At 43.7% G+C, this 962,208-nt stretch overlaps 3 protein-coding genes across 4 annotated transcripts; all 3 read left to right on the forward strand.

Annotated features, from left to right (window-relative positions):
• Positions 1-20,549: 20,549 nt before the first annotated feature.
• LYST (lysosomal trafficking regulator) lies at positions 20,550-757,476 on the forward strand. Of its 2 annotated transcripts, XM_040429442.1 has the most exons (52): positions 20,550-20,638; positions 51,445-51,634; positions 75,973-76,063; positions 88,701-90,657; positions 107,034-107,967; positions 108,773-108,934; positions 140,918-141,068; positions 149,960-150,171; positions 166,787-166,853; positions 176,676-176,785; positions 180,613-181,006; positions 189,478-189,619; positions 194,162-194,335; positions 205,072-205,229; positions 205,327-205,517; positions 215,389-215,634; positions 222,673-222,846; positions 238,956-239,105; positions 276,686-276,823; positions 286,806-287,004; positions 287,576-287,674; positions 328,312-328,879; positions 352,029-352,206; positions 371,373-371,542; positions 394,812-395,042; positions 408,119-408,285; positions 417,079-417,228; positions 421,375-421,566; positions 422,961-423,100; positions 441,827-442,033; positions 480,438-480,614; positions 482,710-482,786; positions 525,061-525,249; positions 539,928-540,073; positions 568,102-568,198; positions 595,513-595,574; positions 596,687-596,742; positions 619,681-619,833; positions 629,809-630,053; positions 651,245-651,311; positions 665,070-665,226; positions 679,510-679,650; positions 680,091-680,308; positions 681,201-681,431; positions 698,724-698,913; positions 707,698-707,834; positions 720,932-721,030; positions 733,021-733,160; positions 741,753-741,850; positions 741,946-742,102; positions 753,343-753,414; positions 756,689-757,476. In XM_040429442.1, the coding sequence occupies exons 2-52, from the start codon at positions 51,452-51,454 to the stop codon at positions 756,825-756,827; spliced, it is 10,983 nt and encodes a 3,660-aa protein (XP_040285376.1). In that variant the 5' UTR covers positions 20,550-20,638; positions 51,445-51,451; the 3' UTR covers positions 756,828-757,476. The 2 variants fall into 2 exon arrangements, with proteins under 2 accessions (XP_040285376.1, XP_040285377.1); XM_040429443.1 differs by lacking the exon at positions 238,956-239,105.
• A 116,138-nt stretch (positions 757,477-873,614) lies between these two features.
• On the forward strand, positions 873,615-898,087 carry LOC120997296 (protein Mis18-alpha-like). The gene is made up of 5 exons (XM_040427330.1): positions 873,615-873,796; positions 885,905-885,968; positions 887,355-887,477; positions 887,551-887,647; positions 897,824-898,087. The coding sequence occupies exons 1-5, from the start codon at positions 873,640-873,642 to the stop codon at positions 897,902-897,904; spliced, it is 522 nt and encodes a 173-aa protein (XP_040283264.1). The 5' UTR covers positions 873,615-873,639; the 3' UTR covers positions 897,905-898,087.
• A 14,235-nt stretch (positions 898,088-912,322) lies between these two features.
• Positions 912,323-941,985, forward strand: LOC120997297 (protein Mis18-alpha-like). Its single transcript, XM_040427332.1, has 5 exons — positions 912,323-912,582; positions 912,966-913,032; positions 915,787-915,909; positions 918,930-919,020; positions 941,435-941,985. Exons 1-5 carry the CDS (start codon positions 912,435-912,437, stop codon positions 941,507-941,509), a joined length of 504 nt encoding a protein of 167 aa, XP_040283266.1. The 5' UTR covers positions 912,323-912,434; the 3' UTR covers positions 941,510-941,985.
• The last annotated feature ends 20,223 nt before the right edge of the window (positions 941,986-962,208 follow it).

Raw genomic sequence — 962,208 nt, forward strand, 5'->3', positions numbered from 1 at the left:
GGAAGACATACGAATGCATATCATTTTTTTTTTTTGCAGACCCATTGACTTGAATGGAGCTACGGAACGTGATTTGTGGGCAATAATAGGACATGTTCTATCTTTCAACAGAACGGAAATACGGAAATGGAATACATACGGAGTACGTACTGTATATGGAACACAAAAAACAGCCTTTACGGAAAAAAAAAAAAACGTTTGTGTGAAAGAGGCCTTAGAGCTCGTTCACACGACCATTGGTGTCCCCTTCCCGTATTGCGGACCGCATTTGCGGATCCGCAATACACGGGCACCGCTCCCTTGTCATTCCGCATCACGGATGCTGACCCATTCATTTCAGTGGGACCACAAATCCGGAGATGTGGAACGGAAGCACGGAACGGAACACTACGGAAGCACTACGGAGTGCTTTCTGGGGTTCCGTTCTGTGCCTCTGTACCGCAAAAAAGATAGAACATGCTCTATCTTTTGGCGGAACGGATGGATTGCGGATCCATTCAAGTGAATGGGTCTGCGATCCCCATGCGCCTGCCCCACAGAAGGTGCCCGTGCATTGTGGACCGCAATTTGCGGTTCACAGCACGGGCACGGGACACCAACGGTCTGAATCACAGACACTGCTAATGAGAAGAAGGTGTGCTGAGGGGTTGGAGCACTGTGTGCGGTTCGTTAAATGTTTTACATGAATAGAGGCAGATAGTACTGTTGAGCTGCTCAAGCATCGCTATGCTCGGCACATGGCGGTACTTGGCCGAGTACCGCATGTGCTCGAGCGCCATGCTCGAGTCTCCTTCCAGCATGTTTTGCGGCTACTAAGCAGCCCATAAACGTGTAGGTAAGTACTGCCATGACTGTCTGTCCCTTCCTAAGCGCAACTCTCCCTGACTCACAATGAGCCGAACTATATAGCACCCGATGGCGCGTTCCGGCCAGCCAATCACTGTAATGCCAGTATGTTACTATGTTAATGCCAGTAGCCATGTTGGCTACTGGCATTACAGTGATTGGCTGGCCAGAACGCATCATCGGGTGCTATATAGCACCCGATGACGCGGGTTTGGCTCATTGTGAGTCAGGGAGAGCTGTGCTTAGGAAGGGACAGATAGTTTCAGGAGTGTGATCGCATTCGATAGAAAAACGTTTCAAAGACCCAAAAGTCCTTTTAAGGACTATTGAGTGTGGTGGCAGGCTGGCAGCAATATAATTTAGGCAGCGATTTTTTTTTTTAGATACTTTACAATACTTTTTCAATAGAGGGTGTCTGCAGTGACTTGTGACATCTGTGCTGCAATACCTTCTGTGTGTCAGGGGCAGATATTGGAAAACATATTACTGACAACAAATATATATTTTCCATAATTTATCCACACTTTACCTATAAACGGTGTCTGCAAAATTTTTTTACATCTGCGCTGCAAGCGCATGTGTGTGTGCAGGGGAGCACCCAGGAATTTTGTCTTGGGGGGGGGGGTCCGAAAGGCAAAATTTGTGGCACGTGTAGCGCGCTGTGGCAATTATTTTGCCCGCCCATTTTTCAAAGCCCCCTTCATATTTAAGAATGCGGCGCGCATAGCGTGCTGCACCGATTCTTTTGCCTGGCCATTTCTAAAAGCCCTCTAGGAGTTTAATTTTTCAGCCCCGCCCATTATTAAAAGCCCCTCCTACATATAATAGGCCACTCCCAACAAACACTGTACAGCTGACATTCTATAGTTGAGGCCTGTCTCTACACATCATATGGAGAGGGGAGGGTCTGTCCTGGCTGCACTGCCTGCTTCACATTATACAATAAACAGCAGGCTACAGCCAGGAAGCTCCTCCGCTCTCTTCCCTCCCCAGATCCTGCTCAAGGCCTGTGGTTCCTCCCCCCATCTGCCACCTGCCCGTGGCCTGCTGCCCCCCTTGGCGGCCCTCACCCAGCGCATTAGTGACTACAGCCTATCAAAACAACAGGGAAGGGAGACGCCTCTCCCTCCCCTGCACAGCCATCTGTATCACTGTCCTGAGGATGGCGATACAAATGAATATGGAGATGAGCGCTTCCACAAAGGAAGCGCTCATCTCCTACTGCCCCCCACAGCCGCCGCTGGCAACTAGAACCAGGGCCGCGCCGCATGTGGTGATCGGCGGTCCTGAGGAATAAAAAAAAATTATTATTCATTGGTTGTTCTAGGGGAGGTGGTCCAGACCCGCTGGACCACCCTTGTCGGTGCGCCACTGTGTGTGTGTCAGGGCCAGATATTGGGAAAAATATTACTGACAACATATATATTTTTTCTTCCATAATTTATCCACACTTTGCCTATAAACGGACCCTTAAACATACGGTCAGGTCCATAAATATTGGGACATCGACACAATTCTAAAATTTTTGGCTCTATACACCACCACAATGGATTTGAAATGAAACAAACAAGATGTGCTTTAACTCCAGACTGTCAGCTTTAATTTGAGGGTATTTACATGCAAATCAGATGAACGTTGTAGGAATTACAACTGTTTGCATATGTGCCTCCCACTTGTTAAGAAACCAAAAGTAATGGGACATAATAATAATCATAAATCAAACTTTTACTTTTTAATACTTGGTTGCAAATCCTTTGCAGTCAATTACAGCCTGAAGTCTGGAACGCATAGACATCACCAGACGCTGGGTTTCATCCCTAGTGATGCTCTGCCAGGCCTCTACTGCAACTGTCTTCAGTTCCTGCTTGTTCTAGGGGCATTTTCCCTTCAGTTTTGTCTTCAGCAAGTGAAATGCATGCTCAATCGGATTCAGGTCAGGTGATTGACTTGGCCACTGCATAACATTCCACTTCTTTCCCTTAAAAACTCTTTGGTTGCTTTAGCAGTATGCTTTGGGTCATTGTCCATCTGCACTGGGAAGCGCCGTCCAATAAGTTCTGAAGCATTTAGCTGAATATGAGCAGATAATATTGCCCGAAACACTTCAGAATTCATCCTGCTGCTTTTGTCAGCAGTCACATCATCCATAAATACAAGAGAACCAGTTCTATTGGCAGCCATACATGCCAACGCCATGACACTACCACCACCATGCTTCACTGATGAGGTGGTGTGCTTAGGATCATGAGCAGTTCCTTTCCTTCTCCATACTCTTCTCTTCCCATCACTCTGGTACAAGTTGATCTTGGTCTCATCTGTCCATAGGATGTTGTTCCAAAACTGTGAAGGCTTTTTTAGATGTTTGGCAAACTCTAATCTGGCCTTCCTGTTTTTGAGGCTCACCAATGGTTTACATCTTGTGGCTTATCGTTGACTTTGACACACATACATCTACCTCCTGGAGAGTGTTCTTGATCTGGCCAACTGTTGTGAAGGGTGTTTTCTTCACCAGGGAAACAATTCTTCGGTCATCCACCACAGTTGTTTTCTGTGGTCTTCCAGGTCTTTTGGTGTTGCTGAGCTCACCGATGCGTTCCTTCTTTTTAAGAATGTTCCAAACAGTTGTGTTGGCCACGCCTAATGTTTTTGCTATCTCTCTGATGTTTTTTTGTTTTTTTTCAGCCTAATGATGGCTTGCTTCACTGATAGTGACAGCTCTTTGGATCTCATCTTGAGAGTTGACAGCAACAGATTCCAAATGCAAATAGCACACTTGAAATGAACTCTGGACCTTTTATCTGCTCATTGTAATTGGGATAATGAGGGAATAAAACACACATGGCCATGGAACAGCTGAGAAGCCAATTCTCCCAATACTTTTAGTCCCTTAACTGTCACGACCATGGTTATGGTCGCGACTCCTGGATCCGCATGCAGTTGCCGGCGGTTTGGTTTTATTGTCAACCACATGGTGAGGGCTGCTTGTTTGTTGCCTCACGTGTGGTTGCCGTTGGAAACATGATTGTATTTGGCAGTATAGCAGCCTGAGCTGTTGCTAGGCAGCTTGCTGTCAGGTACATGCGGGTACACCTGGCAACCTCTCTTTGTATGTGTGCACTTTACCGGTTTGTTGTGCACGAGGTTGTATGTGTGCATTGTGACACTTTAGGTCACTTGCGGTTGCCCCTGGCAACGTGTGGTCTTGTGTACATGTGGTGGCAGTGTCTCGGCCTTCCTTGCTGTTTCCCAGGACATGGTTGCCACGCATGTCGTTGCCAGCGGTAACAGCTGCACTTTGATTGTTGTTTGTACACTTCCACTTTAAGTGGCAGTCTTCCCTTGCCTGGTGTAGGAAGGGTTAACTCCCTTGTGTGTGAACACTGGGTGTGTCTGTGTTGCCACTTGGGGCTATTTAGCTCCGGCTGGATGCCAGACTCTGAGGGGTACTTCAGCCATGGTTAGCTGGAGTCATCCTCCTGGTTATATACCATCTGCCAGTGAGGGCCACCCTTGTGGTCATAAGTTTATGTATGATGTTTTGAACATGTTTCTGTGGTCTCTTTGTTTATTGCAGCTATGGTTTCCTGGGTTTCTGTGTGATGTGTGGTGTGTGCTGTGTCCGTTTGTGTTGTTGTGGACAGCAGCACTTGTACATGGGTTCCAGGCTGTGTGTCTGTGGCAGGTAGGTGTTGTACTTGTTTCATTTACCTGCCATTGCCATAAGCTGTTTATGTTCCCCTTCCTTTGCAGTCTGGCCAGTGAGACTCCTGTTCGTCCGTGTCTTGGAGGAACAGGTCGTCTTACCCTGCTCCTAGTCCAGGGCCAACCTGAGGGCTAGTAGGGATTATAGGTTATAGAGTATGAGCCCTCCCACCATTAGGGTCCGCTCATACGGCTAGGAGACAGGGTCAGAATTAGGGACGTATTAGGAGGTGACCTGCTCCCTGTCCTAGCAGCGACCACCATCTTCTGTCATCGCACGGCTGAGGGTTTTTCCCATCCTCAGCCGTGACATTAACAAGTGGGAGGCACATATGCAAACTGTTATAATTCCTACACCGTTCACCTGATTTAGATGTAAATACCCTCAAATTAAAGCTGACAGTCTGCAGTTAAAGCACATCTTGTTCATTTCATTTCAAATCCATTGTGGTGGTGTATAGAGCCAAAAATGTTGGTCCGCCCCAGCCCGCAGTAACTTCCATTCCGATTTTGTAATAAAGAAGAATCTTGCTGCAATTTGGTGAGTGCCGCTATCATTATTCTTTCTTCACTTGGATCGTCTCATGTTAGAATTGTGTCAATGTCCCAATATTTATGGACCTGACTGTATAACACTTAATATGAAGAAGACTAGCATTAAAGGACGGGAAAGTGGCCGTGATGCTGATGGTGCACGCAGAGGCCGTGGCCCTGGGCGTGTTGAAACTGTGCCTGCTGCTAGAGCACAAGAAAAACAATCATCCACAATACCTAGCTTTATGTTCCAGTTTGCAGTGCGTCGCAGGACAAAACTCTTGAAGTCAGACCAGTGCGAACAGGTGGTCAGTTGGATTGCAGCAGATAATGCTTCCAGTCGGTTAAGCATCACCCTGTCTTCCACCAAGTCCAGTCTCAGTAGCCAAGAGTCTGGTCAACAGAATCCTCTCCCTGATCCTCCTTCCTCCCACATGGAGAGTCTGGCCAAACACGTGATCCCACACTCGGAAATTCCGAGGAGCTTTTTTCATCGCCATTACTTAATTTGGCCCTCTCGCCAAGCACGCTTGAAGAGGGACATGAGATCTTTTGCCCTGATTCCCAACATCTTGAGCATCCGCAGTCACAAGAACATGATGGTGGGGAACGGCAATTAGTGTTTAATGAGGTGGATGATACAGTTGCCAATAAGTCAACCGCAATTACTGTCTCAAGAGGTTGATGAAGAGGATGAGACACAGTTGTCAATCACTGAGGTTGTAGTCAGGTCAACAAATCAAGAGGATGATCAAAGTGAGGAAGTGGAAGAGGAGGTGGTGGACGAAGAGGTCACTGACCCAAACTGGGAAGGTGGAAAGCCGAGCGAGGACAGCAGTACAGAGGGGGAAGGATCTGCAGCACCGCAACAGGCTGGAAGAGGCAGTGGGGTGGCAAAAGGGAGAAGGCGGGCCACACCAAACAGGCCCACAACTATTTCAAGGAGCACCCCCTTGCGTAAATCTTCCTTGCCAAGGGGTAGGTGTTCCACAGTATGGCGCTTTTTTGAGGAAAGTGCGGATGACAAAAGAATAGTAGTTTGCAACCTGTGGCACACACCGGGGCGTGAACACTAGCAAACTCACCACCACCAGCATGATCCGCCACTTCGCATCCAAGCACCGTAATAAGTGGGACGATCGCCTGGGTCCACAATCTGTGTCTGTGAGCCACACCACTGCCTCCTCTTCCCCTATGGTACGTGCTGGCCAATCGCCTGTCAAAGTCACAGACGAGGATGCGTCCTGCCCTGCACCTGGACCTTCGCAAGCACGATCAGCGACCACATCCACTTCCCTGTCCCAGCGCAGTGTCCAAATGTCATTACCCCAGGTATTTGAACGCAAGCGCAAATATCCAACCACCCACCCACAGGCCATAGCACTAAATGCGCACCTTTCAAAATGACTGGCCCTGGAAATGTTGCCATTTAGGCTTGTGGACACTGAGGCCTTCTGCAGCCTGATGTCGGCGACCGTCCCGCGGTACTTTATCCCCAGCCGCCACTATTTTTCGATGTGTGCCGTGCCTGCCTTACACCAACATGTGTCCTGAAACGTCACACGTGCCCTGACCAACGCAGTTAGGGTGGGTTCACACTAGCGTTAGGGATTCCGTTATGGCTTTCAGTTATAACATGGTTGAGCACCTGTCATGTTGAGGTTCTACAATGGCCAGACAGTACAAACACCCCACAAATGACCCCATTTCCAAACACCCCACAAATGACTCCATGAACTCACTATGCCCATCACGAAATACCTGGGGGTGTCTTCTTTCCAAAATGGGGTCACTTGTGGGGTAGTTATATTGCCCTGGCATTTTAGGGGCCCGAATGCGTGAGAAGTAGTTTGAAATCAAAATCTGTAAAAAAATGGCCGGTGAAATCCGAAAGGTGCTCTTTGGAATGTGGGCCCCTTTGCCCACCTAGGCTGCAAAAAAGTGTCACACATCTGGTATTGCCGTACTCGGGAGAAGTTGGGCAATGTGTTTTGGGGTGTCATTTTACATATACCCATGCTGGGTGAGATAAATATCTCGGTCAAAAAAAATGGAAAAAGTTGTCTTTTGCCAAGATATTTCTCTTACCCAGCATGGGTATATGTAAAAAGACACCCCAAAACACATTGCCCAACTTCTCCTGAGTACGGTGATACCAGATGTGTGACACTTTTTTGCAGCCTAGGTGGGCAAAGGGGCCCACATTCCATGAGCACCTTTCGGATTTCACCGGCCATTTTTTACAGATTTTGATTTCAAACCACTTCTCACGCATTCGGGCCCCTAAAATGCCAGGGCAGTATAACTACCCCACAAGTGACCCCATTTTGGAAAGAAGACACCCCAAGGCATTTCGTGATGGGCATAGTGAGTTCATGGAAGTTTTTTTTTTTTGTCACAAGTTAGTGGAATATGAGACTTTGCAAGAAAAAAGAAAATCATCATTTTCCGCTAACTTGTGACAAAAAATAAAAAATTCTAGGAACTCACCATGCCCCTCACAGAATACCTTGGGGTGTCTTCTTTCCAATATGGGGTCACTTGTGGGGTAGTTATACTGCCCTGGCATTCTAGGGGCCCTAATGTGTGGTAAGTAGTTTGAAATCAAAATGTGTAAAAAATGACCTGTGAAATCCTAAAGGTGCTCTTTGGAATGTGGGCCAGTTTGCCCACCTAGGCTGCAAAAAAGTGTCACACATGTGGTATCGCCGTCCTCAGGAGAAGTTGGGCAATGTGTTTTGGGGTGTCTTTTTACATATACTCATGCTGGGTGAGAGAAATATCTCGGCAAAAGACAACTTTTCCCATTTTTTTATACAAAGTTGGCATTTGACCAAGATATTTCTCTCACCCAGCATGGGTATATGTAAAAAGACACCCCAAAACACATTGCCCAACTTCTCCTGAGTACGGCGATACCAGATGTGTGACACTTTTTTGCAGCCTAGATGCGCAAAGCGGCCCACATTCCTTTTATGAGGGCATTTTTAGACATTTGGATCCCAGACTTCTTTTCATGCTTTAGGGCCCCTAAAATGCCAGGGCAGTATAAATACCCCACATGTGACCCCATTTTGGAAAGAAGACACAAGGTATTCAATGAGGGGCATGGCGAGTTCATAGAATTTCTTTTTTTTGGCACAAGTTAGCGGAAATTGATTTTTCTTTGTTTTTTCTCACAAAGTCTCCCTTTCCGCTAACTTGGGACAAAAATTTCAATCTTTCATGGACTCAATATGCCCCTCACGGAATACCTTGGGGTGTCTTCTTTCCGAAATGGGGTTACATGTGGGGTATTTACACTGCCCTGGCATTTTAGGGGCCCTAAAGCGTGAGAAGAAGTCTGGAATATAAATGTCTAAAAAATTTTACACATTTGGATTCCATGAGTGGTATGGTGAGTTCATGTGAGATTTTATTTTTTGACACAAGTTAGTGGAATATGAGACTTTGTAAGAAAAATAAAATAAAATTTCCGCTAACTTGGGCCAAAAAAAATGTCTGAATGGAGCCTTACAGGGGGGTGATCAATGACAGGGGGGTGATCAGGGAGTCTATATGGGGTGATCACCCCCCTGTAAGGCTCCATTCAGACGTCCGTATGTTTTTTACAGATCCACGGATACATGGATCGGATCCGCAAAACACATACGGACGTCTGAATGGAGCCTTACAGGGGGGTGATCAATGACAGGGGGGTGATCAGGGAGTCTATATGGGGTGATCACCCCCCTGTCATTGATCACCCCCCTATAAGGCTCCATTCAGATGTCCGTATGTGTTTTGCGGATCCGATCCATGTATCCGTGGATCCGTAAAAAACATACGGACATCTGAATGGAGCCTTACAGGGGGGTGATCAGGGGTTAATAAGGGGTTAATAAGTGACAGGGGGGGGTGTAGTGTAGTGGTGTTTGGTGCTACTTATTACTGAGCTGCCTGTGTCCTCTGGTGGTCGATCCAAACAAAAGGGACCACCAGAGGACCAGGTAGCAGGTATATTAGACGCTGTTATCAAAACAGCGTCTAATATACCTGTTAGGGGTTAAAAAAATCGCATCTCCAGCCTGCCAGCGAACGATCGCCGCTGGCAGGCTGGAGATCCACTCGCTTACCTTCCGATCCTGTGAACGCGCGCACCTGTGTGCGCGCGTTCACAGGAAATCTCGCGTCTCGCGAGATGACACATATATGCGTGACTCTGCGCAGAGCTGCCGCCTCCGGAACGCAATCCTGCATTAGGCGGTCCGGAGGCGGTTAATCAAGTATATTTACATTAACAGATTTAACAGTGATCATTATGATGGGATAACCCCTTTAACATTATGTACCAGTCTTCATTTCAAATCCCCTCCGTTCCTTTTATGCTGTATTCAGGGCCAGTTCTAGGTGAAATGGGGCCCTGGGGCAAAAAACAATAAGGGGGGGCCCCTTCCCCCCACATGCACATTTCTCCAGTCCAACTGACTCCAAACAGAACCAGGGCCACAGGGCGGGCTAGTAGTACACTGGCACTGGTGAGATGGTGCCTGGGATGGATCCGTTCCAGTTTAATCAACCAACATACCAGACTGGGATGGATCTTGATCCAGTTTAATCAACCAACCTACCAGACTGGTAGGTTGGTTGATTAACCTGGATTGGGATCCATCCCAGGCACCATCTCACCCGTCCCAGTGCCAGTGTACTACTAGCCCGCCCCGGTTCTGTTTGGACAGTTGGACTGGAGAAATGTGCATTTGGGGGGGCAAGTTACTGGTAGTACAAGTAACTGCCCCCCACAAACTCCCCCCCCCAATGCACATTTCCCCAGTCCAACTACTGACTCCAAACAGAACCAGGGCCGCAGGGCGGGCTAGTACACTTCTGGACTAAGTGAGTGGGATTTGGGAAACTGGGAATGGATGGATCCGCTACAGTTTATTTAACAATAAGTTTAACCAACCAACCTACCAGACAGTAACTGGTCTGTAGACTGTACTTAGTTGGAAGTGGAACTTGGCTGGCTGCCAGTCTTCTGTGGGCGGCGGGCCGCGGGACTTCCCTGGCGCGGGCAAAGTCAGACTGTGGGCAGTGGCTGGCTGCCAATGGCGCTTGCTCCTTCAAGTTCTCTGCTCTGGGGGGCGGAGCCTATGGCAACGTCAGCCAGACTCGAGACTTGCCTGCCTGTGCCGTACATGCTGCTCCAGTCGTCTCAAATCTCTTAAAGAGACAGGCAGCACAGCGCAGGTAGAGCGGCGAGGGGGCCCCTCCAGTCCAGACAGTTTAATTACATTACTCAGCGCCGCCACACTGTCCTGTCCGTCCCAGTCCCACACAGAAAAGAATTATAGAATAGTAGTTGCGGGCCGGCGCTGGGGGCCCCTAAGGAGTCGGGGGCCCGGGGGCAATTGCCCCCCTTGCCTCTATGGAAGCGCCGACCCTGGCTGTATTCACTATTAATGTTGCAATACTGTAGTACTTGTCACTGACTCCTGTGGCTAAAGTTATTCAGAATAACATATTCTAACTTTTATTTTTTTGGTCAACTATGTTGAGTACTGGGTCGAGTGGCATATGAGGGAGAAGGTGGTTTCCTTGATTGATACTCACGGAGAAGATAAAGCATTGTCTATTTTTTTTTTTAAAATACAATATGATAAAAAGATTTTGGTTTGTTTGAGCAACCTTCAAATAGAGCAACCAGTCAGGATCCCCCAGTCGCCTACAGAGTTCGCGGGAGTGTGCTTGGCATTCATAGACTTGTAAATCTTGATTAAGTAGTTTAAATTAGCATTTTCTATTTGGCTTTTAATTAGTTTTTCTTTTCTTTTTTTTTTTTTCATGGTTCAAGAGGCTACAACATAGAGGATGAGGAGTTTGGAGTCCCTACCATTGATAACGAGCTCCTCATCTAACTTGTGTTGGCGCGTCAATCTTTACGGGACCACTTCGACGGCCAACACACTGATCATCATCAGAACAAGCGGCCATGGAGGGACATATGTTCTGACCTTTTTGAGACCTGGGGGGCTTTAAATGCGGCGTCTCCGAAGATATGTGGTAAGTACGGCAATTTTTTTTTTAATACATTCATATTGTTCTTAACCTTACATCATGTTTTTATGTTTTTTTTCAACTTTCAAACAGGTTACAACGCGTTGCTGATCTATCCGGGACGGCTTCAGGAGGGACTATAAGAAGGAGGTTCAGTCCCCGATTGGGTCCGGAGCAACCTCAGGGAGTACATATACAGCAGCCTTGGTTTACGGCGACGCACAATGGCACAAAGAAGGTAAATTATTATTTTTTTTTAAAAAAAGAAATGTAATTTAAGGGACTGTCTGAAACAGCAGAGCGTTTGGCTACCCTGTTTTGGTCAGCCAACTTATGGTGTAATGTAGACGTAGCATCGGACATGGATGGTGTTTTTAAAGGTCAATTTTTACTCATTTTTTTCATACAGAACTAAAGGCAGCACTCTGGAGACTGAACAACCTCCTGATGCGGAAAATTAATGGATCGCCAACGCCAGCCCTCCTGTCCCTCATGCATCTGCTCGGGAGAATCCGGGTCCCCTACAGGATCCCTCTGCTCAACAGAGGCTCTTAGGTTGACATCCAAATTTAAGAGCCCTGCTGAGCATGCAGAGATCCAGTGTGCCAAAGCAAAATGATTATGTGGACCGTGTAGAGGTTGTTTCCAACACTGTAGAAGGTTTGGACGAACATCAGAAGGAGTTTAGTGCTGCCTTGATTCGCCGCTGGGAGGGGGCAGAGTCGGCGATCCAATGCAGCCCTAACTACCATTATGGGGTAAGCATAATCAATTTGATGGACTCAATGACGCCCGAGCAGTTGCATGAGTTTAATATCATGCTAGAGAATGTGTCACAGAAATTGGCCACCGCCCCCATAACCCCATCCCACACCAGTGACCATTACCGACAGCCTTCCCATTCCCAGCCCCCGAGCATGTGTTCCCTTCTGTCTCTTATTCTACTTCTCTGTCCCACTATTTCCCCCCCACCTCTACACATGCTCGGGTACCCTCCTCCTCAGACCCTTATACAACCCGCAATTTCAACCTGCATCCTTTCCTGTGGACTGTATTTTTAGCTCAGAGAATAAAGACGACAGGGGGGCTACCATTGCCAGCTCCAGACCACCTACCCGACAGTCCAACTCCCCTCAAAATGTAAATTTTTAGTTTTTTATAGTATGTATATATAATATATATATATATATTTTTTATATGGATGTATTTTAATTTATACAAAAATAAAAAATGTATAGTTAACTTCAATGTATTTGTGTTTTCATTGGCCAGTACAGGGTAACAGTAACCTTTGGCACTACAGTTGCAGTGATATTAAAACTACCATAGGGTCACTACTAAAAAGCCCTTGGTATTTTTTTTTTACAGCATTATTGCCAAAGGTGGCTGAACCATGAACAATACCATCAATAATGAGCTATCGTTTGGCTCTTTATTGATCGTAGACCCTATGATTGGCACATGAACAGCAAATGCTTGTTCGTTGTTCAATCTTGCCCCTTTTTATATGAGCCCTTGTGGGAGTCACGGTCCATCAGCATCATCATGAATTCATTAATAAATGGTAATTTTACAGTTTGATTAATGATTTCCCTATGACGCTATGACATAACTAGTGTGATAACCACAATGGACACACAATGGACTAAATCCTGTTAAAGGGGTATTCCAATCAATGGTGGCATATCGCTTGGATATGCAACCATTGTCTGATAGGTGTGGGTACCACCGATGGGACATGCACCTATATTGAGAACGGAGCAGGTAGTACTGTGGCTGGAGGACACCAGATTTAATGAGGTCCGTCGACCACTGTTTGCTAATCCACAACTCTCACATAGAAAAGAATGGAGGGCGGCAGAGCATGCGCATTGCGCCATACTCCAGTTTCGGGGATCAGTTCTCAATATAGGTGCGGGGAACAGCACCTATAAGACAATGGGGGCATATCCAAGTGATATGCCCCTATTGTCTGAGATGAGAACCCATTTTAAGGCCTCTTTCACACGACTGTATTCCCTACAAGAGGGCCATATGTCCCGTAGTGGAATTGATCGTGCCAACAGGAGTACACACAATCATAGATTACAATGATGCTGTGCAAGTCGAGCTTCCGGTGGGACTATTGTTTAGCACTAATAGATCATATGAGTGCGGGACAATAGCCCATTGTGAGGCACAACATGAACAACATCATGATGCCATGTACTCCTGTACGCACGATCAATATGGCCCGTTAACTAACACTATACATGTTTTAGTGCATATAGTCGTGTACAAGAGTCCAAAAGGTGTGGTCCGTGATCAGAGCTGAAACCGGACATAATTGAAATTTCAAGACAGCCCCCTAGAAATTAGCAACGGAGCATTTACATGATTCAAGGCAAATGACAACCCTGGGGATCTGAATACATGAAGTGGGGTGACAGTTTGAAATCCTACTCAATCAAGAAAGGATCAGCTGAACGGAGGCAAAAATGGAAACTAACGTGACAAAATGATCCGCATTACGGATCCTCGGAATGGCTTTCGTACGTTTCCATTTAGTAATTTTATATGCAGTGTTTAGGAGATACGGTCACGGTGTAAGCAGTGTGTAGGAGATACGGTCACAGTATAAGCAGTGTTTAGGAGATACGGTCACAGTATAAGCAGTGTGTAGGAGATACGGTCACGGTGTAAGCAGTGTGTAGGAGATACTGTCACAGTATAAGCAGTGTTTAGGAGATACAGTCACAGTATAAGCAGTGTGTAGGAGATACAGTCACAGTATAAGCAGTGTGTACGAGATACGGTCACAGTATAAGCAGTGTGTACGAGATACGGTCACAGTATAAGCAGTGTTTAGGAGATACGGTCACAGTATAAGCAGTGTGTAGGAGATACGGTCACAGTATAAGCGGTGTGTAGGAGATACGGTCACAGTATAAGCGGTGTGTAGGAGATACGGTCACAGTATAAGCACTGTGTAGGAGATACGGTCACAGTATAAGCAGTGTGTAGGAGATACGGTCACAGTATAAGCAGTGTGTAGGAGATACGGTCACAGTGTAAGCGGTGTGTAGGAGATACGGTCGCGGTGTGTAGGAGATACGGTCACAGTATAAGCAGTGTTTAGTAGATACGGTCACGGTGTAAGCGGTGTGTAGGTGATACGGTCACGGTGTAAGCAGTGTGTAGGTGATACGGTCACGGTGTAAGCAGTCTGTAGGAGATAGTCACGTGTAAGCAGTCTGTAGGTGATATGGTCACGGTGTAAGCAGTGTGTAGGAGATACGGTCACAGTGTAAGCAGTGTGTAGTAGATACGGTCACGGTGTAACCAGTGTGTAGGTGATGCGGTCACGGTGTAAGCAGTCTGTAGGTGATACGGTCACGGTGTAAGTAGTGTGTAGGAGATAGTCACGTATAAGCAGTGTTAAGGAGTTACGGTCACGGTGTAAGCAGTGTTAAGGAGATACGGTCACGGTGTAAGCAGTGTGTAGGAGATACGGTCACGGTGTAAGCAGTGTGTAGGAGATACGGTCACGGTGTAAGCAGTGTGTAGGTGATACGATCACGGTGTAAGCAGTGTGTAGGAGATACGGTCACGGTGTAAGCAGTGTGTAGGAGATACGGTCACGGTGTAAGCAGTCTGTAGGAGATACGGTCACAGTGTAAGCAGTGTTTAGGAGATACGGAAGTTTAATTCTCCATCGTCACAGTATTTATAGTTACCTAATCAGTATTACAGTCATTGGTTGAATTGGCACATGGATACACATGTGAGCAGTAACGCCACGTCAAGGCTTCAACCCTTGTTACTGACCATTCACACACCATACTTTTCATTCATACGCATTTGGTATTCCAGATGTTTTGGACTACACCTCCCATAATGCTTTGCCAGCATGATGGGAGATGTAATTCACAGCATGTGGACTGCCTATGGTTGCCGACCTCTGAACTCACGGTGATCACAGTACACATGCTGAAGTAGCTGTGCAAACAGGAGCAGCTTGTCACGTGTCAGATACCCCTTCAATGCTCCAGCCAGGGCGCGGGCCTCAAACATGGGCTTCTTCATTCCACTTCAGGTACTTCGTGTTCCATAGGAGAACATGCTTGTCAGAGTTGTGACACAAAAAAAATAAATTAAAATGGTTAGAGTAAATGGCAGAACAGACGCAGTGCAGCAGACGGACGGTCCTCATATATACAGCAGACAGACACAGATTGTGGGAGACACACAGACGGAGATTACAGAATCCAGTGAGTGACGGATTTGGTGGCAGATGTGGGGCAGTCCCTCTGGCTGGGGGGCAGCTTCTCATCCTTCTCCGAGTGACAAGATGGCTGCAGTTTCGTAGCAAAAAACATGCCATGGCATAGGAGATCTAGGGAATTATTTTTTATTTTTTGTTAAACTAGGGTTGTACACATCTAACACACAGGCCACACGTGCTGCACAGCTCCACATCTAACGCACAGCCCACAAATATAATACACTGCCCCCCCCCCCCCCCCAAATATGCTGCACATCCATCACCCAATATACTGCACAAAAAACACCCCAATATATATCGGAGACAACTTCAATATACGGCGTAGATAGCCACCCATATACTGCACAGAAAGCACACCAATATACTGTGCAGACCACTCAAATATACTGCGTAGATAACACCCCATATACTGCGCAGACACTAAAAATATACTGCGTAGACCCCACAACTTCAATATACTGGGCGGACACCACCCAATATACTGCAAAGACAGACCCCCATATACTGTGCAGACAGACCCCCATATACTGTGCAGACAGACCCCCATTTACTGCGCAGACACCCCCAATATAATGTGCAGACACCACCCCCATATACTGCACAGACCTCCCTATATAATGCACAGACATCCCCCATATACTGTGTAGACAGCCCCAGAATATACTGCGGAGACACCCCCCAATAGAATGTGCAAACACCCACATATACTGCGCAGACCCCCCGCAATAGAATGTGCAGACACCCCGAATATACTGCACAGACAGCAGCCCCATATACTGCGCAGACCCCCTACATAATGCGCAGACAGACCCCCTATATAATGCGCAGACAGACCCCCATATACTGCGCAGACAGACCCCCGTATAATGCGCAGACCCCCAATATACTGCGCAGACCCCCCGTATACTGTGCAGACAGACCCCCCGTATACTGCGCAAACAGACCCCCCTTATACTGCGCATACAGACCCCCCTTATACTGTGCAGACAGACCCCCGTATAATGCGCAGACATCCCCCCGTATACTGCGCAGACAGACCCCAATATACTGCGCAGACAGACCCCCTATATAATGCACATACAGACCCCCTATATAATGCTCAGACAGACCCCCATATACTGCGCAGACAGACCTCCATATACTACGCAGACACCCCCCCGGTATACTGCGCAGACAGACCCCCCCATATACTGCGCAGACAGACCCCCGTATACTGCGCAGACAGACCCCAATATACTGCGCAGACAGACCCCCTATATAATGCGCATACAGACCCCCTATATAATGCGCACACAGACCCCCATATACTGCGCAAACAGACCCCCATATACTGCGCAGACACCCCACCTATATACTGCGCAGACATACCCCCGTATACTGCGCAGACAGACCCCCGTATACTGTGCAGACAGAACTCAATATACTGCCCAGACAGACCCCCTATATAATGCGCATACAGACCCCCATATACTGCGCAGACAGACCCCCATATACTGCGCAGATAGACCCCAATATACTGCGCAGACACCCCCCCTATATACTGCGCAGACATACCCCCGTATACTGCGCAGACACCCCCGTATACTGCGCAGACCACCGTATACTGTGCAGACAGACCCCCATATACTGCGCAGACAGACCCCCATATACTGTGCAGACAGACCCGCTATATAATTCGCAGACAGACCCCCTATATAATGCGCAGGCAGATCCCCTATATAATGCGCAGACAGACCCCCATATACTGCGCAGACAGACCCCTATATACTGCGCAGACAGACCCCAATATACTGCGCAGACACCCCCCCTATATACTGCGCAGACATCCCCCTATATACTGCGCAGACAGACCACCGTATACTGCGCAGACAGACCACCGTATACTGCGCAGACAGACCACCGTATACTGCGCAGACAGACCCCCATATAATGCACAGACATCCCCCATATACTGCGCAGACAGACCCCCGTATACTGCGCAGACAGATCCTCGTATACTGCGCAGACAGATCCTCGTATACTGCGCAGACAGACCCCCGTATACTGCGCAGACAGACCCCCGTATAATGCGCAGACATCCCCCCCATATACTGTGCAGACAGACCCCAATATACTGCGCAGACAGACCCCCTATATAATGTGCAGACAGACCCCCGTATACTGCGCAGACAGACCCCCGTATAATGCGGAGACATCCCCCCCATATACTGCACAGACAGACCCCCTATATAATAGAACCTATATATAAGAGAACAATCAATCAAGAACCAATATGAGAATAGCTCCTGCAAAGGGTTAAAAGCGCTTTTGAAATGGATATTTATACTTACCCTCGGCGCTTGCGCACTGGGACGTAATTTTTCCCTACCCCCACACTGCGCAGGCGCGTATATCGGGTGGATTTTAATGAGTTAACCACGCTTGCGCACTGGGCTGTAATACTTCCCTACCTCGGCTCCCCGACGCATGCGCAGTGTCCCGGTGTGCTGCTGAACTCGGCAGTGAGATTTTCCCTAGACTGCCCTTTTGCGCATGCGCAAATAGTCAAAACTAAGGCACGCCTCCATACGTCATCTCCGATGCGACAGGAAGTCAGGAGGTAGGGAAATCTCACGAAGTAGGGTAATGTAACGCTACACCGAGCCTGGCTTTGACCTGCTTTCTGACTATGCAGTTTTTTTTTTTGCAGAGCACAACAGAGTTGCCTACTATTGTGTTCGGCAATAAAAGATGTAGAATGATGGAAACCAGGCCAGAGTCCAAGGTTTATAGGGTTTGTCAAGGTCTTAACGGAGAATTCCGATCTGGGACATTGACGATATATTACTAGGTTATGCCATCAATATCAGATAGATGCAGGTCCCCCTTAATCCAGAACAAGGCCCCCCAAAGTGAAGCAGAGCACAACACAAATATGCAGCTTGCTTTTCATCCACTGCAACTTAGAAGCCCTTCAAATGCACTTAGCTATTTTCAGAGGTTCCATAGTGGTGAATGGAGAGCAAGCTGTGTAAAACACGGCCACCTCTCTATTCACCACTAAGGGACTGCTGGAAATAGTCTAGCCAGTGCTCAGTTACTTTCGGAGAGTGGCCATGATGGCGCCGCTGCTCTCCTATCCATTTAGATGCCCTGTTCCGGGATAGTTACAGATCCCAAAGGTGCCATCAACACAGTGGCGTGCCCGGAGGGGGGGGGGGGTGTCAGAGCCTAGAAGCAATAGATGGACATATAGATGGAAGCGTTCATTGCTGGAGCACAGGGAGCTGTGGTCCTGTCACTCAGCTCCCTGCGCTCTGTCTCTCCCGCACTGAATGGCTAAGCAGGAAGACTTCTCCCCGCTCCACCATTCAGCCTGCAAGCATGGATCGCTCTGCCGGCCTGTGTGGGCGGAACCTGCAGCCCTGAAATCTGCATAAGCTCCACCCACACAGTGCTGCAGAGAGGACTGTGAGCTTCAAGAACTGGAAAAGGCGAGTAGGTACTGTGCTTCTTTTTTTAACAGAGGGCATGGTGGGGGCACAGAGGACATTTCTACCATGGAGGGGCCACACAGGGCAAAATTACTACAAAGGGGGCACAGAGGGCATTACTACTACAAAGGGGGCACAGAGGGCATTATTACTACTACAAAGGGGCACAGAGGGCATTATTACTACTACAAAGGGGGCACAAAGGGCATTACTACTACAAAGGGGCACAGAGGGCAATACTACTACAAAGGGGGCACAGAGGGCAATACTACTACAAAGAGCATTACTAGTATTAGGGGGCACAATGGACATTACTACTATAAATGGGATACAATGGGCATTGTAACTATGAAGTGGGCACAATGGGCATTACTACTGTGAAGGAGGCACAGTGAGCATTATTACTATGAAGGGGGCACAATGGGCATTACTACTATGAAGGGAGCACAGATTGCATTACTACTGTGAAGGGGGCACAGAGAGCATTACTCTTGTAAAGTGGGTGGGCATAAATTATGGGGCACTGAGTGGGCATTATTACTATGAAGGGGTACAGAGGGCATTATTACTGTTATGGGGGCACAGTGCGGGCATAACTACTCTGAAGGTGCACAGAGAGGGCATTACAACTGTGAAGGGGGCACAGATAGGGCATTACTACTTTGAAATGGGCACAGAGAGGGCATAACTACTGTGAGGGAGACACAAAGATGGCATTACAACTGTGAAGGGGGCACAATGAAGGGATAAGTACTTTAAACGGGTACAATGTGGGTATAACTACTGTGAAAGTTGTACAGTGAAGGCAAAGCTTAGCTACCTTGAAGGGGCACAATATGGGCATAACTACCATGAGAGGGCACATATCTGGACAAATCTACTGTGAAGGTTGTACAATGAGGGCAATACTACTGTAAAGGGGTTCAATTTTTTTTAAAGTATTGGTGGGGCGTGCCAGAAAAAGGACCCGCCTCGGGTGCCAAACACCCTAGGCACGCCACTGCATCAACATCCCAGATGGGAACACCCATTTAAATACTAATGACCTCAGCATAGAAAGCACTATCAGATGGCCTCTTCATAGTACACCAAGCACAATGTCGTACATCGTATAGCTGCTCTGATTGGTCCTGCAAGACAATCCCAACAACATGAATGGGACTGCGCTATAAAAATGCATAGTTGCCAAGTGTCCCGAATTTGGAGGGATATTCCTGATTTGGGCTGTCCAGGTCGAAAAAGTGATGGGGCTAACGTAAAGCCGGCCCATAGGCAGGTGGTCCTAGGCTTAGATGCCCTGATTTTACCAACAAAAGGTTGGTAAGTATAAATACCATGACCAGTGAATGTGACAATACAGGCTTCTGGGTTTTCTCTACGACTTTTAGGTTGACAGACTGAGGACCCTTAGGAATACCTTTCTCCGTCATTCAACTGGTAGAAAGCAGCATATGAATGGCCCTTTACCCAGTTTTAGCTCTAGTTTTTTCTGCCCTGTTAGAATAGGCCAATAATTTTGCCATGTAGGAGTAGGCCTTCCAGTGACATTAGTTAAATCCAACTAGAAAGAGAAACACGTTCTTCATGCTGAGACTGAGGCGACGAAGTTCTTTTGCGCGTGCGCAGTAGATGATCTCACCGCTCTCGGCCTCTGTTGATTACGCCTGGGCTCTGTCTTCGCGCACAGTCTCGCGGCTTTTTGCAGCAGAGGTGGACGAGTCCGCGGCGCGTGACTGTCAGGCTGAACTATAGCAGCTGTTACTACCCGCGGATGTGTGTGTTGGTAAGTCGGCCATTTGTTTTGTTTTGTTTTTTATTCTTGGTAATATTGTAAACGCGTTGTGAGGGTGGACGTCACATATGTGTTTTCTGACTACTGATGGAACTTGTGAGGGTTCCAGCCGGTTGTCAGGCCTGTTGGAAGACGTGTCTGTCTGGTGTCGGCATCATCCCAGTGCACCACCTATGTCCAGTGCTCTGAAGTGTTTGGAGCCATTGACATCTGTAGGCTTCTGTCTTACGGCAGTATGTAGAATCGAATGGACTATTGACTTTTGCATTTATTGCAGAATTCCATTGGGTGCACCACTATTGCATTTGTCGCGACATAGTCAGTCTGTGATGTTTTACATAATTTGCTGCTTTCCTGGGGGCATGCTAAAAGGAATGACAGAGTGGAATGCGCAGCCTATTGCATTAAGGTGTGCACCCTAAAGCACAAACACACACGCCGCACACGTATACACTCTGCATGCATGCATACATACAGACCCGCACTATCTTGTACAGTCTGCTGTGTGGGCGCGCATAGTGTGAGGTCACAGCGCGGCCTCACACTGTGCGCAGCCTTCACAGTGGCGCGCCGAAGACCAGGAAGGAAGAGGGGAGTATAGCGCTTCCCAGCCCTGACAGAACCTCGAGTCGGCTTGATTAGGGTGTACCCAGGCACACCCTGTGCGCACGCCTATGATGCCCATAGACTTTAACAGAAAAGTGGAATGCCCATAGAGAATAATGGAAATGTAATATTTGAATTAGAGACAAAACAATTTTGACATATTAAATTATTTAGCAGACATACTCTCCAAATTCAGTGGGATTATTTAATGACATGTTCAGATTAAGTGGAAATATCACTGTTTTCTGCAGAATGACGAGGATGAATGACACAATGGAATGCCCATAGACTGTAATGGGAAGTAAAATAGGAGTTTATTTGCAGGTAAATCTGTGTTATGTAGGAAATTAACCTTTACCGTAAGTGTTCCCTGGGTGGAGTGGCATATTGTAAAATGAAAATTACCTTGGATTATAACTGTTTTCTATAGAATGCAAAGGTGAATGACATAATGGAATGCCCATAGACTATATGGGGAAGCAAAATTTGATTTGGAGTCTGAACCATTTAACATATCAAGTAAATCTTTAGCAGGCTTAGGCCCCTTGCAGACGAGCGTGTCCGGATGCGTTGCGGCAAACCCGCGCGAGTAGGTACGTATTGCAGTCAGTTTTGACTGTGTTCCATTGTTCAGGTTTTTATCGCGCGGGTGCAATGTGTTTTGCACGCACGTGATAAAAAACTTAATGTGGTACCCAGACCCGAACTTCTTAACAGAAGTTCAGGTTTGTGTTGAAGGTTGTGTAGATTGTATTATTTCCCCTTATAATATGGTTATAAGGGAAAATAATAGCATTCTGAATACAGAATGCATAGTACAAAAAAGGGCTGGAGGGGTTAAAAAAATAAATAAAAAATAATTTAACTCGCCTTAATCCACTTGTTCGCGCAGCCCGGCATCTCTTCTGTCTTCTTCTTTGAGGAATAGGACCTTTGATGACGTCACTGCGCTCATCACATGGTCCGTCACATGATCCATCACCATGGTAAAAGATCATGTGATGAGCGCAGTGACGTCATCAAAGGTCCTATTCCTCAAAGAAGAAGACAGAAGAGATGCCGGGCTGCGCGAACAAGTGGATTAAGGCGAGTTAAATTATTTTTTATTTATTTTTTTAACCCCTCCAGCCCTTTTTTGTACTATGCATTCTGTATTCAGAATGCTATTATTTTCCCTTATAACCATGTTATAAGGGAAAATAATAATGATCGGGTCTCCATCCCAATCGTCTCCTAGCAACCGTGCGTGAAAATCTCACCTCATCCGCACTTGCTTGCGGATGCTTGCGATTCTCACGCAGCCCCATTCAATTCTATGGGGCGTGTGTTGAATGAAAAACGCAGAATATAGAACATGCTGTGATTTTCACGCAACACACAAGTAATGCGTGAAAATCACCGCTCATGTGCACAGCCCCATAGAAATGAATAGGTCCGGATTCAGTGTGGGTGCAATGCGTTCACGTCACGCATTGCACCCGCGCGGAAAACTCGCTCGTGTGAAAGGGGCCTTACTCTTCAAATTCAGTGGGATTATTTAAAATTGAGATTAAGTGGGATTATCATATCGTCCGCCATGTTCTTTTACATTGTGAAGAATTTTGACGCATGACACATCCATCAGGTGGTACCGGACAGCCAATTGAGACGTTCCAGCACATGGACTCACCCCCTACCTTTATAAATAGACCCGATCTGACCGCCATTTTACATTGTCTTTTGTCAGTGTAGGGAGAGGTTGCTGTGTGGAGCAGGGACAGACTGTTAGGGACAAAAACGCTATCAAATAGGTCCACAAAAGTCCTTTTAACCTCTTCAGGTCATAGGGCGTACAGGTACGCCCTTCTGACCTGGTACTTAAGGACACAGGGCGTACCTGTACGCCCTGTGTATTTCTGATCACCGCCACGCAGCAGGCTGTAATCGGAAGCCGGTGCCTGCTCAAATCATTGAGCAGGCACCTCGGCTAAATGCGCGGGGGGGGGGGGGTCCCGTGACCCATGTCGGCGATCGCAACAAACCGCAGGTCAATTCAGACCTGCGGTTTGCTGCGCTTTCTGCAGTTTCTGATCCCCGCGGTCCCTGACCGCGGGTATCAGAAACTTTAGTATTCCTAAAATATATGTTTCACCCCCCCTGCACCCCTGAATGATATTATGGCGGCAGGTGGTGCAGGGGGGGTGTTGCGGGCGGTCCGGGAGGCGGGCGGTGCCTCCTCTTGAATAATCGTTGGTGGCCAGTGGGTATACCAGGGTGTCCGTACGGACCGCTTTATGGAAAAGGTTAACAGCTCAGGGAGCTCCCTCCCTCTCCCATCGGGGGGCTGCTGTGCCTTTGCAGCCCCCCGATGGAGAGAGCCCCCAGACAGCCCCCCTCCTTACCCTTCCCAGTCTGCGCAGTTCTGGCCACTACTGAGCAGACAGGGAAGGTTCCCATGGCAACAGGACGCCTTCTCAGGCATCCTGCTGTCCATGGTGCTGAACAGATCTGTGCTAAAGGCATAGATCTGTTCAGACAAAGTGTAAGTAAAATACAGTACAAAACACTATATACTGTACTGTATTATACAGACATCAGACCCACTGGATCTTCAAGAACCAAGTGGGTCTGGGTCAAAAAAAAGTGAAAAAAAAAGTAAAAATCAAAAAACACATTTATCACTGATTAAAAATGAAATTCCCTACACATGTTTGGTATCGCCGCGTCCGTAACGACCTGATCTATAAAACGGTCATGTTACTTTCCCCGCACGGTGAACGCCATAAAAATAAAAAATAAAAAACTGATGAAATTTAAATTTTGCCCACCTTACTTCCCAAAAAAGGTAATAAAAGTGATCCAAAAAGTCGCATGTACGCCAAAATTGTAACAATCAAACCGTAATCTCATCCCGCAAAAATCATACCCTACCCAAGATAATCGCCCAAAAACTGAAAAAACTATGGCTCTTAGACTATGGAAACACTAAAACATGATTTTTTTTTTGTTTCAAAAATGAAATCATTGTGTAAAACTTACATAAATAAAAAAAAAAGTATACATATTAGGTATCGCCGAGTCCGTATCGACCGGCTCTATAAAAATATCACATGACCTAACCCCTCAGATGACCACCGTAAAAAAATAAAAATAAAAACGGTGTAAAAAAAGCCATTTTTTTGTCATCTTACGTCACAAAAAGTGTAATAGCAAGCAATAAAAAAAATCATGTGCACCCCAACATAGTGCCAATCAAACCGTCATCTCATCCCGCAAAAAAATGAGACCCTACTTAAGATAATCGCCCAAAAACTGAAAAAACTATGGCTCTTAGACTATAGAGACACTAAAACTTTTTTTTTGTCTTAAAAATGAAATCATTGTGTAAAACTTACATAAATAAAAAAAATTGTATACATATTAGGTATCGCCGCATCCGTGACAACCTGCTCTATAAAATTACCACATGATCTAACCTGTCAGATGAATTTTGTAAATAACAAAAAAATAAATAAAAATGGTGCCAAAAAAGCTATTTCTTGTTACCTTGCCGCACAAAAAGTGTAATATAGAGCAACCAAAACTCATATGTACCCTAAACTAGTACCAACAAAACTGACACCCTATCCCGTAGTTTCTAAAATGGGGTCACTTTTTTGGAGTTTCTACTCTAGGGGTGCATCAGGGGGGCTTCAAATGGGACATGGTGTAAGAAAAACAGTCCAGCAAAATCTGCCTTCCAAAAACCGTATGGCATTCCTTTCCTTCTGCGCCCTGCCGTGTGCCCGTACAGCAGTTTACGACCACATATGGGGTGTTTCTGTAAACTACAGAATCAGGGCCATAAATAATGAGTTTTGTTTGGATGTTAACCCTTGCTTTGTAACTGGAAAAAAAATATTAAAATGGAAAATCTGCCAAAAAAGTGAAATTTTTAAATTGTATCTCTATTTTCCATTAAATCTTGTGCAACACCTAAAGGGTTAACAAAGTTTGTAAAACCAGTTTTGAATACCTTGAAGGGTGTAGTTTCTTAGATGGGGTCACTTTTATGGAGTGTCTACTCTAGGGGTGCATCAGGGGGGCTTCAAATGGGACATGGTGTAAAAAGAACAGTCCAGCAAAACCTGCCTTCCAAAATCCAAACGGCGCACCTTTCACTCTACGCCCCGCTGTGTGGCCGTACAGTAGTTTACAGCCACATTTGGGATGTTTCTGTAAACGGCAGAGTCAGGGCAATAATGATACAGTCTTGTTTGGCTGTTAACCCTTGCTTTGTTAGTGGAATAAATGGGTTAAAATTGAAAATTAGGCAAAAAAATGAAATTCTCAAATTTCATCCCCATTTTCCAATAACTCTTGTGCAACACCTAAACGGTTAACAAAGTTTGTAAAATCAGTTTTGAATACCTTGAGGGGTGTAGTTTATAGAATGGGGTCATTTTTGGGTGGTTTCTATTATGTAAGCCTCGCAAAGTGACTTCAGAGCTGTAGTGGTCTCTAAAAAGTGGGTTTTTGTAAATTTCTGAAAAATTTCAAGATTTGCTTCTAAACTTCTAAGCCTTGTAACATCCCCAAAAAATAAAATATCATTCCCAAAATAATTCAAACATGAAGTAGACATATGGGGAATGTAAAGTCATCACAATTTTTAGGGGTATTACAGAAGTAGAGAAACTGAAACTTTGAAATTTGAAAAAAAATTCGACTTCATTTTACCAGTGTCATGAAGTACAATATGTGACGAAAAAACTATCTCAGAACGGCCTGGATAAGTAAAAGCGTTTTAAAGTTATCACCACTTAGGCTCAGTTCAGACCTGAGCGTTCTGAAAGGAGCGCTCTGTATGCGCGATTGTACGGGCGTTTACAATCGCGCATACAGAGACAAGCGTACACACAGTGTCGCGCGTTCCCGAAAGTCTATGTACGGGAACGCGCGACAAGCGCCCAAAAAAACGCTCCTGTACTTGTTTGAGCGTCGGGCGTTTTACAGCGCGATCGTACGTGCTGTAAAACGCCCAGATGAGAACCATTCCCATAGGGAAGCATTGGTTTCTCCTTGTTGAGCGTTTTACAGCGCGTAGGAACGCGCTGTAAAACGCTCAGGTCTGAACTGAGCCTTAAAGTGACACTGGTCAGATTTGCAAAAAATGTCCTGGTCCTTAAGGTGAAATAAGGCTGTGTCCCTAAGGGGTTAAGGACTGGTAAAGGTGTACTATTGATAGGTGTGTAATACACTTATAATATACTAAACATAGAAAGCATATTATAGTGGATTTGTATTGTGCAGCAGTGGTGAGCGGTTCTGCAGCGATACTGCAGCTACACAGTGACAAACGCAATTAGAAAAAATAATTATAACTGGTGTGATATACTAGTCTCCCCCCCCCCCCCCAAAAAAGAATACTGATAGAAGCGGAGTGTTATATACCAATAATATACTTTCTATAGAGTGCATTTGGGTACAGCAGCATTTGTTTCCGGTTTTGCTGCATTCCCTCTGCTACACACAGTGACAAACTGTATTAGAAAAAATAATTATAACTGGTGTGATATACCAGTCGCCCCCCCAAAAAAATATTTTGCGCGTAAGCGAAAATTATATTGCCGATATTTCGCATTGAAAAAAATTATGAATGGAGATCGCAAATTCGAATAATACATCTGGTATGTCACTGTCTATGTTATGGGACTATTTGTGCACTTCTAGTAATTATTTCTTGGCTGCAAATATGAGCTGAAGGTTTTTCAGGTTTGCCTGCCATTAAAATGAATGGGACCTGCCGCGAACTTGCGGTTCGTGAACATTTGATCGCGTTCGCGAACCGTCCCGGCAGATGTTCCTCCATCACTAGTCTGAACCATTTAACATATCAAGTAAATCATTAGCAGGCTTACTCTTCAAGTTCAGTGTGATTATTTCAAATGGAGGTTATCAGTGGTGGAGAAAATTAGAAGTAAGGCGGCACTGCCGGACGTCACAAAAAATATATATATATATATGTGTGTACCCGATCCTCAACTACCTGTCCCTTTTAAACGCATACGGCGATGCACAGCCTCGGCAGCAGGTAATATCACCAAGTGGAGAAAAATAGAAAAGGCAGCACTCACCAGCGTGGATAATACGATCCTTTATTGTTGCAAAAAGGTAAAATCTTCGGGCTGGAGCATGCGATGCGTGATGAACTCGGATGGAATCGGCGGCGACGTCCGTTTTGTCCTAACTTGCGCTTCGTGAGCGCAATTATGTCATTGTCCCAACACGCGCATTTTATACACGTCACTGCGTCACGTTGTCAACGAAACCAAGACGCTAACCTTCCTTGTAACCACCCATCCGCTCCAACGTCGCTGAATATAGTAACTTCCATGTAAGGCCTAATGCACATGACCGTTGTTTGGGTCCGCGTCCGAGCCGCCGTTTTGGCGGCTTGGATACGGACCCATTCACTTCAATAGGGCCGCAAAAGATGTGGACAGCACTCCGTGTGCTGTCCGCATCCGTGGCTCCGCTAAAAAAATATAACCTGTCCTATTCTTGTCCTATTCTTGTCTTGACCTATACCTATCAAACATTAGGGGCACATCTTGGCAATATGTCTGAGGTGAGACAACCCCTTTTAAAAGCAGAGAAATTCAAATTTTTAAAATTTTTACACATTTTCTGTAAACTTTGAATTATTTTTGATTTTTTTTGATAAATAAAGGCTCAACATGTTGACTCAAGTTTACCACTATCGTGAAGTACAATGTGTCATATATATTTTTGGTCCTCATCCTATCTGCATTTTTTGCTGGTTGGATGCAGACCCATTCAGTTCATTGGGGCTGCAAAAGATGCGGACAGCACACTTGTGTCTGTTCTGCAGCCCCACAAAAAAATAGACCGTGCCCTATTCTTGTCTGTTTTACAGACAAGGATAGGACAGTTCTATTAGGGGCAGGACGTTCTTTTCCCCAAAATGCCGAATACACATGGCCAGTATCAGTGTTTTGCGAATCCACAATTTGTGGACCGCAAAACAGCCAACGGTTGTGTACATGAGAGAGAAGTTTAGATCTGTAAACATACACAGGTTTGCTGGGAAATGAACATAATGGCAAACATGGAATGGATTGCAGTATTGTTTCAGTATAAATATACATATGTGTAGTGTCTAAATCGCTGAACATACAAAAAGGTTATTACAGTAGAACATCTAGATTAATGTGGTATACTAATAAATAAAGTTTAAAGGCTATGTACACCTTTTTGGAGTAAATTTTTTTTATTTTTTTTATTTTTATGATTGCATTTACTCGTAACTTAGTTTTGGCTAAGGGTACTTTCACACTTGCGTTGCTGGATGCCGTCAGGCAGTTCCATCACTGGAACTGCCTGCAAGATCCGGCAATCTGTAGGCAAACGAAAACAATTTGTAGACGAATCCGTCTCACAAATGCATTGCAATACCGGATCCGTCTCTCCGGTTGTCATCCGGAAAAACGGATCTGATATGTATCTTTTTCACATTTTTAAAGGTCTGTGCTTGCGCCGACCGCAAAAAAACTGATCAGTTTTTCCGGAATACTTGGGGCCGTATCTGGCATTAATGTAAAAAAATGTCCCGGAATTTTGGACGGAGAAAATACTGCAGCATGCTGAGGTATTATCTCCGTCCAAAAACCATACAGTGACTGAACTGAAGACATCCTTATGCATAATTTGGAATGCATTAGGATAAAACTGATCAGTTTTTCTTTTCCCTGGTATTGAGCCGCTAGGACGGAACTCAATACCGGAAAAGTTTCACGCAAGTGTGAAGGTACCCTAAAAATCGTAACTGTGTGACTAGTACTTTCACTTTGACTTTGTGCCGGTCATCTAATTACCCTTATTTCTGAACTACTAAGAGATCATAAACACTTATTTAAAGGGGTTTTCTCATCATGAACAATGGGGGCATATTGCTAGGATATGCCCCCATTGTCTTATAGGTGTGGGTCCCACCACTGGGACCCACACCTATATCAAGAACAGAGCCCCGCAAGTGAAAGAGGGCGCTCTCCATTCATTTTCTATGGGGCCAGCGAAAATAGCCGAGCAATGGCTCAGCTATATCCGTCGGCCCTATAGAAATGAATGGGAGCGGGGGCCACGCATGCGAGGTACACTCCTATTCACTTCTATGGGGAGCTGGCTTGGTGGTGGCCGGATCGGAGTCCTCCAGCCACCACCTTGCGGGGCTCTGTTCTCGATATAGGTGCTGGGTCCCAGCGGTGGAACCCGCACCTGTAAGACAATGGGGGCATATCCTAGCAATATGCCTCCATTGTCCATGACGAGACATCCCTTTTAAGCCACATTCTTATCAGCAAGATAAGGATTGAGCTTTAATGAGTGTTTTGTGTTGTGAGAGAGCACAGATAGGATGTCAGTCTGCTTCTCAGATGACGTAAAGGACAAAAAATCCACAGGCAGCTAGTAGAGCATGTCAGCTCTGTACAGAAAAAAGGATTCCATATTGTTATTAAACACCATTTGAAAAAATGATTTTTAGCTCAAAATAAGTACAATGCAATAATAAAAAAATAATTGCCCCCAAAGGTGTACATAGCTTTTAAGCCATCAGGATACCGACTGAAGAGAGCCCTCCTCCAGTCGCCTTTCCATCTGGGCTGATTCACCTTTTCTGTTGCTTTAGGGTCCATTCACATGCCTGTATAAATGGGTCCACATCTGTTTCACAATTTTGCTGAACAGTTACGGACTTGTTTATTTCAATGGGGCTGCAAAATATCTGCAGTTCTGTTCCGTGGCCCTGCAAAAAGAAAGCGCATGTCCTATTCTTGTCCGCAGCCACGGACAAGAATAGACATTTCTATCATAGGCCTGGCCATGGGTGGTCTGCAAAATGCAGAACGCACATGGCCGGTGTCCGTGTTTTGTGGATCTGAAATTTGCAGACCGCAAAACACTTGTGGACTTGTGAATGGACCCTTATTAAGCGGTTGCTGGAGGGGCTTGCCTTAAATGTCATTGGTACTAAATAATTTTTTTTCTTATTGTTAGAGAATACATGCATTACTATTATGTATGGTCTCCGTAAAATACATAAACAGGATGCCCATCCTTTTTTCTACTGTCCAGATAATTAATAAAGAAGTTTTATATTCCAAGAGTGCTGGACCTTCAATATAATCTTCTATCTGTCATAGTGGCTCAATACCGGAAAATAACTGATGAGTTTCATCCCCATGCATTCTGAATCGAGAGAAATCCGTTCAGGATGCATCAGGATGTCTTCAGTTCAGTCACTGAATGGCGTTTTAGTGCCGTCATAAAAAATACTGCAATGCCGGATCCGTCCTTCCAGTCTGCGCATGCGCAGACCGGTCAAAATATGAAAAAAATATATAACGGATCCGTTTCTCCGGATGACATACGTAGAGACGGATCCGTTCTTGCAATGCATTTGTAAGATGGATCCGCATCCAGATCCGTCTACAAATGCTGTCCATTTGCATGCAGATTGCCGGATCAGAACTGCTTGCCTGATCACTCTGCCGCAAGTGTGAAAGTAGCCTAAGGCTGGGTTCACACTTGAGCGTTTTACAGCGCGTTCAAACGCGCTGTAAAACGCTCAACACATGAAAACCAATGCTTCCCTATGGCCCTGGTTCTCACTTGAGCGGTTTACAGCGCGTTTGAACGCGCTGAAAAACGCCCTACGCTCAAACAAGTTCTTGAGCTTCTTTGGGGCGTTTTGACGCGCGTTTGTGGCCATAGGACACTGCAGTCAATCAGACAAACGCGCGTCAAACGCGCGTTTACTACTGCAAAAAACGCGCGACAAAAACGCGCGTTAAACGCGCATATCAAATACGCTTAGGTCTGAACCCAGCCTAAGTCTAATTCCTATTTTTTGAGTTGTTACTTTTCCTGCGGTGCTGTCATGGAGGACACCTTGGAAAGTAGGAATTATTCCCACCCAGTAATTTCTTTTTCCAGGAGTCCGGCATGATAGTACCTGGTATTTCCCCCCCTATGTCGTTGCTACCCAAACAATTTGGGTACATCAATCCCGCTGTGGTAATTGAAAAACACTGGCAGGTGGGAGGTAATGCAGGGGTGGAAATTAAAGAGGAGGGTGGGGAAAGGGAGGTAATACAAAAGTGATGTATATACCAGTATCTGTATCTGTCACCACTTAGAGCTTATACAAAGTAGACTTGTTGTCTCATAAATGGGATATAGCCCAGGAAGAAGTCGAGGTCAGAGGTAAACATCTCCTCAAAGAAAACAGTTGCTAAGGCCCCCAGAAATGCTTAAAGGGCTTCTGTCACCCCACTAAACATTTTTTATTTATTTTTTGGTTACTTATAATCCCTATAATGCGATTTATGCATACATACTGTAATTAATCATTTTCGTTCAGCAGATTCTGTTAAAAACTTACTTTTAAAATATGCAAATTACCTTGCTACCAGCAAGTAGGGCGGCTACTTGCTGGTAGCAGCCGCATCCTCCTATCCTAAAGACGCCCCCTCCGCATGCTGATTGACAGGGCCAGCGGACGGGATCTTTCTCTGCTGGCCCTGTTTGCATTCAAAATCTGGCGCCTGCGCCGTACCTGTCTTCAGTCGGCGCAGGCACACTGAGAGGAGGACGGTCGCTCCTTCCTCAATGCGCCTGCGCCGGGTGTAGATGTGACGTAAGTTTTTAACAGAATCTGCTGAACGAAAATGATTAATTACAGTTTGTATGGATAAATCGCATTATAGGGATTATAAGTAATTAATGGGGTTGTGTCTGCCAGTTAGTCAATTCCTTTAGGCGGTAAATCTGCTTTATCTTCTTTATCCATATGGCAATTGAATGCAGATTTTTCTGGGAGATGTATAATTATTTTTTAAAGAGTTAAAGGTAATGCTCAGGAGACCTATTGTTATCGTCTCCGCTGATAAAGCAAAGTTAGGGGTACAGGTAGGTGTCTTTCTAAAATGAGGTCATGAGCTTGCAGTGCCACCATATATGGGACAAAGACCCCACCTCCCAACCACATCGCTAGCATAACTGACTGTGGAAGTGCTTAACCTACAGTAGACAGGGAGACATCTTCCATGTTGTGCTGTCATGGAGGAAGTTGTCGAAAATGCTTTAGGTTAAAAAAATAAAAATAAAATAACATTTCGCATCAGAAACTATAATTATATTTAACCTCCAATGTAAATACTGTAAAAAAAAACCAAAAAAAAAACCTGAAGAATTCCTGGTTCCTCCGTCCTCGTCAACAAATGAATAAACATCAATAAAAAAAGTTTCATGTAGCCCAAAAAGAGCTCTCACACAGCTTTGTGGATAGAAAAAGAAAAAAAGTTATGGTTATCAGAATATTGCATCACAAAAACTGATGATTATCACATGAATCACACGCTTGTTTGTCGCTGAGCTTAATGTTTTTAGCAATCGCGTTCCCTTTGTTGAAGCATATGACAGTCAGCTGTCTACATTGTATGAAATTCATAAGAATCTTAATGTAATTGAGGCTCTTATCACACATAGGCTCCTTTTCAGACGAGCGAGTGTTGCGCTTCGGACTCGCAGCGTGAGTATGTAACGTCTCACATCCTGACTGCCCAGCACTGCTGGGGTTGCTTAGCATTATAAATCAATAGAATGCTATGTGACCCCGATAGTGCTCCGGAGTTCAGGACGGATGCTCTCCCTGACACGCGCTGCAAGTCTGATGTGTGGGACTCCTGTGAAAGGGGCCTTAAGGTTTTTTTTTTTCGTCTTCTGCTTTCTGCTATGCATCTTGTATAGAGTGAAGCGACTTCGGATGCCACATCCTTATGATACTGTACGGACATTCGTTTCCGTACAGTATTAGAATGTATGGGCTCCAATGAGCCAAAGCAAGTTATTCACAAAGTCGTGTGCGAGTTCGATGTAGCATCCGTAGCTCGCTTTGTACATCTCTAATCTCATATCCTGAGTGACAGCAGTTAATAGCCTAGTACACTGTAGCACTACACCCTGCACAAAAAGACACCTGACAAAATGACAAAAACACAATTGACCCGTTGACTCATCGGGCTGCCGTGGCAGCGTCCTGATGGTTACCATGGCAACCGGACACCTTCACAGGCATCCGGCTTGCCATGGTATATCTAAGGCCAGTCTAAGGCCTCTTTCACACGGGCGTTGCGGGAAAATGTGCGGGTGCGTTGCGGGAAAACGCGCGATTGCAAAACATTGTAATGCGTTTTGCACTCGCGTGAGAAAAATCGCGCATGTTTGGTACCCAAACCCGAACTTCTTCGCAGAAGTTCGGGCTTGGGATCGGTGTTCTGTAGATTGTATTATTTTCCCTTTATAACATGGTTATAAGGGAAAATAATAGCATTCTGAATACAGAATGCATCGTAAAATAGCGCTGGAGGGGTTAAAAAAAATAATAATAATTTAACTCACCTTAATCCACTTGATCGCGGAGCCGGCATCTCCTTCTTTTTTCATCTTAGCTGTGTGGAGCAACAGGACCTGTGGTGACGTCACTCCGGTCATCACATGGTCCATCACATGATCTTTTACCATGGTGATGGATCATGTGATCGTCTCCTAGCAACCGTGCATTTAAATCGCACCGCATCCGCACTTGCTTGCGGATGCTTGCGATTTTCACGCAACCCCATTCACTTCTATGGGGCCTGCGTTGCGTGAGAAACACAGAATATAGAGCATGCTGCGATTTTCACGCAACGCACAAGTGATGCGTGAAAATCACCACTCATGTGAACAGCCCCATAGAAATGAATGGGTCGGGATTCAGTGCGGGTGCAATGCGTTCAACTCGCGCATCGCATCCGCGCGGAATACTCGCCCGTGTGAAAGGGGCCTAAGTGTGAGTCCAATACACTGTACAGTGTATTGTCGAGGCATCAGACCCACTGGCTCTTCAAGAACTAAGTGGGTCTGGGTCAAAATAGTGTAAAAAAATAAACAAAAATTTTAATTAAAAATTTAAGCTTTTTCCTATATCCGCACATTTATAATTGGTTTAAAAAAAATGTTTGGTATTGCCACGTCCGTAACGACCTAATCTATAAAGTGATCACATTACTTATCCGTGCAGTGTGCGACATAAAAAAAAGAAACAATGACACAATTTTTGCCCATCTCTCTTCCTAAAAAATGGTATTAAAAGTGATCCAAAATGTCTTAAGTACCCCAAAATGGTACCAATCAAACAGTCATCTCATCCTGCAAAAAATGAGCCCCTGCTTAAGACAATCACCCAAAAAAATAAAAAAGATATGGCTCTCAGAAAATGGCAACACAAAAACAAGATTTTATGCTATTCAAAAAATAATTTGTCCTTTCTTTTGCCATATTTTGTGCATGGTGGACTCAATTAAAACAATGTGTCCATACCCCGATATGAAGTTCACACTGCTGCTGCCCATGTTTTGAGGACCACTATTTGCGGTCTGCAACATGGGCAAGGTGACCATATGGTCGTGTGTAAAGTAAGTTTATGCTCTTTCAGTCTGGTTGCCTATTGCTAAGTGTGTATCAGACACGCAGGTGAAACTCAAAAAATTAGGATAGTAACATAGTTTATAAGACCGAAAAAAGACATCTGTCCATCCAGTTCGGCCTGTTATCCTATCCTATATTATACAGGCTGTATATGAGCTACACAGTTCTCTTTGCACACTTTTTATGCTACAAACGGTTGGATACACACTCATCTCTGCTATCCCTCAGTGAATCACAGTAAGGCCTCTTTCACACTTGCGTTGTTGGGATCCGCCATGCACTTCCGTTGCCGGAGGTGCCCGCCGGATCCGGAAAAACGCAAGTGTACTGAAAGCATTTGAAGACGGAACCGTCTTCCAAATGCTTTCAGTGTTACTATGGCACCCAGGACGCTATTAAAGTCCTGGTTGCCATAGTAGGAGCGGAGAGCGGGGGAGCAGTGTACTTACAGTCCGTGCGGCTCCCGGGGCGCTCCAGAATGACGTCAGAGCGCCCCATGCGCATGGATGACGTGATCCATGTGATCACGTAATCCATGCGCTTGGGGCGCCCTGACGTCACTCTGGAGCGCCCGGGGAGCCGCACGGACGGTAAGTACACTGCTCCCCCGCTCCCCACTACACTTACCATGGCTGTCAGGACTTTAGCGTCCCGGCAGCCATGGTAACCACTCTGAAAAAGCTAAATGTCGGCTCCGGCAATGCGCCGAAACGACGTTTAGCTTAAGGCCTGATCCGGATCAATGCCTTCCAATGGGCATTAATTCCGGATCCGGCCTTGCGGCAAGTGTTCCGGATTTTTGGCCGGAGCAAAAAGCGCAGCATGCTGCGGTATTTTCTCCGGCCAACAAACGTTCCGTACCGGAACTGAAGACATCCTGATGCATCCTGAACGGATTACTCTCCATTCAGAATGCATTAGGATAATCCTGATCAGGATTCTTCCGGCATAGAGCCCCGACGACGGAACTCTATGCCGGAAGACAATAACGCAGGTGTGAAAGAGCCCTAAGCAAAGTGATCTAATGCACATTAGACTGTGCTATCATATTGTATATCACTTTTTATTGATATCACAAAAGTCAGATACACACTTGTCTCAGGTATAACAGTGTTTTCCCCAGCTATACAGGGGAAACAAAAAAAAAATTAGAATATCATGCAAAAGTTCAATTATTTCAGTAATGCAACTTAAAAGGTGAAACTAAAATATGAGATAGACTCATTACAAAAGCAAGATATTTAAAGGGAACCTGTCACCAGGATTTTGTGTATAGAGCTGAGGACATGGGCCGCTAGCACATCCGCAATACCCAGTCCCCATAGCTCTGTGTGCTTTTATTGTGTAAAAAAGCAGATTTTGATACATATGCAAATTAACCTGAGATCATTAAGTTCATGAGATTTATGGAGATGGTGACTTCATTTTCCAGCAGGACTTGGCACCTGCCCACACTGCCAAAAGTACCAAAACCTGGTTCATTTACCATGGGATTACGGTGCTTGATTGGCCAGCAAACTCGCCTGACCTGAACCCCATACAGAATCGATGGGGTGTTGCCAAGAGAAAGATGAGACATGAGACTGAACAATGCAGAAGATCTGAAGGCTGCTATTGAAGCATCCTGGTCTTGAATAACAGCTCAGTAGTGCCATAGGATGATAGTAGGGCTGCAGCAAACCATTATTTTAGTAATCGAGTATTTTACCGATTTTATTTTTACGATAAATCGATTACTCTAATAAGAAAAGCCTTCTTAAAATAACGTATTGCTTTATAAAAACAATATTTTTATTTATTACATGGTATAGCAAATAATTGCACACAAGGCTTCTTTCACAGCTGCAATATTCTTTGTCAGAAGAACAGCCGGCCGGAATGTACCATATCGGGTATAGCTGGATTATCTGCCGGCTGCTGCAGTGATTGACTGTAATGGGGTCCCTCCTTGTTAAAGCATTCAAGCTGGGTTTTGGCCGGACAAAAATAAAAAAAGCTTTGGATGATATGCAGCATGTATGTCGGAACATGGCCAGGTGGCCTTTGGACCACATTATAGTCAATGAGAGCATATAGCTGGTTGTATCTGGCTATACCCAATACGGTATACTCCAGCAGACTGTTCTTCTGCCAGAATGTGTATCTAAGGCTACTTTCACACTTGCGGCAGTGTGATCCGGCGGGCAGTTCCGTCGTCGGAACTGGCCGCCAGATCAGCCGATCTGCTGCTGACTGAAACCATTTGTGAGACGGATCCGGATCCGTCTCACAAATGCATTGCAAGGACGGATCCGTCTCTCCGCTGGTCATGCCGACAGAGGATCCGTCTTGTATCACATTTTTTACCGGTCTGCGCATGCGCAGGCCGGAAGGACGTATCCGGCATTCCGGTATTTTGAATGCCGGGTCCGGCACTAATACATTCCTATGGGAAAAAATGCCGGCATTCAGGCATGTCTTCAGTTTTTTTTGGCCGGAGATAAAACTGTAGCATGCTACGGTTTTATCTTTTGCCTGATCAGTCAAAAAGACTGAACTGAAGACATCCTGATGCATCCTGAACAGATTACTCTCCATTCAGAATGCATGGGGATATGCCTGATCAGTTCTTTTCAGGTATATAGAGCCCATGTGACGGAACTCTATGCCGGAAAAGAAAAACGCTAGTGTGAAAGTACTCTAAGGTTATGTTGTGAACTCTGTCAGTCCGTTTCGGTGGAGGCACCACTATGCAGGGAAACACTGTGATGGGGGCAGCATGAATCATCGTTGCAGCCCCTTCAGCTCCTCTGATCACAAGATTGGGGTGGGGGGTTAGACCCCCAAAATGAATATAGCGCTGGTCAAGCATGCACACTGCAGCTCCATTTATCTTTATGGGACTGTCAGATATAGTCGGGCGTGGTACTTGGCAATCTCGGACAGTCCCATAGAAAATTAAAGGTGTGACGGTGTGCATGCTTGACCAGCCCTCCATTCATTCCAGGGTATGGGGGCCCCCATTCTTGTGATCAGTGTGGTCCCCAGCACTCAGACTCACTCTGATCTCATAGTAATGCCCTGTCCTGTGGATAGGGATTAACTTCTTACCAGAATACCCTATTAAAGGGGTCCTCCTCTCGGATCATCCTCTGTCCATAAGACATGGATGTCACAGAGAGGAAGACCCCATTAAAGTGGAGAGCTCTGATACCTATATCAGAGACATAGGGGGGGGGGTATTAGGTCAGACCACCATATGGAGCCCATACAGTAAGTAATAGAGGATGGGGAGGCAGCAGAGGACGCTGGGACAGAAGTACATGTGCCTAGCACACAGCGGCCATGCTGAATGCCGGTCCCGCAGGATAAAACCTTCACTCGCCTCTCCACCGGCTCTGGTTTCAGGAGAAATACACTGGACCGGAAACCAGAAAAAGCGTTAATGGTTGCAATAGGAACTGCCGGAAGTGTATGAGCCGGGCTCCATGGCGACTCATAGGGGTCAGATGACGCGCTGGCTCCGCCCACAGTCTGCTGTTCAGTAAGGTTTGGCGGGACGGTGGCGGCCATTTTCGTTTATCTCAGCGGCCTCTGAAGTAGTTATAGGACCCGTTGTTCAGTGCAATGCGGTGCTGAGTTAGGGAGGCCATGGAGCGGTGAGTGAGAGGCTTCTCTTCACTCACGCTCCTTGGTCATGTGATTTAAACGAACTGCATCGAGGATTTTTTTGCCTCGATTAAATCGATTCAGCCCTAGCTGATAGCATCCATACCATGCCACATTGAGGCAGTAATTTGATGCAAAAGGGGCCCAAACCAAGTACTGAGTACATATGTATGATTATACTTTTCAGAGGTTCTACATTTTTCTATTTAACCCCTTAAGGACTCAGCCCTATTTCACCTTAAGGACTTGGCCATTTTTTGCAAATCTGACCAGTGTCACTTTAAGTGCTCATAACTTTAAAACGCATTGACTTATCCAGGCCGTTCTGAGATTGTTTTTTCGTCACATATTGTACTTCATGACACTGCTAAAATTGGGTCAAAAAAGTTAATTTTTTTTGCATAAAAAAATACCATATTTACCAAAAATTTAGAAAAATTAGCAAATTTCAAACTTTCAGTTTCTCTACTTCAGTAATACATAGTAATACCCCCAAAAATTGTGATTACTTTACATTCCCCATATGTCTACTTCATGTTTGTAGCATTTTGGGATTGATATTTTATTTTTTGGGGATGTTATAAGGCTTAGAAGTTTAGAAGCAAATCTTGAAATTTTTCAGAAATTTACAAAAACCCAATTTTTAGGGACCACTACAGGTCTGAAGTCACTTTGCGAGGCTTACATAATAGAAACCGCCCAAAAATGACCCCATTCTATAAACTACACCCCTCAAGGTATTCAAAACTGATTTTACAAACTTCGTTAACACTTTAGGTGTTGCACAAGAGTTATTGGCAAATGGGGATGAAATTTGCAAATTTCTTTTTTTTGCCTAATTTTCCATTTTAACCCATTTTTTCCACTAACAAAGCAAGGGTTAACAGCCAAACAAGACTGTATCTTTATTGCCCTGACTCTGCCGTTTACAGAAACACCCCATATGTGACCGTAAACTACTGTACGGGCACACAGCGGGGCGCAGAGTGAAAGGTGCGCCGTATGGTTTTTGGAAGCCAGATTTTGCTGGACTGTTTTTTTGACACCATGTCCCATTTGAAGCCCCCCTGATGCACCCCTAGAGTAGAAACTCCATAAAAGTGACCCCATCTAAGAAACTACACCCCTCAAGGTATTCAAAACAGATTTTACAAACTTTGTTAACCCTTTAGGTGTTGCACAAGATTTAATGGAAAATAGAGATACAATTTCAAAATTTCACTTTTTTGGCAGATTTTCCATTTTAATATTTTTTTTCCAGTTACAAAGCAAGGGTTAACAGCCAAACAAAACTCATTATTTATGGCCCTGATTCTGTAGTTTACAGAAACACCCCATATGTGGCCGTAAACTACTGTACGGGCACACAGTAGGGCGCAAACTACTGTACGGGCACACAGCGGGGCGCAGAGTGAAAGGTGCGCCGTATGGTTTTTGGAAGCCAGATTTTGCTGGACTGTTTTTTTGACACCATGTCCCATTTGAAGCCCCCCCGATGCACCCCTAGAGTAGAAACTCCATAAAAGTGACCCCATCTAAGAAACTACACCCCTCAAGGTATTCAAAACTGATTTTACAAACTTTGTTAACCCTTTAGGTGTTGCACAAGATTTAATGGAAAATAGAGATACAATTTCAAAATTTCACTTTTTTGGCAGATTTTCCATTTTAATATTTTTTTTCCAGTTACAAAGCAAGGGTTAACAGCCAAACAAAACTCATTATTTATGGCCCTGATTCTGTAGTTTACAGAAACACCCCATATGTGGCCGTAAACTACTGTACGGGCACACAGTAGGGCGCAGAGTGAAAGGTGCGCCGTATGGTTTTTGGAAGCCAGATTTTTCTGGACTGGTTTTTTGACACCATGTCCCATTTGAAGCCCCCCTGATGCACCCCTAGAGTAGAAACTCCATAAAAGTGACCCCATCTAAGAAACTACACCCCTCAAGGTATTCAAAACAGATTTTACAAACTTTGTTAACCCTTTAGGTGTTGCACAAGATTTAATGGAAAATAGAGATACAATTTCAAAATTTCACTTTTTTGGCAGATTTTCCATTTTAATATTTTTTTTCCAGTTACAAAGCAAGGGTTAACAGCCAAACAAAACTCATTATTTATGGCCCTGATTCTGTAGTTTACAGAAACACCCCATATGTGGTCGTAAACCGCTGTACGGGCACACGGCAGGGTGCAGAAGGAAAGGAATGCCATACGGTTTTTGGAAGGCAGATTTTGCTGGACTGGTTTTTTTGACACCATGTCCCATTTGAAGCCCCCCTGATGCACCCCTAGAGTAGAAACTCCAAAAAAGTGACCCCATTTTAGAAACTACGGGATAGGGTGGCAGTTTTGTTGGTACTAGTTTAGGGTACATATGATTTTTGGTTGCTCTATATTACACTTTTTTGTGCGGCAAGGTAACAAGAAATAGATTTTTTGGCACGTTTTTTTTTTTGTTATTTACAACATTCATCTGACAGGTTAGATCATGTGGTAATTTTATAGAGCAGGTTGTCACGGACGCGGCGATACCTAATATGTATACAATTTTTTTTATTTATGTAAGTTTTACACAATGATTTCATTTTTAAAACAAAAAAAATGTTTTAGTGTCTCCATAGTCTAAGAGCCATAGTTTTTTCAGTTTTTGGGCGATTATCTTAAGTAGGGTCTCATTTTTTGCGGGATGAGATGACGGTTTGAGTGGCACTATTTTGGGGTGCATATGATTTTTTGATCACTTGCTATTACACTTTTTGTGACGTAAGATGACAAAAAATAGCTTTTTTTACACCGTTTTTATTTTTATTTTTTTACGGTGGTCACCTGAGGGGTTAGGTCATGTGATATTTTTATAGAGCCGGTCGATACGGACGCGGCAATACCTAATATGTATACTTTTTATTTATTTATTTAAGTTTTACACAATGATTTCATTTTTGAAACCAAAAGAATCATGTTTTAGTGTTTCCATAGTCTAAGAGCCATAGTTTTTTCAGTTTTTGGGCGATTATCTTGGGTAGGGTATGATTTTTGCGGGATGAGATGACGGTTTGATTGGTACTATTTTGGCGTACATGCGACTTTTTTGATCACTTTTATCACCTTTTTTGGGAAGTAAGGTGGGCAAAATTTCAATTTCCTAATAGTTTTTATTTTTTTATTTTTATGGCGTTCACCGTGCGGGGAAAGTAACATGACCGTTTTATAGATCAGGTCGTTACGGACGCGGCGATACCAAACATGTGTAGGGAATTTTATTTTTTTCATTTTTAATCAGTGATAAATGTGTTTTTGGATTTTTACTTTTTTTTCACTTTTTTTCACTTTTTTTTTGACCCAGACCCACTTGGTTCTTGAAGATCCAGTGGGTCTGATGTCTGTATAATACAGTACAGAACAATATATATTGTACAGTACTGTATTTTACTTACACTTTGTCTGAACAGATCTCTGCCTTTAGCACAGATCTGTTCAGCACCATGGACAGCAGGATGCCTGAGAGGCGTCCTGTTGCCATGGGAACCTTCCCCGTCTGCTCAGAACTTCGCAGACGGGGAAGGGTAAGGAGGGGATCTCTCGGGGGGCTGTCTGGGGGCTCTCTCCCTCTCCATCGGGGGGCTGCAAAGGCACAGCAGCCCCCCGATGGGAGAGGGAGGGAGCTCCCTCTTACTGTTAACTTTTTCCATACAGCGGTCTGTACGGACCGCTGTATGGAAAGGGTTAAACGGCTGACATCGCATCATCGATGTCAGCCGTTTATACCAGGGTGCCAGCAATGTGCTGGCACCCTGGTATACCCACTAGAGACCAACGATTATACAAAGGGAGGCGGGCGGGGGATCGCGATCCCGCCTGCCGCACCGCCCGCCTCCCGCACCGCCCCCACCGCCCACAACTCCCCCCCTGCACCACCCGCCGGCAAAAAATCATGCAGGGGTGCAGGGGGGGGTGTAAAATATATATTTTAGGGACACTAAAGCTTCTGATCCCCGCGGTCAGGGCCCGCGGGGATCAGAAACTGCACAAAGCGCAGCAAACCGCAGGTCTGAATTGACCTGCGGTTTTCTGCGATCGCCGATGCGGGGGGGTCAAATGACCCCCCCCTGCATTGTTACGGGATGCCGGCTGAATGATTTCAGCCGAAATCCCGTTCCGATTAACCCCTCGGGCGCCGGAATACAGATTTCAAGTTATGACGTACCGGTACGTCATGGGTCCTTAAGGACTCGGGATCCATGCCGTACCGATACGTCCTAAGTCCTTAAGGGGTTAAGGGTACTTTCACACTAGCGGTTTTCTTTTCCGGTACGGAGTTCCATCATAGGGGCTCAATACCGGAAAAGAACTGATCAGTTTCATCCCCATCCCTTTTTTTTTTTTTTTTTTTTTTTATTGATTTCATGTAATATTCTAATTTTCTGAGATTGAGAATTTGGGGTTTTCATAAGATGTAAACCATAATCGTCCAAAGTCTATCTCATTAGTTTCACCTTTTAAGTTGCATTACTGAAATAAATGAACTTTTGCATGATATTCAAATTTTTTTTGTTTCCCCTGTATAGCCGGGGAAAACACTGTTATACCTGAGACAAGTGTGTATCTGACTTTTGTGATATCCATAAAAAGTGATATACAATATGATAGCACAGTCTAATGTGCATTAGATCACTTTGCTTACTGTGATTCACTGAGGGATAGCAGAGATGAGTGTGTATCCAACCGTTTGTAGCATAAAAAGTGTGCAAAGAGAACTGTGTAGCTCATATACAGCCTGTATAATAGATGTGCTTATATAATTTACTTTATAACTATATCAGTATGCATTGCTGGGATCTAAAGCCTTACTAGTGAAAATGGTAATCATGATTATGTTAGCAGATATTTCCTATATCTGTGATTGGAATAGTGCTCTGTGTAGCTGTGGAGGAGGTAAAAAACACAGGGCCAGATTTATCATTAGCTGAAGTCAAAATAATGGAGTGAAAAAGTCGCAAATTTTTGCGCAATCGCTAAAACTGCACAAAAATTTGCAACTTTTATTGGCTCAGCACTATGCTCGCCAGTTTTCTGAAAGTGGGCGTGTTTTTTAATGTAAATTAATCTCTAGACAGATTTACTAAAAAGTAGCAAAAAAATAAGCATTTTCACTCCAGTGAGGACCATGCTTATCTTATGAGACTTTTTAATAGAACATGCGACTTTTTCGAAAAGACGTGCGACTTTTGTAAAGCTGCTTACTGACGGATAAACTGCTACCGTCAAACCACATTTATCACAGTATTAAAGGGCCGATCATAAATCTGACTTGGCTAAAACTGACTTTAGCCATATGTGAAAGTGGAGTGAGCTGTCAGAGTAATGATAAATCTGGCCCACAGAGTATTGGCAATAAGGAAGCATACTATCTAGTACATGGAAACAAACTGAGCATGCTCCCTGGAGTACTGGGCTCTGAATGATGATGTAATGGGTGTAGCTATTAGGATGAGCTGGAGTAGTAGGCGGGGAGGAACAAGAGAAAGGGGCAGGATACAGAGAAGAGTGGTGGCCGTGGAGCAGCACTGCCGGCAGGGGGAGGATACAGAGAAGAGTGGTGGCCGTGGAGCAGCACTGCCGGCAGGGGGAGGATACAGAGAAGAGTGGTGGGCGTGGAGCAGCACTGCCGGGAGCTGCAGGGGGAGGATACAGAGAAGAGTGGTGGGTGTGGAGCAGCACTGCCCGAAGCTGCAGGGGGAGGATGATACAGAGAAGAGTGGTGGGTGTGGAGCAGTACTGCCGGGAGCTGCAGGGGGAGGATACAGAGAAGAGTGGTGGGTGTGGAGCAGCACTGCCCGGAGCTGCAGGGGGAGGATGATACAGAGAAGAGTGGTGGGTGTGGAGCAGTACTGCCGGGAGCTGCAGGGAGAGGATACAGAGAAGAGTGGTGGGTGTGGAGCAGTACTGCCGGGAGCGGCAGGGGGAGGATACAGAGAAGAATGGTGGGTGTGGAGCAGCACTGCCGGGAGCGGCAGGGGGAGGATACAGAGAACATCTGCTTTTTTGCTGCTGACACTCCTGCAACCAGGAAGTACAGAAGCAGAAAATGCTGGCTGCATGGCAGAAATGAGAAAAGCACAGCTTGATCGGAACATGTTTCAAGGTACTCGGGTAAATCTCTGGAAAGGGGCTCAAGAGCTTTAGCGAGCGCTTTATCCAGGGACTTCTGTAGGAAGGAACGAGAAATAGGAAGGGAGTCCTGGCTGAGTGGAACATCAGTATTACTGTCAGACTCTGCTCCAGTATCTGCATGAGCACTAAGAAGGGCATCTTTAGGTGGAACAGTTATCTTCTGGTGAGCAGAGTTAGGGTCCATTCACACGTCCGCATCCGTTCGACAATATCGGGAACGGGTGCGGACCCATTTATTCTCAATGGGGCAGGAATAGATGCGGAGAGCACACTATGTGTTCTCCGCATCCGTATTTCCGCAACTTCCGGGCCGCGGCTCAGCAAAAAAAATAGAGCATGTCTATAAAATAGGCAGTTCTATGGGGGGTGCCAGCCGGGTGTATTGTGGATCTGCAATTTGCGGATCAGGAATACACTGCAGATGTGTGAATGGACCCTTACTGCTTTTTTTTTTTGTCATGTATTTGTCCATCTCCACCTGTGAGGAGGCGTTTTTTTGTGAATTATTGGAAAGTTTAGCAGCAACGTTACCTATTTTCACCATTTTAATTCAGCAAGGAGGCTAAAGTTGGTATTGGGTCTTTTGGGAGCCTGTTTTAGGATCACATCTGGAGTTTGGGAGCACAAAGCTGATGATAAGAGTAGTAGCAGAGGAGTGCCACTGGAAAAATTAGGACTAGATCCTGGAATTGGGGATGATGTCACTCTGAGGTATAGGCAGTAGATTGAGTATTACTTCAATCTGCAAAAATTTGAGCTGTGCTCCCACAGTTAGTAGGAGGTGAGGGGGTGGAAAGCGAGATTCAAAAGTCTCCCCCTAAGTGAGTATCAAGCCGGGAGGCAATCACTATGACATCGTGAATAGGCAGATGACGTACTTTTACCTTCACAGACCTGATTCTCCAGAAATCTGAATCCCCAGGAGATGTGGAGACAGCTAGGAAGCACCCACAGCGGTGTCGGCAGGAAAGATATGCAGCGATGATGTCTCCAACCGCAGCAGGCGTGAGCTTGAGTAGACCGGGGCCCAGTCACGTGGGGATCCTCCTTTCGGCCCGTCTGGTGGTCTGCAGTGGTCCTTATTGCGGTCGGGGTAGGACGTGCTTCAGGAGGTATAAACGCACAGTGGCTTCACCTTGCAGGGATTCTGGGTGGCCATGTGCGACCGCGATGCCACGTCTGACCGTCGTGTCCCTCCGAGGCAGAGTGTCCCCTCGTCGACAGGCAGGGACAGCAGGGCCACACCTCGCCAAGGGCAGACCGTCTGTGAGCCTCTCGGGGTACTCCAAGTCACGGTCTCTCGTGCACGCTAGGCCCAAGCTGCAACTCCGGGCCGGGTGGACCGATCCGCTAAATATCGGGGTCAAAATGTAGCTGACGGTAGGGAGAGATGGCTTGCGGCGTTTGAGTCACCAGAGCTGGTCTAGAGGATAGATGGCGATGGATATAATTCTCCAGTCAAAGCACTGTGAAAATCCAGCCGCTCTCGTCGAATGCCAGTCACGCCCCCCCCCCCCCCCCCCCAGATGGAGGGCCGATTCTGCTCATCACATTATTCAGGGTTCCTGGAACCAGTCCACGATACAATTTTCTTCAAACGTAAAAGACCTAATAGCTGTCCTGAATGCTCTAAAACAGTGGTGCCCAACCATTTTTCATCTGAGGTCCGCACTAGACATGGTATAAATTTCATGGGCCAGAACCAGGTAGCTTTGCCAGAAAGAAATGCAAACACTGTGAGGGGATATGTGTGAGCATTACTAAAATACATAATACCTAGGCCTTAAAATCTGCGTTTGGAGCCTCTGATGCAGATTCTGTTGAAAGACCAGACAAAAAAAGCATTGTATGCAGCACTTTTGTGTCCGGTAAAAAGACAGGATCCCAAATGGAAACTGAACAGATCCCATCATAGTCAGTGGAGTCTGTTCAGCTTCTTCCCTGTGGGGTGACAGGAGGAAGGGGGAGCAGGGTCACTAGTGGGGTGACAGGAGGAGGGGGGAGCAGGGTCACTAGTGGGGTGACAGGAGGAGGGGGGAAGCAGGGTCACTAGTGGGGTGACAGGAGGAGGGGGGAAGCAGGGTCACTAGTGGGGTGACAGGAGGAGGGGGGAAGCAGGGTCACTATTGGGGTGACAGGAGGAGGGGGGAGCAGGGTCACTAGTGGGGTGACAGGAGGAGGGGGGAGCAGGGTCACTAGTGGGGTGACAGGAGGAGGGGGGAGCAGGGTCACTAGTGGGGTGACAGGAGGAGGGGGGAGCAGGGTCACTAGTGGGGTGACAGGAGGAGGGGGGAGCAGGGTCACTAGTGAGGTGACAGGAGCAGGGCGCAGCAGGCTCACTAGAGAGGTGACAGGAGGCGGGGAGAGCAGGGTCATCGGGGACCAGTCACATGAGTCCACGCTCCTTACCTCTCCAGCGGCCCTGTCATGTTGCCCAAAGTCCTCGGGCAGCATGCTTCGCTCTCCTTACTACAGCCACCACGGGAGCCGCCCCTCCTCCTCCCAGTTCCAGCCGGCTTCCCCTGCCTGAACCAGCTTTGTATTGCTCTGTCTCGCTCATACCAACCAATAACAAAGCTCCTTGCTGTTACGGAGCTTTGTTATTGGTTATTACAGGCACCATCGCTGTGCTGCCGTTCACAGCGCTCACTGCACTGATGAATGGGGGGAAAAACTTTTTCCAGGGAGTTGCACGGGCTGCATGACAAAGCTATGCGGGCCAGATTTGGCCACAGGCCGTAGGTTGGGCATCACTGCTCTTAAAAGGGTTCCTCCCAAAAATTCTAAATTGCAATGTAAAACTCCTGTTGGACAATGTTACTATAGTCGCATATGTCAACAAACAGGGAGGAACTGCCATGTACAGTACATATTTCTTTTTCTTGATTATGCTGATTCGATTGGGCATTTGTTAGTATGTGCCATGTCCTCTGATACCATCTGGCAGTTTGTAATGCCTTTGTACTTTTTAATTCTTTTGCTACCAGCGCCGTACATGCTGTAGTGATAGGCAAACATGCAGCGGCCGTCATGGCTGGCAGACCTCTGCTGTTTCAAACAGCAGAGACCCGCTGCTAATTAGCGCAACTGGCAATAATGACGATTGCGGTAATTAAAGCCTTTAGATGCTGTGATCAAGTGAGATCATGGAATCTAAAGGGTCAAAAACCTTACCAGCATCCTCTGAAGCCAATGGGGATGCCAGTAATTGATTTCAATGCCTTGCTGAAGAGGCTGAGGGCTTTAAAGCTGCAATTCTTATTTTGGCCACCAGGTGGCAGGCCAACATAAGAAATGAGCAATAGTCCGTAATGGATTTTAAAAATCCCTCATTGTTCAAAATGACAAATAAAAAAGATTTTATAGGCTCATATAGGAGCTTCAAAATCATTACAAAAAATAAAAAAAAAGTTTAAATATGTAAAAAATTAAAAAATATAAAAGTTTAAATCCTCCCCTTTCGGTATAATAAAAAAATAAATACCTAAATAACCAAAAATATAAAAACATCATGGGTATCACCGTGACCGAAAACGCCCATACTATTAAAATATATATATAAAAAAAAAAAAAAAAGGCTTACAATGGCCAATTTGCCATTTTTCATTGCTTCTCTTACCCCAATTTTTTTAAATAAAATGTGATCAAAAAGTCACACACTCTCCAAAATGGTATCAATAAAAACGACAGATTGTCCCACAAAAAAATTTGTCCCCACACAGTTATGTAGAGCAACAGGTCGTCTGCAAAGGCAGCACATTTGTATTCCTGACCTCCTGTGCAAATATCTGAGATATCAGGATTGGCACGTATTGTAGACAGTAGATGTTCCATGACCAGAACGTATAACAAGGGAGTTAGCGGGCAGCCGCGTGCCATTATATATAAGGAAGGAAGGAGAGAGAGTCCCATTAATTTTGATCCTCGCAGATGGCGTCTGGTAGAGACTGAGAATTTTGGACATGAACCAGGGGCCTAGACCTATGTGAGCTAGGGTGGTGTGTATGGAGGGCCATGAGATACGATCAAAGGCCCTTCTCTGCATCGAGAGATAGGACCATGAGGGGGATATGGTGGGTCTTGGCATAGTGAATAATATCCAGTGTCTTCAGAGTGTTGTCCCTTGCTTTCCTACCCGGCACGAACCCCACCTGGTCTGAGTGGATGAGAGAAGGCAAGAAAACCTTTGGTTTGGCATATATTTTAAGGTTTACATTTAGAAGGGAAATTGGGCGGTAACTCGCACACATCTGAGGATCTTTGTCGGGTTTAGGAATGACCACTATATGTGCTTCATTGGACTGTGCCGGGAAGGGGAGCCCAGACAACACCACGTTAAAGACCCGAAGTAGGAAAGAGGCCACTCTATCCTGTGGCTTTTGCCTCCTGGAAGGGATTTAAGTACTTCTTGAAGCTCTCAATCAGTGAAAGGCTAGCAGACTACTCCACCTAGGGTCGGACAGGGCTGGCAAGTCATACAAAGTCGAGTAGAAAGTATGGAATGTAGATGCAATATCTGGAGTTGTGTGCACTGGTGGTCCATTTGGAGTTTTAATGACTGGGATATGTGAAGAAGCTAATTGACCCCTAAGAGCTCTGGCCAGTAAGCGCCCACTCTTATTGCTAAAATTTGCTGCAGCAAGTTTGGATCATTCGTTGATAAGAAAGCCCTAATAGGCGCTTGACTTCCAAGCGAGCATCCTGGAGATCTCGCAGGATAGACTGAGTGAGTGCGCGCTTATGGGCCAATTGCAGGGAGGCTACCATCTGTAGGGCAATAGAAAGGGTATGAGCCTTCTTCCTCTTGATAAGAGTCCTCTATAAGAGTGAATAGGATTCTAACATGCTCCCTACTGAGCTGTTCTTCGTGCACGGCTTAGCAGGAATCTTACTATGATAGGCCTAGGAAGCTGTAGAATTTTCCAGGCTGCAATGGTAACCTATCAGAGCCCCACAATTTCACTGCTGGGGCTCCGATTGGAAGGCAGAGGGAGCTGCATCCCTCTACCTTAAGTCACAGATGCTGTGATCACTGTTGATCTGAGGGCTTCAATGATGGGGTTGGGCATAATCGCCGTTCCTTGTCATTGTGGCCAGGTGCTTAGTGTATTACAGCAGCCCACTCCATACCTTACCTCAGCCACTGTGATGTAAGGGGTCACGGTGGCTGAAGCGGTTAAAAAGTCTCCCTTGAGCTGCAGCCTTTCACGTGCAATGAAGCTGCCTAATTTTATTTTAGTGTTGTGTTGTAACAGATAAATGTATTGCAAAGAGTGTACATTGTGGGCCAGATTTATCATTAGCTCAAGTCAGAATAATGGAGTGACTAAGTCGCAAATTTTTGCGCAATCGCTAAAACTGCGCACAAATTTGCAACTTTTTTCTGCTCTGCACTAGACAGTAGGGATCGACCGATATTGATTTTTTAGGGCCGATACCGATAATTTGTGAACTTTCAGGCCGATAGCCGATAATTTATACCGATATTCTGGGAATTTTCATTTTTGAGAAAAAAAAAAAATTCCTACACAAATCTGCTGAAAATTAATATGTTTATTGTTAATGTGTATTTTTTTTGTTTATTGTTAATGTGTATTTTTTTTATAAATCTTTTTCATTTATACTTAATATTTTTGTGTTTTTTTTTTTTACTAACTTTTAGCCCCCTTAGGGACTAGAACCCTTGTCCTATTACCCCTGATAGATCTCTATCAGGGTGAATAGGAGCTCACACTGTCCCTGCTGCTCTGTGCATAGTGCACACAGCAGCATGGAGCTTACCATGGCAGCCAGGGCTTCAATAGCGTCCTGGCTGCCATGGTAACCGATCGGAGCCCCAGGCTTACACAGCTGGGGCTCCGATCGGAGGAGCAGGGGAGAGGGGACCCTGTGGCCACTGCCACCAATGAGTAATACTGGGTGGGGGGGGGGGGCGCACTGCGCCACCAATGTTTTTACTATTGGCCGGGATTGGGATGGGGGTGGGGGGCGCACTGCGCCACCAATGATTAATACTGGGGAGCTTGGGGGGGCGCACTGCACCACTAATGAAGATAAGTCTCTCAATCATTCATATACAGGAGGCGGGAGCTGGCTGCAGAATCACATAGCCGACTCCCGACCTCTATGAGCGGTAGCTCCGATCCGCGGCACCTGAGGAGTTAACTACCGCGGATCGCAGCTATCGCTCATAGAGGTCGGGAGCCGGCTATGTGATTCTGCAGCCAGCTCCCGCCTCCTGACCTGTATATGAATTAATGAAAGACTTATCTTCATTGGTGGCGCAGTGGCCACAGCCCCGCCCCTCCCCTTGTCCTCTCTCCTCTCACTGGCGGCAGCGGCAGCACAGGGGGAGGGAGACACGGCTTCCTTCTCCCCTGTGCTGCGGAGGGAACACAGAGAGCGCTGAGAGCAGCGCGTTCTGTGTTCCCAATATGTTATCGGTATATCGGCAAAATAAATGCCGATACCGATAACGTTCAAAATCCTCAATATCGGCCGATAATATCGGCCAAACCGATAATCGGTCGATCCCTACTAGACAGATTTACTATTGGGACTATTTAAAAAGTCGCAAAAAAATGCGCAGTTTCCCTCTAGTGAGGACCATGCTTATCTTATGAGACTTTTTAATAGAACATGCGACTTTTTCGTAAGACGTGCGACTTTTGTAAAGCTGCTTACTGACGGATAAACTGCTACCGTCAAACCACATTTATTACAGTCTTAAAGGGCCGATCACAAATCTCACTTGGCTAAAACTGACTTTAGCCATATGTGAAAGTGGAGTGAGCTGTCAGAGTAATGATAAATCTGGCCCAGTGTTTTTAAGTCATTTTTATTTTTATTTTTTTCAGATTCATCATGGATTTTCATTGCAATGACATTGCTAGAGAATTTTTGTCTGATGTTAATAAACTTTGTAGTGCCGATGGAGAGATTAGAGATGAAGAAGAGGAAGAAAGTCATATGGCAGTTCTTGCGGAATACTTACTGAAAGGAAGAGGACACTTACTACTTACCACACTCAGTAAGACTGTCGATCAGGTATGTTTTATGAGATACAAAAACATTTCTAGCGTGCTTTATTTCTTTTTGGTGCTTTATTTTCTTCCTTGCCTCTGTATAGAATAATGCCGCAGACTACACTATTTTTTTTATGTTTTGGTAAATAAGTTATGCAAATGAGCTCTTAGCAAGCTCTGCCTCTGCTCCCAGATGTAAGGCACCTATGTGGTGGCTTCAGAGGCAGAGTTTGCTAAGAGCTCATTTGCATACCTCCTTCCCAGTAGGATAATGTATGGCCTGTAAACCCCTTTGTGAATGGGCCAAAATAGTTAAGTTTGATGTTTATGATGGGTGCTTTCCTGGTATATACACCAAACAGACACTTTAAAAAAATATATAGATTTAATATAATTTTAATTTTATATAATTTTATTTTTAAATAAGGGGTTGCTAGTATTTGCCTCCAATGTCAAATAGGTGCTGGTCGCACATCTAGGACCTGCACCTATCTCTAGAACGGGGCCTCCAAAGCGCACAAGGATGCACCATGAAAGAGCGGCCACCCTCTATGCACTTCTATGGGAGTTCCGAAAATAGCCAACCACTGGCTCAGGTGTTTGCAGAAATCCCATGCATGTGAATTATCCATTCATGGTAGGCATGCATGCATGGTGTGCTCTCCATTCTCTTCTATGGGAGTTCTGGAAATAGCCTAGCATGCTCACTCGGCTATTTTCAGAACCTCCATGCAAGTGAATGGACTTCACGTTGCCCATTCACGGTGCGCTTTCCTTTATTTTGGGGGTCCTGTTTTTGCAATAGGTATGGGGATTGGAGCTAACTCCAGTCTTGGCTGTTGTAGCAGAATTTTCGCTGCACATCGCATGGACTTAGCTCCTAAGCAAATGTCACACCAAATTTACCTTGCACTTTAAAGATGGTGTCAGTGGAGCGAAAGCCATAATGGCTGGATTTCTGCTGTTTCATAGCTGTTATTAATTTCACCCCTCAGATGTCATGGTCATTTGTGACCACTTTATTTGAGGTGGCTTTCCCCAGGAGCGCTGTGCTCCCGGGGCCGGAATGGACGGAATTCTAACTATCCCCCTTTCTCCTTAATAAAAATTAACAAAAAAATAAACGTAGTAGGCATTGCCGTGTCTAAAATGCCTAAACTAATAAAGTATAAACGTTCCATTTCATCCCCGTGACGGCATACAAGGACATTGACCTCTGTAGGGACAAGAAGAAATTAAATTGTACCCTCCCACAAGTGTTTCCTGTCCCTACAGTGGTCAGGGCAAAGAGGGAAGAAGAAGGTGAAGAATATATACCTTATTTTTTTTGTTCAGGCTGAAAAAAGACATACGTTTATGTAGTTCAGCCTGTTATTCTGCAAGTTGATCTAGCGGAAGGCAATAAAACCCATGTGAGGTAGAAGCCAGTTTTCCTCATTTTAGGGGAAAAAAATATTTCCTGACTCTAATCAGACCCTTCTCCAGAAATCTAGTAACTATAACGTGTAGTATTATACATTCCAGATGTACATCCCTCTTGAACTCTTTTAGTGAATTAAACATCACCACCTCCTCGGGCAGAGAGTTTTGTAGTCTCACTGCTCTTACTGTAAAGAATCCTCTTCTATGTTTGTGTAGAAACCTTCTTTCCTCCAGACGTAGAGGATGTCCCCTTTTCCCAGTCCTGTTAATACATGATCTTGTGAGAGATCTCTGTACTGATGTACCGTATTTTTCGCCCTATAAGACACACTTTTACCCCCCAAAAGTGGGTGGAAATGGCAGTGCGTCTTATGGGGCAAATGCTGCCGTTTACACTGATACACCGCCGACCGCATGCTGCACAGCACGGTCAGATGTGTATCAGTGAGGAAGGAGGAGGGGTTGGGGGCCGGCATCTAGTTTTGTAATGGCAGCGGGGCCCGGTGCAGTCATTGTATTCTATTGCATCGGGCCCCGCTCACTGTACTAATCGAATCTCACTGCAGGCAATGTTTAACTATAGAATATCTTCAATCCAGCAGCTTTTACTTACGTCTGTAGCAGGCAGGGCGAGTGGGCAGGCACTGGCAGTGCAACTGGCTACGTCACGCGCCTGCTCCGCCCTCTTTATGAATGAAGCAGGCGGCACGGGCACGTGACTAGTGAGTTACGTTGCCAGTGCCCGCCCAGTCTCCTACTTCCTACCTGCTATGGACGGAAGTACAAGCTGCTGGATTGAAGATATTCTATAGTTAAACATTGCCTGCATTTAGATACGATTAGTACAGTGAGCGGGGCCCGGTGCAATAGAATATAATCACTGCACTGGGCCCCGCTGCCATTATAAAACTAGTGTAGATGCCAGCCCCCACCCCCTGTATTGGGGGTCGTTCACAATACACAGGGACACTGTTATGGGGGGGGGGATCTGTGGATGACACATAGCATAAGATGCTATTTATCTGTAATCCACAGATTCCCCCCCCCCCACATAGCAGTGTCATGCCATCCACAGATGCACCCTTAATAGTGCCATCCACAGACGCCCATAACCGTGCCATTCACAGGCTCCCATTAGTTCAAAGCCCACCAAAAGCACATCTTTAGGTTCAAAATATTTTTTTTCTTATTTTCCTCCTCAAAAACCTAGGTGCGTCTTATGGGCCGGTGCGTCTTATAGGGCGAAAAATACGGTATTTATACATAGGTATAAGTTACTCTCTGTAGTCTAAACTGAATAACCCTAATTTTGACAACCTTTCTGTGTACTGTAGTCCAAACATTCCAATTATTACTTTAGTTGCATTTCTGTGAACCCTCTTGAACTTTGCTATGTCTATCTTGTTCACAGGAGCCCAGAACTGTACACACTACTCCATGATTGATGATTTGTAAAGTGGCAGGACTATGTTCTCATCATGTGCATTTGTGCATCTTTTGATGTATCCTACAATCATATTGGCCTTGGCAGCAGCTGCCTGACACTGGTTTATACAGTGAAGTTTGATATTCACAAAGTCCTTTTCCATGTCAGTGTTACCCAATGTTTTACCATTTAGTATGTACGTGTGAATTACATCCTTTCCATGTGCATGACCTTACATTTGTCATTGTTGGGGCTCATTCACACGACCGTGGTTTGTTTCCGCATCCGAGCCGCATTTTTTTTGGTGCGGACCCATTCACTTCAGTGGAGCAGCTCTCCGCATCCATTGCTCCGTTCCATGGCCCCGCAAAAATTATAGATCATGTCCTATTCTTGTCCATTTTGCGGACAAGAATAGGCATTTCTATAATGGGCCAACTGTTCCGTAAATTGCGGAAGGCACACGGACGGCATCCGTGTTTTACGGATCCGCAATTTGCGGACCGCAAAACACTGCACGGTCCTGTGAATGAGCCCTTAAACCTCATCTGCCACTTCTCTGTCCGAGCCCCCAATCTATCCAGATCAATCTGTAGTAGTATAGTGTCCTATAGTGGTTTTAATTACTTTACACAGTTTAGTGTCATCTGCAAAAATTGATGTTTTACTGTGCAAGCCTTTTACAAGATTATTAATAAAAATATGGAAAAGGGCCTAATTCTGACCCCTGAGGTGCCCCACTGGTGGTCATGACCCAGTCTGGGTATGTACTGTTGTGACCCAATCGGAGTATGTACTGTTAATAACCACCCTCTGTTTTCTATCACTGAGCCAGTTACTTGTACATATACAAACATTTTCTCCCAGTCCAAGCATTTTCATTTTATATGCTAACCTTTTATTTGGGACAGTATCAAATGCTTTGGAGAAGTCGAGATATGAAATCCATTAACTCGCCCTGGTCAAGTCTACAATTTTATCTCTTCATAGAAACAGATTTACGTTAGTTTGTCATTACGGATCACCCATGCTGGCGTTGACCTGATTTTCTCATTAGGATACTCTTAGAAAACCTTCAAATAGTTTACCCATGACAGATGTTAGACTTACCGGCCTATAGTTTCAGGGCTCTATTTTTGACCCCTTCTTTGAATATTGACACCACATTTGCTAAGCGCAGGGGTCTGTGTATGACAATAGTTAATTTTCTTAGGATACAGGGTGTATGCCATCTGGTTCCGATGATTTGTCTATTTAAATATATATATATATATATTTTTTTTTAATCAGATCTTCTTTATTAAAGTTTTATATCCACCATATAATCGTATTCAAATGCCAATATCCATTAAAATAGGATCCCGCTACGTGCAGGAGCATATAACATTTAGATAATAGCAACTTCGGTTACATAAAGGTTTGTTATTATGTACTAAACAATTGAGATCAACCAGAAACCTTCTGATGGAGGTAGCGGTTTTATCCAATGCGTAGCAATGGCTTTACGAGCAATATATAGCAATTTGGTGACCGCCAGTTTGATTAGTAGACATGGAGAAATCTTCCACATACCTGAGATAACCCACCAGAGGAACCTTCTGCAAGGTGATGTCATAACTGTCTTCAATTTATTTATATACTACACTCCAGAAATGATTCAGTTCCGGACAGGACCAAAATGTATGGATCCGGTCTGTCTCCGGGGAAGCACACCTAGGGCATTTTTAGTCTGCACACAGACCTATTGTAAACATTAGCCGTGGCGTCTTGTATACACGATGCAATAGGAACAGTTGTGATCTTCTATGTGCGATGCTCATAGAAATTTTGGGTACTGCCCCCAAAACATCCCTCCACGTTTTATCTGTCAGGGCTCCCACATCCTTTTCCCCTCACCCATGACGGCACCCCATGCGACCAGGGACCTCCCATCCGGGACAGGAAACCTGAGAAGATAAAAGGTTCACACCCCCACCAAGCACCAGTTCAGGTTTCCTGTCCTCCGGATAGGAAGTCCTTGGGAAGCTTCACGTTGGTTCTCACCTGCAGCCGGGGGGAGGCCCAGGTTCTTATCCGGTGGGTGGCCTCCCCGAGGTGGCGTTATGCTCTTCGGGGCTGCTGCCTTTAGTCTGGGCTTCTTCCCCCACATCCTGGCGCTGGCCTGAGGGAGCCGCTGTGGCCGTGTTCAGGCGGCTTCCCTCCTTGCTCCCGGGTTGCCGTCTTCCTGTCGGCGTCGGAAGGGGCGTCTGCACATGCGCGGTCCCAGATGCGGGGGGGGGGGGCTTGACCCGGAAGTCGGGTTAAGCGCCGATGTGTGCCCTGGCGCGTCTTTTAAAATATAAATGGGGCAGAGGGGGGGAACCCAGCCGGCTGATGTGGCACACAGTGTGGTGCTGAAGAGGCTCTTTGTTTTCAGCAAGATGTCAGAGCCGGCAGACGGACGCGCCGAACCCCTGGAACCCTCAAGACCCGCGAGTCCGGTACCAGTCCTGAGGAGTGGGGGCTAAAAAAAGGTGGTGAGATATATCCTTTTTATTAATGGGGTGTTATCTGCTTGATTTGTGTAGGTGGCAAAGCCCCCCAAAAAAGCGGCCTCTAAAACGAAGCATAAGGAGTGTGCAGGATGTAAGACCCCCCTAGCTTCCTCCTATTCTAAGCCGTTATGCACCCCATGTATCGATAAGGTGGTGGCGGAGGAGTCACGGAGCCTTTCCAGGAATATGCGATCTTTAATAAGATCTGAAGTGAAAGCCTCCTTAAAATCCTTAAGTACGAATCGCCCGCGGTCTCCGGGAAAATCTCCGGATATTAGGGATTCGGATATAGACCATTCTGACGTGGAGGAAAGAGAAGCAGGCCAGTTACTCTCTAATGACACTACTTCGTCAGCAGAAGAAGAAACAGGGGGTTCCTACTTCTCGCCCGAAGATACCCAAAACCTCCTTAAAGCGGTCAGAGCAACTATGCAGTTAGAAGAGGTGAAACAGGCTAAGTCGACAGCAGACGTTGCCTTTCAGGGGTTAGGTCCCAGGAAGCAGAGGGTTTTCACCATTCATGAGAATGTGCAGGCATTAATTAAAAAGGAATGGAAGAATCCTGATAGGAAGTTTTTTATTCCAAGCTCTGTTAAAAGGAAATATCCCTTTGATGAGAAGGTAGCAGCCTGTTGGGACAAGGCCCCTACTGTTGACGCTCCGGTGGCGAAGATTGCCAAAAAGTCTGCTCTACCGTTTGATGACCTGGGCAGCCTGTCTGATCCTCTGGATAAAAAAGCGGATTTTTATTTGAAGAAGGCCTGGGAATCATCCTCTACCTGCTTGAGGCCAGCGGTTGCTGCGTCATGGGTCTCTAGGTCACTACATATCTGGCTGGAACAGTTAGAACAGCATCTCAGTGAGAAGAAGCCAAGAGAAGAAGTTTTGGCCTCTCTTCCCACCTTTTTTAAGGCTGTTGATTTTTTAGCCGATACCTCTACAGATATAGTTAGGTTCTCAGCCAGATCATCCGCCTTGTCCAATGCAGTTAGAAGAGCTATTTGGCTGAAGTCCTGGAAGGCTGATCAGGGTTCTAAGGCTAGGTTATGCTCTATCCCCTGTGAGGGTGACAGGCTCTTTGGATCTTCCCTCGATGATATACTTGAAAAGGCCTCAGACAAGAAGAAGGGTTTTCCAGCACCTCAGCGCCCCCCCTTTTTTCGTAGATACCAAGGCAAAAGGCAAAAGGGTAGCAGTATGATAGAAGGGAAAAGGATAGATTTCCTAAGAAATCCGGAGGTTTTCTTTTTAAACCCCAAGATCAAAGACCCAAAGATAAGCAATGACGCCGAATCCCAGGTAGGGGGAAGATTATCTCTCTTTCTCCCAGCCTGGAAGAACATAACCAAGAACGGCTGGATCCTGGGAGGGATTGGAGAGGGGTTCCGGCTGGAGCTTCTGACCCGTCCCCGGGACTCGTTCAGGCTGACAGATTACCCCAAGGATCTAGTCAAGAGACAGGCCTTAGAGTCAGAGGTCCTGCTGCTTCTGCGAAAAGGGGTGGTTGTCCCGGTTCCGCAGGCAGAGAGGGGCAGGGGTTTTTACTCTCCTCTTTTTTTAGTAAAAAAAAAAACAATGGCTCCTTCCGGGTAATCCTAAACCTGAAGAAATTAAACAGATTCCTCAGCTACAAAAAATTTCGCATGGAGACCATAAGGTCGGCCATAGATCTCCTATCAAAGAATTGCTGGATGGCGACTCTGGACTTAGAGGACGCGTACTACCACGTGCCAATGCATGTGTCCTCCCAAAAATATTTGAGGACAGCAGTCTGGGTTCAGGGGGAATGTCTACACCTGCAATACAGAGCCCTCCCCTTTGGGGTTTCTCAAGCCCCCAGAATCTTCACAAAGGTGATTGCGGAAGTAGCCTCCTTCCTAAGGTTGTCAGGGGTTCCGTTGCTGCCATACTTGGACGACTTCCTGTTTATTTCCCAGACCAAGGAAGGCTTGATTCAAAACATCGAGGTTTCCTGCGCCCTGTTAAAGAGCCTGGGCTGGAAAATAAATTGGAAAAAGTCTTGCCTAACACCATCCCAGAGTTGTGTATTTTTAGGCATCCTTTTAGACTCCCGAGTAGAAAAGTCCTTCCTCCCGTCCGCCAAGATATTCTCCATCAGGGAGCATGTTTTGGATCTTTTCAGATCCTACCTCTGCTCGTTTAGGAGGGCAATGGCAGTGCTGGGCCACCTGACAGCAACCTTTCCAGCGGTCCTATATGCACAGGCTCATACAAGGAAGCTACAGTCATGCATCCTGCGCCAGTGGGACGGCTGCAAGCAGTCGTTGGACCGGCTTTTCCACTTGTCTGCAGAGGCGAGAGTGTCTCTTCTTTGGTGGACTGTGACAGAGAATCTCTCAGCAGGAGTACCATGGGCCTTTCAGGATCCGATAGTAATAACAACGGACGCCAGCCCGTGGGGTTGGGGGGCCCACTCGGAGAACAAGGGTTGGCAAGGGAGGTGGGATTTGAATACCAGGAAAGCCACCTCGAACTTCAAAGAACTGAAAGCAGTAGAAATGGCCTTAAAAGCGATAGCTCCAGACATATCCTTCAGAAACATAGTTCTATACTCAGACAACTTGACTACAGTGGCATACATCAACCATCAAGGCGGAACAAGAGTACCTTCTCTGGCAATACTCTGTCACCAGATCTTTCAGCTAGCAGAACAGAAACATCTATCCCTGTCGGCAGTCCACATAAAGGGGAAAGACAACATAGTAGCCGATTTTCTGAGTCGCACCCAGCTAAAGCAGGGGGACTGGTGCCTAAACTCAGAGGTCTTCTCCCAGTTAACGCAGAAATTTGGCCTCCCTACGGTCGACCTATTTGCCTCCAGAAAGAACAGGAAAGTGGAAAGGTTCTTCTCCATAAATCGTCTGGACGATCCAACAGCTTTAGACGGATTAGCACAGAACTGGACTCAGGAGGAGGGTTATGCCTTCCCTCCGTTTTCCCTAATTCCGCAGGTCCTGAAAAAAGTCCAGAGGGGGAAAGCCACGATTACCCTAGTGGCCCCAGTGTGGCCGAAAAGGTCCTGGTACTCCTGCCTCCTAGACCTAGCAATAGCCCCCCCTTGGATTCTGCCCCCTCGGGAGGATCTATTATATCAAGGCCCAATCCTGCATCCCAATCCAGGAATTTTGCATCTGGCAGTATGGAGGCTGAGAGGGAGATTTGGTTAGGTCGGGGTCTGTCCCAATCTGTAGTTTCCACCATTTTGGGAAGTAGGAAAGCCACCACGGCCAGAAAATATAATAAAATCTGGGAAGTCTTTTCCTCCTTTTTAGGGATCAGTCCTGACCCCTTCTCTTCTCCAAATGTCTCTAGGGTCCTAGGTTTTTTACAAGCTGGTTTGGATAAGGGGCTTAGGGCTTCCACCCTAAGAGTACATGTGGCAGCCTTGAGTTACTTCTTCGATTCCCAGCTGGCCCTGCATCCTTGGGTTAAAAGGTTTCTGTCAGCAGCCTCCAGGATCCGCCCTTCGATAAGACCCTTGTCCCCTCCTTGGGACCTAAACACGGTCTTGACGGCCCTGTCACAGAAACCTTTTGAGCCCTTGTCAGACATGCCCATAGATATGCTCTCTTTCAAGATGTCATTTTTACTGGCCATTACTTCAGCTAGGAGGATCTCAGAGATTCAGGCTTTCTCGGCTTTTCCTCCTTATACCCAGGTCTTGGACGACAAAGTTATTATTAGGCCTCTCCCGTCCTTCCAGCCAAAGGTGGTTTCGGACTTCCATAGAAGTCAGGATGTTGTCCTTCCATCTTTTTGCCCTAATCCCTCTAATAGTTTAGAAAGGGAGTATCATTGCCTGGACGTCAAAAGATGTCTGCTTGCTTATTTAGAGTCTACCTCGGCCTGGAGGTTGGAAGAAAACCCTCCTTATTCAGTTTTGGGGTAGAAATAAGGGGCGGAAAGTGTCCACGGCGGTTATTGCTAGATGGGTTAAAAGGGCCATTTCCGAAGCCTATTTAGCGCAGGGTCTCTCGCCCCCTTCAGGGTTTGGAGCCCACTCCACCCGAGCGGTAGCTACGTCCTGGGCCGAGAAGGTGGATGCCTCCCTGGCCCAGATTTGTAGAGCAGCAACTTGAAGCTCTCAACATACCTTTTTAAAACATTACAGGCTCCAACTTCACGCGGATTCCGCCTTTGGTAGGAAGGTGCTTCAGGCGGTTGTCCCCCCCTAGTTTCTCATTAATAGTCTATCTCGCATGGGGTGCCGTCATGGGTGAGGGGAAAACAACATTGCTTACCGGTAATTGTTTTTCTCGATACCCATGACGGCACCCCCAAAATTTTCCCTTCCCTAATATAAAAAAATAAAAAAAAAATAAAAAGCTTTTAGTTGTCCTTTATTAGGTTATATGCGGAGTAGCCCGCCACTTCCTTATAGGTTTCTGAGAGTTTCTCTCTTAAGTATTGAAGAGATATAATGTACCGTATTGGATCTCTCTCTCTCTCTTTTTCTTACGTGTATTCACCTCCGGAGTACTGTTTATTACTATCACTGGTGCTTGGTGGGGGTGTGAACCTTTTTATTTTCTCAGGTTTCCTGTCCCGGATGGGAGGTCCCTGGTCGCATGGGGTGCCGTCATGGGTATCGAGAAAAACAATTACCGGTAAGCAATGTTGTTTTCCCATTTACTCTTAAGTCCAGAGAGTGGATCTTTTAATTATTTGTCTAGTAGGTTAGCGTATGTCTTGGAGATTATTTTGCGCGCAATTCTGGCTTGCACCACCAACTCTAACACTGGCATAGATTGTATAATTAGCAGAGCTTCACGTTGTTGACTTTGTACAGCGTGCCTCAATTGTAGGTATTGATAGAACACCTGATTTGGAAGTTGAAAGTCTGCCTGTAATTGATGAAAGGATTTAAAATTCCCTTCTATATATAATTGTGGTATTTTATTGACCCCCGCTCTTTCCCAGTTATCAAATCCTTCTCATTTGAAAATCTCCCACAGCTGTGGATTTCTCCAAATAGGAGTATGTTTCGTACACCCAGTTATCCTTAGTAGTTCTTTTACTTTTCCCCATAAGTAGTAGTGTGGGCAAACCTGGAGATTGCAATTGGAATTTTTGTGCCTCTAGTGCCCCCATAAAAGATTTTTCAGTAGTCAGGGATTGTACACTGCTCAAAAAAATAAAGGGAACACTTAAACAACACAATGTAACTCCAAGTCAATCACACTTCTGTGAAATCAAACTGTCCACTTAGGAAGCAACACTGAGTGACAATCAATTCCACATGCTGTTGTGCAAATGGGATGGACAACAGGTGGAAATTATAGGCAATTAGCAAGACACCCCCAATAAAGGAGTGGTTCTGCAGGTGGGAACCACAGACCACTTCTCAGTTCCTATGCTTCCTGGCTGATGTTTTGATCACTTTTGAATGCTGGCGGTGCTTTCACTCTAGTGGGAGCATGAGACGGAGTCTACAACCCACACAAGTGGCTCAGGTAGTGCAGCTTATCCAGGATGGCACATCAATGCGAGCTGTGGCAAGAAGGTTTGCTGTGTCTGTCAGCGTAGTGTCCAGAGCATGGAGGCGCTACCAGGAGACAGGCCAGTACATCAGGAGATGTGGAGGAGGCCGTAGGAGGGCAACAATCCAGCAGCAGGACCGCTACCTCCGCCTTTGTGCAAGGAGGAACAGGAGGAGCACTGCCAGAGCCCTGCAAAATGACCTCTAGCAGGCCACAAATGTGCATGTGTCTGCTCAAACGGTCAGAAACAGACTCCATGAGGGTGATATGAGGGCCCGACGTCCACAGGTGGGGGTTGTGCTTACAGCCCAACACCGTGCAGGACGTTTGGCATTTGCCAGAGAACACCAAGATTGGCAAATTCGCCACTGGCGCCCTGTGCTCTTCACAGATGAAAGCAGGTTCACACTGAGCACATGTGACAGACGTGACAGAGTCTTGAGACGCCGTGGAGAACGTTCTGCTGCCTGCAACATCCTCCAGCATGACCGATTTGGCATTGGGTCAGTAATGGTGTGGGGTGGCATTTCTTTGGAGGGCCGCACAGCCCTCCATGTGCTCGCCAGAGGTAGCCTGACTGCCATTAGGTACCGAGATGAGATCCTCAGACCCCTTGTGAGACCATATGCTGGTGCGGTTGGCCCTGGGTTCCTCCTAATGCAAGACAATGCTAGACCTCATGTGGCTGGAGTGTGTCAGCAGTTCCTGCAAGACGAAGGCATTGATGCTATGGACTGGCCCGCCCGTTCCCCAGACCTGAATCCAATTGAGCACATCTCGGACATAATGTCTCGCTCTATCCTCCAACGTCACGTTGCACCACAGACTGTCCAGGAGTTGGCAGATGCTTTAGTCCAGGTCTGGGAGGAGATCCCTCAGGAGACTGTCCGCCACCTTATCAGGAGCATGCACAGGCGTTGTAGGGAGGTCATACAGGCACGTGGAGGCCACACACACTACTGAGCCTCATTTTGACTTGTTTTAAGGACATTACATCAAAGTTGGATCAGCCTGTAGTGTGTTTTTCCACTTTAATTTTGAGTGTGACTCCAAATCCAGACCTCCATGGGTTGAAAAATTTGATTTCCATTTTTTTATTTGTGTGATTTTGTTGTCAGCACATTCAACTATGTAAAGAACAAAGTATTTCAGAAAAATATTTTATTAACTCAGATCTAGGATGTGTTATTTTTGTGTTCCCTTTATTTTTTTGAGCAGTGTATAATCAATCTTTTGGAGTCCGAAGCTATGCTGCCATCCTCTACCCCCCCCCATCCCTGCATATGTTGCAGCTGAGCTGATAAAAAATTGACCCATACATTTCACGGGTTGGACAATGCTATCCCTCCCTCTGTCTTAGACAAATGTAATTTTGCAATTCTACGGTTCTGTTTTTTCCCCAATATACAGTCTATTCCAGGGCTGTGGAGTCGGAGGCAATTTTGGGTACCTGGAGTTGCAGTCAGCAAAAATGAACCGAAAAAAAAAGCAAGTTTAAATGTCCCAATTCACAAAAAGTTATAATTAAAGGGAATCTGTCACCTGCTTATAGCATTTTAAGCTTTCAACATTGCCATGTTCACTAAAGTACCTTATTTCCTGCAGTGGTCTTCTTACTTTATTTCATTTTGCCATTTTGATAAAAATAGCTCTTTATCTGATATGCTCTTATTTTGGCTTTAGGGGCTACGTATAGTAATCTAATCCATGATACAAATACAGGTCCAAATCCCATCGGTCTTCCTCCACTCAACACTATCGAACGCTTTGGCAGCGTCTAGCGACATCACTGCTTTTCCAAGTGAGCCCCATTGAATGCTTGCATGTTAAGCCTTAAGTTAATGGCTGTGGACTTAGATCGTATGAACCCTGTTTGGTCCGGGTGTATCTGCAGATAGGAGGAGATGGGGAGGAGGAGATGATTTCACAAGGTGGGGGGAGAGAGCTGCTGGCACAAGGTGGGGGGAGAGAGCTTCTGGCACAAGGTGGGGGGAGATCTGCTGCAACAAGGGGGAGAGCTGAAGGCACTGGTGCAGTGGAGCTGATGGCACTTGGTTGGGGGAGAGCTAAAGGCACTGGGGGAACGGAACTGATGGCACAAGGGGATAGTGAACCCGATGGCACTGGGGGGAACTGAAGCACTTGGGCTGATCACACCGGGGGGAACAAAGGGTGTTGGGGACTGATGGCAGGGGGTCTGATGAGTTTTTATAAAGGGAAAAGTCTATTAATAAACTTTTTTCTTATTAGAATATTCAATTATTTGTAAAAATAATCAAGATAATACTGCAGCCCTAGAGCCAACCTACATGTGTATATATACAGTTGTGTTCGAAATAATAGCAGTCAGACATCACTAACTTGATCAATCACTGTTTTTGGTAGAGATTATATTTCTACATGGCAAATAATTTACTAGCAGGTGTAGTAGAGTAATAGAAATCCAACAAACCCAACAGTCATAACATGCATGCTGCTGATTATGTGTAATTGAATCACTAATTGAAAGGGGCATGTTCAAAATACTAGCAGTGTGGAGTTCAATTAGTGAGATAATTTATTCTTTGAAAAACAGGTGGCAATTATTGCCCTTATTTAAGGAAGGAAGGTAGCAAATGTTGTACATGCTGGTTACAGTGCATTTCTCTCTGAAATTCTGAGGAAAATGGGTCTTTCCAGACATTGTTCAGAAGAACAGCGTACCTTGATTAAAAAGTTGATTGGAGAGGGGAAAACATATAAAGAAGTGCAGAAAATTGATAGGCTGCTCAGCTAAAATGATCGCAAATGCTTTAAAATGGCAACCAAAACCTGAAAGACGTGGAAGAAAGCGAAAAACTACCATTCGAATGGATAGAAGAATAGCCAAAATGGCAATAACTCAGCCAACAATCAGCTCCAGGAAGATCAAAGAAGTTCTAAAGTTACCTGTGAGTACTGTTACAATTAGCTTGGCTTCACATAAGCCTCTTCTATCTGCAAGAAGCCCCTGCAAAGTCCCGCTGTTGAAAAAAAGACATGTGCTGAAGAGGTTACAATTTGCCAAAGAGCACATCGACTGGCCTAAAGAGACATTTTGTGGACTGAAGAAAGTAAGATTGTTCTTTTTGGATCTAGTGGCAGGAGACAGTTTGTCAGATGACCCCTAAACACTGAATTCAAGCCACAGTACACTGTGAAGATAGTGAAGCATGGTGGTGCAAGCATCATGATATGGGGATGTTTCTCATACTACGGTGTTGGGCCTATTTATCGCATACCAGGGATCATGGATCAGTTTGAATACATCAGAATACTTGAAGAGGTCATGCTGCCTTATGCTACAGAGGAAATGTCCTTGAAATGGGTGTTCCAACAAGACAACGACTTCAACCTCACTAGTAAACGTGCAACATCTTGGTTCCAGACCAACCAGATTGACATTATAGAGTGGCCAACCCAATACCCGGATCTTAATCCAATAGAAAACTTGTGGGGTGACCTAAAAATTTCAGTTTCTGAGGCAAAACCAAGAAATAGAGAAGAACTGTGGAATGTAGTCCAATCATCCTGGGCTGGAATACGAAGAAGTTGGTTGGCTCCATGCAACACAGATGTACAGCAGTTCTCAGAAACAGTGGTTATACAACTAAATATTAGTTAACCCCTTGACGACCCAGGACGAGAATGCTCGTCCTCAAACGCCGGCACTTAGCGCTCGAGGATGAGTGCTCTCGTCCTGCAGTCGTTCCTCCCGCTGCGTGCGGTCCCCCTGGTCAGCAGCAGAGATCCGGCAGTTACTGACAGCCGGATCCCTGCTGCATCCACCAGCATCAGCGATAACGCAGATGCCGGTGGATTTACCCCTCATACGCCGGGGTCAGCGTTGACCGTGGCATATGGGAGGTTTGCGCGCTCTCACCTCATGCATCGAGTCCCCGCGCTGCTGTGGCGGGGACTCGATGGTTGCCATGGCAGCCCCAAGCCATTCCAAGGCTTGGGGCCTGTCATGTACGGAAGCCTAAGAGGCCCAGCCCCCAGGCTGGGTCTCCTAGGCAACTGTTAGCATCTTACAGTGTAAGACACTAACTGTTCAATACAGCACAATACAGATGTATTGTGCTGTATTGAAACAAGGATCAGACCCTGTCCCATAGTAGGACAAAAAATTAAGTTAATAAAATTAAAGTTTTTACAAAAAAATTAAGTTTCAAGTAAATAAAAAAAGCATCCTTTTTCCAAAAATAAAGTAAAAAAAAATAGGGAAAAGACATATAGACATATCCGGTATCGTCGCGTCTGTGTCGACCAGCTCTATAAACATATCACATGACCTAACCCCTCAGATGAACACCGTAAAAAATAAAAAATAAAAACTGTGCTAAATAAACCATTTTTTTGTCACCTTACATCATAAAAAGTAAAACAGCAAGCGATCAAAAAGGCGTACGCCCACCAAAATAGTACCAATCTAACAGTCACCTCATCCTGCAAAAAATGAGACCCTACCTGAGACAATCGCCCAAAAAATAAAAAAAACTATGGCTCAGAAAATGGAGACACTAAAACATCATTTTTTTTGTTTTAAAAAAGCTGTTATTGTGTAAAACTTACATAAATAAAAAAAGTATACATATTGGGTATCGCCGCGTCCGTATCGACTGGCTCTATAAAAATATCACATGACCTAACCCCTTAGATGAACACTGTAAAAAATCAAAAATAAAAACTGCAAAATAAACCATTTTTGGTCACCTTACATCACAAAAAGTGTAATAGCAAGCGATCAAAAAGTCATATGCACCCCAAAATAGTGCCAATCAGTCATCTCATCCCACAAAAAATGAGACCCTACCTAAGATAATCGCCCAAAAACTGAAATAACTATGGCTCTCAGACTATGGAGACTCAAAAATTAAATCATTGTGTAAAACTTACATAAATAAAAAAAATTGTATACATATTAGGTATCGCCGCGTCCGTGACAACCTGCTCTATAAAAATACCACATGATCTAACCTGTCAGATGAATGTTGTAAATAACAAAAAAAAAAAACAACGGTGCCAAAAAGCTATTTCTTGTTACCTTCACAAAAAGTGTAATATAGAGCAACCAAAAATCATATGTACTCTAAACTAGTACCAACAAAACTTCCACCCTATCTCGTAGTTTTTAAAATGGGGTCACTTTTTTGGAGTTTCTACTCTAGGGGTGCATCAAGGGGGCTTCAAATGGGTCCAAAAAAACAGTCTAGCAAAATCTGCCTTCCAAAAACCGTATGGCATTCCTTTCCTTCTGCGCCCTGCCGTGTGCCCGTACAGCAGTTTACGACCACATATGGGGTGTTTCTGTAAATACTGAATCAGGGCCATAAATAATGAGTTTTGTTTGGCTGTTAACCCTTGCTTTGTAACTGGAAAAAAAATATTAAAATGGAAAATCTGCCAAAAAAGTGAAATTTTTAAATTGTATCTCTATTTTCCACTAATTCTTGTGGAACACCTAAGGGGTTAACAACGTTTGTAAAATCAGTTTTGAATACCTTGAGGGGTTTAGTTTCTAGAATGGGGTCATTTTTGGGTGGTTTCTATCATGTAAGCTTCACAAAGTGACTTCAAACCTGAACTGGTCCTTTAAAAAGTTTGGTTTTTGAAAATTTCTGAGGAATTTTAAGATTTACTTCTAAACTTTTAAGCCTTGTAACGTCCCCCAAAAATAAAATGTCATTCCCAAAATGATCCTAACATGAAGAAGACATATGGGAAATGTAAAGTAATAACTATTTTCGTAGGTATTTAATATGTATTATAGAAGTAGAGAAATTGAAACTTGGAAATTTGCTAATTTTTCAATGAATTTTTTTGACTCCATTTTGCCAGTGTCATGAAGTACAATATGTGACGAAAAAACTATCTCAGAATGGCCTGGATAAGTCAAAGCGTTTTTAAAGTTATCACCACATAAAGTGACACTGGTCAGATTTGCGAAAAAGGCCTGGTCCTGAAGGTGAAAATGAGCCCGGTCCTTAAGGGGTTAAGTGATTCAAAGGAAAGCAAAATCTTCAAACATTTTTCAGTTTATATAGTGAATGTTTGAGTTTGTAAAGAAAAATACAAATACTGCTATTTTTTTGAACCGTCTAATATTAACTTTTCTTCAATTTCTTTTAGAGGAACAACCCAAATTTGATATATTTTTCTTCATGTTTTGATTTGGAATAGAATGTGTAGTGTTCCCAATGCATTTGTGTGTATGGAAATAAATGCTCTAATAGCTTTTAAGCTTTTAAGCTTTAAGCAGGATTTTAAGCTTTATTTACTTTTTTTTTAAACACACTGCTATTATTTTGAACACAACTGTATATATTATTTTTTTACGGGACACCTTAGAACTTTCTTTTCTGCCATTAGATATACTATTAAATATATATTTAAGGAAAAACTGAAAATTATTTAAATTGTATTTTTTACTAACTATTACAAACGGTTTATAATAATGAAATTTATCTTCTGGCTGTCGTAACACTTCAAAAGACTGGAGTGTATTTTGGATTTTGGCAGCCTATTTTTATATTGCAGGTTCTATGGCACTGTACTACTAGAAAACTGTTGTGCAGTGCCAAAACTTTACAAGCCCAATCGTCCATTTTCTGCCATGAAGTCTACAATCAATGGCTTTTCATTGACTAAAATGGAAAAAGTCACCATGTGCACACACTGTGTGTGTTTTTTTTTTTTTTTCTTGCCGCCAAATTGAGATCTTCTTTTAAACCTCTTATAATAGTCCTCTAAATACTCTTCCAAATCCTCAACCAAGTACTCTAAGGGTACTTTCACACTTGCGGCAGAGGATTCTGGCAGGCAGTTCCGTCGCCGGAACTGACTGCCGGATTCCGCAATCAGGACACAAACTGATGGCATTTGTCAGACTGATCCGGATGACAAAGGCATTACAATACCGGATCTGTCTCTGCTGTGTCATCTGGAAAAACTGATCCGGTATTTATAAAAAAAATATTTTATTTTTTTGCATTTTTTAAGGTCTGTGCATGCGCAGACTGAAAAGCCGGATCCGTTTCGCCGGAAAACTTAATGCCGAATCCGGCACTAATACACTTCAATGTAAGTTTTTTTTTTTTTTTTGGCAGGAGATAAAACCGCAGTATGCTGCGGTATTTTCTCTGTCCAAAAAAACGTAAAAGGGACTTTTTAGTAGTAATCTGCTACTGATTTTTCTCCCAGGCATTTTGCGGTGTGAACTTAGCCTGATGTTTTTATACCTGCTCAGTTTCATACCTCACCTACCACCAGATGCTGTACACAGGGCACGCCCCCTGAGTTGCTTGAAATCAATCTGGCAGAGTAATTAGAGAAATTAATGGGGATGTCTCTGGATCAATGTGAGGTACAGATTGGTTCTAATTGTGTTAGAGATTGTCTTGTACTATATGATGCCTGGTTTGAATTTTTTACATTAATCATGGGATAATCCCTTTAACCCCTTCCCGACATATGACGTAATAGTACGTCATGGTGGCAAGTGACTTGACGCATTTTGACGTACTATTACGTAATGGTGATCGGGCGGTCATTGGAGTGGTGCACGACCGATGACTGCAGCGGCCCGTAAGTCCCTGATAGACAGGCCCCTACTGTATCTGCCAGCATCGCTGTAAAAGCCTATGCTGGTGGATTAACCCCTTCTATGCCGCGGTCAGCGCCGACCGCAACATAGAAGGGGTTTGCGGCGGGTGAGGGAGCCCATCGGGTCCCCACGCTGCTGTAGTGGGGATCCGATGGGTGACAAGGCTGCCCGATGCCATGCACAGGCTGCCCAAAGCCTTGCACGGCATCGGGACCTGACTTCTACAGGGGCCGAGGAGATCCAGTGCCAGGCTGGGTCTCCTAGGCAACCTGTTAGTGTATTACGCTGTGTAATACACTAACAGGCAATGCATTACAATACAGATGTATTATAATGCATTGCAGAGGGGATCAGACCCTCAAAAGTTGAAGTCCCAAAGTGGGACAGAAATAAAGTTAAAAGAAAAAAGTGTCTTTAAAGTGTCTAACTTTTAGCCCCCCCTTGTCCTATTGCGGCACCTGAGGGGATAACTACCACTGATCGCAGCTACCTGTCATAGAGGTCGGGAGCCGGCTATGTGATTCTGCAGCCAGCTCCCACCTCCTTTTGAATGAATGAGTGAGTCAACATCATTGGTGGCGCAGTGGCCACAGCCCCTCCCCTCCTCCTTCTCCTCTCATTGGTGGCAGCAGCGGCACTGGCGAGGGAGACACTGCTTCCTTCTCCCCTGTGCTGCTAAGGGAACACGGATCGCGCTGACAGCAGCGCGATCCTTTTCTCTGATTTCGTTATCGGCATATCAGCAAAATAGATGCCAATACCGATAACATTAAAAATCCTGAATATCGGCCGATTAATATCGGTAAAACCGATAATCGGTCTATTAGGTATCACCGCGTCCATAACGACCGGCACTATAAATATATCACATGATCCACCCCGTCCGATAAACCCCATAAAAATAAAACTGTAAAAAAAAAAGCCATTTTTGTCACCTTACATCACAAAAAGTATACTACCAAGCGATAAAAAAGGAGTCTGTCCCACAAAATGGTACCAGTAAAACAGCCGTCTCATCCCGCAAAAAATTAGCCCCTACATTAGAAAATTGCTCAAAAAGAAAAATAACTATAGCTCTCAGAACATGGAGACACTAAAACATCATTTTTTTTTCACCTCATTGTCAAATATGCTATTATTGTGTTAAAGTGAAATAAAAATTATACATATTATGTATCGCCGCATCCGTAACAACCAGCTCTATATAAATATCACATGACCTCACCCCTCAGCTGAACACCATAATTAAAATAATAAAAACAGTGCCAAAAAAGCTATTTTTTGTCACCTTACATCATATAAAGTGCAACACCAAGCGATCAAAAATGCCTGTGCCCCCCAAATTAGTACCAATCAAACAGTCACCTCATCCCGCAAAAAATGAGACCCTACCTAGGACGATAAGTCTATGGAGACACTAAAACATAATTTTTTTTTGGTTTCAAAAATGCTATTATTGTGTAAAACTTAAATAAGAAAAAGTATACATATTAGGTATTGCCACGTTTGTAACTATCTGCTCTATAAAAAGTCACATGATCTAACCCCTCAAGTGAACGCTATAAAAATTAATTAAAACTGTGGCAAAACAACCAATTTTTTGGTCACCTTGCCCCATAAAGTGTAATAATGAATGATCAAAAAATCATATGTAACCAAAATTGGTACCAATAAAGACGTCAACTCTTCCTGCAAAAATTGAGCCCCTGCACAAGACGATTGGCAGATAAATAAATAAAAATAGGCGTTAAGAAAATAGACACAAAAACAAGATTTTTTTTTTCAAAAATGCTTTATTATGTAAAACTGAAACAAAGAAAGTAGACCTATTTGATATCATTGCGTCCGTAACAACCTGTTCTATAAAAATAGCACATGATCTGCCCTTGTCAGATGAATGTTGTAAAAAATAAATACGGTGCCAAAACAGCAATTTTTTTGGTTACCTTGCCTCACAAAAAACTAATATAGAGCAATTAAAAATTATATGTACTCTAAAATAGTACCAATAAAACTAGCACCTTATCCCCTGGTTTCCAAAATGGGGTAACTTTTTGGGAGTTTCTACTGTAAGGGTACATCTGAGGGGCTTCAAATGGTACATGGCATCTAAAAACCAGTCCAGCAAAATCTGCCTTACAAAAACCATATGGCGCTCCTTTTTCTTTTGCGCCCTGCCGTGTACCTTTACATCAGTTTACGACCACATGTGTGATGTTTCTGTAAACCTCCAGAATCAGGGTAATAAATATTGAGTTTTGTTTGGCTGTTAACCCTCGATGTGTTAAAGAAAATAATCAATTAAAATGGAAAATCTGCCAAAAAAGTGAAATTGGAATTTAATCTCCATTTTCCTTTAATTCTTGTGGAACACCTAAAGGGTTAATTAAGTTTGTAAAATGAGTTTTGAGTTACTTGAGGAGTATAGTTTCTACAATGGGGTCATTTATGGGTGGTTTTCGACTATGTAAGCCCTACAAAATGACTTCAGACCTGAACTGGTCCTTTAAAAAGTGAGTTTTGGAAATTTTCTCAAAAAGTTTTTAAGAATTGCTTCAAAATTTCAAAGCCTTCTAACGACCTAAAAAAATAACTTAACATTCCCCATATGTTTACTTTACTTTATGTTGGCATCATTTTTCAAGTAATAAATATCACTTTCTGTTTTAAAAGCAGAGAAATAGAAATTTTTAAATTTTTTTTTGTAAATTTGGGATTCTTTCATAAATAAAAGTGAAATATATTGACTCAAATTTATGACTGCCATGAAGTACAATGTGTCACAAGAAAACGATCTCAGAATGGCTTGGATAAATAAGTGTTCCAAAGATTTTACCACATAAAATGATGTATGTCAGATTTGCAAAAAATGGCGTGGGCAGAAGGGCCAAAACTGGCCCGAGGTAGAAGGGGTTAATATTGAGTTTTAAAAAAGTACCCTTTTCTGTTGGAAGTGTCTCTTAAAGTTCTGACCTCTCTGCTGACATGCCTGTTTAATAGCTACATGCATTTCCCATGTAATAACCATTCTGGAGCATCTATTCTTATGGCTAAGGCTACTTTCACACTCACGTTTGGTGCGGATTCGTCATGGATCTGCACAAACACATCTGTTCAGATAATACAACCGCATTCATCCATTCTGAATGGATCCGTTTGTATTATCTTTAACATAGCCAAATTGTGTCAGTGAAAACGGATCTGTCCCCATTGACTTACATTGTGTGTCAGGACGGATCCGTTTGGCTCAGTTTCGTCAAACTGACACCAAAACGCTGCAAGCAACATTTTGGTGTCCGCCTCTAAAGAGGAATGGAGGCGGAACGGGGCCAAACTGATGCATTCTGAGCAGATCTTTATCCATTCAGATTGCATTAAGGGCAACACTGATCCGTTTTGGACCGCTTGTGAGATCCCTGAACGGATTTCACAAATGGAAACCAAAACGCCAGTGTAAAAAGTAGCCAAACTGTGCCATTCCTTTATTATTTTTGCTACAAATAGTAAGGGTAAAGATGGATGTTAACCAGTTGGGGGTTTGTAGCTGCGCAGTCTTACTATGGCAGCACTGACTGGATACAGTGAGACTGGGCAGGGACACCTCCCCAACTGGTTAACACCCCTCTGTACCCTTACTGCAGACTGCTAGCAATTTGTTTATAACTTGTAGTAGAAATAATAAAGGGATGGCACATCATAGGGTCATAGGAATAGATGCTCCAGAATTGTTATTACACTGGGAATTTATCTAGATATTAAAACACAGCTCCTCTTTAACCCTTGCACTTCCAGGTTTCTTACCGGCATCCTCTGCGGCCAATGAGGATGCCGGTATTTGATTTCAATGCGCTGGGTCTCTCAGGTGGCAGGCCAACATAAGAAATGAGCATTTCAGTACAAATAATGGGTCTAGAAAACCCATTATAGTTCAGAATTTAAAAATTTATGGATTTTGTAGGCTCATACGAGCTTCGAAATCATTAAAAAATAAAGTTAAAAAAAACATTTTTTAATGCTTTATATATTTAAGTTTAAATAATCCCCTTATCTGTAGAATAAAAAAATAAATACATAAATAAATAACAAAAAATCACGGGCATCTCTGCGTCCGAAAACGGCTGTACTATTAAAATATAAAATCATTTTTCCAATACGGCCAATGGCGTAACGGGGAAAAAAGGGGTCAAAATGACCAAATTGCTATTTTTTCATTGCTTCTCTTACCCCAAAAAAGTGACAAAATTTGATCAAAAAGTCACATACACACTCAGAAATGGTATCAATAAAAACTGCAGATTGTCCCGCAAAACAGCCCAGTAGATATAACTTTGAAAAAGTTATGGGGGTCAGAACATGGTGATGTAAAAAAAAAAAAAAAATTTTGTTCATTTCTTTTTAGACTACTTAGACATAAAAAAAACTATACATAAGTGGTATCATTGTAATTGTACTGACCCAGAGAATGAAGGGCACAAGTTATTTTTGCAGCAAGGGGAACGCAGTGGGAACAAAACCCGTAAAATGGTGGAGGAATTATATATATATATATATATATACGGAAAATGCAAATGTGATCGCACACTACATCCAGCACTCTGCCCTCCATGCTGGGTGAGACATTGGTTTATATTTTGGCCAAAGCATAGTAAGCCACTCACCGCGTCAAGGTCATCTCATGAGTGGTCCCTAACTCTTGTTCCTACCTGTTCATGGGCCATGACAGCCACATAAAATCCAGGGAATGCAGGTCAGCATGCAAGCCAAGTACACTTTGCTTGTAACCCCGCCCGGTGCCATTACAGCTTTCATCGGATCCAGGGATGCAAGTACCAACATGCATGCTGAACCCACCATACACTTCTCCTGGAGCCAGATGGCTAATGGTAGGTTCTATACAAGCAGACTCAGTTTTATACTGACTTTAAAACCAGCCTCAAGGACAGATTAACTGGTCAGGTGTGCAATGACTCCAAGGAGATCGCCACGCCTCCAATATATACTACAAAGAACCAGTTAATCTGTCCTTGAGGCTGGTTTTAAAGTCAGTATAAAACTGAGTCTGCTTGTATAGAACCTACCATTAGCCATCTGGCTCCAGGAGAAGTGTATGGTGGGTTCAGCATGCATGTTGGTACTTGCATCCCTGGATCCGATGAAAGCTGTAATGGCACCGGACGGGGTTACAAGCAAAGTGTACTTGGCTTGCATGCTGACCTGCATTCCCTGGATTTTATGTGGCTGTCATGGCCCATGAACAGGTAGGAACAAGAGTTAGGGACCACTCATGAGACGACCTTGACGCGGTGAGTGGCTTACTATGCTTTGGCCAAAATATAAACCAATGTCTCACCCAGCATGGAGGGCAGAGTGCTGGATGTAGTGTGCGATCACATTTGCATTTTCCGTTTATATATGTATTTCGCCATAGTGATCTGCACCTACAGGCAGGTTGTGCTGACCCAACCCCTTATTTTTTTCTTTGTAGTATATATATATATATATATATATATATATATATATATATATATAATATATATTTTTTTTTTTTTATTCCACCCCATTTGGAAGATTTTTTTTATTTATTTTTTCCCCTCTTCCCTCTACATTGTATGCCATACTAAATGGTGGCATTAGAAAGTACAACTTGTCTCACAAAAAATAAGCCCTCATACAGTTATGTGAACAGAAAAATAAAGTTATGGCTCAAGGAAGATAGGGAGGAAAAATGAAAACACCTCCGGTATCCTAAGGGTCAGACAGTGTATTTCTTTTTAATTCTTGAAATCACAGGTGTTCACATTGCTATTTAATTCAATGCTTTTATACAAATATTGTGTTTTCTATTTAATACAGAGGTTGACATGTCGAGAAGAACTTATGACTTTAATTTTGTCTCTGTTACCTCTGGTTTGGAAGATTCCTGTGGATGAAGACAAGGCAAGAGGTAAATGTACAAAACTTATATTTTAGAACATTGTGTAAATCTCCTGAAAAGTTAGTAAAGAAACTTCTTGACTATTTCATCTAACCTCAGTACTCATTTAAAGGAATATTGTGGATGTTTCTGCCAATACAGTAAATATAGATTACATGCTGTCATACAAACTGCCACACTGTAAGGGAACATAACCAGCTGTCCACCCAATCTAATCACACCCCCACACTTTCTGATACACCAATCCTCAACCCCAAAACAGACTCAGCTCACTAACAATACATCAGTCAAATTTGATATTGCAAAGGAAGTTCTTATTTTTGTTTCTTCTATTTTCATCAAATCTTGTCAAACTTATACAGGCATTGCCTGTTCATGTATAATACAGTCCTGATCAAAAGTTTAAGACGACTTGAAAAATGGCAAAAAATCATATTTTATATTGTTGGATCTTAACAAGGTTCCAAGTAGAGCTTCAATATGCAACAAGAAGAAATGAGAGTGAGACAAAACATTTTTTGAGCATTCAATTAATTGAAAATAACGATTAAACTGAAACAGGCTGTTTTTCAGCTGATCCAAATTTTAGGACCACATGCCTTTAAAAGGCCAAATCTGTGCAAAGATGTGGATTTATTGTCATTTTCTGTCAGGTAGTCACACCTTGTGATGGCAAAGGCAAAAAAAACGCCCTTTTTGAACGTGGTCGGGTTGTTGAACTGCATAGGCAGGGTCTCTCACAGCTCGCCATCGCTGCTGAGGTGGGACGCAGTAACAGTCATTTGGAATTTCTTAAATGATCCTGAGGGTTATGGAACAAAAAAAGTCAAGTGGAAGACCAAAAAAAAATTCATCAGCACTGAGCCGGAGGATCCAATTGGCTGTCCGTCAAGACACTGGACGATCCTCGACCCAAATTAAGGCCCTTACTGGTGCTGACTGCAGCCCCATAACCATCAGACGGCATCTGAGACTGAAGGGCTTCAAAAACAAAAAACGTCTTCAAAGACCTCGTCTCCTTGAACGCCACAGAACTGCTCGTTTGGACTTTGCAAGAGAGCACCAAAACATAGGACATTCAAAGGTGGAAGGGGGCGCCACAGTGGAGGGGGCGCCATAAGGGTCTGGGGTGCTTTTTCCTTCAGTGGAACAATGGAGCTTCAGGAAGTGCAGGGGCGTCAAACGGCCGCTGGCTATGTCCAGATGTTGCAGAGAGCATTCCTCATGACTGAGGGCCCTCATCTGTGTGGTAACGACTGGGTTTTTCAACAGGACAACGCTACAGTACACAATGCTCGCAGTTCAAGGGACTTCTTCCAGGAGAATAACATCACTCTTTTGGCCCATCCTGCGTTTTCCCCTGATCTAAATCCAATTGAGAACCTTTGGGGATGGATGGCAAGGGAAGTTTACAAAAATTTACAACAGTTCCAGATAGTAGATGGCCTTCGTGCGCCATCTTCACCACTTGGAGAAATGTTCCCACTCACCTCATGGAAACGCTTGCATCAAGCATGCCGACACAAATTTTTGAAGTGATAAACAATAACGGCGGAGCTACTCATTACTGAGTTCATGTTTGGAAGTTGGATTTCTGTTTTGGGGGGTTTAGTTTTTTTTGGGAGGTGGGGTCCTAAACTTTTGATCAGCTGAAAAACAGCCTGTTTCAGTTTATTTGTTGTTTTCATTAAATTGAATGCTCAAAAAATGTTTTGTCTCACTCCCATTTCTTCTTGTTGCATGTTGAAGCACTACTTGGAACCTTGTTAAGATCCAGCCATGCTAAATATGATTTTTTGCCATTTTTCAAGTGGTCTTAAACTTTTGATCAGGACTGTATCTTGAGGATGGTGATGTATTTATTAATCAGTTGAATCCATGTGCAACCACAGGAGTGTCTTCCAGGCCACAATTAACACATTTTTTGAACAGAAGAACAAGTATTTAACAAACTCTTTATCAGAAAAGTAAGCACAGTGGCATCTACTCAGCTGTACTTTTCTGTCTCCGGTACTCTGTTCGACTTGCCTTTTTGTTTTTTTCAGGGGTCCCTGAGAGGTATTTGTGATAGGTGGGTGCCTTAGGCTACATTCACACGACCGTATAAATGACAGTGTGGACCCATTAATTTCAATGGGGCCGCAAAAGATGCGGAAAGCACACTGTGTGCTGTCCACATTCGTAGTTCCGGTCTGTGGCCCCACAAAAGAAATAGAGCATGTCCTATTTTTGTCCACAATTGCTGACAAGAATATGCATTTTGTTTGGTAGAGGTGGCAATGTGCGGACCTCTTTTTTGTCTGGGTCATCAGCCCTACCATGCTATATGCCTGGTAGGGTAGGCTTGAACCGGGTGACAGAGCCTCTTTTTAAAATTCACAATGTATTTGCTTTTTAGGACATTAGAAGGCTTAACATTTTAGAAGCAGTTTTTAAAAGAAAATTCCAAAAACTGGCAGGTTTTAGAAACTGCGCCCCTTGAATTAGTCAAAACTGATTTTACAAACTTTAACCCTAAGGCCTCTTTCACACTGGCGTTGCAGGAAAAGGTGTGGTTACAAAACAGGTGCGGGTACAAAACAGGCTTTTATGTGAAGCAATGTAAGTGCTGTACATGAGTGACAGCATAGCGATCAGCCACAGAGGCTGATCGTTATGCTGTGGAGGTCATTGGGGAGCTGTGGATGGCACATGGGGGGCACTGTGGATGGCACATGGGGGGCACTGTGGATGGCACATGGGGCCCACTGTGGATGGCACATGGGGCCCACTGTGGATGGCACATGGGGCCCACTGTGGATGGCACATGGGGCCCACTGTGGATGGCACATGGGGCCCACTGTGGATGGCACATGGGGCCCACTGTGGATGTGACTGTTATGGGAGCACTGTGGACATTACTCTTACAGGGGTGCTCTAGATGTCACTGTTATGGGGACACACTGGATGTAGCGGTTATGGGGGCACTGTGGATGACACTGTTATGGCAGCTCAGTATGAGTGATAGGAATCATGCAAACTACTGTGATCGGCCCAGAAATCCATGTCTCAGTCCATGTGTCAGACACAATTTCCAGGCCAACCTCGGCTAACCTGACCAGTTAGGAGACTGGCTTTATCATACATTACTGTCATATCGTCAGTTCGGTCAGGAGAGTGCAGTCTGCCTGGAAGATGCGGCGACACACGGACCGTGTTTCCGAAGCTGAAAAAAATGTCCTATACTGGTCCTCAGACCTGAAATCCATACAAATCAATAGGACTGCAAAAAAATTCGGGTCGCACACTGACAGTATCCTTATTTAGCAGATCTGCATCTCGCGGACCGTAGAATGGATACAGTTGTGTGTTGGGGCATACTAAAAGAAATGACAGAGTGGAATGCCCATAGAGAATAATGGAAATGTAATATTTGAATTAGAGACAAAACAATTTGACATATCTAATAATTATTTAATGTTCAGATTAAGTGGAATTATTACTGTTTTCTGCAGAATGATGAGGGTGAATGACACAATGGAATGCAGATAGACTATAATGGGAACTAAAATATGAGTTTATTTGCAGGTAAATCTTTGTTCGTTAGGAAATTAACCTTTATTGCAAGTGTTCCCTGGGCAGAGTAGCATATTGTAAAATGAAAATTACCTTGGATTATAACCGTTTTCTATAGAATGCAAAGGTGAATGACGTAATGGAATGCCCATAGACTATAATGGTTAGCAAAATTTCATTTGGAGTCTGAACCATTTAACATATCAAGTAAATCTTTAGCAGGTTTACTCTTATAGTCTATGGGCATTCCATTGTGTCATTACCCTTGTAATTTCATAGAAACCAATGATAATCCAACCTAATCTCAATTTTAAATAATCCCACTGAATTTGAAGAGTAAGCCTGCTAAAGATTTACTTGATATGTTGAATGTTCAGACACCAAGTCACATTTTACTTCCCATTATAGTCTTTGGGCATAATATTGCTAAATAACGCAGATTAATCTACAAATAAAATCATATTTTACTTCCCATTATAGTCTATGGCCATTCTTTGTATCATACACACTTAAATAATGGAATAGAAAATAATGATAATCCCTCCTAATCTCAATTTAGATCAATGCTACTGTGCTTGAAGAGTATGCCTGCTAAAGATTTATTTGATGTGTCATATGGTTCTCGTCTCCACGGCCCATCTTTCTTCCCATTATACTCTATGGGCATTCCATTGTGCTATTCACCGGTCATTCTATAGAAAACAAGAAAAATCCAAAGTTATTTCAATTGTAAAAGATGTTACTATACACGGGGAAGATCTGTGGTAAAGGATAAATTGATATTTTTTTTCAGATTTGCCTACAAATTATCTGATAGTTTGCTTCTCAATATACTCTATGGGCATTATTTGGGCTTCATTATAGTCTATGGGCATTCTTGGTGTCATTCACACTTGTCATTCCGTAGAAAATAATGATAATCCCACCTAATCTCAATTTAGATCAATGCTACTGTGCTTGGAGAGTATGCCTGCTAAAGATTTATTTGATGTGTCTTCATTATAGTCTATGGGCATTTTCTTCCCCTGTCAAAGTCTATGGGCATTCTATTCTGTCATTCCTTTTAGTATGCCCCTGTGTGTTTAAGAGTATAGATACACAGCTCAGCAGGCAGTTTCACACAGGATAGGATTAGATACAGATGTGTTTGGATGTGCTTGCTGCTTCCAGCTGTTTATCACACTGTGAAGTTGGTGAAGGAAGAGCCTGTGGATGGTCAGTGATGGGATTTAGACATTGAGTGAGAAGTAGACTTATGTCTGGCTGTAGAAACATGGCCATAGGAGTTATAGAGGCAGTATCTCCTGCAGACAGAGCAGTGTGGGGGGCGTGTCCAGCCTGTGACTCATCTCTGTGCAGTGCAGCCAGACTTGTGTATCAATAAAGTTATGTACTCAACAAAACAAGGAGAGAAAGTAAACAGATCTGCCAGGATAATGTGAGGTCTTCCAGGGGGAAAGGAAAGCTCTGACATGAAAAACGGGTACTGTGGGCATATGTATTTATGGTGAGGGGTGTCAGGAGCACATAAAAAGAATTTTGATTTTGTGACCGGACAACCTCTTTAACCACCTCAGCCCCCCTAGCTTAAATACCCTTAATGACCAGACCACTTTTTACACTAATGACCTACACTACTTTCACCGTTTATTGCTCGGTCATGCAACTTACCACCCAAATGAATTTTACCTCCTTTTCTTCTCACTAAGGCTACTTTCACACTTGCGTTCGGGCTCCGCTTGTGAGCTCCGTTTGAAGGCTCTCACAAGCGGCCCCGAACGGATCCGTCCAGCCCTAATGCATTCTGAGTGGATGCGGATCCGCTCAGAATGCATCAGTTTGGCACCGTTTGTCCTCCGCTCCGCTCAGCAGGTGGACCCCTGAACGCAGCTTGCAGCGTTCGGGTGTCCGCCTGGCCGTGCGGAGGCAAACGGATCCGTCCAGACTTACAATGTAAGTCAATGGGGACGGATCCGTTTGAAGTTGACACAATATGGCTCAATTTTCAAACGGATCCGTCCCCCATTGACTTTCAATGTAAAGTCAAAATGGATCCGTTTGCATTATCATGAACAAAAAAAAATAAAATTTTTTTTTTTTTTTTTTTGTTCATGGTAATGCAAACGGATCCGTTCTGAACGGATCTAAGCGTTTGCATTATAGGTGCGGATCCGTCTGTGCAGATACCAGACGGATCCGCACCTAACGCAGGTGTGAAAGTAGCCTAATAGAGCTTTAATTTGGTGGTATTTCTTTGCTGCTGACATTTCTACTTTTTTTGTTATTAATCGAAATTTAACAAAAATTTTGCAAAAAAATGACATTTTTCACTTTCAGTTGTAATTTTTTTTTTTTTTAAAACGATATCCATATATAAATTTTTCTCTAAATGTATTGTTCTACATGTCTTTGATAAAAAAAAAAATGTTTGGGTAAAAAAAAAAATGGTTTGGGTAAAAGTTATAGCGTTTACAAACCATGGTACAAAAATGTGAATTTCCGCTTTTTGAAGCAGCTCTGACTTTCTGAGCACCTGTCATGTTTCCTGAGGTTCTACAATGGCCAGACAGTACAAACACCCCACAAATGACCCCATTTCGGAAAGTAGACACCCTAAGGTATTCGCTGATGGGCATAGTGAGTTCATAGAACTTTTAATTTTTTGTCACAAGTTAGCGGAAAATGATGATTTTTTTATTTTATTTTTTTCCTTACAAAGATTCATATTCCACTAACTTGTGACAAAAAATAAAAAATTCTATGAACTCGCCATGCCCCTCACGGAATACCTTGGGGTGTCTTCTTTCCAAAATGGGGTCACTTGTGGGGTAGTTATACTGCCCTGGCAATTTAGGGGCCCTAATGTGTGGGAAGTATTTTGAAATAAAAATGTGTAAAAAAAATGACCTGTGAAATCCTAAAGGTGCTCTTTGGAATGTGGGCCCCTTTGCCCACCTAGGCTGCAAAAAAGTGTCACACATCTGGTATCGCCGTACTCAGGAGAAGTTGGGCAATGTGTTTTGGGGTGTCATTTTACATATACCCGTGCTGGGTGAGAGAAATATCTCGGTCAAATGCCAACTTTGTATAAAAAAATTGGAAAAGTTGTCTTTTGCCGAGATATTTATCTCACCCAGCATGGGTATATGTAAAATGACACCCCAAAACACATTGCCCAACTTCTCCTGAGTACGGAGATACCACATGTGTGACACTTTTTTGCAGCCTAGATGCGCAAAGGGGCCCACATTCCTTTTATGAGGGCATTTTTAGACATTTGGATCCCAGACTTCTTCTAATGCTTTAGGGCCCCTAAAATGCCAGGGCAGTATAAATACCCCACATGTGACCCCATTTTGGAAAGAAGACACCCCAAGGTATTCAATGAGGGGCATGGCGAGTTCATAGACATTTTTTATTTTTTTGGCACAAGTTAGCGGAAATTTTTTTATTAATTTTTTTCTCACAAAGTCTCCCTTTCCGCTAACTTGGGGCAAAAATTTCAATCTTTCATGGACTCAATATGCCCTTCACGGAATACCTTGGGGTGTCTTCTTTCCGAAATGGGGTCACATGTGGGGTATTTATACTGCACTGGCATTTTAGGGGCCCTAAAGCATGAGAAGAAGTCTGGAATATAAATGTCTAAAAAATTTTACGCATTTGGATTCCATGAGGGGTACGGGGAGTTCATGTGAGATTTTATTTTTTGACACAAGTAATAGTGGAATATGAGACTTTGTAAGAAAAAAATAAAAATTAAAAATAAATAAATAAAAATTTCCGCTAACTTGGGCCAAACATTTTTCTGAATGGAGCCTTACAGGGGGGTGATCAGGGAGTGTATATGAGGTTATCACCTCCCTGTCATTGATCACCCACCTGTAAGGCTCCATTCAGACGTCCGTATGTGTTTTGCGGATCCGCGGTGTCCGTGTTTTGCGGATCCACGGACGTCCGTATGTGTTTTGCGGATCCGATCCATGTATCTGTGGATCCGTAAAAAAAACATACGGACGTCTGAATGGAGCCTTACAAGGGGGTGATCAATGACAGGGGGGTGATCAAGGGTTAGTAAGGGGTTAATAAGTGACAAGGGGGGGGTGTAGTGTAGTGGTGTTTGGTCTTACTTATTACTGAGCTGCCTGTGTCCTCTGGTCATCGATCCAAGCAAAAGGGACCACCAGAGGACCAGGTAGCAGGTATATTAGACGCGGTTATCAAAACAGCATCTAATATACCTGTTAGGGGTTAAAAAAATCGCATCTCCAGCCTGCCAGCGAATGATCGCCGCTGGCAGGCTGGAGATCCACTCGCTTACCTTCCGATCCTGTGATCGTGCGCGCGTTCACAGGAAATCTCGCGTCTCGCGAGATGACGCGTATATGCGTGACTCTGCCTGCAGCTGCCGCCTCTGGAACGCGATCCTGCGTTAGGCGGTCCGGAGGCGTTTAACCTGTTCCGGACACATGACTTACCAGTACGGCATATTGTCCCGGTACTTAAGGACACATGACGTACCGGGGACAATGCGCCCGGGGATCCTGTGACCCCCCCAATGTCGGCGGACGCAGCAAACCGCAGGTCAATTCAGACCTGCTGTTTGCTGCGTTGCCGGGTTATTCGGGTCTCTGGGGACCCGATAACTCGGAACAGGATAATACACCACCAATCACCATCCTGCGATCCTGAGAGGTGATGGTGACATCACCTCTCAGAATCGGCTCTCATTGGTCGGCTGGGCGGGCGGGCAGTTCAAATTACAGCAGCGTTCCTTCTCCTTTTGAGTCTGGGAGCCGAGGAGAGAGGGCTGCACGTCGATCTCCAGAGTCAGCACCCCCATCTGTGCAGGGATCATCAGCCAGCACCCCCATCTGTGCCCCCGCACCCCCAGCACCACCAAGGTATTTGGGTTAGGTTAGGCAGGGATATTCAGGGAAAGTTAGTGAGAAAAACAAAACCTTTTTTGTTGCTTCACCCTAAATCGGGTGTCTGGGGTCCACAGCACAGCTGTGTGACCCTAGACCCCCCCAGGGGTGCTGCAGATTGCCCCCCTGCTCATCCTCCCCACAACTTTTTTTGGAGCGCAAGCAGTTTTGTTTTTGCGTACGCTGACTGTGGCCGGCACTCTTAGCATCCGGCTACTGTTGGCGCATCGCACACCCCACCGCTGATCAACTTCGAACGGTTGATCAGCGAGTTTGAATTTCTTTTTATTTTTTTTCCACATTTTTTGTCCTTTTTTTTTTCCTGTTAGTTTTAGGGTAAGTTCGTGAACACCCGTGCCCCCACAAACGCGCACACCAAATAAAGTTTAACGCACACACACACACACACACACACACACACACACATACACACACACATACACACACACACTCTCCCCTATGGCCTGCCGGATGTTCTTGGCCGAGGAGGCATACGCCCAGCTTGCCTCAGAGTCTGAGAGCCCCAGTGAGGACGAGAATTGACCGCACTTTCCTTTTGTCATCCGCGTCCTCCTCATCATCTAGCGATGGTGATGAGCCCCCAAGGCGGCGAAGACACCGCCAGGCTGAGCAAGGGGACCGCCACGCTAGGGACCCTGTGGCCAACACTAGTATGAGCAGCTCTGGTGCTCGTACTAGTTTTCCGGCTCACCAGTTAAGTCCATCTGATCCCCCTGCCGGTGAACTTGTCTGGTGTACCCCAGAGCATTTTGAGCCCGCGATTCCTGATTTTGTAGGCTAACCAGGAATCCAGATTTACACAGTGGGCTTCACTGAATATGACTATTTTAATCTTTTTTTCAGTGACCACTTTGTAAATCTGATGGTGGAGCAACCTGTACCCCCAACAGTTCGTTGCTCAACACCCGGGCTCCTTTTTGGCTAGTACCGGTGGCTGGACTCCGGGCAGTGCAGCCGAGATTAGGACGTTTTGGGGCCTCGTGCTGCTCATGGGCCTAGTCAAAAACCCTAGTGTCAGGCATTACTAAAGTGGGGACGTCCTCTACCAGACCCCACTTTACAGTACGGCCATGACACGCTCCCGGTTTGAGGCCATCCGGAAATGCCTGCATTATGCAGATAATGCAGCATGTCCCCCCTTTCCCCCCATAGGCAGGTGATCCGGTCATCGATCACTTTGGGGCCAAATTTGTGCAGGCCTATGTACCTAGAAGGGAGGTCGCGGTTGATGAGTCTCTCATTGCTTTCAAGGGGAGACTCCTTTTCCGCCAGTATGTTCCCTCTAAGCGGGACGAGGTATGGCGTGAAGCTATACAAACTTTGTGAGAGTACCTCAGGGTACACTTACAAGTTTCGTGTGTACAAGGGGCGAGATTCCCGTATTTAACCCCCAGAATTTCCCCCTACTCTGGGTGTCAGTGGGAAACTTGTGTGGGACCTTATGCACCCACTGCTAGATAAGGGTTACCACCTGTACGTGGATACATTTTATACCAGTATCCCCTTGTTCCAGTCCCTCGTCGCCAGATCCACGTCCGCTTGTGGGACCGTGCGGAAAAATCAACGCGGCCTCCCTACTCACCCCCTCCAGATACCTATCCCCAGTGGAAACCTGTTGCTGGTCAGATATAAGAGGGATGTCCTTGTACTGTCCACAATTCACGGTAATGGCTTCACCCCTGTCCCTGTGCGAGGTGCCGCGGCAACGGTCCTCAAGCCCGATTGTATCGTGGACTACAATCGGTATATGGGAGGAGTTGATCTCTCTGATCAAGTCCTCAAGCCATATAATGCCATGTGCAAAATCCGGGCATCGTACAAAAAAGTTGCGGTCTACTTGGTGCAGGTTGCCTTGTACAACTCTTTTGTGCTGTCCCGGAGTGCTGGCAACACAGGGAAATTCCTTCAGTTCTATGAGGCAGTTCTCAAGGACCTGATCTTTTCTGACCGGGAAAGAGCAGGCCGGAATACCTTGGGAACTGGAGGCGCCCGGATCGTCCCTGGCCAACACTTTCCAGGTGTGGTCACAGGAGGGGGATACGGAAGGACACTACTACTCAGTGTGACACGTGCCCCGATCATCCAGGCCTCTGCATTATTGGTTGCTTCAGGAAGTACCACACTTCCATGGAGTACTAAATTTATATTCCCCTTCACCAATTTAGCCACTGACAATCGGATAAAAAACTATTGTTCTCAGCATTGAGACACTAAAACTAAAAAATATTAGTAAAAATAATAGTAAAACTAAAATAAATTTAAAAAGTGGACATATTAGGTATCGCCACGTCCGTAAGAATCTGCTCTATAAAAATAACCCATGACCTAACCCCTCAGATGAACACGGTCAAAAAAATAAAATAAAAACGGTGCAAAAAAAGGTATTTTTTGGTCACCTTACAAAACAAAAATTGTAATAGCAAGCGATCAAAAAGTCATATGCCCCCCCCAAAATAGTGCAGATAAAACAGTCATCTCATCCCGCAAAAAATGAGCCCCTACCTAATAAAATTGCCAGAAAACAAAAAAAAAAAAACTGACTCTGGAGATGCCAAAATGTTTTTTTTTTTTTTTTATAAAAATATAATATAGTGTAAAACATAAATAAATTTAAAAAAAAAAAAGACATTTTGTTGGCAAATTTTCCATTTTAATCAGTTTTTTTCCAGTAACAAAGCAAGGGTTAACAGCCAAACAAAACTTAATATTTATTGCCCTGATTCTGCAGTTTACAGAAACACCCCATATGTGGTGGTGAACCTCTGTATGACCAAACGGCAGGGCGCAGAATGAAAAAAAAGCTGTATGGTTTCTGGAAGGCAGATTTTGATGGCCCTTTTTTTTTGGGCACCATGTCCCATTTGAAGCCCCCCTGATGCACCCCTAGAGTGGAAACTCCATAAAAGCGACCCCATCTCAGAAACTACACCCCTCAAGGTATTCAAAACTGATTTTACAAACTTTATTAACCCTTTAGGTGTTCCTCTACAGTTTATGGCAAATGGAGATGAAATGTTTGAATTAATATTTTTGGTAACCTTGCCTCACAAGAATGTAATATAGAGATAAACCAAAAATCATATGTACCCTAAAAATAGTTCCACGAAAACTGCCACCTTATCCAGTAGTTTCCAAAATGGGGTCATTTTTATGGAGTTTCTACTCTAGGGGTGCATCAGGGGAGCTTCAAATGGAACATGGTGTAAATAAACCAGTCCATCAAAATCTGCCATCTAAGAACCACACGGCGCACCTTTCCCTCTACGCCCTGCCGTGTGCCTGTACAGTAGTTTACGACCACATATGGGGTGTTAATGCAAACTACAGAATCTGGGCAATAAATATTGCGTTTTGTTTGGCTGTTAACCCTTGCTTTGTTACTGGAATTTTTTTTATTAAAATGGAAAATTTTCCCAAAAATCTAAATTCAGAAATTTTAACTCTTGTGGAAGACCTAAAGGGTTAACGACGTTTGTAAAATCAGTTTTGAATACCTTGAGGGGTGTAGTTTCTAGAATGGTGTCATTTTGGGGTGGTTTCTATTATGTAAGCCTCGCAAAGTGACTTCAGACCTGAACTGGTCCCTAAAAAAAATGTTTTTTTTTGAAAATTTCTGAAAAATTTCAAGATTTGCTTCTAAACTTCTAAGCCTTGTAACGTCCCCAAAAACTAAAATGTCATTCCCAAAATTATCCAAGCATGAAGTAGACCTATGTGGAATGTAAAGTAATAACTATTTTTGTAGGTATTACTATGTATTATAGAAGTAGTGAAGTTGAAACTTGGAAATTTGCTAATTTTTCAAATCTTTTTGTAAATTTGGGTATTTTTATATAAATAAAAATGATTTTTTTTTACTTCATTTTACCAGTGTCATGAAGTACAATATGTGACGAATAAACATTCTCAGAATGGCCTGGATAAGTCAAAGCGTTTTAAAGTTATCACCACCTAAAGTGACACTGATCGGTTTTGCAAAATATGGCCTTAAGGGGTTAAGGTGAAATATGGTCTTGATCTTGAAAGGGTTAAACATTTGTCCAGCCCAAAAACTTTTTTAAAACAGTAGGTCATTTTCTGATGCTGCGTTTTTTCTTGGCTTAGTCACATATTAATTTAAATTTTATATTTGTATTTTTCAGTGTTTTACCCATTTTCTAATGGAATGGAAACAGTTGCTACTAGTGAAATGTTGCATGCTCCTCATAAAAGGACAGATACTGATGAAACATTCCACTCAAGCTTTCTGCATAGCTCAAATACTGTGCCACAACATAAACCAAGACGTCAGCCCAGTCGTTATTCACTGAAGGAGGACCAAAGAACATTTTCTTCATCAGATTCGGAGACTTCTGCACAAGAACAGTCATTGATAAAGCAGAGAAAACTATTTAGAAAACATTCACCTGCAAATATCAGAGATACCATAATAGCTGAAGAAAATTCACAACAAAAGGGGGACTGCAAACCAGACTTAGAAACCACATTTTCTGAAATAAATCAAACAGCCTCCTTTTCAAATACAGAATCTTCACCTTTTAGTCTTTGCCAGATCCTATTATCTTTGCTTGAAAAAGTTTGCAAATTCGATATGATGCTGAATCCTGGTTCTGTGCTTTCCATTTGCATCATTCCAGCTTTAACAGAATTCATATCAGAAATTGGTGATTATTATGCCCCTGGAAAGGGAACACTGGTAAACGGTTGGACTAAGGAACCTGTGGCATTAGTTCAGAGAATGCTATTACATACATTATTAAGTGTTCTGTCTGTAGACATTAGGGAAAAGGATTTTATGCCTGACAGTCTTAGAAATAGTCTTATTGACTTGTTGCGAACATCTTTGAAACTAAAATCTTACCTAAATAATATGCTAGACTCAAACCAAGGGCTGTTACAAGACACTATGGGCAACATACCTTTGTGTAGCCTTCAACACCAAGCTTTTTTTTTTCCAGATCTCCTTGAAGGTGTTTTTCAAATTATGCTGTCATGTCTTAAATGTTCAGCACCAAACCCTCTCTATTTTAGTCAATGTATAGAAATTTTGCATGACTTTATTCAATACAATGGCTTTAATCTTTTTGAAAAAGCAATTCTTCAGATGGAATCTTTAGGTCTGCAATATGAAACTCTACATTCCGAGGCTTCTGATCATGTGCTAATTCTTATTAGTAGTGTATTAAAAATAGTCAGTTTAGTAAAAAAGGTAAAATCTGAACAGCTTCATCAATCAGTATGTACAAGGAAAAGGCATCGCAGATGTGAGTTCTCTTACTTCTTGCACCACCACAGAGACCTATCGGGTCTTCCTATTTCACTGTTCAAGAATGAAAACATTGATGAAGGTATGTCTGAAGAAATCCATTATCCTGAGAGAAGTTGTTGCATAGCGGTATGCTCACTTCACTGCTTGCGTTTACTTCAAAGAGTATCAGTGACCACAACACAACTACAAATTCTCATAGGAATTCAGAATGCTGGTATTTGTTGTTGCATGGATCCATTATCAGTTGTCACCCCACTCCTTCATGCTTTTAAAGTGCCAGCCTTAAAGAATGTGCAGCACCAAATAATAAGTATCCTTGAATTTTTTTTACTAAATCAACTGGGTGGAAGCGAAATATCCAGTGTTCAGAAACAAGCTTCTTGTAACGTGTGTGTGATGGACAATGATCATTTAATAGAGTTAAAGGATACATTTCAGTCGAAAGCTGATACAACTCTTGTAACAGCTCAGTGCAGTATGCCATACAGATTACAAGGGGTTTTACCGTGCGGAGGATCTGAGGATATGATGTGGAAATGGGATTCTTTAGAAGCTTATCAGGAACTTGTGTTTAGCAATGACTTCCAACTAAGCTTTCATATTTCTAGCCATATTTGCTACTTACTTCAAGAAGGAAATGCATTTATTCAGCGGAAATTGTATACTCTTATTTTTAATGGAATTCTTCAAAAAGGTGTGGACATGGTTCATTACTTCCAACAGTCTGGCACTTCTGCATTGTGTAGCCAGCCTGACTCCAACCAGAATGCATGTTTCCTGGAAGTGCTTAAAGTTTATTTAAAACGCTTACCAGAGTTGCTAAAATCAAGGTTAGTGACTATTTTTGTTTTTACTATTATGTTCTTTACAAATCTTCACTTTTGGCACAATGTATGAACTGTATTGGTGAGTAGTTGTTTTTGATATTTTTAAGGTACAGAGAAGTGCCTATATTTGTCTCATTGCTCACCATATTATAGTAATTTTTAATTTTCATAATCTTGGCTAGCTCTTTGCAGCAAAGGCTTACCAGTATGAAGGAGTACAGGTTCTACTCTTCCCTCAAAGACATTAGGGGAGGTTTATGAAAAGTGGTGCAAAGAAAAACTGACTTGGGTGCCCATGGCAACCAATCATATTGATCCTTTAATTTTCAGGAGCTCTGAAAAGATAGAATCTGAGTGGTTTAAATGGCCAACTAAGCCAGTGTTCCTTTGCTCAACTTTTAATAAATCTTCCAAATTGTGTTTGTCTATAGCTACCTGTGCCCCCTTTTTTTTTTTTTTTTTTTCAAGGTGTAAGATAAGACTGTAAGTCCTTCTTAACAAACGATACAGATCCCCTTGTAGGCCTATACTACATACAGTTAGGTCCAGAAATATCACAACAGTGACACAATCATCATGATTTGAGCTCTGCATGCCACCATATTGGATTTAAAATGAATCAACTGAGATGCAATTGAATTGTAGACTTTCAGGTTTAAATCAAGGTGTTGAACAAAAATATCCTGTGAAAAGTCTAGGAATTGCAACTATTTTTCCAGAAAGCGTCATCATTTCATGGGCTAAAAAGTAATTGAATAAATGAACATTGCTCTAAATTAAATGTCAACTTTTAATGCTCTGTACAAAATCCTTTGTAGGCAATGGCTGCCTGAAGTTTGTACATTACCAAATGCTGAGTTACCTCATTTGCGATGCTTTGTCGGGCCTTTACTGCATATGTCCTTAGTTGTTGCTTGTTTGTGGGTCTTTCTCTCTGAATCTTTATCTTAAGCAAGTGAACTGCATGCTGCGAGTTGAGATCCGGTGATTGACTCGACCATTGCAGAATATTCCACATCTTAAACTCCTGGGTTGCGTTCGCAGTATGTTTTGGGTCATTGTCCATCAGTACTGTGAAGTGCCGTCCAATCAGCCTTACTGCATTTGGTTCAGTCTGAACACAAAGTCTATCCCTGTACACTTCAAACCTCTTCAGTCTTCAGTCACATAATGAATAAACACTAGTGACCCATTGCCATTGGAAGCCATGCATGCCCATGATCTTGCACCCGGATCGATAAGATACCGGGAATTTCTATTTTCCGATACTAGACTGCTCTATTGTGCAGCCTAGTATCTTTTAGAGAACATGGTGTGCGCTGCCCTTGGCACGCACCATTGCCACTGCCACCAATAAAATAACACTGAGGAGAGTGGTGGGGAGGCCACTGCTCCACCAATTATAATTAACACCTTAATACAAATGTAGGCGGCGGGTTCTGGCTGTGTGATACAATGACAGGGCACGGCGATCCCGCAAACCCCATCAATTAACCCCTCAGGTGACACACCTAACATGGTTCAGCGGGTTCCCTGTCATTGAGGCCGGTTGCTGGCTGTGTGATATGGTCGGCACCTGCATTTGTATTAGGGGGTTAATTATATTCATTGGCACAGTGGTCACACATTAGTGGCGTAGTGGCCTCCATAAATCACTGCAAATAATGCACCAAAATGATACGCAACTGACAATACTAGCTAATTCCTCAGGCCGATGTTAAAAGCTGAGAACTTTGCCAATATCTTCCAGTCAGGAACATATCTGAGCCCCTCATGCACCACGTCACGGTGTCTCAGCAGGCATGGGGTCCTACCACTCAACTGCCCGTGGTGTGTGAACAGGGTCTGAATCAGTGCTAGAAATCAACTCCCAGCCAGGCTCTCGCATGCCTCCATAGTGGTATTACCAATGGACAGTGAGGGTAGGATAAAGCTGTGAGCCGCACCCACAACAGACCATGTGACACAGAAGCTACCAGGTGCAAAAGAATGTTACCAACAAATTAAAGTGGCACATTTCATACACATAGACAAAAAACTCACTGAAAAAAGTGGCCTAAACGGGTGAAAATGCTTCTATCCCAGACACTGTAGCGTGTCTATAACCGGGTGAGCGTAGTGGCCTCCACCCCAAAGTATTATCTTCATTGGTGGTGGCAGTGGCAGCTTCTGATCCGAGCCCCAGCAGTGAAATCGCAGGGCGCTGATCAGTTACCATAGAAGCCAGGACGCTACTAAAGCCTTCCATGGTAACCTCCCTGTTGCTGTCTGCACAAAGCACAGGGCAGTAGGGACAAGGTGAAATCCTATTCACCCTAATAGATCTCTATTAGGGTGAATAGGATTTCACCCTGTCCTTACTGCCCTGTGCTTTGATCTCTATTAGGGTGAATAGGATAAGGGTTCTAGCCCCCTAAGGTGGCTAATAGTTATTAAGGCTGCAACGATTAATTAACGTTATCGATAATATTCGATAACGGGATTCGTTGTCAACGAATCCTGTTATCGAATAATCGGCCGATTCGTTGCTATGCGGGTGGGAGCGGGCTTTCAGGCGCTATGCCTGCGGGTCCTTGAACTTTAGATCACCGCATCTTTATTACCTTAAAATGAAGCTCCAGTAACAGGCAGAGCGGGCGGCGGAGGCGTAACGTCACTTATTCACGTGACGCGCATGCTCCGCCTGCTTTAGAAATAAAGTAGGTGGAGCAGGTGCGTCACGTGAGTAAGTGACGTTAGGCCGCCGCCCGCTCTGCCTGTTACTGGAGCTTCATTGTAAGGTAAAAGAAGATGCAGTGATTTAAAGTAAGTTACTGCCGGTTAAGTAATACTGCTGTGAGCAGCGGGGCCAGGCCTTTTATGGGGAGGGGGATCTGTATATGGCACGGTTATGGGGAGGGGGATCTGTGTATGGCGCTGTTATGGGGGATCTGTGTATGGCACTGTTATGGGGGATCTGTGGATGCCAATGTTATGGGGAGGGGGATCTGTGGATGACACTGTTATGGGGAGGGGGGATCTGTGGATGACACTGTGGATAACAGAGGCATCCGCAGATCCCCCCCCCCCCCATAACAGTCATCCACAGACCCCCCCCCATAACAGTGTCATTCACAATTTGTTTTAATATGGCCTTTGAACATAATCGATGAAATTATCGACAACTAATAGATTATTCAAATAATCGTTAGCTGCAGCCCTAATAGTTATTAAATAAAAAGTAAAAAAACACCAAAATATTGAAAGGTTAAATCACCCGCTTTTCCAATTTTACACGATATGTTGGAGCCCAGCCGCGCCCATCGATCCGAAGCCCAGCACCGCCTACCACTTAATTTATTCACTCCACTATCCCTGACATCAGTTCTTCTCAGTGCCGTAATCTCACGCAGGCGCAGTGGACAGTGTAGTCTGCGCCCGTGCGGACTACCGGCTTCGACGAGTCAACTGCGCATGCGCCGGCTCCCTCTGTGCGATATTACGGCACTGAGAAGAACTGACGTCTCGGATAGTGGAGTGAATAAATTAAGTGGTAGGCGCTGCTAGGCTCCGGATCGATTGGCGGGGCTCTAGCATATCGTGGGACAACCCCTTGGGCTCCTGACAGAGGTAATTTACATATCAATAAGATAGATTCTTATAAAAAACTAACACACACAGAGCATAAACAGTGGGATCATTTTAAACACTGCATGGAGACTAATGGGCACATATAAATATCGCTATATTTTTAATCCTGGTGACAGAACCCCTTTAAAGCTGAGAGTCTGCACTTTATACCCATATTGATTATATTACTGTATCTTTAATATGTATTGGTAAACAATTAAAATGCCAAAACGTGTCCAAATACTTCTGGACCTAACTGTATATAACTGTATAAATCAGAACTTTACAGTACAACTAAATTAGGGTTTCAAAATCTTTCATGTGTAGTAAAAAAAAGTGGATATTTGGATTTCACAATTTGCTACACACTTGCTTTAGTTTTTTTTTAATTAACAGTGCATTAGACTGGCAGCACTAGCAGCCCTTGCAGGGGTCTCCCATTGTGGGATTTAATGTAGGCTTTCAACAAAATCTCAAGTATATGGTTACGTTTTGGGATCGATGTTGTAAAAAGGATATAGGAGATTTCATGGCTGGCAAAGAAATTATTTGGATGTGATGTCTCTTTTAAAGTAGGAGGCTCTAAGGCCTATTCAACTGGGGAAAAAAGATGCCCCTGAGCCTGCACTATAAGGCCCCTTTCACACGGGCGAGTATTCCGCGCGGATGCGATGCGTGAGTTGAACGCATTGCACCCACACTGAATACCGACCCATTCATTTCTATGGGGCTGTTCACATGAGCGGTGATTTTCACGCATCACTTGTGCGTTGCGTGAAAATCGCAAGCAAGTGCGCATGCGGTGTGATTTTCATGCACGGTTGCTAGGAGACGATCGGGATGGAGACCCGATCATTATTATTTTCCCTTGTAACATGGTTATAAGGGAAAATAATAGCATTCTTAATACAGAATGCATAGTAAAATGGCGCTGGAGGGGTTAAAAATAAAAAATAATTGAACTCACCTTAATCCACTTGCTCGCGCAGCCCGGCATCTCCTTCTGTCTTATTTGCTGAACAGGACCTGTGGTGCATTCATTCCAGGACCTGTGGTGACGTCACTCCGGTCATCACATGATTCATCACATGATCTTTTACCATGGTGATGGGTCATGTGATGGATCCTTTGATGACCGGAGTGACGTCACCACAGGTCCTGGTATGAATGCTCACCACAGGTCCTGTTCAGCAAAGAAAGAGACACGAGATGCCGGCGGCGCCAGCAAGTGGATTAAGGTGAGTTAAATTATTATTATTTTTTTTTAACCCCTCCAGCGCTATTTTACTATGCATTCTGTATTCAGAATGCTATTATTTTCCCTTATAACCATGTTATAAGGGAAAATAATACAATCTACAGAACACCGATCCCAAGCCCGAACTTCTGCGAAGAAGTTTGGGTTTGGGTACCAAACATGCGCGATTTTTCTCACAGGAGTGCAAAACGCATTACAATGTTTTGCACTCGTGCGGAAAAATCGCGCATGTTCCCGCAACGCACCTGCACCTTTTCCCGCAACGCCCGTGTGAAACCAGCCTAACACTCAACATCTTTCAGCAACCATCAGTGAAAAATGCATTGCTTCTGGATGCCTTCTGTTTTTTACGCAGCCCCTTCTTTTCTATGGTGCAAAGGCTGAGTGAGAAACGGACAATGTAGAACGTGCTGTGACTTTTCGTGAAAGCAAAGATGGCCAGTGAAAAGGAGTGCACATGTGCATATACCTATTGATTCAGTTCCGATGTTGCACTTTTGCAGAATGAATCACATCCAGATCTCGTTTGTGTAAAGGCCTTACAGGACATGGAAAAAAAGAAAATTTCTGCATGAAATTGCATTTTCCTGTGTAGACTGTTCAGCAATGTAGCCCTTCGTTATTTTGCAAATGTAAAAAAATAAAAAAGCAACTTACTAATATACTTGTGGCTTGATCTTCTAAGTGGCATTTCTCCTTTGATATTCTGACAGCCTCAAGTGGCAGAGGGCATACCTAGTCCCTGCATATCATATAAATGAGCTAGCGGTTTGTCTTAGTTATTTAGTTAGGTCAACCCGCTTCTGTCTTTGCCTAAGCTGTGACAGACTGACAGCCAGCCCCTCCAAACGTGGCTCTAACACCTACAGGGAAAGGAATGAGATTTAAGGCTGCGTCAGAAATCCTTATGGGACCACATGGTAAAGAGTAAAATCCTTGCAGTTCTGAAAGCTAATACTAGTAAGTTTAATTATTTTATATTTGCAGAACAATGACCATTTTTCTGCTTTAGGAATCCCCTCTGAGAGTTTGTATAACTAGAGGCTGTTGCAGCCGTCTTCCTTAAAGGAGTTATGTCAAGTTTATAAGTTATACTCTATTAACAGGAAAGGCGATAACTAGCTAATCCCATTGGTTACGAGAAGAGGGTTCCAGTTCTCCCATTCTGATGGATCGGCAGGTTTTGTGTTCGCACGGCTGCTCCATGTATACTCTGTGGAAGCGCTGAAGATAGCTGAGCATTGTACTTGGCTAATTCTTGCTCTCGCACAGGGAAGGAATGCAGCATTATCCCTCCATGCGACCAGGGTAACAGGACTCCTACTCGCGGAATCAGTGGGGTTCCCAGGAGTCGGACTCCCACCTATGAGCTAGTGATCCCCTATCCTGTGGATTCATTTTTCCATCACTTTCCATCATTGTATACTGCTCATTTCCATGGTTACGACCACTCTACAATCCAGTACCGGTGGCCATGCTTGCACACTATCGAAAAAAAGCACCAGCTTATATGAGCAACCACAGTCCCGGCCACCAGAGATGCCGGCACTTTTTCCTATAGTGAGCAAGCACCGCCACCACTGATGGATTGCAGGGTGGTCGTAATCATGGAAATGAGCGGTATATAATGTGATCAAAGAATGAATCCAGCTAGCAAAGGAAGCAATATTGATTAATAACAATACATTAGTAAGTGGCTTGTATTAACTTTCTCTACATAAATGCCACTTGCTGAAGTGAGACAACCCCTTTGAGGTGTAAATGTCAGTTTAGATTTAATATAATCTAGGGACAGGGATGTTAAACATTTTTTTAAATATACTTTATTAAAGAGAGATTTCCCCAGTCATCTCCACAACGGCACCCCTGAGTTGGCCCCGCCCTGCCAGGGGGCAGGAAAAACACGCAGAGAGGTTAAAACCCCTCTTCACTCCCACCACCTTCAGTGTTTTTCCTGTCGCTGTGCAGGACAGATGTTCAGATGGGATCAGAGGTCTTCCTTTCAAGACCTCAAGGATATGGGATCTAAAGCAGTAGGACTGGCACAGCCAGCAGCTCCCTGCCTTTGCTTTTCTTTTTCGTACCTGCTTATGTCGGCAATACTCGGTGTGGGTAAGCCCTCAGATCCTTTATTGGATGGCATTATTGCAGTCTGTGGCAGGTATGTCTCTCAGGCTGTTGGGTTGAAGCATGCCCTAGATTTGTGTAGGTCGCGGGAGCAAGCAAGTTTTCAGCAGACTCGTCACTTCTGGTGACGTATAGGCAGGTACCGAGCCAGGAGGTGGAAGCCAGTGCCTGTAGAGCACAAAGCTCCGTTCCGGCCACCATGCTTCTTGCAGGATGAGTCACTTATGTTTTTGGTGTCTGATGATCTGGCCATTTCTGGGAGGAGCATGCTTAGTGTGGCTAGCGCAGGATATTTAAATCCGTCTGGGGCAGGGGGAGAATGCGCTTTTCGGCATGCTCTGCTAACTCTCTCCATGGGCCTCCAGACTATGGAAGACAGCTCCGCCAAGCAAACCTTGCCATCTTCGGGTACTGTAGGTTTATCCTTTTCTCTCCCCTTCTTTGGGGTTTTCGAATTGATTTAAATGGTTATGGCCCTCCTTTTTTTCTATTATATTGTAGTCTGAAATGGGTCCAAAGTGTAAGCTTGCTGCTGCCTGTAAATGTGCTATGTGTGAGGAAACACTATGTATTTTACAATAAACCACTTTTCCCTGCCTGTACTCTTAACCACTTCCCATCTGGGCCCTTTGCCCCCTTCCTGACCAGGCCAAATTTTGCAAAACTGACATATCTCAATTTATGTGGTAATAACTTTGGAACACCTTTATTTATCCAAGTCATTCAGAGATTGTTTTCTCGTGACACATTGTACTTCATGATAGTCATAAATTTGAGTCAAAATATTTCACCTTTATTTATGAAAAAATCCCAAATTTACCCAAAAATTTGAAAAATTCGCAATTTTCTAAATTTCAATTTCTCTGCTTTCAAAACAGAAAGTGATACCTCATAAAATAGTTATTATTTAACATTTCCCATATGTCTACTTTATGTTGGCATCATTTTGGAAATGTCATTTTATTTTTTTAGGACGTTTAGAAGGCTTAGAAGTTTAGAAGCAATTCTTCAAATTTGTAAGAAAATTGCCAAAACCCACTTTATAAGGACCAGTTCAGGTCTGAAGTCACTTTGTGGGGCCTACATAGTGGATACCCCCATAAATGACCCCATTGTAGAAACTACACCCCTCAAGGTATTCAAAACCGATTTTACAAACTTTGTTAACCCTTTAGGCGTTCCACAAGAATTAAAGGAAAATGGAGATCAAATTTTTAAATTTCACTTTTTTGGCAGATTTTCCATTTTAATCAATTTTTTTCTTTAACACATCGATGGTTAACAGCAAAACAAAACTCAATATTTATTACCCAGATTCTGCGGTTTACAGAAACACCCCACATGTGGTCGTAGACTGCTGTATGGGCACACGGCAGGGCGCAGAAGGAAAGGAACTCCACATGGTTTTTAGATGCCATGTCCCATTTGAAGCCCCCCTGATGCACCCTTACAGTAGAAACTCCCAAGAAGTGACCCCATTTTGGAAACTAGGGGATAAGGTGCCAGTTTTATTAGTACTATTTTTGGGTACATATGATTTTTTGATCATTCATTATAACACTTTATGGGGCAAGGTGACCAAAAAATTGGTTGTTTTAGCACAGTTTCTATTTATTTATTTTTACAGCGTTCACCTGAGGGGTTCAGTCAAGTGACATTTTTATAGAGCAGATTGTTACGGACGTGGCGATACCTAATATGTATACTTTTTCTCATTTATTAAAGTTTTACACAATAATAGCATTTTTGAAACCAAAAAATTATGTTTTAATGTGTCCATGTTCTGAGAGCTATAGTTTTTTTTTTTTTGAGAGATTTTCTTATGTAGGGGCTCATTTTTTGCGGGATGAGGTGACGGTTTTATTGGTACTATTTTGTGGGACATACGCGTTTTTGATCACTTGGTGTTGCACCTTTTGTGATGCAAGGTGACAAAAATTGCTTGTTTTGACACAGTTTTTTTTATTTATTTTTTACGGTGTTCACCCGAGGGGTTAGGTCATGTGATATTTTTATAGAGCTGGTTTTTACGGACGCGGCAATACTAAATATGTCTATTTTATTTTATTTTTTCAATTTTTTTTATTTTTTTTTATTCCTTACTTGGGTTTTTTTTTTTTTTACATGTGAACCTTTTTTTTTATTTATTTTTTTCAACACTTTATTTTATTTTTATTTTATTTTACACTTTTCGTCCCGCATAAGGTCATACAAGACCTCTGGGGGACATTTACTTCACTTTTTTTTTTATTTTTTCACTGTTGATTTCTCCTGTAACTGGGGCTGACATAGTAGCCCCAGTTACAGTGGAAATGCACCCCTATAGAGGCTGTACAGCAGCAATCCTGCGCTGTACAGCCTCAGTGCAGGGCTGATCGAGGTCTCTGAGAGACCTCACACAGCCCCTGCACTCTCCGGTCCCTGTGTCTGCAGCGCTTCCTGCTCTGCAGACACAGCGCTCGGTGAGCGCTGTGTCTGCAGCGATCGTGAAGGCAGGGACACCTGGGCACTGTCCCTGCCTTATCTCTGGGTTGCCCTGCTGTCACTGACAGCGGGCAACCCGATCAGCAGCTGCACGATTAGCGTGCAGCTGCTATTTCTGACAGGACGTTTTAAAACGTGCTGTCAGAAATAGACGTCCACCCATAGGACGTTTATATCCTATGGGCGGACGTGAGGCGGTTAAAGTGTTACAGGATAAAACGCCTATATTCATGAATGACAAGACTCTTGTTAAAGATGAGATTGTCGACTATCTGCATCTTTTAGCTCCTTAAAATCAGCAAGAAAAGATCTAGAGAATATACACTGCTCAAAAAAATAAAGGGAACACTTAAACAACACAATGTAACTCCAAGTCAATCACACTTCTGTGAAATCAAACTGTCCACTTAGGAAGCAACACTGAGTGACAATCAATTTCACATGCTGTTGTGCAAATGGAGTAGACAACAGGTGGAAATTATAGGCAATTAGCAAGACACCCCCAATAAAGGAGTGGTTCTGCAGCTGGTGACCACAGATCACTTCTCAGTTCCTATGCTTCCTGATGTTTTGATCACTTTTGAATGCTGGCGGTGCTTTCACTCTAGTGGTAGCATGAGACGGAGTCTACAACCCACACAAGTGGCTCAGGTAGTGCAGCTTATCCAGGATGGCACATCAATGCGAGCTGTGGCAAGAAGGTTTGCTGTGTCTGTCAGCGTAGTGTCCAGAGCATGGAGGCGCTACCAGGAGACAGGCCAGTACATCAGGAGACATGGAGGAGGCCGTAGGAGGGCAACAACCCAGCAGCAGGACCGCTACCTCCGCCTTTGTGCAAGGTGGAACAGGAGGAGCACTGCCAGAGCCCTGCAAAATGACCTCCAGCAGGCCACAAATGTGCATGTGTCTGCTCAAACGGTCAGAAACAAACTCTATGAGGGTGATATGAGGGCCCGACGTCCACAGGTGGGGGTTGTGCTTACAGCCCAACACCGTGCAGGACGTTTGGCATTTGCCAGAGAATACCAATATTGGCAAATTCGCCACTGGCGCCCTGTGCTCTTCACAGATGAAAGCAGGTTCACACTGAGCACATGTGACAGACGTGACAGAGTCTTGAGACGCCGTGGAGAACGTTCTGCTGCCTTGCAACATCCTCCAGCATGACCGATTTGGCATTGGGTCAGTAATGGTGTGGGGTGGCATTTCTTTGGAGGGCCGCACAGCCCTCCATGTGCTCGCCAGAGGTAGCCTGACTGCCATTAGGTACCGAGATGAGATCCTCAGACCCCTTGTGAGACCATATGCTGGTGCGGTTGGCCCTGGGTTCCTCCTAATGCAAGACAATGCTAGACCTCATGTGGCTGGAGTGTGTCAGCAGTTCCTGCAAGACGAAGGCATTGATGCTATGGACTGGCCTGCCAGTTCCCCAGACCTGAATCCAATTGAGCACATCTGGGACATCATGTCTCGCTCTATCCACCAACGTCACGTTGCACCACAGACTGTCCAGGAGTTGGCAGATGCTTTAGTCCAGGTCTGGGAGGAGATCCCTCAGGAGACCGTCCGCCACCTCATCAGGAGCATGCACAGGCGTTGTAGGGAGGTCATACAGGCACGTGGAGGCTACACACACTACTGAGCCTCATTTTGACTTGTTTTAAGGACATTACATCAAAGTTGGATCAGCCTGTAGTGTGTTTTTCCACTTTAATTTTGAGGGTGACTCCAAATCCAGACCTCCATGGGTTGAAAAATTTGATTTCCATTTTTTTATTTTTGTGTGATTTTGTTGTCAGCACATAAAACTATGTAAAGAACAAAGTATTTCAGAAGAATATTTAATTAATTCAGATCTAGGATGTGTTATTTTTGTGTTCCCTTTATTTTTTTTGAGCAGTGTATTATTTCTGACTCCACGTTATCCTCTGATTCTGATTGCTAGGAAGAGGGCCAACAGGAGGATTCCGGTTCTGAGGGGAAAGAAAATATGTATTTTTTCTCTTCTGATGATAAAGAACATTTACTTCATGCAGTACACAGCTTTATGGAAATTGAAGATGTTAAAAAACCCAGGTTTTGTTTATCTCCCAATCCTCCAAACATAGTATATGTTTGGAGGATTGGGAGAAAAACAAGTGTTTCCAGTTATAGAAAATATTCATAAAATAATACAGAATGAATTGAATATGTCTGAAAAGAGCACCTTTCTTCCTAGAGATTTAAAAAGAAGATATCTTTTTAATGAATCTGATGTGGAAAAATGGGACGCTGTTCCCATGATTGATGCAGCTGTGGCGAAATTAATTTAAAGTACTTGTATCCCTTTTGAAGATTCCTCTTAACTTAAAGACCAGACGGATAGAAAGGCTGAGGGAATAATGAAAAGACATGGGAGTCGTCTGCTATGCTCCGTCCAGCAGTCTCCTCCACGTCGGGGTTGCCAACCGTCCTGAAATTTCTGGACAGTCTATAAAAATAGTTGACACTTTCTCTGGCCATTTTTTTGAGGCTGGTGGTACTTGAGGAGGGGAGGGGACCCTGTGGCCACTGCCACCAATGACTTTAATACTAGGCCGGTTGGAGGGGGCGCACTACGCCACAAATGGTTTTAATACTGGGCAGGGCTCACTGCGCCACCAATGATGATTAACGTTTAATACAGGAGGCAGGTGTGTCGGCGCCGAATCACATAGCAGTCACCCTGCCTTTGACAGGGAGCTGCGATCAGCAGCAGCAGTTAACCCCTCAGGTGCTGCACCTAAGGGGTTAACTGCCGCTGATCGCAGCTTACTGTCATATAGGCTGGCCACCGCCTCCTGTATTTGTATTAGACTTTAATTATTATTGGTGGCGCAGTGCGCCCGCCCGTCCACCTCCCATCTCTCTCCTCATTGGCAGCGTGGCACAAGGGGGTGTGGGGGGCTGAGAGTGACTCCTTCTCACATGTGCTGCTGAGGGAACATGAGCATGTTCTGTGATACAAGGTTAATGCCGATACAGATAACTTTAAAAATCATGAATATTGGCCGATAATATCAGTAACTCCGATAATCGGTCGATCCCTAATCTAGAAAAAGGAGTAGATTGGATTCTGGAACCTGCACAGTCATTGACCACGGATGCAGGTGCCCTAGGTTGGTGTGTTCATGTAGCTCACCATTCTTTTCAGGGTACATTAAGTCAGGAAATCCTCAAATCTAAGAGAACTAACTGCGGTATTAGGAGCATTGAAGGCAGCAAAACAGTTAATAAAGAAATCCCATGTGAAAATGTATTCATTCAACTTTCAATGGCTTTTATTCAACAACAGGCAGTAACAAGAGGCCGTCTTTTTTTCAACAGACGTAAGCCGGGATATGTCAGTGGGCAGATTTGTTATCCTCTTAAGTGGTCATCAGAACCAGTGGGCAGATTTTTTGAGCAGGAAAAAGATAGCTCCAGAAGAATGGACTCTAGCTCAAGATAGTGGGATAGCTGTGAAAAGTGGGAGATAAGGTTGTAATCAGAAAGTGGGAGAGGAGTGTTGGTGAAGTTGGAAACTAAGCAAAAGGACCAGGTCAAATATGTTACAGTCTGTGTGTCTGAGAGTCTGAAAGTTGTAAAAGTCCAAGAGAGGAGGATAGAGAGAGAAGCTGGGAAGGGAAAGAAGTACACCTACTCCACCACAATATCTGTTGTCAGGTCTGGAGTTATGTGAAAAATGTAGGCCACCTTAAAGGGAACCTGTCACCTGGATTTTGGGTATAGAGCTGAGGACATGGGTTGCTAGATGGCCTCTAGCACATCCACAATACCCAGTCCCTATAGCTCTGTGTGCTTTTATTGTGTAAAAAAACCCGATTTGATACATATGCAAATTACCCTGAGATGAGCCAGAGCTTGAAAATATGACTCTTCTCTGGTCACACAAGTAAGATATGACTCTTTTATGTTAATTTGCATATGTATCAAATCGTTTTTTTTACACAATAAAAGCACACAGAGCCATGGGGACTGGATATTGTGGATGTGCTAGCGGCCATCTAGCAGCCCATGTCCTCAGCTCTATACCCAAAATCCCGTTGACAGGTTCCCTTTAACAGTGAGCAGCAGGAGAAACAGTGTCACATTGCTGAATCTCAGTGGGGGCCAGCAGGTTAAGAGAATTAGTCAGAAAGAAGTGAGTGTTTGCTGGTGTGTTGCCCACCGACTGTTGATTGTAGAGCGCACAGTTAAAAAAGGGAAGAGAGGATGCACAATAAATATTTGAGATGAGCAGGGTTTCTATGAAAGATCGGGAAGGTGTTGAAAATAGAAAAAGGTAGGCCAGGGTTAGGAGAGATTTCCCCTTAAGATAGCGGCAAAAGTAGGAAGAGAAAGAGCATGTGGCTGTGTGATTTGTAAAAGCGTTTGTTGTGCTGCACCCTGGGACATTATGGGTTCAGACTCAGCATAGTGAATAAAGCATGGGAGTCGTACATGGGGGAAAGAAGGAGAGAGGTTCTGATGTGGGAAGTGAAATGGAGGTTTAACAGGGTGGTGAATGTAGAGGAAAAGGGCATAGTAATATGGACAGATATAATGAAGAAGAAAAAAATGGTGTCTTGCATGACATAGCTGTCTCCTGCCTTGTTTAACTGCTAGACACTTAGAGAAGATGACTTTTAGTCTAATGATCAAGTGGGCTACAACACCAGAGCAGGAAGAGAGAATCAAAAATAAACATACACATTGGCTGTCTCATGCAATGCACTAAGGATCAAACAATCTAACCAGTTAAGAAGATATCCTACTCATACTAACACGGTGCAAATATACCTTAGAGATGTGATATTATGCAGTAATAAAGTGGGCAAGCAGAGTTGAGCCTCATTCACATGCCCGTGCTTAAATCCGTAAAAAGGTGGTCAGTGATGCATCCATGAAGGATCAGTGTTGTGGTCCGTTGCTGTCCGTGTTTCATTGACACTGCACAGCTGAAAAATAATTTCAAAGCATCTTTAATGATCAATGAAACACAGATGGCATCCATGTTTCATCTGTGGTTTTCACAGACCAATAGACTGTAATGGGGGTGATGGATCCGTGAACACGGCAAAAATAGAGCATGCATCTGTGCTAAAAACATGATTTGTGAATACACACATTAAAATGAATGGGTACTTTTGCTGTCCGTGGAGAACACGAACAGCACTCGTACGTGGAACACTGACATGTGGATGAGGCTTTATTAATATGGTTCCAGGTACATATATAACTGTATGAAGAGAAGAGAGATGGCCGTTAGATGCATGTCATGTTTAACTGCTAGACACTTGTAGAAGATGACACTTTAAGATGACCCGTGCTCAAACCTCGATACCTGTAGCAGTTTGCAGATATCCTTGCAGAAAACGCTATAGGCTAACTTTGCGGGCTTTTTTTTTTTCTTTGTTTTTTCTTTTTAGGATTTAGTCCTTCTTTACAGAACTAAGCTCAGCTATTTTTGTACCATTGTTCATAATAATTTGATATTCTTTAATGACTGGCATCATGTCAGCAGACCAGTGAAGGCAAATGTGATATCCATTTTGAAAAAGGGCTTTGTCTTCCCCAGGTAATTAGAAACCAGTTAATTTTAAAATCTTTTGTGGGTAAAAAACACACTTGGAAAATTGGTGGTATATCATTAGGATATGCCACAATGTCAGGTGTGATTCCCACCCGCACCTATATCTAAACGAAGCTGAAGAGAACAAGAGCGCACCGCAAGTGTACAGCTGCCCTCCACTCATGACTATGTCTGATGGTTTTATGAAAAGCGGAGTAGAAGCCTGGAAAAGAGGGGTTGACGTTAATATAGTGGTTTTGTTGGCAATGTGCTCCATATCCCTATGGGTAAAATAAGGTCTATTGTTTTAGACAGTGTAATTTTATAATTGGTTTGTAAACGACTGTGTCCAGCGAGTTGTAGTCTGTTATTTGATTGTAAGTTTTTTTTTTTTTTTGTTTTTAACTGAACTAACTTTGTAACTATGTATTGCAGTTGCAACAGCATATTAATTTATTTCCATTTAAATTTAGATTATTTTTTATTAAATTTTGAGCCGATTTTTTTAAAATAAAGCTTTTGGACAGTCACTAGGATGACATACAACTCCTAAAAAGTCTTACTTAAATGAATCCCAGCATTTGGGATCCCCCACAGAATTCCATTAGGCTGCAGCTGAACCCTGTCTTGTGCTTGACAAGTTTGCCACTGAGCAGTACTGATATAGGCGACTTGGCTGACCACAAAAGAAATGCTGTAAGGATATGTTAAAAACAGAATTATCATGCAGCTTTTGTCACATATCTCAATGGGTAACCAACACCATAATTAACATGCTCATACATTTTTCTGTAGCTCATCTTTATTGCTGAAAAAAATTGAGATGTAAGTTCTTGCCAGGGGTACGGCTACATGGCGACAACAGCTGCAGCCTTGATCGCAGGGGCATTGCAGTGTAGCAGTGATCCAATAGAAATGAATGGGTTGCAGTGTGAGTCCTACATGTGCCAAGAGTGATCCCAACTCTACTGGATTATTTGCAATTTAGGGATAGCAGTCACAGAACATATGTGACTCGCGTTGCGACCCTATTGATTTCTATGCAATTACTGCTACTCTGATACCTCTGCTATCCTGACCTTGTTGAGCAACCAGTGTCGCTGTGTAGCCATACTCTAACTGTCCACTACTGTGGTTGGCAATGCAGCATGCCTGTTGTGCGATTCCAGTGCTGCTTGTTGGTTGTCGAAGAAAAGTTAGACTCATCTGAAGAAATCTATGTGTTATGACATTTTTTAGGTGCATCTTTTAATTTCTTTTATGTAAATAGTTGGTGTTATAGTTGGAATTAAGTAAGTTTAACAAACTTTTTTGTATTTTTCTTCTTAGGGTAGTACGAGAAACTTTCTTAAATTTAAACGGATTAAATCAAGTTACTGAACTTACCTATTTGGATCCATTGAGGTGTTTTTGTTTGAAAGTTTTTGAGACACTTATTTGCTTTGAAGAGCAGCAAACTGATCTTTTAGCTCCTCCTGCAGATATTAGTGGCGACGATTCTTGCACACTTGCTTCAGTATTTTCTGTCCAACTTTTAAAGCCTCAGGAATGTATAAATGTTTCACAGAGTTTGAGTAAAGTCTACAATGTTCTCAAAGATTCATGTTCAAATAAAAGAAAGGATATCGATCAGAAGATCAACACAATAAATCTATTTCTTTGTTTGACGTTTTTGAGTGTGAGCAAAGATGCAGAGTCAGATCTTGAATTGATCAATGAATCCGAAGACACATCAGGTTATGACAGCACTGCAAGTGAACCGCAAAATATTTTACCAAAGCTAAATGCTGAAAGCTTGTTTTTGCCTCCAGTAGAACAGATACACTGTGCTGCCGACATTTGGTCTATGTGTTACTGGCTTTACATGCAAAATTCAATGTTCCAGAAGCAATTTCTCAAAATTGGTGGCTTTGATTTGTGTTATAAGCTTGTTCAGATGATGATTAATAACTTTCCTAGTTTTGAAGATCTTACTACTGTCACACATTCAGAGTCTTTAAAACGATTTCCAGATGAAAGCTCTGACATCGAATCCCATGAGAAAGGGCAACGTTTAATCTCCAACCAAGATTCCACTCGTGATGTGTGCCATTTGTTGCAACCTCTTAATTGTTCAGATGACAAATCAAATTTGTTGTCTTCTGGCAAAAATAATGCTCAAATCTGGTCATCTGGTGCTGGAAGACTATTTGAAGCTTTGTTATCCATTTGTCTTCATAGTGCACGAAACTGCCAATTAAAATCCGATTTGGAAACTTCTCAGGTAAAGTATTATTGTTTTTTTTTTATTACTGCCATATAAGTTTATTGACAATTTTTTTTTATTTTTTATTTTTATACAAATAGGGTATGGTAGTAACACGCAGTGTAGTTGCACCGTGGACATACTATGATTGAGTACTTTGCTGTCACATACTGCAGCACGTGCCATTAAATAAGACCGCACTGTTTAGTCAGTCTGCATTGTTAAAGGCCCTGTGGGCTCTGCAATACCATGTGGCAATTACCAATGCAAACTGACTAAACAGTGTGTAATTAGTTACTCTGAGCCTTATTTGGATCTTATTGGCTGCATGGTACTCCAATGTAACCATGGCTTGGCCATACCATGTGATTACAGCCTAAAACGTTTCTAGGTATATTATCTTAAGGAGACTGTTATGAGTCAAATCTGTTCGAGAAGAATAAGATGGATTGCCCATGGATAACAAAGACAAACATGTTCATTATGTCATTTGACAGATCTATTGGACTTATTAAAATCCCCTCAACATTTATTTAATGTATACGGACAGCACACAGACCCACTGACTCAGTGGTACAACTAGTATGACCCTTTTTTTTTTTCCTGTACTGTAATATTTTGCAGAACACAGACTTAAAGACCCATGGTCACAATGGCCTCCAGTAGTTGTCAAGTTAGTGTGCTAGCAGCAGGACAATTATTAATACGGACGTGTGACTAATTTACAATACATATCAGATTTGTTTGTTTTTTTACATAATACAAATGTTATTCAAAAGTACCTGTTGGTTAATTTGTTTAATCAAAGTTCATTTCCTTTTAGAATCTTCCTGTCCAGCATGTCATCCTTGAAATACAAGAGCTACTTGCACATTCAAAAATACTGGAGACTAATCTTTCACCACATATTTTTGATTGTCTTCTTCGTGTGGCTGTGTTAAATTTCCCTTTACTCTGTAATCCTTATGAGGAACAAAGTGAAAAGGTAAGTGAAAGCAAAGGATTACAGCAGAGTTGTTCGAGCTGTGACAATTTATAGCTATAACTTATTTTTTTGTTTTTTTTTAACCAATTATTTTGTTAAACAACCATTTCTTGCTTTTTAAAAGCATTTTTAGGTATACACAGTAGTGTGAAAAAAAAATTGTATTTGTTTTATATTCTAGTTATTTTTATTCATATAAATAAAAACCTGCACTAATCGCTCTGTGTATCCGCTTTTTCTATGACTGTCGTGTTCCAGGCCACTTCCAGTCCCCAAAAGACCAGGAGGCGGCTTGATCCCATGAATGCTGTGGCCAGTCACAAGCCTCAGTTGTCACATTTGCTTGTATGACACGTGACTGTTGTGATGTGCTTTTTAAGCAATTGTGACTAGACTGGAACGATGCAGCCGCACAGGACCACAGACAATTGTGTGTGGGTGTGGGTGTGTGTGTGTGTGTGTGGGTGTGTGTATTATTTTTTTTTAAAATATGGTGCACATGGGGTTTTCGGCTCTGATGTCCCCTTCAAACATGTGCCATACGTATACATTTATCTCCTTAAATAAACATTCACGGGAATGTCTGGTCCCTAAAGGTATATTCCAATGGGTGGGCAAAGTTAACAGGCTGCAACAGGAATGTAAACTGCCTAAAACAAGTATGCCTGCACCATTTTTATTTAAACTTATCCTTTAATTGCTGTAGACAAATTTGCACGAAGTTCATTTTTTATTTTGCATTAGCTTCCTAAATGCAACATTAAAGGGGTTGTCCAGGTTCAGAGCTGAAACTGGACATACCCAGAATTTCACCCAGGCAGCCCCCCGGATGTTAGCATTGGAACATTTAATTTAATTTAATTTAATTTAATTTACAATAACACACTGCTAGGCGAAGGCTTCCGGCCCAAAGTTTGTTCGTTGACGTTGGCTGCTCTGATGGGCCGGCTTTAGCGCTGCCCTAGCCGGTCTACAGGCTAAGACAGCACAAAAGCCCGCCAAGCAGTGCTAGTGACGTCACTGGTCTTGCTGCTGGGCGTAAACCTCAGCTCGGCAGCCCTTTGGATAGCCCGGTACGTCACCGAATCTCCTGAAAATGCCTTTGCCCTGCGTTATTCAGCACAGGGCAAAGGAGGGTATCGGAGCATGAATTGCTCTGAACCCAACATCAGGGGGGCTGCCTGGTTGAAAATATGGATATGTCTGAGTTCAGCTCTGAACCCGGACAACCCCTTTAAGCGACTTTCTACTTAAAGCAAACCTTTCACCTGGATTTCACTTAATAAACTATCAAAAGTACCTTATAGATCATACTCATTGTGTTATCATACAGTCTTGTCCTGCTTTTCTGCCATGTATATGCATGGAAAAATCGCTTTATAAAGTACTCTTCTCCAGCTCCACAAGTCACGGTAGAAGTCAAGGGGGTAGCCCTTCCCTCACTGCAGGCTGTAACTCCCCTGCCCTAACCCCGCCTCTATGCAGTCTAATTGACAACAGCTCAGTCGCCGGGACCGCGCTTGTACAGGCGGCGAATGCGCCGTCGGACTCAAGCGCGATCCTGTAACTGAATCGCGCATGCGCCGTCTCCGATGCCTGCCTGTCTTCTCTTCCTCACGCGCGATTCAGTTACAGGATCTCGCTGGAGTCCGACGGCGCATGCGCCGCCTGTACAAGCGCTGTCCCGGCGACTGAGCCGGGTGTCAATTAGACTGCATAGAGGCGGGGTTAGGGCAGGGGAGTTACAGCCTGGAGTGAGGGAAGGGCTACCCCCTTGACTTATGATTTGGATAGAGTGAGTCTGTGCAGGTACAAACCCCCAACTTGTTACCTCCCCTTTGTACCCTTACTGAAGGCTAATAGCTAGTGTTGAGTGAACGCGAACTGCAAAGTTCGGGTCCGTACCGAACCTTGTGAGTTCGGGTACCTTGACACGAACCCGAACTTTGCAGCAAAAGTTGAAGTTCGGTGTTCGGGCATTTAATTAAGCTTGTTGAAAGGCTGCAGGGCAGCCAATCAACAAGCTTTTAAGCTGTGTTCTGTGGGCACTAGTAATGGCAAAAATATAATAGTTAATCTGTCTGTTAGTTCGGTGGGTGACATATACCCATTTCTGGTGTGAGGTACACCAGCACTGCATACATGACAGGAAAATTAATATAGTTAGGCTACATGCACACGACCGTGCTGTTTTTTGCGGTCCGCAAACCGCGGATCCGCAAAAAACGGAAGCCGCCTGTGTGCTTAACGCAATTTGCGGAACGGAGCGGGTGGCCCATTGTAGACATGCCTATTCTTGTCCGCAAAACGGACAAGAATAGGACATGCTATATTTTTTTTGCAGGGCCACGGAACGGTGCAACGGGGAGTGCTGTCCGCATTTTTGCGGCTCCATTGAAGTGAATGGGTCCGCATCTGAGCTGCAAAAACGGCGGCTCGGATGCGGACCAAAACAACGGTCGTGTGCATGAGGCCTTAAGCTGTCTGTTCAAGTAGGTGACCTTAAAGAATGAGGAGAGCCTCAAATAAGGGACGTAGCCTTGGTCATGGTGCTGCTGGTGTTGGTGGAGCTCCTGTTGCAGGGAGAGTATGTGGTCGATCTGTGGCAGCTACACGCCCAAATGAAACACCTTCCTCAGGTGCAGGTAGGCTACAGAACGTTCAGTGTTATTTTGTATGCCCGAATACCGGTGTATGAATGGTGAGGCGGTAGTAGATTGGGTGGCTGACTGCCTCCAGTTCCTTCACTTTGTCTCCCACCCCCATCCCCTGCTGAAAGCGCAGCCCATTGGCATCTTTCACCTCACCCCCTTGCAAATTAGCCAAGCAGTCTGAGCCCCAAGTCATGCAGCAGTCTCTTATGCTTTTTGATGACTCTGCTGGCAGGGTTTCCGTGGGCCATCCACCTAGCCCTGTCCCAGAAGTGGAAGAGATTGAGTGCACTGATGCCCAACCACTTATATTTCAGGATTTGGAGGACCACCGCAGCATGTCTCTTATGATGACGAAACACAGGTGCCAACTACTGCGGCTTTCTGCAGTGTGCAGATTGGCAAGGAGGGCAGGGGTAAAGAGTGGGTGGAAGATGATTTGGAGGGTCATGAGGTCCTAGACCCCACTTGGAATCAAGGTCATGCGAGTGACGTGTGCATTTTGGAGTATGAGGTTGTGGTCACATAGCGCCTGCCGCACAGCAAAAGAGGGAGTAGGAAGCATAAGTAGAGTGGCCATCCCCTAGCCAGTACGCCTGCTACTGCCCACCGTTCCTATGGACTGAGCACACCAAAGCCAGCTCCAAAGAGTTCCCTGGCATGGCAGTTCTTCAGACAATGTGCTGACGACAAGACGCGAGTGGTTTGCACGCTGTGCAATCAGAGCCTGAAGCGAGGCATAAATGTTCTAAACCTGAGCACCACCTGCATGACCAGGCATCTAAATGCAAAGCACGTGCTGCAGTGGAGTACACACCTCAAAAACCACGAAAGATCTCGGTCTCCTACTGCTCCCACTTCTGATGCTGTCTCGGCCTCTTCCTCCCCCTCTGGAGTGACAGTGGCACCTGCCACCCTTCAAACAGAGGATGTGACAGCAACACCACCACCGTCCCCAAGCATCTCCACACTGTCTCATGGAAGCATTCAGCTGTCCATCCCCCAAACACTGGAGAGGAAGTACCCCTCTACCCACCAGTGATCCCTGGCCCTGAATGCCAGCATTTCAAAATGTATGGCCTTTGAAATGCTGTCATTCCGTCTGGTGGAGACGGAGACTTTTGAAAATGTTATGGAGATGGCTGTCCCACAGTAAGTCGTTCCCGGCCGCCACTACTTTTCCAGGCGAGCCATCCCTGCCCTGCACAACCGAGTGGTGGACAAAATCAGGTGTGCACTGCGCAACGCCATCTGTGGCAATGTCCACATAACCACCGATACGTGGACTACAGGTACGGGCAGGGATGTTATAAACAAAAATTTTTATTATGATCTGGCATTTGGCAATTGTGTACAAGCATTCATATACAATGGTTAGTACAATGCATCTAAGTAGAGTTCAAAAAAGCAATAAAATGACAATTTAACATAACGCAATGCATGTTGAAGAAGAATATGCCTAGATCACTTTTTTTTATTTTTAAAACCCTCACCCCCCCCTCCCCTCAGAAACAGTCAAGTCAAGATCTGTAACGTCCTGCAAATGTTGGAATCTCTCTAATGTAATTCTAAAAGATCTCAAGCATAAAGACAAGTGGCTTTATTGTACTTGACTTCCATTTTCCCGTTCCCATTAAACAGTATAACCCTTAGCATTACAAATAAGCTAACACACCTCAGATTAGATCAGTAGATCTCCCAAGCTACCTGCTACTCTAGCTTTCATGTACCATGATGTGTCTACAAATGGTCTCATAACCTCCTTTTTCTCATATAAGGTGAGTGACCTATCAATAAATGGTCTCCATTTACTAATAAAGGACTGTATGGATGATTCCTTGTTGCGCTCCGCCTCCAATCTATCCATGTACATGAGTACTTTTACTGTACCTATGACTTCATCCAAAGTGGGCAACTGGGGTTGTAGCCATTTCCTCAATATGCATTTTTTTGCCGCCAGCAATACCACATGTGGCCCCTTGGTGCCCACTATGGGTGAGTCAACGTCTTCCTGAACCCTAGGAATGAATTGGAACACACATTGTTGGGGAACATCTTTAACTTCAATCTTCCAAGTATCTTTAACATATGAACAAATTTGTTCCCAGTACGATCTCAGCTTACTACATCCCCAAATCCCGTGTAAAAGATCAGCTTTAAACATGTCACATTTGGGGCAATGTCTCAAGTAATGTGCAGGCGCATTGTCATAGGACAGGTTATAGGCATAAGTTGCCTTGTGTATAATTCTGAAGTGTGTTTCTCTCCAATGCTCGCTGCTAATGGCACACCTTACTTTATCCATCCCCTCACGTATTTTAAATGTAAGTTTGTCGTCGGTTACCTGTTTCTCCCATTCTTTAAAGACAGTCTGCGCAACCCCTTCCAATTTAACGTTCATTAGCTTCCTATATAGTATAGAAATAGAGTCAACGTTGCTCGCCTGGTTCATCAGATAGGCAAATCTAGTTATAGCTGCCTCCGTACCCAGTGTATTTGATTGGGCTGTGCAGAATGTCCTTATCTGTAAAAACTGCAAGTATTGGTTTGCGGATATAGAGTATTTGGACTGTATTTCGTCCCAAGATAGCAGCTTTAATCCATTAACAGTCAACAAATCTCCCAGGGTCTTAACATTTTTCCTACGCCAGTTTTGAAACAGACTATTAGATCTCCCCTGGGGGAAGGATGGAAGGGACCACAACGGCATATAAGCTGATATATAGATAGGTAATCTATATAATTTTCTAACATGTTTCCAAGCCGCTATTGTGTCCCTGATTATCAGGGCTTGTTTGGCCCTCTCTGGAAGTAGCAGAGTTTTGGTATGTAGCAGAGCATGTAGGTCAAAGGGCGCCATTAATTCTTGTTCTAACGCCCTATCAGCATAATGTGATGTTCCCCATACCCAATCTCGGATGTATCGCCATAATGCTGCCAAGTTGTAGCCCCATATATCTGGCAATTGTAGGCCCATCTCCCATTTTAGTAGGCAGAGTTTCCTATATGCTATACGCGGTCTCTTTTTCTTCCACAAGAAAGCTACAAATGCTGACTGCAGCTTATTAATGTCTGTGTGTTTCAATAGCAGCGGTATCGTTTGCAGCGGATAGAAGAGCCTGGCAAAACTTGACATTTTAATGAGGCTTGCCCTTCCTAATAGGGTCAGCGGGAGTTCCTGCCATCTCTGCAATTCTTGAATAATTTTAGCTATGAGCGGGTCATAGTTCAACTTATACATCATAGCCGGGGATTTACTTATTTTAATTCCTAGATATTTTATATAATCTCGTGCCACCGTGATCAGACCTTCCTCCTGCCTTTCTCTTAAACCCTTCCCCACCTGCAGCAACTGACATTTTGTTACATTGATCTTATACCCCGTAAAAGTATGCTTTTTGTTTAGGGTATCGAGGACTTTTGACAAATCCTTAGTAGGGTCACGCAAAAACAACAACATATCGTCCGCGAAACACGTCAGTTTAATTTCCCTATTCCCCACCTTTATTCCTTCATAAACATCCGAACTTATCAGGTACCTAGCAAGTGGTTCAAGAGCTATGTTGAATAAAAGTGGGGAAAGAGGGCATCCTTGTCTCGTGCCCTTCTGGAGTTGGAATTTTTCTGACAAGAAACCCGGAAGACAAATCCTAGCTTGCGGGGCGGTATAAATTGCCTTGACAAACACTCTAAAAGGGCCTTGAATTCCTATCTTGTCCAGGACTAGATCTAGCCATTGCCAGTTAACGTTGTCGAAGGCCTTTTCAGCATCTAAGGCCAAAAGGGCCTCTCTTCCCGCCTCATCCGTCTGCCGCCTCCTGAGGAGCCAATCTTGAACCGCCAAGACTATTCGTATGTTGATTGTGGCTGAACGGCCTTTCACAAATCCAACTTGGTGAGAGCCAATGAATTTGGGGAGGATACTAGCAAGTCTGTTGGCCATTATCTTTGCTAGAATTTTTAGATCCTGATTTATCAAAGATATTGGTCTATAAGACCCCGGAAGGGTAGGATCCTTCTCCTGTTTGGGTATCAGTTTAATATGTGCCAGGTTACCTGAGGGCATTACCGTATGTGTTTGGATAATGGACTGAAATAACAATAGCAGACTAGGAACCACCTCTGGGCCCAGGGATTTATAAAATTCCGCTGGGAAACCATCGGGTCCCGGGGCCTTCCCATTTTGCAAAGACTTTATCACCAAGTGTATTTCTTGCTCCGTAATAGGGGCATTGAGCATTGACAGATCAGGCTCCTCAATAGACGGCAAAGGGACCGAGTCCAGGAAGGAACGACCCTCAGTAATGTCGCAAGGGTCCTGGGTATATAGCTGTTCGTAGTAGCGTTTAAATATCTCTAGTGTGACCTTTGGATCACTAGACAATTCTCCCTCACCTGTTTGGAGTCTAGGAGGTGGCAATTGTGTTATTTTCCCTTGTGCAAGTCTAGCCAGTAACCTACCCGATTTGTTCCCAAATTTGAAAAAGTATGCTGAGGAGTGGTCTGCATGGATCCTTTCTAATTTTTCTGAATAGTGGTCATAATTATGTTTAGCCGTAACCCATTTTATTTTATGGGCCTCTGTGGGGTTCTGTTGGAACTCTGTGTATAGCACCCTAAGGTTATTAGTAGCTTCTAAAAATTTGGACCGTATGTCTTTTTTTTGAGCTATCGTGTAGGAGATGATTTTTCCTCTTATCACAGCTTTTGCTGTATCCCAAAAAAGAGAGGGGTTGTCCTGGTGCTGCCCATTTTTATCTTTGTATTCCCACCACCATCCTAACAGCTTAGATTTAAAGGTTTCATCCATAGCTAAGTATCCTGAGAGTCGCCAAATAATATCCTGGCCCTTTGCGGTGACTTCTCTCAATCTCAATGATACCGGTGAATGGTCAGAAATCACCATCTCCTCTATCTTTACCTTGCTTACTTTGGTGGACAATAAGCTGGACCCCAAAAAATAGTCTATCCTAGACCAAGCACATTGAGAGTGAGAGAAGTGTGTATATTCCCGTTCCATGGGGTTACAATGTCGCCAGATATCCGTTAACTTGGTCGCGTCCATCATACTAGGAAGCATGGACGTGACCTTTTGCTTGTCTGCTTTGTTAACCCTAGTCCGTTTTCTATCTTCTAGGACTGAATGTACCATATTAAGATCTCCTCCAAGTAACACTAGGTCATTGGGATCTTGCAAGATTCTCCTTTCTAGATTCCCAATGAAGGGACCTTCTTGTACATTTGGTGCATAGACATTATAAATTGATAACGTCCCAGCCGGGGTTTCAATGGTAAAGGTTATCAATCTCCCATTGTCATCTGCTTCTGTTGTCAGTAACTTGTAATTTAGTTTTTTATGCAGCAATACTAATACCCCTGCCTTTTTCCCATCAGATGAGGACCCTATTACTTCTCCCACCCATAACTTCTGCATTCTTTTAAATTCCGCCTCTTCTAGATGTGTTTCTTGTAACAAGGCGATATCCACATGTAATTTTTTCAGGTGACGTAAGACCATCATTCTCTTGTGAGGAGAGCGTAGCCCTTTGACATTCCAGGTCACTATATTGACCATCTTATTACTGTACTAATTTCTATCACAAGGTACAGATAGAATATCTGCAATGCTATAAAAAATACTTTTCCCCTCCCTTCCCAACTTGTAAAACAAAACAACCCCTTTATCCCCTAGGGTGATGGCGAACTTGTAACTTTCTGACTTCACTTTTTTCTCGTCTATCTAGAGACTTCGCTATCCCTAGTTCTCTTGTGTTCAATTCCAACAACAGGTATACCGTCTCTAACCGTTATCCGTAAGAACCTTTGCTCAGTATACATAACAAACTCTCTGAGATTATGTAATTTCCCGACTATGCAGGCGATCAATATACGGTTCCATGTCAAACATCTGGCGGCGGTTTAACAGGGTAGCCTAATACCATCCACCAATGAGGGCCATGGAAGTCGTCAGTACCATAGAAAAAACAACAGGTAGACCATTTGCCATAAATGTGATAACTCACTAACATGACTACCATTTACAGGTACGATCAATTCTTCTCAGAACAGGTGCCTATCACTTTAGTCCCTTCTGGAACGACGGTTTTCAAAGTTCCGATTTCCTCGTCGGCGTGGTGATCTCGGCCTTTGTGATGTTGGCCTGTCTCGCTGTGACGATGGTGGTCTTCCAGATGGTGTAAGCGAGTCAGGAGTCCATTCTGCTGCATCTTCTAGCGTAGGTAAATTTACACTTTTCTCGGCCTCCTCTGGTGTCATGAAAGTTTCCGTGGAGCCATCATCCGTAAATACCTTCAAGATCGCCGGGTATAGTAAGGCGAACTTTCTCTTTTGCCTTGCCAGGCTTGAGCAGATAACTGAGAAAGCCCTTCTTCTTTTGGAAACCTCTGCACTGTAATCACCAAACAGTAAGACTTTGTACCCTCTAACATCAATCGGTTTCCCTCTCTAATTGAAATGTCCCAAAATGTCGGCTTTTTCTGCGTAGTTCAGATATTTGACAATAGTGGGACGATGTCGTACAATGTTAGCCCCGTCATTGCGATCGCCATTTTGATCTGAACGCATCGGGCCTACACGATGTGCCCTTTCCACAACACATGGGCTGCGGATGCCGAGGGCCTTTGGTATGTCCACCGCACATATCGACGCAAGCTGGCCGGAAGGTATCGACTCTGGTAAGCCAATGATTCTTATATTGCTGCGTCGTGACCGATTTTCCAGGTCTTCTAATTTTTCCCGGAGGCCCGAGGTGGACTGTAGTACCTCCTGTAGTTGCTTCTGGGACTGGCCCAGGTCATTTACCAGCGAGCTGACCCTGTCTTCCAGCTCAGAAATCTGGGATGTGTGTCTAGATACGTCGGTCTGGAGCTGCGTCAGCGTGGCTTCCACTGCAGCTTCAAGCGCAGCTTTAATGTCTGGGGCTAAAAGCTTTGCAACTTCCACTGCCAAAGCTTTACATCCTACCCCTAGTCCTTGCAATACCTCGGTCTCCTGGTCGGATTTCTCCACGTCCCCCTCCGTTTCGATGACCCTCACGGTGATGGGGGGAGGCTGGGATGAGGATCTGGCTGAACGCATGAGGCGATCTGCAGCGCCCGCCATCTTGTCTTCCCCTGCTTCGCCCTTCGTGTGCTTGCGGTATGCCGGGCTTCCCACACTGGCACCACTTCTGGTCAGGTATTTCTCCATCCACTTCGTAGGAGATCTAAAGCAAGTGAGCGGGGTTTGCACCCCTTTGATAGGTGTTAGTGGCTTTGTAGTCGGTTCTCCGGCACGGAGCTCTCTTCACCTGCTGCTTCACATACGAGCGCCGGAACCGGAAGTCGGGCAGGGATGTTATATCTCACTAACAGTACACTGAGTGAATGTGTGGCGGCTGGGCCTGAGGAGGATAGCAGTTTGGCGCATGACCTTCCGCCATCGAGGATTGTAGGACGTTTCTCGTTTCTTCCTGTTGCATCTTCCTACTCCGCTTCCTTATCCGTCTGCACCACCAACTTCAGCACAGCCAGAGGGAAATGACAGCAGGTTGTTTTGAAACTCATCTGCTTGGGGGAAAATGGAACAACAATCCGATGAGTGGTTGGTGCCACTGAGTTTCAAGCCCGGCCTGGTGTGCGATAACTGTGTCAAAATCTCGCAGCAGCTCTGAGCCTAGCCAGTTTGATGCACATCCCTTGCCTGACGCATGTGCTGAATTTGGTGGTGCAGAGGTTCCTGAAAAATTACCCTATGTCAGAGCTGCTGCAGAAAGTGCAGGCCGTCTGTGCGTGCTTTCGGTGTTCTCACCCTTCTGCTGCTTTCCTGTCTGCGCTGCAGCTTAACTTCGGCCTTCCCGCTCACCGCCTCATATGCAACGCACCCACAAGGTGGAACACCACCTTGCACATGCTGGAGAGAGACTGCGAGCAGCAGCAGGCGATAGAGGAGTTTCAGCTGCAGCACGTACGGGTGAGTCGCTCTACAGAACAGCACCACTTTACCACCAACGAGTGGGCCTCCATGCAGGACGCGTGTGCTGTGTTGCGCTGTTTTGAGTACTCCACCAACATGGCTAGTGCTGATGACTCCCTCCTCAGCTTTACTATCCCACTTCTATGTCTTCTTGAAAAAAATACTTCGGTCGATGATGGAAGAGGATGTGGCACAGGAGGAAGAGGGATCATTTCCACGTTTATCAGGCCAGTCATTCACAAGTGGCCCGGAAGGTGGGTTCCTGCACCAACAGAGGCCAGGTACACAACTGTCCAGCCAGGACACAGTTCTGGAGGAGGAGGAACCATGTTCACAGCAGGGTGGCACCCAAAGCAGTTCATTGGCATCACTGCAGAGTGGCTGGGGGCATACAGAGGACACAGACAATACACCTCCCACAGAGGACAGCTTGTCGTTGCCTCTGGGCAGCCTGGCACACATGAGCGACTACATGCTGCAGTGCCTGCGCAATGGCCGCTGAGTTGCCCACATTCTAACCAGTGCTGATTAGTGGGTGGCCACCCTGTTGGAACCCCGTTACAAGGACAACGTTCCGTCCTTAATTCAGTCACTAGAGCGTGATCGAAGATGCACGAGTACCAGTGCACGCTGGTAGACTCGCTGCTAATGGCGTTCCCACCTGACAGCGGGGACTCGGTGTAAGCACAAGGCGAAGGCAGAGGAGGAGGAAGAGGTCGCCAACGCAGCTGGGGCACCGCCGGCACCGCCTGCACCTCAAAAGGGAATCTTAGCATGGCCGAAATAGGGAAAAACTTTGTCAGAACGCCACAGCAACCAGCACCACCAGCTGATACGGAACGTCTTGGCAGGAGGCAGCATTTCTGCAACTTGGTGGAACAGTAAGTGTGCACACGCCTACACGTACTGACTGATGGGTCTGCCCCATTCAACTTCTGGGTCTCCAGTGGCCAGTGTATGAATGTGTTCGAACGTGTGTTTAGCACTTTCTCTTTGCGTTCTCTTTTCCCAATGTTTTGGGGCCTTCCCAAATTTATAAAAAATAAATAAATAAAGGAAAAAGAAAAAACAAAAACAGTCTTGGCTATCTTTTCCTCCTCCATCGCTGTTTCCACCTACACTGCTACATCTACTAATAAAAACGAGACAGAGTGGATATGATAGAAACTTTTAAATACATAATGGGAATCAACAAGGTAAAAGAGGAAAGAATATTTAAAAGAAGAAAAACTGCTACAAGAGGACATAGTTTTAAATTAGAGGGGCAAAGGTTTAAAAGTAATATCAGGAAGTATTACTTTACTGAAAGAGTAGTGGATGCATGGAATAGCCTTCCTGCAGAAGTGGTAGCTGCAAATACAGTGAAGGAGTTTAAGCATGCATGGGATAGGCATAAGGCCATCCTTAATATAAGATAGGGCCAAGGGCTATTCATAGTATTCAGTATATTGGGCAGACTAGATGGGCCAAATGGTTCTTATCTGCCGACACATTCTATGTTTCCTCAACCTCCTACTCCACTGTCTGCTGCCTCCTAGTTCAAGATAATTTTTTTATTTTTTCCTATTCTATGTTATTTTAACAGATGGTAACAAGGTTTAGTTTAAGTTAGTTGTGAGGGGCACATGGAGCGATATTATTGTATCCAGTGATTGCAACACAGGTGGAGCGGAATAGCTGCATTATACTGTGTGTCAGAGCAGTGTGAGTTTAGAATATATACGGTACTTATTCCCCACCGCGACCCTCACTAATGATAAAAGTATGGAACAGGGGCAGCATTAGGAGACACATTGCCAGCTTTAAAGAGGTATTTGTCCTGGCACATCTTTTGTGTCCTATCTGTATCTGTTCCTGTCCACAATATCGTAGAAAACAAAGGGATTCATACTGTAGTAATAGAAGCTTCTCTTGCCTAGTGTTTTACATTTTATTTTTATTTTTTTATCTTTTAATTAATAGTATTACCATACAAAGTAAAACATCCAAATTATTATTTCCATTTCTTAACCCCTTAGGACCCAGGACGTACCGGTACGTCCTAACTTTAAAACGCGATTGCGGCGCGGCGGGGGTTAATCGGAACAGGATGTCCGCTGAAATCATTCTGCAGGCATCCGGTCACAATGCCGGGGGGGGGGGGTCATGTGACCCCCCTGCATCGGCGATCGCAGCAAACCGCAGGTCAATTCGGTACTGGCCGTGGTGCTGATGGCTGCTGTCCATGGTGCTGATTGGTCCTGGAGAGAGGCGGGAGATTCAAACTCCCGACCCTCCTCTCTCCCCTCCTCTAACTGTTGCTGCACCTGCACCAAATTTGCGCAGGCCTATGTACCTGGAAGGGAGGTCGCAATTGATAAGTCTCTCGTTGCGTTCAAGGGGAGACTCAGTTTCCGCCAATACATTCCCACTAATCGGGCGAGGTATGGCGTGAAAAGGTACAAAATTTGTGAGAGTACCTCAGGGTACACTTACAAATTTCGTGTGTACGAGGGGCGAGATTCCCGTATTGAACCCCCAGAATGTCCCCCCACTCTGGGTGTTAGCGGGAAACCCGTGTGGGACCTTATGTACCCACTGCTAGATAAGGGTTACCACTTGTACGTGGATAACTTTTATACTAGCATTCCCTTGTTCAGGTCCCTTGCCGCCAGATCCACGTCCGCTTGTGGGACCGTGTGGAAAAATCAACGTGGCCTCCCTACCTACCCCCTCCAGGTACCTATCCCCAGGGGTGAAACCCGTGCCCTTACCAGTGGAAACCTGTTGCTGGTCAGGTATAAGGACAAGAGGGATGTCCTTATACTGTCCACAATCCACGGTAACAGCATCACCCCTGTCCCTGTGCGAGGTACCGCGGCAACGGTCCTCAAGCCCGATTGTATCGTTGACTACAATCGATATATGGGAGTAGTTGATCTCTCTGATCAAGTCCTCAAGCCATATAATGCCATGCGCAAAACCCGGGCATGGTACAAAAAGGTTGCGGTCTACTTGGTACAGGTTGTCTTCCCGAAGCGCTGGCAGCACAGGGACATTCCTCAAGGACCTGATCTTTTCAGATCGGGAAAGAGCAGGCCGGAGTACCTCGGGAATTGGAGGCGCCCGGATTGTTCCTGGCCAACATTTTCCAGGTGTGGTCCCCCATACTGGAAAGAAGGGACGAACCCAAAAAAAGTGTGTCACAGGAGGGGGATACGGAAGGACACCACCACTCAATGTGACACTTGCCCTGATCATCCGGGCCTCTGCGTTATCGATTGCTTCAGGGAGTATCACACTTCCATGGAGTACAACATTTTTATAATCCCCAACAGTCCCCTAGAGAACATAAAAAACTATGGCTCTCAGACTTTGGAGACACAGAAACAAATTTTTTCCCCAAAAATATTAGATTTAGTGCAGGCATCCTCAAACTGCGGCCCTCCAGATGTTGTAAAACTATAGCTCCCAACATGCCTAGACAACCTACAGCTATCAGAAGGGCATGGTGGGAATTGTAGTTTTACAATATCTGGAAGGCCGCAGTTTGAGGATGCCGGCTTAGTGTCTCCAAAGTCTGAGAGCCATACATATTGGGCATCGCCGCGTCTGTAAAAAAATCTTCTCTATAAAAATAACATTTTACCCAACATGCCCCTCCCCCCCCAGTTGAACAGCGTTAAAAAAAAAAAAAAAGCCATTTTTTTGTCACCTAACATCACAAAAAGTGTAATAGCGAGCGATCAAAATGTCATATGCACCCCCAATTAGTGCCAATAAAACCGCCATCTCCACCCGCAAAAAATGAGCCACTACATTAGATAGTCGCCCAACAAATTATTTTAGTATCTCCATAGCCTGTAGCTCCCAGCCTTTGGAGATACTAAAATAATTTTTTTTGGTTCCTAAAATGATAATATAGTGTAAAATCTAAATAAATTTTAAAATGTAGTCATATTGGGTATCGCAGCGTCCGTAAGAATCTGCCCTATAAAAATAACATTTGACCAAACCCCTCGGATGAACAGCGTTAAAAATATAAAATAAAAACTGTGCCAAAACACCAATTTTTGGGCAAAATTTTCATTTTAATCCTTTTTTTCCCGGTAATAAAGCAAGGGTTAACAGCCAACAAAACTAAATATTTATTGCCCTGATTCTGTAGTTTGCAGAAAAACCCCATATGTGGTCGTAAATGGCTATATAGCCACACGGCAGGGCATAGAACGAAGGGAATGCCATATGGTTTCTGGAATGCAGATTTTGATGGACTGGTTTATTTACACCATGTCCCATTTGAAGCCCCCCCTGATGTAGCCTAGACTAGAAACTCCAAAAAAGTGACCCCATCTAAGAAACTACACCCTCAAGGTATTCAAAAGTTACTTTACAAACTTTGTTAACCCTTTAGGTGTTCCACAAAGCTTAATAGCGGATGTAGAAACAATTTTAGAAGTAAAATTTTTTGTTACCTTGCCTCAAAAAAGTGTAATATAGAGCAACCAAAAATCATATTTACCCTAAAATAGTCCCAAAACAACAACCATCTTATCCTGTAGTTTCCTAGATGGGGTCACTTTTATGCAGTTTCTATTCTAGGGTGCATCAGGGGGCTTGAAAGGGTACATGGTGTAAATAAACCAGTCCAGCAAAATCTGCCTTCCAAAAACCATATGGCGTTCCCCTTCTTCTATGTCCTGCCGTTTAGCCAAATAGTCGTTTACGACCATATATGGGGTGTTTCTGCAAACTACAGAATCAGGGCAACCCATATTGAGTTTTGTTTGGCTGTTAACCCATTTTTTCCAGTAATAAAGTAAGGGTTAAAATGGAAAATTTTCCAAAAAATAGAAATTCCAAAATTGTTTCTCCATCTGCCATTAACTCTTGTGGAACACCTAAAGGGTTAACTAAGTTTGTAAACCCAGTTTTGAATACCTTGAGGGGTGTACTTTCTTAGATGGAGTCACTTTTTTGCAATTTCTATTCTAAGGGTGCAACGGGGAAGGCTTGAAATGTGACATGGTATAAACAAAACCAGTCCTGCAAAATCTGCCTTGCAAAAACCTGCCGTTTAGCCAAATAGTATTTTACGACCACATATGGGGTGTTTCTGCAAACTACAGAATCAAGGCAACCCAAATTGAATTTTGTTTGGCAGTTAACCCCTTGCTTTGTTCCTGGAAAAAATTATTTTGGAAAATTATCCCAAAAAATCGGAATTCTAAAATTTTATGTCTATTTGCCATGAAGTCTTGTGGAAGATCTAAAGGGTTAACAACCTTTGAATACCCTGAGGGGTGTAGTTTCTAAAATGGGGTCATTTTTGGTTGGTTTCTATTACGCAAGCCTCACAAATTGACTTCAGACCTGGACTGGTCCATAAAAAGTGGGATTTGGAAAATTTCTGAAAAATTTCAAAATTTGCTTCTAAGCTATGTAACATCCCCAAAAAATAAAATGGCATTCCCAAAATAATACAAACATGAAGTAGACATATGGGGAATGTAAAGTCATCCAAATTTCTGGGGGTATTACTATGTATTACAGAAGTAGAGAAACTGAAACTTTGAAATTTGATAATTTTTCCAAATATTTGGTAAATTTGGTATTTTTTGTGCAAAAAAATTTACTTTTTTGACCCAATTTTAGCAGTGTCATGAAGTACAATATGTGACGAAAAAACAATCTCAGAACGGCCTGGGTAAGTCAAAGCGTTTTAAAGTTATCAGCACTTAAAGGGACACTGGTCAGATTTGCAAAAAATGGCCAAGTCCTTAAGGTGAAATAGGGCTGAGTCCTTAAGGGGTTAAACCTTACCCCCAGTTCCCTCCCAAACTCCCACCCCTTTGCGATGAGTCTCCCATCCCGTCCTTAAAAAAAACAAAAAAAAAACGAAGCTGGGATAATGGGGGGGAGGCAGGCAAATTAAAAAATTCCATTCTCCCCATATCTTAAGCCATTTATCCTCAGAGTTTCTTTGTTTTTATAGAACATAGTCATACCTTTTGATCTTGTTATCGAGATTTTACCATGTTTTTATACTTTGAGTATTAGCTGAAAACCAAACCCGTGCAATCGGAAGCCTTGCCAAAAACATCCTTTTATATTTATGGCACCCAACCTTGGAAAGAGCACTCAAAATCCAACAGTCCACTGCAAGTCCAAAACATATGTAAATAATATGCATCAGGTGACTCACACCGTGGGAGCAAACAGAATTACAAAAAAGAAAATGGCTGCACACCATTATATATACAAACAATAGAGCTAAGAAATGGGGGTCATTCTAGATAAGTGGTACAATGCCGACTATAAATGAGTAATGGAAGCTCTCAGCGCACATACGTGTCGGGCCCATCTACCAGGCGTCAAGGTGGCTTCGGCAGATGGGTCCCTAACACTAAATATACTGCCTCACTTTGGACTTACTTAAGCCTACAATATTTAGGGCAGTGTAGGAACCAGCTACAAACGTACTCTGCTCAGAAGTCCCAGGTAGATGGGCGTCTTCAGTCTAAAAGAGCTGCTGCCCTCAATATATTGCAAGAAAATTTATGGTTCAATAAGATTTTATTATTATTATCAATTACAATCATAAGAGAACATCCCAAATTGCAGTATACATACCGCATACAAAGATACATTGCGACATGCAATCATGAACAGCAGTACAGCATAAAGGACAAGGTATAAGCATGTATCTGTATCTGTATAACAAACAGTCAGCGGAAACAAAGGCCCTAAAGGGCTTAATAAAGCCTCAAACAAATGATGTATAGGCCAATAATTCTAGACAAACTTGACATAAAAGGGGGGAAGACAGGGGGACACACAAGAGGAGGGGAGGGGAGGGGGGGGGGGAGAAATCATAGGTCATATCTAGAGAATAGCTAGGTACTATTAAGGAGGAGAATCAGGGAGAACCCCAGATGCCAACCAAACCGAAAACGACATAGATGATCTAAACCTGGACCATGGCTCCCAACTCCTAAGAAACGCCGGAATCTTGTTGTGATCAGAGGCATACATCTCTTCCCTGTGTAACAGCTCATCCAGTGCAGAGGCCCAAGTGATCCTTTTCAAACTCTCGGTTGACTTCCAATTGGGATAATTTGCCTCATGGCCAGCATAAAGAGCCGCAATGAACCTTTCTTAACATGTGAGATCCGCCCCGGGAAAATAGAAAGCAGAGCGATGGAAGGGGAAAATGCTATGGAGGCCCGGAATAGAAAATTATAAAGCTTGAAGACATCTTTCCATAATGGGTTAAGCCTCGGACAATCCCACCATATATGGGTCATAGTCCCCCTAGCACCATGGCATCGCCAGCATAGTTCAGAAACCGAGGGGTAGAACCGATGCAGTTTCTCCGGTGTCCGATACCATCTGGTAAGTATTTTATAATTGAGTTCTTGTAAATTACACGATATAGAGATCTTATGCGTGAAAAGCAAAGAGCGTTTCCATTGATCCCCAGTAAAAGTATCACCTAATTCCGTCTCCCAATCAAGCATAAACTTGAGTTTGGGGTAGGAATCTCCAGATTGGCTGCCCTCAGTCACCTCGGTGTTCAGCATGATATAAAGCAAGGAAATAGCATGGCCAGGGGCAGCCTGAGCAACACATAGCTTTTCAAAATCCGTTAGAGATGTATGGGACCACAAACCAGGCATCAGAGATCCAACAAATCCCCTGAGTTGAAAATAGAGGAACCATCTTCCAGGAGATGATGGGAGTATGTGCGATAGGTCCTCAAGAGGGCGTATCCCAGTAGAAGAACAGACGTCTCTCAGTCTGACAGTAGATGTGTGGGTAGTTCGGAAGGCGGGCACCTGTCTCAGACCCATAGGTAAATCTGGATGATCAGTGAGCATTGAGAGGGGACCTGGGATCTTAACCAAATTCAGTTTAGGTGCAAACTTTATCCATGAGGCTGCTAAAGTAGGGAGGAGCATATCAGATTGGGCATGCGGGAGGTTGCATAGGGAGTTAGGGGACAGCCAAAATATACCTGTTGCAAGGTGGGGATTCGTAACATGCTCTATTTCTACCCATATCTTAGTATTCTTATTATGAAAAAGATCTAAGACGCAGTTCAAGACTGCAGCCCTGTAATAAGTCAAAAAATTAGGTAAACCTGTCCCTCCCTTTAATTTAGGGCGAGTCAAAAGACTATGGCCAAGCCGAGCTCTGGATTGATTCCACACGAATTGAGAAGCCAAGCGCCGGAGGCGAGTAAAGTAGATCAGGGGGATTTTACATGGAATTGTTTGAAATAGATAAAGCAGGCGCGGTAATATGTCCATTTTAAGGGTATTAATTTTACCAAACCAAGAGATTCGTAGGGGCAACCATTTTTGAAGGCTCTCTGTAATAGATTTGAGGAGAGGAGTATAATTCAGTTTAAATAGATGTGAGGGATTGGCAGGTATGTGAACTCCCAAATATTTGATAGAGTCTTCCGTCCATTTAAAAGAGAATTTACTAGAACCTTCAGAATCACAGGTGCATATCCATGCTTGTTAAAGGGTTTCTACCACCAGAAATACTGTTATGTAGCTGACTGACATTAGCGATGCGCTAATGTCAGCACTACATAACAGTATGTTTTTTACATTTCTCCCTGCAGCCGTTCTGATCTAATGAGCACTTTTCTAATATGCTAATGAGCCTCTAGGTGCTATGTGGGCGTAAAATCAGCACCTAGAGGCTCTGTCTACTCACCCTTTATCCCGGCCCAGGTCCCCTGTTCTGCCCTCCCCGCTCCTCTTGATTGATGTCACGGTTCGCAGCATCGCTCACAAAATCCCGCGCCTGCGCCGTTCACCTCTGTATTTGGCGCAGGCGCAGTGAGTGAATGATGCGCTTCTGGTGCCAGATTCCTCACTGCGCCTGCGCCGACTACGTCACAGTAAGGAAGCCGGCATCAGGAGAGCGGCCTTCACTCACTGCGCCTGCGCCGAATACAAAAGTGAACGGAGCAGGCGTGGGATTTCATGAGTGATGCTGCGAACCGTGACATCAATCAAGAGGAGCGGGGCAGGCAGAACAGGGGGATCTGGGCGAGATAAAGGGTGAGTGGACAGAGCCTCTAGGTGCTGATTTTACGCCCACATAGCACCTAGAGGCTCATTAGCATATTATAAAAGTGCTTATTTTATCAGAACGGCTGCAGGGAGAAATGTAAAAAACATACTGCTATGTACTGCTGACATTAGATCATCACTGATGTCAGTCAGCTACATAACAGTATTTCTGGTGGTAGAAACGCTTTAAGCCATAAAGTTATAACATAAATTCTGTGTAAAATAAGCCATAAAGTTATAACATAAATTCGGCTGACTGCTTCCATGCTGAGGAAGAAAGACTGCCGTATGGGAAGAACCACAGGCCCCAGCTTGAGCAGGGACGAGGGTCCTTGTTGCCCCCGCTGTCCAGCCTTAGCCCCTGCTGCGGGAGGAAAGCGGGAGATAACGGTAACTTTCCCCTCTCTTCACCTCCCAACAGGGAGGACTCTCTCCATGTGTTAACCCCCGTAGGGGCAGGAAAACACTGAGGGGGTAAGCGGTAGATTTAAACTCTCTCTGCGTGTTCCTGCCCCTAACGAGGTCAAGGGTCATCTCTCATTGTGGCAGTCATGGTGGATGAAATGGAAAAGAATCGCTTTTTGATATAGACACTTCCACATTTTTGCACCACTTGATAGTAAACACAACAAAGAGTTAAAATTTCGCAATGTTATAAAATATTTAATTAACACACGATTTATGAATATATATTCCACTGGGCAAAATGCCTGGAGAAGGGATTGCCCAATGATTCAATCGGATGATTGGGACAATATATTGGTGAATGTGGGATTAGTTTCTCATAATTTCGGATTTCACAGGTCATTTTTTACAGAATTTGATTTCAAACTCCTTACCACACATTTGGGCCCCTAGAATGCCAGGGCAGTATAACTACCCCACAAGTGACCCCATTTTGGAAAGAAGACACCCCAAGGTATTCCGTGAGGGGCATGGCGAGTTCCTAGAATTTTTTATTTTTTGTCACAAGTTAGTGGAAAATGATGATTTTTTTTTTTTTTTCATACAAAGTCTCATATTCCACTAACTTGTGACAAAAAATAAAAACTTCCATGAACTCACTATGCCCATCAGCGAATACCTTGGGGTCTCTTCTTTCCAAAATGGGGTCACTTGTGGGGTAGTTATACTGCCCTGGCATTCTAGGGGCCCAAATGTGTGGTAAGGAGTTTGAAATCAAATTCAGTAAAAAATGACCTGTGAAATCCGAAAGGTGCTCTTTGGAATATGGGCCCCTTTGCCCACCTAGGCTGCAAAAAAGTGTCACACATCTGGTATCTCTGTATTCAGGAGAAGTTGAGGAATGTGTTTTGGGGTGTCTTTTTACATATACCCATGCTGGGTGAGATAAATATCTTGGTCAAATGCCAACTTTGTATAAAAAAATGGGAAAAGTTGTCTTTTGCCAAGATATTTCTCTCAGCCAGCATGGGTATATGTAAAATGACACCCCAAAACACATTCCCCACCTTCTTCTGAGTACGGAGATACCAGATGTGTGACACTTTTTTTGCAGCCTAGGTGGGCAAAGGGGCCCACATTCCAAAGAGCACCTTTCGGATTTCACAGGTCATTTACCTACTTACCACACATTAGGGCCCCTGGAAAATGCCAGGGCAGTATAACTACCCCACAAGTGACCCCATTTTGGAAAGAAGACACCCCAAGGTATTCCGTGAGGGGCATGGTGAGTTCCTAGAAATTTTTATTTTTTGTCACAAGTTAGTGGAAAATGATGATTTTTTTTTTTTTTTCATACAAAGTCTCATATTCCACTAACTTGTGACAAAAAATAAAAACTTCCATGAACTCACTATGCCCATCAGCGAATACCTTGGGGTCTCTTCTTTCCAAAATGGGGTCACTTGTGGGGTAGTTATACTGCCCTGGCATTCTAGGGGCCCAAATGTGTGGTAAGGAGTTTGAAATCAAATTCAGTAAAAAATGACCTGTGAAATCCGAAAGGTGCTCTTTGGAATATGGGCCCCTTTGCCCACCTAGGCTGCAAAAAAGTGTCACACATCTGGTATCTCTGTATTCAGGAGAAGTTGAGGAATGTGTTTTGGGGTGTCTTTTTACATATACCCATGCTGGGTGAGATAAATATCTTGGTCAAATGCCAACTTTGTATAAAAAAATGGGAAAAGTTGTCTTTTGCCAAGATATTTCTCTCAGCCAGCATGGGTATATATAAAATGACACCCCAAAACACATTCCCCACCTTCTCCTGAGTACGGAGATACCAGATGTGTGACACTTTTTTGCAGCCTAGGTGGGCAAAGGGGCCCATATTCCAAAGAGCACCTTTCGGATTTCACAGGTCATTTTTTACAGAATTTGATTTCAAACTCCTTACCACACATTTGGGCCCCTAGAATGCCAGGGCAGTATAACTACCCCACAAGTGACCCCATTTTGGAAAGAAGAGACCCCAAGGTATTCGCTGATGGGCATAGTGAGTTCATGGAAGTTTTTATTTTTTGTCACAAGTTAGTGGAATATGAGACTTTGTATGAAAAAAAAAAAAAAATCATCATTTTCCACTAACTTGTGACAAAAAATAAAAAATTCTAGGAACTCACCATGCCCCTCACGGAATACCTTGGGGTGTCTTCTTTCCAAAATGGGGTCACTTGTGGGGTAGTTATACTGCCCTGGCATTTTCCAGGGGCCCTAATGTGTGGTAAGTAGGTAAATGACCTGTGAAATCCGAAAGGTGCTCTTTGGAATGTGGGCCCCTTTGCCCACCTAGGCTGCAAAAAAAGTGTCACACATCTGGTATCTCCGTACTCAGAAGAAGGTGGGGAATGTGTTTTGGGGTGTCATTTTACATATACCCATGCTGGGTGAGAGAAATATCTTGGCAAAAGACAACTTTTCCCATTTTTTTTATACAAAGTTGGCATTTGACCAAGATATTTATCTCACCCAGCATGGGTATATGTAAAAAGACACCCCAAAACACATTCCTCAACTTCTCCTGAATACAGAGATACCAGATGTGTGACACTTTTTTGCAGCCTAGGTGGGCAAAGGGGCCCAAATTCCATTTTTAGACATTTGGATACCAGACTTCTTCTCACGCTTTGGGCCCCCTAAAATGCCAGGGCAGTATAAATACCCCACATGTGACCCCATTTTGGAAAGAAGACACCCCAAGGTATTCAATGAGGGGCATGGCGAGTTCATTGAAAAAAATAAATTTTGGCACAAGTTAGCGGAAATTGATTTTTTTGATTTTGTTCTCACAAAGTCTCCCTTTCCACTAACTTGGGACAAAAATTTCAATCTTTCATGGACTCAATATGCCCCTCAGCGAATACCTTGGGGTGTCTTCTTTCCAAAATGGTGTTATTTGTGGGGTGTTTGTACTGCTCTGGCATTTGAGGGTCTCCGCAATCATTACATGTATGCCCAGCATTAGGAGTTTCTGCTATTCTCCTTATATTGAGCATACGGGTAATGAGATTTATTTTTTCCGTTCAGCCTCTGGGCTGAAAGAAAAATATGAACGGCACAGATTTCTTTATTCGCATCGATCAATGTGGATGAAAAAATCTCTGCCAAAAAAAGAAAAAGGAGGGGAAAGGCGTCTGCCAGGACATAGGAGCTCCGCCCAACATCCATACCCACTTCAGCTCGTATGCCCTGGCAAACCAAATTTCTCCATTCACATCAATCGATGTGGATGAATAAATCATTGCCGGGATTTTTTTTTTATATATACAAAGTGTTTGCCAAAGTATATGAACACCGCCACCTCCTCAGCTCATATGCCTCGGCAAACATATCTTCTACTGCAGAGGAGAAATCTCGTCTTGCAGCGCCGCATACACCGACTTGCGTGTAATCTGACAGCAGCGCAATGCTTCTGTCCGAATGCACATCAGTGCTGCAGCTGGTCGATCGGTTGGTGCACCTGGAAGGTAAAAAAAACAAAACAAAAAAGAAAAAACCAGGCCGCAAAGCAATAACTTTATTAACTTTAGAACAGAACATATTAACTTTTTTTAACTTTTTAAACTTTTTTACTTACCGGTAATTTATTTTTTTTGTTTAGTTTTTTTTACCTTTATAGAACAAACCTCTCCTTCCCCATGGGACAATGTGCAAAGCGCAAATCGCCCAAAGATGTGGCGAAGTACGTTATGCACTTTATCCCAGGTGAAAGGAGAGGTTTGCAGCAGCTGAGAGTAAAAGGGCCCTAATAGCCCTGTGTGCCTGTCCTGTGAGATGCAATCCCTATGCTAGGTGTACCTGTGTGTGGTACTTCCGGAAACACTCACCAAAGCATAGGGCAGGGTGGTCAGGACAGTCAGGACAGAAATAGCGGGTGTCACGCCTTATTCCACTCCTGCTACAGACACGACATCTTTTTCGGGGTGACGGTTGGGTTGAGGTACCAGGAACGACACTGGGGAAATGTCGCTCGTGTAGACGGCTAACTACACTGGTGGATGGGGCCACAGAACCTCCTGGGTAAAGGAGGTTCTCGATGATCTCTTCCTGGAATTTGAGGAAAGATCGTGTTCTCCCAGCCTTACTGTAGAGAACAAAACTATTGTACAGCGCCAATTGAATTAAATATACAGACACCTTCTTATACCAGCGTCTGGTTCTGCGGGAAACTAAATACGGAGACAACATCTGGTCATTGAAGTCCACCCCTCCCATGAGCGCATTATAGTCGTGGACACAGAGGGGCTTTTCAATGACACGGGTTGCTCGCTCAATTTGGATTGTCGTGTCTGCGTGAATGGAGGAGAGCATGTAAACGTCACGCTTGTCTCTCCATTTCACCGCGAGCAGTTCTTCGTTACACAAGGCAGCCCTCTCCCCCCTTGCAAGACGGGTGGTTACAAGCCGTTGGGGGAAGCCCACGCGACTAGTTCGCGCGGTGCCACAGGCGCAAATCCGTTCTAGAAACAAATGCCTAAAGAGGGCCACACTTGTGTAAAAATTGTCCACATAAAGATGGTACCCCTTGCCGAATAAGGGTGACACCAAGTCCCAGACTGTCTTCCCACTGCTCCCCAGGTAGTCAGGGCAACCGACCGGCTCCAGGGTCTGATCTTTTCCCTCATAGATCCGAAATTTGTGGGTATAGCCTGTGGCCCTTTCACAGAGCTTATACAATTTGACCCCATACCGGGCACGCTTGCTTGGGATGTACTGTTTGAAGCCAAGGCGCCCGGTAAAATGTATTAGGGACTCGTCTACGCAGATGTTTTGCTCGGGGGTATACAAATCTGCAAATTTCTGGTTGAAATGGTCTATGAGTGGCCGAATTTTGTGGAGGCGGTCAAAAGCTGGGTGGCCTCTGGGACGGGAGGTGGTGTTGTCGCTAAAATGCAGGAAACGGAGGATGGCCTCAAATCGTGCCCTGGACATAGCAGCAGAGAACATGGGCATGTGATGAATCGGGTGCGTTGACCAATATGACCGCAATTCATGCTTTTTTGTCAGGCCCATGTTGAGGAGAAGGCCCAAAAAAATTTTAAGTTCGGAAACTTGGACTGGTTTCCACCGGAAAGGCTGGGCATAAAAGCTTCCCGGGTTGGCGGATATAAATTGTGTGGCATACTGGTTGGTCTCTGCCACGACTAAGTCCAAGAGCTCCGCAGTCAAGAACAGCTCAAAAAATCCCAGGGCCGAACCGATTTGAGCAGTCTCAACCCGAACTCCAGACTGGGCGGTGAAAGGGGGAACTACAGGTGCGGCTGAAGTTGGTGACTGCCAATCAGGGTTTGCCAGCACCTCAGGGATTCTAAGGGCTCTACGGGCCTGTCTGTGCGGTGGCTGCGACGGGGTAACTAGTGCACGTGCCACCGTACCAGCTTCAACTGCCCTTCTGGTGCTCGCCACGTCACCATGTTGTACGGCAGTGCTGGTACTAGGTCCAGGGAGGGCTGCGCTGCTGGTGTATGCCTCACCACGTGATCCGGCAGCGACAGCCCCACTCTGCTGCTCTTGAAGCGGATCCTGCATAACCTGTGGTCTAGCGACACGGGGCCGGGTACGCCTGGTGCTGCCAGGGACCTCCACCTCCTCGTCCGAACTTTGGGTCAGAGAGCCACTGCTTTCCACCGGTTCATATTCTGACCCGCTAGATTCATCAGATGAGGGTTCCCACTCCTCATCCGACTGGGTCAGAATCCTGTAGGCCTCTTCAGAAGAATACCCCCTGTTTGACATTTTGGACTACTAAATTTAGGGGTATTCCCTGAGACTACCCAAGAAAAAAAGCAAGCCTGTCTTACAAAGGGGAGGCTAGCGAAGTACCGGAGGCCGCTGCGGTTGATAAAAAATATCAAAACTGATTTTTTTTATCGCCGCAGTGCGTGTAAAATGAATGTGCAGTGACCAAAAAATATATATTTTTTGTCACTGCGGTGGGGCGGGCGTGGGTGAACGCACGTGTGGGCGACCGATCAGGCCTGATCGGGCAAACACTGCGTTTTGGGTGGAGGGCGAACTAAAGTGACACTAATACTATTATAGATCTGACCGTGATCAGTTTTGATCACTTACAGATACTATAAAAGTACAAATGCTGATTAGCGATACGCTATTCAGCGAATAAAAGTGACTGCGGTGGGGTGGGCGCTAACTGACGCTAACTACCTAACCAAGGGGCCTAAACTATCCCTAAAACCTAACAGCCAATACCAGTGAAAAAAAAAAAGTGACAGTTTACACTGATCACTTTTTTTCCTTTCACTAGGGATTGACAGGGGCGATCAAAGGGGTGATCAAAGGGTTAATTGGGGTGCAGGGGGGTGATCAGGGGCTAAGGTGTAGTGTTGGTGTACTCACAGTTCAGTCTGCTTCTCTGCTGGATCCAACCGACGAAAAGGACCAGCAGAGAAGCAGAGAAGCCATATAACAGATCATATTTACTAATATGATCTGTTATATGACTTTTGATTGGATTTTTTGAAAATCGCCAGCCTGCCAGCCAATGATCGTTGCTGGCAGGCTGGTGACGAACTTCTTCTTTGAATTTTGCCGGCCCGCGATGCGCATGCGCGGGCCGGCTTTGAGCGAAATCTCGCGTCTCGCGAGATGACGCGTATATGCGTGGTTGTGCGCAGCGCTGCCACCTCCGGAGCGCGAATCTGCGTACAGCGGTCCGGAGGTGGTTAAAGAGGACCTTTCAGTTGTAAAAACGATGTGAACTAAGTATGCTGCCATGGAGAGTGGCGCCCGGGGATCTCACTGCACTTACTATTATCCCCGGGCGCCGCTCCGTTCTCCCGTTATGCTCTCCAGTACCTTTGCTCCTTAAGTTATAGTAGGTTGGTCTTCCCTTGTCCTGTGGGCGTCTCCTTCTCCTAGGCTGCAGCGCTGGGCAATCGCAGCGCACAGCTCACAGCCTGGGAGGTTTTTTTCTCCCAGGCTGTGAGCTGTGCGCTGCGATTGGCCAGCGCTACAGCCTAGGAGAAGGAGACGCCCACAGGACAACGGAAGACCCGCCTACTATAACTTAAGGAGCAAAAGTACCGGAGCCTATAACGGGAGAACGGAGCTGCGCCCGGGGATAATAGTAAGTGCAGTGAGATCCCTGGGCGCCGCTCTACATGGCAGCATACTTAGTGCACATAGTTTTTACAACTGAAAGGTCCTCTTTAACACATGTGGAATTATATACATAACAAACAAGTGTGAAACAACTGAAAATGTCATATTCTAGATTCTTCAACGTAGCCACCTTTTGCTTTGATTACTACTTTGCACACTGTTGGCATTCTCTTGATGAGCTTCAAGAGGTAGTCCCCTGAAATGGTTTTCACTTCACAGGTGTGCCCTGTCAGGTTTAATAAGTGGGATTTCTTGCCTTATAAATGGGGTTGGGACCATCAGTTGCGTTGAGGAGAAGTCAGGTGAATACACAGCTGATAGTCCTACTGAATAGACTGTTAGCTGCTTTTTTCTTGCCATAATACAAATTCTAAGTAAAGAAAAACGAGTGGCCATCATTACTTTAAGAAATGAAGGTTAGTCAGTCAGCCGAAAAGTTTGAAAGTAAGGGCTATTTGACTATGGAGAGTGATGGGGTGCTGCGCCAGATGACATGGCCTCCACAGTCACCGGACCTGAACCCAATCGAGATGGTTTGGGGTGAGCTGCACCGCAGAGTGAAGGCAAAAGGGCCAACAAGTGCTAAGCATCTCTGGGAACTCCTTCAAGACTGTTGGAAGACCATTTCAGGTGACTACCTCTTGAAGCTCATCAAGAGAATGCCAAGAGTGTGCAAAGCAGTAATCAAAGCAAAAGGTGGCTACTTTGAACAACCTAGAATATGACATATAATCAGTTGTTTTACACTTGTTTGTTATGTATATAATTCCACATGTTAATTCATAGTTTTGATGCCTTCATAGTCATGAAAATAAAGAAAACTCTTTGAATGAGGTGTGTCCAAACTTTTGGTCTGTACTGTGTGTGTATATGTGTATATATATATATATATATATATATATATATATATGTATGTGTGTGTATATATATATATATATATATATATATATATAATACATATACACACACACACACACACAGTACAGACCAAAAGTTTGGACACAACTCATTCAAAGAGTTTTCTTTAAATATAAATATATATAGCAGCAACTTCGGTTGCTAGAGCTATTTACATCTGGTTAGCAGAGCTAGAGGATCATCTAAAAAAATAAGACGCCTAGAGAAGATATTATAAATTCTGTACCATTACTCAGATCAGCAACTGCTTTTCTGGCGCATGCCTCTGCTGAGTCGATAAGGTTTTCTGCTAAGGATGCAGCCCTCTCTAACACAGCATGCAGAGCCTTATGGATGAAGGCTTGGTCGGGAGATAAGGGTCAGAAGCTAAACTATGCTCCATCCCTTTTTCAGGAGAATTTGTGTTTGGACCTACATAGGATAAGATACTAGAAAAAGCAGCCGATTAGAAAAATGGATTCCCAGAGGAAAAAGAAGCAAAGAAGAAGCCCTTTCGTCAGTTTCAATCTCAACCTAGATCATATAGGGGAAATTGGGCCGGTGGAGCTATCCCAAAGGGGGTAGAAGCAGAGGATTTATTTTTAATCCCCAGAATAGACAAGGAAACAAGCAATTACGCCAGAGTGGGAGGCAGATTGCAGAGTTTGCTTGTTCAGTGGAGCCAGATTACATCAAACCCCTGGGCATTAGGCTTCATTGCTCAAGGCTACAAGATAGAATTCTCTTCAATGCCTCCAGAAAGATTTCTGATACCTTCCCAAAACGAGTGAGTTATAACAAAAATCTGGTAAGGGGTTCAGGAATTACTCAGGTCAGGTGTAGTCCAGAAGGTTCCAGATTCAGAGAAGTGGAGAGGTTTTTACTCAAACCTTTTTCTAGTAAAAAAAAAAAATAGGATAACAACACCTTCCGTACTATAATAAATCTGAAACATTTAAACAGATTAATTACATACAGGAGATTCAAGATGGAGTTAATTGTCTCTAAAATGCCGTTAATCCAAGAGGGGACGTTTGACATCAATAGACTTGAAGAATGCCTATTACCACGTTCCAATCCACCAGGTATCCCAGAAATTTCTAAGATTCGCGGTAAAATATCAAAAAGGAATCCTTCATCACTTCCAGTATATAGCCCTCCCATTCGGCATCTCATTGGCATCAAGAATATTAACAAAATTAGTAGTAGAGATGGTTGCATCGCATAAAAAAGGAGTAAACAACAGTAATCTTAGGGACCCACTTTGGGCAAAAATAAGTTGGTTCTCCACTCTAAAACAATTAGCATTGGAGGAACCTTGGGAGATCCCGTTAATATAAATATTAAATAATCATTCATTCATTTATCCAGCTAAACTGCTGATAATATAGTATTTGAGATTATCCGCAGTTTAGCCGGATAAATGAATGAATATTATTCTTTTCACAAAGTTGTCTCTTAACCTCGGTATAAGAACGTCTCTTCTCTTGAATATCCTTAGAAAAATCAGGAAAAAAGGACAATCTATTTCCATTATATAGAATAGGGGGGCACTCCCTTGCCCTTCTCAATATCATGTCCCTATCTCGTGAAGCAAGTATCTTCACAAGAAGAATCTGTTGGTACCTTCCAGGAGTTATATTACCCCTGGAGCCCTTTCCACAAAAAATAATGGAGAAAAGTAATCCTCTCCAAAATTAAGTTCTGAATCATATCGCCAGGATTATCTCTTTCCATGCCTAGTGGTAGTCCCACAATTTTCACTTTTCATCGCCTTGACCTGTCTTCCAGATCCACCATCTTTTTTTCTTAAAGTATTCGCCTCAGATCTCAACATGAGGATTTCCGTTTTAAACATTTTAACTTCCTTCTCCAGGACCTCCACAGTTTTTTCTTTGGTCGTTACGCTGTCCCCTATTTTAGAGACATCATCTCTTATAAAAAGCACATCAGTCTGAATTACCCCAAGTTGAGTTGAAATATCTTTTATTAGCTCTCCATTTTTTTTTTAACCGCACTCAGGATTTTATTTAGTGGTGAGGTTTCATCTTTGGACAAGGCATTTAAATCATCTCTCTCTGCCCCCACCTCCTGAATATAATGATCCAATACTTCTTCCATTCTAGATCCGCCCTTTTTTTTTTATATGTCCGAATAGTGCACCCCTTTTTGTCCCGCTCTTGTAGTTACAACCTTTGGGGATTTCAAAAATTAAAATTTTTTGGCCATTTCTGGCAATTTCTGACCATTTTTGGCAGATGTATCCTCAGCAGAATGCCTATTTTGCTTAGGGGCCTTTTTTTTCTCTTTTCCTTTTTCTTTCCCTCTTCCCCTCTTTCCTCTCATTCCTTTAGCTTTTTTTTTTCCTCTTTCTTTTATTCTCTTCCCTTCCTTTTCTCCTTTTTCCTTCTTATATTGATTACCACTGAGGAAGATAGTATAAACAATTCTAATCAAGACTTTCCATGATAAAAAAATGAAAGAAAAAGAAGAAACCAAAAAAACTAAAAGGGACAAAAACAGTTCATCATAGTAGTTCTTCCAATATGCAGCCAGTACCCATCCAGTAGTATAATCAGAAAATAGAGCAAACTTTTTGGTGTAACAAGGCAAACACAGAAGGATTGAAGGGTATACACCGAAGACAAAAGGAGCGATGGATCAAACATATGGACCAGAGAGGACGCAGAGCAACATCTCATCCAACCTCAATCCCAAGCTGGCTGGAAGCAAGGAGCACGGAAGCGGAGGGTCAAGCAGCGGAGAGGTAGGCGAAAGCAGGCGGAGACTGGAGACCATCCATGAGCGCCAGGTGGAAACAGGTAGCCACGACACGGGTCTGTAAAGAGGAGCAAGCGTGCACCAGAAGCAGTGACCGTCCATGAACAACAGGCGGGAGCAGGCAATCACGGCAGGGAAACAGGCCAAGGTGCTGAGGAGGTCCAAGTCTCAGAGGCAGCAATACCCATTGATCAGTCAGGGTAGAACATAGTTTGCACGGCGAGGTGGAGCGGGAGGAAGGAGGTGCAACGTAGCTTGACTACGTCATCACATCCCCTCACCCTCTATTCTATTAAAAGTATTTTATTAAAATTAGTTTACTATTATAAGTAGTTTATTACAATAAAGTTTGTTTTTTGTTTTATTTTTAGCGTCCTTGAATTAAATTTTGAGCCACAAAAAGTGTCAAAAGCCCAATTTTGCAACTTTTTGATTCCAGAATTCTGGCATAATAAATCAGCGCTATTGTGTTTAAGTAAGGAATTGGAGGATTGATTTTTGTTCAAATTCTCAAAATTATTTACCAGCAAAGCAACTTCATATGGCCAAAATTTGTGAATGTCAAAGTACAGGGGCCCATACACAGTTCTTTTTTTTTCATAACCCCTTTTCCCCTTCCTCAAATTTGCTCGTAATACATTGTCTGGACTGCTGAATGTCGCACATATAAAGGAGTGGACCACCTGAGTGCAAGTTTCAGCAGTTCGGACAATGTTCAGTGGGAGCTTTGAGGGTGCAGAGTGGGGCAATGGGAGTGATCTGATTTAGGGCTAATTTCAGGACAGATTATCTTTAAACATGGCCCTCAGTTGTCAGTGTCCTTCCCTGAAATGAATAAAATTTTAAACAAACAGTTAATACCAAATATAACCTAGCACTTCACTTCCTCTTTGGTAGGTTCCTGGGTATCTATGACAGTGGGTTCCATTGGTGTCCTCATCTTGTACTTCAGAGTGCTGAAACAGTATTGAGCATGTTCATGCCAAGTATTGGAGACTAACTTTAATATTGGTCTATTCTGGTAGGTACAGATGTCTGAAGAGTTTGTTCTCGATCATGGAAAAATTCCTGAACATCCAGATGAAAGCCACGGTTGCAAGTTAAGCATTTTTGGAGAGGAAGGAGGATATGAAGCAGACAGTGAAAGTAACCCAGAAGATGCATCTGAAGATGATGGTACTTTTTTAAACATTTATTAGTAAATACTTTCGTATTCGAAAACAAATATGATGGTATATACAGGATGTTGAATGCTTGAAAAAAGTATACAACTAGACATAAATTGTTGTGATGAAATAAAAGCATCAAGGTGAGAGAGTTTGACACTGCGTAATAATACAATGAAAGACTGCAGCACTCTTCCAGTTCTTTGTAGTTTATTCAATCATGTGCATCAAACATGGCATGTTTGATGCACATGATTTAATAAACTACAAAGAACTGGAAGAGTGCTGCAGCCTTTCTTCATTTTAGCATTAGTGGTCCCAAGCCAGGATCCTAGGCTGTGTGCAGCGCTTCTTTTATCGACCCATTCCGGAGTTGGTAAGATGTTCTGCTGCTGTCCTGTTGGTTTTTCCACTGCCTAATAATAAAATATATGATTTGTGGGACAAACTTCCACTAAGCTAACCTTTAATTTACTAAAAGACTGAGGAGATAAGAAGGGCATTACGAGAAAAAGACATGGAGTGGGGCTAGGCAGTTGATGAAGTAGAATCATATTAGGTTTACTGCCTTTGGACAAGATATGTCAAACTAATGTTTATTGTTAACGTGTATTTTTTTTTTTTGTAAATCTTTCTTATTCCTTTTTCATTTATAATTAATATTTTGGTGTGTTTTTTTTTTTTTTTACACTATTAGCCCCCTTGGGGACTAGAACCTTTGTCCTATTCACCCTGATAGATCTCTATCAGGGTGAATAGGACCTCACACTGTCCCTGCTGCTCTGTGCTTTGTGCACACAGAAGTAAGGGAGCTTCAATAGCGTCCTGGCTGCCATGGTAACCGATCGGAGCCCCAGGCTTACACTGCTGGGCTCCGATCGGAACTTCCACTGAGGAGGAGGGGAGAGGGGACCCTGTGGCCACCGCCACTAATTATTAATACTGGGTCTGGGGGGAGTGCCCTGCGCCACCAATGATTAATACTGGGACTGGCGGGGGGGCGCACTGTGCCACCAATGATTAATACTGGGGTTGGGGGGAGGGGGCGCACTGTGCCACCAATGAAGATAACTTATTAATTCATATACAGGAGGCGGGAGCTGGCTGCAGAATTACATAGCCGGGTCCCGACCTCCTATGAGCGTTAGCTGCGATCCGCGGCAGTTAACCCCTTAGGTGTGGCACCTAACTACCGCAGATCGCAGCTACCTGTCATAGAGGTCGGGAGCCGGCTATGTGATTCTGCAGCCAGCTCCCGCCTCCTGTATATGAATTAATGAGAGTTATCTTCATTGGTGGCGCATTGGCCACAGCCCCTCCTCTTGTCCTCCCTCCTCTCATTGGTGGCAGCAGCAGCACAGGGGGGGAGGGAGACACTGCTTCCTTCTCCCCTGTGCTGCTGAGCGCGATCCGTATTCCCTATACGTTATCGGAATATCAGTAAAATAGATGCCGATAACTTTCAAAATCCTGAATATCAGCTGATAATATCGGTAAAACCGATAATCTGTTGATACCTATCCTATACCACCAGTTCCTGTTTCCTTTCCTATGGATAGGACAATTTTGTGGAGAGCAAAGGATTAGGCTGTAGGTCCCCGGAATACTCTGAATGGGAGTTACCTGGTTCGGCGTAAGTCTCCTCTAGGAGCCGCCTGATAAGTCTGGATTCTGCCTTCAGGATCCTGGAATTATTTTTCCGGCTGGAGTTCCTGGGCAGTCCCGACAGCACTAGGAGGTGTGGCCGGCACGTCGGAGCTTCCTGGCGGTGCTCCAGACGTCCGGGGCCTCCCTCTCCGGCTTTCCTGCCTGGGCGCATTTCGCAGTGGGGAACAGAGAGAGGCGAAATCTCGCGTGTGCGGGCAAGAACCGAAAGTGCGTGGTGCAACTTGTGGTATTTGGAACGCACGCAGAGTTCATTCCGGAAGTGGGGGAGGAGTTCTCCTACTAATGCACGGGAGCACCAGCAGGGACCCGACCTAGCGATTCAATGGTCCCTTAAGCGTGCGGTCAGAAGCAGACCAGCCAGCCTACAGGAAGAGTTAAACCTCTAATGAAAAACGCTCTCTCCTTGCCTTCTATCATGGAGGATGACAGCAGTCAGCGCGCCGACCCGCAGGAGTGTCATGAAGTTAGACCAGTACTCCTGGTGGGGTAAGGGGGATCTTTCCCCAGCCTTTTATTTCATTAATAGTTTTTAAAGGGGGTGTTTTTTTCTTGTCTCTATTTTTAGACAATTAAGGAGGGCCCTTAAAAGGCTACCTCAAAGACCAGAGGGAAAGAATGTGCGGTTTGCAAGAGGAAGCTTGCCCCTTTCTGGTCAAAGATGTTATGTCAGCATTGTCTTGACAAAGTTGTGGAAGGGGAGTCACCATCTCTACTCCAAAGCATTAAGGATATTGTGAAATCTGAAGTGTCTGATTTGATGAAAATGTTTAAAAAGTGCCTCCCTTCCTCAGCCTCTGGCAAGCAAGGCCTCTCTACCATGGTTTCAGATTCTTCAGACGAAAACGAGCTGGGAGAAATCCTAGATAGTTTAGACTCGTCTTCGGATGAAGAAACCACAGGTAGACCCCTATTTTTCCCAGATGATACGAAATCTTTAATAAAGGCTATCCATGCTACTATGAAAGTAGATGAATCCAGAGGTAAAAGTCTATTCAGGATATTATATTGGATGACTTGGGACATAGAAAATCCAGGGTTTTTCCAGTAAATGAAAATATAACGTTTCTGATCCAAAAGGAATGGAAGAAACCTGATAAAAAAATTCTTTGTTCCAAAAAATATAAATAGGAAATATCCCTTTGATGAGGCTGATTCTGCTAGTTGGCATAGGCCTCCTAAACTGGATGCCCCCATTGACAAAATTTCGAAGAGGTCTGCCTTACCATTTGAAGACCTTGGCACCCTAAAGGACCCAAATTTTTTCAGACAACGCCACTGTCGTATCCTATATAAACCGACAAGGAGGGACCAGTTCAGAGGGACTTATGTCCTTGGCTGCAGACATTTTTTCCCTAATCATACCTTGCGTTCCATTTATCAAGGCGGTACATCTAAAGGGAACAGAAACAAATTTGCAGACTACTTAAGCAAAAATATTTTGGACCAGGGAGAATGGTGTCTAAATCTAGAAACCTTCAACCGAATAACTCCCCTCTGGGGCTGACTGGACTGGACTGGACTGGACCTATTTGCAACCAGGGAGAACAGGAAATGCAAACTATTATTTTCCCTAAAGTCAAAAGACTCATCAACAGGGATAGATGCCTCCTCCCTCCCTTGGCCAGATCAACTCCTGTACGCCCCCTCCTGCTGAGACTTTTTCCAAGAGTTCTAAAAAAGCTGAGACAGGAGAAGGACGAGGGTCATCCTGATTGCTCCCTTTTGGCCTCGAAGAACCTGGTTCACCTGTTTGAGGAAACTCTCCCTAGCAGACCCTTGGATTCTCCCGGACAGACGAGACCTGTTGTTTCAAGGCCCTATCTTCCACCCGAATGTGAGACAACTACATCGAACAGCATGGTACTTGAAGGGGAGAGCCTAGAACGCAGAGGCCTTTCCAAGAAAGTGGTATCTACCTTACTATCCTGTAGGAAAAAAGTTCCTGTTACCTGTCCTGGATGGAGGCGGTCTCAAGGGTGCTGTCATGGGCTCATGGAAAAGTGATTACCGGTGAGTGTAATCTTACATTTCCATCAGTTATTGTAAGCCAAAACCAGTAGTGAAGGCTACTTAGAGATAAGTTATAATGGAAAGATATGCACTTGTTTTTTGTTTTTGACCCGCACCTATTTTTGGCTTACAATAAGGTTCCATTAACATGTCCGTAAGTGTTTTTCGGATCCGCAAAACATGGACGCCTGCAATGTGCGATCCGCAATTTGCGGACCGCACATCACAGACACTAAAATAGAAAATGCCTTTTCTGGTCCGCAATTGCGGCCAAGAATAGGACATGTTCTATTTTTTTCAGGAACGGAATTGCGGATCCCGAAAAAACTGATCCTGAAGATGCAGATCCGTTTCAGCCACATTGAAAGTGAATAGGTCCGCAAATTGCGGAACGAATGCGGACCCAAATTACGGACGTGTGAATGAACCCTCACTGATCAAAATAACTGATCACATAACTGAAGTGCGAACCCAGCCTGACTGCCTCATATAAGTCTATATCATGTTTAGGCTGAACCGACATCCTGACTCAGTGATCACTGCACCAGCAATGCTGTGGCTGAGCATCTAAGCCTCTGAATGTTCTTCTTACCCTTGATAGTGCTTAGCTGCTGAGCCAGAGAATGCTTCCAGTCAGAGCAGCAGTGTGTAATGTGATTGTAGTAAAAGCCAGGCTCAGAGACCCGAAAGAGGCAGAGCAATTGGCGGACTCTGGCAGCCGAGGGCCTTGAGGCAATGAATGGAGAACACAGGAGAGTTTAGCAGTGATTTTGTGGGTGCAAAGCTGTACTTCATTATACCTCTCTGGGTCTTGATGGAATCTGACCTTTTTGTCTGACAGTCACCTCTGATGTGATGTTGGCATCTGGCTCCACAGTCAGAAGAATGCAGCAGCACTGCATTCTAAGTGATTCCTCTACCCCAGTCCACCACTCATCAGATTGCCTCCAGATGTCAGTTGGGCTCCTCATAGGCTGCTCCCCCGTCCCCCATGGGTCTTTCTTTGGCCAGCCTTTTCTTAGCCTATGCAGTCAGAGACTTACTCTAGTGCGGGGATGGTGCAGCAGTGCGTTGAAATTGGCCAATGAGCAGCCGCCCTCCCTAAAAACAAAGCTTTTAACTTGTCACCTAACCTAGACCTGAGTATGGAGCTTTGCTTTTGGATGTTTTGGGCACTGGCAATATTGCTGTAATGCTCATGAGATTCACAGCATGCAGTGCACTAGTTAAGTACATGAAAAGCATTAATGTGTATTCATGCGCATTAGCTTTTTTTCAAAGTGATAATTGCCTGTACAGGCGTTGATGACTCTTTTATAGAAGTTGTTGTGAATGGTCGCAATTCACGGTTATATTGATAGGTACTTGAACGTCCCACAATCAAAAGAAATTCACTGCTAGTGTGGGATAACGTTTAAAACAAAATAATAATTCCTTGTTGAAATATAATTAAAAGTAGGTAGGAACAAAACACAAAAGAAAAAGTACAGATGTAAACGGCAGGAGAGCTGCCAGCACCATTATCAACTACATCACTCAACCGGGGAAGTAGGCGTAAGTACCACGTAAGTGTGACCCTGGTGAGGAGGTATGGGGAACCAGAAATAGCCTCACTAGTGTCCACCCTGCGGGTCAATCACACGTGGAGCCCACCTGGCCACATATGGCTCAGTCTAACGCCCTCGACCCTAATAGTGGTTAATTAGTGGGTGGTTCCCCTAATTCCTAAAAGCTACAGCTGTGTGAGGATAGGCTGGCCATTGTTTGATGGAGCTAACTAATACTACACTGTAAGACAGGAACGATATCCCTCTCACTTATCAAATAGTTGCTCCTATAGGCTTTACCCATGCCTGTCCACAGCACGATCCCCCTGCCTGTTCCCTAGCTCTATGCGTTTCTGCTTATAGTTGCTCATCAAGAGCCGAACAGAAGCATACACAGAGGATGATAAGAGGACTGGCTACACACACGCTGTTGGTGTGAAGCCTCTGGCAATGGTATGGACGCATGCACAGCTGACTTAAAAGAACAAGTCCCCTCATTTATAGGGTGGTGCTGATCGGGCCGGTATCCAATCGGAAGAAGGAGGGTGGAGAGGACAACCAGAAGGTGCCACTCCCCCGTCCGCCCCCCACATACCTCATTGGCCGGATCGCTGAGGTGTCGCCACAGGGAGACAAAGTGGTCAATATCAGCTGCTGGAATATGGAGACGACAGCAGCAGTGTATAAGAGATCAAAGGAGTCACACACCACATAGCCCACAGCAAAACCTCGCCACTGAAATCACTAGGGCTATTTGGATAATAAGATTGTCTACGTTAATCGACACCCAGATTCTACTCATACAAAGATCAATAAATAATTATTATAGATAGGCTCTCTTCATTTGGTACAACCCAGAAACATTAGTGTCTATTGAAATATTTAATATTATACGTTCCTAAAAAAAATACACTTGTAACTTAAAATGATAAAAATAAAATACAATAGATTGTGCTAGATTTAAAGGGATTCTGTCATGACATTTGAGGCCTATAACCTAAACATATGGCCAGGTCCGTACTAATAACCTGAATCCAAAACTGTCCTTATTAAATGTGCCTGTGGCTCTATTAGCACATAAAACAGGTTTTTATAACTGGTCATTCACCTACCTAAGGTGCCCAAGGGGACGTCGCTTCATACAGGGTGCCCGGCTGCAGCCATCTCCGCCTGGTGCCCAGCGCCGCCTTCCCACTATAGAGTCGCCTTTCAATAGAGTCGCCGTCCTCACCTCAGCACTGCCTCCGAAATCGTCCGCTCCCTCAGCCAGATCCCGTGCGGCTGTGAGAGGATGGCTGCAATAGGGCGGTAAAGGCATGTTTGAGCGAAGTGCGCCGGACTGCGCATGCGCACTTCGCTCAGCGAGGCCGCTGCCAGGAGTCCGCACGGGCGCAACAGGTTATACCTAGTGCGCACGCGCGGGATCTGGCTGAGGGAGCGGACTATTTCGGAGGCGGCGCTGAGGAGAGGAAGGCGATTTCTAGTGGGAAGGCGGCGCTGGGCACCAGACTGAGATGGCTGCAGCCGGGCACCCTGTATGAAGCGACGTCCCCTTGGGCACCTTAGGTAGGTGAATGACAGGTTATAAAAACCTGTTTTATGTGCTAATAGAGCCACAGGCACATTTAATAAGGACAGTTTCGGATTCAGGTTATTAGTAGGGACCTGGCCATATGTTTTGGTTATAGGCCTCAAATGTCATGACAGAATCCCTTTAACAAATTTAGTGCAAAGGAAAACTGGTTTAGTCGCCCATAGCAACCAATCAGATTCCTTCTTTCATCTTCCAAAGGAGCTGTGAAAAATAAAAGGTGGAATCTGATTGATTGCTATGGACAACTAAGCCAGTTCTATTTTATACCAGTTAGAAAAATGACTATATACAGTCAGGTCCATAAATATTGGGACATCGACACAATTCTGACATTTTTGTCTCTATACACCACCACAATGGATTTGGAATGAAACAAACAAGATGTGCTTTAACTCCAGACTGTCAGCTTTAATTTGAGGGTATTTACATCCAAATCAGGTGAACGGTATAGGAGTTACAACAGTTTGCATATGTGCCTCCCACTTGTTAAGGGACCAAAAGTAATGGGACAGAATAATAATCATAAATCAAACTTTCACTTTTTAATACTTGGTTGCAAATCCTTTGCAGTCAATTACAGCCTGAAGTCTGGAACGCATAGACATCACCAGACGCTGGGTTTCATCCCTGGTGATGCTCTGCCAGGCCTCTACTGCAACTGTATTCAGTAACTGCTTGTTCCTGGGGCATTTTCACTTCAGTTTTGTCTTCAGCAAGTGAAATGCATGCTCAATCGGATTCAGGTCAGGTGATTGACTTGGCCATTGCATAACATTCCACTTCTTTCCCTTAAAAACTCTCTGGTTGCTTTTGCAGTATGCTTTGGGTCATTGTCCATCTGCACTGTAAAGCGCCGTCCAATGAGTTCTGAAGCATTTGGCCGAATATGAGCAGATAATATTGCCCGCAACACTTCAGAATTCATCCTGCTGCTTTTGTCAGCAGTCACATCATCAATAAATACAAGAGAACCAGTTCCATTGGCAGCCATACATGCCCACGCCATGACACTACCACCACCATGCTTCACTGATGAGGTGGTATGCTTAGGCCAAATATGGCAAGGACTCAGCCAACAATTAGCTCCAAGAAGATCAAAGAAGTTTTAAATTTACCTGTGAGTACTATTAGACACCTATGTGAAGCCAAGCTATCTGCAAGAAGCCCCCGCAAAGTCCCACTGTGGAAAAAAAGACATGTACTGAAGAGGTTACAATTTGCCAAAGAGCACTTAATTATTTTAGAGGAACAACACAAATTTTATATATTTTTCCTAATATTTTTATTTGGAATAGAATGTGTAGTGTTCCCAATGCATTTGTGTGTATGGAAATATAAGCTATTAGAAGGATTTTGAGCTTTATTCACTTTTTTAAACACACTGCTTAATTTTGAACACAACTGTACATCTGTATTGCTTTTTCATTTTATTGGTAAATTTTGTTGTTTGCACTTTTCAATACATTGGGATTGTGCAAAAGAAAAGAGATTCACCAGATTTTTCGAATATGAGTGCTAAGCAAGTGCCCCCAACATAGTGTTCACAAAACCTCATGTACATATAATCAGTCTTTCTTCTGTTTGTTAGGTTTTATTGTATTAAAGAGAACCTTTCACCAGAGGAAAGCCTCTAAACTAACTATACAGAAGTGTAGAGCGGCGCCCAGGGATCCCGCTGCACTTACTGTTATCCCCGGGCGCCGCTCCGTTCTCCCGGTATAGCCTCCGGTATGTAAGTAGTTAGGCTCCACCCACTTGATCCTGCCGGCGTCTTCTTCTCCTATGCTGTAGCGCTGGCCAATCACAGCGCTCAGCTCATAGCCAGGCTATGAGCTGAGCGCTGTGATTGGCCAGCGCTACAGCATAGGAGAAGAAGACGCCGGCAGGATCAAGTGGGTGGAGCCTAACTACTCACATACCGGAGGCTATACCGGGAGAACGGAGCGGCGCCCGGGGATAACAGTAAGTGCAGGGGGATCCCTGGGCGCCGCTCTACACTTCTGTATAGTTAGTTTAGAGGCTTTCCTCTGGTGAAAGGCCCTCTTTAACTCCTCTTTGTTTAATCCTTTTGTACTTTTGCAGAAGTCAAAACAAAACTTGAAGAATTGTTAAGCACAAATGATGAACTAGAGATGTGTACCAGCGGAGAACTTTTGTATCCTGAAATCTGTGCTTTAGTGCTAAATTTACTTTCTGGATATCACGCAAACACAAGCTTAGTCAACAGAGTTTTCCACACCATTTTAAAAATATTGAGGATGCGGAAAAAGAACATTTTGCTTCTAGTTCAGCAGGTACGTTAATCAGTAGTTTTAAAGCGGGGTTGCACAACCTTTTGTGGTTGAGGGCCACATTGTCAGACTGAAGTAATCCCAAGGGCCGAAAATAAAAGTTAAAGGAGTATTACCAACTGAAATGCTGTATTAATAGCATATTGTACCTATAGTATATGATATAGATATCTGGTTACACCTCCAGGATTCCCATCTAATGGGAGAAATACATGAAAAATACTTGTGAGCAGCCACAAGACATTGACATACATGTCTGGTACCAAATGGTTGGGGGCCGCACAGAAATATATCGATGGCCGCATGTGGCCCCCCGGCCGTAGGTTGTGCACCCCTATTTTAAAGACTACCAAGAATGAATGTGGAATAATGAACATGGAAGATTAGCTAGATGTTTGAATTCCAGAAATTGTATAAAACATAAATTTATTGGTAGAATTTTAAAGGCTGTGTACACCTTTTGTTAGGACCGTACTTAGGTTAGTTGTGGCCCTGTGCAGAAAACTCAATGGTGAATACCTCTTTTTTTTCACAGATATGAAAAAGGGAGGTTTCAAAAAAGTGTATTTGTCTCTCGTCTCCTAGACCTCCAGAAATATCGATATTTCACAACATTTTAACCTCTTAATTACCAGTGTAATTACCCTTTCTTTTCAGGCCAATTTTTCAGTTTTAGCAATGGGCCTACCTAATGGCCCATTAATTTCTGAACAGACTTGCATGTATTTGATATTTTTCACGGGACACCTTAGACCTTTCTTTTGTGCGATTAGTTGACATATAATATATATATTTTTTTTAATATTTAAGGAAAACTGTTAATTATAACAATGAGTCATTAGATTGCTATTATCCTAAACTCCAATGCACTGCTCAGGAGCGGGCACCATCTTTAAAAACTCAACATGTGACGTAATAGTACGTAACATGTCGGGAAAGGGTTAAAGGACTAAAAAGCATTTTGGATTTTGGTGGCCTATTTATCTGTTGCTGGTTCTATGGCACCATACTGCCAGTACAGTTAATGTACAGTGCTAAAACATTACAAGCCCCTTCAAAGTGACATTTTATGTTGTCCCTCTATGGCATTCATTTTGGAGAAAGAAGGATATTTTAAGTATTTGGATTTTTATTTTATTTTTATAATGTAAAAAAATATGTATGTTTGTATATTTTATGCAGGGAAAAGAACCTGCTGTGCTGAATATAGCTAAAACTACGAATACCTAGATTTTTTTATTAAAAAGTAAAAAGTGTGCTTTCATAGAGTGCAGGCTCACAACAAAGATAAGAACAAGTTTTAGGCTGCAGACCCAGTCCCCAATTCCATAGTGTCAGTATCACAACCAATTTTCTAAATGCATATTCCGTTATAGAGTGTAATAATTTACTGGGGTTAACACTGCACTCACTCGACAGAGGGAATCTCGAGTCCGCAGAACGCAGTGTGCCAGAATGCCAAGGAGAATACAGCAACCTCCTTCGTCCCGGCACATAAATCTGCTGAATGATGTAATGCCAAGATTACTGGAGTCAGTGCTTGACTCTCAGCCTTTATGCGCTTGCATATTTACAAAGGTCTTTTTATTATGACACCTAAACAAAATAAATAAGTAAGCGCAAAAAAACATGCAGAATGCCAGTACCCAGAGTAAATAGTGCAAAAACATGCCAGCGATGTGCAAAAATATTATACGGCAGAAATATACGATAATTCATATATGAAAAAATTCTTATTCTAGTATAAAAATACAATTTTCAAGAAAAAGTATATGAACCCTTTGGATTTCTGCATAAATTGGTCATAAAATGTGATCTGATCATCTAAGTCACAACAATAGACAATCACAGTCTGCTTAAACTAATAACACACAAAGAATTAAATGTTACCATGTTTTTATTGAACACACCATGTAAATATTCACAGTGCAGGTGGAAAAAGTATGTGAACCCTTGGATTTAATAACTGGTTGAACCTCCTTTGGCAGCAATAACTTCAACCTGTAGTTGCAGATCAGACGTACACAACGGTTAGGAGTAATTCTTGACCATTCCTCTTTACAGAACGGTTTCAGTTCAGCAATATTCTTGGGATGTCTGGTGTGAATCGCTTTCTTGAGGTCATGCCACAGCATCTCAATCGGATTGAGGTCAGGACTCTGACTGGGCCACTCCAGAAGGCGTATTTTCTAATGTTTAAGCCTTTCTGTTTTTTTATTTACTTCTGTGCTTTGGGTCGTTGTCCTGTTGCAACATCCATCTTCTGTTGAGCTTCAGCTGGTGGACAGATGGCCTTAAGTTCCCCTGCAAAATGTCTTGATAAACTTGGGAATTAATTTTTCCTTCGATGATAGCAATCTGTCCAGGCCCTGACGCAGCAAAGCAGCCCCAAACCATGATGCCCCCACCACCATACTTCACAGTTGGGATGAGGTTTTCATGTTGCTGTGCCTCTTTTTCTCCACACATAGTGTTGTGTGTTTTTTCCAAACAACTCCACTTTGGTTTCATCTGTCCACAGAATATTTTGCCTGTACTTCTGTGGAACATCCAGGTGCTCTTGTGCAAACTGTAAACTTGCAGCAATGTGTTTTTTTGGACAGCAATGGCTTCCTCTGTGGTATCCTCCCATGAAATCCATTCTTGTTTAGTGTTTTACATATCGTAGATTTGCTAACAGGGATGTTAGCATATGCCAGAGACTTTTGTAAGTCTTTAGCTGACATGCTAGGATTCTTCTTCACCTCATTGAGCAGTCTGCGCTGTGTTCTTGCAGTCATCTTTACAGGACGGCCACTCCTAGGGAGAGTAGCAGCAGTGCTGAACTTTCTCCATTTATAGACAATATGTCTTACTGTGGACTGATGAACAGCAAGGCTTTTGGAGATACTTTTATAACCCTTTCCAGCTTTATGCAAGTCAACAATTCTTAATCGTAGGTCTTATGAGAGCTCTTTTGTGTGAGGCATCATTCACATCAGGCAATGCTTCTTGTGAAAAGCAAACCCAGAACTGGTGTGTTTTTTTTATAGGGCAGGGCAGCTGTAACCAACACCTCCAATCTTATCTCATTGATTTGGACTCCAGTCGGCTGACACCTCACTCCAATTAGCTCTTGGAGATGTCATTAGTCTAGGGGTTCGCATACTTTTTCCACCGCCACTGTGAATGTTTACATAGTGTGTTCAATACAAACATGGTAACATTAAATTTTTTGTGTGTTATTAGTTTAAGCACACTGTGATTGTCTATTGTTGTGACTTAGATGAAGATCAGATCACATTTTATGACCAATTTGTGCTAAAATCCATATTATTCCAAAGGGTTCACATACTTTTTCTTCCAACTGTATATACTCCAATTTTGATGTGCTTCTGCAATTATACATATAAGGCTACTTTCACACTCATGTTTGGTGAAGATGCATTAGGGCACAACTGATCCGTTTTTTAACTGCTTGTGAGAGCCCTGAACGGATCTCACAAACGGAAACCCAAAACACCAGTGTGAAATTATACTAAATGCCGATAAATAATTAAAGAATTTGATAAACAAACCTAATAATACGTAAAACATTAATCGCATAAATTGTGCATTTAAAACCGCTGCTGAAGTCCATCTCTGTAATCAACTGTATTTAAAAATTCTAAATCGAACATTCTTCCAGTGATGAGCACTCTGCTGCCTATTAAAGGCCATCCAAGAATTTGTATCCTTGAATTAGAACATCTCACAAAAAATATAGAAAAAAAAAAAAAAAAACAACATAATAAAAGCAAAGAACAGTTGTGGAGCCTGAGAAGAGGAAACACAATTTTGAATAGACCCCTATAACTGTAATAGCATGTTAGAACCCCACCCACACCATGAGATATGATGAAAATAATAGATATCCCAAAAGAAAATAAATTCACAAAAACAGGAAATAGCTAATCACCTCATCTAATCCTTTCAGAGCCACCATAACCATTGTATAGATCTCTTTGCTTTCTTTTTGGCCCAATAAGTTTTTCCCCTAGTCGTCTCCTCGACTGCACCCATGAGCTTAGCCCCGCCCTATCAGGGACAGGAAAAACACTTAGAGAGATTAAATTGCCGCTTCCTACCTAACTTCTCAGTGTTTTTCCTGTCCCTGTTTGGGAGAAGACATGTGGAGAGGGTGGGTGGTAATTGCCTGTGAAAGTTCTCTATTGTGAGGGCGGCATTTACAGGAAGGCAAAGCCCGCAGCTCCCTACCTTCGTGGCCGGAGAATGACTGACTGTTGTTGGGGCCGATACACGAGGTGTAAAGCCCAACGCTTGCTCCCTATAATTTGTGACCAGTAGCGCTGGAAGAAGGAAGATGGCGTCCGGCGCCATTTTGGATGTTGGCACTTTCGGTGCGAGCGTTGCAGCTTTTCGGCGGGCCGTCGGTAAGTAATTTCCTGACGCAGGAGGACGAGATTTGCAGGAGGCGAACCAATAATGAGGCCAGAATTAAGAAAAAAAAAATTCTGAAAATACTTACATTTACAGTATAATAAATTAATATATATTTCAATACCTTTAATTAGCTATGACTTGTTTTGTCTAGGAAGCAATCATTAGGAGAAATAAAATGGCTGCCGTCCTATTAGTACACACAAACGCTGTCCTAATTATACAGGATGACAAGTGACTTCACAACACTGAGCTAAAGTGCTGCCTCCTCCTCCTCTACTGGTCAGGGATTATGGTCCTGAATACAGCTGATAAGATCTTCAGCTGAATATCTGTAGGAATGGAGTCCATGAGGAGACATGAAGTACAGAGAGGAGGATGGGGGCAATAAGCAGCAGCTCTTGTATCCAGCCTCCATTGCCACAGTCTGGCCAGTCCATCCTCTCTGTACATGATGTCTTCTCATGGATTCCTTTCCTTCAGAAAGTCAGCTGAAGATCTTATCAGCTGTATTCAGGATGATATTTTCTGACAAGCAGAGCAGATAGGAGGATGAGGCAGCTCTTTAGCTCAGTGTCCTCCTGTGTGATTAGGACAGGTTTTTTATGTACTAATAGGACGGTGGCCATTTTATTTCTCCTGATGACTGCGCCCCAGACAAAACGAGCCATTTTAACTAATGAAAGGAATTTGGGAATATATTTATAATAAAGTAATATTTAAGTATTTTAATTTTCTTAATTCCCAGAACACCCCTTGAAGAAAGATTGCCCTCAGTTTGCCCTTTACTGTCCTGCGTCCCATCGAAAGTGACGACGATAGTGTCACTTCCGGTTTCAGCGTGCCTGCGTCCCACATGGCCTGCTCTTATATAATGGCAGTGGCTGCTGTGGACAGTAGCCGGGAGATTGCAGATCTTCTTTCTGGGGTAAACATGGATCGCAGTCCAGCTAATACAGATCCAGCATCTTTTCAGCCCTTGAGTAACCAGGATCTGGGACCTTTTTATTCCATTGCTTATATGCTGGTTCTTATCACAGCTTATATCTTTTTATTGCTAGAGAGAAAAGGAAGCTGTTTTAAAACAAAAGTATATGACTGATAAATGTGCCATTTGCAACAAAAAGCAGAATCCAGCATATAAAAAAAAAACTGTCATCAAAAATTGTGCAGGATGAATCTCCTGTTTTGATGAATGATATAAGATCTATGGTTAAAGAGGACCTTTCACTAGTTTAAAAACTAAAAACTAACTATATCAGTGGGCAGAGCGGCGCTCAGGGGTCCCCCTGCACTTACTAGTATGTCTGGAGTCCCAGGCTATGAGCTGTGCACCTCGATTGCCCAGCGCTGCAGCAAGGGACAACCCTAATACAAAAACTCCGCCCAGTACAACAGAGGGAGCTGCAGATACCGGAGCCTATACCGGGCGAACGGAGCGGCGCCCAGACATACTATTAAGTGCAGGGGGACCCCTGGGCGCCGCTCTGCCCACTGATATAGTTAGTTTTTAAACTAGTGAAAGCTCCTCTTTAAGTAGGAAATACAATCCGCTATGTCTGGATTATCTGCATCATTATCTAAGAAGAAATCTAGTAAAAGGATTAGAGAGCGTCCGTCTTCTGATGCATATTTATTTCAGATAGAGAGGAACGTTAACAATTAAATCCATCTTCTGAGGAGGAAGACAAAGTTTTTCTTTTCCTCTGAAGATTTAGACCCATTAATCAGAGCTATATGTAATACCATGGAAATTGAAAAAGTAAAGAAGGCAAAATCAATTCAGGATACTATGTTCAGAGATCTTGGCGATAAGCAAAAAATAGTTTTTACAATACATTAAAATATTCATAGCCTAATAAATAAGAGATGGAATACTCCAGACAAAGGTCCATATTTCCTAGGGGTCTCAGAAGAAAATACCCTTTTAATGAAACAGAGATAGAAAATTTTGGCTCTTGACCCGATGATAGATGCTAACTTATAAAAAATAAATACTTCAATACCCTTTGAAGATGCAGCACAACCTTAAGACCCTATTGATAAACAAAAGCAGAAGGGTTGATCAAGACAACATGGGAAAAGGCAAATTCCTTGTTCCGTCGAAATGTGTCAGCACCCTGTGTCGCTAGAGTGCTCTGTATCTAGTTAGATCAGTTAGAATTTCACATAAAAGGGAAAAAAAACTAGAGATCGGATACTATCTTCTATTCCAAATCTCAAAATGGCTGCAGGGTGTTTATCAGATTCTTCAGCTGGAGCTGTTTCTATGGCAGCAAGAACTTCAGTTTTAGCCATCTCAGTTAGGAGAGTTTTGTGGTTGAGATCGTGGAAGGGGCATGTAACATCTAAAAATTAAAATGACATATTATTAAATATGTGTCCGGCCCGATCTGGATAAAATAATAGAGAAGGCATCCGATAAGAAGAAAGGTTTCCCTGAAGATTATACATGTCGCAATGACAGACCCTATAAAAGACGTACTTTTCAAAACCAGAACAGGTCGGAAAAAAGGAAATCTGGAAGATGGCGTTACAGGAAGGGAGGAAAAATAGATCTTTCCTTTTTGACTCCAAATAGCTGCCCTCTGGCGTTTTCCATCAAATGGACTCAGAATCTCTGATATTCCTATCCTCTGATAAACATACTGCCCAGGGTGCTTCAAAAGATAAAAAGAGAGGATGCCAAAGTAATACTGATTGCTCAATTCTGGCCCAGAAGAGAGTGGTTCTCGCTCATAGCAGAAATGAGTGTACTTCCTCCTCTCCAGCTTTCACATTTTCCCAATCTGGTTATGCAGGGTCCAGTTTCACACCCAAGACTAAAAAATCCAGATTTAAGAGCCTGGATGTTGAATGGGTCAGCCTAGAAAACAGAGGTTTTTCATCTAGAGTGGTAGAAACATTACTGCAGAGTATAAAGGTCACCACTAAAAACAGTTACAGTAAAGTTTGGGGAAGATTTTCCTCTTGGTGCACAAGCAAAAATATAGATTTTTCTTTTCTTAGTGTCCCTACAATTATGTAATTTTTTCAGGATGGACTGAGTCTTGGACTTAAATCTAGTACTATTAGAGTTCAGGCTGAGTGTCTTTTATGATTGCAGATTATCTAAAAACAAACAAACAAATTCATTTCTAGATTTATTTTAGCCACAGAACATTTCCGTCCCACCATCCATAACGTGGTCCCTCCATGGAATCTAAATCTGGTCCTGAATGCTTTAATGGGCCTCTCCCTTTGAGCCCATTGATGAAATTTCGTTAAGATTTTTGACTCTTAAAACTATATTTTTGGTGGCCATTACCTCTGCCAGAAGGGTATGTGAATTACATGCACTTTCTACTGTTTTCCCATATTTCCAATCCTTTAAAGCGAGGCTTATTTTCAAGTAAGAACCCTCCTTTCTCCCAAAGGTAGTGTCATCTTTTCATAGATCCCATGACATTATTATTCCCTCTTTTCCCGACGCCTCCCCAACGGCACTCAACAAGAGGGTGTCACCACCCCCCGGACAGGAAACAACACGGAAGCTGAAGTTTAAAAGGCCTCCTCTCCTTACCTAGGTCAGTGTTGTTTCCTGTCCCCCGAGTCGCGCAGAAGCTCCTCCTGTTGAGTTCCAGTAATTTTTTTCGTCGGTGCACGGTCTGGTCTCTACCCCAGATTCTGCGAGGGGCGTGCACAGGATAGGGGACCTCGGGGATGCACTGCCTCCCTTTTCCATCCTCCGGCGTAAGTCCTTTATTATAAGGCAGCCCCGGGCTCAAGTCGCTTGCTCCCTGTAGCCGGAGCAAGGAATGGTCTTGCCGGCGTCTCTGTGGGCGGAAAATCCCCATGTCAGAGCGGGGAAAGTCTCCTATTGGCTAGAGCGGCGCTTGCGTGATGACTTCTTCACTGCATCACGTGTGGACGTGCGCAGTGATGTCACGCTGTATGCCGGCATTTGAAAAGAGCCGGGAACGCTGGAATCCCTGCGGTGTATTCGGCTCTGGTTATGTCAGCTCCTGTTGATTTGGATGCTGCCCGCAAGCCTATGGATTCAGCCTCAATCGCCCTTAGCCCGGTAAGCCTCCTCTCTGTATCTAGGTTATACACCTTTCTTCACCCTCGGTGCCTGGTGCTGGGGGAATCTCTCATATTAAACTTAGTTCCATTTAATCCTTTCTTGTGATTACTCTTATGGCAGAGAGACCTCCATTGCCAAGGCACAAGGGGCTGAATCAAGCCGCAAAAACTTTTTCTATTTGTCGGAAATCTTTTCTCCCTAAGGGCAAGAAATCTTTATGTACAAAATGTACGGAAAAAATTGTGTCCGAAGAATCCCCCTCTATTTTGGATTCTCTGTGCAATATAATTAAAGAAGAAGTGAATGCAGCAGTGGAATCCAGGCTGCTGCCTTCAACTCCCCAGGCCTCTACTTCCCATAGATCTCAGGGCTCCCTGTCATATGGGCTGGAGTTAGATGAAGGAGAAATTACCTTCCTGTAACAATTCTGACTCCTCAGAAGATAAGTCGGGCAGACCGTTATTTCTCCCAGAAGACACCCAAGGTCTCTTGAAAACTATAAGAGCCACTATGAACCTGAAAGATACCAAGGAAGGCGTATCCTTACCTGACCATATGTTCCAGGGTCTGGGGGAGAGGAAAAGGTGGGTATTCCCAATCCACAATAATATAAAATCACTCCTATCCAGAGAGTGGAAGGATCCTGAAAAACGTCCACCTATTTCAGGTTCCTTCAAAAGAAAATGCCCGTTTGTAGAGTCCGATTCTGGCCTTTGGGACAAAAAACCCCAAAGATTGATGCCCCAGTGGCTCGCATTTCAAAAAAAGTCCTGACTCCCGTTTGAAGACACAGACCTACATCGGGATCCGATGGATAAGAAGAGCGAGAGCCTGTTGAAAAGAGCCTGGGAGACTAACACAGCCATGTTCAGGCCTAGTATTTCAGCTACCTGCACCGCAAGATCATTATCTGTGTGGTTATCTCAGCTCGTAGGTCATTTGGCGGTAGGTACTCCCAGAGAAGAGATCCTGGCATCCCTTTCGGTACTTAAACAAGCTTCAAATTTTTTGGCGGATGCCTCAGCAGACTTGGTGAAGCTTTCTGCAAGTTCCGCAGCTATATCAAATGCCACCCGCAGAGCTGTGTGACTTCGATCCTGGTCAGGGGATACGGGTTCGAAGAACCGCCTTTGCTCGATCCCTTGCAAAGGGGATAGACTTTTTGGCTCAGTCTTGGACGACATATTAGAAAAAGCATCCGATAAGAAAAAAGGTTTCCCATCGGGAGCCAAAATAGTTTCACCAGAGACGGTCCTTTCGTTCCTAAAACAAGTCCAGAGGAGACCTGAAGAAGAGAGAATCCTCAGGAAGATGGCAGGCTTCGAAAGGCAGAGGAAAAGGTTTCCTTTTCAATCCAGATAAGTCATCAAAATCCTCCCAATGACACCAGAGGTCAGGTGGGGGCAAGACTAAAAAATTTCGCTCCAAGCTGGAAGAAAATGGGAACCTCTCCTTGGATACTGGCCGCCATTCAAGAAGGATTCAAGCTAGAATTCGCTTCTTACCCACCACATCATTACGTTATAAACAAGCCATTACCCAGAAAGGAAGAACTGTGTCTGGAATCCGAAAAAAATGAGTCTGATCCAAAAAGAAGTCTTGCTTCCTGTTCCGGAGCACCAACCTCAACAGGGATTTCAGGGGCGTAGCTAAAGGCTCATGGGCCCTGGTGCAAGAGTTCAGCTTGGGCCCCCCTTCCCTTGTTGGCAAGGGGCAGGGGAGCACATGGCTTTCCTGCTGCCAGAAGCAAACTTTGAAAGGGCACCCCCTCAATCTAAATTCTTGACCTAACCCCTTCCCTCCAGCCAGAGGTGTAAATTGACCACCATGCACTTTCTATAATGCCAGTGTCTTATGTGGCACAAGGGTTTTTGGGCCCCCCTCAGGTTCCTGGGCCTGGTAGCGACTGCTACCTCTGGACCCCCTATAGCTACGCCCCTGAGGGATTTTATTCCCCAGTATTTCTAGTCCAGAAACCTGGAGGCTCCTTCAGACTAATCATAAATCTAAAACAATTAAACAGATCCTTGACCTACAAGAGGTTCAAAATGGAAACCATCAGAGCTACACAAAATCTTCTGCCTCAGTTTTGTTACATGGTGACTATGGACTTGCAAGATGCCTACTATCATGTGCCCACATCAAGAGACCATCAGAAATTCCTCAGAATTGCAGTCTTCTTAATCATGAAAGGTCTTTTTAGGAGTCCTCCTCGACTCCCGCTCATTAATATCCTTTCTCCCTGAAGACAAGCAGATAACCGTTTATCAAAAAGTAAGTAGTTTCTGAAAGTTAAGAACCACGACCATCTGGAATGTTGTGACCATATTAGGATCACTAACAGCAATAATTCCCACAGTCAGGTGGCCACAAAGCCACACCAGAATTCTACAGGCTTTTCTTCTGGATTCCTGGGACGGCGACAAAAGGACCTTAGACAAAAAAGTAGTTATTCCACCGCAAGTGAAATACTCTCTGGCCTGGTGGAAGGAAAATAAAAATCGTCAGGAAGATCAGCTCGGGGTTACTACAGACGCCAGCAGTCGAGGCTGGGGAGGTCACACCAAAGACTTAGTGGTTCAAGGTATCTGGGACCAATCCATGTCAGACGCCTCTTAAAATTTGAGAGCTCACGGCGGTTCACAAGGTCCTTCTAGCACTTCAAGCAAAAAGGCCTCTTGGTCACATAAGGGTCCTCTAGGACAATACTACCACCGTGGCCTACCTAAACAGACAGGGAGGTACCTGAAACAAAGCCCTGGCATCTGTGGCAAAAGGAATATTTCTGTGGGCAGAAGACTACCTGCTGTCTCTTACGGCAGTTCACCTGAAAGGGAGCAACAATTTAATAGCAGACAAACTCTGAATGAAGGCGAGTGGTCTTTGAACACCAAGGTATTAAATCAAATCACGGAAAAATGGGGCATGCCTATCATGGATCTATTCGCAAACAAAGCCAACAGAAAAGTGGCACAGTTTTGTTCCCTATCTCCTCAGGATCATCCGGATATCTTAGACGCTCTGTTTTGCCTTGGCCTCAGGGGCTCTTGTACGCATTACCCCCCTTCAGCCTGATCCCGAAGACCTTGATGAAGGTGGCAGAAGAGAAGGCGCAAATAAATATGATTGCTCCTTACTGGCCCAGAGGGGCCTGGTTTCTGCTACTTCTAAGTCTGTCGTCTGGAATATCCTGGACTCTTCCTGTGAGTCCAGGTCTCTTACATCAAGGTCTGGTACCTCATCCAGAGGTCTCTCATCTGAGATTGATGGCCTGGAAATTGAGCGGCTAAGTTTGAAGAAGAAAGGGCTCTCTGACGCTGTAATATCCACCTTACTGAAAAGCAGGAAGAAAATAATTTCCAGAATATACCTCAGAGCGTGGAAGGCTTTTTTGCTTTTTGTTGGAAATGAAGTTCACCAGGAACCTTAAAGAATATCCCCAAAATCCTAGATTTTCTACAGTCGGGCCTGGAAAAAGGTCTCAAGCCCTCCACCCTTAAAGTTCAGATTACGGCTCTAGTGGTCTTCTTAGATACTAAACTATCAGAACACCCCTTAATCAAACATTTTATTAAAGGGGCTATCAGAGACTCCCCTACCATCCTCCCTGGGACTTAAATTTAGTCCTCTCGGTCTTGATGACTCCTCCTTCTGAGCCCATTGAGAAAATATCTCTGAAAGTTTTAACTCTGAAGACCACCTTCCTTCTCGCCATCACTACAGCCAGAAGAGTTGGGGAAATCCAGGCTTTCTCCTGCCGTTCTCCTTATCCCCAGATTTTTGATGATCGCATCATACTGAAGCACTGCTTGTCATTTCTCCTGAAAGTGGTATCTAGTTTCCACTGTAACCTAGATATTGACTTACTATCATTTTGCCCCAATCCATCACATCAAGAGAGAGGTTTCATAACTTAGATGTAAGGCGGCGCGTGCTGGCCAATCTAAAATATTCTGAGACGTTCAGTACTTCAGACCATCTCTTTGTCCAGTTCCAGGGGCTTAATAAAGGTAAAGCAGCCAGTAAAGCTTCAATCGCCAGATGGATCAGAGACACTATCACTTTGTTATAATCAGCGGAATCAGGATCCCCCAGCAGGCCTTAAAGCCCACTCGACAAGAGCCGTGTCAGCTTCCTGGGCTGAATCTGCCTCCGTCTCTATTGAACAGATTTGTAGAGCAGCAGCATGGACAAAGCCGATGACTTTTTTATAGACTTTATAGATTGGACATGGTCCATAACCAGGACCTCTCTTTTGGACGCAGAATCCTTTCTGCAGTGGTGTCTTCCCCCCCCCCCCCCCCTAAGTTTATTTCTATGTAAATCCTCCTGTTGAGTGCCTTTGGGGAGGCGCCGGGAAACGGGTTAATTACTCTTACCGGTAATTGGATTTTCCAATAGCCTCCCCAACGGCACTGGGATTTCCCTCCCTTATACAAAACCTTCTCTGAAGTTTCAGTCTCTTTATTTTTTCGTATGAGTTAATATAAAACATTTTTTGTTTGGCATCTCTGCCGTGTACTTTATTTACTGACCTAGGTAAGGAGAGGAGGCCTTTTAAACTTCAACTTCCGTGTTGTTTCTTGTCCGGGGGGCGGGGGACACCCTCCTGTTGAGTGCCGTTGGGGAGGCTATTGGAAAATCCAATTACCGGTAAGAGTAATTAACCCTTTTCGTGATAAACCCAGTAATGAGAAAGAGGTAAATGTCATAAGTTAGATGTCAGAAGAGCTGTTCTCCTTTATCTACAAACAGAATCGTGGAGGAAAGATAGAAATCTTCAATTTTCAGGTCCTAACAAGGTTAAAAAGGCAACAGCCAGTTTCATTTCTTCATGGATTAGACAAACTATAGCTGAGGCTTACAGAGTCTCAGGTAAGCCTTCTCCTATGACAGGGATGCCCAACCTGCGGCCCTCCAGCTGTTGTAAAACTACAACTCCCACAATGCCCTGCTGTAGACTGATAGCTGTAGGCTGTCATGGCATGCTGGGAGTTGTAGTTTTGCAACAGCTGGAGGGCCGCAAGTTGGGCATCCCTGTCCTATAAGTATTAAAGCCCATTCTACCAGAAGCATGTTTGCCTCATGGGTTCAAACAGCCTCAGCTTCTCTTTAAAGCATTTGTAAGGCTGCTACCTGGAAATCTGTTCACACCTTTACTCATCATTATAAGGTAGATGTTTTTTCCTCAAAAGATCTGGCTTTTGGACGTAAAGTCCTCCAGGCAGCTCCCTTACATTTTCATCTCTGTTCTATCTCATGGGTGCTGTTGTGGAGACAACTAGGGGAAACAGTAATTACACTTACCGATAATTGTATTTCCTGAAAGTGTCCACGACGGCACCCCGGATAGTCCTCCATACAATAAAAATATGGGACTTAAGGGGACTTCTATTATCTATTTGAATATGAAGTTGTTAAGGAAAAAAAATAAAAACATTTTTCTTTTGCTTCTCCGATGGAGTTCTTTTTGATATACTGAGGAGTAAGGTAAGGAGGGGCAATTTAATCTCTCTACGTGTTTTTCCTGTCCCTGATAGGGCGGGGGCTAAGCTCATGGGTGCCGTCGTGGAGACTTCCAGGAAATACAATTACCGGTAAGTGTAATTACCGTTTCCAATCTCCCCCTCTGGATAACAACAGTACCCTATCAATGCCTTTTACGTTGGAGCAATGATGCATCACAGCCATGCCCATCTTAAAGGGGTTGTCCGAACCCGGACATACCCTGATTTTCACCCAGACAGCCCCCCTGAGGCTAGCATCGGAGAATCTCATGCTCCGATGCGCTTTCTTGCCCTGCGCTAAATTGCGCAGGGCAAGGGCTCTTTTGTTTTCAATAACACACTGCCGGGCTGAAACTTCCGCCCGGCAGTGTGTTCGGTGACGTCACCGGCTCTGAGGGGCTGGCTTTAGCTCTGCCCTAGCCGTTTTACTGGCAGGGTTCATAGAAACATAGTAAAATACTCAGACTCCTATGCCAATGCATTGGAGTCTATGAAAATAGCAATTATCAGATTGCTTCTTATAGTTTGGGAACTATAAAAAAAAGTGTGTGGGGGGGGAAATAATAATAAAAAAAAATGTAATATGTAAAAATTCTAATCACGCCCACTTTTCCCCAAAATGAAAATTAAATAGACATTTTGGGCATTGCCCGTGTGCCCATACTATTAAAATTTAAAAATATGTATTCCATACAGCAAATGCCAAAGTGGAAAATTAGCTGATTCACAGTTTTTTTGGTCTTTTCACCTCCCACAAAAAATTCTATAAAAAGTGATCAAAAAGCCTTACATCAACGAAAAGTACAGATTTGCCTCGCAAAAAACGAGCTCTCACACAGCTCCATGCACATACTGTAAGTATCTAAAAAGTTATTAGGGGTCAGAATATAGTGATGAAAATAAAACATTTTTTTCAAGGTTTTTAATTCAGTATTGAAACGCAAGATAACTATACATATGCGGTAACGCGTAATCAAACTGATGTGGAAAATCAAAGTAACAGGCCTAGGGAAAGCCGTAAAAACAAAACCCATAAGACTGTTGTAACAGCATTTAGGCAACCTCAGGGGGCACAGGCAGGAGGAACATGTGTTCTCCTGCCTGTACACCGTTTGCTGCGGCCCCATCGATACTCCATACACCGCTGACAAGTCAGTGATGTGTGAGAATAGTGAATTTAAAGCACGGTTGAAATCGGGACTTTCTTGATTAAAAAGTCGAAGTAATTTAATAAAGTATATTTAAAAAATTTATTCTTGGGGTATTTGGGCCATTTTTAAAAGAAGTTGAATAAAAGTTTAGTTACTCTTTAAGCTACCTTGATGTCATCCCAATATAAATAACACAGAAAATATATGCAAAATATATGACGCCCATTGCAGTATTGGTTATGGTGTGGTTAATCACTAAAAACTGAGCACTGTCTATGTTCAACCCCTTTTTAAAAGGAAGATGGTCACTGATCTAAGGATTTGTTCTGTGGTTCAATATAGCAGGATTATAGGTTGGACTTGATGGACTATTGTCTTTTTCCAACCTTAACTATGTAACTATGTTTCTACATCCTAATCATTTGCCAAAGGCCCCATCGGGCTCCATTAATCTTTCTGAGGGTCCTTTCACACGTCAGTATTTTTCTTTTCCAGATTTTCGTTCTGTTTTTTTGCGGATCTGCGTTTCCTTAAAAACCTTCAGTTTTTACCAATTGTACATCCGCACCCATTTTTTCCGCAAAAAACCCCCCAAAAAACGGAAGGAGGAATATATGTTGGTAGGGTACTAAAAAAAAAAAATCTATTTCCTGGAAATGGATCCGCAATGGCCGATGACATATTGATACATTCCGCATGTCATCCGCATTTTTGTGGACACATTGACTACAATGGGACCACGGACCACATTTTGTGAACAATAATAGGACAAGTTATATTTTTTTTTTGCGGATCCGCATAATGGAACCAAACAACGGATGCGGACAGCACACTGAGTGCTATCCACATTTTTTGCAGGGCCGTTGAAATGAACAGGTCCTCTATTCGGATGCGGATTACAAAATACTGACGTGTGAATGGACCCTAATTGGTAGTTAAATTTTGCAGTCTAACTACAAAGTTAGTCTAGTCCTGAGCCCTGTATTTGTGCGCACTGACACTCCCTCTGGGAAATAATAGCATAGTTAGCACACTCCTATGGCCATCCCTGACCTATGGGGGCCTTTTTTAAATTAATATTTTGGTTTACTCATTTTGGACTAAACTTGATTTTTATTTTATTTTTTATTGTTCTTTACTAAACATTTTAATATATTTCCCTCCACAACTTTCACTTTACCTTTCTATGCTTGTCTGTTAGGGAGCTGCTGTGACAGCTTGATCTGACCCTTTTCTCTGAACTCCCGACAGCTCATAAACACTCGGTGTAGCTAAATGCTTTAATAAGTCAATCACTTATCTCTTGATCAGTTTGTTTTTTACAGGATTAGTCATGATCTGTGTTTAATTATTTTATTACAGTTTGTTGATTCGGTTGAAAACTCATGCAGACCGATTTTAGTTTATCCTATCTGAGATGGTAGCCTTGTATAGATAATATTATATACAGTTAAAATGTATTCTTCTGTCTTTAGGGAACAACCACATCCTTACTAAATGGATTTCATCAGATTTTCTCAAGCACTGCTTCCGGGGTGCAAGGTTAGTAATGTGTTTGTAACGTAACTTTTTTGAACAATAATTTTTAACCCCTTAAGTTACCGGGCCCATTTTTGGTTTTGCATTTTACTTTTTTCCTCCCCACGTTCCAATAGCTATGACTTTTTAAAATTTCCGTTCATATAGCCATATGGGGCTTATTTTTTGCAGGATATGTTGTATTTTTTAAGGGCACTATTTAATTTACCATGTCTTATTGGAAAATGGGGAAAAATTCTTTGTGGAGTTACATTGAAGAAAAAAGTGTTCCTTTCTGACAAATGCTTATTCGTCATTGCAGGAGAAAACTGCATTTACATTCAGCAATTTATCAGCAACTGATGCCATCTTTCTTACCTATACAGAATGATTGTTTTCCGGTAGCAGAGTGCTGTTTAGACAGCACGATCTGCTGGTCAGCAAGTCATGATTTTGGTGTCCACACAAACAGTTCTATAACTCGATGAATGAGCGTTTCACTAGTTCATTGGCGTCTCTTTATGCAGGCAGATTATCTCTAACGAGCGTTCATATTAATGCTCATTAGCGATAATCTTCCCGAACAACAAGCAGTGTAAAGGTACCTTAATAACTCAGCGATGTGTGCAAGACATCCTTCAACGACATGTCTTGTATCTTATTGTAGGGGTTGCAATGCTGTTTTTTTTTTTTTTTTGTTTTTTTTGTGTGGTTTTTTTGTTTTTGTTTTTTATAGCAGGAATATCTCTGCCAAATTGCAACACTTCCTTGGCCTGCCCAATCACAAAATTTATTGCCAATCGAGCATTTATGGGACCATCTGGGATGCCAACTTCTGCAGCCCACGATCTTCAGGCCCAGTTGCAACATTTGTGAGCGAATGAATGTACAGTCGTGGCCAAAAGTTTTGAGAATTACATAAATATTGGAAATTGGAAAAGTTGCTGCTTAAGTTTTTATAATAGCAATTTGCATATACTCCAGAATGTTATGAAGAGTGATCAGATGAATTGCATAGTCCTTCTTTGCCATGAAAATTAACTTAATCCCAAAAAAAACTTTCAACTGCATTTCATTGCTGTCATTAAAGGACCTGCTGAGATCATTTCAGTAATCGTCTTGTTAACTCAGGTGAGAATGTTGACGAGCACAAGGCTGGAGATCATTATGTCAGGCTGATTGGGTTAAAATGGCAGACTTGACATGTTAAAAGGAGGGTGATGCTTGAAATCATTGTTCTTCCATTGTTAACCATGGTGACCTGCAAAGAAACGCGAGAAATGCGTTACATAAGAATGGCTTCACAGGCAAGGATATTGTGGCTACTAAGATTGCACCTCAATCAACAATTTATAGGATCATCAAGAACTTCAAGGAAAGAGGTTCAATTCTTGTTAAGAAGGCTTCAGGGCGTCTAAGGCTACTTTCACACTAGCGTTCGGGGCTCCGCTTGTGAGTTCCGTTTGAAGGCTCTCACAAGCGGCCCCGAACGGATCCGTACTGCCCCAATGCATTCTGAGTGGATGCGGATCCGCTCAGAATGCATCAGTTTGGCACCGTTTGGCCTCCGCTCCGCTCAGCAGGCGGACACCCGAACGCAGCTTGCAGCGTTTTCGTGTCCGCCTGGCCGTGCGGAGCCAAACGGATCCGTCCAGACTTACAATGCAAGTCAATGGGGACGGATCCGTTTGACATTGACACAATATGGTGCAATTTCAAACGGATCCGTCCCCCATTGACTTTCAATGTAAAGTCAGGATTATACCATCAGATCGGAGTTTTCTCCAATCCGATGGTATATTTTAACTTGAAGCGTCCCCATCACCATGGGAACGCCTCTATGTTAGAATATACCATCGGATTTGAGTTACATCGTGAAACTCAAATCCGACAGTATATTCTAACACAGAGGCGTTCCCATGGTGATGGGGACGCTTCAAGTTAGAATATAATGAGAACTGTGTACATGACTGCCCCCTGCTGCCTGGCAGGTGCTTCCAGGCAGCAGGGGGCAGACCCCCCCCCCCTCCTGTATTTAACTTATTGGTGGCCAGTGGGGCCCCCCCTCCCTCCCCAGTATTAATTGTAAGCAGTGCGGCCCCCCTCCCTCTATATTCATCGGTGGCCAGTGCGGATATTAAATATGAGCAGTGCGGTCTCCCCCTCCCTCCCTAGTATTAAATATGAGCAGTGCGGTCTCCCCCTCCCTCCCTCCCCAGTATTAAATATGAGCAGTGCGGTCTCCCCCTCCCTCCCTCCCCAGTATTAAATATGAGCAGTGTGGTCTCCCCCTCCCTCCCTCCCCAGTATTAAATATGAGCAGTGCGGTCTCCCCCTCCCTCTATTCATTGGTGGCCAGTGCGGATTCAAAGTATTGTGATCAGTGCGGCCTCTCCTCTCGACCCCCCCCCCCCCCATCATTGGTGGCAGCGGAGAGTACCGATCGGAGTCCCAGTTTAAATCGCTGGGGCTCCGATCGGTTACCATGGCAGCCAAGACGCTATTGCAGTCTTGGCTGCCATGGTTACTTAGCAACAAATAGCAGCATTATACTTACCTGAAGAGCTGCGATCTATGTGACCGGCCGGGAGCTCCTCCTACTGGTAAGTGACAGGTCTATAGGCAATGCGCCGCACAGACCTGTCACTTTACCAGTAGGAGGAGCTCCCGGCCGGTCACATAGATCGCAGCTCTTCAGGTAAGTATAATGCTGCTATTTGTTGCTAAGTAACCATGGCAGCCAAGACTGCAATAGCGTCTTGGCTGCCATGGTAACCGATCGGAGCCCCAGCGATTTAAACTGGGTCTCCGATCGGTACTCTCCGCTGCCACCAATGATGGGGGGGGGGGGGGGGGGTCGAGAGGAGAGGCCGCACTGATCACAATACTTTGAATCCGCACTGGCCACCAATGAATAGAGGGAGGGGGGAGACCGCACTGCTCATATTTAATACTGGGGAGGGAGGGAGGGGGAGACCGCACTGCTCATATTTAATACTGGGGAGGGAGGGAGGGAGGGAGGGGGAGACCGCACTGCTCATATTTAATATCCGCACTGGCCACCGATGAATATAGAGGGAGGGGGGCCGCACTGCTTACAATTAATACTGGGGAGGGAGGGGGGGGCCGCACTGGCCACCAATAAGTTAAATACAGGAGGGGGGGGGGGGGGTCTGCCCCCTGCTGCCTGGAAGCACCTGCCAGGCAGCAGGGGGCAGTCATGTACACAGTTCTCAGTATATTCTAACTTGAAGCGTCCCCATCACCATGGGAACGCTTCTGTGTTTAGAATATACTGTCGGATCTGAGTTTTCCGAAGTGAAAAATCAGATCTGAAATAAACTGTTATGCAAACGGATCCGTTCTGAACGGATGCAAGCGTTTGCATTATAGGAGCGGATCCGTCTGATGAAACATCAGACGGATCCGCTCCGAACGCTAGTGTGAAAGTAGCCTAAGAAAGTCCAGCAAGCGCCAGGATCGTCTCCTAAAGAGGATTCAGCTGCGGGATCGGAGTGCCACCAGTGCAGAGCTTGCTCAGGAATGGCAGCAGGCAGGTGTGAGCGCATCTGCACGCACAGTGAGGCGAAGACTTTTGGAAGATGGCCTGGTGTCAAGAAGGGCAGCAAAGAAGCCACTTCTCTCCAAAAAAAACATCAGGGACAGATTGATCTTCTGCAGAAAGTATGGTGAATAGACTGCTGAGGACTGGGGCAAAGTCATATTCTCCGATGAAGCCTCTTTCCGATTGTTTGGGGCATCTGGAAAAAGGCTTGTCCGGAGAAGAAAAGGTGAGCGCTACCATCAGTCCTGTGTCATGCCAACAGTAAAGCATCCTGAGACCATTCATGTGTGGTGTTGCTTCTCATCCAAGGGAGTGGGCTCACTCACAATTTTGCCCAAAAACACAGCCATGAATAAAGAATGGTACCAAAACACCCTCCAACAGCAACTTCTTCCAACAATCCAACAACAGTTTGGTGAAGAACAATGCATTTTCCAGCATGATGGAGCACCGTGCCATAAGGCAAAAGTTCTTAATAAGTGGCTCGGGGACCAAAACGTGGACATTTTGGGTCCATGGCCTGGAAACTCCCCAGATCTTAATCCCATTGAGAACTGGTGGTCAATCCTCAAGAGGCGTGTGGACAAAAAAAAACCCCACTAATTCTGACAAACTCCAAGAAGTGATTATGAAAGAATGGGTTGCTATCAGTCAGGAGTTGGCCCAGAAGTTGATTGAGAGCATGCCCAGTCGAATTGCAGAGGTCCTGAAAAAGAAGGGCCAACACTGCAAATACTGACTCTTTGATAAAAGCCTTTGAAACGTATGAAGTGCGTGTAATTATATTTTACTACATCACAGAAACAACTGAAACAAAGATCTAAAAGCAGTTTAGCAGCAAACTCTGTGAAAACTAATATTTGTGTCATTCTCAAAACTTTTGGCCACGACTGTACAAAGGGGAGGGGGGTAGATTCAGTCAGTCTAGAAGTTGTGTTGTATTTATGGTGCATTTTCCATTTTTGTTTAGTTACAGAAAAAAAGGCATGATACAGACATCAAAAGCACCAAGTGCACAACCATTAAAGGGGTTATCCAATTTCTGAAACAGCCCACCCATGTGCCGGGCCCCTCACAGGTAATATACTTATCCCGCTCCCGGCGCCGCTGCTGCTTCGCCCTGTACATGGATGAAAACATCCTGTGTGGGGGGGGGGGGGGGGGGGGGGGGGGGGGGGGGGGGGGGGGGGGAGGGGTGCAGCCAATGGCAGACGGGGACGAGTCTTCCTAGTGTCGTGGAGGATGCTAGGGAAGCTTGTGCCCATCGCCGCCTGCCATTGGCTGCTCTACCGACCCCCCAGCCCCCCCCCCGCCACCGGATATTTTCATCCAGGTACAGGGAGAAGCCGTTCAGGGTCCAGGAGCAGGATAAGAATATTACCTGTGAGGGGCATGGCACATGGGGGGGCTGTTTCAGAAATGAAATAACCCATTTAACTATTTGAGATTATGTCAAAAAAGATTTGTGCAGGTATCCAGCTTCCATACAGGGACAGCCTTTTATTGTTAAAATACAGTAGAACGACAGTGGATTCACATCTACGTGTTTTTAGGATAGATTACTTCTGATCCTTCCTCATGACCAAAGTGAACAGTTGTCCTCTGGTTTAAGTAGACGCAGCTACTGAGCACAATTAACCTAGAACACACCCCAGTTCCATTCAATAATCCATTGTTAGAATACAAGACCAAAGTAAAAAAAATACATATAAAATGTATGATATAAAAAAGTGCAATTTATATAAAGATAGAATATTTAACATATAAATAAAAAATCAATAGTGCAGGATCAGATCATGCCTGCGATTTAACCCTTGCGGAGCCGAGGTACCCATAGAAAAAATCCTAAAGACTTCCCTATACAAAAGCTTGCGTTTATGATCCCCTTCCCTGGCAGTGGGTAACCCTTTCCAGACCTTGCACTTGAGAACCTGCTACGTTGCCCTGGTGTACCGCAGCATAGTGGAGACTGACAGCTGAGACATTTCTGGTTCTAGTAAAAGGTATGTCTGCTAAATGCCTCCGAATTCTTGTCTTCAAGCTGTTGTGCAATTTCAAATAAGTGTTTTCATCCTTTAACATGGATAAATGTTGTTTTTTATATATGTATCGATCCCTCACGACCACAGACCCCCCTTGTCAGCCTGTTTAATGACAACATCCTTCAAATTCTCCAGTTCATTTATAGCCTTGCGCTCACAGTGTGTGAAATTATCACATATCTTTTTATTTTTATTAGATATATACATTGTGTCAGGCAAGGCAAAAAGGTCTTTCTCAATTCTTGATAGCGGTCTAAAGCAATAGATCTAGATTGTATGGGGTAGAAATCAGGATAGGAAGTTTGAAAATCATGAGAAAAGTCACTCACAGGACTTTTGTTGCATATAGGATATATTAGCTAACTCTTCAAAAGATAGTGTAACAATATTTTGTGGAACTGAAGACGCATCATGAGAAGCCGGTGCAATGTCCTCAGTCATTTTTGAGTCTGCAAAATGTCTCTACAGAGTAAGGTTGCGTGCTAGCCTGTTCACATCAAGAATGGTCTTATAAATATCAAAATTACACGTTGGAGCAAATGACAGGCCTTTTGATAACACATTAATTTGGGCCTGGGAAAGTATACTAGATGATATGTTAACAACCTGGGTGTCTGCCTCTTGCTGCGGGAGGGCTAGCGATTCTGTCCGGGCGTGTTCCGCCCTGCTCTGCGTTTTTGACAACTTCCTTGAAGCTCTCACGTGACCCTCTGACACGCCACCAGGTACATCTGAAACATCATTCGCTGAACCGGCTTGCAGAATTTCAGTTGCCAAATCAGATGAATCAGGTTCCGTAGAGCTAAACACCACTTTTGGAGCCCGTGTTTTCTTACCTCGGGACATCCTTTCATAATAGATTGTGGTGTATTAGCTCTCAATTCGGACCAAGTACAGTTGCAAGAAAAAATATGTGAACCCTTTGGAATGATATGGATTTCTGCACAAATTGGTCACAAAATGTGATCTGATCTTCATCTAAGTCACGACAATAGACAATCACAGTCTGCTTAAACTAATAACACACAAATAATTAAATGTTACCATGTTTTTATTGAACACACCATGTAAACATTCACAGTGCAGGTGGAAAAAGTATGTGAACCTCTAGACTAATGACATCTCCAAGAGCTAATTGGAGTGAGGTGTCAGCCAACTGGAGTCCAATCAATGAGATGAGATTGGAGATGTTGGTTACAGCTGCCCTGCCCTATAAAAAATGCACACCAGTTCTGGGTTTGCTTTTCACAAGAAGCATTGCCTGATGTGAATGATGCCTCGCACAAAAGAGCTTTCAGAAGACCTACGATTAAGAATTGTTGACTTGCATAAAGCTGGAAAGGGTTATAAAAGTATCTCGAAAAGCCTTGCTGTTCATCAGTCCTGGTAAGACAAATTGTCTATAAATGGAGAAAGTTCAGCACTGCTGCTACTCACCCTAGGAGTGGCTGTCCTGTAAAGATGACTGCAAGAGCACAGCGCAGACTGCTCAATGAGGTGAAGAAGAATCCTAGAGTGTCAGCTAAAGACTTACAAAAGTCTCTGGCGTATGCTAACATCCCTGTTAGCAAATCTACAATACGTAAAACACTAAACAAGAATGGATTTCATGGGAGGATACAACAGAGGAAGCCACTGCTGTCCAAAAAAAACATTGCTGCACATTTACAGTTTGCACAAGAGCACCTGGATGTTCCACAGCAGTACTGGCAAAATATTCTGTGGACAGATGAAACCAAAGTTGAGTTGTTTGGAAGAAACACACAACACTATGTGTGGAGAAAAAGAGGCACAGCACACCAACATCAAAACCTCCTCCCAACTGTGAAGTATGTTGGTGGGTGCATCATGGTTTGGGGCTGCTTTGCTGCGCCAGGGCCTGGACAGATTGCTATCATTGAAGGAAAAATGAATTCCCAAGTTTATCAAGACATTTTGCAGGAGAACTTAAGGCCATCTGTCCACCAGCTGAAGCTCAACAGAAGATGGGTGTTGCAACAGGGCCACGACCCAAAGCATAAAAGTAAATCAACAACATAATGGCAGAGTCCTGACCTCAACCTGATTTGAGATGCTGTGGCATGACCTCAAGAAATCGATTCACACCAGACATCCCAAGAATATTGCTGAACTGAAACGGTTCTGTAAAGAGGAATGGTCAAGAATTACGTGACCGTTGGGCACGTTTGATCTGCAACTACAGGAAACGTTTGGTTATAGTTATTGCTGCCAAAGTTATTAAATCCAAGGGTTCACATATTTTCCACCTTCACTGTGAATGTTTACATGGTGTGTTCAATAGAAAACATGGTAACATTTAATTCTTTGTGTGTTATTAGTTTAAGCAGACTGTGATTGTCTATTCTTGTGACTAAGATGAAGATCAGATCACATTTTATGACCAATGTGTGCAGAAATCCATATCATTCCAAAGGGTTCACATACTTTTTCTTGCAACTGTATATACGGCATTGCTTTTATAATCTTGCAGGTCATGATTAAATTTGTCCTGTTTGATTTCAACAAGTCGGTCTTCCATTTTGCTCAAGTTTTCTTGTAATTTATTGTCCATATCTTTAAACACATCCAGATCGATATACGGCGTGATCACTTTAATTTCATCTCTTAGGTTGACTAGCATTTCCTCCTCCTTTTGTGTTATAATAAGCTTCATTAATTTAAGAGAGCATTCTGATAGAGTATCTTGCCAATGTGCAACAAGTGTCCGAATAGACCATGGTAGGTTTTTTCCGGAGACTTAATCCTCACGGGACCATTTTTTTTCTCCACATATCTTTGGAGCTACGTTAAATCCCACCAGGTTCTTATCTCTTTGGTGAGTAGCTTTTCCAGTGAAGACATGTGAATCTTGAGCTCCAGGGTATCTTGGGAATCTTTATTACATGTGTTGAAAATCGCATCCATTCTTTTGAGTCGATCTTGACACACTGATGGCAAAAAGGAGAACATTGTATCTTTTGTTACAATTGCAGAATGGTAAAAAAAAAAACTTGCGGTTTAAACTTTTGATGAACAATGGACTGGTATAGCCCAACTTGGCATCAAGTGTATTGCACGTCGCGCACCCATTTTGGCTCCGAAAATTAGTCCTAGTTTATACACTGAGAGAGAAAAACGCAACGCATCTACCTGGCTGAAATATAAGGGCACATACAGGTGTGGTCATCACATTTGTACATTTTAGCTACATTCAAGTTGGTTTCTCTCTTTTCTTTTTCCATGCAACATTCTTTTGTGTCTAAACAATATATTAATTGTAATACCAGCTACGTTGTATATTGCATTACATGCTCTGTGTGTCTTCTGCAGTATGTTGGTTGCACAACTAACAGCTTGCAGAGAAGACTTTGGAGGCATTTAGCAGACATACCTTTTACTAGAACCAGAAATGTCTCAGCTGTCAGTCTCCACTATGCTGCGGTACACCAGGGCAACGTAGCAGGTTTTCAAGTGCAACGTCTGGAAAGGGTTAATCCCCCTGCCAGGGGAGGGGATCATAAACGCAAGCTTTTGAATAGGGAAGTCTTTTGGATTTTTTCTATGGGTACCTCGGCTCCTCAAGGTTTAAGTCACAGGCATGATCTGATCCTGCACTATTGATTTTTTACTTATATGTTAAATATTGTATCTTTATATAAATTGCACTTTTTTATATCATACATTTTATATGTATTTTTTAGTCTTTGGTCTTGTATTATAACAATGGATTATTGAATGGAAGTGGGGGTGTGTTCTAGGTTAATTGTGTTCACCTGGCAATCAGTAGCTGTGTCTTCTTAAACCAGAGGACAACTGTTCACTTTTGTCATGAGGAAGGATCAGAAGTAATTGATCCGAAACCCGTAGATGTGAATCCACTGTCGTTCTACTGTATTTTAAGAATAAAGGCTGTCACTGTATGGAAGCTGGATACCTGCACAAATCTTTTTTGCCATAGTCTGGAATCTGCGCTTGGTTCCCAGCGCAATCCGTGCTTTCCGTGTGAAACAGGTCTGGTGAGCGCCACAACCTCTTTTTTGTCTCCCTTTAACTGTTTGGGTTTGTTGGGTTTGGTCATTCTGCTGGACAAAATATCTATGGTCCTCATTTTAGTCAGTAAGTTTCATTGGGTAACTAAGTCTGTTTTTTTTTTTTTTGTCATCCGAGGATGGAAAAAAATATGGAATGCCTCACGCATGTGAACACAAGCTAACAAATAAATATATTTCTTTATTTCAGAATGTGGTGAAATATTAATCAACATATTGGTTACATTGATGAGTCACAGTATAAATTCATGCGAATTAGCTTTCTTGTTGCATTGTTTTCTGGAAAATACTTTGCCTAATGTAAGTATTCAGTAAATTTAATGTAATATTAAATTCCTCTTAATTTTAAAACATTTTTGGATATATTGTTGCCATCTCTTTAGAGCTGGGGTGCACAACCCACAAAGACAAGATTTGCGGCCCCCATCTTCCAGGACAGAAACATAGCTGATCGTGTGATCAGTTGTGTTTCTGTCAGGAGCGCCGTGTGATGCTGAATTAACCCTTTCCCTAAATGTGAAGTAATAGTACGTCACATGTCAGGTATTTAATGTCTGACCATGGCATCTGAGAGCCTGCATTACCATAAGGCTACTTTCACACTTGCGGCAGAGAGATCCGGCAAGCAGTTCCGTCGCCGGAACTGCCTGCCGGATCAGGCAAAATGTATGCTAACTGATGGCATTAGTAAGACTGATCAGGATCCTCATCAGTCTTAAAAATGCCTGATCAGTCGAAAAAAATGCATTGAAATGCCGGATCCGTCTTTCCGGTGTCACCCGGCAAAAACGGATCCGGCATTTATTTTTTCACCTTTTTTTCAGTCTGCGCATGCGCATACCGGAAGGACGGATCCGGCATTCCGGTATTCTGAATGCCGGATCCGGCACTAATACATTCCTATGGGAAAAAATGCCTGATCCGGCATTCAGGCAAGTCTTCAGTTTTTTTAGCCGGAGATAAAACCGTAGCATGCTACGGTTTTCTCTTTTGCCTGATCAGTCAAAACGACTGAACTGAAGACATACTGATGCAAACTGAACGGATTACTCTCCATTCAGAATGCATGGGGACATACCTGATCAGTTCTTTTCCGGTATAGAGCCCCTGTGACGGAACTCTATGCCGGAAAAGAACAACGCAAGTGTGAAAGTAGCCTAAGCGCGGTCTTCCGGTAATGGTCTGGCTCCCCCATGTGGTAATTGGAGGAGCAAGAGCTTGTATGCAGTAGCCCCTGTCATAGATAATGACAGAAGGCTGCTGCACAGTGTTTCCTATTGAGACCCTGCCTGTATCAGGGCTCCATAGGAAACTGCTACATTTCTCATAGACTCCAATGCTAATGCATATGAGCATAGCAATCTAATGATCTAATAAAAATATATAAAAATTCAAATCACCCGCTTTCTCCAAAATGTGAATAAAAAAGTACATTTAAAACAAAAATACACATCATGGGTATTGCTGCATGCGAAAACACCCATACTATCAACATATAAAAGTATTTATCCCATACAGAAAAAGGTAAAATGAAAAAGTATTAAAAATGGCTCATTTGCTGTTTTTTGGTTGCTTCTCCTCCCACAAAAAAATGAAATAAAAAGAAAAGTCATCAAAAAGTCATACACACCCCAGAATGGTATCAATAAAAAAAATGAGCCCTAATACAACTCTTCACATGTAAGTACAAAAAAGTTATGGAAGTCAGAAAATCACAACAACAACAAAAAAAAAAAAATAAGTTCTTCTTTTTCAGTATCATAACGCAAAAAAATAATAATATGCATACATGTGGTATTGCAGGATTTGTACTGACCTGGAGAATGAAGATTACAAGTCAGTTTTACCGCATAGTGAATGACCTAAAAAAATATATATATTTAAACTGTGGAAAAATTTGCTTTTTTCCTAATTCCACCCCATTTGGATTTTTTTGCCCACTACATCCTACACAATATTAAATGGCGGCATTAAAAAGTACAACTTTTCCTGAAAAAAACAAGTCCTTATACAGCTATGTGAACATACAAATAAGAAAGTTATGGCTCTGGGAAGGCAGTAAGTGCAAAACGCAAAGGCAAAAAAACCTCAGGGGAAGAAGGGGTTAAAGGTCCTACTCCTGCTGTAGGTCGGCTCCCCAACTTGGCAGTGACAGTGGGGAAGCCGAGGAGAAGACAGTGGTTTATTAGAGCTTCTGCCTTCTCCTCAGATAGGTTGAGTGCAATGCAGTTTTGAGCCATCGATCACATGATGTCCATGTGTCTATGGGGCAAAATGAGGGAGAACTGCAGGGTCAATAGACCTTGATCAGCTCTGCCTTGTACAAAGCCCACACAGGAGGCTGGTTTTCCCTGTAACTAGGACTCCTTTGGATGCTCCAGTTACAGTGGAAATAATGCAATATTAAAAAAGTCTTAACTACGAAAGGTATTTCAGTGACCTCTTTTGGGACAAGTTATGTGGCAAAAAGTATATAAATAAGTTAAAATTATAAAAATAAAAAAAATTGAAAACACAATAAAATATATAATAAAGTGAAAAGAAAAAAGGAAAAAGTGCAAAATAAGTGTTCACTGTCCTCTTAGGGGACATATTATGTGGCAAAAATATATAAAAAAAATAATAAAATACATAAAAAACCCACCCACAAGAACCAAAACAGTCGCCATTATCATCCCATTCATGTGAAACTATACATATTATATAACCAAATGACTGACACTAAATACTTGGTGCGTTATCACATCTAGTTAACGTGTTATGACTATGATTGTTTACTCTACTACATCTGTAGTTGTGGGTCTCACCTCAGGGACCCCCACAAAGTACTGGAGAGCTCACTGCGCATGAGCTGCCACCCTCCATTCATTCTTACAGCAAAACCGAAAATAGCCCACCACTGGTTCGGCTATTTCCATAAGCCCATAGAATTGAATGGAGCTGTGGCTGGGCCTCTTCTGGCTTTATTCTAAATATAAGTGCGATTCCCTGAGGTGGGACCCACACCTATCAGACATTGAGAATATATCCTAGCCCCCAATGTCCAACATGGGCCATTCCCTTTAAGGCCTTTTCAGGCCTGGTCAGTAAAGGTTTAACCTATAAAAGCTCTCCTCACTAATAAGGCAAAGTGCTTACTGGTTATTTGCAGGGCGCCTACTGGTTGTTGCTGGGCAGCGATAACTGGGAGCAGGAGGTGGTAATAACTAGTGACCGTTGTCCTCTGTAGTGAAGGAAAGCGCTAATTTATGAATAGGAGGCGGGATGCAAGTAAATGCCACCACTTAGAGATTTTCTGGTAAAAATATTTTTTTAACAAGCAGCATGGCCCCTGAAACAGACATTCGCACTTTCCTGCTCTACACCGCTGTCTTCATCTTCTGGTCCCAGCAATGTTTACATTTGGCTGGCTGTGGACATGGTCACATGCACTGCTCCAGCAAATGACTGACTTCAGCTGTAAAATGCTTCTTGTGGCCACAGCACTGCTGAAGCCAGTCATTGGATGGAGTGGTGGATGTGATTATACCCATAGCCAGCTGGATGTAAATAGTGCAGGGAATGGAAGATGGAGGCAGTGGAGCAGCAACGATCAGGTAAGTATAAATCTGCTGTTACAGGGCCTATGCTGCAGGAACTTGTTAAAAAATACTTTTCACTGGAAACTTCTTTAAGCCCCTGTTACACTGCATGATATAGAACAAGTGTCCAGGAGGATGAAAGATGTACGATAATTGTCAGCACATCTTCTAGTGTAATAAGGGATGGGCTACCAATAATCCATAGAACTAAAAGGAGGAATGACTGTGATGGCGATCATTCCTCCCCATTCACTTTGCATCGACCTGTGTACTAGGTTGATACAAATAAGCGCCGATCAACAATTTGTTTTTCTTTGCGGTCCCTTAAAATAATGCGATGTGACAATGCAACCCTCAGATGAAAAAAAGCTTGTGCACCCCTGCTTTACAGTATACTAGCAACAGTCACATAGACATTTGAGTAATTATTACTTTCATATATATATTTGTTGCTTATATATGATGAGCATTTGTACATGTAATAAATTGATGTATTGGTAATATGAAATTAGTAAATAATGCATAAAAAATATTTTACTGTTTTAGGAAATGCTCATAAATGGAATTCTCAAGATCACTGAGGCCAGCAATGGCATTATACCTCTAAAACATCTGACTTTCCCTCTGCAACAGAACTTAGTTGTAACAAGCGGTGTTGCACAGAAATCTCCTGGTTCTACTGGTGCAAAAACAGCAGGATTCTGTCGAAGAACAAAAATATGGCAAAATAAAGATGTCAGTTGTGATAATTTGCTTTCTCCGTGGCACATTGCACCTATTCATATACCTTTGGTTGGCCAGAACTGTTGGCCACATATGTCTGATGGATTCAGTTTTACTCTGTGGTTAAAACTTGAGTGCAATCAGGAATTAGACAGCGCCATAAGAGGAAAACAAACAAAGAAGAAAAAAAAAATTCCTTTTCAAGTGCAAAGTACAGGTATCTATCTGACATTTTAGCATTTCTTTTCTAATTTGAAAGTATATATTGCATTTGATCTCCTTTACACAGTGTGACATGCTGTTTACCCTTTCACGGCCACCATAGTGGATACACCTTTTGTCTATTCCACATGCTCTTGGCAGATAAATAGATGTCAGCAAGATTTGAAGGGTTCTGACCTGTACATCTTGATGTCTCCACTTTCTCTCTGCTTTCTCTGGTGTCCTTCACATCTCCTCCTTCTATGTAGAGAGTACCGAGATAATAATGGTTTTTAAACTGTTGGCTGCTATGGCTCTCTAGCACATATGCCACGCCACTACCATCAAGGGTCAATTGACCCTGAGTGGCAATGATGTCTAATGCATGATATATTAATCTATTGCAGGTTAGCACCCTGCACCCGAAAGGTAACCGATTGATGCTTTGTGTGCCTAAACTCTGTGACGTGTCCATATATGTCCTCAGGAACTCCTATGTATTTGTTTTCATCCCTTTTTATTATTAGTCTTCTTCACTATGTAAGACCATATTTTTGAAAAATATTCAATAAAAACCTATTGAAGCTATAAGAATGATTTCTGGGCATACACTATTGTCCGATCATGGTGGTCATAGAAAAGTTTGTTTTCAAAACATAATTTTCCCATTGCTCCGATATCTAACGTATTTTGGGCAAGGATTTTGTTTAAGATTTTGTGCCAAAAATCCTTCAAAAACTCAAGCAGAGTTTGAGCAATGGGGAATCTGCATGTTAATCCACACAGAGCTGTATTTTTCAGCATGTAAAAATCGCACTGTGTAAAAATTTTTAGATGGCCAGGAATGAATATTCGCACATCAGGTTTTTTCCATCATCTAAAATAGGTGCTAGAGAGCCATAGCAGCCAATGTGAACCTAGCCTAAGCTGTCTCCTAACAGTGATAGCTGCCTTAAAACAAGAAGAAAAATGAAATCTGAGTTAAAAATACACATTATCTATCTATCTATCTATCTATCTATCTATCTATCTATCTATCTATCTATCTATCTATCTATCTATCTATCTATCTATCAGTATAAATTCCATGGTACCACCTTTAAAAATGTGAATAATCAAAAGTAGTGTTCTTTAATCACCAATGCTACAATTCAATCCTCTTACTGGGACTTTTCTCAAGTAATTTACTGATTGAGTTCCAGGAGGAGGACTGAAACGTCACATTGGTGATTAAAGAACACTACTTTTGATTCACATTTTTGGTAGTGCCGTGGAATTTCTACTTTTATTTAATTTGGATGTTGGATCCTTCACACAGTTAATTTTGTGGGTGGCACAGCAGAAAAAGTATCTATCTATCTCAAATTGTAACTGTATAAAAATAATTGTAAAAATGCTTTCCTTTTTTAAAAGTGAATATAAGGCGTTAATGTCTAAATCGCTGGCAACAAAAGTGAGTACACCCCTAAGTAAAAATGGCCAAATTGTGTCCAAAGTGTCAATATCTTGTGTGGCCACCATTATTTTCCAGCGCTTCCTTAACTCTCCTGACCATGGAGTTCACTAGAGCTTCACAGGTTGCCACTGGAATCCTCTTCCACTCCTCCATGATGACATCACGAAGCTGGTAGATGTTAGAGACCTTGCTCTCCTCCACCTTCTATTTGAGGATGCCTCACAGATGCTCAATAGGGTTTTGGTCTGGATACATGCTTGGCCAGTCCAGTACCTTTACCCTCAGTTTCTTAAGCAAGGCAATGGTCATCTTGGAGTTATGTTTGGGGTCATTATCATGTTTGGGATCATGCTCTGCTTCAGTATGTCACAGTACATGTTGGCATTCATGGTTCCCTCAATCAACTGTTGCTTCCCACAGCCGGCAGGGCTCATGCAGCCCCAAACCATGACACTCCCACCACCATGCTTGACTGTAGGCAAGACACACTTGTCTTTGTACGCCTCACCTGGTTGCTGCCACACACGCTTGACACCATCTGAACCAAATACGTTTATCTTGGTCTCATCAGATCACAGGACATGGTTCTAGTAATCCATGGCCTTAGTTTGCTTGTCTTTAGCAAACTGTTTGCGGGCTTTCTTGTGCATCATCTTTAGAAGAAGCTTCTTTCTGGGAGGACAGCCATGTAGACCAATTTGATGCAGTGTGCGGCGTATGGTCTGAGCACCGACAGACTGAGTTCCCCACCCTTTTAACCTGCAGCAATACTAGCAGCACTGAAAGCACTATTTTGAAGACGACCTCTGGATATGACGCTGAGCATGTGCACTCAACTTCTTTGGTTGACCATGGCGAGCCCTGTTCTGAGTGGAACCTGTCTTGTTAAACCGCTGTTTGGTCTTGGCTGTCGTTCTGCAGCTCAGTTTCAGGGTGTTTGCAATCTTGGTGTAACTTAGGCCATCTTCATGTAGAGCAACAATTCTTTTTTTTCAGAACCTCAAAGTTATTTGCCATGGTGTGCCATGTAGAACTTCCAGTGATCAGTATGAGAGTGTGTGAGCAATAACACCAAATTTAACACACATGCCTCCCATTCACACCTAAAGATGTAACACTAACAAGTTACATGACACCGGGGAGGGAAAATGGCTAATTGGGCACAATGTTTAGACATCAATGGCTGTGTTGAGTTATTTTGAGGGCACACCAAATTTACACTGTTATACAAGCTGTACACTGACTACTTTACATCAAAGTGTTATCCCATGAAAAGATATTATAAAATATTTACAAAAATGTAAGGGGTGTACTCACTTTTGTGAGATAACGTAATTGATATTGCTTTTTCTGTAAGGACCAAAATGATCACATTGTGAACATCATAAAAAATAAGTAATCACTGTTTTTGCTCAAAACAGAATATAGTGTTCTAATATACATATGTACCCCAAATTAGACAAATTAAAATGTCAACTTGTCCCACAAAAACAAACTCACACAGCTCTGTCAACAGAAATATAAAAGGTTATGGCTCTCAGAATATGACAATGTGAAAAGAAATTGTTTATGTGCAAAAGTGATAAAATATTAAAAGCTGTGTACATTGGTCCCTCAATATACAGTGTCCTCAGGATACAATATTTTCAACATGCAATGGTCTTTTCTGACCCATCATAAGTTTAAACCGGACATATAATGCCTCAGACTGAAATCCAACCAATCAAAACCAGTACTCTGGTAAAATAGCTGTATTAGTTGCAAGTTAGCAGCTATTCCTGACTGTTAGATGTAAGGACTTGTTTTATCTGTCTTAGGTATCTGTTTATTTTTCTTACATCTTGATCTTCTTTTATCTCAAGTTACAATGGTTTCAACATACAGTGGTCGTCCTGGAACCAATTAATATTTTAACTTAAGGGACCACTGTATATGTAGTATCACCATAATCTTACTGACCTGCCGTGCAAAGTCCACATCCTATTCATGCTGCCTGGTGAACGACGCAGAATTTTAAATGCAAAAATCCCCCACAAAAAGAGGGTTTTCAGAAATTTTTGTACTAATGCCCTATCCTCAGGGTTGATCATAACTATCTGAGCGGTGGTGGGCCGACACCCGGAATCCCCGGCAATCAGCTGTTCTGAGAAGGCATCAGTGCTCCTGTGAGAGCCCCTGCCTTCTCACAGCTTACCACATCAAAAAAAAATCAATTTTAGCATATGTTACTGCTGCAGCAGCATTATGCATAAAGCAATCTTTATTTTCTTCTCATACCACTGTTTTCCTTGAGCTTTTCCTTTTAGTTACGGCTGTTTTAAACATTTACAATATGAGGACCTTATCAAGATGGCTCCTCTGCCAGTTTTCTGAGGCCAAAACTGCTTTCCCTCATTTCCCATACACACTTGTTGTAGCCAGCAGCTCCCTGCCAGCCAATCGGATTGGATTACTGAGACACACGCCTCCTCACTCTGAAGCCTAATGCAGGCACGCAGTGTGAAGAACCGCCCCTCTGTTTATCTGTCGTTTTAGCCGGAGACAGACAAGCCATAACAACTGTCTTTTAAAGGAGCAGTGGAAAGGGACAGAGGACATTAATGAAAGCTGTTATTATAAAGTAATTACAGCTCTTTTGACAATCATTGACAGACTAACTCAGGTATACATGCCTAGCTGTAATAAACTAGCAAAAAAAAAAAAATGACAGTTACCCTTCAAATTTTGACTTTCATAGGAGTCAAGATATCTTTTTGCTTTTTTTTTATCCAAATCCAGCGAGGCAGATGGAAGAAAAGTTTCACTGCATCAAAGTTAGGATATTTGTTAATCCATTAAGAGTCAATAGCAGAATGGAGAATAGATAAGACTCTCTTGTTGCAGTAACAAGGTAGATACAGGGGTTGTAAAGCTTATATAGCATCCATTGCATCCATATTTATCATCTTTCCCCCATCTTGTTCAACCCCCCCAACAGACCTGTCTATCACGATCAATGGCGGCACACTCTCCCCGGTCAACCAAGTCCGCTGCTTTGGAGTGACCTTGGATTCTGCCTTCGCATTCAGACCGCACATTCAAGCCTTTTCCACCACCTGCCGCCTCCAACTCAAAAACATCTTCCCCATCCTCGCATTCCTCAACCATGAGTCTTCAAAAATGCTTGTACATACTGTGAGACAGTGACAGGTCTCACACAGGTTAAAGGCAAGAAAGAGGTTGATAGTGCGGTCCACACCCCTATTCCACCACAGGTGAGACCAGCTGGAGGTACTCAGGCTGACATAAAGCACCTCCCAGGGTGTCAGCAAGGGGGGTAGTGTGTTACCTGTGGACAGAGGCCTGGAGGCTCTGTCAGTGTGGTCTCAGCTGGACAAGGCTGAGGGAACACAAGGCTGGGAGATAGCCTGGAGTTGGGTGATAAAGCGACGCCTGGGAGGGTCGCAGGGCCATAGTCAGTCAGACTACTGAGCCCCAATCCCCCACAAGAGACACTGGACTGGAGACAGTGGGTGTGCTGTGCTCTGTACAGCCAGGAGGCTGTGGGACACTGGCTGAGAAAGCTGCATGTGATCACAGGGTGTAAACGGTGACTTAGGTGAGTCAGGAATATTGTGTTAGAGCCTGGACGGGCGAGTGTTTATTATTTTGTTTTTTGCTGGTGTGCCACAATAAATGTACTGTTTGGACCAGAAACCTGGTGTCCTGAAGCTGTATCTGTGAGGATGATCCCCCGAAATTATTTTTTTCTTTTCTGTGGTGCAAACTGTGCAGGATTTAGAGGGCCAGAAGCCAGTGAGAGAGACTGACCTGTGGAAGTTTTTTTTTTTTTTTTTGTCAAAATCGACCTGGGTGAAAGATGGTCCGGTGTGGTGGAAAGTTCTCATACCGGAGGTGATGTCCTCTGGGGGAAGTGGCCCGTTTGTCAGAAAACGAAGGCCACAGAGAAAGTAATGAAGCAGCTGGTGCAGGAAACAAATTCCTTGTTGAGGAAGCAGAGTGCTGCGCTTGGAGAGGCTGCTCTGAACTTGCCGGAAAATGGAGTGCTGGAGGAAAATATGTATGCCGTTGCCAAGAGCCAACCGACGGGAAGAGAGTGAGATGGAGAGCAGTGCGACTCTCAGAAGTTCTGGTATTCCCTGTCAGTGGGTACAGAGTCCTAAAGTGTGCGGCTGGAGTGACCGTCCGGAAGGAGACTAGAGTCTAAGTGTTTCCGATGGCAACAACTGCACTGAGGAGCCTGTGTGTGTTCAGGTGACCAGGGACCAAGGGCTGGAGGTTCCCAACATCCCGGAGAAGGAAGATGACTGCTGTGGAGACGTGCGTACAGCACTTGGGAGCGCCAAACCCGTGATGGCTGTGGGTAAGAGCGTTCCAGTTATTTCATACACAGCACTTAAAGTGACAGAGAGCATGGCTCTGGAGGTTGGGCATGTTGCTGACCAGTGCCCTAATGCCTCAGAAGCCCTGTGCTGTGATATAAGCCAGCAGCAGTTGCTATCTGCCGAGCCAGTCGGTGTAAAAACACCAGGACTATAGACTGCTACACAAATGTGTGACCTTGTGGAGAAGGGCAGTTGAGTCCAGGTGTTCGACGCAGAGAGCCAGGTGATCCTGGTACCTGCCAGCCGGGTGGCTGAGAACTATGTGCGGGACTTTCATGGGGATAGCCTGAACTATCCAGTGGCTCTCCCTGAGTGTGAGACTCCAGTGCGATATGGGACTTGTGAACTTCGTGATGCAGTTTCACGTATACATAATGTGTTATTGGGCTGTGATATCGTTTTGTTGCTGTGGGGTAAGGTAGACACTTCTGCAGAATCTGTACCTGTTCCTTTAAGTGAAGGTCTAAGGGAACTGCACATTGACCTCTCTGGGGAAAGAATATTGACCATTGAAAACAATGGTGCTGGTAAAGTGCAAAGTGATGGTGCCAAAAATGCGGAAATGCATAATGAAAATATGATGTCATATGAAATATGTGGTGACAGTGATATACTTTTTCCGTTGCAGGATTTGGTCAGGGGAGAAGCACCCCCTAGTGGTAAAAATGTAAATAATGAAGCTTTATTTTCTAAATCTGCTATTTTTCTTGAAGATCTATATGACTTGATCAAAAGATTTGAAGAAATGCATATAAGTAGTTTGCATCAATATTTAACTCTTTAGTGACAGCTTTTTTAGGAGGATAGTAAGGAGCAACAGGCTGGGCCGCTTCTAATGGTCCAGACCGGCATACCGCTGATTTGGGCTGTTTAGCCTGTTACATTCCACTGGCAATAGCGCCTGTTTAAGTGGTTAAAGAGGGAGTGGTCTCCCTGTGTCTTTCATTGGCACCCCTCAAATGATGTCTTGGGTTGCCACTATCAGGGCTAAAAAAAAAAAAGCAAGATAAACATTATATTAAATACATTCCAAGTAAAAATGCACCTTTTTACAAGGCAAAAATTAAGCCTCACACAACTCGGTAAAGTGAAATATCAAAAATGATGGGTCTTGGGATGCGCAATGCAAAAAACATTTTCTTCTTTTAAAAGGGTTTTTATGGTGCAAAAGTAGTAAAACGTAAAAATAAAAATATTTTTTGAATCAGTAATTAGGCTTGAGCGAATCAAGCTTCAGATCACAGATCTGAAGTCAATTTGTTGAAACACTTCGATTTTAATGCTGTCCGGAGACCCAGAAATGAATAGTGAATTAATTCACCAAAATCTTGCTCGACTTCGGATAAAACAGAGTTTGGCTTCACAAAGCCAAAACATTTTCATGCTATAGGGAGACAACATTAAAATTAAAGTGTTTGACCGAATCGACCTTGGATCTGTGATCTGAAGCGCGATTCGCTCGACACTAACTGTAATCATACCCAGAGAATAAAGTTATTTGTGCTGAAAAATGAATGCAGCAAAATTTGTGACGTAAAAACTCCTTAGTTGCAGTATCTAACTGTTGCGCTGCCATCTGCGCCTGAAATGCCTGATATAGGCGTATTTCAGAATAACATATGACCCCCTTAGTGATCAGCCTGTTTTGGGCCTTAGTGACCAAGCGTTTTTCTTCCTTTTTTCATCGTCACCAAGAGCTATCACTTTTTTTTTTTTCAGTCTATGTAGCTGCGTGAGGGCTTGTTTTTGACGGACACGTAGTTTTTAATGGTATCATTTTTGGGTACACTTATCTTGGAACTTTAATCACTACACCCGCCAACATTGTTATATTGCAAAATAGACGTATCTTTTATTTATTTTTTTCTGTAGTGTAGCTAATATGTATGCAAAGGACTTTTAAAGATGTTATCCAGTGTATCTTTTTAAAGATATTATCCTGATACTATCTAACAGTTCATGTCAGAATTGTAATCTGGACACACCGTATCAATGCTCCTTGGTCATGAAAGGATTAATGACATAACATGAACTATACTATTAATGCAAACTGATTTAATACTACGTCACAGTAATGGTTCAGGTTAAAAAGACTTCACCATCATCCCAATCTTATTTTTATAATCTGTGATGACTGCTATGCTCACGTCCGTGATGAGCCCGGGAAACACTGTCTTTCTGTCTGTCCTCCTGTGCCGTCTGTGGCTACCCTGAACTTACTGTATCAGTGTTTTATGGTGCAGTCAGTTCATATAGGATTGTGTTTCTCTTGTACTGAACTGATAGTTATGTGCATGACACTAATCCTTCTGGTTTAACCCCTCTTACATGGTGTACGATCGCTGTGCACATTTACAGTGCAGTGATCAGGAACACGTTTGTTTGGCTAATCATCAGTTTGTGCAAAAAGGTATTTTACTGTGGGTTTTCTGACATTGTATGGTAAACTGATAAATGTACCATGGTAATTTGAAATTGTAATAACACAAACAAAATATTGCCACTTAATATTGCCACTTTCACAAAAAAGCACATGTGGAACTGATGCATCAAGTAACATGTTTTTAGTACTTGCTGGCTATTTTAAAAGTTATTTACATTTCTCTGTACTTTACTTTTATTTCTTTTTATTTCTTTTAATTTCAGTAGCAGACAAGACTTCTGGGGCACATTTTTCCACTTGTGAGAGACTTATAGATGATGGCTGTATACATGTGCTTTCCCTGGGCTCTAAGGTGCTCATGATGCAGATCTGGTTGAATGTGGCATTGGGTCGTTTTACGTTTAGGTAATTATTTTTTCCTGTGAAATTTTCCATATTGTTCTTGTTTTTGCACTTTGAACTGCAGTAATTTTATTGGATTTCCTATATGAATCTGTTTTAGAAAACCTTCAATAGTGAGGCACTGTATTCAAGTGAATTATTGTGTAATCAAATGTTCAGAGCAATTCAAATACATAAAATTCATATTTAAATACACATTATTGCCACATCTTTGGTGAACATCTAGTTTTGAAGTGATTCCTGCAGCCTCTATTCTTATGTCCCTGCGTTGTGCTGTTCCTTTATTATTTCAACTAGAAGTTAAGAATGAATTGTTAGCAGTCTGCAGTAAGGTACAGAGGGGTGTTAACCAGTTGGGGAGGTGTCCCCGTCCAGTCTCACTGTATCCAGTTAGTGCTGCCATTGTAAAGACAATGCAGTTACACCCCCCCCCCCCCCCCCCCCACATAGAGCCATAAGCCTAGATGCTCCATAATTGTTGTTACTTTGGGAATGCATCTAGCTATTAAAACTGGCACAGTAGGAGAGGTGACAGGTCCTCTTTAAAACTACATTATATCATTTCAAAACATTGCTATTAGGCTTCCAATGGTTTCAAAATAACCTAAGTATTCCTGTAATTTCAAATGCTCATCTACCCACTGGATAGGAGATAAGATAGCTAGGTCACTGAGACACTACCAATCACGATAACGAGTTTGTTGTTCCCTGCAGGCCTCCCAATGTTAACAGAATAACATTACAGTGTTTGTTTTGTACCATGTTTACAAATTTGCATAAATCTGCTTAAAGGGATTCTGTCACCTGGATTTTGCCTATAGAGCTGCGGAGATGCGCTGCTAGATAGCCGCTAGCACGTCCGCAATATACATTCCCCATAGCTCAGTGCTTTTATTGTGTCAAATAAATGATTTTATATATATGTAAATGAGGCAAGTAAGGTGCCCAAGGGGCTGTTACTAACCTTTCTGGTGCTCAGCCACACCCACTGTGAAGAAGCCCAGCACCGCCCGCATCCTCTGAATCTCCTCCTGGCTCCCTGACGTCACAAAGTTAGAACGCCGTAATCACGCGCATGCGCGAGTACACCGCGTGTCAGTGCCGGCATAGACTTCCTTCGCTGTGCTGGCATCAGACTCGGGGAATGAACTGCGCATGCGCTAGCTGCGAGATTACGGCGCTCTAACTTTGTGACGTCGGGGAGCAAGGAGGAGATTCGGAGGATGCGGGCCGTGCTGAGCTCCTTCACAGTGGGCATGGCTGGGCACCAGAAACGTTAGTAACAGCCCCTTGGGCACCTTACTTGCCTCGTTTACATATATATAAAATCATTTATTTGACACAATAAAAGCACTGAGAGCTATGGGGAATGTATATTGCGGACGTGCTAGCGGCGATCTAATAGCGCATGTCTGCAGCTCTATAGGTAAAATCCAGGTGACAGAATCCCTTTGTCTACTACAGAGCTACAAAGTGCCTCTCCCATTAATCTCAGTGGGAGCAGCAATATAGTAACATGCTTACTTCACTACAAGGTTAGTGAAGCTGTGTAGTTCCAGTACTGGAGCTACACCCAAACAGTTGACCCCTTTAACATAGTCTCACGTTGTTATTCTTTGGACTGGCCCTCCAGAGTACCAGAAGATCCTCCGTTGGGCCCAAGCTCTGACATTAATGGATTCCTAATAAAATAGGGCCCTTATGATCCTAGGGGTGGTCCACAGGGTGGGCCCTCAGAATCATTTCCTCTGGTGGGCTCAAGGGACTTTAGTCTGACCACAAGGTCAGACTAAAGTCCCTTGAGCCCACCATTGGAAATGATTTTGAGGGCCCACCCTGTGGACCACCCCTAGGATCATACGTCGTACTGCATACGTTCTATACATACTTTCATACTACATACATTCTACTGTGTTGTTTTCCCTGAAAAATATACTTAAAGGCCCTTTACATTGACAGATGTATTGCTTGTAATCATCATCTCGATGCATGAAGTCTATCCATGCTCACTTAATTGAAATTTCACTTGGCAATTATCGTAACCTGTTTGAATAAATGAAAGATTGTTCGTTCTAAACCAGGGATGCTCAACCTGCGTCCCTCCAACTGTTGTAAAACTACAACTCCCGTCATGCCCTCCTGTAGGCTTTCTGGGCATGCTGAAAGATGTAGTTTTGCAACAGCTGGAGGGCCACAGGTTGGACATCCCTGTTCTAAACCATGCTCTCATAGACTACATTGTTTGTGAGAAAAGATGTAAAAATCAACAATTGTTTGCTGGGCATGTTTATATGGGATAATGAGAAACAAACATTTGAGCAAATGTTTGGCTGATCAACAGCTTATATGAAAGGACCTTTAGAAACTAAAGGGGTAGTTCTGCCATATTTCTGATGCCTGGCCTGCTCCCATCAGCTGTTTAAAGAGGAGGCAGTGCTACTTGTGGGCACCGCTTCCTGTTCATTATACTGCATTTTGTTTTGGAAGTGCAGTGTAATGACAAGTACTTAATCCATTTATTTCAATTGAGTAAGTTCTTGTAATTACACTAAGCCGCTGCTCCAGAGGAGACAACTCATAGGCCCCTTGCAGACTAGCGTGTCCGTATGCGTCCCGGTGCATTGCGGCAAACCCACGCGAGTAGGTACGCAATTGCAGTCAGTTTTGACTGCGATTGCGCTCCATTGTTCAGTTTTTATCGCGCAGGTGCAATGCGTTTTGCACGCGCGTGATAAAAACCTGAATGTGGTACCCAGACCCGAACTTCTAAACAGAAGTTCAGGTTTGGGTTAGTTGTAGTGTAGATTGTATTATTTCCCCTTATAACATGGTTATAAGGGAAAATAATAGCATTCTGAATACAGAATGCATAGTACAATAGGGCTGGAGGGGTTAAAAAAAATAAAAACTAATTTAACTCGCCTTAATCCACTTGTTCGCGCAGCCGGCATCTCTTCTGTCTTCTTTTGTGAGGAATAGGACCTTTGATGACGTCACTACGCTCATCACATGGTCCGTCACATGATCCATCACCATGGTGATGTATCATGTGACGGACCATGTGATGAACGTAGTGACGTCATCAAAGGTCTTTTTCCTCACAGGTGAAGACAGAAGAGATGCCGGCTGTGCGAACAAGTGGATTAAGGTGAGTTAAAAAAAATTTTTAACCCCTCCAGCCCTGTTTTACTATGCATTCTGTATTCAGAATGCTATTATTTTCCCTTATAACCATGTTATAAGGGAAAATAATAATGATCGGGTCCCCATCCCGATCATTGCCTAGCAATCGCACCGCATCCGCACTTGTTTGCGGATGCTTGCGATTTTCACGCAACCCCATTCATTTCTATGGGGCCTGCGTTACGTGAAAAACGCACAAAGAGGAGCATGCTGTGATTTTCACGCAACGCATAAGTGATGCGTGAAAATCACCGCTCATGTGCACAGCCCCATAGAAATGAATGGGTCCGGATTCAGTGCGGGTGCAATGCGTTCACCTCACTCATTGCACCCGCGCGGAAATCTTGCCCGTGTGAAAGGGGCCATAGTGTAGTGAAGAGGAAGCAGCACTCGCATGGATCGCTGCCTCCTCTTAAACAGCTTATTGGCAGAGACCCCCTACTGATCAGATATCGACGATTTATCCTGATGATAGAACATCATGTCTTGATGCGCAGGAAATTCCTGCCCAGCTTATCACTGGCTTAGGCGACTCAGTGTTGCAGCCAGTGATTGGATGAGTGCGAAGACAAGTACGATATTATTAATATTATTTTTCTTTTTTTAATGCCACTCTGAGCCCTTAAAGAAATGTGTGTGTAATATATATTGGATTTTTTTTTCGGGAATAAGCTGTAGGTGGGTTTAAAAATATTGTGCTATAAACCATGTAAACCAGCTCCTCCAAAATAATAAAGTACCTCAAATGAGCCTTCTCCAAAAGGAAGGGACACTTATCTGAAGACAACTATTTCAGGGTTCTTGTCCCGCTTTACCTATTGTTAGAGCTAAATATGCTTAAATGTGTTTTCTAGGACTGGGATATTGATTAACTTTCTGAGACTTAGATATTGATAACCTTTTTATTTATTTATTGTATGCACTTATATAGCGCTGCTATATCCCGCAGCGCTTTACAGACATTAGCATCCAACTGTCCCCAATGGGGCTAACAATCTTTCCTGAGGATAGGTCATCAATATCAGATTGGTGGGGGTCCTACATCTGACACACTACCAATCTGCTGTTTGCTGCTGGCTCCTGAAGCTTTACAGTAGATGGAGTCAGATGCAGATGGCTTCATCCACTTTGTAGTTTCCAGCACCAACGTACTGCAGCTCAGCTTCTATTTACTTGAATGGGAGCTCTGTCCAATGTATAGGCGCTGCCACGAACAGCTGATTAGTGGGGATGCCTGCTTTTGGACCCCCCTCCAATCTGATATTGATATTCCCAAGTCCCAGATAGGTCATCAATTTTCAAGTCTAGGTAAACTTCCTTAAAGTAAATTGACTTTTTGAAAGATTATTTATATATTTTTAGACTATGCTCAAGTACCAGTGATGAATATAAATGGACCCCCTTGGCACAAGTTGAAATGCAAGAGAGCATTTTATATCCTGGACATTGGCAACACTTGGCTTTTACATGTAAAGATGTTTTTGAAACTAAGAACAAAGTGTGCAGTAAAATAATGTTATGGATCTCTGGACAGAGGTATGTTTGTTTAATTTCCTTTGCTGATTGTAAAAGATAAAATCTATAGTCATAGTACTTAATTAATGATAACATGGTTTTCTGATCACAGTTTGCATATGAGTAGAACCGTTTTTGTCTTTCTTCTTGTGTTTTGTGATTTCAGAAAGATAAAAATGCTCAAATTGATTATTTTCATATCACATCCTATGTCTGTGAAGGTTCTCATTTATCCAGGTCATGGTATATCTGTAAAGAATAAATCAAGGCAACTGGACGTACTGTAGATTTCTTGAAAACGTTTCACTCGTTCTTCCAACAAGCTTTCTCTATTCTGAGTGACTGTACAATAATTCTCTGGGAATAAATATTTAACTGAATCAACATCTGGTAATTATACCCAGCATGGGGTCAGAGGTCATTATACCCAGCATGGGGTCAAAGGTGTTGATTCCATTATCCTAATTGGAGTCAGTAGGTGATAATGACCTCCCAGAAAAAGGTTTCAGGACAGCATTGTAGCCAAGCTTGAATAGAGGCAGGGGGGTTAGACATCTATTGTCTGCCACATACAATGCTGTCTTGACACCTTTTTCTGGGAGGTCATTATCACCTACTGACTCCAATTAGGATAATGGAATCAACACCTTTGACCCCATGCTGGGTATAATGACCTCTGACCCCATGCTGGGTATAATTACCAGATGTTGATTCAGTTACCACGCAAATAAAAATTCCCTCCCCCTGGTATTGTTGAGTACTGATGCAGAAAAGGCATTCGATAGGGTGAACTGGGACTTTTTATGTACCATATCCTGGTCAAATTCAACCTTCCAGAATCTTTCATTAATGCCACATTTGCTATGTACTCCAATGCCTCGGCAGCAGTACTGGTGAATGACAATATATCTCCCTCATTTGGGATTCGAAATGGTACCAGACAAGGATTCCCGCTGTTCCCCCTGCTGTTTGTGATGATAATAGAACCACTTCTCCAAGCCATCAGGCAGGAGGACAAAATAGAAAGAATTAAATTAGGCAAATGAGCATAAAGCAGCTGCCTTTGCCGATAATTTACTGATAATGACAACAAACCCAACTACCTCGCTGCCTCATATATACAATCTATTGGAACAATTTAGCCCTCTATCCAATTTCAAGATTAACATAAAAAAATCTCAAATCCTGAGTGTGACCTTAAAAGCTACTCTCCCTTTAATTGGGATGCACCATATATCACGTACTTAGGGATAAAAATTGGTCCAGATCCAAGCAATCTCTTCAAGCTGAACTACAGCCCACTACTCCAATCTATACTTGTCAAATCTATTTTTATTGGAATAAAAAGATTCACAGAACAAGATAATGCAAAATCAGACCTGTACAGGGGTCTGTCAGATTAAGACATGAAACTGATGTTCACACATTGACAATATTATACATAAATTAGGCTTCCAGGGCACTAGCCTGACATCACAGGCAGTGGTGAGTACAGTTTCCCTAAAAGGAAGGCCTGTCTGTCTTCGATTAAGTATGAAAATAAACAATAAACTAAAAACATAAATGCCATTTGTCCCTCTTTGATATGTCACTTCAGCTATGGCTGAATAGCTAAATGATCACCCTTGAGGAACAAGCACAACTGGTCACATGGGCTAGATCCAATCTATACTTGAACAGCTGACCCAACTAGATCTCCCGACATTGTCCTGGTTTGGATGTAAAAACGTAGCTACCTCACTAATCATCCCTAGACTTAACTATCTACAACGGGTATTACCTATTCCTATTCCAATGGACTTCAACACAACTCTTATAAGGCAGATACGCAGATTTATATGGAGGCTGAAAAGTCCAAGATTAGCCACATCAACCCTTCAGAGACCTAGAGCCGTGGGGGGCATAGGTTTACCCAATCCTCTACTATATAACGGGGCTATTCATCTGTCAAGAGTCTTGGACTGGTTTCGTAGACCAGCGAATAAATCTTGGGTAGAGATGGAATCCTGGAACTTCCAGTCATCCTATAGAATACTACTCATAGGGACACAGAAAATCCCCCTAACAATACAGGACCTAATCCGGTAGTTAAAGCCACACTCAATGTGTGGAAATGGTTCCAAAATTCAGTATGGGGTTTTTCACTCCCCCCCCCCCCTCCCCCACTCATTCCAGTTAGAGATTTGATAGAACTAGCCCCAGTGGAGTTAAGACAAAGTCTTCCACCCTTGCTAAGAACGTCCCAACTCCCCATCCTATCCTTCTTTAATTTAAAGAAGAGGGGGAACTAATAAATAGAGAGAACATTGCTTCTTTACTACTTCTTTCCAATACATTTACTTCTCTAGCCTCTTTCCTTCACTCTTTTATATATCCAAACACATCCCTCACCAGGCTCTACTTATACCTATTACATGGTTTGAAGGATGGATATGTAGTCATACCCCTCAAAAAAAATAAATATAATCTCGCAACTATACACAAAACTTAAAGGGGTTGTCCGAGTTATGAAAAAAAAATATATAGCACTGAAAATCTGATAGGCAGCAATATATAACTAAGCTAAGAAAGTTTTATGCAAAAAAAAAAAAAAAAATATATATATATATATATATATATTTACTCATTTTCCCTAACGCCTCCACAACGGCACTTATTGGAGTGTCCCCGCCTCGGACAGGAAACAACGATGTAGAAGCAGAAGATTTAAGAACCTCCTCCCCTTTTACCTAGCCAGTCGTTGTTTCCTGTCCGACGGAAGACGTGGAAGCCGCTCCTGTAGCAGGAGTAACTTTTCTTCCGCCCAGCCTCACCTCGATCCTGGGGTTCTCCCCACTTCATGTGGGAGGGCTGGAGCAGGGAACGGGCCCGCGGGGACGCATTGCCTCCCTTCCTGTTCCTTGGAGTAAGTCCTGGTTGCAGGCGTCCCCGGGCGCGTGTGCGGTAGTTGCCAGAACTATCGCGGGATCCGACGTCCGGCGTGTGACGTCAGCGGGTGAGATTCTCCTTGGGCAAGAGAATCTCGCGAGAAGGCGGAGCTCCAGCGGCGCGGATTTTAAAAAGATTTCCTCAAACACAGCGTCCTCGTGCTACGAGGACGATGCAAAGCCCTGGAGATATGGACACCGCCAGAAAACCCGTGGATCCTTCAGCCTCTGCCCTCAGCCCGGTAAGCCTCCTCCCAGAGGAGAGATATGCTTAATAGCGTGTGTTTCTGTTCTTACCTAGAAGAGAGTATGTACACACTTGGTGCTTGTTGCTTCCACCACCGGTGAAGGGTCTGGCCTCTTAAATAATTTCTAAAAGCCACTGGTCTCTAAGTATGCCCCATTCTTTGTGTAATTGATCTTAGGCCAGAGAGACCGCGACCCTGAAGCCGCCTGGTGGAGATTTGGCACGGAAGAAATGTGGCATTTGTCGCAAAGCACTCTCCTCCAAGTCAAAAAAACCTCTGTGCCCCAAGTGCACAGAAAAAATTGTCTCAGAGGAATCCCCTTCCCTGCTCGAGTCCATGAGGTCAATAATTAAGGAAGAAGTGAATGCGTTAGTAGACCTTAGAATGCCGTCATCCCCAAGACCATCCACCTCTCAAAGATCCCTAGCCTCTGACGCCGGGTTTGAATGGGATGAAGGGGAAGTCTTTTCTGAGGTAGTCTCCTCCTCTGAAGACGACTCAGGTAAACCCCTCTTTCTGCCGGAAGAGACAGATGGATTCTTAAAAATCATCCGAGCAACTATGAACATCGAGGATGTGAAGGAGGCTCACTCTGTACAAGACCGGATGTACCAGGGGTTAGGGGAAAGGAAGAAAAGAACCTTCCCCATTCACAATAATGTCAAGTCCCTCATTGCTAGGGAATGGAAAGATCCAGAAAAAAGGGTGGCTATATCGGGTGCCTTTAAACGCAAATACCCCTTTGATGATGCTGATTCTAACCTGTGGGAAAAAAACCCAAAGGTAGATGCACCAGTAGCCCGGATCTCTAAAAGAACCTCGCTACCCTTTGAGGATACTGGCCTCCTCAGAGACCCCATGGACAAAAAGTGTGAGAGCCTCCTAAAGAAATCATGGGAGACTAACACAGCTATGCTGCGACCAAGTATAGCTTCCACCTGTACTGCAAGAACACTCTCAGTATGGCTGAACCAGCTAGAGGATCATCTGGCGGCGGGTACCCCGCGGGAAGAAATCCTAGCTTCCCTACCAGCCCTAAAGAAGGCGTCTAATTTTCTTGCCGATGCATCTGCAGACTTAGTAAAGCTTTCTGCCCGGTCAGCGGCCTTATCGAATGCCACAAGAAGAGCTGTCTGGCTCCGCACCTGGTCAGGGGACGCGAGCTCAAAGAATCGCCTATGCTCTATCCCGTGTGAAGGCGATAGACTATTTGGGTCCACCTTGGATGATATTCTGGATCAGGCGGCGGACAGGAAGAAGGGCTTCCCTATAGAGAACCGCTATTTCCATCAGAGGCGTTCCTTTCGGAATCAAAGAAAGCCCAAAGGAGATCCTAAGAAAAAAGAGGGTTCAAAGAGGTGGCAGCCCTCCAGAGGTAGGGGTAGAGGGTTTCTCTTTAACCCCGAGAATGCTTCATCCTCAAAACAATGAAGCTATACATCAAGTGGGGGGCAGACTAATCTACTTTGCTGCCGTCTGGGAAAATATAGGAGCATCTCCCTGGGTAGTGGACACCCTAAGTCATGGCCTAAAGTTAGAGTTTCTGTCAATACCCACAGATCATTTCATGATCAACAAAATCCTACCTCATCAAGAAAAACAATCCTGCCTAGAGTCAGAAATTACATCACTCATTCAGAAAGGAGTAATCTGTCAGGTTCCTGCGGAAGAACAGGGAAAAGGGTTTTACTCCCCTGTCTTCTTAATCCAAAAACCCAACAAGACCTATCGACTAATAATTAACTTAAAAGGTTTAAACAAGTTTATCATTTACAAACGCTTCAAGATGGAGTCAGTGAGATCCACCATAAATGTCCTGCCCCAAGACTGCTTCATGGCGACCATGGACCTTCAGGACGCCTATTACCACGTCCCGATTGCTGTGGCCCATCAAAAGTTTTTGAGAATCGCTATTTATATAAATAACCGACTCTGTCATTTTCAGTTCATAGCCCTTCCCTTTGGGCTTTCCTCAGCCCCAAGGGTGTTTTCAAAAGTTATGTCTGATGTCGTCAAAGCCCTTCACCTAAGAGGCATCCAAATTATACCGTACCTGGACGACTTTCTGGTAGTTGCTCCCTGTGAAGAGACCCTTCTGTCGCACCTAGCAGATGTTCAGAAATTTTTTACCACCCTAGGGTGGATAATAAATTTCAAAAAGTCAGACTTAAATCCAGCACAAAGCAAAACCTTTTTAGGGGTAACATTAGATTCCCATCGATTAATGTCTTTTCTTCCACAGATCAAACAGATCGAGCTCCAGGAAAAAGTCTCGCTTTTCTGCAGCCAAAAATCCACAACAATAAGGAACCTCATGACCATTCTAGGTATCCTTACGTCCACGATCCAGTCAGTAAGGTGGGCCCAACACCACACAAGACCACTTCAGGCGTTCCTCCTATCTTCCTGGGATGGCACCTCCTCGGCCCTAGAAAAGCGAGTATTGATTCCGAAATCGGTAAAAACATCTCTTCTGTGGTGGAGAATCAGAAAACACCTTCAGACGGGTGTTTCCTGGAGACAAGGAGATCAAATGATCATAACCACAGACGCCAGCAGCATCGGCTGGGGGGGGTCACTCAGGCGGGAAAGTGGTCCAAGGCACTTGGGGAGCGGATCTACTACAAGCCTCCTCCAACTTAAAAGAACTCTCAGCGGTATACAAAGTCATAGTCGCTCTCTTTACGCCTACATCACCAAAAAATATAAAAGTCTTCTCAGACAATACTACCGCGGTCGCCTATTTAAACAAACAGGGAGGAACCAGGAGTCGCTCCCTAGCAGCCGTAAGCGAAAAAAATCTTCTCCTGGGCAGAGAGCAACCTGATTTCCCTTACAGCCTTACATGTCAGAGGAGAAGAGAATACTTTAGCCGACTTCCTCAGCCGTCAAACTCTGAAAGAGGGAGAGTGGTCCCTAAATCCACAAATATTTCACCAATTGTGTCTCAAGTGGGGGACTCCAGAAATAGATCTGTTTGCAACAAAGTCCAACAAACAGACCAAACAGTTCTGTTCCCTCTCCCAAAAGGACCAGCCATTATGGATAGATGCCCTATCCCGACCATGGCCAAACTGCCTTCTCTATGCCTTTCCTCCCTTCAGCCTAATACCGAAGTCTCTGATAAAGGTACAGGAAGAGAAGGCCAAGGTAATCTTTATAGCCCCTCACTGGCCGAGAAGATCCTGGTTCCCCTTACTACTTCACCTTTCAGCAGGGGAATCCTGGGTCCTCCCATCCATTCCGAATCTCCTTCATCAAGGCCCAGTAGATCACCCAAGCGTCAAAAACTTGAACCTGAGGGCCTGGAGACTGAACGCAACACTTTAAGAAAAAAGGGACTCTCGGATTCAGTTATTTCTACTCTTATGCTCAGCCGGAAACCCATAACATCCAGAATTTATATGCGGACCTGGAAAGCCTTTCAGAAATTCGCGGGTGACGCGAGTTTGCCCAACATTCCTCAAATTCTGCAGTTCCTTCAAGCCGGACTTGACAAAGGCCTCAGGCCAGCAACCCTTAGAGTACAGGTATCAGCCCTTAGTGTGTTTTTGGACGTCAAGTTGTCAGAATCCTCTTTAATAAAGCGTTTTCTCAAGGGCGCAACGAGAAAGACTCCTGTAGCCCGTCCTACCATTGCTCCCTGGGATCTTAATTTAGTACTGTCTGTACTAATGTCTCCCTCGTTCGAACCTATAGAAGATATATCCCTGAAACTTCTGACGTTGAAGACAGTATTCCTTACGGCCATTACAACGGCTAGAAGAGTCGGGGAGATCCAAGCCTTTTCATATAAACCTCCTTATCTGACAATCTTCGATGATCGCATAATTCTGAAACATTGCCCAGCCTTCCTACCTAAGGTAGTGTCTAGATTTCACTGCGAACAAGAAATATCACTGCCCTCGTTCTGTCCTTCACCAACCTCGGAAAAGGAGAAGAATTACCACAACTTGGATGTAAGAAGGGTGGTAATCTGCTACCTCAACAGAACTTCATCGTTCAGGCACTCAGACCAGCTGTTCTTACAGTACCAAGGGCCCAACAAAGGTCACGGGGCAAGCAAACCTACGATATCAAGATGGATAAAAAATATGATCCAGTTAGCTTACCTGCAGAAAGACCTCCAACCCCTGGTTGGAATAAGGGCTCACTCCACCAGAGCGGTATCATCCTCATGGGCGGAGGCAACATCTGTATCATTAGAACAGATATGTAGAGCCGCAACCTGGGCCAATCCTATGACTTTTTTCAATCACTATAGGCTGGATATCCTTAAGAACCAGGACTTATCATTTGGGCGCAGGGTACTTTCTGCTGCTGTCCCTCCCTAGATCCTATTACTCTGTTAATCCTCCAATAAGTGCCGTTGTGGAGGCGTTAGGGAAAATAAATAATTACTCTTACCGGTAATTGGTTTTTCCAATAGCCTCCACAACGGCACTGGGATTCCCTCCCTAAAATATTATTACATGGGTCTAAGTTTGTAAAGACTTATTGTTTTCCTTCTAATGATGTAATTGTCCTTGGTTATTAATACAAAATTTATCTTGGCATCACTTCCGTGTCCTCTCTTATTGACTGACTAGGTAAAGGGGAGGAGGTTCTTAAATCTTCTGCTTCTACGTCGTTGTTTCCTGTCCGAGGCGGGGACACTCCAATAAGTGCCGTTGTGGAGGCTATTGGAAAAACCAATTACCGGTAAGAGTAATTATTTATTTCCCTGGTTCTTTTCTGGCCCTTTGTTTTTATTGCATGTAAACAATCTCTGCCCCTCCCCGGGCACTGCTAAGGGAGTAAATAAAAGAGCTGCCCTGAGTGACATGTCTGCCTGCTGGGAGACTCAGCAGCATGTTGTATGTGTAGGACTACAAGTCCCAGCTGTATAATGACACTGCTAAGGGAGTGAATACAAGAGCTGCCCTGAGTGACATGTCTGCCTGCTGGGAGACTCAGCAGCATGTTGTATGTGTAGGACTACAAGTCCCAGCTGTATAATGACACTGCTAAGGGAGTGAATACAAGAGCTGCCCTGAGTGACATGTCTGCCTGCTGGGAGACTCAGCAGCATGTTGTATGTGTAGGACTACAAGTCCCAGCTGTATAATGACACTGCTAAGGGAGTGAATACAAGAGCTGCCCTGAGTGACATGTCTGCCTGCTGGGAGACTCAGCAGCATGTTGTATGTGTAGGACTACAAGTCCCAGCTGTATAATGACACTGCTAAGGGAGTGAATACAAGAGCTGCCCTAAGTGACATGTCTGCCTGCTGGGAGACTCTGCAGCATGTTGTAAGTGTAGAACTACAAGTCCCAGCTGTATAATGACACTGCTAATACACACAGGATCTTCCCCCTACCTTCTTGTGCAATGCTCTCTCTAGTCCTTCAGCTCCTGTGCCCAGAATTGTCTCCTCACTGCCTGCTGCAGCTAGCCAGTCTGTGCAGCTGAAGGGGTTAAGAATCCTAGGAAAGAGCACACAGCCTGCAGTGAAGGGGGGCGTGGCCAGCACAGTGACATCTCGTTTACAGGCTTGTAAACTAAGTTTATCAGAGCAGGGAGAGAAGCTGACATCACAGGTCATGTGACCCTCAGTGAAATCTGAGAAACCAGCCACCGGAGATAAAGTGAGTTAATTGGAAAGCTGTTATATTTGCCCAGTTAGGAACATAGAACAAAAAAATAACTCGGACAACCCCTTTAATAATCCTATTCTTATGCCAAAACCCGCCTTCATTGGTTTCTGGGAAAGAGATCTTAAGACATCCCTGTCTTTATCTGAGCAGTCCAAACTTTTTAAGCTTCCACATATTTCATCACGGTGTGTGATCATCCAGGGGAATGAATATAAAATTCTGACGAGATGGTACAAAACAACAGATAGTACATATAGATATAATAGCTCAAACTCTGATATTTGTTGGTGGAAAGGAGAACGGCACTTTATTTCATATATGGTGGTCCTGCCTACCCATCCTAAGCTGGTGGGAAGATTTGTTCAGAAAAAGTACCAAAATATGCAACACATCTATCCACCCCTCCCACCAACTAGCTCTGTTAGGCCTGCGTCCCTCAAACATAATTTCCAATATTCCACCCTTATTTCATAATCTCCTCAAGGCAGCTCGCCTTCTTATAGCATGCTTTTGGTTAACAGCAGAACTCCCCTCACATGATCTTTGAATAGGGAAGATAGATGCAATATATAGATTTGAGGAAATAACTGCAGCAGAGGCTTCCAGAACTTTTAGATTCAAGACTAAGTGGAGGGTCTGGGAGGCCCACAGAGGCTTTAATCCCCAGTAATACAGAACTATTTAAATGCCAACTGTTCTTACCATGAAACCAGATTATCAAGTTTTTGATGACATTACTGCTATACTCTCAGCTTGATATGCATATGTAGTTGTTCATACCACTTATTCAACTTATGTCAATGATACCTACTCTGTTTATGTACTTTTTTCAAGTACTGTTTAGTGTTGTTGCTACTGTACGATATGCTTACAAATATATGTATCACACCATTTACTTTCAATAAAGTATTGATTGCATTATCATCAAGAAATCGTTGCCCAAGCAGAAATTATTTCAAGTTCCAAAAGAGAAAGTAATCACTGGGAGCCAGGTCTGGACAGTAGGGTGGATGGTTAAGCTGCATGAAGCTACATTCCCTGTGATTTGTAAGACTTGTGAGCTGCGCATTGTTGTAAAGCAGCAACACACCTGCAGACAACATCCCACTGTGTTTTTCTTTGATTGCCTCATCTAATGCCTACATTGTTGAAGCATAGGTATCTCTAGTAATTTTTGTCTTGTGTGGCATGAATTCTTGTAATAAAGCGCCTTCTGTATCCCAAAAAACTGGTGACATGATCTTTCCAGCTGACTGCTGCACACAAAATTTCCTTGATGTTGGTCACTACTTTTGCTTCCCTTTGTATGGAATCTTGTTGGTCTCGGGATCATAGTGGTTAGACCCCTGTTTTATCACTTGTAATAATTTGAGAATAGAAGTCTCCTGGCACCCACCAGGAACTGACCCTTGACATCATCAAAACATCATGAATTATACTGGAAACTGTGCTCTCTGAAGACTCTTCAACATGTCACCCTGGACGGAAGTAATCTTCAGTTGATTCCCTACCCCATTTAAACTCCTTGGCCCAAAACTTTACTTGGTAGTACAAAGGTGCATCATCATCATCGTATACAGCGATCTTCCTTTCATGGATTTATTTAGGCTTCTTTTCTTCCTTTGTAAGGAATTTAATCATGGAACAAAGCTCCGCATCCCTTTCTTTGTAGACCCGCACTGTGCTGCCCTTGCCATCCTGTCAGTCAACTTTCTTTGCTTTTGTCAGACTGAACTGCTTCTGTGTGTTGCATATCTAGACCTATCTCAACCTGTACAGACAAGCTCAGCTCTTTTACACTGACAGAATATGCTTGGATATCTACCCCACTTATTGGATAACCCTTATAATAATGCTTATTTTGTACTACATGTGTTGCTTTTTACTCACTTTTTAATGTTTTTAATAAAAATAAAAAATAAAATTTATGTTTTTATTTTTTAAGGGTAACAGAGGTTACTCTTGAGTATAATCCTCCTAGAAAAGGAAGCCTTTCATCTGACTCCAATCGAACAGTTTGTATGATTGGTCATGTGTCATCTCAAGAAGACAATATTCTTTCAGGAAGACAGTTGTGTCTAGGAAACCTTCTACTCTTTAATGGTAAGATTTAATATAGAAAAAAATGAAAATAGCTTTGTTTTGTTTTTTTCAATTGGAATGATTTATGGTTTTTATAATTTTTTTTATTTTTATTAAGGTCCTATTCTTGGCATAGAAGAAGCATTTCTTTTATATTGTCGAGGCCCAGATTTTACTTCATTAATGACTTGTAAACATGGAAATGTTATTATTGATCATTGCAAATATATCTCAAAAGAAATCCTGCAAAATGAAAAAATTCTCAGTTTTCTTATTAAAAACAAAGGAGTTGACCTAGCCTCTTTAGCTGTAAGTATACAGTAGATACCAAATGTGTTTTTTTTTTAACATATGTTAAATTGAGTCTGTTCAGCTGTTTTACTGCATAGTTAAGACTATATATAACTTTGTTGTGATAACTGTTATAAAAAAGATCCTGCAGCACATTGTGGCTTCTGTTAAATACATAAACCACATTGGTAGTGTGAATTGAGTATTATATACATAGAGAAGAGTGCAACCCTGATTGCTTGGTAACCTTTTCCTTGCTACAATTCTGTAGGTAAAACAAACCCATGTCATGTTAGTACTTGGTACTCCCATCAGAGAGATCCATTTGAAATTAGGTTCCACGGTCTAAAATATGTAAAACTGAAGTATCATTAATCTATCATGATAGAGTAACCACTTGACCCTTTTACTCTTGAAAAACTCCTATTACACCCCTATATCATGGAACCTTGGTGATGGGGGGGGGGGGGGGGGGCAAACATTCCATATGCATTCGATTTCTAAATAGCCTTCCCCTATTTCAAGCAGCTTTGTACGGTCTGAAGTCACTTTGCCTACCTTACTGTACTTGTACATCTGTATTCTGGACAACTAATTTAATCAGTTTCTATGAGGCGGTAAGTTCTAGACTTGACAGCGGCGAATCAATGGATGTCGTATATCTGGACTTCTCCAAAGCATTTGACACTGTACCACACAAAAGGTTAGTATATAAAATGAGAATGCTCGGACTGGGAGAAAATGTCTGTATGTGGGTAAGTAACTGGCTCAGTGATAGAAAAAAAGAGGGTGGTTATTAACGATACATACTCAGATTGGGTCACTGTCACCAGTGGGGTACCTCAGGGGTCAGTATTGGGTCCTATTCTCTTCAATATATTTATTAATGATCTTGTAGAAGGCTTGCATAATAAAGTATAAATTTTCGTAGATGACACTAAACTGTGTAAAGTAATTAACACTGAAGAGGACAGTATACTACTACAGAGGCATCTGGATAGATTGGAGGCTTGGGCAGATAAGTGGCAGATGAGGTTTAACACTGACAAATGTAAAGTTATGCACATGGGAAGGAATAATGCAAGTCACCCGTACATACTAAATGGTAAAACACTCGGTAACACTGACATGGAAAAGGATCTAGGAATTTTAATAAACGGCAAACTAAGCTGCAAAAAACAGTGTCAGGCAGCTGCTGCCAAGGCCAATAAGATAATGGGTTGCATCAAATGGGGCATAGATGCCCATGATAAGAACATATTCCTACTACTTTACAAATCATTAGTCAGACCACACATGGAGTACTGTGTACAGTTCTGGGCTCCTGTGAACAAGGCAGACATAGCAGAGCTGGAGAGGGTCCAGATGAGGGCAACTAAAGTAATAACTGGAATGGGGCAACTACAGTACCCCGAAAGATTATCAAAATTAGGGTTATTCACTTTAGAAAAAAGACTGAGGGGAGATCTAATTACTATGTATAAATATATCAGGGGTCAGTACAGAGATCTATCCCATCATCTATTTATCCCCAGGACTGTGACTGTGACGAGGGGACATCCTCTGCGTCTGGAGGTAAGAAGGTTTGTACACAAACCTAGAAAAGGATTCTTTACGGTAAGAGCAGTGAGACTATGGAACTCTCTGCCTGAGGAGGTGGTGATGTTGAGTACAATAAAGGAATTTAAGAGGGGCCTGGATGTATTTCTGGAGCGTAATAATATTACAGGCTATAGCTGCTAGAGAGGGGTCGTTGATCCATGGAGTTATTCTGATTGTCTGATTGGAGTCGGGAAGAAATTTTTTACTCCCCAAGTGGGGAAAATTGACTTCTACCTCAGTTTTTTTTTGCCTTCCTCTGGATCAACTTGCAGGATGACAGGCCGAACTGGATGGACAAATGTCTTTTGAACACTAAGGGTGCAAAGAACTAAGGGATAGTTTTGAAGGGGAAACAGGGAGGTCATATGCCAATAGGACACCTTGCTCTTACGACTAGCCGTCTGCGTCCTCACCAAGTTGCAGTTAAGTGGAGGCATGTAGCCTATGTCTAGCACATCACACATTTGTTTTATGGGATGTTCTCAAACAGGTTTGTTCACCCTCTACTTGATGCCCTTCCACAAAAAAAAAAAAAAAATTCTGCAACTGTCAATGGTTTGACTGCCCCCTTTCTTATTATAGTCTAGTATAGAAGAGTGACTTCTGAAACTTCATCATGTAGACTGTGTTCATAACCACTTAGTCATGGTCCGATCTTCTATTTTTTGTTACCTAAACTTGTGTATTGAAAACAGTCTTCTTTTTTTTGACCAATCATATGTCAAAATGACAAACAAAAAAAGCATTAGGCTGATGGAGGGAGTTTCTGTTGTCTTGTTGGCTTAAGCAATGAAGGCTGTACCCAGTGCCATGGGCCTAAAGAAGGGACAGTCTTTTTACAAGATTTAGAGCCAATGATCACCACATATTGGAAGATGGTGTAGCTGTTTAGGGATAGTTTATCTAAGGTTTATAGAGAAAGGGATAATACTCAGAGGGTAAGCTGGGCAGTCTAAAGACCACTGAGTGCTCAACTCAAATGATAGACACTTCACTGAGAAGAGACAAAAGAGCTGTAATAAAATCGCTATGGCATATTAAAGGTTTTCTTAAAGTACAGTGCCACTTTAAGGACTGTTTCATGCCACATGTTTTGTTTCTATTAAATTGACCAGTATTAATTTAAAAAAAATATCATTTTAAAGGGGCTTGCCACCTTCTGGCTACTGTTAATCAATGTATATGTAAGAAAACTGTTACTTACTAATATAGCCTTTGATTGTATTCTACGTAATTTTTTGTATTTCATAATGTATGTCTCCTTGTTGAACAACTGTTTTCTGATGTCCACACGTAGGTCCTGTCCATGAAATGGCTGCGAATGGAGGGTCACGTGACCAGGAAAATCACTTGGTCTCCTCTATCAAATTCACTGCTCCTGTACTAAACGTCTAAGGGTGCTGTCACACAGCTCAGTTGGGTTGCAGTTGTGACACAGTTGCTACATCAGCAAACATGCATTCACAACACAGTTTTTGATTGGAGCCATAGATTGTAGCTAAATTGAAAACTGCGTTGTAAACACATGCTTTTTGATGCAGAAGGTGCATGCAGTCATTTGCAAGCATTTCCTGCACCTTAACTACAGATAGCATGTGCAGTATTTCAGTATATTGAACCTACTATTATAGCCTTTGCTGATATTTTGTGCATTTTGCTATATTTCATAAGCCATATCCATTTGTTCCCCAGCACTTTTGGGCTGTCCACACTTAGCTCCTGTGCATGAAATGGCCGCTGATTTAGGGTAATCTGCACTGTTTAGAGCAGGTGCAGTGTATTTGCTGGAGGAGATTGAGTCAAGTATATAGGAATGGAATGAAATTAATGAATAGAATTGAAATGAATGGGACGGCTTGGGTGTAATTACATCTGCTCACTGCTGCGGATGCGATGGCGAGCAGGTAAACAATAAAGAGGAGGCAGCGCTGGCACGGCGTGCGCCGCCTTTTCAGCTGATTGGCGGGGGAGCCGGGTGTCAGACCCCCGCCGATCTGATATTGATGACCTATCCTTAGGATAAGTCATCAATAAAAATAACTTGGACAACCCCTTTAAATTGATTACATACAATAACATTAGTTTTTTTTTAGCGATTTTTTTTCTTTTTCTTTTTTTTAAACCATGAAAAAAACTTCATGACTGTCTTTCCATTTACACTCCCTGAAAAATTCTACCAGCCGTAGGACAATTGCTTTGTTTCCAGGTAGAAATTGTAAAACTGGATCTGGATTTAATAAAAAAAAATAATAAAATGCCAATTTAAATACAAATTTACCATCAGTTTATGGAACATATCCAGTTTCTCTAAAAATGGATTCTGTTCCTGGAACAAAAAGCATGATGTGAAAGAGGTCTAATTGGATATAGCCCCTATTGACAATAGTCTGCATTGTGGGTGTTGTCTTTTAACAGTATGATTAGTTTTTATATGGTTAGACCTGCCAGGATCGGTTAACCAACCCTGGTGACCTGCAGGTAAAGTATCCTGGTGGCAGTAAAGGTTCACCATTTTCACATTTGAGTATATAGAGAGGACATCAGACTGCAGCATTATGCTGGACTCTGAGTGACACCTTGCTTAAAGTGTAACTGCCATTTCACTGCCAAAAATGAAATTCCTAACGTGATGCTGAAGGGAAGATATTCATGAAGCTTTATTTTTCAGTTAATTTTACCTTTCTGATGTCTGTATTCAGCCCTTAGCACCCATTTTTCTCTGAACCTCTATTTCAGCATCTTCCTAAGATGGCCTCTGCTGCACTTCCTGTGGTGATCTTTGCCATGTCCTTGAGGCCATCCTGTATTTCTCTTACTTCCCATAACCCCTTGCTCTCCTCAAATGAATTAGCGGACCAATCAGAATGCAGATAACTTCCCCCACTACCCCAGAGCAGTGTGTATCCTCTCACATACAGCTAACAAGAGACAAGCCTTGCATTACATGAAATCAGTAAGCATTTGTTTTAGCCTCTTAATAGTTAAATTAAAAGGTTTTTAGAAAACATTTTCGGAGATATATATATTAACTTAGTATTTTATTTTTAGGGGTTAAAGATAAAAAAAAAGCAATTTTTACATTGTTTTGTGAATTTTTTTTACGGCGTTCACTGTGTGGTAAAAATAACGTAATTTTATTATTTTGGACACTACACTGATGATGATGTCACATTTCTATATATTTTTCTTATTTTTTTCTCTCCTCTTGTCAGCTCTGCAGCTGCTCCCTCATTCTCCTCCACACTGACAGGAAGGGGGGTGCTGCTTTAGCTGCTCATATCTCTGGTTTGGTACCAGCTATAGATATGGGTTTGCATTGTTTGAAAGTTCAGTATAAGGGAAGATATCACTGAGAGAAATCGGGATACTGTAAATGCAGCTGAAAGTGAAAGTAAAAGCAGGTTTTACCCGCTATTATTCCCAACATGATTTCTAACAGTGATTTCTTCTCTGTTGCTTGGACTTTAGCTGTCATTCTGGTCTTGTATGAAAGTCTGGAATGCCAGCTTTCAAACAAGACCAGTGCATGTTTCTAGCTGCTACCATTCAGGAGAAAGCAGCATCTAATGCAGCCCTCCCCCCTCCACTTTATGCCCGAGCCCAGGCACTCAGGGCTGTGCTCCTTCTCCCAGTGCTCTCCCCTGCACATGACAACGCTGTGAGAAGAGGCCTGCTCAATGTGAAAGTGACACGCATTTCTGGGTGTTTTTATGAGGTGAAAGTGCAAAAGATTAAATTATAAAGCACAAAAGCATTTATACATCAGGGTGTACTATACTTTTAGGGTATAAAATAATTTAACTGCAGTTACACTTTAATAGCAAATATAATGAATTAGAGACACTGGTAGCTGAAGCTGGGTGAACAAATACAGAAAAACTAAGTGTTCACCTCATAGGGAATAGAAGGGTGAAATTGCACTCCTGTTTCACTTGTAATAGCTTGTTAAAGTGAAAGAATCATGATAAATAGGGCACAGTAGTATGAAGTATAACGCGTATATACTGCTGTAGAACTTCTCCTGGGACATGAAGTGTGGTGGACAACCGCATAGAAGATAGAAAGTGGTCGCTACACAGTAAAAATAGGGGTGAAATTATAATCCTAACTTGCCTATAACCACATGTTAATGTGAAATATTAATGACATACAAAGTTTAGTGGTATTAAAGAGGTTTTCTGAGAGCTTAATACTGATGACTAGAGATGAGCGAAGCGAGCTTTAGATGCTACATCTGAAGCCGCTTTGCTAAAAAAAAAAAAAAAGTTATAATGCTGTACGGAGATTCGCTGAAGTTGCGCGAGACTTAGTTGATTAACTTCGGTAATTGATTATTACAGTGAAAAAACTTGGAACCGAACTCTGCTTCGGTTCTGAGTGGATGACTCAAGTAGCCTGGCTCAAGTGCTAGCTCAAGTAGTCTATATTTGATTTCCTCATGAGTGTCCAATACTGGCTTGTATAGGAAAGTTGGCTTATGCCGTCTTTAAAGAGGACCTTTCACCGATTATGACAATGTGAACTAAGTATACAGACATGGAGAGCGGCGCCCGGGGATATCACTGTACTTTATATTATCCCTGGGCGCCGCTCCGTTCTCCCACTATGCCCTCCGGTATCTTCGGTCACTAAGTTATGGTAGGCGGAGTCTGCCCTTGTTCTGCTGTAGCGCAGGCCAATCGCATTGCAGAGCTCACAGCCCGGGAGAAAATAACCTCCCAGGCTGTGAGCTCTGCGCTGCAATTGGCCAGCGCTACAGCAGAACAAGGGCAGATTCCGCCTACCATAACTTAGTGACTGAAATCTCCGTCTACCATAACTTACTGAGCGAAGATACCGGAGGGCATAACGGGAGAACGGAGCTGCGCCCAGGAATAATAGTAAGTGCAGTGAGATCCCCGGGCGCCGCTCTACATGTCTGTATACTTAGTTCACATTGTCATAATCGGTGAAAGGTCCTCTTTAACCGCCTCCGGACCGCCTAACGCAGGATCGCGTTCCAGAGGCGGCAGCCCTGCGCACAGTCACGCATATATGAGTCATCTCGCGAGACGCGAGATTTCGCTCAAAGCCGGCCCGCGCATGCGCATCGCGGGCCGGCAAAAGTTAGAAGAGTATTTCGTCACCAGCCTGCCAGCCAATGATCGTGGCTGGCAGGCTGGCGATTTTCAAAAAATCAAATCACAAGCCAGATAACACATTATATTTGTAAATATGATGTGTTAAATGGCTTGTCTGCTCCTCTGCTGGTCCTTTTCATCGGTTGGTTCCAGCAGAGGAGCAGAGATCACTGTGAGTACCCACCAACACTACACTTAGCCCCAGATCACCCCCCATCACCCGAATTAACCCCTTGATCGCCCCTGTCAATCACCTAGTGAAAGGAAAAAAGTGATCAGTGTAAACTGTCACTTTTTTTTTTCACTGGTATTGACTGATAGGTTTTAGTATAGTTTAGGCCCCTTGGTTAGGTAGTTTAGCGTCAGTTAGCGCCCAGCCCACCGCACCGCAGTCACTGATTCGCTGATTAGCGTATCACTAATCAGCATTTGTACTTTTATAGTATCTGTAAGTGATCAAAACTGATCACAGTCAGATCTATAATAGTATTAGTGTCACCTTAGTTCGCCCTCCACCCAAAATGCAGTGTTTGCCCGATCAGGCCTGATCGGTCGCCCACACGTGCGTTCACCCACGCCCGCCCCGCCGCAGTGACAAAAAATGATATATTTTTTTGATCACTGCACAATCACTTTCCAAGCACTGCGGCGATAAAAAAAAATCAGTTTTGATATTTTTTATCAATCGCAGCGGCCTTCGGTACTTCGCTAGCCTCCCCTTTGTAAGACAGGCTTGCTTTTTTTCTTGGGTAGTCTCAGGGAATACCCCTAAATTTAGTAGTCCAAATGTCAAACGGGGTATTCTTCTGAAGAGGCCTACAGGATTCTGACCCAGTCGGATGAGGAATGGGAACCCTCATCTGACGAATCTAGCGGGTCAGAATATGAACCTGTAGAAAGCAGTGGCACTCTGACCCAAAGTTCGGATGAGGAGGTTGAGGTCCCTGATAGAACCAGGCGTACCCGGCCCCTTGTCGCTAGACCACAGGTTGCGCAGGATCCGCTTCAAGAGCAGCAGAGTGGGGCTGGCTCTGTCGGATCACGTGGTGAGGCATACACCAGCAGCGCAGCCCTCCCTGGACCTAGTACCAGCACTGCCGTACAACATGGTGAAGTGGCGAGCACCAGAAGGGCAGTTGAAGCTGGTACGGTGGCACGTGCAGTAGTTACCCCGTCGCAGCCACCGCATAGACAGGCCCGTAGACCCCCTAGAGTCCCTAAGGTGCTGGCAAATCCTGATTGGCAGTCCCCAACTTCAGCCGCACCTGTAGTTCCCCCTTTCACCGCCCAGTCTGGAGTTCGGGTTGAGACAGCTCAGATCGGTTCGGCCCTGGGATTTTTTGAGCTGTTCTTGACTGCGGAGCTCTTGGACCTAGTCGTGGCAGAAACAAATCGGTATGCCACTCAATTTATATCCGCCAACCCGGGAAGCTTTTATGCCCAGCCTTTCCGAAATTAAAATTTTTCTGGGCCTTCTCCTCAACATGGGTCTAACCAAAAAGCATGAATTGCGGTCATATTGGTCCACGAACCCGATTCATCACATGCCCATGTTCTCTGCTGCTATGTCCAGGGCACGATTTGAGGCCATCCTGCATTTCCTGCACTTTAGCGACAACACCACCTCCCGTCCCAGAGGCCACCCAGCTTTTGACCGGCTCCACAAAATTCGGCCCCTCATAGACCACTTCAACCAGAAATTTGCAGATTTGTATACCCCAGAGCAAAACATCTGCGTAGACGAGTCCCTAATACATTTTACCGGGCGCATTGGCTTCAAGCAATACATCCCAAGCAAGCGCGCCCGGTATGGGGTCAAATTGTATAAGCTCTGTGAAAGGGCCACAGGCTATACCCACAAATTTCGGAACTATGAGGGAAAAGATCAGACCCTGGAGCCGGTCGGTTGCCCTGACTACCTGGGGAGCAGTGGGAAGACAGTCTGGGACTTGGTGTCACCCTTATTTGGCAAGGGGTACCATCTTTATGTGGACAATTTCTACACAAGTGTGGCCCTCTTCAGGCATTTGTTCCTAGAACAGATTGGCTGCTGTGGCACCGCGCGAACTAGTCGCGTGGACTTCCCCCAACGGCTCGTTACCACCCGTCTTGCAAGGGGGGAGAGGGCTGCCTTGTGTAACGAAGAACTGCTCGCGGTGAAATTGAGAGACAAGCGTGACGTTTACATGCTCTCCTCCATTCACGCAGACACGACAATACAAATTGAGCGAGCAACCCGTGTCATTGAAAAGCCCCTCTGTGTCCACCACTATAATTTGCTCATGGGAGGGGTGGACTTCAATGACCAGATGTTGTCTCCATATTTAGATTCCCGATGCACCAGACGCTGGTATAAGAAGGTGTCTGTATATTTAATTCAATTGGCTGCATATAATAGTTTTGTTCTCTACAGTAAGGTTGGGAGAACACGATCCTTCCTCAAATTTCAGGAAGAGATCATCGAGAACCTCCTGTATCCAGAAGGTTCCGTGGCCCCATCCACCAGTGTAGTTAGCCGTCTACACGAGCGACATTTCCCCAGTGTCGTTCCTGGTACCTCAACCCAACCGTCACCCCGAAAAAGATGATGTGTCTGTAGCAGGAGTGGAATAAGGCGTGACCTCTTAATTTTTAAGAAAATTTATTGGTGGTGCAGTGACCTCAGCCCCTCCCCTCCTACTAAGTGCTATTTTCATGGGTGGCAGTGGCAGCTTCACAGCCCCCTCCCCTCTCTTTTCATTGGTGGCATTGGCGGCCGTGTCACAGTAGGAAGTTAGGGATTCAGAAAACTGCTATAAAAAGGTATTCACTGGTATCCTAAGGATAAAGGATAAGTCATCAGTATACAAGATCGAACAACCCCTTTTAATTGTTCTAGGTACACTTGGAATTGGGGCTCTGTGGAGGCTATATAATCACATCCAGGGGTCTTTTGTTTTCCTTACATTGAAGATAGCCTGCTGCAGAATAAATTTTATGTCAAACTATTGACACTTCTATTTTTAGAGGTGTAATATTTTATTCTATTTTTAATATAAACTGTCAAATTTTCCACACCTGCCTAAAAATGTTGCTGGTTTGTGTATGTACATATATCTTTGCAACACATTTCTTAACATTGCCTTTATTGTGACATACTGTTAGTGTAGTAATTCTTGTTGCCTTAGGAAAATCTTGCCGTCGTGTATGATATGGAAAACCCATCAATTTACACAATTTACGAACCAGTAATCAGGATGAGAGGAAGCTTGAAAGCCACGTCATCCCAAAGACCATTTAGTACAAAGGAAGTTATAAGCAAATGCTTGGATTCCCAGTCACTAAAAATGTTAAATCCATGTTATGAAAAAAACATTCACAGTGTTCTGCATGAGATTGGTGGAATTGGAGCAATGGTGTTTCTCTTTGCAAGGGTAAGTTGTTTTTGCTTTAATTGTCTACTGCAAATAGATAAAAAAATTATTGAATCTAATAGTCAACCCCTCCTGACACACCCATTTTCACCTTCCCAACTGAGTTTATTTTTGCTAATCTGACATGGCAGTTTATGTGGTAATAACATTGGAATGTTTTTACATATCCAACCGTCTCTGACTGTTTTCTCGTGACACATTGTACTTTTTGCCAATAGTAAATTTGAGTTGATATTTTACCTTTATAAAAACAAAAATCCCAAGATTATGAAAAAAGTGGAAAAATGCACAGATTTAAAAATTAGAATTTCACTGCTCTTAAGGCTACATGCACACGACAGTATGTGTTTTGCGGTCTGCAAATTGCGGATCCGCCAAAAAAAAAAAACGGATGACAATGCCTAAAATGGACAAGAATAGGACATGTTCTATTTTTTTTGGCGGGGCTACAGAACAAACATACTGATGCGGACAGCACAGGGTGTGCTGTCTGCATTTTTAGCGGACCCATTGAAATGAAAAAGTCCACATCCTACCTGCAAAAGAAACCGGAACAGACACGGAAACAAACAACGTTCGTGTGCATGTAGCCTATGACTGATAATGACACTTCATAAATAGTTATAATTTAACATTCACCATATGTCTACTTTATGTTGGCATCATTTTGTAAATGTCTTGTGAATGTTAAAAGACTAAGAATTTTTAAAGCAATTTTTAATTTTCTTGAAAACATTTGAAGTCACTTTGGGTGGCTTGCGTATTTTTTAAATTTTTGCAGATTTTCCATTTTAATCCATTCATTCTTGTAACACAGCAAGGGCTAACAGCAAAACAAAACTAAATGTTTTTTTACCCTGATTCCACAGTTTACAGAAACACCCCACTGTTGTATGTACACACTGCAGGGCTAAGAAGGGAAGGAGCGCCATATGGTTTTTGGAGGGCAGATTTTTCTGGAATGGTTTTTGGGTGCCATTTCAAATTTGTAGGGAACATACCTATACCAAAAAAGTGGAGTCTAAAATGGCTCAAAAATAATAATCTTTATTAAATAAATATATATATATATAAAACATGGTAAAAATAGAGACGAAATACATAAAAAATAAAAGTGCGGGTTACACCTGAGGGACAATATGGTAGGGCTCTCAATGCAGAGGGGACTACAATAGCTATACATACTTAACCATCAAATGGTAGTCAATGGAAACAAATAAGGTATATAAAAGCGTCAAGACCTGTGTCTATATAATCAAATGCATTTAACCCCTCTCTCAAAAAGACAACAAACAAGATGTATAACCAGTCCTTAAATACCCATGAGTGGAACAATCACCTCAGGAGAACTGCACACCCCGACACGCGTTTTGGCAACACCTTTAATCTGGGAGCCCTTGCTCTATGTTGAGTTGGCTTCCTTTTGGGGGGATTTGATGTTGCCTACTACATTTCTTGGGCCATTAATTGCCTTTGTGTTGCGTAACCTGTATACGTATATTAACCATATTTGTAGGGACCCTGAGATACCTCTACAGTGGAAGAAGTCACTTCGTTTTGGAAACTAGACACCTCAAGGAATTTGAGGTGTTTACTGAGCACTTTGATTCTGCAGGTGTTTCATGTATTCCTGGACTCTGCTACCAGTTAGATCCCTGCCTGCTTGCCTTGACTCTCCTGTTGCCGACTCGCATTGCCTGACCTGTACCTGTGCCACCTTCCCTGACCTTTTGCCTGTCCGACTTTGCCTCTACCTCATCCTTCGTTCCTGCACTATTGCTCCTGGTTACGACTCAGCCTGCTGACAAGGCCTGCACCTCTGGTACCTTTCTCAGGTACCTCCTGATCCGCCTGGACCAGCTGCCTCGTGTGCCTATCCTTCTCACGAGGTAGCGACCTGGTGTTCTCCTTGGGAAAGTCTATCTCCACCTTCCGGGGCTACTGTGAAAACCGAGGGGTTCGAGCCGTTAGACAACGCCCTTAGAGGAGGTATAACACGTGGCAAAGTGGGTTCACACCCGCTGGTTCGTGACACATTAATTCCTATAAAATGTTGTTTTAGCATCAGATTTTTCATGTCAACAAGGGAAAACATTAGAAAAGTCACCCCACAATTTAAGTATTTTCTCCCGAATAGGACAGCACCACATTCATAACTCACAAAAAGTTAGGGATAATTGGCTTGTGGGTGACATTTCAGGATAACCGAAAAAGGCACTCTAACTTTTACAGGTGAACTTAATGTGACCTTCTCTAAACTTTTAAATGCACAAGTCCAACTGTTCAGTGTTTCAATACTTTTTGCAAAACTTGCTGTTTTCTATCAATGAGCTTAACAGCAAAATTCACAACAGGTGTTTGATCTATAAATTGCCCAATCAATTTCCTGGTTCAATTAGAATTAGTATTTGAACTCTTTGACATCATGAGACCAAAACAACCCCGAACAATTGATCAACAGTACCTCGCCATTGCGAAGCTTCAAGCAGGATGTTCTCAGACGGAAGTGCCACTGAACTTATATTGTGGCGGTGTCAGCAGGTTGCGACAGAGAGACTGTAAGAGTCAAAGAAAGGCATAGAAGTGTACCACCTTTGGCCACATCCCACACTGATGACCGCTTCATTGTGAACAATGCCCTGCAGAGCCGGATCATGAATGCCTCTCAACTCCAGGCACATTTAAGGGAGCCGAGAAGCACTCAAGTGTCACGTCAGACCATTCGAAACAGTTTACATCAGCGTGGTCTGTGTGCTAGATGACCTGCAAGGATACATGACCACATCACCAGTCACAGGCGTCAATCGTCTTACATGGGCCACAGAGCATTTACGCTGGACGACGGACCAGTAGGCCTCAGTGCTGATCGTTGATGAAAGTCGATTAATGCTGAGTAGAAATGATGGCCGCCAACGATTTTGGAGATGTCAAGGTGAATGCTATGCATCAGCCACTGTTGTCACCAGACGAGCCTTTGGTGGTTTTTAGTGTGGGCAGGTGTATCTAGTCAATACACTTTGTGAATGGTACAGTGACAAGCCCATACAACTTGAATAACATTATTAACCCAGTCATTGTGCCTTTGCTTGAACAACACAGGTCTAATTTCATCTTAATGGTTGACAATACGCCAGCTCATCTAGGTTGCATCATTAGGGAGCTGCTGCTGGAGACTGGTGTATTCAAATGGAATGGCTTACACTTTACCAGACCTAAATCCTTTTGGAAATCAGCTGAAGATCAGCTGAGTCGCAGTGTAGAGGCTCGTAACTCTGTACCCCAGAAACTCAATAACCTGAGGGCCGACATTCAAGAAGAGTGGGATGCCATGCCTCAGCAGACCTTGTTGACATGCGAACAACATTGACAAGCTGTAATTGATGCTCAAGGCCACATGACAAGTTATTGAGACATTGCAATTTTTTGTGGGGTTATATTCACCATTGTTGTTGGCTTTTGTTTCAATAAATTGTTTGAGATGAGGAAATCACCATTGCATGCTTCTACTTAAATGATTTACTTTTGATATATCACTGTAACATGAACATCTTACGATTTCCATAAATTACACCTGAATGCCAAATATCCCTAACTTTTTGTGAGTAATGTATATATCAAAATTACAAGTATAGTATCTGTATCATTATCTCAGTATTGGTATCCTAAATATCGGGATAGTACTAATAGTAGTGTGCTTCTTTTATATGTATATATACACTGCTCAAAAAAATAAAGGGAACACTTAAACAACACAATGTAACTCCAAGTCAATCACACTTCTGTGAAATCAGACTGTCCACTTAGGAAGCAACACTGAGTGATAATCAATTTCACATGCTGTTGTGCAAATGGGATAGACAACAGGTGGAAATTATAGGCAATTAGCAAGACACCCCCAATAAAGGAGTGGTTCTGCAGGTGGTGACCACAGACCACTTCTCAGTTCCTATGCTTCCTGGCTGATGTTTTGGTCACTTTTGAATGCTGGCGGTGCTTTCACTCTAGTGGTAGCATGAGACGGAGTCTACAACCCACACAAGTGGCTCAGGTAGTGCAGCTTATCCAGGATGGCACATCAATGCGAGCTGTGGCAAGGTTTGCTGTGTCTGTGAGCATAGTGTCCAGAGCATGGAGGCGCTACCAGGAGAAAGGCCAGTACATCAGGAGACGTGGAGGAGGCCGTAGGAGGGCAACAACCCAGCAGCAGGACCGCTACCTCCGCCTTTGTGCAAGGAGGAACAGTAGGAGCACTGCCAGAGCCCTGCAAAATGACCTCCAGCAGGCCACAAATGTGCATGTGTCTGCTCAAACGGTCAGAAACAGACTCCATGAGGGTGATATGAGGGCCCGACGTCCACAGGTGGGGGTTGTGCTTACAGCTCAACACCGTGCAGGACGTTTGGCATTTGCCAGAGAACACAAAGATTGGCAAATTCGCCACTGGCGCCCTGTGCTTTTCACAGATGAAAGCAGGTTCACACTGAGCACATGTGACAGACGTGACAGTCTGGAGACGCCGTGGAGAACGTTCTGCTGCCTGCAACATCCTCCAGCATGACCGGTTTGGCATTGGGTCAGTAATGGTGTGGGGTGGCATTTCTTTGGAGGGCCGCACAGCCCTCCATGTGCTCGCCAGAGGTAGCCTGAGTGCGATTAGGTACCGAGATGAGATCCTCAGACCCCTTGTGAGACCATATGCTGGTGCGGTTGGCCCTGGGTTCCTCCTAATGCAAGACAATGCTAGACCTCATGTGGCTGGAGTGTGTCAGCAGTTCCTGCAAGACGAAGGCATTGATGCTATGCACTGGCCCGCCCGTTCCCCAGACCTGAATCCAATTGAGCACATCTGGGACATCATGTCTCGCTCTATCCACCAACGTCACGTTGCACCACAGACTGTCCAGGAGTTGGCAGATGCTTTAGTCCAGGTCTGGGAGGAGATCCCTCAGGAGACCGTCCGCCACCTCATTAGGAGCATGCACAGGCGTTGTAGTGAGGTCATACAGGCACGTGGAGGCCACACACACTACTGAGCCTCATTTTGACTTGTTTTAAGGACATTACATCAAAGTTGGTTCAGCCTGTAGTGTGTTTTTCCACTTTAATTTTGAGTGTGACTCCAAATCCAGACCTCCATGGGTTGAAAAATTTGTAAAGAACAAAGTATTTAAGAAGAATATTTAATTCAGATCTAGGATGTGTTATTTTTGTGTTCCCTTTATTTTTTTGAGCAGTGTATGTATGTATGTGTGTATATATATATATATATATATATATATATATATATATATATATATCTCAAGAATAGATAACAAGGTGGATTTTTATTAAGCCCAATTAAACGTTTCAGCTCATCTCTACGGAGCCTTTGTCAAGCAGTGCTCTGCTTGACAAAGGCTCCATAGAGATGAGCTGAAACGTTGCATTGGGCTTAATAAAAATCCACCTTTTTTACTAAAGACCGGAGTGCTGCCTTGTTATCTATTCTTGTATGCTGCTTGTCCGGAATTTTACAAGTATTTTTGCACCTGGCATCCCTTGAGTGGTGTTATTACTTCTTTGGTTTTATATTACTCATAATATAGATATTTAGGATACTGGTGCTATCTCCTTTATACAGAATAAACAAACACACACAATTACTTACAGGTTCTCAGTTCTTCTGCTTCTCCCCTGTCCTCTTTTGCAGGCTAAAGGACCTGCGAGAATGTTAAATGATGACATTATGAAAGGTCCTTTAGCCTACCATTACTGTATTTTAAAGGTCCTTCTTACTTTGGTATGTTAATCTATGCCTAGTAGTCATCGTACATCACGGTTTTGTTGTGGTTTTGTTGCATTTTTTTGCTGCAAATTGTGTGAAAAAGCACAGTAAAGCCATGATTTATAATAATCCCAAATACACAGTCACAAAGATGTCTGCAGGACTAGAGGCTAAATTCTTTCCCCCTTCTGTCCCAGCACAGCCCCTCCTGAGGCCACCACCTCACATTGCCCAATAATTGATGCTCCCCTGGCTGCCAAGGGACTTTGCGATTGGGCTCTTGGTGATGTGTCCAGTCGTTATTCTGTTGTTATATTGTTATTTTTTGCCTTCTTACCTATTGAAGTTGTGATTGGCTAGTCCAGGGATTAGCAACCTCTGGCTCTCCAGCTGTTCTGAAACTACTACTCCAAGAATCCTCCTTTCACTTCTATGGGAGTTACAAAATCAGCCAAGTAAATGTGCATGCTTGGCGTTGTATTTTCATAACAGCTGGAGCGCCCAAGGTTGCTGATCATTTGGCGCATTAGTAATTGATTGACTAGTCACATTCATTACAGATGAGGGATTGGGGCGATGGCTCTATTAGTGATTAACAAATATAAGCTGTTGTTGAGAACAGTATGCATCATTATGTGATATGATAGTTTGTCGTGGGATGTAAAATTGTTAATTCATTTTGAATGCAAACAGGGCCAGCAGAGAAAGATCCCGTTCGCTGGCCCTGTCAATCAACATGCGGAGGGGGCGTCATTATGATAGGAGGATGCGGCTGCTACCCGCAAGTAGCGGCCCTACTTGCTGGTAGACAGGTAATTTACATATTATAAAAGTACGTTTTTAGCAGAATCTACTGAACCAAAATGATTAATCACATTATGTATGGATAAATCGCAGTATAGGGATTAAAGGTACACACAAAAAAAAAACAGTTTAGTGGGTGACAGAAGCCCTTTAAAGAGTTGTTCCTGCTTTTAAGTCAGTTTGCAATTTGGCCTGTAGAGCACTGATTCTAGTCATTGGCCAATGCAATGTCGTGACCCATTAGTGGCATGCAGTTTAGGGACATGTCTCCACTGAGGCCAATGATTGACATGTGACCCCCTCTTGAAGTTTAGAAGCTCTTGCCCTCCTCCTACACACACTTTAAGAAATTGTTGTGTTATTAATGAATTGTATATTTGCTAGCATTTTTAAGGAATAAATATTTTTGCACAGTATTTTATGTTGTTTAAGTGATATAATATTTTAAACATAAATAATGTTTGTTTCAGATTGTGGAGATCAGTAGTTGTGAAAAAGCACAATCATCAGGATTACAGATTATATTGTCTTTAATAAAATATAACCAGCACAGAATACAGGAAAGTGAAAACTGTGATATATATCCAATGATACACAAAGTTTTAATTCAACCGAAATGTATTATGGGATTTCATATGCTAAAGGTATGTATGAAGACAACTGTTTTGGGGCTTCCTCTTAAACTCCTTAGTGATTAAAGGAGCCTTTGTGACTAGACCATTCAACTATTGTATATGCAAGATGTTTACTATATGCAGTACTTAATCTTTATGTTATTAGTGTTTACATTTAATATAGTACATGTATCTTAGAATTTGTAAACAGGGTTTCTACCTTTTTTTTACTTGTTTGTATTATGTAAACAGTACAAATTATTTATTACATTGTGCAATTCAAAATGTAGTACATGTAATTAACATGCAAGATGAACATTTGTTCAAGCAAATCCTGTAACACAACCAAACATGTGATAATCCATTATTTGTTTACATAATGCTAAAACAGTAACATACAGGCAGACCATACCATCTATACCACAGTTAGTTGTGCTGCTATCTGCGACTTTGCTCCTGCTCACACCGGGTCTAAAATTGTGGGTGGGGACAGGTTTGCAGGCTAGTTTCATTTACCATTTTCTACGCTTTACACCAGTTTGATAAATTTCCCCCTTTGTGCTTCCGGAAGACCCAATAAACAAATATCCAGACAATAGTGCTGATAGAAAGTCTATTATCAAGGCCTTAAAAATGTACACTAGGAAAGTCTGTGTCGTATGCCAGAACTCTACACTATTCTCCACTTGGTTGATGTGGTTATGCATTCCCCAAGTAGGCACACTTAAATGGCATGTCCTAGAAAAGGGGTAGGCAACCTTCGGCACTCCAGGTGTTGTGAAAATACAACTCCCAGCATGCACACTTGCTCTGCTTTTCTCATGACTCCCATAGAAATGAATGTAGCATGATGGAAATCGTAGTTTCACAACAGTTGGACTGCCAAATGTTTCTGACCCATGTCCTAAAGTAATAAAGGATTGTCACTTGAAGGGAATCATGTTATTTGCTTAGAGTTTGATAATGTCTTCTCTATCCCCCATGCACATCCAGTAATATTGGATTTCCTGCCTTATTGTGATCACAGGTCCCTCAATACCTAAACCAAACAGGAATGCGGAAAGGGGACAGCCCTGTCGGCTTTCTAATTGAATCTTTTAAATAGAATCTATTACCTCCTCAAAGTCCTTTTAAGTGCAGTACTACACGAATAGCTGATCTGTAAGTTGTATGTACATGCTTACCTGTGTTCCCATGCTCTGTGTCTGCAAATCAGCACTGAAATAGACTGAGAGGACTCATCCTTGAGTCATCTCCATTATGTGCATATGTCGATGAGTTATTTTAATGTATTCCCGCACCTATTTGCAGGCACACAGCAGGGGAAGAGTGGTCAGTATGGACATATAGTGATCTGGAGTCATTATTCAAGTAGGACTCGGGGGGGGGGGGGGGGGGGGGGGGGGGGTAGCAGATTACTTTTGATTCCCCGTATATCAAGAGTCTACTCTTAAAGGTAGCTTACAACATTTGCACCCATTGTTGAAAGTCTGGACCAAACTCTAATTTCCTGAACAGCCTAACAGAAATTGCCATTCCACAGAGTTAGAGGCAGGGGCGTATTTAGTGTGTTATAGGATGTTTTCCCAACTTGGGCCCCCCTACCCCCATTTTCCCCTAGCAATCCCCCCTTCTGTGTTCTTCCTCAGTTATTTTTTTTTCATACAGCTACATCATAACTGTTTATTCATGAGTTTGACACATGACCAGCGTTTGGGAAATACGGACTGAATAAACTCATTTGAAACTGACAATTAATTCAAAGTTACTTTTTGCACATTTAGACCCAGATTACTTTTTCCACAGTATTTAATGGGAATTGTGCTTAGAGACCTAATTGAAGCACTTTATCATTTGGGGCCTTGCACATCTGCGTTAAGCTTATCTTTTCTACCGCCATAAATAGTGTGTACACAATGGAATTTACACTAACTGACCATAACAGATGCTCTAAAGCACACTTTCAAACAAATGGGGCATAAAATAGATGCTTTTTCAGTTTTTCTGTTCTGACTGATTAAAAGAACAGAAAGCACAACATATATGTGAACAAGGACTAACATGGTATTTTTCTATTTTGTCTGTCATATTGCTGAATCCTAAACAAATTATGTATGCTGTTTGCAGGCTCTAATGTCCACAGATCTTGTCTGTGGAGATCAGAGCCTGCAATAATTTAATGCTCTGCCTCCCCTGTGTCCCCAAGTGTGCTTTCTGTACCCACCTTCTATGCCCCCCCCCCTTCATACACATATTAACCACCTGCCATCTGGGCCATTTGCCCCCTTCCTGACCAGGCCAAATTTAGCAAAACTGACATATCTCACTTTATGTGGTAATAACTTTGGAACGCCTTTATTTATCCAAGTCATTCAGAGATTGTTTTCTCGTGACACATTGTACTTCATGATAGTCATAAATTTGAGTCAAAATATTTCACCTTTATTTATGAAAAAATCCCAAATTTACCCAAAAATTTGAAAAATTCGCAATTTTCTAAATTTCAATTTCTCTGCTTTTAAAACAGAAAGTGATACCTCATAAAATATTTATTATTTAACATTCCCCATATGTCTACTTTATGTTGGCATCATTTTGGAAATGTAATTTTATTTTTTTAGGACGTTAGAAGGCTTAGAAGTTTATTAGCAATTCTTCAAATTTTTAAGAAAATTGCCAAAACCCACTTTTTAAGGACCAGTTCAGGTCTGAAGTCACTTTGTGGGGCCTACATAGTGGATACCCCCATAAATGACCCCATTGTAGAAACTACACCCCTCAAGGTATTCAAAACCGATTTTACAAACTTTGTTAACCCTTTAGGCGTTCCACAAGAATTAAAGGAAAATGGAGATCAAATTTTTAAATTTCACTTTTTTGGCAGATTTTCCATTTTAATCAATTTTTTTCTTTAACACATCGATGGTTAACAGCCAAACAAAACTCAATATTTATTACCCAGATTCTGCGGTTTACAGAAACACCCCACGTGGTCATAAACTGCTGTATGGGCACACGGCAGGGCGCAGAAGAAAAGGAACTCCACATGGTTTTTAGATGCCATGTCCCATTTGAAGCCCCCTGATGCACCCTTACAGTAGAAACTCCCAAGAAGTGACCCCATTTTGGAAACTAGGGGATAAGGTGCCAGTTTTATTAGTACTATTTTTGGGTACATATGATTTTTTTATCATTCATTATAACACTTTATGGGGCAAGGTGACCAAAAAATTGGTTGTTTTAGCACAGTTTCTATTTATTTTTACAGCGTTCACCTGAGGGGTTTGGTCAAGTGACATTTTTATAGAGCAGATTGTTACGGACGTGGCGATACCTAATATGTATACTTTTTCTCATTTATTAAAGTTTTACACAATAATAGCATTTTTTAAACCAAAAAATTATGTTTTAATGTGTCCATGTTCTGAGAGCTATAGTTTTTTTATTTTTTGAGAGATTTTCCTATGTAGGGGCTCTTTTTTTGCGGGATGTCCATTTCAGGTTGACCCCATGACTAAGTGACCCAAGCTTGGTGAGTTTAACTTCAAAGCTGTACGAGTGGCAAAAGTTTACAATTTTCCAAAGAAAGTCTATGACAAAAAGTGGGGTCTTCCGGGGGGCCGCCCCAGGGGCCTGGAGGGTGGGATCGGTTAACAAAGCACAAGCAACCTATTCGGGTATGTGCCGAACAAGTGTGCAAAGTTTGGAAATTGTACTCTCAAAACTGTGGGAGGAGTAGCGCATAGAAAATAGCTAAATTTTCATTGGCCGTTGCTAGCTCCGGACACTTTGGGTGTCCCCTCAAAATTGACCCTTTTTATTTGGGTTGACACCAACAATATGTGGTCCGAGTTTGCGGAGTGTAGCTTCAAAACTGTGCGAGTGGGAGCGATTTGAAAATTTTCCCTGTCAAAGTCAACGGCAAAAAAGGGGTCTTCGGCGGTCCGCCGCAGGGGCCCAGAGCGTGGGATCGCTTATTAAAGCACAAGCAACTTAACTCACTATAGTTCGAAGGACTGCCGGGCCCCTGCAGTGATCGCGCATGCACCGCTCCGGTGCCTACCCCATCACCATTACGTACTATTACGTCAAATTGCGGGAACTCAGTGGCTTCCATGACGTAATAGTACGCCGTGTGTCTGGAAGGTGTTAAAACGCATTGCACCCGAGCGATAAAAACTGAATCCGATTGCAGAAAAAACGGAAGGACTTTGTTTGCGAAATTGCTTATTTTTCACTGAACACATTCGTAACGCATCCGGACCTAATCCGCACATGCTCGTCTGCAAGGGGCCTTTAGAGTATCGATATCCAAAGTGACAGCCCTAATTAATGTGTCCAGTGCTGGTATATTTATCTGTGTTGTGAAATCACTCTTAGGCTGCATGCACACGAACGTTGTTTGTTTCCGTGTCAGTTCAAAAGATCCACATCTACAAGCCCCAATGCATATGGCCCAATTCTCTAAGTTGCCCTGCTCCCTCACACTGTAACACTGAAGGCATATTTTCCTTGCTGCGTGAACACTACCAAACATACAAGACTGGACAGCACCACATACCTATTACATTCAGTGCCTCACAGTTGATGTCTTCTCTGATGTAGATGTTCTCGTTCATTATTGATCATCTTTTACATTCGGCCCAGACAACTTCTTTCAGCCACGTCTTGTCTCTGCAGAGTTTGACACACAGACGTCTTGGGTTACTCAATTTTCTTATCTCTCTGGCTCTGATGCCACAACAGTGTCATTCTGCTGCTATTCCAATGCTGTGCTCCCCAATGCCCCCAATTACTATACTGCAGAAATTATTTTTCTCCCACTAGCTTCCCAAACACACACAAATACCTCATGCCCTCTCTTATTCTCACCTATTAACACGTTCTCTGCTTATTCTTATTGCTGGTGATAACTCTCCAAATCCAGCCCCCCCTCAGCAAATCCCCACTATCACCTCCATGTCCCACTACAAATCTCCTTCTACAAATTTCTAAAACCCCTTAAACCTAATAACCATTCCTCTGACCCCTGCTCCTTTGGTTCCTCTTGCAGGAGCATTATGGAACTCATGCTCTGTCTGTAACAAACTGTCCTACATTCATGAACTTTTTATCTTAAAAAAAACTTTCATTTCTGGGTCTCACAGAAACATGGCTGACACCCTCTGACACCTCCTCCCCTGCTGCACTCTCATATAGTGGATTTCAATTCACTCACATCTCCAGCCCCGGCTGCAAACATGGTGAAGGAGTTGGTCTTCTCCTATCAGACACCTGCTCCTACAGCCCAACTCCACTGCCACCCCCCATTACGCCTCATTTGAAGTACACTCTGTTCGCATCTACTCTCCCTCCAACCTTCAAGTAGCTGTCATTCACTGCCCCCCAGGCCCAGCCACGATCTTTCTTGACCACTTTAACACCTGGCTACTACACTTTTTCTGCCGACACCCCCACGATCATCATGGGTGACTTTAACATCCCTATTGACACCTTCCATTCGGCCGCCTCTAAACTCCTGTCACTCTCTTCCTCCTTTGGCCTATCACAGTGGTCTTCAGCTCCCACCTACAGAGATGGTCACACTCTGGATCTTATCTTTACCCGCCTCTGCTCCCTATCTAAGCTTTCTAATTCGCCTCTCCCCCTATCCGACCACAACCTACTCACCTTCTCCTCATTGCTCTCTTCTGCAGCTCCCCCTGTCCACACACTAGCACACCCCCGCAGGAACCTTAAACATCTCAACTTTTGCTTGCTTTCTGACTCTCTTCTCCCACTCTCTACCATCTGTTCCCTCCAAGGCCCAGATGCTGCCACCATCCTTTATAACACCACAATAAGTACAGCTCTGGACACTGTTGCCCCCCCCCCCCCCCCCTCACACACAACAAAACCCGAAAAATTAACAGACAACCCTGGCACACCAACCTGACCAAGAAACTCAGACAAGCTTCCAGGGCTGCTGAGCGGCGATGGAAGTAAACCCATTCTAAAGATCATTTCACCGCATACAAGCAATCCCTCCTCATATTCAAATCCTCACTCACTGATGCAAAACAGTCCTACTTCTCATCTCTCACATCTTCCCTGGCTCACAGCCCTAAACAACTTTTTAACACTTTTAACTCCCTTCTCCTTCCCCCAGCGCCCCCACCCTCTCCTCTCATCTTAGCTGAGGACTTTGCCAAATATTTTAAACTTATAAAATATAACCTTCATATGATATACATTAAAATATACACCTGAAGATGCATCACAATACAAAACATATAGTCAAGGGGTTCTGGGTGGATACCCCACTGCTGGTAGAGAAAAAAGACAAAACTTAGCACTGATACGCATAGGTGAATGCTAACAGTGTAACCCAACCAACACAAGTATAACATGTATTGGGGTTCCAGGACGGATACCCCACTTCTGGTAGGACAAGAATATTAGATGTAACTGCTGCGCCGGTGTGGACACAGACAGTCTTACCTGACCGACCAGATGACTAGGATCAGCGTGGTAGGGGAGTCAGGCCTGACGGAAGGGAGTGTAGACAAGAAATACAGTCATGAGAGTATGGATACTGTGCCCTATATCACCCTATATACTTGGTAGGATTGGGGCCTGCTCCCATGCTGCCTGTCTACACAGATCACTCGCCCTGAAAAGAGCGACCCCGTCCGGATACCTGTCCCTAGTTATGGACCTGAACCCTAGTCTAGTAAACAGACATATAAAAAACACAAAGCGACTACAGGCCTCCCGACGTGGCACGTTTCTGTCGTGTCGACTCCTCAGGGGGATAAAATGCATGTAGAGACAAAACGAAAAGTATACCGTCTATGACCGCAAGTAGCAGTCAAACATATGCTGCAGTTGGACGGTTACATGAAAGACTAGACCCAAGGTTCAGAGTCAAAGTCTAGGGGCAGGCATCCATGGTGCAGGATTGCCATGCTACAGAGGAATAAATGCTTCTCTGCTCCTTGGTGTGTAAGGATCTGGTGGTCCTCACTAAAGGTAGTATCCCTAATGTTAAGGGGGTTCATCAACCTATACCAGCCACACTGACACATACCTTCATGGTGTTTAAATAGATCCCCAGCGCGCCTCTTCCAGGGAGACCGCCCTGTCAGCATCGGCGTCGGCGTGTGACGTCACGCGCATGCGCCGTGACGCACCAGACGCCGACGCCGATACCACATGATTACGGCGACCAATCGGATCAGGAGGCGGAGGGAGAGAGCGGTTACCACGGAGAACATGTCAACACAAGGTAACCTCACAGTACGTCCCACGATGGAGGCGTCCGTGACAACGCTACAAAGCAAGATCGTAGCAAATTGAAACTGACATTTCTTGCAGATTCCCAGCAACAAGAACTAGATAGAAAGAGCTGGACACAATACCAGGTTGTTTTGGAAAATTATGAATTAGTAGTATGTCTCCTATATGTGCATCCCTTCCAGAGGAATAGGATGCCACCATAGGATTGAGCATTACTATTGTTGAGGAGTAAGCTTAACCAATATCTATATAAAGCACCCATAGTCCAGCCTTTCATTCAGGCCCAGGGGTGCAGATGTTTTAAGGTGGAATATCCATCGGGATTCTTGCTGAAGCAGACATTTGTCCCAGTTGCCCCCTCTCACAGGCGGTTTGACCACATCAAAACCGAGGAACTTCAGAGAGGCTCTACCATTGTGCACAGTATGGACGTGTTTAGAGATTGGGGTATCTCTTTTGTGTGAGATGTCCCCCAAGTGCTCCCCTATCCGCCTCCTGAATTCCCGTATCGTTTTGCCAACATATTCAATCCCACATTCACACTGGATCCGATATATGACCCCTCTGGATTTACAGTTAATGAAATGCGGGATTGAATATGTCTTGCCTGTAACATTGCTCACAAATGACTTGCTAACCTGTATGCGTTTGCACGCTATACAATTTCCACATCTATAACAACCCACAGTTCTGCATCGCAACCAGGTGGTCTTGGTGCGATCGGGTGCATAGTGACTATGCACTAGCTTATCACGTATGTTCGGCCCCCTACGATAGGTTATTTGTGGTTGGTCACCTAACACGTCTTTTAAGTCAGGGTCCATTTTGAGGACTTGCCAATGGCGCCCTAAAGTGAGTCAACACCCCAATAGGGGCAGGTACAGGAAGGGTAAAGGTCGTGGCTCATACAGAGGCCAGGATAACCGTTTTTTAGGCCAGTTCAATCAAACTATGGAATATCCGCTACGCAGTCGCACACAGAAACCTCCGAATTAGTTTTGGGACCACAAGTCTTAAACCTTTCATCACGTGTCCTCAGTATCGATGAGACTAAAGCCCTAGAACTAGGCCTGACGTTTGTACCCACCCCAAAATTTGACAGATTTGCATCTGTCAAAGATATTAATTTGTTTATTCGCAAGTTAAGGTGGCATAAACACTTTAGATTAATGGACCGTCGCCAATGTCTTGAATTGGGGATTCCTACTGACTTACTTAAGGATGTACAACTACTACAGTCCTTGAACTCCAATGAGGACACTACCAAGGGTAACGGTCCATTTACTAATCTAAAAGTGAAAAGTACCAAGATGCCACCCACTGCGAACGAAGTGTCATGTATAGATGTATTCCTAAACATGGTCACCAGGGATCTAGAGGACCTCAGAGTGTCCACGCATCATTCCAACTGCGCCGAGTCCGTGACCACTGCTATTTCTTCATTAGCTGATGACCACCACATAGTCATCAAACCCGCTGACAAGGGGGGGAATGTCGTGGTCATGGACGCGGCGCAATATGAGAATATGTGTAGGAATATACTATCAGACACAGGGACGTATGAAGTTCTGTATAATGACCCCACCGAGGGATATAGGCGTGAACTTAAAATTATTTTGGATGAAGCGAAAGCTACCAATATCATTAATGCTGAGGAATTTGCTTTTCTCTTTCCCCTGCATCCCCGTAAATCTACATTTTACAGTCTCCCCAAAGTGCATAAGGGGGTTAGTCCTCTGAAGGGGAGACCCATTGTTTCGGGGGGGGACAATCTCAACCAGAATCTGGGTATTTACATCGACCGGATATTGGCACCGTTTGTTACGGCTCTCCCCTCCCATGTCAGAGATACCACCGACCTCCTTAAGCGTTTGGAGGGTCTGACATTGGAGGAGACCTGTCTCCTTTCTAGTATTGACGTTGAGGCCCTTTATTCCTCGATACCACATAATTTGGGCCTTAGGGCAGTAGAACATTTCCTTCGGTCACGGGGATGTCAGTATCGCGCCCACAGCCAATTTGTCCTGCGTCTTCTTGAGTTTACGTTAACACGTAATTTCTTCGCCTTTGATGGGAGGACCTACCACCAGCTCAGGGGTACTGCGATGGGGAGGCCCTGCGCCCCATCGTACGCTAATCTATTCCTGGGCTGGTGGGAGGAGACCATCGTTTTTAAGGAAGACGAGGCTCTTGACGCTTATGAAATTGGCTTGTGGGCGCGATACATCGATGACATCTTCATACTCTGGAATGGAGATCAGGGGACCTTTGAAGCCTTCGTCCAGCATCTCAATCAGAACAATATTGGCATGCACTTCACTTGTGAGTCGCACCCCACGACCTTGCCATTCCTGGATATTAAAATCTCCAGGAACGCGAAGGGTGAACTGGACACGTCGATCTATAGGAAGGCCACCTCTACGAATTCCCTCCTGAGGTGGGAGAGTAACCATCCTCTCCCACTCAGGAGTGGAATTCCTAGAGGTCAGTACTTCCGTCTGAGACGCAACTGCTCAGACAAGCATGATTTTATTCGCCAAGCAGCTGATCTGAGGATGAGATTTTTGTCCAGGGGATACCCCGACTTTGTGTTGAGATCGGCATTCCAGAAAGCCCTGTCCCGACCAAGATGCTCACTGCTCACTTCCAATCAACTATCCACTCCGCCCACTAAGGTCATGAGAATCATCACCAATTTCGATAGGGGGTCTAAACAAGTCAGGCAGATTTTGGGGCGCCATTGGCAAGTCCTCAAAATGGACCCTGACTTAAAAGACGTGTTAGGTGACCAACCACAAATAACCTATCGTAGGGGGCCGAACATACGTGATAAGCTAGTGCATAGTCACTATGCACCCGATCGCACCAAGACCACCTGGTTGCGATGCAGAACTGTGGGTTGTTATAGATGTGGAAATTGTATAGCGTGCAAACGCATACAGGTTAGCAAGTCATTTGTGAGCAATGTTACAGGCAAGACATATTCAATCCCGCATTTCATTAACTGTAAATCCAGAGGGGTCATATATCGGATCCAGTGTGAATGTGGGATTGAATATGTTGGCAAAACGATACGGGAATTCAGGAGGCGGATAGGGGAGCACTTGGGGGACATCTCACACAAAAGAGATACCCCAATCTCTAAACACGTCCATACTGTGCACAATGGTAGAGCCTCTCTGAAGTTCCTCGGTTTTGATGTGGTCAAACCGCCTGTGAGAGGGGGCAACTGGGACAAATGTCTGCTTCAGCAAGAATCCCGATGGATATTCCACCTTAAAACATCTGCACCCCTGGGCCTGAATGAAAGGCTGGACTATGGGTGCTTTATATAGATATTGGTTAAGCTTACTCCTCAACAATAGTAATGCTCAATCCTATGGTGGCATCCTATTCCTCTGGAAGGGATGCACATATAGGAGACATACTACTAATTCATAATTTTCCAAAACAACCTGGTATTGTGTCCAGCTCTTTCTATCTAGTTCTTGTTGCTGGGAATCTGCAAGAAATGTCAGTTTCAATTTGCTACGATCTTGCTTTGTAGCGTTGTCACGGACGCCTCCATCGTGGGACGTACTGTGAGGTTACCTTGTGTTGACATGTTCTCCGTGGTAACCGCTCTCTCCCTCCGCCTCCTGATCCGATTGGTCGCCGTAATCATGTGGTATCGGCGTCGGCGTCTGGTGCGTCACGGCGCATGCGCGTGACGTCACACGCCGACGCCGATGCTGACAGGGCGGTCTCCCTGGAAGAGGCGCGCTGGGGATCTATTTAAACACCATGAAGGTATGTGTCAGTGTGGCTGGTATAGGTTGATGAACCCCCTTAACATTAGGGATACTACCTTTAGTGAGGACCACCAGATCCTTACACACCAAGGAGCAGAGAAGCATTTATTCCTCTGTAGCATGGCAATCCTGCACCATGGATGCCTGCCCCTAGACTTTGACTCTGAACCTTGGGTCTAGTCTTTCATGTAACCGTCCAACTGCAGCATATGTTTGACTGCTACTTGCGGTCATAGACGGTATACTTTTCGTTTTGTCTCTACATGCATTTTATCCCCCTGAGGAGTCGACACGACAGAAACGTGCCACGTCGGGAGGCCTGTAGTCGCTTTGTGTTTTTTATATGTCTGTTTACTAGACTAGGGTTCAGGTCCATAACTAGGGACAGGTATCCGGACGGGGTCGCTCTTTTCAGGGCGAGTGCTCTGTGTAGACAGGCAGCATGGGAGCAGGCCCCAATCCTACCAAGTATATAGGGTGATATAGGGCACAGTATCCATACTCTCATGACTGTATTTCTTGTCTACACTCCCTTCCGTCAGGCCTGACTCCCCTACCACGCTGATCCTAGTCATCTGGTCGGTCAGGTAAGACTGTCTGTGTCCACACCGGCGCAGCAGTTACATCTAATATTCTTGTCCTACCAGAAGTGGGGTATCCGTCCTGGAACCCCAATACATGTTATACTTGTGTTGGTTGGGTTACACTGTTAGCATTCACCTATGCGTATCAGTGCTAAGTTTTGTCTTTTTTCTCTACCAGCAGTGGGGTATCCACCCAGAACCCCTTGACTATATGTTTTGTATTGTGATGCATCTTCAGGTGTATATTTTAATGTATATCATATAAAGGTTATATTTTATAAGGATATTTCCCCACACTCTTTCATTGTGGGCCACTCACAGCTTTGAAATCTTGAAATATCAATGGGATTGTTGTCACAAATAGTCTCAATCAGATATCAAATATTTTAAACAGAAGATAGTCAACATCAGAGAAAGCTTCAGTACAGAGTCCCCACGGACCCTCTACACAACTGCTCGGTCCTCATCTCCCAAAACCTGCTTCTCCACCATTACAGAAGAAAAACTCTCCACTCTACTCTCCAAATCTCATCTGACCACCTGTGCACTTGACCCAATGCCATTCCACCTCATCCCTAACCTCACCACAGTGCTTATCCCAGCCCTAACTCATCTCTTCAACCTATCACTAACCTCTGGTGTCTTCCCCTCTGCTTTTAAACATGCTACCCTTACACCCATCCTCAAAAAGCCTTCACTTGACCCATCTGCTTTGTTTAGTTATCGCCCCATATCACTTCTTCTGTGTGCCTCAAAGCTACTTGAACAACATGTCCATTCAGAACTGTCCTCTCACCTCTCCTCCTGCTCCCTCTTTGATCGCCTACAATCTGGCTTCTGACCCCACCACTCGACTGAGACTGCCCTTACCAAAGTCACTAATGACCTACTAACAGCCAAAACCAAGAAACAATACTCTGTCCTCCTTCTCTTTGACCTGTCCTCTGCCTTCAACACTGTTGACCACTCCCTTCTGTTGCAAACTCTCTCATCTCTTGGCATCACTGACCTGGCCCTCTCCTGGATCACATCATTCCTCACAGAACGGACATTTAGCGTCTCCCACTCTCACACCACCTCCTCGTCTCATTCCCTCTCTGTTGGTGTCCCGCAAGGCTCTGTTCTAGTACCCCTGCTCTTCTCTATCTACACTTTTGGCCTGGGACAGCTCATAGAGTTCCATGGCTTTCAGTATCACTCTTATGCTGACAACACACAAATCTTACCTCTCTGGTCCAGACATCACCACCTTACTATCAAGAATCCCACAATGTCTATCTTCTATATCATCCCTCTTCGCCTTTCGCTTTCTAAAACTTAACATGGATAAAACCAATTTCATCATCTTTCCCCTATCTTGCTCCCCCCCCCCCCCCCCCAACAGACCTATCTATCACGATCAATGGCTGCACACTATCCCCGGTCAACCAAGTCCGCCGCCTTGGAGTGACCTTGGATTCTGCCCTTTCCTTCCAACCACACATCCAAGCCCTTTCCACCACCTTCCGCCTCCAACTCAAAAACATCTCCCGCATCCGCGCTTTCCTTAACTTTGAATCTGTGAAAATGCTTGTACATGCCCTCATCATCTCCCGCCTAGACTACTGCAACACTCTCCTCTGTGGCCTTCCATCTAGCACTCTCGCACCCCTTCAATCTATCCTCAACTCTGCTGCCCGACTAATTCACCTCTTACCCTATTACTCCTCTGCCTCTCTCCTCTGCCAATCCCTTCACTGGCTCCCCATTGCCCAGCGAATTCACTTTAAAGTACTAACAAATACTTACAAGGCCGTCCATAACCTGTTCCCTCCCTACATCTCTGAGCTACTTTCCCGATGCATCCCCACATGCACTCTCCGATCCTCACAAGACCTCCTTCTCTCCTCTTATCACCTCTTCCCACAATCGCCTCCAAGATTTCTCCCGCGCATCCCCCATACTCTGGAACTCGCTACCCCTACATATCAGACTCTCACCTACAGTGGAATACTTCAAAAGAAACCTGAAACCCCTTGTTTTGTTTATGATTAGTGAAATTGTCTGTATTATGTATGTATACCTCTTATATGTACAGCGTTATGGAATGAATGGTGCTTTAATAAATAATAATAGTGCCATAATTATAGTCCCCCTATAGTAATATGAAGGTACCACCAATCATAATAATTCTGTCCCAGAGTGCCCTTATTAGTGAGTGTCTCTAGTAATGATGATATTGGAGGCATTAGAAGTGATAATATGCACATTAGCAGTGCTCCTATATCAGGTGAAATAATAATGCCCACCATAGTGCACCCAATAGTAATAAGGCATCTATATAGCTCCCTTTCGTATTAATAAGGCACCCTTATAGAGCTCCTAGTAGTATTACGTCCACTTGATAATGCTCTCAGTAGTTATATTCTCCCCTATAATTCCCTACTAGTTATAATGCCCCAGCAATTTAATGCCCATTAGTTAAATTTCCCCCTATAATGTCCCCGGACCTTATAGTTCCCCCATACTTTTTAGTACCCTTCTGTAGCGTCCCTAGTCTTTAAACTGCTCCAATAGTTCTCCTAGACCTTACAATGTCTCCCCCAAGGACACACATACACCTTCCCATCAGAGGCCCTTGAACCTCCATCCACGGATGCCAAGTCCAGGCAGTGCAGCCGCTGTAGTAACTTCTATGCCATATAAACCTTGGCCCTGGTCTTGCAGTCCTATGCACAACCTCTTTGGAGGTTAAGAAGTAGGTATCATTGTGCTGAAAAGCGCAAGCAACAGGGGTAAAAGCAAAAAAGGTATCAAAGTATAAGGGTATAAAGTTATCAGGCATTGGGAACTGCTGAGTGCGACGTGCAGCATCTTGGCGCCATCTTGTTGGAGATGCGGTTTTGTCGTAGATCTCACCCTTTATTGGAAATGAGTGAAATCTGCAGCTAAAACCACAAACATAATTGACGTGCTTCGGATTTGGAAATCAAATCTGCGCTGTAGCTCAATTTCTGCACAGAAAATAGCAGCAAAGTGTACATGAGATTTGTGTAATCTCATACCCTTTGCTGGTTCTGTACTATGCTGCCTTTTTTTCCTGCACGGAAAATCTGCGTAAAAAAAGGTATTACACAACTTGTTGGTCATAATGTACATAAGACAGGCCTGTAGAATAAGGCCTCTTAAAAAGGTGCATTGGTCATTAAAGTGTTACTTTGTACCATAGTGTTCTAAATAAATTTCTAGTTAACCCCTTAATACGCCTTTTTATGGCGGTCACTAAGGGACCTTAGGCTGGGTCCCATGCAGCGGGGAGTGGGGGCTTGGTTCTCACATGAGATATGTACTCCTGATCTAACAGCCTGGACCTGCAGGAGTTCCAATCAGGTATGTTTAACCCCTTAAATACCATAGGCAATGATGCCTACCGCATGTAAGCTGTGACAGAGGGAGTTGCTTTCCTCTGTCTCCCATCGGCACCCCGCAAATGCGATCGTAGGGTGCCGATGTGTGTAATGGCTGGCCCCAAGTTTGCCCCAAGTTTTCCAGCAGACTGGTGGTCAATGTCAGTATAGCACTGACATTAAAATGCAATGCAGTGCACTTTATTTTTAAAGCAATCCAAATATTGCCTGTTATTGTCCCCTTGTGAGGCTATTAAGTGGGGGGAAAAAAACAACATTTATTAAATTTAAAAAAGTTCCGATAAAAAATAAAATCTCCCTCACGTGTTTGGTATTGCCACGTCCCACACTACACAAATATCATGTAAATTTTCCTATATTGAGAACGCTGTAAAAAAAAAAGGGCAGAATTGCAAATTTCTTAATCAACACCAAAAAAAACTTAACAATCGATCAAAAAGCGTAATTTACCCCAAAATGATACCAATGAAAACTACAAGTTGTCCCGCAAAAATCAAGCCCTCGCACTACTCTATAGAAATAAAAATAAAGAAGCTGGGTTTTGGGAAGCGGCGATGCAAAAAGATTTTCTTCCTTTTGTTTTTTTAAAAAAAGGCTGTTTTTTTGCACAAAAGTATCGTAATAAAATGTGAAATAAAAAAAGATTTATTTTGTATCGTGGTTATCGTACTGACCCAGAGAATAAAGATCTTGTTATTTATACCGAAAAATGAATGCCACAAAATGTATAATGTAAAAACCCAGTGGCAGTATTGCTTTTTACCTCCCAGAAAGAGTTAATAAAAGTTAATCAGAATGGTATATGTGTACCCCAAAATGACACCATTAAAAACTACAACTTGTCCTGTAAAAAATAAGCCCTCATACAGCTACATACTGTAGACGGAAAAATAAGTTCTAGGTCTTTTGAAAAAATTTTAAACGCTATTTTTTTTTTTATTACTTTGGCAAATTTCACTTGCAGCGATTTACTTTTTTTTGTTTGTACATTTCTTTTTCTGTTTCAATGTACTTTTATATCAATGGATGTTTTTCAAAGAATGAGTCTTTGTGTAAATTGTTATCTGTTTATACTTCAGACCATTATGAAAGGATGCACTGGTGATTGGTTACTCAGTACAAATGAGAGTGAAAATGTTTGCCTAAATTATGAAACTACTGCTGTGATTCAAGACGTTGATCTATTAGAACACCTACTCTTAGACTGGAAAATTTGGTCAAAAGCAGAGGTATGAATTTTTCTTTTAAATATTGCAATATGTTATTATGCTTTGTTGAAGAAATGCTTGTTTTTTCAGTGTCAGCGTTTTTAGCAGATGTTGATTCTTAATGAAAACAACTTTCCAGTTAGATGTTCTGGAGTTGTCTATGGGGGTTTTGTCCCTCTATATTTAGTCTCTTAGATGCTTGGGCTTCTCTAGACCTGACGATCATGTTATCTTCCATTGAATCTGAAGAAACTTGAGGTCCTAGTTTACAATTTTTCTTATTTGAGTCATTAAATTTGTATATTGTATGTGTTATGAGTAATGGGGTTGTCCAGCCTTTACTAAGTGATGGCCTATCATTAAGATAAGCTATCACTTGATCTTCGACAGGGGTCAGGCACCCTGCATCCTCACAGATCAGCTGTTTGGGTGTTGCTCTGTTGCCAGGACTACACAATATCATCAATCTTGTAGTGGAGTGAGCTTGTTACTAAAATGACTCGTGATTTTAATTAGAGCAGCGCTGTAGCAATGAGCTCCCCCTACTACAAAGTTCAGAGATGTGTAGTTCCAGTACTGACTTCCGGCAACTTGAAGTGGTGCAGGGTGCCAGACCCCTGTCGATCAGCTACTGATGGCCTGTCTTGAGGTGGGCCATCACTTAGTAAAAGCTAGACAACCCCTTGAATTTTTACGTTGTAAGCAATGTCAGAATTTAGTCTTAATAGGTTTAGCTACTACGGTATATTGTCGTAGTGTCCAATCACCATGTCTACTGGAATAGGGATCTCATTGTCTCAGCTTTCTCACTATGAAGGTCACTAAGTAATATAAGTCTTAAAGCTCTTTCACATGATCAATGCGTGTTGCAAATGCATAGCATCTGGACTAAATACTGACCCATTCATTTTAATGAGTATTTATACAGTACTAGCAGAAGGACCCGGCTTTGCACGGGTATATTTAATCTATTTCATTTCATGTTTCCGTGTGTCATAAAAAAATATCGACAGTATCCCCCATAACAGTTACCTCTACAGTACCCGCCCCTTTAACAGTGACCTCTACAGTACCCACCCCTTTAACAGTTACCTCCTCAGTGCCCGCCCCTTTAACAGTGACCTCCACAGTGGCTGCCCCTTTAACATTGACCTCCACAGTGGCTGCCTCTTTAACCGTGACTTCCACAGTGCCCGCCGCTTTAACATTGACCACTCCTTTAACAGTGACCTTTATAGTGGCCATCCCTTTAACAAAGACCTCCACAGTACCCGCCCCTATAACAGTGACTTTCACAGTGCCTACCTCTTTAACAGTGACCTCCGCAGTGCCTGCCACTTTAATAGTGAACTCCACAGCGCCCGTCCGTTTAATAGTGGCCCCTTCCCCCCCCCCATGCATGTAGCAGTGTAGTTGTGCCGTCATACGTCATATGACTGAATATTTAAGGACCTGCGAACTGCTAAAACCTGTGATCAGTTGTTATGGCAACCTGGAGTAGGACCTGCGAGCTTCTATTGGCTAATAAGGGACATGTGACCTTGTAAATGGCAGTTTGAATTTAAGTGAAAGGCTTGCTGGCTTCTATTGGATAACGAAGGTCATTTTTTGGGAATATCTCAGGAACGGTAAGTCCTAGAAAGCTGAGACCCGGTTTAAAACCTTCCCGAACATCTGATGTACCTGTGTGCCAAATTTGGTGAAGATGGGTCCAGTTGTTTGGTCGCGCATAAAGAACGTCCAGACAGACAGACGTCTAGACAGACAGACACTACTACTACTACTACTACTATAGACAGACAAAAACTCATTTTTATGTATATGAGATATGAGCATCAGTTTTCATGCATTATCTCATTGTTCAGTAAAAATCACAGCATGTTGTAAATTGTGTGTTTTTTTTTTTACTCATCTCTGGCTTCATAGAAGTGAATGGGTCTTGTGTGAAAAACAGAAGGCATCTGGATGCAATGTGTTTTTTAATGATCGTTGCTAGGAGATGTAGATTGTTATTCTTCAGTTTTACTTTACACACCTGAAAAACCCATGCAATCTGGATACAAAAAAGCTGATTAAACTTGCATGCAAAACTATCAGTTTTTGCCTAATCAGATTCTGACACTATCTGTAGCGCTTGTGTGAAAGAGACCTTAAAGGGGTTTTCTGAGATTTTTTTTTAATAGATTTTTTTTTTAAATTCAATTTGGTCGCTTTGCAGATTTTTTTTTTAAATTCAATTTGGTTGCTTTGCAGATTTTTTTCAAAACAATTCAGTTTGATCCAAATTAATTTATCACAATGCATGTTAAATCAGGTCTATCCCAGCCTACAGTTAATCTTTAGGTAGAATGCATCATGGTGTACATCACTGTGCAGTGTATCAACATGCATAGCTAGTTCTCTCTGGTAGAGAAACAGTTACTGTGCGTCAGAATGACAGGCAGGTCACATATATAGACGTGGGCATAATCTTGCAGGCCACCAACATTCCTGGCTAATCACCAGCTAAACAAAACAAAAAAAAAAAACATACGCCATCTTTTAGTAAAGCAAAAAAACAAACAAACAAAAAAAAACTGTTCTTAGTGGAAAAAAATGGAGATGGAGGCAGCTCCTTTAATGTAGTTCTGTTACATGTAGAATGACTGTGTATCACTACTAGGCTCAGTTCACACTTCACTTATTTATTTATATCGGATCATTTTTTATTTAAATTCACTTTTCCATACACAAAATGTGATTTTAAAGTATTCCAATACAGTCCTGGAATGTATTAGATGAAACTAACAGCATTATGTCAGTGTTATCCTATACATTCCAGAACTGTAAAGCTGAGTTCACACGAGCGAGATTTCCGCGCGGGTGCAATGCGGGAGGTGAACGCATTGCACCCGCACTGAATCCGGACCCATTCATTTCTATGGGGCTTTGCACATGAGCTGTGATTTTCACGCATCACTTATGCGTTGCGTGAAAATCGCAGCATGCTCTATATTCAGTGTTTTTCACGCAACGCAGGCCCCATAGAAGTGAAAATCGCAAGCATCCGCAAGCAAGTGCGGATGCGGTGCGATTTTCACACACTGTTGCTAGGAGACTATCGGGATGGAGACCCGATCATGATTATTTTCCCTTATAATATGGTTATAAGGGAAAATAATAGCATACTTAATACAGAATGCATAGTACAATAGCGCTGGAGGGGTTAAAAATAAATAAATAATAATTTAACTCACCTCAATCCACTTGCTCGCACAGCCGGCATCTCTTCTGTCGTCTTCTTTGCTGTGTACAGGGAAAGGACCTGTGGTGACGTCACTCCGGTCATCACATGGTCCATCACATGATCTTTTACCATGGTGATGGATCATGTGATGGACCATGTGATGACCGGAGTGACGTCACCACAGGTCATTTTCCTGTACACAGCAAAGAAGAAGACAGAAGAGATGCCAGGTGCGCGAGCAAGTGGATTAAGGTGAGTTAAATTGTTTTTTATTTATTTTTTAACCCCTCCAGCGCTATTGTACTATGCATTCTGTATTAAGAATGCTATTATTTTCCCTTATAACCATGTTATAAGGGAAAATAATACAATCTACACAACCCCGATCCCAAACCCGAACTTCTGTGAAGAAGTTCGGGTTTGGGTACCAAACATGCCGATTTTTCTCACGCGCGTGCAAAACGCATTACAATGTTTTGCAATCGCGCGGAAAAATCGCGCATGTTCCCGCAACGCACCCGCACCTTTTCCTGCACCGCACATGTGAACCCAGCCTAAGGGTTACATAGCATCAGAAATCAATATAATGCTATGTGACCCCTGTCAGTGACAAACGCTCGTCTGCAAGGGGCCTTACTGCTTTTAGCTTCCAACTCTTGATCAAATCCCGATGCAAATTAATGACCGTGTGATAGAGGCCTCCTAATCAATTTGCATGAGTTTTGGCCATTTACCTCTAAAATCTGTTTTATTCAGAATGGAAATGTCCTGCATGGCCTCTATCACATGGCCTAATGGCCTCTATCACAATGTCAGTATTTGGTCAGTTTTTTTTTATCAGTATTTTATCAGTATTGGTAAGGCAAAAACAAGATTGGGTTCGAAACAGATAACATGTGATGGATATATTTGCATGTTTTCTGTGTTTTGGACCCACTCCTGCTTTTGGCCTCCAAATCATCATGATCAAATCCTGATGCAAAATTCTGACCGTGAGATAGAGGCCTTACGGATGCTCAAATGACAAAGTCAGAAAAACTTTAATTTTTTTAGTGTTTTTCTGACTTGACAGATAACAGGCTTAACTGGATGGAAAGATTTCTTTTTTTTTTCAGCCTTATAAACTTTTACTTTTATCGATGGATCAGAAGAACGGAAAAATACAGTCGTGTCAACACAGCCAAACAGGGACACTACTGGCCCCATAACAGACTGGTGAGGGTGGCAACAGCATTAAGAGTCACAATAGTGGCCCTGGAACAGAGTGGGAAGGGGGGCAACAACATGAAGTTTAACTATAGTGGCCTCGGAACATAGTAGGAAGGTGGGGCAACAGCAGTGGCAGTAATAGCACAAGATGTTGGCAAATCACAGTAGGGGCAGATGGCAGTAGAGGCAGCAGGAGTGTGGCATCAGGCAGGTGGCAGCATCAGAATAGTGGCAGCAGCACAATGTTCTGGGGTGGCAGCACACTGCAGTCAGATCATTACTGCCAGAATGATCTAGTCTGTTTAATCAGGTACCGGTGTCTGGAAATCCTGGTTGATACAAGCCCGATTCCTCTTTATAAGGCCTCAAGCTTACGAATGTTGTGTGTCCGTGGCCGTATTGCGGCCCACATACGGCGGGTTCACTTGAATGGGTTTGCAATCATGGAAATGCAGTGCGGAACGGAAACACGGATAGAAAGCACTACGGAGTGCTTCCATGGGGTTTCTGGCCGTGCCTCCGCACCTCAAAAAAATAGTTAATGTTTGACCCTTTCAATAGGCTTTGAGAAATTGAAACACTCATGTTTTAAGACCTATTTAACCCCTTCCCGCCCAGCACCATAATAGTACGACACAGCGGGACATGACTTGCCGCCCAGCGCTGTACTATTGCGGCGCGACGAATCCTGGCCCCCGGGCATAATCGCTCGTGACCTGGGGATGCTATGGCTGTTCGGGCGAGCAGGCAGCCATGTTAGCTAAGGGATGGGGGAGGTATTTCTGTCCCCCTGCAGCCGCGATTTCTGCTACTGGCCGGATTCCTTAGACATGCGTATCGCAGCGCCGGCTGCGAAACGGAGCTGCAGGGAAGGGCGGGCGGTGTCATGTGTAGGTGACCGGTGCTGAACAAGTGAGCACCTGTAAACTCCTAGGTCAGTCAGCGGACACCAGTGTTTTGGGTCCCCCGCCAGCTCTGCTAGTGGCTGGAACAAAGCTCCAGCCAATGGCAGTGCTATAGCTGCATAGGAAGGGCTGAACTTCCCTGCATGCAGCCATTCTTGCTGGTGACTGCATGCATAGAGGTTCTGTGCTGCTTGTGGCTTGCTGGGACCACTGTGATTTTAACCCCTTTCCCGCCGAAAAGAAGAATAACATCTGGAATTGCTGCACAGATTTTTATTTTTTTCCCCACTTTCAGCTGTTCCAGATCCCTAAACCCCCCTCCTCCCTCCTTATTCCGCCCCCCCCCCCCTCCCGTTTTTTTTACGGATGCCATTTGGCCGGTGCACTTTTTTGGTCTTTTGATTTATTTTTTTTTTTTACTATTTTCCAGCTCTGCACCACTTTTTCTGCGTGCGAGCTGTGACCGCCAAGTGCTGTTTAGTGCATACCTGCCTGATCAGCACCTGGAGATTATCCTTTAAAGAGGACCTTTCATCACAATAAAAAAATCTAAACTCAGTATACAGACATGGAGAGCGGCGCCCAGGGATCTCCCTGCACTTACTATTATCCCTGGGCGCCTCTCCGTTCTCCCGGTATAGGCTCCGGTATCTTCAGATTTTCGGCTCAACTGGGAGGAGCCTGGTCTTGTTCTCCTGGGCGTCTCCTCCTGTGGGGAGAAAAAAAACTCTCAGGCTATGAGCTGAGTGTTGCGATTGGCCAGAACGGGAGAACAGAGCGGCGCCCAGGGATAATAGTAAGTGCAGGGAGATCACTAGGCACCGCTCTCCATGTCTATATACTTAGTTTAGATTTTTTATTCTCGTGCGTCACCTAAATGGTTAACAAAGTTTGTAAAATATGTTTTGAATAGCTTGAGGGGTATAGTTTCTAAAATGGGGTGATTTATGGGTGTTTTCTAATATGTAAGCCTCAGAAAGTGACTTAATAACTGAACTGGTCCTGAAAAAATTGGGTTTTGGAAATGTTCTTTAAAATTTTAAGATTTGCTTCTAAATTTTTAAGCCGTCCCAAAAAAATTTAATGTTTTCAAAATGATGCAAACGTGAAGTAGACATATGGGGAATGTAAAGTAATAACTATTTTTGGAGATGATACTATCTATTATAAAAGTACAGAAATTGAAATTTGAAAATTTGCTAATTTTTCCAAATTATTTGTAATTTTTATTTTATTTTTTTAAATTAAAAATTTAATTTTTTACTCAATTTTACAACTGTTATTAAGTACAATATGTGATGAGAAAACAGTCTCAGAATGGCCTGGATAAGTAAAATCGCTTTGAAGTTATTACCATATAATGTGACACATGTCAGATTTGCAAAAAAGGGCCCGGGGTTAAAGGGTCAATCATTGACTTATAGCAGGGATCAGCAACCTTTAGCACTACAGCTGTGGTGAAACGACTACTCCCAGTATTCACACTTGATCAGCTGTTTTCAGAGCATGCTGGGAGTTGTATTTTTACCAGATCTGGAGTGCCTAAGGTTGCTGACCACTGACTTACAGGATAGCTGCTTTACATCTGGTAGCATAGGCAGATTTTGTTACTAGCTCATTTGCATCCCTTTCTTCCTAGAATTCCAGAGGAGCATGTATGGCCTATAAGTCTCCTCACGCCGACTAAGGCGCTGTGTCCCCAAGGAGAGAGTATCCCTAAAATCCTGGTTTAGGCTCCTAACCCAGTTAAGCCAGTACTCTCTGCTATGCACTGATGAGGGGCAATCACCTGAAACAGCAGTCTGTAGATGAGGTGCTGGCTTATTTAACATCCGAGTCCTGTCTCAAGGCCTATTTTACCCTTAGGATACTGGAACTTTTTTTTCCAGGACGTCCTCCATGACAGCACCCATGGAGGATGTCCTTACTGGTTTCTGTTGGGACAGGAAGAGAGAGACAGTTTAAAGGGCCCCTCCCCACCCCCTTGCTCCAGTGTTCTTCCTGTCCCAACAGGGATAGGAGGAGTTAGGCAGCTCTCTCCTAGTAAGTTAGGTAGGGAACGGGGGCGAGTCTGGTCGGGGGGTTCCTACCTCTCCTCTTCAGACTCCGACAGGCCCCCGAACCAGCACCACTCTGGGAAGCGGTCCCCTGGTTAAGTCCCCGATTCTCTCTTTGGCCGGCCGTATGAATCGGGGACGCTGTTGCCGCTTCTCCACATCGGAGCTCTGAGCTCGGCTTCGGCTCCTGCCTCCTCTGACGTCAGTTCCTGGCCGCGCTCACGTGACCGGAAGCCGGAAGTAATTACGACGCGATGCGAGTAACAAGCAGCATGCTGGAGACACGCCGATCCGGTGGTCTCGCATGTCCTGGGGGTTGACTCTTCCCCGGAATGAGTCCCCCTGGGAAAGAGCAAGTGGAGGCGGAGTCAGGCGGCGACGGGCGGACCGGTAAGTCACCTGAATCTTATTTAAGACGCCAGATGGCAGCCTGCTAGGTTGCATCATGGAGGTCCAGGCGTCCAGCAAGCTTGAAACTTGTTCAGACTCCCCCGTCCAGGCCCCTGTAAGTAGTCACTTGCATACTTTGTACAGGGATAGGTCTTTGGCTCAGCAGTTCCCTAAATGGCCTTATCCTCCCTTTTCTCTTAGACTTCTAAGGAACCAGGGCACAGGCCTCATGGGGATCCCAAAAAGAAGGGCAGGAAATGCCCGACCTGCCAAACAAAGCTGCTAGAGTCCTATAAGAAACAGCTATGCCCAGAATGTATCTCCAAAATTATGAGGGACGAACGGGCATCCTTGCTTTCAGATCTACGGGATATTGTAAGAGAGGAGGTGCAGGCGGCAACCTCTAGCCAAACACCCCCTCCTCCTTCCCCCCCCCTCCTCCAAAAAAGCCAGGATCCAGTCAGGCTCTGACTCAGAGGAAGAAGGGTTGTGTGTCTCAGACAATGACGACATGGAGTCCCTCCATCAGAATGAGCAGAGGAGATACTTCTTTTCATCTGAGGACTTAGATTCCCTGCTTACCGCCATTAGACAGACGATGGCTATTGAGGAGGAGGAACAGACTCGTTCGGTGGAGGACGAAATGTTTGGGGGTCTTAAAGTCAGGAGAAAGAAGGTCTTCCCAGTGAATGAAAATCTTAAAGATCTCATCACAGAGGAATGGGCTGACGGCGAAAGGAAGCTCTTTATTCCCAGGGATTTTAAAAATCGTCTGCGGTTTGACCCAAAGGACACTAACCTCTGGGACGAGGTTCCCAAAGTAGATATCCAGGTGGCCAAGGTCGTGAAAAAACCTCAATACCCTTTGAGGATTCGTCACAGCTAAGGGACCCCATGGATAGGAAGCTAGACGGCCTGTTGAAAAAATCCTGGGAGTCAGGGGCAACCGCAATTAATACCAACATTGCAGCTACTTCGGTTTCCAGAGCCTTAATCTTATGGATTAATCAACTGGAGAGTCACCTTAGGGCAAGAACATCCAGGGAAGAAATCCTAGAGTCTCTCCCGCTTCTAAAGATGGCCTCTAGTTTCCTGGCGGATGCCTCAGCGGAGACCATTAGATTCGCAGCCAAATCCCAGTCTCAGACTAACGCCGCTAGACGGGCCCTCTGGCTCAAGTCCTGGTCTGGGGACGTAGCGTCAAAGAACAGACTCTGCTCCATTCCGTTCTCTGGCTCGTTTATGTTCGGCCCAGTTCTGGACTCTATTCTCCAGAATGCGTCAGATAACAAGAAGGGGTTCCCTGAGGAGAAACCTAAAAAACCCCAGCCCTTTCGGAGACCCTCGGGCCAAAATCAGGCCAGGGCCTATAGAGGAAAAGGAAAATCGGGCCGCTGGAGCTACCCCAAGGGTAGAGGTAGGAGTTTCCTCTTCAACCCCAACACCAATACAGGGAAACCATGACGCCAGACCAGTGGGAGGGAGACTTCGTCACTTTTGGGAAAGATGGAAGAGAGTTACCTGCAATCAATGGATCCTGGACTCCATCAGGGACGGCTTCAGGATAGATTTCAGAACTCCTCCTCCCCAGGTGTTCCAGGTGACCTATTTCGAATCTCCTCTCCTCCAACAGCAACTAAGGTCACATATTCAAGACCTCCTGTCTCTGGGAGCTATCACCCAGGTTCCTCCTCCCCAGCAGTTCACAGGCCATTACTCAAGACTTTTCTTTGTGAAGAAGCCAGACGGGTCGATGAGGACAATCATCAACTTGAAGCTTCTGAACAGGTGGGTGACTTACTACAGGTTCAAGATGGAGTCAATAAAATCCTCCACTCCTCTGATCCCTCCAGGTGCTCACCTTTGCACATTGGACCTCAAGGATGCGTACTACCACATCCCCATACATCCCCAACACCAACAGTACTTAAGGTTTGCGGTCAGGTACGGAAAGGAGACCTCTCACTACCAGTTCCAGTGCCTGCCGTTCGGTATCTCATCTGCCCCCCGCCTATTCACAAAGGTAGTATCCGAAATGATGGCCTTCCTTCGCCAGAATACAGTCACAATCGTGCCCTACCTGGACGACTTCTTGCTGATAGCAGACTCGGTTCAAAAATTGCTGGGGGACATCCATCAAACCTTAGCCCTATTCAAGGACTTGGGGTGGATCGTGAACTACCCAAAATCCGACTTGATACCGGACACAAGAAAGGAATTCCTAGGCACTCTCCTGGATACAAGAATACAACACTCTTTTCTTCCAGAGAGAAAACAGACCAATCTGAAACAAAAGATAGAGTTGTTCAAAAAGAGGAAAACACACTCAATCAGGGAAGCCATGCAGATCCTGGGACTGATGACCTCCTGCATCTCAATAGTACCCTGGGCCCAATTCCACTCCAGGACCCTCCAGAATGCAGTTTTGACAGCTTGGAACAGAGATCACCGTTCTCTGAACTCCAGGATGAAAATATCGGGAAAAGTGATAAAATCCCTGTCCTGGTGGACAGAACCAGGGAATCTGGAGAAAGGAGTCCCGTGGAATTTGACTCCAGCCATAACCGTCACCACGGACGCAAGTCTGAATGGCTGGGGGGGGCACGTGGACCAGCATCTCTTCCAGGTTTCCTGGGTCCTTCAAGACAAGATAAGATCCTCAAACTACCGGGAACTGAAGGCAGTGCTGAAGACTCTGAGAGCAGCCAAACATCTCCTCAAGGATCAGCATGTCAGGATCCTATCCGACAACATTACTACGGTATGTTATCTAAAAAGACAGGGCGGTACCAGATGCCCGCTCCTTCAGGATCTTGCAGATCAAATCTTCATATGGGCAGAAAAGGAAGTTCGGTCCATTTCAGCAACCCATCTAAAGGGGTCTCAGAACTCGAGAGCCGACTTCCTAAGCCGTCATAGGATCGACGCGGGAGAATGGAATCTGAACAAACAGGTTTTCAGACAGGTCTGCCAGCTATGGGGTTATCCAGAAATAGACCTCTTCGCATCCAGGGGGAATTCTCAACTGGACTGTTTTTACTCACTAAACCCCAGCGAAAACCCAGTGGCAGTAGACGCCTTAGCCCAGAATTGGGACATGAAACTGGCCTACGCCTTTCCTCCCTTTCCCCTAATCCCGGCAGTCCTAAAGAAGATGAGGACCAGTACCACCACTCTGATCCTGGTCGCACCAGACTGGCCCAAGAGAGCTTAGTATCCCATCTTGAGGGAGATGTCGATCAAAGACCCGTACCCCCTTCCAGACAGGAAAGATCTGTTAACGCAGGGACCTCTGGAGCATCCCAATCTCAACAAGCTGAGACTGACTGCTTGGATCCTGAGAGGCAAACCCTGAGGAAAAAGGGTCTCTCCGATCAGGTAATATCAACACTGCAGCAATGCCGTAAACCTGTGACTTCAGCCATATATCTCAAAATATGGAAGAAATTCTCATCTTGGCTAGTTCAGAATCATCCAGAGTCTAGTAATCCATCCATAGGCAATATACTAGATTTTCTTCAGAAAGGGTTCGATATAGGTCTAAAACCAAGTACCCTCAAGGTACAGATCTCAGCCTTAAGTTGCTGCTTAGATATACCATTAGCAGAACATAGGTGGGTCAAGAGATTTGTCAGAGCAGTCTCCAGAATACGACCCACCCTGAGACAAACAGTTCCTGAGTGGGATCTAAATATAGTTCTAAATGGCCTATGTGATGCTCCCTTCGAACCTGTTGAGGATATTCCCATCAAACTTCTATCCCTCAAGGCGGTGTTTTTAATAGCTATCACTACTGCTCGTAGGATAGGCGAAATTCAGGCCCTGTCAGTTAGGGACCCCTTTTTGAAAGTCCTAGACGATAGGATAGTTCTTAGGCTGGATCATTCCTTTCTTCCCAAGGTTGTCTCAACGTTCCACAGAGAACAGGAGATAATTCTCCCTTCGTTTTGTACCTCCCCCAAAAACATACAGGAGGAGCGGTTCCACTGTCTTGATGTGAGAAGAACGGTCCTCGCCTACATCAAGCGGACAAAATCCTGGAGAAAGTCGTCAAACCTCTTCATCCAATTCGGTGGTAGGAACAAGGGAAGCAAAGCCTCTAAAACCTCTTTAGCCCGCTGGATCAAGGAGACTATCAGTGAATGTTATAGACTGCAGAGTTCATCCTGCCCCATAACGTTGAGGGCTCATTCTACCAGAGCCATGTCTGCAACCTGGGCGGAGAAGGCTGGAGCTTCCATCGACCAGATCTGCAGAGCGGCAACCTGGTCCTCCTCCACTACCTTTGTCAGACACTACAGACTGGACTCTATGGCCAATCAGGACTTAGCTTTTGGCCGTAAGGTCCTACAAGCAGTGGTCCCCCCCTAATATGGCGTTCTAAGTTGTTAGTTCTCCATGGGTGCTGTCATGGAGGACGTCCTGGAAACATATGTTTAGTTTACCGGTAAACTGCTTTCCAGGAGTCCGGAATGACAGCACCCAATACTACCCCCCCATTTTTTGTTCCTTCCGGGACACTTTTTTGGTTTGTATATTTGTACTGCTACTGTATACAGTGTGAAGTAACACTTGTTCTTGAAATAAAGATGTGGCAGCCTATCCGGTGTAGTAAGTTATAAACACTGGAGCAAGGGGGTGGGGAGGGGCCCTTTAAACTGTCTCTCTCTTCCTGTCCCAACAGAAACCAGTAAGGACATCCTCCATGGGTGCTGTCATTCCGGACTCCTGGAAAGCAGTTTACCGGTAAACTAAACATATGTTTTTTTTTCGTTTTTGCGTTTTCATTTTTCTTCCGTGAGCCATAAATTTTTTATTTTTTTTCCTCATTGTTCACATAGCTGTATGAGGGCTGATTTTTATTGTGGGCCGATGGTTTCTAATGCTACTATGTAATATGCCATACAATGTAGTGGGAAGGAGGAAAAAAATTCCAAATGGGGTGGAATGGGAAAAAAAAAACCCTCAAAATTCTATCAGTTTTATGGATTTTGTTCCAACGGCTTTCCGTTTGCTCAAAACTGACCTGTGCTCTTCATTCTCTGGGTCAGTACGATTACACAATAACACATATGTAAAGGTTTTTATGTCTAAATGGTGTAAAAATAAATGTAAACTTTGAGAAATTTTTTTTTTGCATCACCATATTTTGACCCCCATAGGTTTTTATAGTTTTATCTACTGAGCTGTGTGAGGGCAATTTTTTGGCCGGACAATCTGTACTTTTTATTGATACCATTTTGGAGTGTGTGTGTGTAACTTTCTGATCAAATTTTTTTACATTTTTTGGGGTAAGACAAGAGATCAAAAAATGGCAAATTGGCCATTGTGACCCTTTTTTCCGTTATGGCATTCACCATATTGGAAAAATATTTTTATATTTTAATAGTATGGGCGTTTTTTTGGTTGCTGTGATACCCATGATGTTTATATTTTTTATGTATTTTTTTTATCCTACCGAAAGGGGGCGAATTAAACTTTTTTAAATTTTATTCTTTTTTTTTTTAATGATTTTGAAGATTGCATTTGAGCTTACAAAGTCCAATTATTATTATTATTATTTTTTTTATTCTGAGCAATTATGGATTTTTTTATCTTGTTCAGGATTGCTCATTTCTTATGTTGGCCTGCCACCTGTTGGCCAAAATAAGAATTGCAGCTTTAATGCCCTGGGTCTCTTCAGCGAGAACCAGCATAATTAAAATCAATTACTAGCATCATTGGCTGCAGAGGATGCAGGAAAGCCTGGAAGCGCGAGCTTCTTGGTTTTTCACCCTTTAGATGCCGTGATATCACTTGATCACGGCATCTAAAGGCTTTAATGACTGCGATCGGTATTATTGCTGGTTGCTGTGTTAGCCACTGGTCTCTGCTGTATGAAACAGTGGAGACCTGCAGGCTATAAAGCCCGCTCGCATGTGTTTGCACATTGCTCCAGTGCCATACATGTACGGCGATGGTAGTAAATGGGTTAAAGGGTTGAACATTGACTTATTTAGCTGCCTTACATTTGGTGGCATTAGAGGCAGAGCTTGTTAAAAGCTTTTTTGCATCCCTTTTTTCCCAGAATTCCAGACGAGCACGTATGGCCTATAAGTCTCCTCACGCCGACTAAGGCACTCCCTCCCCATGGAGACATTCGGGGGAGGGGCTAGTAACATTTTGTGTTGAAAGGCAAGTACTCTTTGGGGTATCTATGCCACCCGCTGCACTAAACACCCGCTCTGATGCTACACTACTGGCAGGGCAGGAATGCTAGGGTCATCTGTCTTGTCCTCATCGTCGCCCTCTAGCTCTTCATGCTCATTCTCCTCCTCCTCTCCTGTTGCTTGGGCAGGTAACTCGCCTAGTTCTGTATAGAATTCCTGGACGTTTATGTCCTCCTCCTCGTCTCCTGTGCCAGTTCAGCCTCCATAGGGTGCAGTTGGCTGTGAGATGTAGGTGCCATTTCTTCTGTCCCCTAGCCAGTCAGATTTATCAACATCCCTTCCAGGACATGAAGGCGTGGAATGACATAATTCATTCCGAAGTCCTGACAACTGACAAAGTGGCCTCCTCAAACGGCCTGAGCAAACAGCAGATGTCACGCATGAGCTTCCACTGTCTAACGTCAAAGTTACTCCAGGGAGTAATCCTGTTCATCTGCATCATCATGAAATTGGTCATGAGTTACCTATGCTCGTACAGTTGGCCCAACACGTTCCAATGTGTGATAATGTTGCATATGAGGCGATGTAGGGGAACACCATTCTGCCTATGCAGCTCAAGGAGGGTGGTTTTTTCAAGGTTAGAGTGGCTGATGTGCATGAACAGTTTCCTTCACATTCTCAAGATGTTTTGCAGTTGAATGGAAGACTTCAGGAACCGGGTGACAAACAGATTGAAGAAGTGCACCATGCACACAGAATATTCTTTCCATTATCGATGATCATGTTTTCTATGTCCAGTTGGTGAGGAGACAACAAGGATCTGATTTCTTGCTTGGTGACGCAGAACAGTTTCTCCCCAGTGTGACTCGGTTTACCCAGTGACTCCGTTTACCCAGGCTGAACAGGTGCAGAACCTCGTGACAACTTCATGGTTTGCATAGGTAGTATGCTGGAGGACCAGTCTGAACTGTGCCTACAGTGGAAGCTGAGGAGGACATTGGGGCAGAAATCCAACGATTACAACGCGGAGGTGGCATTGCCATCACCTGGCCAATTTGTTGTGTGCCTGGGCCAGAACCACATTTTCCCAGTAGGCTGCAAAGGACATATATTGTCTTTGACCATAGTTACACCGCTAGCATGAACTGCACCAGGCAGACACGCTCAAGGACTGTTCCACCTTCTGCTCAACATACATGTGTAGGGCTGGTACAGCTTTTTTAGAAAAATAATGGCGGCTTGGGACTCTCCAGCTTGAGTGGGCACAAGCCATCTTTTCTCTGAAATGTTCAGAGTCCACCATATGTAAAGGGAGGGACTGTAGTTCCAGCAACTTGGCCAGGTGCACGTTCAGCTTTTCTGCCATTGGATGAGTGAATGCATACTGTTGTCTCTTTGTAATTACCTCGGTGATCGATGACTGGCTAAACATGTGTTGATGCAGTGCTGTGTTGCCAACATTATAACCTACAAAGATATACGAGTCTACATATAAAGAAATATATCAGCACCGTATGCGTATCAAAAAAACATTTTATTAGTATGCGTATCAAAAAAACATTTTATTAGTATGCGTATCAAAAAAACATTTTATTAGTATAATCAATTCATAATATCTATTCACATGATTGACAATACACAACAATTAAAATCAAAGTTAAAGCAAAAGTGACTGGTGGTGCATAACTGTACACAGGATAATAAAGTGCTAGTGCAAATTTATCACGGTCAGTTGATAAGCTGCTCAGTACAAATTTATATAGCTAGCTCTAAAAGTGCTGTATGATTATAATATCTACTGCCAAATTTAATGCCTGATAAGAGCCCAGGTTAAATACATAGATAATGAAGAGATAAATCACACCAGTGAGCAATTAATAGATACCAAAGCTGAATACATAAATAACATGTAATTAAATCACAACGGGGGCTATATATACTAGCCAAAAGGAATTCACCAAACTGAATACATAAACAATATGTGAATAAGTCGCAGCAATAAACTAAGGATACGTTTTAAAATAGAGTTCCTGACTAGCATGTAAGTCAGTCATAACCATGAGCAATATACTGACCCAAGAAAGGATTCCCACCCCAAAGATGCACCACCAGTCCACACCCCGACATGCGTTTTGCGTACTGCTTCCTCAAGGGGTGACCAACATTAGTACCCTGACCGTGCTTCAACTTCGGCCCACATATTCTGCATACCGCCACGCTAATATCCTCCAGCAACTTGATGATAAATTCCCACGCTGCCGAGTATGGCATTTTACCCCCAACACTCCGTAATGACTGAATGCCTTTATGAACCCGTGCACTGCTAGTTTCTTCCTGACAGGTTGGCTCCTGAGTTGCAATCGGTCTACCCCAGACGCATTTTTCTCTAGATCTCCCACTGCTTTCATCCTGCTGGCTCATTGGCATGCTGCAACCCTCAACCCTGATGATGCCCCCTCTTCATCCGGCTCCCACGTGCGATTGGCTACATCTTCATCCACTAATGTCTGTCACTTATGTCACACTCACTAGTCTCATGGCCACATCCCTGACCGCTCGTAACATGTGCTTCCACCCAACTGTCGTCATCGAATGTTGCACGCCTAAGGGAGGACGCAGCAGACCTCTCCTCCAAGCCTTTGCTGGCCTGTAGCTGCTTACTGTCTTCAATATGCTCCTCTTGGTTAAAATAACTGGAGCAGAGCCGGCAGCATGCATTACTTCCCGAGCAAAAGGAGCAGCAACAGAAATAAATAGTTGCAGGACCGGTGAGTGCACAGAGGTTTAACCTGTTGGGGACACAGGGTGCACCTGTACACCCTAATGTCCCGGTACTTAAGGTCACAGGGCGTACAGGTACGTCTTGTGTAGTTCCGATCACCGGCGGCTGGTGATCGGAACTGGGTGCCTGCTGAATTCAATTGCGTGGTATCCTTTTGTAGCTTTCTTTACCCCTCTCCCACGACAGCACCACGAGAGAGGATGGATCCGCCCAAAGACAGGAAACCTGCGGCACAAAAAGGCGGAGACTCCTCTCTGCCCTCAGTATGGTTTCCTGTCTTTGAGGGGAAGCCTGTGGTTCGTCCTCTTCCCCCTAGGCTGCCCTGTTACCTGCGGCTCCCGTTTTATGCGGCACACTGTGCGCAGTGGGGCTTGCAGAGGTGCGATGGCTTGGCGTTCCTGAGCGCTGGAGGGGCATGATGCTTCGGTGCGATAACGAGCACCAGTAAGCATCCGTCGGCGCAGGAGATTCGGCCAGGGGGAGGAGTCTTAGGAGACGCTCCGCTCACATGACCGCCACTTCCGGGTTGATAGTGAGGCATGGAGCGCACGGAATGGAGTCACGTGCAGGGGGGGGGGGGTGTGGTTTAAAGCGCCAATGGAACCCGGAAATGGCTGCAGGCAGTCGTGATTGCAGAGACAGCGTCTGGGCTCAGGAGCTGCAATATGGAAGAAGAAAGAAAGGAAAATATGGAGGACCCAGCGGTGAACCCGACCTCTGTACCAGGGAGGGGTGAGAGGCTTGTGTAGCCACTGATTTTATAACTATCTTTTGATGTATGAATGTATATGTGTCTTGCAGGAAAAACCTAAAAAAGTGGTTTCTAGAAGACGTCACAAAGAATCTGCCTTGTGCAAATGTTCTCTGGCTGTTGAATATAGCAAGAGGTCATGCCAGCAATGTATAGATAAAACAGTGGCTGAGGAGACTCCATCTTTTTATAGCTGTCTTCAGAATTTCGTAAGAGCTGAGATTAACGCTTCCTTATCCTCCCTCCAAAAAGCCTGATAGTTCCAGAGAGGCTAAATCAAGAAAAAAGGAAAAGGAGTCTCAGGCGGTTTCTTTGGAGTCAGATGAGGTGGAGGAGGTCCAGTCTTTCGATTTGGACTCGGACGCTTCATCCCTCTCCTCGGATTCCGATAATAACGAAATTAAGAGAGCTTTCTTTCCCGTGGAGGATGTGGATAAACTCTTGAAAGCGATCAAAGCAACTATGGGTATAGAAGACGTTAAGGAGACTAGGTCAGTGCAGGACATTCTGTTTGGGTTGGGGGGGTGCTGCAGACAAAACTGTCTAGGTCCTTCTCTTTGCATAAGAATGTATCAGCCTTAATTAATGAGGAATGGAGTAAACCAAACAAAAGAGTTTTCATTTAAAAAAATTTAAAGAGGAAATATCCTTTTTCTGAGGACGTAGCCGCTGTCTGGAATAAGATGCCAAAGGTTGACGTGGCCATCTCTAAAGAAGCTAAGAAATCGGCTCTAACGTTCGAGGACATGGGGTCTTTAAAAGACCCCTTAGATAACAAAGCTCAGGGGTTCTTAAAAGGAGCTTGGGAAGCCTCGACGTCTTCATTCAGACCTTCTATTGCTTCAACCTGTACTGCCAGATCCCTTATTATGTGGTTGTCTGACATAGAGGAACAAATAAAGAACAAGAGCCCTAGAGAGGACGTTTTAATTAGTCTCCCTACTATTAAAAAAAGCGGTAGATTTTTTAGCGGACGCTATTAAATTGTCCTCCCACGCGGCAGGACTGGCTAACTCCGCTCGCAAGGCTCTTTGGATGAAAAATTGGAAGGGAGACTTACAGTCTAAGAAAAGACTATGTGCAGTAACTTGTAAGGGAGAGTATCTCTTCGGATCAGCTCTGGATGACCTGCTAGATAAGGCTGCTGACAAGAAGAAAAAATTTCCTACACAGACCGCCTTTTTTTCGAAGGAAAGATCCAACCAATCCTTTCGCACCTTCCGTTCCTTTCGGAGTAACAGAGAAAATACAAAGGAAGATAAGTCTTACAAACCAAGATCCCGAAGAGAAGGAGCAAAAGACTATTTCTTCAACAAACAGACCAGAGGAGAGAAAAAGTCTGAACAGCAATGACTCCAGGGACCATGTAGGAGGAAGGTTAAAACACTTTCTTCCTGCATGGACCCAGATTTCCAGCAGCCTTTGGATTCTGGACACTTTAAAAGAGGGGTTAAAGCTGAAATTCCATTTAAGTCCTCCTTCAAGGTTCATGATTACGGAAGCAGCGCAAAAAGATGGAGGGTCAATCACGTCAGAAGTGCAGTCTTTAGCAGAAAAGAAGGTCTTAGTAGCAGTCCCGAAGCATCAGGAAGGAGAGGGGTTTTATACCTCTCTATTTTTGGTGAAAAAGCTTGATGGTTCTTACAGAACCATAATCGATTTAAAGAGACTGAACCATTTTCTTTTAGAGAAAAAGTTCAGAAGGGAGACAATCAACTCAACGATAAATCTACTCTTCCGAGGTTGCTTCATGGCGGTTCTGGACTTGAAGGACGCCTAGCTCCATGTTCCGATTCATCGGGACTATCAGAAATACCTGAGATTTGCGGTCCAGATGGAATGGGAATTAAAACACTGGAAGTTTCAGGCACTCCCATTCGGCTTAGCAATGTCCCCCAGGGTCTTCACCAAGGTGATAGCAGAAATGTCAGCTCACATTCGGGAAAAGGACATATTATTCATACCTTATCTCAACGATTTTTTGATTGTGGCAGAAACAGAAAGCCTGTGAGTTGGCGGTCTTGGAAGTAATCCGCATCTTGAGGAAGCTGGGGTGGATTCTCAACGACAGGAAGTCAAAACAAACACCTATTCAACGTTCGCTGTTCCTGGGCCTAATCTTGGACTCCAGGCTCCAGAGGTGTTTTTTGACAGAAGAGAAGATATTCGGTATATGACAGAAAATTCAAAATTTTATAGATCATCGCCGGATTACTCTAAGAAAAGGTATGTCGATCTTGGGGAGCTTGAATTCCTGCATCCCAGATGTCACTTGGGCACAGTTCCATACAAGAGAGCTGCAGTGGGAGATTCTAGAGACTTGGCAGAAAGGAAGTTTTCCTCTAAATATGAAATTCACAATATCCTCCCAGACCTTACTCAACTTAAGATGGTGGCTCAAGACAGACAATTTAAATCAAGGTCTTCCTTGGCTAAAGAATAACATTGTTTGTCTGACAACAGACACAAGTCCGTGGGGCTGGGAGGCCCACATCCAGAAGTTAGCCTTTCAGGGAAGTTGGAACGGGAGCCTAATGAAGGCTTCCTCCAACATGAAGGAGCTCATGGCGGTGAAGGAAGCAATTCAGGAGGCTCTTCCTCTATGTGTAAGCAAGGATCTAAGAATTATGTCCGACAATACAACAGTTGTCTCCTACATAAACAAGCAGGGGGGACCAGGAGTCAGGACCTAATGCTAGTTCTAAGTTGCATCCTCCAGATGGTAGAGGGAAAATGCAGGTCTCTCAGCAGTCCCTATCAGGAGGAAGGATAATATTCAGGCGGAGTTTGAGTCGCCATCAGATTTCCCAGGGAGAGTGTTGTCTGGACCAGAACGTGTTCTTTCAGATTTCGAAAAACTGGGGTCTCCCGCATATAGACCTGTTTGCCTCGGCCCAGAACAAAAAGGTGGAGAAGTTTTTTTTTTTCCCCTGTCTCCAGAAGGATCCCCCTGTGGGCTGGATGCTTTCCTCCACAGGTGGGATTTTCCTCTGGCCTATGCCTTCCCTGCTTTCCCTCTGATTCCCCGAGTGCTGAGAAAAATAAGGGAAGACCAGGCAAGGGTAAGTCTAATCGCCCCATTTTGGCCGAGGAGACCATGGTTTACATGGCTGAGAAAGCTTTCGATCTCAGATCCTTGGGTGCTCCCGGCAACTCAGGATCTACTTTTTCAGGGTCCGATTTTCCATCCGCAGGTGGACAACCTCCACCTGACTGCGTGGAACTTGAGAGGCAGTTGTTAAGTAGTAAGGGATTTTCTGTCAACCTAACCAACACCCTTTTAGGTAGCAGAAAAAAAATAACTATGACTATTTATGCCAGAACCTGGCGAAAGTTTTTATCTTTTGCAGGCCTTCAGTTTAAAAATCTTCCAGGCTCTCCTTCCTTAAATAAGGTTTTAGAGTTCCTTCAGAAGGGGCTAGAAATGAGCCTGTCTCCAAGCACCTTGAAGGTTCAGGTGTCTGCCCTGTCGGCCCTCTTTAACGACCGTTTAGCATCTAATCCTTGGATTATGCGTTTCTTTAAAGCAGTTTCCAGGTCTTCCCTTAACGTCTCCCAGAGAATAGCTACTTGGGACCTAAATTTGGTTCTGGAGTCCCTTACAGCCCCTCCTTTTGAGCCTATCCTTCAAATTAACATAAAACTTCTTTCTCTAAAACTATGTTTGTTTACTAGTGGCATTGACTTCTCCATAACATTTGATGCTGTGCCATAAAAAAAAGGTTAGTACATAAAATGTAAAACATAATATTATTCCGCAGCGCTTTACAAATTCATAGGGTTCTTGTACGAAACAAAAGTAACTGGCTAATATGCAACTGAAACACTAGGAGTCAGGGCCCTGCTCGCAAGAGCTTACAATCTATGAGAAATTGGAGGTGACACATAAGGTAGTTGAATGTGATAAGTAGGATTTGAGCCATTATTGAACTGACAGGAGTGGTGCCGGCCGATCTACTTTGGGTTTGGGACTACTAGAGGATCGAGTTTAGGCCATAGAAGTTGATTGGGAAAAGGTTTAATCTGTGGAAAGTCATTTTAGGTGGCTTGATAAGCCTGCCTGAAAAGATGTGTTTTTATAGCACGTTTGAGTGAGAGGTACGAATTATGGAAGTTATTAATCTTAGGTCGCTAACAGAACGGAGAGCACGAGTAGGGTTAGATGGAGATGAGGGAGGAGATGTATGGAGGTGCAGCACTGTGGAGAGCTTTGTGGGTGAGGGTGAGAAGTTTGAACTGTATTCTGTGGTGGATGGGCAACCAGTGAAGTGACTGGCACAGACTAGTAGCATCAGTGTAGCGGTTGGATGCATAGATGAGCCTGGCTGCAGCATTGTGGACAGACTGAAGGGGGGAGAGTTTAGAGAGAGGGAGACCGATTAGTAATGCGTTGCAGTAGTCAAGACTAGAATGAATCAAGGCAACAACAAGAGTTTTTGCCGTTTCCACCGTAAGAAAAGGGTGGATTCTGGCAAAATTCTTGAGGTGCAGACGACAAGAGCGTGTAAGTGATTGAATATGGGGAACAAAGGAAGATCAGAGTCAAATGTGGCCCCAAGACAGCGGGCATGTTGCACAGAAGTTATGATAGTGCTGCAGACCGAAATTGAAATATCAAGTTTAGTTTAGTTAGTAGATGGGGGAAAGACAAGAAGTTCAGTTTTTGAGAGGTTTAATATACAGAGAGGACATGATGTTAGAGACAGCTGCCAGACAATTACTTTTGGAGTAAAGCAGGGGTGATGTCAGGGGATGAAGTGTATAGTTGGGTGTCGTCAGCATAGAGATGGTATCGAAAGCCAAATCTACTGATAGTCCGATGGGGGCTGTATAGAGGGAGAAGAGTAGATGACCTAGTACTGATCCCTGAGGAAAGCCGACATCAAGAGGAAGAGGAGGAGAAGAAGAGCCAGCGAATGATGCACTAAAGGAGCGGCCAGAGAGATATGAATAGAACCAAGAGAGAGCGGTGTCCTTAAGGCCAATTGAGTGGAGCATGGTGAGGAGGAGTTTATGGTCTACGGTATCAAACGCTGCAGAGAGATCCAGCAGAATCAATAGCGAATAGTCACCATTTCTTTTTGCTGATAGGAGATCGTTAGACACTTTAGTAAGGGCAGTTTTTGTAGAGTGAAGAGGGCGAAATGCAGATTTTAAGGGGTCAAGAAGAGAGTTTGCAGAGAGATAGCTTATTAAGCGAGAGTAGACAAGACATTCAAGGAGTTTAGAGATGAAGCGGAGGTTAGAAACAGGTCTGTAGTTAGCAGCACAGGTCGGGTCAAGAGATGGTTTCTTTAGTAGTGGAGTGATAATAGAGTGTTTGAAAGAGGAGGGACAGATACCAGAAGAGAGAGGGGTTAAAGATTGTAGTTAGGTAAGTGATGACAGCCGGGGAGAGGGACTGGAGGTGGTGTGATGGAATAGGATCACTGCTACAGGTTGTGGGTCGAGAAGAAGAGCGAAGCCTGGAGACTTCTTCCTCTGTTATAGGGTCAAAAGAGGAGAGAGAGCATGTGGAGGAATTGGAGGGAGGAGGATTGAAATTACTTGGGGACTGGGAGATTATTTCCTGCCGGATACTGCCAATCTTTTCTCTGAAGTAAGTGGCCATGCCATCAGCGCAGATGTCAGTGACAAGTTCTGGAACTTTAGGGCTTATAAGGGAATGAAAAGTGTCAGTCATTTTGGGTTATTTGAGAGTGTGGAGATGAGAGAGGTGAAGTACTTTTGTTTGGCAATGTTGAGAGCCAAATTATATGTTTTGAGCATAAATGTATAATGGAGGAAGTCTGCTGATATTCGCGATTTTCTCCATAAGCGTTCTGCACATCTCGAGCAGGGCTGTAGTAAACGTGTTTCAGGTGTATGCCAGGGTTGCCGTGTTCTGTGTCGAGAGGGACAGATTGATATTGGAGCAATTTCATCTAGGGTGGTTTTGAGGGTCTGTAGGACTACATACTAAATAGGAAAACACTAGGTAACACTGACATGGAAAAGGACTTAGGAATGTTAGTTGACAGCAAACTTAACTGTACAAATCAATGTGGGGCAGCTGCTGCCAAGGCCAATATGATTATGGGTTGCATCAAAAGGGGCCTAGATGCCGTGATGAGAACATAGTCTTGCCATTTTACAAATCACTAGTCAGACCACGCATGGAGTGTTGTGTACAGTTCTGGGCTCCTGTGAACAAGGTAGACATAGCAGAGCTGGAGAGGGTTCAGAGGAAGGCAACTAAAGTAATAACTGGAATGAGTGGAATACAGTACCCAGCAGGATTGTTTAAATTTGGGTTATTTAGTTTAGAAAAAAGATGACTATGTATAAATATATCAGAGGTCAGTACGGAGATCTCTCTTGTGGCGAAACCAACCTCGCCACTGGGTTTTGGAGAGGCCTGTTTATCAGCCTCTTGCCTCAGGATTATGGCCCATACTAACTTTTAAACCATACCTCCCTGTGGGCGGACCTGTATTTGCAAACAACTGTAATAAAATCCAGGCTGGGTGTGCCAGCACCTCAGACCACTGCTTGACCCTCAACACGGAGCCTTGTCTCGTTATTGGGGGGATCCGCTGTATGCTGTTAGAGACTGATTGCCAGGAGTGTAAGCATATTCCTGTTCGTCTGCTAGCAGCTATTCGTGAGGTTCCAGTTTGGAGTGCTATTTTGTATCCAGTTCGGGAGTTTGGTGTTCTGCAGTAGCTGTGCCTGTCTCTCAGAAAGGGGCATATCGCCTAAACGGATTTTAACCCCTTGTCTGCTAAAACGGTCCGTTACATTGGTGGCAGCAGTGGGATCGTTCCTACAGCCAGAAGGACAGCTACAGGAGACACCATTTCTTTGGATTTTTCAACTTAAGGGCAACGCATGTCTCAGTACAGCGACCCTAAAAGCACCATGATGGAACCAGCAGTGGAGTACAGATACTCTGTGGAGGAATTTGACCGTATGATGTGGTTGCAGCTGAACTTCTTCGGACCCAATCCAGCTGAGAAATACGTGAAGTTCGTGAGGAGTCTAGTGTTCAAGACCCTACTATACCGGGCAGAAGGTGACTGTCAGCTGCCACGTTGGGTGGACCTCCACCGGAAGTTACAGTTGCGGGACAGAGAGAGCTCAGTCTCCCCTCCCCAGCGGCAGAGTGTCCAGCAGGGAATCGGGAGCCCAGTCTCCATTCCCCAGCGGCAGTGTGAATTGCAGGGAATTGGGAGCCCAGTCTCCATTCCCCAGCGGCAGTGTGAAGTGCAGGGAGAGGAGAGCAGCGTCCTCCCTCCCCAGCGGCAGGCTGAGTTACAGGGGGCAGAGGTAGTTGTTCCTGCCCCCCAGCAGCAGAGTGATATGCCGGGAAGGCAGTGTGAAATGCAGGGAGAGGAGAGCAGCGTCCTCCCTCCCCAGCGGCAGGCTGAGTTACAGGGGGCAGAGGTAGTTGTTCCTGCCCCCCAGCAGCAGAGTGATTTTTTGGGAATTGGGAGCCCAGTCTCCATTCCCCAGCGGCAGAGTGTCTAGCAGGGAACAGAGAGCCCAGTCTCCTTTCCCCAGCAGCAGGACACTGTATTGGGAGCGGAGACGGTCGGTCGCCCTCCCCAGCGGCTGGAAGTATGTATGGGAGAGGAGTTCGTTACCCCCTCTCCCCAGCGGCAGCTTAACGCACCAGGGGGAGACAGTAACCCCCACAACAGTGCAGATGGCACTGTGGTCTCTGCACCTACAGCACAGGGGGTAGAGACAGTCGGTCTCCCCCTCCAACAACCAGACTCTAAGCCAGGGAGCAACACAGAGACCGGGAGTACCAGCTTCCAACATAACCTTGGTGGACTCACTGGACAGAGACAGGCTACCAAATGCAACAGGTCCAGTATTGAGTTGTGGGTGGGCTGCCAGACTAACTCGGGTACCGACCGGCGTGAGGTCAGGTATCTGGTTAGTCTTCCCTGGGGGGGGGAGATGTGTGGCAAAACCAACCTCGCCACTGGGTTTTGGAGAGGCCTGTTTATCGGCCACTTGCCTCAGGATTATGGCCCATACTAACTTTTAAACCCCTGAACCTATTCAAGTGAATTTTGGATAGGTTTGTCCTCAAGTTATACTGTTTAAATTGATTTAAGTTATATGTATGGCCAATGTAAACTCACAAAGTTGTAACAATTTATAATAAGTGTAACTTGTCAGCTTGGGAGGAATATGCTGGGTGTGTTTCTATTGTGCCATTGTCCCATTGTGTGTTTAAATGGTGATGTCTGTCCTGTTATATCCACATGTGTATTGGTGATTTCTCTTTGTCTTGAGAGATAATTGGATTACGCCTCGGGTGTCTCCAGGGCAGAGAGGAGCAAACCATGATGCATTGTGGGGATGTATTGTCTCTGTGTATCCTACAGTGCTGCATATCTGTCCTATGTCACAGTCTTCATTCTGGTCCCCTAGGGGCGTGTACACCAGATGGGCTTGGTTGTTTTATACCTCCCTGTGGGCGGACCTGTATTTGCAAACAACTGTAATAAAAACCAGGCTGGGTGTGCCAGCACCTCAGACCACTGCTTGACCCTCAACACGGAGCCTTGTCTCGTTATTGGGGGGATCCGCTGTATGCTGTTAGAGACTGATTGCCAGGAGTGTAAGCTGATTCCTGTTCGTCTGATAGCAGCTATTCGTGAGGTTCCAGTTTGGAGTGCTATTTTGTATCCAGTTCGGGAGGTTGGTGTCCTGCAGTAGCTGTGCCTGTCTCTCAGAAAGGGGTACATCGCCTAAACGGATTTTAACCCCTTGTCTGCTGAAACGTTCCGTTACATCTTTCATCATCTATTTATTCCCAGAACTGTGATGAGGAGCAGTGGCGTAGCGTGGGGAAGGGGGGGCAGGGGGGGCCGTTGCCCCGGGCACCAAATTGTAGGGGGCGCCAGGCAGTATAATGAGAGTGATGGAAGCCTATGGCTCCCATCCCCTCCGTTCTGCCTCATAAGCTTCAGGCCAGGCCTGAAGCCTATGAAGCAGTAGAATGTCGTGGGAGATCGCGATTATATCACCGTGATCTCCTGTGCCGGGTCTCGCGAGATGACATGATGAGGGCCCGGAGATGTGTAACTGACCGCCTGCGCCGGGACGCCCGAGCAAAGGCTACAAGAGGCGATGAAGAGAGGTGAGTATTTAATTTTATTTTTTTATGTAAGTACTGGGGGCACTATGGAGGTGGGCAGAAGAGATACAAAGGAGGCCGGTATATTTAGAAATAATGGGCACCGTTTTATATTATACAGAGGGGCCATTATATATTAAACAGGGGGGTCATTATATCTTATAGCTATACAGAGGGACCATAATAAATAATTATACAAAGGGGCCATTATATACTGTATAATAATTATACAGGGGGGCCATTATATATTATACAGAGGTGCCATTATATATTAGTATTTTACAGAGGGCCCATTATTAATTGCCTCTCTGTATAATTATAATCTATAATGGCTCCTCTGTATATTATAAAATGTCACCCCTGAATAATATATAATGGTCCCTCTGTATAATATATAATGGCCCCTCTGTATAATATATAATGGCCCCTCTGTATAATATATAATGGACCCCCTGTATAATATATAATGGGCCCCTTGTATAATTATTATGTATTATGGCCCCCTTGTATAATTATTATATATTATGGCCCCTCTGTTTAACGATAATAATGCCCCCCTGTATAATTATTATATATAATGGCCCCCTGTATAATTATTATATATAATGACCCCTCTGTATAATTATTATATATATGTAATATTTGGATATATAATGGCCCCTCTGTATAATTACTAGATATAATGACCCCCCCTGTATTATAATATATAATGGCCCCCTCTGTATTATTAGGATAAATAATGGCCCATTATATATCCTAATACTACAGAGGGGCCATTATATATTATACAGAGGGGGCCATTATATATAATAACAACTAATAATAAAACTCTGCAGAGATGAGACGCAGCTGAAAGAAGGTGTCATGGCGGTTTTATCTCCGAATGAAGACGTTAAGGAAAGTCTACATCACAGGAGATGTCACTGGATGGATTAGGTATGTGGTGCTGTATTGTACTGTATATAATAATGTCCATCCACATATTTGTTTCACGTTCGGGTTGGGGGGTGGATTGAGAATATGGCCCATCCTGCCGCATCCTGGCCCCATATTCTGAATTCTAGGGCCTCACACCCATCTATTACATTATCTGTACTCAGAGTTATCACTGTGTTATCTGTGGTGTTACATAGGACTACTACATTATCTGTAAAAAGGGGCGTGTCCACAGATTGGGTGGGGGGGGGGGCGCAATACATGGCTTGCCCCGGGTGCCGTACAAAAAATCAACCGTGCCAAAATAGCAATTTTTTGGTCACCTTACCTCACAAAAAGTGTAATATTGAGTGAGCAGAATGTACACTGCTCAAAAAAATAAAGGGAACACTTAAACAACACAATGTAACTCCAAGTCAATCACACTTCTGTGAAATCAAACGGTCCACTTAGGAAGCAACACTGAGTGACAATCAATTTCACATGCTGTTGTGCAAATGGGATAGACAACAGGTGGAAATTGCAGGTGGTGACCACAGATCACTTCTCAGTTCCTATCCTTTTTGGCTGATGTTTTGGTCACTTTTGAATGCTGGCGGTGATTTCACTCTAGTGGTAGCATGAGACGGAGTCTACAACCCACACAAGTGGCTCAGGTAGTGCAGCTTATCCAGGATGGCACATCAATGCGAGCTGTGGCAAGAAGGTTTGCTGTGTCTGTGAGCGTAGTGTCCAGAGCATGGAGGCGCTACCAGGAGACAGGCCAGTACATCAGGAGACGTGGAGGAGGCCGTAGGAGAGCAACAACCCAGCAGCAGGACCGCTACCTCCGCCTTTGTGCAAGGAGGAACAGGAGGAGCACTGCCAGAGCCCTGCAAAATGACCTCCAGCAGGCCACAAATGAGCATGTGTCTGCTCAAATGGTCAGAAACAGACTCCCTGAGGGTGATATGAGGGCCCGACGTCCACAGGTGGGGGTTGTGCTTACAGCCCAACACCGTGCAGGACGTTTGGCATTTGCCAGAGAACACCAAGATTGGCAAATTCGTCACCGGCGCCCTGTGCTCTTCACAGATGAAAGCGGGTTCACACTGAGCACATGTGACAGACGTGACAGAGTCTGGAGACGCCGTGGAGAACGTTCTGCTGCCTGCAACATCCTCCAGCATGACCGGTTTGGCATTGGGTCAGTAATGGTGTGGGGTGGCATTTTTTTGGAGGGCCGCACAGCCCTCCATGTGCTCGCCAGAGGTAGCCTGACTGCCATTAGGTACCGAGATGAGATCCTCAGACCCCTTGTGAGACCATATGCTGGTGCGGTTGGCCCTGGGTTCCTCCTAATGCAAGACAATGCTAGACCTCATGTGGCTGGAGTGTGTCAGCAGTTCCTGCAAGACGAAGGCATTGATGCTATGGACTGGCCCACCCGTTCCCCAGACCTGAATCCAATTGAGCACATCTGGGACATCATGTCTCACTCTATCCACCAACGTCACGTTGCACCACAGACTGTCCAGGAGTTGGCAGATGCTTTAGTCCATGTCTGGGAGGAGATCCCTCAGGAGACAGTCCGCCACCTCATCAGGAGCATGCACAGGCATTGTAGGGAGGTCATACAGGCACGTGGAGGCCACACACACTACTGAGCCTCATTTTGACTTGTTTTAAGGACATTACATCAAAGTTGGATCAGCCTGTAGTGTGTTTTTCCACTTTAATTTTGAGTGTGACTCCAAATCCAGACCTCCATGGGTTGAAAAATTTGATTTCCATTTTTTTATTTTTGTGTGATTTTGTTGTCAGCACATTCAACTATGTAAAGAACAAAGTATTTCAGAAGAATATTTAATTAATTCAGATCTAGGATGTGTTTTTTTTTGTTTCCTTTATTTTTTTGAGCAGTGTATTATGTACCCCAAAATGGTACCAATAAAACGACAACTCATCTTGCCGAGCGATCAAAAAGTCGTATCTACCCCAAAATAGTAACAATAAGAATGTTTCCTAATCCTGCATAAAACAAGCCCTCACACAAGACCATTGCAGTAAATATTTTTTGAAAATGTAGAGTCTCCTCAAATATGACATGGCACTCAAACACCATTCCACAAAATCTTCTCTCCATAAACCATATTGCGCTTCTTCCCTTCTGAGCTTTGTGGTATGCTCATACATCAGTTTATGACCTCATATAGGGTGTTTCTGTAAACTGTAGAATCAGGGTAATAAATATTGTGGTTTGTTTTGCTGTTAACTCTTGATGTGTTTGTAACAGCTGCTGCTGTACACCGCTGTTCTCCCGCTTACCTCCTTGGACCTGGGCGCCGTGCTATGTAGTGATCCTTCTGTCCACCACTGCAGTCTTGAGTTCTGTCGCTGTACGTGCTGTGTTGCTGAGGATTCCGCTCCACAGGTTCCACTCAGCCCTGGCCACAGCATGCTTGCTGCTAGTTTCGTATTACACTGCCCTAGGGTCGGCGCGCATCACTCCATGGGCTGCATAGGTTGGGTCATGTGACCTTGCTAACCAACCCAGGCTCTCCTACAGGTACTTAAGTGGCTCAGCCCCTTCCCAGATGCCTCAGTCTCAAGGTCCTTGTGTTTGCTAAGCTCCTGATACTCACGTGTGCTCCTGATTTATACCTTGTTCCTGGATTCTGCTACTCGTCTAATCCTTGCCTGCTTGCCTTGACTCTCCTGTACCTGGCCCTGAATTGCCTGACCTGTTCCTGTGCTGCCTGCCCTGACCTTTTGCCTGTCTGACTACGCCTCTGCCTCATCTTTTGGTCCTACACTGTTGCTTCTGGTAATGACCCCGCCTGCCTGACTTTGCTTGTAACTCTGGCACCTACACCCGCTGGTTGGTGACAGTGTTACAGGAAAATATCGATTAAAATGGAAAATCTGCAAAAAAACAAACAAAAAACTTTTACATTTCATTTAAATTTTCCTTTAATTATTCTGGAATATCTAAAGAGTTAACAAACTTTGTAAAATTAGTTTTGAATAATTTGAGGAATGGAATTTCTAAAATGTAAATTAAGTCATTTGAGTGATTTCTATAATGTAAGCCACTCAAAGTGACTTGAAAACTGAATTGGTTCTTCAGTTTTGGAAATCTTTTGGCACATCACATTTTTGCCATCCATTTAAGGGGAGTCTGTCACCTCATTTTTACCAATACAACTAAAAACACTGCCCCATAGAAGATTGCAAACACTTTCCAAGCATACCTGTGTGTACTATGTGTCTGTATTCCATGTCCAGGAAAAGCACTTTTAGGCTACATGCGCACGACTGTTGTGTGTTTTGCGGTCCGCAAAACACAGATGGCGTCTGTATGCGTTCTTCAATTTGCGGAACGGCACGGACAGCCATTAATATAACAGCCTATTCTTGTCCGCAAAACGGACAAGAATAAGACAGGTTATTTTTTATTTTTTTTGCGGACCACGGAACAGAGAAACGGATGCGGACACGGGATTCATTAAAGTGAATGGGTCTGCATCCAAGCCGCAAAAACTTCGGCTCGGATGCGGACCAAAACAACTGTCGTGTGCATGTAGCCTTATTCTGCTGAAAAACAGCTCCCAAGTGTCCAGCTTAAAGTAAAAACAGCTTTCACTCCTGACTCAATTTCTAACAGCTATATCTTCTGATATAATGGATATAATGCTGTGGTTCCACAACAGTTTGAAAGATTGGAATGCCAGGTTTCCAACAAGGTCAGGCTGGTACCAATCCTAAGATATAAGCAGCTAAAGCAGCCCTACCCAGTTTAGTCTGGTATGCTTTGGGCAATTGGAGCAGCAGAGCTGGGCACATAACCCCTTAAAGACTCGGCCCTATTTCACCTTACGGACTTGGCCATTTTTTGCAAATCTGACCAGTGTCACTTTAAGGGCTGATAACTTTAAAACGCTATGACTTATCCAAGCCATTCTGAGATTGTTTTTTCGTCACATATTATACTTCATGAAACTTGTAAAATGAAGTAAAAAAAAATCTTTTTTATTTATAAAAAAAGACCAAATTTACCAAAAATGAAGTAAAAAATGGAAAATTTCCAAGTTTCAATTTCTCTACTTCTATAATACATAGTAATACCTCCAAAAATAGTTATTACTTTACATTCCCCATATGTCTACTTTATGTTTGGATCATTTTGGGAATGATATTTTATTTTTTGGGGAGGTTAAAAGGCTTAGAAGTTTAGAAGCAAATCTTGAAATTTTTCTGACATTTTCAAAAACCCAATTTTTAGGGACCAGTTCAGGTCTAAAGTCACTTTGCGAGGCTTACATAATGGAAACCACCCAAAAATGACCCCATTCTATAAACTACACCCCTCAAGGTATTTAAAACTGATTTTACAAACTTTGTTAACCCTTTAGGATTTCCACAAGAATTAATAGAAAATAGAGATACAATTTCAAAATTTCACGTTTTTGGCAGATTTTCCATTTTAATAATTTTTTTCCAGTTACAAAGCAAGGGTTAACAGCCAAACCAAACTCAATATTTATGGCCCTCAATCTATAGTTTACAGAAACACCCCATATGTGGTCGTAAACGACTGTACGGGCACACGGCAGGGCGCAGAAGGAAAGGAATGCCATACGGTTTTTGGAAGGCAGATTTTACTGGACTGTTTTTTTTTACACCATGCCCCATTTGAAGCCCCCCCTGATGCACCCCTCGAGTAGAAACTCCATAAAAGTGACCCCCATCTAAGAAACTGCACCCTTCAAGGTATTAAAAATTGATTTTACAAATGTCTTTAACCCTTTAGGTGTTCCACAAGAATTAATGGAAAATAGAGATACAATTTCAAAATTTCACTTTTTTGGCAGATTTTCCATTTTAATAATTTTTTTCCAGTTACAAAGCAAGGGTTAACAGCCAAACAAAACTCATTATTTATAGCCCTGATTCTGTAGTTTACAGAAACACCCCATATGTGGTAGTAAACAGCTGTACGGGCACACGGCAGGGCGCAGAAGGAAAGGAATGCCATACGGTTTTTGGAAGGCAGATTTTGCTGGACTGTTTGTTTTTTTTGACACCATGTCCCATTTGAAGCCCCCCTGATGCACCCCTAGAGTAGAAACTCCAAAAAAGTGGCCCCATTTTAGAAACTACGGGATAGGGTGCCAGTAATGTTGGTACTAGTTTAGGGTATGATTTTTGGTTGCTCTATATTACACTTTTTGTGAGGCAAGAAAACAAGAAATAGCTGTTTTGGCACCGTTTTTATTTTGTGTTATTTACAACATTCATCTGACAGGTTAGATCATGTGATATTTTTATAGACCAGGTTGTCACGGATGCGGTGATACCTAATATGTATACTTTTTTTTTATTTATGTAAGTTTTTCACAATGATTTCTTTTTTGAAGCAAAAAAAATCATGTTTTAGTGTTTCTATAGTCTGAGAGCCAGTTTTTTCAGTTTTTGGGTGATTATCTTAGGTAGGGTCTCATTTTTTGCGGGATGAGATGACCGTTTGGCACTATTTTGGGGTGCATATGACTTTTTGATTGCTTGCTATTACACTTTTTGTGATGTAAGGTGACAACATTTTTTTTTTTTTTTTTTACAGTGTTCATCTGAGGGGTTAGGTCATGTGATCTTTTTATAGAGCCGGTCGATACGAACGCGGCGATACCAAAGATGTATATTTTTTATTTATTTATGTAAGTTTTACACAATAACAGCTTTTTAAAAGGAAAAAAATTATTATATTTTAGTGTCTCCATATTCTGAGCCATAGTTTTTTTTTGGTTTTTTTTTGGGCGATTGTCTCAGGTAGGGGCTCATTTTTTGCAGGATGAGGTGACGGTTAGATTGGTACTATTTTGGAGGGGAAAAACGCCTTTTTGATCGCTTGCTGTTGTACTTTTTGTGATGTAAGGTGACAAAAAAATGGTTTATTTAGCACAGTTTTTATTTTTTACGGTGTTCATCTGAGCGGTTAGGTCATGTGATATGTTTATAGAGCTGGTCGATACGGACGCGGCGATACCTAATATCTATACTTTTTATTTTTCCCCTATTTTTTACCAATTTTTTTTAACTTTATTTGGGGAAAATGACGTTTTTTGTTTTTTTTTTGCTTGAAACTTTAAATCTTTGGGGGGGGAAACTTAATATTTTCAACATTTTTTTTTTTTCACTTTTTTTTTTTCACTTTTTTTTTTGTCCCACTTTGGGACTTGAACTTTTGGGGGTCTAATCCTTTACAATGCATTCCAATACTTCTGTATTGGAATGCATTGGCTGTATGAGTAATTCTGTGTGTATTACTCATACAGCTTCCGGCCTGTGAGATCCAGGGGGCTGGATCTCACAGGCTCTTTACCGGAAGGCTTTCCATGCCATTGGGTCCCCCCCAGAGCCCCATGGGGACCCGATGGCACCGCCGACCACCGCCGCCGCACCAGGTAAAAGCCGCAAACCACAGGTCTTAGTTGATCTGCGGTTTGCGGCGATCGCCGACACGGGGAGGGTCACGGGACCCCCCGCGCATTTAGCCGATTGTATTATGTCTTCTATAGCCATGACATTTTCTATTGGGCCAGATTGTGTCAGAGAAAACTGATCCGTCCCCATTGACTTGCATTGTGTGCCAGGACGGATCCGCAGGCAGCGTTTTGGTGTCTGCCTCCAGAGCGGAATGGTGACTGAACGGAGGCAAACTAATGCATTCTGAGCGGATCCTTTTCCATTCAGAATGCATTAGGGCAAAACGGATCAGTTTTAGACCGCTTTTGAGAGCCCTGAATGCATCTCCCAAACGGAAACCCAAATCGCTAGTGTGAAAGTAGCCTAAAACTATACCACATAAGTATATATATTTTTTTTTTTTCTGAGTAGTGTAAAAATAAATTAAATCTTTGAAAAAATGTTTTTATTTATTTTACATCACCATGTTCTGACCCCTATAACTTTTTATAGCTATGTCTACTGAGCTGTGTCGAGGTACATTATTTCCAGGACTATCTGTAGTTTTTATTCATACCATTTTGGAGTGTATGTGACTTTTTGATCACATTTTATAAAAAAAATTTGGGTAAGAGAAGCGATGAAAAAATTGTCTATCGGCGATTATGATCTTTCTTTCCATTACACCATTCGCCATATTGGAAAATTATTTTTATATTTTTAATAGTACTAGCGTTTCCAGACACTTTGATGTCCATGATGTTTATATTTTTGTCATTTATGTATTTATTTTTTATTCTACAGGAAGGGCAGCAATATACAATTTTATATATTTTTTTAAATATTTTGTATACATTAGGTTTTTTTATTTAGCTTTTTTATGGTATTGTAGGTCATATTTGAGGCTACAAAACTCATTATTTGTTTATTTATTTTTTATTCTGAACCATCGTGGTTCTTATAGATCCATGATGAGAGGAGAATTGCTCATTTCTTATGTTGGCCTGCCACCTCCGGATTTCTGAGCTTTTAGATGCCGTGATCGGACTTTATCACAGAATCTAAAGGCTTTAATGACCGTGATCAGCATTATTGCAGGTCTCTGTTGTTTAAAACAGCGGAGACCCGCCAGCTTTAGTGCTTGCTGCTTTTGTGAGCCTGCGTCATGTTTACCCATCACTCCAGCGCCGTTTATGTACGGCGCTGGTAACTAAAGGGTTAAAGTTTATTGTAAATTTCAAGTCAATATTGCTAGGGACATATCTGGGTGGGGATTTGCCCCTGGCATATTTAGGTAGGGTGGTAAAGAGGATGCAGTATGAGTGTCTAAAATTACTGCAGCCGTGACTTGATTTAGGCAGCAGCTCTGTAGAGAGTCTGCAGAGAGGCTCTGTTCTCTCCTTGCCACAAATGCGTGACTGACAGCTCTGCAGGTGAGGAAAGTATGTGTATAAATGTTTGTGTCACATATATGAAGGGATGTGGTTTGTGTTTAACATGTGTGAAGGTAGGTGTGTTTGTGTAACGTCTATGATGGTGTGTGTGTAATGGGTTTGAAGATCTTGTGTTATGTGCGTTTCGGCTATCTATGTGTGTCTACATCAGGGGTACACAACCTTTTTGGTCTGAGGGCTGCATTGTCACATTGCTCTATTTCAAGGGTCTGTGATTGGCACTAATTTGCATAGGCCTTTTACACACGCCTATGCAAAGTGAATAGTGAGAATTGATCACTACTGAAGTCATTACAGTCATTCCTCCCTCATTCAGTCCTATTGACTATCAGTAACCAGGGTCGTAACTACCATAGCGGCAGACCATGACGCTGCTATGGGGCCCAGTTGGCATCATCTCCTCTTATACTGGGGGTGAAAACTTGGTCAGGGCTCTATCCTCTAAAGAATCAACTTTTAGCAAATGAGGCAGTGGGGAAATGGCCCAAGTGTCATTGTAAGGGGTTTAGGTGAAAACCCTTCTGTCCTGTATGGGGGGGGGGGGGGGGGGGGCTGGTATGATCCTTGCTATGTGTCCCTTACTTCTCTATGTATGCCAGTGTCAGTAGCACATCCGTTATTACACAGGGAGATGTGCAGATGATAATCATACATCTTTCATCTTCATAAAATATGCAAATAAGCCGATAAACGAGTTATTGCTCGTTTGTCATCTGATCAGCGGTTCGATTATACAGGTTAGATATCAGGAATGAGCATTCCTAATAATGTGTAGCACTTCAGCCAGTCCACACCAGGAGCTCTGCTTAACCCAGCACTGGCAGTCGTTCAAACATGCTGCAGACTTGTGTGTTCTTTTTACCTCATTGTGCCAATTTGGTATGTGAGTGAGCAATAGAAGTCATACTCATAAGTTGCTGTTACAAAACCTTTAGTTTCTTAAAATAAATTCTGGCACAATGAGGTAAAAAGAACACACAAGTCTGCATGTTTGAAATACATTCCTAATGATCACCTGTTTCTGGTGAATGGCTGAATATGGTGCACTCTAATAGGGGCTTAAAGGGATAGCCAGGTAAAAATTATAATTTTTTTAACAAGTGCCTGCCGCGTAGTCCTGAAACAGAAAATGTATACTTCCCTGCCACCGTCTACCAACGCTCCAGTTCTTTGCTCTGCCCCCGCTATATCTACCTTCTGGTCCCTGCACTGTGTACATCTGACTGGCTGCGGGCATGGTCACATGCACCACTCCAGCCAATAACTGGCTTCGGTATGGAAATACTGCTTGTGGCTACATCAACGCTGATGCCAGTCATTGGCTGTAGCAGTACATATGACTATGTCTACAGCCAGCCAGATTTAAACAGTGTGGGGACGGGAAGGTGGCCTTCTGTTTCAGGGGTATGTTGCAGGCATTGTTCCTATTTCTAAATTAGTGCCTTCCTTTACTACAGTATAGTAAAACCATAGAGAGAGTACTTACCCGCAACAACTTTTTGTTTGAAGAGACCTACCGTATACAACAATGCGGGACTGTGATAGGGTTGAATGTGGTCCTGACGTATACTAATATCTTTATGAGAAGAATTGAGGAGGTATATGTATATACATCCAGTTTCTACTGTTACACCGGAGGCTGGATGAGATATATTGATTATATATTCTTTGTCTGGACTGAAACAATTGAACGACTGTATAAGTTTCAGTATTTCATCAACAGCATCTACAATGAACTCCATTTTACCTTGGTATCCACAGCCTTGCAGTTCTCGGACACCATTGTCTACATGGAAAATGTTTGTATGTGTACAGATTTATACTCTAAACCCACAGACAGTAACAACATACTCAGATTTAACAGTGCACACCCCAAAAACATTAAGGAGTCATTCCCCTATAGCCAACTACTCGGGTTTAGACAGATTGTGACAGATGATACAAGACTGTACGGCAGACTAGAGGACATGTGCAGCAGGTTCCGTGAACATAGTACTGCTTTAATCTACACAAGGGAAAACTATGTGTGCAGTTTCAGGTGGATGGATGTGTGTTTAATTTTTTATTTTTTTTTGGGGTGGAATGTTTGCCTCAATAAAAATATTCCAAGGTACTGTACAACTTTGAAATAGATTCATTATTTTTTTGTCCTTTTATTGTAGGTTGGAGTTTGGCAAACTTTAATGACCACTCTGGAAATGTTAATCAGAGATACCCATCCGTACAAAGTGTTTAATATAAAGCAGTTATTAAAAGCCAGAGTCGTGCATCACTTCCTGCTTGGTTGCCAGGTGCTACAGGTATGTGATATTATAAACTAAGCTGGTTATTTTTTGATGTTATATTGATTATTTTTTTATATTTTAATCTTTTTTTTGCTGGAATCCAGCCTCAAAATATAGTTTGGATGGTGTTGTCTACTATACTTAAAAGAAAATTCCAGCCAAATAATATTGTTGACACTCCTTTAAAGAGGACCTTTCACCGATTTTGACCCTATGAACTAACTATACAGACATGTGGAGCGGCGCCCGGGGATCTCACTGCACTTACTATTATCCCCGGGCGCCGCTCCGTTCTGCCGCTATGCCCTCCGGTATCTCCGCTCACTAAGTTATAGTAGGCGGAGATACCAGTCCCTAAGTTATGGTAGGCGGAGTCTGCCCTAGCGCTGGCCAATCGCAGCGCAGAGCTCACAGCCTGGGAGGTTATTTTCTCCCAGGCTGTGAGCTCTGCAATGCGATTGGCCAGCGTTAGGGCAGACTCCGCCTACCATAACTTAGGGAACGGAGATACCGGAGGACATAGCAGGAGAACGGAGCGGCGCCCGGGGATGATAGTAAGTGCAGTGAGATCCCCGGGTGCCGCTCCACATGTCTGTATAGTTAGTTCATAGGGTCAAAATCGGTGAAAGGTCCTCTTTAAGTATTTCTTAAGCAATAAATTTGATATTTTTTCCCACAGGACTCAATAGTGACTCCTGTGGTACTCCACTAGTAACTGCGACCCAATATGAATATTAACCGTTGATAGCCCCCTTCTGTTTGCGCTCACTGAGGTTTTTACTCAATCCAAGTGTTCACAAATGAGAATCCAATCTTATGCTACAGTATCCAAAGCTTTGGGAAAATTAATGCTGATACTCAATTTTGAGTTTATATTTAGGGATGAGCGCTTCCTGATCTGTATACACAGCGCTCGGTGAACGCTGTGTATACAGCGTTCTAGAAGGCCTGGGAACTGTCCCTGCCTTCTCTCTGTGTTGCCCTGCTGTCACTGACAGTGGGCAACCTGCCCTGCAGCTGCACAATTAGCGTGCAGCTGCCATCTCTGAATAGATGTTAAGAAACGTCCATTCAGAGAGAGAGATCCACCTCCCGGACTTTTATAGTCAACGGCCGGAATGTGTTACTTTATGTGGTGATAACTTTAAAACACTTTTACCTATCCAGGCCATTCTGAGACAGTTTTCTCGTCACATATTGTACTTAATGAAAGTGGTAAAATGGAGTTAAGAAATTTCATTTTTATTTATAAAAAAATACAAAATTTGGTAAAATTAGCAAATTTCTGAATTTCAGTTTCTCTACTTTTCTAATAGATAGTAATACCTCCAAAAATGGTTATTACTTTACATTCCCCATATATCTAATTCATATTTGGATCAGTTTGAAAATGGCTATTTTTTTGGGACATTAGAAGGCTTAGAAGTTTAGAAGCAAATCTTAAAATCTTTAAGAACATTTCCAAACCCCAATTTTTTTCAGGACCAGTTCAGTTATGAAGTCACTTTCAGGGGCTTACGTATTAGGAACCACCAATAAATCACCCCATTTTAGAAACGACACCCCTCAAGCTATTCAAAACTGATTTTTGCAAACTTTGTTAACCCTTTAGGTGCCCCACAAGAATTTAAATAAAAATGGTTATGAAATTTCACAATTTTACATTTTTTTAGCATATTTAATATTTTTTTTACTATAAGTTTTTATTATTTCAAGAAAAAGAAAAGCAGGCATATGTATGGTCATATATCATGTAACAAGTCAGTACACTTACATAGCCCGAATTGGCGGTACAGACGAGATTCTTATGCACAATATGTAGAAAAGAAAAGGAGACCATAAACAGGTCTAATTACAGAAATTAAAGTCATAAAATGAAAACAGGGGGTACATGAAGGGGTAAAAAAAAAAGTTTCTCTCTAGGGTAAAACAGTACCATGTGGCTAGTTCTCCAGTTGGTCTTATGATTCTGTGGTCAAGCTAACTGTATTGCTAGTTTAGAATTGATCCAGGCACTCCACCTCTTTGTAAATTTAGAAAAGGAGTGCACGGCTGACGCTAAGATCCGCTCATAGATGAAAGTAGTATTCCTTTTTAAGAGAATTTCTGATATCGAAGGTATTTCTGTGCTCCTCCATTTTTCAGTGATAGCTAGTTTGGTGGATAAGAAAAGGTGTGCAATTACTAGCCTATGGCTGTAAGGGATTGCATCCAACTATATTAATAATAAAGCCAAAGAAGGTGAAGGGATTAAATTAAACCCCAGCAAAACCGAGGCTAGAGCAAAAATCCCTTGCCATATTCCTTGAAGGAGTGGACAGGACCAGAGTATATGGAGGAGTGTGCCTCTTTGACCGCATCCTCTCCAACAAAGATGTGGAATCCCCGGGAAGATGTGGCACAACCTATCCGGTGTGTAATACCATCTTAGAGTGGTTTTCATCAGGGATTCATACTGGAGGACACATTTCAAATGTTTAGCAGTGAATGAGAGCTTTCCTCCACTGTCCTCAGAGAAGTAAAGACCCAGCTCCCTCTCCCAAGACCTGAAGGGTGTAGATTTATGCGAGTACTTAGCGGGGAGGAAAGTGAACATAATTTGAATATGTCCGGGTTTGGCGGAAAATTGGAGGAGGTTATTCACCCTGGAGAGATGTCTTATTTGGAGGTATTTGTAGAATTCCGTATTTGGAATTTGGAAAGTGCTATGTAGGTGTTCAAAGGTGATTAGTTGGCCCTCTTCAAATAGGTCAGATAGATTTCTTATTCTGCACTTTCTCCAGGGCCAAACATCCAAGTCAGGGATTAGGTATTCCAATATTGTCAAGGGAATTCGATAAGCAATGGATATTGGGGAATTGGGGCAATTTTTATGGAATTGGCTCCAATGTGATAGAGCTGTGGAAACTAGATGGGGCAGTTGAGGCTTTATGAACGAGGGGTACAGGGATGAGATCAGAAGCGCTTTTAGGCTGTGAGGGGGGTTAATTTGGATTCTATGTGAACCCAGTGCTTGGAGGGATCCTCCAACCACCAGTCTCTGAGTTGCACCACTTGCGACGCTAGAAAATAATCGTGTATATTAGGAAGTCCCAAACCTCCATAGGCTTTTTGCATTAATGTAGACGATATCCGTGGTCTTTTCTGTCCCCAGACAAACTTATTCAGGTGTTTCGTGCATATATTGAAGAAGGAAGCCGGAGGGGTAATGGGCAGTGTTTTGAATAGATTTAAAAGTTTGGGGAGCGTAAACATTTTAAAAGCAGCGATGCGGCCTACCCAGGAAATTTCGTTTTTAGTTACATTGAGTAGGTCTTTTTCCAAAGTGGCTAGAAAGGGGTGATAGTTGGTTTTACAAAGTTGTGAGATGTGGGGTGTCAGTTTTATTCCTAGATATTCAATCTGGGTAGTCTGCCAATCTAATTTGAATAAGGTGGATAGGGATTTGAGCTGCTGGAAGGGAACATTAAGGGGGAGGGCTTGGTATTTAGTGGCATTGAGTTTATAATATGACAATAATCCAAATTTGGATATGATTTCCATCGCAGCTTCTAGGGATTCCTGGGGGGTAGTCTATGAAAAAAGAATGTCATCGGCATACAGGGTAATTTTGTGGCATCTGCCTCCTATTGTAACTCCCTTAATTCTGTTATCTTGTCTTATCGTCTGGGCTATGGGCTCTATTGATAATATAAAAATCAAGGGTGATAGAGGGCATCCTTGTCGGGTGCCATTGGTGATGTTAAAAGTCTCTGAAAGTGCACCATTAACCCAGACTTTAGCAAAGGGGCTGGTGTATAAAGCCTTGATGGCTGATAGGATGGCCCCGGAAAAGTCCATGTGGGACAGGACGGGGAATGCAAAAGACCAGTTAATGCGGTCAAATGCCTTCTCCGCGTCTAAAGTCACCAGAATAGCAGGGATCTTTCCCTTCTGAAGAAAGTCAATGACGTTTAGGACTCTCCTGGAGTTTTCCTGAATTTAATAAAGGCGATATTTATTTGGATAATCAGAGGGCTTATCCGATTTAGGGATAGTCACGATAGTTGCCTTGAGCAGCTCTTTCGGAATATCTCCTAAGTCCATTGACTGTTGGAATATTTGGAGCATATGTGGGATGAGTTCTTTTTGAAATGTTTTGTAATAGGAATTCAGTATGATCTCTCACCTCTAAGTCTTGTACTAACGGGGCCTGGGATCTAGGTCTCTGCTTCGTGGGACTGCCAGCGGGAGATGGCATAGCAAAGCTGGTCTGATGTCCTGCGCATGAAGTTGAGGAGTGTGGGCTTTCCCGCGGTCGTCTTTGAGGTGGAGAAGGGGTATGAAGCAGAGATGGTGGTTTTGAAGTCTCCTCCGATTGCGATCCACGAGGCGTGCCTGGCGCTTCTGGGGAGCATGAGCCCAGGGAGCGTGAGGTGGCTGGCAGACAAGCACCATCTTCATCCTTACCGCGTTCCAGGAAAAAGTCCAGCTTCCCCTGTTTCTTCATGGATCTTTTACCTCTTGTCATCATCTGGGGTGCAGCGTCACTCAGAGGAGAGGAGTTGTGTAGTTTCTAACCCGCTTGCTGTCTCGTCGTCGCTAACGTGGCGCTGGAGCTCAATACTCACACAGCCATCTTACTCGGCCGGCAGACCATGCCCCTCAGCAGATTTTAAGTTTTAATTGATTTTTTTTCTGCAACACATGAAGGGTTAACATCCAAACAAAACTCAAAATCTCTTACCCTGAATCAGGAGTTTACAGAAACACCCCCCATGTGTGCTCAAAAGATGATGTATGGGCGCACAGCATGCTTCAGAGTGGAAGGAGCACCATATGGCTTTTGGAGAGCGGATTTAGCTGGAATGGTAATTGGGAGCTATGTCTCATGTGAAGACGCCCTGAGGTGGCCCTAGAGTGGAAACCCCCAAAAAGTGATCCCATTCCGAAAACTACACCCCTCAAGGAATATTTCAAGGAGGGTAATATGCAGTTTGACCCATCAGGTGTTTCACAGAATTAGGAAACGCTTGGCGGTGAAAATGAAAAATAATAGAAAATTTCCAGTAAAAGTTGCTTTACACCCCACATTTTGTTCCCCATTTCCCCCCGAATACACCAACAATCCCATATATGCTCAAAAAATGATGTATAGATTTATGGCAGGGTTCAAAAGGGAAGTAGTGCCATAGGGCTTTTGGACAGACTTTGCAGGATTGTCTTTTGGGAGCTAAGTCACATATGAAGACACCCTGAGGTACCCCTAGAGTGGAAACCCCCCAAAATTTACTCCATTCTGGAAACGACACCACTCAAGGAATACTTCAAAATGTGTAGTGATAACTTTGTCCTCAAAGGTGATTCATGGAATTGGCTGTGAAAATTAAAAATGAAAAAATAAAAATCTTGAAACATTGACTTTAGGCCCAAATTTTTCACTTTCAAGGGGCACCTGGTGAAAATCCAGTCCCTAATGTATTGCCCATTTTCTCCTGATTACAGCAATACCCCATATGTGCTTGTATACTGCTATATGCGTGTACCACAGGGGTCAGGAGGAAAGGTGCACCAAATGGCTTCTGGAAGGCAGATTTCACCAGAATAATTGACAGGTGTCATCTTGCAATTGAACACACCCTGAGGTGGCCCTACAGTGGAAACCCCCAAAAATGCAGCACAAGTCCCCAAAACTTCATCATCTCTGCTGCATCTACTGGGCTCCAACCTAACATATGGCGAAGTAGGGTTCAGATCAATAAATTGTTGGGCGTATAAATTGGTTTGGGCCACCATTAAATTTACAAATTTTTCAGAGAAGATTTTGAAAAAAATCTAGCTCAATGAAATGCCCACACAATCTATCTGAATTCCTGAGTTGCCCACAAACTCAGGAATTTGGGGTTGATAATAGTCAGGGGGTGGGGTCCATTTGGGCTCACTCTGGGGGGCTACCTCCGCTGCTACCCTGGGGCGCCTTCTAGAGAGTCCCTCATCAGCGGAGGAGAGGTTAGAGGAAAGTGACACGCTCTTCTCCCTCTCTTGCAGACTCCGTATCTGAGGCAAGGATGGCGTATGCCTCTTAAGCTGAGTATACTCCTTGGGATGCAAAAACTGTAGTACAAAAATTTACTACAATGCTCTGTAAAATGCACGCACGCAGATGGTGCGTTAGTGCAAAAACCTGAACTCACACTAGCTGAAATATATATAACTTACTACCACTAACTGCAGCTCTTTTTTCACATCAAAAAAAATGTGCTATATAGAGCACTGATCGGTGCTCTGTAGCACGCACACACACAGATCATGCGTGCAAAAACTGTAGTATAAAAATACACTACAGTGAACACTGGCTAAAAATTTAACATATATATATATATATATATATATATATATATATATAACTCTCTATTTATTTATATAAAGCCCTCACTTCTTTTTTCTTATTTTTTTAACCCAAAAAAAAGAAAATCGGCACAAATAATCCTCAGGTGCTGATCAGGCAGGTAAGCAAGCACTGAGCAGCACTTGGTCACAGCTCGCACGCAGAAAAAGTGGTACAGAGCTGGAAAATGGTAAAAAAAAAATATTAATTGAAAAGACCAACAAAAATGCACGGCCCAAAAAAGTTTGGGGGGCTGAGAGGGGAGCGAAGGGGGGGGGGGGGGCAGGAAGGGGCAGGGATGGAGGGTGGTTTAGGGATCCGGAACAGCTGCAAATGGGGAAAAAAAAATAAAAATCTGTGCAGCAATTCCAGATGTTCTTCTTCTTTTCTTCTTTCTTCTTTTCAGCAGGAAAGGGATTAAATGTGCAGTGGTGTGCACTACAAGTCCCTAGCCACAAGCAGCACAGAACTTGTCTGCATGCAGTCATCAGCTAGAATGACTGCATGCAGGGAAGTTCAGCCTCTTCTGCAGCTATAGCGCTGCCATCGGTGTCTCCTGCCTCACCTCAGAGGTGACCGGTGCTGACTTTTCAGCACCTGCCACCTCCTCCCGACTCTCCCCGATGCCTCTGACAGCTTCCTGCTCTGCGATGTACCAGTCTCATTGATCGGCCAATCACAGCGCTTGGAGCAGCAGGGATTACGGTGCAGGACCATGCTGCCTCCAGGTAAGAGCAGCCATGGTGCCTCGATTCACCCCCGATCGTTCCCCAAAGCTCCGCTGACCTTGCGCCGTACATGTACTTTTTTTTTTTGTCTGTATGCAAATCAGACGCACATGTATCTGTATTTTTATTCATATCTACTTAAGCATGTTGGAGCACCAGTGGGCAGGGCTGAATCCACAGAGAGCCCTTTTTGTAACTCCCCCTGTGCTCTGCACACCTTCCCCTCCCTTTGATTGACCAGTCTAGACATCAGCATAGTGAGGGCATTTATACAGTACATATAAACACACACACACACACTGAGGTGGCAGGTAGGTCAGTACACATACTCAGCAGATCTTTGCCCCTTATCTCTTCCTGATGAGCTCCAGACCCAAGTCATATCTCTGCACAGCATTACCTCCGCTATACACACACATTGCCTAATGGCAGATTCGGCCCTGTATACAGGTGCATCTCAATAAATTAGAATATAAAAAAAAAAAAAAATTTTAGGGTGAAGCTAGCCACTGAGTGAGACAGACATGGTTGTGAGGAGCTCCTCTCTCATTCATCTAAATTCCCTGCCATACACTAACCTGCTGTTGTTCTGATCCACCTTTGCCCTCAGATACACACCTTGCGGTAATAAAAGCCTTAAGATTCAGTGATCAAGTGAGATTATGGCATCTAAAGTGTGAAAAACCCGGAAGCTCGCGCTTGGCATACTCTGTGGCCAATGAGGATGCCGGTAATTGATTTAAATCAGTGATGGCGAACCTATGACACGGGTGCCAGAGGCGGCACTCAGAGCCGTCTCTGTGGGCATCCGCACCCTGGAAAAAGTCTGGTGTACCAATAAGCCTTAGACTTTTCCTGTCATTCATCAGCGAAGGGCGTGCTATGAACGGCACAGTGAGAGCACTGAATGTAGGCAGTTATTATAGCTAAATGATAAAGTACATGGAAGATAAACTATATTGGTATTCAGGTTAAATTGCCGTGTTGGCACTTTGTGATAAATAAGTGGGTTTAAGTTGCAGTTTGGGCACTCAGTTTCTAAAAGGTTTGCCATCACTGATTTAAATGCTCTCAGCCTCGCAAAAGAGGCTGACATCATTCATGCTTCAATTTTTATTTTGGCCACTAGGTCGCAGGCCAACATAAGAAATTATCAATAGTCAGTAATAAATGTATTTTAAAAATCCACGATTGTTCAAAATAAAAAAATAAGTGTATTTTGTACGCTCATATACGAGCTCCAAAATCATTACAAAAAAAGTTAAAAATAACTTAAAATATATAAAACATTTTTTAATTTTTTTTAATTACACCCCTTTCTGTATAATAAAAAATTTTATTACCAACTTACAAAAAATATAAACATCATGGGTATCACTGCTTCCAATTCCACTCCATTTGGTATTTTTTTACTGCTTCCCACTGGATTGTGTAGCATTAGAAAGTACAACTTGTCCCGCAAAAAATAAGCACTCATACAGCTATGTGAACGGAAATATAAAAATGTTATGGCTCAAGGAAGATAAACGAAAAAAAAAACTCTGGTATCCTAAGGGTTAAAGAGTTAACTTCAAAACTGATGTAGACCAAAATGGAAACAAAGTTGGAACACTAGAAACAACCCAAGAAGACCTATCTTGATAATGTGAGAGTTCTCAAGAATATAGAACAAAACATACAATGCTACAGCTCTCTGCAAACCAAATAAAGTACAAAAATGCCTAATAATTGCTAGTGCTATGCTTATAAATTTGAGATGCTGGGCAAATACATTTTGTACAAAATGATTTGAGCCCGTCTGCCACACGTCAAGGCAATCTCTGTAAGATGGGAACCTAACACTAAATTCTACCTGTTATGTGCCATGACGGCTACCATACAATTCAGATAGTGTAGGTTCCACATGCATGCTGGGCCCACCTTAATTTTTATTATCTTTGGTGCCAAAATGGCCTCCATTATATCCAGGGAATGCAGGTACCAACATGCATGCCGAGCCCACTCCACACCTCTCCTGGTGCCAAATGGCCACCAATGAATGCAATGAGATTCCACCCTATACCTCTCCTGGTGCCAAATGGCTTCCAGTGAGTGAGGGAGAGCAGGCTCGGCTTTATACTCATACTAATTAAAATCAGCCTATGGGGCAGACAGGCTGGTCAGGAGTACACGACTGAAGTGTCAGCCACACCTCCAGTACAAACTGCAAAGAAAGTAATGGGGTCAGTCAGCACATCCGAATGTGCAGGTGCACGTTGCTATGGCTGAAAACACATCATAGAACAAAAAATACAATGCAACAGCACTCTGCAAACTAAATAAAGTACATAAATGCATAATAATTGCTAATGCTATGCTTATAAATTAGAGATGCTTGGCAAATACACCTGCAATCTCTCATTAGGTATGTGTACCATATATTAGGGCATTATTATTTATTGAATTATAGGCACATGTTTAGTCACACATTAGAGCGGCATTAGGTGAGCACTCGGCAAACTTGTGAGTGCTGGGCGCACTACATTGCCGGGTGGGGGGTTATGCTCAGTTCATTATTTATCTGTGGTACGGCCTATATATTTCTCTTTTCTTTTGTGTTGGGGGAGGTACAGAGGTGGTGTGTGGTTGTTGTTCCCTGCCATAACGTTATATTATGTAATGTCATGATTAATACTTTTTAATATTGTCTTATATAAAATTTTATTTTTAATGATTTAGGTGTCTTTGCACTCCATTTTTTGTGGGGTTTTGATGATTGTATGGCTGTATGATCTCTCTCTTTTTCAGACTTCTGCTTTATATTTGTGTACTAGTTTTACTTGTATTGTGTATTATTGTGTTATTGATTTTTCTGTTGAAAATTTATTTATTTATTTTTTATTATTATTTTTTTTATACTCAGGAGCACAAGGAGGGCCATATAGCATCCATCCCTCAAGAGGTTTGTGGATCGTATATAAAAATCATTGAAGAAGTACTTGGATCACCTCCGGAGTTGGACCTTCTGAAGTTAATCTTCAGTTTCCTATTGGCAGTCCACCCACCTACAAACACTTTTGTTTGTCATAATCCCAATAGTTTTTTCTTTTCTTTACACATTGGTGAGATGCTCTTTTTTTCTAGGTAGATTTAATATTGTGTTAGATGACAAATTGCTTAACCAGTTCAAAACCAGGCACTTTACCTCATTGACCAAATGCATTTTCCATATTTTATTTTTGGAAATGTGACTTTTACTTACATTTGATTATTTGATTTTTATTTGGGAATATGTAAAAAGAAAAAAAATATGTTTAATAGGTTTTCAGTTTTTTTCAGTAGCACAAAGTGAGACTAAAATGTTTTCATTTTGTCCCATTTAGTCATTTTCTATAGGGAATCTAAAGTTTACAGCCAATGTGGGTGGGACTAGAAGTTCTGTGAGCTAGTGGTGGTGTTTGCTTTATTTTGTTTTGGCATTTTACGTTGATTTTATTATAATATTATTATTATTATTATTATTACTACAGATTTTTCCTGTAACAGAGCTTTCTTATGTTTTACCATTTTTTTTTTTTCAATTTGCTTTATGTTGCCATTTTGGTAACTACAGTACAAAATGTGTTGACATGGAATGTTGGCTGTCCTCATTTGTTAGTCTATTTTTTGTTTGACATGACTATCTTTCTTTAGATGATAAGATATTTCAAGAGAAACTTAAATCAGTAATAAATCAAAGACATTCTTCAATTGGAGGCCATTCTGCAGCCAGTCCTGTGTTTTCAAGCAAAGGTTAGTTAGAATTTTCATACAGTATATACTATAAGGCCTGTATCTGATGACCTAAATCTCCATCCGTGTGCTATCCAGGCTGCATTTGCATAGCATACGGGCATATTTAGTTCACTTTCAGTTGCAGCATTCTGTATTCTTGCCTGTTAATGGATTTGAAGCATGGAAATGGATACACACAGCCCTGTTTTGCAAAGAGAAATTATAACTTTTGTCTAAATGTCCTAAAAATATTAATAGGTAACTAAACCTTTACTGAAACTACAACAATGCAGTAGTGCGTCTCAGAGTGTCCATGGAAAGCATATTGTTATATACACGATCTGCCTGCTGGAGCATCAGGAAAGTCTAAGGTGCAGAGTGCTGTGGAAAGTGCTTCTGCACCATCCTGGTTTCTTTATAGATTTATTTACCCTTATTTTATATATTAAAATGCAATAATTTAGAGTTAATTACACTTTTTTTAAAATTTTGATAAGTTATAGGTAGAGTTGAGCGAACACCTGGATGTTCGGGTTCGAGAAGTTCGGCCAAACTTCCCGGAAATGTTCGGGTTCGGGATCCGAACCCGACCCGAACTTCGTCCCGAACCCGAACCCGAACCCCATTGAAGTCAATGGGGACCCAAACTTTTCGGCACTAAAAAGGCTGTAAAACAGCCCAGGAAAGGGCTAGAGGGCTGCAAAAGGCAGCAAATTGTAGTTAAATCTCCTGCAAACAAATGTGCATAGGGAAATGAATAAAAATAAAAATAAAATAAATAAAAATTAACCAATATCAATTGGAGAGAGGTCCCATAGCAGAGAATCAGTCTTCATGTCATAGCAGAGAATCAGGCTTCACGTCACCCACCACTGGAACAGTCCATTGTCACATATTTAGGCCCAGGCACACAGGCAGAGGAGAGAGGTCCCATAGCAGAGAATCTGGCTTCATGTCAGCAGAGAATCAGTCTTCATGTCATAGCAGAGAATCAGGCTTCATGTCACCCACCACTGGAACAGGCCACTGTCAGATATCTTTAGGCCCCGGCACCCAGACAGAGGAGAGAGGTCCCATAACAGAGATTCAGGCTTCATGTCAGCAGAGAATCAGTCTTCATGTCATAGCAGAGAATCAGGCTTCATGTCACCCACCACTGGAACAGGCCACTGTCAGATATTTTTAGGCCCCGGCACCCAGACAGAGGAGAGAGGTCCCATAACAGAGATTCAGGCTTCATGTCAGCAGAGAATCAGTCTTCATGTCATAGCAGAGAATCAGGCTTCATGTCACCCACCACTGGAACAGGCCACTGTCAGATATTTTTAGGCCCCGGCACCCAGACAGAGGAGAGAGGTCCCTTAACAGAGAATCAGTCTTCATATCATAGCAGAGAATCAGGCTTCATGTCACCCACCACTGGAACAGGCCACTGTCAAATATTTTTAGGCCCCGGCACCCAGACAGAGGAGAGAGGTCCCATAACAGAGATTCAGGCTTCATGTCAGCAGAGAATCAGTCTTCATGTCATAGCAGAGAATCAGGCTTTATGTCACCCACCACTGGAACAGGCCACTGTCAGATATTTTTAGGCCCCGTCACCCAGACAGAGGAGAGGTTCATTCAACTTTGGTTTGCCCCGCAATATAATGGTAAAATAAAAATAAAAATAGGATTGAATGAGGAAGTGCCCTGGAGTACAATAATATATGGTTAAGGGGAGGTAGTTAATGTCTAATCTGCACAAGGGATGGACAGGTCCTGTGGGATCCATGCCTGGTTCATTTTTATGAACGTCAGCTTGTCCACATTGGCTGTAGACAGGCGGCTGCGTTTGTCTGTAATGACGCCCCCTGCCGTGCTGAATACACGTTCAGACAAAACGCTGGCCGCCGGGCAGGCCAGCACCTACAAGGCATAAGATGCTAGCTCTGGCCACGTGGACAATTTGGAGACCCAGAAGTTGAATGGGGCCGAACTATCAGTCAGTACGTGGAGGGGTGTGCACAGGTACTGTTCCACCATGCTAGTGAAATGTTGCCTCCTGCTAACACGTTCCGTATCAGGTGGTGGTGCAGTTAGCTGTGGTGACAAAACTTTTCCACATCTCTGCCATGCTAACCCTGCCCTCAGAGGAGCTGGCCGTGACACAGCTGTCCTCTGTGGGAGGCGTATAGTCAACGTCCTGCGTTTCCCCCCAGCCACGCACCAGTGATGGGCCCGAGCTGCGTTGGGTGCCACCCCGCTGTGAACATGCTTCATCCTCATCCTCCTCGTCCTCCTCGTCCTCCAGTAGTGGGCCCTGTCTGGCCACATTTGTACCTGGCCTCTGCTGTTGCAAAAAACCTCCCTCTGAGTCACTTCAAAGAGACTGGCCTGAAAGTGCTAAAAATGACCCCTCTTCCTCCTCCTCCTCCTGGGCCACCTCCTCTTCCATCATCGCCCTAAGTGTTTTCTCACGGAGACATAGAAGTGGTATTGTAACGCTGATAACGGCGTCATCGCCACTGGCCATGTTGGTGGAGTACTCGAAACAGCGCAACAGGGCACACAGGTCTCGCATGGAGGCCCAGTCATTGGTGGTGAAGTGGTGCTGTTCCGCAGTGCGACTGACCCGTGCGTGCTGCAGCTGAAACTCCACTATGGCCTGCTGCTGCTCGCACAGTCTGTCCAGCATGTGCAAGGTGGAGTTCCACCTGGTGGGCACGTCGCATATGAGGCTGTGAGCGGGAAGGCCGAAGTTACGCTGTAGCGCAGACAGGCGAGCAGCGGCAGGATGTGAACGCCGGAAGCGCGAACAGACGGCCCGCACTTTATGCAGCAGCTCTGACATGTCGGGGTAGTTGCGAATGAACTTCTGCACCACCAAATTCAGCACATGCGCCAGGCAAGGGATGTGCGTCAAATCGGCTAGTCCCAGAGCTGCAACGAGATTTCGCCCATTATCGCACACCACCAGGCCGGGCTTGAGGCTCACCGGCAGCAACCACTCGTCGGTCTGTTGTTCTATACCCCGCCACAACTCCTGTGCGGTGTGGGGCCTGTCCCCCAAACATATGAGTTTCAGAATGGCCTGCTGACGTTTACCCCGGGCTGTGCTGAAGTTGGTGGTGAAGGTGTGTGGCTGACTGGATGAGCAGGTGGAAGAAGAGGAGGAGGAAGCTGAGTAGGAGGAGACAGGAGGCAAAGAATGTTGCCCTGCGATCCTTGGCGGCGGAAGGACGTGCGCCAAACAGCTCTCCGCCTGGGGCCCAGCCGCCACTACATTTACCCAGTGTGCAGTTAGGGAGATATAGCGTCCCTGGCCGTGCTTACTGGTCCACGTATCTGTGGTTAGGTGGACCTTGCCACAGATGGCGTTGCGCAGTGCACACTTGATTTTATTGGATACTTGGTTGTGCAGGGAAGGCACGGCTCTCTTGGAGAAGTAGTGCCGACTGGGAACAACATACTGTAGGACAGCAAGCGACATGAGCTGTTTGAAGCTGTCTGTGTCCACCAGCCTAAATGACAGCATTTCATACGCCAGTAGTTTAGAAATGCTGGCATTCAGGGCCAGGGATCGAGGGTGGCTTGGTGGGAATTTACACTTTCTCTCAAATGTTTGTGAGATGGAGAGCTGAACGCTGCCGTGTGACATGGTTGAGATGCTTGGTGACGCAGGTGGTGGTGTTGGTGGTACATCCCATGTTTGCTGGGCGGCAGGTGCCAACGTTCCTCCAGAGGCGGAGGAAGAGGCCGAGGCGGCAGCAGCAGAAGAGGTAGCAGGGGGAGCCTGAGTGACTTCCTTGTTTTTAAGGTGTTTACTCCACTGCATTTCATGCTTTGCATGCAGGTGCCTGGTCATGCAGGTTGTGCTAAGGTTCAGAACGTTAATGCCTCGCTTCAGGCTCTGATGGCACAGCGTGCAAACCACTCGGGTCTTGTCGTCAGCACATTGTTTGAAGAAGTGCCATGCCAGGGAACTCCTTGAAGCTGCCTTTGGGGTGCTCGGTCCCAGATGGCGGCGGTCAGTAGCAGGCGGAGTCTCTTGGCGGCGGGTGTTCTGCTTTTGCCCACTGCTCCCTCTTTGTCTTTTGCTACGCTGTTGGCTCGGTCTCACCACTGCCTCTTCCTCCGAACTGTGAAAGTCAGTGGCGCGACCTTCATTCCATGTGGGGTCTAGGACCTCATCGTCCCCTGCATCGTCTTCTTCCCTGACCTCCTGTTCAGTCTGCACACTGCAGAAAGACGCAGCAGTTGGAACCTGTGTTTCGTTATCATCAGAGACGTGCTGAGGTGGTATTCCCATGTCCTCATCATCAGAAAACATAAGTGGTTGTGCGTTAGTGCATTCTATGTCTTCTAGGTCTAGGTGGATGCCCTTGGGAAACCCTGCCAGCAGAGTCTTCAAACAGCATAAGAGACTGCTGCATAACTTGAGGCTCAGACAGTTTCCCTGATATGCATGGGGGTGATGTGACAGACTGATGGGCTTGGTTTTCATGCGCCATCTGTGCGCTTTCTGCAGAAGACTGGGTGGGAGATAATGTGAACGTGCTGGATCCACTGTCGGCCACCCAATTGACTAATGCCTGTACCTGCTCAGTCCTTACCATCCTTAGAACGGCATTGGGCCCCACCAAATATCCCTGTAAATTCTGGCGGTTACTGGGACCTGAGGTAGTTGGTACACTAGGACGTGTGGCTGTGGCAGAACGGCCACGTCCTCTCCCAGCACCAGAGGGTCCACTAACACCACCACGACCATGTCCGCGTCCCTTACTAGATGTTTTCCTCATTGTTACCGTTCACCACAATAAGAAAAATATTATTCGGGCCAATGTATTGAATTCAAATTCAGGCCTTTTTTTACAGACACCTAACACTATCTGGCTATCTATTTAGGTACCGTATTACACTAATACAGGCACACCAGTAATGGCAGATTTAGCTGAATATAAATTTGAGGCCTATTATTTAGGCGCTGGGTGACAGGTATACGTTTACGGACAGAATTAGACTTGGATCTGCACAGTAGCGTGTGTGTGAAGTTATTGAGAATTACCCTATCAGCACCTTGAATCTAATATACCCTTTTAGGGATAGATTTAAAGTAGGCCTGATACAGCAGAAACCACTAATTTAGAGAATTGCAAAATTGGGAATTGTATTTCAACCCAGAACAAAAACTGTGCTTTGACGGACACTAAATAACTTGACCAGCTAAAGCAATAATGACAGATTTGGATGAATATAAATGTGAGGCCTATTTTTTAGGCGCTGGGTGACAGGTATACATTTACGGACAGAATTAGACTTGGATCTGCACAGTAGCGTGTGTGTGAAGTTATTGAGAATTACCCTTTTCCCCGGTGCCTCCACAACGGCACTCCAGGAGGGTGTCTCCGCCTCCCCAGGACAGGAAACAACGTAGAAGCTTAAGTTTAAAAGGCCCCCTCCCCTTCTTCAGTTTGTTGTTTCCTGTCCTCGGGATCGCGTGGAATCCGCTCCTGCTACGGCGGGGGGTAAAACGCACGGCCTAGAGGATTCCCCTGTCTGGGAGGGCCGTGCAGAGGTGGGGGTATCGGACTGCCCTGCACCTTAGGCGTAAGTCCGTCTATGAAGGCAGCCACGGGCCTCCGTTCCTTCTGTTTGTTAAGGAACGAGGGATCAAGCGCGCATGCGCACGCACAGGCGGAAGTGAGCTCGCCAGTCCTCTACGTCACTTCCGGTGGCGTGTGACGTCAGAGGACTGGCGGATATAGAGCGAGGAAGCGAGGAGTCGGCGTCCTGCTTCACTTGCTGTCATGTCGACTCCCGTGGAAGCTCCTGAGACTCGCAAACCTGTGGATCCTGCCGCCCAGAGCCCGGTAAGCCTCCTTCCCTTATGTTTTAATCTGGAGGGGGGGTGGATTATTACACACGATTTCCCACGTTCCCTCACTAGTGGTGCTGGTGGTAGTGTAGCTATTACGGACATGCCCTAAAATAGATTCAATTACCTTTCAGGGCCACAATACCAGCACCAGAAGATCTGGGGACTCTTTGTCTAAAAAGAGATGTGCTGTGTGTAAAAAATCCCTACCCTCCAAAACAAAAAAAATCACTATGTCCTAAGTGTACGGACAAGATAGTGTCGGATGAATCGCCCTCTCTTCTGGAATCCATCCGGGGTATGATTAAAGAGGAGGTGAATTCAGCAATTGTTGCTAGACTCCCTCCATGCTCTCCTCAGCCCTCTACCTCGCAAAAATCCTGGGTGTCGCATCAGCCTGAGCCTGACTCTGAAGAGGGAGAGGTAGCGTCTCTTGAGGAATCCGGATCCTCTGAGGAGGAATCAGGGAAACCCCTCTGTAGCCCTGAAGAGACCGAGAGGTTATTAAGGACCATTAGGGCCACAATGAAAATTGAAGAGAACAAGGAGTCTCAGTCCGTGCAGGACAAGATGTTCCAGGGACTGGGAGAAAAAAAGAGGAAAGTTTTTCCCGTCCATAATAACATCAAAACATTAATTAAAAAGGAATGGAAAGATCCGGAGAAAAAGAATTTTAATACCGGTCTCCTTTAAGAGAAATACCCATTCCTGGAAGAGGATTCAGTTCTATGGGATAAAACACCTAGAATTGATGCGCTGGTCGCCAGAATTTCCAATAAGACGTGTCTCCCCTTTGAGGACATGGGCCTGCTCAAGGACCCCATGGATAAAAAGTGTGAAGGGCTTTTGAAACGTACCTGGGAGACAAACACAGCCATGCTCAGGCCCAGTATAGCAGCTACCTGCACATCAAGATCCCTGTCTATATGGCTAGACCAATTGGAAGAACACCTGGCTGTGGGAACTTCTAGGGAAGAAATCCTAGCCTCAATTCCTACCCTTAAGCAGGCATGTAATTTTCTGTCAGACGCGTCAGCGGATCTGGTGAAACTATCAGCTAGATCCGCGGCCCTCTCCAATTCCACAAGAAGAGCTGTGTGGCTTAGATCTTGGACGGGGAACGGTAGCTCTAAAAGTAGGCTATGCGCCATTCCGTGTGAGGGGGATAAGCTTTTTGGTTCTGTTCTGGAGGACATTTTAGAGAAAGCGTCTGACAAAAAGAAAGGATTTCCAGCAGAATCAAAATTCTACCAACAACGTCGGTCCTTTCGTAGCCAAAGGAGCAATAAAACAGACCAAAAGAGAAGAGGAAACACTAATAGATGGCAATCCTCCAGGGGGAGAGGTAGAGGGTTTCTCTTTAACCCCGAGTCCACCTCTAAGGCCAGTCAATGACGCCAGGCATCAAGTAGGGGGCAGGTTAAGGAGGTTTACCTCAGCTTGGGAGAAGATCTCGTCCGCCCCTTGAATTATAAACACCATATCCATGGGGTACAAGCTAGAATTCAATTCCCCCCCCCCCCCCCCCCAGAGCATTTCTTCATCAACAAGCCAGTAAAAAAAACAGAAAGCCAACAAGCCTTAGAGTCGGAGATATCATCTCTCTTACAAAAAGAAGTCATTGTACCAGTCCCAGAAGGTCAGGAGAGGCAGGGGTTTTATTCCCCCATATTCCTTATTCAAAAGCCCAACAAGTCCTTCAGGTTGATAATCAATTTAAAAAAACTGAACAAACATATGACCTACAAAAAATTCAGAATGGAGTCGATCAGATCCACAATAAATCTCCTACCCAAAGATTGTTACATGGTAACTATAGACCTTGCGGACGCATACTACCATGTGCCCATACACAGAGCCTACCAAAAATATCTCAGAATAGCCCTCCTTCTAGGAGATCGGGAGTTTCACTTCCAGTTTCAGGCCCTGCCCTTTGGGATATCATCCGCCCCAAGAATTTTCTCAAAAATCATGGCCGAAGTGACAGGGTTCCTACACCTTCAAGGTATCCTGGTAGTCCCATACCTAGACGACCTCCTAATAGCGGGCTCATCTCTTTAGGTTCTCCGGGATCATTTACAGCTGGTGCAGGAGAAACTGACCGAGCTAGGCTGGCTAATAAATATTCAAAAATCCGACTTAGTTCCCAGTCAACTAAAAAAATTTCTAGGGATACTGTTAGACTCTCACAATCTCATGTCCTTCCTACCTCTAGAAAAACAGATAAATATAGGTCAAAAAGTCTCCAATATTTGCAAAGCAAAAAAAGTAACCATAAGAGACATCATGAGTCTGTTAGGTCATCTAACATCCACTATTCCCGCAGTACGATGGGCACAACATCACACCAGAATCTTGCAAATGTTCCTCCTAGAAACCTGGGACGGAGAACAAGGCTCTCTAAACAGGAAGGTAGAAATTCACTAAAAGTAAAAATATCTCTCCTATGGTGGAAAATAAAAAGGAACCTCCAAAAAGGAGTCTTTTGGCGACCGATAAACCAAATCATTATAACTACCGACGCCAGCAGCCGAGGCTGGGGTGCCCATACAGGGAATCATCTAATCCAAGGCTCCTGGAGTCCAGAGATGTCAGCAGCCTCTTCAAACGTAAGAGAACTGTCGGCAGTATGGGAGGCGCTAACACATCTTCCAGGCGTAAAAACCCGTCATATAAAGATACTGTCCGACAATGCTACTACCGTAGCCTACCTGAACCGACAAGGGGGTACCAGAAGCAAAAAGCTACAGGAATTGACATGAGAAATTTTTAGCTGGGCAGAGAAGAATATAAATTCCCTGGTAGCAGTCCATCTAAAAGGAGAGGAAAACGAAATAGCAGACTATCTCAGCAGAGAAGTTCTCAAAGGGGGAGAGTGGTCTCTAGATCCCAACATGTTCAGGCAAATAACACTCAAATGGGGACAACCAAAAGTAGATCTCTTCGCAAACCAGAGAAACAGACAACTCGAGTTATTCGGTTCCCTCTCCAACAGGGACCACCCACTGATGGTGGACGCCCTGTCTTGTCCATGGCCAAAAGATCTCCTGTACGCTTTTCCCCCATACAACATAATTTCAAAAGTGCTAATGAAAATAATAGAAGAGAAAGCACAACTAATATTTATCGCTCCTTTTTGGCCCAAAAGGTCCTGGTTTCTCCTCCTCTACAATCTGTCGGCAGGTCAATACTGGTCTCTCCCATCATATCTGGGGCTACTACGGCAGGGGCCGGTACTTCATCCAGAGGTAGCAAACCTCCACTTAACAGCATGGAAAGTGAACGGGTCCACTTACAGCAAAGGGGTCTATCAGATTCTGTAATATCTACCTTACTATGCAGTAAAAAGGCCTCTACCTCTCAAATCTATAAGAGAACTTGGGAAACCTTCCTAAAGTTTGCAGGAGATAGAATATACTACAATCAGGAGACAAATATTCCACTCATACTGGACTTTTTACAAGCAGGCCTGGATAAGGGCCTCAGACCCAACACCATAAAAGTACAAGTCTCAGCATTAAGTAGCTTCCTTGATGTAAAATTGGCAGACCTTCCATTAATATAGAGGTTCATAAAGGGAGCATTCAGAAAATGCCCATTCATTCATTCAACCATTCCCCCATGGGATTTGAACCTGGTGCTAGAAGTCCTAATGGAGGCCCCCTTTGAGCCGTTGGAAGAGATCTCACTTAAACTTCTGTCCTTAAAGACTGCCTTTCTGTTGGCCATAACATCAGCCAAGAGAGTAGGTGAGATCCAGGCATTCTCCTGTAAAGCACCTTATCTTACAATCCTAGAAGACCGAATTATTCTTAAACATACCCCAATGTTTCTACCTAAAGTGGCCTCAAGGTTCCACCGCCAACAGCAGGTGTCACTTCCATCCTTTTGTGAGAATCCAACCTCAGACCTGGAAAGGAAATTCCATAACCTGGATGTCAGGATATGTCTACTAATGTACCTGGAAATCTCAGCGACATTCAGGAAATCGGACCATCTCCTCCTTCAATATCAAGGGCAGTGCAAAGGATCAGCAGCAAGCAAAAGAACTATATCCAGATGGATCCGGAACACCATCGAATTTTGCTATCTACAGAGGAACTTGACCCCTCCTGAGGGGATAAAAGCACACTCTACCAGAGCTGTGTCGGCCTCATGGGCGGAAAACGCCTCGGCCTCAGTAGACCAAATATGTACAGCAGCTACATGGAAAAATCCAAATACTTTCTTTAAACATTATAAGTTAGTTATACTCAGAAGTCATGAGTTATCATATGGCAGAAAAGTTTTATCTGCAGTAGTCCCACCCTAGAGTTCATTTCTCTATTAATCCTCCTGGAGTGCCGTTGTGGAGGCGCCGGGGAAAAGAGACGATTACTCTTACCGGTAATTGGTTTTTCCAATAGCCTCCACAACGGCACTGGATTCCCTACCCAAGTGGTATAATTTATGTGGAATGTTATGTTACTCATGTTATGTTGTCATTGTATCAATACAGTTTTGAACCAACTAACTAACCGAGTCCTATCTCATTAACTGAAGCAGGTAAGGGGAGGGGGCCTTTTAAACTTAAGCTTCTATGTTGTTTCCTGTCCTGGGGAGGCGGGGACACCCTCCTGGAGTGCCGTTGTGGAGGCTATTGGAAAAACCAATTACCGGTAAGAGTAATCGTCTCTATCAGCACCTTGAATCTAATATACCCTTTTAGGGATAGATTTAAAGTAGGCCTGATACAGCAGAAACCACTAATTTAGAGAATTGCAAAATTGGGAATTGTATTGCAACCCAGAACAAAAACTGTGCTTTGACGGACACTAAATAACTTGACCAGCTAAAGCAATAATGACAGATTTGGATGAATATAAATTTGAGGCCTATTTTTTAGGCGCTGGCTGACAGGTATACGTTTACACACAGAATTAGACTTGGAATTGAACAGTAGCGTGTGTGTGAAGTTATTGAGAATAACTTGGTGACAGGCTCAGCTTGACCCTGATGTAGGATATAGCCAAAAACTAACCACACTATTGATGGTTAAATGCACTTAGTGACAGGCTCAGCTTGCCCCTGATGTAGTATATGGCCAAAAAATAACCACACTATTGACGGTTAAATCCACTTGATGACAGCTTGACCCTGATGTAGGATATAGCCAAAAAATAACCACACTATTGATGGTTAAATGCACTTTGTGACAGGCTCAGCTTGCCCCTGATGTAGTATATGGCCAAAATATAACCACACTATTGATGGTTAAATGCACTTTGTGACAGGCTCAGCTTGACCCTGATGTAGGATATAGCCAAAAAATAACCACACTATTGATGGTTAAATGCACTTTGTGACAGGCTCAGCTTGACCCTGATGTAGGATATAGCCAAAAAATAACCACACTATTGATGGTTAAATAGACTTGGTGGCAGCTTGTGCTGGCGCACCACAAGCCACAAAATGGCCGCCGATCACCCCAGAAAAAAGTGACAGAAAAACGTTCTGGGCAGCCTAAAAACAGTGAGCAATTGAATAGCAGCAGTTCAATGATCCACAGCTGTAGATCGATCACTGTCTTAAGTGTTTTGGAGGAGTTAATCACTGCCTAATCTCGCCCTAACGTCGCAGCTGCAACCTCTCCCTACACTTGTAACAGCAGAGTGACGTGCAGCGCTACGTGACCCAAGCTTAGAGGCTGGGTCACATGCTGCACTGGCCAATCACAGCCATGCCAATAGTAGGCATGGCTGTGATGGCCTCTTGGGGCAAGTAGTATGACGCTTGTTGATTGGCTGCTTTGCAGCCTTTCAAAAAGCGCCAAGAAAGCACCGAACCCGGACTTTTACGAAAATGTTCGGGTTCGGGTCAGTGTCACGGACACCCCAAAATTCGGTACGAACCCGAACTATACAGTTCGCGTTCACTCATCCCTAGTTATAGGGACATATCAAAAGTATTGATCGACAGGGTTCCCAGCTTGTAGCCCTCCACCAATTTATAGAACAAAGACTGAAAGACACTCCGCTGACTCCTGCTTCTCCTCGCTGAGTGTGAGATTGTAGACCAGGTGTTGGGAACCATTTTGCTGCCGAGGGCCATTTGGATGTTTGTCACATGATTTGCACTCCATACAAACTAAACTTTAAAATTGGACTGCTATATTTGTTAGGGGTAAATTACAGAAATTGCGCTTTTAATTAAAATAAAAATCCAGAGTGCTGTATTTTTGCAGCACAAAATGGCGCCTGCACAATGTATCTATATATATATATATATATATATATATATATATATATATATATATATATGAGTTTCTAGACGTCTGTCTGGACGTTCTTTATGCGCGACCAAACGACTGGACCAATCTTCACCATATTTGGCACAAAGGTACATCAGGTGTCCGGGAAGGTTTTAGACCGGGTCTCTGCTCTCTAGGACATACCGTTCCTGAGATATTACCAAAAAATCACCCACATTAGCCAATACAAGCCTGCAAGTCTTTCTCTTCAAATCCCAACTGCCATAAACACAGTTTTACTACAGGTTTCCATAACAACCCAGCCATTTTTCTTTACTGTTTGAAGGGGCGGGCACAGTGGAGGTCACTATTTTTAAAGGGGCAGGCGCTATGAAGGTCCCTGTTAAAGTGGCGGGCACTGTGAAGTCACTGTTAAAAGGGCGGTTGCTGTTAAAGGTGCGGTCACTGTGAAAGTCACTGTTAAAGGGGCGATCACTGTGAAAGTCACTGTTAAAGGGGCGGTCACTGTTAAAGGGGTGGTCAATGCTAAAGGGGTGGTCACTTTGGACGTCACTGTTAAAGGGGCAGGCAGTGTTAAAGGAGCAGGCACTGTGAAAGTCATTGTTAAAGGGGCGGGGCACTGTGGTGGTCATGTGGTCATTGTTAAAGGGGCGGGTACTGTAGAGGTCACTGTTATGGGGGAAACTATCTTTTTACGACGCATGGAAACATAAAATTAAATAGATGAAATATACCCGTGCGAAGCCGGGTCCTTCTGCTAGTCATATATATATATATATATATATATATATATATATATATATATATATATATATATATATATAGTAACAAACAAGTGTGAAACTGAAAATATTTCATATTCTAGGTTCTTCAAAGTAGTCACCTTTTGCTTTGATTACTGCTTTGCACGCTCTTGGCATTCTCTTGATGAGCTTCAAGAGGTAGTCCCCTGAAATGGTTTTCCAACAGTCTTGAAGGAGTTCCCAGAGATGCTTAGCACTTGTTGGCCCTTTTGCCTTCACTCTGTGGTCCAGCTCACCCCAAACCATCTCGATTGGGTTCAGGTCCGGTGACTGTGGAGGCCAGGTCATCTGGCGCAGCACCCCATCACTCTCCTTCATGGTCAAATAGCCCTTACTTTCAAAGTTTTTCCAATTTTTCGGCTGACTGACTGACCTTCATTTCTTAAAGTAATGATGGCCATTCGTTTTTCTTTACTTAGCTGCTTTTTTCTTGCCATAATACAAATTCTAACAGTCTATTCAGTAGGACTATCAGCTGTGTATCCACCTGACTTCTCCTCAACGCCACTGATGGTCCCAACCCCATTTATAAGGCAAGAAATCCCACTTATTAAACCTGACAGGGCACACCTGTGAAGTGAAAACCATTTCAGGGGACTACCTCTTGAAGCTCATCAAGAGAATGCCAAGAGTGTGCAAAGCAGTAATCAAAGCAAAAAGTGGCTACTTTGAAGAACCTAGAATATGACATATTTTCAGTTGTTTCACACTTGTTTGTTATGTATATTATTCCACATGTGTTAATTCATAGTTTTGATGCCTTCAGTGTGAATCTACAATTTTCATAGTCATGAAAATAAAGAAAACTCTTTGAATGAGAAGGTGTATCCAAACTTTTAGTCTGTACTGTGTGTAGTTATATATATATATATATATATATATATATATATATATATATATATATATATATAAATGAGTTTCTGTCAGGACGTTCTTTATGCGCAACCAAACGACTGGACCTATCTTCACCAAATTTGGTACACAGGTACAGCAGGTGTCCGGGAAGGTTGTAGACCGGGTCTCAGCTCTCTGGGACATACCGTTCCTGAGATATTATTTGTATATCCCTCTGGTGTCCAGTGGTTACTCACCTTCTCAGTATATAACGCTGTTTGCTGCTCTAATCTTTGGTGCACAACTTGGTTGGCTTAAGCTCAATCAAGGGATCCTGCTACAACCAGGAATAAGTGTGAGGTCATTAACACGCAGAGGGACAGTCTTAGACTTGTAAGAAGTAACTGCATACGCAGAATATATACACAATATACACATGTAAAGTGTGTATATATATATATATATCATACACACATACAGTATACAAACATATACAGACACACATATAGACAGCATCCACACACCATCATTTACGATATTCACTTCTTGAATCAGGGAGATTCCAGTGCACAGAATATGTTGGGTAGTGCACTACATCATCCATTTACATATACACCAAACATTGCTAACTTAAAGGGGTTATCCCATGACTAATGTAAAGAATGAAAATCAGACATCATATAGTAAATGACAACCTCTTTCTAACAAAGCTAGAGCCAACCCTGTACCTCACATGAATCCAGAGGTCTCCCCATTCATTGCTCTGCTAGATTTATATCAAGCTTAAGTGAGTTTCTTTTCTGCTGCAGCTAAGGAGCGTGTCTTAGCTCGCCCTTTCACATCTCAGGAGGAAGTTGAAGGATAAAACTGAGCATGTGCGGCCTTCTCAGTGATCAGGTCAAAGAAATAAGAAAAAAACAAAGCAGGTGGCACTATACAGATAGATGTTATTCAATAACTCAGTGGCTATGCTAAATTTTTATTTAGAACAAAAGAATTGTGGGTGGGCACTCAAACTATGGACTAGGCAGAAAGCAATTTATTATGAGGTATATAAAATATAAAATGTTACAATAAAATACAAACATAAACAGTCCTAGTATTGATGGGCAAATAGCATGTATATTACATACGATAGTTTGCAGTGTTTGTTTCAGCTATATTGCCGCTCCAGCTGGAATATTTCCTCAAACAAATTCAATCGACTGTGTACCTTTTGGTAATTCCTACAGCATATATTTCTACGCGTGGCTACTGAGGAAGAAACTAGTTGTTTCGAAACGCGTTTGGCTTGGAAATATATGCTGTAGGAATTACCAAGCTGTACACAGTCAATGGAATTTGTTTGAGGAAATTTTCCAGTTGGAGCTGCAATATAGCCAAAACCAACACTGCAAACTATCGTGAGACTGGTGCATGAAAATGGACCAGCTGAACAGTGATTGCAGTCTGCTCCCCCGCCACCACTGACAAGTGAAACTTCTGAACTTTCGGCGGAGAGGAGGGTAGCTTCCAATATCGAATACATGGACATAGAGGTGAGTCCATTGTACCGCTGATGCAGGACGCCGCACAGGAAGATATCGGTACGTAAGTTGTTACACTCCCTCTTATATCTACCTACATATATACTGGCTATTTGATCCATACGGGATTTCATCCAGAAGGAATTCCTTTAATGGCTGTTTAGCCTTGCACATATTACCAGAGACATTGGGTCATAATATACCACTGCTGAACTCTATGACTAGAGACATTGGGATAGCATTCACTAAGACTTGTCCTCACTGACTGTTTGGATGTCTCAAGCAACTTAATCTTCACATTGCTGCAAGTTTCAGTCCCATTGCTATACTGTTGCAGGTCCTAGTACACACATTGCAATCTGCATTGCCTGCAACTTTAGGATTGTACATGTTGCAGGTCTCGATATACATTTTGCATTGCCTAGCATACTAGGATTTTATATGTAATATACACTCACATAAAGAATTATTAGGAACACCATACTAATACGGTGTTGGACCCCCTTTTGCCTACAGAACTGCCTTAATTCTACGTGGCATTGATTCAACAAGGAGCTGATAGCATACTTTAGAAATGTTGGCCCATATCGATAGGATAGCATCTTGCAGTTGATGGAGATTTAAGGGATGCAAATCCAGGGCACGAAGCTCCCGTTCCACCACATCCCAAAGATGCTCTATTGGGTTGAGATCTGGTGACTGTGGGGGCCATTTTAGTACAGTGAACTCATTGTCATGTTCAAGAAACCAATTTGAAATGATTCAAGCTTTGTGACATGATGCATTATCATGCTGGAAGTAGCCATCAGAGGATGGATACATGTTCTCATTCTGTTTACGCCAAATTCGGACTCCACCATTTGAATGTCTCAACAGAAATCGAGACTCATCAGACCAGGCAACATTTTTCCAGTCTTCAACAGTCCAATTTTGGTGAGCTCGTGCAAATTGTAGCCTCTTTTTCCTATTTGTAGTGGAGATGAGTGGTACCCGGTGGGGTCTTCTGCTGTTGTAGCCCATCCATCTCAAGGTTGTGCGTGTTGTGGCTTCACAAATGCTTTGCTGCATACCTCGGTTGTAATGAGTGGTTATTTCAGTCAACGTTGCTCTTCTATCAGCTTGAATCAGTCGGCCCATTCTCCTCTGACCTCTAGCATCCACAAGGCATTTTTGCCCATAGGATTGCCGCATACTGGATGTTTTTCTCTTTTCACACAATTCTTTGTAAACCCTAGAAATGGTTGTGCGTGAAAATCCCAGTAACTGAGCAGATTGTGAAATACTCAGACCGGCCCGTCTGGCACCAACAACCATGCCACGCTCAAAATTGCTTAAATCACCTTTCTTTCCCATTCTGACATTCAGTTTGGAGTTCGGGAGATTGTCTTGACCAGGACCACACCCCTAAATGCATTGAAGCAACTGCCATGTGATTGCTAGACTAGATAATTGCATTAATGATAAATAGAACAGGTGTTCCTAATAATTCTTTAGGTGAGTGTACATGCTATTTGCCCATCAATACTAGGACTGTTTGTTTGTATTTTATTGTAACATTTTATATTTTATATACCTCATAATAAATTGCTTTCTGCCTAGTCCATAGTTTGAGTGCCCACCCACAATTCTTTTGTTCTCAATTCTATTTATACTGGCAGGGTGAGCCAGGTCGGTTGGTTGCACCTACATCCATATATTGTCAGACCTTGAGCCGTCCCTTTTTTCCAACAGTCTTGAAGGAGTTCCCAGAGATGCTTAGCACTTGTTGGCCCTTTTGCCTTCACTCTGTGGTCCAGCTCACCCCAAACCATCTCGATTGGGTTCAGGTCCGGTGACTGTGGAGGCCAGGTCATCTGGCGCAGCACCCCATCACTCTCCTTCATGGTCAAATAGCCCTTACTTTCAAAGTTTTTCCAATTTTTCGGCTGACTGACTGACCTTCATTTCTTAAAGTAATGATGGCCATTCGTTTTTCTTTACTTAGCTGCTTTTTTCTTGCCATAATACAAATTCTAACAGTCTATTCAGTAGGACTATCAGCTGTGTATCCACCTGACTTCTCCTCAACGCCACTGATGGTCCCAACCCCATTTATAAGGCAAGAAATCCCACTTATTAAACCTGACAGGGCACACCTGTGAAGTGAAAACCATTTCAGGGGACTACCTCTTGAAGCTCATCAAGAGAATGCCAAGAGTGTGCAAAGCAGTAATCAAAGCAAAAAGTGGCTACTTTGAAGAACCTAGAATATGACATATTTTCAGTTGTTTCACACTTGTTTGTTATGTATATTATTCCACATGTGTTAATTCATAGTTTTGATGCCTTCAGTGTGAATCTACAATTTTCATAGTCATGAAAATAAAGAAAACTCTTTGAATGAGAAGGTGTATCCAAACTTTTAGTCTGTACTGTGTGTAGTTATATATATATATATATATATATATATATATATATATATATATATATATATAAATGAGTTTCTGTCAGGACGTTCTTTATGCGCAACCAAACGACTGGACCTATCTTCACCAAATTTGGTACACAGGTACAGCAGGTGTCCGGGAAGGTTGTAGACCGGGTCTCAGCTCTCTGGGACATACCGTTCCTGAGATATTATTTGTATATCCCTCTGGTGTCCAGTGGTTACTCACCTTCTCAGTATATAACGCTGTTTGCTGCTCTAATCTTTGGTGCACAACTTGGTTGGCTTAAGCTCAATCAAGGGATCCTGCTACAACCAGGAATAAGTGTGAGGTCATTAACACGCAGAGGGACAGTCTTAGACTTGTAAGAAGTAACTGCATACGCAGAATATATACACAATATACACATGTAAAGTGTGTATATATATATATATATCATACACACATACAGTATACAAACATATACAGACACACATATAGACAGCATCCACACACCATCATTTACGATATTCACTTCTTGAATCAGGGAGATTCCAGTGCACAGAATATGTTGGGTAGTGCACTACATCATCCATTTACATATACACCAAACATTGCTAACTTAAAGGGGTTATCCCATGACTAATGTAAAGAATGAAAATCAGACATCATATAGTAAATGACAACCTCTTTCTAACAAAGCTAGAGCCAACCCTGTACCTCACATGAATCCAGAGGTCTCCCCATTCATTGCTCTGCTAGATTTATATCAAGCTTAAGTGAGTTTCTTTTCTGCTGCAGCTAAGGAGCGTGTCTTAGCTCGCCCTTTCACATCTCAGGAGGAAGTTGAAGGATAAAACTGAGCATGTGCGGCCTTCTCAGTGATCAGGTCAAAGAAATAAGAAAAAAACAAAGCAGGTGGCACTATACAGATAGATGTTATTCAATAACTCAGTGGCTATGCTAAATTTTTATTTAGAACAAAAGAATTGTGGGTGGGCACTCAAACTATGGACTAGGCAGAAAGCAATTTATTATGAGGTATATAAAATATAAAATGTTACAATAAAATACAAACATAAACAGTCCTAGTATTGATGGGCAAATAGCATGTATATTACATACGATAGTTTGCAGTGTTTGTTTCAGCTATATTGCCGCTCCAGCTGGAATATTTCCTCAAACAAATTCAATCGACTGTGTACCTTTTGGTAATTCCTACAGCATATATTTCTACGCGTGGCTACTGAGGAAGAAACTAGTTGTTTCGAAACGCGTTTGGCTTGGAAATATATGCTGTAGGAATTACCAAGCTGTACACAGTCAATGGAATTTGTTTGAGGAAATTTTCCAGTTGGAGCTGCAATATAGCCAAAACCAACACTGCAAACTATCGTGAGACTGGTGCATGAAAATGGACCAGCTGAACAGTGATTGCAGTCTGCTCCCCCGCCACCACTGACAAGTGAAACTTCTGAACTTTCGGCGGAGAGGAGGGTAGCTTCCAATATCGAATACATGGACATAGAGGTGAGTCCATTGTACCGCTGATGCAGGACGCCGCACAGGAAGATATCGGTACGTAAGTTGTTACACTCCCTCTTATATCTACCTACATATATACTGGCTATTTGATCCATACGGGATTTCATCCAGAAGGAATTCCTTTAATGGCTGTTTAGCCTTGCACATATTACCAGAGACATTGGGTCATAATATACCACTGCTGAACTCTATGACTAGAGACATTGGGATAGCATTCACTAAGACTTGTCCTCACTGACTGTTTGGATGTCTCAAGCAACTTAATCTTCACATTGCTGCAAGTTTCAGTCCCATTGCTATACTGTTGCAGGTCCTAGTACACACATTGCAATCTGCATTGCCTGCAACTTTAGGATTGTACATGTTGCAGGTCTCGATATACATTTTGCATTGCCTAGCATACTAGGATTTTATATGTAATATACACTCACATAAAGAATTATTAGGAACACCATACTAATACGGTGTTGGACCCCCTTTTGCCTACAGAACTGCCTTAATTCTACGTGGCATTGATTCAACAAGGAGCTGATAGCATACTTTAGAAATGTTGGCCCATATCGATAGGATAGCATCTTGCAGTTGATGGAGATTTAAGGGATGCAAATCCAGGGCACGAAGCTCCCGTTCCACCACATCCCAAAGATGCTCTATTGGGTTGAGATCTGGTGACTGTGGGGGCCATTTTAGTACAGTGAACTCATTGTCATGTTCAAGAAACCAATTTGAAATGATTCAAGCTTTGTGACATGATGCATTATCATGCTGGAAGTAGCCATCAGAGGATGGATACATGTTCTCATTCTGTTTACGCCAAATTCGGACTCCACCATTTGAATGTCTCAACAGAAATCGAGACTCATCAGACCAGGCAACATTTTTCCAGTCTTCAACAGTCCAATTTTGGTGAGCTCGTGCAAATTGTAGCCTCTTTTTCCTATTTGTAGTGGAGATGAGTGGTACCCGGTGGGGTCTTCTGCTGTTGTAGCCCATCCATCTCAAGGTTGTGCGTGTTGTGGCTTCACAAATGCTTTGCTGCATACCTCGGTTGTAATGAGTGGTTATTTCAGTCAACGTTGCTCTTCTATCAGCTTGAATCAGTCGGCCCATTCTCCTCTGACCTCTAGCATCCACAAGGCATTTTTGCCCATAGGATTGCCGCATACTGGATGTTTTTCTCTTTTCACACAATTCTTTGTAAACCCTAGAAATGGTTGTGCGTGAAAATCCCAGTAACTGAGCAGATTGTGAAATACTCAGACCGGCCCGTCTGGCACCAACAACCATGCCACGCTCAAAATTGCTTAAATCACCTTTCTTTCCCATTCTGACATTCAGTTTGGAGTTCAGGAGATTGTCTTGACCAGGACCACACCCCTAAATGCATTGAAGCAACTGCCATGTGATTGCTAGACTAGATAATTGCATTAATGATAAATAGAACAGGTGTTCCTAATAATTCTTTAGGTGAGTGTACATGCTATTTGCCCATCAATACTAGGACTGTTTGTTTGTATTTTATTGTAACATTTTATATTTTATATACCTCATAATAAATTGCTTTCTGCCTAGTCCATAGTTTGAGTGCCCACCCACAATTCTTTTGTTCTCAATTCTATTTATACTGGCAGGGTGAGCCAGGTCGGTTGGTTGCACCTACATCCATATATTGTCAGACCTTGAGCCGTCCCTTTTTTGGATCCATTAAATTTTAATTTACTTGCAGTTACAAAAGTTTTTAGATTCAGGTGCTGGCTTGAAAACCGTAGAATATTTTTTGTGGGACAACCCCTTTAATCAGAAGTATTGATCACAACTACAACACCCCAAATTGAATTTAGACTCTGACCTCATAGGTTATTCATACACAAATCCCAGAGTCAATATAGACCTCAGACCCCAAAACAAATACAAACACTAAAGCAAATACCGACCAGACCCCAGTCCAGGGTTAACATCCTGATAATTCTTTTCAGGTCAACTGAACCAAAAATCATGGATGACCCATATTTTTTGCAGAAATAAAACCTGACCTATTTTAAAGACAGTGACCCCATATCACCCTCTCGACATGGCCTTTGCCTGTATATTGTGGAACTGCTGTTTGCAGTCCACAATATGGGCATGGACTGGTTAGTGTGGGGAAATAGATGGGTAATAGAACTCTCGGTGTGAACGGAGTGTGCTGGATGCCAAAATGTTAAGATGTATGATGAACAATGATGGTCAGTTCGCAGTGTTCATCAGCAAACACATGCAGGCTGCCATCTTTAGTGAGGTAGACTCACCCGTCCAGTGATGCACAGGTAAGCCCTTACCTGTGCCGGGAGCCAGTCTGAAATCAAATGCAGTCACCGGGAGCAGGCAGTCCGAGAACAGCCGCCTGGGGCCTTCATCGGGCTGTTCTCGGAACTGCCTGCTTCCGGTGACTACATTTGATTTCCGACTGGCTCCCGACACAGGTAAGGGCTTACCTGTGCATCGCCGCACGGGTGAGTCTACCTTACTAAAGATGGCAGCCTGCATGTGTTCGCTGGTGAACACTGCGAACTGACCATCACTGATGATGAATTTCCTAAATGTCAGATTAGGTTCATTTGGTAAAATCTCTTTTAAGATAGGTATCGCCCAGAAGTAAATGCAAGTGACACTGGAGAATGTTCCTGATTTCTCTAACTGGTCTTTGTTAAATGTAATGAAATTATGCTTATGTAACTGCAGGCCTCGATGTTTGCTGCAGAAAATCACATTGTGTCAAGACAGAGGCCTTAGTAAATGTATTTTTATTAAGACTCTTTGGATAGTGCTTGTCACTAAACCTCTTTATTAAGATCTCAGCCTGTTCCAATAAAACAAAAATACAAAAAAATGGTTGTCACTACAATTCTTCCTTATATTCTTAAATTTTCCAAATTTAATGTGCACATGCATATGATATTCAGACCATATGGGTCAAGCTGACTTGTGCCCTGACAAAAACAACTCCACCAGCCCATTACAGTTAGATCAACTGTGAGGGCATTCAGCTATTTTTGGCCTCCTCTCTTTTCACCTCTACGGAACTGTCGGAAATAGCTCAGCTATCTCTTGGCTATTTTAGAAACTCTCATAAGGTGTCGTCTGCCAATCTGTTACTCGATCATGTATAATAATAATCTTTATATTGAGCCAACATAGTACATAACATAGTACATAAGGCCGAAAAAATACATTTGTCCATCCAATTCGGCCTGTCATCCTGCAGGTTGATCCAGAGGAAGGCAAAAAAAAAAAACTGTGAGGTAGAAGCCAATTTTCCCCACTTTAGGGGAATAAAAAATTCTTTCCCGACTCCAATCAGACAATCAGAATAACTCCCTGGATCAACGACCCCTCTCTAGCAGCTATAGCCTGTAATATTATTATGCTCCAGAAATACATCCAGGCCCCTCTTGAATTCCTTTATTGTACTCACCATCACCACCTCCTCAGGCAGAGAGTTCCATAGTCTCACTGCTCTTACCGTAAAGAATCCTTTTCTAGGTTTGTGTACAAACCTTCTTTCCTCCAGACGCAGAGGATATCCCCTCGTCACAGTCACAGTCCTGGGGATAAATAGATGATGGGATTGATCGCTGTACTGACCCCTGATATATTTATACATAGTAATTAGATCTCCCCTCCGTTGTCTTTTTTCTAAAGTGAATAACCCTAATTTTGATAATCTTTCAGGATACTGTAGTTGCCCCATTCCAGTTATTACTTTAGTTGCCCTCCTCTGGACCCTCTCCAGCTCTGCTATGTCTGCCTTGTTTACAGGAGCCCAGAACTGTTCACAGTACTCCATGTGTGTAAAGTGGTAGGACTATGTTCTTATCACGAGCATCTATGCCCCTTTTGATGCAGCCCATTATCTTATTGGCCTTGGCAGCAGCTGCCTGACACTGGTTTTTGAAGCTTAGTTTGCTGTTTTTTAAAATTCCTAGATCCTTTTCCATGTCAGTGTTACCGAGTCTTTTACCATTTAGTATGTACGGGTGACTTGCATTATTCCTTCCCATGTGCATAACTTTACATTTGTCAGTGTTAAACCTCATCTGCCACTTATCTGCCCAAGCATCCAATCTATCCAGATCCCTCTGTAGTAGTATACTGTCATCTTCAGTGTTAATTACTTAACACAGTTTAGTGTCATCTGCAAAAATTTATACTTTACTATGCAAGCCTTCTACAAGATGATTAATAAATATATTGAAGAGAGTAGGGCCCAATACTGACCCCTGAGGTACCCCACTAGTGACAGTGACCCAATCTGAGTGTGTAACGTTAATAACCACCCTCTGTTTTCTATCATTGAGCCAGTTACTTACTCACATACAGACGTTTTCTCCCAGTCCGAGCATTCTCATTTTATATACTAACCATTTATGGGGTACAGGGTCAAATGCTTTGGATAAGTCCAGATATACGACATCCATTGATTCGCCGCTCTCAAATCTAGAACTTACCTCCTCATAGAAACGAATTAAATTAGTTTGGCATGACCGATCCCTCATGAAGCCATGCTGATATGCCGTTATTTGCTTATTTCCGTTGAGATGCTCTAAGATAGCATCTCTTAGAAAACCTTCAAACAATTTACCTACAACAGATGTTAAACTTACCGGCCTATAGTTTCCAGGCTCTGTTTTTGGACCCTTTTTGAATATTGGCACCACATTTGCCATGTGCCAATCCTGTGGGAAATTCCCTGTCAGTATAGAGTCCGCAAATATTAGAAATAAGGGTCTGGCTATGACATTACTTAATTCCCTTAGTATATGGGGGTGTATGCCATCCGCTCCTGGCGATTTGTCTATTTTAATCTTTTTAAGTCGCTGATGTACTTCTTCCTGGGTCAGACAGGACACTTTTAATGGGGAATTTATTTTTACATTCTGCAAGTCATCTGACAGTTTATTTTCCTCAGTGAATACATTTGAGAAAAAAATATTTAACAGCTTTGCTTTCTCCTCGTCGCTCTCTGCGACTCCCCCCTCATTACTCTTTAAATGGCCGACACCTTCAGATTTATACTTTTTAACATTTATATAATTGAAGAACATTTTAGGGTTAGTTTTACTCTCTTTGGCAATTAATCTCTCTTTTTTTACATGTTTTATTTTTTTCCTTAGTTTTTCATTGCTTCCGTTCGACCCTCCTGTTTTAGTGATTTATATGCTTTCTTTTGGCCATTTATTGCTTTCTTTACAGTTCTAGTTATCCACATTGGTTTCTTTTTGTTCCTTAACCTTTTATTCCCATACGGTATGTACCTCTCACAATGAGATTTTAGGATGCTTTTAAAGATATCCCATTTTGTGGCTGTATTTTTATTTTTGAGGACTTTGTCCCAGTTAGTTAGGCCTATGGCCTCTCTTAGTTGGCTAAATTTAGCTTTTTTGAAGTTTGGTATTTTTGTTCCTCCCTGTAGAAACGTTCTTTTAAATGATAATTGGAAGGTTATTACTTTATGGTCACTAGTTCCCAGGTGTCCCCCAACCTGCACATCTGTTATTCTGTCAGGCCTATTGGTTAATACTAAGTCCAGTATGGCCGTCCCTCTAGTCAGGTCCTGAACCAGTTGGGAGAGGTACCATTGTCTTTGGTTATTGCCAAGAACCTGTTTGCTTTATGAGATATACAAGTTTCAGTTTCCAAGTCTATATCTGGGTAGTTGAAGTCCCCCATAATAACCACCTCATTATGATTTGCCGCTTTGTCTATCTCGTTTAGTAGTAGCTTTTCTGTGGACTCTGGTTTATTGGGTGGTTTATAGTAAACTCCTATTAGTAATTTATTGTTGTTTTTAGCTCCATGTATCTACCCACAGTGACTCCACATGTTCATGTCCCTCACTTATATCTTCACGAAGTGTTGGCTTTAGACAAGACTTTACATAAAGGCAAACCCCTCCCCCTCTCCGGTTTTGACGATCCTTTCAAAACACACTGTAACCTTGTACATTAACTGCCCAGTCATAGCTATCATCCAGCCATGTCTCAGTTATTCCCATTATGTCATAGTTCTCCTCACATCACTAATTCCAGTTCCCCAGTTTTATTAGTCAGGCTTCTGGCATTAGTATACATACATTTGAGAGGTTTATGTATATTTTTTACCCTACACCTTTCCTTCTGAACTGTTCTAGTCCCTCCTATAATGTAATTTCCCTCCCCCCCAGTCCCTAGTTTAAACACTCCTCCAACCTTCTAGCCATCTTTCTCCCCAACACAGCTGCCCCTTTCCCCATTGAGGTGCAGCCCGTCCCTACGATAGAGCCTGTAGCCGATAGGTAAGTCGGCCCAGTTCTCCAGGAACCCAAACCCCTCCTTTCTACACCAGTTCTTGAGCCACTTGTTAACCTCCCTAGTCTCCCGCTGCCTTTCTTGTGTGGCCTGTGGTACAGGCAGTATTTCGGAAAATACTACCTTTGAGGTCCTTGCCCTAAGCTTTTGACCTAAATCCCTGAAATCATTTTTAAGGACTCTACACCTACCTCACACTTTGTCATTTGTTCCGATATGGACCATGACCGCTGGATCTTCTCCAGCCCCTCCCAGTAATCTATCAATCCGATCCGCGATGTGTCGAACACTAGCGCCAGGAAGACCGCACACTGTTCGGCGATCACGGTCTTTGTGACAGATTGCCCTCTCTGTTCCCCTAATAATGGAGTCTCCCACTACCAGCACCTGTCTGGCCTGCCCTGCTGTCCTGGTTCCCTGCTTACTGGAGCTGACATTCCCCTGACTGGCAGAGGAAGTGTCCGGCTGCAGCAGTGCTGTCCCTGGACTGACATCCCTCTCTTCTGCCAAACGTGCAAACTTGTTGGGGTGTGTCAGATCAGGGCTAGCCTCCCTGGCACTCTTCCCTCTATCCCACTTTCTAACTGTTACCCAGCTAGCTACTTCACTTTCCTCAGCCTCCTCTCTGTCACCCTCCCCCTCATCTACCCCAAAGAGTGCTTGCTCGGTGAGAAAACTTTACAATCGGGGTTTCATTTACAAAGTCAGAAGTTACATAGCAACAAACATGTCAACAATTAAAACAAGAGGAGTGAGGGCCATGCTCACAAGAGCAAGATTTTGGTTTATTCTAGACCAGGGGTGGCAAACACGCTGCCCACAGGTTGCATGTGTCACCTCAAGGAATTATATCCAGCTCGCGACCTGCCTCTAAGGTATTTCAGTAGTTTACAAAGGGCCCTGGGAGCATATGGCTGCTTCCCCTGCCGTTCAATCTTATAAGCTGCAGTCCACTCGGCCTGAAGCCTGTGAAGCAGTAGAATGGCACAGGAGGTTGCAGTTATGTCACTGTGAGAACATTACTAAGGTACTATTTTTTTATATCCTATGTTGGCACTGTGGTGGGCATTATAATGCAGTTTCTCACTACAGTGGGGCATTATAATACAGAGAGCACAACGGGGTGGTTGGGTTATAACTGTAGGAGGGCATTAGAGCTACAGGAGGGCTATTATAACTACAGGGGCCACTGTAGGGAGGTGTTAAAAATACTGGGTGCACTACAGGAGGCTTTATAAATACTGGGGCTAGAACAGGGTACATTATAGCTAGAGATGTGTGAATTTCCGATTATGAAATTCGTTTACAATTCGTTTACTGGTAAAAGGTGAATTGCATTATGGATTCCGTTACCACGAACCATAATTCAATTTTATGACGGAATGGATAACGGAATGCCTTTAGAGGCATTCAGTTATTCATTCCGTCATAATAGTAGTCTGTGGGCTGCATAAGAGATGAGGACCCCATTGCATAATAGAAACGGGACGGATCAGTTATGCAGCCCATAGACTTCTATTATGACGGAATAAATAACCGAATGCCTCTAAAGGCAATCCATTATGTATTCCGTCATAGAATTGCGTTACGGTCCGTGGTAACAGAATCCATAACGCAATTCACCTTTTACCAGTAAACGAAGCGTGAACAAATTTAAAAATATGAAATTCGCTCATCTCTAATTATAACTACTAGAGCTTCTACATTGGGTATAATAAATACTGAGGCCTCTTAAGGGTCTTTATTACTACTGTGGGCTCTATAGGGGTGCTTTATAGATCAGTCTTAATACCACTGGGGGCTCTAAAGGGTGCATTATAGAGTGGCCTTTTTAATGTTGGGGCCACTATAGGGGGGCTTATTTCTACTTGGGGCACTATGATGGCATTACTACTAATGGGGGCACACTTGATGAACATTATTTCTATTTGGGGTAGTGTAGAAGGTACTATTACTATTGAGAGCTGGGAGCACTATAACTAAGGGTGGGGGGCTATCTGTATGGCACTATTATTTTTGTAGTATAGAGTTTGTGGTAATAGGGGGGCATAGCAAGCTTAATATTGAGTGTATCAGCAAGATGACAATTAGGGATGAGCGAATAGTCTTCAGATGAAACATTCAAAGTCGAGTCGCATAAAACTTTGTTCCAATACTGTACAGAGCAGGAGCTCTGTACAGTATTAGAATGTATTGGCTTCGATGAGCCGAAGTTATTGCTTTGCGAAGTCTCGCAAAACTTTGCGTAATAACTTCATAAATTAATTTGTACTGTAAAAATACATTTCTCGTACCACTTGGAACCGAACCAGAGTTCAGGAAATGTTTATTTACAGTACAAATTATTTACTAAGTTATTACGAGCCTTCGCGAAGCAATAACTTCGGCTCATTGGAGCCAATACATTCTAATACCTTACGGATCTTCTGCTCCATACAGTATTGGAATGAAGTTTTATGCAAATCGACTTTGGAAGCTTCATTCGAATTAGATTCCCTCATCCCTAATGATAATTTTAGGGAACCAAGAGGGAGAGATGATGGAAAAGTGAGAAATCTAAGGGCTCTTTCACACCTGCGTTATTGTCTTCCGGCATAGAGTTCCGTCGTCGGGACTCTATGCCGGAAGAATACTGATCAGGATTATCCTAATGCATTCTGAATGGAGTGAAATCCGTTCAGGATGCATCAGGATGTCTTCAGTTCCGGTACGGAACGTTTTTTGGCCGGAGAAAATACCGCAGCATGCTGCGCTTTTTGCTCCGGCCAAAAATCCTGAAGACTTGCCGCAAGGCCGGATCCGGGATCAATGCCCATTGAAAGGCATTGATCCGGATCCGGCTTTAAGCTAAACGTCGTTTCGGCGCATTGCCGGAGCCGACATTTAGCTTTTTCAGAGTGGTTACCATGGCTGCCGGGACGCTAAAGTCCTGACAGCCATGGTAAGTGTAGCGGGGAGCAGGGGAGCAGTGTACTTACCGTCCGTGCGGCTCCCCGGGCGCTCCAGAGTGACGTCAGGGCGCCCCAAGCTCATGGATCATGTGATCACATGGATCACGTCATCCATGCGCATGGGGCGCTCTGACGTCACTCTGGAGCGCCCCGGGAGCCGCACGGACTGTAAGTATACCGCTCCCCCGCTCCCCGCTCCTACTATGGCAACCAGGACTTTAATAGCGTCCTGGCTGCCATAGTAACACTGAAAGCATTTGGAAGACGGTTCCGTCTTCAAATGCTTTCAGTACACTTGCGTTGTTACGGATCCGGCAGGCACCTCCGGCAACGGAAGTGCATGCCGGATCCCAACAACGCAAGTGTGAAAGAGGCCTTAGATGTGTGTGTGCCAAATACAAGATGTGGCTGAAAGAAGTTAAGGTAGTCTGGTCTGAATGGAGAAGATCAGGAAAGAACATTTACAGCAGCCTAGACATCACTGAAAGTAATAGGTATTTGGTGCTATATTCTATTAACAATAATTTTGTATTGTATCCTATTTGAAATAAATTCAGCCATGAACTGGAAATATTTTCTATGTGTTGCCCATATACAGTATCAAACAAATGTGAGTACACCCCTCACATTTTTGTGAACATTTTATTATATCTTTTCATGGGACAGTACTGAAGATGACACTCAACACACAGCCATTAATGCCTAAACCGCCGCCAACAAAAGTGAGTACACCCCTAAATGAAAATGGCCAAATTGTGCCCAAAGTTTTAATATTTTGTGTGGCCACCATTATTTTCCAGCACTGCCATAACTCTATTGGGCATGGAGATCACTAGAACTTCAGAGGTTGCCACTAGAATCCTCTTCCAATCCTCAATGACGACATCACGGAGCTGGTGGATGTTAGAAACTTTGCGCTGCTCCACCTCCCGTTCGAGGATGCCCCACAAATGGTCAATAGGGTTTAGGTCTGGAGACATGCTTGGCCAGTCCAGCACCTTTACCCTCAGTTTCTTTAGCAAGGCAGTGGTCGTCTTGGAGGTGTGTTTGGGGTCGGTATCATGTTGGAATAAGGCCCTGCAGCCCAGTTTCCGAAGGAAGGGGATCATGGTCTGCTTCAGTACATGTTGACATTCATGTTTCCCTCAATGAACTGTAGCTCCCCACCGCAGGCAGCACTCATGCATCCCCAAATCATGACACCACCACCACCATGCTTGATTGTAGGCAAGACACGCTTGTCTTTCTACTCCTCGCCTGGTTGCCGCCACACACTTGTTCATCATCTTTAGAAGAGGCTTTCTTCTGGGACGACAGCCATGCAGACTAATTTGATGTAGTGTGCAGCGTATGATCTGAGCACAGACAGGCTAACCCCCCATCCCTTTAACCTCTGCAGCAATGCTGGCAGCACTCATACATCTAATTTGAAAATGCAACCTCTGGATATGACGCTGAGCACGTGCACTCAACTTCTTTTGTCGACCATGGCGAGGCCTGTTCGGAGTGGAACCTGTCTTGTTAAACCGCTGTATGGTCTCGGCCACCATGCTGCAGCTCAGTTTCAGGGTTTTGGGAATCATCTTATAGCCTAGGCCATCTTTATGTAGAGCAATAATTCTTTTTTTCAGATCCTCAGAGAGTTATTTGCCATGGAGTGCCATGTTGAACTTGCAATGAGAGCGTGTGAGGGAACACCAAATTTACACAGTTAAACAAGCTGTACACTGACTACTTTACATTGTATGAAAGTGTCATATCTTCAGTGTTGTTCCCTGAAATGCTAGACTTTAGTTGGTAATCATGCTTACCTAATCCATGCCACTAGGTTCCAGCTCCGCCCCTGCCCCACCTGCATTGCAGGTCACTGATCTCCTTGTGTCAACATCCGGTTTGATGCTGGGTCGCATTATTGCTGCAGCCAATGACTGGCCAAAGTTATGACGTGCTTGTGTCAAGTGACCCAGTGATGTGACACATCACTGCTGTGGCTGGTAATTGGCTGGGGGTCTTGTGACCCAGCTTTAACCTGAATGTTGACACAGGAAGACCATGGACTTGCAGAGCCAAAGGGCAAGTGATAGAGCCAGAACCTAGAAGCAGGGACCAGATAAGTATCACAGCAATGCTGTGGGGTCTGTAGGAAAGGTCAAAACCCTTTTAATAATAATAAGTATGGTTTACCTTTTATCCATCAACAGTCATATGAGGCAATTGAATTTCTCGATTTAGTTATTTTTAAGAAAGCTGAACAAAACCCACTTTAAAACCGTGGATGTCAACTGCTGCCTAGATTACAGTAGCAAACATTATGACCTATGGCTTGAAAATATTACCTTTGACCAATTTAATAGTATAGGGAAATATTGTACTGACAACCAGGTTTTCTGGAACATGCTGAGATCTTAACCAGTAGATTAAGTGATGAGCACTAACCAAAGAGCCTTATTAAATGGGCCTTTACTGAGGCCACTGGCTTGAAGCAATCTGGTTTGCTTGTAGCCAACATTTAGGAGATCCATCAAACTACATAGCAGACTCAAAAGCCCTAGTCTGTTATTACTACTCTATTTCCACACATCAAAGGGGCTCTTTGATTTTGCTATATTGGTGACCTATCCTCAGCATAGGTAATTAATATCAGATAGGTGGGCCCCAACCCCCACCAATCAGCTGTTTGAAGAGAACACAACACTCGTACAAGCGTTGTCTTCTCTTCTCTGTTTACCTGTTCACCTTCGATATTGCCGCTGAATGGACTAAATGACATTGTGGGATCCTCTTTCTAGTTTAAGGGGTTAATTGCGGTTGATTACCATAGGGTAGTTTGTCATGGACAGCCTTTTTTGTTTGTGTTTTAATTTACTTTGGGTCATTATTTTATTTAACAGCTTGTACTGCTTTGATTCTATTCCAATTTAATTTAATACTTTTGACTCATGATTGTAATTTTAAGGCTATTAGTTTTTTATCACCGAAGTTATGTAGAGGTGCTGACTTCCTAAAACAGGTGTTGAAAATGATAAAGAGGACAGGCCTTTGGCCTGCCCCCTTTTCTTCCCACACAACTTTTTAGACTTGGTGTCAGCGGGGAAAAGTTGCAGAGGTTATTTGCGCTGCAATCTGTGACAGATGTACTCCATGGAGTTTGTAAATGACCCCCAATATATAATTGAATTCCGCAGCACATCCAGAAAAAAAAACGTGAGTTTATTCACCAAAGATACAGCAACGTTTCAATCCTCTCAATGGGATCTTTCTCAAGCAATAGTTTTTTTGCTTGAGAAAGATCCCATTGAGAGGATTGAAACGTTGCTGTATCTTTGGTGAATAAACTCACGTTTTTTTTCTGGATGTGCTGCAGAATTCAGTATTTTATGTAAGTCAGGTGGGTGGATCGCCCCCATAGCCGCTGGCACCCAGTGACTTTTTTTCATATTTTGGCTGTGCTGCCCTTGTTTTTTGTATATATGTGTGTGTGTGTGTATGTATGTATGTGTATGTGTGTGTGTGTATATATATATATATATATATATATTTATGCTTAATTTTATTTGACAAATACTAGCAGAAAATTAAAACATCTGGAAAGCCTGATTAAATTTTTATAGAGCTGAGAATGACAGAGTGTAAACTGCTACAGTAGTAGTGCTTAGTCAAACATCACACAATCAAGGTGATGCACTCTTTATTTTAGGCTCTTCAGCAGGGTATATATTGGGTTAGGGTCACATTAAAGAGGTATTCCGTAACATCAGTATCTGATCGGTAGGGATTCCCAACAATCAGCAGTCTGAGAAGGTAGTTGTGCTCCTGTGTGCGCCGCAGCCTTCTCACAGCTATTCCTAAGCCATTGACAACACGTTCACCGATCACTTCGCCTAGTAGCAACTCTGCCCCATTCAAGTGAATGGGGCTGAGCACGATACCAAGCACGCTATACAAAGTACATCATTGCACTTGGTAAGCTGCATGAAGGCAGCAGCACTCTCAGGAGTGCCAGTGCGTTCTCAAACAGCTGATGGGTGGGGGGGTCTCAGGTGTTGGACCCTCACCAATCAGACACTGATGACCTATCCTGAGGGTAGGTCCTCAGTATAAAAATCTAAAAAAAGCACTTTTAACATTGAATGGAATTCCCCTTTGCTGCGATTCAGGCTCCTCTCCGGCATAATAACGGTCATATAGATGCTTCATATTTTGCTGTTCACACATGGACAAAATTGTTGGTACACTTCCGTTAAAGAAACAAAAAAACACAATGGTCAGTGAAATAACTTGAAACTAACAAAAGTAATAATTAATACAAATTTACTGAAAATTGGCTAATGAAAATCAGACATTGCTCTTACATTGTGGTTCACCTGAATAATTTATAAAACAAACTAATAAAACTGTTCTGGTCAAAAATGATAGTATCTTTGACTTAATATTTTGTTGCACAACCTTTTGAGGCAATTCCTGCATTCGATATCTGTAAACTCTGCATGAGACTAATGCACCGCAAGTGTGTCTCATTATGTCTCCTAAATAAATAAAAATAAAAAAATGCGGTAATTCTGATTCCATGATGTACTAAAGGCTGGTCAGTGTTCCCTCCATTAATTCCATATGGAAACAGGCATGGTATCTAATGGCTCCCCAAACCATGACACCTGGTGTTGGTCCTATGTGTCTCTTCACTATGCATAAACGGCAGTTAGTGCTTTCCAGCCCTGCTGTTAATTTCTGATGCGGCCATAGTTAGTACGAAGGCAGCACCTGCCTTCATCATTGAACACTTGTCATTCTTGCGTCTAGTGAGCTCTCTCACGGCACTAGTGCAGGTTCTCTTGCCAGTGATGAGAGGGCAATGTCAAAAAAGCTAGTGGATTGTGTGAAAACTACTGCTTTTTAAGTAGTTGGCTTCTTATGGTTTAGGTAGTAACTGCAGGGGATACAGCATAACCAATTTATGATGCCATGGCTGTCATTCAAGATATAGCACCTCTTATTATATGGCGATAGTGGCATGCATCTGTCTGTCCTCACTACCTAGAACCCTTTCTACATATGTGAGTGCCCTCCTTACCACTGTCCACACCAGTAAGGCAATACAGAAGCTTCCTGTCCAACTCTTTCCAAGATTTCACAGATAGACCATTCAGCTTCTTGAACTTCCACTTTTTAGCCCTTTGTAAAGTACGCTAATTGCTCAAGTGGTGCACACCTTCCTATAGCATGCATAGTGAACACTTCAACAATGCCCAATTAAAAATCCTGTATGAGAAAAGATGAAAAACAATTATGTCAGAGAAAACAAAAGTGATGCCTGACAAAAAAAGGAGGAGCATCTAAATGTGAAATAAGGATCTTGGAACTTTGATAACTTCATGTGACACCCCCCAGCATTGCCATATTGTAAAATAGTCTTTTAATCTTCACTCCTTCGAGGTGTTCTTTTTTTTTTATTTTCTGGTTTATATACTGTATATGTTTTATCTAATTTCTATTGTCTTGTTGGCAACTTTCAGTTAAAGTGGGGAGAAAGCGGCTATTGCAGAGAAACCGGAGCCTCTAGACGTAACTGCAAAGCCCTCATTGCTTCTAGAGGCTCATTTGCATATATTAAAACTTCTTCATTTAACTCAGCAATGCAGGGTCATATGAACATGGGACCAACACAGATGCTTTCAGCGGCTAAGTGCACATGCAACAGGGCAGCCAGTTTCATAGGCACAAATCTGCTGACAAGTGCCCTATACATAATATACTTGACTGACCCTTATTTAAAGGGCATCTTGTCATCACTTATCAGTAGGTGAAACTTTGAGCTGCTGTAGTTTGGTGCTTGTCTGCAGAGTCTGATGATACTTCTGGTATCTCCATAGCCAACAATCTGTAGAAAAATAGATTTTTATTCTAATGCAAATTACCCCCTTGGTGCAACAAATGCAGTGCTGTTGCACCGAGAGTCTCCACTCCCTGTCTGCTATGTTGCGCTCCCACCGCTGTGACATTTAGGCCAGGCAGTGAAAACATTTTCATACCCTTTAATGGGCCTCAGTTATAATGAAAGATTTTTAAAAAATTACATTTATTTATGCTTGAGAAGAGACTTCTGAGGGAGAACTTGAGTAATTTATATAAACCATAAAAATGGCCCACACAAATTAAGCCAGTTTCTGATGAACAGATTAAGTCCAGGAAACATGCTCTGTGTGGGATCGGAATATTCCGGACTGAACACCGCTCCTCTGAATTGAACTTGCAGCTTTATAATCATCCCTTATACTGTGTATTGGTAGTAGGATTACCCCTTTTAACTTATTAACATGTTTTTAAAGAAATATTCCCATCTAATACATCAATGGCATATCATTCGGATATGCCATGTCAAATAATTGTGGATCCTACCCTTGGTACCTATTCCTATCTTCAGAACGGACCCCCCAAAGTGGAGGAGAATGCACTATTCCACAGACATGGCTTGATAGGAACTTTGTGGGACTGAATGCTTTGGAGCCTTCAGACAACTCAAGGCTGCCATAGCAACTGAACGCCTCCCACAAGCCATTCAGTCACCTGAAGTGCCACACTTCCTGGAAATGACCACTCGGAAGCCGTGGTTGCAATTGACCATAGCATCTGATTGGTTTAAAGTCTGAGATCATCGGCGTTGTGTGTAAGAGAGGGCGCTCATCAGCTATGGCACAGGCGGCATCTTTAACCACTTAAGGACCACAGGTTTATACCCCCCTAGTGACCAGGCCCTTTTTTTTACAAATCGGCACTTCACAACTTTAAAGGTTTATTGCTCGGTCATGCAACTTGGGACCCAAATGAATTTTACCTCCTTTTCTTCTCACAAATACAGCTTTCTTTTGGTGGTATTTGATTGCTGCTGACATTTTTCGTTTTTCTGATATTAATCAAAATAGACCGCAATTTTCTCAAAATAAGTGTATTTTTAACTTTCTCTGGTTAAATTGTTGAAATATAATTACATTTCTATACAAGTTTGTGTCAGAATTTATTGTGCTACATGTCTTTGGTAAAAAAAAATCCAATAAGTGTATATTTATTGGTTTGCACAAAAGTTATAGCGTTTACAAACTATGGTACAAAAATGGGAATTTCCGCATTTTGAAACAGCTCTGACTTTCTGAGCACCTGTCATGTTTCCTGAGGTGCGAGAATGCCAGGATAGTATAATTACCCCCCAAATGACCCCATTTTAGAAGGAAGACACCCCAAAGTATTTTTTCGCAAGTTAGCGGAAAATGACACTTTCTGAGAAAAAATAAATAAAATAAAGTTTCCATTTCTGCAAACTTATGGCAAAAAATAAATAAAATATCCCACGGACTCACTATGCCCCTCAGTGAATACTTTGGGGTGTCTACTTTCCGAAATGGGGTCATTTGTGGGGTGTGTTTACTGTTCTGGCATTTTGGGCGGGGCTAAATTATGAGCAACCCTGTAAAGCCTAAAGGTACTCGTTGGACTTTCGGCCCCTTTACGCACCTAGGCTGCAAAAAAGTGTCACATGTGGTATCGTCGTACTCAGAAGAAGTAGGGCAATGTGTTTTGGGGTGTATTTTTACATATACCCATGCTGGGTGAGAGAAATATCTCTGTAAATGACAACTTTTTATATTTTTTTTTATACAAAGTTGTCAATTTACAGAGATATTGCTCTCACCCAGCATGGGTATATGTAAAAATACACCCCAAAACACATTGCCCTACTTCTTCTGAGTACGGCGATACCACATGTGTGACACTTTGTTGCAGCCTAGATGCGCAAAGGGGCCCAAATTCCAATGAGTACCTTTTAGGAGGGCATTTTTTAGACATTTGGATTCCAGACTTCTTCTCACGCTTTAGGACCCCTAAAATGCCAGGGCAGTATAAATACCCCACATGTGACCCTATTTTGGAAAGAAGACACCCCAAGGTATTCCGTGAGGGGCATGGCGAGTTCATCGTTTTTTTTTTTTTTTTTTTTTGGGCATAAGTTAGCAGAAATAGATTTTATTTATTTTTTTCTCACAAAGTCTCCCTTTCCGCTAACTTGTGACAAAAAGTTAAATCTTTCATGGACTCGATATGCCCCTCAGCGAATACCTTGGGGTGTCTTTCCAAAATGGGGTCATTTGTGGGGTGTTTGTGCTGCACTGGCATTTGAGGGTCTCCACAATCATTACATGTATGGCCAGCATTAGGAGTTTCTGCTATTCTCCTTATATTGAGCATACGGGTAATGAGATTTTTTTTTTCCGTTCAGCCTCTGGGCTAAAAGAAAAAATGAACGGCACAGATTTCTTCATTCGCATCGATCAATGTGGATGGAAAAATCTCTGCCAAAAAATGTGCAAAAAAACCCCAAAACATCCAAACCCACTTTAGCTCGTATGCCCTGGCAAACCCGATTTCTCCATTCACATCAATCGATGTGGATGAATAAATCATTGGCAGAATTTTTTTTTAATAAAAAATGTTTGCCAAAGCATATGAACACTGCCCCTCAGCTCATAAGCCTCGGCAAACGTATCTATTTTACTGCAGAGGAGAAAACTCGTCTTGCAGCGCCGCATACACCGACTTTGTGTAATCTGACAGCAGCGCAATGCTTCTGTCAAAATGCACATCAGTGCTGCAGCTGGTTGATCGCTTGGTCCACCTAGAAGGTAAAAAAAAAAAAAAACACAGGCTGCAACGCAATAAATTTATTAACATCAACTTTTATAAACTTTATATAACATTTGAAACAGAACATTAACTTTTTTGCTTACCTGTGATTTTTTATTTTTTTTTACTTTAGAGGACAAACCTCTCCTTCCCCATGGGACAATGTGCAAAGCGCAAATCGCCCAGAGATGTGGCGAAGTACATTATGCACTTTGTCCCAGGTGAAAGGAGAGGTTTGTAGCAGCTCTGTGTGAAAGGGCCCTAAGACCCCTGTGTGCCTGTCCTGTGTCATGCGATTCCTACACTAATAGTGTACCTGTGTGTGGTACTTGCGGAAACACTCCCCTATGCATAGGGCAGGCTGGTCAGGACAAAAAACGGTGGTGTCACGCCTTATTCCAGCCCTGCTACAGACACAACATCTTTTTCTTGGGGAACGCTGAGTTGGGGTACCAGGATAGACACTCGGGAAGTGTCTGCCATGTAGCCGGCTAACTACATCAGGGACTTGGGGCACGGACCCTCCTGGATACAGGAGTTCCGAAATGATCTCTTCCTGGAATTTTAGGAAGGATCCCGTTCTCCCAGCCTTACTGTAGAGAACAAAACTATTATATACAGCCAATTTAATTAAATAAACGACACCTTCTTATACCAGCGTCTGGTGCGGGGGGACACTAAATAGGGAGCCAACATCTGGTCATTGAAGTCCACCCCTTCCATGTGAAGGTTATAGTCGTGGACAGAGAGGGGTTTCTCAATGACTCCAGTTGCCCTTTCAATTTGTACTGTCGTGTCTGCGTGAATGGTGGACAGAAGGTAAACGTCCCTCTTGTCCCTCCACTTCACCGCGAGCAGTTCTTGGTCACACAAGGCAGCCCTCTCCCCCGTGCAAGTCGGGTATTAACGAGCCGTTGGGGGAAGCCCCAGCGACTAGGTCGCGCGGTGCCACAGCATTGAATTCCGACTAGATGTAAGTGCCGAAAGAGGGCCACGCTTGAGTAAAAATTGTCCACGTATAAGTGGTACTCCTTGTGGAGTAAGGGTGACACCAAGTCCCAGACAATCTTGCCACTGTTCCCCAGGTAGTCAGGACATCCGACCGGCTCCAGTTTTGAGTCTTTTCCCTCATAGACCCTAAAATGATATGTATAGCCTGTGGCCCTTTCACAGAGCTTATACAGTTTGACCCCATACCGGGCGCGCTTGCTGGGGATGTACTGTTTAATGCCAAGTCGCCCGGTAAAATGTACAAGGGACTCGTCTATGCAGATTTTCAGATTAGGGGTATACACATTTGCAAACCTGGATGACAAACGGTCTATGAGGGGCCGAATTTTGTGGAGCCGGTCATAAGCAGGGTGGCCTCTTGGATGACAGGTTTTATTGTCAGTAAAATGCATAAAGCGCATAATGCCCTCAAAACGTGCCCTGGACATAGCAGCAGAGAACATCGGCATGTAATGTATTGGGTCTTTAGACCAATAGGACCGCAATACATTTTTTTTAGTTAGACCCATGCTGAGGAGAAGGCCGAAAAATATTTTAAATTCAGAAACTGTGACTGGTTTCCACCGGAAAGGCTGGGCATAGAAGCTTTCCGGATTGGCGGTTATATACTGTGTGGCATAGTGGTTGGTTTCTGCCACAACTAAGTCATAGAGATCCGCGGTGAAGAACAGCTCAAAAAACTCGAGGGCTGATCCTAAATGAGCTGTCTCCACGCGAACTCCAGACTGGGCGGTGAAAGGGGGCAATACGGGTGCGGCGGATGCAGGGGAGTACCAATTTGGGTTTGCCAGCACCTCTGGGAGACTAAGGGTTCTACGGGCCTGTGAACGTGGTGGCTGCGATGGGGGAGTTACTGCACGTGCCACCGTGCCAGCTTGAACTGCCCTTCTGGTGCTCGCCACTTCACCAGGGAATACGGCAGTGCTGGTAGAAGGTCCAGGATGTGCTGCGCTACTGGTGTATGCCGCACCATAAAAAAGATCAGCGCTAGCACCACTCTGCTGCAAATGAGGCTCATCACGCGGGGTAAGCAGAACACTGACATGGGATCGGGTACGCCTGACCATAGCAGGGACCTCAACCTCGTCATCTTCACTAGCGGTTAGAGTGCCACTGCTGTCTACAGGTTCATATTCTGAACCACTGGATTCAGCGGGTGAGGCGTCTCCATCGCTTTCATCCATCAGGGCCAGAATCCTGTAGGCCTCTTCAGCGGAATACCCCTTTGACATTTTGGGCTAACTAAATTTAGGGGGCATTCCTCTGAGACTACCCAGGAAAAAGAGCACACCTGCCTAGTAAATAGGAGTGCTTGCTAAGTAAAGCTGCGATCGCTAATAAAGATCCAGAAAGCTCAAAAGTGATCTTTATAGCGCCGCAGCGATTTTACGGTGTTTTTGCAGTGATCAGAAAAAATAATTTCTGTCACTGCGGTGGGGTGGACTGAACGCAAGTGTGCGCACAAGATCAGGCCTGATCGGGCGAACACTGCGTTTTTTGTAGAGCCTAAGGTGACCCTAATGTACTGATATAGATCTGATTGCGATCAGTCTTGATCACTTACAGATACTATATAGTACTAGTGCTGATTAGCGACAGCGAGGACACTAATCAGCGACTAATCAGTGACTGCGGTGGGCTGGGCGCTAACTACCTAACAAGTAGCTAAGTAACTGGCGGTGATAAGGGACCCTTACAGGGGGGTGATCAATGACAGGGGGGTGACAGGGGGTCTAATATGGTGTGATCAGGGGTTAATAAGGGGTTAATAAGTGACAGGGGGGGTGTAATGTGTGTGTGTGGTGATTGGTGCTACTTACAGAGCTGCCTGTGTCCTCTGGTGGTCGATCCAAGCAAAAGGGACCACCAGAGGAGCAGGTATATCAGACGCTATTTACAAAATAGCGTCTGACATACCCATTTCATTGGTTATTTTAAAAATCTACAGCCTGCCAGCCAATGATCGCTGCTGGCAGGCTGTAGTTGAACTTGTGAACTGCGCAATCCTGTGAGTGCGCGTTCACAGGAAATCTCGGGTCTCACGAGATAACGCCAATAGGTGTCGCTGAGCCCTGAGAGCGCTGCCGCCCACAGCGCCTATCGGCGTTACGTGTGTGGCAAGCCGTTAAAGACCTGACATCCTCCGTACATATATGGTGGATGTTTGAAAGGGGTTCAAGTTGGCTTTCTTTGTACAAGTGTTTCTCTTGCTTTATGGTCACTGCTGATGTAATTGTGGAAACTAGAATAAGTGCAAAAAGTGCTCACAAATTTTTTTAAGTTAAATTGTTATTAAAAATTACTGTACTATATTTTTTTTCTTTCGCTGTATTAGATGTTCGTTCAGCTGCAGTTTTATCTTTCAATAAATAGTATAAATTATTAGTAGTGGTTACTGAAGTGCAACAAAATTATTTGGTTTTGCTGAATAAACAGGGCAGATTTTAAAATGTGTTTTATTTTCCTTAATGTAGGAGCTGAAAGTTTTGTATTTTCATCAACGCAGCATGTTCAGCTTCCTGTGGTTGAGAGGTCTCGTTCCAAGAGTTTGCCAGTATCCCCTTCTTGTTCGCCCAGAGTGCAGCCAAAAAGGTTAGAAGGAAGCTTTAGTAAGAGTATCGTTGATTTGACAGACAACAAGCAACCGAAGGAAAATGCTGTGTGTAAATATGACCACAAATTAGACGTTTTGATAAAAGAGTCAGCCCAGACAGTATGTGAATGGGGTAATCGTCCCGACTGTATCACAATTACAGAGCCACCTAAAGAAGATTCGGACAATTTCACTCTAAACGATGAGTCAAGCATACTTAAATCTCAAGAAAGCACTTGCGAGGACACAGTTTTGAGGAGGCCTGATAAACTTAAAGGAATTTACTCGCCTAAAGGACAAGGCAGTATTGCAAGCATTAGTCTTGATTTTCCTTCAGTTGCATCTTTTCCCAGTGCAAGTTGGGCAGATGATCCTGAGAAGAAAAAAATGGAAGATTGGGGGAACTTTTCCTTCTCCCCGGTAGTTGGTCCAGTCAATATGGAAGAGAGGTACTGTATGCTTTTTATGACAAATTAACACACTTTCAGAATACAAAATGTACATAGATTAGTTCTTTAAAGCAACCCTCCGATTCAAGGATATATATTCACATTAACTGGGTAATGAACAAAACGCTTACACGTGACCTGCTTTTCAGCTTTTCTGGGCAACTCTTCTGTCATTCAAGATGATCACACAACTTCTCAGACTTCCTGATTCACACTTAATTTTTTTTTGTCTAAAACACTTCCTGCTTGTCTGTTCCTACCTTGGGGTTGGCCAGCACTGCACATGTGAGCAATGCTGGTGAATCTGAGGGCATCAGCAAGTGTCTTGGACTAACTACTGCACAATATGCATCTTGGATGACAGAAGAAGAGTCTGGGAATTGGCAGACCTTCAGCTGAAAAGATGAAAAAGAGGACACCGGGTAATGCCCTGTTTGTTCCCCAGTTAATGGAAATGTTTCACAGAAAATTAACTATTGTTTAAATCACATTTTTATGTTTAACCTATAATAAGAATTTTTGATGTTATTTTAATTTTTCATGTTTGTATCTTTATTAAAAAACAAACATAACATCCTGCAGATTTTACACTGGCTACTAAGCCTTATAATCAGTGCCACTTGGTTTCTACATGTCACTTTACTGCAGTTGTATATTATTCTAAACTTGCTTGTAATGCTAAGGAGATGTCACCTCTGTGTACAAATAAGACAGGATCCACCATTCACAATAGGTGATTGTCAAACCTTATATATTCTTTAGGCCTCATGCACACGGCCGTGAGCGGTCCGTGGTATCCCGGCATGGCATCCTGCTGAGAGCAGGAGCTCACGGCATCACTAGTTGCTATGACGCAGTGCGCTTCATGCCTCTGCTGTACTACAGTAATACACTCGTATGATCTATTTGAGTGTATTACTGTAGTACCGCGGCGGCTTGAAGCGCATGCCGTCATAGCAACCAATGACGCCGTGCGCTCCTGCTCTCAGTATGATGCCAGGCTGGGATACCACGAACCGCTCACGGCCGTGTGCATGAGGCCTTACTTGTACAAATTACCTCTGCACAGGTCACAGAGCATACCTAGAAAACGCTCTCAGATGTCAATGAGGTCCCCTCCTGACCATTGTGTTTATGGCCCATGTGGCTGCCATAAAGCAATTTTATAAATGCTGTTAAAACAGTTTAGGCAAGATGGCAGCCTCCATAATGTTCAGTAAAGAAAATAAAAAAACTCAGCAAAATAAAGAGAGATTACAAAACAAGGATGTATGTTACTAGGATAAAAGAGAAAAGCAATCCAGCACTCCAGTCATTTTTGAGCCGTCGGTTCCTTTATTGCGGTGATAAAAATTCGTACAGTGGTACAACCTCCATTAGTGTCATTCGCAGTCTACGCGTTTCAAACTAAACAGTTCTTATTCAAAACTCCATGTGGAACTTGGATCCATGTAAAATATATATAGACTCCTGAGGAAAAAGGGTTCCTCCTCTGTAGGGGAGGAGGCCACTCAGGTGTCTTAATTATCAAGCTGGATCTGTGGTCCACATGGTGACTGAAAACCTTTTCACATGTGATCAATCAAAACTGTGATTCCCAACAGGGAGAACATAAAATAAAGGAAAACACAAAAAAAAGTGAAAGAAATTTAATATATATATTCACAAATAAAATAGTCGGAGAGCTGAATCTAAGCCATATGCTTGTCCAGTGGTCCGAAAATCTGTGTCATGTACACTGAATTTGATGTAAGGCAATCAAAAATTACATGACATAAAGCAGGAAACAGGGAAAAAAACAACAACTGAAGATAATGACATCAATTTAATCCTGTAGTACCAGAGAAAAAGAAGGGGAAAAAAAGGGGAGGGGGGGGGGGATGGGAGAGAACTCAATAGAAGTGCATTAGTTCCTTCTTGTAATTCAGGCCTTTGGGATATCTGGTTTCTAATCCGAATTTCCAATATGCCTCTCTCTGTAGTAGTATTATTTTAATGCTACCACCTCTTAAAGGAGACACTTTTTCTATTCCAAAGGCACTGAAGGTGTGTGCACTTCTATTATGTCTCTCTACAAAATGTTTGGCAGCTCCTGAAAAGTGTTCACATAGGATGCGTTACTTATATAATTAAGATGCTCCAGTATTCTGTTTTTCAATTTGCGGGTGGTGCTTCCCACATATAAAAGATCACACTGTGTACATCTGATGACATAAATAACATTTGAACTGTTAGAATTAATATAAGATTTTATCGCTAAATCTGAATGGTGTTCTGAATCACTGAAGATTTTTGTGGGTGTCGTGTACCTACATGTCTTACATGGATGTCCTCCACAGCGTGCAATACCTATGTATCGCAACCAAGTGTGAACATTGGCCTTGGAGCTGGAGGAAAAGAAAGAAGGTGACAAAATAGAAGCTACCGTGGAGGAGCGTCTTGGGACTACTCTGCAGCCCCCTACAAGGACACCGTACAGGGCATCATCCTCATAAAGGATAGAAATACTGCCCTGGACAATCCTCTTGATGGCCTCAAATTGCCTACTATATGTTAGTATTGGCGTAGGCACGACTGTATTGTCTGTAGGTTTTTTGTATTTCTAACCAAACAATAAATACTTGCGATCTTTGCAGCGGGTGATATTATTACCTCTAGTAATCATCCATTGATGATAGCCACTTTCCCAGGTCGTCAGATTAGGCAATCTGTCATCCAAACCGAGGGTCACCAACACTGGCGCCCCTCAGGGATGTGTACTATCGCCGTTCCTGTTCTCTCTGTACACGAACGAGTGCAAATCGGCTGAGGCCTCGGTTAATGTCATCAAGTTCGCAGATGACACCACACTCGTGGGCCTGATTAGCGACAACGATGAGCAGGCCTACCGTAAGGAAATCGACACGGTCAGCAACTGGTGCGGCGCGCACAATCTGGTCCTAAACACCACAAAGACGGTCGAGCTGGTCATCGACTTCAGAAAGAGAAGGGCAAATCCGCCCCCGACCTACATTGACGGATCTGAATTCGCAAGGGTACCCAGCGCCCGCCTCCTAGGCACGACATTCTCTGTGGACCTATCCTGGCGTCCCAACATCTCGTCTATCATAAAGAAGGCTCACCAGCGGCTCTTCTTCCTTCGTCAACTGAAGAAGTTCGGCATGGCACAGAACCTACTGAAGTCCTTCTACTCCTGCACCATCGAGTCGGTCCTGTGCTCGTCTCTCCTGGTTTGGTATGCCGGCTCATCAGCCAGTGACAAGCGCAAACTACAAAGGGTCATCAGCTCGGCGGAGAGAACTACCCCTTAATTCTATCTTCTCCGACAGACTGCGCTCCAGGGCTCTGAAAATATCCAATGGCCACTCCCATCCGGGCCATCATCTCTTCAGACGTCTAAAGTCCGGCCGCAAGTATCAGGCCATCCCTGCAAGGACATTGAGGAGGCTGAACACTTTCTTCCCAACGGCCGTCAGACTGCTGAACTCACCACCCCCCATCACCCGCTCATAATCCCTCGCCCCTGCTGTGCCCATCGCAGAACCTTACACCCCCCCCCTCTTGTCAACCACTAGTACTATGCCTGTACCTGTGCCTAACCCAATTCCGGGCACGATCGATTGTGTCGTGTTTGGCGAATAAAGCTGATTCTGATGAATTTTCTTGATCCTACTCTCTTAGGTATACCATATCAGGAAATTATCACTTCTACCTATCGTAAGCCGGTTTCAGGAAATACCATGTTAAGAGCCAAAAGCCACCATCCAATACACATGATTAAATCGGTACCGGTGGGAGAATTTTTAGGGCCAGAAGAAACTGTAACAGTGAAGTAGCTTATAATCAGGAATGTGAAACAATAACCAAGCGACTTTTGGAACGTGGCTATCCTCAATGGATGATTACTAGAGGTAATAATATTGCTTGCTGCAAAGATCGCAAGGATTTATTGTTTGGAAAGAAAAACAAGCTACAGACAATACAGTCGTGCCTATGCTAACACTAACAATAAGCAGTCAATTTGAGGCCATCAATAGGATTGTCCAGGGCAATATTTTTATCCTTTATAGGGGTGATGCCCTGTACGGTCTCCTTGTAGCTTGTAGGGGGCTGCAGAGTAGTCCCAAGACGCTCCTCCACAGTAGCTTCTATTTTGTCACCTTCTTTCTTTTCCTCCAGCTCCAAGGCCAATGTTCACACTTGGTTGAGATGCATGGGTTTTGCACGCTGTGGAGGACATCCATGTAAGACATGTAGGTACACCACACCCACAAAAACCTTCAGTGATTCAGAACACCGTTCAGATTTCGCGATAAAATCTTAAATTAATTCTAACAGTTCAAATGTTATTTATGTCTTCAGATGTACCCAGTGTGATCTTTTATATGTGGGAAGCACCACCCGCAAATTGAAAAACAGAATACTGGAGCATCTTAATTATATAAGTAACGCATCCTATGTGAACATTTCAGGAGCTGCCAAACATTTTGTAGAGAGACATAATAGAAGTGCACACACCTTCAGTGCCTTTGGAATAGAAAAAGTGTCGTCTCCTTTAACCTCTTTCGGACACATGACATACCGTTACGGCATGTGTATTTCCGATCGCCGCCGCTCGGCGGGCGGTGATCGGAACCCGGTGCCTGCTCAAATCGTTGAGCAGGCACCTTGGCTAAATGTGCGGGGGGGAAAGGGGTCCTGCAATCTCCGCAAACCGCAGGTCAATTCAGACCTACGGTTTGCGGCTTTTACCTTATGCGGCGGCGATCGGCAGTGCCATCGAGTCCCCATGCGGCTGTAGGGGGGACCCGATGGCATGGAAGGCAGCGCGATGCTTTCCTTAGGCATCTGCGCTGCCTTCTGGTGACGAGCCTGTGAGATCCAGCCCCCTGGATCTCACAGGCCAGAAGCTATATGAGTAATACACACAATATTACTCATACAGCCAATGCATTCCAATACAGAAGTATTGGAATGCATTGTAAAAGGGATTAGACCCCCAAAAGTTGAAGTCCCAAAGTGGGACAAAAAAGTTGAAAAAATAAAGTTTCCCCCCCAAAAAATTCAGTTTCAAGTAAAAAATAAACAAAAACGTCATTTTCCCCAAATAAAGTAAAATAAAATTGGTATCACCGCCGACATTTTAGGTATCGCCGCCTCCGTATCGAACGGCTCTATTAACATATCACATGACCTAACCCCTCAGATGAACACCATAAAAAATACAAAATAAAAACGGTGCTAAATGAACAATTTCTTTGTCACCTTACATCACAAAAAGTACAACAGTAAGCGATCAAAAAGGCGTATGCCCACCAAAATAGTACCAATGTAACCGTCACCTCATCCCGCAAAAAATGAGCCCCTATCTAAGACAATCGTCCAAAAAATAAAAAAAAACTATGGCTCAGAATATGGAAACACTAAAACATAATTTTTTTTGTTTTAAAAAAGCTGTTATTGTGTAAAACTTATGTATACTCTTTTTTATTTACTTATTAGGTATCGCCGCGTCCGTATCGACCGGCTCTATAAAAATATCACATGACCTAATCCCTCAGGTGAACACTGTAAAAAAAAATCATATAAAAACTGTGTAAAAAAAAAGCCATTTTTTGTCATCTTACATTACAAAAAGTGTAATAGCAAGTGATCAAAAAGTCATATGCACCCCAAAATAGTGCCAATCAAACCATCATCTCATCCCGCTAAAAAGAGACCCTACCTTAGATGATCGCCAAAAACCTGAAAAAACTATGGCTCTCAGACTATGGAGACACTAAAACATTTTTTTTTTGTTTCAAAAATGAAATCATTGTGTAAAACTTACATAAATAAAAAAAATTGTATACATATTGGGTATCGCCACGTCCGTGACAACCTGGTCTATAAAAATACCACATGATCTAACCTGTCAGATGAATGTTGTAAATAACAAAAAAAAAAAAAACACGGTGCCAAAACAGCTATTTCTTGTTACCTTGCCTCACAAAAAGTGTAATATAGAGCAACCAAAAATCATATGTACCCTAAACTAGTACAAACAAAACTTCCACCCTATCCCGTAGTTTCTAAAATGGGGTCACTTTTTTGGAGTTTGTATTCTAGGGGTGCATCAGGGACATGGTGTCGAAAAACCAGACCAGCAAAATCTGCATTCCAAAAACCGTATGGCATTCCTTTCCTTCTGTGCCCTGTCGTGTGCCCGTACAGCAGTTTACTACCACATATGGGGTTTTTCTGTAAATACAGAATAAGGGCCATAAATATTGAGTTTTGTTTGGCTGTTAACCCTTGCTTTGTAACAGAAAAAATATATATTAAAATGGAAAATCTGCCAAAAAAGTGAAATTATGAAATTGTATCTCTATTTTCCATTAATTCTTGTGGAACACCTAAAGGGTTAACGACGTTTGTAAAATCAGTTTTGAATACCTTGAGGGGTGTAGTTTCTTAGATGGGGTCACTTTTGGGTGGTTTCTATTATGTAAGCCTCACAAAGTGACTTCAGACCTGAACTGGTCCTTAAAAAGTTGGTTTTTAAAAATTTCGGAGAAATTTCAAGATTTACTTCTAAATTCTAAACCTTGTAACGTCCCCAAAAATAAAATCTTAATTCCCAAAATGATCCTAACATGAAGTAGACATATGGGGAATGTAAAGTAATTACTATTTTTGTAGGTATTACTATATATTCTAGAAGTAGAGAAATTGAAACTTGGAAATCTTGCAAATTTTTCCAAATTTTTGGCAATTTATTTTTTATAAATAAAGATTTATTTTTTATTTTTTTCCTTCTTCTTGTTCTCCTCCTCCTCCTCCTCCGATACTACAGGATTAAATCGGTCATTATCTTCAGTTGTTTTTTTCCCTGTTTCCTGCTTTGTCATGCAATTTCGATTGCCTTACATCAAATTTAGTGTACATGACACAGATTTTCAGACCACTGGACAAGCATATGGCTTGGATTCAGCTATTATACTTGTGAAAAAAAACTATATATATATATATATATATATTTAAATATCTTTCACTTTTTTTTTTTTTGTGTTTTGTGGTCTCACTGTTGGGAAGCACAGTTTTGATTGATCACATGTGAAAAGGTTTTCAGTCACCATGTGGACCACAGATCCAGCTTGATAATTAAGACACCTGAGTGGCCTCCTCCCCTACAGTGGAGGAACCCTTTTTCCTTAGGAGTCTATATATATTTTACATGGATCTAAGTTCCACATGGAGTTTTGAATAAGAACTGTTTAGTTTGAAACACGTAGACTGCAAATGACACTAATGGAGGTTGTACCACTGTAAAAAAATTTATCACCGCAATAAAGAAACCGACGGCTCAAAAATGACTGGCATGCCGGGTTGCTTTTCTCTTTTATCCTTGTCTCAAGAGGTCTCACCATGGTTTCCTGTGCACCCAAGGACTGCGATACATGTGGCAGGTGAGCTGGTTTACCCTAGAAGATGTATTTTACTATCTGGTTTTATTGTATTTTTGTAATAGTTTTTTTTTAGAGAATTATGGAAATTTGAAAGGGAGCCTCTGCTCTCTTTGCCCTGTCCACTGCCTCTACAAGTGTCTATAGTGTATTTTACTGCAGCACTTCTCATAGTTAAATTTTTACAAAATTGGTAAGTTTTCATGAGCTGTCAAGAATTTAAACATAAGGGCTACACATGAGCCATCAGGGCTTCTATCTGAAAGCCTGCTACTCTGTAAATACACAAAAATTAACATCTGAACAGAGAAAGGGGCTGAAAATGTTAAGTTAAGACCAATTGAAAAAAATTTTGTATCACTAAATATGGCCTCATGCACACGACCATTCAGTTTTTTGCGGTCCGCAGATCCGCAAAAAACTGAAGCCGCCCGTGTTGCCTTCCTCAATTTGCGAAACGTGCGCCGGCAATATAAATGCCTATTCTTGTCCGCAAAGCGCGGACAAGTATAGGACATGTTATATTTTTTTAGCGGGGCTGCGGAACGGAGCCACTGATGCGGACCCAAACAACGGTTGTGTGCATGAGGCCTAAATAGAATGCAATACTAAAAATATTCCTCTAAATGTGTTCTTATCTTTTAACCTCCTTAGCAGTAATCCCGAGTGTGGCTCGGGGTCACATTACACTGCAAGCAGCGGTAACCCCGCGCCACACTGTGGACCGCCATGAGTTGATTTGAACGGCACAGGGATGGATGCAAACAGCACACAGTGTGCTGTCCGCATCCGCTCTTCCGGAGCGTGGCTCGAGCTACCGGCCGCAGCTCCGGAAGTTTGTACCGCTCCGGGTTCAAAATTAATGAAGATATCATACCGCCAGGGAGGTTAAAGGGATTCTGTCACCTCGTTTTCGGTTATAGAGCTGTGGACATGCACGGCTAGATCGCCGTTAGCATGTCCGCGATATACCGGTCCTATAGGGCTGTGTGCTTTTATTTTGTTTAAAAAATGATTTTTGAGACATGTAAATGAGCCTTGTAAGGTGCCCAAGGGGCTGTACGAACCTCCCTGGTGCTCAGCCACTCCCCCCTGTGAAGGAGCCCAGCACTGCCTATGTCCTCCGAATCTCCTCCTTTCGTCACAGTTAGATTGCCGTAATCTTGTGATGCGCGAGCTCGTGCATGCACAGTGCCGGTATAGTGTTCCTTCCCTGTGCTGGCATCAGCCTCAGGGAAGGAACTGCGCATGCACAAGCTCGCACATCGCAAGATTACATCTAACTGTCCATCCACTTCAGCCTGTACAGAGAGAACTTCAACTTTAAACAAAACAAAAGCACACAGCCCTATAGGACCAGTATATTGTGGACATGCATGCGGCAATCTAGCCGTGCATGTCCGCAGCTCTATAACCGAAAACGAAGTGACAAAATCCCTTTAAAGTTGAAGTTCTCTCTGTACAGGCTGAAGTGGATGGACAGATGTCTTTTTTCAGCCTTATAAACTATGTTACTACTATTTTACAATGTATATGGGAATCTAGCAGAATGTTGTATTTAATATTGTGTCTGAAGAGAAGGCTACTTTCACACTAGCGGCACACACCTCCGGCAGGCTGTTCCGTCTGGTGAACAGTCTGTCGGATCCGTCCTGCTGCTAGTGACCGCGTGCCCCTGGACTGCCGCTCTGTCCCCATTCACTATAATGGGTGTGGTGCGGAGTTCTGGCGGAGGCACTGCAGCGCACGGCGAGAGGCTGCCGGAATAAATGTCAGACATGTCGTCGTTTTATTCCGGCAGTCTCTTGCCATGCCTCCACCGGAACTCCAAAGGAGGTTTTTTTCTGGGAAAAGGAATGCCCAGGGTAAAACAGGGCAGACTCCGCCTAGTCTAACCAATTCAGTGAAGATACCGGAGGACACAGCGGGCGAACGGAGCGGCACTCAAGGATAATAGTAAGTGCAGTGAGATCCCTGGGCGCCGCTCTATGTAGCCTGATAATTATCTTGCAATGTTTGTACCGATGAAAGGTCCTCTTTAAAATGTCAGGTTTCTGTGATGTAAAAAAATGAGACAAAGATAAATCAATTCAGAACTTTTTCCACCTTTAATGTGACCTATAAATTGTACAACTTAATTAAAAAACAAACTAAAATCTTTTAGGTAGAGGGAAGAAAAAATATAAAAATAAAATAATATGGTTGCATAAGTGTGCACACCCTTAAACTAATACTTTGTTGAGGCACCTTTTGATTTTATTACAGCACTCAGTCTTTTTGGGTATAAGTCTATCAGCATGGCACATTTTGACTTGGCAAGATTTGCCCACTCTTTGCAAAAACACCCCAAATCTGTCAGATTGCGAGGGCATCTCCTGTGCACAGCCCTCTTCAGATCACCCCACAGATTTTCAATCAGATTCAGGTCTGGGCTCTGGCTGAGCCATTCCAAAACTTTAATCTTCTTCTGGTGAAGCCATTCCTTTGTTGATTTGGATGTATGATTTGGGTTGTTGTCATGCTGAAAGATGAAGTTCCTCTTCATGTTCAGCTTTCTAGCAGAGGCCTGAAGGTTTTGTGCCAATATTGACTTGTATTTTCAACTGTTCATATTTCCCTCTAACTTAACTAAGGCCCCAGTTCTAGCTGAAGAAAAACAGCCCCAAAGCATGATTCTGCCACCACCATGCTTCACTGTGGGTATGGTAAGCCCAGACATATGAAGAATACGGGAGATTGTTATCACATGTACCACACAGCCAATACTTGCCAGATATTCCTGCAGCTCCTTTAATGTTGCTGTAGGCCTCTTGGTAGCCTCCCAGACCAGTTTTCTTCTCGTCTTTTCATCAATTTTGGAGGGATGTCCAGTTCTAGGTAATGTCACTGTTGTGCCATATTTTCTCCACTTGATGATGACTGTCTTCACTGTGTTCCATGGTATATCTAATGCCTTGGAAATTATTGTGTACCCTTCTCCTGACTGATAACTTTTAACAATGAGATCCGTCTGATGCTTTGGAAGTTCTCTGTGGACCATGGCTTTTGCTGTGGGATTCGACTAAGAAAATTTCAGTAAAGACCAACTAGAGCAGCTGAACTTTATTTGGGGTTAATCAGAGGCACTTTAAATAAGGGCAGGTGTATGCTGACTCCTATCTAACATGATTTTGAATGTGATTGCTTAATTCTGAACACAGCTACATCCCCAGTTATAAGAGGGGATGTAGCTGTGCAACCACATTATTTTAGTTTTTTTTTCTTTTTTTTTTCTTTCCTCCACCTAAAAGATTTCAGTTTGTTTTTCAATTGAGTGGTACAGTTTATAGGTCACATTAAAAGGTGAAAAAAGTTCTAAATTGATTTATCTTTGTCTAATTTTTTTACATCACAGAAACCTGACATTTTATTAGGGGTGTGTAGACTTTTTATATCATATACAGTACAGACCAAAAGTTTGGACACCCCTTCTCATTCAAAGAGTTTTCTTTATTTTCATTACTATGAAAATTGTAGATTCACACTGAAGGCATCAAAACTATGAATTAACACATGTGGAATTATATACATAACAAACAAGTGTGAAACAACTGAAAATATGTCATATTCTAGGTTCTTCAAAGTAGCCACCTTTTGCTTTGATTACTGCTTTGCACACTCTTGGCATTCTCTTGATGAGCTTCAAGAGGTAGTCCCTTGAAATGGTTTTCACTTCACAGGTGTGCCCTGTCAGGTTTAATAAGTGGGATTTCTTGCCTTATAAATGGGGTTGGGACCATCAGTTGCGTTGAGGAGAAGTCAGGTGGATACACAGCTGATAGTCCTACTGAATAGACTGTTAGAATTTGTATTATGGCAAGAAAAAAGCAGCTAAGTAAAGAAAAACGAGTGGCCATCATTACTTTAAGAAATGAAGGTCAGTCAGTCAGCTGAAAAATTGGGAAAAATTTGAAAGTAAGGGCTATTTGACCATGAAGGAGAGTGATGGGGTGCTGCGCCAGATGACCTGGCCTCCACAGTCACCGGACCTGAACCCAATCGAGATGGTTTGGGGTGAACTGGACCGCAGAGTGAAGACAAAAGGGCCAACAAGTGCTAAGCATCTCTGGGAACTCCTTCAAGACTGTTGGAAGACCATTTCAGGGGACTACCTCTTGAAGCTCATCAAGAGAATGCCAAGAGTGTGCAAAGCAGTAATCAAAGCAAAAGGTGGCTACTTTGAAGAACCTAGAATATGACATATTTTCAGTTGTTTCACACTTGTTTGTTATGTATATAATTCCACATGTGTTAATTCAAAGTTTTGATGCCTTCCTAGTCATGAAAATAAAGAAAACTCTTTGAATGAGAAGGTGTGTCCAAACTTTTGGTCTGTACTGTACATATATATATGTATATGCCTTGGGCTCCTATGACCAGTTTTAAAGAACTGCAGGGACACAGCAAAGTCTCCATCACGGTTAGAGATGAGCGACCTGCATAACGGAAACAGTACGAATCCGTTTTGCATCCCATAGACTTCTATTATGACGGAATGCATAAAGGAATGCCTTTAGAATTGTGTTATGGTCCGTAATAACCGAATCCATAACGCAATTCACCTTTTACCAACAAACGAAGTGTGAATGAATTTCGAAATATGAAATTCGCTAATCTCTAAAGACGGTTTATTGCTTGTTTCAGCTAACTTACAGTTCAGTACAGCCGGATCCTAGCCAGGTCAGGTAATCAGTCCATAGACCAGTGTTTGCTTCACACGTGCCTTGCAGTGTGTGATCTACAGCTTCTCACTCAACAGACACACCCTGCTTCCTGCTGCTCACTTTTAAAACACAATCGTGGACATGTGCCACATATAATCCCCGGAGTGCATCGTGGGGAGTAAACACCCACCCAGCTCTTTGCTTACTCCCAGTAAAAGCCAGGCCCGGATTAGCTTATACCAGCTATACTAGATAGCAACAGTGGCCGATATTTATCTTAGTGGACACTCTAGCTAGTGGCTTCCACTCCACCAAGGCCGAGTACCTTCCTTCATATATGAGACCTGTAACTGCCTCACTATTTATATACATATATACAGTTGCAAGAAAAAGTATGTGAACCCTTTAAAATAATATGGATTTCTGCACAAATTGTTCATAAAATGTCATCTGATCTTCATCTAAGTCACAACAATAGACAATCACAGTTTGCTTAAACTAATAACACACAAAGAATTAAACGTTGCCATGTTTTTATTGAACGTATGAAAGTATGTGAACCCTTGGATTTAATAACTGGTTGAACCTCCTTTGGCAGCAATAACTTCAACCAATCGTTTCCTGTAGTTGCAGATCAGATGTGCACAACGGTCAGGAATATTTCTTGACCATTCCTCTTTACAGAAATGATTAGGTTCAGCAATATTCTTGGGATGTCTGGTGTGAATCGCTTTCTTGAGGTCATGCCACAGCATCTCAATCGGGTTAAGGTCAGGACTGGGCCACTCCAGAAGGTGTATTTTCTTCTGTTTAAAGCGAACCTTTCACCGGGATTTTGTGTATAGATCTGAGGACATGGGTTGCTAGATAGCCGCTAGCACATCTACAATCCAGTCCCCATAGCTCTGTGTGCTTTTATTGTGTAAAAAAAACGATTTGATACATATGCAAATTAACCTGAGAGGAGTCCTGTATGTGAGATGAGTCAGGGACAGGACTCATCTCAGGTTAATTTGCATATGTATCAAATCGTTTTTTTTATACAATTAAAGCACACAGAGCTATGGGGACTGGATATTGCAGATGTGCTAGCGGCCATCTAGCAGCCCACGTCCTCAGCTCTATACACAAAATCCTGGTGACAGGTTCCCTTTAAGCCATTCTGTTGTTGATTTACTTCTATGCTTTGGGTTGTTGTCCTGTTGCAACATCTGTTGCGTTTCAGCTGGTGGACAGATGGCCTTAAATTCTCCTGTAAAATGTCTTGATAAACTTGCTAATTCATTTTTCCTTCGATGATGGCAATCCGTCAAGGCCCTGACACAACAAAGCAGCCCCAAACCATGATTCCCCCACCACTATACTTCACAGTTGGGATGAGGCTTTGATGTTGGTGTGCTGTGCCTCTTTTTCTCCACACATAGTGTTGTGTGTTTCTTCCAAACAACTCAACTTTGGTTTCACCTGTCCCCAGAATATTTTGCCAGTACTGCTGTGGAACATCCAGGTGCTCTTGTGCAAACTGTAAACATGCAGCAATGTTTTTTTTGGACAGCAGTGGCTTCCTCTGTGGTATCCTCCCATGAAATCCATTCTTGTTTAGTGTTTTACGTATCATAGATTCGCTAACAGGGATGTTAGCATATGCCAGAGACTTTTGTAAGTCTTTAGCTGACTCTAGGATTCTCCTTCACCTCATTGAGCTATCTGCGCTGTGCTCTTGCAGTCATCTTTACAGGACGGCCACTTCTAGGGAGAGTAGCAGCAGTGCTGATCTTTCTCCATTTATAGACAATTTGTCTTACCGTGGACTGATGAACAGCAAGGCTTTTGGAGATACTTTTATAACCCTTTCCAGCTTTATGCAAGTCAACAATTCTTAATCGTAGGTCTTCTGAGAGCTCTTTTGTGTGAGGCATCATTCACATCAGGCAATGCTTCTTGTGAAAAGCAAACCCAGAACTGGTGCGTGTTTTTTTTATAGGGCAGGGCAGTTGTAACCAACACCTTCAATCTAATCTCATTGATTGGTCTCATTTGGCTGACACCTCACTCCAATTAGCTCTTGGAGATGTTATTAGTCTAGGGTTTCACATACTTTTTCCATGGTGTGTTCAATAAAAACATGGTAACGTTTAATACTTTGTGTGTTATTAGTTTAAGCAGACTGTGATTGTCTATTGTTGTGACTTAGATTAAGATCAGATCACATTTTATGACCGATTTGTGCAGAAATCCATATCATTCCAAAGGGTTCACATACTTTTTTTTGCAACTGTATATATGTGTGTATATATATATATTTCCCCAGACGTCTCCATGACAGCACAAACTGAGATTGCCTTCCTCTGATAGGACAGGAAAAAGCACACCGAGAGGTTAAAAACCCCACCCCCACCCCTCATCGCCAGTGTTTTTTCCTGTCCTGTCAAGGAAGGAATGCCAGAGAGGTGCTGGGAGCTCTTCTGGGTTCCCTAGTCCTTTTTTCGTTTTTTTACCTTTTTTTCTTCGCACCCTGCTACGGCGGGGTGTCATCTGTTAGACCGGAGGTCGATTCCGGGGTCCGGCTCTTCCCTCCTCCAGGTGCGGTCTATGCCCGGGTCACCCCTCATTCATGGTGATCCCGGCGAAGTTTCCTCTGCGGCGGCGCAGGCGGGCTTGAAGCAGTGCGGTAGGGCGGCTGGAGTGACGCTATGACGCGCTTCCCTCCAGTCGCCAGGTGATGACGTGGCCAGCGTCGTGACGTCACGGAGGCCGTGGCCGGTGCCAAATTCAAAAAGGGACGCCGATTCGGACCGCTCTGAGGCCTCCACGATTCACCCTACCTGCTGACAGCAACGCAAGTGGACGGGAGCTGAGAAGATGAGTGCCCCTACCACTACTGGCTCGGGTCCTGAGCCCCCTACCACTCTGGGCGGTGTGAGTAGCCTGCTGGCACCTTTTCATATTGCATATTTTCCCTACAGTGGTTGACCCTTTCCTCCCTTGTGTGTTGCAGGGAGAAAACGAGTCTACCTCCTCTGTTAAATCCAGATCCAGGAAGTGCGGCGTCTGTTCTAAGCACCTTTCTTCCTCAGGGTCCAAGTTACTGTGTAAGGACTGCACCTCTACCGTGGTGAAGGCGGAGTCCTCTAGTTTTATGGAGGAGATCAATACTCTGGTCAGAACGGAGGTCCAATCAGCGTTGGCCGCTAGGGACCCCCTGCCTCCCCTATACCCCAGCCCTGTCAGGGCCACAGACCACCCTCCTCCAGAGGCCTTGACTACTCTGGGAGTGACCTGGACTCGGCCGACTCTGTTTTGTCAGATGTGGGGACTTCTACTAGATCTCAGGAATTGGAGGAAAGTAGTGAGTACAGGAGATGCCTCTTTAACCCAGAGGATATCGAAGAATTGATCCGAACCATCAGAGCCACTATTAAGATGGAGGTCCCTAAGAGGTCCAAGTCAGTCCAGGAGGAGATTTTTGGGGGTTTAGGGGAGAGGCACAAATCGGTGGTCCCGGTCCCGGACAAGGTCCAGAAGATGTTACGGGCAGAATGGGAGAAGCCGGAGAAGGGTTCCTTTATCCCACAGGGCCTCAAAAGGAGATACCCCTTCGACGTAGCGGACTTTGCCGACTGGGAGGCCATTCCCAGGGTGGACGCTCCCGTTGCTAAGGTAGCGAAACGAACGATCCTTCCGTTTGAGGACGCATCGCAGCTCAAGGACCCTCTAGATAGGAAAGCCGAGAGTCTGCTCAAGAGAACCTGGGAAGCTACAGCAGCTCTCCTAAAACCGGGGGTAGCAGCGACGTGTGTGGCTCGTACACTCGCAGTGTGGCTTGAACAACTAGAGCACCATATACAGGGCTCCAGATGGCGACCAAAATGGTCGCCAATGCGCCTTAAAATTTGCAGATGGCGACAAGACTTTTTAGTCTTGTCGCCATTTGCGACTGTACCGCCGCGATCCTGCGCAGCCTAAGTTCTCTTCAGTAGCACAGTGGAGAAGGAAGGAGTCCCTCCCTCTCCACTGTGACGCGGCTGCCACTACCACCAATGGGGAGATAGGAGGGGAGGAGCTGTCGCCACTGCGCCACCATTGAATGTAAAACATAAGTGTCGGCAGCGGTATCACAGACCCGGCACCCGGCCTCAATAACAGGGCATGCGTTCCGCGGCAATTAACCCCTTAGGTGCCACAGATCGCATGCCCTGTTATTGAGGCCGGGTGCCGGGTCTGTTATACCGCTGCAGACAATTGTATAAAGGAGTTAAAGAGGACCTTTCATGGGTCCAATGAATATGAACTTAGTAGCAGGCTGCATAGAGCGGCGCCCAGGGATCTAAGTGCACTTACTATTATTCCTGGGCGCTGCTCCGTTCACCCTCTGTGGCCCCCAGTATTTTCAACATTCAGAGCAAGGAGGAGTAGACTCCAGTATCTCTCAGTCTCCATGACAGCAGCGCTGTCCAATCAGAGCGCAGAGCGAGGGAGGTTTTTTTTCTCCCTGGCTCTGAGCTCTGCGCTGTGATTGGACAGCGCTGCTGTCGGGGAGAAGGAGAGACACTGGAGTCTACTCCTCCTTGCTCTGAATGTTGAAATTACCGGGGGACACAGCGGGTGAACGGAGCGGCGCCCAGGAATAATAGTAAGTGCACTTAGATCCCTGGGCGCCGCACTATGCAGCCTGCTACTAAGTTCATATTCATTGGACCCACGAAAGGTCCTCTTTATTTACATTCATTGGTGGTGCGCCCCCCCAAAGCCTCCCCCCCCCCATTATCACTGGCCACAAGTCGTCGTCGTCCCCCCATTGTTATATGGTGGCCACAGGGTCCCATCCCCTTCATTGGTGGCAGTGGCAGATTACACTGCTGGGGCTCACATCATTACCATGGCAGCCAGGACGCTACTGAAGCCCTGGCTGCCATGTTCAGCTCCCTGCTGCTGTGTGCACAGGGCAGCAGGGAGATGTGTGAGATCCTATTCACCCTGATAGAGATCTATCAGGGTGAATAGCACAAGGGATGAAAAGATCCAGGTTCTAGTCCCTAAGGGAAGAAATGGTTATTAAATAAAAAGTAAAGAAAAAACAAAAAAAACACCAAAATACTAAAAGTTTAAATGGCCCCCTTCCCAGTTTTACATATAAAATTTACAAATAATAAAGAATAAACATATTACATATCGCCACGTCCCAAAAAGTGTGAGCTATTAAAATATTTAAAAATATGTCCGCTCGGTGAAGGCCGTAACAGAAAAAAAACCTCTAAGGCCCCTTTCACACGAGCGAGTTTTCCGCGCGGATGCGTTGCGGGAGGTGAACGCATTGCATCCGCACGGAATCCTGACCCATTAATTTCTATGGGGCTGTTCACATGAGCGGTGATTTTCACGCATCACTCGTGCGTTGCGTGAAAATCGCAGCATGCTCCTCTTTGTGCGTTTTTCACGTAACGCAAGCCCCATAGAAATGAATGGGGTTGCGTGAAAATCGCAAGCAAGTGCGGATGCGGTGCGATTTTCACGCATGGTTTCTAGGAGACGATCCGGATGGAGACCCGATCATTATTATTTTCCCTTATAACATGGTTTTAAGGGAAAATAATAGCATTCTGAATACAGAATGCATAGTAAAACAGCGCTGGAGGGGTAAAAAAAAAAATTAAAATCATTTAACTCACCTTAATCCACTTGATCGCGTAGCCCGGTATCACTTCTGTCCCCTTTACTGAATAGGACCTGTGGTGAGCATTAATTATAGGTCAAGGACCTTTGATGACGTCACTCCGGTCATCACATGGTACGTCACATGATCTTTTACCATGGTGAATCACCATGGTAAAAGATCATTTGACGTACCATGTGATGACCGGAATGACGTCACCATAGGTCCTGTTGCTGCACAGAGATCAGATGAAGCCAGAAGGAGATGCCGGGCCGCGAACAAGTGGAGTAAGGTGAGCTAAAAATTTTTTTTAATTTTTTTTAACTCCTCCAGCGATGTTTTACTATGCATTCTGTATTCAGAATGCTATTATTTTCCCTTATAACCATGTTATAAGGGAAAATAATACTATTTACAGAACACCGATCCCAAGCCCGAACTTCTGTGAAGAAGTTCGGGTTTGGGTACCAAACACGCGCGATTTTTCTCACGCGAGTGCAAAACGCATTATAATGTTTTGCACTCGTGCGGAAAAATCGCGGGTGTTCCCGCAACGCACCCGCACATTTTCCCGCAACGCCCGTGTGAAAGAGGCCTAAACCACGCAATTCGACATTTTTAGTCACCTTGTCCCACAGAAGATGTCCCTGGATGTGAGAGGTATGTGGTGCTGTTTTCTCCTATATGTAGAGCTGGCTCACTACTGTGACCTGTGTCTCATCTTTTCAAAGTCCTTTTTTTTTTTAATATATGCATTTTAAATTTGGCGACTAAAAAAATGTAATTTGGCTCCTAAATTTTTTTGTTTAGGAGCCAATGGCTCCTGGTCATTTTTTTTTGTCTGGAGCACTGATATAGCGAATAAGGCCCATCGGAAGGAGATCCTGCACAGTATTCCTCTTCTGAAGAAGGCCACTTTCTTCCTTGCCGATGCCGCTGCAGAATCGGTTAGGCTATCTGCCCACACGGCGGTCCTGTCCAATACCATCAGACGGGTACTGTGGCTTAAGGCCTGGTCGGGCGACACCGTATCAAAAAACAGGCTGATATCTCTACCCTTACACTGTCAATACGTGTTCGGGTTTGACCTGGACAAGATCCTTGAGAACGCCACGGACCGTAAGATGAGCTTTCCAGAGGACAAATCCAAGTCAAGGAGACAGTTTTTTCGGAGGCCCCAGCAGGAACCCGGGGCCTATAGGAGGAGTCGCGAGGGTCGCGGATTTACAAGAGGCGGGAGAGGAAAGTTTTTTCCTTAATCCCAACAGGGGAGATTCCTCTTCATCAAAACAATGACATCATTCCGGTCGGAGGGAGGCTCAGCTCCTTTCTAGGGGTTTGGGAACAAACCATCACGGATCCGTATATATTAGGCATCGTAGAACATGGCTACACTATAGAACTGGATTCCCTTCCTCCGCAGAGGTTCGTCCTGACCAAGCTCACCAGGGGCCTTGAGTCTCCCTTATCCGAGGGCGTAAGAAACTTATTACGCCTGGGGGCAGTAGAAAGGGTCCCTGCCGGAGAATTGGGGATGGGTCACTATTCCCCCTTATTCCTGGTCCGGAAATCGAATGGCAATTTTCGGACCATCATAAATTTAAAACCCCTGAACAAACACATCACCTACCACAAGTTCAGGATAGAGACCGTCAAGTCAGCGGTGAAGCTTATCAAAAGACGGTCTATGATGGCTACAATAGACCTCTCCGACGCATACTTCCATATCCCAATACAGGTCCGTTCCTGAAGATATCTGAGGTTCGCGGTGGAGCAAGGCGGGACAGTTTGCCACTATCAGTTCAAGTGCCTCCCGTTCGGCATATCATCGGCACCCCGCATATTCACCAAGGTTATGGCGGAGGTCGTAGCCTCCCTAAGCAAGGAGGGGATAATAATCGTCCCTTACCTAGACGACCTGCTAATAGTAGCGGAAACCTCAGATCTACTTCACAGACACATCCAAGGGGTTCTCTTGCGCCTCCAGAGCTTGGGCTGGTTTGCAACCGGGAGAAATCCGACATGTTCCCAGACCATCGGAAGGTATTCCTGGGTATTCTCTTGGATTCAGCTCTTGAAAAATCCTTTCTCCCTCCGCTAAAGGTACAGAAGCCGAAGTCAAGGGTCCTCCACTTCACCAAGCAGTCCCGTTGCTCAATAAGGCAGGGCATGGAAATGCTGGGCCATCTCACCTCCTGCATCCCTGCGGTAGCCTGGGCCCAATTCCATATGAGACCCTTACAGAAGCTGGTTCTAAAACAATGGAACAGGTATCGATCATCCCTGGACCAAGAGTTGTCAGTGTCCCGGGAGGTAAAGGCTTCACTGGGCTGGTGGCTCAAGACCAAGAACCTGGAAACGGGAGTTCCATGGAGGCAGGAGGGTGTGCTTTCCCTCACAACGGACGCCAGCTCTTGGGGCTGGGGGGCCCTCACGGCTTCAGAGACTTTTCAAGGGTTTTGGTCTGAGGATCAGAGAAGGATGTCCTCCAACTACAGAGAACTCCGTGCGGTTTGTTAAGGCCTCAGGCCCATCCAAATACAGGCCAAAAATCGCCACGTACTGGTCATTCGGACAATTCCACAGTGGTGGCATTTATCCAGCACCAGGGAGGAACAAGACACGGTCACCTCCAGAGGCTCTCAGACCGAATCTTCTTTTGGGCAGAAAAGAATCTACAATCCCTTGCGGCAGTACATCTGAAGGGATCCCTGAATCTCCAGGCGGATTACCTCAGTCGGCAAAGTCTGAATCCAGGCGAATGGTCTTTGTCCCAGACCACCTTCCAACAGATTCAGGATCGTTTGGGGAATCTTACCCTAGACCTGTTCGCATCAGCAAAGAATCGCAAGGTTCAGAATTTCTTCTCCCTTAATCGAAGAGACCCATGTGTGGCAATAGACGCTTTTACCCAGAGCTGGACGACGGGCCTAGTCTACGCCTTTCCCTCGATACCAGTAATCCCAAGAGTGCTCCAAAAGTTTCAGTCCGAAAGGTGCAGACTGATTCTGGTGGTCCCATTCTGGCCCAGGAGAAGCTGGTTCGGGCTCCTCAGCCCGGAAGATCCCATCCGTTTCCTGCCGGAGGAGGGTCTTCTAACCCAGGGTCCCATACCGCACCCCAATACCAACCTCCTCAAGCTGTCCGCCTGGATTCTGAAAATCCCTCTTGCTAGGTCTAGGGCTCTCTGAAAGAGTAGTTAAGACCCTCTTACTCAGTAGGAAGTCCAACACCTCCAAAGCGTACCTCAAGGTTTGGAGAAAGTCAGGTTCATCCAGTCCACCCCTAATATCCCTCTTATCCTGGAATTCCTCCAGGATGGGCTGGATTTGGGTCTTGCTCCTAACACATTGCGAGTGTCAGGTGTCGGCCTTGGGGGCCCTCTATAATACCAGCCTTTGAGGTCCCCTGGGTAGCAAGATTCCTGAAAGCGGCAGATCGACTAAATCCCCGAGTCAGGAATATGGTCGCACCATGGAACCTCAACACAGTCCTTTTGGGGCTGTCTGATGTTCCGTTTGAGCCTCTTCTCTCCCTATCTATTAAGTGGCTCACTCTGAAAACCATCTTCCTAGTGGCCATATCTTCCGCAAGGAGGGTTTGCGAGCTCCAGGCTCTGTCTATACAGGAACCCTTCCTCAAGGTGCTAGATGACCAGATCGTTTTCAAATTAGACCCCTGTTTTCTCCCCAAAGTGGTCTCCTCCTTTCATAGGTCGCAAGATATAGTTATCCCGTCTTTCTTTCCTAACCCTAAAGACGAGCAGGAATCTAGATTCCACAATTTAGACGTTAGGCGTTCAGTTCTTCATTATTTACACGCCACAGAGGAGTGGCGTATCGATAAAAAAAATTTTATCCAATTTGCAGGTCCAAATAGGGGTAAGGAGGCAGCTAAGAGCTCTATATCCTGCTGGATTAGATGCACCATCTCCGAGGCCTATAAAGCCTCTGGCAAGGAGGCTCCTACATCCCTTAGAGCCCACTCGGTTAGATCGGTCTCCACTTCTTGGGCTGAAAGAGCCTCTGCTTTGTTAGAACAGATCTGCAGGGCAGCTACCTGGAAGAGGGCCCACACCTTCACCAAGCATTATAGGGTGGATGTGTTTGCTGACGAGGACTTGGCCTTTGGACGTAAAGTCCTAGGTGCTGTAGACCTCCCCCCCCCCCCCCCCCCCCTAGACTATTTGGCTAGTTTTATGTTCTACCCCTTGTCCTAGTCCTGTTATAATACACTGGCGATGAGGGGTGGGGGTGGGGTTTTTAACCTCCTTTCCTGTCCTATCAGAGGAAGGCAATCTCAGTTTGTGCTGTCATGGAGACTTCCAGGAAACCGGATTACCGGTGAGTGTAATACTCACATATATATGCCAGTTTTAGGGAAAAAATGTTTACTCATTTCCCTAGTTCTGTTGTTTCTTTGTTGACCTGCAGTTGCAAAACTGTGTGGCATATACCAACAATCTCTGAGATTTTCCTCATGAATATTAGTGGGTATAAACAAATACTGCCTTTCTCCTCTCCCCGCTCTGCAAAGGGAGTGAATAAAATTGCAGCCATGCCAGCATTCTGTGACTGCTGGGATACTCAGCAGCATGTTGTATGTGTGGGACTACAAGTCCCAGCTTTACATTACAATGAAATTGCTGATAAACACAGAATCTACCTCTTACTCCTTACATGTTCTTGTGCAATGCTCTGCAGACGCTTATTTACGGCCTTCATAAGAGCACAGAGGAGCTAACTCCTTTGGTCCTTGTCAACTTTGTGTTTCAGGTTTGAGGAGGTAGGATCCTGTGCACCGCATTGTAGGAACCAGTGCCTGGTTAAATCTTCTGTCACCCTTCTTTTGTAGGGAGAAGAGGAAGCCTTGCAGCTGCTGAGTACAGAGCCTCCAACCCTGACTTTGTTCTGTTTGTGGTAGAATCCAGTAGGACAGGACATACAGGGCAGACGGCTAAGTCAGCAGATCAGACATTGCAAGGGGCATGTCGTGTTGCTCCAACCAGCACAGCCTACAGTGATGCTCAGTGCACAAAGCAGACCTGCTCTTTCTTGCAGGCCAGGCTTGTGCACGGAACGTCATCAGAGCAGAGATCATGTGATGCTTGGCTAACTAGAAGAATAGGGCCACTGTAGATGAAGTCAGTGAATTAACAATCCTTTAAATTTCTTTAGTTAGAAACATACAAAGGGAAAAAAGTTCTTTAAAGACTCCTTTAATACTGGGTTAGGATATTTTTCTTGTTTACAGGCTTTGCAATTTTGACAGTTGTTTTTATGATGTACTAAACAAATGTACTTATGAAATGTTATATAAGAAATCTTGATATTATTTTTTTCTTTTAGACCATTGGATGAATGTATGCACCTTGTGTGCTGCGGGCTTTATAACCTTTTATGTGGAGTGGTAATCACTATGCCCGATATCATGGTAGCTGATGTTTTGAAAAAAATTATACAAGCCGATGTCCTCATAGTGTTAGTCAATCATCCATCTACACTTATTCAACAAGGAGTCCTGAAAGTAAGATTTTATCTTTCTTAATTGTTAGTTTATCCCTCTTATTGTGCATGTCTTAAAGAACCTGTGACCATGAAATCCAGTGCTATATGCAGTTATCATGTTCTAGAGAAGCAGAATCTAAATATTCAACAAAACGTAATCAATACCTCTGCTTTCTGAGTTCATTTTAACACAAGTGCCGTCTTATCAATGACTGACCGCAATCTCTGTTTACACACTTAGGCTACATGTACACAAACGTTCCGTTTTTTGTGGTCCGCAAACCGCGGATCCGCAAAAACGGAAGCCGCCCGTGTGCCTTCCGCAATTTGCGTAACGGAACAGGTGTCCTATTGTAGAAATGCCTATTTTTGTGCGCAAAACAGACAAGAATAGGACATGCTATATATTTTTTGCGGTGCCACGGAACGGAGCAAAGGATGCAGACAGCACACGGAGTGCTGTCCGCATATTTTGAGGCCCCATTGAAGTGAAAAACTGCGGCTCGGATGCGGACATGAAAAATGGTCGTGTGCATGAGGCCCTATGCAGATAATGCTATCAATTACTTAAGACCATCAATATGGCGATTGAGCTCAGAAAGAGCAAAGATGTAAATGACTTAATTACAAGTTAAAATTAATTAATCCCCACAAAACTATGTATCAATCTGCTCAGTTCTTCCTGCTTTATGACATGCTATCTGCAGATTGCACTACATTTCATTGTTTATAGCTTTCTTTAAATCTCTGCTTTCTAAATTCTTATAAGTGACGAGGGGTGGACTGGGAAGTTAGTGGCCTTGGGGGGGAAAAAAACCTAAAAGTAGCCCCTTGTTGTAGGTGGGTCCAAACTGACAGAAAGTGGGGCATCATATTTAGGCATGGACAATAGAAGGAGACAGGGCTGCCCCAGCACAACCAAATACTAAAGTGCAGCACAAAATACTGCCTCTGCAAAACCAAATACCATAGTGCAGCACAAAACACAAAATATTACTGTATAAACTCTTACACCTAGAAGTTTATTTATCACTGAAAATGTCATTGTGTATAGCTAAGCAAAGAACAGAGATTTAAATGTATAACTAACAAGCTTTGTTATAATATATTCGAGATAGTTTTGGTGTCGGCACTAGTGCCTCTTTATGGGCTATGTATGGAGTTTCATGCGCCTGTCGTGTGATTCATAGGCGGTTATCAGCAGTATAGACCAAGTTCACATGTAGTATGAAAGAATAATTAACTTGAGGCACTCACTAAGTTCCTTTTCAGCTTTTTTATTCAGATTTAAAACATGGTGGCTGATGCGTGCACTCACTCAGCTACAGACGACGGCCATTTCATGCTGACTACGCTCTCTGGCCTTCCACGTGGTGGCGGCACGCATGTCTCTTTATGCAGGATATGAAGTCATCACCATGGCAACAATATACAAATATTTATTTAAAAACAAAGCACCATTGCACATATTACTAAATGAAAACTGCTACGTCATTCTTTTCATTAAAGCCTAGAGGCCCCATTGCATTTGTCTTAATTATCCAAGAGGCTTCTTTTTGAAGTAGTGCTTTCCCACATGGGCAAAATATACCATAAACCAAATACTGTGTTTTACATGATATAAACTGTCTCACAGTATATTTTACTCCTCCTATATTTAGATACTATCTAAATTTGGACCGGCCTAGAAAATGGGGCCACAGTTTTTCTTTTTTCAAGGGACACTTTAAGTTCCCATTCTGCCTCTGTCGTATTCTATAAGATGCTGCCTTCAGATTGCTATGTGACAGGTTTAAAGCCTGTGACAAGTCGATCAAACATGCCAAATTTAGTGGGTCCATCTTACGTGTGTTACAGGCACTATTGTGGATAGAATGAATTGGGCATGTTGAATTTAAATGCCAGATTTTTTTGTTCTTCGATAAGATGCTGCCAGAAGTGGCATGCCCTGGCTTAGTCCCCTCTTCCAGCTGAAAACACATTCTTGTGTATGGGGTAGTTGAAAGGGATAGCAGTTCAGTAGAGCTATTATGGGCAACTTTATTTTTCTTAAGGTTTTTAATAATTTTGAAACATATATTTTTGCACAAAATATTTTTATATTTTTCCACAGGATGGGCTATAACAGTCTGATCAACAGGACTCCCTGATACCTTGCACCCCTGTCAATCAGCTGTTCTACATTAGCCCCAGCACCAAAAGTTGGCGCCAGATCTGCAAAGCTCTGTCCGTTGTACAATGAACGAAGCTTGTTTTTGCAGTGCCACTCCCACTGAGGTGACGGTGTGCAGTGGTGCATCAGCAACATCCACTGCACAACAAATGGAGCTTGGAAGTTCTGATGTAGACTTCGGGCACAGAAACTGAAGAACAGCTATTTGACGGAGTGTGGGAGGTTGGATCCCCACTGAACAGGTAGTGAAGGTCTATCCTGAGGATAGGTCTTCACTTGTAAAGAGTTGGACAACCCCTTTAAGGGTCTAGCAGATGGTACAGAAACGATTCTAGTGAAATGAAAATTCCTTGCAGTTTCTGCTAAACGTTGGGCCCACATAGCACATCCTTTCTAAATCTCTCATAGCTGGTGTGTTGACTTAAAGGGAGTCTGTCACTAACTTCAGTCATGTCAAGCTGTTAATACCACATTGTAGGTCACACACACAGAAAACACATGGTACCACGACACCTACTGTGGGCAGCGACATACATCAGTCTAATGTGCATGCGCCACTTACTGGCATCCATTGTACAAGCAGGAGACCGTACCGCTGCCGACAGTGGTTATCCTCTGGAGCATTCATGGGCCGGCACTGGTGTTCGTGATAGGCACATAAAATAGATACTGGACAGGCGAACTGCGATGAGGGGGAGGAGTTTTCACAGAGTAACACTGAGGCACCTGGGCACTTTGAGCAGCAAACACCGTCCCTGGGCACTTGCAAACCCCATTTGCGTGTAAACTTCATTTTTAGAACATTGCAGTTACAGAAGTGGCAAAAAAATTACCATGTGTTATCTTTGTGTGTGACCCACAACGTGGTATTAACAGCTTCACATGACTGAAGTTGGTGACAGACTCCCTTTAACCTCTTTAGGACACATGATGTACCAATACGGCATGTTGTCCTGGTACTTAAGGACACATGACGTACCGATACGTCATGTGTATTTCTGATCATCGCCGCCCGGTGGGCAGTAATCGGAACAAGGTGCCTGCTCAAATTGTTGAGCAGGCACCTTGGCTAAATGCGCACCTGTGACCCCCCCCCCCCCCCCCACCCCCGTTTCGGCAATCGCCGCAAACCGCAGGTCAATTCAGACCTGCGGTTTGCAGCTTTTTATGGTGTAGCGGGCGGTGATGCCATCGGGTCCCCATGGCGCTGTAGGTGGGACACGATGGCATGAAAGGCAGCGCGATGCCTTCCTGAGGCATCGCCGCTGCCTTCATGTGACGTGCCTGTGAGATCCAGCCCCCTGAATCTCACAGGCTGGAAGCTGTATGAGTAATACACACAGTATTACTCATACAGCCAATGCATTCCAATACAGAAGTATTGGAATGCATTGTAAAGGATTAGACCCCCAAAAGTTGAAGTCCCAAAGTGGGACAAAAAATAAAGTGAAAAAAAAAAGTTTCCCCCCCCAAAAATTAAGTTTCAAGTAAAAATAAACAAAAACGTCATTTTCCTCAAGTAAAGTAAAAAAAAATTGGTAAAAAATGGGGGGGGGGGGGAGTTGACATATTAGGTATCGCCGCGTCCGTATCGACCGGCTCTATAAAAATATCACATGACCTAACCCCTCAGATGAACACCTGAACAAATAAAAAAAATAAAAACTGTTCTAAATAAACCATTTTTTTGTCACCTTACATCACAAAAAGTAAAACAGCAAGCGATCAAAAAGGCTTATGCCCACAAAAATAGTACCAATCCAACCATCACCTCATCCCGCAAAAAATTAGCCCCTACCTAAAAAAAATCTGGCTCAGAATATAGAGACACTAAAACACCTTTTTATTGTTTTAAAAAAGCTGTTATTGTGTAAAACTTACATTAAAAAAAAGTATACATATTAGGTATCGCCACGTCCGTATCGACCGGCTCTATAAAAATATCACATGACCTAACCCCTCAGATGAACACCATAAAAAATAAAAACTATGCTAAATAAACCATTTTTTGTCACTTTACATCACAAAAAGTGTAATAGCAAGCGATCAAAAAGTCATATGCACCCTAAAATAGTGCCACTCAAACCGTCATCTCATGCTGCAAAAATCATACCCTACCCAAGATAATCGCCCAAAAAATGGAAAAAACTATAGCTCTCACACTATGGAAACACTAAAACATGATTTTTTTTTTGTTTAAAAAATGAAATCATTGTGTAAAACTTACATAAATAAAAAAAAAAGTATACATATTAGGTATCGTCACGTCCATGACAACCTGCTCTATAAAAGTACCACATGATCTAACCTGTCAGATGAATGTTGTCAATAACAAAAAATAAAAACTGTGCCAAAACAGCTATTTCTTGTTACCTTTCCTCACAAAAAGTGTAATATAGAGCAACCAAAAATCATATGTACCCTAAACTACTACCAACAATACTGCCACCCTATCCCGTAGTTTCTAAAATGGGGTCACTTTTTTGGAGTTTCTACTCTAGGGGTGCATCAGGGGGGCTTCAAATGGGACATGGTGTCAAAAACACAGTCCAGCAAAATCTGCCTTCCAAAAACCGTACGGCATTCCTTTCCTTCTGCGCCCTGCCGTGTGCCCGTACAGCGGTTTACGACCACATATGGGGTGTTTATGTAAACTACAGAATCGGAGCCATAAATATTGAGTTTTGTTTAGCTGTTGACCCTTGCTTTGTAACTGGAAAAAAATTATTAAAATGGAAAATCTGCCAAAAAAGTAAAATTTTGAAATTGTATCTCTATTTTCCATTAATTCTTGTGGAACACCTAAAGGGTTAACAAAGTTTGTAAAATCAGTTTTGAATACCTTGAGGGGTATACTTTCTAGAATGGGGTCATTTTTGGGTGGTTTCTATTATGTAAGCCTAACAAAGTGACTTCAGACCTGAACTGGTCCTTGAAAAGTGGGTTTTTGAAAATTTCAGAAAAATTTCAAGGTTTGCTTCTAAACTTCTAAGCCTTGTAACATCCCCATAAAATAAAATTTCATTCCCAAAATGATCCAAACATGAAGTAGACATATGGGGAATGTAAAGTAATTACTATTTTTGTAAGTATTACTATGTATTATAGAAGTAGAGAAATTGAAACTTGGAAATTTGCAATTATTTACATATTTTTTGTAAATTTGGTATTTTTTTTATAAATAAAAATTATAAATTTTTTACTTCATTTTACCAATGTCGTGAAGTACAATATTTGACGAAAAAACTATCTTAGAATGGCCTGAATAAGTCAAAGTGTTTTAAAGTTATCACCACTTAAAGTGACACTGGTCAGATTTGCAAAAAATGGCTTGGTCCTTAAGGTGAAAATGAGCCCGGTCCCTAAGGGGTTAAATTCATTGTCAGTCAGTATATACTGTGTCATTATGGCCATACTGTCATTAACCCCTTCAAGACCAGGCTAGTTTTTACCTTCAGCACCAGGCCATTTTTAGAAAATCAGACGTCACTTTATAAGGTAATACCTTTAAAACCCTTTTACTTATCCAGGCCATTCTGAGATTTTCTCGTCACATATTGTACTATTTGACAGTGGTAAAATTGAGTTAAAAAAAAAATACAAAATTTACCAAAAATTTGAAAAAACTTCCAAATTTTAATTTCTCTACTTTTATAATAGACAGTAATACCTCCAAAAATGGTTGTTACTTTACATTCCCCATATGTCTACTTCATGTTTGAATCATTTTGTAAATGACATTTTATTTTTTGGGAGCGTTAAAAGGATTAGAAGTTTAGAAGCAAATCTTGAAATTTTTAAGAAAATTTCCAAAACCCACTTTTTAAGGACCAGTTCAGGTCTGAAGTCACTTTGTGAGGCTTACATAATAGAAACCAACCAAAAATGACCCCATTTTAGAAACTACACCCCTCAAGGTATTTAAATCAGATTTTACAAACTTTGTTAACCTTTAGGTGTTCCATAAGAATTAAAGGAATATGGAGATGAAATTTCACTTTTTTGGCAGTTTTTTCCCAGTAACAAAGCAATTCTGTATATTACAGAAACACCCAATTTGTGATGGTAAACTGCTGTACGGGCACACGGCAGGACGCAGAAGGAATGGAACGCCATATGGTTTTGGAGGGCCATGTCACATTTGAAGACCCCCTGATGCACCCCTAGAGTAGAAACTCCAAAATAATGACCCCATTTTGGAAACCACGGGATAAGGTGGCAGTTTTGTTGGTACTATTTTAGGGTACATACACTGCTCAAAAAAATAAAGGGAACACAAAAATAAAACATCCTAGATCTGAGTTAATTAAATATTCTTCTGAAATACTTTGTTCTTTACATAGTTAAATGTGCTGACAACAAAATCACACAAAAATTAAAAAATGGAAATCTAATTTTTCAACCCATGGAGGTTTGGATTTGGAGTCACACTCAAAATTAAAGTGGAAAAACACACTACAGGCGGATCCAACTTAATGTCCTTAAAACAAGTCAAAATGAGGCTCAGTAGTGTGTGTGGCCTCCACGTGCCTGTTTGACCTCACTACAACGCCTGTGCATGCTCCTGATGAGGTGGTGGACGGTCTCCTGAGGGATCTCCTCCCAGACCTGGACTAAAGCATCTGCCAACTCCTGGACAGTCTGTGGTGCAACGTGACGTTGGTGGATAGAGCGAGACATGATGTCCCAGATGTGCTCAATTGGATTCAGGTCTGGGGAACGGGCGGGCCAGTCCATAGCATCAATGCCTTCGTCTTGCAGGAACTGCTGACACACTCCAGCCACACGAGGTCTAGCATTGTCTTGCATTAGGAGGAACCCAGGGCCAACCGCACCAGCATATGGTCTCGCAAGGGGTCTGAGGATCTCATCTCGGTACCTAATGGCAGTCAGGCTACCTCTGGCGAGCACATGGAGAGCTGTGCGGCCCTCCAAAGAAATGCCACCCCACACCATTACTGACCCAATGCCAAAACGGTCATGCTGGAGGATGTTGCAGGCAGCAGAACGTTCTCCACGGCGTCTCCAGACTCTGTCACGTCTGTCACATGTGCTCAGTGTGAACCTGCTTTCATCTGTGAAGAGCACAGGGCGCCAGTGGCGAATTTGCCAAACTTGGTGTTCTCTGGCAAATGCCAAACGTCCTGCACAGTGTTGGGCTGTAAGCACAACCCCCACCTGTGGACGTCGGGCCCTCATATCACCCTCATGGAGTCTGTTTCTGACCGTTTGAGCAGACATATGCACATTTGTGGCCTGCAGGAGGTCATTTTGCAGGGCTCTGGCAGTGCTCCTCCTGTTCCTCCTTGCACAAAGGCGGAGGTAGCGGTCCTGCTGCTGGGTTGTTGCCCTCCTACGGCCTCCTCCACGTCTCCTGATGTACTGGCCTGTCTCCTGGTAGCGCCTCCATGCTCTGGACACTACGCTGACAGACACAGCAAACCTTCTTGCCACAGCTCGCATTGATGTGCCATCCTGGATAAGCTGCACTACCTGAGCCACTTGTGTGGGTTGTAGACTCCGTCTCATGCTACCACTAGAGTGAAAGCACTGCCAGCATTCAAAAGTGACCAAAACATCAGTCAGGAAGCATAGGAACTGAGAAGTAGTCTGTGGTCATCACCTGCAGAACCACTCCTGGGGTTGTCTTGCTAATTGCCTATAATTTCCACCTGTTGTCTATCCTGTTTGCACAACAGCATGTGAAATTGATAGTCACTCAGTGTTGTTTTCTAAGTGGACAGTTTGATTTCACAGAAGTGTGATTGACTTGGAGTTACATTGTGTTGTTTAAGTGTTCCCTTTATTTTTTTGAGCAGTGTATGATTTTTGGTTGCTCTATATTACACTTTTTAGGAGGCAAGGTAACAAAAAATAGCAAACAGTTATGGCACCATTTTTTTTTTTGTTATTTACAATGTTTATCTAAGAGGTTAGACCATGAGCTATTTTTATAGAGCAGGTTGTTACAGATGCGACAATACCAAATATGACTATAATATTACATAATAAAGCATTTTTGAAAAAAATATATTTTTTTAGTGTCTCCATATTCTGAAAGCCATATTTTTTTTTTTTTTTTTGGGCGACTGTCTCAAATAGGGTCTCATTTCTTGCGGGATGAGAGGATGGTTTAATTGGTATGACTTTTTGATAGCTTGGTATTACACTGTTTATGTAAGGTAACAAAAAAGGCTTTTTTAAACCCTTTTTTTTTTCTTTAAATTTCCTCATGGGCTTCCGTAGGCTGGCAGGTCCAATGCTTGTGTAAGGCATCGGTGCTGCCATGGCAACCATCGACCCCCTTCTAGCGCGGCGAGGGGTGGCGATGGAGTCAGAGGTAGCCCCCTCCCTCTGTATTCCCCACATGTGCCGCCATCATTGCTGACTGCCGCACGTGAAAGGGTTAATCCGCGGGTATCACCGCACACAGCGATGCCGGCGGACGCAGCAGGGGCCCGGCTATCATTAACAGCCGGGCCTGTGCTGCGGATCGGGCGGGTGCAGCTCCTTCACCCGCCCGATCCAATCACTTACATGCACGTGAGGATGCGGCAAGGAGCCACATTCGCTCACGTACATGTACGTGAGGATGCGGTCATGTGATCGTCAGGGCCGGGTGAGTGCAGGAGCTGTCAGGTCTTCCACAGATCTCGATCAGCCCTGCACTGAGGCTGTACAGTCTCTTTGGGGGGTGTAATTTCCCTTGTACTGGGGCTACTATGTCAGCCCCAGTTACAAGAGAAAGCAATAGTGAAAAAAAAAAAGAAAAGTTAAATGTCCCCCAGAGGTCTAAAAAAAAATAAAGGTTTTATAAAAATAAAAGTTTCACATTTAAAAAAAAAAATAACATCCCCAATTAACATAGTAACATAGTACATAAGGCCGAAAAAAGACACTTGTCCATCCAGTTCGGCCTGCCATCCTGCAAGTTGATCCAGAGGAAGGCAAAAAAAAAAAAAAAAAACCCTGTGAGGTAGAAGCTAATTTTCCCCCACTTTAGGGGAATAAAATATTCCTTCCCGACTCCAATCAGGCAATCAGAATAACTCCCTGGATCAACGACCCCTTTCTAGTAGCTATAGCCTGTAATATTATTACGCTCCAGAAACACATCCAAGCCCCTCTTGAATTCCTTTATTGTACTCCCCATCACCACCTCCTCAGGCAGAGAGTTCCATAGTCTCACTGCTCTTACCGTAAAGAATCCTTTCCTATGTTTGTGTACAAACCTTCTTTCCTCCAGACGCAGAGGATTTCCCCTCGTCACAGTCCTGGGGATAAATAGATGATGGGATAGATCTCTGTACTGACCCCTGATATATTTATACATATTAATTAGATCTCCCCTCAGTCGTCTTTTTTCTAAAGTGAATAACCCTAATTTTGATAATCTTTCAGGGTACTGTAGTTGCCCCATTCCAGTTATTACTTTAGTTGCCCTCCTCTGGACCTTCTCCAGCTCTGCTGTGTCTGCCTTGTTTACAGGAGCCCTGAACTGTACACAGTACTCCATGTGTGGTCTGACTAGCGATTTGTAAAGTGGTAGGACTATGTTCTTATCACGGGCATCTATGCCCCTTCTGATGCAACCCATTATCTTATTGGCCTTGGCAGCAGCTGCCTGACACTGTTTTTTGCAGCTTAGTTTGCTGTTTATTAAAATTCGTAGATCCTTTTCCATGTCAGTGTTACAGTGTTTTACCATTTAGTATGTACGGGTGACTTGCATTATTCCTTCCCATGTGCATAACTTTACATTTGTCAGTGTTAAACCTCATCTGCCACTTATCTGCCCAAGCCTCATGTCTATCCAGATCCCTCTGTAGTAGTATACTGTCCTCTTCAGTGTTAATTACTTTACACAGTTTAGTGTCATCTGCGAAAATTGATACTTTACTATGCAAGCCTTCTACAAGATCATTAATAAATATATTGAAGAGAATAGGGCCCAATACTGACCCCTCAGGTACCCCACTAGTGACAGTGACCCAATCTGAGTGTGTACCGTTAATAACCACCCTCTGTTTTCTATCATTGAGCCAGGTACTTACCCACATACAGATGTTTTCACACAGTCCGAGCATTCTCATTTTATATACTAACCTTTTATGTGGTACAGTGTCAAATGCTTTGGAGAAGTCCAGATATACGACATCCATTGATTCGCCGCTGTCAAGTCTAGAACTTACCTCCTCATAGAAACTGATTAATCACCTCATCTCCCCTAGCTTAAACACCATTAATGACCAGGCCACTTTTTACACTTCTGTACTACACTACTTTCACCGTTTATTGCTCGGTCATGCAACTTACCACCTAAATGAATTTTACCTCCTTTTCTTCTCACTAATAGAGCTTTCATTTGGTGGTATTTCATTGCTGCTGACATTTTTACTTTTTTTTGTTATTAATCGAAATTTTAATTTTTTTTTTTAAAAATTACATTTTTCACTTTCAGTTGTAAAATTTTTCAATCTAAACGACATCCATATATAAATTTTTCTATAAATTTATTGTTCTACATGTCTTTGATTTAAAAAAAATTGGGTAAAAAAAAAATGGTTTGGGTAAAAGTTATAGCGTTTACAAACTATGGTACAAAAATTTGAATTTCCGCTTTTTGAAGCAGCTCTGACTTTATGAGCACCTGTCATGTTTCCTGAGGTTCTACAATGCCCAGACAGTAGAAAAACCCCACAAATGACCGCATTTCGGAAAGTAGACACCCTAGGGTATTCGCTGATGGGCATAGTGAGTTCATAGAACTTTTTATTTTTTGTCACAAGTTAGCGGAAAATGATAATTTTTTTTTTTTTCCTTACAAAGTCTCATATTCCACTAACTTGTGACAAAAAATAAAAACTTCCATGAACTCACTATGCCCATCACGAAATACCTTGGGGTGTCTTCTTTCCAAAATGGGGTCACTTGTGGGGTAATTATACTGCCCTGGCATTTTAGGGGCCCTAATGCGTGAGAAGTAGTTTGAAATCAAAATGTGTACAAAATGCCCTGTGAAATCCTAAAGGTGCTCTTTGGAATGTGGGCCCATTTGCCCACCTAGGCTGCAAAATAGTGTCACACATCTGGTATCGCCGTACTCAGGAGAAGTTGGGCAATGTGTTTTGGGGTGTCATTTTACATATACCCATGCTGGGTGAGAGAAATATCTCGGTCAAATGCCAACTTAGTATAAAAAAAAATAGGAAAAGTTGTGTTTTGCCGAGATATTTCTCTCACCCAGCATGGGTATATGTAAAAAGACACCCCAAAACACATTGCCCAACTTCTCCTGAGTACGGCGATACCAGATGTGTGACACTTTTTTGCAGCCTAGATGCGCAAAGGGGCCCAAATTCCTTTTAGGAGGGCATTTTTAGACATTTGGATCCCAGACTTCTTCTCACGCTTTAGGGCCCCTAAAATGCCAGGGCAGTATAAATACCCCACATGTGACCCCATTTTGGAAAGAAGACACCCCAAGGTATTCAATGAGGGGCATGGCGAGTTCATAGAATTTCTTTTTTTTGCCACAAGTTAGCAGAAATTGATTTTCTTTGTTTTTTCTCACAAAGTCTCCCTTTCCGCTAACTTGGGACAAAAATTTTAATCTTTCATTGACTCAATATGCCCCTCAGCAAATACCTTGGGGTGTCTTCTTTCCAAAATGGGGTAATTTGTGGGTGTTTGTACTGCCCTGGCATTTGAGGGTCTCTGCAATCATTACATGTATGGCCAGCATTAGGAGTTTCTGCTATTCTCCTTATATTGAGCATACGGGTAATGTTTTTTTTTTTTTTTTTTCGTTCAGCCTCTGGGCTGAAAGAAAAAATTAACGGCATAGATTTCTTCATTCGCATCGATCAATGTGGATGAAAAAATATCTGCCAAAAAAAAAAGAGGGGAAAGGCGTCTGACAGGACATAGGAGCTCCGCCCAACATCCATACCCACTTAGCCCGTATCCCCTGGCAAACCCGATTTCTCCATTCACATCAATCGATGTGGATGAATAAATCATTGCCGGGATTTATTTTTATTTTTTTATATACAAAGTGTTTGCCAAAGCATATGAACACCGCCGCCCCCTCAGCTCATATGCCTTGGCAAACGTATCTTTTACTGCAGAGGAGAAAACTCGTCTTGCAGCGCCGCATACACCGACTTTGGTGTAATCTGACAGCAGCGCAATGCTTCTGTCAGAATGCACATCAGTGCTGCAGCTAGTCGATCGGTTGGTCCACCTGGAAGGTAAAAAAAAGAAAAAACCAGGCCGCAACGCAATAAATTTATTAACTTTATAATAACATTTGAACGGAACATATAAACGTTATTTAACTTTTTGAACAGAATGTTAACTTTTTTGCTTACCAGTGTTTTTTTTTTTTTTTTTAACCTTTATAGGACAAACCTCTCCTTCCCCATGGGACAATGTGCAAAGCGCAAATCGCCCAAAGATTTGGCGAAGTACATTATGCACTTTGTCCCTGGTGAAAGCAGAGGTTTGCAGCAGCTGTGAGTGAAAGGGCCCTAATATCCCTGTGTGCCTGTCCTGTGAGATGCAATCCCTATGCTAAGTGTACCTGTGTGTGGTACTTCCGGAAACACTCCCCAAAGCATAGGGCAGGGTGGTCAGGGCAGTCAGGACAGAAATAGCGGGTGTCACACCTTATTCCACTCCTGCTACAGACACAACATCTTTTTTGGGGTGACGGTTGGGTTGACGTACCAGCAACGACATTGGGGAAATGTTGCTCGTGTAGACGACTCACTACACTGGTGGTTGGGGCCACGGAACCTCCTGGATACATTTGTGGTTATAGCCTGTGGCCCTTTCACAGAGCTTATACAATTTGACCCCATACTGGGCGCGCTTGCTTGGGATGTATTGTTTGAAGCCAAGGCGCCCGGTAAAATGTATAAGGGACTCGTCTACGCAGATGTTTTACTCAGGGGTATACAAATCTGCAAATTTGTTGTTGAAGTGGTCTATGAGGGGTCGAATTTTGTGGAGCCGGTCAAAAGCTGGCTGGCCTCTGGGACGGGAGGTGGTGTTGTCGCTAAAGTGCAGGAAACACCGGATAGCCTCAAATCGTGCCCTGGACATAGCAGCAGAGAACATGGGCATGTGATGAATTGGGTTCGTGGACCAATATGACCGCAATTCATGCTTTTTGGTTAGACCCATGTTGAGGAGAAGGCCCAGAAATTATTTTAATTCGGAAACTTGGACTGGTTTCCACCGGAAAGGCTGGGCATAATAGCTTCCCGGGTTGGCGGCTATAAATTGAGTGGCATACCGATTTGTTTCTGCCACAACTAAGTCCAAGAGCTCCGCAGTCAAGAACAGCTCAAAAAATCCCAGTGCCGAACCGATCTGAGCTGTCTCAACCCGAACTCCAGACTGGGCGGTGAAAGGGGGAACTACAGGTGCAGCTGAAGTTGGGGACTGCCAATCAGGGTTTGCCAGCACCTCAGGGACTCTAGGGGCTCTACGGGCCTGTCTGTGCGGTGGCTGCGACGGGGTAACTATTGCACGTGCCACCGTACCAGCTTCAACTGCCCTTCTGGTGCTCGCCACTTCACCATGTTGTATGGCAGTGCTGGTACTAGGTCCAGGGAGGGCTGCGCTGCTGGTGTATGCCTCACCACGTAATCAGACAGCGCCAGCCCCACTCTCTGCCCTTGAAGCGGATCCTGCGCAACCTGTGGTCTAGCAACAAGGGGCCGGGTACGCCTGGTGCTATCAGGGACCTCAACCTCCTCGTCCGAACTTTGTGTCAGACTGCCACTGCTTTCTACAGGTTCATATTCTGACCCGCTAGATTTGTCAGATGAGGGTTCCCATTCCTCATCCGACTGGGTCAGAATCCTGTAGGCCTCTTCAGAAGAATACCCCCTGTTTGACATTTGGACTACTAAATTTAGGGGTATTCCCTGAGGCTACCTAAGAAAAAAAGCAAGCTTACAAATGGGAGGCTAGCGAAGTATCGGAGGCCGCTGCGATTGATAAAAAATATCAAAACTGATTTTTTTTTTTATCGCCACAGCGCTTGTAAAGTTATTGTGCAGTGATTAAAAAAAATATATATATTTTTGTCACTGCGGCGGGGCGGGCGTGGGTGAACGCACACGTGTAGGCTACCGATTAGGCCTGATCGGGCAAACACTGCGTTTTGGGTGGAGGGCGAGCTAAGGTGACACTAATACTATTATAGATCTGACTGTGATCAGTTTTGATCACTTACAGATACTATAAAAGTACAAATGCTAATCAGCGAATCAGTGACTGCGGTGCTGTGGACTGGGCGCTAAACGATCGCTAACTACCTAACCAAGGGGCCTAAACTATCCTAAAACCTAACAGTCAATACCAGTGGGAAAAAAAGGGACAGTTTACACTGATCACTTTTTTCCCTTTCACTAGTGATTGACAGGGGTTAATTGGGGTGATGGGGGGTGATCTGGGGGCTAAGTGTGCTGTTTGGTTTACTCACTGTGATGTCTGCTCCTCTGCTGGAACCAACCGACCAAAAGGACCAGCAGAGGAGCAGAGAAGCCATTTAACACCTTATATTTATAAATATAAGGTGTTAGATGGCTTGTGATTCGTTTTTTTTTAAATAATCAACCTGCCAGCCACGATAATTGGCTGTCAGGTTGATGACGAACTTGTCCTGTAACTTTTGCCGGCCCGCGATGCGCATGCGCGGGCCGGCTTTGAGCGAAATCTCGCGTCTCGCGAGATGACGCGTATATGCGTGACTCTGCCTGGAGCTGCTGCCTCCGGAACGCGATCCTGCGTTAAGCGGTCCGGAGGCGGTTAAATTAGTTTGACCGATCCCTCACGAAGCCATACTGATATGGCGTTATTTGCTTATTTCCGTTGAGATGCTCTAAGATAGCATCTCTCAGAAAATCTTCATACAGTTTACCCACAACAGATGTTAAACTTACCGGCCTATAGTTTCCAGGCTCTTTTTTTGGACCCTTTTTGAATATTGGCACCACATTTGCCATGCGCCAATCTTGTGGGACATTCCCTGTCAGTATAGAGTCTGCAAATATCAGAAATAAGGGTCTGGCTATGACATTATTTAATTCCCTTAGGATACGGGGGTGTATGCCACCCGGTCCTGGCGATTTGTTTATTTTAATCTTTTTAAGTCGCTGATGTACAGTACAGACCAAAAGTTTGGACACACCTTCTCATTCAAAGAGTTTTCTTTATTTTTATGACTATGAAGGCATCAAAACTATGAATTAACACATGTGGAATTATATACATAACAAACAAGTGTGAAACAACTGAAAATATGTCATATTCTAGGTTCTTCAAAGTAGCCACCTTTTGCTTTGATTACTGCTTTGCACACTCTTGGCATTCTCTTGATGAGCTTCAAGAGGTAGTCCCCTGAAATAGTCTTACAACAGTCTTGAAGGAGTTCCCAGAGATGCTTAGCACTTGTTAGCCCTTTTGCCTTCACTCTGCGGTCCAGCTCACCCCAAACCATCTCGATTGGGTTCAGGTCCGGTGACAGTGGATGCCAGGTCATCTGGCGCAGCACCCCATCACTCTCCATGGTCAAATAGCCCTTACTTTCAAAGTTTTCCCAATTTTTCGGCTGACTGACTGACCTTCATTTCTAGACCACCTCAGCTCCCCTAGCTTAAACACCCTTAATGACCAGACCACTTTTTACAATTCTGCACTACACTACTTTCACGGTTTATTGCTCGGTCATGCAACTTACCACCCAAATGAATTTTACCTCCTTTTCTTCTCACTAATAGAGCTTTCATTTGGTGGTATTTCATTGCTGCTGACATTTTTACTTTTTTTGTTATTAATCGAAATTTAACGAAATCTTTGCAAAAAAATGACATTTTTCACTTTCAGTTGCAATTTTTTTTTTTTAAAAACTACATTTCTATATAAATTTTTCTCTAAATTTATTGATCTACATGTCTTTGATAAGAAAAAAATGTTTGGGTAAGAAAAAAAATGGTTTGGGTAAAAGTTATAGCGTTTACATACTATGGTACAAAAATGAGAATTTCCGCTTTTTGAAGCAGCTCTGACTTTCTGAGCACCTGTCATGTTTCCTGAGGTTCTACAATGGCCAGACAGTACAAACACCCCACAAATGACCCCATTTCGGAAAGTAGACACCCTAAGGTATTAACTGATGGGCATAGTGAGTTCATAGAACTTTTTATTTTTTGTCACAAGTTAGCGGAAAATGATGTTTTTTATATATATATTTTTTTCCTTACAAAGTCTCATATTCCGCTAACTTGTGACAAAAAATAAAAAATTCTAGGAACGCACAATGCCCCTCACGGAATACCTTGGGGTGTCTTCTTTCCAAAATGGGGTCACTTGTGGGGTATTTATACTGCCCTGGTATTTTAGGGGACCTAATGCGTGAGAAGTAGTTTGAAATCAAAATGTGTAAAAAATGCCCTGTGAAATCCTAAAGGTGCTCTTTGGAGTGTGGGCCCCTTTGCCCACCTATGCTGCAAAAAAGTGTCACACATGTGGTATCGCCGTACTCAGGAGAAGTTGGGCAAGCAGGGTGAGAGAAATATCTCACTAAAAGACATCTTTTACCATTTTTTTTATACAAAGTTGGCATTTGACCAAGATATTTATTTCACCCAGCATGGGTATATGTAAAATGACACCCCAAAACACATTGACCAACTCCTCCTGAGTACGGCGATATGACATGTGTGACACTTTTTTGCAGCCTAGATGCGCAAAGGGGCCCAAATTCCTTTTAGGAGGGCATTTTTAGACATTTGGATCCCAGACTTCTTCTCAGGGCCCCTAAAGTGTCAGGGCAGTATAAATACCCCACATGTGACCCCATTTTGGAAAGAAGACACCCCAAGGTATTCAATGAGGGGCATGGCGAGTTCATAGAAGATTTTTTTTTTTTGGCACAAGTTAGCGGAAATTTATTATTATTATTTTTTCTCACAAAGTCCCTTTTCCGCTAACTTGGAACAAAAAGTTCAATCTTTCATGGATTCAATATGCCCCTCAGCGAATACCTTGGGGTGTCTTCTTTCCGAAATGGGGTCACATGTGGGGTATTTATACTGCCCTGGCATTTTAGGGGCCCTAAAGCGTGAGAAGAAGTCTGGAATATAAATGTCTAAAAAAATTTACGCATTTGGATTCCGTGAGGGGTATGGGGAGTTCATGTGAAATTTAATTTTTTGTCACAAGTTAGTGGAATATGAGACTTTGTAAGGAAAAAAATTAAAAATAGAAATCAATTTCCGCTAATTTGTGCCCAAAAAATGTCTGAATGGAGCCTGACAGGGGGGTGATCAGGGAGTCTATATGGGGTGATCACCCCCCCGTCATTGATCACCCCCCTGTAAGGCTCCATTCAGATGTCTGTATGTGTTCTGCGGATCCGCGGTGTCCGTGTTTTGCGGATCCACGGATCCGCAAAACACATACGGACGTTTGAATGGAGCCTTACAGGGGGGTGATCAATGACAGGGGGGTGATCAGGGAGTCTATGTGGGGCGAGCACCCCCCTGTAACGTTCCATTCAGACGTCCGTATGTGTTTTGCGGATCCGCGGTGTCCGTATGTGTTTTGCGGATCCGATCCGTGGATCCGTAAAACACATACGGACGTCTGAATGGAGCCTTACAGGGGGGTGTTCAATGACAGGGGGGTGATCAATGACAGGGGGGTGATCAGGGAGTCTATATGGGGTGATCACCCCCCTGTCATTGATCACCCCCCTGTAAGGCTCCATTCAGACGTCCGTATGTGTTTTGCGGATCCGATCCGTGGATCTGTAAAACACATACGGACGTCTGAATGGAGTCTTACAGGGGGTTATCAATTACCGGGGGGTGATCAATGACAGGGGGATGATCAGGGAGTCTATATGGGGTGATCAGGGGTTAATAAAGGGGTTAATAAGTGACAGGGGGGGTGTAGTGTAGTGTGGTGCTTGGTGCTACTTATTACAGAGCTGCCTGTGTCCTCTGGTGATCGATCCAAGCAAAAGAGACCACCAGAGGACCAGGTAGCAGGTATATTAGATGCTGTTATCAAAACAGCGTCTAATATACCTATTAGGGGTTAAAAAAAATCACATCTACAGCCTGCCAGCGAACGATCGCCGCTGGCAGGCTGTAGATCCATTCGCTTACCTGCAGTTCCTGTGTGCGCGCGTTCACAGGAAATCTCGCGTCTCGCGAGATGACGCGTATATGCGTCCAGGAGGATTGAATCGACCGCCGTTGGAACGCAATCCTTCGCTAGGCGGTCGGGAAGCAGTTAAAGTAATGATGGCCACTCGTTTTTCTTTACTTAGCTGCTTTTTTCTTGCCATAATACAAATTCTAACAGTCTATTCAGTAGGACTATCAGCTGTGTATCCACCTAACTTCTCCTCAACGCAACTGATGGTCCCAACCCCATTTATAAGGCAAGAAATCCCACTTATTAAACCTGACAGGGCACACCTGTGAAGTGAAAACCATTTCAGGGGACTACCTCTTGAAGCTCATCAAGAGAATGCCAAGAGTGTGCAAAGAAGTAATCAAAGCAAAAGGTGGCTACTTTGAAGAACCTAGAATATGACATATTTTCAGTTGTTTCACACTTGTTTGTTATGTATATAATTCCACATGTGTTAATTCATAGTTTTGATGCCTTTAGTGTGAATCTACAATTTTCATAGTCATGAAAATAAAGAAAACTCTTTGAATGAGAAGGTGTGTCCAAACTTTTGGTCTGTACTGTATATATAGATAGATATATATATAGAGAGAGAGATACATTAAAATGGTGCCATTAAAACATGTACCACAAAAATCAACTCTCATATGGATTTATGGATGTGAAAAAAATACAGCTGTTGGGATGCCAAGATAAAAAAATAAAATAAAAAAATAAAATAAAAATTGCTTGGTCACTTAGGTGCACAATGCATACATGAGAAGGAATTACAGTTGTTGTTTATTTTTTAGTTACTGAATGCATATTTTCATCGAGCATCTAAAGAAGAAAAGGAGGCTTTTCTAAAGAAAAGTGGTTTCTGTCTGCTTGCCAACCAGTTGTATCTCCATCAGGGAAGTCACGAGGTTTTAGAATGCTTATTGGAAATATTCTTTGGACGACGTATTGGACTGGATGAGGAGTAAGTATTGATAATGTTTATTATTTATTTTTATGTTTTAACTATTGTATTTTACATAGTCTGCTGCTTAGTGATGGACGAACATCGGCCGGGACGATTCGCTAACACGATCAAATGTTCACGATCCGCAAGTTTGCGGTGGGCCCCATTCACTTTAATTTGCTGGCGAATCTGAAAAACCTTCAGGTCATATTTTCAGCCACCAAATATTTACTAGATGTGCACAAATCGTCCCACAACATACAGTGACATACCAGAGGGGGATCAAAGGCAAAAATTCCCACAAAAATATGTATTTTAATCAGGGGCCATTTTTATGCGACTTAAAGGGAAACTCTAAAAAATGTGCCCTGCTGGAGCCTAGAAAAGTTTTATTTTAGGCCACTCGAGTTAATGCTCCAAACATTAGCCATTTACCGGACAGAAAACATCAAGTGATTATGTGGCTGGAGGTATATTAGATGGTCATTGGATATCAATTTTATTGCAGGCCAGTGGACTACAGGCCCCAAAAATTATTTATTCACCATACAGAAAAGATCATTATGTTGCTGGAGGTACATTAGGCGATCACCATATAACAATTTTACTGTTGGCCAGTTAGATTACAGGACCCAAAAATTATGCATTCACCGTACAGAAAAGATCAAGTCATTATATGGCTGGACGTACATTAGGCGGTCACCGTATAACAATTTTACTGTTGGCCAGTTAGATAACAGGCCCCAAAAATTATGCATTCACCTTACAGAAAAGATAAAGTAATTTTGTGGCTGAAGGTATATTAGACGGTCATTTGATATCAATTTTACTGCAGGCCAGTACAAATACTTGTCAAATACATATGTTTAAAATAGCCATGTTTTTAATCCAATTTTATATTTTTAGTTAACGAAATTCCCCCTCTTGAAAAAAACCCCCAATGGTAATAGGTGAAATTCAATTAAACATGGTTGTCACAGGTGTTGAATTCCTCCGATATCCATGCCTCATTCATTTTTAGAAATGTGAGGTAGTCCACACTGTTGTGGGCTAGGCGAGTGCGCTTATCGGTCACGATCCTCCCTGCTGCGCTGAACGTCCTTTCGGACAGGACACTCGACGAGTGGCAATCCAAGAGTTCCAAGTAAAATTGTGCCAGGTCTGGCCACAAGTCAAGCCTGCACACCCAGTAGTCAAGGGGTTCCTCACTTCTCTGAGCGTCAACATCGGCCAATAACCTGATGTAGTTTGACACCTGTCGGTCTAGGCGTTCCCTGAGGCTGGATCCGGAGGGCGGCTGTCGATGGGTTGGCTGCAAGAATGATCTCATATCCGAAGTGACCAACACATCTTCAAACCGCCCTCTTCTTGCATGTGCTGAAGGATTGGCACCCGCAACTGTTTCTCTGTGGGTGGAAATTCCTCGGCCAGCGCCCGCAACAGCAGAATGCAGCATCTCTCGAAGCAAGGCCTGGAAATGCTGCATTCTGACAGCCCTCTGTGATACTGGTAACATGTCTGCCATTTTGTGTTTGTACCAGGGGTCTAAGTACGTTGCCACCCAGTACTGGTCCTTGCCCTTTGTGATTCTTATACGGGGGTCCCTCTTCAAACACTGGAGATTGAAGGCCCCCATTTGCACTAAATTAGACGCGGTGTAGCTGCCTCTCTCCTGCTCATCGCAAGGAAAATGTTGTCCTCGGTCTCCTCCCCCCATCCATGGACAACACTAATGATCCCAGAAAAGTTTAAAGCCTGCGCTAACTGCCGACATGGCCGCACGTGTCTGAGAGCTGCTCCGGCTCCATAACTCCATCCGGAGTAATCCTGAGCTGGTAACAAAGCTATTCTCACTCTAACCTGAGCCAATGAACCCCCAGAGACCGTACATCCTGGTCATGGGTCCCAGCAAGGCACAACAAGCGGCGGATCGCCTGAAGGAATTTGCCCACCAGGAGTCACAACATGGCGCCGCCGTTACCTCCTCTCCTCGTGCACCGATAACCAGGGGAGAAGCTGGACAAGCCCCAGCGACGGAGACGGAGGAGGAACCCGAACTTACCCTGCAGACTTCCCACAGTCAGCTGATGGCAGCTATCATGGAATGCCAGTCGTCACTTACAGGCAAGATAGAGGAGGTCAGAGTGGACCTGGGCCTCTTGCGCCATAACGTTCAGCAATTGAGGGAGCGGGTTCGGCTCACAGAGGAAAGGGTGTCAGAGCTGGAGGACTCGACCAGACCCTTGGCAGCTAGGGTGTCTGCTGTAGAGGGAGCCGTTGAAATGTGGCGTCAGAAATGCGATGACTTAGAAAACCGCTCGAGAAGAAATAACATACGCATATTGGGAATGCCTGAGAGGTTTGAGGGATCCGATCCTGCTTCATTTTTAGAGGGATGGTTCAGATCAACGTTCCCGGACGCATCATTCTCGGCAGCCTATGCAGTGGAGAGGGCTCACCGGGTCCCTGGTCGGATGCCCCCACCTGGGGCTCCTTCAAGACCGCTCCTTGCCCGCATGCTTAATTAGCGGGATCGCCACCTCATTCTTTCCAAGGCAAGAATCAAGCAAACCATCATCCTCGGATCTGCTAACATCTCCTTATATCCGGATTTCTCAGCAGAGCTACAGAAGAAGAGGGCTACGTTTATATCTATAAAGAAACGTTTGCGTAATCTCGATTTGCAATATTCAATGGCCTATCCGGCCCGTTTGAGAGACCTAGATGGCGGGAAATCGCATTTCTTTAACAACCCTAGGGAGGCCGAGGACTGGCTCCTAGTGAGACCCCGGAATGCGCCCCTTGAGATGAGGTGACACTTCAGTAGAAGTAATAATATATGTTCTGGATCCGGGTCGGGACTTGCTCATCATATGTTTCTTCTTATTATGAGCGTTGGGGGTTCTATTGGACTACCATATGAACATTACATCTGTCAGCAAACGGGTGTGAGAGACCCGTGGGTATGTCTGACATATGTCTCAGGTTATGTTTAAGATGCAATAAGCTACTGACCATGCTTATAATTAATATTGGGAGCCAGCTCTTTCACCTGCACTTGTTTATATCATCTCTACACTGTGCAGGTCCCCCACTATCATGGTCACAAATGTTCCATGCTTCAAATATTTTTATTGCCCGGTTCGCTGGGATTTAATGTTTAGTTTTCAGTTTAACTGTTTATATGTCAATTGGTGCATCATCTATTGCTATAGTATACACTACTGTGGTAGGCTTACTGCATGTGAATATGGGTTTTCTGGCCTATTTTATTCAATGATATCTACACAGAACACATGGCATCTGTAACATGTATGTCCTGGAATGTGCGTGGTTTAGGAGGTCCCATGAAGCGTATGGCGGTATTCGCACAAGTCCGTATATATAATCCACACATACTATGCCTCCAGGAAACCCATATTACAGCCGAAACAGAGGGCAGATTGCATAAACCATGGGTACAATGGGCAAGAAGTGCATATGATACATCATATTCTAGTGGCGTGTCCTTACTGGTTCACCGATCAGTCAGGTGGGAGATACAACAGGAGGTGATAGATCCTGAAGGCCAGTATGTCTTTGTATTTGCACATTTGAATGGCGTGCCCTATGTTATACTAGGTGTGTATATACCTCCTCCTGCTAGCCTCTCTGTCCTACAGGCTGCGGCGGGCTTTGCAGCTCAGTTCCCATTCGCCGGGGTATTGTGCATGGGGGACCTTAATTTGGTAGGAGACAAGACATTAGATAGGTTTCAGGCCAATCCCTGTGCGGATGGCATACAATCGGGTGATTCGCGACTTAAACGCTTCATATCGGAGCTGGGGTGGCTAGATGTGTGGAGGGAAAGAAACATGTCTAATAGAGAGTTCTCTTGCTTCACGCCCTCTAAGGGGGCGCTATCCCGCATAGGTTATCTGTTAAGTGATGTGCAAGCTTATCTCACAATCTCTGATGTGAAGTATGTACCTCAGGGACCGTCTGACCATACGCCTATTGTGGGGACGCTGCTCCCATCTGATGGGGGGTCGCGTGGCCACGGTCTCCGCATTCACCCATTCTGGCTGTCCCTGATTAACATAAATGACCGTATACCTGACCAGTTGAGAGTTTTCCTAGATCTTAACACAGAGGGAGATAGCGATGTTCTTATACTATGGAATACCCTGAAAGCTTTTATGAGAGGATGCGTCAAATCATCCATATCTTATATTAAGAAGACCGCGATGCTTAAGGAAGAGGAGCTGTGTGCAATATGTAAAACAGCAGAGAATGCATACGTTTCTGACCCCTCTGAAGAGAATAGACTAGATTGGATGCAGAAAGGCAGGCATTATGTTATGCTTGCAAGAAAAGAGCGACCACAAGCTCTTCTTCATTAAACAACAAGCTTTTGAGCAAGGTAGTAAAACAGGGAAGGTCCTAGCACAGGTTGTCAGACGCAACACTATGGCTCCTCCGATTATTCGCATCCAGAATGAGGATGGAACCGTAATGGAGGACCCTGGTGGAATATTAAACAGATTTTGAGAATTCTATAGTGAACTATACTCCTCAAGAACTCAGTATACATTGTATGATCTACGAACGTACTTAGAGGAGGTGGCTCATCCTCAATTATCCCCCTTGGATAGGGGGCTTCTTGACGAAGAGATTACGCTAGAGGAGGTAACTGCTGCGAATAAAGGTTTAAACTTGGGAAAGTCCCCAGGCCCAGACGGCATTCCCTTGGAGGTATATTCTAAATATGAGGATATCTTTGGACCTCAGCTGCGCAAGATGTATGCTTCTCCGGACAGTGGCAAGTTACCAAATACACTATATGACGCCTCTATCTAGATTACAAAATCTTGACTAAGATTTTTGCAAATAGATTGAATAGAGTGATTGCCTCAATTGTCCATGAGGATCAATCTGGGTTCATACCAATATCAGGAGCATAGCAATATCAGGAGAGCCCAGGTGGTGGCGCAGGTGGGATGTATGGACGGCAGACAGTGGGCCTTGGCATCCCTAGATACAGCCAAGGCATTTGATTCAATTGAGTCGGCGTTCCTATTGCATGTCATGGAATGTTTCGGCTTTGGTCCCACTTTTATCAAATGGATAAGGGTACTCTATCACCGGCCTACATCCAATATTATGGTCAATGGTTCCTTGTCCTCTACCTTTCCTCTGAACAGGGAAACCCGGCAGGGATGCCCCCTATCTCCACTGCTCTTTGCAGTGGCAATTGAACATTTAGCCATTAGAATACGCCAAGACAACATCTTTAAAGGGGTGTCAACAGGAGGCAGGGAGGATAGACTGGGGTTGTATGCAGACGATCTTATTCTGTTCATGGACTCAGTAGATTTATCCCTACCAAGGGCAATTGATCTGATCGATAGATTTGGTAATTTTTCTGGCCTACGCATTAATTGGTCCAAATCGGCCCTCATGCCATTATGGTCCCCGAGCTGGCCTCCTGTATATCACAATCTTATGGTGGTGGAACATTTTAAATATCTGGGTGTCATTATCACCAAGGACCCAGCAATGTCACACCAGCTTAACATTGTCCCTATTGAATCTTATGCTGTAGACAAATTCAAGTCCTGGACCACATTGCCTTTATCCATAATGGGCAGATTGAACCTTATCAAAGCATTATATCTATTAGGACATGCATGCACCCCAGTTCCGAGGAGTTTCTTTATAAGCCTACACTCTGCTATAGTGAGATTTGTGTGGGGAAAGGAGAGAAGGTAGCTGGCCTTTGACAACTTGCAGAGGGGTTGGCAGCAGGGAGGAGCGGCCATGCCAAATTTTTTTCTTTATTTCCTGGCAGGACAGCTTAGATTTTTGACCACTTGGGTTTCGCAGACTCCCTTGCCAAATTCAGAATTTTATCTGAAATGTCATTTGGGTCTGTCAACCTTGTGGCCGGTTCTGGAAAACTTACAAACAATAGAAGGCCGAATACTACCCATACACAGGTTAGCTCATCAGGTTTGGGGAGCTGCTAAGCTTCAGCAATACCAAGACCTTCCTGAAGATATAGTATTATGGAATAATCCTATGTTTCCACACTTGCAGCACTGTGAAGGGAGATCTATCTGGGAAAACTATGGCGTGCTCACATTGAGGGATCTGTATGAGAAGGGCGTTCTATATTCATTCTCTCAGTTACAGGAGAAGTTTGGAGTTTTGCGGCCTCACTTCTACAGATTTCTGCAGTTACGACATGCTCTTCAGTCTCAATTCCATGGGATAACAAGAAGTATTTCCAAATACCCATTAATAGGCATACTCAAGACACAGGGTCCAAGGGGGATGATCTCGAATCTTTACACACACCTTCTTGATCTCAAAGTACGATCCAAACCTTTGTTGGTGGAAGCTAGGTGGAAGGAGAAGGTGACACAGATCACTGATGAGGAATGGGCTGAAGCTTTGAGTGCACCATCAACTGTCGCCTTCCCTCAACAACAGGCTTATTCAATTATTCATTCTCCACAGGAGTTACCTGACACCCACCAGGTTACACAAGATGGGCAGATTAGACCACACGAGATGCCACAGATGCGCTGAAAACAATGCGGATTTTTGGCATCTTATCTGGGACTGTCGATACGTACAACCCTTTTGGATAAAGGTAGTGGATACTTTATCCACTTTAGTCAAAGAGGTGATCCCATGTTGTCCTAAAATTTGCCTTCTGGGGGTAGTGGATAGTGATACCCGTTCCCTGTATGTTTGCATCTTTTTAAGAGAAACTCTATTCCTAGCCAGGAAAGCTATAGCTTTACTTTGGAAGGCGGATAGACCGCCGACCATAGGTCACTGGAAAGCACTGGTAAGCCAGATATTGCCCTATGAAAAAATAATGTATAGCAATAGAAAATGTCCTCAGAAATTTTAAAAGATTCAGGGTTCTTGGTGTTCTTCATCAGCTACTGCAATGCCATCCCTTATGCTCTCGGTGCAAAACGCATAATATTACCTACCTCAGTACTTCATTGTTTGTGTGGGGGAGAGGGGGTGGGGTGGGAGGGGACTGTACTTCATTTAGAGATACCACTGGTTGTACTCCTTTTTTTTTTTTCTCTATGTCGCTTTCAAATGTCCTAATTGAGGAAATGTACCTCATATAGATTGTACCAGGAGACTCCACTTTTGAGTATGTATATTCACGTGTATGTAATATGATATTGTCACATATGTAATTCTACCAATTTTCATTTGTTATTCTCAATAAAACGAGTTAAAAAAAAAAAAAAAAAAAAAAGCCTGCCCCCAGGCACCATCTGCCTCTGACTTCTCGACTTCTCTTCAGACTCCTGCTGACTTGTCTCCGATGGAGTAGCCCCCCCTTGGGAATTCATTCAGCATTGTGAGTTCTTCATCTTTCTGCTCCTCGATGGATTGATCAATGGTACGATCCAATGCACACCCGAGAAAGAAGGTGTAATGTACGATGTCACTGATGGCGCCCTGGCGGTGACTGACCTGATGGCCGCAGAAGTGCGCATGCGATGCGCATGCGCATCCACTGGCACGATGAAAAAAAAACAAGCTCCCAGAACCTGTCCTGCCACAGAGTTCGTACGGGTAGTCGTTAACGGCGCGTTTCTACCAGTAGCCTATCAAGCATATACAAGGTGGAGTTCCAGCGCGTCGGACAATCACAAATCAGACGTCTGACGGGCAAGTGGTGTTGCCGCTGAACGTCAGCAAGGTGAGCCAAGGCCGTGTAAGTTCTTCTAAAATGGCCAGATTTTCCTGGCCTGCCGCAAGACTTTCTTGACCTCGGGTTATTTGGCAACCAATCGCTGCACGACTAAGTTCAGGACGTGTGCCCTGCACGGCACTTGTGTCATTTTGCCCTGTTTCAGCGCGCTCAGCAGATTGGCACTGTTGTCACACACTACTTTACTTTACCAACTGTCAAATTGAGCGGGGTTAGCCACTGATTGTCCTGTTACCGCAGAGATGAAAGGAGTGCAGGACCATTGTGGCTCTTGGCTTCCAGGCACAACAGACGCAGCACAGCATGGCAACGTCTCACCTGGCACGTTGAATAGGTTTTGGGGAGCTGGGGCGTACAGCGTAAGAGGTAGTAGCAGTGGAAAAGGAGGAGTCAACCGAGGAGGAGTTGAAGGATGGAGGAGGAGAAGAAGAGGCAGGCCTGCATGCAATCCTTGGCGGTAACACCAAATCCACACGGGTGCCAGGGGTTGCATGCTTGACAGACGTCAGAATGTTCACCCAGTGGACAGTAAAAGTTATGTACCTTCCCTGCCCGTGTTTGCTAGACCACGTGTCTGAGGTCAGATGTATCTGGGTACCAACACTGTGTGCCAGAGATACATTCACTTGCCGCTGAACATGGCCATTTAGCTCTGGGATGCCCTCCTGGGAGAAATATTTTTTTTACGGAGACCTTCCATTGCGGTGTGCCAATGGCCACAAATTTTCTGAAGGCCTCTGAGTCCACCAGTTTATATGGCAGTAGTTGGCGGTCTAGCAGTTCCAACAAGCCAGCGGTCAGCCGGTTGAGCAAGAGGGTTATACGGCGCCATCAACTTTTTACGTTCGAACATTTGGGTCACAGAAGCCTGCCTTTTGCCAGATGAACGCGACAACGGCACAGTGGAAGGTGGAGTGGAGGACAAATGGGAGGAGAAGGAGAAGAGGCAGGACGTGGAGCGCCGGGAGTGTGGCTTTGTGGATTCTGACGGTGTTGCTCCTATTGGGCTCGGTGATGGGAGGCCAAGTGCCTTCTTAAGTCGGTCGTCCCTAGGTGAGTGTTGGGCTTAACGCGACTTATGCGTTGACAGCACAGGCTGCAGATGGCAACACTATTGTCAACAGTCGACACGTTAAAAAAAGCCCACACTGCAGAGCCATGTGTCGGCGTCCTGGGAGCACCAGATTTGACTGTGCATGGTGGATGGCTCGCTTCAGATACATTTGCAGTCTGCTTTTTGCCTCCTGTGCACTGCGAGCTCTGCCTGCTTCTCCTACTTCTACCCCCTATCTGCTGCTCTGTCTCTCCCTCTGAACTCCCCTCCTCTTCCTCTCTTATTGGCATCCACGTGACATCCATCGACACATCATCATCGTCACCTTCACCACCACTGATATTAGAGATCTCGGAATAGGCAGCAACAGCAGGGACCTCCGTCCTTGGGCTGATCTGGGTACTGACGTCAGATCGCTGCGTGGCGGCTGTTGCTACCTCCTCTTCCTCATCCGATGCCAAGAATGGCTGCACAACGGTAAGATCTGGGAATGGATGGGAAAATTATTCCTCTGACTAGAGTGGAGGGGCTATGGTGGTGGTGGTGTCTTTGGGGGTGCACACAGCAGAAAGTGAGAGGAGGGTGCAGATACAGATGATGAGGAGGGTGCAGAATCGGAAGGCTGAGTGAGCCACTCAACCAACTCTGGTGTGTACTTTGACGTAATCGCACGCACCTTCTCCAACTTCCAACTTAGGCTCCGGCCTGGTGTACCTGCCCGACCCCTACCACCCCTGCAGAATGGCCTGCCTCTTCCTCTACCTGTCATTTTCAAAATGACCATTTGACAAAGTCCCTATTGAAGAGCAGTATTTGTGGAAGCAGGTATATTAAACCCCTTAATCACTTTTTTGGGGGGGCAACAGGTATATCACACCAGTTGCAATTAGTTGTTCCAATAGCGTTTGTCCTTCTGTATAGCTGCGGTGTCGCTGCAGAACCACACACAACTGCTGCACAATACAAATGCACTATATAGAAATTATATTATAGGTATATCACACCCCTTCCTAAATCAGTTTTTTTCGGGGGAACTGGTATATTACACCAGTTGCAATTAGTTATTCCAATAGCGTTTGTCCCTCTGTATAGCTGCAGTACCGCACACAACTGCTGCACTATAATATACTTTCTATGTTAGAAAGTATATTATAAGTATATCACACCCCTCTGTATGTTACACCTATCGATAGCACACCTATACCAGTCCTTAAAATAACTTTTGTGGCCCTATTAGCTTTGGTGTCCCTAACAGTCTGTTCCTGCTCCACACAGCAACCTCTCACTACACTGGCAAAAGACTGAATGTAATATAGCTGCCAGATCGGGTATATTTATAGGGTAGGGGGTGTGTCCATGTGCTGAAACGTCTCAATTGGTTGTCCTGTCCCACCTGATGGATGTGTCATAGGTCAAAGTTCTGCACAATACAAAAGAATATGGCGCCGGCGGACATTGCCATATGTTTGCCTGTTAATCGAATCGTGATCTAGCAAAGTCTGCTGCGAAACGACCGCCGGGCGAACCGCAAGGCCATCTCTACGGAGGACGACTCGTGTGAAATACAGTATATGGGCCTATTGCTCCTAATAGTGATTCATATCATTTGGTCATCTGACCATAAGGCGTCCCTTTACACGTGCTGTTAATTTAAAACTTAGCTTTTATTTTGATTCTCATTAAATTGTCTACACATACAAAACGTGACCTGCAAAACACTGAGAGACTGTTTAAAAATCTCAGTAGTTAGTAGGCAGATACCCTTCATTCTATTTAGAATCTAATCTACGTGAAGAGTCACTATTTGTTTCCTTCACAGTGATACTCTGCTATTTTGTAAAAATGTAACACTGCAATAATCAGTCAGTGCGCGCTATGACCAGCTACATATCATTTCTTCTGTATCCACTACTTCCCACTCATTGCCTTTGAAGGGTACACTGCCTCCTACCGTACTAAAACACACATACACTGCCACCCGACATGTTTCGCCGACAAACCGGGCTCCTCAGGGGATCGAGCATGGTCAATATGTCCGGCCGCATGATTTGAGCACTGCGGACTTTATGCAGCTACAACCACTAATCCTGCTGACATCCTGCATTCCCTGACTGGGAACTGAGCCTTCGTCTCCCTGGGAAAATCTTTTGATGACTCTAAGCCTCATTGTTTCCACATTTTGGTGGACCTTAATGCTGATCTGGAGCTCCTGGGAGTGCTCACCTATGCCATTTTCCCGCTGCCTCTCTGCCCCATGTGCTGCTTCCGTGAGGCGGTATTCACTGTTGGCCCTCTGCTACTTGTGGATTTACTTCAAGACATCCATACAATCTGCTGCAGCCCCAGGAGGACCAATCACCATTGGTAGCACCTAACACTCTGGCACAATAGGCCACGTGTGGTAGAAGCTGCTCTCTCTCATGCATGGACAAAGGGGTTAAGAGGGACCTCTTAGCGGAGCATATTCCATCTCTGAATAGTCTGTGTCTGTACTTTGAGCTAAGAAATCATTCTGTGAGGGGCTTTTTCAACTCGTTCATCATTACCTCCATACCTAGGCGACAGAAAAGCTGTGCCTAAGAAGCAGTAAGGAGCTGCACAAGACAGGCTACCTCAAGGGAATATGCCAAGGAGGACTCCCAACCTGGGAGAGTCCTAATAGACCTAAAACACCTAATAGAGTGTCTCAGGGAGACACCAACAGCAGGGAGAACCGAGGGAAAACATGCTAACCCTGAAACATGTCTCTGCTGCCATACAAACCTCTACAGGCTCTCTTTCTTGTAAAATAGACAATTTTAAAGTCGATGTTGGCCTTCTCAGGAAAGACCTTCAGAATCTTAGAGGCCGAGTCACCCATGCTGAAGAGCATATTTCACTCTAAAGGACCGCACGGCCCCCAAGTTAGCCATGCTGCAAGATATGACCCCCAAGACTGAGTCGCAGCACCAAAAGGCCGCTCCTGAAAAAATAATTTGTGTATTATTGGTCTGCCTGAGAGGTCCAAAGGCCAGAATAATTATTTTCCAGAGCCTTTATTTGTGGCAAAACCTCCTACCCCTGGGGCACATCCCATACTCTTCTTGGCTTGTTGACTCAACTACAGAGACCGAGACACTGAGCTCCTGTCAACCAACAGGCTTGTTGAAATTAAATTTGAAAACTCCTCGGTATACTTAGAGAATTATAGAAACCATTGGGCTACTTTCATCAGTGTCAACCATCGATTTGAAGGAGCTACAGATTCCCTACTTGATGGTCTACCCGGCAAGTTTGAGAGTTGTTAAGGTCTGTTTCTTTACTACTCCAGCTGAAGCAGATTCATGGTTGTCTATTCATTGTCTCCCTATTATATGTTTTTGATGATTTTGATGATTATTTAAATAGCTATTTTTTAAAGGGATATAATTTTACTCACCGTTTTTTGTTGGTATTACTATGTAACTATGTTACTATTACACCTCTTATAGTGTTATGCGTGAATATTCGAATTGCGATTTAGAATCGCAACTATCGCCACTTTGAGAATTTGCGAATATTTAGAATATAGTGCTATATATTTGTATACATGAATATTTTAATCACAATTATTTTTTGAGAATTTATCGCGAATATCGATACTTATCAACATCCCTAGCAACTCCCAAATGCCCCTAAATACATCACTTAAAAAAGTGCCATACAGAGAGTCTCCGAAGTGCTCCCAAATGTCCTACCAATAGTAATAATTCTGTCAGAGACTGACCTTATTAAAAATAGTGCCCCTTACAGTGCTCCCAATAGTATTAATGTTCTCCAAGAGTGCAATGCCGTCTTTATTGTGCACAATAATAATGCCCCCCACAGTACCTCCAGTAGTACTAATGCATTTATTTTGCCCCCTTTTAGTGCCCCTGTATTATTATAATGTCCCCCAGTAGTGACCCCCTTATTTATAATGTTCTCCCCTCTGTATTGTCCCAGTAGTGACCCCTGTATTATGCCCCCCAGCAGTTCTTTGTATTACTAACTGCCTATTCTTGTCCGCAAAATGGACAAGGATAGAACAGGTTATATTTTTTTGGCGGACCACGGAACGGAGCAACGGATGTGGACAGCACCTCATCAGGAGCATGCACAGGCGTTGTAGGGAGGTCATACTGGCACGTGGAGGCCACACACACTACTCATTTTGACTTGTTTTAAGGACATTACATCAAAGTTGGATCAGCCTGTAGTGTGTTTTTCCACTTTAATTTTGAAGGTGACTCCAAATCCAGACCTCCATGGGTTAAAAAATTTGATTTCCATTTTTTTTTTTTGTGTGATTTTGTTGTCAGCACATTCAACTATGTAAAGAACAAAGTATTTCAGAAGAATATTTAATTATTTCAGATATAGGATGTGTTATTTTTGTGTTCCCTTTATTTTTTTGAGCAGTGTATAAAATTCGTATGGAAGTCCGTCTGAACCGGGGGTAGAATTGGCCGAGCATGCTTTCATTGCCCCTTCGAGCTCCTGAATCGGCAAATCAGCCTCAAGTGGGTTCTTTTGGACTGCAGTGATAGTAGGAAAGGCAATATTATCTAGATAAGAGTCCATCCTTTCCTCCGTGATCCTACCATCGGCTCTATAAATGTCCGAAAAGTAGTCCTGGACAGCCCTCCTCTATGGAATCTTGATCAGTCACGGTCCTTCCGTTGGCCAATCGTATATTGTCTATATTCTTTTTAGGGTCCTGGCTCGTGATCACTCTGGAGAGGAGTTTCCCTGGTCGCCCTGACTCTGTGAAATATTTTTGGCCATTAAAGAATAGTCTCTGTTGGGCCTTTTCCAGCAGGAAGTTAGAATATGCTTGTGTGGTCTCCTGCATTATTTCCCTATTTTCCTCTGAGCGATTTATATAGAAGGTTTGTGTTGCTAAAGAGGCTTGTTTTTTTAGATTGTCCTCACTTTCCCCATATTCCTTTCTTAGGTTTGCGATGCTACTAACCATTATTCCCCTCATATATGCCTTGAAAGTATCCCATACTACCTGAATCTTGGTTAACCCATAATTGGCATCCCAAAATTGATCGATTTCCCCCTGTATTACATCGTGGTTCTTCAATATTGACTACCAATAGGGATTCAATCTAAAGGGAAGCCTCACCATTTGTTTATCCTGGGTCAAGCAAAACTCGAAAGGAGCAATGGTAAATGGTCCGAAAATGACCTAGTTTCATACTTCAGTCGTTTTACATAACGTAGATATTTCTTATTGATCAGGGCATGATCTATTCTGGACATGGATTTCCCTCGTTTACTAATACATGAGAAGACCCTTTCCCACCAACCCAGGGTTCCCCAGATATCTTCAAACCCAGCCTCCGATCAAAACCGTGCCAGGGGGGACCCCTCAACGGTGGTCTCTCATTCGACACCCATAGACACCCTATCTGTTGTGGGATTCATTACACAATTAAAATCCCCCATGATCAGTGTAGGGCATTCTGACCATTTGTCCATATACTAACCGGGAATTAAGTACTGAGAAGGAAAAAGGGGGTGGAATATAGACAAATGCCAGAATACACATCTTCCCCGCGAGCCTACAATATAGGAATACAAATCTCCCCTGTTGGTCAACAGATGATGCCTCGCACAAAAAGTCGATCGCTCTGTGAACAAAGACTGTCCCTCCCCTGGAGTGGCTAGAAAAAGTAGAATGATACGTGTGCGCAGCCCATCCCCTGGTGGCCAACCTGGAGGTCTCCCTAGTAAGATGTGTTTCAGTCAAGCATACAATTGCTGGGAGATGTTTACGTATCCAGTCAAAAACCGCTTGTCTCTTTCTTTTATCTCCCAGACCCCTAACATTCCAAGTAGTGATTCTGATAGACATTACACATAAAGGTTAGAAGAAGAGAAAAAATAAAAATAAAAAATCACCCTTCCCCCACTAGACGCATCGCAGCCCATCCCCCCCAATCCCTCCCGCATCCCCCCCACCCCAATCCCTCCCGCATCCCCCCCACCCCAATCCCTCCCGCATCCCCCCCACCCCAATCCCTGCCGCATCCCCCCACCCCTAAGCCAAATAATCCACCGCAAAGCAGCAGATCTCTTACCTATGACCCTCCCTCCCCCCCACCCCGCCCGCTCGACACTCCCCGCTATATGACCAAAAGAAGACAAAAGTACATAACAGCAAGAAAAAAAAAATCATCTGCAGGCTCTTTTTTTCCTCAAAGGCCTAACCAGTTAGATTTCCATATTATTTTGTTCAAGCCAGTCGGCAGCTCTATCCGGTGTATCAAAAAAGAGAGTTGAATCCTTAAAGATAATCCTTAATTTGGCCGGAAAAATGAGTGAATATTTGATCCCCCTTTCTCTTAGGGTCTTTTTCACAGTAGTAAACAAACGTCTCTTTTCTTGAACTTCTTTTGAAAAGTCTGCGAAAAAGCCAGTCTGTTTCCATCGTATAACACAGGGGAACATTCCCTCGCCCTTCTTAGTACCATATCTCTATCTGTTGAAATAAGCATTTTAGCAAGAAATGTCCGTGGTTGTCTCCCCGGGATGATTTTACCAACTGGAACCCGATGTGCTCTTTCTTCTAAGAATTGGGACGAGAAGTGTTCCCTCCCAAAGTTTCCAACAATCAACGTTTGTATAAATTAAACAGGGTTATTATCTTCCGCACCCTCTGGAATCCCCAGAATTCTTAAATTATATCTCCGTGATCTATCCTCCAAATCCAGCATCTTTCTTTTTAGGAGATTAAAATCTAACTTCATAGTGGACATCTCTTGGTTCATTTTTTGGGAATCATTCTGTATAGTAACCATCGAGCTTTCCACCTTATCGACTCTTTCTCGAATTTTAGACAGATTATCTCTGATCAGACTCACATCCATTTGAATTACCCCAAGTTGAACTGCGATGGCCTGTATTAGGTCCCTATTTTGTTTGACCACCATTAATATCTCTTTTAGTGGGGAGGGGTTAATGTCAAGCACATCCTCTTTCTCTACTCCCTCGTCCCCTTTGTCATATATCTTCTATATGAAAGAATCTTCATATAAAAGAGAGGTTAAAAAAATATATAAAAATTATATTATCCTTCAGGCGGACATAAAAAACGCCTCTAAGTTCTTTATCGAGTATCTTAATTTGATTTGTGCAAGCAGTAAAACAAAGGGACAATTGTATATGCAAAATATATAATCGTTTATTATAAAAACAAAGAATATAAAAACAATACAACTGCAAAACAAATGATGAAATTACAAAGTAACACCCAAAATGTACCACACGGTGGTGTTAACACACCCCTATCTGATCAGCACAGTATGATTTAGTGATTTATGACAACCAGTGTCATACTTTTAACAGACTCATATAGCAAGAGAAACTTAGGATCTTCTGTTATCAAACAGGCTATAACAATAAAACACGAATATACAGGAAATTAAGTGTTATCCCTTGACTCTGTTTTCCTATGACCAATCAAAAATATATGATATTAATATGATAAAATATTCAGCTCGGCAATCAGACTATGGAAAATAACTTTCCAAGGGTTTAGTCCTCTTTTCAAATAATGTCAGATCTTCCATTAACAATATGCATCTTTGCTAAGAGAATAATCAGCATTATGGAGGCGCCTAACACTATATATTCCCACACCATGGGAACTCTTGGCTATATACCGAGAGAAATATCTTATTAATATCATGAGTAGTAAACAAAAAATACATTACCGGGTCAAAGGTAGACAGAGTTCAGATGGGACCAGTTCTGAAGAACTTTCCTAGTAATCCAAAAAGAATAATCCAAGTTTCTTCTGATAAAGTTTTTCTTTTTGATTGAATGGATGGATGGATCAATGGATTTATGGATCTTTATGGCTTTTTTAAAATCTTTTAATCTCTAGATCTCTCGTGCTACTCCGCACACGAGTAATTATTCCCCCCCTTATCTAAGAATCATCCCCTTTAGATTAGGGATTCCTAATCAGGTAAGGTGGGTGTATTCGCATGCTAATAACATCGTGATGTCATATCAACTCCTAATATGGTATAGAACAAATAATGAAATAATATAATATTGTCCATCTGCCTCCAGATGGCACTGCGGTATCGTAGATGAACATCACAACTTTTAAGCATTAAAATTAAATATCTAATAATACGTTCTCAGGACCTCGTTTACCTTTTTTAATATAAATCATTGAGGAAGGTCTTTTCCTGACACTTTTAATTACCTATATCCTGGACTTGTTGGAGTTGACTGTCTTCTCCTATCTTTTTGAAATATAGGTTGACTTGATGAAAATTTTATATAGCGGCTTTGATGCTTGGCATCGGAACTTGTACATTTCACTTATCTACATCCATGAATAACTATTGTTTTGAAATAACAGCTAAATAACGGACTGCCACAATTGGTGTCGGATGCGGGCAACGACACCTCAGAAAAGCTGAATGCTGCAGTGCTGTGTGGGAACTTAAAGGGCCAGAAGCCCGTTTGCTCAGTGGAACAGGTGCTGCTGAATACTTAAAAAAAAAAAAACTGTGTGGAGTTAAAGGGGGCTTGCTGCTGGAAATTTTTCTGGTCCTTGAACAGCTGGTTGCTAAGGGTAACGCCTGAATACAAATTGTTTATGGTCTTGGACAGGTATATGTCCTGGGTAAAACCTGCTACATTGCTGCAGAGAAAGACTCCTGACATGGAGGATATGTTAAAGGCTTTGCTGCAAGCCACTGCAGCCCAGCAACATGCAAACAAAGTGCAGCAAGAAGCTAATCGGCAGACAGAGGATCTGGCGCGGTCTATGGCAATGCAACTTACCACTCTAACCGAGATGCAAAACAAAGATCGTGTTGCTTTGACTGAGGTGGTGCAGCGCTTTGCAGACCAGACCCCTTGGTCGACTGAAATTGGTCCCATGGGGAAGAAGGACATATGTGCTGGGAACTACTTACAAAAGATGGCTGCCACGGATGATGTGGAGGCTTATTTGATGACCTTTGAGCGCACCGCTGAGCGTGAAAGATGGCCACTAGATCAGTGGGCGGGGTTGATAGCCCCCTTTCTGAGTGGAGAGGCTCAGAAGTCTTATTATGATTTGGATCCTGCCGACGCTCAGGATTACTGTAAGCTGAAAGCGGAGATTTTGGCCCGTCTGGGAGTTACTTTGTCGGTTCAGGCCCAAAGAGTGCACCATTGGGGTTTTCAGGCAGACAAACCAGCTCGCTCCCAAATGTACGACCTGGTACACTTAACCAAGAAGTGGTTACAACCAGATGTTCTATCGGCTCCAGAGGTTGTCCCAACGTGTGGTAATGGACAGATATCTTAGAGCCCTTCCACCTGAAATATGCAAGTGGGTTACCCACGGTGACCCTAACAGCGCAGATGAGTTGGTCTCTCTGGTGGAAAGATATGCTGCGGCAAAGGACCTGTTACAAAAGCCCCGCCTAACCCAGGAAAGTACCCGGCAGGGGGGTACTCCTTCGAGGGGTGGAGCCCCTAACAGGGACACAAAGGCCAAAGCTGAACTCTGGCCGGAACGATCCGAAAGGTCCAAGTCTGACTTTCTGAGACCAGAACCTATCAAATGCTTCCGTTGTAGGGGACCAGGACATATTGCTGCTAACTGTCCGTTAAACTCAGAGCCCATGCAGTGTGATATGAGTGCTATGCCAAATACGAAATCGATGTTTGCCCAAGGGGTTTGTTCTATTGGGACCCCTGAAAGGGTCGATAAACATCTGTGTCCTGTTTCAGTAGAGGGGAGAGAGGTGCAGGCTCTCCTGGATACTGGCAGTATGATCACATTAGTCAAAGCCAGTTTGGTAAACTCCGATAGCTTACAGACCCAGTCAGTAGGGGTCACCTGTATTCATGGGGAAACTCGCGAGTATAATACGGCACGTGTTACCATAGGAACTGTGCTCAACCAGGTAACCTGTCAGGTAGCGATAATACCCACTCTCATGTATGATGTAATACTGGGAGGGATTTTCCTTTTTTCTGGGAATTGTGGGAAAAAAGGGTTAAAGAGCCAACAGTGGTTACGATCTCTGGAGAAAGGGCAACAGGAGTCACAGAACCTGAGCTTCTTCACGAGGTTCTGTCATCTCCTGATAAGGCCGTGTTTCCTTTTGATGTAATGTCAGGGGACACCGAAACCACTGATGTAAGTGGGGAGCCAGAGGAGAGGGTTGAAAATGTCTTAGCGGATATAAAGGTTTCACGCGACAATTTTGCCACAGCGCAGCTGAATGACCCTACTTTGGTTCGGGCCCGGGAAAATGTAAAAATAATAAATGGTGTTCTGGTTTACCCAGATGTCACGCTTGCTTATCCCCATATCGCAATGCAAAATAACTTACTGTATCAGGTAGACAAGCAAGGTGAAGACATCGTAGAACAACTGATAGTTCCCAAGCCATTTTGGAAGATGGTCTTGGATCTAGCACATGGTCATTTGTTGGGGGGACATCTGGGGATGGAAAAGACAAAAGAACGAATTTTAATGCGTTTCTTTTTGCCAGGGCTAGTAGCAGAGGTACGAGATTACTGTGCATCTTGTCCCGAGTGCCAATATACATCTCCGTCCCCTAACTTAAGAAGCCCATTGGTACCCTTACCCATTGTGGAAGTGCCATTCGAACGAATAGCTATGGATCTGGTAGGCCCTATAGTGAAATCAGCTCGCGGACATCAGTACATACTGGTGATCGTAGACTACGCCACCAGATATCCAGAAGCTATTCTATTAAGAAATATGATGGCAAAGACCATAGCCAAGGAGTTGGTCCTGGTGTTCAGTAGGGTTGGGATCCCTAAAGAGATCTTAACGGATCAGGGCACCCCATTTATGTCCAGGGTGACCAAAGAATTATGTCGGCTATTCAGGGTGAAGCATATCCGAACCTCAGTCTACCATCCGCAAACGGATGGATTGGTGGAAAGATTCAATAAAACCCTGAAAAACATGTTAAGAAAGGTGATTGCCAAGGATGGTACGGATTGGGATTGCCTACTTCCCTATTTACTGTTTGCCATACGAGAAGTACCGCAATCGTCTACGGGGTTTTCACCCTTTGAACTTCTGTATGGCAGGCAGCCCCGAGGGCTACTCGACATAGCTAAAGAGATGTGGGAGCACGAATCTACCCCGTACCGCAGTATAATTGAGCATGTGTCACAGATGCAGGACCGGATCAAGGCAGTCATGCCCTTGGTTCGAGAACATATGCAGCAAGCCCAACAGGCCCAAAGTAGAATATATAACCGGGGTGCGAAACTGCGTCATTTTAGTCCAGGGGACCAGGTGCTTGTATTAATACCCACAGTAGAGAGCAAATTCTTAGCAAAATGGCAAGGGCCCTTCACAATTGTTAAAAAGATAAGCGAGGTGAACTATCTAGTTCATCAGCCCGGGAAGAGAAAACCCGAACAGAACTATCATATTAACTTGAAAAAGCCCTGGAAAGATAGGGAAACTCTGGTGGTAAACTCAGTACCACGAAGCTACACCGTACCTGAGGTTAGAATTGCTGAGTCCCTGTTTCCCCATCAGAAACAGGAATCACAGGAATTCGTTATGAGAAATAACGATTTCTTCTCAGAACTCCCAGGCCTCACTCATGTGATAAAACACGATATTGTCACAGAACCCAGTGTTAAGGTGAAGATTAAGCCCTACCGGGTCCCCGAAGCGAGGCGCGAGGTCATTACCCAAGAGATTAACAAGATGTTAGACCTAGGGGTAATAGAAGAGTCCGTAAGTGAGTGGTCTAGTCCCATCGTTTTAATTCCCAAACCTGATGGGTCCATAAGGTTCTGTAATGACTATCGCCAGTTAAACTTGGTCTCAAAGTTTGACGCCTACCCAATGGCGAGAGTAGACGAACTAATAGACAAGCTGGGTAGTGCTCGGTACTTAACAACATTGGACTTAACTAAAGGGTACTGGCAAATTCCGCTAACTGAAAGGGCCAAGGAAAAGACGGCTTTTTCTGCACCCAGTGGTCATTTCCAATACACTAGGTTGCCATTTGGCCTCCATGGGGCCCCGGCGACTTTTCAGCGTATGATGGATAGGATCCTAAGGCCACATATTGGTTATACATCAGCATATCTGGATGATGTAATAATTTACAGTAGCGACTGGGAGTCTCACCTACAAAAAGTGCAGGCGGTCGTGGATTCACTAAGACAGGCTGGTCTCACCGCAAACCCTAAAAAGTGTGCCATCGGCTTGGAAGAAGCCAAGTATTTGGGATACACCATTGGGCGAGGTCTGATCAAACCACAGCTAAACAAAATAGACTCAATACAAAACTGGCCTAGAACCCTTAAACAAGAAGCAAGTGAGGTCGTTTTTGGGAATTGCAGGGTATAACAGAAGGTTTATCCCTAATTTTGCATCTATGGCAGTTCCCTTAACTGATCTTACAAAAGGAAAAAATTTGGTGATGATAAAATGGACCCCAGAGGCCGAGAGGGCGTTCCAATCCTTGAAACAAGCCCTGTGCTCCCAGCCGGTACTGGTATGTCCGGATTTTCATAAACCCTTCTCACTGCAAACCGATGCTTCGGAGGCTGGGTTAGGAGCAGTGTTAACACAAATAATTGATGGGGAAGAACACCCTGTCTTATACATAAGTCGGAAGCTGAATGACCATGAAAAGAGGTATGCCACTGTAGAGAAAGAGGCTTTGGCCATTAAATGGGCCCTGGACGCTCTCAAATACTACCTACTGGGCAGAGAATTCACCCTCATCACAGACCATGCACCCCTAAAGTGGATGCAGAATAACAAGGAAAAGAATAGTAGGGTTACCAGGTGGTTTCTGTCCCTCCAGCCTTTTAGGTTTACAGTACAGCACCGAGCAGGCAGCCTCCAGGGAAATGTAGATGGTTTGTCTCGTACTTACTGTTTGTCAAGCCAGGGTGCCCCAACCCATAGGTTAGTGCAAAAGGGGGGGAAATGTGGTGTCTCACAGGGTGAAGTAATTGAGGGTATATATGTGTCTCCCAGGTTCTTAGCATATGCTGAAGAAAGTTATTTAGGAAAGGGTTAAAAAACCTAAGCCTGGGTCCTGATGAGCTGCACCTGGGGAGTTGCTAGATAACTGGGCTGACAACACACTTGCTCAGAACTTCCTGCGAGTGAGAGAAGCCACATCTCACTGAGGGACCCTGAAGGTCCAGAGCCTGCAAACTGCAAGTATCACAGGTTGCTGTTCAGACAGCGTGCTTATTTTGGGTGGACTGAGGATTTCTCATCCACGTCCTAGAGAGGGACCTATTGTTTAGTTAGAGCCTGGACAAGGCTAGGTGTTCCGTTTATGTTTTTGTGTTTTAATGCAACCTGTGAAATAAAGCTAGCAGGACGCCAGTTGAAATGCACTTCTGTCTCCTGAGGTCTCCTTCTGCGAAATAATCTGACTAATCCCCCTACCTTTTCACCTCTGGAAAGGTGAGCTAAATAACGGACTGCCACAATATATATAATAATTATGAATATATAAAGTGAACCTCATACAGCAGGTGTGCCTCAAGGATATGCATCCTTATCAAGTAACCTTGTTCCCTCCAGACAGACATGTCTTAGGAAGTTGGTTTACTCCTCTAGATAGTCCCATATCTTTAGTAATAACTTTTAAATACAATGTCTGTTTATGTTCACAATTATTTTTATATAAACTGAACTTGCCATGAACTCATCTTGGCTTCCTCAGCCACATAATAGAACTTTGGTTCAGGCTGATTTTATTCTTAAAGGCAATGAGATGAGCATTCGTTTTGATCATAATGTCATTAGATAATATTGTATACGTATGAAAATGCACAACACCTTGATGGCACCGCAAGACTTTTTGTAGGTCCAGTTCGGACACTTCAGGATTATCAGGCTTTTTGGAGGCGGTACTTAGCTCCTTTTGTGTGCCTCTCGTGTTAACTCTTGGGGACCTCAAAAATTGGTCTATTTTTGGTCCCCGAAAATACAGAAATAGAACTTTTTAATATATGCAAATGAGCCTCTAGCAGAGAAGCTCTATTCTCCCTGCTGCTGCTCCTCCTGCATGTTGATTGACAGGGCCAGGCATTGCAAATGTCATCATGCCTGGCCCTAACTTCTCCTAGTCTCGTGCCTTTGCCATGCGCTTCAGTACTCTGCTCAGTACAGATAAGAACTGCTGGATAGCCTCTCTACTGTACTGCTTACATGGCTGCAGTGGTGGCACGCCAGTATACCCCATATAATTGCTGCAAGGAATCAGTTGCATTATTAGTATACAACAAAAGACCGCTGAGGCCCATGATTGGCTGCGGCGGTCATGTCAAAGTTGCAAATGGTGACATGAATATGACACTGGAAGTGACAGTGGATTAAATTGGTGAGTATAGCCTCTTTTGTTTTCACAATTGCATGCACTGGGAAAATGTCTAAATAACTCTGAAAACCCGTTTAAATTTTTTTCATGGATTATATTTTGTATCATTTTCTTCCCATACAGGTTTGATGTTGATGAAATCAAAGCTGCAAATGCCTTCAAAAAGTGGTCCATCATTCCAGTTCTTGGGTTGATTGAGAATTCTTTACATGATGCCAGCCTGTTGCATACTTTGTTTTGTTTTTTGCTTCAAATCATTAATTCCTGCTCAAAAGTTGCAGATATGCTGCTTGATAGTGGTTTGCTATATGCTTTGTGTAATACATTAGCAACCCTATGTGGTATTGAAACGAGGTAAGTTTTTTTTATTTAATTTTTTATTTATTTTTATTCTGTGATATTTAGGGGAGCCACACAGAAAATTGCACCACAATCATACACAATTATAATCAGCCAGTGAAATATTGTTATTGATAAACTACAATGTACTTTCTAAATCAAAATAAAACACACCCATTGTTGATTAAAAAAAACAACAACCATGATCTCTGCTTTGTCAGTGGTAGATGTATGCTAGATATTGTGGAGCCTAACATCAGATGGCTAACTATTAGGGTGCATTCACATGACTATAAGTGTTTTGCGGTTCGCGAATTGCGTATGCGCAAAACACTTATACCGGCCATGTGCATTCTGCAATTGTGGACAAAAATAGGACATGTTCTATATTTTTTGGGGGCCGTGGAACAGATGCGGACCCAGAATTATGGTCGTGTGAATGCACCCTTACATATATTATAATCTGCTTCTGATTTATACCAAGAAAGGGTATGCTTTGTTTGGAGCTAGATTTATATCTTCATTGCAATTAGTGTTATGGTTGCTTCTTCCATGTCAGCTCTCCATATACTGGTAAACACTGGTGGTTAGATTATGACTTCCCAATATATTAAAGGGGTTCTCTGACCCCAAGCGAAAATGAATTAAGGGCCAGAATGCATTTTAAATGATAAAAAAGAAAGCCATTCCCCAGTGTTCCATTCCAGCAGTAAGGGTCCTGTTTCTGCTGCTTCTGGTTTTCTGTAGATCAGAAGTGTGACGTCCCCTGTGAATGGCTGCTGCAGTGCATGTGATGACGGACAGGACTAAACACCTCCGATCTACAGGGAATCGGAAGCAGTGGGAACAGGACCCTTAGTGCAGGAACCGAATCCCAGTGAACAGTTGAGTCATTTATTTTTTATGTTAAACACGCTCCAGACCTTAAAGGAGTTGTTCAACGATTCATATTGATGACCTCTCCCTAGGACAGGTCATCAATATCAGATTGGTGAGGGTCCGACACCTGGCACGCCCACCAATCAGCTGTTTAAAGATGAGGTAGTGCTCCATGTGAGCACCACATCCTGTTCATCACGCGTTGTCTCCTGTGGAGTGAGTTAATGGCATGAGTACCTGTCATTACACTGCACTTCCAAGAAGTGTAGTGTAATGAACAGGAAGTGGCCCTCACGTGGAGCGCTGCTTCGTCTGCAAACAGCTGATTGGTGGTGGTGCTGGGTGTCGGACCTTCGCAAATCAGATATTGATGACCTATCCTGAGCATAGGTCATCAATATAAATTTGTGCACAACCCCTTTAATTAATTTTAGCTCCTTTACTTTTGAAAATGTCATTCCTGTATGATTTTATTTAAAAAAAAAAAAAACACAAAGGAAGACAACAATGGATTCAACTGGTCATAACAAAATTTTTACTTCTACTAGAAAGTGTCATCTACAAGTATGTAATTGTAAGATATCTCAACATTGTTACACAAAGGAGCAGCAAGATGGCCAATCTTACCTGCATTCAGTGATGGCCAGTTCGGCGTGTTCGCCTTACCTGTGCCTGTGCGCAAGCCGGTCTGAAACAAATGCGGTCACCGGGAGCAGGCAGTTCCGAGAACAGCCCGATGAAGGCCCCTGGCGGCTATTCTCGGAACTGCCTGCTCCCGTTGACCGCATTTGTTTCAGACCGGCTCGCGCACAGGCACAGGTAAGGACTTACCTGTGCATTGCCGGACTTGTGAGTTAAGACGGCAGCCCGCATATGTTCGCCGGCGAACTGGCCATCACTGCCTGCATTCATAGAACCAAGAATAGCAAATAATAAGAATAATGTTTAAATTGCATAGTTATTTAACAACCCAACAGCTTTATTTGTTAAATGTAGAAACCACCATATGTAATCAGTAAACACCAATATTTAGCATTTAGTTGTATGTATTGTGACATTGTTGTGGATACAGTAAAGTGCAGTTTTGGCATTTCTTGGACCTCCATCACATTTCTAAGCTCTGCCATGTCAGCCTGGTAAGCTCTACTATCAGCTTAAGACCTGATTCACACGACCATGATCGGCCCAGGAAACATGGTCCATGTGTTGGCCCCATCTTCCCGGCTGACTGTGACTCTCCTGACCCAAACTGTCTGTATAATAGTAATTTATTATAGTCAGTTTGTATGTGATCACAGAACTATTGCGGTGTGCTCACATGATGATGTGAGTACACAGCAATGGCCCCGTGATTGGATGTAGACTATCATAAATTACTATGATACAGTCAATTCGGGTTAGGAGATCCATGGTCTGCCTGGGAGATGACTGACACACCATGTTTCCCAGGCTGATCACAGACGTTTGCATGAGGCCTATTATTGCAGCCAGGGCATTTCTACTACTGCTCTACAGCTGGGAATGGCCCCTCTCCCTCCTGGGCACCTTTTAGTCATTTTGTTGCAGCCACCCCTTCTTGGCTAGCAGTGGGGCCTCAAGCAATTTGCCTGGTTTGTGTGGTGCACAATACTTATCAAAATGTGTGCCAGATTAAACACCAAAAAGTAAAACTACAGGTGCTGGAAAAGTATTACCACTTATAAGAGATACCTAAAGTACACTGTGACCACCTATATACTAAATATTTAAAAATGTAATCTTTATTAGAATTTAAAATTTACATAATAAAACACATAAATAAATTGGCACTGACAAACTCACACCACAGGAGTATGCTACAAATGAGTCAAAGAATAAAAAGAGAAGCAAGAAGTACAATCTATTGGAGGAATGGTTAAGGCCTCTTTCACACTTGCGTCGTTGGGATCCGGCATGCACTTCCGTTGCCGGAGGTGCCCGCCGGATCCGGAAAAACGCAAGTGTACTGAAAGCATTTGAAGACGGAACCGTCTTCCAAATGCTTTCAGTGTTACTATGGCACCCAGGACGCTATTAAAGTCCTGGTTGCCATAGTAGGAGCGGGGGAGCGGTATACTTACAGTCCGTGCGGCTCCCGGGGCGCTCCAGAATGACGTCAGAGCGCCCCATGCGCATGGATGACGTGATCCATGCGATCACGTGATCCATGCGCTTGGGGCGCCCTGACGTCACTCTGGAGCGCCCGGGGAGCCGCACGGACGGTAAGTATACTGCTCCCCCGCTCCCCACTGCACTTTACCATGGCTGCCAGGACTTTAGCGTCCCGGCAGCCATGGTAACCATTCAGAAAAAGCTAAATGTCGGCTCCGGCAATGCGCCGAAACGACGTTTAGCTTAAGGCCGGATCCGGATCAATGCCTTCCAAAGGGCATTAATTCCGGATCCGGCCTTGCGGCAAGTGTTCCGGATTTTTGGCCGGAGCAAAAAGCGCAGCATGCTGCGGTATTTTCTCCGGCCAAAAAACGTTCCGTTCCGGAACTGAAGACATCCTGATGCATCCTGAACGGATTTCTCTCCATTCAGAATGCATTAGGATAATCCTGATCAGGATTCTTCTGGCATAGAGCCCCGACGACGGAACTCTATGCCGGAAGACAATAACGCAGGTGTGAAAGAGCCCTAAACCAGGAGAAACCGTTTGCCGATTGGCATCCCCACTCAAATTACAAAAATGTTAGCAATTCAAAACATGTCAAATACAGAACCAAAATGGCACCACCAAAACACCCCTCTCTGGTTTTTGTGGTGGTTGTATATCATGTATTCACTTTTACAATATGAATTTTAGTACCAGATTTCAGTTATTTTTGCCTGAGTTAATTGTTTCTCTCTAGGATTCATGTTTAACCCCTTAGGAACCGGGCTCATTTTCACCTTAGGCCTCATGCACACGGCCGTGTTCCGCGGCCGAGAGCGGTCCGTGGTAACACGGCCTGGATTCCTGTTGAGAGCAGGAGCGCACAGCGTCATTGGTTGCTATGACACCGTGCGCTCCATGCCGTCGCTGCACTACAGTAATACACTCGTATAGTAAAATGAAGTAAAAAAAAATCTTTATAAAAAAAAAATACCTAATTTACCAAAATATTTGAAAAATTTGCAAATTTCCAAGGTTCAATTTCTCTACTTCTATAATACATAGTAATACCTCCAAAAATAGTTATTACTTTACATTCCCCATATGTCTACTTCATGATTGGATCATTTTGGGAATTCCATTTTAGTTTTTGGGGACGTTACAAGGCTTAGAAGTTTAGAAGCAAATCTTTAAATTTTTCAGAAATTTTCAAAAACCCAATTTTTAAGGACCAGTTCAGGTGTGAAGTCACTTTGTGAGGCTTACATGATAGAAACCACCCAAAAATGACCCTATTCTAGAAACTACACCCCTCAAGGTATTCAAAACTGATTTTATAAACGTCGTTAACCCTTTAGGTGTTCCACAAGAGTTAATGGCAAATGGAGATAAAATTTCAGAATTTAGATTTTTGGGCAAATTTTTCATTTTAATCCATTTTTTCCAGTTACAAAGCAAGGGTTAACAGCCAAACAAAAAGGTATATTTATTGCCCTGATTCTGTAGTTTGCAGAAACACCCCATTTGTGGCAGTAAACTACTGTACGGGCACGTGGTAGGGCGTAGAGGGAAAGGTGCGCCGTGTGGTTTTTGGAAGGCAGATTTTTCTGGACTGGTTTATTTACACCATGTCCCATTTGAAGCCCCCCTGATGCACCCCTAGAGTAGAAACTCCATAAAAGTGACCCCATTCTGGAAACTACGGCATAAGGTGGCAGTTTTGTTGGGACTATTTTTAGGGTACATATGATTTTTGGTTTATCTATATTACATTTTTGTGAGGCAAGGTTATATAGCCATTTGCCATAAACTGTTGAGGAACACCTAAAGGGTTAATAAAGTTTGTAAAATCAGCTTTGAATACCTTAAAGGGTGTAGTTTCTTAGATGGGGTCGCTTTTATGAAGTTTCTACTCTAGGGGTGCATCGGTGGGCTTCAAATGGGACATGGTGCCTAAAAAAAAAAGGCCTTCAAAATCTGCCTTCCAGAAACCATACGGCGTTCCTTTCCTTATGCGCCCTGCCGTTTGGTCATAAAGCAGTTTACGACCACTAGGGTTGTCCCGATACCACTTTTTTAGGACCGAGTACAAGTACCGATACTTTTTTTCAAGTAGTCACCGATACCGAATACCGATACTTTTTTAAAATGTCATGTGACCGTTTTGGGGGATCTGTGGATCTGTGGATGACGCACTGTCATGTGGGGGATCTGTGGATGGCACTGTTATGGGGGACCTGTGGATGGCACTGTTATGGGGGATCTGTGGATGGCACTGTTATGGGGGATCTGTGGATGGCACTGTTATGGGGGATCTGTGGATGGCACTGTTATGGGGGATCTGTGGATGGCACTGTTATGGGGGATCTGTGGATGGCACTGTTATGGGGGATCTGTGGATGGCACTGTTATGGGGGATCTGTGGATGGCACTGTTATGGGGATCTGTGGATGGTGCTGTTATGGGGGATCTGTGGATGGCACTGTTATGGGGATCTGTGGATGGTGCTGTTATGGGGGATCTGTGGATGGCACTGTTATGGGGGATCTGTGGATGGCACTGTTATGGGGGATCTGTGGATGGCACTGTTATGGGGATCTGTGGATGGCACTGTTATGGGGGATCTGTGGATGGCACTGTTATGGGGATCTGTGGATGGCACTGTTATGGGGATTTGTGGATGGCACTGTTATGGGGATCTGTGGATGGTACTGCTATGGGGTGGGATATCTGTGGATGGCATTGTTATGGGGTGGGGGGATCTGAGGATGGCATTGTTATTTGGTGGGGGATCTGTGGATGGTGCTGTTATAGGGGATCTGTGGATGGAACTGTTATGGGGAGGATCTGTGGATGACACTGCTATATGTCATCCACAGATCCCCCTCATAACAGTGTCCCCCAATACACCGGGCCCCGCCGCTCACCGAAGTATTTTTTTATAAACGTGAATCCTTATCCAGTTATTAAGTTGAACTAACGCTGCCCTCTCCCATGTTCCCCTGTATCCCCACAGCACTTACTTAAGCTTCCATAGCAGGCAGAGCAGACGGCAGCAGTAACGTCACTCACTGACGTTGCGCGTCTGCTCCGCCTGCTTCACTCATAAAGTGGGCGGAGCAGGCGCTCTACGTCAGTGAGTGACGTTACTGCTGCCGTCTGCTCTGCCTGCTATGGAAGCTTAAGTAAGTGCTATGGGGATACAGGGGGGACATGGGAACATGGGAGAGGGCAGCGTTAGTTCAAAAAAGTATTCTATTTATGTATCGGGGCGGGGTATCGGCGGCTGAGTACCGCCGAGAAAACTCGGAATCGGTCCCGATACCGATACTAGTATCGGTATCGGGACAACCCTAACGACCACATATGGAGTGTTTCTGTAAACTGCAGAATCAGGCTAATAAATATTAAGTTTTGTTTGGCTGTTAACCCTTGCTTTGTTACTGGAAAAAAAAACAGATTAAAATGGAAAATTTTCCCAAAAATTGCTTTTTTGGCACCGTTTTTATTTAATATTTTTCACTGTGTTCATCTAAGGGGTTAGGTAATGGGGTATTTTTATAGATCAGATTCTTTCGGACGCTGCGATACCTAATATGTCTACTTTTTATTATTTATTTATGTTTTACACTATATTATCTTTATAAACAAAAAAAATACATTTTAGTATCTCCATAGTCTGAGTCAGTTTTTTTTTTTTTTAGTTTTTAGCCGATTATCTTAGGTAGGGGCTCATTTTTTGCGGGATGAGAGGATGGTTTTATTGGCACTATTTTGGGGGGCATATGACTTTTTGATCGCTTGCTATTACACTTTTTGTACTGATTTTAATTTATTTTTTGACAGTGTTCATCTGAGGGGTTAGATCATGGGGTATTTGTATAGAGCAGATTCCTACGGATGTGGCGATACCGAATATGTCTACTTTTTTTTATTTATTTTAGTTTTACTAAATAATATTTTTTTGAAAAAAAAACAAAAAACGTTTTAGTGTCTCAAGTCTGAGAACCATAGTTTTTTATCCAATTGTCAGTGGCTAAATTGGGGAAGGGGAATATAAGTGTGGTACTTCCTGAAGCAACCAATAATGCAGAGGCCCGGATGATCGGGGCACGTGTCACACTGAGTGGTGGTGTCCTTCCGTATCCCCCTCCTGTGACACACTCTGCACCTTTTTTGGTACCGTCCCTTCTTTCCAGTATGGGGGACCACACCTGGAAAATGTTGGCCAGGGACGACTCGGTCGCCTCCAGTTCCCGAGGTACTCCGGCCTGCTCTTTCCCGGTCAGAAAAGATCAGGTCCTTGAGGACTGCCTCATAGAACTGAAGGAATTTCCCTCCGGGACAGCACAAAAGAGTTGAACAAGGCAACCTGCCCTAAGTAGACCGCAACTTTTTTGTACCATGCCCGGGTTTTGCACATGGCATTATATGGCTTGAGGAATTGATCAGAGAGATCAACTCCTCCCATATACCGATTGTAGTCGACAATACAATCGGGCTTGAGGACCGTTGCCACGGTACCTTGCACAGGGACAGGGGTGATGCCGTTACTGTGAATTGTGGACAGTACAAGGACATCCCTCTTGTCCTTATATCTGACCAGCAACAGGTTTCCACTGGTAAGGGCACAGGTCTCACCCCTGGGGATAGGTACCTGGAGTGGGTGGGTAGGGAGGCCGCGTTGATTTTTCCTCACGGTCCCACAAGCGGACGTGGATCTGGCGGCGAGGGACTGGAACAAGGGTATACTAGTATAAAAGTTATCCACGTACAGGTGGTAACCCTTATCTAGCAATGGGTGCATAAGGTCCCACACAAGTTTCCCACTAACACCCAGAGTGAGGTGACATTCTGGGGGTTGAATACGGGAATCTCGCCCCTCGTACACACAAAATTTGTAAGTGTACCCTGAGGTACTCTCACAAAGTTTGTACAGCTTCACGCCATACTTCGCCCGCTTAGAGGGAACATACTGGCAGAAAAGGAGTCTCCCCTTGAAAGCAATGAGAGACTCATCAACCTCGACCTCCCTTCCAGGTACATGGGTCTGCACAAGTTTGGCCCCAAAGTGATCGATGACATGCCTGATTTACTACAGGTGGTTAAAGGCAGGATCACCTTTGTGGGGACATGCTGCATTATCTGCATAATGCATGCATTTCCGGATGTCCTCAAACCGGGAGCGTCAGTTACATTTTCAGTTGAAATTCAACAATTTTTGGGTGTGAAGTTAAACTGCTATACCTAGTAGACAGGTTAAAAAAATAAAAAAATAGTCAGTTACATTTTCTGGTGAAATTCACCAATTTTTGGGTGTGATGTACCACTGCTATACCGAGTAGACAGTTAAAAAAAAAAAAATTGTCTCTTACATTTTTGGGTGTAATATACCCCTCCTCTACCTAGTTGACAGCTCAATAAATTTCAATAATTTTTCTTTAACATTTTTGGGTGACAATAAACAATCTTTTTCTGTCGTAGATCCCTGCTCTACCAAGTAGACAGGTTAATAAATTTCACTTATTTTTCCTTTACATTCTTGGGTTGACATTATACAATTTTAGACGTGAATAAACCCCTGTTTTGCATAGGTGACAGGTAATAACATTTCTGAAATTCTTCTTTAATTGCCACCTCCTTTGATTTAATGCTTAAACTTTAACAAGTTGTACCACATTTGCGCTTCAATAATTTGTCCCACATTTCCGCTTTACTCTTTTGGCTAACATTTGCGCTTCAATACTTTGTCCCACATTTCCTTTTTACTCTTTTGGTCCACATTTGGTCTTCTGTAATTTGTACCACATTTGCGCCTCAATAACTTTTCCCATAATTCCGATTTACTCTTCTGGCCCACATTTGGGCTTCTGTAATTTGTCCCACATTTGCACTCGATCCCGAATTTGTTTTATAAATTTATCTCCCTTAAATTTGGTCTGTTTTTCTCACGCTCCCTCTCCGGCGTGGAACCCTGCTTCGCCGATAACCGTGATCAACATCGTAGGCTCAGAAAAGAACATCGAAAGTTGATAAAGAAGATATCGAAATGGATGGTGGATGTCACTGGGGCACCTCTACATAGGTGACAGGAACATGAATAAAAAAAAATCGTCAATAACATTGTCAGGTGAAATTTTTCAACTTTTGAAACACCTGCTATGCATAGTTGACAGGGAATAAAATTTAATAAATTCTTCATTAATTAATGCGCGGCACATCCTTTCATTCAATGCTTAAACTTTAAAAAGTTGTCCCACTTTTACGCTTTAACAATTTGTCCCATAATTCCACTCTATAATTTTAAATTTGAAAAAATTAATCCTCCCTTGGATGTGATCTCTTTCTCTCACGCTCCCTCTCCGGCGTGGAACCTTCATTCCCGTGATCACCATGGTAGGCGCAGAAAAGAACATCGAAAGTTGATAGAGTAGATATTAAATTGGATCGTGAACATCACAGGGACGTGCAACATGGTGGGGCAGTAAGTGTGCACACGCCTACACGAACTGACTGACAGGGGTCAGCCCCTGCAACTTCTGGGTCTCCAAATTGGGCACATGGCCTGAGCTTGCCCTTTCCCTCTTGGAGGTGCTGGCCTGCCCTGCAGCCAGTGTATTGTCTGAACGTGTGTTTAGCACGACTGCAGGGGGTTATCACAGGTTATTTTCCCAATGTTTTGGGGTGTACCCTAATTTAATAAAATAAAAATAAATTTAAAACCAAAAAGCAGTGTAGGCTACCTCCTCCACCGCCGCTTCCACCTACACCGCCACATCCACCGCCTCCTCAACCTCCTACTCCATATGGACCTCGTCCTCCTAGATCAAGATTATTATTTTTTATTTTTACGTATTTTATGTTAAAGTAATTTCCCTATCCACATTTGTTTGCAGAGCGCTTGCCATGCTCTTAACCACATTTTTATGCCATTTGCAGCCCTCTTGCCCTTTCCATGAAATTTTTACAGCCATTTTAGTGCTCAAAAGTTCAGGTCCCCATTGACTTCAATGGGGTTCGGGGTCAAGTTCGGGTCCCGAATTCGAACTTTTTTCAGAAGTTCGGTTGAACCCGAACATCCAGGTGTCCGCTCAACTCTACTTATGGGGTGATGGTGGTAAGTTGTTAGAGTCAGTAAACTTTTGGATTTTATAGAATGTCAAAGCGATTTATCTGGTATATAGTCTGTAGTTGTTATCTTAAGGGAGTGGGTTTGTCTTTCTGGCATGGTTGCACAATGTCTTGACACAGTTTTAAATATAGTCATTGGACATTGTCTATGTTGGTTTGCCCGACAATCTAATAATCAGGATTAGATCTGATGGTCCGCCATGTTGTCTTATTCAGACATCTTATATTCCTACCACCTTAAAGCTTAGCTAAAGAGTCACCTTGAATACTGATATACTGTTGCTAAGAAAATAGAGGTTGTTAGGTGATCAATTAAAACATATATTTTCTATTTAGGTAGAGCTAGTTATGGGATCATGGAGTCTTAGTGACATGTTTATGTACTCCATAGCTTCTTTCAGATACCTAGATACTGCACTTGATTACTGGACACTTGTCACCTTCTTTATTTTATGGCAAACAAACACTTTCAAGGATAATGGAATCAGAGGACGATAGATAAAAAGTTAAGAATGCATTAGATATTCATTCTCATATGTGTTAGTATAAAGAGGCGTATGTCTTCCTTATTATTATTGCTGTTGGAGGTGCAACTTAGATACGTCAATGGTTATGAATAGTAAAGCATTTGTGAGGTCACGTTATACAACTGATAAAAGCCCTGTGTGCCTGCGCTGTGTCCATGCGCGTGTGCTGATAATTACAGTGCATATGCACGTCAATCGGCGCTCCACACGCTGCCAACATGATGTCCCCCAGCTCCATCCTGTCACCTGCACGTTACACGTATACTGAGAGTCATCCAGCAACTTCACGGTGCACACACACGGTAGATCCAGACTGTGGTTGGCTCATTAGGCGACTTAACGTCATCCCAAAACCAGGCACACAACGTGTACACACCTGTTCCGGGTCACAGTGCGCCCGTCCTGCTGTGCTGCAGACACAGCTCGCCTCTACAATCTAGCTGACCAATCAAAAAAGCTGAAAATGTGATTGATGGCTAAGGAGCCAATAGGAGAACAAAATCGGGAGAGAAAGAAGCACTCTCCGCTAATTGGTGAAAGAGGCGGTAAGGGGGCGTGGTTTTGAATCCCCATCATCGCAAGGGGGTTACCTGGAGCAGAGACCACCTCAGCAGGGGCACAACAGAGGTGGAGGTGGCATGACCACAAGCACCAGAGGTAGCAAGGGCATCTGGAGCAGGGGCACTAATGAGGGGAGGCAACTGAAGGAGGGGCACTAAGGGGGCATCTGGAACTAAAGGGGAGGCACTTGGAGCAGGGGTACTCGGGGAGGGGAGGTCCTGGATGCAGGGAGAGTACGGGCTCTGGGGAACACCTGCAGCAGAAAGGGGGAAGCTGGAGCGGACAGCAGAGCACCTGGAGCAGGGGCAACTGATGGGGGTTACCTGGAAGGACACTAGAGCAGGAGTATTACTACTAGAGGCAGCCCCCTGCATTCAGCACCTGATGCCGCTGCCTCTATACACATAACATCCTCCTCCGAACTCGGGCGGCCTCACGCGGAAGCTCCCGGGCTCTCGAAGAGGAGGGAGCAGCGTGCAGGTCGCAGAGACTGGGATCCGGTGATGGCGCCGCTGCAGGTGCTTAAGCTGTACAGCGACTTTGGAGACATGCACTGCGGCCTGTCAGGTAACGGGAGCCCCGACCCTCCATGCGGACACCTGATGCGGGTTACAGCTGTGTAATAAGTGGCGTTTGGAGCTCCATGTGCTGATTGGTCGGCGTGCCACGCATGCACAGTTTTTCAGCGCACACACGGAGCACGCACACAGGGCTTTTATTATACATTGTGTTTGAGGGAATCAATGGTAAGCAATGAAAAGTGAGACATGCATTTGTATTCAGCCTCCAGTATTCTGATATCCCTAAATAAAATTGCCTTCCGAAGTCATCTCAATAGTAAATAGAGTCCACCTGTGTGTAATTTGTTTTCAGTATAACTACATATGTTCTGTGAAGGCCATGGAGGTTTGTTAGAGAACATTAGTGATTGAATAGCATCATAAAAACAAAGGAACGCACCAGACAGGTCAGGGATAAAGTTGTGGAGAAGTGTAAAGCAGGGTTAGGTTATACAAAAAGAAAATATTCTAAGCTCTGAACATCTCACAGAGCACTGTTCAGTCCATCATCTGAAAACAGAAGGAGTATGGCACAACTGCAAACCTACCAAGACATGGCTGTCAACCTAAACTGAAAGCCCAGGCAAAGAGAGCACTAATTAGAGAAGCAGCCAGAGGCCCATGGTGACTTTGGAGCAGCTGCAGAGCTCCAAAACTCACAATTAGTCATGTACTCCACAAATCTTGCTTTTATGGAAGAATGGCAATTGCGTAATTTGCTAAATCACATCACAGGTTTCCATCAGTGTTCTCCCAGCAATCCTCTGTATACAGATCACTGCTAACAATTAGATCACTGTAGCAGGTAGATTACTGTTATTTTTTTATAAGTATTCAGAAGAATGCTGGGGAAAGGGTGCCATTACAATGCAATTTTTTCGATGGGACAAGCATTGATAAATGCATCAATTGGTGCCCATTTGTATCAGCATATTACAATGGCTGATGCAAAGTATATGGCGAGGAATGATTGCTACCGCAGTTGTTCCTCCCATATTCAGTTGTATTGATTATCGAACACAGTCCCTAAAGGTTGCAGCAGGTTGTTTGCATGTTCTCTTTTAAGATGGGGGTGTGGGGTTTAACCTCTAGAATTCTAGCTTATTTCTCATTTTTTTCTTTTTAACTTTTTCATTTCAAGTCAAATGTACATGCTATTGTAGGTAGATGTCGTTCTTCCAATGTTATAGTTTCATGTTATATGTATGTGTATCTATGTGTATATTTATCCATATGTGTGTGTATATATATATATATATATATATATATACACACATTTTATTAGCCATCTAAACATTTTATAATTCTATCTTCCAGTGTTTCCAAGAGTGAATATATTTTGCTTGCTTGTGACTTGCAGCAACTGCTGATAGCTGTCACCATACACTCGTGCAGTTCATCTGGATCCCAGTATTTTCGCATTGTTGAAGATTTGATAGTGATACTTGGATATTTGAATGAAAGCAAAAACAAAAAATTGCAAAGTAAGAATTTCCAAATAAATGTGTTTAAAGCCTCCTTCACACACGTTATTTCAACATTTTAAGATATTTGTGGAAACTGTATACATTTCGAGTGTTTTTAGTGGCATTTTTATGGTATATTTTATAGCATATTTAGCATCTGGCTGTATATTTCTTGTTAAAAAAAACTAAAAAAAAACAAAACAAAAAACAGCTTGTCCCCCCATTCAAGGGAATTTTTGACTAGTTGACAAATAGGTTTGCAAGGTAATATAAAAAAAAAAAAAATTATTAATACTTTTAAAGGGTCACTGCAGAAAAGTAACTAACTAAAATTTCACTCTTGGGCCAAGGTCATGGAACTATACATATTCCGAAAGTTTCATTTACCTGAACATTGAGGGAATGCACGGCTAAAATCTGCCACTAATCTGCTGCTAAATCCACATTCAAAACTCGCCAACAATTTTCCCATTGACTTTTATGTTCAAAACGCCACCTTGTGTACACAGTGTAATATAGTAGAGGTTTTTCCAATATCTAATATGAAAAATGCTTTAAAATCTGCCACCGATAAAGAATCTGTTTTCAGCTACTAATCTGCTACTGATTTTTCTACACTGATTTTTGCCATGTGAACTTTGCCTCATGTTACAGAAGTCCTCTGCTGTCCCTATAGACCAATGGTTTCCTAACCTACTTCCAAGTAAGAAATATACCCTGCTCAAAGAAATGAAGAGGACACTTAAACAACACAATGTAGCCACAAGTCAATCACACTTCTGTGAAATCAACCTATCCATTTGTGAAGCAACACTGATTGTGAATCAATTTCTCCTGCTGTTGTGCAAATTGAACAGACAACAGGTAGAAATTATCAATTAGCAAGACAACCGCTATAAATGAGTGGGTCTGCAAGTGGTGACCACAGACTATTTCTCTGTTCTCATCCTTTTTGGCTGTTGTTTTGGTTACTTTTGTATTTTGTCACTGTTCTCACCCCTAGAGGTAGCAGGAGGTAGTGTCTACAACCCACAGAAGTAGATCAGGTAGTGCAGTTCATCCAGGATGGCACATAAATGCGAGCTGTGGCAAGAAGGTTAGCTGTGTCTGTCAGCACAGTGTCCAGAGCATGGAGCAGATACCAGGAGACAGGCCAACAACCCAGCAGCAGGACTGCAACCTCCTCCTTTGTGCAAGGAGGAACAGGACGAACAGTGCCGGAGCCCTGCAAAATGACCTCCAGCAGGCCACTAATATCTATGCATCTGCTCAAACTGTCAGAAACAGACTCCATGAGGGTGGTGTGAGGGCTTGACGTCCACAAGTCGGTGTTGTGCTTATAGCCCAACACCGTGCAGGGCAATTGGCATTTGCCAGAGAACACCAAGATTGGTAGATTCGACATTGGCGCCCTATGCTCTTAACGGATGAGAGCAGGTTCGCGCTGAGCACTTGTGATAGACGTGACAGAGTCCAGAGACGCTGTGGAGAACGTTCTACTGCCTGCAACATCCTCCAGCATGACCAGTTTGGCAGTGGGCCAGTATTTGTGTGGGGAGACATTTCTTTGGATAGCCGCACAGCCCTCCATGTGCTGGCCAGAGGTACCCTGACTGCCATTAGTTACCGGGATAAGATCCTCAGACCCATTGTGAGACCATATGCAGGTGCAGTGGGCCCTGGGTTCGTTATGATGCTTGATAATGCTAGGCCTCATGTGGCTGAAGTGTGTCAGTCATTTCTGCGTGATGAACGCATTGATGCTATGGACTGCCCGTTCCCCAGGCCTAAATCCAATCGATCACATTTGGGACATAATGTCTTGTTCTATCCACCAATGCCACATTGCACCACAGACTGTCCAGAAGTTGACTGATGCTTTAATCCAGGTCTAGGAGGAAATTCCTCATCTACCGCCTCATCAGGAGCATGCCCATGCGTTGTAGGGAGGTCATACAGGCACATGGAGGCCACACACACTACTGAGCCTTATTTCCTTGTCTTGAGGCATTTACACTGAAGTTGGGTCAGCCTGAAATTTGATTTTCCACTTTGATTTTGAGTATCATTGCAAATCCAGACCTCCAATCCAGATATTCATTTTGATTTACATTGATCATTTTTATGTTTTATTTTGTCTCAACGCATTGCAAATATGTAATGAATAAAATTTGCAACTGGAATATTTCATTCATTGAGATCTAGGAAGTGGTATTTTAGTGTTCCCTTGAATTTTTTTTAGCAGTGTTTTTAAACAGCATCACATAATGTTGCAAACATATTTGGCACTTAGCAGGACACCTTTTATGGCCATTGCACCATCTGCTAATACATTTCTGGAGTTTCTACCATTACAACTGGTTGGTTCCCTGCACCGTGGGATGTTCCTCTGCTGAACCTTTTATGATGAGGCTTGGATAAAGTTAGGGTTTATAACATACTTTAATAACATTCTTTAAGTAAAAATCAAGCCTTTTAAGCCTTACCTCTTGGATCACACAAGAAAACTCCCAAAATTCTAAGGAATGTCTACTTACAGATGATGTTGCATGAGCCACACCCCTTTAGTGGCTCAATTTTTGTGATTGTCTAGTCAAATATTGTATGATGACCTTATTTTTTGGTCACCATGATACACCATTCTGCTAGTTTTAGATTTTCACCACGGTGGGAGGGGAATTGTTATGTGCACTTGTGTGTATGTGGTTAACTCAGTGCTTCTCAATTCTTTGCTGTCATGCCCCCCCCTAGGAAGAAGAAAACATTTTGCGCCCCCCGCGCAACTGTAAATAGTATCATTTGTCTATAAAATTGTTATAAGTACACCTCTGCATAACACTGTATCCTTATTAACGTATAAGAGAATAAAAAAAGAAAGAAATGTGTATCGGACACACTTATGGGGGGATCTGTGGATGACGGACACTTATGGGGGGATCTGTGGATGACGGACACTTATGGGGGGATCTGTGGATGACGGACACTTATGGGGGGATCTGTGGATGACGGACACTTATGGGGGGATCTGTGGATGACGGACACTTATGGGGGGATCTGTGGATGACGGACACTTATGGGGGGGATCTGTGGATGACGGACACTTATGGGGGGGATCTGTGGCTGGCACTGTTGCAGGCGGATCTGTGGCTGGCACTGTTATATAACAGTGCCATCCACAGTGCCCCCCCAGCCCATAACTGTGCCATCCACAGATTCCGTGTGCCCGCCGCCGCAGTTTAAAGTTATTAAACATGCCCTCCTCACTCCTAATGGTACCGTATATCCGAATTTCTTCTGTATAATGCCGGCAGGCGGGCCGGGCGCGTCCCTCAGTGACGTCACTTGTCTGCGCCGCCTGCTTCATTCATAAAGCAGGCGGCGCAGGCATGTGACATCACTGAGGGACGCGCCGGCCGCCCGGCCTGCCTGCCGGCATTATACAGAAGAAATTCGCACACCCCAAAGGCCGGCCCTGAACGAGCCCCCCATTACGGAGCCTGGCGCCCCCCCTGGGGGGCGCGCCCCACTATTTGAGAAGCACTGGGTTAACTGGATTAATGAAAGAAAACAGAGGGTGGTTATTAACATTACATACTTTGCTTGGGTCATCGTCTCTAGTAGAGTGCCTCAGGAGTCAGCATTGTGACCTATTCTATTCAATATATAAATGATCTTGTAGAAGGGCAGCACAGTAAAATATACATTTTTTAGGCAATATTAAACCGTGTAAAGTAATTAACACAAAAGAGAACAGTATAATGCTACAGAAAGATAGATCTGTATAGGTCAAAGGTTTGGGCAGAAAAGAGGCAAATTAGGTTTAACACTGATAAATGTTTGGTTATGGAAAGGGGAAATACATGTCACCAGCGCATGCTAAATGCTATGACACTGGCATGGAAAAGGACTTAGAAATTTTATTTGACCATGAACTTAACTGTGCCAACCTGTGTCAGGTAGCCCCTGTCAAGGCCAATAAAATTATGGGTTGCATCAAAAGGAGATAGATGCACATGATATGAACATACACTCACCTAAAGAATTATTAGGAACACCTGTTCTATTTCTCATTAATGCAATTATCTAGTCAACCAATCACATGGCAGTTGCTTCAATGCATTTAGGGGTGTGGTCCTGGTCAAGACAATCTCCTGAACTCCAAACTGAATGTCAGAATGGGAAAGAAAGGTGATTTAAGCAATTTTGAGCTTGGCATGGTTGTTGGTGCCAGACGGGCCGGTCTGAGTATTTCACAATCTGCTCAGTTACTGGGATTTTCACGCACAACCATTTCTAGGGTTTACAAAGAATGGTGTGAAAAGGGAAAAACATCCAGTATGCGGCAGTCCTGTGGGCAAAAATGCCTTGTGGATGCTAGAGGTCAGAGGAGAATGGGCCAACTGATTCAAGCTGATAGAAGAGCAACGTTGACTGAAATAACCACTCGTTACAACCGAGGTATGCAGCAAAGCATTTGTGAAGCCACAACACGCACAACCTTGAGGCGGATGGGCTACAACAGCAGAAGACCCCACCGGGTACCACTCATCTCCACTACAAATAGGAAAAAGAGGCTACAATTTGCACCAGCTCACCAAAATTGGACTGTTGAAGACTGGAAAAATGTTGCCTGGTCTAATGAGTCTCGATTTCTGTTGAGACATTCAAATGGTAGAGTCCGAATTTGCGTAAACTGAATGAGAACATGTATCCATCCTCTGATGGCTACTTCCAGCAGGATAATGCACCATGTCACAAAGCTCTAATCATTTCAAATTGGTTTCTTGAACATGACAATGAGTTCACTGTACTAAAATGGCCCCCACAGTCACCAGATCTCAACCCAATAGAGCATCTTTGGGATGTGGCGGAACGGGAGCTTTGTGCCCTGGATGTGCATCCCTCAAATCTCCATCAACTGCAAGATGCTATCCTATCAATATGGGCCAACATTTTTAAAGAATGCTATAAGCACCTTGTTGAATCAATGCCACGTAGAATTAAGGCAGTTCTGAAGGCAAAAGGGGGTCCAACACCGTATTAGTATGGTGTTCCTAATAATTCTTTAGGTGAGTGTAGTTCTGCCACTTTACAAATCATTGGTCAGACCGCATATGGATTATTGTGTACAATTCTGCACTCCTGTGCACAAGACAGACCTAGCAGAGCTAGAGAGGTTTCAGAGGAGGGTAACTAAAATAATGGGTGGACTACAGTACCCCCAAGGATTATGAAAATAAAGGTTATTTAGTTAAGAAAAAAAGATGACTAATAGTTATGTACAGGGCCGTCTTTAACAAGGGGCAAAAGGGGCAGCTTCCCCGGGCCCAGTTGCTCCTGGGGGCCCAAGGCAGCTGCCTCTTGAGCCCTGCTAGCCACTGCCCCGGGTGTCAGGCTGTCAGCTACACAGGGGGTGCTGCCATGCCATGTCATGCCTGCCGGCACTCCAGGCAGTGTACTGTGAGAGCTGTGATTCTCTAGGACCTTAGATGACATCATCACCATGTGACCAGTAACCTAGAAATATTTCTGGTCACATGGCTATGAAGTCATCAAGGTCCTACCAGCAGTGTTGCTGTAGAAGTTTGCCTTAACTGTGGAGCTTTTTTTGTGAAGATTACATCAGAAAAAGGTGACGGGGGCTGTTATGCTAATATACTGTAAACTACTGAATACTGTGGGAGTCTGTATACTGTGGGGGCCTGTATACTGTGGGGGCCTGTATAGTGTGGGGGGCTGTACTGCTGTACTGTATAGTGTGGGGGGCTGTATACTGTGGGTGCTGTATATTGTGGAGTGCTATACTGCTGTACTGTATTCTGTGGGGGGCTGTGTACTGTATACTGTGGGTGCTGTATATTGTGGAGTGCTATACTGCTGTACTGTATACTGTGGGGGACTGTATACCGTGGGTGCTGTATATTGTGGAGTTCTATACTGCTGTACTGTATAGTGTGGGGGCTGTATAGTGTGGGGTGCTGTATCGTGTATAGTTTGGGGTGCTGTATACGGTGAGGTGCTATACTGCTCTACTGTATACTGTGAAGTGTTGTATACTGTGGGGTGCTGTATACTGTGGGCTGCTATACTGCTCTACTGTATACTGTAGGGTACTGTATAGTGTGGGATGTTATACTGCCTACTGTGGGTTGCTGTATACTATAGGGTGCTATACTGCATACTGTGGGGTGCTGGGGTGCACTGTAACGCTAGAGTGAGCCGAGCCCCGGTCTCCTTCCTGCAGAGCGGTGCCCACTTCCAGCCTGAGCCCAGAGCACTGATCCTGAGCCGCTGGAGTCATTCACTGTACTCTACCAGATGTGTGGATTTTTTGTGTGTGTGTTGTGGTGGAGGGCGTGATTGCCTGCTAAGGTGTGGGAAGGCGGGATCTAGGGGGCCCAAGTAAATTTTTGCCCAGGTTCCAATCAATATTAAAGACTGCCCTGGTTATGTACAAATATATCAGGGGTCAGTACAGAGATCTCTAACCTTGATGTATATACCCAGGATTGTGACCGTGACAAAGGGACATCCACTACGACTAGAGGAAAGAAGGTTTCTACACAAACAGAAGATAATTTTACTAAAAGAGCAGTGAGACTGTGGAACTCCCTGCCTGAGGAGATGGTGATGGTGAACTTGGTAAAAAATTTCAAGAGATACCTAGATGTATTTCTAGAATACATTTCTACAGTATTTGTGAAAATGCTAAGTTTGTTTAAATGCTGCTCTGGTGATCGTGTATCATGAGTGGACAAATGGCACCATTGTGAATAAGTTACATGTAAACTATGGAGCACCATGTGCCATTAATGTGAGGGGCTACATAGGTGTGAGAGAGCGGAACAACATGCTACAGTACAACAGCTCGCCACCAAAATGAACTGAAGGGCTATTAGACATGTGTCTAAAACAGTTCAGCTAACCCTACTGTGTACGGGGCTCTGAAGCAGACAGAGGGTCACTTCACCACTGCTAACGAGGTTACATCAGCAGAAAAAAAAAAATGTATATTTTTTTTGCAGTATTGGAATTAGATCTCAGCTGCTTGGCAAAGGTTTGCCTTCTCTGAGGGGTCACATTTACTGCTTCATTGAATGGTTAGATGTTGGTGTGTCAGGCGAGAAAACAAATGCCCTGTATCCACTAGCTGGTGTTTGGCAGTGTTATGATCTGGGGAATTTATTTATGGCATTCTTTGGGCCCAGTAATCCATGCTGAAGGCATTCAACTGATTTGGGTATTAATCCTTCCTTGGTCAAACTTCAAAGATTTGGCAATAAAAAAACAGGGGGAGGAAGGGAAGAGGAGGGGAACATGGAAGTTATATACAATAAAGTTGCTTACTGTGGGACTAATGGATGTGGAAGGAATTCAGCAATAGAAAATGCAATACATTTTAAAATAAAAAGCCACATTTTGCATTAAAAAGTTGATGCAAGAAACAAAACATATTCCATAGGACCATACTCCAAGTAAAATTAGAAAATATATCAAATATATAAATCCATTTTATCTACAAAGTATTCAACGTTATAGGAATAAATAAATAAATAATAGGGGCATATTCTTTAACAATTTAATTAAAATTAAATCACAACTAATATTATAGTACCCTAGATCAGTGGTCCCCAACCTTTTTTGCACCAAGGACCAGTTTCATGCAAGACAATTTTCCCAGGGACCGGGTGGGGTGGGAATGGGGCGGGGCTTAGGGGGTAGGTACTAGATAATGACTATATAAACTGACTATGGTCTCTGCTGCACTGTAACGTATTTTTCACCCTATAAGATGCACCTAGGTTTTAGAGGAGAACAATAATAATAAAAAAAAAAATTCATTACACCTTAGGTCAGACCCCCAATGTTAATCAGACCTCAGATCAGACCCCCAATGGCTCAGATCAACCCCCAAACCTTTAGCCATCTATCAGCTCCTTATGTCAGCCATAAGCCCCCCATGTCAGCCATAAGCCCCCCATGTCAGCCATAAGCCCCCCATGTCAGCCATAAGCCCCCCATGTCAGCCATAAGCTCCCCATGTCAGCCATAAGCCCCCCCCATGTCAGCCCCCAGATCAACCACCAGCCCCTCATGTCAGCCATAAGTCAGCCATAAGCCCCCCATGTCAGCCCCCAGGTCAGCCATCAGCCCCCAGTGCAAATAAAAAAAACACTTACCTCTCCTGCTCCTGGTCACCATAGCGATCCTCTTTATTCTGCTGTCGGCTGTGTATAGTGGCGCACAGTGTGAGGTCACAGAGCGACCTCACGCTGTGCGCAGCCCTGCACAGCCGATAGCCGAGCCGTGGACCAGGAAGCGGTGAGTACAGATCCTTCACCGCTTCCTGATCCTTCTGTACTAATGAAGCGCTTCCATAAAGACTGCCCTGATCACCGCGGCCCGGCAAACCATCTTCCAGGGCCCGGTCCTGGGCCGCGACCCGGCGGTTGGGAACCACTGCCCTAGATTGTCCAGACTACACAACTTTCCCTGCAACGGATGCTTAATGAATAAATTTCAATGTGGTGGTAAAAAGAGACGAACACTGACATATATGAATGCTATGAAAGATGATAAAAAATAAAAATATATATATATATATATTTTTTTTTTTTACCTCCAATCCCTTCTTATTGGTTTAGTGGTAAGAGGACTATAGATAGCTCTTAGTCAATTTTAGGATATGTTTAAATTGTTCTTTACTATCATTTTCCTGCTATAAAGTTCTCTTTTAAACATGTGGTGTTTATGCAAAATAAAGTTGCAGTTTTTTTTCTTATTTTTCTATGTATATATTTATTTTTCCAGATATGGCTGTTGTAATGCAGTTCAAAATATTATACTCTGCTGTTGAGTTCATAAAAACAACTTCAAACCAAGACACTCAAGCTGTTTATACCACTTATCATTCCCATCAGTCTTCTTATGCAAAATACCCTAAAAGAAAAAATACTGCAGGTAAGTAGTAACCAGTCATTGGTTAAAAACAATAAATATTATTACATATAATATTTTTTTTTTTGGCCTAATCATTAAAGTGAATCTGTCACTGGTTACAATTCACTTTAATATTAAAGGGGTTTTGCCATCTCAGACAATGGGGGCATATCGCTAGGATATGCCCCCATTGTCTGATAGGTGCTGGTCCCACATCTGGAACCCGCACCTACGAGAACGGAGTGGGGAAACGAAAGGAGGGCGCACTACGCATGCGCAGCCGCCCTCCATTTATTTCTATAGCGCTGGATCGGCTATTTCCGTATGCCCTATAGAAATCAATGGGAGCAGGGGTCGTGCGTGCGCGGTGCACTCCCATCCACTTGGATGGAAGCGGCGGGGCGCAGCACAGCACTTGGTGGTGGACGGACCCGGGGAAACCCGGGGTCCTCCAGCCACAGCTCTCCCCGCTCCATTATCCTTGTAGGTGCAGGTCCCAGAGGTGGACCCACACCTATCAGACAATGGAGGCATATCCTAGCGATATGCCCCCATTGAATGTGATGGGAATACCCCTTTAAGGCCTCAGTGGGTAGTTTTTCTGCTGCAAATTTAAATTTCATTTGTTTAAACCCTTCCCCCCACAGTCATTATTCATTCAGCATTCTAATCTTTTTTTTACTCCCTACCTGTTTTATTTTTCACTTAGTTGTATGACGGCTTATAGTTTTTCAGGATGAGTTGGACTTTCTAATATTCTACAATGCATTGGGAAGCTGGAAAAGAATATATTAATAGAGTGGTAAAAACACAATTTTGCCATTTGTTTAAAAATTTTGTTTTTATGGCTTTCTCTCTATGGTAAAAATGGCACATTACCTTTGTTTTACAGGTCAGTGCCATTGCAGGGATACTAATTTTATATACTTTTCTCTTATAATGTAGTACTTAATAGGACATACCGTATGTGTGTGTGTGTGTATATATATATATATATATATATATATATACATATAGAGTTTGGAAAACGAGGAAGCAGCACACTGTAGAAGCGTGGGGTGCACGTCCGGCCAGTGAGGACCACCACCTAGGTCCAATGAACTAGAGATAAAAAATCAGCCAGCAGCACTCCAATATTGCAAGGAAAATCGTGTGGTTTATTGACCCAAAATCAAGCGACGTTTCGACAGGCTTGATAAAGACAGCAACAAGCTGTCGAAACGTCGCTTGATTTTGGGTCAATAAACCACACGATTTTCCTTGCAATATTGGAGTGCTGCTGGCTGATTTTTTATCTCTCTCTCTATATATATATATATATATATATATATATATATATATATATACTCAAAGAATTATTAGGAACACCTGTTCTATTTCTCATTAATGAAATTATCTAGTCAACCGATCACATGGCAGTTGCTTCAATGCATTTAGGGGTGTGGTCCTGGTCAAGACAATCTCCTGAACTCCAAATTGAATGTCAGAATGGGAAAGAAAGGTGATTTAAGCAATTTTGAGCGTGGCATGGTTGTTGGTGCCAGACGGGCCGGTCTGAGTATTTCACAATCTGCTCAGTTACTGGGATTTTCACGCACAACCATTTCTAGGGTTTACAAAGAATGGTGTGAAAAGGGAAAAACATCCAGTATGCGGCAGTCCTGTGGGCAAAAATGCCTTGTGGATGCTAGAGGTCAGAGGAGAATGGGCCAACTGATTCAAGCTGATAGAAGAGCAACGTTGACTGAAATAACCACTCGTTACAACCGAGGTATGCAGCAAAGCATTTGTGAAGCCACAACACGCACAACCTTGAGGCGGATGGGCTACAACAGCAGAAGACCCCACCGGGTACCACTCATCTCCACTACAAATGGGAAAAAGAGGCTACAATTTGCACGAGCTCACCAAAATTGGACTGTTGAAGACTGGAAAAATGTTGCCTGGTCTGATGAGTCTCGATTTCTGTTGAGACATTCAAATGGTAGAGTCTGAATTTGGCGTAAACAGAATGAGAACATGTATCCATCCTCTGATGGCTACTTCCAGCAGGATAATGCACCATGTCACAAAGCTCGAATCATTTCAAATTGGTTTCTTGAACATGACAATGAGTTCACTGTACTAAAATGGCCCCCACAGTCACCAGATCTCAACCCAATAGAGCATCTTTGGGATGTGGTGGAACGGGAGCTTCGTGCCCTGGATGTGCATCTCCCAAATCTCCATCAACTGCAAGATGCTATCCTATCAATATGGGCCAACATTTCTAAAGAATGCCATCAGCACCTTGTTGAATCAATGCAACGTAGAATTAAGGCAGTTCTGAAGGCAAAAGGGGGGCCAACACCGTATTAGTATGGTGTTCCTAATAATTCTTAAGGTGAGTATATATATATTACGTGTGTGTGTATATATTACGTGTGTGTGTATATATATATATATATATATATATAATGTGTGTGTGTGTGTGTATATATATATATATATATATATATATATATTTATATGTGTGTGTGTGTATATATATATATATATATATATATATATATATATATATAGAGACAACGGAAGTTCAGGGCAGCACACCTAGTAGTAGATGATTGGGTGCCAGCGATGAAAACACCTTACCAAGGTGTATAATACAAAAAGAATAAAGACACCGCAGCACATCCGTTGGTGAAAAAGAAAGTGTGAACCTTTATTCACCCTTGCGACGTTTCAGTCCACTTGCTGGGACTTTTCTCAATATATATATATCTGTGTGTATATATATATATATATATATATATATATATATATAAAATATATATGTGTTTGTGAGAGGTAAGAGGTGTGCAGTGTGTACAGACATATGGTAAGAAAGGGATACAAGTGAGCTCTTAACAAGCTCTGCCTTTAAGGAGAAGAAAAAGAAGTATCTAATATATAAAGCTGAGTGTATGTGTGTGTGTGTGTCCGCTAAAGGAATCCGCACCGTTGCATTGGCAATCTCAAAATTTGACACATAGGTACATTAGGTGTCCGGGGAGGTTTTAAACCAGGTCTCGGCTCTCTAGGATTTACCGTTCACGAGATATTCCCCAAAAAAATGCATTAGCCAATAGAAGTTTGGTCACATGACCCTTATCAGCCAGTAGAAGCTCACAGGTCCTCCAGCCTCCACATACACAGTTTTACTCCAGGTTTCCATAACAACCCAGCCATTTATCTACACTGCTGTAGGAGAGCTTTAAAGGAAATCTGTCACCAGGATAATCGGTATTGAAGTAAAGCCATGGCCTAATAGCACTTAGTACCTTATTTCAAGATGTGCCTTTGTTCCAGCAATAGATGTTTTTATCCTCTGAAAATCCAGTTTATTTGGTATGCAAATGAGCCAGTAAGGTGCCCAGAGGGGTGTCCTTCTTGCAGGAAGGAGCCCAGACACGCCCCCTGCCACAATGTGTCCACACTCAAAAGACTTAAAACCCTGCCCCAAGGTCCCGCTAAGCCACGCCCCCGATGTAGTTAGGCCACGCCCCATCAATTTCCTGAACCGACGGGGATTGAAAAAATAAAGGTAAAAATCAACTTCTGTTCCTGCTAAGCCACGCCCCGATATGGTTAGGCCATGCCCCCTCCACTCCTCAGCCGACAGGGCTTGAAAAAATAAAGGTAAAAATCACCTTCTGTCGGCTGCAGAGTGAGGGTGACTTTCTGCCTACAGTTCACAGTGAGCTGTTCAAAAGGACACACCTCTGATCCAGTAAAGGACACTGTTAATGGGCGGGCCCCTGTGGAGGTCACTGTCAAGGGGGTGGTATGCTGTGAAAGTCACTGTTAAAGGGAAGGCTGCTGTAAAGGTCAAAGTTAAGGGACGGGGCACTGAGGTGAGGTGGGGGGCTGTGGAGGTCACTGTTTTGGGGGTGGGGTGCTGTAGATGTCACTGTTAGTGGATAGTGTTGATATCTTTTAACGACACACACAAACATTAAACATTAATTGAAATAGATTAAATAGTATCTTTATATAACTAGAAGTTCTGGAAGTTTTATTTAGACTATCCAGTAATTTTAAGCAACATGTATACTAGGATACCTTGTCTGTTTTATTTATTAGATAAACTATAAATATTCAATAAATAATTTAAATATTAGTTATTTAGTTTTACAATTTTCTTTCTAGGTGCACAAAAGTTATCAATTGCACAGTCAGATCCTCTCTTGATTACTATGCGTTCATTTGCAACCAGTGAGCTTACAGAACTGATGCACAGAAGAATGAGTCAAGAAAATCCAATAAGAGCTACTGAATCAGAGTTTGTGCAGAGACTACAGAGGCTGACAGTCCTTTCTGTCAACAGACTTATTTATCAAGGTATACAGGATTTTTTATTGTATGATTTTCAAAAATTTCATTATTGGCCAGTCAAAACATTTTTAAATGGACATTGGGCCTCATTTATTATACATTTTATACATTTTATTAATATTTTGTACTAATGACATTTATTAGTATAGTTGGTAAGAATTGGGCTGCATTTGTATTCAGGCGGTACTGTATCACCTTATGGACAACGCCTAATCAGCATAATAAATCTTATAGGCCATGCACTGCTCCTCTGGAATTCTAGGAAGAGGGTATACAAATAAGCTCTTAGCAAGCTCTGGCTCTAATGCCATCAGATTAATTATTATCCAAGTCATGTTTCAAGGCCTGTTTAAAAGGTTGAACATTGACTACTTGTAGGATAGCTACCTTACATCTGGTTGCATTAGAGGCAACAACATGCAGCTATTTTTATATCTCAGCAAATACATGAAGGATGGCAACCTAGATTATTTTAAGTAAAAGTGGTTGTTCAAGGTAAAAGAAAAATAAGACCCCCCCCCCCTTCCCCCCAAGATTTGTATACAAGGTATCAGCATTGATATAGTTGATTTGGAACGTCATCAGACCCTTTAACTTTTTCACATTTTTTTCACATGTTGTGACCTTGTGAAAAAAAAGAAAACAAAAAAGTTCCCCCCTTCCCCCATCATTCTGCACTATACCTCATAAAGAGAAAGTGAAAACAAAATGTTTGACATTTTTGCTTATTTGATATTGAAATGGAAAAACAATAATATTGCATTAACATAACTATTCAGTTTCAGACCCTTTATTCAATACTTGAAGAACCCATGGCAGCAATTATAACCTCCAGCCTTCTTGGAATAATGCAACAAGGTTTGCACATCTGCTTTTGGGTATTTTCGGCCATTCTTTTCTGCAGATCCTCTTAAAGGGATTCTGTCACCAGGTTTTGGGCTATAGAGATGCGGACATAAAGAAATTAAAACCACACAGCCCTATAGGACCGATATATTGCGGACATGCTAGCGGTGTAGAGAGTGTAAAACCCTCAATACTAACAGACCAGTTGTGTGAAGAGTCCTGCTATGTCTCAGCCACCCTACATTGTAGACTCCAGCTCTCCCATGACTCTTCACATGACTATTTGACTCAGAATTAGCAGAGATTTATATTACTAAATCATTTTCCCACAGAACTATATGTGAATCTTTTCAACTCCTCCTTCTCTATAACATGTTGCCTGTAGATTGGACTACATTTTCATTGTAAAGGTTCCCTTTAGTGGGTACTTACAGATGGCATCGATTTTACGGGTCCATTTAGTAGATGTGCCAGAAAATAGACCAAAAAATTATGTATAAAAAAAACACCAGGGACATTTTATAAACATGCTAATTTTCATATGTTTCTTTTAGATATTGTCGAAGAGAAGGGGGATCCAGAGTTGTGTTTACAAGATACTGAAGATGAGTTACAGTTGAATGTTTTCCATGTTAAAAATGAATTTCAAAGTGAATTATTGAGAGTCATGATTGATGGGATTATGCTCTTATTGGTATGAATATTTTTTATTTCAAATAATGATATATTTAATTTTTGATATTTGGATATGCCTCTTCTTAACATTTTTTGTATGAACTATATTTGCTCATCCCATCTTTGTATAAGCATCTGTCTAGGTCATGAATGTTAATATTAGCTGCATTATGGATGCATTTCACTTTCAAGGGAGACAGCACATCTGCCCACAATAGTAGTTTGTAGATACAGTTACTAGACATATTGCATTTCAAGATGACTGAATCTTTATTCAGCTAGTGAATAACGGACATAAAAACATAGAACATGTTCTTTCTAGTAGGTTTTCACTGACTGACAGCCCCCTTACAATTGAATGGGACCGATTTTAGCACCCGTTTCTCAGAAAGGCATCAGTGGACAGTTTATCCATTTGTAACCAACTTTTTTTTCACGGTTGTGTGCCAATGTTCTAATGTATTAATTGGGAGGGAGGCTGCATTATTTGGTAACACTCCATGTTGAATTCATCTCAGATTTTTCTAAAGGAAAGGGGGTCATGTGATATATCAGTCTTGGCTAGAATTTACTTTTAAATAAGCTGGAAGTGTCAGTTTAGATCTATGTTTACATGTTTAGGAGTTAAATGAGGTCAGAGTTTCCTAAAGTGCTTTATAGGGGGTGTGGCCTGCACGCTAATGGCGCTGTTTGCTTAACTCGCTAGCTCCGCACAAGACACCCAGAAAGCGTCTCATATCGGCTATCCAAACATAGATTCAGTGTATCCCAGAGCAAGCAGAAGTGTCCCGCAGGATGGGGCAACATAGAAAAAGGTAGGCTCTGAAAAAACTCACCGATTTTTTTTGCCAAACCAACGGCTGCAAGTCCACACCTAACCAGGTCATCTTGGACAGCACACTCTGCTGTGGCCTCCTCGTCTGGAACCTCTCCTGGCACGGAGGAGACAATGCTCTCAGGGTTGCCTTCTTACCCGCTAACAGAGGGCACCATGCAATCCATGCTAGAAAGCCTACACTTCCCCCTCAAAGAAGACATGATGGGCCTCAGGGAGCACACTTCACATTTAGAAGGGAAAATGGCATAGTTTGCCACTTCCCATAACTCCTTGATGGACGCTCACGAAGCACTGGAGGAAGATCTGGCTAACTTTAAGAGCAAGGTGCAAGATATGGAGGACCACCACCACTGCTATATTTATGAATTAATGCTATTTCAGGGAGCTTAATTAAATACTTCTCAATTAATTCTCATTTCTGACTACATATTTTGAGTGCCTGGTCTATATATTTTTTTATTCATTGATTGTTTCTCTGTGGCTGGGTGGGTCACAAAGATCAAGAGCACCTGATCCAAATTATGTAGCTGTAGCGATCCACAGACACTTTGTTTGTATCTACTCTTAAAGATACCTCATTTCACAACATCTGGCGATACCACCATGCCTGTGAGTGTGACTATACTTATATTTCATCAGCCCATTCATCACAGTCTCGTATTTACTTCTTTCTAGTCTTGAGAGATCTAATACACAAGGTAGTCAAGTCGGACATTGGGTACGCTACTTGGTCTGCCCATGCGCCTATTAGCCAACTATACACTTCTTGTCGTGTGCACCTTAAGAATATCTCCAGAATCTGCCCTTTTCTACCGGTGGAAACCGCAAAAACTCTCTTGTTGTTGGGGGCGGAGCTAGCGCCTACAGTGAATGGCTGCCTGAGATTGCTGCTCCGTGTACAAAATCACCATAACAGCTTGTACATACTGCCTGAGGATCCAGCTATGGTGAAAATCGGAGGATCCAAATCTGAGACACCTCAGAACAACAGAGGTCGGCGATTAGCAGACGAGACATGGATAAATTCATTTAAAAAAGCAGCCTCCGCTTATGCAGCCCGAGACAACAAGATGGCGCCGGTCTCACCACGCGCAGCGGGCCGCTCGCAAAGAGAACTGTAGGATGCAGCTCAAGGAGGTGAGGATGAAATTGATGGTCTCCCGATCCTACTTAAAAGAAACGCTGGCCTCCTCTCTAGCCTCAGTGCTCGAACCCCTAAGCACTGACCTTGCAGCGATTAAGCAAGATGTCCGGCAAATCAGAAAGAGGATAGAATCTCTTGAAGACTTCCAAACGGCCATAGTTAGGCATCAATTGACGGTCTCTCAACATATAAGCTCTATCCAGAGCAATCTGAACTCTCTATTGTACTATAGCAGACCAAGAAAATTGCAGGCGGCGCAACAACTTGCGCTTCCGCTGCGTTCCAGAATCTATCGTCGCAAACGATATCCCGCACACCATAATTCAGATTTGCTTGTCCCTTCTGGGGCCCGACTCAGCCCACGAAGTAATCCTGGAGAGGTCACACAGGACTCTGCAACCCATACTGGCAACCTCTGCCCCACCAAGAGACATAGTATGCAAATTTTTGAGTTTTCTGGTGGAAGAGGCCATTCTGTATAAAGCTCGTATGGCCAGAGAAATGATATGGGAAGGCCATAACATTTGTATTTTCCAAGATCTGGCTGAAACAACCTTGAAAAAGAGGAGAGCCCTAAAGCCCTTGACTGACTGGCTCAGATCACATAACACACCGTATAGATGGAGCTTTCCTTTCGGTCTCTCATTCTTCTATGAAGGCCGCAGAATAACCGTATCAACATTCGCAGACTTGGATCAAGCCTATGAGCACCTAAACATCAGTCCGTTGGATATACAGAACTGGAATCCCGTCCAGGGGCTTAACATCTCTCCTAGACTTACCAGCACTTGTCCAATGGGAAAGGCAACATACTCCAAAATCCAACAAGAACGAGAGAGATGTCTCGATCTCTACCCCCAGAAGACTACCCATGGGAGAGTGAGAATGACTTTCGTGTATGTTCCTCTATATACGACACTCTCAGAGTCAGCTAAGGCTACTTTCACACTAGCGTTCTGGTGTCCGCTTGTGAGCTCCGTTTGAAGGCTCTCACAAGCGGCCCCGAACGGATCCATCCAGTCCTAATGCATTCTGAGTGGAGGCGGATCCGCTCAGAATGCATCAGTCTGGCAGCGTTTGTCCTCCGCTCCGCTCAGCAGACGGACACCTGAACGCTGCTTGCAGCGTTCGGGTGTCCGCCTGGCCGTGCGGAGGCAAACGGATCCGTCGAGACTTACAATGTAAGTCAATGGGGACGGATCCGTTTGAAGTTGACACAGTATGGCTCAATTTTCAAACGGATCCGTTTGCAAAACGGATCCGTTTGCATTATCATGAACAAAAAATAAAATAAAAAATTATTATTATTATTTTTTTTTTTGTTCATGGTAATGCAAACGGATCCGTTCTGAACGGATCTAAGCGTTTGCATTATAGGAGCGGATCCGTCTGTGCAGATACCAGACGGACCCGCTCTGAACGCAAGTGTGAAAGTAGCCTTAGATATACCTATGTCTCCTAACTCCCTATTCGTTCTATTCTATACTTTTGATATAATTTTCTTGTGCTATATGTTGATATATATCCTACATTTACTAATCCTCCTTATTGCCTTACCTGGATCAATGTCCTGCCATAGGGTGATGTATACATAGCACTAACATTCCCCTGTCACTCACTTCCTCAAAGTATTGCACACTTGCGCATTTGTTATTTCCTATACCTATGTCAACCTGTTATCTATGTTTATTTTTTGTTTGTATTGCAAAACACTTATGTAGATGTCCTCCTAGAATCTCATACATACCCCTTTTGGTAGAGGATCTAATGCTCACCTTTTGGGAAATGTCTTGTGCATATAATTGTATACCTTCTCAGATGCATAACTCAGATCTTTTGACACTAACCATGGCTGGCCCACTGGTCAAACTGAAGCAAGATGACAGATCTGGTAGTAGCCTCTTTTTAATGTCAAGAGCTTCAATGCCCCCTCCAAAAGGTGCCAAACTTTTTCCTTCTTAAAAAAGAAAAAAACTTTACTATTCTCTTCTTACAGGAAACACACTTTAAGTTTAACCGCTCTCTCTCGCTCCAATTTCCCTAAGTGGTTCCACTGCGGATCAAATTCCTCTGCTTCTAGAGGGGTTAGTATAGGATTTAGCAGAAATACTTCATTTCAATATTGCTCTCATATTCAAAATGCTGAAGAAAGATATATATTGTTAAAAGGCTCTATAGCCAACCATATGTATACATTTATTAACATATATGCTCCCAATGTCAACCAAGTCACGTGGTTTTGCAATCTTTTTCCGATCATTGAATCCTTCAGAGGGAATCGTCATTATGGGCGGTGACTTTAATGTTACACTGGACCTTCTTTTGTACTCGTCTTCCCAAAATTCTGCTCTGTCACGGAGAGCCCTTTGCTCCCTTCGTAAAGGGATTTGTAATCTACACTTGGTTGATATTTGGAGAATCGTAAACACCTCCGAAAGGGACTATACCTGCTTCTCAAATGTCCACGGTTCATACCAGAGACTAGATTATTTGCTAATATCTAGAGAACATCTCCAGTTATGCTCTAGACCATGTATTGACTCCATTCACCTGTCAGATCACTGCCCAATATTTATATCTATCGCCACACCCCTAGTATTCCCCAAAGTCTTCAAATGGAGACTCAACAAGCAACTCTTCTCCTCAACTGAAAGCAGGGCTAAAGTTCAAAAAACCCTTGATGATTTATTTTCTCTAAACTCTCTCCCAGACACCTCCCCTTACATCCTATGGGATTCCCACAAGGCATACATGTGTAACCAATTTATTAGCCTCGGGTCTCACCTTAAAAAACTGAAATTGGCCCGGATTGATGCTCTCCTGTCAGAAATAGAGAAACTAGAAGCCCTACATAAAAAATCCCTCTCGGAACAGCACCTTTCCAAGCTCAATATACAGTCGTGGCCAAAAGTTGAGAATGACACAAATATTAGTTTTCACAAAGTTTGCTGCTAAACTGCTTTTAGATCTTTTGTTTCAGTTGTTATTGTGATGTAGTGAAATATAATTACACGCACTTCATAAGTTTCAAAGGCTTTTATCGACAATTACATGACATTTATGCACCAGGCCATCTTCCAAAAGTCTTCGCCTCACTGTGCGTGCAGATGCGCTCACACCTGCCTGCTGCCATTCCTGAGCAAGCTCTGCACTGGTGGCACTCCGATCCCACAGCTGAATCCTCTTTAGGAGACGATCCTGGCGATTGCTGGACTTTCTTGGATGCCCTGAAGCCTTCTTAACAAGAATTGAACCTCTTTCCTTGAAGTTCTTCATGATCCTATAAATTGTTGATTGAGGTGCAATCTTAGTAGCCACAATATCCTTGCCTGTGAAGCCATTTTTATGCAACGCAATGATGGCTGCACGTGTTTCTTTGCAGGTCACCATGGTTAACAATGGAAGAACAATGATTTCAAGCATCACCCTCCTTTTAACATGTCAAGTCTGCCATTTTAACCCAATCAGCCTGACATAATGATCTCCAGCCTTGTGCTCGTCAACATTCTCACCTGGGTTAACAAGACGATTACTGAAATGATCTCAGCAGGTCCTTTAATGACAGTAATGAAATGCAGTGGAAAGGTTTTTTTGGGATTAAGTTAATTTTCATGGCAAAGAAGGACTATGCAATTCATCTGATCACTCTTCATAACATTCTGGAGTATATGCAAATTGTTATTATAAAAACTTAAGCAGCAACTTTTCCAATTTCCAATATTTATGTAATTCTCAAAACCTTTGGCCACGACTACTACGTGCTGCACTGAAAATCCTCTTGAACACATCCACGGCTGAATATTTCCTCAATTCACAATATAAATATTTTGCCCATGGGGACAAAACCTTAAATTATAATGAATAGGATTAGACAAAGGAAGGCACAAAATCATATCTGCAAAATCTATAAAAAATGGAGGTGACATAGCTATAACACAGCAATTCAGTTTCAGGAATTCTACCAATCGCTATATAACATTCCCACGACAACACCGAAAGAAGGTGCCCCTTCTAATTTAGAAGCCTTAAACTTATTTCTTCAATCAGTAACACTCCCCAAACTAGATCAATCCCAAAGTGACTTTCTAAGGGCCCCTTTTACACCTGATGAATTAAATGAAGCTATCAAACAACTTCCTAATGGTAAGGCGCCGGGCCCAGATGGCCTCCCAGCCCAATTCTACTGTGCATTCAGTAAATCCCTTCTCCCCCATCTACTAGCTGTTTTTAACTAATCTCTCCAAGGTTGTTCCCTAACCCTCGACATGACGAAAGCACATATATCCATCATCCCTAAAGAGGGAAAGGATCCGGCTCACTGTGCAAACTACCGCCCTATTTCCTTATTGAATTTGGACGAAGCTTCTGGCTAAAATGCTGGCCAACAGTCTCTCCCCATTCTTACCTTCATTGATTCATGGAGACCAGACTGGATTCATTGTGGGCAGAGAAGGTAAAGATAACTCAGCAAGGATTCTCAATGCCATATACCACGCTAAAAAACATTCACATCCCTTGATCCTTCTCAGCACCAATGCCGAAAAAGCCTTTGATAGGATTAGCTGGGACTTCTTATGTCTTACCCTAGTAAAATTTGGCCTTCCTGACCCCTTTATCCAAGCTATTTTTTCCATGTATATAAATTCTTCGGCATCCGTGCTTGTGAACGAGTTCCTATTAGGAACGGAACTCGCAAGGTGCCCCACTTTCCCCTCTGGTCTTTGTGATGATTATGGAACCACTTCTCCAATCCATCCGTCTGGACAATAAAATTGAAGGTATTAAATTAGGGAATCACGAGCACAATGTCGCTGCATTCGCCGACGACCACCTAATACTAAATACTAACCCGTTAATCTCCTTACCTCACATTTACGACTAGATGGAAAGATTTAGCCCACTTTCTAACTTTAAAATTAATATGAAAAAATCACATCTCTTGAGCATGAGGTTAGGGCATCAATTAGAGTTGATCTAGCAGCACACTCCCCCTTTAATTTGGATACGCCATACATAACCTACCTGGGAATCAAATTTTGTACCGATCTTCAAAAAATATTCCTCCTCAACTACATCCCATTATTACAGTCCATGCAAAACCAACTGACTAACCTTCAACTGCCAACACTCTCTTGGTTTGGCCGTAAAATCCTGTTTACCTCTTTAGTTCTTGCCAGATTAAATTACTTAAAAGTTTTACCCCTCCCCATCCCCAACTCATATTTCCAAGCCCTCCAAAAGCAAATCAGAGCCTTCATATCGAACAGGAATAAAGCCCGCATAGCCTTTTCTGTACTTCAAAGACCAAAGTCTTTTGGTGGTATAAACCTCCCAGACCCATCAATTTATAATAAAGCCACTCTACTAACTAGGGTCATAGACTGGTTCAGAGAGACGCCACATAAGTCATGGATAGGAATGGAGACCTCTCTATCCCAATCATCCTTTTGAGTATATCTGGTCAACTCTCAGAACAATCACATTAATAGTAAAAATATTAGCCCAAACATTAAAGCTACCCTTGAAGCCTGGAAGAAATTCCATAACTCGGCATGGGGTACTCCTCTACCCTCCCCCTTATTCAAGCAAGGGACCTAATTGACCTTGCCTTGGTGGTACTGAAACAGGGTCTCCCCTCCTCAATTCGCAACTCTAGGGTTCCAGTCCTCTCCCTATTCAATGATGGGGGTGAAATAGGTAGCAGAGACTTCATTTATTCTTTGTTTCCTGAAGTTAAACCCTTCCCATTCTTATTCTCATTCCTCCATTCTTATATATCTAAGATATCTTATCTATCTATCTATTCCATACCATACTTTACTCAGACCTTTCACTTGGTTTGAAAGCCTGATTTGCTCACAATCCTCCCCAAAACAACTAATCTCTCAACTATACAAGAGACTCAATTCTCCTATTCTTGGGCCAAAATTAGCTTTTGTTGGCTCTTGGGAGAAAGATCTAGGAGTCTCTCTCTCTCTAGAAGACCAACTACAACTCTTCAGAGAGCCACACACTTCCTCCAGGTGTGTCAGAATTCAGGAGAATGGGTAAAAAATTCTCACAAGATGGTACAAAACCCCTGATGTTACCTGTGGGTTTGACGTAACGAGGTCGGATACCTGCTGGCAGTGCCGGAAGGGGAGAGGTAACTTTTTCCACAAGTGGTGGACGGAGATTTTTAGATACAGCAATCTGGTATGCAAAACATTGTTTTTACCCTCTCTCTAAAATGACTTTTCCCAGACTAAGGCTCCATTCACACGTCCGCAAAATGGGTCCGCATCCTTTCCGCAATTTTGCGGAATGGGTGCGGACCCATTCATTCTCTATGGGGATGGAATGGATGCGGACAGCACACAGTGTGCTGTCTGCAGCCGCAATTGCGGAGCGCGGCCCCCATTTTGGGTCCGCAGCTCCGCAAAAAGATAGAGCATGTCCTATTCTTGTCCGCAGCTTGCGGACAAGAATAGGCATTTCTGTGGGGGTTACGGGCTGGTGTGTTGCGGACCCGCAATACACCACGGACGTGTGAATGTAGCCTAAACCTCTCCCCCCACCAACTCCTCTGGCCTAAACTTGATCCTCTAGTACTCCTAAACCCAAAGCAGATCGACTGGCACCACTCCTGTCAGTTCAATAATGGCTCAAATCCTACTTATCACAATCAACTACCTTAGGTGTCACACCCAATTACTCAAAGATTGTAAGCTCTTGCGAGCAGGGCCCTTAGTCCAAGTGTTTCAGTTGCATATTAGCCAGTTACGTTTGTTTTGTACATGAACCCTATGAATTTGTAAAGTGCTGCAGAATATGGTGGTGTTATATACATAAATTTTATTTATTATTATTATTATTTTTAGTATTATTATTAGTACTCATACATGTCATCTGCTTGAGTCTGACTGGCGTAATATACCATCTAGTGGTAAGTTTGAATTAGTTTTTTTGTAGCTTCCTGCATCGTGAAATGCCATGCGTTAGTCTGTATATTTGTTTTATCTCGGGTTCTGTCCAGGACGTATTAAGATCCCTGCTTCAGGCCTCAATGTATTCTCTCTCTGAGGGATGTTTTATTTGTTGGAGGATCCCGTATAGTTGTGATAGCAGGTATGCGGGGGGTGTCTGAACCGCCATCCGCTTTTCAAACTGTGTGTGGTCTCTTTGTGCGTTGGGGAGTATGAGGTAAGGGGTTAGGAGACATCTGATGTGGGCTATCTGTATGGAGTGTAATGTGGTGGATGCCAGATGGGCCTATTAAGTCTAGGATATGTATAGATCTCTATTTGGATATTTTGATGTGAGTGTTTGTATATTGTGGGAGGTATAATAAGCCTGGGAGGTCGCTCACTAACATAAGTGAAGAAGTAGGGGGACTTAGTTTGTCTCTGAGGGAGTTCCAGATTTGTAGTTATGCTTTTGTGATCCGGTTTTGGATTAGAAGATGGTGTGGTTATGCCGATATCCCATAGCAAAGAGCGTAGTGGGCTGGGGGCCAATTGCTCTTCTAGTGATACCCAAAGTTCATTGTTGTTCGGTCTAGTCCATTGTATTATTCTGGACAGGTGTACAGTCGTGGCCAAAAGTTTTGAGAATTACATAAATATTGTAAATTGGAAAAGTTGCTGCTTAAGTTTTTATAATAGCAATTTGCATATACTCCAGAATGTTATGAAGAGTGATCAGATGAATTGCATAGTCCTTCTTTGCCATGAAAATTAACTTAATCCCCCAAAAAACTTTCCACTGCATTTCATTGCTGTCATTAAAGGACCTGCTGAGATCATTTCAGTAATCGTCTTGTTAACTCAGTTGAGAATGTTGACTAGCACAAGGCTACAGATCATTATGTCAGGCTGATTGGGTTAAAATGGCAGACTTGACATGTTAAAAGGAGGGTGATGCTTGAAATCATTGTTCTTCCATTGTTAACCATGGTGACCTGCAAAGAAACACGTGCAGCCATCATTGCGTTGCATAGAAATGGCTTCTCAGGCAAGGATATTGTGGCTACTTAGATTGCACCTCAATCAACAATTTATAGGATCATGAAGAACTTCAAGGAAAGAGGTTCAATTCTTGTTAAGAAGGCTTCAGGGCGTCCAACAAAGTCCAGCAAGCGACAGGATCGTCTCCTAAAGAGGATTCAGCTGCAGGATCGGAGTGCCACGAGTGTAGAGCTTGCTCAGGAATGGCAGCAGGCAGGTGTGAGCGCATCTGCACGCACAGTGAGGCGAAGACTTTTGGAAGATGGCCTGGTGTCAAGAAGGGCAGCAAAGAAGCCACTTCTCTCCAAAAAAATCACCAGGGACAGATTGATCGTCTGCAGAAAGTATGGTGAATGGACTGCTGAGGACTGGGGCAAAGTCATATTCTCAGATGAAGCCTCCTTTCCGATTGTTTGGGGCATCTGGAAAAAGGCTTGTCCGGAGAAGAAAAGGTGAGCGCTACCATCAGTCCTGTGTCATGCCAACAGTAAAGCATCCTGAGACCATTCATGTGTGGGGTTGCTTCTCATCCAAGGGAGTGGGCTCACTCACAATTTTGCCCAAAAACACAGCCATGAATAAAGAATGGTACCAAAACACCCTCCAACAGCAACTTCTTCCAACAATCCAACAACAGTTTGGTTAAGAACAATGCATTTTCCAGCACGATTGAGCACGATAAGGCAAAAGTGATAACTAAGTGGCTCGGGGACCAAAACGTTGACATTTTGGGTCCATGGCCTGGAAACTCCCCAGATCTTAATCCCATTGAGAACTTGTGGTCAATCCTCAAGAGGCGGGTGGACAAACAAAAACCCACTAATTCTGACAAACTCCAAGAAGTGATTATGAAAGAATGGGTTGCTATCAGTCAGGAATTGGCCCAGAAGTTGATTGAGAGCATGCCCAGTCGAATTGCAGAGGTCCTGAAAAAGAAGGGCCAACACTGCAAATATTGACTCTTTGCATAAATGGCATGTAATTGTCGATAAAAGCCTTTGAAACGTATGAAGTGCATGTAATTATATTTCACTACATCACAGAAACAACTGAAACAAAGATCTAAAAGCAGTTTGGCAGCAAACTTTGTGAAAACTAATATTTGTGTCATTCTCAAAACTTTTGGCCACGACTGTACTGTGTCATAATATAATTTTCAGTCTGGGAGTCCCATCCCTCATCGGGTTTTATGTTTTATGTGTGAGTAATGCATGGTTTAATCTGGGTCTCTTATTCTGCCAGAGATATTTGCTAATTAGTTTCCTGATTGACGAGAAGGAGGATATCGGTAAGGGGATCGGAAGGGTCTGGAACAAGTATAGGAGCTTGGCTAGCAGGATGGCCTTGATTAGATTTTTCCTACCCATCCTGGATAAGAAAGGCAATGACCATGACTCTAATGTGGATTGGAATAGGCGTGGGGTATGGGCGGAATTGAGGGCAAATAGATTGTTCCAGGAGTTGCTTATTTTAATTCCCAGGTAGGTAATGTATGTGGGTGCCCTTGGGAAGGGGTGTAGTGCTTGGAGGTTTTTCTTTTCTGTTTCATCAATGTTTATTCCTAGAGCTTCGGACTTTGTGGTATTTATTTTGAAATTGGATATCAGGCCATAGTCTGATAATGTGGATTGTATCACCGGGAATGCTGTTGTGAAATTTGTTATGGTTATTAAGATATCATCAGCAAATGCAGCTAAGGCGTAGGTGTATTGGCCGTCATGGTATCCGTGGATGTCCGGGTGTCTCTGATCTTTTTGAGAAGCAGTTCAAGGGCTAGTACAAACAGGATGGGGGACAGGGGGCATCCTTGTCTCGTGCCGTTGTTGATCTTAAAGGGGGAGAATAAGGAGTGGTTGATACGCAATCTGGCTGTGGGGGATGTGTACATCCCGAATATGGCTTCTACGAATGGTGTGGGGAAACCAAAGTGAAGTAGCACTTGAAGCATATAGGACCAATTCACCCTGTCGAAAACTTTCTCCGCATCTGTCCCATGTAGTACCAGAGGCAGTTTTTTTTCCATTTGGCGATTTGGAGAAGTGAAAGTATGTCCATGGTGTTGTCCTTCCCCTTTCTGCCCTCCAGAAACCCTACCTGTTCTGGAGAGATTAAGGAGGGAATACAAATTCTCATTCTGTTTGCAAGCAGGCTGGTATAAAGCTTTAAATCAGTGTTTAGTAAATAAATTGTCCTGTAACAAAGCATGGGTTCCGTTCCCTCTTTGTGGATCAGTGTAATATAGGCCTCTAGCGATTGTTTTGGAATAGATTTGCCTTTTTAGATATTCGTTGAAGGTTTCTACAAGTTGGGATAGCAGGGTGGAAGAGAAGGACGTATAGTAGGAGCTGGGTAGGCTATATGGGCCTGGTGCTTTTATTTTTCACGCATTTCAATATGATGGATCAAACCTCTTCTATTGTGAAGGGTTTGAGCAGTACCGTGTGAGCCTCTTCTGTAAGAGCGGGCAGAGTGATACTAGAGAGGAACTTCTCCGTATGGGATGTGCGGTCTTGGGAATTTTCGGGTGGACTTGAGGCGTCTATTTGATATAAGGAGGAGTAGAATTTGAGAAACTTTCTCGATCTCGTCAGGGTCAGATGTGGGTGGGCCGCTTGAGGATCATATTTCTGAGATATGTGTGCGTGGTTTGTGACGTTTAATGAGGTACATCATTAGTCTCGAAGCCTTATCTCCATGAGCGTAGAAGGCATGCTTAGTGGACATGTATACGTTGGCTGAATTTCTGTTGAGTATGTCTCGCAGCTGTATCCTGGCGGTAGTGAATTGGTGTAAATGTGAGGAGGCTAGCGATTATTTGTGTAATTTTTCTAAGTTGCTTATTTCCGCTTGTAGGTCTTTTATCTTGGAATCTCAGTTTTTTTCTGGAATGTGCCTGCATATATATCAAATCACCTCTAATTGTGGCTTTGTGAGCTTCCCAGATCAGTGGGGTATGGGCGTCTTTATTTAGGTTATCCTGAAAGAAGTAATCTAAACTCTTTTGTATTTTTGATCGGACAGTGGTGGATTCGTTGGTGAGTGGTAATCGAACCATTGGTTGAAGTGATGTTTATAGAAGGTGGGGATCTTTGCTTCTAAGAAGTGTGTTTTTTGAAGGAGGAGTACATCTGTATTGTTTTTTTTAAATGGTGGAGAATTTGGCTACATTTAACCGCTTGATTGAGGCCTCTGGCATTGAAAGAAACTAGCTTAGTATTATTCATTTTTAGTGTGTGGGTGGGAGGCACTTAGCCTCTTCAGAAGGAGAAGAGTGGAGATAGGTGTGGGTTGGTACTGTATTAGTTTTGGAGGCCCAAATAATGTGTGGGTGGGAGATGAATAAAGGTCACAATCAAGAAACATAACATAAACTATGAACATATAGCACAATACAACTATTGTGTACCACATTGTGTCAGTACCATGGTGAGCCAGCCATGGGGCTGATAGGTTAGTTGATGAACATTTATGTAGGTGTGGGGAAGATCGGCCCGACCGACGCCACTCCAAAAGCTGATGTCGCGCGAGCCAAGGCGCCCCATTATGTACAGATCTTGGTCGCACCGCACAACATCCCGCCCCTCGTAAAACCAGAGGGGGAGTTTTGGTCTTAGGGCCACCTTGTCTAAAGTTTTGGGCAGATGGCTGGTTGTGGGTAAGAGGAGGTCGTGATGCCCACGGCACAAGCGAGATCCAACATTATGAATAAAAGGTATTAGTGGCTACACTTGGTGAGTGGATATATATATATATATATATATATATAGGTGCTCACTCCACAACCCACCCCAGGTTGTAGCAAGAAAAATAAATTGTGTATAGATGGAGGGCACACAAAATATCTGGGGCAATGTGGACTAAACAATAAATATTTATTAATATATATATATAAAACCTGTTTATACATGGATAGATAAAAAGTCAGCAATCCATACCATAAGGAATAAATAGTAAATCCAGAGTCGTATATCTGCAGAATAAATATGATACTTCAATAGTTGGTCAATGTCAAATAATTGCACTTGGTTATAAATGAACAGATCGTTCATATGAAGCAGCGTATCTGTAAAGAAATTGTCCTGCTCAGCAGATCCACACCTCTTCAAGATCTCAAATGAAAACACCTGTTTTCCTCACAATTTTAACAGCACTCCCTGGTTCACTTTTCACACCCAAACTTGTTATAATGTGGACACATACACACAGATATTTTTTGTGTAAATTACCGGTCCGGTGGGTGTTGTGGCTGCACAATTGGAGTTTCACTGCGGGACTGAGGAGTCGGCGTTGGATTTTTCAGCGTGGAGTCACGTTATGCTCGCACTACGTGGCGTCCCACGTGTGTTAAAGTGAATCACGTGACTCAGTCCATCAGCTGTGTAATGATGCTAGTACTAGTAATCTCTGTAAAAGCTGGTGCCGGAAGAGAAGAAAATGGACAAAATGTAACTTGTAAACGGTGAATCCTTATTGTATATCTTTGATAAGATGGCTCCCTGTTGGTCCTTGCTGTGTACCAAACGCGTTTCGGAACAACGCTGTTCCTCCTTCAGTGGTCAACAGCAAATGACTGATATGGAGGTCTTTTTATAGGGTGTCTGCCCCAATTGATTCTATTTTAGCTGTGTCTAAATCAAAACCTTGGTCGGATCTGAATCCTCCAATATATGACTCATAACAGACCGTATGTATCAAATGTGGTCAGTACAAAGACTTTGCATAAAACACATGAGATAAAATTACATCCAAATGTTTATATACTATTAATATGCTTAAATTAATAAATAAAATAAAAATAATAAAACGCATATATTGAAGTATCATATTTATTCTGCAGATATGACTCTGGATTTACTACAGGGAGTGCAGAATTATTAGGCAAGTTGTATTTTTGAGGATTAATTTTATTATTGAACAACAACCATGTTCTCAATGAACCCAAAAAACTCATTAATATCAAAGCTGAATATTTTTGGAAGTAGTTTTTAGTTTGTTTTTAGTTTTAGCTATTTTAGGGGGATATCTGTGTGTGCAGGTGACTATTACTGTGCATAATTATTAGGCAACTTAACAAAAAGCAAATATATACCCATTTCAATTATTTATTTTTACCAGTGAAACCAATATAACATCTCAACATTCACAAATATACATTTCTGACATTCAAAAACAAAACAAAAACAAATCAGTGACCAATATAGCCACCTTTCTTTGCAAGGACACTCAAAAACCTGCCATCCATAGATTCTGTCAGTGTTTTGATCTGTTCACCATCAACATTGCGTGCAGCAGCAACCACAGCCTCCCAGACACTGTTCAGAGAGGTGTACTGTTTTCCCTCCTTGTAAATCTCACATTTGATGATGGACCACAGGTTCTCAATGGGGTTCAGATCAGGTGAACAAGGAGGCCATGTCATTAGATTTTCTTCTTTTATACCCTTTCTTGCCAGCCACGCTGTGGAGTACTTGGACGCGTGTGATGGAGCATTGTCCTGCATGAAAATCATGTTTTTCTTGAAGGATGCAGACTTCTTCCTGTACCACTGCTTGAAGAAGGTGTCTTCCAGAAACTGGCAGTAGGACTGGGAGTTGAGCTTGACTCCATCCTCAACTCGAAAAAGGCCCCACAAGCTCATCTTTGATGATACCAGCCCAAACCAGTACTCCACCTACACCTTGCTGGCGTCTGAGTCGGACTGGAGCTCTCTGCCCTTTACCAATCCAGCCACGGGCCCATCCATCTGGCCCATCAAGACTCACTCTCATTTCATCAGTCCATAAAACCTTAGAAAAATCAGTCTTGAGATATTTCTTGGCCCAGTCTTGACGTTTCAGCTTGTGTGTCTTGTTCAGTGGTGGTCGTCTTTCAGCCTTTCTTACCTTGGCCATGTCTCTGAGTATTGCACACCTTGTGCTTTTGGGCACTCCAGTGATGTTGCAGCTCTGAAATATGGCCAAACTGGTGGCAAGTGGCATCTTGGCAGCTGCACGCTTGACTTTTCTCAGTTCATGGGCAGTTATTTTGCGCCTTGGTTTTTCCACACGCTTCTTGCGACCCTGGTGACTATTTTGAATGAAACGCTTGATTGTTCGATGATCACGCTTCAGAAGCTTTGCAATTTTAAGAGTGCTGCATCCCTCTGCAAGATATCTCACTATTTTTGACTTTTCTGAGCCTGTCAAGTCCTTCTTTTGACCCATTTTGCCAAAGGAAATGAAGTTGCCTAATAATTATGCACACCTAATATAGGGTGTTGATGTCATTAGACCACACCCCTTCTCATTACAGAGATGCACATCACCTAATATGCTTAATTGGTAGTAGGCTTTCGAGCCTATACAGCTTGGAGTAAGACAACATGCATAAAGAGGATGATGTGGTCAAAATACTCATTTGCCTAATAATTCTGCACGCAGTGTATTTATTCCTTATGGTATTGATTGCTGACTTTTTATATATCTATGTATAAATAGGTTTTATAGAGATCCGACATTACCAACTGGAAAGTTGTCTCTCTGAAACAATCAAGCATGACTTATTACATGTGGATCAAGTAGATTTCAGGTAGGGTCGAAATCGATCCTTCTTGGAATGAGTCTTCCTTGTCTTCTGCGGTTCTTAACTCGTTTCTCCGTGCCCACTGTTTCCTTCGGTGTGGGGGGTGGTATGGATGGTAAAGAAATCAGGTCCTGGATGGGGGCCCAGTCAGGGATGTCCAGATCTGTGATCTTCAGTATTCAGAGCAGTTCTGGTAACTCTGAGTGGTCTCTCAGGTTGAACTTCTTTCCATCTGTTGAAAAGGAGAGACCGAAGGGGAAGAGCCATCTATAAGGTGTGTTCCGGTATCTCAGGACTTCAGTTACTGGACTTAAGATCACCGGTTCAATAGCTAGGGCTTTACCTAGAAAAGACCTGGAGATAGGTAGGCTTCTGTCGTCCTGTACGTCTCCTCCCTCACTTTCCATATCTTGTGAATTATGTGGGGATGGGTCTCTGTCAGATTCCCTTTCTGGCAGTGACTGGCGTGGATGGATGTGTCTTGTTGAGTTAGGCTACTTTCACACTAGCGTTCGGGTGTCCGCTCGTGCGCTCCGTTTGAAGGGGCTCACGAGCGGCCCCGAGCGCATCCGTCTGGCCCCAATGCATTCTCAGTGGAGGCGGATCCACTGAGAATGCATCCGCCTGCCAGCGCTCAGCCTCCGCTCCGCTCAGTGAGCGGACACCTGAACGCTGCTTGCAGCGTTCGGGTGTCCGCCTGGCCGTGCGGAGGCGAGCGGATCCGTCCAGACTTACAATGTAAGTCAATGGGGACGGATCCGCTTGAAGATGACACCATATGGCTCAATCTTCAAGCGGATCCGTTCCCCATTGACTTTCAATGTAAAGTCTGAACAGATCCGCTCAGACAACTTTCACACTTAGAAAATTTTCTAAGTTTTAATGCAGACGCATCCGTTCTGAACAGATGCGAACGTCTGCATTATCGGAGCGGATCCGTCTGATGAAACATCAGACGGATCCGCTCCGAACGCTAGTGTGAAAGTAGCCTTAGCTGGTTGACACTTTTGTACAAAAGAGTCCAGTGAGCCCGTCTGGCTTGAGGTGGACATATTTCTGGATTTGTGCGGGCCTATCTTCACTATCACTGGTGGAGTTGGTCTGGACACTTGTGTTGATAGCTATCTGTAGTTTGATTGGTGTTCAATTGCTTCAGATATATAGCCCCAAGGAGCTGGCTCTTTGCTTTTAGTGCGACATTGACAAGTGTCTTATCTTGTGCTTGAGATTAAATTAAATGTTAAGTGTCTTGGTGGCCGACAGAAAGTGGGCCTAAGGTTTTCAGTTGATTTTATGTGGGTCCCCAATGTATAGATCGAGGGCCAGAAAAATTAGTCTGAGCCTTGCACGGGAAGCCTTATTGAAGTAAGTAGGTTTGGGGTACGTGGCCAAATGAGGAAGGGTGGGTGCGGCGGTTGTTATCTGCCGAGCCTGGGGGGACCTGTTGGGTGACTTCTAGGAGAAGTGGGTCACCCCATCTGGGTGAGCTTATTGGCCGCTGATTATAGTTGGGTATGCTGATCTGTGGGGTGGCCCTCTGGGTCAGTTGGGGGATCTGTACCTCCGGTCTCGCAGGCTGTCACCCACTCTGTGCTGGCAAGCAGGAGACACAGCGCCCAGTAGAGCGGCACGATGCAGGAACCCTCGGTGTATCACTTGAAGTGGCGGTTTGGCCCTCAGGGTAGCGCCGGGTGCTGTTGTGTGTCCTTCCGCTTGCTGTCGGGAACTGCTGCGCGCTTCAGTGAGTTGAGGGTGACTGTCCCTCCTCAGAGTGTGTCTTGGTTGTGTGAGCCGACACCGATCTCTGGGTGGTGTGGCGGCGCGGCAACTTGAGGACAGGGATTTGTCCATATGGGTAGGCCGCAACGGTATCTTGAGTCTCGCTGGCTCTGCCAGCTTGAAATTAGGCTTGTGTGCTCGGTGTGATGAACCTTTATGGAGGTATTTTGAGTGGATTAGCAGCGAAATAAAGGCGGATGTCTCCTGCTATCTTTGTGGCTGCAGAGAGCTGCTGAGAAAGACGTCCCCTCGACTTGACTGCAGGCCACGCCCCCTATCAGCGACGCATTTTTCAAAATACCTTTTTCTTGCTATGTAATTGTTGTTGCTATTCTGTAAACAGATTATATTGTTTTAAAATACCATGTAACACATGACCTTACAGTGACTTCATGAGATTTATTTGCCGAAAATGTTATAATTTTGCTTCTTCTGCAGGGCCCAGGTAGAGCAAGCTCTCCCAAGCACCAGTGGAAAACTACACTTAACCAGTGTTCTGACACATTTCGTGTTCAGCTTGGGAGACTTTTGGCTCATCTTTTGTCGCCTTCACAAACAATTGAAAATCGAAGAAAAATTCTTCAAATAGTCAATGAACCAAGATATCAGGATATTTTAACAGAATGTTTAAGTCCTGGTTTGCAAGTAAGCAGTACTTTTTATATATCTAAAATGTAATCAATGTTTAATATTTTACTTACAACAATTTTATTACAGTATGTTTGTTTTTTATTTTTATATATTTTTTAAACTGAGAAATCCAGCACATGCACTACGGTTAAAATCCAATCTCTTTATTATGATCCTTTAACCACTTCCCATCTGGGCCCTTTGCCCCCTTCCTGACCAGGCCAAATTTTGCAAAACTGACATATCTCACTTTATGTGGTAATAACTTTGGAACACCTTTATTTATCCAAGTTATTCAGAGATTGTTTTCTCGTGACACATTGTACTTCATGATAGTCATAAATTTGAGTCAAAATATTTCACCTTTATTTATGAAAAAATCACAAATTTACCCAAAAATTTGAAAAATTCGCAATTTTCTAAATTTCAATTTCTCTGCTTTTAAAACAGAAAGTGATACCTCATAAAATATTTATTATTTAACATTCCCCATATGTCTACTTTATGTTGGCATCATTTTGGAAATGTCATTTTATTTTTTTAGGACGTTAGAAGGCTTAGAAGTTTAGAAGCAATTCTTACAATATTTAAGAAAATTGGCAAAACCCACTTTATAAGGACCAGTTCAGGTCTGAAGTCACTTTGTGGGGCCTACATAGTGGATACCCCCATAAATGACCCCATTGTAGAAACTACACCCCTCAAGGTATTCAAAACCGATTTTACAAACTTTGTTAACCCTTTAGGCGTTCCACAAGAATTAAAGGAAAATGGAGATCAAATTTTTAAATTTCACTTTTTTGGCAGATTTTCCATTTTAATCAATTTTTTTCTTTAACACATCGATGGTTAACAGCCAAACAAAACTCAATATTTATTACCCAGATTCTGCGGTTTACAGAAACACCCCACATGTGGTTGTAAACTGCTGTATGGGCAGACGGCAGGGCACAGAAGAAAAGGAACTCCACATGGTTTTTAGATGCCATGTCCCATTTGAAGCCCCCTGATGCACCCTTATAGTAGAAACTCCCAAGAAGTGACCCCATTTTGGAAACTAGGGGATAAGGTGCCAGTTTTATTAGTACTATTTTTGGGTACATATGATTTTTTAATCATTCATTATAACACTTTATGGGGCAAGGTGACCAAAAAATTGGTTGTTTTAGCACAGTTTCTATTTATTTATTTTTACAGCGTTCACCTGAGGGGTTCAGTCAAGTGACATTTTTATAGAGCAGATTGTTACGGACGTGGCGATACCTAATATGTATACTTTTTCTCATTTATTAAAGTTTTACACAATAATAGCATTTTTGAAACCAAAAAATTATGTTTTAATGTGTCCATGTTCTGAGAGCTATAGTTTTTTTATTTTTTGAGAGATTTTCTTATGTAGGGGCTCATTTTTTGCGGGATGAGGTGACGGTTTTATTGGTACTATTTTGTGGGACATACGTGTTTTTGATCACTTGGTGCGGCAATACTAAATATGTCTATTTTATTTTATTTTTTCTATTTTTTTTTTTTTTTTTTATTCCTTACTTGGGATTTTTTTTTTTTTTTTACATGTGAAACTTTTTTTTATTTTATTTTTTCAACCCTTTATTTTATTTTTATTTTATTTTACACTTTTCGTCCCCCATAAGGTCATACAAGACCTCTGGGGGACATTTACTTCACTTTTTATTTTTTTTTACACTGTTGATTTCTCCTGTAACTGGGGCTGACATAGTAGCCCCAGTTACAGGACAAATGCACCCCTATAGAGGCTGTACAGCAGCAATCCTGCGCTGTACAGCCTCACAGCAGGGCTGATCGAGGTCTCTGAGAGACCTCACACAGCCCCTGCACTCTCCGGTCCCGGCGGTCACATGACCGCCGGGCCGGAACAGGAAGCGCACAGCGCTTCCTGCTCTGCAGACACAGCGCTCGGTGAGCGCTGTGTCTGCAGCGATCGTGAAGGCAGGGACACCTGGGCACTGTCCCTGCCTTGTCTTAGGGTTGCCCTGCTGTCACTGACAGCGGGCAACCCGATCAGCAGCTGCACGATTAGCGTGCAGCTGCTATTTCTGACAGGACGTTTTAAAACGTGCTGTCAGAAATAGACGTCCACCCATAGGACGTTTATATACTATGGGCGGACGTGAGGCGGTTAAAATTCCATGTGCTGGTCAGAAAGCTTTACGGTCTACGTGTTTCAACAATCGGACTTAATCATGACCATACTGTGTAGCCAAATTTCCTGGTTTAAAAAAAACCTTCACTCACCTCAGACACGCCGCCATTACCATGTGTGAATAATCACCAAATTGGAATCGGGGTTATGTCTGGTGGCATCATAAAATACAAAACTACTTGCAAAAACAAGCTTCTACAAAAGGAAAAAAAATAATTTGTCAATCACATACAATACATTTTTTTTTTAACCCTTTCAATATCAATGACGTCAAGATCTGCTGTGTTACCTCCATGTACGTCTCTAAAATGTTGAGACAACATGGAAATGTTTACTACCTTCAAATTTGAGATGTCTGAAAGATGTTTCCTTACTCTGGTTTTCAAACAGTTTGAAGTGCAACCCCCATATTGAACGTTACAGCTGTTGCAGGTGGCTAAATAAATCACATTACTTGTGTTACATTTCATATATGATTTAATTTTAAATTCTTCTCCTGTATCAATAGATTGCTTGCTTATTTTAATAAATTGACAGGTTTTACATACCGTACATTATGTCCGCATCTGTAGCAGCCAGTAACGTTCAACCAGGTATTACTTATAGACCCTGATTTCTCCAAAAATAAACTCTGACACAGTACTGTTGATATAGTTGGAGCTCTTTTTGCTCACAACTTTAATTCCTGATTCCAATATCTGTCGTAAATTATCCTGATTCAGAATCAGTAAATACCTAGTAATGATGTTCCGTACCTCATTAAGCGGTCTGCTATAAGTGGTTATCACTCTCACCTTTTTCTCTTGTGATTCTATTTTATTATTCCTACTTTCCTGGGAGAATAGGTTTCTTCTGTCCAAAAGATTCACCTTTTCTACAGTCTGTTTTAGCAAGTTCTCACTATATCCCCTTGCATTGAGTCTTCTATTTAAAGCTGCACTTTCCTTTTTATAAGTGGAGTCCTCTGTGCAATTACGGCAGATTCTTATAATCTCACTGTGGGGGATACCATTGATGACATGTTTGGGGTGACAGAAGGACGTTAGTAGTAAAGTATTCCTACTTGTATCTTTTCTGTAGTTGCAACTGACTACCTCATTCCCTTTATTGGAAAGCTTGACATCCAAGAAAGGAATGCCACTCACTGCTATTGTATAAGTGAATTGAAGGTTCATTGCAATTTTATTCATGTATTTCACGCAATTCATGAAGTCCTCTTCCTTGGAGTTCCACACCAGGATAATATCATCAATAAATCTTCCATACCATTCGATCGAGGACAAAAAAACATTGTCCTCGATCATAAGGTATTGTTCCTCCCAATGGGACATATAAATATTTGCATACGAGGGGGAGAATTTTGCACCCATTGGTGCTCCCCTCGTCTGCAAATAATAGGTCCCATTAAAGGAGAAATAATTATGTCCTAGCAGGAACTCCATAGACAAATAGAGGAATTCCTTCAAAGCAGCACTATATCCACTACACAAATCTAAATGTCTCTTAAGGCTTGCCAAACCCAAATGGTGCGGAATCGAGGAGTAAAGTGCGGCGACATCACATGTCGGTAATCTGTACCCCTCTTCCCACACAGAGTTACCAGTCAATTCCAATACATGTTTTGTATATCGTAGGTAGCTTGGGATACACTGTACAAGGGGTTGCAGATAAAATTTACCCATGCTCCCAGGCGTTCTCCCAAGCTGCCTATACCAGACACAAAAGGTTGTAACGGAGGAGGGAAAGTATTTTTATGTACCTTAGGGAGTGAGTGTAAAATTGGGATTACTGGTTTATTCACAAACAAATAGTCTCTAAGTTTCATATCCAAAATACCTGGTGAAACACCAAAAAGATATTTAGATGCTGAGACAAATTCTGTAGTGGGATCTGCCCTCAACTTTCTATATGTGGATGTATCCCCTAGCAACTCCTCATTGCATTTTCAAATACAGACCTGCATCCATCACCACTATACTCCCACCTTAATCAGATTTTTTTTAAATAACCAAATCACTGTTGTACCGTAAATTGAGTGCTTTCCTCTCTTGTCTAGTGAGATTTTCTCTCCGTACCCCATTTCTTTTTAATTTTTTCACTTTCTGGTCTAATGCCTCAAGGTCCATCTCAACTAGCTCCTGAAATTTATCTAAAGCTGGCACCCTAGAATTCACGGGGTAAAAGTCTGGGTTAGGGACCCTAAAGCCCTTCCCCCGTCATCTACAATAGGCCCAGATTCACATTGTAAGGTGGATGAGGTCCGGTTACAGAGTTGTTCTGACAAATTAAATGGTATCACATTAATAACATTATCGTTCACTTTCTGCGGTCCATTGCAATTTAATTTACGACCTTGATAAATCCAAATGCCTACTGACATTAAGATTCTGTGCGAACCTATTCACATCAAGTATAGTGCAAAACAAATCCAAGTCATGCATTGGTGAGAACGATAACACCTTTCTCAAGAGGCTTAATTCATTATCTGTTAAGATATAACTCGATAAATTAATGACTTAATCTACTATTTCTGCCTCTTATCTGTCGTCCTCAGATGTCTTATATTTTGGTCTATGCTTTTTCCCTGCTCTCCTTGTTCATTTTTTGGCTTATTCTCCAGTTGTATCAATGGATCCTGAGGCTGAACAAGACTACAATTTTTGATTCATAAGACACTGTTCAGACTCCTAGTGTTTCACCTGATGTGAAACTACAAATGTGGGAACTTGAATCCTTGTTAGCAAAGAAGATGAGAATCTGGTGGGATGCGAAAAACTTTGAAGTCCTGTTTGAAAAAATCTATGATTCCTAGAGGCTTGTGATTGAAGAAATATCCAACATATACATACTCTTCAGAATTCATGCATAATTGGAATACTGCTTTATCAGAATGTTCTTTGAAACTTATGATTGTGGAACAATAAGACACTTTGTTGGAAACCACACGTGCACAAATTAAGGCAATACAAGAATCTCTGTTACCAGTCAAAGAGAGAGAGGAATTTAAAATACTGTACAATGCTGTGAAAGAAAAAGGATTGTTCTACAGGAAAAAATAATACAGACGAAGGAAACAAAATTTAAAAGATAGCTTATGGACTATTCTCTTGATCAGGTATATACATGGAAGCAAAATACTTTGGATACATTAAATCAATTTTGAGAAACAAAAATCGGAGAATAAATTCTCAACATAGAGTGAGCATTACCAGTGCGGAACACTATTTTGAATCCATGGTCTCTATACAAGAAGGAGATTCATCAGGAAATACGAAATCACAAAATAATTATATAATAATATAAGATATCCAAGGAGGACAGTAAAGAGACAGAAATAGAAGATGGTCATTAATTTATCGAGTTATATCTTGAATTAAGCCTCTTGAGAAAGGGGCTATCATTCTCACCAATGCATGATTTTGATTTGTTTCGCACTATACTTGATGTGAATAGGTTCACACGGAATCTTACTGTCAGGAGGCATTTTGATTTGTCAAGGTCGTAAATTTGTATAGTGGATATAGTGCTGCTTTGAAGGAATTCCTCCATTGGTCTGTGGAGTTTCTGTTAGGACATTATTTCTCCTTTAATGGGACCTATTATTTGCAGACGAGATGCTGGGAAATGTAGTTTTGCAACAGCTGCAGGGCCGCAGGTTGAGCATCCCTGACTTATACAATAGCAGTGAGTGACATTCCTTTCTTGAATGTCAAGCTTTTCAATAAAGGGAATGAGGTAGTCAGTAGCAACTAAAGAAAAGTTACAAGTAGGAATACTTTACTACTGGCATCCTCCTGTCACCCCAAACATGTCATCAATGGTATCCGCTACAGTGAGATTATAAGAATCCACCGTAATTGCACAGAGGACTCCACTTATAAAAAGGAAAGTGCAGCTTTATATAGAAGACTCAAAGCAAGGGGATATAGTGAGAACTTGCTAAAACAGACTGTAGAAAATGTGAATCTTTTGGACAGAAGAAACCTAATCTCCCAGGAAACAAGTAGGAATAATGAAATATAATCACAAGAGAAAAAGGTGAGTGTGAAAACCACTTATAGCAGACAGCTTTAATGAGGTACGGAACATCATTACTAGGTATTTACTGATTCTGAATCGGGATAATTTACGACAGATATTGGAATCAGGAATTCAAGTTGTGAGCAAAAGAGCTCCAACTATATCAACAGTACTGTCTCCGAGTTTATTTTTGGAGAAATCAGGGTCTATAAGTAATACCTGGTTGAACGTTACTGGCTGCTACAGATGCGGACATAATGTACGGTATGTAAAACCTGTCAATTTATTAAAATAAGCAATAGTTTTAAATCTAGTGCTACAGGAGAAGAATTTAAAATTAAATCATATATGAAATGTAACACAAGTAATATGATTTATTTAGCGACCTGTAGCAGTTGTAACGTTCAATATGTGGGTTTCACTTCAAACAGTTTGAAAACCAGAGTAAGGAAACATCTCAAATTTGAAGGTGGTAAACATTTCCATGTTGCCTCAACATTTTAGAGATGTACATGGAAGTAACACAGCAGATCATCTTGAAGTCACTGGTATTAAAAGGGTTAAAAAAAAAAACATTGCAAGGAGGTGATTGTTGATTCTTTTTTTCCTTTTGTAGAAGCTTGTTTTTTGCAAGTAGTTTTGTATTTTATGATGTCACCAGACACCCCCACACCCCCGATTCCAATTTGGTGTTTATTCACACATGGTCTGAGGTGGGTGAAGGGTTTTTTAAACCAGGAAACTTGGCTACACAGTATGGTCATGTATAAGGCAGATTGTCGAAATGCGTAGACCTTAAAGCTTTCTGACCAGCACATGGAATTTTAAAGGATCATAATAAAGAGATTGGATTTTATCTGTAGTGCATGTGCTGGAGTTTTCCGATTTTTTTTTCACGAAAGTGTTTGCCTGACGGGGTTCCTTGCACGCATATAGAGTGGAGCAGGTGAGCTGGAAATATTTTGCTATAGTACATGTTTTTGTGACATTTTGTTCTATGGTTTCATAGCGGAAGAGTTTAATGAATGAAAATAGTAAAGTTGTTTTCAGAAAATTTAATTTACAATGTAGAGAAAGTTTATACAAGACACTTACTGTGATTGTCCATATCGCCTCCCTTGCTGGCTACATTAATTCTTCCACCACATTATACACTGCTCGTTTCCATGGTTGCCACGGTTTTATTTACTTTGTTTAAAAAAGAGAATAAAAGATGATTCTCTTTTCTGCGCTGGTTGTTTATGGTCTTTTGCGCCATAAAAGGTGGAACTAATCTGAAGCTGTACCTGTCCTTTTGTGAGTCTAGGCACCTCAGCCTCAAGGATATTCACCTCGGCAGCATACCCGACAACCAGGATCTGCATCAAAACAAGCTGACAATAGTGTTGTGCCTATTTCCAGCACAACTACACAAGGTGATCCCCCATATTGGAGTAATTCTTTGTACACTTGGACGTAAGCCTATGGTACGCCTTTTGTCTCTGTAAATACAGTGACCCTCAGCCTACATTGGATACATTTCCATGCTAACGACCACTCTGTAATCCAGCAGCAGTGGCCATGCTTGCAGAATAAAGGAAAAAGTGCAGGCCTGTCTGGTGGCCGGGACTGTGGAAGTGTTTATAGTACTGCATTTTTTCCTATAATATGCAAGCATGTCTACCACTTCTGGATTGCAGGGTGGTCGTAACCATGGAAACAAGCAGTGCATAATGTGATTTAAAAATGAATCTAGCCAGCAAAGGAAACAATAGGGACAATCATAATACATTAGTTAAGTAAGTGCCTTGTATTAACTTTGTCTACATGATAAATGCCATTTGTTGGAGTGAGACAACCTCTTTAAAGCAACAAAAAGTGAAAGAAAGCAATTTAATGGAGCTTCCCAGAGGTCAGATCCCACTGATCTAACATTTATCAACTGTCCTCTGGTTAATTATCGGGATATCTGCTAAGAACATATTCTTCAGTTTATAAATTAACATAATATACAAGGCTACATGCAAATACCTCCCCATTCTGATCTTGTACTGTACATGAATGTCTGCAGGTTCAGGAGCTAAGACCGTGCCAGCAGAAATAGGTGTAACATACACATAACACTAATCACCCTTTCAGTGGCTTAGACGCCATTGGTACCCACATTAGCAAAATGGGTTAAAAAATATCATTGCTCACCTCACTTATTCTCCCAACCCCATTCCCTGCCCTTCCGTTGCGAACAGGGACCACACTGATTTGCACTTCCTGTTTTTGGAGACGAGTCACCTCTAATACCTTTCATATTGCTATGTTTCAACCATCTATTATCCATTCCTGGCTGTGGTATCAAAACCTGCATAAAAAAACTGAAAATAGAAACCCAGCCTTAATATTACAGGTGTAGCTCAAATGTAAATGCTTATTACAAGTGAACTAATGGATAAAAAATGTTTATCCTGATCTAAAAGTATTAAAATAATTTCACATAATAAATGAGTCCAGATAAATTGAAGTTGGGTAATATGAGACCTTTAATGCCAGTCATAATAATCCAATATTGCTTGCAATATTCAGAGTTGATCAACCATAACTATTTTTATTTTCTCGACACATGGTGATTGTCTTCTGGGTGGAGAAACAAGATTTTGAGGATAGGTTGTTAAGGATCCTTTCTTTAATAAGATGAATAAGTTAAGCAGATTAGTCCACACTATGCTTTCTTTATTTATTTGGTGATCACCAGTTTAACTGTGGCAACCCATTAACAGAGAATGTTGTTTTTACGTTAAACATTTGTTTAGACTTTACACGTAATTATTAATCTCCCCTCAATCTTATATATAACCCTAATTTTGATAATCTTTGAGTACTGTAGTCCACCCATTTCATTTATTACTTTAGTTGCTTTCCTGTCTAGCTCTGCTGTCTATATTGTTCACAGGAGCCCAGAATTATGCACAATACTCTAATGATTTGTAAAGTGGCAGAACTATGTTAGCTTCACATGCTTCTATGACCATTTTGATGCAACCCAGAATCCTATTGGCCTTGGCAGCAGCCACCTGTCCGTTTTACCCATTGTTTTGCCATTCCCATGTGCATAACCTTACATTTTTCAGTGTTAAACCTCATTTGCATCATGTAGGTGTAAGCTTTTGTATTACTTTACACAGTTAAGTATCCTGAGCAAATTTGCAGTTTTACTGTGCAGCCCTCATTAAGAACTACATTGAATAGGGCCCAATACTAACTACTGAGGTACCCCACTAGTGATGGTGACCAGTGGTGTATCTTGGTTTTGTGCTGCCCTGGGCGAGACTAAACTCGGGCACCCCCCTAATATAAATTTGACCCACCCCTTCCTTGTTAAAAAACAATGTGCAGCTAGAGATAGTACAGTGTTAACCCCTCCCTAATTCTCCCGCCTGTCCCAACCCCCTTACCCAATAAAACAACTAATGAAAACAACTAGTGAATTACTGTAATTTAAGTACTTACAGTTTTTGAAGACAGCAGGCTCAGGGATCAGTGCATTGGTGGCCGGGGCCTGGCCTCAGTGTTCACGGTGACCGTGTGCAGGATCCGTTCTGCACTTGGAGGAGATAAGGCTCACCCTTGCGTTGCTGGCCCGTGACTCCACCTCCGTGTGACGTCACGACGGCAACGCGCGGACGCAAAAGGCAGGGGAGGTCAGGAGGAAGTCAGGAGGAGGAGGAAGTAAGTCTTTCAACTCCTTCACTATGCGGCGCCGGCAATGCTGCTCGCATAGTGAAGGATCGGATCGGACAAGGGGCAAAAAAATATTTAGCATATTGTGTAACTATCACTAAGCAAACAAGGCATTTTGCCGCCCCATTGGCAAGTGCCGCCCTAGGCAAATGCCTTGTTTGCCTCGTGATAGATACAAACCCTGATGGTGACCCAATCTAACTATGTATCATTAATAACCGCCCTTTGTTTACATTCAGTGACCTAGTTACCACATACACACATTTCCTCCAGTGACAAGCAATCTCATTTTGTGCTTGTGACACAATGTCAAATGCTTTGGAGTATTGATAGCCTCATGGGATTCACTCCTCTCCTAATGTGTGTATATATATATATATATATATATATATATATATATCAGACTATCTATCTAGGCTGTGCACTTGCTGGCTAAAACACACTGATATCACTCTCTGCCCCCCGACATGTTTCGCCAAACACTTGGCGTCTTCAGGGGTTTGGGCAGTGGAGTGTGTTGGGTCCCGCCCCCAACACACACCACTGCCAAAACCCCTGAAGACGCCAAGTGTTTGGCGAAACATGTCGGGGGGCAGAGAGTGATAGTGTGTTTTAGCCAGCAAGTGCACAGCCTAGATAAATAGTCTGAGATATATATATATATATATATATATATATATATATACATTAGGAGAGTAGTGAATCCCACGAGGCTATCTGATACCAGCAGGCAGCGAGCTGTGAAATCAACAGAACTCACTGCATTGAATACAGATGACACTATGTAAAATAAAGAGAGCTAGATAGCTACAAGTTAAGAGTGCCCTCTAGTGGATTCACCTATACTCAGACTATCCAAACTACCAATATTTACAGGCAGGCATAGCTGATAATTTTAACCTGTCAGTTCTAGATATTTTAAGGGTAAATAATAAATGTTAAATTTTAACACTCAATAACACGTGTCAATCTAGGGACAACAAATGGTCCTAGTGACCAACTGTAAATAATTTGAATTTATGGTCCCAACACGTGTTAGGGGGTTCAATGTAAATTAAGGAAGTAGATACAGTGTTCTACACTTATATTCATTGAGATAATCCAGGAATCAGGATTGCATCTCTTGAAAAACTTTGAAATAGTTTATTCACTACAGATGTTAGACTTACTGACCTATATTTTTCTTGCTCTGTTTTTAACCACCTCAGCCCCCATAGCTTAAACACCCTTAAAGACCAGGCCACTTTTTACACTTCTGACCTACCCTACTTTCACCGTTTATTGCTCGGTCATACAACTTACCACCCAAATGAATTTTACCTCCTTTTCTTCTCACTAATAGAGCTTTCATTTGGTGGTATTTCATTGCTGCTGACATTTTTACTTTTTTTGTTATTAATCGAAATTTAATGATTTTTTTGAAAAAAATGACATTTTTCACTTTCAGTTGTAAAATTTTGCAAAAAAAACGACATCCATATACAAATTTTGCTCTAAATTTATTGTTCTACATGTCTTTGATAAAAAAAAAATGTTTGGGTAAAAAAAAAATGGTTTGGGTAAAAGTTATAGCGTTTACAAACTATGGTACAAAAATGTGAATTTCCGCTTTTTGAAGCAGCTCTGACTTTCTGAGCACCTGTCATGTTTCCTGAGGTTCTACAATGGCCAGACAGTACAAACACCCCACAAATGACCGCATTTCGGAAACTAGACACCCTAAGGTATTCGCTGATGGGCATAGTGAGTTCATAGAACTTTTTTTATTTTTTGTCACAAGTTAGCGGAAAATTATGATTTTTTATTTTATTTTTTCTTACAAAGTCTCATATTCCACTAACTTGTGACAAAAAATTAAAAGTTCTATGAACTCACTATGCCCATCAGCGAATACCTTTGGGTGTCTTCTTTCCAAAATGGGGTCACTTGTGGGGTAGTTATACTGCCCTGGCATTCTAGGGGCCCAAATGTGTGGTAAGGAGTTTGAAATCAAATTCTGTAAAAAATGGCCGGTGAAATCCGAAAGGTGCTCTTTGGAATGTGGGCCCCTTTGCCCACCTAGGCTGTAAAAAAGTGTCACACATGTGGTATCATCGTACTCAGAAGAAGTTGGGGAATGTGTTTTGGGGTGTCATTTTACATATACCCATGCTGGGTGAGATAAATATCTTGGTCAAATGCCAACTTTGTATAAAAAAATGGGAAAAGTTGTCTTTTGCCAAGATATTTCTCTCACCCAGCATGGGTATATGTAAAATGACACCCCAAAACACATTCCCCAACTTCTCCTGAATACGGAGATACCACATGTGTGACACTTTTTTGCAGCCTAGGTGGGCAAAGGGGCCCACATTCCAAAGAGCACCTTTCGGATTTCACCGGCCATTTTTTACAGAATTTGATTTCAAACTCCTTACCACACATTTGGGCCCCTAGAATGCCAGGGCAGTATAACTACCCCACAAGTGACCCCATTTTGGAAAGAAGACACCCCAAGGTATTCGCTGATTGGCATAGTGAGTTCATGGAAGTTTTTATTTTTTGTCACAAGTTAGTGGAATATGAGACTTTGTAAGAAAAAAAAAAAAACTTGTGACAAAAAATAAAAAATTCTAGGAACTCGCCATGCCCCTCACGGAATACCTTGGGGTGTCTTCTTTCCAAAATGGGGTCACTTGTGGGGTAGTTATACTGCCCTGGCATTCTAGGGGCCCAAATGTGTGGTAAGGAGTTTGAAATCAAATTCTGTAAAAAATGGCCGGTGAAATCCGAAAGGTGCTCTTTGGAATGTGGGCCCCTTTGCCCACCTAGGCTGCAAAAAAGTGTCACACATGTGGTATCTCAGTATTCAGGAGAAATTGGGGAATGTGTTTTGGGGTGTCATTTTACATATACCCATGCTGGGTGAGAGAAATATCTTTGCAAAAGACAACTTTTCCCATTTTTTTATACAAAGTTGGCATTTGACCAAGATATTTATCTCACCCAGCATGGGTATATGTAAAATGACACCCCAAAACACATTCCCCAACTTCTCCTGAGTACGGCGATACCACATGTGTGACACTTTTTTGCAGCCTAGATGCGCAAAGGTGCCCAAATTCCTTTTAGGAGGGCATTTTTAGACATTTGGATACCAGACTTCTTCTCATGCTTTGGGGCCCCTAAAATGCCAGGGCAGTATAAATACCCCACATATGACCCCATTTTGGAAAGAAGACACCCCAAGGTATTCAATGAGGGGCATGGCGAGTTCATAGAAAAAAATTTTTTTGGCACAAGTTAGCGGAAATTGATTTTTTTGATTTTTTTCTCACAAAGTCTCCCTTTCCGCTAACTTGGGACAAAAATTTCAATCTTTCATGGACTCAATATGCCCCTCAGCGAATACCTTGGGGTGTCTTCTTTCCAAAATGGTGTTATTTGTGGGGTGTTTGTACTGCCCTGGCATTTGAGGGTCTCCGCAATCATTACATGTATGCCCAGCATTAGGAGTTTCTGCTATTCTCCTTATATTGAGCATACGGGTAATGAGATTTTTTTTTTCCGTTCAGCCTGTGGGCTGAAAGAAAAAAATGAACGGCACAGATTTCTTCATTCGCATCGATCAATGTGGATGAAAAAATCTCTGCCAAAAAAAGAAAAAGGAGGGGAAAGGCGTCTGCCAGGACATAGGAGCTCCGCCCAACATCCATATCCACTTAGCTTGTATGCCCTGGCAAACCAGATTTCTCCATTCACATCAATCGATGTGAATGAATAAATCCTTGCCGGGATTTTTTTTTTTATATATACAAAGTGTTTGCCAAAGTATATGAACACCGCCACCACCTCAGCTCATATGCCTCGGCAAACGTATCTTTTACTGCAGAGGAGAAATCTCGTCTTGCAGCGCCGCATACACCGACTTGCGTGTAATCTGACAGCAGCGCAATGCTTCTGTCAGAATACACATCAGTGTTGCAGCTAGTCGATCGGTTGGTCCAACTGGAAGGTTAAAAAAAAAAAAAAAACAGGCCGCAACGCAATAAATTTATTAACTTTTGAACAGAACATATAAACTTTTTTTAACTGAACGTTAACTTTTTTACTTACCGGTAATTTTTTTTTGTTTACTTTTTTTTACCTTTATAGAACAAACCTCTCCTTCCCCATGGGACAATGTGCAAAGCGCAAATCGCCCAAAGATGTGGCGAAGTACGTTATGCACTTTATCCCAGGTGAAAGGAGAGGTTTGCAGCAGCTGTGAGTAAAAGGGCCCTAATAGCCCTGTGTGCCTGTCCTGTGAGATGCAATCCCTATGCTAAGTGTACCTGGGTGTGGTACTTCCAGAAACACTCTCCAAAGCATAGGGCAGGGTGGTCAGGACAGTCAGGACAGAAATAGCGGGTGTCACGCCTTATTCCACTCCTGCTACAGACACGACATCTTTTTCGGGGTGACGGTTGGGTTGAGGTACCAGGAACGACACTGGGGAAATGTCGCTCGTGTAGACGGCTAACTACACTGGTGGATGGGGCCACGGAACCTTCTGGATACAGGAGGTTCTCGATGATCTCTTCCTGGAATTTGAGGAAGGATCCTGTTCTCCCATCCTTACTGTAGAGAACAAAACTATTGTACAGAGCCAATTGAATCAAATATACAGACACCTTCTTATACCAGCGTCTGGTGCGTCGGGAAACTAAATACGGAGACAACATCTGGTCATTGAAGTCCACCCCTCCCATGAGCAAATTATAGTTGTGGACTGAGAGGGGCTTTTCAATGACACGGGTTGCTCGCTCAATTTGTATTGTCGTGTCTGCGTGAATGGAGGAGAGCATGTAAACGTCACGCTTGTCTCTCCATTTCACCGCGAGCAGTTCTTCGTTACACAAGGCAGCCCTCTCCCCCCTTGCAAGACGGGTGGTAACGAGCCGTTGGGGGAAGCCCACGCGACTAGTTCGCGCGGTGCCACAGGCGCAAATCTGTTCTAGAAACAAATGCCTAAAGAGGGCCACACTTGTGTAGAAATTGTCCACATAAAGATGGTACCCCTTGCCAAATAAGGGTGACACCAAGTCCCAGACTGTCTTCCCACTGCTCCCCAGGTAGTCAGGGCAACCGACCGGCTCCAGGGTCTGATCTTTTCCCTCATAGATCCGAAATTTGTGGGTATAGCCTGTGGCCCTTTCACAGAGCTTATACAATTTGACCCCATACCGGGCACGCTTGCTTGGGATGTATTGTTTGAAGCCAAGGCGCCCGGTAAAATGTATTAGGGACTCGTCTACGCAGATGTTTTGCTCGGGGGTATACAAATCTTCAAATTTCTGGTTGAAGTGGTCTATGAGGGGCCGAATTTTGTGGAGCCGGTCAAAAGCTGGGTGGCCTCTGGGACGGGAGGTGGTGTTGTCGCTAAAATGCAGGAAACGGAGGATGGCCTCAAATCGTGCCCTGGACATAGCAGCAGAGAACATGGGCATGTGATGAATCGGGTTCGTGGACCAATATGACCGCAATTCATGCTTTTTAGTTAGACCCATGTTGAGGAGAAGGCCCAGAAAAATTTAAATTTCGGAAACTTGGACTGGTTTCCACCGGAAAGGCTGGGCATAATAGCTTCCCGGGTTGGCGGATATAAATTGTGTGGCATACCGGTTTGTCTCTGCCACGACTAAGTCCAAGAGCTCCGCAGTCAAGAACAGCTCAAAAAATCCCAGGGCCGAACCGATATGAGCCGTCTCAACCCGAACTCCAGACTTGGCGGTGAAAGGGGGAACTAATGGTGCGGCTGAAGTTGGTGACTGCCAATCAGGGTTTGCCAGCACCTCAGGGATTCTAGGGGCTCTACGGGCCTGTCTGTGCGGTGGCTGCGACGGGCTAACTACTGCACGTGCCACCGTACCAGCTTCAACTGCCCTGTTGCTGCTCGCCACTTCACCAGGTTGTACGGCAGTGCTGGTACTAGGTCCAGGGAGGGCTGCGCTGCTGGTGTATGCCTCACCACGTGATCCGACAGCGCCAGCCCCACTCTGCTGCTCTTGAAGCGGATCCTGCGCAACCTGTGGTCTAGCGACACGGGGCCGGGTACGCCTGGTTCTATCAGGGACCTCCACCTCCTCGTCCGAACTTTGGGTCAGAGAGCCACTGCTTTCCACAGGTTCATATTCTGACCCGCTAGATTCGTCAGATGAGGGTTCCCATTCCTCATCCGACTGGGTCAGAATCCTGTAGGCCTCTTCAGAAGAATACCCCCTGTTTGACATTTTGGACTACTAAATTTAGGGGTATTCCCTGAGACTACCCAAGAAAAAAAGCAAGCCTGTCTTACAAAGGGGAGGATAGCGAAGTACCGGAGGCCGCTGCGGTTGATAAAAAATATCAAAACTGATTTTTTTATCGCCGCAGAGCGTGTAAAGTGAATGTGCAGTGATCGAAAAAATAAATAATTTTGTCACTGCGGTGGGGCGGGCGTGGGTGAACGCACGTGTGGGCGACCGATCAGGCCTGATCGGGCAAACACTGCGTTTTGGGTGGAGGGCGAACTAAAGTGACACTAATACTATTATAGATCTGACCGTGATCAGTTTTGATCACTTACAGATACTATAAAAGTACAAATGCTGATTAGCGATACGCTAATCAGCGAATCAGTGACTGCGGTGCGGTGGGCTGGGCGCTAACCGATCGCTAACTACCTAACCAAGGGGCCTAAACTATCCTAAAACATAACAGCCAATACTAGTGAAAAAAAGTGACAGTTTACACTGATCACTTTTTGTCTTTCACTAAGTGATTGACAGGGGCGATCAAAGGGGTGATCAAAGGGTTAATTGGGGTGCAGGGGGTGATCTGGGGCTAAAGTGTGGTGTTCGTGCTACTCACTGTGAAGTCTGCTCCTCTGCTGGATCCAACCGACGAAAAGGACCAGCAGAGGAGCAGACAAGCCACATAACAGATCATATTTACTAATATGATCTGTTATATGGCTTGTGATTCGTTTTTTTGAAAATCGCCAGCCTGCCAGCCAATGATCGTTGCTGGCAGGCTGGTGACGAAATTGTTCTTTAACTTTTGCCGGCCCGCGATGCGCATGCGTGGGCCGGCTTTGAGCGAAATCTTGTGTCTCCCGAGATGACGCGTATATGCGTGACTCTGCGCAGCGCTGCCGCCTCCGGAACGCGATCCTGCGTTAGGCGGTCCGGAGGCGGTTAACCCATTTTTGTATATTGGCACTACATCTGCTAAGCTCCTATTCTGTGGAACAGACCCTGTTATTCTAGAGCCCTTAGATATCAGAAATAATGGTATATCTATTACATTACTTAGCTTACACCCCATTAACCTAAGAGTGCTATCTGGTGGGGATTTCTCTATATTAATCTTTTTAGGACACTCAGCACATTTTCTTGGACCAGACATACCACATTTAATGCAGAATTTACTTTTATCCTGTGCATTTTATCTGACATTTAATATTCCTCAGTGAATACGCTATAGAAAAAATGTTTAGTACATTTTCTTTCTTTATATATCTAAAACTCCTCATTCATCACTCTTTAAATGGCCAACACTTTCTGGTTTAACCTTTTTGCCATTAATGTACAGTTGCAAGAAAAAGTATGTGAACCCTTTGGAATGATATGGATTTCTGCACAAATTGGTCATAAAATGTGATCTGATCTTCATCTAAGTCACAACAATAGACAATCACAGTCTGCTTAAACTAATAACACACAAATATTTAAATGCTACCTTGTTTTTTATTAAACACACCATGTAAACATTCACAGTGCAGGTGGAAAAAGTATGTGAACCCCTAGACTAATGACATCTCCAAGAGCTAATTGGAGTGAGGTGTCAGCCAACTGGAGTCCAATCAATGAGATGAGATTGGAGGTGTTGGTTACAGCTGCCCTGCCCTATTAAAAACACACACCAGTAATGGGTTTGCTTTTCACAAGAAGCATTGCCTGATGTAAATGATGCCTCGCACAAAAGAGCTCTCAGAAGATCTACAATTAAGAATTTGTTGACCTGCATAAAGCTGGAAAGGGTTATAAAAGTATCTCCAAAAGCCTTGCTGTTCATCAGTCCACAGTAAGACAAATTGTCTATAAATGGAGAAAGTTCAGCACTGCTGCTACTCTCCCTAGAAGTGGTCGTCCTGTAAAGATGACTGCAAGAGCACAGCGCAGACTGCTCAATGAGGTGAAGTAGAATCCTAGAGTGTCAGCTAAAGACTTATAAACATCTCTGGCATATGCTAACATCCCTGTTAGCGAATCTACGATACGTAAAACACTAAACAAGAATGGATTTCATGGGAGGATACCACAAAGGAAGCCACTGCTGTCCAAAAAAAACATTGCTGCACGTTTACAGTTTGCACGAGAGCACCTGGATGTTCCACAGCAGTACTGGTAAAATATTCTGTGGACAGATGAAACCAAAGTTGAGTTGTTTGGAAGAAACACACAACACTATGTGTGGAGAAAAAGAGGCACAGCACACCAACATCAAAGCCTCATCCCAACTGTGAAGTATAGTGGTGGGGGCATCATGGTTTGGGGCTGCTTTGCTGCGTCAGGGCCTAGACGGATTGCTATCATCGATGGAAAAATGAATTCCCAAGTTTATCAAGACATTTTGCAGGAGAACTTAAGGCAATCTGTCCACCAGCTGAAGCTCAACAGAAGATGGATGTTGCAACAGGACAAGGACCCAAAGCATAGAAGTAAACCAACAACAGAATGGCTTAAACAGAAGAAAATACGCCTTCTGGAGTGGCCCAATCAGAGTCCTGACCTCAACCCGATTGAGATGCTGTGGCATGACCTCAAGAAAGCAATTCACACCAGACATCCCAAGAATATTGCTGAACTGAAACAGTTCTGTAAAGAGGAATGGTCAAGAATTACTCCTGACCGTTGTGCACGTCTGATCTGCAACTACAGGAAACGTTTGGTTGAAGTTATTGCTGCCAAAGGAGGTTCAACCAGTTATTAAATCCAAGGGTTCACATACTTTTTCCACCTGCACTGTGAATGTTTACATGGTGTGTTCAATAAAAACATGGTAACATTTAATTATTTGTTATTAGTTTAAGCAGACTGTGATTGTCTATTGTTGTGACTTAGATGAAGATCAGATCACATTTTATGACCAATTTGTGCAGAAATCCATATAATTCCAAAGGGTTCACCCACTTTTTCTTGCAACTGTATTTGAAGAACATTTTAGGGTTAGTTTTACGGTCTCCAGTTTGACTCCCTTTCTCTGCCTTTTATAAATTCTATCGTTCATTATTGTTTTTTAATGCTTCTTCGGGACCTTTCTTGTAATTTAAATGCTTTCTTTTTGTTATGAATTGCCCTCTTTACATTTATGTTTATCCACATTGTTTTTTTTCTTGTTCCTGACGCTTTTATTCCCTTAAAGGAAACTTCTCACAAAATGTTTTTCTGCCAATTAAAACCAGATAGTAATACTTAACATTTTTATCTACCATATTTTTCGCTTTATAAGACGCACTTTCACCCTCCCCCAAAAGGGGGGAAATTGCAGTGCGTCTTATAAAGCAAATAGTGAAATTTTTACATGGCTGACACTGATACATTGCAAGACGCGCTGTGCGGCATAGCGGCCTGTGATGTACCAGTTCTAGTTAAGCTCTATCACGCTTTTTGGGAGGAGGGGCTGGAGGTCAGCAACTGCTGTTAGCTTGCAGCGGGGCCTGGTGAGGTCACTGTACACTGTGCTTTGTTAAACTACTGTAATCCCCTGTAGTAGTACTCACTATTAAAGCAGCAGGCTTTAATTAATGAAGCTGGCGGAGCAGGAGCATGACTGAGTGACGTGACGCTGCCAGCCTGCCCGCTGCTTTGATAGTGAGTACTACTACAGGCGATTACGGTAGTTTAACAAAGCAGCGCCACTGCTTGAGTATTAAATGAATAGACTTTACATGTGAAGACTGCTGTGAGTAGGGCCCAGTGTAATGGGGTCACTATTCACACAGGGATATAAGGGGAAACATAAATAACTTAATACTGTGACACCTAAGGCCATGAGGGGACCAGCATAAGGTGCCATATGTGTGTCATTCACAGATCTCCCATAACAGTGTCATTCACAGATCCCCCATAAGTGTCATCCACAGATCCCCCATAAGTGTCATCCACAGATCCCCCATAAGTGTCATCCACAGATCCCCCATAAGTGTCATCCACAGATCCCCCATAAGTGTCCTCCACAGATCCCCCATAAGTGTCTCCTCCACAGATCCCCCATAAGTGTCTCCTCCACAGATCCCCCATAAGTGTCTCCTCCACAGATCCCCCATAAGTGTCTCCTCCACAGATCCCCCATAGCAGTGTGTCCTCCACAGATCCCCCATAGCAGTGTGTCCTCCACAGATCCCCCATAGCAGTGTGTCCTCCACAGATCCCCCATAGCAGTGTTTCCTCCACAGATCCCCCATAGCAGTGTGTCCTCCAAAACCCACCCAAAGCACACCTTTTGTTTCTTAATATTTCTGTTTTTCTTAATTTCCTCTTCAAAAACCTAGGTGTGTCTTATCACGTGTGTCTTATAAAGTGAAAAATATGGTAATATCTTTTCATTTTCTGATTACAGTTGTTTTTTTTTATTCTATTTCGTGAACATGATTATGGAGGCTGCCATCTTGAAAGCATAAAAAAAAAATCTTATGGCAGCCTCATGGTCCATAGACACAATGGACTGAAGGTGACCTCATTTACTTCTATGTTTTCTAGGCATGCTCTGTGACCTGTTCAGAGGTCATTGTAGAAGGAAAAATTAGATAGGCTTTGACCAGGGCTGGCCTTAGGTTACATGGCACCCTGTGCGAGAAGTCTTTTTGGTGCCCCCCCCCTCCAAACATACCACCACAGGCATGCACGACCACCCCTCAATTCACCGTTATGGGACTTTCAAAAATAGCTGAGAAATGGTTATTTTCAAAAGTTCCATAGCAGTGAATGAAGAGGACACTGTGTATGCACAGAAGTAGTGGTGCCATACCAAGGTTATCACATGAATACAGAACCAAGCTCATTACATGAATTCAGAACCAGAACCAAGCTCATCAAATGAATATAGCACCAGAACCAAGCTCATCACATGAATACAGCTCCAGAACCAATTTCATTACATAAATACGGCACCAGAACCAAGTGCATTACCTGAATATAGTACCAGAACCAAGCTCATTTCACAAAAACAGCACCAGAACCAAGCTTACCACATAAATACAGCACCAGAACCAATTTCATCACATAAATACAGCACCAAAACCAAGTGCATTACATGAATACAGCACCAGAACCAAGTTCATTACATAAATACAGCACCAGGACCAAGCAAACAACTTAAAGCACTAAACCAAGATCATTTCATAATAACAGAACCAGAACCAAACATGAAACATAAATACAGCACCACAACCAAGCTCCTTACATAACTTCAGCACGAGAACTAATACAGTGTATATACATAGACAGTACCCGCTCAAAAACAGCTCAATAAAGATATAATTTGCATATTCAGGTTAGCCCTTGACATATAGGTATGTGAAACTACAGGTCCCAGCATAGCCTGGCCATGTGTAAAGGTATGCTGAGAGTGGTTGATTGACAAAAGAAAATGCTACCACCCATCATCATGTTGTAGACTATACAAGTGACTACAGCACTGATCAGACCCAGTCAGTGGCGGAATAAACATTTACATTTAGTGACTTACAGAGTTCTTCTCTTTCCTCATTTTTCCATCCAGTTCAGACACCCTGATGACTTCTCTGGGTCATAACTTGGCTCTGCAGAGTTTGCCACCGAGATGTCTTCAGCTTCTTGCTTTACCAACATTGGCAGCCTATATACTAATACAAAATCATCTTAGTGGCACATATTGTAACCTCAATATAATAGCAGCATACTTTGTGCCCCCAAATACAGTCATGTCACATGCTATGTCCCCTGAAAATAAAGCACCACACACAGTGCTCTTAATGGTAGTGCCACACACTCTGTGTGCCATGTATATATAGCCTCATGCTTCGTGTCCCCTGTATATAGTGCCACATGTGTTGTGTCAACTGTATATAGTGTCCCCTGTATATAATGCCAGTATCTATGCCCCCTTTATATAGTGCCTCGTCCTCTTTTGTACCTCATGTTCTGCACCCTCCATTAGTGTGCCTCAAGTTCTGTGCCCCCTATAGTGTGCCTCATGCTATAAAAACTTCTGCAAAGGCCTGATCTGCGGAACGTTACCACCGGCATCAGCAAAAAAGGCTCCAAATAGTGCAGCAGGAAACTGCTTGTTACCTGCCTCACCATTTGGCACTTTTTTGTGATGTAAGGGCTGTTTCACAAGACCTGATGCCGACTGCAGAAGCACGGAGCATTAACATGACTGATAATGCTCCGTGCCTCTCTGTGATCTCTTTACTACGAAATCACAGTGACAACTTTATCTCACTGTGATTTCATGTCACGCACGGCATCCGCTCGTGTGAAACAGCCATAAGTGGTGCAAAAATATTGCGCCACCTTCAACGTTCTGCAGATTCAAGCCCGTCCAGAAGAGGCCTTTCCAACATCTGCAGAATGTGTCAGCTGCAGCATATGCCCCCCATAGTAAGAATGCAATGTTAGTGCCCTCACACAATAGAATGCCCCTTAAGTGGCTCCACACAGTATTTACACACCCTTAGTGTCCACACACCGTAATTATGCCCACATAGGGCCCCCATGCACTAGTTATGTCCTCATAGTGTCGCCTCATAGTAGTTATGCCCCATTAGTGCACTCATATAGTAGTTAAGCCCTTTAAGTGTCCCCAAACAGTAAAATGCCTCCTTAGTGTCCCTCTTGGTGCCTTCGAGTAGTGATGCCAACTTGGTGCTCCCATCTGATAAATCTGTGCCACCTATCTAGTAGTTTTGCCCCTTTGCGCCCCCATCCAGTAGTGCTGCCCTTAAGTGCCCCCATCCAATAGTTCCGCCCCTTTAGTGTCCTATCCAGTAGTTCTCCCCCCCTTAGTGCCCCTTCCAGTAATGCTTACCCATAGTGCCACATCCAGTAATGCTGACCCTTAGTGCCCCATCCAGTAATTATACCCCCTTAGTGCCCCATCCAGTAATTATACCCCCTTAGTGCCCCCATCTAGTAGTCCTGCCCCTTTAGTCCCCCATCCAATAGTTTTGCCCCTTTTTTGCCCCCACTCCAGTAATGCTGAACCTTAGTGTCTCATCCAGTAGTTTTTCCCCCTTAGTTCCCCCAATCCAGTAATGCTGACCCTTAGTGCCCCCAATCCAGTAATGCTGACCCTTAGTGCCCCCAATCCAGTAACGCTGACCCTTAGTGCCCCATCCTGTAGTTTTGCTCCCTCTGCCCTCAATCCAGTAATGCTGACCCTTAGTGTCCCCATCCAGTAGTTATGCCCCCTTAGTTCCCCCAGTCCAGTAATGCTGACCGTTAGTGCCACATCCAGTAGTGTTGACGCCTTAGTGCCCCTATCCAGTAGTTTTGCCCCATTAGTGCCCCATCCAATAGTTTTTCCTCCTTAGTGCCCCATCCAATAGTTTTGCCCCCTTAGTGCCCCATCCAGTAATTGCAGCCTCCTTTCCCCTGTGAGAACACCTTGCTCTGTCCAGCAGCAGGAACGGTGTGATGACATCATCATGCCTGCTGAGCTGGAGAGCGCACAGGCAGATTCCCGTCATGTACGCACTTTGCACAGAGCTCAGCAGGCGCAATGTGTCACTATATCGTGCCTGCTGCTGGAGAGCACAGGCTGCTTCATAGTGAAGCAAGGAGTTGACAGCTCCCTGCTTCACTACGGCATTCAGCTAGGGCACCTGGAAGCTGGATGAATCGGCGGCCCTATCAGTGATTGACAGCTATCTCTATATGCATAGTCCTAGAGGGAAGGCTGTCAGTCACTGATAGAACTGCCTCCTTGACTTCAAATCCCAGAATGAGCAGGAATTTAAATGTATAAATGACCAGCATTACTGAATCTTTTCCCATAAAACTATATATCAAGCCTGCAGCTCAGACACATAGAAACATAGAATGTGTCGGCAGATAAGAACCATTTGGCCCATCTAGTCTGCCCACCATGTTCAACGTCACAGGTGCCCTTTAAAGGGAACCTGTCACCTGGATTATAGGTATTGAGCTGAGGACATGGGCTGCTAGATCGCCGCTAGCACATCCGCAATATCGATTCCCCATAGCTCTCTGTGCTTTTATTGTGTCAAAAAAACGATTTTATGTATATGTAAATGAGGCTATTAATGTTTCCGGAGCCCAGCCACGCCCAGTGTGAAGGAGCCTAGCACCGCCCCACACACTCCAAATCTCCTCCTTGCTCCCCGACGTCACAAAGCTAGAGCGCTGTAATCCCGTGATGCACGACCTAGCGCATGCGCAGTGTATGCTGGTATCATCCTCAGGGAATGAACTGTGCATGCGCTAGCTCGTGCATCGCGAGATTACGGCGCTCTAGCTTTGTGACGTCGGATGAGATTCGGAGAATGCCGGGCGGTGCTGGGCTCCTTCACAGTGGGAGTGGCTGGGCTCGGAGTCAGAGAACGCTGGACTCATCTCTCAAGCATGCAGGAGACAGGACTCATCTAAGGTTCATTTACATATCTATCAAATCTTTTTTTTTTACACAATAAAAGCACAGAGAGCTATGGGGACTGGATATTGCGATGTGCTAGCGGCGATCTAGCAGCCCATGTCCTCAGCTCTATACCCCAAATCCAGGTGACAGGTTCCCTTTAAGCGTTTTTCTGCCTCCCTGAAAAAACACGGTCTTGAGTGACAAGTGGAAGTTTATTTTATTACGGTATTAGTCACTATTTCCCAGTTGTCCCCCAACTTGCAAGCCTATTTTTCTGTCAGGTCTGAGTACTGATTAATAGTAAGTCCTGTATGGCAGTCCCTCTAGTTGAATCCTGTACAAATTGGAAAAGGCATTGCCAAAACTCTGTTTCCTTTATGAGATCCATAAGGTTCAGTTTCCCAGTTTATATCTGAATAGTTGTAGTCCCCAATAATCACAACTACATTATGTTTTGATGCTTCGTCTGCTTCCCTTAGGGTTCATTCACACGTCCGCAATTCTGTTCCGCATTTTACGGAACGGAATTGCGGACCCCTTCATTTCTATGGGGCCACACCATGTGCTGTCCAGATCCGCATTTCCGTTCCCGACAAAAATAGAACATGTCCTATTCTTGTCTGCAATTGCTCACTTATCTTCCCAGACGTCAATTAACTGTACATGGGCGTGCCAAAGGGTGAGAAGATGGAGCCTCTAGGTGCTGCAGCAACGCCCCAATAGCACCTAGAGGCTCATTAGCATATTATAAAAGTCTTTATTTTGAGGAAAACGACGGCAGGCAGGGAGTTATAAATCATACTTGTAATGACCGGCGTCACGCAAATGGAGGGAAATGGGAAGGCCCTGTCCAAGGGAGAGGGAAAGATGGTGACCCCTGACTCACCTTGCGGCTGGCACCTGACTGCCCTGACGTCCCTAGACGGGTTCCTCATCCGTACGCCGATCACGTGCCTAAACCCTGGCTTTCCCTAAGATGAGCCCTATGTAGTGAACAGGGCGGTGGGATCACTAGTCCGCACCACTGACACTAAGAGGAAAACACCAAGGAGAGGACAGACAATACAGACAAACATATAATCCCAGGTGGGTGACAACAGCAGACCACCAAGGCCCAACAGGGATCCGGAGGGTAACGTTCTGGAACAACAACCAGGGAACACAGCTACACAGCTCCAGTGGGTCAGTATAGAAGTCCAGGCAGGAAGCTCTATATCTGGCAACCAGAGAAGTGAGAGATGGGAATATAAGGAGGTTGGGATTGCTGGACAAGAAACAGCTGAGGATGAGAAGCTACGGATCCCTGAGTGAGCCAAAAAGGATTGCAAGGCAAACCCAGAAAGCTACCATTAATAAACAGCACTGTCTTTAGACATAGAGCGCGCAGCCACCCGCTGCGACTTCCTGACCCCGGGTATAACTGAGTCAGGCGTGGCTCTTGACACCCTCGTGACAATACTGTTATGTACTGCTGACATTAGCACATTGCTAATGTCAGTCAGCTTTATAACGATTTTTCTCATGACAGAAACCCTTTAACGCTAGTTTGAAAGTAGCATTAGACAGGACTTTACATAAAGTCAAACCTACCCCCTTTTCTGTTTTTTATGATCCTTTCTGTAATCCTGTAGGTTAGCCATCCTATCACAGCGGTCATCCAGCCACGTCCAAATTATTCCCACTATGTCATATTCCTTCTCAGACATTACTAATTCCAGTTCACCAATGTTATACATTCAAATGGCTTGGGGATATTTTTTTACCCTACATCTTTCCTTAAAAACTGTTCTAGTCCCTCACCCCCAGTTCCATTACTTAGCCCTAGGTCACTGTCTACACTTACCTTTCCCTTTTATAAGATTGTCACCCCCAGTCCCTAGTTTAAACCCTTCTTCACCCCTAGCCATCCTGTACTCGAAAATAGCTTCACCTTCCCTATTGAGGTGTAGCCCATCCCTCCAATAGACCATACAGCCAACAGAGAAGTTGGCTCAGTTGTCCAGAAACCCAAACCCCTCCTTCCTACACCACTTATTTACCTCCTTAATATCCCACTGCCTTTCTAGTGTGGCTTGTGGTACATGTAGAATTTCAGAAAATATTAACTTTGAGGTCCTTTTCCTAAACTTGCGGCCCAAGTCCCTGAAATCCTTTTTATGGATCCTCCACCTACCTTTAACTTTGTCATTATTGCCAATGTACCCACATACCACTGGGTCTTCACCAGTAGTCTATGAACCCAATCCCCGATATGCCGAACTCGAGCGTCAAAAAGACAACACACAGTTTGTCAGTCTTGATCTTTGTGACAGGTCGCCCTAGATCTCTATTAGGGTTAAAGGGACAAAGGATGAAAAGCTCCCAGGTTCTAACCCCCTAAGGGGGTTAAAGGCATTGTCCACTTTTTACTTTTGATGACTTATCAGCAGGATAGGTCATCAATATCAGATCGGTGAGAGTCTGATTCCAGCTGTTTGAAAAGAAGGCAGCACTGGTACAAGGCTCCCTTCTCAGCTCAGTTTACCTGCTTGCTGCAGCAGTTGCAGTGGTGAGCAGGTGTAATTACAAATGCGGTGTCATCATTCACATCTTTGGGACGGCTCTGTCTGTTCAAGTGGATACTACAGAGCCATCCTATAGAAGTAAATGGTGATGTCATACTTGTGATTACACCTTCTCACCACTATAATTGCTGCGGCGAGCATTTAAACAGAGCAGAGAATCCAGCTCTCTTCAAACAGCCGATTGGTGGAGGTGCCAGGAGCCGGACCCTTCTGACCTTATTCTCTATTACCTCCACCAGTCTCTTTCCCCAGCTGTCACTACTCATCTAACTAAAATCTTGAACCTCTCTCTTTCCTCTGATATCTTCCCATTATCCTTCAAACATAACCTCATTATTAAAATAAAATCCTTCTCTTGTTTCATCCAGGTCAACTACTGTATTTTTGTACTTTAAGATACACCTAGGATTTGGAGGAAGAAAATAAAATAAAAAAATATTTTTCTTCAGATCCCCATTCTTCATCAGACCCTTATCAGACCCCCAAGTTCCATCAGCCTCAGATCAGACCTCTTAATCTCTAAAAGCATCAGTTCTCACAGCCTCCATTAGCCTCAGATCAGAGCCCCCATCAGACTCAGATCAGACTGCCAATTGGCCTCAGCTCAGATCCAATCAACCTCAAATTGGACACCCAGCCCCCCAATCAGACTTGGATCAGACCCACAATCAGCCTCAGGTTGCATCCCCCAGCCCCAATCAGCCGCAGATTGGTCCACGCAGACCCCATTAGACCTCAGATCAGACGTTACAAGGAAAGTAAATATATAAATGGTGCCGCATATCCAGGACACACTGCTTCATCGCTTCTTCCGGGTCCCACTGTGTGCTATGATCTGACCACGCACAGCGGCAGGACATGTAGGTGCGCACTATGACCTGATGCTGTGCGTGGTCAGAACACCACAGCGGGACCTGGAGGAAGACCATGGAAGGTGAGTATAAGCAGTGCAGCGCTGCCCTCACCTCCCTGTGCCTCCTGCATGCTGATGACCACATCTATAGTGGAAGCAGTCATTAAAATTCAGACTATAACATACACTGCCACTTTTCCCCATTTTTGGGAGAAAAAAGTTTGTCTTATTGTCCGAAAAATTTGGTAACAACATACCTGTCTCTAATCTCTCCTTCATCTCTAAACTCTTGGAGCACCTGGGCTTCTCTCGCCTCATTCACTACCTCTGTTACCTTTCTCCTTGCCCCCTTGTAATCTTTTTTCCGCCCCATTCTACAGAAACTGCCCTCACCAAAGTGACAAATGGCCTCCTGACGGCTATATGCAATGGTGACTACTCTCTACTCATTCTCTTCATTTTATCTTCTGCATTTAACATTGTAGACCACAATATCCTCCTAGCCATGCTCCAATCTGTTGGCCTTGAGGACAATGCTCTCTATTGGTTTTCCTCTTATCTGTCTGGCCCCTTTTTCAGTGTACCATTCGCTTGCTCTACTACTTCTCATCCCCCTCTTGCTGTTGGGGTCCTTCAGGGTTCAGTCCTAGGTCCTCTACTCTTTTCTCTCTACACAGCACCTATTGGACAGTAGATTTGGTTTTCAGTACCACCTCTATGCTGATGACACTCAACTATAAACTTCTTCCTGTGACTTCAGTCCTTCAGAACACCAGTGACTGTATGCCTGCTGTCTCTAACATCATGTCCTCGCTAGAGATGGCCTTGCGGTTTGCCCGGCGGTCGTTTCGCGGCGAACTTTGCATGTTCGCGATTCGTCGAACATGCGAACATATGACGATATTCGCACCCGCCATATTCTTTTACATTGTGAAGAACTTTGACCCATGACACATCCATCAGGTGGTACAGGACAGCCAACTGAGATGTTTCAGCACATAGACATACCCCCTACCTTACAAATAAACCTGATCTGGCCGCCATTTTACATTCAGTCTTTTGCCAGTGTAGGGAGAGGTTGCTGTGTGGAGCAGGGACAGGCTGTTAGGGACACCAAACGCTAGCTAGTAGGGCCACAAAAGTCCTTTTAAGGACTGGTATAGGTGTGCTATCAATAGGTGTGATACACAGAGGGGTGCAATATACTTACCGTATATGCCGGCGTATAAGACGACTGGGCGTATAAGATGACCCCCAACTTTTACACTGAAAATATAGAGTTTGGGTTATACTCGCCGTATAAGACTACCCCTTTTTCAACACACAGCAGTACATTACTGCATCCCACCACCATCCCTGGGTACCTCTGCCATCCCTGAATCCCACCACCATCCCTGGGTACCACTGCCATCCCTGCATCCCACCACCATCCCTAGATACCACTGCCATCCCTGCATCCCACCACCATCCCTAGGTAACACCGCCATCCCATGGTATCACCACCATCCCTGCATCCCACCACCTTCCTTGTCCTCCCTCCCTGCCTCCCAGACCCTAAACATGTGCCACCTATACCCTGAACATGTTTTTGTTATGTTATTCTTCATATTCACATTCACAAATGCACATCTGCGCCGCACTTAGATACGCCGCACGGAGATCTCGCACATGCGCAGGAGCGAGATGCGAGCGGCCGTGAGGATCCCGTGTATCCACGCTCGCCCCATGAAATCTCGCACATGCGTAGGAGCGAGATGCGACCGGCCGGGAGGATGGCGGTACAAGGAGCATACAAGGTACAGAGCAGGGGGAGGCATACAAGGTACAGAGCAGGGGGCGGTATACAAGGTACAGCGCGGGGGGGCATATGCCGTGGGTTACATCGCAGCTCTCAGCTGCTGGGGATACAAGGCAATAGCCCGGGCTCTCTCTGTTGATAATTCGGGCGTCCCGGCGCTGCAGCGCCCGCCATACCCGGCGTATAAGATGACCCCCGACTTTTGAGAAGATTTTCATGTGTTAAAAAGTAGTCTTATACGCAGGAATATACAGTATATACTTTTATAATGAGTCAAAAACACATAGATCTATATAGTGATCACCAGGGGCTAGGGGCTTACTAGGGCCATTTTTATATAGGGTAAGGTTCCGGACGGGGTCGCTGTTATCAGGGCGGGTGCTCTGTGGTTAGGCTATCAGGGCCAGAATAGCACCCCCTTGTAGGGCAATATCAGGGACAATTCTTTGCCCACCCTGTCCTTTAATACCACATCATCATCTAGCCCAGGGATAAATGTTTTTTTGCTTTCCTTTCGGGATTCATCGATGTGCACTGGAACCCCCCAGATTGTGGTAGGACATATGGTTTCTGATTTGGTGCCGCCGAGCACCTGATTTAGTGCCGCTGAGCACTTTTTATTGCCTACTATGATTTTTGCTTAACTTTAAGGGTCCATTCACACGTCTGCAATTTTGCGGAATGGGTGCAGACCCATTTATTTTCAATCGGGCTGGAATGTGCTTTTCGCATTTGCGGATCCGCACTAACGCATCCATGCTTCCGTTTCCGCCAAAAAATAGAACATGTCCTATTCTTGTCCCCAATTGCGGACAAGATTAGGCATTTTTTATTATAGTGCCGGTGATGTGCGGTCCGTAAATTGCAGAATGCACATTGCCAGTGTCTGTGTTTTGTGGATCCTCAATTTGCGGATCCACAAAACACTTAAGGACGTGTGAATGGACCCTAATAATTAAATTTATTTTCATTTTGAGGGATATCTTTTAGGGCTCATTCAGACGGCCGTATGCTGTCCGCAAAAATGCGGATCAGTTTTTTTGCAGACAGTTCAGCATGTCCATAAAAAACGGATAGCATTCAGTATTTTTCCGGACCCATAGACTTCAATGGGGCCATGTCCTGATTTTCCACGGGCAAGTATAGGACATGTTTCATTTGTTTTGCGGAACCGTGGAATAGAAAAGTGCCCCATAGAAGTGAATGGGTCAGCATCTAATCCGCAAAAAACGGATCCGAATTTTTAGCGGATAGCATACAGCCATCTGAATGAGCCCTTAATAGTAACATTATTAAAGGTTACGTTTTATCTTTATGTATATTCTAATGGATTGCCTTCCTTGTACAATGTTATAATATAGTACAAAGTATATTATAGTACATTTGTATTGTGCGGCAGTTGTGTGCGGTTCTGCTGCGATACCGCAGGTGTATAGAGGGACAACCGTTATTGGAACAAATAATTTCTACTGGTATGATATACCAGTTCCCCCCCCCCAAAAAAAGTGATTGAAGCAGGGGTGGTATATACCAATAATATACTTTCTATATAGTCCATTTAGGTAGTGCAACAGGGCACATTTAAGAGAATTTCCCTTTAAGACGCATAAAAATGTCCCCTGATTAAGACACATATTTTTTGTTAAAATTTTTGTCATTGATCCCCCTCTAGTATGTCACTGTCCATGTTTTGGGACTATTTGTGCACTTCTACTAAATATTTGGTGGCTGCAAATATGAGCTGAAGGTTTTTCAGGTTCGCCTGCCATTAAAGTGACTGGACATATCGACTTTGAGAGTAGACAACAGAGGATTACAATCAAATAACTAGTGCTTGAAATTAGGATATGGGAGGGAGTTTGTGGGATTAGACATCCTGGAAGTTGGGAAGGGGGGGGCTAGGGAGGGAGGGGGGAGTTTTGTCAATGTTTTGTCAATGTTATTGTCATTACTTTATTGGATTGTTTTCTGATATACTTATAACAGGAAAAAGTGATTATCTACATACTTATGTGACATGATGAGATAATGACATGTAAAGATGATACATTTCAAATAAAAAATATGTTTAAAAAAAAAAGTGACTGGAGCCGCCGCAAACTTGCGATTCGCGAACACTTGATCGCGTTCGCAAACCGTCCCGGCCGATGTTGGTCCATCACTTGTCCTTGCTACCTGAAACTGAATCTCACAAAAACTGAACTACTTACTTTTTCTAACCTGCCTGAACCTGATATCTCCATCTCAGTGTGTGGCAGTACCGTAAAACCTAGGCAGCATGCTTGACTTTGATCTGTCATTCACCTCCTATATTCACTTTGTTTTCCTGTTCATGTCGCCTGCACCTCAAAAATGTCTCTAGAATTTGGCCCTTTCTTACTATGGAAACCACAAAAAACTCTCATTGTTGCCTTGATCCATTCTTGTCTTGATTACTGTACCTCATTACAAATTTTTCTACCCCTCACTAAACTCTCCCTTCTATACTTTTCTCTAGAACCACCCCATGGGAACTGGTAGATGTTGAGACAGATGATAATGGAAGATTTCTGTTTGTGAAGGGTCGACTAGCCGGACATCTTTATACTGTACCCTAGCCAACGTGTATTGCCTAATACCAATGAATTTACTGCCTTAGCGGGATTGTTGTCTAGACTTGATAGTTTTTCTGAGGGTAGGGTACCTAAATCTTGCCATAGATCCGTTGGCGGATGTTTTGAGATAAGCCTCTCATATGGCCTTCTGTTATCTCCATAGGCTCAAGTGCCTGCTTCACTCCCATCAGTTGGTTGATGTGTGGAGGGCGGTCAATCCACACACCCACGACTATACTTACTATTCTCCGGCATGGGATGTGTACTCTCGGCTGGATTATTTTCTCATACTGTGTTATGCGGTACCCCTTCTTGTCTCCTCCACCATCGATCCTATGACCTATTCAGATCATGCTATGCTCCATGTTTCATTGAAATCCCCTCTTCCTGATCCTAAGTCCTGGCAATGGCGATTAGATGAGTCCCTGATGCAGGATCTCGAAATCGCTCAACATGTCCATATGGTTCTCTCGGGTTACTTTGAGAAAAACCAGGTGGAATATACTTCTCTCCTTACAGTATGGGCTGCTCACAAGTGTGTGGTTAGAGGTGTGCTCATTAAACATGGAGCCAGATGCAAAAAAAAGAAAGACCAGCGGAAATCTCTCAGCACTTAGCTGTGGTTGCCCTACTCGCAAACTCACATAAGCACTCTCATGCTCTTGCCACCCATTCTGCCTTGCAACTGGCTCTCAAAAAACTCAAGGAGAAACTTGATATACGCACTAAAACACTAGTGACCAAAGGCAGATGCCACTTCTTTGAGTTTAGTAACAAATGTAGTTGGATGCTAGCTCGGTCATTAAGGGAACAAAGAGCGAGAACCTATGTACCATTTATTTCCACTGCCCAGGGCTCCAACCTCAATGACCCAAATAAGATAGATGCCTTTGCTCACTACTATCAGGCTCTATATAGCCTACCCTTTTCAAACACCAATATCCCATCCTTAAATCTGGCTATATGTAACTACCTGTCTGATTTGGGTCTTCCAAAAATCCCCCAGGAGGCTCTCCCTAGCTCAGCTAGACCTATCACGGAGGAGGAACTAACTGAGCTATTACAATCTATGCAACCCACTAAATCCCCTTGTCCGGACAGACTACCAGCTTCCTTTTTACAAAAAATATCTACCTCTGTTAAGGGCCCCACTCACTAAGGTGTTGAACTCGGTAGCGACAGGGAGTCCACTTCCTCGGGACATGACGCATGCACATATCACTATTATTCATAAAGAGGAAAAGGATCCAGCTACATGTGCAAGTTCCCACCCTATTCAACTGCTAAATGTAGACCTAAAGCGGTTTGCTGAAATTCTAGATACGTAACTTGTCCCTCTCCTATCAGGTCTTAACCATACTGATCAAGTGAGCTTCATCCCATCTAGAGAGGCTATACTATTAAAGTACTGAACCTGATCCACCATGACAAATTGCAGCACTCCTCTTCTTTTCTCCTGTCCACTGATGCCGAAAAGGCATTTGACAGAGTGAGTTGGCCTTGGCTTTTTGCAGTCCTGAAGCATGTAGGCATGCAGGCATTGGTGACTCCATGCTGGCTTGGATCCGTTCCCTCTATACCTAGACGAAGGTTAATAGTGTCTTGTCGTCTGCTTTCAACACAGGAAATGGGACTCGCCAGGGTTGTCCACTCCCTCCTGATCTTTGTCCTAACCTTGGAGCCCTTGCTCTGTACAGTGCGGATGAATCCTAACATTGCAGGCCTCTCTTTAGGCGCCAGGAGTTTAAGATTGCATATGCGGATGACCTGATGTTCTCATTCATTAGGCCCCTATTAACCTCTCTCCCGAACCTGATCACAGAGTTTCATAAATTCAGTACTTTAGCCAATCTGAAAGTCAGTTTCCAGAAATCAGATGCTTTGAATATATCATTTTCAGGCTCACTGGAATTCACATTGGCCACCTCCCTTCCATTTAAATGGGCAGTTGAAGCTGTCAAATACTTGGGGACTTGCATTCAACGGGATCTGAGAGAGGTGTACTGCAGGAATTATGCCCCCCTTCTATGTTGGATTAGAGAGGACCTCAATAGATGGTCTAAGGGACTATACACATGGTTTGGCTGCTGTGCCATATTTAAGAGGGATGTTCCTTGTCTACTATACCTCTTTCAAACCCTTCCTATAAAGTTACCCTCAAGTTTCTTTGCTACTGCCCACCGAGATCTCTTTAAGTTTATCTGGGCGGGTAAGAGGCCAAGACTTTCTCATACCTTACTTCATAGCCCTAGGGGAGCAGGGGGGCCTGGGGATAACAGATCTGTGCAAATACTATGCAGCTACTGTGCTCCAGTGGGTCATGGACTGGTGCCTTCACGCTCCCTTTAAACAATGGGTTACCATTAAACATCTGTGTTCCCGGACCCCCCTATTGCTCTTTTACCTTGGGCAATGTCAAAGATCCCTAATTCACTTTCTACCCATCCTACTATAGGCCCTACCCTGCTTCTCTTTTGCAAAAACGCTAGCCTGACTATGATTTTGTCAGCGCCATCCCCACTGTTTCCAGTTCTAGCACACGCAGATTTCCTAGGCAGCTGCTCTTCTGGCCCATTTACGACCTGGCACCTAGGGGGGTAAGTGTTGAGCCCCCTACTTTAGAACATCAGGAAGGTGGTTTACATAACTTGAACTAATGAATCTCTCTGACCCCTGTGCGTTGGGGCCTTGGAGAATTAGGCAGCTGTCTCATTTCCTATCTACTATTCCCACGACCCCAGGATTTGATAGGCCTTTCACTCCTTTCGAAAAGGTGTGTATTGGCTCGGGTGTATACCAACATTCCCTATCTGAATTCTATAAGGTTTTGGTGTTGCCACCATTGTGTTATCACCCTCCTTACATCGACCAATGGGCCTCTGATCTGGAAACGTACATCTCCTCTGACCAATGTCCGAAACTGTTTGATTTACACACAAATCCTCTATAGCTAGGCAAATTTCAGGAAGCAGGTTACAAATTACCGTCTAGATGGTGGCGATGTGAATCAGCTCAACGCTCTTTTATTCATATGTTATGGCATTGTAGCAAGGTCAGACAGTTCTGGGAAATGGTGCACAAGACCTTCTCTTCAATTTTTCTGTTCTCCATACCTAACACCCCTGGATTCTTTTTGCTATTCCTTTTGGATTTACCAACACTTATCTTCAGTTAGTCAATCTTAGGACATTTGGTAAGTGCTGCTCTGGCACGCATGCTGGCCAGGTGGAAGTCTCCCTCCCCACCTTCTGTAGATCTTTGGGTTCACAAGGTGGAAGACCTCAGGAGAATGGAGGAACTGACAGTGACTGCTCTTCTGAGATATACCCATGAGGCTTTCATTACCTCTTGGACCTCGTGGTTTGTGTTCCAGAGCTCGCTGGAATATCAGGCCTTATTGGCCTAGTGGAAACTTATGGATTGTTAATAGTTGGGATTCTTTCTTTTTCTTTCTTTTCCTCTTAATCCATCTGTCTTCCCCTCCTTTCCTCCATCTCCCCTCCTTTCCTCCATCTCCCCTCCCATGTCCATATGTTCTTGTCTGTGTCTCCCCTCTGTCCATTGACAGCTTTTTGTTACCAATATTTCTCCATAGTCTTTTTGCCTATTTGGCATCTATGTTATATGAAGACTTGTCATGCGATGATGGATAAGATATACCATTTTGTTTTCCTTTGCCTTTCTGGTATTTTTATTGCTATTTGAAGACTTGACATTCTTTGTTGGATAAGATACAATGTTCTGTCAATGTTATTCAAGTGGACTCTCAGTTTATCTATATTGCGCCCACTATCTATCTTTAAATATTGAGTTTAGTTTGGCTGTTAATCCTTGCTTTGTTAGCGGGAAAAAAATGATAAAAGGGCTTCTGTCACCCCCCTAAAGTAATATTTTTTTTTTTTGGCTCCTTAAAATCCTTATGCTGCGATTTATCAATATATAGGGCTCTTACTCATTTTCGTTCAGTAGTTTCTTCAAAAAATTGACTTCCATTTTTTGAAGAAACTACTGAACGAAAATGAGTAAGAGTCCTATATATTGATATATTGCATTATAAGGAATTTAAGGAGCCAAAAAACAAATAAATGACTTTAGGGGGGTGACAGAAGCCCTTTAAAATGGAAAATCTGCCCAAAAAAGTGAAATTCTGAAATTGCATATCCATTTTCAATTAATTCTTGTGGAACACCTAAAGTTTGTAACATCAGTTTTGAATACCTTGAGGGGAGTTGTTTCTAAAATGGGGTCACTTTTTTGGAGTTTCAACTCTAGGGGTGCATCAGGGGGGCTTCAAATGGGACACAGTGTCAAAAAACCAGTCCATCAAAATCTGCCTTCCAAAAACCATATGGTGTTCCTTTCCTTCTGCACTCTGCCGTGTGGCCATACAGCACTTTACGACCACATATGGGGTGTTTCTGTAAACTACAGAATCAGGGCAATAAATATTGAGTTTTGTTTGGCTGTTAACGCTTGCTTTGTTATCGGAAAAAAATTAATAAAATGGAAAATCTGCCAAAAAAGTGAAATTCTGAAATTTCATCTACAATTTCCATTAATTCTTGTGGAACACCTAAAGGGTTAACAATGTTTGTAAAATCAGTTTTGAATACCTTGAGGTGTGTAGTTTCTAGAATGGGGTCATTTTTGGGTGGTTTCTATTATGTAAGCCTCACAAATTGACTTCAGACCTGAACTGGTCCTTAAAAAGTGGGTTTTGGAAATGTTCTGAAAAATTTCAAGATTTGCTTCTAAACTTCTAAGCCTTCTAACTTCCCCAAAAAATAAAATGGCATTCACAAAATTATCCAAACATGTAGTAGATGTATGGGAAATGTAAAGTAATAACTATTATATGAGGTATCACTATCTGTTTTAAAAGCAAGTTTGGAAAGTTGCAATTTTTTCCAAATTGTTGGTAAATTTACCACTGTCATGAAGTACAATATGTGAGGAGAAAATAGTCTCAGAATGGCTTGGGTAAGTAAAGTGTTTTAAAGTTATCACAGCATAAAGTGACACATGTCAGATTTGCAAAAATCTGTCTGGTCCTTAAGGTGAAAAATGGCCCGGTCCTTAAGGGGTTAAATAAAGAATTAAAAATAAACAAACTCTCCCTTCTCTAATCCATCCTAAACGCAGCAACCAGGCTCATCTGTCCAACAGTTATTCTGATGCCTCCACCCTGTGTCAGTCATGCCCATACAGTCTAGGATACAGTTCTGCACCCCTACATCTCCTCCCTCATTTCTTTCTACCACCCTACCTGTGCTCTACACTTTGCAAATGATTTACAACTAACATCCACCATAATCCGAACCTCTCACTTCTATCTCCAAGATTTCTTCCGAGCTGCACCTGTTCTCTGGAACATCCTACCCCAAGCAATTAGGTTAACAACCTTCACATTAAAACACATCTTTTTAGGATGGCATATCACATCTCCTAATCTAACTCTACTCCATTCACCTCTTCAACATCATTCTTCTGAACCTGATCCATCATCAGTCACTATCCACCACACCCCAGAAATTCTGAAGCGCTACCGGTATCAGCTGGTCACTGACCAATGGCGTGGTGTGCTGGCTGGTGACGGTCAATTGCCTGGTGTGCTGGGTGGTAAAGACTGCCATTGAGTGCAGGGAGTGCTCTAAGTACACCAGCCCATCTGGTCACCCACTCGCACCTTATTGTCATCTCATTGTTTGAAATCACGTGGCTCTAATTTCACCTACAAATTATCTTCCAATCCTAAAGGTTTACATACTTTTGCCACTCAGACATGTGATACTGGATCATTTTCCTGAGCAAGTAAATGTTAAGTTTAATATTTTTGACTTGTTTGTTTGATTTGGTTATATTTATCTACTTGTAGGACTTAATTAAAAATCTGATGTAGTTTTAGGACAAATGTATTCATTAATATAGAAAATTCACACTTCAGCACTACTGTAGCACTACTATAAGTATGTGCATATGCAAATATTAAAATGCCGATTTAGCTTTTTTTTGTCTCTTATGGAATTTGGAATTAGTAAGAACTTTTCACTCTTTCAGCATGGACCTAAGATGGCTCTGTATTTGTTTGAATTGATGTACAATCACAAGGAAGATTTGACCAAAGAAGACCAAACCATGGGAACCTTACTTATGAGTGCTTTAAAGAAATCCGGTTATAAATGTATTCCTCCAAACGCTCCACTAAAGATGGATCTACTTAAGACTTCCAAAGAGGTCTGAGAACTTAACATTTTTAGTTAGCTGTATGGCTTTGTTACCTTTTTCATTTTGATCAGTAGTACATGTGGTTATATAAAAAGTATAAGTTATGTATTATCTTTTTCACCTTCCTGTACCGAACCATCCATCAATCTCCAGTTGTCACCACACAACCACAACCATGGTTGGTTGTCTGTTTTGGGACCTATATATATGTAAAAAAGAAAATAAAATAAATGAATTGCACATCCAGCTGCTGTGCTTTGATCTCATCCCTGCTACTTTTGCAGAAAACAGCACTTAGTAGTGCATGTGTACTGCCTCCTATGCTACATGCTAAATGAGGCATTAGTGTACATTTTGATCCAAAGGCATAAGCCCTGTGCTATTTTTCTGGCGGGTTGGTGGGGCCCAGTGCTAGGTTTGGCATAGTCAGGCAGCAGGGGTGCTGTTGGCTGCTGGGTCCCGCCGCCTGCCAGATTAATCCCACAGCATTGGTGGTCGCCGTGCAGCGTTGTGCCAATTTTAGAGTAGGACCTTATGCCTTTTGATCAAAATGTACACGAATGCCTCATTTAGCAGGTAGCATAGGAGGCGGTACACATGCGCTATTTAGCGCTGTTTTCTGCAAAAGTAGCAGAGATAAGATCAAAGCATAGCAGCTGGATGTGCGATTCATTTCTTTTCTTTACTTTTTTAATATGTTTTGGGACCTATGTTTCTAGGGACTTGCTTTTTTGACCCAACCTTTTTAATAACATTTTGCCAGTCAGCTGGGGAATCTTAGGCTACTTTCACACTAGCGTTACTATTTTCCGGTATTGAGATCGGTCATAGGGTCTCAATACCGGTTAAAAACGCTTCCATCTTGTCCCCATTCATTGTCAATGGGGACAAAACGTAACTGAACAGAACGGAATGCTCCAAAATGCATTCTGTTCTGATACTGCAGAGCAAACCACAGCATGCACACTGCCATGGCAAAGACCTAGAGGAAAAAAAGACAATGCAGCAGCACCCTGCAAATCAGATAAAGTACAACAATGCCATAGTCACAAAAATTATAGTGCTAATGCTACGCTTATTTATAAAGTGAGATGCTTTTTCCTCTAGGTCTTTGCCATGGCAGCGTGCACCTGCGCACTGAGAGGTGCTGACTAACCCCCTTTTTTTTGCAGATTTACAATGCTGGAGGTGTGGCACTCCGGCTAGTCGCGCACTCCTGATTAGCCTGTCTGCCCCATAGGCTGATTTTAATTACTTTCAGTATAAAGCTGTGGCCTGCTTTCACTACATTCATTGGAAGCCGTCTGGCACAAATAAAAGGTATGGATGGGCTCAGCATGCATGTTGGTACCTGCATCCCTTGTAATGAAGGCCATTATGGCACCAAAAATGATAAAAGGCAGAGTGGATCCAGCATGCATGTGGATCCAACACTCCCTGAATTTTATGGCGGCCATTATGGTGCATAACAGGTAGTATTTAGTGTTAGGATCCGTCTAACAGAGATCGCCTTGATGTCCGGCAGACGGGCTCAGATAGTTTTGTACAAAATGCATTTGCCAGGCATCTCACTTTATCGATAAGCGTAGAATTAGCACTATAATTTTTGTGACTATGGCATTGTTGTACTTTATCTGATTTGCTTTCCATCCTGGGATGTGGAGCAAAACGGATCCGTCATGACCCACGATGCAAATCAATAGGGATGGATCCGTTTTCTATGACACAATCTGACACAATAGAGAACTCCCCCCCCCCCCCCCCCCCCCCCCCATTGACTTTCAATGAAGTTCATGACGGATCCGTCTTGGGTATGTTAAAGTCAACCGGATGCAGCTGGTTGTATTCTCAGTAACAAAAGCGTTTTTGCTGGACCCTGCCGGATCCAGCAAAAACGCTAGTGTGAAAGTAGCCTTAAAGCTGTTTTGTTGTAAATTTGAGAAATGCATTGATATAATTATTACGTAGCAGTTTTACTTATTGCTATTGCTTTGATTTCAAGGATATGTTGTCCTAGCATTCACCATGATTAAAATAAAAATAAAAAAAATTTACCAAATAAAATTTAAATCAGTTTGGATCTAAAACTTAAACTCTCTTCCAGGAACAGAGAAAATGTGAGAAGGAAGAACTTGCAAATAAAGCAGCTTGGAAGAAAACTATTGTAAACAATCAGCAAAAGTAAGAAAATATATATTTATTGAGATGTGTTTTATTTGTCAATCATCTTGTTACTAATTGCTTCTTTACTATGAAATCTAACATTTTGTATTGATTTGAAATCTTTTAGGTTGGATCTGCACAAAGTGTTACATGTCAAAAGTCTGAATGTAGCACCAGTTTAAACATTTGCCGGGGGGAATTTATTATGAATTCTACGCCACATTTTGGTGTATTAATGTCGCACATTTTGTTGCAATGTTTTGTTTTGTTTTGTTTTTCAACAAAATCTGCGACTTTTTGCTGCTCACACCACTTTTACAGAGTGCCGAGAAAAGGGGTCTTTTTCTACGCCAGTTTTTGGTGTGGAAAATTACTTAAATCTATGCCAGCAAGGGAGCTGGCGTAGATTTTAGTATGTTGCACGGCCTGCTGGAGGAAATGCCAACGTTATGTAGAGGCCTGTGCCTCCAGAGCAGCACAGAGGGACTAAGACCAGTGTCTAAATCACTGGTCTTAATAAATATCCTCCTAGTTTCTCATATTACAGTAAAGATGTAAATGACCTGCCTGTTTTAGGCCTTACTGACGAAGCAGTTGTCTTGTTTTTTTCATCATAGACTTGTTTTTTGACAAGTTATAGTTTTTAGTAGTGCCATTTTTAGGTACACATAACTTTCTGATTAACGTTGATTAACTCATTCTGGGAGAGAGATGGTAACAAACAACAGACTGCCACTGAGTTTTTAAGTTTGGCATAACTAACATAATCTTTTTTCTCTCTGTCAGTATGATTACAGCGATAACAAATACAAATAGTTTATATTTTTATGTTTTACTACTTTTGTGCAATAAAATTCCTTTAAAAATAAAAATAAAAAATTATTTTTGTATCACTGCATCCTAAGACGCATGACTTTTTTTCCCCTTTCTATGGAACTGTTTAAATTGATTGCTTGTTGTTAAGTTTTTTTCAGTGGCGACTAAGAATAAATTAGCAATTTTCTTTTTTACGATGTTCACCGTATTGGATAATCTACATGATATTTGTGTAGTGTGGGTTGTTATGGACGTAGCAATACCAAACATAAAGGGGAGATTTTATTTTTTTAATTGAAAAGCATATTTTTTTTACTTTGTTTAACCACTTCATAGTCCCACAAGGGGCCTATAACAAGCAATCTTTTGAGTGCTTCTAAAATACAGCGCACTATCCCTATAGTGCATTGCATTTTAATGTCAGGTGCTGGGGTACACTCAAGGCGGACTCGAGGCTTACACCAGGTCCCAGCCTGCCTATATACACATCGGCACCCCGTAATCGCATTTGCGGGGTGCCAATGGGAGACAGAGGGAGTCCACTCCCTCTGTCACTGCTTACATGAAGCAGGCGTCATTGCCTGTGACATGTAAGCGGTTAAACAGCCTATATTGACACTTTTAGAGTAGGAGCGCAGCTCTCATGTGAGTGCTGAGTCCCTGCACTCTGCTGCATGCAGCCTAAGGCCCCTTAGTAACTGCCATAAAAAGACGTATATATCAGAAATATAGAAAGCAATATATTATTTGTGACTGAAGATTTGAAGCATGTCTTCACTACGCCTCCTCACAGTCCTGTGACAAACTTTAAGACTGTAAAATCCCATCTGCTCAGTCAGTCTTTGGCTGAAGATAGATCAGATCAGCAGATGATTAACCCTTTAATGTCCAGGCCTGAAAAGGCCGTAAGGGGGTTACTAACCACTGTGGGCCTTTCAGGCAGATCACCCCTGCACATCAGACCAGCAAAGGAACTTGTACTTACCTACTACCCATTTCTGGGTTCTGATTTTGCACTCTCCCACTGCCGGTGAAGATATCTGGTCTCCTCGCGTCGGCTTCCATTTTGACATGGATCATGTGGCCAATCCAGATAATGACTGGCTGCAGCCGTGATTTGTCCACCATGCCTCATGTCACTGGGTCTCATGATGACTATCTAGATGTTGATGCAGCGATACCGGAGATCTGCAACCATGGCGTGGGGAGCAAAGGAATCGGAAACCCAGCAGCAGAGATCAGGTAAGTATGATTCCCTCTGCACGACCAGCCACGCTGATGGGGTCTGCAAGAAATGTCCCCAAGGGTGAACATCTCCTTTAATGACCAGACACAGTTTTGTGACTTAGCGCATGTAGTGTTTTAACTGTTGTAAAGAACCAATCAAATCCCTCCTGGCAGCTCTCAGACCTAGCCCATCCCCACCATGTTCCTCTGTATATCCCTGTATTCTGTTGAAGATATAATGTCTCCTCTAAAGGACCAGGAGTGCAGATATATAGAAGGCCACTCCTCCTGAAGAAGCTAACGCGAAACGCGTGTAGAGGGGCACGCCAGCTAGCGATTGCTTATCCTGTTTGACACATACCTGGGCCATCGGGTAAGAGAGGATTAGATTGTGATACCATATTCCTTGGATATGAGTCCAGATACTTGTCATTACTGACTAGTATGAACCTGTTGTGTTCTTTTCACGTACTTGGATTGGTATTAGATAGTATGTATTGTATTATGTGATTCCCGGCTGCATGCGAGGTATGCACCACATTTGGCTGTTAGGACAGTCTGAGAGGATATAGATATATGTTCATATGGTCACGCTTTTCAGATGTTAGTCCATGTCATACATTATATTGCGGTCTCTCAGGATATATGCGAGCTGTTGCTTTTTTGCACTCTATTTTGTTTCACATGTCTGTATGTGTGTACGTTTTTAATGTGAATATAATAAACTTTGATATTTTGGGTATTATGGTACTTGATCATTGTGTTGATAACAGATATATAGAAGGTGATTATATAAACCTTCCATCTCACACTGCCTGTCTGTTCTATCTGTGTGTGCTGACTCAATAGTTTGTTTCTTTGAAATATTCCTGCATGTAAGAGCTAACAGGGGGGAGTGATGACAGAACAGAGAGGGCAGACTGACTCAAGCAGCATTATATAGAATAAGAAGGAATCAAATGGGAAGACAAACCACAAAGTGCACATCAAATTAAACCTGTATATGCAAGCCATATACAGGACACTCTATCTTATTCTTTAATAATGGCCTATCCTGCACTACATATCCAAAAAAAAAAAAATGTTGGACGACCAAAATAATGTCAGGACATGCAGAGCTTTTTTAATAATGTTTTTTAATCAATTTTTTTTATTTCTTTTTAGTTTTATTTGGGGAAACTGCAAAAAAATAAGTCATTTTTCCAAACTGTAGTAACTTATTTTTTAAAGGATAACTGTCGTATATTTTTCGGGAGTATTGGATTGTGGTGATTAATATCACTTTGGTGGCCCTATTTCAACTTTTCACTGTGTATTCAATTACCCCTTAATTCCACATTTTTGTTCCCTGTACTGCCTATTTTTACCTGTGCATAAAATAGGGTTCCTAGGCATGGTCCGTCGATCTGTTGAAGGACTATCTGTTGAAGGACGGAGCACGCAGAAGCAGGCTGCGTGCAAGGTCACATTACTGACAGCCAGGGACTGTAAGTAAATGATTAAAAATGCAATTAAGGTATGGTGGCTCACTCTGTACACAGCTGTGGAAGTGGGTGCTACTAAGTCTGCTATGACTCACCCAGTCATAAAGGGGATTTAAGGTATATGTAAGTAGAAAGACTGAGCACTCGCCAGCTGGACCAAGTGAAGACCAAGAACAAATATATGTAATGTAAGAATAATTTATTAGTGGAAAATTAATAAATAGCCCTGAACTTATAGCAATAAAATATAAAATACAATGCTAATATAAAATGATGTAGTACCCAAATAACGAATTAGAATGTAATAATAACACCTGCATAAATACAATAATATAACATAGACAATGCTAAAAAGAGATAAAAAAGGGCAAATATGGTAATATAAATGATATAAAAAACAATATAAAATGTAGAAGTGGTTTATATATTCGATATGTATTCAGTATATATTCGATGAACCACTACACAGTCCAGTGAAGAAATATGCCAGGTATAATGTCCGATGATAAAAGCGGATAAATGTCCCTGTATTTAAAGAGATAGATTCGCTTGTATAGGAACAAATCAACGTACAGTCTAGGAATAGGAATGCACCTGTTATATGCCGTCTGTTGTGAGTATAACCGTGGCGTCCCACGAGGCTCACTGAATCAGATTAGGCAATACCTGGGTCTAGTCGCTTGCTCAAGGTGATCATGTAGCTCTCAGCATGAGAGATCTCTTGGTAGCTTTTCACCGATCTTGCAAGCCTGGACCTAGTTGGTAATTATCAAGGCGTCTTACTTTGTTCGTATTTGCGCGGTGTCACTGTTCCGGCAAAGTTAGGATCCAATTGTCGGGATGTTGGGGTCTCATAAATGTTCATCAGCTGATGTCCAAAGTGTACAGAAACCAAACGCGTTTCGGGGTCCTTTCCTGGCCCCTTCCTCAGTGGTGGTCTGTAAGAGGGGTTTAATCCTCCTTTTATACCCAACATCCCTTAAAGTAAGATGGAGCGAAAATATGGTAGTGGATCTGGTCATACATAAATCCTGGCATGGAGCAGTCCAGATAATTGTTCTTTTTATACAGAAAAGTGTTGTTTTTGCCATCATTCTAAGTAATCATGTTGTCTGGCATAACTCAACTATAGTCATCACATTGTCTGGCATATTTCGATTTTCAACTCTAATTTCAGCAAATCATGTTGTCTAGCATTTCTCAAGTTTATTATACAATATTTTCATGTGCGTTAGCAATGCGGTTTCTTGCTTTACAAAACGCAGATGCGGTTTTTCCCAATGCATATGCGTTTTGTTGTCCTTTATATATAGGAGTATAAATTATATTATTTTTCGTTTGTTTTACATCATAACATACTATTTGACTAAAAATAAGAATAAAAAATAAAAAGAATATACAATTATAATATACATTTTTATAAAAGATATAAGATATAAAATTTAAAATATAAAATATGTGTTAAAATATGTATATCATTATCTATGAAATATACATATGTGAAGGCACAGACATACATTTTAAATATAATATCACAAACATTTTATTATATTATAAGAAAAAATTTATATATAAAATATGACAATATTTAAGAAGTATTTGAAAAGATTAATACGGACTATCTTAAAACGGTGTTGAAAGCTGTATTTCATGATCCCTATTTATAGCCAATTTGTAACTTGATTGTAGAGTCATCGGAGGGGAGAGTGAAAGAATGGTGGCCGCCCACCAGAGGCCGACCAGAGTGGGTATTGATTCCACCTCTGGGCCACATCGGGAGGGGGGCCACCACCCCCACGGGAATGTGTTATAGAAAGCCGAACAGTTCAGATTCGGCATTCAAGCCCATGGGTATAATTGAGTCGAAATGATATATAAACCGTGTCTCGACGCGGGACATGTGTTTAATGTTGTCCCCTCCTCTCCAATGAGGTCTAACTTTTTCAATACCAGCAAAAGAAAGACAGCTTGGGTCTTGGTCATGGTGCAATTTAAAATGTCTCGACACTGTATGCTTGTCTGATCCACCCCTAATTTTGTAAAAGTGTTCAGAAATTCTTTCTTTTAAAGTTCTTTTTGTGCGTCCTATGTACTGTTTGTTACACGGGCACTGAAGAATATAAATTACATTTTTACTATTACATGTTAAAAAGTCTTGTATTTCATGTTTAAAACCATTGGAGGTGGATATGACATTCGTTGTTTTTTTATTAAAACGTGTCTTTTTACAGTTTGGACAAGTGTTACATCTGAAAAAACCTTTTAAATGGAGCCATCCCTGTAGTGAAGGGTCCGAAATAGGGATGCTAGATTTTACCGTAGGGGCAATTTTTAAACCCAAGTTCGGAGCCTTTGTGTAGATTATAGTTGGTTTACTTGGTAATAATGCTCCAATTGTCTTGTCTTTCTGAATAAAGTGCCAGTGTTTATTTAGAATTTTTTAAATTTTTTTATATTGTGTGTTGAAAGGGAGAACTATGTTTGTGCGTTCTAATCCTGGCATTTTTTCTTTTTCTGTCAGATTATCTTTAGGGGTTTTGTCAAAGAACGTCTGTCTGTCCAATCTTTTGATTTTGTTTAATGATTCTTCAATACATTTTATTGGGTATTTTTTGTCTACAAACTGTGATTTTAAAATCTCTGCTTCTTGTTCAAAGGTTTCATTATGAGTACAGTTCCTTTTTAGACGTCTAAATTGACTACTAGGAATGTTGAGTAGCCACCTAGGTAAATGACAGCTAGAATACAGAATAAAACTGTTTCTAGCTGTCGGTTTTTGGTATGTGGAACACAGTAATCTGTTCTGTTCGACTTTAATGTTGAGATCCAAAAATTCTAGATGCGTCTTACTAATATTGGAGGAGAAGCGAAGATTCAGTTCATTTGTATTAATTTGGTCCAAAAAGGAATTCAATGTGGTTTCACTTCCCCTCCAAATAAAAATCACGTCCTCGATATAGCGATACCATAGCACCAGGTCCGACCCCAGCTTCTGGTCTATATTTAATGTTTCCCACTCAGCCATAAATAAGTTGGCATAGCTGGGGGCGAACCTGGTGCCCATCGCTGTTCCGGTGATTTGTAGGTAGTAGTCCGTATCAAAGAAAAAATAATTGTGTTTTAAAATTAATTCTTCTCCCTCCGCTATAAACTCAATTTGTTCATTATGGAACATTTTACTATTTTTAAGTTGATTTTTCATTGCTAATACCCCTTGTGCATGGTCAATTGATGTATATAGTGTCTGTACATCTAGGGTACCTAGGATCCATTGAGGGTCATATTTTAATTTTTCAATAATATTTACAATTTGTGTTGTATCCTTGATGTAAGACCTAGTATTTTTCACAACCGGTTGAAGTAGGTTGTCTATATACTGAGAGAGGTTTGCCGTTAAGGAGCCAATGCCCGAAATAATAGGGCGGCCCGGTGGGTTAATTAGGTTTTTGTGCACTTTAGGTAAGCAATAAAAAACTGGGAGTCTACATTGTGTATCTAAAATGAATTTAGTTTCGTGATCTGATAGGATTTTATTGTCTGTGCCTTTATTACAGTAATTTTTTTTAATATTTTTAAAATCATCTATGGGGTCTGCATTTAATTTGATGTAGGTCTTCGTATCCGTTAACTGTCTCCTACATTCATTAGTATATGCTTCAGTGTTCATAATTACAATAGCCCCGCCTTTATCGGCGGGGCGTATTGTGATATTTTCCATCGATTGTAGATTTTTTATTGCTTGGACTTCCAAGTTGGAAAGATTAGGTCTCATATTTTTTATTTTTAGTGACCTTAATTCCTGTTCTACATTTTTTCTGAATGTGTTCATTTCAATACTAATTTCTTGTCTAGGGTATTTTAGAGACTTTGGTCTTAAATCTGTATGCCTATATCTCAGGTTGTCCTCTAGGTTTGGGGCAATCGGATTTTTAAGAAAATATTTTTTAAGACATAATTTTCGAATATATTTTTCAATCCCTATATAAATATCAAATTTATTTATTTTTGGGGTAGGGGCAAATTTAAGACCTTTATTCAGAAGTTTAATCTAAGAATCGGTTAGTTTGACATTGCTTAAATTAATTATGGCATCTTGCTCTAATTGTGTTTCCTGTTGTGATTGTGCTCCCTTTCGTTGACTTCTCCGTGTTTTCCTCTTCCTGTTTGATATGTGTGTTTTTTGTGTGTTTTCTGTTGTTGTTTCTCTGGTGACCAATTGTGTTCTTGATATTCGTTGTGTCTCTGGGGTGATGTGTCTCGGTGAATTCTGTGGTCCCAAATTGTGTTCTCCTGTCGGTTCCTCAAATTGTATGGATGTGAACTGGGTGGGGGGGAGTACTGTGACCTGTTCGGTGAGTGTCTGGTGTCTTTGTGATGGTGTCTCTTCCGTGCTCTGTGATGTGGTGGTGTACGGTCTAAAAAATGATCATTCATTAGAGCCTCATATCTATTAGAAGTGGGGATATTAGGCTTCACTTTTATAGTGTCCTGTGTGTGGTGATTTACATTGGTGTTAGTTAATTTTAGATCTTTTGTGTTGGAGTGCGTATCTGGGGATGATACGTTTCTTACAAATTGGGTTTGTGGATGGTAAGTTTTTTTTCTGTCATAATTAATAAATTTATTAAATTTTTTATCTATAATGTCATGTTCTAATTTGTCCATACTTTTGCACAGTCTTTCTTGCCAGACATTATATTCCTCATTGATTGGGAATTTATCTATAATGTCTTTTACTCTAGTAATGTTAATCATAGTTTCCTCCAGTATTTGGGTTCTTGCTGAAATTAGAGTTGAAAATCGAAATATGCCAGACAATGTGATGACTATAGTTGAGTTATGCCAGACAACATGATTACTTAGAATGATGGCAAAAACAACACTTTTCTGTATAAAAAGAACAATTATCTGGACTGCTCCATGCCAGGATTTATGTATGACCAGATCCACTACCATATTTTCGCTCCATCTTACTTTAAGGGATGTTGGGTATAAAAGGAGGATTAAACCTCTCTTACAGACCACCACTGAGGAAGGGGCCAGGAAAGGACCCCGAAACGCGTTTGGTTTCTGTATACTTTGGACATCAGCTGATGAACATTTATGAGACCCCAACATCCCGACAATTGGATCCTAACTTTGCCGGAACAGTGACACCGCGCAAATACGAACAAAGTAAGACGCCTTGATAATTACCAACTAGGTCCAGGCTTGCAAGATCGGTGAAAAGCTACCAAGAGATCTCTCATGCTGAGAGCTACATGATCACCTTGAGCAAGCGACTAGACCCAGGTATTGCCTAATCTGATTCAGTGAGCCTCGTGGGACGCCACGGTTATACTCACAACAGACGGCATATAACAGGTGCATTCCTATTCCTAGACTGTACGTTGATTTGTTCCTATACAAGCGAATCTATCTCTTTAAATACAGGGACATTTATCCGCTTTTATCATCGGACATTATACCTGGCATATTTCTTCACTGGACTGTGTAGTGGTTCATCGAATATATACTGAATACATATCGAATATATAAACCACTTCTACATTTTATATTGTTTTTTATATCATTTATATTACCATATTTGCCCTTTTTTATCTCTTTTTAGCATTGTCTATGTTATATTATTGTATTTATGCAGGTGTTATTATTACATTCTAATTCGTTATTTGGGTACTACATCATTTTATATTAGCATTGTATTTTATATTTTATTGCTATAAGTTCAGGGCTATTTATTAATTTTCCACTAATAAATTATTCTTACATTACATATATTTGTTCTTGGTCTTCACTTGGTCCAGCTGGCGAGTGCTCAGTCTTTCTACTTACATATACAGTAAATGATTAAAGCCAGGTCCTCCCCAGCAGCTGATAACAGTGCCTGGGCTGTGTGCACTTCTCCCTGTCCCTGCGCTTGGCAGACGCTCCCTCACTCAGCAGAGCTGGAGAAGGCAGAGTTCAATCAGCGCAGACCAGGGAAGGGAGATCTGCCATCTGCTCAGTGTATAAATGAAAGCAACATGTGGTAAGAGGACCCCTTTGTGCTGCACGAGATTAACCCGCTTTGATCGGATTGAGTTCCTCTAGAGCGCTATATAAGGACTTAGTAACATAACATAACATAACCCTTTAGGGTGGAGGGCTCTGGTTACTGACATCTTTTGGGGGGCTATTGTTACTGGCTAGTGAGGGCAGGTGGGATTAGCCTTAGGGTGAGGGCAGTGGCAGCCATCTTAACTGAATAGTGAAATTGCAGTTTTATGCAGACTGGTTACTACGGGCTGAATCTTATTAAATATGGGTTAAGTCAGTCTAATAGTAACTGATTCTGGAATATCATGTTATTAGTAACTACATACAGTACAGACCAAAAGTTTGGACACACCTTCTCATTCAAAGAGTTTTCTTTATTTTCATGACTATGAAAATTGTAGATTCACACTGACGGCATCAAAACTATGAATTAACACATGTGGAATTATATACATAACAAATAAGTGTGAAACAACTGAAAATATGCAATATTCTAGGTTCTTCAAAGTAGCCACCTTTTGCTTTGATTACTGCTTTGCACACTCTTGTCATTCCCTTGATGAGCTTCAAGAGGTAGTCCCCTGAAATGGTTTTCACTTCACAGGTGTGCCCTGTCAGGTTTAATAAGTGGGATTTCTTGCCTTATAAATGGGGTTGGGACCATCAGTGGCGTTGAGAAGTCAGGTGGATACACAGCTGATAGTCCTACTGAATAGACTGTTAGAATTTGTATTATGGCAAGAAAAAAGCAGCTAAGTAAAGAAAAACGAGTGGCCATCATTACTTTAAGAAATGAAGGTCAGTCAGTCAGCCAAAATTTGGGAAAACTTTGAAAGTAAGGGCTATTTGACCGTAAAGGAGAGTGATGGGGTGCTGGCCTGGCCTCCACAGTCACCGGACCTGAACCCAATCGAGATGGTTTGGGGTGAGCTGGACCGCAGAGTGAAGGTAAAAGGGTCAACAAGTGCTAAGCATCTCTGGGAACTCCTTCAAGACTGTTGGAAGACCATTTCAGGGGACTACCTCTTGAAGCTCATCAAGAGAATGCCAAGGGTGTGCAAAGCAGTAATCAAAGCAAAAGGTGGCTACTTTGAAGAACCTAGAATATGACATATTTTCAGTTGTTTCACACTTATTTGTTATGTATATAATTCCACATGTGTTAATTCATAGTTTTGATGCTAGTCATGAAAATAACGAAAACTCTTTGAATGAGAAGGTGTGTCCAAACTTTTGGTCTGTACTGTATATGAAAATTTAAATTAGGGTCTAAATGTGACAGTTATCCTTTAAATATGCAAACTGAACTAAAATAAATTATTAAAGAATTTCTGTCACCTGAAAAATGGGTATTAATTAATCTGGCTAACATTAGTGATGTGCTAATGTCAGCTGAACGTAACTATATTAGTGCCATCTCACTGCCTGCCGCAGTTACTGAGAAAAACAAACTTTTATATTATGTTAATTAGCCTCTAGGAGCGGGGGGGGGGTTGCCCCTGCTCCTGCTCCTAGAGGCTCCGTTCTCCCACCTCTGGCCACACCCTGCTACACTAGATGACAGGGGCAGGCATCGTTGGTCTCCTACCACTGGCCCTGTCTGCAGTTTAAATCTTGCGCCGTTCAGTATTCGGCACAGGCGCAGTGAGGAAGCTGGCAACCGGCGAGCGCCCTTCACTCACTGCGCCTGCGCCGAATACTGAACGGCGCGATATTTACACTGCAGACAGGGCCGGAGGTAGGAGACCAACGATGCCTGCCCCGTCGATCTAGTGTAGCAGGTCGTGGCCAGAGGTGGGAGAACAGGGCCCCTGCTCCTAGAGGCTAATTAACATATTATAAGTTTGTTTTTCTCAATAACGGTGGCAGGCAGTGAGATGGCACTAATATAGGTATTAAATCACATGCGGTCTCTAACAATGGAGGTACACTCCCTCAATACATGAAACTACACAACAAATGGAGTGCAACCACACTATTTTCCAATAAAAAGATCAATTTTATTCATATCTAAATTAAAACAATGACATATTATACACAGTATGGGTATAAATTAGCAGGGACATAACACAGTCATACATCACCCTGTCAGCACACCCATCTGAATGATGCTCAATAGTATACCCCCTTAATCTGTAATCATGGAACAAAATTTCCTAGTATATAATCAAAGATAGGGGTATGCAATATGGAAACCTATCTCAATTGCAGGTATGCCTCCCTTGCAACTGATGGCCGCACAAAGGGCACAAACCACATAGGTCAAAAAACCGAAAGGTGCATGAAATGAAGGTGAGACATACCAATGTAGCGGGGGCTGCTGGCAGGGTGAAGGCGCTCCTCAACACACGTTTCGCGTACAATTTGCTTCCTCAGGAGGAGTTGATAATCGATTATCAACTCCTCCTGAGGAAGCAAATTGTACGCGAAACGCGCGTTGAGGAGCGCCAACCCCCGCTACATTGGTATGTCTCACCTTCATTTCATGCACCTTTCGGTTTTTTGACCTATGTGGTTTGTGCCCCTTGTGCGGCCATCAGTTGCAAGGGAGGCATACCTGCAATTGAGATAGGTTTCCATATTGCATACCCCTATCTTTGATTATATACTAGGAAATTTTGTTCCATGATTACAGATTAAGGGGGTATACTATTGAGCATCATTCAGATGGGTGTGCTGACAGGGTGATGTATGACTGTATTATGTCCCTGCTAATTTATACCCATACTGTGTATAATATGTCATTGTTTTAATTTAGATATGAATAAAATTGATCTTTTTATTGGAAAATAGTGTGGTTGCACTCCATTTGTTGTGTAGTTACTAATATAGTTATGTTCAGTTGACATTAGCACTTCGCTAATATCAGCCAGCTTAATACCCATTTTTCAGGTGACAGAAACCCTTTAAAATAAATAACTTATTTTGTGTTGGTTATTTTAATATGAAATATGTATGGTTCCACGTGCATGGGGCGACTATGACAATGTTTTTGGTTACGAATAGTCGGGCGGCACTGCGTGAAGGTATGGGTGCGCGGTTAGCGGACGTCACTCCGGATGCTTAAATGAAGGAAGAGACCAGCACTCCTTGGTACTGCAATTATATTGGGTTTATTCGCCACTCATAGCTGCTGCTCACATTGCTTTGATAAAGGCACTTGCATGTGTCGAAACGCGCTGAAAGGTTAGTTTAGGGAGGGATATTCAGGGAAATTTTAGTGGAAATAAAAAATAAAAAAAAGGTTTTGTGTTGCATCACCCTAAATTGGGTGTCTGGGGTCCACAGCTCTAGACCCCCCCTAGGGGTGCTGCAGCTTGCCCCCCCACACAATTTTTTGGGGGGCGCAAGCAGTTTTTTTTTTGTTTTTTTTTTCTGCATACGCTGATTGTGGCCGGCACTCTTAGCGTCCTGCCACTGTTAGCGCATCGCACACCCCACCGCTGATCAGCTTTTCTGTTAGGTTTATTCGCCACTCATAGCTGCTGCTCACATTGCTTTGATAAAGGCACTTGCATGTGTCGAAACGCGCTGAAAGGTTAGTTTAGGGAGGGATATTCAGGGAAATTTTAGTGGAAATAAAAAATAAAAAAAAGGTTTTGTGTTGCATCACCCTAAATTGGGTGTCTGGGGTCCACAGCTCTAGACCCCCCCTAGGGGTGCTGCAGCTTGCCCCCCCACACAATTTTTTGGGGGGCGCAAGCAGTTTTTTTTTTGTTTTTTTTTTCTGCATACGCTGATTGTGGCCGGCACTCTTAGCGTCCTGCCACTGTTAGCGCATCGCACACCCCACCGCTGATCAGCTTCGGACGGCTGATCAGCGAGTTTGAATATTTTTTTTTTTCACCTTTTTTTCACCTTTTTTTTATTTAGTTATTTTTTTTTCTGTTAGGTTCAGGGTAAGTACGTGAACATCCGTGCCCCCACACACACGCACACCAAATAAAGATTTACACACACACACTGCCCTATGGCCCGCCAGATTTTTTGGGCTGAGGAGGCATACGCCCAGCTTGCCTCCGACTCAGAGAGTCCCAGTGAGGAGGATGACCCCACTTATCTTTTGTCATCAGTGTCCTCATCATCTAGCGATGATGATGAGCCCCCAAGGTGGCAGAGACGCCTCCAGGCGGAGCAAGGGGCCCGCCATGCTAGGGACCCTGGGGCCCACACTAGTACGAGAAGCTCTGGGGCTCGTACTAGTTTTCCGGCCCACCAGTTAAGTCCACCGGAGCCCCCTACTGGTGAACTTGCATGGTGTGCCCCAGATCATTTTGAGCCTGCGATTCCTGATTTTGTTGGCCAAGCAGGAATCCAGATTCCCACAGTGGGCTTTACTGAATATTACTATTTTAGTCTTTTTTTCAGTGACCACTTTGTAAATCTGATGGTGGAGCAAACAAACCTGTTCGCCCAACTGTTCATTGCTCAACACCCGGGCTCCTTTTTGGCTAGGGCCGGTGGCTGGACTCTGGTCAGTGCAGCCGAGATGAGGACGTTTTGGGGCCTCGTGCTGCACATGGCCTAGTCCAAAAAAAACTGTGTCAGGCATTACTGGAGTGGGGACGTCCTCTACCAGACCCCACTTTTTTTATTTTATTCGTTTTAGTGAATCATTGTCATTGGGTACATTGCATTGTATCTGTATGTGATATTGTGATACATAACAAAAACTAAAAAAATACAGCACTGTTTCAATGCATTGTATCAATGACAATAAAGTTGTTACAAACATGTCATAATGGTGTCTTGTTTATCATTTTACTCAGTACATTACGTATTCCTAGCAAGCTCTGTATGTAGAGCATCCATTAGCTGCTGAATAGAATATGATGTTTGTGTAGAAGAGCACCATATACCCCATACTTTTTGGAATTTAGGTGCACATTTTCTATTTTTATATACAGTCATGGCCAAAAGTTTTGAGAATGACACAAATATTAGTTTTCACAAAGTCTGCTGCTAAACTGCTTTTAGATCTTTGTTTCAGTTGTTTCTGTGATGTAGTGAAATATAATTACACGCACTTCATACGTTTCAAAGGCTTTTATCGACAATTACATGACATTTATGCAAAGAGTCAGTATTTGCAGTGTTGGCCCTTCTTTTTCAGGACCTCTGCAATTCGACTGGGCATGCGCTCAATCAACTTCTGGGCCAATTCCTGACTGATAGCAACCCATTCTTTCATAATCACTTCTTGGAGTTTGTCAGAATTAGTGGGTTTTTGTTTGTCCACCCGCCTCTTGAGGATTGACCACAAGTTCTCAATGAGATTAAGATCTGGGGAGTTTCCAGGCCATGGACCCAAAATGTCAACGTTTTGGTCCCCGAGCCACTTAGTTATCACTTTTGCCTTATGGCACGGTGCTCCATCGTGCTGGAAAATGCATTGTTCTTCACCAAACTGTTGTTGGATTGTTGGAAGAAGTTGCTGTTGGAGGGTGTTTTGGTTCCATTATTTATTCATGGCTGTGTTTTAGGGCAAAATTGTGAGTGAGTCCACTCCCTTGGATGAGAAGCAACCCCACACATGAATGGTCTCAGGATGCTTTACTGTTGGCATGACACAGGACTGATGGTAGCGCTCACCCTTTCTTCTCCGGACAAGCCTTTTTCCAGATGCCCCAAACAATCGGAAAGAGGCTTCATCAGAGAATATGACTTTGCCCCAGTCCTCAGCAGTCCATTCACCATACTTTCTGCAGAAGATCAATCTGTCCCTGATGGGTTTTTTTGGAGAGAAGTGGCTTCTTTGCTGCCCTTCTTGACACCAGGCCATCTTCCAAAAGTCTTCGCCTCACTGTGCGTGCAGATGCGCTCACACCTGCCTGCTGCCATTCCTGAGCAAGCTCTGCACTGGTGGCACTCCGATCCGCAGCTGAATCCTGTTTAGGAGACGATCCTGGCGCATGCTGGACTTTCTTGGACACCCTGAAGCCTTCTTAACAAGAATTGAACCTCTTTCCTTGAAGTTCTTGATGATCCTATAAATTGTTGATTGAGGTGCAATCTTAGTAGCCACAATATCCTTGCTTGTGAAGCCATTTTTATGCAACGCAATGATGGCTGCACGCGTTTCTTTGCAGGTCACCATGGTTAACAATGGAAGAACAATGATTTCAAGCATCACCCTCCTTTTAACATGTCAATTCTGCCATTTTAACCCAATCAGCCTGACATAATGATCTCTAGCCTTGTGCTCGTCAACATTCTCACCTGAGTTAACAAGACGATTACTGAAATGATCTCAGCAGGTCCTTTAATGAAAGAAATGAAATGCAGTGGAAAGTTTTTTTTGGGATTAAGTTAATTTTCATGGCAAAGAAGGACTATGCAATTTATCTGATCACTCTTAATAACATTCTGGAGTATATGCAAATTGCTATTATAAAAACTTAAGCAGCAACTTTTCCAATTTCCAATATTTATGTAATTCTCAAAACTTTTTGCCACGACTGTACTGTACTATGTTCTCATATGTTATAATAGTAATTAACTAGTAATCTCCATTGTGACAAAGAGGGTGGCCTATCTCCCATCCATCTGATGGCTATTGCTTTACTTGCTAAAAATAATGTTTCTCTTAAGAATATTCTAGTATGATGAGAAAATAATTCCTCATCAACAATGCCAAAAAGGCATACCTTTGGGTGAAGTGAGAGTGTACAGTTTAATAAGATTGAAAGCAAGGCTATTACATCTTTCCAGAATTTCTGTACATAGGAGCATGCCCAAACGAAATGCCAGAAATCAGCATTGTCCATCGCACATCTATGGCATCTAGACTGAATTAGCCTGCCCATTTTATATAATCTAACTGGAGATAGGTAGCTCTGATGTATCATACATAATTCTATACATTTGTTGTTTATAGCAGGGGATACTAAGAGATTCTAAGACATCCTCAATGTCATCTTCTCATCCGGGATCAAGGTCTGCCATCTGGTTATTGCTAAGATCGTAATTCCCTTCAACTTGGTACTCAAAAGATGGGTATAAAGTGCAGAAATAAAGCCTCTTGGGCCCTGTGAGCGAATAACTCCTATCATAAGAAAATTTCTAATAAGAACCGGGGTATTGCGAAAGTGGGTTTGCACAGCATGGCGGAGTTGTAGGAATTTATAAAACGCCGTTCAAGGCAGTTCATGTCTGCGATTCATAGAATCAAAATCATTGAAAATGCTATTATTATATAGATCCCCTAAAATGATGACCCCATGATTTTTCCAAAATACACTATCTGGCAGAGACAGTAGGGAGGAAAACATAGGGTTATCCCATAAGGGGGTCTCGATAATATTATTTTGCACCTCGTGCATATGCTTACATGCTGACCAAACCTGTATAGCTACTCTATGGATAGGTAGTAATTTCCAGGGGAATAACTTTGGTTGTTCCAGAACCGGCCATAATGTGTTAAGGTTTAGATATGTGGCAAGATGTCTCTCTTGTCTGGTTAGATGATTGTCAGGAGAGATCCATGAGTGTATATTCCTCACTTGTCCTGCCAAGTAATATAAGTAAACATCCGGTAAAGACATCCCCCCTGCATTTCTGGCCCGATTTAAAGTAGTGACAGATAGTTTTGGTCTGTTAGTACCCCATATAAATGGTGACATTAAGGAAGTAAGTTTCTGATAAAACATCTTAGGTACCACATAGGGTGCATGTTGTAATACATATAAGCACTTGGGTAAAACAATCAGTTTTATCAGATTGATTCGTCCTGATACCGTGAGTGGTAACCCACTCCATGCTTTATTTTTATCCTTACAGTATTCTAGTAAGGGTTGAGTATTTAGAGTATAAAAAGACTCAGCATCTTTAGTAATATAAATACCCAAGTACTTATAGCTAGAAACAATGGGTAATTCTCCATGAGGCAAATCTATATCTGGCGAATAAAGGGGGCAAAGTGTTGATTTGGACCAGTTAATCCGAAGGCCAGAATATTGTCCAAATGTCTCAATCAAAGATATAGCTCTGGGGAGTGTGGTCTCTACTTTTGACATGAATAACACCATGTCATCAGCATATAAGCCGATTCTATCTTCTAGTTCTCCTATGCACACACCTTTAAACTGCGTATCTTCCCTAATGCGTATAGCTAAGGGCTCTATGGCAAGTGAGAAGAGCAATGGGGACAAAGGGCACCCCTGGCGAGTTCCCCGTCCTAAGTCAAAACCTCCGGACACCATCCCGTTCACCAGTATATTAGCCCTAGGTGGTTTGTACAATATGGAAATCCATTTCATAAATTTGGGACCAAATCCATAGTATCATCAATAGATACGGCCACTCTACAGAATCAAACGCTTTTGCGGTATCGAGGAATGCCAATGCCCATCTTTCATCCCTCTTAATCCCTATCTGAGTCCCCACCTGTACCCTCCTGATGTTATCCGTGGTAGATCTGCCAGGCAAGAATCCAAACTGATCGGGGTGGATCAACATACTGACAACTCTTCCTAGTCTTACTGCCAGAATTTTTGCTAGAATCTTAGTCAATATTTAACAAGGATATTGGTCTATACGATCCACAGTCAGCTGGATCCTTGCCCGGCTTAAGCAGTACTACAATTTTGGCATCATATAGGGACAAAGGCAAGGACCCCCTAATAAAAGCATCTTCATACATATGGAGTAATAATGGGTTTATATGCTCAGCATATTTAATATATACTTCCAGAGCTAATCCATCAGGTCCAGGGGATTTCCCTTTGGCTAATTGTGTTATTGCTTCTGTTAGCTCCAAAGTTGATATAGGGGCATCTAGAAGATCCACCGCTTCTTGCGTCAGTTTGGGGAAGTCTATCTCATCAAGATAATCAATTGCGTCTTCAATCCTATAATCTATTTTGGATTCATATAGATCCTTATAAAATTCCTGAAATCTTCTAGTTATAGTTTCTGGCTCCAACAACATTTGATTATCTGAGTCTTTAATACGCAGGACTGTGGGAGACATCTGATTTTGCCTTACTATATAAGCAAGTAATTTGCTGGATTGGTTTCCTAATTCAAAGTGAGATAGTTTTGTGAAAAACATCTTACATTGGGCTTTCTCTTTAAGAAGTGTAAGATATTGTCTACCTTTTAACAGACAATCTTCTCTATTCTGATTATTAGGGTTTTCTATATAAACTCTCTCTAAACTGGAGCATTCCATTGCCAGTTCCTCTTCTTGTCTAGCTGCAGATCTTTTAATAAAAGAGATGGAGGATCTCAGGCATCCCCTTAAATACGCTTAGTGAGTATATTAGTGAGTATTCTTCATTATTAATATGGTTTGTCATGAATTCCAATAACTGATCAGGGATATGATCCATAGGCTCAAACAAATATAACCAAAAGGGATGAATTCTCATAGAATGTCTGTTCCCACTCCTATTTGCCTGTAATTCTAACTGAAAGGGCGAATGATCTGAGATTCCCCTCGGACCATATTCAATACTGAAAGTTACCGAACACATAATTGTGTAATCTATACGAGATAGAGTATTATGGCTAGTTGAATGACACGAATATTGTCTAGCGTCCGGGTGTTTTAGACGCCATAAATCTACCCATCCCACTTCCTCCATTAATGTCGCCAGGTGCGTCATGGGAGTTATGCGCCTATCTACAACTTTGTTAGGCAAAAATTATCCCCATCGACATCCATCATCATGTTATAGTCCCCCAGATATATTGTTTTAGCTTGAGCGTAAGATGCTGCGAAGCTATATGCTTGATGAATAATTTGAAGGGATGAGGGAGGTGGTATATACACTCCTAGGAGCACATACAGAATGCAATTTGTGTATGCTGCCACGAACACAAATCTCCCAGAAGGGTCCACCTGATATGTTTCTACTTCCCGCCTGAGTGACTTATATATCAGTAAAGTTACTCCCCTGGACATATTAGTATAGCATGAGTGCTGTGCCCATTGGACCCACAGTTTCTGCAACCTTCTCATGGTGTCTGTGGTCAGATGCGTTTCTTGTAAACACAGTATGTGGGGATTATATTGTTTGACTGCAGAGAAAACCATGGTACGTTTCTTATTGCTCCCACAGCCTCTTCTGTTCCAAGATATGCGTATCTCTGCCATATTCTTTTATCAAGACTATTGTGTTGATTCTAGCCTCATGCCCAGCAGTTCCCGCCAATCTATTAGTACTGAGTATTGTTTTCGATGTTCCATTGTAGTTCTGATCTCATGACCACAGTGCATAACATAAAACAGTTGAACCTTAAAACATAACAAGTCGTAGTTATTACACAACTTTACGGAGTCATTAGTAAGACTTCCAATATTTCCGTACTGTCTGCGGTGCGAACACAATGATACATGTGGCACTTGTGAATACGGGGTGTGTGATTGGTAAATTCACCAGTTGCACTTAGTAGGTTTAACGTATATAGGGTGGAAAAGAATAAAGGGAAATAGGGTCGTAGCCCTAACCTCTCACATCCAGAACCTTAACTCCAACATAGCGGTTCACATAAGTGTACGATTCACTTTCCTCATCTCATCAGTATAAGATCTGAAATTAAAAGACCCTCCTATGTTATATCTGAGACAGTTACACTATCCCTTTATCAGTATCTCTAAACCTTCAGGTTTATATCAAATATACTTATTCCCAATTTACTCATTAGATTAATACTTTGTAATCTATGGGAGATATACGTATTGTAAAGGAAAGGAAAAATTAAAAGGGAAAACAAATAAGTGAAGTAGACTCAGTCTGACAACTGAGTGATGAAAACAAATAAGACAAATCACACCATTATGATTACTCAGTCAAGGTGAGCATCGGTCGAGGTCTGCATGTCTTATGGCAGGTTGTTCCTTTACTTCAGTCACTTGTGTGTCATCAAGGGTTAGCTTCTCTCTGACGTCTTGCTTGCCTATTCTTGCTGTCCAGCCAGCTGATGGCATTCTCCGGGGTGTTAAAGAAGCGGCTGGTGTCTCCATCTACTACCCTCAGTCTAGCCGGATATGCCATGGAATAGGGTAAATGAATTTCTCTCAATCTTTTTTTCGCCATAGTGAAGGTGGCCCTGCGTTTCTGTAACTCGGCTGAGAAATCCGGAAAGATCATGACGGTAGCGTTGTCAAATCGCAGCTCTTGTTTGTTGCGCGCCAACTGTAGCACATGATCCCTGTCAGTGGAATTCAGCAGTCTAACCAGTAATGGCCTAGGAGGTGCCCCTGGTGGGAGAGGCCTAGCTGGAACACGATGTGCACGTTCAATAATAAAGGCTGATGAGAACGTGGCCTCCGTGAATGTGTTTCTGAGGCAGGTAGTGATGAACGCGCAAGGGTTATTACCTTCAGATCTTTCTGGTAGCCCAATAATGCGCAAGTTATTTCTTCTTGTACAGTTCTCGTAATCATCACACTTTTGTTACCAAAATGTGACCACCTTCTCCAGCTCTTGAATCTTTTCTGGAAGAGGTGTTACGCAGTCTTCCACAGCCAAGATTCTGGTTTCGGTCTCTTTGATGCGTTCCCGCATGACGCAGTAAGCCAATGTCGACCTTCTCCTCCTCCAGCTTGCCCACCATAGAAGAACGGCAGATGGCAATTGCCTGTAATAGTTGGTCGGTGACCTGTTTTAGCGATGGCTCAGTCTCCGATGTCCCCTCTTCGCTATGATCAGGATCACTCTCAGCGGTTGGGGTTGGAGGGCGGGAACATGAGCCGGTGCCATCTTGGTTTTCAGAACGAGCAAATTCCCGTAGTTTTTCTGCCGCAGTCAGCGGTCTGTTTCGGGACATATTCCTTCCTCGGGGTCTTCCCGATCTTCAGCTCATCCTGGATGAAATGTTTGCAATCGGTAAGTCTCAGGATTATTCAGAAGTTAGGACTCGGGTCCAGAGCTCAGCTAAACGCATCCAATCATACCAGCTTCCGGCCACGCCCCCCACCAGACCCCACTTTACAGTACGGCCATGACACGTACCCAGTTTAAACGTATTGAGCCCCCAGAATGTCCCCCCACTCTGGGTGTTAGCTGGAAACTTGTGTGGGACCTTATGCACCCACTGCTAGATAAAGGTTACCACCTGTACATGGATAACTTTCATACTAGTATCCCCTTGTTCCAGTCCCTCGCCGCCAGATCCACATCTGCTTGTGGGACCGTGTGGAAAAATCAACGCGGCCTCCCTACCCACCCCCTCCAGATACCTATCCCCAGGGGTGAGACCCGTGCCCTTACCAGTGGAAACCTGTTGCTGGTCAGATATAAGGACAAGAGGGATGTCCTTGTACTGTCCACAATTCACGGTAATGGCATCACCTCTGTCCCTGTGCGAGGTACCGCAGCAACGGTCCTCAAGCCCGATTGTATTATCAACTACAATCGATATATGGGAGGAATTGATCTCTCTGATCAAGTCCTCATGCCATATAATGCCGTGCGCAAAACCCAGGCATGGTACAAAAAAGTTGCGGTCTACTTGGTACAGGTTTCCTTGTACAACTCTTTTGTGCTGTCTCAGAGCGCTGGCAACACAGGGAAATTCCTGCAGTTTTATGAGGCAGTCCTCAAGGCCCGGATCGTCCCGCCAACACTTTCCAGGTGTGGTCCCCCATACTGGAAAGAAGGGACGGACCCCAAAAAAGTGCAGTGTGTGTCACAGGAGGAGGATACGGAAGGACACCACCACTCAGTGGGACACGTGCCCCGATCATCCGGGCCTCTGCATTGACGGTTTCTTCAGGGAGTACCACACTTCCATGGAGTACTAAATTTATAATCCCCTTCCCCAATTTTAATTCTATTTAGCCACTGACAGTCGGAAAAAAGCTGTTTCTCAGACTTGAGACACTAAAACAAAAAATAAATAATTTTCAAAAATATTATTTTGTAAAACTAAAATAAATAAAAAAAAGTAGACATATTAGGTATCGCCACATCTGTAAGAATCTGCTCTATAAAAATACTCCATGACCTAACCCCTCAGATGAACACTGTCAAAAAAATAAAATAAAAACGGTGCAAAAATTGTAATAGCAAGTGATCAAAAAGTCATATGCCCCCCAAAATAGTGCCAATAAAACCGTCCTCTCATCCCGCAAAAAATGAGCCCCTACCTAAGATAATCGGCAAAAAAAAAAAAAAAAAAGACTCTTAGACTATGGAGATATTAAAAAATGGTGGCAAAACAGCTATTTTTGGGCAAATTTTCCATTTTAATCAGTTTTTTCCCAGTAACAAAGCAAGGATTAACAGCCAAACAAAACTTAATATTTATTACCCTGATTCTGCAGTTTACAGAAACACCCCATATGTGGTCGTAAACTGCTGTATGACCAAACGGCAGGGCGCAGAAGGAAAGGAACGCCGTATGGTTTCTGGAAGGGAGATTTTGATGGCTTTTTTTTTTTTTGGCACCATGTCCCATTTGAAGCCCCCCTGATGCACCCCTAGAGTAGAAACTCTATAAAAGCGACCCCATCTCAGAAACTACACCTCTCAAGGTATTAAAAACGGATTTTACAAACTTTATTAACCCTTTAGGTATTCCTCAACAGTTTATGGCAAATGGAGATGAAATTTCAGAATTTCTATTTTTGGTAACCTTGCCTCAAACAAATGTAATATAGAGCAACCAAAAATCATATGTACCCTAAAAATAGTCACAACAAAACTGACACCTTATTCCGTAGTTTCCAAAATGGGGTCACTTTTATGGAGTTTCTACTCTAGGGGGACTTCGAATGGGACATGGTGTAAATAAACCAGTCCAGCAAAATCTGCCTTTAAAAAAAACCACACGGCGCACCTTTCCCTCTACGCCCTACCGTGTGCCCGTACAGTAGTTTACGGCCACATATGGGGTGTTTCTGTAAAGTACAGAATCATGTCAATAAATATAGTGTTTTGTTTGGCTGTTAACCCTTGCTTTGTTACTGAATTTTTTTTTGTAAAATGGAAAATTTGCCCAAAAATTTAAATTCTCAAATTTTATCTCCATTTGCCAATAACTCTTGTGGAACACTTAAAGGGTTAACAACGTTTGTAAAATCAGTTTTGAATACCTTGAGGGGTGTAGTTTCTAGAATGGGGTAATTTATGGGTAGTTTCTATTATGTAAGCCTCACAAAGTGACTTCAGACCTGAACTGGTCCTTAAAAAGTGTGTTTTTGAAAATTATAACAAATAAAATGTCATTCCCAAAATGATCGAAACATGAAGTAGACATATGGGGAATGTAAAGTAATAACTATTTTTGTAGATATTGCTATGTATTATAGAAGTAGAGAAATCGAAACTTGGAAATTTGCTAATTTTTTACTCCTTTTTACCAGTGTCATGAAGTACAATATGTGACGAAAAAACAATCTCAGATCTCGGATAAGTCAAAGCGTTTTAAATTTATCACCACATAAAGTGACACTGGTCAGATTAGCAAAAAATGGCCTGGTCCTTAAGGTGAAATATATGTGTCCTTAAGGGGTTAAGGAATGGAAAAGGTGGAACAAGTAATAAACCATCAGTGACAGCCAGGGCCTTGTTCTGCTCCTGCTAGATAGCTAGCAGGAGCAGGATCTTTAACTACTTCCAGACTGGGCCATTTGCCCCCTTCCTCACCAGGCCTAAATTTGAAATTCTGACGTGTCACTTCATAATTGTATGTAACTTTTTAATAACTTGGTAAGCTTTTACTTATCCAAGCCGTTCAGAGGTTGTTTTCTCATGGCACATTGTACATCATGTTAATGGTGAACTTGAGTCAATATGTTTTACCTTTATTTATAAAGAAAAAAATCCAAAAGTTAACAAAAACTTTTAAAAATTCCCTGTTTTCTAAATTTGAATATCTCTGTTTTTAACACAGATAGTGATACCTCATAAAATACTCATTAATTGCCATTCACCATATGTCTTCTTTATGTTGGCATCATTTTCGTAATGTAATTTTTTTTTTTTAGGACGTTAGAAGGTTTATAATTTTAGAAGCAATTTTTTACATTTTTAAGAAAATTTCCAAAATCAAGCTTTAAGGTTCAGTTCTGAAGTCACTTTGAGGAACTCGCATAATAGAAACCACCCATAAATCACCCCATTTTAGAAACTATACCCCTCAACCAACTGGTTTTAGAAATGGTGTTAACCCTGTAGGTATTCCACAGGAATTAAAGCAAAATAGATTTGAAATCTAAAAATTTCAATTTTTTTGCTTATTTTCCATTTTAATAAATTTTTTCCTGTAACACATCAAGGGTTAACAACAAAAGAAACCTCAATATTTATTTTCCTGATTTTGCAGTTTGCAGAAACACCCCACATATGGTTGTATACCGCTGTATGGGCACACGGCAGGGGACAGAAGGCAAGCAGCTCCATATGGTTTTTGGAGGGCAGATTTTGCTGGAATGGTCTTAGGGCGCCATGTTGTATTTGACGAGACCCTGAGGTGTCCCCACAGTGAAACCCAAAAAAAAAGAGACCACAATTTTAAGGGGTGTAGTTAGCACTTTTACCCAACAGGAATTTCATAGAACTTATAAAACTTGGCTGTGAAAATTAAAAATGACTATTTTTTTTTTACAAGAAAATTGTGCTTTAGGCTCAAACTTTATTTTTCACAAACGATAACAGGAGAATATCCCCCCCAAAATTTTCTACCCATTTTCTCCTGAATACAGTCACACCCCAATTGTGGTCATAAACTGTTATTTGTGGATACGCCAGGGCTCAGAAGGAAAGGAGAGGCATCTGGATTTTCTAACATGGAGATTTCTGTCATGGCTTTTAAGGGTGCTAACTTTTAGATTATTTTTTTCTTGACTGAGCTACGTGAGGGCTTATTTTGTGCTGTAGTTTTTATTGGCACTATTTTGGGGTACATTTGGCTTTCTGGTCGCTTTTTATCTAATTTTTTGGAAGATGAAGTCATAAAAAAACTGTATTCTATTTTTTTTTACACTGTTTACTTAAAGGGGTAGATCATGTGATATTATTTTAGATCTGGTCGTTACGGACGCAACGATAACAAATATCTAGTTGTTTTTTTTTAACGTTTTACACAATAAGAGCATTTTTTGAAAAAAAACAAACATGTTTTTGTGTTGCAATTTTCTTAGTCATATATATATATATATATATATATATATATATATTATTTATTTATTTATTTTATTTATTTTTTAAATATGAAACTTGTTTTGTATAAAACTTTTTAACAATTTATTTTTATTTTACACTTTGTAAAGACCTCTAGGGAACATATAACTTCACTTATTTTATTTTATTTTTTTCTATTGATTTCTCCTGTTACTGGGGCTGGCATAGTAGCCCCAGTTACTGTGGAAATACACCCCCAGAGAGACTGTACAGAAGTATGCTATGTTGTACAGCCTCAGTGCAGGGGAAGACCCAGCAGCTCCTGCACTGCCCCAGCCGCGGCGGTCACATGACCACTGGGCCAGGACAGGAAGCAACACATCGCTTCCTGATCTGTATACACAGCACTCATTCAGCGGGTGCCCTGCTGTCACTGATAGCGGGTCCCTCGCTTGGCAGCTGCACGATTAGCGTGCAGCTGCAATCTCTGAAAAGACATTTCAAAACGTCCAATCAGAGATAAACCCAACCACCCAGTACATTTATAGTCAATGAGCGGTCGGGAAGTGTTTAATCTTTGTCATCCATATTTGGGATCTGCAAAAAAAAATAAAATTTTGCCTCCATTTTGCTTTAATTCCTGTAGAAAACCTAAAAAGTTAACAATGTTTCTAAAATCAGTTTTGAATAGTTTGAGGGTGTAGTTTATAAAATGGGGTCATTTGTTGAGTGGTTTCTATCATGTAAGCCTCTCAAAGTGAGAACTAAATTTGTTCTTAAAAAAGTCGGTATTGGAAATGTGCTTGAAATTTAAAAAAATTGCTTTTCAAATTCTAATACTTCTTTTTTTTAATCAGATCTTTTTTATTAAACATTTTACAGTGTAAATACACATTTTAACACATTTTAAACAAGGATGACATAGAAATATACTGTCCATAAGGCTAATAACAAAAAGGATATCAGCCTATGTGTAGTAATTAAGTACCCAACCGACCCCCCCCCCCTCCCTCCCTCTCTAACCTGCAAAGTACAAAGGCACATTTTTAAACATTTCCATTCAGACGTCGAAAAAGTATTACTTTTACAAAATGGCAACATAAAGTACACATATGGGGAATGTTAAAGAGGACCTGTCACCACTCCTAACATGCCTGCTATTTGCGGATCCGCAAAACACTTACGGTGTGACGTGTGAATGGACCCTTAGGATACTTTCACAACAGAGTTTTCAATTACTGCTATTGAGATCCATCATAGGATCTCAATAGCAGAGGAAAACGCTTCATTTTTGTCCCCATTCATTGTCAATGGGGACAAAACTGAACGAAACGGAATGTACCAAAATGCATTCTGTTCTGTTTGGTTTCGTTCCCATGACACACACAAAAGAGCAGCAAGCAGTGTTTGAGTGTGTCCTGGGATGCGGAGCAAGACAGATGCAATAGAAAATGGATCTGTCCCCCATTGATTTTCAATGTTGTTCATGACTAATCTGTCATGGCTATTTTTTAGATAATACAACCGTATCGGTTCATAACGGATACAGACTGTTTTATTATCATGGCGGAAGCATTTTTGCTGATCAATGACTGATCCAGCAAAAACGGTGGTGTGACCTTAAATACAATGAAAATCTGACACAGACACCTCGCTTGCCATTTGTTACCAACCAAAGTTAGAACTATAACTTTAAACACTGTAGCATAATATCCAGATCTTATTATGAAATAGAAGAACTGAAAAAGCCCCACATGATTTGTTAGAGGGAGGTCTGAAAATATCAGAGATAAAATAATAAGAGCAGATATAGTGAGGAATTAAGTTGGTTTTATCTATTTGCAGAAGAGGTACCTATCCCTGCTTGAATTGCATCAATTGCTCCAGTGTTATTGAAGGAGAATATTTCTTACACCCACGTATGGGGAATAGATTCCCATTACAAGGTTTTTTCACCTGTGACAGCAACTATCTGATATATACTTTTTAAATGCCCCTGTGGCTTATTTTAATTACGGGAAACATCAGCTCGTATGAAAGACAGATTATCTAAAAATAAGTCCACAATACCCACAGGCAATCTACCTTCCGATTTCCCATCACCACCGCAACCACTTAGAGTGGGTGACAGGCACAAGCTGTTACTTCAGCGTGAAGTCTATTGGATACATAGACTAAATACACTAGAACCATGGGGACTTCATCGTGATTATGAACTGAATAGCTTTTTGTAATTTTCCTTATATTATAGACTATTATATTCTTTTCACAGAAAACGTGATCATCTCTGAATTTTTTAATGAAATCTTGATAATTGGACATTGATTACATCTATTTTTGAGTTTACCATGTTGCTTCAGTTATTGCGTTTAGTCGTCAGTGGGTTTCCGGGGCGGGCTATTTAAACCTTTGTTTCACGGGTGTTTGTAAATGTCTGAGGAAGGCTGTAAAAGCCGAAATGCATCACATGATGCTATAATATGACAATAAATCACCACTATGAGTGCCAGTCTTATTTTCTACAAGTTTCTCAAAAAGAGTCAGTATTTGTGGCTCCTTCACGTTGAACTGGCACCTGTATTTTGCCTGTATCTTATAAAAGTCTTCTATTACAATTTCTTACATGTACTGCCACATTTGCGAGGAACTTTAAAAAGGACCAGGGTAAAGGGTGATTTTGACATAATAGGAAAGGGTTCTTTACAGTTAAAGTTGTCAAGCTATAGGATGTCCTACTCAAAGAGGTGTTAATTGCTGACACTAACTCATCATTTAAAAATGAGCTTGCTAGATTCCCCTTGTTTGGCGCTCCAGACAGCCACATGGGACATTCCCTGCCGCAAGGTGATCCTTCTTGCTGGGGGCAGCAGGGGTGATGACCGGTAGACCCCGAATTCATTACGGGACACGGCCTCTCCCCCACACCAGTCGCAGGGGCCCCTCTGCCTCCCGCCCCACTCTCCTGGGCCATCCCTGCCGGCATCCCCGCACTGGTCCACGGGCTCCTCATGGGACCGATCCCATCCACGCCAAAGTGGCACAGCTTCACCGGGCACACAGACCCCAGCCGCCTCTGCAGCTACAGCCCTCCGGGGAGCTCCACAACCCTTTCAGAGGCCCCCATCCCCTGCTCCTCTGTTTGTTGAAGACTCTCGGCCACCCACTATGGCGGACTTACGCAACCTGATATGTTCGCTACCTTCCAAGGCGGACCTCTCCAGCTTTGCCGGTAACATCTTACAATAATGTAAAAGAGAATTTACTCAAGTACGCTCGGAGATGGCCCTGATTGATACAAAGGTGGACTCCGTTAAACAGGACCATACATCCTTGTCTGCAGATGTTCAAACCTTGAAAGACATAGTACAGTCCCATGACGCACAACTGCGCACCTTACAATGCCACCTAGATGATGTTGAAAATAGAAGCCGTCGCAATAATATTCGAATTAGGGGCCTCCCTGAGTCAATAACACAGGCGGTTCTTCTACCCACAATTGTGAAAATCTTCAATGATCTCCTGGGACGTCCGCCAAGCTCCAACATCGAAATTGACAGGGCTCACAGGGCTCTGAGGCTCCCCAACCCTGATCCCTTGAAGCCAAGGGTCGTCATTTGCAGAGTCTACTTCTACACTATCAAGGAACAGATCCTGCTCAAAGCTCGACAGATATCCTCTCTGTCCTATGAAGGTGCCCCTTTTATTCTACTACAGGACCTTTCCTGTCACACCCTGACCCAGCGTGCTACCCTGCGTCTGCTCTTGAACCTCCTCAAAGAGCGCGGCATTCCTTACCGTTGGGGTTTCCCTTTTGCTCTAGTTGCGGGTCCCAAGGAACAAGTTGCCACCCTCCGGGACCCTACAGATCTTCCCCACTTTCTACAACAGCTGGACTTGCCACCGGTGGACTTGGGGCCCTGGCCATCTCTCCTTCCACCTGTTCCTGTGTTGTCGGGACGACCTCGTCCATCACCTGCTGACGGCGCTTCTAGATCCTCTGCACCGACCTCAAGAGGACGACGTCAGAAAAAAACAAGCAGCCTGAGACGCAGATCCCCACCTCATCACCTGAGGAGCTTCCTGTGATACCTGCCTGGGACTACTAAGGCCTCTACACACTAATCTCTCCATGTTGATCCTCGAATACCTGCCTATCCTATATCTGTTTTCTTGCTCTCAAACAGCTAGTGATCTTAATTTCCTATCTGTACCTGCCGGAGCTGTGGTAGGTCGGCTCTTGTCTGGTTGCCACTTTTCCACAAAATAATCGGAGACTCTCCCGAGTGATAGCCTCTTTAGACCTTTTGGTCATTCAAACCACCTTATCTCTCTTTCTCTGTTTTTCTCTTTTCCTTTATTCCTCTTACTCTTAATTGTCGCCTTTCTTTTTATTTTTGTCGGTCGTCTCTCTCCTCCCTCCTTGTGTTTTTTCCTCTCCCCACAGTAATGGCGACATTGAAGATCGCATCATTCAACGCGAAAGGTCTCAATACTCCCGAAAAAAGGGCCCAGGTACTCCCCCACTTTAGTCGCCAAAAGGTACATGTTTGCTTTCAGGAAACACACTTTAGGGAGGGTAGCGCCCCCGAGTATACGACATAGTCACTACACAACCTGGCACTTTGCAAACAATTCGGTGAACAAGACAAAAGGAGTCGCCATAGCGATCACAAGTCCTTACCTCACCAAGTGCTGGAATGTACTGTCGATCTGGATGCAAGATACCTGGTCCTTGCACTACTTATTGGGGGACAAGAACTCACCTTCCTTAACGTGTACGCTCCCAACCAAAATCAAGCGCCCTTTATTATAGACCTAATTGACAAAATCACTCCGTTGATCCGGGGGACTATCATACTATGTGGTGACCTTAACCTGACTCTTGCCCCTTTGCTTGACAATTTAACTGGGCGCGCATCCCTCACATATTCCACTATTAAGAGGGTCAAGCGGGCATTGCTTCAGCTACAATTGCGAGACCCCTGGCGTCTCCAACACCCAGCTGACAAAGATTACACCTTCTATTCTGCCCCCCATAACTCCTATAGCTGTATTGACCACATCCTTGTTCAGCAACCGGCCTTATCCTGGCTTGATTCCACACAAATAGGGAACATTCTGTGGTCAGACCACGCCCTCATATACTGCTCCCTGAATCTGCCCTTTCTTACCAGACAGGAATAGACTTGGCGGCTGAATGAAAATCTCCTTCTTGACACGGGATGTGCTGCTGACCTTACATGCAGTATAACAAACTTCTTGTCGGATCACAAAGAGGATTCTACCCCGCTCCCGATCCAGTGGGAGGCCTTGAAATGTGTTCTTCGAGGTGTTCTCATTAAACATGGCTCCCGTCTCAAGAAGGAGAAGGCTCATTCCCTTAAACTTGCTCTGCAAAAAGTTACCTCCCTGGAATTTGCCCACAAACGAGCACTTAACCTGCAAACTCTCCATGACCTCCAGAATGCGCGCATGGAAGCTAAATGCCTCTTGGAGGCATCCTATAAACGTATGATAAAAATATGCAGGAGTAAATTCTATGAATATGGAAACAAAAGTGGGCGTATGTTGGCAAGGGCTCTAAGGGGAAGACTGGCATCCTCCCACATTCCCGCTGTCAAAAACTCTCAAGACCGTTTGGTACACACCACCACGGACATTGCGGCCGCCTTTCACTCCTTTTACTCGAAGCTCTACGACCTACCCCAATCATTTTTACAAAAAGTAGGTAACCCCCCTGCTCCTCCCCTCCTACTTCCCAAATTATCCACACTTGACTCTTCCACTCTGGAGACCCCATTCACAGACACTGAACTCAAAAAAGTTCTTAAATCTCTCCCGGGTGGTAAGTCCTGGCCCCGATGGGTTCACAGCTAGATTCTACAAGGCTTTCACTTCCAACCTTTCCCCTATTCTGCTCCAGGTCTTCAATGGGGTGTCTCCTGGGCTCCCCTTCCCGGCGCAGGCCACTGAGGCTCATATCACTGTTATCCCGAAATCGGGAAAGGACCCGCACCTATGTGCCAGCTATCGTCCTGTCTCTCTTTTGAATGTAGATCTTAAGATTTTTGCCAAATTGTTGGCAAATAGATTGAATACTTAACTACCTTCATTGATCTGCAATGACCAGGTTGGGTTTGTGCCGGGAAGGGAGGCCCGGGATAACACTCTCAAAACCCTAGATATCATCCACTATGCTAAATCAAAGAAGATCCCCCTCATGATACTTTCCTTAGATGCAGAAAAGGCCTTTGACTGGATATCTTGGCATGCCATCCAGGAGGTTCTCTTACACATAGGCCTGGGCCCGATATTCCTGTCAAAGATCCTGACACTATACCAACGACCCACAGCTAGAGTTAAAGTAAATGCAGCCCTTTCCCCCCCTTCCCAATCCATAATGGGACACGACAAGGATGCCCACTATCCCCCTTGCTGTACGTCCTGGTCATGGAGCACCTTCTGGCCTCCATTCGTGCCAATTAGATATCTCGGGAATAAAGATTGGATCGCAAGAATATAAATGTGCGGTGTTTGCCGATGATCTCCTTCTCTACATAACCAATCCACGCATTTCTTTGCCATCTTTGCTTCGGGAGATATCTCTTTGGTGCTTGGTCCAATTTCAAAATTAACATGTCCAAATCAGAGGCCCTTAATGTCTCTTTGCCAAACAGCCTGACCCCCTCCCTTAAGGCCTCTTTTCCTTTTGCTTGGCCACCAAATGGTATAACATACCTGGGGATAAAAATGACCGCGGATCTCTCACGGCTCCACAAATTGAACTTCATACCTCTTCTCCAACAGTTCCGAAAAGACCTAGATGGGTGGCGCAAACGAGATTTCTCCTGGTTTGTTAGGATCAGTATATTAAAGATGACCCTTTTACCAAAACTACTGTACCTTTTACAAACCATCCCCCTTCGCATCCCATCCACATTCTGGTCCCAACTTCGCAGATGTTTCACGCAATTTGTGTGGGCGGCCGGCCACGATTAAAATGGGAGATAATGACTCGCACCAAGGAAACTGGAGGGGTGGGTCTCCCAGACTGTCGACTATGCTACCACTCTACAGCCTATGCCCGATTGCTGGACATGACGCGCACTGACACATCCAAATCATGGGTGCAAATCGCGTGGGACTCCTCACCTTGTTTTGTAATAGCCCTCCCATGGTTGGTGGGCACTCCACGCCATACATTATCACAACTGTCCTTCTCAGCCTATCACACCCTTGCAATCTTAGCATCCATAGGTCGACTCACTTAATTGATTGACCCGAAAGGCCCTCTGGTACCGGTAACTTACCACCCCAGATTCCCTCCAGGACACTCATCCCGACCCTTTCTTCAGGGCACGAGAGCCCGCCCGATCAGGTTCTGGCATGTCCTCTCCGGCCCCACGCTGAAACCTCTGTCCCAAATATTCGAAACCCCATTAGCTTGTAACTCCTTTGAGAATCTGCAGCTTCAGCATTTCTACCTCTCTTTAAGCAAGACTCACACCCTAGCCCGAAAACTCACTGAGTTTGAGCAGATGTGTGTTTCTCCCTCAGCGGTCCTACATCCCATATCCTCTGTGAACAGGCTGCTGATACGCCGACAATGCTCATGCGTTCCTCCATATTGTCAGGTCTGGGAGCGGGATCTGGGTAATCACTATACCCCAGCCCAATGGAACAAATGCTTCCTCCTATCGCACAAATCAACAATTTCTGCCAAAGCTCAAGAAACGAGCTACAAAATTGTATCTAGATGGTATAGAGTACCAGCGTTACTCCTCAAATGGTTCCCGACAGTGTCAGATCGTTGCTGGAGGTGTCTCATGGAGGAAGGCACGATGATCCACGTGTGGTGGAATTGTAGCAGCCTACGCCCTTTCTGGAACTTTGTTCACAAAACAATCAAGGAAGTCACATTCTCTAGAAGCCCTACTGCTGTTCGACTGTGTCCTGAATGTCCCAACATATAAGAAATCCCTCCTAAAATATATGGTAAAGGCGGCGAAAGCGGTGATTCCCAGGCATTGGAAATCCACCTCTCCTCCCTCACCCGAGAAATGGTTTGATGAAATCGCCCTGTATCAGAGACTGGAGGACCTCATCAGTATGACGCCTGCAGACACCTCACGATATGTGAAGACGTGGAGCCCCTGGGAAGCCTTTCGCTCCTCGAACTCATTTAGGGATGCACAGGTCTAATCTCTTCAAGGGAAACTGCAGCCTCTTTCCCATTTCCCTCCTTTCCTCCCCCCTGCCCCTTTGTCTAATGTCTTATCTGTATGTCTCCTGCCGTAACTTTATGTCCACTTGGGCATTTAACCCCATATTGTTTCATGGTTCATATTGTTTGATAACGGGTTATATATACCCTTTACAGTTATATAAACACCATCCTTGAAATGTTCATGTCACATGACTCTGTAACGGTTTTACTGTGTTATATAAAACCTAAATGAGAAAATAAAAATGAGCTTGATGCATATCTAATAGCAAATGACTGAGGTTTATAATTAAAGGGGTTGCCCCATGAAAAATTTTCTACATGTTTCAAATCAGCACCTTTAACTGGATACTTTTGTAATTTTAATTAGTATTGTCAGGGAGATATTCAATAAAATGGATGTGTATAGTGCCCTTCCTGTCGCAGCCCCCCCCCCCCCCCCCTTCTCATTTCATTGTCCGGCTCACTGAGATGGCTGCACATGCTCAGTTTCAGCCTTCAACTTCCTCAAGAGTTATGATAGGGAGAGCATGGACATGTCCCCTTAGCTGCAGCAGAAAAGGCACTCTCCTTGAGCTGTCAGCTTGATATAAATCTAGCAGAGCACTGAATGGTGATATCTCTGGATCCATGTGAGGTACAGGGCTTTTTCTAGCTTTGTGAGGAACAGATTGTCATATAGTATACCTGTATAGTATACCATGGGATAACCTCTTTAAAGTATCCCTGTACTAAAAAATGAAAAAAAAAATACAAATTAAATGCAGTAAGGAGAGCTCTTTGCATTCGGGTTCGACGTGTTCGGCCGAACTTCACAAAAAAGTTCGAGTTCGGAACCCAAACTTGACCCCGAACCCCATTGAAGTCAATAGAGACCCGAACTTTGGAGCACTAAAATGGCTCTAAAAAAGTCATAGAAAGGGCTAGAGGGCTGCAAATGGCAGCAAAATGTGGATAAGAGCATGGCAAGTGGCTATGGAAATGACTTAAAATAAATTAAAATACGTAAAAATGAAAAAATAATAATCTTGATCTTGGAGGATGAGGTCCATATGGAGTAGGAGGTTGAGGAGGTGGTGGATGTGGCGGTGTAGGTGGAAGCGGCGGTGGAGGTGGCAGCCTACACTGCTTTTTGGTTTTATTTTTTCAATTTTTTATTTATTTTTTGTTTAAATTAGGGTACACCCAAAAACATTGAGAAATATAACCTGTGATAACCCCCTCCATCCGTGCTATACACATGTTCAGACAATACACTGGCTGCAGGGCAGGCCAGCACCTCCAAGGCATAAAGGGCAAGCTCAGGCCATGTGCCCAATATGGAGACCCAGAAGTTGAAGGGGGCAGACCCATCATTCAGTACATGTAGGCGTGTGCACACATACTGCTCCACCATGTTGCTGAAATGCTGCCTCCTGCTAAGACATTCCATATCAGCTGGTGGTGCTGGTTGTTGTGGCATGCTGACAAAGCTTTTCCACATTTCGGTCATGCTAACCCTGCCTTCTGAGGTGGTGGTGGTGCCACGGCTGCGTTGGCGACCTCCTCTCCTCTTCCTTCGCCTTGTGCTTCCACTGTGCCCCTGCTGTCAGGTGGGAATGCCACCAGCAGCGCGTCTACCAGCATGCACTTGTACTCGTGCATCTTACGATCACGCTCCAGTGACGGAATTAAGGACGGTAAGTTGCCCTTGTAACGGGTATCTAGCAGCGTGGCCACCCAGTAATTACCACAAGTTAGAATGTGGGCAACTCGGCGGTCGTTGCAGAGACACTGCAGCATGTAATCTCTCGTGTGCCAGGCTGCCCAGAGGCAACAAAAAGCTGTCATTTGTGGGAGGTGTATTGTCTGTGTCCTCTGTATCCCCCCAGCCAAGCACCAGTGATGGCCATGAGCTGGTTTGGGTGCCACCCTGCTGTGAACACGGTTCCTCATCCTCCACCTCGTCATCCTCCAGAACTGTGCCCTGGCTGGACAATTGTGTACCTGGAGCCACTTGTGAATGACTGGCCTATGAAATAATTCCTCCTCCCCCTCCTCCTCCTCCTGTGCCACATCCTCTTCCATCATCGCCCGAAGCGTTTTTCAAGGAGGCATAGAAGTGGGATAGCAACACTGAGTACGGCTTCATCGGCACTGGCCTTGTTGGTGGAGTACTCCAAACAGTGCAACAAGGAACACAGGTCTCGCATGGAGGCCCAGTCATTGGTGTTGAAGTGGTGCTGCAGCTGAAACTCCACTATTGCCTGCTGCTGCTCGCACAGTCTGGCTAGCATGTGCAAGGTGGAGTTCCATCTTGTGGGCACGTCGCATATGAGGTGGTGAGCAGGAATGCCGAAGTGACGCTGCAGCGCTGACAGGCGAGCAGCAGCAGGGTGAGAACGCCGAAAGCGCGCACAGACGGACCGCACATTCTGCAGCAGCTCTGACCTCTGCTCCACCAAATTCAACACATGCGCCGGGGAAGTTATGTGCGTCAAACCGGCTAGTCCCAGAGCTTCTACGAGATTTTGCCACTTATCGCACACCACCAGGCCGGGCTTGAGGCTCACTGGCACCAACCACTCATCGGTCTGTAGTTCAATGCCCGTCCACAGCTCCTGCGCGGTGTGAGGTTTGTCCCCCAAACAGATACGTTTTAAATCTGCATGCTGCTGTTTACTCTCTCTGTGCTGAAGTTGGTGGTGAAGGTGTCACGCTGACCGGATGAGGAGGGGGTAGAGGATGCGCATGAGGAAGCGGAGTAGGAGGAGGAAGCAACAGGAGGCAAACTGAAGCGCCCTGCAATCCTCGGTGGTGGAAGGACATGCGCCAAACTGCTATCCACCTCAGGCCCAGCCGCCACTGCATTTACCCAGTGTGCTGTTAGGGATATATAACGTCCCTGACCGTGCTTACTGGTCCACGTATCCGTAGTTAGGTGGACGTTGCCACAGATGGCGTTACGCAGTGCACACCTGATTTTGTTCCCCACTTAGTTGTGCAGGGAAGGGGTGGCTCGCCTGGAAAAGTAGTGGTGGCTGGGCACGACGTACTATGGGACAGCCACCGCCATAAGGCTTTTAAAACACTCCATCTCCACCAGACGGAATGACAGCATTTCAAAAGCCAGTAATTTTGAAATGCTGGCATTTAGGGCCAGGGATTTCGGGTGGGTAGGGGGGTACTTCCTCTTCTGCTCCACTGTTTGGGAGATAGAGAGCTGAACGCTTCCATGTGACATTGTGGAGATGCTTGGTGACCCAGGTGGTGGTGTTGCTGGCAGATCCCCTGTTTGCCGGGTGGCAGGTGCTCCAGAGGTGGATGAAGAGGCCGAGGCTGCAGCAGAAGAGGAAGCAGGAGGAGCCAGAGACCTTTCTTGGTTTTTGAGTTGTCTACTCCACTGCAGCTTGTGCTTTGCACTTAGATGCCTGGTCATGCAGGTTGTGCTCAGGTTGAGAACGTTTATACCTCGCTTCAGGCTTTGATTGCACAGCGTGCAAACCACTCGTGTCTTGTCGTCAGCACATTGTCTGAAGAACTGCCACTCCAGGGAACTCCTTGGAGCTGGCTTTGGTGTGCTCGGTCTCTTGGTGCGGTGGGCAGTAGCAGGCATACTGTCTAGGGAACGGCTGCTCCGCTTTTGCACCCTGCTGCCTCTTCTGCTGTGCTGGTGGCTCTGTGCGACCACCGCCTCTTCATCCGAACTACACAGGTCACTCGCATGACCTTGATTCCATCAAGGACCTCATCGTCCTCCACATCATCTTCCACATAGTCTTCACCCCTGCCCTCCTTGTCGGTCTGCACACTGCAGAAAGCCACAGCAGTTGGTGTTTCGTCATCATCCGAGACGTGCTGCGGTGGTCCTCCCATGTACTCATCTTGTAACATAAGTGGTTGTGCATCGGTGCACTCAATCTCTTCCACTTCTGGGGAAGGGCTATGTGGATGGCCCTTGAAAACTCTGCTAGCAGAGTCCTCAAAAAGCAGAAGAGACTGCTGCATGACTTGGGGCTCAGACTGCTTGGCTGATTTGCAAGAGGGTGAGGGGAAAGACTGATGGACATCGGCTGCAGGTGCCAACTCTTATCTTTCAGCAGTAGCCTGGGTGGGAGACAATGTGAAGGAACTGGAGGCACTGTCAGCAACCCAATCTACTATCGCCTGTACTTGTTCTGGACTCACCATTCGTAGAGCCGCATTAGGCCTGATCAAATAACGCTGAAGCTTCTGTCGCCTACTCGCACTTGAGGAAGGTGTTTCACTTGTGTGTGTAGCTGCCACAGATCGACCACATCCTCTCTGCAACAGGAGCTCCACCAGCAGCACCACGATCTGGGCCACGTCCTTTATTTGACGCTCTACTCATTCTCCGCAAATTTAGGATCTTGTCCAAAATGGGTGTTTTTTTAAAATAACAGAATATAACAGCAGTATTTAACGCTTGTATTTCACACTGACAGATGCGCAAAGTCAGCAAATTTCGTATTTTGCCCAAAATGGGTGTTTTTTTAAACCCAGAATATTATTGCAGTATTTCAATCTTGTATTTCACACTGACACATGCAGCAAAGCCCCAGATGTAGGGTATTGCCAAAAATGGGTGTTTTTTTTTTAACCCAGAATATTATTGCAATATTTCAAGCTTGTATTTCCCATTGATAGATGCAGCAAAGGCCCCAGATGTAGGGTATTGCCAAAAATTGGTGTGTTTTTTTAAACCCAGAATATTATGGCTGTATTTCACACTGACAAATGCTGCAAAGGCCCCAGATGTAGGGTATTGCAAAAAACGGGTGTTTTTTTTTAACCCAGAATATTATTGCAGTATTTCAAGCTTGTATTTCACATTGATAGATGCAGCAAAGGCCCCAGATGTAGGGTATTGCCAAAAATGGGTGTTTTTTTTAATCCCAGAATATTATAGCAGTATTTCAAACTTGTACTTCACACAGACAGATGCAGCAAAGGCTGCAAATTATGTATTTTGCCTAAAATGGGTGTTTTTTCAATAACAGAATATTATTGCGGTATTTCAAGCTTGTATTTCACACTGACAAATGAGGCAAAGGCCCCAGATGTAGGGTATTGCCAAAAATTTGTGTTTTTTTAACCCAGAATATTATGGCAGTATTTTAAGCTTGTTTTTCACACTGACAAATGCAGCAAAGCCCCAGATGTAGGGTATTGCCCAAAATGGGTGTTTTTTAAACCCAGAATATTATTGCAGTAGTTCAAGCTTGTATTTCACAATTAAAAATGCAACAAAGGCCCCAGATGTGTAGGGTATTGCCAAAAATGGGTGTTTTTTTTTTAAACCCAGAATATTATGGCAGTATTCCAAGCTTTTATTTGACTGTCACAAAAGCACCAACGCCCACCTAACTAACAGACGGATAAAAGTACTTTTTCAGTGTCACTGGGCTCAGGGCAGGGTAAAAATATTGTGCACTGCACCCACAAAACAAAATCGCTGTAGATCGCTGAGTTAAACAAGCACTTCTGATGAAATATTATTTTCTATTCTCTCCCTCACAGCAGCAGCATCCTATCCCCACACTAATCAGAGCAGAGTGACGTGCAGCGCTATGTGACTCCAGCTTATATAGAGGCTGGGTCACATGCTGCACTGGCCAATCACAGCCATGCCATTAGTAGGCATGGTGGTGATGGCTTCTAAGGGCACATGAGTTAAATGCTTGTTGATTGGCTGCTCTGCAGACTTTCAAAAAGTGCCATTAACACGCCGTACACCGAACCCGAACTTTTGCTGAAAAGTTTGGGTCTGTGTTCCAAAAATCCTAAAGTTCAGTACGATCTTGAACTTTACAGTTCGGGTTCACTCAATCCTACTACTGATCAAAACCTTTGATAGATTTCCTTGACATATCAAACTTGTTTTCTTTTTTTTCCCCAAGTAACAGGGTACAGGTATAACCAGTCAGAACTTCAACCTGCACCTTGTCATATATCTTCTATATGAAAAAGAATCTTCATATGAAAGAGAGGATAAAAAATAAAAAAAATAAAAAAATTATATTATTTTTCAGGCGTACATAAAAAACGCCTCTAAGTTCTTTATCGAGTATCTTAATTTGATTTGTGCAAGCAGTGAAACAAAGGGACAATTGTATATGCAAAATATATAATCGTTTATTATAAAAACAAAGAATATAAAAACAATACAACTGCAAAACAAATGATGAAGTTACAACGTAAAACCCAAAATGTACCACACGGTGGTGTTAACACACCCCTATCTGATCAGCACAGTATGATTTAATGATTTATGACAACCAGTGTCATATTTTTAACAAACGGACTCATATACCAAGAGAAACTTAGGATCTTCTGTTATCAAAACAGGCTATAACAATAAAACACGGATTTACAGGAAAATAACTGTTATCCCTTGACTCTGTTTTCCTATGACCAATCAAAAATATATGATATTAATATGATAAAATATTCAGCTCGGCAATCAGACTAAGGAAAATAACTTTCCAAGGGTTTTAGTCCTCTTTTCAAATAATGTCAGATCTTCCATTAACAATATGCATCTTTGCTAAGAGAATAATCAGCATTATGGAGGCACCTAACACTATATATTCCCACAATATGGGAACTCTTGGCTATATACCGAGAGAAATATCTTATTAATATCATGAGTAGTAAACAAAATATACGTTACCGGGTCAAAGGTAGACAGGGTTCAGATGGGACCAGTTCTGAAGAACTTTCCTAGTAATCCAAAAAGAATAATCCAAGTTTCTTCTGGTAAAGTTTTTCTTTTTGATTGAATGAATAGATGGATCAATGGATATATGGATTTTCTGGATCTTTTTCTCTCTCCTTTCATGCTACTCCGCACACGAGTAATTATTCCCCCCCTTATCTAAGAATCATCCCCTTTAGATTAGGGATTCCCAATCAGGTAAGGTGGGTGTATTCGCATGCTAATAACATCATGATGTCATATCAACTCCTAATATGGTATAGAACAAATAATGAAATAATATAATATTGTCCATCTGCCTCCAGATGGCACTGCGGTACTGTAGATGAACATCACAACTTTTAAGCATTAAAATTTAATATCTAATAATATGTTCTCATGACTTTGTTGACCTTTTTATATAAATCATTGAGGAAGGTCTTTTCCTGACACTTTTAATTACCTATATCCTGGACTTGTTGGAGTTGACTGTCTTCTTCTATCTTTTTGAGATATAGGTTGACTTGACGAAAATTTTATATAGCGGCTTTGATGCTTGGCATCGGAACTTGTACATTTCACTTATCTACATCCATGAATAACTATTGTTTTGAAATAGCATTTTTATATCCCAGAAATCCAATTAACATAAACTCACTTGTTTCTGTACCTTCTACAATACCTTCTAAATGGTAAATATATGGTATGACATATATATAAATCGATACATTGTTACACATAGATAACACATTATATGAATTATTGATTAACATATGTTGTAAACTAAATATACCATGCAGAGATATATATATAATATAATTGTGAATATATAAATTGAACCTCATACAACAGGTGTGCCTCAAGGATATGAGTCCTTATCAAGTAACCTTGTTCCCTCCAGACAGACATGTCTTAGGGAGTTGACTTACTCCTTACAGATGGTCCCATATCTTTAGCAATAACTTTTAAATACAATGTCCGTTTATGTTCACAATAATTTTTTTTATATAAACTGAACTTGCCATGAACTCATCTTGGCTTTTTCAACCACATAATAGAACTTTGGTTCAGGCTGATCTTATTCTTAAAGGCAATGAGATGAGCATTCATTTTGATTATAATGTCATTTGATAATATTGTATACGTATGAAAATGCACAACAACCTTCAAAGGTCAGCTGATCACTGGGTCAGCTTGTAATAGTCACTTTTGAAAGCTAAGAATTTAAGCCACAATTTTATACCAAAATCTAAGTTCAACTTTATATTCTATCTGCTGCAAGACTTTAAAGGGAACCTGTCACCTGGATTTTGGGTATAGAGCTGAGGACATGGGTTTCTAGATGGCCGCTAGCACATCCGCAATACCCAGTCCCCATAGCTCTGTGTGCTTTTATTGTGTAAAAAAAAACGATTTGATACATATGCAAATTAACCTGAGATGAGTCAGAGCTTGGAAATATGACTTCTCTGGTCACACAAGTAAGATATGACTCTTTTATGTTAATTTTCATAAAAGGCGGGAAGTACAAAAATGCATAATACTTATTGAATTCGTCTGCAAATGAAATTAAAAGTGTAATTTATATGTTTAGGGTAACGCAATGAACATTTAGAAACGCTCAGTGAGGGTAGCATAGTAGAGGTGACAGGTTCCATGATGTATTAACATATGTTCTTGTCAGTTAAAGAGTTAATGGTATTTTTATGTTTTTTTTTATCTTTATTGGCAGACTTTTCCAACGTCTAGAATCAAAATTGAAAGAAATTTCCAAAATAGCTGGCGATATAACTCAGAGTGTTTCTTTGTCTCAAGGAATGGAAAGAAAGACTGTTATACAACACATTCGCAATATGTACAAAGTTGAATTAAGTGCAAGTAGGCATTGGCATGAACTTGTCCAGCAAATGACTCATGACAGGTAAGTAATGGCTAATGATTAGATGTTCACTCTCACTGTTGAGTGGCCTGTACTGGCTCTAATTAAACTAATGAGATCAGACTGTTGAGTGGGTCATAATTTTTAATGGATGCATGACACTTTCAATACTGCATGGCCATTACCAATAAAGACTTGGCGGCTTCTGTTTGGTCGTACTTTTAGGAGCCATTCACACAGCAGGTTTGACCGCAGAATTTGGTCGCAGACAGCTGTGCTGAAATTTAGCCAAAATTTCACAGACAGCCATGTCCTTTCTGCCTCCCATTCATTTCAATGGCTTAAAGCTGCTACTGCACCAAGAATGGACTTGTCCCTTCTCAGCACAGCTATGGCTTTAAGCCTCTGCTCTGTGATCCTCAGTGCTGCCTATTATTGGGAGGCATTAAGGGTGCAGCTGCTGGTGGGTGTTTGGCGAAATTCTGGGGTAAAACCTGCCGTGTGAGAGACCTTTTATAGTGCTAGCCATCAGTTTCTGTTATCTCGTTAATCTTTCCTCATATGTTCTGTAATAAGCTGAAAATTCCTCAATTAAAAGACTATCCTTTGTCCCCCACAAAGCACTTTAGCTGCTTCGATTTGGTAAAGGACCTTACCTATTCACCAGGAAACTGAGATGGGGGGAAAAAAACAATAACATTTGCACTGAGTAAAAGTAGAAAATGTAGGGAATTAAAAGATGGAACTGAGTGACCTTGATTATTATAATGATTTGTTGGAACTAGAGAGAGAATGTAACAAAGAGCCACATATGGACCTGTTTACAAATCCTAAAAAAAAAAAACACACTACTGCCACTATAGGGTGATGACAACAACATAGATATTTTCCAACAATCTGTAGTTAAAAACTTGAAGGGATCCAGGACTCTCCTGGCAGTGGTTATTATAGTTATTCAAAGGAAGAGATGGAGGCCTTAACTCAAGCCCTCTAACGGGTTGAAATGTGGTGGTGCTTGATGACCTAATGTTTAAGGTTATGAGTTTGAATGTATTGCAAGACAGAGTAAACTATGCCATTTTAAAGACTAGCCCCACAGTAGAATTTCAGAATGAACTAGGGGGTATGCTGAGGTCTGCATTTAAGCTGAAACTCATTAAAAATTTAATTGAGATTTTATTGCTTATTCCATGTTATTTTTAGTGTGGTGTAGGCGGAACTTATCAGTAGCATGCGCCAAGATGAGCACTAATGTGCCAACATAGGTGCAACTGTGAATAGAGCCACACACCAACACATCTGAGACCTAAATGCTGACCACCTGGGCATTCCATGTGATCCCACCTTTTCTTTACAGTCTATTGAAGCTTTATCTGTTGGAAGTACTTATGATAGTTTGGCATCAATAATAGATGGGCTTCCCTCATTATCTTCTAGATGTAAGGATTTATATATTAGTACAGTGATGTGCAATGGCAATTGATATTGCCACATCACACCTCGGCGCACTGGCAATTTATAGCATTACATCACACCTGCGACTGAGTTATAACCTATACACATCTGATGGTACTGCAGTCCTCACTCTTTGGATAGCCTACAGCCCCTTCTCATATTACCCTTTGGCCTCATGCACACGACCTTTGTTTGGGTCCGCATCCGAGCTGCCGTTTTGGCGGCTCGGATGCGGACCCATTCACTTCAATGGGGCCGCAAAAGATGCGGACAGCACTCCGTGTGCTGTCCGCATCCGTGGCTCCGTTCCGCTGCCCCCCTGAAAAAATATAACATGTCCTATTCTTGTCCGCGCTTTGCGGACAAGAATAGGCATTTATATTGCCGGCGCCTGTTCAGTTCCGCAAAGGCAACATGGGCGGCTTCCGTTTTTTTTGCGGACCGCAAAAAACTGCACGGTCGTGTGCATGAGGCCTTTCTCTGACTGAGGAGTTTCTTTGAATATTTGAATATATTGTGGTGTTTCTGGTACTGTACACACAAACTAGTCACCATCATATACAGAGTGGGGGTAGAACTGCCAATCTATAATGTCACTGAATACCTAGCCACTAACATCAGCCATTCTATACCCCATGTTACCATCTAGGTTCAGCCTGTATTGAACAATTCTTTAGATTACAATTGACCTCTAATATTTTTGAGTCCCCTGATGAACCCTAGATATAATACATCTGGCGGGAAACACATTGAAAAAGTCTCATTGGTTATTAGTCAACCATTAGTTAAAAATTCATTGTGAAGTTCATCAGTACTCTACCAGGTCTGTAACCTTTAATATGCTGTTATAGTGTGGAGTTTTTTTCTTCACTCCAATGTGTTGTGGAGCTCTCCCATTAGGAAATTCCTATTCTCGAGCACAGGGATCAGCAACCTATGGCACTCCAGCTGCTGTGAAACTACAACTCCCAGCATGCACACTTTCTTGGTTGTTCATTGAACTCTCATTGAAGTGAAAGGAGAATTCTGGGAGTTGTAGTTTCAGAACAGCTGGAGTGTTGGAGGTTGCTGATCCCTGGTCTTGCACAAGATCTTGTGGTTGAACTATCATTTAATCAAGACAACTCTTGGTTAGATATGGGTGATCCCACTTCTATCAGCCTCCTACCCTAATCAGGGCCGGTTTTAGACAAAATGTGACCCTGGGCAAAATCAAAAGCGGGGCCCCAAATCTTGTAATAATGTGCTAAAAACACAGTCCGACGTCCGACACCCTGCACCCCCGCCAATCAGCTGTTTGAGGAGACGGTGAGTGCTGTTCACTGCTGCTGTCCCATAGACATAAAGCAGAAGTGCAGGAAGAGAGAAGGGAGACTGCACATGTGCACAGCGCGTCATCTCCTCATATAGCTGATCATCAGGGGTGCCAGGTGACGGACCCCCACCGATCTGATATTGATGACCTATCCTGATGACTAGCCTCGCCTATCCATCGTCCCGGCCCTAATTCAGAGCACATTACCGCAGGAGATATAACAGGACAGGACTATAACTACCAGCATGTCTAGGCCATTATTATTTAATATCAGAGCACATTACAGGGGACGTATAAGAGGATGGGACTACAACTCCGATCATGTCCGAGCCATTATTATGTAATATCAGAGTTCATTATAAGAGGAGAGGACTACAATTTCCAACATATCCATGGTGTTGTAATGTACCCTGATATTACATAATAATGGCCTGGTAATGTTGAGAGTTGTAGTCCTCTCCCATTATACAATCTCTTGTAATTTACTCTGGTATTCCATAATAAGCTGTACATACCGGGAGTTGTAGTCCTCTCCTCATACCTCGTCTTGTAATGTATTCTGTTATTACATAACAGGAGGTATAAAAGGAGAGTACTACAACTCCCAGCATTTCCCCGGAACTTACATTAAATCCATCCTTCTTCACATGCATCACTGGTCTTCTATTTAATTACTTTACTGCACTGCTATGCTCTGCCTCCTGTTCTGGTCACATGATGGTGAGGTCATCACAGGTCCTTCGTCCCCTCTTCTCTGATGAGCTCCGCTTCCTGCACCTGACATCATTGCAGGTCCTACGGCTCCAGTAGAAGAGTGCTGCTGGTGTCCGGAGCGGTCAGCACTAGGGTAATGATTTCTCTTATATGTACAGCGAGGGGACCTTACATTGTTGCATTGTAAAGTGCAGCTGTTCAGCTATCTGCCCGTTTGCTTCCACTGACGTTCAGCTGAATAGCAGCACTGAAGCAGGGGGCCCTAGATAATTGCTCAGTTTGCCCCCCCCTAACGCCGCCCCTAACCCTAATGAGCTCAGGGTTGTGGAGAGTGAGAAAAGTAGACAGTGGGATCCGGGTGGTTATTCTGCTTTTGGTAGGGAAAGTTAGAGAAGAGAAGTTTTTGGGCTTTTGTAGTTTTGCTGGTATTTTTAAGTTTTTAATGGATTAATAAAGATTATATTTTAGGGAGGGGTTTTTGTAGTTTTTTTCTGGTTGCTGTGAGTATCTGTTGCCAGCTGTATATTACAGCTGACCTTCTACTTTAACCTCTTCAGTACTGAGCCACTTTTCACCTTGAGTCCCAGGCTAATTTTTGTCTCTATGTGGTAATAACTCTGGAATGCTTTTACATATCCAACCGATTCTGAGATTGTTTTCTCGGGACACATTCTATTTCATGTTAGTGAAAAATTTGAGTCAATATGTTTCACTTTGTAGTTATTAAAAAAATCCCAAAATTTAGAAAAATTTGCAATTTTTGAAAGTTGAATTTCTCAGATTTTAAGGTAGAAAGTGATACCTCATAAATTAGTTGATACTTTACATTTCCCATATAGTAGCATAGTTTATAAGGCTGCAAAAAAAAAGATATCTGTCCATTTAGTTCAGCCTGTTATCCTACAAGGTAGATCTCCCCTTAGTCGTGGTTTTTTCTAAAGTGAATAACCCTAATTTTGATAATCTTTCTGGGTACTGTAGTCCAACCATTCTAGTTATTACTTTAGTTGCCCTTCTCTGAACCCTCTCCAGCTCTGCTATGTCTGCCTTATTCATAGGAGCCCAGAACTGTGCACAGTACTCCATGTGTGGTCTGACTAGTGATTTATAAAGTGGCAGGACTATGTTCTTATCACGGTTATCTATGCCCCTTTTAATTTAACCCATTATCTTATTGGCCTTGGCAGCAGCTGCCTGTCACTGGTTTCTACAGTTTAGTTTGCTGTCCGCTAAAATTCCTAAGTCCTTATCCATGTCAGTGTTACCCAGTTTTTTACCATTTAGTATGTACTGATGACATGTATTTTTTTGTCGGTGTTAAACCCCATCAGACACTTTTCTGCCCAAGCCTCCATTCTATCCAGATACATCTGTAGTATTATACTGTCCTCTTCTTGCTAATGACTTTACACAGTTTTGTGTCATCTGCAATAATTTATATTTTACTGTGCAAGCCTTCTACAAGATCATTAATAAATTTATGTCTACTTTATGTTGTCACCATTTTGTAAATGTCATTTTATTTTTTAGGACGTTAGAAGGCTTAGAATTTTAGAATCAATTCTTAAAATTTTTAAGGAAATTTTCAAAACCCCCCTTTTTTAATGACCAATTCGGTTATCAAGTCACTTTGTTGGGCTTACATAGTAGGCACCACCCATAAATGACGCCATTTTACAAACTATACCCATTCAAGTTATTCAAAACTGATTTTAAAAACTTTGTTAACCCTTTAGGTGTTCCACAAGAATTAAAGGAAAACTCAATATTTATTACCCTGATTCTGTAGTTTTCATAAACAGCCCATATGTGGTTGTAAACTGCTGTATGGTCACATGGCAGGGTACAGAAGAGAAGGAGCAACATATGGATTTTGGAGAGCAGATGTCATTGGGCTAATTTTAATTTGCAATGTCGCTTTAGAATACCCCTTTATAAACACCTACAGTAGAAACTGCCAAAACATAACTCTGTTTTGGAAGAAACAGGATAAGGTGACAGTTTTATTGGTACTATTTTGGGGTAAATATTATTTTTGATCGCTCAATATTACGCTTTTTGTGAGACAAGGTAACCAAAAATGGGTGTTCTGGCACAATTTTTATTTTATTTTTTACAGGGTTCACTTGACAGGATATGTCATGTGTTATTTTTATGGAACAGGTTGTTGCAGACGTGCCAATACCAAATATCTGTATTTTTTATTTATTTTTGTTTGATTTACATAATAAAGCATTTTTGAAAAGAAATCATGATTTTGTGTGTCTATTTTCTGAAAGTCCTATTTAAAAAAAATAAATAAAAATCTGTTGATTGTCTTTTTTAGGGGCTTTATTTTTTGCGGGATGAGATGACGGTTTGATTGGTACCATTTTGGGATACATATGACTTTGTGGTCAATTGGTAATATATTTTTTGAGGCATGGTGACAAAAAATTGCTTTTTATCACAGTTTTTATAGTTTTTTATGTCATTCACCTGAGAGGGTAGATCATGTGATATTTTTTATTAGAGCAGGTTGTTACGGATGTGGCAATACCTAATTCTTCTGCTTTTTGTTTTTTTTATACTTATTTATTATGGGAAAGGGGTCTTTTTTTTGTTTGTTTACATGATACTTGTTTTTTTTTATTATGCAGTACACTTTTTTTTTTTTTTATGGGACTTCAACTTTTCAGGGTTTTATCCCTGTTTCAATGCAGTACAATACATGCTGTGTTGTACTGCATTAAACTATCAGTGTAGTACACTGACAGTTGCCTAGGAGACCCAGCCTGGGGGCTGCCTTCTCAGACATCGGGTCCCATCGTCGCAGCGCAGGGTCCCACAGGAGATGTGGAGGGAGCTCTTATCCTCCTCAAGCCCCGGGTATGCGGTAGTAACCCACCCGATTAGCGTGCCGTACCTGTATGGTGCTGGGACTGAACTCGCATTCTGCAGCGCCATACATAACCTTTAAACAGTAGGGTTCTATAAATCAGATAACTCCATCCTGGCCCAACTGTTAAACATCTTAGATGTTATAGTTGTGAACGTGGCTGTCTAGTACACACATAAACTCTGTTGTTGAGGAGGCATGGGTTTTGTTCAATAAGATTCATATTCTTTATTGGGAAATACAGGACACTATGCTGTACACAAAGATTAGCCCAAGGGCTCATTCAAACGACCATATGTGTTATGAGGTCTGCTGATTGCGGATCCACAAAACACGGATACCAGCGTTGTGCGTTCCGCAAAATGATAGCCCTATAATAGAAATTCCTATTGTCCACAACTGCAAAATTCTAAATACCACCATGCAATAACTAAACATTACCATAGAACAAAGGTTGGTTCTGTTGCTCTCTCCTGTACAGTTATGGCCAAAAGTTTTGAGAATGACACAAATATTAGTTTTCACAAAGTTTGCTGCTAAACTGCATTTAGATCTTTGTTTCAGTTGTTTCTGTGATGTAGTGAAATATAATTACACGCACTTCATACGTTTCAAAGGCTTTTATCGACAATTACATGACATTTATGCAAAGAGTCAGTATTTGCAGTGTTGGCCCTTCTTTTTCAGGACCTCTGCAATTCGACTGGGCATGCTCTCAATCAACTTCTGGGCCAATTCCTGACTGATAGCAACCCATTCTTTCATAATCACTTCTTCGAGTTTGTCAGAAATAGTGGGTTTTTGTTTGTCCACCCGCCTCTTGAGGATTGACCACAAGTTCTCAATGGGATTAAGATCTGGGTAGTTTCCAGGCCATGGACCCAAAATGTCAACGTTTTGGTCCCCGAGCCACTTAATTATCACTTTTGCCTTATGGCACGGTGCTCCATCGTGCTGGAAAATGCATTGTTCTTCACCAAACTGTTGTTGGATTGTTGGAAGAAGTTGCTGTTGGAGGGTGTTTTGGTACCATTCTTTATTCATGGCTGTGTTTTTGGGCAAAATTGTGAGTGAGCCCACTCCCTTGGATGAGAAGCAACCCCACACATGAATGGTCTCAGGATGCTTTACTGTTGGCATGACACAGGACTGATGGTAGCGCTCACCTTTTCTTCTCCAGACAAGCCTTTTTCCAGATGCCCCAAACATTCGGAAAGAGGCTTCATCGGAGAATATGACTTTGCCCCAGTCCTCAGCAGTCCATTCACCAAACTTTCTGCAGAAGATCAATCTGTCCCTGATGGTTTTTTTTGGAGAGAAGTGGCTTCTTTGCTGCCCTTCTTGACACCAGGCCATCTTCCAAAAGTCTTCGCCTCACTGTGCGTGCAGATGCGCTCACACCTGCCTGCTGCCATTCCTGAGCAAGTACTGCACTGGTGGCACTCCGATCCCGCAGCTGAATCCTCTTTAGGAGATGATCCTGGCGCTTGCTGGACTTTGTTGGACACCCTGAAGCCTTCTTAACAAGAATTGAACCTCTTTACTTGAAGTTCTTGATGATCCTAAAAATTGTTGATTGAGGTGCAATCTTAGTAGCCACAATATCCTTGCCTGTGAAGCCATTTTTATGCAATGCAATGGTGGCTGCACGCGTTTCTTTGCAGGTCACCATGGTTAACAATGGAAGAACAATGATTTCAAGCATCACCCTCCTTTTAACATGTCAAGTCTGCCATTTTAACCCAATCAGCCTGACATAATGATCTCCAGCCTTGTGCTCGTCAACATTCTCACCTGGGTTAACAAGACGATTGCTGAAATGATGTCAGCAGGTCCTTTAATGACAGCAATGAAATGCAGTGGAAAGGTTTTTTTGGGATTAAGTTAATTTTCATGGCAAAGAAGGACTATGCAATTCATCTGATCACTCTTCATAACATTCTGGAGTATATGCAAATTGCTATTATAAAAACTTAAGCAGCAACTTTTCCAATTTCCAATATTTATGTAATTCTCAAAACTTTTGCCCACGACTGTATATAGTGAATAAATGGAGCAGCAAGGAGCATGTTTGACCTGTCACTTAATGAGCACAGATGAACAGGACCCCTGTTCTTGGGAATAGCAGGGGTCTCATCTGTCAGACACCCAATAAAAATCTCTTATGCACTGGCTTCAAAACCGGGCACAACCCCTTTAAGGACCAAGACTTTTTTTTTTTTTTTTATTATTGTTGCATTCTAGTTAGCCGTACTGTGTTTATATCTTCATGTGTATAGCTGTATGAGGGCTTATTTTTTGCTGGATGAGTTACAGTAGGTTTTTCAATTACCCTATTTGCTGTTTACAGTATGGTAAAATTGCAAGGTAACTTTAGTCTATTGGTTTGTTAAAATATGGGGCTACTAATATATTTTCTTATTTTTTTCTTTCTTTTTTTTTTAAACATTTTTGTATGTTTTCGTAGCCATACCTATTTTATGGGAACAATAATAATTTTGTGGGGAGATTTCCTAATCAAAATGCACCAGAATTATGGTACAATATGTGTCAAAAACTGGTGTGCATGCTTTGCACCACATTTATTAGCCTGTTTTAGACACATTTCTATCCTGTTTACAGCTTGTTTCACAAGGCGGCATATTGTCTTTGCAAAGTTGGCATGACTTAAAGGGAGTCTGTCACCAACTTCAGTCGTGTCAAGCTGTTAATACCACGTTGTAGGTCACACACACAGATGCCACTTCTGTAGCTGCTATGTTCCAAAAATGAAGTTTACACGATATGCAAATGGGGTTTTCAAGTGCCCAGGGGCGGTGTTTGCTGCTCAAAGTGCCTAGGCCCCCCCAGCGTTACTCGTCGAAAACTCCTTTACCTTATCGCAGTTTGCCTTCCCAGTATCCACGTGATGTGCCTATCTTCAGTATGTGCCTGCGAACACCAGCCCCAGCCCGTGCATGCGCTGCACAACACCCACTCTGGGCAGCAGCATACGTCAATCTAATGTGCATGCACCACTTACTGGCCTCAATTATACAAGCAGGTGACCGTACCGCTGCCGACAGTGGGTATCCTGCGGCGCATGCACGGGCCGGCGCTGGTGTTTGTGATAGGCACATAAAATAGATACTGGGCAGGCGAACTGCGATGAGGGAGGAGGAGTTTTCCCTTAGTAACTCGAGGAAGGTGGGGTGCTGGGCACTTTGAGCAACAAACACCACCCCTGGGCACTTGCATATGGTGTAAACTTCATTTTTGGAACATTGCAGTTACAGAAGTGGCAAAAAAGGTACCATGTGTTATCTGTGTGTGTGACCTACAACATGGTATTAACAGCTTGACATGACTGAAGTTGGTGACAGACTCCCTTTAAAAGTGTTAACCAAGGGTTTAATACAGAAGACCTCAGGATAGGTCAGCATTATGTGATTAGTTGGGGTCCAACCCCCAACATCCCCCTCCAGTCAGTTATTTGAAGAGGCTGAGGGTCTCCAATGAGTGCTGCAGCCTAGCTTGCCCAGCATAGTGGCTGTACTTGCTATTGCAGCTGAGTCACATTAGTTTGAATAGGACTGAGCTGTGACTAGGCCATGTGGCCGATGATTGTGACGTCACTGGCCTACGAAGAGGCTGTGGCACTCACAGAGTGCGTCCAGTGGGAGTGCCGTAAGTCTGATTCCCTACCGATAAGATCATCATAGTTAAATACAGTAGTTAATACGGTTGAAAAAAATACATGTCAAGTTCAACCAAGGGATAGGTGGGGACGTGAATCCCAGAAGGGAGTGAGACTCAGATGAAATCTTAAAAGTAAATGGCATTATGAAATGTGATCTAAGTCTACTTTCACACTCGCATTTTGGCTTTCCTTTTGTGAGATTTGTTCAGGGTTCTCACAAACGGTCCCGAAAAGGATCCGCTCAGAATGCATCAGTTCAGTTCCGCTTTGGAGTTGGACACCAAAACGCTGCTTGAAACTAAGCCAAACGGACCTGTCTTGGCACACAATGTAAGTCACTGACACAATCTGGCACAACAGAAAACTGATCTATTTTCAATTGACTTTCAATGGTGTTCAAGACGGATCCGTCTGGCTATGTTAAAGATAATACAAACGGATCCATTCTGAACGGATGCAGACGGTTGTATGATCTGAACGGATCCGTCCATGACTGATCTGCACAAAACGCGAGTTTGAAAGTAGCCTAAGCCTTTTTGAAAACTGTCCACTGTTCCTGCTGTAACCACTTCCGGAGGTACTCAGTTCCACAACTTCACATTTCTTACTGTAAAGAAGCTTTGATTCTTCTGCAGACTGCACTTTTTCTTCTCCAGTTGGAGTCACTGCCCACTTGTCTTTTGAGGGCATTTTACATGGAATAGTTTTTCAACATATTTTTTGTATGGCCTATTTATATATTGGTATAGGTTAATCATGTCCCCCCTTAGATGTCTCTTCGCAAAACTCAATAAATTTTATTATTTTAATCTTTCTTCCTAACGAAGACTCTCCATGCCCCTTATCAGTTTAGTCACTCTCCTTTGTACTTTTACCAGTTCCAAAGCATCCTTTCTTTGGACTAATGCTTATAACTGAACTGCATATTCCAGATGTGGCCACACCAACACTTTGTAAAGTGGTAGTGTTACATCCCTGCCCCTCGAGTCCATGCCTCGTTTAATGCATGACAATATCCTGGTGGCCTTAGAAGCAGCTGATTGATATTGTATGCTGTTATTCAATCTATGATCTACAAGGACAACCAAATCCTTCTTTTCAAGTGACTCCCCCAGTGTTATATCCCCTAGGACAGTGATGGCGAACCTTTTAGAGACAGAGTGCCCAAACTGCAACCCAAAACCCACTTATTTATCGCAAAGTGCCAACACGGCAATTTACCCTGAATACCAATACAGTATATCTTCCATGTACTTTATCATTTAGCTATAATAGCTAATATTAGTGCGGGTGCCCACAGAGAGGGCTCGGAGTGCCGCCTCTGGCACCCGTGCCATAGGTTCGCCACCACTGCCCTAGGACATATGAAGCACAGAGATTATTACTACCAAGATGCATAACTTTACATTTAACCACATTGAGCCTTATTTGCCAAGTTGATGCCGAATTACTCGGTGTTCAAGTCAGCTAGTAGTTTATGAACATCATCCATAGACTGTACAGTACTACACAGCTTAGTGTCATCTGCAAAAATAGAAATGGTGCTTTTAATTATGTCCTCGATATCATTAATAAATAAATTAAATATTAGAGGACCCAGCACTGAACCTTGGGGTACACCACTTATAATTTGGGACCATTCTGAATAGGAATCGTTGAACTCAACTCTCTGGACACGGTCCTTTAGCGAGTTTTCAATCCAATTACAGACAATACTTTCCAAGCCTATAGACCTTACTTTACCTATTAAACGTTTATGAGGGACAGTATCAAAAGCATTTGCAGAATCCAGAAACACTGCATCCACAGCTGCCCCTCTGTCCAGGCTACTGCTCACCTCCTCATAAAAACAAATCAGGTTAGTCTGACAACTTCTGTACTTTGTAAACCCATGCTGATTATCACTTATAATATTACTTACAGTCTCATACTCCTGTATATAGAAACATAGAATGTGTCGGCAGATAAGAACCATTTGGCCCATCTAGTCTGCCCAATATACTGAGTACTATGGATAGCCCCTGGCCCTATCTTATATGAAGGATGGCCTTATGCCTATCCCATGCATGCTTAAACTCCTTCACTGTATTTGCAGCTACCACTTCTGCAGAAAGGCTATTCCATGCATCCACTACTCTCTCAGTAAAGTAATACTTCCTGATATTACTTTTAAACCTTTGCCCCTCTAATTTAAAACTATGTCCTCTTGTAGCAGTTTTTCTTCTTTTAATATAGTCCCTTAAGAGTCCTTCAAACATTTTTTCCCACAACAGAACTTAAATGAACTGGTCTGTAATTACCTGTGGAGGACCTAGATCCTTATTTTAAATATGGCCACCACATTTCCCTTGTGCCAATCACTTGGCACTGTACCAGTACCTAGAGAATCTTTAAAAATTATAAACAGTGGCACATCGATGATTGAACTGAGCTCTTTAAGAACTTTTGGGTGTAATCCATCTGGACCCAGAGCCTTGTTCACATTTACCTTATTTAACTTCTCTTGGACCATATCTACAGTTAGCCAATTGAGTATATTACTGGATGTACTAACAGCCCCAGCACCACAGATATCCGTTCATTTTTCTTCTTTTGTATATACAGCGCTAAAAAACATTTAGTTACTCTGCCTTTTCCTTATCTTCAATGACTAACCCTCCTTTACCATTATTTAGGGTACCTACCTGCTCAGACCTTGTTTTTATTTTAGCATTTATATATTTAAAGAATGTTTTGGGATTTATTTTGCTCTCTTTTGCCACCTCATGTTTGTTTTCTATTTTTGCTAATTTTATCTCCTTTTTACAGATTTTATTAAGCCCTTTGTAAACTTCAATCCCTACAGCTAACCCCTCAGATTTGTATTTTTTAAATGCCCTTTTTTGTCTTTTATTGCCCTTTTTACAGTAGCTGTAAGCCATTAGGGGTTTAATTTTAGCCTTTAATACTTGTTACCTAAAGGAATACATTTTTTTGTACAATTACTCAATGTGGATTTAAAGCTCTCCCATTTATCTTTAGTATTATTATGTGACAGTAGCTGCTCCCAGTCTATGCCCTGAAATGCTGCCCTCAGCCCAGAGAAATTAGCCTTTTTAAAATTCAGTGTCTTTGCTCTGCCTGACAGAATTGGCTTCTTATAGTTTAGGGGGAATATGATTATATTGTGGTCACTATTACCTAGTGTTTCTCGAAAAGTAACATTTTCAACAATCTCTGCATCATTAGAAATTACTAGATCCAACAGAGTATTGCCCCTAGTGGGAGCTTCTACAAACTGGCCCTGCAGCAAGTTGAGGAATCTTCTCCCCTTTGCGGTTGAGGCAGAATCATGACCCCTGTCAATATCTGGGAAGTTAAAATCTCCCATTATGACCACTGTAATTATATACCAGCCTGTGCAGCCCACTCTATTTGGTTATACAGTTGCATTTCTATCTCCTCTGTGATGTTAGGGGGTCTATAGATTACACCAAGTATTATTTTTTTCAGTGTTTATATTCCTTTGAAATTCCACCCATAAGGTTTCCACATCCTCACCCACAATTGCCTCTTTCACACTTGTCTTCAGATCACTCCTCACATACAGGCACACGCCACCACCCTTTCTATTGACCCTGTCTTTCCTAAATAGTGTAAAATCCTCAATATTAACAGCCCAGTCATGAGAAGAATCCAACCATGTCTCAGCCACACCAACTATACCTATGTGTTATTCTAGTACCATAGCCTCCAGCTCTTCCATTTTTCTAGCTAGACTTCTGGCATTTGTGAAAATACATTTTAAATTACTATTACGCATAAAGTCAATATCTGGGATTTTTGGGTTACCTTGGTCGATGTTTTTATGTAACAGATTCTTGTTACCAGCAGTTCTATTTTTCATTGGTGCATAGTTCTGCCCAGTCTTCTCCCTACTTTCCTCACTAACCCCAACCCCCACTAAATCCCCACTGTCTCTTCCTATATCCCACTCTCTATCTACACTATCTACCCCCTTATTAGTATGACCCCCCCCCCCCCCCCCCCCCCCCCCAGATCCTAGTTTAAAAGCTCCTCCAGCCGTCTAACCATTTTTTCCCCCCAGGGCCGTTGCACCCTCCCCATTAAGGTGCAGCCCATCCCTACTGTAGAGCCTGTAAGCGACCGAAAAGTCTGACTAGTTCTCCATGAACCCAAACCCTTCCTTCCTGCACCAGCTTCTGAGCCACTTATTTAACTCCCTATGATACAATGTTATGTGGTAAAGTTTGCTAAAGGCCTATAACACTATACATGAAACATTGCTGCATATGGCAGTACTACAAAGTCCATTGAACTTGCGTCGGAGAGCAAAGCCTCAACATCGATGTACATCCTTTTGTGTGGTGTGGGGGCCATGGTGATGCTCCAGACTCTTGATAAAAGATGGCCACTCTTACCAAAATGTAAATGAATGCAACAGAAACCTCATTTAACTCCATATTCTGTGCTCATGCAGTTCAGCAGCTCAGATTTTAGGTCTTACTGTAGTGCATGTTGTCATCTGTTTTATACTGATATGTACATTTCAAAGGTGTATTATAAGTTTTTAAGAAAAATCTTTATTTCATGTTGTATACATTGTGTTGCTGTTTTACTTTATACTTTGTGTAACTTTTTAATAAAAAATATAACTTTTTATGCTTATTATTCTAAAGGGCTGTTTGGTATGACCCAACATCATATCCAACCTCTTTTCAGCTTGATCCAACAGAGGGTCCGAATAGAGAAAGAAGGCGCTTACAAAAATGCTACTTAACAATTCCAAACAAGTACATTCTCAGGGACAGACAAAGACAAGAAGGCAAGTTGTTTTATGTTTACTTTAAGGCCCCTTTCACACAGGCGTTGCGGAAGAAGTACGGATGCGTTGCGGGAAACCCGCGCGAGTGCGCATGCAATTTCAGTCAGTTTTGCCTGCGATTGCGTTGCGTTGTTTAGTTTTTTTCAGCACAAGTGCAAAGCGTTTTAATGTGTTTTGCACGCGCATGATAAAAAACGGAATGTTCGTACCCAGACCCGGACTTCTTCACTGAAGTTCGGGTTTGGGTTCGGTGTTCTGTAGATTTTATTATAACATGGATATAATGGAAAATATTAGCATTCTTTAATACAGAATGCTAAGTAAAATGACCATTGAGGGTTAAAAAATAATAAAAAAAAATTCCTCACCTCATCCATTTGATCGCACAGCTCATATTGTCTTTTTTCTTCTTCTTGAAGGACCTGCAAAAGGACCTGCGCTGACGTCATCACGCTCACCATGTGGTGAGCGCGGTGACGTCAGTGCAGGTCCTGCTAAATGAAGATGGAAGGTTCTTCCATCTTCATTCAGCAGGACTTGCACTGACGTCACCGCGCTCACCACGTGATGAGCGTGATGATGTCAGCGCAGGTCCTTTTGCAGGTCCTGCAAGAAGAAGAAAGAAGACAATAACGGCTGCGCGATCAAGTGGATGAGGTGAGTAATTTTTTTTAAACCTCAATGGTCATTTAAATTAGCATTCTGTTTTAAAGAATGCTATTATTTTCCATTATAACCATGTTATAATGGAAAATAATAATGTAAATTGACTTTAATGGGGTCCCGGGCTCATCCCTATTTATTCACATCATCTCCTTAGCAACCATCTGTGAAAATTGCATTGCATCTGCACTTGCTTGCGGATGCATTGCGATTTTCATGCAGCCTCATTCAGTTATATGGGTCCTGCGTTGTGTGAAAAATACAGAATATACAGTCAGGTCCATAAATATTGGGACATTTACACAATTCTGCGATTTCTGGCTCTATACACCACCACAATGGATTTGAAATGAAACGAGCAAGATGTGCTTTAACTGCAGACTGTCCGCTTTAATTTGAGAGTATTTACATACAAATCAGGTGAATGGTGTAGGAATTACAACAGTTTGCATATGTGCCTCCCCCTTGTTAAGGGACCAAAAGTAATGGGACAATTGGCTTCTCAGCTGTTCCATGGCCAGGTGTCTGTTATTCCCTCATTACCCAATTACAATGAGCAGATAAAAGGTCCAGAGTTCATTTCAAGTGTGCTATTTGCATTTGGAATCTGTTGCTGTCAACTCTCAAGATGAGATCCAAAGAGCTGTCACTATCAGTGAAGCAAGCCATCATTAGGCTGGAAAAAAAAAAACAACAAACCCATCAGAGAGATAGCAAAACATTAGGCGTGGCCAAAACAACTGTTTGGAACATTATTAAAAAGAAGGAATGCACCAGTGAGCTCAGCAACACCAAAAGACCCGGAAGACCAAGGAAAACATCTGTGGTGGATGACCGAATAATTCTTTCCCTGGTGAAGAAAACACCCTTCACAACAGTTGGCCAGATCAAGAACACTCTCCAGGAGGTAGGTGTATGTGTGTCAAAGTCAACAATCAAGAGAAGATTGCACCAGAATGAATACAGAGGGTTCACCACAAGATGTAAACCATTGGTTAGCGTCCAAAACAGGAAGGCCAGATTAGAGTTTGCCAAACGACATCTAAAAAAGCCTTCACAGTTCTGGAACAACATCCTATGGACAGATGAGACCAAGATCAACTTGTACTAGAGTGTTGGGAAGAGAAGAGTATGGAGAAGGAAAGGAACTGCTCATGATCCTAAGCATACCACCTCATTAGTGAAGCATGGTGGTGGTAGTGTCATGGCGTGGGCATGTATGGCTGCCAATAGTACTGGTTCTCTTGTATTTATTGATGTGACTGCTGACAAAAGCAGCAGGATGAATTATGAAGTGTTTCAGGCAATATTATCTGCTCATATTCGGCCAAATGCTTCAGAACTCATTGGACGGTGCTTCACAGTGCAGATGGACAATGACCCAAAGCATACTGCAAAAGCAACCAAATAGTTGAAAGAAGTGGAATGTTATGCAATGGCCAAGTCAATCACCTGACCTGAATCCGATTGAGCATGCATTTCACTTGCTGAAGACAAAACTGAAGGGAAAATGCCCCAAGAAAAAGCATGAACTGAAGACAGTTGCAGTAGAGGCCTGGCAGAGCATCACCAGGGATAAAACCCAGCGTCTGGTGATGTCTATGCGTTCCAGACTTCAGGCTGTAATTGACTGCAAAGGATTTTCAATCAAGTATTAAAAAGTGAAAGTTTGATTTATGATTTTTATTCTGTCCCATTACTTTTGGCCCCTTAACAAGTGGAAGGCACATATGCAAACTGTTGTAATTCCTACACTGTTCACCTGATTGGGATGTAAATACCCTCAAATAAAGTTCACAGTCTGCAGTTAAAGCACATCTAGTTTGTTTCATTTCAAATCCATTGTGGTGGTGTATAGGACCAAAAATCTTAGAATTGTGTCGCTGTCCCAATATTTATGGACCTGACTGTAGAACATGCTGTGATTTTGATGCAAACAGAAGTGATGCGTGAAAAACATCGCTCATGTACACAGCCCGATTGAAGTGAATTGGTCAGGATTCAGTGCGGGTGCAATGTGTTCACGTCACGTATTGCACCCGTGTGGAAAACTCACCCGTGTGAAAGGGGTCTAACACTCTTACTGCTACAAATGTAGGTACTGTAGTTGTACATTTGCTTGGACAGTTTTTACTGTTCTTTTATTCATTGGTTTAATAATAATTTCAACAAACAGCAGATTTGTAAATATGTAATATTTTGCTTAAAGATGTTTAAAAAGTAACTAAACATTTAGGCAACTTTATTTAAAAGTGTTCTAAATGCTCTAAAATATTTTTGTAATATATTTTATTAATGTATTTTACTATTTTACTAAAGAAATATGCACCCAAAGTAACAGATTCAGTATACTTGTACACTGCTGACATGTCAAACGCTGTATGGGCAGGAGCATACAATGATAAATCCTAGCATAGAACCTTGGTACCCTAGGCCAAGCATAGGGGCCACAGGAAGGAACAAAGATGTGTTCTTCTGCCTGTATAACATTTACTGCAGCCCAACAACTCACGCTGTACATCAGTACACTGCTAACAATGCACGATAGACTAAAATTGTATTTTGCCTCATATTACAATTAAAAGTGATGAATATGTAACTATATATGTCCTTCATATACCATTATCAGCCATGTCCCCTCCTCTTTACCCGTCTCACGGACCTCCACATGGGCAGCCGCACAGAGACGTACATTTCTATGTTCAGATGGTAGGGCTGCACAGAATGGCATCCCAGGCAGCGTGTACGCCTGTAGGCCCCAAGGCTGCAGGTTGTGCAACTCTGTCCTAAGAGAACTAAATAAAATATGTTTTTAAGAATATACAAACTGATAAATTAAACATTCAAATCACTCACTTCCTCAATCTTATATATAAAGCTGAGTGTATGTATGTGTGTATGTTTGCCAAATGAATCCGCACCGTTGCATTTACAATAACGAAAGGTACATCAGATGTCCGGGAAGGTTTTAGACTGGGTCTCAGCTCTCTAGCACATACTGTTCCTGAGATATTCCCAAAAAATGCAAATATGGCACCTTCAGAGGACTTACATTAGCCAAAAAAAGCCTGCAGGTCTTTCTCCTCATATCCCAACTGCCATACACATGGTCACATGACCCTTATCAGCCAATAGAAGCTCGCAGGCACTTAGTCTCCACATACACACAGTTTTACAACAGGTTTCCATAACAACCCAGCCATTTTTCTTCACTGCTTTAGGGCAGCTTTAAAGGGGCAGGGTGCTGTGGATGACACAGTTAAGGGGATGGTCCACTATGGAGGTCAGTGTTAAGGGGCAGATTGCTCTAGAAGATCGCCAAGAGGAGGCGACTTTGACAGGCGTTTATTACAAAAAGAGACACAGTGGATCTACCGCCTGTATGCACTCCAACCTTATGGATTGAATGAGTATAACTCTTTCACATGTTTTCTCTAGATTTTTTTCTAGAGAGTGTAACAGGTAAAATATTTCTTCCTAAAGAGTGCAACAGGTGGAACATCAGGAGTAATATTATCTCTCCGTGATGTATGTGCCTCATAAATACGGATCACTAGACATTATTGTCAGGAGGCCATCAGTAATGTGATTCTTAGAGCGCTTAATAGGGCCACAATGATAGCAGGGGTATGGGAGTGTATTTATTAAGTACAGGTTGTACACACCATATTATATCCCAACCTAATTTTAGCAGGGCTCACCATCACATTACGTATTGACCTGATCGCTGTGATATCGCCCATGATGAGAAATGCTACAGGGTCTTTTCCATGACCCTGCAGCGATACTCTGACCACAACTGAATGACGTCTTTTACATAATATACCTGAGACCGCTTTACAATCCTTGTTCCTACGGCTGCTATACCATGCTGCCGGATTACCAAGTCGCCGTATGTATCAACTTTGTCTTTAGTGTATGAATGTTGTGACATTCATCTGGGCCCGCCTCACAGAGGGGGCGGAACAATGGGGGTGGGATGGATGATGCGGCGGTGCCGCGCCTCCTACCTTCTCATTGGCCGTCCTGAAGGCGTGACTCAGCACAGGGGAGGAGGACTCTCCTTATATATCGTGCACTTGAGCGGCCGCGTTCGGCCACCTCGTACTGACAGCTGCAGCCTCTGTCATGGAGGCTTAGCAGCTCTGATTGTTTGTCCAAATACCCACAGAACTATGCTCCTGACGAGCCGAGTATGGCGAAACGCGTCGAGTGTGTTGTGGGGATGAACTAATGTCTATAGTGCCTGTAACGCGCTCACATTGCAGTTGAGGTCTGTGGAATCCAGCCCTCTGCAGCTGATGAGTACATGCAATCAGGCCGTTCTGCTCTATCCAGCTTAGTTTAGGTCCCTTCATTCGTGCCTGCAGGGCTGACACTCAGACATCTGATTCTACCTGAACGGATGCTTTCAGTGAGGTCGGCTTCTGCAGGTAGATGTTTATCAACGGATTAGTCCTAACTGATTAAACTTTAGCCTAGGGCCACACTAGCTGGCAATGGTTCAGAGCACCTTGACCGCGCCACAGTGCATACTTCTGGTGGAGTGGATCTAGTACGGCCTCATGGCCTTATGATTCAGCCTTTAGTATAGCACTAGCTGCGGCATTTCCAGTGACCCCATCCACAGTTATATGCACCGCATGCGGTCTCATATGGTCCATTCCATCGAATTTATACTGGTTAGATGGTGTCCTAGAATTTTAATATAGGTAGTTTCCCTTTCCCCCCTTTTTTTGAATTAATAAAATATTAGTTTTAGCAGTAAAATAGCGTTCCAAACGACAGTGATATAATTTAATAGGTGGAACGTATACCGTGTACCAAATTATTCCAGTGAAATTTTGCAGATTGCTCTAGAGCAGTGTTTCCCAACCAGTGTGCCTCCAGCTGTTGCAAAACTACAACTCCCAGAATGCCTGGACAGCCTTTGGCTGTGCGGGCATGCTGGGAGTTGTAGTTTTGCAACAGCTGGAGGCACACTGGTTGGGAAACACTGCTCTAGAGGCTATTGTTAAGGGGGCGAGGTGTTGTGGAAATCACTGTTAAGGAGATGGGGTACAGTGGAGGTCACTGTTAAAGGGGTAGGATGCTGTAGAGGTCACTGTTAAGAAGGGCGAGATGCTGTGCAGGTCACTGTTAAAGGGGTGGGCACTGTGGAGGTCTCTGTTAAGGAGGCAGGGAACAGTGGAGGTCACAGTTAAGGGGACGATCCACTATGGAGGTCAGTGTTAAGGAGACTGGGTGCTGTAAAGGTTACTGTTAAAGGGGAGGGCGCTGTGGAAGTTACTTTTAAGGGGGCAGTCTGCTTTGGAGGTTACTGTTAAACGGACGGGCACTGTGGTGGTCACTAGTAAGGGAGGAGGGGACTGTGGAGGCCACTATTAAAGGGGCAGCGGGGTACTGTGAGGTCACTATTAAGGCAGCGGGGTACTGTGAGGTCACTGGTAAGGGAGAGGGGTACAGTGGAGGTCACTGTTAAGGAAGCGAGGTACTGTGGCAGTCACTATTAAAGGGGCAGTCGCTGTGGAGGTCTCTGTTAATGGGGCAGGCAATGGTGGAGGTCACAGTTAAGGAGACTATAACTGGTCTTCTTATAAACTGGTCCAAGACCAGTTTGATGCCTATAGACCCGTTACCTCAGAAGGAGGCTCTTGTGACTAAGTTAGATATCGTTGATACTTTCCAATACTTGGGCTTGACTATATCACCCAGGGTTGAAAATTTTGTCCAACTTAATTTGATCCCCTTAATAACGAAAACTAGAGCAAAAATGGGGACTTAGTTGAGACTTCCCCTATCCAGAGCTGATCGAGTTTCACTGGTCAAAATGGTGATATTACCACAATTTCTTTACGTGCTTAGGAATACACCCACCTGGATAGAAGATAAATACTTTAAACTCATGAAGTTAATAATTAATGTTTTAGTGTGGGGAAGAAAATGAGTTTGGATAAAATTGGAACATCTATATAAACCATTGGAGTGTGGGGGTCTAAATCTCCCCTATCTTAAAGGATATTTTATTGCTGCTCAGTTGCTGATGTGTTATGAATCAAAAAATAGTGCACTTTTAGGGAGCTTAGTAGGGAGTTATGTACATAATAATATATTTACCCTTTTAGAATCTGGGTTACGGAGTAGCCAAGAGCGGGGTTATAGAGAGACTTTCAAGAGTGTGGGCTACTACTAGAACATAATTGAAGATAAAGGGTTCACTCACATTCACGCCTCTTTGGCATAATGTACACTTGCAGATGTTAGATGGTATTGCAGTAGACACATTTTGGCAAAAGAATAGGATTTTTTATATTTCACAAGTAGTTAAATAGAGAGATTAAGCCATTCACAGAGTTATCACATAATGTAGAAAACCTTTCATGGTTTAGGCACTTTCAGCTGCGTTCAGCATTATTTAGTCTGGACGATAAATTGGTGCTGGATATAGATAGTTCATCCTTTTGGAATGATTGGATAGGGAGGACACCTTCAAGAATGAAGATTTCAAATATATATAAACTATAAACGGTTTTGTGATACACAGTCACCAGGGCAAAGAGCCTGGGAGGTGGACTGTCCGAATATACAATCAGAAGGATGGGGGAATATCTTTGCGAATTTAGGATCACTATCCCAGAACTTCAACCATGTTTTAGTACATTTTAATATTTGTCATAGATTATATGTTACCCCTACATGGCTAAATAAATGCGGGCTAAGAGATACATCTAAGTGCCCTAGATGTGACACCTCAGGTGCGGACTACCTTCATATGATCTGGACCTGCCCAGAACTTACAAAATACTGGAATAGTATTAACAACTTTCTTCTCTATAAACTTAAAATACGAATACCCTTTGAACCACAAGTGTTCTTGCTTAATGAGTTTTCCCACAATAAGCAGCCATAAGTACCAAAAGATTTTCCTAGGCAGGATATTGCTGCTAGCTCGAATTTTGGTTAGTCGGAACTAGGGATCGACCGATTATCGGTTTTACCGATATTATCAGCCGATATTCAGTATTTTGACCGTTATCGGTATCTGCATCTATTTTGCCGATATTCCGATGTGTAATCCTGGGGCTCCGATCGGTTACCATGGCAGCCAGGACGCTATTGAAGCCCTGGCTGCCATGTTCAGCTCCCTGCTGCACAAAGCACAGAGCAGCAGGGACAGTGTGAGCTCCTATTCACTCAGAGATCTATCAGGGTGAATAGGACAAGGGTTCTAGAACCTAAGGGGGCTAAAAGTTAGTAAAAAAAATAAAAAAAATATTAAGTATAAATGAAAAAGAAAGATTTACAAAAAAAAAAAATACACGTTAACAATAAACATATTAATTTTCAACAGATTTGTGTAGGAATTTATTTTATTTTTTTAAATGAAAATTCACAGAATATCGATATAAATTATCGGCTATCGGCCTGAAAGTTCACAAATTATCGGTATCGGCCCTAAAAAATCAATATCGGTCGATCCCTAGTCGGAACTGGTTTGCTCGGCATACTCCAGAATTAAGATAAGATAAGATGCCTTTATTGTCACTGTACAATACAATGTAATACAATGTACAATACAATGAAATGTTGTTTGGAGCAATCCTAGATGCCATGGACAGAGGAACAAGAACTGACATTTACACTAAAGTATTACACTAGAAAAACAAAACATTGCACTAGAAAGCATTACTATTCACAGTTCACAGCATATATATAGCAAGAGCAAAGTAGGAAGTGCTTATGAGTATATATACACACTGATCAGACACCACTGTAGACAAGAGATCATCATCATGGGTTCATGAATGCAGCAGTCACTTTCAGTCTGTTGTAGTTTCTATCCTTGGAAGGGGCAATAGTCTCTGAGCATTTAGGAGACTGATTGTTTTGGAGTAAAAGCTGTTCTTCAGCCTAGTGGTGTGGGCATGTAGGGCTCTAAGACGCCTACCAGAGGGTAGGGGAATGAAAAGGCTGTGGCCGAGGTGAGTTGGATCTAGAATTGAATACATGGATAAATTTAGTTAACAAGATAAAAAACTACGAGCAAATTTTGTACAGGCAGAGAGATGGGGTTGAGAAGTGGAATAGGATATGGGGCGGTTGGAAGACTTGATTGGTTGTAATAATTTATAAAACTTTTTGAAGAAGTTCCCCCCCTTTTTTTATCTTTCTTTTTTTTTCTGTTTTTCTTTCCTCTCCCCTCCCCCCCTGTCTCTGCCCCCCATTTTTTTTTCTTGGGGGGGGGGGGCAGTGGGGGAGGGGAGGGTGGACGCATCACAGGTTTGGGGTGGGGGTTGGTTTGGGGGAATAGGCATAAGGGGAAAATATATTGAATATGTGGAGTGTTTATTTAATTCTTCTGTTTATTGTGACTGGTTTTGGTATATTAATAAAGATAATTAATAAAAAAAAAAAAAAAAAAAGGAGACTATAACCTATGTTCAGTGTTAAGGGGCTGATGCTGTAGAGGTCACTGTTAAGGTGGCGGGCACCTGTGGAGGTCACTGTCAAGGGGGTGGGGTGCTGTGGATGTTCCATTTTAAGGTGGTGGTGCACTGTGGTAGAGTCAGTGTTAAGGGGTGGGGGGCTGTGGAGGTCACTGTTAAGGGGGCAGGGTACTGTAGATGTCACTATTATAGGGGATACTGTTGATACTTTTTAACGACACAAACAAAATGAAATAGATGAAATATACCCTTGTGAAGCCGGGTCCTTCTGCTAGTTTCACGTATATTTTGTTGGTATCATGTCTCTTGATGAGGACATAACCTTTGCGTGTATTGAACCATTACACCGTCCCTGAAACCGTTTATTGTTGGCACATTCCTCTGAGACACTGTGGCTGCCCTTGGCTTGGCAGTTGTTGCTCTCACAGTGCAGCTCTGGAAGGCAACTCTGCCCACCGACAGCACCATGCTTACACACACAATGGTGGCCTTTGAATATCCTTTGACATAACAGTTCCTTCCTTGAGGTTAGCCAGTTTATCTATGAAGCGGACAAGAAAAGTCATTATTTCTTCAAGAAATTTGTATCTTCTCTGCACTTGAGAACTCACCAGACTATCTTGGGGTGCCTCTGTGGCTTCTCCTTTCCTCCAAGGTACTTTCTGAACCCACTCCTTTTTGCTGTACTCAATTGCCTCTGCGGGTAACTTTTAAAAAAAGTAAAATCTGGGAGAAACTTAATTTGTCTCCTCAAAAACTGTTTTAAAGGAATACACTTTAGTCCCAAAATAAATTGGCCACACAGTAGCTCATGAACAGGCCTAAGACTAATGGTATTCTTCTGCAAGCTCTGCATTAACTCCTGCAGTGTGAGCGCAAACTGCAGTGAAGTTTCTCCATTATGCTGACACCTGGTGAAGAATTTCCTCCCCAGTAAGGGGCAAATGAGGGGTCTCTCTATAAGCAGTCTAAATTATCCACCACATCACTCAGGCTTTTATCAATTTCTTCAGGAGCCAGCAGCACAGGTCTCCGGGCTTCTCCTTCCAAGAACACTATGGTCAGATCCACTTCATTAGCCTGTGTGACACCATAGAAAGGAGCTGCACATTTTAGTATATCTGCCCATTTTTCAGTGTCATGTTTGAGCCATTGTATATAGGTACACTTCCTGTACATGGCATGATGGTAGTAACATCGTAGGTATGTATGGTTTGCCACCATATTTGCATGTAGTTGCTGTATGTCCTGTTTGTGATGCCAAAATGTAAGGGTGGCCCAAGCAGTGTAGTATACCAGCACAGGAACCAGGCAGGTGGCAGGTTTTACACAACTTTACTTCAATAATGAAAAATATAACTCTCGGTTATACAGTGACATAAGATGAGTCTGTGCAGATCTCCACAAACCACTGACACCGGTTTCTCTTCGGCTTCCAACTGTTTCTCTCAGTGGTAACAGTCCCAGACGCTCTCCTGTGTTGTTAAGATGAATGATGAAGTAGAATGATGATGGCAGCAATCATTGGTTCTTTTCCAGAGATGAAGCTTTATTCTGATTATCAGGCCCAGATACAGCAAGGTTTACAGCTGTTACGAGGAATGAACCAGAATGATGTTATCTCAGTTAATTCATGTCCGTTCATTCACCCCAGTTCATTCACCTGAGTCCATTCACTCATAACCTTACCTTTTTTTACCCATTGACTAACATGTGGAGGACATCTAATTGGCTAATACATTTCAAACCTAAACATACGTCTATTGGCCATATTCTGATAGGTTGATTGTCTAATACTGTTAAAATGTGTAGGAAAAATTCTTGTCAGGGCGTTTCTGTGTAGACCTAGGTGATATACAATATTTGTTTTTACTGTAAACAGTAAATACAATGGACCAAAAACGTTATCCATTGTTCTAACAGTCAAGGAGTCTCTGCTGGCCTAGAAAACCCTGAGGTCTACATTTTTACATTTGATTTAAACAAAAGGATCTTCATATTTTCAATCTCACCTCTAGACATCAACTAGGAGTAGTAAATAATTTCCATAACTATGATTTTATACCTCCCAAGTTTAGGAAAATAGCCACAGCAATTTTTTTCCACACTAGGCCACACCTCTAACTCTTCCCAAAACATAACTAAACACCTGATCCCACCCAATCCCCTAAATGCCCCCACATAGTAATTATTCCCCATTTATGCCACCACACAGTAGTTATGCCAGCATTGTGCCCCCTTCACAGATTATGCCCATGTTTCTCCTTCATATTAGGAAAAGGGATGCAAAGGAGCTCTTAACAAGCTCTGCCTCTAATGCCACCAGATGTAAGGCAGCTATCCTATCCAAAGCTATCCTATAAGTCAACAGCTGTCTGCAAATTAGGTGCTGGCTTATTTAATTTCCCAGTCAGGTCCCAAGGCTTATTTTAAGATAACTTATAGGATAGCTACCTTACATGTGGTGGCATTAGAGGCAGGGCTTGTTAAGAGCTCATTTGCATCCCTTCCCTCCCAGAATTCCAGAGTAGCATGTATGGCCTATCCTCACACTGATTATGGTGCTCTCTCCCTAAGGAGAGTTACTTCCCCCCCTTACTTGGACACAGGCTTCTCACCCAGTTAAGCCAGTACTCTCTGCTCTGCACTGATGAGGGGCAATCACCCCGAAAGGCTTATTTTAAGAGCTGAACATTGACTTATAGGATAGCTGCCTTACATATGGTGGCATTAGAGGCAGAGCTTGTTAAGAGCTCATTTGCATCCCTTCCCTCTCAGAATTCCAGAGGAGCATGTATGGCCTATAAGTCTCCTCACACTGATAAAGGTGCTCTCTTCCTTCATAGTAGTTATGCCCAGATATGAGCCCCCTCACAGTAATATGCCCAGTTGTGCCCCCTCACAGTAAGGGTCTATTCACACGTCCGCAACTTGGGTCCGGATCCATTCCACAATTTTGCGGAATTGATGCGGACCCATTCATTTTTAATGGGGACAGAATGGATGCGGACAGCACACTATGTGCTGTCCACATCCACGTTTTCGCATCCGCACACTCGTGTCCGCAATTCCATTCCCTCAAAAAAATAGAACATGTACGATTCTTGTTCGCAACTGCGGACAAGAAAAGGCATTTTCTATTATAGTGCCGTCGATGGTGCCATGTTTTGCAATTTTCAGACCGCAAAACACCTACAGGAATGTGAATGGACCCTAATATGCCCAGCTGTACCCCCTCTCAGTAATATGTCCAGTTGTGCCCCTTCACAGTAATATACAAACCTGTGCCCCCTTACAGTAATATGCCCAGTTGTGCCCCCTCAATAGTAATATGCCCAGTTATGCCCCCTCACGGTAATATGCCCAGCTGTGCCCACTCATGGTAGTATGCCCAGTAAAATGCCCCCCTTCCTAGATCGTAAAAAAACTCCACATACCTCATTCCCCAGCAGCAGAACATATGGAACTGCTGGCTGGCCCGGCCTCCTACCCATACCAGCAGTGTGGAGCGCAGACAGGGGGGAGGAATGATGGAGCAGGGAGCTGACGGACAGCTCCTACTTCATCATTACAGACAACTGTTTCTGCTTTTATGGAAGCAGGGACCGATGCCAGAGAGCGGGAAGTACCTCCCCCGTACTGGAACTGTCCCGCCGGATCTGGGACGGTTGGGAGGTATGTGATTACTATCTGATTAAATGTACTTCAGTGTTAGATCAATGGAATGGCCATGTGTGAATATCATGTATAATACCTATATATAATATAGTATACCAATATCCTGTAGCTGTGTTGTCTCTACCCAGCCCTGGTCTCAGTCTTATCTCTCTCTATATGCAGCTCTCCTTGATGACTCTTTTCTCAAGGATCTCTCTGCAATCTTTCACCACTCTCTTCTCATAACTCTCCATAACAGTTCCTCACATCCCTACATCCTGTCAGCACCAAGCTCTGCCCGCTCCTCTCTAGCACTTTCTATAATGTCTGACACAGGCTGTCTGATCATTCTCGGTACACTCAGTCACATTTAGTAATATATTCACTCTACGTAGACAGACTTATAACTTTTAAAGGGGTTGTCCAGGCTTTTACTATTGATGACCAATCCTTATGATAGGTCATCAATATCAGATCCGCTGTTTGAGGACACGGCGCGCAGTGCACATGTGCCATCTCCTTTCTTTCTTCCTGCTCTGCTGCTGTCTATGGCAAAGACAGATGCAGTCCATGTACAGTCGTGGCCAAAAGTTTTGAGAATTACATAAATATTGGAAATTGGAAAAGTTGCTGCTTAAGTTTTTATAATAGCAATTTGCATATACTCCATCATGTTATGAAGAGTGATCAGATGAATTGCATAGTCCTTCTTTGCCATGAAAATTAACTTAATCCCAAAAAAACCTTTCCACTGCATTTCAATGCTGTCATTAAAGGACCTGCTGAGATCATTTCAGTAATCGTTTTGTTAACTCAGGTGAGAATGTTGACGAGCACAAGGCTGGAGATCATTATGTCAGGCTGATTGGGTTAAAATGGCAGACTTGACATGTTAAAAGGAGGGTGATGCTTGAAATCTTTGTTCTTCCATTGTTAACCATGGTGACCTACAAAGAAACGCGTGCAGCCATCATTGCATTGCATAAAAATGGCTTCACAGGCAAGGATATTGTGGCTACTAAGATTGCACCTCAATCAACAATTTATAGGATCATCAAGAACTTCAAGGAAAGAGGTTCATTTCTTGTTAAGAAAGCTTCAGGGCGACCAAGAAAGTCCAGCAAGCGACAGGATCGTCTCCTAAAGAGGATTCAGCTGCGGGATCGGAGTGCCACCAGTGCAGAGCTTGCTCAGGAAGGGCAGCAGGCAGGTGTGAGCGCATCTGCACGCACAGTGAGGCGAAGACTTTTGGAAGATGGCCTGGTGTCAAGAAGGGCAGCAAAGAAGCCACTTCTCTCCAAAAAAAACCCATCAGGGACAGATTGATCTTCTGCAGAAAGTATGGTGAATGGACTGCTGAGGACTAGGGCAAAGTCATATTCTCCGATGAAGCCTCTTTCCGATTGTTTGGGGCATCTGGAAAAAGGCTGTCAGAGACAGAAAAGGTGAGCGCTACCATCAGTCCTGTGTCATGCCAACAGTAAAGCATCCTGAGACCATTCATGTGTGGGGTTGCTTCTCATCCAAGGGAGTGGGCTCACTCACAATTTTGCCCAAAAACACAGCCATGAATAAAGAATGGTACCAAAACACCCTCCAACAGCAACTTCTTCCAACAATCCAACAACAGTTTGGTGAAGAACAATGCATTTTCCAGCACGATGGAGCACCGTGCCATAAGGCATAAGTGATAACAAAGTGGCTCGGGGACCAAAACGTTGACATTTTGGGTCCAAGGCCTGGAAACTCCCCATATCTTAATCCCATTGAGAACTTGTGGTCAATCCTCAAGAGGCGGGTGGACAAACAAAAACCCACTAATTCTGACAAACTCCAAGAAGTGATTATGAAAGAATGGGTTGCTATCAGTCAGGAATTGGCCCAGAAGTTGATTGAGAGCATGCCCAGTCGAATTGCAGAGGTCCTGAAAAAGAAGGGCCAACACTGCAAATACTGACTCTTTGCATAAAAGTCATGTAATTGTCGATAAAAGCCTTTGAAACGTATGAAGTGCGTGTAATTATATTTCACTACATCACAGAAACAACTGAAACAAAGATCTAAAACTAGTTTAGCAGCAAACTTTGTGTAAACTAATATTTGTGTTATTCTCAAAACTTTTGGCCATGACTGTACATCTAAAACCTTTCAGTAGCCTCATGAAAAAAATGCCTAAAATGCATGAAAAACGGAAAGCTTCCGGATGCAATGTGCTTTTTACTAACGGTTCCCAGGAGATGTAGATTGTTAGGCCACTTTCACAGGAGCGATACAGAATGCGTTCAGGGACTCACAGGAGGGTGTCCCCGCCCCCAGGACAGGAAACAATGCAGAAGCATAGGATTTTAAAAGGCCTCCTTCCCTTACCTAATTCAGTCATTGTTTCCAGTCCTCGGGTGCACGTGGAAGCTCCTCCTGGAGTCCAGGAATCATGGATAGCATGTCCGCACGGCGTATCTTTTTTCCCCACGATGTGGGAGGGTCGTTGCCGGGAATGGGCTCGCGATATCCCCAGAATCTAGAGTATCCCACAGGATCCAACGAGCATGTGTTAGACGGGTGAGATTCCCTTTGGGCACGGGATTCTCGTTCTCAGTACGGCGAATCACTTCCGGGGCCTGGTCTTTAGGTTTGGCAAAAGAAACAGGACGCCGTAGACTATTTTGGGCGGGAAGTTCAAATTCACTTCCGCCCATTCACTGTGTTCTGTGGAAGATGCTTGCTCCTGTAGACACCGCTGAGCCTGCCTGCACTGCTACTGTTGCCCTCAGCCTGGTAAACCACCTCTCCTTCCTAATGGAGATTGCTACATGCCTTTTAACTCTCCCTGTGGTGATTGGTTAGGGTCTAACCACTGGTGTAGCTGCTGGTCTCTGTTATTTTATTTAGCACTACAAAATTTTATTTTAATATTCCAGGGCAGAGAGAGCATCACTTCTAAACCAGTTGGGGGAGAAACGAGACGCAACAAATGCTCCATATGCAGAAAATCTGTCTCTTCAAAGCTCGAAAAAACTTTATGTCCCAAATGCACAGAGTAGTCACAGCCAATGTAGTTGCAGAGGAATCTCATTCCTTCCTTGATATTATGAGATGTATTATTAAGGAAGAGGTCAGCGTGGCAGTGGATTCTAGATTAACTCCACTCTCCTCGCGGCTACTGCTCAAAAATCTCTTAATTCTGATTTCGGATTTGAATTGGATGAAGGGGAAGTGATATAAGTAATTGACTCTGATTCCTCAGTTGACGGTTCAGGAAAACCACTTTTTCTCCCCGATGAAACAGAAAGCCTATTAAAAACAGGGCAACTATGGATATACAGTATCTCACAAAAGTGAGTACACCCCTCACATTTATGTAAATATTTTTTTATATCTTTTAATAGGGCAGCACTGAAGATATGATACTTTGATGCAATGTAAAATAGTTTGTGTACAGCTTGTATAACACTGTAAATTTAGTGTGCCCTCAAAATAACTCAACACACAGACATTAAATGTCTAAATAGCTGTGAGTACACAAATGAAAATGACCAAATTGTATCCAATTAGCCATTTTCCCTCCCTCTTGTCATGTGACTCGTTAGTCTTACACGGTCTCAGGTGTGAATGGGGAGCATGTGTGTTAAATTTGGTTTTCTTGTTCTCTCACACTCTCATACTGATCACTGGAATTTCAACATGGCACCTCATGGTAAAGAACTCTCTGAGGATCTGAAAAAAAAAAGAATAGTTGTTCTACATAACTGCCTAGGCTATAAGAAGATTGCAAGCAGCCTGAAACTGAGCTGCAGCACGGCCAAGACCATCCAGCGGTTTAACAAGACAGGTTCCACTCAGAACAGGCCTCGCCATGGTCGACCAAAGAAGTATAGTGTACGTGCTCAGCGTCTTTTCCAGAGGTTGTCTTTTCAAAATAGACGTATGAGTGCTGCCAGGGCATTGCTGCAGAGGTTAAAGGGATGCACACTGCATCAAATTGGTCTGCATGGCTGTTGTCCCAAACTGAAGCCTCTTCTGAAGATGATGCACAAGAAAGCCGGCAAACAGATTGCTGAAGACAAGCAGACTATGGAAATGGATTACTGGAACCATGCCCTATGGTCTGATGAGACCAAGATAAACTTATTTGGTTCAGATGGTGTCAAGCGTGTGGGGCGGCAACCAGGTGAGGAGAACAAAGACAAGTGTGCCTTGACTACAGTCAAGCATGGTGGTGGGAGTGTCATGGTTTGGGGCTGCATGAGTGTGGGGAGCTACATTTCATTGAGGGAACCATGATTGCTAACATGTTCTCTGAATTACTGAAGCAGAGCATGAATCCCCTCCCTTCAGAAACAGGGCCACAGGGCAGTATTCCATCATAACGACCCCAAACACACCTCCAAGACGACCACTGCCTTGCTAAAGAAACTGAGGGTAAAGGTACTGGACTGACCAACCCTATTGAGTATCTGTGTGGCATCCTCAAACGGAAGGTGGAGGAGTGCAAGGTCTATAACATCCAACAGCTCTGTGATGTCATGGAGGAATGGAAGAGGATTCCAGTGGCAACCTGTGAAGCTCTAGTTAACGCCATGCCCAAGAGAGTTAAGGCAGTGCTGGAAAGTAATGGTGGTAACACAAAATATTGACACTTTGGGGAAAATTTGGCCATTTTCACTTTTATTGCCAGCGGTATAGACCTTAATGGCACACCAAATTTACATTTTTAGTTATACAAGCTGTACACTGACTACCTTACATTGTATCAAAGTGTCAGAACTTCAGTGTTGTCTCAGGAAAAGATAGTAGAAAATATTTACAAAAATGTGAGGGGTGGACTCACTTTTGTGAGATACTGTAGAAGATATTAACACATTCCATCCAAGATCAAATGTTTTAGGGATTGAGGAGATGAAGAGAAGGGTTTTTCCTATACATAATATTGCAACATTAATTTCCACAGAGTGGAGGGATCCAGAAAAAAAGAACCGCTACAACAAACTCCTTTAAGAGGAAATATCCCTTTTCAGAATTGGAATCTAATTTATGGGATAAATTGCCAAAAATTTTCACCCCAGTTGCTTGCTTTTCAAAAAAGACCTCACTTCCATTTGAGGATATGGGTCTCTTTCTTGTCCCAATGGACAAGAAATGCGGGAGTCTGCTAAAGAAAGCTTGGGAGACAAATATGGCCATGTTATGGCCTAGTATTGTATCCACCTGTACAGCCAGAACATTATTGGTTTGGTTAAATCAGTTGGAGAAACATTTAGCAGCGGGAACCCCAGGGAGGAAATATTAGCTTCCCTTCCAATATTAAAAAAGCATCACATTTTTTGGCAGATGCTTCAGCGGATTTAGCCAAGTTATCTGCCAGATCTGCTGCCATTTCAAATGCTACCTGCTGGGCGATTTGGCTTCGTTCTTGGTCAGGGGATACAAGCTCCAAAAACCGCTCTATTCCTTGTGAAGGAGAAAGGTTGTTTGGTTCGGTTCTAGATGACATACTCAATAAAGTCTCTGACAAAATGAAAGGCTTTCCTTCTGAGAGTAGAATTTTCCATCAGAGATGTTCCTTTTGGAATCTAAAGAAAGCAAGAAAATACACAATGACACCATATTTCAAGTAGGGGGCAGGTTGTGAGCGTTTGCCCCAGCCTTGGATAAAATGGGAGCCCCCCCCCTGGGTGTTAGCTAACATAAAAGAAGGCATCAAACTAGAATTTATATCTCTGCCTCCAGACCATTTTTATTATAAACAAATTTCTTCCCCAAAAAATAAAACAAAGCAATCTGGAAATTTAAATATCTACACTAATACGGATACATGTTCTGTTTCCGGTTCCAAAAAAATCAACTTTGCCAGGGATATTATTCTCCAGTATTCCTAGTTCAGAAACCTAATGGGTCTTACTGACGTATGCATTCCGGGCGGCCGAAAGGAACCTATTATCTCTAATGGCAGTTCAAATGAAGGGAGTAGACAATGTAGTGGCTGATTACCTAAGCAGAAAAACATTGAAATAGAGAGAATGGTCTCTAAATAAAGGCAAATATTCAAGCAAATTTCCGACAGATGGGGATTGCCCATTATACACCTGTTTTCAACCAAGAGCAACAGACAAGCCTACAGTAGTGGATGCTTTGTCTCAGCCATGGCCAGAGGTCCTTCTTTATGCCTTTCCTCCATTCAAACTGATCCCAAGGACCCTCATGAAGGTGGTGGAAGAGAAGGCTTCATTACCCCGTTTTGTCCAAGAAGATATGTGTTTCCTCTTCTGCTCAGACAATCTGCAAGGAATTTTAGGACACTTCCAACAGTCCCAAACCTTCTTTATCAGGGTCCTGTATTCCATCCCATAGTAGCTCAGCTCCATCCGATGGCCTGGAGGTTGAATGTCTTGCCTTAAGACAAAAAGGATTGTCAGTAAACCATGCTACTAAGCCGAAAATCCATTACATCTAAGATTTATTTAAGAACCTGGAAAGCCTTCCTTTCTTTTTCATGCAATTGACTTTGACCAGACATTCCGTTAATTCTAAATTTTTTACAGTCAGGCCTAGACAAGGGTCTCCTATTCTCCACTAATCAAACGGTTTTTGAAAGGGAGCTATAAGGCGCTTTTCTACTTGGAGTTCTATAATTCCACTTTGGGACTTAAGTTTAGTTTTCTCAGTCCTGATGGAACCCCTGTTTTAACCGAAATTTCGCTAAAATTTCTCACCTTTTAAGACTTCCTTTCTCCTGACTATTAAAACTGCCAAAAGGATTTCAGGCTTTTTCTTGTAAATCTCCCTATCTCACAATTCTAGAAGACCGCATAGTCCTCAGACATTGTCCTTCTTTTCTCATTTTCATTCCGATAACAGGAAGTATCTTTGCCCTTCTTCTGCGTTTCTCCTTCTACGGACAAAAAGAAGAAAATTAACAATTTAGATTTAAGGAGAGATATGTTATGACAGCTAAAAACCATGGGTAATTTCAGAAAAGTGGATCATCTTCTTCTTTAATACCAAGGTTCTAATAAAGGTCTAGCTGCCAGCAAATAGACTATTGCCAGATGGTTCAGAGTTCAGAGATACTATATCTGTTTCATATATACTGAAAGATCTGCAACCCTCTATTGGAATAAAAGCCCACTCTACCCGCGCTGTGTCTGCCTCCTGGGCAGACCCTGCTTCTGTTTCCCTAGACCAGATTTGCAGGGCAGCTACATGGGCAAACCCAATGACTTTCTTCAACCATTATAAGCTGGACGTTCTCTATAAGCAGGACTTGTCCTTTGGTCGTAGAATATTGTCAGATGTTGTCCCACCCTAGAGTCCTTCCTTTGTGAATCCTCCTGAGTGCCGTTGTGGAGGCGCCGGGGAAAAGAGTTAATTACCCTTACTGGTAATTGGATTTTCCAATAGCCTCCACAACAACACAGGTTTTTTTTCACCTCCTTATAATTTTGACAACTTTAATTTGGAAAATGCTGTTATTTGTTTGTTTTAATATATTTTTTTGCATCACTTCAGTGTCCTTTCTTATTGACTGAATTAGGTAAGGGGAGGAGGCCTTTTAAAATCATATGCTTCTGCGATGTTTCCTTTAATGAGGGCAGGGACACACTCCGGTGAGTGCCGTTGTGGAGACTATTGGAAAAACCAACCCTTTTGCATGCACGTTCAATCAGTTTTGGCTGTCATTGCGTTCAGTTTAGGCTTGCCACCCGGCTTGTAACTCGCCTGCCAAGCCAGTAATTTAATGTCCCTGCCTTTGCTGGTAATTTTTTTTCTACCGGCAATAATAATTGCTGGTATTTATATATGGACTGTTACCAATGAGCGCTTCCATTGTGGAGCACTTTTGTTAAGGGGAAAAAAAAAACATCCATTTGATGGCTCCAGAGTCAGGACCTACATTCCAGCATGACGTTTCACAGCATTGACTTGAAGAAGCAGGACCTGCAAAATGTTATCACGCTGGAGTGCACCATCAAATGGATCAGGTGATTTTTTTATATATAATTTTTTTTTTGCACATGCAGAAAAGGGAGCATTATTAATATTGGGGGACACTAATGGGGACATTAGTAATTCTGGTGGGCACAAATGGGGCATTTGTAATTCTGGGGGGCACTAATGGGGCACTACTATTAATGGGGGCCTTAATATTACTGGGGGCTCTAATGGGTACATTATTAATTCTGGGGGGCACTAATGGGGGCATTAGTAATTCTGGGGGGCACTAATGGGGGCATTAGTAATTCTGGGGGGCACTAATGGGGTATTACTATTACTGGGGGAACTATTAACTCTGGGGCGCATTATTAATACTGGGGGGCACTAATTGGGGCATTAATATTACAAGGGAGCACTAATGGGGGCATTATTAATTCTGGGGGCACTGATGCGAGCATTACTATTACTGGGGGACCTAATGGGGGTATTAATTCTGGGTACGCTAATGGGAACATTAATATTACTGGGGGGCACTACTGGGGGCATTATTCATTTTGAGGGGCACTATAGGAGGCATTACTATTACTGGGCGCACTAATGTGTTGCATTATCAATTTTGGGAGGCAGTAATAGAGGCATTAATATTACTGGGGGGCACTAACGAGAGCATGATTAATACTGGGAGCCACATAGTGACTTAATTCCCTGTGTTAAGGCACGCCCCCACAGCCACACACCCTAGCAACCATCCGTGAAAAACACATTGGGGTAGATTTATCAAAACTGGTGTTGAGGAAAACTGGCCTAGTTGCCAAAAGCAACCTATCAGATTCCACCTTTCATTTTTAAGAGCTCCTTTTGGTTGTTATGGATAACTAAGCCAGTTTTCCTTTACACCAGGTTGATAAATCTCTCCCGCTCATGGATGCCTTCTGTTTCTCTTACTGTCGGGGTCACGATGCTATGTAACTCTTACAGTTCCAGAATGTATTGGATAATACTGACAGCATTATATAATACATAAATGTGTTATATACAATACATTCCAGAACTGTAAGGGTTACATAGCATCATAAATTAATATAATGCTATGTGACTATGGCAGTGCTGGGAGTTTAGGACGGGAGCGGTCTTATACTCGTGCTTTACACTCCAGAGATACATCCAGATCCCTCTTGAACTCTTGTAGTGAACTCACCATCACCACCTCCCCAGTCAGAGAGTTCCATAGTCTCATTGCTCTTACTAGTAAAGAATCATCTTCTATGTTTGTGTAGAAAACTTCTTTCCTCTAGACGCAGAGTATGTCCCCTTGTCACAGTCCTGGGTATATATCGATCATGGGAGAAATCTCTTTACTGACCCTCATGTATTGATATATTGTTATTACATCTCCCCTCAAATGTCTTTTTTCTAAACTAAATAAACCTAATCTTTATGGGTACTGTATGCCACCCATTCCAATTATTACTTTAGTTGCCCTCCTCTGACCCCTATCTAGCTCTGCTATGTCTGTCCCATTCATAGGAGCCCAGAATTGTGCACAATATTCCATGTGTGGTCTGACTAGTGATTTGTAAAGTGGCAGGACTATGTCCTCTTCACGTGCATCTATGCCCCTTTTGATGCAACCCATAATCTTATTGGCCTTGGCAGCAGCTGCCTGACACTGATTTCTACAGCTTAGTTTGCTGTCCACTAAAGTCATTTTCCATGTCAGTGTTACCCAGTGTTTTCCCATTTTGTATGTACTGGTGACATGTATTTTCCCTTCCCATGTGCATAACATTAACCCCTTCATGATGTATGGCAGATGTAGTGTCTTTAAAGATGGTGCCCGCTCTGGAATGGAGCGAGAACCATTGTTGCCAGCTGCCTGTTTAATACAGCAGACAGCTGCCACTAATGTCAACGATTAGACACTTGGGGGACCTAAAAAAAAAAGTTTTGAAAAAATATATAAAAATTTAAATAACTCCCTTTCCTGAAAATAAAATAAAATGAGCAATAAAAAAATGACATCATGGGTCGTGTTCAAAAATGCCCGTACTATTAAAATATAAAAGAAATACCATACCTAATCAGGAAAGAAAAAATTTTAGGGCTAATTTGCTGTTTTTTTCATCACTTTAATTGCCAAAAATGTAATAAAAAGTGATCAAAAAGTCATACACACCCCAAAATAGTATTAGAAAACTACAGATCTTCCCACAAAAAAAATGAGCCCTCACGCATCTCAGTAAACATAACTATAAAAAAAAAAGTTATGGTGGTCAGAATACAGCGATGAGAAGAAAAAAATATTTTTTTTCAAAACTTTACATTTTTTTTTACTATTAAAACACCCAAAAAACTATATATGCGTGATATTGTCCCAATCGTACTGACCTGGAGAATAAAGAGCACAAGTCAGTTTTACAGCATAGTGAACGCTTTTGGAATTTATTTCCTGCTTCCCACTACATTGTATGCAATATAAAATGGTGGTATTAGAAGGTACATCTTTCAAAAAATGTGAACAGAAACTAAAAAGTAATGGCTCCAGGAAAGCAGTGAGCGAAAAAAGAAAACGCAAAAATGGAAAATAGCTGCATCAGGAAAGGGATAAATGTATCAGTGTTAAACCCCATTTGCCACTTCTCTCCCGAAGCCTCCAATCAATCCAGATTAATCTGTAGCAGTATACTGTCCTCTTCCAACTTTACACAGTTTAGTGTAATCGGCAAAATTGATATTTTACTGTGCAGCCCCAATAAAAAATAGTAAATATATTGAAGAGAATAGGACCCAATACAGACCCCTGTGGTACTGGCTGGGGTTTAAAAATATGTGAAATTTTGATTGCTCTTGTAATGTATTTTGTTTGTAGTTGCTATGAAAAAAATAAAGTATTTAAAGAGGTTGTCCGGGTTCAGGGCTGAACCTGGGTATCACCTCTTCTGTATTCCCTTACTATGTGCCCACCTCTAAAACTGCCTAGGGCAGCGTTATACACCCCCATTTGTGCCAGTGACGTCACTGGGCTATGCGGAAGTCTTCACCTAGCATAGTGTTGTGAAGCTCGGTACGTCACCAAATCACAACAAACAGTCACTCGCGCTGCGCATTTCAGCGAGGCAAAGGGGAGCATCGGAGCAAGGAAATTCTCTGATGCTCCTCTCGTACATAATAAGGGAATACAGAAGAGGTGATATCTGGGTTCACCCAATAGTACTCTTGGTACTATTAAAAAATAAAATAAAAAAATGTGAAGACCATACTTTCCTTTTGTTTTTTTCATATCTGTAAAGAATAAATCAAGGCAACTAGACTTACTGTAGATTTCTTGAAAACGTTTCAATCGTTGTTCCAACGAGCTTTTTCAATTCTGAGTGACTGTACAAGAATTCTCTGAGAATAAATATGTAACGGAATCAACATCTGGTAATTATACCCAGCATGGGTATTCAGATGTTGATTCAGTTACATATTCATTCCCAGAGAATTCTTGTACAGTCACTCAGAATTGAGAAAGCTCGTTGGAAGAACGAGTGAAACGTTTTCAAGAAATCTACAGTAAGTTCAGTTGCCTTGATCTATTCTTTACAGATATACCATGACCTGGATAAATGAGAACCTTCACAGACATATTGTTTTTCTCTTGTAAAAAAAAAAATTAAAAAAGACAGATTGCAATAAAAAAAAGCCCCATGTATCACCGAAAAAAGTAGCAAAAATGATTTACATAATTTAACAGAAAGAGGATGAAAAACAAAACAGAAAACGCACCTGGTCAGGAAGGTGGGTAAGTAGCCCAGTCTTGAACAAATTAAAGGGGTTTTCCAAGAGACACTTCGGACCCCCGCAAATCAACTGTTTGAGAACGCAGCAGCGCATGCAATAGCACCACAGCCTTCTCTCTGTTTACCAAGCACAGCGCCGTACATTGTATAGCGGCTCATCCTTATTCACTTCAGTGGGAATGAACTGCGCCTAGTCCTTGTGACTGATAAACATGATGTAACATGTCCAAGGAAAATCTGGAGGAGACCATGGAGCTACTGCGAGCGCCGCTACATTCTTAATCCGCAAGGGTCTGAGTTTCGGACCCCACTGATCACATACTGACCTCAGTAAAAAAAAAAAAAAAAAACTATGTTGGAAAACCCTTTTAATGTAACGTGTATTTTGGAACATAGTGGCCAGACACTTTTTAACAACTTTTTCATAGGTAGCCTTGTTACATTACAGCTTTCCTCAGGATTATGTGATTGCTAGGGGAAGAATATGCCAGAGGTAGGAATAACAAAGGTAGAAATGGTAGAGGGAAATCCAAATCAGCAGTCTACCTTCACACAGCCATTATATGGGTTATCTTTTTGTAATTTACATGGTTGTGAAGAATCCTTCTTAAGAATCTATACTAATAAAAGCCCTCTGTGCCTGCGCCATGTCCGTACGCGTGTGCCGATGATGAGCGGCGTCCAATCAGGACACATCGCTCCACACTGACACCGCGCTCCATAGAAGTTTGAAATGAAGAGAAAACACAACAGCACACGGTGCGGTGGGAGGAGCCAAGGAAGGACGCTTACTGGCTTCAGTGTGTTCCGTATGTCCATGAAGATCTGGGACCTGATCACACAGCAAGCTACTTCCTTGAAGGAGGAGGTGGCCACCTCCCACACACAACAGCTGTGCCCTCTGTCCCCAGGAATAGCCCTTGGCAGACGTGGGCCAATTGAATGAAAGACAGAGGATGTGGCACGGTGCAGAGACACGAGGGCATGGGTGCAGAAAGATATGGGCCCAATAATGAGGGGGTGAGATTACAGAGCAAGGGTGGAAGAGGAGAGAGAGAGGAGAAACAGAGAGAATATATGCACACAGAGGAGGAGAAAACAAAGAGACAAAAGTGAAGAGGACAGAGACAGCAGAGGTGAAGAAGACCGAGACAGCAGAGGTGAAGAAGACCGAGACAGCAGAGGTGAAGAAGACCGAGACAGCAGAGGTGAAGAAGACCGAGACAGCAGAGGTGAAGAAGACCGAGACAGCAGGGGTGAAGAAGACCGAGACAGCAGAGGTGAAGAAGACCGAGACAGCAGAGGTGAAGAAGACCGAGACAGCAGAGGTGAAGAAGACCGAGACAGCAGAGGTGAAGAAGACCGAGACAGCAGAGGTGAAGAAGACCGAGACAGCAGAGGTGAAGAAGACCGAGACAGCAGAGGTGAAGAAGACCGAGACAGCAGAGGTGAAGAAGACCGAGACAGCAGAGGTGAAGAAGACCGAGACAGCAGAGGTGAAGAAGACCGAGACAGCAGAGGTGAAGAAGACCGAGACAGCAGAGGTGAAGAAGACCGAGACAGCAGAGGTGAAGAAGACCGAGACAGCAGAGGTGAAGAGAACAGAGACAGCAGAGACAGAGTTGAAGAAGACAGAGATAGCAGAGACAGAGGTGAAGAAGACAGAGATAGCAGAGACAGAGGTGAAGAAGACAGACAGCAGCGCTGAAGAGGACAGAAATAGTAGAGGCAGAGATGAAGAGGACAGAGACATCAGAGGCAAAGAGGTTAGATAGCAGAGGCAAAGAACACAAATAAATTTAAAGCTAAGGAGAAGAGACAGGAGAGTCAGAGAGGACACAGACATTGAATTAACTTACTAAGGAGCAGAGATACAGTAGGTAGACAGTAAGCAAAGATAGGAGAAACAGAAGTGAAGAGGTTAGATATAGAGACAGAGGTGCAGATGATACAATGACTATCCTAGCCAAGGAGCAGAGACAGGAGAGGCAGAGAGAATCCTACATAATAAAATCCGTGTGTGAGTGTGCTGTGTCAATGTGTGTGTACCCAGTTTTGCACTGGGCATGCTCAGCGGGGCGCCCAATCAGGACACAGCCCTTTACAAGGACACAGCGCTACACACAAGTTTCCCTGCAGGGTGTCAGCAGCCTGACTGCCCAAAGATACCTCCGAGACCCTATAGGCAGTCCACAGCTCCCCCGCCGCCGTCTGAGATGTGCAAATGCGCAGTACTAAAGCTCGCCTGCACTGCCTACATGCCATTTAGTGCACTGTGTTTGTGCATACACTCTGCATGCGTGGACACATTGCTCCACACACCGCCCACACACAAGCACACCGGCAAGTAGGATATGGCGCTGAAGAAGCCGCCTGTACCGCCCACACACCATTCAGTTTGTCTGCACTGTCCACAGACGGCACCTGCACCGTGCGCTGGTAAGCAGGTCGGACTGCCACTATAACCCATATAGAGAGGAGCCCGTCAGCAGTCTGACCTACCAGTCGCTACCAGCAGTCTCAGCACCAGCAGTCAGTGCCAGTCGTCCAGCCACAGCCACCAGTTACAGTGCCAGCCGTGTTAGCCACCAGTCAGTGCCAGCCGTGTCAGCCACCAGTCTCACCCACCAGTCAGTGTCAGCAGTCACAGTGCCAGCAGTCTCAGCCACAGCCACCAGTCTCACCCACCAGTCAGTGCCAGCATTTAATATAGACTGTTCCTACTAATGTTTATGCACTAATGTTCTAGCCCCCATTATTGTAACGGGCTTAATGTCTAGTATATTATTAAAACTCTGGCACTACAACTACTGCCCATCTTTCAGGCTATTTTGCCCACCTACAGCTAGCTCCTTGTTTTAATACTTTATTTTCATTAGTGTTGAGCGAATCGTGTTTGGATTGCTGTATCCAAACCTGATTTGTTTGAATACTTGGTTAGCAATATATCCTCCGTCCTACCATAAAATGTATGGGCTCCACAGAGGTCTTTGCTAACTTTCGGCAAATATCGCACAACTAGCTTCATCTCGCGTCTATGACTTGACCGTTTATTCGCATAAATTACATTGTCAGAATCCGAAGCTGAACTTTGCTTTGTTAATGAGGCAAGAAGCTGAATTCTGCTTTTGATTTTGACACTGTAATTTATACGAATAAACAAAGTGTTAGGTCATAGACGCGAGATGAAGCTAGTCAAGCGATATTTGCCGTAAGTTAGCAAAGACCTCAGTGGAGCGCATACATTTTTTGGTAGGACGGAGGATATATTGTTAACCAAGTTTTCTATCAAATTTGGTTCGGATACAGCAATCCAAACCCGATTTGTTCAACACTTATTTTCATACATTAACAGGTTTTAAGCTGATGCACATATTTGAAAATATAAAAACATTCTCGGGTGTATATGCAGACACATGGCTATTTATCTATATTTTCCTGTCACATGCATTGTAGCTCCTGCTGTTGTCACTACTATATTTATTTCTGTATTTTTTCTTATACAGACATGATTTTGTTGTCTTAAATTATTTTTGTCATTTTGCAGAATCTATTAAGCCACCTCTGTCTTACTTTTTTGAGGACAAAACACATTCTTCTTTATCTTCTACTGTAAAAGAGAAAGCAGCAAGTGAACTTATAAGGTAAACATTCTCAATTGGTTGTAAAGCAATTATATTTTTTTACTGATTTTAACTTTTTTCTATTTATATACCATAGAGTATACAGACAAAAAAATGCTGCAGCAGTGCATAAAGCATGTCATTGTACAGCACAGTGCAAAAGCTGTGGAAAAATGTTTTTTTATTTTTTTTAGAACATGTTTAACCCTTTTTACACTGGAATTTTCCCCTACTCGTCTCCACGACAGCACCCCTGAGCTCAGCTCTTTTTCTATCAGGAACAGGAAAAACACATAGAGAGATTAAATAGCCCCTCCCTACCTATCTCCTCAGTGTTTTTCCTGTCCCTGTCCAGGAGAAAGACATGTGATATTGTTCTGTACCCTGGGAGCTGCAGAAAAGGAAGGCAAGGCCCGTAGCTCCCTATCTTCCTTGCTGATAGTTGTCTGCGCTGGGAACGATAGACGCAGTGATAAGGTCTCATCACATGGCTCCCCGTCGGGGATGGACGTGGCGGTGCTGATGGCGTCTCCGCCATCTTGTATTTGGGCACTTCCAGTCCAGCAGGTTTTAACAGCCTTCCGGCGGGCCTTGGGTAAGTGGGGCAAGCAAGCTGACTCTGGCGTTCCCCTGTGTATATGTTTAGGGAAGTTGGTGGCATGTGTGTCACATAAGCCTGCATATGAAGTGTTGGCACTTCCGGCCCTTACTTATTTGGGAGTTCTGGAGGCTGTGGATAGTGATGCCACTTCCGGTTTCCGGCCTCTATACGCCAGCGTTTCTCTGCACTATTCCTTATAAGGGGGCAGGTCTTCTCAAAGTTTGCAGCTGGTATTCCTAACTCTGCGACAGGCATCTCTGCAGACCGTGAGTAAAAGAGACCTGGTCTTTTTTTCCAAAAATACTTTACTTATATGCTGGTTCTCACTGCAGCATTTTTTCTCACTTTTCTAGAGTGAGAAAAAGATGCTATTCCTAAACAAAAGGCTGTTCCTGCTAAATGTGCATTTTGCAACAAAAAGCAGGACCCAGCATATAAGAAACCTGTATGCTCTTCTTGTACATCAAAAATAGTTCAGCAAGAATCTCCTCTCTGGATTATCTGCATCCTTATAAAAACGGAAGTCTAAGAAGAGGATTAGAGAACCTCCGTCTTCTGATTCAGAAGATTCTTCAGATGTAATTTTTTTCTGATAGAGAGGAGGGAGAGCCATATGTAATACCATGGAGATCTAGCAGGTGAAAAAAGGTAAATCTATTCAGGATACTATGTTTGGTGGTCTTGGTGAAAGGCCTAAAAGCGTTTTTCCGATCCATGAGAATATTCATAACATTATAACTAAGGAATGTAATACACCTGAAAAGAGATCTAAATGTCCTAAAGGCCTTAAATGTAGTGTAACAGCGGCTACTGTACGCCGCTCTTCCCCCGCTCATCGCCGTGGTCCAGGGCGCCGCGCTCAGCAGTGACCTGTGGTCGGTGCTTCCCATTTCACGACTGCGGTCCTGGGGGCAGTTTCTGTAGGAGGTGGTATTGCTTTTGAGGATTCCGCTCCACAGCTTCCACTCAGCCCTGGACACAGCATGAGTTCAGCTGGTTCATGTTACACTGCTCTAAGGGTGGAGCGCATCACTCCCTGGGCTGTGTGGGTTAGGTCAGGTGACCTCGCTGACCAAGCCTGGCTCTCCTGCAGGTATTTAAGTGGCTCAGCCCTCTTCTCAGATCCCTTAGTGTCAAGGTCCTTGAGTTTGCGTGTTCCTGATACTCTTGTGTGCTCTTGATTTATACTTCGTTCCTGGACTCTGCTTATCGTCTGATCCCTGCCTGCTTGCCTTGTCTCTCCTGTTGCCGACCGATATTGCCTTACCTGTGCCGCCTGCCCTAACATTTTTCCTGTCTGAATACGCCTCTGCCTCATACTTCGGAACTGCACTGTTGCTCCTGGTAACGACCCCGCCTGCCTGACTATGCATGTACTTCTGGTACCTACCCAGGTATCTCCTGGTCCGCCTGGACCAGCTGCCACTGACTCGGGAATTGCTCTGGAGTAGCCCCTGGCAACTACCCTAACGGCTCAAGTCTATCCCCACCATCTGAGACTCTAGTGAAAAACAGGTAGTTGCTTAGACACGCCCCTCCAGAGTATAGCCAGTCAGTGGCACAGTGTGTTCACACCCGCTGATTCGTGACACGTAGGTACTCGTTTAATGAATCTGAAGTAAATCTAAATGAGACTTAGTACCTATGATAGATGCCTCAGTTGCTAAATTAATTAAGAACACCCTTAATTCCTTTTGAGGACGCAGCACAACAGACCCCATGGATAAAAAAGTGGAAAGTCTGATTAAAAAAACCTGGGAGATGGCTACCTCTATGTTTAGGCCTAATGTGTCTTCATCCTGTGTCACCAGAGCGCTCTGCATCTGGCTTGATCAGCTTGAATTTTACCTGAAAGAGAAAACACCTAGGGATCAGTTCTTAGCCTTCTTTTCCGTTATTAAAAATGGCGGCAGGTTTCCTGGCGGATTCTTCTGTAGAATTTGTTTCTATGGCGGCTAGAACGTCTATTCTGGCAAATTCAGTTAGGAGCGTTTTATGGTTGAGATCCTGGAAAGGAGAGGTAACGTCCAAAAATAAGTTGTGTTCTATTCCCATTGATGGTAGATATGTGTTTGGACCAGATCTTGATAAAATCTTAGAAAAAAGCATGTGATAAGAAAGAAGTTTTCCAGAGGAGTATAGTTATCTTAATGGCAGACCCTATAAAAGACGTCGTTTTCAAGGCCAAAACAAAAATGATAAAAGCAAAGCAGGACGGTGGAACTACAGGAAAGGATGGAAAGGCAGATATTTTTCATTTGAATTTAAACAGCTGCCTTCCAGTTCCAAATGACAACAGGAAAGCCGATTTTGTTCACCAGTGGGAACTGTATACCAATAACTCTTGGGTTCTTCAGATTTTGTCAGACGGCTACAAAATAGAATTTTTCGGATTTCCCCCCTCAAAAATGTTGTCAGGAAGGATGCTCAAGATGGACTCTTTAAAAACGGCAGTGCCGTTAATTTCCAAGAATGCGAGAATGGTGACCATAGACCTGAAGGATGCTCATTTCCATATTCCGATACACAGAGATCATCAAAGGTTTCCCAGGTTTGCAATACCGAGGAAAGGAAAAGCGGTACACTACCAGTTCAGTTGCCTCCCTTTCGGAATATTCTCTGCACCCAGATTATTTACAAAAATAATGGCCAAGGTAGTCGCTTACCTAAGAATCAAAGGGGTTCCTATTTTGACTTATTTGAACGATCTTTTGATAATAGAATCCCAGAATCACAATTTTCAGTCCCTAATCCAATTTGTAATAAAAACACTACAGAACTTGGGGTGGATCATGAATTGGAAGAAATCAGACTTGTCAATCTCCCAAAGGATAAGGTTCTTGGGAATGATATTAGATTCAAAGGAACAAAAAACATTTCTCCCTCAAGACAAAATGGAGAACCTGGTACAGATGATCAAACATTTCAGGAGTCAGAAAAGGTTTTCTATATGACAAGCTATGAAGATTCTAGGACATATGACGTCCTGCATCCTGGCTGTTCCATGGGCCCAACACTATTCCAGAACACTTCAGGATCTGACTCTGAAAGTATGGAACAGGAATCTGCTGCACTTAGACCACATTTTCAGTCTCTCCTTGATGGTAAAGAGATCCCTAGGTTGGTGGCAAATCAAGTCATCTTTCAGCAGGTATACAGTGGATCCTAGAACTCTCTTATGTAATGACGACAGATGCAAGCTGCAAAGGTTGGGGGGGCTCATGTGCAACAGTTTTCCTTTCAGGGCCTCTGGAACAATCAATGAGGGAGGCACCCTCAAACCATCGAGAGCTGAGAGCAGTCTGGGAGGCAATGAAGGTGTCAAAAAGGATAATATTCAGGTCCCATTTAGTTATCTACTCGGACAACACAACTTCAGTGGCTTTTCTCAGACCTTAAGGAGGAACGAGGGGTCGTCTTTTAAAAAAATTTACAAAGAGGTTCTTTCAGTGGGAAGAGGAAAATTTAGCACACCATTGTTTTTCGTGTGAAATTCCCAAGAAGTTTGATGTGTCACATAATCCTCTTCTTATTGAAAAAGCAAAAGTTGGATTTAAAATGGCCGACTTCAAAATGGCCGCCATGGTCACCACCCATCTTGAAAAGTTTCCCCCCTCACATATACTAATGTGCCACAAACAGGAAGTTAATATCACCAACCATTCCCATTTTATTAAGGTTCATCCATATAAATGGCTTACCCTGTACTTTACGCCTTTCCTCCTGTGTGCAATCTACTCAAGGTGTTGCACATGATAAGGAGAGAGGAAGCCAAAGTAATACTTGTTGCTCCCTGTTGGCCCAGGAGGGCTTTGTTCTCTCTCATAGCAGAGGGAGTTTTCTTCCCCCTCTCCAGCTTTCACATTTTCCCAATCTTGTAATGCAAAGTCCGGTTCTATACCCAAATCTAAAAAAAAATTGATATAAGAGCCTGGATATTTCCTAAAAGTCTCCACGACAGCATCCAGAAGTTCTCCCCCTAAAGCATGTATAATTTTTTAATATGAGTTTAATATTAAAAAAAATAATAATATATATATATATATATATATATATGTATGTACAGACCAAAAGTTTGGACACACCTTCTCACCTTATTTTCGTGACTATGAAGGCATCAAAACTATGAATTAACACATGTGGAATTATATACATAACAAACAAGTGTGAAACAACTGAAAATATGTCATATTCTAGGTTCTTCAAAGTAGCTACCTTTTGCTTTAATTACTGCTTTGCACACTCTTGGCATTCTCTTGATGAGCTTCAAGAGGTAGTCCCCTGAAATGGTCTTCCAACAGTCTTGAAGGAGTTCCCAGAGATGCTTAGCACTTGTTGGCCCTTTTGCCTTCACTCTGCGGTCCAGCTCACCCCAAACCATCTCGATTGGGTTCAGGTCCGGTGACTGTGGAGGCCAGGTCATCTGGCGCAGCACCCCATCACTCTCCTTCATGGTCAAATAGCCCTTACTTTCAAAGTTTTCCCAATTTTTCGGCTGACTGACTGACCTTCATTTCTTAAAGTAATGATGGCCACTCGTTTTTCTTTACTTAGCTGCTTTTTTCTTGCCATAATACAAATTCTAACAGTCTATTCAGTAGGACTATCAGCTGTGTATCCACCTGACTTCTCGTCAACGCAACTGATAACCCCATTTATAAGGCAAGAAATCCCACTTATTAAACCTGGCAGGGCACACCTGTGAAGTGAAAACCATTTCAGGGGACTACCTCTTGAAGCTCATCAAGAGAATGCCAAGAGTGTGCAAAGCAGTAATCAATGCAAAAGGTGGCTACTTTGAAGAACCTAGAATATGACATATTTTCAGTTGTTTCACACTTGTTTGTTATGTATATAATTCCACATGTGTTAATTCATAGTTTTGATGCCTTCAGTGTGAATCTACAATTTTCATAGTCATGAAAATAAAGAAAACTCTTTGAATGAGAAGGTGTGTCCAAACTTTTGGTCTGTACTGTATATATTTATATATTAGTTAAAAAAAGAAAAAAAAAGAAAATAAGGTTGTAAATATTTGTCTCCAGTAAAGTTTCTTTTTAATCTACAGAGGAGATACAGTAGGTAGGGAGGGGCTATTTAATCTCTCTACGTTTTTTTCCTGTCCCTGATAAAGGAGTGTAATTACCAGTTTTTGTTTTTGTTTTCCACTCCCTGCCTTCCCAGAGCCATAACTTTTTTTTATTTTTCCGTTCACATAGCTGTATGAGGGCTTGTTTTTTGCAGGACAAGTTGTACTTTTCCACACTACAATTTAATGTTGCATATGATTTAGTGGGAAGCAGGAAATAAATTCCTAATCGGACGCCACGGTTTTATTTTTAATTTAAATTTTTTTTTAATTTAAGATGTTTGATGTGCGATAATACTGAACAGTAACTTTCATTCTACAGCTCAGTACGAATATGGCGATACCTTTATATGTATATCTTTTTTGCGTTTTTTTCTGTTTCGCCGTTTGTCGTATGGGGTAAATATTTTTATAGTATGGGCATATTCACACGCAGGGATACCCATAATGTGTATATTTTTTTTTTTCATTTTGGGGAAAGGGTTGATTAGAATTTTTATATATACACTGACCAAAAATATAAATGCAACACTTTCTGTTTTGCTCCAATTTTGCATGAGCTGAACTCAAAGATCTGAAACATTTTATACATACACAAAAGAACCATTACTCTCAAATATTGTTCACAAATCTGTCTAAATCTGTGTTAGTGAGCACTTCTCCTTTGCCGAGATAATCCATCCCCCCTCACAGGTGTGGCATATCAAGGTGCTGATTAGACAGCATGAATATTGCACAGGTGTGCCTTAGACTGCCCAAGATAAAAGTCCACTCTGAAATGTGCAATTTGATCACACAGCACAATGCCACAGATGTTGCAGCGTTTGAGGGAGCGTGCAATTGGCATGCTGACTGCAGGAATGTCTACCAGAGCTGTTGCCCCGTGCAATGAATGTTCAGTTCTCTACTATAAGCCGTCTCCAAAGGCGTTTCAGAGAATTTGACAGTACACCCAACCGGCCTCACAACCGCAGACCACATGTAACCACACCAGCCTAGGACCTCTACATCCAGCATGTTCACCTATGTGATCGCCTGAGATCAGCCACCCGAACAACAAAAATTTCCAAGGCATAGATATACCATTGTTACATACAGAATTATTAAATGAGCTGCAGGAATTTCTGGCAAATACTAGTTGTGTACTGCATGTGAAAACAGTCTCCCGTATTCTTCATATGTCTTCACTGTGGGGCAGGGTGGTAAGATGGAAGCAGCCCTTTTTTTATAAACCTAAAACATCCAAGCCTTCATATGTTTTGCCAAAACCTACATCAAGTCTGCCAAACGCATGTGAAAAAACATGTTATGGTCTGATAAGACCAAGGTTGAAATTTTTGGGCATAATTCCAAAAGGTATATTTGGCACAAAACCAACTCTGTGCGTCACCACAGCATGGTGGAAGCAGCATTATGCTTTGGGGCTGTATCTCTGCAAGGCAAGGTGGAGGTGGAGGTGGGTTAAGGTGGAGGGAATTATGAACACTTCCAAGTATCAGTCAATTTTGGTGCATAATCTTCAGGCCTCTGCTAAAATCTGAAGAGGAATTGCATCAGCACGACAATGACCCAAAGCATACCTCCACATCAACAAAAGAATGGTTTTGCCAGAAGAAGAGCAAAGTTTTGGAATGGCTCAGCAGAGTACAGACTTTTGAATCCAACTGAAAATCTGTGGGTTGCCCTGAAGAGATTGCAAAATTGGCAAGTCTAGATGTGCCATGCTGATATCCTACCTAGAAAGACTGAATGCTGTCATAAATTCAAGGATTTGGTGGGCGGGGGGAGGGAGGCAGCATAGCTAGCAGGCATAAGAGCAGGACACAGGTTTTGGGAGCTCCATGTTTACGGAATATATCCTTACCCATCCAGGCTATAATCATTTTTGTGGTGCTCCCTCTTGGTATCCTGCCATCCAAGGACGTCGGTCAGCCCATTTTTTACCATCTGTGCCCTGTTTCAGGGTGTTGATCCAGAGGGGCTGGTCGTCTGCAGTGGCACCGCAGCTCCCACTTGATACAGGCCGCCCTGAGCTGCATCAAGATCAGCCTTTACCTTCTACTTGTGGATTCATTACCTGCCCTATCTACCCCCTTTGGAAAGGAGGGCATGGTATAGGAAGAGTGGTGCCCAGGCAAACATCTGCTACCAGGCCTGCACGCTAACACGTGCACATTGGCACCATTATTAAGGCTGCACTGCCGTGCTATCCAAAGCCCCTAGAGAAAGTCTATCAGCATCACCTTATACCTAGGGGTGGGCTTGGATGAAAAGAAAGACCACCCTGGTGCTATGACCTGCCTAGCCCTTTCTGTACTTGGTGGGCCAAGGGTTCCCTCCACAGTGCAAAGGTATACTTTATTTTTTACTTTTTCTCGCTGCTCCTGCTACATGAGGGTACTTGGAATAATGTTTCTTCCTGGGTGGGGAAATATTTAGGGGAGATTTCAGTTTAATCCCCTACTATTTGCTCGCTAGTTTACTAGTGGTACCCACATCTCTACCTTCATTTTTATTATTGCTGCTTGACTGCCATTATTTCTCCTATTTTCTAGACTTAGAGCTTCATACTCTGCAGTATTGGGAATTCTCTACATTACCCTGGCACATATATTACTATGGCTCTGTGGTGTCTCACAGGGTGAAGTAATTGAGGGTATATATGTGTCTCCCAGGTTCTTAGCATATGCTGAAGAAAGTTATTTAGGAAAGGGTTAAAAACCTAAGCCTGGGTCCTGATGAGCTGCACCTGGGGAGTTGCTAGAAAACTGGGCTGACAACACACTTGCTCAGAACTTCCTGGGAGTGAGAGAAGCCACATCTCACTGAGGGACCCTGAAGGTCCAGAGCCTGCAAACTGCAAGTATCACAGGTTGCTGTTCAGACAGCGTGCTTATTTTGGGTGGACTGAGGATAGCTCATCCACGTCCTAGAGAGGGACCTATTGTTTAGTTAGAGCCTGGACACGGCTAGGTGTTCTGTTTATGTTTTTGTATTTTAATGCAACCTGTGAAATAAAGCTTAGGAAGCCAGTTGAAATGCACTTCTGTCTCCTGAGGTCTCCTTCTGTGAAATACTCTGACTAATCCCCCTACCTTTTCACCTCTGGAAAGGTGAGCTAAATAACGGACTGCCACAATTGGTGTCGGATGCGGGCAACGACACCTCAGAAAAGCTGAATGCTGCAGTGCTGTGTGGGAACTTAAAGGGCCAGAAGCCCGTTTGCTCAGTGGAACAGGTGCTGCTGAATACTTAAAAAAAAAAAACTGTGTGGAGTTAAAGGGGGCTTGCTGCTGGAAATTTTTCTGGTCCTTGAACAGCTGGTTGCTAAGGGTAACGCCTGAATACAAATTGTTTATGGACTTGGACAGGTATATGTCCTGGGTAAAACCTGCTACATTGCTGCAGAGAAAGACTCCTGACATGGAGGATATGTTAAAGGCTTTGCTGCAAGCCACTGCAGCCCAGCAACATGCAAACAAAGTGCAGCAAGAAGCTAATCGGCAGACAGAGGATCTGGCGCGGTCTATGGCAATGCAACTTACCACTCTAACCGAGATGCAAAACAAAGATCGTGTTGCTTTGACTGAGGTGGTGCAGCGCTTTGCAGACCAGACCCCTTGGTCGACTGAAATTGGTCCCATGGGGAAGAAGGACATATGTGCTGGGAACTACCTACAAAAGATGGCTGCCACGGATGATGTGGAGGCTTATTTGATGACCTTTGAGCGCACCGCTGCGCGTGAAAGATGGCCACTAGATCAGTGGGCGGGGTTGATAGCCCCCTTTCTGAGTGGAGAGGCTCAGAAGTCTTCTTATGATTTGGATCCTGCCGACGCTCAGGATTACTGTAAGCTGAAAGCGGAGATTTTGGCCCGTCTGGGAGTTACTTTGTCGGTTCGGGCCCAAAGAGTGCACCATTGGGGTTTTCAGGCAGACAAACCAGTTGGCTCCCAAATGTACGACCTGGTACACTTAACCAAGAAGTGGTTACAACCAGATGTTCTATCGGCTCCAGAGGTTGTCCAACGTGTGGTAGTGGACAGATATCTTAGAGCCCTTCCACCTGAAATATGCAAGTGGGTTACCCACGGTGACCCTAACAGCGCAGATGAGTTGGTCTCTCTGGTGGAAAGATATGCTGCGGCAAAGGACCTGTTACAAAAGCCCCGCCTAACCCAGGAAAGTACCCGGCAGGGGGGTACTCCTGCGAGGGGTGGGGCCCCTAACAGGGACACAAGGTCCAAAGCTGAACTCTGGCCGGAACGCTCCGAAAGGTCCAAGTCTGACTTTCTGAGACCAGAACCTATCAAATGCTTCCGTTGTAGGGGACCAGGACATATTGCTGCTAACTGTCCGTTAAACTCAGAGCCCATGCAGTGTGATATGAGTGCTATGCCGAATACGAAATCTATGTTTGCCCAAGGGGTTTGTTCTATTGGGACCCCTGAAAAGGTCGATAAACATCTGTGTCCTGTTTCAGTAGAGGGGAGAGAGGTGCAGGCTCTCCTGGATACTGGCAGTATGATCACGTTGGTCAAAGCCAGTTTGGTAAACTCCGATAGCTTCCAGACCCAGTCAGTAGGGGTCACCTGTATTCATGGGGAAACTCGCGAGTATAATACGGCACGTGTTACCATAGGAACTGTGCTCAACCAGGTAACCTGTCAGGTAGCGATAATACCCACTCTCATGTATGACGTAATACTGGGGAGGGATTTTCCTTTTTTCTGGGAATTGTGGGAAAAAAGGGTTAAAGAGCCAACAGTGGTTGCGATCTCTGGAGAAAGGGCAACAGGAGTCACAGAGCCTGAGCTTCTTCATGAGGTTCTGTCATCTCCTGATAAGGCCGTGTTTCCTTTTGATGTAATGTCAGGGGACACCGAAACCACTGATGTAAGTGGGGAGCCAGAGGAGAGGGTTGAAAATGTCTTAGCGGATATAAAGGTTTCACGCGACAATTTTGCCACAGCGCAGCTGAATGACCCTACTTTGGTTCGGGCCCAGGAAAATGTAAAAATAATAAATGGTGTTCTGATTTACCCAGATGTCACGCTTGCTTATCCCCATATCGCGATGCAAAATAACTTACTGTATCAGGTAGACAAGCAAGGTGAAGACATCGTAGAACAACTGATAGTTCCCAAGCCATTTAGGAAGATGGTCTTGGATCTAGCACATGGTCATTTGTTGGGGGGACATCTGGGGATGGAAAAGACAAAAGAACGAATTTTAATGCGTTTCTTTTGGCCAGGGCTAGTAGCAGAGGTACGAGATTACTGTGCATCTTGCCCCGAGTGCCAATATACATCTCCGTTTCCTAACTTTAGAAGCCCATTGGTACCCTTACCCATTGTGGAAGTGCCATTCGAACGAATAGCTATGGATCTGGTAGGCCCTATAGTGAAATCAGCTCGCGGACATCAGTACATACTGGTGATTCTAGACTACGCCACCAGATATCCAGAAGCTATTCCATTAAGAAATATGACGGCAAAGACCATAGCCAAGGAGTTGGTCCTGGTGTTCAGTAGGGTTGGGATCCCTAAAGAGATCTTAACGGATCAGGGCACCCCATTTATGTCCAGGGTGACTAAAGAATTATGTCGGCTATTCAGGGTGAAGCATATCCGAACCTCAGTCTACCATCCGCAAACGGATGGATTGGTGGAAAGATTCAATAAAACCCTGAAAAACATGTTAAGAAAGGTGATTGCCAAGGATGGTAGGGATTGGGATTGCCTACTTCCCTATTTACTGTTTGCCATACGAGAAGTACCGCAATCGTCTACGGGGTTTTCACCCTTTGAACTTCTGTATGGCAGGCAGCCCAGAGGGCTACTCGACATAGCTAAAGAGACGTGAGAGCACGAAACTACCCCGTACCGCAGTATAATTGAGCATGTGTCACAGATGCAGGACCGGATCAAGGCAGTCATGCCCTTGGTTCGAGAACATATGCAGCAAGCCCAACAGGCCCAAAGTAGAATATATAACCGGGGTGCGAAACTGCGTCATTTTAGTCCAGGGGACCGGGTGCTTGTATTAATACCCACAGTAGAGAGCAAATTCTTAGCAAAATGGCAAGGGCCCTTCACAATTGTTAAAAAGATAAGCGAGGTGAACTATCTAGTTCATCAGCCCGGGAAGAGAAAACCCGAACAGAACTATCATATTAACTTGATAAAGCCCTGGAAAGATAGGGAAGCTCTGGTGGTAAACTCAGCACCACGAAGCTACACCGTACCTGAGGTTAGAATTGCTGAGTCCCTGTTTCCCCATCAGAAACAGGAATCACAGGAATTCGTTATGAGAAATAACGATTTCTTCTCAGAACTCCCAGGCCTCACTCATGTGATAAAACACGATATTGTCACAGAACCCAGTGTTAAGGTGAAGATTAAGCCCTACCGGGTCCCCGAAGCGAGGCGCGAGGTCATTACCCAAGAGATTAACAAGATGTTAGACATAGGGGTAATAGAAGAGTCCGTAAGTGAGTGGTCTAGTCCCATCGTTTTAATTCCCAAACCTGATGGGTCCATAAGGTTCTGTAATGACTATCGCCAGTTAAACTTGGTCTCAAAGTTTGACGCCTACCCAATGGCGAGAGTAGACGAACTAATAGACAAGCTGGGTAGTGCTCGGTACTTAACAACATTGGACTTAACTAAAGGGTACTGGCAAATTCCGCTAACTGAAAGGGCCAAGGAAAAGACGGCTTTTTCTGCACCCAGTGGTCATTTCCAATACACTAGGTTGCCATTTGGCCTCCATGGGGCCCCGGCGACTTTTCAGCGTATGATGGATAGGATCCTAAGGCCACATATTGGTTATACATCAGCATATCTGGATGATGTAATAATTTACAGTAGCGACTGGGAGTCTCACCTACAAAAAGTGCAGGCGGTCGTGGATTCACTAAGACAGGCGGGTCTCACCGCAAACCCTAAAAAGTGTGCCATCGGCTTGGAAGAAGCCAAGTATTTGGGATACACCATTGGGCGGGGTCTGATCAAACCCCAGCTAAACAAAATAGACTCAATACAAAACTGGCCTAGACCCCTAAACAAGAAGCAAGTGAGGTCGTTTTTGGGAATTGCAGGGTATTACAGAAGGTTTATCTCTAATTTTGCATCTATGGCGGTTCCCTTAACTGATCTTACAAAAGGAAAAAATTCGGTGATGATAAAATGGACCCCAGAGGCCGAGAGGGCGTTCCAATCCTTGAAACAAGCCCTGTGCTCCCAGCCGGTACTGGTATGTCCGGATTTTCATAAACCCTTCTCACTGCAAACCGATGCTTCGGAGGCTGGGTTAGGAGCAGTGTTATCACAAATAATTGATGGGGAAGAATACCCTGTCTTATACATAAGTCGGAAGCTGAATGACCATGAAAAGAGGTATGCCACTGTAGAGAAAGAGGCTTTGGCCATTAAATGGGCCCTGGACGCTCTCAAATACTACCTACTGGGCAGAGAATTCACCCTCATCACAGACCATGCACCCCTAAAGTGGATGCAGAATAACAAGGAAAAGAATAGTAGGGTTACCAGGTGGTTTCTGTCCCTCCAGCCTTTTAGGTTCACAGTACAGCACCGAGCAGGCAGCCTCCAGGGAAATGTAGATGGTTTGTCTCGTACTTACTATTTGTCAAGCCAGGGTGCCCCAACCCATAGGTTAGTGCAAAAGGGGGGGAGAAATGTGGTGTCTCACAGGGTGAAGTAATTGAGGGTATATATGTGTCTCCCAGGTTCTTAGCATATGCTGAAGAAAGTTATTTAGGAAAGGGTTAAAAACCTAAGCCTGGGTCCTGATGAGCTGCACCTGGGGAGTTGCTAGAAAACTGGGCTGACAACACACTTGCTCAGAACTTCCTGGGAGTGAGAGAAGCCACATCTCACTGAGGGACCCTGAAGGTCCAGAGCCTGCAAACTGCAAGTATCACAGGTTGCTGTCCAGACAGCGTGCTTATTTTGGGTGGACTGAGGATAGCTCATCCATGTCCTAGAGAGGGACCTATTGTTTAGTTAGAGCCTGGACAAGGCTAGGTGTTCTGTTTATGTTTTTGTATTTTAATGCAACCTGTGAAATAAAGCTTAGGAAGCCAGTTGAAATGCACTTCTGTCTCCTGAGGTCTCCTTCTGTGAAATACTCTGACTAATCCCCCTACCTTTTCACCTCTGGAAAGGTGAGCTAAATAACGGACTGCCACAGCTCCTTCTTTTTGTGGATATTTTCCTTACTAGAATTGCTATGGGAATTAACCCTTGCTTACATGTGCTGCCGCGTCCACCACATGATGTTCTCTATTTTCATCACCTTGGCTTAAATAAATACCTACTCTAATCTCCCGAGTGAAACATATCTACAAAGTCACAAAAATAGAAACCACAGGGACAATCTTCCTTGTGGCAAACTCTCCCTGAGCTTCTCCACACACCACAACCGCCTGACATGGAGTGTCCTGACTTCCCAATGGGCAGTACCAGCTGGCTTCTGCCTTCTGAACCTGAGCCAGTTGCAGATTCTCCAGTACCAGATTTTGATCCTTCTGAACTTTATGCAAACATCAAGACTCTTTTTACAGTGGGACTGTCCAAGGCAGGGGCAAATTCAAAAACTGGGTACTCGAGTATCTGACTTGGAAGAAAAAGTAAATGAGATGGTGGATGCCATGGAGGTGGATAACTCCCGCCTGAACGACCATGTACATAGATTGGAGGCACTTGAATATAAATTGAAAGACTTGGAAAAGCGTAATAGTAGAGCTAATCACCGGATTAGAGATATGCCTGAGTCAGTTAAAACACTACAGCCTTCAGTCCTCAATCTTTTCCATGCATTACTGCCCCAAGTGGACTCTACTCTGTTTAAAATGGGATCCAGATAGGGGACACTTGGCACCCGCCATGTTTCTTTACCTAGCATGACTTGTTTCATTCAACTTTGCTTTGTTGTTTTGTATGTAGTTTCCCTGGGGGAGCTGTGTGCAAAACCTCCTTTCTTCACTCTCTTAAACCCCCACCCCGGCTTTTCCTCCCTATCATACCTTTTTATGATTGTTTCTTCTAATGATTGCTGCTGATCTGGATTACATGACCCCCCCCCCCCCACACACACACACACACACACACACACACACACTTTAGGCATATCAGGACACCTTGTTGACATATTTTGTTTGATGATTGTTTCCTGACTGTTAATGTTTTTTTTTTTTTTTTTTTTTTCTGTTCTTGCGAGTTACTGACTCCTTTTCTTATGAAGATTATTTGTGGTTCTCTCTCGACTCTACTGACCCTTTTCTTTATGCCTTTCTCTTTTTAATATGCTCTGGCTGTGACTCACTGTATAAGGGTTCATATGCTGACATTTCACTTATTAGTCATGGGTAGAATCATATCCCATAATGTCGGGGGGGGGGGGAGGGTTAATTCACCACAAAAGGAGTGCCTCCACCAATATGTTTGGCTTAAGCCTGATATCATTTGCATTTGGGAATCTCATTCTATCCCGACCTCTTGTCCCAGGTATTTACATAACCGTTATACTCTCTTGTCTCATGCGCCGTTCCCCACTAAAAGCAGAGGTGTTGGTATTTTTTTTAAAAACTCCTTGCCTTTCCAGATTGAGTCCACTATTATAGACCCTGATGGCTGCTATATTATTGTGGTAGGCTCACTATTAAAATAACTCTTTATGCTTATTTAACTCCTATGCCCCTAACAGTCAGTCATTCTCTTTATTAGAGCAGTATCATTCCTCGACACTAATCTGTATGGTGATTTGAACATGACATTCAATGCCCGACTAGATAGATAATTCCCTGTAGTAGATAAATTGTCCTCCAAGTCTAAGAATTGTATTTTTGTAGTCTAAGAATTTGTAATTCTAAGAATATATAAGAATAATCTAAGAATATAGTCTAAGAATTTGTAATTCTATCCTAGTACAATGTTGGTGCACTGGGGAAAAGAAAATGTAGGCATGTTGTGAACCATTAATCAGCAAAGTCTAATGCTCGCATATCCTGTCATATGCGAGCATTAGACTTTGCTGATTAATGGTTCACAACATTCCTACATTTTCTTTTCCCCAGTGCACCAACATTGTACTAGGATAGACTGGGTACTAGCCTCAACACAACGTCTCTTATATATCCTATATGTCAGACATGTTCCTTGCGCCTGGTCTGATCATAATATTGTCCTAACAAAATTTAACCAGGAGAAATCTTCTAGATGGCCCTATACATAGACATTGAATAAATGCTTTCTCACCGATCACTCTATAAGAAAAGGTGTTTCTACTGCGCTTAAGGAGTTCTTCAGATTCAGTGTTCCTTCCTGATACCTCCCCTGCTGTTAATTGGGCCTAACATAAATTGTTTAAACTAGGGATCATCATGGATGAAGCTTCTAAAATGAAGAAGGATCGTTCTAAAGTACCATGAGACGTTGGGTATAAATTGTTCCATTTAGAATTATCTATTCAGAGAAAACCTTCTTTATATCTCATTAAAGCTATTAAAGACAAAAAGATTCAGCTTTATGCAACCCTTTTGCACCGCACTGATAGAGCCTACAAATTTTTCAATAAGCCGGATAAAATACTTGCTGCCAAATTGCGTGCCCGGCAGCATCTTAACGCTGTATGGGATACCTCCAAGCATGCTAAAATTTATCAACAATTCCAGGCTTTATATCAGAAACTATAGTCCCCGCCCTCCTGTTGCTGACTTAACGTCTATTCTTGTGACCTTACCCATTCCGGCTTTATCATCCTCTGATGTAAAATTTCTTAACCCCTTCCGTCAAAATCACATACATGTACGTCGGGGAATGTGGTGCCTTACCGCATTCCCACGTGCATGTATGTGATGTGAGCCGCATTAACAACCGGGCCCCTGCTGCATCCACCATCATCACTGTATGCGGCGATGCCAGCGGATTGACCCTTTCACATGCCGCAGTCAGTGCTGTTCGCAGCATGTGCGGGGTTTACAGAGGAAGGCGGCTCCCTCTGATTCCATCGGCCCACTGCTCTTACAGGGGGCCGATGGTTGCCATGGCAGCCCTGATGCTTTACACAGGCATCGGAGCCTGCCAGCTACGGAAGCCCAGGAGATCCAGCCTGAGGGCTGGATCTCCTAGGCCAGTGGTCGGCAAAGTGCGGCTCTTTTGATCCTTGAATGCGTCTCTTTGGTTCGGGCTGGCGGGTGGACGGCCGCGCAGCCATATCGCGCCGCTCAAACTGCTTGCAAAATGTCCGTCATGCGCCTCCTGCCCCGTCTGTCTGCTCTTTCCATTTTATGAATGAAGCAGGCAGGCGGGGCAGGAGGCGCATGACGGAGGGTGAGATGTCACGCTGCGCACAGCAGCAGAAGGGCGGGCAGCGGCGGACTTTCAGCAGAACACCGGCCATGTGAAGGGTGGTGAAGAGGCCGCCGCTCAGGAGGAGCGAAATGTCCTGCAGCAGAAAGGTAGGAGCTGCCCCCGGTGTGTGCACAGCGCCGGGCACTGCATCGGCCCCGCCGCAAGTGTCCCTGCCTCCTCCCTTCCCCCCACTAATACATTACTTTAGTTACTGGAGGGCACTTATGGGGGATATCTGTGGATGACGCACTTATGGGGGATATCTGTGGAGGGCACATATATAGCATCTTATGCTATATATGTGTCATCCACAGATATCCCCCATAAGTGCGTCATCCACAGATATCCCCCATAAGTGCGTCATCCACAGATATCCCCCATAAGTGCGTCATCCACAGATATCCCCCATAAGTGCGTCATCCACAGATATCCCCCATAAGTGCGTCATCCACAGATATCCCCCATAAGTGCGTCATCCACAGATATCCCCCATAAGTGAATGGGTCCATGATGCGGCCTGCACACGGCCAGTGCCCGTGTATTGCGGACCCGCCGTATGCGGCCAGCAATATGGCAACGGCGGGCACACGGTCGTGTGCATGAGCCCTAATAGTCCTCACTGGTACTGTTGACGCAATATTTTAGGTTTTAAAAATGTGGCTCTCGAAAGAAATTTCAGTCGTGGTTTTGGCGATATTTGGCTCAGTTGACAAAAAAGTTTGCCCACCACTGTCCTAGGCAACTGTCTGCGTCTTACTATGTAAGACACTGACAGTTCAATTAATGTATTGTACTGAATTGAAACAGGGATCAAACCCTGAAAAGGTGAAGTCCCACAGTGGGACAAATATAAAAAGTAAAAAAAAGTGAAAAAAGTGTTTTTTATTATACTAAAAAAAATTAAGTTTCAAGTAAAAAAAGTGTCATTTTCCCAAAATAAAGTAAAAAAAAATTTGTAAAAAATAGGGAAAATAAGAAAAGCAGTCATATTAGGTATTGCTGCGCCCGTATCGACTGGCTCTATAAAAATATAACATGACCTAACCCCTCAGGTGAACACCTTCAAAAAATGAAATAAAAACTTCTAAAAAAAAGTTTTTTTTTGTCACCTTACATCACCAAGTGATTAAAAAGGTGTATGCCCCCCAGAATAGCACCAATCTAACCGTCACCTCATCCCGCAAGAAATGAGCCCCTACCTAAGACAATCGCCCAAAAAATAAAAAAAACTATGGCTCTCTGACTATGGAGACACTAAAACATGTTTTTTATTGTTTCAAAAATGCTTTTATTGTGTTAAATGTAAAAAAATAAAAAGTTGACATATTAGGTATCACCGCATCTGTAACAACCTGCTCTATAAAAATACCACATGACCTAACCCCTAAGGTGAACACGTAAAAAAAACAAAAAAAAAATTGTGTCAAAAAAGCCATTTTTGGTCACCTTACATCACAAAAAGTGTAATAGCAAGTGATCAAAAAGTCATATGCACCCCAAAATCGTACCAATAAAACCTTCATCTCATCCTGCAAAACATGAGACCCTACCTAGGACAATCGCCCAAAAAAAAATAAAAAATCTGACTCTCAGAATATGGAGACACTAAAAAATTTTTTGGGGTTTAAAAAATGTTATTGTGTAAAACTTCAATAAAAAAGTTTACATATTAGGTATCTACACATCTGTAAGAACCTGCTGTATAAAAATATCACATGACCTAACCCCTCAGATGAACACCGTGAAAAAAATAAAATAAAAATGGTGTTAAAAAAGCCATTTTATGTCATCTTACATCACAAAAAGTGTAATACCAAGCGATCAAAAAGTCATATGCACCCTAAGATAGTACTATAAAACCATCATCTCTTACAAAAAATAATTAGCCCCTACATAAGACAGTCACCCATAAAAAAAAATATGGCTTTCAGAATATGGAGACACTAAAAAGTCATTTTGTTTTTTTCAAAAGTGCTTTATTATGTAAAACTGACACAAAGTAGTCATATTTGGTATTATCGCATCTGTTAAAACCTGCTCTATAAAAATACCACATGATCTAACCTGTCAGATGAACATTGTAAATAAAAAATAAAAACGGTGCCAAAACAGCTAATTTTTGTTACCTTACCTCATAAAAAGTGTAATATAGAGCAACCAAAAATCACATATACCCTAAAATAGTACCAACAAAACTGCCACCTCATCCCATAGTTTCCAAAATGGGGTATTTTTTTGGAGTTTCTACTCTACGGGTGCATCTTCAAATGTGACATGGCGACTTAAAATTATCCCAGTAAAATCTGCCCTCCAAAAACCATATGGCGTTCCTTTCCTTCTGCACCCTGCCATGTGCCCGTACAGCAGTTTACAACAACATATTGGGTGTTTCTGTAAACTACAGAATCAGGGCAATAAATATTGACTTTTGTTTGGCTGTTAACACTTGCTTTGTACTGGAAAAAATGGATTAAAAAGAAAAATATACCAAGAAAGTGAAATTCTAAAATTTCATCTACATTTTAGTTTAATTCTTAATAAGCCTCACAAAGTGACTTCAGACCTAAATTGGTCCTTAAAAAGTGGGTTTTGGAAATTTTCTGAAAAATTTCAAGATTTGCTTCTAAACTTTAGGCCTTCTCACGTCCCAAAGAACGAAAATGTCATTTACAAAATGATCCAAACAGGAAGTAGACATATGGGAAATGTAAAGTAATAACTATTTTAGGAGGTATCACTATCTCTTTTAAAAGCAAAGAAATAGAAATTCTGAAAATTGCTAATTTTTCCAAATTTTTGTAAATTTGGTATTTTTTTTATAAATAAAAATGAAATATGTTGACTCAATTTTACCACTTGAATAGAAGAAAGAACCGGCACTCCTTACGATGTGATTGTCAATATTTTATTCGCCACTCATGGATAGAAGTGACGCGCGTTTCGGCACATGCAAGTGCCTTTGTCAAACTAAAGCAGACAGCAAGTGGCAATGAAATGAACATCAACATATGTTTAAATAGCCCGCCCCTCATCACATGATAGAAGCCTTCAAGTCATGTGATTCTGACATCATGTTGGCAAGGCAACCAAGGTATGTTTACTAACATCCAGAAAAGAGAAAATAAATGCGATCCTTCTGTATCATCGAAGATCGCTGAATATCAGTTACACTGTAGAAACACATAAAGAGTATAAAAACGAAAATGATTACCTAGATCGAGCATAAGTGAATGGTTATACACAATAGTCAGCTCCTACATATTATCATAGAAAACTACTCACCGCATTCTCCCGATTCAACCCCTTGGGTGTCATCGTTTGTAGGCGGTGAATCCAATAGGCTTCACGCTTCAGTAATAACTCCACTCTATTACCTCCCCTGCGAGGGGGCAGTACCTCCTCGATAATTTCAAATCGAAGTTGGGACACATTATGTTTTTGTTGAAAAAAATGCAAAGGAATCAGCAATAGCAGATTTTCATTGCGGATGGTTGATTTGTGTTTAGCAAATCGAACCTTCATCCGCATTGTAGTCTCCCCTACATAGCAGAGTCCACATTTCAGCAGGTATATAATACAGGAACTATTGCACGTAAAGTGACCCTTTACTGGAATTTGTTCCCCACTATGTGGGTGTGAGATATAAGAACCTTTTATTATACTAGAGCAGTGAATGCAACTTAAACAAGAAAAGGTGCCCTTCCTGACAGAAGAAAATGTCATTTGTCGGGGGCCCTTCTTAACAGTGCCTATATCTGCCCTAATAATTTTGTCCCTTAAATTACTTGCCCGCTTGTAGCATAACATCGGAGGGCTTTGAAATTCTGCAATCTGGGGATAAGACCTGGTTATAATGTTCCAATGCTTATTAATAACTGCCCTTATACGGTTAATCCACGGGTGGTACTTTATAACTAGGGGGAGTTTTCTTTTTTCTGTAATGTCTTACTCTGCTCTATTGGAGATATTTCACATTTGCTACGCTGATGTGTGAGTAACCATTCCGGGTAACCCCTTTGCCTAAACTTATTGGTCATCTCTTGAAGACGGACAGTACGGGTAGAAGGGTCACTAACAATTTTATTGACCCTCTGGAATTGTGAATAAGGTATAGACCTTTTAGTAGCAGGTGGGTGATTACTTTCGTAGCTAAGCAGGCTATTACGATCTGTATTTTTCATATATAAATCTGTTTGACATTCACCATCCTGACCTTTTATGACCCAGGTGTCTAAGAAAGGTATTTTAGAAAAATCAGTATGTGCTGTAAATTTTAATTCGGGCCATATGCTATTAATAAAAACAAAAAATTCTTGAAGGGTCACAATGTCGCACCGCCATATGCAAAACACCATGTCTATAAAACGCTTCCAAAAAATGCAATGCTCTTGAAAAAGTGGATGAGAATATATAAATTCCTGTTCGAACTGAGCCATATAGCAATTTGCATACGGCGGTGCGACATTGGACCCCATCGCAGTCCCGCGGCACTGCTGATAGTAAGTATCTTGAAAAAGAAAATAATTTCGTGTCAGAACTGTGGTCAAAAGGGCAAGAAAAAAATCTTTCTGATGTGGTGTGTATTCACTACAATCCAACATATTCCGCACTGTGGTTAATCCTTTATTATGGGTTATAGAGGTATATAAGCTACACACATCTAGAGTCATTAGTATACAATCCGTGTCTATCTTAATTTTTCTAAGCTCCTCTAAAAAATGGTGAGTATCCCTTAAATACGAAGGGGCAGTTTGTGTTAAGGGTGTGAGAATTTTTTCAAGGAGGATAGCTGGAGGGGTCAATATTGAATAAGTTGCTGCGACTATTGGTCGTCCTGGCGGACGTTCCATACATTTATGCACCTTGGGGAGGGTGTAAAATACAGGGGTGATAGGATATTGTTTAATAAGAAATTCTGCTAATTTCCGATCTATGGTTGCATTCGCTTCATATTGTTTGATTATATTCTCAAGCTCACGCTTGATATCAAATATCGGATCCCTTGGTAAAATTATATACGTGTCATTATCGGATAATTGGCCGAGAATTTCTTGCACATAGTAATCTTTATTAAGTATCACCAGGGCTCCCCCTTTGTCTGCAGGTTTAAATATAAGCGTATCATCATCTAATAGATGACGAATAGTCTGTCTCTCCAAAGTCGAGAGATTCTGATGTAAATAACACTCTCCCCCTTGTTTTAGCTGAGTTAATAGCTTATCAATATCCTTCTTAACTAGCCCTATATATGTTTCTACAGGGTGTTCACTCTTAGGAGGCATATAATAGCTTTTCAGCCGTAAACCAAATTGCTTCAAAGTCAATGAACCAGTAATTTCATCAGAATGTCCAATGTTCCCTAATGCGGACTCCCTCTCTTTAGAGAAATGAGCTTTTAACCGCATAGACCGGAAAAAACGTTGGAGATCCATGTCCAAATTAAAGGTGTCGAGAGGTGCAGTGGGGCTAAATGATAAACCCCTCTGTAGTAGCTGTATTTGAGCTAAATTCAAGGTCTTAGAAGACAGATTTAAAACTAAAGAATCGGGTATACCTGTGAATGAGTCACTCGTGGGGCGTCTACTTCTCCAATGATGGCGGCCTGCTCTCCTTGTGTTGGCTTTCTTGGCCGGCGTCGTCTCCCTAAAAAAAAGTTGTTGGCCAGTAGTAGATTCGCTCCCAGATCCTGAAGATGTGTAACCTGCCCTGCGGCCTGGGCGTCTGGTGTTCTGGATAGCCGTGCCAGACTTGTCTTGCCACCGGTATACACGATTGGTTGAATAATCCTCGGAGTCCCGAATATATTTGGTTCTTTTGGTAGCTTGAATTTGCATCCTTAAATCTGTACATTGTTTATCAACCTTTGTTTTTAGTGTTTGTAAATCCTCTATCTTAAGACAGTCCTTTAGTTGGGTCTCAATGGAATCGATAGCCTGCTTGCTATCAGAAATAGCTTGAGTAAGATGTTCAATGGTTAATGTGATCAAATCCAGAGAGCACTTGTTTAGAATACTGGCAAATCGAGTACAGTAATCAAGATTATCACCAAACAGTGTAGGTCTAAGGTTCACACGAAGACCTCGTGGTATGCGTTGTGTACGATAATACTCAGCAAGTGTGGCCGCGTGTAACTCAAGAGAAATTAAATGTTTTGATTCTCTTTCCAAGTCACGGCTTCTAAACTCACTGGATGGAACTTTCAAAAATTCAACAGATGAATCGACTTGCGCTACTATCCGGCGTGCTTGGTCGTCATCATAGCTGAAGGTGTTCATTTGTGATGCTGCAGCTGATTGCATGATGTGCGTCATGAAGTACAATATGTGACGAGAAAACAATCTCAGAATGGCCTGGATAAGTAAAAGCATTTTAAAGTTATTACCACATAAAGTGACACATGTCAGATTTGCAAAATTAGGCCTGGTTAATCGTGATATTAGATATTTCAGATGAGTAAATAGACTTGGTGATAACGTGATAAAAAGGTAAATAGCCAGGACCAGATTTTTGGCGTTGTATTTTAAAAAGTTTAAGGATGTTTTAGCAAACTAACAAAGATAGCGTGGTGTTAAACAGGCAGGAAGTGCTCAAACCCATATGCAGTTGTGCATATATATACCAGGGAGCAAATCCTGCACTTGTGGCCCGTTGCTAATGGTGATCCCCAGCAAAGATGCATACAGTGGAGGATGCACGCAGCAGACCACAAGTACCACAAACAACATCCTACACAAGATAGCAGTTATGTGGATGTGATAACCAATATAACAATCTAATAACAGCAAGGACAGGTGCTGTCCTTGTTGTTATTAGGATGTTTTAGCAACCCAAATTTAAAAGTTTGTGCTAATATGTTATTCTTCATGGGGGCTCTTTGCCTTCCGATATGCTTACTGTTTTAATTCCAGTAATTCCTAAGCCTGATGAGGATCACACTAGTCCTGCGAATTAACGTCCCATCTCCCTCCTTAAACTTTTTACATCCATACTGGTGGAACGCCTTATTCATTACCTCCTCGCTTTAATACATCCAAACTAAGTGGGGTTCATTCCAAGTTGGCAAGCACTGGATAATGTGTGGAAGGTGTGCAATATTATTCAATGGGCTAATACAAAATCCCAGCCTATTTCTCTATTGGCCTTGGACCTTGATCACTGCAGCAATTTCAGACATTTCCTCTTTCAAAGGAGACGCACAGAAAGAACAGTGGTTGTGCAACCCAAGTTTTAGCAAGCCAATGTACAGCACAGAGGGGCACAGAACCTCTCTGCATGCAGTCACAAGCTATAATGGATGCCTGCAGAGGGCTTCATCCACTTCCCTCTGATTCTTTATCACTGCCATGGTCTGCACAGGAAAACCTCCTGTGGTCCTTAGCTAAGATGGCTGACCGCCAGGCAGAGCAGCTATCTTACCCTGGTCACGGTGTGAATTGGCACGGTTACCATTTTAGTAGCGCTGTACATGTACAGAGCTTTGCGCAATGCTGTACATGTACAGAGTTCATCCTCTACAGGTTGTGTATATAAAAGATGTGTATATTTTTTATATCCACAGAACTTAGGCAGGTGAGGTTTCTTAGTACTGCAAACAGTAATGGTGTCCCTCCTTAGTACCACATTCAGTAAGGTTCCACACAACACAATAATTAATAAAACTAATACTCTCCTACACCCATCACAATGAAAGACCTTTAATCCATGAGAAATCTGGGATGGGATCCCCTCTGCGGCTTTGTGTGATGCATAGATGTCATCGTGCCCCCCCCATGTGACAAGCTGACAATGGGCAGACAATGACATCACTGCCTTGCAATGGTCTGTATAGCAATCCCACCCCCATGTCTAATAGCATGCATGTCTAAAGTGGCCTGTAGTATATAGAATTGAATGGCGGACCAGGGAGATAACAGCTCCCTGCCCCAGTATTGAACTATATCTGTCCAGATGATTTAAAGTGGTCGTCGATTAGAGATCTGAAACACCAGGACCATGTATGCAATGCCACAATGAGTCTCCAAACCAACTACATAAAAGATATCCATGAGTATCCAATCCACTGACAATACTGACAAAAAAGTCTATAGAGACCCCCAAAATTTGGTTCACATTTGCTAGTGTAAAATGTCTCTCCTGTTGAAGTGTCCTTGCCCAACAATTAAAACCTATGGACATCTTTATTTCTATTTTTGGGTTTAAATGGAATCTGTCACCAACAACCTCCCTATCCAACTGTTTGCATATGGGGGTTTCTATCTCTCCTTAGGGAGAGAGCGCCTTAGTTGTCGTGGGGAGACTTATAGACCATACATCCTCCTCTAGAATTCTTGGAAGAAAAGGGATGCAAATCCTCTGGGATTCTGGGAAGAAAAGGGAACCCTTTGCATCTATTTTCTTGCCAGAATTCCAGAGGCTTCTCACTCAGTTAAGCCAGTACTCTGAGGTGCTGGCTTATTTAATATCCAAGTCATGTCTCAAGGCCTATTTAAAGGGTCAAACATTGACTTATTGGATAGCTGCCTTACATCTGGTGGCATTAGAGGCAGAGCTTGTTAAGAGCTCATTTGCATCCCTTTTCCTCTCTGTTTGCATAGACACTAGGGATGAGCGAATCGACTTCGGATGAAACATCCGAAGTCAATTCGCATAAAACTTCGATTGAATACTGTACGGAGTGAGCGCGCCGTATAGTTTTAGAATGTATTGGCTCAGATGAGCCGAAGGTATTGCTTTGCAAAGTCTCGTGAGACTTCAGGTAATAACTTTGAAAATTAATTTCTAGGTACCACTTGGAACAGAAACAGAGTTCAGGAAAAGGTTTTAAACAGTAGAAATACATTTTTGAAGTTATTACCCGAAGTCTCACGAGACTTCGCGAAGTAATAACTTCGGCTCATCTGGGCCAATACATTTTAACACTGTACGGAGTGCTCGCTCCGTACAGTATTGAAAGTTTTATGCAAATCGACTTTCCTTCCTAACAATTGCCTGTTCGTTTGTGGAGATGCACTGAATGGGAATGGCTATTGCATTTGCTTGTCCTAATACAAATTCATTGTTTCTGGGCAGCATATTGCTGTTTATACAGCACAAGTTTCAAAGTTATAATAAAATATAAAATGGGGCAGGCATATTGACACTTAAAGGGGAATTCCTGTTATAACAAGTTATCCCCTCCACAGGATAGGGTATAGCTGCTTCTGGGACCCCCACCAATCACGAGAACGAGTACGTACCCCGTTGGAGCCTCCCCCCTTCAAATGGTTGGAGTCACTATTTGGAAATGTGCGCCATCGCTCCATTACTCTATGGGAGCGCAGGAGAAGCAGTGTTCAACCAAATACCTATTTAACGTAACATACACTGTGTTAAGTATCAAGTTACCATTTTCAACATCTGTACATGCAGAGGTGCACCACCAATGAGGCCAGGTGAGGTGATCGCCTCAGGCAGCACCAGGAAGGGGCAAGAGGGGGGCAGCAGAAGGGCCATGCACAATGAGTGCTTTCATTGAGGCAAAGGGGTTAGGTTAAGAAATTTGCATGGGGGGGCGCCGTTTCAGTTTTCACCTTAGGCAGCAGAAAGGCTAGGTGCACCCCTATGTACATGTATGCTCTGCTCTAACTATCGGCCACCGTGCCATATATGTATGCCATGTTAGGGAGTTAATTGCATGCATTTTATAAAGCAGAGCAAGCAGGCTGAACGGGGCCAGCAGCAAGAGCTTAATCACTTGAATGTGTCCTTGCTGCAGTTCTCTGCACAGCTGGTTGCATTGCCTCTTCATTGTCAGGATTAGGGCTCATTTTGTCAGCCGTATGTTATTTGTGGTATGGAAATATCTGGGTCAGTTGTTCAGCAAAATCTTCTGCATGCCCGCCAAAAAACAGAGTGTATGTTTCCATATGTCTTCCATATTTTGCGGATCCACAAAAAAATGTAAGGTATCATTTTAATAAAGATTCAAAAGTGACATGACAGGGCATTAAAGTTTGCAGAGACGGATCTGCAAAATACGGATTGCATACGGAACACATTCCATGTGCAATCCGCATTTTCTTGGAGCCATAAACTTAAATGGGGCACGGACTGCATTTTGCGGATAACTATATGTTCTGTCTTTTATGCGGACATATGGAAGTGGATAGCACACGGTGTGCTATCCGTGGATTTTGCACTCCCATAGAAATGCAGAAAGGTTGGCACAAGCCGATTAATTCTTCGATAGTTAATAAATCAAAGTTAAATTTTTATTCTTTTTGTTTTTTAGGGTAAATCGCAGGTGTATCAGTGTTGCACCATCACGAGAAAACATTGGAGAACTCTTATTAGGTTGGTAATCATAAAACAATACTGTGCTTCAGTTGAATATCAATTTTTTTTTTCATTTTTAAGTCCAGATTCGCACAGGACAGTGATAGCACTATACTTATGCAATCAAAATTCTTAAAGGGGTTTCAGTGGATCAGGATATTGATGGTCTGTCCTCAGGATGGGTGATTTCAGATCTGTGGAGGCCTGACACCCAACACCCCCACTGATTAGGTGTTACTTGTAGTCTTTGGCACCAATTGTACCAAGAGCAGCAAACACAACTCATTATTAAGTGTAGGGGCTGTGCAAGGTTACTACAGCTCAGCCCCCACTCAGTTGAATGGGAGCTTAATTGCCGTAAGCCAGGGAAAGGTCATCAATATTGTTAGCCCAGAAAAAGGGGTATTCTGGTTTTTAAAAGTTATCCCCTATCCACAGGGCAAGGGATAACTATTAGATTGGTGAGACTGGGACCTTCACTGGTCATGGAAATGGATACTCCATACACCTCTGAGCATATCGAAATGAACTCAAGCATGTGCACTGCCTCTCCATTCCTCTCTAGTACAGTGCTCGGCTATTTTCAGAACCTATATAGACATGAATGCAGTGGGAGTTAGCAGCCCTACCTGGCACTCCATTCATTTCAGGACACTCTGAAGGGTATGGAATTCCCGTTCTCTTGATCGGTGGGAGTCCCAGTGGTAGGACTCCTACCAATGTAATAGTTTATTATTTTCTTATTTATATAGCACTGACCTATTCCACAGTGCTTTACAGACATTAGCATCACCCTGTCCCCAATGGGGCTCACAATCTAAGTTCCCTATCAGTATGGAGAATATATAAACCCCATACAAATGTTGTCCTTGGTCAAATTTGAGCCTAGCACCAGTGCTAACCACTGTGACACTGTGCTTAGGGGATTACTTTTAACAATGGGAAAACCACCTTTAATCTATTTATTTTATTATTTCACCTTTTGACCTATTTTCTTAAGTGACTTTTCTGGATGTAAACCTTCATACATTTTTATGCACAAGTACTTTTTAAAGATTATTTTGACATTTAATACATTTAATAGTGCTTACCATTTATTAACTATTTAACTATTTTCATTGCGGTTTTAGGGCAAACTGGCATGTATTTTGTTGAGGACTCTTCAAGTGATACAATAGAATCTAATGTAAGTATGGTGCTGATGCATTTATGCTTTTAGTCATAATACTGATTTCAGTCAAATGGAATGTAGGAGTCAATATCATGAGGCAATTGTTTACCACTAGTATCTTATCTCTTGCATGTGTTGTGGGTTACATTGAGATGAAAGTAGATATTTCTCCATTTTTTGTCATCTGATAATTATAAGCATTCCTTTTGAACTTTCGCAGTGATTTGTTTTGTTTCTTAACATTTATGTACTGAAACAACTTTTTAACCCTTAGAGGACCCTGCGATTTTCCATTTTTGTGTTTTCTTTTTTTCACTCTCCGCCTTTCCATAGTCCTAACTTTTTTTTATTTTTCCATTCACAAAGCCTTATTTTTTGGGGGGCAAGTTGTACTTTCTAATGACGCCATTCACAGTTGTATACAATGTAGTGGGAAGCGGAAAAAAAAATTCCAAATGGGGTAGAATTGGGAAAAAATGCAATTTTGACAAAGGATTTTATTTTATTTTTTTTACACCGTACATTATGCGGTAAAATTGACCTGTTATCTTCATTCTCCAGGTCAGTACTGTTACAACGATCCCACACTTTTGAGAGAAAATAAATAAATAAGTTATCACTATATTTTGACCCCTATAACTTTTTTGTAGTTATGTTTACGGGGCTGTCTATGGGCAGGGCGATCTGTACTTTTCAGTTATACCAATTTGAAGTGTGTGCGACTTTTAGAAGACTTTTTATTTAAAAAAATTATTGGGGAGTTGAAGTGACAAAAAATGCCGAATTGGCATTTTTTAAAAAAATTTTTTTCCTGTTACGCCATTTGCCGTATGCCAATAATATTGTTATTTTTTAATTGTATGGGCCTTTTCGCACGGGACGATGCTCATGATGTTTATTTTTTTATTGGTTAAGTATTTTTATTTTAAGGAAAGGGGGTGATTTTAACTTAATTTTTTTTATTTTTTAGATTTGTAAAAACTTTTTTATTTTTTTTTACTTGTTTTACTTTTTTTTAAAGTCACCGTGGGTGTCAATAACTGACAATCATAAGATTGCCAGTGGTGTTCATTGATGGCTATTTAGCCTTCATTGAATACTTAATTTTCAGTATAACAATACAGTGCTGCCACCTAGTGGCCTGTATTGGTATATTCCTCTAATAGACTCCGAAGCCTGTTTGAGGATACAGCCTATTATAATACTGTAACAGGTTCCCCGAACTCAGCCAGGTAACGCTGTGCGGCTTCCGCTTCCTGACTGCTCAGATGCCGTGGTCACATTTAACCACCGCATCCAGTGGCGTCGCTAAGGGGGGGCAATTGCCCCACCCTTAGTTATTCTTGCCCCCCTGCGGGCCCCCCCCCCCTCGCTGATTCCTGGCCGTACCGCTGCCTTTTCCTTTAAAACGTAAGGCCCCGATCCGAATCTTCAGTGATGCGCAGCGGCAGAACGCACAGACGTAACGTCAGACGCACGCCGCCTTTAGATTCGCGCTCCGCCGCCCGCCAGTCAATTCTGGTTTGCAGGCGGGGCATTAGCCAGGAGTCCAGACTAGGAGGAACCAGACATACCAGTCAAGTGAGTCAACCAGGACCAGAGTACACAGGAGCGCAGTGCCAGCACGACAGCTGCGCTGAGGAGGAGGTAATTTGATAATTTAAGTTGAGGACTGAGGACGGAGAATCTCCTCTATCAAGTTTAAAACGTTTTTATGCATTCTATTAAAGTGGGATAGATGGGGTTTGATCCCTTGGGCTGGGAATAAAGAGGGGGGTGTCGCAAAGCCTTGGCGTCTCTACAGAGGGGCAATTATATATCTCCTCAGGAGTATATTGATATAGTATATTATATAGTATATATAATTCTCTAATTTATCTATATGACCGCAGACAGCCTGATTGCAGCTTGCAGCCCATAGACTTGTATTATGACGGAATGCAAAACGGAAGGCTTTAAAAGGCATTCAGTTAGCTTTCTGTCATAATAGAAGTCTATGGGAATCAAAACGGATCCGTCTGGTTCCCTTTATGCAAGACGGAAAACAGAATTTGTTTTCCGTCTTGTGTAACGTGACCCAGACGGATTGGTTATGTTTTCCCATAGACTTCTATTAGGACAGAGAAAAACAGAATGCCTCTTAAAGGCTTACGTTTTGCATTCCATCTGGCCATTCCGTTATATTCCGTTTGAATACACCGTTATATTCAGTTTGACCTCAACCCTGATACCCCTATAACTTAGGGGTATCTATCAGGGTACATTATACAGGGGTAATATAAATAAGCACCCCTGTATAATGTCCCCTGATAACACGGAGTCCTCCTCAGTTATATTACCCTTGTATAATGTACCCTAATACCCCTTAGTTATAATATTACCCATAATGTCCCCTGATACCCCCTATAACTGAGGGTAATCAGGGTACATTAAACAGGGGGTAATATAACCAAGGGGTATCAGGGTACATTATACAGGGGGTAATATAACTTATATTACCACCGGATAATGCCTGATAGGCCTCCTGAGTAACTTATATTACACTTGTATAATTATGTACCCGGATACCCCTTATTTATATGATCCCGGCGGGGTCATATAACTAAGGGGTATCAGGGTATATTATTATACAGGGGTAATATAACTCAGGAGGCCTATCGAGCATTATACGGTGGTAATATAGCTTACATTACCCCTGTATAATGTCCCATGATAGCCCTCCTCAGTTATATTACCACTGTGTAATGTACCCTGATATCCCTTAGTTATATAATATAACTAAGGGGTATCAGGGTGCATTATACAGGGATAACATAACTGAGGAGTGCTATCCTATCAGGGACGTAATACAGGGGTAATGTAAGGTATATTACCCCTTTATAATGTCTGATAGCCCTCCTCAGTTATATTATACCCAATGTACCCTGATACCCCTTAGGCTACTTTCACACCAGCGTTCGGGGCTCCGCTTGTGAGCTCCGTTTGAAGGGGCTCACAAGCGGCCCCGAACGCATCCGTACTGCCCTAATGCATTCTGAGTGGATGCGGATCCGCTCAGAATGCATCAGTCTGGCAGCGTTCAGCCTCCGCTCAGCAAGCGGACACAGCGTTCGGGTGTCCGCCTGGCCGTGCAGAGGCAAACGGATCCGTCCAGACTTACAACGTAAGTCAATGGGGACGGATCTGTTTGAAGATGACACAATATGGCTCAATTTTCAAACGGATCCGTCCCCATTGACTTTCAATGTAAAGTCTGGACGGATCCGTCTGAACTACTTTCACACTTAGAATTTTTTCTAAACTATAATGCAGACGGATCCGTTCTGAACGGATCCAAACGTCTGCATTATAGGAGAGGATCCATCTGTGCAGACACCAGACGAATCCTCTCTGAACGCTAGTGTGAAAGTAGCCTTAATTATATTACCCCGGCGCCAGGGGCGTAGCTGCAGGGGAAGCTGCTGCTTTGGGGCCCTGACCTAGAAGGGGCCCATCCAGGAGGAGGAGGACTAAAAGATTTTGTCAGGGCCTCCTCAACAGTATTAGGCCTCATGTACACGACCATATTTTTTCACGGTCCGCAAAACGGGGTTCCGTTGGTCCGTGATCCGTGACCGTTTTTTCGTCCGTGGGTCTTCCTTTATTTTTGGAGGATTCATGGACATGAAAAAAAAAGTTGTTTTGGTGTCCGCCTGACCGTGTGGAGCCAAACGGATCCGTCCTGAATTACAATGCAAGTCAATGGGGACGGATCCGTTTGACGTTGACACAATATGGTGCAATTTCAAACGGATCCGTCCCCCATTGACTTTCAATGTAAAGTCAGGAGTCCCTATTATACCATCGGATCGGAGTTTTCTCCAATCCGATGGTATATTTTAACTTGAAGCGTCCCCATCACCATGGGAACGCCTCTATGTTAGAATATACTGTCGGATATGAGTTAGATCGTGAAACTCATATCCGACAGTATATTCTAACACAGAGGCGTTCACATAGTGATGGGGACGCTTCTAGTTAGAATATACTACGAACTGTGTACATGACTGCCCCCTGCTGCCTGGCAGCACCCGATCTCTTACAGGGGGCTGTGATCAGCACAATTAACCCCTCAGGTGCTGCACCTGAGGGGTTAATTGTGCATATCATAGCCCCCTGTAAGAGATCAGCATCTGCCAGGCAGCAGGGGGCAGACCCCCCTCCCTCCCCAGTTTGAATATCATTGGTGGCCAGTGTGCGTCCCCCCCGCCCCCCCCTCTCTCCCTCTATTATATTATCATTGGTGGCCAGTGTGCGGCCCCCCCTCCCTCCCTCTATTGTATTATCATTGGTGGCCAGTGTGCGGCCTCCCCCGGCCCCCGCTCCCTCCCTCTATTGTAATATCATTGGTGGCCAGTGTGCGGCCTCCCCCGGCCCCCCCTCCCTCCCTTTATTGTATTATCATTGGTGGCCAGTGTGCGGCCCCCCCTCCCTCTATTGTAATATCATTGGTGGCCAGTGTGCGGCCTCCCCTCTCCCCCTCCCCCCTTCCGATCATTGGTGGCAGCGGAGAGTTCCGATCGGAGTCCCAGTTTAATCGCTGGGGCTCCGATCCGTAACCATGGCAACCAGGACGCTACTGCAGGCCTGGTTGCCATGGTTACTTAGCAATATTACAATATTAGAAGCATCATACTTACCTGCTGCGCTGTCTGTGACCGGCCGGGAGCTCCTCCTACTGGTAAGAGACAGGTCTGTGCGGCGCATTGCTTAATGATCTGTCACTTACCAGTAGGAGGAGCTCCCGGCCAGTTACAGACAGCGCAGCAGGTAAGTATGATGCTTCTAATATTGTAATATTGCTAAGTAACCATGGCAACCAGGCCTGCAGTAGCGTCCTGGTTGCCATGGTTACCGATCGGAGCCCCAGAGCGATTAAACTGGGACTCCGATCGGAATCTCCGCTGCCACCAATGATCGGGGGGGAGAGAGGGGAGGCCGCACACTGGCCACCAATGATATTAATACAATAGAGGGGGGGCCGGGGGGGCCGCACACTGGCCACCAATGATAATATAATAGAGGGAGGGAGGGGTGGCCGGGGGAGGCCACACACTGGCCACCAATGATAATACAATAGAGGGAGGGAGGGGTCGCACACTGGCCACCAATGATAATACAATAGAGAGAGGGGGGCCGGGGGAGGCCGCACACTGGCCATCAATGATAATACAATAGAGGGAGGGAGGGGGGGCCGGGGGAGGCCGCACACTGGCCACCAATGATATTACAATAGAGGGAGGGGGGGCCGCACTGGCCACCAATGAAATTAAAACTGGGGAGGGAGGGGGGTCTGCCCCCTGCTGCCTGGCAGCCCCTGATCTCTTATAGGGGGCTATGATATGCACAATTAACCCCTCAGGTGCAGCACCTGAGGGGTTAATTGTGTGGATCACAGCCCCCTGTAAGAGATCGGGTGCTGCCAGGCAGCAGGGGGCAGTCATGTACACAGTTCTCAGTATATTCTAAATAGAAGCGTCCCCATCACTATGGGAACGCCTCTGTGTTAAAATATACTGTCGGATATGAGTTTTCACGAAGTTAAAACTCATCTCTGAAAAAGCTTTTATGCAGACGGATCTTCGGATCCATCTGTATGAAAGTAACCTACGGATCACGGACGCGGATGCCAATCTTGTGTGCATCTGTGTTCTTTCAGTGGGCGCCATGTATAAAGACTGGATATGTACGGCGGATGTCCTGAAGGGGTTAATTCATTTTAATTTGGATATCTATTTGCTTTTCCATGGTCAGCTTTACAAAAAAAAAAACTTTTTCAGTTAATGTCCTTGGACTTGAATGTATTTTCAGTAACTTCTCCTTCAGTACTTTAAAGGATATGCAGTGCTATCTGCAGGCAGCATGTTATACAGCAGAAGGAGCTGAGCAGATTGATATATAGTTTTGTGAGTAAAGTTTAAGTAAAACTTTTATTTCATTCATTGAAATTCCTGATCATTCTAGGCTTTGAAGTCAAGGAGGCTGTCCTATCAGTGATTGACTGTGTATACAGAGACAGCTGTCAATCACTTACAGCACCGCCTCCTTAACTTCAAAGCCCAGAATGAGCAAGAATTTCAGTGAACCATCTCTGGGATGCTCTGTGGACACACTCTCTGCTGCCGTCCCTGCCTCCTCCATCTTGCGGCACTGTGTCCTGGCTGGAAGAGGAGTAGGTCAGAGGAGCAGCACTTCAAAAAAGAGGAGGGTGCACCAGCTTTGGGCAGCACAAACTGTAGTTATAAGCTACGCACATTATCTGTACCCAGAGAGTTATCACTGTGCTATGTGGGATGTTATATACGTAGGACTGCAGGGAACATCTAGTACATTTACTCAGAGAGCTATCACTGTGTTCTGTCTTCATGCACGTTCACACAGTGTGCAGTCTGACATTCAGTATAAACCATTCCTGTTTTCCAAATAAGAGGACTGTTTTCTGTAGTCTAACTTGTTTATTGGCAAAACAGGAGTATTTGATATGTTCAATCAATTGTGTGGTAAAACAGATATGCTTGCAAAAGGATGGTGGAGTTTTAGAAGAAGATATGCAGAAGTTGAGCTCTGCTGGTGTGTCCTTGATGACTGTAGACTGAGACTGGGCTTCTCTTTCCCAGAATGCATTACACTCCCACAATGCCTTGCACGACCTACAAATATAATAATCTTTATAACCAGAAAAACAAGGTGCAATACATTTTTACCACTGCTAGATGGTGCTATGACCTAGTAAATACAGAAATACAGGAATTGCAGCAGAATGAATTAGAGAAGAAATAGATGTGATCTGAAATGATTCTTTAACTCTGGCAAATGAACGAAGATAATTTTGTAGCCCTGCTGGGCAGAACACTCCCCGTCTGGCATCAATAGATGCCACTACTGGGTCCTTCTCTCTTAGCAACCCATTTTTGTCAATGGTGGGATCAAGCTTTTTCAAAGTGCTACCTTTGGAGACTGTTTGTCTATTTCCTTTGCATGACATTCACATTGTATCCTGCAAATTATTATGTTCTTGTACCTTTCCAGATTAGGAGAGGTAAAGGCATGTTTGCAGTGATGCCAACCTTTGCAGGGCTTCTGGCTCACAGGTAATGTCTGAGCTGTATGGACTATACAGGCTATAGCACAAAAGAGCAACATCCAGATGGAGAACCTGTTGAAACAATATGATTTGCGTTGGTGGTTCAAAGTCACAAATCAGAAAATTTATATTAATAAATGATCACTCGCATGAATCATAAGAAGTAGTGAATAGTGATCTCGATTAATCAAGAATTAACTTTTACTTTTGATATAATATAAAATAAATTGAGATATATCCCTCAAAATATACTAAAGGCTGAGTAGACAATAGAATTTTCCACAGTCCCACACTCGGGGGGGCTCTTTTGGAAACAAAGACAGCTGTGTCTACACTTGTACAATCAGTGTCGGACACTAAGAGGTAACAAAGGCTGATATGCACTAGCACCTTAGGTGCACAAAAACAAAGTAACAGCAATCAATGTATACTGGCACCCTGTGTGCACAATTCAAGCAATAATGCAGAAAAGAGCATATAGCAGTGTATACATAATGCACAGCGACATACAGAAAAACAACAGAAAACATACAATGATTAGGTGTAAAAGAAAAATCTGTGCAACAAACATGCACAGCTACACCTATATCATAAGGTGCACAGCGGCACCATTGAAACCCAGTGTCCTACCCTACAGATGGTGGGTTCTCCAGACACCTCCGTTCCGATGTTTCTTGTTAGGGTGGTCCGGTTTGACAGAAGAGTCAGTACCATGCGGGGGGATCACAGGAATATGTTCCTTTTTATCCCTAGACGACCCTCTGGACCCTACAATAGTTTAAGGTAGATATATGCAGAAGGACAGATCTGCTGGTGTGTCCTTGATGACTGTAGACTGAGACTGGACTTCTATTTCCCAGAATACATTACACTCCCTCAATGCCTTGCACCACCCACAAATACAATAATCTTTTTAACAGAAAAACAAGGTGCAATACATTTTTACCACCGCTAGATTGTGCTGTAACCTAACTAATAACTACAGAAATACAGGAATTGTAGCAGAATGAATTAGAAAAGAAATAGATGTGATCTGAAATGATTCTTAAACTTTGGCAAATGAACTAAGATCATTTTCTAGCCCTGCTGGGCAGAACACACTGTGTTATCTGTAGTGTTACATCGGACTACAGGTGTTATCTACATTATTTGTACTCAGAGACTTGCTGCTCCTAGGACATGTGACATTACATGGCCTAGGAAGAGGAGAGCCACAGTCTCATTTTCATGCAGAAAAAGAAATAACTATTTGGTGGCACACAGAAGGGGGAATGTCAGAGGAAAATGGAGGGAAGGGGCCCAAGTTGGGTATACAGTCCAGGACCCATCATAAACTTAATCTGCCCCTGACTGTAGCTTCACCATGCTGAAATCTGCTTAGAAAGCGAATCTACGTATTACTACTGTATTCACAGGCAGAATATATGATCACACAGACACTGGTAATATGTGTTGGCTTATAAGTATAGAAAGACCATATGCATCTCTATGTGGTCATGCTATAGCTTAGAGTTTAAGCTATTGGTCTCGCATCTAGAGATCCCAGGTTTGAATCTTAGGAGAGACTTTGAAGTTTTTTTCTTCAGGTATTTTTTTTTTCTTCTTTCCTTATCATTTTGAGAAGACAGTCTTTTTCTGTTTTAGAAAGCTAATAAATATTATTGGTTTCTTTATAATTATATTTTGTGGCTGTGAATAAACAGGTAATAGGTTTTAGCGGAAAAAAAACTCACACACTTCTCAATATAGTAAGGCTTTATTATTATTATTATTATCATTACTATTATTATTATTATTATTATTATTATTATTATATGATTATTTATTATAGTATAGCCTTTTAAAAAAAAAAAAAAGATAACATATGTCTCTCCTGGGACTTGAACCGGGAATATCTACATACAGGATAGACCACTATACCACCAAGCTAGAGATGGATGTTTTTTCTATGCTTATAAACTACATAGTATTAGTATCTGTATAATCATATATTGTACCTGTGAATAAAGCAGTAATATGTAGATTAGCTTTCTGAGCAGATCTCAGTTTGGTGAAGCTATAGTACAGAGTGTGTATAATACACGGAGCTGGGCCCCTATCCTCTGTGGGGGCCCCTACTATACATCAGGATGTGGGATTCCCCAGCTTAGAAGCTCTGCTCTGACTACATATATGGCTTGGGAGTCCCTGCTCTATGTCCATATATGGAGTCAGTGCTTCTGGAAGTCCCTGCTCTAACTCCATATATGGATGTGTCCATTTATGGAGTCAGTGCTACGAACGTGAAGGGGGTATCCCAAAGCATTGTCAGTATGTCAGGGGACACCCTGTGTATTTGTCCTATTTAGCCTCTGTTTTTGAAATGTTTCTGCCAGGATTCAAACTCACGAACATCTACGTTAAAGGGAAGAAATTTAACCACTGAGCTATAGAGCTCATTGTTAGTGATGTAGAAAAACCTCATAGTAGTTTAGGTACTCATACAGCAGAAGTATCATTTTATATGTTTTTGATTAATTGTTAAAAAAAATGTATGGGGCACAAAATAAATATGTAATTACAAAAAAAAATAAGATACTTCTGATATATATGAATGCATAATACATGATAAACTACTACTGATTTTCAACAATTTAACATGGAGCTCTATAGCTCAGTGGTTAAGTTTCTTGCCTTTAATGTACTGTAGATGGTTGTGAGTTCAAATCCTGGCAGAAACATCTAAAAGAAAATAGAGGTTAAATAAAACTTAAAGACACAGTGTAAAGTTTGATTTTATTGGAAAAAATGGAGCAAAATTTAAAATATGAACAAATAACATCTGTGTTAATCCACGGCAACATTTTTAACTTGTGTTGGCCAGTTATTTTTTTTTTTAAAGGTGGCAACCCTAACAGAACCCCCGCTCAAGAATGTAGGCCTCAGTCAGTGCCATGAATGTCAGGACTCACTTTGGATTATTTTTATTTTTTTTACCTCCATAAATTTAATAGTTATGTCTGGGGGCAAATTTTTTTTGTCGGACAAGCTGTAGTTTTTGACAATACTATTTTGGGGTGTGTATGACTTGATCACTTTTTATTCAATTTTATTGGGAGATAAAGCCGAATCGTCCTTCTTAATTTTTTCTATTACGTCAGTCACCATATTAGCTAACTTTTTTTTAATATTGTAATAGTATGGGCGTTTTCGCATGCGGTGATGCCCATAATGTTATTTTTTGGTCTTTTTTGTGGGGAAAGGGGTATGATTTGAATTTTTTTTTAACAACGGTAAATATACACTGCTCAAAAAAATAAAGGGAACACTTAAGCAACACAATGTAACTCCAAGTCAATCACACTTCTGTGAAATCAAACTGTCCACTTAGGAAGCAACACTGAGTGACAATCAATTTCACATGCTGTTTTGCAAATGGGATAGACAACAGGTGGAAATTATAGGCAATTAGCAAGACACCCCCAATAAAGGAGTGGTTCTGCAGGTGGTGACCACAGACCACTTCTCAGTTCCTATGCTTCCTGGCTGATGTTTTGATCACTTTTGAATGCTGGCGGTGCTTTCACTCTAGTGGTAGCATGAGACTGAGTCTACAACCCACACAAGTGGCTCAGGTAGTGCAGCTTATCCAGGATGGCACATCAATGCGAGCTGTGGCAAGAAGGTTTGCTGTGTCTGTCAGCGTAGTGTCCAGAGCATGGAGGCGCTACCAGGAGACAGGCCAGTACATCAGGAGACGTGGAGGAGGCCGTAGGAGGGCAACAACCCAGCAGCAGGACAGCTACCTCCTCCTTTGTGCAAGGAGGAACAGGAGGAGCACTGCCAGAGCCCTGCAAAATGACCTCCAGCAGGCCACAAATGTGCATGTGTCTGCTCAAACGGTCAGAAACAGACTCCATGAGGGTGATATGAGGGCCCGACGTCCACAGGTGGGGGTTGTGCTTACAGCCCAACACCGTGCAGGACATTTGGCATTTGCCAGAGAACACCAAGATTGGCAAATTCGCCACTGGCGCTCCCGGGGCTCCTCACAGATGAAAGCAGGTTCACACTGAGCACATGTGACAGACGTGACAGAGTCTGGAGATGCCGTGGAGAACGTTCTGCTGCCTGCAACATCCTCCAGCATGACCGGTTTGGCATTGGGTCAGTAATGGTGTGGGGTGGCATTTCTTTGGAGGGCCGCACAGCCCTCCATGTGCTTGCCAGAGGTAGCCTGACTGCCATTAGGTACCGAGATGAGATCCTCAGACCCCTTGTGAGACCATATGCTGGTGCGGTTGGCCCTGGGTTCCTCCTAATGCAAGACAATGCTAGACCTCATGTGGCTGGAGTGTGTCAGCAGTTCCTGCAAGACGAAGGCATTGATGCTATGGACTAGCCCGCCCGTTCCCCAGACCTGAATCCAATTGAGCACATCTGGGACATCATGTCTCGCTCTATCCACCAACGTCACGTTGCACCACAGACTGTCCAGGAGTTGGCAGATGCTTTAGTCCAGGTCTGGGAGGAGATCCCTAGGGAGACCATCCGCCACCTCATCAGGAGCATGCACAGGCGTTGTAGGGAGGTCATACAGGCACGTGGAGGCCACACACACTACTGAGCATCATTTTGACTTGTTTTAAGGACATTACATCAAAGTTGGATCAGCCTGTAGTGTGTTTTTCCACTTAAATTTTGAGTGTGACTCCAAATCCAGACCTCCATGGGTTGAAAAATTAGATTTCCATTTTTTCATTTTTGTGGGATTTTGTTGTCAGCACATTCAACTATGTAAAGAACAAAGTATTTCAGAAGAATATTTAATTAATTCAGATCTAGGATGTGTTATTTTTGTGTTCCCTTTATTTTTTTGAGCAGTGTATATCCTAGGTTATAGATTCCTGGACAATACTTCCCCTATAAAAGCAAGAGGCATCCAGAATAATATGTAGATGGAGTGGGGATTCACCTTTGATCCCCCTCATGCCGTCTGTACGACATGGGGTGATTGATATTGAATCTGACCACTCCTTTTTATAATGTACGCCCCCTGATGCTGGATGCCTCTTGCTTTTATAAGGGAAGTATTGTCCAGGAATTGGATGGGGGATCGGGGTCGCACAACGGCGATACCTGTATTCCCCTATCCTAATGGGGCATCGTGCACTCTGCCAGGTTGAACCCTGGGGGGGACACTGGGCCCCCCGGTCCTCCGTACTGACCCCTATATTTTAATTGTATATCTTTGGCAGCTTTGCTGCAAGTGCCTGATGAGGGTGCTATTGATGGGTATGTTTGAGGGTGGGCAACGGCGGTGGTCTGCTTTTTGCCCTCTCTCTGTATTTAGCCCATCATTATATATTGCGGTGTGTTGGACAAGGGCCGCGGCGATCACTTGTTGCGGTCAGGTGATGTGCAGAGGCGTCCGCATCTTAGTTGGGGTGAGTCTGCGCAGTTGATTTCTCTGCTTATTTGGCCATGTTTGATATGGTTTCCCATGCCAGTAAAACAGCCAGTATATCTCGCGATAATAGGAGTAATTGACGCTTGCGCAGTGCGATTTCCACAACGCCGACCAGGTCCTGCAGTCTCCGGCTCCATGTGAGATCAAGCTATTTGTTTTTATCTTTTTAATTACGGGGATCATGTACACCTGCTGTTTGGTTTATAGTAATTATGCTTGGTTTACCATATTCACCATATGGAATACACTTATTTATGAATTATTGCACGTGTTGGACTTTATGTAAGATGACACATTTAATCATGTTGGTTTAATTGAAATATTTTTTATATATATTGTACTTTGACACCATTTTGGAATATATTGATTGATGTAATCAATTATTTTAATCATGTATGCTATAAAAACACGCTTGTTTGCACATGTCACTATGGCTTGACAAAGGCTCCATAGAGAGAGCTGAAACGTTGCTATCACATGGGTTAATAAATCACCCGTTTTTCTTCATGAACTTCTGGAGTGCTGCCTTCCTTTTTTACCTAGGATAATTAATAAGACCTTGGTCGTCAGTCTTCTGGAGGATTCTTTGCACCCACATCTGCTGTCTGTGTGCTGCTCTTCACTCTTTTTGTTTTTGTTTTGTTATATATATATATATATATAATATATTTATTTTTTATCTTTAATTTTTTTTTACAATGGAATTCCATTGTGAACGGATGCCACTGTATGGCAGTTTAAGGCATCCGTTTAACTTATATGTGTTTACATTAAATGGATGGGAAAATTGTGATGTGATCCCATCCTAAGTGGACCACAACTTGCAATCATCAGATTGCAACTTATACAGAATAATGGAAATTGCTTCATTATTCTGTATAGAAATCACTATACCAGAGCTGTCACCTAGTGGCTTGAACTGGGATATATTAATGATGAGCCTGGAAGCCTTGTACAGGCTGCGGCTCATTTTTAGAACAGGGTGCTTTCCCTAATATCTGCCGGGGGAAAGCTCGCCAGAACAGGAAGCCCACGATTCCGTTTTTTAATGCTCTCAGATGCCGTGGTGACATTTGACCACGGCATCTGAGTGGTTGAATGTCTAGGTCAGCATTACTGCAGATCGTGGACATTGGCCTCATACAGCAGGCCACTGCCACAGAGGCCCCCTAGAAATGCCACTGCCACATAGGCCCCCTTGAAATGGAAGATGGGTTACTGCAGGTTCTGGTAGACTTACGCCTCTTTCACACGGGCGTTGCGGGAAAAGGTGCGGGTGCGTTGCGGGAACATGCACGATTTTTCCGCGCGAGTGCAAAACATTGTAATGCGTTTTGCAGTCGCGTGAGAAAAATCGGCATGTTTGATACCCAAACCCGAACTTCTTCACAGAAGTTTGGGTTAGGTGCTGGGTAGATTGTATTATTTTCCCTTATAACATGGTTATAAGGGAAAATAATAGCATTCTTAATACAGAATCAGTGGCGTACCTACCATATAGGCAGACCACGCAGCTGCTATGGGGCCCGTGAGGAAGAGGGCCCGCAGTGGAGGAGAGGCCCCACCCCCTAATTGCTCCTGTCTATCTTTCTAAAGCTAAAGGACCTTTGAAGATGTCATCACAGGTCCTGTAAGGGAACTGCACAGTGTAAAGTGTAGTTCCCAGGTTAGAACAGTACATCTGCCAGGACCTGTGATGACATAATCTTCAGCATCACAGGTTCTGCAGGATCTAGCAAAGGAACTGCACCAAAAATGGTGTAGTTCCTAGGTTTGAAAGGTTTATCTGCCAGGACCTGTGATGACATCATCACAGGTCCTTCAACCCCTAACAGTAAGTATTAGAAGTTCACAATCAGCTCTGCATTGATCCATACAGACTGGAATGGAGTGGTAAGAGGAGGTCCTCCACTTCTTGTCATTTACGCCCCATGCCCTGTTTTTACTGATTGCACACTCATGTATAATACTTCAGACAGGTACAGTGACCACTACCTCATGTACCTCCCACACAGTGACCATAATGCATAACTGACCACATATTTCTATAAACAATGCATCTACAGTATTATACCTTGTATGCCTCACATCTATATATATATATACATACACACACACTGCATATATTAAACAGTATTATAGATGCAATATGTACAGATATATAATATATATTGATGTGTACTGATATGTGAGGTACGAGGTATAATATATGCAGTGGGTATAGATATATTGTATATACAGCAGTGTACTGATATGTTAGGTACGAGGTATAATAGATGAAGTGTGTACAGGTATATTGTATATACAGTATTGGATTGATATGTGAGGTACGAGCTGTAATTTATACCTCACATATCAGTACACTGCTATATTTACTATATACCTGTACACACCGCATCTATTATAACTAGTACCTCACATATCAGTACACTGCTATATATACAATATACCTGTACACACTGCATCTATTATACTTCGTACCTCACATTACACTACTGTATATGCTATATATCTGTACAGACTGCATATAATATACCCTGTACTGCACATATCAATACACTGCTGTATATACTATATACCTGTACACACTGCATATATTATACCATATCAACTTGCAGGATAACAGGCCGAACTGGATGGACAAATGTCTTTTTTCGGCCTTATGTACTATGTTACTATTTTCCTCACATATCAGTACACTGCTGTATATACTATATACCTGTACACACTGCATATATTATACCCTGTACCTCATATATCAGTACACTGCTGTATATATTCTATACATCTGTACACACTGCATCAATTATACCTCTTTTGTCTGCCAGGCCTGTTTTGTAATCCCAATCCGGCCCTGGTGCATAAATTATAAAACGCAGCAGCAAACATAGTTCATGGAACAAAGAGAGAGGCCTGGAATGGGTAGTGGGAGGGGCTATAAAAGGGGAATGGGGGCCTAATTTAGATTCTTGCTATGGGGCCCAGTGATTTCTATGTACGCCCCTGTACAGAATGCATAGTAAAATAATAATGATCGGGTCCCCATCCCGATCGTCACCTAGCAACCGTGCTTGCTTGCGGATGCATGCGATTTTCACGCAACCCCATTCATTTCTATGGGGCCTGCGTTACGTGAAAAACGCACAAAGAGGAGCATGCTACGTTTTTCACGCAACGCACAAGTGATGCGTGAAAATCACCGCCCGTGTGCACAGCCCCATAGAAATGAATGGGTCAGGATTCAGTGCAGGTGCAATGCGTTCAACTCGCACATCGCATCCGCGCGGAATACTCGCCCGTGTGAAAGGGGCCTAAGAGTTGTTGATAGAAGACATGTCCCACAGTCTGTGGTTCCCCATAATTCATTTGCAGCACTTTCAGAGTGCAAGAGCAACATGGAGGATGGCTCAGGCACAGTGGGTGAGGAACAATCATCTCCTATGCCTAAGGTATGCAAGACTGCAGCCAAAGACAAAAATGATAAGGTGAGGACTGATAGTAAGCAGCTGTTGGTGGGCAATTCTATCATAAGAGGTGTGAAGTTTGAGGAAAATGGTTTTGTGAGATGTCTCCCTGGTGCTACTGCTAGTAGGGACAGGTCACGTATCCTTAATATTGTTAAGCAAGCAAAGCAGGAAAGGGAGGTGGATGTTATTGTCCATCTTGGGACAAATGATCTGGCTTGTAATGAGGTTTCAAAGGTGAAGAAAGCTTTTCACACACTTGGTAATGATATACGGGAGGTTGCATCGACTGTTTCATTCTCTGCAGTTTTGCCTGTGCATAACCTTCAGCATGACAGGCAAATGCGCATTAAGGAATTCAATGTATGGCTTGGTGAATGGTGTCTGAACCCAAGTATTTGCTAAGGAGCATTTAAACTAGGAAAGGGGGGCAAAAGAGTGATAAGATAAAAATAGCTTAAAATCAAATCTAATACAAGTTAGTGAGACCATTTTAGAGTCAATTTAGGTTACGTTGCAGCTTGATAATCATAAGGTAACTTGTGTAGGTGTGATATATAGACCACCTAGCCAAGTCAAAGCATTAAATGATCTACTAGTTGAGGAAATAACTAAAATGACATTGAAAGGTGAAGTTATCATTATGGGAGACTTTAATCTTCCTGATGTAAACTGGAAAACCAAAATAGCTAGTTCTGCCAGAAGTACAGATATTCTAAATTCCCTACTGGGATTATCTCTACAGCAAGTAGTTGAGGAGCCAACCCGGAAGGAGGCCATTTTAGATTTAGTATTCACAAATTGGAATTTGGTACCTGATATTACTGTAGGGGAAAGCTTGGGATCTAGTGATCACCAGTCAGTGTGGTTTACTATAAGTACAGTGACTGAGTCACAGCACACAAAAACAAAAGTTTTAGATTTTAGAAAAACTGACTTTTCTAAAATTAGATTAGTGGTATACGAGTCCCTCTAAGACTGGAACAGTTTCAATGGAGTCCAGGAGAAATGGGACTACTTAAAAGTGGCACTATTGAAGGCAACAGATAATTGCATTAGGCTTGTCAGTAAATGCAAAAAAGGAAGAGACCACTATGGTACTCAGCAGAAGTGGCCAAGCAAGTTATAGGAGCTTCTAAAGCACAGGCAGAAGAGAAATTTGCTCAGTCAGTGAAAAAAAGGTAATAAGACATTCTTCAGATACATAAATGAAAAAAAGAAAATTAAAACGAGGAATTACAAAATTAAAAACAAAAGAAGGGAAGGTACAGTACAGACCAAAAGTTTGGACACACCTTCTGATTCAAAGAGTTTTCTTTATTTTCATGACTATGAAAATTGTAGATTCACACTGAAGGCATCAAAACTATGAATTAACACATGTGGAATTATATACAGTTGCAAGAAAAAGTATGTGAACCCTTTGGAATGATATGGATTTCGGCACAAATTGGTCATAAAATGTGATCTGATCTTCATCTAAGTCACAACAATAGACAATCACAGTCTGCTTAAACTAATAAGACACAAAGAATTAAATGTTACCCTGTTTTTATTGAACACACCATGTAAACATTCACAGTCCAGGTGGAAAAAGTATGTGAACCCCTAGACTAATGACATCTCCAAGAGCTAATTGGAGTGAGGTGTCAGCCAACTGGAGTCCAATCAATGAGATTAGATTGGAGGTGTTGGTTACAGCTGCCCTGCCCTATAAAAAACACACACCAGTTCTGGGTTTGCTTTTAGAAGAAGCATTGCCTGATGTGAATGATGCCTCGCACAAAAGAGCTCTTAGAAGACCTACAATTAAGAATTGTTGACTTGCATAAAGTTGGAAAGGGTTATAAAAGTATCTCCAAAAGCCTTGCTGTTCATCAGTCCACGGTATGACAAATTGTCTATAAATGGAGAAAGTTCAGCACTGCTGCTACTCTCCCTACGAGTGGCTGTCCTGTAAAGATGACTGCAATGAGGTGAAGAAGAATCCTAGAGTGTCAGCTAAAAACTTGCAAAAGTCTCTGGCATATGCTAACATCCCTGTTAGCGAATCTACGATACATAAAACACAAAAAATGGATTTCATGGGAGGATACCACAGAGGAAGCCACAGCTGTTTAAAAAAAAAACATTGCTGCACATTACAGTTTGCACAAGAGCACCTGGATGTTCCACAGCAGTACTGGCAAAATATTCTGTGGACAGATGAAACCAAAGTTTAGTAGTTTGGAAGAAACACGCAACACTATGTGTGGAGAAAAAGAGGCACAGCACACCAACATCAAAACCTCATCCCAACTGTGAAGTATGGTGGTGGGGGCATCATGGTTTGAGGCTGCTTTGCTGCGTCAGGGCCTGGACGGATTGCTATCATCGAAGGAAAAATGAATTCCCAAGTTTATCAAGTTATTTTGCAGGAGAACTTAAGTCCATCTGTCCACCAGTTGAAGCTCAACAGAAGATAGGTGTTGCAACAGTACAACGACCCAAAGCATAGAAGTAAATCAACAACAGAATGACTTAAACAGAAGAAAATCCGCCTTCTGGAGTGGCCCAGTCAGAGTCCTGACCTCAACCCGATTGAGATGCTGTGGCATGATCTCAAGAAAGCGATTCACACCAAACATCCCAAGAATATTGCTGAACTGAAACAGTTCTGTAAAGAGGAATGGTCAAGAATTACTCCTGACCGTTGTGCACGTCTGATCTGCAACTACAGGAAACGTTTGGTTGAAGTTATTGCTGCCAAAGGAGGTTCAACCAGTTATTAAATCCAAGGGTTCACATACTTTTTCCACCTGCACTGTGAATGTTTACATGGTGTGTTCAATAAAAACATGGTAACATTTAATTCTTTGTGTGTTATTAGTTTAAGCAGACTGTGATTGTCTATTGTTGTGACTTAGATGAAGATCAGATCACATTTTATGACCAATTTGTGCAGAAATCCATATCATTCCAAAGGGTTCACATACTTTTTCTTGGAACTGTACATAACAAAAAAGTGTGAAACAACTGAAAATATGTAATATTCTAGGTTCTTCAAAGTAGCCACCTTTTGCTTTGATTACTGCTTTGCACACTCTTGGCATTCTCTTGATGAGCTTCAAGAGGTAGTCACCTGAAATGGTCTTCCAACAGTCTTGAAGGAGTTCCCAGAGATGCTTAGCACTTGTTGTCCCTTTTGCCTTTACTCTGCGGTCCAGCTCACCCCAAACCATCTCGATTGGGTTCAGGTCCGGTGACTGTGGAGGCCAGGTCATCTGGCGCAGCACCCCATCACTCTCCTTCATGGTCAAATAGCCCATACACAGCCTGGAGGTGTGTTTGGGGTCATTGTCCTGTTGAAAAATAAATGATGGTCCAACTAAACGCAAACCGGATGGAATAGCATGCCGCTGCAAGATGCTGTGGTAGCCATGCTGGTTCAGTATGCCTTCAGTTTTGAATAAAACCCCAACAGTGTCACCAGCAAAGCACCCCCACATCATCACACCTCCTCCTCCATGCTTCACGGTGGGAACCAGGCATGTAGAGTCCATCCGTTCACCTTTTATGCGTCTCACAAAGACACGGTGGTTCGAACCAAAGATTTCAAATTTGGACTCATCAGACCAAAGCACAGATTTCCACTGGTCTAATGTCCATTCCTTGTGTTCTTTAGCCCAAACAAGTCTCTTCTGCTTGTTTCCTGTCCTTAGCAGTGGTTTCCTAGCAGATATTCTACCATGAAGGCCTGATTCACACAGTCTCCTCTTAACAGTTGTTCTAGAGATGTGTCTGCTGCTAGAACTCTGTGTGGCATTGACCTGGTCTGTAATCTGAGCTGCTGTTAACCTGCGATTTCTGAGGCTGGTGACTCGGATGAACTTATCCTCCACAGCAGAGGTGACTCTTGGTCTTCCTTTCCTGGGGCAGTCCGCATGTGAGCCAGTTTCTTTGTAGCGCTTGATGGTTTTTGTGACTGCACTTGGGGACACTTTCAAAGTTTTCCCAATTTTTCAGACTGACTGACCGTCATTTCTTAAACTAATGATGGCCACTCGTTTTTCTTTACTTAGCTGCTTTTTTCTTGCCATAATACAAATTCTAACAGTCTATTCAGTAGGACTATCAGCTGTGTATCCACCTGACTTCTCCACAACGCAACTGATGGTCCCAACCCCATTTATAAGGCAATAAATCCCACTTATTAAACCTGACAGGGCACACCTGTGAAGTGAAAACCATTTCGGGCGACTACCTCTGGAAGCTCATCAAGAGAATGCCAAGAGTGTGCAAAGCAGTAATCAAAGCAAAAGGTGGCTACTTTGAAGAACCTAGAATATGACATATTTTCAGTTTTTTCACACTTTTTTGTTATGTATATAATTCCACATGTGTTAATTCATAGTTTTGATGCCTTCAGTGTGAATCTACAATTTTCATAGTCATGAAAATAAAGAAAACTCTTTGAATGAGAAGGTGTGTCCAAATTTTTGGTCTGTACTGTATATGGAAGAAGATAAAGAACTAGCTGACTGCCCTAATGAATACTTATGTTCAGTTTTTACAAAGGAAAATGAAGGAAAAGGACCTCAGTTAGGGAGGAAGACTAATGAATCTTTTGATGCATGTGTCTTTACAGAGGAAGAAGTTCTAAGTCATCTGTCTAAAATGAATACAAATAAATCACAGGGGCCTGATGGGATACACCCAAAGCTATTAAAAGAGCTTAGCGGTGTACTAGCAAAACCATTAACAGATTTATTTAACCAATCACTGGTAACAGGAGTCGTCCCAGAAGATTGGAAATTTGCAAATGTTGTGCCCATTCACAAGAAAGATAGTAGTGAGGAATCTGGTAACTATAGGCCAGTAAGCCTGACATCAGTAGAGGGGAAATTAATGGAAACCATACTTAAGGAGAGGATTGTGGAACATCTAAAATCCCATGGATTGAAAGATGAAAAACAGCATGGGTTTACTTCAGGGAGATCATGTCAAACTAATCTTATTGATTTTTTTTGATTGGATGACTAAAATAATAGATGGCGGAGGTGCAGTAGACATCACTTATCTAGACTTCAGTAATGCTTTTGATACTGTCCCACATAGAAGGCTTATCAATAAATTGCAGTCTTTGAGCTTGGACTCCCATATTGTTGAATGGATAAGGCAGTAGCTGAGGGACAGACAACAGAGGGTTGTAGTCAATGGAGTATATTCAGATCATGATCTTGTTACCAGTGGGGTTCCTCAGGGATCTGTTCTGGGACCCATATTGTTTAATATATTTATCAGCAAAATTGTAGAAGTCCTCGATGGTAAAGTGTGTCTTTTTGCTGATGACACAAAGATTTGTAACAGGGTTGATGTTCCTGGAGGGATACAACAAATGGAAAAGGATTTTGGAAAACTAGAGGAATAGTCAAAAATCTGGCAACTAAAATGTAATGTTGATAAGTGCAGTAAATGCTAGCAGAATGCTTGGGTGTATAGGGAGAGGCATTAACAGTAGAAAGAGGGAGGTGCTCATGCTGCTCTACAGAGCACTAGTGAGACCTCATTTGGAGTATTGTGCGGCAGTACTGGAGACCATATGTCCAGAAGGATATTGATACTTTGTAGAGAGTTCAGTGAAGAGCTACTAAACTAGTATATGGATTGCAGGATAAAACTTACCAGGAAAGATTAAAGGACCTTAACACGTATAGCTTGGAAGAAAGACGAGACAAAGGGGATATGATAGAAACTTTTAAATACATAAAGGGAATCAACAAAATATTTAAAAGAAGAAAAACTGCTACAAGAAGACATAGTTTTAAATTAGAGGGGCAAAGGTTTAAAAGTAATATCAGGAAGTATTACTTTACTGAGAGAGTAGTGGATACATGAAATAGCCTTCCTGCAGAAGTGGTAGCTGCAAATACAGTGAAGGAGTTTAAGCATGCATGGGATAGGCATAAGGCCATCCTTAATATAAGATAGGGCCAGGGGCTATTCATAGTATTCAGTATATTGGGCAGACTAGATGGGCCAAATGGTTCTTATCTGCCGACACATTCTATGTTTGTACAGCAGACACCCGGTTGCAATGGCACCCGCTCTGCTCCAGAGCGGGCACCATCTTTAAAGACCCCACATGCGCCATTAATTTATGGCGGATGGCCAAATGTGTATAGGACAGATGTTTGTTTCTGCAAGGACACTGGAGCTCGTGGAGGTACTTTGGGAGAGAGGGGTTATGTATGCCTCCAAGCGGGCGGGTGAGAGAGGGTCTAGTGGGGTGCAGTGCAGTCCTGGGGTACATGTTGTATAACGACCCACTCTGTTGTTGTAGATTTTTGTGAGGGAGATGAACTCATTCCTGTGAGGGAGGGGGCATGTGGCGTATTTTGAGGCCATGAGGGTGCAGATCTGTGTATGTGTGGCTTTGAGGTGTAAATCTGTGAGGAACGCCCGGAATCTACAGAATGTAACTGTGTTGTTTGAGCATTATTACAAGATTTGGGGCCCCACTTTTGATTTTTCCCAGGGCCATATTTTATCTGAATACGGCACTGATAATACACATATATACAGTAGATATGTATAAGCCACGACACAGCTCTGCCTTCAGCATGATATCTTGCTCTCTCAATCTAGGGGAGTGTGCAGAGCACAGGGGGTCTTACATAGCAGTGCTCAGATGATTCAGCCCCGCCTCTTGGTGCTCCAGTTGCTCATTTGCATATGAATAAAACACAGATTTCTCTGTAGCTGTTTAACATACAGACAAAAGAAAGGTACAGTTTTAATCAGCATGATGAGCCCAACCAGGCAGTATGTTCGGTTTAATAGGATTGATCCTGGTGACAGAGCCTCTTTAATGTGACAGGTCCACTTTACTTTCTCTGTTAAAGTATACAAACCACTGAAGTTTGTACTTTTTGCAGGCACTCCTTGGGGAATCAGAACCTGCATCGTTTTCCTGGACTTACGAAGAAATAAAAGAAGTACACAAGCGCTGGTGGCAGTTATGTGATAATGCTGTCGAAATTTTTCTGACAAATGGGAGAACCTTGTTGCTGGCTTTTGTCAATACAAAGGTAATAGCATTGTATTAATTACACTGTATTTGTTAATTAGAAAATAAATGAGAAAAAATTACAGTTCCAGGGAAATACATGAATGTTTGTAGTTCCTTGTACAGTTTCAGTAAGTAATCATTCCACACGATCTGCAAAACGGACAAGAATAGGACACGTTATATTCACTTTGCTTAATGGGGCCATGTATGATAACATTTTCACTGTGAATTAAAGTGGATAGGACATCAATATCAGATAGTTTGGGGTCTGACTCCCGGGACCCCTGGCTATATGGCACCACCGTACATCAGTCACATTGCCTAGTTGCAGCTCAGCTCCATTCAATCCAATGGGTCTGAGCTGCAATACCAAGCACAGCCACAATAGAGTGTAGGGTGCTGTGCTTGGTAAGCTGCCAGGATCCTGCAGCACTGACCAGAGCTCCATTGATTGCTACGGCTTCCTTGAAATAGTTGATCAGCGGGGCCCCGACCCCCACCAGTGTGACAATGATGACTTATATAAACGATAGTTCATCACTATCAATTCCTGGATAACCTTTTGCAATACATCTTTACTTATGAACTGTTCTAGTCCCTCCCTCCATTCCACCCCCAGTTCCATTACTTATGGAACTATCTTCTCCTCCTATAGTGTAATTACCCCCCTCCCCTCAAGTTTAAATGCTCCTTCAACCTTCTAGTCGCCTTCTCCCCCAAAACAGCTGCACCTTTCCCACTGAGGTGCAGCACATCCCTATTATAGTGCTTGTAGACAACTGAGAAGTCAGTCCAGTTCTCCAGGAACCCAAACCCCTTCTTTGTACACTAGTTCCTGAACCACCTGTTTGACCCACTATAACCCCATAATATCCTATTGCTTTTCTGGTGTGGCTTGTGGTATGTCTAACTTAGTCATTTGTGCTAATGTGCACCATGACCACTTCATCTTAATCAGCTCCTTCGGTAATCTAACCCGATCCATGAAATGTTGAGCTTGAGTTCCAGGAAGACAATAAACTTTTTTGATGATCCCATTTTTTGTCACAGATCACCCTATCTCCTAAAAGCAGCTGTCTGGTCTGCCCTACTCTCCTTTTCCCCTCCTTACTGGATCTGACATTCCTGGCAGAGAAAGTGTCTTGCTGCAGCAGTGCTATCCCTGCCAGTGGTGTAGCGTGGGGGGCCGTTGCCTCGGGCGCAAAAGTCCAGGGGGCACCAGGGAGCAGGAATTTCAATGTGGGCCTATGGCTCCCGTCCCCTCAGTTCAGCCTCATAGGCTTCAGGCTAGTGACCTGAAGCCTATGAAGCAGTAGAGCGGCACAGGAGATAGCAATTACCTCCCCGTGACCTCCTGCGCCGGGTCTCGTGAGAAGATGTGATGACCTGGCGCAGGAGGGCACGGTGATGTCTTCCTGACCGCCTGTGCTGGGACGCTTGAAGACAGTCCACAAGCGATCACTGAGTGTAAGCAATCTAGTCTGCAGGTCCTCATTCTGGCCACTGTGCCCGAGGAGCCAATTCTTTCCACCGCCATCCCCCGCTGAGACGATTGGGTGTCATAGCCGGTGTCACCGTCATAATGATCATCTGCTTTCTCCTCCGACTTCTCTTCCACCTCCTCAAGTGGCAGCACCTCTTTCCCCTCCTCCATGAAAGTTTCTCATTGTAGGTCCCAAACAGCTACAGGGCGGACAGCAAGATGCGTTAGCTGTTCTTCCTCCACCTGTTGCATGAGTGTCTGTGTTTCTTAAAAAATACCTGTGAGAGGTATGAGGGACAACTGCAACATGAACGCCATGAGCTGCCTCTGCTCGACCTGCAAACAACACATGCTCCCTGCTGAGGCGGTCTGGTGCATGGCCAAATCATTCATGTCTTTCCGCTGCTCATACAGACGCTTGAACATGTGAAATGTTGAATTCCAGCGAGTTGGAACATTGCAGATTAAGCGGTGTAGCCGCAGTGCACTGCAGACACTGCGAGTCCAAGAGAGCTTTCCTCACCAAGTGAGAATAGCTGAAAAGAGGGTCAGTTTCCTGGAAGCCAGCCCCTTGCACAAGCCAGTGCATTCCTAGCATACAGATATACACCACCACCTTTTGTGGTTAGCCCTGTCATTTCTAAACGGTGTAAAATCTTGAAGATTTACAGCCCAATTATAAGAAGAGTTCAGCCATGTCTCAGCAACTCCAACTACATCTATATGTTTCTCCATTACCAAGGCCTCAAGCTCTCCCATGTTAATCAGACCTCAGCTGACAGCCCCAATCAGACCCCCAATGTTAATAAGACGCCAATAAGACTTCAAATCAGACCCCCAATCAGTCGTCAGCTCAGACCCCTATGTAAATGACCCCCAATCAGACCTCAGGTAAGAGCCCCATGCCTCTCATTCACCCCCATATCAAACCTTCTGCCTCATTAGCCCCCATTATCAGCCCTTCTGCCTCATTAGCCCCCATTATCAGCCCTTCTGCCTCATTAGCCCCCATTATCAGCCCTTCTGCCTCATTAGCCCCCATTATCAGCCCTTCTGCCTCATTAGCCCCCATTATCAGCCCTTCTGCCTCATTAGCCCCCATTATCAGCCCTTATGTCTCATTAGCCCCCATTATCAGCCCTTATGCCTCATTAGCCCCTATTATGCCTCTCATTAGCCCCCATTATCAGCCCTTATGCCTCATTAGCCCCTATTATGCCTCTCATTACGCCCCCAGCAGCCATTAGGCCCTCATTATGCATCTCATTAGGCCCCCAGCAGCCATTAGCCCCCATTATGCCTCTCATTAGCCCCCAGCAGCCATTATGCCCCATTATTCCTCTCATTAGCCCCCATCAGCCATTATGCCCCCAGAAGCCTGTTTAATAAAATAAAAAAAGACTTATCTCTCCTGCTCCTGGACGCCGCCGCTCCTCACCGCCTGCGCTCGGTCATCCTCCTCTTCCATCTGCTGCGCTGTGAGCTGGTGCGCACAGTGTGAGGTCACAGTGCGCCTTCACGCTGTGCGCAGCCCTGCACAGCCGACAGCCGAGGACCAGGAAGCAATGAGTACAGATCTTTCACCGCTTCCCGGTCCTCCGGTAGTAATGAGCGCTTCATTAGTATTCGCCCCATAATTTTATTTTTTAACCGCTTCCCGACCGGCGGTCGATTCATTCCTCCTGAACGCATCCGTGCGTCATCTCGCGAGACGCGAGATTTCCTGTGAACGCGCGCACGTTCACAGGAACTGCAGGTAAGCAAGTGGATCTACAGCCTGCCAGCGGCGATCATTCGCTGGCAGGCTGTAGATGCGATTTTTTAACCCCTAACAGGTATATTAGGCGCTGTTTTGATAACAGCGTCTAATATACCTGCTACCTGGTCCTCTGGTGGTCCCTTTTGCTTGGCTCGACCACCAGAGGACACAGGCAGCTCTGTAATAAGTAGCACCACACTACACTACACCCCCCCTGTCACTTATTAACCCCTGATCACCCCATATAGACTCCCTGATCACCCCCCTTTCATTGATCACCCCCCTGTAAGGCTCCATTCAGACGTCCGTATGTGTTTTGCGGATCCGCAAAACACGGACACCGCGGATCCGCAAAACACATACGGACGTCTGAATGGAGCCTTACAGGGGGGTGATCAATGAGGGGGGTGATCACCCCTGATCACCCCCCTGTCATTGATCACCCCCCTGTAAGGCTCCATTCAGACATTTTTTGGGCACAAGTTAGCGGAAATTGATTTTTTTTTTTTTTTTTTTGTTTTTTATTACAGTCTCATATTCCACTAACTTGTGACAAAAAATAAAATCTCACATGAATTCCCCATACCCCTCACAGAATTCAAATGCGTAACATTTTTAAGACATTTATATTCCAGACTTCTTCTCACGCTTTAGGGCCCCTAAAATGCCAGGGCAGTATAAATACCCCACATGTGACCCCATTTCGGAAAGAAGACACCCCAAGGTATTCGCTGAGGGGCATATTGAGTCCATGAAAGATTGAACTTTTTGTCCCAAGTTAGCGGAAAGGGAGACTTTGTGAGAAAAAAATAAATAAATCAATTTCTGCTAACTTGTGCCAAAAAAAGAAAATTTCTATGAACTCGCCATGCCCCTCATTGAATACCTTGGGGTGTCTTCTTTCCAAAATGGGGTCACATGTGGGGTATTTATACTGCCCTGGCATTTTAGGGGCCCTAAAGCGTGAGAAGAAGTCTGGGATCCAAATGTCTAAAAATGCCCTCCTAAAAGGAATTTGGGCCCCTTTGCGCATCTAGGCTGCAAGAAAGTGTCACACATGTGGTATCGCCGTACTCAGGAGAAGTTGGGGAATGTGTTTTGGGGTGTCATTTTACATATACCCATGCTGGGTGAGATAAATATCTTGGTCAAATGCCAACTTTGTATAAAAAAATGGAAAAGTATAACTACCCCACAAGTGACCCTATTTTGGAAAGAAGACACCCCAAGGTATTCCGTGAGGGGCATGGCGAGTTCCTAGAATTTTTTCTTTTTTGTCACAAGTTAGCGGAAAATGATGATTTTTTTTATTACAAAGTCTCATATTCCACTAACTTGTGACAAAAAATGGGGTAGTTATACTGCCCTGGCATTTTAGGGGCCCTAATGTGTGAGAAGTAGTTTGAAATCAAAATGTGTAATAAATGCTCTGTGAAATCCGAAAGGTGCTCTTTGGAATTTGGGCCCCTTTGCCCACCTAGGCTGCAAAAAAGTGTCACACATGTGGTATCGCCGTACTCTTGAGAAGTTGGGCAATGTGTTTTGGGGTGTCATTTTAAATATACCCATGCTGGGTGAGAGAAATATCTCGGAAAAAGACAACTTTTCCCATTTTTTTATACAAAGTTGCCATTTGACCGAGATATTTATCTCACCCAGCATGGGTATATGTAAAATGACACCCCAAAACACATTGCCCAATTTCTCCTGAGTACGGCGATACCACATGTGTGACACTTTTTTGCAGCCTAGGTGGGCAAAGGGGCCCACATTCCAAAGAGCACCTTTCGGATTTCACAGGGCATTTTTTACACATTTTGATTTCAAACTACTTCCCACACATTAGGGCCCCTAAAATGCCAGGGCAGTATAACTACCCCACAAGTGACCCCATTTTGGAAAGAAGACACCCCAAGGTATTTTGTGATGGGCATAGTGAGTTCATGGAAGTTTTTATTTTTTGTCACAAGTTAGTGGAATATGAGACTTTGTAAGGAAAAAATAAAAATAAAAAAAATCATTATTTTCCGCTAACTTGTGACAAAAAATTAAAAGTTCTATGAACTCACTATGCCCATCAGCGAATACCTTAGGGTGTCTACTTTCCGAAATGGGGTTATTTGTGGGGGTTTTCTACTGTCTGGGCATTGTAGAACCTCAGAAAACATGACAGGTGCTCAGAAAGTCAGAGCTGTGGTACCTTACCCCCAAGCAACTATTTCTCAGTGGTTTGAGCGATCATGATAAGTGTTGGAGGTGTGGAGAGGAGAGTGGCACTCTTCTACACATTTTTTGGTCATGCTCCAAAATAAGAGGATATTGGGATGACATCTCACGGGCCATTAATAAAATTCTAAACACTAACCTGACATTAACTCCAATGTTGGTTCTTTTATGGCTTCCAACAAAAGAATTGTCGCCATCAAGGAACAAACTGGTCACACACTTGATTCAGGCTGCACGTCTACTTATCCCCCAAAAGGGGCTGAGTAAAGAACCCCCCACCACCTCTCAGTGGTTAAGCAAACTAGATCATGTGCATCGTATGGAAGAGCTTGCGGGCTGGGAACTTAGGGCACACGAGAAGCACAAGAAGTTATGGGCCCCCTGGATTGCATATAGATACGCGATCGATACACCAACGTCTTAGTAATTTTCAATTGACAGACAACCTTGAGAATGTCCCTCAGATAGGACTGACACATTAGTGAGTACAGAGGGTGCTTAGCCTTCTCTCTCCCTTTGGAATCATCAAAAGACACCAAAAGATATCTTAACAACCTCCGACCGTATCTGTCCAGTTCTAAGGACACATTCATCCCTCCCCCTTCTCACCTACCCCCCCCCTCTCCTTATATGTTCATTTGACCTACCTACCTTAGGTCACATGTCAAATGTCAATTCAGCTGGTTCTAGATGACTTTGCCTTGAAGATTTGCACTTTATATGTCCTATGTATCCTATGCATTATACTGTCAAATATGCTCTGGACATGTTTGTACTCATCCTGAAATGTGCATAAATGTATGTTTACATTTCTTCTGATTTGCTGTTTAATAAAAATAAAATTGACAAAGAAAGTCAGAGCTGCTTCAAAAAGCGGAAATTCACATTTTTGTTCCAGTTTGTAAACGCTATAACTTTTACCCAAACCATTTTTTTTTAATCAAAGACAGGTAGAACAATAAATTTAGAGAAAAATGTATATACAGTGGCGGAAATAATTATTTGACCCCTCACTGATTTTGTAAGTTTGTCCAATGACAAAGAAATGAAAAGTCTCAGAACAGTATCATTTCAATGGTAGGTTTATTGTAACAGTGGCAGATAGCACATCAAAAGGAAAATCGAAAAAATAACTTTAAATAAAAGATAGCAACTGATTTGCATTTCATTGAGTGAAATAAGTATTTGAACCCTCTAACAAAAAAAGACTTAATACTTGGTGGAAAAACCCTTGTTTGCAAGCACAGAGGTCAAACGTTTCTTGTAATTGATGACCAAGTTTGCGCACATTTAGGAGGAATGTTGGTCCACTCCTCTTTGCAGATCATCTCTAAATCCCTAAGGTTTCGAGGCTGTCTCTGTGCAACTCTGAGCTTGAGCTCCCTCCATAGGTTTTCGATTGGATTAAGGTCCGGAGACTGACTAGGCCACTCCATGACCTTAATGTGCTTCTTCTTGAGCCACTCCTTTGTTGCCTTTGCTGTATGTTTTGGGTCATTGTCGTGCTGGAACACCCATCCACGACCCATTTTCAGTTTCCTGGCAGAGGGAAGGAGGTTGTCGCTCAGGATTTCACGATACATGGCTCCGTCCATTTTCCCGTTTATGCGAATAAGTTGTCCTGTGCCCTTAGCAGAAAAACACCCCCAAAGCAAAATGTTTCCACCCCCATGCTTGACGGTGGGGACGGTGTTTTGGGGGTCATAGGCAGCATTTTTCTTCCTCCAAACACAGCGAGTTGAGTTAATGCCAAAGAGCTCTATTTTGGTCTCATCAGACCACAGCTTCTCTCAGTCACTCTCTGAATCATTCAGGTGTTCATTGGCAAACTTCAGACGGGCCTGCACATGTGCCTTCCTGAGCAGGGGGACCTTGGGAGCCCTGCAGGATTTTAATCCATTGCGGTGTAATGTGTTTCCAATGGTTTTCTTGGTGACTGTGGTCCCTGCTAATTTGAGGTCATTAACTAACTCCTCCCGTGTAGTTCTAGGATGCTTTTTCACCTTTCTCAGAACCATTGACACCCCACGAGGTGAGATCTTGCGTGGAGCCCCAGAGCGAGGTCGATTGATGGTCATTTTGTGCTCCTTCCATTTTCGAACAATCGCACCAACAGTTGTCACCTTCTCTCCCAGCTTCTTGCTAATGGTTTTGTAGCCCATTCCAGCCTTGTGCAGGTCTACAATTTTGTCTCTGACATCCTTGGACAGCTCTTTGGTCTTTCCCATGTTGGAGAGTTTGGAGTCTGCTTGATTGATTGATTCTGTGGACAGGTGTCTTTTATACAGGTGACTAGTTAAGACAGGTGTCCTTAATGAGGGTGACTAATTGAGTAGAAGTGTCTAACCACTCTGTGGGAGCCAGAACTCTTAATGGTTGGTAGGGGTTCAAATACTTATTTCACTCAATGAAATGCAAATCAGTTGCTATCTTTTATTTAAAGTAATTTTTTTGATTTTCCTTTTGATGTGCTATCTGCCACTGTTACAATAAACCTACCATTGAAATGATACTGTTCTGAGACTTTTCATTTCTTTGTCATTGGACAAACTTACAAAATCAGTGAGGGGTCAAATAATTATTTCCGCCACTGTATAGATGTCTTTTTTTAAAAAAAAATTACAACTGAAAGTGAAAAATGTAATTTTTTTGCAAAAATTTCGTTAAATTTCGATTAATAACAAAAAAAAGTAAAAATGTCAGCAGCAATGAAATACCACCAAATGAAAGCTCTATTAGTGAGAAGAAAAGGAGGTAAAATTCATTTGGGTGGTAAGTTGCATGACCGAGCAATAAACTGTGAAAGTAGTGTAGTGCAGAAGTGTAAAAAGTGGTCTGGTCATTAAGGGTGTTTAAGCTAGGGGAGCTGAGGTGGGTAATTTATATAAACTTTTATTTTTTTACACTTTTTTTTTTTATCAAGAACCAATTGGATCTTGAAGAACCAGTGGGCCTGATGGCTATATAGTGCATTGCAATAGTCCTCTATTGCAATGCACTGTATTGTCAGTTTTACACTTACACCACAACTGATCAGACCCTCAGGGTCTGATCAGGCTTGGCTACATGGCAGCCCGGACTCTTTTGTAAGGCGTCCGGTTGCCATGGTAACCATCTGGCCGCTGCAATCACAGCAGCGGCGGCCCGATAGAAGAGAGAAGGAGCTCCTCCCCTCTCAACCACATGGATGCCGTGAGCGCCTGCTGACTGTAAGTTACAGCTGACACTCAATGCTGATGGCAAAGGCTCTGTTCCTGAGCCGCTGCCATCACAGCCGTCAAAAAGAAAACGCTGCAGTGGGACATTGGGGACAATCTGTTGGACAATGGGGGCATATGGGGGGCCAGTAGTCATCAGGGGCAAGGGGGCATAGTGGGGGTCTCCAGCGTGGAGATAACAGCCTGAAACCGGCATTTTCTTACTAAAGTGCTCTGATTGGTTAGTCTGCAGACCACTCTGATTGGTCACTTGCCGGCTTCTCCGGTGTCTCTGCCCCCAGGGAGAGTGGAAACTCCAGGGCTGTGACTCTTTATGGTGTTTCAGCCCCGGTATGCAGTTTCGGAGTGACTGTATGTCAAAATGCACTAAGTTACTTGTGATTTAGTTGTAAAGTTACATCCTAATGCATGAATGGGTTAATTCCACTTATACACAAGCCACTTATTGTAGCAAGCTCAGTAAGAGCAAGCACCTTCAGTTGCTTTTCAATGGCTTTTGTTACAGGATATCACGATGAGTTAAAAGTTTGAGTGTTATCTCTATTACATCTGTACCTAACTGATTGTTCTCTGGTGCACCACCATTCCTTGTATTCCTCTTTGCATATTGACATGTTATCCACATGACTGTGACAGCTCAAATCTGTCAACGCAGTAGAGACATTACCATACTCAGGGTTATATCATCCAGTCACCCAGTGATTGCTCACTGTGCTGATGTTATTTGTTGTTCCTGGGGGCAACACATTATCACACAGAAATATACACAAACAGAGAAGAAGAATATTGGGATGAGGTTCAAGGGCTGGACAGTGAAAATGGAGAAATGGAAACATTCAGATAAATATATTGATAGGTTCCTTTGGGTGCAACAAAAGTCTCCCTTTATCATTAGTTATTGTAAAAATAATCAGTCGGCACTCTGGAAGAAGGTGGTGGTGCTCGTATCCTGGGTTGCAGCTCCATACATCCAAGTAGAAGAAGTGGATCAGCACTCGCCCTTTGATGCTAATAATTCTTCACTTTATTGCCATAAATAGAATACAGGCAATGTGACGCTTTTTGCCTAAACAGCCTTTTTTCAAACAAGCATGCTGCTTGTTTGTAAAATTCTGTTTAGCCGAAACGCGTCACATTGCCTGTATTCTATTTATGGCAATAAAGTGAAGAATTATTATCATCAAAGGGCAAGTGCTGATCCACTTCTTTTATTCATTACTTATTGCACAGTTTTTTTTTCATGTTTGCACATGTTGAAATGTTTAAATAACTTTCTAAAATATTAACAATTTTTTTTTCTCTTTTAAGGTTCGAGATGATGTGTATCAGAACATATTGACCAATTATCTTCCTAATCTGTTGGAATATGGAAACATTACGGCTTTAACACAACTCTGGTGTTCTGGGCAGATAACCAACTTTGAATATCTAACTCACTTGAATAAACATGCTGGACGATCATTCAATGACTTAATGCAGTATCCTGTTTTTCCATTCATACTCAGTGATTACACCAGTGAAACACTTGACCTTAACAGCACCTTAATATACAGGTATTTACTTGTGTTGTAAATATATTTTTGGCTTTTTGTGTAGAAATGAATTATCCAACATACACATGCAATATTTAAAGTGGCTTTGTCAGGTCTCCTATGATACTCTATATGAACAGCATAGGATAGAGTGGTAGATGCTGAGGTTAGGGATATATATAGTTTTCAATGATTTGCATGTAGACATGCTGCCTGGACTTTTTTCTGTTGATTTGCCCCAGTCTACACAAGAAAGCTGAAATGAGGATGTGGAATACTGCAGAAAAGTATTTTTCACAGAATATAGTTGTGGTGTTGGTTTTCACAAAGTTTGCTGCTTCAGTTTTTATGGTGGCAATTTGTATTCACTCTATATTGTTATGAAGAGTGACAAGATGAATTGCAATTAGAGTTGAGCGGACACCTGGATGTTCGGGTTCACCGGGTTCGTCCGAACTTCGCAAAAAAGTTTGAGTTCGGGACACGAACTTGACCCCGAACCCCATTGAAGTCAATGGGGACCCGAACTTTTGGGCACTAAAATAACAGCACACTGGGTAAATGTAGTGGCGGCTGGGCCTGAGGCGGATAGCAGTTTGGTGCATGTCCTTCCGCCCCTGAAGATTGCAGGGCATTTCTCTTTGCCTCCTGTTGCCTCCTACTTCGCTTCCTCCTCCTCTACCACCTCCTCATCCGCTCAGCGTAACCCTTCACCACCAACTTCAGCACAGCCAGGGGGAAACGACAGCAGGCTGTTTTGAAACACATCTGTTTGGGGGAGAAACCCCACACCATGCAGACCGATGAGTGGTTGGTGCCACTGAGCCTCAAGCCCAGCCTGGTGGTGTGCGATAATGAGCGAAATCTCGTAGCAGCTCTGGGACTAGCCGGTTTGACGCACATCTCTTGCCTGATGCATGTGCTGAATTTGGTGGTGCAGAAATTCCTGAACACCTGACAGTGAAAATCAATTCAGTAAATCCAGCTCTTAGATTGTGGGGGGACAAATTCACTTTTATTGGCGATCAAGGACCCCTGCGGCCTGAGCTGCAAATCATTTTCTTAAATTTGTCGGTTAGATTGTTGGGTAACATTTCCACGATTATCAGGAATTTTTAGGCCTCATGCACACGACCGTTTTTTTTTTGCGGTCCGTAAAACGGATTTCCGTTGTTTCGTGATCTGTGACCGTTTTTTCTTCCGTGGGTCTTCCTTGATTTTTGGAGGATCCACGGACATGAAAAGTGAAAAAAAAAACTAAGTCAAGTTTGCATTGAAAATGATAGGAAAAACGGACACGGATCCCATTGACTTGAATGGGTCCGTGAACCGTTGTCCGTGAAAAAAATAGGACAGGTCATATTTTTTTCACGGACTGGAAAAACTGATCACGGACGCAGAAGCCAAACGGTGCATTTTCCAATTTTTCCACGGACCCATTGAAAGTCAATGGGTCCGCGAAAAAAAACGGGAAATGGAACAACGGTCGCGGATGCACACAACGGTCGTGTGCATGAGGCCTTATTATAAATCGTAAAATAAACCATACAAGGAACATTTCCACAAGAGAAAATTAACCCGACCAACCTTCCACCCTACACCCCCCTCCCTTTCACTCAAACCACTCATTCATACCCATTCACACACTATTTGCAAATTTACTTATAAACATATTTACATAACTATATGGCAGATAAACTAAATAAACAAACAAAACTATATACATGACTTACCCTTAACTTCTAAGGCCAGTCATATACAAGTGGCTCGGAGGGTGGGTTCCTGCACCAACATAGGCCAGGTACACAATTGTCCAGCCAGGGCACAGTTCTGGAGGAGGAGGAGGAGCCGTGTTCATAGCAGCGTGGCACCCAAAGTAGCTCATGAGCATCACTGGAGCGTGACTGGGGGGATACAGAGGACACAGACGATACACCTCCCACAGAGGACAGCTTGTCATTGCCTCTGGGCAGCCTGGCACACATGAGTGACTACATGCTGCAGTGCCTGCGCAACGACTGCTGAGTAGACGCGAACGCTGGTAGACGCACTGCTGATGGCATTCACACCTGACACTGGGGGCTCAGTGGAAGCACAAGGCGAAGGCAGAGGAGGAGGAGGAAGAAGTCGCTAACGCAGCTGGGTCACCGCCAGAACCTCAGAAGGCAGGGTTAGCATGGCCGAAATGTGGAAAAGCTTTGTCAGCATGCCACAACAACCAGCACCACCAACTGATATGGAACGTCTTAGCAGGAGGCAGCATTTCAGCAACATGGTGGAACCGTATGTGTGCACACGCCTACACGTACTGACTGATGGGTCTGCCCAGGGGCGTAGCTGCAGGGGAAGCGGCTGCCTTGGGGCCTTGACCCAGAAGGGGCCCATCCAGGAGGAGGAGGACTAAAAGACTTTGTCAGGGCCCTCTTAACAATATTACACAATGAAATTATATACAGTGGCAGTATAGACAGTGTAGAAAACATACACTGCGTGCAGAATTATTAGGCAAATGAGTATTTTGACCACATCATCCTCTTTATGCATGTTGTCTTACTCCAAGCTGTATAGGCTCGAAAGCCTACTACCAATTAAGCATATTAGGTGATGTGCATCTCTGTGATGAGAAGGGGTGTGGTCTAATGACATCAACACCCTATATTAGGTGTGCATAATTATTAGGCAACTTCCTTTCCTTTGGCAAAATGGGTCAAAAGAAGGACTTGACAGGCTCAGAAAAGTCAAAAATAGTGAGATATCTTGCAGAGGGATGCAGCACTCTTAAAATTGCAAAGCTTCTGAAGCGTGATCATCGAACAATCAAGCGTTTCATTCAAAATAGTCAACAGGGTCGCAAGAAGCGTGTGGAAAAACCAAGGCGCAAAATAACTGCCCATGAACTGAGAAAAGTCAAGCGTGCAGCTGCCAAGATGCCACTTGCCACCAGTTTGGCCATATTTCAGAGCTGCAACATCACTGGAGTGCCCAAAAGCACAAGGTGTGCAATACTCAGAGACATGGCCAAGGTAAGAAAGGCTGAAAGACGACCACCACTGAACAAGACACACAAGCTGAAACGTCAAGACTGGGCCAAGAAATATCTCAAGACTGATTTTTCTAAGGTTTTATGGACTGATGAAATGAGAGTGAGTCTTGATGGGCCAGATGGATGGGCCCGTGGCTGGATTGGTAAAGGGCAGAGAGCTCCAGTCCGACTCAGACGCCAGCAAGGTGGAGGTGGAGTACTGGTTTGGGCTGGTATCATCAAAGATGAGCTTGTGGGGCCTTTTCAGGTTGAGGATGGAGTCAAGCTCAACTCCCAGTCCTACTGCCAGTTTCTGGAAGACACCTTCTTCAAGCAGTGGTACAGGAAGAAGTCTGCATCCTTCAAGAAAAACATGATTTTCATGCAGGACAATGCTCCATCACACGCGTCCAAGTACTCCACAGCGTGGCTGGCAAGAAAGGGTATAAAAGAAGAAAATCTAATGACATGGCCTCCTTGTTCACCTGATCTGAACCCCATTGAGAACCTGTGGTCCATCATCAAATGTGAGATTTACAAGGAGGGAAAACAGTACACCTCTCTGAACAGTGTCTGGGAGGCTGTGGTTGCTGCTGCACGCAATGTTGATGATGAACAGATCAAAACACTGACAGAATCCATGGATGGAAGGCTTTTGAGTGTCCTTGCAAAGAAAGGTGGCTATATTGGTCACTGATTTGTTTTTGTTTTGTTTTTGAATGTCAGAAATGTATATTTGTGAATGTTGAGATGTTATATTGGTTTCACTGGTAAAAATAAATAATTGAAATGGGTATATATTTGTTTTTTGTTAAGTTGCCTAATAATTATGCACAGTAATAGTCACCTGCACACACAGATATCCCCCTAAAATAGCTAAAACTAAAAACAAACTAAAAACTACTTCCAAAAATATTCAGCTTTGATATTAATGAGTTTTTTGGGTTCATTGAGAACATGGTTGTTGTTCAATAATAAAATTAATCCTCAAAAATACAACTTGCCTAATAATTCTGCACTCCCTGTATGGAACAGCTGGTCTGAGAGACCGATCTTTAGTAGCCACAGGAATGGGGGTGGCATGAAAGGAAGGGGTTGCAAAAAGAAATTTCTGGGGGAGGGGGGCCCCATTCAAAAATTTGCTGCGGGCCCAGTCATTTCTAGCTACACCACTGGGTCTGCCCCCTTCAACTTCTGGGTCTCCAAATTGGGCACATGGCCTGAGCTTGCCTTTTACGCCTTGGAGGTGCTGGCCTGCCCTACAGCCAGTGTATTGTCTGAACGTGTGTTTAGCACGGCAGGGGGCGTTATCACAGACAAGCACAGCCGCCTGTCCACAGCCAACTTGGACAAGCTAATGTTCATTAAAAAGAACCAGGCATGGATCCCACAGGACTTGCCCGTACCTTGTGCAGAATAGACATGTATATCGGCCTCACCCAACCATTGTTATACTCCAGTGCACTTATTCTTTGTTTTCTTTTTTATATTTCCCAATGTTTTGGGGTCTACCCCAGATTATTATTTTAAAAAACATAATAAAAATGTGTTGTTGGCGACTGCCTTTGGCTTCACAGCCAAAAAAGGCTTTGTCAGGCAACAATGTAACCGCCAATTTCAATTAATTAAGTTCCCTTTCAGTTATGCAGTGCAGGGGTAATTGACAGCAAGAAATGGGTTTATTTCATCCAACAATGTAACAGATGAATGTTGTGCTGGAACACACCCTCCAAGCCATTTGTGAATGACTGGCCTGATAACCGTGGAAATGTCCCCCCCACAATCTAACAGCTGTATTTACTGGTTTTATTTGACTGTCAGCAATGCAGCGCAGGCCGCCAAATGTATTTTCTAGCACAAAAAGTGTGTTTTTTTTCAACCAACAATGTAACAGCAGTATTTAACAGTTTTATTGGACTGTCAGAAATGCAGAGCAGGTTGCAAATGTACTGTCTAGCAGACAAAATTAGAATTTGTCATCCAACAATGTAACGGCAGTATTTACTGGTTTTATTGGACTGTCAGATATGCAGTGCAATGTCAGAAAGAGAAAAAATCGCTTTAGGTCACACAAATATGTGACAAACTAATTAAGTCACATACGGATTATCTATATTATTTTCCATTCCCCTGGCACATATGCAGTGCAGGTGTCCTTAAAAAATGCCTAGATGTCGCCCACTGAGCTACCAGAACAGGATTAAAGTAATGTCCCTGGCACACATGCAGTTGCAAGTGCACTGCACTTGCAAAAATGGTCCCCGACGCCCACCTAACAAACAGACTGATTAAAGCTTATTTCTCTGTGGCACTGGGCTCAGGGGTACAAAAATGTAGCATAGCACCCACAAAAATAATCGCTGTAGTTTGCAGATTTAACACCAAGAACACCAAAATTGTTTCCTAATCTCTCCCTCCCAGCTGCAGCATCCTATCCCTACACTAGTAAGAGCTGAGTGACGTGCGGCGCTAAGTGACTCCAGCTTATATAGAGGCTGGGTCACATGCTGCACTGGCCAATCACAGCCATGCCATTAGTAGGCATGGCTGTGATGGCTTCTAAGGGCACACGAGTTAAACGCTTGTTGTTTGGCTGCCCTGCAGCTTTTCAACATGTGCCATTAAATCACCGAACTTGAACCCAAACTTTTACTGAAATGTTCGGTTTGGGTCCAAATTTTCACAATGTTCACAAGGGGTAACATGAGGGGAAAAAAAGCACCCCATAATTTGTTACCCATTTTCTCCTGAATACGGCAACACCCCATATGTGGTGGTAAACTGCTATGGGGGCACATGGCAGGACTCAGAACGGAAGAAGCGTGATATGGCTTTTGCAGCGCAGATTTTGATGGATTGGTTTACGAGTGCCATTGGTTTTTATTTTTTAAATGATTGTGTTATGTGGCGGCTCATTTTTTGCAGGATGAGGCGATGTTTTCAGTGGTACCATTTTGGGGTACATAAGACCTTTTGATTGCTTGGTATTACACTTTTTGTGAGGCAAGGTGAAAAAAAATGGCTGTTTTGGCATAGTGTTTTTTAATTATTTTTACAGCATTTACCTGAGGGGGCATATATCGTGATATTTTTATAGAGCAGGTTGTTACGGACGTGGAGATACATAATATATTTATAATTTTAAATTTTGTTAAGTTTTACACAGTGAAAGCCTTTTTGAACATAATAAAACCATTTTCTGAGAGCCCTACTTTTTTGGATTTTTTGGGTGATTTTCTTAGGGTCTCATTTTTTTGCAGGATGAGATAACAGTTTTATTAGTATCATTTTGGGGTCCATAAGACTTTTTGATCGCTTAGTGTTACACTTTTTGTGAGACAAGGTGACAAAAAATTGCATATTTCATATGATATTTTTATAGAGCAGGTTGTTACTGATGCAGCGAAACCCAATGCGTCTACTATTTTTATTTTTGTTAAGTTTCACACAGTGAAGGCCTTTTTGAACCGAATAAAATCTTGTTTTTGTGTTGCCATTTTCTGACAGACATTTTTTATTTATTTTTGCCAAGTGTCTTAGGTAGGGTCTAATTTTTTGCTGGATGAGATGACGGTTTGATTGGTACCATTTTGGGCTAAATACGCCATTTTGATCTCTTGGTATTACACTTTTTGTGAGGCAAGGTGACCAGAAAATGGCAGTTTTGGCACTGATTTTATTTTTATTTTTTTACGGCGTCACCTACGGGTGGATCATGTGATATTTTTATAGAGCCGGTATATACGGACGTGAAGATACCTAATATATTTACTTTTCACCGATGCTGCCGCATACAACAGGGGTCGGGCTTTTAGTGAGTGCTGGACCCCCATAGCTGTACGGCACTGGGATTTCTGACCCATTTCCCAGCGCCGTACATATACAGCGCTGGTATCCTATGGGTTAAAGAATAATTTGGAATTTGTTTTGCTCTCTTTGCTCACCTGCCGTTCATTTTGTATTTTTGCAGATTTTATTTCCTTTTTTTTTTTTTTATTGAGCCTTTTCTAAATATTAAAAGCTATTGCTAACCCCTCAGATTTTTTAAATGCCTTTTTTTTTATTTATTGCCCTTTTTTCATTACCTGTAAGCCATGTGGGGCCATGTTTATTTGTTATCTGCCGGGATAAATTTTACAGTGTAATTACCCCTTTATCCATGGTATTATTCTGTGACAATAGCTTCTCCCAGTCTACCCTTAACTGAAATGTTGCTTTAAAACTGAAGAAAGTGGTGTTTTAAAAATAAGTGTTTTTGCCCTCCCAACCAGTGTTCGTTAAAGTTTACGGGGAATATAATTATACTGTCATCATTTTTACTAGTGTTGAGCGAATCAAGCTTCAGATTAGAGATTATTATTATTTATGATTAAAGCGCCATTCATTCTATGGCGCTGTACAAACAAGACAAGTTACAAACTGGTACAGCTGGAGAGAGGGCCCTGCCCGCGCGGGCTTACAATCTACGAGATCTGAAGTTGATTTGTTCAAAAACTTCAGCTTTAATGCTCTCTCCGTGTACAGCATTAAAATGTATTGCCTCCGTGTAGGCAAAATTTATTTCAGCCAATCTGAGACAGCATTAAAATCGACATTAATTATTATCAACTGTTTCCTTTACTGTGATATTCCCACTGCTTTGTTAGAAGTTACCAGAGCCAACAGAGCAAATCTTATACAAACTGGCCCATAAAGTTGTCCTGCAGAAAATTTAAGAATTTTCTATTTCTCCCTTTTGGATTTGAGACAGAGCCATGACAACAATCAGTATCTGGGAAGTTAAAATATCCCATTTTGACCACTTTACCCGACTGTGCAGATCTATCTCTCTATCTATCTACAGATTAACGTATATATCTTCTTTGTGATGTTGGTGGCTGTCTAGATTACACCAAGTATTATTTTCTGTGTTTATTTCCCTTTGTAATTCCAACAATAAAGTTTCAACATTCACACCATCTTCATTCACAATTGCTTCCTTCACACTCGCCGTCATATCACTCCTAACATACAGACACACTCCACCTCTTTTTTTATTTGCCCTGTCTTTTCTAAAGAGTGTAAAATCCTTAAGATTAACAGCCCAGTCATGTGAAGCATCAAGCCTATCCCTAGATACCCTGATAAACCCTGCAGGTACGAGAGAATTTAAACAGAATACATTTCATTAAAGAAGATAAGGTAGTATGCTGCCGTCAATTTTATATATATATATATATATTTTTTATTTTTTTTGCTGTAACAAGCAGTCGTCACAATTCTAGCTCCAACACTTTCTCCCCTATAAGGGTTCATAAGGGGGCCAATATAGAGCCAGCAGGAATTATGTAGAAAAAGTAAGCAGCAAAAGTAAACGATAGATTAAAAAAAAAAATTGAGGGTAATGTAAAGTTTTGATGGCAAGGATAACAAACAAAAATGCTGGTAGTACAATGAGCACACCGGCAAGGAATTTAAAATCCATGATTTTTTTCATTGTAGCTCTGCTGGTATATCTCGCACAATGTCCTTGCCCATTAGACTATGTAGTTCAGAACAAACATGAGCTTTTTTGTCGCATGAGAGATCATAATGACATTGTAAGTAAGAGAGATACCCCCAATTACTAAGCATATGTGGCATACATATAAGGGAATCCAAACCTGATCCGTTTTATTGAGAAAAAATTGGTCCCTAAAAGTAGCAAAGGGGAAAGGGGGGGGGGGGCGCTAATGGGATCACACTACAGAAGAAATGTTATTGGGCACATAGACTGCAATGAGTTGCCCTTAAAGGGTTAAATGTGATTTTGTGCTCTCAATGCTCTGTTTTTATGATCTGGATTTATAGTGAGTAATATTTCGTGGTAATTTGATAAATGAAAAGTCCATGTAACTGCTCCTTTCACATCAGTAATATCCATCTTCTCTCTAACGTCACTGACAGGAGGTTGATCCCACCTCCAGAAATAAAAAACACAGTAAACAGTAGTAACATAAATAGTAACATCAGCTGAATAACAAGCAAGCATCATATGAAACATGCATTTGTATAGTAGCTTAAAATCTTCTGAAAGCTCATATTTCCGTTTTGAGTTTACTCTAAAATACATGGAACAAAATGTGACCGAACATTCCCTTTGCTGATACTCTAATGGTGATTTATACCAAACCTAAAAAGTTTCCCTTTTTTAATTTCCCTAAAGTGCCTTTGAGGTCTTCTAACAAATACCACTCCGTAAGTCTAAAGGGATCTACCAGCTGTTCCCTCTCCCTTTCCTCAAAATAATATATAATAAAAAATAATTTCCATTTAAAAAAAAAAATGTTTTGTCTGATTTTCTTTATCTTTGGTTGCTAACAGTTGTTCCATCCACAATATAATTTTTTTTTTGTGGTTAGTATTACCTGGTTAGTATTCGGAAGTTGTGGAAGTATCCAATTACTCAGTATGCATTTCTTTGACGCCATGAGAATGATATGTGCTATGGGGGGGTAGATGTGAGGCATTGCCTGTTGTAGCATTTGTACTATCCCTGCAAGAGTGAAACAACACCATTTTACAATTAAGGGGACCCTTATTTTTGCTTGACCTTTTAATTATGGTGTAAGTATCGTCCCAGGAGGTTTTCAGCAATTTGCAACTCCATAGCCCATGGTACAAATCAGATTTTGGTTCGCAACATTTTGGACATTGCGTTTGTCTGTTTGGCATCAAGGCTGATGGCGGCAAAACAAATGCATATATTGCCCTATGCATAATTTTCAATTGAGTTTCCCTCCAATTTTCAGACAGAGTGTTTTCTGAAATCCATCCATCTGCTATCTCTCCTCCCACCTCCTTTTCACCCAATTGCTTTGCCCAACCCTTGTAAATGGAGTGGATGTTCCCTGTGAGTATTTTGGATCTTAGCAAAGCAAATCTGATATAGAGTGTCTGGAATTTGAGCTAAGGAGAGTATTGAAAGCGTACGAGGGGGTCTCTCTGGCAATATCAGATATCTTTGTCCTACAATAATGCATTATTTGCTGGTAGGGGAAATGTTGGGAGCCCTGTAGGTAATGCTTTTCACACAATTCTTCCAGTGTTCCTTGTCATGAATCAAATGCTCTACTCTATTTATGCCCTTTTCATTCAAATTTTTGAATAAGCAACTCCGTTTTCCCTCCTGGAACTCCGGCGAGCCCCACAAGGGAAGATGTTTTTAACATTGATAAGAAAGGTCATATAGTTTATGCGTTATTTTCCATGTAATAAGTGTATCTTTGAGAAGGATAGAGCGTTTTATCTCTGGCGGGATCTTAGAAAATGGAGAATGTGCTAGAGCCATCAAGTCCCATGGATTCCCCATGTCCCTTTCTAACGGAAGATTGGAATAATGGCTAGTGTGCCTCTTCCAATCCAGAATGTGACGCAGTAAACAGGCTAGATTATATCCTCTCACATTAGGGAAATTGACTCCACCCTACGCTTTAGTTCTCATAAGTTTGTCCAGAGCTATTCTAGTCCTCCGTTCCGCCCAAATAAATGAAATGAAATGTGAGTTTAATGCATTAACATCTTTGTGTTGTAGCAGGACTGTGGTTGTTTGTAGGGGGATAGAGAAGTCTGGCAAAGCATGACATTTTGATTAAGTGACATCTCTCCACCAAGTTGAGTGGGAGGTTGGCCCACTTTTTCAAGTCAGAGAATATCTGTGACAATGACTAGGATTAAGGTCATCTAGAAATAAGTGAAGACATCAGTCTGTTAGAAGAAGGGGGAGTATAGTATCCAAATTGGCTACAGGAAAAAGGGAGTTTTTACGTTATTGTTTAAAACTATTTCATGACCATTATGAAATGTGTTTTGTGATCCTGTGTTCTTGAAATGCCAAGAAATGTGGATATTGATGAGCCAGATGGCTGGGATGTGTCCAAGCCAATAGTGGGAATCTGACCTTTAAATCCGATGTTTGTCAGTTTGCTTTATTACCCAGTTATATAACTGTTCTTATTGCCAATATGTATCACGTGGAATTATGTAATTTGTATTGTCCAATCATAGTACTGTAACCATCCTGAATTATCTTGTAACTCCTATAATGAGAAGTGTATAAAATAAAGACCTTAGGGGTGGTCTAACCAGATCTCTTCAGACATATCATTTCTCGGCCGATTTAATTAATCAATCTCTGCCTAAAAGAACCACTCTGACAGTATTTAATATGGTCACTTGGGGGTGCTATACCATAAAATGTGTGCAGTAAATTGCTTCTGCCCAAGCTGCCCCATAAATCCAACAGTTCACATTTGGATAGGTTTACTTTATACCCCGAGTATGTACCAAATTCTTTTAGTGCAGAGAATATTTTAGGAATGTGTGTGGTTGGGTCATCCAGAAATAAAATGACGTCATCCGCAAACATTGCCAATCTGACTTCCTGATCTCTCCCCTTAATGCTTCTGTAGAGGTCTGAGGTCTGAAGATATCTGGATAAGGGTTCTATGGCTAAGTTGAATAGCAAGGGTGATAGGGGACACCCCTGTTTGGTACCCTTTTGTAGGTCGAATGGCCGAGACAAATATCCCCCTGAATGGATCCTTGCTTGGGGGCGTCTGTAAATATGGCTAAGTAGCTGTCGGAAAGGACCCTCAAAACCCATTCTGTCCAGCACTGCCCCCAGCCAGTTCCATCTGACATTATCAAAGGCTTTTTCCGCATCCAATGTCATCAAAGCTGGTGTCTTCCCCTGGCGGGGCCAGTGCTGAACCCCATCTAAAACTGGCAGAACCGTTCGGATATTTGTTACGGCTGCCCTTCCCTGTGTAAATCCTCGATAGGACCCTGGATGCAACTCATTTTTGCCCGGTTTGATCGGGAGTTTTATGTACGCCAATGAGGATGATTGCGGGAGACCTCCCTCTCCCAAGGCAGAATTAAATACTGTAGTTAAGGTATTCCCTATTTGCTCTTTTAAGATTTTATAAAACTCCCCCGTTAACCCATCTGGGCCTGGTGCCTTGCATGTTTTCAGTATCCCAATGGCTCCCAACACCTCCCCCTCCCTCATCGAGGAATTCAGAAAAGCTTATTGTTCAGACGTAACCTTAGGGAGAATTATCTGGTCTAGTATTGTAGTTTGTGGTATGGGTTCAATCGTATCTGCGTATAGGTTCTTATAGAAATCACCTAATATTCTATTTATATTTTGGGGATCAGTATGTCTCCCTTTTCATCAGCTAAGGCCCCTATGTGGGTAACTGGAGGCCTGTCCTTAGCAAGACTTGCTAGTAGTCTTCACGATTTATTGCCGTATCTGTATAGAGTGGCCTGCCTTTCTTTTCTATAAAAACATTCTTTATCTGTTGCCCATCGATTAAAGGCTTGTTGGGCCTCTTTCCAATCTTGAAGGTGGGTTGGTGTAGGGGACCTAACGTAATTGGCATATGCACAACCCAGCTTCTGACTAGTCTGTTTATATCTACTTCACATTTCCTTTTTCCTTCCTGTTACATAAGATATGATTCTGCCCCTCAGGACGGCCTTTGCAGTATCCCACAACAGGCAGATATCATCTCTGTAGCCCATATTATGCACGTCATATTCCCCCCTCCATCCTCTCAAGAGTGAAGCAAAGTTCTCATCCCTGGCTAGATAGGTTGGAAACCGCCATAGTATATCACTGCCTTTTCTTTGAGTTTCTGCCATTGTCAACAGCAATGGAGCATGGTCAGATATTACTATATCTTCCATTTCTGCCGAAACGACTCTAAACAACAAGGGGCTTTGGACCAGCACATAATTGATCCTGGACCATGAGGCGTGTGGATGTGAGTGAAACGAGTACTCCCGTCCCTCCGGATGTAGGTATCTCCATATGTCTATCAATCCTGTTGAGTCTAGAAAGGAGCCCAGCGTCGTTTCTCGCCTTGTTTTACATGGTTGGTCATGTTACAGTGAATCTCTGCTCTGGTCAATGTCAGGATCTACTACCGAATGGAAATCACCTCCAACCAACTTTACTCCAGTCGTCTTGCTGGCTACTCGAGTTTCTAAGTTGAGAAAGAAATCTTTATTGTCGCTATTCGGGCCATAGACATTGAACACCTCTAGTGGGCCGTTTGGCATGTCAATGGTCATGTGTAGTATACGGCCTTCATCATCTGGCGCTACAGATAAAACCTTATGTGGCAGAGATTTGTGAATTAAAGTGATCACTCCAGCAGATCTACCCTGGGCTGGTGAGCCATACACCGATCCCACCCAGAGCTTACGCATATATTTCCATTCTCCTTCCCCTAGGTGAGTTTCCTGCAACAATGCCACGTCTGCCGTTAATCTTTTTAAATGGCGCAGGACCATCATCCTCTTCTCTGGAGAGCGGAGCCTCTTAACGTTCCAAGCGACTATACGCATTATTAGGTGCAGAGATTAAGACATGTATACGCGTGTAATCCACCCACATATAATAATGCCCCCTTACGTTGTCTCTAAAGAGCACTTCCTTTCTAGCTCTATATTCCTTTGAGTTAGTAATCAAATACATACAGCAGGGAAGTAGATGTTCGGTCGCAGAATCTACAAACAAATGCAACAACAAAAACACGAACATTAACAATTTTCCTTTTCTTTTCCTTAACTGAAAGGGTCTCCCTATAACTCGAACCCTTTCTACTACTCTCCTTTTGTCTTCCTCCAATCTATCTCTAGACTTTACTTTTTTCTGTAATGAAAGCCCTAAAAATTCTCCACCTTTCCTCCTCCCAAATTGCCCCTTCTTATTCTAGCACAACCCTTATTCCAAGGAGTAGGTATCATAACTAGTGACATTTGCATCTATCTCCCTAAGTATATTAATAGTCCCCCAATACTTATCAGTCCGCCTTTAAGGTCTCGAAGCGATTTGATCTTTGGGATCTTTGTCTCTTTGGAATCTTTGTCTCTTTGGAAATGCTCTGACTTCAGCGCCCTGTGGTTCTTTCTCCGGGATTCTCCTCCAGCCACTCCATCTTTGCCCCGAAACGGTGTCATACTGTATTGTGCTGTGAGCCGTCTCTGGCGCTTTCCTGTCTCAGAATTGGCGAGGATCTCTTGTTGGTCTGGTCGAATTCTTTTTCAGATGTCCATCCTTGGGCTTCAGCGAATTTCCTCACTTCCACTATTGATTTAAAGATTCATGGAGCTTCACCTGCCAGTTGAAACCGCAACGTCGCCGGATACTGTAGTTGGAATTTAATTTTCTTTGCGTATAGTGTAGAGCAGTGATGCCCAACCTACGGCCCGCGAGCCAAATCTGGCCCGCGAAGCTGTGTCATGCGGCCCGTGCAGTGCCGCCGGCATCAGGCAGAGAACTATGTGTGAGCGCTCATCTCGGCCGGCCATTGCCATTCAGTGAATCATTAACTGAATGGCTCAGGCGGGATGAGCGCAGCCAGCAGTGACAGACAGAGGAGGGGAGGTCACGGGGGCAGGGCCGCAGCAGGGGGATCAGCCTATGAAGTAGCGTGCGTGCTCTGAGTCAGGAAGTGTGCGCGCACCTATCTCACTCACTTCTGTGCTTGCCGCAGCTCACCCTCCTTCAGGTAGGAAAAAAAAAAAAAACACCCACTGTGGTGTGTGTGTGTCACGGCATATTACTGTGAAGGGGGCACAGAGGGCATTATTACTATTAAGGGGGCACAATGGGCATTATTACTATTAAGGAGGCACAATGGGCATTATTAGTATGGAGGGGGCATAATGGGCATTATTACTTTGAAGGGGCACAGAGGACATTACTACTGTGAAGGGGCACAGAGGACATTACTACTGTGAAGGGGGCACAGAGGGCATTACTACTACAAAATGCCCAGATGTGCTCCCTTTCACAGTGGTTATGCCCAGATGTGCCCCTTTTCACAGTGGTTATGCCCATATGTGCACCCTTTCACAGTGGTAATGCCCAGATGTGCCCCCTTTCACAGATAAAATGCCCATATATTTGCCCCCTTTCACAAATAAAATGCCCAGATATTTGCCTCTTTACAATAGTAATGCTCATATGTGCCCCCTCACAGTGTTTGCATTTCTTTCTGGCAAAGCTACCTGGTTCTGGCCCGCGAAATTTATACCATGTCTAGTGTGGCCCTCAGACGAAAAATGGTTGGGCACCACTGGTGAAGAGCATAACATGCTGTATTCTCTTCTTCGTCTTGCCACTTCTGTGGAATAGTCTGCAAAGATTAGCAGTTTTTCCCCTCGCACTTCCAAGGGGGATTTTCTGGAACGGAATGCGCTCAAGATTTCCTCTTTATGGTTAAAATCCAGAGATTTTACAATGACTTGTCGGGGTCTATTCCCCTGCATTGAAGACTTGTTCGGCTGGTTTGATATTGCAGACTGTGCAGAGCTTATGCGATGAGCTTTTTCCGCCCTCTTTAAGCCTGTCAGTCCCAGGGCCTGTGGGATTTTTGCCTCATAGAATTCCTGCAATTGTGACAGTTTCATAGATTCAGGAACCCCCAAAATGCGTAGATTGTTCCTATGTGACCTGTTTTCCAGGTCCTCCATGTGGTCCCGTAGTTTACTGTTTTCCTGTGAGATCTTTTTAACTTTATTATAGGACCCTGTGGCTTCTTCCTCTAGATCTAGTATTCTTTGCTCCATTTCATCTGATCTAGAGGAGTGTGATTCTACATCAGCACACAGTTCTTGAAGTGATGCTGACACCGCTGTAATAAGTCCTTTAGGTCTGTAGCAAGATGCTTGGCTACCTCAATAGCTAATTTCTTATAATCAAGCAGGCTCCCCAGGTTTTCAGGGGTTGACACATCCTGTTCTTTTACAAACAAGTCTTGCGAGTGGGCGTCAAATGCGCTTTCATTCTCCCGCTCCTCATGCTTGTCAGGCCCATCTCTCTGAGCGTGCTTGCGCTCTTCCTGGGCCAGATTGCCTTCCCCTCTGTCCTGACTCCCCTGCATATGCGCCGGCTTACCGCTGCTCCAGAGCAGGTATCTTCTCTTCATGAAAGGACCTCTAGGGTGAGTAGGGGATGTAGCGCTGCTTGCTACCCCTTGTCGGCGATTCTGTTTGCAGCTATGTGCTGTTCTGGGGATAGGTTGAAGCGGAGCTCCTCACTTCACCAGCCTACATGCCAGCGCCGGAACCGGAAGTCCTCTTCTGGTTTTCATCCAAATCACCACTCAGCCTGCGCTTTGCTTCCCCTTGTTGGGAGGGCTGAGTAGGAAGCAGAGGGTCCAGGAGGGGGCGAGAGCTCCCCTCCTCTGCTTCTAAGCATAAGCCTTCTTGTTGAAGCAGCTGGGTAGTGTGTCAATCGAGACAAGTGGAATCGGATGTGCGGCACATTCTTGGCAGACAGGAATCCTATGTGGGCAGGAGGATTCCTCTTCCAGTTTCTGGATACGCACTTCCAGTGGTGCACGGAAGGTGAGCCAAAAAGAGAGCTTGGCCACTGCTTCAAAACGGGACCAGGAAAAAAGTCAGCGGGTATCGTGACTACCGATGCGTCTTCCCAGCATGTCAAACCCAGGAGACAGATGTGAGACCCCATGCAGGTCTGCGGCTCCCACCAAGGCCAGCAGCCTGGTAAGAGATGTCCTCCTCCTCCAGCTATTTGGTGCATTTATAAAAAAAAAAATATATGGATACTCTAAAATATCATTATTTCGTTTTCAAAAATGCTATTGTTAAACTAAAATAAATAAGAAAAAGTAGACATATTAGGTATTGCCACTTCCGTAACAATCTGCTCTATAAAAAAAGTCACATGATCTAATCCCTCAGTAAAACGCTGTAAAAATAAATAAATAAAAACTGCACCAAAACAACAAATTTTTTGGTCACCTTGCCCCATAAAGTGTAATAATGAATGATCAAAAAATCATATGTACCCAAAACTGGTACCATTAAAAACTTCAACACTTCCTGCCAAAAAACAAGCTCATGCACAAGACAATCGGCAGAAAAATTAAAAAAATAGGGCGTTTCCACTTATTTAATTTTCCACATTCATTTCCCAGAATGTGAATTCTTGAGATGTTGTTGGCATCTAGGTTTGTGATATGTGGTTCTCCCTTATCCACTGACCCCCCCCCCCCCCCCCCACATCATCGATTTCTCCACCCACCAATATTTTCTATCTCCTCTCTATCCTATCATGCATTGTTGAGCATAGCGCGATGCCAGCTAGTACTGTTCTCTAGCTGGCATCACGTGGCATCCACGGGCTGCTGAATCATGGGGGTAGAGTGGGTGGCCTTCTTTTATTGATTGTGTGGGAATGGCAGGATGAACAAGGGGCAGGGAGCGGACCCCCTATGTGACTGCACTGTATGTGAAGGGGGGAGAGGGGTTGTCCAGGAGCACTGACATATAGCAGGCCAGAGTGCTGTCATTATCATACAATGGGTATGCTAATGACAGCACTGGCCTGGGATGTGTTTTACAGCCCCTAATGGACATGGCAAAGTGGCGACGCCTGGGATGTGTATTGGGATCTGTAAAACACATCGCACGTTGGGGCTGTCATTAGCAGGGAGAAAGAGACTGTGACAGATGACGGATTCTCTGTAAATCTACAGAGAGCAGCCTGCTGTGCATAGGAAGCACAGCAGGCTGTAGAAGACAAACGAAAAAGGAAATATAAACACAACCAATTGGAGAAATGATTTTCTACACAAAATAAATAAATTAGTGTATTTTTAATTTTTTAAAACTTATGACAAGCCTATAATTGTGCTCCAGTATACCACAGAAACATCTGACAAAAAAAGGTCTAAAAACAGCTAAGCAGCAACCTTTATGAAAAACAAATTTGTTTCAGGCTCAAACCTTTTGACAACAGCTGTTCTCCATATCCTATCCATACATTCACACACACATGATTTGTTTCAGCTAAAGCAATCTTAAATATCTGAAAGTAAACTCACACACACATAGTTATTTTAATTTTTTTATTTGCTATGGATTTAAGCCGTTAAAATACAAAAGAGTTCCCTGACAGAGTATTCTACATATTTACACTTTAGAAACATGTGTGTGAAGGGTGATTTCTGTTCCTCAGGTCATTTGTGAGGGGAAATGGTGCAGGTTTTGAAGGTAGCAGAAATTCAGAACACGCTAATGTTTTTTTGTCTATGCAGTATAGGTAACATATATTTAAAGAGGTTGTCCCACCAACTTGTCTGAAATTACTTATCTTCTTGGACCCCCACAATCACGAGAACGGGGTTCTTGAGTCTCTGGAATAAAAGATGCAATAGTCATGTAAGTGCGCTTCAGCTCCATTCTTCTCTACAGGACTGCTGGATATAACATGGTTCTGTACTTTGCTTCTCTTTGGCAGTTTCATATAGGTGAATGCAGCGGCACTTGTGATTTTGGGGGTCCCAGTGGATGGACCTTAGTGTTCAGAAACATTACCTATGCTTTTTATAATGTTAGTATGGTGGAACAACCTGATACATGATGTAGATGTTCAGCGCTGCAGGAAGTGAGTTCCCGACACTCACCGTACATGCACAGCATGCTGATCGGGCGGGCACAGGAGCGATGGTTGCCTGATCAGGAAAAGCACCTGGCAGCTACTTAAAGCCCTGCCTCTGCTGTATCTCTTGTCATCGCTGAAAACTCAGATACGGGCGGATTAACATCTTAGATGCTGTGGTCAATGCTGACTGCTGTATCTAGGGGGTTTTACAGAGGGAGAGGCTTCCTCTTTCAACCCATTGGCTTCAGGCTCTCAGAATATGGCAACACAAAACATGACTTTTTTTTAAATTGCTTTTATTGTGTAAAATTAAAAAATATAAAAAAACACGTATTTGGTATTGACACAACCTGTAACAACCTACTCTATAAAATATCACATAAGAAATATATATATATATATATATATATATATATATCATGCCAGAACAGACATTTTTTTTTTACTCGCCAGTAACAAAGCCAATTTCGGATTTCTATTTTAAATGTTTGTAAATATGAATATAGAAATACTGAAGTCATTTACCGTAGTCTTGCACTACTTTGGCCGAGACAAAGTTTTCCACAACGAAGCACATTCATTTTAATACTGTGATGGAAACGGCATTACAAACAAAGTTTTTTCACAAGTCGACTTTAGATCTATTATCCGAAGCTTGATTCGCAAAACCCTAGTATTGGTACCCAAGAGGCTGATCGAAAGGAGCATGACACCTGTAAACCAATTCATCAAAAATCTATTCTGCAAAAGCCCAAAAAATGTTCTTTCCCTTCTGAACCCTGCAGCATACCCAAACGGTAGGTAACATCCACATTTATGGCATTTTCTGAACCCGGTAGAACCCACCTAACAATTCAAGGGGTGTGGTGTGTCTGATAGCACAAGCTGGGAACAGAATATTGGGGACGGAAATACCATATTTGTGTAAAACATTATGGCCTTTCCATAATAAGTGTTATGTGAGTCTTGGATTGCACCAGCTGGATGCATATTTCATTTTGCACAGTCCCCGTGCATTAATTCCTTTAAAATATCTATAGTGTCAAACTTTGATGGGTGGAGTTTCCAAAATGGGGTCACTACTTAGGGATTCCATTTATTATTTCACCCCAGAGCCTCTACAGTTGTTAGTAAAAGCTGATTAAGGCTACTTTCACACTTGCGTTTTTGCTGAATCTGGCAGGGCTCGGCAAAAAACCGCTTCTGTTACTGATAATACAACAGTCTGCATCTGTTATGAATGGATCTGGTCGTATTATCTTTAACATAGCCAAGATTATTGTGTCAGAGTTAAACTGATCCGTCCCCATTGTCTTGCATTGTGGGTCATGACAGATCCGTTTTGCTCCACATCCCAGGACTGAAAGGAAACCACAGCTTGCTGCGGTTTGTTCTCCGGTATGGGAACGCAACCAAATGCAACAGAATGCTTTTTGGAGTATTACTTTCTGTTCAGTTATGTTTTGTCCCCATTGACAATGAATGGGGACAAAACGGAAGCGCTTTTCTCTAGTATTGAGATCATATGACAGATCTAAATACCGGAAAATAGAAATGCTAGTGTGAAAGTAGCCTAAATCACAACATTGACCCTCAAATGCAGCTAGTGCTCTTTTACACCTAAGCCCTGTTATATATCCAAGCAAAATATTAGGGCCACATGTAGGTTATTTCTAAAAACAGGCAACACGGCATAATAATAAGAGGACTTACTTTGAAAAAATTTAACTGGTGGGAAGTGAGTCTTGGATAGCACCAGCTGGGCACGGCATATTGGGAACTGAAAGGGCATATCTGTAGAAATATTGCAGTTTTCATTTTGCAAAGTCCTCTGCACATTAATTCCTGCAAAATACATGTGGCATCAAACTACACCACCCTTTAATACCTTGAGGGGTGGAGTTTCCAAAATGGGGTCACTTCTCAGGGATTCCATGTATTTTACCCAGAGCCCCTACAGTTAGAATAAGCTGCATAAATCACCACCTTGGCCCTCAAATGAACATACTGTATTGCTCTTTTACACTTTAAGCCCTGTTGTATATCCAGGCAAAAGATGTGGGCCCACCTGTAGGATATTTCTAAAACCAGGAAGCACAGCATAATGATCCTCCTATTATTTACTTAGTATACAGTAATTAATACTCTTATTATTCACTCTGGAAAAAAAAAATGCTTCTGAAATTCTTCTTCTAAAGTATTCTAACATTCTATAAAAAATAAAATGACATTTACAGAATGCCGACATAAAGTAGACATACCGTATTGGGAATGTTAATTAACTATTTTGAGGCGTCTTAAAAATAGAGAAATTCTAATTTTGAAAATGTTTTTTTTTTTCACATTTTCTGTACATTTTAGATTTTCTTTTAATAAATAAAAGTAAAATATATCATCCCAAATTTTCCACTAACATGAAGTACAATTGGGGTCATTTATCAAAATGGTTTAAAGTAGAACTGGCTTAGTTGCCCTTAGCAATCAATCAGATTCCACCTTTAATTTTTCACAGCTCCTTTAGAAAATGAAAGGTGGAATCTGTTTGGTTGCTATGGGCAACTCAGCCAGTTCTATTTTACACCAGTTTGATCAATGACCCCAAAGGTGTTCCAAAAGAACAATTTCGGAATCACCTGGATAAGTAAAAGCATTCCAGAATTATTTAAAGTCAGTGGCATCTATAGTGTATATACATCACTTATTTGGCATCTTCATGATGAGCTTTTTGTTTTTTTTCTTAAGGAATCTTGTGAAACCTATTGCTGTTCAATCAAAAGACAAAGAAGACCGATATATAGATAATTACAAGGTATGTAGTACAAATTGTAAAGTTTCTATTATTTAAGCATATCTCCAGTCAAAAATTGGTTGTTGTGCAGTTGATATCAATTCCCCCTTCCCAGTGTCATATTTAAAGAAGCGCTCTAGCAAACAGTTTTTTGACCTGTATGGTAGGATGGGGCCCAAAATTAAAATAAATAAGAAATAAGATTGTAAGTCTTTTAGTCATTTAAAACAAGTACAGCTAAATGTGTCATACACACTGTAACGGATCTTCTGACACCCCGACTGGGTACCTCCGTTGATGGATGCTCCCAGTGCCTCCCGAGGACTCCAAGCAATCCACTCGACACCGATACCACAACAGGAACAGCTCTTACAAGAGCTAGGAGTAATAGCCAGGGGAGTATACACATATAGCAATCCCCACACACATGAGACGAGGCTCTATGTTGAATGTAAAACAGGAACTCTTTAATGGGTTATTTTTCAGCCTTTTATGCAGGTCTCCTAGCAAGGGACACTCCCCCTGGGGACCTTGTAGTAGACTGTGACAGTTTATATTTTAGCCAATCACATGCATTTACAGTATTGAAACCTTCCCAGCAATTGTACACAAAACCCCCTTCCTTCTGTCTGTAACGCAATCAACAAAATACAATGAGCATGGTCTTTGACGCAATCAACAAAATACAATTACCAAAACACATTGGGCTTTGCCTGTGATACAATTACCAAACATAATGGGCTAACTTAATCACTCACAGACAGAAAACACACATGTTTCACAAAACACAGAATACACCTCAAAACTCCACATATCCCCATAATGTATACATACATGGATAGCTCTGATCTGGGTGAACAACATATCCAAAAATCACCCAGATCCGAGCAGGGGTTCCCGAATTCCATGGAAGTCACATTTGGCCGACCGCAAGCATGACTTTCCTGCCCAAAACAGTTCCACAGATTTAAACTGTGCGGCCGGTCTGTCTTCTCCTTCAAAGTTAGTATGGGCCATAATCCTGAGGCAAGAGGCTAGCAAACAGGCCCCTCCAAAACCCAGTGGCGAGGTTATTTTCGCCACACATCTTCCCCTCCCAGGGAAGACTAACCAGACACCTGACCTCACGCCGGTCGGTACCTGAGTTAGTCTGGCAGTCCACCCACAACCAAATACTGGACCTGTTGAATTTGGTAGCCTGTCTCTGTCCAGTGAGTCCACCAAGGTTATGTTGGTAACTGGTACTCCCGGTCTCTGTGTTGCTCCCTGGCTTGGGGTGGAGGTTGCTTTGTGGGCAGGGATCAGCGGTACACTGCCCTGGTGCCAGCGCTACCACGGAAGAAGCCTGGTTGGAGCCTAGTTGTTGGAGGAGGAGACCGACTGTCTCCCCTTTGGATACCCAGCTCTGCTGCTGGAGGGGGAGACCGACTGTCTCCCCTTTGGCTAAACAGCCCTGTTGCTGGGGGACAGGACCGACTGTCCCTACCCCCTGTGCTGTAAGTGCAAAGACCACGATCCCATCTGCACTGTTGTGGGGCTTACTGTCTCCCCCTGGTGCGTTAAGCTGCCGCTGGGGAGAGGGGGTAACGAGCTCCTCTCCCATACATACTTCCAGCCGCTGGGGAGGGCGATCGACCGTCTCCGCTCCCAATACAGTGTCCTGCTGCTGGGGAAAGGAGACTGGGCTCTCTATTCCCTGCTCGACACTCTGCCGCTGGGGGACAGGACCGACTGTCTCTGCCCCCTGTAACTCAGCCTGCTGCTGGGGAATGGAGACTGTGCTCCCAATTCCCTGCAGGACCGGTGGAGAGACCTCGGTCCCATCTCCACCGGCCCCCTGGGGTTCTTCCCAGTAAACCTCCACAATATCTTCCCAGCTGAAGAGGTCTGGCTCTGGGTCTTTCACTCTGCTCTTCTGCTGAGCCTTCTCACTGGAGTGGAACAGCTGCTGGTAGCCCTGTTCCAGCTCCATCTCCCAGGTCACCAGGTGCACCAGGTCCTGCTCAATCTCATGAGTGTCGTCCCAGTCATACCTGCTCTCCCTCCATTCCAAGAGATCACGGAACCGGGCTTGTGTAGGGCTCCCAAACTCCAGCTCTGAAAAAGTCTCACATAACAAGCCAGGACCATCAAACGCCTCTCCCTCTGGCTTGTCATGCTCAGCTGTCCTGGGTAGGTACTGTGCCCCATACCACTAGAGCGCCTGGTAGGCATCTTCCAGCCAAAGCTCCTGCCATGCTAGGTGTTCCAATTTCTTTACCCATTCCTCCCGGGGCTGCTCTCCCAGGAAGGGCATCCGCAGGGCTACTCGCTTCTGCAACCGCTGGTCTTCCGTGGGGAGTCTCTCGTCCCGCATATACTCCACAGTACCCAGTGCCTGGTACCAGATACCTTTGCGGACTGCATCTCGGTCATCCATGACACCCTCATGGTAATCCATTGCTGTTTCCATTCTGGTGCTGACAGGGTCGCTGTACTAGGACATGCGTTGCCCTCAAATTGTAAAATCCATGGAATGGTGTCTCCTGTAGCTGTCCTTCTGGCTGTGGGAACGATCCCGCCGCTTGCCACCAATGTAACGGATCTCCTGACACCCCGACTGGGTACCTCCGTTGATGGATGCTCCCAGTGCCTCCCGAGGACTCCAAGCACTCCACTCGACACCGATACCACCACAGGAACAGGAACAGCTCTTACAAGAGCTAGGAGTAATAGCTAGGGGAGTATACACGTATAGCAATCCCCACACACATGAGACAAGGCTCTATGTTGAATATAAAACAGGAACTCTTTAATGGGTTATTTTTCTGCCTTTTATGCAGGTCTCCTAGCAAGGGACCCTCCCCCTGGGGACCTTGTAGAAAACTGTTTTATATTTTAGCCAATCACATGCATTTACAGTATTGAAACCTTCCCAGCAATTGTACACAAAGCCCCCTTCCCTCTGTCTGTAACGCAATCAACAAAATACAATGAGCATTGTCTTTGACGCAATCAACAAAATACAATTACCAAAACACATTGGGCTTTGCCTGTGATACAATTACCAAACATAATGGGCTAACTTAATCACTCACCGACAGAAAACACACATTTTTCCCAAAACACAGAAAACACCTCAAAACCCCACATATCCCCATAATGTATACATTCATGGATAGCACTGATCTGGGTGAACAACATATCCAAAAATCACCCAGATCCGAGCAGGGGTTCCCGAATTCCATGGAAGTCACATTTGGCCGACCGCAAGCATGGCTTTCCTGCCCAAAACAGTTCCACAGATTTAAGCTGTGCGGCCCGTCTGTCTTCTCCTTCAAAGTTAGTATGGGCCATAATCCTGAGGCAAGAGGCTAGCAAACAGGCCCCTCCAAAACCCAGTGGCGAGGTTATTTTTGCCACACACACACACCAATAGTAAGAAATAGACAGCAGTCATTTCACAACAGAAAAGTGTTACAAAAGTAAAACTCTGACGTACCATGGACAATGCAATTGGGCTATAGTTACGGCGTCATTATGTTGCCCTTCCCCTCTCTTCACTGCTCCTTCTCTCCAGCTACAATGGCCTGCTTCAGTGTACCCATAGTCTTTTCACTTTCCGTGTCCAGCTTCTCAACTAACATATAACATAACATATAAGATGCGTAAGTTCTTCAACTGTAGGTAGGACACTCAGGGACAACCAGTGTTGTAGGAGAGCCTGCTTCTCTGGCAGCAAAAAAAATTGGTCTAAAGGTGACATATATGGTCACCTTAGATAATATACCAACTAGTATCTTGGGATGTGAAGTGGTGTATCCTACAGATATATGAACATATATTGTTAGTAAAATTTACTTGGCTGGCAGTGTATAATTCATATAGATGAACATACGTGCTGAAGGAATGCTACCTCTAAATATTTCACTTTAATATTAAGTTTCAGTGTAGATTATTTAACTGACAGAAGCCAAGGCAATCTGTATAAGAAACACTGGGAAACAAATGTCGCTATGAATTAGCACTTAGGATGACCTGGCTTCACACTGGTACAGTACATTTCGATAATTTCATTTAATGTTTGTGTGTCATGTTAAAAGATATCCACAGTCTTCCCCATAACAGTGACCCCCACAGTGCCCCACCCTATTAACTATGACCTCCACAGCCCCCACCCCCACTCTCCATAGTGGACCGTCCCCTCGAACACTGACCCTCCACAACACCCTGCTCCTTAACATTGACCTCAACAGCAGCCCATCCCCTTACCTTTGATGTTCCCAACAGCCCACCCCTTTACAGTGACATCCACAGCACCATGTCCCCTTAACAGTGACCTCCATAGAACCTCACCCCCTTAACTGTGACCTCCACAGTGCCTTGCCCCCTTTACACTGACCTACACAGCGGTCCGCTCTTTAAAAGTGACCTCTGCAATGCCCTGCCTCCTTAGTGACCTGCACAGTGGCCCACCCCCTTAACCGTGACCTTCACTGAGCCCGCCCCCTTAACACTGACCTTCACAGTGGCCCGCAACCTTTACAGTGACCCTCCACAGCGATCGACCCCTTAACAGTGACCTCCACATGGCGTGGCCCATTAACAGTAACACCGACCACAACGGCCTGCCCCCTTAACAGTTACCTCCACAGTATTCTGCCCCCTGAACAGTGACCTCCACAGCGGCCCGCCCCCTTAACATTGACCTCCACAGCGGCCCGCCCCCTTAACATTGACCTCCACAGGCCTCCCTCCTCTCTAAAAGTGACTTCCCCACTGTGCCATGCCCCCTTAATATAAGACCTCCACAGCACCTAGTCCCCTTAATATAAGACTTCCACAGCACCCTGCCCCCATAAAATGTGACTTCCACAGCACCCTGCCCCCATAAAATGTGACCTCCACAGCACCACTCCCCCTTAACAGTGACCTCTAACAGTGAAGAAAAATGGCTGAGTTGTTATGTAACCCGGGTGTGACTGTGTATGTCATGACTGAAGGCCCTGCAAGTTTATTTTGGATAATAAGGGTCATGTGACTGTGTGAAAGGCATCTTTTAATGCTGAGACCCGGCCCAAAACCTTTCTGAACACCTGATGTACCTATGTGCCAAATTTGGTGCAGTCCAGTCGTTTGCAGTCCAGTCTGCAGACAGACAGACAGAAATGTATTTTTATATACACTCACCTAAATAATTATTAGGAACACCTGTTCTATTTCTCATTAATGCTATTATCTAGTCAACCAATCACATGGCAGTTGCTTCAATGCATTTAGGGGGGTGGTCCTGGTCAAGACAATCTCCTGAACTCCAAACTGAATGTCAGAATGGGAAAGAAAGGTGATTTAAGCAATTTTGAGCGTGGCATGGTTGTTGGTGTCAGACGGGCCGGTCTGAGTATTTCACAATCTGCTCAGTTACTGGAATTTTCACGCACAACCATTTCTAGGGTTTACAAAGAATGGTGTGAAAAGGGAAAAACATCCAGTATGCAGCAGTCCTGTGGGCAAAAATGCCTTGTGGATGCTAGAGGTCAGAGGAGAATGGGCCGACTGATTCAAGCTGAAAGAAGAGCAACATTGACTGAAATAACCACTCGTTACAACCGAGGTATGCAGCAAAGCATTTGTGAAGCCACAACACGCACAACCTTGAGGCGGATGGGCTACAACAGCAGAAGACCCCACCGGGTACGACTCATCTCCACTACAAATAGGAAAAAGAGGCTACAATTTGCACGAGCTCACCAAAATTGGACTGTTGAAGACTGGAAAAATGTTGCCTGGTCTGATGAGTCTCGATTTCTGTTGAGACATTCAAATGGTAAAGTCCGAATTTGGCGTAAACAGAATGAGAACATGTATCCATCCTCTGATGGCTACTTCCAGCAGGATAATGCACCATGTCACAAAGCTCGAATCATTTCAAATTGGTTTCTTGAACATGACAATGAGTTCACTGTACTAAAATGGCCCCCACAGTCACCAGATCTCAACCCAATAGAGCATCTTTGGGATGTGGTGGAACGGGAGCTTCGTGCCCTGGATGTGCATCCCTCAAATCTCCATCAACTGCAAGATGGTATCCTATCAATATGGGCCAACATTTCTAAAGAATGCTATCAGCACCTTGTTGAATCAATGCCACGTAGAATTAAGGCAGTTCTGAAGGCAAAAGGGGGTCCAACACCGTATTAGTATGGTGTTCCTAATAATTCTTTAGGTGAGTGTATATTTTATTTTACGATTTTAAAGTTAAGTTTTTATGTACCAGGTCACAAACAGGATTCATATAGCTCTCAGCTATTTAGTCTTTTTTCCTTTTTAATATATCCTAGGCTAAATTTTGGGTCTATTATTTGTAACACTATGAAGTATATTAGCATTTGTTATTCTGTATTCATTCCAGGCCCTTGTTAAACTTTGTATTGCATTTTATGATTCAATATTGGCTAGCATACAGGGTGTCAGGATAATGACTACTGTCACACACAAACAGGGATAGTGCAGCCCTAAACTGCCTAGCTCCACTATCCCTATCTACTCGCACGATCACCCTAGGCAGTGACCCACGACTGGACGACAGTCCTTATACTGCAATATGTGAAGGGTGACACACAAACACAATAAGAGTAGTTGCATGGAAAAAGAGTCATAAGTCAGTTGGTCAATACAGTACAAGTTACACCTGAGGCAAAGAATCAAAACACTCCAAAGAGTCAGAATCAGGATATCAAATACGGTACCAAAAACCAGAAGCTGAAAACTTTGTCACAAAGTCAAATCCAGAAGGTTACAGCCAGGGGAGTCTTTAAAAATTGCTAGGAACGGTAGGGGAAGCCAGATCACAAGAAATTCACCTTTACACTGTAGGTTCTGGCCTTTTTACTCAGAGATCCCCAGCGCACTTCCTCTTTGTCCCGGGGCTCCAATGTTAGTGAGGGCCGGGCCGCACTCCTGGTTCCCCTGGCAACTGGATGCTGCTGCCATACGGAGGCAGCAGACTATATGCAAGGAGAATTATGTCTATTAACTATGATCAGAATAGGTTTTATAAATATGAAGCTCAATGGTACGACTTTGGCTGTGTGCGGGGCAAATAATGCGTATCTGATGGTTAGTTGGTGTAAATATTGATGTTATTCGGCTGTATGTGCAAAGTGCCTGATGCTTATTCGCCAGCCAAATTACTGATTAACTGCCTTGACAGTCAATGTGGGACAATTGTCCAAGTTATCTATCACTGAGAGAGTGGCTATGTTTAAAAACACTGGCCACGCTCTCCTGACATGAACAGCTAACACATCTTGCTGCTCTCCTTGTAGCTGTTGGGGACCCGCAAAGAGAAACTCCCATGGAGTTGGAGGAGGTTGCGGAGCTGCCACAAGAGAGGGTGAAGGAACAGAAGGACGATGATGACACTGGCCATGACAACCAATAATCTCACTGGGGGTCAGAGCCAGAAAGAACTGGCTCCTCATGCACGCTGGACACGATAGCAAGCTCTATACTACCTTGATTACTTACTGACAGGCGTAGCAAAGCAAAATGGGGAAATGTTTTCCTCCTGCCGAAAGTGAGACCAAATTACCTTATTACCAGGAAACATTGAGCATGCAGCTTGCCGCAGATGTCGGCGGCCAGTGTATCTGCCTGCAGAGTTACCCGCCTCCCACTGTGTCTGCTGCCACAAGCAGCAGATGCCCCACTAGCAGCAGCCAGTTCAGTCTTCTCAACGTGATGGAACATTTTTTTTACGTGCCATGTCAGGCTGAAGCAAATCAGCAAACGGTGACTTAACGCCTCATAACCTAGATTCAGTCCTACCTGGACTCTGGTCTTTTCTGGCTCATGCCCTGTTCCCTGACCCCATGGTCTTCTGGGCAGGCAGACAAGAACAGTGGCCCGAACTGGCCCAGTATGCTCTGTTCTCTCTTGCCTAGCCTACAGTGTCATTTTGTAGAGGTATTTCAGTGCAACAGTGGGCCTGGTGACATCGAAATGGATCAAGTTGTCCTCCTTCAGTTTCTAAAACATCACTTATGTCACAATGAACCTGGATCCAGGTGGATTTTTACACTCCTCCAGTTGAGCCCAATGATTAGATCTGTCCTTGCTAACAGTGACCCATCTTGCTGCTGTCTGCCTGGCTGCCTACCATCATGTTCCATATGGCTGTTGCTGCTATCATGCCACTGCCGCTGTCTGCCAACATGTACGATATGGCTGCTGCCCCTGCCACCAGGGTGTGCTAATTCTCTCCTTCCATCACTATTAATGCTACACATCCTCCACTAGCATTACTACTACCAGGGGCGGAGTGGGAATTAAAAGTGGCCCTGGAAAAAAAAAACTAAAATTGGCCCAATGTTGTGTGCGAATCCAGAATGAGAGAAGGTGGGGCCAACACGAGTAGGCAGGGCCAGAATAGAGGGAGCAGTATATTATGCCGCAATTTTTTATTTGGTTCAGTGAAGAACAATATACTGCTCCAGATAAACCAAAAACCTCTCTAGAAGCTGCCGCTCTGTGGTGGCCAGTGCCAACTGCCATGTTCTGTCCTTCTCCTCCACTTGTCTCTAATTAGGATATGGTGAAAGGGGATGAAAAGTTAAAACACAGGCAACAGCACAGAGCCAGCCGTACCTTCAGCATTCTGACTGGTCTTTCAGCATTATCATACATACAGGGGAATGCAGCATCACATACCTCTCACATCCAGTGACCTTTCCTCTGATGTAGACATTCTCTTTCCTCATCTTCTCCGTTAGTAGCGGACAACACATGATGACATCTTCTAGCCGTGTTCCATCTCTACAGAGTTTGACACACAGTCATCTTAGGGCTCTTTCACGCAGGCGGATGCCGTGTGGGTAATCAGCTGCGTGAAAGACTCCCAAGCCCCGCTCCGGACAGCAGAGACACGGAGTATTAACATGATTGATAATGCTCTGTGCCTCTCTGATCTTTTTACTACAAAATCACGCTGACAACTTTATCTAATTATCAATCATGTTAATTATCCGTGTCTCTGCTGTCCAGAGCAGGGTTTCGCACTTTCACGCAGCAGATTACCCGCAAGACATCCGCTCGTGTGAAAGAGCCATTAGAGTCCTCAAATTTCCATCAGCATGGAATTCCTCCCCAGCATGGTGCCCCAACATTGTCATCCTGGTGCTACCCCAATACTGAGCCTGCTGTGCTCCCCAATGTCCCCAAATAATATACTGTAAAAATAATAATGCCCCCTATAGTATCCCCAGTGACATAAGATGTATTATAATGCATGCAGAAGGGATCAGACCCCCAGAAGTTGAAGTCCCAGAGTGGGACTAAAATAAAAAGTAAAAAAATAAATAAATAAATTGTTTTTCATAATAATAAAGTTTTAAGTGAGAAAAAGCCCATTTACAAAAAGTGTAATACTAAATGATCAAATAGTCATATGTACCCAAAAATAGTACCAATCAAACCGTCATTTCATCCTGCAAAAAATGAGCCCCTACATTAGACAATCGCCCAAAAAATAAAAATAAAACATGGCTTTCAGAATATGGAGACACAAAAACATGATTTTTTATATTTTTTTTTTTAAATGTAACACCGAAATAAAAAAAAAACATATTAGGTATCGCCACGTCCATAACAACCTGCTCTATAAAAATATTAAATGATCCACCCAGTCACCTGAACGCTGTAAAAAAAAAAAAAAAGCTAATTTTTTTTTGTCACCTTACATCACAAAAAGTGTTATACCAAAAATCATATATTCCTCCTCTTCTGCACCCTGCCGTGTGCCCATACAGCAGTTTGTGATCACAAATGGGGTGTTTCTGTAAAGTACCGAATCAGGGTAATAAATATTGAGCTTTGTTTGGCTGTTAACCCTTGCTGTGTTACAGGACAAAAATGAATTAAAATGGCAAATCTGCCAATAAAGTGAAATTCTGAAACTTCACCTACATTTGCTTTTAATTCCTGTAGAACACCTAAAGGATTAAAGTTAATAAAATCAGTTTTGAATAACCTGAAGGGTGTAGTTTCTAAAATGGGGTCATTTATCAGTGGTTTCTACTATGTAATACCAACCTTCATAAGTGAGTTTTGGATTAAAAAAAAAAAAAATTAAGATTTGCTTCTAAAATTCTAAGCTTTTAACGTCCCAAAAAAATAAAAAGCGGGGCGGAGCTTAACCGCTGATCAGGACAGAGGCTTGAGAAAGAGCTCTCTCCTCCTAGGCCCGTGCTCCAAGCTCCAAGATGGGCAAAATTGGCAGAGATAGACCCAGAGATGCCCCTGAGACCCCCAGACTGAAGAAAAGTCAGACGGACATCGACAGATTCCTGAATAAGAAAGCGGCGCTATCCCCGGTTCCCTCATCCAAGATACTGAGCGCCCATTGCAGTGATGTCCACAGTGCTCCCATTACAGTGATGTCCACGGTGCTCCCATAACAGTGACATCCTCAGTGCTCCCATAACAGTGACATCCTCAGTGCTCCCATAACAGTGACATCCACAGAGCTCCCATAACAGTGACCTCTACAGTGCTCCATAAGTGACATCTAGAGTGCCCCATAACAGTGACATCCACAGTGCGCCCATGTGCCACCCAGTGCCCCCCAGTGACATCCAGTGCCATCTACAGTGCTCCCATTGCCGTCCACAGTGCCCCATGTGCCATCCACAGTGCTCCCATTGCCCCCATGTGCCAGTTAGTGCCCCCAGTGATATCCACAGCATAGCAATCAGCCACTTTGCTGCTTACATTGCACTTTGCAGGAGTCAGTAACAGTGACATCTACAGTACTCCATAACAGTGACATCCACAGTACTCCATAACAGTGACATCCACAATGCCCCCATAACAATGACATCTAGAGTGCCCCATAACAGTGACATCCACAGTGCCCAGTGTGCCATCCACAGTGCTCCCATGTGACACCCAGTGTGCCATCCACAGTGCCCCCGTATGACATCCACAGTGCCCCATGTGCCATCCAGTGCCCCCACATTCTACCTGCAGTGCTCCCATTGCCATCCACAGTGCCCCCATGTGCCGTCCACAGTGCTGCAGTGACATCCATTGCCCCATGTGCTATCCATTGCCCCATGTGCCATCCACAGTGCTTCCATTGCCCCCATGTGCCATCCACAGTGCCCCCCATGTGCCCGTCAGTGCCCCCAGTGAGATCAACACATAGCAATTAGCCACTATGGCTGATCGCTATGCTGTCACTCCTGCACAGCGCTTACATCGCGCTTTGCAGGAGTCAGTACAGGCTTCACATAAAAGCCTGTACACTGCAGAGAGCGGCCGGCAACCCAGCGCATGCGCACTAGCATTCAGCATAGTGCGCTTGCGTGGTGAGTGAGGCCGGTGTAACGTTACATTATCCTACTTCGTGAGATTTCCCTACCTCCTAACTTCCGGTCGCACCGCTAATGACGTGAGGAGGCGTTCCTGAGTTTTGACGATCTGCGCATGCACAAACGGTCAATTTATGGAAAATCTCAGCGGAGTTCATCTGCACACCGGGACACTGCGCATGCGCCGGAGAGCCTCAGTAGGGAAATATTAGGGCCCAGTGCGCAAGCGCGGCTAACTCCAGAAGATCCATCCGATCTCCGCGCATGCTCAGTGTGGGGGTAGGGAGATCTCATGGCCATATTTTCTTTTAAATAAATATTTATTTAACAGAAAATATGGCCATGAGATCTGTCGTACTGAAAAAGCCTGCCTCCTGGTGCTCGGAATTGCCTGCCAGCAAAGAAATAAAAGTCAGATTTTTATCAACAACCATGGCGCCGACAGCGATGAGAATGGTATCATTTTAAACTCAAGTATCACCCCTACCAGGCTATGTGTTTGGTTTAATAGGGGTGATCTGAGTGACAGAGCCTCTTTAATAAATGTTCTAAACACATTGCCTTATATCTCTAAAACATCTAAACCACGAATGCCTTTAATTTATAAATCATAGTTGTCATTGATCTCATAATGTTCAGAGGGCAACATATCCTCACAGATTGCATGTTTACTAATTAAAGGGATTCTGTCACCACCCTAGAGTGTTATTAACTGTTTGTATGATACACTCGTTCTGCTATATTTATTTCTAAATATACCTTTATGTCCAAATCCAATTAATGTATTCCCCCCAAAAAACTAAACTTATAAATATGCTAATTAGGCTGAAAAGAGAAAAAGGCCCATCAGAAGGGAGCCCTTCTCCTTATCTCTCCACCTCCTCAGCACAGCCATATGTACACAGTACTGACAGGATGATTGTGGCCCTGCCCTCCCCCATTGGAATAACACAATGATTTGGCCATATGTTTAGTTTATCAATCCAATATGTTTACAATATGATTACCTAGTAAAATCCCACCATGCTTGCCCATAGGGTTAATTGATATATTATGCTTACAGCAATATATCTCCTATACCTGTCCAGTAGTCAATAATTATATAATACATGAAATAGCAATGGGCTAAATATTGGATGCAATTGCATTGTAACCATAATTTTAACATCTGATGTACAACCTCTATAAGGCTAGTGGTATGTTCAAGCATCGCTATGTACCGTATAAGAAATGTGATCTCATATGTTTGGTTATCAAAGACAGCAAATATAAAGCAGATCTGCCACTGTATGGGAACATGCATGCGCCGTGATGTTGCAGTGGTCCTGGGAAGGGGAGGTATGGGATTCCCTCACACAGCATACTTCATGCAGAACAACCTCCTAAGTGTGCATGTGCTGATTGCTCTTGTACCTGGGAGACCTCCCGTGGCGGAGAACGCTCATGGGGCGTGCACAGGGAGTGATGCGATACACGTCAGCATTGACATAGGTACCGTAATATTGCTTGCTGCACTATTGGTGGGTGGAGAGGTCGGCTTACTGTGTTTATTTTCAGACAGCCTGGAGAAGGGAGCAAAAACATTATATAATGTTTTGGGACCCACGTCCGCTGACACTTAGCCGGCAACACATATGGGGAGGGTTAGGCTTTTAGGCAGTGAACTGCAATATAATGGCAATAAGTCAATTCTGCACCTAGATAGGAAAAGAATAATAAATGTAGGCTGAGTGACATGTAGGGGAGAGTACATTCAATTACTGCTAGGGAGACTTATTAGGGCTACCACGTGCAGAAGAGGTCTCTCTCTGTAACTGGTCATACGGAACTATAGTAATCTAATGAGGCAACATAGTGCTGCTTACAATAACATACCGTGCAGGCTTTACAATATAACAGCCTCCCTAGTAAGATAACCATTAAAACCAGGTTGAAACATTTAGTTAGAGAATTTCCACCCTTAAGAAAGTGATCTAGGGTTATTTATACATCATATACTGTAACTGTTGGGAACTGTGGTGCTGTGTACACATTACGAACCAACGTTTGAGGAGCTGTAATTAGCAAGACAATACAAGTACTGTTTCCAGCAATATGTGTTATAACTCTTTCTAATAGATTGATCTGCACCTGCATAGGTAGCTTTGTCACCTGTTGCATACTTTTAATCTAATTGCTGCAGTGATATGATAGTTTTATCTAGTATATGGGATTATTTTATTTTACATCAATAAAGGTTACGTTTTATTTTTAAAAAAAATTGGGGGGTGCCTAATAAAGGGATTTAATGGCCTATGCCGTACTACTACTGCAAGTTCTTATGTTTGAAATGTGGATTAGTGAAGATTAGTCTTTTTACTTTTTCATTTGAAGTATATATGAGTTTATTGACCTGAATTTGAACCTAACACATTTTTCTTATCTACAGTATTTAGAGGATGAGTATTGCAAAGCAGATAGAGAAGATGACCCAATGCCTCCAGTGCAGCCATATCATTATGGATCACACTACTCAAACAGTGGTACCGTGCTTCACTTTTTAGTCAGATTACCTCCTTTCACCAAAATGTTCCTAGCATATCAAGGTAAGTTTATCAACCCATTGTACAGGTAGTCATATGTGAGTTTTGCTGTTTCTTCCATTCTCATGCTATTTGAAAAGGAACACATCCCCTGGAAAAATTATGGATTCAATGCAGAAGCTTTTCACACAGCCTTTTTTCATTGTAGTAAATTCACTAATCACAAATAGGACCCAAAACATTATTTGGCAGTGGAACATTGCTTCATGATACATACCTCAAAAAAATGAAAATAAATTATTTTAAAGTGCCCCTGTAATTTAAAAAAATGACATAACATATTTAGGGGTAATTTGGTTTCTGCCATATCAGTATTATTTGTAATTAATAAAAGCCCTGATAAAAGCCATAGAAGAGACATCCTGGGGGAAAATGCTTTTTGAAATATAATAAGTTTAGTATCAGAAATGTATATATGGAGTGGAGAGCAGTTTACCTAGTGTACATTGACTTTACTCCTATTAGGAATATCCCTTGTGTTCCTATTTTGTCTGACAACCTTGCAATTAGGGCTCACAGAATAACCACTGTTTAAAACAGAACCTTTAATTCTTGAATGATAAAACCAAGTCAACCACAATATACAATAAAGAGAAAATTAATAAAAAAAATGTTCAAAAGAAAAAATATAGCAGAAGACTATTCCGGTGAAATGTCATTGTAGGAAGGTATAGTGGACATACCATAAGCATAGGGTAAAGTGCACTGTCCCTATTGATGTCCCTATTTCTGCCACTCTACCTACAAACGGAATAGCCGCCCGATAGGGGCGATCCCGTGTCTCGTGCCTCCTAGTGGCCCTTGGAAGCCCTGGCATGGGGAATTATTCCAACAATGTGGAATGCTGGTCCTCTATGTAGACCTGGACTAATCTAAGTTACCAAAAATAAAAAAGAATACAGATACCCCTGGCGGGGTGACTAGAACCACCCAATTGCGTACAATAGAGAAAATGGTGATAAAGTAAAAGCAAATTGAAGAAATAACCCTAAAAAATGTCCTTAACCGTTCCTATGCGTTTCGCCTAGTTTATTTCAGGCTCCTCAGGGGACATTTAAACACCAAATTTACCTGTCACCTTAAAGCTTATCGCTTAAACTAAAAAGAGAGAGAAAAATTGTGTCAGATAGCAGGGGCACCGTAACCGTTATTGAGATGATAACGGACAGCTAGATAGCTGATAGCTAAATCAAAGAGTCAATTTGTGCTCTATCTACTGATGACAAGAAATACATATATGCCCAATATCCAATACTATACCACAGATCACCTCAATTTCTAAATGATATTCCACCTATAGATGCACTCTATCAGCAGATAGATACTTGCGTGCCCATGATTTGAGGGGGGACGGCTGGTGTCGGATGTTTGTGAGTCCCACCGAAAGTAGAAGAGATGATCTAGATGCCCGCAGATGAAGAGCAGCCAGAAGCTCCCTCCGCTCTCGCTTTTTAAATCCTACTTCCGGGTTGCGCCTGATGTCATCTGATTATGACGTGACTCAGCGCTCGGTCATGTGATATTAGAGCGGGGCTAGACTAGGCGATAAGGTGACATGGGGGCTTGATTATCTGAGTAGAATATATTTAAAACGCTCTAGATAGATTTGGTAATAAACCTCCAACACCATTTCTGGTTATAAGTGACTTCACTTATTAATCACCTGACCTAATTTTAGGTCACCTGACCGGCTTGACCTACAACTAGCCTTGGTTAATTGATCAGTACGAAGTTAGATGGTATATAACTGCAACTGCAAGGGAAAAGGAGGAGAAAATATATTTGATACATTTATTTCTCAGGTATAGAAGATATTTAAAGGGCAACATGAGCAATATTCATAGATCTGTAAATAGAATGGCCATGTCATCTTTTTGGGGGTGATATGGTGAGTTACATTGAGGACATGTAGGGAAGATTAAGACCCTCACAGCATTGCATTATGATAATCAAAATAAACCGATAAATTAATCCCCACTTAATAAAATTAGGTTGGCCTGTAGTTTATTTATAGAAAGCAGGCAAATTCAATACACTCATTTAGCCCAGAGGGTGCAACGGTGTTAAGTGCAAATATCCATCTGGACTCTTTCTGTTTTAGAAGTTTATCCATTTCACCACCTCTGATGGATGGTCTGAGCACCTCTATCATAGAGAATTGAATCACTTTTGGGTTCCTGGCATGACTTGCCCATACATGTCTAGAGATAGGTTTTGCCTACATATCAGTCAGGGTCTGTTTTAATCAGAGACCAATAACGATTTAGGATTTCTCGGACCTGCTGAGACTCTGTATCAAAAGTGCCAATTATCCTAATTGGTTCCCGTAGACTCGTTTTCTTCACTAATGGTTGTAGTAAAGAAGAACGGTCTTTGGAGTTGCCACAATTCCACGCTTCATATAGACATGGGCTCGGGTATCCTCTTTGTTTGAAGCGATGAAATAGTTTAGATTTCTCTTTTGTAAAATTATCTCTTTTTTAGAGGCTTGGGATGGAAACTCTCCCATCGCAAGAGACTATTGGTCGACGTCTCTTCGGAAAAGGGTGGTTTTTATGTAGTTGTTTTCGTCTCTTTCTAGACGTGTGTCTAGAAAAGTAATTGAGTTGCGGTGGGTTTCAGATGTAAAGAACAGCCCCATGTGATTGGAATTTAAGGTGTCCATGGATTGTTAAAAATCTGTTATGGTGCCTGACCATAAGAGTAATACATCATCTATGAATTTGGACCAAAGCGATATATGCGTAGTCCAGTGTGTCATATATTCGGAAAAAAACAGTGTCCTCCCACCAGCCCAGGAGCAAATTTGCATAAGTTGATGCACAAGGGATACCCATAGCTTTGCCCCTGAGCTGGTGGTAGAAACGGTTCTCAAAAATAAAGTAATTGTGTGTCAGAACAAAGTTAAGCAATTGCAGAACAAATAGGTTGTGTTGATATACATCCCTTGACCTGGAGTCTAGAAAATATTTGACTGCTTCTAGACCCTTATTGTGAGGGATTGAAGTGTAGAGTGCCTCTACATCGATGGAGGCAAACCAACTATCTGGTTCTATAGTAATCCCTTCAAGTCGTTTCGGTAAATCCGTCGTATCCTGTAGATACGAAGGTAAGGCCATGATAAAGGGGCGGAGTACCTGATCGATATAGGTAACTGCATGATGGGTTAAGCTGTGTATCCCTGAAACAATGGGGCGTCCTTTTAGGGCATTGGTCCCTTTGTGGATTTTCGGGAGCCCGTAAAATGTTGCTGTTTTAGGGGCCGTTGGTAATAAAACTCAAACTCCTTACGATCAATGCATTTATTTTCTAAACCCTCACGTAATAACTGAGAAAGATCAGCCGAATATTTGATTGTCGGGTCTGCTTTCAACACTTCATAGCTTTTTCTCTCTGATAACAAAGAGAGACACATCTCCCTATATTGTTGGAGGGAGAGGGTAACAATATTGCCTCCTTTGTCGGAAGGCTTCACTATAATATTTCTGTTTTTACTGAACTCCTGTAGTGCCACCATTTCTGCTCGAGTGTAGTTCTTATTTGGACAGGTATATGTTATTTTCTCTAAGTCCCGTGTAACTGATCTCAAAAATATATCAATATTTGCCTCATTCAATGTTTTTGGTGGCATTTTAACACTTTTATTTCTCAGAGTCCTAAACAGGCCCTGTCCAGTGGGTCGTATCCCTTCATCTAGTAGATGTATTAAGTTGTCAAAACCTTCCAAATCACCTACTTCTAGGCCCAGCTCTGAACATCTCTTTTTATACGACGTGGCAATAAAGAGATGTATAACTTTTATCCATTCAAAGCAGTTAAATCATGTGGTTAGCACAAAGGTAAGCCCCTTTCTCAATAACGACAGTTCGTCATTTGACAAAGACGTCCCAGACAGGTTTATTATAAGGGCATCGTCAACGACTGATCTGGTCATTTTTTGTTGTTGTGCTGTTGGGGTTGTTGTCGGTCCCTCAACGCATAAGTGTTTGGTGGGGGTTGGTCTAAAAAAGTTTCGGGGTTTGGAGTGGGCAGTAAAGATGAGGACGAGCCAGAGGGTCCAAGTGAACAACCACCCTGGTCCAGTTGTTCCTGTGTTTTGAGTCATCCCATTATTAGTTTCCGCAGGAGTAGGACTGTAGGGGATGCCATTGTTATCCCTGTCCTGTGGATAACTGGCTGGGCAGGAGTGCCCCTAAAGGGAATTACGCATGTGGACACTGTTCTATGTGCGATCATGTGTATAAACATAGATATTTACAGATAGGAAGTGTGGGGCATGTTGTCAAACAATTCATACATTGCAAAACACAATACGTGGTATATGTGATTTTTTGCCCATGTGGGAGATATTATATCGGAAAAACGCATAGATGCCTATGTCCACCACCTTTTTGTTACCATGAAATAAAACTGCAATTCAAGATTGATGGTGAGTGCCACGGTACTTTTTTCTACTCTTATATACAATCTCAGAATGGCCTGGATAAGTCAAAGCGTTTTAAAGTTATCACCACTTAAAGTGACACTGGTCAGATTTGCAAAAAATGTCCTGGTCCTTAAGGTGAAATAAGGCTGTGTCCTTAAGGAGTTAAAATTAAAATATTTAATCAATAAAAAAAATAAACATCATGGGCATTGCCATGTGCGAAAATGCCCATACAATTAAAACATAACAATATTAACCCCTTAGGGACCGGGCTCATTTTCACCTTAAGGACCAGGCCATTTTTTGCAAATCTGACCAGTGTCACTTTGTGGTGATAACTTTAAAACGCTTTGACTTATCCAGGCCATTCGGAGATTGTTTTTTTCGTCATATATTGTACTTCATGTCAGCTGCTCTTCTTCTCCCCCTACCAATGCATCCTTTTTATGAACTTCTTCATCAGCTGAACCTCATGTTTCAGATTAAGCAGCATTTAATGCAGCTGACTGTTTTAAGCCTCATTTACACATTAGTGTTTTGGTCAGTGATTGTGAGCCAAAACCAGGATTGGAGCCTGCACAAATATAAGGTATAAGGGGAAGATCTGCACCTGTTCTGTGTTTAGAGCCGCACCTGGTTTTGGCTCACAATTATTGATAGAAATCACTGACCAAAACATTGATGTGTGAATGAGTCATTAACCAACTGACTACAAGTAAGCCAGATCCTTCTATACAAGTGAGTCTGTTTTACTCTCTCTAGGATAGGGGTACCAGGGCTCCAGATGGCGACCAAAATGGTTGCCAATGCGACCTAGAATTTACAAATAACGACAAGACTTTTTAGTCTTGTCGCCATTTGCGACTAGACCCGCCGCCACAGCTCTGCAGTTGAATACAGCGGCGGGGCACAGGAGATGATAGTTCTCTGCCCCGCCGCCGATTTTCTATTCAGCAGCGCAGTGGAGGAGTCTCTCCCTCCCCCTGTGCTGCCGCCGCCACCAATAATAAGAGAGACGGGAGGAGGAGAGGAGGGGCTGTGGCCACTGCGCCACCAATGAAGATAACTGACCTGTTAATACAAATAAAGGAGGCAGGAGCCGGAATCAAATAGCCGGCACCCGACCTCTATGACAACGAGCTGCGATCCGCTGCAGTTAACCCCTCAGGTGCGGTACCTGAGGGGTTAACTGCAGCGGATCGCAGCTCCCTGTCATAGAGATCGGGTGCCGGCTATTTGATTCCGGCACCCGCCTCCTGTATTTGTATTAACAGGTCAGCTATCTTAATTGGTGGCGCAGTGCGCCCCCCCCCACAGCACCCCAGTATAATAAACATTGGTGGCGCAGTGCGCCCCCCCAACACCCCAGTATAATAAACATTGGTGCGCCCCCCCCCAACACCCCAGTATAATAAACATTGGTGGCGCAGTGCGCCCCCCCTCCCCGCAACACCCTAGTATAATAAACAATGAGGGTTAAAAAATAAAAAAATAAATGAACTCACCTCCTTCAATTGATCGCGTAGCTGCCAGTCTCCTGTTCTTTCTAAAGGACCTGTGGTGATGTCCCTGAGCTTATCACATGGTCCATTACCATGGTGATGGATCATGTGATGAGCACAGTGATGTCACCACAGGTCCTTTGACAGGTCCTGAAGAAAACAGGAGAACGGCATCTACGCGATCAATTGGAGGAGGTGAGTTAATTTTTTATTTTTTTTTAACCCTCAATTGACCTTCTACTAAGCATTCTGTATTAAAGAATGCTATTATTTTCCCTTATAACCATGTTATAAGGGAAAATAATACAGTGAAAAGACTTTCATCCTACTAACCATGCGTGAAAATCGCACCGCATCCGCACTTGCTTGCGATTTTCACGCAGCCCCATTAACTTCTATGGGGCCTGCGTTGCGTGAAAAACGCACAATATAGAGCTTGCTGCGATTTTAACGCAACACACAAGTGATGCGTGAAAATCACCGCTCATGTGCACAGCCCCATAGAAATGAATGGGTCCAGATTTAGTGTGGGTGCAATGCGTTCACCTTACGCATTGCACCCGCGCGGAAATCTCGCCCGTGTAAAAGGGGCCTAAGGGTGAAAAGGACAAGGGTTCAAGCCCCTAAGGGGGCTAATAGTAAGTAAAAAAAAAAAACACAGAAGGACGGATCCGGAATTCCGGTATTTTGAATGCCGGATCCGGCACTAATACATTCCTATAGGGGAAAAATGTCGGATCCGGCATTCAGGCAAGTCTTCCATTTTTTTGCACCGGAGATAAAACTGTAGCATGCTACGGTTTTATCTTTTGCCTGATCAGTCAAAACGACTGAACTGAAGACATCCTGATGCATCCTGAACGGATTACTCTCCATTCAGAATGCATGGGGATATACCTGATCAGATCTTTTCCGGTATAGAGCCCCTAGGACGGAACTCTAAAATATTAAGTTTAAATCCCCCCTTTCCCAATTTTACATATAAAATATATAAACAATAAATAAATAAAAATATTACATAGCGCTGCGTCCAAACTATTAAAAAATATCTTCTATGCGGTGAGCGCCGTAACAGAAATTAATAAAAAACATGCGATTCACCATTTTTTTGTCATCTTGTCACCCCAAAAAATTAAATAGGACTGTTCTATTATGGGCCGAACGTTTCATAAAATGCACGCAGCTTTTTTCTGTTGTTTTTTTTTGTGTGGTATTGAGTATCACAATCGGCGTAGCGTTGTCACGATACCAAAATTTTGATTCAATTTTGATTTGGCGACTAAAAATTTTATTTGGCTCCTAAATTTTTCAGTTCAGGAGCCAATGGCTACTAGGTATTTTTTTTAGTCTGGAGCACTGGGTACTCACGTTCCTTTTGTAAAGGTCCACATATCTGGGTCTGCCATCGAGTGAAGGTTCCACCTGTATGGAGGGAGAACACCAGTGATATGCTGCACACTGCATCAATATGTGTTTATTTTATTTTTATTTTTTTTAACAACAATCCATGCCTCTAATCCAGTCCAATCCCTTTCGGGCCCCCGCAAAGTAATGGTGCACCAAAATAGTAAGACTGTCTCTATAATGCCACCTGACAATTGCCGTGCCCTCCTACACTTTAATGATATCCTTTAGTATCACTTAGTAATATTGGCACTTAGTGACCCCCAGACAGTAATGTTGTTCATTAGTGCTTCACCATTTAATATGATGGCCCCTCAGTATCCCCCAAAGCAGTATGATGCCCTTAAGGGCCCCTTCACAGTAGGATGCCTCTTTCATAGCAGGATGATTCCTTGGTGCCCCTTACACTGTATGATATCCCTTTAAGTGGCCACCACAGAGATTGATGCCCCTTATGTGCCCTCACGCAATATGATGTCCCTTTAAGTGGTCCCCTATACACAAAATGAGTCCCTTTTAAGTGACCTTTACACAGTATGGTATCCCCTTAAGTGCCCCCCCCCCCCCACACACACACACACAGTAATGTCTCTTTTAGTGCCTCTACAGAGTGATGCCTCCAATTTGAATAATCATCTACTCCACGTTTCCCTGACAAACAGGGTGGGGTATGTCTGCTTTGGTCTGTGTCTTGTCTGTCATTTGCTCAGTGCAGCATGCACAATGATATAATGGTAAGGTGCCTGCCAATGCTGAAACATTGATGGCAGGGGTATGGTGAAATAGGGATCGCACAGTTCCCTGCTTCACCATTGTATTCAACTGTATCTGCATCCACTGTTTCCCAGTTGATTACCATTGTCCAAGGACATATGATGTGCACAGAGGTATAACTTTACAACTATCCCCATTGAATCTCAGTTGGTGTTGGCAGCCTGTAATTTATGAACATTTACCATAGACTAAACTATTACGCGTGTATAGCTTGGTGTCATCTGCAAAAAAAGAATTTTTAATTGTAGACAAAAATGCTGCTTGTGCTGCAAAAATATAAAACACCGGACTTCAAAATTGATATCGGGCAAAACCAGGGAACTATGTACATGAATGATCATCTAATATGTCAAACAAGCTACGTACTTTATTTTTCTCTTTTCGGACTGGTGTGCAGAATAGAATTCTTTAGGCAAAGTCCCTTGGAGGTTAAAGGGTATCTGTCATGTAAAAAATGCCTCCCTAACCGCTAGCATTACCTTAAATTAGCCAGCAGCATGTTTCTAAAGATCCTTTTCTTCCTCCGGTCAGATTCGCCAAAATCTTGAAAAACAAACTTTAATCCCCTGTATGTGAAGTCAAGGGGGCAGCGGCCTCCTTGCTTCAAGTCAAGATTACCATGCCTCCTTTCCTTGCCGCTTCGCCTCTAATTGACAGCCAATAGTTATCGACTGTAGATTTTGGGAGACAGGTTCCCTTAAAATGTACATTATTATATCTGTTTAAAAAAATTTTTTTTACTATCAGTGTATCTTGGTATCCTCCATTAGTCAAATAGTTTGGTACTGTGTCAGCCAAATGAAAGAAAATGTATTGTTCTCGGGGCATAGCACTTGTTTGATTTCAGGTTGGGCAACATCAATTACTTACTTGGATCTATTTATGTGTGTGTAAGATAGGAAAGATCATAAAAGAGTGCACTCACTTGTAGTGAAAAATTCCGCAAGAAAGTCTGCAGGTGCAGATTTTTTACAAAGTGGATTTTTGGGTTATGAATTCTGGTGCAAATTTCCTGTATGAGAAACTGATTCTGGAGTGGAAAAAAAACAGTGTAAAAATCTGCATAGATCTTTCCGCAGCGATTTATTTTTTTTGCAGCATTTTCCACTGTGGAATCAGTTTCCCACTGGATGGAATGGAGAGGTTTTTATACAGGAAAGCCGCAACACAACATTATTTACACTGAGGAATACAATGCAGGGATAGACAATTTTCAGCCACAATGGAAAACCTGGGGAAAGTCATAACCCTTTCTACCCCGGGCCAGTTTTCACCTTCCTGCCCAGGCCATTATTTGCAAATTTCTCTACTTTTAAGACAGATAGTAATGCCTCATTAAATAGTTACCAGTCATCATTCCCCATATGTCTGCTTCATGTTGGCATCATTTTGTAAATGTCATTTTATTTTTTTTAGGACCTTAGGAGGCTTAGAAGTATAGATGCAATTTTTAAAATTTTCAACAAAAATTCCCAAAAAAAATTTAAGCACCAATTCAGATATAAAGTGATTTTTAAGGGGGCTTACATAATGGAAACCACCCATAAATGACCCCATTTTAGAAACTAAACCCCACAAATTATTCAAAACTGGTGTTACAAACTTTGTTAACCCTTTTGGTGGTCCACAAGAATTAAAGGGAAATGGAGGCGAAATTTTAAAATTTCATTTTTATCCCTTTTTCTCATGTTAATCAATTTTTTCTTGCAACACAGCAAGGATTAACAGCAAACTAAACCTCAATATATATTACTATAATTCTGCAGTTTACAGAAATACTCCATATGTGGTAGTAAAGCGCTGTCGGGGCACGTGGCAGTGGTCAGAAGGCAAGGAGCGCCATATGGTTTTTGGAGACAGATTTTGCTAGAATGGTTTTTGGGCACCATTTTGTATTTGAAGAGACCCTGACGTACCCCTACAGTGGAAACTAGGGATCAACCGATATTGATTTTTTAGGGCCGATACCGATAATCTGTGAACTTTCAGGCCGATAGCCGATAATTTATGCCGATATTCTGTGAATTTTCATTTTTGAAACTAAATAAAAATTCCTACACAAATCTGCTGAAAATGAATGTTTATTGTTAACATGTAGTTTTTTTTTTGTAAATCTTTATTTTTTATTTAGAATTAATATTTTGGTGTGGTTTTTTTTACTTTTTTTTTTTTTTTTTTTTTACTAACTATTAGCCCCCTTAGGAACTAGAAGCCTTGTCCTATTCACCCTGATAGATCTCCATCAGGGTGAATAGGACCTCACACTGTCCCTGCTGCACTGTGCTTTGTGCACACAGCAGCAGGGAGCCAACTATGGCAGCCAGAGCTTCAATAGCGTCCTGGCTGCCATGGTAACCGATCGGAGCCCCAGGCTTACACTGCTGGGGCTCCGATCGGAACTTCCACTCAGGAGGAGGGGGGAGGGGACCCTGTGGCCACTGCCACCAATGATTAATATTGGGGGGCTTGGTTGGGGGGGCGCACTGCGCCACCAATGATTAATACTGGGGTCGGGGAGGCGCACTGCGCCACCAATGAAGATAACTCTCTCATTAATTAATATACAGGAGGCGGGAGCTGGCTGCAGAATCACATAGCCTGCTCCCGACCTCTATGAGCGGTAGCTGCGATCTGCGGTAGTTAACCCTGCACCTGAGGGGTTAACTACCGCAGATCGCAGCTAACGCTCATAGAGGTCAGAAGCCGGCTATGTGATTCTGCAGCCAGCTCCCGCATCCTGTATATGAATTAATGAGAGAGTTATCTTCATTGGTGGCACAGTGGCCACAGCCCCTCCCCTCAATTTTCTGACTGTCCTAATTTTTATTTATTTTTTAGACGATTGTCAGGTAGGGTCTCATTTTTTGCGGGATGAGATGATTGGTACCATTGTGAGGTACATACGCCTTTTTGATCGCTTGGTATTACACTTTTTGTGAGGGAAAAGGGGACTGTTTTTTTTTTTTTTTTTTACTACATTCACTTGACATATTGGATCGTGTGATATCTTTATTACTTAATTATGGAAAAAGAAGTTGTTATTTTTTTTTTTTTTACTTGAAACTTATTTTTTTTATTATGCAAAACTTTATTTTAACTTTTCCTTTAACTTTTTTTTTCCCCTCAACTTTTGGGGGTCTGATCCCCTGTACAATGCATTACAATACATCTGTATTGTAATGCATTGACTGTAAGTGTATTACCAGTGTAATACACTTACAGCTTCCTGCCTGTGAGATCCAGGGGGCTGGATCTCACAGGCTAACAGGGAAGGCAGCCACGATGCCTAAGGAAGGCATCGGGCTGCCGTCCCAGCCATCGGGTCCCGTCACACACAACCCCGCACATGCCGCGGTCAGCGCTGACCGCGGCATAGTGAGAGTTAATGCGCCGGCATACATCAGGGGTCCGGCTGACGTGAACAGCCGGTCCCCTGCAGCTGTTCGAGCTGCCGAAGCTCCTGCACCCACCCAATCAGCGCGCCGTAGTACTTTGGTGCTGGTCGGTAAGGGTTTAATGTTGCAGATTTTCTGGCAGAATTTTCCACAACATGTGAGTGTACTTTAAGACTCGCACAGATGGTCTTATGCATAAAAAAACGTACTAAGGGCCCGTTTACATGGCGAATTTGTCTTTGGAATTTTGGTGCAAACCGGCAGTTTAATCCCTTTAATGCCATGTCATTGTTTTGATCAGTGATTTTGAGCCAAAACCAGGGGTTGCTGTAAACACAGAATAGGTGCAGATCTTTCCCTTTTACCTCATGTCTGTGGAGGCTTGAATCCTCGCTTTGGCTCACAATCACTGATGGAAATCACTGACCAAAACACTGACGTGTGAATGAGGCTCAAGGCCTCATGCACAAGAACATGTGCCGGCTGTTCCGTGCATTGGGGACCGCAATTTGCACCATCTGTGTGGTTGATGCAGACCCATTAAACTTGAATAGGTTGTGATCTGTCCGCACCGCAAAAAAATGTTCTATTATTTTTTATTTATATTTTTCCAGTGCGGAGGCACAGAGATAGAGCCCACGGAAGCACTCCATAATGCTTCCATGGGGTTCCTGGACTCCATTCCGCACTGCTCCTTCCAGATTGCAGACCCATTCAAGTGAATGGATCCACATCTGTGATACAGTGTTTGCAGGTCGCAATACGGGCACGGCCAGACAATGGACGTGTGCATGAGCCCTAAAGCTGTGACCGCACAAAGAAGGGACATGTCTAATGACCACTTGAAGCCACTGCAGGTATCCATCTCGACATCCTATGTGTGCAGCCTCAGCAGACAGCATCAAAATCTTCTATGTAAACATAATCTAATGGTCCACACAACAGATGCTATGTGAATCAGCTAGCAAAGCAGTGGTCACTTGGAGCAATAACGGACGGAAATGGAGCTCATTATTTTACAATATAGCAACTAAATAAGGGATGAAAGCAATGAAGTTGATTGATTGCATTGATCCCCTATTTAGTATTCAGACTGTGACAGCAATAAAAGAAACAAAAACAAAGAAGTGCATCTCTAAGTTGGGCCCCTTTCACACGGGCGAGTTTTCCGCGCGGGTGCAATGTGTGAGGTGAACGCATTGCACCCGCACTGAATCCGGACCCATTCACTTCAATGGGGCTGTGCAGATGAGCGGTGATATTCACGCATCACTTGGGCTTTGCGTGAAAATTGCAGCATGTTCTATATTCTCTGTTTTTCATGCAACGCAGGCCCCATAGAAATGAATGAGCCTGCGTGAATATCGCAAGCAAGTGCGGATGCGGTGCGATTTTCACGCATGGTTGCTAGGAGATGATAGGGATGAGCAACTCCGGACCCCATTAAAGTAAATTCACTGTATTATTTTCCCTTATAACATGGTTATAAGGGAAAATAATAGCATTCTTAATTCAGAATGCTTACTAAAATGTCAATTGAAACATAGAAACATAGAATGTGTCGGCAGATGAGAACCATTTGGCCCATCTAGTCTGCCCAATATATCTGAATCCTATTAATAGTCCCTGGCCCTATCTTATATGAAGGATAGCCTTATGCCTATCCCATGCATGCTTAAACCCCTTCACTGTATTTGCAGCTACCACTTCTGCAGGAAGGCTATTCCATGCATCCACTACTCTCTCAGTAAAGTAATACTTCCTTATATTACTTTTAAACCTTTGCCCCTCTAATTTAAAATTGAGGGGTTAAAAATAATAAAAACATAATTCACCTTATCCACTTGGTCGCGCAGCCGGCATTGTCTTCTTTCAGGACCTGCAACAGGACCTTTGATGACGTAATAGAGCTCACCACGTGGTGAGCTTAGTGATGTCAGTGCAGGTCCTGCTGAATGAAGATAGAAGGATCTTCTATCTTCATTCAGCAGGACCTGCGCTGACGTCACCACGCTCACCACGTGGTGAGCGTGATTACGTCATCAAAGGTCCTTTTTCAGATCCTGAAAGAAGAGAATCCCGGCTGCACGATCAGGTGGATGAGGTGAGTTATGTTTTTATTATTTTTTAACCTTCAATTAACATTATACTAAGCATTCTGTATTAAAGAATGCTATTATTTTCCATTATAACCATGTTATAATGAAAAATTATAAAATCTACAGAACACCAAACCCCAACCCGAACTTCAGTAAAGAAGTTCGGGTTCGGGCATGGGTACCACATTCAGTTTTTTCTTACACGCATGCAAAACGCATTGCACTCGGGCGGAAAAAACTGAACATCGGAACGCAATCGCAGACAAAACTGACTGCAATTGCGTGCCTACTCGCGCGGGTTTCCCGCAATGCACCCTGAACGCATCCGACCCTCACCCGCGACGCCCGTGTGAAGGGGGCCTTAAGGTCTGTGTGCTGTAAAAGACTGATAGGTCTAGGGTGAGTTTGCGTTAATTGAGGAGTGTCTAAGCACTTGATGTGCTCAAGACTGCCCCAAGGAGCACTTGCGGAGTCATTTGCATGTTGTGCTAAACTGCATTTTCTATGCCTTAACAACTATTTAAGTCCTCCATATGGCACTGGTGGTACTTCCATAGGCTATATAGCGTTAAAATTGTCCCTTTAACTAGTTATTTAAAATGTATTTATAAAATACAGCACAAACATTTTTTTTATCTTTAAAAGTGACTGTTATGGTTTTCATCCTTGCATTGCTTCCATTTCAGATCAAAGCTTTGATATCCCTGACAGAACCTTCCATTCTATGAATACAACGTGGCGATTGTCTTCTTATGAATCAATGACAGATGTAAAAGAGTTGATTCCAGAATTTTTCTACTTACCAGAATTTTTAGTAAACAGAGAAGGTATGTAATTACTGTTTATTACAAAAGGGATCTCTAATGCACTTAAATGGCTCTCCTTATCATGACAAACATTTAACACGTGCCATATTAGGAAAATGGACATCATTAAGAGGGGTCTGTTGCTTGGCATGACCTTCAGTGAGCCAGGGGAGAGAACCATTAACTTAAAGCAGCCTCTGGTATTGTAGACTATGCAAGTCCATATTTTACATGGATAGCCAGTTATCCATCCTAATACAAGGGGGGGGGGGATGTGTGACATATGTGCTAATAGTAATTAAGACCTGTTTTTATGCAATGCCCACATTAAACAGCGTGATATAGTATTCTGACAGATTAAATGTAAGCATTATTTACATAAAACTAGAAAAGTCCATTAACGTCAGGATTGGCATAGGTCTTTTATGTTTTTTTTATACATGTGTATTTAAATTACACAGGCTTTGATTTTGGAATGCGTCAAAACGGAGAACGTGTAAATCATGTAAATCTTCCACCTTGGGCACGGAATGATCCTCGACTTTTCATCCTGATTCATCGACAAGCTCTTGAGTCAGACTATGTTTCTCAAACCATGTGTCACTGGATTGATTTGGTATTTGGCTATAAACAGAAAGGACGTGCTGCTGTTCAAGCTATCAATGTTTTCCATCCAGCTGTAAGTCTAATTATTAAAAAAATAATCTATTCTACATTATCAATATTGAGATGTTCAGTTTCTACCCAAAACCTTAAAATGGCATTATATTAACAATTCAGACATTGGAGTGTTTGCCAACTTTCATTATTATTATTATATTTAGTACTTATAGATATAGTAGAGTTTTTATTTTGTCTTTTTGCCAACAGTTGACTATCTTGTTGGTATCTCCAGTCTTGTTTCAAGGTTGTTTGATGTATTGGAGGTTAGAAGGCCATTCACATTAGATAAATGTCAGCCAAACTCTCGACCATCTAATGTGTATAGGAGCCTCCTTGCTGTCCCCCAATGGCAGATATTGGATTTCAAATATAAATACTTTTGTTCTTGCAGAGATAAGCCGATCCCAGAGGTGGCTGGAAGTGGCTTTCTCCAATTCACGACTCTTATTTGCTTAGCTGGACATTTAGGGTAGTTACTTATATGTGGCACTAGAGACAGTTTTCTTCCTTTTGTTTGCATGTCAAGAGTATCGACAGGCTTCACTGCCATATTAAATTAGTCTTTCACTTTCTCAGAGTAAAATAAAACTTGGTTGTCATTTACTGAGAAGCAATTACAACTCCATATAGAGGCACATCAGAAAAAATGTGCATCCACTTCTAGTTGGTGGCACCTATACTTGTGTATTGAGTTTTTTGCTCACCGTGGTCCCCACCAGTTCTCAGAATTCCATGTTTTTGTAGCAGTTGGTAGAGGGGGGTGATTGTGGTCAACAGACCCAAATTGACTGGATATTGATGGCACCTTCCAGAAATATGCCATCTATGTTTGTGCTGAGACAACCTATTTAATAATGCATACACATGGAACTCATGTCATTAGAATTATGATTTGTTTTTCCCTCTAGACTTATTTTGGAATGGATGTTTCAGCAGTTGAAGATCCCGTACAGAGGCGGGCTATAGAAACTATGATAAAAACATATGGGCAAACTCCACGCCAACTTTTCCACTCAGCCCATGTGAGTCGCTCAGGATCAAAGCTTTTAATGGAAGGAGAACTCCCTGCAGCTATGGGATTGCTAGTTCAATTTGCTTTTCGGGACAACAAAGAGAACACCAAAGAATCTACATATCCTGTATGTAAAAATCTATTTACAATAATTTAAGTTATTAATAACGCACAACATACATAGAAAATAATAAGGCTCTGTAGCAAGCTAGAATGACAAAATTATTCCTAAAAACTGTTACTATAACTGTTTAGTTATTTAAATAGCATCTTAAAGAGGACCTGTCACCTCTCCTGTGCTACTTGCATTCCCCATGCAATAACAGTTATGGAGAAGAGTTTCTTATGACTCTATATTGTGCCTTTCTTCTCTTATTCCTGCTAAAAGTTTATGAATAAAAGTATAGATGGATGTTACCAGTTAAGGGTGTATGTCCGCACAGTTTGCCACTGACAGAGCTGATTAAGCACTGCTAGACTGTGCAGGGGCTCCCCCCCCCCCCCAACAGGTAACACCCATCTGTACCTTTATCAATAAACATCTAACAAGAAGAAAAGAAAAATGGCAAAACATAAAGCCATAAGAAGAAATGTTCCATAACTGTCATTTCATGTGGAATGCAGTTATGTACTAAAACAGACATCTGTAGAGATGACAGGTCGTCTTTAAAGAGGTTGCAAGGCGGCATATATTGATGACCTATCCTCAGGATCAGTGATGGCCAGTTTGCATTGTTCGCCCGCGAACATATGCGGGCTGCCATCTTTTTTTAAGCCCTTACCCTTGCCTGTTCGCGAGCCAGTCTGAAAACAAGTGCAGTCAGCGGGAGAAGGCAGTTCCAAGAACAGCCACCGGGGGCCTTCATCGGGCTGTTCTCGGAACTGCCTCCTCCCGGTGACCGCGTTTGTTTTCAGACCGGCTCGCGGCACAGGTAAGGGCTTACCTGTGCCTCGCCGGACTTGTGAAAAAAGATGGCAGCCCGCATATGTTCACATGCGAACTGGCCATCACTGCTCAGGATAGGTCATGAATATCTGGTAGGTGGGGACTAGAAATTTCTTAAAAATTCGATTTGGTCGTTTTGTCGAATTTTCCCCCAAAAATCTATTTGATCCGAATTTATTTGTGACGAATCGCGTTAATAAACAGCTATTTCCTGGCTGTAGAGAGCCTGTATAATTATGTAGAACACTGTGTCTTGCAGAAACATGAATAGGGAGTCTGCTGTGGTAGTGAAACAGTACTGTCAGTCAGTATGACACGCAGATGACAGGTGTCACTCTTAGAATCACTTCACACTGCAGTCATTTGGTTAGTTACAGGGCCAAATCTGACCAAATAATTCAAGTGTGACCTCAACCTTACAGGTCAATGTGAGTCAGGTATGAAGAACTATGCAGTAGCCCAAGATTGTAATATAGAGTGAAAGAGAGCACTCCTTTTACACTGTCAGCTGATTCCAGACATATTTCTGCAGAACCTGTTCTGTTAAATGCTGATACAAGTTGAGCCCCCTGACAGAGTGTAGAGGGTGTCAGCAGTAACTTTGTGTTCACGTCACTTATTATTTTGCCCTTTTTCTGATCCAAAAAACTGATCATGTCTGTTGAGCATCCGCCTTCACTCAGTCAGTAATTCATCAGTATTGCTAAGGACAAAAAAAAAACAGGAGTGGCTCCAAAACAGAGATGACACTTGAATGAAATATTTGCATGTCTTCTATGTTTTGTACCGACTTCTACTTTTGGCTACCAAATCATGAGCATAGCCTAATGCAAAATAGTGACCATGTCATACAGGCCTTATGGCTGCTCCAAAGACAGGATCAGTCCCCTGGCCAGCCAGATTTATCAGCATCTGTTACAGGACATGAAGCAGTGGTATGATGTTGTTCATCCCGTAGTCCTGGCTACTGACAAATAAAGTGGCCTCCTCAAAGGGCCTGAGCAAACGGCAGGTGTCACGCATGAGCTGCCAATGGCTAACATCGAAGTTGCACAGGGGAGTACCTCTGTTTGCCTGTATCATCAAGAAATCGTTTATGGCCTTTCTCTATTCATATAGTCGGTCCAACATATGGAGGGTGGAGTTCAAACGGGTGGAAACATTGCATATCAGCTGATGTTGGGGAATGCTATTCTGCTTTTGCAGCTCAAGGAGGGTGTGCTTTGCAGTGTAAGAGTGGCTGAAGTGCATGCACAGTTTCCTGGCTATTTTCAGGGTGTCTTGCAGATGGGTGGAAAACTTCAGGAACCTCTTTACAGTCAGATTAAACACGTGCTCTATGCAGCGGACATGGCTCAGCCCTCCTTGATGCAGCACTGACACCATGTTCTTCCCATGGTCGGTGACCATGGTTCAGATTTTAAATTGTCGTGGAGAAGGCCAGGATTCGATTTCTTGATGGAGGACTCCGTTCACCCAGGCAAACTAGATGCGTGATACCGCTGTGCTCTGCACATGTGGTATGCTGGAGGAGCACTCTGAATTGTCCCTGCAGTGGAGGCTGAGGACACGATGGAGGATGAGGAGGCAGAGGCGGACATTGGCATAGGACCCACAGCTTGAGAACATGGAGGTGCCAGTGGCCTCACCTGGCCAAGTTGCTGGTGTGGCTGGGCAGGAACCACATTTACCCAGTGGGCCGTAAAGGACATATATTGTCCTTGACCGTAGTTACAGCTCCACACGTTGGCGCTGCCATAAACTTTAACGGACACTGACAGGCTCAAGGACTGGCCCACTTTCTGTTCAACATATGTGTGCAGCTGCCTTTTTTCACAAAGTAATGATGGCTTGGGACTCTCCACCTTGGCTTGGCACAAACCATCAGTTCTCTGAAAGGTGCAGAGTCTACAACTTGGAAAGGGAGGGACTGCAGTGCCAGCAACTTGACCTGGAGCACCTTCAGCTTCTGTGCCATTGGATGAGTACACGCATACTGCTGTCTTTTTTGCAATCGCTTCGGTGATTGATTGCTGATGAAATGACTGACGAGGAGTAGGAGGAGAAGGAGAAGGAGCAGGAACATCAGGACCAGTAGATGATGAGAAGGAAAGACAGCTCCCTTCGGCTGAGGTGGTTGAGTCTTAACTGCATGAAAAGGGGTGCGGGTCACTGGGAGATGCAGCGGTTGCTGCAGTAAGCTGGACCACTACAACGAAGCCACGGTTCTCCCAGGCCACTCTATGGTGATGCTGCATGTGTTCACACAGGGCCGTGGTGCCAACATTGGCATCCTTGCCACGCTTCACTTTCTGCCCACAGATTTGGCAAATGCCCATGTTCACCTCCTCCGGCGGCTTGATGAAGAGCTGCCACACCATTGAGTATGGCATTTACCCCCCCCCCCAACACTCCGCACTAACTGCCTGCTACCTCTGTGTCCGTTAACGCCTGCACCGCTACTTTCCGGGCAGGTAGGCTCCTGTGAAGCAGGTGGTCTAACCCGGGCACGTTTGTCTCCCAACCTCGCACTGCTGCCACCCTGCTGACTTACTGCCATGCTACCGCCATGCTGGCTCAGCTGCTGCCTCACGTGAAAGCTGCCACCCTCTTCTCCTGATGAAGCCCCTTCTTCACCCAGCTCCCAAGTGTGATCGGCTCTATCATCATCCACTACTGTCTGCACATCACTGATGTCCCCCTCAATGGTCTCAGGGACAGGAACCTGACTGCTTACAACACTAGCTCCCATGTGACTCTTATCATCACTACTTCACCGCCAATTGGAGTAAGCGGCGGTTCTCTCCTCCAGATCTTGGCTGGGCAGTAGCTGCTGACTGTCTTCTAGAAGCTCGTCCTTGCTGAAAAGTGAGCGGAGCCTATGGCATATAATACTTCTTGAGCTGAGGGAACTGAAAATGACAGAGGAAGGTTCAGGACAGGTGGGGGCTGGACAAGACATGACCACTAGATGACATGGGGAGCTCAGGCCTGTTGCTGCGAATCCTGCTGCCACCCCCTTTTTCTGCTGCTACTTCTGCCTGCGCCAAAAACATTTTGGCCACTGCCCATTCCCTTTGAAGGGCCTGTCACTTGTCTGTCTGACATACTGTAAAATAGAAGAATTAATTTAAACGTAAAGCACAAAAATGTCTGTATCACAATGTAAATTCACAGCAGAACGGCTAGTAAGACGTACTTGTATTTCCTATAAATACACCCCAAAAACGGCTGTGTCACAATATCAATTCACTGCAGAAAGGCTTGTATTTCCTATAAATGCACCCCAAAAAAGACTTTGTCACAATCTAAATTTACAGCGGAACGGCTAATAAGACGTACTTATATTTTCTATAAATCAACCCCAAAAATATCTGTATAACAATGTAAGTTCACCGCAGAACGGCCAATAAGACGTAGTTAGATTTCCTTTAAATACACCCCAAAAATGGCTGTTTCACAATGTAAATTCACTGCAGAGCGGCTAATAAGACATGCTTAAATGTCCGATTAATACACCCCAAAAATGGCTGTATCGCAATGTACTTTCACCGCAGAACGGCTAATAAGATGTATTTCCTATTAACCCCTTAGTGACTACTAATACGCCTTTTTACTGACATAAACCAAGGTTTTTTTTTAGCTAAACAGCTTGCTTTAATCAATCATTACATGTACTTAAAGCGGTGCATTAAAAACTATAACTTGCCCTGCAAAAAATAAGACCTCATACAAGTACAGTGATGAAAAAACAAAAAAGTTCTAGCTCTTGGAATGCAATAAAAAAAAAAAATGTGTGTGGTCCCTAAGGGGTTAATACACCACAAAACTGGCTGTATCACACAGAACTTTCACCCCAAAAACAAGCAAGGTTTGCTGGAATTAATGAGCTATCATATAGTGAAAACAACATAATAGCAGTAGTATAACTGCAATTTGTATCCCCAAATTAGGGCAGCAAGGTGTAATAGTAATAGCTCCTATTACCTAGGCTTTACACTTCCCTATTGGACCCTGCTCTCTGCCTATAGTCCTATAGTGTGGATAATGCCTCCCTATCCTTTCCCTACACTATGAATGATCTTTCCCTGAACTGCTAAATCGTTTTTTGTTTTTTGCTAAATAAAGTCTTTCCTAACACTGTCCTTTGCGCCTGTCACATCTCTCCCTGCACTAAGTACACTGGAAAATGGAAGCAACCAAGATGGCTGAAGCTATCAAGTCGATCAGCTGTTTGAAAAGGAGGCAGCACTCCATGCGAGTGCTCCTTTTTCCTTATTACATTGCACGTCTTCTCCCTTGCAGTGGCGGTGTAGAGTAATTACAAGTACTCACTCTATTCAAGTGAATGGAGCAAGTATTTGTAATTACACTGCATCGGCGAGACAATGGGCAGTGTAATCAAGAGGAAGTAGCTCTAGCGTGGAGCACAGCTGATTGTCTAGGGTGCCAGGTTTCGAACCTCGCCAATCAGATATTGATGACCTATCCTGAGGTGAAAAATATGCCTGCTCAACCCCTTTAAATGGTCAGAAATGTTTCTCCGTTCTTGCAGTAAGACAATCCATATCTTAACATGAGGTATGTTGTCGTACTGTGCTGCCCTGTTTAAGGGTAAAGGTTGGGGAGCACTTTCCTCATTAGTTTAACTATGATTTCTTTGTTTCCTTTATTTAATGCTATCTGCAGACAGCAGGTTGTATAGCAGGAGAAGCTGAGCAGATTAATGTATAGTTTTATGAGAAAAGTTTCAGTAAAACTAGTAATTTATACATTTAAAGGGAATGTGTCATCAGAAAATGACCTGCTGATTCAATCACTTTTTCAGTTATTTTAAAATAATTTTTTATTGTTATTTTTAATTTTCAATGTCCGTTTTTATATTTAAAACCAAAAATCCTGCAGTTTTTGCAGTGGCCACTATGTCTGATAATTGGCACCACTTATTGGTCTGTACAGATTACTTTACTGCAGTTAACTCATTCTAATCCTGTCTGTAATTATATGATCTTTGTGTATAGATAAAACAGAATCCACCATTCACCAGCTTATTTATTCTTCCCTTGTACAATGACCTCCTCACAAGTCAAAGAGCATGCCTAGAAAAATCTCCTATAGAAGACAATAGGGTCCCTCCTGACCACTGTGTCTATGGCCCATGGAGCTGCCATAAAGCAATTTTTTTAAGGCTTTGTAAATACTGTTAAGAGCAGCTCAGCCACCCCCATAATAATGTTCAGGAAGTAAAATAAAAAGAAATCTACAATCAGAAAATAAAAACAGATTAGAAAAAAAGGAGACTACTGTTGCGATCTGGTTTTAACTGGCAAATACAATGTTTGGTGACACATTTATGTGTGTTGATGCCTCATGCGGGTGCCACCAGGGGCGTAGCTGAAGGCTCATGGGCCCTGGTGCAAGAGTTAGGCTTGGGCCCCCCTTTTCTCAGTGCTTTGTGTGTCTTCTTATGCAGCACAAGGGTCTTTGGGCCCCCTCAGGCTCCTGGGCCCGGTAGCGACTGCTACCTCTGCACCCCCTATAGCTACGCCCCTGGGTGCCACCTTCCCCACTCTGTGACTGGGCCACTATGTTCACTCCTCATGCGGTTTCCACCTCATCACTCTCTGACTGGGCCACTATGTTCACTCCTCAGGTGCCCCTCCCCAGTCTGTGATACACTAGCGTCCTTGTTTGGCCTTGTTCCCCAGACAGGTTTCCAGACTGAGCGGCAGTGTATAGACTTTGTTACTCTATAAATCAGTGCCGTATTATGCAAAGAATATATTACACACACTCACAACCCTCATTACCAAAAAAGATATGCTATGGGGTATGCGGAGGAACTCTAGTAATACTGCTAAAGACATGGCACTATATTCATATGACGGGTTTTAGGACATTGCATTATATTTATAGGACAGATAATATACTCTATATGACTGGCCATCTATATTTCATTGGGACATATTACATGCTCCTAAACCACACAACAGATGATCTTTGCTACCAGAAAGCCATCCATTATTACATAAACTTTTTTGTTTTTCTTAAATCCTCTAGTTTCTACAGTTCAAAGGCTTATTGCCAGCACACCAAAAGCATTTTTGCTGCAAACAGAAAGTAATGACCCTTTTTTTTTTTTTTAACTATTCTATTCATTTGCATGTTAAACCCGTTGCATTATAGCAAACACATTTTACGGCAATTAATAATGCCATTTCTATACTCATCTTATTAAACGTGTTGCATTATAGCAAAAGCGTTTTACGGCAAACAATAATGCCATTATTATACCGGTGTTAAACTCTTTGCATATTACTGCAAAATAATGTTCCATTATGGCAAAATAATTTTATGGTAATAACTCCATTTTTATACCTTCATTATTGAACACACAGTTCTAAGCCATTTTACTGCAAAAATTGCATTGTGATACCCATTTATTGAACGCATTATTGCATCAGACCATGTAGTTAAAAGACATTTCACTACATAAATTGCACACATTGCATTATTACCAGCGTGTAGTGTTTTTGTAGAAGGATAGGGACATTTAATTGCTTCTCTGTCTTTAACCCCTTAGTGACCACCCATACGTGTTTTTACTGACGTAAACAAAGGGGGTTTTAGCTAAACGGCTGGCTTTAATCAATCATTACATGTACTTAAAATGGTGTATTAAAAACTATAACTTGTCCTGCAAAAAATAAGACCTCCTACAAGTACATTTATGAAAAAACAAAAAAGTTCTAGCTCTTGGAATGCAATTTTTAAAAAATGTGCTTGGTCACTAAGGGGTTAAATTACAGAAAACTGACTTGCAATTTTGCTTGTACCATTTAATAACCTGTGTACCAAATCTGTGACTTTTCATTTATAGAAAACATGTGACTTTCCATTTGTAGGCCTCATAATAAAATGTCTGGAAAATGGAAGAGTCCAAAACGAAATGTCTAGGGCTCATTATCCAATAGTCAGACTTTAGGTAGTAGCAGCACCAGTTATCCAGCTGGTAGTAGTAGGCCAGAGTTCTCCCTCACACCACATTATTATTGAGTACAAAGAAGATGAGATTTTAGACTGGATTGCTAACTCCTCCTCTCGGGCACAGCAGGATTATGTGGAGGTCAGCTCTTGGTTTGACACCATGCCTTCAAACTTTTCAGTGACATCCTCTCTGCCTTCACTGCCTCTCCTAGTTAGGCGCCGTCTTTTTCCCTAAGGAGAGACAACAAAACACCATGTACTCTTGAAGATACTCAAGGTAGTCTCCCTGTTGATTACTTGTGTGATAACAGTGTTTGGACTGCCATGAGGAGGTGGTTCAGTCAGAGGTGGGTGGACCCTGTGCATAACTTTGTTAGTGGTGGCAGCAACAGTGGCACTCAAAGCAAATACATATAAGGGATTTGGGGGGGGGGGGCAAGGAGCCCACAATAACATATCACAGTCTGATAATAGTGGTGTGAAGGGTAAGGATGACAATGCTGATGATTGTGTGTTTTATACAAGACTTAGGAGCTGGATCAGGGTGCTGAGGAGGAAGTAACATCGTAGGTGCAAGGTGCTGGCCATTGCAATAAAGAGCAGAGGCAAGGTACTGCCATGGCTGCTTGTATTATGGCAAGATTGGGAACTGGTGATACTGGGCGTGCAGGGTCAAAACATGCCAGGGCTAAGCTAAGTTAGGCTGCCACTAGATCTGTGCGGATTGTACGAGTATCTCCCGTCTTTCCCCAGTGCTGGAAGACAAAAGCATTGCCGTGAGAAAGATCTGCAAGAATAAAATAAGCTAAGCTAAAAGATCATTCTCTAGCTGATCTTTTCACGTTAAATAAAACCCCGTCACAGGCAGAACTACTAAGGTTGCTTAACACCTCACATATAAACGCCCTCCACTTGGCGCATTTCCGCACGGTAACAGAGAGATTCCTTGCTGCTTTTTCGATTATTAGGCAGCTCACTTCATTTGAAACTCTCCTGAAAGCAAACCAAGCTTCATCGAGGAAAGTGGGAAACTTGTACGCTCAAATTAGCTCCCCGAAATCAGATGTAAAGCCAGCCTTTCTATCTGAGTGGGAAAAGGAATTAAATATTACACTTTCAGACACTGAAACAAAAACCATTCTAGCTACATCACAAGGTTTCTCCCAATGTGTTAGGTTGCAAGAAAACCATTACAAGATATTGACCAGATGGTACAGGACGCCGGAGTTCCTTTTTAAACATAATCTTTCCCAAACTAACGCTTGTTGGAGATGTGAAACTGGTGAAGGCTCGCTCTCTCACATTTGGTATACATGTCCGGCAATCGCCACCTACTGGTCCCAAATAGAACAAACAATTAACAAAGTCAGTACAACACCTTTAACACTGAAGATAGAACACATAGTGTTAGCAAATGCATCAACCTCATATAGACCGTCTAAACTTAACCTAGCCACCCATTTAATCGCAGCAGCTAAGGCATTAGTCCCAGTCCATTGGCTTAGCAGGGACCCACCTACTCATCATGAATGGACCCAGAAAGTTGATCAAATCTGCAAATTCGAGGAGATCTCTAGCTATAACAATAGAACTAGAGACAAGTTTCTTAAGATTTGGAACCCATGGCGAGACTTCCAAGCATTAAGATAAGACGTGTCTTTTTGTAACCACGGCGACTAAACGACTTTCCCAAAAAGGACCCTTTGCATTGAGAAAAAGTTGAGAAATGTTGCTGCGGCTGCTTTGCTTTATTTAACAATGATACATAGACGAAAGATGCGTTAATGAAATGATGCACAAATGATAAATAGATAAAGGACGGGCAATATGTGGTCAAAGAAGCTGGTACCCCCTCCCCCTCTCTCCTCCCTCTTCCCTGTAACCCAAAACCCTTGTTTATTATTATTTATTTTAAAGTTCGGGTAACGGATTGCTCCCCACTGTCGACTTGATGTCATAGTTGCGCATGGTAGCAACCGTCCACTCGTAATGTTCTGTAGAGTTGACACATCTCATGAGACACAGTAAGATGGACTTGACGCTATTGTAAACATAATGTCCAGTATGTCCTCTTTTTCAGGTATTATTCCAATTACTGTCCTGTAATTTCCGGCACCATGTACCTATGCAATATCTCTGTGATGTGTCTGTTATGATATTTTATTGTACGTTGATAAAATATGAAAATAAAGAATTATAAAAAAAAAAAAAAAAAAGAATAAAATAAGCTGATAGCATTCAAGCACAAACTTAGTCTCCAAAGCTCTATTAAAGCACATGATGCGGCGTCACCAGCTACTGTAGGAAAATAGAAGTGGCAGCCAGTGTCCTCTTTCTTCCGGTCTCCTTTGTAGCAGCCAGGCCACATCCATGTGAAGTACAGTGTCATTATCATCGTTCTCATCAGTTACTGTTTCACACACTCAGACTAATCCTCCTCCTAATACTCCTCCGCACCATCTTCAACCATTGATAACAGTATGTGTGGTCAGGAAACAACTCTACAGCAATCTGCTGGTGTGCAAGCTTAACTCCCACCTTGCCTAGTTGCTGGAGGTGCAGTGGCTGCCTTACCACTTAGTGGACTCTACTGTCTTTAGGGAGCTAATAGCATGCTTGAGCCTTGATGGAAGATGGCCAGTATTATTTTTTTTAAAGGGGACATGTCACCAAAAATGCAATGCAATCTGACAGCACCATGTTGTTGAGCAGGAGAAGCTGAGCAGATGTATATTTTGTGGGAAAAGATTAAGTAAAGCATGTGTACTTAGTATCTATGCTCTTTTTTACCTCCTGTGAACAGCTATTGGTACAGGAGGGAGGGGTTATCAGTGATTGATATCACTGTGTGTATAAGTGTGCATAAGAGAGAGCTGTCAGTCATTGATAAAACCTCCCTCCTGTATCGATAGCTCTTCACAGGGCTGCAGATTCAAATGTAAAAATTAAAAGTTTTACTGAATCTTTCCCCACAAAAGCACCTTCGTCACTGGGAGTTGGAGAGGCCTGCTTGCCAGCCTCTTGCCCTGTGACTATGGCCCCTGGGACACTATTTGGGCATATTGGATTTCAAAGTCTCTGTTTCTGCCCTGTGGACTTTTTACTGGAACTATTTGGGGCATGTGACCATGTGCACGTTGGGGCAAAAATACGACTTCCAGGAAATTCCTGAACCCCTGAACCAATCTGGGTGATTTTTGGATTGGTTTGTTCACCCAGATCAAGGCTATCAGGGGATGTAATTTTTATGGGTATATGTGGTGTTTTGGGGTATGTGTATTTTATGCCTGTGAGTAATTAAGTCCATTGTGTTTGTTAAATATATCACAGGCAGAGGCCATTGTGTTGTTAATTGCGTCACAGACAATGCCTATTCTGTTATTGATTGCGTCCCAGGCAATGCCATTGTGTTTGTTGAATGTATAGTTTTTGTGTTTAAACGGTAAAACTGTAAATGATTGGCTGCTATGTTATGTCCTCAGTTCCCAACCAGGTCCACGGGGGTGGTACTCTTGTTGGAAAATGTGTATAAAAGTCAATGCGTGTGTGGTCAATAAAGAGTTCCTGTTTTGGCCTTCAACATAGAGCCTCTTCTCATGTGTGTGGGGATTGCTATACGCTGTATACTCCCCTGGCTATAACCCCTAGCTCTTGTAAGAGCTGTTCCTGTACCTTGTTCTTGTGGTGGTTACGGTGTCGAGCGGAGTGCTTGGAGTCCTCGGGAAACAGTAGGAGCATCCATCAACGGAGATACCCAGTCGGGGTGCCAGGAGATCCGTTACATTGGTGGCAGCAGTGGGATGGTGTCCTAGTGAGAGGAGAAATTCCAAACAAGACAGCTCACGACCTTTTCAATGTCTGCACGGGAAAGGAGCAATCCCCATAAGATTCATAAGAAATAATCCCAGCAGACGTACTTGCTCTTCAGAATGTGCTTTATTAACGGTTCACAGCAGAACGCGTTGCAGCATGTCAGCCTTCCTCAACAGCAGTTGAGGAAGGCTGACATGCCGCAACGCGTTCTGCTGTGAACTGTTAATAAAGCACATTCTGAAGAGCAAGTACGTCTTCTAGTGAGAGGAGAAGCCGCTCGGAGACACCGTTCGTGGATTTACAAAATTGAGGGCAATGCTAGTATCCGTACAGCGCCCCGGGATACAGCAGGATGGAATCAACTAGTCTTTGGACAGCGTTCCATGACGAGGAGGAGGAGGCAGCCGCGGACTACAGGGATGCAGAGAGAAAGGAAGTCTGGTATGATGCCCTGGAAAATGCCCAGCAGCGGCGGCGAGATGAGTGTCTCCCCAGTTATGAGCAGCGGCCACAGAAGTGTGTGGCGATGCGGATGGGTCTCTTGGGAGAGCAGCCCCTGGATGAGTGGGCAACAGAGCTCCAGAGCCTGGTATGTAAGGAGCTTTGGCTAGAGGACGCTTACCGGGCCCTAAGGTAGCATGTCATTCAACATTCCCCCTGGATGGCCGAGAACGACTTACCTGGAGGGAAGGATTATGATGGACCTGGGTTACTATGGGAGGCCTTGGAGGAGGACATTGATCTCAGCAGCATGGAGGAGTCTAGGTTTTGGGACATCTACGACTACCGGATGGGCGTGCATGTTTAATCTGACGAATGGGAGGTGAGCAAAGACATGACCCACCTGGTAAAAAAGAGAGTGGGAGCTGGAGCAGACCTACCAACACCTGCTCAGCTCCGTTCATCCCCAACCTACCTGACAAGCAGAGCCACATCTGCCCTCCTACAACGGGGAAGACTTGGCAGCGATACCCCCTGCTTCCCTACCAACTCCCAAAGTAGGGAACTTCTTCGACTGGTTCTGGGAAGACCTCCCGATGGCAGGTAGAGATGGGAACGAAGTCTCTCCATCGGCCCTACAGGGATGCTGGGCAGCCGGCCCAGATCCCCAACTACAGCCAGCGTTACCTGGAGTCCAGACAGTCGGTCTGACTCCCCATTGGCAGCTTACCTTACAGGGAGAGATGACAACCGGTCTCTCTTCCCAGCGGCAGGCAGGATCACAGGGAGAGGAGATGGTCGGTCCCCCGTCCCTGCAGCAACCAACATCACTGGGAGGGGAGATGGTCGCACCCACTAACCAGCACCAGGCAGCGTTACCGAGAGTCGAGACAGTCAGTCTTACTCCCCAGCGGCAGTGTGTCCTACAGGGAGTGGAGACTGCCGGTTACATGCCCCAGCAGCTGTGTACATTACAGAGAGAGGATATAACCGGTGCCCCTCTCCAGCAGCAGCTGCTCAACCGAGTCCTGGGGGTAGTGGAGGAGACGTTTTTATACCCACTGACCCCCTTCCAGCAGAAGAGCTGGCATCTGGGCAGAGCGCTGCTAGCCTCTGCCCAACCCTTTCCTATGATCCAGAGCCTGACTGCTTACAGGTTGTCCTAGCAGAAGTGCTGGCACCAGGGAAGAGCGCAGTTGGCCTCTGCCCACCACGTACTTACAGCTCCATGCCTGGGGACACAAAGAAGATCAGGGACAGCAGACGTTCCCTCTGCAGCCTAGGACAGACCGAAAAAAGCTGGACACACAAGAACTACAGGTGCAGTACTTGGTTGTGGGTGGACTTCTCGACTAACTCTGGTACTGACCGACAGGAGGTCAGGTACCTGGTTAGTCTTCCCCTGGGAGGGAAGATGTGTGACGAAAGCTCCTTGGTCACTGGGAGTTGGAAAGGCCTGCTTGCCCTGTGACTATTGCCCCAGGGACACTATTTGGGCATATTGGATTTCAAAGGCTCCGTTTCTGTCCCGTGGACTTTTTACTGAAACTGGGGCATGTGACCATGTGCACGGTGGGGCAAAAATAAGACTTCCAGGAAATTCCTGAACCCCTGAACCAATCTGGGTGATTTTTGGATAGGTTGTTCACCCAGATCGAGGCTATCAGGGGATGTAACTTTTATAGTGATATGTGGTGTTTTGGGGTATGTGTATTTTATGCCTGTGAGTAATTAAGTCCATTGTGTTTGTTAAATATATCACAGGCAGAGGCCATTGTGTTGTTAATTGCGTCACAGACAATGCCTATTCTGTTATTGATTGCGTCCCAGGCAATGCCATTGTGTTTGTTGAATGTATAGTTTTTGTGTTTAAACGGTAAAACTGTAAATGATTGGCTGCTATGTTATGTCCTCAGTTCCCAACCAGGTCCACAGGGGTGGTACCCTTGTTGGAAAATGTGTATAAAAGTCAATGCGTGTGTGGTCAATAAAGAGTTCCTGTTTTGGCCTTCAACATAGAGCCTCGTCTCATGTGTGTGGGGATTGCTATACGCTGTATACTCCTCTGGCTATAACCCCTAACTCTTGAAAGAGCTGTTAAATTTAATAGGTAATTCCTTGCTTCTTTAAACATACCCACAGCATCTGAGTACCGCTTTGCTGTGTTTCCATTGAAGGTCAGTGCGCTAGAGGTTTTCCTTATGCTGGAATGCAGTGAGCGTGTTCCTGTGAGTGCTATGTGTCGGCCATACTGATGGATGGTGGCAGTGTTGAGTGGACGTGTTTGGGGGTTCCTTCACTCCTTGGTATCCTAGTGTATTAATGGGAGTGCAAGCAGAGTTCCCCCTTACAGTCACATACAAGCATACAGGTGGAATGAATGCCAGTGTGCCCCTCGTGGCGTGTGTGTGATCATGACATGCAAGCCATCTTTTCCTCATCTAAACAAAGCACACACACTCAGCTATCCATATGATGTAACAGGAAGCATGACTCATCAGACCAGACCGGTTACTTCAATTGTTTTATGGTCTACTTCTGACAGTTGTACTGTAGATGTTTTTTGCAGTGAATAAATGTCTGCATGGGGAATCTGATCAGTTTTACTGGAATGCACGGAGTGGTCTTTCACTTTTCTGTCATAGGTAGCATTAACTTGTTCAGCAATTAGTTGTTCAGCAGTTCATTTACATCAAACCCAAAAGGCTAGCCGTTGTCTCTATGTGCATCCCCATGCCTTGGGCCACCCATCACCGCTATTTCACTGGTGGTTCTTGCTTAGACGACTTGGTAGGTGCTAACCATTGCATCTCTTAAGATCTGCTGACCCACATCACAATTTGGTCCTTGTCAAAGTTGCTATGATCCTTACGTTTGCCGATTTTATTTTTTGTATTATTATTTTTATCTTCTTCCAACAACATTGCTTTTAAGGGAATTTATCACCTTCGGCAAGCCATAATAAGTGCAGTAATTCCCCCGTTGTGAGTCCGCAAACCAACCATAGAATGCATTGAGAGGACTTCTGGGTATGCACACATAATGGAATGGATTTCAGGAGAAGTCCTCTATCTGCATTCCACGTCCAGTTTCTGAGCGTATTGCAGGGGAATAAGAGTTAGTATCAGCATAGAAATTATTGATCTGGAGTCAGCTGCAGGTTTCCTTTTATACATGTATTATTGTACATAATTGGGCTTGCCGGAGGTGACATTCCTCCCCTTTAAGAATTGACTGATCACTTGCCTGATATTAATTACCTCTAAGGGTGTAATATATTGTTCACTTCACCTGTTGATGGTTTCAATGTTATGGCTAATAGAGATATATACCATATATTTATTATTTCTTTTACTTGTGTGGTATAATTTTTCCCCACTCACCTTCTGCCTGAAGCACAATTAAAGGGATTCTGTCACCTGGATTTTGCCTATAGAGCTGCGGACATGCGCTGCTAGATAGCTGCTAGCACATCCGCAATATACATTCCCGATAGCTCTCAGTGCTTTTATTGTGTCCAAAAAACAATTGTATATATATATATATATATATATACACTCACCTAAAAAATTATTAGGAACACCATACTAATACGGTGTTGGACCCCCTTTTGCCTTCAGGACTGCCTTAATTCTACATGGCATTGATTCAACAAGGTGCTGATAGCATTCTTTAGAAATGTTGGCCCATATTGATAGGATAGCATCTTGCAGTTGATGGAGATTTGAGGGATACACATCCAGGGCACGAAACTCCCGTTCCACCACATCCCAAAGATGCTCTATTGGGTTGAGATCTGGTGACTGTGGGGGCCATTTTAGTACAGTGAACTCATTGTCATGTTCAAGAAACCAATTTGAAATGATTCGAGCTTTGTGACATGGTGCATTATCCTGCTGGAAGTAGCCATCAGAGGATGGATACATGTTCTCATTCTGTTTACGCCAAATTCGGACTCTACCATTTGAATGTCTCAACAGAAATCGAGACTCATCAGACCAGGCAACATTTTTCCAGTCTTCAACAGTCCAATTTTGGTGAGCTCGTGCAAATTGTAGCCTCTTTTTCCTATTTGTAGTGGAGATGAGTGGTACCCGGTTGGGTCTTCTGCTGTTGTAGCCCATCCGCCTCAAGGTTGTGCGTGTTGTGGCTTCACAAATGCTTTGCTGCATACCTCGGTTGTAACGAGTGGTTATTTCAGTCAACGTTGCTCTTCTTTCAGCTTGAATCAGTCGGCCCATTCTCCTCTGACCTCTAGCATCCACAAGGCATTTTTGCCCACAGGACTGCCGCATACTGGATGTTTTTCCCTTTTCACACCATTCTTTGTAAACCCTAGAAATGGTTGTGCGTGAAAATGCCAGTAACTGAGCAGATTGTGAAATACTCAGACCGGCCCGTCTGGCACCAACAACCATGCCACGCTCAAAATTGCTTAAATCACCTTTCTTTCCCATTGTGACATTCAGTTTGGAGTTCAGGAGATTGTCTTGACCAGGACCACACCCCTAAATGCATTGAAGCAACTGCCATGTGATTGGTTGACTAGATAATTGCATTAATGAGAAATAGAACAGGTGTTCCTAATAATTCTTTAGGTGAGTGTATATATATGTAAATGAGGCAAGTAAGGTGCCCAAGGGGCTGTTACTAACGTTTCTGGAGCCCAGCCACGCCCACTGTGAAGGAGCCCAGCACCGACCCGCATCCTCCGAATCTCCTCCTGGCTCCCCGACGTCACAACATTAGAGTGCCGTAATCTCGCAGTTAGCGCATGCGCAGTTCATAGGAACACTATGTCGGCATTGACATGCGGCGTACTCGCGGTTGTGCAAGATTATGGCGCTCAAACTTTGTGACGTTGGGAAGCCAGGAGGAGATTCAGAGGATGCAGGCGGTGCTGGGCTCCTTCACGAAGGGCTTGGCTGGGTACCAGAAACGTTAGTAACAGCCCTTTGGGCACCTTACTTGCCTCATTTACATATATATAAAATCATTTCTTTGACACAATAAAAGCACTTAGAGCTATGGGGAATGTATATTGGCGATTTAGCAGCGCATGTCCGCAGCTCTATAGGCAAAATCCAGGTGACAGAATCCCTTTAAATGAAGAAAAAATAGTACTTTGTGGTAAGTGATACTTTTATGGTAGAGATTTACAATTGTCGTTTTTATATCACATGTAACATAGCTTTAAACAGTGTACTAATGCACAATTTGTTGCAATGATAGAGCCCACTACCTTGGATACGAGGACTAAAATGGGGGGAATATGTTGGATCACCAAGTGCTCCAGATCCCACTGTCTGCTTCAGTCAGCCTCATGGAGAAAAATTTGGATGTTTACAGGCATTACCTACTAGAGCGATATGTGGATTATCAAGAAAATTCTGCTTAATGATGAGTTACAGTAAGGAACAAGGTAATTCTCATGTCTTGTTTTGTTCTTGATAAAGTAAGCAGTTTACATATCTCTTATATATATAAATGAGTTTCTGTCTGTCTGTCTGTCTAGACGTCTGTCTGGACGTTCTTTATGCACAACCAAACGACTTGACCAATCTTCAACAAATTTGGCACACAGGTACATCAGGTGTCCGGGAAGGTTTTAGACTGGGTCTCAGCTCTCTAGGACGTAACGTTCCTGAGATATTCCCCAAAAATGACCCAATACAAGCCTGCAAGTCTTTATCTTCAAATCTCAAATGCTATAAACACAGTTTTGCTACAGGTTTCCATAACAACCCAGCCATTTTTCTTTACTGTTTGAAGGGGCGGGCACAGTGGAGGTCACTATTTTTAAAGGGGCGGGCGCTATGAAGGTCCCCGTTAAAGGGGCAGGCACTGTGAAAGTGACTGTTAAAGGGGCGGTCACTGTGAAAGTCACTGTTAAAAGGGCGGTTGCTGTGAAAGTCACTTTTAAAGGGGCAGGAGCTATCAAGGTCCCTGTTAAAGGGGCAGTCACTGTGAAAGTCACTGTTAAAGGGGCGGTCACTGTGAAAGTCCCTGTTAAAATGGCGGTCACTGTTAAAGGGGCGGGCACTGTGAATGTCACTGTTAAAGGGGCGGGCACTGTGAATGTCACTGTTAAAGGGGCGGCCACTGTGAAGGTCACTGTTAAAGGGGTGGTCAATGCTAAAGGGGTGGGCACTTTGGAGGTCACTGTTAAAAGGGCAGGCAGTGTTAAAGGAGCTGGCACTGTGAAGGTCATTGTTAAAGGGGCGGGCACTGTGGAGGTCAATGTTAAAGGGGCGGGCAGAGGCTGTGGGCTCCAGTGACGGTGCATGTTGCTCCTGATGAAGTGCACCCCTGTGCATGGAAACGCATTGAGCATAGACCACATAGGACTGTGTCAGATGAGTCGGTGCTTTTGACACACCAGTCAAACTCAACGGCTCCTATTATTTTTGCCTCAGTCCCGCACTTTATTTTGTTCAGTGCAGTGGATGTTATGCGCGCTGACATCCACTGTTAATAAGGCGATATCTTGCGCTATAATTGGTACCAGGTATCCAGTTGTACAGTACCCCACTTAGGTTCAGACATAGGACCTTGTGGTGGTATGCCCCCCAGTCTTGGTGGGTTTAGTTTGTGGGAACCACTGATCATACTGCTTACATATATATATACCCCTCTACTAGTGGTGTTATGAGGGTGGTTGGTCCCACAAATTAGTGACGCCTGATTTTTCATTCAGCTGCTTATTGCAGTGTGGGTAGACACCCCCTTTATTTTATTTGAACATCATAATAAAGTATTTGTTATTTTGTTTTAGCGTCCTTTTGAAACATATATTTATCTAGTGCTAATAAGGACGCATAACCATTACACCCCATTCATTTTGTTATAAAAAAAAGAAAAGTAGACATATTAGGTATCACCGCGTCCGTATCGACCAGCTCTATAAAAATATCACATGACCTAACCCCTCAGGTGAACACCGTCAAAAAACTAAAATAAAACTGTGCTAAAGAAGCAATTTTTTGTCACCTTACATCACTAAAAGTGTAACACCAAGCAATCAAAAAGGCCTATGCCCCCCAAAATAGTACCAATCTAACCGTCACCTCATCCCGCAAAAAATGAGCCACTACCTAAGACAATCGCCTAAAAAATAAAAAAAAACATGGCTCTGACTATGGAGACACTAAAACATGATTTTTTTGGTTTAAAAAATGCTTTAATTGTGTTAAATGTAAAAAAATAAAAAATAAAGTTGTAGACATATTAGGTATCACTGCATCTGTAACAACCTGCTCTATAAAAAATATCACATGATTTAACCCTTCAGATGAACACCGTAAAAAAACAAACGAAAAAAAACTGGTGTCAAAAGCCATTTTTTGTCACCTTACATGACCCCTTTCACACGAGCAAGTTTTCCGCACGGGTGCAATGCGTGATGTGAACGCATTGCACCCGCGCTAAATCCGGACCTATTCATTTCTATGGGGCTGTGCACACGAGCGGTGATTTTCACGCATCACTTGTGTGTTGCGTGAAAATCGCAGCATGTTCTATATTCTGCGTTTTTCACGCAACGCAGGCCCCATAGAAGTGAATAGGGCTGCGTGAAAATCGCAAGCATCCGCAAGCAAGTGCGGATGCGGTGCGATTTTCACGCACAGTTGCTAGGAGACGATCGGGATGGGGACCCGATCATTATTATTTTCCCTTATAACATGGTTATAAGGGAAAATAATAGCATTCTTAATACAGAATGCATAGTACAATAGGGCTGGAGGGGTTAAAAAAAAATATATAACTCAACTTAATCCACTTGATCACGCAGCCCGGCTTCTCTTCTTTCTTTTTCTTTGCTGTGCACAGGAAAAGGACCTGTGGTGACGTCACTACACTCATCACATGGTCCGTCACATGATCCACCACTATGGTAAACGATCATGTGATGGACCATGTGATGAGCGCAGTGACGTCATCAAAGGTCCTATTCCTGTGCACAACAAAGAAGAAGACAGAAGAGGAGCTGGGCTGCGCGATCAAGTGGATTAAGGTGAGTTATATTATTATTTATTTATTTTTTAACCCCTCCAGCCCTATTGTACTATGCATTCTGTATAAAGAATGCTATTATTTTCCCTTATAACCATGTTATAAAGGAAAATAATAAAATCTACACAACACCTAACCCAAGAAGTCTGGGTACCAAACATGCCGATTTTTCTCACGCGCGTGCAAAACGCATTACAATGTTTTGCACCCGCGCGGCAAGAACGCAAACATGGAACGCAAACGCAATGAAAACTGACTTGTTTTAGTGTCATAATCGCACCATTTTCCCTGAACGCCCCCTGAACGCATCCGGCCCCAATCCGCAACGCCCGTGTGAAAGGGGCCTTATAGCAAGCGGTCAAAAAGTCATATGCACCCTAAAATAGTACCAATCAAACCGTCATCTCATACTGAAAAAAATTAGCCCCTACATAAGACAGTCGCCCAAAATTTTAAAAAAAACTATGGCTTTCATAATATGAGACACTAAAAATATTATTTTTAGTCATGTTTGGTATTGTCGCATCCGTAACAACCTGCTCTATAAAAATACCACATGATCTAAACTGTTAGAGGAACACTGTAAATAACAAAAAATGGTGCCAAAACAGCTATTTTTTGTAATATAGTGCAACTAAAAATCATATGTACCCTAGAATAGTACCAACAAAACTGCCACCTTATCCCATAGTTTCCAAAATGTGGTTTTCAAATGTGACACGGCAGTTTAAAATTATTCCAGTAAAATCTACCTTCCAAGAAAAAATTTAAATGATGCCAAACAGCTATTTTTTGCTACCTTGCCTTGCATAAAAAGTGTAATAAAGAGCAACCAAAAATCACATGTACCCTAAAATAGTTCCAACAAAACTTCCACCTTATCCCGTAGTTTCCAAAATGGGGTCTTTTTTTGGAGTTTCTACTCTAGGGGTGCATCTTCAAATGTGACACGGCAGTTTAAAATTATTCCTGTGAAATCTGCCTTCCAAGAACCATATGGCGTTCTTTTCCTTCTGCGCCCTGCCATGTGCCCGTACAGCAGTTTACGACCACATATATGGGGTGTTTCTGTAAACTAAAGAATCAGGGTAATATTGAGTTTTGTTTGGCTGTTAACCCTTGCTTTGTTAGCAGAAAAAAAATGGATTAAAATGGAAAATCGGTGCGATTTTCACGCACGGTTGCTAGGTGACGATCGGGATGGGGACCCGATCATTATTATTTCCCCTATAACATGGTTATAAGGGAAAATAATAGCATTCTGAATACAGAATGCATAGTACAATAGGGCTGGAGGGGTTAAAAAAAAATAAAAACAATTTTAACTCACCTTAATCCACTTGTTCGCGCAGCCGGCATCTCTTCTGTCTTTATCTGTGAGCAATAGGACCTTTGATGACGTCACTACGCTCATCACATGATCCATCAGCATGGTGATGGATCATGTGATGAACGCAGTGACGTCATCAAAGGTCCTATTGCTCACAGATAAAGACAGAAGAGATGCCGGCTGCGCGAACAAGTGGATTAAGGTGAGTTAAAAAAAAATTCTTAACCCCTCCAGCCCTATTGTACTATGCATTCTGTATTCAGAATGCTATTATTTTCCCTTATAACCATGTTATAAGGGGAAATAATACAATCTACACTACAACTAACCCAAACCTGAACTTCTGTAAAGAAGTACAGGTCTGGGTACCACAGTTGGTTTTTTATCACGCGCGTGCAAAACACATTGCACCCGCGCGATAAAAACATCAAAACTGACTGCAATTGCGTTCCTACTCGTGCGGGTTTGCCGCAATGCATCGGGACGCATCCGGACCTAATCCGGACACACCCGTGTGAAAGAGGCCTAAGGGGTGTAGTTTCTAAAATGGGGTTATTTTTGGGTGGTTTCTATTATGTAAGCCTCACAGAGTGACTTCAGACCACAACTGGTCCTTAAAAAGTGGGTTCGTTTCCGTTGTTCCGTTCCGCATGTCCGAAAAAATATAAAACATGTCCTATTCTTTTCCGCAAAAATCGGATCCTGGACCAATACAAACTCAATGGATCCGCAAAAAACGGAAGACATTCGTATGTCATTACGTATGTCATCCGTTTTATGCGGATTCCGTTCTTGGAAATTAGGCTTCCTCCCCAGTATTAAATGTGACCAGTGCGGCCCCCCTCCCTCTATATTCATTGGTGGCCAGTGCGGCAGTGCGGATTCCCAGTAAGTTTTCTACAGATCAGATTTTTCACTTCGTGAAAAACTCAGATCCGACAGTATATTCTAACACAGAGGCGTTCCCATGGTGATGGGGACGCTTCTAGTTAGAATATACTGAGAACGGTGTACATGACTGCCCCCTGCTGCCTGGCAGCACCCGATCTCTTACAGGGGGCTGTGATCTGCACAATTAACCCCTCAGGTGCTGCGCCTGAGGGGTTAATTGTGCATATCATAGCCCCCTATAAGAGATCAGGGGCTGCCAGGCAGCAGGGGGCAGACCCCCTCCCTCCCCAGTATTAAATGTGACCAGTGCGGCCTCACCTCTCCCCCCCCCCCCCCATCATTGGTGGCCAGTGCGGATTCCCAGTATTAATAAATGTGACCAGTGCGGCCTCACCTCTCCCCCCCCCCCCCCATCATTGGTGCCCAGTGCGGATTCCCAGTATTAATAAATGTGTCCAGTGCGGCCTCACCTCTTCCCCCCCCCCCCCCCCATCATTGGTCGCTGGTGCGGATTCCCAGTATTAATAAATGCGACCAGTGCGGCCTCACCTCTTCCCCCCCCCCCCCATCATTGGTGGCAGCGGAGAGTTCCGATCGGAGTCCCAGTTTAAATCGCTGGGGCTCCGATCGGTTACCATGGCAGCCAAGACGCTATTGCAGTCTTGGCTGCCATGGTTACTTAGCAATAAATACAAGCATTATACTTACCTGCGACTGCGAGCAGCGATGTGTGTCCGGCCGGGAGCTCCTCCTACTGGTAAGTGACAGGTCTGTGCTAAAAGCAATGCGCCGCACAGACCTGTCACTTACCAGTAGGAGGAGCTACCGGCCGGACACACATCGCAGCTCGCAGTCGCAGGTAAGTATAATGCTTGTATTTATTGCTAAGTAACCATGGCAGCCAAGACTGCAATAGCGTCTTGGCTGCCATGGTAACCGATCGGAGCCCCAGCGATTTAAACTGGGACTCCGAACGGAATTCTCCGCTGCCACCAATGATGGGGGGGTGGGGGGAAGGGAAGAGGTGAGGCCGCACTGGTCACATTTATTAATACTGGGAATCCGCACCAACCACCAATGATGGGGGGGGGGGGGAAGAGGTGAGGCCGCACTGGTCACATTTATTAATACTGGGAATCCGCACCAGCCACCAATGATGGGGGGGGGGGGGGAGAGGTGAGGCCGCACTGGTCACATCCGCACTGGCCACCAATGAATATAGAGGGGGGGGGCCGCACTGGTCACATTTAATACAGGGGAGGGAGGGGGTCTGCCCCCTCCTGCCTGGCAGCACCTGATCTCTCACAGGGGGCTATGATTCGCACAATAATTGTGCGGATCACAGCCCCCTGTAAGAGATCGGGTGCTGCCAGGCAGCAGGGGGCAGTTATGTACACAGTTCTCAGTATATTCTAACTAGAAGCGTCCCCATCACCATGGGAACGCCTCTGTGTTAGAATATACTGTCGGATTTGAGTTTTCACATGTTTCCGTTTTTTGCGGATCCGCAAAAAACGGATGACATACGGAAACATTTTCAGGAACAACGGATCCGCAAAAAACGGACCGAAAATCGGGATGTAGAAAAATACTGACGTGTGAATGTAGCCTAAATCCAACTACACACTTGATGACTTTTAAACTACTTTTACATCAGCTTTTTTGCCAGATCCACCACGCTTCTGTTAGGATACTACATCCGGCTGCATCCGTTATGAACTGATCCGGTTATATTTTCTCTCAAATAGCCATGACAGATCCAAGAAAATGGATCTGGCACCATTGAGTTACATTCTGTTTCATGCTGAATCCATCTTGCTTCACATCCCATGAAGCACTCAAAAACGCTACTTGCAGCGTTTTTCTTTCAGGCATGGGAACTCAACTAAATGGAACAGAATGCATTTTGTGCGTTCCATTTAATTCAGTTTTGTCCCCATTGACAGTAAATGGGGACTAAACTGAAGCATTTCTTATGACAGATCTCAATACCTTAAAGGAAAAATGCTGATGTGAAAGTAGCCCTAATCAGTACATAAAGCCAGACCGTGACTGTAACGAAATCCGAGGTAAATAGACAGATATATAGATAGATATCATATTCTCCTAGGCTTGCATTATCAATAGCTGATTGTATGTCAATGTCTTTGCTCTATTAAGGACTTAGGCAGATTGTGCCTGTGGGTGCCAACCTGTCTGCAAAATGTGAGACACTCCACATTCTCAGAGGAAACTTCATTTAGCGCTGGCCTGTGACTGATAAGCCATATGGGCATACTAATGAAGACCTGGAAGGGGCCACTTAAAATGCAGAACAAACTCCAGACATGGTGACTGCTGACCCAGCAGGTGGTCTAAGCCATTCAGTAGGTGGATGAAATATCAGAAGCCATAACTCCGACCTCATAACACCCACATCCTCAGAACCCTGGTAATTGTGTTCAGCCTGACATGGGCTTTGGGGAGAATCCAGACACCCCGTACTGGACTTGAGGCATTTCTCGGTATTCAGGATCTGGCCTTCTGGAAATCATAACTCAATCATGTTTGGTGTCTGTATGACCGGGACGAAGCGACTCAGATTATGGGATCATACCTGTACCCGCAGTCCCTGTCTACAGCGAGGAATTGCCGTGTTTCATATTGCCACCTCAGTCACTCTTCTGGGAAAGTGGGGCAGAAACCTGAATAATATCAGACGTCCCAGAAGGCCGGACCGAAAGGAGGGAGGTTCCCTCGCAGCCCACCCCTCAGCTGAGGGGGGATAAAAATTGGTGTATGGGAACAGGTAATTGTCAGCCATTTTGGGGATCCACATCGTTTGGAGTGACTGCCCATATCTTCAGCTGTCCCCACAGCCGGAATTTAACTGCTGCATCTCAGTAAGCCAATATTCCGTATTTTACCCCTTTTATTTTCTGTTTTACTGCATTGTTATTGTATGTATATTTTGTTTTTATCTTTTATCTGACACTTTCTTTTTGTATTGCACTGCACTATAGTGTATTAAATTTAAACATTAATAAGTCCCTTCCTTGTGGTCTTATAGAACTTGCTCTTTCGGAGGGAATAACGTTACCAGTAGTGGTTCAGAGGATTTTAGGTCCATATAGATAACCTGTGTTACTGTGTTAAATTTGGGTTGAGAGAATATCTGAGTATAGGCCCATATTGCCTTATAGTATAGGTGGTGGCAGCTATTGTGATAGAAAATATTGGGGTGTTAGAATCTAGGGGAGTAAGTTAGCATAATTCCGCCATCTAGAATAGGTGGGTGGGAATTTATGTGGTAACTTGATGAGCTCACTAGTATAATTCACCCCAGTGACGTGACCTATTGAGTAGGGATCGTGACAGTGACCAATAAAACAAAAATAAACTAATTACAGTGGTAGAGCATATCTTCAATAGCTTTCCAACAGCTTTCTAATTTTGCTACCTTCTAAAATATCAAGATATGTGTTGCTCCTGGAAGGCACTTACTCTTAGGGCTCATACACACGACCTTATTTTATTTCCGTGTCTGTTCCGTTTTTCTTGCGGACGTATGAGGAACCATTCATTTCAATGAATCCGCAAAAAAAAAAAAAGTTACTCCGTGCGCATTCTGTTTCCGTATGTCCGTATTTCCGTTTACGAAAAAAAATAGAACATGTCCTATTATTGTCCGCATTACGGACAAGGATAGTACTGTTCTATTAGGGGCCAGCTGTTCCATTCCGCAAAATACAGAATGCACACGGACGTCATCTGTATTTTTTGTGTATCTGTTTTTTGCAGATCGCAAAATACATACGGTCGTGTGCATGAGCCCTTAGGGACCATTCTGGTGCTGTTTGTGAACAAGTTTAACACAGGATGAAACACAACGGAGAATTATTACTTTGTATTTCATATATCATATCCCATTTTTTACTCATGATCTCACAAGCAAAGATGATCAAACATGACAAATATTTCTCTTTTCTTTAGGTGTTCGAAGTATGCACAGCACCGATATTCAGTGGTCTGCAATACTGAGCTGGGGCTATCCTGATAATATTCTGAGACTGAAAAGCAAACAGAGTGAGCCTCCTGTAAATTACATTCATTGTTCAGAATTGCATCAGGTACATTTTTTTTTAATGAAGTCTTTGCTCTTTAATTTCATTTTTCACTATTCAATAATTATGTCTATACAAAAATTGGATAACTTTAAAAAGGACAGGATAAGGTAGTGATCCAGCGCTGTCTCTCATATGTCAGTATATCTATTTGCTATTTCATTTTCAACATGTGTGCAGAATTTATGCCAAAAATAAATTGGGTAATTTATCAAACTGGTGTAAAGTAGAACTGACTTTGTTGCCCATAACAACCAGATTCCACCTTTTCATTTTCCAAAGGAGCTGTAAAAAATGAAAGGTGGAATCTGTAGCCAGTTCTACTTTACACTAATTTGATAAATGACCCAAAAAGCACCAGTCATCATTACTTAATTCGGTGGGAGCTCTAGCTTTTTCTATCCTTCAGTGTGGGTACTGAATGCTGGGAATAAGAAAGCTATTTCATTACCTCTTTCCATGCAAGCTTGTTGAGCTAAGTCTGCAGGGCTTCAAACTGTGATCTGGTGGTTGCAGATTTAGACTCCTTGTGTGGTGTGTTATTTTTTTTTTCCTTTTCCTACTTTATTAATAATTGTTTGCACCACACTATTTTCACAAATTATTCTCTCAGAATTGAGAAAAGCAAAAAAAATCATAGCAACAGCCCGACCAGGGTCTTACTCTGTACCACCCATAGCCAGCAATGTGCTGCTAGAAGCGTCTGGAGCTCAGTGATAAAGTAAAGTGTTGTCTTGCCTCGTTCCATGTCTATTCTCTGCCGTGCTGCCGCTTGTCCTTTTGGTAGCTGGCAGCTTTGTATCTTCCCCTCTCCTCATGCTGCCTGATCACTCACGTCCTCCCCAGCCAGCTGGTATGTTAGTCCTGTGCGAGCTCCAGCTCCTCCTATTCCTCACCTGCCCGCCCCAAGGGATGTGACCGGTGGCCCCACCTTCATCCTCTGCCTCCTGAACCTCACTGGCTGCTTCCTTCCCATGTTATATCTCTGGACTATGGGTACTGAATGCTGGGAATAAGAAAGCGATTTCACCCCACCTTTTCAAGTGAGCTTGCCTAGCTCACTGTGTATGGCTTCCGACTGTGATCTCGGGGTCGTGGGTTTGGGGCCCCCCTCTGTGATATATATTTTTAAAAAAATCTTTTATAATACATTTTCCTACTTAATTAACAAATTTATAAAGAAGGAAAATGTTTTATCAGAGAAAAAAAAATTGAAGGGGACGAACCCATGATCCCCAGATGGCAGTCTGAAGGTTACACCGGACTGGTGAAAGATAGTAGGAGATGGAGCCCCCACAGAATTAAGTGATGACTCGTGCTGTTGAACTTGTTGTGGAGAGCGCCCCTTATTGGATTTGCAGTCATGCTATTGAACTTGTTGTGCAGAACGCACTGTATTGGAATTACACCCCTACTATTGAACTTGCTGAGCAGAGCACCCTCTATTAGAATGAAATGAATGAATGAAGTCATTAACATATTTTTACATGTTGACTCATGTGCTAGTCATGCCTTCTGTCAATTTGGACCCGCATATGGCATGGGGACACTTTTCATTTTTTTCCAGGGTGATTTTATGTTCCCAGTCCGCCCCTCCTTCCTGCCAATGATTGACAACATTTTATCTATTACTGTGAATACAGAGGAGGGGTGGGCAAAATTATCCTTGCAGCTCATCATTCTCAAGACTACTTGCTCAGGGTTCCAGTGCTGCTGCTGTTGAAGTGGACATATCACCTCTCCTGACATGTTTGTTGTACCGATGGAGTAGAGTTAACACTCATGCTTTCTGAGATTTGAGTTGTGTTATCTAATATAAGCAAACACCTTCAATTGCATTTCAATGGATTTTGTTTAGAGCTAACGATGATTTAAGAAATTTGAGTTAAGAGTTTGAGTGCTAACCCTGCTACATCTGTAGTAACTACTTGTTTTATAAGGCTGAAAAAAGACATCTGTCCATCCAGTTCAGCCTGTTATCCTGCAAGTTGATCCACAGGAAGGCAAAAAAAAAACTGTGAAATAGAAGTCAATTTTCCTCACTTTAGGGGAAAAAAATTCCTTCCCGACTCCAATCAGGCAATCAGAATATCTCCCTGGATCAACGACCCCTCTCTAGTAGCTATAGCCTGTAATATTATTACCCTCCAGAAATACATCCAGGCCCCTCTTGAACTCTTTTAGTGAACTCACCATCACCACCTCCTCAGGCAGAGAGTTCCATAGTCTCACTGCTCTTACCGTAAAGAATCCTCTTCTATCCTCCAGACGCAGAGGATGTCCCCTTGTCACAGTCCTGGGGATAAATAGATGATGGGATAGATCTCTGTACTGACCCCTGATATATTTATACATAGTTATTAGATCGCACCTTAGTCGTATTTTTTCTAAAGTGAATAACCCTAATTTTGATAATATTTCGGGGTACTGTAGTTGCCCCATTCCAGTTATTACTTTAGTTTCCCTCCTCTGGACCTTCTCCAGCTCTGCTATGTCTGCCTTGTTCACAGGAGCCCAGAACTGTACACAGTACTCCATGTGTGGTCTGACTAATGATTTGTAAAGTGGCAGGACTATGTTCTTATCACGGGCATTTATGCCCCTTTTGATGCATTCCCTTTTCTTATTGGCCTTGGCAGCAGCTGCCTGACACTGGTTTCTGCCGCTTAGTTTGCTGTTCACTAAAATTCCTAAGTCCTTTTCCATGTCAGTCTTAGGCCTCTTTCCCAAGAGCCGTATTGTGGACCGCAAAAATGTCATCTGCAAAAATGTATATTGTACTGTGCAAGCCTTCTACAAGATCATTGATACGGTAAATATATTGAAGAGAATAGGGCCCAATACTGACCCCTGAGGTACTCCACTAGTGACAGTGACCCTATCTGAGTGTGTACCATTAATAACCACCCTCTGTTTTCTATCACTGAGCCAGTTACTTACCCACATACAGATGTTTTCTCCCAGTCCAAGCATTAATTTTTATGGTACAGTATCAAATGCTTTAGAGAAGCCAAGATATATGACATCCATTGATTCGCCGCAGTCAAGTCTAGAAGTTATCTCCTCATAGAAACTGATTAAATTAGCTTGACATGACCGATCCCTCATGAAGCCATGCTGATAGGGCCTTATTTGCTTATTTTTATTGCTGTACACCAAGATAGCATCTCTTAGAAAACCTTCAGTTTACATACAACAGATGATAAACTTACCGGCCTATAGTTTCCTGGCTCTGTGTTTGGACCCTTTTTGAAAATTGGCACCACATTTGCTATGCACCAATCCTGTGGGACATTCCCTGTCAGTATAGATTCCTATGGAATTACTTAATTCTCTTAAGATACGGGGGTGCATGCTATGCTATCTGGTCCCGGCGATTAGTGTATTTTCATCTTTTTAAGACACAGCGCCACTTCTTCCAGGGCACTTTTAATGTATTCCCAATTAAATAATTTTAGTTTACCATACTAATTGAAGTGGGTGTGGCACATGCTTTTTTATGTAAATTAGACTCATTTGAAAGAGTCGCCTCCCCACAGCTTCACAGGAAACTCCTGGCATGCAATGGCTGTGACGTCATTCCCTCCCCACGTTAAACTGTACATTGAAGTTTGGTGCAGGATCGAAAGATAACTGATATACAGAGCGGCTGTCAGACTAGTAATTCACTCACCCAGTGATCCTGCTATAAGCTTCACTATACAACGCAGTATGAAAGTAAAATCACCAGATACTTTCACTTTCTTCCCCTACACTGTCTACACCTACTATATTTTTCACTTTATAAGACCCACTTTTTCGCCCCCAAAGTGGGGGGGGGGGGAGTCAGTGCATCTTATAAAGCGAAGGTGCTTAAAATCAAGATGGCTGATACTATTGCAGGTTAGCAGGTGCCAAAAAAAATAAATTTGAGGAACTCGCTATGCCCCTCACGGAATACCTTGGGGTGTCTTCTTTCCAAAATGTGGTCACATGTGGGGTATTTATACTGCCCTGGCATTTTAGGGGCCCTAAAGCGTGAGAAGAAGTCTGGAATCCAAATGCCCTCCTAAAAGATTCTCATTGGAATTTGGGACCCTTTGCGCACCTAGGCTGCAAAAAAGTGTCACACATGTGGTATCGCCGGACTCAGGAGAAGTAGGGCAATGTGTTTTGGGGTGTCTTTTTACATATACCCATGCTGGGTGAGAGAAATATCTCTGTAAAATGACAACTTTGTATAAAAAAATGGGAAAAGTTGTCTTTTACAGAGATATTTATCTCACACAGTATGGGTATATGTCAAAACACATTGCACTACTTCTCCTGAGTACGGTGATACCACGTGTGACACTTTTTTGCAGCCTAGGTGCGCAAAGGGGCCCAAATTCTAAAGAGCACCTTTAGGATTTCACAGGGCATTTTTTTTACGCATTTGGATTCCAAATTACTTCTCACGCTTTAGGGCCCCTAAAATGCCAGGGCAGTATAAATACCCCACAAGTGACCCCATTTTGGAAAGAAGACACCCCAAGGTATTCCGTGAGGGGTATGGTGAGTTCATGTAAAATTTTATTTTTTGTCACAAGTTAGTGGAATATGAGACTTTGTAAGAAAAAAATATATATATATCTTTTTCCCGCTAACTTGTGCCAAAAAAATAAAAAATTCTAGGAACTCGCTATGCCCCTCTCGGAATACCTTGGGGTGTCTTCTTTCCAAAATGGGGTCACTTGTGGGGTATTTATACTGCCCTGGCATTTTAGTTTAGTTTGTAAAATATTTTATTGTTAATAAAATAGAGAATGTCATCATCTTGAACATTTGAGATACATCAAAATGTGTTCACACACAGAGCATCTTCGAGTCAGACAGTTACATAGATACATTGCATTCATTTTATAAGGCATTAAATAACATTAACGTCAACAAGCGACAGATAGTGAATTTCCTTCAAATATATTGCATACCCTCTTTATTAACCTTCTATGGTAATGTCATAAGGAGGTGAGCTAATTAACTCATTTAGTGAATCAAATTGTGAATGGTGTTGTGAATGGTTTTGTAAATGGTATTGTAAATGACGATCACATACAAATTGCAAGGCCATCCTCTTTTAAGTAAAATCATGGAATTTCTTCCAGGACCCCCAAACTTTTTCAAATAAAGGAGTATTATTAATCTCCCAATACGCTATTTGTTCCAACCGATACACCTGGTCGCAGCGAGCTATCCATTGAGGGACGTTAGGCATTGTTCTCGACTTCCAGTTTGAGGCTATGAGAAGTCTAGCTACTGCCAAAAGGTGTTGTTGTAGGCGGTTAGCATGCGGAGAGAGGCAACTCAGTGGTTTCAGGCCTATTAGGCAGAATTGTGGCATGAGTGGGAGATCACTGTTTTGCAGTTTGGAAATAATATCACACACTCCTATCCAGAAGGGTTTTACTAGATGGCAATCCCACCATATGTGTATGAATGTGCCTTCAGTATCTAAGCATCTCCAACACTTCGATGAGGAAGAAGGGAACATCTTGTGCAGCATAGTGGGAGTGTAGTACCATCTGGTTACCAATTTATAGTAATTCTCTTGCAGGCGTACACATCTAGATATTTTGTTCGTTTGTGATAGCATTATTTTAATTTCATCAGGGGAGAATTTGATATCTAGGTCTCTCTCCCAGCTCCTAATAAAAGGAGGTGTAACTGTTTGGGGAGTCTCAAGGAGGGAGACATAGATTTTGGAGATTTTCTTACTGGGTTCATTTTTCCCCAAGGTCATTTGCTCGAATTGAGTGGGGGTACTCTGGTTCTGTGACAGCTTCCCTGTAGTAGCCTTTAAGATGTGTGCATACTGAAAGTGGGATAGATTCCCTAATTGAGGGTGCTCAAGAGCTACATCATTATCTCCTCCGTGATGGCTACAAAAAATATCAAGTATCGGGGTGGAATTTGCTTTAGGCCCTTCGCCCAACGTGGACCTAAACTCGGGGATGGAATCCCACAATACATCTCTAACCTGCTGTAGTGGTGAGGTTTGTTCTGTTATCAGTTTCCCCGCCACTCCTGCGAACCATACCTTGAGGGTATTACGTGTAAGGGGATTGGTTATTTGCTTCATGGTCTCCTGTCTATGACTCGTGAGCAAAGCTAAGGAGCGCAGAGGAAGTCCCGCTAGATCTTGTTCCAATACCACATCAAGTCTCCCCGGCGGATTACGTAACCATTCTAAGACCCTTAGACCTTGAATTGATTTATAATAAAGAAGAAAGTCTGGCACCCCCCAAACCTCCCAACTTCTGAGGTTTAATCACTTGGCTATAAGGCAGTCTAGACCTGGCACTACTCCAGAGGAAGCGCATCAGTATCCCTTTTAGCTGTAGAAAGAATGCTCTAGGTATGCAGATTGGCAATGCTTGCAGATAGTACAATACCTTCGGGAGGACCATCGATTTAATTAAGGTTCTGCGGCCGAACCAGGAGGTAAAAGGTAAATCCCATAATGCCATATGATCATTAATTTTGCGCGGTATGTTTTTAAAATTCTCCTCATACAGTTTTGAGTAATGGGAGGTGATATTCACACCTAGGAAAGGGATACTACTATTGGACCATGAGAAAGGAGTGTTTAGTTCTAAAAGGGCTTAAGTTTGCGTGTCTAATGATACGTTTAAGACTTGTGACTTGGTGAGGTTGACCTTAAAGTTAGAGAGGGATCCAAAGTACTCTAGCAAAGTATGAATCGCTGGGAAGGCTTTCACAGGGTTCATGATAATGAGGAGGAGGTCGTCTGCGAATGCAGCAAGTGAGTGGGTTTTCCCTTTTATGGTCAATCCCTGAATCTTTTGATCCCGCCGTACAGCCTGTAATAATGGCTCTACCGACAGGATGAAAAGGAGCGGGGAAAGGGGGCAGCCCTGCATGGTGCCATTGCTAATTGTGAAAGGGGGGGAGAGTGTGTTGTTTACCAGGACTCTAGCGCTAGGGTTACTGTACATTGCCATTACCACCTCAATAAAGCTATCTGGTATGCCAAAGGCTTTCAGCGCTGCACACATAAAAGACCAATCCACTCTGTCAAAAGCCTTCTCGGCATCTGGGCCGAGGAGAACTAATGGCGTGGATGTAGATTGGGCATGGTGTATAATGTTGATCAGGCGACTAATATTCATTCTCCCCTCACGTCCTCCGACAAAGCCCACTTGCTTTGTCGGAGACAGGAAGAAGGACGTGGGGAGGGGGCGGAACCGTTTGCCGGGGCTGTGGGAGGTTATTTCAGGATCAGGAGGCGTTCTTGGGATTCAAATTAAGGCGGGCTGGGCACTGCAGGGGGGCGTCACTGGGCATCGGAGAGGGAAAAAAAACGCCCCTCTGGGCACCTTGGAGCCTCATTAGCATATCATAAAAAGGGCTTTTTTTAATCAAAATGACTAAACGAAATAAAGTAAGAAGACGACTGCAGGAAATAAGGTACTTTAGTGAACATGGCGATGGTGACAGCTTAAAACGCTAAAAGCAGGTGAAAGATTCCCTTTACCATTTACCTCCACAGAAACCTGCCTCCTTTACAGAGACCCCCCTCCCCCACAGCAGCCCCCTACAGTGACCTCAACAGCAGCCCATCCCCTTAACATTGACCTGCACAAGGCCCTTCCCCAGTGACCGCCACCTACTGCACCATGCCCCCTTAATATAAGAATACGTAGGTCGGCAGAGTATCTCAGGATTCCTGATAATACCCAGGGGGCGCCACAGGGAGAAGTCTGTGTTTGTATAACTTTGTTTGATGTGATATCCAATATTCAATAAATAATCTCCAATATTCAATAGATAATAAATGATATCTATAGTAGGTAGTAACAGAGTATCACAATGCATCGGGGAGGATCGTATAGGATAAAGCTCAAGACACCTATACCTTCACCTCCCCCGCCGAGATTGCCTTGCAAGATGCACCAAAGGCTTCCTGGTCCCCAAAGAGATGACACCGGGGCTCCAAGATGAAGTGGAAGTCTTTATTAATTCAGCTCGACGCATTTCGGGATAATTCCCTTTTTCAAGCTATGTATAACAGACCTGGTCATACCTTTATATGTGTGTAACAGGCCTGGTTTAACTTTTTAAATATGTGTATTAAAGGTAGGGGCAGACATTTTAGGCATATATAAAGATATGACTCGGCATATTGCACATACAGTTGCAAGAAAAGGTATGTGAACCCTTTGGAATTATATGGATTTCTGCACAAATTGGTCATAAAATGTGATCTAATCTTCATCTAACTCACAACAATAGACAATCACAGTCTGCTTAAACTAATAACACACAAATAATTAAATGTTACCATGTTTTTATTGAACACACCATATAAACATTCACAGTGCAGGTGGAAAAAGTATGTGAACCCTTGGATTTAATAACTGGTTGAACCTCCTTTGGCAGCAATAACTTAAACCAAACGTTTCCTGTAGTTGCAGATTAGACGTGCACAACGGTCAGGAGTCATTCTTGACCATTCATCTTTACAGAACTATTTCAGTTCAGCAATATTCTTGGGATGTCTGGTGTGAATCGCTTTCTTGAGGTCATGCCACAGCATCTCAATCGGGTTGAGGTCAGGACTCTGACTGGGCCACTCCAGAAGGCGTATTTTCTTCTGTTTAAGCCATTCTGTTGTTGATTTACTTCTATGCTTTGGGTCGTTGTCCTGTTGCAACACCCATCTTCTGTTGAGCTTCAGCTGGTGGACAGATGGCCTTAAAGAGGACCTTTCACCAGAATAAAACATTTAAACTAACTATACAGACATGTAGAGCGGCGCCCAGGGATCCCCCTGCACTTACTGTTATACCTGGGCGCCGCTCCGTTCAACCGGTATAGCCTCCGGTATCTTCATAGTTAGGCTCCACCCAGGGGAACCTGCCGGCGTCTCATTCTCCCATGCTGTAGCGCTGGCCAATCGCAGCGCTCAGCTCATAGCCTGAGAGAGAAAAAAAACTCTCAGGCTATGAGCTGAGCGCTGCGATTGGCCAGCGCTACAGCATAGGAGAAAGAGACGCCGTCAGGTTCCCCTGGGTGGAGCCTAACTATGAAGATACCGGAGGCTATACCGGGCGAACGGAGCTGCGCCCAGCTATAACAGTAAGTGCAGGGGGATCCCTGGGCGCCGCTCTACATGTCTGTATAGTTAGTTTAGATGTTTTATTCTGGTGAAAGGTCCTCTTTAAGTTCTCCTGCAAAATGTCTTGATAAACTTGGGAATTCATTTTTTCTTCAATGATAGCAATCCGTCCAGGACCTGATGTAGCAAAGCAGCCCCAAACCATGATGCCCCCACCACCATACTTCACAGTTGGGATGAGGTTTTAATGTTGGTGTGCTGTGCCTCTTTTTCTCCACACATAGTGTTGTGTGTTTCTTCCAAACAACTCAACTTTGGTTTCATCTGTCCACAAAATATTTTGCCAGTACTGCTGTGGAACATCCAGGTGCTCTTGTGCAAACTGTAAACGTGCAGCAATGTTTTTTTTGGACAGCAGTGGCTTCCTCTGTGGTATCCTCCCATGAAATCCATTCTTGTTTAGTGTTTTACGTATCGTAGATTCGCTAACAGGGATGTTATTATATGCCAGAGACTTTTGCATGTCTTTAGTTGACACTCTAGGATTCTTCTTCACCTCATTGAGCAGTCTGCGCTGTGCTCTTGCTGTCATCTTTACAGGACGGACACTCCTAGGGAGAGTAGCAGCAGTGCTGAACGTTCTCCATTTATAGACAATTTGTGGACTGATGAACAGCAAGGCTTTTGGAGATACATTTATAACCCTTTCCAGCTTAATGCAAGTCAACAATTCTTAATCGTAGGTCTTCTGAGAGCTCTCTTGTGCGAGGCATCATTCACATCAGGCAATGCTTCTTGTGAAAAGCAAACCCAGAACTGGTGTGTGTTTTTTATAGGGCAGGGCAGCTGTAACCAACACCTCCAATCTCATCTCATTGATTGGACTCCAGTTGGCTTACACCTCACTCCAATTAGCTCTTGGAGATGTCATTAGTCTAGGGATTCACATACTTTTTCCACCTGCACTGTGAATGTTTACATGGTGTGTTGAATAAAAACATAGTAACATTTAATTATTTGTGTGTTATTACTTTAAAAGGCTTCTGTCACCCCACTAAACAGTTTTTTTTTTTCTTGGTTAGTTATAATCCCTATACTGCGATTTTTTCATACATACTGTAATTAATCATTTCGGTTCAGTAGATTATGTTAAAAACGTATTTTTTAAATATGCAAATTACCTTGCTACCAGCAAGTAGGGCGGCTACTTGCTGGTAGCAGCCGCATCCTCCTATCCTAAAGACGCCCCCTCCGCATGTTGATTGACAGGGCCAACGGACGGAATCGTCCTCTGGCTGGTCCTATCTGCTATCAAGATCTCGCGCCTGCGCCGTAACGGTATTCAGTCGGCGCAGGCGCACTGAGAGGACGACGCTCGCTCGGCCGCTCCATCCTCAATGCGCCTGCGCCGATGACGTCATCAAGTACACCCGGAAGAGATTTATTATTAATAATCGTTGTTGGTATAGTGTTAATAACTGTCATTTTTATAAAATTATTTATTCCCATTTCGTTGGTGGTTTTTGTGGCAGCATGCTTATTACGTACATACTTACCTGATTCGAGCATCCAGCGACGTCACCAGACTCTCCGCCTCCTTCCAGCGATGCCGGCGTCTTCTCTTCCGGGTGTCTTCTCTTCCGTCATCGGCGCAGGCGCATTGAGGATGTAGCGGCCGAGCGAGCGTCCTCCTCTCAGTGCACCTGCGCCGACTGAATAGCGTTACGGCACAGGCGCGAGATCTTGATAGCAGACAGGACCAGCCAGAGGACGATCCTTCCGTTGGCCCTGTCAATCAACATGCGGAGGGGGCGTCTTTAGGATAGGAGGATGCGGCTGCTACCAGCAAGTAGCCGCCCTACTTGCTGGTAGCAAGGTAATTTGCATATTTTAAAAATAAGTTTTTAACATAATCTACTGAAACGAAATGATTAATTACAGTATGTATGAAAAAATCGCAGTATAGGGATTATAACTAACCAAAAAAAAAAAAAAACTGTTTAGTGGGGTGACAGAAGCCCTTTAAGCAGACTGTGATTGTCTATTGTTGTGACTTAGATGAAGACCAGATCACATTTTATGACCAATTTGTGCAGAAATCCATATCATTCCAAAGGGTTCACATACTTTTTCTTGCAACTGTATAGTGACATGCACAGCAGAAATACTCACAGGCCTCTCCTACCCTGCCACACAGGACATACACCCATCCCCCACTCTCAACACACACGACTCCCATCCCCCACTCAAAACACACAGGGCTCCCACCCTCCAGTTCATGCATTTTTCGCTACCTTCCATGAAGGGCATTTTCCGTAAGACAGGTTACACTGCCATGGAACTAGCAATAATAGAAATAAGAGCAACTAAACTGATAAGCGGGCATGGAGGGTCTTAGTTTTGAGAAACTGTTAAAATAATTACATTTATTTATTCTTGAGAAGAGGCATCTAAGAAGGTACCTGTCAGGAATCATCCTGCTATGTCTGTTTAGTTCAGATTGTCTTGCCCTCAGGTTCTCCCTCAGTTAAGATGGTGGATTGTGTCTCAGCTTGGTGCTATCTTACTTCCTGTTTCACATTTGAACCTCTCAAGCCTGTTACTAATTGCTTGAGTATTGTGTTTTAGCTTCTGCTTGTGCAGTCCTCTTGCTTGGAACTAGCTCTCTGGTTTGTTCCTCTTCCTTCCGGTTTACCCTGCTACTCTGTGACATCCTGCTACCTCCTGTTGCCGACCCGGATTGCTTGACTACGTTCCTGTGCCGCCTGCCCTGACCCATTGCTCGTCTAGCCTCTGCTCTACTGCATCCTTCGGTCCTGCACCATTGCTACCGGTAACGGCTCCGCTTGCCTGGCCCTGCTGCATCCTCGGTCCTGCACTGTTGCTACCGGTAACGGCTCAGTCTGTCTGGCTCTGCCGCATCCTTCGGTTCTGCACCGTTGCTACCGGTTAAGGCTCGGCCTGCTTGGCTCTGCTTCATCCTTCAGTTTCAACCTCCTATTCAAGACTCCGGTGCTTCCTGTGTACAGGCCTTGTCCCTGTCATTGGGTTCCAGAAGTATTTCACTAGTATCGTGACAGGACCTGATTAAAGTATATATAAAATATAAATCTGTTCAACATAAAATCCCCTTGAAAGAATGAAGGGACACTGCCTCCTTTTGGAGTAGGAAAAAGTTCAGGCTATGAAACTGTGGAATAGTCTACCTCAGGTGGTGTTCACAGCAGGAACTGTTGGTGGTTTTATAAAGGGATTACATGATTTCTTAGAGAAAAGTAAGATAAATGTTTAAGTAAATGTGTAGAATTTTGGTTTTCCACTCCCCTAAATTCATATCCTCTACATTCCCTTGGATTAACTTGATGGACATATGTCTTTTTTCAGTTACTATGTAACTAACCATGTAATAGACATGTCAGAAGTGGTGAAATGTCCTCTTTTAAGAGGTTTTCTCAGATTCTGATATTTATTACCTTTCCTCAGCATCAGTATGAGATTGGCCAGGGTAAGCTCTGCCATTGAAAGCGTAAAAAAAAAAAAAAATCTAACTCTGCAGCAGGAAAAGCTATTATTGGGTTAATTAGTCCTCATCTGTATGTTGTTCAAACTCTCTCCTTTCTAGAGCGCACAGCTTAGAGGCGACACTGCTGAGAACCCAGCTGTTTTAGTAGACTTCAGTGGTCCTCATGGCCTCCTTATAAACCAGTGATATTACGTTTTTCAGTCATGTCATTGAAGGAATGGGGCGGAGGTACAATACAAAGCATAGTTATCCAATGAACGTTTCTGTACTTGATAAGCTGCAAACAGGCCGCGGAGCTTACTGGGGTGCCATAACCTCTTCAAACAGCCATTCATGGGGGTCCCTGGTATCACACTTGCAATCAAAGATGAAATGGGATGTAGAATGTAATGTATAGCCCTCCCATGTGTCAACAGTGGCATTTGTGGCCTGAATAACATGACTTATGACCACCACTTACTAATATTTTTATTTCTTACACAGGTAACAAGTTGTGCTTGGGTCCCAGACAGCTGTCAGCTTTACACTGGCAGCAAATGTGGTGTCATCACCGCATACTTAAATCGTTTCACTAATTCCACGGTATGTTCATTTTTATGTTTTATTTAATGCATATGCTGTAATACAGTTAAAATTGAAGTAGCACTTCCACAAACATTTTTATTCTCCGGCCCATCAGAAAGGTCTAAACTTTGTAGCAAAGGTGATCTATTTTTTATGCCTGGTTCTAGTTGTGAGTTATCCACCACATACTGATCCTCAGCTGTGTCATGTCACCAGCATTCTGATTCTCCAAATGACACAGCATCTTATGTGTGAATAGGAACTCAGTTTCGGCATTCATTCCTATGAGATCAAGGCTTCCATAAAAATTACTAGAGAAATTTACTTTCTGTCTACACTTAAGACTCTGTGTAAGTTAGGCTACTTTCACACTAGTGTTGTTTTAATCCGGCGTTCAATTCCGACACCGGAACTGCCCGCCGGATCCGGAAAAACGTGTGAAAACGGATTACATTTAAATCCTGATCAGGATTTTGATCACAATGAAAAAATGCATTGGAAAAAGCGGATCCGCCATTTATGGACTTTAACTTTTTTTTCCCATTTTTCGGGTTTAACATGCAAAAGCCGGATCCGGTTTGACTGAACACACAGCGCCAGATCCGGCGTTAATGCAAGTCAATGGGAAAAAGACCGGATCCGGCGTTCAGTCAAAGTGTTCAGGATTTTTGGCCGGAGGTAAAAATACAGCATGCTACGTTTTTCTGAAAAGCCTGATCAGTCAAAAAGACTGAACTGAAGACATCCTGATGCATCCTGAAGGACGAACTCTGCATTCAGAATGCATGGGGATAAAACTGATCAGTTCTTTTCCGGATTTGAGCCCCTAGGACGGAACTCAGCGCCGGAAAAGAAAAACGCTAGTGTGAGAGTACCCTTAGTGAGTCACATGAAAAACTGAGGACCAGAACAAAGTGGATAACTCAGAATTAGAGCTACCGGTAAAATGATTGTGCATGCAGTGGGTGCCATAATCAGTGGGTCTCTGCATCTCATGTCTGCAACCGGCAGTAATGCAGATCGCAGGTATTTAAATGCTGAAAAACCCGTGTGGCTATCAGGGAAGCCGGTCATTCATTCTGATACTCTCCAAATTATTTCTAATTAATTCTAAGTCTCTAAGCTGACAGGCCAACATAGGATAGCAACAACTGAAGCTTTTACTGTAGTTCTATGGAAATACAGTATAAGCTGTATAAGAAATCTGAGTACTGCATATTGTAGCCTCCTAGACAGGCTACAAAAAAAGTAAAAAAAATAAAATAAAATTTAATCACCCCCCTTTCCCTAGAATAAAAAATACCCATAAACAATAAAAAATATAAACATCATCGACATCGCTACAACCAGAAACACCCGTACTATTAAAGTATAAAAATATTTTTCCCATACTGCGAATGGCATAATGGAAAAATATATCAAAATGGCTGATTTGTCATTTTTTCATTGCTCCTCTTTCACAAAGAAAATTGAATAAAATGTGATAAAATAATAATAAATAAATGAATAAAATGTCACACACACTCCAAAATTGTATCAATAAAAACTACAAATCGTCCCACAAAAAATTAACCCCCATAGCTCAGTAGACATAACTATAAAAGCTTATGGGAGGTCACAATATTGTTTTCATTATTAAAATGAAATAAAAATTATACAAATGCGGTCTCGCTGGATTCGTACTGACCTGGAAAATAAAGAGCATCAGTCAGTTTTACCCATTAGTGAACGCCGTAAAAAAAAAAACGTTTAACTTTGTCGGAATTGCGTTTTTTTCCAATTCCATTTTTCCAAATCCATTCCATAATTTGGATTTTTTTCCCTGCTTCCCACTATATCCTATGCATTATTAAATGGTAGCATTAGAAAGTACAACTTGTCCTGCAAAAAGCAAGCCCTCATACAACTATTCAAATGCAAAAGTAAAACAGGACTCCGGGAAGACGGAATAAAAATGAAAACGCAGAAACAAAGACTCCAGTATCCAAGAAATTAACATAAATGTAAGAAAAAGTTAAAGGTATTTCTACCTTTTTAGATGCGGTTGACTCATCCCATGGATAGTCGTCTGTGTTAGATCGGTTGGAGTCTGACACCAGGCACCTCCAGAGTTCAGCAGTTTGTGACGACCGCCATTGACAGAAATGGAGCCTGAGGGCTCTTCTTTTGCGTGGCAAAATATCTTTTCATTCCATTATGATTCAAATTTATTTGGGGAGGACAAGCGACCAAAAAACAACTATTTGAGCATTTTGATATTTTTTTTTTTCTATTACCTTGCAGTGTCGCAGCAGAGAGATCAGTATACAACTTCACCATATTGTAAGGTGGCGGCAGTGTTTTACGCCATCTGGCTGTTATCATCAAGGTCTCTTTGATATGGAAGAAATTAATTCTTGCCAATGTGTCTTAGGGTACCTCTCCACCCAGGTGTTTTGGCTTGGGGACCCTTTGCACCCTGTCAATTAACAGGTCTTGTGGGGCCAGATTTGGGATAAGCAGTGTAAGCAGCTTGAGTAAGATTTTAGCTCAACTGCCGTGATGTCCTCTGGAATGCCCCTAAACTTTGTTGTTGCGACGGTAGTGGTCTTCAAATACCACCATTTTTTATTTTATTGTCTCCAACTCATCTGGCGTGTCATTATGGGCATCTTTAACATTATTTTGTAAGGTTGAAAAATTCCTCCATTTTTGCCTCAATATGGTGGACTTCTCGGCAGAAATAGAGTTGATAAGGCCAGCCATGTCGCTATTTAGAGATGTTCTCAAAGCTAGCAGCATGTTTTTTAAAGTATCTAATGATGTTGGTTTGTCTGAGGTAGGAAAGTCAATAAAGGAGTCAGTCTCCAGGGAGTTGTGATGGTTGCTAGTAATAGAGGCACTGACCTGGTGTTAAGTGGCCCGTTCAAGCCTTGGTCTTTGCTTCATAGGGCTGCACGATGGAGAGTTTTTAGTGGAGGGCGAACCTTTGGCATTTTGTTTTTCCTGACGCCTCAAGCTCGGCATGCACCCTTCCTCCGGGTTTGCTGGCATTGAAGGCACCGGAGAGTCCAGTATTGGTGGAGGATCGTGATCCGGGAGAGGAGAGCTGGGTACCGGTGTGTCTGCTGGAGAAATGCTCTGTCCGTAGGTTGGAGAGGATGTATTACTTTGTTTCGGCGCCATCTTTTCTCTGGTCTGGTACTTCTCAAATTAATGTTACAAGTTGTTGTTCAGCTTGGGAAGTTGTCCTTTTGTTTTCCCCATGACTCCAGGACAATTACTTGCCAGATTGGGTTGGAAATAGCCCAAAAGAGAAAAAGGAATGCTGCTTTCTAGTCGCGTGGTGCAGCAGCTCACTATGCAGCCATCTTCCTCAGCAGCCTAACTACACCCCACAGGGACAGATATTCTAACTCAGACCATCACAGCATGTAACCATTACACATACAGGCACTGACACACATACACACAATTTACACACTCACATGCACACAGCATTGCAGACAAGGGTATCTGTTACCTAAGAAAAAGCTGTGGAGGTTTGCATCTATCATACTATAGAAACATATAACTATTAAAGTGATAGAGCTAAAAATAAAAAACATGCTGTTTATCAGCGGAGAGGTGTGGATGGATGTGCGAATCAAGTGTGCCCTATATTTTTGCGCCCTTATTTTAGTGGGAACTATAAATTACAAAAAGTGCATACTACTGATATATACCCAAAAGAAATAAAGGGGGTTAAAAGGTGTGATGGTCATGTGGTTCCCCACTACTTGATAAAGAGACAGACAGACAGTTTAAACTGACATTTTAATCAGTGTTTTTAAATAAAGTTTTTTGTTTTTATTTTATTTTTAGCTCTATCACTTTAATATTTATATGTTTCTAGTTGCTAATATCAGAGTTCCTCTGTGATCGTCCCTCTGGACAGCTGTTGGGATCCGAGTGCCCCCTCCAAAACTGCTATGGTAATTTTTCTTACGATTCCTAAAATTGGAATCTAAACGATTGTTGTGATGCTCCAAATTATAATGTTCCCTCCAGGGGTAAGGCTACTTTCACATCTGCGCTTTCCCTTTCCTCTATTGAGATCCGTCATAGGATCTCAATAGTGGGGGAAAATGCTTCAGTTTTGTTCCCATTTATTGTCAATGGGGGCGAAACTGAACTGAAGAGAACGGAGTGCATCAAAATGCATTCCATTCCGTTTCATTGTGTTCCCATGACGCACACAAAAGGGCTGCACTCTGCGTTTTTAAGTGCGTCATGGGATACTGATCAAGATGGATCTGACATTAAACACAATGTAAGTCAATGGTGTCGGATCTGGCGCCCATTGACTTACAATAGATTTAGTGACAGATCCATCTTGTTAATTTGGGATATAATCTGAACGGATGCAGCTGGTTTCATTATCGTGACAGAAGCATTTTTGCTGATCCATGTGGGATGCAGCAAAAACGCAGATGTGAAAGTAGCCTAAGAGTGTATGACCAGTCATGAAAAAGAATCACACATAGGCAGGACATGTGGAATACCTCTTCTGGTTTCCCTCCAGAAAGTTATTTCATTTATAGGAAAAGCCCTGGGTGTTTACATTTTACAACAGGGGTTTCAAATGAATCAGATTATTCCAACTGTTGTAACCAGAACCTACATGTCTCCATAGTATAACATCTGGAATCAATCAAGATAGCACTTAGGCGGGTATCCAGTGAATTCCTTTGTCCGGACACATCCAGTTGGTTTCACAAGCACAATACAATTTTTAAAATAAATGTATTGTGAGACATACAGAGGATTCTTGAGCAAGGCACAAATGCAAAGTATTCATTATAGAGTAAGTAAACTTTTAATCAAGTTTTTTTTTTTTTATGTCCCAAATGCCCTAAAAATAATTTTTCTAATATACTTTATTGATTTTACATTTTTATTGAAGATATTCCCTCCTAAAGCCCTGATTTCCAGCCTGCTTTAAATTCATCATTCTCCACACGCTGACTTGTCAGCGATGTACAGAGTATGGACTGTGCACTCTATCAATGGGGCTGCAGAGAACGGAGTACGGGCATGAGCACACATTGCTGCTCCTGCCCGTGCCCCCCGAGGTTTACTAAATGCTAGCATAGCACATAGGTACCCTGTAACAATGTGCTATGCCAGGATTAGCTGAACGTAGCGGGCTCCTGCCTGTGCCTGCTTCGCTAAGCTAAAAGCTTACATTATTGTGGATATATTCATGGATACTACACACAGGCTAGTGGATATACAGTATATTAAATCAGTGTCTCTGCAACAGCTGGGACAACACAAAAGGTACAGTAACAACAGTTTATTTTGCTGTGTTGCAAGAAAAATATGGATTAACACAAAGGGTAAAACGGGGGCCCTGTCCCCTCTGCTGCCCTGACTAAAAAGAATGAAAGAATGTAGCATCCAGTTGCACATGCATCCGGCCGCAACATTAATTTATAATGGAGTTTTGAAAAATTGGTGAGCGTTGAATTTGGCTATTTCTAGACCTCTCATAGAAAGGAATAAAGCGGCCACGCGCATGTATGACTTGCCACTCTATAATTTTCAGGGGGTAAGGGGGCCCCCATCCCCATAAATTCATTGGGGACCCACTGGTAGGACCTATACAAAGCTAACACTGTGGATAGTGGAACCTTGTTAACTTGTTTTTATCTTTTACACAAAAGTTTTTTTTTGTACATAGCACATGAAAATGAAGGAGTACACCCCAAAATATATCCCCCCTTTTCTCCTGACTTCAGAAATATCCCTATTGCGGCCCTAATTTTATATCTGGATATACAGCAGTAGCTTTTAGAACACCAAATTCGCTTGAAGATTTTTGCCCCTACAGCAGTTTACAACCACACATGGGTAGTGTTGAGCGAACTTGTTTCTTAAGTTCGGCGTCTAAAGTTCGGGTTCGGGTTTTCGAAGAATCCCGTTATGGATCCATAATGGGATACTTCGATAACCCGAACCTGAACTTTAGACGCCGAACTTAAAAAAAACCAAGTTCGCTTAACACTACACATGGGATATTGCCGTATTCAGGAGAAAATGGGTAACAAATTATTGGTTGCTTTTTCTTCTCTTACACCTTGTGAAAATGAAAAAGTTGGGGCTAAACCAACAATTTTTTGGAAGAAGCCCAAAAACCATTTCAACAAAATCTGCCTTCCAAAAACCATATGGCGCTCCTTCCCTTCTGACCACGGCCATGTACCCATAGAGCAGTTTACCACCACATATGGGGTGTTTCTGTAACCTGCAGAATTAGCGTAATAAATGTTGAGGTTTATTTTGCTGTGTTGCAGGAAAAAATGAACATAAAAATCAGCAAATTTTTGATCCACCAATAAGCCACTTTTTCTCTATTTTTAATCCCATATCACTGTGTGTGTGTTTTAACACCATCTGCCCCTCATAAGGGACAATTTTTGGAAGCTTTAGAATGACGCCATCAAACGTGCGTTTACCCATAGCTATTTACAGTATGTCAGTGTCACTCAGACATGATTTAATATTGCTGTAATTGCATTCAAGAGATTGGTGAGAGGGAAATGAAAAAGCAAAAACTTTTAAAACATGAACAAATAGAGATAACATGGGACAATCCGGGCGCCTGCAGTTCCTGAGGTACTCCTGCCTGCTCTTTCCCGTTCAGAAAAGATCAGGGCCTTGAGGACTGCCTCATAGAACTGCAGGAATTTCCCTGTGTTGCCAGCCCTCCGGGACAGCACAAAAGAGTTGTACAAGGCAACCTGTACCAAGTAGACCGCAACTTTTTTGTACCATGCCCGGGTTTTGCGCATGGCATTATATGGCTTCAGGACTTGATCAGAGAGATCAACTCCTCCCATATACCGATTGTAGTTGACAATACAATCGGGCTTGAGGACCGTTGCCGCGGTACCTCGCACAGGGACAGGGGTGATGCCGTTATCGTGAATTGTGGACAGTACAAGGACATCCCTCTTGTCCTTATATCTGATTAGCAACAGGTTTTCACTGGTAAGGGCACGGGTCTCACCCCTAGGGGGGGATAGGCACCTGGAGGGGGTGGGTAGGGAGGCCGCGTAGATTTTTCTGCACGGTCCCACAAGCGGACGTGGATCTGGCATCGAGGGACTGAAACAAGGTGATACTAGTATAAAAGTTATCCACGTACAGGTGGTAACCCTTATCTAGCAGTGGGTGCATAAGGTCCCACACAAGTTTCCCGCTAATACCCAGAGTGGGGGGACATTCTGGGGGTTGAATACAGGAATCTCGCCCCTCGTACACACGAAACTTGTAAGTGTACCCTGAGGTACTCTCACAAAGTTTGTACAGCTTCACGCCATACCTCGCCCGCTTAGAGGGAACATACTGGTGAAAAATGAGTCTCCCCTTGAAAGCAATGAGAGACTCATCAACCGCGACCTCTCTTCCAGGTACATAGGCCTCCAAAAATTTGGCTCCAAAGTGATCGATGACCGGCCTGATTTTGTACAGGCGGTCATAGGCAGGATCACCTTGGGGGGGGGGACATGCTGCATTATCTACATAATGCAGGCATTTCCGGATGGTACGTGTCATGGCCGTACTGTAAAGTGGGGTCTGGTAGAGGACGTCCCCACTCCAGTAATGCCTGACACTGGGTTTTTTGACTAGGCCCATGTGCAGCACGAGGCCCCAAAACGTCCTCATCTCTGCTGCACTGACCGGAGTCCAGCCACCGGCCCTAGCCAAAAAGGAGCCTGGGTGTTGAGCAATGAACTGTTGGGTGTACAGGTTCGTTTGCTCCACCATCAGATTCACAAAGTGGTCACTGAAAAAAAGATTAAAATAGTCATATTCAGTGAAGCCCACTGTGGGAATGTGGATTCCTGGTTGGCCAACAAAATCAGGAATCACAGGCTCAAAATGCTCTGGGGTACACCATGCAAGTTCACCGGTAGGGGGCTCCGGTGAACTTAACTGGTGGGCCGGAAAACTAGTACGAGCCCCAGAGCTGCTCATACTAGTGTGGGCCACAGGGTCCCTGGCATGGCGGTCTCCTTTCTTCGCCGCCTACGGGGCTCATCATCATCGCTAGATGATGAGGAGGAAGTGGATGACAAAGGAAAGTGGGGTCATCCTCATCCTCACTAGGGCTCCCGGAGTCGGAGGCAAGCTGGGCGTATGCCTTCTCTGCCGAGAACATCCGGCGGGCCATAGGGGAGTGCGTGCGTGCGTGTGTGTAAATCTTTATTTAGTGTGCGTGTGTGTGGGGGCATGGGTGTTCACGTACTTATCCCTAAAACAAACATAAAAAAAATAAAAAAAAAGCCCCAGTGAGGGCGATGCGCTAACAGTGGCCGGACGCTAAGAGTGCCGGCCACTGTCAGCGTACGCAAAAAAAATAAAATATAAATTGCTTGCGCCCCAAAAAATGTGGGGGGGGGGGCAAGCTGCAGCACCCCTGGGGGGTCTAGGGTCACACAGCTGTGCTGTGGACCCCAGACACCCGATTAGGGTTATGCAACAATCAAAGTTTTTTTTTTTTCCACTAAACTTTCCCTGAATATCCCTGCCTAACCTAACCTAACCTTTCCCTAAGTACCTTTTAGTGCCAGATGGCACTGTGGAGGGTCAGAAGGGGGGTGCTGGGCAGATATAGGGGTTGCTGGGCACAGATCCGACGCTGCTCCTCTCTCCACGGGCTCCGGACACAGAAAGGGAGAGGAGGCAGAGCCGCAGGAAGTTTAACGCTGGGTTCACACCTGAGCGTTTTACAGCGCGTTCCTAGGCGCTGTAAAATGCTCAACAGGCAAGAACCAATGATTCCCTATGGTCATGGTTCTCACATGAGCGTTTTACAGTGCGTACGAACACGCTGTAAAACGCCCTACGCCCCAAGAAGTACAGGAGCTTTTTTGGGTCGTAGTGTCGCGCGTTCCCGTACATAGACTACCGGGAACGGGCGACAATGGGCGTTTGCTTGTTTGCCAGCCGCGTAAGTAAACGCCCGAAATAATCGCGCATACAGAGCGCTCGTTCAGTACGCTTAGGTGTGAACCCAGCGTTAACCTCCCGCCCACCCTGCAGCCAATCAGAAGCGATCCTGAGAGGTGATGTCACCATCACCTCTCAGGATCGCAGTATGGTGATTGGTGGTGTATTATCACACCACCGATCACCATCCTGTTCCAGGTTATCGGGTCACCAGAGACCCGAATAACCCGGAAACGCAGCAAACTGCACGTCTGAATTGACCTGCAGTTTGCGATCGCCGATACGTGGGGTTCACAGCGCATTGTCCCAGGGTGCCTGCGGATTGATTTCCGCAGGCACCCAGTTCCGATCATCGCCCGCCGGTGATCGGAAATACACATGACGTACCGGTACGTCATATGTCCTCAAGTACCGGGACATCATGACGTACCGGTACATCATGTGTCCCCAACAGGTTAAACTTTGCTCATCTTTAGTTGTGGCTCATATTAATCACCTAAGCAGGACAACAAACCAACTGTCTTTTATCCTTTCATGCACAATTATCCAGCAAATACAGATAGATGGTCTGGACAATCGGGCAGACACCAAGACCCAGTCCGCAATATCCTGAGCTGGAACCTGTAGTTTTACGGCTCTGTACCAGGCTCTACCCACTGTCTCCCAACGTTTTAGGTTGGCCCACTGCTTTAGTATCAGCAGCCGGTATATTTTGCAGTTACAGTCGATGCTTATTGAGACCATGGACACAACAACCAAAGCACATAGATCCAACTACAACCAGCAACACCCCATCATCCCCTAGTCAGTGTCCTAAGTACCCCAGTGGCACCTCCAGGTTTTAGCTCGTTCCCCTGGGCACACCTCACCCAATGTGCATTGGTGGATGTATTTCCCGGAGGCCAAGCTGCTCACCTGAGACTACGCGTGAGACCTGTGGGGATGGCACCACTGGGTCTACCTGTTAGCATGCACATAATGGGAGTAGTGGCTGGGAGAACAATTGCTTAATTGAGTCCCCAGAGACACTAATTAGGCTAATGGAATGATTGTTTTACTCTAATTAGCAATCTTGTGCCTGGCCTTATGTGGACATAAGATCCAGCCAGCACATCACACCTCATGGCTCTGGGGTCTGGATGAGCAGTGCATATGTATGTGTGGATTGTGCCTCCAACAGTGCCTCTCCTGATCTATTAACAAAGTTTATGTGCACTTTAAAATACCGGAAAAGGATTTCCACCTGATGAACCACAACAATAAAACACAACATAACCGGCGCTCCATGCTAGAAACCGTTCTTATCGCTTAGAACTGTGGATTCCGCTATAGTCCATTGTTCCAGTAATCTTTAGTCCAAAGCTAGTTCCTCACAATATCCCACCCTAAAGTAACCCTTTTTTTTTTTTTTTTTTTAAAGAGATGTATAAAGTAAATGTTCAGTCACAATGTGATGGACAATAACAGATGTCTACTGACCGACAGTAATTGCCTGACTAACGGACGACTGGTTACTGATACCGACTGACCAACAGTAACGGACATCTAATAACAGATGCCCACTGAGTGACAGGAATGGACAATAACAGATGCCGACTGGCTGACAGTAACAGATGGACTGTAATGGACGCCCACTGACCGATTGTAACGGACTCCCAGTAATGGTCGCCCAATGTCCGACAGTAATGGATTGACTGTAAGGGATGCCTATTTACCAAAAGTTATGGTCAGACAGTTTATGAATTGTTTTGCATATTTTATTTTATTTTTAACAGTAAAGCTCACAACCAGGATAGGCATCTGATCTATCTTTTATTCCAGAGCAACTACACTGAGTCCTGGCTGTGTTTAGTAAAAATACTTTGTGATCCCCCTGATAGGGTTATCATGGACATCACATGATCAGGGACCAAAAGTAATTGTGCTGCAGCTGTAGACAAAGCTTGGGCACAGTAAAGTTTTTTTTGTTTTTTTTTGGGGGGTGGGGGCTGCAGCTTTCCCTGATTGGGATGCTGGTGGACCCGATCGGGGCATAAGAGGCTTCTCTCTCCTCTCTTCTCTGCGAGATGAGAGTACAATCTTATTGCCAGCAGCTCCACTGCCAGCATTCTCATTGCGCACCTGATCCTCTTAGGCTACTTTCACACTCAAGTTTTGGCTTTCCGCTTGTGAGATCCGTCATGGGCTCTCACAAGCAGTCCAAAACAGATCAACAGATACGTTGGTTCCAGAAAACCATCTTTATTTTTCCAATGCCGCTAAAATAAATAAAATAAAAATTAAGCAACTTTACTAACACCTAAAAAAGGTCCAAAAATGTTGTATCTACATCTTGTGTGGCCAGTTTTTTTGTCTTTTACTCTAGTTTTCTCCCTACTTTTAGTAAACATTTGCTAGTTAAGCAAATAGAAGTAGACAGAAGAAATGGAGTATGACTACAAGATCAGAAAACGCAGGGTTAGGGCTCATGCACACGACCATTGTTGTTTTGCGGTCCGTTTCTCACAGATCTATTGTTCCGTATCTGAGGTTTTTTTTCTCTGATTTAAGTCCTTTTCCGTTCCATTATTGCACAAAACATATCCGTATGGTTTCCATTAGCGATCCGTTTTTGCGGATCAGAAACGGAAACTGTAACTTATTTATCACCAAACACATGAGCAATATGTGCATTTCTCCAGTACGGATCCGCAAAATATTGATGACATACCGATGTGTTCCGTGTGCGTTCTGTATTTTTTGCGGACCCATTGACTTGAATGGGGCCTCGGACCATGATTTGCGGACAATAATAGGACATGCACTACTTTTTTGCAGAATGGAAATACGGAAACAGAATGTACACTGATCGGAAGCGGAAAGAAAATACGTTTGTGTGCATGAGCCCTTAGTTTGTAGCCTGGAACCATGGACACATAGGTCTTCATAAAAGCTGTAAACACAAAACTATACAGAATTGAATAAAGTATTTTTTTTTTGGTTTGTTAATTTATTGTGTACTTTACTTATATTTTTATTCTTTCATGCAGCCTGTGGACATTGAAGTGCAGTCACAGATAGAACTTTATGGTCACTCTGGAGAAATTACCAGCCTGTTTGTTTGTAAACCATACAGTATACTGATAAGTGTCAGCATGGATGGAACTTGTATTATATGGGATTTAAACAGGTATGCTGTAGTTGTTTTGAAATCACATGAGTTATCATTCCAGCTGTACTGTTTATGTAATTGTACCCCATGTTTAGAAAAATTTGATATTTACTTAAATATAATTAAATTTAACTAGGCATAAGGGTCCATTCACAGGACCGTGTGCACCCTGCATTGTGGTGTGGACCGAATGATTTTAATGGATCCATGATCCGTAAGATGTGGCCAAAGATATGACATGTCCTATCTTTTGCGGTACAACCACATGGACCCGGAAGTAAATGGATTGTCCATATTTCCTCCTTTACTGGCTTGATTAATTTTTCAGTATCATTACACACTGCTCATTTCCAGGGGTTATGGCCACAGCTGCACTCCAACTTGCACACTATAGGAAAAAGTGCTGGTCTTTCTGGTGGCTGGTACATTGGGAGTGCACATAGGCACAGAAGCTTCCGTCCTGGCCACCTTATATCTATGCTGCCATAATCCCTGGAAGCAAGCAGTGTATAATGCGATGGAAAAATGAATCAAGCCAGCAACGGTGGCATTATGGATAATGACTGTAAATCAGCAAGTGCCTTGTAGTAACTTTGCATGGTAATTGCCATTTGCTGAAGGGGCTTTAATGGGGTTTTCTGAGATTTTAATATTGATGCCCTATCCTCAGGATAGGTCGTCAGTATCAGAACAGCGGGGATCCGACACCAGGCACCCTTGCCAATCAGCTGGTTGAAGAGAAGGCTGCGCTCCGTGCGAGCGCAGACTTTCCTTCATAGTTTACCTGCTAATCGTCGACTTTGCAGCAGTCAGCAGGTGTAATTATAAGCCGTCCTATCCACTTCTATGTGACTGCTTCTTCCTATACACTTGAATAGGAGCGAGCTGTCCCATAGAAGTGAATGGGACAGCATCTTGTAATTATACCTGCTGTCCGACACCCGGCACCCCCGGCAATATTGATGAACTATAAGATCAGAAAGAGCAAAGGTTTAAATGTAGAAATTACACGTTTTGTTGAATAATTTTCTACAAAACCATATCAAACTGCTCAGCTACTCCTGCTCTATAACAAGCTGCCTTAAGACTGGACTGCATTTCGTGGTGACATGTTCTCTTTTATGCCCCTTTACTTGGGCTAACTATTGGGGCAGTTATCGGGAAGAAGCATTTCTAGGAAAACTCTTTTCCGATTGCCCTGTGTAAAGCAAATGCTCTTTCATCGGGTGAAAGCATAGTTGATGCAGATACCTAAATAATTTCTGAACAGCACTAGTAAATAGGGATGAGCAAACCCGGAGCGCCCTGTTCGGGTCCATACCAAACATTATGGTGTCCAGGTACCCGGACCGAACACGAACATTCGCACACGAACAAAGTCTGTGTTTGTTGTTCAGAGTTAAAATAAAGTTTGTGAAAATCTGCAGAGCAGCCAATCAACAACCGTTTAAGCTGTGAGCACTTGAAAGCCATCAGTCATGCCTAGTTTTGGCATGGCTGTGATTGGCCGGCGCACAATGTGACCCTGCATGCATGAATGCTGGATCACTTGGTGCACCGCTATTCTGCTCTGACTAGTGTAGGGACAGGACGCTTCTGCACTGAGGGACAGTGTTAGGCTTTTATTATTTTAGATAACTCTGTGGGTGACCTATAGGCATTTATGTGGGTGCAATCCAACACCTTTGGACCAGTGACACAGAAATAGAATACTTAATCAGGCTGTTCAATCTGTTGGTGTCCACAAGTCTACACGTAGTGACTGATGGGTCTGCTCCATTTAATTTATGGGTTTCCAAATTGGGCACATGGCCTGAGCTTGCCCTTTACGCCTTGGAGGTGCTGGGCTGCCCTGCAGAAAGTGTAATGTCCGAATGTGTGTTTAGCACGGAAGGGGATGTGATCACGGACAGGCGCATCCACCTGTCCACAGCTAACGTGGACAAGATCACGTTCATTAAAATGACCCAGGCATGGATCCCACAGGACTTGTCCTTACCTTGGACAGAGTAGAGAGGTATACCGGCCGCACCCAGCCATTGTTATACTCGAGCGCACTTTGTGCGTTCTCTTTGCCATTTCCCAATTTTTTGGGGCCTCCACAAACAAAAAAAACAACAAAAAAAAAAGTTGTTGACTTCCTCCGCCTCTTCCATCTCTTATTTCTGCACTGCGATGTCCGCCTCCTCTGCCTCTTCCGCCTGCACTGCCACGTCCGCCTGCACCACTACGTCCTCCATCTCCACTCGATCCTCTGCCTCCTGGCTAAAGATTATTATGTCTTATAATAATAGAGTAGAAAAGTATACTGGCCGCACACAGCCACTGTTATAATCCTGTGCAATTGTGTGTTCTATTTCCTATTTCCCAATGTATTGGGGCCTCCACAAACCAAAAAAGAGAGAAAAAAATACAAAAAATAAAAGTATAAATAAAAAAATAAAAAATAAAAAAGTTGGTTGCCTCTTCCTCTTGCACCACCACATCCACCTCTTCTGCCACGTCCTACTCCTCCGCCTGCACCGCCATGTCTTCCTCCTCCACCTGAACCGAAACATCCGCCTCCTCCTCCGCTTTGACCTCCGCCTTCTGGGTCAAGATTATGTCTTGTATTGGCAGAGTAGACAAATATACCGCCTGCACCCAGCCATTGTTATACTCCAGTGCCGTTTGTGCATTCTCTTTTGCTATGACAGCCAGGGAGTGAGAAGTGAGGAGCTGAGGCTGGCTGCGCTTCCTAGCAGAACTGAAGCAGCTGCAAAACTCAAAAGCCACTACCTACAAGAACTTTTTATTTTTTTCCCATTTTCACAGAAATCCTTTTTGGGGGGGGGCGCTGAAATAAGCGAAAACTGTACATGTATTCCACCTTCAATCTATGATAGCATATAGAATACTAGTGATAACTCTGTGTCTGGTCATCTCATATATATAATGAATTTTTTTTCTGTTTTAGTTTGAAAAATTGCATTTATCAGTGATTGAGAACGAAATATTAGGGCTAAATCCGTTTATTATCACAAAACACACATAGATTCAATTATTATATATATTTTTTTTTTGGTGGGCAGGTGGATCATGTAATGTAATGTTCTCATTTCACTTCACCAACTTAGACTATTGTGTTCTGATCTATCACATAAAATTATTAAAATAAGATTAACAAAACATTGAACTTAAGGCTGTAATGTAACAAAACACTAAAAAAGTCAAGGTGGGTGAATACTTTTGCAAGGCACTGTAGGTGCCACTACTACCACCACGATCAACACAGGAATGCATGGGGTCAAAATCCCAACCTCCTCCTCAGGGAAATATATAAATAAAACTATTGTTTAGAAATAGAAAACAGAAAATTATCATGTGCGTATGTATTTAGCCCCTTTGTTAGGAAGCCCTTAAAAAGCTCCGGTGCAACCAGTTACCTTCAGAAGTCATAGTTAGTGAAATGATGTCCACCTGTGTGCAATCTAAGTGTCACATGATCTGTCATTACATATACACACCTTTTTTGAAAGGCCCCAGAGGCTGCAACACCTAAGCAAGAGGCGTCACTAACCAAACACTGCCATGAAGACCACCTAGGTTATAAAAAATATCTAAATTTTTGATGATCCCCAGGAGCACCATCAAATCTTTCATAACCAAATGGAAAGAACATGGCACAACAGCAAACCTGCCAAGAGACGACCGCCCACCAAAACTCATGGGCCAGGCAAGGAGGGCATTAATCAGAGAGGCAGCAAAAAGACCTAAAGTAACCCTTGAGGAGCTTCAGAATTCCATAGCAGAGACTGGAGTATCTGTACCTAGGATGACAATAAGGTGTACGCTCCATAGAGTTGGGCTTTATGGCAGAGTGGCCAGAAGAACGCCATTTCTTTCAGCAAAAAACAAAATAGGCACGTTGTGAGTTTGCGAAAATGCATGTGGGAGACTCCCAAAATGTATGGATGAAGGTGCTCTGGTCTGATGAGGCTAAAATTTTACATTTTGTCCATCAAAGAAAACGCTATGTCTGGCGGAAACCCAACACATCCCATCACCTAAGGAACACCATCCCCACAGTGAAACATGGTGGTGGTAGCATCATGCTGTGGGATGTTTTTCAGCAGCCGGGACTGGGAAACTGGTCAGAGTTTACGGAATACAGGGATATTCTTGAGCAAAACCAGGCAGGACTTCTCCCGGTTGAGAAGGAAACCTAGTCGCGAGAGGAGGTCTGCTGTCCATTAAAGATGGGACAGTAACATCTCTCGGCTCTGGGCCATGAGAAGGATGTCGTCCAGGTAGATGATAAGACGGACACCCCTGCCCCGGAGCCATGACACTACTCGGCGCATGAGCTTGGTGAAACACCAAGGAGCCGAAGAGAGGCCAAAGGGTAGACAGGCAAAACGCCAGATCTCCTTGTTCCAGAGAAACCTGAGAAGGTCTCTGGATGGATCCGCAACCGCACCGTAAGATATGCGTCTTGGAGGTCTAACTTTACCATCCAATCCTCGGGAAGAAGCAGGTCTCGCAGGAGATGAATGCCCTCCATTTTGAAGTGCCGGTAGCGCACTAGAGCATTTAGAGCGCGGAGGTTGATGACCGGACGCATCTGACCTCCTCTTTTCTCTACCAGAAAAATGTTGCTTAATACCCCCAGCGAAGTGGAGGGAGCCCGCTCTATGGCCCCTTTTCGGCACAGGGCGGTAAGCTCCTCCTGGACCAAAGCGCGGTCCGCAGAGGAAAGAACTATCGGGTGGGGGTGCGGAATGCGGTCTGGGGAATCTATCGGGTCTATCTGAAAACCCCTGACCGTGGAGAGGACCCAACTGTCTGAGGTGATGATCTGCCAGGCAGGGAAAAAATGCCGGAGTCTGCCCCCTACAGGTGGATTGAAAGAAACATAAGGAAGCGGCATTCTTACCATACGGGCGTCTAGATCCGGGAGTGCCTCTGAAACCTCGGGAACGCCATGGTCTTCCACGGGAAGGGAAGAACGGGTTCTGCTGGCGTGACTCCCGGAAGGAGGATCCCTGGAAGCCAGACGACTGAGAAAAGGAGCCTCGGCCCCCGGTACAGGCCTGGTTGGATGACCGGCCGGACAGACGGACCCTGACACTGCCGGCCCTGTTAGAGACCCGGCCCTGAAAAACTCTTCTCATGGAAGATTGTGCCTTGTCCAGGGCCGTGAAGGCCCCTACGTAGCGACCTAGGTCTTTAATAAAAGAGTCTCCAAACAAGAGACCCTGGGCATCCTTGCCCGGCTCAGTGAGGGCGACATTTACCAGTTTGGGCTCTATTTTAAACAGGATGGCTTTACGCCTTTCAATTGACAGAGAAGTGTTGACACTCCCAGCCATACAAATTGCCCGTTGCACCCAACCACTGAGTTCCTCCAGGTTGACCTGTTTATTTTCCGCTCTGGCGGATTCAGCTAGGTCAAACAATTTCGCCAGCGGGCCGAAAATATCTAGCAGCTTGTCCTGGCAAGCTTTTAACGCGGACTCCAGTCCCTTACGGGGGTTCCAACCTAGTTTGGCTAAGAATTGCGTCATCTTAGGGTCCACCGTACGGGTATCGCAAACCTTATTGGGGACAATAGGCCTAGGACATTCCGCTTTAAGTTTATTACGGGCCGCCTTACTAAGCGGGCGGCGGACCCAGGATTCTAGGTAACTGGACACGTGGTCTGCAGGGAGCCATTCAGCGGACCTAGGATGGTGTAAGGCATCCGCGGAGCATTCAATGGGTGTGCTAGAAGGTAGAACCCTTTGTGTTGGTGGATTAGAAGGACCGGGGTCCTCCATCTCCATGGCGTCCTCAGAATCATGCACATACTCATCCTCAGCCTCCTCACTAGACCCGATTTCTGAGTCGGAGTCGCTCTCATGTTGTGCTCTAGCACATTTCCACTGTCGCGCCCGTTCTGCCTGGCGTGGTAAGGCTCTTTTGCGTGGACGAGGCACGCTATCCTGTGGGTGAGACACGTCACCAATCATAAGAGTTCTGGAGGCCTGAGTGTCATGATGGGATACATCTACTGCAGGGGGTTCAGCATGCCCCGAGCCTGACCTCTGTGCTGCGCACTGAGCACCAGAGGAGTGTGCCAGGAATGCTTGTGACAGCGTGTGGGAGATGGTGGCCGAGACCGAACCCATGGCAGAGGCAATGGCGTCAGCCACTGCCTTCTGGAAAACTGATGGGTCCCCAGAGGTGTCTAAGCTGGGGATGGATGGGGTACTGATTGTCCCAGACTGAGGGACAGTAAGGGCCTAGGGAGAAACGCATTCCCCAGGAGGGGGGAGAGGAGTGGACGGATCAGACATGATACAAAATGGGAGAAACTAGGGATCTAACCTGAATAAAATCGCTAAGAGCACAGAGAAGTAGCAACGCAATGCAGGGAGCGATGTCCACAGGGCACGGCAGGCAGAGCGACTGGCAAGATGGATGCCGAAGTCCCGCGCGACTTCCGGCCTCCTGGGCGCGCGCTCTGCCTTGATCTCGCGAGACTTCCGGCGGTACAGCCGGAGCCATGGCGAGAGAAGCAGAGGGAACGCAGCCAAAGCGGGGAGAGAAGCACCGAATACAGAAGCACACGGCGCAGGCACAAGTAGGCTGTCAATCTAGAGGAGAGGGGCGGGCTGGAGCGCGCTGGGCGGCAGAAATGGTGAGTGGACGGAGCCTCTAGGTGCTGAAAAGACGCCCCCATAGCACCTAGAGGCTCATTTGCATACCAATAAAACTACGTTTCTTAGGGTAACCGCTGCAGAGAAAGGAATTACAATAGCATGGATAGGTAGAGCAGACACTAGCAGATCGCTAGTGTCTGACAGCTAATTAGGTCAAATTGTGGTGGTAGAAACCCTTTAAGTACATCAAGCATCAAACAACCTTCTGGCTGTCACCCTGCCGACTCCAACTGGGCAAGGTGGTCAACGACAATGCGCAGAACATCCTGCCTGTCCTGAACCTCGAGTAAATAACACGTGCTCCCTGCATGGCCTTTTAAAAAATGCAGTTGCTTGCACAGGATGCAGACAATGTCCAGGAGACTGTCCCTCTTTTCAGCTATTCTCACTTGGTGAGGAATGTTCTTCTGGACTTGCAGCATCTGCAGTGCACTGCAGCTACACTGCTTAAACCCCGGCTTTGCAACTCGCTGGAATTCAACATTGCACATGCTCGAGCAGTGAAAAGCTGTGAACGATTTGGTCATGCACCAGACTGCCTCAGCAGGAAGCATGTATTGTTTCTAGGTTGGACAGTTGCACCTCATGCCATTCCTGCTGCAGTTGTACCTCATCCCCTCATATGCATTTTTGAAGAAATGCTGACAGGTGTCAACGAAGGAGGAGGAGGAAGACAAGCTAACGTATCTTGTTTTCCGCCCTGTAGCTGTTGGGGACCCACAATTAGGGAAGGAAGAGTTGGAGATGGCGTACAAAGAGGATGATGGTGACACCGGCCACGGCACCCAATCATCTCAGTGTGGGGCAGAGGTGGACAGAACTGGCTCCTGGGGCACTCTGACAAGAATGGCCACCTGCAGACTCACTTGTTTATGCAGTGACAGGTGGTTCAGTGACATCAAGCAGTCTGATAATTACTGGATAGCCATGCTTTTAGACCCTCGCTATCAAAAAACACCTGAAATAGCGACACCACGCAGTATATTCAAATGATTAAAAAAACATAATCTTTATTGTAACAAATCCAGATTAAAAATATTCCATGATTAAAACAGAAGTTTCTTCCATACCAAAACATAACCAGGAGCTACAATGTGGCACACACTTGATTAGGACAAAGCATCAGCATAAGAACCATTAAACATAACCCAAAAAGGGGGAATATGAGTAGAAATGAAAAAGTGTAAAGTCCAAGGATTAACATCATTCATACTACAGCAGCACCCAAGGCCCCAACACCGTTTCGCTTCCTCCAGGCGGATTCCATGACACTACATGTTGTGGCCTTCAGCACACAATACCCCATAGTGACAAAGGGAAAAGAGAAGGTTCTAAATCTTTGCTAATAAGGGGTCATTTATCAAACTGGCGTAAATTAGAACTGGCTTAGTTGCCCATAGCAACCATTCACTTTCCACCTTTCATTTTGGACATCTCCTTTGGAAAATTAAAGGAGCAATCTGGTTGCTATGGGAAACTAAGCCAGTTGTACTTTACACCAGTTTGATAAATGACCCCCTAAGACCATTTACTCGGTAGTTAGTTGAAGCTCCTTTGGGTACTGCCACACTTTCAGGTTTTTTGATGGATGCAAAAAAGGAGAAGATGTTTCTGTGTGTAGATTGATGGGGAAAACTTTATTTTTTTTATTTTTTTTTAGCACAAGGCCACAACAAAACAAAAAGTGAAAGGGTCTGAAGACTTTCCAAATGCATTGTATATGTCTTTACTTCCACATCCTTTGTCATCCCTTGGTTTAATTTACTCAGGATATGTCTGTTTTTCAACTGTACTGTGTGTGATTGTTTGGCTAAGCAGATTACTTTTTGTATCCTGATATGTACCAAATTTCAAAATATGTTTAATGACTAAAGAAGTCAAGATTGTGTTTTTAATGTATTTAATAATTGCTTCTTTTTTTTATTAGATTATGCTATGTTCAAAGTCTCACCGGCCACAAAAATCCTGTAACAGCAGTTTCTGCTAGTGAGACAACAGGAGACATTGCAACAGTCTGTGATTCTGGTAAGTTATTTGTGGGAAGCATGTGTGCCACGTAAACAGCAAATTTATCTCTGGATTTATGCATTAAACAGGGTTTATTTTCTTCATCTTCCTAGTTGGAGGTGGCAGTGATCTAAGACTTTGGACTGTAAATGGTGATCTTATTGGGCATGTACATTGCAGAGAGATCATTTCCTGTGTTGCATTTTCAAACCAACCAGAGGGAATATCTGTTAATGTAGTTGCTGGAGGACTGGAAAATGGCATTGTACGGTAAGGTCATAAATAGATTTTCTTAAAATGTAAAGTATATTTTCCGAGGGAGAACAACCACTGTTGTCTTGCAGGACAATATTTTGATATGAGACCAACTACCCCATTTTCTCTGATATTTGCAACTGTGTCAGAAATGGTGGACAGAGCTTCTGAGTCACTTAACATTCTCCGCCCGGGGATTAAAAGCAAACTTTTCATTTTTTTGTTTTGCTACATGCATACTGCAGAACACATAAAAAATCATTTGGCGTATCATGCTCAGTATCTTTTTACACCTTCCTCCCTTTCTGCTTTTTTTTTTTTTTTTATACACTAATGACTGGAGAGTTTGCAGGCAGGAAAAGGAGAAGTGCATACTACTGGAAGGTGGAAATGGAACGTTTCCTCAATACTTTTATTATTGTAATGGGGTATTTTAGGCTTCCTGAGGAAATTAATTTAGCCCCTTAGTAACCAGCCTGTTTTGGGCTTTACTGACCAAGTGTTTTTCTTCCTTTTTTCATCGTCACCTTCTAAGAGCTATAACTTTTTTTTTTACATCTATGTACCTGTATGAGGGCTTGTTTTTTACAAGTCAAGTTGTAGTTGTGTCATTTTGGGGTACACATAACTTTCTGATTTTTTAACTCTTTATGGGAGGGAGATGGGAAAAACAGCAATACTGTAACAGAGCTTTTATGTTATAAATTTACGGCGTTCATTTTTCGGTATAAATAACATAATTTCCCAAATGCCTCCACAACTGCACTACTTGGAGGATGATCCCGCCTCCTGGGACAGGAAACAACGCAGAATCCTAAATAAAAAGACAACTCCTCCTTCCTGCTTTAGTTGTTGTTTCCTGTCCCTCAGGACGCGTGGAAGCCTCTACCAGTGTTCTGGCTAGATTTTCACTGAGCCTCTACTATTTCCTTTCTTGGGAGGGCTGAGCAGGGAACAGAGGCTCCGGATGGAGCGTGGGATCTCCTTTTCTGTCCCTGGGAGTAAGTCCTGCTTTAAAGCATCGCCGGGCTGTGTGCCATGCAGGCACCGGGTTATTGGTGCTGCCAACTCCCGGCAGATGGGAATCCTCTGTGGGCTGGAGGATTCCCGAAACATGCTGCGCTCCGCCACTTCCGCAACTTCACGTGGGAAGCGTGCGTCAGCCGGCTGCATGGTAGTGGAGTGCATCCAGTGGAAGCCTGACATGCATGCATGGGGGCAGAGCCAGAAATGCGCGACGCTGCAGAACATTTGAAATGGACACTGCAGCTTCAGGATGTCGTAGTCTTCTCTACTTGCAGCAATATATCCTCCGCTGACCCTAGAGATGTTCCTTTATGGAGACTCTTAGCACCCTTATTAGGGACAAAGTAAATTCTGCACTTGACCAGTTCATGACACCAGCTGCTCCTGATCCTTCAACTTCAAAATCTTTAGATTTATCTCCAAATGCAATCGATTTTGATGGAGAGCTGTTTTCAGATGGTTACTCTGATTCCTCTGACGACTGGTCTGGTCGTCCATTATGTTTACCTCTTGAAAACTGTACGTGCCAAGGTGAAGGTAGAGGATATTAAAAGAGCCTCAAACAATTTAGGACCTAATGTTTCAGGGTCTAGGGGAAAAGAGAAAAAGAGTTTTCCCTATACATGATAATTGAAAGAGACAGATTGCTAGGGGGGGTCAGCTATGTTTAGTGCTGAAATAGCGGCAGCCTGCACGGCTACATCCTTATCTGTGTGGATTAGTCATCTTACGATTCATTTAACAGCTGGGACCCTCTGTGAGGAAATTGTATCCTCTCCTAGTTTTAAAGCAGGCCTCTGACTTCCTTGCGGGTGCCTCGGATGGCCTGGTAAGGCTTTCATCCAGATCTATGGCTCTCTCAAATACCACTCGTAGAGCTGTCTGGTTGAGGTCTTGGTCAGGGGATGTGAGCTCAAGGAGCCTTCTCTGCTGCTGTGAGTGAGACAGGCTCTTTGGGTCGGCTGTAGAGGATATATTGGATAAGGCATCGGACAAGAAAAAAGGTTTCCATCTGAGTCTCGTTACTTTCCGCAAAGGAGAAATTTTCTTTCTCAAAACAACAAATATGCAGGATTAGAGAAAAAATAAGTTTTCTGGGAGATGCAGTCTTCCAAATGTAGAGGGAGAGGGTTTTTGTTTAACCAAACTCCTCTTCCAAAAAATCATAATGACGCCATATAGGTATTGTGGGGGGCAGACTTTGAAAATTTTATCAGGCTTGAGATTCTATAGGAGCCTCCCCCTGGGTATTAGACCAGGGATGCCCAACCTTCGGCCCTCCATCTGTTGCTAAACTACAACTCCCAGCATGCCCAGACAGCCTACAGCCATCATCCTACAGCAGGGCATGATGGTAGTTGTAGTTTTACAACAGCTGGAAGGCCGCAGGTTGAGCATCCCTGTATTAGACCAAATCATCTCAAGTCACAAAATAGAATTCCGTTCTCCTTCCCCAGAAAGGTGTATGATAAACAGAATCATGTCACATTCCCTCAAGCAGATAGCGCTAGAGTCAGAGGTAACGGCCCTGCTAGAGAAGGGAGTCGTTATAAAAGTCCGGCAGACCAGATACAAAGGGGGATTTACTCTCCTCTATTCTTGATAAAAAGAACCATCTTTAATCTAAAGTATCTGAACCGCTTTATCCATTACAAAAAGTTTGAGATGGAATCAATAATTTCTACAATAAATCTTCTCAGCCAGGACTACTATATGGTAACACTCGATATGGTAGATGCCTATTCCCATGTTCCAATTCACAGGGAGAGTCAGAAATTCCAGATGTTTGCCATTTACATGATGGGTGAGCTATGCCATTTCCAATACCAGGCTTTGCTGTTTGTCCTGTCCAGTGCACCTCAAATTTTTTTTTAAAAATCAGGGGTGACATAGTTGTTGTTTTTTCACCCAAAGGGGATTCTTGTGAACCCTTATCTGGACAATCTACTGTTTGCCACAGACTCATATCAACACCTCTTAGTTCATCTGAAAATGGTGGCGGACACTCTATTCTTGCTGGGTAATCAATCACAGAAAATAGAGTCTAGTTCCCAGTCAACAAAAACTCTTTTTGGGAATTCTCCTGGATTCTCACCGTCTATCCTCTTTTCTTCCCCAAGAAAACAGGAAGCATCGGTAGACTCCGTGACTGCATTTTGTTTCAAGAAGACTGCCTTGGTAAGGGAGATCATGCGGTTGCTGGGCCTTCTAACATCGACAATACATAGTAACATAGTACATAAGGCCGAAAAAAGACATTTGTCCATCCAGCTCGGCCTGTCATCCTGCAAGTTGATCCAGAGGAAGGCAAAAAAAAACTGTGAGGTAGAAGCCAATTTTCCTCACTTTAGGGGAATAAAAAATTCCTTCCCGACTCCAATCAGGAAGGAATTTTTTATTCCCCTAAAGTGAGGAAAATTACAATACCCTTAGTAAATTGGGCTCAGGCTCACTTGAGAATATTGCAGTCCTTCCTTCTCTTGTCTCAGCAGGCAAACCCTCCGGTAAGGAGAGTGGTCTCTGAACGCAGAAGTCTTCAATCAAATTTCCAATCCTGCATCTCTTTGCCTGCGGACAGAAGTGGAAGGTGGAAAATTTATATTCCATCTGTCTCCAGGTCTGAATCAAAGAGGTGCCCTCTCATTCACATGGCCCAAGGGTCGTCTCTCTGCTTTCCCTCCATTCTCTCTCTATTATCCAAATAACTCTGAAGAAGATAAAGGAGAGACTTCACAGGAATACCATAAATTCTAAAACATAACTTTTAATAAGTCATTAATAAAAGCCAATGGACCCTTATAGTACAAAAAATAAATGTAAATCAAGAAAGAAATAAAAAAAACTAATTGTGGAAATAATATTCCACTAGCCTACGTTCGCAGGAAGGCAAGCAAGTGTTTAATAGGCTGTTTGGGCAATATCCCTGATTCTAGCCCTATTATTGTTGCCCTGCCTACAAACGGAATAGCCGCCCCGACAGGGGTGATTCCGTGTCTTGTGCCTCCTGTTGATCCCTAGAAGACCCTAGCACGGGGAATAGATACAGCAATAAGGATGCTGGCCCTATAGTAAGACCTAGGCTTGTCTAGATACCAAGAAAATAACTAAAGGTGCATAGATAATCCCCCGGTGAGGTGGCGAGAGTCCACCCAATAACAAATAGTACAGAAAATGACAAGTGATGTAGCAAGTATACAGGTCATGTGTCGGAATGACACTCCTGACCGTCCCTACGCGTTTCGCCTAGTTGGTTACAGGCTCCTCAGGGGACAAGACATATAATATAACGACAGGGTGTCCAACACCAGAAATCTATCACCAGAGTATAGAGAGGCCAAGATATTGCTTCTCTTATATATATCAGTGGTTATTACTATAAAAAAGCCACTATTTTATATATAGCTATATAGCTTCTTAGAGCAGGTTCAAAACCTAGTCAAGAGTGATGGCCGAGTCGTCATAATTAAAGACCACTATGTTGGCAATATCCAGATAATACTTCAGTGCAGCCAGGGATGGAGTAATGATAGTGAGGGGCACTAGTCATAGCCCCTATTTGTGTATTTCAATGTCCATTCTCTCGATATAGTTTAAACACTGCATTCCTTATTGAGCATCTTATTTGATGTATGAGTTCAGATAGAGACATATATATAAGGGCAAGTAACTATCACATACAATGTCAATAAGGAAAGTATGCATCAATGCTGTGACATATATGGTAGTCAATCATCATAATCTCCTTGATGTGGAGATAAGCTGGTGAAACCAGCAGTACTTGCGTATCCATAGAGTGTACACAGCAGTATCTCGTGTGGCTGGGCCCATTAGACGTCCATAGGTGAGGAAGATGAGGCGGTGTGCAGATGCTGACACATGCTGACCTGGAGTCGCTAGGGTGAAAGTTTGATAGAGGCAGCAAGCAGTGAATCCCGCTTGCGCTATTTAAACCCTGCTTCCGGGTATGACGTGGGTCGCCACCTGATTCCACTAGCGATCTTTGATGGCAAAAAAGCTTTTTTTTTTGGAATTTTTTATTTTATAAATTTTTTTAACTTTTTTTTAACCACTTAATATATTGACTATAACAGACAATATTCTGATTGCTTTTAACCCCTTCTACCACGGGCCAGTTTTCGCTCTTCTGCCCAGACCTGTTTTTGACATTCGTTTCATATTCGCGAATATTCGTATTCGAGATTATTTTCGCGATTGCGATTAATCTAGTAACATAGTACATAAGGCCGAAAAAATACATTTGTCCATCCAGTTCGGCCTGTTATCCTGCAAGTTGATCCAGAGGAAGGCACTTTAGGGAAATAAAAAATTCCTTCCCGACTCCAATCATGCAATCAGACTAACTCCCTGGATCAACGACCCCTCTCTAGTAGCTATAGCCTGTAATATTATTACACACCAGAAATACATCCAGGCCCCTCTTGAATTCCTTTATTGTACTCACCATCACCACCTCCTCAGGCAGAGAGTTCCATAGTCTCACTGCTCTTACCGTAAAGAATCCTTTTCTATGATTGTGTGCAAACCTTCTTCCCTCGAGACGCAGAGGATGTCCCCTCGTCACAGTCCTGGGGATAAATAGATGATGGGATAGATCTCTGTACTGACCCCTGATATATTTATACATATTAATTAGATCTCCCCTCCGTCGTCTTTTTTCTAAAGTGAATAACCCTAATTTTGATAATCTTTCAGGGTACTGTAGTTGCCCCATTCCAGTTATTACTTTAGTTGCCCTCCTCTGGACCCTCTCCAGCTCTGCTATGTCTGCCTTGTTTACAGATGCCCCGAACTGTACACAGTACTCCATGTGTGGTCTGACTAGCGATTTGTAAAGTGGTAGGACTATGTTTGCATCCAAATCAGGTGAACGGTGTAGGAATTACAACAGTTTGCATATGTGCCTCCCACTTGTTAAGGGGCCAAAAGTAATGGGACATAATAATAATCATAAATCAAACTTTCACTTTTTAATACTTAGTTGCAAATCCTTTGCAGTCAATTACAGCCTGAAGTCTGGAACGCATAGACCTCACCAGACCCTGGGTTTCATCCCTGGTGATGCTCTGCCAGGCCTCTACTGCAACTGTCTTCAGTTCCTGCTTGTTCTTGGGGCATTTTCCCTTCAGCAAGTGAAATGCATGCTCAATCGGATTCAGGTCAGGTGATTGACTTGGCCATTGCATTACATTCCACTTCTTTCCCTTAAAAATCTCTTTGGTTGCTTTTGCAGTATGCTTTGGGTCATTGTCCAGCTGCACTGTGAAGCGCCGTCCAATGAGTTCTGAAGCATTTGGCTGAATATGAGCAGATAATATTGCCCGAAACACTTCAGAATTCATCCTGCTGCTTTTGTCAGCAGTCACATCATCAATAAATACAAGAGAACCAGTTCCATTGGCAGCCATACATGCCCACGCCATAACACTACCACCACCATGCTTCACTGATGAGGTGGTATGCTTAGGATCATGATGAGCAGTTCCTTTCCTTCTCCATACTCTTCTCTTCCCATCACTCTGGTACAAGTTGATCTTGGTCTCATCTGTCCATAGGATGTTGTTCCAAAACTGTGAAGGCTTTTTTGGATGTCGTTTGGCAAACTCTAATCTGGCCTTCCTGTTTTTGAGGCTCACCAATGGTTTACATCTTGTGGTGAACCCTCTGTATTCACTCTGGTGAAGTCTTCTCTTGATTGTTGACTTTGACACACATACACCTACCTCCTGGAGAGTGTTCTTGATCTGTACAACTGTTGTGAAGGGTGTTTTCTTCACCAGGGAAAGAATTCTTCGATCATCCACCGCAGTTGTTTTCCGTGGTCTTCTGGGTCTTTTGATGTTGCTGAGCTCACCGGTGCGTTCCTTCTTTTTAAGAATGTTCCAAACGCCTAATGTTTTTGCTATCTCTCTGATGGGTTTGTTTTGTTTTTTCAGCCTAATGATGGCTTGCTTCACTGATAGTGACAGCTCTTTGGATCTCATCTTGAGAGTTGACAGCAACAGATTCCAAACGCAAATAGCACACTTGAAATGAACTCTGGACCTTTTATCTGCTCATTGTAATTGAGCAGATATGGAACAGCTGAGAAGCCAATTGTCCCATTACTTTTGGTCCCTTAACAAGTGGGAGGCACATATGCAAACTGTTGTAATTCCTACACCGTTCACCCGATTTGGATGTAAATACCCTCAAATTAAAGCTGACAGTCTGCAGTTAAAGCACATCTTGTTCATCTAATTTCAAATCCATTGTGGTGGTGTATAGAGCCAAAAATGTTAGAATTGTGTTGATGTCCCAATATTTATGGACCTTACTGTATACCCCTTTTCATATGTACAGCGCTATGGAATGAATGGCACTTTAATAATAAATAATAATAATAATAATCTACCAGTAATTAATTTGTGAAAGTCTCTAGAGGCCCGAAGCTGGCCTGGATGGGTTGAATGACCAGGCAAAGCAAGTCCATCTATGGAGTCAGAAAATGTGACATTAAAATCCCCCCCCCCCTCCCCAGAAGAACCAGTGATTCATAACCTCGAAAGACCTTTCGGAACACTCTTTTCAGAAAATTTATCTGGAAAGTGTTAGGTGCATATAAGTTACATAGGGTGATGGGTTGTCCCACCTGGAAACCCCATAAAATAACATATCTTCCCTGGGGGTCTAATTCGGAGGAATCTAACTTGATAGGACATGAAGTGGTAAGCCATATCACTACCCCATCCTTGTGACGGGAGTGCGTGGCCGAATAGACTGTGGGGTAATGTCAAACTGCAAATCGGAAGGAGCCATCGTCATCAAAGTACCTTATTTTTCGCTGTGTGTGGGGGGGGGGGTAAATGGCAGTGCGTCTTATAAAGCGAATGGTGCACTGACAGTGATACATCGCCGGCCGCTATGCAGCGCGGCCTGCGATGTATCAGCGGGGACGAAGGAGGGGTTGGAGGCCGGCTAATGATGTTGCGATCGCGGCGGGGCCCTGTGCACTCACTGTACTCTATTACATCGGGCCCCGCACACAGCAGCCTTCATATGTAAAGTGTAGGCATTTAATCCTTAACCAGTGGGTTAGCTTTGTTAAAGTAGCGCAATCCTCTGTTGTAGTACTCACTATCAAACTACCGTAGCAGGCCGTCAGCGTAACGTCACTCGCTCCATCACTCGCCTGCTTCATTAATAAAGTGGGAGGAGCATGCACGTGACGGAGTAAGTGACGTTACGCTGCCGGCCGGCCGGCCGGCCTGCTACGGTAGTTTGATATTGAGTACTACTACAGACCATTACGCTACTTTAACAAAGCTAACCAAGAGGTTAAGCATCACATGACAACAGTTTAGATATAAAGACTGCTGTGAGCGGGGCCAGGTGTATTGGGGGTCACTATTTACACAGGTGCACTGTTATGGGTTGATCTGTGGATGACACATATATAGCATAAGATGCTATATATGTGTCATCTACAGATCCCGCCATAACAGTATCATCCACAGATATCCCCATAACAGTGCGTCATCCACAGATGCCCATAACAGTGTCATCCCCAGATCCCCAAAAAACAGTGTGTCACCTACAGATCCCCATACCAGTGTCATCCACAGATGCCCCCATAACAGTGCGTCATCCACAGGGTCTGCTGGCCTGTCCCTTTCCCGCCCACGGCACTCTTCCCGCCCACTCCACTGTTTTAGACCTGGCGTGAGTGGAGAGAAGTCGCAGATTGCGCCGCAATCTGCACCTGAAATACACCTAATATAGGCGTATTTAAGCTTACTAAATGACCTCCATAGTGCAACTGGGGATAAGAGTAAATCAAACTATTTAAACAACCCCTTAAACCTTCCAGCTTAAAGATCAATCATAAGAGATGACTCCTAGATAATGAAGAATGCTGCGTGTTCAATAAAGAGGGTGACCAATTGTGGCTTCCTGTTTGGGTAAAGAAGAGATGGGGCCTCTGGGGTAGAGGGCAGGGTACCTGACCCACGCAGTTGGTGTTTGGATGGGAAGTTGCTGTGTCGCCAAGACACTTGAGTCCTGGGCAGGTGTCGCTGATGACCAGAATGCTTCTGCTGCACGGGAGAGTTGGCTGCTACCTGCAGATGGAGGAACCTCGGTCCCTGTTGGTTGCGCAGATGGAGGGTTTTCAGGATCTACTCCTGATGTCTGCTGAAGCGGAGCTGCAGCCCCGAGGCAAGTGCTATGGCAGGTGGGCGGTGCTGAGCTGTGGATGAGAAGCCTGTCCTGCTGGTGTAGATGGTCTGGGGGCCCTACTCCAGCACTCCTCAAGCTTCTGTGATGTTGAGCCTGATTGCTGGGGAGAAGCTAGTCTCCGGGGTAGCATTTTTTTCCCCATGAGGAAGTATGCTGGCCAGTAAACTAGCGGTGCAGACAGGAGCGACGCACCTAAACATCAATTTGTCCTTGATGCCTGGACATGCTCTCAGAGTGTGCACCATTTTTAAAGCACTGACTTTTGCCATACATTTGCTGTGGATGTTGGGAAACATAACATACTTAGTTTATGGTAGTAGAAAGATTAATGGCAAAATTTTTGGTAGTTTAGAATGGTAAAGAGGACATATCTGGTGTTCCAGCTGTAATGATAAAGAGGGTTATGATAAAGCGGTCAATGTACACTACTCACAAAAAGTTAGGGACATTTGGCTTTCAGGTGAAATTTACGGAAAATGTAAAAAGTTCACGCTACAGTGATATTATATCATGAAAGAAGGGCATTTAAGTAGAAGCATGCAATAATGATTTCCTCATCTGAAACTATTTATTGAAACAAAGGCCAACAACAGTGGTGGTTTTACCCCTACTAAAAATGTCAATGTCTCAATAACTTGTCATGTGGCCTAGAGCATCAATTACAGCTTGACAACGCTTGTCTATTGCAAGTCGACTTATTGTCTGCTGAGGTACGGCATCCCATTGTTCCTGGAGGGCGGCTCTCAGGTCATTGAGGTTGTGTGGTACAGAGTTATGACCCTCTACATGGCGACCCAGCTGATCCCATAGGTTTTCAATGGGATCCAGCAGCCGTTCCCTAATGATACAACATCGATGAGCTGGAGGATTATTATCCATGAAGATGAAATTAGGCCTGTGTTGTTTATGCAAAGGTACAATGACTGAATTAATGATGTAATTCAAGTAGTATGGACTTGTCACTGTACCAAAGTGTAAGACAGTTCTGTATTGACTAAACACACCTGCCCACACTGTAACATCACTACCACCACCAAAGGCTCGCATGGTGACAATAGTTAGTGCTCTCCTTGACATCTCCAACATCATTGGCGGCCATCATTTCTGCCCAGTGTGAATTGACTTTCATCAGTGAACAGCACTGAGACCCACTGGTCCCTCGTCCGGCGTAGATGCTCCCTGTTGACGCCTGTGCCTGGTGGTGTGGTCAGGTATCATTGCAGGTCATCTAGCACTCAGACTACTCTGATTTAAACAGTTTCAAATGGTCTGATGTGACACTTGGGTGCCTTTCACCTCCCTTAAATGTGCCTGGAGTTGTGTGGCTCTCATCACCCAGTTCTGCAGGGCGTTGTTCACAATGAAGCTGTCATCAGTGTGGGATGTGGCCAAAGGATCTCCATTTCTATGCCTTTATGTGACTCCACTCTCTGTATCTCTGGTGCAGCCTACTGATGACACTCTAACATTTCAAGCTCAGTGGCCACTTCCGTCTGAGAACATCCTGCTTGAATCCTCGCAATAGCGAGGTACTGTTGATCAATTGTTAAGTGAACAGCATGATGGGGAGGACTGTTTAAATACCAATTCTAATTAAACCAGGAAATTTATTGGGTGATTCATGGATCAAACACCTGTTGTGAATCTTGCTGTTAAGCTCCTTGTTAGAGAACAGCAAGTTGTGCAAAAAGTACTGAAACATTGAACAGTTGGAGATGTGCATTCAAAAGCTTAGAGAAGAAGGTCACATTAAGTTCACCTGTAAAGATTATAGTGCATTTTAGGTTCATCCTGAAATTTCCTCCACAAACCAAATATCCCTAACTTTTTGTGAGTAGTGGACTTGTGTAGACTGAGTGTTCTGATGTAGTAAAGATCTTTGTCGTAACATATTTGGTGGTCTAGGGTCAAGTGATTTACTATTGTTTTCATGATTCAGCACTGTGGCCCTTATGTTTCTATTCTAATGGAATGATAAATATTTATTTTCACAGGTTATGGAGTACATGGGATTTGAAGCCAGTTCGTGAAATAACCTTTCCAAAGTCAAATAAGCCAATAGTAAGGTAAATTGAGCACTTTCTATGTTGATATGGGGCCAAATTTATGGTTGTACTGATTTGTCTGGAAAATGATTGAAAGGGAAGCTGTAACCGTAGTAGGCTGGCTGTCACTGATACACTGACAGGCATAGTGCATTGCAAAACTGAAGTATTTCCAGTGTATTTAGGAGCAATCAAAGGACTGAACCTTCAAGTCTTCTACTGGGACTTAAAAAATGTAAAAGAAACCCAAAACTTAAAAAACTGTGGATTAGGACATCGGCTGTATACAGCCTAAGGCACAAATAGACACATAGTCAGCTGTATATGCCATACCAATCTAGTGCTGATAGGGTCCCTTATTCACCCAGGCTCTCTTTACATTGCTACAAGGTGTACTCCAAATTTCAGTGCTTAATTTTTTTCCAGCACTCCCTGCTCTGCAGTATGCCAGCATGGCCGCTACACAATAGATGAAGCCTTCTGCTTACAACTCTATACACTGTTATGTTTCTGGCACCTGCAGTCAACACCTAATCAATGGATGTGTGAAGCAGTGGCTTGCCCAGGGTGTTTGGCACCCGAGACTGGTCCTTTCTCTCTCACCCCCCAATACTTAAAAAAAATATATATGGTACCCCCTCACAGTAGTATTGCCCTCATTGTACAACCTTCACAGTAGTTTTGTACAGATGTGTGCCCCTTCACAGTAATAATCCCCATAGTGCCCCCTTAGTAGTAATGCCCACTGTGCTAGTAATGCCCTCTCTGCCCCCTCCATAGTAGAAATCCCCATTGTGCCCCCTTCACAGTAGTAATGCCCACTGTGCCCTCTTCACAGTAATAATGCCCTCTGTGCCCCCTTCATTGTAGTAATGCCCTCTGGCTCTGTGCCCCCTCCATAGTATAAATGCCCATTGTGCCCCCTTCACATTAGTAATGCCCTCTGTGCCCCATCCATAGTAGTAATGCCCTCTGTGCCCCATCCATAGTAGTAATGCCCTCTGTGCCCCATCCATAGTAATATAGTACTCTGTGCGCCCTCCATAATATTACAGTCCCCTGTGCCTCCTCTATAGTAATAAAGCCCTCTATGTCCCCTCTGTATTAAAATAAAACACAGTAACTACTCACCTTGTCCCGTTCCTGAAGCTCACATACCTCTCTTCCTTGCAAGCACAGATCGCTCTGCAGCATTGTGTGGGCGGAGCTTATGCAAATTTCTGGGTTGCAGGCTCCATCCACACAGGCTGAGAGCGTGACCTGTGTCTGCAGGCTGAATGTTGGAGTGGAGAGAAGTTTTCCTGCTTCACCATTCTGTGCACTGCCAACCTGAAGGAGGGGAGGAGAACTGGGAGCTGAGCAGTGAGTGACAGGACTGCTGCTCCCAGCGCTCCAGTGATGAGCGCTTCCATCTGTATTGATGGAAGCGCTCATTGCTTCTGGCACCCCCCTGGGAGCCGGCACCCGGGCCGGACCACCCCCAGGCCCCCTCTTAGTACACCACTGGTGTGAATTAAAGACCGGCACTCACTTAGAGTGCCTCTCCTAGACGCGCACCGCTATCCACCACAACTGGAGTGCCGACTTATAATTATAACAACTAGTTGGTGGATATATCAGACCTGCACCGATCTGTCATTAATCCCTTCCCTACCAGTGCCGTTTAAAACAGCAAGCACCCAAGACTAATGTCCGCCACCAGCGATACTGCTGATGGTGGACTTTTAACCCTTAAGATGCCATGGTCAAACGAGACCACAGCATCTGTACTAGTAAAAACCTGGAAGTGCTCCGGCTCCCCCGGGGAGGATCGGGGGAGCCTGTAGCAGGACTACATACTAAATACAGTGTATTTTTGATACTCTCCAAATGCTAATGCATTGGAGTATATGAGAGCAGCATCTTGAATTATTTTTTTTTATATATAAAAATTCAAATCGGCCCCCTTTCCCCAAAATGAAAATAAAAATACTTAAACAAAAAAAATACAAATCATGGACATTGCAACATGCGAAAACACCCGTACTAAAATATATATAAATACTTATCTCGTACGGTAAACAACGAAACGGATGAAAAAAGGCAAAATGGCTAATTCACAATTTTTTGGTCATTTCGCCCCACACAAAAAAATTCAATAAAAAGTGATCAGAAAGTCACACACCCCAGTGGTATCAATAAAAAGTACAGATCACCCGGCAACAAACTAGCTCCCGCACAGATCCATACACATAACTACAAGCAAGTTATAGGGGTCAGAAAATGGCGACCAAAAAAATAATAATATGGGAAGGCAGGGAGTAAATAACAAAAATGCAAACATGAACAGACCTCTGAGGTTGAAAGGGTTAAAGCAGTTGATCAGGCTTTTAATATTGATGACCTATCCTAAAGATAGCAAATGAAGAGAGGTAGCGGCAGCATCTCCAGTGAATCATTTATTGATTCACTGGAGATTAGTGAATCATTTATTGATTCACTGGAGATGCTGCCGCTACCTCTCTTCATTTGCTATATGGTCGACTGCTGAGGATCTGCAGTCGTGCCTTGGCTGTTGCATTACTGGTGTGGCCATTTATGTCCGTGGGTGCTGCTCTACAAACAATTTTGTCTACTATCCTTTAGGTCATCAATATCCGATCTGCGGCGGTCTGACATCTAGCACCCCTGCCAATCAGCTGTATGGGGAGACCGAGCGCGCAGTGCGCATGTAAAATCTCTCGTCTCTCATCCGGTTCACTGCTGGTGTCTATGGCAAGGCAGAGGTGAAAAGAAAAAGGGACGGGAGATAGCACGTGCGCACCCTGCGCCGTCTCCTCATACAACTGATTGGTGGGGGTGCCTGGAGTTGGACCTCTGCCGATCTGATATTGATAACCTATCCTGAGGATAGGTAATCAATATTAAAAGCCCGGACAACCCCTTTAATGACCTACCCAAGGAGGATATGTGATCAATATCTAAAAGCTGGGAAACCCCTTTAACCTATAGGTACAGTTATCAGAGTCGTGTGTCAAAATCTGGTGTTAGAGTAAGAAAGTTGCCTCCAACGTACATTTAAGTGATGTTTGACATTTGAAGATGTCCTAATAAGGACAGTTTTAACATTACTCATAGTTCAGTTATCACCGCTTAACGCTTTTTCTAAACTAACAGTTTTTAGCAACCTCAATATATTTCAATTACTACCAGCCATTTTTCAATTTCTTTATTTTAGTTTTGTGAAAAGTTGTTGCATTATGATCTTCTGGCATCCAATACGTAATAATATGGACCAATTTTTTTCTGCTTTCAGCCTTACTTTTTCCTGCGATGGCCATCATCTTTACACAGCAAACAGTGAGGGTACAGTGATTGGCTGGTGTCGCAAGGACCAACAACGTCTGAAATTACCCATGTTTTACTCATTCCTCAGCAACTATGCAGCTTGTTAAGTTATAAACACATAGGGCCCATTCACACGACCGTATTTTTCTGTCCACATCTATTCTGCAATTTTGTGGATTGGATGCGGACCCATTAATTTCAGTGGGGCTGCAAAAGATATGCATGTCCATTCTGTGGCTCCACAAAAAAGACAGAACATGTCCTGTTCTTGGTCGTTTATGCGGACAAGAATAGGCATTTCTATCATAGGGAAGGACTATCCGATCTGCAAAATGCAAAATGCAAAATGCACAATGCCGGTATCTGTATGTTGTGGATCCGCAATTTGTGCTGTGTAAAAACAGACAAAAGTTTACTCTATTCCAGTATTGGTAACATTTTAAAATATCTGTGCTTTACATGTATTTTAATATATATAAAGCCCAATATATATTTTGTCAAGAAAATGGGAATAATTACAGTATGCTTTCTGAATTTTTTAGCTGTATTCGTTAAAGCATTTTTGTGTGGATATTGCATAATACTGACCTTAAAGTGTAACTGCCATTCTATTTTTATTTTTGTAATGTGTAGGGGCAACTAACCATTTTTGTATTATACCGTATTTTGTGCTTTATAAGATGCACTTTTTCCCCCAAGTGGGGGGGGGGTCATTGTTTATTTTAGCCTGGACCTTGAAGTGTGGGGCGGGCGGTGACATTGAAGCGCAGGTGGATGCATTGAAGCAGTCAGTAAAACTGAATGCCACCAGTCTGCCTGTTGTCTCTCCATAGCCGAAGAGAGAGGAGAAGAGCTATTTTCCTTTTCCTCTGCTGCCCGCCCCTTCCCCGCTTATCCCCGGAGAAATCAATACAGAAAACTTCCAGCCCCGGGTGTGCTCCACCGCTCCTGTCCCCACATTTCCCAGCCGTTACAAGACGAGCTGTGCTAGGATCCTAACGGAGTGGCCGGGGGAGACTGAAGGGTTAATCAGTCCCGGAGCTGCAGGAGCTAAGAAATAACGCACAAGTCTATGGGGAGAAGAGCCGGAGAAGGGGCAGCTGCAGCCCATCCTGACAAGAAGCCAGCAGGAACTACTGCTCCGATGCCTCCATCAGCTTACTAACCCCTAGCGTGCACCGCTGCTAAAAGAAGGAAGGCAGTAAAGTGAATGACACTGGCTCTCAATGGACTGTCTACCGTCGTTTCTTGGTGAGTGAAAACCTGGACATGAAGGGGAACATGAAACGGAGCTCAGGGGCATTAAATGGCTATAAATCCCCTCATGCAGTACATGGTTGTATTCTTAGGCATGTGGGTGGTTATAGTCACATTTAATATAAACAGGTTATACTGTAATTGGACTGTGTTTATATTAAATGTGACTATAACCCCTCATTATCCTTAAGGATACATCTCTGTACTACAGAACTTGGGTGCATTCCTATGGATGAGGGGGTTATAGTCATATTTAAAATAACACTTATAAACACTTCAACAATTACAGTACAGTGCCTGGACAGAGTTTATATTAAATGTGACTATAACCCCTCTCATCATTAAGAATGTATTTATGTACTGCAGGGCCTTGATGCATTCTTATTGATTAGTGGGTTTATAGTCAAATAACATAACTTTGCATCATCTGCAGATCTCCCATAGCAGTGTGTCATCCCTAGGTCCCCATTGGTACAAAACCTACCAAAGCACACCTTTTGGTTCACAATATTTTTTTATTTTTTTTTTCCTCTAAAACCTAGCTGCGTCTTATCATCAAGTGCGTCTTATAAAGCGAAAAATACGGTACTTTAATTACTGAAATCATACATTTCTATTAGAAAAATAGCTCTAAAGTAGCCAATTTTGAGCCTTAGCAATGCTCCCCTTCTTCTATTTACATAACAGTGGAGACTTGCTGAACATTCAATGTGTTATGTAAACAGGAGACGAAATGGGCCACTTTAGAGCTATTTTTCTAATACAAATGAATGATTTCAGTAATTAAAGTATATTATAAAATTGGTCAGACAAAATAGAATGGCAGTTACACTTTAAAAGCCTTTTGTTAGATGATATTAGTTGATCATTGGTAAACAGTGCAAAGAGCACGGTCACCATGGTCAAAGAGAACCTGTCACCATGAAAATGCAGTGCAATCTGCAGGCAGCATGTTATAGAGCTGAGCAGGTTGACATAATATTGTTGGAAAAGATTAATAAAATTTGTCATATATTCATTCTAGTCTTTGCTTTTTTTGTAATTGTGTTTTATTAAACATTTTGCTTTATTTATGTTCAGCAGGCTGCTCAGTCTCTTTCAGGATGAAATCAGATGGCTCGGTTTGTAGCCCCATTCTCAGACCTTCTAATCACAAGTCTAAGCTGACATCTTACAATAAAATAAACTTGACTCAAAGGATGTCAGCTTAGGCTACTTTCACACTGGCGTTTTGGCTTTCCATTTGTCAGATCCGTTCAGGGCTCCCACAAGCGGTCCAAAACGGATCAGTTTTGCCCTAATGCATTCTGAATGGAAAAGTATTCGCTCAGAATGCATCAGTTTGCTTCCGTTCCGTCTCCATTCCGCTTTGGAGGCGGACACCAAAACACTGCTTGCAGCGTTTGGTGTCCATCTGACGAAACTGAGCCAAACGGATCTGTTCTGACACACAATGTAAGTCAATAGGGACGGATCTGTTTTCTAAGACACAATCTGGCACAATAGAAAACTGATCCGTCCCCCATTGACTTTCAATGGTGTTCAAGACGGATCCATTTTGGCTATGTTAAAGATAATACAAACGGATCCGTTCTGAACGGAAGCAGACTGTTGTATTATCTGAACGGATCCGTCTGTGCAGATCCATGATGGATCCGCACCAAACGCGAGTGTGAAAGTAGCCTTAATAGTCCCCCTTTAATTAAAACCCCTTTAAGACTGCCTTTACTCAATGGGAACAGAGAATCCCAGTACAAAACGGAAGGCAAATATTCCCAAAAACTTCCTTTCATGTACAACGATCTATTCTTATCTTTGAGTCAGGAAGTGTGGGAAGCAAATCTCCTAAACAAATCTTAGTGCAGTTTGGAACCCCTCTCTAAACACTTTCAGGATGTTTTGCTATTTTCAGGCAATGATTTTCATGCACTTGAATTGCATTATTGTGAATTAATGTTTCACTGTAAGAAACTGACAATCATAGTGCAACAATGAGCTAGTAATAGGTTTTGATTCATTATTTCTTACCATTCCAGTAATTACATAAATTGAGAAGTCTGTCACTTTATAGCTTAAACTATATACCATTGCTCTTGTTTTATGTAACAATATTATGTTGAAATATATAAAACATGTTTGCTCAGTTGTGTCATAATTTGTGAACGGTTTTGTATCTCATCTTCACCATTGTGTATATGACATATTGATTTAATGGTGCATCCTAGAGATGAACGCATCAATTCCAAACACATCAGATTTGTTACACAACTTCACAAAAATTAATGCCAATGTCACATGACAGTGCGATTAAGTGTGGGGGAGGGCCTACCCTGATTGGTTCAGAGGCTGAAAAAAAGCCTCTTTAGCCAAATGGGGTGCAGTAGGCAGAGAGAACCTTATGCTAAACAATAAGAAGCGCCATACTATATTCAGCTTCTGATCTGGAAGGAATGTGTCTGCAGTGTCTGATAAAAAAAATAAAAATAATTGCAGTAACTCTAATTTTGTGTGTTAGGGACACTATGTCTCCCACATTACTGCATCAGACTGTGTTTCAAAAACATTTTATTACAATAATTTGTTGAACCAGTGATATTGAACACACAGTTCAAACACATTTCACAGCAAACGCGGCATTCATGTTAGCGGACTCCTTATTGCATCAGACTGTGTTTTATAGACATTTTTTCATTTTTATTTTTTTAAATCAATACATCTTTATAGTTTTTTCATTATATCATCAGTTATACAAATTCCTACTGGAAAATTACCATAAGGAACAAACAATACTGTAACGGATTGCGTTTGGCTACAATGGATGTTTTTTAACTGGACTGTTGATTGGATTTGCATTGTTTAATTCCCTATGGTTCATTACTTGTAAGACAAAAAGTAATCAGTAACCTGCTGAGCATTTGTCTGGTTGTGCGGTAGAAACACAATGGCAACAATGTATGTCTCAATTGGACTGTTGATTGAATTACTTCTCAGGCTGAGGGGATGTGTGGGCTGTAACCAGTCTGTGATTGAAGAATGGATCAATTTCTGTAGGTGTCTCCCTTGCATGGGAGAGTGGCATAAAAGTAGGGTATGTGGCATGAAACAGTGTCCTGCTCCTGATACTGTGTTTCGTCCAGTTATTGGGAAGAGTGATGGGATATTTGTGCATGGTTTTATTTACTACTGATGCAGTGCTTCCTGTGCTAATAACCTGATCCTGAAGTAACCCTTGGAATACCGTTGGAAAAACTGCTCTGCTACATTTGGTTGGCAGCAACGGGAACCAGAACTCACAAGGGAACAAGTAACAGGGAAGGCAGCAGTACCAATGGATTGCGGATGGAGATCGACTATTCTTCACTTAAGCTGTCCATGTTAAAGGATCTCCTGGAAGCAAGGGGTATTCCGGCCAGCAACAAGAAAAAAGCTGTTCTTGTTACAGAAGTGAGGGCGGGATATCGAATGGAGGGAGGTTCGGCTAACGAAGAGGAACAATCTGAGTTCCAAAGGGAGCTACAATTCAGGCTGTCGTTTTATGGCGAAAACCCACCAATGGATATAATCTTCTGAACCATGACAGAATTTCAGGAGTTTGTACTGAGACAGAGAAACCAGCAAACCCCAGAAAGAGACCAAACAGTGACAATGATACAGGAGGGTAAACCTAACATACCTTACCAGGCTTTTAAAACATATGTAGAGGCAGAAGAATATATAGATGAATTCCTCCAGGATTTTGAGAGACTGTGTGCCCTACATAAAATAAATACGGAAGATTGGGTCCCCATCCTAGCAGGTCAGCTGTCAGGGAGAGCAGCGGAGGCGTACCGCACAGTCCCCGACGAGGAAATCCGGAACTACAGCCGGGTAAAGGAAGTAATACTTGCACGGTATGCCATAACACCAGAGGCGGTTCAGAGAGCTTAAAAAGACAGAGAAGGATTCTCACGCTGAATTGGCCTGCTGACTACACCGAGTGGCCCTGGGATGGGTACAAGCCCACAAAGCGCGGTCCATGGAGGACCTGCTACAGATGCTGCTGGAACAATTCTATGATAATAGTGGGTAAGGGACTGCAACTCTACATCCCTCCCCGAAGTGGCCAGGCAAACAGACAAATATATGGATGCCCGTAGGCAATGGAAACCTGTACCAGCTAGGACAGTAGTAAGACCCATCGTGGGGACTACCTACCCCACCGGCCCAGCAGCACCACCTCGGCAGCTTCCACCCCCAGCTATCCCACAACAGCTGTTCCGGCAACCCAACCCCAGACAGTGCCACCAGTGCCAGAAACGATGGCACTGCAAGAGAGACTGCCCGCAACTCTGAGACCGACCGCCATGCATCCGGCCAGGCCCACCACCACCCCGAGCAGCAGCACACTATTACCAGACCGAGACACCAGCCCCAACCGTAGAACAGTGGGAAGTGCTACATGAAGCCAATCCACTCCAGGCAGAGGCAGATAATCGCCAACACCATCAGCAGACAGTCTATTTGGAGGGAAAAGCAGTACAAGGGCTTCACGACTCGGGAGCCACCATAACACTGGTAAAGAGCCACCTAGTGCCAAACCACACCAGAACCAACAAAACCGTGGCTGTAAGGGTAGCTGGGGGAGCAGTATACCGGCTACCTACAGCAAGGGTACATTTGCATTGGGGAGCGGGGTCTGGAAATGTGGAAGTGGGGTTAATGCCGCAACTACCGGCAGAGGTTTTGTTGGGGAACGATCTGGGGAAGCTCACCTCTGCTTTTGGGCCCCAGACCACCGCCATTGGAGAAGCACACCCAGTTGTCACCTGGCAACAGGCCCGCACCCAGGACCACAACTCACACCCGGAGGTTCAGGTCAGAGATCCTTCCCCTTCTTTAGAGTGTGTCCAATGGGCTCCCCCTAGTGAATGAGGCAGAGGTGATCACTGACCCCACGTTACAAGTATATAGAGATAAGGTCACCTCTGACCAACCCGGGGCTGAGGGGGAGAGATTTGTGTGGGACAAGAAATTGTTATACAGGGAGTCTGAGAATATAGTAGGCGGGTCAGACCTGATTATCATTAGGCAGCTGGTGGTACCGCAGCGGTACTGATCAGAGTTGCTCCGGATAGCACATGATATTCCGCTATCTGGACATTTAGGGGTCAGTCACACCCAGTATCGATTGACCCAGAGTTTCTTCCTGCCAGGAATCAGTCAAGAAGTCAGGAAGTACTGCAATACCTGTAACACATGCCAGAGAGTGGGTAAGAGGGGGGACCACCAGAAAGCCAAGTTACACCCCCTTACCCATAGTTGAGGAACGGTTCAGCCGAGTAGCGGTGGATATAGTGGGTCCCTTAACCAAGCCTAGCCCCTTTGGCAAGAGATTTATCTTGACAGTGGTGGACTACGCTACCAGATATCCAGAGGCGGTGGCTGTAACTAATAGCCACGCTGAAACGGTAGCAGAGGCTCTCATGAGGATTTTCTCCAGGATGGAGTTACCCAAGAAGATAATCACGGATCGGGGTACTCTGTTCACAGCGAAAGTGACCCAGCACCGCTAGAAATTCTGTTGCATTAAGCCAATAGTTAATGACCCCTACCACCCCCCAGACCAATGACCTATGCAAAAGATTTAACGTAACGCTGAAACAGATACTTCGAAGCTTCGCCGAGACCCACCGGGACTGGGAGCGATTCCTGCCCCATCTCCTCTTTGCATACGGAGGGGTGCCGCAGGAATCCATAAGGTTCCCCCCGTTTGAGTTGTTATTTGGGAGTCGGGTGCTAGGTCCCCTGGATCTTATCAAGGAACATTGGGAGGAAGGCCATAGCACAGACGGTACCCCCATCATACCATATGTGCTGGAGTTCCAGGACCGACTGGAGGAATTAACCAGGTCAGTATGGGAAAACCTTCAGGCGGGCCAGACTCGTCAGCACACATGGTATGATCGGGGAGCCAGGGACCATAGCTTTCAGGTCGGGCAGAAAGTTTTAGTCTTAAAACCTGTCCGATGTGACAGGCTGCCTGTCAAGGTTCTTATAAAGTGTTGGAACAGAGATGTGACACCACCTATCGGTCCATGTGCAGGTTCAGGGAGCGACGCATGCTCCATGTGAACATGATGAAGCCCTACCAGGAGCGCTCCGAGGAGGTGACTGCTATATGCGCACCCACATCAGAGGAGTTTGACAGCCTTCCCCTTTCAGACCTCCTGGGGGACAGAAGTTTGTCTAGTGACATAGAGGAGGTCAACCTAGGAGATCGGTTGAGCCCACAGGAGCGTATTGAGGTATTAACAACTGTTGAGAGAAGCAAGCCACCTTCTCTAATGCACCTGGCTACACTCCTCTGGCCACTCACAGAGTAGAGACACCAGGTCAACCCCCACTGCGGCAGACCCCCTACCGCATTCCTGAGGCGGTACGGGAGAACATACGTAAGGAGATCAACGAGATGCTCCAACTGGGGGTGATTTAGCCATTGGACAGCCCCTGGGCCTCCTCGGTAGTCCTCGTTCCCGTGTCCGACGCCTACCCTATGCCGAGGATAGAAGAACTGCTAGATCGGATGGCCAGGGGCCAATATCTCACTACCATTGATCTCTGTAAGGGGTATTGGCAGATCCCCTTGGCCCCAGACGCCATCCATAAGTCCGCCTTTGTCACCCCATTCAGTTTATACCAATTTAACGTAATGCCGTTTGGAATTAAAAACGCTCCGGCTACCTTCCAAAGGATGGTGGACCGGCTCCTAGATGGGTTCCAGAGCTACAACTGCGCCTACTTAGATGACATCGCCATCTTTAGCAATACCTGGCAGGAGCCGCTGGCCCATATAGGAGCGGTTCTAGACAGGATTAGGGAAGCAGGCTTAACGCTGAATCCTGACAAATGCAACATAGGAACGGCCGAGGTCCAGTACCTCGGGCATTTAGTAGGCTGTGGGAAGCAGAAGCCTGAGCCCGCTAAAGTAGAGGTTGTAGCCCAGTGGCCAACCCCCAGAACCAAGACACAGGTTTTAGATTTTCTAGGGACGGCCAGGTATTATAGAAAGTTTGTTCCAAACTATAGCGCCCTGGCCAAACCCCTTACTGATCTTTCCCAGAAAAACCTTCCCCGCCAAGTAACCTGGACCCTGGAGTGTGAGCAGGCGTTCCAACAATTGAAAAATGCACTTATAAATGTCGCTTTCTTGGCAGCTCCCGATCCAACCAAACATTTTCTTGTTCACACAGACCCTTCTATTGGATTGGGGGCAGTACTGAGCCAAGTCGGGGCTGATGGCGGAGAACATCCCGTGGCCATAAATCAGAAGCTGTTACCTAGAGAAGTAAGCTACACCTCCATCGAGAAGGAGTGCCTGGCTGTGTTGTGGGCCCTGAAAAAGTTACAACCCTACTTGTATGGACAGCCCCTTTCTTTACTCACAGTTTACAACCCGCTGGTCGGGCTAAATCGGGTGTCTGGGGACAATGCCTGGCTGCTGCTCTGGAGTTTGGCGCTGCAGCCATTTGATTTCAACATCCAGTACCGCTGGGGGAAAAAAATGATCCGTGAGCAACCCTGTGTATGCCCTAGCCAATCCGTGATGGATCAGACTGTATATGCCGGCTTGTGGGCAAGGGGGAGCAGTGTAGCGGACTGCGTTTGGCTACAATGGATGTTTAGTGTAGCGCATTGCGTTTGGCTACAATGGACGTTTCAACTGGACTGTTGATTGGATTTGCAATGTTATGTTTAATTCCCTATGGTTCATTACTTGTAAGACAAAAAGTAATCCGTAACCTGTTGAGCATTCGTCTGGTTGTGCAGTAGAAACACAATGGCAACAATGTATGTCTCAACTGGACTGCTGATTGAATTACTTCTCAGGCTGAGGGGAGGGGATGTGTGGGCTGTAACCAGTCTGTGATTGAAGAATGGATAATTTTCTGTAGGTGTCTCCCTTGCATGGGAGAGTGGCATAAAAGTAGGGTATGTAGCATTAAACACTGTCCTGCTCCTGATACTGTGTGTCGTCCAGTTATTGGGAAGAGTGATGTGATATTCGTGGATGGTTTTATTTACTACTGATGCTGTGCTAATAACCTGATCCTGAAGTAACCCTTGGAATACCGGCGGAGAAAGCCTATGTCGCACTAGCACTCCGCTACAAATAAAATAAACATAAGAACATAAAAGGTTACCACACTTAAAAACATCAGATAAATGTAAGAATGTGTATCCAGTAAGTAGTAAAAAGCAATTTGAAATAAACACACTTTACTGTGCAGAGAAAAAGTCTTTTGACTTTGCCTATACATTCCACAGCCCCACGGAGCCCCTGGAGGATTTATGAATGTAAGATAAGACTTGTTCATACGTTAAAGTGGTATTCAGCCTTTTATGATTTCTATAGTTTGGGTATCATTCATACAGTTCTTAATGATGGCTGGTTTAGTGCCCAGAAATAGATGTTCTATTACTACTGTTATTTTAAGGCACCTATCAGTTCTGAAGCAATTTGGAAGGTTACTCACCAAAGTTGATTTTGTAAGGGACATGACCAAAGAATGTGGAAGAACGTGCTTTAATCTCCACAGTCTCTTGAATAGAGATGTGAAATCCCGGAAAAAACTTAACATAATCTATCAGGTGTGTGGTACCATCGTAGAGTGGTTTTCATCAGAGATTCATAAACAGTGGTACATTTAGGTATTTAGCAGCAAATCCTTGGACCTCCAACCATTGTGCTGCATTGAAAGGTCCATTTTTCAGGACAGGAATGGAGTAGATTTCACAAAGGTCTCCTTGTTCCCCAGCATGATATATATATATAGGTAATAATTGTCTGGCTCTTCATCAACAATGTACTAACATTTAATCACAAGCATATAAATCTATAACATATATATATCCCAAATAAAACACAACTAAAATCTGTTAAAAATAGACTCTATATATACTGTTATTTATCATACTATAAAATATAGTCACGGTCCCCTGTTTATTGACAGTGTGGAGCTCTCACTTTGTCAGAAAGTATTTGTGTTACACAGCAATAATTGCAAATATTAGCAAGGTATCCTGTTAGTGTTCATTTATTGAAGATCACATTCACATTCGATTGGCCATGATCTTATTGTGGCTGTTTTAAAACTTACAAAGTCACCAATTGTCATATAAAGCACGTAGTTGTTATTATAAGTTCCTATTGTTGTTGTTAATTGGCACAGTACCATAACTGGTGTAGATGATAATATATGATAATTTGATAGGTAGCGATATTGTTCACTTATCAAGATTCCCAGATTTTTGTTGATTTCAATTGTACTTTATACATACATAGCTTTATTTGTGTAAATCGCTCTGTAATTCAAGTCGCTTGTATTCGCGCTCTGTGTGCACGTTGGAGCCGGTACCCGATAGCTGGCGCTTGCGCATTGGAAGTCTTGAGAAGCTGATCGTGTTTCGTGGACGCTGGTTTTTAATTATTAATACAGGACCTTGCGTTCTTTAATCTTTGCCGTGTTTTGCTCTTTTACAGACGCATTTCGAAACTGATACAGGTTTCTTCCTCAGTGGGCAAAAAAGTAATAAAGATCGGGGACAAACTTGCGATTTATATAGAGATGACATTCATCTTTAACACCTGAGCCGACCTAGATGTTATTATCAAACTCTGGACCGGACTATGAAATGTTTGTTACTCATTAAGCTTAGTTTAGATATTGCGATTTTCCTAAACAGACTCTGTTTAGCAATTTAGCACATCATGCTCATATATATATATATACAGTACAGACCAAAAGTTTGGACACGCCTTCTCATCCAAAGAGTTTTCTTTATTTTCATGACTACGAAGGAATCAAAACTATGAATTAACACATGTGGAATTATATACATAACAAACAAGTGTGAAACAACTGAAAATATGTCATATTCTAGGTTCTTCAAAGTAGCCACCTTTTGCTTTGATTACTGCTTTGCACACTTGGCATTCTCTTGATGAGCTTCAAGAGGTAGTCCCCTGAAATGGTCTTCCAACAGTCTTGAAGGAGTTCCCAGAGATGCTTAGCACTTGTTGGCCCTTTTGCCTTCACTCTGCGGTCCAGCTCACCCCAAACCATCTCGATTGGGTTCAGGTCCGGTGACTGTGGAGGCCAGGTCATCTGGCGCAGCACCCCATCACTCTCCTTCATGGTCAAATAGCCCTTACTTTCAAAGTTTTCCCAAGTTTTCGGCTGACTGACTGACCATTTCTTAAAGTAATGATGGCCACTCGTTTTTCTTTACTTAGCTGCTTTTTTCTTGCCATAATATAAATTCTAACAGTCTATTCAGTAGGGCTATCAGCTGTGTATCCACCTGACTTCTCCTCAACGCAACTGATGATCCCAACCCCATTTATAAGGCAAGAAATCCCACTTATTACACCTGACAGGGCACACCTGTGAACTGAAAACCATTTCAGGGGACTACCTCTTGAAGCTCATCAAGAGAATGCCAAGAGTGTGCAAAGCAGTAATCAAAGCAAAAGGTGGCTACTTTAAAGAACCTAGAATATGACATATTTTCAGTTATTTCACACTTGTTTGTTATGTATATAATTCCACATGTGTTAATTCATAGTTTTGATGCCTTCAGTGTGAATCTACAATTTTCATAGTCATGAAAATAAAGAAAACTCTTTGAGAAGGTGTGTCCAAACTTTTGGTCTGTACTGTATATATAAATAAAATAGAAAAAACGGGCAGCACTCCAAGAAATACAAAAAATAAAACCTTTTATTCACCCACGTGGTACAGCAATGTTTCGGCTCAACAATAGATCCTTTCTCATATTTCCTTTGTGTACCATCAACTTGTTTTCTTATGTTACATGTTACCTAGTTCAAAATAAACTACGACTTCTTTGAAGTTAATAATTCCCCCGAGATCCCCATATTTATCTATATAGACATATAGTGCTATGTTTTATATTCTAAGGTCCCAATCCACTTAGTTGCAATGGCCTTTGTCCTGTTCAGACTTTGAGGTTAATGAACAAAAAAACTAAGCAAAAATGTCTTTATTTTATTTTTATCCTGTAGCTATTTTATATAACTTCCACCTCCGTATACAGTTGCAAGAAAAAGTATGTGAACCCTTTGGAATGATATGGATTTCTGCACAAATTGGTCATAAAATGTGATCTGATCTTCATCTAAGTCACAACAAAAGACAATCACAGTCTGCTTAAACAAATAACACACAAAGAATTAAATGTTATCATGTTTTTATTGAACACACCATGTAAACATTCACAGTGCAGGTGGAAAAAGTATGTGAACCCCTAGACTAATGACATCTCCAAGAGCTAATTGGAGTGAGGTGTCAGCCAACTGGAGTCCAATCAATGAGATGAGATTGGAGGTGTTGGTTACAGCTGCCCTGCCCTATAAAAAACACACACCAGTTCTGGGTTTGCTTTTCACAAGAAGCATTGCCTGATGTGAATGATGCCTCGCACAAAAGAGCTCTCAGAAGACCTACGATTAAGAATTGTTGACTTGCATTAAGCTGGAAAGGGTTATAAAAGTATATCCAAAAGCCTTTGCTGTTCATCAGTCCACGGGTAAGACCAATTGTATAAATGGAGAAAGTTCAGCACTGCTGCTAATCTCCCTAGTAGTGGCCGTCCTGTAAAGATGACTGCAAGAGCACAGCGCAGACTGCTCAATGAGGTGAAGAAGAATCCTAGAGTGTCAGCTAAAGACTTACAAAAGTCTCTGGCATATGCTAACATCCCTGTTAGCGAATCTACGATACGTAAAACACTAAACAAGAATGAATTTCATGGGAGGATACCACAGAGGAAGCCACTGCTGTCCAAAAAAAACATTGCTGCACGTTTACAGTTTGCACAAGAGCACCTGGATGTTCCACAGCAGTACTGGCAAAATATTCTGTGGACAGATGAAACCAAAGTTGAGTTGTTTGGAAGAAACACACAACACTATGTGTGGAGAAAAAGAGGCACAGCACACCAACATCAAAACCTCATCCCAACTGTGAAGTATGGTGGTGGGGGCATCATGGTTTGGGGCTGCTTTGCTGCGTCAGGGCCTGGAAGGATTGCTATCATCGAAGGAAAAATGAATTCCCAAGTTTATCAAGACATTTTGCTGGAGAACTTAAGGCCATCTGTCCACCAGCTGAAGCTCAACAAAAGATGGATGTTGCAACAGGACAACGACCCAAAGCATAGAAGTAAATCAATATTATAAAATACGCCTTCTAGAGTGGCCCAGTCAGAGTCCTGACCTCAACCTGATTGAGATGCTGTGGCATGACCTCAAGAAAGCGATTCACACTAGACATCCCAAGAATATTGCTGAACTGAAACAGTTCTGTAAAGAGGAATGGTCAAGAATTACTCCTGACGTTGTGCACGTCTGATCTGCAACTACAGGAAACGTCTGGTTGAAGTTATTGCTGCCAAAGGAGGTTCAACCATATATTAAATCCAAGGGTTCACATACTTTTTCCACCTGCATTGTGAATGTTTACATGGTGTGTTCAGTAAAAACATGGTAACATTTAATTCTTTGTGTTATTAGTTTAAGCAGACTGTGATTGTCTATTGTTGTGACTTAGATGAAAATCAGATCACATTTTATGACTAATTTGTGTAGAAATCCATATCATTCCAAAGGGTTCACATACTTTTTCTTGCAACTATATATTATGGATAGAGGACTTCATCACATTGAGTATGTCCTTTTGGCGTTCTATTCCACATTGTATAGTACACGGATATATCATTCCCCTGTTTTATTATCTATATTTCGTTCAAACATTGGGGTTTCCATGGCAAATAAGAATAAAAATGAAAACAATATAAAATAAAAAATATCTCTATATTTGTCCCCGATCTTTATTACTTTTTTGCCCACTGAGGAAGAAACCTGTACCGGTTTCGAAAAGCGTCTGGGAAAGAGCAAAACACAGCGAAGATTAAAGAACCCAAGGTCCTGTATTAATAATCAAACCAGTGTCCACGAAAAACGATCAGCTTTTCAAGACTTCCAACGCGCAAGTGCCAGCTATCGGGTGCCGGCTCCAACGCTCACACAGAGTGCGAATACAAGAGACTTGAATTACAGAGTGATTTACACAAATAAAGCCAAGTATGTATAAAGTACTATTGAAATCCACAAAAATCTGTGAATCTCGGTAAGTGAACAATATCACTACCTTTCAAATTATCATATATCATCTACACCAGTTATGGAACTGTACCAATGAACAACATTAGGAACTTATAATAACAACTACGTAAATTATATGACAATTGCTGTCTTTGCAAGTTTTAAAACAGCCACAATAAGATCGTGGCCAATCGAATGTGAATGTGAACTCCAATAAATGAATAACAGGATACTTTGCTAATATTTGCGATTATTGCTATGTAACACACAATGAACAGGGGACCTTGACTATATTTTATAGTATGATAAATAACAGTATATATAGAGTCTATTTCTAACAGATTTTTGTTATGTGTTTTATTTGGGGTATATATATTTTATATATTTATATACTTGTATCTGGTTTGCCACGTAGTAATAATACAAGTGACATAGACTTAGACCACCATATGCTTTCTATTTATGCAGCACAACTAGCTATAGACCTGTCTCTAATCTCGCCTTCATCTCTTAACTCCTGTAGTATCTGGTCTACTCCTGCCTCATCCACTATCTCTCCTCTTAGGCCTCTTTCACATGGGCGTCAGGTATGCAATTACAGTCAGTTTTGTCTGCGATTGCGTTCCGTTGTTCAGTTTTTATCGCGCGGGTGCAATGTGTTTTGCACACGCGTGATAAAAAACTGAATGTGGTACCCAGACTCGAACTTCTTCACTGAAGTTCAGGTTTGGGTTCTGCAGTACGCAGCCCTGCAGGGTGAGCGATGGTGAGGTCACTGTTGGTAGGCAAAGCGAGTGTTGCTCTTAGTTACTCACAGTTTATGGAGTTTATGAAGACCCTGGGTAGGCGTACAGCAGTGATGGAGAGGCTGGCACTTGAATCCTCTGGGGCACTCTCTGTATATAGGGACCAGGCCAGGTGGTAGGTGAGGTGCCCTAGGTGTTGTAGGTTTAATGTGCCTGTGGCAAGATCCCTTAAAGTTCGTGACGCCAGTGACGGTAACGGTGACACACCGATTTATTGTGGTAATAAGTTAGGAACACAAGTTGCAGTGAACCAAAACTTTTGTTTACTGAAACAGTTAACTATTTACAGTCTTTTGGTCAAAGTTCCATATGTAAGCAGTAACATGCAGGCTTTATAGCAATTGGCAGGTACAATGTTCTTGCAAGATACGCAGAGGGTTAAACACTTACAGATCAGGCTGCACTTTTCCTCAGAATCCTGTCTGTCTTTATCTCAAGGCCCGTATGCCCTATTGCTGGCTTTATCCTTGGTTAGGGAAACTTCTGCTCTGTACTCTTATAGGAACTTCAGGTTTCTCAGGAGGCAAAACCCTCTCCTGGTGGCAAACTTCTGAGCTTGCTTTGCTCAGGAACCTCAGGCAGGCTAGACTGCACTTACTAGCCTCCTGGACTACTATATCCTCCCCTTTCCTGTCTGGACCTAACTATATACAGTTGTGTTCAAAATTATTCAACCCCCACTGAAATTGAGTGTTTTGGCCAGTTTGACATTGATTTTGATCATTTCAGTCATCTTGTTTACAATTAAATCAAAGAGGCACTTGTAAGTCAGACAAATATAACATAACATTTATAATGAAATAACCACAAATGTATTTTCTGTGCTCACATCATTATCAGTTTTATTCAACCCCCAAGTGACATTCAATCTTAGTACTTAGTACAACATCCTTTTCCAGTTATAACAGCTTTTAAACGTGAAGAATAGCTTGACACAAGTGTCTTGCAGCGATCTACGGATAGCTTCGCCCATTCTTCATGGGCAAAAGCCTCCAGTTCAGTCACATTCTTAGGCTTGCGCGCTGCATCTGCTTTCTTTAAGTCCCACCAGAGGTTCTCAATCGGATTTAAGTCTGGTGACTGCGATGGCCACTTCAAAATGTTCCAGGCTTTAATCTGCAACCATGCTCTAGTGGACTTGGAGGTATGCTTGGGATCATTGTCCTGTTGAAATGTCCAACGTCTCCCAAGCCTCAGGTTTGTGACGGACTGCATCACATTTTCATCCAATATCTCCTGGTACTGAAGAGAATTCATGGTACCTTGCACACGCTGAAGCTTCCCTGTACCTGTAGAAGCAAAACAGCCCCAAAGCATGATTGACCCCCCGCCATGCTTCACAGTAGGCAAGGTGTTCTTTTCTTCATAGGCCTTGTTCTTCCTCTTCCAAACATAGCGTTGATCCATGGGCCCAAACAGTTCTAATTTTGTTTAATCAGTCCACAGAACACTATCCCAAAACTTTTGTGGTTTGTCCACATGACTTTTGGCATACTGTTGTCGACTCTTCTTATTCTTTGGAGACAGCAAGGGGGTGCGCCTGGGAGTTCTGGCATGGAGGCCTTCATTACGCAGTGTGCGCCTTATTGTCTGAGCTGAAATTTAGCTGAACAGTACCCATATCTGACAAATCTTTTTTCAGTTCCTCAGCAGTCACACAGGGACTTTTCTCCACTTTGCGCTTCAGGTAGCGCACAGTAGTCGAAGTCAGCATCTTCTTTCTGCCACGACCAGGTAGCGTTTCAACAGTGCCCTTTGCCTTGAATTTGCGAATTATGCTTCCTATGGTGTCTCTTGGTATGTTTAACATCTTTGCAATCTTCTTATAGCCATTGCCCTTCCTGTGAAGAGAAATCACCTCTTCTCTTGTCTTCCTGGACCATTCTCTTGACTTCACCATGTTTGTAAAAACACCAGTAAATGTCTAGAAGGAGCTGAGTATCACAGTCCTTTTAAATCTGCCTAATTGGTGCTTATTATGCTTGATTGCTGATCCTTGACATCCACAGGTGTTTTCAATACCTGATCGAAAACACTTGAATGAACCTCTGTTCTTAAGAGTGGTAGTCTTTAAGGGGTTGAATAATTGTGTCAATGAAGAAATCACAAAAAAAAGAATTAATACTGTATTACAAAAACAATTGATGTCATTTTAGTTGCATTTGGTTCTTTAAAAACTCCTTGTAATATTTCATTCTGAACACAATTAAAAAAATCTACACTAAATTTCCTAAAACCCTTTACAGCATTGGGGGTTGAATAATTTTGAACACAACTGTATACTAGGGGTTCCCTAGCTCCCTCTACTGTCTAGGAGGAGGAACTACCCCTAACAGGCCTGATACAGGAAATACACAGGGAAAATCACATGAAACATCATATAAAGTACAATGTAACGTGGCCATATTGACCCTTGTGTAGTGCCCACCTTTACCTAGTGGGACACTACATACCCCGTTGCTTTGGCGTTGCCCGTCCTCGGCTCAACACAAGGGGCCCACCCAGCTGGAAACTGCGACCTGAAAGACAAAAATTGGAAAGCAGGCATATACAATAATCACTACTTTTGCAGTATCAATATATCAGGCAGCTCCGCTGGCAAAAAAACAAGTGCGGTGAAAAGGGGCGTCGTTCTCTTCACTCAGGATAGTATAGGGAACAGGGGCGCTGACCTGGTACAGCGTATCAGGATTAACCAGGATAGTCCATAATAATAAAATGCAACAATAACACAAGTTCCTGGAGGCTCAACAAACAAAATGAGTCCGTACCCGGGTCTTGTAGACAATTAAACAGGGGTTTCCCGAGAGGAGCTACTCTGATCCACAATGTAGTCTCCGAATCTCACAGGTGGGTGCCCCTTAGTAGGCCGCATGAACCTTCTTACTGGCAGAGGCTCTTCCTGCCTTGGTTCAGGAGGGCCAGAGGAGTCCCCAGGCTCTGGAGCTTTTTCAGGTACACTCTGGGACAGGTCATCCTGGGGTTGAGGACTAGCAGGAACTGGAGCTGGTACCACCAAGTTCAACCAGGGTGTGAGGAACCAATGAAGTGGCTCTTTGTCATGTATCAGGTTATCAACAGCCTGCATAGGATCAGCAGGTTGGACTGGCAATTCGGGCTCAGGAGACTCCGGCTCAATATCCCCTGCTCCAATTTCTTCTTCTATGCAGCGTTTTAAACGATTCCTATGTACAATTTGGGAGCCTTTATCTTCTCTGGAAATCTGATAAATGTGGGCCTTAGCATTAGGGATAGCAGAAATGACGTAGGGAGTCCTTTCCCACTTACTGTCCAGTTTACTGGTTCGGTGGTTATTTTTCAGCCACACCATGTCTTCTAAAGCTAGAGGTTCCGCATGAGCAGCCAGGTCATAGTCTCTCTGCTGTCACTCTCGGGCACTTTCCATGCGTTCTTGAACAATCTCCTAAGCATTAAGGAGACGCCTTTGATGCTCCACCACCCAATCAGTCTTTGGTAGTGGGTTGATGACATCAGGCACTTTTACATCCAAGGAGTGGTCGGCAGGCAGCCTCCCCTGACGGCCGAACATCAAATAGAAGGGCGTGTACCCGGTGGAGCAGTGGATGGTATTGGTATGTGTATACATGAGTTGTGGCAGCAGAGTAGGCCAATTACCCCTTGCCTCAGGGGGTACTGCTCTGAACATTTCAATGAGAGTTTGATTAATCTTTTCACAGAGTCCGTTACCTTGCGGATGATAGGCTGTGGTACGGACCTTCTGGCAATTATGTAGCAGGCACATCTCTTGGTACAACTGTGATTCAAACGCAGACCCCTGGTCGGTGAGGATCCTCTCTGGGCAGCCATAGGGCAGGAGGAAATGCTTCCAGAACGCCTCCGCCGCAGTCTTGGCTGTCAGGTCTTTCACAGGCACTGCTACGACAAACTTAGTGAAGGGATCAATAATGGTCATGGCATAAGTATACCCTGAGCGACTTGGCTCCAACTTCACATGATCAATGGCAACCAGTTCTAAGGGAGTTTTACTCACGATAGGATGAAGAGGCGCTCTCTGGTCATGGCGTTCACTTCTCCCGACGGCACAGGCAGTACATTCCCGGCACCATTTTTCAATGTCTTCTCTCATCCCGATCCAATAGAACCTCCTGCGAATGGGGGCCTCAGTTTTCTGCATGCCAAAGTGTCCGGACTGGTTATGATACATCTCTAACACCAGACTGGCGTCTCAACATGGTATGAGGATCTGGTACACCCTATCGCAGGACACTGGATCCAGGCTCCTTTTAAGCAACAGGCCTTTTTGAAGGAAGAGTTGGTGGCGATGTCTCAATAGTTCTGGGTCTGCACTCTTCCTGCGGACTCTCTCAGGAGTTCTCCCACTAGTAAGGAAGTCGAGCAGTTCACCGAGGACTCTACTTTTTGACTGGAGCTTAATCCACCTTTCTTGTTCGCCCCTGGACTCAGGAATATTTGATGAAGAGGGATCAGCAGCTGAGTGATTTTCAGTGCGAACATTATCCTGCTGAGCAAATTTGTTGTAAAACGCCGGCATCTCCACCTCTTCCCAGGCATCCTTAGGTTCATCTGGTGCTTCCGTAGTGGGGAGCCGAGACAGGGCATCAGCATTATCATTAGAGCGGCCTGCCCGGTATTTCACAGTGAAGTCATAGTTGGCAAGGCGGCAGGCCCATCTTTGCTCCAGAGCTCCCAACTTGGCTGTATTCAGGTGTGCCAGGGGATTATTGTCCGTGAAGGCGAAAAAACGGAGGGGCAGCAAGGTAGTCCTTGAACTTTTCAGTCACAGCCCACACTAAGGCAAGGAACTCCAGCTTGAAGGAACTATAATTCTGATCTGTTTTTCTCAGCCGTTGCTAGCAATGATATCCAGCCAGGATTCTGGTGGCTGGGTGAGGAGACTTGAATCCCAGAATTTGTTAAAGGCGGGTCGTTGGATGGTGGTGACCTGAGACCCAGTATCCAGTAGGGCTTCAAAAGGTATCCCGTTGATGTTTATGTTAATCTTTGGACGAGATCCTACGTATCTAGGCATCCAACTTGGATCCTTTGGACCTATTGTTCTACCTCCCGAGGGGCGGTCCTCGGGGGTGGCCGGTTTAACTGCCAACACGTTGATTCCGTATGTCCATGTAGTGGCAGACGGGCTGCTTGCGACTCTTAGACTGGTAACTCGGTCGTCCATCCGGTTCTTTGGGGTATACCTCTTTATATGCAGGTGGGAGGAGCCTTTGAGGTAGCGGGCTCTCGTCCTCCAATAACAATGGTCTTTCCCATTCCTCTATTTTCCTGCACACTTTTTCTAGGCTCTTAGTGAGATGGTTAACTTGCTCCATTAATGCCGCCACCACATCTGTTACTGGAGCCTGGATGGCTTGACTGGCTCCGGACGGCCGCACATTTATAGTTTTTGACTGGCATGCCTGAGGTTTAAGGGGGGCCACTGCCCCCGTGGGCGGGTTTTGGCCTAGGATACTGATGGCCAGCTCTTTAAAGTCCAAAAACGCACAATTGAGGTGTTGGGCCGACAGCATCCTCAGCTGGCCCTTTAAGTGCTCAGTGTTTACACCCGCAATGAACTGCTCTCTTAGAGTCCGGTCCTGGTCCTCAGCCTCCCGGGGGTCCACCTGGACCACAGCCCTCAGGGTCTTTTGCAGGGACAAAGCAAAATCACAGAGTGACTCACCAGGCTGTTGCTTCCTGCTGAAAAATCGCATCTTCTGGCCACCGTTCTGGCCTCAAACGTGGTGCCAAGGCGATCAAAGATCTGTTCCAGGCTATTCTTTTCGTAACGGGGCCATGACATGACCTCCCTGCGGGCGGCCCCTTCTAACTGTGTTAAGAGGATCTCCATTTGTTGCTCAGCGGAGCTAGGGTAGAGCCGGAATAAGGCCAGGATCTGGTCTCTAAAGTCCTTCAATTTATGGGCTTCCCCGGAATATCACGGCAACCAGGGGGCCCCAAAATAATATGGCATGGTCAGTGGCATCAGGCTAGATGTTGCCGCAGCGGCAGGCACCCTGTTATCAGCTGCGTGCACTTCAGAAGGTATATCGGGGGCCACCTGCCCCGCTTCTTCAGGTGCGGACATGGCGTGGTCTCTGGAGGTAGCTTCTTTAGGCAGACACACGCTGGGTTTCGCTGGCTCAAGCGTTGCTAAGGGGAACTATGGAGTGAGTATGGCCCTTTAAGGAGCAGCGGAGCAGGCCAAGATCTGAATGGGATGTGTTCTCCCCTGGATTAAGTCTCTTGTTGCTAAGGAGGGACCTCCCCTCAGCTTTCCAGCAAGATTGGAATTCACTCGATGCTCAAATATAAAGGAATCAGTTCGTACCGAAAGTTTACTTACTCCGGTGATGCGCAGTCCAGGTCTGGCGAGGCACGGGATTACGTCGTGCGGAGGTCCCACGCGCAGCGTCAGGAGATAGGCACGGCCTCTCTGAGCTCCGGGATTCAAGGTAGGCGGTATCTTCCTTACAGGCAGGGTGGTACCTTTCTTTCGCAGGCTGGGCGGTACCTTCTCTTTTCTTTTTCGCGCCAAACAGACACAACAAGGCGCACCGATAGTTCAGTCAGCTTAGGCGGCCATCTTTAAGTATAACGCTGTCCATTCACTGACAGCAAGCAGTGACTTAAGAAGCGGCAAACAGTCCACCACAATACAATTTTCTTTATCACTTTATGGGCAATAACGGCACACAGTTTAAATTCCACAATGGCGTAGGAATAATCCGTAAATCCTGTTTGTGACGCCAAAATATGCAGTACGCAGCCCTGCAGGGTGAGCGATGGTGAGGTCACGGTTAGTAGGCAAAGCGAGGGTTGCTCTTGGTTACTCACAGTTTATGGAAGACCTTGGGCAGGCGTACAGCAGTGATGGAGAGGCTGGCACTTGAATCCTCTGGGGCACTCTCTGTATATAGGGACCAGGCCAGGTGGTAGGGGAGGTGCCCTAGGTGTTGTAGGTTTAATGTGCCTGTGGCAAGATCCCTTAAAGTTCGTGACGCCAGTGCCGGTAATGGTGGCACACCGATTTATTGTGGTAATAAGTGAGGAACACAAGTTGCAGTGAGCCAAAACTTTTGTTTACTGAAACAGTTAACTATTTACAGTCTTTTGGTCAAAGTTGACCCTTGTGTAGTGCCCACCTTTACCTAGTGGGACACTACAGTTCAAGGTTGTGTAGATGTAATTATTTCCCCTTATAACATGGTTTTAAGGGAAAAATAATAGCATTCTTAATACAGAATGCTTAGTAAATTAGTGCTGGAGGGGTTAAAAAAATAGAAAATAATTTAACTCCACTTGTTCGCGCAGCCCGGCTTCTCTTCGGTCTTCTTTCTTCAGGACCTGTGGTGACGTCACTGCGCTCATCACATGGTCTATCACATGACCCATCACCATGGTGATGGACCATGTGACGGACCATGTGATGAGTGCAGTGACGTCACCACAGGTCATTTTCCTCCTGCACAGCAAAGAAAAAGACAGAAGAGAAGCCGGGCTGCGCAAACAAGCAGAGTTAAATTATTATAATTTTTTTAACCCCTCCAGCCCTATTTTAACCGCTTCCCGACCGCCTAACGAAGGGATGCGTCCTGCGGGCGGTTTGTTCCTCCTTGACGCATCGGCGCGTCATCTCGCGAGACGCGAGATTTCGAGCATAGCCGGCCCGCACATGTGCAATGTGGGCCGGGAAAAGTCGCAGGAGAAGTTCGTCACCAGCCTGCCAGCCAATGATCAGCGCTGGCAGGTTGGTGACTTTTAAAAAATCGAATCAGAAGCCATTTAACACATTATATTTATAAATATAATGTGTTAAATGGCTTCTGTGCTCTCTGCTGGGTCCTTTTCGTTGGTTGGTCCCAGCAGAGAGCACACATCACTGTGAGTACACCAAACACTACACATTTAGCCCCAGATCACCCCCCCATCACCCCCAATTAACCCCTTGATCACCCCTGTCAATCACTAGTGAAAGGGAAAAAAGTGATTAGTGTAAACTGTCACTTTTTTTTCCCCACCAGTATTGACTGTTAGGTTTAGGATAGTTTAGGCCCCTTTGGTAGGTAGTTAGCTTCAGTTAGCGCCCAGCCCACCGCACCGCAGTCACTGATTCGCTGATTAGCGTATCGCTAATCAGCATTGGTACTTTTATAGTATCTGTAAGTGATCAGAACTGATCACAGTCAGATCTATGATAGTATTAGTGTCACCTTAGCTTGCCCTCTACCCAAAACGCAGTGTTTGCCCGATCAGGCCTGTTCGGTCGCCCACACGTGCGTTCACCCACGCCCGCCCCGCCGCAGTGACAAATTTTTTTTAATTTTTTTTAGCACTGCACAATCACTACACAAGCGCTGCGGCGATAAAAAAAATCAGTTTTGATATTTTTTATCAATCGCAGCGGCTTCCTGTACTTCGCTAGCCTCCCATTTGTAAGACAGGCTTGCTTTTTTTCTTGGGTAGTCTCAGGGAATACCCCCTAAATTTAGTTGACCAAATGGCAAGTAAGGGGTATTCTTCTGAAGAGGCCTACAGGCTTCTGACCCAGTCGGATGAGGAATGGGAACCCTCATCTGACGAATCCAGCGGGTCAGAATACGAACCTGTAGAAAGCAGTGGCAGTCTGACCCAAAGTTCGGATGATGAGGTTGAGGTCCCTGATACCACCAGGCGTACCTGGCCCCGTGTTGCTAGACTACAGGTTGTGCAGGATCCGCTTCAAGGGCAGCAGAGTGGGGCTGGCGTTGTCGGATTACGTGGTGAGGCATACACCAGCAGCGCAGTCCATCCTTGACCTAGTACCAGCACTGCCGTAGAACATGGTGACGTGGCGAGCACCAGAAGGGCAGTTGAAGCTGGTACGGTGGCACGTGCAGTAGTTCCCCGTCGCAGCCACCGCACAGACAGGCCCGTAGAGCCCCTAGAGTCCCTGAGGTGCTGGCAAACCCTGATTGGCAGCTCCGAACTTCAGCCGCACCAGTAGTTCCCCCTTTCACCGCCCAGTTTGGAGTTCGGGTTGAGACACCTCAGATCGGATCGGCACTGGGGTTTTTTGAGCTGTTCTTCACTGCGGAGCTCTTGGACTTAGTCGTTACAGAAACAAACCGGTATGCCACTCAATTTATAGCCACCAACCTGGGAAGCTTTTATGCCCAGTCTTTCCGGTGGAAACCCGTCCAAATTTCCGAATTTAAAACTTTTCTGGGCCTTCTCCTCAACATGGGCCTGACAAAAAAGCATGAATTGCGGTCATATTGGTCCACGAACCCAATTCATCACATGCCCATGTTCTCTGCTGCCATGTCCAGGACACGATTTGAGACCATCCTGCGTTTCCTGCACTTTAGTGATAATAGCACCTCTGGTCCCAGAAGCCATCCAGCTTTTGACCGGCTCCACAAAATTCGGCCCCTCATAGACCACCTTAACACCAAATTTGCAGATTTGTATACCCCTGAGCAAAACATCTGCGTAGACAAGTCCCTGATACATTTTACCGGGCGCCTTGGCTTCAAACAATACATCCTAAGCAAGCGTGCCCGGTATGGGGTCAAATTGTATAAGCTCTGTGAAAGGGCCACAGGCTATACGCACAAATTTCTGTCCTGACTGCCCTGACCACCCTGCCCTATGCTTAGGGGAGTGTTTCCGGAAGTACCACACACAGGTACACTTAGTATAGGGATTGCGTGACACAGGACAGGCACTCAGGGGTCTTAGGGCCCTTTCACTCACAGCTGCTGCAAACCTCTCCTTTCGCCTGGGACAAAGTGCATAATGTACTTCGCCACATCTCTGGGCGATTTGCGCTTTGCACATTGTCCCATGGGGAAGGAGAGGTTTGTCCTATAAAGGTAAAAAAAATAATAATAATAATCACAGGTAAGCAAAAAAGTTAATGTTCCAAAAGTTCAATAAAGTTTATAAAAGTTAATGTTTTGTTTCAAATGTTATATAAAGTTAATGTTAATAAATTTATTGCGTTGCGGCCTGTTTTTTTTTGTTTTTGCTTTGTTTTTTTACCTTCTAGGTGGACCAACCTATCAACCAGCTGCAGCATTGCGCTGCTGTCAGATTACACAAAAGTCGGTGTATGCGGCGCTGCAAGACGAGATTTCTCCTCTGCAGTAAAAAAGATACGTTTGCCGAGTCTTATGAGCTGAGGGGCGGTGTTCATATGCTTTGGCAAACATTTTTTATTAAAAAAATAATAATTCCGGCAATGATTTATTCATCCACATCGATTGATGTGAATGGAGAAACCGGGTTTGCCAGGGACGCCTTTCCCCTCCTTTTTTTTTTTTGCACATTTTTTGGCAGAGATTTTTTCATCCACATTGATTGATGCGAATGAAGAAATCTGTGCCGTTCATTTTTTCTTTCAGCCCAGAGGCTTAACGGAAAAAAAAAATCTCATTACCCGTATGCTCAATATAAGGAGAATAGCATAAACTCCTAATGCTGGCCATACATGTAATGATTGCGGAGATCCTCAAATGCCAGGGCAGTACAAACACCCCACAAATGACCCCATTTTGGAAAGAAGACACCCCAAGGTATTCGCTGAGGGGCATGGCGAGTTCATGTAAAATTTTATTTTTTGTCACAAGTTAGTGGAATATGAGACTTTGTATTTTCCGCTAACTTGTGCCAAAAAAAAAAAATCCTAAGAACTCGCCATGCCCCTAATGGAATACCTTGGGGTGTCTTCTTTCCAAAATGGGGTATTTATACTGCCCTGGCATTTTAGGGGACCTAAAGCGTGAGAAGTAATTTGGAATCCAAATGCGTAAAAAATGCCCTGTGAAATCCTAAAGGTGCTCTTTAGAATTTGGGCCCCTTTGCGCACCTAGGCTGCAAAAAAGTGTCATACATGTGGTATCGCCGTACTCAGGAGAAGTTGGCCAATGTGTTTTGGGGTGTCTTTTTACATATACTATGCTGGGTGAGAGAAATATCTCTCTAAAATGACAACTTTGTATAAAGAAATGGGAAAAGTTGAATTTACAGAGATATTTATCTCACCCAGCATGGGTATATGTATAAATACACCCCAAAACACATTGCCCTACTTCTTCTGAGTACGGCGATACCACATGTGTGACACTTTTTTGCAGCCTAGGTGCGCAAAGGGGCCCAAATTCTAAAGAGCACCTTTAGGATTTCACAGGGCATTTTTTACTCATTTGGATTCCAAACTACTTCTCACGCTTTAGGTCCCCTAAAATGCCAGGGCAGTATAAATACCCCACAAGTGACCCCATTTTGGAAAGAAGACACCCCAAGGTATTTCGTGAGGGGCATGGCGAGTTCATATAAAATTTTATTTTTTGTCACAAGTTAGTGGAATATGAGACTTTGTAAGAAAAAATAAAAATAAAAAAATAATAATAATTTTCCGCTAACTTGTGCCAAAAAAAACAACAACTTCCATGAACTCTCTATGCCCATCAGCGAATACCTTAGGGTGTCTACTTTCCGAAATGGGGTCATTTGTGGGGTGTTTCTACTGTCTGGGCATTGTAGAACCTCAGGAAACATGACAGGTGCTCAAAGTCAGAGCTGCTTCAAAATGCGGAAATTCACATTTTTGTACCATAGTTTGTAAACGCTATAACTTTTGCGCAAACCAATAAATATACACTTATTGCATTTTTTTTTATCAAAGACATGTAGAACAATAAATTTAGAGAAAAATTTATGTAGAAATGTAGTTTTATTTGAAAAATTTTACAACTGAAAGTGAAAAATTTCATTTTTTTGCTAAATTTTTGGTCAATTTCGATTAATAACAAAAAAAGTAAAAATGTCAGCAGCAATGAAATACCACCAAATGAAAGCTTTATTAGTGAGAAGAAAAGGAGGTAAAATTCATTTGAGTGGTAAGTTGTATGACCGAGCAATAAGCCGTGAAAGTAGTGTAGTGCAGAATTGTAAAAAGTGGTCTGGTCATTAAGTGGGTTTAAGCTAGGGGGGCTGAAGTGGTTAATAAGCATTCTGTATTAAGAATGCTATTATTTTCCCTTAAAACCATGTTATAAGGGAAAATAATAATGATCGGGTCCCCATCCCAATCATCTCCTAGCAACCATGCGTGAAAATCTCACTGCATCCGCACTTTCTTGCGGATGCTTGCGATTTTCCCGCATCCCCATTCATTTCTATGGGGCCTGCGTTGCGTGAAAAACGCACAAAATAGAGCTTGCTGCGATTTAACGCACAAGTGATGCATGAAAATCACCGCTCATCTGCACAGCCCCATAGAAATGAATGGGTCCTGATTCAGAGCGGGTGCAATTCGTTCACCTCACGCATTACACCCACGCAGAAATCTCGCCCATGTGAAAGAGGCCTTACTCATACATTACAATCTGGTTTTCCATTTCACTACCATGATGGCATACAAATGGAAAGAATGACGCCTGACCTCTGTATGGGAATGAACTGAGAAAGGTTAAATTGCCCCCTCCCACCAACATCCCTTCAGCGGTCCGAGCAGAAAAAAGACCTCTGCCTCTCAGGGAGGTGAAGATTAAAGATGTGCGAAGTTTTTAAAAATTCTAATCGGATGCTTCACCTAATTTTCCCCAAAATTTGGATTCGATACAAAATTATTTGTGATGAAAAGTGTTAAAAATCTGCTATTTCCCGGCTGCATAAAGCCTGTATATTGGTGTAAAACACTGCATTGCAGAAGCATGCATAGGTAGTTCGCTGTGGTAATGAAACCGTTACTGTGCATCAGCATGACAGGCATTTGACAGGAGTCACTCTTAGAATCACTTCACACTTCATTTATTCGGTCAGTTAGGGGGCCAAAACTGACGAAAGTGTCTTACAGGTCAATGTTAAAGTCAGGTATAAAGAACCATGCAGTGGCCCAAGATTCTACTATAGAGTAAAAGAGCACACCCCTTTTACACTGTCAGCTGTTTCCACATAGATTTCTACAGAACCTGTTCTGTTACATGCTAATACAAGTAGTGGCCCCATGAAAGAGTGGAGCTGTAGGAAGGGTCTAACATGGTGGAGAGCCAGTAGTCATCCCTCTGCCAAATGGTGATAATACATATACAAGCAACTAAGTATGCATCTGGCCATTTGCACAAGGGACTCGTAGGGACTTCCTGTCCACATCTCCACTGCATACTGCCACAGTGTTTTCTGGTCATCTGCCTGATCTTTCTCATCATCCTCTAGCTCCTCCTGCTCCTCTGCTGTCAATTGTGCAGAATAACCACCCATTTCTGTATACATTGCTTTTGCATGAATGTCCTCCTCCTGCAGTTCAGACCCCACAGGGCTTAGGTGGCCATGAGATGTAGGTGCCACTTCTCATGTCCCCTGGCCAGCAAGATTTATCAGCATCTTCTCCAGGACATGAAGGAGTGATATGACGTTGTTGATCCTGTAGTCCTGGCAAATGACAAAGTGGCCTCAACAAATAGCAGGTGTCTCGCATAACATCGAAGTTACACAGGGGAGTGCTCCCGTCCACCTGCATCATCAAGAAATCGTTCACGACCTTCCTATGCTCATACAGTCGGTCCAACATGAGGAAGGTGGAGTTCCAACGGGTGGAAATGTTGCATATAAGGCAATGTTGGGGAATGCTATTCTACCTTTTGCAGCTCAAGAAGGGTGTGTTTTGTGCTTTACAACCAGATTAAATATGTGGGCCATGCAGGGCGCATGGGTCAGCCCTCCTTAACGCAGCACCTACACAATGTTCTTCCCTTTGTTGCTGACCATGGTTCCGCTTTTCAGTTGGCAAGGATTGGATTTCCTCTTGAAGGATGAGGAGCACTTCCTCCCTGTTGTGACTCCGTTTGCTTAGGCAAACTAGGTGCAGAACAGCGTGACACCACCGTGCTCTGCATAGGTGGTATGTTGGAGGAGCATTCCAAATTGTGCCTGCAGTGGAGGCTGAGGACAAAGTTGAAGATGAGGAGGACATTGGCGCAGGACTCACAGCTTGAGAACTATGATTGAATTACCGTATTTCTAGCCCCATAAGACGCACTTCTTCCCCCCAAAAAATGGGGGGGAAATGCCCCTGCGTCTTATGGGGCGAATGCTGATATTTTTACATCGCAGGCTGCGATGTATAAGCGAGCAGGGAGGAGCTGGGGACCGGCAATTGCGGCGGGGCCGGTGCTGTCACTGTACTATAGCCCCGCCGCTCCAGTGCTGCACTATACAAATATAAAATGTCTCATTCAATTAAAAGTGATTAAAGGGATTCTGTCACCAGTTTTCAACCCTGTCAGCTAAACATATGCTGCTGATCAGGGCCTCACCACGATTCCTAATGTGTGCTTATAAATGTCATCTGTGTGCTTATTTAGCTAAAAAACAGGTTTTACTAACCTGTCAGTCAAACAAATAAGGTGCCCAAGGGGATGTGAAGCCATGCCAGGTGCCGGCCGCACCCGCCGCCGTTCGTGCCCAGCGCCGCCTTTCCGGACTTCTGCGCCGCCTCCTAATCCTCTGTGCCGCCTCTCGCTCTCCCTCCCTCCCCCCTCCTCCTGCTGTAAGATCTCGCGCGTGCGCACAGGCCTCTGCCTGATGCGCCCATGCGGACTTCTCCATTTGGCTTCTTCCAGCGAAGTGCGCATGCGCCGGCACATCGCTCAACCCCTGTATGCGCGAGGAGAGTGGATGTCTGAGGAAAAATCTGCACTTCAGCAGCCAATGCGGAGAGTTATCTAAACTCCAGAGAAATTTCCATGTACCAGCCCATAGAAGGGAAAGATTACAAAACATCCAGGCAACCCAGAGAGGGAGTGAGAATATTGGCAACGGAAGGTAATTGTCATTTATCAGGCTTTAGCTTCCTCTGCAGTTGGTGGAGAGATTCAAAACTTCCATACTGGCACATGGGGAGGTGGGTGGGAAGGAGAGAGGCACTTGATACTGGCACATTGGGGGGGGATGGCTCTATGATACTGGGACATGGGGGGAGGAGAGAGGCATTTGATACTGGCACATGGGGGGGGGGTTGGCACTATGATACTGGGACATGTGGGGGGAGGAGAGAGGCACTTGATACTGGCACATGATGGGGGGCATCTATGGGGACACTTACTGGCACATTATTGGGGGGCATTATGGGGGCCCCTTTTTTTTTACTGGCACATTATAAGGCCCTTAATCATACCCAGTGTCACCCATAGCCAGTCTCCTGCCCCCCTTAATCATACCCTGCCACCTTTACCCAGTCCCCTGCCCTTCTTAATCATACCCAGTGTCACCCTTACCCAGTCCCCTGCCCCCTCAATTAGACCCTGTCCCCTTAATCATACCCAGTGTCACCCTTATCCAGTCCCCTGCCCCCTTAATCATACCCAGTGTCTGTCACCCTTAATTTAAGAGGGGCAGGGGACTGGGTAAGGGTGACACTGGGTATGATTAAGAAGGGCAGGGGACTGGGTAAAGTGACATGGTATGATTAAGGGGGGCGGCGGCCATTTTATGCTAGCTCAGTGCACCAGCACTGCATCTGAGCTTTTGTGACATTCTAATCCAAGCTTGAAAAACTGCACTGATAATCTGGTTGTAAAAAATCACCCTTTTTTGGCAATATACAACATCTGGTGCATTTGCAGGATTAGTCAGTGTGCAATTTTAGCTAGAAATACAGGCATAATTTTCTGGGTTTTTGAAAACACCCTTTTTGTGCAAAATACACTATTTTACATCCCTAGCTGCATCTGGATGTGTGAAATTCAAATGTTATATACAGCTTTCATACTCTGTTAGTAAAAACCCCACTTTTTTGGCAATATACAACATCTGGATTAGTCAGTGTGTCATTTAAGCTAGAAATACAGCCATCATTTTCTGGGTTTTTAAAAACACACTTTTTGGCCAAAATACACCTTTTTACAGCCTTTGCAGCATCAGCATTCCAGGGTTATATACTAATGTCATATTCACTTATCAAACAAACACCCGTTAATGCAAAATATATATATTTGGCAGCCTTTGCTGCATATGTCATTGTGAGATACACCCTTTATATATTTGGGTTATATTCAGATATTTGAAATACCGCCATTTTTGTGCACAAACCTTTAATTGTGGCCTAGTATGGGTCAAGGCGTGTGAGATACACCCTTTATATACAGGGGTTATATTGTTCTATTAATAAAACACCCTTTTTTGGGCAAAATACACAATTGTTGCGCCCTTGCAGTATCAAGACATTTGAAATTCCAGGGTTATATACTGCTGTCATATTCAGTTATTAAACAAACACCCGTTTGGGCAAAAAAAAATTATTTGGCAGCCTTTGCTGCAGATGTCATTGTGAGATACATCCTTTAAATACAGGGGTTCTATTCAGATATTTGAAATACCGCCATTTTGTGCACAAATCTTTAATTGCGGCCTAGTGTGGGTCAGGCCGTGTGAGATACACCCTGTATATACAGGGCTTATATTCTTCTATTAATAAAAACCCTTTTTTGGGCAAAATACACAGTTTTTCAGGCCTTGCAGCATCAAGACGTTTGAAATTCCAGGGTTATATACTGCTGTCATATTCAGTTATTAAATTAACACCCGTTTGGGCAAAAATAAAATTAGCTGGCAGCCTTTGCTGCAGATGTCATTGTGAGATACACACAAATAGTGGTCGTTCAGGAGGGGCAGTCAGAGCCTCCCTGATGTACTGCTCAGGAAATACAAAAAGAAACTAAAGGGGCAGTAGACTAAATAAAACTTTGCTTTTAATAAATAGGAGATAAAATGGCCCCTACTACACAAACAACGAATAAGATGTGCCCTCTCATAAGGTTGGGCAAAAAAGACATAACATACAGACAATATCACTAGGGAGATAGGTCAGGGAAAAAGTATTAGGTCGATATAGGGGTGGGGGCTGTAGTGTGTACTACCCACTGGCCCTAATACCTCCCTGCTTGTCCTATAGCACCCTATAAACGATTACATCGTCCGCATCTGTGGCAACCCGTCACAGATCTATCCAGCCACGTCCGTGGCTTAGCTGCGGAGGTAAAGTGGCTGTGCACCAGTCTGTCCCTCAGATTGTTACCCCTCCTGAATGTGAGGGAGACCGAGGGATCCAGAACCTCAGCCAGGTCTGGGTCCATAAGCAAAATGTCCCAATGGCGCGTCAAAATCCTCCTCACCTGTGACGCAGCCGCGTCAAAGGTGCCTACCACCCGGACAGTACTCTGAGATCCACGTTCCCTAGTATTTGTGGGATGAAGAAGTTCAGTTCGTGTACGTGCCTTGGTTCTCTCATAGGCCAGTCTGAGGGTCCTGTCTGGATATCCCCTCTCCTGGAATCTAGACCTAAGGTCACGTGCTTGGTACTTAAAATCTTTGTCTTCAGAACAATTACGTTTAAGTCTCAGGTACTGTCCGGTGGGTATCCCTCTCTTAAGAGGGACAGGATGACAACTGTCCCACCTAAGAAGGGAGTTAGTGGAGGTGGGTTTTCTGTAAATGGATGTATTCAAACCACCTTTGTCATCCCTGATGATAACCACATCCAAGAAGGGGAGGCGGTCCCTCACGATGACCGAAGTGAACCTAAGGCCAAAGTTATTAACGCTAAGTTCAGCGATCAGTTTGTCAAAATCGCTCTCTGGTCCGCTCCACAACAAAAAAATATCGTCAATGTAACGTGACCAGAGAGCGATATGATCCACGAACCACCGTGGCGGGTCCCCAAACACCACTGATTCCTTAAGAGAGGGATACCCACCGGACAGTACCTGAGACTTAAACGTAATTGTTCTGAAGACAAAGATTTTAAGTACCAAGCACGTGACCTTAGGTCTAGATTCCAGGAGAGGGGATATCCAGACAGGACCCTCAGACTGGCCTATGAGAGAACCAAGGCACGTACACGAACTGAACTTCTTCATCCCACAAATACTAGGGAACGTGGATCTCAGAGTACTGTCCGGGTGGTAGGCACCTTTGACGCGGCTGCGTCACAGGTGAGGAGGATTTTGACGCGCCATTGGGACATTTTGCTTATGGACCCAGACCTGGCTGAGGTTCTGGATCCCTCGGTCTCCCTCACATTCAGGAGGGGTAACAATCTGAGGGACAGACTGGTGCACAGCCACTTTACCTCCGCAGCTAAGCCACGGACGTGGCTGGATAGATCTGTGACGGGTTGCCACAGATGCGGACGATGTAGCTTCTGTGGCAGCCTGTCACAGGGCAAGACGTTTATCGGTGAGCCCAGGAATACTACCTAACATATTAAAGGTTTCCTGAATTGCCGCAGTACAGGCGTGATCTATTTGATTACGTGTGTGTGTGGCCTGCGTTACGTAGGCAAAACATTCAGGGAATTACGGAAACGTATGGGGGAACATCATGGCGATATCCGCAATAATAGGGATACTCCCGTTGCGCGTCATGTACAGACGGTCCATGAGGGACGCTTGACATCCATCAGTTTTATGGGGATTGAACAGGTCCCTAAGCCCATCCGTGGGGGGGACTGGAATAAATCCATCCTACAAAGGGAATGTTGGTGGACATTCACACTGAATACGGTTGTCCCCAACGGGCTTAATGAACATCTGAACTTCAGCTGTTTCCTCTGACTACCTATCTTTCTTGTTTGGGCCCTGTGGCCACTCTCCCCACTGTAAACCCCTCTCTATTTTTGGTCTTAGATGCGGGATGTTCGGCACATACTGTCATATCCCTGCGAGGAGGTGGAGGAGGCACAGGGGGGTTAGGGGTCCTGAACGGACCAGTGAGCAGTATGTCTCCCCCTCTGATCGCTCCCTCCTTCCACCCCAAACTTGTGATGGTTGCGAATCTCCCATATGTGGCAGAATGGGAAGCAATCCATTCATAAACATATAAATTCAGTACCCTGCCGAGTGCAGGAGAGGCTGAGGCAGGATACTTTGTTTATCCCATCGAATGGCCGGGTAACAGATGTGTGTTATTATATACCCCTCAGTGTGGCCATCAGGGATACCACTGCGCCTGTGCGGCCGATGCCGGGCCTCGGTCATGTGACCGCGTGTGTGATGCATCTGCATCTCATAAGGCGCGGCCGGATGACGTTGGGGCAAGGCGCCGGCCGTGCGTTCCACCCTTAGCCCCATTGAACGCATGGGACAGGGATCTGAGGCGCAGGCGCGGACACGTGACTTCCGGATACTCCGCTCACGTGACCGCGGCCTCGGACGCCCTGTAGGAGCGTCATCAATAGGCGCACAGCCGGAAGTCCATTGACTCCGAAAGATGCGCCTCAACTGGCCCTCTAACCTTTATAATGTGGCGGACTTCGCCTCACTAGCTGCCACACTGGGTCCTGCTGTGCAGTGTGCCTACAGCCACCCCTGACCGCAGCCAAAAAATGAGTAAGTCAATACCTTTCCATGACCCTATACTGGGTGATTGATGGGGAGGTTTCTTTTCCTTTGACTATTTTCTTGTGACGTATTACTATACATGCATTTTATTGTTCATAGGCTTAGTCACAAATTGATTACAGCGAACACCTAGCCCCGTGTCCCCTGAAGAATCTGGGGGCTCTAACCGAAGAAACGCGTCGGGACACTTGAGCATGCCCCCACCTTGATCTCTATAGGATGTCTAGGTGGTGTTATACCCCTTTTTGTTGTGTTCATTTTTTAGTATTGTATTCCTAAGTGTGTACTTTGTTTCCTTGTCAATTACCTTGACCAGGGCCTCACTAGGGCTACTTACTAGGATCAGAGTTCCAGTCTGGGCCACCCCTTGCGGGGATTTTTGGACCCCGTCCTTTGGATACTTTATAGGGTGCTATAGGACAAGCAGGGAGGTATTAGGGCCAGTGGGTAGTACACAATACAGCCCCCGCCCCTATATCGACCTAATACTTTTTTCCTGACCTATCTCCCTAGTGATATTGTCTGTATGTTGTGTCTTTTTTGCCCAACCGTATGAGAGGGCACATCTTATTCGTTGTTTGTGTAGTAGGAGCCATTTTATCTCCTATTTATTAAAAGCGAAGTTTTATTTAGTCTACTGCCCCTTTAGTTTCTCATTGTGAGATACACCCTTTAAATACAGGGGTTCTATTCAGGTATTTGAAATACAGCCATTTTGTAAACAAATCTTTAATTGCGGCCTAGTGTGGGTCAGGCCGCGTGAGATACACCCTGTATATACAGGGCTTATATTCTTCTATTAATAAAACATCCTTTTTGGGGCAAAATACACAATTGTTCCGCCCTTACATCATCAAGACGTTTGAAATTCCCTTTAAATACAGGGGTTTTATTCAGGTATTTGAAATACAGCCATTTTTGCAAACAAATTTAATTGAGGCCTAGTCTGGTTCAGGGCGTGTGAGATACACCCTGTACATACTGTCATTCTATTCTACTATTAATTAAACACCTATCTAGGGCAAGATCCTAAATTCAAGAAATATGAGGAGAGCGTCAAATAAGGGACGTGGTCCAGGTTGTGGTGCTGCTGGTGGAGCTCCTGTTGCAGGGAGAGGACGTGGTCGATCTGTTCCAGCTACACGCACAAGTGAAACCCCTTCCTCAGGTGCGAGTGGGCGACAGAACCTGCAGCGGTATTTGGTCGGGCCTAATGCGGCTCTACGAATGGTGAGGCCAGAACAAGTACAGGCGATAGTAGATTGGGTTGCTGACAGTGGCTCCAGTTCCTTCACATTGTCTCCCACCCAGTCTCATGCTAAAAGACCACAGTTGGCAGCCGATGTCCATCAGTCTTTAACCTCACCCCCTTGCAAATCAGCCAAGCAGTCTGAGCCCCAAGTTATGCAGCAGTCTCTTCTGCTTTTTGATGACTCTGTTAGCAGGGTTTCCCAGGGCCATCCACTTAGCCCTGCCCCAGAAGTGGAAGAGTTTGATTGCACCGATGCCCAACCACTTATCTTTCAAGATGAGTACATGGGAGGACCATAGCAGCACATCTCAGATGATGATGAAACACAGGTGCCAACTGCTGGGGCTTTCGAAAGTGTGCAGACCAGCAAGGAGGGCAGGGGTGAAGACTGGATATAAGATGATGTGGAGGACGATGAGGTCCTTGATCTCACATGGAATCAAGGTCATGCAAGTGACCTATGTAGTTCGGAGGAAGAGGCGGTGGTCGCACAGAGCCACCAGCACAGCAAAAGAGGGAGCAGGGTGCAAAAGCGGAGCGGCCGTCCTCTAGACAGTACTCCTGCTACTGCCCACTGCAGCAAGGGACTGAGCACACCAAACCCAGCTCCAAGGAATTCCCTGGCGTGGCAGTTCTTCAGACAATGTGCTGACGACAAGACACAAGTGGTTTGCACGCTGTGCAATCAGAGCCTGAAGCGAGGCATAAACGTTCTCAACCTTAGCACAACCTGCATAACCAGGCATTTAAGTGCAAAGCATGAGCTGCAGTAGAGTAGACACTTCAAAAACCAAGAAAGGTTTCTGGCTCCTCCTGCTTCCTCTTCTGATGCAGTCTCGGCCTCTTCATCCACCTCTGGAGTGACAGTGCCACCTGCCACCCCGCAAACAGAGGATCTGTCAGCAACACCACCACCTGGGTCACCAAGCATCTCTACAATTTCCCACAGAAGCGTTCAGCTCTCCATCTCCCAAACGCTGGAGTGGAAGAGGAAGTACTCCCCTACCCACTCGCGATCACTACCCCTGAATGCCAGCATTTCTAAATTACTGGCCTTTGAAATGCTGTCATTCCATCTGGTGGAGACGGATAGTTTTAAAGCTTTATGGCGGTGGCTGTCCCACAGTACGTCGTGCCCAGCCACCACTACTTTTCCAGGCCAGCCATCCCTTCGCTGCTCAACCAAGTAGGGGACAAAATTAGGTGTGCACTGCGCAACGCCATCTGTGGCAAGGTGCACCTCACTACGGATACGTGGACCAGTAAGCACGGTCAAGGACGTTATATCTTCATAACAGCACACTGGGTAAATGCAGTGGCGGCTGGGCCTGAGGCGGAGAGAAGTTTGGCGCATGTCCTTCCACCATTGAGGATTGCCGGGTGCTTCAGTTTGCCTCCTATTGCTTCCTCCTCCTACTCTGATTCCTTATCCTCTACCCCCTCCTCATCCGGTCAGCCTAACACCTTCACCACCAACTTCAGCACAGCCAGGGGTGAACGACAGCAGGCAGTTTTAAAACTTCTGTTTGAGGGACAAACCCCACACCGCACAGGAGCTGTGGACGGACCTTGAACAACAGACCGATGAGTGGTTGATGCCAGTGAGCCTCAAGCCCGGCCTGGTGGTGTGCGATAATGGGCGAAATCTCGTAGCAGCTCTGGGACTAGCCGGTTTGACGCACATCCCTTGTCTGGCGCATGTGCTGAATTTGGTGGTGCAGAGGTTTCTTAAAAATTACCCCGATATGTCAGAGCTGCTGCATAAAGTGCGGGCCGTCTGTGCGCGCTTTTGACGTTCTCACCCTGCTGCTGCTCGCCTGTCAGCGCTGCAGCGTAACTTCGGCCTTCCCGCTCACCGCCTCATATGCGACCTGCCCACAAGGTGGAACTGCACTTTGCACATGCTGGCCAGACTGTGCGAGCAGCAGCAGTCGATAGGGGAGTTTCAGCTGCAGCACGCACGGGTGAGTCGCTCAGCGGAACAGCACCACTTCACCATCAATGACTGGGCCTCCATGCGAGACCTGTGTTCCTTGTTGTGCTGTTTCGAGTACTCCACCAACATGGCCAGTGCCAATAACGCCATTCTCAGCGTAACTATCCCACTTCTATGCCTCCTTGACAAAACGCTGCTGGCGATGATGGAAGAGGATGTGGCACAGGAGGAGGAGGAAGAGGGATAATTTCGTAGGGTTTCCAGCCAGTCATTCCCAAGTGGCTCCAAGGGCGGGTTCTTGCACCCACAAACCCAAGGTACACAATTGTCCAGCCAGGGCACAGTTCTGGAGGATGACTAGGTGGAGGAGGAGGAGATGGAGGAGGAAGAGGAACCATGTTCACAGCAGGGTGGCACCCAGACCAGCTCATGGCCATCACTGGTGCGTGGCTGGGGGGATACAGAGGACACAGACGATACACCTCCCACGGAGGACAGCTTTTCGTTGCCTCTGGGCAGCCTGGCACACATGAGCGATTACATGCTGCAGTGTCTCCGCAACGACCACCGAGTTGCCCACATTCTAACTTGTGCTGATTACTGGGTGACCACGCTGCTGGATACCCGTACCATCCTTAATTCCATCACTGGAGCGTGATCGCAAGATGCGCGAGTACAAACGCACGCTGGTAGACGCGATGCTGGTGGCATTCCCACCTGACAGCGGGGGCACAGTGGAAGCACAAGGCGAAGGCAGAGGACGAGGAAGAGGTCGCCAACGCAGCTGGGGCACCGCCAGCACCTCAGAAGGCAGGGTTAGCATGGCCGAAATGTGGAAAAGCTTTGTCAGCATGCCACAACAACCAGCACCACCAGCTGATATGGAACGTCTTATCAGGAGGCAGCATTTCACCAACATGGTGGAGCAGTATGTGTGCACACGCCTACACGTACTGGATGACGGGTCTGCCCCTTTCAACTTCTGGGTCTCCAAATTGGGCACATGGCCTGAGCTTGCCCTTTACGCCTTGGAGGTGCTGGCCTGCCCTGCAGCCAGTGTATTATCTGAACATGTGTTTAGCACGGCAGGGGGCGTCATCACAGACAAGCGCAGCTGCCTGTCCACAGCCAATGTGGACAAGCTCACGTTGATTAAAATGAACCAGGCATGGATCCCTCAGGACTTGTCCGTACCTTGTGCAGAATAGACATGTATACCGGCACTAAGCAGCCATTGTTATACTGCAGCGCAATTGCTCATGTTTGTATTTTGGATATTTTACACTCTTTTGGAGTGTACCTTAATTTTACAAAATTAAATTAAAACCAAAAACCTGTGTTGGCTATCTCGTCCTTCTCCACCGCCGCTTCCACCTACTCCGCTCCGTCCACCGCCTCCTCAAACTCCTACTCCATATGGAACTCCACCTCATAAATCCATTTATTTTTTTTTGTACATGTTTTATTTTATATTATTTCACTACTTTGTCATTTACATTTTCTGGTGGAATTCACCAATTTTTGGGTGTATAGTACCACTGCTCTACCTAGTAGGCCGGTTAACAGAAAAAATATATTTGTCAGTTATATTTGCAGTTGAAATTCAACACTTTTTGGGTGTGAAGTACCACTGCTATACCTAGTAGACAGGTTAAACAATAAAAAAAAAATTGGTCTCTTACATTTTATGGTGAAATTCACAAATTTTTGGGTGTGATGTAACACTGCTCTACCTAGTATGATGGTTAAAAAAAAATATAAAAAATTGTCATTAACATTTTCGGGTGAAATTTACCAATTTTTGAGTGTATAGTACCACTGCTATACCTAGTAGACGGGTTAAACAATAAAAAAAAGTGTCTCTTACATTTTATGGTGAAATTCACAAATTTTTGGGTGTGATGTACCACTGCTATACCTAGTAGGCTGGTTAACAAAAAAAATAATAATTTGTCAGTTACATTTTCTGGTGAAATTCAGCAATTTTTTGGTGTGAAGTACCACTGCTATACCTAGTAGACCGGTAAAAAAATAAAAATTGGCAGTTACATTTTATAATGAAATTCAGCTATTTTTTGGTGTGATGTACCACTGCTATACCTATTAGACCGGTAAAAAAAAAATAATAACATTTGTCAGTTACATTTTAGGGTCAAATTCACCAATTTTTGGGTGTAATATACCCCTCCTCTACCTAGTTGACAGCTTAATAAATTTCAAAAATTTTTATTTTACATTTTCGGGTGACAATAAACAATTGTTTTCTGACATAGACCACTGCTCTATACAATTTTAGACGTTATTAAACCCCTGCTCTGCATAGGTGACAGGGAATAAAATTTCTGAAATTCTTCTTTAATTGATGCGCGCCACCTCCTTTGATTCAATGCTTAAACTTAAGCAAGTTGTACCACATTTAAGCTTCAATACTTTGTCCCACATTTCCACTATACTCTTTTGGCCAACATTTGCGCCTCAATAGCTTTTCCCACAATTCCGCTTGACTCTTTTGGCCCACCTTTGGGCTTCTGTAATTTGTCCCACATTTTTTAACTCAATAACTTTTCCCACATTTCTTCTTGATCCCAATTTTTTAAAATAAATTTATCTCCCTTAAATTTAGTCTCTTTTTCTCACGCTCCCTCTCCGGCCTGGAACCCTGATTCCCCGGCACCCGTAATCACCATGGTAGGCGCATAAAAGAACATCGAAAGTTGATATCAAATTGGATCGTGAACATCACGGGGACGCGTGACATGGTGGGTGGGGCAGTAAGTATGCACACGCCTACACAAACTAACTGACAGGGGTCAGCCCCTGCAACTTCTGGGTCTCTAAATTGGGCACATGGCCTGAGCTTGCCCTTTACGCCTTGGAGGTGCTGGCCTGTCTGAACGTGTGTTTAGCACGACTGGACGGTTATATTTCCCAATGTTTTGGGGTGTACCCTAATTTAAAAAAAATATATATACATTTAAAACAAAAAAGCAGTGTAGGCTACCTCCTCCTCCTCCACCGCCACTTCCACCTACACCGCCACATCCACCGCCTCCTCAACCTCCTTCTCCATATGGACCTGGTCCTCCTAGATCAAGATTATTATTTTTTATTTTTACGTATTTTATGTTATTTAGTCATTTCCCTATCCACATTTGTTTGCAGAGCACTTGCCATGCTCTTAACCACATTTTGACGCCATTTGCAGCCCTCTAGCCCTTTCCATGACAATTTTACAGCCATTTTAGTGCTCAAAAGTTCGGGTCCCCATTGACTTAAATGGGGTTCGGGGTCGAGTTCGGGTCCCGAACTCTAACTTTTTTCCGAAGTTCAGCCGAACCCGTCGAACCCGAACATCCAGGTGTCCGCTCAACTCTAATCATGATGTGTTCACATTTCTTTTCAAATGCAGACTCTTCACAGGAAACTCTTCTTGCCCTAACAAATTCCCCCATGTGTGGGTTTTTGTGGGTCTACAAAAGCCTCTAATATGAACACGTCACTAGACAGGCCCTTATCAATTGGGCATTTAAAAGATGACTAGCAATCGGAAGTTGGTGAGTATTTCTACAGAATTGGGATGTAATATGTATAATAATTCCCTCAGGCCTTATTAAAGGCATAAATGAATAATAGGATAATGAATGCTACACCTGGCCAGTCTAATACACTGAGAGGCTGATGAAAAAGATCCTGGTTCTCTTTGGAATGATTGGGTGCAGTCGGAGAAAGCATGCATGTCAGTCCACTTGGTATATCTGATGTGCCTGTAGAGCAAAAGCACCTGGGTGAGCACAACTGGCTGATGTAAATGTGGCATGGGGATGGGAAAAGGTGGATTGTGCAGAATGACAGATTTTACTGTCATTACTGGTGAACTTCCCGGGGTGGAGATGAAGCCCCAGGAAGGAAGATTGAGCTTCTAGAAGGATTATGAAGCCTGCTGTGGGGTAACTAAGCCCACCACCGAGTCCTTGAGGGCCAGGCAGAAAGTTGGGTATCTCGGCCAATGGTCTTCAAATTAATTGACATGGAAAGCTTACTAAATGTTTGCAAGACCCATTTAAACACAGTTTTGAACCTCTGGCCCAGGATGTATGGCCACTGCTGGGATGGATCGGCAGTCTACCGCCTGCTTTTTCCTTCCGCAAACTCTAGGAGTTTGGAAGCCGAGGCTGCAAAACTCTGCCCTACACACAGCGTCTGCTGATGCTCCATAAGGGAGCAATTTCAGATTTCCTCCTCCGATGGCAAATTAGAACCTTACCTCTTTCAGCTTGGTTTAAAAATCAACATGTGCCCTGCTATGAGGAGACGGTTCCCAAGCACCGTCCCCCTCCATGGTCCAATCCCCACCCGTTCGGGGTCACTGGGGGAAAAAATGGCACTGGTTCCCGGAGACAAGGAACTCTGGTGTGGGCTCAGCGACTGCTAGGGTCCCATTACATTTCCAGGAGAAGATTACAGGGTTTGTGCAGAAGGAATATATTGATGACCTATCCTCAGGACAGGTCATCAATATCTGATGGGCGGGGGTATGACAACCCAGCTGATCAGCGGTTTGAAGAGGTGACGCTCCATGCGAGAGCTGCTTCCTCTTCATTACACTCAGCGGCGACTCCTTTGCAGTGGTGGTATTCAAGTGAATAGAGCGAGTACTTGTGATTACACTTCACTTCCGAGACCACGGGCAGTGGAGCACTGTCTCCTCTTCAAACAGCTGATCGGTCGGGGTGACTGGTGTCGGACCCCCACCGCTCAGATATTGATGACCTATTCTGTGGATAGCTCATCAATGTATAGCACCTACACAAACCCTTTAAGCCCCAGGGAGGAAGATGAAGCTGACTGACCTCTATTGAGTTGGAGCTAGCATCCTTTCACACCCCCAGTACCTGAGGTCTACGCAACAAGAGAATGGGAGGTCGGTACCAGGGGCCATGGAACTATGGTCAGGACACAATGAGCGGCCATGCCCGTTCAACTACCAGGGTTGAAGATTATGCACTTAGCTGGAAAATTAAGCCACATGCTCACAGTGTCAGGCACCTTGAGGACCACAGCCACCCTCACTGCCTCAGTCACCGCTCATACCCTCTCCTCTCTCCTCACCTAGTGCCTTTTCTATGAGCCAGGGCGCTGCACATCAACTTTATCATGACACGAGTTCCTTATTGATAAATTTCTCATCACTGAAAAGCTTGTCATCTCTGCTCCATCCTCCTGCTGCACAGGTTTAAAAACTCACCACTGGATATCTGGCTTTGTCGCTATGCAATATTTAATGAATGCTCACTCCGAAGCAATACCACCCAAACCAAAGATTACGAAAGAAGTTCACAAAACACTTAAATTGGGTGTAAAATAGAGAGAATTTATTTAACATCAAATTACTATTTTTATTCAGTGCCTCAAATTTATTCTCAGGCCAATCGCTATGAATAGGGCACTGAACATGGCACACCCCCAACTCACGAAGAGTCACCCCCCCTGCACTCAGGAGAGGAAAAACCCCTGTGGGGGAAACCTCTAGGAACCATGGCTGGAGGGTTGCCCTTCCCTTGGGCTTAGAAGGTTAATGCCAAAATGGAACAAGATATTTTATCAGAAGGTGTACATTTTCAATGAGACATGATAGAAATTCAAGATATGACAGAAAGGACATCAAATAGTCATACATGTTAAAGAAACAGATTAGTAAGCAGTTACACAATATTAAACACTCTGTGCCAGCCTCTTACGGAGATAGCCAAATTCGACCACTCCTGGCCTTACACGTAAATTTTCAGCAGCTGGCGCTGGATGTGAGGGAGATCTGGCTGCAGCATCTGTCAACCCATTGATGGCTAGGGCTAATTTGGATGATATGGCTGGCTAGGCGGATAGGGCTGATGTGACTGGCTAGGTGGATTGGAATGATCTGGCTGGCTTGGCGATAGGGCTGATCTGGCTGGCTAGGCGGGCGTCCCCTTCCTCCCTCTACAGATGGTGAAGCTCCAGGTCTCCAGACACATCAAGCATGGCTCTGCAAATGGCCGTTTGTCCTTCTGTTATGGAACCTTCATCTGTGGGTACTTTATGTCATAGACTTATGCATCTATGACATCAGCAGCGCAATTGCCATAGTTACTACAGGGGCTTATTATTGATACCTACCTCATGCACTTTAACTATGAAGTCAGCCACAGTGGTCCCAAGTATTAACCCTTTCTTGACTGACTGGAGACTCTACAATGTACTTGTCACTAGAAAGGCCCCTAATCACTATGGCATTTAAATGCTGCCCTAACAATAGTAAGTTAGGGAGTGTAATGACAGATTTGAGGTGTAATATGCACATCCATGCCCTCAAGTCCATTTGCTACATCTGAATTTACACATATTCCAGTGGACTTTTCTTTTGGTGCCAATAAGTAGCGATCTACCAAACTATCACATTATCAAGATTTTAGTATAACCAGTTTCTTATACATTGTCTTTGAAATGACAAATACCTCATCTAAAAAAAATCAGCATGGAAGCTTCCACAAAGAGTACACATTCAAAACGAATAGGAATCATGATTGGTACAGAGAAGAATTAAGGGGGTCATTTATCAAACTGGTGTAAAGTAGAACTGGCTTAGTTGCCCATAGCAACCAACCAGATTCCTCATTTCATTTTCCAAAGGAGCTGTCCAAAATAAAAGATGGAATCTGATTGGTTTAATTTATGCTACAGATTTCCACTGTATATTTCACTGTTTGCAATGCGTAAAGTTAGATCTTTGGTAAATCCGCACCGAAATCCACTGTGGAATGTCAGCAAAATCTGCAGTAAAATTTCCATGTTGGGCAATCTTCCCCATGTGGCCATGCCATAGCAGCCAGAACTGGTAGTGTACGTGCGTATGTCCTACCAGCCCTACAACATAATAAAGGTGACATTCCAGGATCTGCTTAGAGGGTGCTGTGTCCTCTGTTATTAAAGGGCTTGTTCTATCTGGAAATGTATGGCACATTCCCAGGTTACAGTGTCTAGGTTCCTACCTCTTACACCTGCTGCTGTCTCAAGAACGGGACCCTGTCACACACGGCCAGGAAAGGGGGAAGTGGCCGACGTTGTGCTGCTCTCTCCTTTCACTTTACTGGGGCTTAAGAAAATAGCCAAGTAGGCGAGCTCCGCTATTTTCGAATGTGACATTTTATATATGGATATGAAGTTAATGGGCAGATATTTTACCCCGCAGCGCAGGTTTTGTCTATCAATCTGAAACAGTTGGTTTCCAACCACATAGTTACTATGCTTTTCTGTGCTTCTATAGGAACTCGACTTTATGGATTAAACACACAGCAGTCATAGCATCACCAAAATTTATGATGCAGCGACCAAGCAGGTTTAATCACCAATCACACAGAGACGGTTACAACAGTCTTCCTATCTGCGTGGCATGCCGGTGAACACCAGGCTGATAGTTAAGACAAGAGGCTTTGAGGCTATAAGCCCCAGACCAGCGTCCCAGATGGAGAAACCAAGAGTCAGCAGAGATCACAACAGTCTTTGTCTCCGTGTGCACATCCAACATGGACGTTAGATGGGCACATTTCAATATATTTCAATCCTTCACAATAGGTAAGTGAGATATACAGGTAAGTAGACCCCAACCAGGTGGAATTATCAATGGCCTTTTCTCAGGGTCAAGAAGGATTTTTTTCCCTGTGACACAAACTGACCAAATGTGTCTAGGTTTTTGTCTTCTTCTGGATCACAATTTTTCTCTGCAGGGATTTTGTTTTAATAAATGATTTTGAAATGGATAACCGTGTCTTATGTTTATTTCTCTATGTGATAAGGAGCTCAAATAAAAGTGTCCTGCTGTTTTCCCCTATGACCACTTACACCGAAGTAAGCTATGACTTTCATTTTAAAACAAAACTGGTTAAGTGTCATCAAAGAATTTTCAGGACAGTTGGAGGACTTTGAATTCGGGTTGAGTTTATTCATCCAGTATGGAATTTTCTGACCAGTTAGGTAGAATCGGACCTGCGATAGATAGACGGCCTATCTTGTAGCGTGTATTATATATCTTATTGTGTGAGTTGTATCCCATATTGTTCTGATCCTTCTGTATTTGATAAAGGATGACTTTCGGCTCCGCTGAATCTGGGAGGCTGTGTGGTGATAGGAACATCTATTGTTTCATCCAATTCAATTATGCTAATACCAGATGTTGGGTCAACTGGGCCCGTGTGGTATTGTTTAATAAGATAAGCACCAATCTTCACACAAGAAAATCACTCAATCCCAAGGAAATGTATGGAGGTCTAGAGATAAAGTCTCTACTCACAGCATGAGGTGGACAGGCTGTAGGACTACATAAGAATATGAGTAAATATACATATTAGGTCTCATGTACACGGTCGTAAGTGTTTTATTGTCTGTAAATGGCGGATCCGCAAAAGACAGATCCCAGCCGAGTGCATGCCACCATTTATTTTTTTAACTTCTGTGGAAATGTCCAATCCTTATCCACAAAACAGACAAGAATAGGACATGTTCTACCATTCTACAGTTATTGGAGTGACTGTAAACACATTTGTGTGATCCTCTGAGGTGGAAGCAGGTAGACACTGACCCTGTTTTATGCTTAAAGGGGTTATCCCATGACTAATGTAAAAAATGTAAATCACACATCATATAGTACATGACAACATCTTTCTAACAAAGCTAGAACCAGTCCTGTACCTCACATGGATCCAGAAATCTCCCCATTCAATGCTCTGCTGAAATGTGTACTAATGGGAAATTTGTCACATGTAGAGGCACATCTATCTTGAGATGATCTTCTTGTTGTGTACACGGGTTCTTCAAGCAGCAGCCCTTTCTTTGGCCCCACTTAAATGATTGACATTATACCCGCGGTTGCTCAATCTGATTATGATGTGTTCACATGTCCTTTCAAATGCAAACTCTTCACTGGAAACTCTTCTTGCCCTTACAAATTCATACATGTGTGGGTTTTTGTGGGTCTACAAAAGCCTCTAATATGAACACGTCACTAGACAGGCCCTTATCAATTGGGCATTTAAAAGATGACTAGCAATCGGAAGTTGGTGAGTATTTCTACAGAATTGGGATGTAATATGTATAATAATGCCCTCAGGCATTATTAAAGGCATAAAAGAGTAATAGGATAATGAGTGCTACACCTGGCCAGTCGAATACGCTGAGAGGCTGATGAAAAAGATCATTGTTCTCTTTGGAATGATTGGGTGCAGTCGGGGAAAGCCTGCATGTCAGTCCACTTGGTATCTGATGGAGGTCTAAAAATAAAGTCTCTACTCACAGCATGAGGTGGACAGGCTGTAGGACTACATAAGAATATGAGTAAATATACATATTAGGTCTCATGTACACGTTCGGAAGTGTTTTATTGTCTGTAAATGGCGTATCCGCAAAAGCCGGGTCCCTGCCGAGTGCATGCCACCATTTATTTTCCATTCGTCTTGCTCTGCATCTTAGGACGCACTCAAAAGCTCTGCTTGCAGTGTTTTTGTGTGCGTCATTGGAACACAATGAAATGGAACGAGATGCATTTTGGTGCACTTTGTTCCCTTCAGTTCAGTTTTGTCCCCATTGACTATGAATGGGGACAAAACTGAAGCGTTTTCCCCACTTTTGAGATCCTATGACGGATCTCAATAGCTGAAAGTGAAAGCGCATATGTGAAAGCATGCTAACTCTGCAAGGACACTCAGAAATGTCCTTGTGGAGTTAAATGCAACACCCCCCCCCCAGATGTATATAAATGGGCAGTCAACAACTGGTTAATGTTGCCCACTTTAATGAAGACAATTAACGCGATCATCTAGTTCAAGAAGAATTGCCTCTCCACTCATTTTAAGGGTCCCCGCAGGGGATTACAATAAAGTAATATGACAATATATTGTAATATGACAATATAGTCACATACAGCATGCAAAGAGCATGTAGTATTGAACTTGGTAAACAACTAATTAGAATGCGAGCAGTCATATTCCAGAGATATGTGTCCTTGTCTTCTGTCTTCTTGGAATGTGGGGGTGTTGATGGTAGGCTCGACGGGTCCTCAAGATATGAGGTCTTCTTGTTAAAAAAGTTTTTATGCGTATATAAGTATAATTTTCTCAAGCACAACAGAATATATTATTAATATGAATGAAATTAGATTACAGGCAGGCAGGGTATCAGAAATAATTTATTTCTTTAACGTTTTTCACCATTTTGATCATTACATTATCACACATATGTATTTCTCATCGATTTCTTAGCTAACTATCTATCCTACCTGTCTAGAAAAGGCCCCTTAGACTGCCTGTACTGCATGAAGTATACAGATAAGCTGCATAGATCATGGGATGTTAGACATCCATTCCTGGCCGCCTCATAGTAGCCATTTCATCTGAACATTCACACATCTTTATGGAGTTGTTGACAACACACACACATATAATTATCTAACTAAAAAGATGACGACAGCCAGCCATAGGTGCATCCCAACACAAGGACCACCCCGGAGTAATCCCCGGTGAAATCACGCTTTTAGGGCATTGACTCTTCTTGTAGGAGTGGTGCTCAAACTGCTAGGGTGCATCTGTGGGACCCTCTTTCAGAGATGATGTCCTCCACCCAACTCTCAAAAAGCTGAGGGGTCTTCAGGAAAGGTGGGCAGTCGAGCTGGGCTATCAGACGGTCAACTCTGTAGCTGTGATGTCATCCTTCCTACAAAATGAACATGTCCACGCCCTTAACTAGGAATATACCATATTAATAATTTCCAGGTAATTATTGAATGTTATATCAATAGAGGAGAAGCAGGAAAGTGGAAAGAAACCAGACATGAGCCAAAACCCTGATAATGATTGATACAAGAAATCAGAGTTATTTCTTTCCTTTTACATTTTCTCCTCTTTTGATCATTACATTATCACTCATATATGCATTTCTCATTGATTTGTAAGCTAACTATCTGTCCTAGCTGTCTAGAAAAGGCCCCTTAAATTGCATGAACTGCATGAAGTATCTAGATAAGCTGTATACATCATGGGATGTTAGATATCCATTCCTGACCACCTCATAATTGCCATTTCATCTGAACATTCCGGCTTTTTTATGGGGTTATTGACAGCACTCACTTCATTATCTACCTAAAAGGATGACGACAGCCAGCCAGAGGTGCATCCCAACACAAGAACCACCCTGGAGTAATCCCCGGTGAAATCACGCTTTTAGGGCATTGACTCTTCTTGTAAGAGTGGTGCTCAAACTGCTAGGGTGCATCTGTGGGACCCTCTTTCAGAGATGATGTCCTCCACCCAACTCTCAAAAAGCTGAGGGGTCTTCAGGAGAGGTGGGCAGTCGAGCTGGGCTATCAGACGGTCAACTCTGTAGCTGTGATGTCATCCTTCCTACAAAATGGACATATCCACGCCCTCAACTAGGAATATAACATATTAATCATTTCCAGGCAATAATTGAATGTTATATCAATAGAGGAGAAGCAGGAAAGTGGAAAGAGACAAGACATGAACCAAAACCCTGATGATGATTGATACAAGAAATCAGAGTTACTTCTTTCCTTTCACATTTTCTCCTCTTTTGATCATTACATTATCACTCATATATGCATTTCTCATTGATTTGTTAGCTAACTATCTGTCCTAGCTGTCTAAAAAAAGGTCCCTTAAACTGCATGTACTGCATGAAGTATTTAGGTAAGCTTTATACATCATGGGATGTTAGATATCCCTTCCTGACCACCTCATAGAAGCCATTTCATCTGAACATTCCGCTTCTTTATGGGGTTATTGACAACACACACTTCATTATCTACCTAAAAGGATGATGACAGCCAGCCAGAGGTGCACCCCAACACAAGGACCACCCTGGAGTAATCCCCGGTGAAATCACGCTTTTAGGGCATTGACTCTTCTTGTAAGAGTGGTGCTCAAACTGCTAGGGTGCATCTGTGGGACCCTCTTTCAGAGATGATGTCCTCCACCCAACTCTCAAAAAGCTGAGGGGTCTTCAGGAGAGGTGGGCAGTCGAGCTGGGCTATCAGACGGTCAACTCTGTAGCTGTGATGTCATCCTTCCTACAAAATGGACATATCCACGCCCTCAACTAGGAATATAACATATTAATCATTTCCAGGCAATAATTGAATGTTATATCAATAGAGGAGAAGCAGGAAAGTGGAAAGAGACAAGACATGAACCAAAACCCTGATGATGATTGATACAAGAAATCAGAGTTACTTCTTTCCTTTCACATTTTCTCCTCTTTTGATCATTACATTATCACTCATATATGCATTTCTCATTGATTTGTTAGCTAACTATCTGTCCTAGCTGTCTAAAAAAAGGTCCCTTAAACTGCATGTACTGCATGAAGTATTTAGGTAAGCTTTATACATCATGGGATGTTAGATATCCCTTCCTGACCACCTCATAGAAGCCATTTCATCTGAACATTCCGCTTCTTTATGGGGTTATTGACAACACACACTTCATTATCTACCTAAAAGGATGATGACAGCCAGCCAGAGGTGCACCCCAACACAAGGACCACCCTGGAGTAATCCCCGGTGAAATCACGCTTTTAGGGCATTGACTCTTCTTGTAAGAGTGGTGCTCAAACTGCTAGGGTGCATCTGTGGGACCCTCTTTCAGAGATGATGTCCTCCACCCAACTCTCAAAAAGCTGAGGGGTCTTCAGGAGAGGTGGGCAGTCGAGCTGGGCTATCAGACGGTCAACTCTGTAGCTGTGATGTCATCCTTCCTACAAAATGGACATATCCACGCCCTCAACTAGGAATATAACATATTAATCATTTCCAGGCAATAATTGAATGTTATATCAATAGAGGAGAAGCAGGAAAGTGGAAAGAAACCAGACATGAACCAAAACTCTGATAATGATTGATACAAGAAATCAGAGTTAATTCTTTGCTGCCACATTTTCTCCTCTTTTGATCATTACATTATCACTCATATATGCATTTCTCATTTGTTAGCTAACTATCTTTCCTACCTGTCCATAAATGGCCACTTAGACTTCCCGTACTTCATGAAGTATCCAGATAAGCTGCATAGATCATGGAATGTTAGACATCCATTCCTGGTTGTCTGATAGTAGCCATTTCATCTAAACATTCACAAATCTGTATGGGGTTATTGACAGCACACACCTACATCATTATCTTATAGAATAATGATCGTCAACCAGAGGTGCATCCCAACACAAGTACCACCCTGGAGTAATTCCCCAGTGAAATCACTCAGGGCATGGACTCTTGTCGGAGTGGTGCTCAAACTGCTAGGATGCATCTCTGGGACCCTCTTTCAGAGATAATGTCCTCCACTTGACTGAGGGGTCTTCAGGAGAGGTGGGCAGTCGAGCTAGGCTATCAGACGGTCAACTCTGTAGCTGTGATGTCATCCTTCCTTCAAAATGGACATGTGCACACCTGCAAGGAAGAATACAACATATAAATCATTTTCAGGCAATAGAGGAGAAATATAAAATTTGATGTAAACTAGAAATTAACCAAAACCCTGATAACGATTGAAGCAAGAAATTATTTCAACTTCTAGAAAAATGGTCTCCAACCTCTGGCTCAGCAGGTGCTGCTGTAGAAATACAACTCCCATCATCCCATAATAGCCAGCAACTCTCAGAATATGTTTGGAGCTGTTTTCCACTCACCAAACATCTCAGGGGAAATTTATCAACAGCAGGGGGGATGCATTTAATTTATCATGAAGTTCATGCCTGGTTAAAAATTAAGTGCATCCTCTGTCTATGCGCCCTGAATTAATTCTTGGCCAGCTCACAGCTGCCATAGATTTCGGTCATCATTTACAGCAGAAAACTGGCATACATTAAGTAAATCTTCTGGGGCTGATGTCCAAGCCCAGCCATTTCAAAAAATGGAGAGGCTGGCAGTAAAACGCCATCTACAAATATTTTAACCCCTTAGTGACCAAGCCTGTTTGGGCCTTTATGACCAAGCGTTTTTCTTCCTTTTTTCATGGTCTCGTTCCAAGAGCTATAACTTTTTTATTTTTTCGTCTATATAGCTTTATGAGGGCTTGTTTTTCACGGGACAAGTTGTAGTTTTTAATGGCGCCATTTTGGGGTACACATAACTTTCTGATTAACTTTTATTAACTCTTTCTGGGAGGGAGATGGGGAAAAATAGCAATACTGCCACTGCGTTTTTACATTATAAATTTTTAGTATCAATGACTTTATTTCTTTTGATATGGATATATGCATATTATTTTTCAAAAATGTAAAGAAATGTTTTCATTTATTCATTTGGAGTGATGTAACTCCACAGTATATATTTTTGAAATACCTTTAAAATAAAAAAAGTTTACATATAAATTTTATGGCGTTCATTTTTCAGTACAAATAACATAATATCTTTATTCTCTGGGCCAGTACGATTACAGTGATACTAAATACTTTACGTTGTTTTTTTTTTTTTGTTAAATCTTTATTTTATTGTTTTAAAAATAGATTTACAATAATAAAGACAAAAACCATAATACTCCAAATACAAACAATGGTCTTCAAAGCATATTATACAGTATTAAAATGCAGGGTATCGACATGTCAATATATATAGGCGTCAGATTTACATAGTGCATCATTCAGTTATTGTGGTATCGCACACTTTGCTCCGTATCTTAAATCAAAGCCAGTCATTGGACCAGGTAAGTAACATTTTTTATTTAACTCTCTCATTTATTTCCTAACCTCAATATGATGAGTCTCTGAGGTGCCTGCATCATTTCCCTCTATTCATTGTGCTTCTTATACCAATCCACCCATCTAACCCAGGTTAGCAAAAACTTGTCATGTGACAACGATTCCCAACTTGTCAGCTCTTCTAGTTGGCATATCTCCTGGACTTTATTTATCCACTCCTGAAGACTAGGGGCGTCTTTAGATAACCAATACTTTGGAATGAGCAGTTTCGCTGCAGCTATAAGTTGTGCTGACAGAGAATGTTTGGCAAGTTTATAGTTGCTGTCGGGCAAATTCAGGAGAGCTACAGTTGGAGTGATAGGGAAACTTACTAGGCAAATTTCTTGTACTATTTTGGATATCTTATCCCAATATCCTGTGATAAGTGGGCAAGACCACCATATATGATACATGGTACCTATGCTCCCGCCACACCTCCAGCAATCCGCAGGATTTGTGAGTGAGATAGAGTGTAGTTTTGCAGGAGTTTTATACCATCTGGTTATTATCTTATAGGAATTTTCTTGAAGCTTAATACATCTCGAGTAACCGTGTGAATGGGATAGTATTTGGTTCGTAGTTTCCTCATCCAAGGGTTGTCCTATCTCCTTCTCCCACTGGTCAATAAACCAAGGTCTATCACCCGAGTCAATTTCCAAAATTTTCCTGTAAATGAGAGAAATCGTGCCTTTTTTACCCACAGATTGATTCCAAACCCCATCGTACCATGTAGGAGTGTAATTACTTGGTGAAGAGGATAACTATAGCTTGCAGTATCTATTTAGCTGTGAGTACTGTGATATAGTCCAGGGGATATGACTGAATCGAATCTTCAAGTCAGACACATCAGGGACTAAACGATTAGTGAGGAAGTCTCCAATAGCCATATCGCCTAAAGCCGCCCACAGACCCATATCGTCATGGAAGTCTTCATTAAAGAAGTAAGGCACATGTCTAATAGGTGTGAGAGGCGACAAGGATTTGGAAACGCCTAAGCAACCCGACAATTTATGCCAACAATCTAACACTCCTCTCAATGATATAGGTATTTTAGAAATATGTTGTAGAGACCCACCTGGATCCCATAACTTCACAAGAGCCTTTGGCCCTAGTACCCTCCTGGCAATTTGGCAACCAAGTTTGTTCACTTTAGGATTAATTATCTCTGAGTGTAATCTCATTTGTATAGCCTTATAGTAGCTACTTATGTCTGGTAAGCTAAGGCCTCCTTTGGATCTAGGAAGAATCAATCTCTTATAGGCTAGCCTAGGTCGAGCCTGGTTCCATATAAACGCTGAGAACGTTTTCCTGACCTGTGTCAAAAAGTGATGGGGTATTTGCACTGGTAGAGCCTGCATTAAGTATAGCAACTTGGGAAGTAAGTAAGTTTTTAAAACGTTTTTCCTCCCCAACCAGGTCAAAAAAGGTATCTTCAGCTCTTTCAACTGAAGTCTAATGTCTGCTAATAATTTTGGGTAGTTTTGGGAAAAAATTTTGTCTGGATCTCTAGTAATTTTGACCCCTAAATAATTGACGTTGTCGTTTTCCCAATGAAAGGGATAATTCTTTTTTAGATGGGCTATGGTCGTTTGCGGGATATTAATTCCTAGGGCTACACATTTGGCCAAATTTATTTTGAAGTTGGACACATATCCAAACTTGTCAAATTGCAGTAACAGAGCTGGAAATGCCACTCTAGGGTTTGATAGTAAAAGGAGCATATCGTCAGCGAATGCAGCTATAGTGTGCGACTGAGGGCCAATATGTATTCCTTGTATATCTTTGTCTTGTCTAATAGCTTGTAAGAGTGTTTCTAAGCAAAGTATGAAGAGGGTAGGAGAGAGCGGGCAGCCCTGTCGGGTCCCATTTTGTATTTCAAAGTGAGGCGTGAGAGCGCCATTTATGCTAATTCTTGCGGTGGGGCAGGAGTACAGGGACAGCACAGCGGTCACAAATTGAGGTGGAAACCCAAACTTATGTAAGGTGGCCTCCATGTAATGCCAGTCGACTCTATCGAATGCCTTTTCGGCGTCTGTGCTTAATAGGGTAATTTTCTGACCATGAGTTAGAGCATATTGCTGTGCCTGTAAAACTCAAAATGTGCTGTCCCTGCACTCCCTGCCGCTCACGAACCCCGACTGCTCCAATGAGACCAGATCACCCAAGAATACAGCGATACGATATGCCAAGATTTTTGCCCATAGCTTGATATCTGCGTTAAGCAAAGAAATTGGGCGGTAACTAGATGGGAGGTTTAAGTCTTTACCAGGTTTAGGCAAGACTGTGATGTGGGCCTCTAGTGACTGCTTGGGGAGTGTAGTGCCATTCATTAAAGAGTTGAACAGGGATACTAAATGGGGGCCTAATGTGGTGAAGAATTTTTTGTAATAGGCGACCGTCAGACCATCCGGTCCTGGGCTCTTGCCTTTGGGGGTCGATTTTAAGGCTTTCTTGACTTCTTCCAGAGTCACCGGGGCCACTAGTGCTTCTTTATTGGTGTCAGATAGGACTGGCAAATTAAGGTTGTGCAAATAGGAAGATGTCTTATCCTGACGGTCCTTAAGTACTTCGTTAGAATCAACTTTCCTTATATTATATAAGTCGTGATAATACGTGGTGAATACCTGAGATATGACCTTGGCATCTGTGGAAAGAGTACTTTCTGGTGTCTTCATCTGTCTAATGTAAGATTGTTCTGCCCTCTTCTTTATTAGCGCCGTCATGACCTTACTGCCCCTGTTGCCATGTATGTAATGTTTTTGCTTAACCCTCATGTATGCTTTGGCTGCCCTAACGTTGAGAACTGACTTGAGTTCTTGCCTGAGCGATACAAGCTTTTCGAACTCTTGCTCTGCTAGGGACCTTTTGTGCATTCTTTCTAATTGGGAAATACTGGTTAAAAGTTCTGAAATACGTTTTGTCCTCTCCTTTTTAATGTGCGAACCTAATGAAATGAATTCTCCTCGAATTACCGCCTTATGCGCCTCCCAAGAGACAGCTGGAGAAGTAACGGTATTAGTATTTAGTTCGAAATAGTCTTGCAGCTTCTTTGTGATCAACTCGACATGAGCTTGAGTGTCTAGCAATGTGTAATTGAGTCTCCAAGACCACTCACTTTTAACTAAGTCAGGGAGTTGAATGGCACAAGACACCATAGCATGGTCTGATACTGTTATGCTGTCAATATTAGCAGAATTCACTAGAGGCAAGACATTTTCTGGGAACATGAGATAATCTAATCTTTGATATGTCCTATGTGGATTAGAGTAGAAAGTGTAGTCCCTTCTATCTCCATGTACAGACCGCCAAACATCAACCAGGTGTAGTGCCTTTAATCGCACTTGTAATGATTTCAGGGCCCTAAATGAAATAGCTGAACGCTGAGTTGAAGAGTCTAACATGGGGTTTAAGGTTAAGTTAAAATCCCCCCCTAATAAGATCTTACCAAATGCAAAAGCAGAGATTTTGTCTAATGACTCTAGTAACCACTGGACCGTTTTAACGTTCGGAGCATATAAGTTGCATATTGTAAATTTTGTATGTCCTAATTCACAATTCACTAACAAGTAGCGACCCTCTGGGTCGATCAACTGGGAGTGTAAAGTAAAAGGGACATGTTTCTTTATCCCAATGCTAACCCCTTTGGACGCAGTTTTATCAGAGCATGAGTGGAACCAATAGTGGAAAGCAGAGTTACCTAAATTGGGGACATGACTAGCTGAGAAATGTGTCTCCTGCAGCATAATAATGTCCACTGATGTTATCTTAATGGAACGGAAAATACGGCTTCGTTTCACTGGGCCTTTACAACCATGAACATTAAAAGTTGCGATATTGAGAACTAGTTCATTCTTTTTATAAAAGAATGAATATTGAGAACTAGTTCATTCTTTTTATAAAAAGGTCTCCCTGCATATACCTATTAAGACCAATTATGGAGTATAAACCATGAACTATTTCAAGAAAAACACAAAGCAAACAATGCAAAATACAAGTAATAATACTCATGAGCCAGATTCCTAGATAGGACTCTGTGCCTTGGGGGGTGATTATTTGTATCATGAACATATCCTGATCGGCCTAGATCCTTTCTATATACCCGACCATTCAGGTTCGAATCCCAACAGTGGTAATACCCACTTTTACATATGACTTCAACAATATAATGCAAATATCAGCAATATGAAAGAATAAGGCACCATATAGCGCCAGTGCGCACCTAATTCACTCACTTGAAAAGAAAACGGGTGCTATAAGGATATGGAAAAAGGGGTTAAACAGAGTGAAAGAATAATACTTCTCTGATGAGCGCTTAAAATAAAAGGAACCAACCCTTTTATAGGTATGATTATGCGCTATGGCTAATTATGAGGGGTCAGATGTCCATATCTCTGCTGGTGGCTTTTCTGTGACGCCTGCTTTTCTGATGGTTCGGCTTCATCCATGGAGATATTGTTGGCAAAGGCGGTAATTCTTCTTCCGAAGGGACCGGTAGCCATGAGGGAATCTCCACAGGGGCAATGTCCACCATTTCCCAGAAGGGGACTAGATCTGCAGGAGCTCTCACGGTAAAACGGCGGTTTCCAGCTGTTATCATTATCCCAAACGGGAACAACCACCGATATGGGAACTTCGAGGTGCGTAGAAGATCCGTTAATGGTTTCAATAATCTCCTCTTTTGAAGAGTAGATGCTGCCAGGTCTTGAAATATTTGGACATTTCTGCCCTGCAGCGACACTTCTTTCAGTTCCCTTGCTTTTTGTAAAAGTTCCTCAGTATCCCTGAAGCTCAATAAGCCGCATATAATATCTCTAGGGTTCTCTGATGTGTTTGGCTTGGGTCTCAGTGCACGATGAACCCTTTCTACTACGATATTCTGGGCTCTCACTTGGCCCAACAGAGATGTGAACAATAAGTCCATTGTCTTCATCAGGTCTTCCTTGTCATCTGCTTCAGGTAAGCCCCTTATCCTGATGTTACAAAGGCGACTTCTATTTTCTTGATCCTCCATTTGTAACAACAGGCTGTTCATGGCTCTAGTGTGGGAACCTAAGGAGCTCTTGACTGCCGTATTAAAAGAGAGCATAGCGTCCTGTACTTGCTCCAAGGACTCAACCCTATCTCCGATATGGCGGACATCCGTCTTTATGGCGGCTAAATCTGCTGCGATAGGTGCTAGGGCTCTTTGTAATGCCTGCTCTATGAAGTCTCTAGTGAGCGTTTCTGCTTGTGACCCGCTCACCTCGTTTGCGTCTTCATGAGTAACTTCAGGACTCGAGGCTTCACCGAGGTCTCCTGTTCCTTGCCGCTTCAGCGCCATCTTAGGTGTGCGAGCGGGAATCTGAGGAGCTGATTTCTGGAAGAACTTCTCCATGTCAGATTGATGCGGTGAGTCCTTCTTTTGTTCCGAGGCGAGTCTAGTCTATTCCTTAGACTGGATCTTCATACCTGTGGTTCGGGTAATGCTATTACCAGGCTTATTTAGGATCTAGTGGCGGGAGCTCCGCTCTCAAGCAGCCGCCATCAAGCTCGGTCAGGCCACGCCCCCCAATACTTTACGTTTTACTACTTTTTTTTTGCAATAAAACCCCTTTTATTAACCAAAAAAATTATTTTGCATTGCCACTTCACAAGACCCATAACATTTTTTTATTTTTTTTATATGGAATTGTGTGAGGGCCTGATTTTTGAAAGACGACTTGTATTTTTCATTGGTATGATTTTGGAGTAAATGCCGCTTTTTGATCGCTTGTTATTACGTTTTTCTCGGTGGAAACTAAGAATAAATTAGAAATTCTGTCTTTTTATTTTATTTTATTTTTACGGCGTTCATCATAGGGGATAATTTATGTAATATTTATGTAGTCCCGGTCGTTACGGACGCGGCAATACCAAACATATGGGGGATATTTTCTTTTTGCAATTTTTTTCATTGAAAAGCGTATTTTCAATGGAAAAAAAAGCATATTTTTTATTTTATGTCATTTTTTTTATTTAATAAATGTGTATTTTTTTTCTATTTTTTTTACTACTTAATAGTCCCACAAGGGGACTATAATATACAGTATTTTGATTGCTTTTAAAATGTAATGCATTATCTCTATAATGCATTGCATTTCAATAGCAATGCTATTCAAACATTGACCAGCAGGCTGCGCCAGAGAGGCACAGCCTGCTGGAGATAACTGAAGACAGGCTTAGGGGCCTCGTTCCAAGAGCTATAACTTTTTTATTTTTTCGTCTATATAGCTTTATGAGGGCTTGTTTTTTACGGGACAAGTTGTAGTTTTTAATGGCGCCATTTTGTGGTACACATAACTTTCTGATTAACTTTTATTAACTCTTTCTGGGAGGGAGATGGGGAAAAATAGCAATACTGCCACTGCGTTTTTACATTATAAATTTTATGGCGTTCATTTTTTGGTACAAATAACATAAAATCTTTATTCTCTGGGTCAGTACGATTACAGTGATATTAAATACTTATAATTTTGTTTACGTTTTACTACTTTTTTTGCAATAAAACCCCTTTTATTAACAAAAAAATTATTTTGCATTGCCACTTTACAAGACCCATAACTTATTTTTTTTTTTTTATATGGAATTGTGTGAGGGCCTGATTTTTTAAAGACGACTTGTATTTTTCATTGGTATGATTTTGGAGTAAATGCCGCTTTTTGATCGCTTGTTATTACGTTTTTCTCGGTGGAAACTAAGAATAAATTAGAAATTCTGTCTTTTTTTTTATTTTATTTTTACGGCGTTCATCATAGGGGATAATTTATGTAATATTTTTGTAGTCCCGGTCGTTACGGATGCGGCAATACCAAACATATGGGGGATATTTTCTTTTTGCAATTTTTTTCATTGAACAGCGTATTTTCAATGGAAAAAAAAGCATATTTTTTTATTTTATGGAATTTTTTAAATTTAATAAATGTGTATTTTTTTTTACTACTTAATAGTCCCACAAGGGGACTATAGTTTACAGTATTTTGATTGCTTTTAAAATGTAATGCATTATCTCTATAATGCATTGCATTTCAATAGCAATGCTATTCAAACATTGACCAGCAGGCTGCGCCAGAGAGGCACAGCCTGCTGGAGATAACTGAAGACAGGCTCAGGGCCCTGATCGGAAGCAAGGTAAGCTTCCCAACACATCAGCACCCCGCAATCGCATTTTCGGGGTGCTGATGGGAGACAGAGGGAGTCCGCTCCCTCTGTCACCACTTTACATGCAGCGGGCGCCATTGCGCCTGGCATGTAAAGGGTTAAACAGCCCGGATCAGCACTCCTGCCGGTTCGGGCTGTTAGAGCAGGGCCCCGGCTCTCATGTGAGAGCCAGGTCCGCGCTCCCCACTGCACGGGGGAGCCATGCAGCGCTTAGACTGGGCCGCCGTAAAAACGCGGTGGCCCAGCCTAAGGCCCCTTAGTGACCGCTGTAAAAACACGTATGGGTGGTCACTAACGGGTTAAACAGAATTTGCAACTTTTGTTTATCAGTTTTCTGGTGTACAAGAATGATAAATCTCTCCTTGTGCTGTGGACTACCAAAAGCAGTGGACACAATAATTAGGCTACTTTCACAGTAATTAGGCTACTTTCACAGTAATTAGGCTACTTTCATAGTAATTAGGCTACTCGCGTTTGGTGCGGATCCGTCATGGATCTGCACAATGGATCCGTTCAGTTAATACAACCGTCTGCATCCGTTCTGAACGGATCAGTTTGTATTATCTTTAACATAGCCATGACGGATCCGTCTTGAACACCATTGAAAGTCAATGGAGGACGGATCCGTTTTCTATTGTGCCAGATTGTGTCATAGAAAACGGATCCGTCCCCATTGACTTACATTGTGGCTCAGTTTCGTCAGACGGACACCAAAGCGGAATGGAGACGGAACGAAGGCAAACTGAGGCATACTGATGCATTCTGATGGGATCCTTTTCCATTCAGAATGCATTAGGGCAAAACTGATCAGTTTTGGACCGCTTGTGAGAGCCCTGAACGGATCTCACAAACGGAAAGCCAAAACGCCAGTTTGAAAGTAGCCTTAATCATCGCCTCTCCTTATCTTGGTGTTATCATGGTTGCTGTTGTTTGTGTGACCAGTGACAGTAACCAGTGAAATAGGGGGGACATTGGCCAGTAAGATAGAGCAGCATCCAGGAAGATAGGGGAGATAGTAAGCAGTAAGATAGGACAGAGACCAGTAAGATAGGATGAATAATAACCAGTATGATAGGGTAATGACCAGTAAGACAGGACAGTGGAAATGTCAGACTATTAAGACCACTGATACATACGATAATGGGCGATACAGTAATTAATAATGGGTAAGTTGTGAGAGTCACCCACAATAAATATCATCCATAACCCCAATTGTAGTATCAAAAAACGGATTTTACTGATTCATGACCATACCCAAAAACAGGACATTGAGATAACCCATAATTCCCAACATATCTTCTTTGGTGTTCTATATCATCAATCTCAGTGAATTGAAGATAGGGCAGTTAGCAGTAAAATAGGGCGATAGAGACCAGTAAGGTAGGGTAATAACCAGTAAGTTAGGACAGTGACCAGTAATATATGGAAGTGAATTGTAAGATAAGGCAGTGATCTGTAAATTAGGGTGGGAAGTGACCAGTACGATGAAGGGGGCAGTGAATAGATAAACCAAAGGCACTGGAGCCTTATTGGCTGCTATGAACAGCTCCACTCGTCTTATGCAGAGGTTTAGATGAACCTCTTCATCCACATAAATCATCCCATACAGTTCACTGGTCCAGTAATGTCTGACTGAGAACTTACCATGATCTAAAGAGGGGTCGCAGACTTCACTACAAACACACGGATGCTTATCTCTTGCAGACAGAGGGGGTGATGCAGCAAAGCTGGGAGACATCTTCCTCCTCCTGCAGCCGGCAACCAGGAATGACAGTTTGTAACAGCAATTATCAGTCATGTTTCTGAGGGGAAGTGCTGATTGGTTGATCAGATTCTAATCCACCAATCAGCAGCTCTCTGTTCTCTACAGCCTGGGACTGGAGGAGCACACAACAGCCCGAGCCCTGAGTGCAGCACAACCGATGTGTGCGACTGCGAGGTGGACTGCATTTTCTTGATTCAAGGACCAATTATTGCCCCCATAGCAAAGTGTTGGTAGGGTTGATGCAAATTACATTTCCCATTAGTGTCCATACTTTTGCTCTTTTTCCCCTGAAATACCTCAACTTTTTTGTTTATAGCAAGGTACATATGGTTAAAGGAAAACATTTTTTTTTATTTCACTCTGCCGTAAATAAGCATTATTATTAATCCCACTAGATGGATTTTATCCTGTTCCTGTTATTTTTCACCTTCCTGACAGAGCCTAGTTTTAAAAATCTGTAACTTTGGGATGCTTTAATTATCCAAGCCATTAAGAGACTCTTTTTCTAAATTTTCTAAATTTTTATTTTTCTGCTTTTGTATTTAACTTGTTTTGCGATATGTTTAATTTAATTCTGTATTTGGGATAAAAAGAAAAAAGAAAAGAAAAAAGAAGAATATTCAGGAGGCTCCTGAAAAATGGAGAGATCTATTGCATGAGTTGGCAAATCTCCTGGGAATCACGGAAGCATTCTGGCACTTCCCGTACTACAGTCCTCCATGAACCTGTGTGTGGGATCAGATGCAGCTCTGGCACCCAAATGTACACCGAGGGGGCAGTGCCATGTCATGAAAAGGATGTGTGGCCTATTAGAATTGTGCATGGTCTGCAGAAAGGGGCTGTGCATTGTGCCTGTGTATACTATGAAAGGGAAATGGCAGACTCCAAGAAATCAAGCACTGATGGCCTAACCTAAGGAAAGGGCATCAGAATTAAAGTTGCAATGAAAACTTGCTCTGCTATATGGCTGCCCAACTGCGGGGCACAGTACATTACACACCGATCAGCCATAACATTGTAACCACATACCATAGGTGAACTGAATAACATTATATTGTGTCAATATCAATTGTGGATTATACATATAAGGTGACAAGTGAACATTCAGTTCTGAAGTTGATGTACTGGAAGCAGGAAAAAGGAGTCAGAGCACACTGTGCATTACAGCTTGTTGTATATGTAATTGAGACCCCAGACCTGACCCAAACCAAGGCAAAAAATGTATTCTAACCTCTGACCAGAACCCTAAATTATTTCAGACCTCGTAGCAAACCCCTAAGTTAAAGGAGCTGTCACTCCTTCACTGAAAATGTGGCCGCTGGAGTCATCAGCTGATGTTCTCTCAACATCTCCAGAAAACAGCTGATTTTGCTGGGGGACGCCTCAACCATCCACATCCAGCCAGGTATTTAATTTCAGATGAATGGCTGTCCCTGTAATAGAAGGGAGTCAGGGATGCTCATACAAAGCAGCTCTCAGTTTTAGCTCTTAGAGGGGAGTCCCAAGCCCTAATACAATGTCCTGATGCCACGTTTCCTTGCTACTCCAGAAGAACGGGAATTCCAGGCCCAAATACAACGTTCTGATGCCAACGTTCTTTGCTAGTCAGGAAGAACGAACTGCAGCGTGTAACACCCATCAGTTGTGAGACACTGAGTAAGAGGATGGAATGCTGGCAGGGAGTGGGCCCCTGTGTTAGGTGCCAAGGTTGGGTCCCATCAAGCCTGGGAATTTAGGTACTGGGCTATGCAGTGAACTGAATCTTTGTGAAGGAAAGCCTAACTATGATTCTGGAGTCTTGGATGAGGGCGACAGGGCAGACACGCATCTCTAGGCATGTTACTACACAAATCAGCATTGAAAACTATTGGTAGAACGATGGTTTTGCTGTCCTGTGGCTAAATGTGCTTGAAGTTTATAGTCAGGAAACAGCTCCTTCTGCTTATAGAGAAATGCCATTTTTTAATCTTCTCTAAGTAAATGACAATAATTATTGACTAATTCAAGACCCCCCCCCCCCCCCCCTCCTAACAGACACATCTTCCAATTATTTAGTAAATGTGTCTTTAAATGCCATAACTTTTCTTTTCCTATTTGGTCATTTAGATGATGTCTGTGTTTTTTTAATGTTTTTTTGTCATACGTGAGACATTTTATGTCATTTTTATCATTTTTTGTGTTTGGGAAAAAGAAGAAATAAAAAAATAGGCTGTTTTCATATTTTCTTAAGTGTTTCTGTAAGTATTCCCACGGTCCCAACCACCAGAGAGACTGACACATTTCTTTGTTTGACTCCTGGGTCCCACTCAAAGAGGCGACCTTGGTGTGGTGAGTGGGCTTATGCTTTTTGATCAAAATGTACACTAATGCCTCTTGTACAGCATGTATTATGGGGGCTGTACACTTCAATATGGTGCTGAGTAGCGAGTTTATTTAGATCAAAGCATAGCATTGTGGATGTGCGATCCACTTCTGTTTTCTCCCCCTGATATATTTATTATTTTTGTTTTAGGGAAAATGAAAAAAGAAAAAATAGTCTGTTTTCATATTTTCTTAAGTGTTTCTGTAAGTATTCCCACGGTCCCAACCACCAGAGAGGCTGACACTTTTTCCTATGGTGTGCAAGCACGACCACCGCTGATGAATTGCAGGGTGGTCATGACGCCTGGATATGAGCCTTGAATCAAGCCAGCAAAGGAAGCAATATAGACAATCACAATACATTAGTAAGTGCCTTTCATTAATTTTGTTTACGTGATATATGAAATTTGTCATATTGAATTAAAAAACTTGTAAACAGACTATTTTTTCTTTTTCCCCCTTTAACCCCTTATGGACTGGGCTCATTTTGACCTTAAGGACCAGGCCATTTTTTGCAAATCTGACCAGTGTCACTTTATGCGTGAATAACTTTAAAACGCTTTTACTTATCCAGGCCATTCTGAGATTGTTTTTTCATCACATATTGTACTTCATGACACTGGTAAAATGCAGTGAAAAAAAAAATATTTATACAAATAATCCAAATTTACCAAAAATTTCTCTACTTCTATAATACATAGTAATACCTCCAAAATAGTTATTAATTTACAATCCCCATATGTCTACTTTATGTTTGGATCATTTTGGGAATGCCATTTTATTGTTTGGGGACGTTACAACGCTTAGAAGTTTAGAAGCAAATCTTGAAATTTTTCAGAAAATTTCTAAAACCCACTTTTTCAGGAACAGTTCAGGTCTGAAGTCACTTTGTGAGGCTTACATAATAAATAAACCACCCAAAAATGACCCCATTTTACAAACTACACCCCTCAAGGTTGCAAAACTGATTTTACAAACTTTGTTAACCCTTTAGGTGTTCCACAAGAATTAATGGAAAACAGAGAAGAAATTTAAAAATTTCACTTTTTTGGCAGATTTTCCATTTGAATCCATTTTTTCCAGTTACAAAGCAAGGGTTAACAGCCAAATAAAACTCAATATTTATGGCCCTGATTCTTTAGTTTACAGAAACACCCCATATGTGGTCGTAAACTGTTGTACGGGCCCACGGCAGGGCGCAGAAGGAAAGGAATGACATATGGTTTTTGGAAGGCAGATTTTGCTGGACTGTTTTTTTGACACCATGTCCCATTTGAAGCCCCCTGATGCACCCCTAGAGTAGAAACTCCAAAAAAGTGACCCTATTTTGGAAACTACGGAATAGGGTGGCAGTTATGTTGGTTCTATTTTAGGGTAAATATGATTTTTGGTTGCTCTATATTACACTTTTTGTGAGGCAAGGTAACAAGAAATAGCTGTTTTGGCACGGTTTTTATTTTTTGTTATTTACAACATTCATCTGACAGGTTAGATCATGTGGCATTTTTATAGAACAGGTTATTACGGACGCGGCAATACCTAATATGTCTACTTTTTTTATTTATATACGTTTTACACAATTATTTCATTTTTGAAACAAAAAAAATCATGTTTTAGTGTCTCCATAGTCCGAAAGCCATATATTTTTCAGTTTTTGGGGGATAATCTTGAGTAGGGTATGATTTTTGCGGGATGAGATGACGGTTTTATTGGCACTATTTTGGGGTGCGTATGACTTTTTGATCGCTTGCTATTACACTTTTTGTGATGTAAGGTGACAAAAAATGGAATTTTTACACACTTTATTTTTTTTTTTATGGAATTCACCTGAGGGGTTAGGTCATGTGATATTTTTATAGAGCAGGGTATTACGGACGCGGCAATACCTAATATGTGTAGTGCATTTTATTTTTTTCATTTTTAATCAGTGATAAAATTGTTTTTTATTTTTACTTTTTTTCACTTTTTATTTTACCCAGACCCACTTGGTTCTTGAAGATCCAGTGGGTCTGATGTCTGTATAATACAGTACATTACACTATATAGTGTACTGTACTGTACTTTCACTTTACACTTAGTCTGATCAGACTTCTGCCTTTAGCAGAAGTCTGATCAGCACCATGGAAAGCCAGAAGCCTTTGAAGGCATCCGGTTGTATTGGTAATCATCACCCACTGCCACAACAGAGCAGCGGGTGATGGGGAGGGAGGGGGCCCCCTCCCTCTGTGATCCCGTCAAGAACCGGGGGCTGAAGTGGCACAGCAGCCCTTGATGGGAGAGGGAGCTCCCTCCCTGTTAACCCCATTTTATACAGCGGTCCCTACGGACCGCAACATGGAAGGGGTTAAACGGCTGACATCACAGCACAGATGTCAGCCGTTTCAAGCAGAGTGTCAGAGTGTCGCTCGGCCATCCTGGAATATCAAAAATTTTGATCATTTTGAAGTTTCTGACCACGGGGATCAGAAACTTCCGAAAGCGCTGCAAACCGCAGGTCTGTATTGACCTGCGGTTTGCATCGATCGCCGATATGGGGGGGGGGGTCACAGAACCCCCCTTGGCATTGTGCCAGGGTGCCTGCTGATTTATTTCAGCAGGCATCCAGTTCCGATCACCGCCCGCCGCGCGGCAGTGATCGGAAATACACAGGGCGTACAGGTACGCCCTGTGTCCATAAGAGGTTAAGTCCCATTTCAATTTCAGACATTTTTATATAGGGGATACACAGTGGCGTTGTGAGGAGGGTGCGGGCCGCACCGGGTGACACCAGTCTGATGGGGTGTCACCCGGCGGACCCAAGTTCCCAACACCACTAGCACCCGCCCCCTTGTACTTGTGTCGCTGATCTGATCCTCTACTTGCCGGCTGCACGGGCATGAGTTCAGTCACTATGGCGCGCAATCCCGCGAGACCCGTAACCTCCCGCGGTGGGTCTCACGGGATCACGCGCCGCAGGACAGGATTGCGCGCCGAGGACACTGAACTTAACTGAACTCATGCTCGCGATGCCAGCAAGTACAGACTGTACAGGATCAGCGACACAAGTACGGGGGGGACGGACGACTACATAATGGAGGGCAGTCTGGGGGCAAATTTACTTAGTGTGGGGCAAATTACTTAGTGGGGAGCAGAGTGGCGGGCAAACTACATAATGGAGGGCAGTGTGGGGGCAAATTACTTAGTGGGGGGCATTTTACATAATAGAGGGCAGTGTGGTAGGCAAATAACATAATGTGGGGGGCAAATCACTTAATGTGAGGCAGTGTGGGGGCAAATTACTTAATGTGGGGCAGTGTAGGGTCAAATTACATAATGTGAGTCAGTGTGGAGGGCAAATTACTTAATGTGGGGCAGGGTGGGGGGGAATTACATAATGTTGGGTAGGGTGGGGGGGCAAATTGCATAATGTGAGGCAGTGTGGGGGGAAATTACATAATGTGAGGCAGTGTGGGGGCAAATTGCTTAATGTGGGGCACTGTGGTGGGCAAATTACTTGATGTGGGGCAGTGTGGGGGGGAAAATAATATAATGTGGGGCAGTGTGTTGGCAAATTGCATAATGTGAGGCAGTGTGGGGGGAAAATTACATGATGTGGGGCAGTGTGGGGGGGCAAATTACATAATGTAAAGCAGTGTGGGGGAAAATTACATAATGTGGGGCAGTGTGGGGGCATATTACTTAATGTGGGGCAGTGTAGGGGGGCATATTACTTAATGTGGGGCAGTATTACTAATGAGGGCATTCTAGAAGGGAATTACTATTGGTGGGACAAGGAGGAGCACTATTACTATGGGGCACTATTATTTCTTCTTGTGGAATTGGGGCCGAGGCACAGTGAGCAGCAGGATAACACTGTGGGGACTCCAGGTTGGGGGATGATGATAGAAAAGTGAGGACACTAAGATGTCTGTGTGTCACACTCTGCAGAGACGAAATTGAAAATATTTGCGAAACTGGGTGCGAATTTCTCTGCAGAGACGAGGAGCGGCTGAAAGAAGTGTCTGGACCAAATGGAGAAGGTGATGACAGAGAAGATCTACATTGGAGGAGACGTTACCTGGGAGGCCCTGGATGTGAGAGGTACGTGCTGCTGTATATCAAGTATATCAAGTACAGCAAAATGCGGGGGGAGGGGGGGGACTTAGAGAATTGGGCCATATTCATTGGGGCTGTATATATAGTGTATTTATGTATGTGTACCATGTATATGATGTGTATGTGTGTTGGATATATATGGTGTATGTGTCGTGACGCTGAACGTCTGCCGTTGAGTAGGGAACCTGTTCTTAAAATTTTTAATCCCACCCCTGACCCCCTCCCCCCGTCGGCGATCTGTCTGCTTACCCCCCCTCCACATCAGCGGTCTGTTTACTATCCAAACTCCCCCCCCCCCCCCCCCCCAGGTTAACTCTTGGGTCAGTCGGCAAGCTCAGTGAAGGGACGTCGCGGCGGCAGGGCGGAGCTTGATGGACGTCCCCTACGTGACTCATCCCGAGGGGGGGTGACACCATTTTCTACCGCATCGGATGATATCAGCCGTAGCAACGCCACTGGGGATACATAGGCGTCAGTAAGTAAAAACATTCAGGGCCTCGGCCTTTGTCCTAGGCCCGAATCTACAGCCTGCTGGACCCATATGACTGTACAATTAAATCCCTGCACTGCAGCGCTACCATACTGAATGATTTGCATCGGCCCCTTGCTCATCTGGTCCACAGATAGTGAAAATACAGGGTGGACTACTGACCAGGATGCACTGCAGGAGCTGAAAGCAGGGCCGGCCTTAGGGTTGTGCAACCAGTGTAGCAAAACATGGTGCATTGCCCTGCATTCCTGAAGGGGGCGCCAAAGCAACTTTCCAAAAGGCAATGAAGCTATTCATTTTCACCTTGCTCCATCCCTCCTTCCCCGTCATCAGCTCTTACCGAACAACTGTGATGGCCCCTGAGTTTTCTGTGAGCTGTGAAGTCTCTTGAGATGGAAAGCAACAACTGCTTCCTCCCACATGCTGTTTTGTTAGGAGCAGTTTGTGTGGTGCACTGTGCACCTCGTCCGGACACCCCACAGAGATGAGAAAAATAAAAGAAGACTTGAGCTGCTAAACAACCAATTATGAAAAAATACTTTATTGTTACATAATAAATGTTACATATATTGCCGTTAAAAAGGGGAGAAGGGACAGAAAAAACACCATCCCGGCATACAACAGACCACTAAACACCAATAAAATACATGTATAATCGAAAATTCATCAATCAGATGTATGCCATCTTTATAAATTCTGGGGTGAGTCCTCAGCACTAATGGCATAAAGGGGGACAGGGGTGGACCAACAGGTACAAAGGTCCTCATATAAAATATAGAATATATTGTAGATAGAGTGTATACCGACCTATCCACAGTTAAACATAGCCTAGTGTCATAACAAACAGACAAACAGTCTGGGCGATGTACTCCACACACATGGACTCACCTGACAGTGATAGGGTCTATAAGCTGGGGTGGCATTACTTGTTTTCTAACCCCACAGAGATGACCTGCTGGTGCTGTCCCTGACATGCTTCACTAAGTTACTACAAAGGCTTCAAGTGGTGTCTATATCTACCTCTTTCTATCGATCTATCTATCTACATAATCAAAGAATGAACCAGCACCTCCAGGGTTAATAGCAGGTGCAAGCTACCATGCTATGCTAGCGAGCTATGTATATACAGATAAAGTAGCAGCACACCACTAAAAGCACTAAGATACAAGTAAGATATCTATCTATCTATCTATCTATCTATCTATCTATCATCATACTGCAACTATTTATCTCTCATATCTATCCATCCATACCTTTATGTCAGTCTGTCTATCTATCTATCTGCAACGGGCACCTCTCCCCAGGGCCATCCTATAACGCGTCTCAGATGTAGGAAATGCCGAGTGGAGTAGTGCGGCCTAAATGTCTCTTTATGTGTCATGGTGCTACTACATGGATACTGCTGGACCCCAGGCTTTGGCTCTGAAGCAATGAAAAGGGGAAACAATTAAGGGATTGGAAAGACCTTCAGATGAAGTTTAATTGCAGCTTTACTTTGAATAAACGTTTCTTGAAATAGTTCACAGGCTTTGTCTTGGTTCCAGCAGGATTTAGCATTAAACTGGCAGGCAAACTCAACTCTGCTTTATCCTTCTCTCACTATGCTGTACTGACAAGCTGACTGGATAACTTGGCTTCTTCTTTATGCTGCACTTCACTTTTTAGTCGTTCTTATCGTCAGCCAAGAAACTATACTCCTGGCTCCTGAGGCTTTAGGCTTCTACCTCCATGGCCAGCAGAGCTTAAGGTGCTCTGGCTGGCGTGGGCACGTCCAGCAAAGACATGCCCCTTCACACCCTTCCTCTTGCAGGGGGTAAACTAAACTCGAACTCTAATTGGCCCCCACCCTTTTTGCAGGAAGTAGGACTAGCCCACTTCTCTCCAGAGGGGGGGGGGGGAATGGAATGGTAAGTTCCATTCTATCTAAGATAGCTCTGCCAGAAATGCAAGCACATGAAATGAACAGTTACATAACATTATTATAAATGCACAATGTTGAGGGACCTGGAAATAAATATATAGGTGACATACAGGTTAGACCATAAAATATAAAAGCAAGGTGCAGAAGTGGTAACATCACTCTGGGGTATTACATATCCTCATACTGTAACTATTTATCTCTCATATCTATCCATGCATCCTTCTATGTCAGTCTGTCTATATGTCTGTCTGTCTATCTATCTATCTATATATCTCATATCTATCATTCTCATACTGTATCTATTTATCTCATATATCTGTATCCCTCTATGTCTATCAATCAATCATTCTCATGTCTATAATATCTACAATCTCAAATGTACCTATTTTATTTCTATGTACTGTGGGGATTCGCTCTGGTAAACAAAATAAGCGGACGCAGTATAGAGGCACCAACCAGTTTGTAAACCAAAAGATCAGTGTTTATTCACACGTTAGAAAGTTCACAGAACAAAAAAACACTTTCAAGCAAAAATTTCACCTTGCAGGATTGGTGTCAGTTCACACCATGCGGCATGTTCTGCCAACAAGAGTCCATCAGCAGGCTTTAGTCAGCCTGTTTCCCCTCACATAGGGTCTCAGCCCTCCTCCCCGGCACAAGCCTCAGATCCTAATACAGAGATCCCTCTGCATGAACCCAGCTGTCTTTTAAAGGCAGCTAGGTGTTAACAAAAACCTGGACCTGCACCTGCAATCCAGTCCAGTGTTTGACCTTACCTGACTGCTAATTAGTCCAGCAGCACACACTGGGAGGAAAATACCTGCCTCCACATACAATTCCCTTTACTGTGTCACATACCCCCCCCTTGTTCAACCTTGAGGGGGTGAACACATGCATAAACAGTGCACCCGGGACCATGCCTCCGTGTTTCCCTGCAACCAGCCTGCTCTGTGCTCCACCGTGAACTCAAAGTTCTGCAGTGACCAGAGCCATCTGGTGACCCGGGACTTTCTCTCTTTGTCCAGGTGGTGACAGGCCGTGGCTAACTCCGTATCGCTCCTTCAGAGGTGGCTTGCCGCCGAGCCACGGGCATCCGGTACGGCTTTAACCAGACTTTTGCCTGGGGCTCAGTGACAATATCACGGTGGGTTACGGAAGGGCGTTCAGGGAGGTCAGAAGACACATCTGTGTTCCAACTAACGAACTCCCTGGCCCACTGAGTCTGTTTAGCAGAAAAGGCTGTCAGTAATCTTTTCTGTGGCAGCAGCTTCCCCTGTAGCAGAGGGACCGGAATCTCTTCTTCCTAGAACTGCCGTGGGCTGTTCTCAGTACAGGTCTCCCTAACCTTCCAAGGTTTTAGTAAATTGACATGGTAGACCTGCCTCGGCTTTTGCCGACCTGGCTGGCGTACCTTGTAATTTGTGTCTCCAACTTTCTCAGATGTTTTGTAGGGCCCCTGCCACCTAGCGAGGAACTTACTGTACAGGAGGCCCAAAAACCATAACCGTATCTCCCTGACAACAGTTACGGACCCCAGATGCTCGACCCCAGATGCTCGATTATAGGACCGATTCTGGGCTGGCTGAGCCATCTTCCTATGCTCCCTACCTATCCTATTCAGTGGGATTGTCTCCCCCTCACCCACTGGACCTACCGTGGACCCCTCCGCCTTGGGTTTCTGGTGTTCTAACACCACAATTGGGCCAGGCCTCACTACTAGAGCTTTCCCTATCTCCCGGCGATCAGTATGTACAACGGCCGGCCACAAGGCTGGGAACAATGGAAAGTCTCTTCCTAGTATCACTTTATAGTGCATGCTGGTGGTTACGGCCACCTCATGGATGTGCCTGCTGGCACACGTGATTAGTTACACCAGAGCAGTGGGGTACTCTTGTAAATCCCCATGTATACTGAGCACCCCGACTTTCCATCCTGTAAACTCGGTGGGTTGCACCAGGGAAGCCCTCACAAGGGTCACCCGACTCCCTGAGTCCAGCAGAGCCACCACAGGAGTGACTCCCACCTCCACCTGACACAAAGGTTTGACCTTACCTGACTGCTAATTAGTCCAGCAGCACACACTGGGAGGAAAATACCTGCCTCCACATACAATTCCCTTTACTGTGTCACAGTACCTACGTAGATACCCCCACCATAATAGATTTGGATTTTTGTATTCCTTTTATTTGGTGTTGGGATATGATCCCTGTCCATATGACTTATTGCTCAATACAATCTTCATGTAGGTGGACACACTGTTCAAGAGAACCAAATCCGCAATAAAAACCTGGCATAATTATGTGTTTCATGCAAATTTGCCATGGATTTCACCCTATACATTACAAATTCCACACTAAAACCAGCACACATAATTGACGCTGTACATTTCAAAATGGGAAAGGCAGATCATTTTCTGCTTGGAAAAAATATGCAAAATGTACATGAGATGTGTCAGATTTCATTCACTTTGCTGGCAGTGTATTATGCTGTGTTTTTTCCACAGAAACATCCATGTGGAAAAACTGCACATAATCCGCAAAGTGTGCAGGTGAACGTACAGAATATCCACACAAATTTATGTCTTTAAACCCAAACCCCACCAAAAACTACAAGTGTTAATTCCGGGTTTCAGTGTGTATTAGGTCAGTTTTGCCACAGATCTTACCCTTCCTTTGAAAAGAGTGAAATCCACACCAAAGTCACAAATATAGCCGACATGCTGCAGATTTCTAAATCCACACGGCAAAGTGTACATGAGGGTTGTGCAATTTCATACACCTTGCTGTACATTTAGGCCAGCTGCACACTGTGCAAATTTGTGTGCAGAAAATCCGCATGGATTCCTCACCAAAGCCGCACAGTGTGGTTATGTGGTTTTTGGTGTGGATTTCCCGCAGATCTCATCCTTCCATTGAAAAAAGTGAAATCCACAAAAAAAAAATGTAGCAACACCTGACATGCCGCAGATTTCAAAATTCACATATCAGGTCAATTTCTGCACTTAAGGTAAAAAGAACGTGTAGATGAGATTTGTCTAATTTCATACACTTTGCTGGTACTCTATTACGCTGCGGTTTTTCCACATGAAAATCTGCACCATGTGCAGGCATCCTAAACGTAACCTCCATGGTAAAAATACAAAAAAATCTGCATTTCAGGTCAAATTCTGTGCTGAAAATGTCCGCTTTATGTAGATGTGGTTTGTTAAAATATCATTAGGACTTTTTAGGAAATCAGTCCTTTCTTTTGTTTTTTAACCCCTTATGGACTGAGCTCATTTTCACCTTAAGGACCAGGCCATTTTTTGGAAATCTGACCAGTGTCACTTTATGTGTGAATAACTTTAAAACGCTTTTACTTATCCAGACCATTCTGAGATTGTTTTTTGTCACATATTGTACTTTATGACACTGGCAAAATAGAGTCAAAAAAATTCATTTTTATTTATAAAAAAAAATACCAAATTTACCAAAAATGTTGAAAAATTTTTACATTTCCAAATGTCAATTTCTCTACTTCTATAATACATAGTAATACCTCCAAAATAGTTATTACTTTACATTCCACATATGTCTACTTCATGTTTGGATCATTTTGGGAATGAGATTTTATTTTTTGGCGATGTTACAAGGCTTAGAAGTTTAGAAGCAAATCTTGAAATTTTTCTGAAATTTTCAAAAACCCACTTTTTAAGGACCAGTTCAGGTCTGAAGTCACTTTGTGAGGCTTACATAATAGAAACCACCCATTTTAGAAACTACACCCCTCAAGGTATTCAAAACTGATTTTACAAACGTCATTAACCCTTTAGGTGTTCCACAAGAGTTAATGGCAAATGGAGATAAAATTTCAGAATTTCTATTTATTGGAAAAATTTCCATTTTAATCCATTTTTTCCAGTAACAAAGCAATATTTACTGCCCTTGCAGCGTCCCACTACGTGTGTGTGGGCACTGCTTAAAAGCACTTTTTATATTATTAAGAGCACTAGGTTGTCATGTATAACTTTGCATTTGTGTATCTGCAAAATCCATGTTACCAGGCCTATTAGGTGCAATTTATACATCCAACCACTAGATGGGGATAAAGTTCAGGTCTTTTATATATACCTAGGTCAGGCCAAGTTAGTCAGTTGAGACCAGGAGGGAGATGATGATGAGTGTGGAGTAAAAATGTAGTTCAGAAGAGAGCAGATCTGAGGTAGTCGGATCAAATTAGTGGGAGGAAAGATAGAGTGAAGACTTCATGACACAGATTAGTGAGTGGAGCCAACTTCGCTAATAGGTGATACTCAGATGTGAGGCGCAGAAGAGCGTTTTCCTTCTGTAGCCGGACTATAGACTTGCATCCCTGACCAGTAGGAGAAGAGTTTGCCTCCCTAGAAAAGAAACAAGCATTCCTAGGAATTCATCGGTGATAAGAGCCATTATTGAGGGCCACAGACACCTTTGCATGGTGGAGGTTTTATAGCTTCAGGCAGCCACACCAAACTTCTGAGAGACGGTTGAGTTTTCCTGTCTAAAATATTCAGCTTGTAGGGAAAGTCAAGGAATAGGATCCAGCACATCTAAAGGAACCAGGTACACCTAACCCACTGCTCCAAAACTAAGAAACCTAAACAGCCTAGAAACAGTGGATTTGCAGAATTAACTCTGTACCATCTAGAGACTGCATATTTGTACCGCTGCAACCAAAAGACATCCAAAGTAAAAGTTGTGAGTTGCATCTTACCACTGTCTACCTCATTATTGCTACCTATGGTTGTACCACCATTAACGGTACTGGCATCACGACAAAAACCATCAAGGGACTCAGCCGCAACAAGCACCCTAAGCACCCTTAACATCAAGGGCACCTCAACCACCATCTTGGCTAATGCTTACTACCACCGAGCGTGCCCCGGAGGATTTTGTGCTGTCCACCTCAACACTGTGCTGCCAGCCCAGGGAGGCTTTCTGCTAACCGTGAGTAAACTGATGAACTGTGTGTTATATTATTTGGCCGCTCATCGGTCCACCGTGCACCTCACGTGTTGCCCCTGCTACTGGCTGGCTGCACCCTGATTCTGTAGTTTATAGAAACACCCCATATGTGGTTGTAAACTACTGTACAGGCACACGGCAGGGCGTAGAGGGAAAGGAGCGCCGTGTGCTTTTTGGAAGGCAGATTTTGCTGGACTGGTTTATTTACACCATGTCCCATTTGAAGCCCCCCTGATGCACCCCTAGAGTAGAAACTCCATAAAAGTGAACCCATCTAAGAAACGACACCCCTCAAGGTATTTAAAACTGATTTTACAAACTTTGTCAACCGTTTAGGTGTTCCACAAGAGTTATTGGCAAATGGAGATGAAATTTACGAATTTCAATTTTTGGGCAAATTTTCCATTTTAATCCATTTTTTCCAGTAACAAAGCAAGGGTTAACAGCCAAACAAAACTCAATATTTATTGCCCTGATTCTGTAGTTTGCAGAAACACCCCATATGTGGTCGTAAACTACTGTACGGGCACACGGCAGGGCGTAGAGGGAAAGGAGCGCCGTGTGCTTTTTGGAAGGCAGATTTTGCTGGACTGGTTTATTTACACCATGTCCCATTTGAAGCCCCCCTGATGCACCGCTAAAGTAGAAACTCCATAAAAGTTACCCCATTTTGAAAACTTACGGGATAAGGTGGCAGTTTTTTTGGGACTATTATTAGGGTACATATGATTTTTGGTTGCTCTATATTACATTTCTGTGAGGCAAGGATACTAAAAATAGAAATTCAGAAATTTCATCTCCATTTGCCATACCTAAAGGGTTAATAAAGTTTGTGAAATCAGGTTTGAATACCTTGAGGGGTGTAGTTTCTTAGATGGGGTCACTTTTATGGAGTTTCTACTCTAGGGGTGCATCAGGTTTTTTTTTAACTGGGACATGGTGCCAAAAAAAAAAGACCATCAAAATCTGCCTTCCAGAAATCATATGGCATTCCTTTCCTTCTGCGCCCTGCCGTTTGGTCATACAGCAGTTTACCACCACATATGGGGTGTTTCTGTAAACTGCAGAATCAGGGTAATATTACGTTTTGTTTGGCTGTTAACCCTTGCTTTGTTACTGGAAAAAATTGATTAAAATGGAAAATTTGCCAAAAAATTGCTGTTTTTATTTTATTTTTTTGACCGTGTTCATCTGAGGGGTTAGGTCATGGGGTATTTTTATAGAGCAGATTCTTTCAGACGCGGCAATACCTAATATGTCTACTTTTTAAAATTTATTTAGGTTTTACACTATATTATCCTTTTTTAAACAAAAATAAATACATTTTAGTATCTCCATAGTCTGAGTCAGTTTTATTTTGTTTTTAGGCCAATTGTCTTAGTTAGGGGCTCATTTTATGCGGGATGAGAGGACGGTTTAATTGGCACTTTTTTTGGGGCATAGGACTTTTTGATCGCTTGCTAATACACTTTTTGTGATGTAAGGTGACAAAAAAATACCTTTTTTTTGCACGTTTTTTTTTTTTTTTGACTGTGTTCATCTGAGGCTTTAAGTCATGGGGTATTTTTATAGAGCAGATTCTTACAGACGCGGCGATACCTAATACCCTATGTCTACTTTTCTATTTATTTTAGTTTTACAAAATATAAATTTTTTTAAAAACATTTTTTTTTTGGGTGTCTCAAGTCTGAGAACCAGAGTTTTTTTTAAATTGTCAGTGGCTAAATGGAATTAAAATTGGGGAAGGGATTTATAAATTTAGTACTCCATGGAAGTGTGATACTCCCTGAAGCAACCAATAATGCAGAGGCCCGGATGATCGGGGCACGTGTCACACTGAGTGGTGGTGTCCTTCCGTATCCCCCTCATGTGACACACTCTACACCTTTTTTGGGTCCGTCCCTTCTTTCCAGTATGGGGGACCACACCTGTTGGCTAGGGACGATCCGGGCGCCTCCAGTTCCCGAGGTACTCTGGCCTGCTCTTTCCTGGTCAGAAAAGATCAGGGCCTTGAGCACTGCCTCATAGAACTGAAGGAATGTCCCTGTGTTGCCAGCGCTCCGGGACAGCACAAAAGAGTTGTACAAGGGAACCTGTACCAAGTAGACCGCAACTTTTTTGTACAATGCCCGGGTTTTGAGCATGGCGTTATATGGCTTGAGTACTTGATCAGAGAGATCAACTCCTCCCATATACCGATTGTAGTCGACGATACAATCGGGCTTGAGGACCATTGCCGCGATACCTCGCACAGGGACAGGGGTGATGCCGTTACCATGAATTGTGGACAGTACAAGGACATCCCTCTTGTCCTTATATCTGACCAGCAACAGGTTTCCACTGGTAAGGGCACGGGTCGCACCCCTGGGGATAGGTACCTGGAGGGGGTAGGTAGGGAGGCCGCGTTGATTTTTCCGCACGGTCCCACAAGCGGACGTGGATCTGGCGGCAAGGGACCTGAACAAGGGAATGCTAGTATAAAAAAGTTATCCACGTACAAGTGGTAACCCTTATCTCTGCACCGTTTTGGGGTCCGTCCCTTCTTTCCAGTATGGGGGACCACACCTGGAAAGTGTTGGCCAGGGACGATCCGGGCGCCTCCAGTTCCCGAGGTACTCTGGCCTGCTCTTTTCCAGTCAGAAAAGATCAGGGCCTTGAGGACTGCATCATAGAACTGGAGGAATTTCCCTGTGTTGCCAGCGCTCCGGGACAGCACAAAAGAGTTGTACAAAGCAACCTGTACCAAGTAGACCACAACTTTTTTGTACCATGACCGGGTTTTGCGCATGGCGTTATATGGCTTGAGGACTTTATCAGAGAGATCAACACCTCCTATATACCGATTGTAGTCGACGATACAATCGGGCTTGAGGACCATTGCCGCAGTATCATGCATTGTCCTTATGAAAATTGGCAGCTCAAAGGGAGTCTCTTTTCTGTTGCAGCTAAGGGGGAATGTGCATGCTCTCACTATCACAGCTCAGGAGCCAGTTGAAGAATGAAACTGAGCATGTGCGGCCATCTCAGTGAGCAAGAAATAAGAAAAAATAAACAGCAGGTGGCGCTACACAGATACATTTTATTGAATAACTCTGTGGCTATGCAAAATTTTTCATTACATATAAATACAAAAGTATTCAGACCCAGGTGCTGGTTTGAAAACTGTAGAATAATTTCTTGAGGGACAACCCCTTTAAATGCTGTGGGGGGGGGAAAAGGTTTCCCTCTGTAACAGCTCTTTTTTATATAAACTTAACTTTCTTTTGTAAAATGAAACGTAGGTCAGCATCCTTACACAGGACAAGTATGGATTTGCAAATGATTGCCACAATATCCTTACAGATATGGCTGAAATGTGTACTAATGGTAAATTTGTCACATGTAGAGGCACATCTATCTTTAGATGATCTTCTTGTTGTGTACACGGGTTCTTCAAGCAGCTGCCCTTTCTTTGGTTCCACTTATATGATTGACATTATACCCGTGGTTGCTCAATCTGATCATGATGTGTTCACATTTCTTTTCAAATGCAGACTCTTCACAGGAAACTCTTCTTGCCCTTACAAATTCAAACATGTGTGGGTTTTTGTGGGTCTACAAAAGCCTCTAATATGAACACGTCACTAGACAGGCCCTTATCAATTGGGGATTTAAAAGGATGACTAGATGTCGGAAGTTGGTGAGTATTTCTACAGAATTGGGATGTAATACGTATAATAATGCCCTCAGGCCTTATTAAAGGCATAAATGAATAATAGGATAATGAGTGCTACACCTGGCCAGTCGAATACGCTGAGAGGCTGATGAAAAAGATTCTGGTTCTCTTTGGAATGATTGGGTGCATTCGGAGAAAGCCTGCATGTCAGTCCACTTGGTATATCTGATGTGCCTGTAGAGCAAAAGCACCTGGGTTAGCACAACTGGCTGATGTAAATGTGGCATGGGGATGGGGAAAGATGGATTGTGCAGAATGACAGATTATACTGTCATTACTGGTGAACTTCCCGGGGTGGAGATGAAGCCCCAGGAAGGAAGATTGAGCTTCTGGGAGGAATATGAAGCCCGCTGTGGGGTAACTAGGCCCACCACCGTGTCCTTGAGGACCAGGCAGAAAGTTGGGTATCTCGGCCAATGGTCTTCAAATTAATTGACATGGTAAGCTTACTAAATGTTTGCAAGACCCATTTAAACACAGTTTTAAACCTCTGGCCCAGGATGTATGGCCCCTGCTGGGATGGATTGGCAGTCGACCGCCTGCTTTTTCCTTCCGCAAACTCTAGGAGCCAAGATCCAGGCATTGGTAAAACCTCAGTTGGAACCCGAGGCTGCAAAACTCTGCCCTAGACACAGCGTCTGCTGATGCTCCATAAGGGAGCAATTTCAGATTTCCTCCTCCGATGGCAAATTAGAACCTTACCTCTTTCAGCTTGCTTTAAAAAAATCAACATATGCCCTGCTATGAGGAGACAGTTCCCAAGCACCGTCCCCCTCCATGGTCCAATCCCCACCCGTTCAGGGTCACTGGGGGGAAAAACGCCACTGGTTCCTGGAGACAAGGAACTCTGGTGTGGGCTCAGCGACTGCTAGTGTCCCATTACATTTCCAGGAAAAGATTACAGGGTTTGTGCAGAAGGAAAATATTGATGACCTATCCTCAGGACAGGTCATCAATATCTGATGGGCGCGGGTCTGACAACCCGGCTGATCAGCGGTTTGAAGAGGTGACGCTCCATGCGAGAGCTGCTTCCTCTTCATTACACTCGGCGACTCCTTTGCAGTGGTGGCATTCAAGTGAATAGAGCGAGTACTTGTGATTACACTTCACTTCCGAGACCACGGGCAGTGGAGCACTGTCTCCTCTTCAAACAGCTGATAGGTCGGGGTACCTGGTGTCGGACCCCCACCGCTCAGCTATTGATGACCTATTCTGTGGATAGCTCATCAATGTATAGCACCTACACAAACCCTTTAAGCCCCAGAGAGGAAGATGAAGCAGTCCTCTCGGCATGACTGACCTCTATTGAGTTGAAGCTAGCATCCTTTCACACCACCAGTACCTGAGGTCCACGCAACAAGAGAATGGGAGGTCGGTACCAGGGGGCATGGAACTGTGGTCAGGACACAATGAGCGGCCATGTCCGTTCAACAACCAGGGTTGAAGATTATGCACTTAGCTGGAAAATTAAGCCACAGGCTCACAGTGTCAGGCACCTTGAGGACCACAGCCACCCTCACTGCCTCAGTCACCGCTCCTACCCTCTCCTCTCTCCTCACCTAGTCGTGGCCAAAAGTTTTCAGAATGACACAAATATTAGTTTTTACAAAGTTTGCTGCTAAAATGCTTTTAAATCTTTGTTTCAGTTGTTTCTGTGATGTAGTGAAATATAATTACACGCACTTTATACGTTTCAAAGGCTTTTATCAACAATTACATGACATTTATGCAAAGAGTCAGTATTTGCAGTGTTGGCCCTTCTTTTTCAGGACCTCTGCAATTCGACTGGGCATGCTCTCAATCAACTTCTGGGCCAATTCCTGACTGATAGCAACCCATTCTTTCATAATCACTTCTTGGAGTTTGTCAGAATTAGTGGGTTTTTGTTTGTCCACCCGCCTCTTGAGGATTGACCACAAGTTCTCAATGGGATTAAGATCTGGGGAGTTTCCAGGCCATGGACCCAAAATGTCAACGTTTTGGTCCCCGAGCCACTTAGTTATCACTCTTGCCTTATGGCACGGTGCTCCATCGTGCTGGAAAATGCATTGTTGTTCACCAAACTGTTGTTGGATTGTTGGAAGAAGTTGCTGTTGGAGGGTGTTTTGGTACCATTCTTTATTCATGGCTGTGTGTTTAGGCAAAATTGTGAGTGAGCCCACTCCCTTGGATGAGAAACAACCCCACACATGAATGGTCTCGGGATGCTTTACTGTTGGCATGACACAGGACTGATGGTAGCGCTCACCGTTTCTTCTCCGGACAAGCCTTTTTCCAGATGCCCCAAACAATCGGAAATAGGCTTCATCGGAGAATATGACTTTGCCCCAGTCCTCAGCAGTCCATTCACCATACAGGGAGTGCAGAATTATTAGGCAAGTTGTATTTTTGAGGATTAATTTTATTATTGAACAACAACCATGTTCTCAATGAACCCAAAAAACTCATTAATATCAAAGCTGAATATTTTTGGAAGTAGTTTTTAGTTTGTTTTTAGTTTTAGCTATTTTAGGGGGATATCTGTGTGTGCAGGTGACTATTACTGTGCATAATTATTAGGCAACTTAACAAAAAACAAATATATACCCATTTCAATTATTTATTTTTACCAGTGAAACCAATATAACATCTTAACATTCACAAATATACATTTCTGACATTCAAAAACAAAACAAAAACAAATCAGTGACCAATATAGCCACCTTTCTTTGCAAGGACACTCAAAAGCCTGCCATCCATGGATTCTGTCAGTGTTTTGATCTGTTCACCATCAACATTGCGTGCAGCAGCAACCACAGCCTCCCAGACACTGTTCAGAGAGGTGTACTGTTTTCCCTCCTTGTAAATCTCACATTTGATGATGGACCACAGGTTCTCAATGGGGTTCAGATCAGGTGAACAAGGAGGCCATGTCATTAGATTTTCTTCTTTTATACCCTTTCTTGCCAGCCACGCTGTGGAGTACTTGGACGCGTGTGATGGAGCATTGTCCTGCATGAAAATCATGTTTTTCTTGAAGGATGCAGACTTCTTCCTGTACCACTGCTTGAAGAAGGTGTCTTCCAGAAACTGGCAGTAGGACTGGGAGTTGAGCTTGACTCCATCCTCAACCCGAAAAGGCCCCACAAGCTCATCTTTGATGATACCAGCCCAAACCAGTACTCCACCTCCACCTTGCTGGCGTCTGAGTCGGACTGGAGCTCTCTGCCCTTTACCAATCCAGCCACGGGCCCATCCATCTGGCCCATCAAGACTCACTCTCATTTCATCAGTCCATAAAACCTTAGAAAAATCAGTCTTGAGATATTTCTTGGCCCAGTCTTGACGTTTCAGCTTGTGTGTCTTGTTCAGTGGTGGTCGTCTTTCAGCCTTTCTTACCTTGGCCATGTCTCTGAGTATTGCACACCTTGTGCTTTTGGGCACTCCAGTGATGTTGCAGCTCTGAAATATGGCCAAACTGGTGGCAAGTGGCATCTTGGCAGCTGCACGCTTGACTTTTCTCAGTTCATGGGCAGTTATTTTGCGCCTTGGTTTTTCCACACGCTTCTTGCGACCCTGTTGACTATTTTGAATGAAACGCTTGATTGTTCGATGATCACGCTTCAGAAGCTTTGCAATTTTAAGAGTGCTGCATCCCTCTGCAAGATATCTCACTATTTTTGACTTTTCTGAGCCTGTCAAGTCCTTCTTTTGACCCATTTTGCCAAAGGAAAGGAAGTTGCCTAATAATTATGCACACCTAATATAGGGTGTTGATGTCATTAGACCACACCCCTTCTCATTACAGAGATGCACATCACCTAATATGCTTAATTGGTAGTAGGCTTTCGAGCCTATACAGCTTGGAGTAAGACAACATGCATAAAGAGGATGATGTGGTCAAAATACTCATTTACCTAATAATTCTGCACTCCCTGTACTTTCTGCAGAAGATCAATCTGTCCCTGATGTTTTTTTTGGAGAGAAGTGGCTTCTTTGCTGCACTTCTTGACACCAGGCCATCTTCCAAAAGTCTTCGCCTCACTGTGCGTGCAGATGCGCTCACACCTGCCTGCTGCCATTCCTGAGCAAGCTCTGCACTGGTGGCACTCCGATCCCGCAGCTGAATCCTCTTTAGGAGACGATCCTGGCGCTTGCTGGACTTTTTTGGACGCCCTGAAGCCTTCTTAACAAGAATTGAACCTCTTTCCTTGAAGTTCTTGATGATCCTATAAATTGTTGATTGAGGTGCAATCTTAGTAGCCACAATATCCTTGCCTGTGAAGCCATTTTTATGCAACGCAATGATGGTTGCACGCGTTTCTTTGCAGGTCACCATGGTTAACAATGGAAGAACAATGATTTCAAGCATCACCCTCCTTTTAACATGTCAAGTCTGCCATTTTAACCCAATCAGCCTGACATAATGATATCTAGCCTTGTGCTCGTCAACATTCTCACCTGAGTTTGCCTGGCAAACCTTTATCCAGCATACAGATAACATGACCACTGATGAAGGTCCACCGTGACCGAAACGTCTGGTCAGATATAATCTGTTATTCCTTATTTTTCACGGGCACATGGATGATGCAGAAAACATGAAAAAATAATAATAAAAAAATCATTTGAATTGCAAAACTTACGGACTGAGTGCCTCAAATTTTTATCATATAGCAGCAACCAATGACGCCGTGCGCTCCTGCTCTCAGCAGGATGTCAGGCCGGGATACCACGGACCGCTCACGGCCTAAAGCACAATATAAACTCCTATAAGAACTCATGAAATCAATTATACAGTTTATTGGCAAAAATTCATAAGAGGAAATTTTCCTCTTATGAATTTTTGCCAATAAAGTGTATTATTGATTATTATTTTCTTATAGGAGTTTATGTTTTAGGCCTCATGCACACGGCCATTGTGTGCCCATGGCTGTATTGCGGCCCGCATACGGCAGGTCCGCAACGCAATACACGGGCACCGGCTAATGTGCACTCCGCATCACAGATGCGGACCCATTCACTTGAATGGGTCCGCAATCACAGAGATGCAGAACGAACGCATGGATCGGAACCGCACAGAAGCACTATGGAGTGCTTCCATGGTGTTTCTGGCTGTGCCTCCGCACCCCAATAAAATAGAACTTATTCAATTTTTTTGCGGGGGCGGACGGTTAACGGACCCATTCAAGTTGATCGCAACGGATACATAACAGCCGTGTGCATGAGGCCTAAGGGCTCTTTCATACGAGCGGGTGCCGTTCGGGTAATCCCCTGTGTGAAAGACAGCCAAGCCCCGCTCCGGACAGCAGAGACACGGAGCAGTAACATGACTGATAATGCGCCGTGCCTCTCTGTGACCTTTTTACTACAAAATCACAGTGAGATACAGTTGTCATCGTGATTTTGTAGTAAAATGATCGCAGAGAGGCAAAGAGCCTTATCAATAATGTTAATGCTCCGTGTCTTGGGGCTTGGCTCTCTTTCACGCAGCGGATTACCCGCACGGCTTCCGCTCATATGAAAGAGCCCTTAAACCCCTTGCAGACTAGCGTTCCTCCGGAAGCGAGTCCACATCGCAGCACCTGGCCTGACTTCCCAGCGCTGCCAGAGGTCACATAGCATTATATTGATTTATGATTAGAGTTGAGCGAACACCTGGATGTTCGGGTTCGAGAAGTTCGGCCGAACTTCCCGTAAATGTTCGGGTTCGGGATCCGAACCCGATCCGAACTTCGTCCCGAACCCGAACCCCATTGAAGTCAATGGGGACCCGAACTTTTGGGCACTAAAAAGGCTGTAAAACAGCCCAGGAAAGAGCTAGAGGGCTGCAAAAGGCAGCAACATGTAGGTAAATCCCCTGCAAACAAATGTGGATAGGGAAATGAATTAAAATTAAAATTAAAAAAATAAAAATGAACCAATATCAATTGGACAGAGGTCCCATAGCAGAGAATCTGGCTTCACGTCAGCAGAGAATCAGTCTCTTCATGCCATAGCAAAGAATCTGGCTTCATGTCAGCAGAGAATCAGTCTCTTCATGCCATAGCAGAGAATCTGGCTTCATGTCAGCGCAGAATCAGTCTTCATGTCATAGCAGAGAATCAGGCTTCACGTCACCCACCACTGGAACAGGCCACTGTCACACATTTAGGCCCAGGCACCCAGGCAGAGGAGAGATCCCGTAACAGAGAATCTGGCCTTATGTCAGCGCAGAATCTGTCTTCATGTCATAGCAGAGAATCAGGCTTCACGTCACCCACCACTGGAACAGGCCACTGTCACACATTTAGGCCCCGGCACCCAGACAGAGGAGAGCGGTCCCGTAACAGAGAATCTGGCCTTACGTCAGCGCAGAATCTGTCTTCATGTCATAGCAGAGAATCAGGCTTCACGTCACCCACCACTGGAACAGGCCACTGTCACACATTTAGGCCCAGGCACCCAGGCAGAGGAGAGCGGTCCCGTAACAGAGAATCTGGCCTTATGTCAGCGCAGAATCTGTCTTCATGTCATAGCAGAGAATCAGGCTTCACGTCACCCACCACTGGAACAGGCCACTGTCACACATTTATGCCCCGGCACCCAGGCAGAGGAGAGAGGTCCCGTAACAGAGAATCTGGCCTTATGTCAGCGCAGAATCTGTCTTCATGTCATAGCAGAGAATCAGGCTTCACGTCACCCACCACTGGAACAGGCCACTGTCACACATTTAGGCCCCGGCACCCAGGCAGAGGAGAGAGGTCCCGTAACAGAGAATCTGGCCTTATGTCAGCGCAGAATCTGTATTCATGTCATAGCAGAGAATCAGGCTTCACGTCACCCACCACTGGAACAGGCCACTGTCACACATTTAGGCCCCGGCACCCAGACAGAGGAGAGCGGTCCCGTAACAGAGAATCTGGCCTTATGTCAGCGCAGAATCTGTCTTCATGTCATAGCAGAGAATCAGGCTTCACGTCACCCACCACTGGAACAGGCCACTGTCACACATTTAGAACCAGGCACCCAGGCAGAGGAGAGAGGTCCCGTAACAGAGAATCTGGCCTTATGTCAGCGCAGAATCTGTCTTCATGTCATAGCAGAGAATCAGGCTTCACGTCACCCACCACTGGAACAGGCCACTGTCACACATTTAGAACCAGGCACCCAGGCAGAGGAGAGAGGTCCCGTAACAGAGAATCTGGCCTTATGTCAGCGCAGAATCTGTATTCATGTCATAGCAGAGAATCAGGCTTCACGTCACCCACCACTGGAACAGGCCACTGTCACACATTTAGGCCCCGGCACCCAGACAGAGGAGAGCGGTCCCGTAACAGAGAATCTGGCCTTATGTCAGCGCAGAATCTGTCTTCATGTCATAGCAGAGAATCAGGCTTCACGTCACCCACCACTGGAACAGGCCACTGTCACACCATTAGGCCCAGGCACCCATGCAGAGGAGAGAGGTCCCGTAACAGAGAATCTGGCCTTATGTCAGCGCAGAATCTGTATTCATGTCATAGCAGAGAATCAGGCTTCACGTCACCCACCACTGGAACAGGCCACTGTCACACATTTAGACCCAGGCAGAGGAGAGAGGTCCCGTAACAGAGAATCTGGCCTTATGTCAGCGCAGAATCTGTATTCATGTCATAGCAGAGAATCGGGCTTCACGTCACCCACCACTGGAACAGGCCACTGTCACACATTTAGGCCCCGGCACCCAGACAGAGGAGAGGTTCATTCAACTTTGGGTTGCCCCGCAATATAATGGTAAAATGAAATTAAAAATAGTATTGAATGAGGAAGTGCCCTGGAGTAGAATAATATATTGTTAAGGGGAGGTAGTTAATATCTAATCTGCACAAGGGATGGACAGGTCCTGTGGGATCCATGCCTGGTTCATTTTTATGAACGTCAGCTTGTCCACATTGGCTGTAGACAGGCGGCTGCGTTTGTCTGTAATGACGCCCCCTGCCGTGCTGAATACACGTTCAGACAAAACGCTGGCCACCGGGCAGGCCAGCACCTCCAAGGCATAAAAGGCTAGCTCTGGCCACGTGGACAATTTGGAGACCCAGAAATTGAATGGGGCCGAACCATCAGTCAGTACGTGGAGGGGTGTGCACAGGTACTGTTCCACCATGTTAGTGAAATGTTGCCTCCTGCTAACACGTTCCGTATCAGGTGGTGGTGCACTTAGCTGTGGCGTGTTGACAAAACTTTTCCACATCTCTGCCATGCTAACCCTGCCCTCAGAAGAGCTGGGCGTGACACAGCTGCGTTGGCGACCTCTTGCTCCTCCTCTGCCTTCGCCTTGGGCTTCCACTGGTTCCCCTGTGACATTTGGGAATGCTCTCAGTAGCGCGTCTACCAACGTGCGCTTGTACTCGCGCATCTTCCTATCACGCTCCAGTGTAGGAAGTAAGGTGGGCACATTGTCTTTGTACCGGGGATCCAGCAGGGTGGCAACCCAGTAGTCCGCACACGTTAAAATGTGGGCAACTCTGCTGTCGTTGCGCAGGCACTGCAGCATGTAGTCGCTCATGTGTGCCAGGCTGCCCAGAGGTAAGGACAAGCTGTCCTCTGTGGGAGGCGTATCGTCATCGTCCTGTGTTTCCCCCCAGCCACGCACCAGTGATGGGCCCGAGCTGCTTTGGGTGCCACCCCGCTGTGAACATGCTTCATCCTCATCCTCCTCCACCTCCTCCTCATCCTCGTCCTCCTCGTCCTCCAGTAGTGGGCCCTGTGTGGCCACATTTGTACCTGGCCTCTGGTGTTGCAAAAAACCTCCCTCTGAGTCACTTCGAAGAGACTGGCCTGAAAGTGCTAAAAATGACCCCTCTTCCTCCTCTTCCTCCTGGGCCACCTCCTCTTCCATCATCGCCCTAAGTGTTTTCTCAAGGAGACATAGAAGTGGTATTGTAACGCTGATAACGGCGTCATCGCCACTGGCCATGTTGGTGGAGTACTCGAAACAGCGCAACAGGGCACACAGGTCTCGCATGGAGGCCCAGTCATTGGTGGTGAAGTGGGTCTGATCCACAGTGCGACTGACCCGTGCGTGCTGCAGCTGAAACTCCACTATGGCCTGCTGCTGCTCGCACAGTCTGTCCAGCATATGCAAGGTGGAGTTCCACCTGGTGGGCACGTCGCATATGAGGCGGTGAGCGGGAAGGCCGAAGTTACGCTGTAGCGCAGACAGGCGAGCAGCGGCAGGGTGTGAACGCCGGAAGCGCGAACAGACGGCCCGCACTTTATGCAGCAGCTCTGACATATCGGGGTAGTTGCGAATGAACTTCTGCACCACCAAATTCAGCACATGCGCCAGGCAAGGGATGTGCGTCAAACCGGCTAGTCCCAGAGCTGCAACGAGATTTCGCCCATTATTGCACACCACCAGGCCGGGCTTGAGGCTCACCGGCAGCAACCACTCGTCGGTCTGTTGTTCTATACCCCGCCACAACTCCTGTGCGGTGTGGGGCCTGTCCCCCAAACATATGAGTTTCAGAATGGCCTGCTGACGTTTACCCCGTGCTGTGCTGAAGTTGGTGGTGAAGGTGTGTGGCTGACTGGATGAGCAGGTGGAAGAAGAGGAGGAGGAAGCTGAGTAGGAGGAGGAGGAGACAGGAGGCAAAGAATGTTGCCCTGCGATCCTTGGCGGCGGAAGGACGTGCGCCAAACAGCTCTCCGCCTGGGGCCCAGCTGCCACTACATTTACCCAGTGTGCAGTTAGGGAGATATAGCGTCCCTGGCCGTGCTTACTGGTCCACGTATCTGTGGTTAGGTGGACCTTGCCACAGATGGCGTTGCGCAGTGCACACTTCATTTTATCGGACACTTGTTTGTGCAGGGAAGGCACGGCTCTCTTGGAGAAGTAGTGGCGGCTGGGAACAACATACTGTGGGACAGCAAGCGACATGAGCTGTTTGAATCTGTGTGTGTCCACCAGCCTAAATGACAGCATTTCATAGGCCAGTAGTTTATAAATGCTGGCATTCAGGGCCAGGGATCGAGGGTGGCTAGGTGGGAATTTACGCTTTCTCTCAAATGTTTGTGAGATGGAGAGCTGAACGCTGCCGTGTGACATGGTTGAGATGCTTGGTGACGCAGGTGGTGGTGTTGGTGGTACATCCCATGTTTGCTGGGCGGCAGGTGCCAACGTTCCTCCAGAGGCGGAGGAAGAGGCCGAGGCGGCGGCAGCAGCAGCAGAAGAGGCCGAGGCGGCGGCAGCAGCAGAAGAGGCCGAGGAGGCAGCAGCAGAAGAGGTAGCAGGGGGAGCCTGAGTGACTTCCTTGTTTTTAAGGTGTTTACTCCACTGCAGTTCATGCTTTGCATGCAGGTGCCTGGTCATGCAGGTTGTGCTAAGGTTCAGAACGTTAATGCCTCGCTTCAGGCTCTGATGGCACAGCGTGCAAACCACTCGGGTCTTGTCGTCAGCACATTGTTTGAAGAAGTGCCATGCCAGGGAACTCCTTGAAGCTGCCTTTGGGGTGCTCGGTCCCAGATGGCGGCGGTCAGTAGCAGGCGGAGTCTCTTGGCGGCGGGTGTTCTGATTTTGCCCACTGCTCCCTCTTTTGCTACGCTGTTGGCTCGGTCTCACCACTGCCTCTTCCTCCGAACTGTGAAAGTCAGTGGCACGACCTTCATTCCATGTGGGGTCTAGGACCTCATCGTCCCCTGCATCGTCTTCCACCCAGTCTTGATCCCTGACCTCCTGTTCAGTCTGCACACTGCAGAAAGACGCAGCAGTTGGCACCTGTGTTTCGTCATCATCAGAGACGTGCTGAGGTGGTATTCCCATGTCCTCATCATCAGGAAAAATAAGTGGTTGTGCGTTAGTGCATTCTATCTCTTCCACCCCTGGGGAAGGGCTAGGTGGATGCCCTTGGGAAACCCTGGCAGCAGAGTCTTCAAACAGCATAAGAGACTGCTGCATAACTTGAGGCTCAGACAGTTTCCCTGATATGCATGGGGGTGATGTGACAGACCGATGGGCTTGGTTTTCATGCGCCATCTGTGCGCTTTCTGCAGAAGACTGGGTGGGAGATAATGTGAACGTGCTGGATCCACTGTCGGCCACCCAATTGACTAATGCCTGTACCTGCTCAGGCCTTACCATCCTTAGAACGGCATTGGGCCCCACCAAATATCGCTGTAAATTCTGCTGGCTACTGGGACCTGAAGTAGTTGGTTCACTAGGACGTGTGGCTGTGGCAGAACGGCCACGTCCTCTCCCAGCACCAGAGGGTCCACTAACACCACCACGACCATGTCCACGTCCGCGTCCCTTATTAGATGTTTTCCTCATTGTTCCCGTTGACCACAATTTTGAGAATGGCAAATTTGGGAATGCTTTTTCAACCCAGAACAAAAAGTCTGCTTTTACGGTCACTACAAATAACTTGACCAGCTAAAACAGTGCAGATTTGGTTGAATAGAGATGTGAGACCTGTTTTTTTTTGCGCTGTGTGACAGGTATAGGTTTAATCACAGAATCACACTTCTATCAGCACGCTAGCGTGTGTCTTAGGTTTTTCTGAATGACACTATCAATACTTTCAATGTAAGATTTTCTTTTTGGGATAGATTTCAAGTAGGCCTCAAATACCAGAAACTAGTTATTTTGAGAATGGCAAATTTGGGAATGCTTTTTCAACCCAGAAAAAAAAGTGTGCTTTTACGGTCACTACAAATAACTTGACCAGCTAAAACAGTGCAGATTTGGTTGAATAGAGATGTGAGACCTGTTTTTTTTTGCGCTGTGTGACAGGTATAGGTTTTATTTACAGAATCACACTTCTATCAGCACGCTAGCGTGTGTCTTAGGTTTTTCTGAATGACACTATCAATACCTTCAATGTAAGATTTTCTTTTTGGGATAGATTTCAAGTAGGCCTCAAATACCAGAAACTAGTTATTTTGAGAATGGCAAATTTGGGAATGCTTTTTCAACCCAGAACAAAAAGTCTGCTTTTACGGTCACTACAAATAACTTGACCAGCTAAAACAGTGCAGATTTGGTTGAATAGAGATGTGAGACCTGTTTTTTTTTTGCGCTGTGTGACAGGTATAGGTTTAATCACAGAATCACACTTCTATCAGCACGCTAGCGTGTGTCTTAGGTTTTTCTGAATGACACTATCAATACCTTCAATGTAAGATTTTCTTTTTGGGATAGATTTCAAGTAGGCCTCAAATACCAGAAACTAGTTATTTTGAGAATGGCAAATTTGGGAATGCTTTTTCAACCCAGAACAAAAAGTGTGCTTTTACGGTCAATACAAATAACTTGACCAGCTAAAACAGTACAGATTTGGTTGAATAGAAATGTCAGGTCTATTTTTTAGGCGCTGGGTGACAGGCTCAACTTGCCCCTGATGTAATATATGGCCAAAAAATAACCACACTGTTGATGGTTAAATGCACTTGGGTGACACAGGCTCAGCCTGCACCAGATGTAGTATATGGCCAAAAAATAATCAGACTATTGATGGTTAAATGCACTTGGGTGACACAGGCTCAGCCTGCACCAGATGTAGTATATGGCCAAAAAATAATCAGACTGTTGATGGTTAAATGCACTTGGGTGACACAGGCTCAGCCTGCAGCTGATGTAGGATATAGCACAAAATAACCACACTATCGATGGTTAAATACACTTGGGTGACACAGGCTCAGCCTGCAGCTGATGTAGTATATGGCCAAAAAAATAATCAGACTGTTGATGGTTAAATGCACTTGGGTGACACAGGCTCAGCCTGCAGCTGATGTAGTATATGGCCAAAAAATAACCAGACTGTTGATGGTTAAATGCACTTGGATGACACAGGCTCAGCCTGCAGCTGATGTAGGATATAGCACAAAATAACCACACTATCGATGGTTAAATACACTTGGTGATAGCTCGTGCTGGCGCACCACAAGTCACAAAATGGCCGCCGATCACCCCAGAAAAAAAGTGATCTAAAAACGCTCTGGGCAGCCTCAAAAAAGTGAGCAAGTCAATAATAGCACTTCAATGATCCACAGCTGCAGATCGATCACAGAATGAAGTCTTTTGGAGGAGTTAATCTGCCTAATCTCGCCCTAACGTCGCAGCTGCAACCTCTCCCTATACTGATCATAGCAGAGTGACGTGCGGCGCTACGTGACTCCAGCTTAAATAGAGGCTGGGTCACATGGTGCACTGGCCAATCACAGCCATGCCAATAGTAGGCATGGCTGTGATGGCCTCTTGGGCCAAGTAGTATGACGCTTGTTGATTGGCTGCTTTGCAGCCTTTCAAAAAGCGCCAAGAAAGCGCCGAACACCGAACCCAGACTTTTACGAAAATGTTCGGGTTCGGGTCCGTGTCACGGACACCCCAAAATTCGGTACGAACCCGAACTATACAGTTCGGGTTCGCTCATCCCTATTTATGATCTAACCGTTAAAGTAGTTCTCTCAGAGACCTGTCTACAAGGCTCAGCATGTCCAGTCTGTTATTGCTGATTACCAGAGGATAGTACAGGGAAGGAGTGTAAGACGGGCAAAGAACTATAAGTCCCCTTTCACAGGAGCGTGTTGTCCGCGCAGCTGCAATGTGTGACATGAACGCATAGCACCCGCACTGAATCCTGACCCATTCATTTCAATGGGTCTGTGTACATGAGCATTGTTTTTCACACATCACTTCTGCATTGTGTGAAAATCGCAGCATGTTCTATATTCATTTTTTTTTTACGCAGCTCTGGCCCCATAAAAGTGAATGGTGCTTCAGTGAAAAACGCATTGCATCCGGAAGCAACTGTGGATGCAATGCGTTTTTCACTGATGGTTGCTAAGAGATGTTGTTTGTAAACCTTCAGTTTTTTATCATGTGCGTGAAAAACGTATGAAAACACATTGCACCTGCGCGGAAAAAAACTGAACGCATTCGCAAACAATACTAACTGGACTTGCTTGCAAAATGGTGCGAGTTTTACTGAAAGCACCCTGAACGCATCCGGAGCCAATCCGTCACGCTCGTGTGAAAGAGGCCTAAGGCTCAGCATGTCCACTTCAGCCTTTGTCATAGTAGTCTGCTGCAGCCTGCCCTGCTGTGCCTCAAATTAAAATATCATCATATTGATATTTATTGGGCATTGGGGGCACAGGGGCAGGCCGCAGCATAGTGCTATTAGCATTCATATTGATATTTATTGGGTCACATCACATCACATATGTACAGCTGATATATACTTAGTTTTTTTATATGTGAAGTGAAAAATTTACCAATTTTCTTATATATGGTGACACAGATCAATGTTATACTGGTAGGGAACAGCTTCCCAGGGTTGACCTTTTTAGGTGATTACCGTGGAAGGGACTGAATAGGTGATATTGGTAGGGGCAGTTTATCTACATTGTGTTTACTTCAAATACCTCCAGGTACTGATGCACACAAGCTTACAGATACCAAGTCATCTGAACTCACCATCTGAAGCTCACCATTTTTGCGTGATAACAACGTGTCACCACAGTCACAGAAACCTATATTTCTTATCTGGGACCTACGATCTATACGTGGATTGGTGAGTGACCTATGGTTATGTCTGGCATTATTTGCTAAATGATGACATTGTTGTTTACTCATTTTGCGCGTACCACGGAGGAGAAAAAAAAACAACACAGCTGCCACCCGTATGCGTCCATGTGCTGTCCAAGGTTTCCTTAGACTGCGCATTGACACACCTATTCTGATCCGTAAAATACAGATCACAATAGGACAGGCGGTGAGTTTTTTCACAGGGACTTGAATTCAATGGGGCCGTATGCCATCCGTAAAATATGGCCTGAACAACGGCTGTATTTCACGTTAGCGTGAGCCCTTACTAAGTGAACAGTAGGGTTGTCATTCTGTCATTCCAATCTTATACATAATACTATCCTATGTGAAGTATGGGCCTCCTAACCTTCCCTTCATGATGTTGGGGAGAAGTAAGATAAATTATTTTGAATTTGGTCATGCTATCTTCGCCTTTGTCTGACAGCATCTTACACTCCTTTCCACTGTTAAAACACACGTATGCTCAGCAGAGCATGCATGAGCATGCTGGAGTCAGGAGGCGTTTGGCTGAACAAGTGTTCGGTTGACAAGTATTTATGGTGTTGAGCACCTTCTTTAATCCATTTGTGCTGATTTCAAAGAAGTACATTACATTTTTAATTGTAAAATACTGCCAAATCAAAAAGAACACATATTGGAGGGTTAATTAAGCTATGTGTTGTCAAATGGCATTATGAATTGTCTCACACATGAAGCAGGGACTTTACTAGAAGTTATATCTGCTACCAAAACAAATTGACAAAAGCATGAATACATAGAAACATAGAATGTGTCGGCAGATAAGAACCATTTGGCCCATCTAGTCTGCCCAATATACTGAATACTATGAATAGCCCCTGGCCCTATCTTATATGATGGATGGCCTTATGCCTATCCCATGCATGCTTAAACTCCTTCACTGTATTTGCAGCTACCACTTCTGCAGGAAGGCTATTCCATGCATCCACTACTCTCTCAGTAAAGTAATACTTCCTGATATTACTTTTAAACCTTTGCCCCTCTAATTTAAAACTATGTCCTCTTGTAGCAGTTTTTCTTCTTTTAAATATTCTCTCCCCTTTTACCTTGTTGATTCCCTTTATGTATTTAAAAGTTTCTATCATATCCCCTCTGTCTCGTCTTTCTTCCAAGCTATACATGTTAAGGTCCTTTAATCTTTCCTGGTAAGTTTTATCCTGCAATCCATGTACTAGTTTAGTAGCTCTTCTCTGAACTCTCTCCAAAGTATCAATATCCTTCTGGAGATATTGTCTCCAGTACTGAGCACAATACTCCAAATGAGGTCTCACTAGTGCTCTGTAGAGCGGCATGAGCACCTCCCTCTTTCTACTGGTAATGCCTCTCCCTATACACCCAAGCATTCTGCTAGCATTTCCTGCTGCTCTATGACATTGTCTGCCTACCTTTAAGTCTTCTGAAATAATGACCCCTAAATCCCTTTCCTCGGATACTGAGGTTAGGACTGTATCACTGATTTTATATTCTGCTCTTGGATTTTTACGCCCCAGGTGCATTATCTTGCACTTATCAACATTAAATTTTAGTTGCCAGATTTTTGACCATTCCTCTAGTTTTCCTAAATCCTTTTCCATTTGGTGTATCCCTCCAGGAACATCAACCCTGTTACAAATCTTTGTGTCATCAGCAAAAAGACACACCTTACTGAAAGGATTTGGACCTTTCTGGACCTCTACGACAACCTTGGTTTGAGACACTGACGTCAGGAGAGATGTTTCTCAGTTGGCAATAATAGACACACACATCACTAAGAAACCCTCTAATTTTATTATGCTATAGCTTGGCCTTATATAGGCAGTAGAAAAGTTAGCATAAAAACAGCATTAAACCAATCATAAATGATAAACATTGGTGCTCATACAGATACTACCGGAACATCCTTTTATGGGTATGCAATACGTCACATATAACAATGTACGCAGTTGTGCCGAATGACCCTGAAGGAGACAAAACATTTGTTCTAGTTCTGGGAGATTCCCAGAATCTGTCCTGAGACAGATAAGTGAACCTAACTCACAGCGGGGAAGATGTGAAGTGCGTGGGTGAGATATTATAACAATTCTGTACATCTTAGAGAAGACAAGATGGAGTCACTTTTCCCTTCAATCCCCTCTTAGAACCAAATTTCTTAGATAATATGGTTCTTACCCTTGTCCTTTTCCCTGTATACCGCCAGATATTTTCTATATCCTTCATGTGAGTTGTCTTCAGGATTAGGCAGCAGAGTCTCATAAAATGACATATTTGATACTCCTTTCATTATCAGTTTCCGTACACATGGTATGATACATGTTGCAACTATTGCTATTACTATAATAATTATCAGGATAATGATTCCCAACTGTACAAGTGCCTTTTTCCAGTTAGTGAACCAGCCAAAATACTGATCCCAAGGGTTATCGATACCTGAGTTTCTTTTGAGCTCGATTGATAAATCCTCGAGTTTCTTTATTGCCAGTGTGACCTTACCATTAGGGCCGGTGTTTTTGGGTATGAACGTGCAGCATGATGAGGGGTCTGTCAATACCTTACAGACACCACCTCTTTCTGCAAGTATCATATCGAGTACCATGCGGTTTTGAAATGTCATAATGGAATCTGCCTGTAACTGTTCTGCTACACCCTGTAACGTATCCCTGGTGTCGTTTACAAACCTTTGTTGATTATAGTAAATATATTTGATCCAGTCTACATTTTTGTTGATTGTTATGTGGGGAATTATGGATTCAAATCCTGCTGCCACCTGACCTCTGGCCTTGAATTCATCAGGGACCCCTCTTGCATCAGTATACACGTGTGGGTCGAAGCTACCTTTTGGGAGGGCACGACAGTTGCGTATATGTGTGTTGGTGTCTTTCATTTTCAGTGAAGATGTGTATGTACATGATGGCTTTAGCAAGGGCACATTCACCTTTCCAGGAACCCTCTAGTCTAGATCTTATCTTTCCATCCCCACAGATCCAATATACATCTCCAATCGAGTATACTTGATTCTGTGTGAGGGAGGTATCTGTTTCACTGTAAGTTGCACAGTATCCTTCAGTGAAATTACCCAGGGATCTTTCTTGATCTCCCCCTCTGTGGCAGGTATAGTTACCAGGATAGATATGTATACCTGCACCAGGGCGGGGAGTCTTTATGAGGAGTGGGTATTTTTGCTTCCATTCTTCACATGCAGACTGGTTACTAGATGAATTTGAGAATCATTGCAAAAAACATTCCTCAACACTAGAGGGCAATATTAAGGGCACAGTACCTAGGTGAGGCTTAGCTGTCCCACATATATAACAATTACTTTTATTTACTGAAGCTTCACTGTACTTCATCCATTCTAACCATAGGTTGGCATCAGAGAACCAAGTTTCTGCTGCCAGGGTATCCTCATATGTTGGGTCAGATATTGCTCTCATATTGTTCAAAGTTAAGATACAGGGTTTGAGGGGGTTTGTTTGTTTCTGAGGGTATGTCCATTCTTATAGTGGTTGCCGCATCTCGTGGAAGGACTGCACTTCATTATGCTGCATAAACAGAAAGAGTAAGTTGCAACGTGAGTACTGGAGGAATTGTACCAGAAGGCAGTGATTCCACCTTTCTGCGTTATAGCAACTTCAGCTTTGTTATCCTCCGGCAGAGTCATTAGGATGGTCAGTAATCCCACAGTCCAAGTGGACCGTCTGTGCCATCTTCCAGAATTGAGGGAGTGCATCCTGGTGGAGGTCAGAGCTGTCTTCTCCCGTTAGTACCTCACTTTGTCCTTTTTCAAGGTCAGGACTGTCTGTCCCCATTATTACCTCCTTTTGGGGTGCCTCCTTTACCAGTTTCACTCTGGTGGCGTGGATCCAAGTAGGTGCTTCTTCCGTGAGTACTGCTGTGCGGGTCACAGCTACCACTGTAGTCGGTGGTCCGTAGGTGAAGTCTCGTGCAAATTTTCCTTTCTTTAATTTATCAGCACGATATCTCCCACTTGGAATGGGTGAGTTGGTTCCTGTGGAAGACAAGGAGACTTACAAGCAACTTTTTCCCTCAATTTCACTTAGGGCTTTAATCAATCTGGTTACATTGGTGTTTGGGTTGTTCCTCAAACATGTGATACACCTTCCCACATAATCTGACACTAGCTGTTTAATGCATGTAATATAAAAATTCTGTGCTAGCAGCATGTGTGTTGTTTGAATGCTGTTGTGTCCTACTCCATGAAAATGTGCAATGAACAGAGGGGAGCTGTGCTGTTGTATGCATGTTTTCCCCTCCTTGCAGATTAATCCTGTCCTAGGATTCTTCTGCAAGATTGGATAACACCAATCGGCCATTTCATCGTCAGTAGCTGAGGACTGGAGATCCACAAGCATCTGAGTTAACTCAAGTGAAGGAGGTACTAATTTCACCATTTGCAATGTGGCCGGGGCCATCAGTGCAGCCTTCTTGGCCTCCGCATCTGCCAGGGCATTGCCTTGGGACACATGATCTTTACCACCAGTATGCGCCCTGCAGTGGGCAATTGCAATCTGTCAGGGAAATATTATGGCTTCTAAAAGTTGTATGACAAGTTGTGAATGTGAGATGTGCTTACCATCAGCTGCAATGAATCCTCTCCTTTGCCAAATGACCCCATGGTCCCAGACCACTCCATGTGCGTACCTGCTGTCAGTGTAAATGGTGACTGGCTTGCCTTCATGTAGTATGCATGCTCTTGTGAGTGCAATTAATTCTGCTGCTTGTGCAGATTGGTATGTGATGGTTCTGGCTTCCAGAGCAATATGTGTGTCATGTTGTATGGCGTGTATACAATCATGTGCCTCTGTCAAGTGATCCTCAGTTCCTTTAAGTCCTAATAGGGCATTCAAGATAGGTGCTGGACCTGAGGTGTGTGTTGCATATTTGATTTGGAGGGAGGGATTGCTGAGGAGTAGAATCTCATATCCAGATAGTCTTTGTGCGGACATGTGCTGTGTGTGTATGCCTTTGAGAAGGCCTAACTACATCATGTGTGGTGTACATGATAGTCTCATGTCCCATTGTGAGTGGCGTTGCAAGCTCAACCATCATAGCACAGGCTGCAAGAGATCTCAGACAGGCCGGCATTCCTTAGACTGATGCCGGAACCACCTTTGAGTAAAAGGCACAAGGACGTAACTTGCCTCCGTGATATTGTGTCAGCACACCCGCCATGGTTTTACAATTTTGTCGAACATATATGTGGAATGTGAGTTTCTAGTCAGGGAGGCCCAAACCTGGACTTGTCATTAAAGAACATTTCAAATAATCAAATGCATTAAACATTTCCTCAGACCACCTTATGAGATCTGGCATGTCTGCCAGAGTGGCTTGTCTCATTACATTGTCATAGTAGGAGCAATCAGGAATCCATTGTCTGCAGTACTTTATCATACCAAGGAAAGATAACATTTCTTTCTTGGTGTGCGGGGTGACCAGGCCCGCAACAGACTGGACTCTTTCTGTGCTGATTCTCCTTTCTCCCTTTGTGAGAACAAAGCCCAAGTATTCAACTTGCTTTTTACACCATTGCATTTTCTTGCATGACACCTTGTGTCCACATTCAGACAACCATTTCAACAAAGATAAACCATTTGTTACATTGGCCTCCTCTGACACACTTCACAATAACAAATAATCCATGTATTGCAAGAGCACAGAACCCTGGGGGGAAGGGGGGTGCCATGGTTTTAAACTGGCTTGGAGGACAATGCTATACACTACAGGTGAATCAGCATATCCCTGGGGCATCCTGCATCAGGTGAGTTAACGACCCTCAAAGGAAAACGCAAAAAGAGTCTGGTCTGCTTGTCAACCGGGATAGAGAAGAAAGCATTTTTCAAGTCTATCACGCTGAAACAGACAGCATCTGCAGTAAATGGCTGAGAGCAACTGAGAAATGTGTCGGCTGTCTGTTTACTCACGGTTTTGGCTCCTGAACTTTTGTAACTATGTGTGGGGGTCTGTATCTTCCTGATCTTAAAGCATCCCGCTGCCTCCTTCTCATATAAATGTTTTTCAAAGTCTTGTATTTTGTCTGAGGTCCATGAGAAAACACTCTGCTTTACAGTCAGCATGAGATTGGGAAGGAGAACTAGGCTGTCACTATTTGCAGCCTTCAGTCCCTGGTTGGGAGGGGGAAACTCACACTTAGATTTTCCTCCACCCACAGTAAGAAAATTCATCAAATGACAGAGTGATAATATTACAGTGAGATATGTTCTTACACTTACCACCAGAACAATAGCTCTCACACAAACAGATTAATCTTAACACTCTATGTATCTTATACTCTAAATATAGGTATGCGTCAAACGAAGGTAGGTCAGCCTCCCTGAGACTGTTCTCTTACATGTACCCCATGTACTAAAAAAATCTCTGTCGACAGTTAGATAAAGTAAATAGATCTCCCGGAGATCCCTATGGTGTGTCCCTGACACAAACCAACTTACGGATAGACCTCCCTGAGACTATATCCCGTCATGGCACTCCAAGTGCCGGCCTTATTCATGAAAGTACTCCATGTACTTATAAACTCCCGGAGTCTATTTTTAAGGCTTAACAATGTATCCCGGATACATAATGAAAACTGACGGGTAGAGATGTGTCCAGTGCCCTCGGACCCAGCAGTGGACAAAAGGGATGTCTCTCTTACCGGACACAAGGATGGCCTTCTCTATCCCGGACGGAGCCCCCAAACTGAAAGGATTTGGACCTTTCTGGACCTCTACGACAACCTTGGTTTGAGACACTGACGTCAGGAGAGATGTTTCTCAGTTGGCAATAATAGACACACACATCACTAAGAAACCCTCTAATTTTATTATGCTATAGCTTGGCCTTATATAGGCAGTAGAAAAGTTAGCATAAAAACAGCATTAAACCAATCATAAATGATAAACATTGGTGCTCATACAGATACTACCGGAACATCCTTTTATGGGTATGCAATACGTCACATATAACAATGTACGCAGTTGTGCCGAATGACCCTGAAGGAGACAAAACATTTGTTCTAGTTCTGGGAGATTCCCAGAATCTGTCCTGAGACAGATAAGTGAACCTAACTCATAGCGGGGGGGATGTGAAGTGCGTGGGGGACTCCTGTTGCCAGTGATTGGTTAAATAAATCTGTTAATGGTTTTGCTAGTTCACCGCTGAGCTCTTTTAATAGCTTTGGGTGTATCCCATCAGGCCCCTGTGACTTATTTGTATTAATTTTAGACAGCTGACTTAGAACCTCTTCCTCTGTAAAGACACATGCATCAAAAGATTCATTAGTCTTCTTTCCTAACTGAGGTCCTTTTCCTTCATTTTCCTTTGTAAAAACTGAACAGAAGTATTCATTGAGGCAGTCAGCTAGTTCTTTATCTTCTTCCATATACCTTCCTTCTTTTGTTTTTAATTTGGTAATTCCTTGTTTTAGTTTACTTTTTTCATTTATGTATCTGAAGAATGCCTTATCGCCTTTTTCCCCTGACGGAGCTAATTTCTCTTTTGCCTGTGCTTTAGAAGCTCTTATAACTTGTTTGGCCTCTATCTGCCTAATCTTATAAATTTGCCTGTCATCCTCGTTTTGTTTGTTTTTTATAATTCCTAAATGCTATCTTTTAGTTTTTAATGATTTTGGCCACTTCTGCTGAGTACCACAGTGGTCTCTTCCTTTTTTGCTTTTACTGACAAGCCTAATGCAATTTTCTGTTGCCTTCAATAGTGCCACTTTTAAGTAGTCCCATTTCTCCTGGACTCCAATGAAACTGTTCCAATCTGATAGGGACTTGTATACCACTAATCTAATTTTTGAAAAGTCAGTTTTTCGAAAATCTAAAACTTTTGTTTTTGTGTGGTGTGACTCAGTCACTGTACTTGTAGTAAACCACACTGACTGGTGATCACTAGATCCCAAGCTTTCCCCTACAGTAATATCATATACAAAATTACCATTTGTGAATAATAAATCTAAAATGGCCTCCTTCCGGGTTGGCTCCTCAACTACTTGCTGTAGAGATAATCCCAGTAGGGAATTTAGAATATCTGTACTCCTGGCAGAACTAGCTATTTTGGTTTTCCAGTTTACATCAGGAAGATTGAAGTCTCCCATAATGATAACTTCCCCCTTCAATGTCATTTTAGCTATTTCCTCAACTAGTAGATCATCTAATTCTTTGACTTGGCTAGGTGGTCTATATATCACAATCCCCAAGGCAGAGACCACAACACATATCCCTCAAGGAATCAGAGGGATTCACGGAAGAATTATCACCAAGACTACACAGAGGCATGGAAAAAAACAGAAGAAGTTCTAGAAAGAACAAGATATCACAGGAGACACTAACAAATAAAAACACTACAATAATTAATTTAAGTTCAACTAATCTCACTAATTCACAAATTAAGTTATTAGAAAAAGGTCTGAAATTTGCGCCAACCGAAAAATTGGATACATTTTCTGCCTATATAGGGATCCAAAAATACATAAGAAATATATGTTTAAAAAAGCACTTCCTAAAAAATCCAATAATGAGGAATATACCCACAGACCCGGGCAAACCCATATTGAAAAATAAATCCACATTCTTCCCTAGGAATGAAATCAGTGCAGAAATGGCTACCTTCCAGAGAAATGTGGAAGAGGATATACGTAAATTGAAAGTAGGATCTACGTGCCAGGATAATCTGATGAGACAAGAACATCATGCTATTAGACAGCTACAAAAAAATGAAGCCATCACGATACGACCCGCAGATAAAGGGGGGGCAGTGGTAGTTCTAAACACAGTAGATTATAATGAAGAATGTCTACGTCAATTAACAGATATTGAGACATATATCCAGTTAAAAAACGATCCATTAGATGGCTTTGAGCAAGACCTGAAACTATTATGTATGAAAGGTTCTGAACTCACAATAATTTCTAAACAAGAACACGATTTCATTTTGGGGACACAGAGGAGACTACCAGTCTTCTACTGTCTCCCCAAAGTGCACAAAAGCCTGGACAAACCACCGGGTCGACCGATAGTTTCGGGAATTGGCTCAATATCATCTAATTTGTCGAAATACATAGATGTACAGATACAACCAGTAGTGAAGAGAACAGCTTCCTATATCAAGGACACAACCCACATTATCAAAATACTGGAAGAAATGCGAACTGAGTCAGGGTGGATTATGGTCACTCTTGATGTTCAATCACTGTACACAGTGATTGACCATCAACAAGACATATCAGCAGTAGGGGAACAATTAAGAAGAGATGGAACAATGGATGAAGCATGCATTGAATTCATTTTAGAGGGTATAAACTACATTTTGACCCACAATTATTTTTATTTCGAAGGTAACTTCTACCTGCAGAAGTGCGGGACCGCCATGGGAACCAGATTCGCCCCCAGCTATGCCAATTTGTTTTTGGCAGAATGGGAACATAACATCATTAAGCCCAGGCTGGGGGTGGATCTGGTCCTATGGCGGAGATTTATAGATGATGTCATCTTTATCTGGAATAAAAGTAGAGAGGAATTGGATTCTTTCCTGGAAGAAATTAATCAAAACCAGCTAAATTTGAGATTTACTGTAAGTATTGCAGAGGAGACAGAATTTCTGGATCTAAAAATAAAAATCAGTAGAACAAAGGTATATATGTAATACATTCTCGAAGCCTACCTCAAAAAACAGTTTCATACAGTTTTCTAGCTGCCACTTACCGACCTGGCTGATAAATGTGCCATACGGCCAGTTTCGCAGAATAAAAAGAAACTGCACACAAGATGAGGACTTTGAGGTAGAAGCGGTCAAGATAAAAGATCAATTTATGGAGAGACAATATCCCGAAAAGGTGATTAATCTAGCTTTAGAAAAAACTAGAAAATTAGATAGAGGTACCTTCTTCACGAATAAGACAGGTAGGACTGAGGAAACACAAGATAGTGAGGCTATTAACAATAAAATCATTTTTCCATTCAATAATAGCCACAAGCGGCTACAGAAAATTATCAAAACCCACTGGCATCACATTTTAAGTGATAAAAAGATAGGCCATCTATTATCAACTACCCCGGCATTAATATTTACCAAGGCACCTAATCTAGGTTTAAAAATAGCCCCATCAATTAAAACATCTAAAACAATGAAAAAGGAGAATACAATCTTGGGCTCCTGGATGAATTAAAAAAATGTTTTTTTCAAGTGTGGGAAGTGTATGGCATGCAAGGTCAATCCCACATTTAGAAAAACTACTACTATCTCCTCAACACAAAATAAATATATATGGGAGATTAAGGATTGCCTAACTTGTAATACGTCAGGAGTCATCTACCTCATTCAGTGCCCTTGTAGGAGACAGTACATAGGGAGAACCAAACGTCCCTTGAAAACCAGGCTGGCTGAACACATAGCCAATATAAGGAAGGGTTATGATAAGCATTGTCTATCTAAACACTATAAAGACATACAGTCGTGGCCAAAAGTTTTGAGAATTACATAAATATTGGAAGTTGGAAAAGTTGCTGCTTAAGTTTTTATAATAGCAATTTGCATATACTCTAGAATGTTATGAAGAGTGATCAGATGAATTGCATAGTCCTTCTTTGCCATGAAAATTAACTTAATCCCAAAAAAACCTTTCCACTGCATTTCATTGCTGTCATTAAAGGACATGCTGAGATCATTTCAGTAATCGTCTTGTTAACTCAGGTGAGAATGTTGACGAGCACAAGGCTGGAGATCATTATGTCAGGCTGATTGGATTAAAATGGCAGACTTGACATGTTAAAAGGAGGGTGATGCTTGAAATCATTGTTCTTCCATTGTTAACCATGGTGACCTGCAAAGAAACGCGTGCAGCCATCATTGCATTGCATAAAAATGGCTTCACAGGCAAGGATATTGTGGCAACTAAGATTGCACCTCAATCAACAATTTATAGGATCATCAAGAACTTCAAGGAAAGAGGTTCAATTCTTGTTAAGAAGGCTTCAGGGTGTCCAAGAATGTCCAGCAAGCGCCAGGATCGTCTCCTAAAGAGGATTCAGCTGTGGGATCGGAGTGCCACCAGTGCAGAGCTTGCTCAGGAATGGCAGCAGGCAGGTGTGAGCGCATCTGCACGCACAGTGAGGCGAAGACTTTTGGACGATGGCCTGGTGTCAAGAAGGGCAGCAAAGAAGCCACTTCTCTCCAAAAAAAACATCAGGGACAGATTGATCTTCTGCAGAAAGTATGGTGAATGGACTGCTGAGGACTGGGGCAAAGTCATATTCTCCGATGAAGCCTCTTTCCGATTGTTTGGGGCATCTGAAAAAAGTCTTGTCTGGAGAAGAAATGGTGAGCGCTACCATCAGTCCTGTGTCATGCCAACAGTAAAGCATCCTGAGACCATTCATGTGTGGGGTTGCTTCTCATCCAAGGGAGTGGGCTCACTCACAATTTTGCCCAAAAACACAGCCATGAATAAAGAATGGTACCAAAACACCCTTCAACAGCAACTTCTTCCAACAATCCAACAACAGTTTGGTGAAGAACAATGCATTTTCCAGCACGATGGAGCACCGTGCCATAAGGCAAAAGTGACAACTAAGTGGCTCGGGTACCAAAACGTTGACATTTTGGGTCCATGGCCTGGAAACTCCCCAGTTCTTAATCCCATTGAGAACTTGTGGTCAATCCTCAAGAGGCGGGTGGACAAACAAAAACCCACTAATTCTGACAAACTCCAAGAAGTGATTATGAAAGAATGGGTTGCTATCAGTCAGGAATTGGCCCAGAAGTTGATTGAGAGCATGCCCAGTCCAATTGCAGAGGTCCTGAAAAAGAAGGGCCAACACTACAAATACTGATTCTTTGCATAAATGTCATGTAATTGTCGATAAAAGCCTTTGAAACGTATGAAGTGCGTGTAATTATATTTCACTACATCACAGAAACAACTGAAACAAAAGATCTAAAAGCAGTTTAGCAGCAAACTTTGTGAAAACTAATATTTGTGTCATTCTCAAAACTTTTGGCCACGTCTGTACATAATGAAGATCCCTCCGGCCTGGTATTCACGGCACTGGAAAAGGTAGACAGACACTGGCGAGGTGGAAATTACATCAAACAGATGTCTAGGACAGAATCCAAACACATATATCAGTTTGGATCTTTGTTGCCAGTGGGTTTAAATGCTGAATTGGAGATTTTTGTAGACTGGGTGCCCCCATTCCGACTCTTGCGACTCAGTCAGGCCGTTTATCGACACTGAGTCGTAGACTCGGTTGTGGGCCCCCAGTCTCATACATCACTAGCCAATTATATACAGTCCGAACCCTAGTATCTGTACATCTGGAATCCAACCTGAATGAGCATTTTTCAAAATTTTTAATCCTCTCTCTCAACCATTACATTTTATATTTTATCAATTTTAAGCAATTTTTATCCATTAGATATTGCACCATTCAGGTCATTCAAGGCATTAATGGTATATATTTATATTTATTTCTGCATAGTATAAGCAATGCCTTTTATTGGTAGCTATATTGATATTTATTTATCATTTTATATTTGTATTTTTAAATTCATATTTGTATTTTTGCATCATATAGGAATGGAGACCATAATGGCACATTCAGTGTTAAAATATGGTGGAACATAGTCTATCTGTATCAACCTATGTTGCAGTTTTAGTAAAATGACATTATTGCATGACTTTGTGCTATTTACCCAGAAAAATGAGTATAATTTATTTATGCAATGTGTAATCATAAATTGGACTTCTGTAGGACATATAGAATGTCAAAAGGAATTTATAGCATGAAAAAACGCATGTGTGTAAAATAACCGCATCGAAAACGCATGAAAAAACGCATGCGATTTCTTTTAGCTGAAAGCTAATCCAGTGATCCAGGATTTGGGGCAAGTTGCGGATATAAAAGGCGGAGTAAGACAGGTGTTGCTGTACCACTGACGAAGGGAAAGAGTTCCCAAAACGCGTCTGGTCCGCACACCTGTGACAGAAGTATCTCCGCACCCTATGCATGGCCATGCAAATACTACTATAATTGGAAGAATTTGGATTTCTAGGACGCCGAGTACAGAATCTGTAAAGTAGTGCTTTGTGTCGTCCAGGATACACACCACTTCCTAAATCCCGCGAGATCCGGGACAGCGAACTACAGGAGCTACTATCCAGACCCCGGAACTATTCCTTGCCGCTTATCCACCGCACACGTCCATAGAGACGTCCTCGAGATTTATTAAGAGGAAGGTAGGAACATTACATTTGTAAACCGTATGCGATCAGGCATACTATTTGAATGTGTACGGCAACTTGATTGAATTACCGGTATCTAAGGACACTGAGGCACGTGTTCGTACAACAGCAGGAATTGTTTGACTCACCTGCTTAATTGCTATAATAACACTGGAGCAGCGCACACAAGCCAGCAAAACCTATTGACTATTTAATGTGCGCACGGGACAGTGAAGCGCATTGTTGCTAACAACCTTCCAGGTTGACTACATTTATACCAGTTGTTCTGACTATAAGTGTCCGTCACTATTCAATCATCCCTATATGTGGTATTTGATATTATGTATTTTATCTCTAGATTTTAGTTTTTATGGTTGAAACATACACGTGTTATATATTGTGATTTAATAAATATTTAATTCATCACTTCCTTGGTCCAAGTGTTGAGTGCTCGCCCTGACCTTGATTTTAGCTATATTTATTACTAGAGGAGGGGTGTTCCTCTATATTGGGCTAGAAGCACCTTATCCAGAACCCCGCCTGAGGTGAGCCACCATTTTTGAGTCTCTAGGTCTATATATCACACCTACACGAGTTACCTTATGATTATCAAGCTGCAAGGTAACCCAAACTGACTCTAAATTGTTCTCGCTAACTTGTATCAAATTAGATTTTATGCTATCTTTCACATACAGGGCCACCCCTCCCCCCTTCTTGCCTTCTCTGTCTTTCCTGTATAGAGAGAACCCTGGTATTGTTATATCCCAGTTGTGGCGAAACCAACCTCGCCACTGGGTTTTGGAGAGGCCTGTTTATCAGCCTCTTGCCTCAGGATTATGGCCCATACTAACTTTAAAGGAGCAGACAGACCGGCCGCATAGCTTAAATCTGTCTTTGCAATTGTATTTTGTTATGTGAGGGTACCCAGATAGCTAATTGTATTGTATTTGTGTATTCTGAGTGCCATTCACCTAATGATATGCACTCAGACTTGAGCTATCTGGGAATATGTTAAATGTCTGTGTTTGCTGTGGGGGTGTGACATTGTGTATGGGTGGTGATTTCTGTCCGGTTGTCCCCACATGTGTATTGGCGATTTCCCTTTGTCTTGAGAGATAATTGGATTACTCCTCGGGTGTCTCCAGGGCAGAGAGGAGGAAACCATGATGCATTGTGGGGATGTGTTGTGTCTGTGTATCCTGAGTTGCTGCATATCTGTCCTGTGTCGCAGTCTTCCCTCTGGTCCACTAGGGGCGTGTCCACCAGATGGGGACCTGCATAAATACGGGCGGGTAGCCCTCAATAAAGAGTTCCTGTTTTATACCTTCATGAAGTCTTAGCTCATGTTTGGGGGATGGAATAACTACACTCTTGGGGATTGCTATATCACAATACTCCCCTGAGTATAAGCTCTTGTAAGAGCTTGCTCCTGGTTCCGGTCTCTGGATTTAGGAGAGGTTCACCCACTGGAGCCTTGTCGTAGGTCCAGGGTGGGTAGGAGACGGCGGGACCTCCACCAAGCTTCGGCGGTTCGTGGGGTCTGCAGTGCTGACAGTGTCAAGTGGAGTGCTTGGAGTCCTCTGGAAGCACTAGGAGCATCTATCGATGGAGGTACCCGGTCGGGGTGCTAGGCGTTCCGTTACACCAGTCATTACTCCCCTTGAGTAATACATCATTAAGAAGCTTGAAGAACCAAGCAGAAGACACAAGTTTGAGAGAAACAGAATGACTGCAATAAATATTGCATGGACACAGCTACAGAAGAGAATGGCCTTCATTTTATTCATTTTTTTTGGCCAAAATGAATAGGGATCAAGACCAAGAATTGGCAGGTCAACAAGCACCTCCCACCAAGAAGCACAAGTCTGGAAGCCAAAAAAGAAAAGAGAAGCAGATACTGGAAGACAAAATCAAGAAGCTAGCTTCTTCAGGAAAAGTACACCTAAGGAGAAAGAAGAGTCCTCCAATTGCACTACATCAGATATTTAACCAAGTGTCACTACCTCTCAAGAAGCATGTTCAAGCATTGAAGAAGTCAGTGAACTAGTTGTAGACCCTCCAGACCAGCAAACCGTGTCCTGTAATTCTGGACCTCTTCCAGAGCTTAGTGATGATCCAGCAGAATGGCCGCATGTAATCACCGATCTACCGAGATGCCAAACTATCAAAAGGGGCCCTAAGCAAGTGAAGCTGGAAGATTTTCCACTTACAGATTTTCCAGATGGTACAAAAAGAAGATTCTCATCTGGTCATTAATACAGATTGCTGGGTAGTGGGAAAAAGGTTCCCACGAGATTGGCTCATTTACTCAGTGCTTGGAGATTCCATATATTGATTTTGTTGCAGGCTATTTGACAATGAAGCTAAATCAAATTTCTCAAGCCCATATGGATTTAAAGACTGGAAGCATGTCAGTGGTAAGGGATCCTTGCATTCCCATGAAATATCTAGCAGCCACCTGTCTAATTATGCTAAATGGAAAGATCTGGAATCTAGCATAAAAAAAGAAACTACCACTGACACAGATTTGCGTCGACAACTCCATTTGGAAGAACAAAGATGGCGCAAAGTATTGTTGCGTTTACTGCAAGTAATTTGCTGGATGGCAAAAAACAATCTGCCATTCAAAGGATCATCAGATACTGTGTTCACAGAACATAATGGTATTTTTCTCCAATTACTGGAGCTGATCTCTGAATTTGATCTGGTTCTGAAGGAACACTTGCAACGTGCCAAAGAAGGAACCAATGCGCATTATCTGAGCAAGGATATGCAAAAATAATTTCTGCGTTTAATCGCCGATGCAGTAATTGAAATAATCATAAAAAAGGTGAGACAAGCTAAATATTTTAGCATCATTGTAGACTGCACACCAGACATTTCCAAACAAGAGCAGTTGTCACTTGTGCTGCGATATGTGGACATTGATGATGTTAGCAAAACAGTGGAAGTCAAGGAAAGCTTTCTGGAATTTCTGGCTGTCACAGATACAACTGGAAACGGTCTTGCAAGTGTTGTTTTGGAAAGACTGACATAACAACATTGACTGTGCGTGTCAAACATTTGAGGTCAGTGCTATGACAATGGTGCTAATATGAGGGGACAATACAAAGGAGTTCAGGCAATTTTTTTAGAAAAAAATCCTCATGCCTTCTTTGTACCATGTTCTCCACATAACTGGAATCTCGTAATAGTGCACGCTGCAGAGAGCTCAAGCCGAGGAAAACATTTTTATGATCTGTTGAATCGCATTTATGTGTTCTTCTCCGGAGCAACTAAGAGGTGGGAAGTGGCTTCAGAGCATTTGTCACATCTGACACAAAGCTCTGTCTCAGACACGATGGTGTGCTCGCCTTGAATCAGTGAAAGCTATTTTGTTACAGTTTCCCCAACTTGTTGATGCTTTAGAAGTTTTACATGGTACCCAATATTCCAGTGACACATACAATGAAGCAAAGATTCTATTGGATTCCATATGCATATACCCCTTTGTTGTCTCTTTATGTGTATGGTATGACATTCTCCTCCAAGTCAACCAAATTAGCCTGGCTGTACAAACAAAAACCATTAATGTTTCAAGCGTTGTTGCCCTTGTAAAATCTATTACCACAGCTTTTAAAGAATACAAGGTGTCAGGTTTCAAACAAGCTGAATGTAATGCATCAGGTATTTGCAAAAAGCTGGATATACCTACTGAATACCCGACATTCAGGGTTAGAAAGAAAACTCGGCAATGTAGTGACAAAAACTGCCAAGAGCCAGCATGCCAGCAGGCAAGTGGAACATAGTTTTTAGATGCAAGGCAAGAATTTGAAGAAATATTCTTCAAGCCTCTGCTTGAAACTGTCCTTGGTGAAATTGAAATAAGGTTCAATTTTTTGCAAACATTTACAGACAAGTTTGGATTTCTATATGACATTAAGAAAGAAGTCGCTGACTCGTCTAACTTACAGCTCCAGTGTTTAAAATTCTCTGACCCAACAGTTGATGGAGAAATTATGCTCGAGGAGATCAAGACACTGGCTAGGATGTTACCTGAACATCTGTGCCGACAGGAGACCTTAAAGTATATATTCTCCCACTCACTTAACCTCTTCAGGACACAGGGCGTACAGGTACGCCCTTATGTCCTGGTACTTAAGGACACAGGGCGTACCTGTACGCCCTGTGTATTTCCGATCACCGCCGCGCGGCGGGCGGTGATCGGAACCCCGTGCCTGCTCAAATCTTTGAGCAGGCACCTCGGCTAAATGCGCGGGGGGGTCCTGTGACGCCCCCCATGTTGGCGATCGCCGCAAACCGCAGGTCAATTTAGACCTGCTGTTTGCGGCTTTTTATTGTGCGGGCGGCGGTGGTGCCATCGGGACCCCGTGGGGCTGTAGGGGGGAGCCGATGGCTTGGAAGGCAGCGCAATGCCTTCCTGAGGCATCTGCGCTGCCTTCCCGTGACGAGCCTGTGAGATCCAGCCCCCTGGATCTCACAGCCAGGAAGCTGTATGAGTAATACACACAGTATTACTCATACAGCCAATGCATTCCAATACAGAAGTATTGGAATGCATTGTAAAGGATCAGACCCCCAAAAGTTCAAGTCCCAAAGTGGGACAAAAAATAGAGTTTTAAAAAAAAAAGTTTTAAAAATAAAGTTTTTCCCCCCAAAAATTTTAAGTTTCAAGTAAAAATAAACAAAAACGTCATTGTCCCCAAATAAAGTTAAAAAAAATTTGAGAAAATAGGGGGGAAAAAAATAGACATATTAGGCATCGCCGCGTGTGTATCGATCGGCTCTATAAACATATCACATGATCTAACCCCTCAGATGAACACTGTAAAAAATAAAAACTGCGCTAAATAAACAATTTTTTTGTCACCTTACATCACAAAAAGTACAACAGCAAGCGATCAAAAAGGCGTACGCCCACCAAAATAGTACCAATCTAACCGTAACCTCATTCCGCAAAAAATGAGCCCCTACCTGAGACAATCGCCCAAAAAATAAAAAAACTATGGCTCAGAATATGGAGACACTAAAACATCAATTTTTATTGTTTTAAAAAAGCTGTTATTGTGTAAAACTTACATAAATAAATAAAAAAGTATACATATTAGGTATCGCCGCGTCCGTATCGACCGGCTCTATAAAAATATCACATGACCTAACCCCTCAGGTGAACACCGTAAAAAATAAAAAATAAAAACTGTGCTAAATAAACCATTTTTTGTCACCTTACATCACAAAAAGTGTAATAGCAAGCGATCAAAAAGTCATATGCACCCCAAAATAGTGCCAATCAAACAGTCATCTCATCTCGCAAAAAATGAGACCCTACGTAAGATAATCGCACAAAAACTGAAAAAAACTATGGCTCTTAGAATATGGAGACACTAAAACATGTTTTTTTTTGTTTAAAAAATGAAATCATTGTGTAAAACTTACATAAATAAAAAAAATTGTATACATATTAGGTATCGCCGCGTCGTGACAACCTGCTCTATAAAAATACCACATGATCTAACCTGTCAGATGAATGTTGTAAATAACAAAAAAAAAACTGTGCCAAAACAGCTATTTCTTGTTACCTTGCCGCACAAAAAGTGTAATATAGAGCAACCAAAAATCATATGTACCTTAAACTAGTACGAACAAAACTGCCACCTTATCCCGTTGTTTTCAAAATGGGGTATTTTTTGGGGAGTTTCTATTCTAGGGGTGCATCAGGGGGGCTTCAAATGGCACATGGTGTCAAAAAAAACAGTCCAGCAAAATCTGCCTTCCAAAAACTGTATGGCATTCCTTTCCTTCTGCGCCCTGCCGTGTGCCCGTACAGCAGTTTACGACCACATATGGGGTGTTTCTGTAAACTACAGAATCAGGGCCATAAATATTGAGTTTTGTTTGGCTGTTAACCCTTGCTTTGTAACTGGAAAAAAAATATTAAAATGGAAAATCTGCCAAAAAAGTGACATTTTGAAATTGTATCTCTATTTTCCATGAATTCTTGTGGAACACCTAAAAGGTTAACAACGTTTGTAAAATCAGTTTTGAATACCTTGAGGGGTGTAGTTTCTAGAATGGGGTCATTTTTGGGTGGTTTCTATTATGTAAGCCTCACAAAGTGACTTAAAACCTGAACTGGTCCTTAAAAAGTTTTTTTTTGAAAATTTCTGAGAAATTTCAAGATTTACTTCTAAACTTCTAAGCCTTGTAACGTCCCCCAAAAATAAAATGTCATTCCCAAAATGATCCTAACATAAAAGTAGACATATGGGGAATGTAAAGTAATAACTATTTTTGGAGGTATTACTATGTATTATAGAAGTAGAGAAATTGAAACTTGGAAATTTGCTAATTTTTCAAAATTTTGGGCAAATTTTGTATTTTTTTTTATAAATAATTTATTTTATTTTTTTTACACCATTTTACTACTGTCATGGAGTACAATATGTGACGAAAAAACAATCTCAGAATGGCCTGGATAAGTCAAAGCGTTTTAAAGTTATCACCACTTAAAGAGGACCTTTCACCAGAAGAAAGCCTCTTAATTGACTATACAGAAGTGTAGAGTGGCGCCCAGGGATCCCGCTGCACTTACTGTTATCCCCGGGCGCCGCTCCATTCTCCGGTTATAGCCTCCGGTATGTAAGTAGTTAGGCTCCACCCACTTGATCCTGCCGGCGTCTTCTTCTCCTATGCTGTAGCGCTAGCCAATCGCAGCGCTCAGCTCATAGCCAGGCTAGGAAGGGGAGTGCGATTAATTTATTTTTAGATGTGATATCTCCTGACCACGCTTTAAGCCATAGTGCCCTTCTCGCTGTATTTGAGAGAACAGCTGTACGGGCGGACAGTTTAACTGATTCAGCAGCTGCGTCTGCTAGAAAGGAGGTTGCCATCTTTAATAGAGGCAAGCTCTCTAGAATTTGATCCCGTGGTGTCTTATTGACCAGATGTATCTCCAGCTGGTCTAGCCAAAGGTTCAGTGTTCTGGCCACACATGTGGAGGCAACGCCCGGTTTGAGAAGGGCCGCCGTAGTCTCCCAGGTCTTTCGCAAGAGACTCTCCGCTTTCCTGTCTAGAGGATCTTTCAATTGTGCTGAGTCTTCAAACGGTAGGGCCGTATGTTTTGCTACCTTGGCCACTGGCGCGTCTACTTTGGGAATGGTCTCCCAATCCGTACAGTCCTCTTGGCTAAAGGGGTAGCGCCTCTTAATTCCTCTTGGGATAAAGGATCCTTTATCCGGTTTTTTCCCATTCTGACCGAATTAATTTTTGGACACTATCAGGGACTGGAAAAACGGCCTTCTTCCTTTCACCTAGACCCCTAAAAATTTCTTGCTGGGTAAACCTAGGGGTTTTAGGCATCTCCATCTGAATGGTGGCCCTGATGGCCCTGATAAGTTCATCAATATCTTCAGGATTGAACAGGAAGCGCTTATATTCGCCCTCTTCATCTGAAGATGCCGGGTGTTTTTGGACAGATTCAGAGTCTGAGACCGCCAGCCCCTCAGAGTCGGAATCCAGGATAAGTGATTTAACACTACGGGCGTCCTGAGTGGGGGGAACTTTGGGGGGAGTAGGTTCTCTGGTAGTTAAGGCTAGCTGAACCTCTTCTTTTACCACTTTTCTAATGTCTTCAATTAGACTAGAAGACTCAGCCTTGATGACACTGGCGGTACATTCTTTACACAGGGGCTTGGATCCAGTGTTAGACAATCTTTTGCAGCAAATACCACATTTTCTGTTTTTTTTGGCTGCAGAAGCCGAATCCTTTTCTCCCTGAAATGGTAAGGGAGGAAAGGATGAGCAGACTGAACCCACCATACAAAGCATGTACCTGAGAACAGGTTACTCACTGTCCCAGGGTTTGATGCAGGCTCGGTTCCAGAGCCCGGCGTGAGGGGGGTGCTCATCTTGACTCCCGACCGCTTCAGAGATTCTTCACCAAATGTGAGAGCCGCGCTATGCAGGGCGCCGTTACACAGGTCCTGAGCGTTTTTATAGCGTCCCATGTGCTTTCTCGTGCTGCAGGACCTGTGGCGCATGTTGATGACGTCAGCGCGCTTAGCTCTGCCCCGGCGTCTGACGTCATCCGCCTGCCGGCCGGAAGGGACACATCACAGTGCCGATCCGCCGTGTTCCTCCTTCCCTCTGCATCAAGCCCTCCGGGACCGCCGCAGAGGGAATCTTCGCAGGGACACTACCTATGTGCCCGAGCCCAGGCCTAACCAAACGGAGGAGGGAGAGCTGCACTGCAGATCCGACCTCGGCCCAGATGAAAAAAATAACTCCAGGTGAGCCCAAACAAGCTCCGTGCACCTCTCCTGCTTCCTATCCTGATGGGACAGGAAAAACACTGGTGATGTGAGGAGGGGGTGGGGGTTTTAACCTCTCTGTGTTTTTCCTGTCCAATCAGAAGGAAGTCAATCTCCGGACTTGGTGTCATGGAGACGACTGGGGAAAAACGTAATACTGTGAGTAGACCTGAGGGATTAAAACACTGGGTAGATAAAAATTAAGTTGGGACATAAGGATTCATTCACATATATTCACGCTGTAGCATGTTCTGTCTATTGCATTTGGCACCATATATAATACATGCAGTTTTATTGCCACGTGTTATGCAAAATACCACAGGGGGGGCTCACTGAGGCTTTATCGCCCAAGGGCCCACATGAACCTGGAGCCGGCCCTGCTTTCTTCCATGACAGACCCAGCTTCTGCCTTTTTTTTTTTTTTTTTACCCTAGGCCCCCAAGCAATCCCTGCTATTAGTTTTGGCCCCTGTGAGGCCTCATGCACACGGCCGTTGTTTGGGTCCACATCCGAGCCGCCGTTTTTGCGGCTCGGATGCGGACCCATTCACTTCAATGGGACCACAAAAGATGCGGACAGCACTCCGTGTGCTGTCCGCATCCATTGCGCTGTTCCGTAGTCCCGCAAAAAAAATATAACATGTCCTTTTCTTGTCCGTTTTGCGGACAAGAATAGGCATTTCTACAATGGGCCACCAATTCCGTTCCGCAAATTGCGGAAGGCACACGGACGGCTTGTTTTTTGCGGACCGCAAAAAAATGGAACGGTCGTGTGCATGAGGCCTTATGCTATTGTGACTATGGATTGTTCAGGTGGCTGGGATTCTCAATGGAAAGTGAACCAGAGCTCTCATGTGAACAGCGTCAGAGCTCTGGTTCACCCTCTGTTGAGAATTATGCTCCTATAGCCTGAATATCATATCAGGAACCAAAACTAATGCCACCAATTACTTGGGAATGGAGAGGGGGCTTGGAGAAAAAAATCTGTGCAGCTACACTAGGTAAAGGCGGCAGCCATTATTAGGATTTTTTCTTGGCCCTTTGGGGCCCGCTCTAGCTTCAGAAACTTGGCCCACACTGGAGGATTCACAGTTCGGGCTCATGCACCCACCGTGGGGCCGCCGCATGCGTATTGCAGACCTTTTCACTTGAATAGGGTTTGCGATCCGCATCCGACGGTCCCCACCGGAAAAAAATAGTGCATGCACTTTTTTGCGGCGCAGACAGAAAGCCCACAGAAGCACTACATAGTGCTTCCGTGGGGTTCCTTGCCTACGTTCCGCACCGACCTTCTAGATTGCGGACCCATTCAAGTGCGGTGCCAGAACAGCGGGAGCCGTATTTTACTGCTAATACGGGCCCGGCCGGCATACTGTTGTGTGCATGAGCCCTTACCCTGGTGACTGTTGCCAGCCTGAACATTAACATTGTAGTCGGTAATGTTATAGATATTTATAGATAGATATATAAAATATGCCCCTTTCTAGGTTTCAAAAACTCTCCTTATAATATATTCCTACAGAAAGTGAGCGTGGCCATTGCTTTGCAATCCCTCTGTCACAGCCCAGCTCAACCACGCTTATCAGGGCTCAGTGAGTCATGTGACCTGTGCAGCCTCGGCGCTCAGTGACGTCACGGTTACACGGTCATGTGACCTGTGCAGCCTCGGCGCTCAGTGACGTCACGGTTACACGGTCATGTGACCTGTGCGACTTTAGCGGGAATCGTGAAGCTTCTGCTGTGGAGAGATGGCGGCCGCCCACGGATTCACTTTTAAGCTGAGCAGCCTTTATCGCAGAGATGATGGCGGGGTCGTGTATTTGTGCGCCAACTGCCAGGTGCCTCTAGGAGACACAAACGACTGGAACGGCAAACTGCAGGCAGATAGTGTGGTCCTGCTGAAGGGTAGGGATGACAGAGCTGAGCTGGGTGTGGTGTTCTGGGGCCCCGGGGAGGGGCCACAGCGCTAGACTGAGCCGTATGTAACATTGCTAAGATAGCACTTCCCTCCTGGTGAGAGAAGGCGTCACCATCAATGTCAACACGATGTACTACCTCTGCTAGCAGCCATTGAAAGTGACCATTCCTTTTGTACTCCCAGAGAAGTGAAGCCTGCCCTGACTGTATAAGATACAGGCGCTGTATTCAGTGAACTCACCTTCCACTATTGTAGTTATGGCCCCGATCTGATATGTATAAAGAAGAGCACTTACCTACTCGCTTTTGTTCCGGCACCTGCTGCATCCGATCTGTCCTTAAGTGCACCTCTGCAGTGGTGACAGCTGAGGCCAGTAAACGGCTGCAGAGGTGCAAATGATGACAAACTGCACTTCTGGTCCCCAAATGACTGTCCTCGGCACTAGACCATATGGTGACACGGCCTATCTTTAGGCAGAGGATATAGATCTGTCCGATCCTGTGGTGGACGCAGATTACAAGGCACGCGAACGCACCAGTATCCAATTAACTCATTAGAGACTGATTGTGTATTCAGTTGGAACTGCCCGCCGGATCCGGCATTCCGGACGCAAACTGATGACATTTGTCAGACGGATCCGGATCCGTTTGACACATGCATTGGAGTACTGGATCAGTCTCTCCGGTGTCTTCTGGAAAAACTGATCCGGTATGAATTATTTTATTTTTTTGCATTTTTAAAGGAACGAAAGGCTGGATCCGTTTTGCCGGAACACTTAATGACGGATTCAGCAAGTGTTCAGGATTTTTGGCCGGTGAGAAAACTGCAGCATGCTGCAGTATTTTCTCAGTCCAAAAAACGTAAGAGGAACTGAACTGATGCATCCTGAACAGAATGCTCTCCATTCAGAATGCACGGGGATAAAGCTGATCAGTTCTTTTCATCAGGTATTGTGCCCCTAGGACGGAACTCATTACCGGAAAAGAAAAACGCTAGTGTGAAAGTACCCTACTCACGCTTTCCCTTTCCGCTATTGAGATACGTCATAGGATCTCAATAGCAGAGGAAAACGCTTCCATTTTGCCCCCATTCATTGTCAATGGGGGCGACACAGAATTGAACGGAGCTCACCAGAATGCATTGTGTTCCCATGACGCACACAAAACCGCAGCAGGCAGTGTTTGAGTGCGTTCTGGGATGCGGAGCAAGACAGATCCGTAAGTCAATGGGGACGGATCAGTTTTCTCGGACACTAAAGAAAACAGAGCCGTCACCCATTGACTTGCAGTGGTTTTAGAGACTGATCCGTCAGAGCTATTTTAGACATAACGGGAGGTTGTATTATCATGGCGGATCCCGCAAAAACGCTGGTGTGAAAATAGCCTTAGGCCTCATGCACACTGCCGTTGTTTTGGTCTGCATCCGAGCCGCCGTTTTGGCGGCTCGGATGCGGACCCATTCACTTCAATGGGGCCACAAAAGATGCGGACAGCACTCCGTGTGCTGTCCGCATCCTTTGCTCCGTTCCGTGGCCCCGCTAAAAAAAATACAATCTGTCCTATTCTTGTCCGTGCTTTGCAGACAAGAATAGGCATTTATATTGAAGGCTGTCCGTGCCGTTCCCCAAATTGCGGAACGCGCACGGACACAATCTGTTTTTTGCGGACCGCAAAACACACCTCGGTCGTGTGCATGAGGACTTAGTTGTAGAGTGGATTCAGCTTAGGCTCTTCATTGTGGTTTGTGTCAGAAACAGAAGGCAATGATGGGTCAGTCACACGACGTCCACCAACAGCATCCAGGTAAGGCAGTCAAGACTTTAAATATGATGCCTGCCCGCACCGCAGCGGGCACCTGGGGCTAGTGTCTGCGGTTGATGATAAAGTTGATTATATGCATTAGGCCCCTTTCACACGAGCGAGTTTTCCGTGTGGTTGCAATGTGTGACGTGAACGCATAGCACCAGCACTGAATCCTGACCCATTCATTTCAATGGGTCTGTGCTCATGAGCGTTTTTTTTCACGCATCAGTTCTGCGTTGCGTGAGAATCGCTGCATGTTCTATATTCTGCGTTTTTCACGCAGCCCTGGCCTAGGGTTGGGCGATATACCGGTATCACGATATACCGCGGTATTAAAAAAACGGCGATATGGCGATATCGCCCTTTCCTAAATACCGCGGTATTTCGTGACGTCATAGAAGCGGTCATGTGCGCTGACCGCTTCTAAATCTGCGGCCGCCCGCCCCAGCATGAACCGATACGGGACATTTGCAGAGTACTTGTACTCGTGCAAATGTCCCCGATACCTGCTGACCGCTTGCGGCAGCGCTCTTAGCAGTTCGGCCGGCGTGGGGGAGGGAAGGAATTCTGTGACTCGCATTCCCGGCACCCGACCTCTGAGAGGACGCGCAATTAACCCCTCAGGTGATCACAGCGTCCTCTCAGAGGTCGGGTGCCGGGAAAGTTCTTAAGTCCCTGCATTGGTGGCAGTGGGCCCCCCTCCTCCCTCCCTCACCAGTATTAATCATTGGAGGCCACAGGGTCCCCCTCCCCCCATCATTGGTGGCAGTTTGCAGTTCCGATCGGAGTCCCAGCAGTGTAATGCTGGGGCTCCGATCGGTTACCATGGTAGCCAGGACGCTACTGAAGCCCTGGCTGCCATGGTATGTTAGTGAGCAGCATTATACTCACGTGAGTCGTGGCCGCCGGGCGCTCCTTCTTCTCATAGGTCTGTGCGGCGCATTGCTAATGCTATAATGCATATGCATATGCCGCACAGACAGAAGAAGGAGCGCCCGGCGGCCACGACACACGTGAATATAATGCTGCTCACTAACATACCATGGCAGCCAGGGCTTCAGTAGCGTCCTGGCTACCATGGTAACCGATCGGAGCCCCAGCATTACACTGCTGGGACTCCGATCGGAACTGCAAACTGCCACCAATGATGGGGGGGAGGGGGACCCTGTGGCCTCCAATGATTAATACTGGGGAGGGAGGAGGGGGGCCCACTGCCACCAATGATGGGGGGTCGACCCTGTGGCCTCCAATGATTAATACTGGGGAGGGAGGAGGGGGGCCCACTGCCAACAATGATGGGGGGACGACCCTGTGGCCTCCAATGATTAATACTGGGGAGGGGGGGGGGCCCACTGCCACCAATGATGGGGGGACGACCCTGTGGCCTCCAATGATTAATACTGGGGAGGGGGGGGCCCACTGCCACCAATGATGGGAGGGGGACCCTGTGGCCACTGCCACCAATGATTAATACTAGGGGGTGGTGGTGGAGTTACCAGAGGGGGCTGATAAGAGGGAGAGGCTGGGAGGCACATGAGGGGCTGATCAGAGGCTGGGGGCTGTTTTTTGGACTTTTGGTCAGTGGTCACAAAATAAATGTGTTATTTATTTAATTGTTATAATTGGTATCAGTGAGTACTTAAATAAGAGTATCGGTACTCGGTCTAAAAAAAAATTGTATCGGGACATCCCTACTATAAACCACTCGTTCTGGTACAGAATTAACCCTGTAATGTTTTTGTTACTAGAAGTCAATTGACTAGTTACAGATACCCTAAATGGTGAAAAATGACATATAAAAGTATAACAATTAACGTCTCCTTGTGGCTGCCCCCATACAGTATACGGTAACGTCTCCTTGTGGCTGCCTGGCTGCCCCCATACAGTATAACGTCTCCTTGTGGCTGCCCCCATACAGTGTAATGTCTCCTTGTGGCTGCCCCCATACAGTATAACGTCTCCTTGTGGCTGCCCGGCTGCCACCATACAGTATAACGTCTCCTTGTGGCTGCCCCGGCTGCCCCCATACAGTGTAACGTCTCCTTGTGGCTGCCCCATACAGTATAACGTCTCCTTGTGGCTGCCCCATACAGTATAACGTCTCCTTGTGGCTGCCCCATACAGTATAACGGCTCCCTGTGGCTGCCCCATACAGTATAACGGCTCCCTGTGGCTGCCCCATACAGTATAACGGCTCCCTGTGGCTGCCCCATACAGTATAACGGCTCCCTGTGGCTGCCCCATACAGTATAACGGCTCCCTGTGGCTGCCCCATACAGTATAACGGCTCCCTGTGGCTGCCCCATACAGTATAACGGCTCCCTGTGGCTGCCCCATACAGTATAACGGCTCCCTGTGGCTGCCCCATACAGTATAACGGCTCCTTGTGGCCGCCCCATACAGTATAACGTCTCCTTGTGGCCGCCCCATACAGTATAACGTCTCCTTGTGGCCGCCCCATACAGTATAACGGCTCCTTGTGGCCGCCCCATACAGTGTAACGGCTCCTTGTGGCCCCCCATACAGTGTAACGTCTCCTTGTGGCTGCCCCCATACAGTATAACGTCTCCTTGTGGCTGCCCCCATACAGTGTAACGGCTCCTTGTGGCTGCCCCCATACAGTGTAACGTCTCCTTGTGGCTGCCCCCATACAGTATAACGTCTCCTTGTGGCTGCCCCCATACAGTATAACGGCTCCTTGTGGCTGCCCCCATACAGTATAACGGCTCCTTGTGGCCCCCCATACAGTGTAACGTCTCCTTGTGGCTGCCCCCATACAGTATAACGTCTCCTTGTGGCTGCCCCCATACAGTATAACGTCTCCTTGTGGCTGCCCCATACAGTATAACGTCTCCTTGTGGCTGCCCCCATACAGTATAACGTCTCCTTGTGGCTGCCCCCATACAGTATAACGGCTCCTTGTGGCTGCCCCCATACAGTATAACGTCTCCTTGTGGCTGCCCCCATACAGTGTAACGTCTCCTTGTGGCTGCCCCCATACAGTATAACGTCTCCTTGTGGCTGCCCCCATACAGTATAACGGCTCCTTGTGGCTGCCCCCATACAGTGTAACGTCTCCTTGTGGCTGCCCCCATACAGTATAACGGCTCCTTGTGGCTGCCCCCCATACAGTATAACGGCTCCTTGTGGCTGCCCCCATACAGTATAACGTCTCCTTATGGCTGCCCCCATACAGTGTAACGTCTCCTTGTGGCTGCCCCCATACAGTGTAACGGCTCCTTGTGGCTGCCCCCATACAGTGTAACGTCTCCTTGTGGCTGCCCCCATACAGTATAACGGCTCCTTGTGGCTGCCCCCATACAGTATAACGGCTCCTTGTGGCTGCCCCCCATACAGTATAACGTCTCCTTGTGGCCCCAAGTGTTTTTTTCTTCTAAATGGGCATTTATCGCGATATATATCGTTATCGCGATAAATTTCTTAATATCGTTATCGTGGGAATATTTTTGATATCGTCCAACCCTACCCTGGCCCCATAGAAGTGAATGGGGCTTCAGTAAAAAAACGCATTACATCTGGAAGCAAGTGCAGATGCAATGCGTTTTTCACTGATGGTAGCTAGGAGATGTTTGTAAACCTTTAATTTTTTTTTATCATGCGAGTGAAAAACGCATCAAAACGCATTGCACCCGCGCGGAAAAAACTGAACGCAATTATAGACAAAACTGACTGAACTTGCTTGCAAAAGGCCTCTTGCAGACGAGCGCGAGCGGATTAGGTCCGGGTGCGTTTAGTGAAAAATGCGCAATTTCGCAAGCAAGTTTAGTCAGTTTTGCCTGCAATTTCGTTCAGTTTTTATCACACGGGTGCAATGCGATTTAATGTGTTTTTCACGAGATAAAAAAACGAAATGTTTACAAACAACATCTCTTAGCAACCATCCGTTAAAAAACACATCGCATCTGCAATTGATTTTCACACAGCTCCATTCACTTCTATGCGGCCAGGGCTGCGTGAAAATCGCAGAATATAGAACATGCTGCGATTTTCACACAACACACAAGTGATGTGTGAAATCCAACGCACATGTGCACATCCCCATAGAAATGAATTGGTCTGGATTCAGTGCGGGTGCAATGCGTTTACCTCACGCATTGCACCCGCGCTGAATACTAGCTCGTGTAAAGGGGCCAAATGGATGGAGTTTTACTGAACGCATCCGGACCTAATCTGTCACGCTCGTGTGAAAGAGGCCTTAAAGTTTAAGTTAAAGACCAGGAGCACGCGCTCCCAGCCGTATCCGGTCTCCCCCGGCAAGGATCAGGGCAGCCAGAAGCAGTGTGCGACAGCCCCTGTATTCAGGATTGGTACTGGGATGCCGCACACAAGTTCCCCATAGGAACATAGGGGTTCATTTATTATCAGATATACATTACGTTTTGGCGTATATCTGGCGCAGATTGCAGTGCATAGGTTAATTGCACCACAATCTGCGACTTTAACCCCGCTCATGCAAGGTCTAAAAAAAAAACGGAGGGCGCAGTCTGTTTTATGCATAGAAAATGATCTTAATCTACGCCAGGAAGGGAGCTGTCTTATATTTGGACAGGCGGTGGATACCCCAAAGTTATGTAGAGGCCGGAGCCTCTACATGAGGGGAATTGAGACGGCATCTAAAAAGCCGGTCTTAATAAATTACCCCTATAGTGCATTTCTAATAGTAAAAAAAAAAGTAACATCATGGGCATTACCGCGTGTGAAAACGCCCATATTATTAAAAATATAAAAATATTTATCCCATCAGGGTACTTTCACACTTGCGGCAGAGGATTCCGGGAAACTGATGGCATTTGTCAGATGGATCCGTCTGACAAATACATTGAAATGCCGGATCTGTCTTTCCGGTGTCATCCAGAAAAACGGATCTGGTCAATTTTTTTTTGCATTGCGCAGACCGGAATGCTGGATCCGTTTTGCCGGAACACTTAATGACAGATCCGGCACTAATACACTTCGATGGAAATTAATGCCGGTTCCAGCAAGTGATCCGTTTTTTTGGCCGGAGATAAAACCGTAGCATGTGTCCTGAACAGTCAAAAAGACTGAACTGATGACATCCTGATGCATCCTGACCGGATTGCTCTCCATTCAGAATGCATGGGGATAAAACTGATCAGTTCTTTTCCGGTATTGAGCCCCTATAACGGAACTCAATGCTGGAAAGGAAGAACGCTAATGTGAAAGTACCCTAAGGCGAAATGGAAAAAAAGTCAAAATAGCCGATTCACTGTTCTTGGTTGCTTCACCTGCCACAAAAAAATTAAATAAAAAGTGATCAAAAAGCCTTGCACACACAAAAGTACAGACTGTCCCGCAAAAATGAGCTCCCACACAGCTCAGTACACATAAAACTAAACTAATGGGGGGTCAGAATATGGCAATACAAAGAAAAAAAAATTCCCTTACCAAAGTTTTAATATTTAAAAAAAACAACAACATACATATGTGGTATTGTTGTAATTGTCCCGCTTCAAACTACATTGTTTGCCATAATAAATGGTGCCATTATAAAGTGCAACTTTTCCCACAAAAAACAAGCCCTAATACGGCTATGTGTTTGGGAAAAAAAAAAAAAAAATATGGCTTTGGGAGGACTGGGAGTAAAAAATGAAAACCCAAAAAACGGAAAATGACCTGATCTTGAAAGGGTTAATGGCACATGTAATGGTATTGGAAGTATGTCAGTCACAGGAAATTCTCTGCTAACCTGCTGCTATTAGAGGCTGTTGTGTAGAATCTCTTAGGCTACTTTCACACTAGCGTTCGGAGCGGGTCCGTCTGATGTTTCATCAGACGGATCCGCTCCTATAATGCAAACGCTTGCATCCGTTCAGAACGGATCCGTTTGCATAACAGTTTATTTCAGATCTGATTTTTCACTTTGGAAAACTCTGATCCGACAGTATATTCTAAACACAGAAGCGTTCCCATTTAGAATATACTGAGAACTGTGTACATGACTGCTGCCTGGCAGATGCTGCCAGGCAGCAGGGGGCAGACCCCCCCCTCCTGTATTTAACTTATTGGTGGCCAGTGCGGCCCCCCCTCCCTCCCCAGTATTAATTGTAACCAGTGCGGCCCCCCTCCCTCTATATTCATCGGTGGCCAGTGCGGATATTAAATATGAGCAGTGCGGTCTCCCCCTCCCTCCCCAGTATTAAATATGAGCAGTGCGGTCTCCCCCTCCCTCCCCAGTATTAAATATGAGCAGTGCGGTCTCCCCCTCCCTCCCTCCCCAGTATTAAATATGAGCAGTGCGGTCTCCCCCCTCCCTCCCTCCCCAGTATTAAATATGAGCAGTGCGGCCTCCCCCTCCCTCTATTCATTGGTGGCCAGTGCGGATTCAAAGTATTGTGATCAGTGCGGCCTCTCCTCTCTCCCCCCCCCCCCCCCTTCCCATCATTGGTGGCAGCGGAGAGTACCAATTGGAGTCCCAGTTTAAATCGCTGGGGCTCCGATCGGTTACCATGGCAGCCAAGACGCTATTGCAGTCTTGGCTGCCATGGTTACTTAGCAACAAATAGAATCATTATACTTACCTGAAGAGCTGCGATCTATGTGACCGGCCGGGAGCTCCTCCTACTGGTAAGTGAAAGGTCTGTGCGGCGCATTGCCTATAGACCTGTCACTTACCAGTAGGAGGAGCTCCCGGCCGGTCACATAGATCGCAGCTCTTCAGGTAAGTATAATGCTGCTATTTGTTGCTAAGTAACCATGGCAGCCAAGACTGCAATAGCGTCTTGGCTGCCATGGTAACCGATCTGAGCCCCAGCGATTTAAACTGGGACTCCGATCGGTACTCTCCGCTGCCACCAATGATGGGGGGGGGGGGGGGGAGAGGCCGCACTGATCACAATACTTTGAATCCGCACTGGCCACCAATGAATAGAGGGAGGGGGAGGCCGCACTGCTCATATTTAATACTGGGGAGGGAGGGAGGGGGAGACCGCACTGCTCATATTTAATACTGGGGAGGGAGGGAGGGGGAGACCGCACTGCTCATATTTAATATCCGCACTGGCCACCGATGAATATAGAGGGAGGGGGGCCGCACTGGTTACAATTAATACTGGGGAGGGAGGGGGGGCCCGCACTGGCCACCAATAAGTTAAATACAGGAGGGGGGGGGGGTCTGCCCCCCTGCTGCCTGGCAGCACCTGCCAGGCAGCAGGGGGCAGTCATGTACACAGTTCTCAGTATATTCTAACTTGAAGCGTCCCCATCACCATGGGAACGCCTCTGTGTTAGAATATACTGTCGGATTTGAGTTTCACGATGTAACTCAAATCCGATGGTATATTCTAACATAGAGGCGTTCCCATGGTGATGGGGACGCTTCAAGTTAAAATATACCATCGGATTGGAGAAAACTCCGATCTGATGGTATAATCCTGACTTTACATTGAAAGTCAATGGGGGACGTATCCGTTTGAAATTGCACCATATTGTGTCAATGTCAAACGGATCCGTCCCCATTGACTTGCATTGTAAGTCTGGACGGATCCGTTTGGCTCCGCACGGCCAGGCGGACACGAAAACGCTGCAAGCTGCGTTCGGGTGTCCGCCTGCTGAGCGGAGCGGAGGCCAAACGGTGCCAAACTGATGCATTCTGAGCGGATCCGCATCCACTCAGAATGCATTGGGGCAGTACGGATCCGTTCGGGGCCGCTTGTGAGAGCCTTCAAACGGAACTCACAAGCGGAGCCCCGAACGCTAGTGTGAAAGTAGCCTTAGGCTACATGCAGGTGAATAGCGGCCGTCAGAAAAAGGAAGTGTCTTATTTTTAGCCGTGAAAACGGCCAGATGGACCCCATTGAAAACAATGGGACCATTTTTAACGGCCGCTTAGACAGTAGTACACCCGTCTAACAATCGTTAAAGACGGATACACTAGGACAGTGTGGTCTTTTAGGGGTTAAAAATAAATACTTGCCTCATCCACTTGCACATTGATACAAAGGACCTGCGCTCAGCATGATGTCACCACGCTATCATGCTGGGAGCACGCGGTGACGTCATCAAGCTGAGCGCTGGCCCTGTTCAATGAAGAGGGGAGCGGCTGCCTCTGTGCGCAAATGGGGGAAAATGAAACCTTACATCTGGGGGCATTATTCCAGGTGGGGGCCACTATGGGGACCACTGTACTGAGGGCACTGCAGGGATTGGGATTTTTATATATATATATATATTAGGGCTGCACGATATGGGAATTTTTTGCGATTAGGGCCCTAAAAATTGCGATAACGATATGCGATGCGATATTTTAAGGGAATTGTGCTAGAGGTCTATTTGCTTGGATTTTCCCATATGAGCCGCTGACGCGGCTGGGTATGACATAGTTATGGGGGATCTGTGGATGACGCTGTGTTGTGGGGGATCTGTGGATGACGCTGTGTTGTGGGGGATCTGTGGATGACGCTGTGTTGTGGGGGATCTGTGGATGACGCTGTGTTGTGGGGGATCTGTGGATGACGCTGTGTTGTGGGGGATCTGTGGATGACGCTGTGTTGTGGGGGATCTGTGGATGACGCTGTGTTGTGGGGGATCTGTGGATGACGCTGTGTTGTGGGGGATCTGTGGATGACGCTGTGTTGTGGGGGATCTGTGGATGACGCTGTGTTGTGGGGGATCTGTGGATGACGCTGTGTTGTGGGGGATCTGTGGATGACGCTGTGTTGTGGGGGATCTGTGGATGACGCTGTGTTGTGGGGGATCTGTGGATGACGCTGTGTTGTGGGGGATCTGTGGATGACGCTGTGTTGTGGGGGATCTGTGGATGACGCTGTGTTGTGGGGGATCTGTGGATGACGCTGTGTTGTGGGGGATCTGTGGATGACGCTGTGTTGTGGGGGATCTGTGGATGACGCTGTGTTGTGGGGGATCTGTGGATGACGCTGTGTTGTGGGGGATGTGTGCTATAACACATAGGGCCATGAGGGGGGGGGGGCAGCATAAGACATATAGCATCTTATGCTGGTCCCCCTCATGGCCCTATGTGTCCCCTCATTTGTCCTAAACTGCGCACATAACTGGCTTTGTGTTAAGTATTTTACTAGTGTGTGAAACAATCTCTCTCCTATTGATAACATGGCCAGCCTCTGTACTCACTGTCACTATGAATGCACTGCAGCGAACGGCAGCGAGCTGGCCGGTGCGTGACTGACGTCACTTAGTAACGCTTCTCCCACTTCACGAAGCAGGAGCGTTACTAAGTGACGTCAGTCACCGGCCGGCCCGCTCGCTGCCGTTCGCTGCAGTGCATTGTATTCATCGTGACAGTGAGTACAGAGGCGGCCATGTTATCAAAAGGAGAGAGATTGTTTCACACGCTAGTAAAATACTTTACACGCAAAGCCAGTTATGTGCGCGGGGCCCCTTCATATATAATCGCGGCATTTTCGGGTCGGCCAAATCGCCATATCGCATTTGCCGATTATTGCGATTCGATTATTTTTTCGATTTATCGTGCAGCCCTAATATATATATATATATATATATATATGTGTAAGCCAATGAATGTGTAAGCCAATGAAATTCACCAGCCATGAAAAACGTATGCAAAATTAAAAACTGATAGACGGACAGAAAATGGATGCAAAAATGGCTATGAAAAACTGACAGTAAGTAGCCTTAGGATCTTCCTTGTAATAAAGCAAGTGTCTATGAGAGAAGGCCCATGTGACTTGATGTGGCATTTTCCCTGAACAGGTCGCTGTATCGCTGCGCACACATTAGACCCTAAAAAATCTCGATCAAGCCCTCCAGCGTCGCTGTTCTGGTCCTCCTGCCACTGACTATAGGCTTGAGCGAACCGAGCTTCGGATCATAGATCTAAAGTCGATTTGTACGGAATCATAGATCTAAAGTCGATTTGTACGGAAACGGCATTAATAATAAAGTTTTTTGAATGTTTGGGATCGATGTTCTCGAGCCTAGTTAACAACCTGGAGCGGTGACGTGTCGGTATACAGGGATGGGCTGCAGTGGTCATGTACCGTACACCAGCACAGAAAGGGGTGAATAGAACACCAATTTAACTATCGGTACAGGGCTAACTGCCGGCAGGGATCTCTTGTTCTAGTGGTTGGACCAGTGACCATCACATTTCGATGGTAAATCCTTGTGACTTCCCATATGGAAGACCGCACAAAGCAAGCACCCCATTCATTTGATACGTGCATTTTGGGTGACTCCTCTGTTGTGCCCGCTTTGTAATGACCCTCTGGCATAGCCCACCAGTTTACATGCCCTCGTTTGTCTGTTTCTCCACAGCTGTTTCAGAGTTTGTAAAATGTGACAAAATGACGAGATCCAGTGATCCCGACCATGCCGGCAGGTATGTCTCTCTGCAGGTACTTTTTTCTCCGTTATGCTGCAGAAAGGGTACTCTTTACACCACTTGACAACACTTGACTCCCGTCTGTGCTGGAGTGAAGAGTGGGCACAAGAAGCATTTCTCTTAGGCCCCTTTGACACGAGCGAGTATTCCGCACGGATGCGATGCGTGAGTTGAACGCATTGCACCCGCACTGAATACCGACCCATTAATTTCTATGGGGCTGTTCACATGAGCGGTGATCACTTGTGCGTTGCGTGAAAATCGCAGCATGCTCCTCTTTGTGCGTTTTTTCACGTAACGCAGGCCCCATAGAAATGAATGGGGTTGCGTGAAAATCGTGAAAAAGTGAAAGTGCGGATGCGGTGCGATTTTCACGCACGGTTGCTAGGAGACCCGATCATTATTATTTTCCCTATAACATGGTTATAAGGGAAAATAATAGCATTCTGAATACAGAATGCATAGTAAAACATTGCTGGAGGGGTTAAAAAAATAATAATAATAATTTAACTCACCTTAGTCCACTTGATCGCGGCCCGGCATCTCCTTCTGTCTCCTTTGCTGAACAGCACCTGTGGTGACGTCACTCCGGTCATCACATGATCTTTTACCATGGTGATGGATCATGTGATGACCGGAATGACGTCACCAAAGGTCCTGTTGCTGCACAGAGATCAGATGAAGACAGAAGGAGATGCCGTCATCGCGATCAAGTGGATTAAGGTGTTAAATTATTATTATTATTTTTTTTAACCCCTCCAGCGATGTTTTACTATGCATTCCGTATTCATAATGCTATTATTTTCCCTTATAACCATGTTATAAGGGAAAATAATAAAATCTACAGAACACCGATCCCAAGCCCGAACTTCTGTGAAGAAGTTTGGGTACCAAACATGCGCGATTTTTCTCACGTGAGTGCAAAACGCATTACAATGTTTTGCACTCGTGCGGAAAAATTGCGGGTGTTCCCGCAACGCACCCGCACATTTTCCCGCAACGCCCGTGTGAAAGAGGCCTTAGAGGATCTGTCCAGCATTACACAGAGCACTGATTTATGAATGGGCAGTGTGTAATGTTTTTAAAGGGGTCTTCCTGATCCTAACATACTTTAGGATAGGTCATCAATAGGAGATTGTGGGGAGGAGCTGGGACACCAGCATTGCTCAGTCTCCAGCGCTATGCTGTTCTAGCTCAATACGCTGCTTACATCTAAGCTGATCTCAGGAGGGTATCCCCAGGGCGACATTTGTGATCTACTTATTGTCAAGGGAACTGTCTGACAAGTAACAATTGACCAAAGCACAGAACCCCTTTAATTCCCCCCCCCCCCCCTGCTTCGCATAGAACGCTAAAATGACTTTTCTTCCTTTCCCATTGTAGCAAGTATCATCCCCTGTACTGCAGTAACTGTGACAGCCCACTTGGCAGGTTTTACTTTGATACACCACCACATCTGATCAACAAGCTGAATCTCTACAACATTGACAGCACTGCGGTTAAAGAGTAAGCTCTAAGTCACATTGGACTGAGAGATCCCTAGATGGTCCACAATGTAACAGTGTCTTCTTTCTTCTAGATACACATTGGGAGAGGATCTTCATGCCATGATCCCTGCCTCTGAAGCCCCACTCACCCTCGAGACATGTCAGTATTTTGATGAAGAATTTAAAAAGGTGGTTATTAACTTACTAGTTTGATATCAAACCTTTCCCTCAAAGGTCCCCACACAGATAGTCAGTGTGTTGTGCCCGACCTCTCTCCATGACTGGCTGTTCTAATATCTGGGGGCACCTGAATGGAAACTACAGACTCCAGCGCTTGTGGATCAGACTTGCTTTATTAGTTACAAAGCAGAAGACATTTCGGGGACACAGACCCTTCTTCAGACTCATGTGGAAATCAGATTTGATCCACCACTGGATGAGCGATGGAGTCCACTGTGGTACTCTGAGGTTCCCCCAGATATTGCTGTATACAGGTTCCCACATCTGGATTCACACAGTGATGGCAACTGGACACCTACTGCTGGTCATCGTCCAGAAACTGATTGTTTAGTGATTGTGGCTTCTCACAACCTGAGAAGGTGAGAGCAATACTTTAAAGCTATATGCCACCACTGTCTGATAGCTGCGGGTCCCACCTCTGGGACACGCAGCGATTTCTAAAATGGAGTTCACAATGTGAAGGAGGGCAGACCACGCATTGCTATGGTGTGCTGTAAATAGCCGAGCAGTGCACTCAACTGTTTTCAGAGGTCCCATAGAAATGAATGGACTTCTATGGGACCGACGGAAATGGCCAAGTGAACGCTCAGCTATTTTCAGCAGTCTGATAGGAATAAATGGAGAGCAGACATTTTAGAGATGGCTATGGGACCCGCAGCTATTAGACATTGGTGTCATATCCTAGTGACACAAGCTCCAAGTGTTCTGATTCTGTTGGCATAACCCCACTATACTGCATGTAGCGCCCAGTGCTGTATTTTATCCTCTTTCTAGTATCAAGAGCGATTCTAATGGTGAAGAAGTTGTGCACGGCACACTGACTGTGCTTTGGCTTCCCTTTTCATGGGACAACCCTATATAAAACCAGAATTCCCACATAGGTTAAATGAAAACGGGCCTTCTATGCTAAATAACCCTCTAAACATGTCCCTACATCTGTGGAGTTGTGTACACAGTCTCATATTAGTAATATACTAATTAGGCTTGAGCGAATCAAGCTTCGGATCATAGATCCTAATGCCGTTTCTGTACAGCATTAAAATGTATTGGTTCTGTGAAGCCAAACTTCATATCGCCTGAAGTCACGTGAGACTTCGGTGAACGACTTTGGTGGATTACTACAGTATTCCTATCTGCCTATTTAAGAACTATTTAAAATAGGAATCCCAAGTGGGCTTTGGTACCAAGGTACCAGCCAATACCAAAGCCCACTTCGGATTCCTATTTTAAATAGTTTTTAACCCTTTCTACCCCGGAGGTTTTTTGTTTTTGCGTTTTCGTTTCGCGCTCCCTGCCTTCCCAGAGCCATAACTTTATTTGTCTGTTCACATGACCATATGAGGGCTTGTTTTTTACAAGTTGTACTTTCCAACACTACCATTTAATATTGCATGTGATGTAGTGGGAAGCGGGAACAAAAATTCCAAATGGGGTGAAATTGCAAATAAAAACACAATTCCACCACAGTTTTACGTTTTTTTTTCCAGGACGTCCTCCATGACAGCACCCATGGAGGATGTCCTATTGGCTTCTGTTGGGACAGAAAGAGAGACAGTTTAAAAGGCCCCTCCCCCCTCTCCAGTGTTCTTCCTGTCCCTACTGGGATAGGGGGAGTGAGACAGACTCCCGCCTATTGAGTTAGGTAGGGAATGGGGCGAGTCTGGTCGGGGGGTGCTTACCTCTCCTCTTCAGACTCATGCAGCCCCTTAACCAGCACCCCTCTGGGAAGTGGTCCCCTGGTTTAGTCCCCGGTACCTTCTCATGGCCGCAGGGATCGGGGACGCCGTTGCCGCTTCTCCTTTCAGTGAGCTCTGGGCTCGGCAGCGGCTCCTGCGCTCCCCTGCCTGCGCTAGGCCTGGATTGCCGAGCGCTCCCACGTGACCGGAAGCCTACTCGCGTCACCGGAAGCATGAAGGCGGCGCGCATCGGCATGCTTAAGACCTCTGCATCAGGAGGTCTCTCATGTCTAGGGGGTTGACTCTTCCTTGGAATGAGTCCCCCCGTGAAGATCAGGAGGAGGCGGAGCCAGGCGGTGACGGGCGGACCGGTAAGTATGACCCTATTTAAATGTCTGATGGCAACCTGGTGAGGTTGCATCATGGAGGTCCAGGCGTATAACAAGCAGGAGACTTGCTCAGACTCCCCCGTCCAGGCCCCTGTAAGTAGCTCCTTTATAGGCTTAGGCAGGGGTTTATGGGAAACTACGACACTAAAAACAGTCTCTACTCCGTTTCCCCCTAGACCACAAAGGAGTCAGGGCACAAATCTCATGGAGACCCAAAAAAGAAGGGAAGAAAGTGTGCGACCTGCCAAACAAGGCTTCTGGAGCCATATAAAAAAACCTTTATGTCCAGAATGCCTTTCCAAAATTCTTAAGGACGAACGGTCATCTCTACTCTCTGATTTGAGAGCTATTCTAAGAGAGGATGTACAGGCGGCAACCTCAGACAAGAACCCAGACCCAGTACCACCCCCCCCCCCTCCAAAAGAACCAGGATCCAGTTTGACTCTGATTCAGAGGAAGAGGGATTATGTGGTTCAGATGAAATGGAAGATGAGGGCTCAGTGTCCTATCCTCAGGAAGAACAGAGAAGATATTTCTTTTCGTCCGAGGATCTAGACCCCCTACTCACCGCTATAAGACAAACCATGGCTATTGAGGAGGAGGAACAGGCGCGCTTCCTTGAGGACGAGATGTTTGGCGGCCTAAAAGTCAGGAAAAGAAAGGTCTTCCATAGGGCTGCACGATATGGGAATTTTGTGCGATTGCGATTAGGGCCCTAAAAATTGCGATAACGATGTGCGTTGCGATATTTTAAGGGAATTGTGCTAGAGGTCTATTTGCTTGGATTTTCCCATATGAGCCGCTGACGCGGCTGGGTATGACATAGTTATGGGGGATCTGTGGATGACGCTGTGTTGTGGGGGATCTGTGGATGACGCTGTGTTGTGGGGGATCTGTGGATGACGCTGTGTTGTGGGGGATCTGTGGATGACGCTGTGTTGTGGGGGATCTGTGGATGACGCTGTGTTGTGGGGGATCTGTGGATGACGCTGTGTTGTGGGGGATCTGTGGATGACGCTGTGTTGTGGGGGATCTGTGGAGGACGCTGTGTTGTGGGGGATGTGTGCTATAACACATAGGGCCATGAAGGGGGGGGGGCAGCATAAGACATATAGCATCTTATGCTGGTCCCCCTCATGGCCCTATGTGTCCCCTCATGTGTCCTAAACTGCGCACATAACTGGCTTTGTGTTAAGTATTTTACTAGTGTGTGAAACAAGCTCTCTCCTATTGATAACAGGTCCAGCCTCTGTACTCACTGTCACTATGAATGCACTGCAGCGAGCTGGCCGGCGCGTGACCACTTAGTAACGCTCCTCCCACTTCAGGAAGCAGGAGCGTTACTAAGTGACGTCAGTCACGCGCCGGCCGGGCCGCTCGCTGCAGTGCATTCATCGTGACAGTGAGTACAGAGGCTGGACCTGTTATCAAAAGGAGAGAGATTGTTTCACACACTAGTAAAATACTTAACACAAAGCCAGTGGATGTTAAGTATTTTACACTAGTAAAATACTTAACACAAAGCCAGTTATGTGCGCGGGGCCCCTTCATATATAATCGCGGCATTTTCGGGTCGGCCAAATCGCCATATCGCATTTGCCGATTATCGCGATTCGATTATTTTTTCGATTTATCGTGCAGCCCTAGTCTTCCCTGTAAATAAAAACTTAAAGGACCTCATTACAGAAGAATGGGCAGATGGAGAAAAGAAACTCTTCATTCACAAAGAATTTAAAAACAGGCTGCGCTTTGATCCGACGGACACTAAACTCTGGGACAAGGTCCCGAAAGTAGATGTCCAAGTGGCCAAAGTAGTGAAGAAGACCTCAATTCCGTTTGAGGATTCGTCGCAGCTAATGGATCCCATGGATAGGAAGTTGGATGGTTTACTGGGGCGGCTGCAATTAATACTAACATCGCTGCCACTTCAGCCTCCAGAGCCTTAGTCCTATGGATAAATCAGCTGGAGAATCACCTCAGGGCTAAGACATCCAGGGAAGAGATCCTAGAGTCACTCCCTTTGCTAAAGATGGCCTCAAGCTTTCTGGCTGACGCCTCAGCGGAATCTATTAGATTCGCAGCTAAGTCGCAGTCACAGACTAACGCTGCTAGATGTGCCCTCTGGCTTAAGTCCTGGTCTGGAGATGTGGCGTCTAAAAACAGACTCTGCTCTATACCCTTCTCTGGCTCCTTTATGTTCGGCCCAGTCTTGGACTCCATCCTCCAAAATGCGGCTGATAACAAAAAAGGTTTTCCTGAAGAAAAATAAAAAAAAACGCAGCCCTTTCGTAGAGCCTCTAGCCAGGGCCAGACTAAGTCTTATAGAGGGAAAGGTAAATCAGGTCGTTGGAGCTACCCCAAAGGGGGTAGGGGGAGGGAATTCCTCTTCAACCCCAATACCAGCACTGGGAAACAATGACGCCAGACCGGTAGGGGGGAGACTTCGTCACTTTTGGGAAAATTGGAAGCAAGTCACCCACAATCAGTGGTTTCTGGACTCCATCAGGGACAGCTTCAGGATAGATTTCCGAAGTCCTCCCCCACAAACCTTCCAGTTGACTCACTTCGAATCTCCTCTCCTTCAACAACAACTTTTGTCGGACGTACAAAAACTTCTGGTTCTTGGAGCCATCACCCAGGTCCCTCTTCCCCAGCAATTCACAGGGCACTACTGAAGACTATTTTTTGTGAAAAAAACCGGACGGGTCGGCAAGGACTATCATCAATTTAAAATCTCTAAACAAGTGGGCGACCTACTACACGTTCAAGAAGGACTCAATAAGGTCCACTTCTCCATTGATCCCGCCAGGTGCTCTCCTTTGCACATTGGGTCTCAAGGATGCGTACTTCCATATCCCCATACATCTACAACATCAGCAGTACCTAAGATTTGCGGTCAAGTGCAAGGAGGAGATTCGTCATTACCAATTCCAGTGCCTGCCGTTCGGAATTTCATCTGCTTCCCCCGTCTCTTTACAAAGATAGTTTCAGAGATTATGGCCTATCTTCGCCAGAGTCTGATTACAATTGTGCCCTAATTGGACGATTTTCTGCTGATAGCAGACTCAGTACAAAAGCTGGATGGGGACATCCATCAGACTTTGTCCCTATTCAAAGACCTGGGGTGGATTATAAATTATCAGAAATCGGACCTAGTACCGGACACGAGGAAAGAATTCCTGGGGACTCTCCTGGACATGAGGACACAGCACTCCTTTCTGCCGGTGAGGAAACAGATCAATATAAGAGAAAGGATGGAGTTGTTCAAAAGAAAGAGAACCCACTCACTAAGAGAGGCAATGCAGATACTGGGGCTAATGACCTCCTGTATTTCAATTATACCTTGGGCCCAGTTTCACTCCAGGACCCTCCAGGAGGCAGTTTTGACATCCTGGGACAGAGACCACTGCTCTCTCAACTCTAAGATTAAGCTGCCAAACAGAGTTCTGAACTCTCTGTCCTGGTGGCTAGAACCCGAGAATTTGGAGAAGGGGGTCCCGTGGAATATGACCAGCCATAACCGTTACCACGGACGCAAGTCTCAGTGGCTGGGGGGGGTCATGTAAGCCAACATCTCTTCCAGGGTTTGTGGGTCCTTCAGGACAGAATAAAGTTCTCAAATTACCTGGAACTGAAGGCAGTGCTGAGGACACAGAGAGCAGCCAAGCACCTTCTCCAAGGTCAGCATGTCAGAATACTATCAGACAATATAACGACGGTATGTTATCTGAAAAGACAGGGCGGAACCAGATGCCCGCTCCTTCAAGGTCTAGCGGGTCAAATCTTCACATGGGCAGAGATGTAAGTTCTGTCCATTTCAGCGACCCATTTGAAAGGATCTCAAAACTCCAGAGCCGACTTCCTAAGACGGCACAGAATTGACGCGGGGGAATGGAGCCTGAACAAACAAGTTTTCCAACAGATCTGCCAGGTATGGGGCCAACCAGGGATAGATCTCTTCGCGTCCAGAGAAAACTCACAGCTGGACTGTTTCTACTCGCTAAGCCCCAGTGGCAGTAGACGCCCTAGCCCAGAATTGGGATATGAAGCTGGCATACGCCTTTCCTCCATTGCCTCTAATCCCGGCAGTCTTAAAGAAGATGAGGACCAGCTCTACCACTCTGATCCTGATAGAGCCAGACTGGCCCAAGAGAGCCTGGTACCCTATCTTAAAGGAGATGTCAATCGGAGATCCGTTTCCCCTTCCATACAGGAGAGACCTGTTGACGCAGGGGCCGCTGGAGCATCCCAATCTCAACAAACTGAGACTGGCTGCCTGTATCCTGAGAGGCAGACCCTGAGGAAGAAGGGTCTATCTGATCAGGACATATCAACCCTGCAACAGAGCCGTAAACCAGTAACTTCGGCCATATATTTTAAAATATGGAAAAGGTTCTCATCTTGGCTAGCCCAAAATCACCCAGGGACTGAAAATCTGTCCATAGGCTACATACTAGATTTCCTCCAGAGAGGGTTTGATCTAGGTTTAAAACCCAGCACACTCAAGGTGCAGATCTCGGCCTTAAGTAGTTGCTTAGACTTTCCCTTAGCAGAACACAGGTGGGTTAAGAGGTTTATCAGGGCAGTTTCCAGAATGCAGCCCACCTTAAGACAGACTGTTCCCACATGGGACTTAAAGGGAACCTGTCACCATGATTTTGCGCATAGAGCTGGGGACATGGGCGGCTAGATGGCCGCTAGCACATCTGCAGTACCCAGGTCCCACAGCTCTCTGCGCTTTTGTTGTGTTAAAAAACTGTTTTGAGTGATATGCAAATTACGTGATATGAGTCCTGTAGCCGGAGATGAGTCAAGCCGGAAAGGAGCCCAGCACCGCCCCGCGTCCTCCGATTCTCCTCCTTGCCGGCTGACGTCACAGAGCTGGAGCGCCGAAATCTCGCGATGAGCTAGCGCATGCGTAGTTCGTTCCCTGTGCTGATGCCAGCACAGGGAATGAACATGATGCCGACACTGCGCATGCGCTAGCTCGCGCATCGCGAGATTTCGGCGCTCCAGCTCTGTGACGTCAGCCAGCAAGGAGGAGAATCGGAGGACGCGGGGCGGTGCGGGGCTCCTTTCCGCTTGACTCATCTCCGGCTACAGGACTCATATCACGTAATTTGCATATTGATCAAAACTGTTTTTTAACACAATAAAAGCGCAGAGAGCTGTGGGACCTGGGTACTGCAGATGTGCTAGTGGCCATCTAGCAGCCCATGTCCCCAGCTCTATGCCAAAATCATGGTGACAGGTTCCCTTTAAATGTAGTACTGAACAGCTTATGTAATTCTCCCTTTGAACCCGTTGAGAATATATCTGACAAATTTCTATCCTTCAAGACAGTATTTCTAATAGCTATTACTACCGCCCGTAGGATAGGCGAGATACAGGCCCTGTCATTTAGGGAACCCTTTTTGAAGGTCCTAGCTGATGGGATAGTTCTTAAATTGGATCATTCCTTTTTACCCAAGGTTGTTTCAGTGTTTCACAGAGAACAGGAGATAATACTTCCTTCATTTTGTACCGCTCCCAAAAACATACAGGAGGAACGGTTCCACTGTCTGGATGTGAGAAGAGCAGTTCTCGCCTACATCGAGCGGACGAAACCTTGGAGAAAATCACCAAACCTCTTCATCCAATTCGGTGGTAGAAACAAAGGATGCAAAGCCTCAAAAACCTCCTTAGCCCGCTGGATCAAGGAGACCATCAGGGAATGTTATAGACTACAGGACTTGTCTTGCCCCATATCTTTGAGGGCTCATTCTACCAGAGCCATGGCTACAATCTGGGCAGAAAAAGCAGGAGCGTCCATTGATCAGATCTGCAAAGCCGCAACCTGGTCTTCCTCCACTACTTTTGTCAGACATTACAGACTAGACTCAGTGGCCAATCAGGACTTCGCTTTTGGCCGTAAAGTCCTGCAGGCAGTGGTCCCCTCCCCCTAAGATTACGTTCTAAGTTGTTAGTTCTCCATGGGTGCTGTCATGGAGGACGTCCTGGAAACATATATTTAGTTTACCAGTAAATTGGTTTCCAGGAGTCCGGAATGACAGCACCCAGTATTGCCCCCCCTTTTTTTTTCTTGTACGGTATTGCTTGTACTGCTACTGTATACAGTGTGAATTAACATTGTTCTCAGAATAAAGATGTGGCATCCTATCCGGTGTAATAAGTTATAAGAACACTGGAGAGAGGGGGTGGGGATGGGCCTTTTAAACTGTCTCTCTTCCTGTCCCAACAGAAGCCAATAGGACATCCTCCATGGGTGCTGTCATTCCGGACTCCTGGAAAGCAATTTACCGGTAAACTAAATATATGTTTTATTTACGTTTGATTTGCGATAAAATTGACCACTTACTTCTACATTACAGGTCAGTACGAATCCGGCGATACCTTATATGTATAGTTTTTCTTGCGTTAATAATAAAGTGGGATTTTTTATTTATTTTTTCGTTGCCATATTTTTACCCCTATAACTTTTTTGTAATTATGTGTACGGAGCTGTATGGGGGCTCATTTTTTGCGGGGCGATATGAACTTTTCATTGATACCATGTGTGTGTGTGTGACTTTTTGATCACTTTTAAAAATTTTTGTAGAAAATGAAGCGACCAAAAACGGCGACTCGTTTTGCTATTTGCCGTATGGTGAATATATCTTTATACTATGGGCGTTTTTGCACATCGCGACACCCATGATGTGTATTTTTTTTTTTTTATTTCTTTTTAGTTCTTTTAGGGTACTTTCACATTAGCGGCAGGACGGATCCGACAGGCTGTTCACCTTGTCGGATCCGTCCTGCCGCTATTTTGCTGTGCCGCCGCTCCGTCCCCATTGACTATAATGGGGACGGGGGTGGAGCTCCTGCGCGGTGAAAGGCCGCCGGACTAAAAAGTCGGACATGCAGTACTTTTAGTCCGGCGGCCTCTCGCCGTGCTGCGCCAGAGCCCCGCCCCATCCCCATTATAGTCAATGGGGACGGACCGACAGTCCGGCGGCACGAAGAAATAGCAGGAAGGATCCGACAGGGTGAACAGCCTGTTGAATCCGTCCTGCCGCTAGTGTGAAAGTACCCTTATTTTTATGTTGGGAAAAGGAGGCAAGGGCTGCTGCACACAAGCTCCGGATCCTCCGATCGCTGCACAGGGGGTGCCCGAGCATCACAGGAAGCGCGCGCTTCTGGTGTTTCACGTGCTCAGATGCTGTGGTCAGGATTAAAAGGGGTTAAATGTCAGCGATCTGCATTACTGCCGGTTGCGGACATTAGCCACGGGTGTCACCCGCCGCTATGGCACCCACTCCGCTCAGGAGCGGGTGCCATCTTTAAATACCCAGCCAGCGCCGTACTAGTACGGCGCTGGTTGAGAAAGGGTTAAATACGCAGATATGAATACAGTAGTAATTCACCGAAATCTTGTGCGACTTCGGCTGAGACGAAGTTTGACTTCATGGCGCCCCATACATTTTAATGCTTTAACAGTATTAAAACTGAAGTTTTTGAACGAATCGACTTCGGGTCTATGATCCGAAGCTCGATTCGCTCAAGATTATTAGTAATACACAACTAACACCTACTGTATATTAAATACTTTTTAAGTATATTATTTTCATGTCTGTCTCACTTCAGCAAGTGGTATTTATCATGTAGAGAAAGTTAAAACAAGGCACTTACTAATGTATTGTGATTGTCCATATCCATATGTTCATTTTTCCATCACATTATACATTACTTGTTTCCTAGGGTTACCACCACCCTGTAATCCAGCAGCGGCGGTCAAGCTTGCACACTATAGGAAAAAACAGTGTTGCCTCTGGTGCCCAATACCGTGGGAGCGTACATAGACACGCCTGTGCAGCATCTCCTGTCCCAGCCACTTTGTATCTGCTCTGCAGCAGTGGCCGTAACCCCTGGATACGAGCCGTGTATAATGTGATGGAAAAATGATCCAAGCCATCAAAGGGAGCAATATGGACAATCACAATACATTAGTAAGTTTAATGTTATTTATTTTGTCTGGTTAATGAATACTATTCTGTTTTTCTCTTTTGTCTTATATTCAGCAACATGTACTTCTAGAAATGTTACAGGAGAAATTGTGCAAGCTGGGAAATAGAGTTTTGTCTCCTGAGCTGGATTCCTGAGAGTACAAGATGACCCCTTGGGCACCATATAGAAGCCCTGCCGTTTCAGTGGCAGCACGCTGGCATACTTCCATGGGTAAGGCCTCATGCACATGACCGTTTTTCGGGTCCGCATCCGAGCCGCAGTGTTTGCGGCTCGGGTGAGGACCCATTCGCTTCAATGGGGCCGCAAAAGATGCAGACAGCACTCAGTGTGCTGTCCGCATCCTTTGCTCCGTTCCGTGGCCCCGCAAAATTTTTTTAACATGTCCTATTTTTGTCCATTTTGCAGACAAGAATAGGAATTTCTACAATGGGCCGCCCGTTCCGCAAATTGCGGAAGGCACACGGGCGGCTTCCGTTTTTTGCGGACTGCAAAAAAACAGAACGGTTGAGTGCATGTAGCCTAATTAGTGACCTGATATAGGCTGATGATCTCAGACTGTTATCCTGCCTGCGCTTCAGCAGTGCGGATAGCCTCCCATTTTTGTATGTTATATTCTTTATAAGAATGAAAATTTGAGCCGTATGTTCCGAATGTGACTGCATGTGAAATAAACATTCATGCCTCACAGCGACTGATTCAGGTATTGTCATTTCTTTTATTTCTTAAAGTCCCCTAAACTTTAACGGGGGTTCTGCATTCAAGTTAACGGGGCTTAGCTGCACCCAGGCCAGTGATAATAGTGGTGACGTCACTGGGCCTGCGGGAAACGGTGAGAAGGCCACCGTGCTACTGCTAGCGTCGCTGTCTTCTCAAACAGCTGAATGGCGGGGGTCATGGATTTCGGTCCTCCGCTGATCAGATGCTGAAGAGCTATCCAGCGGATAGATCATCAGTTAAAAAAAAAAAAAAAAAAGCTGTAGAACCCGTTTAGGGCTCTTTCACACTTGCGTTGTCCGGATCCGTCCTGCACTCCATTTGCCGGAGGTGCCCGCCGGATCCGTAACAACGCAAGTGAACTGAAAGCATTTGAAGATGGATTCGTCTTCAAAATGCGTTCAGTGTTACTATGGCACCCAGGACGCTATTAAAGTCCTGGTTGCCATAGTAGGAGCGGGGAGCGGGGGAGCAGTATACTTACAGTCCGTGCGGCTCCCGGGGCACTCCAGAATGACGTCAGAGCGCCCCATGCGCATGGATGACGTGATCCATGTGATCACGTCACCCATGCGCGTGGGGCGCCCTGACGTCACTCTGAAGCGCCCTGGGAGCCGCACGGACGGTAAGTATACTGCTCCCCCGCTCCCCACTACACTTACCATGGCAAACAGGACTTTAGTGTCCTGGGAGCCATAGTAACCATTCAGAAAAAGCTAAACGATCCGGTAATGCGCCGCAACGACGTTTAGCTTAAGGCCGGATCCGGATTAATGCTTTTCAATGGGCATTAATTCCGGATCCGGCCTTGCGGCAAGTGTTCAGGATTTTTGACCGGAGCAAAAAGCGCAGCATGCTGCGGTATTTTCTCCGGCCAAAAAACGTTCCGTTCCGGAACTGAAGACATCCTGATGCATCCTGAACGGATTTCTCTCCATTCAGAATGCATTAGGATAAAACTGATCAGGATTCTTCCGGCATAGAGCCCCGACGACGGAACTCTATGCCGGAAGACAAGAACGCAGGTGTGAAAGAGCCCTTACATGGTAACCTAGTTTTATAAGGCTGAAAAAAAAGACATCTGTCCATCTAGCTCAGCCGGTTATCCTGCAAGGTTACCATTTGTATGCAGCGTCATCACATAGGCCAGTGACCACAGCCATTTCTCCTGACCACCAGAAAAATGCTCACCAATTACTAGTAAACTGCCGCCTGCTGGGGAAATAGAGGATGAGGAGTCGGGGTGCCTCCATACACATAAGGCAATCTTAGATTACATCCATGAAGACATGGGGGGAATTTATCATCCCCCTAGTTTTGTGACTTTAGTCACAACCGCCATTATTATGCCGTCAGGTGTCCGAAAAGAGCGAGGGGCCGGAGGCCCTGGCACATTTATCAATATTTACGCCGGAAACGTAATCTACTGTAGCTCCAAGTTCCAGCCATTTTGATACTTTCCCCGTTACAGCGTTCACCATTCAGGATAAATATGTTTATATTATAACAGGATGGGTTTTGAGATGCAGGGGTGCAAATGATCTTTTTTATTATTATTATTATTATTATTATCAGGGCTGTGGAGTCGGAGGCAATTTTGGGTACCTGGAGTCAGCAAAAAATGAACCAACTCCGACTATATTTAAATTGGAATTAAAAAAAAGCAAGTTTAAATGTCCCAATTCACAAAAAGTTATAATTAATTACCGTATTTATCGCCCATAAGACGCACCTAGGTTTTTGAGGAGGAAAATAAGAAAAAAAAAATTTTTTAACCAAAAGGTGTGCTTTTGGTGGGCTTTGAACTAATTGTGGTCTGTGGATGGCACTGTTATGGGGGCATCTGTGGATGGCACTGTTATGGGGGCATCTGTGGATGGCACTGTTATGGGGGCATCTGTGGATGGCACTGTTATGGGGGCATCTGTGGATGGCACTGTTATGGGGGCATCTGTGGATGGCACATATACAGCATCTTATCTTATGTGTCATCCACAGATCCCCCCCATAATAGTGTCCCTGTGTAGTGAATGGGGGCCGGCATCTGTTTCTGTAATGGCAGCGGGGCCCTGTGCCTGCTTCATTCATAAAGTGGGTGGAGCAGGCGCGTGACGTAGTGAGCTACTCTACGAGCGCCCACCCGGCCTCCTGACTGCCAAGAAGTTAGTAGTAAGTAGTACAGCGCTAGATTTAAGATGATTGGAATACTTTAACAATACCCACAAGTTAGATATGATTACCGTATACTACAGTGAGCGGGGCCCGGTGTAGTAGAATACAGTGACTGCACCGGGCCCCGCTGCCATTACAGAAACAGATGCCGGCCCCCAGCCCCTCCTCCCTCTCAGCCTATTCACCGGACGGTCGCAGCAGTCGCTCCATAAGACGCACTGCTATTTTTCCCCCACTTTTGTGAAAAATACGGTACTTTTCTACTGTAAGAATAAAGGCCAATGCATGCAGTGCGTCACGTTACCACAAAACGAACACGTTAAGTGACCGTAAAGAAGCATGCTTTTCATATGCTTCACTATATGGCACGCAACGCACAGTTAAGGAGCGGCAATACTTATACTTTCCATTGTGTTGTGTTCCGCTGTTGCGCCCATGGTTAACCTAGCCTCTCACTGATAACTGATTAAGGCTACTTTCACACTTGCGTTCAGAGAGGATCCGTCTGGTGTCTGCACAGACGGATCCTCTCCTATAATGCAGACGTTTGGATCCGTTCAGAACGGATCCGTCTGCATTATAGTTTAGAAAAAATTCTAAGTCTGAAAGTTGTTCAGACGGATCCGTCCAGACTTTACATTGAAAGTCAATGGGAGACGGATCCGTTTGAAAATTGAGCCATACTGTGTCAACTTCAAACGGATCCGTCCCCATTGACTTACATTGTAAGTCTGGACGGATCCATTTGCCTCCGCACGGCCAGGCGGACACCCGAACGCTGCAAGCAGCGTTCGGGTGTCCGCCTGCTGAGCGGAGCGGAGGCTGAATGCCAGACTGATGCATTCTGAGCGGATCCGCATCCACTCAGAATGCATTGGTAGCTGGACGGATGCGTTCGGGGCCGCTTGTGAGCCCCTTCAAACGGAGCTCACAAGCGGAGCCCCGACGCTAGTGTGAAAGTAGCCTTAGTAAATATGTTTTTTGCAGGACTAGAGACACTTGTGTAAGTGAAGGGAATGGATAGTCAATAGCTCAAGACTGAAGCTGTAAACCATTTGAAAAACTGCTGTCATTCAGCTAAGGCTATAAAACCTTGTAAACTCAGATTGTTAGCTTAAACTTTAAACATGACTATGGGATTCTACTAGGGAAATCGGGTTTCACAATAAATGCCCCTTCCCCTATCCTCCCACTGCCCGATCTTCAGCAGAAGATCAGCTCACAAAGGAGAAGGCAGCAGCTTCCTAGCCAGTAGTTCTGTGGTAATGACATGTATGTTGCCTTTCTTTCCTTCAAGGAATGTATAAAATACATTTGCATATTAAATACAGAGGAGTCGGAAGTACCAAAAACTGAGGAGTCGGAGCATTTATCTACCGACTCCACAGCCCTGATTATTATTGAGAGAGGGGGCGATTTGAATTTTTCTCTCTCATTTTTTTTTTAACACTTTCATTAAGCCCGCTTCTGCCACGATAATACAACCATCTGAATCCGTTATGAACGGATCCGGTTGTATTATCTTTAAAATAGCAATGACGGATCTGTCATGAACACCATTGAAAGTCAATGGGGGACAGATCCGTTTTCTATTGTGTCCGAGAAAACTGATCCATCACCATTGACTTACATTGTGAGTCATGTCGCTTGCAGCGTTATTCTGTCAGCGATGGGGAAGCAAACAAAGGGAACGGAATGCATTTTGGAGCATTCTGTTTCGTTCAGTTTTGTCCCCATTGACAATGAATGGGGACAAAACGGAAGCGTTTTCCCCCGCTATTGAGATCCTATGACGGATCTCAGTAGTGGAAAGGGAAAACGCAGGTGTGAAAGTAGACTTATGGGCCTTTGACATGTGTGTTTCTTATGGATTACTGCCACCTGCTGGGCTCAATAGGAACTACAGCTCTTAGCCTAGAACGCTTTGGTTAGATCAAGCCCAATAGACAGAATGAACAGCTTTCCCGATCTCCGCTTGGGGAAACTGTTCAGGCTCTTGGAGTGCAGTGCTCCCAGGAAAAGCTGGCTCAGATGACATGATCACAAATAACCACAGCATCTGAGGGGTTAAAAGGGTTTTCTGAGTTTTTGTTTTTTACTGATCTCCTCAGCATTGGTCATCAGTATCTGTACCACTCAGCTGTTTTGAGAAGGCAGTGGCGCAGTGGACATTATATAGCGGCTGTGCTTGATATTGTGCTCAGCGGCCCTAACGGAGAACAATGGAAATTACTAGTGGTGATGTGAACTCTGTGTAACCCACGGTGCCACCACTTAGGGTGCTGCCACACGTTCATTTTTTTTTTTTTTATGCCGTTTTTTAAGCTGATTTGACTACACAGGTAAGAAAGTGGGGTAGATTTATCAAAACTGGTGTAAAGTAAAACTGGCTTAGTTGCCCATAGCAACCAATAAAATTCCACCTTTCATTTTTCACAGCTCCTTTGGAAAAAAAGATGGAAACTGGTTGGTTGCTATGGGCAACTAAGCCAGTTTTCATTTACATCGGTTGATAATTCTTCAGTATCTATCCTTTATTCTTTCCCTCCTTTTATGATCCACACTTGATTTTGGCTTCAAAAAGCCTGAATATGTGGCAGCACCCTTAGGCCCCTTTCACACGGGCGAGTATTCCGCGCGGATGCGATGCGGGAGGTGAACGCATTGCACCCGCACTGAATCCCGACCCATTCATTTCTATGGGGCTGTTAACATGAGCGCTGATTTTCACGCATCACTTGTGCGTTGCGTGAAAATCGCAGCATGCTCTATTTTGTGCATTTTTCACGTAACGCAGGCCCATAGAAATGAATGGGGCTGCGTGAAAATCGCAAGCATCCGCAAGCAATTGCGGATGCGGTTTTCACGCACGATTGCTAGGAGACGATCAGGATGGAGACCCGATCATTATTATTTTCCCTTATAACATGGTTATAAGGGAAAATAATAGCACTCTGAATACAGAATGCATAGTAAAATAGCGCTGGAGGGGTTAAATTATTATTTTTTTAACTCGCCTTAATCCACTTGATCGCGCAGCCAGCATCTCTTTCTGTCCTCATCTAAGGCTTCGTTCACATCACCGTTCTGGCTTTCCGTTCTCGTGCTCAGTCTAGGAGCAGGAGAACGGAAAGGACGGAAAAGGCACATAACTGACGCCAAACGGAGCCCTTTGGACCCCATACATTATAATGGGGTCCGTTATGTTTCCGCTCAGAAGATGATTTTTAAGCGGAGACAAAAGTCCTGCATGCAGGACTTTTGTCTCCGCTTAAAAATCATCTTCTGAGCGGAAACATAACGGACCCCATTATAATCTATGGGGTCCTAAGGGCTCCGTTTGACTCAGTTTGGCGTCAGTTATGTGCCTTTTCCGTCCTTTCCGTTCTCCTGCTCCTAGACTGAGCAGGAGAACGGAAAGCCAGAACGGTGATGTGAACGAAGCCTTAGCTGTGTGGAGGAACAGGACCTGTGGTGACGTCACTCCGGTCATCACATGATCTTTTACCATGGTGATGGATCATGTGATGACCGGAGTGACATCACCACAGGTCCTGTTCCTCCACACAGCAAAGAAAGAAGACAGAAGCGATGCCGGGCTGCGCGATCAAGTGGATTAAGGTGAGTTAAATTATTTTATTATTTATTTTTTTAACCCCTCCAGCGCTATTTTACTATGCATTCTGTATTGAGTGCTATTATTTTCCCTTATAACCATGTTATAAGGGAAAATAATACAATCTACAGCACACTGATCCCAAGCCCGAACTTCTGTGAAGAAGTTCGGGTTTGGGTACCAAACATTGCGCGATTTTTCTCACGCGTGTGCAAAACGCATTACAATGTTTTGCACTCGCGCGGAAAAATCGCGCATGTTCCCGCAACGTACCCGCACCTTTTCCCGCAACGCCCGTCTGAAAGAGGCCTTAGGGCTCATGCACTCGATCGTGCCAGATGCCGACCATGTGCGTTCTACAATTTTGAGGAACAGAACGGGCAGCACATGATAGAGCAACAGATGTGAACAGCACACGGTGTGCTGTCTGCGTCCCCGCTGAGGTGAATGGGACCACAGCCGTCACAGAAAACGCAGCTCGGATGCAGACTTAAACAAGTCGTGTGCATGAGCCCTTGGGCTGGGTTCACATGTGACTGATTAGCTGGGAATTTTCTGCAGGATTTTTGCTTCTTATCTGTAGCACTAGACGCTGTGGATTTTGGTGCGGAGTAGCTGTAGATTACGCTACTGTCACACTTGCGGATCTCAATACAGAAATTAAACTGATCCGCTTTGATTTTACACATCAGGATGCATCCGTTCCATTAGGATGTGTGAAATAAAAACGGATCCATCACTAAATACATTGAAAGTCAATAGGTGACAGATCAGTTTTTTTTTAGGTTCTTAACCACCTCAGCTCCCCTAGCTTAAAGGGATTCTGTCACCGGTTTTTTACCCCCCCATTTAAAAATATGGTTATGTTCATGGAGCACTAGCGATTCATAATGTGGTCTTATAACCGAAATCTGTAGGCTCATTTTGTCTAAAAAACGTTATAACTAACCTGTCATTCATCTCACAAAGGTGCCCAAGGGGATGCTCATGTCTTCCAGATGCCGCCCGCACCCGCCGCCGTTCGTGCCCAGCTCCTCCTTTGCTGTCATAAGCGCCGCCTCAGAATCCTTTGCTACGCCTCCGGCTCTCCCTCACTCCCCCCTCCTTCTTCTCTAACATCCCGCGTGCGCACAGGCCTCTGACAGGCTGGCGCCATTGTTCAGGTCATCGGGAGGTTGAGCGAAGTGCCGGCGCATGCGCACTTCGCTCCATGAAGCCGAACGGAGAAGTCTGCACGTGCGCATCAGGCACAGGCCTGTGCGCACGCGCGGGATGTTAGAGAAGAAGGAGGGGGGAGTGAGGGAGAGCCGGAGGCGTAGCAAAGGATTCTGAGGCGGCGCTGATGACAGCAAAGGAGGAGCTGGGCACGAACGGCGGCGGGTGCGGGCGGCATCTGGAAGACATAAGCATCCCCTTGGGCACCTTTGTGAGATGAATGACAGGTTAGTTATAACGTTTTTTAGACAAAATGAGCCTACAGATTTCGGTTATAAGACCACATTAGGAATCGCTAGAGCTCCATGAACATAACCATATTTTTAAATAGGGGGGTAAAAAACTGGTGACAGAATCCCTTTAAGCCCCCTTAATGACAAGACCACTTTTTACAATTCTGCACTACACTACTTTCACGGTTTATTGCTCGGTCATGCAACTTACCACCCAAATGAATTTTACCTCCTTTTCTTCTCACTAATAGAGCTTTCATTTGGTGGTATTTCATTGCTGCTAACATTTTTACTTTTTTTGTTATTAATCGAAATTGACCGAAATTTTTGCATAAAAATGACATTTTTCACTTTCAGTTGTAAAATTTTTCAAATAAAACTACATTTCTATATAAATTTTTCTCTAAATTTATTGTTCTACATGTCTTTGATAAAAAAAATTCAATAAGTGTATATTTATTGGTTTGCGCAAAAGTTATAGCGTTTACAAACTATGGTGCAAAAATGTGAATTTCCGCTTTTTGAAGCAGCTCTGACTTTCTGAGCACCTGTCATGTTTTCTGAGGTTCTACAATGGCCAGACAGTACAAACACCCCACAAATGACCCCATTTCGGAAAGTAGACACCCTAAGGTATTCGCTGATGGGCATAGTGAGTTCATAGAACTTTTTATTTTTTGTCACAAGTTAGCGGAAAATGATGATTTTTTTTTCTTACAAAGTCTCATATTCCACTAACTTGGGACAAAAAATAAAAACTTCCATGAACTCACTATGCCCATCAGCGAATACCTTGGGGTGTCTTCTTTCCAAAATGGGGTCACTTGTGGGGTAGTTATACTGCCCTGGCATTTTAGGGGCCCTAATGCGTGAGTAGTTTGAAATCCAAATGTGTTAAAAATGCCCTGTGAAATCCTAAGGCTAGGTTCACACGGGCATTGCGGGAAAATGTGCGGGTGCGTTGCGGGAACACCCGTGATTTTTCCGCGCGAGTGCAAAACATTGTAATGCGTTTTGCACTCGCGTGAGAAAAATCACGCATGTTTGGTACCCAAACCCGAACTTCTTCACAGAAGTTCGGGCTTGGGATCGGTGTTCTGTAGACTGTATTATTTCCCCTTATAACATAGTTATAAGGGAAAATAGTAGCATTCTGAATACAGAATGCATAGTAAACTAGCGCTGGAGGGGTTAAAAAAATTAAATTTAACTCACCTTAGTCCACTTGATCGCGGCCTGGCATCTCCTTCTGTCTTCTTTGTTGAATAGGACCTGTGGTGAGCATTATTTACAGGAACAGGACCTTTGATGACGTCACTCCGGTCATCACATGGTACGTCACCATGGTAAAAGATCATGTGACGTACCATGTGATGACCGGAGTGACGTCATCAAAGGTCCTGTTCCTGTAATTAGTGCTCACCACAGGTCCTATTCAACATAGGAGACAGAAGAGATGCCGGGCCGCGATCAAGTGGACTAAGGTGAGTTTAAAAATTTTTTAACCCCTCCAGCGCTGTTTTACTATGCATTCTGTATTCAGAATGCTATTATTTTCCCTTATAACCATGTTATAAGGGAAAATAATAATGATCGGGTCTCCATCCCGATTGTCTCCTAGCAACCGTGCGTGAAAATCGCACCGCATCCGCACTTGCTTGTGGATGCTTGCGATTTTCACGCAACCCCATTCACTTCTATGGGGCCTGCGTTGCGTGAAAAACACAGAATATAGAGCATGCTGCGATTTTCACGCAACGCACAAGTGATGCATGAAAATCACCGCTCATGTGAACAGCCCCATAGAAATGAATGGGTCGGTATTCAGTGCGGGTGCAATGTGTTCAACTCACGCATCGCATCCGCGCGGAATACTCACCCGTGTGAAAGGAGCCTAAAGGTGCTCTTTAGAATTTGGGCCCTTTTGCCCACCTAGGCTGCAAAAAAGTGTCACACATGTGGTATCGCCGTACTCAGGAGAGGTAGGGCAATGTGTTTTGGGGTGTCTTTTTACATATACCCATGCTGGGTGAGAGAAATATCTCTCTAAGGCCTCATGCACACGACCGTTGTGTGCACCCGTGGCCGTTGTTCCGTGATTTTCTGCGGACCCATTGACTTTCAATGGGTTCGTTGAAAACTCGGAAAATTCCCCGTTTGTCATCCGCCTCCGTGTATCCTGTCCGTCAAAAAAATATGACCTGTCCTATTTTTTGGACGGACAACGGTTCACGGACCCATTCAAGTCAATGGGTCCGTGAAAAAACACGGATGCACACAAGATTGGCATCCGTGATCTGTAGGCTATTTTCATGCAGACGGATCCGAAGATCCGTCTGCATAAAAGCTTTTTCAGAACTGAGTTTTCACTTCGTGAAAACTCAAATCCGACAGTATATTCTAACACAGAGGCGTTCCCATGGTGATGAGGACGCTTCAAGTTAGAATATAATTGGGCCCCCCCCTCCCTCTATTGTAATATCATTGGTGGCCAGTGTGTGGCCCCCCCCTCCCTCTATTGTATTATCATTGGTGGCCAGTGTGCGGCCCCCCTCTATTGTATTAATATCATTGGTGGCCAGTGTGCGGCCTCCCCTCTCCCCCCCGATCATTGGTGGCAGCGGAGAGTTCCGATCGGAGTCCCAGTTTAATCGCTGGGGCTCCGATCGGTAACCATGGCAACCAGGACGCTACTGTCACTGCGGTGGGGCGGACTGAACGCAAGATCAGGCCTGATCGGGCGAACACTGCGTTTTTTGTAGAGCCTATAGAACATGTCCTATTCTTGTCCGCAAATGCGGATAAGAAAAGGCATTTTCTATATAGTTCTGGAAAATGTGCGGATCCGTCTGAATGGAGCCTGACAGGGGGGTGATCAGGGAGTCTATATGGGGTGATCAGGGGTTAATAAATGACGGGGGGGTGTAGTGTAGTGGTGTTTGGTGCTACTTACAGAGCTGCTTGTCCTCTGGTGGTCGTTCCAAGCAAAAGGGACCACCAGAGGACCATGTAGCAGGTATATTAGACGCTGTTAACAAAATGGCGTCTAATATACCCTTCAGGGGTTAAAAAAAATCGGATCTACAGCCTGCCAGCGAATGATCGCCGCTGGCAGACTGTAGATCCACTAGTTTACCTGCCGATCGAAATCTCGCCTCTCGCGAGATGACGCATCGGCGCGTGAAGGAGGAATGAATCAGCCGCCTCTGGAACGCGATCCTACGTTAGGCGGTCCGGAGGCGGTTAAAAAACTGATCCGTCACCATTGACTTACATTGCTTTCAGTGCCGGATCCGTTTTTATGACCCGACACAAAGCCGCAGCTTGTAGCGGTTAGGTATCCTGTCACAGGAAGACAGAACAGAAGACATCCTGATCTCTTTCCATTCAGAATGCATGAGGACTAAACGGAAACGTTTATTTCCTGGTATGGAGATCCTCTGCCGGATCCTAATCCCGGACAATAACGGAAGTGTGAAAGTAGTCTTAGACGCAGTTGCATTCTTTGCATTGTAAGGGGTGAAATCCGCAGTATAAATTGATATGCTGCACATTTCAAATCCACACCGCAGGTCCGTTTCTCCTGACGATTGCTAAAACTCATCCACTTGCTTGTGCTGTACAGTGCTGCAGATCTGGTGCATGAAAATCTGCAACAGCAAATCGGTCACATGTGAACCCAGCCTTAGGACTCATGCCCACGAATGTGAGGGAGCCCTGCACGATAATACATATTCATTCACTGGAATGGGTCCGTGATCTGCAAAATACAGCAAAGGACGTCTTATGTTTTGTGGTGCAGAGGCGTGCGCCCGAAAGCCCATGGAAGCGCTTCTGAATGTTTCAACGTCCTATCTTTTGCCGTATCTTGCGGCTCATGGGCCCATTCAAGTCAACGGGAGATATTTATCAAACTGGTGTAAAGTAGAACTGGCTTAGTTGCCCATAGCAACCAACAGATTCCTGATTTCATTTTCCAAGGGAGATGTGAAAAATGAAAGGTGGGATCTGATTGGTTGCTTTGGGCAACTAAGCCAGTTTACCTTTGCACCAGTTTTGATAAATCTACCCAAATGAATCGGCATCCGCAATATGGGCATGGAGCCTTTACGGATGTGGGCATAAGCCCCTAGTCCAGGGTATGTTCTGTTAAGCTCGGATTCAAAATCCGCTCAAATCTGCACTGAGACCACTTCCCATGGTCTTTATTTAATAGGAGGCCATGCTGCTAGGGTGGCCAGACGTCCGGTTTTAGGCCGGACCGTCCGGTTTTTAGACTCCTGGTCCTCCGTCCGGCCGCAGGCCAGGACGGACGGCCAGAAGTCCTCCTTTTCTGAGGTTATTGGCAGAGTGGCAGACGGCAGGTACTGGCACTTTAAGTAACCCTACAAAAAAAAATCGGCCTGCACTCACATTTCAACTTGTCACATCCCACACTGACGTCACACGCTGCCTGCTTCGCGCCACTTAGAAGTCACTCTCACGCAGCAGCACACAACAGGTTAAGGCTACTTTCACACTAGCGTTCGGGTGTCCGCTCGTGCGCACCGTTTGAAGGGGCTCACGAGCGGCCCCGAACGCATCCGTCTGGCCCCAATGCATTCTCAGTGGAGGCGGATCCACTGAGAATGCATCCGCCTGCCAGCGCTCAGCCTCCGCTCCGCTCAGTGAGCGGACACCTGAACGCTGCTTGCAGCGTTCGGGTGTCCGCCTGGCCGTGCGGAGGCGAGCGGATCCGTCCAGACTTACAATGTAAGTCAATGGGGGCGGATCCGCTTGAAGATGACACCATATGGCTCAATCTTCAAGCGGATCCGTTCCCCATTGACTTACAATGTAAAGTCTGAACGGATCCGCTCAGACAACTTTCACACTTAGAAAATTTTCTAAGTTTTAATGCAGACGCATCCGTTCTGAACGGATGCGAACGTCTGCATTATCGGAGCGGATCCGTCTGATGAAACATCAGACGGATCCGCTCCGAACGCTAGTGTGAAAGTAGCCTAAAGCAGCTTGTCGGAACTCCAATCTCTGTCACCTCCCCTCATGTTGTCTAGACTAGTCTTGTGTTGAGCCGCCTGCCGCCCGGAGGTGAATTTTATTATAGTCCTGTGAGTAACTCCTTCCTGTCCTTCTCCTGCAGTCAAACAGCTCCTCAGGTTGGAGCTTCTTCACTTGTGTACTGCGGTTGTGTCATTCATATAAATGCAGGAGGAGCTGCTGGTGGTGACTCTCAAATTCTCAATCAACACCTGGTTGGTTGCTCACCTGGTTGCTATGCAATAATGCATCGTTTGATTCGTTTAGACCCTCAGCATCTTCCTCAGACAAGTAGCTGCGTTTAACACAGGTAATTGTCTCAGGAAGATGCTGAGGGTCTAAATGACGCATTATTGCATAGCAACCAGGTGTTAACGCAGCAGCTACTTGTCTCAGGAAGATGCTGAGGGTCTAAACAAATCAAACAATGCATTATTGCATAGCAGCCAGGTGCTGATTGAGAGTCTATCTAAGGCTGCATGCACGTGACAGTGACTAATGGCCGTGTGTAACGCCCGTCACACGGCCATTTTTAGCACCAATGAAAGTGTATGGGGCTATTCACATGGCCACTCTTTTTAACGGCCAGTGAATAGCGTCCGTCCAAAAATAGGACATGTCCTATTTTTGTCTGTTTCCACGGCCATGCGGACCCCATTGAAATCAATGGGACCGTTTTTTTACGATAGACAGGAGTGCACCCGTCTAACAGCCGTTAAAAACAGGTACACTTTAATTAGGAGTTAACAAAATTGTCCCCCATTGTTTAAATAATGCCCCCATAGTGTCCAGCAGCAAAAAAATATATAAAACTCATCTCATCCACTTGCTTGTGGTGCAGCAGTCTCTTTCTTCATTGAGCAGGACCTGCGATGTGCATGGTGACGTAACCACATGGGAGCGCGCAGTGACATCATTGCGCACATTTGCAGATCCTGTTCAGTGAAGATAGAAGAGACTGCTGCAGCGCGAGCAAGTGGATGATGTGATTTTTTTTTTTTGTAAAATCAACGAAACAAAAACAGCGGTGGGCCATTATGGGGGCATTAAAAAATAATTACTACATTGGGGGCATTATTAAAGAAGATGTATAACTTATACCAGCTGTACATATATTATTATATACAGGAGATACCCAGGTTATACCCGCATGCTCCATATCACTGTATACAAGAAGATGTATAACTTATACCAGCTGTACATATATTATTATATACAGGAGATACCCAGGTTATACCCGCATGCTCCATATCACTGTATACAAGAAGATGTATAACTTATACCAGCTGTATAATGTAGTATCTTGCATGGTGTAATATTGAACTATTGTGTGCCACTGTCCCCGGTACGATGTCCTCCTTTTTGGGGTTCTGCAAGTGGCCACCCTACATGCTGCAGGGCAAGGGTTTTTGCCGCACAATTTTGTAAACCGCGCTAATGTACAGGTCCGCAGGTTTCTGCCGTGGGATGCCCTTGCAGTCCGCTCACATCCTCCAGGTTCTCGGTGGGCAGCCGGCTGCGCTCTACGGCACCTGAAGCCATCAACCTGTCCGGACTCCCCAGCCGCCTATATATAGAGGAAGCGGGTCACGTGGGCTGGTGGCGTCACCGGGCCGGTGGAGCTTAGACAGAGCTCTGGTAGTTCGGCGCGCGCTTTCTTGAAAACTGGCAGACATGGCAGAAACTAGCCACGAAGAAAGCGCAAGCCTTGACGGGGTGGACTGCCCTGCTCTGTACTTGTGCAAAGTCTGTAGGATGCCGCTGGCTGAGTCCGAGGACCTCTCGTCGCGATTAGAAGGCGATAAAGCCGTCCTGCTGAAAGGTGAGGGGGACGTCTGACGACAGATGCCTATGCTGCCCCCTCTTGTCCTCCTGTGCAGAGGGCAGACTTGGGCGGGAATACTCCATCGCCGCTCATTCCACACTGGGGGAGAATTAGCAAACGTGCTGTTACTCACAACAACCAATCAGATTCCACCTTTCATTTCCCACAGCTCCTTTTGAAAATGAAAGGTATAATCTGATTGGTTGCTATGTGCAGCTAACCCTTCACACCACTTTTGATCTCCCTCATTGCCTCCACAGTCCCAGTGACCTAGGCATTAGCAAATATGTCAATAAAGTTGCCTTCACAGTGATGGAAATAATTTTCACCCGGCCATCAAAAAGAACGCGTGTGTATATAATTTTTTATTTTTTTGCCAGCTGTCACAGAACATGTGTGGATTGACGAGAACAAAGCAGTTTCCACCTATGAAGTGGACCTTTTCAGGTATGCATTACATATTGTGCTCATCGGGCGCCGTGTTTCCTCCAGAACTTTAAAATCACTAAAAGGCTGCACCATTTAATAGTGATTCCTCCTAAGTACACACTGGGGCAGATTTAGCAAAGGGTTAATGCCACATGTCATGTTTGCAAAAAAAAAATATTTGTGTGCTTTTTTAGAAATTTTCGAAAGTGGGGAAAAAAACATGGATTAGGCCCCATTCACACGTCTGCAATTTCGTTCCGCATTCATTTCTATGGGGCCGCACAATGTGCGGCCCGGCTTCTGAAATGCGGACCTGCACTCCCGGGTCCGCATTTCCGTTCCCGAAAAAAATAGAACATGTCCTATTCTTGTCCGCAAGTGCGGGCAAGAATAGGCATATTCTATTAGTGCCGGCGATGTGCCGTCCGCAAAATGCGGAACACACATTGCCCTGTCTGTGTTTTGCGTATCCGTGGATACGCAAAACACGCTACGGACGTGTGAATGGAGCCTATGTCTTTAGATTAGCCCTCCTCCTGCGAATGGAAGGATTTACTATAATTTACACCCAAAACTGATGTAAGTTATAGTTACAATTTATCGTAGCTGATGCAAGGTTTAGTTTTTGCCCCACAGACACCAAAAAGTTGCACCAGTTTTATTTAAAGGGTTGTGGCAAGTTTTCAAGTTATCTGTTATCCACAGGATGGGGGGATAACTAACTGATCACGGGATCCTACTGCTGGACCCCCACCCATCCCAAGAACAAGGATCCTATTCCCCCCCCCCCCGTCCTGATGGAGCGACAGGCAGCATGTGTGCCCTTCCTCTCAATTCATTCTCTGTGACACCGCCAGAAATGGGCAGAGCACTGTACTCTGTTATCTCCGGCATTCCCATAGAACATTAATGGCGCGGAACGGCGTGTGTCCAGCCTGGCACTCTATCTGGACAGATAAACACGCCCCCTGTCTCTGGAATCGTGGGGGTCTCAGCAGTCACATCCTTGGCTATCCTCTGGATAGGGGACAACTTGGCACAACCCCTATAAAAAAGAAAAATCACAAAGACATGCAACACTTTGGTCCGTGAAGCGAACCAAACACACCCATTAAAGTCTGGCATCCGTGTTGGGTCCGGTTTTCACTGACCACTGATGTTTTTGAAATTAATTTTAAATTGAGCAGTGTCCATGGAATACGGATTACACACGGGGGGACTGTGAGGGTATACACAGAGTGGGGGGGCGACGACTGTGAGAGTATACGCCGAGTAGGGGTGATGGGGGGGCCTGTGAGGGTATACAGTATACGCAGAGCCAAGGTGATGGGGGACTGTAAGGGTATACAGTATATGCAGAGCGGAGGTAATGGGGGGACTGTGAGGGTCAGGGGCCTTCTAGGAACTAAAAGTGGCCCCATGTTGTACACAAGTCCAAATTGACAGAAGGCGGGACAACAAGTAGGCAGGGCCAGCAATACCATAGTACAGCACAAAATACTGCCTAGGGTCTATGGCCAGTCTGCCCCGGTGGGGGTATACAGAATGGAGGAGAATACATAGGGTAGACAGTGAGGCTTGCTCATTATACTGTATAGAGAACATCGTACAGTATTGAGGGAGGGGGCTAGAAATTCCTGTCGGCACACGGCACGGATGTACTGCGCTGCTTGCTTTCTGTTTGCTCACTGAAAGTGACATTTTACACAAGTCTGTGTGTAAGATGTGACTGTTCAGTGATCAGATAACACAGGCATTAAAAGGGTTATCTGATTTTCTGCCATTGAGGACCTATCCTCAGGGCAGCACATCAATATCAGATCTGCAGGGGTGTGGGGAGTCGGATCAGCTGTTTGATGGAATTGCAGCACTCGTGTGAGTGCTGCTCTCCGTTAGTGTTTAGTTGTCCACAAATTAATGGGGCGGAACTGTACTAATTCCCCTGCACCACATTGCAATGTCGATGGCTTGCCAGTAAGCCTAGACGTGAAAGCAGCACTCGCATAGCTGATAGACTGGGATGTTAAAGGTGTTATCCCATCATAATGATCACTGTCAGGTTCCATTCACACGTCCGCAACGTGTTTTACGGATCCGCAAAACATGGACAGCGGCAATGTGCGTTCCGCATTTTGCGGACCGCACATTGCCGGCACTAATAGAATATGCCTGTTCTTGTCCGCAATTGCGGACAAGAATAGGACCTGTTCTATATTATTTTTTTGGGAACAGAATTGCGGACCCGGAAGTGCGGGTCCGCAATTCCTTGTCCGGGCAGCACATCGTGCTTCCCCCGCAAAATGCGGAACGAAATTGCGGACGTGTGAATGGACCCTTAAATCTGTTAATGATTTGACAGTGATCATTTTTGTAAATATATTTGATTAACAAATTCCCACTGTTTAGGATAAAATTTAGACCTATGTCCATCCGCTTCAGCCTATCATCCTGCAAAGTTCATCCAGAATTAAAAAATTCTGAGGTAGAAGCTCCTTTTCCTCATGAAGAAAAAATATTCTTCCTAATGCTAAATCTCCAGAGAAGTATAACTTGTAATATTGTTACTCTCAGGCCTGTCTTGAACTCTTGTGGTGAGATCCCCATGTCCTCTACCAGAGAGTTCCATACTCTGACTGCTCTTACAGGATGGTAGCTGGGATCTGGTTTACTAGTCTTTCTGAAATGCTGAGGGATTGCATTACAGTTCTAAAAAAAAAAAATAACTACCGGTAATCCTAATTGTCACACATTTTCTTGGCTTTCCTTCAGTAGCACTGTGCAGGTTCTGTACTGTAAAGGCTGTTCCGCAGTTGTTGGAACATTGTATGTAGCTACACCGGTACTCCTAGACTTCAAGCGGGACTTGTTCCAGTTAAATACAAGTGCTGTTACTTGGTAAGAAAAAAATCTGTCTGTCTATCAAATGTGTCTATCAACTATATCTGAAATTGTTAAAGTTTGGGCAGGGTTTTGGGGTTCCCCCTATGATTTTTCCTGAGGGACTTAGGAAGGGGATACTATTATAATAATTGCTCAAGTAAGGGATGTATCTGGTACTGATATGGAAGAATGCTGGAGGTGGAACTTCCTTTCTACATTTACATTAGATTCATCTCCTACTGCGGACGATGCTCTGTGTGTGTGTGTGTGTGTGTGTGTGTGTGTGTGTGTGATGTAAAATATATATATGTGTTTTGCTATTGTTTCTACTACTGATTTTATTCATAAATTTCAATAAATTTGAAATAAAAAATAAATCTATCTATATACACTGCTCAAAAAAATAAAGGGAACACCTAAACAACACAATGTAACTCCAAGTCAATCACACTTCTGTGAAATCAAACTGTCCACTTAGGAAGCAACACTTAGTGACAATCAATTTCACATGCTGTTGTGCAAATGGGATAGACAACAGGTGGAAATTATAGGCAATTAGTAAGACACCCCCCAATAAAGGAGTGGTTCTGCAGGTGGTGACCACAGACCACTTCTCAGTTCCTATGCTTCCTGGCTGATGTTTTGGTCACTTTTGAATGCTGGCGGTGCTTTCACTCTAGTGGTAGCATGAGACGGAGTCTACAACCCACACAAGTGGCTCAGGTAGTGCAGCTTATCCAGGATGGCACATCAATGCGAGCTGTGGCAAGAAGGTTTGCTGTGTCTGTCAGCGTAGTGTCCAGAGCATGGAGGCGCTACCAGGAGACAGGCCAGTACATCAGGAGACGTGGAGGAGGCCGTAGGAGGGCAACAACCCAGCAGCAGGACCTCTACCTCCGCCTTTGTGCAAGGAGGAACAGGAGGAGCACTGCCAGAGCCCTGCAAAATGACCTCCAGCAGGCCACAAATGTGCATGTCTGCTCAAACGGTCAGAAACAGACTCCATGAGGGTGATATGAGGGCCCGACGTCCACAGGTGGAGGTTGTGCTTACAGCCCAACACCGTGCAGGACGTTTGGCATTTGCCAGAGAACACCAAGATTGGCAAATTCGCCACTGGCGCCCTGTGCTCTTCCCTGATGAAAGCAGGTTCACACTGAGCACATGTGACAGAGTCTGGAGACGCCATGGAGAACGTTCTGCTGCCTGCAACATCCTCCAGCATGACCGGTTTGGCATTGGGTCAGTAATGGTGTGGGGTGGCATTTCTTTGGAGGGCCGCACAGCCCTCCATGTGCTCGCCAGAGGTAGCCTGACTGCCATGAGGTACCGAGATGAGATCCTCAGACCCCTTGTGAGACCATATGCTGGAGCGGTTGGCCCTGGGTTCCTCCTAATGCAAGACAATGCTAGACCTCATGTGGCTGGAGTGTGTCAGCAGTTCCTGCAAGACGAAGGCATTGATGCTATGGACTGGCCCGCCCGTTCCCCAGACCTGAATCCAATTGAGCACATCTGGGACATCATGTCTCGCTCTATCCACCAACGTCGCGTTGCACCACAGACTGTCCAGGAGTTGGCAGATGCTTTAGTCCAGGTCTGGGAGGAGATCCCTCAGAAGACTGTCCGCCACCTCATCAGGAGCATGCACAGGCGTTGTAGGGAGGTCATACAGGCACGTGGAGGCCACACACACTACTGAGCCTCATTTTGATTTGTTTTAAGGACATTACATCAAAGTTGGATCAGCCTGTAGTGTGTTTTTCCACTTTAATTTTGAGTGTGACTCCAAATCCAGATCTCCATGGGTTGAAAAATTTGATTTCCATTTTTTTATTTTTGTTGTCAGCACATTCAACTATGTAAAGAACAAAGTATTTCAGAAGAATATTTAATTAACTCAGATGTAGGATGTGTTATTTTTGTGTTCCCTTTATTTTTTTGAGCAGTGTGTGTGTGTGTGTGTGTATGTGTATATATATAATATATTATACACACACACACACCCAAGGATCTGTTGCCAACATTTCAGGAGCCCAGCACCGCCCTGTATCCTCCAAATCCCCTCCTTGCTCCCCGACGTCACACAGTTGAAGCGCCATAATCTTGCACATGCATGAGTATGCCGCATGTCAGTGCTAGCTAGCATGGTTTTCCTTCCCTGTGCTGGCATCACCCTGTCATGTGCGAGATTACGGCGCAGGGGGGGGGGGGGTTCTGGGGGCATTATAGATCTTTGATAACATGATTTTACAGCCACTGTATTGAGAATTCTGCAGCTGTGGGTGGGGGAGGGGTACTTGGACACAGTGCTGAAACAGTACTTTATAAACTGAGGAAGTGACACCCTTACCACTTGTAATCGTGGTGAACACATAATTTTGGATGCTCAGGTGACATAGCTGATGGATCGAGCTAAGCAAAACCAGCGGTTTGTGAAAATTGTTAAATTACCCATACCCCACTGATATGGTTGCATCAGAGTGAAGTGTGTATCGCCAATAGTAGAGTCCAGTCCACTCATTTTGATAAATCGGCCCTAAACCCACTTTCCTAGTAGTCACAACACCTCCCCCTACTAGTCACTGCAGCACCCAGCCTTTTTTGCCAGAATGTTTATTTGTATTATTTTGGATAAGTTGAATAGCTAAGGTTTTATTTTTTCCGATCATAAGCATATGTGATCCAATGCAAAACAGATCTGTGATTTCTGCAGTGGATCCTGAAAAATGGAGCTTTAATGTCTTCCCACAATTTGTATGCTATTAGAGGGATGGAATTCCTGTAAAATATTGTACATGAAGCTGATTATGGGGGGATTTGACTGACTGAGCTGGGCTCCTGCGTTAATGCCTGGGATCAAAGGTAACTCCCATCCTGACTGTTTAACTCCTTAGATGCCGCAGTCAGTGCTGACCGCAGCATCTAAGTTGCTTGTGGAGCATGAGGGCTCATCACCCTATCAAGCAAATATTTCAATAAAGCCAGTTGGCTTTTGCAGAGAAGGTCTGTTAACAATCTTTTCTTTATTTCAGTTATTGCCTTAATAACCCTCAAAAACAAAGAATGGTTCGAGTGTCCGAGGAACTGACAACTGTTCCCTATATGGAGACACAACTGAAGAAGGTACAAGACTGTAGCATAGCTATCAATGACATTCCTGGAGTTGCTGTATATGTATGCAGGAGTGATTCAGTAGTGAAGATGAAGGGATACAAAAATTTCAGTAGCTCTACCCCTGTTTGCACATCCGACAATCTGCTTGAAGTATCTGAGAAGACTCTTGGTCAGATATGAACTGACTGTATCATAAAACACTATACTGCAATGGGTTCAGGTCATGGGAGCCGTTGCTGACAAACCAGCCATGTTTCCCAGACTGAGCGCTCGTGTGAATAGGCCCTACAGAGATAAATACTAATTTTCAGCAGTTGGGCGTGTGAGCAGGAGATCGTGAATACCTCTGAATCTTATTATTCTAGCAGATGTAGCTCTTTTCCAGGCCCAGGCTGTGATGGTTATACTGCTGTTTTTCAGCAGCCACTTTAAGGGCTCATTCAGACGAATGCATGGCCGCCGTGCCTGTTTTGCAGATCGCAAATAGCGGTCCACAAAACACTGGCACCGTCTGCATGAACTCTGTGCGGACCCACTGACTTGAGTGGGTCTGCCCTCTGCAACACATGGCAAAAGATAGGACATGTATGTTTTGCAGTGTGGAGGCACGGACCTGGAAGCCCACAGATGGCCTTCCAAGTGTTTCCATGGTCTTCTGATCCGTGCCTCCGCTCCACAAAAGATAGGACCTAACTTTTAATGTTAAAGATTAAGATCCCTGTAATGGGAGAAAGGACCCCTTACGGACATACAATACAGACAACAACAGGAAACCTGGTGTACCAGGTCGCCTTTGGTCGAGTCCACAATGCCGCCCCTGAACAGGGTGGGAGTGGGACTGATAGACCAATAGACGTAAATAAAGATAAGACCACGGCGGTGTGCCTAAAGGTCTGTAGACATGCCAATAGGCAAAGAAAAGGGTAGGTCTTTCCGGTGGAGGACAAACTGGACCCACTCACGTGGTGCGCAAACAGAGGTAGTTCTTAAGGTTGAACGAATCCTCAGGTGGATGGTTACTCTGTGATGGAGGGCCACAGGGAGAATCTATTCCTGTTTATGCCCTACTTGGCCTGTTGTGCCCTAAAGTAAGCCTCCTAACACGGGGTCCTATCCCGCAAGGGGTGGCCCTGTCCGGAACCTGACCGTAAACTAATAACCCTACGAGTGTAATTGCAGGAGCCTATATAGTTTAACTAATAGCTCCTCCTAGCTCCAGCTACTTTACACTGACAGCCCGTGCTGCGCTTTGCCCCGATGACGCCCTTACGTCGTGACGTCGGTGAAGCTGCGCTCTGTCTGGGCTGCCCTTCAAGCTGGTGCGCATGAGCTAATTTATACGGAGCGTGACGTATGCATAGTCACGTGGACAACGTCTACGCGCCTGCGCAGACCAACGTCCTCCCTCCCCTTCCATTTAAATCACACAGCGCGTTTAGTCGCGCTGGCAGACCAGCAGCATACTTCTCCGCTCTGCTGCACTCCCTGGTAAAGGCCATACGCGCTCCAAGGAAACAGTAAGTAATTGTCCTGACATGCTACTAGAATGTGTCACAGCCAGTCCTTCACCCTGATTGGATTCCTTTTTGATGTTTTCCACTCTACAGGTGCCTAGGTTGAATCCAAAGACTGCGCCACTATAATCCCCCCCCCCTCTGCCTAACCATATAGTTGCTGTAGGAGCGGGGGTACTCCCTCTATTTAAGACCCTTGTCCCCTGATGAGCTATGGGGTCTTCCACAGTTAGAGGTCTTCTCCTTTAGATGCAGATATATTCCCATATGAAACGCGTAGGGACATCGAGTATATCACTACATAAGCTTTCACCACCTTTACCTTTTGATACACCCCGGGTCCATTTTCCCTGCCCCTGACAGGGCCATTTTCCCTGTCCCTGACAGGGCCACCTAGGGTTATTAGTTTAGCGCATGCGCACCAGCTTGTAGGGCAGCCCAGACGACTTAAGGGCATCATCGCGGCAAAGCGCAGCACGGGCTGTCAGTGTAAAGTAGCTGGAGCTAGGAGGAGCTATTAGTTAAACTACACTGCTCAAAAAAATAAAGGGAACACTTAAACAACACAATGTAACTCCAAGTCAATCACACTTCTGTGAAATCAAACTGTCCACTTAGGAAGCAACACTGAGTGACAATCAATTTCACATGCTGTTGTGAAAATGGGATAGACAACAGGTTGAAATTATAGGCAATTAGCAAGACACCCCCAATAAAGAAGTGGTTCTGCAGGTGGTGATCACAGACCACTTCTCAGTTCCTATGCTTCCTGGCTGATGTTTTGGTCACTTTTGAATGCTGGCGGTGCTTTCACTCTAGTGGTAGCATGAGACTGAGTCTACAACCCACACAAGTGGCTCAGGTAGTGCAGCTTATTCAGGATGGCACATCAATGCGAGCTGTGGCAAGAAGGTTTGCTGTGTCTGTCAGCGTAGTGTCCAGAGCATGGAGGCGCTACCAGGAGACAGGCCAGTACATCAGGAGACGTGGAGGAGGCCGTAGGAGGGCAACAACCCAGCAGCAGGACCGCTACCTCGGCCTTTGTGAAAGGAGGAACAGGAGGAGCACTGCCAGAGCCCTGCAAAATCACCTCCAGCAGGCCACAAATGTGCATGTGTCTGCTCAAACGGTCAGAAACAGACACTATGAGGGTGATATGAGGGCCCGACGTCCACAGGTGGGGGTTGTGCTGACAGCCCAACACCGTGCAGGACGTTTGGCATTTGCCAGAGAACACCAAGATTGGCAAATTCGCCACTGGCGCCCTGTGCTCTTCACAGATGAAAGCAGGTTCACACTGAGCACATGTGACAGAGTCTGGAGACGCAGTGGAGAACGTTCTGCTGCCTGCAACATCCTCCAGCATGACCGGTTTGGCATTGGGTCAGTAATGGTGTGGGGTGGCATTTCTTTGGAGGGCCGCACAGCCCTCCATGTGCTCGCCAGAGGTAGTCTGACTGCCATTAGGTACCGAGATGAGATCCTCAGACCCCTTGTGAGACCATATGCTGGTGCAGTTGGCCCTGGGTGCCTCCTAATGCAAGACAATGCTAGACCTCATGTGGCTGAAGTGTGTCAGCAGTTCCTGCAAGACGAAGGCATTGATGCTATGGACTGGCCCGCCCGTTCCCCAGACCTGAATCCAATTGAGCACATCTGGGACATCATGTCTCGCTCTATCCACCAACGTCACGTTGCACCACAGACTGTCCAGGAGTTGGCAGATGCTTTAGTCCAGGTCTGGGAGGAGATCCCTCAGGAGACCGTCCGCCACCTCATCAGGAGCATGCACAGGCGTTGTAGGGAGGTCATACAGGCACGTGGAGGCCACACACACTACTGAGCCTCATTTTGACTTGTTTTAAGGACATTACATCAAAGTTGGATCAGCCTGTAGTGTGTTTTTCCACTTTAATTTTGAGTGTGACTCCAAATCCAGACCTCCATGGGTTGAAAAATTTGATTTAAATTTTTGTGTGATTTTGTTGTCAGCACATTCAACTATGTAAAGAACAAAGTATTTCAAAAGAATATTTAATTAATTCAGATCTAGGATGTGTTATTTTTGTGTTCCCTTTATTTTTTTGAGCAGTGTATATAGGCTCATGCAACTACACTCGTAGGGTTATTAGTTTAGGGTCAGGTTCCGGACAGGGCCACCCCTTACGGGGATAGGACCCCGTGTTAGGAGGCTTACTTTAGGGCACAACAGGACAAGTAGGGCATAAACAGGGATAGATTCTCCCTGTGGCCCTCCATCACAGAGTAACCATCCACCTGAGGATTCGTTCAATCTTAAGAACTACCTCTGTTTCAGCACCGCGTGAGTGGGTCCAGTTTGTCCTCCACCGGTAAGACCTACCCTTTTCTTTGCCTATTGGCATGTCTACAGACCTTTAGGCACACCGCCGTGGTCTTATCTTTATTTATGTCTATTGGTCTATCAGTCCCACTCCCACGCTGTTCAGGGGCTGCATTGTGGACTCGATCAAAGGCGACCTGGTACACCAGGTTTCCTGTTGTTGTCTGTATTGTATGTCCGTAAGGGGTCCTTTCTCCCATTACAGGGATCTTAATCTTTAACATTAAAAGTTAGGTTTTAACACGTTGCTGCCCCCTTGATTTCACACAACTTTTTATTGCCTACCCAAGGTCCACAAGGGCACATTGCCCCTCAAGGATCGGCCGATTGTCTCAGGGGTAGGGAGTCTGCCTCAGAACAGCGGAATCTACGTAGACCGGATATTGGGGCCGTTTGTACAATCCCTACCCTCTTATGTGAGAGACACGGGTGATTTACTCTCCAAACTTGATAACCTCTGCCTAGAACCCAGCTGGTTCATGGCATCAATCGATGTCGAGGCTCTGTATTCTTCCATCCCCCACGATAAGGGTCTTCTAGCTACAGCACATTTTTAGAGAGCCAGGGGCCGGCAGTTCTCCGCACACAACGAGTTAGTCCTCGATCTTCTGAACTTTGTGCTGTCTAGCAACTGTTTTCTCTTCGAAGGTCGGATATACCACCAGCTCAGGGGCACCGCTATGGGCAGCTCATGCGCACCGTCTTATGCGAATCTGCTCCTGGGCTGGTGGGAAGAGACCATCGTATTTGGTGATACACCTAGTTGGTATGCTGAATATATCGTCCTCTGGGCCCGCTACATAGATGATATTTTCATTCTGTGGAGCGGGTCAGAGGAGGACTTTAAGAGGTTGGTGGAGGAGCTCAATCACAACAACATTAACCTCAGGTTCACCTCGCTAATTGTACATAACAATCTCCCCTTCCTGGACATATCTATATCCAGGGACACTAAGGGGGGTTTGCAGACCACGATCTATCGGAAAGAGACATCTACGAATTCACTGCTTAGATGGGACAGCTGCCATCCTATCCCACTAAAACGGGGGATCCCCGTGGGTCAATATTTAAGGCTGAAACGTAATTGCTCGGAACAACGGGAGTTTAAACGTCAAGCAAATGAGCTGAGAAGACATAGCCCACCGAAAAAACGGACATGGCTGGACAAACGAGTCAATGGATGCTTTAAGTGTGGCCATTGTAGCTTTTGCAAATTTGTTACCCAGGGCAAATCACTGGTATTGGACTCCACGGGCTATACCCATTACATACGTGATTTCATCAACTGTCGCACCGCAGGAGTTATTTATCTCCTTACTGCGAGTGCGGAATAGGATATGTTGGCAAAACCCAAAGGGAATTACGGGTACGTATGGGCGAGCACATTGGCGATATACGCAACAACAGGGATACCCCGGTGGCGAGACACGTTCACTCCGCTCACTGCGGACGGACGTCAGCCATCACATTCTTAGGCATTGAATTAATCAGGAAGCCACCACGAGGGGGGGATTGGGATAAACTGATCCCCCAGAGAGAATGTTGGTGGATATTCAAACTTAAAACCACCAACCCTCAAGGTCTGAACGACCAGCTACAATTTGGCTCTTTCCGGTGATCCGTAACGATGCCTTCTACCCAATTACTTACTCCTTGGAGCGTGTATGGCCTTTACCAGGGAGTATATTTGTCCTATCTTTTGCCATATCTTGTGGGTGGCAGACCCATTCAAGTCGATGGGTCCACATCCATGATGCGGAGTTTACACAGCCAGTTCTGTGTACTGCTGTTTGCGGTCCACAAAAGGGGCACGACAGCCGTACGGTCGTGTGACTGAGCCCAACCACTGAAATCAGCATGGCTGTCACTACTTTAGTGAGGGCAGCCTAAAGTTGAAGAAAGTTTCCTATGTGTATTTATAGCATGATGCAATAATATAATTAATATAATTGTACCTGTGCTGATGTCTAAAGAATATATGTGCATACATGTTCTATTCTTTCCTGATATACTGCAGTGGTGATTTATTCAGTAGTCTTGTTTTGTATCACCTGTTCGTCAAAGCAGAGTTCACTAATTAACCACCTCAGCCCCCAGTGCTTAAACACCCTGAAAGACCAGGCCACTTTTTACACTTCTGACCTACACTACTTTCACCATTTATTGCTCGGTCATGCAACTTACCACCCAAATGAATTTTACCTCCTTTTCTTCTCACTAATAGAGCTTTCATTTGGTGGTATTTCATTGCTGCTGACATTTTTACTTTTTTTGTTATTAATCGAAATTTAACGATTTTTTTTGCAAAAAAATGACATTTTTCACTTTCAGTTGTAAAATTTTGCAAAAAAAACGACATCCATATAGAAATTTTGCTCTAAATTTATAGTTCTACATGTCTTTGATAAAAAAAAAATGTTTGGGTAAAAAAAAAATGGTTTGGGTAAAAGTTATAGCGTTTACAAACTATGGTACAAAAATGTGAATTTCCGCTTTTTGAAGCAGCTCTGATTTTCTGAGCACCTGTCATGTTTCCTGAGGTTCTATAATGCCCAGACAGTACAAACACCCCACAAATGACCCCATTTCTGAAAGTACACACACTAAGGTATTCACTGATGGGCATAGTGAGTTCATAGAACTTTTTATTTTTTGTCACAAGTTAGCGGAAAATTATGATTTTTTTTTTTTTTTTTTTTTTTTCTTACAAAGTCTCATATTCCACTAACTTGTGACAAAAAATAAAAAGTTCTATGAACTCACTATGCCCATCAGCGAATACCTTGGGGTCTCTTCTTTCCAAAATGGGGTCACTTGTGGGGAAGTTATACTGCCCTGGCATTCTAGGGGCCCAAATGTGTGGTAAGGAGTTTGAAATCAAATTCTGTAAAAAATGACCAGTGAAATCCGAAAGGTGCTCTTTGGAATATGGGCCCCTTTGCCCACCTAGGCTGCAAAAAAGTGTCACACATCTGGTATCTCCGTACTCAGGAGAAGGTGGGGAATGTGTTTTGGGGTGTCATTTTATATATACCCATGCTGGGTGAGAGAAATATCTTGGCAAAAGACAACTTTTCCCATTTTTTTATACAAAGTTGTCATTTGACCAAGATATTTATCTCACCCAGCATGGGTATATGTAAAAAGACACCCCAAAACACATTCCTCAACTTCTCCTGAGTACGGGGATACCAGATGTGTGACACTTTTTTGCAGCCTAGGTGGGCAAAGGGGCCCATATTCCAAAGAGCACCTTTCGGATTTCACTCCTCATTTTTTCCTGAATTTGATTTCAAACTCCTTACCACACATTTGGGCCCCTAGAATACCAGGGCAGTATAACTACCCCACAAGTGACCCCATTTTGGAAAGAAGACACCCCAAGGTATTCCGTGAGGGGCATGGCGAGTTCCTAGAATTTTTTATTTTTTGTCACAAGTTAGTGGAAAATGATGATTTTTTTTTTTATTTTTTTTTTTCATACAAAGTCTCATATTCCACAAACTTGTGACAAAAAATAAAAACTTCCATGAACTCACTATGCCCATCAGCGAATACCTTGGGGTCTCTTCTTTCCAAAATGGGGTCACTTGTGGGGTAGTTATACTGCCCTGGCATTCTAGGGGCCCAAATGTGTGGTAAGTAGGTAAATGACCTGTGAAATCCGAAAGGTGCTCTTTGGAATGTGGGCCCCTTTGCCCACCTAGGCTGCAAAAAAGTGTCACACATCTGGTATCTCTGTATTCAGGAGAAGTTGAGGAATGTGTTTTGGGGTGTCTTTTTACATATACCCATGCTGGGTGAGATAAATATCTTGGTCAAATGCCAACTTTGTATAAAAAAATGGGAAAAGTTGTCTTTTGCCAAGATATTTCTCTCACCCAGCATGGGTATATGTAAAATGACACCCCAAAACACATTCCCCAACTTCTCCCGATTACGGAGATACCAGATGTGTGACACTTTTTTGCAGCCTAGGTGGGCAAAGGGGCCCATATTCAAAAGAGCACCTTTCGGATTTCACAGGTCATTTTTTACAGAATTTGATTTCAAACTCCTTACCACACATTTGGGCCCCTAGAATGCCAGGGCAGTATAACTACCCCACAAGTGACCCCATTTTGGAAAGAAGAGACCCCAAGGTATTCGCTGATGGGCATAGTGAGTTCATGGAACTTTTTATTTTTTGTCACAAGTTAGTGGAATATGAGACTTTGTATGAAAAAAAAAAAAAAAAAAAATCATCATTTTCCACTAACTTGTGACAAAAAATAAAAAATTCTAGGAACTCGCCATGCCCCTCACGGAATACCTTGGGGTGTCTTCTTTCCAAAATGGGGTCACTTGTGGGGTAGTTATACTGCCCTGGCATTTTCCAGGGGCCCTAATGTGTGGTAAGTAGGTAAATGACCTGTGAAATCCTAAAGGTGCTCTTTGGAATATGGGCCCCTTTGCCCACCTAGGCTGCAAAAAAGTGTCACACATGTGGTATCGCCGTATTCAGGAGAAGTTGGGGAATGTGTTTTGGGGTGTCATTTTACATATACCCATGCTGGGTGAGAGAAATATCTTGGCAAAAGACAACTTTTCCCATTTTTTTATACAAAGTTGGCATTTGACCAAGATATTTCTCTCACCCAGCATGGGTATATGTAAAATGACACCCCAAAACACATTCCCCAACTTCTCCTGAGTACGGCGATACCAGATGTGTGACACTTTTTTGCAGCCTAGATGCGCAAAGGTGCCCAAATTCCTTTTAGGAGGGCATTTTTAGACATTTGGATACCAGACTTCTTCTCACGCTTTGGGGCCCCTAGAATGCCAGAGCAGTATAAATACCCCACATGTGACCCCATTTTGGAAAGAAGACACCCCAAGGTATTCAATGAGGGGCATGGCGAGTTCATAGAAAATTTTTTTTTTTGGCACAAGTTAGCGGAAATTGATATTTTTAATTTTTTTCTCACAAAGTCTCCCGTTCCGCTAACTTGGGACAAAAATTTCAATCTTTCATGGACTCAATATGCCCCTCACGGAATACCTGGGGGTGTCTTCTTTCCGAAATGGGGTCACATGTGGGGTATTTATACTGCCCTGGCATTCTAGGGGCCCTAAAGCGTGAGAAGAAGTCTGGAATATAAATGTCTAAAAAATTTTACGCATTTGGATTCCGTGAGGGGTATGGTGAGTTCATGTGAGATTTTATTTTTTGACACAAGTTAGTGGAATATGAGACTTTGTAAGAAAAAAAAAAAAAATTCTGCTAACTTGGGCCAAAAAAATATCTGAATGGAGCCTTACAGAGGGGTGATCAATGACAGGGGGGTGATCAATGACAGGGGGGGTGATCAATGACAGGGGGGGTGATCAATGACAGGGGGGTTGATCAATGACAGGGGGGTGATCAGGGAGTCTATATGGGGTGATCACCACAGTCATTGATCACGCCCCTGTAAGGCTTCATTCAGACGTCCGGATGCGTTTTGCGGATCCGATCCATCTATCAGTGCATCCGTAAAAATCATGCGGACATCTGAATGGAGCTTTACAGGGGGGTAATCAATGACAGGGGGGTGATCAGGGAGTCTATATGGGGTGATCACCACAGTCATTGATCACTCCCCTGTAAGGCTTCATTCAGACGTCCGGATGCGTTTTGCGGATCCGATCCATCTATCAGTGGATCCGTAAAAATCATGCGGACATCTGAATGGAGCTTTACAGGGGGGTGATCAATGACAGGGGGGTGATCAGGGAGTCTATATGGGGTGATCACCACAGTCATTGATCATGCCCCTGTAAGGCTTCATTCAGACGTCCGGATGCGTTTTGCGGATCGGATCCATCTATCAGTGCATCCGTAAAAATCATGCGGACATCTGAATGGAGCTTTACAGGGGGGTGATCAATGACAGGGGGGTGATCAGGGAGTCTATATGGGGTGATCACCACAGTCATTGATCACGCCCCTGTAAGGCTTCATTCAGACGTCCGGATGCGTTTTGCGGATCGGATCCATCTATCAGTGCATCCGTAAAAATCATGCGGACATCTGAATGGAGCTTTACAGGGGGGTGATCAGGGAGTCTATATGGGGTGATCACCACAGTCATTGATCACGCCCCTGTAAGGCTTCATTCAGACGTCCGGATGCGTTTTGCGGATCGGATCCATCTATCAGTGCATCCGTAAAAATCATGCGGACATCTGAATGGAGCTTTACAGGGGGTTGATCAATGACAGGGGTGTAATCAATGACAGGGGGGGTGATCAGGGAGTCTATATGGGGTGATAACCACAGTCATTGATCACGCCCCTGTAAGGCTTCATTCAGACGTCCGGATGCGTTTTGCGGATCCGATCCATCTATCAGTGGATCCGTAAAAATCATGCGGACATCTGAATGGAGCTTTACAGGGGGGTAATCAATGACAGGGGGGTGATCAATGACAGGGGGGTGATCAGGGAGTCTATATGGGGTGATCAGGGGTGATCAGGGGCTAATAAGGGGTTAATAAGTGACGGGGGGGGGGTGTAGTGTAGTGTAGTGGTGCTTGGTGGGACTTTACTGAGCTACCTGTGTCCTCTGGTGGTCGATCCAAACAAAGGGGACCACCAGAGGACCAGGTAGCAGGTATATTAGACGCTGTTATCAAAACAGCGTCTAATATACCTGTTAGGGGTTAAAAAAAACACATCTCCAGCCTGCCAGCGAACGATCGCCGCTGGCAGGCTGGAGATCAACTCTCTTACCTTCCGTTCCTGTGAGCGCGCGCGCCTGTGTGCGCGCGTTCACAGGAAATCTCGCCCATCGCGAGATGACGCATATATGCGTGACTCTGCGCAGGGCTGCCACCTCCGGAACGCGATCCTGCGTTAGGCGGTCCGGAGGTGGTTAAAGGGGTATTCCGGTTATGTAATGTTATTCCCTATGCACAGGATAGAGATAATTATTAGATTGGTGGGGGTCCTACTGCTTGGACAACCACCATTCACAAGAATAGGGACCCTAAGGAGGCTCACTAAATGAACGGAGTGGCCTATCAGCATGCATGCATCCGCTCCATCAATTTCTATAGGAGTTCCTGAGATGGCTAAGTACTGTGCTTGGCTGTCTCCAGGACTCCCATAGACATGGAAATGCCTGCTCCGTTTATTTTGGGGGAGGCTCCACAGGGTATAGGGTCCCCGTTCACATGATTGTGGTGGTCCCAGAGGTAAGACCCCCACCGATCTAATAGTTATCCCTTTACATAACTGGAATACAGCTTTGTCTATTGGGGGTAGAGCAGATTTTTTAATTGAGCAGTATTTTCTGATAACTGGAAATATTAAGAGAAGTACAGTCCCTTGAAAAGGTGTTCTTACCCCTTGAACATTTCCACAATTTTTCACTTTACACCCACAAGCGTAAATGTATTTTATTGGGCTTTTATGTGATGGATCAATGCAAAGCAACAGGTATGTGTGAAGTGAAAAGAAAATGATAGATGGTTTTCAAAATGTTTAATAAATACAAATCTGGAAAGTGTTATATGCATTTGTATTCAGCCCCCAGAGTCAATACGTTGTAGGACCTCCTTTGCTGCAATTACAGCTGCAAGTCTTTTGGGGTTATGTCTGTACCAGTTTTGCACATCTAGAGGCTGAAGTTTTTGACACAGATTCTAAATAGGATTTAGGTCTGGACTTTGACCAGTGTCAATAACTTCAGCCTCTAGATGTGCATGAATATGCTTTGATGTAAACCATTCCATTGTAGCTCTGTGCGCTATGTTTAGAGTCATTGTCCTGCTAGGTGAACCTCTGCCCCTGTCTCAAGTCTGTTGCAGCCTCTACCAGGTTTTTCTCCAGGATTTCCCTGTATTTAGCTCCATCCATCTTCCCATCAACTCTGACCAGCTTCCCTGTCCCTGCTGAAGAACACACAATGATGCCTCCACCACCATGTTTCAAGGTGTGTTTAGGGTGATATGCAGTGTTAGGCTCCATTTACACGTCCATAATAATGGGTCTGCATCCGTTCTGCAAATTGCGGAACGGGTGCCGACCCATTCATTCTCTATGGGGACGGAATGGATGCGGACAGCACACAGTGTGCTGTCCGCCTCCGCATTTCCGGAGCGTGCCACCGATCTTCCGGTCCGCGGCTCCGGTAAAAAATAGAACATGTCCTATTCTTGTCCGCAATTGCGGACAAGAATAGGCATTTCTATGGGGGTGCCAGCCGGGTGTATTGCGGATCCGCAATACACTACGGACGTGTGAATGGACCCTAAATCTACTTTCACACTCGCGTTTTGGCTTTCCGTTTGGGAGATCCGTTCAGGGCTCTGACAAGCGGTCCAAAACGGATCAGTTTGCATTCTAATGCATTCTGAATGGAAAAGGATCCCCTCAGAATGCATCAGTTCAGTCACCATTCCGCTTTAGAGACTGACCACAAAACGCTGCTTGCAGCATCTTGGTGTCCGTCTGATGAAACTGAGCCAAACAGAAATAGAAAACGGATCCGTCCTCCATTGACTTTCAATGGTGTTCAAGATGGATCCTGCGTTAAGCTGCCGCTGGGGAGAGGGGGTAACGAGCTCCTCTCCCATACATACTTCCAGCCGCTGGGGAGGGCGACCGACCATCTCCGCTCCCAATACAGTGTCCTGCTGCTGGGGAAAGGAGACTGGGCTCTCTATTCCCTGCTGGACACTCTGCCGCTGGGGGACAGGACCGACTGTCTCTGCCCCCTGTAACTCCGCCTGCCGCTGGGGAATGGAGACTGGGCTCCCAATTCTCTGTACATCACTCGACCGCTGGGGAATGGAGACTGGGCTCCCAATTCCCCAAAAATCATGCTGCTGCTGGGGGGCAGGAACAACTACCTCTGCCCCCTGTAACTTAGCCTGCCGCTGGGGAGGGAGGACGCTGCTCTCCTCTCCCTGCATTTCACACTGCCTTCCCGGCATATCACCCTGCTGCTGGGGGGCAGGAACAACTACATCTGCCCCCTTTAACTCAGCCTGCCGCTGGGAGGGAGGACGCTGCACTTCACACTGCCGCTGGGGAATGGAGACTGGGCTCCCAATTCCCTGCAGGACCGGTGGAGAGACCTCGGTCCCATCTCTAACGGCCACCTGGGGTCCTTCCCAGTAACACTCTACAATATCTGCCCAGCTGAATGGGTCTGGATCTGGGTCTGTCACCTTACTGTCCTGCTGAGCCTTCCCAATGGAGTGGAAGAGATCTCGGTAGTCCTGCTCCAGTTCCCACTCCAGGGTTGCTAGGTGAGCCAGGTCTTGCTCTACCTCATGGGGGTCATCCCAATCCTGCCTAGCCTCCCTCTCATAGAAAATGTCCTGAAGTCTGGACTGTGCAGGGCTCCCGAAGTCAGGCTCTGCAAAGGACTCCCATAACAAGCCAGGACCATCAAACTCCTCTCCCTCTGGCTTGTCATGTTCGGCTGTCCAGGGTATATACTGTGCCATATACCACCAAAGTGCCTGGTAGGCATCCTCCAGCCATAGCTCCTGCCATACCCGGTGCTCTAGTTCCTTCACCCATTCCTCCAGGGGCTGCTCTCCCAGGAAGGCCATCCGCAGGGCCACTTGCTTCTGCAACCGCTGCTCTTCACTGGGGAGACTCTCACCCCGCTGGTATTGTACATTATCCAGGGCCTGGTACCAGATGCCTTTCCTTAATGCATCCCGGCCATCCAGGTCCTCCTCCTCGTATAACACTGCTGGTTCCATCCTGTTGCTTTTAGGGTCGCTGTACTGGGACATGCGTTGCCCTTAAATTGTAGAATCCACAGAAATGGTGTCTCCTGTAGCTGTCCTTCTGGCTGTAGGAACGATCCCGCCGCTTGCCACCAATGTAACGGACCGTTTCAGCAGACAAGGGGTTAAAATCCGTTTAGGCGATATGCCCCTTTCTGAGAGACAGGCACAGCTACTGCAGAACACCAAACTCCCGAACTGGATACAAAATAGCACTCCAAACTGGGACCTCACGAATAGCTGCTAGCAGACGAACAGGAATCAGCTTACACTCCTGGCAATCAGTCTCTAACAGCATACAGTGGATCCCCCCCAATAACGAGACAAGGCTCCGTGTTGAGGGTCAAGCAGTGGTCTGAGGTGCTGGCACACCCAGGCTGGTTTTTATTACAGTTGTTGCAAATACAGGTCCGCCCACAGGGAGGTATAAAACAACCAAGCCCATCTGGTGTACACGCCCCTAGGGGACCAGAAGGAAGACTGGGACACAGGACAGATATGCAGCACTGCAAGATACACAGAGACAATACATCCCCACAATGCATCATGGTTTCCTCCTCTCTGCCCTGGAGACACCCGAGGAGTAATCCAATTATCTCTCAAGACAAAGAGAAATCACCAATACACATGTGGGGACAACAGAACAGAAATCACCATTTAAACATACAATGTCACAACCCTTTTCAATACACAGACATTTAACATCCCAAAATGGTACGAATTAGACCAGGAGTTCAAGTTAGTTCAAGTCCTTTGTGAACAAATGAGGCCTGGCTGATGAGAGGGCCCATAATCCTGGGGCAAGAGGCCAGCAGCCAGGCCCCTCCAAAACCCAGTGGCGAGGTTGGTTTCGCCACAGATCCGTCTTGGCTATGTTAAGGTTCAATTCACACATCCGTGTGTTTTGCGTATCCGCAAAATACAAACACCGGCGATGTGCGTTCTGCATTGTGCGGACCGCACATTGCCAGCATTTAATAGAAAATGCCTAATCTCGTCCGCGGACAAGAATAGGACATGTTCTATTTTTTTCGGGATCGGAAGTGCGGGTCTGCATTTCCGGATCCGAGCAGCACCTCGTGCGGTCCCATGGAAATTAATGGGTCCGCAATTCCGTTCCGCAAAATGTGGAACAGAATTGCGGACGTGTGAATGGACCCTAAAGACAATACAAACTGATCCGTTCTGAACGGATGCAGGCGGTTGTATTATCTGAACGTTTTTGCATTTCGGCCAAAAGGTTTTTGGTCTCATCTGAGCAGAGCACCTTCTTCCAACATGCTGTGTCCCCTACATGACTTGTGCCAAACTGAAAATTTTTAATGGCATGTTTTCAAAAATGTCTTTCTTCTTGTCATTTTTCCTTAAAGGCCAGACTTGTGGATTACACATCTAATAGTTCTATGGACAGATTCTGCCATCTGAGCTGTGGACCTCTTCAGCTTCTCCAGAGTGATCACTGGCCTCTTGGCTGCTTCTCTAGTTAGTGCTTTCCTTACGTGGGCTGTCAGTTTAGGTAAATTTTGAAAACCATGTATCATTTCCTTTTCACTTCACACATACTTGCTACTTTGTGTTGGTCTATTATAAAATCCCAAAAAAGTACATTAAGTTTGTGAGTGTAACGTGAAAAAATGGTCAAGGGGTATGACTAAATCTTCAAGGCACTGTAATAGATCTAGGGCAAGGGCTGATGGAATAAGATATCTGTAACAGTGGCTGCTGTGTGCCGCTGTTCCCCTGCTTACCGCCGCGGTCCCGGTGCTTGTTTCCTGCAGCACTTCCTTAACCACCTCAGGACCACCTTACGCAGGATTGCGTCCTGGCGGCGGCCCTGTTATTCCTCCTGGACGCGCCGGTGCGTCCTCTCGCGAGAGGCGAGATTTTCTGTGAACGCACGCACACAGGAGCGCGCGTTCACAGGAACCGGAGGTAAACGAGTACATCTACAGCCTGCCAGCGGCGATCATTCGCTGGCAGGCTGTAGATGCAATTTTTTTAACCCCAAAAAGGTATATTAGCCGCTGTTTTGATAACAGTGTCTAATATACCTGCTACCTGGTCCTCTGGTGGTCCCTTTTGCTTGGATCGACCACCAGAAGACACAGGCAGCTCTGTAAAGTAGCACCAAACACCACTACACTACACCCCCCGCCCCTGTCACTTATTAACCCCTGATCACCCCCCTGTAAGGCTCCATTCAGACTTCCGTATGTGTTCCGCGGATCCGCAAAACACATACGGACATCTGAATGGAGCCTTACAGGGGGGTGATCAATGACAGGGGGGTGATCACCCCATATAGACTCCCTGATCACCCCCCTGTAAGGCTCCATTCAGACGTCCGTATGTGTTTTGCGGATCCACGGAGAAAAATAGGACATGTTTTATAGGCTCTACAAAAAACGCAGTGTTCGCCCGATCAGGCCTGATCTTGTGCGCACACTTACGTTCAGTCCGCCCCACCGCAGTGACAGATTTTTTTTTTTTCTGATCACTGCAAAAACACCGTAAAATCGCTGCGGCGCTATAAAGATCACTTTTGAGGGACATGGCAAGTTCATAGAAGATTTTTTTTGTCACAAGTTAGCGGAAATAGTTTTTTTGTTTTTTCTTACAAAGTCTCATATTCCACTAACTTGTGACAAAAAAGAAAATCTCACATGAACTCGCCATACCCCTCACGGAATCCAAATGTGTAAAAATTTTTAGACATTTATATTCCAGACTTCTTCTGACGCTTTAGGGCCCCTAAAATGCCAGGGCAGTATAAATACCCCACATGTGACCCCATTTTGGAAAGAAGACACCCCAAGGTATTTCGTGAGGGGCATGGCAAGTTCATGTAAAATGTAATTTTTTGTCACAAGTTAGTGGAATATGAGACTTTGTAAGAGAAAAAAAAAAAGAAAAATCATTTTCCGCTAACTTGTGGCAAAAAAAAAATATTCTAGGAACTCGCCATGCCCCTCACGGAATACCTTGGGGTGTCTTCTTTCCAAAATGGGGTCACTTGTGGAGTATTTATACTGCCCTGGCATTTTAGGGGACCTAAAGCGTGAGAAGTAGTTTGGAATCCAAATGCGTAAAAAATGCCCTGTGAAATCGTAAAGATTCTTATTGGAATTTGGGCCCCTTTGCGCACCTAGGCTGCAAAAAAGTGTCACACATGTGGTATCGCTGTACTCAGGAGAAGTAGGGCAATGTGTTTTGGGGTGTATTTTTACATATACCCATACTGTGTGTGAGAAATATCTCTGTAAATGACAACTTTTTAAATTTTTTAATACAAAGTTGTCAATTTACAGAGATATTCCTCTCACCCAGCATGGGTATATGTAAAAATACACCCCAAAACACATTTTCCTACTTCTCCTGAGTACGGCGATACCACATGTGTGACACTTTTTTGCAGCCTAGGTGCGTAAAGAGGCCGAAAGTCCAACGAGTACCTTTAGGCTTTATAGGGTTGCTCACAATTTAGCCCCCCCCAAAATGCCAGAACAGTAAACACACCCCACAAATGACCCCATTTCGGAAAATAGACACCCCAAGGTATTCGCTGAGGGGCTTATTGAGTCCATGAAAGATTGAACTTTTTGTCACAAGTTAGCGGAAAGGGAGACTTTGTGAGGAAAAAAATAAATAAAATCTATTTCTGCTAACTTGTGCCAAAAAAAAAAAACTTCTATGAACTCGCCATGCCCCTCACGGAATACCTTGGGATGTCTTTCCAAAATGGGGTCACATGTGGGGTATTTATACTGCCCTGGCATTTTAGGGGCCCTAAAGCGTGAGAAGAAGTCTGGAATCCAAATGCCTAAAAATGCCCTCATAAAAAATACTCATTAGAATTTGGGCCCCTTTGCGCACCTAGGCTGCAAAAAAGTGTCACATATGTGGTATCGGCGTACTCGGGAGAAGTAGGGCAATGTGTTTTGGCGTGTCTTTTTACATATACCCATGCTGGGTGAGAGAAATATCTCTCTAAAATGACAACTTTGTATAAAAAAATGGGAAAAGTTGACTTTTAGAGAGATATTTCTCTCACCCAGCATGGGTATATGTAAAAATACACCCCAAAACACATTGCCCTACTTCTTCTGAGTACGGCGATACCACATGTGTGACACTTTTTTTCAGCCTAGGTGCCCAAAGGGGCCCAAATTCTAAAGAGCACCTTTAGGATTTCGCAGGGCATTTTTTAGGCATTTTCTTCTCACGCTTTAGGTCCCCTAAAATGCCAGGGCAGTATAAATACCCCACAAGTGACCCCATTTTGGAAAGAAGACACCCCAAGGTATTTCGTGATGGGCATAGTGAGTTCATGGAAGTTTTTATTTTTTGTCACAAGTTAGTGGAATATGAGACTTTGTAAGAATAAAATAAAATAAAAATCCTCATTTTCCGCTAACTTGTGACAAAAAATAAAAACTTCTATGAACTCACTAGAACAATAAATTTAGAGAAAATTTTATATAGAAATGTAGTTTTATTTGAAAAATTTTACCACTGAAAGTGAAAAATGTCAATGTCGGTCAATTTCGATTAATAACAAAAAAAGTAAAAATGTAAGCAGCAATGAAATACCACCAAATGAAAGCTCTATTAGTGAGAAGAAAAGGAGGTAAAATTAATTTGGGTGATAAGTTGTATGACCGAGCAATAAACCGTGAAAGTAGTGTAGTGCAGAATTGTAAAAAGTGGTCTGGTCATTAAAGGGAGTCTGTCAGCACATTTACCCCTTTTTAACAGTTCCCATAGCGCTGTAGCCGCAACACAGATGATTAAAACGGTACCTTTATATGCTTTTGTGGACTTGTAAAACTGCCAAAAATGAACTTTGATGCATATGTGAATGAGGGCTCGCAAGTGCCCAGGGGCGGCGTCCACCGCGTTGGTGCCCTATTGGCGGGCAGAGGCTGGGCAGGGATAAGAGCTGAAGAGGCAGAGATGCCTGGGCACCAACGCTGTGGACGCCGCCCCTGGGCACTTGCGAGCCCTTATTTACATATGCTTTAAAGTTCGTTTTTGGCAGTTTTACAAGTCCACAAAAGCATATAAAGGTACCGTTTTAATCATCTGTGTTGCGGCTACAGCGCTATGGGAACTGTTAAAAAGGGGAAAATGTGCTGACAGACTCCCTTTAAGGGTGTTTAAGCTAGGGGAGCTGAGGTGGTTAAGGGCCGGTGCACAGCACTTCCTGTGCTTTATGGGTTGGATTATGTGACCTCGCTGACCAATCCTAGGCCTCCTGCACATATATGTGGCTCATGCCCCTTCTCAGATGTCTCAGTGTCAAGGTCCTTGTATCCTGGTAAGGTTCCTGATATCTGCTTGTGTTCCTGACTCGTACTTGTATTCCTGGACTCTGCTACCTGTTTGATGCCTGCCTGCTTGCCTTGACTTTCCTGTTGCCGATCCGGATTGCCTTACCTGTTGCCTGTTTGACTTGGCCTCTGCCTCATCCTTCGGTCCTGCACTGTTGCTCCAGGTTACGATTTAGCCTGCTGACAACGTGTGTATCTCTGGTACCTTGCTCAGGTACCTCCTAGTCCACCTCATGCATGTCCTCCTAAAGAGGTAGACAACGCCCTTAGAGGAGGTATGACACGTGGCACAGTGGATTTACACCTGGTTCGTGACGAGATCCATCTAGCAACAGACCACTTGCTTTGATTCACCTTCCTGACCTACTCACACCTTGCCACTGTGACTTGATGCCGCCAAAGCATTTGACTCGTTTGAATGGCTGTATCTACTTAGTACCCTCCAATGCTTTGGGTTTGGCCCCTCCTTTATGAAATGGGTATCCATTTTATATTAGAACCCAAGATCTAATGTTTTTGTGTAATGGGATTTGCTCTTTCTTCTTTGAGCTGGGAAAGGGTATACGGCAGTTCTGTTTTCTCTCTCTCTCCCCTGCTGTTCGCATTAGCCATAGAACCCCTGGCATACCATCTTCTTCAGGACCAGTTGTATTACGGCATACGAGCTAGAGATAGGGAGTGGGGTTATATGCAGACAACGTTATCTTATGTCTAGGGTGGAGGGCACTCTCCCTCGCGCTATAACTATTATAAATGATTTTGGTCAATACTCTGGACTACAGATCCTCCTTACTGCCACTATATGACACTGATTGGTCTACCATCAGTAATTTCCCTGTGGTTAGTTATCACCAAAGACTGACGCTTTTCATGTACACAATACTCACCCTCTATTATCCTTCTGCAGAGACAAATTTAGGGTATGGAAAGATCTGCCTCCGGCAGTCTCTGGTCGAGTTAATCTCATTAAGATGATTCTACTTCCTAAATGTTTGTATGTTCTAAAACATGCCCCATATATTGTCCCTAAATCATGTTTCACAATTCACATTAATGTGGTGGCCTTGTGGAAAAGCTAATACTTAACTTTTATTTTAACCGTAGTAAAATATAGCCCAATATTTTTGTTATAATATATCAATGCGTACAATAGTGCAATAGGTTCCAGTGTGCGATAAAAGAAGGAACGGTCTTACCATCTCAGTTGTGCACAGTATTTGGAGGTCCCAAGTCACAGAGCCGGGTATCTTACCCTCTTCACCCCCTACTTGTCCTGAGCTGTTCTGTAATGCTCAGGTAGTGGAGCACTTGCTCAGACAAGGGCGACCCCTCTGAGCCGTCCCTAAATGGTTCCTAGGATTCCCTGTTTTTCCCCCCTCCTGGTATGTCGATGCCCAGCTCAATGTAGGGCTAAATGCTAAAGTCCTTATAAAAAGTGCTGTCCCATCGCGTTTCCTTGGGTGGTGTGACCCAAGTCATCAAGGTAGGGCTGCAGCTATCGATTATTTTAGTAATCGAGTATTATACCTATTAATTCAACGATTAATCGAGTACTCTAATAAGAAAAAGCAAATTAAAAGAATGTTTTCCTATTAAAAAAAAAAAACTCATCAGCTCCCCCTCCCTTGTGCCATCAGTTGCCCTATTGATAAAATTGTAACCACGATTAATTTTGGTCGTGTGATTGCCGTAAATCATTTTCCAGCAGCTTAACTCCCTCATATCCCAGTTTATATAGGGTTCCACCAGATCCAAACTATCTATTTCTACTTTGTGTTGTCCTACGGTGGGGGGGTGGTAGGAGTGTCCTTACCTGATTTTTGTTTCTATTATCTGGTGGGACAGCTATGCTACCATAAGACCTGGCTTTCCCCGTATGTGCAACTCCCAAATTCGGAGTCCCATTTGGCCCTGTACCTAAATGTCGGATCTTTGTGGCCGGTGCTGGAACAACCTCATCTATTCCCTTGGGCACTCCTGCCTATACACAGTGTGGCTATACAGGTATGGGAGGCTAGTAAGGACATACATGGCTTTCAGAGACATATGGCTGATAACCCAGTATTCCCTTCTCTACCATCTCTCCAAGACCCTGGGAGTTGTGTTTGAGAATAATGCTTTTTTCTCTTTTGATGCTCTGTGGGACACTTTTTCACTGCCTCATACAGCTTTCTTTGCAGTTATGACATGCCTTACATACATACTTTTCAGACACTCAGATTGCGATTTCTAACTACCCCTTGATCAGGGTCTTCCAATCACAAGGACCATGTGGATTTATATCTGTTTTATATACTCATTTATTGAGCACTAAACTACAGACTGTACAGATCCTTTCTGTTGGGAAGTGGAGGGCCATGATTCATGATCTTACATAAGAGGACATCTCAGATATGCTTGAATCTCCTCTCTATGTATCTCGCGCTATTAACAAGTTTATTTAAGTATGCATCCTGCACCAAAGTTATTTGTGGCCCTCCCGTCTGTATAGAATGGGAAGGTTATCACACACCAGATGCCATAAATGCTCTAGGGAGGATGCAAACTTCTGGCACCTTTTTTGCGCCAGCCCATATATACACAAGTTCTGGAAAGAGGTTAAGTTCCTCTCAGATCTCTTGAGCCTTCCACTTCCCACTCTTCCTATTAAATATTTATTTGGCGTCTTAGATGAGGCTAAATATCCTCATTATGTCTGTGTGAAGCCATCGCTCTCAAATGGATGGGTGATAGATGACCTTCTTTATCTCAATAGAGGTTGCTCTCGAGCATATGGGGATCATGGTGCTCTTCTCCACATACTTTGTACTCCGCTCAATCATTGAATGCTGCCTTAGCCTCTGTTACTTAAAAACTACACATGTATGATTATGTACATTGATATCAGTGTTTACCTGTACGTCTGCTGTGGGATTTCTGCCCAGTTTCTTTGGATACTACTTTGTTTATTGCACCTTTTCAATAAAACGAGTTATTAAAAAAAATACAATAGTAAATATGATATAACTGCATATCATCGATCTCGGCACTTCAGCTCATGCTGGCCAAAGAGTAACATGGATAACATGACAAATGTACTTAAGAGGGCCCCTAAGAGGGAATATACTTACCCCGCTCCTTGCGCTGCTCCTGGTCCTCGCACAGCCGCTGCCGTTTCTCCCTGTGTTGGAAAGGAAGGAGGGGCAGGGGGAACAGCCAATGGCAGATGGGGTCGATCCTCCCTAGCGTCACCCGCAATGCTGGGGAGGCTCGTCCCCGCCTGCCTTTGGCTGCTCCCCCCCCCCCCCCCCAACACCGAATGTTTTCATCTGTGTGCAGGGAGAAGCGGTGGCGTGGGGGGGGCTGTTTGTGATATTGGTTAACCCCTTTAATGCTGTGCTGCACTTCCAATAAAGAATGACACAAACTAACTTTTTTTTTTCTTGTTACTTATCCCACTTTTAGTGCAGAACTGTTTATGGCTTCTGTGAGCAAGCGGTAACAGAAATAGAAAAGATACTTACTTCTAGAAGACTGTAGAAATGCTGCTTGTCTGCCTGTCTGTGTCCCTGATGAAAATGTGGCGTTTTTAGGCAAATCACAGCACAGAACTTTATCATCTATGAAAACCAGTTTTTGATGGATCTCTTGTATCTGTAATAATTTTATTTTTTGTTTTAATTTTTTTTGTTTGGGTTCAAATATTACATGTATATAATAAAAAAAAAATAAAACTGACTTTAAACAGAATGGTGCAAAAGGATGCCTATAGAAGTGAGCATTTCCATTTGTCAGGATCCTGACTGAAATTAAAGAGATTTTCTGAGATTTTAACCCAGGTCCCAGGTGTCGGACCTTCACCGATAAGATACTGATGACCTATCTGTGGTCCATAAAAAAAATAAAAAAATTTGGGAAGCCCCTTTAATAATCAGACAAATTAACGATTAAAGGGATTTTCCAGAATTACTTTGGTTTTTTAGCAGACGTGCTCATGTAGTTGCTTACCTCATGTACATCTTCCTTTTTTCAATTTGGACTCTCCTGACCCGTTTTTACCATGTAACCCAATCCCTCTGGTTTCTTTACAACTAGTAAGTAGCACTTCCTGTTGCTGCATCCAGCCAATCCCATGATGCACTTCTCCTTCTGTCACCGCTCCAGTACTGCCCCTAACAATGCCCAGCTAGTTACATATACACTCCTCTATCACTGCCCTTGTTGCTGCTTTGACACGCACATGGACTTATCATTACAGGAAATTAGAGCTGCATGGACATGGTCATGTTGTAAGATATTCAATTTGTGTAAATAATGAAATTAGCCTTATATGGCTTTATTTTTATATAATATAAAGTATTTGTGTGAATTATATATAGTATATATTTATATAATATTTTTTCCCTTACAGCCATGACAGCACCCTTGAGAGACTACCTCCATCCAGGACAGGAAACGGGAACCTTTGTGGAGAGCTTTAAAGGAGGGGCATTGCCCCTATAGCACCAGTTCCTGTTTCCTGTTCTATGGATAGGACGGTTGATGGAGAGCTAAAGTTAAGGCAGCAGAAGCCTCTGATTTGACATGTCTGTAGGGGTTACCTGATGTGGCGTAAGTCTCCACTAGGAGCCGCTTAGCAAGACTGGGGCAGTCCTTGGTCCTGGACTTGTGTCAAACCGGCGTTCCTGGACAGTCCCAGAATGACTGAGAGGTCATGTTGGCGCACCGGACCCTCCTTGCGGTGTTGAGGTGGTCTGGGGCCTTTGCTCTCTCTTTCCCTGGCTTTCATTGCCAGGGGGGGCGGGCTGAGAGTGTTCCTGGCGCGACGTGTGTGTGTACCAGAAGTCTCATGATGTGACTTCCGGTATTTGGAACGCATGGGTTCTGAGGTGGAACACATGCCAGAAGAAGGAAGGGGATTAATGCTTCCAGTTTGGCTGCATGGGATCGCCGGCAGGGACCTGGGCTTGTTTTTTTTTTTAAACCCTGTCCTCTCCTCAGCGTGCTTCCAGAAGGATCCCAGCCAGCCTGAGGGTGTGTGTACATGCCCTAAATAGAAAACTCTCTCTCCTCATCAGGAATTATGGAGGAGGGGAGTAATCAGCACGCTGATGTTCAGAAGGGTCATAATGGCAGATCGGTATTCCTGGTGGGGTAAGGGGGTTTGATCCCCATCCTTTTACTTTCTTTTAGAATCTAATGGGGCTTATTCTCTTGTTTTAGAATACCAGAGTGCCCTAGAAAAGCCACGACTAAGGGAAGGGAGTGTGCCGTATGCTCAAAAAAAAACGTGCTCCCTCCTGGTCCAAATTACCATATCAGCATTGTGTGAACAAAGTAGTTGAGGAAGAATCCCCGTCCCTGCTTCAGAGTATCAAGGACAAGTTTCGTACTCTAATAAAGTGTTTAAGAAATGCCTCTGCAATGGGCAAACAAGGTCACGCTAACGTGATCTCGGATTCGGAATCTTCTGATGAAAACGAGTAGGGGGAGGTCCTGCACGATTCAGGTTCTTCCTCGGATGAAGAATCTTCCGGTAGACCCTTATTTTCTCCAGAAGATACAGATTTCTTACTTAAAGCGATAAGAGCCACTATGAAAATAGATGAGGCTAGGGAGCAGAAGTCTATTCAAGACATTATGTTAGGGGACTTGAGACATAAGCGGCCTAGAGTATTCCCATTAAATGAAAATATTAAATATCTAATTCAAAAAGAGTGGAAGAAACCTGATAAGAATTTTTTTAATCCCTATAAGTGTTAAGAGGAAGTATCCTTTTGATAAGGGTGAATCCTCCACTTGGGATAGGCCACTGAAATTAGATGCCTCTGTAGCCAAAATCTTAAAAAGAACTGCCCTACCTTTTGAAGATCTTGGTACATTGAAGGATCCAATAGATAGAAGGGCGGAGGTCTATCTTAAAGTATGGGAGGCCTTTAAGCCCAACCTAGCCACTACCTCTACAGATTGATCCTTAAAATTATGGTTGCAGGAGTTGGAGTCTCATATTCAAAACAAGACCTCTAGAGATCAGCTTCTTGCGGTTTTCCCAACAATTTTCAAGGCAGTAGATTTCATCTCTGATGCCTCAACGGACGCAATAAGATTGAATGCTAGATCAGCAGCTTTGTCAAACTCTGCTAGAAGGGCTATTTGGCTTAGGGGTTGGTCTGAGGATACAGGTTCAAAAAAACAAGCTATGTTTGGGGCTGAGCCGGACTGCGCAGCAAGATGGACGCTTGTTAGAGCGCTCCTGCATCACTGGCCTCTGTTATCGCCTCAAAATTGCTCACATCATCACAAAATGGTGAAAATCGGGAAAGACAAGGCTAGGAACAAGAGAAAATCATCGAGACCAGATCGCGGAGGCACAGACATGGAAAGATTCCTCAACAAAACCGCTGCCTGCCCCAGAGCTGGCGCGTGCAGAATGGCGACTGAGGAAAAAGAGAAAACTTGGACGCAGACAGTCTCTCCGACTCAACAGGGGCCAGCGTTGCAAGGGACCACGCGCAGGTTTCTCGGCGGTTCCTTAAACAATCTGTGTCCCAGGCCATAATGCCCGTTATGAAAGAGCTAGCAGAGATCAAAGGCGACCTCAAGCACCTAGGGCAAAGAGTAGAAACTCTGGAAGCAAATCAGGTGGCCATAATATCTTTCGGCACTGAAATGGGGAAAAAATACACGACACAAATAGACTCTGCATTTACCCTAATTGAGGACCTGGGAATCTAAAACCATAACACATGATCAACTACCAGAGGCAGGGGTGTCATTAGGTCAAAACATTTGGGGCTTGAGCCCCGGATGTTTTGTCCGGTGCCCCGAATGTTATGCTGGTAGCATATATTTTTTTTTATTTGGCTATTCCAGGGCCCTTTAATATTGATTGGACCTGGGCAACCTCACCCCCTTGTACTTGTTCCACTGATCTGCTACTTGCGGGCATGAGGTCAGTCACTTCGGTGCGCAATCCCATCCTGCGGCGCTTGATCCCGTGAGACCTGCCGCAGGAGGTCACGGGTCTCGCCGAATCACGCGCCGCAGGACGGGATTGCGCACCGAAGTGACTGAACTCATGCCCGCAAGTAGCGGAACAACCCATGACCTAACCCCTCAGATGAACACGGTCAAAAAAATAAAATAAAAACGGTGCAAAAAAAGGTATTTTTTTTGTCACCTTACTTCACAAATAGTGTAATAGCAAGCGATCAAAAAGTAATATGCCCCCCAAAAAAGTGCCAATAAAACGGTCCTCTCATCCCGCAAAAAATGAGCCCCTACCTAAGGCTAAAAACTAAAAAAAAAAACGGACTCTTACACTATGGAGATACTAAAATGTTTTTTTTTTTGTTTATAAAAGGATAATATAGTGTAAAATATAAATAAATAAATAAAAAGTAGACATATTAGGTATCGCCGTGTCCGTAAGAATCTGCTCTATAAAAATACCCCTTGACCTAACCCCTCAGATGAACATGGTCAAAAAAAGAAAATAAAAATGGTGCCAAAACAGCTATTTTTTGGCAAATTTTCCATTTTAAACAGTTTTTTCCAGTAACAAAGCAAGGGTTAACAGCCAAACAAAACTCAATATTTATTACCCTGATTCTGCAGTTTACAGAAACACCCGATATGTGGTCGTAAACTGCTGTATGACCAAACGGCAGGGCGCAGAAGGAAAGGAACGCTGTATGGTTTCTGGAAGGCAGATTTTGATGGCCTTTTTTTTTTGGGCACCATGTCCCATTTGAAGAACCCCTGATGCACCCCTAGAGTAGGAACTCCATAATAGTGACCCCATCTAAGAAACTACACCCCTCAAGGTATTCAAAACTGATTTTACAAACTTGGTTAACCCTTTAGGTGTTCCTCAACAGTTTATGGCAAATGGAGATAACATTTCAGAATTTCTATTTTTGGTAACCTTGCCTCACAAAAATGTAATATAGAGCAACCAAAAATCATATATACCCTAAAAATAGTCCCAAAAAAACTGCCATCTTATCCCGTAGTTTCCAAAATGGGGTCACTTTTATGGAGTTTCTACTCTTGGGGTGCATCAGGGGAGCTTCAAATGGGACATTGTGTAAATAAACCAGTCCAGCAAAATCTGCCTTCCAAAAACCACACGGCGCACCTTTCCCTCTACGCCCTACCGTGTGCCCGTACAGTAGTTTACGGCCATATATGGGGTGTTTCTGCAAACTACAGAATAGGCACAATAAATATAGAGTTTTGTTTGGCTGTTAACCCTTGCTTTATTACTGGAAAAAATTGATTAAAATGGAAAATTAGCCCAAAAAATTGAAATTCTTAAATTTCATCTCCATATGCCAATAACTCTTGTGGAACACCTAAAGGGTTAATGCCGTTTGTAAAATCCGTTTTGAATACCTTGAGGGGTGTAGTTTCTAGAATGGGGTCATTTTTGGGTGGTTTCTATTATGTAAGCCTCAAGTCACTTCAGACCTGAACTGGTCCTTAAAAATAAAATGTCATTCCCAAACATGAAGTACAGGGTGGGCCATTTATATGGATACACCTTAATAAAATGGGAATGGTTGGTGATATTAACTTCCTGTTTGTGGCACATTAGTATATGTGAGGGGGGAAACTTTTCAAGATGGGTGGTGACCATGGCGGCCATTTTGAAGTCGGCCATTTTGAATCCAACTTTTGTTTTTTCAATAGGAAGAGGGTCATGTGACACATCAAACCTATTGGGAATTGTAGCCTATCAAAATATAAAAAAAAGTGTTGATTTCTCAAAACTACAGATTGATGCAGTTTAAAATTGTACATCGTCTATGCTACTCCCCTGCCTTCCTCGCAAAAATATATAAAGAAAAGAAGGACACATGTTGGAAGTGTTTGGCAGAAAATGCCGGTCTAAGTCAAAAAATTCAAGATGGAATCCATTCAGTCTACAGTAAAACATGTATTCAAAGACTGTGTAATGGCTACCATAGACATAAAGGACGCTTATTATCATGTTCCAATTTATGCAGATTTTTTAAAATTCCTCAGGGTATCAGTGTCTTTAGAAGGTCAAATAACTCATCTTGTAATGACCGGTGTCACGCACAGGGAGGGAAAAGGGAAAGCCCTGCCCAAGGGAGAGGGAAAGGTGGTGACCCCTGACTCACCTTGCGGCTGGCACCTGACTGCCCTAACGTCCCTAGACGGGTTCCTCACCCGTGCGGCGATCACGTGCCTAAACCCTGACTTTCCCTAAAATGAGCCCTAGATAGTGAACGGGCCGGTGGGTTCGCTAGTCCGCACCACTGACACTAAGTGGGAAACACCAGGGAGAGGACAGACAATACAGACAAACACATACACCCAGGTGGGCGACCACAGCAGACCACAGAGGTCCAACAGGGATCCAGAGGGTAGAGTTCTGGACCAACAACCAGAGAACGCAGCAACACAGCTCCAGAGGGTCAGAATAGATGTCCAGGCAGGAAGCTCTATATCTGGCAACCAGAGAAGTGTGAGAGGGGAATATAAGGAGGTTGGGAGTGCTGGACAAGGAACAGCTGAGGAGAAGGAGCTACGGATCCCTGAGTGAGCCAAAAGGGTTTGCAAAGCAAACCCAGAAAGCTACCATAAGGAAACAGCCCTATCTTACATAGAGCGCGCAGCCAACCGCTGCGACTTCCTGACCCCGGGTATAACGGAGTCAGGCGTGGTTCTTGACACCCTCGTGACACATCTACAATACAGAGCCCTTCCTTTTGGCATATCCCAGGCCCCCAGACTTTTCACAAAGTTAATGGCGGAACTGATGGCCCATATAAGAGAAAAGCAGAAACCACCCAGATCAAGAAAAGTGGTGTCTGATTCAAGAGGTCTTCAACCAAATAGTCCAACTTTGGGGTCTTCCCCGGGTAGGTTTGTTTGCAAAACAAAACAGGAAATGCAAATGTTTCTTTTCCCTAAACCGAAAAGATTTTCCTTTAGGTCTAGACACTTTCTTTTCCTTGGCCAGATCAACTTCTGTATGCTTTTCCTCCTCTAAGGCTACTCCTGAGAGTGTTACAGAAGTTGAGGCAGTAACGGACAAGGCTTATTCTCATTGCCCCTTTCTGGCCACTTGAATGAAAAAGCTATCCCTGGCAGATCCCTGGATTCTTCCGTCAAGATGGGACCTTTTGTTTAAACATAGAAACATAGAATGTGTCGGCAGATAACCATTTGGCCCATCTAGTCTGCCCAGTATACTGAATACTATGAATAGCCCCTGGCCCTATCTTATATGAAGGATGGCCTTATGCCTATCCCATGCATGCTTAAACTCCTTCACTGTATTGCAGCTACCACTTTTGCAGGAAGGCTATTCCATGCATCCACTACTCTTTCAGTAAAGTAATACTTCCTGATATTATGTGGGGGGTTCAGTTCTGATACTTCCCGATATTACTTTTAAACCTTTGCCCCTCTAATTTAAGTCTATGTCCTCTTGTAGCAGTTTTTCTTCTTTTAAATATTCTCTCCTCTTTTACCTTGTTGATTCCCTTTATGTATTTAAAATTTTCATATCCCCTCTGTCTCGTCTTTCTTCCAAGCTATACATGTTAAGGTCCTTTAATCTTTCCTGGTAAGTTTTATCCTGCAATCCATGTACTAGTTTAGTAGCTCTTCTCTGAACTCTCTCCAAAGTATCAATATCCTTCTGGAGATATGGTCTCCAGTACTGCGCACAATACTCCAAATGAGGTCTCACTAGTGCTCTGTAGAGCAGCATGAGCACCTCCCTCTTTCTACTGGTAATGCCTCTCCCTATACACCAAGCATTCTGCTAGCTTGTCCTGCTTTAAGGGTCCGGTCTTTCATCCAGAAGTGAGTCCTTCATCTGGCAGCTTGGTATTTGAGAGGAAAATCTTAACGCACAGGCAGTTGTCGGATGAGGTTATTTCTACCCTTTTATTCTGCAGGAAGACAGTAACCTCATCTATTTACCTTAGAATTTGGAAGGCTTTCCTAAACTTCTCTAAAGTCCAGCTTGATCCTCTAAGTCAGTGGCCCCCAACCTTTTTTGCAGCAAGGACCAGTTTCATGCAAGACAATTTTCCCAGGGACCGGGTGGGGGAGGGGGGGGTGAGGGTCTGGGGCGCGGCTTAGGGGTGCTGGTTGGCGCTGACTGATTCACGAGCATAACAAAACAAAAGGTGCATATTAACCCCTTAAGGACCCGTGACATACATGTACGTAATTTATTTGCGGGATTTAAAGACCCGTGACGTACATGTACTTCATGGGGATCGGGCGGGTGCAGGAGCTGCGCCCGCCCGATCAGCGGCAGGGGTCCGGCAGTCACTGATAGCCGGACACCTGCTGCATGCGCTGGCATCGGCGCATTAACCCTTCATGTGCCGGAGCTGCCATCGGGTCCCCGTGCTGCTGTGACGGGGACCCGATGGCATGGAAGGCAGCCCGATGCCTTCCTTAGGCATCGGGGCTGCCTTCCAGTGGAGAGCCTGTGAGATCCAGCCCCCTGGATCTTACAGGCAGGAAGCTGTATGAGTAATACACACTGTATTACACATACAGCCAATGCATTCGAATACAGAAGTATAGGAATGTATTGTAAAAGGGATCAGACCCCCAAAAGTTGAAGTCCCAAATTGGGAAAAAAACAAAAGTGAAAAATAAAGTTTTCCCCCCAAAAAATAAAGTTTGAAGTAAAAAAAAATGTAAAATGTAATTTCCCCCAAATAAAGTTAAAAAAATTTGGGAAAAAATAGGGAAAAAAAGAAAAGTAGACATATTAGGTATCGCCGCGTCCGTATCGACCGGCTCTATAAACATGACCTAACCCCTCAGATGAACACCGTAAAAAATAAAAACTGTGCTAAATAAACAATTTTTTTTCACCTTACATCACTAAAAGTACAACACCAAGCAATCAAAAAGGCGTATGCCCGCCAAAATAGTACCAATCTAACCGTCACCTCATCCTGCAAAAAATGAGCCCCTACCTAAGACAAACACCTAAAAACTGAAAAAACTATGGCTCTCAGAGTATGGAGACACTAAAACTGTTTTTTTTTTGTTTCAAAAATTATATTATTGTGTAAAACTTAAATAAAATAAAAATAAAACCTCAGGGGAACACCGTGAATTTTTTTTTATAAAAACGGTGTAAAAAAAGCTATTTTTGGTCACCTTACATCACAAAAAGTGTAATAGCAAGCTAGCAAAAAGTCATACGCATCCCAAAATAGTGCCAATCAAACCGTCATCTCATCCCGCAAAAATCATACACTACCTAAGATAATCACCCAAAGACTATGGCTCTCAGACTATGGAGACACAAAAACATGATTTTTTTTTGTTTAAAAAATGAAATCATTGTGTAATTCTTACATAAATAAAAATAGTTGACATATTAGGTATCGCCGCGTCCGTAATAACCTGCTCTATAAAAATATCATATGACCTAACCCCTCAGGTGAATACAGTAAAAAAAAAAAAAATGCTTTATGTAAAACTTCATCTTCAGTCATATTTGGTATTGTCGCGTCCGTAACAACCTGCTCTATAAAACTACCACATGATCTAACCTGTCAGATGGTTGTTGTAAATAACAAAAAATAAACATAAAAAAATATGGCTCTCAGAAAATGGCGACGCAAACATGATTTTTTATTTATATGAATGTTTTGTTTGTGTTCGATTTTTTTTTTATAGTTTTACATTTTATCTATCATCTATAAAATTGGTATCTCTGTAATCGTACTGACCAGCAGAATCAACATGACATTTTTCCTGCACTGTGCACACCGTAATAACAAAACCCAAAAAGCAATGGCGGAAATGCTGCATTTCTTTATCCTGCATGCCAAAAAGTGAAATAAAAAGTGATCAATGTCATATGTGCCCCAAAATAGAACCAATGATAATGGCAACTCATCCCACAAAAAAATTAAAACCCAACCAATCCATCAAAATCTGTGCTGCAAAGCCAAAAGGTGGTCTTTTCCTTATGAACCCTGCAGAGTACCCAAACAGCAGTTTACAACCATGTTTATAGCATTTCAGTACTGAGTAGAACCAGCCTAACAAGTATGGTGTGTCTCAGATGGGACGAGCTGGGCACAGCATATTGGGCACTGAAATTCCATACATCTGTGAAAAACTTGCAATTTGCATTCTGATTGGTCCCATACTTGTTAATTTCTGCAAAACACCTGTGGTGTTAAAATGCTCAGTCCACCCCTTGATAAAAAACTTGAGGGGTGTAGTTTCCAAAATAGGGTCACTTGTAGTGGGTTTCCACTATACAGGTCCTTCAGGGGCGCTGCAAATGTAATCTAGCACCCTAAAACAATTCTGGCAAAATCAACACTCCAAAAGCCAAATGGCAATCCTTCCCTTCTGAGCCCTGCAGTGTGCCTATGCAGTAGCTTAAAGGGTTTCTGTCACCAGAATTAACCCTATTAAACTGGCTAACATTAGTGATGTGCTAATGTCAGCAGACCCTAAGTCTACTATTCTTATGCTTATTGATTGCCCCCTTACTGCACAACTTTAATGTATGACATGCAAATTAGCCTCTGGGAGCGGGGGGGGGGCCTTGCTCCTAGAGGCTATGTTCTGGCCCTGTCAATCAAGGATGGCAGGGCGAGACATTAGGTGGGAAAACGGAGCCTCTAGGAGCAGGAGCAACGCCCCCCTGCTCCTAGAGGTTAATTTGCATACAGTGGCGTAGCATGGGGGGGTGTTGACCCAGGCGCCAAATTGCAGGGGAGCAGCAGGCAGTAAAATTAAGGTGTTGGAAGCCTATGGCTCCTGCCCCCCCCCCCCTCCCCCTTTAAGCTCCATAGGCTTCAGGCCATTAAGCCTAAAGCTTATGAGGCAGTAGAATAGCGCAGGAGATCACGACAAAGCCAGTGGGTTGGCAAAACGCACGTCGAGGTAGCAGCAGTGCCAGGTGGACCAGGCCACGTATTAACATGGGTAATTGACCACTTTATTATTTGGACTCTTCCCTACATTTTATACCTGTTGTGGAGTTTATATTTCTAATCAGCTTTAGATACAGTATCATTTACTGAGGTATATATATATATAACCCAGTGACTACCGGTATATCATTTTGGGTTGCTATTTGGGGATATCTTTTATATAGCTCTCATTATTACTACATATAAGATCTTTTTTTATTTACTCCACACATTGCAAATTATTAACCTAGGGGTGTGTTGATCGATACATTACTCAGTCTTTATGTATGGACTGTTGTGTATTAATTTATATATACTATTTCCCATGTGTACCAGGGCTGGCTGCTACACCTGTGCAAATCTCTGTTCAGCAGGGGTATAGTGTGGGGCTTTTTACATCGTGCCCCCCCCCGGGGTTCACCGCTTTATATTTTGTATTATGATGTCTCAATAAAATATTTTTGATATATTTTATACAATATTTTCTGATTATTGAGTCGAGGCTATTAATAACACTATCAGTATTGAGGACAGTTTGGGACCATATTATTATGCAGGAGTATCTTCATGGCACTAGCACAGTATTGAGGCTAGCAGCAACATGACCGTGTTGAGCAACCAGGAGGGAGAGGAATCAAAATTTTTTTTCTGTGATAAACTGTGCAGAGACGAGACGCGGCTGAAAGAAAGTATCATGGCGGTCTTTTCTCCGAATGAAAACGTTGAGGAAAGAGTCTACATCAGAGGAGACGTGACTGGATGTAAGAGGTATGTGCTGCTGTATTCTCCTGTATTTTTTGTACCAATATATGTAATGTCCATCCACATATTTCTTTCATGGTAGGGTTGGGGGGGGGGGGGACTACTTCAGACCACTCTGTGCGTGTCCTGAATTCTAGGGCCTCCCATCCATCTACTAGACCAGGCATGCTCAACCTGTGGCCCTCCAGCTGTTGCAAAACTAAAACTCCCTAGTTTGGAGGGCCGCAGGTTGAGCATGCCTGTACTAGACTATCTGTACTCAGATAGTTATCACTATGTTATCTGTGGTGTTACATAGGACTGCAGTAGACATCTACTACATTATCTGTAAAAAAAAAAGGAGCATGTCGACAGGTGTGTGTGTGTGGGGGGGGGCACAATAATTAGCTGGCCCTGGGCGCTGGCAACCCACGCTATGCCACTGTTTGCATTTCACAAAAGTTAAAATTGTACAGTAAGGGGGCCATTAATAAGAATAGTAGAGTTAGGGTCTGCTGACATCAAGTGAGTTTAATACGGTTAATTCTGGTGACAGAAACCATTTAAGCCCACATTTATGGCATTTCCACACCCAGTAGAACCCGCCTATCAATTCAAGTAGTGTAGTGTGAGTCTCAGATTGCACTAGCTGGGCACAACATTGGGCACTGAAATGCCATATTTGTGGAAAGCATGAATTTTCACTTTGCACGATCTGCTGCACATTAAAGGCTATGTACACCTTTGGAGGCATTTATTGTTTCTGATTGCATTTTACTCATTTTTGGCTAAAAATCATATTTTGAATTGGCCTTTATTAAAAAATATTAAGCCATTCTATCAGAAAGGGGTAACTGTTTTTCTAACTCTGTGAATCCTACTTTCACTTTGTGCAGGTCATCCAATAAACCTTATCTCTAAACTATTGAGAGGTCATAAACACATATTTAAGCTACATTTTTATCAGTAAAATAAGGATTGAGCTTTAATGAGGGTTTATAAAGTCGGAGAGCAGAGATGAGGAGCCCGTCAACTCCCTGACTGACGGAAAAGAGAGAGAATCCACAGGCAGCTACTAGAGCATGTCAGCTCTGTACACAAAAAAGGAAGCCATATTTTTTTTAATAAAGAACAATTGAAAAAAATTATTTTTAGCTCAAAATAAGTACAATGCAATAATAAAATTGCCCCCAAATGTGTACATAGCCTTTAATTTCTGCAAAATATCTGTGGCATCAAAATGCTCTGTCCACACCTTAATACTTTGATGAGCGAAGTTTGAAACAAAACGGATTCACTTATCGGGGATCCATTTATTATTTCTCCCCAGAGCTTCTGCAGTTGTCAGCACAAGATGCCTAAATCACCAGATTGGACCTCAAATGCACATGGTGCTTTTTTACTCCTATGCCCTGCTGTATGTCCAAGCAAAAGAATATGGCCACATGTAAGGTATTTAAAAAAAAAAATGGAAACACAGTATAATAAGAGGGCTTGCTTTACACACTGATGTACCCTGGGCATGATACAATGGGGACTGAGACGGCATATCTGTGGAAAAATATCTGTGGAGACGGCATATCTGTGGATGACACTGTTATGGGGGGGATCTGTGGATGACGCACTGTTAATAACAGTGCGTCATCCACAGATGCCCCCATAATAGTGTCATCCACAGATCCCCCATAATAGTGTCATCCACAGATGCCCATAACAGTGCGTCATCCACAGATGCCCCATAACAGTGTCATCCACAGATCCCCTATAACAGTGTCATCCACAGATCCCCCATAATAGTGTCATACACTGATGCCCATAACAGTGTCATACACTGATGCCCATAACAGTGTCATCCACAGATGCCCCCATAACAGTGTCATCCACAGATCCCCCATAACAGTGTCATACACTGATGCCCATAACAGTGTCATCCACAGATCCCTCATAAGAGTGTGTCATCCACAGATCCCTCATAACAGTGTGTCATCCACAGATGCCCATAACAGTGCATCATCCACAGATGCCCCCATAACAGTGTCATTCACAGATCCCCATAACAATGTCATTCACAGATCCCTCATAACAGTGTGTCATCCACAGATCCCCCATAACAGTGCACCTGCGCACTGAGGAGAGACAGAAAGGAGGGGAAAGAATCCGCAGAAGCAAGCAGAGGACGGCACAGCAGACAACTGAATAGCTTCTTTTGTAAGTAAATTGTTTTTATTATAAATGTAGTTTAATGTCTGTTTTTGTCTTTTATTATATTCTGGCTTTTGCTTAAAGGGACAGTAAAAAATGTTATATATTTTTTTAAGTTATGATAATAAATAAATGTAAATGTAGTGGTGCTGTAATGTGGACCCCAGTCCTCTCTGATGTCCTGCAGGCTGGGCTGGCGCTGTGGTAGCATATGGTTGGTCAGGCAGCAGAAAGACTCTGGGGCTGTCATTGTGTGCTCTGGAACTTTCCCCTTCACAGCCACTGCTATCTCTCTCTCGTACAATGCAGACTCTGCAGGAGGCATTCCGTTTGCTCTCCGTCCTAATAGAAGTCTATGGGAATCAAAACGGATCCATCTGGTTCCCGTTATGCAAGACGGAAAACAAAGTCCTGTTGACAGGACTTTGTTTTCCGTCTTGCATAAGGGGACCCAGACGAATCCGTTATGCTTTCTCATAAACTTCTATTAGGACAGAGCAAAACGGAATGCTTCTTGAAGGTTTCCGTTTTGCATTCCATCTGGCCATTCTGTTATATTCCGTTTGAAACGGAACCTATAACGGAATGGCATAACGCAGATGTGAACCCACCCTTAGGAATAGATTGTTTCTGAATACTCAAGCGTACCGAGGATGAAAGGCAAACTCTTGAAAGCTTGTCTTTTAAGTATTAGGTTAGTACAATAAAAATTGACACACTGTTATGGAGGATCTGTGGATATAAGTGGTTAAGGCTGAAGCTCAGCCTGTGTTTGTGGGAGGGGCGAAGGAGGACTATATAGCTCCGCCCTGCTTAGCATCATGGACGCCGCGCTCTTACGTGACGTCCCTTCTGAGTCCGGGTCTCCTGCACACGCCGCCGCTCGCCCGACCTCGCTTCCACCTGAACTTCGCTGCCGCCCGGTTCACCTGCCTCCTGATTCGCACTGCCGCTACTATCTTCCTGCCCATCCGGTAAGCTTGCGGCGCCTTGAGCTGCTCCCCGTTCTGGGAGCCTCGGCGGCCGTTTCTTCCAGTGTATTCGGTTCGCCGTCCTCTCGCGATATTTGGCCCTCGCCTCCCGCTTGGTCTCCTGGGCAACGCCGGCTGCGTCTTCCAGTTAGCTCAGATTCTTTTCCAGCAGGTCGGCAGCACAGACGATTGTTGAACAGTGTTATTCTAATAAACCACAGCCTACATACATCATTAGTGCTCACTTCTCATTACAAACTGAAACATCACAAACCATTGCAGAAATACCCAGTAGCTGCCCCAGCCCCCCCCCCCCCCCAAAAAACAAAAAACATTAAAAAAAAACCTCCAAAGGGTCCATCAGGACCACCATTCATTTCATCAACCATATTTTGTACCAGTTCACGCACAATTGAGTTAATGCATTACACATACCAGGTACACGCAATTCCCTTGCTTTTACCTCGCAGTCACATTTAATCCACATCTACATTCTGAGCGCCGACTCAACTTTGCCGTACGCTAACGTCCATGCTGAGTTGCCTGACACGCATCAGGCACATGTTAGGTTCCATTTTCTGACACGCATCAGAATAAAAAAATATATATATAAAAAAAACTGACACGCATCAGGTTCGTCTGGTCCGGCATCTGTCACGCAGCAGATTCAGGTCATTATTATTTTCCTGACACGCATCAGGTTCGTCTGGTCCGGTATCTGTCACGCAGCAGATTCATGTCATTATTATTTTCCTGACACGCATCAGGTTCGTCTGGTCCGGTATCTGTCACGCAGCAGATTCATGTCATTATTATTTTCCTGACACGCATCAGGTTCGTCTGGTTCCGTATCTGTCACGCAGCAGATTCATGTAATTTTATTTTTCTGATACGCATCAGATTCATCCAGCCAGGTATCTGCCACGCAGCAGATTCATAATTTTAATTTTTTCCTGATACGCATCAGGGTCATCCGGTCAGGTATCTGCCACATAGCAGATTCATGTCATTTTCAAGGTTCTCAAATGCATCAGGTTCATCTGCCACCCTGACACGCATCAGGCACATGATTGTTTCAACATGGTCTTTTCTGTTTCTGTTTCACAGTCCTGCCACGCGGCAGGCATATCGGGTCGTCTGACACGCATCAGGCATGTTCAATCGGTTCATTTGATCGTTTTGCCCAGATGCGCATCAGGCGCAGCTTGCCACGCAGCCAGCACATCTGTTCTTGTTCACCTGCCATGCATAGGTCTTCAATTCTGACTCCAGCCCACGCTCTTTCACCTCACATGTATCAGGCACGGTTTGGTTTCTCTCCATCCAGGCTTCCAGCTCCCTGATCCACGTCAGGTTCCACGTTGTCTCCAGCATCGCTCAAACCACACTCCATGTTTTCCAGGGTCATCCTAGAGGTCTGTCTGGTTCGGTTTCCGTTTAGGTGGTTTCCTCCAGGTATCAGTCTTAGGTCCTTGGTCATCCAGATCATTCAAGTTCTACGGTATCATTCGCCCAATCCAGGTAATCTAGGCCAGCTCGTCAGGTGGGTCAGCCTCTTACCCCTCTTCTTGGTGACGGCTTTTTTCTGTCACACTTCGGTGTTGTATTCAGAGGGTTCCGCAGGTTCACTCAAGGGCTTCAGGTGGCTCTACCACCCTCCTCGCTTACATTTTTCATTTTCCCATCATTTGTTTCACAGCACGATGTCCCACGCTTCCGATATCGCAGAGACTCGCTCCATTCCGGAATCACCCGGCTCGGCTCATGGAAGCAATCTTTCCTTCAGGCAGTGGACCATTCCAAAGCTAATGACCGAATTAACTAGGAGAGGCATCCGCTATCCTGCCTCGGCTCGCAAAGCAGATTTGTACAGACTGCTAGCTGCTGAGCCTATCTTAGCTGCGGAAGAACAAGTGTCCCTGTCTACAATACAGACATCGCTGGCCCAGCTTCACTCAACCATTAACACTCTTGCCAGTTCAGTGTCTGACATCCAGACCAGGCCTCTGGGAGCCTCGGCGGCCGTCAATACCGGACATACCTACCTCTCCGGTTCCAGGCCCCTCCACCACTCATGCCCCAACCCCAGGTAGGGCTCCCAGCTCCTTTACCATTGCCCTGTCACACTTCGTTCCTGACAACATCCGGAAGGATATTTTGGCAGGTAAAGACATAAACCTGGCTTCTATCCTCATTTCCACTCACGACTCCAACGAAAACAAGACCATTGCATGTGGAGACATGTCAGTGGTTCTTAAAGGGTTTCTATCACTTCGTTTCACCTATTTAGCTTTCAGACACTAGCGATCCGCTAGTGTCTGCTCTATTTAACCACCCTAATATAAGAGCTTATTGTCCTGCCGTTTAGCTAAAAAAATAACTTATATAGATATGCAAATGAGCCTCTAGGTGCTATGGGGGCGTGATTAGCACCTAGAGGCTCCGTCTACCTTAACAAACTGCCGCCGCCCAGCGCGTCCCTCCAGCCCGCCCATCTCCTCCGGAATGCGATGCTCCTCGTATTCGGCGCATGCGCAGTGAATGTCTGACCGCTTCCCTGCTCAGACATCTCCACTGCGCCTGCGCCGATGACGTCATAGTGCTCCGAGGAACAGGCACAGTGGAGATGTCTGAGCAGGGAAGCGGTCAGACATTCACTGCGCATGCGCCGAATACGAGGAGCATCGCATTCCGGAGGAGATGGGCGGGCTGGAGGGACGCGCTGGGCGGCGGCAGTTTGTTAAGGTAGACGGAGCCTCTAGGTGCTAATCACGCCCCCATAGCACCTAGAGGCTCATTTGCATATCTATATAAGTTATTTTTTTAGCTAAACGGCAGGACAATAAGCTCTTATATTAGGATGGTTAGATAAAGCAGACACTAGCGGATCGCTAGTGTCTGAAAGCTAAATAGGTGAAACGAAGTGATAGAAACCCTTTAAGTCCAAAGATGCCTGCTTGCACAATAAACTCTCCATTCCGGAATTTGTGCTGGCTTTCAGCTTATTCCGGGATATTCTATGCTCTGCCCAACCACACCGTAGGGAGGAATTAGACACCTACCTGTACAGAGTTACTCATTTGGGTCACAAGTATGGAGGTCATGCTTTTTATGACTATCATCGCTCGTTCTCGGCCAAAGCCGCTGCTGCTCTGTCCCAATTCCAGCACATCACGGATTGGTCCACACTAGACATGGAGCTGTTCTGCAGGCATTTTGCGGGTTTTAAAGCGCCCACCTGTGCCACCTGTAAATCCATCTCCCATTCCTCCGACTGGTGTCCCAATTCAGGATCTCTGGCCCAAGGTAGACCCCCTGCCATTCCTTCTGGTTCCTCAAGTTCAGGGCAGAACGTTGACAAATGGGGCAGTCTCATAGTATTTCTGGGCAGGAGTCAGGTCTGCAATAATTTCAATTGGTCCGACTGTTATTTTTCAAAATGCAAGGCCTTGCACGTTTGCTCCATTTGTTTCAGGGCCCATCCCCAGTCGTCTTGTCCGCAAAGATCGTCCAAAAATCTATGACTAGCTGGAGTCAATATCGATCTATTAGCTGCCCTCCTTCAGCATCATCACGACTCCACATTCGTGCAGTTTTTGATTTCTGGGTTTTCACAGGGGTTCCACACAGGCCTAGTTTCCTCCCCGCTGACAACCTGGGAAGGCTCCAATCTCCGTTCCGCCTTGGCAGATTCGGAGTCAGTTGACTCCTTCATCCAGTCCGAAATTAGCAAGGGTTTTCAACTAGGTCCATTTTCAGTCCCCCCCTTTGACATCTGGAGGGTCAACCCCATTGGTCTGGTCACAAAAAAGTTTTCAAATAAAAAAAGGCTGATATTTGACCTCTCTTATCCTCCTCATGCTTCCAGCACACCTAGTTTAAATTCTCTGATTCCTTCGGAAGATTTTTCCATGCGTACTCTTCCTTGGACGAAGCCATTCGGTTGATTCTCCAGCTGGGACCAGGCGCTTGGCTTTCCAAGGCAGATATTGCCGATGCCTTTAAATTACTTCCAGTTTCACCTCAATTATGGAAGTTTTATGGCATCAAGCGGAGGGACCTGTACTATTTTTCAGACAGATTGACGTTTGGATCAAAAAGCAGCCCCTGGCTGTTTGATCAATTCGCCCAAGCTCTCCACTGGGTCTTGGTCAATCATGGCGGATGTTCCAGGGTCATTCACTACCTGGATGGATGACTTCCTGCTGATCGAAACCTCAGATCAAGCACCCATCAGCTCCAGGTACTTCTTGACATATTTTCAAAACTAAACGTCCCGGTTGCCCCGGAAAAAGTTGAAGGTCCATCTTCAATCACAACCTTGCTGGGTATCATTTTGGACACTGGTAAGATGGAAGCCAGACTGCCCGACGACAAGCTCAAAAAAATCCAAGATTCCATCAGGAAATCAGTCACGGCCAGGGCCCTCGCCAAGGTCGAACTCCAGTCACTTCTGGGAACGTTAAACTTCGCCTCAAAGATCATGCCTCAGGGTCGAGCTTTCATTTCCAGATTGCTGCAACTTTTACCTGCTGCCTCGGATCAGGACGCCTTGATCCATCTCGATACCGCTGCGACGGCCGATTTACACATGTGGCACCATTTCCTTTCAAACTGGAATGGCATCTCCCTCTTGTCCCTTCTTGGGACCACAACTCACCCACACACAGTCTTTTCCGACGCAGCAGCTTCAAAAGGGTTTGCAGCCTTTTTCAACAGTCACTGGTTCGCAGGTCCTTGCCGCTTCAGATTTCTTCAGTTCAGAGTTCCATCAAATCCTCTCCACTTCTAGAAATCTATCCTATTGTCGCAGCTGCCCAGATCTGGGGCGAGCTTTGGAGGAATAAGCCAGTCATCTTCGTCACAGACAATCAGGCAGTCGTAGAAATCCTCAGCAAAGGCCGTTCCTCTTCTCCACAAATCATGCCTTTTGTCCGTAGACTAGTGTGCCTTGCTTTACAGTTCAATTTTCATTTCTCATGTAGGTTCATACAGGGTTCAGCAAACACGGCGGCTGATGCCCTCTCTCGTTTCAACTTCCCTGTTTTCTTCCAGGTAATGCCAGATGCCGATCCATCAGGGGTTCCTCCACCCACCCTTGAGACACTGACGATGGACTAAGCAAGCACGTCAGAACGGCAAAGTCACTCATCCATAATTCCTTGTCCCTCAATACAGCCAGGAATTACAAAACAGGGTGGGAAGCCTTCAGGCAATTCTCCCTCAGACATCCACAAGAACAATTGGACCGAACAACTTACGTCATGGCATTCCTGGCTTATTGTCACACAGAACTTCACCTATCATTCAATACCATCAAGTTATACTTGGCAGGGGTACAACATTTTTTCACTTTAGATCATCCAGCCAGCCAGTCCATATTTTCTTCTCAAGCCATCAAATCCACTCTGAGAGGAATCCAAAAGAACAACAATAAGCCAGAGTCTCGTAGGAAACCAGTCACCAGGGCAATGTTCAGGGCCTTTTCCACCTCCCTAGACAATGATCCTTTCAGGCCATACAAAAGCATAGTGATCAAAGCAGCCATGTACCTCTGTTTTTACGGGTTCTTACGGCCCAGGGAATTCACCAGCTCTCCTGGACACGCAGGCCCCACCATAGATCAATTAGCCTGGCAGCAGACGCATTGCACCCTATCACTCCACTCCACTAAAACCTCTCAGGTGGGACCGCCAGTTAAAATCCGCTATTTCCAGACCTTCAATGACTGGTGCCCAGTTGCCGTGTTCAAACAGCTATTCGCCACCTTAAAAAAATCCTACGCCATGCAGCCCTCTTTTCCCTTTCAATTCCAAACATCTCACAGCATCCCAGTTCGTTCACCACATCAGAATCTTAGCTTCCGGACTAGGTTTCAATGCCAAGGCCATTTCGGGACATTCGTTTTGCATAGGGGCAGCATCCGCAGCGTCAAGTCATGGGGTCCCAGCGCATTTCATACAACAAAAATGGGCAGATGGCAATCTTCCTGTTTTACGCACTACGTTCCAAACCCACAGGTTGAAATTGCCAAAGCCTTTACCAGTTTAGCTCTCTGAGTTCAGTAACTAGCCATTTCCTACCTGATTGATTTTTGCCCCTCATTTAGCTCGCACACGGCCATGGCTTCCGGCACACCTCAGCCATTGATAGTCAAGTCACTTTTCCTGACCTGGTTTGTCCACTCTGTTCCCACCATAGCCAGGACCACAAGTGGTTAAGGCTGAAGCTCAGCCTGCGTTTGTGGGAGGGGCAAAGGAGGACTATATAGCACCGCCCCGCTTAGCATCATGGACGCCGCACTCTTACCCTTCCCACCCTTCTCCTCTTTACCTCTCTGTCGAATATTTATTTCATATAAGATATGAAATCA

This window comes from Bufo bufo, chromosome 4 (genome assembly GCF_905171765.1).
Source record: "Bufo bufo chromosome 4, aBufBuf1.1, whole genome shotgun sequence".
In the NCBI taxonomy this organism is placed as follows: Eukaryota; Metazoa; Chordata; class Amphibia; order Anura; family Bufonidae; genus Bufo; species Bufo bufo.

What these genes read in the sequence shown, in the direction of transcription:
- LYST (XM_040429442.1), top strand. Translation starts at nt 51,452, where the DNA reads ATGGATTTTCATTGCAATGACATTGCTAGAGAATTTTTGTCTGATGTT. An exon ending in TCAGTAAGACTGTCGATCAG is followed by an intron (nt 51,635 to 75,972) that starts GTATGTTTTATG and finishes TATTTAATACAG; the next exon opens with AGGTTGACATGTCGAGAAGA. An exon ending in CCAGAGTTGCTAAAATCAAG is followed by an intron (nt 90,658 to 107,033) that starts GTTAGTGACTAT and finishes TTTTCTTCTTAG; the next exon opens with GGTAGTACGAGAAACTTTCT.
- LOC120997296 (XM_040427330.1), top strand. Translation starts at nt 873,640, where the DNA reads ATGGCGGCCGCCCACGGATTCACTTTTAAGCTGAGCAGCCTTTATCGC. An exon ending in GATCCCGACCATGCCGGCAG is followed by an intron (nt 885,969 to 887,354) that starts GTATGTCTCTCT and finishes TTCCCATTGTAG; the next exon opens with CAAGTATCATCCCCTGTACT. An exon ending in TTGATGAAGAATTTAAAAAG is followed by an intron (nt 887,648 to 897,823) that starts GTGGTTATTAAC and finishes TCTTATATTCAG; the next exon opens with CAACATGTACTTCTAGAAAT.
- LOC120997297 (XM_040427332.1), top strand. Translation starts at nt 912,435, where the DNA reads ATGGCAGAAACTAGCCACGAAGAAAGCGCAAGCCTTGACGGGGTGGAC. An exon ending in TAAAGCCGTCCTGCTGAAAG is followed by an intron (nt 912,583 to 912,965) that starts GTGAGGGGGACG and finishes TTTTTTTGCCAG; the next exon opens with CTGTCACAGAACATGTGTGG. An exon ending in TATGAAGTGGACCTTTTCAG is followed by an intron (nt 913,033 to 915,786) that starts GTATGCATTACA and finishes TTCCTTCAGTAG; the next exon opens with CACTGTGCAGGTTCTGTACT.